General features: G+C 42.3%; 9 protein-coding genes and 1 long non-coding RNA gene across 27 annotated transcripts; 5 read left to right on the plus strand and 5 right to left on the minus strand.

The window, feature by feature from the left end:
- Positions 1–1,845: 1,845 nt before the first annotated feature.
- On the minus strand, positions 1,846–54,735 carry RHOBTB3 (Rho related BTB domain containing 3). Its single transcript, XM_006261639.4, has 12 exons — positions 54,408–54,735; positions 54,032–54,257; positions 44,496–44,688; positions 41,682–41,833; positions 36,734–36,845; positions 33,251–33,616; positions 23,180–23,292; positions 20,074–20,194; positions 16,426–16,599; positions 12,057–12,223; positions 8,160–8,256; positions 1,846–6,347 (listed from the first exon to the last, which is right to left on the minus strand). Coding segments are annotated over exons 1-12 (1,839 nt in total). The 5' UTR covers positions 54,410–54,735; the 3' UTR covers positions 1,846–6,231.
- Positions 54,736–67,089: 12,354 nt separating this feature from the next.
- Positions 67,090–83,652, plus strand: LOC109282261 (carnitine O-palmitoyltransferase 2, mitochondrial). Its single transcript, XM_059725011.1, has 5 exons — positions 67,090–67,449; positions 72,458–72,538; positions 77,995–78,101; positions 79,068–80,360; positions 82,266–83,652. The coding sequence occupies exons 1-5, from the start codon at positions 67,148–67,150 to the stop codon at positions 82,592–82,594; spliced, it is 2,112 nt and encodes a 703-aa protein (XP_059580994.1). The 5' UTR covers positions 67,090–67,147; the 3' UTR covers positions 82,595–83,652.
- Positions 83,653–87,310: 3,658 nt separating this feature from the next.
- Positions 87,311–105,608, plus strand: SPATA9 (spermatogenesis associated 9). The gene is made up of 5 exons (XM_019483621.2): positions 87,311–87,780; positions 87,895–87,983; positions 96,206–96,424; positions 97,196–97,291; positions 105,351–105,608. The coding sequence occupies exons 1-5, from the start codon at positions 87,720–87,722 to the stop codon at positions 105,606–105,608; spliced, it is 723 nt and encodes a 240-aa protein (XP_019339166.1). The 5' UTR covers positions 87,311–87,719.
- Positions 105,313–116,068, minus strand: RFESD (Rieske Fe-S domain containing). Of its 8 annotated transcripts, none has more exons than XM_059725018.1 (5): positions 115,685–116,068; positions 114,992–115,083; positions 110,568–110,677; positions 110,435–110,469; positions 109,071–109,590 (listed from the first exon to the last, which is right to left on the minus strand). In XM_059725018.1, exons 1-5 carry the CDS (start codon positions 116,066–116,068, stop codon positions 109,321–109,323), a joined length of 891 nt encoding a protein of 296 aa, XP_059581001.1. In that variant the 3' UTR covers positions 109,071–109,320. The 8 variants fall into 8 exon arrangements, with proteins under 8 accessions (XP_019339147.2, XP_059581001.1, XP_019339133.2 ...); XM_019483588.2 differs by having other exon boundaries at positions 110,568–110,748; positions 115,685–115,774; XM_019483609.2 differs by having other exon boundaries at positions 114,992–115,086; positions 115,685–115,765.
- SKIC3 (SKI3 subunit of superkiller complex) lies at positions 116,059–261,501 on the plus strand. 4 transcript variants are annotated; one of them, XM_059725010.1, is made up of 43 exons: positions 116,059–116,148; positions 170,642–170,806; positions 176,890–176,966; positions 178,972–179,069; positions 180,811–180,954; positions 185,002–185,093; positions 185,634–185,706; positions 186,950–187,090; positions 190,836–190,934; positions 191,045–191,153; positions 195,916–196,056; positions 198,386–198,487; positions 199,095–199,234; positions 206,214–206,300; positions 206,390–206,493; positions 206,589–206,715; positions 208,915–209,094; positions 211,316–211,440; positions 211,995–212,248; positions 214,221–214,323; positions 215,683–215,859; positions 217,317–217,461; positions 217,628–217,706; positions 217,802–217,863; positions 217,984–218,040; positions 219,530–219,598; positions 221,065–221,139; positions 225,283–225,424; positions 233,218–233,311; positions 235,178–235,255; positions 237,720–237,844; positions 238,289–238,412; positions 240,689–240,910; positions 242,053–242,125; positions 242,771–242,824; positions 242,948–243,059; positions 245,783–245,911; positions 249,347–249,468; positions 250,983–251,141; positions 254,064–254,216; positions 256,599–256,729; positions 257,456–257,579; positions 260,728–261,501. In XM_059725010.1, exons 4-43 carry the CDS (start codon positions 178,980–178,982, stop codon positions 260,803–260,805), a joined length of 4,695 nt encoding a protein of 1,564 aa, XP_059580993.1. In that variant the 5' UTR covers positions 116,059–116,148; positions 170,642–170,806; positions 176,890–176,966; positions 178,972–178,979; the 3' UTR covers positions 260,806–261,501. The 4 variants fall into 4 exon arrangements, with proteins under 4 accessions (XP_059580993.1, XP_059580992.1, XP_014452741.1 ...); XM_059725009.1 differs by lacking the exon at positions 116,059–116,148 and adding an exon at positions 118,491–118,580; XM_014597255.3 differs by lacking the exons at positions 116,059–116,148; positions 170,642–170,806 and adding an exon at positions 176,442–176,512.
- Positions 118,662–120,209, plus strand: GPR150 (G protein-coupled receptor 150). The gene has a single exon (XM_059725015.1). The coding sequence runs from the start codon at positions 118,662–118,664 to the stop codon at positions 119,970–119,972; it is 1,311 nt and encodes a 436-aa protein (XP_059580998.1). The 3' UTR covers positions 119,973–120,209.
- Positions 128,685–176,268, minus strand: ARSK (arylsulfatase family member K). 3 transcript variants are annotated; one of them, XM_059725014.1, is made up of 8 exons: positions 176,018–176,268; positions 168,737–168,866; positions 164,977–165,136; positions 145,251–145,533; positions 139,704–139,875; positions 138,720–138,944; positions 131,528–131,641; positions 128,685–131,317 (listed from the first exon to the last, which is right to left on the minus strand). In XM_059725014.1, exons 1-8 carry the CDS (start codon positions 176,183–176,185, stop codon positions 131,052–131,054), a joined length of 1,518 nt encoding a protein of 505 aa, XP_059580997.1. In that variant the 5' UTR covers positions 176,186–176,268; the 3' UTR covers positions 128,685–131,051. The 3 variants fall into 3 exon arrangements, with proteins under 3 accessions (XP_059580997.1, XP_059580995.1, XP_014452744.2); XM_059725012.1 differs by having other exon boundaries at positions 131,420–131,641; positions 176,018–176,265; XM_014597258.3 differs by having other exon boundaries at positions 131,420–131,641; positions 138,720–138,878; positions 176,018–176,259.
- A 3,782-nt stretch (positions 261,502–265,283) lies between the features above and the next one.
- FAM81B (family with sequence similarity 81 member B) lies at positions 265,284–330,507 on the minus strand. 4 transcript variants are annotated; one of them, XM_019483542.1, is made up of 9 exons: positions 330,351–330,507; positions 322,312–322,375; positions 308,567–308,819; positions 294,400–294,518; positions 286,573–286,702; positions 281,882–281,988; positions 273,079–273,214; positions 269,640–269,832; positions 265,284–265,663 (listed from the first exon to the last, which is right to left on the minus strand). In XM_019483542.1, the coding sequence occupies exons 2-9, from the start codon at positions 322,350–322,352 to the stop codon at positions 265,530–265,532; spliced, it is 1,113 nt and encodes a 370-aa protein (XP_019339087.1). In that variant the 5' UTR covers positions 322,353–322,375; positions 330,351–330,507; the 3' UTR covers positions 265,284–265,529. The 4 variants fall into 4 exon arrangements, with proteins under 4 accessions (XP_019339087.1, XP_059580999.1, XP_059581000.1 ...); XM_059725016.1 differs by lacking the exon at positions 330,351–330,507 and adding an exon at positions 326,854–326,923; XM_019483547.1 differs by lacking the exon at positions 269,640–269,832 and adding an exon at positions 268,527–268,644 and having other exon boundaries at positions 265,581–265,663.
- A 52,762-nt stretch (positions 330,508–383,269) lies between these two features.
- On the minus strand, positions 383,270–385,432 carry LOC109282255 (uncharacterized). Its single transcript, XR_002089192.2, has 2 exons — positions 385,359–385,432; positions 383,270–384,285 (listed from the first exon to the last, which is right to left on the minus strand). It is a non-coding gene; the product is annotated as an uncharacterized LOC109282255 (long non-coding RNA).
- MCTP1 (multiple C2 and transmembrane domain containing 1) lies at positions 384,842–943,940 on the plus strand. Of its 3 annotated transcripts, XM_059725021.1 has the most exons (21): positions 384,842–385,478; positions 620,376–620,490; positions 680,104–680,246; positions 686,395–686,474; positions 687,048–687,156; positions 696,205–696,243; positions 725,565–725,735; positions 732,373–732,503; positions 760,749–760,935; positions 765,898–765,991; positions 785,135–785,237; positions 787,414–787,516; positions 787,843–787,944; positions 788,310–788,384; positions 791,603–791,722; positions 850,664–850,783; positions 882,134–882,187; positions 931,901–932,010; positions 935,668–935,777; positions 940,623–940,720; positions 941,867–943,940. In XM_059725021.1, the coding sequence occupies exons 1-21, from the start codon at positions 384,867–384,869 to the stop codon at positions 941,936–941,938; spliced, it is 2,748 nt and encodes a 915-aa protein (XP_059581004.1). In that variant the 5' UTR covers positions 384,842–384,866; the 3' UTR covers positions 941,939–943,940. The 3 variants fall into 3 exon arrangements, with proteins under 3 accessions (XP_059581004.1, XP_059581006.1, XP_059581005.1); XM_059725023.1 differs by lacking the exon at positions 850,664–850,783; XM_059725022.1 differs by lacking the exon at positions 696,205–696,243.
- Positions 943,941–954,763: the final 10,823 nt, after the last annotated feature.

Raw genomic sequence — 954,763 nt, forward strand, 5'->3', positions numbered from 1 at the left:
AACTAAGAAATCACAAAAAAATATATCTTTTTCTGCAAGCTTTTGGGCGCGCACACCCTTCTTCAGGCTCAGGAAAAATTAAAGATGGTAAAAAGTCCGTATAGGTAAAAAATAAATTTAATTTTTGTACAGAGTGTCTTTGCGAGTTACTCTTTGATGTGCAGATAAGAAGGGGGGAGGGTTTGTGTGCCTGAAAGCTTGCAGAAAAAGATAATATTTTTGCAATTTCATAGTTGGTCTAATAAAAGATATCATCTCTGAACCAAGAGTTCTAGTTTTTCATTTAGTTTTTTTCTTAGAACAACATGGCTACCAAATACATCCCCATTAAAAAGGCAGAGTATTTCTACATCCTTCTAGGGCCATTATCCTTTGTCCTAACAGAGACTAATGAGATATCCCAGCCAAATGGAAACATGCCAAATGACAAGTAGCAAAAAACCCTTTTATTTATTCAGCTACAAGATATACTGATCCATGAGCTTGCAATTTACAGTCACTAATTAGCAGGCCCTATCAGAGAGCCTAGTACACCTGGGATTCTGCTGATGACAAAAAAGTGCAGCACAGATGGTGTGCTTTGCCCTTCATGCTCTCAGAGCCAAGCAGGGAGAATTATACACACACATACTCCACAGGTCAAAAGTCTCTAAATGCACAGCAGCTATGTGCATATAAACACCACATTCGAACGAACTGCAGCTACTGTCTTATTCTGGTAGCTGAGATACATGGAACAAGCTACGTCTTGCCCATATACCAGGTGTTCGTTTTGCCTTACTAGTAAGAGAAAGGAATTTGTGCAAGAGCATAGGGTATCACTGGAGAAAAGCAGTCAAGAAATTTTACCAAGTATTAAGTAATGAAGCTAAGTGAGTTTAACTTGGAACACTTGTTTATAATTGGGGAGGAACTGTGGTAATTTTGCTAAGGAACAGCTGATTGAGGCTGCATTCTTGGTTCTTAAGGGTGGCTTTCAACATGACTTGGGGAAGACTATGTTGTGCTGCTGTTACTTGTCCCTGGGGAACACCCCTGCATGTGCATTCTAGTGCACAAGTTGCCCTGGGTGGGGTAGGGGAGGCTGCCTTACCTGGGGCCCTGGGGGGGCCACCTGGGACTCCAGAGGCGGTGATCTGGGTGGGTGGAGCCTGGCCAGCAACCAGAACATGGGTCTGGCTGGCCAGGCTCTGGTTTCAGGTGCCACATGCTGCCACCATGTGTGCCACCCTGCTTTTGTCTGCTGTGGGGTTTTTTGACACTGGGATCTCCCAGTGTCAAAAAAATCCGCCACCCTGCAAATCAGCAGTGGGGCAAACGCCTGCGTGTGCAACGCGTGCAGTTTGTGGCTCTGCAGACGGATCTGGACCCGCCCATAGGACATAGGGCACATCTTGCTCCTATAGTCATCCCAGAGTAGCCTGCATAATTCTCCTTTACTGCTACTGAGCATCAGATCATTTTATGAGACATCATCTCTGAATAACAACTATTGGCAATAACTGCTAAGACAGAGCCAGCTGCACTCTGCTGCAAGAATAAAAACTAGGCTTCACACTCTTTTTCTATATCTACTCACATCTGGACTCAAAAGGTCTTTACTGAGAGTGTAAGAGAGGTAAAAATTCAGATGATGGCAACATGGTTACAGCCTTAGATATGAAAAGGCTGCATTCTAATGCAGTGATGTCCTAACTAGCAACTTGGGGCACTACTGAAATATAAATACATAATTTTATTTGCATGTTTTCAGTTGCTCTGTAAATTACATAAGAAACAGAAAAATTATTTCCATCACAATGTCCATATTTTTCAAACACAAATGGATAAAGTAATCACATGAGATAGAATTGGTATAAATGTTTATTTTGTTACAAAGAGTAAATACTAATCTAAAAACATGTAAATATTAATCAGGCTATATTAAAACACAGATATACCATTCTAAAAACTGTAAAATTATCAAACCTTTGAAACCTGTGAATATTCAAAATATACCATAGATTGTGAGCGTACAAACAAATTACTCTGACAGCAGTTATGGGACATCATATATCCCATGGGGAGAACCCATATGCCTACTCTTACCTCTTAATGGAAGTGGGATTAACTTATCTCACATTTATCACAGAGAGCAATCAAGCAGCTACTGTTGAATAGCTGACATGCTATCAATCTGACATCCCTAGCTGTCATGGTAGCTTGTTTGTGTACCTATAACCCTAGTAATATAATTTTTCCTTTCCCTAATATTTTTCTTTTTCAGGTATAATGCATCAAGACCTAAAGACTATAATTGGGGATTGTTTGGCTTGTGGAATCTAGTATTACTCAGTGCAGAAGACTTTCTACAGCAGCCTCTCTATACAAAGCCTCAGTGCTGGCTTGGCATGTGTGCATATATATATACAGACAATAAATAAACTGGAAAAAAATTGTATTCAACACTATCTAATAAGCTAAGGATCAATGTATTAAAACACTTATGTGCCTACAGCAGGACTTAGTTGGAAACAACATGCCAGGGGTGGCTGGCCAGGGGTTTTTTAGATCGTGGTTGCCTAGACCTGGAGATGCCTAAACCTGCTCATCCAGCTCTAAGGTATGACTTGAAAATTCCCTAAGTGCCCAGAGTTCGGTATCGGGCCATGCACAGAACGACCCCAGTCCAAACACCTAGGTGCTTAGCTTCATCCTAAACCCAGTCAGGATCCAGAAGTTGGGTTTCCTCTGCCTAAGCCTCTGAGAGGCCTGATCTAAAAGTCATGATCTGGTAGGATTAGGCCCCTCACAAAATGCACTTGTGCCTACTTTTTAAAAAAAAAATCAGGATAAAGAAATGTCTCTTACATATAATAGCTTTGTGGCTATATTGCTCACTCAGAAACCAAGAGGTACCAGTTCAATGCCCTCCTCAGCCTGAGCCAGTTAAAATTTTATTCCCACTCCTTTGGATAATGTCTACTCACCAGACTCTGGGATAGGCTGTGTGGGGATACCATCCTACTCTCCAGCTGAGGCTGTGCCCCAGCGCAAAACAAAAAGGCAAAGTTTATGGTGTCAGAGAGAGACAGATGGAGCTTGACCCTGCTGCAGAGCAACGAGGGCACTTCCTAGGAGAGGCAAGTCCTGGAGAGGCAAGTCCTGCATCGTCCCTTCTTACAGGACTGTTTCTGTGTTTTACATTCAAGGAACACCAAAAAAACTGTATAAGCTGTGCAAAGAGCAGAGATGGAAACGTAAGACTTCTCCCATCAGACTAAAAACATCCTCCTTCCTGAATGCCTGTTTGCTCTCATGCTGCATACCAATCTCTCTCCATGACTCCTGCATGCTTTGCCATGCAGCAGCACAGCTTCCACAGCAGAGGGGGAGGATGCTCCCATCAGCCTAGCCTACAATCAAATGATTACCATCGTTCTCAGACTAAGGAGGGCACTGAACCTGGGTCTCCCACTTCCTGGACAAGTGTTGTAACTACTCAGCTATTATATCAAAAGGTAGGTGCCACTAATATTACTATCCTTTTCAACCAGACTCATTATGATTTGAACCCTTTCCAATCCTTTGAAAGAATGGCAGTAAGTGCCTACCAGCAAGAGAGGCTTCCAGACTCCAATTCCCAGGGGACAAGAGGCTCATCAAGCACCAGAGCAGGACAGGATGATTGGGTTCTATTAGCTAGCTCTTAGCAGGGCCTCACATGATGTGGGGATTTTTTTTGGATTATGATTCCAAAGCTCTTCACTTGCCCATGCTCTATATGGAGCGTAGGGGACTTGAATTTTGCTCTGGGGCCAGGCAACTGAAAGCTGGGTTTTACATTTCCTATATCTGTAGGCACCTAAATTCTTTATTGAATCTAATCTTATTACCCCTTGAACATGCACCCAATGTAATTATAAGAATACAACCCCTGGATACTACTGTGCTATATGTTAAGCTGCTTTTTAAAGATATGAGACAATCCTATATCCAGAGAAGTGCAAACACTATTAGCAGAACAGCTTTGTCAAATTAGAAGCCTGAAAATAACAACTTTCCAAAACTAATTTACAGGTTTTGATCTTAGGTTTTACTTTGTCCAAATCATGTATATTTTCAAGAGCTTCTTAATTTTTAAACTAATGCAAACATTTTAAAATGTTTAAAATGACATGTAAAGACTGTCTTCTATATCAAACTCAGTAGTGTTTTGATTACCTCCTCGGTATCTATCATCTGCGGATTTATAAATGATACCTAATAAGATATATGGATAGCAAAATGGTATCTACAGTAACAAAACAAATACCACAACCCACTTTCGGGGAGTTTTAAATGCTAAAATATCAATTTGAAAATAGAATTAAGATCAACACTTCCATTTCTAAAGAAAGGCATTTATCCAAATGGAATAAAGACTGGAGAAATCACTAATATTCTTAAATTATGAGTTGCATTTTGTGTTTGAACTGGTGTAATATCTATACCCATCATGAGTTGTAAAACAGAAAACTAAGAACAAAACACAATTTTTTTGTGTTTGAGCAATTTGCAATTTATAATAAATCTGTGAATAAATAATACATGTTCTCACATTGCTTGGCTTTACTATATAAAACTTGTGGTTAAACCAAACAGATAAAATATAGAATATCAAAATATTTCTGCTTGTCAGACAGAAATGGTCCATATTTGCAATAGGCCTAACTGCTTTTTTAAAAAGCTTTTAATAGGGAAATGTGTATAAAAACTTCTCCAGGAAAATAAAAAAATATCCCACTATACTTAGTTATTGGCAAAGGATTAATTTCTGGCGATAAATTCTAACAAATTGGGTCAGATTTGCAAAATACTAAAATACAGGACCACGTGCAACAATAGGCAAACATTTATGCATCTACATTGTATGTGTAATTATCAAGACTGAACACATCAAGAAAGTTGGTATCTGCACATACAAACTGTCATTTAAATGACTGCCAACTTGCAGGTGTAGATACTGACTGATCATGCTAATAGGTATATGTGCATGCAAATTAGACTTGTAATCATGTGCTCATTTTGACCATGGCCTGAAACTTCCTGTTTTGTCCATCCAATTAATAACCTAAATGCCTAGAATTTTTAACTTCTATTATAAACAAATATTACAAATTTAGGAAACAAATAAGAAGTTAAATCCTTTTTATATTTCTGATATGCATTGATATGAATTGATATGCATATTATATTTCTATTTTCATGTGTCACCATTTTTGCTCCATCTTTCTTTTTCTGAAGTGGAGGCAGACTGCCATGTTCTATATTCTCAGCAGGAGGCACTGTTCTATTCACAGCTCTGCATTGACTTGCCATGTGATCTCAAACAAATCATGTCATCTTTCTCTGCTTCTACTTTCCCACGCGTGAAAGAGTTATAACAAAGTTGCTCTTGCTCATCTTTTACAGCACTTTTGAATCATTGTTATTCTAATACAGAACTAAACATAAGAACTGTGTGCTAGCTGCATCAAGCAGTGAAGTCCCATTGTGAATTCTGTCCCAAAATAGTAAGGGAACTCCCATTTTTAACTCTGGAAATTACCCATACAAAATCTCCTACAATTCTAGTGTGAAATTCCCCTCCCAAAATGGCATTTGCCTGCAAGATTTTGCTGAAATACAGAGAAAAAGAAAAGCATTTCAGATTCCAAACCATGTATAGATGGCTATGTATAGAGGTAAAAACAAAAAAAAATTAAAGGGATGAAATGTGTAAATCATGGTGTAGTCCAATGCTTTTAAGAATACGTTTAATCTAGCAAATATATATAGTATATGCTACAAAAACTGGTAATCCTATGCTTTCTGAGGTGGAATATCAAAAAGCCTAAGGAGGTCAATACACAACTCCCTAACATTCCTTTGAAATCCCAACCAGGGGTTGAACACAAGATAAACAACCTAGAAGCAGAAAACACCACCACTACAGCAAAAAAATCCCTTGAAAGGAGAAACAAGTTAGAGCTGTACAACAGTCCCATACTGGGTTAAATCCTTTTGCTGTCCTCCAATGTATATTTCATCCCTTTAAAATGTTACAGCATTTAATTGCAAAGAGTACTAGCAAATGCACTAGTGTACCGTACAGTGCTTTCTGGCCCTTGAGCATTTTTCCTTTCTTATTAGAGTCTTAATACTTTCCAAATTATTTCTAATCTGAGATTTTTCAGTCCATCAATCCTTACTGAATACTCAATCTTTTGATTACATAACTGTGCAGTGACATTTCTGGGAGTGGATGTAATTCCTGTAATCTGCAAGTTGTTTCAGGTACATATTGGAAGGCCATCTGTGCATCTCAATAAAATTGCGCTCTTCCACTAAATAGAAAAGACAAACAATTTAATGGAAAGCATTACATATGTGGTTTTGTGTGGGTATGCACAGGCATGTGCGTGTGCATACAAACACACAAATAAAAACAAAACAACTGAAAGATATAATGAAAACTGGTTTAAAAGTTTGGGATACATAAGCACATAATAAAAAGTAAATTAAAATTTAAGGCTGAAACTGTCCATTGTGCCTAGGTTTTATTGCAACATACATTTAATATTAAAAAACCCCAAATGATTCAGTTTAACAATTCATCGTGCTACGTTTACCAAAGTTAATTTTTAAGAGTTTAAACAGGGGAAGAGCTATGTGCCAATATATGCTGCTTTATCTCAATCTTCTAGCCTTTTCTGATCAAATTGCTGCAGTGGTAACTCAGTCAGTTTTCTACAGATAGGAACAAAGGTACAAACAGCAATGTCCTGAGGGGTTCTGCACTCCTACAGTCCCCATTAATACTGAACACCAAGCAGCTGGCTTCTATGTTTCTCATAAGGCAAAATGGACAGATGCAGCTCAAGAGATCTGGCTTTAACAGATGATTTCTGCTAAAATCAGTCCCTTTTTTTAAAGGCACAACTATTTCTCTTTATCCCTTTCTACTTCCATTTTCCCAAATAACTTACAGGTTTCCTTTAATTTATGCAGGTTCTATATATGCAAATTGGCTCTTACGTGATGACCCTTTTTATACCCCAAATTCATTATATGCGAAGTATTTCACTCTTATGTGATCAGCTCCGGGGCTCCACTTGTCCCCACTCACCGAAGCCCCTGGGCTGTGGCACGTTGTGGTGCAGGCAGGTGATGTTGGCTGCTCCCAGGGCTGCTGCAGCAGGGGCTGGGGTGAGTGGGGAGAAGCAGAGGCATGGGGCACGGCGAGGTAAATCTGTAGAGGAAGGGAAGGGGGGAGGAGCATGGTGCAGCCCAGCGGCTGCAAGCAGGTGGTGTTGGCCACTGCAGAAGGGGCAGCACCAGGCTTGTCATGGTGCTCGGGGCATGCGGCAACCTGCTCTTGTCCTCTTGCAAGCTGGGGCCCGGTGGCTGCTGCAGGCTGAGGCCGGCAGTGGCACCAAGCTCTTCCAGGTGCTCGGGACTGGCGGCAGCCTACTCGTGCCCTGCTGCAGGCTGTGGCTGGCGGTGGCACCGGGCTCCTCCCAGTGCTTAGCAGCAGTGCTGGGAGGGCAGGTTGGGGGTGGGGAGGGAGGCTACAGTGAATTCAGGGGTGGCAGCAGCCCCCCTCCCATCACTGCGGCCTGCCCTAAGCACCGGGAAGAGTGTGGTGCCACCAGTGGCCCCAGCCTGCAGTGACCACTAGCCCCAGCCTGCTCTTGTCCCACTCCAGGCTGCTGCCCGCCCCAAGCACCAGGAAGAGCCCAGTGCTGCCCCTACCCGGGAGTGGTCAACACCACCTGCTTGCAGCCATTGGACTGTACCTTCCCCCTCTCCCCACCCCTTCCCTAGCCCCAGCCTCACTCCCTCTCTCACTGCTGTTAGAACATATTCCTATTTGTTGCATTATAAACTGGGGTCCCTTTATGCAACTTCAATTTATCCACAGTCTTGCAGGAACGCATCTACCACATAACTCAACGGAAACCTGTATTTGGCTACTATTGGCCCTTGGAAGTATCTTGTTATTTTGATTAGCAATGTATAAAATGAGACTCAACCATTTATCCCCAAAAGTCTTATTTACCCTCCTAGGCATTCAAGAGAAACACTAAGCATTTTATCTTCAGTCCTAAAATAACAGAAAAAATATATTTTTTTGAAGGTAGCAATTGATAAATTACCTGAAAGATCTTGGAATTCAGGCTTTTGACTGAAGATGAGGTAGTTAGTGGCAATGAAATGAAGCAGCCAAGTTGAAAGGCAGTCAGAGTTGTGAAACTACAAGCAAAAAAAGAAACAGAACACTGCAACACTCCTTGTGACTATAATATAAAAAAATATTAGTACCATCGCATACTCTGTGGGTACATCTACATGAGATGTTAACTGCACAGTAGCATAATTTACTGCAAAGTAAGCACGTGTGTCTACACGTGTACATGCTTACTATGCAGTAAACCTCGCTAATTGCAAGTAAATTTGCTACCTGCAAATGCAAGCAGCAAATTTACTTTCAATTAGTAATGGCGCAGTAGCACTCCTGTAGACGACTAACCAGGAACAGATCTGCTTCATGTCAGCCATCCACCATGGGGTGGGAGATTGTTCCCTGCCCCCAGGAGCTGCCTGCTGCTAGGGTGGGCTCTACCACCAGAGCCCAGGTGGAAACTATGTCCCTCTGCCCTGGCAGCAGGGAGCTCCAAGCCCCCTTCTCTGAGATCGTGATCATGAAGCAGGGGCTGGCAGATCCTTCTCTCTCAGCCTGAGCCCAGTCCTGGAAGCTTCCTCCTGGTGGCGGCTGAGGAGCCTGTTCCCTGCCCAACTCTGTGAGCACAGAGCTGGGTCAGGAACAGGCTGGGGAGCTTGTTCTCCGCTCATGGAGCTGAGCAAGGAAACAAGCTCCCCAGCCTGTTCCCCACCCAGCTCTGCCCTCGCAGAACTGAGTGGGGAACAGGTTTCCCAGCCTCTGTCCCGTATGCAGGGTGGGAGCCAACTATAGACCACCCAACTAGGGGGAAGAACTTGACCAGGAATTCTCAGGTCAGCTCGCAGAGGCAGTTAGGTCAAAGGATGTGGTCATGACGGGGGACCTAAACTATCCGGACATCTGCTGGGAAGAGCAGGTCTGACTGCTCACATAGGTTCCTAACCATGTTACAGGACCTCCATCTAACCCAGGAGGTGCCAGTCCCGCCAGGGGAAATGCCTTGTTAGACCCGGTCCTGGCCACGGGCGACAACCTGGTGAGGGGACTGTGAGTGCTTGATCACCTGGGTGATACTGATCATTGCCTGCTGGAATTCACCATCCAGCACAGGGCGGCAAAGGCCTGCAGCAAGACAGTAACCCTGGACTTCAGAAGGGCGGATTTCAATGAGGTAAGGAGATTAGTCGGGGAGAGACAGGTCCCGGAGGGGAGTTGGGAGTCCAAGAAGAGTGGTTGCTCCTTAAGGAGACGATCCTCCAAGCTCAAAGGGTGGCAATCCCAACAAGGGTCAAAGGGAGCAAGAGTGGCTTGCTAACAAAAAGCATCCAGGAACGAGAGTGGCCTTGGCTAACAAAAAGCATCCAGGAACATCTCAAAGCTAAAAAGGAGGCGTACACCCAATGGAAGGGAGGGGCCATCACCAGGGAGGACTATACAGCCTTTGCTTGGGTTTGTAGGGGGCTGTTAGGAAGGGTAAGGCGAAGATGGAACTGGGACTAGCAACCTGAATCAAGGACAACAAGAAGTCCTTTTTACCTCCTATATATTTAAAAAAGAAGGTTCCGGGTAATGTAGGGCCTCTGCAAGACACACCAGACGTCAAAGCTAACTTATTTAACAACTTCTTTGCCTCCATTTTTCTGAGCAGGGACCAGGTCATCCCCCCCATCATGATCCCTCATGGTCCCAGGGGAGGCGTAGCCAGGCCCAGGGTTGGAGTGGACCTAGTCAGGGACCTCCTGGTGGGACTGGACACGTCCAAATCAGCAGGTCCTGACGATCTCCACCCCAGAGTGCTAAGAGAATTAGCAGAGATCATTGCAGGTCCCCCGGCACAGCTTTACGAGCACTCGTGGTGCTCTGGCGAGGTGCCAGAGGACTGGAAGAGGGCCAGTGTGGTCCCCATTTTCAAAAAAGGGAGGAGGGAGGACCCAGGAAACTATAGGCCTGTTAGTCTTACCTCAGTCCTGGGGAAACTCTTCGAGAAAATTATCCAGGAGCACATCTGCGAGGGACCAGTAAGGGAGTGTATGCTTAGGGGCAATCAACATGGGTTCATCAGAGGCAGGTCCTGTCAGACCAACCTGGTGGCCTTCTAGATCAGGTCACTAAATCCTTGGACGCAGGCGTCACAGTGGACATAGTCTTTCTGGACTTTAGAAAAACCTTTGATACGGTCTCTCACCCTATTCTCATTAAAAAAATTAGGTGACTGTGGTGTCGATCCCTACACGGTCAGGTGGGTTGCCAATTGGCTGGAGGGCTGTACCCAGAGTGGTGGTGGATGGGTCTTTTTTGACCTGGAAGGATGTGAGTAGTGAGGTTCTGCAGGGCTTGGTCCTCGGGCCCGTGCTGTTCAACATCTTCATCAGTGACTTGGATGAGGGGGTGAATAGCACCTTGTTCAAACTCACAGATGACACTAAGATGTGGGGGGAGGTGGGCACGCTAGAGGGGAGGGACAAGCTGCAATCAGATCTGGACAGGTTACAGAGGTGGGCAGATAAGAATAGGATGGGTTTCAAAACTGACAAGTGCAAGGTGCTGCACCTAGGAAGGAAGAACTCCCCTCTCACCAGCAGAGGCAGAAAAGGATCTTGGACTCAAAGATGAACATGGACTGCCAATGTGGGGACGCGGTCAGGAAGGCTAACCGCACCTTGTCATGCACTCACAGATGCATCACAAGCAGGTCCAAGGAGGTGATCCTCCCCTTCTATGTGACCTTGGTCAGGCCCCAGTTGGAGTACTGTGTCCAGTTCCAGGCGCCGCACTTCAGGAGAGATGTGGACAACATCGAGAGGGTCCAGAGGAGGGCCACTCGCATGATCAGGGGGCAGCAGGGCAGGTCCTATGAGGATAGGCTACCAGATCTGAACCTGTTCAGCCTCCACAAGAGGAGGCTGAGAGGGGATCTGGTGCCCGTCTAATAAACTGGCCAAGGGAGACCAGCAGGCAATGGGAGAGTCCTTGTTCCCCCGAGCACTACCGGGAGTAACAAGGAACAACAGCCATAAGCTGACAGAGAGCAGATTCAGGCTGGATATCAAGAGGCACTACTTCACAGTTAGGGCAGCTAGGATCTGGAACCAACTTCCAAGGGAAGTGGTCCTCGCTCCTACCCTGGAGGTCTTTAAGAGGAGGCTAGATAGACACCTTGCTGGGGTCATCTGACCCCAGCATTCTTTCCTGCCTGTGGCAGGGGGTCGAACTTGATGATCTCCTCAGGTCCCTTCCGACCCTACTAACTATGAAACTATATATAAACAAATAAGCTGTCCAGGAAGCACATAACATGGATGGAAACCATGTTTCCCTGTGCCATGTAAGCACCTTCCTGTACGACTAGTAAGGTCATGGCAACTAGCGTATGCTCTTTTAGGCTCAATCAATCTTGATTTTTTTTGCATTGTCATACAGTATCAATTGGAAGGATAGAGAGTGTACTCTCACCTGGGTAGCCTAAGCTGGAAGGCAGGAAATATGGGTTTGAATCTACTCCTGCAGAGGAAGATACTAACCTGAGGGCACCTATAAACGTGCTGGATGTCTGCTCCAATGCATGCTAATTAGCATGCATCAGAACAGACTCAATGAATTGAGTCTGCTGGAACCTGCTAATCAGCACACTCCAGCAGACTCCAAGTTGCATGTATTCAGCATCCCCATGCTTCAAAATGGAGGTGGGGGCAGTCTAAGTTTGGCTGCACTTTGTCTATTCCTGTGCTATCAGGAATCTCTGATTAACAGACACTGTCCTACCCTATAAAAAAATCATCACAATATTTTTAAAATTACATTACTCCTTATACAATATAACAGCAGCACACTCTCATTAAATATTCTATATTCATATACAGACAATGTGTACCTTGGCTTTTCTGAGCAAGCCAACAACACTCAGACTTGTAGATGCCAATTCCCTAGTAGGCATACTCTGCAGTTGCGTGATGATATACAGCTCACAAATATGCTGGAGTCGTGATACCTGGTACATCTCAGCACAAATCAAGAGAGACATGGCTTGCAAAATGCTGGCTGAAAAAAAAAAAAAAGATAAGTTTTGTTTCATGAAGGCTGTATGGTAGGCTCAAAGCCATTTTTACCCTTGAATTTGCTTTGGAATTTATACAAAAATCAAAATGTTCCTCACAATTTTTTCACGTCTGTTTTGAATGACATCTGCACTCTAACATTAAAAATATTGAATTTCAAAAAGTAAACCTATCTAACTACATTTTAGAAGGTAAAAAGTAATTAATCATAATTCAAGATTCCTTATATTGTAAATCCTATGTCAAATATTGGAGATCCTAGGCCAATTACGCAAGTGAGCAATCTTCAGTAGTCAGATTCTAGTCTTCCATATAATCGTACTTTACTATGTAGATGTATTGTTTTTAAAAAAATTGTGAAAAGTATAGTACTTTTTGAAAAGGCCTAACAAAAGGTCTGTTTATTTTTTTCAAACAATGAAATATGGCAGAAGAATACCACTTAAGCAGGTGCAGAAGAAAATGAAAAAGCAAAGTTCTAAAAAAAAAAAAGTAGAGCAGTGGCATAGAGTAACTTAAAGAATAGACTTTCATTCGTTTCAACTCAAATAGAGCCACCAGTAATATTTAAATAGTAATATTAAATTTTCTAATTTAACTTTTATTAAATAACATGATAGTTAGTAAGGCTAAGATAACGTTAACCAAAACCTATTCTTGTTATCAAATATAAAAATATACTATATTGTTCTAAGTAAAAGTTAGCAATTTTTTCCCTTTGCAAACAATTTTTTCCTGTCAAACAAAAGCATAAAAATAGTAACAGGATATGCCCGCCTGGCGTCAAACATCCGGTCACATGCCGCTTGGGCCTGGATGTTCAGTGGTGTTCGTCCTTCCATCCCTGATGTTCCATCAAGTAGATATTATCCTCCAGTGCAGTCTTTCCCAATCTGGCCTGCCACGACTTTGAATCTTGATCTAGTGGAGGGTCCAACCAGTGGGGAGTGCCTCGATGGTGGGATGTCTGTCTGTAGTGGATGTCTGTCTGTAGTTCTTCTGCGAGGCTCCTCCTCCCCTCTATTTCGCCCTTACACCCAGCCTTGGAGGGTCACGTATGTCCTCTTGGCCAGATCCCCGACCGTTGGGCCACTGACTATGTTTGTTATGACAGGCCCCCCAACCTACGTGTTACCAGCCTGCAATATCGTATCTGTGCCCCGAGGCCGCTTTCTTTTCCCTGAGGCTGCTAGCCACCTAGAGGCTTAAACACCCATCTGGCTCCCCGAGCCTTATACTTCAACCCCTCCAACCATGGGAAATGAAAAATACAAACAACAACAACAAAAAAAATCACAGAAATACTCTAAAGAGGCCCCGCCGCCCCTCTTCCCTGGCTCCCTGGGCCTTATGACTAAGGCCTGCCTTTATAACCTAGTGGACCGAGTTTGGCCGTGTATGCGGCCGTAATAGCTTGCGGGCTTCCCCACTCTCCTTCTCCCTCGTCACCCAGGCTTTTGTTTTGCTGGACCCTCTGTGCTCCTCCGGCGGGCGTTTTCCCCAACTTGTTGCCCCAAAGGGCCATGCTTCACAGCCCTTCCTGCTGCTCTTTACTCCTGGCTCCCTCTTGGTGTGCCTCGTCGGTTCTCCCAGGGCCCTCAACGGTCTCACCTGGTTGGATGTCTGGGGCTGTGTTGGGCTCTCCTGATTCTCTGTTGGCTGTTGGCACTGGGATCTTCCTGATCACCTCTGACCTTCTGTCCAGGTGCCCAGCCTCGAGGAGCCACCTCTGACTCGCGGCTCCCTTCTCAGCGGCCAGCAGTGTCTGTCTTGCTGTGGGCTCCGCAGCTTCCTCTCCTGCTGGGAGAAGCACCTTCCAGCTCCTTTCTCCTCTGCAGGTGCTTGGGGAAAGCTTCTCCTGCCAGTGCTCTCGCCGGCGTTGATCTCCTCCTGGGGTTCCTGCCAGCAGCCTGCTTTATTTCTGATGGCCGGCAATTGCGGCTGGCATCAGCCGCGACTAATAAAGGCACGACTAATGAGCCGCGCGGGTCCCTCCTCTGTTTCTGGCTCCGCTGCGGGTCCTGCTGTAAGTATTTTTCTTTTTTTCCATTCCTCTCTGGGGTTTCCTGACCCCTGGGTTCCCCCCTGGCTTTCTGGGGACCTCCCTTCTGTTCCTCCCTGTGACACAGGACATTGCCAGTGCCCCTGTCTTCCAGCTTTGCCTGTGGCAACTTAGGTGTTTTTGATATTTTCAGGCATGGTACCTAGTAGTTATGGATGAGGCTTGCTCATACAGTTTTAAGAATAGGTCAGACAAATAATCCTATAGTATGGCTTAGATAGGGATGACCCTGCCTTGAGCAAGGGGTTTGACTAGATGACCTTCTAAACCTACTTATCTATGAGTCTGTGACTGCTCCTCAAGGTTGACCTTTAATAGGGTTCCTGACAATTAAGACTATAATCATATCATAACCTTTACAGAAACATCAAAATTATTATTACAGAATATCATCATAGTTGAAGAAAAAGCTGCTTTCCCAAAATGTAGAACTGAGGGGCAGAGGGGGAGGTATGGGGTGGGAGGGAAAGGTAGTGGCTCTTGCTTTTGTTCTACCTGTCCTAATAAATAGCAATGACTAAGAAACTGTTCAAAATTTAAAATGTTATCTACTGTTAAATTACATATGACAAACAATGTGAAAAAGAAACAAAACTTCAAAATAATAACCTAGACTAGTATTTTGATCTAGAAACTAGACTCAAGGAAATGAAATTTCCCAGAAATGACATTTCAAATTTAATTTTTAGTGTATTACTGCATAAGCAGAAGATAAAAATGAAAATTTAGTTAGGTACATATTTATATTTTATGTACATTTTTATTTTATCCTGGCTCTTTTAACAACAGGTTTCATGGGAATTATGCCAAAAAATGATGCATTAGCACATGTTAAGAAAAAAAATAAAGTTTTCTATCATAAGATTTTTTTTTTCATTGTGTTCCACAAAGTTACATCTAGGAGTGTTTCTAAGGCTAAGTACAGACAGTCAAAAAGCCTGACGCTGAATCGATTCAGTCTTTGCAGGTTACTCTAAACTGCAGAGCTTAAACAGAAACAAATGGACACACATTTACTTTTGATTAAAAAAATGCAGTCACATGCCTACAGTGGCTTAGGCCAGAAGCCACCGGGGGGGGGGGGGGGGGGCGGGAATTAGAGCACAGCTGTCTGGCATGTAGCCAGCATGGGCTGTGTGTTCACTTCCTCTTCCTGCTGTCCCCTGAGGTCTCTGGGATTTGTAGTCCAGACTCACAGTAGCAGGACTCTTCCTGCTTCCAGGCATAAGCAGGGGCTGCTCCCAGGTGCTTCTGGGACTTGTAGTCCAGAGTCACAGCCAACAATAAGTTTGAGTGGGGAAAGGGGTGTTTAACCCTCCCCTGGCCCTAGACCCCAACTGGGGTTTGCCGGGGGGCGGGGGGGCAGTTCCTGCCTCTCCCCCCCACACCCTATACTGCTTCTCTGCTGGAGCAGACAGCACAGCTCAACCCAGGGCTGGAAAGCATGTTGGGACTGTCTGTGATTTAACTTGAACCAAGAAGGTGTCTAGGACAGAATTTTCATAAACCAGTTTGATCCAAATCAGTTAAGTCTGATACGACATTTAATCAGATTTATCTTAAACCAGTTTCAGCCATTTTGAAACTGGTTTATGTGCACTGGACTTCTATTCTGTTATCGGTTTAAAACAGTTTCTGATCACTTAAACCGGCTTATGTATAACCTCTATCCCTAGCCTAAGAAATACATTCGGGCTATGCAAATCCTTAATCCAAAATCCTTCTACCAATAAGATTCTTTTTAATGAGTCTACAGTATCTCAGAGTACGTAACTCTTCCAAATTTACAACACTGCCATTTTGACACAAAGACGTAAGAGGATGACACCAACAAGAAAAAGAGCCAGTGGACGTGGTTCACTTAATTTTTTATCTTGAAAATATATCCCCTGAAAATTAATTTACAAGTATATGTTACACATGAATATTGTTTACCCTTAGTTGGAAAAAAACACCCAGATGTTAATCACTACGTAAGAAGTGAATCCTTCATTAAGGAGTTTATGGAATCAAAGAAATTTTTTAAATGATGTTTTATTTCCCTCTGCTCCCTGATTCAGGCGACAATCTGCTAGAAACCTGCAAGGGTTTGAGGATACTAGTATATTTTTATATTTACTTACCTGGACAACAGGAGTCGGTATACAGATACTCCAGAAAGGAGAGGAAAGTATCTTTGGAAACCCCATAAACTGGAACCAGAACACTATTTGCTTCTATATAATTACCATTAAACATAGCTGCCATCACCTCACAGCGAGCCACTAGGACTGCTCTGTGAGCTGGAACAGTAGCACCTATAGAATTTAAAACAAAAAATTAATTTAAAATTCTCTCTCATTTCGTGAACATAAATAGCATGCCCAGTCATATTTGTCTTAAAAATAAATATAGTTCCTGGCATCATAATCTTAAAATCTAAATACATTTAAGGATCAAAATCACCCAATGAATAATGACTCCTGCAACACTGATCGTTTTTCAAGCTGAAGAAGTGCTTACCACCTCAGATCAGATCCTCAGGAGGGATAAAATGACACCACTCCACTGACATCAATGGAGTAATTACGATTTACAACATCTGGATCATGGTGTTTCTGTATGTGAATACTGACTCAATCAACAAATCTTTATTGGTGTGAGTAAGTTTTATTCATAAGCAGACTCACGGACTTCAGGAGCAATACTGGTCTGACAAAGATTTGAAAAATCATGTTCAAAACCACAGTGAAACAGATCATCCAAGGTGAAACACTGCCGAGGTGGTGAAGTTACCACCAATATAAAAGTAGCCCACTTACAGTATTTAAAAGTATAAACTGTTTTTTTAATTCTATTTATGGGCACACACCCCAAAGTTTTAGGCATGCAATGCACGGCATTGCTATGATTAAGTGCCTTTCTGAATCTAGGCCTAGGACCCAAACCCTGCAAAAAAGAATGGAATTAGTAATGCACATACACTCATGTGTTAGGATCAAGACCAAAAGTCTTAACTTTTCTAATTATTCTGAATGATAAAGCAATCATAAGTATCATTGGTAATTTAAAAGGAAACTTACATTAAAGAAAATAAGAAGCTACCAGTATCTTTTATCCTTACAACCACCATTTTGGGAACGGGTAGCCATGGCTTTTAGTAAATGTCAATATATTCATAAGTGATATTTTATTTGAAATATGCAGTGGGTGTTATTGTTTCACCAACTTCCCACAAAGACAGCTCCAAGAGTGGAAATTAAATCTGAACTGTTTATATCACCCAGTTTTGCATTAATATTTTGTCCTCATTTTCAAAGGTCCTTTTGTTTTTACTACATATTAAAAGGAAATATCTAGAAAGACTCCACTTGTCCTCTGTACCCATTTTTGAGGGATTAATTCTTCACATTTGGCTCTGAGTACTTCAAGCTGAACACAAAATAATTAAAGCATTGTCTAGACTTGGAAGATACTTTTTTCGCATGTGGGATGGGAGCAGACAAGTCAGAAAACTGTTAGTATTCAGATAAGTATTTTATCTGATGCTGATTTACAGCACCATGGACTAACCTATTATTTTTTCCATGGAACTATTTTAAATATAGTTAGTTCTCAAAAAATGATCAAAGCACTCCACTACACTCTTGCACACACACATTCTTCAAAGGCACTGAGAAGATAAATCCAGTGTTTTGGTTCTTTCCTGGGTTGTTGCCAACAAGTACTTACAAATCACCATAAAGGGCTTTATATAATTGCACAATCAATCCTTGTCTGTTAACAATTAACATCCTTTTCAATTAACTACTTAAATATAAGCTTAAATAGCCTCTTGTATTACTGGTATATTAAATTGTATAGGGCTATTTCAGTTGCATGAAGGGACTGAAAAATTGGCTGAATCTCCTCAGTGTAGCATTTCCTCAGCAAGAACAGAACTTCATCAAGTGGAAAACTGGTAATTGGGGAGCTAGTTTGTACCTCAAGCAATCAATTCTGCAACCGTAATTTAAATTTAAAATATTTTAAAGTACTAGCTAGTAATAGGGCTAAGAATGTAGTATGGAGCCTCTCTTCATAGGTATTTTTATAAATTTACACCTTTTTATCTTCAAGACTTAGCTTAGCCCCTAAATAAATTCTTTGCTAGAAGCCAGTTAAACCTCTAAGTATATCAACATAAAAAACACAACACAGCCCTCTGTTCACCAATGAATTATGATCTATCATATAGTATTTTCTATGAAGTACAATGGATGGTGTTTTTTAGGAGGAATGAAGGTTTTGTGTTGTTGTGTAATTGTGAGGAATGCAATGTGTATACTGTATTTTGTGGAGGCATATGGGACTTAGAGGGAACAAAATCTACCTGTAAGAGTAGTAACTGTAATGTGTGGGAACTAAGGTATGTTAAAAAAAAAAGAATAGATAAGCAGACACTATTTTAATGTATGCATGTGCAATGTCATTCTCTCTATATCAGAGCTGTTTTCTTGCAGAATTGTGGGTGTATATCTCTATGTTTTTAAGCTCTACAGAGAAAACAAACAGAAAAGATACCCAGTCATGTCTGTACCACCTTCCATCCAAATCAGAAGCCTCTGAAAGCATAAGTTCATGGCAAAGGACGAACCCTCTCCCTGCAATTCAATTTAATTATGTACTTAATTGTCAAAATTCTTATTATTTTAACTACAGAATTATTGTTTCTTTTACAATTTGTTTTTTTCTAAAAATATATGCAACATTTTAATCATTTTAAGGTGGCGTAAGTTATAAAAAAAAATAAGTGAAGACCATAACAATGAGTGGCCAGCTCTGAAATGTTAGGTTAAATTGCTTGCGTGACATTACATAAGATAGGGGGGCGGAAATCAAGAAAAACTAGGATGTCACTGTAGAAAACCAACTCCAAGACCATCATGTAGAGCAAAGAATGTGATCATGTAATTCAATACAGTATCATTCATCTGCATTCACAGTAATTTACAACAAGGAAATCACAGGAATAACCTTGTTTTGCAGAAAAAGTAGACAAGAATGTGTCTGATCTGATATTTCTAGGAAGCAGAACAACTAAGTGGATGAGACTTAGTTCTGCCATAGTACAGACCAGGTTCTCCATTTACGATTTTCAGAAATAATCATGTGAAATCTCTTAAATCTTCTAGAAATAATGTCATTTACAAAATAAAGGCTGGAACTTAATAAGTGCAATGAAGCCCGTGGAATTTGAAAAGATAGGTGATTTTAAAGAAGAGAAATATGGTAAATATAATCTGTCTGCACTTCATCAAAACATTTGATATGGTGTGCTACATCAGAAATAATAAATTAAGGTGGAAAAGATAAGGAACAGTAAAAGAATTGTGATATAAATTAAGGGAGAACAACAGATTGTTCTGAAAGAGGCTCTATCAAGATGGAGGGAGACAACTAATGGCCTTTCTCCAAGGTCTGGGGTCTGATGCTGCTACGTAAAAATTTCATTAATGATCAGGACACAAATTGTAAGAAGTATGCTAATAATATCTGCAAAAGACATAAATTTTGGAGGCTTTATCAGATTGAAAGAAGATTAGGCAGGAAGAATTTGAGCACTGGAGTAAATGTTGACATTTAATAGCAGAAAGTTTGAGGTTATCTTCTTAGAAACTAATAAGGATTTCTGCTGTAAACTACAGTCATCAGTTGCAAGCACAGAAGAGAAGAAAGACATATATATGCCAATCATAGCTGCTTCACATTATATGAAAGATACAGACCAAAGGAAAAGGGGTAAACTCTACCTTGTATTTTGAAGAGGACATCCGCTAAAACAGGTGTATTAAAGAAAAGCCTGAGAGAAGTGTTACATATCTGCAATGGTCTTTTTGTCTGATAAATTCTACAATCTTTTGAATTATTTACCTGTAAAATGAAGAAAAGATATTGACATGTATAAATGTTGCACACAGATTATTTTTATCATGGCACTAAACAATAGATTCACATCTTTCCTACTAAAAGCCTTTTTTCACCTCCAATGACAACTCAATTTATTCTCCAGGTCTCTGAAGTTTATAACCCTGATGTTATCTTTGATATTTATTTTTTGGTTTCTTCTACTGTAATACTTCTAAAATCTTCCCTTTCCTCTAAACACACACTACTAAACTTGATTCATGACAGAGTTCTCTTCCACTGAACTCTTCCCATCCAACTGCCCTGCCTCTCGTCTCTACAACGTTAAAAATGATAATAATCCTTTTTGCCAATTTGATTACATCATCTTCCATAAAAATCTCTTCCTGTGTAAAGTTTGAACCCCTCGTGCTCACTTTTGAAGGTTCTCTCTCCTTTTCACCCTCCTGTAACTCATGTTATGCCCAACTATCAAGCTGCTATCAGACCACTCCTCACCATCTTGCATCTTCCTCCCAGTGAAAAGAAGCTAAATGTTATCTTTTTAAAAATCTTACGGTTCTTAAGTGAATCTCATTAATTTTTGGCTTGACTTGTGATCCTGGAAAATTTAGGAGTGATAGTAATGCAATTGGGAGAGCAGAAACTTTTAAAAGCTAAGAGCAAAATGTCTATTAATCCCTTAGACTCCTGGCAAACATTTACTGCAGGACTAGCACAAATGTAATGCATCAAATGGTAACATACCAGATGTCCAAGCAACTTGTCACATGATAAAAAGGGAGAACCTGCCTCAGAGAAGTTGCTCATTGAATGTGAAACTTCTTTGTGGCCTATATTGCAAATTAAATTCAAAATCTGGCATGTTACTTAGATCCTCTACTATTCCACAGTGCGCTGTTCTTTCTCTACCCACTGTAAAAGACAGGGAGGGAGAGCAGCTTGCTCCCTGACAAGGTAATTAGCAAGCTATCAGAGAGGCTTGCATGCAGGGAGTGTGGGGACACTGGACAGCAACAGGGACAGGGCAGCTGTGGTGGCAGCAGAGGCTGACTGGTGGGGCAGAAACCCCCCGCTCAGCCCTTGCTGCCACCAGCATCTTGCTGATCATGTGTTGCCCACACTCCAAATTACCTAGGGTCTGCCACTTGCCCCATCCCACTGATCAGCTCACTGCCAGAACCAGGCAGAGGGCAGTTCAGTCCTAGACTGGGGAGTGGGGGGAGGAGGTAAGGTGCTTTCTTCCCCAAATCCAGAGGCTGCCCCCTACACAATCCTGTCAATCTGTCCCAGTTGCAGGACAGAAGGGCACACAAGCACCCTGGAACTAGAAAGCTGCTCCCTGGTCCCAGAGCTTCCCACATGACCTTTAAAATGTCCAGCATACAAGAAACCCAGGACCCAGGAAGCAGATCCCCAATCTCAGATCACCAGCTGTGTGCCTGGGTCTTGGGTTGCACAGGCATGCTCTGTAAACTTCCCAGGGTGTGAGCATCCTGAGACAGGGAAACCACTTCCTAGGTCCCAGACTGCTCATGCATCAAGCACTTTAATGCATGCACAGGCAGCCCTGGGACCAGGATGCTTTTTGTCCCCAGGCCTGCCCATGTGCTCCTTTAAGTGCCCTCCACAGATGCAAATGTTCAAAATAGCCCTAGTAAGGAAGTAAGGGTGACAGAGCTCCCTACACTTGGGGCAGACCCCAATCAGTCCCTGTGGCTGTAGGGGGACTTTCAGGCAGCCCTCTCACCTGCCTAGCAGCAAAGGTAAGAGGCCTGACTACAACCTGGAAAATGTAAAGGGCTGCTGGTGAACAAAATCCAGTGAACTCTGTTGCAAAGGCAAAAAAATCTGACTGAGTCATAGAATCAAAGAAAATTAGGGTTGAAGGACCTCAGGAGATCATCTAGTTTACCCCCCACCTGCTCAAAGCAGTACCATCCCCAACTAGATCACCCCAGCCAAGGCTTTTTCTAGCCAGGTCTTAAAAACCTCCAGGGATGGAGATTCCACAACCTCTCTAGGTAACCTATTCCAGTGTTTTACTATCCTCCTAGTGAGAATGTTTTTCCTAGTATCTAGCTTCAACTTCCCTTGCTACAACTTAAGACCATCGCTGCTTCTTCAGTCATCAGCCAGCGCTGAGAACAGTCTAGCTCTATCCACTTTGGAACCCACCTTCAAGTAGTTGAAGGCTGCTATTAAATCCCCTCTCAGTCTTCTCTTCTCTAGACTAAATAAACCCAATTCCCTCAGCCTCTCCTCATAAGCCACATGCCCCAGCCCCCAACCAGTTTTGTTGCCCTCAACTGGTTTCTCTCTAATTTTTTCAACATCCTTTCTGTAGTGGGGGGCCCAAAACTGGACACAATACTACAGATGTGGCCTCACCAGTGCTGAATAGAGGGGAATAATCACTTCCCTTGATCTGCTGGCAACACTCCTACTAATGCAGCCAAATATGCCATCAGCCTTCTTTGCACCAAGGACACACTGTTGGCTCATATTCAGCTTATTGTCCACTGTCACCCCCAGGTCCTTTTCTGCAAAGCTGCTGCTTAACCAATCCGTCCCTAGCCTGTCCGGGTACATGGGATTGTTCTGTCCTAATTACAGGACTATGCACTTGTCCTTATTGAACTTAATGAGATTTCTTTTGGTCCAATCCTCCAATTTGTCAAGGTCTCTCTGAATTCTAACCCTCTCTTCCCATGAAATCAAAGTTTTCCCTATTGCTATTACATCCCTATGACTATTGCATGTGGAGCACATAACTGTTAGTACTGTTAAAAAGTTGAACTGCATCTATTATTTCACATCTATTTATAGCAAATAAAAACATACCCATTGATTAGAGAATACAAAAATAGGTAAACCAGAATCCTTCCGGAACAACAATTAATAAGACAAATCAACAATGACAAGTTATTTTCCTGAGCCCCACTATATCTAATACTATAATGATTACGAAGGAAAAAAAATGCAATTCACCCGTCCTGGAGTTTTCAGAATACATTTAACTTTCTCAAGAACCTGCTCAACTTCTCCAGAGTCCTTTAATTTCTTTTTTATCTCTTCTTCTAACAGTTCCCATTGGAAAGCACCTATGACAAAACCAAAAAATACTTTATAGCATGGAATAGTGCTCTGGCCCTTATTATCGTGTATACACAAACGTACAAAGGCTTTTGCAGACAGATAAAAGATAATGTCTGTACCCAACAGTAGGTTTTATAAAAATTATTGTTTCAGCATTTTTGTTCACTAGATTTTTTTCAGCAAGTTTCTGCCTGAAAACGTGCAAGGAACAATTCTCAATTGTCAAACTTGTATGCTGAGGTTTATTTTCAGTGGAAGTCTACAAGGTCAGAAGAGCGTATCTTGGTTCAGATTTTCAAAGCTACATGAGATTTAGACTTGTAAATTTCATGGGAAAATGTGACTAAATTCCCTAGACAGCTTTGAAAATTATCTGTACTTAAATATACTCAAGGCCATTTACATCTTTTATCAGAAACGGCTGTGTGAAAACAGGCTCTTAAGCTTAGGCACTTAAGTATATTCAGCTCTTGTAATATACCAGATCTTTAATATATCAGTTATTTATCCTTTTTGATTCTTCTATATTACTCAAGCATAAAGGATCAGCTATTCAAAGGAACTTATGCATTAAGGCAAAAGTTGGGGGAAAAACCCACTTCCCCCAAAAATGAGTTACTAAGATATTCCTTATCAGCATTTTTCCTGATGTTTTAGGTCATCCATACATTCTCTATTGTTTATAGGCTAGTGGTGGCTTGCAAAGAATTGGCTGATTGATTGCACAGTACTGCCTTCCCCTTTCTTCTTACTTCTAACAACTATATTACAATAGAAGGCACTAAAAACGTATTGAAGTTTTTAATACCATTTTAATACCAAACAATGTCAGTACTTGTAGTAGTGTTGCTTGTTGGTCGCTTGAAGGGAGGTAGTCTGCACAACAGTGAAAAGGAGACAACTTTTATATTAAAATCTGGTGAATGCTACAGAGAAGTATGAAAACTTCAGAACTAATCTAACTAAAGTTTCAGAATGCTAAACACTCAGATAAGCAAGTAACTAAAAATATAAAAAAGGAAGTTTTTTTTTGCTGTCCTATTTTCTCTCACCTAATAGCCAATACTAAAAAGAAAGTTAAATTTTCTTCAAAAGCTTTCTGAATTATTGCCATCTGCTGTGGAAGGTATTTGTGCTTCATAGACCTTCCTTCAAAAACAAGTTTATTCTTTTGATTCTGCATTGAAGTCAAACTTGTTTTTGATATTTCAATTTGCTACCAAGGAAATAACAGTGTATTCCAAATATTTATTAAAGTTTCCTGCAAGATCAAGTAGAAGAAGAAGGACGGAAAGAAAGAAAGACATTTCTGCAACACAAATATGTGGTAAGTATAAAAAAGGTCAGGTTAAAATAAAAATTACAGATGAAATGTTTCTTAGTGAAAATTTGATAAAGGTCAAGAAAATATGTTAAAGTATCTATTAATTCATTTATCTTTAATCAAAATTTAGAGAGTAACACTTGAAAAAAAATTAAATGCTCATCATTTTCCTATATAATCCCTGTTAATCTGAGAGAAAAAATCCTTTCCATTGACAGCAGAATGTAAAATTAGGCATTTTACAGATACCCTACTTTCAGAAAGTGAACTATGCGATTCCTCTTAGCCTACTGGTATTAACCTCCTAGGAATAATAGTGATCTAGTAAAAAAAAGGAGTCAAATTAGTATCTAATTATGTGAGCAGGTGTTTTGCTAGGTAGGTTTTCCCACTTGCCAGACAGAGAAAAAGCATAATGTGGTTAGAGTCCAAAAAAATGACTAAAATTAGCACCCTATTACACCTTCAAGGGATATGGCCTTCTGTATGTCTCCATGGTTATAATCATTTATGCTAATTTTTCTGAGGAAAATAAGCTTTTAGTACCTTTTACTCTTTTAAGCACTGTAGGGCCACTTTTGTGGGAAACTGAGCTAGATTTCCTCAGGTTTACATATCAGAAAAGAATATCTTAAATGCAGACCTGAATCCCAGCAAGCAGTTGCGTGGTGATGAAGTTTCCACACCGGCATTCACCTGGTTGTGGAACAAGCTTAAATTCCAATTGCCGAGTATTCATTATTGATGATGCTAAAGCCAACAAGAGCTCTGCTTGTGACACAGGTACAAAGCTGAGCGTGCAAGGCTGGCAGTTAGGAAACGCACCTTTGAACATTCTGAACAAAGCAGATTTGATCTGGATGTCACTGAGAAACAACATGAAACCTCATAATGCCACTCTTACTGACACCCATGTCTTAGAAGGACACAAAGCAAAGTTCAAATTTACATGGCTGGCAGCTCTGTTGTAGGAACTCAGTTGGGGAAAGTTGGGGAAGCAAAGTACAATGTAGTCCAAAGCCATGGAACTAGAGATTAGTATTACTCTCTTTGGGTGCGTCTACATATCGCCATATGGTGACATTGCTATGGTGCTATGCTTTAGTACTTCCTTTTGGAAGTACAGAATAACCTCATAAATCTGGCATGCTTGGGACTGAGCGCCTGCCGGATATTTGAAAATGCTGGATTTTTGAAACCCAAGTGGCGGCTGGTCATGGAACGGCAATGGTGGGGAGGGGGGAGGAGGGAAGTGGCAGCTGGTCTTGGAGCAGCGGTGGCCGGTCCCGGAACAGCAGCCACACGCAGAATGGCAGCGCAGGGTGCTAGATGGTGGCGGCAGCCACTACGTGCAAGGTTCTCCCTGCATGTCCAGGGAGGGAGCAGGGGAGAGCAGCGGCCGGTCCCAGAGCAGTGCCGGGTTTCTGAGATCCGGAATTATGAGGTTATACTGTACTAAAGCACGGAGCAATATGGATGGTTACTGCGCCATCTGCACGGCACATGGTTAGATTTTGCTGCTACGTTGCCATGGTGGCATGCTATAACTGGGGAGCGTGCTGCTATGGCTGGCAAATCGCCTGTAGAACCACGTCGCCATAAGGCAACATGTAGACGTGGCTTTGTTCTGCTGCATTAATGGGCCTGAAAGGAGCATGCCTATTTATAAATTGAAAAGGGAAACTTAAATGATATATAAATTGAAAAGGATAAAAATAAACTTAACGCTATCTGAAGTCTTCATTGTTACCAAGAAAGGTAGATCAAAATATAAAGCCTTATCTTCCAAAAGACAGATATCCCCAGTACTGTTTTCCCACACCGGAGGAAAGAAACCTTTTAGGATTCTAAAAGAACAAAGAAGCCTTTGTGTGTTGTTTGGTTTATGACAAAATTAACTGTCAGAAAATTTCCAAAGGGATGTGCCATCTTATAGTGGAGGTTCATGGGATATCAGGGGTCAGAGTTGCTAACCAAGCCCTTAGATATTTTCATTTACTAGTGGACTGAAACGCCTTCCATACTTTGGTAAAGTAACCAAAATTGACTTTGTTTAAAACCGAAATCTAAATACCCACAAGAGTATACTAGATAAAAGATATTGATTGAGCCATCATATTTAGTTTTTTAGCAACCAAATGAACAGAAAAGCATTGCCTTCCTTTCCTTTTTTTGTGTCCTTTGACAAGGTGTTTAGCAGAATTCGTGGGTTTGTTGGAATCTGACAAGCCACACCATGAGCACTTCTGCTATAGCCTTGAACTTGCAATCTCTAGGTTGTCAACCCTGGTAGTGCCTGTGCCACCCTAGCCCCCCAGTAAGCATCACCTGCCATTTTGATGTTTGTTTCTCTGCATGAATTATAAAAGCCACCAGTATTCATGACTACGAAAACTTTTTAACTGAAAAATTCTTAAGACTCTCACTTTCTTTTTTACCTATAATATTTATGACATCATGTTGAGTAGGACATCTTTGAAAATCATTAGCTTGCTCATTCTGAACTCACTCATCAAAATAAGTATTTTAATTATAATTGCATGATTTTAAAGACAATTATTAGATTGAAAAGTTATACAGATATTTAAAATGTCTTAGACTGAGAATGGTAAAAGAGTGAAAATTAATGTTTATAAAGTCGAGGATATAACTTCTTTCTTAAGATTAGTTTTTCATTACTGAATGGTTCCCAGTGTTAGTAAGGAGAAATTTTCTTTACAGGAAAAAGGAAAGAAAATAAGAATGGCAGTATATTCTGGCTTTATTAAAAAATCATCTCTTCTGGAGGCCTGCTCTAGTCCTAAATGACTTTAGTGGGTACAGACTCCAGCCCAAAGTGTCACCAAATATTTTTACTTGGTAATCATGTATACTTGTTTGTAAGAGAATAGCAACTGAAATGCTTTAGGGCTGTTGGTTGCAGCTGTATCGGTCTAAGGACATAGGTAGACAAGGCTTCTGTTCTACTCAGAACACACAATTCACCCGTAGAATCTCTCTAAGCCTGAAGGGTGTTTGTGCTCATAAGCTTACAAAAGAACAATTTTTCCAACTATTTAGTTGGTCTAATAAAAGATATCACATCTACCCAAAGAACCTTGCCTGCCTAGCAACTGAAATAACATTTTTGAAGAAACAAGAGGAAGAGCCTATGCTTGAATATTTTGTCTGAATAAGCTTCAACCACCAGTAATTTGTTTATGTGAACATTCACAGCTAAAGTTGAAGGGCATAATGTCTGAAGGAGTAAGGGAGATTCAAAGATAGCAGAAAGCTTCACATTGTTATAATCCTGAGGCCACTAGGAACAAAGCCAATCCCAGGGGTAAATCAGGATACTCTAATGCAGAGCCAAGCCCAAGAGGCAGAAACACAGGCCAGGAACTGATGCAGTACAGGATATCCTAAGTTTAACCTCTGTCTACCAGTTAAGCCTATACCAGAACTGGTGGGTGGGGGCCTATGCCAACATTATAAACAGAATCTACTAATGCTAAAGCTAAAAAGAAGCACATAGTACTTTATAATCTGGCCTTTTGTTCTTAATATACGCCTTAAAAATGTTCTAAATAAAAAGACACAGCTCTCATGTGAACTAAATTCACGTCACATTTAGGATTGAGAAAGGCCTTGATTAACTGGAGAAACAGCCTGAAATTAACTGAATGAAGTTCAGTAAGGACAAGTGCAAAGTCTTGCACTTGGGATGGAACAACTGCATGCGCAAATACAGAATGGGGAAGAGCTGCCTAGGCTGCATTATAACCACCCTTCAGGTATTTGAAGACTGAAGGTTTGGAGTACTGTTACAGTCAACATGGTCCAGGAAATGTGAGAGTTTTGGGGCCGGGGGGGAGGGGGGGATGATATTTTTATAGGACTAACTGGGTGCTGGTGCACATGTTCATTAATGTGCTTTTGCTACTGCATATTGTTTAATACTTCTAGAGTGAGGTACTAGATAAAGGTGCATTACACTACCCTAATGTGCAGTAGCAAAAGCAAACACTTTTTTAGTGACACAAAGCACAGTAACCTATTCTACTGTGCATTAGCATATTAGCACATATTTTACACGACGCTTTAATGCGAATTGGCTACTGCACAATAAAGCACACATGTAAATGTGCCCACTGTGCATCTTTTATTAGTCCAATAAAAGATACCATGAACAAGCTTGCTTCTCACATATTTCCTACAGCACATGGCTACAACACTCCAGCTCTACTATAGGATCTGATAACCGTCTTCAAATACCTGAAGACTGCTATAAAGAGGAATTATAACCCTGAAGGGCTTATAAAGAGGATAGAAATAGACTATTTTTTGTGGCTACAGAAATAGGACAAGGGGCAATGGTCCCAAATTGTAGCAACAGAAATTGAGGTTGAGTATTAGGAAGAATTTTTTCACTAGGAAGGTGGTTAAGCATGGGGAATTATAGAATCTTCATCCTCAGAAGATTTTAAGAGCCGTTTCAACAAACTCTTGGCTGACGGGGTTTAGATGGGAATGATTGTGCCTTGAGCGTAGGGTTTGACTAGATCAGCTCTTGAGGCCCCTTCCAGACCTCTCTTTCTAGGGTTCTAATTTATATACCAACTTGCATCTCTGCAATCCCATTAAGACTGCAAGCTATAATTTAGGGCAGAATTTGCTTCACATAATTATACACTACTTATCCAGCTTGGCAGATACACATTAAGGCAAAAGTAACACAGAACACCAGAATCATCCAGTAAACTGTATTTAGTATTAGCCGCAACTAAACTATTGTGAACAGTCTTGTTCGGTGCTTGTCCACATGGTATTCTCTTTGACTTAAGCCAACATGATTTGTTCTTTACTTTAATATGTACTGTTCATAGGCACAAATGGAAATCGTGCACTCAACTGTTTTTAATGCTTTTTAAAGTCTCTCCTTACAGTTTGTTATCCTTCAAATTAGCTAAACTCACAGCAATATCAGAGGCTTCAAAGTTAAGTATGAGATTTCTTGTTCCCCATGCAGAATGTTTTCCTTCTGCATCCACTGCATAAAAATAAGCAAGCAGTAACAAACAGTAAGGTGCATTTTCATTAGGCAATCAGTATGCACACACTTCAGTTTCTGTATACTAGAAATGTGTAACTTAGCCAATAAAATGATTTAAAAAACATTTTAAAACATAAGCAACACATTAATACAAATTAATAGATTGTAAAATAGATATTTAAATTAAGGGAAAGTTACTTACCGTTAATTCTGTGTACAGTGAATTTTTTTACAGGGAAAAAAGGTTCCAAAAGAAAAATTACCTGACACGAACAGAGTCTAAATGCATTTTTATTTTTGCATTTTTTTAAACTACCTACCAACACTCACCTTCTCCCTTTCCTCCCTATGCTACTCCTCTCTCCCTCTTTCCCACCTCACAATCTCCCTTTCCCTTCATCTTCAGTTCCTCAATCCTCCGCCTGCTTCACAGAATAAATTCCAGCACCAGCCCTGAGGTGCTGAACAACTGGGCATTTAAGAGGAGGTGCCATCATCAGCTGAATGGTTGAGAGACAGTGGCAGAGATTCATAGAGAAACAGCTTACTCAAGTGCTGCTTCTCCTATGAAGCCTTGCTCCAGCCACTTAGCTAAGATACACAGGACCAGAGTGGTTTCCCTCTCGAATGCCTGGTAATGGGGTAAGCTGCTCAGGGCATCAGGGCCAGTATTATCATCATCTTCTGAAATCCTGGAGCAGTGTTAGAGGAAAAGTCTAGAGTGAGGCAAAGAAGAGGCAAAAAGAAAGAAGAGGAGAAAAGGAATGAAGACTTTTCAAAAAATTATTAAAAAGATATTCATAGTTATAGGTTTCCTATAGGGATGTTACCTAATAAGTTTGCCTCTGGCATAATGATTTGTTTGAAGAAGATTTACACACATTATTTGTGTTTGGGGGGGACATAATGACATAGGGTTTTACCCCAAACCAGTAATGGCCACTCAAATCTTCATTTAAAATGATTAGAGAAGTAAAGAAGTAAGCTGGTGGGAACATACACAAAAATAGAGGGGCACACTAACTTGCCAGGTAGCAGCACCTTATCTGGACTCTGATCAAGAGAATCTGACCCCTATACCACCAAAATCAGAGATACTTCACAGTTCCTCAGGATTACAACACTGTTATTAGGAGCTCAACTCTCTCTCCCTCCTCCAATGTAAACGTACAAGACAGGCAAATTTTGGCATGAACTTTTACCAAAAAAAATTCAGTTTATGAGTAATATGGTATACAATCTGAAGGTGTTTATAGCCAGAGTATAGCTTACATTCCCATGACTTTACAGCACACTGTTTACCAATGCTTCACACTGATTTCTCAAGTGAGATTAGAATCAAATCTTGACAATGCTAAAATAGATTTTTTCTGTTCTTCTCCAAAGATTATGGACCACTCTTCCAGGAGAGCAGCCCTTTCAATATTTTAAACAACTATCACTCTGGAGATAAACTCAAATTCCTTCCACAGACATGTGTAACAATATATTTACGCTTTTCTAATTACAATTAAAATGATGATGTATTACTTAAAAGTTCTGCTAATTCTTACTACAAAAGTATGTTCATGGCATACATCTTAGTGGTAACTATATTAGTGGTAACATCAGATGTGCACAGGAACACAGGACTGGAAGGGATTTTCTAGGTCATCAAATCCAGTCCCGTGTTATAGCAGGGACTTCATCATCTGCAATCCCCTTCATAAATTTATCAAGCTCCATTTTAAGACATATATTTTATTTGTACCAGCATGACTAGAAGGTTTTGAAAGCCTCACTGCCCTAATGGTTAAAATCTTCTAATTTCCAGCTTAAATAGATTAATAGCCAGTTTTTAGCTCTATTTTTTGCAAAAACTGTCCCTTAGCTTTTCTTCCTCCCAGGTGGATACCTCTACTGTATATATATATAGCAATCATATCCCTCTAGGCCTTTGTTTTTCTTAACTAAACAAACAAGCTCTTCCAGTCTCCTCTCATGTGACAGGCTCTCCGCTACCCTGGTCATCTTAGTAACCCTCTTCTGCATCTACTCCAGGTCAGAATTAATCAAAAAAGGGAAAGCAGGCTGGTCACTTGACAGCAGGGACCTGCAGAAGACAGGCAATAATCCCACAACCAAGATAAAGGGTACACACTGGCTATTTCCTCCCCCGCACCTTTTTTTTTAAAAGAAATAAAAGTTCCATGTTCCAAGCCAAATCAAGTCCAAATCCGTGAGTCAGTCCAGAACCATAAGTGGCCCTACAACCGAAAAACATCATCCGCCCCCACCAGGGGCTTCAGATATTTCCAAAGTCTTTTTGCAGGCATCCTACGTGCAGGCCCAAGCCCAAAGGCTTGGGGTTCAGATGCCCCTAAAATTTGCCTGCCCTCAGCTACATGGCAGCAGGAACAAGCTAGGGTGGAGCCTCCAATTTCCATAAAGTGGGCTTTAAGCCCTAACACCTTGGTGGATACTAAACTACGCCAGAAGAACAGTTAACCTTGGGAATGCTTAAGGAAAACTGCTTTCTTGGACCCAGATACATGGCGTTTCCCTGCTATTTCCACTGCCTATACTGATATTGTACTGCAAGGGTATCCAACTCAAACAGGCCCCACAGGCCAGACTGGGCCCATAAATCATCCCCACACACTGGATCCAGCGTGCAGGGCTGGTATGATGCAGGCACTGCAGGCAGCATGCATGCCAGACAGGCTCTGAGTGCAGCATGTGCCCCAGACTGCATGAGACCAACTGTGCACACTACATGCAGCACATGAGGCTGGGGATGGCGTGTGCTGCATGCAGCATGCAGGGCCAATCTGAGTTCCCCAGGCAGCACTGCTGGCCAGATACTAGCAAGCCATGTCTTTGACCCCCTGGCTGTACTGGTATAACTTTTAAAACATGATCAGTAAGGTCTTTTGGTATTAAAACAAAACGATTATCCCATGACATAACATTTTTTAACATTATTCAGAGTCTTTCATCTGAGGATCACCAACTCCTTTAAAAAGGTATAGAAATACCATTAGCACCATTTTAAACAGACAGAAAATTAAGATCAGGGTATGGTTAAGTGACTTGCAAAGGTCACACAATGAGTCCATTGTTCTCATAAACCATGTAATTCTGCTCCTCTCTTCACTATCAGGAAATGAGAGCCCCTCGCATTCTTACTCAAAGAACATATATTCACATCACTATTTTTAGGATAGGTAACATTAGGTTTGACATTTCTGTTAGATCCAAAATTCTTTTACTGAAATACTGGCTTTTGCAGGGGTAAAACTGAATGGAATACCAGCCACAAGTTATTTATTCATAGAAACGTATCCTCTTATTGACTTTTGCAGGAAAAATACTTCACCTCACTTTAGAAGCCTTGTTTCAAGGAAGTCAGTAACTGTCATTATTTTGCTAAGAGCAATAATTGCAACAAAATTAAAAGGTCCATTTCCATGTACAAACTGTTACTAATAATAACAGATAGTCTGTTTTAACTAAATTGATTTAACCCCAACAGAAGTAGATTTTGATTGGATAATATACCCACTCTATACAACAGTGCGCTTTTTAAAAGACATAAGCAGCTGCAACCATTCTGACAGGATACCTGAATAAATGAAGTGCAGAATGTCTGACAAACAAGAACAGAAGAAGGAGTCTTTAACAATGACTCTTACTGGTGGGTTGCATGGTGAGCCTCTGCTAGAAACTGGAAAAACAGCTTCATTGTTTACTGCAAAGAGAGTCTGCGCAGTCCTTATGACAGAGGAATCCTGAATATCAGCCGGACTCTTCACATTGAAAAGCAACATGAAGACATGGCTTACAGAGCATAAAATAATCTTGTGCGCTTCTCCTACATTCCTTAAATCTTCTGAGCAAAATATTACATCCACACACTGGCAGCAGAACAGCAGGTTATGCAAGTCAGAGTCATAATGCGAGGCTTCACCTTTCAAGATTGGCATTTTTTCTAAAGAAAATATTAAAAATAATGATGAATGAGTTGTTTTATGACTCTACTTCCATATTAACTACAACACAAAACAAAAGCATCTTTATTCTCAGAAACTAGGTCAAATAAAGATAAGTATTCTCTTAATTAACTTCAATAAAATGTCTTAAAAATATACTCTATAATAAACTAATAGGAATGGACAGATCCAGTTTTATCTACCTTGAATGAGGTTAGTAGAATATGTTAACAATGAAATATATTAATAATAATTTAGTAAAATTAGTTCTTCCATTTTAAAAGTCTTAAAAAGGAATGCAAAGATTCATAGTGTATACAAGATTGATCTCTGTCTGGGTTTCTCATATGGATTTACATTAAAAAAGACACTTCCTGAAAACTGTATAAACAAGTATTTGCTTTACCCATATTATGGTTTAGTAGAATTATCTTCCTAAATTCAGAGCTTTACCAGTTCAAATTCTTTGGATGCCTATTAGTGAAAGAGAGTCTCAATGTCATACACTCAGCCAGATTTGAGAGGGAAAATAGATCTAAAAAGACTTGAGGCCCTAGAGAGAGGTGGTTAGCTGCATAGTCTGATGTTATGGCTCCTTATAAACTAACACATTCAGAAAGGCCTGAGCTTTTGTAAGCTACAGCTTGCTGCTTCAGAATCTATGAAGGAGGCTGTAGCCTATGAAAGCTCATGCCTTTAAATGAATTAGTCTGTAAGTCACACAGCCCTGCCTTCTGCCTACTGATAAAAAAAAAAAAAAATGTTTCAGTGCAAAATTACTGCATTTACTTACATAACATACACAGTCCTTTCCCAAAAAACAGCCCTCCAAAATTGGACTGCAGTCTTAAGAGGCTGATTTCTGGACTGGACTGGAAGCATGGAGACACTGGAATGGCTGCTAGGAGCTGTGCCTCTTTTCTGGCAAGGAGAACCTGCAGCAGAGGTGAAGTCTGAAGCCAAAAGCTGCTACCAATTCAGCAGCAGTGGTATAGGATTAAAACTCTAGCTTTTGCCTGAGCAGCAACTAGGGGAAGGAAAGTGGGCTGAAGAGCAGACACTGCCTCTGTTCCATAAACTCTCTATCTTCCCAAAATAAGGTGTGTGTCTTATTTGGGGGCATATGTTATGCAAGAAAATATAGGTATTGATGCTGCAACTTCCCTGAATTAACTGGACTAAATCCTCCCTCACTCCCACCCATGCAACCAGTCTGACTTTTAGACATAGCTAATTTCCAGTGTAAATACCCTGATTTTCATATCAGAACTAGTAGAATCATAGAAACCATAGAAATTAATGGCTTGAAGGGACCTCAAAAGATCATCAAGTCCAACCCTCCTGCTCTGGGCAGGAATACTGCTGAATAACAATTAGAACATTTCAGGAAACCTATTTGTAAGAATATGTATTGCAAGAAAGTGATCATTTCTTATTGTTATCATAATTTAAGGAGTGCTTCATATTTAGGAGATAACAATGGGTCTCAAGTTCATAGGAATTTTACCACTGTTTTTAATTGAAGGCAAGATTGGGCCCCGTATTCTTTGCTAATCTATTCGAAACTTCTCAGTTTAATAAAACAAATTATATGTAAATCAAAGAATTAAAACAATGCAACTTCAAATGAAAATTATTATAGTTAAAGGTATAATTATCAAATGTTGAACACAAGAATATGAAAGATCATATTAAACTAAACCATATTGAACTATATTAAAGCATAGACTAAAAATACCTTTTAGCCTTTTATTTTTTCCTTTTATGTTCCTTTACTCTCTCCATGAATTTCTTGTCCTCTGTCTCATTTTAATTGGGCCCTTGTCTTCAGAATATATACTGCACAGTAATTAGCTATTAAGTTTCAAAATTGAACTGAGAGAGAGAGAATGTAGGGATCTCACAAAATTTAATGACAAATTCTTGCTCTAAAGTATTTTGGTGCAAAATATTTCCAAAAAAATAGTTTTTTGGAGCCTATACTTAGGCTTTCATTTTTAAAAGCCTTTGCACATGCTTGCAGGAATAAATAATATGCAAGTCAATCTAAAACAAAGAACTGCATATTCACAGTTGGGTTATTGGGAACAACCAAATAAAATACCCATACCTAGAATGCAAGGATGTGTTTAAAAGTGGCGGGGGGAGGATGGGAGGGAAGTATGCTTATGTATGTAGTTGTTGTTGTATGGTTTCTGTACTCTACCTCAGGACTGTACATGCCCCAGGAGCTTCATCAGGGCAAGCCATGCCCCCCACCAGATTATGCACACCCTGGATGCCCCCCTCCATTGCTGCGCTGTGTGCCTGCAACCCCCACCCCTACCACTGCACTGCATGCCTGCAACCCAACCGCCCCCAGGCCACAGTACATCCTTGCAGACACTCCCCTGCTGCAAGGCACACCCCCACCACTATACTGAGCACTATACTGAGCCCCACTGCACCATTTGCCTTTGCCCCCCCCACCAGCCGTGCTCACTGCCAACTGCACAGCATTCCTCAGATTTACCCTCAGCTTCTTGTGCTACCCCATCCCACGGGTGGAAGACAGGAAGCGGCAGCTGGACAAGGAAGGGGGAGCCTGGAAATTCCAGCTGCTGTGGCAACTAGAGTGATGGGGGGACAATGGCTAAGCAGGAGCCTAGGAGGCACAATTTAATCCATCACAGACCACATGAGGCCAATGGGCTGCCAGCAGGACAGCCCCACTCTAACTGGCTGAGATAATCTAACCTCAGTTAATATTACATAATTACATGTTTTGGTTTTCTTTTGTAGAGACTGTAAAGACTCAAACTCTACTGATAATTTTTTTAACTGGATTCTCTACTCACTTCCATGTGTACAATCTTAAATCTTTTGCATAAAACATATTCAAATTGTAATTTATGATCCCTCATAACATTATCTACATTTTTACCAAACCATCCCGAAATTAATTTAAATCTTCCCAAAATTATTATACTATCTATTTTGCTTAAAATCTCAGACGACAGCAGGTGCTAATAGTGATAATGTACTAAAGGCTTATAATTAGTCAATCTGATCAGTATTGTTGGTGAAAACAATTAACACAATGAACAGTAATGTACAGCTTGGACACTGTTAAGCACCTGGCTGTTCAAGATGAGGTGGTTTAACTCCATGGCACTTGTGGGGTTTTTTTCTTCTCTTCATTTTTTCAGATGTCTTCTGATTCAAGCACTGGATCATAAAATACTCCAACTAAAACATGAAATGTATTTTTAAAATCTACAAATAAATGTATTTAAGAATAAGTTAAATGCTGTATTTACTCACTGCTCTCAGTCTGTATGCACAACTGCCACTGATGCCAATGTCAACAGTTGTGCATGTTGATTTCATTCTGAAATTTGAATAATCAGTATGTTATAATAAACAACAATAGACTGGATGATGGTTAATTTTCCTTTCATTCAGTCAAGTCAGAAATCATTGACTTGTTACCAATTAATGTACCAGTCAGAACAGCTATTGCAATAGATTTCAAGGAAGAGCAGAAACTGATGGATAATAATCAGGATGCAAGTCACCAAAATGCAAGCTAACACTATACATATTATGTTGCCAAGAACTAGCCAATAGCATTGAAAAATATGACTTGTATAAGTTGCTTTATTATATAAATAAAGTAAAAAAAAGTTATGTAAATGATGTATGAGCATGATTTGCTTTTTCAGAAATAAAAGACAAAACATACTATCACCCTAAAAAGAAATGGTCCATGGAGTGAAAGTATCAGTTTTGCAAGAGGCTGAAAATAGCGTAAGACGGATAAAGAAATACAAGTAAAGAACTGAAATACAGTTGGTAAAGGTGAAGCTTCAGTACTACCAAATGCATATAGCAATATCTGTAGCTATCACCTTAAATCTTATATGGATGTTACTCATGGTTATTAAGATTTCATTTCCTAAGGGAACAAGCCTTTGTCAAGTATTTAAGAATCCTTATTTCTTTGTCTGAGTTGGAATGATACAGATAAAGACAGACTAGAGGTTATGCAAACCAGGTTCAAGTTACTAGAAAATGAAAGCAGAGCCTCAAAAATTCTCAGAAACAGAAACTCTACCATGCTTAGGGCCAAGTTTAGAAAGCAGAATAATGTAGTTGGCAATCAAGTAATACTGCTGTGCCAAAACAATTCTGAGTCTAACGTTCCCACAATCACTGAAGGCATCACACTCATCCTTAAACGGTAAATGGAACAATCCATCACTTTTGAATAGCCCCCTCATGAAAATATACGGGATGGCCATAAAGGGTTCTGGAGACAAAAATAAACATGGAAACAGGTAGTGTCCTTCTTTAGATTGTACATTAGAAGGAAATGGAAACACACATCTGAAATGCTTTCAGCACTTGTAGGAGGTTCTCTAAACTAGAAATATACAAATGCAGATGGAAATATAATGTAGGGCAATTTTTCAGTCAATCCCAACTGTAGTGAAGTCATGGTGTCAAAAACATGAACAGCATTGCAATAAATACTAATGCAAAAATGGCTTTAGAGCAAATACTGAATTATTTCAAAGTAAATGAGGAGTACTGAAAAAGGAAGTGCAGGTATTGGCATCAATGTGGCTCAATCCCAGCTCAAAAAACTGGGAACAATGAACTAGTCTATGAGACATGCTGAGATTTGACATGTTCTCAAAATTATCTAATGATAATGCTGGGAACATGTCAAATCTTCAGCATGCCTCATAGACTCATTGGCAGAAAGCAGCTGGCCACTTCCTGGGAAGTGAGACCTCTTCTACTTCCAATCCAAATGACTGGAAATCTATCTAAACCCATAACCATACAGAAGTTTGGCGCGCATGGACCGGTAGAAAAAGTGGCAGAACCCAGTCAAAGAACCACCTGGTTCACTGTGCACTCAAGTCTAATTGATTTAGTTTAGACCAGTGTAATGAACTATTGATTCAAGTTAGATCGCTCTCCTCTGCAATCCCAGCCTCCTTTGCAACCCTCTGAAACTCCCTGCTCACACGGAGGCATGCTTGCCTGTGCTCAGTAGCCAATCAGGGGTGGCCCAGGTGCTTAGCTGTGCATGGAACTCTCCAGGAGCCCACAGGGCATGCTCAGAAGAGAGCAGGAATACCCGCAACTTGCAGGTCTTGGCCAACGTAGGCAGCCTGTGCGTGTCCCCCACCAAAGGATAAATACGTACATTATTCGCTACTAATCTATCCTAGGCTACTTAAAGAAAACCACATTACTTAGATACATTCTGCCTTGGACTCTTTGAACAGCTGTACTTAACCAAGAAGGAGTTTTACATCAGGGCACAGTTTACACAGCAAGCACAAAGTAAATACCTTCGGTTAGGACTCAAAGAGAAACCCTGAGGTAAAATGTTTATAAAGTTAATATATTCACAATGTTTCCTTATATGTTGTTTCAGAAGAAGTGAAAGGCACGTGCCAAAAAAGTTCCTTATTTTTTACACTAAGAATTCAAATCTTGTTGATTCTGGAGGGCTTTGTGATCTGTAGAATAGGGGTGCGCCGATAAAGATTTTTTGGACCAGTATTGGTGGCTGATTATTAATAAGCTATATTGGCCAATACCGATCCGATTACCGATATGCAGCCCAGCAGCTTGGAGAGTATCATCCAGCTTGTGAGTCTGATGGGGGGAAGGGGCATATCGAGCCCCCCCATAGTAAGGGAGGGAATGGGGCAGGGGCTGCCCAGCCAGTGTGGGGCACAGGGAGGAGGGGACAGCTCAAGCTTCTGCACATATCTCTGAGGGAGGCATGGGCAACACGTGCCCCCTGGACCTGGGCACGGGGTGAGGGCAGGCTGCCACTGCAGGCTGGGGGCAGTGCTGTGCTCTTCCCAGTGGGGGGTTGGGCCAGGGCTTTGCTTGGGGCAGGTGGCACTGAGAGGGGGGCTCTGGGGTGGACTACATCCACCCCAAAATTCACCATAATCCCCTGAACCCCTCTTTCAGCATCACCACCACCCACTCTGAGCATAGCCACGGCCCAGTCCCCACATTGGGAAGAGCCTGGTACTGCCCCTGGCTTCGGACGGGCTGCCACTGCAGCCTTCGCCCCATGCACAGATCCAGAGGGCATGTGCCCCCCATGCCTCGCTCCAGAGTGTGTGCAGCAGCGGGACCTGCCCCTACCTCCCCACACCCCTCAGACAAGCTGCTCAGGGTTCTGTCCTGTGCCCCGCCCGGCTGGGCAGCACCTGGCCCTTTCCCAGCCCCACTCCCTCCCTCACCATGGGGGCCTTGATATGCGCCCCCATGCCCCTTGGCCCCCCCCCCAAAAGACTTACCAGATGGACCCTGCTCTCCAAGCTGCTGGACTGGCTGCATGCATGCTGCAGGTGCACCCATGCACACAGCATTTATCAGCGACCTTATCGGCTACATCAGAAAAAAGAAGCCAATTGCTGGTAATGTCAATTTTCCTTTTATCGGTTCTCATATGATATTGACCAATATATTGGTGCACGTCTACTGTAGAACTGATATTCTACCAGAAAAGAATGATATCAAAACAGAAACAACTGATATATGAGCAACTGCGAGCATGAATTCTTCAAACAAAAACAGAGGTTTAAATAGCTTAAGTCCTACTTAACTACAGGGACTAATGAACATTCAGTCAAAAGGTTGTCTTTGTTAAATTAAAAAAAATATATAATTAAGATGTAAGAACTCAAAACAGACATCTTGAGGTACTTAAGAAGTCCTAGTTAAGAGGGAAGAACATGAGACATGTTTGATGTTCCTAAAATAAAAACAAAAAAACCCAAAAAAACCCAACCCAGAAGAAAAGAAATTACTTAGGGAAACAAACAAACTTTAGTCTCTTCCCCATATCATAAAAAAGAAGTGACATTAATTAAAAAAATCTCAAATTACCAATATGGGCTACTTTTAAGGAAAACAAATGCTTAAATGACGTGTTCAAAAACAGGTCAACTTCACAGCAATTCTCAAGTTTTTTATTTGTATTATACATGCAATTGCTCAGTTTGTATTTGCAAACATACATTTTTGTAACATTAGTTCTAAAAATCCAAACTTTAAGGGTTTGACCTTCTATTCACTGAAGTTAGTAGTAAATTTGTCCTTGTTTTTAATGGGAAAATAGGTCCTTTTTTAAGCATTTTATTCAATTAATTTCCTGCACGAAGGCAAAATTTCATTACCAGAAAAGAAGACTAGCCTGATAATCCACTTAAATAAGTTTTGAGAGATAATTTATGTCATTGTGATAATATTAACGTCTAAAGCATGATCCATATACATTTTTGTACCAGAATGTCAGTTCTGGCTGATCTTCTATCCAGCATTAGAATGCAACTAATTTTGTAGAAGCATTTAAAAAGTATGTCTAGACCAGAATACAAGAGGGGTTGTACTAATTTAACTGTACTGGTATAAGTCCTTGCTCTAAATAACGTATGTTTAACTTGTCATGCAAATGTTCATCGTTCCATAGTTTACTTTCTTCAACCCATTTCTGCATTTTCCAGCAATTTAATCCTGGAGATCAATGTATGGTAATTTCAACTGATTAGATAGAGCGCTTGAGATTCTAAACCGTCTAATGATTGAAAACAAGATAACTGTAGGAATGCATAAAACTTCAAATACCTTAGCATGTCCACTTTCAAGTGGAAAACAACTGATTGATTGAGCAAGTCATACTAAATCCTACTAAAAATCTTGAGCAATTTAAAGCATTTTATAAATAACCTGGTGTCTAGTCAATTTTAACTAGAAATATCTCTGTTCATTTAGTTGGCACAACATTTCCAAAAATAGTTTCTACAGGGTAAGCTCTAGTGCTACTAATATTGCTACCCCTAGTGAAGATGCACTACCAGTGGAAAATTTTAGAGAAAAATGTGCAGTGTAGAGGAATGGTCAAATCATTGTTTCATTTATCTATTTTCTCATGTATGTTCTTTGCAGTGTTATAAGTTAGAGCCAAGATTTGGACTTTAAAAGAAACATCAGGAATATCTGCCCTATGCTGTATTTACAAGAGCACAATTTTCTACTTACCACTCCTCCAAAATATTTTCCTATATAGAAGTCATTGAGAGTGTGCAGTTCAAGGTAAGTAGCTCCTAGATCTTTAGCAAGTTGAATCCCTTCAGAAGTAGTAACACAACTCCGCCTGTCTGAAGTGCACAGTGGGCAAGTGCAAGGCACTTCTGAGAAAACATTTACGCAAGATACTTTTAATTAAATACTCCAAGGTAAACTGGTTTCTAAGAACTACTAAAGATAAACATTATACAGTAAGCAACAGAACAGCAAGCTGAAACCTAACAAATTCACATGTGCAATGAAGGGCACCTATTAATGCAGCAGCATACACATTTATTTAAATCATTTCAGAATATTGCCTATTAGATAAATGCAGTTTGTTACACTAAAACAAAAATAAAAGTTAAAAGAATATTAAGACTGGAATGTAAAGCTCTGAAGAGTTTGGAACTACAAGAATAAAGCTGCATAGATAAAAACAACTTTAATTCTCTCCCCATACGCATGTGTATTATGGTAGTCCCCATGCAGATGTTTTTACCCACTTACACTTTGACCATGAGAAAGGAAGACCACACAGCAGAGAAAGAGGTGAATTACCACTGCAGCCCTAGTTCTCTTTATGTAAATGTAGCACAAGTCATAATTTGGCTCTGTGTGTCTACATTTAGAATCTTGCATTTAATCTTTACCCCAAATCTTGTATTTTCCTAGGTTTGTCAGTTAACTGAGAAAGGAGCAACAATTGTAATAAAGGACACGATGGCCTGGATTAGCATGACAATGGAAAGCATGTTTTATTTATCATGGCATTATTTAGAAATCCAGATACTCTGCGGTTTGGTTAATCCAAAACAGCACGATACAAAGTAGGCTGACATTTTATTGTTTTGCACCATTCCTTATTTAGGCCCTAATCTTTTATTGAGATTTGTATGAGCAGATTGTTTTGCTTCTATGCTTTGCAATGTTAGTTAAATATAAAAGAAAATTGGTGCAAGATTTAATAAAGTAACAGGCTTTCTGGTTCACTGAAGAAATAAAGACATCTAAGTAGCCCTTGGTAATCTTAGGGTAACATTTTTATATGAAGTACATTTTTATGTATACTAACATTTGTATTCAGTTTACAGAATAAAATTATTTGCCTGATTGTTCAAACAATATTGACATGGGATAGAAAGTGGCTAAGATGCACCCAGAGAAAGGTAGTATTTTTCATAAATTATGTCCCTTATTCTTGGTAATAAAAAGTACTTTCAGAAAGTTCAGAAACACTTATTTTAATCTGACCCTTTAACTTAAAAAATAACTTTTGACTCTGACATACAGGCTAAGTACAGACATTCAAAAAGCCCAAGGCAGAACTGATCTGTTACGCAATGGCCATGTCTACAAGAGACGTTAGCTGTGCAGTAGCTCGCTACTACTGCACAGTAATATCGCATGGCACGAAGTGTAACAATGCTACTGCACAGTAGTAGTGAGCTACTGTGCAGTCAGCATCACCTGAAAGCCGTTTGGCAACACTACGGCTTAGTAACTCTGGTTACTGCGCAGTCATTTAGTACTTGTGTGTGCAAGTACTAAATGACTGCACAGTAACAACTGCACAGTCAGTGTCTTGTGTAGACGCAGCCAGTTTTCTAGAAGCAGCGTAGTTTTGATCTGTAACAAACAGAACACACATTGGCCCTTTGGTGGTGGAGGGCAAATCTTAGACAGAGGGTTCCACCATTTTTAAGCCAGTCTATACTTTCCGAACTTCTGTTCTATTATGGGTATAGACTGGTTTTATGCACCAAGATTCTCTTCTGTTACTGATATAGACAGGTTTCCGATCACTTACACCTGTAAAGGTGTAATGTCTGTATCTGACCAGAGTCAAGAGCTGCTTATTCTATTTACTTCTGAAAGCATCCATAAGTAGAACAGGTGCAGATTTCTTTAAAAGTTAAACCCCTACCTTATTGGACTACACAAAAATTGGCAAAATCAGGCTGCACAATGCTTGGAAATATGGAATAAGGAATGAACACACTAAACTGTCTTTTTAGGTTAAGTAAACAAAAAGGCAAAAGGCTTTTTTGACAAATTTCTCTTGCGTAAAAAGTACCAAAAGAAACAATACGTCTTCCCTACAGCAGGGTGCATTTTTCCTGGAGATCTCCCAGCTGACTAGTAGCCACACTTAATTTTACTTAGCGTAAGAATTCTGATGACAGGACCCAGGACAGCAAGACTATAATTTTCATTTCTTAAAAAAAAAATCAAAAAAAAAAATCTGCTTTTTAGATACACAAACTGTTAATTTTTTTAATGAAATGTTCTGGTACTAGATCTGGTCTTTTTAATATTAGTTTTTATTTTGATTTGTATTATTACACAGGCAGTTTGAAACCCAGAAACTGCAACTGTTATTACATAGCTAATTCAAACTGATCTGCGGGAGCTACACATGACCTTGAGTACAGACTTCATCTCTTGCTACTTTGTCGTCAGAGGGATCAGCCCCTTTGTCCTTATGTCACCCAGTCTAAAACACTGCAACTCTCTGTCCCTAGGTGATATTTAAGAGCTAATGTACGGACCTGGCCTGTAATTTAAAAACATATTACAGATTCGTGCCTACAGATTCAAAGGTCAAAATCCCCACAGATGATGACCAATCCAGGAGCGCATTACACAAAAAAATCAAAGCAGATTATTAATTCCCATTGTTGCTGCTGACATCTACTGAATGGCAAACTGTTTCACTGTGTCCGACTTAACATCTACCTTCAAAGTAATACTTCAACTTCTGATGATATAAGAATGAGTACCTACCATTTTTTCTTGCACCAACAGCAGAAATTACGACTGGAATTGAACAGTGGTTTAATGCTTTCTTTATCATTGGGACATAAATGTCCTTTATTCCTTGAAATGAAGACTTGTCATTCACAGAGTATTTAATCACAATGATATCAGCTCCACTGATAAGATTCCGAGATGTGTACCAATCACTGTCAAATATATCCTAAAAAGAAAAAAAAAAATATGGGTCAAGAATCCACTCTCCTAGAGATAAAAATAAAGGTACACGATGCAAATATTATTTCATATTATAGTTATGTTTTAGCTGATAATATTACTTTTGATTGTAGAGATGCAGCTAAAAGAAGAGGGGATTGCTTTATCATTTCTCCATATAATTTTATTTGGATTTAGGCAACATAGTCAACAACCAAAAAAAGGTCAAAAAAATCAAACCAAGCCTAGTGAAATTACACTGTTAAGGCACACATTAAGGCACCATTAAGGCCTGTAGCCAACATCAGAATCTCTCTCTTAACTCTACAGCCCAAATGACCATGTGCCCACCTATACCTAGTTTCACTGGGAAGCAGCTTGTTTGATACAAATCCAGAGCCAGACTCAAACACATGCCTCTAGGGACAAAGCAAGATGCTTTAGCCTCTTTCACATGACATCCTTGTATTTACCTTATTTTCTCATATACAGCACCCCCCCCAAATACAATATATATCCTGTTAGTGATAGGCAGCTTGAAAAAAATCTTATGGGTAACTGATCCGGAACACCAAGTCTGGAGTTGCACACCAGGCCTGGGACCATGTGCTGGGTCCAAGCCTACATATTAGCCTGATTAATAGTGCTGGCTCTGAAGCCAAGTGTTGGGTACAGCTGCAGACTGACCTGCACGCCAGCCTGGTGCCAGGTCTAAGGCTACACACTGGGTCTGATCCCATGAACTTGCTTGATTTGGCATGCTGGGTCTGGAGCCATTATGCCTGGTCTGCCTGTGCAGCAAGCTCACATGCTTGCCTGATCTGGCAAACCAGATCTAAGGCTGTGCTGGATCAGACCCTGTGGACTAGCCACATCATCCAGCTAGGGGGCTCCCCAGGGGTCCAAAGATTTGACACCGTTAATTGCTGTAGCTCCCAGAGCAACTCTGGGAGCCATAGCAATTAATGTTGGCACCTGTCCCATTCCACCAAATCTCCAGACTCCTGAGGATGCACGTATTTTATGCAAAAAAGGGTATTTATTGATTAGATTTCTATTCCAATCTTCCCAACAAAGGTTCATGGCATCTGACAGAAGACAGCAAAAATAACTTGTAAAACAGATGAACAAGAGAACTGAAGAAGAGAAACAAAATAACTTATAAAAGCCAATAGAAGTTATTAAAATAAATTATAAAGCAATGCCCCTCCCTCCAAACAATACCCATGTTAGTGTTGCCTTCTATATACCTATAAGACATTCCAACCCAAAATAGGAAGGTCTTCCAGGGATTCTGGAAGATGTTCAGGCTCAGACTCTGGTAGGCATCATGGGGGAGAGAACTGAGAAAAACTACCAAGGATACCTTTGCATGTATTTTTCCCAAGCAAACTTGGCACACTGCTGGAACCTGCAGGAGGTTGCTCCTGGCTAATTTTAGGGATCACAGTGCAATGTAAGAGAGAAAGCAGTCCCTTAGGCCCAGGCCATTTAGTACCTCATAGCTCAAAACCACTACCTTCTTCACTGCTATTGCAGTGTGCAGTCAGCATTATGAATTTATAGAATCCTAAGAATGGAAAATGAAACTGTCACTCGTGTCTAAGAATAAGCTTTTCATGGAAAACTGCAATTTCCTCCTTAAACCATTTGATCTCAAAATGTTATTAAAATAAAATAGCTTCAATGGTGGAAGTTTCCAGTCTTTACTGTAACCCTGTTAAGTACTGTAGAACCTTTTGTATGGGTTTACAAAGCCATTTGTTGTGTATATATGGAATTTTCAAAGTCAATTTTAAAAATGATGAAAGTCAGATTTTTTCATTCATCTATATGAATCCCATTAAAATACTGCACAAAAGATTCAGTAACAAAATACATTACTGATTGAATTGTTATTCAGTTTATAGACTTTATATACTCTCTCTCTCTGATTTTGGCTACTGTCAGTAATTATGTATATTTATTTATTATCAACTAACAAAGATTTATCTCTAACACTCCTTTGAGATTCTGCTTCACTACATTTTTGTTCCGTTTACAAGAACAAAAAGCTTCCACTCAGTTCCTACATACATTATATAAATGGTTTTATAACCTCTGCTTTATTTAGCAGTTTGAGCAAAAGTGTCATGGAAAGCCAGGGCTTTGCTAACAGTATTACCTAAAAATATTAGTTTAACTTGATTACATTGCCAAAACACAACAAAGCAGGTTCTCTTACCCAAAGCCCTATTTTTGGAGACTACAAGCTACTAGCTACAAAAGTGGAACTGAGTACTAAAGCTCAACAAACCAAATGTAAATTCTGTAAAATCTGTTATGTTGAAGAAAGCCTCCTCTGTTAGGGTTTAAGTACATGAGAATGAGGGCACTCAGGAAAGCTCAGACAAATTAACTAAAGGTGTAAAGTTAATACACGTAAATTAAAATACATGAGATCCCTGTATTGGCTAGATAGCTATAGTAAACTAAAGCCATTTGAATATGAATCATAACATCCACACAGGGGTCTAAGCACTTTTACTTCACAAATTTAGTTAACTCATTTACGTTTTTAAAGCGCCCCATGCAGACAAGTCAGAGGCTACGTCTAAGCTAAGAATAGCTGTAAACAATTGTGGGTGCAAAGCTTTGCTTTGTATAGCCATTGTATGCACTTTGTAAAACCATTCTCTTTACATAAAACCAGCTATAGTGGTAAAAGCAGTTTTACTTGCATGGCATCTGTACCAGGGGACAACTATGTCAATCGGGAATCACATACTTCTTCACATCCCTGACCTCCATAACTATGCTAGCAGAAATCTATATCCCAGGGGAGCAGAGAGCAGTTGAGCCACTGCAATCTAAAACATCACTTGCAGCTTTTCTCTTAAAAGAACAGGCTGATCAAAAATTTTGTTCAGAAGCTGTTCAAGATTTCTGTCCCCTCTTGCCTTTAGTGTCCTACACAGCCAGGATCTGCTTTTGCAGTGCTACTTTTGAGTGACATTCTGTTCCCCATTACTACCTTGCACATTTCTTCCATACTCTATAAGAAGGCAAGAATTGTTTAGGGTGGGGTCTTTTATTGGACAAACTACGTATTTGGGATAGACTAAGACAAGCTTTTGAATGCAAGACATTCTTCATCAGAAAGAAGCAGCTTACATTTGAAAGCTTGTCTAAGGGTGCAGACAGAAGTGCAGCTCCCCACTGTAACTCATAACGCTTTGCAGGAAGCATTCTGTTATAACAATCCTGCGGACCAAACAGAAGTTCACTTCTGGTTCCAGGGGGAAGGGAATCTAGGTGCTGGCTCCCAGCCTGCAGGTGGTTTCCCCCAGCAACGGCCCCCCTTCCCTGACAGGCTGCAGTTTTAAGAATGGGAAGAGGGAAGGGAGTACAGGGAGCTTGTTCTAGGGGTTCCCTGGCCACCACTGGAGGGTTGCCCCACCCTCCAGTAGGGGCTGAAAAAAATCCCAAACCAAACTCCCTCTGCTGGTCCCTTTCCCCACGCCCATTCTGAAAACAGCTCAGAGGCTGGCAGGCAGACATAAATTACAAAAGACACTATGTTTTGAAATGTCTTAATCTGAACCCCCACGCAATGAGGGTTCAGATTCTCACCTGATCAGCCTTTTTTAAGCAGTCTGCAGCCATGCACTTGTGTTTGGTCATGGCTATAGACTGCTTTGGCCAGATTGGGTGAAAAGTGTCACTTCTGTCTGTGCCCATGTCTATTCCAACTACAGAACAGCTGCGTCTACATGAGACGCTGACTGCACAGTTGTTACTTACTGCGCAGTAACTGGAGTTACTGTGCATTAGCGTCCCCACATGGCATTTTGGTGACACTGACTGCACAGTAGCATTGTGTCACAGTTCATGCCGCATGACACTACTGAGCAGTAGTAACAAGCTACTGCGCAGTCAGTCAGCATCTCATGTAGACATGGCCATTTGGTCCATTAAAAGATATCACCCTAAGAAATCCTTGCCTCTGTGATAATTCCTGGACCATCACAACTACAACATCACTCTTACACTTTCATACACTACTGCAGGGCTGGCCAACCTGCAGCACAGGCAGCCTTTCCGTGTAACACGCTACAGATCAGGAAGTGGAGAGACAGCACAGCAACCAGAAAGCAGAGCAGTATATTTGGCAGGGAGCACAGGCATACGGCAGAAAGCTGCAGCAAGCACAAAACCCCCAACTACATTTCCACATGTCCAAACTCAACAACAACCAGATTAGCTAAAACCAAGTTTATCATTAAGTCTCACAAACTCACAAAGACCATACTGAATTAGGATAAGATCAGTCTTCTCTAATCAAATATTTGCTGTAGTCTGCCAGGCCTGGTTAAGAACTCTGTGATGACTAAGGTTAAAACTAAACTTGTAATCCTGTTTTCAGGTAAAAACAGATGTAACAGACATCACCCTATACGCGGCATGAGTAAGGCGTAATTGGGAATGTAAAGGTATAGTTTTGAGCCAGCGGATACAGGGGAATAATCATTAAGTATCCTTAGACATTAGATTAAGTGAATGAAACTAAAGGTAAGGGTATATAAAAGTAGTTGGACACACTTTCAAGACTCCTGAGATGATATGCTATCCCACAGGCCGAGCTGCCTGATCAACACTCTTAGAACAGAACAACCACTTAGCAAAGTAAGTACCTTATTTACTCAAATCCAAGATAACATTTTTTCTGCACTCCACATGCAGAAAAAAAGCCTCAGTTTGGATTCAAGTACTGGTCTGGGACAGGCAGTGGGTTTGGGTCTGGCCATGACCAAGGCTTGAGTTCAGATTTGCAGCCACTCTCTGCCCCAGGGCTGGAGCTGTTACTGCCACTGCTGCTGCTGCCTGGCCAGGACCTTGGTGGCTTGTGTGGCAGGCAAAGGGGAGGGGGCATGTTCTAGGGAAAGCTTGGAGGAGACTGCATGATGCAGGGAGAGGGGGAAGAGTGGGGGACAGCGTGCCGTCTGCAGCCTGAAAGAACTGCAGGGAAGACTATGCAGCAGCAGAGAATCTGCTATGGCTGCAGCTGCAGCCCTCACCCAGACCAGAGGCTGGAACTAGAGCTGTTTCTGCCTGCCCCATGCTAGGGTCAGAGCCAGAGCCCCCACATAATTATGTTAAGCAGCAGCATGCCAAGTGGCAGAGGAGCAGGCAGGAAGGGCAAGTGGCAGAGCTCAGTGGGCACTAGGGAGGGGAGGTAATGGAGGAGATCAAGGCACCCGCTTCCCTACCAATGCTTTCCCTGCTACTTGCTCCCCCTATTACTGCCTACCCTGCTACAGTGGTGGGGGGAAGGGTTTAAAACAACCCTCCAATAATTAGATTCTATACATAGATAATTATAAGAAACTTATAATTATTTATGTATAGAATCTAATTTTGGGGGGGTTATCTTAAACTTGAAATTGTGTTGGATGTGGGTGAATAGGGTAACTCATTGCATGCTTATACACTGTGTCTTTTTTTAATAAGTGTTCTACTTCATACAAGGGAACCCTGTATGCCTCAACCCTAACCATACCTTAAGCATAATTGTTCAGGAAACAGGGTAGGGAGCAGAAAGCAGAGCAGCAAATAGGGCAAGGGAAGGGGATAGGAGTGGCAGCTGGGGAGGGTGCAGTGCTTATTTTCCTGCCAAACAAGTTGGCTCCCACTGCTCTACTGGATGACATTTTATAGATCCCTGTTTAGTGCTTAATTCCCCCATATTCCTTATGGGCTCCATCCTGCCTACTCACTTCTGCATTGCCAAGCCAAAGATGTGCTCCTGATATGCAGCTAAGTAGTCAGATAAGCCTATTCGTATCTTGATGAATATCTGGAAGAAATACACCATTACAACACTGTTTTAAGCCAAGTCCCTCAGGGAGACCTTCACTAGGCTGCAGCAGAATCAAGCTGCTATTCCAAACGCCAAAGGACAAGGCACTTGCCAGTGCTCCATGCACTAAACTTATTGTTTCCTACCACCCCATTCCTCTAGAGAGGCGTCTTTTGCAGGAGAACCACAAATGCAACTATTATTACAGTGCCATCTACAACAAACCCAAAGCAGCCACTGTTCTAATGGACATCCTGGAGAAATTCTCCAAGCACCTGTTCAACAATGAAACCACATGGGCCTTCTCAGAGATGAGAGGAGCAACCAGAGCCATGGCCCAGTAAGTGTTGCTTGAAGTGTTTGTTCTTGTTTTGAGAGGAACTTTGGTGTAGAGAGAAACAGGTTCCTGGTTTGATGGTCAATGAATGTAAACTTAGGGAGGACTGGGGGTTCTTCAGGGTATATTTGGCTTCAGCTGAGGACAGTTTGTAAAGGGGTTTACAAAGTGATGCTCTCTCCCTTCTTCTCGCACCACACATTTTCTCAGATGTTTGCTGAGTAGGGAAAATACTGTAAATGTACAAAACAAACACTAAATACCACGTAGTATTGCTTTACTGATTTTAACTACATTTCCTTTGCCACACCCTTCTCAGAACATTGCACAGTATCAGAGATTTTCTTCCTAATCTATTGTCAACATTTGTAAAATCATTTGCTTGTGGATTAAAGTTTAAAGAAACTAAAATAAAAATAAAGGTGGACTTTGCTTGGGAACTATATGGCTCCTCTAATGGGTAATGTTTATCAGTGTTAAGTCACCAGAAATGTATTCTGTACACACAACTCTTCTTCCACAGAAGCTGTCCTGGTGGGAAACAGGAACAATTTTGTTTTTGAGGTTTATTTGTTTTGCAAAAGCCCTACTGATTGTTCTTGCAGAAATTAATCACTGAAGGTCCTTGATGATAAAGTCAAGAAGTAACTGTTCAGAATCACAGTGAAGTTCAAGAAGTCACAAGTCCTGCTGAAGGCCCACAACTCTATGCAGGTTTCTGACCTATACCCCAAAATGGTCTTTTTCAGCCTTGTTCCAGTCATAAAAGGAATATGAGCTAATTCTTCTGAAATGTTCACTCACTAATGCTCTTAAGAGCCAAATTAAAAAAAAATTGATAGGCGTCTAAACCAAACTTAGGTGAAATTTAGGCGATGATCTAGATTTAGGTTCAGATCAACCCCATTCTACTGTCTACAATTCAATCAACTGCCTAGAGATTCAATCTGCATCTTCATTCTGGTCTGAAAAGATACCTCTACACCTAGACAGAAGTATCCATGCACTTTCAGAAAAAATTCACATCAGCAATCCTGCCCAAAGAGACAGCTTCAACAGGAAGAGCACTCACTCTGATTAGAGAATTGTATTGCGGCTTGCCTAGTGGTTACAGCACTCTCCTGGGAAGTGGAAACTGTGGGTTCCAGCCCCCTCAAAATGAGGAAGCTCTGCACCCTCCCATTTCCAACTAACAATCTATTATGCAGAAAGCAGCCACCAGCACTACCACTGACACTGGCTGTGTTTGAGAGCAACCCTAATGTCCTGCATCTTGTACTGAACAGTCAGTATGCATTAGGTGTTTGTTCAGGAAGGCACCTTACTTCTGGACCCTGAGTTTATGGAAGTGCCTAAGACTTTTTGTGCAGCCCTGAGTCATGCATCTGAGCCCGAGACAAGCAGGAGTTTTCACATTCCTATTTCCAGCATTTCCTATTAACTAATTCTTGATATCTCCCTGCTTAGCATACTGGCTACCTGGTTTAACTCCTGCATCTAATTTCCTAGGGGGTATCTAGATGCCTAAGCCTGTTAGTTTGGCTCACCTTACTGGGGCAAGGTATGTAATTCTCAGGTGTTGCAGTACCTAAATTGAGGTGCTTATAAGAACAATTTGGATCTGTCCCAAATCACCTGTGACAAGCAGGAGCACCTCTATAATTTCCATAGGCCTATTCCCACAGAAGAGGCATAGTCATCAAATATAAGTCTAAGTAACAGTCCAAAGAGCAAGCTAAAGAAGCCAAAACAGTCTCTTCCACAGCAAGCACCAGCCTTTTGTAGAGAGAACCCAATTATACAACTACCCACTCCAAGTAAGCAAAAAAATACCCACTATATTAAAAACTCTTTATCTGCTCCAGCTGGGAAAGCTTGGAGATAGAAGAGTATAGCACTTCAGGAAACATGGAGGAGGTGTCAAAACAATATAAGCTGCTGCTACTGATATTTAGTTTCTGCAAACCTACAGCCTCCAGAATTGAAAATTTTGCTCTCTCTTCAGCAGCTCAGAAGTTCAAATACTGATAAAGGTCAATCAAACATTTGAAATTTGTGAACACTCTCCAGGACCACACAACCTTGCCCTACCTTTACCAATCCTCCTTCCAGTTTCTTCTATTGATATCCTCCAGTCTCATTATACATCCATTCTCCAACCTTTATTCATATTGAATGGCATTTACGGTGAGGTGTGGTTCCACAGACCAACACATGCAAATACTATGCAAGGTGAAACTTTCAAAACTGGGCCCTCAATTCTAGTTGACCGGGTCATCACACACACAGAGCACAATGGCTACCACTGGAGAACAAGGCATCTGATCGCTGAGTTCTTCCACTCAGAATTTCTACAGAGAAATTTTGTGTGTGCAAGGATTTCAAGACGAGGCTCTAAGTAATATTATGAAACTGAATTTAAGTATATCTGACTAAACAACAATCCTAAAGAACAGTGCTCTGAAATAATCACAAACATTAAATCTGGTGAGAACCCATCAGTTCTCCATTAAACTCACAAGGTCAGTAACAAGTCAATTTTTGCTCAGGATTCAATAAATTTACTTCCAAACAGAAGTGCTGAATTAATGGAACAGTATCAAAAACTGTTTCTCTCTCTTTTTCTGGCTCAGGAATTGCTTTTCAGCATTTGATAATTCAACACATTTAAACAGGAACCAACAAAAAAAAAAAAAAAAAGAATTCATACACCATAACTCCAAATTGCCCCATTACAAAATGTCTCAGTAATTTTCAAAGCTGGACTATTTCTGGGAAACAGATTCCCTCTCCAAGTGTTTCCCTACAGCAGTAAAGCAAAGCATATATGAAAACATTTTGATAACTCAGAGAGAGAGTTTGGTTTTCAAGCCACACAAAAGGTTTCTTGTTTTCTTTTGGATTCTTTTCAATGCAGTTTTTACCAAACAAGCGAGTTGAAAATATTGCCTCCTCATATAGGTCAGTAGGCAGTGGCTTTGCTAAGGGGCTTTTCATCTTGTTGGTTATGGGAGAATATCCTTGGGTGATTATGTGTTTAAAATTGTAAATCCACTTCTAATGGTTTATTGTTTCCAATTGTGAAATTGGCAGACTCAATAAAAACCGCATTGAATTAGGAGCAGCTCCATTTTTTTTTAAATTAAGCTTATAAGTTTCACCCTAGATTCTTACCCAAAGGGGACAGTCATGTACCACCAGCCTGACATTTCCAAACACGCGGGCTTGATACTCAGTGAAAACAGGATTTCCAACGTGACTGGCAGAGTTCAGCAACAAACTGCTTTCAGTCTCTGAAATGAGAGCGCTTCTCCCCAGATAGGTCCAAATCAGACTGGGCTGCTGATTTTCCTCTGAAAAGGCCTCCCTTTCATTGCCAAAGGCTACAATGTGAACGGACCTAAAACAATAAGGAGAAAGTGAGAAACATCTACTGTTAGCAAAGGAGGGAAGAAAAAAAAAGATCCTTTCAAATCAGAACAAGGCTACTAAACGCTTCTCCAGCCTCTTCTTTCAGCCGTTCCTAAAAACCCAGCCATCAACCACATACATGATGTCAAATCCGAGAGCAAGAGGAGAGGAAGGGGGGAAAGAGTCCTGCCGGCATCATAGAGCCCCAACTCCTCTGGCTTTTTATTCCTCCATTTCCACAGGCAGCTTCACGGATGTCACCTCAAGCAGTCGTGCCGCGGGGTGCAGTGCCTCCCGGGGGCCTTCAGTGCTCCGGCCCCTGCAAGTCAGTGTGTGTAACCGCACGTGACAGCGACAGCAGCAGCGCGAGCCCCTGCTCCCGGATCATCTGCTACTGCTGGAGGGGACTGCAGCACCAAGCGCGGCAGCCGCGGGCTCAGCCATTGCCTCCTCCTGACGTCAATAAACCCTACCTAAGAGCGTAATACACGCAATGAGGAGCCTGCACATTTCTGCAGCGCCGACACCGCGCAGCCGGGGCAGCAGAAAGACAAAGGCGCTCCGGCCAAGGCAGCAGCTGACTGCGCTGAGGGAGGCTGCCCAGTGCACTGCTGCTGCTGTGCAGAACGGGGAAAAAAAGCTACATAAATACATGAGCTCACTGCCAGCCAATCTGCGGCCAGGCAGCCCTGCTGAACTGGCTAGAGAGGACCTCAGCAACGGAGGGGGCACAAAGGCGGCGTTGCCGGGTGGGCGGTAATTATCCCCTCTGAATGGTTGTTCCAGCCCTTGTACAATGCACGATCAGTAATAGTATACATGCTCCAAGTGGACGATCGGGGTTTTTTTGAGGCAGGACTCGTGGTAGAGGTGATAATCTTCTATTAGACCAGCTAGATTTTTGGGGGGAAAAAAAACTGCAAAAAACATTTGCAAAAATCTAGTTGGTCTAATAAAACATACCACCTCTACTATGAGGCCGGGTTCCTTGTTGCCTCTAGACCAATACAGCTACAACCTGGCTACCCAATAATTTTCGGAGCAGGTAACTGATATGGCCTATGTACAACACAAGGCACTCTGGGAGTCTTTCAGGTTTGCTGGGGTTTTTCATTATTTATTTAAATTTTCCATATTCCAAGCCAAATTAGCCAAAACAAATTCCAAATCTGAGGGCCAGTCCAGAACCGTAAGTGGCCCTACTACTGGCAAACATCCTCCACCCCCATCTGGGGCTTCTGATGTTCCCAAAACCTTAGGCGGGCATCCTATGTGCAGGCCCAAGCCCAGCAGCTTGGGGTTCGGATGCCCCCAAGTTCTGCTTCCCCCAGCCATTCGGCCCCAAGGAGCAAGCTAGGGAGGGTTTGCTGTCTGTACTTTTTATGACTGCTTCCCTTGAAATACAGAAATGCTTCAACTTGGATGACCCAGTTCTCACTCACTCACTGGAGATACAGTGAGCAATAGAAAGTAAATAAGACTTATTTGCAGACTTGTTTCCTTTTTTTTCAGTGTACAACAGTTTTTCAGCAAAGATAGTAATTTAGAGTTTCCAATATGATAATTTCATATTTAAGACCTGGCACTGCTGGAGAAAGGCAGTCCAGATGAGAAGAGCCTTCACAGGAGACCAGTTGCAGCCTTTTGCTTGTGTAACAGCTTGTTTTTCGACTCCAGGCTGATTGCACTTAGATATCCTCTAGAGCAGTGTTTCTCAACCTTTTTGTACCAGGACCCATTTGTAATCATCCTGACCCAGTGCCCCTCACTCCTGACACGCTGCACCCAGGCCCCCAGTGTGTGGGACAGGGGGGGCCCCCATGTAGCCTGGAACTCAGCCAGCCTGCAGGGGAAAAGCCAGTTTCCCAAGTTTTTCTCCTTTTTAAAGGAGAATCCATTTTTTAAAGTTTGTTGATCCATTTTTTAGGTTTGTTTGTGACCCCTCCGTGTATTCTTGCGACCCACGGTTTGAGAAATGGTACTCTAAAGCAGAGTATTTTTTCTGTAATCTGAAATCAAGTAAAAGAAAAGAGATGACTTTTTCTGAGAAGTACCTTAAATCTGTCACAACCCAAGGGTGTGATTTTGTGTGCATGCGCTTCGGCACTGCTAAATTATTTCCCGCCACAAGGAGCTTTTTTTGCAGGGTGCATTTCTCAGTTGCAAAGAGAAATGCACGGTGCAAAGGAGTTCCCGCCACCCGCATGCAAATTTGTGTCCCACTATTGGCCAGTTCTAAATTATTCCCACGTGGCGGCTAGCAATTGGCTTGCTAGCTGTATAAGAGGCTTGAGCGGTTTCCGCCCAAGTTGGAGGACTCCACAACTATCAGGAGGAGAACTTCACATCTAGTGAAGATCTCTAAGCACTGCGGAGCCTATCGGACCCAGCACGTACCTTGAGAAGGCTATAGGGGTCTGATCAACCTCTGGCCTCTCCCTGTCGCCGAACGATCCCTTGACGAACCCCTTCCCTGCGCGCAAGTTCCACGGAGCCTAGCAAACTTCGTGTGAGTGTATCCAGAGCTCTTTCTCCGAGTTGTTTTCTTCGGTTGACACTGATGGGCTCGCGTGTTTAGAGCCTTCAACCGGATTGGGCTAGAGGTTCGCGTGGAAGGAACTCTTGTCCTCTTCTCTTCTTTTCTGTCTGTAACTGCAACTCAAGCAAGTTTTCCTGCCTGCACCGCGACCATCTACGGTGTAAGTAAAATAATCTTTAATCAACCGCTACATGTCCGTGCCTAATTCTAGCCCGCCGGCCTGCATTCCCCGACCCGCGTGCCAGGGCTGCTGGCCACAGCCCGCTGCGCGCCCCCGAGAGCCTCGGACTGCTCCTGGCCTGCACAGAATCTAAAAAGGTTGAGACCCACTGGTATGAATTAATTAACAAGGAACTCTAGGGATGAGTAACTCTGAAACTACCTCAGTTGTATGAAAAGACCAGAACACAGAAGGGTTACTGGGCCTGAGACTGATATATCTTGTAAATTAAACAGACCCCCAAGACGGGTGTGTAGTGACAGAAGTTATAATTTAGACAGGCTCCAAAACAGGAGACTGAGGGAGTTGGAAAATGGGAGATGGTCTCTCAGGGTGCAGACAGACATTAAACAGGCCCCAATCTATCTCATGGCACTTTATATAAAGCACCATGAGTCAGAGCACCCCCCAGCCCAACGACGTTTGCCTGTTGGATCAGGAGAGGGGTGCTGGAGCCAGCCTGGCACTGGCCCAGGCTCAAGCAGCCTTCCAGGAGGCTGCCAAACCACCCTTCTCCCCAGCCTTGGCCCCTCCCCCAGGGCTGTCAACAAGAGAGCTTCCAGCTGCTGAATGGCAGGGAACTGGTCCCCCTTGCTTCTGCTTCTTGGCCCCCACAGCTATCCTAACTGGGGTACTGGGGGGAGCCGGGTCAGGCCCACAAAGCAAGGGGGCCCTATTGCTCCACACTCCTCCCGTGGCTCTGGCCATTTGGCAGCTGGTTGCTCTGTGCTGGCTGCTGGATGGCTAGAGCTGAGGGAGGAGATGGAGCCCCCTTCCCTGGAGGGCCTGGCCCCAGCCATGAGGCAGGGTTGCCCTGTTCCCCATTCCCTCCCCCCAGCTCTGGCCATTCAACAGCCAGCAGCTCCCTCTTCTCCCCCCTGATAGCCCAGGTGAGGGACTGAGCACCAGCCCAGCTCTGCCCCCCACATGAAAAATTAACCCTGGAGGGAACACAAATTCCCTCAGGCACTCTGTTTTTGAGCTCCTTAATGTAATACATGATTTAACCAGGGTTAATTTTTTGTGCAATCGACCATTTAAAAAGTGCTCTGCAGCCATGCATGTGTGTTAGTCACGGCTGTGGAGCACTTTCAAGGACCAGATCTTGAAATGACTTGAAAAATGTCATTTCTGTCTGCACTTTTCAGGTAGCAGCTAGTGAGCCAGTTGTTAGAGCCAGACAGGGGATCTGTAGAACTTGCTTAATAAAACTTGCTTTTTAGCTTTTCTCATTCATGTATGTCTGCATTTATTGAAGCTGGTGGTCACTACAAGGTAACAGAAGTGGCAAATGAGAAAGAACTTTAAAGAGTTGAGATTCAAACTGAAAAAAAGTTGAATACTGAAAATAAGTGAAGCAACGGAGCCACGTGAAAGGACAAGGGCCACCATAAGTGATCTACCCACAGGTTAAGTAAAAGGACAGCTAGTTATGGAAGTTTTGCAACATCCACCTGCTCTTCTGATATTGGGCAATATTAGCAGAGAACTAACTGGAGGACGTTCAGTACTACCTAGCAGCCACAGGGCCTGAAGAGAAAAGACACAGTGAATTCATCTATCTTGCATACTGTGGAGAAGGAAGACCTGGTAACACTTTTGCCTTCAAAAAAGATATGAAATTAAGTAAAATCCTGTCCAAAATTGTGGAATATTGCATGCCAAAAAAGAATGAGATGCTGGAAACACAGATGTTTAATGTGCAAATAAACCACAGGAGAAAGGATAGACCAGCATGTTACTGATCTAAAAAGCCTGAGTAAGAACTGTGCTTTTGGGAACTTGACAGAATCTCTTATTAGAGACAGGATTATTTGTAGCATCACAAACACTACATTATAAAAAAGGCTATTGTATTAGGGAGATTTGTCACTAGAAAAGACTATCCAAATGTGCAAGAGAGCAGAAACTGTGAGGGCCCAGGCTGCAGAGCTGTGTGCACCAAAAAGGGTCGTTCAGGCAGTAGGCCTCAAAAAATATAGCCAAAAAATGCCACCTCACAGGGAAAGGATTTTTCATTGGCAAGGATTATGCTAAGGGAGAGAGAGCATATAAGCAGACATATACTAAAAGTAGAAGGCAACGTTCCTGCAAACATTGTGCTGAATTTAGAAAGCTGTTTTAACTGTAACAAGAGGAACCACTTTGCCTGATGCAATCCCCAAACACACAGCCTCAAGTACGCAGTGGAGAATACACCGGAAGAATTTTATATAGACATGATGAATCAAGCAAAATCAATGAGAGGCTGTGGCCAGTGGAAGTAACGATGGTTTAATTTAAATTGGACACTGAGATCAGGTTAAGATTTCACCAGAGAATGGATACAGAAAGCAAGTCCAAAAATTAATCCAGCAAAGATTAAAATAACTGGTTATTCAGGAACAAATATACCAGTGAAAAGGAGATGGATTGCTAGCATCTGATATAAAAATAGAGTATACAAATGCCCGTTTGTTGTGGTATTTAGGGAGGTTACACTAATTTTGGGACTGGCAGTTTGTAAGAAGCTGAATCTAGTTAACTGTGTGCTTGCAGTGCAAGAAGACACAACATTCATGCCTCCTGATGATCCAACTGTTGGTTGTCATGGCCCAGATCTAGATCATTTTCTTTGGAAGAAACCAATTGTTCTACAACTCTATCCTTACAGGAAGAAATGTATTTACAGACACAAATACAAATCCTGTCATGCAGAAAGAGGAAATCTGCTTCAGCAATCTGTAGTTGATGAACTTTGTGTTATGCACTGAGGGGGATCCAGCAGAGGTGCAATGGCACAACCACACTCCCATTTCCAAGCACACATCAGGAGCAGCACGCAAGGGCTTAAATCCCAAAATAAGGGAAGAATCCCCATCCCTTCTCCTCCACACTCAGAGCCACATCCCTTCCACTCTCCATCCCCTTCCCTTCCAATCCTCATCTGTTGCCTGCTGCTGTCCTTGGGATTTGTAGGGCCTGGGTTCAGCCCATGATAGCAGTGGCAAGTAAACAGGCTCCCCATTCCCATACCTGCTCCCAGGCTGGAAGGGAACACCACCCAGAGGAAGCAGGCAGGGAGGGAGTGTCCTGCACTTGCCTGCTGCTGCTGCTGCTGTTCCAGGCTGAGCCCAGCCCCCCACACAGCCCAGTTGGCTCTCCTCACCCCCAGGACAACGGGGACACCAGGAACAGAAGGCAGGGAGGGGAAGGGACATGCTTCTGAGCACAAAGGAGAAGAGGAGGGAATTCTTACTTTCTTCAGGACTTAAAAAAGTTCCTGGCTGCTGCTCCCCTGGTGGGGTTTTATTGAAGTGGGGGATGGGGGAAGGAGGCTGGGAGCAGGGAGCGAAGCCACTCCTGGACTCCTTTTGTAAAATCCTGGATCCCTTTCTGCTATGTGCAAAAACACAGTGCCAAAAGTGCAAGTTGATTTGAGTCCTTATACTGGGATCTGATAAAGACTTGGAAAAAAAGCTTCCTGCTAAAAACAAATCAGAAACTGGATCTGATACTTCATCGAGAAGAAAGTAAAACCTCTTAAAGACTCAGAGACCAGTTAAAAGCAGCAGAAAACGGAAAATAGGAAAGTGACTGGTAAAAACTTACTTCATAGCAAAGTACTAGTTACCTCCCCTCCCTGTAGATGCATGCTAATGATTTTAGTGTTAATTAATTTTGTAGTGTAACCCTATTTCATATTTTTCTATGTATATGGATATATAAAGTGTGCGTGCGTTTAATCATGTGCTGTGCTCTGTTCCACTGTGACTTTGCATACCTTTGCTAGGTCTGGCACAGTCAAAAAGTTCCCTGACAGTTGTGGGGGTGAAACAGAAGGGATGGCGATGGGAGTGGTAGGGCCCCTGCAGGACCAAGGAAGAAAAGCTTCAGGGCTGTGACTGGAGAACCCAGGGAGACTCCCAGCCAGCATCACCCTTTATGGTTGTCCTCGCTGCAGCTGGTTAATCCTCACTAGTAAATAACAGCTGAAGCCATCTCACCAGTGATTCTCAGAGCTGAAATCCCAGAGGGAGCACACACACCACTGACCCTCTGCAGCATACTCCCCACGGTACCCCTGGAAGCAGCAAGCTGCAAGTGACAGCAGTGATTTTGTGACCCCAATCAGCAATCCCTATAGGTGGCAGAGCAGCTCTCCCCAGGCAGCAGCAGCAGCCACTCTGTATGGCAGTGATTTCAAACATAGGTGACTGGTAGGTGGGGCACATGCCTTCCCTGACAGGGCCGTCCCCGCTGGCTGTGGCTTCTGTAGGTGCTAGCCAGCTCCATCCCCGCCGGCAGCTTCTGTGGTTGCTCACCAGCCCCATCCCTGGTGCTGCCGACTTCTGTGGGTGCCCCCCCAGACTCAAGAGGCACCAGTCGCCCATGGTCTCAAACAGCATGACATGATGACCCCAAGAGGCAGAAGAGACCAGGCAACACACCTCAGCAGCAATTCTGAGCAGCAATCATAGCACAGTAATGGCAATCCTGAGCAGTGCGCTCTAAGCAGCAGTGGCATCTCCAAGCAGCAACCCCAAGAGGCAAGAGGCAGCGAGCTTGAGAGATTGTTTCGGCTGCAATGATCTAGTTGGAGATGGTCCTGCTTTAAGCAAGGGGTTGCACTAGGTGACCTTCTGAGGTCCCTTGCAACCCTAATTTTCTATGATTCTATGAGATGCTACAAGTGGTGACAAAATCATCCCTGATGACCTGGAAAGGAACCTCTCTTGGGCCCAGCAAGACTGAGCAAGGTTGCGACTCCCGGGACGGGGTGGGGAAGTTAACACTCAAAACTGTGGCCCAACAGGCCAGAGAGTTGATATTTTAAGGTACATATTTATTTGTTGAATACTTTAAAGTGCTTAGTATATGCAATCTTTTGGGGTGTTCGGCATTTCAGGCATTTGCTGTTTTGGGGTTATAATAGTTGGATATTTTAATAGTTGAAAGCAGGATCAAATAAGGATTTTTTTCACATTTAATAAACAATTCTATTTGTCCAAATTGCTTGTGACGGGAAATTGTTCTTTTAGGATTCACAGTAGGGTAGGTTTTCCCAGGTGGCTGGGTGGGGACTCAAGCTGAAACCCCCCAAATTTGAACTAGGCCCTTAAGACTGCCACCAGAGCCTGACAAAAAGGGTTACCATAGTTATTTGTAAAAGAGAGTCGGGAAATGGAAGATAGGTAGCTGCTCCCTAAGGAACTATGTCAGTTAGAGCCAGACCAGAGGTTTGCAAAGCTTGCTTGCTGTTCCACATATAAAACTTGCTTTTTAATTCTTCTTTAAACACAGGCATATGTGAATCTTAACCTGGTGATCACTATAGGGCAACTTACCGGAAGTCTAACTTGGAATGGGCTACATAGATATCTTCCTCCTCATACAAAAGGTGAGGCTCAGAGAATAGGAAAGAGCTGGAATGGGAGAGCCAGAGGAAACTTTTGTCTAAGCAACCCCATGTGCAGCGGTAATAACCAGGGATCCTGGTTTTCTCTGATTTAAGAAAATCCCCAATTTTCAGTTAAAAAAAGTCATTCCAAATCTACATTTTTCCATGATTTAAATTAAACACTGCAAATATATAGATTTATATATAGTGGTGTTTCATTTTAGTCATGGAAAAAATATAGATTTGGGGTGACTTTTTTTTTTTAAACTGAAAATTAGGGATTTTTTTTAATTGGAGAAAATCAGGATCCCTGGTAATAACAAGCGAAAGTTAATATGTACATTATGTTTTCCATGACAGCTATTACTCAGTGGAGCACCCTTTTCATGACTTCTGTAGTACCAGCACAGCTGGGGAACTCCCTTATGGCACCACTCCAATGAAACAACGCTGCCAAGATCTGGGGCAAGCTGCCAAGAAGATATGCTTCTGTGAAGACCTAATCCATCTACACAGATGGCCCTGAAAGTCTTTGGGAATACATTGACTGGAAACAGCGCAGTAGCTTCTTTTGGGAATAGTAAACCCAATACTCACTGAAACAGCATCACTTGAAATCTGTAATGGCATTTGCTGTATTTCTCTCTCCAATCCTCTCCATCAGCTTTCTACAAGGAGGGGATATCCAGCTAATTTTCATGAAGCTCACTGGAATTTTTGTTTTGTAAACAGCACTGCTGTCTCTTAGCTGTTTAGGTTTTTACAAACATTTGCTTATGATCCCTTAATTTTCTTAGCTGTTGAAATAAATTAAATAGTTATACTTTATTAATATAACAGACTTATCTGCATACATTTTAAATCAGGGATATCAAACATCCCGCCTGTGGGTTGCTGGACTGACCCTACACACTGGCCCCAGCCCCAGCATGCAGGCTGGACCCAGCACTACATGCAGCATTGAGGCTGCATGGCACATGCTGCATGTGGCACCCTGGACCAAACCCGTGCTGCCTGCAGAGCCAGATCCAGCCCACACACCCAATGCTGGCTCCATGGGCTTCATGCACAGTGAGTCCCCAGGCAATATGTGGCACACAGGCTGGACCCAGCACCCTGAGCACTGCACAGGGGGGCTGATCTTGGTCCACCCCTCAGACTAGATAAGCAACTTTTATCTGGCCCATGGGGCTGGGTGACTTTGACACCCCATTTTAAAGAAACTCTCGTTTAAGGTGACATTCACCTTCTTCAGACAAAATCTGAGTTACTGAGCTTTGTTTGCTGAATTTGACCGTAGTTGAATGCAGGGGACACAGCACAGTATCCATGCTGCCTGTCTATGAGCTAAGGGTACTAACTTTTGTTCCTAAGCAGAAGTTTCAGCCTGTATATCTGCACCAGGAAAGCCAAAGCAGTCTCTTTCACTCCCACCTATTCAGGAATCGTAAGAAGCTTGACTCCATGATGCACTCAGCAAACCACTAGCGGTTTACTTCTAAATTTCTGCCAGGCTATCTAAATACTTCTCATGCACTGAGCCTTCAGCATAGTAAGAGAGTTAGCTGTTCCCTAGTCAGAAGTCTGAACCTGCTTTGTCATCAGATTCTGTCAAAGACTGACCTTTGCTCATTTTACAGATACCATCCAGCTGCCTGTAGGATGATAAATTATCTTCTCGTCCTAGAATGCATATGACCTTTTCTTATTAACATGGAAATGCAGGACAGCCCACAACACTGCTCAAGGCTTCCAATTTAAAAAAAAAAAAAAAATCACCCACACACACACACAACAATACCATGCCATACACATAAACAATAATCTGAACTTTGTAAAACACAAAAGCTGAATTTAATCTTTGCTGGCCATTTATTATATCTGAATTTTCCTTATTTCTCCAAAGGTTATCCCAGATACTTTTTAACAGCCTTTCTCCTTTTGCTGTTTGGTGCCTCTCCTCTCCCCACATATTGTGGGGCCTAAATGCGTTGTACTCTGCTGTGTGTAGGCTAGGCAGATGCTATAGTACCCCTTGGGGTTAAAAATGTCCTGTAGTGGGCTGGTGGTCCTAAGGAATAACTCCACATAGAGAAAGACCCAGCCATAGAATTGCACAAGCACTGTTAAGAACTTTTTAAAGGGAAAACAAGCTTGTTGGTACTGACTGATTGAATAGTCAAACAAGTCCAGAATGATTTGTAAAGATTCTGAATTATGAATAAAGATATTTTCATTATTGGAAGCTCAGAGTAGAAATAACAGAAATGTGCTATATTCCTTCAAGTAATCTGATAGCCACTCATTTCAGTCCCTGAAACTTGATTATAAGCACCATACACAGAAGACTTAATTTTACATAACTAAATGTACTCTCCTATTGATGGCAAATTAGTAACTATTATAGGAAGCGAGACATGTTACATAACTATAAACTAGAGATGAAAAATGACTAGCTGTAGTACATACCTCAGTTAACGTAGGATTATTCTCTACAGAGTTGTTCGTATTATATTGTAGAGAATAATCCTCTTGTCTGTACAAAACTATTGTTTTCTATATTATCATGGAGAGGATGTGATGCATTACATATTACTAAAATAACATTTTCAAAGTTATTGCATCTACCAATATATACATTACACTGATTTTAGGAAAATATGCATTATATACTAACTTTTAAATGGAAAACTCCAACCTACCATCACCAACCTGTAAGTACAGAAAGCACAGTAAGTCCTTTATTCCTTAAAGTATTAAAATGTTAATGCTAAAAACACAGAACCTTTATATAAAATTTAAAGCTTTAACCCATTATATTCTAATAGCATTCAGAGCAGCTTCCTGGTAGGTTTCATACTATTTAAATAGAAGTCCAGTAGCACAAATAAAAATAAATTTTAATTTTCAAAAGTTTTATTATGTGATTAGAAAGGAAACTGTCATTTTATCTTCATAGATACATTCTGGACTTTACTTATTCTGCATTGCTGAGACTGTGTGCTAAGTAGTACATCTCAAATCAAGAAATTACAATAGATTACCTGCTCCATGTTAACCATCTTAAGCTGAAAAAACAAGTTTTTTGGCATCTTTACAGCTGATGCAACCATGTCATGCTATTCAGTCTAGCACTGGAAGTGAAAACAATAAACCAGCTTATTTAACTGAAAGAAAAGAATTATAAAATGGATCACTCTGCTACTATTTTGCAGCTATATAAATTGAGTTTCCCAAAAAGAGTGAATAGTGCAACCAGCAGGCATTTATCATTACCTCTGCCAGAACTGTAAATCTGAGCCAGATTTTAGCAAGAAGAAAACAATAGCATATTTGCTATCACGGACATTTTAGATATAGAACACCACCAAATTGTCTTCATGTTTCTAATGATTCTTACCGAAATCTGACAGACAAATGAGACTTTCTTAATAGTGACAAAGAAGAAAAACAGTTTTCCATGAAAATGAAGGAAGACTAGCTGAGTCAAGATTGTGGACTTCAGTTTCATGGAGGCACTTACTGGTCCTACCAGTGACCTCCCATATCTGACTTTAAGAACACTTCATTTTAAAAGCAAAGAGGGAACCTACTGCACTTTGGTTAGCATGCGATTGTGAACTCAAAACAGCTGACAGTTCAACTGGTTAATAAGCGATTAAGTGCTTGAATTTAAACTGCTGACAGTTGTATTGGTTAGGCTTTCCAGCATTCTTTAGCAATGAGATCCCCCAGCAACAGCCCTAAATTTGGGTGGACAATTGATTTATATTGTTTCAAGACAGGTAAAGGCTTTCCCACATGCTTTAGAAAAAAGGCAGGAATGAGGAAAACATTGCAGATGACAGCAGTATTTATTATCATCAGTGAAAATATTTTTGTTCCTTAAAGGAATTGCAGAAGGCTTACTTGTATTTTCTCACCAAGAATGCTCTTCTGCTACAGGATGCATCGTTATACAAGGGATGAGCAGTGACAAACTTTGTGCCAATATTTTAAATGCTGCAGCACTAAAAACACTACAATGTATTCAAACAAAGGGCTGAAACAACCACATATACTTCAAGCTGTGCAAATCAGGAACCACTCTCTTCATCTTGGAGAAGCTGTGTCAGTGTAAAACTAATCAAAACCGAGTCAGATCTGGTGTTTCTCTCACTTATGATTAATAAAGAACAGAGTGTGTTAGTATGCAAGGCCACAAAGCATAATTCTCTTAAAGTGAGGGGTTTTTAGAGAACAACCACAGCAAGAGAGAGAGGCGATTTTGTTATCCAGAGATGGGTAAAGTGGCATTGGGTACTACCACCTAAAGGCTAAATTATAAGATAATCAGCTCTTGTGCTTTCATGTAAAGTACCTTCATCCTGAAAAGCTGTAATGATTGCCCGCAGAGCACAGTTCAAACACAGCCACCACTAAGGTGAAAGACATCAGCCATCCAACAACCCCTGGGATTCTATGTGCCACAAGCAGGACAGGGAAATACGAAAGGAGAAACAGCCTCCAAATTTCTCAAGGGCAGCCCCTACAAAGCCGGCTACACTCGTCAGCCTCCCTACCAGCAACTCAGCCTATGGCCCCTACAGCACGCCCCTCTCCAAAGGCTCCAAAAGCAACAAACAACATACACACGCCGCGCGGGAAAACCGCCCTCCTAATAACCTCCCAGCCCCTTGTACGCCGGCGCACACGCGCCCACCACCTGCCTTTTCCCTCGCTTATTGGCGGAAGGCACGCATGTGGCTACACTGCGCAGGCGCAGGAACCGCTGGCCTTACTCGGTCGCCGGTTCCTCGTCTCAACGGCCACCGTGGGCTTCGTGTCGCTTGTCCCGGGTCCCGCCCGCGCGCGCTAAGACCAGCAGGGACGATGCTCCGGACGCGGCTGCTGTGCGGCGGGCGGGCGGGCCCCGCGGGGCGGCGCCGGTACTGGCGGACCGTGGGGCTGACCGAGGGCATCGTCTCCGAGCTGGACACGGACCACCGCTTCGTGCACCGCAGCACCATCCCCACCATGCATTTCCAGCCCAGCCTGCCCAGGTGCGGCCATCGCTGCCCGGGGCAGGGGCGGCTATGCTGCAGTGTTGCCAGCTGTGCCATAATGATCCTATCTGTACAATAATTTAACCCTTGTACGATCAATAACAGTACAGGTGTTCAAAATGGACGATAATTTTCAGGCAGGTCATTAATGCAGCACATGCAAGTCACTCCCAGGGAGTCTTAACAGACCTGTGGGTTTGCTGCCAGCACTTCCTGATGGCTGCTTGCCTCCAAGTAAAGAAGTGCTTCAACTTTGACCTGGGTCTCACTCACTGGTAGTTTACGGTGAGCAATATAAAGTAAATAAGACTTATTTGCATAGTTTTTCAAGCAAATAGGATAGTTCTGAACTTCCAATACAATAATTTCATATCTAAGATCTGGCAATGCAGCTGTGCTGGGGGACTTGGCAGTAGTGGGGGAGGGTGGTCACTGCTCCCCCACCACCAAATTTCCCAGCCCATGGGGAGTGCTGGAGGTGGGCCAGATGCAATGGCTCTGCACAACACGTTTGGCCCAAGCACAGCCTGGAAATTGAGCACCCCTGGTGTGGTTGGTGCCACAGGGCCCAAGACCTGTTAACAAACAAACTAGGCTCACCTGGTTTTGGATCTGTGTGCATTGGAAGGGCTGTTTTGCATGCTCCTTTGTGGTCTCCGCTGCAGCTCCGTCCAGTGGGTGCAAATCGGGCCAGGTGTGAGCTGGTGTTTCCCTGCTGCTGAAACTGCTGTTGAAAAATCAAATTTGCAACAAAAAAACCCAAACCATCCCCCCCCAAAAAACAGTGGAAGTTGTCAGGATTTGTTATGAAACCCCGAAATGACAGCATCAGCATTGTCCTTGCCCCAAGCAATGCCCTAGTCCAGCGATTCTCAACCAGGGTGCCACCCTTCTCCTGACTAGTAATGTACCCTGCAAAGGATGGGCACAGCGAGCCCATAGCCAGCACCCTGGTTCTTGGAGGCATGGTGGTAGTCACAGGGGGCCCTGCCACACATTCACATTCAAGCTGGATAGAAACCACTTGTAGTTGTTTGTAGCTGGTTGGCCCTTTTTGTAGCTGGATAGATGTTTTGATGGTGAAGTGGTTTACTTTGCATGTGTGGCCCTGGTCTAATTTATTGTGGGATTCACTAGTTAACTGTGTAGTAATTACTTTGTATGCGAGTCTGGTCTTACTTTGCACATCTGGCCATTCTAAATTTATTGCACAATTCAGCAGTTAATTGCATGGTGATTACTTTGTACATGAGGCTGGTCTTTCAACCTGTGGCTATTCTGAATTTCTTGCATGCTTAACCAGCTAATTGCATAAGAATTACTTTGCGCATTTAGCCAGTCTTACTCTGCATATGTGGCTAGTCTAAATTCATTGCATGATTTACCAGTTAATTGCGTAATATATATAATGTGTGGCAGGGGCAAAAGGCTCAACTTAAACAACTTTTCCCCCCTTAGCCTTCATAATTAAGAATGTTTTTGCAAACAGGAACTGTGTGTAACCACTTACAGGTATTCTACCTTACTTTGAAGAGACCAAGTTCTGAGTTATAGGTACTGACTCATTTATCTTAGTAGGGAATTGTCAAGGTTGCTGTAGGGTGCCATGCAATATTAGCACAGTTAGATGTGCAAATATGAGCCACGTGATAAACACAGGGATTTCCAATAGGAGTCCATAGTGTTAAAAACATTCTTCCTTTTTGTGGGCTTTTGAAAACAAAAAAGAATTGCTCTTGTATTTTCCTGTAGTTAAAAAAGCAAGTGAAAACCTAGCGCTTTTTTCTCCAGAGGCACCTGTTGTCTAAAAAGTTTGAGGACCACTGCCTAGCCCGATAAGCAGGAGAAAGTGTAGGTCTCCCTGGCCTCATAGAGATGCCGTCCACAAGTCAGAGCTTTATTAGAAACTGCTAAAATCTTAGGTCCCTGATGAATTTGCCTGTGAGCAATGTTTCAGTTACTCTTTATGTCAACCCATAATCAGTAACTTAAGGGCTCCTCATACCCAGTTTAGTTCTTTGTGCTCAGGGTGGATAAAATAAAAATCAACAATTTAAAAATAAAAAAAAAAGATTTTTTTAAAATTTAATCGTTTATTTTTTGTTAAGATGTTTTAAAAAACTTATATAAAGATAGTCTTAATTTAAGATGTGTTAAACCTCAAAGATATCATCATGGAATAGGGATTATAACTTCTAATTATATACTGTTTGAGAAAATATATTCATGTAACCTTTCTAGAAGTTTTCTAAATAGGTCACAGCAGGCCATGGACCCTATAAGGGCCCAGCCTTATAGGGTTCCCAGAGACACCTCTATAGAGTAGTAAAGATTTAAAAAAAACACTCTGCCCAATGGGACTCAGTGCTCATTCTAGAACAGGAGTGACCAACCAAAGCTTGTCACCATGTGCTTGTGCGAAGAGCTACATGTGGCTCCAGAGCCAGAGGTTGGCCACCCCTGGTCTAGAAGATCCCATTAAGCATCTCTGTGATGCCTAGTTTCAGTTCTCGAACTGTGGATTTGTAGCTCCAGAGATCATAAGCAGACATGAATTCCGCGTACTCCTGGAGGCTGGGGGGGCATGGCGGCCACTTGAAGGGCACTGCCAAATTCCGGGGGTGCACATGCACCCACGTGCATCTCCTACACATCGCCAATGTAGGCAGACAAGGTTGTTTGGGTAAATGTGATATCTTTTTTTAGACCAACAAAATAGTTGTAAAAATTGTTCTTTGCAAGCTTTTAAGCACAAACACCCTTCTTCAGGCATAAGGGAGAGTTTGTTGTCTCCAGAGATAAAATCCTTGTTAACAGCAGTATGTGGAGATGAAAGATAAGAGACCTGAGCGATTACTTATCTATCAGCCCTCTTGTCTCTGCAAGTTTGTGTACGCACAGTCAAGCCCTTGCCTTTCTCTAGAAGTACAAAATGTAAAGAAGATAAATGAATCAAGGATATCAAACAACAAGAATCCACTTTTGTAGAAAATAATGACTTAATAGAGGCTTCCTGACCAGTGATTTAAATCAAATTGATTTAAGTCACATCCAACCTGTTTGTGCTAGTTGCTTAATTATTTCCCCAATTAAAAAAACCCAGCTATTGACCAGTAATGTACCTTGCAAGGAATAGGCACAGTAGGATCATAGCCAGTGCCCTGGTTGGAGATGTGATGGTAGCAGGCTCAGCTTAAAACACATTTCCCCTTTGCCCTTCATAATTAGAAATAACATTTTTGAAAAACAGGAACTGTGTGTAACCACTTGAGAGATGCCTGCATGAATAGCAGGTATTCTACCTTCCTTTGAAGAGACTGAATTATGAATTATAGAAACTGCCTCATTTAGTGGGGATGTGAACTGTGAAATGTTCAGCTTTGAGGGGCACTTGCTAACAACTACCTTACAAAGAAATTTGTGTGTAGATTAGAGGCTGTCCCTTAGTAGTAGCACATAATGGTTGCTGAGCTGCTGTTGGATTTGACATTTGTATATGGACATATGAGTGTAAGCATAGGCTTAGTACTCCAGGATAGATCCTAACCTGTGTGAAACATGAAATGAAAGTATAGAGTGATTGGGACTGAGCCTGCTGTAATAGGAGAGATTGGTGACCAGTCCAGATGTGTCTTGTATAGGTGACTCCCTCACTTAATACAAGGTGAAGGGGTGATGTTGTTGCATGATGGTGTGGCCAAACTGTTGGAGTGGCTGCATGAATAGTATGCTTGAAGACCTTGACTATTTTAATCTGGTGCTGGAAATACTAGTAGCATTCTTGACCTTTTATGATCACTTTGGATCCACTGACCCAGTGCAAACATCTGTGGCAAAACCCCCCAGAGATGCATTGCACATTTTCTTTGCAGAAACACTCTATGAATTGCCCACAAGCCCCAGCAGGATATGCCCAATAATATTTAAAGTTTCAAGGTCTCAAACAGGTGCCAATCATGAAATCACATCAATATAATGGCTAAGTTACTCCATTCCTTGGAGGCAGATTAATGCGTGTTTCAGAAAATTATTCCTAGAAATCAGGGATTGTACCTAGGTACTTAAAAAAAAAAAATCAACTAGGTAGTTCATACTTAACAAAATGAAATTGGTGTAATCAAATACCAATGTCATGGCTTGGGTAACAGTTTTTAAATTGTAATGCCTTCATCAAGAATAGAGGGTTCCTGTTTAAAATATTTTAGTTTTGGCTTTTTATGTAAGTACTTTTTCAGGACCACAAGGAGAAACATAGTAAAATAATTCTCTCTGCATAAATCTATAGTCACAGAATGAAATTATAGTTTTAGCAATTAAAAATATTTTTTGTATTTGCATATAAATGGTTAGAAAAATCCAACTCCTGAATTTATACCTTAAATAGACTGCTGCTTCCTCTTTCTTACCCTGCAGTTAAGCATCTTTGCCTTCATCATTCCTCTGTCCTTGCTATTCCCTTGCTCCTGAAGGCCACCACCTCTCATAGCAGAAGCTTTTATTAGTCAGATAGCATAATCCAAGGGTGTTCAACCTTTGGTCCACTGGCCAGATGTGGCACACGGGTTGGAAACTGGCATTGGGAAAGCAATGGTCACCCTCCCCCTGCCAGATTCCCAAGCCCTGCACCACTAATCACAGCTGGGCCATGCTCCTCCACACACCCCACCTCCACCTTGCTTACATCTAGATTGGGGCCAAGCCATGCCATAACCCTGTCCCTGCACAGGGCTGTGTTGGGGCCAGATTACAGTCCTTCTCTACCCTCCCATCCCCATGCCCCCACTTCCCACAGGGCTGAGTCATAGCCCCTCTCCTAACCACCCCCGCTGCCCTCAGGGCCAGCCGTATCCCCTTCCCCTCCAGAGCCAGGTTGCAGCTGGGCAGCCCGCTGCACCCCTCCCTAAACCTGGATGGTGTCCTCTGTTGTTTCCTCTGTTACTGATATATTTACTTTATTTTGATTTTACTGTTAAATTGCTTTTTATTTATAATTCTGTTCTTCTAGATTGCCTGTTCCAAGATTGGAGGATTCTGTCAGGAGATACCTGGCTGCTCAGAAGCCCCTACTGGATGACGAACAGTACAGGTATGAGAAATGATGTAATAAAAATGTTTAAAAAGAGGGCATTGTGCACTTTCACACTTACAGGTACCGGATCAGATTTGTTCAGTTGTCAAGTCAGAAGCTGTTTCTTAATGTCAGTTCTGTAAAATTAATCCAAGGCCTTAAAACTTAAGCTACACTTTTAGAAATGTAGGATAGGAAAGGGCATCTGGGGCTAAGTCTGGTGCCTGTGTTTACAGATAACTATCTGGAGAAAAATTCCTTGCTGACACCAAATCTGACTGTCAGTTTGACCCTGACTAAAGTATGGTCAAGACCAGCCTGCAAGTGACCAGCACACCTCAGCCAAACTTCCACTTCTGTGACCAAAGACCAGTGCTTCAGAGGAATTTGGGAAAGCCTCTTAGGAGCCACATGTTTTTCTCATAGGGGGGGAAAAAAGTTCCTTCTGGCTCTTGCAGGTAACTAGCAGAAGCCCTGAAGCATGGGATTATTGGATATTTCTAAAACAGAGATGTAGTATTTGTCTTGGAAATACCAAATGCTCAAATCCACATATCACATGCGCTGATGTAGCCCTTACATTAACATATCAGGCTCCATCTTGAACAAGTAGGCATTTCCTGGTTCCACAAATTGGAATAATTCTTTAGATTATTCCACAACTTTATGGTTAGAAAATACCTTCTAATTTCGAGTCTAAATTTGTTATAGCCAGTTTGTACCTATATGATATTGTACCAATATTGTTCTTTTTCTCTCTCCCTGATACTCATTTCATAAATGTATTTATAAGGAGTAGTCATATCCTTTCTTAACCTATGAATTGCTAAACTACATAAACCAAGTTATTTTAATTTGCCCTCCATTCCTCTGACCATCCTAAGTAGCCTTTCCTTGTACCCATTTCATTTGAAATTCATCTTTTTAAATATAGATAATCAGAACTGCATATTGCAGCCCAGGAAGGCAGGCTCCATCGAAAGAAAAAAAAAAGTGGCCAGCATGATATTCTTTTTTCCTCATCTGGATTCTGGCTGTCTGCATGAGCTGCATGGGGACCTGGTCCTTCCCTCTGCAGCTGTAGTGCCCTCTGGGACTGCCTGAGCTGGGTGCCTGCGCTGGGGCCACCGCTGTCGCGGAGGGAAGTACCAGTCCCCCCCTACAAACCCCCTGCAGCCCAGGGGCTGCTCCACCCACCAGCAGCTCACCCTCCCCTCCCCTGGAGAGGCAGGTAAGACACGGGTATACACAACACAGGGGTTTACTTCGCCCTAAATTGAAGCAGTGTTTTTAAAAATCCACTGCTTCAATTTAGGGCCCCCATTTCATCTACACATGCCCTATGACAGATCCCAGATGAATAACAGTAACTTCTCTCTGATAGCTCCCCTCCTGATAAAATCTGTTTTATTCTCCCTTTTTGGGGTGGGTTATCAGAATGAGTAAGATGTATCATTATGACTCCATCGGCATGAGTTCAAGTCTGCAAGCATCTCAGGACTTTTATAGAAAAGGCCTTTCACACTACCTAGCTGTAAATGGGTACATTGTTTGGTTAAGGGAAATCCAAGGTAACTTCCTAGTCACATCACTGTCTTGTGTGCCATTGGCTACAAAAACTGTCATCCTTACCTGTACTATCCCTAAGCACCATTTAACTCAGGGGTGGGCAAAATACGATCCGGCCTGCGGGGCCCCTAAAAAAATTTGGAAAATTATTATTTCTCTGCCCTTGGTTCCTGTCAAAAAGGGCAGTAGGACCCAGGGGAAGCCTGGTGGGCTCCCACAACAGGGGGCCCACCCGGCCCCGCCCCCCCAGCTGGAAACCCCAGCCGTGGCTGCTCCAGCATGGGAAGCTCAGGCACAGGAGACCCCAAGCAAGGAAGAAGCCTGGAGCAGGGGGGAAGCGGCCCCTTCCCACCCACACCCGGTGCCCTGTGCTGCAGCTGCTTGTAGCCTGTGTGGGGCTGCCTGTGCCCACTCCGGACAGCCCCACCTGGGCTGCGAGTGCCTGCAATGTAGGGCACTGGCCATGGGCCAGTCGAAGGGCCAATTTTCCCCATGCTCAGCACCAGCTTCTTCCCTGCTGGCAAGCAGGGGGTTGGGGCTGTGCACTGCCCCCTGCCTGTACCATGGGGCTGGGGGGCATTGGGTGTGAGCGGGCGGAGAGCCAGTGGGAGCACAGGGCCTGCACCGGTGTCCCGGGACCAGTGCCAGTGGGGCCCCAGAGCAGGGCAGCAGGAGCGTGGGGTACCAGCTGGCAGGGGCTGTATGGTGCCGGGCCAGCTCCCCCCTCCCTGCTGATGCAGCCCAGCCCAGCTCCACGGACCCCTGCCAGCCTGTGCCCTACTTTGGGCCCCACCACTGCTGGCCCTGGGACATTGGTCCCAAGATGGTGACCAGGGGGTGGGGCACCTGTCAAGGGGCGGGGCTACCCATGCAGCCTTCAACAGCCTGCCAAAATTGGGTAAGCGGCCCTCCACTCAAAATAATTGCCCACCCCTGATTTAACTCAAGAGGACCTTTGACCTTGAGGCTCCCTTTCAGCCAGTTTCTTATCCTTACAATTATAGTATTAATCCCCATTCGTTCCATTTTAACCGGTAATTTCCCACAGGGCACAGAATCAGATGATATGCTTAATCTAGATGGATTTGTCCACTGGATTGCATTTATCTAAGAGGTCAGTTACCCTGTCAAAAAAGGATATTAGACTTGCACGGCATGCTTTGCCATGGATAGAACTATGTTGCATTTTGCCTGTTTTTTTCCCCCTTTAATATTCTTGATTATTCCTAACTTCAGTATCTGCACTGAGATCTTGCATAATTCAGAAATCAAACTAACTGGCGTGTAATTGCATCTGTCACTTTCTTCTGTTACTGAATACTGGCAGTGTGTTTACTGTTTTCCAAGCATAGGGTACTATCTCCAAATTAATAGATTCACTGAAGACTCATGCAACAGGAGTTGCTATTTCATGTATCGGTTCTTGAGATGTAGATTTTTTGCCCCCTGAGTCCTCCAGTTTAATCGCAGAGAGATCTAAGTTTTAGTTCCATTAATTTCCATTATCATATCCTCATTTCCCCTTGGTACCTACCATTATCTTCATTTATAGTGCCATCTTAGAGAATAAAGCAAAGTACAGCAAAAGCTTTGTTATCCGGCACCCATATGGAATGGGGGGTTCTGGATAACCAAATATGCTGGTTACCTTTGCCTGTTTGGGCTGCCACCTCTCCTGCTGTGTCCAGTGTGCTGCCACCCCTCCTGCTGCATCTGTGTGCCAGAGGGAATAGGAAGGGGGGCCCCACACAGGCTGCTATGCCCTGGGCTGTTGGGGCTTGGCAGCGCAGGCTGCTTTGCCCCAGGCTGTGGGGGCTCAGTGAAACTGGAAGTACCATGGTGGGCACTTCTGATTTTGCTTTTACCTTGCAAGCCAGCATGCCGGTTAATAGAGCATGCTGGTTTGTAAGGTGCTGGATAACATGGCTTTTACTGTATTTATTCTGTACCTGAGTGACACCTAGTTTACCCTTAGTCTTCATTTTCCCTGAAATTTATTGTGGCCCCACTTCCTCCATCTTCCCTCTCATTCTTTCTTATTTATCTAACTGAAGAACATTTTGATGTTCATCTTAACTTTGTTGGCAAAATCCAGCTCAAACCTTTGGCTATGTACATTTTATTTCTGTATTTTCTGACCTCTGAAAGATAGTTCTCATTGTTGATCAATCTCTTCTTTCATTTCTTATAGATTCTCAGCTTATTCTTAATATCCATTTTAAGTTGCATGTTCAAGCTTTTCTTGGTCATGACAAGTAACAAATTGTCTATCTGCTTAATCTGCCAAGAGTCTGTTGAGGTTTCACCAATACAGTTGAAGGTAAAATTGGCTCCCAATTGAAACTTGTATTTTTAGATTTTAAAAGGACTAGAGCCTTAGCTTGGAACCTCATAAATCTTGGAGTAAGACTTCTTAATCTGTTCTTAATATGATTTCCGCTAGCTTCACCGGAGCTTTTCTTGAACTTTTGCTTTGGTCTGTATGAGTGTTACCATAATTGTTACCTAATTTTATTAGCAAATTAAATGTAAAGTTCATGGTCCAGGAGAATTGAGTAGTCTAAGCTGACTTCAAGAAGGTGAAATTACCTGTTACCTGTATAATTTGTGTATCGTTGTTGAACTTGTGATTGCTATTAGTAGTAGTAATTACTATTCATTTATTTTACAAAGTAGTCAATTGCTATTTATTATTAGAGGTATGCTGATGCATGGTCTAATATCGGATCAGCACCAATATAAAGAAAGTTGACTATATCAGAAATCGGCCTGTTGTGGCAGAAAATTTGGCTGATAAATGCCTGTGTGCGCGCAGCTGTAGCGCAGCATGCTGCAGCGAGGAGCACAGCCCACCATTTTAGAGAGCTGCAGCCAGCTGGTAAGTCTGTTGTGGTGGATGGGGAGAGGGAAGGGAAAGGGTCTGGGGGGGACAGATCAGTGCCCCCCACAGTGAGGGAGTGAGTAGGGCTGGGGGCTAGGGTAGGCACTGCCCAGCTAGGGTGGAATGGGGTGCGGAATGGAGCCACAGCTCATCCATGGGGTGTGGTAAAGGGGAGCAGCTCTCACCACTGCATGCAACCCAGGAGGGCACGGCGGGGGGCGGCGCATGTGCCCCAGATCAGCACGGGGCAGGGCAGGCTGCAGCTGTGGGGGATAGGGCTGGGCCGCTCTGCACTTGGGGCAGGCAGCAGCAGTGCTGGGAGGGAGTTACGGGGGGGGGGGGGGGGGGCTGCAGCGCAGCCCAGCCCCAACCCCACTGGCAACAGTCCGGCGCAGCCCCCAGCTCTGTTTGCAGCTGCAGCTTGCCCTGCCCTTCCCTGCCGAGATCCGGGGACACTTGCCCCCCTTCCCCCCCCCCCCCCCCCCCCCGAGTCCATGCCCTCCCAGGGTGCATGTCACAGGGGGAGCTGCTCCCCCTCCTTGGATGAGCCGCGGCTCCATCCTGCACCCCACCTTGCCCTGGCTGGGCAGCGCCTACCCTGGCCCCTGCCCTACTCCCTCCCTCACTGCGGGGGGCATTGATTTGGGCCCCCCCCCACACACACTCCTTGCCTCCCCCTTCTCCAGCCACCACAACAGACTTACCAACCGGATGCAGCTGTATCGGAAGTTGGATCAGTAATGGCCAATATGCCTGCTTAAAAATTGGCTATCAATATCAGCCCCCCAAATTTCCATTGGTGCACCCCTATTTATTATGTTTTATTTGTATTGTTGTAAAGGCTCCAACCGTAAGTCAGGGCCACGTACCTAGGAATATACAAACAAAAAAAACAATTCTCGTGAGAGTTCTCATTACAGATTGAACTATATGATAAAAGGCATAACACTTGAATGAAATATACAATTGCCAAAGTTATTTTTAATTACTATATATTATAATAAAAGACTTTTCAATGTTGTAGAAATACAGAAAGAATTGCCAAGGAGTTTCAAAAAGGAATAGGCAAGCAGTTACACCAAGATCTTGTTGACCTAGATAAAAAGAATAAGTATACGAGTTATATATCAGGTTTGTTTTTCCATTTTCTTACCATCCTCATAGTTCAGATATTTTGTTTTTAACAGAATCATGACTCCCTGTTGAAACTTGCTATTGAAATGCTTGGATTGCTTTTTCTGCTTCTGTTTAGCAGTTACTCTACTTTTCTATTAAGATGGTTAAATTTTTATTTGACTTTAATAGCAACATTTCAACTAATTTGTCTTGTTAATTTAAAATATTTTATTTGAGTTGGTACTTTTCTTTACAACTTAATGTTGGACTTTCTCTCTTTCAGAGATAAGGTCCTATAACACTCTAACAGCCCCCTCTACTTAGATAACTAGTCCCTCACCCTGTTCCCTAATCTACTTTCTGAAAGTCTGGATCCTCCGTCTTCCCAGGCTGTGTGTAAGAAAAGATACTGTATAACATGGGGTGTCTTTTGCTATGGCAGAGACCCTCTTTCTTACTTTCCTCAGAAAATATTGGTCTTCATTCCTAGTCCTCTACTGCCAAAGCTAGAATTTGATATAGATTGTGTGGGAAATAGAATGCACAGCTTGTGTTTATCTAGCATAGGTATTTCTATGGCAACTGTTACCTTGGTATCTCAGAACCAGAGGATTGGGAGCTTTATAACTTGGGATGAATTGAATTCCTGGTGTCATTTCACAGATTTCAGGAGAGTTACCCAATGTGTATTTACTTATTCCGTGTTTAGTACAATGACATGTCCTTCTAAAAGTTTAGATTTACAATGGAAATTGAAATTAAAAAGAAATGGGTTGCCTTTTAAAAAAAACTCCTTATGCTTGTATATTTTTAAGAGTACTCATTATTTTTTGCTTTCATGTTTTTTTACTAATTTGAAACTGAAATAATTCAGTAAAGTGACTAGATGCTATATGTAAATATGTGCTTTCATAAAATATATATATCAACATGCTAAAATTATATTGTTATGCATTGAGTTTTTACTTTTATGTTTTGTAGGTCCTTGGTTTGATATGTATCTATCTGCCAGAGAACCTGTTGTTTTAAACTTCAACCCTTTTATTTGTTTAACTCCTGATCCAAAAGAAGCATACAACAAACAGCTACTGAGAGCTACAAATTTGGTAGTATCATCCATAAAATTTCTCAACTCTCTAAGGAGTAACTGTTTACGGCCGGATATATATTATGTCAACCCCAAATGGAGCAAGAGTAGGCCCTTCAAACACTTCATTCGCTTTCTTCCATCTTCTGTGGCTTGGTATGGAGCACTTCTGGTAAATGCATATCCACTAGATATGTCACAGTACAAGTGTCTCTTCAACAGTTCCAGAATTCCTAAATTAAACAAAGATGAACTGTTTACAAATGAATGTGCAAGACATTTGTTGGTAATGAGAAATGGTCACTTTTATATTTTTGATGTTTTGGATCATCTTGGTAACATTCTGCATCCATCTGAAATTAAGGCTCATTTGCTTTATATTTTGCAAGATGCAGATCACTTGCCTGAATCTTCCCTTTGTTATTTAACCACCGAAGACAGAAATACTTGGGCAAAAGTAAGACAACAGCTTATCGAAGCGGGTAATGAGGAAAACTTAATGAAAATTGATAGTGCAGTCTTTTGCCTATGTTTAGATAATAGTTCCCCAAAGGATGATGATGAGCTTTCACATTGCATGCTTCATGGAAATGGTTTCAATCGCTGGTTTGACAAATCTTTTAGTTTGATTGTCACTTCTGATGGCACTGCAGGGATAAACTTTGAACATTCTTGGGGAGATGGAGTTGCAGTCCTTCGTTTTGCTAATGAAGTACATAGAAACAGTACAAGGCATCCAGCTCTTGTACCACAGTCTGCACTAAGTGCTGTAAAGTGTGAGAGACTGGAGTTTAAATTGAATGATTCAGTAAAATCTGCTGTAAATACAGCACGTATGAAATTTGATAAAACAAAGCAGAAAATGTTTGTGAGACAGTTCAGATTCCAGAAGTTTGGAAAAGAATTTATAGTGAAGCAAAAGCTGAGTCCAGATGCTGTTTTTCAGCTTGCATGTCAGATAACTGCTTATCGACAGTATGGAAAAATGGTTTCTTGTTATGAAGCATGTAGCACGGCTGCTTTTAAACATGGCCGTACAGAAACAATTCGACCTACATCTGTACTGTCACAACAGTGTTCTCGTGCGTTTGTTGAAGAACGGAGCAAACGCGCTGTGGCAGAACTGAGAGACTTGATTGACAAATGTTCAAAGTACCACAGACGGCTACAGCTGGAAGCTGCATTAGGTTAGTTCCATACCCATATGATATATTACTTCTATCTAAGGTTTTGATATCCAAGGAACTTTCAGAATTGGTCCTTTTTTGTAGGTATAAGTCACGATCCTGATCCCTGCTGTTACAAATGCAGCTACAAATGAATTTTTTAATGTGTGGTTCTGCTGTTTTCATTTCCTCATGACCTGTAGAGAGTGTCAGGAACCGTGGCATTTTTAAAGGTGAATTTTGCTTATTTTTAGCTTTAAAATATCAAGAATATCAATTCTGATTTGCTGTATGACTTACCAAGTATCATGGAAGACATGCAGTTTTAGAAGCTAAATGTGAACTGAAGGAACTAGATTTTTTGATTCATTAATGAAGTTTCATTCAACTTAGTTTTACACTTAAGTTAAATAAATGTTAACAAAAACAGATTCTTTGAAATCTAACTGAAAGTACCCTCTATTCTCAGTTGTCCATCTTTCAGTCCCTTGTTCCACTTGCCATGTAATTTTTGGTGATAAATACAATCTAAATTTTGAATGTACAAAGGGGCAAAAATCAAAGCCAACATTTTCCCCCAGCAACACAACATAACATTTTTGAACCGGAGAGAGAGAAAACGTTAAATTACTAAGAAGCAAGAAAGGTTCCAGCTCATTTTTCCCATGTCCCTCCTGCAGGACACTTTTAAGAGATCCTGTTCTCTATGCTGTCCATTCACTGTTTAAGAACTATAGTTCTGTTTTCTTCACTTGCTGTATAAAAAACTAGCGAAGAATGGCAAAAAATAAGGGATGGGGGAAGAGGAAACATAGAATATATAGGAAGGAGATGACATTTACCAATAGATAAAAGGAAAAATCATAAAAATATGTAGAAGCAGAAGCAAAATACTGAGAGTTAAGCACTGTGGGTGCCTGTACACAAGTGCAGAGATTATTCCAATGCGCTGTAATTACCATGCTCCAACAGCCTCCTGCATCTCGCGTATCAGCATACCCGGGTTTAAAAATGACTTGTCAAACAAGCCCTTGATGCCATTTTTAAGTGTGGGGACACTGATACACAAGATGCAGTGGCACTTCAAAGAGCCACTCTAATTAAAGCACTGCTCCCCTTCCCCCACCCCTGGAGCACATAAAGAAGTGCCCTGAGGTATTTGGATATGAAATTCATGTAGGGAGAGCTGTTCCTTGTTTATTCTTCAAGTTAGAAATTCCTCAGGACATGTCCCCATCACATTTCTTTGTCAAGCATCATAGTTCTGTGTAGTGACTAATATACCTGGATTTCCACTGCAAGTCATTTTGTTTTCCTTTTGAACTAAATGTTTCTGAGCAATATCCCAGCAACCAAGAGAAGACAGAAATATATGGGGAAGTGCTTCATGTTCAGTTAGGGTTCTTATAAACAGAATATAATTTGGACTTTATATGTGATGTTTTTAACATTCCTTTTATTTTTAGAACTTTAAAAAATAATTACACGTTAGTAATGCTATGACAAAATAAGCCTGTGGAGTTTCTGGGGAAAATAAAAACATGAGTATTCAAAGGTAAGCTCCTAACTCCTTAAACAGCCTAGTTAGATGTTGTTACTGTATTTGGATTGCTGGGTACACAGTACCTTCTTTTGATGTCTGCAGAACTATCTGAACAGGGATGATGCTCGTTAGGTCATTATGAGTAAGAAACATATGACAGTGTCAATTTTGAATGTAACATTGTATGTCTCTCCTATTTTAACTAAGACAAAACAATAAATAGCTCATCAATTAAAATGAAATAAAATATTAGAGCATACTGATACTGTTTTAAACTATTTGAATCTAAAAGTTTAGAGGAAGGTTCTGTATGTTGTACTTTATTAATAATGTTATATGTTCTCTGTATTCATAATGCATTATGAACTTTTTTGGTTTTATAGGCAAAGGATTTGATCGCCACTTATTTGCACTGAAACATCTTGCAGCATCCAAAGGTGAACATATGCCTGAATTTTTTCTTGACTCAGCCTATCAGAGAATAAATCATAATATCCTTTCAACTAGTACATTACACAGTCCTGCAGTACATCTTGGTGGATTTGGGCCAGTGGTGCCAGATGGCTTTGGAATTGGGTATCATGTATTTGATACGTGGTTAGGATGTAACGTAACTAGCTATTTAGATAAAGAACAACAAGAATTTCTGAGCTCCCTTGAGCATAGTTTAAATGATATTTTAGATGTGTTGGAGGGAAATCCTCTTGCGTAACATCATAAGTGATAAGCAGTATCAATACTTTTGAACTAAATTCTGATCAATAAAAATAATGGTGCAGAATTTTAAAGAATCTAATAATGAGCACAAACACTTGGAAATGTGGCAGATGAAGATGGTAATTATAAACAAAAATTGAGCCATTTATATTTCAGTGGACTGACAAGATGTTCTCCATTCTTGGCATGTCTCTTATTTTGTTGTTTCTGGGTTTTTGTTTTTCAACTTTATTAAGGCCTTTAAGAAGCATTTTTGCAGATTTTTTTCTGATTTCCTGTTCTAGTGAAATCTATTAATTTATGGTTGTGTGGGTTTTTTTCATTCTCCTGTTTATATTTTACAGTTGTATTATTTTGGAATAGTGCTGTACTATGTCTTCATTGTTGTGCATGTTCAGATATGTTTGTTAAAATAAAAGTTTAACTCCTTCACTACAGGAAACATTTTGCTAACTATGCCTCAGTTATTATAGAGGCCAAACATTTTATGGATTTGAATGCTGACATGATGCTTCTGTTACAAATTGTAGTTTTTATGGGCTAGTTGAATATTTCCTTTTAAAAGTAAATATATGTTTTGGTTAAATTACTAGGAAACATTAGTTACACCTGTTATCAGCCCCAAGAGGATTAATTCTGCTTGGTTTACTTATGCAAGTACTTGTGCACCCTGGCCTTTAAGACCTAGAATTGAACACAAGGTTCTTGAGTGTTACCATTCCTTTGTGGTCAGCAAATAACTGAAAGCCAGTGTTATAGTAGATATTTCATCTCCTCCTAGTGCTGTTCTACATAGAGGATTACCACCTACTACTACCTGTTTATTTAATTTGTTCAACTAGCACAGGTCTGTGCTGTGGATCTAAAAGTTTCAAAACTGCTCATGTACCATGTAGGTGTTGGTAGTATTTTATGTAATGTATTTCTTTCGGTTGTTTGGTTTTTTTCACCTATGAAATTATACAAAAAAAGTCTGTTAATGTTAAGGTTTCAAAATTAAGTACTCAAAGAAATTTAAAAATGTTGAAATTAAAGTTGTGTGCGCAAAGTTAATTCATTCCTCTGAAGTCATGATATGTAAACACTATCTTCATTTACTTGAGTACATTGTTATATTTTCCAGGGGACTTGTGCTTTTTCAGGGACTAAGATGAGCAGTGCTCTGAGGATGACCCATGGCTATGTGCCAGAGTAAACTGTTGTCTGTGGAAGTTGTCATTTTTGATGCAGAAGCATATGCTACTGAAATACGGGTATGATGGGCAGCTGCTAAAATGACCACTTTGGGACATGATCAACTGGGTGTAGTTGTGAAATTGACTTCCCAGAATGATATTGCTCATTCTTTGTTCCCATCTTTTCCTTCCAGGCCAACTTGAGTACTGCTCAGCCAGAACAAAGAGTATTGGTGCTTGTGCACATGACACTATTACCATGTACATGTGATGAAAATGTCACTTTGCGTGGCTTAATGGCATCACACGACACTTGCAAGAGTTTTGGGGTTTTTAAATGAGTTTGCATTGTTGCAAACTAAACTACCTGCCAATGTAGTTCAGCTTGCAGCGATGCATTGCAGTTATTAGTCAGCTCACCCCCCCAGCTGCAGAAGAGGTGGGTAGGCTCTGCGGAGGGAAAGGATCGGGCCCTCACCACTTCTACCTTCAGCAGGCACGTACTGAAGGCAGAAGTGAGAAGGGGCCTGATCCTTTTCTTTTTTTGGCGGACCCTGCCCGCTTCTCCTGCAGCTGGAAGGGTGAGCTGCCAGCGAGCTGAACAGCCCTTAAGCTGGGGGGGGGGGGGGGGGGGCGCCCTGGTTCCTTCCCTCCACTGTGGCGGCGCCACCTGGGCAGACTGTTAGCGGGCCAGGTGCTGCCCCAGCTTGGGGTCAGGGAAGAGTTGGAGCGGGGGGGGGCAATGACACCAGGGGCCCCAGTAGCTCAGGGGCCGCTCAGCCTGCTGTCAGCTCACCCTCTGGCCAGGTGCATTCTCTGCCAGGAAAAACAATGATCGGGCCCCTTCGCTGTAACAGTGACAGAAAAATAAAACCCCACCGTTTCAATTTAAAAAACTCAACATTAGACTCCTTTGCACAGCACTCGGGGCAAGTGACTTGATTGATTAATTGCATCTTCCTGCTATAAATAGCAATGTAATAAGTCTGAATGAGGTGCAAACAATTGAACCAAGCTGTTCTAGCATAAAGTAACCACTTAATTTGACTTAAACTATGCCTTTAAGATAGTACAGTTGGAGTATTGTAGCCATGATAGTCCAGGAAATGTCAAAGCCTAGGATGTTTTGTGATATCTTTTACTGGACAAACTATGGGTAGGAGAACTGGACAAGCTTTCAGGGACCAAATGCCCTGTATTCATGTATGTCACTTTTATCACTGCATCAATTATGTTTTGCTGTCTGCATGCGTTTGTACATTTTGGGGACATAGTTTAGGTAAAGGTTATGTCCAGATCTCTGATTAAGAGCTGTTATATCAAAGGAACTGAGGAATGTCTGTCTAAGGAAAAGAGAGAAGGTGAAGCTTTCAAGCATCTCTTGCTTAGTTTGTTACTAGAGCAAGAACAATTGCCACTCCTAAACACAGGCAGAAAAGGCTATTATTGGAATGGCATCCAAGATGCTGTCTGCCTGTAATGGTAAAAATCAGCCCGTAGCCAAGGCATCTCAAGGAAATGGGCCATTAGGTAGGAGAGTTACAGGTGTCCCAGGAAGGAAGAATTTTCTGCAGAATGCTGAAACTTTTCAACAAAGTGAACAAAGCTGGTTGAGGGGTGCTGCTTTGGAGGTATTTAAGATCTATTTGTGAGGTAGTGGTGGTCTTTAGATTATCCAAAGGCTTGAGATGAGAGTCCCTGATCCTAGTGGTCAGGACTCGGCAGGGTTAGCAGGAAAGCTAATCTCTGGAAAGACATAGGATTCTCTGATAGGTTGTAGCAGATGAGAGGATAAGAAACGTTTTTTTGTTCTGTCTTCAAATTATGTGGTTGTTTTTTCCTGTATGATTCTTTTCTTTGGTATAATAAATCCTTTTGTTGTTTGGTTGCCTGTGGTAAAGTGTGATCTCAGGGCAGGTGGTACTCTGCAGAGAGGGGGACTGAAGGAAGGCTCTGTCATGACCCAAGGAGAAAACACTTAGAGTCAGCAAAGATTCCCCTTATTGCATCTGTGGAGTCCAGTACAGGGCAGCAGAGCAGAGGCTTACACAGGGATAAGGCGTTATCCCAGGGAAAACCTTGGTCTTTTCCTTTAGACAAGCACTGGGATAGTGAGGAGAAGCTTGGGGCTCCACAGGGTATTGGATGAGTCTGTGACAGTGTTATGTTGGCTATCTTCTAATATAAATTAAAACAAAAAGAAGACTACATGTGACAAGTCAGTTTTCCTTAGTTGCCAACAAGAGTTTTGGTACAGCATATTAAATCCTTTCTTAGGAAGTCTTCAACAAGTAAGCAATAAGCCATGAATATAGTGGGATGTTTCTATACTTGTTTTTAGGAAAGATGCCTGAAACTGAAACCCTAATGGTATAAGAAAAGGTCCACTGAAAACAGTGGGAGACTGGTAGTAATGCTGTTAGTTGCTATATATTTGTTGCTACCCAGGCATTGTTCTAATGGGGTTTTTAATTCATCTAGTTTGAGAGTTTGTCAAATGTTATCAGAGGTTAGGCCAGGCAGTTACTGATAAAACGGGTAGAGATTTGAATTAATAAATGGACAAAATTCTTAACCCACACAGTTGTCTTCATGAGTCCGGTGGCAGGTAACGAGACAGTCCTGCAACAGTTCTTCAGACTGTACTTTTCCTATGGCTTTGTTGTACCTTACCTGACAGTTCCCAAATGCAAGTTTGCAAAGTACCTTCATTTAAAGTCCTTAAAAAACATCCATAGTAGAGAAATATAGCAATCCTCAGTTTCTGGTATTTCCTAATATTGGCAGTCTGTTAAACCAGTGCAGGTATAATGAGAACTATTTGAATCTTATTGCTGCCTTTAACGGCTCCAGTCATATTTTCGAGCATTGGTCTGTGATGCAACATGCTGTTCACTTGGAGAGCTGATCTGAGAGCTCCAGGATTCCTTGTCTGGGAGACAGATACACCAGAAACCATAAGCAGCTGAAGCCCACTTATTTTCCAGAACAAGTATGGTACAAAAGAAGCTAAAGACTTGAACTGAATATTTTTATCTCAAACAGGGTTTGGCAACCTGGGGCCCATGGGCTGGATCCAGGCTGGAGAGCTGTAGCATTTGGTAGTGAGGGGCTTTTTGATACACAGCACCACAGCTGGGCACAGAGGGCTTCAGTAGAGGGTAGCTCTGCCTGCGCCATCTCACTTCAGTCTGGTGGCTGGGTCTTAATGCTGGCCTACTTCATACCTAAACTGGGTTATACCTGCCTACTGCCAAAAAGCATTGCCAATCCCTGATCTTGAACATGAAGACAAGAAGCCAGCTGTTTTACTTAGTTTCCAAGGGAATTTTGGGCTCCCTTTTGCCTTTATTTTGAAGTGAGATTTTAGGACTTGGTTTGGGTACATGGCAAACATTAATTTTTATTTTCAGACTTGAGTTCCGTTTTTTTCCTCTTAACTCAGACCCCAAATTAACTAACATAATTTCTACCTTGGTTTCCATACTGTAAAATGGAAACTGTGACATGGGGATTATGCCACTCACCCACAGATTTAATCAAACATTCTTCTGAACATGCTGGACTGTTAGTAGAACAAAGCCACCTAGTCATATGTAATAGCCTTGCTTGTCCAGATCTGGCTTTGTACCTTTACCTTGCTAACAAAATAGTAAAAGAGCAGGATGTAAAACACTTTCTTCATAAAGGATCTACAGGAAATGTGACTATTTACCTTACAGCTTCTGAGAAGTTGCATGATTTCTTAGGAAATAATATATTGTAGATGCTACATGTATGCATCAGAAGCTAAGCGGGTATCTAAGCGATCTACTGTGCTGTCATAAAGGCTCCCTGTGTGGTTACAGTCATGTGGATGTGTTGAGTCATTTGTGATCTAAGAAACCAGTTAGGTTAGTCATTGGAGGTATCCGAGAACTGGAGGGAACTCATCCCAGATCCAACATGCCTATTAAGCCAATTGGGTGGCTATGTGGACAGGTGATAAATAGATTTGCTGGACAAGGTATGTGATCTTATTTATGAGACTCTTATTATTCCTTTCCTGCCCCACCCTTGCCATTCTTTTGTTTTATTCAGAGATTTTGATTTCAGTCTTAAATTGCTGCTTTCATCCCAGCTTATGTTCTCCAGAGAATAGCTGTGGAAATTATAGATGACATTAAGGATGAACTTCCAAACATAGTAAAATGGAAACCATCAAACCAGGTAAGGGGTCTGTTTTACTGTCTTTAACACTCTGACAACAGATTTTCTCCTTCTGGTGTTTCAAAACCAAACAAAATGTGCTTTATCTGCCATAAGTTATTTTTCCTTGAGGTAAATAACTTACACTGTCTTGGCTAACTCAGATCAGTTGTTGGCCAATATTCCAAGATAAAATACCTCATCATCAAGTCAGAAAAGGACTTTAAGGCACAGATCCTCAAAGATGTTTAAGCACCTAGTACTGGATTTACACAGGAATTTGCTGTTTGAAGCCTGGTGGCATTCTCAAATTAGGTCATATACCTCCAGGCCCAGGCATTTTCAGAACAGACCTATCAAGTAAGAATATACACAAAACACAAGTTGTAGGAAATGGTCCCTTCACTTTTTATAACCCAATGTTAGAGCACTCTCCTAGGCTATCACAGACAAGTTAAAATCCCTCTTCTAAGGCCATAGGTTATTCTATTGGGGGGTTTGTTACTCTTCTTTTAAGATGTTCAATTTTGTGTAAAATGAGCCCTGTTTGACCCAGTTAATATTTGCATGAGTGACCTCATACCCTGGAGCTTAGAAAACACGTGGGAAGCTGGTTTCAAATCCCTGCTCTAATGTATAGCCCAGTGATTCTCAACCAGGGTGCCATGTGATGTTTTCAAGGGTGCTGTGGGGTGCCACACAATGCTAGCACTGTTAGGTATGCAAACAAGATTCACAAGATAAACCCAGAGATTTCTAATAGGAATCCATAGTGTTAAAAAAGCATTCTTACCTGTTGCGGCCCTTCTGAGTTTTCTGCAATAGAAGCATTGCTCTATTGTTTTTCTTTTGTTAAAAAACAAGTGAAAATTTGAAACTGGCATTTTCCAAGGGGTGACATGAGTTAATCAAGGGGTGTCTTGAGTCTAAAAAGGTTGTGAGTCTTTGGTATAGGCAAAGGAATGCCTACTTTTTGAATCCTAGTCAGGGTTAGACTCAGAATTGCTTGATGCCATCAAGATTCAGTTGGTTTTGCACATGTCCATCAGCAGAAACTTAAGAGGCTGACAGCATTAGGTGGCATGGTGAGCTAGGGTTTTGAGATCTCAGTGGCACCTAAAATAGACACATCCCTTTAAGCTAAGATAACCATGGGGACTGCTCAACATCTGGCCCATTTAGTAGTGATACATCAGGACTGAGGCCTAGTGCAAGGTCTTGTTAGCAGCCAAAAAGGCAGGAATGGCTCTGGATAGCCACACTCGAGGGGAGGCATAGTTGGAGGAATTCTTTTCCCTTTCTGGTCATGAGTTGTTTGGACCATGACCCACATTGTGCAGGGAGTGACAGAGGCTTGGAAGGGACACCATGTTGGCCCAGAAGGGACCTGGTAAACTCTCAAGAACTGTTGGGGTACACAGTGATTTTGATTGCTCAGGAAAGAATAGGGGTCTCTAGCACCAGACCACAGAATGACATAGACCAAGGTCTGCAACCTTTTGGAGCAATGGGCCAGGTGCTTGCAAGCCAACTGCACTACAGGCCACCAATGCCCTCCGGTAGGGGAGAAGGGGGAACTAGGTGGCTACTGATGTCAGAAGACAGGGCAGGGGAGGGAGGGAGGAAGAAAGCTTACCTCTAGTGCTTGCCGTAGGTGGGGGGACAGGTGGGCAAAGAGAGAGCTCACTTCTAGGAAGCATCACCTGCCTAGGGGAGGAAGAGAGCAGGAAGGGCTGTGTAGGGGTTTGGTAGCATGGTACAGAGTGGAGAAGGGATGTGCTGGGGTGAGTCGCATGCTGCTGATTGGGCTGTATCACAGGCCCAGATCCAGTTACCTCCCAGGCTAAGCCCAACCTGCAGGCCATAGGTTGCTAACCCCTGACAATAACTGTATAGAGTCATGCAGAGACAAAGGGCCCTACTACAGCCACCTGGTTTAAGTGGGTCCTAATCTGGATTCAGATTAGGGAGTGGAATAGCCTTATTCAAGCCAGTTTAGATTATTTGTTTCTTCATTGATTTCTGTAAGTTAATCACAGTGTCAGAGTTTGATACCTATGCAATGCTCTAGGCCAGAGGTTCTCAAACTGTGGTCCATGGACCACCACTGGTCCATGAGGTCCATTCAGGTGGTCCGCGGAAAGGTTGCAGAACAATAAAGAGTATCTGTACTTGTAAGGTAAGACTGCTGATATTAAAATATGAATTGTGTGCTTTGATTTGTAGAACAAAAAAAAGTTTATTAAGTGGTCCACTGAGACCCTCAGCAATTTTCAAGTGGTCCGCAAAAAAAAAGTTTGAGAACCTCTGCTCTAGGCTGATAGAGCGTTAACAAAGCTGGGGGAGGCCAATACTTTTCAAGTCTTACACCAGTAAACCCTAATGATCCTATCCACCCTATTATACATAGGATGTAGTGAGGAGTTCCTCACGCTCAAGTAGGCTTCTGAAGCCTCCTGCTACCCTCCTGGGACACTCATAGTTTCATAGTTGTTAGGGTTGGAAGGGACCTGAGCAGATCATCAAGTCCGACCCCCTGCCATGGGCAGGAAAGAGTACTGGGGTCAAACGACCCCAGCGAGGTGTTCATCCAGCCTCCTCTTAAAGACCCCCAGGGTAGGAGCCAGCACCACTTCTCTTGGAAGTTGGTTCCAGATCCTAGCTGCCCTGACAGTGAAGTAGCGCCTCCTGATATCTAGCCTAAATCTACCCTCTGCCAGCTTGTGACTGTTATTTCTTGTCACTCCTGGTAGTGCTTGGGTGAACAGGGACTCCCCAAATGCCTGCTGGTCCCCCCTGACCAGTTTGTAAATGTCCACTAGATCCCCTCTTGTGGAGGCTGAACAGGTTCAGGTCCAGGTCCCTTAACCTCTCCTCGTAGGGCCTGCCCTGCTGACTCCTGATCATGCGGGTGGCCCTCCCCTTGACCCTCTCCATGTTGTTCACATCCCTTCTGAAGTGCGGCACCCAGAACTGGATGCAGTACTCCAACTGCGGCCTGACCAGTGTTGCATAGAGGGGGAGGATCACCTCCTTGGACCTGCTTGAGATGCATCTGTGGATGCATGACAAGGTACGGTTGGCCTTCCTGACCGCGTCCCCACACTGTCGGCCCATGTTCATTTTGGCATCAATAACGACTCCCAGATCCTTTTCTGCCTCTGCACTGACGAGAAGGGAGTTCCCCAGCCTGTAGGTATGCTGCTGGTTCTTCCTCCCCAGGTGCAGTACCTTGCACTTATCAGTGTTGAAACCCATCCTGTTCTCATCTGCCCACCCCTGTAACCTGTCTGGGTCCGATTGCAGCCTATTCCTCCCTTCTAGCTTGCTCACTTCTCCCCACATCTTCGTGTCATCTGCAAATTTGAACAGGGTGCTTTTTACGCCCTTGTCCAAGTCGCTGATGAAGATGTTGAACAGTGCGGGCCCGAGGACCGAGCCCTGGGGAACCCCACTGCCCACATCCCTCCAGGTTGAATAGGACCTGTCCACCACCACTCCCTGGGTGCAGCCCTCCAGCCAACTAGTGACCCATTTGACTGTGTAGGTGTCGATGCCACAGTCTCCTAATTTTTTAAGGGGAATGGGGTGAGAGACAGTGTCGAAGGCCTTCCTAAAGTCCAGAAAGACTACGTCCACTGCTACCCCTGCATCTAAGGATTTTGTGACCTGGTCATAGAAGGCCACTAGGTTGGTCTGACAGGACCTGCCTCTAATGATCCCATGTTGGTTGCCCCTAAGCATAACCTCCCCTGCTGGCCCCTCGTGGACATGCGCCGGGATAATTCTCTCAAAAAGCTTCCCCAGGACCGAGGTAAGACTAACTGGCCTATAGTTTCCTGAGTCCTCCTTCCTCCCTTTTTGGAAAATAGGAACCACATTGGCTCTTTTCTAGTCCTCTGGCACCATGCCAGAGCACCATGAATGCTCGTAAAGCTGTGCCGGGGTCCTGCAATGACCTCTGCTAATTCCCTCAGCACTTGGGTGGAGATCATCAGGACCTGCTGATTTAAATACATCCAGTCCCTCCAGAAGTTCCCTGACTAGGTCCTCACTGACCCTAGGCCTGGGTGCGCTGCCCCTGGGACCTACGAGGGGGTCCCAGTGGGTGGAGGGGGTGACCTGGTCCCTGCTCAGAAAAATGGAGGCAAAGAAATTGTTAGCTAGGTTAGCTTTGCTGTCTGGTGCGACAACCAGATTTCCTAGTGTGTCCTGCAGGGGCCCCACATTACCCAGTACCTTTTTTTTACTTCCTATGTATTTAAAAAAGGACTTGTTGTCCTTGGTCTGGGTAGCTAGTCCTAGTTCCATCTCCACCGTGGCCTTCCTGACCACCCCCCTACAGCCCCGAGCAACCGAGGTATAGTCCTCCCTGGTGATGGCCCCTCCCTTCCATTGGGTGTACGCCTCCTTTTTAGCTAGGAGATGTTCCCGTATGCTTTTGGTGAGCCATGGGGGCTTTTGCACCCTCTTGCCTCCTTTGATCCGCATTGGGATTACCTCCTTTTGGGCTTGGAGGATCGTCTTCTTAAGGAATGACCACTCTTCCTGGACACCCAACTCCCCTCCCCTCTGGGAACTCAGTGTCTCCCAGACTATTCTCACCTCATTGAAATCTGCCCTCCTGAAGTCCAGGGCTGCTGCCTTGCTGCAGGCCTTTGCCACCTTGCACTGGATGGTGAATTCCAGCAGGCAATGATCACTGTCGCTCAGCTGGTCAAGCACCCGCACACCCCTCACCAGGTCGTCGCCTGTGGCCAGGACCAGATCCAACAAGGTGTCTCCCCTGGTGGGGCTGTGCACCTCCTGGATTAGATGGCGGTCCTGTATCTTGGCTAGGAACCTACGTGAGCGATCAGACCTGGCTGACTGCTCTTCCCAGACCATATCCTTTGACCTAACTACCTCTGTGAGCTGACTTAAGAATTCCTGGTCTAGCTCTTCCCCTTGGTTGGGTGGTCTGTAGTAGACCCCCACCGTTAAGTCCCTTTCCCCTCGACTTCCCCTCGACTCTAAGGTCCTTCACCCTTGTTTAAAACCAGTCATGCTCCACTGACATGGTTGTAGGCAGTGTGGGAGGCTAAATCCAGCTTGAGCCATAGGTACCCATCCTTGCAGCTTTACACCTTCACTATCTGCCACTTCCCATGCTAATAGAAACTCTTTGGTTGGAAGGTTGAGGAGGTGAGGGAAGCTAGATGGAGTGTTTCCAATTCCACTCCCAGGGAAGTATGTAACAGGTATGTCTACTGTGGAATAGTTCTGCCCTAGATGGTATCTGGGGGAACACCAGGCTACAGTGCCCCATTGCCCTTGTGTTGGGGTTAGAAAGGAGGAAGGACTTTGTATTTTTGGTTTACCTTTGAAAATAAGTCTGACTAGATAAGGCTGAATGTCATTGCCTACACTGTGGACTAGAGATTTACTTACATACTCTTTGACTGTAAAGCGTGTGTGTGTGTGTTATTTCCCCTCATATATATGCTTTTATTACAGAAGAGGAAGTGGGGGGAACCTTGGACAGGAACTGGAATCTTGGACTCTTTTTCCCTACTCATTACGGAGAGCCATAGTTCCTGTTGAACTCTCAATTTTTTTGGCAATATGGAGCAGCTTTAACAAAAAGGTTGAAAACCCCTATAAGCTGCTATAGGATCACTCTCCCAGTTGTGGGAGATGTGGGTTTGAATCAGCCCAGATAGAAAATGGAACTGAACCCATGCTTTTCCGCAGTCTAAACAAATGCTCTAATTTCTTAGCTAGCTTATGCTATAGAACAACTTCTTCCAGCTGTGTTCAAAAGAAAGCAGGCTACTGCTATGTTTTCTATAAAGTAGGGTTGTCCAACTGGTAATGGTAACCTTGGAGCTTCATGTGGTCCATCAGGGATTATCAGGCAGCCCTGAGACTTCCACCCAGCTGTGGCTACACTTATTACTCTGGTGGTAGCAGTAGCCAGGGGCTAAGGGCTCCCTCCTCCTCCAGCTTCAACTACATGGCCCAGCCCCAGGGAATGGGATAAGCCAGGACACAGCAGTGTGGCACAGTGCATGGTGCCAAGGGATCTGATGACCAGGCAGCTAAAGGCGAGGTGGGGCACTGCACACAGTACAGCAAAGGGGAACCTGCCCATTTACAGTGGGGGAGGACTGCATTCAAGCACATAGTATGCAGCCTGGGCTGGGATGGGGGGACAGGCTGTGTCCCCTGCAGCATGCAGTCTCCGTTAGTATGGCTCATAGGACATGCACCATCCAACTGCTTAGAAGCTGGACAGCCCTACTATAAAGCATGATCCACTATTCACGTGGAAGGTGCACTCAGATAACACCTTCCTAATCACCCCCTCCCATACCGTAAGGGAAATCGGTGAAGAAACAGCGATCTTCTGTATCTCAGTTGGGTTTAGGTATGAGCTAGGCCAGGGGCCAGCAACATTTTTGGACAGAGTGCCAAAAACACCTGCAACTTCAACTTGTAAGATGTTGGTGTGCCAGGGGCAGGTGGTGGGGGAGCCATGAAGGGCCTTATCCTTGTTGTGGCCGAGTAGCCCCGGTCCCTTCCCCACCATTCACCCAGAAGCATGCATGCCAAGCAAAATGTCTTTGAGTGCCACACTCTGGCACCCATGGCAGGGGTTACCTACCCCTGAGCTGTTTCACTGTCAGACAGATACTTCTTGACATGCACAGGAACAACTTGGGCAGCTGGAGAACCTCAGTATCAAAAAGTGAGACCCCAGAGAATGTCTCTCACACACAGATGCATTAGAGTTTGCATTTTGGTTTTTCTTCAGTCTTTGTTTGAATTCCCTAGAGCTGCAGAATGGAAGGTCAGGTTTCTAAATAATAACTGCCTGAAAACCATGGATTAAAAGTTTGTGCAAGGCTTCCAGTCTAATGCCATTTTTATAGTGGTAATGCCCAATAGTGCGAATCAGAACTAAATCTTATCTTCCCCTGCACCTCCCCCTCACCCCCCACTGCCCTCAGCCTGTCTACTGGACCAATATACATGTCTGAATTGCCATGCTACTGCTGTTTCTTCTTTGGCTTGAAGAGTGTTCAGCCAAGAATACCGATAAAGGGATATGGGAGCAAGATACAAGCCACCATGGTCAAGGTGATGATGGACAAGCCTCCTTATTTTTTGATATGCATCAGATGTGTCTGTTGATTAACCCTCAGTTGCAATATCTATTATTTACTCCTCAGTCATGAAACAGTGGGTCTTGAGGAAGGGGAATTCAAAAGGGAGAGAACTGGCTTTATTTTTCAGCTCAGAAGCACCTTATTTTAGAAAACATAAGAAAGCATAAAGAAATGGACAGGCAGACAAGTGGCCAGCATTATCAGAGCAGAGGGGCAAAGGGCAATGTGAAAAGAGTTAAGTAGAAAAGTAGACCATATTTTTAAGTGTTAAAGTAGAACATGTCTTTCTGTCTCTCTCTCTCTTGCACATTTCTCATATGTTCATCACAATATTAATCAGGTGTCAATGTTACAAATAAAATCAAGAGGAAAACTCATCAAGAACCAAATATTAAATTTCTTTGGCTTTGATCATAGGTTGTTTCAGTTTAATCTGATCCATCTTCTATCAGTGTTCTGAGTTGATAGTCTCATTTTCTCAGCTTGAACACCTGTGTTTCCAAATTTATATTAAGTTTCAGCTTTGCTTTTGATGCTGAGTCAGGTGGAAAAATTACAGTGAGCACTGCAAGGTGACAAAGCCTCATGGGAGGTGTTGAGCATCCTCAGCATCCATAGGACTTCTTAAATTCAGATGATGACAGCAGTTTTCTGCTTGCTGAGCCAGCATAGGGCTGGGAATAGTGCAAAGGAGAAGGTAGCCTTGGGCCCCTCTGTAGTGATAACCAGTGGCCACACAATAGCTCTAAAACCTTTGTTTTCATTTCCCAGAGCTAACCGTGCGAAATATATGTACATCATTTTGCAAGACAGTAAGGGTAAAATAGGATGGTGCTTTGCAGAAGAATATACAGTAGGATTATCTCTTCCTGCTATAGCTTATATTGTGTCAAGTTAATTCAGATCATTTCACTTGGTGTCTGTTATTTATAGTGTTCAATTAAGAGTAACTGAAATGTTAATAGAATATCATCCTTATATAGGCTTAAATATTAAACGTTCAGTTCTGGGATGGCCTTTCCCCATTAGTCAGGGTATCTAAGTAAAATGCTTTTAAAATGCCACATTATTTCTTAAATCCTTCTCTTCCAGCAGAATGATTCCATTGTGCAGGGCTCAATGTCAGTTGTGGCAAGTGTACTGTCCTCATCTCATACAGTAAGAGTTATCAGTGTGCTAAGCAGAGTCTCTGCTGCTTCAAAATCCGTAGCCAAATTCTTGCAGCCACAACTGGTAAGAAAATTCGCAGAGCTGGACTTGCTGTCAGGGCACCTTCTGCAAAATCCTCACACACCACTCTATACAATTCAGGTAAGGAATATTAGTGGAAATGCTAATGATTTTGGACCTACTCTAATAGGCTTTACATATCTCCGATTTTTTAATCAGGATTTGTGTTCCATGGCTTACTGATGTTACTGTGTGCAAAACTGACATTTTTACCAGCTCTGGTGCTTTTTAATTGCCATAAACTATTTTCAGTAACAATTCATAACAGGATGAAACTTGAAAGCAGAGCTTAGTACTTGTACAGGAAAATGTCTCACTGGGCAAAAACAGATTTACAGATGAGAAAACAGTGTCTAAAAGCAGATGCTGTGGCTGCCCCTGTAATCTGCAAGCAGAGGAGACCCACCACACACACACACACACACACACACACACACACACACACACACACACACACACACACACACACACACACACACACACACACACACACACACACACACACACAGAGTGATCTCCCCCTTCTGTGTGGGGAGAGAACTCAGCCATCTCTACAGCAGTAACCCCCTCTTGTAACCTTCTGGAGGGGCCGAGACAAAAGAGCAGGCAGGCTAAAGAAAAGGCTAAAGAAAAGGCATGCATTTCCTGTATGTTCTTGTGATCAGCAGAGAAGACAATATATATATTATTGTTTCTATTTGATAATGATATCAAAAAGACTTAATCAATGAATGTGTATGAATGCAGCCTTTCCAGACGTGAACATGGATATAGGGAACTCCATTCTTCTATTAAGTACTGTTAGTACTCTGACAGCAAAAAAACTGTTCTTAACAACTATTTTTCCTTCAGACTACAAGATGCTCACTATGTGATGTGATCTGCTATCCAGCAAAGACTGTTATCACCAGTTTAATGTTTGCTTTCTATGCAACTCTCATTTATATGGTAAGTTAATTAGCTTAAATCTAGACCTGATGTTTTTGCCTCAACACTTGTTCATGGTAAGCCTTGTATCATCCCCAGTAAAAACAATGGGATAATATGTAATGTAAGATACTACTCAAAATTAGGCCCTTCTTGATTACAGTGTCCTTTAATATTTATGTGATAACCTACCCATCAGAATAAGGTTTAAATCCTGGCATCAATGCAAATTGCAGTTTTCAGCCTGTTTTTTTCATGAAGAGACTACCTACTAAATACCTGATTGCTTACTTGGTTCAGGCTTCATTTCAATATAACATGTACACAGATCTGCAAAATTACAAGCCAAGGCACAAAACATAATCCTTTTCTTTTGCCATATTAATTTAATAATGGAAAAACCAAGGGCATTTATTCCACCAACCAAATAAAACTTCCCCGGAGTGAATGGGAGAGTAGAATTTTGGGAGGCAGCTTTAAATTGTTCATTACAGAAGCACTAAACACAAGGCAGAGATGGTCTGCTCGTTTCTTGTTCTGGATTATTCATATATTTGCACTCTCTCAGCCCTATCTCTTCTCCATCCCTAACTGCTTATCTCAATCCCATTCTCCTCCCAGTCTGTCATGACCTCTTTGTCCAACCTGCCCTCATCTCTCTCCTATTTTCAGTATCTTTCTGCTGCTTGCACTCTGTCCCCGTTTCCCCCATAACTCCTGTCTCCAGTCTCCTTGCTCACTCCTGGCTCTTCATATGATCTCTATCTGCACCTGTGACATGTAGTCATTGGAGGCCTTATCTAGCCATCTGTCTCTACCAAATGGCTCCCCATCCAGTATTTTACCTATGTCAAGTCTATTTTAGTTCACTTGCTGCTCCTTCTAGAACCTGTTTTTTCTCACTCCTTTCTTCATCTGATCACAGGGTTCCTCAGTAGTTTCCCTCACCATATACCTCCTCTGCTCGTGCTTGCAGGGAGGCAGTTAGACGGGCCAAAGCTACCATGGAGCTGAGGATGGCATCCCAAGTAAAGGACAACAAGAAATTGTTTTTTAGATATATAGGGAGTAAAAGGAAGGCCCAGGGAGGAATAGGACCCCTGCTAAATGGGCAAAAACAATTGGTGACGGACAGGGGGGACAAGGCTGAACTCCTCAACGAGTTCTTTGCCTCAGTGTTCCTAAGCGAGGGGCAAGACAAGTCTCTCACTGGGGTTGTGGAGAGACAGCAGCAAGGCACCAGACTTCCATACGTAGACCCTGAGATGGTGCAGAGTCACTTGGAAGAACTGGATGCCTTTAAGTCATCAGGCCCGGATGAGCTCCATCCAAGGGTGCTGAAGGCACTGGCCGACATCATTGCAGAGCCACTGGCGGGAATATTTGAACGCTCGTGGCGCATGGGCCAAGTCCCGGAGGACTGGAAAAGGGCCAATGTGGTCCCCATTTTCAAGAAGGGGAGGAAGGAGGACCTAGGCAACTATAGGCCAGTCAGTCTCACCTCCATCCTTGGCAAAGTCTTTGAAAAAATTATCAAGGCTCACATTTGCGAGAGCCCGGCAGGACAAATTATGCTGAGGGGAAACCAGCACGGGTTCGTGGCAGGCAGATCGTGCCTGACCAATCTAGTCTCTTTTTATGACCAGGTTACGAAACGCCTGGACACAGGAGGAGGGGTGGATGTCGTATACTTAGACTTCAGGAAGGCCTTCGATACGGTATCCCACCCAATACTGGTGAACAAGTTAAGAGGCTGTGACTTGGATGACTACACAGTCCGGTGGGTGGCGAATTGGCTGGAGGGTCACACCCAGAGAGTCGTGGTGGATGGGTCGGTCTCGACCTGGAAGAGTGTGGGCAGTGGGGTCCCACAGGGCTCGGTCCTGGGACCGATACTCTTTAATGTCTTCATCAGCGACTTGGACGAGGGAGTGAAATGTACTCTGTCCAAGTTTGCAGATGACACAAAGCTATGGGGAGAAGTGGACACGCCGGAGGGCAGGGAACAACTGCAAGCAGACCTGGACAGGTTAGACAAGTGGGCAGAAAACAACAGAATGCAGTTCAACAAGGAGAAATCCAAAGTGCTGCACCTAGGGAGGAAAAATGTCCAGCACACCTACAGCCTAGGGAATGACCTGCTGGGTGGCACGGAAGTGGAAAGGGATCTTGGAGTCCTAGTGGACTCCAAGATGAACATGAGTCAGCAGTGTGACGAAGCCATCAGAAAAGCCAATGGCACTTTATCGTGCATCAGCAGATGCATGACGAATAGGTCCAAGGAGGTGATACTTCCCCTCTATCGGGCGCTGGTCAGACTGCAGTTGGAGTACTGTGTGCAATTCTGGGCGTCGCAGTTCAAGAGGGATGCAGATAACCTGGAGAGGGTCCAGAGAAGGGCCACTCGTATGGTTAAGGGCCTGCAGACCAAGCCCTACGAGGAGAGACTAGAGAAACTGGACCTTTTCAGTCTCCGCAAGAGAAGGTTGAGAGGTGACCTTGTGGCTGCCTATAAATTCATCACGGGGGCACAGAAGGGAATTGGTGAGTATTTATTCACCAAGGTGCCCCCGGGGGTTACAAGAAATAATGGCCACAAGCTAGCAGAGAGCAGATTTAGATTGGACATTAGGAAGAACTTCTTCACAGTTCGAGTGGCCAAGGTCTGGAACGGGCTCCCAAGGGAGGTGGTGCTCTCCCCTACCCTGGGGGTCTTCAAGAGGAGGTTAGGTAAGCATCTAGCTGGGGTCATCTAGACCCTGCACTCTTTTCTGCCTATGCAGGGGGTCGGACTTGATGATCTATTGAGGTCCCTTCCGACCCTAACATCTATGAATCTTCTATCCATAATCTCACTCACTGTCCCCAAGCACCTATCCTATTGTCCAGTTAGTCCAAGCTCTTTATCCAGTGAGTCACAGTCTTTCCTCTACAGCTTTATCATTTGCAGGCCCAGTCTTCTTGCCCAAATAATCCCAGCCTAGTTTTGTCAGCCTAGATCCCATTTCCTTATCCAGCAAGTCCCAGTCCCAACCTTCTTGTCTCACAAGTCCCAACAATGTCTCTCTTTCCCTCCACCCTTCCATCCATCTCTTTCCCCCAATCTGTGCCTTTCCTTCCTCTCCTTAAATTCAAGGCAGGTGGCTAGCTTCTCTATACTTCTGGAAGCACAGTGGAGGCATAAGACAGTCAGTCTCCCTCCCTGCTTTCAATTTAATTGTTTTTTCCTACCAAAGTCAGTAGTAATGAGGAGCTGTAATGACAAGGAAAGTCCTGGGTTAGAACATCTCTCTGTGGAGATAGCACACATGCAGTGTAATCACTTGTAGGAGCTGTAATGGGCAGAAGTACGCTCAGCAGTGGGAGAACAGTTAGACTTGGCGGACACATTCTAGCAGACCTGAAGTCTGTGCAAAGTGCAGTTTGTTAGAAGCTGACTTCTTTGTCAAATTAATCTTGAAAAGGAACAAAAGGCATGGCCAGGACATGCAGGGTCACCCCCTGCACCTGATTTCAAGGTCCTGTTCTAAAGCACAGTGGCACCACCACTGAAAGAAAAGCTTATCAGAATTTCTAAAAATGGCAAAAAAGTTTCCCCATCACCTTGTCAGAGAACAGACAAACTAATTTGGCTGAAACCTTCCAAAAATTTAGATTCTGAGTTTCCTATCATGGAAGGTGTTAGCCTTAACTGCAAAATTTTAGGAAATCTACAAAAATTAAAACCAGAGTCTTATCAGTAGCTCTGGGCAATGGTACCAGCCACCTCTTCACCCCTTCCCCCCCCCCCCCCCCCCCAATACATCTGTGACCTGTTTGTGTCTTTAAATAGTTACAAACAGATGGAAGATTTTCAAAGGCACTGCTTTCTTCCTGCATATCTCTAGGGCCTTACGCAATGAGACCTCAATCCCAATGTGGTCTGACAAAGTTCACGGATGACGCTAAACTACGGGCAATCTTCATCAGCGACTTGGACAAGGGGGTGAAAAGCACCTTGTTCAGATTCGCAGATGACACTAATATGTGGGGAGAGGTGGGCACACTAGAAGGGAGGGACAGGCTACAACTAGATCTTGACAGGTTACAGGGGTGGGTGGTTCAGAATAGGATAGGATTCAATACTGACAAATGCAAGGTAGTGCACCTGGGGAGGAAGAACCAGCAGCATACCTACAGGCTGGGGAATTCCCTTCTCGTCAGCACAGAGGCAGAAAAGGATCTTGGAGTCATTATTGATTCCAACATGATCATGGGCTGCCAATGTGAGGAAGCGGTCAGTAAGGCTAATCGCACCTTGTCATGCATCCACAGATGCATCACGAGCAGTTCCAAGGAGGTGATCCTCCCCCTCTATGCGACATTGGTCAGGCTGCAGTTGGAGTACTGCGTCCAGTTCTGGGTGCTGCACTTCAGGAGGGATGTGGACAGCATTGAGAGGATCCAAAGGAGGGCCACCCGCCTGATCAGGGGGCAGTGTCCTGACTCTGGGGCCACAGAGTTGCAAGCTTAAGCCTGGGTGTGTGCTTGGGACCCTGCATCCAGGATTTTTTCTCCTGCCCAGGGCAGGGGTTCGGACTAGAAGATCTACAAGGTCCCTTCTGACCCTAAATCTGTGAACATCTATGAGTCCATCCCCACTGCCGGAGGCAGGAAGTCTGCAGGGATCAAATGATCCCAGCAAGATAGACATCCAAATGCCTTTTTGAATGAGTCCAGAGTAGGTGCTTGCACCACCTTTGGGGGGAGTCTGTTCCAGACCTTGGACACTCGGACTGTAAAGACGTTTTTCCTTATATTGAGTCTGAATCGACCTTCTAGAAGTTTGTGGCTGTTAGACCTAGTTATCCCTTGGGGAACTCTGGCGAACAAGTGTTCTCCCAGATCCTGACGCACACCCCTTATATACTTATAGGCAGCCGCCAAGTCCCCCCTGAGCCTTCTCTTTGCCAGGCTGAAGAGTTCCATGTCCCTCAGCCTCTCTTCATAAGGCTTGCTCCCTTGGCCTTTGATCATATGGGTGGCTGTCCTCTGGACTCTCTCGAGCTTACCCACATCCCTCCTGAAGTGGGGGGATCCAAAACTGGACACAGTATTCCAGCTGTGGCCTCACTGAGGCCAAGTAAAGCAGGAGGATGATATCCCTGGTTTTTCTTGAGATGCATTGGTGGATGCATGCCAGAGTTTGGTTTGCTTTGCCGGCCACAGCATCGCATTAGGGGCTCACGTTTATCTTGTGGTCAATCAAGACCCCCAAGTCTCTTTCAGTAGTGGTGCCAGCAAGCGTAGCACGGCCGAGCCTGTAAGTATGATGCTGGTTTTTTTCTCCCAAGGTGAAGTACCCTGCATTTCTCTATGTTAAATGCCATCAGGTTTTGGTACACCTGCCCTGCAAGTGTGTCCAGGTCAGCCTGTATCCCCAGCCTGTCCTCCAGCGTGACTGCTTTCCCCCATAGTTTAGTGTCATCCGTGAACTTTGCCAGTCTGCGTCTGACGCCTGAATCCAGATCATTAATGAAGATACTGAAGAGCACTGTACACAGTTATTTGACAGGAATATACTGTATCTACCTAGATCCAAGATGGTTTTGAATTTAAGATGAGCCTCCAATCATTAGATTCAGTACATGGAAAATGATAAATTAGTTATCATTTTCCATGTATAAAATCTGATTATTGGAGAGCCATCTTAAATTTGTCTTCCCACAACAGTTGGGGTGTGGGGGGTGGGGAGCAAGGGGCCAGACCACCACCTCTTGCCTTCCCTACCTTCCTCCCCAACCTATTGCCCCCCACAAGCCCATGCCTTCCCTTCTGTGCCTGTCCAGGGCTGGATCTGGAAGCAGAGCTAAATGTAAGCGGGAGGTGGGGTAGGGGGGAATGGGACAAATGGCGAGAGAAAGGTAGCCTGTGAGATCTCCCCGATGCACTCCCCCTAACATCCCCATTATGTGGTCTGTCTCATGCACTCCTCCTGCCACGCACCCCTTCCCACGCTGCACAAGCCACCCCGGCCAAGGGCAGGTGGGGACTCAGCTCCAGCTTTGACTCTGAACCCAGGGGCTGAAGCCAGACCTGAACCACTGCCTCGCCTGGGGCTGGTAACTCAAATCTAAGATAGGACTTCCCCCTCCCCTGCCCCCATTATGCTTATTGGGGGAATATAAACAAAACAAACAAACTCGTCTTTGGATTCAAGTAAATATGGTAACTGTGTTTCAAAAAATATATTACGTAGAAAAAGAAAAATACTACTTGTTGAGAACTGTAATAGGTTGGCATATTATTAAATTACAAAAATCTTCATGGAAAAAATGGGAGGCAAAGAAAAGTCAGAGTGAGGGATATAAATTATTCATGCAAGAATCTAAAAATTTGTATAGCTATGGTATTCCTGACTTTGCTGTAAAGTCTCGGTCGGTAGTCTCAGTTAATGATTCTCTCTTTCCAATGCAAATGTCAAAAATACATTAAACACCAAAATTCAAATGAACGCTATCCTTCAGTGAGGTATATTAAAGAGGGGGTTAAATGTAAAACCTAAAGCACCATAGAAGTTTGATTTCTTAAGAAGCAAGTTTTGCTGCTTTTTAAGACAATGGAAAAACTCTAAAATAACTGAATAGAGTGTAAGCATTTACATCCTATAGGGAAAACTGTTTTACAGGAATAACTGTATCAATATGTTTGTAAGACATAATGGCACTTACCCTAGGAGCAAGTCATTTTAAACTACAAGCAGAGATAGCTTAAGTATTGTGGTGATGGGAACCTCTATCAAATGCTTGATCCAACAAAGTAAGCTTGCTGGCCCTGATCCATCAAAGCACTTAAGTCTGTACATAATGGAATAGGGTTGTAGCCGTGATGATCTAAGGACATAGGCAGACAAGGTTCTTTGGGTGAATGTGGTATCTTTTATTAGACCAACTAATTCATTGGAAAATTTGTTCTTTGCAAGCTTTCAAGCACAAACACCCTTCTTCAGGCATAGGGAGAGCCTGCTGGTGTTTTGTATGCGCTCCTGGGTGGAATGGAAGCCAACATGCAAAATGCAGGTTTGTGAAAATGTAAATGCATGGCTGTGAAGATCAGAGGGAATGGGAGACAATACTTGAGACAGGTGTGAGGGGAGGATGTTGACCTGGTAATTGAATATAGCTGGTAAAATGCAGACAGGTTACTTGGGGTTATCAGATGGCAGGCAGGTTATAATGTGCCATAAATCCAATGTCTATATTTAGTCCATGATTTTTTTTGTATCCAGTAGACTTATGAAGTGAAGTTCATAGGTTTATCTACAAAAGGTGTTTTATAGATTCCCTTTGAGGATTAGAACTAAGAGATTGGAGAGAGAGTGGTTGTCTTGTGAGAAGTGTGCGCCCACAGGTAATTGGGTATTTTTGTCTTTGATAGATTTTCGGCATGCATTTATTCTGGTACACAGTTGTTGTTTGGTTTCTCCTACATATATTCCATCAGAGCATTTAGTGCACTGGATGAGATATTTCTGGAGGTACAGATGTAAGATCCAGGAATGGTGATGATTCAGTTGTGGGATGTAGTTATTGTGGGAGTGGTGGAGAAATGTTTGCAGGTTTTACATTTCTTGTCCCTGCCACCTACGTTTTGCACATTGGCTCCATTCCACCCAGGAGAGCGCACAAAACACCATCAGACTCTCCATATGCCTGAAGAAGGGTGGTTGTGCCTGAAAGCTTGCAAAGAACAATTTTTCCAACTATTTAGTTAGTCTAATAGATATCACATTTACCCAAAGAACCCTGTTTGTCTATGTATATAATGGTAAGCATCTATGCAGTACCACTGATTTCATTTGGAATACTTGCATGCTTAACACTAAGCACATGCTTAAGTTCTTGGCTATATTGTGACTGGAGTGCTCAGTATCTTCCAGGATCAAGCCCTTTGTTGTTGATGTATCAGTATGTGTTATAAAGCCTCAAATTAAAGTGTACTTAATATGGCTGATGGTCATTTTAAGTGTATACACATAATAATATATAATCCAAATTCCTGGGTTTCTCAAACTAAAATATATCTTTATTCTTTTAAATAGGCACTCTTTATTAACACAGTACTAAGTAAAATAAAAGAGATTATTCAAGGAAAGTCCTCCAGAGAAAACACAAAGGACAGTGTTGATAAAAAAGATTTATCCCTGAAATATGAAGATGCAGCAAGATGTACAGTACCCTCTCCAGTGAAACACGTCGTTTCTGAATTTCCTGTTGAAAATTCAATAAGCAGCAGTATTCACATCCTACATTCTGCACTGGACCAGGAAAAATCCACTGTAGTTCTACATGAAAATTAAGCCGTATGGTGAGCTATTTGCTGGTATGCTAAATATACCTTAAGACTCAAAGGAAATAACATACTCACACTTAACATTAACTGTTAATAAAAGTATCAGTTGATACAAGTGGATTAGTATCTTCACTATTCCCATCTAGTGAAAAAAATGAACATCTTTCTTTGGAATCATGTCATTCAGCATAGTTATATTATGAGAGGCCTATTATGGATGTTTTTAGTACTGTAGTCTACAGCAAGTTTTTCACTGGCACAGAAAGCTAGTATGTTAATATCCCTGATCTTGCGTGAAAGGCATGGCTTTTTATTCTGGTGTTTAATATATCAAAGTAAATACTACTGGTCAGTGTCTAATAACTTAAGTCTACTAGTAGATTATGAGTAAACTGATTAATGTGTACTTTGTTACATTTACTGTGACTGAACCATTCTTCTCATCCAGATTGTCCTGTCTTCATTGTACCACAATATTTAAATTTTCCAAAATGCTATGTAATTTAAAAATTATCATATTCAGTTATGTCAGAAACATGAACAGAAAAACCTGCATGGCTTCAGAGCTGACAAAATATGCTCTTCTACATTCTATTCTGCAAAATTCTAGAGTAGCAGCAATACCATTATGTATGCTATATTTTTTAATATTTCCATACAACTTTAAAGGCCAGTTTTGAATAAAGTGAGGTCCAAACTTCACAAGCATGTGTGTGCCTACCTTCATAATGCATATGTATCTTCTGTATATACACGTAAGTGTATATGTCTGATACCCAAAGCAGTGCTTGCAAGAGTATCAAGAAAGTCTGGTGCTCAAATGAGAAAAACTTATGGTTGAAGAGCGGTAGGTTGAAACGGAACCCAAGTAAGACGGTACTTTCTTTTGTTTGTCTCCCTAACTTCTATGAAAAAGTTGGAGCCCAGGCATGGTCTCCTTTGATCAAAGACTCACAACCACAATTAGTCAATTCAGTAATTTAAAAGTGTTCCTTGATTTCTCACTAGCACTAAGCTTTCACATTGCAGCAATCCTGAGTAATGCTTTTAATAATCTCCAATTTGTCAGAAGACTCCATCCCATCCTGAATGACAGTTCTGCTTCTTAGGGACAATGAAGCTTTTTAATATGAAAGCAAAGCTTCTGTCAAGGACACCAAGCTTTCTGTGTGGGCAGATCTGAGACTATAATGAATTCCCATAGGAACAAAAGACCATTAGAAACTTCTGCTCCAAGTACAAGGCACACTTCTTCAAAATAAACACAGCAGTGTGTATACTTGGCAAAAAAAAAAATGCCAACCTGAAAAACAAAGTACTATGTTGCATGACAAATTTTCCATTTTGGGGACAGCATAAGCAAAAACAACACACGCAATAGCTGCTAGTCACGCTGGTTAATGCACTACCGGAAGGAGTTCAGACACTATAAGAGAGATGAGTACTTGTACCAAGAAAAACGGGTAATCACACATGCAGAAATAGGCATGAAAATGCACGTTAAAATGTAGAAGTGCTTTGTGTGATGAAGGAAGCTAGGTGAGCTGGCTTCTAGCCTGTCCCACTGAGAGCACTTTGTGGGGCTCAGTGGGGGCAGGCTTTACTGTAAATAACGCTTGCAAACTGTTCCCTAAGTAGGTCCTTGTAACAAGTGCTGTTCCAGGGGAAGCCATGGTGCCCCCTGGTGGCCACTCAGCCCTTGTCTAGTCTGTTTTTCTTTGAACACCCTCCTCTTCACTCGCCCTCCCCACCTTGATATTATCTTTTAGAAAAAAAAAGGAGGCTGCCCTGGGGCTTCCTAAGCCTGATCTCTCTCATGACCACAGGTGTCTGTGGTCATTGCCTTAAGGGCCAATTGCATGGCTCCTCCTGCCCCTTAACCATGCCCATGCCTCGCAGGTGGGGACCAAGGTGGCTCCTCGCCGCACTGGACTGGGCTAGAGGGCTGCACACCCCTGGTTGAGAACTGCTGCTCTATATGCTCTTTTCACCCCAGGGGCAGATCATAATCTAAGACAGAAGGGCACAGAGACTGCCCCTAATTGGTTCCCCATGACTTAATGTTTCATTGTATTGGATGACTGTTGTCCCCAGGGTATGACTATAGTTTTGTAACTGTTTTGTTGCATGTGTGGCTAACTGAGCCAGAGGATAAAGAGGGAAGCTCTGAGAGCTGGAGAAAAGGTCCCAGAGTGGACAGAGAAAAGTCCAAGTGAAGACAGGGAACTGGAATGGCACAATGAAGACTGTTTTGAAGCAGCCAGGACATCAGCCTCCTGATAACCTTCTACTTTTAAATTAGAAAATACCCTCCCGGCTTCCCAGGAGCTGCCTGAAAAGGAGCTCCCAGAGGTGGAGGATCACTGGGGAAGCCAGGGACTGAGAACAGCCAGAGTCCCAAAGTCAGAGGCTTGCCCCTTGTGAAGCCACACTAGTGCTGAGTGCAGGGGGTCTTCACAGGGGACGGAGACTGAATAAAGCTGCTTCTTGGGGAAGTCCCAAAGAAGAGCTTTCCTCTTCCCCTTTAAAAAGGGGAAGGTTGATTTTTTCCTTTGTTTTCTGTGACACCTTGGACTTTAGGAAAATCTGACCCCATGTTAAGATTGTTTTTTTAAAGTATGCAGATTTTCCTCTGACCTGGAAAAGTCAATCAAATTTAAAACTCAGGATTATATGGAAGGTCTGAACCAGGGGTGGCCAAAATACAGCCTGCAGGCTAGAAGTAGACTGCGGAGGGACTTTGTCCAGCCCACAGCAGACCCCTTAGTTCCACCTGGCCAAGGTGCCATCTGGACCATGGTGTGTCCTGCTGCCACCCTTGGGTGCACAGCAAGGCTAGGTTGGCTGCTACAAATAAAGTCCAGCTGCAGAGCCCGGTGGTGGCAGTTGCCACCGTGGCCAGCCCCACCCCTGTGGTACTGGCAGGGGCCTGTGCACGCAGCCCCAACTTCGACCTGCACCAGACCACCTACCCATGTTGAGCAGCAGCAGCTAGGCAGAAGCTGCTGTTAGGCCTGGGGCAAAAGCAGCTGCCTCCCTCTCGCCACTGCTGGGCCTTTCTTGCTGCAGCTGCCTGGAACCTGTGCCTGGTCTGCCTTACAGCTCCTCTCCACTGCCACCACTGCCAGGGTGAGTCTGGAGTGGGCCAGGGTTGGGGCTGTGTATTCAGGTGCTGCTGGGCACAGGTGCAGAGGAGCCGCAGGGTGCGTTGGCTGCGGGCTGTTAGGGTTTTGACAGTGGGAGCGGCGTGGGCTGCTGACTAGCTTGTGAGTTCCCTAGAACTGCCTATGGGCCCAAATAACTGCCTGCTCCTAGTCTAAATTATTTGATATATAAGAACAAGTTTTATTCTTAAATATCTATTTAACTTAAATCTTTTAATCCTTTAGTAGGAAAAATATTTTAGGACAAAGTTAACTCCAGAAACTTAGTTTCTAACACTTCCCACATTACAGACAGATCTAATATACACACACACACACTAAATTTATATTTTGTGCAAGACAAAAACAAAAATAAACTGTCATAATGGTGACTTACATATTAGAAACTCACAGATATGAATGTTTTCAAAGCAATAAAATTAACAGTGACATTTCATTTTATATCAACATCTAAAAATAGTTTACAATTTTTCTTCATCTTGTAATTGTGATGCCTTCACTGAGTATTCATTAGTGTTTGCGTTTTAGCCATAAATTTTGATGTTGGGTGTTCTATTATTTTTTCTCAATGGACCCTCCAGTCTTTTTGTATTTGTCTGCATAGAAATCAGAGTCAAAACTGACAGATAAGTCAGGAGGAGTCACATAAACATTTCCATTGTCTACAATAACCCTATGAATTCTTTGCTTTACTCCTTTGGATTTCCATTTTGGTGTGGCTGATGGCTCCGTAGGGTCAACTTCTTGATACAATCCTTCTCCTGTTGCCAAGGTAATTTTATATTTATGCCAGGGACAAATAATGCATGGCTGTCCATTGATATCCTAAAAAAACAGAACGCGATAACTCACTGGAATCTGACTCTTCTCTGTGAAATGTCTCTAAGCCAGAAAATGGTCTTGTGGCCTAGTTGTAACATCCTGTGCTGTCAAGGCAGAAGCATCAAGTTTTATTTTCAATAGCATAGTTACTGCTATCCCTGACTGGACCACTGGATCAGATAATGTGGGAGGTTCTTTCTACCACTGCCCAATGTTAGGCCTTCTTCTGAATCTTTTCTAATGCATTTACCTGGCAGTTCTCTACCATTGTTGGGTAGAGCAAGAGAGGGGAAAAAAAAGCAGGATTCTGACCCCAGCTAATGGTCGTTTTTATCTCAAAAAGGGAATATACTTAAGAAGGTTTTTTGGTTTTTTTTAATCCTAAATGGAGCTATTCCAAAGTGTCTTTTAACAGAGAACATGTTTCTCTGGTGTTCACAGAGCAAAGGATTTCATAACTGTTCAAGAGTGTCAAATAAGAATTAGGCACACATGATTAGGCACTTAGTATAGTGTTAGTCTAAAGACTACCTGGCCTGGGTTGTCTCTCAAACCACAAGGAATTGAGAACACTCTGGACTTTGAGAAGTTAAGGACTAGAAAAGAATGATCCTTTGAAGAGAGAAGATGACAAATTTTGCTCTACTTACACAAGTATAAATCCTAAGTAAACCCACTGTTTTCAGTGGAATTACTCTAGTGTTACTGAGAACATAATTTAGTGCGAAGTGAGAGAGTAGTTTAAAAATAGGGATTAAAAAGTGCAAAGAGACTTTAAAATGATTGTGTGTGTGTGTGTGTGTGTGTGTGTGTGTGTGTGTGTGTTACTTTTAGAATGTTTATATACCTCTATATCGGCGAGTTGTAAAGGACCTCCTGCATCTAAAATGTAGTAGAACATGGAGTTAGAATCATGACCTACTTTAGATTAATTTAAAATTGTTACTTATAATAAAACAAAAAAACCAAAACAAACTTACGATAACAGCGAGAGTCCAGGGCATAAAATTTCTTTTCATAGTAGAAAACAACAACTTCTCTACCATTCACGCTGGCAATTACCCTTTGGGATCTTTTTATATCTTCTTCTCTACCAACATAGACAAGAGGATCAGTCTCCACTTTATCAGCCTCTTTGGTTGAATTGTGTGAATCCATGCTCTTTAAATAAAAATATTAAAAAAAAACCCAAACATTTTATAAAACAATATTTAGGGTTGTTACACAAGAATACTGCAGATACTTTTCATTCCATCCAGGAAGAGCACGCACCAACTGCTGCAGCTTCCTTAGCCTGATGAAGGGTTTTTGAACCCAAAAGCTTGCTTAATAACTATTCTCCAACCATTTGGGTTGGTCTAATAAAAGATATCAAATTCACCCAAGGAACCTTGTCTGCAGATACTCTAGCCATTCATAAAACTATTTACTCAAAGTGTTCATAACCACATTTTTTATCTGGATAGGCACTAACAAAACATACAACCTGCCTATTAGATAAAAGAAGTAGTTTCCTGGTAGCCATTTCAGTAAAATCCATGACTAGACTTAAGTTTGTTTTATAGCAGCAGTGAATCCTACATGTGTGACTGACATTAAACAATTCTAAACGACTTCTCATTCCTCTTGTGCCATTCTTAACCAAATTAAATAACCCTTTATTCTCCATATAAATAAGAGCAAGGGGAGCTAAATCCACAAACTACAAATCAGTGATTTTCAACTAGGGTACCACAAAATCCTTTTAAAGGTGCCAAGAGGTGCCACAACATATTAGCACTTAGGTCTGCAAAGACCTACATACAATTCAAGAAATAAACCCAGAGATTTCAAATAGGAATCCACAGTATCAAAAGCATTCTGACCTGTTGCAGTCTGAGGTTTTTTGCAACAAAAGAATTGCTTTGTTATTTTTCCATGCTCAATAGTAGTTAAATTATTTTTTGAACTGGGGTACCACTACATTTAAAAAAAAACAAACAAAAAACAAAACTTACAGAGGGGGTGCCTTGAGACTAGAAAGGCTGAGGGATAAAAAAGGATGCAAAGCCCAAATATTTCTACATAGTAAAGAAAATAGATAAAGGGGGAGAGGCGCCACTTTAAAGGAAATGAATCTAGTTCTGAAAGAGTCAAGAACATCTAACTCCTCAGCAACACAGCAAGCCATAGCAATACCTTAGATCCACACTAGTGTACAGCAGAGATGGGAAAATGGATGAAGGAGTGAAGTTTCAAAGTAATGAGTCGTAGCCTCAGTTTGTTTCTATGTCCCCAACACATCCAAGGCTGCTATTTTTCATATATAACTGCTTTCTGAAGAAGGGTTTTGTGTGAAACAGGCCTGCATAGCACAGAAAAGCAGGCCTTACTTGAGGCATGGGACAGCTGAAGAAAGCTTGCCAGAGCTGATAAGAGGATAACTGGAAAGCTGGGCTGGGCTGATAACAGAATATCAGAGACTTTTGAGAGTTCTGCTTGCTACTTTTCTTTTTTTGTACATCAATTAACACTTTCTCCAGAATGCATCTCTCCATCATGTTCATTTAAAATATTAGGGGTTATTTATGACATTCCTGTGGCTTTGTGCTTAGCAATTGCATCATTTCTAATAAAAGCTCTCATGGATTGTTATAAATAACAGTATTTAACAGGCTAGTTATTAGCAGATTATGTATTAGCCAAACAGCAGCATAGCTTCTTTGAATAATCCAATCCTCTTCAATTACAGGCAATACTACAAAAATCTTAACTAGCAAGAGAAACATGGTGACTATCACTCACAGTTGTGAGAATACATTTCCCTCCAAGGGGTCGTGTTTCTTTCATGACATGACTTGTTTTGTGAATACGCATAAAGCAAATGTAACCTGGGCGGTACTTCAAGATGTACACCCTCTCCAATCAAAGGGATCAGAGCAGGTGCACAAGTGCTGTGGGAGGTGTAGGGACCCTCCTTCCCCTGTAGAGCAGAACCAGATCACCAATGGGGACTTAACCATATACCTTTTAATGAGAAAAAACAGTAGTGGGAACATAACATGTATAAACCAGGGGGTATAGGGGACACTACGACACTCCAAGGGGCAGGATTCAATAAAGGGTAGGCACTTACACTCGTAGACATATTCATCCAGTTGACAAAAGACAGGTTTGACAAGATATAAAACACAAAGAGCAGAACAAACAATACTGGTTGGTGAAATATAAAATGTACAAAATGTCAAATAACAAGAAGTATAGGGCCTAGATACCTGGAGGTGGGGGAAAAGAGGGAAATGCAATGAACTCCTTCCACTGCAACAAGAATCGCTCAGTCACTTTGTTCACCCCTACCTGACCCAGCTATGACTTAAACTCAGATCACCCACATGGTAGACAGAAACTCTACCACACAGCCACCAGTGGTGGTACTGCTCCAAGCTGCTAGGGGTTTTGACCTTCCAGGAGCCCTTGCTTCATGTCAAGCTTCCTGGCCTCTTGCTGGAGGAGCTAAAAGCAGGACACTGCTCAGTTTCTTGCTGGAGCTGGGGAACCTCTCCTGCTAGCTGTAGCCTCTCATAAGGGGATCCTGGAGCCCAGTGGGGAGCCTCTCCTGCCAGCTGTACACCACGATGCTGAGGGTCCAACTGCTGCCTGCAGGTCCCACTCCTTAAGGTTTGTCTGGGGCAACTGCTTCTGCCCCACTAGGCCAGCTCTTTGAAAATCCTTTCTCATAGTCCCTCACTGGTCTCTCCCCAGTCAGCTGAGCTGCCCCTTTTATCCCCCTCCAGGTGACCCAAGGGGCCAATCAGGGGACATTGATGGTGAGTCTCTGGGGCCTAATTAATGAGGAAAGGGAATCCCAAGCCCTCCAATCATCTTTTACCCTTTCAAAACCCCTGGGCCAAATCATTACCAGATAGCCCATCACATAAAGCATTTGGACTATAAGACTGGAAATCAGAAACTACCTAATACCAGCTCTTCATTGACAGAGAGCGTAACCTCCAGCAGATCACAGACCAAACTTCAAAAATGAGGTGCCTGCAATTAGGGACCCATCCTCAGTGAAACATTCAAATATAAATACCCTAGTCAGGAGTGGTGCTTAGCACCCAAAATACCTACCACAATCAAGGGAAGTGGTTATCAACTTTGCAACCAGGCCTCACTTATTTGACTGCCTAACTAGGTGCTCAAGCGTGAAAATGTGGTTCAGACTCAGGGTTTAGATCAACAGCTCATTTTGCACCCACATTTAATCACACAGGCATAGTCACTGTGCTAACTTGAATTCACAGCTTTTTCCTTCTGACACTGGATTAGGCAGCAAGTGAACACCTACAATTAGCTGAAGACTCAAAACCACCCAAGGAAAAGCCAGTGTCCACCAGAAATGTCCTCAAGTTTGAAAAGGCAAAATACAAAAGTTACAGAGGGGACTGGCTCTCAGCAGTGGCAGAAGAGCAAGGCAGAAGAGGGCCAAGCAAGGGATTTCTGACAGTGACAGCAGTAACCAAGCCACCTGGCCCAGCGTCCTGATGTTTTAACAGCACATCAACACACTTTAGTTAATGCACATTAAATCTAGTACCTCCGTTGTAAAGTACCAGGAAAATGCTAGGGGTACACTGATAGAGATTTTGGGGGCCAATACTGATGCTGATTTTTAAGGAGGCATATCGGCTTATACTGATCCAATTTCCGATGCCAGGCTGGGACCAAGGCTGTGCAGACCTCTTCCTGGCCCATCCCGTGCAGATCCTGGACGAGCGGTGCAGTGGCAGGATCCACCCCAACCATGCACTCCCCGGACGAGCCGTGGCTCTGTCCCACCCAGGCTGGGCAGCACTTGCCCCAGCTCCACTCCTCCCTTTCCACAGGGACCTTAATCTGCTACCCCATGTCCCTTCCCTCCCCCTTCTCTTTCCACCACACCAGACTTACCAGCTGCACACAGCTCTCCAAGCTGCCAGGCTGTGCTCCTCGCTACCTACATGCTGTACTGCGGCTGTGCACATGCACGGGCATTTATCAGCCAAATTATCCGCCAAACCAGACCAGCTTCCAATACGATCAATTTTCTTTATATTGGTGCCGATCCAGTATCAGACTAATGGATGCGTGCACCTCTAGAAAATACACAATAGTGAAAGTGCGTGGTTTTTAGTGACCAGAACTCATGGTAGAGGTGGTATCTTTTATTAGACTAACTAGATTTTTGCAAAATTTTCTTTAATTGCAAGCTTTCAGGCACAAGCACCCTTCTCCAGGCACAGGAGAAAAGACTGTAAACATTCTCCTGGGTAGAAATTAAAGTTCATATTTCATAGGAAAGTCAAAGGTGTGGTAAAATCTCCTGTTTGGAACAGCTCATTTTTTGCAGGTTAGGCTCAGAGAAAGGCTGGGCTAGTCTGTTTACCTCCAACTTGTTTGGTGCAAGCAGGATGTAGTCATATTTCCTTTAGGTTTTGGTGCTTCATGTGTCACAGATGAGTAGAAGGATGGAAGGCTCTACTGGGCAGGAATTTCTTATGTGAGAAGGTTTTTAGTGATGCTTTAAGGCACATTACTTTAATGCACATCAGCAGGAGTCCATGGTTTTTAGGGACACTAACGCCCATTAAAGTGCACGTGTACACATACCCTTAGAGCCAGCCACGCCCCCGGCGCACCGAGAGCAATGAGCTCATCCTCGGGCTGCGTATGCAGACGCGCCGCGAGCGGATCATCCCCTTCCGCAACGGCCGCTCCAGCCCCCACCCCACCAGCTGCTCCGCTTGCCCTTCGGTGCCCGCCCCTGCACTAGCAGGACCCGGAGGGATTTTGGGCTCCGTTCCTGCCCACCCCGCAGGCCCCAGCGTCCCGCGGACACCCGAGAAAAGCAGACAAGCAGCCCCGCCCCCAGCCGCGAGCGAACGCGCGCACAGGACACGACAGGCCCCGCCCCCTTTGTGAGCCTCGCCCGCCCGCCTCGGGGCCGCCCGAGACCACAATTCCCGGCAAGCCCCGCGGCCGGCACGGCCCAAAATTCCCGCTCGCAACCGGAAGCGCTGGAGTAGCGAAGCCGACACCTTCCCCGGCGCTGTAACCTCGGCGTCTACCCTCCACTTACCACCCCCGGGGTGGGTGGGGGGCACCTCGAAGCAGCAGCACCACCTGACAGAAGCCAGGCTCTTCCGTGGGTGGGGGAAACACCGGGCCACGTGACACGTACCGTTGTGGTCACGTGACTCGCTTGGACGCAGGTGCCTCCGGCGCCGTGAGGCGGGGTTGGCCCCTCCCCCAGGGCGGAGGCGGGTCCCGGCGGCCACGTGGCCCGGGCTCTCTGAGAGCCGCAGTGTCCGGAGCCCGCGCGCGGCGAGCGCCTTCCCGGGGCTGCCTTCAGCGCTGCCGGGGGCTGCGGTGGCACCTCCTGAGCACGGGAAGCGCGAGACGCGAATGTGAAAGGAAAGTCGTCGGCTCTGACCAGCCAAGGGGCGTCTTTCTCTCGGGGCATCTCACTGGGGCTGATACGCGTCTGGTCCTGAGCACATCAGCTACTTGTCCGCGTTTTTCAGAGAAAAATAATTCCCAGCAGTAAGTAGCGGGGGGGAACAAAGAACCTTAGGATGCGGCGTTAAATCCTTGGGATTTGTTTCTTAGCCGGCTTTCTATAGATATAAGACCATCCATTTCTTCCAAGTTTCGTAGGCTGTTCGCGACTGTAGGGTCGTAATGAATTGATGACATCGTAGTGAACGGGATTCAAAAAAATGTCTGTGGTACTTGTTGGTTTCCCCACTTACCCTATTGCTCTTTAATAGGGCTGCCCCAGCTCCCTGTAGCAAGTCCTGAACAAGTGTGTGCCACTTTTCCTTCCAAATTTTCCACCTAAAAAAGCTGGCTGGGCACCTCCAGTGCACTCTGCATCCAGCCCTTCCTGCTTGGGACGCATCCTGGGGGAGGGAAAGGGCTGCGTGCCCTTAACGCCACTTAAGTCCAGAGTGTGCACACAGGTGAGCACCTACCGCTCGTGCAGCCGGTACTGCACTCCTGGGACTTGGTCTGTAAATAAAAGCGAATAAAAGGGCTTGGGATGGTGACCTGTCTGGGTCAGACACAACGAAGTGGCATTCCTTTTTATGCAAGGTAGTTTTTCTTTCCTGTGACTGGGAATGAGAGGTGATATTTGACAACTGCAAGCATGCTGCCACTGCCTCTGGCTGAACTGCTGCTGTATGCGGTTGGGTGTGTACACGTCTGAAGACATACTGCCCAGGCTGAACAATAGGGGCAACACCATATGTGGGCATGAAGGAAACCTCAAGAATAATGATAAAAAGCAGGTGATTTCATAGAGCTGTGTTGAGTAGATCAGTGCTTTTCAACTAGTGTGCTGCAGCACAAAGAGCTCCCTGGTGTGCCCTGAGCATTTCAGCATGATGAATAGGAAGTTCTCCAGGCACTGCCTGGAAAAAGTGGGAAAAAGTGTTAGTGAGATACTCACAGAAGACTTGCACATGTGTTGGCTGTGGGGAGGGAGAGAGGGGAAAAAACTAGCCAAGCAGGAGGTACAGGTTGTAGCCAAGTTGGTCCAAGAACATAGACAAGGTTCTTTGGGTAAATCCAATCTCTTACTAGATCAATTCAAATAGCTGGAAAAAATTATTTGTGAGCTTTCTGTTTGAAATGGAAAAAGAGCACACACACTGCAGACACTTCCTCAGCCTGAGGAAGGGTATTAATACTAGAAAGCTTGCAAAGAAAAATTTTGCCAACTACTTGAGTTGGTCTAGTAGGAGATCAGATTTACCCACAGAACTTGTCAGCTAAGAAGCAGGTAATTAATCTACTGCCGTGGTTCCCAACCATTTTAGACTGTGCAGTAGCAAACCGTGGACTGAAAGTGACTATGCACTGCAAACTGCAGTCCAGAAGCAGCAACCAACCCTTTTTTTATACTGGGTATAAAAAAAGGTTGGCTGCCAGTCTGCAGTATGTGAGTCACTTCCGGTCCTGCAGCCAACCCTCCTGCGCACCAGCAGCCCGCCCTTCGTGGCCTGGTACTGGGCTACTGCTTGGGGGCTGGGAGCCTCTGATCTACTGCATGTGCTGGCTGTGGGGCCTGTGCAGTTAGGAGCTTCTCAACAGCTGGGGGAAGAAGGGGATTTTGCCACAGCAATGAGCTCATAAGTCGGGATCGGGCAAGCCTTAACAGGTGTGCCATGGAAAATGTAAGTGCCTTCGGATGGAAAAGGTTGGGAAACACTAGAGCAAATGACCACATGCAGACCACCACCACAAAAGTGGGGCTTCTTCATTCTTGTAGCTTCCCATTAGGCAAACCTTTGAGAATCAACATTTCTAACTCCCAGTGGGAGTCCAGAGGAGGAAGATAATTTTCATCTTCCTTGAAACTTTTTTAAGGGGAAAAAGTAACAGGAAATGTGGTTTCCTCCTTTAACCTCTTCTGAGTCACTTTCTTCGGGGTGGATGGAAGTGAGCCTGCCTCAAAGTGCCATCTGGTGGAAATGAGCCTGAAAGAGATGGGGGAGAACCGATTCATCCGTTTTGGATCAAAGCACAAATCGTCCCGGGAGTAGCAAGCGCGGTTTGCATCAAATCTTTCCTTTCCCTATCGCACCGTTTGAAAGGTGTAAGAAAGCCCCGTGGCGAGGATCAGGGTCTTCCGCAGGAGCCCGGCTGCTGCCTATTAAGACCCGCGAACAGCTTTCGCCTTGATGTGCTTTGATTAAAACAGGACGCAACAGTGCTCCTGCTAGCCTCCCCCTTGCGTTTCCCGAGGGGTGGGTAACTTAACAAAGGCGGCGCGCTACGTTCTCTCTCCTGCTTTGGCTTGTATTCAAGTGACCCCCTCCTCCCCCAGGGTTGACAGCCGGGGGCACCTCCTTCCGCACCCCGGCCACGAGCCGCGATCGCGGAGGCAGCGGGTGATGCCCGGGAGGGAGATGGCGCGCAGGGACACTCCTTGCAACAGGTGCCCCGTCTCGCTTGCAGCTCCCGGGCAGGTAAGCTAAGAAATGCGGCGGCGGGGAGCGAGGAGGTGACCGCGTGGTGCAGGCGAAGGAGAGAGGCGTGCGGGGCTGGCGATGCTCGCACCTCGGGCGCCTGAGGGTAGAGAAGCGGGATTGTGGAGGTGGGGGGGAAGCCGTCGCTGGGTGGAGAAATTCCAGGCACGCTCGCTGCGGTGTGTGTGTGTGCGCACAGCCCACCCTCCCGCGGGGCCAGGCGGCGGCAGAGCCCCTCCATATGCGGCGGGGAAGCGCCGGCCGTCCTCGCGCTTCCCAACAAAGTTGGCGGGCCCGGGGGCAGCCATGGAGGAGCCCTTCAGCCCAGAGCCGCCGCCGGCCGCCAGCAACCTCTCGAGCGGGATCGTGTCGGCGCCCGGCGGCCGCTGGGCCCCTCCCAGCGAGCAGGCGCGGGTGGCGGCGGCGGCCGCCGTGCTGCTGCTCGCCGTGGCGGGCAACGGGCTGGTGCTGCACCGGCTCCGCGGCTGCTGCGGGAGCGGGCGGCGGCGGCGCCGCAAGATGGACTTCCTCATCGCGCACCTGGCGCTGGCCGACCTGTACGGCTGCGGCCTGAGCCTGCTGGCGCCCGAGCTGCTGGCCGCGGCCCCCTGGCCGGCGGGGGACGCCGCCTGCCGCCTGCTCCGCCTGCTGCAGGGCTCGGGCCCGGCCGCCTCGGCACACGTGCTGGTGCTGCTGGCCCTGGAGCGGCAGCACGTGGTGAGCCGGCCCGCGCGCCCGCCGCTGCCCTCCCGCGCCCTGGCCGCGCTGGGCTGGGGGCTGGCGCTGCTGCTCGCCCTGCCGCACGCCTTCGCCTTTGGGCTGGCGGCGGCGCCTGGCGGCGCGCGCTGCCTCTGCACCCTGGAGCGGCCGCCGCGCTGGCCCGCCCGGCTCTTCGCCGCCTACGGGGCCGTCAGCGGCTTCCTGGCGCCTGCCGCGCTCCTGGCCTGGGCGTACGGCCGCATCGTCCTCGCCGCCGGGCAGCAGCAGCGCCCGGGGCCGGAGCTGGGGCCGCCTGCGCCCATGCCCCGCGCGCGGGTGAAGACGCTGCAGCTGACGCTGGTGCTGATGGCGCTGTTTGCGCTGTGCCGCCTGCCCCGCTGCCTGCTGCAGCTCGGCCGCGCCCTCGGGGCGGCACGGGGCGGGCCGCCGGCCACGCTCCGCATCGTGGCGGCAGCCAACAGCGCGCTCAACCCCTTCGCCTACCTGCTCTTCCAGAGCCAGCGGCCCTGGGCGCGCCGCCTGCAGCGCAGCCTCTGCCCTGCCGCGCCCGCCCCACCCTGCTGCCGCCGCTGCTGCCTGCGCCTCGACGGCCCGGCCCGCCGCCGCGCCCCGCACCGGCCCCGGCCCCGCCCGCCGCCCCAGCCCCAGCCCGCCGGCGACAGCGGCCTCTGAGGGGACGGGAGACGAGACGGGCTGTGACCCGGACACCAGTCGCAGCTCGGCCTTCGTGCGCCCCCCTCGCGTGGTGCCTGTGCCCCAGCTCCTCTTGAGAAGAAAGCTGCTGTGCGGGGCTGCCCCATTTTCCTTGCTTGTGTGCCACCTGCAGGCAGCCCCCGCCCCACCCTGGTTGTGCTCTGTGCCTTCTTGTGGTAACTTCTTTGTAAATGAAATAAAGCAAGGAATGCGTGACCCAACTGGCTGTTGCGTAAAGAATCCGCTTCAAGGAAAGGGAGCTGATGTAGCAGGAGATGGCCCCCTTCCTTCCTCCCTATGTGGGCCCCTGGATGTGTTCGTGCACTGGGGAAGGAGAGGGGGAGTCGGTGGGCTGGGCGGACAGGGCTGGTACAAACCACGGGTGTTGTGGAACCTGCCAGTTGAGCTCTATTAAAAGGGATTGGACAAATTCTTGCAGGAAAGAGGCATCAGGAGCTATTGAGCGTGAGAATGAGGGGCATGGCCTCTGCATCAGCTTCCTAGACCTCAAATGCTGGATGCTGCAAGGGGGGGGGAACCCTGGCCGTACCTGGTTGACTCCCTTTCTGCATCCACTCTGCACCTTAGTGACAGGAGACTGGCTAGGATGGACCTAAAGGCCTGACCCAGCAAACATTGAAAAAGCCAGAGGTCTGCTAAAATGGCGTTATAAATCGCTTCTTGCCTCTTGAGGGTTCAGATCAAGCATAGTGGCTTCTTAACCCGGCAGGGGAAATACCATGTATCTGTGTCCAAGAAGGCAGTTTTCCCGAAGCGCCTTGCAGGAGAACTGCTCTTCTGGCGTGGTTCAGTACCCACCAAGGTGCAGCAGCTTTAAGCCCAGGTTATGGAAATGGGAGTCTCTTCCCTTGCTTGCTCCGAGGGCCTTACGGCTGAGTGCAAGCAAAACTTGGGGGCTTCCGAACCCCAAGCCTCCAGGCTTGGGTCTGCAAGTAGGATGCCTGTCAAACGTTTTGGAAACATCTGAAGCCCCAGGTGCAGGTGGAGGATGTTCATCAGTAGTAGTGCCACTTATAGTTCTGGACTCTTGGATTTGGAATTAGTTTTGGCTAATTTGGCCTAAAATACATAAAAGTATATATATACCTGCTTCCTTGGTTGTAAGGAGCAGGAGGAAGGCTCCTCTACAAGCCATTATGTGTTTCCTAAACTGAGTTCTTTCTTCTTGCTGAGGATTTGGATTATATCATCCTTGGCCCGTTACATCTTTGGTATAGCCCCTACAATTAAAGTGAAAAACAGAGGGCTAAATTCTGCCTTCAGATATCTAGGAACAACTACTGAGCTCAATGTGAATTGCAGTTTGTGATTAGAAGGCAGTTGTGTATGGTGCATGTGGTATCTAACAGCAATGGTAATAGGTAACAACTGCATCTTTATGGTCCAGAATTAGGAGACTGTGATGCAGGGTCTGTCCCTTTTAACCATCATGGTTCCTGTAGACAGAATCCTAACTGTTCCATGACCAGGCTCAAGTTTTGGAAGCTGTTGATGGAAGCTGAGCAGTTACTGTTCTGTGGACTTAATTGTAATTGTAGTTTGGAAAGTGCCTGGCAAATCCCACCAGGGTCATGTCAGTTTGAGGGATCTTGAATGCAAGCTTTTTTTAAAGGCTGTGTCAAGCCTAGACTCTTCTCTACCTGAAGCTTCTCACTGTAGCTACTGCAAGAGTATTCCTAATGGTGGGAACAACAGCTGTAACACTAGTACAGTAAGATGTCAGCTGCTGACAGTGGCATTTTTTATGCTGAAATGTCTGCCTTCTTGCTCCATTAAAATTGAAATAAGTTGTTTGTTTTTTTTTAAGTCGGTAGGGATTTTTCTGCAGTCCTGTTCTTCATTTATGTTAGCAACAGTAGGATGTTATGTGGGGGAGAAGGCCAGAAACTCCTACAGGACTGTTGGTTGTTCTAAGCCAGGGATTGACAAGTTTAAAGCAGCAGGGTGCCCTTTTGTTAATGCCCCCCTCTGGAGTTCCCAAGCTGCTTGTTGCTACCCCATCAAGCCTATTAAGCACTGCTGACTCCCATCCCCAACTGCAGTGATAAGGAACAAATTTGATGGCAAAAGTAAGGCAGGGAGGAGGGGAAGCTATGGAGAAGTGAGTAGCGGAAGGGATCAGCAGCGTGGTATGGTGGGGGCACGTGCTGTGTCAAGCTATGCGCTACTGATCTCCTATGCTGCTGTACGCCAGTTCCAAATGCTTTGTGGGCTGGATTTGGTCTACGGTCCACAGCTTTGCCAGCCCGTTCTTTGCAATTGCATAAAGCACAGTAGAGCAGTGTGGCTTGATTTTGAACTCGGGCTTGGGAGCCCTGAGCTGTATTCCTAGTGCTGCCACCAAAGTCAGTGCTTTGCGTGACCTTCACGTCTGCCTACTTTCCCCTTCGTCTAGTCTCTTCACTCGGGAATCTTAGCTGTTCAAAATACATGCTTGTTTTTTCTATAAAATGACATTTAAGCACACTTCTCACTAGAAGTACTTAGAAAACAGTGTAGGTTGAGTCTGTTACAGAGGTGTCCATAGAAACGTTGTAGCAAGCTTTGCCTGCACTTGGTTGGTATTGACAAGAGGTGTTAGAGAAAGAAGTTGAACCAATGCAGTTTAACTAGGTGCAAACAGGATTGAATTACATTCATTGTCTTGTTAAAATAATGGCTGATTTATTTTTTAATTCTGCCCTCTAGTGGATACAAAATATCAGAAATGTAGAGTTAGAAGATACATATGAGATATTCTAGCTAGCCCATCCCTTTTCTAGTGGGGAGGATTAAGTATATTTAGACCACTCCTGACATATTTCTTGAACCTGTTTTTTAGAATTTCAAATGAGTGGGGATTGTATAACCTCCCTAAGTAACCTGTTCAGCACTTAAGTAGGGTGCTTTTCCTAATACCTATGAGACTCCGGGTGACTGTGCCTGAAAGCTTGCTAAAAACTTTTTTCCAACTACTCAGTTGGTTTAATAAAAGATATCGCATCTACTCAAAGAAACTTGCTTTCCTAATACCTAACCTAAATCTCCCTTGCTGCAAACTAAGCAGATTCCTTTTTCCTGCTTTCAGGAGACATGGAGAACAATTGATCACTATCCTCTTGATAATAGCTGGTTATCACATGCACCTCTTCAGTCTTCTCTTTTCTAGAATAAACAAATTAATTCTGCCCACATTTCCTCATATGTCATGTTTTATAAAGCCCTTGTTTTTTCTTGCTCTTCACTGGACTCTCTCTGTTTAGTCTCTCTCTTTCTTAAAGTCTGGTGCCTAAAACTTAAGGAAGCTTCCCTTGATGCCTCACTAATGCCATGTAAAACGGAATAAGTACTTCATGTCTTAAATGCCACACTGCTGTTAATAGACCCCAGAATGACATTTTCATTTTTACAACAGCATCACATTGTTGACTCATACAATACTCAGTTTGTGATTCATTCTAATGCCCTGATTGGTTCTCAGTTCTGCTGTCTAGCAAGTTGTTTCTTGTTTTACATTTGTGCACTTTTTTTCTTCGTAAGTGTAGCATTTGTTTTTATTTAATTTAATTTCATATTTGAGTGAGTCCTGACTATTTCTCCAGTATTCAAGATCATTTAAAATTCAAATCAAGTCCTTCAAAGTGCTTGTAATCCTTGACAAGCCTGGCTTATCTGTATATTTTAGGAGTATGCTCTGTATCTATCATCCAAGTCATTAATGAAAATATTGAATAGTACTGGACCAAGCTCAGACTTCTGCAGGACCCTATTTGATCTGTCATCATAGTTGATGACTGTAGATGGTTTGAGGTCTTTCAACCAATTGTGTACCCACCTTATGGTAATTTCATTTAGATCAAATTTTCCTAGTTTCCTAGAAGAATATGAGGTGAGACACCATTAGTCCATACAAAAAAAATAATAATCAAGGTGCCTCTGATATACTGCCTCTCCATGAGACCAAGTTACCCTGTAAAAAATGTTTAGTTTGGTTTGACAGTATTTGTTCTGCACAGTTATCTGTTTTTTATTACCTATTGTTTTGTAGGTGTTTACTAAATGATTGTCTAATAACTAATTCCATGACTTCTGGATACTGAAGTTTATTGGGTCATAATTCTTTGGGTTTTACTTTTTAAAGATGGGCAAACATAGAACAATGTTCTAGTTCCCTGGAACTTTTCCTATTCTCCATGAATTCTTGAGGATAATTGCAGCGGTTCAGAGACTGCCTAGCTTACATCCTTCAGGTAAAATTGATAAGATACAGCTCACGCAAATAGAATTATTCTAATATAATAAAAGCCTTAGTCTGTCTTTCTGTCTGTCTGTCCATAATGCTTTAGTTACATTCTGACTGATTGTCTCGGCAGCCAGTCACAAAGCTGACTGAAACAACCAGAGTGCTCCAAGAGCATTCCAGACAGGAGGCAGCGGTGCGGCGCAGCACCACCATGACAGTGGGGATGAAAGGAATGGAATGGGGGGCCTTGCTCCTTGGAGGCAGTGGCGGCACAGGGTGTTGACTGAGGGGGACGGAAGGGATGGTGCGGCAAGTTTCCTCTCCACGGCTCCCGTGCTCCTGGGAGTTGGCAGCAGCACAGGGTTGTGGGTGGTGTTGCTCTTTCCCTGCCCGCTCTTCCCTCTCACCCTCACCCCCTCCCCCGGTCATTCCTGATGGGCATTTCGCTAGTAGAATCGTAAAAATTAGGGCTGGAAGAGGACTCAGGAGGTCATCTAGTCTAACCCCCCTGCTCAAAGCAGGACCATCCCCCACTAGATCATCCTAGCCAAGGCTTTGTGTAACCAAAGATGGAGATGCCTCAGCCTCTCTGGGTAACCTGTTCCAGTGTTTCCCTACCCTTCTAGTAAGCAAGTTTTTCCTAATATCTAAACTCAACTTCCCTTACTGCAACTTGAGACCACTGCTCCTTGTTCTGTCATCTGCCACCACCGAGAACAGTCTAGCTCCATCTGCCCTAGAACCACCCTTCAAGAAGTAGGAGGCAGCTATTAAATCCCTTCTGAATCTTCTCTTCAGATTAAATACGCCTAGTTCCCTCAGCCTTTCTTCATAAGTCATGTGCCCTTAACCATTTTTGTTGTTCTCTGCTGGACTCTAATTTGTCCACATCCCTTCTGTAGTGGGGGGCCCAAAACTAGACACAGTACTACAGATGTGGCCTCACCAGTGCTGAATAGAGGGGAATAATCACCAGGGATCCGGGTTTTCCATTTCCCATGGAAAAACAGAGAAAACTCAGATTCCCTGTTTTTATCGGAGAAAACACAGATTTCTCTCTTTAGCAGAGAAATCCACGGATTCTCCACTTTTGCAAAGAGCTCTTGCAGGCTGGCACAGCTCCAGCCTTCAGGAGCCAATTGCAAAAAGGGCAGGAAACCCTTGGAGGCAGAGGCAGTCACAGCTGTTATGGGCAGCTCTTGCCACTTGCCTGTGGGACTGCCTGTGCTAGTGGTGATGACCACTGCGTACAAAACCTCCTGGTGCCACGGAGCCGTGCTCGGTGCTGTGCGGCTGGAGGCAGTGGCACAGTGCAGGGCGGTGGTGGGGTTGGCTGCATGCTGCCCAGCCACCACCACACTGCCGCTGCCGCCCACCAGCTGGCCGCACAGCTCCACGGCGGCAGTGGAAGGTTTTGGAGGCAGCAGCCCTCACTGCCATAGCGGGCTTCTAGGTAAGCGGCAGCACTGTGTGCAAGCCCAAGCCCCCCCCCCAAGCCATGCCCCCATCCCTCGCCGTGGCTGCAGAGCCAGCCATGGAGCTATGCTCCAGCTGCATGCCAGCCTCCATCTCCCCCTCCCCTGGGCAGGAGGCCAGGTGGCATGTGTGCAGCCTACACGTGGCGGGTACCACCACACTGTGCCCTGCATCACTTGCCTGCGAAGCCCCCCACAGAGGGGCACCCTGCCCTCACCCCCTGGCCCTGCTCCCAGCTTCTATGTGCTGCCTGGGGCTGGCAGTACCCCATGCTCCCTCAGCCCCCAACCATCTTCCCCAGCCCTGCCCCACAGCCCCTGAACCCTACTTACCTCTAGGATCTAGGGGCGAAGGGCATGGCTCTGCAGTGGTAGTGCTTGCCCGCAAAGCCCCTCCACCCTGTGTGCAGATGCCACCATGGAGCTGTGCAGCTGGTTGCAGAGCATGCTGCTGAATACAACCCCCACGTTTCACCCCCCAGCCAGGCGGCACTTATGTGGCCTGCACACAGTGGTTGCCACCGCACTGCTGCTGCTGTGCCCTGCGCCACTTGCCCACAAAGCCATTCAGGTGGCCGTGGGATGGTAGCGCAGGGCGCAGTGGCAGAGTTGCGGTGGTGGCCTCCATGTGCGAACCTCCTGTCAGGCCAGCCGGCATGTGTGTGACCCACAGAGTGGCACCCCTGCCCTCACCCCCTGGCCCTGCTCCTGGGAATGGGCACAGGGGCACCCCCCCCCGCCTTCTTGATCTACTCCCCCAGCACCTTCCCTTTCCCCCACCCTGCCCCGCCTCTTCCCTCAACACACACTTACCTGCTGGGGCGGGTGTCTGTGTTTGTCTGCATGTCTGTGGGTCTGGGGGGCTGTTGCGAGGGGCATCAGGAGGGCTGATGAGACTGGAGAGGAGTGTGGGGCATCAGCAGCACTGGGTGGGGCTGTGAGAGGCCTTTAATTCTTATCACAGATTTTGGGTTTTTAATCGGAGAACTTGCAGTTTTTAATTGGAGAAAACCAGGATCCCTGATAATCACTTTCCTTGATCTTCTGGCAGCAGTCCTACCAATGCAGCCCAGTATACTGCTAGCCTTCTTGGCAACAAGGGCACACAGTTGGCTCATATTCAATTTGTCGTCTACTGCAACCCCTGGGCCCTTCTCTGCAGAGCTGCTACCCAGGCAGTCATCCCCAGGCTGTAACAGAGTATGGGATTCTTCTAAGTGCAGGACTTTGCACTTGTCCTTATTGAACCTCATGAGATTTCTTTTGGTTTAATCCTCCAATTTGTTGAGGTCTGCTTGAATCCTAGCCCTACTCTCCAGCATATCTATTACTCCCCCTGGCTTGGTGTCATCTGCAAACTTGCTGAGGGTACACTCTATGCCATCTTCCAGGTCATTGGTAAAGATATTGAACAAAACTGGCCCCAAGACCAACCCCTGGGGCACTCCACTTACTATTAGCTGCCAACTAGACATCAAGCCATTGATTTACTACCCTTTGTGCCCGATGATCCAGCCAGTTTTCTGTTTATCTTACAGTCTGTTCATCTAACCCATACTTCCTTAGCTTGCTCGCGAGAATGTTGTGGGAGACGGTATCAAAAACCTTGCTAAAGTCAAGGTATACCACATCCACCGGTCTCCCCTCATCCACAGAGCCAGTCATCTCATCATAGAAGGCAATCAGGTTGGTCAGGCATGACTTGCCCTTGGTGAATCCATGCTGACTGTTCCTAATCACCATCTTCTCCCTCCAAGTGCTTAGAAATGGATTCCTTGAGGTTCTCCATTTTTCCAGAAACTGAGGTGAGGCTGACAGGCCTGTAGTTCCCTGGCTCCTCCTTTTTCCCTTTCTTAAATATGGGCACTATGTTTGCCCTTTGCCAATTGTCCAGGATCTCCCCCAATTGCCATGAGTTTTCAAAGATGATGGCCAGTGGCCCTGCAGTCTCATTGGCCAACTTGCTCAGCACCCTTGGGTGCATCCTATCCAGCCCCATGTCCTTGTATATGTCCAGCTTTTCTAAATAGTTCCTAATCTGTTCTTTTGCCAGTTGACTGGTCACTTCCTCTCTAAACTATGCTGCCAGGTGCAGTAGTCTGGGAGCTGACCTTGTCTGTGAAGGCAGGTGAAAAAGCCATTGAGCACTTCAGCTTTTTCTATGTCCTTTGTCACTAGGTTGCCTCTCCCATTCAGTAAGGGGCCCACTTTCCCTGATTTTGCTCTCGTTACTGACATACTTGTAGAAACCCTTCTTGTTACCCTTCACATCCCTTGCTAGCAACTCCAATTGTACTTTGGCCTTCCTAACTTCATCCCTGCATGCTTGAGCAATGCTCTTATATTTCTCTCTAGCTTTTTGTCCTTAAGTGTCCACTTCTTATAAGCTGCCTTTTTGTGATTTAGCTTACTGAAGAGTTCCCTGCTAAGCCAAGCTGGTCTTCTGCCATACTTACTAGTCTGCCTGCACGTTGGAATGGTTTGTTCCTGGACTCTCAGTAAGGCTTCTTTCAAGTACAGCCAGCTCTCTTGGACTCCTCATCTTCCCCTCAGACTGCCTTCCTAGGGGATCTTGCCCATAAGTTCCCTGAGCGAGTCAAAATCTGCTTTTCTGAAGTCCAGGGTCCTTACTCTGCTGCTTTCCTTCCTTTCCTCAGGATCCTGAACTCAATCATCTTGTGGTCACTGCTGTCCAAGTTGCCATCCACTACTACATTCCCCACTAAATTCTTCCCTGTTTGTGAGCAGCAGGTCAAGAACAGCAGGGCCAAGCTCCAGCACTTGCACCAGGAAGTTGTCTTCAATGCTAGCACATGTTAACGCTTTGTGAGTAAAACACCTACTGAGAACTGCCTTTTAAAGCAGGCTCGCTAGTTTCAGAGAAAATTACTATTCTGCCTGATCTTCCAATGAGACATCATCATCCCTTCTAGATAATTCTGTAAATACTCTGTAACAAAATACCACTGGAACAAAAACTTACGATAATTTTATTTTATTATTGTACATTCTGTACAATGTGTTACCACCTTCCAGATCTTTGAATGTTGATGATTTGCAATTCCCTTCCATACAGACTGGTCCTAGGCCTTCCAAGAAGTACATTTCTTTTGTCAATTTATATAGCCAGTTTACAATTCATTGCTGATATTTGATCTTTTTCCTAATTTTCACTTTTGCTAATAGTGATTCCATCTGTATTTGAAGTGTGTACCCATTTTAATAAGAACTGTGTGTACTGTTTTGCTCAGGGAATAGCTTTGGCCTATTCATTTATAATCCTCAGACTTGGAACAAGAATTGAGGGAGAAATATTGTAACAGCAGTAAGTGAAATATAAGGTTTTATTAGTGCAAATGTATAATATAGTATAGCTATAAAACATAGTTTATCAAAACAGTTTATTGGATACATATACCATGTTTAAGTCAATAAATAAGTGGTATTTTCATGTCTATTTTTGCCAGCCTAATTTTATCACTGAGGCTGCCTGCAGACGTTAAAAAACAAAACAAAACCCCCCAAAATAAAAACCAGCATTTTACTTTAAGCTCAGTGCATTCCTGTGCTGAGCCCTGCACATGCCCAAAAGAGGCAGTGCTTTAGTTGGACCCAGCTTGCCCGACATCTGTATAGATTGGGCACTTTAGTGAGGCTTTTTTGGCACTTTTATCTAATAGCTGATTAACTCTGCTTTAGCTAAAAATGCCAAAAAGCCCTGCTGCAGCACCCAGTCTATTCAGATGCCGCAGTCAGGTCGAAATAATGTGCTACTTCTTCTAGTAAAGTGTGGCTGTTTTTTCTTAAATCTCTGCAAACAGCCCGATTTATTATAGGATGCTATATAAGTCAGTTTAAGTATGAAAGATTATATGACCTTGAATAGCTACTACTGTAGACAGCTATATACAACAATAAACTGTACATTTATGTGCTGATTTAATGATGGATTTAACTAAAAACAGTGTTAATCACAAACTAATTTAATTTCCTGCTTTTTTTTTTTTTTTTTTAGCACTGCTTATTTTCTGTGATATATCTCTGTGATGTGATGCAGAATAGTAACAACTAAGTTCATCATTCTTTTAGGCATCCCCTGCATCCTATCTTTTTTTGTATATTTTAGACCCTAATTCTGCATGCAGATTCATGAAGAAATAAATGTCAACCTGCAGGAGCTAAGAGCAGGACTGTGGCTTTACAGAGTCTGTCTTTATTTTCTGCTGCGCAGAAGCAATTATTGATGCTTAAATTTCTACACATGCGTTTTGGTTAGTTTCCACTAGTGTACAAAACCTTGTTTTTTGTTTGTATATTTGTTATTCTGTGATTTGTTTGTCATCTGCATATACTTCAGAGGTTCCCAAGAGCAGGCACCAAGTCTTAATGGTTAGAAGCTGTCCACTAAGACACTTCTGGAGAGGAAGAGTCCCACTGAGTCTGCATAGAGAAGGTTGCCATGATAGATACCAGAATGGACCTCAGAATTTTTTTTCAGACCAGTACTAATTATTATACTTTCTGGTGCTGTTTTCACAGCTGTATGCTCACTGACCTGGGAAAATATATCCAGACCCAGACCTGATGTTATGATCTATTACCATAATCTGTCCCCCACTATGCCAAATTCTGAGGTCTTAATGTCTCGTATACATGCAAATTCTCATTGGGTTTTAGTGTTTAATTGCTTAAAGCATCATACATTTTCTCAATAATCAGGACTATTTTATGGAAATGAATTTATATTTATGCACTTTCCTTCCCAACTATCAAAATTGATTAACCTTGAACTAAAAGTTTCATCTGATGGAATGTAGACTTGGTAACATGATTGATTATATAATATACATGTCTTGCTAACAGAAAAATCCAAGTCTGTGGGCACATCTACACGTGCTGCTATGGCGCAGTTACAGCCAGTACTGTGCCTGATTATTTTTAGGCACTACATTGCCATAACGATGCAACTGGGGGAGCGCGTTCGCTACAGCGATTGCAGCTGCGGTGTCACAGGTTTTGCACGCGGACACTGTTGCCGTAGTACGTTGCTACAGCAATGTAGCATCATGCGTAGATGTGCCTTGTGCGATTATTGCTTTAAAGGATCTCAGATTAAGGTTGTGATGATAATCTTTGAATTACTGCATTGCTACTATCTTTTATTAGAACAGCTATATAATTAGGAAGGAAGTTTGACAAGCTTTTGGGCACAAAGTACCCAACTCTAATAATTTTATTTCTTGAGCGCATTCACTATACTAATTTATTTCCCAGAAATGATATATAACAGAGTCAACACTTCCTTTCTGCATTTTTTTTTTTTTCCTATACAGAAATGTTCTATTTAAGCCACTTATCAATTGCACGTTCATACTTTTTTGGGTCCTTTAACCAGTCTTGATGCCACCTAAGGTTCGCAATAATATTTGAGTAGTTTTGTCCTACACTCTGTTTCCAATTGATAAACTGCTTCTTGTTGTACTCATGGACAGAAGCAGAGACCTTTGGAAAGTCAATTATGGAACGAAGTTTTTTCTCCAAGGAGTGTGCTACTTCCCTGTATGTTGTAGCTACATTTGTTAGTTCATCCGGATCGGCAAAAAGGTCTGCAACAAACGAGAACTGTTAATAGTTTGCCACGGTATTTTTAAAATTAAACAAAACTGAGAAATTAAAAAAAATTAGTAAAGTAAAAGTTGTTAATATACCAAAGAGCTGAGGAGGAATGGAGTGATCATTTGAATACACAATATATTTCCATTTGTCAGTTCGAAGCATATAGGTGGAAGAATTCACATTGCATCCATGGAACTCACTTAGTATCCATGTTGGATGTGGGCTTCTGGATAAGGTTTCATCTGCCTTTTCAGATAACAGAGGCATCAGGGAATACCCACTGAGGTTGTGAGGGAGAGGGATTCCAGCTATATCTAAACAAAGACAAACATTACTAAACCTTCTCTTAAATAATGCTAGTAACAATAATGAAGTCTTGGTACTGTATTTACTCAAATCTAAGTTGTCTCTGAATTTTAAGATGACCCCCCCCAATAATTAAATTTTATATATGGACAATTTATGAATTGGTTAAAATTATTGGAGCAGGGAAAATAGAAGGTGGGGCACGAGGGTCAGGCAGCCTTCTTGCCCCTGTACTCCCAGCTCCCCATAGCCTTTTCCCCTCCCACTCCACTCCACAATCTCTGCCCCTTCCTCATCCCTGCTTTCTGCAGTCTCTCCTTCCCCACTTCCCCTATCTCCCACCTGGCTGTCAGATACTGCTGGAGTTCTGTTCCCTCCCAGAGCACAGCATATAGAAGCTCAGCCCTTGCTGGGGCATGCAGTAATGTCAGCGCTGCTGACTGGCTGGGCTGGGGACAGGATTTTCATGTATTTCATGCCTGGAAGGAAACCCAGCCTGGGCTGGGGCTGAGCTATAAATGACAATGAGTGGGGCAGGGAGTGGGCAGAAGCTGCAGAGGACAAGTGGAGGGGGCAGGGAGGAGGCTGCTGTGGGTCTGACTGGCTCCAACCTGGGCTCAGGGCCTGAGTCAGAGCTGCAGCAGCTGCCTGCCCCCTCCCACCCTGCTTGGTACACACATCTAAGATGAGGTGCTTTTCTTTCTAGGTTGACTGGTAGGGAGTGTGGGGGCGGAACTTCATCTTGGATTTGAGTTAATACGGTACATAGTGAACATGCTAGTGAATCAAAACATGTCCTCTAAACTTGGTTCCTGGTAAGACCATCATCTAAGAGCCAGATAAGTATTAAGGATTAACTGAAAGAGGATTCCTCTGCCACAGGCATTGCATTAGCAACTACTGTACCCCATATATATTGCTTTTCATCAGTGGATCACAAAATATTTTCCAAAAGGAGCTCAATATCAATATCCCCACTTTACAAATGGAAAAGCTGAAATACAGGGAGGTAAAGTAATTCAGCCCTGATTACTCACCTTCTTACAAATGCTAGTGAGAAGACAGAGTGAGTAGAAGTCCTGGCAGAAAGGGTTATTCTGTTGGCATACTGCATAACACAAATTCCATGCAATTTTATATTACATAGTGCAGCTGTGGGGGCCTGTCTCAGCTCAGTCACAGTATGGGTGTTTTTTCATTTCAACAGAGATCATTAGGAAGCTGCAATGTCTTTAAGATGTGCTACGGGAAGGTTTATACCTGTCTTTGCTGCTGAGAATCAAGCTCTGTCCACTTTTGCTTGGCATATGACCAATATTGGCATTTAGACATAGTAGCCAGTGAGAGGGGTCTTGAGCATGTGCCCTGGTGTTGCTCTCTATTTAAGAAGATTAGCATGAGTAAGGTTCTCTGCTATCCAAATGCCAAAGTACCTACTAACATCAAAGTACTACATACATGAAATATTGTTATTATTCTTCCAAATACAATCATAGATTTCATAGACATTAGGGCTGGAAGGGACCTCGGAAGATCATCGAGTCCAGCCCCCCGCCCAAAGGGCAGGACGTCAGCTGGGGTCATAGGATCCCAGCAAGATAAGCATCCAGTTTCATCTTGAAGGTGTTCAATGAAGGCGCTTGAACAACCTCCGGCGGCAGGCTGTTCCAGACCTTGGGGGCTCGGACAGTAAAGAAATTCTTCCTTATGTCCAGCCTGAAACTATCTTGAAGTAGTTTGTGACCATTCGTCCTCGTCATCCCTTGGGGCGCTCTGGTGAACAAACGTTCCCCCAGATACTGGTGATCACCCCTGATAAACTTGTAGGTGGCCATCAGATCACCCCTGAGCCTGCGCTTTTCCAGGCTAAAGAGCCCCAGGGCTCTCAGCCTGTCATCGTAGGGTCTGCTTCCCTGACCCCTGATCATGCGCGTGGCTCTTCTCTGGACTCTCTCAAGCTTCTCCACATCCTTTTTGAATTGTGGAGCCCAAAACTGGACGCAGTACTCCAGCTGCGGCCTCACTAAGGCCGAGTACAGGGGGAGAATGACGTCCCGGGATTTGCTTGAGAAGCATCTATGGATGCAAGCCAGCGTTTTGGTCGCTTTACTAGCCGCAGCATCGCATTGCAGGCTCATGTTCATCTTGTGGTCAATGATGACCCCCCAAGTCTCTTTCTTCCATAGTGCTAATCAACATAGCACTGCCGAGCCTATAAGGATGCTGCGGGTTTTTCTTCCCAAGGTGGAGAACCTTGCATTTATCGGCATTGAACACCATCAGATTTTCATCCGCCCACTTGCTGAGCCTGTCCAGGTCAGCCTGGATCACCTGCCTGTCTTCTGGCGTGGATGCTTTGCCCCAAAGTTTGGTGTCATCGGCGAACTTGGCCAGTCCGCTTCTGACTCCAGTGTCCACATCGTTAATGAAGATGTTGAACAGTATGGGTCCAAGGACAGAGCCCTGGGGGACCCCACTGGTCACAGGACACCACGATGAGTGACTTCCATCAATTACTACCCTCTGGGTCCGACCCCGGAGCCAATTTTCCAGCCAGTGGATCGTGGGGGACCCAAGGCGACAATTGGCCAGTTTCTCCAAGAGACGATCATGGGACACCAGATCGAAGGCTTTTTTGAAGTCAAGATATATGACATCAATCTCATCTCCCTTGTCCAGGTGATAGGTCACCTGGTCGTAGAAGGAAATGAGATTGGTCAAGCAAGACCTACCCGCAACAAACCCGTGCTGGCTATCCCTTAAGATGTTGGCGTCGGCCAGTCCATTAAGGATGGCCTCCTTAATAAACTTTTCTAAGATCTTCCCCGGGATAGAAGTCAGGCTGATGGGCCTATAGTTAGCCGGATCCACTTTCCTCCCTTTCTTGAAGATAGGCACCACGTTGGCCTTCTTCCAGTCTTCGGGCACTACACCAGAGTGCCAAGAGTTTTCAAAGATCCGCGCTAGAGGCTGGGCTATGATGCTCGCCAGCTCCTTGAGTACCCTGGGGTGAAGATTGTCAGGGCCGGCTGACTTGAAGGTATCCAGCTTCTCAAGATGTTCCTTCACAAAGTCAGCATTAATGGAGGGCAGGGGATCACCCTCACCCGGACTTCCCGGCCCTGTAGCAGGCACGGGCGTCCCATGGGGCTGATGAAAGACCGACGCAAAGTACCTATTTAATAGGTTGGCTTTTTCCTGGGCGTCAGTTGTCAGTTGCCCCATCTGGTTCAGCAGGGGTCAATCTACGCTGATTAAGAACTCAACATTGCCTATTTCATGATAGATTTGTGTAGTGTATAGTTTATCTAAAAGTTATTGCAGGTACATGGAGTGGTCACTTCATTTTTAAGGGTACCCTCTATATGGATAGTCCTAGCTGGTGAATTCTCTTCCCACAGCCCTTCAGTAGTATGTAGCGCTTTTTTTCCCTATTCCCTCTCTTTTGTTGAGTTGCTTTTGCAACCTATACATTTGCCATCAAACTCTCTTTCTGCTTCCTGCTATAGTGAATAGAAAACTTTTCCTTAGCAATAAAAAGAAAAATAGTAATCTCCAGTCTGCGGGCCAGATATGCCCGGCCCTAAACAGAACTTAAACTTCTTTCTCATACCCCTGTGTAGCACGTGGGAAGACCTGCAGTACCTGCGTTCCCTTAAGTGCAAACACTGTTCAAAGCCAAGGGATCTTCAATGGCACAAGCCAAAATGATTTTGGGCTCTGCAATTCAAAAAGGATGTGGAGAAGCTTGAGAGAGTGCAGTGCAGAGGAGAGCATGATCAGAGGTCAGGAAAACAGACCTTATGATGAGAGGCTGAGAGCCATGGGACCTTCAGCCTAGAAAAGCACAGGCTCAGGGGTGATCTATACATTTATCAGGGGTGCTCATCAGGATCTGGGAGAACGTCTGTTCACCAGAGAGCCCCAAAGGATGACTAAATCGAACGGTCGCAAACACTGCCACGACCGATTCAGGCTGGACATAAGGAAGAACTTCTTTACTGTCCAAGCCCCCAAGGTTTGAAATAGACTGCCGCCGGAATAGGCTTTCCCCTCTGGGGAGGGCTGGGAATTCTGGGGCCCCTCTGATAGAGGTGTGTGTGTGTGGTGGGGGTGCCATTCTCTGCCACAAAAAATGGTGACCGGTGCTGCAATCAAACAACAAAATCAGGGCAGCTGCCCCAAATTCTCAGTAGGTCCCTACATATAAGTACCAGATCTGGGACATATAATTTTTTACATCACAGGAGATTGGTAAAATGAAACAGAACTTTAATTTCTTGATTGCCAATTAAATTAGGGTCTAGATAGTGTAGCAGAAAGCCCCCTTTTCCTCCTGCCTGCATTTGCTCTCCCCTCTTTAAATATGTTTTTCCTCTTCTACCTTTTCTTCCTTCCTCTTTCTTTCACTTTAAGATAAGGAATTGTGTTTTAAAATGTGTGTGTGTGCATTTTGTATCTCCCCGTGTATGTTGGTATTTTTATCTATTTGTGCACCATGGCATTACTCTTGTAGCTTATATTTTATACTCCTCACCTTTCAGCTTTCAACTATAAATGTGTTTAGTAACAATGTTAACAAGGGCAGGAGTCAAACTGCCGCTTCCCTGTATCAGGCTGGCCCCTGAAAGAGCGAGTGAATCAGTGATTGAATGTATAACACTGTAGCAACAGACAGAAATTAACACCTAAGGAAACTGCAGATCAACCAACGGAAGAAATCAATAGAAGACAATGTAACAACCGGGAAATCTCTAAACGTCACTGATCAAGGGCTAGAAGCCCTGGCCTGAGTTAATCAACGCCGGGGACCAACTTTTGGGATGAATACCTCCAGATCGACCGCTCCCAGAGCCCTATTCAAAATTCATCAACGGACTCCCAAACCTGCATGTACATGTGGACGACCCCTGGGGCTGACAAATGCCATCCAATAGCCACCGAGGGGGGGGAAGTCCCACAAGGGTCAATGACCCCTGGATTGGGCAAACCTGAAAACTGGGGAGTCACCAAAGTCTGCTAAGGACAGATAAAAAGCAGTGAAAAGTGACCCTCAGTGTCGCCTTCTTGATCTCCAACTCGACCAGACCTGTCCAGCCAGAAGGACCAGCCGGCGACCTCCTTCTGGAGGATAACACCACAGTGAAAGAAGCCTTGACTGGCCATCGACGGCAGACTCCAGCGCTTGTAGGATAGGTATACCTGACTCTTGTAGCTTGCTACTGTGTGTGTGTGTGTGTGTGTGTGTGTGTGTGTGTGTGGGGACCAGCCCCAAGGTTTATGATTTAACTTCATTACAGTGCTTCAATCTGCCTAATAAACCAGAATTTTATGGATCCCGAGTTGGACATTTGTAGCCAACAACAGGATTGGCAGATATTATCATCTGATGACTCAACTCATGTGGAATGATTTGGTGGTCCCAGCCCTTGTCTTTAGTAGAACAGTTAATATAAAAATCACCACTGCCATAAAGTAGGTATTGACATCCTTGACTGCACTCTTAAGAGAGGCCCATGATATATTCTGCATGCAGACTGAACTATCTTCTGTCCTGTAAGGGTTCTCGTCAGAGGCATGTTATAAAAGTAAAGTTTGGGTGTGTTTGCACCATGCTTCTGCTGTACTTTGTTCTTTGGACAAAAATTAATTTGCCTGTGTTGTCAACTGAATGACTTTAGCACATGTGCAGTTTCTTTAAGGAGAACACAATGGTGGGCAGAAGAGAAAGAGCAGTATAAATAGACATCAGAAGGAAGAATCATGGGGAAAGAGAAGTAAGGAAATCTGAGCAATGGAGGTGGAATAATGGAAGGTGGGGCAGGGAGGGGGGCAGAGAAGAAAGTATGTAGGTCCTCTCATCCTTTCTGTATTACCTTACTTTTACTGCTGCCTAACCAACTTCTGTCACCTTTAATCTTTCTTTTCTATGCCTTTTAACACTTTCTTCCTTGTATTTGATACCTCTGTTCCTCTCCATATTTTTGTCATCAAGGGCTTCCTTCATTCTCTTTGATTTTTAAATGCTACTCTATTTCATAATCACCCTTTTTCTCCTATTTTCAACTTTTACATTTGACCATGAATGCTAGATCATCTCTGCTGATCACCAATGCAGTGGCTCATTCAGTGAGTTCTCTCATCAATTTTCCTCCTTTAATCCTTCCAATAGTTCCAGTTAACCCAATCTTTCCTAACTCATGGCCTCCTTCACCCCTACTCCTATGCTTCCATTACCCTACTCTTTGGTTTTCTGTTGAAAGGCTGTTCCCTTCAAAATACAATACTTACTTACATGTGTAGCGTCAAAAAATACACCTTTCATATACTAGCTTCTGCACCCATTACATGTTCCTATTCTTTCTTTCTCCTCTAAAGTCACTTAGTGTACTTTCTATAACCATGGTATTAAATTCATTTCCCCCAGTTTCATCCAAGACCCTCCATTATCCGGTTCCTGTTGCCTGTTCTACTAAAATTGCTCTAACTAAAGCTTTCAGGTATTTTTGTTTTATGGCCAAATTACTCCAGCTTCATCCTTCTTGGCCAGCCTTTCTTTTTCTTAATCACACCTTGACCTTGAAATCCCACCCTAGAGCCTTATATGATGATACCTACCTAGCAATTTATTGTAGGTAACTAGTATATAGTTTACTATTTCAAAGTTTCTTATCTTATATGGGGAGGGGGGAGGCTTTGAATCATTTGACACATGCTCTTTCATGGACTGTTAGGCTTTGTAACATTGGGTTCTGTGACTAATTCTCATCCTATTCTCAATGCCTCTATTTAGTTCTAACGCCCAGTTGTCGTAATAATCTTGTAATACAGGTGCGTTTAAACCCCAACCCCATTTATGGACTCAAGGCACTCCTCCATAACTTTTAGAAACTGAATGGCACCTAATTTTTAAGCTACTTTATATATTACAGTGCTTACCTTCTTGCACAGAGGCTGGCACCCTGGCTGAGAATCACTGACTTAGGACAATGGAGCTCTGATTTTGATTGTAACTGCTTTTAATTTGTATTTGACTTAACTGAAACACTGAGATTTTGGTATTCCAAACAGAACTGAGTTACTTACCGAGCATGGTAGGATAAATATCCACAAGTGAGACCACATTTGATACACGATGTTGTGCTTTAATATTTGGCCCCATTACTAGAAGAGGAACATGGGAACTTCCTTCATACATGCTCATTTTATAAAACTGCTGATGTTCCATAGCTAGTTCTCCATGATCTGCAGTGAATATAATAATGGTTCTTTTAAGAAGTCCTGTATCTTTCAGAGCCAAAATGATTTCACCTGCAACAAGATAAACTTTAAAAGCAATTTGTTCAAATATACCTTTAACATTTTTGGATTTGCAGAGCACCAGGCAAATCTTGAGAGCCTCTTGCCTACAGCAGTGGAGACGCAAAGGCCCATGTGCCCCTGTCTTCCTTTGAAGGCAGAACCCAGGACACCACCTTCGCTGTGCTTCTCAGCCTAAGTCAGCCTCCTCAGTGATTACTCTCCTTCCTCAGTGTTTTCTCTGCTGTCTCCTTGCTTATTCGCTGCTTTTCTAGTTTCTTTCACACTTGCATATGAAAATACCATCTAATCAAGGCCCCAACCCCAATGCTTCGCAGTCAGCCTCCAGGTAAACTTGAGCCATAGGGCTTAGCTTTAACTAGGGCTTTGCGTGCTGGTCTGTATTAGAGCAGTAGCTTTTTTTGTTTCAGCTATTACTAAACAAAGCAGCAGTAAGTTTTTTTTCCATCATTTAGCTGTGAGGAATGGTGCCTGGTGCATTACCACCTCCCCTACCATGGCTGCCATTAAGATTTGCCAATATAACACTATACTATCCTGGTTTGAATTCCCACTAGTAATTGATAATTGACAGTATTCCCAAAACTTGTACCCTAGTCTACTTTGTTCTTTTTCATATTCATCCTTTATATGATATCTAAGAAATCATTTAATACATAAACTCAAATGATTCTCTACAAAAAAAATAAGTCTGATCAGAATTGTCAATAGCTTTAATAGTCTTTTTCTGTATTATGGAATGTCACCTACCAAGCATAGCATCTGTCTCTGCACACATAGCATAATAAAAAGCTCTGATATCTCTGATTTCTTTCTTTGTAAAATGTCCAGTGCAGTTCTTGGTATAAGAAGAATAATAGTCTATTGGGTGCATATCTGAAAGGGGAATCCATTTTGGAATTTTAATGGCTTCATACATTACCTAAAAACAAGAGGAAATTAACTTATTTTGGCAAGCATATTTTTTACATATAAATTTAATAAAAACTGTGAAAACTGTTCAAATTTCAAATGATCATCCACAGAACACCCGTTGATTATCTATTACATGGTACTCCTTCCTGCTCCTTATTTGTTTTTTTTACTGTATTAACAAACCCATCTGATCAAATAACATGTAACATTTAAAGATGCATCCAATCCCCCAAAATATACATAAAGACAGCTATTTATCTATTTATTTAAGAGAGCAACAGTGCTCTCTTAAGCCAAATCAGTGTCCAGAGGAGTTTTGTGTTCTTCTCTTCCTTTCAGTCTCTAACAGTTCCTTTATTTCAGTTAACATTAAGTTTTTGTGTTTCTTAATTTCTGTATAATAAACTCACACCCTCTTTTCCCTCAGAACTCTGCATAACACAATCTTCTAATCTCACTATCTTGTAATCATCTGCTTGTAATTTTAAATTTATTCCAAATTTGTTCTTAAATGCTAGCTCATAGAACTTGCACCTTTCTTCAGTATTCAAAAAGTTTCTCAGACTTTCTGCTTTGAAGGCAGATGAAGATTCTTTTTGTTTTGCACATTCCAAGAATTTCCAACAAACTTCTAAGTAAGCGTCGTTTTTCCTTCTCCCTTGTAGAACACTTACTGGATAGAAGACTTTTTCCCTTATTAAAAATTTCCAAACTTTTTGAAACCAGAAGGTGTCACTTCTCTTCCAGGCTTTAGCAACTGTAATTCATACAGCCACTAAAAGATGAATGATCAGTTCTTTAGGACTCACAGACCATGTCCAGATGAGCATGGCCATGTGATATGCGGTGCTGCAGACATCTGTAGTGCCGCATACCGCACATTCAGCTGTTTTGTGCTGCAAGATAGTAGCATGGGAAGTTTTTTTGACACCTGGATATCCACCAAAAAAAAAAAAGTGCTGGCCCCAGCCTCCCCTACAGCACCCAGGGTAACCTGCTGCGTGCCAGAGGGCGCATGGCACAGGCATTCCCTGGGGAGAACTAGCAGCGTTACAAGGTGTGCCCACTGTTTCTTGTCCCTAGGAAAACAAAACAGCCACGCTTATGTGGATGTGGCCATATATTGCAGAGTTCTCAGGAAGGTTTAATAAGAATACTAATGGGTTATCTGATAGCTGGCACCCTGTTACTTCCTTTGTCACGTCTCCAAGCTTCTTCCAAAATGGTTTGATTCTGGGACACACCCATCATATAATCTAGGATCTTCCCACCTGACCACATTCCCTCCAACAGTTGCGTGTTCCTGTACCAGAAATACATTTAAGTGGTATGAGGTACCGTAGGTATAGGATTTTAAAATAATTTTCTTTTGTCATCGTGCAGATGGATGTGTGAGGACCGTTGTTGTAGCTCGTCTCCCATTCTTTAGCACTAATTTCTGATTCAATGTCAGTAGCCCATTTTATCATAAATAATGGTTTTTCATCTATATGGCCATTTAAAATGGATGTATATAACACAGACAGTAGACCTGTGTGTTTTCATAGGTGTGACCAATATTTTCTCAAATTCTGTCCAATTTCTAATAAAGTTTGCCTTTTTTGGGGAATGTGTTGAAAGCTGCCTCAATTGCAGGCACTAGAAAAAGGGGATTTTCATGTTGCCTGCAGTACGCTGTATTTCTTCAAAAGACCTAAATGCACATTCTTTGAATAACCCCTTCTTGCTTTCTAACTGCTTCTATGGTATCTAGTGATTCAGTCACAAAGAGCTATATAATGAATTGGTAAGCAAGACTAGGAGGCAGCTGCATGTGACCTTCCAGTTTATGGCTTATCAAAAAGGGAAGATAATAAAAGAGACAATCTTCTAAAGCTATGTGCAGTAGACTAATCTTGGAAATGCAGGCATAGTGCCACTGAAGAGAAAAATGATGTACTATATGCATCAAAAAGATTAGATGTCATCTGAGAATATAGATCAACATGGCAATTTACTCTTTCTGGGAAAGTCTCCAGAACAGTGGGTGCAAAATTTCTATCTTGGTAAAAGAATTCACTTGGGTAGTCCAATTTTCAAATGTACACTGAATATATAATTTTCTGGTATTTGGATGTTCTCACTAGCATTCAGAACTATGTTAAAGAATTTAAGTGCTGATTTTTAAATGCCTTGCAGCATTAATGTAGATGTTTTTAAGCACCTACATTCATAAAAGGGACCTTAAATATTAAAACAAAAACTTCCTATTGACACAAATTTTATAATATTTCCTTTTGTTATTGCTCAAGAATTAACTACTACTAAATTATATATTTAAAGTATGAATTACCATTAAACAGGCAAAACAAAGCCTTTGCAGCTTTACTAATTGAAGAAAAAGTAATGGAATAATAGAAATTATCACATGTATATTCTTTTCATCTTCAGAGAGCTTATCTACTTAATCACAGCTGCAGTCTAATTAACACAAATGTAAAGCAAATCCTGACAGGCCTGGAAGCAGTAAGACTGACACCTTAAAATGTTAACAAAAGTGACATTGCAAAGCATATATATACACAGACATTAAAGCACTGTGTAAAGATCATACTGAGAACAAACTCCTCCCAAGCAAAGGATTTCTGAAGAAATACTGCAGTAGAGAAAAAAATCCAAAGGCTCTAATGACTTTAACATTTAGTTGCTGAACATACACATACATGTACTACTAGAAGCATATTGAAGATCTGATGGAGAACACGAAAGGAAAATGCGGAATCCCTGCTGCCCACCCACTTAGCATTTTTGGGAAGCTGGGACTTCAGAAACAGAAATGTTCAGTAGCAGAGTGCTTACGAGACTGACAAAGGCTCCCCATACCAGGCACTAGCATCCAAATATCCTCCCTCTCCACCTTTACCATGTCTTGATTACATACAACACTATCCAGCCAACTGAGAACTAAGCAAAAATCAGACTACAGGTGCATCTGTCAGCTACCAGCATTTTATACTCATCTCAGACTTCAAGCCAGACCTGATATTGAGGCAACTGTTGCTCAGGTGAATGACTACTGCCTATTCACAGAGAAATACATCCATATGCAGCCTGGAAGATCCTCCAGTATTTGATACTTTTTAGCAACCAAATGTTGTTGTCCCACCACCAACAGGTAACAGGTATATCCTGAAACACTCTAAAAAGCCCCAAGTCCTCTTCTCTGCCCAACCCCAGAGGGTTATTACAGCCATAAGTTTCAACCTCCAAAAGCCCTACTTCCCACAAGAGTGAATATTCTCTCCCATATTATCATGTCACTTATCTGAAGTCAGAAAAAGCTGCTGAAACAGCAAGCACAGACATGCCAGCAGCAAGCAGTGACAAACTCCAGCTCTTTATCCATTTTACATCAAGAATAAGGAACACCATCCCTGATAGGCACTGAGAAATATCAGGAACAGGTTAAGTCTGGAGCCAGGCAAGGCTTGTGCAATGTCACTGGGAAGAGGGAAATACCAAAGAACTGTTTCTAAAATGTCCCTTATTATTGAAGGCATGTGGCCTCACTCTGAGTCAAGTTTTTTGTTTCTTTTAGAACCTACAATTTGATTAGTTACTCAAATAGCTATAGAAGCAAAATAATGCCCACTGCCATCTGTGACTGGTCTGAAGACTGAACCTTTCCTTCCCTGTAAGACTCGGACCTAGTCATAGTGAACCACGTGTTCATGATCTCTGCTTTACTGTTGCAACTCTTATCTAGGAACAAAGCCACATGCCCTGAAAAAATGCCAACTGTTACAAAATGCAGAGGACCATCTGCTTAGCAACATACTATCATAAACACCTAGTCCTGACGCTGCACTCTGCAGTTATTCCAGACTGAACACAGAACTGATGTCAGGTCTTTGAGACCTTTCACAGGTCTCAAAATTGAATCTGAAACCCATCTCTGTGATACCGCATTCCATGGCATAGTGCCCTAAACACATCAAAATAACAATAGGTTTTGAAAAACTGAATGGCTACTCCAACTGTGTTCCCTGGTTAGGGATGAAGAAAGAGGAGTCTGATCATATCTCTATTTTAAAGGGTGGGAAAGATTCTCAGATATTATTATAAAGGGCACAATCATACTTATAGGAATACTGGGCTGGAAGGTACCTTAAGAGATCATCTTGTTTGACCCTTGCACTAAGGCAGGATCAGACATAGTTATACCAGTCCAAACAGATATTTATTTAACCACTTCTTATCATCTTTCGACAGTGGTGATTCCGTAGCCTGTTCCTGGCTATCATCTTTATAGTTAAAAAGATTTTTCTGTATATCTAAACTAAATCTTCTTTGCTGCAAGTTAAGCTGATTATTTCTTGTCCTTCCCCCAGTAACTATGGGAAACAACTGATCACTATCCTTTTTACGGCAACCTTTTATGTACTGAAAGACTATTAAGTCCCCTCCCCCATCTTCTCTTTTCTACACTGAATAAAACCAATTCCTTCAACCTTTCCTAATTACTCATGTTTTTTACACCTCTCATAATTCTTTTTGTGCCTAGACAAATAGAGATAGCAATACCCTAGTAGTAAAGACAAGGCAGATTATATAAATTGCAGATGATCTGGGAAATAGAGTCTCCTCAACACCTATCGCTTAGTTATTGGGCTCTGGGAAATCTTGCTGCCATTTATGCAGTAGAAGTCATGGTAACTAATTTATACAGTTTTGCAACAATAGTAAAACTGCATCTGGGGACCATACAAGAGGCAAACAAAAATTGTTTACTGCTATTCCAAGAGAAAGAGGCATCTGCTGAGTTCCCAAATATGAAAGTAGCTGGATTTTTCTTTGCATTACAGTGACATAGATTAGAAAGCAGAGAGCACCAGGTAACAGAAAGGACAAAAAGCTGCATTGAATGTCACTGCCACAGAACCTCCACAAATCATGGGCAAGGTCAAGCCACAGAACAGAAATGCAAACTGATTTGCATAGCATCTTTTATATTTAACTTGTTAAAAAGCACTTTACAAACAATAAGCTAGAGACCAGTAGCATATGTACTGTGCAGCCAAGCAGGGAACTATTAGTTGTTTAGGTTAATATATATCCCTACCCTTTTGCTTCAAAAATTCTTTGCTAAATCATATAAAACTGGGCAACTGACTGAAGCAGCCATGTGTTCTCTCCCTGCAGTGACAGAGGATTCTTCATTTCTACATGTGTAATGTTAAAACATTAACTTACAATCTCATCCAGAGATCTCTTCATAGTTTACTGCAATATCATCAATACTGTGGTTGACTTCCATATGATGTGAATTATACAACATGAAGAACACACATGATTTCAGTTGCAAAGTCATTTAGATTTAAATTTCTGTAAATTTCTACATACCTTTTCAAGCCAATAGGGAGATGTTTTAAATGTAGAGGACCCAAAATTTTCCCCTGCAGAAGGCGATGGATATGGGTGTGGTAAATTTAAACCCAAGTACAGAACAAATGGCCGAGTAAAATTAGTGGCCTCTTTCCTTATCCAATATACTGCTTTATCAGTATTCTGCCAATCTTCTTCCATCACTCTCACATGCATCTTATTACCAGTAAGATTCACCATGGGTCTGCCTTCTTGTCGAAGCAGGAAATCAACATCTCTAGTCCAAGCTTCCACACGATTACTAAAATTAAAATAATTTAAGTCAGTGGACAGCATCTCTTGTTCTGCAACTAAACATCTAGTTATTCCACATCAGTTTAAAATTTCCAAGGAACATTCTCTCACATTTGCAACTGTATTTTTTTTGCAGATTCCACAAATAGAATCAGTATTATTCCATTCAAATAACCAAAATTGACATTATTCATAGTTTTAGAACCAGACCACAAAGATTCCTCCACTGAGGCCTTGCAGTGCTTAAAATGTAGCTACAACCTATTGCTGGGACTCTATTTTACATTACGTGATCATTAGTTAAAAAAGAAAAAAAGCACAGAAATAGATCCATGGTTCTTCCTCCCCAGAGGAGGATCATATCACCAAGGTAGGCTCCTTCTCACTTGTCCTCCTTTTGGTCCCATAAACTTGCATTGTTGAGAGTGCAGTAGCCCAGTTGCAAGAAGGATGGGGGTTGCTCTGCTCCAGACTGTTCTATAGGTTTGTGTTTAGGACACTCCTAGGAGGTGAGACATGCAATTTTGAAACCCCTCAAGCTAAGAAGGGCTTAAACATGTCTCCCACTACCTGGGTGAGTCCTCTAATCACTCAGCTACTGGAGAAATGGTAGGCACCTTCTGCTCCTGCTATTTTTTGTAATGAACTACCGATATATGCACTCTGTCAATGTGAAGACTTAAGTGGACTTTAGGTGCTTCTCAGAACTGATCTAATTCACATTGGAACTTGGGTTTTTAAATGACCAATACTAATTGCTTTTTAAGATGTACAGTAGCCAAAGTCTAGGTGATTAAAAGATATTTTTGGGCCCAGAGCCCATCAGACTACCTAATCAGTTTTGGTGTTGCTGAAGCCTAGTCCATCAGAATTGCTTTTTGTGATCCAAGTACCTAAATCTTGTTCAAGTGCCTACAAAGCCGATTTGGATCTGGCACTTAAGTTATTCATTTTCACTTCTAAATTTTATATCACCCTACTTATGGTCATTTTCCTATACGTTATCCTTTTTTCTGTTTCTGAGCCTTCCACCAGTTCCATCTCTGCTGATGAACTTTTGGGGGCAGCACATCCAATCTTGTTACTTCATTTTTCACTTTCTGGTACAGATTCATTTCATTCAGTGTGACGAATCTGGTCTTTAATTTTTATAGTCAAACATACAATACACACCTTTTCCTCCAATATCAGCACCCCCAAGGAGCACTCTTGGAAACCCTGTGCATTCCATGCAGCTGCAAAGAGGGCTGCCACTTATGTCTGCTAAACAAACTATAAGGGAGAAGTCTTGTGTTACCCTCTCACAGCTGTAGCTATTGGCTGAGCACTATAGCTTGGGCCCAAAGCAGGAAGTGGGCTGTTGCTAGCATCTTGATGATGCTTCTGGTATGGGAACAGTACAGTATTTGTGGGAATTTATAGAAAGAACTACTCACCTCTGCTGCTGCTCTTCACAAGGGTTTAGGGCAGAGATGGGGAAAATGGCAGGGCTTGGCTAGACTCCATTTCCAGGAAGCCCTGGCTTCCAGTTGATCTCCATGGAGACCCTAGGAGTGTGGGGGTGTGACAGCACAGGACCATACCAGTGCAGGGCTGCGGATCCAGGGCTCTGCCTCAGCCCGGCCCTGCATTGTCACACCCCCACGCTCCTGGGGTCTGTATGGAGACTAGCCAGGAGCGCATGGGTAGCGCACTTTGTCAGGCAAGGACGTGCTCCAGGGCTGGGATCTTGCAGCAGTGACAGCATGGGGTGGGGCTGGGGCAGAGATGTGATCCACTGCTCGTGCGCCTCCGCCCATGGAACCCGTGCTCGTCGCAGGGGTATGCAGACAACAGATTGTGGTTCTGCCCCAGCCCTGCCCCATGTTGTCACCACAAAATCCCAGCCCCAGAGCAGCTCCCCACCTGGCCATGTGCCCTATCCACAGGGCTCCTGGCCAGTCTCCACTGAGACCCCAGGAGCGTGGGACTGTGACAGCATGGGGCCAGGCTGGGCTGAGGCAGAGCCCCGGATCCGTGGCCCTGTGCTGTTATGGCCAGTGCTGTCTTGTTCCCGTGCTCCTGGGGGTCCCATGGAGACTAGATGAGAGCCAGGGCTACTGGGAAATAGAGTTTGCCATGGGCTCGATGTGGCCTGTAGGTCGGATGTGGCCCACTCCTAGGCTGACAGATTAAGTCCTCCTGGAAACATACTATCCAGGAAATGTGGCATCACAGGAGACACACTAGGAAGTTTCTGATGCAGCAAACTGTTGCCCGCAATGCCACACTTCCTGAACACTGTCTGTTTCCAGGAGGGTCTTGTTCTATGTCACAGTCAGCCATGACTCTGGAAAAAAACGTTTTTTCTGCATTCTGCCTTCCAAAAGCAAGGTGTGTGTTTTATTTTGGGATGTACAACATGCAAGAAAATACTTGCCCCTTTCAATACCCTAGAGCAGTGGTTCCCAAACTGTGGGTCACAACCCCAAATGGAGCTGCAACATCAGTGGATGGGGTCATGACAAACAAGGATCTGGGTGTTCCAGACTGAAAAACATGGGGAAAATGCAGTTTGTCTCTTGGAGGCTGGCAGAGTTCCAGCCTCCTCCACTCCTCCCATGGGCTCTACTCCAACTGTGCTGCCCGTGGCGGGGGCTTTGGGAGGGGGAGTCGGGCTCTGCACCCTGCTCCAACTACAGCAATCGCTGCGTTCCACAGGCAGCAGCCGGGGCTTGGGCATGAAGGGCCATGCTGACAAAATGGGGTCATAAGTGGGGTCATGCTGATGAAAAGTTTGGGAAGCACTGCCCTAGATTATACCTCAAGGGGCAGTCATTTGTCTGAGGAATCAACACTACTCTTTCAATTTGATGATGATGATGATGACGATTCCTTTTTAAAACACTCACTTGAAACAAAATCTCTAGTTATGACTCCACTGACTCCAGTTCATAATACTACTAAAGGAAGAGGAGAAGATGAACTGGGGATCCAAGAGGCATGGGGTCAGGATATCATTTTATATCATTTTAAATAAAATATAATTTTATTTCTAAAACACATTTTGGACCAGATTCTAAAATACAGGTTGGACCAGAGCTGCAGATGTCCATGTTTCTCTGCCAGAGTGAATGGCATCAGAAGTATCATAAACAAAGCCTGGAGTGGAAGAGTTGATTTAAAAAACACTTCTTCCACCCCCTTTTGTTTATGGTACTTTCAATATCACCAACAGAATCATGAAATAATATATGTAGTTCAATTTCCTGAGGGCTTTAGGGATGTCATTCTGTTTAAATGCAGTACTACTTACACAGTATACAGTACTATGTACACTGCATATATATATCCTCAATATATATCTCCTCAATAGAGTTTACAAACAAATTTAGCTTTTAGCAAAACCAATGACAATCACCTAATATTAATATAATTATAGATCTTTTCATTTAATCTTGCTTTAGATCTAACCACACTTTCCATATTAGTATTTGTACTGTATGATTAACAGACATAACCAGAATGATTATATTAGTTAAAAGACCGTCAATATTTATTGAATATGATTTTTTTACTGTCAGACATGGAATAGACTGCATAAACATGCACATAGTATAAACTTGTGTGCACATTTGAGACTACATTTCATGTAAATTTACTAATGCTGATGTATCAATGAAAAATGTAACACAGAACTCAATCTGGTTGTGACAAGATCAGTCCCTCCCAGGTGTGGAGATGATGCCCTCTAGTGGTCTTGTGGCTCCTGACCTACTCCAGCTCCTGGGGTATGCTCCCTTTTTCCCTCCAGGACCCTGCTGGCTCCCAGTCTTACCCTTCTCATGTCAGATGGGCCCTCCTGCCCATCTGTGTCCCCAGGGTACCTGTTACCTTAAGGGCTATTCATGACCTCCTTCCACCCCTACAGCCATTTCCATGTCTCTCAGATGCTGGTTAATCACTCCAATGAGACCCCTTACCCCAGTACAATGTCTGGCCTCCTCAGGCCTCCAAGCCTTTGTCAGGGCCTCAGCCTTCCTGGCTTCCACCCTTTTTCTCTAGTTGGGCTCCTTTAGTATAGGCCCTGGGTATTACGTTAAACTGCATCCAGCAGTAGGACAATTTTAACTGTTAGGGTAATAGTGAGACAAGTACTCTCTAGCTACCGAAGTCTCTGTGTCACCCTTAGGTAAGGTGTTGCACCCATCAGCCTCCCTTACCAGGGTTGAAGCCATTGAGGGCGCAGAACAGTGGATCATCTCATCTGGTGGATGCCTGATGCAACTGGGACAACAGAGGGACTTGCTCAAGTTAGCTGAGCACTGCACCCTGTAGCAAAAAGTGGCAACCTACTGCAGTGGACTTCCAACAATCACACAATGGCATGAAGAGGGTCCCTGACAGAGAAGGTCAGGACACCTTGCCCAGTAAGGATAGTCACGTGCGACAGGTGACTCATGACCGTCAGCATGCTACTGTCCAAACTCAGAAGAGAGCAGTCAAAAGTTGCAATGTGGAATGTGAGGACTGTACATCAAATTGGGAAATTGGATAATGTCAAGCATGATATGAAGAGATTAAAGATCAATATTCTACGTCTGTGTGAAACACATTGAAAAAGAGGCTGGAATTATTGTTTCAGAAGATGTGAAGAACATGGATTGTTTGAAAATTCTTAAGTCAGAAGTACAAATAGTTATCAATCGAATGAAAACCAATAAAGCTACAGGTCCAGATTAGATTGCAGTAGAACAAATTAAATGTTTGGAAGGGTTTGGTATAGAAAAGTTAACAACTGTTCTCATTGAGATTACAACTGCTATGAAAGTGGAGAAATACCTGAGGACCTCTGTAAATTGATCTTTATCGAGCTCCCCAAAAGACCTGTAGCCATTGAATGGGAACTCCATAAAACCATCAGTTTAATGAGCCATGTGACAAAGATCCTATTAAAGGTGCTGATGTTGAGAGCTAGAAGTAGAATAAGACTGGAGAGTGCAAAAGTTCAATGTGGTTTTGTGGAAGATCGAGGTACAAGAAATGCTGTCCTCATGGTACGAATGCTTTTGAATAGAAATGAGGGAACACCTTTTCTTGTTTTATTGATTGTACAAAAGCTTTTGATAGAGTCAAGCATGAGGAGTTAATGAAAATGCTGGAAGAATTAGATATTGATGGTAAAGACTTGAGAATTTTAAGAAACCTCTATTGGGACCAAACTGCAGCAGTGAAGATAGAAAATAAATGAAGTGATTTCATCCAAATTAAGAGAAACATGAGGCAAGGCTGTGTTTTTCACCTGATTTGTTCAGCTTATATAGTGAGAAAATACTGAGGGAGATTGAGGATTGACTAGGGCTGATCATTGGCGGACAGAATTCGAAAAACTTGTGTTATGTTGATGACAGTCTTAATAGGTGATTCAGAAGAGAAGCTGCAAGGAATTTTAGATAAAACTGTTAGTGAAAGCAAGAAGAAGGGTTTAAGTATCAACTGTAGAAAAACATAATGCATGGTAATTACAAAGAAGATCATTCCTGTATGCAACATCAGAGTGGAAAAGGAATAGATAAGGCAGGTTAATAAATTTAACTACTTGGGAAGCTAGATAACATCAGATGGTAAATGTGATCATGAAATAAAACAGAGAAAGGACACATTTCTGAAAATGAAAACAATATTGACAAATAATAACATTTCTAAGGGGGCAAAGTTAAGAGTTTTGGATTGCTATGTTATGCCAGTCCTCATGTATGCATCAGAATGCTGGACAATATTACCAAGTATGGAAAAGAGAGTTGAAGCAAGTGAGATGTGGTTTTTAAGGTGCATCTTGAATGTAGGGTGGACAAGTCACACTTCAGATAAAGATATTTTGTTAAGAACAGGCTGCAGGAAGCTGCTGTTTAACAGCAGAAAGAGACAGTTGGACTTGCTCAGACATATTATGAGGAAAGAGGAAATTGAAAGTCTGGTCATAGCTGGAAAGATTGAAGGAAGGAGAGATCGTGGAAGACAGAGGTTAACTTGTGTCAAGAATCTATCTAAATGGATGAATGTATCGACAGTGGAAATTCTGTATGCCTGAAAGAGAAGAGATCTGTGGAAGACCATGGTCACCAACGTCCTGCTTAGATATCATGCGGTACCTAAAGAGAGAGAGTGTAAGCCCACTGTATCAGGTCTAGGCTTATGAGCTCATCTTGTTCCTCTCAGGCTTTGGGTCCCCAGCTCTGCTTTTGCCCCTCTCAGGCTCTGGCCCGAGCCCTCCAAGCTTCAGGCCACCACTTTTGCAAGCTTTAACCTTCCTGGCTTTGCCTTGCTTGAGCCCAGTCCTGATAGGGCCCAAAACAGACCTTGACTTCAAAAAAGCCTTCGATCTGGTATCCCATGATCACCTCTTGGCGAAACTGGCCAATTGTGGCCTTGGGTCCACCACGATCCGCTGGCTGGGAAATTGGCTCCATGGTCGGACCCAGCAGGTGGTAATTGACTGAAGTCAATCGTCATGGTGCCCTGTGACCAGTGGGGTCCTCCAAGGCTCTGTCCTTGGACCCATATTGTTCAACATCTTCATTAATGATGTGGACATTGGAGTCAGAAGCAGACTGGCCAAGTTTGCCGATGACACTAAACTTTGGGGCAAAGCATTCACATCTGAAGGCAGGAGGGCGATCCAGGCTGACCTGGACAGGCTCAGCAAATGGGCAGACAAGAACCTGATGGTCTTTAACACTGAAAAATGCAAGGTTCTCCACCTTGGGAGGAAAAACCTGCAGCATCCTTTTAGGCTTGGCAGTGCTACACTGGCTAGCACTATGGGAGAAAGAGACTTGGGGGTCATGATTGACCACAAGATGAACACGAGCCTTCAATGCGATGCTGCGGCTAGTAAAGTGACCAAAACACTGGCTCGCATCCATAGATGCTTCTCAAACAAATCCCAGGACGTCATTCTCCCCTTGTACTCGGCCTTGGTGAGGCTGCAGCTGGAGTACTGCGTCCAGTTTTGGCCCCACAATTCAAAAAGGATGTGGAGAAGCTCGAGAGAGTCCAGAGAAGAGCCATGCGCATGATCAGAGGTCAGGAAAACAGACCTTATGACGACAGGCTGAGAGCTATGGGGCTCTTTAGCTTGGAAAAGCACAGGCTCAGGGGTGATCTGATGGCCACCTATAAGTTTATCAGGGGTGACCACCAGTATCTGGGGGAATGCGTGTTCACCAGAGCGCCCCAAGGGATGATGAGGTCAAATGGTTATAAACTACCACAAGACCGTTTTAGGCTGGACATAAGGAAGAATTTCTTTACTGTCCAAGCCCCCAAGGTCTGGAACAGCCTGCCATTGGAGGTGGTTCAAGCACCTAAATTGAACACCTTCAAGAGAAAATGTGATGCTTATCTTGCTGGGATCCTATGACCCCAGCTGACTTCCTGCCCTTCGGGCGGGGGGCTGGACTCGATGATCTTCTGAGGTCCCTTCCAGCCCTAATGTCTATGAAATCTATGAAAACACCCACATGCCCCTCGGGCACCCCTATGGCCTCCTCATCACCCATTGTAGCTACTTCCAGTCCACTGGTCTGATCCAAATGTAAACACAAGCTCACTGGCTGTATAACCAAGGACCTACTCAAATCATGATTGCACAGATTCTGTAGAAATTGCAAAATCGGACAATCTCTATGAAATCTGAAGGGAAAAACCCCCCAAAACCTTACTAAAAATAAAATTTTGGGTCTCTAGTGGGAATCAACAGTCCTCCCAGCTGTGTAGCCCAGCACGAAAGGGGCTGCCAACACAAAGGCAAGTAGGCAAGATGGTTGCTGCCTCCACCCCTCGCTGCTAATTGGCTGAGAGGGCTGCCTGTTGTACAGTCCTGTTTCTCTCCACCAATCAGCAGCAAGGGGCAGGGCCACATGATGGACAGTCGTCTCAGCCAATCAGCACTGAAGGGTGGGGCTATAAGATGGACAGCCCTCTCCACCAATCAGCAGTGGGGCTCAGGGCCACCAGGGCCCCTTGGCCAATCAGAGGCATGGGGAGGGCCACCTTGATAAGCCTATAAAAATGGTGGCAGGCCCCATGATCCACCTGCAAAATCATCTGGCTGCCTCGATTTGGGTAGAACTTTATGTATAACAAAACTCTCCCCATACTGCAGGGGTGGGCAAAATGCGGCCCTGGGGCCAGGTGTGGCCCACCAGGCCATTCTATCTGGCCCATGGAGCCCCTGAAAATTTTAGAAAATTAATATTCATCTGCCCTGGGCTGCCTGTCATGCGGCCCTTGATGGCTTGCCAAAACTTGGTAAGCGGCCCTTTGCCCAAAATAATTGCTCACCCCTGCCATACTGGGTCATACTTCCCTGCACTGTAAGCTCCTTACTTGCAGTTTCCAGGGCTGCTCAGGTATCAGTCAGTTGCTTTTCTGCAGCCATCCTGCTCAGGAGCTCCTCTCTCTGCTGCCTGCAGGGCCAAACAGACTACCTGGTCTCAGGCACTTATCTTATATGCTTCAAAAGCCCCACATCTTCCCATCAAGTGGCTCTGCAGTCACGCACAGGGTTTTTTCCCTTTTGGGCCCAATGACTAAGTGTCTCCTTAAATCATGGTTAGACTTACCAATGTTTGCAGGTTGGTCACAGTATAAAGAACAAATTCCACAGACATTTTGCAGATCTGCTCCAGTAGCTCCACTCTTTGGCACTGATTAGTGGAAAGGCGACAGGGGAGAGGAGGGACAAAGGGGTGATGGCTATCTTTTCTGCTGTCCTTCATGCTGCTCTGCCAGCTAGTGTCTTCCCCTCGCAGGCAGCAAAGCTGGGCTGCAGCAGCAGGGACCAGCATTCCGTTTATTTTTTTTTTTGTTGATTTCATGGACAATTTCAGATTTTGCGGTTTCCACAAAACCCGTGATTTAAGTAGACTCCTACTAATGACCAGTCTGCCTTTCCTTGCTATGACAGCTCAGCTGCTTGTGGCTCTGTGCATCTGATCTACCTAGATGCCCGCCCTGGCACAGCTTACTGCTCTGCAACTAACAGTTACTCCCCCCTGGTAGCCTCTTTGTATGGCTACAAGTCTGCCTGTTTGCTGGCAGCTAGTTCACTAGAAGTGAGCCTACTTCCTAGCTGCCAGCCTTTCCAGAACAGCTAAGCCTGTTGCAGCATCCTCTTAAAGTAATAGGAGCCCTGTGGCTCCCTGTTACACTGGTTATCTAGATAAACAGAGTTTGGGACTGGAAAAAAAAGAACAGAATACATGCCTTTCACTTATTAGAGCAGTGTGGGGCATGTTTTGACAGGTCCAAGGAAAAAACAAATCTTTAAGCAGAAAGAGAGGGTTATTGCAATGTAAAGGACCATAAAAGAGTGAGTTGGGCAGAAAACTGGCCAACCTCTAAAATGGACCATTTTAGTTATCTTTTTACACAAGAATGGAAAGTTAATAAATACTAATGGAGTAACATACTAATCAAGGGAAGAAGTCAAAGGTATTCTTGCAACTATACATCATGGAATCTTTAACCTACAGTAAAAGATCAGACTATTATTTAAAGTAACGCTCTTTCTGCGATGATGATAGTGAAAGTTTCCCAAAGCTGAAAAAATAAAAGAATAAATCACCAGGCCTCAGAATTTGGATGAAGAGGAGTTCTTACCAGATAATTATTTTAAACTTTTGCCAATGAATCCTAATGGTTTAATAACTCCTAATGAGAATCAAGTGGGATTAAATCTCCTTTGCTGGCAGATGGCATTCCAAAGATAGTAAGCTTGAAAGAATAGAGAGATAAAGGACAGGAATATAGCATCACTTAATAAATGAATAAGACTAGCAGCCTTCAGCTGGGCTGGTACAAATCTGGTGAAAACCTACATTGTATCTGCTTCTCATTTCCCAGACTTTGATACAAGCTCAATTATTTCAAACACTTCTTCTGAGCAGTTGAGCATTTATTTAAATGCTAACACTTCATACTAATACTAATGAGGAATTGGTTCCAAAATAGTCAACTGCTCTGACACAAAATGCTCAAGATGCGGGGCTGCATTCTCCAGTCATGTCAGTTCATTGTGTGCCCGCAGAGGAGTAACAGGAAAGGAGTAACAGCAGAAGAGTAACCATGTGTCTTGGAGTAGCCATGAGACATGGTGGAATGCAAGCTGCCACCATGCTGATTGCAGGAAGGCAATCAGCTGCCTCTGTGTTGGTGGCTATTTTTGCACTCTCCATTACCCCCTCAAAGGTGGCACCCAGGGCTGCTGCCCCAATCTTGCCCCCTCCCCACTTAGTTACACTGCTGTTTCCCGGATAAATGGTATAAATTGCATTTAAACTGGCCCCTTGTGAAGGGAAGTCTCTACCTGGGCAGGGCTAATGGAGGCAACCTAAACACCTAAGCCAGTTTCATAGTTGTGATGTAAACTCTGTCCTTAGTTCTGATGTAAGCAGGAGGAAGGGCCTTTCAGGGACAGTTTAAGTGCATGACAAAAGTCTATTTCTGATGGAGAGATGCGACTAAGATGAGCTCCACAACTTCTGACTCTTCTTTGGCTTTTCAGAACTTTCATCAGACCTGGGAAATAAAGAGACTTTCTCTTGCTCTAATTTCTGCTGGGGTCTGGCAGGTGTCATCAGCTTCCTGTAGGTGCCAATGTTCACAACATCTGACCTGCACTTAAATACAACGAAAAATCAAGGTCTTGCCTTTTGCAGAAGATGCAGAAGTGAAGTCTTGAAAACCTGTAGTTATTTAAATCAAAGTCATTTTTGGAACAGCAAAATATTGGTCTCATCATCCTGGCCAGATTCCAGGGGTATATTTTTCTGTCTAAAGTTCCTATATAGTTTGACCTTGATACAGTTTTTTTCTTTACTTGTCTCACATTGTTATATAACCTAATTATGTACCATTAAATAGCAATCATTTCAGTGATTGGTGAAGGGTATTATGTCAGAATGTCCAACTCTGCTATGTGACATAGTGATCAGGTATTATTTTTTCTATCTTGAAAAAAATGTAGTTTACTTTCATATATGATATAATGGTGTGATTTACAAAACAGTAAGGGGAAGGTGGTAAAGGTTCATGTCAATAAGAGTATATGGTTACTATGCAATGCTAATGTGCAGGTCCTTGTTTTATTTCTTGTAGACAAGGTAGAATAATTCCTTAAGGATGGACTTAATGAAGAATGAATAGTAGCCTGGTACATTAGTTCTGGAAGGGTGCAGAAAGGCAGTGATGAATGCCCCCACCCCCCAAAATAAATATAAATGGGTTATCAAGGTGGATAATATTGTCAGGGAGAAGGGATATAGGCAATGTGATAAATGTAATTAATGTTTCTAAAGCACTTCAAGATCTTTGGTTGAAAGGTTTTGTTTAGACATAAAATATAAACGTCCACAAGGATGAATGTTTCTTTGAAGATACCCAATTAGCTGAAAGTGTTAAATCTTAAAGTTGGAAAGATATGGAAATGCTAACAGAATGAAAACACACAATACATAATTAATGTTTATTCTAACAGTATGTATAAAACCATTACATGTGTTAAAATCGTGTGAAACATCCATGCATGTCAATATACTGCTTCTCCAGAATATTTGCTGACATGGTCCTGTTAATTTCCACTCATTTATACCAGTTGAAGGTCTGGCCCTCTATCTGTATATACCTCACCATCCCCTCCTCAAACCTGATTAATCATGCAGAAGGGACAGATGCCCAAATACTGTAAGGATCATGTCATGATTCAGTTGTTATAAGTGAGTATGTTGTGTATTCTACTCCAAAGTTCCTGCACTTAAGAAATGGAAACTTTTCATATTCACAAACATTAATTTTATCAGTGCTGTAACTGTGATAGCTTATTAAGACAAATGAAAACCTATTTGTCTTGTTACTATGCAGTTGAAAAAACTGAAAGTACACATTTTTGGACTGGTGTCAGCTGAGAAATGTAGACATTTAGGATAAAATGTTATTCTGCAATTCAAAAAGAGATACTATTGCATAGTGCAGATGTCAAATTAATATTTTTGGAATATTCATATCTCTACAAAATCTAATATTCAGACATCTCATCCTGGGAAAGCACTGTGTAAGTTTTCATTTACTACGACATAAAAACAAAAGGACTGTACTAAGTATCGCAATACCCATTTGTAGCTTTCCTTATATTTAGTCAAATTTATTCCATAGTAAATATACCCTGGACTAAGTCAATTAATTAATTGATTTAAGCCTTTTAAATGTCTACATATGTGCAGTTATTAGAATGAGATGCACATTTTTACACTGAAAAACATATATGAGTTTTATGATTTTCCAGTTACACAAATATTTGTACTAAATTCTGAAATTATTCTTATATAGGCATTGGAAACAGCTGACTAACCATATGTTTATTTTAGCTTATTTTCAACCTCCACCCACTTTTATTCAAGCTACATTTAGGCTGTGACCCTGTTGAGTACTGATATCACTTCAACTCCCACAGAATAGGAAGTCAAAGACGCTCAATAATTTGCATTAGTTCTTTAGCAGAATACAAAGAGGCTTTAAAACATGGAGATAAACACTAAAAAAAAAATCACAGAGCCAGATTCACTCCTGTATTACTCAAGCCTCTGCAAATATAGCATATGTTACTATTACACTACTACTGAAAGCCCCTTAAGATTCTGAAAAATCAGACCTTAGGAAGGGGAACCTGGTGGGGCCAAAATGGCTTTTGTTATTCTCTTTGAATATTCAGGAAGCTGAGACTGATGAGGCCCGAGCACAAAGAAGCCAACAGCCTTGCACGTTTTTGTTGTGTCTCTGGTGCTGGTCATGATGCTAGAAGGGAAAAGGAGGATTTTTGCATCTGCCTATGGCCTCTTCTTACAGGACACAGGGCCTGTCAAGCGTGTGAATTTTCTTTTTTTTTTTTTCTGGTTGTATGGGGTGGTGGTGGGGCTAATGTATGTATGTAAGCGTGGTTATGCTGGAGGGGGGGACATGGGAAAGGCCCCGTGTTGCCTTTCCCCTTTGGCTTAGGGCACAGGGCTGTCTGTCAAGGGTGTGAATTTCTTTTTTTTTTTTTAGATCTTTGGGGTGATGGCCCAAGCATGAAGAAGCCATCAGCCTTGTATGTTTTTGTTGCATCTCTGGGGCTCTGCATGATGCTGTTAGGGAGAAGGGGGATATTTGTGGGTGCCTATGGCCTCCTCTTGCAGGGCACAGGGCTGTCGGCCAAGGGTGTGAATTTTTTTTTTTTTTAAGTTTAGTACATAGTAGTAGTAGTTGTATGGGGTGGTGGGGGACAAATGTATGTATTTGAGCATTGTCATAGCGGAGGCAGGGACGTGGGAAAGGCCCTGGTCTTGCCCTTCCCCTCTCGCTTAGGGGTTTGCATACAGACTCCAGAGCCAGCAGGCTGTGCATTCAAGACCAAGCACATACCTTGAAAGCCCCCTGGCAAGGAGTGTGCAAGGAAACTTTTTTTTTCTCACCACGACGCATGGAAGCTACCATGGGCCCCACAAGCAATCAGAGTAGTGGCAAGGATCCAGGGTGGAAAGGTGCAGGCCTCGGTGTGGCATGCCAAACACTTTGGGTTTTGGCATGCCATGCCAAGGCCCAGATTTAGGCCCATGCTTCAATCAGAGCATTCAGAGAGTCTCTGAAGAAGGGGAAGTTGGTGAGGCCAAAATGGCTTTTGTTGTTGTTTTTGAATTTTGGGGCAGCCAAGACCATTGAGGCCCAAGCAATGCAGGGGGTCGGACTCGATGATCTATTGAGGTCCCTTCTGACCCTAACATCTATGAATCTAAGCATGAAGTAGCCATCAGCTTTGTATGTTTTTGTTGCATCTTTGGGGCTCTGCATGATGCTGTCAGGGTGAAGGGGGATGTTTGTGGGTGCCTATGGCCTCCTCTTGCAGGGCACAGGGCCATTGGTCAAGGGTGTGAATTTTTATTTTATTTTTTTTCTTTTGCCTCACAAAGCCTATGCCACTTGTGACACATGGGCTGCAGGTTAGCCACCCCTAAAACAAAAGGGAAAGGAATGTGTGCCTTTATATCTGACCTTTCATTGAAGCCTCCTGCAGAGAAGTTTTGTTAGTTAATTTTAGGAAATTATCTTAAATAGGTTCCATTTTATCATAGAATCATAGAAAATTAGGGTTGGGAGGGACCTCAAGAAGTCATCTAGTCCACCCCCCTGCTCAAAGCAGGATCATCCCCAACTAGATCATCCCAGCCAAGGCTTTGTCTAGCCTGGACTTAAAAACCTCCAACGATGGAGATTCCACAACCTCTCTGGGTAACCTGTTCCAGTGCTTTACTACCCTCCTAGTGAGACAGTTTTTCCTAATATCTAACCTCAACTTCACTTGCTGCAGCTTGAGACCATTCCTACTTCTTCTGTCATCTGCCACCACTGAGAACAGTCGAGCTCCATTCTCTTTGGAACCACCTTTCAGGTAGTTGAAGGCTACTATTAAATACTCTCTGTCTTCTCTTCTTCAGACTAAATGGGTGCCTATACACGACAGTTTTTGCCATTTAAAGCATACTAAAGCCGTCACTTAATACATGTGGGTGACTTTAGAACGTTTTTAAATTGGCGGAAGTTGCCATTGTAAAACACGTACAGCAAGATTTAATTAAGGCAATTTCTACCATGTATAGAGTCTGATTCTTGGAGGGTCAACTTTAAAGTTGCCAATTTAGAATGGTAGAAGTTGCCTTAATTAAATCTTGTTATGTGTGTTTTAAATCACACAGTGCATAATCTGAGTAAGATGGGGGTACACAGTTGTAACTGGGAGTCTATCTTGAAGTGCAGAATCTTTATCTTTTCAACAACCAAACATAAATGGGAGAAAAAAACCCAAAAAACATCAGAAAATTAGGTTTTATAGATTGAAGGCTGAATTTGCAAGGTTGGCAGATAAAATCTTTTTAAACAGTGCACTGCTAATATATAAACATTGGAATGCTACAACAACATTTTTATTCAGTTTTTCAGAATAGAAATCCATTTTAACCACATGTAGACCAGGACTGAATTTCTTGCATCTCCTTCTCTCAAGAGTGAACATTTTAATGGATCTCTTTTAAGTCTGTTCATTTGAAAGAACCCTCCAAATTCTCCAAGTCTCCACTATAGCCCTACACTGTGAAACCAGAACTGCATACTGCGGTTAGACTTAGACTTTATTTGGAAGTCTAGGAGAGTTCTGTAATGGAGGTATCATGCATCTCCTGGGATTTACAATAACTATAGTCTTGTTTACATGCAGAGCCCTGTGTTCTCTGTAGAAAGCTTGACCTAATACTATGGCAAGGAGAAACAAAGTTTATGTGATACAAGGTTTTAAATATGAAAATGAATAATACAATCAGTATTGTGATCTGATTTATTTTTATGTAATTAGTTTATTTTACTTTGTATTAAATTACATTTTTTTTGATTGACAGTGCAGAACTGTACTGTCGAAATCTGTTGTTACGGAAAAGATGGAGTTTTTTTCGTAGTGGCATAGGGTTCAGCATGCCATGTCAAGGCTTGCACCTTTCCACCCTGGAGCCTTGCCACTACTCCAGTTGCTTCTGGGGCCCACAGCAGCTTCCATGTGTTGTGGCGAGAAAAAAAGAAACCTTCATTGCACTCCCCTAACCATGGGAGTTTCATGGTGCAAAAAAAAAATCCTGCAGGCTGGGTCCCAAGCATACAGCGAGGATTAAACTAGTAACTGCAGCTCCGCAGTAAGGACCCTGCCCCCTAAGCCAGACAAGTAGGCCAGTGACACGTTCACTCCCACACTGCCTTCCCCAGCACCACAGTCACTGCCCACCTCCAGCCCACACTTAATAATAATAATAATAATAATAATAATAATAATAACCCCCCCCCCAAAACCCCTTCTCAGATGGGCCTGTACCCTGCAAAAAGAAGCCATAGGCACCCACCAACATCCCCCTTTTGCCAGCCAGCATCATGCACAGCCTAGGAGATGCAACAAAAGCCTCCATGGCTGCTACCTTCTTGCTGCTCGGGCCTCAATCGTCTCAGCTGCCCCAAAATTCAAAAACTACAAAAAAAACAAAAAACAAAAAACAAAACATTTTGGCCCCCACAACTTTCCCTTCCTCACACACTCCGAGTGCTCCGATTGAAGCAAGGACCTAAATCTGGGCCTTGGCGTGGCACGACGTGAATGCCGGTTTTCTGCCTCGGAAAAAAATCAAACCCTTGACAGTCAGACCTGTGTCCTTCAAGTAGAGGCCATGTGCTTGGTTTTGAACTGACAGCCTGTTGGTTCTGGAGTCTGTATAAACCCCTAAGCCAGAGTAGAAGGGCAATTTCAGGGCCTGTCCCAATGTCCCTGCGTGCACCATGACCATGCTTACATACATATGTTACCCCATCACCACCCTATGCAATTTTTAGTACTAGTACTACTACTACTACAACTACTAAGAAAAAAAAAATTTCACACCCTTGACTGACGGTCCTGTGCCCTGCAAGAGGAGGCCATAGGCACCCATAAAAATCTTTCTGCATCCTAACATCATCATGCAGATCCTCAGCGACACAACAAAAACATACAAGGCTGATGGCTTCTTCATGCTTGGGTCTTAACTGTCTCGCCTGCCCCAAAATTCAAAAACAGCAAGAAAAACCATTTTGGCGCCACAAACTTCCCCTTCCTCAGAGGCGTGTTGAGTGCTCTGATTGAAGCACGGGCCTAAATTTGGGCCTCATCGTGGCATGCCAAAACCCAAATGGTTTGGCACGGCATGCCGAGGCCTGCACCTTTCCACCCTGGAGCCTTGCCACTACTCTGATTGCTTGTGGGGTCCATGGCAGCTACCATGTGTCATGGTGAGAAAAAGTTTCCTTGCACGCCCCTACCCATGGGGCTTTCAAGGCATGTGCTTGGTCTTGAACGCACATCCTGCTGGCTCTAGAGTCTGTATGCAAACTCCTAAGGTAGAGGGGAAGGGCAACATAAGGGGCTTTCCCATGTCCCTGCCTGCACCATGACCATGCTGACATACATACATTAGTCCCCCACCACCCTATACAACTACTAAAAAACTAAATAAATAAATGTACTCTGTAAATGTACTAGAATGAAGGCAGGGAGCAGAGCAGGGGCAGGACACTGGTGAGAGAAGAGGCATCAGGTGTCACTGCAAAGAGCCAGGGTAACCCTTCTCTGGCACTTCAACTATTGCCAAATTCAGGGCTCACTCACCATAAAAAACTGCAGCAGCTGTGGGGGTAAAAAAAGATAAGCTTGGATCTTCGTGGTGCCACCTCCTTTTGCAGCAGTGTCCTGCTCCTTTTCTGCTCTGTAGCCACAACCAGAGGTTTGAACTCCCTGCCTCCATTCCGGTACTCTATCAGGTACACCTTTAGGTGGGCATGGAGGCAAAACAATCAGCAAGACACTGGGCAGGGGGAGGGAAGAGGGAAGCAGCTTATCTTGTGGGTTGCCTGCCAGAAAAGGTTGGTTAGCACTAGTCTATTTCATCCACTCCTTTCCCCTTCTTTGCCATCTTACCTTTTTTTTAAATAACTACTATAAAATATCCATGCACGGGGAATGGTAAAATGAGAGAACCCTAGCACCACTACTTTTCTGGGTGTACAGTACTTTTGTATTGTTTTATACATTGGCACCTAGAACTCATTTGGCTTGGATCATCCTGATACTTAGTCCTCAATGGCTCAATGTCTATTTGGGAGGAGGTATCAAGTGGGGTTCCCTAGCAGTCTGCCCTGGGTCTGGAATTGTTCAGCATCTTCATTAATGATCTGATGGGATTGAGCGCCCGCTTAGCAAATCTGCAAACTACACCAAGTTGCATAGAATTGTGGACATTCCAGAAGGCAGGACTAGGATTCAGAATGATCTGGATGGACTGGAGAAATGGTATGCAGTCAATCAGATAAGATTCAATAAGGATAAGTGCAAAGTCCTCCACTTGGGACAGAATAACTGCATGGTCAAATACAGACTGGGGAATGACTGGCTAAGTGGCTAAGCTACAGTATTGCAGAATAAGACCTGGGGGCTGCAGTGGACCATAAGATGAATATGAGCCAACAGCATGCTTTTGTTGCAAAAAAAAGCCAACAGCATACCAAGTTGTATTAACAGGATTGCCACTTGAAAATCGAGGGAAGTGATTCTTCCTCTCCATTCAGCACTAGTGAGGCCTCACCTGAGTACTGTGTCGTTTTGGGCTCCAAACTGCAAGAAGGATGTGGACAGTCTAGAAAAGAGTCCAGTGCAGGGCAACAAAAATAATTAGGCGCCTTGGAGGCAAGACCTGTGAGGAAAGGCTGAATGAGTTGGGGTTTAGCCTGGAGGAGAGAAGACTGAGGTGGGGATTTGAAAATAGTCTTGAAGTATCTGAAGGATGATTATAGAGAGGATGGAGATGGGCTTTTCTCTGAGGCTCCAGGGGACAGGACTAGGAGCAATAGCCTCAAGCTTCAGCAGGGGAAATTCAGGTTGGAGACTAGGAGGAACTTTCTGACTCTGAGAGTCATCAGGCATTGGAACCTGCTATCTAGAGAAACTATGGCATCTCCATGCTTGGAAACTTTCAAAAGCAGATTAGACAGACACTTGGCTGGGATGGTTTACTCAGGGATGATACTGCCTTGAGCAGGAGGCTGGACTAGATGACCTTGTGGGGTCCCTTCCAGTCCTACTTTCCTATGATCCTCAGACAAAGCATAATAGTCCAAAAACACAAAAATGAAAGAAAGCTTAGCAGATTGAGACAAATGGTTAAGAAGATTTTCAATAGTTCACTCTTCCTGCAGTGATTTGAAACTGAATTTAATTAAGGTAGAATATAACTATGATCATAAAATACCAGTCTAGTTTACTGAAGGACTAATTAGCTCTAAATAGATAAATCACAGATTTTAATTTAACATAACAAAAAGAAAAAGTGACATACAAAAAGAGCTGGAAAGATAGATGACTTGCCAAATAAGATGAATAAATACCCAGGAACAACATTCTGCAAAATATGTTCAGGATTTAGGATTTTTATTATGATTCATCCTCATCTAATCGTATAATGAGACTGTTTTTTTTAAATGTGATTATTCAATTGAGTTTTATCCAGATTGTATCCAAAGAGCAAACTTAATGATAAATTAAGATTTCTTACGCATAACTATTTTCAACCCTGACAACTATAAAGGTTAGTTAGTGCCCTTTCCCCTCAACTTGCATTAGGAGTGACTGCATGGATATGACTGCTAAGTATCATGTTTAGGCATTACATGATTGGAGCCTTATTAATTTTTAACAACATTTCTTCTACAAAAAGTTACTTGTTTTAACGAAAACTGAAAACTAAGTACCATTATCTATCTGTTCTTAACCATGTTTACAGATATCATACCACAGAAGAGTTAATCTTCTGCCTACCTCAGTGAGTGATGTCCTGAAATATAGTCCACTTTCCCATATTTTTGGGTATGGTAGCCATGTTTCTGCATGAGGTCCATCCACGTTGTGTAGTTTGACTCCAGGCCTTTGAAGTTATTCCAAGATTCCGTTAAATGAGTGAAGAGACCGCTCCACATAGCTTTAAAAAAAAAAGCACATTTCACAAATAAGTATCTAACAATGTCTTTATAAAACAACATGTATAAAAAGGTTTTTATATAGGACTTTGCACTTCTCTTGCACCTTTCTTCCATAGAGCTTAATACACGATAAGTACGCTGGAAAGTATATAAATGTTATCTTCATTTGACGGAGCAGAAAATTCAAGTACAGAGAGTTAAAAAGTTAACACTAAGTCAGTAGAGCAGGGAATAAAATCTAGATCTCCTGAATCCATGACATGATCATGATTTTTTACTTTAATTGTAGTAATTCTTAACCCTAGTCATGGACCACAACCCTGTCATTCTACCCAATGCACGATCACTAACACAAATTTCTCCTGCTAGAAAATTAATATTTTTATTCACTGTAGAAATAATATAATATTCTAATATAGGCCTCTTGCAGCAAAGCACTAAGCAGCACATGGTTAAGTGAGCAAGCAGCTCCCTTATTTTCAATGGACTTCTTGAAGTTAAACATATATGTGGAAAATGAGGGACTTAAGGGGTACTTTTTTTTTGTAATGCCATGTGATCCAGTTGATAGTAATTTACTCAACTTCCAGGTTAGGTAAATTAAAGGAGGCTGTTAAATCATAGGAAAAGAAATTACTTTTAAGACAGAAACCAAAAGGATATGAAGCTTCAGGCAGAAGACCTGAAGGAAACAATGGAAAAGCTGTCAATTGGGGAATACCACTGCCTTGCTTTGCTCAGCCTAAAATAGGTCCGTCCCAACCCTGCACCGATCAAGCCTAGGACAAAAGGGAAACCTACTCCCTTTCCCCCCACCCCCACCAAAAATGTTGGCAGTAGGACTGAGGAAGGGAAGTGGGCTGTTAGTAGATGGAAACTTAAACCTTGTTTGACTGAGAGATGCAAAGAACCTTATGCAATCAGGATAGGTTGGCTGTCCCAACATAGAGGTAAGCATAGGCTGGCTCTCCCTGAGCTATGCATCACAACATAAAGTAAATTTTTAATCAATTTCTCTGAATACAGTATCTCTCTGAAGTATGAATAAATAATGCTTTGTTTGGAAGACACTGCCTCTGTGTCACTATAAACACGTAATACCATAAGCTCCCAAAAGGAAATTCTTACAGATGCCTAAACCTGATTGAGCTTATGTTGTTAATGAATAGAAAGGAGGAGATGCTGTAGTCCAGAGATCCGCACAGAATCTGACCACATGGTTTCACCCAGAATGGAAACCAGGCTTGTCATATCAGAGGTGCATTCAAGAGACTAAAGAGGTCTCAGAAGTACTTCATCCTGTAGCCTTGACAATGTGCATGAATGCTTCACTAGAAGCAGTTCTTACTGCATTCATTTTCAGAATTAAAACATTACTGATATGAATGCAGCAGGTACCTTTAGGGTTACTGTTTCTATCTGTAACAGGTCCAGTGCCCCAGAGGTGGCCGTCATGCCCCATGGTGGCAACTTGGCTCCTGCACCGATCTCTCTCTAAGGTACCCTTCCTTTGCTCTCGTCTTCCACGACTTTGTTTTATTAATAAACCTGGACATGGAGGCTGCTTTTGGCAAGCTGTTAGCCTATCCTCTTGCCCATGAATCCCCCTCAGACCCCACTGTTCTCAATCAGTCCTTCTCCGGTGGGGCCTCTTGGCCTGCATGTGTTCCTGAAGGGCACCCATTGCCTTATGTGCTAATCACTGCCTCCAATTTACCCTGTAGCCATGCGCATGCCTTGCAGTTGTAACAGTCAAACAGTTCAGTGGGCCCTAGGCCCCACTCTCTGGCCCTCTCTGGGCACCGGGGTCTCTCTCTGGCCCCATCCCTGCTGCTGTGGGACCCTGGCCCTGGCTCTGCCCTCCACAGACACTGTACTACAGCTTGCCCTGGCCCTCTGGCAGACTCAAGCCTCCTGTGCCTTGCTGGCACTACTAAGATCTCCTGACCTCCCATACAGTCCCAAACCCAGTCTACTGGTTAAAATTCAAACCAAAACATAAGTGCACTAGCTATAACTTAATTCTCTAAGCACACTGGCTATCTTCTGAAATCCCCATCCATATTGAATCTAATCCCCTGCCAACCCTCAGATTCTCACTGATATCTCTCAGGGATAGCAGAATCTCAATCAGTCTCTCATCAGCAGACATCTTGCTGCAGAGCTCCCTCTTCAGCCTCGAGGGACAGACTGACTGCTCAGGCTCTGGCCCCGGCTTATATCCCACCAGAGCCCTGCTTCTTTCTGGTCATGTGACTTCCCAGGTTGTCTACAGGCATCTTCTAACTAGCTTTGCTTACTGGCTTTCAGGGTAGCCTATAGTAGCAGACCTAGCAATTGTAGCCTTGCTGTGTCTCATACACAAGACTAGTACCAGGAATCCGCTAGCACTGCAGTAGGCTTCTTGCTGCTAACACCGATTACTCTACTATTGCTGTACAACTGGCACAATAGGTGCTCTCCATTCCTGGGCTCTGGCTGCCTATCTCTTTACAGCTAGTCCCCTCTTTGTCTGCCAGGGCACTGTTTGCCCTTGTTGTTCCCTCTATGAGTATCAGGAGTCATAGGCTCCATTACACCACTCTGAAGATTTAGCAAGAGATCACTGAACTAGTTACACTTAATTCATAGCTGGAAAGTTTTATTTACAACCATAATGGCTAGAAATGTATTGGAATCAGGGTTTTGATTTAGAAGCATTATTTTCTATCAAATGCTGTATACTACAGGGTATGTTCTTAGAGCAGTAGAACCAACCTTTTAGGCCCACACCCTGCCCAAGTACCACTCTAATCCTCTTCCCCCTCCAGTCAGCTCCTCTGCTTTCTGCTTCCTACCCTATATGCCACTGTGCTGCCTATTCCATCCCCATCTGCCATGTGCCACACACAGAGGCTGCCCATGCACATATGCCATAGGTTTGCCACCCCTATTTTAGAGAACACATGAAGCATTGATTGCATTTGTCTGAAACGATAGAAAAAGCTGAAAATCAATCTAACGTGTTTAAATAATAATGCCTACTTCAAATACAGGCTATTTTTTCAGAACAGATGTTTCAGAAAGTTGATAACTCAAGGCAAAGCAAAACAATTCAGCCCAAAAGGCTGTGTCACAACAGCAAATTGCCAGGGCCACTGTATTCTTAACTATCCTCAGATGTACTTAACTCTGAACGAGATTTGCAAGCTCAGGAATAGTAATAGTAGTAGCAACTGTTGATCCTTCTGAATCATGGTGTATGCAAGGTCACCAGGAATGCATTTGCCTAGGTAGAAGTATGGAGGAGTGCAGGTTGGAAGAAATAGCATGAGACAGAGATTTCTTTGGTTGATATCTTTTATTGGACCGACTACATAGTTGGTATTGAGTTAGACAAGTTTTCAAAAGCAAGACATTCTTCATCAGGTCTGAGAGGCAGAAAAGTGAGAAAGAGAAATGGATAAATCTTCAAAAGACCAGGCAAAATTTAGATATGAACTAAAAATGTGGGGCTTAACCTAATCAAACCTTCTGAGGTTTGCCCAAACAAAATGCATATTTAAATTTATTCCACAAAGGTACTTATTATTTTTAATAGGATTTTAATATGGTCTTACCTGCCCGGGAGGGACAACAAATTGGAGAATTGGTATAAGCATTGAGAAAGAGTGTGCCATGTTTTTTCATGAGATTTACAAAAGGCAAAGTCACAGTGAGATTGCCTGGATAAAATGTCAGCCTTCCATCCTGCAGTCAAAGAGATGAGTTCAAATATTAAAATAAATAACAACAACATTTTCTTTAGTTATTAGAAATACACATCTTAAGATGATGAGACAAAGCTACAGAATAAGGCAAATTTACTATTCTGGATGTAATGAAACAAACATCAAACATATTTTGGATGTCCAAGAAATATATATAATTCTGATCTTGTAGATTAGATGAATAATGAAATCCTCATTGCAACCACAGTAGGATAAAAATCTGCACTTATACAGTCATCAAACTGATTAATAGAAGCATTAGGTGAAAGATACTGGAAGTGATAGTGCTTCTCTACTTGGTACTGGTTAGGCCTCATCTGAAATGTTTGTATAGTTCTGGGCTTCACATTTTAAAAAAGATTTGGAGAAGTTAGAATCCAGAGATATGCAACAAAGACAAAGGGCTTAAAACACAAGTAATACAAAGAGAGGCTGAAGGAGCTAGGTATATTCAGCTCACGGAAGAGGCACTTAAGAGCAGACATGATAGCAGTCTTCAAATACTTGAAGAGCTACCATAAAAGAAAGGGAAAGCATCTTTTCTCTATTGCTGCAGAGAGAAAAACATGGACCAGTGACCTCAAGCTGCAAACAAAGTAAGTTTAGATTGGATATCAGGAAAAGAAACTGAGGCAATGGAACAGATTATCTAAGGAAGTTGTGGACTCTCCATCACTGGAGGTGTTTAAAAAGAGTTTGAACAGCCACTGGTCAGAAATGAATTAGGCATAGTTATACCTATGATCTGCCATGGGTATTTCCCATGCCTTTGGGCTTTGCTGGTTGCCCCTACCCCCGCTTTCTGCTACATGTGTCAGGGTGTTTTTAAGCCTCCCCAGAGCCATTGGGTGCTGGCTACAGCCAAGGCTAGGAATTTGAATAGGGTGTGCCAGTATTCCTGCTGGAACCAAAGCTGGAGGTTCTTGGCTTGTCAGTGGGTATTGTCCCTCTGCCCAGAATCAAGCCAATCTCATATTTGGGGTCAGGAAGGAATTCTACCCCACGGTCAGATTGGTACAGACTGTGTAGATTTTTACCCTCCTCTGTAGCAGGGGATGTGGCCCTCCACTTGGGATCTCTTGAGCATGTATTGACAAACTTTTATAGAAGCAGGACGATGGTTGTCAAGATTCCCCTGCTTTACCTGTGGCAGGCCCACGGTATTATGTCTGTGTTGTGTCAGGGCTGACTGGAGTCTTATGTAAAGTTTAGATTATGGATTGTTTAGGATGGTTTGAATAGGGATTATCCTGCCTCAGGTGGGGGAGTGGGGGTAGATGGTCCTTTCCAGTCCTACTTCTCCTATGATTCTATGAAACCTTGCACTTAAAAGCCCCTTTCACAATTTATTCTGAAAACCTCTGATACATGATTTCACCAACTACCTGTGTCTAGTCTTTCACTTGGACAGGCTGACTGAGGAGCCATCTCCAACAGCCTCTGAAGTATTTCTCCCAAATTTGCAATCATCTTCATCTCAAGAAAGGTTTCAAATTAGGAAGTGGTACGGGACGTTGCTACATTGGCAAAGGATCTCTCCTACTCATGAACATATAAACTGTCAGGATCATGTGAATGGTAACAAGGCATGGCTGAGTTGCATGGTACCGGTGGTTGGGGTGAACTGGCCTCAGTTCTTCCCAGGCTGATCCCAGAGAATTATGACAAGGGACCACACCTAAGGCTCTTGCCTTGGAAGAACTGCATAGTTAATATTTTTCCTCATCTTATACATGGTATATTTTTATCCCTTAGCACAGAATGTGTAATTAATTGGACTTCATGACTTGGCAGCCTGAAACCAAGACTCAGCTCTCCAAGTGTTTCAACTGAATGCAAGATAGCATTATCATCTACCTTGCCCTTTACCTGAATGACACAAGTACTTGGAAGAAGAACATTGACAGCAACTAAACCTGGGTAAGTAACATGCTTAGTTGTTTAGGAATTCAAATTGCCTTTAATAATTGACAGTCTTCCCTCCAGGAGTCAAGATGATGATTAGTCTGGGGCATTCACCATTCTTGAGTGGTCTGAATTATGTAATATAGACCTGACTGCTGGGATCTGAAGATTCCTCTCCTCCAAGCTTGACTACTGGGATGCTGCTTTCCATAACCCAGGATGAAAGTAAAAGCCGTAAGGAAACTCCAGTTGCTCCAACATGAACTAAACCAAGGGTGTCAAATATACAGCCCAGAGGTCAGATATTGCCTGCTGCAGCAGTAGGTCATCCAGCCCCCAGTTCTTCTTGAGGTTCTACTTCCACAGGCCAAATTCATCCTGCAGGACTTTTGTTGCTGCAACTGCTGGAGCCCCTGTTGCAGTAGTGTTAAAATTTCAGCTGTTTTGGTGCAGCTCAGGAACTGAAGCTACTAGGCTCCCCAACACCACACTGTTACCCAGGCCAAAATTGGGGATTTTACTTGCCTCTGGCAACTGAAATCAAGGAGAGAGGAAAAGACGGCAAGTGGCAGGAGCATTAACTTCCTGGGATCCAAAGCTGTGCTAAAACACCAGCCCCAGCAGTTGCCACTGCTTACAGATAATCTGACCTATAGTCTGGATCTGGCCTGTGGTGCCCAGTGCATTTGACACTCCTGGGCTAGAGCACCCATCAAATAAAAGAAAATGAGAAAAAAATGAAGCTCTGCATGCTAAAATAGCTCTCTTTCCACTCTCAGATTCAGTTAAGATCTTGATATCAACAGTCTAAGCTAGTGATTCTAAACCAGGGTGCTGTGGCACCCTGGGGTGTCTTGGGATCCTGTCAATGGTACCATGGGGTGCCATGCAATGTTAGGTGTGCAAATCTGATTCACATGAAAAATCCAGAGATTTCAAATAGGAATCGACAGTTTTAAAAACAGTTTGACCTATTGTGGTCTGAGTTCTTTGCAACATAAACATTTCTCTATTATTTTTCTGTAGTCAAAAAATGAGTGGAAACTAGAGCCAGTATTTTCTGAGGGATGCCGTAAATCTTATCAACAGGTACCTTGAGCCTTAAAAGGTTGAGAACCACTGCTCTAGGCTCCGATTATCACAGAGATTGCTTCTCCTCCTATGACCTACCATGACATGGTTTGCCTATGCTATTTTAGATATTTACAGTGGCTTGCAAGCTTACTAGAATAAGGTCTTGATAGCACTCTGTTGTTAACCAAACTCCTAGGATCCTTTGCTAGTTATGTCAAAGGCCAAGTTAAACTTTTAATCTAGTTAACTAGCCTTAAAAATTCCTTAGTAAGAGGTTTTTCCTCGGGACTGAATTAGCTATTTATGTTTCCTCCATTATGGATAAGCCAGCTACCAGTAAGAAAGATTTGTGTATCAAATTTAGTGGTATTTTGAACATGCTTTTCCTTTCAGGTGATGTAACTGAGCATATTCAATAGCACTGTGTGCCATAACCTAAGAGTAACCTAGGCATAAAGATATTTTGTAAAGTCATAGGCTGAGCTTGTTCCATCACTATTGCTGCAGCATAAAAGGGGGGAAAAAAACCCCACAAAAACACACAAGAATGAGAGGTTAGCTTTTTTTGGCCTATTACTGGCATGTGCTTAATCTTGCTTGTGTGCATCTTCCTCTCATCCACTCCTCATTCCCTACTCCCAGTCAAAGTAAACTGCTTTCCAACTTGCAGTCTAAGATGCAGTGGCCTCCAATACACTTTTGAAAGTTTTCAAAAGCCCTTCGTTTTGCCAGTTTCTCCAACTGATGCTTTTATCATAAATACTTGTTATATTTTTAAAACAACCTTTCCTTCAACTATAAGCAACTTAAAACCAGCTAATTGTTCACATATGTAGTCTAGGTAATCACACTCTCCTTTTACTACTGCTCTTCTCTTTCCCTTTAGTTGTTAGGCTCTCTTGATTCATCATGCCTTAAATTAGACCTCAAACTCTTAGATGAAAGGACTGCACTTTACCTCCACAGTTGTAAACCTACACTTTCACAACCACATGAAAGTAACCTGAGGAATACAAAGAGTTCCACTTAACTCACAAGAGTAAAGTTACTCAAGTATACTTGAAGCCTGTGTTTGTAGAACATGAGATTAAATCATGGTGCACTGGCTCTCATTAGAAAGTTTTTCACCTAACTTCATAGAATCATAGAAGTTAGGGTTGGAAGGGACCTCAGGAGGTCATATCTAGTCCAGCCCCCTGCCCAAAGAAGGACCAGCCCCAACTATATCATCCCAGCCAAAGCCTTGTCTATCCAGGTCTTTAAAACCTCCAAGGATGAAGCTTCCACCACCTCTCTGGGTAACCTGTTCCAGTGTTTGACTATACTCTTAGTGAGAAAATTCTTCCTAATATCTAACCTAAACTTCCTGTACTGCAACTTGAGACTGTTGCTCTTGTTCTGTCAAATGTTTTCTTCATGCTTACCGGGGGACCCGCTTCCCAGCTGAGCCTCTGGGTCCACACCCAACCTTGGGCGCTCAACCTTTTGGCCAGGAGCTCAACATGCAAACCCCTAAGCCACACAAGACCCACACAAAACAATCTATTTAAAATGAGAATGTTTCAATGAGTGGTTTGACTTTTTTGCCTACCCCATCATAAACTTAATACATTCAAAACTAACAAGGCCATTATTTAAATCGTGCACACAGCAAAAACCATTTCCTATTGAAGTCAAGGTTAAAAAATTGCTTAAGCTGTATTACCTATGCTGGCAAATTCATGAAAAAGCAGCCTATGCTCAGCTGTTCACACCTCACTGCAGAGCAGACTCAGTTAATCAGTTGTTAGTCAATTCCTGGCTGCTACTATAAACCTGCAAATGGGGTCCTGCTTGTTAGCAGTCAGAAAGTTGACTAGTTGCTGTTAATTTCATCAGTGCTTCTCTCTTTCCAGCTATCTCTATTGCTGCAACCATAAAGCTGACCCTGCCACAAAGCACTAATAGCAGCGGAGAAGCACAAAGTTGAACAACCTACTAAATATGCTAGGTATATAGATATAGCTATTTGCCAAATACACCTACAGTCTAAAATGCCCACAGTGAGTGTATGTCACGTGACAAAGATAAAGAATGCAAGAATCAGTTGCTTTCTTTTTAATACTGCATGAGAATCTTTATTAGAATAAGACAAACATTATTATCCCTAAAACTCACTCGCACACTGTTTCACTGCAGAGCTTCCACCTTGAATCCACTTCAGAATATGCCTGACTTTCTGCAATAGATTTCAAGTAGCACATGTACAAAAATTTTAGGGTTTCTTTTTGCTAGGATCTGACCTTGTTTGTGTTTGACTAGTCAGTCTCAACACGTGCAAAACTAAAGTATTTTTAGCCTCTACAAGGTATCTTCTTTAAAATAACATGTTTAAAATAGACACAAAAAATCCCTAGCATGTGAGTCACAGTGAAGAGCTCTTAAAGACACAAGAAAACGTCCAAGGCTCTAGGGGAAGAAAAAAAAAATCAAACAGATATAAAGAAGAATATCAAAAGAACATAAGTGTTAATATGTAAGATAATTGAATGATAAAAATCCGACTCGATACTTTTGAAACAACCTTTGTTTCACAAAAAAAAGGAACTTAACACAATGTTAAACATAGATGTTAATGTTATATTTTACAATGTGCAGTACACGCACAGAAACAGTCATATTTTTTCTGCCTTTGGCTTTTCAATAGAGTTTCAAGAAAGAAAATCTTCCTTTGCCTCATGTGCATTCAGTATTTGTGACACGCTATGAAGCCTTTCAAATACATGGGGCCAAATACTGATCTGAACTATAGTGGAGTAACTCTGCAGCAGATTACTACAGCCCCCTAGGAGGAAATTAGAGAACAAATAGAACCAAAGCCTAAGAATTTATTACCGGTATTTGTTTTATCATAGTACTGTACCTAGGAGCACTAGTCCTGGAGCAAGACTCCATTCTGCTAGACACTATACAGATACAAAGTGGTTATTGGTTCCAAAGAGTGTACAATCTCAATACAAGACAGAAAATAACAGATGGATATGGTAAACAAAAGGGATGCAAAGAAACAATGAGACGATGCTGATCAGCTTGAAAGTGTTAACTTCTGTAGCCACAAGCGCAGCAGTAGAGAATTTTAAGACAGCATTTAACAGAGAACATGTTAGCTCTGCTGTGGTGGCGGAGGTGTGTGTCATATCCCCCCCCCCCCCCCCGCTCCCCACAAGGGTGAGAAGCAGCCTTGGGAGAAAGCAGGTAAGTGACTGTTTGAAAAGTTCGAAAACTCTGTCAATGAGTTGGTAAAGCTGGCATCAGGGACAGCTCAGAAGCAGGAGGTCAAGCTCAAGAGCTGACAGCTGCCACGTGACAGGCTGGGAAGGACGGACTGCACACAAGCAGCTGGCGTTTGATGCAGCAGAGAAAGGGGAGTCAGGGGCAGAATCCAAAGCGAGGTCCTGATGCGATCAAAAGGACGGGTTACAAACGTTATCCCCGCAGCAATGCTGTATAGGGCGAGCAGGTCCAGGTAAGGGCCTGAGCTAAAAAGGTGTCACCAAGACCTTTCACACTTTACAGGAAAGAATCTAAGGAGAAGAGCTATAAAGTACCAACACCGGCACTGAAACAAGTACAAAGAGACAGAGAGCAACACGCCTCAGGCAGGTGGAGGGATGGACTGGCAGCAGCACCTCGGGTGCCTTTCTGAGGGACCCTGCCTCAGCCGGGGGTGACTAGATCACCTCGGGAGGTCCCTTCCAGCCCAGCTTCTCGCTGACTAGTACAGCTGAAGCAACCGCCTGGCAGCACAAGCCAGGCAGGCGTCAGGCGCCCACCATTAATGCCAGCCGCTACACGGAAAAAAGAAAGACACGAGAGGCAGCAGCAAGCCGCTGTGTCCGAGGCCAACCCAGTCCAGCCCCGTGTGCGCGTGCGGCGCGCACAGCACGGCTGCAGGCGCTCAACCCCCGCGCCCGGCTCGGCCATGCGCGAAGCGAAGCCCCCGCCAGTGCCAGCCACTGCAGCCAGGGGAGGAGGGGAGGCAGCTCGAGCTGCCCGGGGCGCCCCCCGACGCCCGGACCCTCGGTGTGTGCGGGGGGAAAGGGAGGAGGAGGAGGCCGGGACGTGCGGGGAGCCGCAGCCCCGACAGCTGGGCCCGGTGCTCCCCGCACTTACGAAGGAGTCGCTCGTCACCATGACGACGCTGTGCGGCCCCCGGACGGCCCCGGCGCGGGGGTCCCTGCGGCCCACGGGCCGCGCCCGCACCCCCGGCCCAGCCCCAGCCCAGGCGGCCGCGGCGGCGAGAAGGAGCAGCGCCCGCACCGGCCCGCGCATCGCGCCCATACTCAGGTCAGAGCGGGGGGGATGGGGCTACGTCACGCCAGACCGTCCCGCCCCCCTGCAGACTACAGCTCCCAGCGGGCCGCAGCGGCAGGGCGCGGCAAACAACTGCAGCTCCCGTAGCGCTCTGCGGCCGGGAGAACTACGGCTCCCGCCATGCTTCGGGGCGGGGGATGGGGCGAATCATGCGTCGCTACAAGCCGCAGGCTCGGGTGATATCAAGATGGTGGCCCCCGGAGCGCTTTGGTTGTTGTCACGTGGCAGGAGCGGGATGCGCCAGTGCGCCTGCGCACTGCTGCCAGGCCGGGAGCGGGGCGGCGGCGGAGGGAGGTAAAGTGCCGGGAGAGGTGCGGGCGCTGGTAGCGGGGGCTGCCTGTGGGGAGATGCTGCCCGCCCGGGTAGGCCCTGGTCTCCGGGCTGCTGTGGGGAGGATGCCTGGGGGGGAGCGGGCCTGACGGGCCGACCGAGTCTCTGCCCCGGGTCACAGGCAGCACCAAGATGTACCCTATCGCCCTCCGAAGCACCTGGTACCTTTGTGCTCGCGAGGAGCAGCAGGGGAAGCCTCGGCTCTGAGCCTGAGGGGAAAGGAGTATTTAAGCCAAAACCCTGTTTGCTAAAACCCATGACTGTAGGGGAAGCAGGCGGGAAGGGAAACCCAGGTCCATGTTCCAGATGGATCTTTTCTGTAATGGTTTTTGTTCCCCCAGCAGTGCCACGCACGGCGACTGGGGTTGTCCTGGGACCTCAGCACTGTCGCCGCTGTCCTGGCGCGAGATGTTGTGAGGTAAGTGACACCCGCCAGTGGCTGGACTGGTACAAGCAGAGCAAAACCCTCCTAACTTCAGACCTGCGTTAAGGTACACCAGTGCAGCTCACTGTGCCCAGTGCAGAGGTCAAGTAGCTGTACAACAGGACAAAGTAACTGCTGTTCCTGAACAATAGGTTGATCTCCCTTTTTTATTTAAACCAGTTTAATGTTATGCCTGTCATAGCCTGATAGTATGGAGAGACAGTCCCCCCCTGTGTCCCCCCTTTGAGGTTACAAAAAGGCAGTGGCTCTTATGTTCCAGTTGTTCAGTGCAGACAAACTGCGACTGACACAAGTGTACAAAAAACAGCGTCAGCTTTAAGCTTGGATGAAGTCGGAGTGGTTTTTGCTACGCTTGTGTCATTCCCAACTTGTGCACCTGGAACGCAGTAGCTGCCACTAGTTTGAAGTGTTCCCCTTGTGACACTCCGGATGTCCCAGTTTTCATGTCCTGAGTGACCGCAGGAGTGCAAATGCACAGGGAGCTTTGTATGCAAGGGGGGAAATTGTTTTTATTAATACAATTTGAACTCAGAAATGCCAGGCTCTCAGTGTTTATGGTGTTTGACATCAGTATTTTCTGAAAAAAGCAGCTGAACTGTCCAAGCTGAAGAGAAGTATCTCTCTTCAAGAATTGCTTCCTGGCCTAGGGCCTTGTAGCTCCGTCATGGACCTGCCTAACTTGCAGGGGCTGCTCCCCTGATTTCAGGGGCAGAACGTGGGCCCGGGAAGCCATTTTGTGGGTAGAGTACAGTGGGCCCCTGCTGCGTTTTTGGTTGAGGGGTCCCAGGGGCCCTGCCCCTCACCACTGATTGGCCACAAGGACTGCTTGTCATGCAGACCCACCCCTCTACCAATTGGTGGAGGGGCAGGGCCATATGACAAGCAGCCCTACCTGCCAGTCAGCAGTGAGGGGCAAGAGCAGCTGCTGTTTTGCCCACAGCCCTTCAAGCAGGCAGCCCCTGCTCTATGTCCCACCGGGCTGCCGCAGTACACTGAGGACCGCTGGCTCCCTGTGAGGAGCCAGCATTTTCTTTTCATAGTTTCATATTTGTTAGGGGCTAGAAAGGATTTTACAGATCGTTGAGTCCAGCCCCACCTGTACTTGGACAGGAAAGACTGCTGGGATCAGATGACCCCAGCAAGATGGGCATCAAGAAGTTTTTTGAAGATTGCCAGGTTGGATGACTGTACCATTTCTGTGGGGAGCCTGTCTCAAACCTTTGGCACTCAACTTGTAAAGAAGTTTTTCCTTATATCTAGCCTGAAGCAATCTTCATTCAGTTTGTGCCCATTATTTCTTGTTCTCCCTTTGCGGGCCTTGGTGAATAGATGCTTCCCAAAGCCCTGCCATAAATTTCCCCACCACCCCGCAGATTTCACACGCAATGCTGGATTTTGCAGAATCCATGACATCATGAATTTGGTAGGTCCCTGTACATAAAGATCTTGCAAATCATACATGCTGCATTGCTGGCTGTTGTTGAGGAGGGGCCCCACTTTTGGCCCCTCAGCCCCCACTGTCATGGCTGTGCTCTGCCGTGTGGGGGGGGGGATGAGGCCAGCACTGTGCTGCCAGCACCCCGCACCGCCACCACCTCCAAGGAGCAGGGCTGGGGGGACAAGACCAGCAGTGGCAGCGCTCTGGTCTCTGCCTTCCCTCTCTGTCTCCAAGGAGCAGGGCTGGGGGTGAGGCCAGCACTACTATCCCCAGCCCCTCAGTCCCTGCTGTCATGGCAAGGCTCCACCGTCTGTCTCTGTCTGTGCAGAACACTCCGATTGGCTACCGAGACAACCAGTCAGAGTGCAAATAAAGTGTTATGGACAGACAGACTAAGGTTTTTATAATATTACAATGTTTACTATGCACATTTAACACTTGAAAAATAATTTATTTTATGAAGGAATATTTTATTAAGAGCATGTGCTAGAAGGATCTTTTCATAAACAAAAACCTTAAGTTTTCTGCTTTTGACTTCAGCCATCAGAATGTCCAGTAAGGAGGTAAAGACAGCACTGAAGAGTGCCAGAGAAGCAATTAGGAATAAAGAATACAAAGAAGCTTTAAAGCACTGCAAGGTAATTAATTTTCACTTGTAAAAAAAAAAAAAAAAAAAAGTTATGCAAATATAAAAACTGCAACTTATGTCCTTCTGTCAGGTTTGCATGCTGCTGCAGAAAGTGTAGAGTGTGCATTAAGGGCTAGCCTATACAGTAATGTTTAGGAAAATTAAGCTGAATCCATGATGGGCATAAAGTCATTTCAAGTAAGTTAAACCCCAAGTTAGCTTCTGTCCTTCAGAAATAAAGTGACAGTAGAATGTCTTAATTTTCTTAAGCATCCTCATGTAGATGGGCATCAAACATATAGTCTGTGGGCTGAAACTGGCTTGCACAGGCGTGCCATCTAGCACAGTAGTGCTGCTGAATCTGATCAGACCCACACAGGGCATGGCGTGTCACACATCAGGCCTACAGATCTTCTCCCTTAACTCCCCCCACCCCAGCACACCTGATCCAGCGGCTGCTCCAGTCAGTCTCGGACCTGTGGTGCCTGCAGTACAGATCCTGGAGCAGCTGGAACGGGCACTGTGTGGGGTACAGTCTGGCTGTGCTGTACGTGGTGGCCACCCCAGCTGGACTGCACCTGTTCCGATACATGCACTACACACAGCACCTGCTTCGTCTGGTCCAGGACACATGCTGCATGCCGTGTAGGTTCTGGACTAGCTGGAGCAGGCACTGTATGCAGTGCAGTCCCAGATCTGCCAGGGCAGGCATGTGCAGCACGTGTCCCAGAATGGGTGCCATGCGCAGCACAGCTGCCACCTGTTCCAGACTCTGGGATCTGTGCTGAATGCAGTGCAGGTCCCAAACCAGCTGGCGCAGCTGCCAGATCAGGTCTGCTAGGGGAGGGGAAGGAGAATATGGGCTGAATCCAGTCCACTGACTGGCTCTGTCAGCCCAGATGAGTTTGACACCCCTGGTGTAACCCATGGTCCAACCCTTGGCACATGTACCACAGATAGCATCAGGCAGCCTGTGTGTGACACACAGAACAGGGAGGGAACAAGGAGCACAGCAGCAGTTAGAGAAGAAAGCAGAGCAACAGATGGGGCAGGAAGCAGAACAGTAGATCAGGCTGGGGAACAAGATCAGAATGGCAGCTGGGGAGGATAGAGGGCTGATTTGTGGTCTAACCTACATCCTAACACCAGTCACAGTAAGTTATTTGTTGTAGGATTTCAGATGAAGTCGTTGTGGGTTGAACCTCCTTCCTTTCCTTCATGAAGAGGAAATAGGACAATAGGAATAGTGATTCTCTGTTACGATGATAAGTCAAACACTAGCTCTTATTGCTATTTTGTAAAATGGGTTCGTCAAGTCTGGCATTGACTCCATTAGTTGGAAGTTTTAGTTTGTTTAGACCAAGTGAGCAGTTTTCTTTTTGCAGATACTTAATCCTGGAACAAATTAAATTTATACTAAAAAAAGTCGGTGACAAAAGTCTATCTGTAGACTGGAGTGACTAGTTATGGTATCAGATCACTTCAGGTACATAGCATTCTTGAGCAGAAAAGCTAACAGTTATACATTTTGATAAGTGTCCTCACTTGTATTACCACTGTTCAGGGAGTAGCAGTTCTGTTAGACAGATCTCATTTTTATCTGTATATAAAATATAAATGAAGAACCCTATCCCTTCTGCACTGGACTGGAATGATCAGGAGCTCTTCTCTACAAAAAAAGTGGATAACTCAAATTTGTTGTGGAAAACATTTTAGTATGCTTAGTTTCACACAATGTTTTATATTTGTAGGCAGTGCTGAAACAAGAAAAAAACAACTACAATGCCTGGGTGTTTATTGGCCTGGCAGCTGCAGAGTTAGAACAGCCTGATCAGGCCCAAGGGGCATACAGGAAAGCTACTGAACTTGAACCAGGCCAGTTACTGGCATGGCAGGTTTGTATCTCACTAGTTTTATTTAATTTTTACCCATCAAATAGCTACCTTTGTACATCATATTGGAACAAGACAGGGTTACAATGAGAGTGTCTTGTGTGAGAAGTCTTTGGGTGTTAAGAATTGTCATAAAGTTGTTGAAGACAATGAAACTGTAACACAGTATACCAGCTAAGAATCTGATTTGGGTTGTCCTAGATCATCTGGGATGGTTAGCCAGCTTTAAATTTCAGGCCTTCCTTTTCAAGGATTTCCTGCAACTGGATTTTTGTCCCAAATTTAAAAATTGATTCTGGAAATACCAAATTGCATATAGTCACACAGTCCCAAAACCCTATTAGCCACTTTCAGGACTGCTGATATCTATGTGTAGAGTATCTGGGATTGTATCCCAGATTTTGCTCCTTAAGTTTGATTGCTGTACTCTGACTAAATGTCTACAAATAAATCCAAAAACAGATTTGGCTGCAGTATATTTAAGTATGTTCAAGTGTCTCCTGATAAATGAACAAATATGTTTCACACCTTTACAAAAGTAAAACAGTTAAACAGAAAAAAAATTCTTATTCACTCATGAGCTTTCTGAGGTTTTTTCCTTGCAACACAAAAACTTTTCCTTAGGAGACAAAGCATCAAATAAAACACAGTTGTCAAATAACATTACCTTCCAATCTCATCCGGTCCAGTTTCATAGTAGTTAGGGGCAGAAGGGACCTGAATAGATCATCTAGTCCAACCCCCTGCCACTGGTTGGAGCACACGCTGGGATCACATGACCCCAGACAGGTGTTCATCCAACCTCTTTTTTAATTTACCCAAGGTAGGAGTGAGGACCACTTCCCTAGGAAGTTGGTTCCAGATCCCAGCTACCCTGACAGTGAAATAGTGCCTCCTAATCTCTAACCTGAACCTATTCTCTAGCAGCTTCTGGCCATTGTTCCTCGTCACCCCAGGTGCTGCTGGGGAGAATAGGGCTCTTCCTATTTGCTGCTGATCTCCCCTAACGAGTTTATAGGCAGCCACCAAATCCCCCCTCAGCCTCCGCTTGCTGAGGCTGAACAGGTTCAGGTCCCTCAGCCTTTCCTCATAGGGCCTGCCCTTTTGTCCTCCAACCTAGCGGGTGGCCCTCCTCTGAACCCTCTCAAGGCAGGCCACATCCTTCTTAAAGTGCGGTACTCCAGTTGAGGCCTGACCAGCGTCGTGTAGAGGGGGAGTATCACCTCTCAGGACCGGCTTGAGATGCATCTTTGAATGCACGACAAGGTGTGGTTGGCTTTGCTGGCTGCAGTCTAGCACTGGTGGCTCATGTTCATCTTGGAGTCAATAATGACTCCAAGATCCCTTTCCGCCTCTGTGCTCACAAGGGGGGAGCTCCCCAGCTTGTATGTATGCTGTGGATTTCTTTTCCCCAGGTGCAGCACCCTGCATTTATCTACATTGAAGCCCATCCTATTACCATCTGCCCACTTCTGTAGTCTGTGTCTAAGTCTAATTGCAGCCTCTCTCTCCCTTCGAACATGCCTACCTCTCCCCACATCTTGGTGTCATTGGCAAACTTGGACAACGTGTTTTCCACCCCCTTGTCCAAGTCGCTCATGAAGATGTTGAACAGTGTAGGCCCCAGGACCAAGCCCTGGGGGACCCCGCTGTTCATATCCCGCCAGGTCGGGTATGACCCGTCCACCACCACTCTTTGGGTGTGCTCCATCAACCAATTTTTGACCCATCAAACTGTGTAGGCATCAATGCCACAGTCGCTCAGTTTATTAATGAGAATGGGGTGAGAGACAGTGTCAAAGGCCTTTTTAAAGTCCAGAAAGACTACGTCCACAGTGATACCATCATCCAGGGATTTAGTTACCTGGTCATAAAAGGTCATCCGGTTGGTCTGGCAGGACCTGCCTTTGATGAACCCATGTTGATTTCCCCTGGGCATGATCTCCCCTGCTGGCCCCTCACAGATGTGCTCCTTAATGATTTTTTCAAGGATTTTCCCCAAGACCAATGTGAGGCTTATGGGCCTATAGTTTCCCGGGTCTTCCTTCCTCCCTTTCTTATAGATGGGGATCACATTAGCTAGTTTCCAGTCTCCGGGCACTTGGCCCGTGGACCACGATTGCTTGTAGAGCCGAGCCAGGGGCACAGCAATGACCCCTGCCAGCTCCCTCAACACCCGTGGGTGGAGGGCATCAAGGTCTGCAGATTTGAAAACATCTAGCCCTTCCAGAAGATCCCTAACTACTTCTGCGCAGACCCAAGGCCTGGCAGTGCTATTCTCAAGATTGCTCCTTCCTGTGGTGGGAGAGCTGTCCTGTTCCCTGTACAAGAAAACAGAGGCAAAGAACTTGTTAAAGATTTCGGCTTTCTCGTCTGGCGTAGCCACAAGATTACCATTTGAGTCTAACAGGGGCCCTACATTACCCGGTGCCTGCTTCTTACTCCCAGTGTATTTGAAGAAGGACTTTTTGTTGTCCTTAATCCTGGTCGCTAGCCCCCGCCTGAGCTCCACCCCTGCTAGCCCCTGCCTGAGCTCCACCCCTGCCTTGGCTTTCCTAATGGCCATCCTACACTGGCGGGCCAAGGAGAAGTATTCCTCCTTGGTGATAGCCCCTCTCTTCCACCGGATGTACGCCTCCCTTTTGGCCCTCAGGCATTCTCGAATGCCTTTGCTGAGCCATGGGGGTTTCAGAGCACTCTTACCCGCTTCTTTCTCTCAGGGACTGTCATACTCTAAGCCTGGAGGATTGTCCCCTTAAGGTATGACCATCCCTCATGGATTCCCATCTCCTCTACCTTTTGGGCCCTCAGTGCCTCCCCCACTAATCTCCTAAGTTCGTTGAAGGTTGGGCCTTCTGAAGTCAGGGGCTTTAGTCTTGATATAAGCCCTCAACACCCTGCGCTGGATGGTGAATTCCAGCAGGTGATGATCACTGTCACCCAGGTGGTCAAGGACCTGCAGTCCCCTCACCAGGTTATTCCCAGTGGCCAAGACCAGGTCCAGCGATGCATCTTCCCTAATGGGGCTGTGCACCTCCTGGATAAGGTGGAGGTCTTGTATTTCAGCTAGGAACCTACACGAACAGTCATACCTGGCTGACTGCTCCTCCCAGCAGATATCTGGGTAGTTTAGGTCCCATATGACAACGACATCCTTAGACCCAACTGCCTCCATAAGCTGTACTGAGAAATCCTGGTCCATCTCAACCCCTTGGCAGGGTGGTCTATAGTAGACACCCACCGTAAGATCCCTTTCGCCTTTCCCCCCTTGAAGTTTGACCCATAGTGTCTCTGCTTGACTTTCCTCTGCCCCAAGGCTATTTCTTGACTATGTGAGTTGCTCTTTGACAGTCCTTTCTAGTTTGTACATTTCTATCTTGTTCTCCCATGACAATAGATAATATGCACTCTTGAGAGATATGTACATTCAGTTATATATGCTACATCCTATAATAAAGCTGTTATAACAGGCACTTGCACTCTCTGAGCGCAAGGTGAAACTTCAGGCTGGTGGCCAGTTCTTTCTGTAGAAGAAAAGGGAATAGTTAGTATATTTTAAACTTAATATTTGTATTTCTTTAAACTATAAAGAGAGAGAGAAAGAATAGTAACCAACTAATAAGGCCTGACATTTTTCTCTGAGTTATCACTGGGTAGTTAAATTTGACCTTTCATTGAACTAGTGCAAAATAGTAGTATATTGGGACATTGAACGTTTTTCCTGCCATTTCTCAAAATTCACGTGGTTTTATTATTGGTCTATAAGCTAATGTAAAACAATAACAAACATGTCTCAGTCCATATTCTACTCTACTCGTAATTTCAGAAATGGAATTAGGAAAAAGCTTGCTGCATTTTTATTTTGTAACTACCATTTTCATGTCATTCTGAATCTGCAGTGCTACGTGGACAGGCATATCCTTTTACCTATGTTGAACCCCACTGAAAGTATTGGGATTTATTTACACATGCAGCCTGCCATCATGCATTCAATTGATCTTTCGGGCATCAGATGTAGAAGCTAAAAAGGTCCATTTTACTTTTACTTAGGGTTTAGCAAATTTGTATGAAAAATCTAACCAAACTGATGCAAAAGGAGACTTGGCCAGTGTCTATCAAAAGCTCTTGGAACTTTATGAAAGGTAAGGAATATTTAAATTTCAAGTTCAATATTCTATGCTGTTACCATACAATTCTAATTATATAGGGAAAAGCCCAGCTTTAACAGCATCATAAAAAAAGATATATTAAATGTTAACTCCTGTGATATAGTGCAATGCCTTACCCCACCTATGGTTTGTGTAGAATGTGAAATAGAACTAGATGCAAGTTACCACTCTTTTCAAAATAGAATAAATACTAACTTAGTAATATCATGCATTGTTGTCATGTCGTGCTTATATCTATTGGCCTAATGTGTTAAATAAGTATCTAACTCAGTTAGTAGCATAAATATCATTAGTAGGTCTGTTCAGTTTCTTGCGGCAAACAAAAAAAAGTTGCGGTGGTGCACTCCTATAACAGATTGGAATATTCCTATTGCCAGCAGTAATACCCCCAAAACAAGTTAATTTTCACATTTAAAAAGTGAGAATGTGACTGGTTTTCAAGTTGGTAGTGGAAACATTGCTTTAAGTCTTTTAGAAAATGGACTGAAGTGTGTATGTCTCATGTCTTCATAGTGACAAGCAGAAATGGTGTGAAGTATGCAAAAAGCTTGTGGAACTGTATCACCAAGAAAAGAAACATTTGGAGGTTGGTCACCAATTTCTTTCTCCTTTCTAGAGATTTTTTTTTAGTAAAGAACACTACTTTGTAAACCTCTTACTTCTGTCTCAGGATTTGGTGGTGGAAAGAGGAATCTATTGAACTGACAAACCTTAACAAAGAAAGCATTTTTAGAAATGATATCAGTTTCACCTGAAACTTCTTTATTAGCATGGTAGGATAACCTGAGTTTTTTTTGGAATAGTGTTGTGCAAAGAGTCCATCCCTTACAAGATGCATTATTAGGATATAATCTTGTACTTCCTTTTTCTAGAGAATTTTTTCACCTACTTCTGTTTCTTTGGAGAATTTTAATTTGTTTGAAGCGCTGAGAACTTAACACTAGTCTCTGTCTCTCAAAAAAGTAGTTTTTGGCTAAGGAATTCTTTGGTTATGATTATAGGATGGCCTCAATATGACACAGGAGATTTTGGAATGTATACTTGTTTTCAAACCTTTAAAAACAGTGAAAGGTAGATGGAATATAACACCCCTGCTTCATTCATCAGCATCGGGGATCAAACCTGAAATTTCTTGATCTATAAAAACACAAGTCTCTATTTACTGAGCAACAAGACTTGACTTCAGTAGTTTAATGCCAGTAGCAAACTCATAAGCCTTTATGTGGTCCACCTTCTAGTGTTCAAATTCACACTTTATAAATGGGGTTTCTTTGGGATTGGATAACACTTGCATTGTTCCACTTCTGTTAACAGTACTCTCAGATATTCATTCTCAATCAAAAGTAGATGCTGAGCCATTTTACTGTTAGAAAAAATAATATTGTTTGGGATGCAATTTTTTTCCTCACTGGCGTTAACAAATATGGTCTATGATCATGTTGTTGTGTGCTTCCAGCAAGAACTTTGCTTACTGTACGTGGTTAGTATGCTGCTTTCACTGTATGTAAAAGTAGAAATTATTTTTTTACAAGAAACACTTGAAGGGTTTCTTTTGTAGTAGTATTTTATTATACAAGGTTAAATAGTCAATTTTAGAAACTGTAAACTGTGTCACTAAGACAGAAGTTCAAATGCTCCTTGTCCTATTCACTATACTAAACAGCATTGTAAAGTAACTTGTATAGTACTAACTCACTAGCCCTGATTTTTCTGGCTCTCCTGGCCACTTAAATTAGGAAACAGTAACTACTCACATTGTTAAGGTGTTAATATAATTTGGAAAGGTCACATAAAGCCTCTGATTTTCAAAGTGCATTTCTTATTGACAGGCAGCTCGGACATGGCACAAATTGGTTAAGATAAAGCAGGAGGAAGGTGTAGATAATGCAGAGCTTCACCAGCTATGGAAGAGGATGATCCAGTTACTGGCAGACAGTACACAGAATCAAGATAATGAGACACAGCAATTGGTAAAGTTTCTCACTTATGCTCTACACAACTAGGTTTGAATGGAAATTTCTTAAGTGCTTTTTAACTTTCAGTAATGTTCCTAGGGCTCAAAAGTGAATTTTGAAAATATTCCCCTTTGGCACATAATCACTTGGGGCCAGATCCAAAAAAGAACACCAATATCTGCAGTAGAATTTAGGTACCTCAGTCCAAATTTTGATTCCGAAAACTCTTGCTTAATTGCTACCTAAACTGTGTTGCCACCTCAGTTTCCCACATTAAAAGTCTCCCAGTATCTAACATTCTGCTTCTGTGTATGATTAGAAAGATCTGTCTTAACAGGGCTGAGAAGGTGGTCAGAGTGCATCTCATACCTAAAACTCTTTTGACTCCAGGAAAAGCATTGCCCTGCCATCACTCCTGAAGGGATCACTTCAGTAGGCACTGCATGCATGCCTGCCAGGTTGGGATCCACACAAAATGCTGTGGTGGTACCTGCTTTCTTTCAAAATTTAAAAGGTAGTGGTACCATTCCACCTCACCCCATCTAAACAATAACTTAGTTACAGGCCTTGTCCAGGATGGAGAGGCCTAGGTAAACTGCTTTTTTCTCCCTGGAAGATTCAAACCCACATCTCTTGCAGAGAGAGTACCCTAATGAGTAGGACTAGTTGCTTGGGGAGGGGGTGGGGAAAGAAAAAGGGTTACTCCCATCACCTCCTGATATTCTTTTAATTAGCCAAAAAGAACTCATTGCATCAGCAAGATGGAGCATGATTCTCTAGGTTAGGATACTGATCTTGTGTTGGAGAAAAGCAGCAAGTTTCAGTCCCCACTCTATAGGCTATTTATAGATTTTGTATCAAACATTCATTGGCTAAAATACATAAATAGTTCCTTTACCACCAGGTAAAAGCCCTAAACACTAGGTTAAGGAGTCATGTTCTCTCTTACTCCCTCTCTGGCTAAATAAATCTGGAATACTTTACTTTTGCAAAATGGAGCAGTTCCAGCAAGAAAGGTGGGGAGTGTTCCTAGCCTCATACTAGACCAGGGGTGCTCACCTCCAGCCCATGGAGCCACAGCATACAGCCCACAGGCCTCCCCACAGGTTGGGAAATTGGGCAGTGGGGGAGCAGTGGCAGTGAATACCACCATCTTCCTTTGCTGCCACACTCCCAAGCCCTATGGAGCCAGGCCTTATCCTGTTCCCGCCACACAGCCAAACTGAAGCTGGGCCATGCCTCCTTTCCCCCACAGACTGGAGCTTTGCCATGCTGACTGGAGGGGCGACATGTAGGGTGTACATGCACTCCCTGAGTGTGGTAGTGCACCCCGTACCAAAAGATGTCACTGACACTGTGGGCAGTCACCGCTTGCTACCCCATCACTGACGTCTGCGTATGGGCCGCGATTGCTGTGGGTCACTGCTGACTGCCAGCAGCGTCTGTGGGTGTTCACCAACCCCTGGTTGGCGCTTGCCACTTCTCCCCGGGAGCTCCAGCTTACTGCTGCCGTGCTCCCACGGCCACCGTGCCCCACCCAACTGCCAGGGGCACGTGTCGTTCATGCCGTGCCCCCTGTGTGTGGCTGGAGTGGGGCCAGGCCACACCTCTTTCTCTCTGCAGAGCTGGGCCATGCCCCATTCCCACACATGGCAGGATCAGGGCCAAGCAACATGCCCTTCTCCCCACAGGGCTGTATCAGGTGTGAGCCATGTCCTGTTCTCCATGTGCAGCTGGGTTGAGGTTGGGCCACCTATTTCTCCCCATGGAGCTGGGCCACAGCACCTTCCCCATGCATAGCAGGATCAGGATCACCAGCTGGATCCAGCCCACAGACAGACAGGGCACTGTCCATCCTGCATGCCAGCCAGAAAGGTTGAGCATCACTGTACTAGATAGTGCATGTTCCAGGGAGGTAAAAGTAATAGGTGTAAATGGTGTGCATTAAGGTAGATGAGGGCCTTATTCTGGATTTCTCACTTCCTCGCTGAGTGTTTTGCCTTTTGAGTAATTTTATGAAAAGGCATCTACCTCCAGGACAGGATTCTGAGCTGTGAATCTCAAATGGAGTAAGATATCTCAGTACAGGCTTTAATAAGGTACCCAAACCTTGGAGAGAGGTAAGATTAAAGATACAAATCTTTCCTCAGCATTTCTTTATGAGTATAAGTAGGCAACTCCCTATTCCATGTGCTGATTCTTTTGCATTATATTTTAAGATGCCCAAGTCTCCCCAGGTACTGTATGATGTATGTAACATGATTTTTGATTCTGCATCAGGGAGCAGGCCACTTAAAATTAGGATTGGTACAGGTAGGTGTAGTAGCATCCATGCTTTTTGGATTTTGGGCTATTTCCAAGACAGAAGTTAAGGACTTACAAGGAGGTCTCTTGTGGCCATATGTTGTTATACTTTAAACATACATCTATACATAGTGTGTGTGTGTGTGTGTGGGGGGGGGGGGTATGTGTATGTAGGTATGTAAAAGAAAAAAAACAGTTGTACCTATGATCAGGGCTGAGGTCCCATCTTAAAGGCACAAAAGCTAGGAGAGTCAAAATGACAACTAGCATAAAAATATTTAATGCTTTTTTTAAATCTGAAAGCTTCCATGATAAATAGTGTTTCACATTTGTTTAGTTTGCATATGTATTATGCTAGTGCCTATATTACATTATTTTAGTACTTTAGGTAGCATCTGTTGAAGTAGGTTGTTGTCTGAGAAAGCTCATGTCTCTGAATCAGTTAGTTTCCAAGCAGGATGTCTGCCCTACATCCTACCTGACTTCAAACTAACATGGCTTAACACCTCTGTACTTCAATGACTAGCAGTAGATTTACTACCGTTTGAACACTATGGCTCAAATCCAGTTCTCTTTTAAGTTGGTAAATAGCACTTCAATCATTAAAATTAGTCATGTAAGTGGTATTCTGGTCTTTCTGGCCTACAGATCTCCTCTTGGCTAAACACTCGCTCAGCTTCAACAGGAGAGTGGAAGAGATTTTTAGCATCAACATGGCCTGATGTTTCAAGCACTTTTCTAGGAGGTGAGAGCTATAGGTTTAGATCAAAGCAGGCCATAGGACAGTAGTTCTCAACATTTTTAGACTCAAGGCACACCTCGGAAAATGCCAGCTCTTAGCCTTGAGTCAGTTTTTTGACTACAGAAAAATACTAGAGCAGTTCTTCTGTTGCATAGTTCAGAGAAATCGCAGCAGATCAGAACATGTTTAACACTAAAGATTCCTATTTGAAATCTCTGGGTTTATCTTGTGAATTGTGTAGGTGCTAATATGTGCAGCAGACCTATAAGAATGTTACAGCACCCTGGTTGAGAATCACTGGCTTAGAACCCGGTTTTCCTATTCCCTAGTTAAGTGCCCTATCCACTAGGCTTTTGGGGTAAAACATAGGAGGATTTTAGCCGCCTTTATTTTTTGCAGTTTATATGGAGTTATGCTTCTTCTTGGGGGCAAGAGGATCTAAAATCCATTCAAGTGGTCCAAAATGTCACTTACATGGCTCACTTCAGTCACCTAAGTGCTACTTACCCACCTAAAGGCATAGCTGGACTTGAGCGTATCTGAATACTGTTTAAAGAACCCCTCTATTATGTATTTTTTTCTCTTTTCATAGTATAACTGTTTTAGTATACATTATATCTTTCTGAAAAATGATTAAATAATTTCATATGTTCAATATTTATTACATTTCATGCCTATTCATACTGCAGTACACTTACTGACTTCTTATTACAGCTTTTGACTGCATTTGAACATGCAGTGAACTCTGCAGACATGATTCCCAGTGAAGACCATCAAATTCTGTACAGAGATTTCATTCAGTGTTTGTCAAAAGTAAGGCCACTATTATTTGTATTCTTTTTTAGTAACACAAAAAAGAATCTTTTCCTGTTTAGTAACACATGGATAGCTAAATAAGCTGTTCCTATCTTTATCCTTTCAAGTTTCCTCATGAAACAGCTAGGTTGAAGAAGGCCTGTGATGACATGATGGTTTTGTATCCTACCTTGAGTTATCCTTTAGAAATACTCTGCTTGCACTTTATTCAGTCAGGTGAGTAGGATGGTTTTTGTTTATTTCTGTTACTACAAATTTTGCCTCTCGGTTCTGTAGCCATTCTCCCTTTTATCCCATCATGTCTCACAACAGAACTAACCCTTCATGGTCTATTCCTTCAGTTGGCTGATGGAATATGCTGTTTGAGACAGCTTTCACCATTTTCCATTTGAGGATATCATTTCAATTAGATGTTATGTTTCCACCAGCCTAGAGAAGAAGGTAGTTCTGACCTAAAGTACAGTGTCTCAGGGCTGTGAAACTTGGTGCTGTTGTACTATGAAGTGACTTTTTAAAAAAAAGTAATATTTTATTATATCTGGTTTTGGTATCATGATTCTTTAGTTTGCAGCATACAAAATCTTATTGGGGCAGTGCTTCACAAAGCTCAAAAACAGCCTCTCCAAAAATGTGAAAACTAGTTTCATGAGCGTGAAGATAATCCTGTTAGCTTATCTTTGGTAGAAAGGTTAGTGACAGTTAAAGCTCTGGATAAAGGCAAAGTCAGGTGATTTGTGACCCAGAAAATATCTTTCCTTTGGTAGGAGGGTTATGAATCTTTCTCTGAAAGATTTGCAGGTGCAGGGGAAGTAAGTGGGTATTTAAATGAAACAGGGAAATGGCCAGATTTTTGGTTAAACTTTTTGAAGGCAGCATGCTGTCTTTGATAGTGCTAGGATTTAAAAATGTACATAATCATTTTTCAGTAGTCACTATAGCATTAATATTGTACTTGTACTGGAGGTCAGGATTTACATTTTCAAAGTGACTAGTGATTTTTGCCACTATTTTTAGGTGCCACAGTTGATAATTTAAAAGGACCAGAAGTGACTTTAAAGTTAACCAGTCAAAATTATTTTTAAACATGATCTGTATAACAGAGAGCCACATAAAACTCAGAAACATGTACTCTAGAGCTACACAGAAGTTCCTGTGCTTTTCAAATAATAAAGCTACATAATCCCCTGATTTGTGTCCAGTGAGGTAGGCTGCGTGAAAGAAATAATACAGAAGTCTTAATTTCAGTGTTTATCCTAATTGAAGGAAACCAGAAAGACAAATCAAATCTGAATAATTCCTTTGTCAGAAGTAATAGTACACAGTTTTAGGACATATCACAACAAAACAGCATAAAAGCACTACATTGATTTCTCTTTGTGAGAGTCCTTTATTATTTCTAGCTTCCTTTATATTCTGACCAATCTTACTAAAATGAACCTTAATTATCCCATTACTGATCCCCCATCAATTCTTGCAGCTCTCAGTGTTGCTTTTCTTGTGGGGTCAGGGCCCAGAATTCCATACTGAACTAACATATCAGAGCTATTGAAGTTATTTCTTAATAGTGGAGCTGCAGATTTTATGGCATGTGTTCACATCCGCTGCTTTTTTATATAAAGAGTTATAGCCCACACTGCAAAGATCAGAAAATATAATGCGTATGTTGACACAGAAGATAAACGTATTTTCCAAGTATTATTGGTTTGTTTTTACTTACCTTTTTTAAATGTTAAACAACATGGAGTTCTAATTAAACAATTATAAAAAACTTATCCCAGAGTTTTGAAGATGTAAACTTTAAAGATAAAGCTCCTTAATTTCTAGTTAAGCCTCTAAATACATGGCCCTAAGGTAACCTATACTGTCATTCCACCTCAGAATAGAGGGAGCATAAAATATGACTTAAAGCTATTTTTTCCTTGTCTTCTGAGCTCTGCCAAACAGCCCAGGAATAGGGCTGGAGTAGTGAACCCAAAGAAGTAGGAAAATAATAATACCTATTTACAGTTATGGAAGTTTAAAATTTGTGACCTAGGAGTAGAATCTTTCCAGTTTATCTTCTCTTTTCTGATAGCAGGATGCTATAACTTTTTGTATATATTTATACATGTGTGTGCATGTACATAAAATACACACACATGTGCACACTTGGAGATTTAACATCAGTCAAATGCACTTACTGTCTTCACTGACAATGTAACATTTTGGCATTTGAAACTGAATGAACTGTATAAAACTTCTGGAAGAGAACATTTTTGTGATCTATGTTGTTGCTTCAGGAAATAAAAATGGTTCCCTTATGAATTAATAATTTCATTATTCCATGAGCATGTGCAGAAATGCCTAGTATCCTGAAAACTTTCAGCCTAGAAAGTTGAATTGAAATTCATTTGAGAAAATTAAAGCAGCATGACCTTATTAGTAAAATATAATCCTTCAGGTAATTGGTAGATTGCCCACAGATTTGGAGCATAGTTTTCCAGTTTTAATTGGAAGGCTATTGTTTTACATTAAGCAGCTTTGTTAATGTTAATAAGTTCAATTATATTTGTAAGGAATGTTTGCAGCCATGTTTACAAAGCTGCAGCTTTGTTTAGAATAGGGATGTCAAACAGATGGCCTGCGGGCCAAGTTCAGCCCACAGAGCCTCTTTATCTAGTGCACCAGACTGTCGATTGGAGGACATTAGAAGCTGGCCTTTGGGCCCTATTGGGCATGGCTGTTGGCAGTAGTTTGCTAACGTGGAATAGGAGCAAGGGACAGATCAGTCTGGATAGACCCTGGATTATATATATACAGGAGAGCTGATCAGCATCCACTGGGCCACTGTGAAATACAGGTTATTGGGCTAGATGGACCTGTGGTCTGACACAGTACAGCACTTCTACCTATAAGTATTAGTTTAAGTATTAAAGACTGATTCTTGTGTATAAAGGACTGCATTTGTAAAATATGAGCGTTTTCACACAAACTTATCTGACGTAACTGTACCTGTCCAGTCTGTACACAGCATGAGGATTGCTCCAGCAGCTGATATATCGCACAGCATGTAATGTTTCACATTACATTAATGTATACATGTTGTGTTCATTTAACCTAAGTCTTCTTGATTACCTAGGAAGATGTCTTGCCTGCAGCTTATGAAGGGTTGACAATAACCTTCTCCACCCCTACAAAAATGGGGAAGAATGGAATGGGCAGGTTGGCACTAGATCAAATGATCAGCTCTCCTGTACCCGTTAACTTTGTAAGGGAGAAAAAGGCACCTTTTCCTCTTTCCATGTATAGATAGAGTGAAACGTTCATCTTTGTAAAGATTCCTGAGTGGACTTCTTGAAACAATGGCCTCTGTTGTTTCTTCTTTGCCTCTGATTCAGTAAAGACCTGTGTTTCACCAATCTGTATATTACCTCATGTGTTTTACAAGTGTTTGAATTGAAATGTGTCTGCTATGAGAGCATCTAAGTTACTCTCTTCTACTTTAATTTCTAATTAGCAAGTGTTTATGTAGCTCAGTCCTTTTCCTCTGGCATTTCCCTGTTTATAGAGTCTTCTAAGACCATCAGGCATGAACTTTCAGTTAGGCATTTTGAAAGGGGAAGGGAGCAAGTTCAAGAGGCTGAATCCTAGCTGACATAAAAAAAAAAAAACAACACAAAACATTGAAAGCTGCAGCCAAGGCAAGAAATCATCATTTTGATTTTTCTCTATGCCATGACTACTTATCCCTAGTTTAAAGTCTGCTGAAAGACAGTTTTCTTGGTGCATAAGTGGTCTTATTCAAAGGTAACAGCTTCGTGATGCAAAGGACCATGTTTGAAGTCTGGTCTAAGTCCAGCAGTGAGAAAGAACCTATCTGTATCTAGTAGCTAAAAATAAACACTTTTGTTTGAAATATTAGTCCTGTTCTTACTAATCATAACTGCTAGAGTACCAAATCACAAGCCTTTATTATATGAAATTATGCAGGTGTCTGATAAGTAAAGACCAGAATTAAGCTTGAAATTAAGATGAGTGAGGATCATGTGTTAAGGGAAAAGCTCTAACCAGTCATCATTACAAATGGCTTTTTCCCTAAAGAGTAGGAGTTAATACATCATTGTTCTGTATGTACTTTGTGAGTCCTACCCCTTTTCACAGTCCATATCAATAAGAAAGCCTGGATTTTGAAAATGTTATGTATTAATACACTGAGTTGCTATAGCTAGACCACAGTGCTTTAAATGATCTGTTTCTTTATTATATCATTCCGTCAACCCACCTGTAATGTTTTTCACCTTTGGCCATAAGCAATTAAAGTTAACTGTTGTACCAAAGAAAGATATCCCTAATTCTCCAAAGATAAAGGTTAAAGATAATTTTAAGTCTAGTGGTGTGAGCATTGTCAACTTTTCTAAACAAGAAGTATTCAATCTACAGGCAGAACTAAATGTAAGTGTAATGGGTATGATGTTTGGTCAGCAGTTAGAGGAGAATGCCTGTACCACAAGTTCACTGTAATGAATCTTGCAATCAGCTGCAGGAGATTGAGAAAATTGGATCACACCATGTTCTTTCAGGGAAGAGTTAATTTTGACTAATTCAGGGCAGGTCTTTGTGAGATCTTCAGCTGGGCTAAGATGACAATCAGCCAGGAGGCATTTCCCTTGACGAGGGTGTGTACCTTTTAGTAGTTTAATATGAGTGGATAAATCCAGTATCTACATGCTTAACATTTTTGGCATATGGCTTGATGGTGCTGAGCCGCAGTTTCTTCAGTTGGTGTATAACACTTCTGGAAAAAAAATAGCTGCTGTATGTTAGGAAGCTGCTACTAAAAACTCAGCTACTTTTAAGTTTGAGAACTAGATCTCAAACTAGATCTGAAGTAAATTGATTTCTTTATGCATCTCTTGAGTTAAATATATTAAAGCTTTTTGTTGTCTATAGCTTTTATCAAACTGCAGTTATGATAAATTGTTTCTCTTTATTATACTAGGTACTGTCACTGAAGAAGCCCTGCATTTTTGTTGCAGGCTTATGGAAATGGACTCAAGCAGTGGCCCTGGCTTTATTGGTTTGGGCATCAAATCCCTCCAAGAAAAAAAATATGAAGAGGCTGCTAAGCTTCTGTCTGAAGGTAAACGTGTAATACAACGAAGATAACTATTTCTATTGTGTGCAACGGTTGTATGGGTCACCTTTAAAATATTGAACGGAAAGTAAAATTAGTTCATTATCTTCTAAATCAGCCAGGCAAGATGCATTTTTAAAAGACGTTGACAACCTAAAATCTAACCAATAACAAAAAAAAAAAGTTGAGTAACTGTGTACTACGTTCCACGTAAGTTTCCTTTTTGGTTCTATGATTAATCTCTAACAATATTTTCTTAATTTTTCCAACTTGCTGGGGTGTGTTTTTTTTTTTTTGTTTGTTTGTTTGTTTTTTTTCTTCTGAACTGTTGTTTAAAGTTCTACACAAATAAAAAGCAGAGGGAACATGATTCTTTTTCCCCTCATCAAGGGTAGGTGTAAGCTGTAATGAACATCTTCCTAATCTTTCAGTTGTACTCTGGCAGCTTGGAATACAACTGATTAAGAGGAAACTGAACAGGGATAGTTTTTTCTTTCCAAGTTAATGACATCCCTTTTTAAAAGAGAACTTTCTTTTACAGTTTTACACTAAATATTCTTTATTGTGGGCATCGAAAAACCAGCTTAGAGTTCTTTTACAACAGCTATAACTACTACAGTATTCTATACTAACCATTGAGGATTTGACTTGAGTTTGCTTATAATGAGATATGACAGGGTTCTTTTTAAAATAGTCTGCATGTAGAACTGGTTGGCAAACAAGAGTGGGTTCTTGGTTTCGTTTTTTGTCTCATTTATTAATTTTTTTTAGAAGCTGAATTCTGACATTTTAATTCACTAGTATTGAAGGGTTGTCTCCTGGGCATTGTAGGTCAACCCACCTTTGTGGGCTGGGCTCTCCAATCAGACTGTATCCTAGGACACGTGTCTACTCCTTATCAAGAAGAAGTCATAGTGTATGATGATGAAGTCTGGCTGGGGAGATGAGGCACCACAATAGAATGTATAGATTGAAATATTTCATATTTTTGGCCACTATACCTTTTAAGTGTTTAGACATTCAGCTGTTAATGAAAGATCAATTTGGAAAAGCAGACACTCTTGTTTAAAAACCTTATTTAAAAACACTTGTATGTTAGACATGTCTTGACAGCATTCATTCATTCCTGTTCATAAACACAGATTTCAGATTTATTTAGAATAGATTGTTCATAAACCTTTTTCTCTCCATATACCTTGTTATTTGCTTCTGCTAAACCTGAACCTACCTATATGATGTGAAAGAAGCAAATACTGTGTATTCTGTTAATTTTATGTACCTCAGATCACTGAGGCCAAAATGGAAGTTAAGGCTGTGGCCTAGTAAGGACCGCTGAATCTGCTAGTGGTGGATATAACTTGCATTCTTTTTTGCAAAACATGCAAGATGCTCCATTTTTAAGTAACGGATAGGCTAAAATTTCCATTTACAAATAAGTTATTAGTTATCCTCAGAGCCCAAAGTTCTCCTTTTTTGCCTCAGTGTACAACAAGGTACTTAGCAGAATTTGCAGATTTGTTGGAATCTGCCAGGGCCATACTGCAAGCACTTCTGCTGAGGCCTCAAACTTGCAACCTCTGGGCTGTCAACTATGCACCTTAGTGTCTGTACCACCCCAGGCCAAAGCTGACTTCTCTTTAGATGGGTAGACATATATGACTGGCATTAGCCAAGATAACTGGTATTTAGGGCCAATTTTATAAAATATTTACATCCTACTTGCCCTTCTTAGCGTGACATCCACTCCAGCCACTTAGGCTCTATGGTGATCTTGTCCCATCCAGGAAGGCATGTGATTCTTTTTAAGACCTTGAAAAGAGAAAAAAAAACATTAGTTCCTGTTGGAAGGAAGAGGAACTTTTTGGTTTTGTTTTTAAAATTTGGGTATTGGCTGTACTGTATTAGTTTCTGCAGATTTTCAGATGACAAAGACCCAAGGAGAAGTTTTCAAACAGTCTAGGGGATGTTGATGTCCCTCTGCTGTTAAATGGAAACTCTTTTGTTTTGCTTCTTGAGCATTCAAGATGTATGCATCTCTAAACTCATTTTTCTTCCTCTCTGTTCATTTACTGAAGGAGGATAGACACTGTGAGCTTGGCATAATAGTGAAACTTACGCTTTTACCTCCATATTAACTTAACCCTTCCTGTAAACATCAAGACAATATCATAAACTTGGCCTCAAATGAAGAACTGTCTTTTGAGTTTCGTATTGTTTTGCATGATATTTTATGATGGTGTACATGGGATAGAATTCTGCCAGCCTTCCAACAGCCACCAAATCTATTTTGCATCCTCAGGTTTTATTTTAAACCAACTTTAATTTTGAAAACTAGGTTTGCAGAAGACCAGCCATTGTCCAGCAGCATGGTATTATCTGGCAGAGGCACAAATGAAAATGCAAAAATACAAAGAAGCTGTGTTTTCCTGCAATCATGGTAATTATTTTTTTTCTTTCCCAAAAGAACCTATACAGAGAAGGATAAAGTAATATCTAATTGACTATATTTACATGGATTACCTCTTAAAGGTGTTTGATTTCTACAGGTGGTATGTTGTCTTGATCTTTTTAGATGAGAGGCTGTTGTTTATTGGCACAAATACTGGTAACAAGTTAAACATTGCTTTCAATTGTAAAATATATGTTTTCTCTAAACAACTAAAGGGAAAGCTAATTTCTCATATTAGAAGGTTCAAATACTATGAAATAAAACTTAATTTTACAAGTGTATCAATACTCAAACTATTGTTTCCAGTGTCTTCAGTATACTTGAGAGCTGCTAGCATAAAGTCTGTTTCTCTTTCATCCAGTTAGTTTTATCATCTTCTGAAAAAGTCTTTAGTTAAAAAAAAAAATTTTTTTTTTCGTTTTCTTATGGAAGAAGAGACCCTTAATTAAAACTTAAAATAAAAAATGCGGTTCTAGAAATGTTCAAATTCTGTCAGAAACTAATAGGCTTAAAAAATGTCAAGTTAATTGTATCATTTTAAAGCTAGTTTAGGACTAGAATAAAAGCTGCTTTTTTTTTTTTTTTTTTTAAACAGCTCTTAAGATGTTAGAACAGCTCGGCGATCCTGATGGCCTTCTTGAGCAGAAAAATCTTGCGCTTCATTTGAAAGCAGAGGCTTTGATTAAAACATTAGATGCTGACGTGGCAGAAGACGCCATTAGTACTCTTGAGCAGGTATTGGTTTTAACTGATACATTTAAAAAAAATTTGGGTTCCCTTCCTGTTGCAGTTGGGACCCAAAAGTTGTGAGTCTCTTTCCCTCCTACTTTTATTCCACATTCAGAAACTCTTCTATAAAGAAAATATTTGCTAAAGTGTTTTTTCTTTGTCTCTTCCTCACCTTCCACCTCCCTGTTTCTTGTTCCTTGTCACATCTGTTTTAATCACTTGATGGTCACTTCTATGCAACTCCTCAGCTTGATCCTTTAATGTATCCATTCTTGCTGCTTAGTCTTCTGGCTTCTCTTGAAGCTGATCTCTTTCCTGTAGCTCACTTCAGGGACAAACATTTACACACAAACTGGTATAAGTGATCTGAAACTGGTTTAAATCAGTAACATAACAAAAGTTCAGTGCACATAAACCACTTTCAAAAGGGATGAAAACTTTTTAAGATAATAAACCTGGATGGATGTAGTATTAGATAAGCTGATTTAAGTTAAATCGGTTTATTGTCCCCGATCCCCTCCAGATTCAAGTTAAGTTCCCGAGCATCCTAGGATGCTTTGCACCCTCCCTGCAAACACCTACTTACAGGGTGGGTGGGCTAGCCCTGGCCCAAGCTGTCTGCTCCAGCCAAGCAAGCAGGTGTGCTCTAGAACTCCCCAGCTTCTGGTGTGGGCTGCTGCAGGCATGTGGCTACATTTCTGGAATTAAAAGTGAATGTTTGTTCACTTGCTTATCAGTTCAGTCTATGCAGCTTAGACTAACCTGCAAAGCTTGAATCATTTCCTCGGGCTTTTTGACTGTCTGTACTTAGCCTTCAAGTCTGAAACATCCTGAAGGATTCGTGTTTTTTCTCCCTTGTCTGTTTACAGTAACAAATATAGAAAGGACCAAATAATAGACAGGTGCTGCCTTTTCCACTTTTCTCTCTCTCTCTTCTTTTTGTCTTGAATTTTAATGTATGCTGTTTTTACTTGGGTCCTAAATTTCCCTTCCAGCTCTGTCCTGGGTCTCTTCCAGGCTCTCTTCACCCTGCAGAAACCATTGTTCTAAACCAGGGAAACCGTTTTTTTTCCCCTTATTTTTTGGTCTGGTTCTGACACTGAAATTTGCTCATTTTGTGTTTTGGTGACTCTGCCCTCCTCTTCTCCCATAAATCTTCTCCTCATCCTGCCCTCTTCCTTTTATCTAACAATTTTTTATTCTTCCCATCCCCCAGGTCTGCAGCCTCAGTATAATCTTTGATTTTTTTTTTTTCCTTCCCCACTCCCATATCAAGTGTTTTGTTAAATATTTCTGTGTTCTTCAGGTTTTAAGTGTTCTTTTTGGGTTGTAAACGTGCTTTTTTTACAATATAGTAACACTATATGTGTATAATAGAGCAAAAGCCATGTTTTAATATAAATGCATTTAAAGATCTTCGTACCAGCATTTTGTCTGTAAATGGTCATCTGCCTCTCTTGTATTTGCAAACCAGTCACCTTCATTATTTCTTATGGTGAACAAAGAAGTCTGGTAGATGGATAATATTATGTAATAGAAATCTCACGGGCCTTGCTTCACAAGGCAAACTATTTAGAAGGGAGAGGGGGGAAAGTGCTCTGGGAACTTTTTTGCTCTTGGGAATTTTTGCAAGGGGAACTCAAGAGCTGTTGATGGGCTGTCATTCAACCTCCTGTCTCCTCTTAACTTCCCCCACTAGACTACCAGTAAGAAATTTATCTCTGAACTCACCATCTTGTCAGCTGGGGTTCCCCTGAGTAAAGGAGATGCTCTCTTCACTCTTTTGTGCAGGCCTACGTCTATACAAAGCGTGGGGAGCATTCACACAGGACTCAATCCTTCCCAGGACATAGGGAGCCCTGCCACTTCTGCCTAGCCAGCCTTTACACAAAGGTGACTCTGTGAAGGGAGGGGGAGGTGGAAGCAGAAGCAGCAGGACTCCAACCTTTCCAGGATGCTTGGGACACAGCTGTGCCATTCTCCAACCATTCTAGGACATCCAGAACATTGGGAGCTGTCGGGACTCAGGGCAGCTGGCCAGCAGCTCTCTCTGACTCCCACCCGGGCAGATAAGGGTCCGGGGCCTTAGAAGGCCGTCAGGTGGATACTTGTGACGCTTGGAGTGGAATTAATTAGGCGGACGCTTATTGGTTGCAAAGCAAGATTATTTACTCACGCCGTCAAGGTGGTGAATAGCGGAGGTCAGAGATGCTTGGTTAGTTACAGCTTGAGGTTTGTAGGTCATATGTCGGTCTGCATAAGAGTTCGTCGGTCGGGCAGATAAATGGAGAAAAAAGTCGGGTCGGCAGGTCGTTGATTTACGTCTGATTAGGTCGAGACAGGGGAGACTGACAAGTGATCAATTTGGCAGTTATTTTTACGCATATGTTCAGAGGTTTTTTAGGTGTGTGCGCGGAGGTCTCCCACTTCACGGAAGTGAAGACGGGTTTTATTTGTGTACTAGCCAATTGTTTTTCGCCACGTCATAAATTTAATTAGAATCGCCAATTATCTAGCGGTCTTTGCTAGGGTGTTATCATAGGGACACTCCCGGACACTCCCCTGTCATTCCGACCAATTACAATGATTTATGTACAGCACAGAAGGCTAAGTTCTATTTCATGTTGGTGTCGCAGTTATAAATTACTTTTTGACATGCGCAGCAAAAAAAAGCAGTTACTATCATTATTGTTAACCCTTAGTTAACCTAGTGTAGAAAAAAACTGTTTTAAATGGTTTTACTTGTTTGTGACATGGGCACTATTTAATTTGGTTGTGACAGGAGCCCATTTACTCCTGCCTCCAACTCCCTCCCCCTTTGTGCAGAGCTGGAAGGAAAGAAGAAAGGAGAGTAGCAGAGTAAAGACACTGGGCTTGAGAAAAGAAGGTGTGAACAAACTTGGAACTGGTAGGCAGGATCCCCTGGGAGGCAAGTCTCAGGCGAAAAGTTGTCTAGGAGAGCTAGCTATATTTTATGGATGTTTTATTAAGGATGCAAGAGGAAGCTATCCCAGTGTGATAGAAGAATGGGAAATGTAATGAGAGACCAGCGTGCCTAGACAGCAATCTCTTCAGTGAGATGAAATTCAAAAAAAGAATCCTACCAAAAATAGGAATTTGGTCAAATTAGTAGGAAGGAGCATAAAAGTATCTCGCCGGTGAGCAGGGAGAAAATTTGGAAGCCCAGGACATGATTTAAGGTGCAACTGGCAAGCGGCATAAGGCAATAAAAACGATTCTACAGTAATGTCAAATGTAAGAAGACCAAAGAAACCATAGGCCCTTTACAAAATGCAGATGGAAATCTAGTTACAGATGATGCAGAGAAGATGGAAGTATTTAATGCATTTTTTGACTTCAGCTTTCATAAATAGGGTTAGCTACCAGAAGACAAGTACAGTTGGCAGCAAAGATGGGGAAGAAGAAAAATAGCCTAAAGTGGTAGAAGAACAGGTTAGGGATTACTTGTACAAACCAGAAGCTTTCATGCTATCAGGGTCAGATGAGAGACTCCCTGTGGTACTGAAGGAGTTGGCTAAGGTAATTTTGGAGCCATTGGCTATCCTCTTTAAGAACTTAGGGAGGTCAAGTGAGGTCCTGGATGACTGAAAAATGCCAAATCTCTCTTCTTTTTTTTCCCTCATCTTTGATTGGGGGTGGAGGAGGATTCACAGAATTACAGATGAATCAGTCTAACCTTGATACCTGGAAAGATCAAGGAGCAAGCCCTCAAGGAATCTATTGAAAAGAACAGGTCAGCATTTAGAAAATACCAGGAACAGCCTCCATGGATTCAGCAAGAGCAAGTCATGCCTGACCAACCTAATTTCCTTCTATGATAAGGTGACAGGCTCAGTGGAAATAGGACTTGATTTTTAGCAAGGCTTTTGACAGTCTCCTGCAACACTTCATTAACAAATCAAGAAATACAGACTGGATGAAAGGACTATAAGGGGAATACATAACTGGTTGGATTATCACATTCAACAATGATGACTCAGTGTAGAGGTAGGAGGTGTCCAGGGGGGTTCCCAGTATTGTTAGCCAGCTTCATTAATGATTTAGACAGAGGGGTTAAGTGCATGTTTTGCAGATTTGTGAATAACACCAAATTGCACAGAGATGCAGACGCTCTAGAGGGTAAGGCTGGGGTTCACAATGACCTGGGTAGATTGGAGAAATGGTCCTCAGCCTGTCAGATGAAAATCAACAAGAACAAATACACAGTAATGTACTTAGGACAGATTCATTCCATGCACAAATACAAAATGGGGAATGACTGGCTGGGCTGCAGTACTGCAGAGAAGGATGTGGTGGGAGGCGGAAAGTAGACTACAGTAGATCATAAGCTGAATATAACCCAACAGTGTGCTTTTGCTGCCAAAAAAGACAACTTCTTACTGGGTTATATTAACAGGAGTGTAACTTGCAAATCAAGGGAAGGGATTCTTCCACTAGATTCAGCACTGGTGAGGCCTCACCTGGTGTACTGTGTCCAGTTTTGGGCCTTGCACTTCAAGAAATATGTGGACAGAATGGAAGGAGGCCAGAAGAGAGTGACAACCATGATTAGAGGTCGGGAAAGCAAGACTTATGAGGAAAAGTTGGTAGACAGTTATCTTGTTTGGAGAAGAGAAGAGACTGGAGCATTTTATAGTCCTTCAGATCTCTGAAGGGCAGCTACGGAGCGGATGCAGATAGACTATTCTTTGTGGCTGTATGGGGCAGGACTAGAAGCAATAGCCTCAAGCTGCAGCAGAGTAGGTTGGAGATTAGAAAGAACTTTGACTATGAGGCTGGTTAAGGAGTGGAACAGGCTACCTGGACCAGTCATGGACTCTCCATTGCTGGAAATTTTCAAGAGCAGATTGGATAGACTCTTGGCTGAAATGGTTTAGTCAGGGATGATCCTGCCTTGAACAGGGGGCTGGATTAGATGACGTTGTGAGGTCTCTTCCAACCTTACTTTGCTGTGATGGTAAAAGGAAGGTGGGAGGGGGCAGAAGTGCTCAGACTCCAACCTCCTCCCTCTTTGTGGTACCCCGAATATTGAGAGCCCCACTGCTTCTGTCCGTCACACATAACTGGATCAGCTTCATGCAAGAACAGGGGAAGAAGTGATAGGGCTGCAACCCTCCCAAGATTCCCCAGACACAACTCCATGTGACGAGTTTGTGGGCGGAGAGGGAGCAGGAGCAGCAGAGGGCATAGTACCAATGTTCCAGGGCAGGGGAACATGACCTTCCTCCCCCATGCTACTTGTGCAGTGTTGGAATGTCCTGCTGCTATAGCAGTGGCTGGGGAAAAGCCACTTCAGATTCGTCCTCCCCAGGTGGACCAGGGCACAGAGAATGCGTCCCCCCCTTGCTGCTTCCAGGCCTATATTGGTCTAATGATGAAGCAGGGATGAGGTACATTGACTTCACAGAGAACTGAAGAGAATAGTAAAGGATTGGGCACTGTCTTGGGGCGGTAGCCAGGCCAGTGAGCACAGCTCCTATTCATCTGCTGGGATGAGGGGGTGAAGAGCATTTTCCCCCTCACCCGCACAGGCAGCTGGGAGCTTTGATAAACCCAGGTTTTACTTTGGGTTTCAGTGTAGGGGAGGAGGAAGGGGGGTAGGCAGTACTTTTCAGGATGCTGGAGGACATGGCAGAGTCCTGTTTCTTGATGTGTAATATGCCACATCCATATTAAAGTGCATTACAAGCCAGCCACAAGGATGTTCTCCATTTAACAAGTTACATATTTGTGACTGGTTCACCATTTTTGTCTGGTTGGCCATTTTTTATCATGTAGTAAATGACTTGCATGGTAAGACTGCTGTGGTCTCTTCAACCCTCTTATTTATATGGCTTTATTTTAACCAAAGCTCTCCATTAGTACCATCCTTCATGTTCAATTAGTCATCCTTATTTCACATGTATTGTAACTGCCTTTTCTTCTCTCTTGCCCAAATTAAATTATATTTACAGTTTGATAAGTCATTACCATCAAGATGCATGCAGAGCTGTTCTATGTAACTGTCATACTTATCTACTGAATCTGTTTCCATTTTCCTACACTCAACATGGCTGAATACTTTCCAGCTAAACTATATAAAATCTTTGCTTAGTATTATGTTTCTTGTAGTTCTTCACAGCCGTATCTAACTTTTGTTCTAAGCTGTTTTAGTAATGCGTTGAGTCATCAATATCACTTAAATGCTTAACTGTTTTTTCCTGATTTTAATTTGATACAGGTTCCTTTTTAAGACCATTTAATGGGAAATTGCTTGTTCAGTATTCTTAACTTTTGCCCTCAAAAGTGCATCATAAATCACAATATACTACAGAAAATTGAAGCAGTTCTGCACATGTGAACTCAGCATCTTATCTTAAGCTATTTAGGACTTTCTTTGAAGTGGTCTATTAGGTTTAATAGTGGCTAATCTGCAACATTTACCTGAAGGTGTTCTGTTTTGTTTTTGTTGGGGTTTGACCAAAATAAAATCTGCTCAGTTGCGAAACCCAATGGCATACAATAAATTTGAATTAATAGTACAAAACATTTTCCTTAGAATATGTACAACTCTTCAATTATCATTTGCAACAACTTTTTTATTTTCTATACCTGAAGGTATTTGAAATCTTAAATGCCTTTTTTTTTGTTTTATGTGCTGTAGCACACTTTTCTGGATACTGTGATGTATCCATAGAGCAAAGGAAACTTTTTTTCTCCAGTGATGTCCAGGAACCCAAAATAAGCCCCTGCATATTTATTCAATCCTTCTGTCCACCCAAATATGAATGGTACTGATTGGCATTCATCAGTAGTTGGCATCTTAAAAGATCCGCAGGAGAGCCTTGACATTTTCTAAGTGCTTTTGTTACCTGGGGAGGGATTGAGAAGGGTAAATATTTACTACTTTGTATTGTGTTGGCTGTTGGTCAGTACATGTCAATATGTAGGATCAGAAAATTCAGATAATGCTTATTCTTTCTAGGTGCCTGGTGTAAATAGTGACCCAATACTTCTGGCTCTTAAAGGTCGGGCTTACGTAAACAAAAGCTTGATCAACCAAGCTTCAAAGGTTAGTATGTTGTTGTTTGTGTGAGGTTTTATTTTTTTAATTGAACTCTTTCAGCATGAAACTACAGACCACACTATATCCCTTTGCAGGTTGCACAACAGATTATGTCATCTCATCCTCACCTGGCAGAAGCCCATGCTCTTGAGGGGTTGATTCATTACACTCAAAAGAACTATCAGCAGGCAGAGAGAAGGTAAGATCTGTGTGTGTCTCTCTTTTTTCTCATTTTGTTTTGTTTTCCTATAAAGCATTTTCCTAACTTTTTTTTCTTTCCCCTCCTTTACTTAGTTTTCAAAGTGCTATTGAAAGAAAAGCTGAAGTGGCAGAGTATCATCACTACTTAGGACTGACTTATTGGTCCATGGGTGAAGAGACAAGAAAAGATAAAACAAAAGCTCTTAGTCAATTTTTGAAGGTAACAAAAGCATCCATAAATGTTTGTGGAATCGTCTATTGTTATACCTGAAGTGGAAAATACAGTGGGTGGAATGAGTATTTACTTCACAGTTGCTGAATTGTGCATGGGACAAAGAAAAGAAACCAGGAAAGCTGGATATCCCTGCAAACTCTTGGAGAGGTCATTCACTGAAAGCCACCTGCCCTCCTGGAAGCTCCTAATGCTAGCCATGTTAAAGTTTTAAACAGCTGCAGCAGCAACATTCTCCTCTAGGATAATCGATATCCAGCCTGAAGCATATCCTGAAATAAAGAGAAGAAAAGGAAAGATACAAGCTGATTAAGGAAGAGTTGGGAAAATACTGGTTTAAATGTTTGGATGTCTTATGTAGGAATTCATGTTTACACTATAGAGATTCCATTTTCTTTTCCAACCCAGAACTTTTAGCAGTGGTACAGTACTCCAAGGATGAAGGCTGGATTTAAATTATTAACCCTAATATTGGTTGAAAAGCAGCATTTAAAAAAATCAAGAGTTTTTACATTGCATGCTGACCTGATATGGTATCTGCCAGAGCATAACTTCTAAAGCTCACTCATTCCACAGTTCGATTGATAATCCTCATATCTATGGGTGGGAAGAAGCACTGGCAGAAGTGTTGATATGCTTCTGTCTTTGTTGACCAATTTGACCAGTGAGGGGTGAGAATATGATATTTCTACTTGCGGTCCCCAGGTTAATAACCCTGGATTACACTACATGTGCCCGCAAGAAGTAACGCCTTAACATTTATAGTATTGGTCTTCATTCATCGTCACAAAACTATAGTTCAGTTGCTAGCAAGTTGTGGCCTTTCAGAGTTAAATCAACAGGGTATACTTTTAAGGATTTAACAGTGTAGATTTAAATTTCAACATGACTTGGCCTGACGTTCTGCAGAATGTAATACAATAAAACTGTATGCATTATATATGAAAATGACAGGTTTATATACTTTTTAAGATTGTTGCTATAGAAAAAATCATTTTGTGTAACTAGCAATTCAGGATTAATTTGTCCTTCAGAATTGGCTTGTTGACATTGCACATGAAACAGAACAATTAAGATATCTTAGTGCTGTTACTAAATAGCTCTGATCTGAAGTACAGGTTTCCCTCTTTTTTTTTTTTTTTTTTTTTTTTATGTGGTACATGAGTTCCCAGCAAACGGCGCATAAATTGAATTCTCATAAAGCAAACCCATTTTACAGTGTAACAAAGAGAGATAGGTTCCCATGGTGGTGAGGGGAGGGAGTGAGGCTGGGACTAAGGAATGGGTGGAGGGAGTGGTGCTGCTCCCGGGGCTGCACAAGGCAGCAAAGCAGAAGGAACAGAGCAGCACTCATCCCAGCCCTGGGAGCAGCTGGCAACAGCTGTCTACGTGCTCTGCCTGGACTGCGCCTGTCCCCACTCACCTCTGCTCCTGGGCTGCGCTGTGCCCTGGTGCAGGCACCTGGTGTCTGCTACTCCCTGAGCCGCTCCAGCATAGGCTGAGACAATCGGAGACCCAGGTGGCACGGGATGTGGCACTAGCCCCAGCCCTGGCTCCAGCGGCCCTGGGAGCGGCCAGTGCCAGCTACCAGCAGCCACTGGGCTGCACCGTGCTCTGCCTGTCCTCTAGTGTGCCTGGGCTCCGCTTGTCCCCACTCACCTCTGCTACCAGGATACAGTGCAGCCCAGGAACAGAGCCCCAGTGCGGGGTAACAGGTGGAGCACGGTGAAACCCAGTGGCTGCTGACACTGGCCGCTCCTGGGGCCGCTGCAGCTGGGGCCAGGGTGAGTGGGGCCATGGCCCTTTCCCCTCCCCCCACAGACCAGCTTGGGTGGGGGGGGCGTCTATGCTGATCGCATAAGAGCAAATTTACCTCGCATATAACGAATTATGGGTCTATATATGCTCATCGCATAAGAGCGAATTTGCATATAAAGAACCTGCATAAATTGAGGGAAACCTGTCTGACACCTTGCTGCCTACTGAATTTTTTTTCTTGTAATGTCGGGAATTCACAAGTGACTTGCTTGGTAGCACTCTGCTATATAAGTATATGAATTGTATATGTTGAACATGCCAAATAGGGATAAGTTCCCATGGTGGTCCCTATTTGGCGTTATATTGTTGAACATGTTCTATATTAGAATCCTGCTTCAAAATGTGCTGTTTGTGTATAATTGTTTATAGGCTGCAAAATTGGACAGCTACATGGGAAGTGTTTTCTGCTATTTAGGCCATTACTACAGAGATGTAGCTGGAGACAAAAACAGAGCTCGTGGCTGCTATAAAAAGGCTTTTGAATTGAATCGAAGTGATGGAGAAGCTGGATCAACAGCTGTAGACTTAAGTATGGAACTTGGAGACACGGTATTGTATATCCAACTTCTTTTTGGAACATTTTTTTTTCTAATGTGAAGTGACTCTGAGAAGAACAGCTCCCTATTGTCAAAAATATAAAGATTTTTGGCATTGTTTTTATACACACCTGCACCCCCACTGCTTACTAATGCTATAGTTCCAAGCGTGCTTGAAACCTCCACTTAAATTCAAATTTATATTAAGTCTGAAAGCAATCAGAACAATAATGGTGTAGTGCAAGTGATTTTTTTTTTTTTTGGAGTGCCTGCTTTTATTAGGAAACTTAACTTTCAGGAACATAAGGACCCCTCTACACATTACAGATATTGCACAAGTAACTGGTTAATTGTGCAATTAGCTTGAGATCAGCTACACATGCAAGATGGCTATTGCACCATAAAAAAACTCAAACCAGCTATAAAGTGAGACCTCAAACATGTGTGCTAACTTTATAGCTGGTTGCTATCAAGCTTTGATTTTTCACATGTAGCAGGGTCTCCCCTGCAGCTGTGAGCCCTGTCAGCTGACAGGGCTCCCAGCCACAGGGGTACAACCCTCCAAGCCCTGAGGGTCACAGCTGCCATGATCCTCAAGTCTCAGGGGTGCATTAAACCTCTGGGCACATACAGGGCTCTGGGTCTGGTCTGCACCTTGCATGCAGGCAGGACCCAGAGTCTCCACAGTTAATGGGGTTCTGGATCCCAGCTACATGTTGCTGCCATGGTTGTGTCAAAGGGGGCTTCCAGCCAAGGGTGCTTGCTTGCTTGACAATGCAGGGGGAGCCCAGAATTGGACTCCACTTGCATAGGCAATAAGGCACAATTGGATCTAATGTGCGATCCCACAGTCATGCCTCCTGCTACATATATATGATATGGCAGGAGGCATGATTGTGTGGATCATGTGTTAAATCCAACCATGCCTTGACCTGCATGTATAGAGGAGGCTTAAGTGGGTCTTCTGTCTTTGCCAGGCCAAAAAAAAAAACGCTTGGATAAACAGATTCTTCAGTGTTGGATAATAAAAGAACAGTCCAAAGTAATCCACATCTGACCACATTTTAGGGGAGTTCTTGAAATTTGGCTAATAGGAAGACTTAGTATTATAATGATTTATAAAAATTTAATTTGAAAAAAAACAACCTCTTAAAATATTGCCAGAGACATTAGAGGAGTTTTGAAATCCCAGTGATATGGTTGCTGCCTCCATCTAACACCATTCTGTTTTAAAAGCTTTGCATATTTTTGCTAATAGAGAAATCCAGATTTTTATAATGGCCATACTTTTCTAGTTGGAAGATGCAGTGTTGTAGCTATGCAAATGGATTAAAGTTTTATTTAAGAGTACCTTACTCATTTTGGAATGTTTATTAGAGAATGTCACGTGGAATTTAAGTTAATTACATCCTCTTACCAAAATTCCAGTACTCTTTCTAACACAGTTTCACAAAGCTTTCTGAAAGTCGGTTTTCTAATACTCAGAAGAATGTTACCTTTTAACCTGCCACAGATAAGGGTAGTCATTGATACCAGCGTGCAACTTACTCTTCTTTCTTAGATGTCTAGTTCTTTTTTCTCGCGGATGTTTGTTTATACTCTAACACACTTGCAATTTGGGCAAATGACACTTAGCTCTGAAAGGTTGCTATAATTGTTTCTTATTAAATTTTATGAAGTTTGATTAGATCTTGGGTGTAATTGGAATTCCCTCAAAAACTAGTGGCAACTAACCAGGGAGAAGGCAGGCAGACTGCTCCTTCTGTCCATTTAGTAAGGTTAACTGATACAAATTCTTTTCTGTTACCTTCTTTCCATCAACTGTCTGCCTTGATCTTTAGCAACTTAATCCAGAAATAAAAAACAAAAGCCATCTTTATAGCAAAAAATTAAATCCTACATGAAGAGCATGCTGTAGATGGGATATATCTTTTTAGAGATGGGAATCTTTGCTTTATAAGGCCAGTCTAAGCAAACCAGTCTTGATTATATTCCTCTTGTAAAAGTAGTGCATGATAACCACAGTATATTATGGACCAGGCATTAATGTTGCCTTATGCTTGAAAGGGGAAAAACCCTGTACTTCTTTCTTGTTAAAGTACCTGATCTCCTATCTTACCACAAGTTAATTGGGTATTGTATGAAGAATATACCTAATACTAAGCAGGAATGATAACTTTGTTCTGTGTTGTACATGCATATGTATCTAATCTGACTTTTTGGGTCTTCATCAGGAGACTGCTATAGCAATCTTGACTTCAGTCACTGAAAAAGCAAGTGCTGGTGCAGCAAAATGGGCATGGATTCGTCGTGGTCTTTACTACCTGAGAGCCAATCAGCATTCACAAGCAGTAGCTGAGTAAGAACTAATGTTTAGCTTAAGTTGCCTGTGCAAAGTCAATTGAACATTTTGTCTTCAATCAAGCTATTTTTTTGAGAATAATGTATATATAGTAGGACCTCACTTTATCTGTATACTGAGTAAGAGCGTAACTCAGTCAACATTGGGATGTGTCATATCACAGCTTTTGTTTATTATTTACATTATAACGGAGAGGTTATGTGAATAAACCACAACTCGCTTTTCTATCCATAAATTTGACTTGTTGCTGATGCTGCAGCAGCTACTACCAAATCATCTTGTCTTATGTTCAGACCAGTGGCCAAAATCCACTCCTGAACAAATGCAGTTTTGTAAGTTTGGTGAATTATGTACTGGTAATGTCTGAGGTGAAGCTAAAAATTGTCAGGATTAAAAACAAAACAGAAAAACCTAAGAAATATTTTGATCATATATGGTTTCTTACCCACACATTTCTGGGGACAAGGATAAATGTATTGAGAAAGCAGGGATTTTTTGTATCTTGCACTAATATGGTTAATTTAATCTGATGTCTTGCTTGACATGTTTAGCTTGCAGGCAGCTCTGAGGGCAGATCCAAAGGACTCCAACTGCTGGGAGTCTCTAGGGGAGGCCTACTTAAGCAGAGGTGGCTATACGACGGCACTGAAGTCCTTCACAAAGGCTAGTGAACTGAACCCAGAGTCTGTTTACAGTATTTACCAGGCTGCAGTAATTGATCAGCTTCTAGGAAGATACAAGGAAGCAATTGCTGAATATCAGAAAATCCTGAAGAAGTCAAAGGAATATGTATCTGCCCTAAAAGGTAGCAAAGCTGGATTGTTTCATTTAATGAAATGTTGAAACGGAAGTACTAACCTCTGCATTAAGAAAGCTTTACACAGTTCAAATAGGAAAAAATATTTCATAACTAGCAAAACAGCACTTGCTAAATACCAATAAATGATTTTCAATAGAGCGTTGAGCTGTTGAAGGAGTGGACAGCCTAAAAAATGTATCATAGGACTTGTACCCCTTCTGCCTCCCACCCACACAATTCATGCACTCGTAGACACCTGCTTTGCAATGAGGTGCTGTGTAACAAACGGATTGTTAACTTTCTTCACTAAGAGTCATTGTTACTGCATGGTGGTAATTTATCTGAATTATTCTTTCAGTACTGTGGGTAGGTATTAGGGCTGTGTGAAACGGCTGTGTTTCAATTCGGTTTTGGATTTGGCCGTTCCGGAGGACAGTGATTTGTTTCCGGTCATTGTCCTGTTTCGTTTCGGCCAAATCTCCTCTGAATCTGTTTCAAATGGGCTGCAAGCTTCACACAGCCCTACTGCCCAGCCGGGCCTTGGGGCTGGGGGGAGCAGGACAGAGCCATGGGTGGCTCATCGGGGGTAGGAGGATGGCCCCTGCTCTCCATGAGAGCAAAGTGACCCCTGGACAGATCTCTGATCCCTCTCATGCTGGGTCACGGGGCAGGGAAGCAGCACAGAGCAGTGAGCAAGCCTGCTGATCCCTGCTGCATGACTTGGCTCCGCAGGGAGCAGAGATCTGCGCTAGGGTTCTTGCTGCTGCTGCCCACCCTGCACTGCCCTGGATCTCTGCTCCCTGCGGGGCCGAGTCGCACGGCTGGGCAGCGGCATGCAGCTGTTTCCCTGAAAGCCCAGCTCTGAAATGCTGAAATTTTCCAAAATGTTTTGGATGCCCCATTTCATTTCGGAGTCTTCAGTTTTGATTTGCATTCGTTGTTTCGGGCACTGAAATGGCCCGAAACACCTCTGAAATGAAATGGCTGCCAAAATTTTTGCGCAGCCCTAGTGGGTATCCCTTGCTTCTTAGTACTTCTGCATTGCTCCTGTGATACATTTGGGGCTATCTACCCAGAAGTCAATGTAACTTTTCATCAGTTGTCAGACTAAAAGTTTTCATGGTTTCTCTCCTGTTCTCTTCTGTCACTTTGGATAGTTGTTCACAGTATTTATATGATACCAGCTCATTGTAGACAAAAATGCTCCGTATAGCAGTGAGTAGCAGTAGCAGCAGCTGTTTTCTTTAGATGCTTGTGAAGGGTTTAAGTCAGAGCCAGGGTCACATGTAGGTATATCAGGCACGTCTCGTATCTTGGGTGTTTCTTATTGGGTGAGGCATTGAGCTCTTGAGCAGTAGAAAACGCTGGAAAGACCATGGTACCAGCTGCTGCAATATTGGATTAAGACATCAGGAGTTCTTCAAAGAAATAAATGCAGCAGTCCAGTCCTGAATTTCTTCCTGAAAACCAGATTTGATGTCTAGTCAGTTACAGGTGTCATGGCCTTTCTATTCATTGAGCTAGCCAGATTTTGTTGTACACCTCTGTGCAGTGAGGGATGAGATGTCCCGGGACCTTAAAACATACTGAAAGCAATGATATTTGCAAATAGCTTCCTGCTTGATGTAGTTCTTTCCCTGACTTTGACAAGGCAGTTATGCTGTCAGCAAGGGAAAAGTGTCAAGAATGGAAAACTCGGGATAGAACAGAAGTCAAACACATACATCAAGCTGCTGATAATGGGAGTTACTGCTGGATGTCTGGGTCAGTCTTGGCTTCTATAATTACACCAAACATAAACCTAAATAATCTTCAGTTAATTTTTTTTCCAGGGTAGGAAAAGCTGAATTATTAATATGAGCAGCAGGGTCTTGTTTTCTTGTTTATTTGTTTCTGTCCTACTTTACCTGTGGCGTTTTACAAGTTCTTATTTCAAAGAAGTCTCCCATAACAAAGGTAACAATTCTTTTGCTTTCAGGTCTGGGTGAGTGCTACCTGATGGTAGCAAGGGCTGCGCTTGCAGATTACCTTGATGACAAAGCGCTGGACTTCATTGAGCAATCACTTGAATATTTTACACGGTTAGTATTTTATATTAAAGAATTAACATGCACTGAAAGTTTTAAAATCTGTAGTGTCAGTTAAAATGCGGGATGATTGGAGGTTCAGTTATTTTGGCCTAGGATGAAATTTTATTTTGTGCCTTTTTATGATACAAGTATGAAAAGTACCTTTTGTACTCTGAACACTTCCTTCTTGGTTCACTTGTGTGAATTGTGAGGGGGTTTTTGTTTGTTTGGGGGGTTTTTTTGGGGGGGTGGGGGGGGTTATCTTTAAAGATCTGGTGAGGAGAAATTTTACCTGACTAATTCAGAAGTAGTGACTCCATAGGGTCAAAATTAGGTTGTCAAATTAGATTAATTAACAAGAAGGCTTTTCTATTTACTTTTTTGTCTTTTATTTTTCATCTTAAACTTCTAGATCTCATGCTTAATTCTTTATTTCTGAAGTTTCAGAATCTTCTTTTTAATAGGGTCCTAATAGAGTGAAGGCTGCAGGAAAAAGAAGTGGGCAAGGCAGAGGGCAAGGGAGCTACCTGACTCTGCCCCCGCCTCCAGTCATTTCTTTTCCTACTACAGCCAGGGAGGGGGAACAGTGATTCAAGACAACCCTCCAATACTTGTATTCTTTATGTGGAAAATTATAACAAATGTATACATTTTCCATATACAGAATCTAATTATTAGGGGGTTATCTTATATTCAGGGTCATCTTATATTTGAGTAAATACAGTAATTTTACCATGAGCAAATTACAGTTAGAAGAAGAAGGGGATTTGCTGCATACCAGTGATCCATAGTAATTGTTTCATGAGTCCACTTATGGGGTAGAGTTGACACAGTATACTTAGTTATCTGTCCACATGGATTGTTCCCCTGTCAGCATCATTCAGTAATTGGCTGGCTTCTAGACACTTAAATGTATACACTTCATTGGTAATACCAGTAAACATAATTTCTTTAGCTAAAGCAAGAAACTAATTCCACCTGATAAACAAGAATGTATAAGCCTTATCTGACTTTAGATTTTAAAAACTATGTCTTTTTACCCCAAAGATCTTGCAGTTAAAGAAAGATGTTGTGAATGCCTGTTAATGAGCTGTGGAAATGCAAAAATGGTAGTCTGCTTTCTAACCTCAGTTTGTGCATAGTAATGAACACTATCCGTATTTCCTTTAAGTTGTGACAGTGATATATGATGGATGTTGTTCTTTATCTTGTATTTGAGTAGGCAGTATATTTTCTATTTCGGAGGTGACCTGTGTTAAATTGAACTTGTTCTAGTGTTTTGTAAAGTAAACTTCTGAAAGACTGAGACTTGAGTGGCTAAGGATTTCCATGAATGAACTACTTTGTTTGTTTTCTTCCTTAATTTTATAGAGCAGCAAAGTGTCATCCTGATGTATCTTGTATCTGGAAACTACTTGGAGATGCGTGTACTAGTGTGCATGTGATTTCAACATCCAAAGTGAATGTTAAAGTTCTAGGATACCTTATTGGTCAGAACACAGACAAGCAAACCCTGAAGAAAAGTGAGCTCCTCATCCTGGGAGGGAGGTAATAACAATCATTGGGTACTTCACAGTATATGACACACAGTCTACTGAAATATTTTAAGTACTTTAAAAAAGTAAAGTATTAAAAGCATAAGTTGATTTGTGCATAATCCTGCATCAGTTGAATTCAACCTGTGCTGAAGTGAGATAGATGTGATAACTGCAGGATTGTGACAAATTAATTATGTATCTTGCCCACGAATCAGTTTTCACAGTATCCCACCCTTTCTGCCCTAAAATTCAAAGCTTTATCTTTCTACAGTGGGTAAGTGAAGCCCAGTCTAGAAATGTACTTTTGTTCTCTCATATATAGGTCTGACTCCATAGTCTCCCATGATGTAGAGAATTCAGCTCCATGACAGTAATTGCTTTTGTAAATTTCAAATTGACAAACTTAGTAAGTTTCACAGTTGTCCAAAACCAGATGCAGGAACTTTATCTTTCTGGAATAGGGGATTATTTGCTTCCAGTCATGAAGCTCATAAGAGACTACTTTAAAATTTATGATACCTTCTATTCATGCATAGAAATATATTTCAGGAAAAGCATCTGGATTTTAGCCAGTCTTTTTTGTTTTCCTCTGAGGTGTATGCAGCTAGCTACATACACGTTAAGGCTTTCAGAGTGGTGTTAGCTACATCTGCCAAAAAAATTAATGCAACTGCTTTTAAAATCCGAGCCATGGTATTTACTGTACTTGATGTCATAAGGGTAAGGATACAAAGTAGCCACAATAAGATATTCTAAAGTAGAATTTTTAAACTTTTTAAATAGATTTTTTGAGCCACATACATGGCGCGCACACAATACATGATGCAGTGACATCAGCACTTGTTTGACACTATCTACACAGCTGTTCCATGGCCTAGCAACTGAATAGCGTACATGGCTTTTATGATATATCCCTACACTAGTGGTTCTCAATGTTGTTTGACTCAAGGCATCCCTCAGAAAATGCCAGCTCTTAATTTGTTACTTTTTGGACTACAAAAAAAAATAATAGGCCACTTCCGTTGCAAAGAACTCAGACCACAACAGGTCAGAATGGTTTTTTGTTTTTTGGGTTTTTTTAACACTATGGCTTCCTATTGGAAATCTCTGGGTTTATTTTGTGAATCGTGTGTAGGTGTTTGGACACCTAAACAGTGCTAGTATTTTGTATGGCACCCCACAGCATCCTCAACAGGATTTCGCAGTACTCCAGGGTGGTGCAACACACTGGTTGAGAGTCGCAGCAATACACACATCATATCTGAACTACTATGCCCAAAGCCAAGAAATGCTCTGATTTTTTCTTCCCACATAAGTGGCTAGTTACCCATCACCTGTTAGGTTTTTTTTGTTTGTTTTTTGGGGGGTTTTTGCTGTTTCAAAGCTCCTCATCAGGCAGGCTTCAGTTAAATGTTCTGTTCATCTTTGGGTAGAAATAAAATGATTTTGTTATTCATATTTCTGTAGGTGTTATGGCAGAGCTTTAAAATTGATGTCCTTACCTAACATATGGTGTGATCTTGGAATAAATTACTATCGTCAGGCACAACACCTAACAGCAGTGGGTAGTGACACAAATGAGATCAGTGAACTGTTAGAGAAATCTGTACAGGTATTGCCTATATTTCTGTTATCTTCAGTAATACTTGAAAAAGACCTTGTTTTCTTTTCAAAATTGCTTTGATGTTGTCTGGTGTAATTGAAACTGTGACTAAAACATGAGAAACTTCATGCCACACCTGAGTGTTTAATTCACATTTTAATCTTTCTTTTCTCAGTGTCTCAAAAAAGCTGTGAGGCTTGACAGTAAAAACTACCTCTACTGGAATGCTCTTGGTGTGGTTGCTTCCTGTAGCGGTAAGTCACTCAAGTAAAACTGCAGCTAATTTAGGGGACAGCTTAGCTGGTTCTGTTAACAAAATTCAGTTACATTTAGCTCTCCTGTCTTTCAGCTATTGGGAATTACGCTCTTGCTCAACATTGTTTCATCAAATCTGTTCAAGCTGAACAAATTGTAAGTGATAAAAAAAGGCAGGGGGAGGGGAGGAGAGAACCTTATATGCCCAGTTATAGGTAGATACCATCTGTTCTAAGTTTTTTGTAGATTTTAACTTCATTTAATTTGTTTTGCTAGAATGTAGTTGCCTGGACCAACTTGGGGGTTTTGTATCTAGTAAATGGACACATTGAGGTAAAGCTTTTCTCCTTTAAATCTTAAATTTTGGCATGTTATGTTAATACATTTTACTTCTAATGGGTGAATCTACACATTAAATAATCCGCTTTTGGTAGTGTGCTTTAAATCTAGTACCTCCAGGCGTTTATAGACAAGCTGTCTGAGGGCAGGAGGGAAGGGGGGGTGCTTTAATTAGTGAGCCGTGCTAATTAAAAGCTCCTGAGCATCATGTGTATCAGCATCCCCATGCTGAAAATGGTGGCAGGGTACTTTTAACTAAAGGCCATCGAATGAGTTTTAGTTTAAAGTGCCTTGCCTCCATTTTTCAGCATGGGGACGCTGATACACGTGACTCCAGAGGCTTCTAGAGCATGTTAATTTCCACACTCCAGCAATCTTGATTAATCGAGTCTGCTTCAGTGTGCTGGATTTACAGTGTGATGGAGCAGCCTTGTTGCTTGTCTGTAGGAGCCCTCCATTGTGAGGTATTAAAAAATGCTTATTAGCTTATTTTAATGCGCATTAGCTAAAAAGCACGGTTTTTTTTGTCATGCGTAAATGCACATTACAGCATACATGTAGATGTGTGCAATGCAGGGATGAAAACAATTCAGGTATTTTCTTAGATAGTTTAGTTAAATAAAAATAATACTGTGTGCGCAGTTTTTGGGCGGAGAGTGTATATTTAACCTAGCACTTACAAATTCTGGTAACCAAAACTGAATTAAATCTGGGTCACAAGCATGTTGGAACTGGGAAATTCCTAGCTCATAAATGTCAGCCCATATTTTAGACTGCTTAGGTATTTGGCATGTTTTGGTACATTTTTCAGCCTTAGGAGAAAAATAAAATGAGGTGGCTTTAAATGAAACTAATTTACCTAGATTTTGTGAGAATCTGATTTGTATCTCCAAAATTTCAAGAACAGAACTAAATCAACCCCTACTCTGTAAAATCAAATGTATTATATTAAAAAAAGCTAAATGCAAGATTTAGAAAATGGGTTATCACTAAGTATCTAATCTTGTTACAAGGCCTTTTTTAAGGTTAAGTATATGACCTCCTTAATACATAATTGCTTAAAAAAAAAAAAGCTTGCACACAATTCAGAGCAAACTGTGTATGCAATGATTGTGAATGAACAGTTTGAAAACACTTTATGAAGGAAGTAAACTTGCAGTACTGGAGTCTACCAGAGGCTTGAATTTTTTTCCAAAGGCAAATAAATTTTCATTAATCACTGCTAATGGGAAGGGTGTTGATCTTGGTCTTGATTTTGAAGACAAAGTAATGAAGTGGTACTTAAGTACTCTGTGTGAGTATTGATTGCATGTGCATGTTCTTTACATCTCATTGGATATTTAATTGTACTTCATTTTATCCCACGGAAATAGTTAATCCATTCGTTCTTTGTCAGTAACCCATACAATAGATTTTTGTCTATGTTTGTTTAACAGTCTTCTTAAATATTTTGCTCTGCATCTGATCATATGTATTTTTACAGCAAGCTCACGAAGCCTTCAAAGTAGCTCAGTCTCTTGAGCCCTCATATTTACTGTGCTGGATTGGGCAGGTAAAACTTCACTTAACGTCTTTCACAATATGTGATTCAATAAGTGTTTTATCAAAGTTTGAAGGACTTAAACAAATTCTTAATTAAGCCTCAGTTTATAAATGCTTGGGTACTTAGACAAAACCCTACTATTCCATGTCTTTCAAGTTTTTGCAGAGTTTTTTTTGTCTCTTATAAACAGCTATGTTCATTGTATTTAATCTTGTTTTTGTAGCATTGTCAAGTGCTGGTATTCTCCGTGCTTAGTGCATCTAAAGCAAAACCATTGTTCGTGGGACCCAATTTTGCTCCTCTTGATCACACAAAAAAACAGAAATAGTGTTTCTGGGAGCAATAATGTAGGGAGAAGTTGATGGGTAGGAGAAATCATGTTAAAGCATTATGGTCAGAAATTTAAAACTAGAAATTTTTTTATATTGTTGGTTCTCCTATATCAGACATCTAAAATGGTTTTTAATAGACTATGCAGTCATAGCAATTTAAAGGCTTTGACATTTGCCATTTTGCAGGAAATAGAATGTCAAAGTCTGTCTTATTGTCACCTTCATGTATCGACATTGAGGGGAAAGGGAGATAGGAAGCCTTTGGATGACTAGACAGACAGAATAAGGTGGGGAAATATTCAATACTGTCCTCCTTTCACAGGTGCCTTCTGTAATATATACTGTCCATCTTACTGCTATTATATAAGTGAAACCAAAATATGAGAAGTAGTAGTAATATCACTGGCTGCTTAGAGACTTTAAAACAAAAAAACCCAAAAAGACATGCTTCACTGGCAGAAGCAATGCATTGGTTTGCCCTGGCTCCACAATGTCTATATAGATTGGATGCTTCAGCAGGGCTTTTTGGTGCTTTCATCTAATAGTTGATTCAATCGATTATTAGATAAATGTCAAAAAAGCACCACTAAAGCATCCAGGCTATAGAGATGTTGGACAAGCTGGGTCCAACTAATGCAGTGCCTCTTCTGGGCATGTGCTTGGCTTGGTGTGGGAGTGGGCCGAGTTTAAAGTAAAGCACCGTTTAAGTGTTTGGGGGGGGGTGTTTTTTTGTTTTGTTTTTGTTTTGTTTTGCTTTAATGTCTGTAAGCCGTTGTGCCTTTTTAAAAGCCCTTGTTAGGAATGAGGCTCCATTGTAGTGAGTGCTCTATAAACTCAAGATTGAGTTCTTGCTTTGAAAGTAACCTTCTACTGCATAGGCAATTTAAATGCAGCAATCTGTGCCCTCCCTTCCTCTGTCTATATGCCAGTTTTCTAAACTAAGATTCATTATATGTTCAGGAATCTTTTTAAAGGTGATTAAAATGTACCACATTAGATATGTGTAAACATTTTGTGATTATAGTTTTGTATATGACTGGATGTACTTGGTAGTTTTCAGTTTCTTGAGAAAACGTCCAAGTGGGAATAATGGAGTACTATATGGTACCAAATCCAAACTTTTTTTTTCTAATTTGTCTCTAGGCTCTCATTGCAGAGCGTGTAGGCAGCTATGATACTATGGATCTGTTTAGGCACACCACTGAACTCAGTATGCATGTAAGTATTTGAACAGCTTTCTCACTGGGTGTTTTTGAATAATTTTGCCTGTGGTACTATAGAAAGGCCTATGGCAAAAGTTGATGACAGTTGGAAAGCTAGCGACCCACTGCAAATTCCCTTTAAGGCGCCCATGTTTTGTATTCTGTATTCCTATGCCATCTTCACAGCATGATAGCCTTCCAATAGCACATTAAATCTACTGGCAATACAGAAATGTATATCCTCAAAGAAAAATTGAAATGTGGTTTGTAGTAAACCTAAACAATAGTGAAGCAGAAGAAAATGTTGACTGACTCATCTAACGAGAGTGCTTTGAGGACTTCTACTATAAGTAGAAGTAATTAAATTTTTTTACATCTTATTGTCGGGACTCAGGGCAGCCGGCCAGTACCTGTCCCTGACTCCCACCCGGGCAGTTAAGGGTCCGTCGCCTTAGAAGGCCGTCAGGTGGGTATTTGTGACGCTTGGAGTGGAATTAATTAGGCGGACACTTATCGGTTGTAAAGCAAGATTATTTATTTATGCCGTCAAGTTGGTGAATAGCGGAGGTCAGAGATATTTGGTTAGTTATAGCTTAAGGTTTGTAGGTCATATGTCGGTCTGTATAAGAGTTCGTCGCTCGGGCAGATAAATGGAGAAAAAAGTCGGGTCGGCAGGTCGTTGATTTACGTCTGATTAGGTCGAGACGGGGGAGACTGACAAGTGATTAATTTGTCAGTTATTTTCACGCATACGTTTAGAGGTTTTTTAGGTGTGTGCGCGGAGGTCTCCCGTTCTTTACGGAAGTGAAGACGGGTTTTATTTGTATAATAGTAAATTGTTTTTTGTCACGTCATAAATTTAATTAGAATCGCCAGTTATTTAGCGGTCTTTGTTAGGGTGTTATTATAGGGTTATTTTTTGTTTTTTTGATCAGTTATAATGATTTATGTATAGCACAGAAGGCTAAGTTTTATTTTATGTTAGTGTTGCAGTTATAAATTTTTTTTTGACATGCGCAGCAAAAAAGCGGTTATTATCATTATTGTTAACCCTTAGTTAACCTAGTGTAGAAAAAAACTGTTTTGAATGGTTTTATTTGTTTGTGACATGGGCACTACTTAATTTGGTTGTGACATGCCCCCTTGCCCATGGCACAGCAAGTCACATCATGTTTATATATAGACCATTTTCGTTATTATTTTTGTTAGTGTTTAGTAAGCGGGTGTATATAAAAGCAAAAAGCGTGGTTAATTTGGTTTTGAGATATTGTAAAATTTAATAACTAAAACACACAAATATAATAATGGCTATTATGATTAATGGTAAACACAAGATAATCAAAGACGCCGACATTTGAATTAACTTAAACGCAGTAAACTGTTATTTTTGATTTTATGTAATCTTTTTTAATTTGATTTTTTTTTTAAGGTAATTGAGAGTGAGGTATCAGATTAATGCCCCCTATACGGAGGGTTTTTAAAATTGTGGCTTATTATACTTGAGTTAAATCGTAGCTTTGAAAACACTAATTTTTTGTATCGTCATTAGCAGCCTTTTTTTTTTTATTGTCACCTCTCTTAAACCGTTTTTTTGAATGTATAGGTTCCTTTAGAACCTTGACTATTTGCCCCCTTCCATCATCATCTCTTTCATTTCTTTTTTTAACGTTTTTTTTAATCAATGTTTTTGTCTATATCCGACCTTTTTGTGACATCCCCTAAACCTTTAGACTATTAATGTTGGGTTTTTTTAATAATTTAGAGCTTTTTATTTAAAACATTATGACTTGGCTTTATTGTGTAAAGTCTCGAATAGGCTTTAAAACAAAATAAAACAAGTATGTATAAGATCATTAATAGAAAAAGAAAAACCATAAAATGAGTCGTTAGTTATGTCTTTGGCCTAAAATGACAAAAGGTTTAGGACCGAGTTGGAGGTTTTGAAGTCAGCTCCGTTCGTCGAGGAATCTGTTAGTAACAGCAGGAACAGAGCGACGACCTTGTTTGCGACATATAAGCAGGCGGCCATTGTGGCGTCGATCCGGGTGTGCTGTAGGTTGGTGCTTGGTGATTTTTGCAATCGGGCAGTCACAGATTGCCTCTTCGTTACCGCTGGGCCTATAAGGGAACAAAACAAACAAATGGACAAACAAACAAAGAAAACTAAAAAATAATAAAAGTGTCTTTTGTATATTTATGAGCATAATGTCGTAGTGGTTGGAATAGTTTATAGATGCCCTCTTCGAGTAGTTGTTTGTTGGGGCAGGCTGCGGTGTTATCCGGAGTGTGCTGTTAGGCGTGGGTGCCTCCAGGGCCCGGACCGGTTGGCGGCATCGGTCGAGGCTGGTAGCCTAGTATATGTGCCAGTTGTCGTTGTTCCGCATCTTTTAGGACGTGCAGCCATTGTTTGGTAAGCGTGAAGTAGTTTAGGAGGAACCCAAACATGGCTCTTTTTTCCGGTGTCCTCTGGGGTGGCAGTCTTGATTTTTTTCATGAGTTGAATTGGGAATGTCTTGGCTTTTGATGTTTGACTGGATATGTAGTAAGATAGCTTAGGGTGACGGCTGAGTTTGTAGTTGTTGATTTTATAAGAGCTTGTAATCGTGGAAGTTGACTTAAAAGATTTTTTGTTGGCTGAGTAACGAGCAGGTTGAGGAGAAGGCGAAGGGTGATGGTGTCTTCTTTTCTATAAATCTTCATGTATGTTTTGATGACGTCAAGGGTGGTGGTGGTAGTTGCACCCTCTGGGTTGGTTATTTGTTTGGTTATTGTTATAGGATGAGCGGCAGCTGTAGTTGTTATTTTGTCTGATGAGAGGATCGGATTCTCACTCGTTGTCCCCTCCTGGTAGGACGGAGGTGGGGCCGTTGGGAGCGACGTCATCTCGGGGGCGGGCTTGTTGGGTGGAGTCCTACCTGTTTTTTTGTGGCTCCGCCCTTCTTTTTCAGGTCCTCCAGGCAGCTCATATTTTTCTCGGTGCCATTTTTTGATGGCAACGGAGAGTTTTGGCACGCTGCCATCTCCGCAGCAGCTTTGCTGACTGTAGCTAGCTGGATTTTTAAGTTTGTATTTTTACGCAGTAGGAGTGACACTACGTTAATCATCTTTTTTTTGTCCCACTCGGAGCTTGCCCACTCCTTTTCGACTCCCTCCTCTCCTTTTAGCAAGAAGTAGCCGCTGACGCACCCTGTCTCCGCTCCGCTCGCTTGGTGATAAGCGATGTGAGCGCATAATTTATCTGCGTTGTTTACGCGGCGCCCCCCCACTATATCAGGGGTAGTTCTTAATTAATTCCCACTCCATCACATTTTTTTTTTTTTAATCCTGTTCGTGACGCCATGTTGGGACCCAGGGCAGCCGGCCAGCAGCTCTCTCTGACTCCCACCCGGGCAGATAAGGGTCCGGGGCCTTAGAAGGCCATCAGGCGGGTACGTGACGCTTGGAGTGGAATTAATTGGGCGGACGCTTATCGGTTGCAAAGCAAGATTATTTATTCACGCCGTCAAGGTGGTGAATAGCGGAGCTCAGAGATACTTGGTTAGTTATAGCTTAAGGTTCGTAGGTCGTATGTCGGTCTGTATAAGAGTTCGTCGCTCGGGCAGATAAATGGATAAAAAAGTCGGGCCGGCAGGTCGTTGATTTACGTCTGATTAGGTCAAGACAGGGGAGACTGACAAGTGATCAGTTTGTCAGTTATTTTCACGCATACGTTTAGAGGTTTTTTAGGTGTGTGTGCGGAGGTCTCCCGTTCTTTACGGAAGTGAAGACAGGTTTTATTTGTGTAATAGCCAATTGTTTTTTGTCACGTCATAAATTTAATTAGAATCGCCAGTTACCTAGCGGTCTTTGTTAGGGTGTTATCATAGGGTTACTCCCTGTTGTTTTTGATCAGTTATAATGATTTATGTATAGCACAGAAGGCTAAGTTTTATTTTATGTTAGTGTTGCAGTTATAAATTTTTTTTGACATGCGCAGCAAAAAAGCGGTTATTATCATTATTGTTAACCCTTAGTTAACTTAGTGTAGAAAAAAACTGTTTTGAATGGTTTTATTTGTTTGTGACATGGGCACTACTTAATTTGGTTGTGACACTTATCACTGTCATCTGTCACTTTTTAGCAGCTAATAACACCCTGTTTTGTTTTCTTCCTTCTTGAGACTGAAGGAGCAAAAGGCTATGCCCATTGGGTATGCTCAACGTTGCAGGATAAAAGCAACCGAAACTCTGAGCTGTATCAATACAACATCATTCAGATGCATGCCATTCCAGCAGCACAGGTGGTTTTGAGCAAATATACACGTGAGTAACTTTTTTAAAGACACAAATTCTGTAATTTGGTATCAGAACTTGACTAAAAGATGTAGTTGTCATGAGTATCTATGTCTGAACTATTGCTGCGCCAAGTGATCTGATCATATAATAATGACAAGGGGACGACTTAATTGTGAAGCAGATAACCAAAATGGATAGGTAGGTATCTTGCCTAATCTAGGTCTTTGGTGCACATTAATTTAATGATGCGGTGGGATCTGATCCACAGTCCCAGCAATCACACCTCCTCCCCTACCACACGTGTGGCCAGCATCATTTTAAGATCAGAGATCAGATCCTAGTGGCACTATTTAATGCTTGCCAGTGAAAAGGGAGGCTGGGATCCCAGGCTCCATTGTCAAGTTGAAAGCTGGATGTCTTCAGCCTGCCTGAACCCAAGCAGTCTTGGGGCCAGAACCAATAATTTTCTGTTGTTAGTCCCAGCCCCTGGACTGCACTGAGGCCATTTGAGACTCATCATTGATCCCAGGACCACACCAAAACCTGTTTCAGACTCCTTTGCAGTCTCAGGACGATATTGTAGTCTTGAAGTGGCTCTGGTGACCATACACTTAGTTAAAGGCATAATGGAAACCCGCCCCAAAAATGTTATGCACCTTTTGTGGGATCTTTTTGGGAGTGGTTTCCTGTTGTTTGTTTGGTTTTTCGGTTTTGTTTTTTTGTTTTGTCACACCATTACTAGTGCCCATTAACAGGTTTATCGTGTCTTAATTATAAGGTCTTCCAGGGACTTCATTGGCATCAGCTGTTCACAATGGGGTATAATTGTGCTATTAACTGAGGAAAGAATCCTGAAGAAACTAGTAAGGGCTTTGACTCTCAATGTTGTTCAATGACAAATTAGGCACTTTGGCTACTAAAATATTATGGTTTAAGCCACAAAATCAGATGTACTTTTACAGGGTTAAGATTTAATTAAATACAGTGTAGAGGTTACAAGGGCCCAACTATAGAATTCCAACCTGTTCTAGTGGGATTAATTAATTAAGGGAGAATGTAAGTATGACTACTTACCATGAGAGAAAGCTAGAGTGAGAGAACTTTTAATTTGCTAACTACTTCACAGTAATACGTAGATTCAAGGGACCTCGGAAGATCATTGGGTCTAGCCCCCTGCCCCAGGGGCAGGAAGTCAGCTGGGGTCACAGGATCCCAGCAAGATAAATGTCCAATTGACTCTTAAAGGAGTCCAGAGTAGGTGCTTGCACCACCTCTGGCAGCAGTCTGTTCCAGGCCTTGGGGGCTCGGACTGTAAAGAGGTTCTTCCTTATGTCCAGCCTGAAACGGTCTTGGAGAAGTTTGTGACTGTTTGACCTTGTCATCCCATGGGGCGCTCTGGTGAACAGGTGTTCCCCCAGATCCTGATGTACACTCCTTTATATGCTTACAGGCAGCCGCCAGGTCTCCCTGAGCCTGCACTTTTTTCCAGGCTGAAGAGTCCCATAGCTCAGCCTCTCATCATAAGGCCTGTTTTCCTGCCTTCTGATTATGAGCATGACTCTCCTCTGGACTCTCTCTCAAGCTTCTCCACATCCTCTTTGAATTGTGGAGCCCAGAATTGGATACAGTACTCCAGCTGTGGCCTCACCAAGGCCGAGTACAGCAGAAGGATGACATCCTGGGATTTGCTAGAGAAGCATCTATGGATGCAAGCCAGAGTTTTGCTCGCTTTGCCAGCTGCAACATCACATTGGTGGCTCATACTCATCTTGTGGTCAATCATGAACCCCGAGTCCCTTTTGGCTGTGGTGCTAGCAAGCGTAGCACTGCCAAGCCTATAAGCATGCCATGGGTTTTTCTTCCGAAGGTGGAGTACCTTGCATTTTTCAGTGTTTAAACACCATCAGGTTTTCATCCACCCGTTTTCCGAGCCTACCAAGGCCAGCCTGGATCACCGTCCTATCCTCGGGTATGGACGCTTTACCCCAAAGTTTGGTGTCATCAGCTAACTTGGCCAGTCTGCTTTTGACACCAATGTCCACATTGTTGATGTAGAAAAGAATAGGCCCAAGGACAGAGCCTTGGGGGACCCCACTGGTCATGGCGCACCACAATGATTGACTTCTGTCAATTACCACCCTCTGGGTCCAACCTCGAAGCCAATTCTCCAGCCGGCAGACTGTGATGCAGCCGATATGTCACCTGGTCGTAGAAGGAGATGAGATTGGTCAGGCAAAACCTACCCGCAACAAACCCATGCTGGCTATCCCTCAGAAAGTTGCCTTCAGACAGTTTGTCAAAAATTATCTCTTTGATTTTTATTTTTTTTTCCCCAAGATCTTCCCCGGAGTAAAAGTCAGGCTGATGGGCCTGTAGTTCCCCAGATCTGCTTTCCTCTCTTTCTTGAACATAGGCACCACATTGGCCTTCTTCCAATCTTTGGGCACTTTACCAGAGCGCCATGAGTTCTCGAAGATCCGTGCCAGGGGCTGAGCTATGATGCTTGCCAGCTCCTTAAGTACCCTGGGGTATAAGCTGTCTGGGCCAGCTGACTTGAAGGTGTCCAGCCTCTCAAGGTGTTCCTTCACATGGTCAACATTGAAGGGTAACAGTTCTCCCTTGCTCTGGCCATCCCGTACCATATTGAGCAGGGCCGTCCCTTGGGGCTGGTGAAAAACCAATGCAAAATACCCATTAGGCAGGTTGGCTTTTTTCTGGGCATCAGTTATCAGTTGACCTATATGGTTTAGCAGGGGTGCAATGTTACCCTTGCTTTTCTTCCAGCTTCCCACATATCTAAAAAAGGACTTCTTATTGTTCTTGATATGTGTAGCCAGTTTGTCCGTGTGCACAGTGAATGTGAGGCAGCTTGAGTCTCAACCAAGCTACTGTGCATTTGCTGCAGGATAGGCATGAACATACATGGCTTCTATGGAGTAGCTAAAGCTGTATATATACTCCCGCACTTAAGTTTTGGTAATTTGTTCAAATAGCTGTACCCTGTCTGTGTATCTTCCTGTGTTCTAAAAAGAACCTTTACTTCCCCACTCAGAATATCAAATTGATAATTCTTAGCCTCATTTTTAATTACATAGAACCAAAAGCAGTACTACTAAAGCTAAAATCTTAGGGCATGGACACACACAACACTTAAATTAGTTTAAATACTGTTTAACCTGAAGCAGACAGATTTAAAACAGGCTTAAATGTCTTCCTGAAATAGTTCAATGGGGTACCTGGAAAATCAAGTGCTATTTTGAACCTGTTCACTGTTGTGTAGACACCGTGTTCTGTGCCACAGGTCTGGTCAGTCCTCCAAGCCGACACTGCATTGTTCTTCACCCCTCTACACACAACTGACTGGTCTGGTATATAGCCAGAACTGTTGCCCGCTTTTCCCCCCCCTTTTTGTTTGTACAATTTTTTTTTTTTATCCATGAGCTCTCCTGCACTGTTTGTTCAATAAAAGGCATCTTTCTTAACATAGCCAGCTATATTATCATGCCTTATTTGACTTCAGCCCGTTGCTATGCTGTGCCCCCCCAACCCCTAATAAGCTCTCGGAACCAAAAAGCATGGGTCTAGGCACTGACCCCCACCCCCTGGTCAGGCAAGCATACCTAAGACTTCAGCCATTATCTGGCTTTTGAAGTCTTATTCACCTGAGCTTAGGAAAGAGGAAAAGCAGAAGTGAAAATGCCCCCAGCCACAGGTCCCTCACCCCCTGACACTCCCACCCAAAGCATGGCTGCAAGCCACTCCCCACTCTCCCACTGAGAGAATGCTGGGGTCGATGCTTACTCCCACCCCCAGGTGTCAGGGCCACAGCACTCTGCACAATGGTGAACTGGTTCCCAATCAGTGACATTTTTGGAACAATTCAGGTGTTGTGTCCACACCCTTAAGGTTCAATATATATTTTGCTGAAGACTGAAACAAAACAATTGAACCTCTTTCCATTTTTCATTTTCCAAGGAAAATGAATGTCCAATCTGAAACTTAGAATTGTTGTACTGATGAGTAGATTCATAGATTCATAGATGTTAGGGTCGGAAGGGACCTCAATAGATCATCGAGTCCGACCCCCTGCATAAGCAGGAAAGAGTGCTGGGTCTAGATGACCCCAGCTAGATACTCATCTAACCTCCTCTTGAAGACCCCCAGGGTAGGGGAGAGCACCACCTCCCTTGGGAGCCCGTTCCAGACCTTGGCCACTCAAACTGTGAAGAAGTTCTTCCTAATGTCCAGTCTAAATCTGCTCTCTGCTAGCTTGTGGCCATTATTTCTTGTAACCCCCGGGGATGCCTTGGTGAATAAATACTCACCAATTCCCTTCTGTGCCCCCATGATGAACTTACAGGCAGCCACAAGGTCGCCTCTCAACCTTCTCTTGCGGAGGCTGAAAAGGTCCAGTTTCTCTAGTCTCTCCTCGTAGGGCTTGGTCTGCAGGCCCTTGACCATACAAGTGGCCCTTCTCTGGACCCTCTCCAGGTTATCCGCATCCTTCTTGAAGTGTGGCGCCCAGAATTGCACGCAGTACTCCAACTGCGGTCTGACCAACGCCCTATAGAGGGGAAGTATCACCTCCCTGGACCTATTCGTCATGCATCTCCTGATGCATGATAAAGTGCCATTGGCTTTTCTGATGGCTTCGTCACACTGCCGGCTCATGTTCATCTTGGAGTCCACTAGGACTCCAAGATCCCTTTCCACCTCTGTGCCACCCAGCAGGTCATTCCCTAGGCTGTAGGTGTGCTGGACATTTTTCCTCCCTAGGTGCAGCACTTTGCATTTCTCTTTGTTGAACTGCATCCTGTTGTTTTTGCCCACTTGTCCAACCTATCCAGGTCTGCCTGCAGCTGTTCCCTGCCCTCCGGCATGTCCACTTCTCCCCATAGCTTTGTGTCATCTGCAAACTTGGACAGAGTACATTTGACTCCCTCGTCCAAGTCGCTGATGAAGACATTAAAGAGTATCGGTCCAAGGACCGAGCCCTGCGGGACCCCACTGTCCACACTTTTCCAGGTCGAGACCGACCCATCTACCACGACTCTTTGGGTGCGACCCTCTAGCCAATTCGCCACCCACCGGACTGTGTAGTCATCCACATCACAGCCTCTTAACTTGTTCACCAGTATGGGGTGGGATACCGTATCGAAGGCCTTCCTGAAGTCTAAGTATACGACATCCACCCCTCCTCCTGTGTCCAGGCATTTCGTAACCTGGTCATAGAAAGAGACTAGGTTGGTCAGGCACGATCTGCCCGCCACAAACCCATGCTGGTTTCCCCTCAGCATAATTTGCCCTGCCGGGCTCTCACAAATGTGAGCCTTGATAATTTTTTCAAAGACTTTACCAAGGATGGAGGTGAGACTGACTGGCCTATAGTTGCCTGGGTCCTCCTTCCTCCCCTTTTTGAAAATGGGGACCACGTTAGCCCTTTTCCAGTCCTCCGGGACTTGGCCCGTGCGCCGCGAGCGTTCGAATATTCCTGCCAGTGGCTCTGCAATGATGTCGGCCAGTGCCTTCAGCACCCTCAGATGGAGCTCATCCGGGCCTGCCGACTTAAAGGCATCCAGTTCTTCCAAATGACTCTGCACCACCTCAGGATCTACGTACGGAAGTCTGGCGCCTTCCTGCTGCCTCTCTACAACCCCAGTGAGAGACTTGTTGTGCCCCTCACTTAGGAACACTGAGGCAAAGAACTCGTTGAGGAGTTCAGCCTTGTCCCCCCTATCTGTCACCAATTGTTTCTGCCCATTTAGCAGTGGTCCTATTCCTCCCTGGGCCTGCCTTTTACTCCCAATATATCTAAAAAACAATTTCTTGTTGTCTTTTACTTGCGTTGTCATCCTCAGCTCCATGGTAGCTTTGGCCCGCCTAACTGCCTCCCTACAAGCACGAGCAGAGGAGGTATATTCATCTTTAGTGATCTCACTCTGTTTCCACTTTTTATGTGCTCCCCTTTTGGCCCTTAGGCTGCCCTGGATTTCTCTGGTCAGCCATGGAAGCCTCCTGGCCCCTTTCCCTCTTTTGCCTCGCTCGGGGATTGTCTTGCTTTGTGCCCAAAGGATCATTTCCTTTAGGCACAGCCACCCTTCTTGGGCTCCCATCCCTTCAAAACTCCTACTCTGCAGTGCGTCCTTGACTAATCGCCTGAGTGCATTGAGATCAGCTTTCCTAAAGTCTAGCACTTTCACCCTACTAGTTAACTTACCCACTCGCTGTCTTACGTTGAATTCTATTATAAGGTGATCACTGTCTCCCAAATGGCTACCGATCTGGAGGTCCCCTATCATGTCATCTCCTGTTGCCAGTACCAGATCCAGTATGGCATTCCCCCTAGTGGGACCATGCACCTCCTGTGTCAGGTGGAGGTCCTGTATACAGGTTAGAAACCTGTGTGAGCGATGGGACCTTGCTGTCTGCGTCTCCCAGCAGATGTCCTGGTAGTTTAGGTCCCCCATGACTACCGCCTCTTTAGCTTTTATGGTCTCCGAGAGTTGCCTCAGGAGCCCCGCATCTATTTCTTCCCCTTGGTGTGGGGGTCTGTAGCAGACCCCTACCACCAAATCCCTTTCTCCTTGCCCCCCATGTAGCCTAACCCACAATCCTTCTACTTCCTCAACCTCGGATTCTGTCTTGATGAGGGTTGATGTATATTGCTCACTGACATAAAGTGCAACCCCCCCCCTTTCTTCCCCGACCTGTCCTTTCTATACCATCTATAGCCCTCCATATGTACTGCCCAGTCATGGGATGAATCCCACCAGGTCTCTGTTAGCCCCACTAAGTCATAGGTGTTTAGTGCAAGCAGGAGCGCTAATTCATCCTGCTTGTTCCCCATGCTCCTAGCTTTAGTATATAGGCACTTGACCCCTGCGACTGGTGCCTTTGCTGCCCCCCCCCGCTCCGAGTCCCAAGGGGCCCATTGTTTCTTACCTTCTTGTTTCTTACCTGTTCTGTAGTGCTGGTCTCCCCATGGCTTTCAGGTTTCCAACGTTCTCCTTCTTCAGGCTGGGCTGTCCCTGTGGGTGCCACATGGTTTGGTGGTCCACAGCTTCCCCTGCCCTCGTACTCCCCTCCCCCCGACGAGCCTAGTTTAAAGCCCGCCGGAGGAGATCCGCCAACGTAGTAGAAAACACACGCTTACCTTTGGGGGACAGGTGAAGCCCATCCCAGCTGAGCATGTCCCTCGTCGTGATGTGCGGGTCATTGTCCAGGAATCCGAAGCCTGCCTCGAGACACCACTGCCGAAGCCGCCAGTTGGTCTCTCTGCAGTTCTCCTGCCGTCTTCCTCGTCCGGTCACTGGTAGGATGGAAGAGAAAACCACCTGTGCCCCGAACTCCTTCAGCATGCCACCCAGAGCACTGTAGTCCGCCATCAGGTGATCGGGGGTTCTCCTGGCCGCATCATTAGTACCCACATGGACTAGGACCATGGGGTAATAATCGGTGGGCTTGATCCTGGCCTGGATTACCTCCGTCACATCCCGAATCTTTGCTCCAGGGAGGCAGCATACCTCTCGTGCCGAGGGGTCCTGGCGACAGATGGGTAAAACAACTTGTGTGCAGGAACTCTTAATGTGCTAAGAATTAAAGCCATCTCTTGGATTAGTCTGAAGATGGTATGGGATTTTGGTATCTTCTTGTACATTCCTTCAGGTGTCTGACTTCCATTGACCTCAGTGAGCTTCTTACAGCTAGGACTTGGCAAGATGTTTCAAAACAATGTGCTGTAGTCTCTTTTTATTACCTTTCATTTTTTTCAATATTCATTCCTGGAGTGTTCCTCAGTGTGGTCATTTCTGATCTTCCAGAAAGAATTCAAAATGATGCATCTGCTTTCACAATGTTGGGTTATTTGAATGAGTATCTACAATTGAAAAAACAGGCAACAGGTGCATATGAAAGGTAAGGTGTACACCCTCCTCCCTCTCTCTCTCTCTCTCTCTCTCCTCTCTCTCTCTCCCCCTCCCTCCCCCTCTCTCTCGCGCTCTCTCTCTCTCTCTGTAAGCTCTAACTTTTTTGTTTTAAAATACTCTCAAACTAAAAAGTCTGATAGTTATGTTCCTTCTGTTGGGTTAACTTGCTCTACTTCCTTGCTGCATTTTAACTAGTGCACTTAAAGGGAATATAGGGATGTCTTGTTGCAAAGTGGTGCCATTGTGTTAAGGTTAATCAAGCATACAAAACTTGGCTAATATATTTAAACCCTTAAGGGTTTGGCTGCTATTTCTGTGGCTGTCCTCAGGATGCTACTGGAAAGCGCACCCACTGTTACTCTGCATGAGCCAGACTTAGAAATGAGGGAGGGAAGTCATCCTGCAGCCACTCCCCACTGCCATCTATTGTACAGGAGTAGATGAGTGGAGCATCTTCTCAGAGAGGCTCTCAGAAGTATTCTCAAAATGGTATTACATGTGCTCTGACTGTGTGCGAGTCACAAGTAGTTAACACAGTTGTCTTGCATCTCTTCTGGAGAATGAATTAATCAATGTCTTTCATGCAAGGTTTTACAGTAATTTCTGGCATGTTGAATTTTTTGGTAGGGATTAGGGAACTAAAATGTCATGGCTCTGCCTGTGCTGCATGCAAGTTGTTAATTAAAAGAATACATAAAAACAATTGTTCCCGGAAAGATGAGGCATTTCTCTGAATACTGATGTTTTAATGGTTGCTTTAAAATTTATTACAACACTTCTTATAGCTAAAGCACAGGACATAATATGAAGTCACTTCTCATTATCAGGAACAAATCTTTTGTTTGCTTCTTTTTAAAGAAGCAAGTCCTAGAAGTTGAAATTAGAGGTGCACCAATACTTTGGTCCCATGTTAGATCAGTACCGATATAAGGCAAATTGACTGTATCAGCAGTCAGCTTTTTTTTGGTTGATATGGCTGATAATGCCACCCATTAAATGCCCCATGCATGTGCGCGGCTGCAGCACAGCATGCAGGTGGCCAGGAGCGCAGCCTAGCAGCATGGAGAGCAGCTGGGTCTGGCCAGTAAGTCTGTTGCAAGGGAAGGGAAATGTGGGGGGCAGGTCAAAGCCCCAGTGGTAAGGGAGGGAATGGGGCAGGGGCAGGCACTCCACAGGTGGGGTGGAGCATGGAACAGAGCAGCAAGCAGCTCGTCTCGGGGGGGTTCGGGGAGGGGATGGCGGCTCCTGCTGCTACATGCACCCCAGAAGGGCATGAGGGATGTGCCCCCAATCTGTGTGTGGGGTGAGGGTGGGCTGCTGCTGTGGTCTGGGGCTGGGGCCGTGCCAAGCTCTTCCTGGTGGGGGAGGGGGCTGGGCTGGGTTGCACTTGGGGCAGGTGGCAGTGGCACTGGTAGGGGGCTACGGTCAGCTCTGGGGTGGCTACAGCCTTGCCCCATAGCCCTCTCCCAGTGCCACAGGAGCTGCCACCCCTGCACCCCCTGGTTGAGCTGCTTGCGGCTCTGTCCCACGTTCCACCCTTGCTGTGCAGTGCCTGCCCCAGCCCCACTCCTTTCCTCACCACGGAGGTTTTGATCTGCTCCCCCATACCTTTTCCCTCCCACCTCGCCCCTTCCGCCACAGTAGACTTACCAGCCAGACGCCACTGTCCATGCTGCCAGGCCGCATATCAGAATCAGATCAGTATTTGCTGATATGGCTCATTAAAAACAGCCATTGGTATCAGCCCAGAAATTCTCATAACACTGCACCGGTAGTTGAAATATACGTGTATACAATGTAGCAATCATTTTGTATGTACCCTTGAAAATATTTGTACTTCACGTTTGCTTTCTAGAGCAGTATCATTACTGAAGAACTCCGAAGATAAAGAGAAGTGGAGCATAGCAATGCGAAATTATGGTAGATCACTGTGGTAAGTAGTTGCCATTTTTAAAATTTAATTTATTATTATAATGCCTAGGAGTCAGTGTGGACTAGAACCCCATTCCGCTAGGCACTGTAAAAATTGGGAAGGAAATTTGGTGGGGTGTTTCAGAAAGCTTGATATAGTAGCTATTAGAAATTTTGATAATCCAAGAGTAAGGCCTTGCATTCATGCTAAATATATTAGATCTACAAAACAAGATTTACAACACTGGTTTACTACATCCTTTGTTTAGTGGTACAGTAGTCATCTTTTATCTAGTGTGAGCATAAAATGTACAGTTTTAGTAAGTTGTTTATTTTTATATGCGTCTTCATTTAAATCCCTTCTATTGTTCTGAGCTAGAGCTGTACCCAAAATAATGAAAAGTAGTTAGCTGTAGCACAATATTGTCTGTTCTTCTGTAGCTGTTTAAAGGAAGTATAAACTGTCCTTTATCTCATTTTGTTTTTTTCTACCTGCTGTCTGACTTGAAATATTCCCTTTTTCCCCATGCAATCCAGTTTGAGTGCAAGTAGCTATTTGTTGCAGACTGTCACTACCTTAAAAAAATTTTCAGTGTGAGGGGGTCGAAATTGTTATGAACTTCTAAAGGTTCCCCATACTGGACTGAACTGTAGCAATCTGAAATGAAATTCTCCTAAGAAACCTCAGCAGACAGCTTATCCTGTATTCAGAGTTTCTCTGATTGGGTTGGTTGACTCAAACTTTTCTGGGGAAACAATCTGGCAAGACTTTTATGGTGTCTGCCTCATTCTTGATAACCATTCATGTTTTTCAGAATTTAATCTGAGGGAATGTAGAAAAAATCCTAATTACTAGAGGACAGTTGCAAAGCATGCCCTCCTTCTTAGTGTAACTTCAGCTGTGTTAGGCACTTCTTCCCAAGAAGAAGCCTTGCACATCTCCAGGTTCAATCTGAGGATTAGAACCACTGGGATGATTTCATGGGCTTGCCTTTCTATAATTCTTAATGACTCTTTAATTTTCAGAGGTGGTCTTAAAAATTGAGATAGCAGGTATCACAACAGCAGAGTGGTTGCATATATTGAGACAAATGACTCTGATGCTTGTATCTATACAGCAGTTAACTGTTAGTTAGTTAGTTAGTTGTTGGGTTATTTTATTATTCAGTCTAGCATCACTTCTGTAGTTACGGTCTTGCATGGAAAATTTGCCAGAGATGTGGGTTTTCCGGAAAAATTTCCAATGCCCTAAATAGAGCGCGATCTGACTTAGCAGATCGGATTTCTGTTTATTTTACTTACATTTGGTAAACAAAGCTAAAAAAGTACCCCCATGTTAATTTTATGTCCCAATAGCCACAAGTATTTGAAGTGGAATATTTGATTAGGAAAAAATGAAATACAGCACTTAATGTGGTTTAAATGTTATATTCAAACAAATTCAAAGCTTTAGGTGGAAAGCAGTTATTTTTATTGAAATACTTATAAAAATGTAAAAACAGTACACATTAGCATGTACTTCCCTTACATTGTTTAAATTAAAAAAAAAAAAGACACTGAAAACTGTTGACACGCTAAGTTTAGCACACCCAAAGAACTGTGCATGATATGCCGTGCTTTGGTTTTGATTTGACCTGCACTGCTAATTAGGTGAATTCATAACTTGATTTTTTTGGTTTGCATTTTTTCGTTTATTATGTGAGTATATTTGCCCTCGTGTTTACAAACCAATAAAACATATATGTACTCTCTTACACTCTTCCTAGGGATAATAACCAGAAAAACATTAATTACAACTTTGAACCTGCGAAGCTTGCCTAATATTCTATTGGCATCCATTCAATGTTACTAATGAATTTTATGAAACAATGATTTTTTTTTAGAAATGGAAAATTTCCCCCAGAAGAAATAAAGCACTGGAAAATTTTCTGTTTGGGAAAATTTTCTGCCCCACATCTCTGAATCTTGCTGTGACTTTTTTTTCTTCCTCCTACATCTATAATTAGGCAATATTTTTGTATGTGTTTTGCTAATCTATGGATACTACCTGTTCTTAATATAAGCATGCTTATGTTTTTCAAATATTGCATTTTATCTTGTGAGCACTTACCTCGAACATTTGACTTGCATGTTAATATTTCTGAGCTGGTAGCAGCAACTTAAAGCTTTCATGCAAGTGAAAAGGGGTTGTGAATATCTGTATTACCAAGCCAGTACTGCATCCATGGAAAGATCTTTACAGAATAAAGACGTATCAGTATTTCTTTTAAACAAAAAACTGATTGCTGCAAACTTGGTCACTTTCCTTTAGTATTGTTGAGCTCCTAAAAGATGGTAGTTAACAAATATAAGGTTATGACTTGTACATTTGTCATATGGTACTTATTATGTTATTTTATAAATTTCATCTGCCTAAAGTTGTTATTGAAAACTTTTTTTTTTTTTTGGGTGGGTCACATCTAAGTGTGTATGTGTTTGTTTTCTAGTGGCATAGGCCAATACGATAAGGCCATCCAGGCTTATATGTCAACTTCTCTCAGAGAACTTGATGACCTTGTAGGAATAGCATTAGCTTACTTCAAAAAGGGGCTTCTACAGGAAAGTATTAAAGGTAGGTGTCTATTTATTTAAATCAGGAATATTTTAAAGAGTTTCAGTATCAACTGAATTCATAAACTTTAAATAATCCTAAATTATCAGAGAGGATTCCTTAAATACACAGTGGACATTTTTTTTACATAGATATTCCATTATCAGTTTGTGTGAGGGTTTTTTGTTCTTTTATTACATTTTTAACACGTTTCAGTAGTTGCAAAGTTTTTAAACTTACAAGATGGGGGGTGGGGGGGGGGCAGGTTTATAGTTGTTTGTGCAGTTTCAACAGTGTCCCTTTGTCCAACCAATGCTCTAAGGCAGAATGTTACTGTGGAGAAATGTTACTGTGGAACCAGAGACTATATATGCATAGTATTATCCTTGTCATTTCAGAGAACTCTTACATTTTATTGCTGCCTTTCTAATGCTGAAACTTAATTCTGAATTTTAATGTTACCAGCCTATGAAAAAGCCTTGTCCATTGCTGAATCTGAACACGACAAAGCTCACATCTTAACAGCACTTGCAATAATAGAATACAAACAGAGTAACGTGGATGCTGCAAAGACACTGCTGTTTAAGTGGTATGTGGTGGTATAAACATATGTGCGCTTGACAGAACTTAAATTCTTTCTAAAAGCTTTAAATCTTCCAAGCTTGTATCTGTAAGGAGGTATAGGGGCAGAAGGTCTGCTAAAGGATTAATCTAAAAACAATTGGTTAGTCAAGCTGATGGCATGTACCTATGTACTCTGCAATTATGAAGACTGAGATTGTATGCATTTGTCTCTAAATGTGTATTTGCTTGAACTACAAATATGTTATTCACATTTGATTTTTATTTCATATTGTTGTTACATTCCTTTCAAAAAGCTTCTCTTCTAAATTTCTTCAGAAATGCAGAACAAGTCTATGTAGGGTTCTTAACCTTTACGAAATGCTGGAATATTATCCAGCTACAAGAAACAGCTAGCCAATTAAACTTAATTTCGTTTCTCTGTAATCAAAAATCCCTTGAAAAAGTGTTTAACGTTTTGGTGCAGTGTTGTGGTAATGTAGATTTCATGTGAAGGTTTAACAGTTCTGTTTTACTTCCACACTTTAAGTAGCCAGGTGTTTTGTTGGGGGGGAGGGGTGGGGGGGTGTTAGTATTTCAGACAAGATTTATTGCCTTATCTGTTACTGGTCCTTTGACAGCTAGTAGGCAGAAATAAAAGTCCAATATTGTTGTTCTGTCAGAGTTGTCTGACAGAAATTTGGCCATATTGGCACTTTGTCTTGCCAGCAAACCCATCGAATTACTGAAATAATTGAGGTCACAGATTAATATACTTTTAATCTTGAGTAGTCCTGAAGAATGATTAACAGGATGTGGGAAAATGTTGCTGGTTAGTCATGGCAGTACTCTTTCTATTTTTATCGTAAACGTTAACAAAAAGAACTTCCTACATAATATTTGTCACTTGTATTAAAGAAAACTGGTAAACTTCAACTGTAATATTGCCTTAAATTCAACACTGAATATAAAACAGTCTCTAAATTTTAAAACAATGGATTGACAGCGATGCAAAGTAATTCAACATAGTCTTTTACTAGAGCTAATATTACAGGGAGTAACTGTGATTTTAGAAAAGAGAGCTACTTGATTCTAAGAAAAGGGACCAAAGGTAAAAGAAAATAACCAACCTTTTATTTGTTTGTTTTCCTCCCTGAAAAGCTTGGTAGACCAGAATGTTGAATCTTTTCTTTTTTTTTTCCTTAATCCAGTGCACTTAAAGCAAAAATAATACATAGGAAATTGAAACATTTGATTTAGGGTTTTTTGGTTTGTTTGGTTGGTTTTGTTTTTTTTAAATAGAGGCCCAAACAATAAGTAGGGCCAGTTTGTGTAGGAACCTAGTTCTTTTCCGCCGATAAATGTCTATAGGTAATGCCATATTAGAACATGATCATCAAATAGTGTGTGTACTCTGTCTCAGACCTTATGTAAATAATATTTGGTTTTATATATTAAATATATCTCTGAATAACCAGGGTATTTTTATTCTATATATTTTTTTTCTATAAGCTTTTATGTACTAAAAGAAAATCTTTTTTGAGTTAAAAAGGGACTCAATCTTTTGATTTTGGAGAGAGAGAGTATGTCTGTGTTGGTACCAATGCACACTTACTACATTTTTAACTTCCATCTAGATAGAAGGTTGATGTAAAGACTTACCACCTCAGAACTGCTTTTGGGGAAAGTGAAGTATGTCGTCCATTGTGCACAATTCCATATTAATAGATGTCCTTGAATTTATAGTCACAAGATTATGTATATAAGTGGAACAAAGGTTTCTCTGGGGTAAGAGGCTATGGCAGGCAGTGGGTAGGTGTAAAGGGCTGAGAACATGTCCCCATTTTAGAGTGACCATACATTCGAAGACCTGTCCAGGGCATCCCAGTGTCTTGAACAAAATGGGACATAAGTGTTCATTTTGGAGAGATGTCTGGGACGGGTGTTAGGACAGTTTCTCATATCCTCATCAGCTATGTTCTGTATCTGCATGCACACACAAACACACACCATCCTGCTGTGTGATGCAGTCAGCTGAAACTGGAGTGTGTAGGCAGCTGAAGAACACCAATCTAGTTTAATCCAGTCTTTCATAGTGGGGTTGTTATTGTTATATTAGTTGTAGGAGCCAAAGTGAATTTTTTTTATAGTACTTTCAAGAGCTAGTCACAACTTTCAGTGAATACGTGTATATAAATTTCTCTTGGGACACTTTGATCAGTAATAATTGACGATCAGTCCTACAGTACTATTGATAAGTACAGCTTTTATTCCACAATAACTCATCTTTCATTGCATTTACAGCTCTATATTAAAAGAACCCAGTACCGAAAGTCTGCAAGCACTTTGTGCTCTTGGGCTGGCAAAACAAGATGCTACGCTAGCAACAGCAGCTCTTAAAGAACTACTAAAGCATGTAAAAGGGAAAGATCACTTATATGAGAGATGCCTTATTACATCTGCTGTATATGCACTGCAAGGCAGAAATGTGGGAGCACAGAGGCAAGCTTCCAAAGCTATCCATACGTATGTGTTCTGAAATTTTTTTTATTAGTAGAATCCAAAATCCCCTCTACCAAAAATTAGTAGAATCCAAAATTACCCAGCAGGAAGCTGCTGCTGAGGGGGAAGGGGAGCAGGGGCTGTGGGTCGGAAGTGAGGGGCTCTGGCAGGACTGGGGCTTCAGAGTGAGAGGCAACAGCATGGGCAGAGGGAGGGCTACTCAGCACCACAGAGTAGTTGGGGAGACCACCACAGCTGGACCTGCATCCTGGTGAGTAAAAGGGGCAGGTGGAAGCTCTGATTTTCCATGGTTAAACTCCCCAAATTAAATGCCAAAATATATAGTTGTTTAGAATTTAATTTATTAGAATGATTGAGGCACTGATAGGCTTCCAGTTTTATTGATATATTTACAATATTAAAGCAAACTGTGTTCAATTGATATGTTATGTATATCAAAAAAAAATCCAAGATACCCTGATTTAAAAAAAAAAACAATCCATGTTTTTCTTTTAAAGAGTAAAGAACAGGATCCTTGCTGATGCTGTAGGAAAAGCCCTCTGCATTGCAGCAGGGTTTCCCCTCCCTCCTTGCAGAGTTCCCTCAGTCTTTTTCTAACCTAATCTTTAATGGCCTAGTGAGCAGTTCATTCTATTAGCTGAATGTCCTTACAGCTAAGCACTTTGGGAGGTTTTTTGATTGACTCAAATGTGGTAATAGTGGTAACATTTACATAGCCTAGAGCATCAGCTCAAAATGCCCTTTACAACTATTGTCTCTGAAAGATTTTCAGACATTTTATCCTATTTCCTCTCTTTCCTCCCTCCCCCTCTTTAAATTATACTGAAGTTCTTTTTCCCTTAATGCTCATCAGAAGGCTTCTTATCTATAACTTCTCCTTATTGTAACAGCTTTTAAAAAGAAAACAAAAAAGCCTAAACTTGTAGTATAAATTCCATTGAAAAGTGTTTTAATTTGTGCAGATAATTCTTCATTTTAATTCACTAACCAAGGAAACTTAATGACTGCTGGGTGAGGGAGGGGAATGCGGATTACATAGTTTGAAAATAATTGCTTACAGAATGGTAACAAGCAGGGTTTATAAACATCTTGTACTGTGTTTTTAGAGGCAGAATCATTCTAAATATTCTTGTTGTCTCCTGTAGCAATCCAAATAATTCTGCCCTCTGGTCTCTCTTGTCTCAACTAGTTCCTCTCCATACACCACAAAATGCAAAGGTGAGCACATTAGAGTGGACAGTACAAGTTGTTCAACGTGAATTAACTTTTTGAGAGAAGTTCAAAACCAAAATTTGCCTAGGCTGTGTTAAATTTCTGCTGTATACATATTTTGTAGACATTACACAGTTGCAATAATACTTTATCAACTTTTACGCACAATTGTTTTTGCTTACCCTTTTTAGTTGTTTTATTCCCCCACACACACCCTAGGAATCTGATTTGTTTACAGACAGATTTGTTGTGCACATGTATCTCTTTCTAATAAGCAAAAGTGTTTTTTCATTTATTTGTTTGCTACCTCAGCTTCTAAGATAACATTCACTTTGCTTTCAATTTGTAACAATTAGCTGGAAAACAAAATGCAAGGAAAAGCACCTGTATACTAAGACTTTTCTTTATGGGGCAACAGTTAGAGCACATCAATAGCTTTAGTCTTGTTAATCTTCATAATATAATAATTGTTTTAGATCAGTTATGGGAATATGAATGAGAGAATAGATTTTGCTGCTGTGGAAGGAAAAATACCTGAATGCATATTGTTTAGTTTACATTTGTTCAAAATTAGTAACGTGATCTAATTTTAATATCTCCTGTAAAAGTGCTGCATTCATTATGTAATCAGTTCAATATCTTACCTTACAGGGAGGAGCTGTGGCAGGATGTATTGCTCAGATACTTGATTTAAACCAGGGAAAGGTGTGTGGCATGTTTTTTCGTCTCTTTTTAAATAGACTTTCTAATCCCATAAATAACCATAAGGTGAATCATATTCAATTGCCACATACTTTTTTTTAAAGTATCCTGTGTTCTCATTTGTAGAAAGCCTTACTGAATACTGCAGTTAATCAGCTGGCAGCAGGCTGTCATTTAATTGAAGATGAGAAGAACAACCCACTAAAGAATATCCAAAAGGCAATTCATCTCTATCCAGGTGACTGAATTCTTCACTAAAATTCTCAGTATTAATGCTTTTGTGGAAAAAGTTCTACCTATGTTTCCTCCAGTACTTTTTTTTTCTTAGGAGAACTCTTTTGATCAGGTATTTTGCAGTGGCCTAATTAAGGTGGGATGAGTGAGGCCCTAGGCACTGATTTAGAGGGGGCAGCTAATAGCATCCCACAGGGCTGGAAATGGAATAAGAAATATGCCAAGTGTGAACTAGAATTGGGTAGGTAAAAAGAATAGGATTGGGACAACTTTGGGGTGGAGAAGACGGTTCTGGCACAGTGAAAGTCATGGGGCAGGGCAAAAGTGTCTGTCTGCAAGAGTTGAACTTCTGGTCAGAGTCTGGAATGGAATCCAAGATTCCTGCTTCTCATCAGTTTCTCTCTGCTGTTAGCAAACATCTCTGAAGCTCTTTGGCAAAGTGTAGCTCATTCCCCTTAATTTTTTGTCAGTTGCTCAGCAGTACAGCAGATCTGACTGTTCCACTGCACAATTCCTGCTCATGAATTGTGAAATACAAGCACACTAAAGCTGGAAAATGCCTAAAATAAGGCTTTCTTTTACAGCATCAGTGTGGTCCTTTGTGCATCTACCTAATCATGTACCAGCACTTTCATTTCATTCCATACAGAGGATGGTCCCATGGCAGGGATGAGTCAGGCTGTGTAGTAAAAGACTGCAGTCTGTAGGATCCCTGCTTGTTGCAATATATTGGAGGTGTACAAACTCCCTGATGAGGAAGCAAATAAAATCATATTCCTTTGAGATTTTGTTTTGTTTTTGTTTTAAACTTTGCCTTATTTTATGGTGATGCTCAATGTGTGGCTTAATCTAAAACAGGTCTCTGCTAGAATGTACAATGTCAAACTTCTGTAATAGCAGACAGTGAGATGGATTTTCTCCACCTAAGGCTTGGTAGAAGGAAAAACCTCTTCTAAGAATATAAGGGAGTCAATATAAATGTATGAAAAGTTTAGGGGGGGTTCTTTTGTTTTTGTTTTTGCACCCTCACCATGACAAATAAAAAATCCTTATTGTAAAATACTCATTACTAATAGTGGTGCTTGATCCAAAAATAGCAGCTCAGATTTCTAACTTCAACTGGAGCTTACAAAGCTTGCTGGTAAAAACCAAAAAAACAAAAAAAAACATGGGTTCAGTTGCTTGGGTGTTTACTCTACACATAAACTGAAAAATGTATTTAGCCATTGCTCTGACAAAAAAAGAACCGTATAAGCTCTCCTTTTAAACCTTTTTTTCAGGGCAGAATTGCACTTGAAACCTTTACAGCTTCCCTGTAACAAATTACAATGAGTGTTGTTCAGATACTGATGCAATTTTATTAAAAACATGCAGGAAGTAAGAAAAATCACTTTTTGTGTGGCTTTTTCTCCCTGCTCCAAGATTTTTTTTATATTGTGACTTAAGCATTGCAGCCTCTGTATCTTAATGAATAACTGATGTAAAACTGTACTTGAAGGGTACAGGGTTAGAAATAATGCATATTCAGTACTTTTCCATAACTGGATGGCTCTATAATAGAATACAGACTTAGCCTAATGTAATTGGTTCAAAACCAGCAGACCTTGTCAGGGACTGCATTTCATTTTTCTAGGTGAATGTTGTCCAGTGGTCTGTGGCAGTGGTCCTCAAGCTTTTGGCTCTGAGCCAGAGTGGTACAGGGCTGGTCCTAGTCCATAGGCCAGATCAAGCCCTGCATGCTGGGATTGGGGCCCCAAGCTCCTGGCACTGGCCCTGTGCACTGGGATTGGGCACCTGAACTGGTGTGGCAAGGTTCAGAACTCCTGTCAGGTTCATGTGGAGACCTGTTGGCCAGATCTGACCTGCAGGTGAGGAACTGAGTGCCCCTGTTATATGGCCATGTGCAAATTATCAGTTCTAGCAATGGAAAACTTCCACCACTGGAAATGTATTCCAAGAAAGAGAGCAGTACATCTGTTTAGTCTGCAACTGTCCTCTCCTCCCCTAATTCTTGTGCTTTCCAAAGACTAGCATGATCCTGTGTGAGGAAAGCATGGGCTGTTCCAGTTCACCTGTTCTCAAGGACACTGCTAGTACAGGGCTGTTTCTTTATAGTTAGTGTCCAGCTGAATTTAAATATCTGAACCACTAAGATTCACAAACATTTTGTTGCTCTTCAAGGTAAATGTATTTGTCATAATAAATGGCATTTGGCAAAAAGTGTTGGAAATAGAAGTGGGAATGCTGTTGCAGGCAGAAAATGCTAAAAAGCAGCATCCCAAAGCAGACACCAGATTGGCTTTTGCTATTTATTTCTCAGTTTCTGAGACTATAATAGACTTTTGCAAATCTACAAACTGCTTAATTTCTCTGCCAGCTTTTTTCCTTTGTATTATGGCTGTAATACTTACATGCAAGGATATTGAGCCTAAAAGCTTGCAAAACTGTTTCAAATAGAAGGTGCTACTACTTCAAAGCATTGATATAATTCTGCAAACCTTCCTTTGATAGAATATACTTATCCATGTTCAGAATTGGTCTGGGCCTTGATTTACAAAGATTTTCTTTTCCACCCCTCTCATTAGTTGTTGAATATCCTCAAGGATCCATTGGCTTATTTTAGTATAAAATTTATACTAGACTGTTTTTTCTCTTCACTTTATATGGTAAGGACTACTCCAAATGGCATGCCAGTGTTTTTACAAAATGTGTCACTTTATTTTTCAGATGACCCTGCAGCCTGGGCAGTGCTAATGGCTTCCTGCCATGCTGAAAACACTGTTGTCTGCTTGAGCAACACACAGCTTAAGAGAACAGATTTGGAAATGACACTTGTAGCCACAGTTTCAGCCAAAAGTAAGTTACAGTAGACATTTCTGAACTCTCTCATAATTTGACAAAGCAAACTTCTCTTATGTTTTTTGAGTTGGCAAATCTGTTTTTAGTTGACAGTTTAAAGGGAATCACTTAACTTTTCCTAATTACTCAAAAATACAGGCTGATAAAGTAACTAGTAGGGCTGTGCAAAGCTTTGGTCCCTGATTCAATTCAGCCCGATTTGGTACCCGAATCTCTGAATCCAAATTGAATCTGAGGACCCTTTAATCTCTCCAAATCAAATTGGAACCCTCCAAATTGATTTTGGAGATTCAGACATAGAGACGGCTTTAAATGTTTTTTCTACATTCCTGTAGGTAGCAGGGGCTTGTGAGTGCTGGGGTGCATGGAATGTCTCACATGAGCGCGGGGGTCTTCCCAGTGCGCTTGGCAGCAGACCCGGAAGTGGACCAGAAGTACTTCCAGTCCACTTTTGGGTCTGCCAGCAAGCGCGCAGGCCCCCCCCTCATCCCCCCTGGCTTGGTGACTGGTGCTTCCTGGGTCTGGGGAGGCACCCAGGGTCCCCCTGTGGTGAATCACTGAGCTGAGGAGGCGCAGGGGGGGCCCCAGCACACTCCCCGGAAGTGGACCGGAAGTACTTCCAGGTTTGCCATTGAGCACGTGGAGGGCCCCCCTGCATTCCTGTGGGATGCCCGAGCATCACAGCGATCACAAGCCGCGCTGGTACCTCGAAGTATGTAGAAAAAACTTTTAAAGCTGTGTCTGTCTCTGACTCGCTGATTCTCCAAATCAGCATCGACTCTTCAGATTCGGATTTGGCTGAATCGAATCACTGTCCCTGGTTCAGTCAGAATCTGAATCAAATAGGGCCCACTTCGCACACACACCTAGTAACTAGTGCTTTTAAGTGAGCATCTTGTCTACTTCCAGTTTTCTATATAGTTTTTCCTCATTTTGTTCCAGAGATGTGAAAATGAATGCATATGGCCAAATACATTTGTTTTGACTTGTATCAAATAGCGAATAGATGTTTCCAACCTCAATGTGGGTCAAAGCAGGTGTTTCCCTCCCTCAATGATAGCTAGTAAGCACTCACCTCTGTACATCTATAGAATGCATTGGTTGGTTACTGCAGGGTGGGCTGTCCCTTTTTAAAGGTTTTGGGCTCAGTAACCAAGGCAGCTGAATTAGGTTTTGCCCACTTTACCAGGTAAAACAAAGAATACAAGAGTCAGGTGTATGTGTGGGGATGGGGTGTTGCTTGTGTTTTAAGATCTAAGATAGTTGGGTGATATGCTGTCACTGGCTGCAATCCCCTAAAGAGTAGACTTGGGATCAAGCAAAGTCATTGCACCATATGCAGCAAGTGGGAAGAACATCCAGGCTCAAGCAAGAAATCCCAAGAGAGCCTGGGAAAGTTTACTACCTAAAGAGGTCTAAAGGGAGTCAGTATAAATATATGAAAAGTTTGGAGGGGGGGTTGTTTTTGTTTGTGCACCCTCCTTTCTTTGGAAGAAAAGTCCTTTTCTGTGGCAAGGACTAAGGCCTCTTCTACATGTTACATACATTTTGCACTTAACTGGGTAACTGTGAAGTTAATTTAGACCAGCTACACATGCAAATTAACTATCACACCATAAAGTCCATCCAGCTATAAAGTTAGAGCCGGAAAATGTGTAATAACTTTATATCTGGTTTCTATCCAGCTTTAAGTTGCACATGTAGCAGGGTTTATGCCCCTGCAGTTGGGAGCCCCATCAGCTGACACCAGCCACAGGGGTGCACTGTGTGCTGCCAGGGCTGAGAGTAGGGCCATGATCAGCTGCAGGACTCAGCTGTTTGGCATTACAGAGGTGGACAGTCTGGCAGCTGCTGGAGTTTGCTACTTGCCAGTGCAGGAGGAGCCTGAGATGGTCATCCCAGGCTCCCACTGCACCAGCAATAAAGCGTGGTAGGATCTGATGCTAGATCTCACCATCGCATGTTTTGCCACCCACATTTTCCTTTTACCTGAATATCTAGAGGGGCCCTAAGAAACTGCATTAGCGGTGGTGAGCCAGCTAGGAAGGCCAGGTGACAGAGTTGTCTATTTGCAGACTTCTACACACAGGACTCCCCAAAAGAGAGAAGCTAATCATAGTTCATGGGATACAGTTCTCCTGCTTGGAGAAAGAGAAAGAAATAGGAACTTGAGCCAGTAGCAGGGTATGAAGTGAGATCAGGTAAACCTGCCACATGGACATTAACCTTCCTAACTACTACCATTCAGCTAGGAGCCAGAGAACTTATTCCTTGTGTCTCTACATAGCGAGGTTTCTAATATTTATCTACCACTCTCCCCTCTTCCTCCTGCCTCCCAATATGGATCTTTTCATTCTGTTCTCTAGAAGTAAACCCAATAAATCTTTCTGGCATCCATGTCCATTTTATGAAGAGTGCCACAATCATGATGCATATGTAATGTTTTCTACAGTCTCTCTCATTTTTAGCCAGGGATGGGAACAGTTGTAATTTCTGTATGTGTGAAATTTCATATGAACTTCCTCTCCAAATAAAAACAGAACTGTTTGGGGTTTTTTTTCTTTTGGAGGGAGGTGGAGAATAATGTTTCTTCCTTTCTGCTTTTTTATAAATACTCTAACAAGCTATATTCTTATATTTGTTTAAAATTTGAGATCTGTTTTAAAATGCACTTTCCACAAATAGCTTAGAGTTACTATTCTAAGCTTAGAACATAAAGAATACTTTGTAAACACTGCCCAAGAACTAGCCAGCACTCAGTGAACTGACACTTACCAATAGTTCACCAAGAACTAGGATTTTATTAAATGAACTATTACATAAATTCTGCAAATGAGAGATCATAATTTTGTGTGCAGTTCAAATAAGGGTCAGGAAGATTGAGGAGAGGCTGAGAATTACTTTAATTTCATTAAATTTTAGCTATGCTAATTATGAAATACTTTGGATGATAGGATACAAGGTCAGAGCTATGGCTGTTTTACATAATCCTTAGCTCAGGATTTCTTAACTTTCAAAATCATGCATTTAAAATGCTACTAAGAACTACTATCTTGTAACATTTGCTGAATAAACTCCTATGTTGTTAAACCTGTCCAATATCCTGCTATATTGTTGGTAATGTTTACTTAAAGGGCAACTTTAATTTGTGGGCCTCACATTTAGCTGACTTTTAGAAATTTGCAAAACTTTTATTCAAAAGGACTTTATTACCTCCTAAAAGTTAAAGCATGATACTTAAAATGGTGCTGTTTTTTAGTTTACCTTTTGCCATTTTACTATGCTTGTGAAAACTAGGAAATGCTTACTGAGCCTGTGTGACCTAACCTCATAATGAGGTCGACTTTTAGTTACTAAGACTCAGGTTGGCCATGTATTAAGGTTATAGAGCAGGTGCAGCAATCCATTTTTGATGCATGTTTATACTTACAGTTGCAGGAAATAACTTTCCAGCTAATTACATCCAAGCTCTTGAAGTCTGGTCTCTTTGTCAAGCTATTACTGGTTTAAAAGAGATGGGTAGACTCACAGAAGCTGAAGCTCTCTGTACAAAGGTAAAGTTACTTCTGCTGTTGGTGCTTGGCACAATCATGAAACAGCAATAATTCCTGGGTCCTGTATGTAATGATAAACTGCATATGACCAGCAGAGTACAGTCAAATATGTAACAACTGCTGATTTCTTTGAGAGAGACACTTTTTAAAACTGACTGACTAAATACTGTATTTACTCACATGCGCCATGCACACATCTTTGTTTGTTTTTTAAATCCACTTCTGCAAGTGGGGGGTGCATGTCTGTTGTTTGGAAATGGAGAGAAATGAGGGCCTGATTCTGTGGGAGCCAGAGTACCTTTCAAGTTGGATGGGCTGTCAGTGGTGTCTGTCAAGTCAGCTGGGGGCCCACCCAACTTGAGAAGAGGGACCAGGCAGTTCAGCTCCATCAGGATTGTCCTTCAGCTGACTTAATAGGTGCTGCTGGCCAAGCTTAACTGTCACCCCTCTTCTTGAGCCAAATGGGCAGCCAGCAGTGCTTGCCATGTCCTGCAGCTAGAAGTTAACAGAGCAGTCACAGGTTTTTGCTCTCCTCCTACTGCAGCTGCCTGTTCTCTCTATGAATACTGTACTTGCCAGTATTTTCAAAGAAAGATCTGTTTTTCTTCATTTAATCTTTTAGAAACTACGTGCATGTCTTATTCTGGGACACGTAGTATGTGAGAACATGGTAATTGCTCACTACTCATGTTCAGTACACTAAAGCAGAAGGGCTTGCACCTGATCTCATCCCCACATCATATCATAAGGTTATTATTTTGCTTGTGTCCAAATAGAAGTGCAGCTGGCGGTTATGGAATATAACTGCCCTTCTTAGTGTTGTTCATGTTGGTCCTCCCCTCTTAGCCCAACCTCACCTTTCAAGTTCTTGCTGAACAAGTCAGATATCACTAGGCCAGATCAGAGGCATTCACCTGAATCCTACCAAGTATTAACACTGCTAAAGAAAATTTTAAGGAACTTCTCCTATTTTAGGAAACCCCTTATTAAAGCTTCTGTTTAAATAACCAGCCTAATTGGGAGATGCTAGCCTGAAAACTCACAAATTGCTCAGAATATTCTCAAGGCCAGGTCCATCTACATGACAGCTGTATGGCATCAGGGCAGCTCTGAAGCTCTTTATTGTTCCACTTGCTTCCAGGCACTGTGGATTCCTTAGCCGCCACCTTTGCATTCTCCAATTTCATAAGAAAGCTAATTTTTCCAAACCTCCTCCAATGTAAGAGGCAGGTTCTTTGGAAGAATTCCCTGTGGGGCCTGACAGTAGTGTGTGTCCCTTGCCAACTTTAGTGTGTGATTCCCTAGACTTCCTTTTAGGAATATCCCTTGTGTGTAGAAAGGTGCAGGTTAAACCATGACAAAGACCTTGCTGCAGGTTGAGTATGAGATGAGGGTGGGTTTTTCCTTCCCTCTTTCCCCATTTTGGATTGTACAGAGAAACATAAAGAATATTCATATAGTTCTTGAAAATGTTGTTCACTTAAACTCATTAAAAACTTTGTTTTTGATTTCAGGGTTTAAAAAGTTGTCCTGAGCAGTCAGCCCTGTTCTTACTTTTGAGGCAAATTCAGTGTAGGCAGTTGTTGCAGTCACATAAAGATCTTCCAGATGCCATCCTGGAGGAACTCCGTAAAACAGTCATGACCAACGGCTCTTCAGTTGCAGCTTGGCATGTAAGTCCATGCAGTTTACTTTGACAGGAGTACTTATTGAAGTATCTGAGCAAAATGGTCATTTTGGAGTTAACATGCTTCTTCTGTTCTTGCCGACACCTAGTGAGGGAGATGAGTAATTGCTAACCATCTTGGGTGAACCTGATCATTTGTGCTCCCTCCTCCTGTGAACAAGTAAAGGTCTCTTTGCAGCAGCTTTCTGTCGAGATGACAAAGGCAGGAAAAGTATACATTTAGAGGTTGACTTAATGAATGGAACTTGTCCATTCATTAGCCCTAGCTTCTGAATCATAGGTCTCCAATTTAAACATTTTTAGCTTAAGGTACCTTAACGTACATTCCTAGGAACAAATAAGTTATTTCTCCAGACAGTAATGGATGCGTTCTTATAGACCAGCACTGTTCCTCTGCTTTCTTTCTGCTTGTTCTTTTGGCACAGAGTTTCTCTCCCCTGTTCAAAATGATCCAGGCTCCCTGTCCCCTGAAGCTTCCTCCATCATTCAGGTTGGGCTCCTATCAAAAGGCTTGTTCCCTCCTTTCTTCGATATCCGGAGAAGTTTTGCATCTAGCAAACACTGCTGCTGCGAAAACACTATAACGCCGTGGTGATTGGCTCATATTTTAACATTGGGTTCTAAGCAGGGAGCAGGCCTTTTGACAGTCTGTCACTGTCAAGGGAGAAAGTTGCATTGTAATTTAAACATCAGTCTTCCTGCAATACAGGATGGGTAGATTTTTCTCCACTTACTCTGCTGCTCTACAAGATGCCTGGTGCATTTCTGTGGTTTTTATCTTTTAAATGAGTAATGTTGTAATTTAGAAACTTGTCCAGAAAGTGTGGCACTCTTACCATCACTACAAATTAATGAAGTCAAGTTAAGCTCTACAGCTTGAAAACAAAGCAAGGCTATTAGACCTATTGTATCCGTGACAAGGAGGATAATGCTGAGGTGTCATAAATCTTTAGGCCATTGCTGCCTTCTTTTCTGGGATGTGCAGGCATCATTTATGAAAAGGTTTGTGGCTTGTTGGATTTTTTTGAGGGTTTGTGCTTGTGGGACTTAATGCCCCCTGTATCAGGTGGCTGAGCTGTCTCAGACCTGTAGCTATAGAGCAGTGGTATATGAACAGCTTCATGCAAGGGTGACATCATTGCCCTTTTGAATATAAAGACAAGATCTTATGAGAACAATATTGGAGAAATGCTGGTTGTGTCCAAGGTTTTTTTTAAAAAAATCCTGTAGGCCCTAGAGATTCTCATGCTTGCAGATAGGAAGGGTGAGTTAAGGAAACCCCTTCACACTTCAAGGAATTTTATCCCTGGTCACATCTGGCCCCTACTTTGCAATACAAATCATGTGCAACTTCTTCTAGTCTTTAGGACTTAATAAGATGAAATCCTCACTGCAGCCTGTATAAAGGATTATCTTAATAGAAGTCCTGCACTTATGTCGGGCCAGAACCTTTGTACTAGAGATTGTTTCAAATGTCAAGAATCTCTGACAACTCAGACCAGCCTGCAAAGATCACCAGCTCTGATATGGACTCCTTTGATTCCTGCTATAGCCTTTTGTAGGCTTGAACACCATTTTGCAACATAGATGACTGAGGACCATTTTTATTCTGGGATGGTCACTAACCCTGTTATAGTCCAGACTCTATTCTGAAATGCTGTGAGTGAAAGTGGTTTTGCTTTACATGGCTGCCATACCTGCTCATAATAAATTTGTCCTTCCCACTTCTTTACAGCCTATAGGGTTCTCTAGGAGCCAGGGTAGATGTCTTTCCCTCTATAGGAAGCCTCCATCACCATGGGTATCTGAGTCTTGTCTTAATAAAGCTAATGGTCCCTCTGTGAGTCTTTCAGTAGTACTTACCTATCTAAATGGCTTTCTTGCAAAATAATTGCGTCTGTTAGGAGAGTTGGACAACTAATATTTTGATAACCACTTCTCCACTCTGGTATAGAAGAACAAAGTTACCATGAAAGCCCATTCAAACTTCAGACAGAAGGTGGGAATCTGAGGCTACCATATCTGTATCTTCCTCTTTGCGTTTTCTCTACTTAAACACAGTGAACTAGCAGCGCCTCACAATTGTCCAATAGAATCATGATACACTAATCTCCTACAATCTGGTATATAGAGGCTGTTCCAGAGGAAAAGCTGTCAATAACTATTGTTGAGGTGGTGTTTCTCACCCACCCTCTCACTCCAAGTGGGAAGATGCAATCTTTTCTGACTGAATTTACTTTTTGAGAAACTCATGTAGATTGGTACCAGGGACAGAAAAATCTACAAGTGTGAACAGAGGCAACTTTCTATGAAACACAGTGTAATCTTCCTCCCCATCCTAATTCCAGTGCAAGTTCTGTTCCCTGTCCCATCCGCCCATGTGAAAGCATGTGATGGAGATTTTGTTTAAGGGGAAGGAAGTGATAGGAAATTATTGTTCCCTTTGAATGAAGCAGTTTAACTTGTTTGAACAGTAGTTCAGACATACTAATTGAACTGTTGTTGCCAAATGAGCTGCAAGGTATTGTGTTCTGAGAGCCATAGCATGGGTTATATTGGAAGGAAAATAAGTTTGTCTCTTTTTAGTTTTGTGTTTTTGAGAGAGGTCAAGACAAACTAGTAAATGGCTGGCAATATTATTAAGAGACCTTTGTGAAATAAATAGTTGCAATACTAGAGAGAATGCATTGGCAGAGTTGTTCATAGAAACTTACTCTGTTTCCCTCAAAGTCCATGTTCAGCTCTTCATACTTGTGCACTCTAAAGTAACCAAACTTAAAATGACTGTGGGTTAATAAGTGAAATGAAACAAGGAAAAATTCTTTTTTTTTTCTGTAACTTAAATGTTTTTAAAATATTTGACGTTTGATGGGTCATTAAAACAGAATGTCCTGCTTTTTGTTTTCAGTGGCTGGCAAAAGTATATGAATCTCAGAGAATGATGGTTGCAGCAGAGATGTGTTACAGAAAGAGTCTACAGTTGGCATCACAGCAGGGTAACTGGCATGGGAAGTTATCAAGTCTGCTCAGGCTAGCAATGCTTGCCCTGGAAATCTGCATGGTAGGCACATCACAAGTATAATGAAACTATTTTAAAATGAAAGCCATGTAATGTAAGGCTCTTGTACTGTCATTTTCCTTGGTAATTTCTGAAGTCCTTGCATAAACCATGTGGACCCTACCCATTCTTTGAACTACTCCTTTGAAGCTTTTGCCAAAAATTCAGTTCTCATTTTGTGATGAGGAATAAAATAACACTGACTTTTGAAGCTTGCCCACTGCTTCTTGGACTTCTTTCCACAAGTGCTTTCTGTCTTTAAAAAAATATGGGTTGAGTAACCAAAGGAGGATTAATTCTGCCTCTGTGCCTTTTTTTCTAAAAATATCAATGTCCATTATTCATACTTACTCACCCTTTCAAGACTTTTGAGTTGCTGAACATGTGGCCCTGTCTAGGCAATTGGTTTTATTATTGTTTAACTTCTTTGCTAATATTTGTGTTTTGCCAGTGAATTTTGAAGTACCCTGGTGTAGGTGTGGGGCAGTTGCCTTTAAAAGACCTTTTTTTTTTTCTCCTGTGGAACTTAAAGCCTAAAGAAAATAAGTCTATCCCTTGCCCTTCCTAAGGACCATAATAATTACATTTACAGCAGAATGCACCTTAAACAAGATATAGGCTGCTATTATTGAAGCTTTTTCTGGAGGTGAAGTACAGTGCCACCTATAAGCAGTATGGGACTTTTTCCAAGAACAGTATTAACTATGCAGTAAGAGAAAACAGTGCCTTGCTTGGTTACTGCTGTTTAGCATCAAGGAGAATGTCAGAGCATTCATCTCAGCATGTGAGAAAACATTAGCTAAAAGACTTACCCTAAAGAAAAAGCAAAAAGTGTTTTTTGTCTTATGACCTGAATGCTAAATAGGAAAGACAATTTAATGTTTAATTGACACTAAGTAGACTACCTGATTTGATCTTGGATAGGGGAAGGGTTTCTTAAAATATAAAACTAAGCTCTCTTTCTTCCTGATCAGTGGGAGAAAACTGTTTAGTAAAAAGTACTATCTGCCTCCAAAGAGGAAAGCTGTCCAATAAAAGTACCTCTCCACATGATTCTGCTCTCATTTCTAATGACTTGTTCCCCATTTCAAACTGCCTGCAGCAAAAATTGCAGCCATAAAATAACCAGGTGTAAAAACTCTCGTGGTACAAGGTACCTAAGCTCTTGGGTTGCTTTCAAATCACTGCAATATTTGAAACTGGTATAGAATATTTCATCCTAATCCATCTTCATAATTGCTTTAATTACTTGAAGCAGATAACAACTCTTAAAAAAAAACCAAAACAAAAAAACCAAAACCTTCTATCCATGTTTTAGAATGCAAGAAGTGCTATAGTGGGTCATCCAGTGCTCCCTCTAACCTACAATAGTGTTTCCAATAGTAGATGCTTTTTGTATGCCCCATCCATATACTGTCCCTCTAGAGTAATTCATTCCCTTGGCCATCATGGATTTAGAGCTAACAGAGGAGACATACCTTACTGTTTTACTTAATGGCTCCTAATGGATTTGTCCTTTGTTAACTAGGTCAAAAAATGAATTGGACAAATTCATGATCCGCCTCTGCAAATTCTTGTGGCAGTGAGTTCCTCAAGTTTAACTGTGTACTGCATGTTAAAAAAAAACCTAAAAATAGCTGTGCAGGAAGTTATCTGCTCTGTCTGCTGTCAACCTGAGTCTACTTAAACTACATCCAGTTTACAAACAGACCCCTTGCACATTTTCCTTGGACCCCTCCAATGTAATGGCTGTTTCTTGATTAGAAAAATTAACCCCTGGTTTGGGGGTATGCTTTGTTTGGGGTGGGGGTGCTGCCCCTTCCCTCCCCCCCCCCCAACTAGCCATCTTGGTGAGAACCTAAGCATTTAGTATATAAAAATATTGATACTGTACCGTGTTTGGCTTGTTTGCATATTTCACTGAATTTAATAAGATTTTACTGAATGGTGCCTCCACTTTGAAATGCAATTCCAGTTTGATATTTTAACTTATTACTGCACATAGATATTTGTCAGCAAGGTTGATATATGTGTCTCTCCAAAGTAATCTTGCAAATATTTGTCAGCTGTACCAAATTGTTATACATCCTAGCTATCCTTTAAAAGAACATCATTTTTACAGGGGAAAAAGTGACTCCCCAAGTGAATGGTAATGGAGCTTAAGAGGTTTTTGAAAGGTAGTTCTGGTTTTCTAACTTTCTTGTAGTATAAGATTTAGGAAGATTTTTGGTGCCATTAAACTAGCATTTTAGCTTTTCTGACTCCCAGAATCAAATGTCAATATGAGAAAAGGTTTGCAAGCAAATATTACTTATACACCACAGCAAACCATTTTGATTACATAATGGCTATTAATGCTTTTCTTGCTATGTTTTTGGCTTATAGGCTAATGTTTCAAATGATCACTGGCCATCCTTAGTACAAGAGGCAACAACCGAAGCCTTGAAACTTTCCTTCTGCCCTCTGGCAGTTCTTCTGCGAGCACTGCTACAGTACAGTCGCAAGATGGGAGCAAGGTATGTATTCTCTACAGTACAATGTACCTCACTCAAATGAAAGCAAAATGGTATGTTCGTTTAACTTCTTAAAAGCTGAAAAATCCATTGAAATCTTGCAGTAGTGTGACAGTCTGCTGACAAACATTCTTTTTAAAGGTGCAATTCAAATTGATCCCTTGTCCCAACAATCGTGCTTCCTACGATGCTACATGTGCATGGTTGGAGGCACAGTTATGGGATTGGGGATCAGATCCCAATCATGTCCTATTGCCACTGCACAGGGATCCCAGGGTCATGATCTCGGGCTCCCCCTATACTAGCAAGTAGCAAGCTGGGTGCTCAGTACTCCCAGCCACGGGAGCCCATTGGAACCCTTTGTTCTGGTGCAGTCCTGAGGAAGCTAGGGTGCTGATCAGCTGGCGGGCAGTCCCACCCACAGGAGCACACTGGCCATATGTTCGCTTTTAAGATGTGTTAGGAAGCAGCCACTGGATGATTATTACACAGTTGATCCACTGGATCATGCTGTAGAAGAATGGCAAAAGCTGTGTAATTTAAGGGATAGGAGTTTTAAGTTGAAGCTTTAAATTTGCAGAAGCTGATGGAGCTTCCAGTGAATGGCTGGTGTGTATTTCAATGCAGCAAGACATTTATTTAGAGTGATTAGTTTGAGATAAGTCATGCATGTTACTAACTGTAACCAAACTTCTTGATTTGATCATTAAATTCCGTATTTATTCCTAGGGAGACTCGTCGAATGTTGGAAAAAGTTGTGTATCAGCCGGGGTATCCAGAAACTATAGTGTCAGTTGCACGCTGGTACCTCCTAAAACACCTATACTCCAAAGATGATTATGAATTAATAGATGTAAGATGCATTCTTTTTATTATAAAGCCTGTGAGAAGCAATATACTTGTAAACAGTGAATTTTGATTCATCTCCTGTGCAAAATTGTCTAGATCCAAGGATCACAACTGAATTTCAGGGATCAGACTTTTTTTTTCTTTCCATGCATCTGTACTATAGAGAGTGGACTTCCATGGTGTGTAAATCAATGCAGAACTTGACTTGAGGAACTAAGTGAAAGACTGGTAGGCCTCCTTGGTAAACATGTACATATTAGCCAGAGATTAATTTCTAGTCTTTCAGTATCCTGAACACTTTTCTAAACTGACATTGCCAAAATAAGTTACATGCTCAATAGGGTTTGGGGTTTTTTATGTCCAAGGAAAAAAACTGTTAGAAAATGAACACAGTAAATCAGATTACAGTAGGTTTGTCTAATGTGTAGCTCTACTTTCAAGTGGAATTCAGTTTCCAATAATACCATTATTTTAATGTCTACCAGGGGCCTTAGAAAGAAGTTACATTAGTGTGTCTCTTCCTTACTTCCTAATAGGTTGACTAGGAATAGTCTAGTAACTTTTTAAATGAAAGGTTTGTGCAGTAACTCAAAAGATATAAAGTACACTAAATTTCCTTGTACCTCCCAGTTTTTTAACACATGCGCACTTTACTTTTGTATAAAACATATTTTCCAGGGCAACATTTCCTTTGCAGCCCTCATGAAGAATCAGGACTGCTTGGTGTTTTAAATTTAAAGTGATACCCTGTCATACTAGGCATTGCCCAAGAAACAGCAGAGTTAATTTAAATTGCTCCTTTTGGAAAACTGAATTGAGATGATGCTCTTAAATGTTCCAGCTAATTTTCTCAATGTAACAATTTTAAGATGGGGCTAAAAGAAAGCAGGTGCTAAATTAAGGAAAACCTGGTTTTTGAACATCCCCCAGCTTGTGGGCCTGATGGTTTTTGCTTTTTTAGAAACTTTCTGCCCCTCCCCCCTCCCCTGGTTCACCCCTACTCTTCTTCTAAATCCATATTGGACTTCCATAGCCTTTTCATTAACCCATTGGATTTGATTTGGCAGACCAAAGTGCACTTCCTAGCTCTGCCTCTGGTTTCTTTCATGGCCTTAGGTAAGCTGTTTAGTTGTCAGAACCAGATTAATAAATACTTCTGTATTTCATGTGAGGCTAAACATTGATTTGGAAGCAGCTGGACTTACTGTTACAGTGTTAAAGACTCTCATCATGGGAGAATGCCTTTTAATCCAGGCATAAAACTTTTAAGCTCTATTTTAACAGCAGTAAATGAGGTGCATGTATGAATTAGTTTAGTTTGTTTCTTGGTTGCTATATCCTTCCTTTTAGCTGTCTGTCATGGTGCATCCATCTTAATGCACATCCTTTGGCTTGAAATTCTTAGCACGATTTCTAGTAGGGGTGTGTGAAATGGGCCATATTGGATTGGGATTTGGCCCGAACTGGGGACTGTGATTTGATTAATTGATTCAGATCACTGTCCCAATTCAATTAGACTGAATCCGGATCTGAAGATTCGATGCCGATTCAGAGGATCAGCGATTCGGCCATAGACACAGGTTTAAATGTTTTCTTCTACATACCTCGAGGTATCAGGCGCAGCTCGTGAAAGCTGTGATGCTGGGGTGGATGGAGTGTCCCACAGGAGCACGGGGGGGGCCCCCACATGCTTGGTGGGAAACCTGAAGTGGACCGGAAGTACTTCCAGTCCACTTCTGGGTCCAGTGCAGAGCACGCTGGGGGGGGCTCCCATGCCTCCCTGGCTCTGTGATTGGCCGCAGGGGGACCCTGGGTGCTCCTCCAGACCCAGGAGGCACCAGTTGCTGAGCCAGGAGGCACGGGGAGGGGGGGCGCCCCAGCATGCTTCCCAGCGGACCCAGAAGCGGACTGGAAGTGCTTCTGGTCCACTTCTGGGTCTGCTGCCAAGTGCGCTGGGGACACCACCCCCCAACATTCCTATGGGACACTCCATCCACCCCACCATCTCGGCATTCACGAGCTGCCTGGTACCTTGAGTTATGTAGAAAAAACATTTAAAGCTGTGTCTATGTTTGAATCTCTCCAAATTGATTTGGAGAGATGAAAGGTTCTCCTGATTTGATTCAGATATTCAACCACCGAATCAGGCCGAATCAAATCGGCAACCAAAACTTCGCACAGCCCTAATTTCTAGTCCTGGGACCACTGCAGAGGCAAGAATTCCTAGCACTTTTGCTGTGGTCTCTAGGGCTGGTGCACAAACATTTGTTCATATTTAACTCTTCAGTCAAAGAAGGACTGAGATGAAATTTCTTCCAGCTACCAGGTTATTGATGGAATATAGCAGCATGCATTAGAACAATAACATTTTGCTTTAAGTGACTTGGACTTTTGGAGAAAAAGTAGTCTCAATATAGAAAGAAACATTTGTACTGAGATGTCAGTACTTCCCATGTTAGACTTGCATTTTGAAGCTTGTGACAAAAGAGTTGGCAATACCAGTAGTTTTGTTGTACTTTCTTCTGGGTAGTAGAGAGCAACTAAGATTGCTGAGAAAAGCAATAAAAATAGCTAGGAGTTGGAGGGATTTCCTTAAAAGGGAAAATTTAAGTCGCACACATAGCTTGACTAAGTGATTACAGGAAGCATAGAAGTGCCAGACAAACCTATGAATATCTGAACACCAAGTGGATAGAACTCTTTGAATAGAAGAAAGGCTTCTAGTGGGAGTTAGTCTTAAAATTAAATCAAGAAAGGATAAATCCTAAATGAAAAGTCAGAGAGAACTTTTGACAGTGCTGTATAAGAACAGCCCCGTCATGGCATATAAAGTGTAGGCCTGCCAAACACCAGTAAAATGGACTGCAGAGAACAGTTTTGCATTGACAGAGAGGAGGATCTCTTCCATCGAATGCCTGGTTCATTGCTAGTATGAAACTTAATTCTCTTCTCCTGGTGACAAATGGTGATGTCTTGTATTGCAAAGGTCTGCAGTGTTGAGCTGTATGCTGTAAGCAAGCTGATGCATAATCCTGAAGCATTCCATTTGAACTCTGGCCATTTTGGCTGTTTAGGATAGCTGGGTAGAAGAGATTTAAAATATATTACCACAGTAGCTTGCTAATGCTGACACTTCTCTTTTATTCCCTCAGGTGCTTATAGCAAATGCCAAAGCTAATGGAGATACAAGAGCTCTGGAACTAGATAAGAAGTTGTCGGCACGTTCCTAGCCTGGACTTCCTTTAAGTGGGACAGCTGCCTTTTTTATAATTTATTTCTTTTATTTGAGGGAAATGAAAGAATTTTGAGATGGGCCATGGGCCTTTCTATCAATCTGTCTTTTGATTTTAAATGAACATGACTCTTCCATTCTTCCCTGTCCCTCTACCCACTTAAATTTATTTAGTGATGCTGTAATGAAGAGTGTATTTATCCCTGCTCTTCATGTATAAATGCCAACAGAAGTGATTTTTATTTTGCATCTGCTGCAGTGATGCAAAATAACAAGGTACCTTTTTAAAAAAAAAACAAAAACAAGGCCTTAATAGTTGTCTAGGTAGTATGCAAATTAACTGTTTCTGCTTTTTCCAACTTGTAACATGTAGGAATCTAGCAATATGCTTTTCACTAGAATTTTGAGACCTAAATGTATCTGCTAATTTACTGATAGCCCAAAATAGTTATCATTACAACTGACTCCATTGGACCCTCTTGTCTTCAGACTTTTGCAATAAATAGTTCAGGCAGGGAAAAATTTGTGGAATCATCAGGTTTGTAGTCATAAATTAGTATGACCTGTTTTTGTATTTATGTTTTTGGTTACCCAGCTGTTGACCACTTACTTGAATTAATCATGACAGTGGTTCTTGATACATGATGTTACTTTGCCCATTACTTGCATGTGATTAAAAAAAATAATGCAATTATTCTAGAATGTCCTTTTCGTTTCTTTCCAAAATAAACAGGTAACTTAATGTGCAATATGTACACTTCAAATGTTCTCAACTTTTGTGTCTGAAAAGGTTACCCAACCTGTTTCCCTTATTGGAAGGAAGGGCTCTTCTGACCAGGAAGGTTTCCTTCCCTGCTTATCTTCTGCTCTTACACTCTTCTGCCATGTAAGATGACCTTTTTCTTAAGGTGGTTCATAATATAGACTGAACATGTAATGTTGCACTACCACTAGCCAAAACTCTCTCATGCTGTCTAGTCACCTAACATTTAAAAACAATTGCTGGATATTTTATGATCCATTTACAAGTCCAGAATTCACATGTGTGCCAGCAGTAAAGCAACAATCACTTAAGGATTCTCCTGCTTTGTGCCATTAACGCTAGGATTTTAATAATTATTATTATGATCTAGGGAGTTGCACACTTTCTAATTATGGTATAGTAAGCCAAGCTCCCTCCACATAGCTACCTCTTTTTGCTGCTTCTGTCCCTTTGACAGTCTTCCTGAATGCCGTCTTCCAATTCTTCATTATTGCAGGGACTCCTGAAACTCCCAGTTGGAGCTGTGGCACATCTGAGGTAGGCTCAGGAGCCTGCCTGGGGGGCAGGGAAGGGGAGGTAAATTCTCAGCAGCCCCAGTGACAAGGATGCCGAAGACCAGAACAAGCACCTCTACGTAACAAGATAACACAGATAGTCTTGAATTTGGGCTGGGAAGGGACATAGCGCAAAAGCCCAACCTGCAAGCTAGCTACTGAGCACCAAGATTCCTCCTCAGACTCCTTATGGGTTATGATCCAAAGGGTCATGGCCAGCCCAAAAATTTTAATAAATAAATAAACAAAGGCATGAAGCTGAGAACTCTCATCTCTTCACCTCCCAGTGACAAAGCCCAACTCAGTGTCCCAGACCTTTTAAAAAGAGGGCATGCACCTGGGAGCCTCAGCTCAATGGCTACTCACTTTTTAAAAGTTCCGTGGGCTGACACGGGGGCAAAGATATCCAGTATTGGGGTCATGATGGTCCCCATACAAGAGCTTTCCCCATCCCCATCTATACCATACCCTGCTGCATGTCCTGGATTAAAGAGATGTCTGGTATGAGCAGAAGGAATGGGGGAGCTCCATCATCCCCAGCTGTTCATGCTGGGTGCCTCTTTTAAATGGACCTGTTTAAAGAGGTGCCTATGTCCTGGACCCAAGACCAGGTAGTTCTTCTGGAGATAGAGTAGAGGGTAGCCACGTTCAGGAGTTGGCAGCGCCCCCAGCCCAGTTCCATTGATCGAGCAGGGAGTTGCTTTGTTCCAAGCCTTGGGGGTTGCCTGGGTCCTGATTCAGATCCAAGGCTGTCCCCAGCCTGATTCTAAAGCTCAGGAAAAGAAAGGCTGTGTCCTGGATCCTGAAGCTACCCCAAGTTGAATCCCAGTGCACAGCTGTGTTTTGGAACCAGACATGGGAAAGAAGGTTGTACCACGTTCTACTTAAGGCATAATGCAAACCAGTCATAAAGATGCTCTGTATTATACATGGAATATCTTTGTGGCTGTGTTCTCATTTTATTGCAGCTTAGATTAGATGAGCATATGTCATGTTATTTAAGACCTTAAAGCATTGATCACAGGGCCAGGGCCACATACAGCCTTGAGGACGTACAAATGACTGCTATCAACCACTAGGCTGCTGTAGGTCACTATAGTGATGGTTGGAGCTATCTCTATCTGGATGCTAGCATGTTCTCCAGCTTGTCTTTCTTTTGTCTTGTATCGCAGACAGAAATGTCATACCATCAAGTGTTTTAAGCCTTGCTTTGCCCAGATACTAGATAACAGATCTGTAGGCTTACTGCTAAAGTAAATGAGAAAGTATACTAAGTTGGAGACAGTAATTAGCCTTAGGTATGAACTGTTAATTTTATATGTTCATGTATTAAAATGACAGTGATGTGGTGTTTAGCACTCTTTCCATCAGACAAGTTACTTTAAAACCACCAATGGTAATTCCTTACAATTGGAAACTCATGAGAGCTTTCTTTGAGATAACAAGTTATGAACTAATATAATTATACGCACCAAATAAAGAAATTGCTGTGTTGTTGGTATGAATAAACAAAGTATTCAGGGATCATAAAGGCTTTAAGCTGTACTTCCTTAAGATTCATTCCTGAAGGTGAAACCCTGCATTCCATGACAAGGGCAAGACCAAGCCAAGTGAGCATGCACAGAAGAGAAGCACAGGGCAAGTATTGGTATACAAGATCCCAAGCTGCGCAAGTGCCAAAAACTGCAGTTAAGTGATCATATGAGTGTCACTTGGGTGTGTGAAGGTGAAATAGGATTTAGCCTCCAGCCTGACAGCTGGCTAATATGATGTGCCTCCTGCTGAGCCAACCAAACAGGAAGAGCTGTGCATAGTAACGAAGCTTTAGCTAGCATTTCCTGGAGGTGATAGTGAGCTTATATTTGAACATAAGAGGCACATCTACACAGGCAATGAATGCTAATGAATAAACAGCACAGTTTGTGCCAGAGCTTAGTGCTCCTGGGCGCTGTGTTTACACACGCACCCAGGACTGCCACACATTGAACCGGGTCAGAGCAGCCCTACCTGGCAGAGGGTCTGGGGGGGTCACCTTGTCAGCCCAGGGATGCTCCAACCCAGCTCAACGTGCCGCAGAGGGGCTGGCTGGGGCACAAGGGTGCTCCAGTGTGAAGCTAGCCAGCAGATAGGTCCCGTACTAAAGCACCTTTGTGCCCCAGCTGGTCCCATCAGCATCTGCACGTGCATTGTGGTGTGCTAAATAATGCCACTGCAGGAGAGTACTTATCAACACAAGTACTAACCTATAGTGGCATTTATTTGTTTACTGCAGCCTAATAGGGCTATGCAGGTAGACACAGACATTTAGTGTGGAGCTAATTAGTCTACTCCGCAGTAAACATCTTGTGTAGATGCACCCAAGGAGTTGCAAACACCTTGATTGTACCTACCCATGCAATAGCAGTTCTTAATACCACAGCTCACTGATCAGACTGATTTCACTTGAGACTTTGAATTCAAGATTGTTCCCTAGACTTTAGTGCTTCAAATCAATCTGGGACAACACTTTGACAGTGTATGAAAGATGAGGTTTGTTGTCTTTTTGATTGGTTTTTTTTAGTTTTTGTGTTTTGTTTTTTGTGATATATTTTATTGGATCTTATAGTTAGGAAAGAAGTTTGACAAGCTTTTAGGCACACACTGCTTAAGGGCAAGCTTTGGAAGGATCTATACAGTTAGTTCAATAAAAGCCATCACAAAAACCCCTTATCTCTCAAACATTCACTGGACCGTCACAACTACAGCAACACTCTAGCACTACTACTTTTTGATAATGTAAGCATTATCTTTTATTTTGTCTACATTGTTCACACTGCTTTTAGTAACTCCATTGTTTAACTGCTTTTAGGACTCCATGTCCTCTCTCCTTCAGCTTGGATAGCATAGGAGGAGTACATTTTCTGCTACATTCTAGAAACTGAAGGGAGGATTAGTATTTTTCTTTCCAATCAATCTCCATTTCTTAAGAATGGGATTAGTGCATGAGCATAGGACAGAAACAGAAGAAGTTACAAGGTCCAATTTTGATTGCAGTTGCACTGGTCTAAAAGCAGCTCATCTTAGTCTGGCATTAGGCTCATTTTGCTTAAGAAACTCAGTGTTCAATGAGCAAATGGTTCCTAAGAATCCCCAAATAAAAGCCAATAGTTTTTATAAAAATATGTCACTCCTTAAATTTTATTTTCCCTTCGCACCCAGCTACTTTCAATGCATTAAAAGCAACATGAAAATCACCAATTCTTAGTATTGCAATAGATTATGAAGATTTCAGCATATAACATGATGTAAACATAGAAAAAAATGTCCTAGGGACAACATGGAGAAACAATGGCAATTTCTTAAAGATAAAAGACTGAAACAAAGGAAGTCCATGCTGTGTGGAGAGAGATTAATCTTCATAAGGCTTCAGTCTTCGAGTTCAGTCATCATCTTTCGTCGGATCTTTTTAATATCTTTCTGGATTTTCTGTTTTTCTAGTTTCAGCTTTGTGGTCTGTATGTGTTGCAGTGAATTGAGAGATTCATGAATAGATTGAAATCCTGGGGTGAGATAAAGTATATTTAGTTAAATAATGATCACGGAGTGCATCAAGAGACTACTTTTTTCTTTAGAAAGATTTCTATGAAACTCTACCGTAATTGACTACCGTTTAATTCAAATCACATTAAATTCCATTAAAGCCATTCTGACAATCTAATCATTTTTACTGAATGTCATAGGGCTGCATCAGCAATTTAAATTGTTAGCTCCTTGGTATAGGAATTCTCTTTCTGTATAGTAAGCAGTGCCAAGCACAAAGAATAACACTGCAACTTCTATCAGATTTACTGGGTATGAAAATTTAATTTAGTATACTTAAACAAAACACAAAAGGTATTACTGTATTGGAAAGTTATGCTGGGGTAATCTTTCTCTAGTCATGAAAGTTCACTTTTAAAAGTTTAACTAACATAATTCTCCTTGCTGAGCAACTGCTTTTAAATCCAGGATCATTACTTTTAGACCCATTCTGTAATCGTATTCTAGTACCCTGTAAGGTATTAGATGGTAACTGATGGCATGTGGGTGGATTACTCCATTTTCAAAGAGCCCCAATGAACTCAATGATGCTGAGCTGAGTTCTGGTAAAATATTCTTCCCATACTAATGACTGTAGGTTTGGAGCTATTGGATGATACATTTTTAGCCAGCAACATTATTGCTGTAGACCTGGTGTTCTATACAACTTGTCCCTAAATAAGCAACAGTCAAAGAAGAATCAAAGTTTTATAAATCCCGATTGGAATTACAAAGCTATCCTGTCTATTTAAAAAAAAAAAAAAAAAAAATGTTAAATCTTTAGTCATGGCAGGTTTGCTACAGGCAGTGGAATTTATGCCAAGAAAATCCAACCATTAGAACTATTTTTATTCCAAGTAGACATGACTTTGTAGCATATCTTGGGTATCATGAGGGGAAAAAAGGCGTTTTGGTTGAAATCACATATGCATTTATGCAAGTCAGATGGATGGAATTTTGAATACAGGGTTATTGTTGGGAATCACATATCTACATATACGAAGAAAGACACTGGAATTTACGAAGGTTCCCTTTCTTAAATAGAACTTCAAAGCATCCCAGCTTTGACAGCTACCAATAGTGCTTAATTATATTGTGTCTAAATCAGGGGTGGGCAATTATTTTGGGCAGAGGGCCACTTACTGAGTTTTGGCAAGCCATCGAGGGCCGCATGATAGGCAGTCAGGGGCAGATAAATATTATTTTTCTAATTTTTTTAGGGACCCCACGGGCCAGATAGAATGGCCTGGCGGGCCACATCCAGCCCCTGGGCTGCATTTTGCCCACCCTGGTGGAATTGAAGACGTAGGTTGAACCAGCTAGCAGATGTTGTCCAGTTGTTTGCAAATTGCAGGAACTTTCAAATTATAAACCAGTCCTTTCTGATGTTTGCTCAATTTGTCAGAGTAGATATTAGTTAGCAAATAAAATCAAATATCTGTGGCTTCCAGCTAATCTTCCACTTGGGGTCTACATGATAAAATGACACTGTCACTTGTTTTTGCTTTTGAAACAACTCTGCTGCTTATTTGATCTGTGCCGTTCTTTAGATATTATTCAAGTGAATACTTGCTGGATCTTTAGAGGTATGATAAAACCACACAGACCTCTCTTATTTCCAAGATGCCTGACACAAGTTTAAGCAGCTTAAAATTTGCCAAGAAAGTGCTCCCTTCTCTTTGCCTTCCTACAATCATGAATTTTTACGTTTTCCCTCTTGCACTTATTTCTGTCATCATCCCATCAGATAATTGCCATGGGAAAGAAACTACTATTCCTCCAGTACCTGAATCTATTATTCTAGATTTTAACTGCATGATCTTCCCAACGGTCCATCTTCCTAGCTTGTGTGTGGTAAGGTGATCTTTGAGACGGTCAAATTTGAATCTTGAGAAGTAGTATAACTGGGGGGAAGGGGAGCAACTGGGGCAGCTGCCCCCAGGTACCCCCTTTCGGGGGAAGAGGGCACAAAGGTAGCCACCCCCACAGCTGCAGCTGATCACACCACAGCAATCAGCACGGGTGGCAGCTGGCATTGCCCCAGGTGCAGAGCTGCCCTGCTGAACCTCTGATCTTGATGTCTCTGTAGAACACAACTCAGTTAAAATTCAAATTGCAAGTGGGCTAGTGGAAAGCAGGGGTATAGTCTGTAGCTGTGTTGGTCTAAGGATGTAGGCAGATGAAGTTCTTTGGGTAAATTTGATCTCTTTTATTAGACCGACAACATTTCTTTGCAAACTTTCAGGTATAAATACCCTTTGTCAGGCTGAAGCATCTGCAGTCGGTGTGAGCTCTTCCTGGAAGGAATAAATAGTAAAGAAGCTGGAGGCTGGTATGCATGCAAGCAAGGCAGTCAGGGAAGATGTAAATTGAGGAGTCAGTGGGTGAGAGACAGGCCTGCAAAGAAGAATGTTTTCATCTATTTGACTTGGTCTAATAAAAGATACCAGATTTACCCAAAGAACCTTGTCTTCCTAGTAGAAAGCAGTAGCACTGACAGAACAATTAACTATCTGTTTGGTGCAGAGATGTCTATTGTGCCAAATGCTGTAATGTCTTAGCTGTTCAGGCAGTTTGAAGCTTCAGTATAGTGCTTCTGGGACCATATTCTCTTGTAGAAGTATATAGTCAAAGGCTGTTGTCTTCTCTGGAGGAAATAATTAGTGGGAGAGGCAATGCTAGTTTTTTAGCATCGTGACCTTTAGTAAAGAACAGCAGGACTTCCTGCCCTTTAGGCAGGGGGCTGGACCAGATGATCTTGCGAGGTCCCTTCCAGCCCTAATGTCTGTGAAATCTATTAAATGAAATCTATGACAAGCTAGTATAAACATCCAAGTCCCATACCCTGCATGAATGAAGGAGACAGCATTGGTCCAACCTATTCTTCTGACGTGAGTAAGAATTCTGCAAAAAGTTCAGCAATGTCACTGTACCTCCTGAAGACCTTTTTCTGTGGGTGATGCTGGAAAAGAGGGAGGGAAGGGGTAATCTACTCCTTCAAGTATCAAGGTCCTAGACCAGTGATGGCTTTGAAGATGAGGAACTGAACCTTTATTTAAATATGATGCTGTACATGGACACTGGGTAGTGTAAGGAACACCAGTGTGATCATCCTATTTAACCATCCTGTTTGGGACATGGGTCACTGGTCTTGGATCAGCTGGTATGTCAACTGCTTCCATTGCAAGTAGAGGACATTATAGAAGACCAGCCTCTAACACAGGTGCAGCTCACTGTGCCAAATTTTTCATCTGAAGGAAAGAGGAAGAGCGGAAAAGGCTTTTCTAGCCATTGCTGAAGTGGAACATCCAGGACCAGCCCAGAGTTGAATATGGTTCAAAGACAAAACCTCCCTCTAAGATGATTGTCCTCGAGAGGAACAGTCCTATATACTCTTAATATAATTCCTTTTACCCACCATATCCTTTCCATCTTATAAGGGTGAATCCTGAGCTTGCTGTTATTCATACAGGTGACTGTTTTTGTTCGTCTGGCCCTGTCCTTTAACAGCTTATATTCTGAAAGCCTGAAGCTCCTTTCCAAACTAAGGTCTGCAAGCAGCAGTGAGAACACTTTCTTCCATCTTTGCCTAATCAGACACTTGCAGCCTTCATTTTGACACGAGTCTGTGGGAAAAATCCTGGCTACATATTTAGCTGTACTCATTGTCATCTGAAGTAGAATATGTAACATCCCCCCCCCCACCCCACACACGCACACACCCAGCAACAAAAGCTTCCAGAGAAACAATCTGGAGTATTACATTGTGTGGGGATATTATAATGCAAATGGCTGTTTGCAATGACAGGCACAGGGAAGAGAAATATTTGACAAAAGGTAACTTTGATTGAGACTCGGAGATGGAAATGGACATTTTTGTACTGCCCTGTTTAGCTGATAGACACTTTCTGAGGGAGCACATTGCACTCCTGTACAAATTTAAAGACTCCTCCTCACCTGATCTATATTCATTCTGGATTTCCACCAGCTCATTCCACATCCGTCTTTCAAATCTAGACATTCTTGCATGCAGTTCATTTGCATAATTTTTCATCGGGCTCTGCTCCTTTTCATAGTGCTGCAACTTATCTGTCCTTTCTATCTTTGGGGAAAGATGAACATCTGCTTCCAGTTGCTCTTCTACTGCTTCCTTTTAAATATCAAGAGACCTTCATATAAATACCACTTGTTAACAAGAGGGCCCGTATTGCTCACCCTTAAGCTGCCTCTTGATTTGCAAGTATGAGTTAAGACAGTTTTTCTCTGAAAATCCTCACAGAAAATGGTACTGAATAAATGCTGCTAAGACTTGGTCCCCTGGAAAGGAGGCCCTGCAATCCCTTCACCCTCAGGGGTTTCATCAATGGAGTGGGGACCTTATCCCAATTTTACCTTGGAATACATACAAACTGGACTCCTACTTGGGTACAGTGCAAGGGTAAGGAATTTACTGTGCTTATCTCATACAAAGCTTTTCAACCAAAATTGTTAAATATTGAGCAAATTTGGAGCACAGTGCCTAGCATAAAAAGTTAGGCTGGGCTGATCTGCAAACTGCTTTGCCATTAAATGTGTAGAGAGGTTCTCTTCCTTTCCGCACTCCCAATATATGTGCCTTAAGTAGTCTCTAAAGGCCTTTATATAGTCATTAGCAGGGCATGCTAAAAGGATTAATGCAGTTGTCCATCTCCACTTTGTCCTACACATGGCAGGGAGTTTTCATGGACCAGAGAGAGCTCTGTCACAGTGGTCAGCACCTTCTGTTCTTACAGAAAACAGTTCTGCAGTCAGAAGAGCTCGTATCAGTAGAGAGGCAATGGCAGGATTTGCCTCTAAATTAAACCATTTATAAATGTTTAAACTGAGTTTGGTGTAGCAATGAAAACAAATGGTTTTGACTACAAATATTGAAATGCTGTACAGGTGGTTGATGAAGTGAGTCATCTGGCATAACCTGCTGCTGTTCTCACTCATGAAATTATTCCATCCTGTAGCATATAAACTTCCAGACCAATCAGCGTTCCCATTCACACATCCCATGTGACACACTGGAGTGAAGAATAAACAGTTGTGTCATCATCCTTTTTTTTTTCAAAAGGTACTAAGCCTAGACTATTTTTAAAAATGTAACAGCTGGCCCAAGCAGTTAGGGCCAAATTGTGATTGATGGCAAATACCCTTGCAAAAATACAAGGATATATAATCTGAATCTTAGTGAGCTGAGTGTAACGCACCTGAAACTACCACTTCGCTAATACTCTGTCTCATAGACTTCTCTAACTCCCAGTCAAATAACTATATCTGGCCTGAGTTTTCATGAAGCAGCAATGTTTTCCAGTGGATGGTTTGCTGAAAAGTAAGTGTGTGTGTGTTCATGTGAGACATTTATATCCTGTCCTGCTTTGTGTAAAATCGGCACTGAAAACTCAATTGGCATGATATGTTTAAAACTGGCATTGAATGTTAACTATGTATTGTTTTGCACAACTTTCACACTTTCTCTCTCCAGGGAGATTGTAATACTGTGCAATGTATATCTAATCTGCAAAGCACTCCATGAAAAATGATAGTATCAGAGGAAGCAAATACATATGTGTAGAGTTAGAAATATTTTCAATATCTTCTCTGCTGCACTGTGGTAGCCAATACATTCACTACAGAAGTAACTGGCCAGATTTACGTGTAATTCAAGATTCAAATTAAAGGAAATGTTCATGTAAAATTTTGTTTTGGATTAAGAATTTTGTCCTAAGATACACCCAAGATCATAGTTGCTGATGTCTGTATTGTAGCAATTTATTTCGTTTTCAACTCTTAAGCAGGATGAATAGCATATGTCAATAGGCCAAGAAGCTTTTAAGGCTTTGGAAAAACTCATTAAAATGTTTTACTCAAGTGCCAGCTCCCAGCTCTTCCTTTGAAATTTAAAATCTGCTAAATTGTCAGGTGCTAACCTAGAATCCATTTGTGAAATTCTTATATTGCAAATCTGGAAAATTTTGCATAACCTGCATATATTGTTTAAACGTTTTGATGTGCATTTTAATAACTAAAATATACTTTGGCTTACTACACTGCACTCTCTCCAGAGTTAGTCTATTAGAAGTTTATTCTAGAAGTTTGAATCAGCTGTCTAACAAACTAAACCTTTGTTCCTGATTTCCTGAAGTCAAGCACTAGCATTACAGAACAATTCAGTGTTTCACACGGTCAAAATGGTGCTCAGGGCTCTGGTGCCTGAGCTCAAAATGAGAAGTAGAAGATTCGGGATGTGAGTTCTGGCACTTGAAACAGTGGCCGGCTTACCATCAACTAAGAGCTCAATTCACAGATAGACATTTTCCATAGTATCTTTTAGCAGTAACCTTGAACACGCAAAGCGTACACATTGGACAGGAAATTATATATTGATTTCTGTCAGGTAACAGAATTATTAGGGCTTCTACTTTAGACTTTTCTGGTCTTGTCTCACCAGTTCTGCCCCTTTGCAAACAAAAAATGAGCAATCTCTACTCTTTTTTCTCCCTTTTAATTTTTCCACAGCATTTGTCCTTCCTCCATTCTCCAATTGTTTTCTTTATCTTGATTCTTCCCTCATCACCACTGCTTGCATTAGAGGGGGATTTCAGGGGAAAAAATATTTTGCCAAAGTTCAAGTTGGGTATTTTTTGGTTTAGCTAAACAGTTTGAAGACTTCAAAATGAGATCCTCACCTGTGCCTCAGAGAGGAGGAAAACAAATGTTGGGGGAGCAAATGGGTGTGATCCACCTTGAATTTGAGTGTTTTAGTTTGTCTGAACATAACTCAAGGAAGAAGGAAGTTTGAGACAACTGAATCCTCTGTGTATTTACAGACCAGGTTCAGCCCGAACAGGAACAGTATGAGCTCCTCCATGCTGTCTTACCAAGTGTTCAGCGCGGACTGCGAGGTACCATCTGCACACAAGGCTTTTGCCTGTTCAGTTTTCTGTTGTGTTTATTGCCGAGACTGTCTCCGAGGGTGCCATATGTGCAGAGTTTGTTTTTTGTTTTTTTACATGGCTACACATCCAATAACGGGAAACAGACTTAAAATCATTAAACCACCACCAGATGGTAACTATGGGTCAGCTGCACATTGTGCTGGATTTGAATGAGTAACATAAATATGAACGAGCTTTTATCAGTTTTCTAATCTAACTCTATCCTCTCAAATCATTTTACTGACAGAGTTATGGTCATGGGGCTTTTGAAATGTTTGCTATTGTTTGGGATTTTCTTTTTTTTTTTTTTTTTGTATCTTTGCCAATTTTTACAGAGACCAAATCATTGGTGATCCTCTTGTAACTGCAACTTCAAAACTCTACAATTCTGCACTGATTTTATTGGTAAGCTGTGAGGGAAAAACAATTCTTACCAGTCTCTCCTTCATTGCATTAAGTAGCTGATTTGTTTGGTTGACTTGTTCTTGTTCAGATCTCCTCAATAGGGTTTCTATCCACTTTCGCTGATTCTGAGCTTGATCCTTTAATTCATTTAGAAGACTATTCATCCTAAAATTAAGATATTTTGGAATAAAGCTGAGCTTTGACATTGTGCAAAAATCACTCATTCACTTGGGTAAATTGTTTCAAATCTCCCAAATCTCCCAGTGGTTTCCAACAACCCCTATCCTCAATTATTTTACTAACCCCTAACTTGAATATTGTACTTTTTGTGCCACGATGGTATACTTTTTCATGCATGTTGTTCTTTAGAGTAGATACTCCGAGAAGTGGATAAACAGATATGTTATTTTCCTTTGTAATCAAATGTACTTTAAAAACTGGCTGGTTTCTTTCCATTTTTGGTGGTACCAGCAATCCAACTGAATATATTTGCTGTGGCATCATGCTGAACATGAGCTGCCAAGTCAGGGGTAGTCAGGAATTGGAAATGCAGAAAGATGAGAGAGATTAATAGATTCATAGACACTAGGGCTGGAAGGGACCTCGGAATATCATAGAGTCCAGCCCCCCGCCCCAGGGGCAGGAAGTCAGCAGGGATCATAGGATCCCAGCAAGATAAATATCCAAATGTCTCTCGAAGGCATTCAAGGTAGGCGCTTGAACCACCTCCGGCAGCAGTCTATTCCAAACCCTGGGGGCTCGGATAGTAAAGAACTTCTTCCTTATGTCCAGCCTGAAATGGTCATGGAGGAGTTTGTGACCATTCAACCTTGTCATCCCCTGGGGTGCTGTGGTGAATAGATGTTCCCCCAGATTCTGGTGAGCACCCCTGATAAACTTATAGGTGGCCACCAGATCACTCCTGAGCCTACGCATTTCCAGGCTGAAGAGTCCCACAGCTCTCAGCCTCTCATCATAAGGTCTGTATTCCTGACCTCTGATCATGCATGTGGCTCTCCTCTGCACCCTCTCAAGCTTCTCCACATCCTTTTTGAATTGCGGAGCCCAAAACTGGACACAGTACTCCAGCTGCGGCCTCACCAAGGCCGAGTACAACGGGAGAATGACATCCTGAGATTTACTTGAGAACCATCTATGGATGCAAGCCAGCATTTTGCTCGCTTTACTAGCCGCAGCATCACATTGAAGGCTCATGTTCATCTTGTGGTCAATCATGACCGCCAAGGCCCTTTCGTCTGTAGTGCTAACCAGCGTAGCAGTGCCGAGCCTATAAGCATGCTGCAGGTTTTTCCTCCCAATGTGAAGAGCCTTGCATTTTTCGGTGGTAAACACCATCAGGTTCTCATCCACCCATTTCATGAGCCTGTCAATGTCAGCCTGGATCACCCTCCTGTCCTCAGGTGTGGATGCTTTGAAAATAGGCACCATATTGGCCTTCTTCCAATGTTTGGGCACTTCACCAGAGCGCCAGGAGTTCTCGAAGATCCATGCCAGGGGCTAAGCTATGATGCTAGTCAGCTCCTTGAGTACCCTGGGGTGTAAACTGTCAGGGCCAGCTGACTTGAAGGTGTCCAGCCTCTCAAGGTGTTCCTTCACGAGGTCAGAATTGATGGAGGGTAAGGGATCTCCCTGTCCTGTAGTGGGCAAGGGGCTCCCATGGGACTGGTGAAAAACTGATGCAAAGTATCCATTTAGTAAGTTTGCTTTGTCCTGGGCATCTGTTTTCCCATCCGGTTTAGCAAGGGGCCCTTAGAGGTTTGAGCATAAAGAGAATATAGGATCTGCCTTCAGAGAAGATTTCAAGTGGGAGTCTGGAAGTCCACTACAAGCATACAAAGGCTTATGTCCAGAGATTGGGCCTAGCAGAGAGGCATCTTACATGCCTAATGTTCAAAACATAGCTCTGGAACAAATGGGAGGCAAACGAGCATTACTCGGATCAGACTGGAAATTATGCACAGGTAGATGCTGGACCTATGTGACACAGACTTTATTTTTGTGCTGCAACATGTAACATAATGTGCAACTGTAATATAACTGACAAGTTATAATACACAGTACAAGTCATGAAAAAAACATTAGCTTAGTTCTGAGTCTCAGGCAGAAATTTAAATTTGCAAGCTTTTGTAAATGACCTGACCTTAAACAATATTTGAAACTGCTGTGCACCATTTTTTTATGCTAACTTTTGACACATTTGTTTTCCAGCAAAAACTGACCTTCTGTATTTAATTGGGTTGATTTACTATATAACCTTGGGCAACCCAGTTTGGCTTCTGTGTGCATCAGTTAAAATATAAAACAATGGGTGAAGAACAGGATTTTGCAACAAGGCTACCTGAAGGGCATGTTTACTTCTAATTCTGAAATGATAAATATCACCTTGGGAAAAAAAAAAAAAAAATCAGAGAAAGTACCACTAATTATTTTTACTGTGCTTACAGATGCAGCATTATTAGTCCTTTGATAGAGATGACAGTTATTAACAGTAACTGAAATGCTGGAACTAGGAAGGAGGCAATAAGAGATTTACTGTACATAGAATTTTATTGCAGTTTCTTGCCAGTAGCCCACATCTTATCAAAACCTATACAGAAATAATGTATTTGGTCCATTTTCTTTTTAGTACTAATCAAAGAAAAAGCAATTTCAGGAGTTTCTTAAAGTTTAGGAATGACTTCGTCTTCTCTAGTCAGTATGGATTTTTATCTAATATCATGACAAGTGACTCACTATCTATGGACTAAGGGGTACTCTGTTTATCAGGAAAAACAAGACAGTTGTGTAGTACTAATGACAAGAAGCTCAAGCATTTTTTCCCTTAGTCACTGGTAATGGGAACGAGTACTTGCAGAGAGCAGTTCTGAGGGCCTGAAGACTCAGTTTATCTGTTTCCCCTGCCCACTTCCAGGAATACTTTTTCTCTTGAAGTCTTGCCTTACTTCACAGCCATCCTGCAAAGATCATATTCCTGACTCATCACTTTAGCTGTGCCAGTTCTTTTCTTGTATCCCACTACTAGCTCCCCCTTCTCAGCTACATCAAGAACAAACTACCCTTTGTGGCCTATCCTTGCCCTATGTGTTTTCATTTATTGAGATGTCAGCTCTAGCCTCCACTATGTCAGTGGTGCCAGCTTTCATCAACTACTTGAGGTTTCTAACAAGAACCTTTGTGTGTCTTCTCCATGCCACCTTTCAGGCATAGACTATATTCCCCACATACATCTGAGGCAAGGACTTTTCTGGTGATATCTTTAATTGTACCAACTGAAGAACACTACTCTCCATAAACATCTGGAAAGCTGGCTTGACATGGTCTTTCAAATCCTGTCTTAAAAATCTTTTCTGCACAATGCCTACAATGAACTCAACAGTGGCTAGGCAGTTAATGTGCTCAGAACAAGGCTTTACAGGTTAGCCAGTCCATCCTTCCCCCCCCCCCCCCAATCTCTTGCATCCACCTGCTATTTCTGTGGGGTAGACACCATCTTTTAGTTGTTTTTACATAGTACCTGGCATATGATAGGGGGCCCTTAATGCCCCTGCAGTACAAAGAGTAAATAAATATGACCAGGGGGGTGAGTGCAAGTTGGAAGACAAATGTATATGATAGTGTATAAAGCCCAGTTACGAGCTTGATACAGAAATTACCTGGGTGATGTTCTGAGGCCTGCTTTGTGACCCAACACTCAATCTGGTGCATTCCAAAGGCCAGAAAGAAAATGTTTTGAGTCCCAGGAAGAGGTCATTTCTAGGGTGATGATATGGAACAGGTAGCCAACCTGTGGCATAGGCGGCATGGGGCTGATTTGGGGAAGGGACAGGCAGCACAGTGGCAGACAGGGCAGAAAGCAGAGCATCAGATCAGGCAGGGAGCTGAAAGCAGAGCAGCAGCTTGGTCAGGGACCAGGGCAAAGGAACAGAGAGCACCAGATTGGGTAGGGAAAAGGAATAGGAGCAGCACTCAAGGAAGGTGTGGGGTAATTTGTGGCACACTTGGCGAGAAGGTTGGCCACTAGTGATGTGGAGAATAAGAAACTTCTACATATTATTTTGGTTACACTATCAGATAGCCATTATTGTGTGATGTTATCTGCCTGAATCCACAGAGTTCAATGAAAGGAAGATGTAAGGGCAAAACACATGAAACCACAGCAAAGCTAAGACACTTGGGATAAAAGGCCTTCAAAGGAGTTAATATAGCCTAGGTTGGGCTGTCAATTAGAAAAAAAACGAACTCCCTGGCTGCACCAGGGTTAAGCCTAGGATCACAGGAGGTTGCTAAACTGTTACCAGTCTGTAGGCCTAGAAAAGGAAAGGCTTTGAGTGAATGGCTGAGCTGCGCAGTAAGAACCGAGTGACATGGAAACATAGGTATGTCTACATGGCACAAAGAAGTGCTATACTGGGACATGCCACACCTGCTTTGCATGTGCTAGCTCACAGGGTTTGTTGGCACATGCACATAACACCTCACTGACACAGCTAAATGCTTCTGGTTTGGGAGCTAGTGCCCAGAGCAGGCAAGGCATGACTCAGTAAGGGGCTGTCATGCATCATCTAGACACAGGCATAGGGAAACTTCAGCAGGGCAGTCAGCTTTCTCAAATCACAGGTAGAGGTAACTGAACTAGATGGAGCATACCAAATCATGCAAAGGACAAATCAGGGGCCAATAAGGGGGAAGTACATGCATAAACATGGTAAAGGTCTGTATTGCCCTGCCTGCTCTGTACTTCTGAACGAATGAATAAATAGCTCTGTTCTAAGAAGGTGGTTTTGAGTTGCTTTGACCTGCTTACAAATGAAATGGCTTACAGATGTCAAATCCAGGTCTAGATGGTGACCTATTGTGTTATTGTGGTGGAAAATGTGGAGGCTGCTACCCAGAGGCCTGGTCCCAGATAGGGTGAATGTGGTAGGGGTCAGCTCAAAAGGGTTGTATCTAAGAGGAACTGAAATGGGTTTAAAATGCAATTAACCCCGTAACAGTGATTAGGCAATTTAGCAGCATATATTTTAATACTAGTTATTTGAATTTGAGAGTAAGAAAGGAGTTGTCCCTGTTCTAAAGAGTTTACTAGTAAGTAGAAAAACTGTCACAATCTTCCTATCAATGTGGTGGTTAAATATCACTAACTTCTCACGTATCACTCTAAGACTTTCCCACATGTAAAAAGATGTTTAGATAATTTGATTCACTTCAAATGGCTGTATATATTACTTCTGATTTCACTTGTACCAAGACCTTCACCCTCCTAATTATGAAGGGCCAGGTTAAGTCTTTCTGTAAGCAGACACAACAGCTACTGAAATCCATGAAAGTTGTTTGACTTGCTTACATGCTATATTTGGCCTAAGAGCTTAAATCATGATAACCAAAAGCAATTTGGATTTGAACATAGTCTGAAAAACTCAGTTCTAGAAGGCTTAGGCTGTACAGCAGATGTGTCAAGTGAAAAGTTGTTCCTCAGTTTTAAATTTTTTTCACATGTACTGACTTCCCCTACATGGAGGTGAGGAGGAAGGGAAAGGGCAAGGGATAGTATATGTGCATTTGGTGGAGGAGTGGGGGGGGTGTATTTTTTTTTTTTTTTTTACATGGGATCCTTCCAGAGAGTTGATTTCAGTACACTTGAGGAGGACTGAATATCCTATTCTCTCACACACTTCACGTACTTTAATGCCTCATTTAATTGCTTTCAGGATTATCACTTGCTGTGTGTGACCTGAATAATTTTCTTTGCGTCATACCCAAGTGTAGGCCTAGAAGGGTACAAGACAGGAACATCCAAAATAAGTGCATTCTGCTCTGAGACTCTGGCCTACAAAGTCCATTTCATCTCCATTATTGACTGGTATTTTTTGTTTTTAGCTTTTTTTTTAATTCAAGCACTGGTAGGAAGAGGTGTTCTTCAAGGGGCATGGGTAATTTAATTCAGTAAGATATTAAATACACACGCAAACCTTTTCCTTTAAATGAAAACAACCTTTTGGATCTTAAAACCGTACCAATACTTATATCATCTCAAGATCTTGTAAATCTTGCAGCATTTTTTCAGTCTCCTATACTGGTCACATTTTCAGTATGAAAAAAAGAAAAGCTATGTTTGCATCAGTCCAGCTTTCCATTCTCTAGCAACTTTTCCCATTCTCCTTTTCTAAGTTTTGTTCCTTGCTTCACATATTCTCTACCCTTACCATCCATTTTTTCCCATCTTCCTCATCTTCCTACTCTACACATTCTATGATCAGTTATTTCCCCATGATTGCATGTATTTTTTTCTATTCTATTGATCTGGAAATCCTTTTTCCTATTTAATTCTAATTTTGGTTAGACCTCAACCTCACAAACAGTGTCTTGTATTCAAAACCTTATCTAACTCTACTACACAGTTGGGCCAATAAAAGACATCACTCTAAGAATTCCTTGCCTCTCACACTAGTTAAAAATGTTATTTTTTACACTGGAGGAAATTTGGGGAAAAAAGGTGGCTCTGGGAAGCAGCTCCAAAAAGATGAAACACAAATCAAAGGGAATGTAAATCACAGTACAAAAGGGCTATGAAGAGGATAGCACAGCAATTTTTACTGTGCATAGCTTTGCATACTACATTCAAGGAGGAACATTATAGAATTGGTGTGAATACAGAGGAAAGAAACTTTGGTTAATAAAGGCTCTCAGGGGCTACAGCTATTTGTTGAGGACAGGAACATTAGGTTTGTGGCAAGTTATAAATAAAACCAATACTGCATTTAAACACAGTTAAGTAAAGAGGGCTTTTACCAATGGTGCTATTAACAAAATTACTCAGTAGAAAAGGGAGGAAAAAGAGGTATGTTAGGAAACATATTCATCATTCAAGGGCAAGCATCACAAGATTGGGGGAAAAAGGGGGTGGGGACATCATCTATTAATATGGGTTCATTACATGATGAATTATTTTATAGTGAACTACCATAGCATAAATACTGAACATCTGTACTGTCTTACTATGGGGCATGAGTTCTACTCATCTGAACTCAATGGGTATTTTGTCAGACTTTGGCGAGTTGGGATCAGAGCCTAGGAATATACAGATAATCTCAAATGTCTAATTTCCACTGCAGCCTGCAAGATTAGTTGTTTTTCAGGTGTGACTTCTCTGAGTCAAGGTCCCAGGAGGCATCATTTAGTTCTGCAATACACTAATGATACAGCGTGATGTTACAATAGGCACCGAGTACAGGGCAGCTCAATTCTGAACTGCCCCAGAAGCAGGCCAGACCTAGCTCAGAGTCGTGGTTTCCCTCCCAGTCCCAGGTGTGAAAACCTGGCCTCCTAAATGTCAAATAGGAAGCTGCCATTGAGCTTGCTGGGGCCAGAATTTCATTCCACATCTATAAACCACAGGCAGCACATATTTCCTGTTGCTCTGGCATACTTAGGCTACCAACCAAAGGTTCCAGCCCTTCCTTGTCTTTCTGCCACTAACCTGCATGAGTGGGTGAAGCAGTACCTCTGTGCTCTACTTCTCCCATTGTGTTTATATGTGATGTGGAAAGCCAGCATGGGTGTATAAGGCTAGGGACAGACATTAGAAAAGCCTGAGCCTGAACTGATTCCATCTTTGCAGGTTAGTCTAACCTGACTAGGATAAATCACTTTGTAACTGCAGAGACATCCCAGACACATCCCAGGCACATGCCTACAGTGGCTCAGGCTAGAAGCTGGGGGGTGCTAGAGGGTTGAGCTGAGGGGGGCATGGCAAGACCCTGGCAGGATTAGGAAGGAGTTATGCCCCCCTCCCCTCCCCTCCCCTCCCCCCCCCCCCCGCCCTTGATAACAGAGCATTTATCAGCTCTATTATCAGAATTTATCACCCCATCAGAAAACAAAAGAGCCTCTCTCAATAGTTCAAACTCTTCTTAAACAAAGAAGGAACAGAGGGATATTACCAGCTAAGCTGCTGATTAGCTTAAAAAAGCAGCAGGGACTATAGCCAGCATGGGGTCTGCTAGCTAATGCTGAGGTATCTGTGTAAGGCAAAGGGGACAGGGGATCCCTGTTTAGCAGGGAGTGGTGAGGGGAGGGGGAGAGCATGGGGAAGCCAGGCAGATGCTGCTGTGCCTGCAAGTCTCTGACCAAGCTACAGCCAGGAAGCAGAGGGGAGGGTCCAGCCCTGCTATGGAGCAGAGAGCCCAGCTCAGCCCAGCCCAGCCCAGCCAGAGATCATGCCAGGATGCTGGAGGAGTCTGGTTTAACTTAAACCAGCAAGGGATCTAGGACAGACATTGCATAAACCAGTTTGACCCAAATCAGTGAAGTCTGATATTACATTCAACCAGGTTTATCTCAAACCAGTCTCAGCCATTTTCAAACTGGTTTACGTGCGCTGAACATCTGTTCTGTTACAAGTTTAAACCAGTTTATGTGCAATATCTGTCCCTAGCCTAAAAGGCTGTAGTAGCCAGGCCCAATGCTGGTGTACTAGCCAGGCCACCAATTAGCCCTAAGTGTTAAGGCTGGGTCAGCAGAGGTATCTAGTGCTACTCCTTTTAAATATGGTAAGGAGTTAGTTGGCTATTCTTTATTTGTTAGGGAGAGGCATTTAGTGCCTTTTCATTTTAACAAGTAGTTTTTAAAACAATATTCCTTCATTATGCATTTTAATTATTGTGCAGTACAGTATAGATCTTCATTACCTTTTTCTTCAGCATTTGTGAATGCATGTAAATTAATGAGTTTATTTTGCTACTTCGTGCCAACTCTATCAGACTAAAGTATTCAGAGTGTATTAACATAATGAAAAAAATCTATATCACCTACCTGAAATCCAGAAGTTGCAATTCATGGTGATGATTTCCCTGGACTGTCTTTAGATTTGAGCTTTGCTCAGAGCTGTAAGTCTCTATCTTGCCTAATAGCTGCATTACCTAATGAAAATTCAATAGGGAACATTTTTGTGAGCCAAGTTATCAGCACTTACATTTAACTACACATTTCTGTTAAAGAAGATGGGAAACTAGCCTGAATTTAAGGCAGGCCTGTAATGGAAAAAGCTTTTTATTATTACACTAAACGCTAAAGGTTCGAGACCAAACCAACAAAATAACTATACACTCCTTATTTTTTAGTGGGATTTAAATGACTCTTGAAGTTTGGGGCCAGGAGCTAGAGAGAACTGAGACACCCTGCCACCTAGCAGGATCCTCAAGGGACTCCAAGTCAGAGGACATCACTCCAGAATTCCTAATAGCTAAGTGTTTAAAGCCCTTGCATGATATGTGGGACATGTAGTTCAAACCTCTGCTGTGCCTGATTCTGAGCAAAGACTAAAATGCACATTTCCTATACCCTAGGCGAGTGTCATTTCCAGCTTATTGATTATTTTATGATGGGTCTCTCTTGTTGGAGCTCTTCTACTTTGTATAAATAAGTATTCGCTGGACCAAAAAGAAGGCCCACTTTTAGATTTGAATCCAAGTCTACCACATCCCAAAGAAGTGCCTCAAATTCCCAGATGGACACATGCACTCTCTCTCCCTCCTCACAGTTGTTTGTGTAGGTAGCAGCTACCTTAGGTGGACTCTCAGCATGGCTATTGGATCAGACACTATTCATGAGAAAAGAGAGTGAACCCTTAATCCTTCTTTGGCTTGAACTAGGGCTCCAAAGAGCCTGTAAGCTGTGAAGCATAATCAGTGCTTAACATACAATTTGTTAAGAAGCATGCACACTGGCAGAAAAGTAAATACCTAAGGACTTGAGTACCTTAGTACTTGGAAGTAGCTCAGTGGTGGTTTGACAGTGTCAGTGACATCAAGGCACTTAAAATTACTATTTACATGGCAGATGGACATTTATGTATGTATTTATCAGAACCCTGAAGAACCAAGACCTTTATAAGATACATTTCTTGTATATTACTGACGTGTAGATCTCAACATGGTTTACTACCCATCATGATACACTTGCACCATGCTTTGTAGAAGCTTGATTTTATGACATTACAGGGTTACATGGAGCACTCAGATGACCAAATCTACAATGATTTGGAATCCCAGGAGTGTTCTTGGCAGAGACTAAATCTCACAGAAGATGTAGATAACTTGGTGGGAGGAACATGGTCACTTATATTCCTTACTCTTGAAAGTTGAACTACAGAAAACCCCCCTCCATTGGAGGTTCAAGATGTCCACATAAGACCCTAATTATGAGCTAAAATTAATCTCCTAGGAAACTATAATACCTTTGGTAAGTAGGAAAACAGTACAGGGAAAATAAAGAAAACTTCAATATGCTGTGTCGCAGGGCACGTCAGTGCCTGGCTCCTAAGGAGTGAAAACTGCCTGGGAGAGAGCCCTGGCTGAACGTAAGGGGGACAGTTGCGGGTTGCTGGGGCAACTAATGGGAGTCAGCTGGCCAAGAAGGGGGCAGGGCCTGGCCCTTATAAAAGCCCAGGGCTGAGGCCAGGCTGGCAGTTCTCTGCCAGCAGCCGGAGAGGCAGGAGCTCCCTCAGCTGAGATATGGAAAGGAGCATGACTTGCAAGTACAGCTCATGATAGCCCTGAGAGGATGGGCACTATGGTTTAGCCAGGGGGCTTTAGGTTTGTGTTACAGCCGGGAGTCTTGAGTTTGTTTGACTTTGTTATTACCCCGGAGGCTTGGGTGAGGCTGTAGGAGGCCTCAATCACAGGGACCCCAGAGAGTGTGGGGTGCCCTAGCGCCAAGAGGGCGCATTATTTGAATAGCGCCAGGAAAAGCGCAGCTCGCACGCCAGTGTGTGAGCGACTGGTGGCGAGGAGCGCAGCCAGTGGGTCGCGGGCGCAACCGGTGGGTTGCAGACGTGGGACCGAGACCCCAGATTGCGTGCGGGGTACATAGACCCCAGCCCCAGAGAGGGGCGATTGAGCCCAAGTGGGGGCATAGGACTTATAGGGACCTGCAGCAGTGTGCGGGGACCCCGACGCCCAGGAGGGCGCAGCATACGGGGTGTATAGACCCAGCCCTAGGGAGGGGCATTTCTGAAGCCCCAGCGTGGGTGGGGTGAGCTCCCAGGACGGGGGCTATTTTGTGAGCCCAAGCGGGGCACAGCCAGACGCCAGTGAGGGTGCAGTTTAGAGGGGCATAGACCCCAGCCCCAGAGAGGGGCGATTGAGCCCAGGTGTGGGCATAGGGAGCCCCAAAAAGGGGGCAGCATAGTGAGTCTCCAAAAGGGGGCAGAAGAGAGATGACAGCACTTACATCTGCGAGGCTTGGGCTGCGGTATTAGGGGAGGTTGGAGCCGCAGAGCGCCCCCCCGGCATCGGGGCATTATAATGGGCAGCCTCCCGCTAATTAATTAACTAACATCAAGACGTGGCAGGTGAGAAGGCGGGCGGATGCCGCAGGAACAGGTGAGCGGGCCACAACTTGGCTCGGAAGCGATGCCTGTTACAGCTGCTTACAGTGAGTAAGGGTGGACAGAATCAGGCCCAGGGTGACTATACTTTACTTTATTTGTCATCAGAAAGACAGCTTATCTTTGGAACTCTGTCCTCCGACTATTCTGTAAGATTTCTATCTTCAGTTGAGAAGGTTTCTGCTTAATATCTACACTGACTTGTTTTTACAAACTTTGCTACACTCCTTCATGTGAACATGTACCTGTTCTGTTTTCCATTTTGCAGTGAAACAGAACAATGTTACATGTGTTAAGAGGCAGATGTCCTAAAAGTGTCATAGGATAGTATTCCCAGGTAAAAGACCTTCCTTCAAGCTTTGTCTTGAGTAACTCTACTTTGGAGGAAATTTAAGTTGCTTACGGAGCAGCACACACAGTCAAAGTATACTGAAGTAAGACTAATGCACAACAAGTTTAATCTGAATAGCAACCTCAGTCAATGTGATAGATGCTCACATGAAGGCAGGAAGAGAGAACCATCATTTTACTTGCCAAGAGAGGCAAATTTGCTGCATAATTATATTTTTACGCAAAGATACTATTTTTGTGCACAATCCTTCAAGATGGTAAACTCCCTAAATCAGCCAAAAGACTGATAAATGTTAGCAGTTGTCTACAGCATAATTTTAAAAGTTCTAATTTCCTGGATGTCCTGGAAACAGCAGTACCTCCACACTATGTACAAATATACATTACAGAACTATAGTGTACTATATACTATACTATAAAAATAGGTCAACATAAAAAGTATAATTTAAAAAGAAATTACAGGTTCACTTAATAGGGAAGCTATTAAGCAGCTAGATCTGTCCCCCTTCTGAAGCTAGAAACTAAAGACTTGGAAAATAATGGATTCCTGAAGTATTTATTCTCGGTCTCTAAGGTCTTTGAATCTGGAATTCCAATATGTACTTTAAAACAAGAAAGGGGCAATGCCATGTCCTATTTGCAAATACTGGGGTGATTATTCTTTAGGATTTCAGGTTCCTCAGATTCTCAGGATTGTGTTTTCAATTTTGTATTACTGTGAATCTTTCCCTAGCCCTATAGTTATACATATAAGCTGCATATAAACATAAACGACGTGTGCCCCTGGAGGTGACTGCCCACAGGTGATGGCGGTGAGGGTGTGGCAACGGCAAGTGGAGAGCTCCTGCAGGTGGCTGTGGCAGTGTCAATGGCGAGGAGTAAGGGGTAGCAAGCACCAACCAGTAGTCAGTGACCACCTGCAGATTCCACCGGCAGCGGCGGCCAGAGACAATCGGCGACTGCCCACAGACACCACTGGTGGTGTTGGCAGCAATTGCCTGCAGGCACTGCCAGCAGTGTCTGCTGCGCTTCTTTCAGGGCGCGCACAGCCAATCTCACGGGGAGCATGTGCACCCCCTATGCATCGCCGATGCATATAAAACAGTTTAAGTGATTGGAAACTAGTTCAAATCTATAATACAATAGAAGTTCAGTGCACATAAACCACTTTCAAAATGGCTGAAACTGGTTCAAGATAAATCTGGATGGATGTAGTATCAGATTTAACTGATTCAGGTTAAATCAGTTTATTGAATTTCTGTTCCATATTCAAATTAACTCACAGTCCCCCAGCATCCGAGGATGCTTTGCACTCTCCCCAAAACCCACCTTACAGGGCAGGTTAGTCTTGGCCCAAGCTGTCTGCTCCAGCCAAGCAGGAGGCATACTATAGTGGACTGGGCCACTGCAGGTATGTGGCTGCATTTCTAGAATCAAAAGTGAGTATCTGTTCACTTGCTCCAAAATTCAATCGTTGCATCTTAGACTAACCTACAAAGATTGAATCAATTCAGCCTCAGGCTTTTTGACTGTCTATACTAGCCTTAGTGAGTAACTGTCAGTACTGTTTTACAGAAGTCCCCGAAACAAATGAGCTTTTTTTATTTATAAGGAGAAAAAAAAAAAAGCCATACTTATCCTCACTATATTCTCATTTACACTGGTCAACAGTTTAAAAAACAAGCAAGCAAGAAAAACAAAAATACAATTTACTTGCATATCTCACACCCAAAATATCTGTGTCATTGTATATTCTTCTACTCACCTTCTTGTCAAAACCACTAACACAGCTTTCCATAGCAGAACGGAGGCTATAGATATCGTTCTCTATCTTCTGGATCTCATGCCTGATGATATTTAGATCCCCTGATAGTTTCGCAATACTTGCATCACACCTAGAATCAAAATGGAGGCTTCTTCAAAACAGAGTAGCAATATATAGTAGTTTCTGCAATTGATGGCACCAGCTAATCTCATTTTGCCACTATTCAATCAGCCACAGTCTTTCGGTGGCATCTTGACTGGTGGCAGAGTTGCAGTTAATGTGGTACAAGAGTCCTGATCCCAATCCACCTTCCAGCACTGATTGCCTACTGAAAAAAACTTGCCTAATTCTGCACTTACTAAAGTCTAGGGCATTTGAAAGTATTCAGTACATAATATGATATGGTCTTTATATAACAATAGCAAATTAGGTCTGATATAAAGAACATATCATGTAAACAGCAGTTTTCTCACCTTCCTCAGCTTCAAAGGTAGGTAAGTCAGCATGGTGTGGGTTGGAGTGCCTCATGCTTTGCACAAGGTAACAATTTGCAATCTAACAATTAGAGTTACATGACTTCTAAAATGCATGCACATGGGCTAATTTGGACTCCAGGTGCTGCTGTGTTTTACCAGAAGTAGTTGCCTAGAAAACACACAGAGAAGATACAGTTCTGTAACCGATATCTTAGCTTGTAACATCTGGTTTCAGGTGGATATTAAGAAAGATCTGTTATAGAGCAGGTGCTGGCAGAAGATTTCTGGTTTACAAACAGTGTTTGTCATCTTCTATTTAAACTCTCCCAGTTGCATCTGCCAACATCTCTTTTCAACCTCAAAATGGCCACATTAATTATTTGACGTTTGCTGAATAATGGAAAATCTGAAAACTGTTCATCTAAGATTTCTTTCTTTAGAATCTATTTTATATTTTGTAATATAAAATGAGTCTGGGGAGTCTTATCTTCCATCTCTGCTCTCCTCCTGTTTAAAAAGAGGAGGTCAATGAGCACGCACAACATTACAGAGATTACCCCAACAGACACTGCTCCACAGCACACACTGGAAAGTAAAGTGTATGTAAACAGGCTCTCCTCAGCTGCTACACTCTTGTGTGTCTAGTAGCTAAGTTGCTTGCATTGCCTTTGAGTTCTCCTGTGATCCCTGCAACTTCTGACCCTAACAGTAATCATCTATTCCTGTATTAGGAATACTTATAGTAAGATTACTGAAATAAGATGTTCTTAGAGACACTAATACTGTACAATTAAATATTAATAAAATAAAAATGGAATAAGGAAAACTGGACTGTACATGTCTAAATAAATTATTTTCCAAAGACTAAACCAAGTACAGCACAAAAGTCAGTATTGTTGACAGATAAGGAATCAGGAAGAAGATTTTGGATTATGCAATCAAAATAGCTGAAGTAGAAGATAACAACAAAAAAGCTGGTCTGATGGTTCTTCAGAACATTTAGATAAAGTAAATCAGGAAATGTTTTATAGATAATAGAGACCTTGTCAGAAAGCCAAAACTTTGATCAAAGGGAACTATTGATTCAGAGAACAATTATATAATAACCAAGAAAGTGAACATATGTTTAGATAGAGAAGGGAATGTAGTTTGTTAGCTTTGTCAGAAACTTTTATGGACACAAACCCTAGAAAATGAGCCAAGAAAATAGAGCACATAAAATAAACGTTCCTATAATGCCTAGATTCTAAGTTGCTCAGGAGAGTGTATGTTAGGACAGGGCTAGCCAACTTCAGAGTATCTGGGGACCATCTGCTGCACTGGTCACAGGTTCCAGGCTGTAGGCTCGGGAGCTCCCCAGTGTCAGGGGGTGATGGCGTCATGTCTGAGTGGAGCATGCTATATTGAGGAGTTACCAGACTGTAGCCAATGTTAAGCCAGGTATTGATCTGAGTACAGGATATCTGGCTGAAGGTTGAGAGATGTGTGTGATTAGGACAAGCAGTTGATCCAGGCTGGGAGATCCAAGATGAGAAAAGGAACAATAAGCAAGGTGTTACAAGCCAAAGGCTTTCAAAGCACAAGTTTAGAAGTTCCAAGCAAGCCAGAGGCATAAGTCTTCTACTGTCTGCTCTGAAATTATATACCCAGTGTGGGTGAGGCCTCCCTGAAGGATGACTCTGCCTGATTACCTCCAGTTGGGGTCTGGGATGGGATCAGCCCCAGCTGGTCCATGGCTCACTACACAGGGGTCAGGCCTCTACTGCTGTCACATGGGCAGCATGAGTCCTTTTCCCACTGCACAGGCAGTAGTTCACCAGACCCTCTCCCACTGCTCTGCTCTGCCTCATCCCAGAGACCCTGGTTGCAGGAGGAAGATGCAGCCTTCAGGCCAAGAGCTAGACAGCCCTACACTAGGAGAAGAAACTTGAGGCGTGATGGGTCTAATTCACTATGAGTGCAGGTAGGTACAACTCTGATCGGGTTGGCAGAATTGTTTCAGCCCTTATATAGGGTTGAATTTCACCATATAACTCTGATGATCATGATCTGCTGGAATACAGAAGGCCAACAAAATTTTAATTATGTTGCAAAAGCGTGGGGTAGATTTCTAAAAGAGAGCAGTAAGGAGATGTACATCTGAAATGAAAGTAACATAATTTTGTATTAAATAAGTAGGTAGCAAGGGATTTTCAAAGCCATGTAATGGAATTAGGTATCTAGCTCCCACTGAGTTCGTAATTCCCTTAGGATCCTTTGAAAATCCCAGCTCTAAGTTTTCTGAAAAAGATTAATAACATTTGAAAGAAGAGGATTAAGAGTTTCATGTCAATAAGAAATATTTTAAGTTATAAGAAAACAATAATCCAAAAAAAATTAGACATACAGGCTATTTATTAAATGGATTTTAAAGAGACAGTAACAACAGGCTGAGGGCCAGTCTCTTATAACTGAGTGAAACCCACCAGTTCTGCAGAAACAGTGGTATACTAGCTACAGTACTGCTTAATGAAACCTTGGGGTCCATTACTGGCTCTGCCCTTCTGAATGACCCTCAATAGGTCATTTTTCCTGCCTGTTCCTCAGTTTCTTTGCCTGTGAAACAGCGTAGGAGAGGGATGGGACATTGAGCAGGCAACGCATGGCTATCCAAAATGGAAAGAGGAAGGGCCTAGCTAGCCCATGACTTTTAAAAGGCCAGCACCCAGGGCAAGCACCCTTTGGTAGTTTGGCATTTCTCTTTGATGGAAACAGAGATACTGAATGTGGGCAGAATGGGAGTGTGTAAAGTTGGGAAGAAATATGGGGTGAATGTTGTTTTCTTTTATGGAGGTAGTGAATGTAGATTAGGAAGTGAGGTTGGTAGGTATGCTCTCTTTGGTTAAGAGATAGGGGAGTGGATTGCTTTTAAATTTGGATTTTTTTTGGTTGGAGGCATTTGTTTTGTTATAGTTTCCAATTTTATATTTTATCCTCTTTTTATGAGTTTTCTTTTCTTTTATTGTAAACCACTCTGAGTCTTTTTGGAAGGGGCAAATATGTATAATAAAAATTAATTTTATGTACAAATAAGGTATATACATTTGGGCATGCATGTTTTGGAAATTTGCCCTACAAGTGTACCTTTGAAAAGAAAGTTGGATAGTTGGATTTGTGAAGTTTTACTGGAGTGAGAGGACAGCTGATTTAACTGCTTATTTAGTTCAGGGTTTATAAAGAGGAAAATAACATCTGTCTAATGTGAAGTTTCTGTTTCTGAGAGTAACAGAGGAAAAACTAAACATTGTACATATAGTAGTGAAAAAAGCTTTGAAAGATATATAAATTTAAAAAAACTCTCAAGATTTAAGTACACATATATATTTTTTGAGGTTCTTCTTATTTATATAGTTAAGCATTTAAATATAGGAATAACATAGATAAAGAGTCTCAAAGATTCCTACTACATGTTTAAGTCAAAGTGGGCAGTACAATGATGTAATAGTCTCTAGTATAGGTTGCAAAAACTCCTGAAAGACCTAGTTACTGGCTCTCAATTTATAAACCAGTTTTTGATTGGTTATATTGGATGATGCTTCTGATAAAGTTCTGCACTTTTTGATTTACTTTGATGGACAGAATTGCATGAGAAAAAAGAACAGCAAGAATTTAACCTTCAGCATTATGTGTAAAGTCCATCTGCTTGTTCCGTCTTTTGCTGATGGGAGTGAGGATTATGTAATTATATTCATGGAGGCATCTGTTTTGTTAATGTGTATTGTCTTGTTTTGCTATGTTGTAACATATGGCCTTGTGCCCCAAGTCACTTGTGCATGGGTTTATTTGAAAAATTAGAAAATAATCGGAATATACAACTTTCTAAAAGCAAACATCAGTTTGAGAGAGATGCAATGATAACTGAGGCACTGGAAGTATTTTTTAAAGACATCATTGTCATGCTATTCAGAAATACTTGTATAGTTTAGAAAGGCTTAGATTATTTGATGACCTAGATACTGGTTGATATTTAGACAGTACTATACCATGCAAAGAACAAGAATGACAAGTTATGGAAAAATGTATTTGAATTACAAGATCCAATGCAAGCTATATGTCCAAATGCAGAAGGAGGAATTATCTGTCATAACAGAAGGTCATGGTCCATTCCATCCTAGTTAGTTTTAGGTTAAAGGGTGCTAAATTTTAAGTTTAATGACAAACTACACTTATGGGTAAGCCACTGTTTGTTTGCTTTTTTATTTTTTAAGCTCTATGTTTAAATTCTGTATGTATAAAATAGAACATGTAAAAGTATGGCTATGTACATTTTGTCCCCACCTACACTAGGTTATAGAAATTCCAGTTTGAATTCTAATCATATTGCATTCTTCTTACAGTGGAGATCAAAAAATATGACAGATGAAGCTAGTATTTATGATTATAGCTATGCTTTGTTTTTCAATATTGGGTTACTTCTCATTTTGATGGTCCCACACACTATTAATTAAAACTCAGCATATCTAGAGAGGAAATTTAAGTAGCAAGCAAAATGCAGCTTTTGCTTATAAGGTATAAATCACTGGTATCTGTACCATACTTTAACCAACAGCAATCATTCATGTAAAACTCCATTACAAATTGACTGTTTGAGTGCAGCTAGTATAGCCAGTCCTTGTGCTGCAACATCAGTCAGTTTTGCTGAGGTTTAGAAGACTTGTTGTTTGCTCTTTTTTTAAATAAATGGAATCCTTGGACTCCATTCCTAGAACAGGATGTCAAACCCACTCTTTGTGAGATGACAGTCAGTTACATGGTACTGATTATTGCTGCCTTTCATAATAGATATGACATCATGGAATGGATAAAGCAGGAGAAGGAAGAAGGAGCTAACTGAAAGGAAGAAAATGCTTTTTTATAGATTAAAATACCTTTGGATTAAATTGTATTCTCCTACATATAAAGCCATGGAAGGGCAGGATTTAGATGGTAATTCCTTAATACCCACAGAGTTTTTGAGGCATTCTTCTGTTCAGCAGTCTCTGTATTTCATTGCCTTGTGATAACAACTCTAGGGATCATTAAACACTGTCTTGAGCATAAGTGTGGACACTCTGCTAAGAGATTCCATACATCATACCAAAGAAGCAATGTGATGAGTCTATCCAGAAAGAGGGAGGTCCTGGAGAAACTCATAATGGTGAAGCCAACCAAAGCAGTTCTGCTGGTGAGTCAATCCGGAAAAATAAACTGTCTCATAATCAACAATGGTCTGAGTATTATGGTTCTTGTACAGATTAAAGTAGGCCACAGAGAAAGTTCACTGAGAGGCCACAAAATAATGAGGGACACAGTATTTCAGTATTGGTCTTGACCATGTTGTATACAGAGGAAAAATCACCTCCCAGTTCACACTCCCTGCTACCTGGTATATACAAATGAACAGATACATTGTATATACAAGCATTAGTCTTGTTTGCCACAGAATTGCACTGGGAGTTCATGTTGAATTACTTTGCTAGTATTATCACACAATTCTTTTCAGAATAACTGTTTTTCAGGAAACTTCAACAGGTGTGGTCTTTATTCCTTGTTCCTAGATATATAACCATGCATTTGGCTGTATAAATTTGTTTTGTTTTTTGTGTTTGAATAGGCCCAGGTTGCCAAGCAATCCACATTGCTCTGTAGCATTCCCACACTGTCAACCACTGTGCGGTCCACACGTTTGGTCAGCTGTGATCCTAGTTAATTCATATCTTTCATTAAAATGTTGACTAGTGTCAGGCCTAGTATTGATTCCTGTAGAACCTCACTAGCAATTCCCTCATTCACTGATGATAACCTTGCTTTTTGAGATTTCTCTTAGCCAGTTCTTTATTTACTTGATGTGTGATTTATTTTGTTTCATATTATATAATTTTTATTATTACTTTTTAATTGGGATGTTGTACAGTACTAATTCAAATATGTTACAAAAGTCCACATGAATTACACATACATTTTCATCAACCAAACTTGTAACCTGAGCCTTTTAGATTTATATGTTGCCTTGAGCCTTCCAGGGAAGGCTTATGTCTTCCCTTGCACCCTGTAGATTTCTACAGTATGCCCATCACGTACTCACTTAAAAATACTGGAATAAACTTCACAACTGGAAGGAATCTACCTCTTTTGCCTCTAAGATGCATTCTGTCTCTGGGGGTAAATGCAGATACCTTAAACAGAGGACATGGACACACATACATTTGAAGCACTCTAATTTGGAGTGCTTCAGATTTGAAGGGCTTCAGTGACCCACAGACATACAGTCTCTAATTATGCCCCCTTGTCAGAGTGCTTCAAAATTGCAGTGGTGGAACTCTGCAGCCAGGAGGAATGATACCTAGTCCTCCAGCATCCTACAGTGCTCTGCTCCCCTTCTTCCCTCACAGTAGGTGTGCACAGCTAGTGAGTGCTCTCCTGTGTACTTGGCAAGTCTGGTGGCCTCTGGCCTCCCAAAAAGACTGGGGCCTTGGAAGACCAGACTCAGGGACCATGAAGTGCTCCGGAAGTTGCTCCTCTCAGGCTACAGAGTTTGCCAAGGACAGCAGAGCACACTGAGGACTATTCATTGTCTGTCTGCCCTGCTTTCTCAGATTTCTTTTCTCAGAAGAGCACTGTAAGGTGTCAGAGCAACTCCCTGTTGCACTTCATAAAATGTGTAGATGTTGCAGAAAGCACTTGGAGAAAGTGCCAAAAAGCCACATTAAAGCATCTGATCTATACAGACGTTGGGCAATCTGGGTCCAACTAACACGATGCCACTTCTGGGCATGTACTGGGTTCAGCGTTGGGGCGCGCAGATTTTAAAACATTTTTTTTAACACCTCCAAGCATTAGACACTTTTAAAATGCTTCTTTGACTGTGAATGTCTGTATGCTTACTGTTTGAAGTGTTTCAGAGGCATTTGGAACATTTCAAATGTTACATCTATATAGGGCTGGAGACTAGCACCACTACTGTGCCATAATTTAGGAACAGAAATGAAGAACTGTGTTGTATGTTACTGAAAATGCAGAGGAGTTTAGGTGGGAACAAGTGATTACAAAAGTTGCAATATAGCTATCACATAGAAGATAACATGTCTAAAAGATTAAGTTTTAGGGAAAGAACTGAAGCAGAAAGATGTAGGCATTTTTAATGTGTACCATATGATTTGCTCACATATGAACTCTTCTGCTCCTTTACACTAAGCATGTTTTATATTACTTTGCTGGGATACAAGGAGCCTTAAAATAAGAATAAAATATATTTATACCCACTTTAAAGCTCTAATGGCACTCAATAATGAAGAAGTGCAAAGGGGAATTGGATCCATCATGTTTTACTTACCTAGCCACCCTTCCACGCAAGTCCCCAAATCCTTGTAGATACTTACAGTCCAGACTTTGAACAGCAAAATTAGTTCCTGTAGTGGTATGATCTCTGGTTCTTATTTGTTTTTCCAAAATCTGTAAATCCATAGGCACACAATGTTAACGTGTTCAATTTACCATTTCATTATTTATCATTTATTTTATTATTTTTTAACAAATATTAACAATACTTTCCATTACTAGGGGCAAGTAGAGTAACAATTGCTATCTAAATCATACACCAAAACCACATTTTAAAACAGCATGGTTAAAGTTCAGGTCCAAGAACTAAAAAATTAGGAACAGAATCTTAGACAAGTAGGACTGGAAGGGACCTCAGGAGGTCATCTAGTCCAGCCTTCTGCTCCAGATAGGATTACCTTGACTAAACCATCCCAGTCAAGTATTGCATGGAAATTCCACAGCCTCTGTGGGTAACCTGATCCAATGTTTAACTACCCTTAGAGTGAGAAATTTCTTCCTACTATCCAATATAAATTTCCCTTGGTGCAATCTAAGACTTAAGTCCTTCTCCAGTCTATAAATAGTCTATAACTGTCCTCTCTATAATTGCCCTCCAGGTACTTGAACAATATTATCAAACCCCCTCCTTCTCCCTCTCCCAAACTTTTCTTCTCCAGGTTATAATCCTAGACCTTTCAGCCTTTCCTCATAAATCATGTTTCCCAGGCCCCTAATCATTTGGTTGCTCTCTGATGAACTCTTTCCAATCTCTCCACAATTTTCTTGAAGTGTGGTGCCCAAACAAGACACAGTACTCCAAGTGAGGCCTTGATAGTTTCAAAGGGGAAGAATCACTTCCCTTGGTTTGCTAGAGACAGTCCTATTAAAACAGACCAGTGGGATACTGACTTTTTTGCAACCAGGGTACACTGTTGGCTTATATTCAGCTTGCCATCCACTGTCCTCTTTTGCTGTACTGTAGCCTAGCTAGTCATTCCCCAGTGCATAAGTCTGTTATGTTCTAAGTGCAAGACCTTGTATTTGTCCTTACTGAATTTAATTTGATTCACTTTAGACCATTCCTCCAATTTATCAAGGGCATTCTGAATCTTAACTCTAACCCCCAGAATGTATGCAGAAATTCTCTGTGCAACCCTAATGTAGCCCAATTGTGCCTTCCTATGTTTCTATATGTAAGATATCTAGTAACATATTCTGTAATTATGGGATCACACACTTTTTTTCTTTCTTTCCATAGGACTTCAGCCTCATTGGGCATGTCCAGATGAGTGCGCACATGCCTCTTGCCCCATCTCAAACCCCTTTGAGGTGGGGCAAGAGGCACATGCGGGAATGAAAAAATGTTCCCCGTGCTGCGAGTTTGCAGCGTGGGGAGAAAATTAGACCACTGGATATCCAGGGGTCTAAAAAACCACTCCGCAGAAAAGCAGAGCAAGGCACAGCCCCAGACCATGCCAGGGAGTCAGTCCTCCAAAAGAAATGCTCTGGTGTCAGCCAGAGCATCTCTTTTGTTCTCCTGCTGCCTCAGCCCCCGGTGCCATCCAAGGTAAGTGGGGGGGGGGTTGCAGGGGGATGTGGGGGTTTTGGGGAGTGGTAGGGGGGATGTCCCCAGGGCTTTGGGGGGTATGGACCTAGCCAAGCCCCCTGAGGCTCACTAGTCCAGCTTTGCACTGGAGCAAGTCACAGGGCTCCAGGAGGCATGCACAGGACCTGTGCCTCCTGTAGCCCTGTGACCTGCTCGTGTAGAAAGCCAGACTAATGAGCCACACGGGGCTGGCCCAGGTCCTGATGCACACCCCCCCCCCCCCCACAAGCACAGCAGGACAGAGGCAGGACCCAGTGCAGTGCACGGGGACTGTGTACCATGCCCAGCTGAGTCCTGCTGGCCCTGGGGCTCCTCTGCTGCCCGGCTGGGCCAGGCCCTTGGTGGCAGGACCCGGCGTGGCATGTGGGGACCGCATGCCAGGCCCAGCTGGGTCCTGCCACCCTTGGGGCCCCTCTGGCGCCTGGCTGGGCCATTCCCATGCTGGCAGGACCCAGCTTGGCACACGGAAACTGCGTGTCATGCCAGGTTCTGCTGCCATGGACCCAGCTGGGCCAGGCCGGGCAGCAGGAGCAGCCCCAGGGCTGGCAGGACCCATCTGGTTGCAGTGCACGGTCCCCGCCTGACGTGCTGGGTCCTGCCGCCCTGGGAATGGCCTGGCCAGGTGGCAGAGGGGCCCCAGGACCCAACTGGGCCTGGCACGTGGTCCCTGCATCCTGCTCTGGGTCCTGTCACCATCGCCTGGCCCTGCCAGGTGGCAGAGAGGCCCCAGGGCTGGCAGGACCCAGCTGGGCCTGGCGTGCTGTCTCTGCATGCCACACCGGGTCCTGCTGCCATGGCTCAGAGTGCCCCACTCCTGCTGCTGCTGCTGCTGCTGCAGGTAAGTTATGGGCCCTGGGCAGGGGGGCTGTGGCCCTCCAGGGGAAAGCTGGGAGCCTGGGCAGGGGGGCTGGGGCCTGTGGGGGATAGGGGCTATGGCCTTCCAGGGGGGAGCTGGGGCCCTGTGGGGGGGGGTCATTCCATGTGCTATGTGGGGGGGCTGTACCCTGTGGGGGCCAAGGGACCCACCCCTCCTGGGCAGCTCCCCCGACACCCACAGTCCCCCCAGCAATAGCCCCACACCTACCCACACACCAATCCACATCCTTCCACACACACCTACCCGCCTTCCCCCACACCCCTTCCCAAACCCTTCCCACAAACACCACACCCACCATGTGCGAAGAAAACCAAAAGCACACATCAACACATATACATTTTTAGAATTTATTTTATCATAATGATAGAGACACTGGTAGGCTTCCACATTGCTTTAACATTGTAAAACATATACCAATAAAGCATTGCCCAACTGATCGCTCTCGGTCTCTCTCTCTCTATAGATAAATATTTATGTTTGTGTACGTGTGTGTATAGAGTGGTCTTTTGTTTTAATTGTGGAAAAACATGGATTTGGGGGTATTTTAAAAAATGGATTTGGGATGCTGCTGCAGCAGTTCAGCTGGCACAAAGGGTAGTGTCCCTAGGTACCAGTTGGCTGGGCCCCAGAAGCTCCTGAGAGCGAGTAGCCCTGAGCTGCTTGCCATGGCAGCTTTTTGTACTGCTGGGGCCAAGACAGGTGCTGACCCCGGGCTTTAGCTCCCGCTGGCTGCAGATCTGGGAGGAGGCAGGCAGGGTTGTTTTGCCCCAAGTAGCACAATTTGCTCCACAACAAAGTGCCTGTTCGAGCATGTGCGTTCAATGGGCACGTCCACGCATGCAAGCACTTGTGCTTGCAGCAGCCCAAATAGGGGCGGTGCAAATTTGAGCCGGGGCTTTTTGCCTTAGTGCACGTGCTCGGACATGCACTTTGTTGTGGAGCAAATTTTGCCACTTGGGGCAAAACAACCCTGACTGCCTCCTCCCAGATCTGTAGCCAGGAGGAGCTAGATCCCGGGGCCAGCACCTGTCCTGGCCCCAGCAGTACAAAAAGCTGCCCTGGCCAGCAGCTCAGGGCTACTCACTCTCAGGAGCTTCTGGGGCCTGGCCACTTGGTACTTGGGGATACTACCCCTTGTGCTAGCTGGACTGCTGCAGCAGCATCCCAAATCCATTTTTAAAAATACCCCAAAATCCACATTCTTCCACAATTAGAACAAAAGAGAGAGACAAAGGGGGATTGATCAGATGGGCAATGTTTAATTGTTATATTTACAATGTTAAAGAAATTTGGAAGCCTATTAGTGTCTCTAGCATCATAAAAAAATAAATTCTAACTATCTATATGATTTAATGTTTGCCTTGGGTTTCCTTATCACATGATGGGTGTATGATGGGGATGTGGGGTTTGCAGGAGGGGGGTGGGAAGGGGGTGGGAGGATGTGGGTGGGTGTGGAGGGATGTGAGTCACTGTGTGGGTAGGTGTGGGGGGACTGGGTGTGGGGGCTGCTTGGGAAGGGTGGGTCCCCTGCATGAACACCACAAGCCCCTGGCAGCTGGCGGGGCACCATGGTGCTGGTGGCAGTGGGAGCATGGTGGCAGTGGTAACTGGGAGCTCCCGCAGACACCGTTGGCACTGTCAGCAGCAGGGGGAGGGGTGGTGAGCGATGCGCACCCACAGATACCACCGGCAGTGACAGCGGTGGCCAGTGGCGATCACTGACTGCCCGCAGACACCACTGGCAGTGGGGGATGGCAAGCGGCAAACGCCTACAGGCACCACCGACAGTGTTGGCAGCACCTTTTCTGAGGGGGCGCACTGCCATGCTCAGGGAGTGCCTATGCATCGCCAATGGTCCCCTGCCCCACAAGGGCAGAGCCCCCGCCCAGCACATGGACTACCCTGCCTGCAGGGTCCCAGCCCTGCCCAGGGGCCACAGGTTCCTGCCCCCACACTGGTCTCCAGCCTCCTGCCCTGACCCAGTTTTTTCCCTAGGGTTTTTGTTTGACCGGGTCTAATTTTCTCCCTGCGCTGCAAGTTTTCAGCGCAGGGAACATTTTTTCATTCCTGCATGTGCCTCTTGCCCGGCCTCAAAGGGGTTTGAGACAGGGCAAGAGGCACGTGCGTGCTTGTCTGGACGCATCCATTGAGTGCACAGCAAGAATGTTGCTCACTTAGTAAGTGGATATTGAATACTTTATTTTATCCTCATTCTTCATTGTAGGGGCCTTTTTCCTTATTTATTGCAAAATATTCAAATCCTACTCTGAGGACAGAATTGTTAACGTCTGTTTTGGGCTTTTCTCTAACATTCATCACACACACTTTTACATAGCCCCATTTTTTAAGGGAGCATTGTTTTTTACCATTTTACAGGTGGGGGAAATGGGGCTCAGAGAGAATAAGCTAAAAATATCTCCTAATTTCAGTGCCCAGTTTGAGAGATCTAGTAGTACCTGATGTTTTTCAGAGCACTTAGGATAATACGTCATTTAATACCATCAGAGCATGGCTTTGTGGGTTTTAAGATAAACAAAATAATATACTTAATTAGTCTTATTCTTAGAAATGGATTAATTGCTTTGGTTGATTCTGAAACAAAACAAATGAAACACCATCAACCCCCAAATTATTCTGAGGTAGGCAAGAGATATGTTATTACATGGTTAGTCTGGCAAAGTTTATAACTGAAAACAGGAACTAACAATGGGAAGTGTCAAGTAACCTTAGCAGGCAGCTTTGGCTTATATTACTGTCTCTCTAATATGACTAATTGTGTTATACTGAATGTTTTAAGATAATTTCTAATCTGAAAAGGAACAATGACCCATGTATTGTCATATCAGCAGATTTTTTTCAAGATATCTGTTGATTGGAACCATGTAAAACATTCAGTGTGAAATTAATAACACTTGAGAATTGCCCATTTTCAAATTCCTGGAGCTTCCTCAAATGTGCAAATGCTTAATACATTTTCAAAACAGTAAAATGATCATCAGATCTTGTAACAGCTTTCTATTTGTTACACTATCCGAACAAATAAAGGCAACTTTTATGGCACATTTCAGATTTTGAACTGACTGTGGAAATAATAGAGATGAAAGCCTGAATCCCTGATGGCTGGAGCCTGCTCCGTGTATTCCTGGGGGCAAGCAGAAGTGATTCTTACTTGTATTTGCACAATGGGAAGACAGGAAAACAGAGATGTGATGCATCTTTTTCCCTGCTTTTCTATTATACCAGCTAGGTTATAGGGTAGGCATGAGGGCCCCACCATCAGGGAATACCTCCAGCACACAGGACCCTTACATCAGTTTTGTACCATCTTCTCAGTACAAAGAGACATTTGAGCACTAGTCTGAGGAGAGAGGTACATGAACTGAGAAGGATATATATATATATATATATATATATATATATATATATATATATATATATATATATCTGGGGAAAAAATCATGAAAATCTTTTTAGCTTCAGTGACTATATATATGGTGACATCAGAGATATTGAGCCCTGCCCCCACATGTATTTTTGGTCTGTTACAAAAATTTTATTTTTAAAAGGTCAGATGTATTAGTGCAACTCCAGTGACTCATCTAAAGTATGTTTGACAATGCAAATGTGATGTGATAAATCCATAAAGATAGAAACTTGAATGAAAAACACATGCTCTTTAGCATAAGTAGCATGAGTATCTCATTCATTACAATGGACAGCACCAACCTCCTGTTTATTGAGACGAATCAATATTTCAGTTCTTCAGCTAATTCCCTGGGCTCCTAACAGTATTAAATTCCCAGAACTAGTTGGCAATGGGGGAGTGAAATACACACAAACCCTGTACCTGTCAATTATTAGCCTGTATTCACTCCTTTTTAAGTGAATCATTATTATTTTATAATCATAGAAGAATGGACAATGTCAAATGCATTTAATTTTTTTTTAATTTGATATTTCTCCCTGCGGATTGAAATTCTCTCTTAGGAGCTTGAATTATGTTTCTGTTCTGTGCTTGACAAAAAATAATTGCTTTGTCCTGCTGTTTCTTATGCAACATCAACCAATGCAGCTTTAGGCTCTACTAAGTTAAGGTCTTCATGCTGAGCATCATTATTCATGTCATCAGTATATCAGAATAGTTCTAGGAATAGGAACATGAGACTGGAAGGAATCCTGGGCCATCGAAGTCTGCAATTTGCTGACTCATGTTCTTCCTGCTTTTTGAAAAGACTTGAAATAAGTAAGAGTGACTTGTATTTTATGACAAGTGATTTATTTCTACTGTTGTATCTGTAGAAGTCAAGTTATAAACTAGGATCCCATTGCCCTAGGCTAGTGGTTCTCAACCTTTTACGTTCAAGGCACCCCTCATTATAGTTAAGGTATGCAATGGAAAAGGCCAACTCTCAGTTCTCACTTGTTTCTTGACTATGGGGAAAAAAAAACCAGAGCAATTCCTCTGTTGAACTGAGAGACCACAAGAGATCCAAATGAATTCCTATTTGAAATCTCTGGGTTTATCTTGTGAATCATGTAGCTGTTTCCATGCCTAACAGCGATAATATTGCATAGCACCCCATGGCACCTTTGAGAGGATCTCATGGCACCACATTGCAGCTCGGAGGGTTAGAATCATTGCTCTAGGCACTGCATAAACACAGAGTGAATAGACTGTTCCTGCCCCAAGGAGCTTACCCTTTAAATATAGTCTGTTCTGTGCACCAGGGGAAAACATGAGTTAATCAGAATTTGTGAGATTTATGGGAAAGAAAATGAGAGACTTTGTTGTAGGGGAGCTATCCATATGGCCTGGACTATGAGAAGCAATACAGAAAGGCACTGGATCTTTAAGGGCTTTCTTGGGGCTACTTTTTTTTAAAGAGAGATGAAGCAGCAAGGGTTGGAGGAAACCTTTAAGTCAGGGGTGGGCAAAATATGGCCTGCAGACTGGATCCAGCCTGCGAGGCCATTCTATCTGGCCTGTGGGGCCCCTAAAAAATTTAGAAAATTAATATTTATCTGTCTTTGGTTCCTGTCAAAAATGACAGGAACCAGGGGCAGTAGGACCCAGGGGAAGCCTGGCGGGCTCCCACAACAGCAGGGACCAGCAGGGGCTTCTGGCCTGGGACCATGTGGCTGCATCAGCGCAGGAACCGGTAAGGGTGGGGGAAGGGCAGGGGAGGAGCCTGGGGAAAAGCGGCCCCTTCCCTGCCCCATGGCCGGTGCTCCCTGCTGCGGGGCTGTCCTGAGCAGGCACAGGCATCCCTACATGGGCTGCAAGTGGCTGCAGTGTGGGGTGCCGGCCACACAGCGGGGGCGGGGCCGCTTTTCCCCCTCACTCAGCACCAGCTTGTAACCTGCCCCTGCTGCCAGCTTGGGCCTTGTGTCAGCTCTGGGCTCACCCGTTGGGGCCAGTGGCAGCATCTGAGGGCCCCCCTGCTTGCCACGCCAGGCAGTGTTTGCTGATGCTGCCCACCTGGAGCTTGTGCATCGGGCAGCCCAGAGGTGGCGGTGGCAAACACTGCCTGGTATGGCAAGTCAGGGGGGAGCTGCAGCACAGCCCCAAGGGGTGAGGCCGGAGCCAGTGCGGGGCCCAGGCTGGCAGTGTGGGCAGGTTACAAGCTGGTGCTGAGCGTGGGGAAAACTGGTCCCTCACCCACGCCATGGCCAGCGCCCCACACTGCAGCTGCTCACAGCTCATGTGGGGCTGCCTGTGCCTGCTCAGGACAGCTCCACGCATGTGCAGCAGGGTGCACTGACCACAGGGTGGGGGAGAAGCCGCTTTTCGCCCACACTCAGCACCAGCTCATTCCCTGCTGGGGAGCAGGGGGTCAGGGCTGCACGCTGCCCCGGACTTGTACTGTGGGGTTGGGGGGCACTGGGAGTGAGCAGGTGCATGGGGCCCACACTGGTGTCCCAGGGCCAGTGCCAGTGGGGCCCAGAGCACAGTGGCAGGAGTGTGGGGTCCCAGCTGGCAGAGGCTCTATGGAACTGGGCCAGCTCCCCCCTCTCCCTGCTGGTGCAGCCCAGCCTGGCTCCACAGACCCCTGCCAGCCTGCGCCCTGTTCTGGGCCCCACCACTGCTGGCCCTGAGACATTTGTCCCAAGACATTGGTCCCAAGATGGTGGCCAGGGGGTGGGGTACCTGTCAAGGGGTGGGACTACCCATGTGGGCCTTGACAGCTTGCCAAAACTAGGTAAACAGCCCTCCACCTGAAATAATTGCCTGCCCCTGCTTTAAGGGCTGATGTCTGGGTGCAGATATGGTGTTCTCTAAAAAAGTTGCCTATGCAGCAGGCCTGAGGCAGTGATTCCCAGGAGTCAAGGCATGAGTATCTGCAGGGCTCCCAAGACACTGCTGTCTTTGCATGCTGGGGAGGTAAAGCAGCAACAAATCTGGAGGCTGAATTTGATCACTAAAGTGTGGAAACAGGAATTTTTACTTGGCATTTCAGTACAACCCTAATTTTCAATTGTTATCAATGCCTTTGTATTTCTGCATTGGGCAAGTTAACAATGTTAATAAGAACTTTATCTTAGCATTTTTGATGGCTTTAATGCTTTAAATAATCAGTGCTTGCTTTCGATTACCAGAATTGTATTATTAAAATATAAGTATAGCTCGTATGAAAATTACAAAAGGATGACAAAAAGGCTTTTAAAAAAGCATTCAAGCAACGGATGTTACTAAAATACTTAATGTTTTCAGTGTGTTAATTCTGCATTTCATCCTCTCAAATAATTTATTAGTAATATTTAACTATTACGATTCACCTATTCCATTTCCTAACAAGTTGATACTTACAGCTTATGAAATGCTCACCTTTAGCTGTACCTCATGTTAGAGCCCAGTGGAATTAATTTGCAACCAGTCAAAAGAATATAATAAGGTGCTAATAATTGTTTTTACTTTAACTTTCATCAGTTTCTTGCATTTCCTAGTTTCATATGGAATTACAAATATCCTGAAACTGTGAGAGAATCTGTTTCCCAGATATCTATGGCTCATTTGAAACTACTGAATATTAGAAGGGTCAATATGGCAAGCCTGGCTTGGAGAAGGACACTTTGGATTGGTGGAACATTTGCTTTGCAGGTCCGGCAGACTTCAGGGGTGGGACATCCGGTGTAAATAAAAGCCCAGCATGTTCAGCAAGCTGGGCAGATGTGGCGAGGGACTCAAGAAGAGCAGAGCCAAGAAAAGCTGGGGAGCTCTCCCCCAGTGGATAATAGGCCCAAGGCTCCTGAAGCCTCCACTAGAGGAGCAGCCTTAGGAGCAGTGTGAGACCACTTAGGCCCATCACGGTGCATGGTTCGGTGCACGGAGCCGAGGCTTTGGGAGCCGCAAGCAGCAGCTCGAGCCTGCAACCCCAGCGGGGCCAGCGGGCCGCACGGTGCATGGGGCAGTGCATGGAGCAAGGGCCTTGGGTGCTGCAGAGAGGCAGCTCAGGCCCCATCTCCCGGCAAGCGGCCAGTTCCCACGGTGTGCAGGGCGGTGCCTTGGGAGCCAGGGAGCAGCAGAGGCTGCTTGGGTTAGCCACCTGGCGTGAGGACAGACAGCAGGAGCCTGAAGGGCCCAGCCTGTGTGAAAAGAGACCTTGGTGCCGAAGCCAAGGCACGGGGAAATAGTAGTGCTCCAGCATGAGGCTTAGCACCCAGAAACCAGCAGCAGTGGTGCAGCAGCTGAGAGGAGCTGAGCCCTCGGTGCCCAGAGCGGGGCACAGGGTGGAGAGGAGCCCAGCAGCACAAGAGAGGCCTGGAGAGGCGCTCCAGCAGAGAAGACCCCATCAAGCTGCACCCTGACCACTGCCACCTGAGGGAGCGTGAGACATTGGGCCCTTGGGTCCCACAGAGGAAAGACATTTGGGGAGGGCAAACCCAGAGAAGGGGCTGGGTGAGCAGCCGCCCTGCCTAGTCAAGGTCCTAAGGCGTAGGGGCCATTTGATATCCATCTTTCTGCATTAAAGAAAGAGGGAACTGTTCCTCTGGTAAAATCACATTTCCACTCCTATACTTTGCATGACCCTTTAATTGAGTACAGGTTCCCCACTGTGGGGTGGGGAAGCTGTGGGTGTTTTTGTGGATATAGTGTTTTCTTTAGGGGCTGTGGTTAGGAGTGATTTTTCCCACAGTGTTATTTGGGTTTGACCTTGGTTATTGGTTAATGTTCACTGTGTAAATATATGTATATGATAGTTAGTTTTATGTTTATGTATATTATAACTCAATACATTGTATATAGTTAAGAATTTTGGGCTTGGGCTAACTCTATAGAGGAAAGAGGGATCTGCTAGAAATTCTGGCATCCCTCTCACAGCACCCCCCCTGCATACCCATCCCGCCCAATTGAGAATAGGGCACACCCTTCAGTGTACCCAGGTTACATCAAGAAAAACTTGATCCTGACAGGTGTCCAACCCCCCCAACTCCATTTCACCAGGCTTGGTAACATTGCATCTCTCCTTGTATTTAACTATTCCAACACATTCAAACTTTTGAAAATCTGAATCTTTGGATCAAATTATCTCTTTCTAGTACAGGAGTGCTCAACCCCTAACCTGAGAGCCAGATTTGGCCTGTGGAGCCATGCCATCTGTCTACAGGGGTCATGAGTGGCAGCAATTGCTACTCCCCAGGTACCACATTTCTGAACAAATGGGGAGCCTTGTGGGCCAGGCAGCACAATGGATCCACACATGATGGTGGCCCAGGACCAATCTTGGGACACGGGCTGGCTGGAGGTGGTGTGGGCTCCAATCTAACCCTGCATGTCAGGTCTCTAGTAGGTGGCACAGGGTTGAGGGAGGTAGCATGGGGCAGTGGGAGGCCCAATCCAGCCTGCGGACTGGCCCCAAGTCTCTCATCTGGCCTGTGCTAGCAAAAGGTTGAGCAGACATTCTGGTGGGCAGAGTTAAGATTCAGAATGGCCTTGATAAACTGGAGGAATGATCTAAAGTGAATCAAAATTCAATAAGGAGAAATGCATGGTCTTGCACTTAGGATAGAACAAACTCGTACACTGGGGAATGACTAGCTAGGCTCTAATCCATAGTAATAGGAGTCTTTCTAGCAAACCAAGGGAAATGATTCTTCTCTGACACTGGTAAGGCCTCATCTGTAACACAGTTTCCAGTTTTGGGTCCCACACTTCAAGAAAGTTGTGAAGAGATTGGTAAGATTCCAGCAGAGAGCAACCAAAATAATTAGAGGCCTGGGAAATATGACTTATGAGGAAAAGCTATTTGCATTGCTACAAAAGCAGGGCTAATCCAGCCCAGCTGTGAATGTCCCCTGCATGCAGGTGGAGTAGGGGGGAATCTCAGCACAGAGTAGATGTAGCTGCTGTCACCCTCCATCCCGTTGTCTAGTGGGGCTGCAGCTAGTCTTTTGTGCTTTGCCTAGTCTGATCAGGAATGCTGCCTGCTGATGTAGTTTAGAGTCCTCATGGTACTCTAAACTGTGCTGAGATCAGAACTGAAGTAGAAGGGATCCAAGAACTGTTATTACTTGCTTGGCACACATGTTAAGGTGAATTTTGCCAGGTGCTACATATAGGGAAGAGAAATAAAAAGTAGAATACAAAACTGGTGACACCTGGCTGGATGGCTGGCCACAGTATGGAGAAAGATCTAAGTATCTTGGTAAATCACAGGCTCAATATGAGTCTTCAGTGTGATGCAGCTTCACAAAAGGCAAATGCAGTTTGGGATGCATCAATAGAAACATTAGGTGCAAGACATGACAGGTGATAGTGCCTCTTTACTCAGCACTGTTTAGGGCTCATCTAGACTACTGTGTACAGTTTCAGGCTCCATGTGTTGAAAAGGATCTGGAGAAGTTAAAGGGTCCAGGGGTAGGTGACAAAAATGATAAAGGGCTTAGAAGGCAAGTCATACAAAAAGATGTTGAAGGATATAGGCATGTTCAGCTTGTGGAAAAGGCGCTTAAGAGGGGACATGATAGCAGTCTTCAAATACCTGAAGGACTCCCAGTAAGAAGAGAGAAAGCACCTTTTCTCTCCCACTGCAGAGACTAGGACATGGACCGATGTCTTGAAGTTGCAGCAAAGTAAGTTCAGATTGGATATCGGGAAAAACCTCCTCACTGTTAGAGCGGGGAAGCAGTGGAATGAACTGCCTAGGGAAGTCGTGGACTTTCCATTACTAGAGGTGTTCAAGAAGAAGTTGGACAGGGATTGATTAGGAAGGATCTGGGCAAAACTAGGCCTATGTTCTACTTTGTGTATTTTCCCAATCTTCTAGGTTTTGCTAGTTGCCAAATGGGGCCAGGAGGCAGGGTTTTTTCCCTTCCTGCTGTTAAATGTATAAAGGTATTTTTAAGTCTTTCTCAGACACCGGCTGATGGCTGCAGCCAAGGCTGGGGATTTTGACTAGGGTGTGCCAGTGCTCCTGCTGGAACCTAAATCCAGAGCTTCCTGGCTAGCAGGTTTTGTTCTTCTGTTAAGATTCAGACCAATATTTCAGGTCAGGAAGGAATTTTACCCATGGTCAATCATCATTGACTCCAAGATGAACATGGGCCGACAATGCGAGGTCACGGTCGGCAGGGCTAACCGGATCCTGTCGTGCATCCACAGGTGCATCTCAAGTAGGGCCAAGGAGGTGATCCTCCCCCTCTACACAACACTGGTCAGGCCACAGCTGGAGTGCTGTGTCCAGTTCTGGGCACCCCACTTCAAGAGGGATGTGGACAACATTGAGAGGGTCCAGAGGAGGGCCACCCACATGATCCGGGGGCAGCAGGGCAGACCCTACAATGAGAGGCTACGGGACCTGAACCTGTTCAGCCTTCACAAGAGAAGGCTGAGGAGGGACCTTGTGACCATCTATAAACTCACTAGGGGGGACCAGAAGGTTTTGGGGGAGACCTTGTTTCCCCTAGCGCCCCCCAGGATAACAAGGAATAACGGCCACAAGTTGTTGGAGAGTAGGTTTAGATTAGACATCCGTAAGAACTACTTCACAGTTAGGGTGGCTAGGATCTGGAACCAACTTCCAAGGGAAGTGGTGCTGGCTCCTACCCTGGGGGTCTTTAAGAAGCGGCTCGATGCCTACCTGGCTGGGGTCATTTGAGCCCAGTTTTCCTCCTGCCCAGGCAGGGGGTCGGACTTGAAGATCTACAAGGTCCCTTCCGACCCTACTTCTATGATTAGTATAGACTGTGGGGGGTCTGAGGGAGGGTGCCCCCCTTCTGTGGTCTCTTAAACATGTTTTAACAACCTTTGCAGCAGGACACTGGCTACTGTGGTCCCCCTGCTTTAACTGTTGCAGGTTAGGGTATTATGTCTTGTGGTTGTACCAGGGTTGACTGTAATTTTGCTAATAGGTTAGACAATAGATTTGTATGAGATGATTTGGATAGGGATGATCCTACTTCAGGCAGGGGGTTAGACTCAATGACCTCTAAAGGTACCTTCCAGCCCTACTTCTCTATGATTCTATATGAACTTGAGCACAGGACAAATCTAGTTCTATGAGGCTGAATCAAACCTAGTGGTCAAAAGGACTCTGAATTCCAGAAACATAGCTGATATGGACATCTGGACTTATAGGTAAAACAGATATATGTAAATATTGTACAGGGAGCTCATTAAATACATTATTAGTTAATAGACTGGTAGTGACATAGGAGGGAGCTAGAAATGTAACAAGTCTCAGCAACACCTAGACCCACCTCAATATCATGACTGAGCTTCTTAACTATGCTTGTAATGGTCTGTATGTGATTTTCCAGTAGTTGCCGTGCAGTTGCCTCCCCTTGTTGATAGTTCTTACTTCCATGAAGGTACGAAACAATGTCATCTTTGATTCGAAAGGCCTGATCTAGGAGAAGAGCTGTGGCTCTCTCCTGACTTGATAATCGATCTTCTAGAAAAGTCGCTCTGTTACCAGGCATCACTGGAACTGGAGGAAGGAAAGACTGTTCCCTGTTCAAAAAAAAAAGTATAAATTTATTTTATGAATGGTGCTGAAAACTGGCAAGTATTGGAATACAGTATGAAATGCACTAAGTGGATAAGGTCACATAGCAAGTAAATGTACCTGGGAGACTGGTAATGACAGAGAGGTGTCCTTACCCTTTAGAAACTTCAGGGATAAAAACATTCCCTGGCACACTTCAGGGATGATAATCTAGACTACACGGTATAAATAAGGTTTGTTTTCATAAAAACATATTTGAGCTCTCTGGAACCCAGACTATTTTATTTTCTCTCTGATTCTGATTCTTGAGTAGGTTCACTGCTTGTGACTGTAAGGCAAAGAATTAATAAAGAGTGCATCCCATCCATCCCTTCAGTGAAAACAATAAGAGAGCCTTCATAAGGCACCGCCCAACGTATGTCTGAGTATTTGAAACTGAGCAGTTAATTCTGTTAATGCCCCTGGACAAACACATCACAGTCCCTCTTCTCAGAGGCTCAGTCCTACTTCCACTGAAGGCAATGGCAACATTTCTTCATTAAAGAATGAAGCTTGCCGTGTAAAACAAAGAAACTGTGACACAGGGTTCAGCCTGCATGGTTCTCAAAGGATGTGGAACACAGTAGACTGCTGATTCATGACTGGGGCTCCTGGCTGCTAGTGCAATACAAGTAATATCCATCCTCTTCCTCATTGTTTAATCTCTATATATCTTGCCAAGTAAAGATAGGGTATAGGACAGTGTATCTCAGCCTTTTTAGAGTTGAGACACCCTTCAAAAATGCCAGCTCTTAGTTTTCACTCTTTGTTGTTGTTGTTGTTGTTGTTGCAAAGAACTCAGACCACAACAGGTCAGAATGTTTTTAATACTATGGATTCCCATGTGAAAATTCTGGGTTTCTCTTTTGAACCATGTTTGCACACCTAATGGCTGTGTCCACACAAGCATGGATGGTTGGTTCCCCGGGGACAACTTGCAGTGGTGCAACTTGTGCTACCACTAGTTGTCCCTGGGGAATGCCCGTGCCATGGGTAAAAAAAATCTGCACGCTGCTCCCTTGCAGTGTGGAGAACAGCTGAATGTGTGGTATATGGTGCTGCAAATGTATCTGTGGCACCACATACTACATGGCTGCGCTCACCTGGATCCGGCCAACAGCGCTAACATTGTGTGGCACCCTGCCTGCACAACACCCTGGTTGAGGATCACTGGTAGAGAAATAAAATGCTAGACTCATTTCATACTTTCCCTAAGAATTTTTAGTGCTTCTAAAAAGTGCCAAATGGACAGCCTGGAAGACTGGAGTCTTCTAGTAATCTGCAGAGGATGTACAACAGAAGTAGCAGTGGTGTAAGCTTCCTCCCTCTGCCCTGTCAATATGTCTCAGTTCTCACCTGGACAGAGCACCTCCTAGTTTGAGAGAGCAGCACACTTCTTGCTACTTCTAGAAGATGCTAAATGATGCCAAGTGTGGTGGTGGGTTGCTAACTTTTAATGCTGACACTTTTCCACTAACAACTAGAAGAGCAATGGGTGCATTCACACGTACTAACTTTCAGACAGCTAAGCCAACTAAAGTGTCAAAGCACGCACATGTGTGGAGCAGAGTTGACTTCTATGTGGTGCAAGATAATATACCTCTGAGTTGTCTTATCTTGAGTTGCATTAGTTGAATTTCCTTATTTTAAGTTGACTTAGGTCGTGTGTACGTACCCATAACGTGCGGAGTTTGTGCCTTGGGCAAACCTGCTGAGCATTGATAGCAGGGGACAGGCACAGGAATCCTACATATGCAGGGAACTCAAAAACAGTCTCCAGCTGCTGCTGCCACAGCTATAGAACAGTCTGCCTGCTCTGGCTTTTGGTCTCTCAACAGCAGTGCAGTATCCATGCACCTATTGTTGGGGCTCAAACTCTGTGGGGGTGAAGCCCATGGTTTGTGCCCGTTTGCCCATCCCAAGTTATGGTCCTGGCAGCTAGACTCACACCAAAACTGTAATATCTCTACTGTCTTGTCAAGAAACAGAAGTAGGAATGCAGGAATGATGTCAGACCCCACCAAATCCCCCACTGAAATGGGGTCGAACAAACAAACCAGATGATTAAGAGTTAAACTACATGGAAATCTAGTGCCAGAAAGGAAGATGAATAAAATATACATTTGAAATTGACAGCTTAATTTAGTAAGATATGCAATATCTTATTAGATCTACTAAATAGTTGGAAAAAATTGTTCTTTGCAAGCTTCAGGCACAAAAGGAGGGTGCTAATTTCTGGCACAACTGCCAAAAAACTTGAGTTCCCAACTGATTTAGAGCACAAACAGACCAACTAATCATAGCAGGTTAACAGAGATGGGAATTTACCATGTCTTAGCTATTTTATGGTGGATCTTTGTGTGCCTATCCTTACCCCATGGTAAGCCAAAGCTAAATCAAGGTAGCTTAAGCCTGTTTCACTGAGGAGGTGAATGGACAGACTGATACAATATGGAATCTGGTCAAGACCTCCAGGACTCACGCTGTTTCTCATACAAAAGTCTGGGAGTCTTTTCTTAACTGCCCGACCCTTGAATTTATATCTTACCCAAGTGGCCAGCTTTATTTTGTGTTCCTTAAATTAAGCCCAATACCATGTTTGTCTTTATCGCCTATATCCCAGACACACACTCTTTTATAACATAGTTTAGCCACAATCCATAACTTCATGGTAGAGGAAAATTCCCAGGCAGTCATCTGGGGAAGAAATCAGATGTGTTTTACCTTATAACGATCTCTGCTTTTAGACTGCTATAAATAAAGGCTCTTGTATAAAAATAACTTTAAAACAAGAAAGAAGAGAAGAAAAGAGTTCAACTGCCTTATGCAATCAATATACAAAATGCAAAGATGACAGTTCAATGACTGAAGTGTGCCTAAGGATAATCCACAACAAAATTTACAAGCATATTGACTATAAGGATGCTCTGCAGCTGGCTCATGGTGGCGTGTACAAAAAGCTACTTTACATTTATTTATGCAATTAAGATTTAAAAATAAATGCAATCATTGCCAGCCATAAAACGGCACCAAGACTTACATTTTTATTGTCAATCACTGCTCAGAAAAAAATTTAAATATCAAAATGCCCTCTTGACATAGCATACTGGGCTTCATCAATGGCTACAGAACACAAGTCACAGGAGCCTGACAACAAATCCTGGTGTATAATTGAGATTTAATTTTTTGTTATTTTTATATCTGTATCTCTGTATATCACACACGATCTTCAGCAAAGAAAAGGACCTAAGAATCACCATTAATTACGTGAAATACGACCTCTAATAAACTCTATATTGATGTGTCAGCTGTCTGATCTCCATTCACTGATCTCAGATTTTTGCTAGAGAGACCATAATACTTGAGATTTAGGGTTTTGCTCTCTTTGGTTAGCGTTTTGATTAGCTTTCTAGGCATGCTTAAATGGGGCTGCCTCTGCTATAATTCTCACAGCGTTTCCATGATAAGCTAAACTGAAAACCCAGGGCTCTTTGTTTGTCTCACATTTTATACACCTAAATTTTGATTCTGTCCTAATGGTATTGGGAGTCACATGACTGACTGAAAACAATACCCACTGTTGATAGCCTCTGATCAAGACCTGTTTCTGCTCTGTCATTCACTGGTTGGGGGCCCTTGGGCAAGTCACTGCACCTCCCTGTGGCTCAATTTTTCTAGCTATAAAGTAGTAAAAGGGTAATTTACCTCCCTCATTAAAGCCTGCTGCAATTTATCTCCCATTTACAACAGTGAAAGAATGTGCACACAGGTAGTTAGCACACAGCACTTGAGACTTGGTAAAGCCTCACCCCTTTTTTACCCCACAGTAAACTTAATGTGTTCATAGCCCCAGAGTTAAATTAGTCTTTGCTTGGTTCTCCTGGAACCAAAAACTGATGGCTGCAAGCATCCCAAACTAGCAGTTCCAAGACAATGCAAGCACTAAGTTTTTCTCTACTGATGTGAAATTGTCCCTGGAGCAGAGAGGACCACAGCTTGAAACCTCTGGCATCTTCTGGTGGAAACTCTCAAACAATGATCAATTAAAAGCTAAGCCTCTGAAGTGATATTGAAGCTTCAGTAGTCTAGGAAGTATGTAAGAGGCAAAGATTATTTCTGTGAGTGATAACTTCTATTTTATTCTTCAGGTCCTTGAAGAAGAATGTATTGCATTGGCTAAGTCTATCCCAACCATGCAGTTGGTTTGACAACCTTCTGAATCATGGAGTATGCCTGAGAGGTCACCCAGACCTTTGACATATATGCTTAGTCCGGAGCATGGAGGAGTGGAGGCTGCCCATACCTTTCATCCCCACTTTAGGTCATTGAGACAAAATCCAAAGGCTAGACTGAGTCTAGGCATTTGGTGCCTCCATGGCTGTAGCTGTATAAGCACTGAGGAATTGAAGATCTACCACACAGATGTCCTGTGTGATAAATAAGGATTCTACCACTGAGCCACAGAGACATCATGCAGTTGGCCCATAAAAATATCACCCACAGAAATCCTGGCCTCTCAGCATGTTTCCGTTGTTTTAACCCTTTTCTCTCTGCTTGCTCTTTTTCTGTGGACTAACAATATTCTGTGTGGAACAAGCTATTCTTTGCCACTGCATTTTCAAACTTGTTACAGCTCTTAGAGCAAAGCTTCTCAATTTTTTAAAACTCAAGGCATCCCTTGGAAAATGCCAGGTTTTAGTTTTCACTTGTTTTTTTGAGTACAGAAAAATAATAGAGCAATTTCTCTGTTGCAAAGAACTCAGAAAGACAACTATGGGTCAAAATATTTTTAATACTATGGATTCCTAGCTGAAATCTTTGGGTTTCTCTTGTGAATCATGTTTGCATATCTAACACTGCTAACCTTGTGCAGCGCCCTTGGAAGGAACTCAAGGCACGCCAGGGTGCTGCAGCATTCTGGCTGAATATTGCTGTCCTAGAGACAAGCCTATCAAGGGGCCAACTGAGGTAATCCAGTTGGTAAACTGGGGTGTTACTGGGAGTTGATTCAGCCTTGAAATGGGTTTAATTGTAGGATTCCTTTCTGGAATAGTGGCATGTGGAGGCCTATTACCTGAGAGATGTGCTCATGAAGATGAAGAGAGTTTAAACTATAACAAACAGGAACTATATCAGTATCTACTGTCACATGGTATTGCACTGTGCTATCGTGTTCAGCAGGCTGAACATCGGGAAAGAGCAAGCAGTGACTCAGCAGTATAGCACACGCAGAAAATCCACTTTCTTCAGTTTATCAGGGTTGCTTGTTTAAGCCTCTCATTAAAAGCCTGATCCTGCAAGATGCCTATCAGCTTTGCTTCCTTTTCACTTGGAGTGCTTACATGAGAGACACTTTTTATGATTGGGCCCCTGGAAATGCTCTACAGCCGTAATGTAAGACGTGCATGGCAACAAGCGCTTTTAAAATAGCTGATCATGTGAAAAATTAACCCTGGTCAAGTGAGGTATTACATTAAGGTGCTCTAAAGTAGAGCACCTTAGGGAACTTGGGTTCCCTCCAGGGTAAATTTTTCATGTGGGGGCAGGGCAGAGCTAGTGCTCCTAGCCCAGCCCTGCCCTGCCCCTGGGGCTGTCAGCAGGGGAGGGAGGAGGAAGGGGATGGAGCTGCCAGTTGCTTTGAATGGCCAGAGCTGAGGGGTGGGGGCAGGGTGAAACAGAGCCCCCTCACCTGAATCTACCTTGGCTGGGATAATGGGGGGATCTGGGTCAGACCTGTGAGGTGAGGGACTCTGTTACACCCTGCCCCCACACCCAGCTCTGGCCATTCAAAGCAGCCAGGAGCAGCTAGCATGGAGCTGCTGGCTGCTTTCAATGGCCAGAGCTGAGGTGGATGTGAGGGGAATGGAGCCCCCTCACCTTTGCGTGCCCCCTAGCTCCCCTGGCTGGGGTACTGGGGGAGCTGAGCTGGGCCTGCGAGGTGAGGGGGCTCTGTTCCCCACCCCCCTCAACTCTGGTCATTCAAAGCAGCCAGCAGCTCCCTCTGCTCCCCCTTCCCTCCCCTGCTGACAGCCTTGGAGCTGGGGGCAAGGGCTGGCACAGAGCTGGGGAGAGGGGCAGTTCAGCAGCCTCCTCAGAGGTTACCAGAGTGCCCCCACCTGCTGGCCCAGGCTGGTGCAGGCTAGCTCCAGCCCCCCTGGGGGTGAATGTCTGTTGGGTTGGAGGGGGGAGGAGGGGACGCTCCAACTTTATGTAAAGCGCCATGAGTTAGTTCAGGCCCTAACATCTGTAGGCACCATCATCAGGAACCCTATATCCCTTCAACTGGTGCTGTTTGAACAGGGTAAAACTATTAGCAGTTTTGAGTGGTTGTCTGTACATACACAACAGGTATGGGGACACTTAATTCTGATATTCTGTATCACTTTCCACAAACTTCTTCAGAATTCTTATAACAGCTTGATTTATCTCTTTCTGCAGCTGAGCAATTTATAGAACTCGTAATGCTAATGGGTGTAAAAAGGGCAGTAGAATATCTGTTAGGTACTAGAAAGTGGTTTACTAGTTATTGGTGCTATAATGGAATTTAAAATAGTCAAAGATGTTGACAATATCATTTACCATCAATTCATATATTTAATACAAATCTTGCTGGCACCAAATTTCTGAAATGGAAATTAAAACCTTTATTTTGTGAGTCTTCGGTAAAACAAACAAAGTAGAAGAACTCCATATGCTATCTGTTTCCAAATGATTTTGACTCAGTAAAGAACTTTCTCAAAAAGTCCGAAAATGCGTCAACTCCCTTTCCCCTCTCTTAGTGTCAGCATTTCAGCTTTTGGTCATATCATAAAGACCTGAGTTTTTAATTTAATTTCCCTATCAAAAATGTTGCCTTCCTTAAAAGTGTTTTTTTTTTAAATATATATATTTTTCAAAGAAACCTAGGAAATATAGACACATACCTTTCATTAAAACTGTCTACATTTAGGCCCCCAAGTACAGATTAGACTGTTTTAAAAAGCCTACCTGTGTCAACTTTTAATGAGAGTAGGATTTGTCAGAGGAATGGATCCTTATGCATATAGAACAAAAATAGAATGCAATTTTAATTTCCTTTGTTTTTTATTCTGACCCAAACATATTTATTATAAAGTAGCATTATAATTATTTATAATAATAATAACAACGATTAGTTCTAACTGTGGAGAAACCAAGCATGTTTTTAGAACCTAGGAATCATATTCTTAAGGCCATTTTACTCTGAACATTTACACCCCTTTAAGGCCCCTTTGTAAATGTTCAGGGCCAGGAATTTGGGGTGGGGTAAGTGAGGGTAGGGCTGCCCACTTAAATCTGGGGCACAGAGCCCATTTCTGACATATCAGTGATGGGGGCTGAGTGACAGCTGCATTGCTACTTGCCCTGCCACCTGCCCCACTGCCTCACTGCTGCTGTCATCGTATCTGCATGTCAGCCATAAAGATCCCTGTGGTCCAGACCTGGCCTAAGGGGCTAGAGCAGGGGCAGTTTGACCTCTCATATAAGAGATATGTATCCTGTCAGCCTTGGACTTCTGGAAAGGTAGAATGAAGAGACAGAGAATGGAGGTTAGAGTATCTTCATACTGCTCTCCTTATACAGGTTTCCCTCGCTTTATGCAGGTTCTGTATATACAAATTCGCTCTTATGCAATGACCCTTTTTACACCCCCAATTCATTATATGCAAGGTGAGTCTGTAGGGGAAGGGGTGGGGGGTGGGGCACGGTGTGGCGCAGCCCAGCAGCTGCAGGTAGGTGGCGTCAGGCGCTCCCGGGTCGGCAGCAGGGAGCAAAGCAGAGGGAACTGTAAGTGGGTGCGGGACATGGGGGCACAGTTCTTGCTTCTACATGCATCCCAGGAGGGCTGCAGGCTGGGGGTCTGCACTGGGTTCTTCCTGGTGGGCGTGTGCCCCCAGATCTGCACGCAGGATGAACACAGGCTGCTGCTGTGGGCTGGGACCGATGGCAGCACTGGGCTGTTCCCAGCGGGGAGTTTGGGCTGTGCTGTGCTCAGGGTGGGTGGTGGTGGCACTGGGAGGTGGGGGCTGGGGGGCTATGGCAAATTTTGGGGTGGCTACAGCCCCCCTCCCAGTGCCACTGCCGCCTGCCCTGAGTGCACCACCGCCCAAGCCCCTGTCACGAAGAGGCTGGTGCCATCATCGGCCCCAACCCGCAGCGGTAGCCTGCCTTCATCCTATGCGCAGATCTGGGGGCACACCCCGGGAAGAGCCTGGCATAGCCCAAAGCCCTCCCAAGGTGTGCATAGCAGTAAGAGCTGCACTCCCCTGTCCTGTGCCCTGCACCCACTGACAATTTCCTCTGCTTTGCTCTCTGCTGCAGCCCTGGGAGTGGCTGATGCCACCTGCCTGCAGCTGCTGGACTGCGTCATGCCCCTCTCCTTCCCTCCCCCCACCCTTTCCCTAGCCCCAGCCCCACTCCCTCCCTTGCCGCCATGGGAACGTATCCCTGTTTGTTACCTTATAAACTGGATTCCCTTTATGCAAATTCAAGTTATATGCAGTTTTCCGGGAACGCACGTACCTCATAAAGCAGGAGAAACCTGTACCAGCTACAAGAGGAACTGGGGAGATATATAGAAAGGTCCTAGTTATACCTCATGCTGCCAGATCCCCAAGTGATCTGTCCTGCTGTACCGTCCTCTATCTCATCTGCCACTGAAGGAGTATGTGGGGGCTGAGGGGGATCCAGGAAAAGGTCGGCTGGGTTGTGGCCACAAACCCGGCACGTACAGATGGGCACTTTCGACTGCTGGAGTAGAATTAGGCACAAACGCATACTGGTTCAAACAAAGATGGCTTTACTTACACTGTCAAGATGTACAGCATAGGAAGAAAGTTAACTTCAAACTTCAGACTTCAGTTACAGTTTAACCGGGGAGCTCTTATTCGATGAGATATCTTTCTAAACACGAGCATGCAGAACACATCTGGGTCGGTCGGCGACGGGGAGTCGTCAGCGGTTGATCAGTCTGCCACGTTAACTCCGAGATGGATGCGGAGTTCTCCAACTTGGGCGGAAACTGCTCCAACCTTTTATACGGCTAGCGAGCCAATTGCTAGTCACCACGTAGGAATAATTTAGAACCGGCCAATAGTAATGTGTGAATTTGCATATGAGTGGCGGGAACGCCGGGGTTCTCCACTGTGCCGAGAAATTCCCTCGTACAAAATCTCACCGTGCCTTGTGCTAGAAAGTTCCACTGTGCCGAGGCACTCAACCACTAAGCTCTGCCCTGACAGAGTACAGATGCCAAAACATACATGACTGCAAATCTCAAACTCAGCTGATTGTTAAGATCAAACAGCCGCTTCCCAAAATAGGGAGGGGAGGGCTTGCAGGTCAGAGTTCATCCCAGGCCTTAAGTGATCATCGCCCTAACCTACCATGCTAAACAGACTCCCGTTAAAAAAAAAACCGTGAAAAGACCCTTGGAGAGGTACCATTGCTCCATGGAGAAACCGAGAAATATTCTATGAAAAACATTCTGCTAGGACGTCATGCCTTCTGAATTGCCTTCCTTTAGTTTTATTATTAATATTACTTTCCTGAGAACAGGGTTTAACTCCAGCTAATTATTTCCATTTTAACATAATCTTTTGTCAGTGATATCATAATCATTGCCACAGTGGGCATTTATGATGTTACAGCCTTGAAATGACTACTCTCACTGTAAGCAACTAAGTTTGAAAATTTTAGCTTGTAGTTTTATGATAAATCAGCACAAGAAAACATTACATAAATTTGTAGGTGGAACACTTATAAATGTAATATCAAGGGCAGTTAATCAATTTTCCATTACTTAAAGTCATTCCCTCAGTTCTGCAAAAAAAGGATAATTTAGCATGATGGCACTTCACGGTCATGAGCAATCAGCATGCCCCTCAGATTCAACTTATATGAACCTTGACTCCTTACTAAAGGAAATCCATCCTCATTTCTCTAGTTATTGAGCAGAAAGCAATGAAGGATATACTTTAAAGAGGACTTGTTAACTTTTACTTAGGGAAGGAAAGAATGCATTTAGTATCCAAACAAAATGTTTTTTATATTCATTAACTGTCCATTGGCTTTACCCACAGACTGTTGATATATTAACAGTAAGATGCAACATCTGACTTTCCAAGGATTCCGTCCTGCTTTTTTGTTTAGTTTACTTCCTGTTAAGACCTACCAGTCACAGTGGGCATTTATACACATACCTTTTCATTTAGCAATGAGCTGGAGATCTGCCGCTTCTGAGTAGACCTGATGCATGCAGTTGTACAAGTGGCGAAATGCACATCAGTGGGCAGAAAATGGCAGCAGTGCACTTTTGAACTAAAGCACCTCCAAGGTGTTTTATTCAAAAACACTCCGCCGCCATTTTCTCAGCACTGACATGCATTTTGCCACTTATAAAACTGCAAATGTCACAGCGCCAGGTGCTTGTACATGTCAAAATGATTTTTCTACTAGCTGCAGACTTTTGCATTTTCTCCACAAGGGGCTGGAACATGTTACTACCACTGCAGTGCTCTCTAAACCCTGCAAGCCTCAGTGACAGAAAGCCTTGAGCAATTGAGATATGGCATTGGTTGCAACCAACAGCATTTAAAATTCCACTTGAAAATGGGGGAAAATTCAATATACAAGTCTTCTATAAACCCACTCCCTTATATGTTCCCTAGCTGGCCCAAATATAAATAAGGCTGAATTAAGAGGGAATGGGGCTAGTTAGAAGGTACTAATTTGCCATCACTGGCAGGAAGACTTGTATGAAGCCTGGGACAGAACTTAAAATTGCCTTTACTGGAACCTCAAGGAGGAGGAGGGGCACTCCAGGGTCACTGCCGCACTTCCATATGGAGGAATTCCTTTTCCAGCCCAATTGTCATTAGGCTCCCTGCGAAGGTGATATTGTCCCCATGAGCCTAAAAACTGAAACAGTCTCTCACATCAGACTGCAGCTCACTAACCGCAAAGCCAGCCTATCCACCCAACACATCAATAGTCATGGTATAGTGCAAAATATCAGCCCTTTACTTCTTGACTCCTGCTAGTTTTGAAGGAGCCCCAGTACAATGCTAAAAAAAGCCAAGATGTTCCCCACAAACCTGAAAAATAGTATCTGTCAAATAGAGGTGTTGCATGACTGGGTTCACTCATATAGATAAATCATAAATCATTTATCCCATGTGGCTTCTTGCAATGTGTATCTGAGCTGAACTGAAATGACAACATATTGCCAGATTGCCAGTGACCTGCATATGTTCTCCAGTGAGGAATTCTGTAGTATGTGTTTCACATAATATTGCAGTGATTCCTTCGTTTCCATAAACCTTTTACTGCTTCTCAAGATCTGAACTTTGGGTCAAGGACTATCTCCTGTAGCATGGAAGGCCTCTTAAGAAAATTACAAGGCTCTTCTACAGAGATGTTTGAAAAATGTAATTCTGGCAAAAGTGCTTATCAGTGCATTTTTACCAGGTGTCTGATTTGAAAAAGTCTTTAAGCTTTGCAGAAGTATACTACATAATGATATAAAGAAAGTGTAGATGTTTTAATGGGATATTACCCAGTTCAGACTGGTTCTGCTGGCAACCTGCAGGCTGCATGCAACCCATGAGGGGTTAGGTTGCAGTTCTTGGGCTCCCTGCCTGGCCACTGCTTCCCATGTTCCCCACATGGAAGGCTAGGGCTGCAAAGTCAGCCAGAGTTTCCAGGCTCCCCCTCCTTCTTCTGGCTTTTGCTGCCTGCCTTTACCTGTGAACTGGGCAGTGCAGCACAGCATGATTAAGGAGGAGCTGAGGGCGAGCCTGGGGCTGTGCAGGCTGCAGTGCAGTGGTGGGGGGACCAGATGGCAACACAGGGTGCAGTGGTGGGTGAGGAGTGCCTGCTCAGGAACACAGTGCTGGGGGGCAAGTGATGCAGCAACAGGGGAGAACGGATGCACAGTGCAGCAGTGGGGACTGTCTATGTGGTGTGTAGCCCATGGGGCCTGTGGCTCATTGGTATGGCCTGCAGGGTTTTCAGTCCCCAGCTGCCTAGAAATTATATAGCCCTTACCTAGTTAGTTCCTGGTGCTCCTAAAGTAAGCACCCCATGCAGTTAAACATGCAGTAATGCCAACAGCACCAGTAGCTAGTTTTTTTTTCTTAATAGTGACAGTCAGATGTAATGTCACTTACAGATAGCTGCCCTGTAAAGAACTCCAAATGGAATCCAGAGAAAAGCTTTTCCCCTGGTGAGAGAAACTGGAGACCATGATGATTCATTCAAGCTAACAGTTCTGAATATCACACTTCTGCCTGTAGTCAACAGACCTAATTAAAACCTTGTTTCCAGATTTTAAGAAGTGTCGATGGTAGTTTGCTCTTCCGGTAAATGAAGTGGCCAGGATGAGCACAATTTGAGAGACAAACCTGTTCCTATGCCTTTCACAAGCAGGAAGAGGCATGGGAACAGGTGAAACTAGCTGTTCGTATGCCTGTTCTCTGGGACTAGGTATTGCTTCAATATTGAGGTTCAATAGGTAGCAACAGGTGCCAGAATTGGGACATGGGATAGGGACAACCCTCCATGCATACAACAGCCTTAACAGCTCCTCTTTTAATTTAGTAGCATGCATTCCTTCTTATTCCAACTTGTTATTTTACAAGTGGGAATAGAATTGTTACCCCATCTCTCCCTGGCCTTTAAGGTGTTCCTAGCATCCTTGGTAGTGTGAGAGTCCTCTAGTTCTTGTGAATGGGAAACGGTGGGGAGGGAGTCCTCAGCTCTGCTGCAAGGTGATGGGCTAGATATCTGTCTCCTTTTTGCTTATGTATTTCTGGGTATCTAAAGCAAAATTTTTTTTAAAAAATCAATGAATCTAGACACTCCAGTATAACAGTCATAATTGTTTTTTAAGGATCAGAATGTTGAATTAAGACCCCAAGGACCAAATGTACAATTTGTGAGCTAGAAAGGCTGGCACTGATAGTTGGTGGTGGTGCACATTTGATTCATCTCAGGTGGTCACATAGCCCAATCTCCTGCTCCCATACCTTTTGGGAGAAAGGGCTACTTTAAGATGCTGTGGTGCCAAATATCCCTTCCTTTCAAAAGGAAGAGGTATGATTCTTAAACACATCAGTTAGGATGATCTTACTCCATTCCATACTGAAGAAGATGGTTTGATCCTGTACAGTACACTTCGGAGCCTTATAGCAATGTTTCTTTTCCCTTCTTCAGTTCAAAGTATAGCTGGGTGGCCCCAACATAAAATACTCTTGATATAGTCAACCCAATCAGAACTAGCAAGGTGTCCTAATACTTCAACACTGTTCCTTGCTTTCCTTATCAGTGGAAGTTATTCCATTAGAGTCAACTCTGCAATCAAATGATAAGCACTTGAATGCAATAAGTGTCTATTCAAGCTGTGGTGACAGTCATGATAATAAGTAATTATGGACTTACTTGTTAGTGTTAACCAGGTCTGCAGGGTTTTCTGTTGACATTGTTGCCTGAAGAAAAATCTTATCTAAAGCAAAGATCAAAAAAGTGTTTATTTGTAGTTTCCATGTATACAACTCAAATCACTTTACAGTATTGCCTGGAGTGTGCCAATGATCCTGCTGGGGCCAAAGCCAGAGATCTGTGGCTAGAGGACTTGCCCCTCTGCTCAGGGTCAAAGCGATCACCATATTTGGGGGCAGGAAGGAATTTTACTCCAGACTGGTAGGTTTAATGAATCCCAGCATGCCGCTTTCACTATACTTTGATCAGATTGGTGTGGACTGTGGGGATTTTTGCCTTCTTCTGTAGAGAGGGACGTGGTCCTGTACCTTGATATCTTGAGTATGTTTAATAGATTTCATTGATATTTGGGCTGGAAGGGACCCCAGAGGATCATCGAGTCCAGCCCCCTGCCCCAGGGGCAGGAAGTCAGCAGTGATCATAGGATCCCAGCAAGATAAGCATCCAAATGTGTCTTGAAGGTGTTCAAAGTGGGTGCTTGAACCACCTCTGGTGGCAGTCTATTCCAAACCTTGGGGGCTCGGAAAGTGAATAAGTTCTTTCTTATGTCCAGCCTGAATCGGTCATGGCAGAGTTTGTGACCATTTGATCTTGTCATCCCTTGGGGCACTCTGGTGAACAGATGTTCCCCCAGATCCTGATGAGCACCCATGATAAACTTATAGGTGGCCACCAGATCACCCCTGAGCCTGCGCTTTTCCAGGCTGAAGAGCCCCATGGCTCTCAGCTTGTCATCATAAGGTCTGTTTTCCTGACCTCTGATCATGCATGTGGCTCTTCTCTGCACCCTCTCAAGCTTCTCCACATCCTTTTTGAATTGTGGAGCCCAAAACTGGATGCAGTACTCCAGCTGCGGCCTCACCAAGGCTGAGTACAACAGGAGAATAACATCCTGGGATTTGCTAGAGAAGCATCTATGGATGCAAGCCGGTGTTTTGCTCGCTTTACTAGCCACAGCATCGCACTGAAGGCTCATGTTCATCTTGTGGTCAACCATGACCCCCAAGTCACTTTCATCTGTAGTGCTAACCAGCGTAGCACTACCGAGCCTATAAGCATGCTGCAGGTTTTTCCTCCCCAGGTGGAGAACCTTGCATTTTTCAGTGTTGAACACTATCAGGTTCTCATCCGCCCATTTCATGAGCCTGTCAGGATCCACCTGGATCACCCTCCTGTTCTCAGGTGTGGATGCTTTACCCCAGAGTTTGGTGTCATTGGCAAACTTGGCCAGCCCACTGCTGACACCAATGTCCACATCATTGATGAAGATGTTAAATAGTATAGGCCCTAGGACAGAGCCTCGAGGGACCCCACTGGTCACAGTGCACCAAGATGATTGGCTCCTGTTGACCACCACCCTCTGGGTCCTGCCACGGAGCCAATTGCCCAGCCAGTGGATTGTGGTGAGGTCGAGGCCACAGTTAGCCAGTTTAGCCAAGAGGTGATCGTGGGATACCAGATTGAAGGCTTTTTTAAAGTCAAGATATACAACATTGATCTCTTTCTCCCCTGTCCAGGTGATAAGTCACCTGGTCATAAAAGGAAATGAGATTGGTCAAGCAAGACCTACCCGCAACAAACCCATGCCGGGTATCCCTCAGGATATTGCCTTCAGCTAGTCTGTTAAGGATGGCCTCCTTGATAATCTTTTCCAAGACCTTCCCCAGGATAGGGGCCAGGCTGATGGGCCTGTAGTTTGCCAGATCTACTTTCCTTCTTTTCTTGAAGATAGGCACGACACTGGCCCTCTTCCAATCTTCAGGCACTTCACCAGAGTGCCAAGAACTCTCAAAGATCTGTGTCAGGGGCTGAGCTATGATGCTAGCCAGCTCCTTGAGTATCCTTGGGTGTAACCCATCAGGGCCAGCTGACTTGAAGATGTCCAGCCTGTCAAGGTGTTCCTTCACGAGGTCAGCTTCGATGGAGGGCAAGCAATCTCCCTCACCCAGGCCTCCCTGACCCACAGTGGGCAGGGCCATCCCAGGGGACTGGTGAAAGACTGACGCAAAGTACCCATTTAGCAAGTTTGCTTTTTCCTGGGCATCAGTTGTCAGTTGCCCTATCTGGTTTAGCAGGGGTCCAATGTTGCCCTTGCTTTTCCTCTGGCTCCCCACATATCTAAAAAAGGACTTTTTATTTTCCTTGATATTTGTAGCTAGCTGGAGTTCTATCACAGCCTTGGCTTTCCTGGTTTGCTCTCTGCAGGTCTGGACCAGAGCAGAGTATTCCTCCTTGCTGGTGGTTCCAATTCTCCATCCTTTGTAGGTCTTCCTTTTAAGATGCAGGAGGTCCGCCAGTTCCCTGGAGAGCCAAGGGGGCTGCTGTGCCCTTTTGCTGCCTTTCCTCTGAGACAGGATGGGCTTTGCTTGCGCTTCCAGGATTGCTCCCTTGAGGAGCAACCACTCATTCTGAACTCCCCCAACCTATATATTAACAACTCTCCTATATATTAGCAACCTTTTTACAGAAGCAGGACATTGACTGCTGTGGTTTCTGTGCTTTACCTGTGCCAGGTTAGGGCATTATATCTTGTGTTGTGTCAGGGTTGTTGGCAGTTTTACAAAGAGTTTAGCTTATGGATTGTATAGGATGGTTTGGATAGGGATGATCTAAATATGTCTGGAGGTCCCTTCCAGCCGTACTTCTCTATGATTTCTATAATTTCTATTTATAGTCCATATTTGCAGGAAACAGTTTTGTACATGGATATATACTCCACGAATGCAGCAAATATTCCACAAGTTATATGAAAGAATTGCAGGGACTGATTTATGATCCATTCCCTTAGTGCTGTTTAGGGAGAGCAAAGGCACTAGATTCTGGCCATATCTGACAAGCACAGCAGGGCTCGTTCCTGGACCAAGATCATCCCCCTGTCCCAGGAAAGAGACTTACTAGGGCAAGGAGGATGAAATGGTGGTATAATTGGAGCTCAGGCCAACTTCCCTGATCTTTCTGATTTCCTCATGATCTCTCAGTGGACCATAGTGCAAATTAAAGTGAATGCCAGCCTCGCACTGAGACCAGGCAGGGCATAGATGACATAGGTCATAAAACAAGGGAGTCATAACTATGTGAAACACCTGTTGATGTGGATCCTAGGGGGAAAACAGGTTACTGGACAATAGGCATAGTGAGTACACTGCAGGTTGTTACAAATTGCAAGCACTTGACTACAGTTACGTAATTTTTAAATACAAATAATGTAGTGGCTAATAAAAGTTCACCTTGTTTTTATCATTAAGAGCACCACAGTAATCAGCTCATTGACAAAAGACCTCCTATGGGCACATACCCACTTATGATGAGTAAAGCTTAGATACAGAGATTTAGGGCCTCTCTTCTATAACTACAGCATGGTGAGAGCAGCATAATGAGATCCGTTAGACCCAAAATGAATGTGACACGGGAATGTATTAATCTTTTTAGAGCAGGGATAGAAAACCTTTCACTGAAAGGGGTCCAAATTAACACATCTTGGTCTTAAAGGTGGGCCACAGGTGGCAGCTGTTACATATTCACCACTTGATGGCGCATTCTTGCACAAAACTTACTAATGGTGAGATCATTTTTTGGCACGCTTTGTTAGCTGGATAAAATCTCTTCGCTGGCCAGATCCAGTCAACAAGTTGCAAACCCCTAGTCTAAAAGGTTCAACTGAATTTGTTTATACAGGTTTCCCTCACCAACCATGGTTTTGCCAGCCACAGTTTTGAGTGTCCACGCTTAATATTCTATATACCATTTTGACTACCATGGTATACAGTTTTGAGTAACCACGGTTTTCCGTTCCTGCGCATCAGCCTGCCACCTGCCATTTTTCCATAAACCTTTTGTATTGCCAACTGCGGTTTTGCCAACCACAGGAACTTTCAGGAACCTAACCACAGCAGTTGGTGAGGAAAACCTGTACTGATAATTTGCCAACCTCTGTCCTAATTTAATAATGTGGTCAGTGTTCAGTGTTGTCTCCTGATATCTGTATACAAATATAATAGTACCATTCCTGCATGTGTATTCAATTTAACACTTATTCTCTCCCAAAGTTATTGCCCCTTATAACTACAAACACTTAACATGAGGGAAAATGTGTTAAGTAGTTTGTTCTTACTTCATGTGTATATTTATACATATAAATACATATATGCTATGAGCTGTCTCTACTTTTATGTATTACACAACACTGAGCTCATCGTTGGTGCTGAACAAATAAATCACCATAAAGGGCTCTAGATGAAGAAAAATGGGATTATAAAACAGGCATATCTATCTATCTATCTATCTATCTAGCTATCTAGCTATCTAGCTATCGTCATTGTATGCACATAGTAAAAAAGGATAGTGCTCCTTTTTATTATAAAGCACATAGCTAAGTTATAACTCCACATACACAACCTCCAGTGAGGATTTATAATAAAGGAATAGCAAATATTGAATCTCTTAAAAGTCATAAAATGACTACATTAAGTCTGTACATTATACCTTTGGAACTCTGGAGAGACGTATCTTTGTTTAGTAAAGAGTGTGTGCAGCTCTAAAAGCTGGGCAGTTGTACTGAGTCTAAAAAATGGAGAGAATCAGCATCTTGGTTTCCCTGGAGACATTATGAGGTCATCTTTCCAGTTTGATGGCACAGAGAGCTCTAATTCTGAGCTTCACTGCATAAAACATAGGACCACTTTTCTGCAAGTTATAACCTGCAGGGCTATATTACATAAAAAAGAAAGGAACCTATTGTACACATGATGGCTGAGTAGGCAGCACGTTGCATCGCCTACAGTGAGATGTACCATTTGATCACAGGTATTTATGAAGGGAGAGTAAAGAGAAATTTGGGGGGTTTCAGGTCCCTTGGCTTTTCATCTGTCTTTCTGACAAAAACAGAATAAAATATTAGACATGAAGAGAATCTTCGTAGGGAGGGAAGGAGAGAAGGAGGGAGAAAAAGTGCCAAAGTGCAGTTGAGCAGAAGCACTTTGTGTATGTAATTTAACAAAAAGAAAAAAAATCTTGCTAAAAATCAATAACTACCATTTGAAAATATTTATAATGACATGTGAATGGGCCTGTATTGTATACAGGTCACAGTTACCCCTGTTATCTGTCACTGGGTGCGTCTACATGTGTCACTATGGTGATGTTGTTACTACACTGTGATTTAGTACTTCCTTTTGGAAGTACTAAATCATGGCACAGTAACAGTCTGTACTTCGTCGTACGCACGGCACATGGTTATTTTCAGCAGCTACTTCGCCATAGCGGCACACTACAGTGGGGGAGTGTGTTGCTAAAGTGAAATAGCTGCTGGTGACATGTAGACGCCCACGGACACTGTGTCGCCATAGTGTGTTGCTACGGCAATGTAGTGTCATGTGTAGACACACCCACTGTATTGTAAAACGTAATACATGTCTGTCTGTGATTTCCTTAGTAATTGTTTAATGTATATTAATTGAGATTTCCAAGCTGTGATAATGGTCTAAGCAGCTACCAAAGCACTTTCTCACTTGCAGCTCTCACATGTAGTATTTTGCCAGTTCTATCTCCTGGATATTAAATTAAGTGCAAGGTGCAATAGTGCAGTCATTGCAATAATCTTTTGTCTTCTCCTCTAGAGAAGGAAATAAAAACATTGTGAGAGATACATAGTTCAGTATAGCCCATTCATGTATGTCAAACTAATTCCTGAGTTACCACATTAACTTGCTGTAGCAAGCAATTCCTGCACTGGGAAAACAAATGCAAAGCTCCACATTACTTACGTCCCTGGTTGGCACCTTTTTGGGGGGGACTATGGTGGATAGATTCTCAGGTATGTCTGTACATTCTGTGTATGCCGCAAAAATAATTTCTCTAATGGCTTCTTTGCAAAGGGATATTCAGACCATGACAGAAAAAAGCTAAAGGATAAATGCCAGGGGAGAAGCCCTGGAGTCTGTGCTTATGGCCCCAATGTCACATTCAGCTGGCAGCAGATAGAGGTTGAAACCAGTACTTAAACACCAGTGCCAGGTTGGGGGAAGTGGGTTTACCTTCCAATCAGCACCATCTGGCCACTTCTTCCCTATAGAGCCTGATCACTTTGGTCTCCACTGGGTGTATCTACATGAAATGCTTACAGCGGAGTTGCCTAATTAGCTCTGCAGTAGTCATAACATCTACATGTGCAGCCCTATTAGGTAACTAATAAACACTGCTGTAGGCTAGTATTTGTAAACATAAGTGCTATTCTACAGTGTCCTTATTTAGTGCGCCACAACACACGTATAGATGCTGACAGGGGTGGCTGGGGCTTGAGGGTGCTTCAGTGCAGGGGCTGCCTTGCTGGCTAGCCCCACATGGGAGAACCTTTGTGCCCCAGCCAGCCCCCTCCAAAATACATTGAGCTGGGTTGGAGCAGCCCCAGGCTGGCAGGTTGATCCCCCAAACCTCCTGCCAGTTGGGGGTACTCCTGCCTGACTCAATATGCTGTGGTCCTGGACACACATGTAAATGCAGCGCCAGAAAGCAATAACCTCTGGTGCAAACTGCAACAGAGTTTATTGCAGATTTTAAAGTCAGAGAGTTACTATAATCATCTAGTTTGAATTCCTGCAGAATAGGACAGTGTTTCACCCAGTAATTCCAGCAGTGGAAGGAATTTTTCTTTTCTACTTGTTTTCTTTTATTTGTGCTCTACATTTGAGGTCAATAACTTGTGGATAAACTAGAAAATATTGTTGTAAAAGACATCTGGTCTCAAATCTCAAACCCAGAAGAAGTTCATTTTACCTTTATACAACCAATTCCGCTCTAAACATAAACATGCCTAATATACATATAACAAGCAATGTTAACAAAAGCTTTACAGAACTCCTGCTTGCAGAAGCAGAAAGAGCCAATCCTTTTATAATCAGATTTCAGACTTGTGTGTGGAGTTCTGCTTAGAAAATTAGACCCCTTGCTCTCTAATCAGTACCCATTGCAAGCAACCAGAGAACCTCAGTTCCTATTCTGGCAGTCCTATCCTGTGAAGAGTAAAAATCAGGAAGCTTTATTAAATCATGTAAAAGCAAAAGCAAAAAAAACCCAACCAAAAAACCAAAACATTGTGTGATATCAATCAACACAGGCTAAAGAGAGAAATATCCTGGTAAAGATGCTTGTTAATCATAATTAAAAATCACTTATGCACGTATGTGCACATACACACAACACATTTGGCTCTCGGTAATAAAGGTGAAATATTATCAAAACTGGTAAGGTTGCAGCTGTGTCCTGAAGAACAGAATTTGGCCCAAAGCATACAGTTCGTTATCTAACATTACTAAATATGAAATCATATTGTAGCAGATACCTTTAAAACATCCCTCATGGTGCACAGTTAATTGTTTGCATTCTATTACCTAATTTACTCTGCATCCACCTCAATAAAAATGTTATGGTTGCTTGATAAGAAAAATCATGTTTATGAAGAAATAACTTATAAGACATGAAAAATTGTTAAGTAATTACTGAAGAGGTGCTGCATACCTGTATGATAGTTTAAACAGAAATAACTGAGCATAGACAAAAGAAAAACTCATAACCAGGAGAAGCCACGTGAAAAAAATATTAGCAGAATCATATAATTTCATACTGTGATTTTGTTACAAATATTATACCAAGATACAACTTTTACTATATGGGACTTCTGATATTTTAATTCGATGTCCATGTGAGATTAGCTTCTGACAGGATCTGAAGGCCAGTGAATCATCTTTGAAATCATATTTTCTACGTAAGTACTGTACTTTACCTTGAATGTGATACTTTCTCAATATTTTTATGTATTCACATTAATCTGCTCAACCCCATAACTCCTGGGCCCCAAAGGCTGCTGTCAAGGCAATATAGCAAATATATCTTAGCCCTACCAAACACAAATTCCCCCTGCAGCCATCAGTAACTCTGCCAGTTTGTTGGGCAGCTAAGAAAAATGGCAAGCAACCCAAGAATACCTGCTGCTATGCTCTCAGGAATCCTGCCTGTTCCTTGAAGCAGTCACAATGGTGTTAAACGAAAATAAAAAAAGAAAGGCCTGTGGGACTTGCTTCCTTAGCATGTCAGCACGGGAAGCGGACAGACGGGGGTGACAAGTTCCTTGGGCCTCTTGGAGGGCTGCGACTGAAAGCTTTTGTTTACTCTGGTCTCTAGGTAACCGTAATGCCTGCCCAGGCAAAAAAGTGTACAGGGGAATTAGCTGGCATGCTTTCCTTACGCTGATTGTAATGTATAGGCAGTCCTCGACTTACAATGTTTCGAGTTAAAATGTTTCGCAGTTACAACATTTATAAATTGACACCCTGTTTCAACTTAATGACATCAGTTTTGACTTTACAATGCTTGATCTGATGCAATGCCATGCCAGTGAACAAGTTTGCTGGGTTGCTCATCTCCCTGGAGAACATTTGTCCAAACTTACTTGGACACGTTCTTTAAGAAAACAGACAAAACTCCAGAAAAACCTGCAGTCAAGACTCCTGAGAATACTCCAGCCAAGAGCCCTTCAAAAAGTCCAGCAAAGTCACCTCAAAGAGTCTTTCCAAATCAACATGATTGCTATTTACAATATAAATATATTAATGTAGCTATATTACTCCTCTATAATTGATCGAGTACAAAATTCTGGGGTATTTTTGGTGAAAATAGGTTATTGGGCTTTGGTTCAGGAACCAATCCCTCATTTATAACATTGTTTCTTATGAGAAAATTGGTTCCAAGTTACAATGTTTTGACTTAAGACGTGGTTTTCAGGAACCAATTGTGTTGCAAGTCCGAGGACTTGCCTGTATAAGGATTTGATAATGATAGAGTGAGGAACTCTCATTCTTGTTTTAGATGGGGCAGTGGATGTAAGGAGTGAACACTGAGATCCTTCCCTCTCACATCACTGATGAAATCTGGAAGTAGTTCCCAGGGTGTCACAGTTGTGGTGGTGGTGTCACAGACCCGAGGTGAAACCGGAAATCACAGAATCGTAGAAATTAAGGGCTGGAAGGGACCTTGAAAGATCATTGAGTCTAACCCTCCTGCTCTGAGCAGGAATACTGCTGAGATCAAATGATCCCAGCAAGGTGTCTGTCCAGTCTCCTCTTGAAGACTTCCAAGGTTGGGGACTGCACTGCTTCCTTGGGAAGTCTACTTCAGATTCTGGCCACCCTTACCATAAAAAAGTTCTTCCTTACATCCAACCCCAAACCATCCTCTAAAAGTTTATGGCCATTGTCCCTTGTTGTCTCCTGGGGCACCCTAGTGATCAGTTTTTCTCCTAGCTCCCAATATTCACTTCTTACATATTTATAGATGGCCACTAAGTCCCCCCCTCAGTCTTCTCTTCCCCAGGCTGAACAGTCACAGATCCCTTAGTCTTTCCTCATAATGTTTGTCCTCCAGGCCTTTAAGTATTCTTGTGGCCCTTTTCTGGACCCTTTCAAGATCCTCCACATCTTTTTTGAAGTGTAGTGCCCAGAACTGGACACAGTACTCCAGCTGGGGTCTCACCAGCACTGAGTAGAGAGGAAATATCATTTCCTTAGCCCTGCTTGTAATGCATTGACTAATACATCCTGGTATGCTATTAGCTCTGTTGACTACAGTGTCACACTGGCAGCTCATATTCATCCTGGGATCAACCATAACCCGGAGGTCCCCTTCAGCCATTGTGCTTACCAGGACATCTCCTAACTTATATTCATGTCACTGGTTACTTCTCCTCAGATGAAGCACTCTGCACTTACCTTTATTGACCTGCATACAGAGTGAGACAGAGAGAGTATTCATGAGAGATGCAGCTGGCACAAAAACTGCCTTCTCTGGATGCAGACTCACTGCAAGGTTCTTAGTTACTTCAAATGGCACCATTTTGCAAACAGTTTCCCATCATATTCTCTCCACAGAGCTTTGTACATGGTGAGTTCAGAAATGCAACCCAAAAGAGTATTCACCCTACCAGAAAGGGTAGGGATTTTCCCACCCAGAAGGTCCTACCCTGCTTTCTAGGCCTCCTTCTCCCATACATCCTTTCCCCCTGCTGTGAAGGCGATGCCCACAGACCTTCTGAGTGACCAGCTGCCCAGTGTGTAACTGGCCTCTCCTTCACACTCATGCTTTCCAGTGGGACTGCAGGACTTTCCTGCCATTGCAACCCCTGACTGTCAGAGGTCCTTGTGGTGCCTGGCAGCATCTGCCTCACTTCTTTTCCTGCTGGATCTGAGCTGAGGGAGGAGCCAGAAGGCTGCAAAACAGGAAAGAATCTTGTCCTTGTTCCAAACCAGTTCTCCTTGCAACCAGCCCACCTCCCCTTCCAGCCCATCTTCCACACAGGTAATCCAAGCATCATTTGTCTTCTGCCCTGCCAAACCTGCCAAGTTTACCTTTGTTCCCCCAGTCTATTTCCCCTAGGGCTTAGGCAACATGAATTGACTTTAAACTGAAGTTTATGGCTGTGTGTGAATTCTTGCACAAGGAAATTCTTGCACAAGGAAATTTGCATAGTTATAAATAATTTCCATAAAACTTAGCAACTCTACAATCTCCTATGCTTCCAGGCTTAACTTAAATGTGATGATTCCCCAGCTGGCATTGAAATCCTCAACTGCCTCTGAGCATTGCCTGGGAATTATCCAGCCCGGGCTAGATCATGAAACAGACACTATAGCCTCTTCTGGAGGAGGTCAAAAGGCCTACCGATCTGTTTGCAATAGACATGGCTAAAAGATAAATTTGGTCTCCTCTTTCTCAAAGGAACATATCCAGGCTAGAGATATGACCACCCTTTGACTTGTCTTCTATTGTAATTGTTGTGCCCTGGTATATGCTCAAGGGGCAGCAGACATTGCTTTTTTTTCTGGAGGCCCAGCTGTAATGAGCTCTACTCAATGAGTTGCCCCAACTCCACTGAACTATTCTCCCTCCTCTGCATTTCAGATGGTAGGATGGCTCGTTCCTGACTTTCCCCCCTAATGTCTCTCTGGCAACACAAGCCAGTGCTTTGATCCTTGTCTGCAGTCTCCATGGATGTTAATCGCAAACATCTAAATGTGATACCTGTGCTAACTCCCCTAGCATACATCACTTCATTGAATTTGTTTACAACTAGAAGAGACCAAAGACAGTCAATAATTTAACAGTGCTGCTGTTAAACTGACAGTATACAGGGAGCAAAGCTAAGTAAGCACTGAAGCGAGATGATAATGTGATCATTCAGCCATTATATATATAATGAGATGACCATATATCATCTCTACATCAGTAAATTCATCCGGAGGATGTCAGTGGTTGGTGTTATGTAAAATTCATGTGCAATTGTACACTGCAGAACTGACATTGTCTGTTAGTTAAAGAAGAAAAATGCAAAATGTCAATTTTATCTTTTTGTTGGGACTGCTATAGATGGATAATGACTTTACAGTTGTACACCAGAAAGGAGCAGTTGAATATATCTTTCATGTTGTCCTCAGAATATAGCAGAGTGACAGAATTTCAGTGAATTTCATAATCACTATTCTACCTTAATAAAATGGAATAGATTTAAGAAAAGCAATAATTCTAAATTGTTCTGTGACCTCATGGATATAATATAACATACCAATAGTAACTAGACAAACTCAGCAATGCAGCAGAAACAGCACCAGGACTTTCAGGGATGTGCTGTCCAATATTTTTCTAGTGGTACTTCTGGAAACTCCTAGAGAATTCTAGAGGAGTTGGAGCCATTACTGTGTGACCTCTTTTGCAACTCCCAGGACAGAGGCAGTGGCCTGGCAAAGGACATTGTGGCTGAGATACATCTCTGCTCTGCCTGCCTTTGTTCTGGCTGCCAGAAATACCACTTTGTGCTGGAGAGATGGTAAGGAATAATGTTTTAGGGCTACATTTTATTCCTATCAAAAATTACCATTTTGCTATTATTTTAATTGGAGCAGAATAAGGACAATAATTCTGATAAAAGTTGGCTTTTGTGGGATGAGAGAGAAACGTCAACTGGTTGGTTGAAGAGTTAGTCAGGGGTCAGAGAGTGAGGTCACACTGTGGCAGTTTCCCATGTGTAGCAATGTGCAATCTTTCTACTTCCTGTTGACATCAAAGGAGGTGGAAGAAAATAGCCGATAACAGTGGCGATGCGTAGGGCGTGCACGGGGGTGCACATGCATCCCCTGAGAGTGCTGGTGCACCCCCTGACTGGCCGCAATTCCCACTCAAGCAATGGGCAGGGGGCAGGCAGGAGCGCCGGTGGCTCCCCTGCAACCACCAGCTGAGGAGTGGGAAGCTACCATGTACCACCCCCCTGGTCAGTGAGATTGGCCATGGAGGGACACCCCCCTGGTTGCTGACTGGTTGCTGGGGGGGGGGGGGCATGTGTCCCCCCCGACTAAGGTGGCACCAGTTGCCCATAGCTGATAATGCTCATACAACTCACTGTCACCAACCCAACTCTTTTTGCAGTCTTTCCCAAAAGCTATAGGAACCTTGTATATTCTTTGGCTGTAGAGCAGTGCTTCAGTAACACCTGAAGTTTAGTCCTTCTGTACACCTTCCTATCCTAAGAGTTCTGCACAAGAACCCTAAGCATTTCAAGTCTTTGTATTAACAGCTATTTATGTCAAATGGCCCTTACAGAGCCATGTATAAAAATAAGTACCTAATAATGAAAAAGTTACAGTTATAGTTACAGTGGGTGTTCATTCATTTCCTTGAAATACCATCATCCCCTTAATTTAGGACCTCCTTTTATTTCTACGCTTAGCAATTTTTTGCTTTGCTTGTTATACAATGCTTCTAATTTTATCTTTTCTTCTGCTGTTGGGAAGACATTCTACTTGCTGCTGATTAATACAAATGACATCAATAGGATAGTCAGTCTTTGATTATAAAAGATTTGTATAGACTAGAAACAATGGGTCCAATAACCCACTTCTGGAGACTACTAGTACAGTTCTGCAACAGAAATCTCTATTTGAAGCAGGTATGGGTGTTTGTCTAGGTCATCTGAGACCCACATACTGTTACATTAGATATCCTACCATTTCTAGAATGGATTGGTGGGGTTTCATTGGTAGCCACTGATAGTCTATTACAGGCCTCATTTTTACCAATAGTGAATTACTGAACTAGAGGAGACGGTATGAAAAGTCCTCCATGTCCTACATTGATGGATAGCTTGCTTTTTCACCAGGTCTGTTCTCATTTCTGCAGTTTGAAATATAACTCTTAAGGCTCTCCTCTAGAGAAACACCAAACCTCTTTCTCCAGTACTCGGTATCAATTGCCAGTAGCAAAGGGACATTTTAGAAGCAAAGGCATTATTTGGGTCATCCTGTTTTTTTATGTAATTTAATGCATTTTTGAGTCTACAAACTAAATAACGGGTAGTATTCATGAGACAGACCCATTCTGTTTTGTATGGAAAGTTTATGAAGTTTGGCTTGTAAGAGAAGGCAATATTCATCATTCAGCAAGGCAAAATAAAAGGCATATCTTTTTTAATCTAAATAAAGGTTTTTTTTATCAGTTCTTTTTTATCAGTTCTTTTTTTTAAGTTCTTTTTTTAGTCAGTTCATTATAAATCTAAATAAAGTAGTTAAAAACATTTTTAGTTTGTCTCCCTTATTTTCTAAGACTTGAATTCAAGACTTCTTTTGTCCACTGAGAGAAATCTATATGGAGAACTGACTAATTAAAAATCTTTATTGAAGATGATCAATGGGTATTGTATTCTGGACCTTTAGCTAGGAATACTCCAAATTACTTCCTGAAGTACTCTGAAATGTAAGGGTACAGGTCTTCTGTGGAGAGGCTGTGGGACTGCAAAGGTCTTAATAGATACCACTAGTTTGGAGAAAAATTGTAAACCTAAAGAAAGTCATTAGGAAATCCAGGTTGGTATGTACACAAGAAAAGAGCAAATGAACCATGATAATAATAAAAATGCTCTTATTTATAGAACTGGGCTTCCTTCAAGATCAAAAATCCTTACCATTCAAAGGATTTCCTTTTCAGACCACGAATATTAAGAAAAAGGGATTTAAACGACTAATATATTAGACGAAAAATGCTGCAGATAGTATTTTGAAGTGTTATTTATAAATTGTTACTTATTGTAACTAGATGTATTAAGTATTTAAAGAGTACTTAATACATCTAATTCACCACTCCTGTTACTGATGAAATCTTTATTGTATTGCACATATTAAACATAGTCCCAAAGTACTGTTCTAGATCAGTCTAAAACAATCAACAATTCACATTAATGTCACCTGCTTTAAAAGACAAAAAGAATCCCTCCAACAAATTGTTACCCTAAGCAGAACTTTTTTACAGCGTAAAAGGAAAAAAAAGCCATATAATCCATAAAGTTCATTAAGTAAATATCAGCAATCTATTTTACCTGGAAGATATTTAGATACTGCAATGATAGGTGGTAGTATTCTGGCTACTTGGATAGATAGATATTTTGATCTCTGTTCTATTTAGATCCATCATTATTTGATAAGGATTTTCAGCTCCAAATGAAACCTTTTTACTGAAGTCCAATCTCCAGTGTTTTTAGAGAGATAACGAGCAAAAGGTACACAAGGTGCTTAATCTTGAGAACATATTTTTAGCATTTTTTGCTAAAGCAAGAGTTGGACAAAGGGCCTTTGAAAGGGTATCTCAAAGAAGCACCACCTTGTCCTACTAATATTATATAAAAGCAAGGGGAAAGGTCAAATGATATATTTTGGGCTATCAATGTACATTTAGAGTATTTCCATTGAATTCAATAGTGGTACATCAGTATAAAACCAATTAAGTTACTTTGGATTTATATCTGTTTAAGTCAGAACAGAATTTGGCTCAATATTTTGGAAAGTGGAAGTACATTATACTGAAGCCATTTCCCAAAAGCTTTCAGCCAGCGTTTCAAGGATTCAGAACTCCTACAGAATGAGGTTCATTATAGATGCTTAAGCTTTACCTAGAGTTTGAAAAACACATGCTGCAGACAACTGATCATATTCTTGGAGACAATCCCAGCAAACACACTGGAAACTCACATACTTCCTATAGTTTTCTTGGCCACTGCCAGTGGATCATCCACTTTCTCTTTGACTGAATGGACAGTTTGCTTGATTCAATTTTTTTCCCATAAGGAGAATGTCATTAGGTGACTGTGTGACTTACAGGAGTGGAGGTAGGTTAGCGGTTCAAATCTGGCCCAGAATTAATACCTGTGTGAAATAACAGTGGTGGAATCTGTTCATTTTCAAGAGTCTAGTCCTTTTCTTCGTGTCCTTTATTTCATAAATACCATTGCTAAAATTCCAAGTTTTAAAATTGGGAGTTTTATCAGAGAAGTCTGCTTAAATGGATATAGCTACTAAGCTTATGAAATAGATTTTTTAGGTTAGGATGAATGGATATCAGTAGGGTAGAGTGGGGTAGTTTAGATTGTCACTGATTGTCACCATGCTGTTCTGTGAAACGGTGGATTGTCATTTCTGATACTGCCAACCAAGACCTTTTGCAGCACTGCAGTCACTTTTCAATAACAATACAATAGAGTGTGATATTTATGGTGCATTTGTCAAGAGATATTTCTAGACAGATGGACACTGTATCTCTTGTACTGCAGACATCTCTCTAGGGATTGCTACAGCTTTGAAATAACCTTGTGCTCCTCAAGCAAGTCCCTTTTGAGCTCTGTACTGTAGAATCTTATGTGATATATTTAGTCAGGGGATGAACAGATGGACTGTTCAGATTGGGCTTTTGTACACTAGACTCCCACAATATTAAAATGGTGTTATATTTGTCTCAATGTGTTTTAAATGGTGATTGGATTCCAGTGAAAAAAGTAGCTTGTCTTTTTATTAATCTGGGTTTTCATTGATGAGGGAGAGAGAAAGAGAGGGAGAGATCTGAAGTAGACAACAGGAGGGGGAAAAGGAAGGAGCATATTGTTATTACACCAGAAAATATATTATGGCTTGTTAGAAAAAGTTTAAAATGGAATGGGAAGAGGTGAGAAAAAGAAAAATGCTTTGCACGCAAAGGAAGGGTCATCTGGAAGAAGAAATGAAGTTTTGGTATCATAGTGAGCTAATACTAATAGATGTGTAGAAGGAGCAAGTTACTGGGAGAAAGAGGGGGCAAGCATAGAAATCAAGACCATTTTTTATTAAATAAGGAAAATACTGTAAAACAGATTAATAGATTTGCTTGGTTATTTTTAGCTCAGCTGTAAACAGAGAGAGAGAGTGAGAGCCCTGTATGCATAGAGCCAGAGAAATAGAGTGTCAAAAAGAAAAAATGATGGAACCCACAGAGACCACAGGCTTTAGGGAGCTGTAGAAGTCAGAGGCTAAAGCCCGCTGAAATCAATGGAAAGACTCCCACTAACTTTAGAATGCTTTGGATTGGGCTCCAAGAGAGAGTTTTGTAAAGAAAGAAAAGATCAAAGAGAATCTATAAAGCATAAATCACAAAAGTCATTTGTAATTACCTAAGAGATTTTCCCAGACAAGAATGCTGGTGACACTTACTTTTTCATGACACAAACTATTAACTATGTCTGACTTAATGTTGGATCTGCTGCTGTTCCAGCTCAAGTAAATTGGAAGACAACTCGGGTGTACCCACATAAGTGCACATGTGCATTTTCCTGGGGACAAATAGCAACGGCATATAGTTGTACCAGTGCTACTTGTCCCCGGGGAACGCCCCTGCATGTGCACTCTGGCACGTGGCAAGTTGCCCCAGGTGGGGTAGGGGAGGGAGGGGCCAGCACCTGGGCTGGCTCCAGCAGCCTTACCTGGGGTCCTGGGGGCCTCCCGGAGCTCCAGCAGCAGTGATATGGGCGGGCAGAGGTTGGCTGGCATCTAGACCATGGTTCTGGCCAGCCAGGCTCTGGTTTTGGGCAGTACACACTGTTGCCACGTGTGCCACCTTGCTTTTTTCTGCTGAGGTTTTTTTCAACACCAGCGTCTCCCAGTGTAAAAAAACCATGCCGTGCTGTTAATTAGCAGTGCAGCGATGGCATGCATATGAGCTGTGTGCAGTTTACAACACCACAGACAGGTCTTGTCCTGTCATACTGGGTCCCCACTCTGCCCTGTCATACTGGGTCCCTGCAAATCACAGGTGTATGCTTGTCTGGACACACCCCTATGTTTTAGCTTGGGGCAGGATCAGGCCCAAGATCTGGTTTTCAAGTTATAAGACCCAATGTTTCTGATCATTTGTACTTAAAAAAAAGGTCTGTACCTGTGGGTGATTATAAGATGAATAGGTCCTCTTGCACGCAAGTAAACAAAAATCAAAACAGGCTGGTATTAATGATCACACAAACTAAGAAATATGTATATGGTAAGTAAAGAAGTAGGGATTTGTGTGGCAGTAACCAAGGAACCTGGAAGATAGGTAGTGCTGTAGTTAATATATAAGGATGATGATGTACCAATAAAAACCCTTTGGAGCAGGCAGAGAACCCCTAGCTAAGTGTCTTTTGCCCCAGTAAATGACTTAATTATAGCAAATACTTTGCTGCTTGGAATCTTAGCTTGCACTGAGTCTCCCCCAACAAGAGGTAAAATCCCTCTCTTAGTAGTGGACCTGGATTCTGGACCTCCTTGACTCAGTGCCATGGAGAAACAAGGAACATGAAAGATCAATAGGCCAGGGTCTCAGGGTGGGGAGGAACTTGAGCTCTGAATTTGCTCTAGAAGTCACTCTAAGCTGGATTCCTGGGATTCTCTCAGAGACCAGACACAAGACCTCAGTGGTCCTGAGCAAACACCCACTGGAGGGCACTCTGTGACACTTCAGTTTATATGTAATGATCAGGGATTCCGGTTTTTCGTTCACCATGGAGAAACATGGTAAAACCCAGATTTTCTCATTTTAAAGAGCAAATCCTGGATTTTCTCCTATAAAGGAGAAAAATGCAGGAAACAGCAGAGTTCCAGCCTGCAAGGGGCTGGCAGGAGTGAGAATATGGCAATCAACAAGGGGGTGCCATGGGCATGTACACACGTACATATCCACATGACTGCCAGGCAGCCTGGAGAGCACCTCCTGCAGGTAAGTCTCATGGCAGGGGGTGGGGAGAATTGAGGTCCCCATAGTGAGGGAGGGAGGAAGTTGGGCAGGTCTGGGGCTGGGGCTGCTGCTCTGCTGGGCCAGTGCATGGGGCTTGGGATCTGGAGCTGGAATGAGTGGCTGCAGGGCCTGGGTGAGAAGTGGGATGGGGCTACAGGCAGCTTGTCTAATGAGGCGGCTGGATCCCCACCACTGTGCATACTCCCAGGGAGGCCATGGAAGAGCATGTGCCCCCCAAGATTTGTGCCCAGGGTGGGGGCAGGCTGCCCACTGTGGGCTCAGGCTCCCCACCCTGCTGCTTTCTGCCCAGGGCCTCCACAGCCCAGTGGACAAGACCAGCACAGCAGGGCAGGGTGGGGAAGCTCAGTGCTTCTGCCACAAGCCCTGTGCCACCATGGTAAAGTGCCCCTTGCCCACCTGGCAGCAGCCGGGGTGACAGCATGGAGATGTGCCCTGCCAGGTAGGCAGGGGGTGCCTCACCATGGCGGTGTGGAGCTTCCAGCAGCACCAATGAGTTTCCCCCCCAAGCTCCGCTCTGTCCTGTCATACTGGGTCCCACCTGCTGGGCTGCAGAGGTCCTGGGGGGAGGGCAGCAGGGCAGGGAATCTTGAGCCCATAGAGGATAGCCTGCATCCACTCCCCATGATGGGTTTCACTTCTGCCGTGCTGCCCATTGGGGAAGGGGAGCTGGGCTCTGCTGCAGCAGCTGCTGCTTCCTGCAGGTGGCAGCTAGGGTTTGGGTGCTGCTGCAAGGGGCAGGGGGCTGCAGACCTGGGTCCCTGGCCCTGTAGCCCTGGCAGCTGAGGGCCCTCTCTGGCAGGGCTGGGGGGTGGGAGGGCTATGGGTGGGGAGTGAGGGGCACTGGCAGGGCCCAAAGGACTGTGGGTCAGGAGCAAAGGGCACCAGCAGGGCTGGGGGGCTGGGGGTCAGGAGTGAGGGGCAATAGCATGGGCAAGGCACTGGCAGATCAGGGCTACTTAGTGCCACAAAGCAGCTGCAGCTAGACCCATGTCCTGGTGAGTGGAGTGGGCAGGGGGAGCTCTGATTTTCCATGGTAAACCCAAATCAGACACTAAAATGTGTAGGTATTTAGGATTTATTATAGTGATTGAGGCACTGGTAGGCTTCCAAATTGCTTTAAAATTGTAAATATATCAAGAAAATATTGTGTGACAAATGATAACTATATATATAGTGGCGTGTCCTTCTAATAACAGAAAAACACAGATTTTGGAATTTTTAATCAGGGCATTTGCAATTTTTAAATAGAGAAAACCAGTATCCCTGGTCATGGTGGTGGTGATGATGTACTGATGAAAAATGTTGAACACTCAAGGCATTTCATTAAAATCCAAGTCACCTTTTATTAACTCCTCCATGTGACTGAGACAGCATCATAAGTCTGATACTGACAACACAGGAGTAGTAGTTCACACAGAAGGGTGCTATGTTGCTTTTCACCCCCATGTAATTTGTTACATGAGAGAGTTCATTTTTAAGATGTCCACTCTGCAGGGAATTCACTCCATGCAAGTGGGAAATGCTACTTCCTTAACCATGGGTAGGCACACAGTAGCAGTGTTTGACTCTGGGTTTCAACACACAGGTATTTATTAAATTAAGTACTTTGGCACACATAGTGCAATAAATTAATCATTTGAACTCAGCCAATGAATAAAGCTGTGTGAAATGTTGTTTAATATATTCTGTGATCCACTTATTAGTGAAAGATATATAGTGTATATGAAAAGTATAGTATCATTCCCATTTAGCTGTAAGTCACATCTGTAAGTCACAGCTATAATAATAATTCTGTCTGTCCGGAGCGCTCTGATTGGTTGTCTCCGCAATCAAGCACAATGCTTACTGAAACAACCAATCAGAGTCCTCTGAACAGACAGAATAAGTGTGTTATTATTATAGATCTTGAGGCATTTAGACAGATATGCAGGCAAATCAGAGCTAGAATGAAGCACCGGGCCTCTGCTGCAGAGCGGGCAGGCTCCACCAAAGGAAAAAAAGAAAAAAAGTGGTGAGGGGACCAGTCCCTGTTTCTCCCACAGCTGGCAGGGAGAAGGGGGAGCTGCAGAGAGCCCTGGTGCTTCCCTCTGCAGTGGGGTGCCCCCTGGAACTGCCCAGATGGGGTGCCAGCAGGTGGGTGCTGCTCGGGGAGTGCCACCACCATGGAGGAAAGCCTGGGGCCCCCCCTGCAGCTCAGGGGCTGTGTGCCCTGCTAGCATCTTGCTCCCCGGCTGTTGGAGACTCAGGTAGGCTCCAGGAGAGAAAAAAAAAAGATCAGGGTACTGGAAGCCCACCAAGCCCAAGCTTCCCTGAGCACGCCCAGGCTTCCAGCACCCCGTGCACCATCCCCACTGCCTTCTCCAGATAGGGCCCTTGTACATGTGACAAATATTGCTGTAATTTGTTACATAGCATAAAAAGTCATTTAAATTGAAATATGCTGCCAAACGTGTACACTGTTACACAATTAAATCGTTAAAAAGGGCCATTAAACCACTAAAAGGGGCAGTTTCCTCTAAACCACTAGAAGGGCCCTCTTATTCTATGACTATAAACAAGTCACAAGGTCAGATTTTTAACAAAATATGTATTTATATTCCTAAGCCTGTGTTCACACATGGACAGCTTTATGTAGCCTTTTTGAGGGTGAGAAGTTTTCCATGAAGACAGTTAGGAAGGACATTGTGTTCCCCACTGTATGTCCAAAGTATACTTTGCATTTAGATAAACTAGATCTCCTAATTCTAATGGCTTTGATTTCACAGTTAAGACTGCCTGACAGAGGGAATGAAATCCTAGCCCTATTGAAGTCAATGACAAAACTTTCATTAACTTCTCTGGTGTCAGGATTTCATTCAGAGATCCTAATCCTCCACTGTGCTCAGATGTAGTGGAGAGTTGTAGCCACAGGCTGCAGCTTCCTGATCCCTGCACCCGGAAGAAGCTAGTGCACCTGGCTGTCTATTTTAACTTCTACCACTGGCATAAGATCCAAGGGTCAGACCCAGTGAAACTCCATGCCACTATGCTCTTTCTCAATGTCCTCAATGCTCTTGCCTTTCTGTATGCTGGGAAAGGGAAGCAGTAGATACAGGGAGCTGTAAGAACTGTCCGCTACTGAAAAGCTAACAAAGGCATCCATCTGCATTAAGGATATTCTCCACCATTTATCTCTGAATATATTAAAATCTCTTTGTATTGTCTAAGTAAACAAAAGAGTCTGACCCCTGAAATTTTTGCTGAAATTTTTATTTTGTGCATACTTGTAGCTTTCCTGAAGAGCATGACGTAGATGCAAGGGTATAGGTTGTAGCTGTGTTGGTCTAAGGACACAGGCAGACAAGGTTCTGCAGGTAAATCTGATATCTTTTATTAGACCAGCTCAAATAGTTGGAAAAAATTATTTGCAAGCTTTTGGACACAAACACACTTTGTCAGGCTGAGGAAGCAGCTGCAGTTGGTCTGTGCTCTTTAGGAATCTTCCCAGAACCACCCGTCCTAGCCTTTAAACAAGCACTGAACCTCGCTGACCTCATCACCAGGAGCAAACTTCCTACAGTCCAAAACACACCGAATGGATCCAGACCACGCCATGACAAGAAATGTAAAACCTGCCAACATATCTCCACCCCCCCAATTACTACACCTCACAACAGAACCATCAGCATTCCTGGATCTTACACCTGCACCTCCAGAAATGTGATATATCTCATCCAATGCACCAAATGCCCTGATGGAAAATACATAGGAGAGACCAAACAACAACTGCGCACCAGAGTGAATGCACACCGGAAATCTATCAAAGACAAGAATACCCAACTACCAGTGGGGGCACATTTCTCACAAGAAAACCAATCTCTCCAAACTCTCAGTTCTAATCTTCAAAGGGAATTTTCAAAACACTTTTCACAGATGAGCCTACAAACTTCACTTCATCAACCTACTGGATACAAAAAAATCATGGACTAAATATAGACATTGGATTTATGACACATTATAACCTGCCTAACATCTGACTCTCCAGGTACCTCTCCACTTTTTACCAGCTACATTCATTCTCCCCCCTCTTCCAGCACCTGTCTCTCACCCATTGACTCCTATTTATATTGTTACTGACTGCCTTTCTTGCATGTATACCAGCCTCTGGCTTCTTTATTATTCATTCCATCCAGTAAGAGCTCACACCAACTGCAGATATTTCCTCAGCCTGATGAAGTGTGTTTGTGCCCAAAAGCTTGCAACAAAGAATTTTTTTGAGTTGGTTTAATAAAAGATAGCAGATTTACCCAAAGAAGCTTGTCTGCCTACATGGCTGCAAGTGAATTTGTGTGATCTGCTTTAAATCCCTGCTGTAAGGCTCAAGGAAGCCTCGCAGAACACAGAAAAAAAAACGCTTGCATTAATGTTGAGCATAATATTAAACAATCTACATTTAAGAACTTGGTTCACTTTTGGTTTTTTAACTGTTCAGTATAATACTAGAACATTCTGTGAATATCATAATGTTGAATCCTGGAGAATAAACTAAAAATGATAAAATGACTTTAGCAGTACATGCCTGGTGGTTGATGAAATACATAAATCAAATACATAACCTTTTATTGCCTTCTCTGATTTATATAATTGAGTCTAAACTAGATGGGCTGAAAAATAGATTCTGTGCCGTGCACTCTCAGAAATAAATCCCAAGAGTCTTCTGGGGAAAGAAAGAGGTTAGGAAAAGATTCTGTTTTGTAGGAAACTGTAAGCTTGATAATACTTGTATCTCTAACACCTTGTCAACTCATTTTATGTTATAGGAACTATGTATGTTGGTGCTTTTGGCAGTTTATTCCACTTTCTCTAAACTCACATAAATCAAGGCATACTTTTTTCAGCTTTATATAAAATCATTCTGAGCACCAGATTCTGAAAGGCTTATTGCTATCAGCAGTAATACTGATGAAGCAGCAAGAGGCATATCTTCCAAGCTAGGTTAATACTAAAAAGAAGAGAACAACTATTTTCTGCAATTACTGAGATTGTGTACATGCTTTAGGGGAGCATATGTATACTAAAACATTCTCAGTAGTCCTCAAAATAGAATAATCTTAATCCTGTCAATGAAAGTACTCTGTGTACTTGTGAACAAGTTATGAAAATAAGAGATCTTTCCAATGGATAAAGCTGCAATCTTATGTTAATGACCGCTCTGACATATTAATGGACCCAAACTGATTGTTTTGAATACAAAAATAAGCATTTGTTTAGACAGCTTTATATTTCCTGTAGTATTTGTATTATAAATGCCATTGCCCATAAGAATTATATATATGTCAGTGGGTGCATCTACACGTTCAATTAATGCGATGCAATAAACTTCAGAGCTTTTTGCACTGGAGTCAGCTTGTCTTTGGCACAGCACCTGCACATGCATCCAAGACAGCAGCAGTTTGAGCTGGAGCGGAACAGCCCCAGGCTGGTAGCCGGCTCAGGGGATCAGCCCCTGGTGAAGGGGCTGGCCAGGGCACAAGAGTGTTAAAGTGTAGAGCCATGTAGCAGGCCGCTGCAGCAGTTTAGCACCTTTGTGCCCAGCCAGCTCCTGTTGCTGTCTACACGTGTGTTTTGTTACAGTAAATTACTTATGGCGGAATTAATTAATTTACTATGCCGTAATATCAGCACGTGTAGCCAGTGACACTTTCCAGTGGAGCTAATTAGTCACCTCTGCAGTAAAATGGATGTTTAGATGTACCCAGTTTGTATGAATTACTGAAAGGATTAAAGTTTGGTGAAGTTATAGCCTCTTATACTGGGAAAGCTGGACAAGCTTAATAAAAGGTGGCATAACCACCTCTACCTTTTTACATCTCTTCTACAACACTTGCTTGTTTTTCCTGTTATTGTTACCCTTTGAAAAGTGTTTATGTATTTTTACCTGACTTCAATGCAGTATTTTAATATATTTTTTGATCTGTATTAAGCTATATACACTAGTCTAACTGAAATATTCTGTTGTTTACTTTCGTTATCTGCCCATTCATTACAGTTTTAACTTATTTTGTAAGAAAGTCACAAATATATTACAATATATGCAGTATTTTATATGAAATTGTCTAAACTGATTCTTGCAGAGGAGAATATGGGGAGGTTCTCAGTGTCATCTTGTGTTGCCTTGTTTGTTTGTATTTGTATCCTCCATGAATTGTTTTGAGACACTTGGAAAGCATGCTTAATTTTACAAATATACTGGAATAGCTTTGAACAAACAGCCTGATGAATACTTTGATTCTAGATTGCAACCTGTGGAGGGACTCTCTTAATACCCTGAGGGCGTGTCTACATGAGACACTTACTGCACATTAGCCTAGTTACACTGTGCAGCAGTGTGTCAGGGCAAAAATTGTGCTAATAGCCTACTGTGCACTGTTATTAGACTAATACGCAGTAAGTGTCACTAAATAACCATGCACTGGTGCTGCTGTGCAGTAACTTTAGGTACTATGCATTTAGTTAGCACTTTATTAAAGAAGTACTAAACTAAATGCGCAGTATCTAAGGCACATTAATGAACACATAGACATGCCCTCGTAGAAAGAAAATTACAGTAATTTAAAGTTTGAAAAAAATTATGCATGAAATAGTCTCCATGTCAGATTGAAAGAGAGAAAGAAAGTACTCTACAAATGTTCCTAATGTATTCATAAGGAACATTTGGAGACAGAATTAGTATGTGCCTACACACAGACCTCAGTCAAGGACTGTTGACTGATGAAACTGAAGGAACTCTGCCGTTGTTAACTGTTGCTAACTAAACGAAAAGAAGATCAGGAACTTGTGAAATGACTAAGGCCACATAACAGTATTTCAGTTTCTGACTTTCTAAATTTAATTTGTCAAAAATCAGTTATTTAAGCATAAGCGTCTGAGACAGTAACTTGTGATTAGATATAAAAAGAGCATTATGGTTACTATAACAGATCAAATTGAAGCCAGCATGAGAGGCAATACCTATAAGTATTAGTTTGAAACTTTAATCTGTACATATTGATATTTTTCCTCTCACCACCCACAAAAAATTATGTCACTAGATACTATTTTGTTCAGAAGTTTATTTCTAAAATGTAAGAAAGTTCTCCTTATAAGCAATTATGTTTGTATTTATTCCAGAAGCAAAATATATCAAATTAACTGGTATTGCACTTTTTTTACACACCGAACTTGGTTTAAATTATGAGGTGGATTCAGTTTGATCTTTGTTATCCTCAGATTCAATTTTTTAAATAACATTCCTTGTAATATTCTATACATTTCTGCAGAGAAAACTTCAAAATATTCATAAAACCTCGCATGCAGTGCATTTTCTTGATATTATGAGGGAACTGGGCTAGATTCAGTAGTGAGTCATTAGCTTGGGAATCTGTAACTTACATCTCTTATTGGTCCCTCGCCTTGCTCATTATATTGCTTTGACTTTCTCATGCTTGCTTACACTATGATGCTTAGACTCAAACCTTTTCTTGTTATGTAACTTGTACTTCACTTTATGCACCATGTCTGATTTTGGCCATCTAAGGTATCTATTGCTTTACCCTATGTGCCAATGGCCCGAGTTGAACTGTAAACATACAAAAGAAAAAATGAAATTAGTCAATTAAAATACACCACTTTTAATCTCATTAATTCCAATTCCTTGGTTCCTCCATATGTAAAGGACAGTCTCTTTAAATTTTCTATTTGTAGAGTACAGTGTAGCAGAGTACATGTTTACAACCACTGAACACAGAGACTTCTGTTCTTTTCCTTACTCAATCTACCCTGTCATGCACTCTTCCAACTCATATTTGCTTTTAATTCAAGTCTTACCCATACTTTACTCTCTTCTTTTCTCCACCACTCCTTCTCTTCCCTTTACTTTTTCACCCAGTTGTTCTCTTCCCGCATTTCACTTTGTGTGTGTGTGTATAAAAAGGAGGAAGCTACAGAGAGAATTAAATGAATTAGGACAAAGGCAAGGAAAGAGGTAGACAAAGACAAGGAGGAAGAGAGGAAGAAAAGGCAATCTTGGGAGCTCTCCCTTAACAGTACCCAAAGATCAATAGAAGCATCCAAAGGAAAAAAGCCACGTAGCCTCAGTTTCTTTCTTGTCAAATATAAGCTAACACAATTGTAGTAATTGTAGAGTAGGTGGAGAAAAATCCATTATTCAGATATTATATGCAAACTTTCCATAAGTTTCTTATAATTTATTTGTCATAATAGAAATCTCAAATATGTGGGATTTAATGCAATGTAGCTTTTCTGGAGAAGAATGTAAGAAGATTAAACATGAGTCTTGCAGTAATAACCCCCAAGTTTTTATATTGATTTCTGGGTGATCTTGTCTAACTGTGTCATCTCTTTGAGCCTCCATTTTGGTCACTGATTTTGTAGGTATAACAGAAGAATTTGGTGATTCAATTCTGGTTCACAAGATGTAAATTATTAGCTTAAAATTAATTTAGTTAGCTCAGTAACCTTTGGGATAATTCTTAGTAATCCTCCCTGATTTTTGTCTAGGTTAATGGGAATATATGACTATCTTACTAATATTTTTGCCCTAACATCTATTTAGCAGAAAAACATGGAACTATTATAATTTTTTCACTGAAACTATAGCACTGAAAAAGATTAATGCTTGATCTTTATAGACCTGTTGACCTACTATTGTGGAGGTCTCCTCAAATTTGATTTGATTCTGAATATAATGAAATGAAGAACAAGTTTTCTTATTGGAATAAATGTTTCTTCTTCTGCATTATGCTCTGCATATCAATCCCTTTTCTTCCTTTCACAAAACCTTTGGAAAATGGCTACAGGGATCAATGATAACTACATGAGGTCGCACAGGCCAGAGCTGTTCCTCTGCAGCAAACAGAGCCAAATTAAAAATCATTAATGGAATCAGAGATACTAGGCAAAGTGGAGGTACACGTAGGTGGCAGATACACTACTTGGCATAAGCCAGCCTTTCTTACACTTCTAGTCACAAGAGCCGGGGATTCAAAAGTTTTAAATTAAGCATGGCCCAGGGTCAGTAATCTGCAAACAGAGCCCATCTCACATAATGATGTGTTGCTAAATGACTTGTTAGAATAAACAATAAACAAGAACTAAGAAAATGGAATATAGAAAATAAAAATGAACAAGCAGAGAGTGTTTTTAACTACACTTCCTTCAGGACCCAGTTTTAAACTACCTGGAACCGCATGCAGCAAGTGGAAGGCTTCACATGTAACTACTTTATAAATAATTGTTAGTGCAGTGGCTGTTGATTAACTGCATTTCTAGCGTCTGTTCCCATTGTCTGACAATGACAGGCACATATGTGATGACTTCCTCTTGGCCAACATATTAGTGACTGAATGGGGAACATTTGTGGCTGAGAGCATGAGCTATGGCAGCTTGAGCTAAAGATTCAAGCCTCAGAAGCCCATGGCTCTATCAACTCATTCACTCAAAGAGGAAGTCATCATAACAAACACACACTTACTAGTGGCTTACATACCAAATTATCCTGATGGGTGAGAGACTAATGTTTTGTATGTCGATCTCAGACCAAATAAAAATATCACTGATAAGGACATTTATCAGTGAAGATGGTATCCATCAGCCTTACAGCTATTTTACTTTTATTACCAGTATAGTGTCAGGTAGCAGTCCAGAGAGTTATACAGAAATTGGACAATTATTCCTTGCATATACAAACAAGGAAGCAAGCCCTGGTGCAGAGATACACGTTGAAAGAGATGGGACACTGAAGGATATTTCCATACTGCTGATTCAGACAAATGCTTGAAAATATCTTGGCAGGTTTCATTAGTTGTTCCTAAAGAACAATTACAGCAAAACTACCTGGAACATACTCAAGAACCCTGTTAACTCGCTATTCTCCAGCAGTCCGGGTTGGAGGATCATATTTCTACAATGGATGATGACCTGAATTCAACAGAGAGAGATGTCACTTTGACTTAGTCCAAGTAGATATCAGCATCCAAACAGGCAAAGCAGTTTGGCCTTTTCCATGGAATGACAGATTATTTAGATCCTTGTTAAAAAACAAAACCAAACCCCTCTAAAATTCTTGAGTCTTTTTGTGAATTTTACTTAAATAACATGGGAAAATTGTAGTAGTGAGAGATATGGACAGTAGGCCTTCTCAGTATGTGACATCTGCCTTTTTAAATAAGCACAAACCTGTGGTCTTCTCCACATGTATTACTTTCAATCTTTCAAGAAACTTTGGTGGTGAAAGTTGGAGTGGGAGTGGGGACGGGGGAGGCTTAGCTGTTTTCCTCAGGCTGCTAATGACTTCCAGAGTTCTAGGTGCAAAGAACCCAGTGCACTGTTACAGTAACAGTGCGCTCACATCATGTACAGGTTTCATGTAAAACATAATTTATTGCAAGGATAGACAAAACCTCCAATTGTCCATGAAATCTGTTGTTAATGTTTCATAGATTCATAGATGCTAGGGTTGGAAGGGACCTCAATAGATCATCGAGTCCGACCCCCTGCATAGGCAGGAAAGAGTGCTGGGTTTAGACGACCCCAGCTAGATGCCTATCTAACCTCCTCTTGAAGACCCCCAGGGTAGGGGAGAGCACCACCTCCCTTGGGAGCCCATTCCAGATTTTGGCCACTCGAACTGTGAAGAAGTTCTTCCTAATGTCCAGTCTAAATCTGCTCTCTGCTAGCTTGTGGCCATTATTTCTTGTAACCCCCAGGGGCGCCTTGGTGAGTAAAGCCTCACCAATTCCCTTCTGTGCCCCTGTGATGAACTTATAGGCAGCCACAAGGTCGCCTCTCAACCTTCTTATGCGGAGGCTGAAGAGGTCCAGGTGCCCTAGTCTCTTCTCATAGGGCTTGGCCTGCAAGCCCTTAACCATACGAGTGGCCCTTCTCTGGACCCTCTGCAGGTTATCCACATCCCTCTTGAAGTGCGGCGCCCAAAATTGCATGCAGTACTCCAACTGCAGTCTGACCAGCGCCCGATACAGGGGAAGTATCACCTCCTTGGTTCTGTTCATCGTGCATCTGCTGATGCACGATAAAGTGCCATTAGCTTTTCTGATGACTTCATCACGTTGACGACTCATGTTCATCTTGGAGTCCACTAGGACTCCAAGATCCCTTTCCGATTCCATGCCACCCAGCAGGTCATTTCCTAGGCAGAAGGTATGCTGGACATTTTTCCTCCCTAGGTGCAGCACTTTGCATTTCTCCTTGTTGAACTGCATTCTGTTGTTTTCTGCCCATATGTCCAACCTGTCCAGGTCTGCTTGTAGTTGTTCCCTGCCCTCCAGTGTGTCCACCTCTCCCCACAGTTTTGTGTCATCCGTAAACTTGGACAGAGTACACTTCACTCCCTCGTCCAAGTCACTGATGAAGACATTGAAGAGTATCGGTCCAAGGACCGAGCCCTGTGGTCAGAGAGCTTATATTTTGCTCAACTAAACCATAAACCATCATTCTAAATGATAATGAGGATAGCGAGGAAGCCGAAGTTGGAATGGATCTGAATATTCGCCTATTAAAATATTATGGGATTAGTAAAATACAAGTTAAAAGGGAAAGAAACACATTTTATTGGCTGCAGCTCATATAGTTGCTTTGCATTGGAAATCCATACCACTAGCAAGCCATTAAGTGAAGCAAGTGTATGAAATTGAGAAGCCGGAAGATCCACTGTGAACCTTGAAATAAATGTGCAGAATATGGACTTTTTATAATCCATTTTGAGCTCCCTTGAAGGTAATTGATCAATATATATTTTTCTTTTTTTATGCAGACCCAAATTGATCCATGTTGTGGTTGTCATGAATTTTACAGGACATTGCTTTATCCTTTGTGTTTAAAATGTAGGTTTTCCTACAATGGAGTGAACTCTGGAAGTGTGACAGCATCCCGGAGACAGGTGAGATAGGTGGGCTAATTACATTTGGAGAATGCCAGGCTGGAGGTCATCTTTAGAAAAGCTGCATTTACAAGGGCTTGAGTTCTTCAGTCTCTGTGACAAGGGGTCAGGGAGGGACAAAGTAAGATCTTGCTATTTTTTTCATATGTATAGCTGTTGAACTGAAAAGAGCTATACAGATGCTTTTAATGAGTCCCTCCCAAAGAGCTCCCAGTTCAATTTAACAATGTGGCAAGCGAATTAGTCAGATAATAGGAAAGGCGAGCAATGATGGGATGACTGCAGTGGGAAACAAGACAGACTTAATATGGATAGCAGGGTCTGCCTGAGGGATGTTTTTTTCCAGTAACAGCACTGTAAGACAGATGAGTTAGTTCATGTATCTCACTGTTTCTGGAAATGAAGTAAATTCTCAATATATGGGATGTATTCAGGGCCTATATACAAGGGCTTCTTTATTAAAAAACAGGGCTGAAAGTGTAATTGTTTTTAAATGAAAGCTAAGATTCAGAAGTTGCTACAGGACTCCAGGAGCTAGGAACCTCAGCCTCTGCTTTTAGTAGCTTTATCTTAAAATAGCCCTGAGAAAGTCCCCTGCCCCCAGTACAGGTGTTGCAACTAGATATGTTTGGGATTTTTCCTCTGGAAAAGGTTTGTCACAGATCATTGAAATGGAAATGGTTCAGGGAAGTGTTTTGGTTTTAATAAACTTCTGCCAAATCATAGGTAGGATTCCCTTGGAAACAATCCTGGCTTTCTGTTAGCTCTCTAGGCAGCTTGCTGGGAGACTGGGATAATAGAGAATTATAGCCATAAGCTTAAAAGCCCAAGAAGAAACAGCTGAACCCGGGTCCCTGAAGCTTAAGCTTCCATCGCACTTCCGTTTTAGAAGCTTTCTAAATGAAATAATTTGATTATTTCAAAACAAATTATTTTTTATTTTCCTTTTTGCAGAAAATTCTAAGAGGTGTCCAGATGAAATTCATTGTATTATTTGTTACGACCTCCTCACCTAGGGTATACTGTTATAGTTGAAATCAGTGGAGGTGCTAAAGCTGAAGTCTGTTTTAACTGGCAAGTGCCTACTACACCAGGCTATTTCCTGAATGGTCCAGTATTTTGAAATTCCAATTTCTCTTCCACTTCTTCCTGGTCCATCAGATTATAAATTTCCTGTTTTTTTCAGTCTGGCTTTAAAGTACAGTGATGGGTTAAAGCTGAAGAAGGGAAATATTATATGCTATTTTTGGTATTCCCATTTGCTGGTGAATATTTATGTGGATTTCAAGATAAGTCCTTATATTACAGGACTTTATATTACAATTTACTGAATTGTATGATTTCTTTAATTGTGCATTTTAATGTATGTAATGAGTTCACAGTTTAGGACAAGCATCTAGCAAGATTCTTAAGTCTGAAATACTGCAATTGATAAAATAAATACTTGTCAGATGATTTACTTGAGTATTCAGCCATCTGCTAATCTGGTGCAGTTTGGTGATTTATTTGGTGAATACATTCAACATTATTTTGAATATAGTTCATTACAAACAGAAAATGTAAACACAATGATTCCTCACCTCCCACTAATGCAAGCTTCTCTCATGGGTACTTCATAAGGGTAGACAATAAATAACTAAACTGCTGCTAGGAAAAAAAAATATCCAACCACAAGAAACAAACAACTGAAATGAGCTTTTCAAAAAAGATCTTTAAACACACGTGCTATAAGCAACAATGCATCATTTAACTTTGTTGCTTAGCTTTCATCATGTGATTGCCTGTAGCATTGTAATATTTTTTCAAGTTGTCTAATGGATGAAGTTACATGTTTCACATAGACCATATTAAATCTGTGGAATGTTAAGTGGTATTAAAGTTAGAATGTGCTGTGAGCAGTCACACATTAGTGGTTAATACCGTTTCATGCTTGCACAGCTCTGACTTGCTACTAAAGGGTTGGTAAGCAGGGGCATGGCCAGGAGCCAGGACACCTGGGCTCTGTCCCTGCTCTGGGGAGGGAAAGGGCTGGGAGCAGTGCATCCTGAGTTGCTGGAGGACTGCAGATTGCTCATTTTATCTCCATGGAGCAATCTAAAGTTACCCTAACATGAGCTAGGTAGCCCAGCCCGGAGTTAACTCCTGCCTGAAGTAGCCTAAGTTTAAGATGCTCCAAGGGCAATTAGCATGAGTTAATGGGCTTTAATATCCAGACACTCACATTTAAGTGCCCCTAGTGTGGTCTAAGAATAACATGGAAGTTCACCTTACTATCTTGAGTTAGGCTAAGTTAAAGTTCAGTATGGTAAACTCTGATGTAGTCTGTGTTATTTTGCCTACACTGCCTTACTAGATTTTAATTTAGCTTGAAATGGAAAGACAAAGGAAACTCTGAGTGAAAAAAGAGGGTAAGCAAGTAAAAAAGTAGAGCAAATGAAAAATACCGAATAATGTAGAGAGACTGCAAGCAGAAAAGATAGGTATATTTCAATTATTCTGGTGATAAAGACCACTAAAAGAGAAGAGGAGAGGAATACTAACTGTAAGATAAAGAAAAATGAACTTCCAATTAAAAAACTTTAGTGTATCTCCTATTAGGGGGTGATAGAAAGAGACACACAGAGGAAGTAATTTGCAGTGCACAAGTTTTATCAGTCCTACAGAATCCAAGATCCATGCTATATATTTTAGAACAACAGTTGTTATTAATTAGAAACATAGAATCATAGAAAATTAGGGTTGGAAGGGACCTCAGGAGGTCATCTAGTCTAACTTGCTGCTCAAAGCAGGACCATCCCCAAAAATGTATAGATCCATGGGTTCTTCAGTTGGTCTGTTGGGGTTTTTTTTAATTCTAACTGTAGCACTGGGCAGGATGGGCCCTTCAAATTCAGCCATCAGATTCATGGTTCCAGTTGGGTTCCCTGCAATACCTACATACATTTGGAAGAACACAACACACGGAGGAGAAAAACCTCTAAAACTTCCCCAGCCCTGGGCTTCCCTCCATGTACATGTAACAAGCTTCAGGAATGCTGCCTTACAGCATCTATTTTTCTTAAATGGCAATTATTTATTGCAAAATACAGGTGATTTTTTTCATCTATGGTACATTTATAAGATAGAAAATATAGAAAAGTATTTTAAGCAGCAGCAGTGTCCAATATGGGTGCACAAGATTGCACAAAAGTTACCATTCTAACTCAGGGATGCTCAATCCTTGGCCTACAAGCCAGATCCAACCTGTGGAGCCATGGCATCCAGCCCGCAGTGCTCCCCATGGGTTGGGAAATTTGGTGGTGAGAGAATAGTGGCAATTAATACTGCTACTCTTCCTCTGCTGCCAAATTCCCAAGCCTTGTGGCTGGGATGGGGCTGAATCACACCCACTCTCCCTACATAGCTAGGTTGGGGCCAGGTTACACTCCCTCTCCTTTGTGCAACTGGGTTGGAGCCAAGCCATGCCCTTCCCCTCCCCTTCTCCCCACACGGTTGGATCTGGGCCAGGCTATCCCCTGCCATTCTCCTCCTCATGGCTGGATTGGGCCCTACTGCACCCACCCCATATGGTGCATCAGGCATACTGGCCAGATCTGGCCTGCAAACAATTTGGGCACAGAGCCACTGGCCTGCAGGGCAAAAACATTAGGCACAACTGTTCTAAGGCATCATTTCAAGTTACTTAGACCAGAGCTGTCCAACTTCCAAGCAGCCAGGGGATGTATGCTCCATAGACTGCACCAGCAGGGGCTGCATGCTGTATGGGCTGCACCAGGACAAGCCACGAGCTCTGTGAGCCACATACTCCATGAATGCCCTCTCCACTGCTGTACGATGCACCCACAACCCTCTCACTGCTGTCTTGTGTGCCTGTGACCTCCTCCACTGCTACAGTGTGCACCTACAGAGATACTCCAGCACTGCACTACACTCTTGCAAACCTTCCCTGATGCCCTCTTGCTTCCCACTGCACCATATGCCAATGGTTTCAGCATCACCTCCCCACACTGCTTCACTGCTTTTACCCCTGAGAGGGATAGGAAGCAGAAGCCAGAGGAGAGAAGAGGAGCCCAGAGACTCTGGCTGCTGTTGAAGCCTGAGTGATGGGGAGAAATGGTGATAAGGCAGGAGCTGGGGGGAGGCACATATTAACCCCTTACAGGCTGTATGCAGCCAGCAGGCCACAATTTGGACAGCCCTGAGTTATACCTCCCAAATTTCCTTTTCAGAAAATGAAATTTTTCAGTCTTGGACAAAGATAACTTTGTAATGCAGTTGGATGCAAAAAACATTCTGCTGTTTTGGAGCACAAGGTATTTGGGGTGGGAGTGCTTTCCATGTGCAAAAAACTGTTTTGAACTAATCTGAATATCCTGTTAGGCAAAAAGGCTATAGACTATTCTGGAGGAAACTCTTTTGGACTGGATTGAAGTATGAGTTTAATTTAGTTGAGTTGTTAAATGTAATGAAATATAAGAAAATGTGATGCTGAAGGAAAATGTCCCTACCTGACACGATATAAAAGTACAGAGGAAAATTTCTCACTTTGGAATTTGCTTGGAGCCTGATGCAGGAGTTTTCAAGATATGAAAATTTGCTTGAGCTCCTGTGTATATTCAAGGGAAAGAAAAATCTGACATAAAAGAAGTGGGAAAGAATATTTGACCATGGGGACTACCCAAATTCTATCCCAGCCCCAGCTATCAGATATTCTAGATTATATTCCACAAGCCTGCCTGATTGCTATTATTCCCATTATTATTCTCTCTCTATATTTAGACACCTGACAACCAGAATTTTTTATTTTTAAGTGTGCCTGAGAGCATCTTAATCAACGACTGAAGTCTAACAAAATGAGGAAAAACAACGAAAGAAGTACTTTTTCAAGATTCGTCTTTGAGTATTTGCTATTTTTAGTTAAAAAACAAAACCAAATAAAATCAAAACAAGCTAGAGAGGTTTTACATATGTTAAGAAATCTTTCAGTGTTTTCAGTTTGGACAGTGCTGTATTGTTCCCAGCGTAGCTGAAGACTGCTGTTGAGAGGATATACTTAAATCTTCAACACCCGCAATGATTCTGTGCAGTTTGTGGAACAGAACAGAGAAGGCAACAATATGGTAGGTACATCAGATAGCTGCTGTGTAGTGAACTAATTATATGAATTGTGAAGTAGAAGGGACTGTTTAGCTGAAGTCTATTAGTCATGGAATCCTGGTGTTCTACTGTCTTCATTATATATGAAGATAACTCCTTGAATGTAAACATTTTCCCCATTTTTAAGCCTGAGATTTTGCACATCATTGCAATTTGACTCACTGGAATTGCCTTCCTGTTTTCATCTGCTGCTTTATGCTGCCCTTGATAAGTGGTCATAATAAGTAGGATGGGTTCCTACTCAGGACAACTCCTAACTTACTTACCCCTTTGGGATGAACTGGTTTAACCATCCCAGAAAATGATATCACTCTTGGGAGCAACATGAATAATGAAGCAGGCCAGATCCTCAGCTGATATATATCAGCATAGTTCCATTCATGGCAGCTGAGTTAGACGAAGAGGATCCAATCTTTAATAAAAATAATAGCTTGCACTTTTCTTTGATAAGTCCTAATTTGTAACTGACAGAGGGCAGGGTCATGATGCACATTACTATTAGAAAGAATATTGAGTGAAGCATTACAAAGTAAAAATATTTAATGGAGTAATGATACCACATTCTACTTTCCCCAAGTAAACCAAGGATTGATTTTTTACCAAGATATGTCAAACATTTTATTTATGCTGACTTGCGAGAGAGATACTAATTCCAGAAAGCAAAAAATTAAAAATCATCCGTTCTAAGCAGGGATCTGGGTTTTCTGTTCACCATGGAAAACAAGGTAAAACCTGGATTTTCTCATTTAAGGAGAAAACTCCAGATTTTCTCATTTTAAGGAGCAAACTGTAGAAAATGGTGAGCTTGTCCTTGCAGGCTGGCAGAGTTCCAGCCTGCAAAATACTGGGGGAAGCGGAAGGAGGGCTATCAGGCAGGGGGTGCCATATGCATATGCGCATGGACACGTGCTCATGGCTGCCAGGCAGCCTGGAGAGCAGCTCCCCGCAGGTAAGTCTGGGGGGGCATGTGGGATTGAGGCTCCCATAGTGAGGGAGGGAGGGTGTTGAACAGGATTTGGATTGGGGCTGCAGGGCAGTGTGTGGGGCTTGGGGCCCGGGGCCAGAATGCATGGCCACACGGCCCGGATGGGGAGTGGGATGAAGCTGCAGTTGACTTGTCTGGGTGGCAGTGGCAGGGGGGGCTGGTTCCCCAATGCTGTGCAGACTCCCAGGGGAGCATGGGGGGTACATGCCCCCTACGTTTGTGCACAGGGAAGGTGCAGACTGGCAACTTCAGGCTCCCAACCCTGCTGCCCTGCCCCCAGGGCTTCTGCAGCTCAGTGGGCAGGACCCAGCACAGCTGGGTAGAGTGGAGCAGGAAAGCTCTGTGCTGCCACTGCTGTGAACCCTGCATGACCATGGTGAAGCACCCCCTGCCCACCCAGCAGCAGCAGGGGGCACAACCCTGCACTACCACCCCTGCTGCTGCCAGGTGGGCAGGGAGCATCTCTCTATGGTGGTGCAGGGGTTCCAGTGGCAGCACTGAGCTTCTCCAACCAGCTCTGCTCTGACCTGCCATGTCAGGTCCCACCTGCTGGGCTGTTGAGGCCCTAGGGGGAGGGCAGCAGAGTGGGGAGCCCTGAGCCCACAGTGGGCAGCCTGCCCCCACCCCTCTCACAAGCTCTGCTACAACGGTGCCACCGATGGGAGAGGGGGAGCAAGGCTTTGCAGTCCAATCCACTCTGCCACAGCAGCTGCTGCCTCCCATGGATGTCAGCTGGGGTTCGGGTGCTGGGGGGGCAGGGGGCTGTGGACCTGGGCTCTGTAGGCCTGGTGGCTGGGGCCCCCTTCAGCAGGGGTGGGGGGGTGGGAGGCTATGGGTGATAAGTGAAGGGTACTAGCAGGACCCAGGGGCCTGTGAATGGGGTATGAGGGTCAATGGCATGGGCAGGGAACCAGCATATCAGGACTGCTCAGTGACACAAAGCAGTGGTGGGGGGACAGCTGGAGCTAGAGCTGCATCTTGGTGAGTGAAGGGGGCAGGGGGAGCTCTGGTTTTCCATTATAAGAAACTCAAAATCAAATGCCAAAATTTATCGTTATTTAGAGTTTATTTCATTATAGTGATTGAGGCACCAGTAGGTTTCCAAATTACTTTAAAATTGTAAATATCAATAAAACATTGTGTTCAACTGATACCTATATATATAGTGGCATTTCATTTTAATCACAGAAAAATGCAGATGGGGGGGTTAAATCAGAGAATTTGCTGTTTTTTATTAGAGAAAACCAGGATCTTGACATAATAATATAATAAGATTATAACATGGCATGTACTATTTTATGTTTATGGGTATGCCATTGTTCAAATACTTAAAAATCAATACAGAAAATATCAAATAGAGTTGTCTCTGATTTTCTTTATTGAAAAATCAAATAACTTCTGATAAAGTGACCACAAATAGGTGATTAATTACTGCAAGTGATATTACATGATAGGATACCTACATGATGCATAAATCTAGCTAGTGCTCTTTAGTGGGGAGTTTTAAACAGAAGTGAATTGGCCAGAAAACTCATTAGCTTCCAGATACTTTATTTTGAGGAGTTCTTTTTAGGTTTGATGCGTACAAGATGATTTTAACACAAAAGTTCTCAAACTTTTTTTCAGTGTAGATCATTATAAGGTTTTGTGTGTGATGGTACTCAATCTGCCACCACTCCCCTCACTCTAGGTAGCCGCTCATGATGCTCCCTTGCCACACCCTGATGTTCAAAAGAAGGAAAATAAGGAGAGGCAAGATGTTCACTACTGTGAATGAGTAGGGTGGTTCATAATCTTCCTCCACAGGGCTTTGCCTTCCCTAAATCTTGTCATAGAATCATAGAAGTAGGGTCGGAAGGAACCTTGCAGATCTTCAGGTCTGACCCTCTGCCTGGGCAGGAAGAAAACTGGGCTCAAATGACCCCAGCCAGGTAGGCATCGAGCCGCTTCTTAAAGACCCCCAGGGTAGGAGCCAGCACCACTTCCCTTGGAAGTTGGTTCCAGATCCTAGCCGCCCTAACTGTGAAGTTGTTCTTAAGGATGTCTAATCTAAACCTACTCTCCAACAACTTGTGGCTGTTATTCCTTGTTATCTGGGGGGCACTGGGGGAAACAAGGTCTCCCCCAAACCCTTCTGGTCCCCCCTAGTGAGTTTATAGATGGTCACCAGGTCCCCCGTCAGCCTTCTCTTGTGAAGGCTGAACAGGTTCAGGTCCCGTAACCTCTCATTGTAGGGTCTGCCCTGCTGTCCCCGGATCATGCGGGTGGCCTTCCTCTGGACCCTCTCAATGTTGTCCACATCCCTCTTGAAGTGGGGTGCCCAGAACTGGACACACCTGTTGTCCTTACCACCCCTGTCTAGGCACAGGCCTATGACCTCCTCCCAGGAGTCTTCCATTAGCAATCCTTTGCCAGCAGGTCCAGGGCAGTCTTTAATACCGTGCTATCTGCTGAATTTTCTACAATATAGCTAGTCATCACTTTTCTCTTATCAATTAAGTAGTCACATCCTTATTTTAATAATTAAGTAATTTATATCTCTTATAAGCACCTAAGGTCTCTGTGATCACTTTCTCACTGATGTCACATGAATTAACTCGTGTCTCATTTGTTTCATTAACTCTACCCCACTTCATCAATTCTCTTTTGATGAACAGAGATCAAGTCTCTCAAGGTCCAATTAATCAATTTCTTAACTATTTGATCAATTGACAGTCTTAGCCTTATTAAATTAATTAACTCTTTTCAATCCCCTTCCATTCTTTAAGTCCCATGGGGCTGATATCTTGTTTAAGTCCACTGCAGGAAAAGCTCCTTTTCTTGTCGGCATCCATCCAGTTACCCAGGCACAGTATCCCTGTAAGGGAACCCTGTATGATTATGACTTACTGGTCTCCAATGGTTCTTCCCTTCTGCCTTTGCTTTATGGTCATCTCTCTTACAGAGAACATCCAGCCTTTGATGACCAGGTTAGACTGGCACGATCCACCAATCCAGCTCCTAACATTAGTCCTGCACCTCTGTGTGGCTTGACAAGCTGTCTCCCACTTGTGTTCCCCTCTCTGGGGAATCTTCCCTAGAGCCAGCACGGCCTTATCTTCCAGTCGTGTTCCCTTCAGCCAATAGGAGCCAGGGCTCTGTGACCCAGTTCTTCCATGCAGCAGGCGTGGAGGCTATTCTGTCTGCCCCAGACGTCACCATCTCCACTCACCCTGCCCCACCACTGATCCTTCACATCCCGGCAGGTCCCCCAGTGGGTCTGGGTCTAGTGAGGTTCTTGGAACCATAACAGAGTCCAGGATTGGTGCCCTGTTACAACCACATTTTAATTAAAAGACCATCTGTTCTTCCACTCACAAGTGCACAGACACCTTGCACACACAAAACCATATTTACAAAAAAACTACAGCAGTTGTTTATGTATCAAGGAAATTATTTAAATATTTTATCTTTATCTGTCCGAGCATATACAATATTTGGATAGAAGATTCAGAGTCTCTGCTGAAGTTTTTATTATTTGTTTATTTCAAGGGAAGTAGGTGCTAAAGATAATTATAAATTTAGTTGTAAACTAAAATATGGCTAGCTAACCAACGTAGAGTTGGGAACGAGAATGGCAGGTAACCACCTTAAAAGTGTGACATACTTCAGAGAAGTAAAAAATATCATGTGAAAATATACAGTTTTCAATCACGGTCATATTCTTTGGGTGCCTATCAGAGACATAAACACACAAAAGGTTTGGGCTTGTAAATTGTGCACCTTTAACTATTTAGATTCAGAATTCTTGCACTTTTTGCAAATTCTTTATAAGATACTGTATCACACATCAGTTTCCTGAAGTAGGCTGCCTGTTGAATAAGTCCAAGAACCAAAATCTTGATCTCAGTTACAGGATAATGGGAGTTTAAGGAATTATCTAATTGCACTACAACTTTTCATGATTAGCAGGGTGAAACTTATACAAGTTCCATTGTGTCCCTTTGGTTTATCCTTCATATAATCCTTATTCACTGCACATACTGTCTTTTGAGGTGAGATAAACCTTGGATTGTGCATAGAAATAATAAGAAAGGGTGTGGTTGAAAAAAATACTTCTGCTGTCCTAAGGAGAGGAAATAAGAGGAGATATAGAAAGGAGACAAGAGGAGATTTAGAGAGGATGAAAACTATAGAAAGTATATTTAGCATGCAAAGTTATTAAACACCAGAAAAAGCATATTTATAATAAGAATTTAAAAAATTAAACTCCCCTTAGGGGTGGATGGCTAATGTGACTATCAGCGGGCTATGAAGACTTTTACTTTTAAGTCACTAATTCATATCCAGTTCTAGTGAAATCCATTGTTCAAAAAGGCAAGGTTCTTTGGGTAAATCTGATATCTTCTTTAGACCAACTAAACAAACACCCTTCAGCTGAGGCTGAGGAAGTGTCTGTCTATGTCCTTAGACCAACATGGCTACAACCTATAGCATTGTTCAAAAAAGACCTTCTTAGTTACAAAGTGAAATTAATTGGTGGTTTGGGAACATTAGATATTCAAAGGCAGGGTAGTTTTGCACCTTATAAACTAATTAAAATAGATTTTATATATAGCACAAGCTTTCGTGCTAGATGGCAGGGCTAGAGGAAACAGAGACCTAAGGAGGGGTTAATATTTGAGCAGGGACCATTTAGGTTCGTGTTTTACATTCAAGTTTGACCAGAGTGGCTGTGTCCAATGTGGGGGACTTGGACTGTCAGCCAAAGGAGCCAAGGCCAGGATGGCTGGAGCTCCAAGTGCTTTGAGGCATGAGGAGGGCTGCCCTAAAAGGGAATTACCCATGAGGGAAGCATAGAGACCCCTGCGATTGGGTTAGTGCAGAGAAACTCAAGGACAGAACCAAAAGGGAGGAAGACCACAGAAACTATTCTTGGCCTCCAAGGAGTACCTCCTTAGTATAACAGCAATAATATCAAAGATATGGCAAGTGAGAGACTGGGGCTGGTGAGTGCAGTAGGTGGGTCAGACCTAAGGGGCCACCAGGTGCTGGGGTGGACTCAGTAGACTTGCTACACCCGGCTTATGACTAAATGAATAACTCCAGTATTGAAATTCTGTTGATCTTGCACCTTTAGAATTCAATTCTCAGTGTGACTTCTGTTTTGGGGGTGAAATATGATTCTCACTAATAATTACATTCACAGTGAATGGTATGTGTGAACTGTAGATAAAAATCCTACCTGAGATTTTCAATGCTGCAAAAGAAATTAGGTGCATGTTTTCTGTTACAAGTAGTAGAAGGTGTGTATCTAAAATCTATACATTGCTTTGAAGATCTAAATCCTAATGACTTGACTTGTATATGTAAAACAGGGTCCAAAATGCCTATGTGAAGTTGCACCCACAAATCAGAAGATGAAAATTTGTCTGGTAGTGACCAATGAATTCACCATCTGGCTTCTGTACTGTGGAAGCCTATGTAAACCCTCAAAACTCAGCTTTATCTGAGCTTCTGTAGGATTCTGTGAACCAGGTGGTACTTTTATTGAACTTGGCTCTGAAATAGCCTGACACAAATTACTCTACATTTTATGTGTTGTAAAAATGTTTGTGGTTTAAAATAATTTTAGTTTACATTTGGACTCATTAATCCATTTTCATAGAACCACAGAAAATTAGGGTTGGAAGGGACCTCAGAAAGTCATCTAGTCCAACCTCCTGCTCAAATCAGAACCATCCCCAACTAGATCATTCCAGTCAGGGCTTTGTTGAGCTGGGCCTTAAAAACCCCCAAGGATGGATACCTTCCTAGGTAACCCATTCCAGTGCTTCAGTGCCTTCATCGTGAGAGAGTTTTTCCTAATATCCAACTGAAACAGCTGCTGGCAAGAAATGCTGACCCTTGTCATAGACAAGACCTGTATTTTAGTGAAAGCTTTAGGGTAAGAATCCTACTCTAGTTCTTATGATTATTTTTTCATATTTCTGTCTCTTTCAATATACAGTTACTGTTTATATGATTTTTTCCTCATATCTTTTTCTTTAATTCTTTTTTGTTATTTCTTATACCTTACTCATTATCTACAGTAAGTGTAATTTCAGAGCAGCTGACATCTATGGGGTGAGGACCTATAATTGTACACAAACCAGAAACCTGTAAGCCGGCAAAATTTCTTTTGCTGGAGCTACAAAAGCCTAGACTGAGATGGTGAAATGCAGGTGTACTGGGGTAAGAAATTACCATAGGGGCAAATATTAGTTTGCTCTCAATAGATAAGCAGCAGAATGGTGCCGAGAGGTTTGGTGCTGAAGGACACTCTAAGAGTAAACACCACTTCCAGTTTGTGACAGTAACGCTTTGGGAATAAGAGACATTTGTGTAGATTGACTGTTGTTTTAAATACCCTTTCCTCTAAATATTCAGTTCAGTTCATAATGCTAAAATAATCAATAATTTGGATTTAGGAAGGATGTCTGAGCAGTGTATAGTAAAGATCAAAGACTTCTGAAGGTAAAACATAAAGGACAAGGGACATAAAAGGCAATTAGGCATTTTACAAGTATGTCAAAAGAGGAGGATTAAAGAAACCATAGGTGCCTTAAGCAATGCAAAAAGCAACCTAGTTGTGGATAGTGCAGAGAAGGTTCAAGTATTTAATGCCTTTTTTACTTCAGTCTTCATAAATAGGGACAGCTACCAGATGACAAGTGCAGTTGGCAGCAAAAGTAGGGCAGGAGTCGAACAGCTTAAAGTAGTGGCAGAACAGATTAGGGATTATTTAGGGAAACTAGATGTTTTCAAATTGGCAGGGACAGCTGGGAAACACCCTAGGGCTGCATCCAGATGAGTGCAGATGCGCGAGCCTGTCTGCGGCACCACACAATGCATATGCAGGCATTTCCTGCACAGCTGCTTTACTGTGCAGAGAGTTTTCTTGACTCTAGGAGATCCAACATGGATTCAGATGAAAAATTAATCCAACATGGATTCAGCAAAAGCAAGTCATGCCTGACCAACCTGATTTCCTTCTATGATGAGACAACAGTTTCTATGGATGGGGGGAGAACAATGGATATGATATACACTGAATTTAGCATGGTTTTGACATTGTCTTCTACAGCATTACCATTAACAGACCAAGGAAACAGACTAGACAGGAGTACTGTCAAGTGGATACAAAACTGATTGGATCATCATGCTCAATGAGTAGTTTCTAATGGCTCAATGTGTAGTTGGGAGGATGTATCAAGTAGGGTTCCCAGGAGTCTGTCTGTCCTGGGTTTGATATTGTTCAACATTTTCATTAATTATTTGGATGATAGGAATGTGTGTACACTTAGCAAATTTGCAGATTGCACCAAACTGGGTGGAGTTGCAGACCCTCTGGAGGGCAGGTTTAGGATCCAGAATGACCTGGATGGACCTGGATAAATGGTCTGTAATCAATTGGGTGAAATTCAAAAAGGACAAATGTAAAGTCCTCCATTTGGGATGCAATAATTGCATGCATAAATACAGACTTGGAAATGATTGGCTAGGACTACAGAGAAGGACCAGGGGGATACAGTGGATCATAAACTGAATATGAGCCATGTGGCGGGGCACCTTTGGGTGCCTGCCACTTCAAGGGCAGAGGCAGGCATCTACCAGGTGCCCGATGAGGGCAGCCATTTTGAACACAAGGCATATAAAGACTGCAGTTTGCTGCTGCCAGGGGAGGCAGAAACATCGCCTAGCTGAGCTGTAGCAGGAACAACCTTAGAGGTAAGGGCATGAGTTTATGGGCATGGTTTGGAGGCTTCTGGTCCTAGGCATGACCTAAAACCACCCTGCTGGGGACGGGTGCTCCTGGTGGTGCGGGAGTCCCCAAGAAATGCTAGGCCAGTTATCAGTCCAGTGAAAGGTGAGGAGGGGTGCCTTAACCCCAGCCTCCATCTTTGGGTGGGTTTTGGAGGCAGCTGGGGGAATAGTGGGGCTAAGTATGGTCATGTGCAGGCACCTGAGCCCAGCAGGGATGAGAGATCCTGGAGACCCCCAAGGGGGTAGTGTGGAGAGCATTGGGAGGCCCTTCATAGGGTAGGGTTGATGTGCAAGTAGGCCTGAAGGGCTGTGCGTGTCAGGGGGCTGAGTAGGGCTGAAGTTGAAGTAGGCCTGAAGGACAGCCCAAGGGGCGCACTGAGTCGGGTTGAAGGGGAGTAAACTTGAAGGACAGTGCAAGGGCCAGCCCTGTGAGACATTGTGCCTGGTGAGAGGCTTGGGGCAGAATTAGTCCAGGGTTTGGCACAAGGCTAACCCATGTAGAGTAGGGGAACTCGCGAGAACCAAAGGTTCTGCATGACAAGGCCAGTATGAGTGTAGTGAAGCCTGATGGCCCAAGAGAGGCCGCTCAAGGAGGAGCAGGGAAATAGAGTGTGGCCCAGTAACGGGCAGTATGCCAGAGGCCCTGGTGAGAGAGGGGGGGAGTGGAAGAGGCCTCCTGTGAGAGGGGAGGTGGTGTGAATATGCGTGTAGGTGGAGCCCAACTTTGGACTCAGTTTGCTCTGGTCTCAGACCGGGAGTAATGTTAACCTGGATGCCATCTGCGAGGCATGGGCTGTGGTGTAGGGGAGAAATGGAGCCGCAGATAGCACCCCCTGGCATCAGGGCATGTAATGGGTAGTCTCCTGTATATACCATCCATTTGTAGGAACAGCAAAGTCATAGCAGGTGAGACTGGGCGGATTGACATAAGATCTGGCCCTGAGAGGTCACAAGCCAACAGTGTGCTGCTGCAAAAACAGCCAACAGCATACTAGATTGCATTCACAGGAGTGTCACTTGCAAATAGAGTTGAAGAATCATTTCCTTTATTTGGCACTGGTGAGACCTCATCTGGAGTGCTGTGTCCTGTTTTGGGCCCCATACTTCAAGAAATACATGGAAAGATTGGAAAGAGGTTAGCTGAGATCAGCAAAATTAGAGTCCTGGGAAGGTTGACTTCTGAGGAAGGGCTGAAAGAGCTGTGGCTATTTAGTCTGGAGAAGAGAAACAATCTTCAAATACCTGAAGAACAATTATAGAGAGTATATAGACTTTACTTTGTGGACATAAGGGACAGAACTAGGAATAATGGCTTCAAGCTACAACAGAGGAAATTTAGGCTGGAGATTAGGAGGAACTTTCTGACTATGAGAGTGGTCAGGCACTGGAACAGGCTACCTAGAGAAGTTGTGGAGTCTCTATGCTTGGAAACTTTCAGAAACATATTAGACAGACTCTTGGGTAGGATGGTTTAGTCAGGGATGATCCTGCCTTGTGTAGGGGGCCGGGCTAGATGACCTTCTGAGGTCCCTTCCAGCCCCAATGACTCTATAACCCCAAGAACCAGAGGTGCCCAAACATAGTTGGACTCGAGTGAATACATAGGGAAATGTGATCATGTACCTCTCTAAGAGTGGGACAAGTGTGAAATTTCACCTTTAATAAGTATAGGCCAGATACTGTGAGATTTGTTCTCTTTCCAGTTTCCATTAAATATACAGAGATGCAGCTAGCCCAGTAACTATGACAGGTAGTGAAGAAATGAATAAAAGCTGTTTGATAGGTAAGTGGAGAAAAGGTGGAGCCATCTCAAGAGTTAGCTTTATGTAAGCAAGTTCTTTCCATCTGTCTACTAGATTAATATTAGAGATTTTTTAATAATAGAAAATCAGTTTGGTATATTATAAGGGAAGTTGCTGAAGTGTAAAGAATCCTGAAGAGCAGAAACAAATGCGTGGAAGCAGGTGGAAGCAACAAAAGCTCATGGTACAAATTCAACCTGTGTAAATTCCAGGAAGTGAATATTAATAATTAATACTTTATTCACATATGGCCCAAATGCAAAAACTATGTAAAAACTCTTGTTCACATGCAATTGCAGAACTGAAGGAAAGAGATTCATATGAAAGGCAACAGGAGTCTTTCTATTTACTAAAGTGGGAACCCACCTAAAGGCTGCTGCTGGTTGTTATAATGTGAATAGGGAGAAGCAAATGCTTCTGTTCTCCTACTGGGCTATGTTGTTGTGCAACGTTTGAACATCTGAAATAATTTGTCACTCATTTCCGTGACTATCTTGAATCTTAGATTGTGAAACACAATATATGTGGATTATGACATTTTCTTTTCATTCATTCTTATTCCCCCCTCCTCAACTTCAAACCTAGAGGAATCTTGTTTGTACTACACTAGGCCTTTCTGCACAAGTAAGAGTTTTAATTATTAAAGGAACTAATAATTAAAGGCATCAATGGCATTACATTCACAGGCATCAATGTAAATAAGTATAAGAAGTAACCAAGAAACATATAGCTGATTAATTTAAACAAAAGGCTAGTACTTTCTGGAAAATATTGCAGGTATTCAAAGGAGGGGAAAGAATCATTAGTAAGTTCTCATTACATGACACCATAAAATGTTCTGTTACTTCGTTAACATTAAAAAGGAGTTATTTTGCTTCAAGAATACATTTAGAAGCCTGCAGTATCACAAGGTAATGGCTGTGTATTCATGTACATTTTACTGACTATCTTAAAACTCAATATGTTAAAAATAATTTATAGATATAGTAACAAAACTCATGACTTTTATAGGGCTTATAAGAATTCTACAGCTTTGCTGAAGGGTTATTTACTTGTAGTAAGCCGTTTTTAGATATCTGTGTAAATTTCAGACTTCAGGATTTTTGCTGAACTAATTGTAATGTGCTTTGTGAGACACTATGATTTGTCCAAATTAGAAAAAAACATGCTTCATTCAAGTGTTATGTAGGAGAATAATTATTCCATTGAAATCTGAGCAGAAAGAAACTAAGTATTACTACACATGGTAGTGCATTTTTGTATTTGTATTAAGTAAGTGTTATACTGTTATCTGGAGTTGTGGTTCTCTGATATTTCAAATGATGTGACCCTGTTTTTAGTCACTCATAACTTCGAAGATTTTAGACCTTCTCCCATAAGCTGCATTTTGTTTGTAAGGTTTCAGAAAAATATTTCAGTTGCTTTAAAAAACCCATAATATTTTGCACATGTCAAAAAATCATTATGATTATTATGCTGAGAAGCATTAGCACTATTGTGCCTTGGAGCAAAGGCTTGAAAATGGCAGCAGGTTGCCTTTGCCAGGATTCCTGTGGTATTTGATCAAGCAATTAAAGCGTGCATGATAAGGCAAGAATTAAATCATTTTGAAGAGGAGTATCCCAACAGAAGAAAAATAATAAATTCAGGGTAGTCCAGAAGAAAGCAATACAGAAATCAGAAATATTTAGAATAGGTGATTTCAAGTTTTGCTGCTGGCCCCTATCAGTGTAGTAACAAGAAGAAAATCCAGATCCCAACACCTCTTAACTTGGGGAAGGTCAAACTTTTATCCAAATGTTGTAGCTTGAGTCCCTCTCCAATTAGAAGATAAGAAAATGTTGCTAGACCTAATCTGCATCTATTTCAGTACCCCTACCTACTGTTTGTCTGGATGAGTGTCAGAAGAGGCATGTCCAGATGAGCACACATGTGGCTGTTGCAGCATCTCAAAGCAGTTTGAGATGCCACAAGAGGCATGATGGGAACAACAAAATATTCCTTGCGCTATATATTTGCAGTGCAAGCTCTAAATTCGATATCTGGAAATCCAGGTATCAAAAAAAAAAACAAAACCCGCAGAAAAGAACTGGGGCAAGGCACACTCCTGTAGTGTACCCTTAAGCAACTAGATGTGAGGTCCTCCAAAGGAGCACTCTGGCAGGCGGCCAGAGCATCTCTATGACTGCCCCTTGCCCCGGTGCTCTGGCACACTGCCTCAAAGTGCGGGGCAAACAGGAGCGGGGCAAGGCTGCAGCGTGAACCGGACCCGGGCTCTGTCCCAGGTAAGTAGGGAGAGGGGGTGGGGGGCTGTGAGGGTGCGGTGCACTGTATGTGGGTAGTGGGCTGCTTAGGAGGGGTGGGTCTCTCCCGCCCACCCCCTACATGGCCCACAGCCCCCTGCAGTAGGAGCAGGCATCGGGTTGCTCAGGGCCCTCCTGGCAGAGCCCCCCCATGGTGTGCTACCCCAGCTTGAGGTCATGTACCTTCAGTCAGCACCAGGCCACTGGCTGTCACCTGGGGTCTGACACGGGCACAGGCCATGAGTTGGGCCAGGCCAGGTCCTGCCTCCATGGAATGGGCCCGGCCTGATGGTGCTCAGGGCACTTGGAGGCAGGACCCTGCCCAGCCTGGCACATGGGCCCCTACGAGCGGTGCCAGGACCCCGAGTGACAGCCAGAGCGGCCCAGTGCTGCCCGAAGGCCCATGGCACCAGGCCTGGCTGGGCCCACGCGATGTGGCACAGGAGGCACTGGGTGCCAGGTGGCTGGGGCTGCACCATGCTGCACTGCACCATGGGGGGGCTCTGCCAGGAGGGCCCTGAGTACCCCAACCGCTGCTGTTGCTGCAGGGGGATGGAGGGCCGTATGGGGGCTGGGTAGGGGACAACACCCCTCCTGAGCAGCACATTACCCACACAGTCTCCCGCACCCCCAAACCACTTCCACAAAGGCCCCGCCCGCATACCCAGCAACAAACCTCACACCCTCGAAACCCCCTCACAAGCCCCATACCCCCACCACAAACCTCACCCTTACAAACCCTACACCCACCTATAAACCCCGCCTCCCCAAGTTCCACATCCCCACCCACAAATCACAACCTGCATGCCCTGCCACCAAAAAGGATGGGAGGGGACTTGCTGGCAGGAGCCGAGGCTGCAGGGGCAACTGCCACATTGCAGCCCTGCCCCATGCTCACACTAGGCCTGGGGGAGCTCCTGGTTCCAGAAACCACTTTGGGGGTGTGAAGGGCTGTGGAGAAGGGTGGAGGTGGCAGCTGGGGTATGAGAGAGAGAGCTGGGGACTGGGAGTGGGGGAGCGCTCCAGATAGGAGAGACCTCCAGAGCCAGGCTTAGAGCCCTCCTGCCCCACTAGAGCAGCCTGTGCAGGGGGAGGCTGGCCTGGGAGGAAGGGGCCCAGTTCAATCCCTGAGCCCCAGTCAAGGGCTTTCTGGGAACAGCATGGGGCAGGGAGCAGAACAGCAAGGGCTGGCACTGCTCAGTCACAAAGCAGCGGGTGGGACAGCTGCAGCTGGACTCATGTCCTGGTGCTGAAACAGAGCTGCAGCTGGGAGACAGCTAGTGGGGGCCGGCAGGGGATGAAGGTCAGGAGTGAGGAGACTGGGGGGGGGGTGGCTGTGGGTTGAGAGTGTGGATCAAGGGTAGGGGCAGGGCACCGGCATATCAGTGCTGCTCAGTGCCACACATCCTGGTGGCATTTCATTTTAATTGCGGAAGAACACAGATTTTGAATATTTTAATTAGGGAATCTGGGTTTTGTATCAGATAATTTGCAATTTTTAAACAGGGAACACCAGGATTTCTGCTGGCGAGACCCAGGCAGAGAAGCCTGTCCAGGGCCAGCACCCCTGGGGACCCAGCTGGAGGGCAGATGAGGTGGCTGACCTCTTGACCATTTGGGGCCAAGAGGACATAGTTTGACATTTCAAAGCAGGCCACCACAAGGAGCGCATCTTCTGGTCAATAGCTGCCCAGATGGCAGGGCAGGGGCATCAGAAGACATGACAGCAGTGCTTCCCGACAGCCAACTGTTCAGTCATGGCCCGCTGGCAGCTGGCCCAGAGATGCAGGAGGCTCTGCTTCAGTGCCCATACCACAGCCTAGGCTGCTATGCAGTCCCTGTCCAGATCTGGCAGATGCACAGTCATGGGGCCACAGGTCCAAGAGTGGGGGCAGCAGCCCTCATTACCAGACTGCTGCAGTGGGTAGAGGGTGCAGGGGCCACTCCAGGTAATGGCTGCTTCAACAGTCCAGCTGGCACAATGGGTAGTGTCCCCAGATACCAAGTGGCTGGGCCCCAGAAGCTCCTGAAGGCAAGAAGCCCTGAGCTGCTTGCCATGGCAGATTTTTATACTGCTGGGGCCAGTGCAGGTGAGCTCTAGATCCCCCTGGCTGCAGATCTGGGAGGAGCTGGGCAGGATCAGTTTGCCCCAAGTGGCACAATTTGCCCCACACCAAAGTGCATGTTCAGGCACATGTGCTGAGCCAAACATCTCCAACACAAATTTGTGCTACTGCTATTTGATATGCTGCAAGCGCATGTGCCTGCATGTATGGATGTGCCCAAGGGGGCAACTCACAGGTATAAGAATGTAAGGATATAACAATATATATATAAATACCCATTCTATACACATACTATTGTATGTGTGGAAAAAAAATTGTATTTATTAAATCTTGATGAAGTCAATGAAAAGATTCATTGATTTATTTGGGGTTTGGATCAGAAAGCACAGTGCATAGCACTGAAATGTCACGTTCATTTTTCAATGTAGAGTCAAATTAGCCTGATGATTTACAACCAGAACTAAAAAACACCTCAAAGAATACTAAAAATTGCTTTTACCTCACTAGATTTTCTTCATTTTCAATATGTATAATTCATATTTTAAAATGAAAAATAGTCTTATACTCTGGGGTTTTTCTCTGCCTTAAATTAGTGATACCAAATCACTCTGTGTTTGTCTCAGTTTTAACGTGCTGAAACTTAAAGCAATGAATAACAAAACATAGAACAGTATTTTTTCCCCAAATATAAATGATTTATTTCCAATGGAAAATAGCTTATCTGTATATTGTGAGAGGTATGTTTTTATTGGTGGTGTTAAGTCCCAAAGGCTTGACATTCTTATTCTTGTTAAATATTGAAATTTCCATTTGAAGTAAAAATTTTAAATGAATATGGTTTTGAGTATCAAGATGCCACAAGTCTTGTTGTGATTCTCATGCCAGGTTTGGATTAAATTTTCATAAACCAATTTAGTCAGAGAAGTCAGTGTTCAGAAAGGTTTCCTTTATTATGGGCCTATGTATGGTGAGTTGATTCTGACTAATGCTAGATTATGCCACCACAAATTGTTGCAACTTTGCCATAGATCATTAAAGTGCCTTCCAGTCTGGGATTGATTTCACCCTGAGATGATGTGAGTTGCTGTTATCAAACAGCCTAACATAATACAATCTTTTTTTTTTCTTTCCAAAAGCAGTTCTGTTTTCCATTTTGAATTGTTTCAGGTAAAAAAACTGAGCATGAATTATGCAACTTCAGCAATCCATCCATGTTTTATGAACATTGACACAATTGTGATTCAGGGAGAGATCAGTGTAATTTTTTTTTGGAAAGTGTGCGTGTATGAGGTGGGGGCGGGGAGAGGGGGCTTGACTACATTTCACATTGAGCATCACAGTGTAGAAGTGGTTGAAGTGTGAAACAAGAATATATTGATCTGCACTATAGCCTTTGCCCTTTCACCTTAGATGAGTCAGCACACACTGCTTCATTCAAGGCCTGGTACCTACTATAATGGTTATATATTAATCTCAAATTTCTTGACATTTTTAATATATGATTAGTTGTGTGACTAACTCAAGATAAACAAGTCATTTAAAGAAATATCTTATTAAATTGTATTTTGGTGTTTGGTGAATAAATGGTACTTTGTAAAGATTATATTATATTGTTTTACATCTAGTGATCTCATGAACAGAGTCATATGCATTCCTTTCCATGGATTAGGAGTGTACTTGGTAGACGTGTTGGCCTGAGACAAGAAGACATACAAAAAAACTAGAAAGCTTGATTCCCAAATGATACCTTTTATTAGACCAACTGGGAAATTGCAAGGAAATCTTCAGCTCCCTCTGTGCAAAAATGAAGTTTCTTTCCTACCTTTGGGGACTGTGTACCATCTTGTACCATCTATACTTTCCCCAGAACCTGATGAAAGGACTTTGATCCCGAAAGCTTGCAGAAAAGGACAATTTTCTTGCCATTTCCCAGTTGGTCTAATAGAAGGTATCATTTTGGAACCAAGAGTTCTAGCTTTTTGTATGTTTCCATGGATTAGATCTTTCAATTCTTTTCCCTTATAAATAAGTGATTTTGTGTTGCATTTTGATGGAAATCTTATTTTATCTGAAGACCTGGAAATTCCTTTCACAGTTATACCTCCCATATCACTCAGTTTAACAGTAAAAGAGTAAAATCCAAGATAGCTATGCATATTTCCATAATTTCCAGAGAACTAACCAGTCCCTGGATAGATCCATGCTGTACTCAGTATAGACATGAGCGCCACCTTCATCTCCTTTCCTTCTGCTCCTTGATTCCCAGTCATTAAATAGATCCATTATTCACAACAAATGGCAAACTATTAAATGACTTCTATATCAGCATTGAGGTTATTCATGTCAGTTCAGAAACTGACACCAGATAAACTGACTGAGGCTTGAAGGAAGCTTAAGTGTTGCTCTTGACAACTGATAAAGGCTGTCAGTTGGATGGTGGACTAAGCTACTGATAGGGCATGTCAGATGAGAACTTTAATGATATACTATCAGGGAGTGATTAATGGTGTCACTGCTGGGATCAGTTGTTAAGGAAGACAGGTTTCAGGCTGTTATACAGTGACCTCTGACACCCATCATGTTGTTAAATGTGTTGCACAAATGTTAAGCCTATAACCACATTGTAACTATTCTGTGTGGGTTCTAAATATGGAAAAAGAAAGTAGCCAACATTTCTTCAGTAGAGATGAAAAACCCCAGAATACTAGATGTTACAAGGAGACACCTTAAAAATTAAACATACTTGGAATACAGTCTGATCTTTTTCAAGCTGCTTAGAACAAAACTTCTGAAATGTCATGCTTCCCTGGATACACGATCTCCATGGAACCATCATAGTTGGTGTTTCCATAAAAGCTTTGCTGTTGTCATTCGTATAGATAAAAGAATCTTTGTGATATTTTTTTCTCAGCAAAGGAAAACTATTAAAGATCAGGCAACATAGTATACTTCCTAGGCAAATATACTTGCAAATATATTTGCAAATATACTTTGCAAATATACTTGCAAATATATTTAAGACAATACCTTGGTCAAACACATTTAACTAACCTGAAGTAAAATGTCAAAAGAGAAAAATGAATCATTCCAACATTAAAAATACAATCCTTATTTTGATGATAAGAAGAAATAGTATGAAATAATTCATATCTGTACATAAAATCAGAGCATTTTGCTTAAGGGTTACTCAGCTACCAAATCCTTTTTACTCTGTTGGTTTAATAAAAAAAAGTATCCTTTTGTTTTCTACAAAAGTTTGAAATACTTCATTCATCTTTTCATCAGACACTTATGTTATAAGAACATAACTAAGGTTTAAAAACAAAAATTCAAAGGTTAAGAAATGCCAGAATGAACACTGCTTGTGCACTCTGGTTGGACTCTCTTCTGCATAGTATTTGTGTGTGGCTTCATGCCTTATTTACTTCATGCTCTTCAAATCCTGCTCAGAAGACAGAACTATTACTTTACTTGTAAGCTATTTGGTGCGTATCCATTACAGCATCTGAGCACTGCATATTTATCAACATCTTTCCTGAACTGCATATACTACAACTAGAGAGAGAATTCCAGAAGCAGCTATACCCTTGAGAAATACTGAGGAAATATAACCTCTTCTGTCTCTAGTTGAGATTCCCCTGTTTATACAATCGTGGACTACATTCAGAGCTAATTATCCACTTTGGTCCCCAAAACCTTTTCAGAGTCATGGCTTCCCACAATCGATTTTCCCAACAGACTTTACATTTGTTTTTCTCATAATAAATTTGTCTTTCTCACAATAGATTTTTCTCATAAGCCTGGCCTATGTTTTGTTCCCATATTCATAATGACTTTTGGTCCTATATGAGGCTGTGACATAGAGGTTTACATGGTCTGGTGGGTGGCAAATTGGTTTAGCGGTCACACTCAGAGAGTGGTAGTAGATGGGTTGGTATCGACCTGGAAGGATGTGAATAGTGGGGTCCCACAGGGTTCAGGCCTTAGGCCTGTACTCTTCCTGTCCTCAGATGTGGGTGTGAAGTGAACTCTGTCCAAGTTTGTGGATGATACTAAATTGTAGGGTGAGCTGCACACTCCGGAGGGTAGGGAATGATGCAGGCAGACCTGGACTGGTTAGAAAAGTGGGCAGTACACAATAGGATGCGGTACAACAAGGACAAGTGCAGAGTGCTGCACCTAGAGCGCAAAAATATCCAGCACACCTACCGGCTTGGAAGTGACCCTTTCAACAGCACAGAAGTGGAAAGGGTTCTCAGAGTCATAATGGCCTCCAAGATGAGCATGAGTTGTCAGTGTGACGAAATCATCAGCAAAGCTAACCGCGCTTTATCATGCATCAGCAGATGCATGACAAATAGAGCCAAGGAGGTGATACTTCCCTTCTATGCGGCACTGGTCAGACTGCAGTTTTAGTACTGCATCCAGTTTTGGGCGCCATACTTCAAGAAGAATGTTGATAGACTCAAAAGGGTCCAGAGAGAGCCACTTGCATGGTTAAGGGCTTACAGGACAAGCCCTACAAGGAGAGACTGAGGGACCTGGACCTCTTCAGCCTCCGCAAGAGGAGGTTGAGAGGTGATCTTGTGGCCGCCTACGAATTCATTAGGAGGATGCAGCAAGGGATTGGAGATGCTTTGTTCACCAGGGTGCCTCTTGGGGTAACAAGGAGCAATGGTCTGTGATAGTCAGAACCAGAGGGATTAATAAGCAATAATATGTGCTTCTTGGAGGCATTTGGTATTTTGCCTAAATAGGTAATATTAGTTAATATAAGCTTGTAAGTTTGTAAACTGCAAATGTAACTTGTCTGTCATAAGTTTAACCAAACTGATAAATTAACTGTTCATGGAACTGACTGGGTCCCAAAGGCAAAGCTGTAGCTGTGAGATTAGCTGGCCTAATGGTTTTTTGCTCAGGGTTCAGCCTTACCGATAAAAACTGGATCTAACTGCTAGGCACACCCAAACACATTCCACGAAAGCGTATCCCAAGAAAGCATATTCAACTGAAGCCTAAAGGGGTTGGGGTTTAGGTGGAGCAATGTCAATTTCAAACCTAAAGGCGCTGCATCATAATTTGCTTATTGGATAAACCTGAGTCTGGGTAGTAACCTTTTATGATAATTTTAACACCTTTCAATCCCATAGGGTAACAGCTATAGGGCAATATTGTGAGTGGCCCTGAGGTCAACAGATTAACATAAGACTAGGTATAAAAAACACATGCATCAGATGGAAGGAGGGAACAGAATGGTCATTTCTGTCCCACGCCCGGACCCCAGACTCCCGGTGTGAGTGAGGATCGGATCCTGAGCAAGGGACCTTCCCCGGTAATCCCTCTGACAGCGTCAATCATCAGGGACGCCTGACTTCGCTGGAATCACTTGGCGCGCACCTGGCATTGAGGGACTCCTGTGGTCCCTTCCGACCCTAGCCTCTATGAAGCTATGAAGCTATTGCAATACTTACTCTTTGCTTGTGCCCACCTGACAGTAATCCAGATTATTCTTTCAAGAACCTGGCCTCTTCATTGTTTACCTTTCCTGCAATACTTGATTCATCTACAAACTTTATTGGTGATTATTTTAAGTTTTATCAGAACTTTATCATAGATAAAAATGTTAGAAAGTGGGAAGCCAAGCTCTGCAGGACTCCACTAGAAGGCCACAAGTGATGATTTCTTAAAGCTACATTTTGAGACCTGTCAGATTAGCTGGTGTTTAACGTGTGTCATGTAATTATCTATTATTTTAGCTTCTTGATTAAATGTCAGGCAGGAACAAGTCAAATGTCTTACAGAAGTCTATTCCATCAACACTGTTATGTCAAATTACGTCAACCAAAGTTAAGTCAAATTATTTTATTTATTCTCCATAAACTCATATTAATTGGGATTAAATTCATTTCCCCTCCCTGCCTTTTATTTCTTTATTTAATTTAGTCTTGCATCAGCTATTCAATTATTTTGCCTAGTATCAGTGACAAGCTTATGGAACCCAAGTAATTTTGTTTTCCCTGCCCCTTCTCCTACCCCTGCCCACCTTTTTTGGCATAATGTTAACTTTCTTTTAGTTCTTCTGGGACTTCAGTGGTGTTCCAAATCTTACTTAAAATCAACGTTAATGGTAAAAAGAACTCCTTGGCCAGTGCTTTTAAAACTCTTGGATGCTTTCTAAACCTGCTGATTTAAAGACACCTGATTTTAGTAGCTGCTGTTTATTACCTTTCTGAGTCCCTGGGATGGAACATATTATTTAGCTCCATATAATGATATAACATCAACTGTCTTTTTTCCGCCAAATGCAGAACAGAGATATTTATTAAAAGCTTCTGCCTTTTTGACATTCATGTCAACAATTTCATCATTTAAATACAGTAACACACAAATATCACTCTTAAGATTTATTGTGAGTTTGTGCACTACTGCCCTGTCAGCTCCCTGTAACATCCTTTTCTTTGCACCTGTTCCTTATCCAAGTCCCATTTTCCTTACCTAACTAGTCCCAGTTTGCACACCTCAGACTTTCACTTCCTATCCTAGAAGCCTTGTCCAATAAGTCCCAGTCTCACTTTCCAGGCTCTGGCCTCTCCCATCCCCTCTGCCAGTGTCCTCGCTTACCAGCACATGCATCCTTATTAGCTCCCAGTCTCAGCATTTTCTAAATATATATTTCCCAATTGGAATTTTCACCCAACTCCTTGTCCCAGTCTGTGCCCAGTTAGTTTTCCCATACACCCTGTGCCCTCATAGAACCTGTCTCTACTGCTGTTGCTCTTCTGGAAGCACAAGTTCTTTGGCTAGTTTGTCGTAGTCTTCCCCAGCTACTCACCCAATCTGTTTCTCCCATACCCACCAACCTCCATTGTCCATTCCCTTCCTTGAGCCCCCAGTCCTAATCTCTGTGTTGGGCTGACATCAGTCTTTGCTCCTTCTCCCCTATAAACATTTTTCTTCTCCGCCCCCACTGCATACTTTTCAAACTCCTTGTCTCAGTCTACTTCACATAAACCCACCCCAATGTTTTGTTTTTGTCCCCTCTCTGTTTCAGTTAGTTTCTCCTTTGCCCTTCCTTAGCTCAGTGGTATAGGTTGGGGAAAACCACTGATAACAAAAAAAACCTGATTCCAGTGTCTAGACCCAGCCCAATCCACAGTGATCCAGAACCTGCTCATCCACAGAGCAGTTCATGCCCAGCAAGGGTGTAATCTTCAGGGCATTAGGCTGAGGAGCTTGAGTAAGTCTCTTCTAAATATTTTTGATTCCTGATTTTTTTCAAAGGCATGTAAATTTATCACATTTGAATGGGGGTATAGGTTGTAGCCCTGTTAGTCTAAGGACATAGGCAGAGAAGCTTCTTTGGGTAAATCTATACTAAAGAAGCCACAGGCTGCTATGCATGCAAGAAAGCCAGTCAGTGAAGCTGTAAATTGAGGAGTCAGTAGGTGAGAGACAAGCTGGGTGGGGGGAGGGAGAAGGGAGTGGGGAATTAATGTAGCTGGTAAATAGTGGAGAGGTACCTGGGGAGTCAGATGTTAGGCAGGTTACAATGTGTCATGAATCCAGTGTCTACATTTAGTTCATGGTTTTTTGTAGCCAGGAGGTTGATGAAGTGAAGTTTGTAGGCTCATCTGTGAAAGGTGTCTTGTAAATTCCCTTTGAGGATTAGAACTAAGAAATTGGAGAGATTGGTTTTCTTGTGAGAAATGTGTCCCCACAGGTAATTGGGTATTCTTGTCTTCGATAGATTTCCGGTGTGCATTCATTCTAGTGCGCAGTTGTTGTTTGGTCTCTCCTACATATTTTCCATCAAGGCATTTGGTGCATTGATGAGATATATAATAGGTGTGTGCAAAATGGGCCATATTTGATTTGAATTTGGCCTGAACTGGGGACAGCAATTTGATTACTTGATTCGGATCACTGTCCCTGATTTGATTTGGCCGAATCTGAAGATTTGATGCTGATTTGGAGAATCAGTGATTTGGCCATAGACACAGCTTTAAATGTTTTTTCTACATACCCCGAGGTACCAGTCATGGCTCTTGAACGCTGCAATGCTGGGGTGGATGGAGTGTCACAGGAGTGCAGGGGGGTCTCCCCATTTGCTCAGCAGTGAACCCAGAAGTGGACCAGAAGTACTTCCAGTCCACTTCCAGGTCCACCACCAAGCACATCCCCCAGTGGCTCCCTAGTAGACCCAGAAGTGGACCAGAAGTGCTTCCAGTCCACTTCTAGGTCTGCTGCTGAGTGTGCTGGGGAGCCCATCTGCCCCACCATCACAGCATTCACGAGCCGCCTGGTACCTTGAGGTATGTAGAAAAAACATAATTTAAAGCTGTGTCTACGTCCGAATTGCTGAATCTTTCCTAATCTCTCTGAATCGATTCAGAGGGTTCCAGTTTGATTCAGAGAGATTAAAGTGTCTCAATTCAAATTCAGAGATTAGGCCACCGAATTGGGCTGAATTTCCGCCGAATTGAACCAGGGACTGAAGCTTTGCACAGCCCTAATATATAACATTTATGGAGGTGCAGTTGTAAGATCCAGAAATGCTGATGGTTCTGTTGTGGGGCGTAGTAATTGTGGGGGTGGTGGACATATGTTGGCAGGTTTTACATTTCTTGTCATGGCATGGTCTGGATCCATTCAGTGAGTTTTGGGCTGTAGGAAGTTTGCTTCTGGCAATGAGGTTAGCAAGGTTCAGTGCTTGTTTGAAAGCTTGGTTGGGTGGTTCTGGGAAGACCTCTTTAAGAACTGGGTCTTCTTCTAGTATCAGTTGCAACTGAATGGATTTTCAGAGAAATGGCAAAAACATAGCTCTGATACAAGGCAATTCTCTAACCAAATTTTAAGTCACTGTTCCAAAGAAATAGGGGCATTAGCACTTCTCAGTAATGGTCCCCACATGCAAAAAATCGTGAGCAAATACATTTTCCCCTATTTTGTTCTCAGAGGAAAAGGCTATAATTTTCCAAAAACATTTAGCCCAAAGCTGACACGCCACCTGGAGAACTTCAGCACAAACTGTTAAAGTTTGGCTAAGTTATAGGCATCTGAAAACATATTCTTCTAATGGGAAGGGCTTAATATCAGTTACCCATATAATAGACAGTATTGCAGTGTTGTCCTTCTTAGCAAAGTTCATAAAGACATGTTTCAGCCTCAACATGTCATAAAAGAAGTTTGTTTTGGGAACATTTTCTCTTTCTTTAGTAGTGAAGGCAGGGGATCAGAAATATGCCATTCTTTGTCCTGCATTATGAGGTTATCAGTCATTCCTACAGCACTCAGGATGATATCTTGCATAGTTTCACAAGTGGTCAAGAGGTTTCAGTAATTCCAAAGTAGCGTGTTTACCAACAGACAGCTTCCCACACAATTGTAGTTTTAGTGGTCTTAATGAAACTATTTACAATCAGGTTACCACTAATCCAATTAATAAATGGTTAGAATTCATTCCCCCCTCCTCCTCCCTGTACTCCCACTAAACAGTGGTTCTTTATTTTCCTTATTCACCAAGTCTTCCATCCTGTGGTGCAATCTTCCCTGTCATTCAGAACTTAAGCACACACATTGCTTTATTAAACAAATAGAATTGTTCATTAAATGGTCTTTTATTGCCATATTCAGAAAATTAACCACTCAACTGCTTTATTTCGTTCTGGAGACTGTCCTGAAGGTTGTTGAACTACTGAGGGACAAAATCCAGGCTTTTCATCAAATTGTTTAATTCAGTGCTCCATCAAAATATTATTTAATACATTTAATCCAAACTTACTGTCCGAACAACAGAGATTGTAAGTATTTGACTTTGTACTCTGCACCACCTGACTAGTTTAATTGAGACTGTGTTTTGATGCACCATGGAACCAGTTTGCAGGACTGACTCCCTGATGATGACTCCAAATCCCCTGCTGGTTACTCTAAAATCGCCCCAACTGAAATATGAGAATGTTGGCAAAAGTGGTATTTGTTTTTTTCTACATGAGTTGCTTCCTTGGGTTAAATTAATAATCTTACCCTGTATTCTGACTGTTGTAGTTAATAGTTTGTTTTAGTTGCTGGCACTTTTTAGCATTAACTCTGCCTTTATTGCAATTTTTTCCTTTCTTGAAAATTTGACATATCTCAGAGAAAATGTAATTGATCAGTTTCATAAGTGATGACAATTATCTGTAAAATGTGTCTGTATGCCGATTGGATACCTTGTGCGCAAGATCTACCTTTTTCACCTGTGGCATTTTCACCCTTTACCCGCCACTCTGTATTTTACAGCTCCCTGTTGGCATGGATGGATAGATATTTTAGAAGGCAAAGTACCTATATCTGAAAATCTGGCCCTTTATACTTGTTTCTATGTGTAGAATCATTGTCCTTTTCTGATGGACGTCTTCTCTTTCCTTATCTTTGGAGATGCTCCCATGGAGGAACTTGTGATCTTCTTCTGATTTGGCCCCATACTAAAAGCTGCTATTATCCTACATTAGATGTTCATCCACAAAGATTTCTTATGCACTGTGCTGTTGGTGCACTCATCAGAATTTTATCTGAATGAGCAAGATGGAAAGGATTTCAGTAAATATCTTTAAATAAGCAGGGTTGGTGTATGGCAGTTTCTTGAACAGGGTGATAATAACCTACAACTGCTCACAACCTTTTGAGATGTATTTCTCTACCATGTCCTTGCCCATGGATATAGAATGTATTTTATAACCCACCATTTCAAATCATTCTACAGAAACTCTTTTAATAACGACTCTTGTATTCAGAATACAAAAAATATATCTTGTCGTTAAGAAACTTTACAATGGCTGTCTTGGAACAGCCCAAAGTTATATGGCCTCGGTCCAGGGATATCAGCAGATTTTTTTGTTTCCTATGGATACTTCTGATACTAGGTCAAGACTTTCTATGATTGGCTCTATATCAGTCATCATCATTGCTCCAACAACATTCCCATAGGGTTGCTTTCAATGAGGACATAACTGGAAGTGGCCACAGTGCCCACTGTTGGGAAAATCAGATGTGCAGACAAATCATGTGGAGAGGTATAGGTGGATTAATGCATGGGGCAGTTGGGGCCAGGCTCAGGGGCCCCTGCCCTGGCGTGGATGAAATCAGTGGCTGGGCCAGGCATGCGTGATGCAGCAGGCTATGGCTGCTGGACCCCATTTGCCAGTTGCTGCTGCAGCTGGACTGAGCTGCAGCAGGGTGAGGGGCTGCCCCTGGAGCTTGGTCTGCACTGCGTACGCCTGGTGGGCAGTGGCTCCATACCCCTGATGCTAGCTGCAGGGCAGACCTGTGGGCAGGGGCAGCCACAACTCCTGCCCCAGGCCTGGGGGCAATGCATCCAGCTCCAGCTGCTGTTCCTGCTGCGCCAATGGGGGATGAGCCTGCGGCTGTGAGGCAGGACATGGGTTGGGGGGTCCCAGGCCTAGGGCCCCAATGAATCTCAACAGAGGCGACTGGTAGGGGGGGCATGTGCCCTCCCCTGAGACTGGCCACTGCTGACACTGCCGGCGGCTTCTGTGTGCGGCCGCTGCCGCCGCTGCAGCCCACAAACTGTGCTCCCCCCCAGTCTCAGGAGGCACCAGTCACCCAGTCTTCCCAAGGCAGGTCAAACAGAGTGAGGTAGCAGCTCTCAACAGTTTCAGATGCAAGGCACCCTTGGATAGCCTCGAGGCACCCTCAACAGATTCCAAGGGCCCTCAATAGCCTCCAGGCACCTCTGGGAAAATGTAAGCTGGTAGCTTTCAGTCTGTGAAAAAGAATAGATGAGTTCATCTCTTGCAAAGAAAGGCCGCACCAGGTCAGCAATGTTTTTAACCTTACTGGAAAGCTCCACGGTTACCTGGTCAGCCCCGTTCAGGCACCTAGCAGCGCTAAGGCTGTGCGCCCCCTCCCCCCCAGACTCTCCAGAGCAGGGGCTGTTTCCATTCCCAAGCTGTCTCCTCTTCCTCCCCCAGGCGCGCTCCCTTCCCTGGTACGGCGGGGGATGGGGCGAGCAGCCGGGCTCCTCTGAGGCCGCCGGGCTTCGCCTCCAGGCTGCGGCTGCCCGTGCTGCAGTCAGAGCGAGCGGGTGCACCGCCCGCTCCCGGCAGCCTCCCTATGAAGGGGTGACAGTGACCGTGGCCGTGACCCGGCGGAGCGCGCTGCGGCTTCCCGCCCCGCGCCTGCCGGGAGGAGGGCGCGGAAACTTTGGTGGGCTGAGCGGCGCCCAGGGGCAGGCAGGGCGGCAGCGCGCCGGGGCTGCCGCAGCTCCCCCCGCGGCGCCGCGCGGGAGTGAGGCGGCCGGGCGGCTGCGGGCTCTGCCGCTGGGGCAGGCGGCGGCGGCGGAGGATGGAGTCGGGCAGGGAGCTCCGCGCGGGGGACGAGCCCGAGCCGGCGGCGTCCTTCCAGGCCCGGCTCTGGAGGAACCTGCAGCTGGGGGGCAAGGGCCGCGGCGGCAAGGCGGGCGCGGAGCGGCGCAGCGCGGAGCCTGCCCCGGCCCCGGCCGCCTGCCCCCGGCCGCCGCCCGCGGGGGAGCCGCTGCCCGGCGCCAAGTGGGGCGGCTTCCGGCGCAAGAAGCAGGCGCTGGACCGCGTCTTCTCGTCCTCCCAGCCCAACCTGTGCTGCTCCGCGGCAGAGCCCCTGGAGCCCGGCGCCGAGGCCGGCTCCGCGCTGCGCCGCCTGCGGGAGCACCTGCTGCACCCGGGCAAGGCGCCGCCCGGCCGCGCGCCCGCGCCCCTGCCCCCGGCCCAGCCCCAGCCCCCAGCCCGCGCGGAGCAGGGCGGCGGCGATGGGACGCCCCAAGCCGGCCCGCAGCAGCCGCGGCGGCGGCCCGGAGCGCACCTGTCCCACCAGAAGAGCTCGTCGCTGCCCAGCACCACCTGCCTGGAGCAGCTGCTGCACGACTCACCCGCCGCCGCCAGGAGGACGGACAAGGGCGCCGAGGCGGGCGGCAGCAGCGCGGTGAGTGCCGGGCCGAGGCCCCGCGGGCAGGGGGGAGCGCCCCTCGGCAGCCTGGGGGCCCCGGACACAGCCCGGCTCCCCGCCGGGCCCACGGGGAGGTGGAGCGCGGTCGGGGACCTTGGGAGGAGGAGTCTGACCGGCCACGTGCGCCCGCGACAGGGCGTTTAGGCTGAAAACATGTGGCCCGTTTCCTTGTTTTGGGATCCTGGCCCACCCCGAGCACCGGGGAGGGACCAAGGTAGCACCTGGGTAAGGACCAAGCCCCGCTGGAGCTAATTCTGCCATTCCAGCTGCCAGTGTAAACCACTGTCTTCCAACTCTGAATCAAAGATGCTGCGGTGTGTCTGTTGGTACCTTATTCCTACCCTATAAAACTTGCCAGCCTCTTACTGTATTCACCTGCAGGGCTGGGGCCTTGGTGGAAGCCTGGCTGGGGAAGGCTGACAGACATGGGCTCTGGCCCTGCAGGGCTGTACCTGCACTGCTCAGTTTGTGTGCACCAGTGGGTTTGCTGAATGAAAAGTGACGTTTGCACATAACTGGAAGTTAGCGTTCACCAGCCGTTGTGGGATCTGGGCCATCCCATGAGTTGGGGAACCAGGCAAAGCGATGATGTTGCTTTACACGTGACAACATTAACTCAGTATAATCCTGTATGTTTTATGGTAGGCTAGTCTGCACAAGACGCTTTTCCAGTTATATTGGTGCAATTAAACTGGTGTTGCTCCACTCCATGCAGATGCTCTTCCAGCAGAGCAAGGCCTGTCTACACTATGGAACTGCTGCTGCTGTAGCGATGGCGGAGCTGTGCTGGCAGAGCCCCCTACTGTAGATGCAACATAGGTTGAGAGAAGGAAATTTGGTCAGTTTAGCTATGCCAGCTCCCCAAATGGTAAGCTAAACTGACAGAAGCACTCATCTGTTAGTGTAAGGTGCACTCTCACTGAGGATTTTGCAAGACTTGGTTAGTCATTTGTGAATGCGTGATCTTTTTCCCTCCTGTGATAGTTGGGCTGGCAAAACATTATACAGTAGTATAGACAAATACTGAGTGGCTTCTGTAGGCTTACCTATACTGGAAGAAGGCACTTGTACTGTGATGGGTGCTCACACTGGGAGTTATGCTAGTACTACCTTATGCTGGAAGTTGTTCTCTGCCTCGTTAAAACTTGTTGCACCAGAGGGCTTTAGACTACTGGCACCGCTTTTTTTCAGGTAACTTATTGTTTCCTTGCATGGTATACAGAGGATGAGTTTGACATGTTTGTATAGATCCCATCAGCACAAATAGCACTGGTGATTGATAGTTCATGTTATAAAGAACATATAATAATTTGAGGAATATGTTAGACTTCATTAGCAAGTGTTTCACGTACACTGCCATAATTTCAGGCTGAAATAGTCATTTTTCAAGTTATTGGAGGAGGGTGTTACACAAAGCAATCACTCTTAATGCTGTCAATTTGAAGTTAAGTGATGATGCTAGTTGTTGATAGGTCTGTCAACCCTTACAATAGATTCCCTACCAGAAAAGTTCAGGATATGTGAGTCATTCTGGAGATAGTGTCGTTCTAAGCAATCAAATACTTTTTGCACAAATAATTGATTAATGTGGCATAAGATTATATCATTTTTCTTTGGCCATAGCAATGGAAGAAATGAGTGTGTGAGTTGAAACTGTGCCCTTCATTTTTTAAGTATCAGGAAGAAATTATACACGTGCACTTGACTTTTTCCAGCATTAAGCAAACTGGTCCTGATCCTACAGAGGCTTTTGTGTATTCTAAACTTTTTATGTGCATGTGTACCCACTGAAGTGATTACATGCATGCAGGTCAGCACACGCAGGAATTTTTTGCAGGATTGGGGTCTAAACTTCAAGGGTTTGTGTAATTTCCATTGACTTCACTGGGTCATAACTGCTTTGCTGAATTGGAGCCCTTGTATATTTTCCAGTTACATCAAACACATCAGTAAAAGTTACTTTTGCCTCTTGATACCAGAATTGTAACAACTTCTAAACAAGTGTTCCTTGGTGCTTTTTTCATCCTTAAAAGGCTTCCATAAAAATGTTAAGTATTTATTTAGATACCTTTATGTAGATTATCTTTTGTTTCCTGATCAAAAATGTGAGGGGAAAAGACATAAGTAAAAAAAAATGAAGGCATGACAAAACCAAGGCAAAATATACATGTAACGAATGAACAAATCTTATGGAAGAATCAGAATTCTATGAGAAACTTTTGTAACATGCAATATAATTTAATGTTGCGCTCTTTAAAAATGAAGCTCTAAGTATATTTCTTATGCCCTGGATCACATGAGTTATACCCCATATAAGATGCTCTCATCACCTTTTCACTGTCTATTGTATCAGAAAAACTTTTCAGTTTTTATTTCCTTAATTTTTTAACAATGTTCTGCTTTTATTTGGCATGGCAGCTATATGCTTCTGATAGGCTTTGCAATGTTAAACTTTGTCAAGAGAGGAAGGTCTCGTTTTAAATCAGGTTGAGACAAAACTTGCGGGGAAAAGTGCCATTTAAGTTTTGTTTGCTGCGCAGAACTGATTTAGGGGATTCTTTCTGGCTTCAGTCTCATTAATGAATAGGAGTTTTTAATAAGTCTGGTTATCCTCACCAACTTCTAGGATACACTTAGGTTATATTTTCTCTGCAGTGATGTAATATATTATTGCTTGCTTGTTTACTTCTAATGTTTATGTGGTTATAAAAATCAATATAGTACTGTGCCTGTGCTCATAAATTTCAAAGCAATTTAAGTTGATTTTCAAACAGAGGTTTGATGTTTCTAAAAATAGCAAAGCCAAAAAAGAAAAAAATAAGGGGTGGGGGGGACTGAGAAGGGGAAAAAAAGAAAAGGAAAACTTTAATGGTCTAGTCCAACCCTTATGTACACCAGCATAATTACATTGGGTTCAGTGGAGCTAACACAGGATAAAGAATGTCAAAACTGAGGTGCCCAACTGTCAGAACCTATCCATTTCAGATAGTTTCTGATTAATGGGTCTGTTATAGGGTGCACAGTGCCCAAAGAAACTGGTAACTCTTGAGTGTAGCTGATTTCAGGATTTATCTCCAAGAAGTAAATATAGTATATGTACCCTGAAGTGCCAATTCAGCAAGGCATTTAAAAACATACCTAACTTTAATCATGGTGTTAGTCATGCATGTGCTGAAGTACCTTGTTGAATCAGGACCCATGCAATTCAGTGAAATAAGATTTTGGGTTTTATAATGAGTTTTTTTGTTGAACATGGACATTTGATATTTTTGCCTGACACACAAGTAGCATTTATTTACTGTTTATTTATCTTGGATAAGAGGATATTTTTTAAAATGAGTTTTAGCTTTAGTGCTCAGTGGCATAACTAAAGCAGGGTGATTGGGGCCACCTTTGGTGGGGGGGAATGGAGCATGGTAAAAAAAATGGCTGCTGCTGGCAGCCATGCAGTTGTGATTTTGATTGCACTGGTGGCAGAGCAGCAACTGGAAGTTGCCACTGCTCCTGTCACCTGGGCACCTGGCTACATCACTGTGCTGCTGTTAGTGCTAATTCATTTCAGGTAATGGTTTACAAGTGTGCAAGGCTCTTTAGTTTCTGCAAAGTCACTTGGCCTTCCAACATAAGATTTACTATGCAAGAAGGATTTTTAAAAAAATCTGTGCTACTACAAGCAGAAAGTGAATGAGGAAAGCAGTCTAAGGCCATTTTGTATACATGTGAACTAGATCAGACCAAAGACACCTAAATATCTTTGGGCACCTGGTTCTTAGTTCCTAAAATACTGTTTAATTAGATACTGACCATAACTCAGACCAAACCTGTTCAGCTTTGTTGAAAGAACTGAGGAACTGGTAAGTACCTTTTCCTGGACTCATGGACTTAATAGCCAGAAGATGTACATTTCCTGAAAAGCACCAATTCTCAGCTACTATTTTGATATATTTTTGGCATATTCAACATAATGTAGACAACTCTAGGAGGTAAAAGGAAGGCTTCTTGTAGCTGTAGTGGTGTTAAAGACTTAATAAGAGAGTGACAGATATGTATTGTCATTTTTAAATATAAATTCCCAGTGATGGCACAATTTGTCCCAAAGTAATGGAAGGGTAGATAGAGACTGAGAGGGAGAGAGACAATGACTGATAATGATGGCAAAGTATTACATTAGACATACTAATCTGTTTGATATATCTGTGAGTCAGAAACTCCAGCAAGATGGTAACCTGCTTATTTGTGTCTCGATGCTATGTAACATACAATATCAGGATGACTTCCAGGTGTAAGGGACAAATGGGACATATTATGGGGGAACTTGTGTGAGAAGGAAACCAAGTAGTGAAGTGAAGCTGGCAGAAGGCACCTCTCAATCAGGAGATATGAACAAAAGCAGAGCCATGCAGAAGCCAAACAAAGAAGGGGAAGGATTTAGAGTTTGGAGTAGAAGGAGATGCAGAGCCAGTGAACAGGTTTGAAGATAGGGTAAATTTATTGGTTCTTTTTCTTTAATTTTATTTAAATGAATTGAGCCCTGACATTAGCTCCATTAAAGACAGTACAGTTATACCTGGAAAAAGATTAATTTATATGTCATAGGTCATTTTTCAGTAATTGATCCTGGCAGTGAATGCAAGTGAACAAAAAAAAAAGGTGGGGGAAGAGGGGAAATAAGTGCTAGTGAGGGGTGGGGAAGAGACTGGAATTTTATGGATTGTGTCACTCCTGGGAGACTTGGTTGCTATTTATGTTTCTAAGAGAGTGTTTTGGGGAAATGAGAAATTCTGACATTTAAGGATTACCTTCTTCTATAGTAAAGCCAGTACAAAATAGGAGCGGGCCAGAGGCAGTTAACCTACACCAAGGGTAGGCAACATTTTTTGGCTGGAGTGCCAAAAACCCCCACAATGCCTACCTTGGAAGGTGCCGGAGTACCGGTATGCCAGAAAAACAAAATGGGGGCAGGGGGTACGTGGCAGGATGCCCTACTTGTGCCCCTTGCCCTCTGACCCTGCTCATGACCCTTGCCTCCCACCCAAAGCCCCTGCTCCCTGCCCCACAGCCCAGGCTCTGTGGCTGTCAGCAACTACCCAGAATGTGGCTAGCTACAAACATCTGCTGCCTCTCCATCCCGACCCTGGCCCCAGCTGCCTCCCAGCCCCAGACCCGGCCCTAGGCTCCAGGGAGGCAGCACATAACAGCAGTGCTCCCTATTGTGCTGCCCTCACCGCTTCTGCAGTGTAGGGTTGGAACCCGGTGTGGCAGGGCACAGTGGGGAGCGCAGAAATCTGCCTGCTCTGAGCTTCCCACTGCTCTGCCACACTTCCCCTGTGTGCATGGGAGCAGCGTGGGCAGCAGCACAGGGTTGTGCCCTTCGCTGCTGCTCCCACCTGCAGGTGAAATGTGGCAGGGCAGTGGGGAGCTTGGACCAGGCAGCTTTCTGCACCCCCCGCTGTGCCCTGCTGCACCGGGTTCCAGTGCTGCTTTGCAGAAGTGGTGAGGGCAGCACAGTGGGGAGCATTGCCAGTATGTGCTGTCTCCCCAGAGCCCGGGGCCAGGTCTGGGGCTGGGAGGCAACTGGGGCCAGGGTGGAGAGGCAGTAGATGTTTGCAGCTGGTCCAGGTTCTGGGTAGCTGCTGATAGCCACGGAGCCCAGGCTGCTTGCAGTAGGGGTTCCATGGGAGCAGCCTGGGCTCCGTGGCTATCAGCAGCTACCCAGTCAGGGCCAGCTGCAGGGTGGGGGCTGCAAACAGCTGCTGCCTCCCCAGCCCCAGTGCATGTTGAGGAAAATGGTCTCGTGTGCCCTGCTCAGCATGCATGCTGGGGGTTGCCAAGCCCTGACCTACACTGATGTTTGGAGTATGATTTGAAGGCAATAATGCAGTGAGAATTAAATGGGCAAAATTAGAGGCAATACAGGAAAGATTTCTATTTGGGATGATGCCAGGGTGAAATGGAGGGTAGGCAAGTGATTGAGTGCCAAAGGGCCAAAAGACCCTTTTTCAGCAAATAGAAGTGTAATATTAAGGAGGTGGTTGGAAAAAAGAACTGCTGTAAGTTTTCCTCTTTCTAGAAAGCTGTTACAGTTTCTGAAGCCTGTTTTTCCCCCTCAGTCTGTAATGACATTCTTCTAAGGAAACTCTAATGTTATTGATGGATGAATCTAGCTTATGGCCTGTCTTGCATTTCCTCAGGTTATTCACTTCTGTTTAAAGACTTACCTTTTAGCAATGTGAGAGATTTTTGTCTGCTTCTCTTCCTCTTTTAGCCTGTACTTTGATCTGTTTCTAAGGCACAGTATTTTAACTATGTTCACTTGCGGTTGACTTGAAAAATCAAAGGTACTATCGTGCAACTGTGTTTAATTAAATCCCAGTTAACAGCACTTGGGAAACTTGGGCCTGGAGATTTCCAGGTGGGTTAGATCATTTGTAAATTGGCAGAGTAGCATCAGTAAGTAAGGATGGGTGGGCAAGCAGGGCATGTGCTCCAGGTGCTGCCTAAGGGGAAAAGGGTGACAGAATGAACTGGGGGGAACCTCACCTTCCCCTGCCCCTCCTTTTCTCCTGCTCTACTTATACTTTCCTGCACCAGTAAGAAGCAGCAGTGCAGCACCATGTCACAAGGTACAGGTCACTCCAGAAACTAGTTATGGAGCAGTAGGGGAATTTGCTGAGAAAAGTTCACCCACCTTTTTTGCTACCAAAAACGGTTGTTTTTTTTGTTCACGTGATATGGAAATCTATAGCAAAAAAGAAGTGATACCCCCTCAGTAGCACTGAACTTCAGCTGCTTTTCCTGCATACTTCCCACTGCCTCTGGAGCCAGAAGGTAAAGGTGAAGGGGGAAGGAGGACTGGCCTGGGCTGGTTGCTTGTCTGTTTAGTTTCTGGTAGCGTTTAAGCATCTTCATCTTGCTCTGGGGGCAAGAAACCTGGGAAAAGAATATTTCAATCCTATGTAGCAGCAAACCCTTGACCTTGTTTACTTTATTTCATTTTCTTTTCCCTTGAGATTTTTTGTAGGTTTGGGGTTATAATTTACATTTTAAGGAATAGATGGCTCAGTGGGGCTAGGGACAGAAGTTACACATAAACCGGTTTAAGTGATCAGGAACCAGTTTAAACCTGTAGCAGAGCAGAAGTTCAGTGCACATAAACCAGTTTCAAAATGGCTGAAACTGGTTTAAGATAAATTCAGTTGAATGTAGTATCAGACTTAACTGATTTAGGTCAAACCAGTTTATGGGACTTCTGTTCCAGACCCCTTCCTGATTCAACTTAACTCACAGTCTTCCAGCATCCCGGGATGCTGTGCAGCCCTGGGCTGTAATTTCTGCTCCAATGGAGCAGGGCTGCCTCGCCCCTAGCTGCCAGCAGGAACTTTTCCATCCCCAGTAGCAGGGCAAATTCCCTCGCTTCACCCCCTCCTTGGGTAGGGGCATAAAGCCCCCACTGTGGGCTTTCCCTGTCTTCTGGGCATGGGGGGGATTATTTCCCCACCCCGCCCAACTCCCTCCTCAGCCGAGGTCAGGGAGGGGGTGTGTCTGGGGAATTGCCTTAGCTCCCACTGTGGGCTCCACCCCTTCCTCCAGGCCTGGCCTGGAGCCTGCGGGAGGGCTGGCACTCAGGCAGTAGAAGCCCCCTGCTGGGCCAGCTGCCCCCAGAGAACATTGTGGTCAGGGCAGCAGAGTGCTCTCCCCTGGCTGGCTGTGCCAGGATCTGCTGGGCTGTCGGCCACATTCACTGGGGAGCCTTGCGCTACAGGATGCTCTGGGATAGTGGAGCTGCAGCCAGCAATGCGAGTCCCTCCCTCCTCCTGCGTCAGCAGCACTGCCATCCTGCGCTGCAGCCTGTGCTGGGCAGGACCGATGGACAATGGGCGCTGGCTCTGGCCATGCAGGGGTTGCAGTGGGTGGGGCAAGTGTGGAAGATTTGGGGAGGACCTGCTTGATGCCCATAAGGAGCTCAGGTTAGGGGTGGCAGGGTCTAGCTCCTGGGTACAGATGAAGCCCTGGGCTGCAGCTCAGCTCAGGAGTCACTGAGCAGCCATGATGTTCTGACTCCCCAGGATGGCCTCAGTGAAGTGGCAGCACTGGGTGCTGTGCTCACTCTGCCGCTTCCAGGATGGCAGCAGAGTGTGGTATGGCCCTAGCCACGGCCCCAGCTGGCTCTTCTTGCAGTTCCCTTGTGGCACCACCCCAGCTCATCAATGCGTGACCCCCAAGATGGAGCAGGAGATTTTTTCCAAGGGGGCCCCTGATTGGCAGGGGCCCCTGGGCCAAGGTCCCACAGGCCTGTACATTAATCCAGGTATGCCTTCCCTCCTCCCCCCCCCCCCCCCCCCCCCCCCAATGCCAGGCACTGTCAGCTGGGGGTCTGGAATGGGGGTGAGAGAGGGAGGGGGAGGAGGTTGCTGTTTTCCTCCCCACTTCCTTCTCAGCTGACCAGGGAGAGAAAGTCATCAGGCGGTTGGTCTGGCTCTCGGCTGCAGGGAATCCTGCACTGGGGCCTTACTTCCCCACCTGAGTCAGGAGCTGGGATGATCATGTGGCCACACCCCCTCCCCGGCCAATGGGCCAGCTGAGGAGGGAGTGGGGGAGAAAACAGCCCCCACTGTGGGCTTCTCACCCATTGTGCCAGGCACACCCTGACTGGGGGTCCAGTGCCGGGCCAGGGAGGGCCTTTTTCCCCCTTCCCCCCCCACTCCCTCCTCAACTGGCCTGCTGGTAGAGTAGGAGACATGGCCAGGTCATTGGCTTGGTTCCCAGCTTGGTGGGGGAGTAAAGTATCATTTCTGAACCAAGAGTTCTAGATTTTTGCATTACTACTCTTTGTAGAATTTTAGAATGGTTTCCCAGAGATCTTTCTTGCCATTAGGCTGAAATATTGCATACATGAAACAAAGTATTTTTTAATTATGTAGAATAAACGTTATGTAGAACTATAAAGAGGGCTCATCACAAGCTACCATTTAAAAAATGCTTTTTAGCTTTTTAAAACATGAGTACACAGTTGACAAGTTGACAGTGTGGTTTAGTATGCAACTTCAATATGCAATCTTAAATTAACTTTTTTTTCTTAAAAGAAGAAAATATTTAGCTTGTGGCAGGCTTAATTACCTGAATTATGATAGTGTTTCCATTTATGCCTTTTCTGTACAGTGTTTTATTTTGTATTGTTTAGAGTTTTTGTTCTTCCATGGGAAAGAACATTGTGAAGGTGGATAAACCTGAGCTTTCTGGTAGAGGGATCTATTTGAGTAGAGAGTCTGAATTCAACCAGCCACCTGGGGCTTTCTGTCTGAGAGACTGGGAGTTCTGATATAAGGAACAGGGATTTTGTCATTTCATCTTGCTTTGCATGGATATCCTGATGAGACAGAGAGATTCTGAATTCTCTGTGAAGTGGGACCAGGTTGTAAAGTTTTTTGGGAACTGAAATTTTCAGGGTGAGAGAATAATCTGGTACTGACTTGATCACCACTGAAGAGTTCTGAACTTCAACAAAGTCTATGAACTTTTTGTGCACTAAGTCATCTTAATGTGACTTTTTGTATGGTGACTTTTCCCCCCAAATGGTTGCTTATGATTTCATGTTCCTAGGGATTCCTGAATGCTTGTGTGTAGGGAAGAAACCACTAGAAAGCAACTACAGGGTTAAAATTTAAAATTTCTAAAACATGAAGGTGGTTAGTGTTTTAGATGGTGGCTTGATCCAGTAGTTTATTTTAAACATTGTTTAGATAGCTGGAACCAGGCCTTTACTACCTCTAATGATACCTGTCAAAGGGAATTATGTACTATTTGTGAACGCTTTGCTGTGTATCGTGGTACACAAGAGCAGTAACATTGCTGCTAGGGAAATTTATTACAAAGATTTCTTGAAAAATCAACCTGGAACATACAAAACAATGTATGATGGAAGGGTTAAAATATGTATTTTCTATTCCTCTAGCACCATTAATCTAGGATCTTAGGGTACTTTATAAATGTTAATGAATTATATCACGCAGTACCCTTTTGAAATAAATACGGGATACATAGGCATTATCCACTCAGCACTGAAATGCATGCAGCTGTGGGGTGGATTCTCTTCTTTACATTTGTGTACAACAGTAGTAACTCTACTGCAGTCATTAGAGTTGCATTCATTTCACATTAGTGTGAGAAGAGACTCAATCCTGAGTACTTTGCAAGTATCTGATACCTCAATGAAAATGTAGGAGGAATTCTAGACCGACCAAATGTAATTCCTTGTTTTGGAATATAGCCAGGACACTGGGGTAATGTCCTATCTCTTAAAGAAAGAGTCATGGGATCTTTAAACCACTAAAACTACAAATGGTTAAGTTTAGTTTTACGTCTTAATCAGAAACTGAAACAGTCAGCAGCACAGTCCCTTGTAATGCCACACTGAGCCATTTTTAGTATTAAGTCAAAAGCAAAGAATATCATCTTCTAAGTTTAATCAGATCTTGCAGCAACTAGGCCTCTGCCCAAGTACCTTAATCATCATATTGCTTATAAGTCATCAAGCTGTGCATGCTGGTATCAAAGTGATACCATGGAAGACTTCTTTATTAGATTTATATCTCTAGTGTATAAACGGAAGGTGCTCAAAAGTTATTTAAAGGGACAAGTAACTTGAACTATTTGTTTCTTTGCTATGACAGGATATACCGAAGTTAATAAAGAAATATTTGTTTTTTGCATAAAATAAACCAAGGTTTGTTTTCAAATATTGCTTGAATATGATATTTTTGTACTTTCCTGCTTTTCTTTACAATAGTAACAATGTTTAGCTGAGAGAAAGTAAGCAAATAGTAAAAGTTTGCAGGGTCTTTCTTGTTCACTTTGGATTTTACGCATGGGTGATGTTATAGCAGTGAAAAAATGTTTTCTTTCTCTTTTATTTAAATTGTTTATGTTGGAGGGTTAAATGGCTCTTCTAAATGAGTTTAGAATGAATTTTAACATACATGAAAGGTTCTAATTAGAAGTTACTAAATCTAGATATTAATAGCAATACAGAGTTGAAGTAATGGTGAGCTTTTCTTATCTTGCCTGATTCAAAGGATAAGATCTAGAACCAATTCCTTTTTTTTCCTACTTATTTGAGCTAGTTTTAATTGGTGCACAAGAGAGGAAAGGCCATATGTTCATTGCTAACTGCTTGACCCATGTACATGCTTGCCAATAGCTTCATCTCCAATAACTTGACATTAACCGCTGCTATAATTTGGAAAGCTCCTACCCTTTTCTGATTAGCTGCCTTCTTCATTCACTCATGCCTTATGGATCAGCTAATTACTGCAGAAAGCAGGTGGTGCTCCCACTGTCAAGAGCTGAGAGGAGTTTTTCCATAAGAGTGTGGGGAGAAGGATTAACTGACATGATTTTCACAGGAGAGGAGAGGTAGCAGAAAGTGTCAAACAGCTCAGGGTAGCTTTTTTTTTTTTAAACTAAAGAGGAGAGGGAAGAAACAAAATAGTTGGTTTGTTCTCTTTTCCTTTCCAGTCCCTTTTCTATCCTTATAATACCAGGCCTGCAAAGAGAGGAAGATGGGGGGATTCCTCCTGGGAAAGATGAAAATAAAGAAGACGCCTTTGCTGTTGCCCTTCAGGTGGGGAAAAGTGGGAGGTGCTGACAGGAAAAAGTTCTAGGACAACTTCTATGGCAATGGGTTTCTCAATCCAATTAAGTGTTGTGTGAAAAATATTTACTTTTAGCATGCTTGACTCTCCAACTTTTTATATTTAATTACATTCCCTTTGTGTTATGTGAACTGAAGTTCCTAATCTATCTTTTCCAGATCACTAATTTTATATATTTTTATCATGTCACCTTTGTAACATGTGCTGACTTGATCTTAATATTTCCTACAAGGTGAAATTGTATTTTGCAGGTCCCTAATTATTCTTTTTGACTCTTGTCTGGATTTTTTCTAGTTCTGCTATATCCTTTTTGGGATATGGTGGCCAGTAATGCACTGTGTTCCAGATGAGACTTTAACCTTGAATGGATCTGTTAATTCAGTCAAAGAAAGTTTTAAAATATTAAAGCATGCCACAAATCTTTATTTTTTAAAAGAGTAAAAATAAATGCCTCTGCTGACTTGCTAGTGCTCTTTTTCAGTAAGAGCATGTAGTTATATTAGTAAGATGAATCTTGCTATTCAGGGCAGCATGCTTAAGTATAAATGATTATGTTTACTACAGACAGCAGTATGTACATAGACATTCACAAATTGTTCAGAAAGCATCAACTTGCTATCCTGCCTGGTTTCTCCCTCTTTCCCCTTCCCCCGGTTCCCTTTTAGGTCCTTTGTCACCATGGGCATAGGATTTTAAAAAGTGGGGTGCAGGTGGTGTGGCATATGAATCTCAAATAAAACAATACATATGTTTTCCAGTTAATGAAAACCTAGATGCTTCACTGATATACTAGAGGGCTAGCAATAATATTATTCAGTATAAGATCAAAGTGAAAACAAGTATTACTATTACATTATACATTAATTTGTTAGATTATACATAAAGCTTAAAAATTACAACATATTAGGCAAAAATAGTCAAAAGATACTGTGTCTTTAGCCCTGTAGTCATTACAGGTAAATGTACATCTCTTAGTCAGCTTCATATAACAAAATCTAGTCTTAAGTGTCTTGTCAGTGCCTCCAATAAGTCACTATCAGTCATTTCTACACCTGAGTTTGTTGCCCTGTGGGGTCAGGTCAGTCCTCAGGATCTCAAAATTGTGCTGCTAGGCAGGAGGGCGCAGTGTACAATTGCACATACACAAACACAGAAATCAATTAGGCGCGTGCGCACACACGCACACACACAGAGTCAATTACCAGCCTAAGCCTGTGCACACCTGTCACCAGTTCAAACACCTACACACACTATACAGACCAAAAATTAGACCAGAATCAATTATCAATACCTGCACACCCAATACACACACACGGATCGCTAATTCGTATATCATGCATACAGTGACGTATATGTATATCAGTTCACATACATACCACTCACCTACATGTACACATAGGTGAGTTCCTAACTTGGGTGTTGTGATATGTATGTGCTTGGTGTACTTGGGATACCTGAGGAAAGGTTAAGGCAAGAAAGTGGAAGTGTAGGGAGTGAAAGTTGCTGGGAGTTGTGCAGGCCGGGAGCGGTCCGAGGCTTTCGGGGGTGCGCGGCGGGCTGTGGCCAGCAGCCCTGGCATGTGGGTCGGGGAATTCGGCACGGCAGACTAGAATTAGGCATGGACGCGTAGCGGTTGATTAAAGATTATTTTACTTACACCGTAGATGGTTGCGGTGCAGGCAGGGAAAACTTTGCTTAAGTTGCAGTTACGAAACTCGCTCGAACAAGACCCGTAGAAAACTCGAGCCTCTTAAACCCGGAAAGAGCTCTGGATACACACACACATGAAGTTTGTTAGGCTCCGTGGACCGAGCGCGCAGGGAAGGGTACATAGAGGGATCAGGCGGTGACGGGAAGAGGCTAGAGGTTGATCAGGCCCCTGTATCCTCTTTAAGGCACACGCTGGGTTTGTTGGGCTCCACAGCGCTTAGAGTTGTTCACAAGATGTGAAGTTCTCCTTCTCCTCCTCCACGAGATGGTTGTGGAGTCCTCCAACTTGGGCGGAAACCGCTCAAGCCTCTTATACGGCTAGCAAGCCAATTGCTAGCTGCCACGTGGGAATAATTTAGAAACAGCCAATAGTGGGAAACAAATTTGCATGCGAATGGCGGGAACTCCTTTGCCACCGGGGTTTTCTCTTTGCAACTGAGAATTGCACCATGCAAAGACAGCTGCTCGTGGTGGGAAATAATTCTGCAGTGCCGAAGCACACACAAAATCATACCCTTTGGGTCATGACAGGACTGAAGGACTAGAGAGAGCTGGGCTGAAGAACTGAAGCTTGGGGGTTACTTTAGGTTAATTGACTGTAACTGATTAAAGGACAATGCCCAAGGCATGCAGAACAGAGGAGTGATGCTGGAGAGAAGCCGGCACAGAGGCTGGGACTGAATCCAGAGCTACAGGGGAGCCAAAAGGTAGGCGGGGAGAGGTAAACTGGGACAGAAAGTGCAGGAGAGCTAGAAAGGGTGTGGAGGAAACTGGGGGCTGGCTCTGGGAACCAGGGGTGCTAGAGAGGGACTGCCGGGGAGCTCAGAAAGCTACAGGGAGAGGGGCTGCTGGTGCTGGGAGCTGGAGAAGGGCTCTGGCTGCTGGGAAACCTGCGTGGCAGCCTGAAGGAGTTGTGGGGAAGTTGGTGGCAGGCCAGAGTATTGTGTGGCGGAGAAGGGGTGGCTAGAGAGGGTGTGGGGGAAAGCTGGAGAACACGGGGGTGGGGGGGTGGGCAGGAAAGGTTGGGAACAGAAGGCGGAGAGAGAGGGAGTGGGGAGAGGCAGCAGGAGGCAGAAATGAGTGGGGCTGAGAGGCTAAAAGTGGCAGAAAGAGCTGTGGAAAGATACGGGAAGGAGGCGCTGGACAGCAGAAACGGGGCCAGGAGGCTAGAAGCGGCAGAAATGGTGGGAAGGACTGTGAACAGATGCGGGAAGAAGGTGGTGGACAGCAGGAACGGGACTGAGATACAGCAGAAAGCAACGGGGCCAAGTGGCTGCAGCAGGGGAACAGAGAAGGGACAGAGGAGGCAAAAAGCAGCAGGAGCGGGGCTGAGAGATGGCAGACAGCAACGGGGCCAAGAGGCTGCAGCAGGGAAGCGGAGAAGGGACAGAGAGGCACTGAGAGGTGGCAGGGAAAAGGTGGGGAAAGCTGAGAGAGAGAGACAGAGACCAGAATTTAAGATGGGGAAGGGACTGGGGCTCAGTAAAATACGACCCAACTCAGGGTTACAAATGACAGTGGTTTTATTGAACAGGGGAGATGGTGATACAATATCTTACGGTTCCTTTGCCCATGCACGCACGCACAAACACACACACACAAAATGGCAGCAGGAGTTAAAGAGGCTTGGTGCAGGGGCTGAAGTCTGGGAGGAGAGAGAGAGAGAGTCCAAATTGGAGGAGGAAATGTGCAGGTGATATCTACCTATCCCAGGCTGAAAGTTGGTCCTCGATGGCCAGTTGGGGTTTCCTTCAGCTCGGTGTTGTCCAGAGGGGGTCACCAGCAGGGCCTCTGGGGTAGATAGGTAGTGCGATGTGGAGCTGGTCTGGTTCAGATAGAAATGGCGTTCCCACTGGGTCTGTATTCACTGCTCCTTTTTATAAGGGCAGACCTTGTGTGACCCTAGTGACAGGAGGCATGCCTAGGGAAGGGTTAGCCCCTGGTGTACTGAGCATGTGTGCTCCAGGTAGGGGTGTGCAGTTTCGGGTGTCTGTAATGATGGGGTACAATGGTAGAGTTGCTGGTTCTGCAGGGTCTTTTGTCTTTCAAATGCTGGGTTCTTGTCTCTGTTCCTGGGTGAGGTCTGTGGTTCCTGGATGAATCAATGCGAGGTGATGGCCCAGTCGTTACAGGCCATTCAATAGAGGCCTGCTACCATTGTATTTCAATCATTCCCAATCACTTCCATTCATCCGGGAACCAGTTTACGTGGGAGGGGTACATGAGTCACACAGTTACAACACAGGGGATGCTCGGGCAGAGGAGATAAGATGGATGCTTGACATACAAAACGGAAACTTGACATTACTTTGGTTTGCTTAGAAAAACAGGCCTAAACCGTACAATATCCATATGAAACGATACAAATCAATACAAAAATTATAATACAATATAGAACAGTAAAAATTAATACACATCTAACAAAACATTATTTACAATATAAAAAAAAAGGGCTTGTCATATAAGAACTTACCTAATACTACTAATAACTACTTATAAGGGATACAGAGGTCAGGCAGAAAGTTAGAAATGGTTAGGAAAGGGCAGCTTTTCTGTACTACTCAATAATACGAGTCCCTGCAATACATATTTAGAGTTCTAGACTGCTGTTTGTGTCAGAAGCTGGGAAATTTTCTTCAGGCTGTGATTTAAGTTTTAGCTGAACAGTTTTCTTTGATTGTACCATGGGAATAGCTTTAAATTCTCCAGGACCAAACAGGCTACTTTATAATGGAAAAAATAAACATGTAGGGATGGTTTCCTGTTTTCTCTTTGGTACAGTCAGAAAAATAGAACAATTTTGTGATTTACAACGTAAGAGGAAGAATAAAAGAAGAGTTGGCCAATGCTAAAGATGTAAAATAGCAATAATCCTATAGGGGGAAGGGAGCCTAATCAGGAGAGCCTATGAAAACTAAATGGGATCATCTCTCAGTGGGAGGAGGAAATGGAGCTGTCACTGTCTGTTTTCGGGATCTTTGTGCTTTTGTAGGGGACTAGATGTTTGTTCTCCCTCTTCCTTGGCACAGACATTGTTTGAATGTATGCTTACAACTGAGGCGATTTAATCCTAAAGAACTATGAAGATTTGATCCTTGTTTTGATTCTCTTGTTTGTTATAATCTTTGCATATTTTTAAAGTGAAAGCTGTTTGTTTCAGGATGTCATAGGAGTTAGTTTACTTTCCTGGGTTTTAAATTGTATGCTTACAAAAATAGCATTGCTACACCATGGAAATTGGCAGTATTCAGGGTAATGTGGAAGGCGAAATGCATATGCATGATGTTGCCTCTTTCTAGAGCATAAAAAGCTCATTATAAGAACTGAGGAAACACTAATCACAGAAATGTAGTCTTGATGAAGCCTCAGCTCTAAGATTTTTTTGAGAAATTTAGTAACAAAGCAAGTTCAATTGGCATGGTAACTGATAATCTGTTGAAGTTGTTAGTCTGGTACACTATAGCATCTTATTAATGCAGTAGACCGGTATGAATACTCTTATAATTTACAAGTGTAGAAACAAAAAAGGGGGTCCAAAAACTATAGGATTTTCCCTGGGAAATCAGTACAATTACATAGAATCATGATCTCTTTCAGTGTTCAGATGCTTGACTTGCCTGGCATGCAGATTGGAAACATATGGTGGCTGGCTACACAGTTCTATGGTGCAGATGACACATTGACTGTGAAGATGCTATCAACGTATCAGCCCTATGTACAGAACTGCAGATGACACATAGGGTGCAAATGGCTTTGACAGGAAGGTCTGCTATCTTTTCAAAACTTTGAAAAATGGGCCCTAAGCTTGAGGAAGTTTTTGACTGTGCTTTTATGGATCATCTAAACTAGAATTACTGTTTACTACAGCTGTTCAAAGTATCATTTATGCAAAACCCTGCTTTATAGTGTTGTGTGTCCATCAGTCACTTAAGACTAAAGAAGAGCTTAGTAACTGCCTAGCTTTGAAATAGTTCTTAATATTAGTATTTGATTGAGACTGGGGAAAATGAACAAAATAAAAACTCATGGCTTAAATAGAATATATAGCATTTTGCTGTGGCATAAAAAAGTAAAAGGAAACATTTATTCTCTTTGTCCTTTGACTGCAGTGTCCAATACCTAGAGTAGGCTCCTCAAGCTGGGGTATGAAACAGTTGCTCTCTCTGCGTCTTAAATCTTAGTCATTCCAAAATGCCCATAAATTCTTCCCCTTGCCATTACAAAATCTGCCTGTGATGTGCTATGAACAATTGCTTACTAAAATATTTAAAATTATATAATGGTACTATAAAAGTCCTTGAGGAATCCAGGTAAAGGGAAGAAAAATGTGTACTGAGGAAAGTGGTTTTATGTTTTCAAATGATTAGAGTCTAGGTTCCTTCCTTTAGTGCATAGACCTTGTTTTGCAAAAGTAGCTGAGATAACAGTTGTGATTTCTAATGGTAATTGTCCTGGTTTCGGTGATTTCAGATGTTTCTGCCAGGATTCTGCCATGACATTTCCCAAGGTTTGCAATGACCAGACTACCGACCTGTTTGTAGCAATTTCCTGCATAATACAGTCTGTAATTGTATGTTGCCAGAATCAACTGTCAGCTGTAGAAAAAAGTAGCACTGAATTTATTTAAGCGTTCCAGCTAGTATGTTTGTATGTACATCATTTGTCTTGGGAAATGGACCTGCCATACACTCTGGGAAAGGATTTATATGATAAAACATTGAGAGAAACATCATAAATTGTTCTTTGCTATTGCACCTGCTTGCACTTTTAGTTTTACATAAAGATCAGTACAAAGCAGTGCCATCACATTCACACAAAACTGAGCCAGCAACTCTTATTCACGCCTGCTTAGACAAGTGTCTTACATCAGTGCCACAGTTTTTGGCACCTGGCCAGTAAAGTGCCATTCTATCATCACTTAATCTGATGCTGAAAGGCAGTTCTATAATCCTAAAAATTCTGATGTCATGTGTTGGACATACAAGAGAGAGAGGCCTGCAAAAATTTTTTTAAATGCATAGAATGGAAACAACAGAAATTTAAAGGCTAACATAAAATACTCCCTGCTCTCCTCTCCCCCCACCCTTTCACTTACCAAGTTTCAAGTTTTTCTGTTTAATTTTATAAGGAAAAGGGAACTTGCTAACCATTTCTGCGTTCAGTGCTGCACTTCCTTGCAGATAGCAGTGAAATGCTTATTGAAGCTAAGGATTCAGCTATACCCATAGGCAGATCCAGGATTTTAAATAGGAGGATGTGACTTGACCATGGGAAGGATGGAAGCCCAGGTATACCCAGAGCCTCCAGACCTGTTGTGGGGAGGAGGTGGGCAGGGAGCAGGTGCAGGAGAGGGGGACCTATTGTCTGCTGCTACTGTCCCTTGGCTGAGCAGCTGCTTCCTGCAGCCCATGGTTGGAGTGGGGCAGGGGCCCTCTGGCTCCTTCTACATCCAGGTTAGCTGGGGATGGTGGTGGTTAGGTTCCCACCCTTTTTGCACTTGTTCCTAGGGGCTTCAGCTGGAGAGAGTGGCTATACAGGTTGCTGGGCTGGTCTGGGAATGGTGGAGGAGGGCAAGCCCCTGTTCCTTGTCCATCTCCTTGGGTTTTTTCTGCCAGCCTGCTCCAGCTGCAGGGAATGGCTATGCAGGGTGCCTGATTAGCCATTCCTGGCACTGGCAGTGACAAAAGGTGGGTCCCTTCTTCTAGTACCTGCTCCCTATCTGACCTCCTCAGGTGTCCCTTGCTGGCCTCGTGGGTGGAGAGCTCAGTGTGTTGCACAGTGGAAGGGCAGGTGCTACCATGCCCGCACCCCTCCACATACCTCTCCAGAGACTGAACTGAACTGGGACAGGAAGGCAGAACATGTTTTGGCAGCATTGTTTGTATTGATTTAAATGGAATAAATGGGTCTTTGAAGTCAAAGGTGCTAGTGTGACCCTGCCACTGTATAACATGAACCAACTAAGCATAGTTTGGGGTTCATAGTACAGATATCTCAGCATACTTATTCCCAGGGAACTGCATTAGAAAATTAACTTCAAAGCCTGGAAAATAATTGATTAGGATACAGAAGGATCAAGAACAAAGCATACAAAGCAATTTGAAACTGAGCAGTTATGGAAGATAAACTTAATTAAGATCTATCAGAATCCCTTTTTCAGAAGGATATTATCTGTTAAAGTCTCTAATTCTGTTATACAATGGAGAGGAAAAGAATTAACTGAATTCTGTATCAATGGATGTGAGCTGTCATTTCTTTTCTTGTTTTGATAAAGCAGGTACACACAAAGGTGGAGAATAGATGGGATTGTAAAAGGTGGGAGAATTGCAGGTTTTGCTACATTCTCAGGATAGAAAGCAGCTGGTCAGTCATGGATGGATATTTTGGTTTTTGATTGTCTATTTCAGCTGCTGTTCTGAAAGTTGGGCTGTCTTTCTGGTCTGGGATGTTATATTTTCCTTTACAAATCCTTCTCAGGCTGGACAGAGCTGGATGGTGGTACCTAGTCTTGGATCAAGTGAAGAACAGTGTTACCTGAACAGTTGTGTCTAAGGCATGGTCAGGGTTGAGACCATACAAGCCAGAACAAAAGTTTTACTTATAAAGCACACTTACTAAGAAAGAACCCAATACATTAATAAGAAATAAGTTAGTTACCATGTTAAGTAGATGCCCTCTCCCAAGAGTGTTGATCAGGCAGCCCATAGGCTCCACGGGAAAATACGTCATTTTGTTAAGCCCCAGCTCAAGTCTGGGTTCGTGCCCAGTATGCAAAGGCCAATAAAGATACCAGGGGTGAAAGTATAAAAAAGATTTATTGCTAGCAATAAAAGGTGCAAGCGGAATAATTTCACAAAACAAGCACAGCAGATATGCAATACTAAGCCCCTTATATACAAGAGTTTGAATCTTCATAAGCATCCTTGTTTGCTAATTGGTTATAAAGGAGTGACGCAAGGAGTTCTTTACTGAGCATGTTTCTATATCTGTGTTTTAGCTATGTATCTCATTAACATACATATATGTTTCATTAGCATATATCTTCCCCGCCTAGGGGTGTGATTTTTAGTATTTTAATGAGCTCTTTGTTCCAGTACCTCTGATTCTGTTTTTGTTTTCAAGCTTCCTCTATCTAAGACTGTCTGCTCCTTATCATTGCAGATGGGCATTCGTCACATAACATTCACTTTTGCTTAGGCTTTGCATAGTAGTTTCTAGGTCGAACCTTACATTTCCCTCCTCTGGAGCATTCATAATTATTATTAATTATGATTGCTCCATTCAATTTGACTTAACACAAATCTAGTATTCTCAGCTTTCTTTGTTTGCAAAATCATTTGATTTACCTTAGGCCTGAAGATAGATGTGATACAAACAGGTATACATTGGATACAGAAACAAACCATAATCCCTATAAAACAAAACAGAACAACCATACAAAATAACTGTTTCAACCATCCAAAATTGGGAAGCCAGGAAGTTAACCAGGAAAAGTCTAAGCCAGATGATTCTTTCAACGTCTGTGTCAATCGTTGTAAGGCACCAATTTTGTCTTCAATTAGCACAGAATTATCAGTGAGGTTGAAGCAGCACATTCCTTTTAAGGTTTCACACCCCAGATTGTGTCGCAACAAGAGATAATCAATAGCGGCTCTATTCTCTAAGACAGCGTCCCTTAGTTGTTTTTGTTCAGCATTCAAGGCTGAGAGCGCTCGAGATGTAGCATTTAGTCCTTTTGCTAAAACACAGGCCACTGCATTAAGATTTCTGCTATTACTTACAGCAAGACCCGGAACCCCCACCATAGATGCAGCTAATGCTATGTATTCTGCCTTAGATAGTAGTCCAGGGGAATCATTCTCGTCACAATCAGCAGTGAGAGTAGTGTATGCTCGTTTAAACCTCCCACCAAGAGGGGTTTGTTCAGTGTGCATTAGGTCAGATTTCCTTGGAAGAGCTGCAGTTACCCAGGCAATGGTGCATGGTCCCCCAGTAGCATTTGCTGGAAGGTATGAATATATCATTCTCCCGCAGGCCAGAAACCATCCTCGAGGAAGGATGGTATGTGTGTATACATAGGATATTTGACTGGTCTTATTACAGAAGATTTTTCTACCTTGGTTCAATTCAAAGCAATTATTGGTACAATTCACTATTAAGAAACATTCAGAACCATTAGCTGTTGCCTGAACCCGTACAGAAAACATGTCTCTGCTTTTCTCTTTTACAATAGTCCCCCACTTATATATATCCTGATATGTATTTTCCTTCTCTACATCTTTCAGCATAGTATAATTCTGTAAAATTTTCAAAGGGGTAGGTACTGCAGTTAAGCATGAGGTAAAAACCAGATGAGCATTGATCCCTCCCGCTAAGCAGAAGTCTGTTCTATTTAATATTTCCCAGGCCAGATAAATCCAGACATTTTCCTGAGGGTCAAATTCTTGTGGTAAAAGATTTTCCCCTCCTATAAGTAGGAGTGGACAGATCAGGGTGCCCCACACTAAAACCTTGAACAATTTCATAATAAGGCTTGTAAAACTTGATCAAAGATTGACAAATTATTCAAAGTTCCTTTCTTTTGAATAGGAATTTTAAGTCCCTTATTGGCTCCACCTTCCACTGTTCTCTGCCTCCGGTCCCGGAGTTTGCAGGAGTTTCTTCTTGTTCTGGTTCAGCCACTGGCTTTAGGCGACTGGAATGTATCCAAGTCTTGATTCCTTCGAGCTTTGCTGCCGTCGGGGTCGTTAAAAATACTCTATATGGGCCCTTCCATCTGGCTCGAAGTGGTTCCTCGTTCCAATCTTTTACAAGAGCGTAACTCCCAGGTAATAATCGATTTTCCGGGGCAGGAGACTGGTTCTGTGTCTGCAGCACGTCCCGTACCTGCTGATGGATGGAAGACAAAACAGAAACCAAAGACCATACATATTCTCTAATCATTCCCTCTCCTAAAACATGTAACTGTTGTTCAGTACCCATGGGCAGACTCAGAGGGTAAGGCTTACCATACATTATCTCAAATGGGCTTAATCCCAATTTAGAATGTGGTGCGACCCTTACTCGTAACAGGGCCAAGGGTAGGGCCTCTGGCCATTTGAGTCGAGCTTCTTGGCAAATCTTTGCAAGGTGTCTTTTTAAGGTCTGATTCATACGTTCCACCTTTCCACTGGACTGGGGTCTCCAAGGGGTGTGTAAATGCCAGCTGATTCCCAGGAACTCAGAAACCTTCTGAGTAATTTGTGCAATGAAATGTGGGCCATTGTCTGACCCTATTCCTTTTGGAAGTCCGAAGCGAGGTATGATTTCTCGTAGGAGTGCCTTGACCACCTCTCGGGCTTGGGCAGTCCGACATGGGAAGCACTCAACCCAATTAGAGAAAGTGTCCACAAAGACAAGGAGATATCTCATCCCCTGTTGCCGGGGTAACTCAGTAAAATCCACCTGCCATTCTTCTCCTGGCCCATTGCCTATTCTCTGATGTCCTGAAGTTTCTTTTCTCCCTCCTTTTGGGTTATTTCTCTGGCAGACCTCACATGTCTCTGATACCTTCTTGGCAGCCTCTCTTAATCCCACTCCAGTTACATAGTGACTGATCCACCTTATCAGGGCCCTGGGTCCATAGTGGGTGCTATGATGAGCTCTCTTCACTACCATATGAACCCAGGCAGCTGGGATGATAATGCGGCCATCCTTTGCTACTAGCCACCCGTGCTCCCCCTTCTTTGCTTGAAACTCTCTTGTCAATTGTTTGTCTCTTTCCCCGTACTGTGGTGTCACAGGCTGGTATAAGTCTGGGAGGAGAGGTAACAGATTACTTACTTCGGGCAGCAAGTCTGTCTGAGGTTTTTTAGCTGCTTTCTTTGCTGTAGCGTCAGCAAATTGATTACCTTTTGTGGAGGGATCATAATTTTTTTTTTTGATGTGCTTTGCAATGCATTACCGCTACCTCTTTTGGTTCCCAGACTGCCTTGAGGAGGGCTTTTATCTGCTTGCTATGCTTAATGCCTGTTCCTTTTGAATCAAGTAGACCTCGCTCTCTCCATAGCGCTCCGTGAGCATGTAAAACAAGGAAAACATATTTAGAGTCAGTATAAATATTGACAGTTTTGTTGGCCGCCAATTGCAAAGCCCGAGTCATAGCAATGAGTTCAGCCTTTTGAGCTGAAACAGATGGGTTTAAAGGTCCTGCTTCTATCACATTCTGTGTAGTCACGATAGCGTATCCGGATTTTCGAATTCCATTCTCTATACTCGAGCTGCCATCAGTGTAGAACTCCAGGTCAGCTTTTTCAAGAGGTCTGTCTCTCAAATTTGGTCTTGAAGAATAAACAGTTTCCAATGTTTGCAAACAATCATGCACAAGATCTGGTGTGTCACCCATAGATGGCAACAGTGTTGCTGGATTTACATTGCGAGAAATGGCCAATTTTATTTCAGGCTTATCTAGGAGGATGGCCTGATATCGAGCCATTCGTCCCGGAGTTAACCAGTTCCCGCCTTTCTGTTCCAGGACTATAAGTACTGCGTGAGGAACATATACAATCATTTCATGGCCTAGGGTTAATTTTTCAGCTTCTTGTATTAGCAGACAGGTAGCAGCAACAGCCCGGAGACAAGCAGGCCATCCACATGACACAAAGTCTAATTTTTTTGAAAAATATGCCACTGGTCGTTGCCAGCTACCCAATTTCTGTGTTAAGACTCCCACGGCTACCCTACCTCAGTCATGCACAAAAAGGGAAAAAGGCTTACTCATGTCCGGTAGTCCTAAGGCGGGTGCTTCAATGAGAGCCTGCTTTAACTGGCAGAATGCTTGCTCACACTCTTCAGTCCATTCGAGTACCTTTTCATCTCCGTGTGTTGCCTCATATAGAGGTTTTGCAATAACCCCAAAATTTGGGATCCAAATCCTGCAAAAACCTACTGTACCTAAAAATCCTCGTAGTTGTTTCTTTGTTATTGGGGGTGCCAGCCGGCATATAGCTTCTTTTCTTTCAGGCAACAGGGCTCTCTGACCAGGCTGTAATTCAAATCCTAAGTATGTTACTTTCTGGGATATGGGCTGCATTTTATTTCTGGAAACGCGATATCCTTGTTGACCCAGAAAATTAAGGAGGCAAATTGTTCCTTCCAGGCAGCTTGCTTCAGTGGTGGCTGTTAAAAGCAAGTCATCCACATATTGCAAAAGAGCACAGGACAGTGGCAATTCTAGCCTGCGTAAATCCTTGCTTAATGCATTGCCGAATAGGGTTGGGCTGTTTTTAAATCCTTGGGGTAAAACAGTCCAGCACAACTGAGTCTTAATGCTAGTATCTGGGTCTTCCCATTCAAATGCAAATATTTCCTGAGGTCCCCTCTCTACCGGTATACAGAAGAAAGCATCTTTTAAATCAATAACTGTAAACCAGTTATGATCTGGGTTCAAAGCAGATAGCAAGGTGTACGGATTAGGCACGGCCGGGTATATACTCACAACCACTTTATTTACAGCTCTCAAGTCTTGGACGAAACGATATTCATTACTCTTAGGCTTCTTCACAGGCAAGATGGGTGTGTTAAAAGCTGATGTACATTCACGGAGAAGGCCATACTCCAGGAACCGTTCAACTAATGGCTTCAGTCCTTTCCTGGCTTCCATCCACATTGGATATTGTTTCACACATGGAGGCTGGGCCCCTGGCAAGAGTTGAATCTTCACAGGGTCAACATTTTTAGCCTTCCCGGGTCGGTGACCTGCCCATACCCATGGAACAACAGCATCGAGCAGGGGTTGAGGAATATCCGGTGTACTCTCCTCTTGGAGAAGGCCGAGAAGGCAAGCCTGCAAATGCCACCCCTTTTCAGGAGGCACTGTTAAAAACATTTGCCCATCCTGGAACGACAATGTAGCTTGCAGTTTACAGAGGAGGGGAACGGGGCAGTCTGGCATGTACAAGAATTGATGGGTAACTTCGGCCTGCCCAAGATTACAGGTCATTGGCTGTAGGAAGGGTCGTGTTACTGCCTTCCCTGTAACCCCTACCACCGGCACAGTCTTTTTACTTAAAGGTTTCAGTTTTTGAGTTAAGACAGAATGGGCAGCACCTGTATCAACGAGAAAATCTACCAATTCATCTCTGTCCCCTAGTTGCATTTTAACCAGAGGCTCGTCAGGGGACACTGGGATCTGGGTTATCTTTCCCTCCCGGGCCTCCGGTCCCCTTCAATCTGAATCCCTTCCAAAAGCGAACAATCCACTGCTCTCCTCTTTTTTCTTTTCACCTTCCCCAACTTTTCAATAAGGGCATTCCCGCTTCCAATGTCCTTTTCGTTTGCAAAAGGCACATTGATCTTTCTCTAATGGACCCCGTCTCTGCGGCTGTCTCCAGGATCCCTCATCTCTAGGTTTTCCCGTGATTGCAGCTGCCACTAGGGCTGCCTGCATTTTCATCTTTCTCTCCTCTTTCTTGTCCTGTTTCTTTTCCTGAACACTTTCTTGGTTAGTAAATACTTGGTAGGCAATGTCTACTAGTTGGGAAATAGGCATACCTGTTGCTCCGTCTGTCTTCTGCAATTTCTTTCTAATGTCTGGTGCACTCTGACCTATAAAGATCATAGTTACCATGCGAGCGTTCGATGCATCCTCCGGATCCTCACGAGTGTATTGCCTGAAAGTATTGTAAATTCTTTCCAAAAAAGCACTCGGGGTCTCATTAGTCTCCTGTCGAATCTCATACACCTTACTGAGATTTTGAGGTTTTTTCACAGCATCTCTCAATCCTCGGAGGATATATTCTCGATAGGCACGGATGGAGGTCATATCTTGGTCTGGTTTCCAATCTGGCTCCTGGATGGGGACATGATCGTCTCTATTTCCTTGCAGGTTCCCTGCAGGAATTTCCTTTTCCACGTACTCACGAGCTTTGTTCACTACCATTCTCCTTTCCTCTGGTGTCAACAGGATATCTAAAAGAGACTGAACATCTGCCCAAGTTGGGTTATGGGTTTTGAAAATCATTTTAAACTGGTTTTGTACCTTTTCAGGATTCTCTCTCAATCTGGGGTTATTGTTCTTCCAATTATACAAATCTGAGGTATTGAAAGGAACATGCACAAAGGTTCGACGGTAGGTTGGCTCACCGTCATCTTCGAGAGGCCCGGGTACCACTTGTTCTCTTAGGGGAAATACCCCATTTCCCTTTCCACAGCCAGGATCAGATTTCCTGTGATGTTTTCTCTTAACCCTGGAGTCTGCTTCTAACTGTACTCTCCACCCTCCTCCCGGGCTTATATCAGGAGAAGTCGGGCAGTCTGGAGATTGCCAAGCACCTGACGGCCATGGTTGGCGCTGTTCCAGATCCCTGGGTCGGGGAGTATTCACAACTTCTGCCTCAGGGGGGGAAGAAGCAGGAAGAGCAGATGTCAACGAGGAATCAGATGAATCAGGAGGAGGAGGGGGAAGAGGAAGAGAATAAGGTAAAGGCAACAGAGGGGGGGGAGCCTCCGGCTCCGGACAGTCCAGGACAGGATTTGCAGTTGGTCGAGCCACAGCCATCTCACAGATCCCAACTCCCTCCCCCAATCCACATTCCTCCAAAACTTTTTTATCTCTACAAAGAGACATAAACGCTTGCGCATACATCAATTCCTCCCATTTACCATTCTGCCGGCAGAACAAAATCAATTGTAAGATGGTATTATAATTAACACTTCCCTCCCGAGGCCAATATTCTTTATCATCTAGCTGATAGCGTGGCCACGCAGTTTCACAGAAGAATTTAGCTTTCTTCTTAGTCATAGGATCCTCACCAAACTCTGCCCAATGTCCCAATACACAAGAGAGGGGGGTACATTTCCTAACCTTATTGTTAATAGTACCCATCTCAGGGCTGCCTTCCGGGTTCTGACCGTCCGACTTACCTGGGATCCAGGGATCTGTTCTTAGTCCTTGTCCTCACAAGGGAAAAAATCACTGGTCTTGGACTCGGGCCAGACAGAATACTTACAGAGATAATCCCAGGCAGACGTACTGACGGTAGGCCTTATGCCCTTTCTACCCTCTCACCCAGGTGCCTGTTACTGATACTTTCACTCTATGGCGTTGCACCCTTAGGCTACTGCCGCCTCAGCGATCCAGCTCCTCCTGAAACAAAAGTCTCACCGGGAAAAGAAATCCCGGGGCGCGCCCGACATTTGATAAGGAAAAGCAGATCAGCTGGTCGTCAGTTAGTCCGGGCAAAGCTTATCTAAGGCAGTCCCATCTGGGTCGCCAAAAACTGTTAAGCCCCAGCTCAAGTCTGGGTTCGTGCCCGGTATGCAAAGGCCAATAAAGATACCAGGGGTGAAAGTATAAAAAAGATTTATTGCTAGCAGTAAAAGGTGCAAGCGGAATAATTTCACAAAACAAGCACAGCAGATATGCAATACTAAGCCCCTTATATACAAGAGTTTGAATCTTCATAAGCATCCTTGTTTGCTAATTGGTTATAAAGGAGTGATGCAAGGAGTTCTTTACTGAGCATGTCTCTATACCTGTGTTTTAGCTATGTATCTCATTAACATACATATATGTTTCATTAGCATATATCTTCCCCGCCTAGGGGTGTGATTTTTTAGTATTTTAATGAGCTCTTTGTTCCAGTACCTCTGATTCTGTTTTTGTTTTCAAGCTTCCTCTATCTAAGACTGTCTGCTCCTTATTATTGCAGATGGGCATTCGTCACATAACATTCACTTTTGCTTAGGCTTAGCATAGTAGTTTCTAGGTCGAACCTTACAATTTCAGTAGTCTTGAAGGCATGTCCAACTACACTTTTTACGCCCCTGCCTTTTATTAGCTTTCCTTACTTTATTTAATGCATAATCATGCTTTATGATAATTCCTCTGTGTCTATTGGCTTAAACCCTCCCTTTACTCACTCCTACTTGCATTTCACTTAAGTCCATACAAGGTGATATTCTGTTATATCTTTTCTGCTTGACAACAGGCTTAAAAACTTCAGCTTAGCCTTAGCTATTACACAGTTTGATAATTTTGCACTATGGCTGCTTGTGTAACTTGTTGTTAAGCTCAGCTCCTGCCCTTGTGGTTAAGGAATAAGGAAGTATGGCTGAAGGTTTAACAGTTCTGATAATGAAAGGCCTTTTGACCTACAATGGGATGTTCTAGGTACCAGGCTGGCATGTTGGATATCCTCAACAATATGCTGGTCTGGGCATCCTGAAGGTCGAGACAACTAGTGAAGAGCTAAATCTCTGGAATGAAGAAATGTTGTCAGCCTTTTTCTTTCTTACTGCAGGGAAAACCCAGAAAATTCTAGCCTTGTTTTCTGCCATTTTTGGTCCCCAGTGTCTCTTGTGAAAGCTCTCTGAAAGGAGGTAGAAGTGGCTATAACGGACTATCCCCATATTTTTCTTCACCTTTTAGGCTGAATTTTTTAACCACTAATTTTTGTCCATTGATTTATTTTATTTTATTTTTTTAGATTCTTTTCCTGCTTGTTTTATCAGTCATGGCCAGAGATTCTGGTTTTCTCTTTTTTAAAACCCCCCAATATCCACATTTTTCTGCAAACAAAATGAAATGTCGCTATGTATCTGTTTCTATATCTTTATCTAGGTATCAGTTGAATACAATGTTTTATTAATGTATTTATAATTTTAACGCAAATGGGAAGCCTACCAGTGCCTCAATCTTTATAATAAAACAAATTCTAAATACCTATATATTTTGGTGTTTAATTTTGTGGGGTTTTTTTTATCATGAAAAATCAGAGCTCCCCCTGACCCTTTCACTCACCAGGACATGGGTCCAGATGTGGCTGTCATTTTCCCCCCACCTCCCCACCCACTACTTTGTGGCACTGAGCAGCCCTGATATGCTGGTGTCCTGCCCCTGCCATTGTCCCTCACTCCCAAGCCACAGTCCCCCCAGCTCTAACAGTTCCCCTCACTCCTGATCCACAGCCTCCTGGCCCTGTCAGTGCCCTTCACTTCCAACTCACAGTCTCCCCTAGCCCCTAGTGTTTGGGAAATGGGGTGAGTATGTGGGAAAGGGGGAATATGGGCACAGATCATGGGGGGGGACATGACCCCCCCCACATTTTTGGGCAGGAGCTGTCTCCATGGCTAGAGGGCAGGACTTGATGTGGGAGGGAGCACTGCACTGCCATGGATGCCAAGGTGGGGCCACCCCTGCCTGCCTAGCAGCAGTGGGGGCACAACTCAATGCCACTGTACCTCACTTTGGCATCAATGGCAGTGTGGTGCTCCCTCCCATGCTAGTTCCCACCCGCTGGGCTGCAGAGGTGGCTCCTGCCCAGGGCTAGTCCAGCCAGGCTGCAGCCCCATGCCCCACTGTGAGTACAGAAATTTGGGGCAGGCACATGCGCCACCCCTGCCCCCACCCCACTGTGTTGCTTGTGCCCCTGCTCCCCCCCCCCGGCCTTCTGCTCCCTGCCCCCATAGACTTACCTGGAGGATCAGCTCTTCACCACCCTGCCTGGCTCCACATGAATGTGTGCATGCCACCATACCCCTTCTGTTGTGTATGTGTGTCTTTTCCCTCCCCACCCCCCCACACCAGTTGTCCCTCTTTAAAAGTAGTGTCACTCAAGGTTAGTGCATGAATCGGCTACTAACAGGCTACATTATTCTTTTACAAGCCCCAGGATCATTTTAATTTTATTAGTTCACAGCGTTTGTAGCAGTTGATGTGTTGGTTATTGGTTTTATCAGTGGATGTAAACTACCAGATAGCACTGTTGTTTGTTGAATGATCCATTTAAGTAGAATTAATGGTTTTGTCTTCATGCCCAGTGGACACATGAGAACTTGCACTTATGTCTACTGATTTACCATAACCAAGCATTTCATCTGGAAGAACCAAGTGAACAGAATAGAGAGAAGAAAAAAAATATTGCAATGACAATTCTGAGCAAGGAACTACCCCTGCCCAAATTGTTGAAAATGCACACCGAGCATCTGGGCCTTTCAGATATTTATTTCGTTGGTTCACATATAACACGGACATTTTAATGGAGACTTTGTTTTACTGCATGTGGTCTCAGAATTGGATCTAACTTAATCTGTATGTCACTTTCACTACAATAAATCTTATGTGCACACCCAACGTAAAAATGTGTCATTTCCATCCGTACTGTAATACTAAATGTGATATCTAACCAGATGTACGGGAAATGGCTTTTTTTTTTCATCAGAAAGGACAAACCTGTTCCAAGTTGCATTCGATTTGTTTGTGCTGATTCATTGACCGTAATGGAAGAAAAGCTTAAGGGCATACAACACAGTAAAATGTTGCTTCTGTTCCTGTTGTTGCTGTGGTATCAAAAGGAAATAATTTAATAAAATTACATGCTTCCTCTCATTCTTTTTAAATTATATATCACTTTAGTGGTAGTTTGTGGAATATATGATTATGAAATCATTTTGTGAAAGGCAAGGTTATTTGACTGGCTATGATGACAGTACATGTAAAGATGCATCTTTTGTGTTTCATTATAAGGAGCATAGTGGTGACTTTCTGCAACTTTCTTTTAATTACGTTAAGCAGTCTTTTTAGTAACTTTACAGAACTGAACACTGTATCCAATTACATGCAGGGTTTTATAGTCATGTGTTTCGTATCTATCAAACTGTAAACATTTAGGAAAAACTGCTTTATCTATGTTGATAAAAATAGTATATATGTTTTCAATTTTTTAAATTGTATTAAGCTGCATGTATTACTAATGGACATTGGGGCTACTCCATTATTCCAGTTATTTTCTATAACTGCAAAATGCATTTTTAAAGGATGGCTGTACTGCTAGAATCATTATAATTGGTTTCAGTGTGCTGACCTCGCTTCTAAAATCTGCAGTTGATCTGCCCATGTTTTCCCTTAAATATCTGCAGGTATTTTTTAATGGATCCCTTCCTAAGTCCTCCCTCTCCTGACAGTTCTGAGGCCAAAACAAATATTCAAGTGATTGTCCTGGGGTACCAATAAGCCCTGATCACTGAAAAACCTTCCAATACAGTACTTTTCAAAACTGAAATACACTTACCTGAATGATATATTAACAACAGTATAAGAGTTTGTCTTGTTAACACAATACTGTGATGCAGAATCAGGAAATGTATGAATGCTTTCAAGTATAGATGGCTGTGGCCAATACTTTTGCAATATTTGGCAGGGTTAGCTAGACTTAAAGATTTTTTTCTAGAGGTGGGGGAGGAGAGAAATTCCACGTAAGCAAATTGTTGTTGTTTCTTTTTCACTCTTGAATATTTACACATCCATAAATTCTGCAAGGGGGTTTTTAGAAGTGTACCAAGTAGACAAGAATTTCAACTGGAGTAATAGATTACATGGTGTTTACAGTTTATATTATGGTAGTATCTTGAAGCCAGGAATCTGTTGTATTGAGATACTGTGCAAACATATGATATAAAGGTGATCATTGCTAAAGGAATTTATAATCCAAGTTTTAGGTGAGATAATCAGGTGGACATGAGCAATGGCAGTACAAGAGGAAAGTGAGACCATTATGAGCTGTGACGTATGCAATATGCAACAGCTGTACCGAATTGCCAAAGATGGTCAGTTTAAAAAATGCCCTACATAACCACTTCAGTTAAACATTACATTGGGGCCAGGTTTGCCTGTTGACATTTTTATTGTTTTGCAAAGACATGCAAGAATAATCACTTTGCTTTCTTGCCAGGAAGGTGGTGAGCTGTTTATTGTAATAATGTGAAAAATTGGTTTGCTTTATGAATGAAAATTGACTTTGATGCCAATATCAATTTTTCAAATTGTGAATTGCAGAAATTATTTCCTATTGATAGAGTGCTAAATCCACACAAGGTATTAGACTCTATGATGGTTCTATGGTTTTTTTTTAAAAAAAGGCTTAACTATTCATTGGAGCAGGCTATGCAATTATTCTTACTCTATCCTTAGCCCAAAGCTTTTTTTTTTCTTTAAAGAAAGCTTCAGTATGAGAGACTGCACTATAGCCCAGTAGTAAGGACACTCATCAGGGTGCACTTTGCAGATTTGTATTAAAATTTCTGCTCCAAATTAGGCGGAACAGGAGGGTTTGAATCTGGCTGTACTGTGTTTTAGCTAAATCCAGTAATTGCTGGATATGAGAGGACACCACCACCTTTTGGTTTACTTTGCAAAAAAGGATAAGCATACTTTGGGAATCTTTACCAAGTTGGGCCCCACAAGCAAATTAGGTGAGTGAATGCCTATTTTGAAACTCCCATTTGTGTTTAAGGTGTGAACTATAATCCCAAACTGCTCAGGAATGTCAGAACTTGGGTGACTTGTCTGCAGCAAATATTTAGGTGTCTATGTGATTCTACTGGTGGAAACTTAAGATATGTCTGCACTGACAGTTAGGGTTCACTTGAAGCTGGTATCTGTCAAGTTTGACCCTGAACAGGTTGAACCTGTCTTTTCTCCTGCTTCTGTCTGCACTAGGTTCATAACTCACTTGTGTGCGGGCCGGGTCAGGGCCCGGGCCCTTTTCGTCACTCTGCACGCGGGCTGTGGCCGGCAGGCCGGGTCGGAGAGGGAGGTCGCCGAGCTAGAATTAGGCACAGACACTTAACGGTTGATTTTAAGATTGTTTACTTACACCGAGATGGTCGCAGTGCAGGCTGAAAAACTTGCTTGAGTTACAGTTGCGGATAGAAAAGAAGAGAGGCGGACTAGAGTTCCTCCGGGAACGCTCTTCTAGCCCATCCGGTTGGAGGCTCTAAACCGCGAGCCTGTCGGACCAACCGGAGAAAGTCCGTCCGGTAAAGAGCTCTGAATACGCTCACTCACACGAAGTTTGCTAGGCTCCGTGGATCCGTCTCTTTGGCGCGCAGGGAAGGATACGTCTAGGATTGTTCGGCGACGGGGAGAGGCTAGAGGTTGATCAGACCTCTGTTGCCTGCTTGAAATGCATTGGGTCCGTGAGGATCCGCAGCGCTTAGAGATCTTCACACAGCGCGAAGTCTCCTTCTCCTGGTGTTCGTGGAGTCCTCCAGCTAGGGCGGAAACCACACAAGCCTTTTATACAGCTAGCAGGCCAATCGCTAGCTGCCACGTGTGAATAATTTAACGTAAACCAATAATGGGGCTCGGATTAGAATACAAATGGCGGGAACTCTTTGCAACGTGCATCACCGTGCTGCAACTTAGAAATGCACACTGCAAAGAAAGCTACGAATTGGCGGGAACTTCTTTTGCACCTGGGGTTCTCTGTTGCAGTAGAAAACTCCACCGTGCAAAGAAGCTGCAATTTGGCGGGAACAATTTAGCGGGGAGCAATTTAGCTGTGCCGAAGCACACAAAACAAAAACTCACAACTTGGGTTGTGACATCCCCCCTTGCTGAAGGCACAGCAAAATTAAACAGCGCGCTCATGACTCGAGTTATTAAGAGCTCTTGCCACGGGTCTCTGAACTAAACGAGTATACACAAAATTTACCAACATAAGAATTTCGTCCTCAAGGGATCGAATCAAATAATAACCAGTACAAATACATATACACATGATTAGATTCATAACAACAAATTGTACGATCAGGGCTTCAGTGGGCGTCATGGCGAAGTCGCACGTCAGGCCCTCACTTCTTTCGATGATGTTATCCTTCTTGGGGTTTCTTCACCACGCACTTTGAATCTTGGATCTGTAAACAAAAACTCTCAGAAAATGAGTTAACATATTTTAACATATTTACGAAGTTTCCATGGAACTATACTATTATTTTTAAAACCTATAATACAGATATTTGCTATTCTAAACTACCCTCTCTTGCACACTCAACTAGATGAAACCGTTGAGGAGCCATCGTCTAGTTCTTCTAGGTAATGAAATATTTACAAAGTTTTTATACACCATAGGGCGGTGGGTCAAGCTCAAGCTCCATGGACATGAGTTCCAGCCATGAGACTATGGCTTCATCAGACTCCATTTCTGATTCCTTGTACAGCTGCTGTAACTCCATCCAAGCACGGATGCGATTGGTGACGACATCTCGCTCATCAGTTGCCTGGTTGACCGTGGCTGTAGGAAAAGCTGCTCTACATAAATCCTGCAACTCAGCTCTGGTGTGAGCGTAGTAGGCAATAGCAGTTCGATCAGTCGTTGTTGTTGTAGGAAAAGCTGTTCTTTCGGGAGTTGATGTTGTCAGAGGCTGAACTGCTGCCGCGGGAGTCACCGCTGCTGTTACTGCTTCAGGCAGGAGGGGCGGATGCACTCCTCCGCTTGACTCTCTCCTTCGTCGGCAGGAAGGCGTGGTCGGTAGAGGCGTTGCTGCGTCGCTAGGCGGGGTTGCCGGCGACGACACTGCGTTGATGGGCGGAGTCGCTGACCGAACTCTCGCGGGCTCTTCCGAAGCTCCACCCTTCTTTTCCGGTTCTTCCACACGGTCTCCCTCTTGCTCGGCGCCATCTTGGGCTGGCGTTTCAGGCTCCCTTCTCTCAGCCGCTTCTTTGACCGCTTGAACGGCCATACGCAGCTGGGCTGTTAAACTTAAATTCTTTACCATTAAATCAGTAATTGTACGGAAAGTTGCTCTGAATTTTCCCCCCTTGTCGTACCGCAAGGCCGTTCTTTCATCCGCGGGGCGCTTCTCCGTCTCCAGATCTTCACGGAGCTCGGATGGAAGATCGCGACCCCGTAATCTAGCCACCATGAGAGGAGGGAACCGGACGATCGACTCCGGTTCCTCATTCCCCCGAGCACATCGCAGGCATTGGGGACATTCCCGGGTGAGGGTCGGGCCCACCGCGCTCGCCGGGTCGACTTTGGCAAGGGACACAGCACCGAGGGGCCTGTACAGGACCCGCTCGTCGCTCATGATACAACCAAACGCCGCAGGGTGAAGACACACCTCTTTCTCTTCTAGGGCTCTGTCTTCGGAAGCTCCCTCTTCTCCCTTTAGCGAAAGGCGTCCGCTGATAAACCTCTCACCCGTTCCGCCTGCCTGGTGGTACGCGATGTGCGCTTCCAATTCTGTGACACTTGCTACATCGCGTCTCCCACTTTTCCAAGGGCAGTTTTCAACTAATTCTAACTCTAGCGAGCCCTCTCCTGATCCCATCCTCGTCGCCATGTGCGGGCCGGGTCAGGGCCCGGGCCCTTTTCGTCTCTCTGCACGCGGGCTGTGGCCAGCAGCCCGGGCAGGCCGGGTCGGAGAGGGAGGTCGCCGAGCTAGAATTAGGCACAGACACTTAACGGTTGATTTTAAGATTGTTTACTTACACCGAGATGGTCCCAGTGCAGGCTGAAAAACTTGCTTGAGTTACAGTTGCAGATAGAAAAGAAGAGAGGCGGACTAGAGTTCTTCCGGGAACACTCTTCTAGCCCATCCGGTTGGAGGCTCTAAACCGCGAGCCTGTCGGACCAACCGGAGAAAGTCCGTCCGGTAAAGAGCTCTGAATACACTCACTCACATGTTTGCTAGGCTCCGTGGAATAATTTAACGTAAACCAATAATGGGGCTCGAATTAGAATACAAATGGCGGGAACTCTTTGCAACGTGCATCACCGTGCTGCAACTTAGAAATGCACACTGCAAAGAAAGCTACGAATTGGCGGGAACTTCTTTTGCACCTGGGGTTCTCTGTTGCAGCAGAAAACTCCACTGTGCAAAGAAGCTGCAATTTGGCGGGAACAATTTAGCGGGGAGCAATTTAGCTGTGCCGAAGCACACAAAACAAAAACTCACAACTTGGGTTGTGACAACTTGAATGCAGTCGGGTATAAGCACTGGAAGGACCTTGTTACATGGTAATTTTAGGGCAGCTCCTGGATCTCTTAACCTCTGGATTGTCTGCACATGAACAGCTTAAAGTGTTTTAAGCTTTCATTATGTGGCTTAACATTATGCTACTCCGGGGCAGGATTACTTCTGCTCCACACTACTCACCTCCTCTTCCGTGAAGATGAGGCCACTCTTCATATATATGCCATCAGTTGAGGTCCTCCAGTATCCCAGGATCTCGCAACCCTGCCCATAGATCAGGCATAGAAACCTGCCCTGGCTCACGAGCCCTCTAGTGGTAACTCAAAGCTACAGCTACTAGCTCTGCCCCTACTCACCAGGTCTCTAGTGGCAAGTCATGACTTGGCAGGTCGGGGACAGTCAGAAAAGGTTTCTAGACTAAGGGTCTGACTGCTCCAAACTCCAAGCTAGGGCTAACATTGATCAACATTTGTGCAGCTTGCAGTGTAACAAGGCCTAGAATGTACCAGCAATAATCACCCAGCATCTTGTTTGTGACTAAATGTATCTGCATCCCATTCCCTACCTCTGCTTCCCACAATTAGACTTAAGCACAGCAGCAGAGATGAATAATTTCTATGTTTTAAGGAACAAGCAGCACAATATGGACAGTTTTAGTGCAGGCCAGGAAGTAAGATATAGCCAGGGGGTGCATCTACATGTGGGCTTTACTCTGGAGTTGACTAATTAGCTCCACAGTGAAGTGTCACCATCTATATGTGCACTGGTATCAGAGATGTGGAGTGGAAAGTTTTCTGTGGAAACATTTCCAGTGCTTTATTTTTCTGTGGGAAATTATCCATTTCTAAAAATTGTTTAATAAAATTCATTAGTAATAATGAATAGATGCCAATACAATTGTAACCCTGGGTGCCAGACTACCTGCACCTTCACCTGAATAGTGGGATCCTGGGGTACCAGGTAGTCAGTGGCCCTGCCCAGCTCCCTGGGTAGCTGCTGCAGGGTCCCTGAGTGGAGAGCCTCCCCTTACAATCAAACAACCTTGCAGACTCTTGGGAAACTATTTACAGGATTTATTTATTTACAAGGTAACATATAACCAATGCAATAGAATAAATGGTTTATAGTTTCATAGTTGGTAGGGTTGGAAGGGACCTGAGCAGAACATCAAGTCTGACCCCCTGCCATGGCAGGAAAGAGTACTGGGGTCAAATGACCCAGCAAGGTGTTCATCCAGCCTCCTTTTAAAGACCCCCAGGGTAGGAGCCAGCACCACTTCTCTTGAAAGTTAGTTCCAGATCCTAGCTGCCCTGACAGTGAAGTAGCACCTCCTGATGTCTACCCTCTGCCAGCTTGTGACCATTATTTCTAGTCACTCCTGGTAGTGCTTGGGAAAACAGGGACTCCCCCATAGCCTGCTGGTCCACCCTGACTAGTTTGTAAATGGCCACTAGATCCCCCCACCTCAGCCTTCTCTTGTGGAGGCTGAATAGGTTCTAGGTCTCGTAGCCTCTTCTCATAGGGCCTGCCGTGCTGACCCCTGATCATGCGGGTGGCCCTCCTCTGGACCCTCTCGATGCTGTCCACATCTCTCCTGAAGTGCAGTGCCAAGAAATGGACGCAGTACTCCAACTGCGGCCTGACCAGTGTTGCATAGAGGGAGAGGATCACCTCCTTGGACCTCCTTGAGATGCATCTGTGGATGCATGACAAGGTACGGTTGGCCTTCCTGACCGCGTCCCCACACTGCCGGCCCATGTTCATTTTGGCATCAATAATGACTCCCAGATCCTTTTCTGCCTCTGCACTGACAGGCTGGGGAACTCCCTTCTTGTAGGTATGCTGCTGGTTCTTCCTCCCCAGGTGCAGTACCTTGCATTTGTCAGTGTTGAAACCCATCCTGTTCTCATCTGCCCACCCCTGTAACCTGTCCAGGTCCAATTGAAGCCTATTCCTCCCTTCTAGCATGTCCACTTCTCCCCACATCTTAGTGTCATCTGTGAATTTGAACAGGGTGCTTTTTACCCCCTCGTCCAAGTCGCTGATGAAGATGTTGAACAGTGCGGGTAAAGGACTGAGCCCTGGGGGATCCCACTGCCCGCATCACTCCAGGTTGAACAAGGCCTGTCCACCACCACTCTCTGGGTGCAGCCCTCCAGTCAATTAGTGACCCATCCGACTGTAGGTATTGACACCACAGTCTCCTAGTTTTTTAATGAGAATGGGGTGAGAGATGGTGTCGAAGGCCTTCCTAAAGTCCAGAAAGACTATGTCCACCGTGACACCTGAGTCCAAGGATTTTGTGACCTGGTCATAGAAGGCCACATGACCTGGTGATGATGGCTTAAGGGTTAATGCTTCTTGGATACATATTACACTAGGGCAGGGGTGGGCAGTTATTTCGGTGGAGGGCTGCTTACTGAGTTTTGGCAAGCCATCAAGGGTTGCATGACAGGCAGCCAGGGGCAGATAAATATTAATTAAAAAAAATTTTTTAGGGGCCCCGCAGGCCGGACAGAATGAGTAGCCTCTGATCTCTTCATGTATGAATGTAAATCAGGCAGCTGCACCATGGAAGAGTCATCTACCAGGAGAGGACTGGCTGTACTTGGGTGGTCTGCCTTTGCCAAAGGTTTTGTCTGAGACAGGTCCTCTTTTGTCCTCACCTGTGAGGCTTTCAGGGTGCTTGGATTGACCACAATATCTCTCCAGCCAACCCCTACCTGTTTTGGCTAGATGCAGGCTCTTGTTAGAGCAGGAAAGCTTCTGCTAACTCAGTTTATTCTTGCTATGTGGTTGTGGGGAATCCTTTTCCCGGAATTGCACTGTCTGGAACATCATAATCTGGGACTGAACTGAGTCCAATGTGTTTACATTTTTAAACCTGGCTATGTTTTCATGGGTACAGTATGGCTTCATAGCTGTAGCTTTTTAAAAACTCATAGCTGCACTCAGTGACTCCATTTGTTGCCTCTTGGCTTCTCTCTTTGTTTGCAAACGTTGATTGTAAAATTACTTTACCCTTTTGCAATGAGGTACGTACTTCTGAGGTGCTGTATGAATTATTTGTTCTGAAGCATTTAAATTATATCTAATCTATGCTATTTTGCCATTAGTTATAGTACTTTCTGAATTTTGAGAAAAATTATTTGAAATGCAATGAAAGCCTAAAAAATAAATGTATCTAAAATTACCAATCTCTCCATTTCCATTATGTTTCTATGTGGCACCACCCTGCTGCTAGGGATTATTTACTACAAGGTGATTTACTTCTGGTCTTATCACTTCTATGAAGACAGACTTTAATGATAGTGTGTTGAGTTCTGTTTTTGATTTTCCCTCAGTGAATCAGTCAAATGGCCAGCCCAGTCAGAAAAGAAATGCAGATAAGACATCTCAGTATCATTTTATAATGCAGTTGAAGAAAAGCTAATTATCTTTTTAATTGTTTTGCAATTGTAAGGGACTTTGTCCTATTCACACTGGGTAAAGAGCTCCCTGTTGCACCTGACCTGATTATATTAATTACTGCTTTTGACATAAACTGTTGCTGTTGCTTAGAATTAATTTTTCTTGGAGGTCATGTCTCTAGTTAGCATAAACTGAAGTCAGGGAAACCACATTAGTTTATATCTGCAGATTATCTGGCCAACTTTTCTTCCAGACATGTAAAGCAAGATTTAGGTGAAACTGAGTCATCTGATCCCGCAATCTGCCGCTCCAACCCCTTAGTCCGGGAAGTCTGCTGCTTCCCGGGGGCCCGCATCCGGGACATTGCGGAGAGGATCCCAGAGCTCCTCAAACCCACAGACCACTATCCCATGCTCCTAATTCATGTGGGCACCAATGACATGGCTCGGAGCGCTCCCAGCCAGGTCATGAGGCGCTACAGGGATTTGGGAGCGGGGCTAAAGGGTCTGGGGGTACAGGTGGTGTTCTCGTCGATCCTCCCAGTCTCAGGCTATGGGCTGAGGAGGGAGAGGAGGATCCACGTGGTCAACCAAAGACAGCGGCGCTGGTGTCGTCAGGAAGGCTTTGGCTTTCATGACCACAGCCCGCTCTTTGGCGAGAGAGGCAGTGAGCTGCTGGGAAGAGATGGCCTCCACCTCTCTCCCCTAGGGAGAGGCTCTTCTCAGCCAGACTGGCTGACCTGCTCCACCGGGTTTTAAACTAAGCCCACTGGGGGACGGGGGCACTACTGCCACTGCTGGCCCGCTGAGCAATCCTTGCAAAGCCAGCAGGTCAAGGCACTTAAGGGAGCCCACCCCTGCCCCAGCCCTGGCAAAATCTGTGGGCAAGGAAGGAGCCCCCCAGGGGGCACTTGCTTGCCTGTACACAAATGCCAGGAGCTTGGGGAATAAGCAGGAGGAACTCATCCTCCTGCTCAGTGCAAATAATTATGATGTCATAGGGATAATGGAGACCTGGTGGGACTCCACCCATATCTGGACCACGGTTATAGATGGCTATACCCTGTACAGGAGGGATCATGTAGAGAAAAGGGGCGGGGGTGTAGCTCTCTATGTTAAGGAAAGCTACACGTCCCTGCAAGCCGATATTGGTGACCAGGGTGGACGGCTGGAGACCCTCTGGGTTAAAATCCGTGGGGAACATGGCACAGGGGACACAATGGTGGGAGTCTACTACAGACTTCCCACCCAAAGTCCTGAGCTTGACCAGGAGTTTGCCTGGGAACTGGCTGAGGCCGAATGCTCCAGGACCATGGTTGTCATGGGTGACTTCAATTACCTGGACATCTCGTGGGAGGATCGCTCAGCAAAATCTGAGCGGTCGCAAAGCTTCCTCTCGTGCATGGATGACCTCTACCTGACTCAAGAAGTCTATGGGCCAACGAGAGGCAAAACGCTGCTCGACCTGGTGCTGGCTACTGGGGATGACTTAGTCGGTGACCTAGTGATCGATGGGAAGCTGGGTGACAGTGACTACGAGCTGATCACCTTCACCATCCGCCGAAAAGCTGGCAAGTCAGTCAGCAACACGGAAGTCCTTGACTTCAGGAAAGCCGACTTTGACAAGCTCAGGAGGCTTGTCAGTGAGGCCCTAAGGGACCGTGACCACGGGGAGAGGGGAGTTCAAGAAGAGTGGTTGCTCCTCAAGGGAGCGATCCTCAATGCACAAACTAAGTCTATTCCATCGCAGAGGAAAGGCAGCAAGAGGGCACAGCAGGCCCCCTGGCTCTCCACGGACCTAGCAGACCTCCTGAGGCTAAAAAGAAAGGCCTACAAAGGATGGAGGATGGGAGTCACCTCCAAGCAGGATTATTCTGCACTGGTCCGGTCCTGTAGGGAGCAGACCAGGAAAGCCAAGGCTGCAACTGAACTCCAACTAGCTTTGAGCATCAAGGACAATAAAAAGTCCTTTTTCAGATATGTGGGGAGCCGGAGGAAAAGCAGGGGCAATGTTGGACCCCTGCTGAACCAGATGGGGCAACTGACAACTGACGCCCAGGAAAATGCCAACCTATTAAATAGGTACTTTGCGTCGGTCTTTCATCAGCCCCATGGGACACCCATGCCTGCTACAGGGCTGGGAAGTCCAGGTGAGGGTGATCCCCTGCCCTCCATTGATGCTGACTTTGTGAAGGAACATCTTGAGAAGCTGGATACCTTCAAGTCAGCCGGCCCTGACAATCTTCACCCCAGGGTACTCAAGGAGCTGGCGAGCATCATAGCCCAGCCTCTAGTGCGGATCTTTGAAAACTCTTGGCGCTCTGGTGTAGTGCCCGAAGACTGGAAGAAGGCCAATGTGGTGCCTATCTTCAAGAAAGGGAGGAAAGTGGATCCGGCTAACTATAGGCCCATTAGCCTGACTTCTATCCCAGGGAAGATCTTAGAAAAGTTTATCAAAGAGGCCATCCTTAATGGACTGGCCGACGCCAACATCTTAAGGGATAGCCAGCACGGGTTTGTTGTGGGTAGGTCTTGCTTGACCAATCTCATTTCCTTCTACAACCAGGTGACCTATCACCTGGACAAGGGAGAAGAGATTGATGTCATATATCTTGACTTCAAAAAAGCCTTTGACCTGGTTTCCCATAATCACCTCTTAGAGAAACTGGCCAATTGTCGCCTTGGGTCCTCCACGATCCACGGGCTGGAAAACTGGCTCCAGGGTCGGACCCAGAGGGTAGTAATTGATGGAAGTCACTCATCGTGGTGTCCTGTGACCAGTGGTGTCCCCCAAGGCTCTGTCCTTTGACCCATACTGTTCAACATCTTCATTAATGATGTGGACACTGGAGTCAGAAGTGGACTGGCCAAGTTCGCTGATGACACCAAACTTTGGGGAAAAGCATCCATACCAGAAGACAGGCGGGTGATCCAGGCTGACCTGGACAGGCTCAGCAAGTGGGGGGACGAGAATCTGATGGTGTTCAATGCCGATAAATGCAAGGTTCTCCATCTTGGGAAGAAAAACCCGCAGCATCCTTATAGGCTCGGCAGTGCTCTGTTGGCCAACACTATGCAAGAAAGAGACTTGGGGGTCATCATTGACCACAAGATGAACATGAGCCTGCAGTGCGTTGCTGCGCTTAGTAAAGCGACCAAAACGCTGGCTTGCATCCATAGATGCTTCTCAAGCAAATCCCGGGACATCATTCTCCCCTTGTACTTGGCCTTAGTGAGGCCACAGCTGGAGTACTGCGTCCAGTTTTGGGCTCCACAATTCAAAAAGGATGTGGAGAAGCTTGAGAGGGTCCAGAGAAGAGCCACGTGCATGATCAGAGGTCAGGGAAGCAGACCCTACGATGACAGGCTGAGAGCCCTGGGGCTCTTTAGCCTGGAAAAGCGCAGGCTCAGGGGTGATCTGATGGCCACCTACAAGTTTATCTGGGGTGACCACCAGTATCTGGGGGAACGTTTGGGATGACGACTAGGTCGAATGGTCACAAACTACTACAAGACCGTTTCAGGCTGGACATAAGGAAGAATTTCTTTACTGTCCGAGCCCCCAAGGTCTGGAACAGCCTGCCACTGGAGGTGGTTCAAGCGCCCACATTGAACAACTTCAAGAGCAAACTGGATGCTCATCTTGCTGGGATCCTATGAACCCGGCTGACTTCCTGCCCTTTGGGCAGGGGGCTGGACTCGATGATCTTCCGAGGTCCCTTCCAGCCCTAATGTCTATGAAATCTATATACTTTCTATCGACTAAAGTGTTCTAGATGCATTGAGTGTGCTTGTGTGAATGCTCATAACTCCTGGGCTAGGCACAGAAATTGCACATAAACCAGTGTAAGTGATCGGAAACCGGTTCAAATCTGTGACGCAACAGAAGTTCAGTGCACATAAACCGCTTTCAAAATGGCCAAAACTGGTTTGAGATAAACCTGGATGCATTTAGTAGCAGACTTAACTGATTTAGGTTAAATCAGTTTATTGAACTTCTGTCCCAGATCCCCTCCAGATTCAAGTTAACTCACAGTCCCCCAGCATTGCAGGATGCTTTGCACTTCCCCTGCAAATCTCCACCTCCTCCCCCCAGGGTGGGCAGGCTAACCTTGGTCCAAACTGCCTGCTCCAGCTGAGCAGGGAGGCATGCTCTAGTGGCCCCTGGCTTCTGGCCTGGGCCACTGAAGGCATGTGGCTACATTTCCAGAATCAAAAGTGAATGTCTATTCACGTGTTTGGTCAGTCTATGCAGCTTAGATTAATCTGTGAAGATTGAATTGATTCAGCCTTGAACTTTTTGACTGTCTGTACTTAGCCCTACAGCAGTGATTCCCAACCTTGGAGTTGTGATCCCATTTGGGGTCACAACAATAAAAAATGGGGTCATAAAGGCGCTTGACAGTGTCAACTTATTGTGATGAATATGCTTCCTGTTTATAAACATGCAACTCCCGTGCCTGGCAGTTATTTGTCCATGCATGACAGTTGCATCTCCAATGCAACGTGCTTGTATGTTACAGGAAGCTGATGTAAAGTCAGCATGTTGGCACTGACTAGCTGAAATATGTTTTACATGACAGAGAAATCTAACATAGATGCTTTTCTCCGAAAAGTTTTTTTGCTTTGAGCTCTAGCGGTAAAACTAAGGACAACGATGAGAACAAGAAATGAAAGGAGTGCAAAACACGAAAGCAGAAATTTGATGAATCCTTCATTGAACTTGGATTTACAAGTAATGAGGTGAGCGGGGAAAAAAGGTTGCAGTGTGTTTTATGCCAGGCTGTTTTGTCTACAGAAACCCAATAAACTTAAATGTCACCTGAGTTCACAGCATAAGGAACATGTGGTTTAAGACTGTAGTCTTTTTGTGGTTTAAGACTATTGTTAGAATGAGTTATAATTTGCATTGATAAACTATGTACATATATATTTTTCTCTGGCACATCATTTTTGAATATAGTATGACACTTTGAGTATGATGCATTCGTTTTATTTTCTTTTGGTTTGTGTTGCTTTATTTTTAGTGGGAGTTTAGAGAGATGCTTGTATTGAGTAAGCATAGCAACATTAACAGTGAACAGTAATGGCAGTCTAGTTTCCTGTATAATTTCTGTGTATTATATACTTTAAAATCTCAATTTAGTAACCGTGACATCTAGGGTTGTTTAACAGTATGGAAGCACAATAAATATAATCCACAGATAAAACAATTGAAATAAACATCAAATAAATGCATTTAATAGCCTTCTTAGACTTTGTCTTCAATGTTGTTTTTTAAATCTAAAAATAAGTTTAAATGATTTTAAATATGTTAAGTGAAAAATATAAAGACTGTAAACATTATAATACCATATTTATGCCTCGCTGATCATGTCTGCATCATTTTGGGGTTGCAAAAAATTGCCAATGTTTAAATGGGGTCATGCTGAGGAAAAGGTTGGGAACCCATGTCTTACAGTCTCAGCAGCCTGGGGCTTATGTACCACTTCAGCAATTGGATTTCAGAAATTAGCTGATGCTCAGTTTAAGTTTGCTGAGGGGCCTGATTCAGTAGGCAGGCACTGAACTTGGCTACCCCACACCGAGAGTATTTGGCTCACTATAAACTGCAGTTGTGTTATCTAGATGTGATTGTGATGTATAATAGGCTAATTGTTAGAGCACTTGCTCAGGAAGTAGAAGACTTGGGAACAATTCTTTCCTTTGCCTGAAGGGTTCAAGCCTATGTTTCCAGTATCGAAGGGAGTGTGTCCTAAGCAATTGGCTCTACGTTTTTCTGGCTGGGGTACATTCTACCTGTCTTGATGAAGCTATGCCATTTTGAAGCAAAGAAATCAAGAATCATTGGGCTGAAGAGGGAATGTGGATAAACATAACCTTTGCCTTATGGGGAATACACTCAGCGGTGAAGGGGAAGTCCTAGATTCCACTTCCTGCTCCATAAATAGTATAGGGTGATCATATTAGTTTTAAGAAAATCCAGGACACTGTCTTCCCCACCACCCAAGTTAGTAACATTGCAGCAGGCAGAAGCAGGCGGCCAGGGATACAGGGCGTAGTCTAGCAGGAGGTAGAGTGGCATGGTGCACCAGTGGGCAGGCACTACTGCTGCAGGTGGGAGCAAGCTGGATGGACTGGAGCAGGCGCCATCCCACCTGTGTGTGCCATGCCTGGCTTGGCTCCTCCAGAGCAGCTGAATGTGTGGGCTAGGGTGTGCATTGCTTCAGTCTGCCTGCCTTGTTCCTGCCTGCACCTGTAGTGCCCACCTGCTTGGCACACCATGCTGCTCCACCTTCCCATCATACTGTGCCCCATGCTCTTGCCTGCCTGCCTGCCTCGGCCTGCAGCAGCTGATTCCAGGACTCTTCTCTCCATTTTCACCAACTGGCTGGGATGGCAGGACCACCTACAAAATCTAGGAATGTCCTGGCCAAACTGCAATGTATGGTCACCTTTTGAATGAGGGTAGACTTTATATTTTATCCAATGCTTGTTTAATATAAAATTAGTAAGTGGGGTACTCTGCTAAGCTGAAATGAGAGCTGGTTAAGGCTCTCAACTCATCCTTTTACGTAAGGTAACATTCCTCCAGTTTCCAGCTGTTTTTCTGTAGGAAAGCAGTAGTGTTTGTGGAAGGGAAAATGTTGTTTCAGGTTATGGCTGTATTTTTTCTTCTCTAAAGCCTGTTAAGCTGTTTCAGTATCAGATAAAAAGCAAAGGAAAGATATCTTTATAGTTTTCATTCTTACACAAATTATTTCTTCAACCCCTGCCCCAAACAAAATTGGCACAGCAATTTTTGTTTTGTAAAGCACAGCTGTATGCCAGTAGGAATTGCTCCACAGATATGATAGCATTAAAATTGTAGTCAGCCAGTCAGTATCCAAAGCTGTTTTCCCATGTGTATTTAATCCAGTTTAAACACTTCACTATATTACTTTGTCAAATTGAAAATGTTTTAACTCGTAAAGAAAAAAATGTATATATCGGCCAGTGTCTGAAGCACATTCATTTACATTGAAAAGTGAGAGCCAACTTACCCTTTGGCAAAGAATTTGCATGCACGCTCATTAATAAGATGTGATGACTATGCCAAAAACATTCATTCAGTTTGTGCTCATAGTATCTCAAAAGAAACCTTGAAGTAGAAAAATATAGGTTATTGAACAATTTTCAGAGTAGAGTGAAGCTAGTCTTGACATTGCTAAGTAATTCCCTTCTCTAAAGTTTCACTTTAACAACCTTGTTAGTAACTTATGTTATGCTGAAGCATAAAATGTCTGTCTAGGGTAGACTTTCACGATAAGGCACTTATTTTTTCTCTTTTTATTCCCTTATCATTGGTCCTATCTAAGACTATATAATCTATAACTGTTTATTTGGATAAATTGGCTGTCTTCTGACCCATCTCAATCCTCTTTTGGTCACAACATTATAGCATTTTTAATTGCTTACATCAAACAGCACTATTTATATCTGTACTTTCAGCTATCTTTTTTTAATGTGATTTAGCAAAAAGGGAGCCAGCACCATGTGAGAGGCCAGCTGTTGCCTGACAAACAAATGCGCCAGTAGTGTGCCAATTAATGTTTGAGAACTGTTGCCACCTACAACAGCAATAGTCCATCTACATTGCTTCTGACTGAGCTTGAAGGGGTCACTTGAATGTCACGTGTGACACTTCTTTACTCCTATGACTTTGTGTGTTGTTTTCATAATACATCTAGTCTTTTTTTAGATGTATGCAGTTCAGGGTTTCTGATGATGTACAGATCAATGCAGCATAGTCTTTTTAGATTAGGGATGTCCAACTGGTGGCTCATGTGCTGCATGCAGCCCCCGAGGGGTTTAACATGCAGTCTCTTGGCTCCCCCCTGGCTGCAACTGCCCCTAGCGCTCCGGTGTCTGGAGTGATCAGATTTCCCTTCCCTCCTCTGAGCTGTCTATAACCCAAGAGAGGAGCTGTGCATGTGAGTGATTGGGTCTACATTGTGCATGCTATGCACATGGCAGAGCTGTCCAGGCTACGTACATGGTGGGGCTGTGCTGTATGTATGGTGGGGAAGAGTTGGTCTCCCTGGTCTGTGTGCTCACAGTGGGGAGAGTCAGTCTGCGTTTGTGTAGTGGGGAGAATGCTGGACGTTTGTGGCTGCAGGGTTTTGAGGCCTGCGTTGTGTGTGGCCCACCACCTTCCAGAAGTTGGACACCCCTGCTTTAGATGACTGAGGCAGCCCAGAAATTACTACTGCATTGTTCTGATATTTATAAATTGGCCCTGCACATAAGTCAAACCCATGTTTTCAGGTTCAGCTTTTTTACTGAATATGAGATGGTATAAAGATCTTGAATTGATATTGTCCTTAAAAAATTTCACAGAAGAATCAAATAACCAAAGAGAAGAGTTAAATACACTAAAAAAAGAAAAACTGCACTGACTTGGCATTTTTATTGCACACACACAAATTGTGCAAGCGTAGGACTCAAGGCTCTAGGTGGCCCAATTATAGGCTGATTCTACCCATAAGTTGTATGATTTTTATGGTTCTTTTGGAGGAAAGGCAGACTCCTCAGCTACCCTCAATTCACATTCTCGGGGCACCAAGTACTTTCATTCTTTTCCTTATCATCAGTGACAAAAGTTCTGTAGCAGTGCATAGTACTTACTGTTCTACTCAGAAAGAAAAAATGAAGATGATCAGCTACCCAAAGACAATCTCTCTACAATTTGCAAAAAAACAGTTAGATTTGTGGTCTAACTGTTTACACGTACTACTATGCTATGGTCAGTGCTCACATGCCACATGCACCTTCTTATCATCAAAACCAGCACTCCAAAATAGGAGTGTGCATCTTAAGTGGGGGAGCTCACTTTTATCTTCACTGAAACAGAAGCATGGTAGAATAAAGCAAGCAGGCAATGTAGCCTATGGTCATCAAGATGGCAGTAGCTTTTCCCTGGGACTACAAAAAGTGGAGGGGAACGGTGGGGGAGGTACAGTGTTAATGCTCACACAGTTGCTGATGAGATGGTATCTTTTGCCAGACAAGCAGGGATCGTGGTTTTCTCTCTTTTAAAAAAATAAAAAATTATCTGATTTAAAAGCCCCCAAATCCATGTTTTTCTGTGATTAAAATTAAATGAAATATGTGTGTATGTGTATACATGTATATGTAGCAGTTGAACACAATGCTTTATTGATATATTTACAATTTTAAAGCAATTTGGAAGTCTACCAGTGCCCCAATCATTATAACAAAATAAATTATAAATACCTATACATTTTGGCATTTGATTTTGTTTTTTTTTTATCATGGAAAATCAGAGCTCTTCTTGCCCCCTTTGCTCACCAGGATACAGGTCCAGCTGCAACTGTCCCTTCTCCCCCTGCTGCTTTGTGGTGCTGAACAGCCCTGGTGTGCTGGTACCCTGCCCCTGCCAGTGCCCCTCACTCCTGACCCACAGCCCCCCCCAACCCCCAAAGGTGCCCCTCACTCCTGATCCACAACCCTCTTCACCCCTAGCTGCCAGGGCTAAGTGGTGCCAATGGGTGTGGCCAGACAGTCCCTAAGCCCTGACCCTCCAACCCTCCCATCCCATAGCTTTGGCAGGTGGATAAAGGTAAGTCTGCTTCCACCATGCTGCCTGGTTGTATTGCTCTGTGTGTGTGTGGTTCCCCCTGCCCAGGATTGCCTTCCCCCTGTTTCCCCAGCTCCAAACAGCTCCTTGCAGGTTGGAAGTCTGCCAGTCTGCAAGGAGAAACCTGTGTTGCTGTTTTTTCCTTTAAAGGGGGAAACCCACATTTTTCCATGGGAAGTAGAAAACCTGGATCCCTGCTGACAAGCCACTGAGTTGCTGTATGCAGTCTCTAGCATCTTGATGAGGCTTGTGGGATAGAAGCAGTACTTTATTTACAGGAACTTATATAAAGAACTAGTTACAGTAAAGAAATAGTCTTGTTACTATACTTGCAAGGGTGTAGAAACAAGCTCCTGATGCCCCTCTCCTCCAAGAATTTTCCAGTCCCTTTTTGAATCTGGCTAAACTGTTGGCTTCCATAACATCTGGTGGCAAGGGATTCCACACTTTAATTGCACGCTAAGTGCAAAAGAACTTTCTTCTGTTAGTTTTAAACTTTGTACCTCCTATTTTCATTTTATGATCCTTAGTTTCCTATGAGTTTGTCCAGAATCCGGTGTAGTTTCACATCATTCATTAATTATTTGGACAGTGAGATTGAGTGCAGCTTGGCAAACTTGCTGAAGTGACACCAAGTTGGGTAGAATTCGGGGTACAATGGAAGATAGAGCTAGGATCCCGAATAACTGGATAAATGGAGAAATGTTTGAAGATCAATCAGTTGAAATTCAACAAGGTGGAAGGCAAAGTCCTGCACTTGGGATGGACAAATTGTACCCACAAATGCAAACTGGGAAATGGATTGACTAGGCTGCAGTACTTCAGGGAAGGGTCAAGGGGTTACAGTGGACCACAAGCTGAATATGAGCCAACAGTTTATTTGTTTCCTTTTTACAACCAAAAGGCCAACACCATATTGGGTTTTATTAACAGGACACTTGAAAATCAAGCAAAGTGATTCTTCTACTTTTCAGCACTGGTCAGGTCTTACCTGAAGTACTGCATCCAGCTTCGGGTCTCATACTTCAAAAAGGATTTGGACAGAATGGAGGGAGTGCACTGGAGAGTAGCTAAAATAAGATTCCTGGGAAATGCAATTTATGAGGAAAGGCTGATAAATCTAGGATTTTATACTTTGGAGAAGAGAAGGGGGAGATTTGATAACAGTCTTCAAATACCTGAAGAGTGATTATAAAGAGGATAGAGATGGACTTTTCCTTATAGCTATAGGGGACAGGAGTTAGGAGCAAAGATTTCAAACTGCTGCAGAGGTAATTTAGGTTGGAGACTAGGAAGAACTTTGAATGAGGATGGTCAAGCACTGGAACAGGCTACCTAGAGAAGCTGTGGACTTCCCATCCTTGGAAATTTTCAAGAGCAGATTAGACATACTTGACTAGGATGGTTTAGTCAGGCATAATCCTGCCTTGAGTAGAGGGGGTGTACTAGATGACCTCTTAAGGTCCTTTCCAGACCTACTTTTCCTTCATTTTACAATTCAGTACATTTTTTTTTCTTTTTTTTCTGCCTGTAATTCTAGGTGGATTTTACATGTTGTGAAAGATTGACATTCCCCAAGGAATCTTGCATGTAATTGTACTTATTTCTGTATGGTTGGTAGGGTCAGGGCCTTTAAATAATCCAATTTACTGCTCATTTAGGCAAACTTTGATATTAGTTTGATTCTCTTGCCATGTAAATCAATGTCAAAGCTTTAGTGACTTCAGAGCTGTCATTACGTGTAGAAATAAAGAAGTTAATTTTACTAGTTTTGATTGCTATGCTCCTGAAAAGATAACATTTGGCCTATTTCAAATAGCTTTCTTATATTAAATGGTATAATTTTGTTAGCCCTGGTAACTGTAAAGAGCAATACTGTGTCCTGTATATTGTAAGTTTCTTAAGTGAACTGCTTGTTTCTGCTAAAAGACCCCCCAAAATTATAACACATAGTAAGCTGTTGATCACTTTTCACTTCTTCATGTTAATCATCTTCAAAATAGGTGTGCAAATAATCAGTGAATATACATTTGAAATAACACTTAAAAAATAGAACAAACAAAAACACATTGCTATATAGATGCTTTACAGTCATACCCTGTTATAAGATAGACACAGATTTTTCACATATGTGTGTCACAACCCAAGGGTGTGATTTTTTGTATTGTGTGTGCTTTGGCACTGCTAAATTATTTTCCCGCCAAATTTGTAGCTTTCTTTGCAGTGTGCATTTCTTTTTGCATCTGAGAAATGCTCGTTGCAAAGAGTTCCCGACATTTGTATTAGAATTCGAGCCACATTATTGGCTAGTTCTAAATTATGCACATGTGGCGGCTAGTGATTGGCTTGCTAGCCGTATAAAAAGCTTGAGTGGTTTCCGCCCAAGTTGGAGGACTCCACGAACACCAGGAGGAGGGATCTTCACGCTGTGTGAAGATCTCCAAGCGCTGCGGAGCCTACCGGACCCAGCGCATTTCAAGCAGGCAACAGAGGTCTGATCAGCCTTTAGCCTCTCCCCGTCGCCGTTCGCAATCCTTGGCGTATCCCTCTCCCTGCGCGCAAAAGGATCCACGGAGCTTCAACAACTCCGTGGGAGAGACCCGAGCTTGTCGTAGTCCTCAAACGAGGATTTAATCAGAGCTGTGCCTGGAAAACTGTCCAGCCTACACCACGACCATCTTCGGTGTAAGTAAACAATCTTGAATCAACCACTACGCGTCCGTGACTAATTCTAGCTCGCCGCCTGTTTTCTCCGATCCAGCGTGCCCGGGCTGCTGGCCACAGCCTGCGCTCACAAAAGGGCCCTGGATTGCTCCCGGCCCGCACAATGTGTACCTCAAGTTAGGCCTGTCTTTTCAAAAGTGCTGTGTACCCAACAACCCCTAGTGATATTAGTAGAAACTGCTAAGTACTCACTGTTTTTGAAATTTAGGTTGCTTATTTGAGTTTCTAAATATAGGCAAAAAAATTAATTCCTGGGCATAATGTATATATCATGTTATATAGTCTCCCTGAGTCCCTGCAGATATGTGGAGTGCTGCTCCAATGTGCTGTCTACTAATCAAGTCTGCTGGAGCGTGTTAATTAGTGTGCTCCAGCAGCTTCCACATCTCAGTTATTCAGCATCCTTGTACTTCAAAATGGGAGTGGGCGTGTTTTAACTAAAGTTTGTTAAAGGAGCTTTAGTAAATCACCCCCACCGTGATTTTGAAGTGTGGGATGCTGAATACACAAGATGCTGCAGGTGCTTTAATTAGAGCGGCGTTTGGAGCCACTCTAATTAAAGTGCCTCCCCCCTGTTCCCAGAGCACACGTAAAGATGCCCTTTATTTTTAAAATAAATAATATTTTCTATGGAAAACTTTGTACCCTCAGAAAATATCTTAATAGTTTGTGTTGGAGGTTTACCCAGTCCTTGAATCTGGCAGTGACCATAAAGCGATGAATTTTTATATGTGAACTGAACTATTCAGACAAGAGAATAGGTACATGTGTCATGATTTTGTTAGTCTGTGATTGATAGGCTTCTCAAGGTTTATTATTATTTAAGTTATTAAACAAGAAATTCTTCACATTTGGAAGAACAACACTATGTGCATGATATAGCTCTTAACAAAAAGCTTCTTTTTTACCTTGCAGGTTAGTTTGACTCTCAAAATTTAACTCTATTTGCAGCATTTCCATATATTTGCCACAGGGGGGCCTAATAAGTTCCTTCCTGCTTACTTGCCAAATTTAGTTTATATTTGTGTGCTATTGAGTAACCTTGCAGTTCTGCAACCTCGCTGTGTGCCCAATGTGAAAAATTCAAGAAAAATCCCTTAATTTTAAAAATCAGTGGAAATATTTTAATTGTCACGAACATATTTTATAGTAAGTATAATAAAATATAAAAATATGCAATATTGCATGATATTGTTTGGATTGGTAGACTGTGCGTGTCACATAGTGGTCTTTCTCCTCCAATCTGACACAGGGTATTTAAAGGTGTCTAAACCAGAAAGCATGTGTAATACAGCAAAGCAGTTAATTTTTTTTTGAGGAAATAGAAAGGTACAGGTATGCCAGTAGGTTAGAATTAATTGTAAATGTTTAAATGGTGTATTCTGAGGGTGCGGAATGTAAGAAAAGATACCACAATATGTATTGTTATGCTTTATAAATCTGTTTAACTTACGCTGCTCTCATACAAGTTATTGTTATCTTATCTTTTGAAGTATTATGGCTAAAATATGTTAATTTGGAAGTCAGACTGTATGAATCAGTTACCAGAAAGCCTGGAAATTAAATGTTTGATTTTAGAGGTGGCTGCAGCTGCTCCTGTGGTGTGTACCAGCCTTAGTAATGGTTTAATTAGTTCTCTTAGAATTCTCTAAGGGATCTCTAAATGGCATAGATGCTATGTGTGTGTGTGTGTAGCATCTATATCTATATATAGGAGTTCATACCACCACTCTTCCTATCCTTTAATGGGCATTTTTAGGAGATGCAGCAAATGTAGTTCAGGTGAGCCAATGCCCCGATAATTTCTGATGGCCAGTATAGTCCTTTCTGTTCTGAAAATTCAGGTGTAACTCAGCATTCCTAAGGTTGCTTTAAATTAGCTCAACTACACCTTGGCTAGGTCAGAAGTGTGAGGTTTAAAGCCACCTGTGTGTGTTGTCTTCCAGGTATAAATAAAATTCATAGTGCCAAGTATGGTCCTAATGAGCAGTTCACACAATCGTACCTTAGGCCATGGCCACACATACATGGCAGGAGAAACGATCACGCATTAGATCCCATTACACCTTATAGCTAGTACAGGGGGAGCCTAGGAGCATCAGGTGGGAGCCATAGCTGAGGGGGTGTATAGTGAGGATCGCTGCTGTGTTGTTGGCTTTTTTCTGCAGCCAGAGCACACTGGCCCATATTCACTCTGCTGTAACCCCCAGGTCCTCTTCTGCAGTACTGCAGCCTATCCAATCCATTAGCTGGTCTCTATCTTGCATACAATTTTTCCAACTCAAGTGCAGGACTTTGTACTTGCCTTTGTTGAGTTTCATCTGTCTGGATATCAGACCATTTCTCCTGTTTATCCAGGTCATTTGGGATCTTAGTCCTACCCTCCAGTCTCTGCAACTCCATCCAACTTGGTGTCTGCAAATTTTGTAAGTGTGGACTTAGTCCAACCCAGAGAGGCTCTTCTTCATTTCTTCTAAAGAGCCCTGTCCCTAGCTCCAAACTCTTCAACCTGGAGTTAACAAATGCTTTGAAATTAGACTTTGCCACAGGCAATATATAAGGCAACACAATAGCAAAATGATGCATTACATAGGAGAAGTACATTTATACAAGAAGAAGTAGCTATAGTATTTGATGACAGAATATAGAACAAAATTGGAAATTAGCATGCTCCAGCAGCCTCAGCGTCTCTCGTAGTCAGCATCTCCATGTTTCAAAATGGTGGTGGGAGTGCTTTAACTAAAGCTCATTGAATGAGCTTTAGTTAAAGCTCCCCTACTGCCATTCTGAAGCACAGGATGCTGAATACATGACACACTGTGGGCTCTTTAATTAGACAGGCTTCCAAAGGTGCTCTAATTAAAACGCCTCCCCACTCCCACCTCCAAAGCATGTGTAAAGATGCCTAAAAGGACCAAAATTATAGGAGACAATCTCCTTGTTCACAGTTCCAAGCCTTCCTATCCATGCAAAAAGTTCCCCATTCTCTTCTTGCCTTTACTTTTTTCCCTGCATGCTTTCTGACTGCTCTGCCATACAGATGCACAGCTGCACCCAGATTAGTTCCTAGTCCCCCATATTTGCAGTCAGTCTAGTCTTGTGGCATTTTCTAACAGTCCCCAGAGTGCTGTTTTTCATTGTTTCAGCTAACAAACATTAACTACTCCCACATACAGCTGAAATTAAGTACACTAATAGCCTTGTACCTTTCAAAGAGGTTTGTGACTACCCAGGAATCAGACAGCCTTCCTGGGGGCTTGTCTTCCTGCATATCAATACTGTGGGTGCATGCTGGAAATGCAGAACACACAATACATAGCAGATAGGTGAAAACAGCCAACCTCCCATACATGGAAGAATCACAACAGTTTTACAAAGAGCTATAATAGGACTGTACACATGTGGGGAGGTTGATTAGATGTGCTGTAATTACAGTTTGCTATTTAGCGTGCTCCAGCCAGCTTCAATGCTTCATGTATCAGCATCCCTGTGCTTCAAAATGGCGGTGGTGGTGTTTTAATTAAAGCTCGTTTGAGCTTTATCTAAAGTGCCCCTGTCGCCATTTTGAAGTGCGGAGACACTGATACATGAGATGCTGCAAGCACTTCAATTAGAACAGATCTCGGAGCCGCTTTAATTAAAGGCCCCCCCCAAGCACATGTAAAAATGCCAATAGTCCATACCTTTGTAACTGTGCGCAGCGTACACGTGCACCCCCTGCAAAAAGGCACCATTGGCAGCATCTGCAGGTGGTCCATGATCACCCCTGGCTGCTGCTGACACTGCCGGTGGTGCCTGTGGGTGGTTGCTGACCTGTGGTCGGCGCTCACCACCCCCCTCCCCATGCCATCGACAGTGCTGGCAGCATCTGCGAGAGCTCCCCGCTCCCTGCCTCTGGGCTCCCACTGCCACCGGCGCAGCCATGTCCCTCCAGCCACTGGGGGCACGTGCCATTCGTGACTGTGTGTATGGGAGGAAATATTACTGATCAGAAGAGGTTTTCACTTCTATGCTCCTCCAGTGTAACAAGTGATCATCAGTTAGAAAGGAAGCATGGAACCTGTGTATGCATGCAACTTCTCTCTCTTCCTGCCACTTTCCATTTTCCCATTAAGCTTATAGAATCTCTTTTACCATACCTCATGGTGGTGAAGCTTTGTGGGAATGTAGCAAGGGTTGGGTTTGTGAGCAACCACTGTCTGAAACGTAACTCTTAGACTGAGTGTAGATTCAAGCGGAATGCTGTTTTTACTAACAGTAACATGCATATTGTATGCACATTTTGGTCAAGTAAACAATTGCTGTGAGGGCAGAGAAGCAAGTAATAGCAGTGCCCTTTTCATAGAACCTGAAGGTTCTGGTTCAACATCTTGAAAAGGGGCCGGATTTGCTGTTCCTAAACTGTCCTAAACAAACCTGCCTATTGAAACTCTCCAGCGAAGAGATTCCACAGTTTTTCTGGCTGCTTATTCCAGCTGGGTCCTTTTCTTCTTAGATTTATGATCGTAGGAAAGTAGGGCTGCAAGGGACTTCACAAAGCCCTCTAATTCAGCTCCTCCTCAAGTCAGGATCATCCCCAACTAAGCCACCCAGCCAGCTGTCTGTCCATCAAGCTCCTGAAAATTTCTCTAGATAGCCTGTTCCAATGCTTGACCACCTTTGAAGTCTGAAAGTTCTTCTTACTTTCTGATCTGTCCTCTGCTGCAGTTTGAGGCCATTGCGCATAGTTCGGTCCCCTTTGGCCACAGTGAAAAGCCTATCTCCATCCTCTTTGATTGTCCCCAGGTTTTTAAAGACTGTTGTCAAATTCCCCTTCAGTTGTCTCTTCTCCAGGCTATATAATCCTAGATCTTTCAACCTTTCCTTAGAAGTCATGTTTCCCAGGCCTCTTATTTTTTTGGCTGTTCTCCACTGGATTCTCACCAATCAGTCCACATCCTTCTTGAAGTATGGGGTACAAAGCTGGACATAGTATTCCAGGTGAGGCTACACCAGTGTTGAATAGAGTGGAAGAATAATTTCCCTTGATTTGCAAGTGACACTCTTGTTTATACAATGCAATATACTGTTGGCCTGTTTTGCAACAAGAGTATGCTGTTGGTGCTTATTTAGCTGCAGGGGTGTCAAACTCTTCCAGTCTTGTGGACTAGATGAAGGTTGCTGGAGCAGTCTGTGGGCCAGACTGGGACTTGACCTCCTATGCAGAGCCCATGGTGCTGGGTCTAGCCCATGTGCCACACACCAGCCTCAGGATTTGCTGTGCATGCAGTAGCAGTGCGGAGTGTGTGCTACTTGCAGTGTGTGGGCTGGACCTGGTACTGCAGAAGCACAGGGTGTCAGTCTGGGGTGTGGGCTGCATGCCTTGGACTCCAGTGCCCTGCTGAACTAGTTCTGCTTGGAGGCTCCAGGGCCGGTTTGGATCAAGCTGTGCTGGAGCCTGTGCTCATGGCTAGTCTGGCAGGTTGCCACGTATAGCTTGCACCACAGACTTCCTGTGCCCCATCTAGTGTCAGATCCCATGTGTGCACTGTAGGCAGTGTACATCTTATGTCAGCCCTGCTGTGATGTGCACAGTAAGCCTTGGGTGCGGTGCACACTGCATGTAGGGCTGGTCTGTCTGTGTGTGCTGCACACAGTAGAGGAGGCCAGCACAGGACTCACGTTGCATGCAGTGCCTTGCCAGACCAGCTCTGTGCACCTGCTCTGGCACAGTTCGATCCAGAGACCCATGGGCTGAATTGTAGTCTCCACAGGCTGGATCTGTCCCTCAGGCCATATGTTTGATACCTGTGGTCTGCTGCAACTCCCAGGTCTTTTTCTGCAGTACTGCAGCTTAGGAAACTTTCCTGAGATTTGATATAAATCCTTTTTGCTGCATGAGAGTCATGAGGTTAACAATGAGGAAAGGCCAGGCATTCTTGAAGAAAGGCAGGCTCTCCTTAGGATTGGTGCACGAGCAGTTTGGAGGCTGTGCTTTCTTTACAACTTCCCAAACCTTTTGGGAATCTTCCTTGCGTGCCCAACCAGCAAGCGACCATTGAGAAACTCCAAGGGGTGAATTAATAAAACATTTTTAGATCCAGATGACTTTTCATGTTTTACCATAGGGTATTATGAGCTGGAAATCTAGACTGAAGATGTGGGGAATACCAATAGTGTGTCTTAACTTCTCCTTACTATGGCAGATACAGGGAAGAGTTACTGTAGAGCAGCTGATGTGCATTTACGTTTCCTCCTCTGCTCCTGTCTTTTAATTGAGTGTAACTTATTCATCTGTCCATACTTAGAGACCTTGAGTGGTACAGCTGGGATTGAATTTTTTAACATCTCTCTACACCTCCAGAAAGTTGCGCTTCAACTGTTTTCTGTCTTCCTGAGTAGATTGACTCAGGAACATGTGGTATGGAGAGAGGGAATTGCTACAGGCAGTAGATAAACGACAGTGGCTGTGAAAGGGCTGGAGTGAGGGTGGTATGTGGAAGTTGGAATGAAGTGGCTGAACAGAGTCATTGCATATTTTATTTCTCTCCGGGGCCCTGACAAAATTCAACACGGTTTCTGTTTTTAAATTCATTTAACCTGCAGATAAGAACGACTAATTCTTTTGAATCTATATCTTAAAATCATTTTCTGACATCTTTGTTCTTAATGTCATATCCCTGTGTGTATATATATATAGATCTGTAATAGGGTTTTAGAATATAATTTACTTAATGAAAACATCATTTACCCTAGAGCTGTCAGCTAGATTTTATTTTAATTCTTGTCAGCTTCTTTTCCTGTGCTGCCTGTAATATATAGAGGAGGTACATCTAAAGTGCAAACTTGGTTGGGGGCTGCACACAACTGACTTACAGAAAGCCCATGCCAGGTAGGGAAGTGTAGAACAAATGTTCCAGCCCAGTAGTAGATTTCCCTGACCTTAAAATGAAGACACGTGTTTGCAGGCTATCCCAGATAGAAGTTCTTGGACAATATGGTGTGGTTAGCTGTCAATGGAACCACTGGATTGCAGCTCTGGAAAGAAAGAAGTTTTCATTGGTGATAGCCAGAATATAGATGTCCTTTTATGCTTCTTTTACATCTATTTTAATGTGGATTTTCCCTTTTGGGACATTACAAGGATTTGGATCTTAGAATCTGTATTTAAAAATTACATGCATATATATTTAGGTATGACTCCAAGTGTTCTTTCTTTTTGAGTTTTTAGGTTATTTCATTTGTCTCTTTCTTAGCTGTAAAATTGGGCAAAACTGCGCATGTCTAAAAGTTAGATTCACCCTTTCTCTTCTCCTAGTTATATGTAGGCAAAAGGTAGGGTAGGGTAGAACTTCATGAACTAAGTGCTACATAGAGCAATGAGCTTTTGTATGCAACAACCTACTTTGTCATATGTATGAATGGAGTTTCAGAAATAAATTGTTTTTTATAGAAAGGAAAGAGACAGAGGAAGGAACACTGCTGGGAAAGGTAAAATGTGGGTTAATTGGATCAGTTGAGGGGAACAAGTCAGTTAACACCTTGAGGGACACTCAAGTTAACAACAGCTAGTCCAGGAATTAGGATAAGAAAACATGTCTTATTGAGGCACCTTGTTGAGTCTATGCTTAAAACAGCCTAGTCTGTGGATGATTTCTTGTTCTGCAATTCCCCAACCATGTGACAAGTGTAGTGGGTGTGCTGGCTGCAGCATGGCTTGCGTGCAGCTTGCCAGCTCAAGCAGGACCCCGAACCATTGGTGGAATTTCTTCCACCAATCAGGAGAGGGTGCTTCCCCCTTTCTTGATTGGTGTGTTTACAATCCAGGGGCAGAGCACCTGAGATGAGGGGTCCCAGCGAGGTTTTCACGGCCCCTCACTCTGATTGGACCTTTTGCAGTCCAGGGAGGAGCCTACTGCATCCCCGCTCAGGGCAACTGTGAGTTCAGGGAATAGGGGCTTCTCAGGGGAGGGGCCAGAGAAAAGGGACCCACCCACCCTACTCCTTTCAGAGAACTGTGTGTGTGTGTGTGTTCTACAAAATGGGGAGCCATGCCTAATATTTCGTAAACTGGTTGTACTGTGTGAGTTGTGTTATATTTTAGCTGGTAAATAATTTTAAGGTTGTTATTTTTTTCTGTTGGAGTCTATTTTTGTTGTTGTTTAATTTGTTGAGTATTATATTGGGAATCTGGTACCTACCTGTTGGAGGCCCGCATGGGATCGCCCTGTGGGCCTAGTGGCTTACCTTAAGGATCTTGGGGTCCTTGGTAAGGGGGCTGCTCTTAAAGCATACCCCATGCAACCCCATTCCCGAATATAGTTATAAGTATGTGTATGTATAAGAGTGTATAGTGGTTAATTTTCTCTAATATTATCTATTGCTTTGGGGGAGATATATATACGGAGATGTGTGTGTAGTTGTATATAATTTTTTATATGTTAAATAAATTCTGTATATTGTTAACAATCCTTTGTGTGGTGTGGCTCTAAAGAGAAAAGAGGGATCTGTGCCCGAGTCACAGCATCCCTCTCACAGCACTGTTGCCTGCCTACCTATCCCATCCAACTGGGGACAGGTTGGTTACACAAGGACAGCAGAATCCCTCTGATTGTCACTTGTAGGCTATAGCCCCTAGCTTGAACATCATGGAAACATTGTTAACAACCCAAAAGCTCTTCTAGAAAATGATGACTATTTTAAGGCAGCCTTGAGGGACAAGGCTGTCCTGGCTTATAGGCAGCCACCTAACCTCAAACGATGTCCCCCCAGTAATAGATTACCTAACTGCAATGCTCACCAATCCACCAGGCCTTGCCACAGACTCAGATTCCAGCTGTACGCCCATCAGACCTCGTCATTCCCAGGCCAAACAATGCATATTATAGGGTTTGTTAATCTGTTCCACCACTAGTGTCTTATATACTATCATCTGCTTAAACAGTTCCCCTCTTATCTACATTGGCTAGATGGGGCAATCCTTACTTTAAAGAAAAAAAGGACAACAATTTGCCATCAGTTCTAAAAATACTCAAAAGCCCATGGTTTTAAAAACCAACTTGAATGTAAAATTGGAGAACAAAAAATCATATACAGACTGCATCATATTAATCATGTTCTCAACAGGGACTATGGTTTTTATCCCATTACCAGGACTATTCAGGCTCCTTTAATTTGGTGGACATGTTGGATTTAAAAGGTAAAAACTTTGCCTACTAGCAAATTTAATTTACCTGTGATATCCCTTGTTATACATTACAGAAGCATAACTAGGAAGGTGTGCACCCTGGGCAAAACCCTGTGGGGCAGAAAAGGCTTTGTCTGCTCTAGGGGCTCAAAATCCCTGGCTACTGTTGCTCTGCCACCATCTGCCTGCCCCGATTGCTGCTGGTGCTGCTCCAGCAGTCTCATGGTGTCTGTGCACCTGATTTCTGCTCCTCCAGTATAGACTCCCCAGGGTGCTGTCATTCTGGCATCTCCTCTGAGTTGGTGCCAGGGGCTGGTCCCCTGCTTGTCTACCCCTAGTTACACTGGTGCAAAGTTCTGTCCATTGCTGTTCTTTTATGTAACAGTAACTATAATATTCTCATTTAGTAGGTGTGGAAAGACCTGTATGACAAAATTGTCAGCCTAGAATTCTAGAGGTATTTAAAAATGTCACCAGTTTGTTTCTGTGCCTCACTGCCATAGTGATCCATAAAGTACCCCTAGTTTTTATGGATTCATTTATAAAAGAGAAAACTCTGGGCAAGACATTTTACACTATTAAAACATATTTTCCTTGTGAATTACTTATTGCTTTAGATCAATGTAAGTCTAAGAAGTTTGCTTCTGACTTAATACTGAAATTGCTATAATTATGGTTTTTATATATCCAAAAGCTTTGTAAACAGAAGATCATGCTAAAAGGTATTGAAAAGGCGATTATATATCAGAAAAAGAAAAGCCACAATATTAATATATTTTACTGGTATCAAGAGGCTAATAGGTGTTTTTGTATATTGCAATTGAAACTTGCAAAATAAAAATCATGCTAATGAATCACTTTTGTTCAGTTTTGGAATGGAAAACAAACCTTTTCCATGTTTTTTTTCACAGTGGAATTATGTTGAAGTATCCATTTTCAGATCAGAACTTTGTAAATATAAGCCAGAGATCTTTATCCCTGATGGCACCAAATTTGGCAGAGCCGGGCTTGATCTCCCCTATTATGGGCTCAGTATATAATGGTAGCTGTGCTGTTAGAGAAGAGAGTGAGTGTCATGCTTTCTCTCTCCTATTCTTTCTCCCAGGCCCAAATAGCTTCTCAAATAAAGTTTTGTCAAAACTGAAATGTTTGTGAAATGTTATGGCTATTCCAACCACATCAAGCAGGGACAGCCCATCTGACCTGTTGAGCTTCTCAGGTAGTACAGGGAAACTACTGACCTCAGGTGCTGTCTCATGAGGTACCATTCTCCTGTGCTGAAGAGGCTACTGGGAACGCCTGAGAAAAGAGGAGCAACACTGGGTTCTGCAAGGGGCAGGACACTGTGGCTACTGGTAAAGCCAGGGAAAATTTATGAGTGCTGAAAAGCAGCTTCCGTTAAATAAATTATGCCAGGTGGAAGGGGACATGAGTGGCCCAAGCTGACTCAGCTATCATTGACTTAGGTGGCTTAGCCTGGTTATAGGGATCAACACACAAGGATACCAAAATTAAAGTGAAATGAATGAAACGGTTTATTATGAGACAGTAACTATATACAATAATTACACAACACACCAATACAGTGAATATGAGGGGACTAAGTATGTACAGGGTGATACATTACTAACAAGCATCAAGAGGATTGGAGATCAGCAACCTTTCCCAGCCATAGCAAGCAGTAACCACACCATCAGCAGCAGCAACCGATCACTAGAGAGCAATCCAACCACTGAACACACGAACCAGTACCAGCCAGCAGAGACCAGTCCAGTCCAGCCCAGCCTGCAAACTTCTTCTCAACGACTCCTATATACTTGGGATGCATGCAGCCCTCTCAGCTCCTCACTCAGCACTAAATTGTACACATGGTACATAAATTCCCCCCAGAATATTATCTGTTACTCAAGATGTTGTGTACAAGGTACTAAAATTTGCACAAGATGCTACGATCCTTTACACGTCCCTCTATATGGGATTGAGAGGTGTAAAGGTCAGTCCTTCTGGAATGATCCCACTATAGTGCACAAGTATAAGACAAACTTCTTTGTGCCTTAAACCATTTTTAACTATAGGTACAAGGCTAATTATTTTAACAGTAAGAACAATCTTCAGGGCCAACACTGGGAAGGCCCACAGGAATTGTGTGAGTGGAATGACTGAGGCTCTAAACTTTGGTGAAGGAAGTTGTGGGTGTTTTGAGGGTAAGCCTAGTGGGAAGGCAAAGCTTACGGCACAAAGATAGAGTGGATGTCTACAACTAGAAACACTGCCCACTTGTTTATGGGCTAACGAGCGTGGATTCTGGGAGAGGCGCTGGGCCTAGAGATAGAGAAAATGATGAAGAATGAAATATAGATCTTGGTAGTGGCAAGTATTTCTAGACTGGTAACCTGGCTATCTGCCAGTGTCCCATATCTATCATTCAGAACATGAAAGCATGGCAGGAGAGGTAGGAGAGTGACCTAGGGTGCCAGAGAGGGAAGGATACCAGGTCAAGCTGCCAGGGGACACCTGACTGCCCAATAGATTCCAAGTCTCTTACAGAGTATGTAGAAATCCTTTCTCCAGTTTTGGTTTCCAGCCCATTGTCATAGAGATATGGTTAGAATAATGTTGCACTCTGCCATTATAATGAGATATTCATAGATTGTTAGGGGCTGGAAGGGACCTTGTAGATCATTGGGTCTAGTCACTCTGCACTGTCTCTAGTGGGTTGTGGAATAGAGAAGATCCCACACAGCTTACTGATTCGTTTGATGCACTGGCTGGGGAAATTTTCAGCTAATTGCATGATTTCACAATGATTTCACACTTAATTTATACAACACAATTTTATTTTAAGAAATACCATAAACATAAAAAACACGATAACTATATATATATATATATATATATATATATATATATATATATATATGGAACAATACTCTAAATGCACTTCTTTAAAACAATTATAATTACAACGAACTATATAATTTGAGCCAGAAAAGTTGTTATCTCCTACCTCATATTCTGCTTTTAATTCTTTCAATTCTTTTGTAACTTCACCGTATGGGGGTGGAGAAGATGGAGCGGGTGCAGTAGGTTGCACAGATATTTTACTTGGTTTCTCCCCCTGGTCTCCTATTTCATTCACTTTACTCTGGTTCATAACCAATTTTAGAGCATTATTCTCTGCCACTAAATTTTCTACCCTATGCAGTAACTGAATGATTCCCCGAGCTGCCTCTCCTAAGAGGGACGGGTAATTAGGTTTTTTCAAAGGACCTCCCGATGCTTGTTTCCAGCTTACTTCTAACTCTCTTAGTATCTCTCCTGCCTGTGAACGCGTTATCTCCCTTGTTGGTGGCAATTTTAACTGATCATAAACTCCTTTTCCTAACACCTTCCACATTATCTCTTGGAGTCCTCCCTCCTCCTTTTTACTTTCTTTCTTCCTACACACCTTTATTTCTGGCTTTACTTCCTTGTTTTCTAAGGTCCAATCTTGCAGACCATATGATTTCTGAATTTCTCCCAAACAGCATCTTAAACTTCCTTGTGTAAACACAAAACTATACGTGATTGTTTCATCCTCATTATTAAGATCCCTTACATTTACTTTCCAAGTACCCTCATTATCATTGTGGAACGTGCAGTGCTGTAACACATTCACCCCATTTTGAAATGGGCAACCAGCGCATCCTGTTCGTGACGCCATTCTCTAGTGGGTTATGGAATAGAGAAGATCCCACACAACTTACTGATTCATTTGATGCACTGGCTGGGGAAATTTTCAGCTAATTGCACGATTTCACAATGATTTCACACTTAATTTATACAACACAATTTTATTTTAAGAAATATCATAAACATAAAAAACATGATAACTATATATATGGAACAATACTCTAAATGCACTTCTTTAAAACAATTACAATTACAACTAACTATATAATTTGAACCAGAAAAGTTATTACTATATTATACTTACAATCCTAGAATTCTGAGAAGCCAAACACCTAAATATGGTTTCATTCCTCAGTAGTACAATTTAATGGGCTGGCTTCAGTAGTATGGTTCGACGGGCTGGCCTCAATACTGATAGGACTAAGTTCCCTTCCTTTGGTCCCACTCGGGCGCTCCGTGGCTTCAGTGTGAACTAAGAGTTTCGTGTTCACGGAGAGGGTGGTTCAGGTGATCAGTCTGATCCGGCCTACACTTGTGATTCTTCCTTCGTTGTTCTGCAAGTGAGGTTACCTCCAAATTGGGACTGTAGGTTACAGTTTTTATTGGGTGAGTTGCTGTCTTGGGCCCCTCCTACCCAAACCTATCACTACTCCCACATATGGGCTCGGATCTTACTCAGCAGGTTTTTTGCTAGGTAATCCGTTTGTCTTCTGCAACAGAATTTGTCTGCTGACTATTCAGTTTATCTTAAATTTTGCTTTGGAAGATTTTCCATACCACTGCGGTGACCTTTCTTTACAACACCCTTTCAAAAGGCTTCTAGGGTTTTGATCTCTCGGGATATTTGTTTAAGTGTAATTTTTCTGGTCCTTAGGATAACTTGTTAAAGGCCTCTAGAGATAAGATCGAGGAGCCAAGACTTTAAGCACGTTCGTTGTAAGGCCAGGTAAAACAATGAACCTAGATAAGAAGATGAACCTCGCCCTTTTGTCTAAACTGGCTAATGGGAAACTACTACAAGCATTGAAACTATTACATTCAATATGACATGCACTAGGCAGGAAAAGACAACTGGGGTCAAGTGACCCCAGCGAGGTGACTGTCCAGTCTCCTTTTCAAGATTTCCAGGGTACATGACTGCACCACCACAGTTTATTCCACAGTCTGGATACCCTGCTTGTGAAGGAGTTTTCCTGGAATTGAGCCTGAAGCGGCCTTCCAGGAGTTTGTATCCATTGCTCCTTGTCTTTCCCAGGGATGACCTGGTGAACAGTTGTTCACCGAGTTCTTGACATACTCCCCTGATTTAGCGGTAAGCTGCTACCAAGTCCCCTCTCAGCTTTCTCTTCTGTAGGCTGAAGAGGCCCAAGTCCCTCAACCCCTCCTCGTATGGCTTGTCTTGCAAGTCCTTGATCATATGGGTAGCTCTTCTCTGGACCCTCTCAAGTTTTTCCATGTCCTTGTTGAAGTGTGCACCCAGAACTGGATGCAATACTCCAGCTGGGGTCTCATCCTATCTACTTTATCTAGGTAGATATCTAGCTATATCTTTTTGGCTTTGTCTGCATGGTGTAATGTACTGTACCTCAGAATATACTGGAGGTGGAAAGCTCTGAACAAACCAGAAGCAGTCTAGCTTATGTCAGCCTGGTTCCTTGCCCCTGGTTGTCACTTCTGTATGAGGTAGTTCAGTTATTACTGCACACCAGTGCACTGTTTCATGTTGACCTAGTGCCTCAGCCTCCAGCCAGAGACAGGTGGATTCTAGCAGGCAAGAAAAACCTGACCTTCCTGTTTAAGTAGTAGCTATTGCCACCAAACCAGTAAAATGCTGAAAAGCATCACTCAGAATGTCTCATCTGACAGCAAGGCGACCCTGGAATAGGACAACAACTGGAGCCACTCAGACAGGAGCCAGAAGTGTCAGCCAACCACCAAGTAAAATGCCAGGAAGTGTCCACCAGAATTTGGGCCTCTGAAGCCATGGGCAGAGAACAGCTATAACTTGGCATCCAGTAAGTTAGCACAGCCAGAATTTTGCTCAGATGATGTGATGTGAGAGAGCAGCCAAGTCACCTTCCCAGCTTGAGGCCAGAAGCAATTAGCCACCCAACCACTGTATTGTAGGAGGCACATGGAAGGATTCAAGGAGCAGCCCAAGTTACCTGGACAGTGGACCCTAGACCAAGGAGGTGCCTAAACCACTTGCTGGAGACCATTAATAACAAGTTGGCAACAGGCTCTGCATGCACGCTCCAGAAAGCAGCTGCCCTGAAGATAACTGAACCAGGAAGTCTGTTGTATGTTGTATGAAACGGGCAGTGACAGGATGGTCTAGGAATGACCCTGTAAAATCCTGGTCATAGGATGATGACCCAGTAGCAAGACTTTCACCTCTGTGATGCACTATGTCATTTACTGTAATATCTCTGTGTTAACTATGTTCATATTGTAAGGATGTTGTATGCTTCAGTTTCTTTCTAGGTAACTTAAGCAGGGAAGAAATAATGGGTTATAGGGATAGTGAAGCCAGAGTTTCTGGTCTGTGAGACAGAAGACACACCCATTTACAGAGACTTGAATAGCTTTGTGGATACGTTAGCAGAGGTAGGGGTTTCTGGTGACACCCAGAAGGCTTCCAGGGAAGCCAAAGGTGATGTGTGTACCTACCAATGGACAGAGTAGCGTGAAGAAGCCTGGGAGAGGAGTCTGGATAGAGAGAGACCAGTGCAAGCAGCTTTAGGGCTTGAAAACTGGGCAGACTGGAAAGAGAACAGTACAGCCCTCTTTGGGGGTGCTCTGGGCATGCTGGACTGGGGACAGAGGAGCTGCTTAACCCTTTGGACTAGGGGCAGAGAACCTCTGGCAGGATAGTCTCAGTCAATGCCTTCATTTAAGTGGAGCTGTCTCTTTGCTGTTTGGCAATTCAGTGAGCACTTGCTTTCCCAAACAAGTTGCATAATCCCCCTTCTCAGGAGCAGACAGTCTACCTGGCTCTAGAGCTAGGGACAGACATTCAGAAAGCCTGAGCCTGAATTGATTCAATCTTTGTAGGTTAGTCTAACCTGGCTAGGGTAAACCAGTTTGTAACAGTACAGACATCTCATCTAGACTGAAAAAAATCAGGCACATGCACGCAGTGGCTCAGGCTAGAAGCCTTCCACAGTGCTGAGCTGAGTGGGGTGTGGCCAGGCCTTGCCAGGATGCTTTTATTATTTCCCCCCTGCCTCCTGAGCAGCCCAGCAGGGAATGTTTATTACACCTAACTCAGTGTTTATCAACCCATTAAGAAAACAAAGTCTCTCTCCATTAGTTCAAGCTCTTCTTAAACAGCTTTTTCAAGGGAGGACATTACCAGCTACCTGTTGATTAGCTCCAAAAAGCCTGTCCACCTTTGTCCTCTCCCACAGCACAGACTGTAGCCAGCATGTAATTTACTTGCTAATGCTGAGGTATCTGCATAAGGCAGAGGAGCAGGGAGAAGCTAAGCAGATGCTCTGCGCCTGCAAGTCTCTCCCGGAGCTGCAGCCAGGGAGCAGAGGGGAGGGGACAGCCCTGCTGTGGAGCAGAGAGCCCCGCCCAGCCCAGAGAGCATGCTGGGATTCTGGCGGAGTCTGGTGTATCTTAAACCAGCAAGGGGTCTGGGACAGACATTGTGTAAACCAGTTTGACCCAAATCAGTTAAGTCTGATACTACATTTAACCAGGTTTACCTCAAACTGGTTTCAGTAGTTTTCAAACTGGTTTATGCGCACTATACATCTCTTCTGTTACAGGTTTAAACCAGTTTCTGATCACTTAAACCTGTTTATGTGTAATGTCTGTCCCTAGCCTAGAATTCATGGTTGAGTTGGCCTCAGGGTGTACTCTCAAAGACCAGAAAAGGCTGTGGTGTTTCCAAGCAAGCATCTCCCCTTGGGGGGACTCTGAGATTATCTTTCTGTATCCCACTGTACAGACTTCTGTACTGACACTGCATAGTTTCTTTCATAAGTAGTTTTGAACAGTTTAACTCCTGCTTTGTACCTTACAGTCTTGTATGTTAGGGGAGAGCAGAGGCATTGTCCACCAGAGCCTTGGGCAAGGCCTAAAGAAGGATTTTTTTTCTTTTAATATGGTATTCTTACTCTCCTGTTGCAGAGCATATGCCAACTAGTAACTGGGGATGTGACAGGGTTTCTTGCATCTTCATTTGAAACACTGGCTATCGGTCATTTCTTTCAAGGATAGAATGCTGGATTTATTTCTACTACAGTTTCCAAGTTCCTACACTTTGTTTATACTGTAGTTTTTTCAAACTTAGCATCTGGGTATCAAAACATTAGCTGTCATTTTTGTAAGGGAGGCAATGTATATCCATTAAATCGGCAAATTAGCTTAATATGTCATTTGCATATATTTTCATATTTTTCAATCATAACTAACAGTAATTAGGGGCAATTTTTGTGTAAGGCCTTAAAGGTGCTTAACTTTAAAGCTTGAAGTTTTCAGTTGCTTGAATTTAATGTTGTGGAAGAATCAATGGAAGGATTGAGGGCTTGAGAGCAATGTGCATTAATTCACCTTTGTAATATTTGCATTTTTGAAGCCTTAACAGGAAATAAGTAAGGAACTTAGAGTGCTAATTACTGGCATGGCTTAATTTCAGATTCTGAAACTAATTATACTTTATGTAGGAAGACAAAGCCTTTTAGAAGGTAGCTGGAATTTCAGTAGGTGCACTTATTTATCTCCGAAGATCCTTTCCTTTAAAGTGCATATTGAGACCAGACTTTGCTGGTTTGGTTTAAAATCTGATGAACAGTTATCAGGAAGACCATTTTGTTCCTTATTTGCATGCAGTCTTCAAAGTGTTTTTGTAGCATTTCAGCACCACTTCTGTTGATAGTCCTAGGGTCTTGGAGTTTATGCTTTCTCTTCTTTCTCCTATATATAATAAAGGCTCTTTCAAGGGGAAAGGTGCATAGGAAAACATAAAAGATGAATCAAGAGGTAAGACAATTTGTTAGAGTGAATCACTGCAAAAGAATAGAGGGGAGCAGTGGGAAGTGTTTTTCCCATTACTTTTGCCAAGTAAAGCAGTCTTTCCAGGTGGTTGTCAAGAGTTTGAGTAAGTGTGCGGTGCTCACAGCCTTTATATAGTCCCTTTGCAGTGTATCCCTTTAGTGCTAGGTCCCAGCCTTGTACCCACCTCACACTTTTTTTCAAGGGCAAGCCCTGTGGTTTCACAATATTAAGATTGGTTTTTTGCTTCAGCAGATCTATTTCTTTGCCTGCTCCTAACACTGTGTTCTCATATCTCGGCTTTTCATTGCAAATTACAGTCATATTTTTTCATACGTTCTGCTTCAGGTGACTGACAGTTCTTAACAATTAATGCTTGATGAGTGGTCATTTTCTTTTATCACTAAGTCAACTTATTTATATGTTGACAGTCCAGTTCATACCAAACCTGATTTACTTACATGACCTGTTACTTATTCTTCTATCCTTGTGAAGCAATTAATCCTTCCACATCAACACTGAGCAGATAAACTAAGACATATTATATAGAAGCATTTAAGAAATTTCAAGGTAGTATATCAATAGTTATCCAAATTTCTTTGCCAAACCTGAATGAATAGGTAATCACCTACAGCTGTGAAGGTTATGACTGTGTGGGTGAGTTAAACATTACACTGTATTTTCTTGCATATAACACCACTTTTTTGCCAAAACCAGTCCTGGATATTGGAGTGTTCATTATAGGCCAAGGAGTATGGTAATAGCAGTTTTTTTAATCATAAGCCTGTGCTAGGGGAAAGTGAAAGTAACACTGCATGTGTAGCATAGGGAGCATACTGCTACTCTGTTACTTATTGCTACTTACAAGTATTTTCAAGGAAACATGTTTTTTTCATTCTGTGTTATAAAAATAAGGTGTGTATCCTAGGTGTGTTGTCTTAAAAAATATGGCATTTTGCCAGGTCAGCACATTGGATACTAAATGTAAAACCACCAACTGGTATTATAGATTTGGTGATATCTGTTTAATTCAGGTCTTATAGATGGCAGTGCTATATTTTGGGTGGCTTTGGCTCATGATAAGAATGTACTCAGATATTTCAAAACATGGCAAATTTTGCTTCTGTACCTTGTTTCTTTAAGGGACTGAATTGTGATGCTATGGTGCTTTATTTGTCTTGTGATTACATTTATTTCTTGTTTGAGGTTTAAGTTTTTGTCATTAAGTTGGCAAAAAAATCAATGGTCTTACTGGATGGTTTATCTTGTTCAAGTTACTATTCAAATAGTAAAGCCAGGACACTTGGTTTCTCTCCCCAGTTGGAGACAGACAAGTGGTTAAGCAGAGGGAGAATGGGTATGAGGATACGTGGTTGCAACCTCCAGCTCTGGGGATTCAGGGATTAAGAAAAAGAAAAAAAAAATTTTATTAGACCCGATGATCTTGTGAGGTCCCTTCCAGCCCCTTATAGTCTATGAAATAGGGAGGTTCAGAGGTTGTATCCAGTCACCACTGGATAACATTAGTTCATGAACCAAATATCATGCTTAACAGGATCGACTTTGCAAAAGTTTCTATTGTTCCTGATACCCCTCCCCGCGTTTGTTACCCATTGGTCAGGTTCTACTCGATCATTGAAACCCTGCACTTGCAAAGAGTGAAATTTAATTTGTTTATGTATGGCAATGTACATTTTGCATGATTGAGCTGAAAGTTTTAGTTGATGGTCCTCTTAAGAGCAACTCAAGATCAAAGTTGTCTGGAGTTTCAAGAGGAGGTTAGATGAGTATCTAGCTGGGGTCATCTAGACCCAGCACTCTTTCCTGCTTATGCAGAGGGTCGGACTCGATGATCTATTGAGGACCCTTCCGACCCTAACATCTATGAATCTATGAATCTAAGGGGTTCATGCTGGCTTGCCTACATCCATATGAAGACTCTGTTCATGTAAAGTATGACCCCCCAACCCCTCCCGCCTCCCCTGTTTTATCCTCTACCCTATGGAAGCCCCTTTGTGGACCTCAAGAGGCTGAACAGGGAAAGTGGCTGTGCTGTCTGGATTCTCTGTTCACATATCTGCAGGGACCCATAAAACTCTCTGACAATCAGCAATTTTTGTTCATATCAATTTTTCTTACCTTGGGTTATATTTGTGGTTTGCACATCCTCTCCAAGGTCCACAAAATATATTATACAGACAGTCACGAGATGAAATTTAATAGTAGAAAGTTAAAGGTTTGGGTACTGATAATATGAATTTCTCCCATAAATTGAGAGCTTATTGGTTAAAAATGTCAGAGGTAGAGAGATCTTTGTGGATTAACTAATTGCAGGATGATTATGAACCACAAGTGTGATGTGACTACGGGAAAGGTACATGCAACCTTATGAAGAGAGGTATTTACAGTAGAGAGAGGCAAGAATTGGTGCAGTTGTACAAGATGCTGTTGAGACCCCATCAGGAATATTTTGTACAATTGTAGATACTCATGTTCAAGAAAGATGAATTCAAGCTGGAACAAGTGTAGAGAAGAGCTACTAAGATGCCAAATAGAATGCAGAGCCTGTCCTTTGGAAAGAAAGTAAAAGAACATGGCCTGTTTCGTCTAGCAAAACAAAGGTTGAGAGAAGATATGTCTATAAATACAACTGCAGGGTTTGCGCCAGCGAGGAGGAGCTGAGCTACTTAAGATGCAGGACAATGTTGGCGCAGGAACAAATGGCCATGAATAAATTTATGCTGGAAATTAGAGAGAGGTTTCTGATCAACAGAAGAATATGCTTCTGTAACTGTCTTCCAGAGGTATAACGGGAGCAAAAAAAAAAAAAAAGTATGGCACTTGATCTGTCTATGGAGGGTTTTATATGATGTAGTTGCTCAAGTTAGGGGTGAGAAACACTGTTATTAATTCTCCGCTGGGCTAATCAGAGCATCCTGCCAGGGCCTGGCCATGCTCCCCCTCAGCTCAGTACCATGGAAGGGAAGAGAGGGCTGCCTTAGCACCCCACAGCTTCTAGCCTGAGCCATTGTAGGCATGTGTCTGTATTTCTGGAATGAAAAGGGAATATCTATCCACCTCCAAATCAGTTCAAGCTTTGCAGGTTAGACCAACCTGCAAAGATTGAACCAATTAAGGCTCAGGCTTTTTGAATATCTGCCCCTAGCCCTGGAAACTGACCTGTTCCTAGGTTCTAGTACCAGGGAACCAGCGAGCTTCCTAACGATAAGTAAAAGTTATATAGTAACTACTATGTGCATAAACTGATTCTAGTTACAGCCATGACTCAAATCATTGTGTAGGCAATGCAGTCACTTTTCTGAAGCTCCGTCAGACATGCAAACTGTTCCTCAAAAATGCTTTGGTAATTTTCCCCTATTGTATTAGCACCAATGTAGCTCCAACAGTAGTAGCTAGTAGTGTAGTGCTAGTTTAAATGGACAAACCAGCATTGTTATCACTGCTTTATCCAACCTTGTTCAAAGAAATTTTAGAAAATAATGTGATGATAATTCATGGTGTTCTCACCATTTTTGATAGGGTAATAGAATTGTAGGAGATTTTAAAGAAAATGTTAATGTGACTTCAGTAAGAAATAATGATGAGCTAAAAGGGGTTCTTGGTAGTTATTGATGGCATGTGTGGTCTTTAGGATGGGATATGTAAAGAAGGAAGTTGGGCCTAAATGGATGGCTAACTCTGTGCATGAAGATGGACAGATGCAGCTTAAATTACTTGGGTCAAGCTTCTGCTTAAAAGACCCCAAGCAACTGTCACCAATGAATAATTCCAACTAAAAGCACAATAAGCTTTTTGAAAGAAAAACTAAAGGGAAGAACCAATTATATTTGGCTCTTTATTGTCAAGGTGGTGGCACATGAAGTGAAGAGCAGAAATCAAGGAAACAAGATGGAGTGACAAAATCTGGCAAAGTAGTAGCTTCTTGAACACAAGTAGATGGGATACTAGCGTGCATGAAAACTCAATCTATTGACAGAATAGACACAAACTAAAATTAAACAATTTATAGAATAAATAAAAGAGCTTTAAATATTGCATAACCAAGACAATAGGAACAGACTTTCAGGTAATAGAAAAGAACATGTGTAATGTTTGAAAAATGGATTAAACTGAAGACTTGGAAAAATTTTGGATCAACTGGCATTGTGCATTACTAGGTTTCTGGAAGAAGAGAATAAAGAAAGGACCTAATTGATAATAAACCCATAAAAATAACATCAAGTAACATCTTTATTTTACATACTAGCTAAATATGGAAGATAGACTCATAAACCCTAAAGAAAAGATTCTAAGTAAATCAAGCAATTACAGTTCTAAACTAAAAAGATATACTGCGATACACAAAAATAGCAGACTGTTTTAGTTAGTTATTCAAGATTCCATGTGCATTTTGTAAGGCTTTTATAACTGGCTTTAAAATTTAAAGGGATGTTTTAAATATATTTATAAAAGTAAAAAATTACAAATTAGAATTTTTATTTTCCACTAAACTTTGTTGTAGATATTTTTTTGAGACTAATACAATTAAAACTGCATTACAGCATGATTTTCAGCCTTGCTTGTTAAAGATTGGTATACAAAATATAGCCCTTTTTCTTTACTTACAAAAGTAATATATTTCTTAATCAGAAAGGAAATTTGAATATTTCTGTATGTTGCTTAAGATCAGAAAGCTTAAGAAAAAACAAGACAACCACTGAAAAAAAGAAAATAAGATTTTTTTTTTCCTGGGTTCTTCTGTTAATCATAACAGGAAAAAAATCATTATTATATGTGGTCTGCTTCCTGTTAGCTCCTATGTGTGCTTGTGTTTTCCCTTCATGCTGGGGATGGTCTTCCCCCCACTCCGGCAGGTTACAAGGCTGGGCCATAGTGGCCCTGAGGACCACTGGCTCCCACTGGGGAGTCAGCATTTTCTTTTTAGTAATTTTTTCTTTTCCTGGCACTTTCGTACCAGAATCACAGGAATTGCCATTCTCATGGGGTTCAAGTAAACTTGTTTTTTTTTCCTTTGTTTTTTTTTTCAGTTTCTGTGAAATCCCGAATAGGATAGATCCCTACCTATAAACCCCTGTTGTTCCCCAATCCTTCTTTGATTACTAATGTTTAAAATCATAAAAGCATTTTTGTGGTCATATTGTTTCCGTTACAGATAATGGGACAATTAAATTACCTTGTTAAGGTCTCATGAAACCTTGGCAATGGACAACATAAAATACCATGACCACCAAGGTGGTTTTCATGCTGGCTGGGGAAAACCATGAATGTGGCAGGGGGTAGTTCCCTGACCGAGGTAATGCATAGTAGCCTCCCATTTTCACTTCCAGTAGGAAGATCTTGGCTATATGCTGACTTTATGGAATTGGGAGGCTCCTCTCTAACTTGCTCCTGTGGCCATACGGCTGTGGGCAAGTGAAACTCGGGTGTATCCAAACCACAAGCCTCTGGGTTTGGGCCTGGATGTAGGATGCCTGCCAAAGGATTTGGAAGAATCTGAAACCCCAGGCCGGGGTGGAGGATGCTTGCCAGTAGCAGGGTCACATATGGTTCTTGAATGTCTCGCACGGATTTGGAATTGATTTGACTTGGGGCACAGAGTTTTCCTACCCTGCCCCTCCCAAAAGACAACCCCCCCCCAACAACAAATAAACAAAACAAAAATTGTGAATGAGAAAACTTGTTCCCCATGGGTGGGGGGGTCCCCCCCCCATTTCATTGGAAGGGCAAGCAAACACTGTTTGAAAGTAAAGCCTCAGGTAGAGGGAGAGAAAGTCTGTTTTGGAGTTTGAGACACCTATATACTCCCTTTTTCTTTTCTTTTTTTTTTTCTAAAGTTGGTGATTAATGGGGGTGTTAATCACTGAGCAAACTGCCCATGAATGGGTCCTGGCAGTTACTGGCTACACCAGCCTTTAGTGGGACTGACACCAGGGATAGACAGTACACATTAACTGATGTAAGTGATCAGAAACTGGTTTAAACCTGTAACAATAGATGTTTAGTGCATATAAACCAGTTTGAAAATGGCTAAAACTGGTCTGAGATAAACCTGGTTGAATGTAATATCAGACTTAATTGATTTGGGATAAACTGGTTTATGCTGTGTGTCCCAGACCCCTTCCTGATTTAACTTAAACCAGAGTCCCCCAGCATCCCAAATGTTTTGCAGACCTGGGCTGGGTGCTGTGCTCCAGAGAGCTGAGCTGGCCCCTCCCTTCTGCTTCCTAGCTGGAGCTCCAGCAGAGACAGCAGGCACAGCAGTGTCTGCTGTCTTCCCCATCCCCCCCCAACCCCTTACTCCCTGCTCAAGCAGGGATTCCCTTCCTTCTCCCACAGCATGGACTGTAGCCAGCATGTGGTGTGCAAACTAATGCTGAGAAGTCTGTGTAAGGCAGACAGGACAGTGTCCTCTTAGGTCTTTTTGGAACTATTGAACAAGTTAGCTGGTCCCTCCATTACTTCCTTGGAAAAAAGTTGTCTAAATGCTCTGTTATTAACTCCCTGATGGGTTGGTCAGCAGCAGCAAGGCGGGGCGGGATCTCCCCCTAATCGGAGCATCCTGCTGGGGCCTGGCTACACCTCCCTCAGCTCAGCACTGTAGAAAGGAAAGGAAGGGAAGGGAAGGGAAGGGAAGGGAGGGCTGCTCTAGCACTCCCCAGTTTACGGCCTAAGCCACTGCAGGCATGTGCCTGCATTTCTTCAGTTGAGAGGGAATGTCTGTCTGGTTACAAACCAGTTCAGCCTTGCTAGGTTAGACTAACCTGCAAAGATTGAATCAATTCAGGCTCAGGCTTTTTGATTGTCTGTCCCTAGCCAATGGGGGTGTTAATGACTGAAGCAAACTGTGCAGGAATGGGTCCTGGCAGTTGCTGGCTACAGGGGCCTGGCCCCCTCTGTTTTGTACATGTGGTGTCTCAGCATGACACTAGATGTTCAGGGCACAGTTGTAGGCCTGGGCCTTTTTTTCTGCTATTTCTACAGCTGTGGTGTTTCAGTTTATCTGAATGGCTGAACCCCAGGTATATGTTCAGGCCTCAGTGCAGTATAGACAGGCCTGACTAGCTTTTGCTGCCCATTTCGGGCCCAGTGAGGTAGACCTGACCTCTCCTTCGAAGTCCTCTTCTTGCAGTTTCTGCCCAACAGAGCTGGGATTGGGACTAGGAATTTAGGGGTGTGGTATGCTGTCTGGAACCACAGTTAACCCCTCAAGGTCACCACATGGAAGTAGGAATCACCATACCACATTAGAAGGACCCACGCTTTCTAGCAGCTGCCCACAGCCCAGTGAACCCAAGAAGCAGCTCAAACGACTCGCCAGTGAAGCCCCCCTTTTCCAGCCCATTGCTGAATAGCAGATATAAGGTTGCAAGCCCCTGGAACTGTCTTTTGAGTGAGCCCCAAATCCCAGATTATCTGGGCATGGGTGAAGCCTCCCCAAGAGGGTGCAGTCTATGAACTATGCCTTGTAGTTGGTAGTGTTTAAAATTGCATTTAGTGCTTTTCTTTATTTCTCTTTGTCTTTGTTTTGTGTAATAAATGTATCCTCTGTGTTTACACTGCTTGCAAGGAGGGGGGTTTGTTTATGTGGTCTGAGTGGGGGTTTGAGCCAAGGTAAAATATATTTAGACCCCAAAAATTGAACCCGGCCCTTGTTGTTGCTGACCTTGTTGTTGCTAACTGGTGCCTGGCAGAAGGGTTACATATACAATTTTAACTTGGAACAGAAATTGGTTAGATAACTATTGAGATGTACAGAAAATGTCAAATATATTCAAGGAAGCCTTCATTTAAAATAATGTTAACAAAGACAAAATGTAGTCACAAATTTCACTTGGCATTAATTTAACTTAATATGAGTATAACAAACAAATATATTGTCTTCATATTATATATCTTGCATGTTATCTGTGTTAAATATAATAGATGGTTACAGAATGAGCAGGAAGCTATAATTGGTGCTATGCTAATGTTATAAATCTGAGAGTATTGCTGGATCATATTCACAAGAGAGAATTTTAATATTTATTCAGTCCTGGGATGGCTATTATTCTTAAAATGCATACCACAAAAGGAAAAGTTTAGTTCTGTGCTCAGTACAGAGTGAATCAGAGCATCTCTTGTCTGGGCAGCGCTTGCCCCAGCCCCTGTCCTAGCCCCTGCCCCTCCGTCCCTCACCATGGAGGCATTGATCTGCTCCCCCCATGCCCCTTCCCTCCCATCTCACATGAATGCACAGTCGATGCTATTATTTAGCATTCCTACAATATACAGGGGGCTGGAGACAGGCAGGAAGCTGGAGACAAACACCTGGAGATAAGCTGGGGACTTCCCTTCCTCTCTTCAGCCTCCTGCTCGTTCTCTGCTACTGCTGGTGAGCGTGGGGTGGGGGCTGGGGGAGCGAATGTGGAGCTGGGGGAACCAACAGGGAATGGAGGGAATGAATGGGGAGCTGGGGGAATGAATGTGGGATGGGGCAAATGAACGGGGGACGGGCTGAACAAGCAGGGGGAATGAATGGGGAGCTGGGGGAATGAATGGGGACTGAGGGAAAGAATGGGGAGCTGGGGGAACCAATGGGGGATGGAGGGAACCAACAGGAAGTTGGGGGAATGAATGGGGGCTGGGGCTGGGCAGGGCCTCCCCCAAGGTTCCCTCCCCCCCCGACCCCCAACCCCCTACTTACCTGGCACAAAGCCGGTCCAGGTTTTTGAAGGTTGCACCGCTTCCTGCCCCACATGGACAGGCAGCGTGCTTTAATACTTGGAAAGGGCCAACCATAGAGATGCTCTGGCAGGCTACCAGGGTGTCTCTGTGGAGGGCTGATGCTCTGGTTGCCTCAGGGCATGGTCCGGGATTATCCTCTGACCCATTTTTTTCCCCTCGGGGTATTGTTTGACCCCTGAATATCCAGAGGTCAAATTTTGCCCCTGCTCTGCAAATATGCAGCGCAGGGAACATTTCTTTGTTCCTGCACATGCCTCTTGCAGCGTCTCAAAGGTGCTCATCTGTACATGCCCTAAGTGGACAAGCCACTCAACTTAAGTATCAAATGTGATGTTAGGGCAGTTAGGGCTAATGTTATCCAGGCTTATATGAACAGGGGAGTAGTAAAGTATCATCACTGAATTGATTTTTTCCTTAGATTTTTTTTTTTTGTCTGCATTTTAAAAAGGAGGTTGAAAAATTAGAGGTGTGCAGAAGATACCTTTAGCTCAACACAAATAATTGAGATTAACACTGGATGAAATATAAAGGTCTATAATATCCAAGAGCTACAACTAGAATATATACTTGTGCCTTTTGAACATAAGCCCTAAATATGTGCGGTCATCAGAAATGCATGCAGCTTTTTTCTTTTAAATCTTTAACTGAATATTCAGCCCATCACTGGAATTTACAATGCATTATGGTGCGTGACAGGATTGTATGACTTTTGTGTAAAGCAGGTTTCTGGTTATTCTATGTTTTTAACTTGTTTAAATTTGATGTTAATTTAGTTAACTCAATATAGAATTGAACTTGTAGATCCTGGAGAACATTTCTAACTAGACTTGGCTCCAAATAGATATTAGTCCCCCTTTAAGGCTAAATTGTTTACATGTTATCTTTTCGTTGATGTCATTTCTCACACACAGCAATGATAGTTTGAAGATCTGCAATGCCCTTTTCATTGACATCCAGAGATGGCATTTGACTGATTTATTCTCTGCTTAGATGAATAGATCAGTAAGTGTATAACATTTAATTTATATACACAAGGTCAGAATTATTCTCTAGAGCAAAACAAATCTCTTATGCACTTTGCAAAATAAGAATGTTGATAACAATTATAATTCACTGTGCATTTGCCAGTGCAGGAGCTTGTAAAACCTTGGTGTGTATTTATTGTCTCACCTTTTCCAGCCATACTGCAAGCTATAAAGTAGCTGACTGAGAGATGCTGAGCACCTACTGCTATTAAGATTGCGGTGTGTATTTTAAGGGTTTAAAAGACTTCTCTATGTACTCGGCACATTTCAGGTACAGGGATGGGCATTATATGTATAATATATATGCTGTAACTGAATTCATGTACAGTTTTATGTTCAAGAAGCTATATTAAGACAAGGAGGATAAGTAAGGAAATGAATTCCATCACTCGGGCTAATTAAAATGAAGCTGAGGTTAAAAGCTTTCATATTATGCAAAACAATAGAGAAAGGGGAGAGACATTAGTTTGAGACTGAGTATGTAATACCCTAAGTGGCTGTTAAGAGAGTAAGCGAGAAGCTATTAAATTTTGTAGAACACATAACCAACCCACACACAGTCCATCTGAGATTGCTAGAGGAAATAGGGCAGAACTGTTGGAACATGCGACTAGCAGGGATCTCCTGGGTCATTGAAGCCAATCTCCTGTTATTGTGGGCAACCATCAGTGTAATACAGTCACATACAGAAACATACCAACCTCCATTTCATGAGCAGTTAAGCTTCCTCCACTCCTACTAGAAGACTGTTAAAAAATCTAACTACTGTTAGGTTGTTAGAAGGCTTCTAATTTCCAGGAACAGTTTATAACCACTTGTTCTTGTGCCAGTATTGTCCTTTAGCTTAGGTAGTTCTCCCCCTGTGAGGTTTACTATGCCTTTTCTCCATCTCTGTATTTGTAGACATATCCTTGCACGATATCCTTGCTCAGCCTTTCCTTTGCTTGGTGAAACATGTTTAATGGTTTTTTTTTTTTTAAAATAGGCTCTCCACAAGCTTTGCCATAGGATTTTACTGCTTTCTAAATTTGGAAACTATCTGCAAGTCAGATGACATTGCAACTGACCTTTTTATGCAACTGTTGCACTGTGGTGGGGACAGTGGATCAGTTTGGGCTCAGACAGTGAACAAGATACCTTTTTTATATTTTTTTATCCATTTGTATTGGGGAAGTGCTCAGATGTATCTTGTGTCAAGAGCTTTACAATCTAAGCAATTAAATGACATGTTAACAGATACAATAATTCTGACAGCATTAATAGATACTGATATAAGCAGTTACAATGCCACTGTTACAGCTGCATGGTACTGTAACAGGAGAAGCAGAGCAAAATCACTCCAGCTTTAACCCTGATTCATTCAGGGTCAGAGTTAAAAGATGATTTAACTAACTTATATTGCTAAAGGATCATGCAAGTGTAACAGCTGATGTGCGCTCTCAAGGGGCAGCTTCCCTTCCACTTCTAAAGCAATTAAGACATGGGTTTCTCAGTAACTTAAGATAATACCTTCATAAAGAAACAATTATATATTTATTTTTATTCAGAAATTTAGCACTCCAGCTGATGTGTTTCCAATGGGTGTCTTTATTGTTGTGATTTTAATTTTATTTACATCGCTTGCTCATATCAGTTCAAATCCCAAATTATAATGCACATGGTTTACAGTATGACTTATTATAGGCTCAGGGGGCCATATATGTGGACCGTGGCTGTAGGATTGTGGGCCCAGATATGTGCATTATGTTTGTAGGATCATGTATGGGTTCTTTTCTTGTAGGGTCCCTCACAGACATGTTTGATGTATAAAGTTCATTCAGAAGTTGAAAGTTGAGCTGGCTGGAATGCTATAGAATTCAGCCATTCTGGATATTTCAGTTATCCATAAACGAACTCCATTCTCTTTCACTCTCTACACATTCTTTGCTGCAATAACTTCCTCCAGGATTGAGTTCCATAGTCTAGCTGTGTCTTGTATAAAAATGCACATGCATGTGCGTATGTGTATATTTCCTATCAGTTTTCAGTTGTTCTGACTTTCTTCATTGAATGTCTTCTCATTTTTGTGCTGTCAGACAGAACAGAGGTTCTTGATCTAACTTCTTTAGATCATGCGTTATTCCATATCCTTGTTTATAATATCCCTTTTTACTTTCATATTATAAAATCATTTTAATCTTTTAACTCTTTTTTTTTTTTTTTTAAATACAAATTTTCCTGTGTCCTCAGTCCTTCTGGTCACCCTTCTCTGAAATACCCCTAATTCTGCGTTGCCATTTTCCATCTGGGCAGGTGACCAATATCGTACAGTATTCCAGATAAGACTACACTCATTGCTGTTACAACATGGCATTATCACATTTCCCTTATTTTCCCCATCCTGTTCCTTTTGCATCCTAATGTATTTTTGCCTTTCTTGAACATGTAGTTCTTGAACCTGGGTCTTTTTTGTACAGTGAAACCTGGGTCCCTTTCCTGAGTTGATATAATTAATTTAGAACTGTTTGGTCCAAATCCAATATGAAAATGGTAACAGGAGCCAGTTTGCTGTAGAAGTGGCATTTTAGTCAATTTTAACAGATTTTAGATCTTACTATCCCCTGTTCAACTTTCCTTAGCCTTCTGTGCATGTTTCAAAAAGCTCTGTATTGGTCATTTACTCTCGGTAGTGACCTTGTTCTGCCTGGGAGGATGCATAACTCTGAAGTCTCCAAAATGTTAGTTGCAAAAGATGCATGACTAATGACTGTTTGGAAGAGGAAGAATTGGAGGGAGAGCACTTGCCCAAGGTGAAGAAGAGCCTAGAACCTGGATCTCCTGAGTCTGAGGGAGTTTGAACCTGTATCTCCAACTTCCCACTGAAATGCTCTAATCACTGGGCCTTTATTTTGGTGTGGCATTTACGTCTTCTACCCCTCCTCTTGAAGTTGAGCCACTTGGCAGCCAGGAGGGGGAAGATGTGTGGGGCCGGAAGCAGGTCATACCAGAGGGAGCCTGACTTTGTAGCTTCAAGAGATGAGCAGTGCTCTGGAACGGAGAGAGGGCCCTAGGTTTTAGGTCTTGCTCTCTGTTGCCCATTTTATCCAATGACCATTCAAATATGGGGAGACCAGTGAATGTGGTATACCTTGATTTTAGCAAGGCTTTTGATATGGTCTCCCACAACATTCTCACAGGCAAGCTAAGGAAATATGAGCTGAATGAATAGATTGTAAGGTGGATTGAAAATCGTTTGGAGGATCAGGCTCAGGGAGTAGCGATCAATAGCTTGCTGTCTCAATATTAAGTAGAGTGTCCCAGGGGTTGATCCTGGGGCCGGTTTTGTTCAATGTCTTCATTAATCACCTGGAAGATGGCCTAGTGTACACCCTCAGCAAGTTTATAGATGATACCAGGCTGAGAGTAGTAGATATGTTGGAGGGTAGGACTAGGAGTCAGACTGACTTAGAGACAAATTGGAGGATTGGGCCAAAAGGCATCTCATGAGGTTCGACAAGGACAAGTGCAAAGTCCTGCACTTAAGACAGAAGAATCCTATGCACCAGTACAGGCTGGAGGCTAACTGGATGGGCAGCAGCTTTGCAGAAAAGGATGTGGGGGTTATAGTGGACAATAAGCTGAATATGATCCAGCAGTGTGTCCTTGTTGCCAAGAAGGCTAATGGCATCCTGGACTGCATTGGTAGGTGTGTTGCTAGCAGGGCAAGGGAAATGATTATTCCCCTCTATTCAGCACTGGTGAGGCCACATCTGCAATACTGTGTTCAATGTTGTGCCCCTGACTGCAGAAAGGATATGGACAAATTGGAGAGAGTCCAGCAGAGGGCAACAAAAATGGTGAGAGGACTGGGGCATGTGACTTACGAGGAGAAGCGGAGGGAATTAGGCTTATTTAGTCTAGAGAAGAGAAGACTGAGGGGGATTTGAGCTGCCTGAAGGGGGGTTCAAACGAGGATGGAGCTAGACTGTTCTCAGTGGTGACAGGTGACAGAACAAGAAACAGTGGTCTCAAGTTACAGCAAGGGAAGTTGAGGTTAGATATTAGGAAGAATTTTCTCACTAGGAGGCTAGTAAAACACTGGGACTTGTTATCCAGAGAGGTGGTGGAATCTCTATCCTTGGAGGTTTTCAAGACCCAGGTAGACAAAGCTTTGGCTGGGATGATCTAATTGGGGATGGTCCTGCTTTGAGCAGGGGGTTGGACTAGATGACTTCCTGAGGTCCCTTCCAACCTTAATTTTCTATAATTCTGAATTAAATTACAGAAGGACTCTGGGGGCCCAAAACCCAAGGTCCCCTTTGCTTCAGCATAGTGCACATATCACCGTGTCACAGACGAAGGGTTCCTTTGGCTTGTTCTCCTTCTGTGCCCACACATCTTCTCATCTTGACTTCCCAGTAGGACAGTTTAATTGTATGAAATTTGTATGTGGGTCTAGGGCTAATGTACCAATATCATCCTTAGGTTCTCTCTAAACATAACCTGCATTACACATTTAACTGGTTAACTGTGCAATTAATTTAGACCAGCTACATGTGCAAAGTGATCATCAAGCCATGAAAAGGTCCATCCAGCTATAAAGTTAGAAAATGCTGGAGAATGCCTAATAACTTTATAGCTGGTTTCTATCCAGGTTTAATATGCACATGGAGCAAAGAACATAGCTAGGCCCCCATGGCTGGGAGCCCCATGCCCAGTTGATGGGGCTCCCAGCCCTTGCAGGGGGCTGGGGGTACCATGCAATACCATGACTGGGAGTCTTGCAGCTGACAGGGCTCACAGCTGCAGCAGGCCCCACGCATTGCCATGATTGGGCTTCCTGCAGCTGATGGGACTGTCGGATGCAGAGACACATGGGATGATGCTGTGTTTACTGGCAATTTGCGGAGCGCTGCTATGGCTGTGAGTCTGATCAGCTGTGGGACTCCCAGCTGTGGCAATGTGTGGGGCATTGCTGTGACTACAAGCCTAGCCAGCTGATGGAACTTGCAGCTGTGGCAACATGTTGAGTATTCTGTGGGTGGGAGTCCTACAGCAGATGGGACTGCCATTGCTAGTGCAAGGTGATCCTGGGCTCCTGCTGCACCAGCAATAAGGTGTGATTGGATCTGATGCTGGATCCCACAACCATGTCTCCTGCCATGCATGTGTGGCATGGAAGGAGGCACAATTGTGTGGATTCCGCATCACATTCTATTATACCTTTATCTGAAAGCTCTGACTAGGGCCCCTCTAGATTAATTGCAAAAGTGCAGCCAAAAGCAATTGGATGCTGCTTTTTACTCTGTACACTTCTTTCAGAAACTCTGGAAGTAATGTGAACTTTGAAAATTGGCTATGATAATAGTTATTCTACTTTTGGCACTGCACATCATATTCACAATGATGGAATAACATGCTTTAGATTTTCAAATACATAATTTGTCATTGGATGATTGTATACATATATACAAACAATAATACATGTATCACTTTTAGACCAATGGAGAACTGTCTAAGCCATAACTTTTGTAGATTAATGCCATAATGGAAGCTGTCACAGGCGGGGTCCTACAGGAGGGCCGTGATCTCCTTAAGGTCCCCTTCCTCCGTGCTAAGTCGGCCCAAGGGCACCCTCTGATTCTCACCCACCACGTCTTTGCTGTTTAGATAAGTTTGGGAGGCTGCCTTACGTCTTCTTGGACATGGTTCGTTGTGACTTCTATCCCCGTGGACTCCCGGGCCCCTTGTGGGTCTTGTCCTGCAAATGGGTGCTTTGGGCTATGCATGGCTCCAACCACCCCTTATACCACACTCTAAGCCTCACAGCTGGAATAGACATTGGTCTGTCAAATATACACTCGCCCTCTCTGGGGTCCTCTCTGTAGCGCTGCCCTCTCTCAGGGATCCTCTGCAACGCCGCCCTCTCTCTGGGGCCTTCACAATAATGCTGCCCTTCTCTCCAGGGCCTTCTCCACAATGCTGCCCCTTTCGATAATACTGCCCCCTTCTCTGGGGCTCCTCAGTACTGCTGCCCTCTTCTCAGGCCTTCTTAAGTGTTGCCCCTTCTCTGGGGCCTTCTCGGTAAAGCCGCCCTGTCTCGGGCTCACCGCACTGCTACCCCCTTCCTCCGGGGCTCACCGCACTGCTACCCACTTCCTCTGGGGCTCACCGCACCCGCACTGGGGCTTCTCAGTAGTGCCCCCTCTCTGGGGCTGGGGTCTATGCACCCCATACGCCACACCCTTACTGGTGCTGGGGTCCCCACGCTACTGTGGGTCCCCTATGAGGCCTCCTCCAACTCCTAATAGCCTCACCCATGTCTCGGACGGCCGGAGCCGACTTGAGGTGATATACAAATTGCTCAGTCGTTTGGGCGGGCTGGTGAATGGAGAGGCAGACAAAACGTATTGGTTGTGAAAAGCTTTACTTACGCCGCTAGTAGCCGCGACGCAGGTGGTCCGGTCGCTTAAACAACTCCACGAGTTGCTCCAGCTGGCAAGGCTCAGGCCAGCTAATCCATCCACAAATTAAGCCGGCAGGGAAAGGGTACGTCAAAGGATTGCGCTCGGCGACGGGGAGAAGAATCGATAGGTGATCAGGCTATCGATCAGCTCAGCCGCAAGTCAGATATCTTTAGAGGCACTCTACAGCGTGCTCAAAGTTCTCCGACTTGGGCGGAAGTCGCACAAAATTTTATACGGCCAGCAAGCCAATTACTAGCCACCACGTAGGAATAATTTAGAACTGGCCAACAGCAGGACACAAATTTGCATGCGAATGGCAGGAACTCTCTTGCACCGGGGTTTTCTGTTGCAGCAGAAAACTTTTGCTGTGCAAGAGACTCTCACGTGGCGGGAAAATTCCATCGTGCCGAGGCACTAAAATCATTGGGTTGTGACAACCCAAACCACCAGTAAGCAAAACACAAGCCCCTAGGCTGTAACATAACTTAAAGCCGCCTGGCTAAAACCATGTTGCTCAGACATCTTTGAGCTGCCATTCTTTACTCAGCTTAAGCTGTACCTGCGGTCAGGCTTCTTCTCACATCCTGGCCTAAGCACTCCTATCTCCCTGGCTGCTGGCAGAGGCCCACCCTGGCCTCAGCTCCTGGGCTTTATAAGAGCCAGGCCCTGCCCCTTACAGCCAGCTGACCGCTGGCAGGTGTGGGTTGTTTGCTGACTCCAGTTGCCCTGGCAACCAACAGCTGGGCTCCTTATTCACTGCTAGGGCTTTTCTCTAGCAGTTTCTCCTCTTTAGGAGCAGGGCACCTCAGTGCTCTGCAACAGAAGCCAATAAAGATTATATTGTATATCTTAAGGGTATTGGAAATACCTTGTATGTGGCTCAGAATGAATTTTCTTTCTTGTTCTTAATATTTTCAGTTGCTAATTGGAAAACTTTGAAAGCGAGGATGTCAAGTGCAGTGGTGATTTTAATTATTTTGGGCAAGGTATGATTCCTTTGTATTAAACTCTCTCTGAACTAATTCATAAGCAAAAATCAGAAAGTCCAGCTCAAAAGAATTAGTTCTTCTTTTAAAAAGAATTAGTTGTTCGTTTAAAAAGAATTAGTTCTTTTTTTTATGAAGACAATCAGGTAGTAAGGGAAATACATTTTAACAAAGAAATCCTATAAATAATGACCTCTAAATTTGAGGGAGTGTGTTTTATTACTTTCCCATATCTCTACTTCTGTCCCACATTTCAGTCTAGACCTACATCTTCATAGTGTCAGAAATTGTCTGTTCAGCTCAATTCAATTCAATTCATTAAGGATTCTGGGTGAAAGCCATACTCCCAAAAACAACATAACAGCTCAGGTAACACACACAAGCTTATTGATTAGTGTTGATTCATAGTTTTTCATCAACATGTTTTTGATAGACAGTGTAGTTTTTGCAAAATCTTTCTTTTTTCTACATTTTCATAGGTCTCTTGGCCTCATCACTCCAGTTATTTCTCATATGTTCAGAATTCCCCTAACAGTTCAGCCCTTTGTGCTTTTGAATGTTTGTGTCTGATTTGAAAGCTTTGGATGTCCATCTGAATTTTTGTGTGAATTACTGTTTGTTTTAGGAGAGATGGTAGAAAAAGCACAAGGCATAGTGTGCTCCTGAAACAGAATAGTGGTGTTTTTGTTCAGTACTGCATAAGATGATGAAGAGTTAAGCACTGGCCACTGCAGGTTAAGAACAATGGCTGTTGTGTCCATGATTTCATAAATCTTGCTACCTAATTCTAGCCTAACATGAAGTTCATTACTAGATCCCTGCTATATTCATTTCCCCACAAGTCATTTGATTTTGGCTTTGTATGATCAGCAGGGTAGAGTATGCTGTAGGCTGGGATTTCTTCTCTTTTCCTTCCTCTGCTTCAAGGGAAAGATTCTTTACCTCAAAATGGGCTGCCACTTGGTAGAGGTTGCAGTGCCATTGGAGTCGGCTAGCAGCCAGCTTCTCCCAGCTCTTGCCGTTGGCATCCGTTTTCTTGAGGTAAGCCTTCAATGTGTCCTTGTAGCGTTCCCTGCTGTGAGATCTCAGGCCACAACTAAGCTAGGAACAGAGCATTTGATTTGGGAGTCCAGAGTTAGGTATCCTCACACAATCTCTAGTCTGACGAAGTTTGTGCTGGAGGATGACTGACTCAGTGCAGTGCTCTTCCCATTTGATAAAGAGGATTTTCCAGAGGCATCACTGGTGTTGCCTCCCCAGGTTCTTGAGATAATGATGATGGTAGGTCACCCATATTTCACATCTGTAGAGGAGAGTGGATATGATGAACCCACTGCATTATAGACATGGATCTTGGTTTCCTTCCAGAGATTGAGATCAATAAAACATGCTGAAGCAATTTTCTAAAGGAGGTAATTGTGTACCAAATCCTGTGCTGGATCTCCTCATCAATGCTCACTCTCTGAGGAAGTGGCTATTGAAGTAAGGCAGGTGCTTGACTACCGCCAGGGTATTTCCCTTGATAGTAATTTGAGGAAGGGGGTTACATTCATGGCTTAGAGCAAGCTGTGATAGGGTACTTCAGTCTCTTCAATGTTGAGAGGGAGGCCCAAAGTTCGGTAAGCTTCTGTGAACAGATCCAGCATGATCTAGAGGTTTTCCTCTGTGTGCACAAATATGATGCAGTCCTCAGTGTATTGAAGGCCAAGGAAGATTTTTTTTGTGTACTTTGGTCTTTGGTGAAAAAGTCTCAGATTGAGGAGCCCTCCAATCCATTTGGCTTTCAGTATCCATTCCAGAAGGAAGGCAGTCCTTAGTGAGAACCAGGATGATGGTTGAAAAATGGAGATCAGAATTAGAGTGATGGTGCATCCCTGTCTGATAACCCAGTTTGGATGACAAATGGATCTGCCTTCGATATGCTATATAGAACAGTCATAGTCATCTGGCCATGGAGAAACCTCAAGACGGTGATGTACTTTACAGGGCATCCAAAACTGGCCAATACTTTCTTTAAGGCTTTGTAATTGATGGAGTCAAAGGCCTTAGTAAGGTCAATGAAGGCTGCATATAGGTCTTTAGATACCTTAATATAATATTAATAATTTTATTATATGTTACATTTAGAGGATCTAAATAACTTTACAGTAGGCACATCTATACAAGATGTTTACTGTGGAGTAGAGTAATTAGCTCCACAGTAAACATGTTGGTGCTTACATGTGCAGGGTTATTAGGCTGGAGTAAACTAATAACTAGGTGGTAGGGTAGTGCTTGTAAATACAAGTACTGTCCTATTGCCTAGTTGTTTTACTCAGCAGCAGCTCACATGTAACTGCTGACCTGTGGTTGGGGCATGAGGGTGCTCCAGTGTGGGGGCTGCCTGCCAGCTAGCCCCACACTGGAGCACACTCATGTTACTCACATTGCTAATTGCAAATCATGAGCGAGACTTTATAAAGGGGGATAAGGCAAGGTGCCATGTTTATTGAGTACATGAGTTAGACATAGAGGTTCAGGCACACCGTTCATACAAACACACACAAATCATCATATACATCATTACACACAGGCATACACATACACAAAACAACCATTTCATCCACACATGCATCAGATATAGTTACCAGCAGTAGTTGCTCAATATTAGCCCAGGGTGGCCAACCCGGGCTTATTGAGTAGATGATGATGATTTGATGTTAGCAGATTTAAAGATAACAGCTAGAGTGGAGTGAACAGATGCATCTGTGCTCTGATAAAACAACAGTAGAGAAAGAGACTCACCCAACTTGGCATTTTCAAAGTGTTCTTTTATAGGGATTGGCATCCTTTGTTTCAGTGCTTTGGGGTTTTTCCATATCCAGCTTCTGTTTTTGCGGTTGTTCTTCTTCTGTCTTCAGCTTATCTTAGCCTTGGAGTGTTCTTGTTGCCCGTCTGGCAGAATTTCTTTTTCTGTTATCTCCTTTGTGCCCTCGAGCTTCAAAGGGATTCTTCAGCCATTTGTTAATTACTGGCTCGTAACTTACATTTGGTGCCTTTTTGCTTACATAAACAGTTAAATCTTCTTCTCCCGTCTCTATGCCATTCTCTCACCATTCACCCTTTTATACACGCTCATAGATAAAGGCCATGCAGAGTTTATTCACTTACGTCAAGCAGAAGGATACAAAATGGAGTTTTCAAGTTGCTTACAGGACAAGACTAACATGGTTATATTTTACTATTATTACACTCTATGTTAACATCAGCTACATTAGTTTAATTCATGCTAGCAGCCAGCTAGCATTAGTTTAATTCATGCTACCTATGCCCCAGCCAGCCCTTCTGCAGTATGTTGAGCTGGGTTGGAGCAGTCCTGGGCTGGAAGGCTGACCTCCTGGGCTCCCTACCAGCCAGGGCCGCTCCGACCTGGCTCAACATGCTGCAGTCCCAGGCGCATGTGTAAACGTGGCACATAGGAGCAATAAATTCCAGTGTGATAAGCACTGAAATTTGTTGTGTTGCATTAATATGCACATGTAGACGCTCCCTGTATCTAGCACTTTGTAAATACATGGGTCCTGGATTATTTAAATGCTTAAATGCTTTTGACTATTCACTCAGTCGGTTCCTACTCTTAAGTGTTTAGATTTTCATAGATTCATAGATTGTTAGGGGTGGAAGGGACCTTCCAGATCATTGGGTCTACCTCCCTGCTCTAGGCAGGAAGAAAACTGGGGTTAGGTGACCCCAGTGAAGTGATTGTCCAGTCTGCTTTTCAAAAGAAAAAATCTATGCTTTTTCTTTTGAAAAAGAAAAAGCATAGATTAAATGTTAAAGAAATGTACAGCAGAGAAACAAAAAAGCCTGAGAATGCCACAGCCTTCCTATATTGTAAGAGCAAGTCCCTTAATCTCTGCTAGCAATGACTGAATCCAGAAGTTTCCAGTCCTACTCCAGGATTTTAATTGTGTTGGCCACAATGCTGTTCTTACCCTATGGTTCAGATTGTTGTAGCTTTTTCTCTCTCTTTTCCTTTCCTTTCCTTTCCTTTCCTTTCCTTTCCTTTCCTTTCCTTTCCTTTCCTGTCCTTTCCTTTTTTTTACATTCATTTGTTCTTGTTTTCATTCTTTTTAGCAAGGAATGTCCATTGAAATGAGTAATAAACAAGGAAAGAAAAGAAAAATGGTATTGGTAAAAAAACAAACCAACCCCCAAACCCATAAAGAGCTAAAGTAAGTCCAGTTAAAAGGCTAGTAAAAGAAACAGTGACAGAGAGAAACTAATCTGTCTGCTACATGATCAAATTGTCATGCAACTCATTTTCAACTAATTTACATGAGATCTGTATGTTTATACCGCATTTAGATGCCGGCTATCTATGGACTTTCAGCAAGCCTTATTTTATTAAGACATGACATTCTCATGAGTAAACTGGAGAAATATTGGCTAGAAAGAACTACTGATTGGTGGGTACATAACCAACTGGTTGAATAGCTGGAACAAAAAGTAGGAGTTGCTTAGGAATAGTGCATTCTGCATCTGTGGAAGAGATCAGAGAAAATGAACTGTGAGATTGAACCCCGTGATTCCAACCCTACGATTCTTATGCAGTAATAACTAGTACTAAACTTAGAAAATGTTATGATATATTGTAGAATGTCAACCGACAAGTTTGTAATCAAAATTTAGTTTTGAAATATTTTAAAATCATATTGCCTTAATGAAACTAACATTCTGTGAATATAGAATAGTTATTTAAGTAACAGCGTAACTGGAAAGTAAGAAGATATTTGTCAGTGAGAAATTGCTTGATTCTAGTAATATTATGTTATTCTTTAACCATGTGAGATAGGAAAGAAGGAAATAATTTTGATATATTTAGCTGTGACTTGTATAATTTTAAGTTGAAAACGTTAATTTTATGTGCTTAGCTTTACCACTTTTAAAGGCTTAACATTTTTTTAAAATATAGAAAAACTGCTTGCTTAAATATTTTAAGGTGTTATGACTTACAACCTGAAAACCCGTCTTGTCATATTTCACAAACTAAAGCAATAAAAGCCTGATTGCTACTGGGATATTGAGGGTCAAATTCTTTGCTGGCCTGTATCCATTGATGCAAATTAATTTATGCCAGTGGAGAGTTTGGCACTAAATCTTTAACTGTAGGTAATTCAGAAAGAATTGGTAGGTTGCTTCAGTAAGTCAGACCTCTTTCCAGTGAGTCCATATATGAGCCTCTGCCTCTGTGTGATGCCTCAGATTTTGATTTGGGAAGTGAGTGGTACAAATTCTGCTTATCTGTAAATTACTACAAAGGTGGTGGTACCTTTTTTTTGGTTACTAAAGATTTTGGTGTTGATTTTTTTCTTTCTTATTTTCTTTCTTAAAAGGGATAGTTTCAGTTGGTTGAGCTTTTTTGAACTCTCTCTAACTATTGTTTGATTTTGTTTTTTTATAGAGGCAGCTGTTTGTAGTAACAACTCCTATATACTGATTATCGTTTGAGTGGTTTGTGATATTTCCTGATGAGAAATATTTAAGCCATTTGTCTCTAATTTCTTAGCTGGTACACAAGTCTGCATCAAAATGAAGTCCCTTGGCTGCATTTTTTGTCTTTCAAAGAAATGGGTCTTGAAATACCGACCTGACTGTGCATCTGGGGAGGGGGGCCCTGTGCATACATCTCAGAATACTCTGCAGGCATAGCCTGCCTGGTGACAGATACAAAGGTATAAAACATAAAATACAGAATGCCAGGGCAAAGATGAGATGTGAAATATAAAATTGCACTGTGAACAAAATATGAAAATGCAGTGTGAGGTAGTGAAGATCAAAGGCCACTAGGGACAGTAAGTGAGTTAGGTTAGATGCAGTCATGGAGACTGATTTAGCATAAAACTTTAGACAGGTATGGGAAGTTTGCTTTGGGAAATAGGTCTTAATCAAAGGGGGAATGTGTTCACCAGGATATATTTAGAGTCCTGCTTTCAGTGCATCTTGGCTTTTCCTGTCTCTTACAGGCTTTGCTTTGAAGTGGAACTTTTAGTTCTTTTGTTTTCTTCAGTGACACTTAGCTCAATTAATATGTAGATGTAGTTTGTAAGTTTCTGCTACAGGAAGCCAAATGGGGATGGGGGGGCAGCACCAACCCAGCCCTGCAGGGGAAGAGGAATGGTTTGGCTGTGCAGGGGCAAGGGGCATAGCTTGGCTCCGACCCAGTGTGGGCCTTGGGAATATGGAAGCAGGGAATATAACATGCATATAAGCATGGGAAGCAGGGGAGGGCAACACTATTGCCACTGCTTCCAAGCTGTCAAAATTCCCAATGCGTGAGGAGTCCTGCAGGCTGGACATCATGGCTCCATGGGCTGGAGGTCCTTCGACTGGAGGTTGAGCACTCCGGCCTTAATATATTTGTTTCATGTTTTCACGAGACCATTTGAATCTATGACTACCTGCTCCCTGTTTAATTTGTTACCAAGAAGGAGGTTCCCTTATACAGTTACATTAACTACAAGAGTTGAAGGAAGGCAAACCCCTACAGTTTCCATTTAGATTAAGTGTCACTTAAGCCTCATCTCAAATTCTTGCATAAAATAGCTATTTGATTTGATTTGTTTTTTATTACAGTTGGATGATCCACCTTCCCTCAATCTAACAAAGGACAAACTTGATTAAATACTCTGTGTTCATAGGACCTAACCTTCTATTTCCAAGAAAATAGGATGTCCAGTGCCACTTCAACTCAATATCTTATTCCCTCACAAACATTAACAGTGTAGGTGTCTAAAAGTATTTTTTTTAAATAATATTTTTCTAAAACTTCCATAATGTCTGTCTTCTTTCATTTTCTCATTACTTAACCCTAATCAAATTTTATAAAGTTACTTTGTTCCTTGTTCTTTTGCATATTGATTAAACTAATATTACAAGCTCTGAATATTAGAAAAATGTCTGATGTTTAAAATGCCCTCAAACAGCTATCAGTTGTGCCTCATGGCAAGTCTTTCTGCATCAACTGTTAGTACCTATTTTGTTTTTAATTTTGTATTTTGCTCAGCTCATGATCCAGGATTGGTGTTTCAATACTGGGTTCCCATTGTTAATGTTACTTTGTTAGGGTAACTTTATTATAGTCACCAGTTATTTTTACTGCATGTCAAGTTCATAAAGAATCATATATAAAATGTATTTCTCTAATGCATTTAGAATTTGTTTATAAAATATACCACTCTACTATACTCAGAGTGGTAACACCATAAAAATGTAGATGGGTGGTGCACTCCAGTATAGGTAAAGCTGTATTAAAATTTCATATTTTCAGCTTTTAGGAGTTAGGTTAACTACATATTTGATAAAGATTTGGAACAACTGATATGGTAGATTCTTGTCCTTCAATTCCTATTTAAAGGTAAAGCTTCCTGGGAATCTAACTTCTGAAAGCATATTTTTAATGTGTGTTAGTTTTATGTATTTGGCATGCATGGAAATGGGGGAATTGGAAGGGATTAGGATGAGAAACTCTGAAATATACAGTAATTCAGTGCTTGAAGAGGACCTCCTGTAGAAGGCTGGATTTTAACATTTAAATTGATTTATATGGATATATAAAAATACACACGAAGCTGGAGTGATTTCAAAGTTTGATCTAATAAATACTCTGTTTTGCCTATCCTCTCTGTTTCAGCTAAACAAACATAAAACACTAATCACTACAATATCTGGGCATATAGTAAAAATGAGGTACTATTTCAGTCCTTCCTTTTTTAATAGGAAAAGCTCCCAGACCTCTTTTATGTCATAAGTAAACCTATGTTTTTTAAATGTCTACTATCACATCTATTATATAATTACTTGCTATAACCTCTGAATTTTATTGAAAATGAGTTATCTAGTTTTTAGGGAACTGTAATTATCTCTAAAAACTGTTTTTAGGGATAATGACAAAACATACTATCATAAATTTGGAAATAATACAAAATAATAGTCTGATTTTGATCTGTAATGATTTTATGACCCAGTAAATGAGGAGAAGATAGTAGAAGTTACTATTTCTTACATGACTTACAATTTAACTTATATTATGAAAAAGTGGATTGTTTAATATACACCTAAAATGTTCAGTGTCAAACAAGTCTATACATAAAACCAACACAATGGCTAAGGAAAGCCCCTGTGTTGTGGGTTTTTCAGACCCTGGCAGCCCGCTCTCCTCTTCCTTCCCAGCTGCTGGTTGCTTCAGCAGCTCCCACAGAAGGGAGGGAAAAGAAGTCCTCCCAGCTGGGTGCCTGCCTGTGCAGCCCAGCATGGGGGTACTGGAGATCCTCTGCTTTGGGGGGCCTCCCACCACCCCAGCCCAGGGTCCCCATGCCTGGGGCAGCCCCAGGGAGCTAAGGGAAATTTTTACCCTCCCAAACCCCTGCGAGTCTTAGGCAGCTTCAGGGAATGGAGGGAAATTCTCCTGCTCCTCCGCAGCTGGTTTTGCCTAGGCTGCTGCAAGTCTGAGGCAAAACTAATGTAGCGGAGCAGAGGAATTACCCTCCACTCCATGTGCTATCCCTGAGACTTTTAAGAAACTAAGGCAGGGGCAGACAAAATGTGGCCATTCTATCCAGCCCACGGGGTACCTAAAAAAAATGACTAAATTAACAGTTATTTGCTCCTGGCTGCCTGTCAAAGCTGACAGGAGCTGGGGCAGTAGGACCCAGGAGGAGCCCTCAGCAGAACTGAGCAGCCCAGCCCTACCCCACGCCAGGCCATTATATTCTCTTCCTGACCCTGCCTAGCTCTGGCATCATGTGGCTGTATTGATGGATTGTGTATCCCAGCTGTATCAGCAGATTGTGTGTGTATATGTATGCATGTGTGCATGTGAGCACAGGCAGGAGCAGTACATGTGTGTGTGTGTGTGTGTGTTCATAGGGTGGGTCCCACACACACACCCCACCATACACATGCACCTACACCCCCCCTCACACTACCACACATGCAGACACCCACACCCTGTCACACTCCCCCCCAAAACCCCATACCCACCAACACCCCACATACCCACCCACATGCACCCACAAACCTATATGCACCCCCCATGATATACAGGAGTAAGACTTCATTTTAAGCTATTGTGCATTCACCTCCGTGTACATTACACAAACACATGTAAATCAGGACAAAAATATTTTTTTGAAATCAAATTAATGAATGTTGTAGATGTTTGCTTTTTAGAATATAATTTGGTATTTTTCTGGTTCCAAGATGGCAAAACCCCTTGCTGGAAGGAGTACTTCCGGGGACAAGGGGAGTGACTTTTTGTGGCAAAGGGCAGGGGTTAGCCGGGAGACTTTCAGTCCCAAGATGGCAGCCAGGTGACAGGGCTACCCATGCTGCCCTTAACAGCTTGCCAAAACTCAGTAAGTGGCCTTCCGCCCGAAGTAATTGCCCACTCCTGAACTAAGGAACTCCCTGGTGCCCCCATGCTGGGCTGCATGTGCAGGTACCTGGCTCAGAGGTCTCCTTTTCCCTCCCTTCTGTGGCAGCTGCTGAAGCAGTCAGCAGCTGGGAAGGGGGAGGGGGAAATTCCCCTCAGCTCCCCAGGGCTTCCTGGGCTGGGCAAAACCTGCTGAAGGGGAGGTTCCTGTAAGATGGGCCAGAACCTGGACAGGGAGCTTCTTAACTCCTGTGGCAGGGCAGTAAAGGTTTGGGGACACTTGACTGGGCTGGCAATGGCAAGTAGACTGGGAGATGTGCTCTGGCATCCCCAGCCTACTGGCCTGGGCCACTGCAGCCCTCCCCCCAAGTTTCCCATTTGAAAACAATGTCAGTTCAGTTGGTTATCAGTTCAACCTATGCAGCTTAGAGGAAGATACCTAGATTAAATCGATACAGACACACACAAAGCCTGAGGCTGAACTTAGTCAGTGGGTTCCCATGTGCACACACTCACTGCTGAATAGATAATGGGGTATAGGTTTCCCTCGCTTTATGCTGTACATGCATTCCTGGAAAATGGCACATAACTTGAATTCTCATAAAGGAAACCCACTTTACAATGTAACAAATAGGGATACGTTCCAGGATCTTGACTGTACTGACCCTCAGACCCATTTCTATCACTTTTACAAGATACTTTTGGTACTTGTCAACAGCAGACAGTGCACAGAAGCACATGGTGGTGGTGAATTTTTAGCTGGTGTGAAGAGAGGCTGGTGTAAGGCTGGTGAAGAGGGGTAGGAGATAAGCTAGTGGGATGCTTAGAAGCCATAATGGGAATGGCAGCTACAGAAAAATGTGTTGCAGACAACGAGCGAGGAGCACAGATCCACACAGGAGACTATATTTTGGTGTGCGTCACTCCCACAATGCACTGCACAAAGCAGGCTTCCACTACACTGATCGCATAAGAGTGAATTTACCTCGCATATAATGAATTTTTGTTATAAAAAGGGTCATTGCATAAGAGTGAATTCACACATATAGAACCCGCATAAAGCAAGGATTTATGTATTCATTGTCAAAGACCCTGTATCCAGCAAGTTGCTGCCAGATCAAATAAGCTGCTGCCAGATCAAATAGCCATCAGCAACGATGTGACTTGAGTCCTGTGAAAGGAAAGACAAAAGAACTGGGCTATGGATAAGGAGTGAGTTGTGAAAGACAGACTAAGTAGACTCAGAGAGAGGCACTGAGTTCGTAGTCTACATAGATGACTAGATAACTAGTAAGCTAGACTTGTATGTCATCAGTTTTATTTTTGTTTCTCTGAAATGCTTTGTTTTGAGTAATAATAATATCTAGCGAGTTTTCTGCTCGCTAGATACCACTGTCCTCAAGGGAGGAAAAGCTGGGCAAGAGCAGACTGAAATGATGAGGGTATGTAGCCAGAAGATCTGAAGAGTATTTGAGAGAGAACATTCAGGCCACTGAAGGTGAGAACTGAAAGTGGGAGAAAGAAAGGAATACTCAAGATGTGGCATGAGTATATGAAACAAGGAAGACCTGGGAACACTCTGTTTCAGAAGAAGCATTTAGGAGGAAAACAATGGCAAGGACTGATATACCCACTGCGCTCTGGAGCCCTGAAGACATAATGACCCCAATAGCTGGCCACTGCAGCTATCTGAATCAACATAAAATGACCATTGTGAGAGGTATGCACATTTATTCTGTACACAGTGTTTTCATTCACAGATGAGAGGCCTATCAAAATATATACCTGAATGTTTTTCAGTGCCCAAACAACTTGCATTTTCAATCTACACACACTTATGATAGTGGGATTCAAAAGATGACAGTCATTAGATGAGATTTAATACGATTTAAATGTACATATAAATGTGCATTTCCAGGTGTGTACTAGGAGTGGTACATTCTAATGTACAGTACAGTATCTAATGGGAATTCCAAATAGTACTCAGCCACAGAGATCCATGGCATTTTTATATATTCTTTTCTATATAGATTCTTATACTGTGTTCTTCATCATAGTATCTGAGCACTTTCCAGAAGTGAATTGAGCAACATGAATAATACCTGTCACATTTGTTTTCTCAGTCTCTCTCAATAGAGAAGGGAAATGTGCAGTTGAAGAGTCTTGCTTTAGTACAAAGTCTTTTTTTGCTTCTGTTTTGTTTTGGGGTGGAAGTTTGGTCAATACATACACTGCTGTTTACCCAATTAGAAAGGTCTTAACATTATTAAGTAATAAATAATCTATCTATTCAGGCCTGTGATACAAGTCAGCAATAGTCATATGCCATTCTAAATTTTCACTGCAATGAGTTAAAAGGATAGTTTATGTTAGAGAAAGAAGTTTCAGACTTAAAATTGAATTGACTTGGCAAAGAAACCCAATTCCTTCTGTAGTATGTTATTTTAATGAAATTTGTTGTTTATTTCATTTATAAGATAACTTGTTTTATAAAATGCAGAGGTTATAGCAAGTAATTATATAATAGATGTGACAGTAGACATTTAAAAAATGTAGGTTTACTTATAACACAAAAGAAGTCTGGGAGCTTTTTCTATTAAAAAAGGAAGGACTGAAATAGTACCTCATTTTTACTATATGCCTATACATTTTTATGGTGTTACCACTCTGAGTATAGATAAGTGGCATATTTTTTATGGGAAATGTTATGGGAAACATCTACTCTGACCACTTATTTTATATTTTAGTGGACACTTGAAAGTTGTTGGCTTTCAGCAAATCATAACGTGCAGAATAAAAGCCATCCCTAAAGCTTCAAAGTCTTATTTAGGCCTTGTGGGTGTACAACCCCATGAAAATCAAAGATGATGTCATTAGTAGCGGGGGGAAAACTCTAAGACTCTCACACAAGTTTGAAAATTCAGAGTTAAGGTATACCAAGAACTTAATAAAAGGAAAAAATTCTAAAATATAGAAGGCAATCAAATGTATATTGCAGATACATGACACATTTACACTGGTGTAATGTGCTGGTATAGTGGCATAAATGTGGAGGGAGTAAACAGTGGATAACTCTACACCAGCATACACCATTCTACTCTGGGATAAGGTTACCCTTCAAAGGTAGGAGTAACATTGGTTTAAGTTATGGTGGTCTACGGATCATGTGTCTTTGGCATTAGTCAGTTTCATTAGGGTAAGTGTTTCTTTCATGCAAAAGGGATGTCACTGTCTTGTGTGTTCACATCCTGGTAAGATGCTGAAATAGTGTCTACTGTGGGCTGCTACCTCAGGACTGCTAGTCATTTATCTATTCCAGACACTGTTATAACATACTTTGGTATATAAATCCAGTCACAAGTTATCCTTTTAAAAGTTATGTTATTGTGTTGTCCACATCGTAAGACCTTGGTTTCATCTGTCAGTGCCCATGAAACTGCTTTTCAAATGTGCACTCATTCAGTAATATAACTTGCATTGCATGAAATTATAGCTGAATTTGGGCGTAGTTTGTAAATAGTCAAAGGGCATGTGGGCAAAAATATCTATCTGGAGCCATAATCAAAATCAGTGGGGGAAAATGACAGCTTATGATGAGAGTTTAATAGTGAGTTTGAATATATATATATAAATGTGTTTGGGAACTGTTGAAATAAGGTATAAACCTTCACCAATATTTTTGCATTATTATAAGTTACTAGGACTTATAGCTCACTGGCTGCATCAAGTATGCATCTCCATTACTGAGGGAAAAAGCAAGAAATTAATGTTTCTGAACCAGTGATCTATTTTTTTTTAAGGACAAGACCTTACATGCATATAAGATTATTTCTTCAAAGTCAGCTGTTATTGTAAATGCTTCCATGACATTGTCTTATGGGAACACACTATGTTAGAGCAGAACCATGGATTGTTTTAAAAACTAAATCCAAAATGAAGCAGCTTTTAAAAAAAATTCTTAAATCACCCTATTCCAAAAATTGTTTTATATAAAGTAGACAACCTTTTGGTCTCACTGAAAATATATGAATTAAGTATGTCCTAATCTATTATCCCTTCTGAATTAGCAACCTGGTTCTAACAGATTGAATTATTCAAATAAATAGAAATAGATACAGACAGCTAAACAGCATGAAGAACTTCAGCTCTATTTTCTGTTTCTTTTAAAACAAAGTAAAAAACCCTTTAAATTATAGATTTTTTTCACAATCTGATATTCAGTTTAGTCAGGAATTCTAAATGCAAATTCAACATTGTCAGCTTCAACTACTTGGTTACCAGTTTTTCATTAGAATTTTTTTCCCCTAAAGACATTTAAATTGGAAAGAGAAAAAATGCAAGATTGAAGTAAGAATGACACACACAAATCAGGCAACTGTACTGATTTATGTGTGATAGATGTTTTGTAGTATACTTGTGCTGAATTTTGACCTATAATGTAGAGCTTAAATAAAAGAGGAAGCATTTTCAGATACCTTACTTTATAACCTGGTGTGATTAGAGCATTTACCTGTCTGGTAGGAGAGAGAAGGTTAAAATTTCCTCAAATAGAGAATGGTCTTGTACTTGGATCTCTATACTTCCAAAGTGAATGCTCTCAGGACTTAGGGTGTAGGATGAAGTGAAGAGCATCACCTCCTACAGCCATACTTTGGTATAAAAAATCCCCCAATCCCCACTTGTTAGGTTAAAAATGAATTAGATGTCTAATTCAAAAGATGTTTCATAGCTGTGAATCTCAAGTGAAGACTAACACCACCCTGTGGCCCAGATTTAGAAGCTTAACTCCCTGAGATGGTTGGGTTTTAAGGCACAGCCTGTTTCTGTGTTGTGTCCTATTGTAACACGCCCTTCTTGCCTGCACCCCTCATTGTGCTCATTTCTTTTTCCTTCTGAGTATTGGCAGAGACCTAGTACGCTCATTGCATGGGTGTGGTAAGGCTCAGAGCAAGCCAGAAAGCTGAAGTGGCTTTCTGTAGGAGAAACCTAGAAACTACATCTACATATCAATTAAGCTCAGTGCCACTAAAGAAAACAAAAGAACTAAAATATCCACTTCAAAGACTGTAAATATATCCTGGTGCTAACCTAACTCACTGTCCCCAGTAGCCTTTCATCTCACTACCTCACATTGCATTTTTATATATTTCTCACAGTGCATTTTTATATTTCATCTGTCTCATCCTTACCCTGGCATTCAGTATTTTATATTTTATACCTTTTAACTTTTAACATATGTCTTCTTCTTTAAAGTAAAGTCATACTTTGTATTACTAGAACTATTATTGTAAGAACACATTGGAATTGTAATCACTGGAATTGTATTGCTATATTGGGCTGGTCCACTTGAATGAATGCGAGTATGTATGAATCAGATAACTCAAGACAAAGCGAAAGCCTCTGGCTGTTAATTAACAATAGCCTAGCCAAAGAAACTTACTATTACAAAACTTTACAAACCATTTTAGGCTAACCAAGCCAAGGCCTAGAACTGAGCACCCACCCTATTGACTATTCCTGCAACTCTTAACAATGCCATTATTAATTAATCAAAATCACAAACTGACTCCCGAAACTACATTACTGGCAGGCGAGACCCCTGTAACTAACAGCTGTCAGGCACTACTCAAGACCCACGTGGGACAGCAACCTCTGGATTGGGCAGCCAAAATGATGCTGGGGGATTATACAAGTCTGCTGGAATGGGATAAAAGGCAGTGAAGCGTGACCCTCAGTGGTGCCCTCACATCCAGCACCTGACCTACTGAGACAGAAGGACAAGCAGGCAACCTGCTTCTGGAGAAGACATTGCCTTCAAGGAAGCTGACCATTGACAGCAGACTCCAGGGCCTTAGATAGGTAGATATACTGACACCAGTGCTCTCACAGTCACTACAAAAGCTACTATACACTATACTACATGGGTTTACATGACATGGGTTTGAATGAATGAGTGAGTGAGTGAGTGTGTGTGTGTGTGTGTGTGTGTGTGTGTGTGCACGCACTCTAAGGTGACCAGTACCCCTCATAACTCAAAGTTTGAATTTATGATTTTATTGGTAACTTCACATTCCGTACAATAAATTAGAATTCATTATGATACTGTGAGTTGGTCCACTATAACCAGCACTATTAGTGTTCTGGGAAATGCCGTGTTTAGCATGGTGTCTTCTACAGATCCCATTTTCTAGGCTTTTAATTATGCCAATGCATTGTATAATGGGGCCTACCTGCCAAACGAGGCTGTGTACACACATTCAAATAATCTGGGAGAATTCTCCCAGATTTATTTTCTTGGTAAAAAAGTTTATCTGGAGACTGCCAAACAAACATCTGAATGCTGCACCCCAAGGAGCACAGAGCATGCAGCCAGGTGGCCCCTGCACACACATCTTGGCATGCTATCCAGGCTCCCTCAGACTGGATGTAGATAGATGGCAGTGATTCATAAAGCAGCCCTGGCTAGCTGACCCAGACTGTTCAGGGTCAGGCTGTGTCTCCCTGCAGCACAAAGTGAGATTGCAAAGGGGGTGTGTTCTACTGTCTGCTTGGCTAGTGCTGTAGAGTCCAGTCTGGGGTGCACAGTCGTCCAGGGAGAGGCGGAAGCAAAACACTTGGGATACTGGAGGGCTGCAGCATGACTTCTCCCAATGAAAAGCATTCGGACATTTGCTTTCCCAAGAGATCAGTCTAATCCTGGTTGCTCCCAGTAGCAGGCATTTTTGCTCTGGGAAAAAAAACAACCCTGAATACCTGTAGACTTGTGGTTTCTGCTAGGACAGCAGTAACACTCTCAGTAGACTAAATGCTTATATGTGGCCTTGGATTCCTCTAGACAGCAGGGCTCCCAACGGTGAAGTACTGAGCAAAGGAAATCTGTTATTTTCTATCCCTCGCTGTTTTAAGTTTGTGAGCTTTATTATGTTGGACATATAAACTTGGAAAGATCCATTTTACGGAAAAGAAGAGTTTGTTATAGGATATAGTTGGAGAATCTGATGATAAAAATAGGATAGGCTGCTCAAAATTAAATTGCCCTAAGTTGTGCTTGGGGGAATAATTAGAGTGAAAAAAAATCTGTAAGCCTCCTTGGAGCAAAGCCCAGCTGTAGTGTGAATTATAAATTGCAGGTAACTCTCCAGCTGTTGTTCCTGTGCATACTAGTCTCTAATTCAATCATCTTGCTGTATCCCAGTGTGTTTAAAGCTGGCTCTAATCAACTTAACTGCAGTGATTCTGCCTGTTACTTGCCTCCCTGCTATGAAAATAATCTGTATTGTTGTATGGGGGGTGCTTTTTGCATGCGTCTTACCTGAAGTACAGCAATTTGATTTGCATCTGATGCACATTTTATCTGTTGGATATTGCTTTTCATCTCTGGGGCTGTGAAATTTTGCATCATTAAGGGGTATAATATAGTTTCATAATTAGGATATCTTTTGCTTTATTTAAAATATAAAAAACAAAACATTAGTCAGTTATTAAGTATCAAGTATGCCAAAGGAATCCCTTATTCTATACTGTTTGCATATAGAATACAAAACCATCTTTTACTAAACTGAAAAATAAGCTTAATGGGGTGATTTAGGTACTGTTAGGGTTTAATATTAAAAACTGACAAGTTATTAACACATTTGGAAATAAATCATTATTGTGCATGGATATTTAACTTTTTTCCTCATATTTTAAATAGAATCATTATCACCTAATAGTTCTAGAAACTGATAGGACCTGTAATCCTGTGGGTATATACGAACATTTGGGGAGGTTTGGGGCAGGTTAGATAGAGTTAAAAATGACTACCTGATCTAAGGTAAGTTGGGATGGTGGGGATAGTGGGAGGGGGGTTGGGGGAGTCAGGGTCTGTAGGGGGAACTGGGGAGCTAGGAGGGTCCACAGGGGTGTTGGCAGGGTTCAGGAAGGTTTGGCAAAATCAGAGGGACTAGTGGGGTCTACAGGGTCTTAGGAGAATGGGGGACTATCTTGCCCACCCCCCAGGACCAAGGCCTATTTTTAGCTCCTTGATCTCCCTCACAGTGAACCTGCACCCCCCTATCTCACCTGCCTCTCTCCATACCCCGACTTACTTCCTTGACTCCTGAGACTGGTGAATCCTGGTTAAACTGGCACTGGAAGTGGCTGACAGGATGGGGTGGCTTTACAGGCTAAGCGGGGGTGTTGGCTGGTTTGCAGGGATGGGAAGGTTATTCATCTGGGGACAGGGGACCAGGGGCTAAAAATAGCTTGTGCAAGGTCGCGTAGCAAAAGCGCGGTCCTGGGATTCAGTCTGTTGGCTGAGCTTTCCTAACCCCTGGGCTACACTGGAACTGTACAAAAATTCAGTCAGATTGGTATCACCAGACTTGATCTAAGTTAGACTTCCTTGGAGGTATAGTCAACTTAGATAGTGTCAGCCATTTTTTTTAGATCGATTTAACCTTCCTGAACTTCTCTACAGTTCAAACTTAGATCTAGCCAACTAGGGATCTAAGTGCAAGGTCTGTACATGGGCAAACTAAGTTAGTTTGGGTGGCCATTGTTAACATGATCTAACTTCCCTGAACATCTGCATTTACCATATGAGTCACTTGGAAGCATTTTATTCTCTTGGCCAGAAGATTGTGAGTAGAGCTGTAGGAAAGTACCAGTTTTTGCTTTGTGAACATTTATACGACAGTGTTTGTTATCTTTTGATTCTATTAAAAATATAAGGTGAGAAAGGTGTTAATTTATTTTAGCTTTCAAACCATGTCAGATTTTTTTAAAGAAATGAGAACTATATTATTCATATTTCTAATCATGCTTCAGGAGGACTTCACTTTTTATTTTACTCAGTGCAGTGGAATGCATGCAAGAAAAAATTCTAGATTAAGGGTGAACTGTTAAGAAAAACAGTTTAACAATAAAGATATTGGAACAGCTTATGCTTAGTGGTCAGCACAAGCATAAATGCTTTACTGGGTCTGAGTCTAACTTGGTATTTGTGACTGAGAGGCAGCATGTCCTGGGGAATAAGGCACTAGAAAACTGTGTTCTTTCTCTCATACTACTTGTGAGTGTCTGTGTAAACTTGGACAACTCACTTCTCTTTCTCTACATAGCTTGTCTGTCTAGTCTACTCAGAATATGAAGTCTTTTGGGCCAACACTGTCACTTCCTATGTATTTCTAAAACGCTCAGCACAGTAGAGCCATGGTCCTTTTTGTGGCATCTTGGTACTTGTTTAACACAGACTCTTGCCTCTTGCATATGGATTTTAATCCTGTCCTCAAGGGGGCTTGCAACCTCTCCCAGGTTCATATCACCTGCAAATTTAGTAAGGATATGCTCTTTTCCATCACCCAAATCATTTACAAAAATATTGAATGCTCCTGGACCCAGGACAAACTCCTGTGAAAGTCCACTTGATTCTTTCAGTTTGAGAGTGACTCTTTGCAAAATACACTTTGGATATGGTATTTCAATCAGGAGTTTCTTCTAGAAAATATTTTTGCAGTTGTCTTAAGTGGATGTCATGTGGGACAGTAAGTCATATCTACTATTTGTCCTGTATCCACAAAGCCTGTTACCATGTTGTAGAGGATATTTAGTTTTGACATGATTTGTTCTTGACAAATCCTGTTAACTGTTATTTTTCATCTTGTTTCTTTTCTGTTCTTACAAATATATTGACTGATTGTTTGTTCTCATATCTTTCTGTGACTTGAAGTCTAGGCTGTCATTCTCTGGTTTCTCCTTGTTATCTTTTTTAAATAACACTTTTCAAATGCTATTTGCTGATGCTGCCCTTACAGCCCACAATGAAGACCTGCTTACAAGAACTCATGCATTGCCTTTCAAGAGCTTGTCAGGCATTTGCTGTCACTATCACCATGAAGGAAACAGTTGTATTAGGACAGGGAGTTCCACAATATCCATCAGTCACCCTTAATGAGAACCAGCTAGAAGCATAGGCGGCAGAAGGCTGGGGCTAATGGGGCTTAGCCCCCCAAAACTAATTTTGCGGCAGCTTGTGACAGCAGCAGCACCATGGTCAGCACCATGGCTGATCCCCCCCCCCCCCCATCCCACCCTCCCACAGGGCTGTTGCAGGGCCAGTGCTCACTGTGCCCTGCAACGGCCCTGTGGGAGGGTGGGATGGGGGGGGTCAGCCCCCCAAATAATATTTTCTCCTGCTGCAGGTGACTAGAAGTAGTTCAAAAGTTCAGCTGCCTAGGTTCTACAGTGACCACCAATCTCTCATTGGATAAATAACTTAATGTTTGCATTGGAAAGGCTGCCACTACCTTTAGGAGACTAACTAAAAGAGTATGAAACAACTCAAAGCTTACCATCAAGACCAAAACCTTAGTATACAAAGCTTGCATACTCAGCACTGTCATGTATGGTGGGGAAACATGGACAACTTACGCACATCAAGAGAAAAGGTTAAACACAGCTTCCATCTGCGCTGTTTGCACTGCATACTCAATATCAAATGGCAAAATAAAGTTACCAGCGCAGAAGTTCTCTTCAAAGGACAAATCTACCAAGTGTGACCGACCTACTCAGAGATGACTGCATTGGCTAGGCCATCTGAGCATATTGGAAGATGGACATATACCCAAGGACACGCTATATGGGGAGTTATTGGAGGGAACAAGAACAACAGGATGCCCCAAGCTCCACTATAAAGACTCATGCAAGCAAGATATGAAGGCATTTGGAATTGATCCTAGCCCATGGGAAACCTTGGCAAATGATTGGAACAAGTGGCTTCGTTGTCTCCACTAGGGCATTAAAGTCCATGACAGGAATTGGCTCCAACAGTTTGAAGAGAAAAAAGTCCATAGGAAGCAAGCAGCTCTTGAACCCAACCACGATGCGCAGATCATGCAACTCTGATTGGACTAGTCAGTCAAATGAGACACTGCAAACCATCTATGTCATAGGCAGCAATATCCACCGTCTCTCACACATGAAAGGATGCCAATAGCAAAAAAAAAAAAAGTAATAGATCTTTTTAAAATAAGGCTTTTCAAGTGGGTAATTATATTTTGTGTTTGGGAAAATTAGTCGCTGATTAAACGTAGTTAATTTGTTAACAAAATTAATGGAGGGCATTTAGTCATAAACAATTGAGTAATCTATACATTGAAATAATAATAAACAATATTGAGCAGACTGATAGATTGTTACTATATAGTCCAGTGGCAGTATTGACAAAATTGGTTATTATGTTTCAATAAAAATGCTGTTAGAATTGTCAAGCTGGTTTCCCAAAACTGCTTTTAAATAAAACAGGACAAGTGAATGCTGTACATATTCTGATCTTAAAACTATGTGTGTATGTAAGCTTGCAAATGGTTTACTTGCATTTTTTTTGTTTTCTTTAGCTCTGTCAGCATAGTTGCTTACAAGCCCTAAATTTTACTAAATTCATTTTGAACTCCTGTCCAGACACAGGCACAGGAAAAAAAAAGAATTAGGATAAATCTTTTTCCAGGTAGCAACTGGCATTTTTACTTACCATGTTAGATTCTGAATTGTCAGGCCCATGAAAAGCAGCTCTTCAAAGTTAATGAGAAATTATAATGAACTGAGATTTACTAAATGAAAACGAGTAGTTCAGATTATTACTATAATGAGTTGGGCTTTTGAGTGTCTGGTTCAAATTAAAACTTTGACAAATTTTAATTAATATTTACATAATAAAACACCTCTTTATTCGTCTTCACATTATTTCTTCATTCAGTTCTGCCAACACTTATGATTTGCCTTTGCATTACTTGTTTGGGCTTTTTTCCTTAATTTAGTTACTAGAATCAAGTGACTGTAGAAACCTCAGCTCTTTGTGTAAACCACAAAAGCAAGTTTCCAGCTTCATGATTAATTAAGTTAGACTTCAGTGCCTCAAAATGCGGATGGCAAACAGAAAGGTAATTTATTATTTTGTGAGGTTTAAACCCAATTCTGTATTTCATGTTCCGTGGTTGTTTGGGCCTGACTCACTCATGTTGTTGATATGGGTTGACAAAACAGATTTTATTATCTATGTTTATGTTTTATCAGAGATTTATCAAGAAAATTGGAAACAGGATGCAGATAGGCACACTTTCCTCCTAAAAATGTGCAAAAAATTAGAAACAGGGTTAAGCACAATCAGTTTCCTAAGAAGAGGTTGACAAGCCAAGAAAATTCCTAAACATAATTAATTAGGAAACAGAACAAATTGAAGTTTTGATTTAAAAAAAGTTTTCAGAAATGTTTTTTTTCCCAAATGCACTAAATACCTTTATTTTTATTTAATTCTTATTTGGGGAACAAAGCTCTGAGATATTTTATTTAAGAAAAACTGATGTTTTCCTTGAGTAAGGTTTTGGTATCCTTCAGACTGTCTGTTGCACAACCTAGGAATCTGAGTGACCCAGCAGCCCATCAGTTCAGACCAGCCTGTGTGCCTCCCTTGTTTCAGTGGGAAGTTTCTTCAGAAGTGACATGTTTTCAGATCACTTTTCCGTTCTTACTTGCCAACAATTTCAATTGATGATATAATGTCAGAAGAACTCATCTAGCTCCAGTCATAAATATCCATAGATAGGGATGATTTACAATTCAAATTTAGCCATTCCATTTTTGGTGCATGATGTAGTTTCTTTGGGGTTTGTTTGTGTTTTTTGTTTGTTTGTTTGTATGCTTTGGTTATTTGAGTCACTGATTTCCCATTGTTGTTTTATACATTGCAGGATGTTGGAAGATGGTTGCAAATTATTTCATGACTTTCTGGGCAGTTGTTGCAGCCAGAATAGGCACTTCTTTTCACTAAAGCTCTCTTAGAGGCAAACATTTTTTTAGGTGACTATTTCTGAAATGTTGGAAGTGGATAGGGCAGTTACTGCTGTAACTGGAATGCCAGGCTTCAGATGTTTAAATTTATCAGGGGTAGCAGATGTGACTCTTTGAGTGATTTAGAACATGATTGTGCACATTTTATTCTTCCAGAATAAATACAGTAACTTCTGTAAGTGAGTCCATACATGTAGAACAAATATTGTAACTACCTTAGGTGAATGTGTTTGCTCCAAAAGCTGTTGCAAACATTGCAGATTTTCCTGGCTTAACACTTTCAGTCAACTGTCTCTTGTGTAATTTTATATTAATTTATGCTCTTGATAATGAAGTTTTATACTATTGGTTATGCTAAACTGCTAGCTTTTATTTGGCTACAGACAATTACATCTGATTTTATATAGCAATTAGGAAGTGGGTGCCAGTTTTTAGCATAACTAAAGGCATAGATTTAAAATAGTACTTTGAAAATAACCACAACTCAATTTTTTTTTTTTTTTTTTACATTGGTGACTCTATTAGCATATTCTGCTGTGGCCACAAACACAAGAAAATCTTTACATTGTAGTTATAAGATTTGTGTGTGTTGTAATACCTCATGCTCCAAAAGGAGGCTGTTAGTGAGCGAAGCCAGTAAAAGCAACTTTTTCATCAGCAAAAATCTCAATTGTAAACAAAGGGCCTCTGAAAATCCATCTGCTGGATGTGGAAACATATTTGTCTGGGAGTTTACATTCCAGTATTAACATAGTTGTACACTTGCAACAGTCATTCATTGTATAATGTCACTGGTAGGTGTTGTAAGGCTTCAGCCTCTTCTTGATGGGCGCCTTGCCCCCAAGCGACATCAGGGTGAGACTTAGGCTTGGGTGCCACCTAGGTGGTATGGGTGCTGCTCCTACTTTCCTGCCACGTCTTTGATGTTCTTTGTTGGGGAGGCAGTTCCCTTCAGGTGGCCCCCAAGGACGAAGAAGTCTCGATCCCTGTTCTTTCTTTGTGGGGCTCCAAACATCCCCTTTACCCTACCCTTACCACTTCCAAGGCCCGGATGAACACTACACTCTGCAGGTCTTCCCCTGGACGATTTTTCCTTTTTGCTCGGCTCGCCCACTTCGAAATAGGTTGGGCCTTCCTGGCCAGCTCAACCTTTCCCGCAGCTGGTTTCTTGACTTCAGGCCAGCTGGGGCATGTAAGCTTGCCCTGTTTTTGGGCTAGCTAGGGCTTCCAATGAACTCAACTGAAACCAACACCTGGGCCTCTGCCAAAGGACCCCTGGGATCCCGTCTCCCAGTGCCCCTTTATAGCTCAAGAAAATAAAGAAAACTGAAGAAAAAGGACAAGGGACTCGCTCGTCCCTGTGCTCCAGGTGACTATGGGGGTGGGCCGCCATCCCATCCCCCACCCTGGTCTGCTTCCTCAGTTTGGCCACCTCGGGCCCTCAGCTGAACTGGAGTCGCTCCCCATCTTCCCCAGACTGGTGGGGTGCGTGGTTCCCATGCCAGGTTGCTCATGCCTCCCCACCATGCCCATCATGGAGGGTAGCCACTCGCTGCTGGTGCCTCCCACCACTGTACCTCGATTCCCGGGAGAGGCTGCGGTGCCATTCCCGGGAGATGCTTGTCTCCCCTGGCTAGGGCTTCCTCTCTGCTGTCCTGGAGTCCTCTGCTCCCCCTCTCTTGCCTTCAGCTGGCCAGTCTTCCTCCCAGCAGCTGGCGTCTCCTGGTCGGCATCCTCTTCTCCCTCCACCAGCCCCACAGCTGTTTTTCTAGCTGATATTTGAGTAGCCTGTGGTTCTTGGAGGCTCCGCCCATGTCCCTCGCCAGTCCGCAGCTGCTGGCAGCTCTGGAATCGTGGAGCTGATGCCTGCAATTCCTCCTGGCTGCTGCTCATCGGGATCCCTGTAGTAGGTATCGGGGTGCGTGGGGTGGGGGTCTGGGACCCCTTAGAGGGGCTTTCACTGCCCCTCTCACATATCCCTCCCCTCAAGATGCTGCTAGGCACTCTTCCATTATTACCTGGCACCAACTGTGTATGTGTCAGGTCTTCCTCTTGGCGATCTAGAGGGTCCGCTGGTGTCTTCCTTGAATGGCAGCAGGACAAGAAGTCAGTTACTACATTATTCTTCCCAGGTCTGTATTCTACCGAGAACTGGAATGGCTGTAGTGCCAATGCCCACCATATTATCCTAGCGTTGTCCATCTTAGCTGTTTTTAGCCACTTCAAGGGAGTGTGGTCTGTTATGACCATGAATTCTCTACCCAGCAGGAAATATCGAAAATACCCTATTCCCCACTTTAGGGCTAAACGCTCCCTTTCAATAGTGGCATACCTTGTTTCGTGCTCGTTGAGTTTCCTGCTCGCATAAGCTACCTGTCTCTCAGCTCCCTCCACTTTTTGTGACAAGACTGGACCCAGCGCTTGGCCTGATGTGTTGACCTGCAGTGCAAATGGCATTGAGAAATCTGGCGCGTGTAAAACCACGTCCCTGCAGAGGGCCCGTTTGACTTTTTCAAAGGCTTTTCTTTGCTCTTCCCCTAGTTTTATGGCCCCATTCCCTTGCTGGGTTGCTTGGGTCTCCCTGCCATGCCCCTTGTGGAGGGTAGCTGCTCACTGCCAGCGCCTCCTGCCACCATACCTCGATTCCCAGGAGAGGCTGTGGTGCCATTCCCAGGAGATGCTTGTCTCCCCTGGCTAGGGCTTCCTCCCTGCTCTGTCGGAGCCCTCTGCTCCCCATCTCTTGCCTTCAGCTGGGTGATCTTGCTCCCGGCAGCTGGCGTCTCCTGGTCAGCGTCCTCTTTTCCCTCTGCCGGCCCTGCAGCTGTTTTTCTGGCTGCTATTTGAGCAGCCCATGGTTCTCAGAGTCTCCGCCCACATCCGTCGCCGATCCGCAGCTGCAGGCATCTTCGGAATCGCGGAGCTAATGCCTGCGATTCCTCCCAGCTGCTGCTCATCAGGTTCCCTGTGGTAGGTATCAGGGCACGTGGGGTGGGGGTCCGGGACCCCTTAGAGGGGCTTTCACTGCCCTTCTCACATATACCCTCATGAGGTGTAGTATTTTAAAAAGCCATCAAATCAGGCTGACCCTTCCTGTATGTTTCCTAGAACACTCCTTGCACCACTCAAGTCTTATGTAACTGTGACATAATCTTGAAAAACTAGCCCAGGTGTGCTGTATCATGTCCTGTACCATTCAACACTTGTTTGGCTTCTCATGTTCAGACTAAACTCCTTCCATTCTGTGGATTCTTCATTCCTCTGTGTGTACATTATAATTACAAGATTGTTTAAAGCACAGGTTCATAGGAAATTAGGGTTGAAAGACTGATCTCCATGGGTGGAGCTATACTTTCGAAAAGAGCTATGAACAGTTTGTAGGCTGCGAGATAGAGACCAGGATTAGCCAGTAGGTATCAAAACTATGTGGTAAAAGGTTAGCTTGATTAGTAGAGTATTAAGGCCATTAAAAAGGACCGGCTTAGGGAATTCAGCTGCCTGAATAGAAATGTCATTGCTGTTGCTTCATAGAGCCTAAATCCAAGTGGGATGCTTTTATTTAGGGCAGAAAATCAGCTTCCTTTCTTAAGACGTTCACTCCAATTTTGGGGTGCTGATTTTTTGGGAAAAGGTGCATGTGGTAAAGAAGTAAATAGACTAACCCTTTGGCCTTTCCTTATAAATCTTGCTTCACAGACTTCGAAAAATTTTTGTTGCTCTCTGCTGTATTCTTTCTAAGCTGTCTATATCTTTCTTGAAGTGTGTGGCCTAAAACTGGGCACAGCACTCCAGGTAAAGCCTCACCAGTGCTGAATAGAACGGATCACTTCCCTTGATTCTCAAGTAACGCTACTGTTTAAACAACTGAGCCATGATGTTGGCTTCCTGCATGTGGCCTGTAAACCCTGACAGACATATCTGCCTTAGATTGCCTCCCCTGTTTCTTTCTTTTCTGAATAATTTAATGGAAATAATTCTTTCATGGTGGGTGCCTGTGGTTTCTTCTTGTCAGGTATAGAATCACACAGACCTCAGCTCTGTCATTTTTTGTGTTCTGCGTGTATAAGAAATAGATTGAGGAGATTGTGACAAATCATTAGGACAGAGGCAGGATTTGAGTGGGACCAGGTGGAACTTGACTCCGCCTGTGAAGATTTAATTGTAAGGCCCACTTTTATGATGTCTGTTTTCAGTATAGGCAGTTTTTGAGTTGCAACCTTTTGCACTTGCAATGTTTATAAATTGACACCCTGCTTCAACTTTATGACGTCAGTTTTGACTTTACAACTCTTGATCTGATGTAACACCACGCCAGTGAACAAGTTCACTGTGTCGCTCATCTCCTTGGAGAACATCTGTCTGAACTTCCTTGGATACTTTTTTTAAGAAAGCAGGCAAGTCTCCTGAGAACACTCCAGCCAAGAACCCTTCAAAAAGTTCAGCAAAGTTATCTCAAAGAAGTCCTTCCAAATCAATATGATTGCTATTTACATATAAATACATTAATGTAGCTATATTATTATACTCATCTATAATTGATCAAGTACAAAATTCTGGGGTATTTTTGGTGAAAATAGGGTATCGGGCCTTGGTTTAGGAACTAATCCCCCATTTATAACATTGTTTCTTATGAGAAAATTGTTCTGAGTTAACACATTTTGACTTAAGATGCGGTTTTCAGGAACCAATTGTGTCGTAAATCCAAGGACTGCCTGTACAACATCTTACCAGGGCTGATCAATCAGCTGGAGAGAGTCAAAAACAAACAAACAAACAAAAAAAAACAAGAAGGAAGTAGTAAAATAAAACATAAGAAGCTAAACAGGTTGAAACAGCCTTGCCAGGTAGGGCTTATGTAATATCTTGAAAAAAATCAAGGTAGACTACATCACCAACTAGTCCTTTTTCCAGAGCAAAACATTTATCCTATAGGATACCTGTAGGTTTCAGTGTTTCAGGAATGACCCAACTTTTCACATGTTGACAGCAGAATGGTTGACAGCAGAATGACTAGACCTGTCACATGGGCTGCTCCTTTCGTTTTCCTGAGAAATTGTGTTACCTGAGGCCAATGACCCTTTCTTTTTCTGGGAGTTGCAGCTCTTCCATCATTTTTCACATTCCTTTAGAGGATAGAATAATGTTAATACTGCTTATTTCCTACCTATACATTTTGAAGAGACAATAGTAACTATATACACAAACAGTAATTGCTTGTACCGACCTCGTTCTGGGAAAAGTGCTATCCAAAAGGCAATGTATACAGTATGACTAGTGATTCTGTGACACAATTTGGATAGTCCACTCCCACCATATAATTACCCATTGTTTTTTTTAACCTATCAAGAAGGTTAGAAGTCTTACTGGTTCCACACTTGTCTTCTTCCCAAAGCTGTGTGTTTAAAGAAACCACACTGGCCTAGTTAAATTGTCATATGTTGTGCAGCAATCCCCAAATACTGTTTCTTGAGCCAAATTGCCCATCAGGGATGGACTTTCTACCAGCATTTCTGTCAGAGTGCATTCTATCTAACTTTCCTAACCCTTCACTATAACACAGGAACACCATGGAATACAAACACCCCTGTGAGGCAGGAGACCTGACCACTTTATAGATGGATACCTGAGGCACAGGGTATAAAGGTTACTTTCCCAGAGATCAGATAGGATACCTTTGTCTGCGCTATGAATAAAATTCTGGTCTTCTGAATCCAACTCCAGATTATCCAGCCTTTCTATAGGAAATTGATGAGAAAACTATTGGATTGACATAAGATTGGCCTTTAAGTAAATTATCCATCTTCATGTTAACTAAGTGTATTTTTATGTGCATGCCTGGTACTGCACTGTTCAAAGTTAACTTTCCTGTGATAAAGCTAACCTGACACTAATGAACCCTGCCAGGGAGAACATTCACACTAAAAGCCAGTGGCTTTACAAAGCTGTTTCAGTCAGCACAACTGAATGAAATGCATGAAACAAGATAGAGGGGTTCTTTCTTTCTTTTTTTTTAAATTATAATTACTGTAGGATGATTAATGTGGTTTATTGCCTTTGGTGAACTAGAATTGATTACTGCTCCTTAGAAGATTTTAAGTAAAATAGGGATCAGCAAGTACTTAAGGAATTTGCAGAAATACAAGAGAAAGGAAAGCAGTGAACATGGGATCAGTTTTTCCTAAGGTTAGTGAATGAACAATTAGCTTTTACTTCTCCTTTTCTGACTGTTCTCAGAAGATGGTTGTTTCTTTAATATACATTTTCTTGTTGACTGAAGGAGGCAAGACATGGGATAGCCAGAAGGAGCTGGTGTGAGGGGGTGAGCAAAAGTGTGGTGGTAAAGGGTGGTGGAGCTGCAAAGACAGCCTGCACTGAGAAAGGTGCAGCCTTCTTTCTGACCTGGAAAGAGTTAGATTGGAAGCACAGCTTGCACTTGACAGTGGGGGGGTGTGGCGGGGAATGCCCATTAAGTGGTTAAGTGTCTTTACAGAGTTAGGGTTGAATGCAGTGTGGTTTGGGCAAGTCAGAGAAATAAACTGAGGAGGCCTCAAGGCTGCCTCTGAGATGAAGTAATCAGGAGAAAGGGCTGTGGATGATGGCTACAGAAAGGGAGTGTACCTGGAGGTAGGATTGCCAACTCTGTTTGAATCTATTCCGGGAAGTTATATCACATGATGTAAGGACATTAATGACTGATCTACTGTACTGTACCCAGGAAGGCAAATGTACATTACTGTTACTTTAAAAAACCCACTTGACTACTGTATAAATTGGATTCAACATTTAATATTTATTTTAATGAATGCCCTATCATTTATCTCCTGGATGACTCTCAGCAGTCTCCTGGAGGTTTATATTTAATTCCTGGAGACTCCAAGGCTATCCTGGAGGGTTGGCAACTGTACCTGGAAGCCAGACTGCAGAAACTGAGAAGAAAACCAGAATGAATATCTGCCATAAATGGGTTGCAGTATAAACATTGTACTCGAATTCCTTTGATCTGACTCCCTGACAGGTACACTGTAGAGGGAAAGGCTTGTTGAGACTGCTTGTCCTTTGAGTAGTTACTGAAATAAAACTGAAGTGGAGCTTTAAAATTAAAAGGTTAATGGTCTCTCTCTTGTGTATTTAAGAGCTGATACAACACTCTGTTAATGAGTTTTTGTGGTTTTGGTTCTGCTAAATCTGTTCTCTGAACAAAGCTTTAGCTGAAGTTTCCTTTAGGAAACAAATTTTAGGATCATTTGTCAGCATAATGTCCTATTTCAAATAGTGTTTTTTTTCATATTTATACATCAGAGGTCAAGGATGAGAGTTCTGATCATTCATCATGGTAAAATTTAGTTGTAAACTTTTTTTGTTTACAGTGAAGAAACAAATAGATCAGTACCTACCATGGGCATGAATTAGACCCAATTAAAAGGACTAGAAACAAGTATAGTCAACAGGTACTCTTTCATTGTTCATTTAAATGAAGTCACAAGGTAGGTCAAAAAAAGAAGTTATGGTAGGTTAAACTTAAACCAGAGGTGTCAAAGATATGGGCAGGCCACAGAGCCACATCATCCAACCCAGAGTGCTGCCCCTGGATCTGAGTCAGCCCACATGGTGCACATGGTACATGTCAGACCAGCCCCATGTGGAGGTCATGGAATGTGTGCCACATGTAGCACCCACTCCAGCTGGCCCCAGGCCCACGCTGCACGCAGCACCTGTCCTGGACCAGTCTGGGACCTGTGCTGCACATGGCACCTGCCAGGGACAGTCAAAGCCCAGCATTGCACATGCCCAGGATGTGCCAGAGTGGGTGCTGTATGTTCTGATTCTGGCATGAGAGGTGGGGAGGAAGGGAGTCTGTGGGCCCAATCTGGCCTGTGGACCAGCCTTGCACCACTCCTTCAGCTTGCAGGGCCAGATGAGTTTGGCAACCCTGAATTCAATAAACACTTTCTCTTTAAACACTTTTGGACAACCCAAAGAAATTTTTTTTTTCATTCATGTAAGTACATGGGGAAAATGACTGATTTACACACTTTATAAAGTAGCAATTAAGAGTGAGGTTCTGGACCTAACATACATCCCGAATCATTGGGATGAGCTGTAGAGGGATCCCAGGTGATGAGATGGAAACTGTTCTTCATGCAGATTTTAGAGCAATTGGGGACCATTCAACAGATGCCGTTACAGCCAAAGGATGCCACCAGCCTCTCTAGGTGGTTTTGGCTGGTGCTTCATGTAGCCTTAACATCCTCAAAATTTCTCTCTATACTGGAATTTTGTTCCAGGAAGCTACACATTGTCAACTATCGGTATCAGTTTTGAATACTGTGGATTAGAGAAGCCTTTTACAATTTCTCTAGCGCAGATAGTTGAGGGGAAGGGCATATGTTTATAAATATAGAGGCAGATCTCTTCATATATTTTCTATTGAAAAAATGGTTTATGTCATCTCTTTAAGTACCTACCACTTGGTGCCAGTGGCAAAAAGAGCTGCATCCACAAGCAAGACTTTTGGTTCACTATCTTTGCAGCATTACAACTATCTGAATTGGTATCAAGTATATTATTTGTGCTAGGTAAGAAACTACTCATGTCCACTTTGGCCACTTCCCGCATTTTTGGTTAACCCCATCATTCACCACTGGAACAGCCTTGATGTCAACACAGCCTTAATGGAGTATGCTGTATGGATGTGGAGAAGCCTATGTTCCCATGTTCTCAAATGAGTTTTGTATGCCATTGGAATGTGATACCAATATTTCATCAATACTGACTTTCTTTATGGTCCAAGGAGTACAGTATGTCTCTTCTGCTTTTGCAACTCCTGTTAATTCAAAGTTAGCATATTTAAAATATGCCATATTACTTGTATGCTGATGTTTTGCTTTTCTAAGTATTTTCCACTCTTGTATTTGAGATTTCTTCTTATTGTCTTGGTGAGATTACCTCCTAAGATTTGTTATCAAATTAGGGTAAGCTGACCTGCCCTCCTTTACAAGAACACAAACATTTGAGTTCAGTTTTGTAGATAGGTATGATCAAAATGTGAGAGACGTGGATATAGTGTCTGATTTATGAGATTTTTCATTTTTTACAGACTTCCAAAAAGCACCTGGTATGAATACTTTACATTGGAGCAGCAATCCACATTTTAACAATGTATGTCCAAGCAAACAACACTTTTGATCTTCTCTTTCAAAATCTGGGCAAAGTATGTACTGAATTAAAAATGGATTGAGACCTAAAGGATGAAAACAAAACATAATGAGCAGCAAATAAATTTTTAAAAAGTAATGAATTAGGGCTTATTACACATGACATTTCTTTTAGGAGGCAATTTACACATTGTGACAAACTTCTGAAAGAACTGCATTTTAAAGAACAAATGCTGAGGAAGTTAAAACAGCCATTATAAGTATATGTGATCAAAGTTAGCCATAAAAAGACTAATATAATTATCAGCACAAAGAGAGCTTTTAAACTGGATGACAAAAAATGAACGTTGAAATGACTATGCATCCCAGAAGTAGTTTCAAAGTTTTGAAAACAAAGATAAAACTTTAAAACTTTCAGTAGTTCACTACAACACAGAAAAGCATTCATTTTGTCACAGAAAATAGCCCGAGGATTGGAGTGTACATATGTTCCAGCCCCCTACCTGGAGAGCTACACAGGTGAGCTCTCCAGCCAGGGGGCCCTAGAGGGCTGCTCCTTGGGTCACTTCTACTCATAGAGGAGTCCCTTGATTGACAGCCTGCCCTCTAACCTGCCTGGGAAGGGGGCAAGCTGTCAATAGGCATTTGGCAGCTGCTGAAAAGTGGCAGCTGCCAGACAGCCCTGGGAGGGTTCCAGTCCCGGGAGAGTGCCCCTCTATCCTGCCATTCAGCTAATCAATCTGGAGGCATCTAGGAGGCAAGGAGGCCTTTGCCTGCAGCAGCAACTCTCCTAGAACCCTGCAGGGTTGCTGCTGTGGGTGTAGCTGCCTTCTGTTCCTCTGTACTCTTCCAGGATGATCCTGGACACATTATTCTGTGCAAAGGTTCCTGCCTCAGGAGGATATCTTCTCATCGTGCTATTCATCTGATTGGCAGGGAGGCATTGGGAATTTTCGAAGGCAGGGTCCCTACATGGCTCTCTGACAGCTTGACCCTGGAAGGGGGTGGGTGTCAAGGAGTTCCTGCTCTCCTTTTCTCCCTCTCTTTTGGAGGGAGGGGGGGAGAGTTGAGGGCTGTGGGATATTGGGTGTCTTCAATGCCAACGCCAGTTCTTTTCCACAGGAAACTGCTTGAATGCTTGTATTCTCTCTTTTTGTGCTAGGAGAAAGGTCCCCCCTCCCTGCATAAATGAAACACATGGCCAAAGTAGACAATTTTTTTTGGAGAACCAGTTCAAGTTGCATTACATTTTTAACCTTGAAGTATATGAATTCTCAAGGAAGTGCTAGCCCAGTGATTAGCACATTATGGAATTTCATGAGTTTAATAATAGTAGAATAAAGTTTAATCTAATATTAGTGTAATAAAATTTCAGCTTCTCAAATTGTGTATCAAGGCATTCGCAATAGTATTATTTCCTTTGAAGAGGCAAGTAAGTGCTTGTTTTTTTTTAATTAAAAAAACCCTGCCCCCCCCCCCAAAAATAAAACCTACCCACTTCTCCATCCTGTTCCAGAAGACTAGCCTTTCTACCCCATCTATCTATTTCTTAGAGCCTTTCTTGGATGATGTAGTAGTGTAGTACAAGTTACTAATGTGGCAGTTCCCCAGTAGACCTTTAGGATTTTCAAGGTTTCAAAAATCAGAATATTAACCAGAATATGTTTTTTATATTTGTTCCTGCCCAGAACAGTATCCATTTACATTTTGTGTCCTGCAACAGGAAGGAAACTAACTGGAAAATATGCTTGAGGTGAATACAACCTTTTTTTTTGTTCAAACTGTAATTCTACTTATTTTTTTCATGCTGACCTCAGTGGAAGTTCTACCCAAACAAGGGTTTCAGGTTTGGGGTATCTGTAATACCAGTATGCCAATTTATCCCCACATTGATTGACTGAATCCCTTTGGTGCTCTCATTCTTGCAGTCATTTACATAGGGAGCTGCTAAAGCAGGCTTTTGAACTCAGGGGGACTTTGGGTAAGTACAGAAAACTACACGAATCAGAATATGCAGGACCCCTCCACCCCTCTCTTCCCCCGCACGCAGCCAGCTCCTGGGACGTAGCTCACAGGCAGCTTTCTGCCACACACATGCATACTCCCCCTGCTCCCCCCACAATATACAAGAGAAAGACTTTATTTTGAACTACTTTGCAATTGCCTCTATAAACACTATTCAAAAAAACATAAATCAGGGCAAAATATTTTTTTAAATAAAATTAAAATATGTTGCAGTAGATGTTTGATTTTTAATGTGATTTGTTTTTTATCTATAATTTCTTAAAACGTTATCTTCTGAAATATTCTGTGTGCAGCCCTTGACAGCTCCCCAAAACTAGTTAAGTGGCCCTCCAGCCAAAATAATTGCCCACCCCTGGGCTAGATAATAATAATAGCTCACTGTCCTTACATTGTCTCACTATCTGTGCTCTTCTCTCCTTGTTTGGACTTGTTTATAGGTATGATTAATTTTTAATCTAACTTCATCCTATATTGCTCAGCAGAGAATATAAACTGCCAACTCATGCTGTCAAGTTTTATAAATGGTTCCCCAGTAAATGTAAAACTGTATGTATTATCCTGTATGAATTTGATGGGTTAACAGCATAAATGACAAATCAGTTCTGTGCTAAGGAAATGATGTAGGTTTAAGTATAGGATAAATGAAATTAGGAAGACCAAAGTTTTTATTGCCACTGCCAATGTGAATTTCTTTTATTTTTGTGATTTCAGTTTATGCTTTTGAGACTGCTGGAACAGAAAATTAGAGATAATCAGTCAGCATTACATTAAATAGCATATTGAGCTATTTTTTAAAATAAAATCAACATTTTGTTTTTACCAGCTAGTACATATACTTAATTTTAAAAACTAAACAACTGTTTAAAAATGCTCGCAAACATTAACTGACTGAGTCTCACAACATAATATGTCAATGTGACCTTTATATGTCTAAATGTTGATTCCTTACTTGTTGACTTTAGTTGGAAAGGTGTGGGCAGTAGGGACCTGTTTGTTTCTTTTCTTTGGTCAGATTTACTCATTGCAGTCATCCATCAGTGCCTCTAATTAGAAGTCAAGGCTAGTTCAGTTTTTGAAGGTCTTCTATCTAACTATATCTCTACCGAGAGGCAAAGTTTCCACGTGCTATAACAGTGATTTAGTGAAAGATTGTAGCAGAGGGAAAACAATTAAATTAAGAACTCTGCTGTTCAGGAAGACTCCTTCAAATACCTGTGATGGGATCACAGTTCTGTCTGAGCCACAGCCAGTGCTGATAATAATGATTGATAACATTCCACTTTCAAAGGAAAACAAAATATTATTATCTGTTGATTTAAAAATAAGTTGGAGCCTTAATTTAACTAATTTTCATGCTAAATACAATAAAACCTGTGTTAACTGGCATTTTAGTAAAGAGCATTTCTATTAACCAGAATTTCTGTCGGGCCGGCCAGATGTCAGGGGGAGAGGGGGGAAGCTTGCATGCAGCAGCTACCACTGCCACCGGCGACCTACCACCCTGTGCTGCTGCTGCTCCGCATCCTGCTACTGCCATCCTTTTCCCCTTGCCCCCCTGCTCCCCATCCGGCTGAAAACTCCTGCCTTAGGTAACTGGGATTTTTATATAACCGGCATGCCACGTTCCCCAGTTAACACAGGTTTTACTGTACTATTATGTCAGAAATAATGAAATAGAGAATCACTGCTAATTAACCTATAGCTGCTGAAATTATATGTAGAGAGATTTGTATTTTTCTCATGACTTTCCATAGGGTTCTCTTCTCCGATTTGAATAAAGCCCCCCCACAATATTTTAATAACAAGTTGGTGGTTATTAAAACTCTTCATTATGTGTGAAAAGTTATATTTTTATCAGTGGCTGCTTAGGAAAAGTAACAAGTTTAGCTTCCGTATTTATCAAAATAGTTGACAGTGACTCCTACTGTATTACATATTTGTTAGATTTGTTATCCATATACTTAAATTATAAAAAGCCTGTATGAAAGTATCATAGCTACAACATTTGATGATTGTGACTGCTCATGTGTTAAGGTTGAGTTGCCACAAACAGACATTAAGTTTCCCTTGGGAGAGTTGCTGGTCTTCCAGGAAAAACCACAAAGTACAGATGTTCAGATTTTTTCTCCCAGAGCAAAAATGGCCACTCCAGGAGAAAAAACTTTGGACCAACCAAGGTCAAATCACTCCCAGGAGAGTTTCTCCTGGAACAGGAAATACCTATACTATTTACCCTTCTGAGAGAAGCCACAGCACAGTCCTCCAGCATCCTAGGGATCTTTGCTCCCTCCTCCCCTGAGAAATAGTGTTGCTGAGGCTGGACTGTTCTGCTTCAGCCAAGCAGGAAGCAGAATATACCCCCTTAACAGTTCCCACATTATTCTGAGGCAGTCTCTGTCAACCAATCAGGGCTTCCCTGTGCATTTCTGTTAACAGGCGGACTGAAAGAGTCTGCTAAGCATGCTTAGATGTGTTCATAAGGGCCCCCTAGCTGTGCAGCATCAGCACTGTAAACTCTCTCAAGGTCTAAGTACTCAAATGTCTGTTTAGGCATCTCCAGATAAGTTTTTCTATGAGGAGAACAACCCTGGGAGAATTTTCCCAGGGCATTTGAGTGTGTGTAGGTAGTAGATATATACTTTACATACTGGTGTTGCAGATATTGTAGAAATTAAGGGAATTTTATGTTTATTGTATGGCTCTGTTTGTGGAAGCAATTGTCTATTTTAGTGGGCTGAGCATTTACATCTGACCAAACAACATTCAGTACCCACAGGAGATGATGCACCCCTCTGTGAGCTGCACAGGCATCACCTGGCCAGCTGGACACAGGGTGCGGGGGTGGGAGGAAGCTTGCACCCTGCCGCTGCCACCTACTACCCCATGCTGCTGCCACTCTGCATCTGGCTGCACCTCCCTCACCCCCCTCACTCCAACCCCTGATTTACAATATTGGCTTTGTGTATCAGCCCAAAAAGTAAATTCCTTGGGGCTAGGGACAGAAGTTGCACATAAACCACTTTAAGTGTTTGGAAACTGGCTTAAACCTGTACCAGAACAGAAGTTCAGTGAACATAAACTGCTTTCAAAATGCCTGAACCCAGTTTAAAATTAACTTGGTTGGATGTAGTATCAGACTAACAGCTTTAGATTAAACCGGTTTATGGAACTTCTGTCCCAGACCCCATCCTGACTCAAGTTAACTCAGTCCTGCAGCATCCCAGAATGCTTTGCAACCCTGGGCTATGCTGTCTGCTGTAGCAGAAAAGGGCTTGCCCTGCCGCCAGCTGTCACAGAGCTGAGGTACTAAAGCCTCTGTTCCCTAGCCTGCTTCCTGTCTGTGCCTGTCAGCCCAGTGGGATAGCAAGCACGGGAATGGACCCTGAAGCCCCGCTAGCCCTGGTCTATACAGTGCAAGGGGAGGGAAGCCCCACTGCTGGGGGCTTTGTGTTTCCCTTCCCACCCCAGCCCAAAGCCAGGCTGGAATCAGCCCAGCCCTGCCCCTTCCCCAGCTGTCTGCCATGGAGAGATAGGAGGGCAGGGGGTGGGAATGCATCCCACTGGCCTGGCACCACCCCCACCTGGGGTCTACTCAGCACAGGGGAGGGAAGCTCCAATCAGGGAGCTTTTTGCCTCCCCTGCAGCTCAAAGCTGGGCTGAGATCAGCTCAGTCCTGCCCCCTCCTCAGTTGTCCACCTCTGTGGAAGCAGGGTTGGGGGTGAGAACGCCCCCCTTCCCCCAGCCTGGCACCAGTGCCCCCCAGCCATGGTCTAGCTGGTGCGGGGCAGGGAGAAGCCCCCACTGGGGTGATTTACCCTGCCCCCCCACTAAAGAAAACAAGTCTGTTTAAAGAAATTATAATGTAAGATCAATATCTGAGGTATTTTCAACCTTTCTCTTTCAATATAATTGATTTCTTCTTATCTCATGTTCGGTATCCAGTGGGTATTTTGAAAAAGACAACATCCTTTTGAATCGTGTTCTATAAGCACTCTTAAATGTCAAGGAAACATTTCTATTAACAAGAACAGAGCAGGAAAGAGCAGATGAATGTATTAGAACTAGTGAAATTTAGTAATATCAACACCTCTATTATACATCTTCATTGCTACGCTGCAGCTAGAAAAATAGAGGATTAACTATAAAAAATTAGACATATGCAGGTGAGAGCATTACTTTGAGATGTGAAGTGTGGAAATCAGTGTATTGTGAAATATTTTATTCTAATAATGGCATTTTCGTATTATAACACCTAGTTACAACTTTCTTGTATAAAATGGTTGCTGAAATGGAGAAGAGACCTGTTTCCCAATGCCCCTCACCTCTTTTTTTTTTTGACATGAGTTTTAAGATGTTCAGATTAGAGAGGGATCTTTGCTGTAATGTTCTAAAGAATAAAGTTCATTATTTCATGATCTCCCATATTTTAACTCAGACTCTCAACAAGCTCTGCTGTTCCATCCTGATGAAAGATTACTGTTTTATATTCAACACCATTCTTGAGGGATTAGAAAATAAATAACACAAAACAAGAGCTACATGTGAAAAATGCAATGTATTTTTATCCAAACTATATCTCTTATAGCACAAGACTATAGGAACTGAATTCCTTTAGGCTTATAACTAGCTATTATCAGCCTTCTACTCACCAAGGTTTCAGTAGGTCAATGTAATGTTGATACTGCAAACTGAGCACTCAAGCCTTGATGCAATGAAATACTTACAAATATGCTTATATTAAAATAGGAGCAGTCCCAATGGCTTTGAACCTTTTTTAATTTATGCATGTGCTTAAGTGCTTTGCTGCACTGGGTCCACAGGACTCATCACTTGACAGGACGAAGCCACTACAGGTCTGGAGTGTGACTCCAATCTTATTTTAAAATTTGGGCAGATGGACCCTTTATTCATCAAGTGGAATCTAGGCCTCTATTTGAGATGACTTCTTCGAGGAGACAGTAAATAGGTACAGTATGCAAAGATGGATTGCATACATCTGACCTCCGAGTCTGACTACCAAAATGGTACTGAAGAGTCTCCTTTCATATGTTAGTTCAGCTTTATCTCAGATAAAGGAATGAGAATTGCCTGCTTCATTTTTTGATGTACATGTCAGGCTGCGCAAACTAGTAAACTTCCAGGATGATAAACTGGGGTGCTTTGTCTTGTAACTGATCTTTCTCGTCGATAGATTTATAACAATTCTCTATTGCTCTCTGACAGATAAAAAAAACAAACAAAACACTGCTGTGGAAGGGATGCTATTAATGTTTAGGCCCAAAGCTTGTTCTGTCTTTTTTTTATATGCGAGTTGATGAGAGAATTCTTCTAGGTTTAGATATTTAAACAAAAATGAGAATACATCATTGATTCGCAGATTATAAAAACAAAAATCTCTAAAGCAGTTCTGCCTTTGATCATACAGGGAGTAATATTTTGTGCTGGTTTTCATGGTTCTGGGCCATTGTTAAATTATATTTTAAAACAGCACAAACTTAAATGAGTTGCACTAGTGAACAAAAATATTTAGGCCTGACCTATGAACTGAAATAGTAATATTATTATTATGACACTGTTTATTATTTTCAGGCCTATTCTTGGGGAAAATATTTTCTTTTTCTCAAAAGAAAGAGGAAATATGTTCAGAGCTTTGAAGTATACAGTGGAAAACAAATGGCTACATTACTGTTTTCTAAAGAAAATAAAAAAATGTTTGAAAGGCAAAAGCATATCAGAAAGAATTCCTGCTAAATTGAATATGAATATACAGACTGTATGTAACTTTGCATGCAGTAATTGATTGGACTCTTTCATTATGATTTAAAATTTCAGACTAATATCTTGGTGTTTATATTTGATTTGGAGATCCAAATTTCTTCTTCAGTTGATGAAGTAAATGCCCATGAAACAATTTTTTCCTTAAAACTGGCTGTCAGTTAAAAACTACTATTGACAGTGGTACAGGATTGAATATAATTAAATACAAATAAAATAATTCTTTATCAAGTATAGGAAATGTTATGCCAAGGAACCAAAGAGCAGGCAGTTAAAAAAAACCAAAACAAAACATATATTTGGATGGCCAAACCTGAAGCCAAATCATCAATCTCTTTTTAGGCATTTAAAATACCTGTGAGTAAATAGAGTAAGATTATTTAACATATATATTAAAGAGTGTTTTGATTAGTGGATGGATTTAAACTATGAAAGGACTTGCATCTTGAAGTATACTTCCATAGTTCAGTATCTTTCCCCTTTTCTGCTGCGTGGAAAGGCAGTGCAAAGCACTACAACCACAAAGCGCTACAATCACTACAACACTTGCTGTTGGATCCAAGGAGCATCTTCATAATATTTAAAATGGTCAAGGAATTGCAAAAATATTATTTACAGTATTCAGAAAGTAAACAGGTCCTACCATGTACCTATCATGTTATACAAATCCAAAGACTCTTACGCCATTTTGGATATTGTCAGAGTAAATATACAAGGTAGTAGTATTGGTTCCAGTGCCTCTGAACACTGCTTACATGTTGGCAGTCTTTGTGAATATATAAATATACGTGTATTGAATTTGGTTTCACAGTTCATCTTCCCCTTGTGTGTGAACTGTGCCTGAGAACCAGGATTACAAGTAAGAAGGATATGTTGTTTATTTGCCTTTGTTGATTTTATTAAAAGAATTAAAAATTTTAGTAGGTACTTTTAGAAGGTAGGGATTCTTTTTGGTTTAATGTTTTGGCAGTTGGGTTTGGTAGCTTCTAATTCTCTCCTTTTAAATTTTCCTTAAAAATACAGTGGTAGCCCATTAAATCCTTGTGTCCTCAGTGTGTGTGTTGTTTTCATGGCATCTACAGGGCTTGGTTGGAGAGGGCGAGCACAATTCAGGTGTGCAGGGGCAGCCCTGATCCAGGCTGGCAGAGACAGTGCAGGTTCAATCTGGGAGCACAGGGAGCTACTAGGCAGCTGTGGGATTGGCAGGGGCAAAGGGGAGCTGATATAAGTTGGCAGAGGGCCAATCCTGGAGTCTACTGCTGCTAGAGTCATCCAGCTAAGCAGGCATGGATCAGACCTGGCAATTCCTAGCTCCATCCCTGCTAACTAGCTCTCTAGGGACAGATGTTCAAAAAGCCTGAGCTTGAATTGATTCAGTCTTTGCAGAATCAAAATTCATTAGGGATCTGACTTGATTAAATGCTACCACTTTGGATTGGAAAGTCCCTTGAACATCTAAACTGGGTTTCTATGGATGATTATAACTGAACCAGTTGGAGCCTTTAGGTGCCCCACTGCTACTGAAACTTTGTTGCAAGTCATATTGTTTACTAGGAAGTGCTAAAACTTTGTCCAACTCCTTAGATCAATAATCTTTGAGTTCTTTGCTACAGAAAAAAGATGCATTATTCCTTTATATAGTAAAAAAAATAATAACAATTTAAAAAATTGAAAATTAAGAGCTGGCATTTTCCAAGGGACACCTTGAGTGTAATGAGAGATGCCTTGAGTCTAAAAAGGTTGAGAGCCACTGCTCTAGAGAGACTGGGCATGTCAGACAATTAGGGACGGACCCTCAAGGGAAACCTGGTTTCTGGTCCCTCTTCTTAGGGTTCTTTATACATTCTACCTTAGACAGTCATTGCTTAAAACAGAAATTACCCTGGCAGCAGGAACCAAGACTCAGATCTCAGTGTTCCTAGTTGAGTGCCAAAGCAGTTAATCTACATAGATACACCTCTTGATTACTTTCCAGGGTAAATTTCTGTTTTTCTTTACCTATGACTGTCTAATGGAAAATGGGAGCAGAGCTCTGAACCCTGGCCACTGCTTGCCAGGGAAGTGCTGTAACCACTGATTCACATAGGCATTGCTTGAAATCTATCTGGGCCCACAGCTTTTGCTCTCTTGGCTGCCCCAGTGGCCCAACTTTAACAGGAGAAAGGAGTGTTCTTCCATCCAGTCTTGTTTATCGGGAGTAGATAGGTCACTCTCATGGGAGGGTGGTTTAGCTCAGGGTGAGGAGGGCTTAGAAACTTCGTCTCTAATTTCCAGGGTTAAGTACTTCAACCTACAAGCTACTGGCAACAAGATGGGCACCCCCTACTACTGCCACCCCTTTTTCATTATGTATCATTCCAAATCATAAGTAACTGTAGATGCCTAATATGCAGCACCTGAACTCCAGAGTGGAGTGGGAGGTCAAATATGCCTTGTCCTTTAGTGTTTCCTCATGACCCGCCCAGGGCATCTCTAGGCTCTTTTGAATCATCTTTTGACCATGCCTACCTCTTCCACTGTTTTTCCAGTTTTCTGAATTGCTCTTCAGACATGCATGGCTCTCCCCATTTGTTGTTTAGAAATCCTGGATGCCAAAACCTGGTCAAACAGCAGGTCCATTATGTTTTAGCCTTCTAATGCTGAAGTGCAAGTGCCTACGGCACTTGTCCATAGTTCTTATGCTGTCAGCGTATTCACCTGTCATCATACCTGTTTTAATTAAATAATCAAAAGTATGTTGAAGGTTTGCACATTTTTATGTAGATTTTAAAAAGGAAAGTTACCTAAAATGAATATGATGAATGTTAACAACCTTCACATGATTTAGCTCAAAGTCATCGTGACTTGTCATACTGAACCTTTCTACTTCAAAAATGGAAAAACATATCATTAGTATAGTCTTTTGAAATCCACAGTATACGCTCGCTATACAGCATTGCTACTCTGAAAATGCACCTGTGATTTCTAGAGGATAGGAATTCTGTTTTTCAGCTCTAACGTGTTGTTTACTGGAGCTTGATCTTTCTCTCTCGGTCACCAGAGGTGTAATCTATGTTATCAGTAGTAGTAACAAGAGTCACTGAAAAGCTTTGAGTTGGGAGTCTCCTTAATTCAGTGAAGAGCAGTTTCAAGTGTCTTATATGTTGCTGCTATGCATACCCCTGATGTTTTTCAGAGACAGCTGAGTGTTCATCATTTTCAAGGTAGCTTTCATTTAATTACTACATGGTATAAATGTGTTGAACTTTCTTTGGATCTTAGATGAGCAGTCCTTTTTTGCACTTTAATGAATATATTTAGATGGACTTATTAGGTACTACTCTCATAAGGTCTTATAATGCACTGTTCCCTTTCAGCAATCATTTTGGTCTGGAAATGAGGCCTTGCCTAGCATTCTGCACTATAGTTTTGCCAGTTTTAGCCATTTTAAGCAAACATTAGACTATACTACAAAACTAGTGTGTGAATTTCATTAAATCTTTCATTAATTGCTTGTTGTGGGTTAACTTGCTTTCACTAGGGATAGTCATACTCATTTCTGGAATTTTAGAAGAGAAGTCCTGAAATGAAGGTAATTGAAGACAGTATTATATTTAACATTTATAGTAATAGTTGTTAATATATTAATCGTAATTTGAAACAGTCAATCAGGATTATGCTAGGCACTTCAGAAGGTTCAGAAACTCTCTCTCTCTCTCACTTTCCACTCCCCAAACTGTGTTAGGGGTAGCAGGTGCAGCAGCTATTAAAGGTTGGAATTTTGTGAAAGAAGATTGGCACAGTGAAATCAAGATCAGAGTCTATCAACAAGTATGACCAAAAAAAAAAAAAAAAAAGGAAAAAACCAGGTGGAAGGGATGGGGGGCTCACTGAAGTCAGTAGAATGTCTCCCATTGTTTTCAATGGGCTGTGTTTCAGGCACTGAATGTGGTAAAGAAGAGAAGGTATTTGATGGGTTGGAGCATCCCGAAGGATTAGATGAGGATGAGGGAGAGGGCAGGTGTGTGGTGGTAGAGGAAATGAGATAGGAGGTATTGATGCTGGAGTGGAGCTGGAATGTGCAAACTGAGAGATCAGAGAAGAAGTATTTAGTGAGTGTTTGGGGTGAGTGATAACTTTTGTAATTAGATAATTGGACCACGGTTAAAAATCAAATGATATTCTGAACATGAGAAGGCAGATGAAGAAAGCCATGTCATCATGTGGAAGTCCAAGTTGCAAAGATAATGGTTTGGGGGAGCTACAACTAGAGAGCTAGAGGAGAGCTCCAGTTGGAGGGTGGTTAGGAAGGAATTGAAAACAGCTTTCTACAGTATAAAGTAGAAGTATGTTGGGTATACTATTGCTCAAATAAAGGAATGAGAAGGGTGGGGTCTGGAAGTGGCAGGAATGAGAGCAGAGAAGGCTAGCATTCCTGCTACGTTACTTTGCTGATGAGGGTTGAAAGAGTAGGTAAGACCTTTATGATTTATACCAGGGACTCTTTTGGTAACACACAAGTTGCCATCTGTGATATGGATAAAGAATTAGGGTAGAGATAAAGAACAGGTGAGCTCTTTCTTATTGTGATGAACAGACTATATCCTGTAATATACTTGGGTTCATGAAAAAAGTTAGTGGGAAGTTGCACAGAACAATCTAATTGAAAGTGCCCCAAAAATATTTAAACATAGAACCTGACAGTCTAAACTGATAACATGTCTTTGATGTCTTTTCCTTGAAAAACTTAAAATGAATTGACCCTTGCCCTGTAACGTTATATATGTGGTTTCTGATGGATATGGGGTAATACAAAATTCTAGTATCACTTACCTTTTGTTTAAAGGTCCTGCCTTCTCTTTTCAAAGTCCAAAATTAACTTTGCAGTTTCAGCTGTATCCATCTGAATTGCATGATACAGCATAAACCCAGAGCAGCACAAAACACCCAGTTACTTGTGGGACTGTGCTAAAAACATGACACGAGTGCACTTTTTTCCTTAAAAAGTAAGTAGCTTAGTGAATGGAGTGTGGATGTTACGAATTCTAGTAAATGAGGACCTTTGAGTTTTCTTGCTTCTGTATTGTACAATGCATCTGGGATCCCAATTTGAATTAGAATAGCCACAACTGACTTATCATACAGTAGTTTAAGTGACTAAAACTGCAGTAGCTATTTGTTCTTTCATGGCGCACAGGGGAGCACATAACATTGTATTTGTCTTTTTCCTATCTGGATATTTAATCCTGTTTCCAGTGTATTCATTCAGTCAGGCCAAAATATTGTTCAGCACATTTGGTTGTTCAATTCATTCATCAGTGCAGATGAAACATAGCCACGACATATTTCTGTTAATATTCTTTCCTGCTCTGTTTTCCTGCTCTTTTTGGCACCTATATTTACCAGCTCTAGTCAGGTTATTGTGTTTTTGCTGTACTTTCTGTAATTAACCAAATCTCATTATATTTATAAGTCTAAATGGATGTGTAGGCCTGATCTCCTTTTTTTAGTCATTCTCCTCAGATAAACAGCCAACAGGCCAGCTCATGCTGTTACAGATAATGAGTGACTGAAAGATGCTTCTAGGAAGTATCTTTTCCTGGTCCTTGTATAATTTCAGTTGCTGGGGGCATCGAGTTGCTGTTCCTACTGCTGCCTGACTGGAACTGTCTAATTTATGAATTACAAGAGAACCACAAAGAAATATATATGGGTCACATTTCATAGAGAAGTGATGCCACTTTTCTTGTCTTTTCCTTTGTGTGAAATCTCTGAAATCTGCCATGATGGCTACGTACGTGTAAGTGTGAAGTTTAAGGCTGGTACGTAGGGACTTGTTTAGGCAAATGTCTTTATTGTCTTCACCAAGAAGATATGTTCTGGATCCTTCTTGTTATGCTTGCTTATGTAATACATCCAGAGCAGCTGTGCCAAGTATGTGCCAGAGTTTTGATCTTGGAAACAAATTATTTGCTTTAGCATTGCTGCAAATAGATGATCAGCCATGAAAAATTGCCCTTACGTTGGTTAAATACTACTCCTGTGTTCTCTAAGCTGGATTGCTGTGTGGGCATTTCCCCCTCTGGTTTCCTATACCAGTTTGCTTAAGGGTTTTGCATTTTCTCCCCCTATCCCCACACCTTATTTCAAAGTCCAAAAGGTTATAAATTATCTTCTCAAACTTTTCACAGGCCATAATACATTTTATAATCAATTAGAGTGAAATTCCCTTTTCCCTGTAATGATGCTGTATGCGTCATTACAGGGAACAGCACTCTTTCTGTCATCCAAAATGGGGACCTAAATCACAATACATAAAAAGCCATGAGTTGTAAAGTGTTCATTTTGGATAAAATCCTGAAATTGTAATAACATGTTACCTTCCATTTAATGATGGTCTATATCAACCTGCCTCATTTTGTATAGATAAGTCTGACTGTCATACTGTATGAATTTAAAGTCCTGGGCCAGATCCCCCAATATTACAAATTGATATACTCTAATGAAATGAATAGAACTATTCTGATTTATATCAGTTGAGACTATGATTTTCTATCTATATACTTCATATTTTATGTTGCTATTCCTGTCTCTACCTCATCATTTTTACACAATGATAGATCCTCAGATAATTGTGGACTGTCAATATTGTCTTCTATTTTGAACTTTTCATCAATACTTGGGGATGAACTGCTATGTCTTCTCTGGCAAATGTTCATTTGTGTTTGGAATACAGGCAAGATACCTTCCCTTTAATTGTGCTTTTTCATTTTTCACAGGCAAGTTCCAAGGTATATAGGTAAATGTTCTTTACTTGAGAAACACCTTTTTACTATTATTTTGAAATGGCTGGTTTTGCTGTTAACATCAAGTATTTACTGGTTATTGATCCATTATCCATAGCAGTAAACTAAGTAACACCAAGCTGTAGACTATTTTGGGTGTTTGAGTTGGAGAATTTGTAGTTAATTGTGTCTGATTTTTTTTAATAAGGTAAAGCCCACAAATAAAATAGATTTAATTAAAAGGTGCTGAAAGGTGTGGATTTGCAGTTTGCTTGGTATAGGGAAAACACAATATGTAAATCCCGTAGTAGTTATTTACTTTTGTACATTAAGACTATTAAAATTTGTTCCAAAGGTATTTGCATTTCTGCTACAAAAATATGCAAAACCTTGTATGTCTTGGAACTCTGCTTTATGTTTATTTAGATGCAGAACACCTCTGTAAAATGCCTCTTCAGATTTAAAACATCACAATCACCGTAGTTGTAATTTCATCAAATTATGATTAACAACAATTTATGGCCTCTATAATATTGTCTTTCTATATCTTTTATCAGTATTACAGAGGCAGATGACTTCTGAGTGCCAAATAAACTTTTAGTTAGAATATCTAATTTAGTCAGATCCCTGGGTAATCTACCCCTGTTCACCTTGCATCATTCTCTTCTGGCATATCTCCTGTTTTTCTGGACTGTGTGGAATTAAGATTTTTTTATTGATTGTACACAGTTTGGGGAAGTGCACAAATCCTAACATTCACAGTTGTAGAAGTAAGCAGAGGCATCTGATTTTGAAACCACATTTTAAAGTAAACTCCAAAATCTGTAAAAACAAATAAAATAAAATACAATAAAATTAGGCTATATCAGCAATGCATACTAATAGTTTTTATTAGTAGGTTAAAAGCAACTCGAGATTTTAACAAGCCAGTTAAACCCATTCTGGACTAACCAATTTTAGAAAGCATGAAGTAAGTTTGAGCCTCATCTTTTGTTTTCAAACAAGAAGAAAGTAAAAGTAGGCATTGCAGGACTGGTCTAATTGATAATGTTAGTAACATTGGTACTGGTTTTGATGCTTCTGTTTGAATGATTCAACAGCATTTCTACAATATAATAATCTAAATAAATATATATATTTTTAGGAAACAGTAGCTTGTACTGGAGTCTTATACTGGAACAGTCATGTCTGCTGTCCTAAAGAACCTCCAGCTGATACCTTATTATTATTTAAATCCACACATACAGAGAGAGAGACAGATGGACAAACTTTGTGCAGGATTCTAATGCAATTTTTGCTTTTAGCATCAGAAATTAACTGATCTAAACAAAACTACTAGGTCATGTACATATGGATTTCTGCTTCATTTTTCTCACTGCTCTGAAGTATCTTTGCTGGTGTCAGATTCAGTGGTGAGATCCAGGTTCTTCATGCTTTGTTTCTGAACCATGCATTTTTTTCAGCTCAGTTTGCCCTCTCTATGGTTGGTCTCACAGCTAAATGGGGTCCCCCTGCTATGAAAGCCTGCTGAGATGCACCCTGCTTCTTTTGCGTGTGCTAGTTCCCCAACCACAGGAGTATAGCTACATTGCTATGGTACTGCTGTTGGCTACAAATGTCCAACTCGGGATCCTTAAAATTCTAGTTTATTAGGCGGATTGAAACACTGTAATCATAAACCTTGGGGCTGGTCCACACACACACACATGCACACATGCACACACATACACACACACACAGTAGCAGGCTACAGAGTCAGGTATACCTATCCTACAAGCGCTGGAGTCTGTCGTTGAGGCTTCTTTCAGTGTGGTGTTATCTTCCAGAAGGGGGTCGCCGGCTGGTCCTTCTGGCTGGACAGGTCTGGTCGAGTTGGAGATCAAGAGGGCGCCACTGAGGGTCACTTTTTCACTGCCTTTTATCTGTCTTTGGCAGACTTTGGTGACTCCCCAGTTTTCTGGTTTGCCCAATCCAGGGGTCATTGACCCTTGTGGGACTTCCCCCCCCTCGGTGGCTACTGGACAGCATCTGTCAGCCCCAGGGGTCGTCCGCATGTACGTGCAGGTTTGGGAGTCCGTTGATGAATTTAGAATAGGGCTCTGGGAGTGGTCTATCTGGAGATATTCAGCCCAAAAGTTGGTCTCTGGTGTTGATTAGGTCAGGCCAGGGCTTCTAGCCCTTGATCAGTGAGGTATAGAGATTTCCCGGTTGTTACACTGAGTTCAGCTTCCAGGTGATAATTGCTGCCTGCTTCCATGTTACACATTCAATCACTGATTCACTCATTCTTTCAGAGGCCAGTCTGATACAGGGAAGAGCAGTTTGATTCCTGCCTTTGTTAACAATGTTACAGTGTATAACTTACTACAACACATTTAGTTCAAAGTTGAAAGGTGAGGAGTATAAAATATAAGCTACAAATGCCATGGCCCACAAATAGATAAAAATACCAAACTACAAGGGGAGATACAAAATGCACACATACAAATTTTAAAATACAATTCCTTATCTTAAAGTGAAAGAGAGAGGAAGGAAGGAAAGGTAGAAAAAGAGAAACATATCCAAAGAGGGGAGAGCAAATGCAGGCAAGAGGAAAAGGGGGCTTTCTGCTACATTAGAGAAAAAGGGGGCTTTCTGCTACACTGCATGTGAGCCAATAAGCTCTGTGCAGTCTCTATCTTAGCATAATGTTGCCTTGTGCCACATAGGTATAGTCCTTAGGCTACATGTGCTCTTAATGCGACTGAATATACTCTGGCTCAATTTTAGCTGGAGTAAACTAATCCTGATGTCACTGTCTACATGTGCATTTAAGCGCAGTAATTTACCATCTGTATCTGACAGGACTATCCGACAGTATAATAAATTAGTCTTCTGCACCCTACTTGCTGCACATGTGTAGACGGTGATGCTTTACTGCACAGCAGATTAGTCTGCTGCACAGTAAATTGCGTCATGTAGATGTGCCCCTTGATCCTTGCACCGGGCTTCCTGTGTGGTCTCTGAGTCTGGTTATATACCATCCTGTCAATGCCTGCATTTCTTTTGTTCTGTTTTTGGCAACTTTACCACTGCTGCAAACCTCTCCTTTCATTCAGGTAAGGGAAATAGCTTCAGTTAACCTGCTTTGTATATCAGTTATCAGTCACAGCACAGTCTTTAAACTGTAATCTCTGTTGTCCTAGGTCAGGTGGGTACATGGTAGAAACCTGCCAGCAACAGTGAATGCACATTTACAACAACACATTCATAATGCAGCAAGTTTCAAAGAAACAAATTTTGTAATTTTGACTGCATTTTATAAGTCATAAATACGTTCCCCCAGTGATCCCAAGTGCTACCCAAGACGAGAAGTAATAGTATCACTCCCTTTATTGTATAGTTTATGTGACTGCCTGGCCTCGAACAGCTGGTCGCACGCGGCCTTGGCCCAGACAGCTGACAACGGACGTTCCGGAACTTCTTGACAACCGGGAAATAGATGTGTGTTACCTAGGTGGTCATCCCCAGACTCGCCTGCCACGACTTTGCATGTTATCTCAGTGGGGGGGTAAACCACCCAGGGTTCCTCCGCAGTGGGTAGTCCACTACGTGGCCATCCATGGGGCTCCATCTCCCCTACACCCCAGCCTCACGCCAACCTTCAGCGGGTCACTAGATCTTGTCAGCCACTCCCCTGACGTTGTTGTGCTTTTGACCCCGACGTTCTACTTGTGCCTTATTGCACCCCGAGCATTTCCTCTTTGGATGACTTAATTTGTTCGTTATCTCATCTAAGGTGGGCCCCCTCCTGCCCTAGGCTTAGACCTGAGACCTGAGCTCAACCAACAAGCAAAGAGAAAAAAAAGGAAGGACAGAAAAATGAGCCGTCCTACCGGCGCCCCTATCTGGCGCCCTAATCCTCTGCCCGAGACCTACTTCCCAGCTAGGGGACTCAATCCCTAAGTGTCATCTCGTCCCACCACACAACCCCTCCAAAAGAGGGAAAAATAAAAGGAAAAAAAAATGACACGGAACAGAATTGCCTGTTGGAGGAAGGGTCAGTCTAGTTTCTTTTTTCAGCCCTACCGCTAGGACAAGGAGATAACTTCTCATCACCTTCACTATGAATTCTTTGCAAACCCAAACTTGCTACTTAGCGTTCCGCTCCTGGGACATCCATGGGAGGTGACCCATTGTCTGGCCAGTGGAGGCCAGTGGTGGCCTCTTCTTGGGCCATCACTTCCCTCACGCTGTTGAATGCGGCTTGTGGAATCGCTCTCCCCTGACATCCTCAGAGGCATCCTGATTTTAGTGCCCCTGATCTCTTCAGGTTTGATCATTTGTTGCTTATGTTATCACTTGCTGCTGCATCTGCTGCTGCCCAGCTAGGCTGCTTCTGTGGGCAATTACACCCCTCTTCACTGGTGTAGGGAGCTTTCTTTTGCTGTCTCGTTTCCTGGGCACACCAGCCTTTGCCGGTGGAGACAGCCCCCATCGGCTTTCCCTCCTCCCAAATGTGCTGGTCATTGCAGGTACAGAGAGCCCTTGCCAGCTCTCCCTCCTTCTGCATATGCCGGTTGTCGCGAGCGTTGAGAGTCCTTGCCGACTCTCTCTCTCTCTCCTTCTCCAGCCTTCACTGGCACTCCTTTTAAGTTCCGCTGGCCGGTGATTGCTGATGACATCACCGGCCGGTCACAGCTGAATTAAAGGTGCGGTTTGCAACCTGCGTAGGTTCCTTCCCTTGTTCTGGCTGTGCCGCGGGGTCCTGCTGCCGTAAGTATGCTATTATATTATTTTTCTTGTCTTTTGTGTATATTCCCCACCCTAGGGGCTCCCTGTATATGGTTTGGGGCTCTTTCGGTTGATTGCCCCCATGACAATTTAATTTATTGAAATGCTGCACAAGAACACTTCTGGGAGAATTAGATACAGGACTCAGGTCTGTAGCACAGACCCAGTGTCTCATTCACTTGGTCATTCTACCTTTGTAAACAGAATGAAGTCCAAAACAAGTAATGTTTGGTACTTAAGGGGGTTAGTTTCACAAAACTGAAAGTAGTGTGATCCAGCTAACAGAGAGAAATTAGATTAAAAATATGAATGACAATAAAAAATTACTTTGGAACATTTTCCTAGTTGCCCAAAAACCTAGAGTCCTCCCCAGTTGAGAAGGTGTACCACAGTGCTTAAACCCAGCCTGGCTTAGAGGGGGAAGCAAAAATAGCTATAAAAATCAGAAAACTATATATAACGTATGCATAAAAAGGGAAGTTCATAATGATAAATGTAAACCTGTAAACTGGTGGATGAGCGTTTAGAGCTGGTGACGGTGAGCCAAGAAAAAGTGGATCTCCAGTCTGCTGAGATGATGCAGAAGGGAGTGCCACAGGGCCCGCCAAGGTGCAGGCTCTTCCAATGTTAGGTGGCAGTTGGAGGTTTGAGGTGGCATCCAATGTTGGGTGGCAGATCTTTGGGTTATAGTTTTGCACTTAACCTTAATTCTGCCCCAGTTCTGCTTTGGGTTCTTTATTGGATTTAGACCCAAGTGCAAATGTCAGTTAGAGTCCCTCTCTTTCCATTTCTGTCATGGTAAATGTATTTTTGACTTACTTCTCAGTGCAAAATCTTAACATGTTTGAAATGTAAACATAAGCTTGCCATTTGACTGAAAAGCAGAGTGCTTAATATTTAAAACATCCCTTTCATATGTTGTAAGGATTTGTTTTCTAAATTAATTGGATCATTATAAAATAAGGGAGATAAAAGCTGGGTGTGAAAGAGTTAATTTCAATAAGGAAACTAGATTTGGCCTCTTGCTCCAAAATGAAGCAGTGTAATGCATTTTCAAACAGAAATTTTAAAATTGACTAGTCTCTATTTCAAAATGAGATATGAAATTATAAATGGTAATTACTTGTATAGCTTTTTTTAAACAAATCTTGGAATTTTAGCCTTGAAATAAACACTTAATTTCTTATTTGTTCTAATGACCTGTGTCTCCAGGTCTGAAGAGAACAAATTATAATGCTGTGCGATACTGCAGTTTGTTGAAATGATACTTTTCCAAGACATTTACATTCAGCTGCAGAAATGTAGGGTATTCACATTCAATATTCTCTCCCAGACAAGGAGAACATGTCTCTGGTTTTCCAGTGAATGAAGTGTGCAGTACACTGTGTGAGGTTTTCCCAGATAAGATTGTGTACACCCATTTGATTCAAGCTATGCGGAATACATACATGTGTAGCGTTTATGTAAACACAGTAATGTTTGGTATTTTACTTGCCAAAAGTTAAATTAGAGGAAGTATCATAAAATAAATAAGCTCATTATATATGAATGGAAATCACATCCTATCTCAAGTTTCCGACATTAATATCCTAGCAAATTACAACTTTGCTCAGTCTTCAATTATTGAAGTTTTTATTAATTCCTATGTGTCTTCCCTTGAACTCATGGTAATTCTACTGCCTGACTACTGAAAAAACATGAAATAAAGAGAAGGCCACATGAGCCAAAAGTGATTCTGCTTGAAATTTACAAGACTTTAATGAATCATGGAAAAGTAAACACAGTGTTTCATTTTCCTGGCTCAAGAAGAAGGTACTGAAATGTTCTTTGATGGTACATTTGACCTAGACAAATTGGAGGATTGGGCCAAAAGGAATCTCATGAGGTTCAAGAAGGACAACTGCAAAGTCCTGCACTTAGGATGGAACATTCGTATGCACCAGTACAGCCTGGGGGCTGACCGGCTGGATAGCAGCTCTGCAGAAAAGGACCTGGGGGTTACAGTGGATAATAAGCTGAATATGAGCCAACAGCCCTTGTTGCCAAGAAGGCTCAAAGCATACTGGGTGGCATTGGTAGGTGTGTTGCCAGTAGGTAAGGGAAGTGATTATTCCCCTCTATTTAGTGCTGGTGAGGCCACATATGGAGTACTGTGTTTACTTTTGGCCCCCCCACCAGAAAGGATGTGGACAAATTGGAGCAGAGAGCAACAAAAATGGTTTGGGGGTGGGGCATGTGACTTATGAGGAGAGGCTGAGGGTTATTTAGTCTGCAGAAGAGAAGACTGAGGGGGGATGTGATGGCAACCTTTAACTACCTGAAGGGTGTTTCCAAAGCAGATGGAGCTAGTCTGTTCTCAGTGGTGGCAGGTGACTACAAGGAGCTATGGTCTCAAGTTGCAGCAAGGGAAGTTGAGGTTAGATATTAGGAAGAATTTTCTCACTAGGAGGGTAGTAAAATACTGAAACAGGTTTCCCAGAGAGGTGGTGGAAGCTCCATCCTTGGAGGTTTTCAAGACCCAGCTAGACAAAGCTTTGGCTGGGATGATCTAATTGGGTATGGTCCTGCTTTGAGCAGGAGGTTGGACCCTAACCTTCAATGTTTCTAGGATTTAGGGTATGTACAGGCATTACTCTTAGATTGACCTAACCAGGTCTGAATGTGTGATTATGAAAGCACACAGAGGACTTAAATCATCTGATCTAAGCTAGTTCACCTGAGAGGTGTACTTACTTAGATTGAGACTAGGTTAACCCAATCTAAGAAAGGGTTAATTTGCTCTCACAAATGCCTGTATGTATTCATGGCGTAAACCCAGAGCTAGGAAACCTCAGCTGCTTGCCCCAGATCCAGGGCTGTGCTATTCCTATGCTTCCCCCCTAACCCTGATTGGGTTATTTTTAGCCTCTCTACCCCTGACCGGGCAACATCCACCAATTTACCCCCACAGACCTGTTGGTACCCCTGATCCTGCTTAAACCCCTGAGATCTGCCAACCCCCTCCTTCACCCACCCGACCTGTTAGCTCCTCCAATACTGCCTGACTGCTTTCTCCTCCCCTCCTTTCCCATCCGCCCCCTCCCCCACCACCCAATTACTTGCATTGGGTTGCCTGCACAGCTCCCAGGAGCAGCAGATGGATGCACACACTATTCCAGATAGTGGCCAAGTCTTGCATGTGCCTATTTCTAGTCTAGGTGTAGATAGTTTAAAGCAAGCCACCTACATGTAGACCGGGTGTGGCAAAAGCTTGTTCCTACCCTTAGCTTTTTTAATTGCTTCTGCTAGCCACACTTTCCTTAAGTAAACTGACTTACAATATGGTGGAAAAGATGGCAGAAGGAATAGATACTGGACTTTTAAAATAATCCTAATCAAATGCAAGGAGTCAAGTGTTCAAAAGATTTAGACATCTCAAAATACAGATAAGTGCCTATTGGGATTTTAAAAAATGTTTAGAGATCCAAGTCAGTGCCTAATGTAAGTGCCCAGGTTTTGGGCATTTGGTTCTTGTAACAAAATCCAAGTCTCCGATACATGGGAAAAGGGATCCACAAAAACCAGCATGCTGAGCTGAGTTTAGCGTGCTCCTTAAGCATCTGGGATACCACAGGAGGTGGGGAAGGGATTATGGAGGTAGTGAGGAAGAGGTATGGAGAGCAGAATCTTACCTGTCCTGGTTCTCTGCACACAGACAGCTGTTGCAGCTGCTGCTGTAGTAGCCTCGTGGTGTGGGTTCCCTGGGAGTTGCGTCTCTGGGTATGTTGTTGGATGCAAGTCTGTGCCTGCAGTGGCAAAGCCTCCATGAGCTGGCACCGTTTTGCTCCCCCCCCCCAACTCTCTCCTCTGCCCCCCAGATACACGGCTGGGTGTGGGGCTTCCTTCTGTCAATTCCTGTGATTGGGCAGTGTGGGGCTGCACTTCCTGTGACACAGACTCTCAGGGGACATTTTGGCACCCCGTCATAGTCAGGGCTGCAGGCTGGTGCCCTGTTCACTCCTTCACTCCCCCTAGCTGCAGTTATGCTACTGATGCTGAGCAGGGAATACCTAAGCTAGCCAGTAGCAGAAGGGTGTATCTTAAATCATGACCCTTCCTGGGGCTTTGGTGCCTTAAATTGTAAGTGCTTTCTACCACCTGGGATTCCTGGGCTTTCATGGGCCCTGAACTTTCTGAAGGCAGAGAACTTCCAGACATTGAATAGGGGTCATTTCTTTGTTTTAAAACAGTCAGGGGTGGAGGGTATGGTGCCACCAGGCCTTTTTCACACAGGATCTCAATGTATCCTTCATATAAATTAAGTGCTCCAAACTAGTGCATTTTTAGGTACAAAGCTAATTGTGGAACAACTTCACAATGTGCAAAGCATGATACAGCGCGTGCCTTTTGAAAAGCCCTGCTGGAATGGGCCCTTCAAGATGGATATGTGTAGGAAAGCCTCATTTGTACATATTGATGGGAATTAGGTGCTTAGGAGTATAGTCAAGATTTGGGTGGTTGTGTGCATGCCAGCAACAGACTTTTATGTGCCCAAGGATGCTTTCTAGAGGTAACTCAAGTGCCAAAGTAATTTAGGTATGTATTAGGTGACACCTAAGTAGTAGTTCTGGTAACATTTACAATGGCATAAGTACCCTAAATATTTTTGTGGTTTCACACTACAAGCTAACAAACAACAAAACCCCTTGAGGAGTGAAAACTGCAGAAAGACTCCTGATAAAAGGCCCAGATTGGGACAAGAACCTAGAAGATTTGAGAAATACGAGGGAAAATCATGTGGGGGACCCCTAGTCCCTACTGGGCAGAGGAAATCTTTTACTAGTCACTTAAGTTGTCTTGTTTAATAAGTAAGCACCTGTGCCATAAGAAAATGGCCTAAAATGCATTCTGGCATGGTATTGTTTTCTTTTAAGAGCCTTGTAAACAGCTTGGCTTTTTCAGCATTCATATCTATACATCAGTTTAGATAACAGAAGTTTAAATCGATAGCTATTGAAAATTTTAGATTTACAGTTACTCAATATCTTTAGTTAAAGGAAAGGTGTAAGCCTGTAGAGTGCACTAAAATGAAGGAATACAGCAATTCCATGGGCTGCATTTTTGTTCATAATGAGCTAAAACCCAAGTGAGGAATCTTGCCCCAATTTTATTCTTTTATGGAGAAAAAAGTCCTGATGCAGCAGAATAATTTTGGTTCTACTTTGTGAGGTGGTTACAAAAGTGGTGGTGAATCACTAATATGGTTAAGGGGTCTGCAGGCCAAGCCCTATGAGGAGAGACTAGAGCACCTGGACCTCTTCAGCCTCTGCAAGAGAAGGTTGAGAGGCGACCTTGTGGCTGCCTGTAAGTTCATCATGGGGGCACAGAAGGGAATTGGTGAGGTTTTACTCACCAAGGTGCCCCTGGGGGTTACAAGAAATAATGGCCATAAGCTAGCAGAGAGCAGATTTAGACTAGACATTAGGAAGAACTTCACAGTTAGAGTGGCCAAAATCTGGAATGGGTTCCCAAGGGAGGTGGTGCTCTCCCCTACCCTGGGGGTCTTCAAGAGGAGGTTAGATAGGCATCTAGCTGGGGTCGTCTAAACCCAGCACTCTTTCCTGCCTATGCAGGGGGTCGGACTCGATGATCTATTGAGGTCCCTTCTGACCCCAGCATCTATGAATCTATGAATCCACATGGGATCCACTTCTCTCTCCTGTGGGTCAAGTAGGTGCCCCACAGATTTTGTCTGCTCTTGTGTAGAAGGGTACTTTGAAAACAGGTCAAGCGTTGCAAAGGCTTCCTCATACTGCCATATAGGGAGCAAAGGTGCATGTTCTATAGGTGTTTGCTTTGTGATATTAATCTGAAATCCCTTGATCCCATATCTGGGTGCAGTTAAAAGATGAAAGTACCTTGGCACTATTTTAAAATATTGCTAAAAAATCTCAGCCTCCTAGCTAACGTTTCTTTATTTGGAAAAAAAAAAAAAGGGGGGGGGTTAACTTACAGGAGAGCGGTTGTGGAGCAGTTAATAACTAGCATATTTCCTGCTATAATTTCCAACTATTAAAATGCAACATTTATTTTATTTTAGATGACTCATATATTAAATAAACAGCTGCCTTTCTGGTAGGAACCAAATGTCAAATATTTTCCCTGTTTCTAGGTTTCTAGGCCTAAAGATATAGCTTGTGCTAGTGCAAACAATGTTCATAAAAGAGCATTAAAACCTGATGAGGACGGCAGTAGAATAATCACGTCAAGCAATGAATTGTGTAGTTTGAGTTCTGACTGGTTATTTGGACTGTGAGATGCTTCGGTAGCCAATTCAATTCAGAGGAGATTCGGCAGCTGAATCTCCGAATCGGAATCAAATCAGGAGACCCATTAAAAGCTCTGAATTGAATCGGAGATTCGGCCCTAGACTAAACAGGCAGCGGTCCTCGAGGATGCTGGACACAGCCTTCTCCAGCTGGTAAGTCTGTTGTGGTGGGCAGAGGGGGGAAGGAAGGGGCGTGGCGGAGCAGATCAAGCCCCCACACTGAGGGAGGGATTGGGACTGGGGCTGGGACTGGGACAAGCTGCCCAGTTGGGGCAAGAGGGCGTAGGACTCAGGGAGGGGGGTTCCTGCCACTGCATGCTGCTGGTCCAGGAGGTCATGGAAGCGGGTGTATGCCCTTGGATCTGTGCAGGGCAGGCTGGGCTGGGCTGCACTCTAGGAGGCTAGCCCCAGCCACAGCCAGGAGTAAAGCCCTGGCTCTGCCTGCCCTGCAGAGCGCAGTAGAGCAGGGGCTATCGGGGAGCTTCAGCCACTCTAAAATTCCCCATAGCCCCTGCCGCCGGCCCCGCTCTGATCTGGGTGCATGCGCCTCCCCCCATGCCCTGCCACTGCTCGCCCAGCTGGGGCAAAGCTGTGGCTTGTCTGGGAGGTGCAGGAAGGCTGGACAAGTGGCGGGACAGCATAGCCCCTGCTCCCAGCACCTTCCACTGCCCGTCTGGAGCGCAGCCTGGCCCAGCCCACCCCGCAGAGCACAGCCCAGCAATGGGGGCTTGCTACCTGGAGCACAGCCCTGGCTGCACCCGCTCCATGGAGTGCAGTCTGGTGGTGGGTGGCTGGGGTTAGCCTCCCGAATCACAGCCAGACCCAGCCAGCCTGCAGAGCCGCTGGAGGAGTGACCGGAAGAGCAGCTCCCAGACTGGTGGAGCACAGTAGCAGGAGCCCCCCTCCCCGAGTCCCGTGCCCTCTCATCCTGGCTGGGTAGCTTGCCCCAGCCCCAATCTCTCTCTCACCGGGGGCGTTGATCTGTCCCCCCTCTGCCCACCACAACAGACTTACCAGCTGGAGACAGCTGTCTCCAGTGTCCTTGAGGACTGCTGCCTGTTTAGTCTATGGCCAAATTTGTAAATTGGCACTGAATCTTTGGATCCAAATTGGTGGAATCAAATCAGGACAGTGATTCCAATCACCAAATCCAAATCACTGTCCCTCCGAATCGGCCAAATCCAAATCAAATACTTGCCACTTTGCACAGACCTGCTACATTTTGGTGTATTTAAATAAAAAGTCTTCTCAAATGAAGATGCCTCTATTATTACTTAATTTATGAAGGGGAAGACTGAAGCAGGAGCATACTCAAACTTACCCTAAGCTAGTCAGTTCCAGAGCCAGGATTAGAATTTAGCAGCTTCTGTTTTCTTCAGTTCACGATAACCAACGCATATAGCTTCATCCCAACTCTCATTAGCTGTAGCAAGCAAATCACTGGTGGCTTGATGAACCCAGTATATCTAAGGCTCTTGACATGAGAGGTAAGGGATGTATACTTGATCTAATGTTGATGGTGAGACATAGGACTATGTCTACAGGGGTGGATTCATCCAAGTCAAGGGCCAGGCAACTATTTTGGATGGAGGGCTGTTTACCCAGTTTTGGCAAGCTGTCGAGGGTCGCATGGGTAGCCCTATCCATTGACAGGTGCCCTGCCCCCTGGTTACCATTGTGGGACCAGTGTCTTGGGACCAATGTCCCAGGGCCAGCGCAGGTGGGGCCTAGAGCAGGGCGCAGGCTGGCAGGGGTCTGTGGAGCTGGGCTGGGCTTCACCAGCAGGGAAATGGGGGAGCTGGCTTGGCTCCATAGAACCCCTGCCAGCTGGGACCCTGTACTCATGCTGCCCTGCTCTGGGCCCTGCTGGTGCTGGCCCTGTGCTCTTGCTGGCTCCTGCGCCTGCTCACTCCCAGTGCCCCCCCCAGCCCTACAGTACAGGCAGGGGGCTGTGCACAGCCCTGATCCCCCTGCTTGCTGGCAGGGAATGAGCTGATGCTGAGTGTGGGGGAAAAGTGGCCCCTCCACTTTTCCCCCACTACCTGCTGCAGCCCCTCGCAGCCCGCGTGGGGCTGTCCTGAGCAGGCACAGGCAGCCCCATGTGGGCTGCAACTGGCTGCAGCATGGGGCACTGGCGGGGCCACTTTTCCCTGGGCTCAGCACCAGCTTGTAACCCGCCATTGCTGCCAGCCTGGGCCTTGCGCTGGCTCTGGGCTCGCCCATTGGGGCTGCACCGTGGTGGCAGCAGCTGCTTGGTGCAGAGGAAAGCAGCCCCCCACTTGCTGCACCAGGCAGTATTTGCTGCTGCTGCCCGCCCAGAGCTCATGCCATGGTAGGCTGTGGTACTGCTGCCTCTGTGCTGCCTAGCGTGCAGGACAGCCCTGTGCGGGCTATGAGCAGCTGCAGCAGGGAGCACCAGCCACAGGACGGGGGCTGCTTTTCCTCTGCGCTCAGCACCAATTCATTCCTGCTGGCCTGTACTGTGGGGCTGGGCAGAGGGAGTGAGCGGGTGCGGGAGCCAGTGGGAACACGGGGCCTGCACCAGTGTCCTGGGGCTAGTACCGGCAGGGCCCAGAGCAGGGCAGCAGGAGCATGATGTCCTGGCAAGCAGGGGCTCCATGGAGCTGGGCCAGCTCCCCCCTCTCCCTGCTGATGCAGTGCTGAGGGAGAGGAGCTGAGCTGGCCTTGCTCAGAGGACTGGAGAGATACCTGCAGTCCTCCCCTGAGCACCCTCCTCTCCCTGCTTTCTTACCTGAGTTTCCCACACTGGTGCAGCTGTGAGGAGCCACATGGTCCCAGGACAGAAGCCCCTGCTAGGCAGGGGCTTTTCGCTGGGGGTGGTGGGGCTGGATGGGCCCTGCTGTTGCAGGAGCCTGCCAGGTCTTCCCCTGGGTCCTATTGCTTCTGGCTTCTGTCATCTTTGACAGGAACCAGGGACAGATAAATATTAATTTTCTAATTTTTTTTAGGGGCCCCTTGGCCCATATAGAATGGCTTAGTGGGCCGTATTGTGCCCATCCGTGATCCAAGTATACAATGTTTCTAAAGAGTGCGAGTTGACGACATCCAGTCAACACTTCAGTGTCCTCAATCCCTGTAATGTTGTTGATATCTGTATTACATACAAAATGAGTTCTTTTCCTCAGTTTTCCTAAGCGAGGGGCAAGACAAGTCTCTCACTGGGATTGTAGAGAGGCAGCAGCAGGGTGCCAGACTACCAAGCGTAGACCCTGAGATGGTGCAGAGACACTTGGAGGAACTGGATGCGTTTAAGTCGGCAGGCCCAGATGAGCTCCATCCGAGGGTACTGAAGGCACTGGCTGACATCATTGCACAGCCATTGGCAGGAATATTTGAACACTCATGGTGCACGGGCCAGGTCCCGGAGGACTGGAAAAGGGCCGATGTGGTCCCCATTTTCAAGAAGGGGAGGAAGGAGGACCCAGGCAACTATAGGCCAGTCAGTCTCACCTCCATCCTTGGCAAAGTCTTTGAAAAAATTATCAAGGCTCACATTTGCGAGAGCCCGGCAGGACAAATTATGCTGAGGGGAAACCAGCATGGGTTCGTAGCAGGTAGATCATGCCTGACTAATCTAGGCTCTTTTTATGACCAGTTTACAAAACACATGGACGCAGGAGTAGGGGTTGACATCGTTTACTTAGACTTCAGGAAGGCCTTCGGTACAGTATCCCACACAATACTGGTGAACAAGTTAAGAGGCTGTGACTTGGATGACTGCACGGTCCGGTGGGTGGCAAATGGGCTAGAGGGTCGTACCCAGAGAGTCGTAGTGAGTGGGTTGGTATTGACCTGGAAGGGTATGGGCAGTGGGGTCCCGCAGGGCTTGGTCCTTGGACCGATACTCTTCAATGTCTTCATCAGCAACTTGGACGAGGGAGTGAAGTGTACTCTGTCCAAGTTTGCGGATGACACAAAACTGTAGGGAGAAGTGGACACACCGGAGGGCAGGGAACAACTACAAGCAGACCTGGACAGGTTGGACATATGGGCAGAAAACAACAGAATGCAGTTCAACAAGGAGAAATGCAAAGTGCTGCACCTAGGGAGGAAAAATGTCCAGCATACCTACTGCCTAGGAAATGACCTGCTTGGTGGCACAGAAGCGGCAAGGGATCTTGGAGTCCTTGTGGACTCCAAGATGAACACAAGTCATCAGTGTGACGAAGTCATCAGCAAAGCTAATGACACTTTATTGTGCATCAGCAGATGCATGACGAACAGATCCAAGGAGGTGATAATTCCCCTCTCGGGCGCTTGTCAGACCACAGTTGGAATACTGCGTGCAATTTTGGGCGCCACACTTCAAGAGGGATGTGGATAACCTGGAGAGAGTCCAGAGAAGGACCACTCATATGGTTAAGGGGTCTACAGGCCAAGCCCTATGAGGAGAGACTAGAGCACCTGGACCTCTTCAGCCTCTGCAAGAGAAGGTTGAGAGGCGACCTTGTGGCTGCCTGTAAGTTCATCATGGGGGCACAGAAGGGAATTGGTGAGGTTTTACTCACCAAGGTGCCCCTGGGGGTTACAAGAAATAATGGCCATAAGCTAGCAGAGAGCAGATTTAGACTGGACATTAGGAAGAACTTCTTCACAGTTAGAGTGGCCAAAATCTGGAATGGGCTCCCAAGGGAGGTGGTGCTCTCCCCTACCCTGGGGGTCTTCAAGAGGAGGTTAGATAGGCATCTAGCTGGGGTCGTCTATACCCAGCACTCTTTCCTGCCTATGCAGGGGGTCGGACTCGATGATCTATTGAGGTCCCTTCTGACCCTAGCATCTATGAATCTATGAAAATCATCTCAGCATTAGGAACCTATGTGAAATGCATCCAGTGTCTGTAAGCTAGTGTCCACATGCATATGGACATGCATTAATGTCCACATGCATATCATAGGTGTCCACTGTGTCCACAGGTAGGACACAGTTCTGGTAGATCCTGATTTTCTTGCTAAGTAGCAGCTTTGGCTGTCTGTATACCCTGAAGAGCAAATCCATTGCAGATAAAGCTAGAGCAATCCTCCACAGATCATCAGGAAGGCACCCCATTCTCTTTAAAAAACTTGGTGGCTGCGGCATTGATGCTTACAGAGTCAAATGGGTGGCAAATTGGCTAGATGGTTGCACCCAGAGAGTGGTGGTGGACGGGTCATTTTCGACCTGGAGAAATGTGGGCAGTAGAGTCCCCCAGGGCTCAGGCCTGGGGCCTGTACTATTCAGCATCTTTATCAGCGATCTGGATGTGGGTGTGGAATGCATGCTGTCCAAATTCACTAACAACACCAAGTTGTGGGGCGAGGTGGGCAAGCTGGAGGGAAGGGACAGAATTCAGCTAGATCTAGACAGGTTACAGAGGTGGGGGATGAGAATAGGGTGGAATTCAATGCAGACAAGTGCAAGGTGCTGCATCTAGGGAGAAGGAACCAGCAACACACCTATAGGTTGGGGAACACCCTTCTTGTCAACACGGTGGCAGAAAGGAATCTTGGAATTATAGCTGACTCCAGGATGAACATGAGCTGCCGATGCAAGGAAGCAGTCAGGAAGGCTAACCGCACTTTGTTGTACATCTACAGATGCATCAGAAGCAGGTCCTGGGAGGTGATCCTTCCTCCCCTTTATGCAGCATTGGTCAGGCCACAGTTGGAGTACTGCGTCCAGTTCTGGGTGCCGCACTTCAAGAGGGATGTGGCTAGCATTGAGAGGGTCCAGAGGAGGGCCACTCGCATGGTCCAGGGGCAGCGGGGCAGGCCCTACAAAGAGAGGCTAAAGGGCTTGAACCTATTCAGCCTCCACAAGAGAAGGCTGAGAGGGGAGCTGGCGGCCATTTACAAACTCACCAGGGGGGACCAGCAAGAATTGGGGGAGGCACCCAGGATAACTAGGAATAATGTCCACAAATTGTTAGAGAGAAGGTTCAGGCTGGACATCAGGAGACATTACAGTTAGGGCTGCCAGGCTCTGGAATGGACTCCCAAGTGAGGTGGTACTCTCTCCTACCTTGGGGGTCTTCAAGAGGAGGCTCGACATTTAGCTTGATATTTAGCTGGGGTGATATGACCCCGGCACCCATTCCTGCCTGGGGCAGGGGTTCAGACCTGATGATCTGTTTAGGTCCCTTCGGACCCTAAGCACTATGATACTATGATACCTGCCTGTATATGATACTATGATACCTGCCTGAAGAACTGTACCTGCTGCTTAGAACTGAAATAAATGTCTTCAACTCCCTTAACAAAATGACCATTAACATGTATATTCTACATGAATTTTTAAGCTGCCAGATTCTGAACCTTGGACAGAGTCTAGGAGAAAGAGAATCCAGGTGAAGCATCTTTTGTCTCAAAGTATTCAAGTGCAAATTCCAGGTGTTTTACCAACTCATCGAAGAGAGCTACATCATTTGCTGAGTCCCAAGGTCTGTGCAAGTTGTGTTGCTGATGATGCTTCTTGAGCAATGTGCCGCCTGTTCTAAGATCTAGCCTATGGCATGACAATAAACACTGAGCCAACAATACAGCCTTGCTGGATGCCAGTTGTGATACTAAACCCTTATCAATCCCCTGCTCACGCTAGCCCCTGGCTCCTGTATCCATGTAAAATTTGTATATTAATTTCAAGAGAGAATTCAGAACACTGATGCTGTGGTATAATCATTAGGCAAAAAGCATCTTTGGCTACAGAATGAAAGGTGGAGTTCAGGTTGACAAGGGCGATATATAAGGAGTGATTTGGGTACGGGCAGTAATGGGCATGGTAACATCCTCTACTGCAATTGATTCCTTGACATCCCTCAAGGGGCATGATGAACTTGCTAGATAGTTGAGTGCCAAAGTATTCATATTCAGTCTTTCTCTTCAGGGCATCTTTATTATTGGAGTAGAGAGCTACAGTATGGATCCTAGACTTTTGTTTAGTCTACTAGAATTTTAAATGAAAGCGCATTAAACACAATGGCCAGCTAGACTGTTGTTTGTAAGGACCCACCCCCTTCAAGATCAGTTCTGGGGACATTTACTGGAGGCAGTCCTGTTACAGCCCAGCCTCCTGATCTTGTCCTTATTTCATGTTGATCTAAAATTCAACTCTGTGCAATGATTCAGTACCAGATGAATGAACAACCCTCTGAGTGGAGGTTAATTTCAGCTGAGTGTACTTACCAATGTATTATTTGTTTGTGTTCAAATAACATTTATGTTGCTGTATATTCTTGCTGTTCCTATGGTGTTTCATATCCTGAGTCCTAAGGATTTCTTTTTGGGGTACCTAAAATGGTTAAGAGTTGTTTTTCCCAAAAGTTTTCTTCTTCTTTAATATGTAGTTGTAAAATGCCTATTTGAGATGGATTGTTTTGTTTTCCTAGGAACCAGCAGTTCCATAATAATGATGATACAGTCTATTGAATTGTGTTTGAAAGGAAGAAAAAATTGACAGTTTAGATACTCAGTTGTTCTTTTGGATAAAGTGAACATTATTGATACTTTCAAGGTACTGCAAACTAATTCAGAATATGGAGGTTACTATTTCTCCAGTCTGAGTGAAATGTTTATCACTGAGTCAGAAGTCAGCAGTAACTTTAAAATAATGTAGTTTTGTCTGTTACATGACTGTTTCATACCCTTAAAATGTCACCACTAGAGACCCACTTCTTATTTTTGAAAATATGGCCATCTGCCTGGATTCCTATGGGAACTACTGAAACTGCTTACATATGGAAATAGTTTTAGACAAAAATTTAATATATTGTGAATTCTTTTTACTGAAATCTAGAATTTAGAATTGAGATACAGCACCATGTGAGACCCTGTTATTAATGACTATTGCTTAATCAGAGTAAACGGCCCAAATCAGTATCTGATGCTAACAACTTTTGCAATTTCATTGCAAGTCTCAGTAGATTGCTAGGTTATTTGCTAGATTATACACTAAATTTAAAAAATACAACACACTCAGAAAAAATATTCAAAATAGTCAAAAGATTGTCATTAGTCCTGTAGCTATTATACTTAAATGTACCTTTCTTATTCCGAATTATAAAACAAAATATAGCTTTCTTGAGTGTCTGGACAGTCCCTCCAGTACTTCACTGTCAGACATTTCTACACCCAAATTAATATTGCCACACCTGAATTAAGGTTTTTACCTAGAACTAAAAACAGTCTGAACAGAGATAGGAGAGAGACATTGCCTGGAATGGCTAACAGAGAGCAAAATTGCAGAAGAAAACATAGTTTGAATAGTTGAACATCAAGACCATTAAAAAGGATTGTTAAAGATCATTGACGTCTGTGGAGTAGTGATTAGCACTACCTGAATAGAAAAGCTATTCTTCTTTTCAAGAATGAAAGAGGGATGTAACTGCACCCCCACCCCCTAGATTCACCCCGGTAGTTACCATAAGATGTAGAAAATGAAATTTTCAGTGAAAACTACTCTAGTTTGAAAAAAAATAAATCAAGAAAATATGTTTTTTTTTCCATTTCCACCCCAAGATTTCAACCAATTACCATCTTCTACCTGTTTAACAGGGTGCCTTACAGGGTTTTTCTTTGTTGAAAGACACACTTTTAGTTGTGTGGGCTGGTTGTGGAGCTCCTCAGGGAACAAAATCTGACTGAAATAATCTGCAGGCCAGGCAGTCCTCTGGCACTTTTGTATGGTCTTTGCAGAAACAGCCATGTTTCTCAGACCTAGACAAGATCTTTTTATTGACTTGATATAATTTAACATTAATCCAGCAGCTTATTTCCAAACTTTAAAAAGGTTAAATTAGATATAATTATGGATGTCTACTTTTGTATTGTTTAGTCTTCAGGAAAAAGCTTTTAATGTGTTATCTTTTTTGTTATCCCTAGTTTAGAATTAGTGAACTTGTGTGTGATGAGCAGGGGTCTACCCAAGTTGAGGAGGCAGCCAGCTGATTTCACAGGCAGATCGCAAGGCTGGCTGGCATTTTTGAGGGTTTATCATGGCTGGGCCCCACCATGCCTCTGGTCGATGGACCCCAGGGTCCCCGCCCCTCACCACTGATTGGGTGCAAGGGCTGTCCGTCATACAGTCCTGCCCCTCACCGCTGATTGGTTGAGGGCTGTCTGTCTTGTTGCCCCAACCCTTGCTACTGATTGGTGGACAGGGGCACATGACATGCAGCCCTCTCAGCCAATCAGTGGCAAAGGGTGGAGGCGGCAGCCATCTTGAGCTCCTGTGTGTGCCAGCAGCTTCCCTCCCTCATCTTCCATGGTGGGCTGCATAGCCAGGCCACAGCACCATGAGGACTGCTGGCTCAGTACCTGTTATCACTACATTTTGGATATCAAGGGAGAATGTGGAGTGCTGTTTGCTCAATATAATTTTCATAATTGGGCATTTTAAGGAAGTACTTTCTTGTTTTAGTATTTTTCTATTGCATAGTATAGCCTATTAAATGTATTGCTAGTTGGCACTATGAAAGTAAGAAGCATCATATTACCACTATTCATTTTGTTAAGTTTGAACAAGTCCAAAAAAAGATATATTTAACATGTATGCTAAATTATGTAGCTTTCATAGACTTTCATAGAAATTCAAGCTGGAAGGGACCCTGGAGGATCATTGAGTCCAGCCCCTTGCCCTGGGGGCAGGAAGTCAGCAGGGATCATAGGATCCCAGCAAGATAAGCATCCAAATGTGTCTTGAAGGCACTCAAAATGGGTGCTTGAACTGCCTCTGGCGGCAAACCTGCCTCTGGCCCCCAAACCTTGGGGGCTTGGACAGTAAAGAAGTTCTTATGTCCAGCCTGAATCGGTCTCGGAGGAGTTTGTGACCATTCGATCTTGTTATCCCTTGGGGCACTCTGGTGAACAGACATTCCCCCAGATCCTGATGAGCACCCCTGATAAACTTATAGGTGGCCACCAGATCACCCCTGAGCCTGCACTTTATTAGGCTGAAGAGTCCCATGGCTCTCGGCCTCTCATCATAAGGTCTGTTTTCCTGACCTCTGATCATGTGCGTGGCTCTCCCCTGCACTCTCTCGAGCTTCTCCACATCCTTTTTGAATTGTGGAGCCCAAAACTGGATGCAGTACTCGAGCTGCGGCCTCACCAAGGCCAAGTACAACAGGAGAATGATGTCCTGGGATTTGCTTGAGAAGGATCTATGAATGCAAGCCAGTTTTTTGCTCACTTTACTAGCTGCAGCATCTCATTGAAGGCTCATGTTCATCTTGTGGTCAATCATGACCCCCAAGTCCCTTTCATACATAGTGCTAACCAGGGTAGCACTGCCGAGCCTATAAGCATGCTGCAGGTTTTTCCTCCCCAGGTGGAGAACCTTGCATTTTTCGGTGTTGAACACCATCAGGTTCTCATCCGCCCATTTCATGAGCCTGTCAAGATCTGCCTGGATCACCCTTCTATTCTCAGGTGTGGATGCTTTATCCCAGAGTTTGGTGTCGCCACAAACTTGGCCAGCCTGCTTCTGACACTGATGTCCACATCATTGATGAAGATGTTAAACAGTATAGGCCCTAGGACAGAGCATTGAGGGACCCCACTGATGACTGTGCACAAAGATGATTGGCTTCCGTCAACCACCATCCTCTGGGTCCTGCCGTGGAGCCAATTCCCCAGCCAGCGGATCGTGGTGAGGTCAAGGCCGCAGTTAGCCAGTTTTGCCAAGAGGTGATCGTGGGATACCAGATTGAAGGCTTTTTTTAAGTCAAGATATATGACATCAGTCTCTTCCCCCTTGTCCAGGTGATAGGTCACTTGGTCATAAAAGGAAATGAGATTGGTCAAGCAAGACCTACCCACAACAAACCCATGCTTTGTATCCCTCAGGATACAGTTTGTTTGTTAAGGATGGCCTCCTTGATAATCTTTTCCAAGACCTTCCCCAGGATAGAGGTCAGGCTGATGGGCCTGTAGTTTGCTGGATCTACTTTCTTCCCTTTCTTGAAGATAGGCATGACATTGGCCTTCTTCCAGTCTTCAGGCACTTCACAAGAGCACCAGGAGTTCTCAAAGATCTGTGCCAGGGGCTGAGCTACGATGCTTGCCAGCTCCTTGAGTACCCTTGGGTGTAAACGGTCAGGGCCAGCTGACTTGAAGGTGTCCAGCCTGTCAAGGTGTTCCTTCACGAGGTCAGCTTCAATGGAGGGCAAGGAATCTCCCTCACCCAGGCCTCCATGACCCACAGTGGGCAGGGGCGTCCCATGGGACTGGTGAAAAGCTGATGCAAAGTACCCATTAAGCAAGTTTGCTTTTTCATGGGCATTGGTTGTCAGTTTGTTAGGCCCCAGCTCAAGTCTGGGTTCGTGCCCGGTGTGCAAAGGCCAATAAAGATACCAGGGGTGAAAGTATAAAAAAGATTTATTGCTAGCAATAAAAGGTGCAAGCGGAATAATTTCACAAGACAAGCACACACATATTCAATACTGAGCCCCTTATATACAAGAGGTAGAATCTTCATAAGCATCCTTGTTTGCTAATTGGTTATAAAGGAGTGACGCAAGGAGTTCTTTACTGAGCATGTCTCTATACCTGTGTTTTAGCTATGTATCTCATTAACATACATATATGTTTCATTAGCCTATATCTTCCCCGCCTAGGGGTGTGATTTTTAGTATTATAATGAGCTCTTTGTTCCAGTAACTCTGATTCTGTTTTTTGTTTTCAAGCTTCCTCTATCTAAGACTGTCTGCTCCTTATCATTGCAGATGGGCATTTGACACAACATTCTCTTTTGCTTAGGCTTTGCATAGTAGTTTCTAGGTCGAACCTTACAAGTTGTCCCATCTGGTTTAGCAGGGGTCCAATGTTGCCCTTGCTTTTCCTCCTGCTCCCCACATATCTGATAAAGGACTTTTTATTGTCCTTGATATTTGTAGCTAGCTGGAGTTCCATCGCAGCCTTGGCTTTCCTGGTTTGCTTTCTGTAGGTCTGGACCAGAGCAGAGTATTCCTCCTTGGTGGAGGTTCCAATTCTTCATCCTTTATATGTCTTCCTTTTAAGATGCAGGAAGTCCGCTAGTTCCACGTAGAGCCAAGGGGGCTGCTGTGCCCTTTTGCTGCCTTTCCTCTGAGACGGGATGGACTTCGCTTGTGCATCCAGGATTGCTCCCTTGGGGAGCAAGCACTCATCCTGAAATCCCCTTCCCTTTGGGATGTGGCCCTTTAGGGCCTCACTGACAAGCCTCCTTAGCTTGTTAAAGTAAGCTTTCCTGAAGTCAAGGACTTCTGTATTACTGACTGACTTGCCAGCTTTACGGCAGATGGTGAAGGTGATCAGCTCGTGGTCACTGTCACTCAGTTTCCCTTCGATTGTTAGGTCGCTGATTAGGTCGTCCCTGGTTGCCAATGCGAGGTTGAGCAGTGTCTCACCTCTCGTCGGCCTGTAGACTTCCTGCATCAGATAGAGGTCATCCACGCACGAGAGAAAGTTTTGCGACCACTCAGATTTGGCTGACTGCTCCTCCCACGAGATGTCTGTGTAGTTAAAGTCTCCCATGACAATCATGCATCAGGAGCACACGGCCTCAGCTGATTCCCTGACAAACTCCTGGTCAAGGTTTTGACCCTGGGTAGGGGGTCTATAGTAGACTCCCACCATAGTATCCCCTGTGCTGTGTTCCCCACAGATTTCAACCCAGAGGATCTCAAGTCGCCCACTGTGGGTGCCAGTGTCAGCTTGCAGGGACGCATAGCTTTCCTTGACATAGAGAGCTACACCTCCTCCCCTTTTGTCTACTCAATCCATCCTGTACAGGGTATAGCCGTCTATACCCGTGGTCCAGTCATGGGTGGAGTCCCACCAGGTCTCCGTTATCCCTATGACATGGTAGTTATTTACATTTAGCAGGAGGACAATTTCCTCTTCTTTATTCCCCAAGCTCCTGGCATTTGTGTATAGGCATGCAAGTGTCCTCTTGGGGGCCCCTGCCTTGCCTACAGATTGTTCCAGGGCAGGGGTGGGAGCCCTTAAGTGCCTAGGCCCACTGGCTTTGCAAGGGTTGCTCAGTGGGCTGGCAGTGGCAGTAGTCCCCCCATCCCCTGGCAGGCTTAGTTTAAAGCCTGGTGGAGCATGTCAGCCAGTCTGGCTGAGAAGAGCCTCTTCCCCAGCGGAGAAAGGTGGAGCCAATCCCTTCCCAGCAGCTCGCTGCCTCTCTCACCAAAGAACGGACTGTGGTCATGGAAGCCAAAGCCTTCCCAATGACACCAGTGCCGCAGTCTTTGGTTGATTACCTGGATTCTCCTCTCCCTTCTCAGCCCATAGCCTGAGACAGGGAGGATCGACGAAAACATCACCTGCACCCCCAGATCCTTAAGCCCCGCTCCCAAATCCCCATAGCGCCTCATGACCCGGCTGGGAGGGTTCCAAACCATATCATTGGTGCCCACATGGATAAGGAGCATGGGATAGTGGTCGAATAGTGGAGGAGCTTAGGGAACTTCTCCGCAATGTCTCGAATGCGGGCTCCCGGGAAGCAGTAGACTAGTGTTTAGATTAGACTGGTGAGTTCTCATCTACTAATAGACTTTATGTCTCCTCTTGCTACTGCGGAGTTTTCTCCACTAGATTCACAAATATACACCTGAAGGGGAATTAATTTACTTCTGAAATGCAGATGATTTTACTATATGGCCTGTATATTCACAAGGTAGGCCTACTGCGACCCTTCTGGAAGGGCTTTATTTTCCCTTCTCTGCAAATTGCTCAGTATTTTGTGAGCATTTTAGGTAATCTTGACATGGCTGCTGACAAGTACTAGTTCAGACTTGACAGTAATAGAAGACAAATATAAGCAAACCAAGAACATGCAAAAGGAGTTTTCAGAAGCAGAATCTATTTCACTTAAAATGATTTTATTCTCCCTCAGGAGATCATTTGCAAACCCTGTTTCAAATTGCTGTGAAGAACTGAATCAGACTATGCGTCACAACAGTTAGGCTTTAAATTAATCCTTTGTCCTTTCCTGTTATCCTGGATTGTGTTGAAACCTGTGTGGTGATAAAAGCTGTCAATACCCATTGACTTGAGTGGGATTTGAGGGCCTCAGCATCTTGCAGAATTCAATCCTCTTTTCCCTCAGTCAGTGAGAGAGTTTTGTACAATTAGAGGTGCTTCTGCGAATGCTAGCTCCTGCCCTGCTGTATTTTTGTGGTAGTGCTGGTAGCTAGCAGAAGCCAGCTCTGGCCTTCCTAAACGCTCTAAACCCTCTCCTTGATTAAAAGGTCGATTCTGAATGTGTCCTTTGGAGATGACTGCTCAGCATCTGTAAAGAAAAGGCAGGACCATTAATGCATGTATTTTTATTCTGAACTTTGGAAAGTTCAATCCGTCTGTCTAAAACTTTAGAACATTATCTGAACCACCCTAATTCCTTTAAAAACTCTAAAAAAAACTTGGCAAAAGCCAGAGTATTACAGAGGTGTGTGTTACCAGTTCTTAAAGTACTGATTAGGGCTGTGTGAAGTAGGCAATTTGATTTGAAGGAGATTCGGCGGCCAAATCTCTGAATCCAGAGACCCATTAATCTCTCCAAATTGAATCGGAAGCCTCTGAAAGGATTTGGAGAGAGTTGGAGATTCAGCTATAGACTGTACAGGCAGGCACGAGCAGTGGCAACTGGAGCAGCTGGGAGAGCAGGTGGGCAAGCTCGGGATTGAACTGGCAGCCCTGGGAGAAGCTGTGGCTCATCTGGCTGCCCCCCGCCACCCCGGGGCGAGGCAGGCAGTGCTGGCAGCCCTGGAAGAAGCCCTGGAGGCTAGGGGGGAATGACTGGGAGCTGGGGGGAATGATTGGGGGCTGGGAGAACGAACAGGGGCTTCCCCCCAGCTCCTGTTTTGATTCCCCAGGTCCTGGTTCAATCCCCCAATTCCCAATCATTTCCCCAGCTCCCCAATCCTTTCCCCCAGCCCCCACGGCTTCTCCCGGGGCTGCCGGCTCAAGCCGTAGCTCGTCTGGCTGCTCCGAATCGAATCATTGTCCCTCCAAACTGCTGAATCTGAAGCGAATACTTTCTGCTTCGCGCTGGCCTAATACTGATCCATCTCATTAGAGTACCAATTGATGGAAGTCAGTCCTAGAGAAAAACCCAGTTCCTTCCCCTGAATAGCAGCCATATTGTTCTCTCAAATTCAGTTTAACAAATATACCTAACCACATGTGAGGTTGTTGCCCCTTGGTTTTACAGCTTCTTTTCAAAGATTTCATAGAGTTCATAGACATTAGGGCTGGAAGGGACCTCATAAGATCATTGCATCCAGCCCCCTGCCCAAGGGGCAGGAAGTCAGCTGTGGTCAAAGGACCCCAGCAAGTTAAGCATCCAAATGTTTCTTAAAAGTGTCCAGAGTAGGTGCTTGCAGATATGATACTTACATATATATATAAGATACATATGATACAGTACTGTTCATGGTGGTGTAACTTGGGCAAAGGTGAACTTATGGGAGAAGTTTCTTTAAAGAAGAAATTAAAATTGGATGCAAAATTGATCTGGAACATATGTCTCCGTGAATTTTAAATTAGTTACTGTTAAGTGTAAAGCTTCTAGGTGTCCTACCCATGTAATGATTGCGTCCTGGCTTTCATCCTCTGGCCTTTGGCTAAAATCAACTGTAGATACAATGAAAGGAAAGTCTTGAAGGTTAACTGTGACATTCTCACTGAAGTGGTGCCTTTGATGTATTGAGGAAGACTCCTTATCTGCTAACAAAAAACAAAATAAAACCTTAATAAAAAGCAAGGCATGCAGGGGGCTCCTATATTTCTGATAAATTAGAACTCTTTGACATGTATATTTAATACCTTCTGTAAAGGTTATTTAAAAATAGCATTGTACAAAACAGAGTGATGTACAAAACAGAGTGGATGTGCATTTTTTAAAGTTATCCAAATCATTTGTAATCTAAGTATCCTGGGTTAGATTGTGATTTTAGTGTTAGGTGTGAGCACAGACAGGCAAGAGCTATGCTCCCCACAAAAAATTCTGTGGATGAATTGTGAATTTCATAATGGGTCATAATATTTTCATGTTCCTCTACTGCTGTTACTTATATTGTCCCCTTTTTTTGCTCATCTTGCTTTCTTGTCCAGCCAGCCCTGCTGGTTGTCACATGACAAAGGCAGCTACTCACTATTGGTTTATCTTCCACAGGCTCTTAAACTAGTGGTATAAGTTGCGTATGTGATATTACAACTTCATACACATCTCATGTGGTTGCACAAGAGAGTGGAAAAGCTGTAATTTCCTTCATTCCCCTATGTGATTTCAGTAAAGCTAATCAAAATTTAGCCCTCTCTTTTTGTTCTAGAAGGGGAAACACTTTCTATGATAATTTCACTATATTTAAATTGATTTGTCTTATTAAGTTGGTATTTTCAAACTTCCTAACTGTGCTTTCATTACCTTTCTTAACTGTAAAAAGAATAGCACTTGTCTTGATTAAATGTTTTTGAACCATATCAGGCATGCTAGGAGTAGACAATTTAGGTTTGGAAGACAGCAAGGTGTGGGCCATTAATTCTTACATTAATAGTATGGGCCATTCATTCTTACATTTTGTATCTCTTATGATCAGGGATCCTGGTTTTCTCTCTCTAAAAACTGCAAATTCTTTTATGAAAACCCCCAAAATCTGCAGTTGAGAACAATGTTTTATTGATATATTTACAGTGTTAAAGCCTACCAGTGTCTCAATCACTATAATAAAATAAATTCTAATTAACTATACATTTTGGCATTTGATTTTGAGTTTTTTATCATGAAAAATGAAAGCTCTCCCTGCCCCCTTTGCTCACCAAGATGCAGGTCCAGCTGCACCTGCCCTCCCCTTCCCCCCCAAATGCTTTGTGGTGCTGAGCAACCCTGATATGCTGGTGCTCTGCCCATGCCATTGCCCCTCCCTCCCAACCCACAGCCCCCTGGGCCTTCTGGTGCTCCTCACCCCCCACCTGCAACCTCCATCTCCCTTAGCCTTGCCAGAGGGGGCTCCCAGCTCCCAGAGCTATGGGGCCAGGGACCTGGGTTTGTAGCCCCTCCCCCCCCACCCCCTGCCTAGCAGCAGTGTCTGAGCCCTGGCTGCCACCCATGGGAGGTGGCAGCTGCTGCAGCCCAAGCGGTATGCAGAGCCCGGCATCCCCTCCCCATGGGTGGCATGGCTGAAGCAGAGCCTGTGGGTGGGTGCGGGGCAGATGTGGGCTACCCACTCTGGACTTGGGGCTCCTTGCTCTGCTGCCCTCGTCCCGGGGCTTCTGAGGCCTTGCAGGTGGGACCCAGCGCAGCAGGGCAGGAAGGCTTGGTGCTGCTGCTGGGAGTCCCATGCTGCTATGGCAAGGTGCCCCCTGCCTGACTGGCAGCAGTGGGGGGCATAACTCTGTATTGCCATCCCTGCTGTTGCTATGCAGGCAGGGGGCATCTAGCAGTGGCACTGAGCCACCCCGGTCTGCTCTGCCACACCAGGTTCTACCTGCTGGGCTGCGGAGGCCCTCAGGAGGAGGGCAGCAGGGCAGACAGCCCTGAGCCTGCAGTGGCCAGTCCGCACCTGCCCCAGCCCTGTGCAGAAATCTGGGGGGCCTGTGCCCCCCATGCCCTCCCAAGAGTCAACCCCCCTATCACAGTGGCAGGGAGCCAGGCCTCCTGTCACTGCCAAATAAGCTGCCTGTGGCTCTGTCCTGCTCCCTACCCAGGCCCTGTGGCTACCCATTCTGGTTTTGGGCCCCAAGCCCCACGTGCCATTCTGGCTGGGCAGCAGCCCCAGCCCTACCCAAATCCCCCCATCCCTCCCTTACTGTAGGGGCCTCAATCCCCCCCACCATAGACTTACCTGTGGAGAACTGTGTGAGCTGCTCTTCAAGCTGCCTGGCTGCCGCGTGCATGGGTGCAAGTGCACATACACGTGGTGCCCTCTGTCTGATTGCCCTTCTCCCGAAAACAGAAAACCTGGACCCCTGCGTATGATGAAGGACTATGGAAACAAGAGGACAAAGGGGAGAAAATTTAATATCTTACAAATTAGCAGGTCTGTTGGATTACTGTAGCGGATGAAAACCATCTTCTATGGTAGAGCTAAATAATTCTCTGCTGCTCCCGTGTTCATGACAATATCAGTTCTTACCAGAAGAGTGTCAGGAGTTTGGGCTTCTCTCCATTCATGTAGCTGGCTCTAGACCTTTTGAAAATATTTTTGAACATCTGCTTGTATTTATAACTGCAAGTAGAATAGAGCGTATTAAAGGTAGCTATGCAATGGCTATTAATGTTGTATCATCATTTAAGCTACAAATTGAAGAGAAATCTATGGCCACCGTCTTTAAATGCTGAAATTGTTTAAAATCGTTATTGGCACACTCTAGCTAATTCAGTTAAAATTCACTTCATTATTTTAACACCTTTTATGATTTTAAACATTTTAAAAATGTTTTTTGTCATTTTGTTTCAGTTAAATTCTTCATATTCTGTGCATGTTGAACATGTATGTTCGGGTATATGGAAATGCTAAAAGTTTTTATCCTAGCAGCTGGGAGTAACTTGATTAGGCTTATGAAAGCTTTCTCCTACAGGTCTATCAGGTCACCTCATTCCCTATCTATACAGTATTCATATTCATTTTTTAATAAAGAATCTCTGTTTCACCTTATCTTTGTTTTAAAATAATATTAAATAATATTCATAATAATTTTTAAATCCCCATTCATTTTATGTAGTACTTTAATAGTAGATACCAAGACCTCTCCTGTGCTACTACTTCTGATCTGGATGCTCATGGACCTTCTTCTTCTAGGTTTGGGGTCCTATTATATCTGAGTTGTTCAGTCTGTACCTATACAGCATCCCTAACAAGTCTAATCTAAATTATAGTGGCACTTAAACTACTATTCTTTTGAGAACTCTAAAATAACTCATAAAAACAAATAAAATTATCTTTATTTCAATTTAGTTGTAAGCTATTGGAAACTTTGCTAATACAGACAAGACGGTTACAATGATTAAAAATTAGGAGTAGTAATCTTTTGTTTTAGTGTTGTTTTCTTTACCTCTCACACCTAGAGGCCATATATTCAGTTGAGGGAGCTTCTGGTGTCCATTTTATTTTTTTCTGAGTACAGGGAAAAGTTTATGCAAATGATTCCTTTGTGCTTAGTAGACTGAAGTGTCAGCTAACACTAGAAAGATGGGAAATGATGTCTCCCTTAATATGGAAATGTATGTATATATGTATGCAGCTGAAAAATCTTTCATTTTTGAATTCATATTTATTTCAGAACCCTTTCTTCTGATTCCAAAAGTGCCCTTGAATCAGTGTACAATATGTGGCATTTGAAAGGATTTGTCTCTCTCTTCTCATATCGTTAAGAGGTATACTTAGCAGAGATACCAAATAGGGGTGGGGCTTTCTAACAGAGAATGGCCATTAATTAAATCCTTCAAGAGCCGTTCACTAGATGATCAATAAACGGTCTTCATTGTGACTACATTGTGATTATCTACCAACCACTTCAGTCATGCTTTTACAGACAATTGGGACAGCCCCAGGGATTTGATATGGAGTAAGAATTCTATAGTATAAATTGAATAGAAGCAAATCTGGGTTTTTAATATAGTAGGTTTGGTTACCTATGAAAAACAGCTTTTCCACTTATGATTGTGCAACATCCTGGGGGAGTGATGCTCCTTCTACCACTCTGTAGATTAATGCAGGCCCCGGTACTCTCTACAGATGAATACTGTGCTCCCATCTGGTGAGAAAGCCTTCACACCTGCCATGTCAACACACAGGTGGATGCTGTCATGCAACAAGATAAGTGGTACTCTAAAATCCATACCGCTTCCATGTTATTGAATATTGTTCCCTCCACATTGAGAAGGGATTTGGCCATATTTTGAGAGTACAAAAAGATCATGGCTAACCCTGATCTCCCATTGTATGAAGATATCGCCCACCCACCAAGATGTAGGCTTTGGTCAAGGAAGCCTGGTTACTCACGCTCTGACTTTCATTGAACAGTCTGGGCAGTGAGAGCCACTGGTGTGATTTCTGGTCTGTCTCAACAGTGTGCAACAGCAATTTGGTCATAGATCCAACCATCGAGATTCCAGGTTTCTGCCTGCAATGTAAATATTGGACCGCACTGAAATACATTCATGTAGATCATAGAAGGTGTGCCTATTTATTGAACGAATGGGGCATCAAGGACTTGCTGAACTGCACATGTGGTGAGATGTAGTCAGTGAGCTACATTGCAAACTCCTGCCCTCAACTTGCATATCATGGAGGGATTGAAGCAATCCACTTAGCCAGCCAGATGTCATTTACTGGCCTTCAAACCTCAGTATACAGCTTTAATTAATGTGCATGTACTTTGCTGTTGCTTGCCCTAGCCATATGAAAGATGGCAGCGACTTACGATTGTGATACAGGCAAGTACTAGTGGCTTAATATCCAGATGGGATGAAATATCAAGCAGGGCTTCTGAGGGATTGTGTGTGCATGATTATGCAAAGTTGGATGGAGTTGCAAACACTCTGGAGGTTAGGGTTAAAATCCAAAATGATCTGGATAAACTGGGGAAATGGTCCAAAATCAATTGGATATATTTAAAAGGGTATATGCAAAGTCATACACTTGGGGCAGAAAAATTGCATGCACAAATACAGACTGGGGAATGATTGAATAGGCTGCAGTATTGCAGAAAATGACTTTTGGTTTACTGTGCTGGATATGAGCGAACAGTGTGCTCTTGTTGAGGAAAAAAAAGCCAGTGGTGTACTAGGTTATATTAACAGGAGTGTCACTTTCAAATCAAGGGAAGTGATTCTTCCACTCTGTCTGGCACTGGTGAGGCCTCATCTTGAGAACCATGTTCAGTTTTGGGTTCCAGTCTCAAGGAAAAACATGGACAGGTTAGAGTCCAGTGGAGAGCAACAGAAATAGAGGTCTGCAAAACAACCCTTATTAAGAACGTCTGAAAGAACTAGGGTTGTTTGGAGAAGAGCAGACTGAGGAGGGATTTGATAACCATTTTCAAATTCCTGTAGGATGATTATGCAGAGAATGGTGATAGACTATTCTCCGTAGCTACAGGGGACAGGGCAAGGAGATATGGTTTCATATTGTAGCAGATGAAATTTAGCTTGGATATTAAAAAAATACTTTCTCATTCTGAAGGTGATAAACCAGGACAAAAGGATGCCCAGAGAGGTTTTGGAATCCCCATGCTTGGAAATATTTAAGACAAACATTTCACTGGCATGGTTTAATCAGGGGTGATCCTGATTATGTGGGATGACCCTAATCATTGAATCATTGGACCAGATGACTTATCTCCTGAGGTCCCTTTCAACCCTAGTTTTCTGATTCACATTTGACTACTTCCCATAGAATAACAGCATCTCCTGTATTTTTTCTGAAATGGACAGTCTAAATTTTACTACCCATGCTGTCAAAGTGAGGAAAGGGTCAGTTTGCCTGGCAAATCCAGCCTCAGTAGGTTTGTAACCTGGGAACTTTTATCTGAACTCCTTAAAATTGTAGCTTTCTCTTGTTTGATTTCCACACTTCCCACTCCCTTCACCCCCCAGCCCAAGGTCTCTGAATTAAAAGAATGAGAAGGGAGGAGGTAGAGGAAAGGAATACATAAATGAAACCTATCCTTTAATATAAAATAAATGTATCATATACAAACACCCTCTAAATGTATAACGTCAAACTCCCTGTAAATGCATGAAAACACAGGGAAGGAACCATGCTGTCAGAAACCAATACCAGCTGTTTCATCAGTCCATCCCAAATATACAAACTCAGGGATCATTCATAGAAGACCTACTGCTAATTTACTTGTGGGGAACTGGTGCAAAAGAAGAATGCATGGCTTTCCCCAAATTTACAGAGAGAGAACCAAGGATCATACCCATATCTCACTGCCACTTTACTATCTTTTTCTGATAGATATAAATTTGCAGGTACAAACTAGAATGTGATTTATTGTATGATACCAGGAACAGTTTGGTAAAATTTGATTCCCGAAATCTATATAAATACTATGGATTGTGTCATTTATTATGCTGTAACAACATACGGTATTTCTGAATACCTCCTCAGAGAGCACAAGATCTAATTATTATTTAATTGCATATAACAGTTATTCAATAATACTTCTGTTGACTTAGGATAGGACCTTTTAATGCAAAATAATTTTGATATGAGAAAACATTTGGCCATCTCGGATGTAACATTGAGCAGCAAAATATAAGATCTCACTGGATCCCTATATCAGTCCCTTTGCCTAGGAATGATACAATTTCAGAGTACATTTATCTCTGTTATGTATGCTCATGTGTGAAGGTGTTAATGAGTGTCTCCTCTATGTTAAAACATCTACACGGGGACCTTAATGTAGTACCTACTCAGTGTATGGCACTTCCCTGAGCACCCATGGGAGAATATTTCCTGTTTCATCTCTCAATTAGGGCCTTGTTACACCTTATGCTATGAGCCACAGAAATGTTGATTAGTATTAGTGCTAGCCTGGAGTTTGGTGCATTTACACCCTTAGTTTAGAACTAACCTCCTCTGACTGTCCCCCACCTGCACTTCTGTAACTTGACACTAGAGGCTTGGTGATCTGAGGCAGGACCAGTAGCTGTAGCTGTGAGTTGTTAATAGAGGGCTGGTGAGCCAGGATGGGCTTCTTTCCTAGCTCTGTGGATGGGGGTGTGAGAGATCCTGGGATACTGAAGGACTTTGACTTGGGTGGCACATCTCTGGAGAGTGGTCATACCTTAATAGAATAGGAGCTGGGTAGTGCAGATGAGAGAGAATCCTGCTGTGGAGTGCCGTAATTTTGAGCCAAATAAGGAGTGCTTAAAATCACTTCAAGGTGTTAACGTGCAGCTAGTCTGGGGAGCTCCATGAGCTGCCAAAACTACTGTGCATCTAGGAGGATGGATTTTTGTCATAGTTATTACATCTTTTAGAAGAGTAACTACACTGCAGATTCCCATCTCACCAAGTCCATAAATGTACTAATGCTTTTCCCTGGGCCTCACTTTCCCTCAGGGGAACCCCAACTGTGCACTTTGGTTGCTAAAAGACCATTAGCTTTCTGTTTGGATAGGTTTGAGGAATACAGAAATTCATCTATACTGTTCCTGTTACTGGGGAAAAGAGTAAAGAGCAGGCAGCCAACTCTCAATTCCTTTACAAGTGGATCATGCTAAAGTGCATATGATTGAGGCACCATATGCCATCTTTCAGAAAGACTTGAAGTGCACATGACTACATAGTGGCTTTTATAAGTGGCTTTTATAAGGCATTTAAAAATCTTTACATTCAAAATTTGCCACTTGGAGCTCCGTTCATACCGTCTCAAAACATTTTTCCTTCGAGTTGGCATCTAGGTCAGAGGCACCATGATTCTGTGATTTGGTAAAGCAGCCTAGACCAGGGGTGTCAAATTTGAACTTCACATAGCTGGTCTTCAGGCTAGACTGAACCAATGCCCCGAGCAGTGCCTGCAGCACTGGATCCAGCCTACATGCCACATGCAGCATGCACTGCCCTGCCAGGGCCAGCATGGGATGGGGGCTGGATCTGGTGCTGTAGGCAGCACAGTGGGGCAGTCCAGGGTGCCACATGCAGCCTGTGCCCCAGTCCTGCTGTCATGTGCAGTGCCAGGTCCATCCTGTGAACTGCGGGCAGTACATTCTACATGCTGGCCCTGGGTACTGAATATCAAGGCTGGTGCATGCTGCGCGTGGCATGCTGTCTGCACTGGGCACACAACACAGGCTATCCAGGTCACAGGCTGCATTCAGTACCCTGTGCTCCTAGGTTCAGCTCGCACACTGCATGCAGCGTGCTGGGTAGGTGCCAGTGCATGGGGTTGGTTGTGACCAATGGGCTCACTAAATCTTAAAACCTGTGGGCCAGATACAGCTTACAGAGCCACATGTTTGACACCCCTGAACTAGATAGACTTTGTCCTAAGGAAGGAGTACTATACGCTAAACTCAAGAGTTCTTTGAGGCAGCCTCTGCATGTTGAATTGTCCCATCCAACATTCCTTTTTTCATAGAATCTTAATAATAACTTTGGACCTGAGAAGGTGATAGAGGGGCCAGTGTGGTGGCTGTGTTACCATCCCTTTGTAATCCTGTCATCAATACATTCAAAGCCGCTGTCTTTCTGCTGCTGTCTATTTAGATTGTGAGCTCTAAGGCAAGAACTTTTGTAATGTTTGTTTTATATAGCCTATCTCAGAGAAACATGATCTCAGCTGAAGCCTGTAGATGCTACTATAATGTAACCCTCCCCCCCCCCCAAAAAAAACCAAACAAACAAAAAAACCCCAAAACAAAAAACTGGTAACTTGATGACTGTTTTTAGTATAACATTTCAATTTTACAGTTTTACTGAGAGCCTTTGGCATTCATGGAATCTTAATTAACTTCTATGAATTGATCAAGTTGTCAAGGAAGATTTTCAAACTCTAGTGAACTTGTTCAGTGAAAATTTGCACAGTGTAGAAATGTATTTTTCTGTGTTTCTTAAATGATATTGAGATCCTTATTGATGATAAGAACTGCTTATAGAATGCTACTTCCCTCCCAGCTTGATGCCCCACTTTCCTTGACCACTGACACTAAATGCCTAATTAGGGATTTTGGGAAAAAAATTCTTTGAGCTATCACTCAAAACTCCCTTCCCTTTTCTTTTTGAAGATCTTCTTTTTGTCTTAAACTGTGTAAAATTTGTCTTGTTTCAATCTGTCATGGAGAGGGGAGAATGTGTCTGGAGGGAGCATTACAAATACATATCTGTCTCTATGCATGTTCTACTCTCTAGCTCCTTTTTTAGCTTAGGTTATTTTGGCTCCCCGTTATCTGAGTAAGACAAATATGTTATTCAAGGCTGTAAAGGTTAGCTGCCTTTGTTGACACATAGCAACCCCACAAGATAATGTAGTAATAGGAAATCAGCTAAAATATTTACATGAAATAATTATTGTAGATTTAAAGAAGAGAACAGCATTCCTTGTTTCAACAAATATATTTGAATATATTTTAATATTGATGAAGTATTATCAAAGGTTCAATGAGCTTTTTTAGGTGGGGGAGGGGGGGTTGCATTTATGCAAGTTTCCAATATATGTGGTTCTGCTTTAACTGCTAATTTACCACAAAAGCATAAAGCACAATATGAGACAGATAATGGCTTTAGTGCATCAACCCACTGCTTGACCATTTAATCTAATCATGCAGCACTGACATGCTGTGAACAATCTCAGTTTAAGGAATAGAATTAAAAAAACCTCAAAAAACCAACCCCTCGATCTGATGCTTCCACTGCAAATACAAGGAAGACCTGTAACCTACCTTGTCTGCACTGTATGTTTTAGCAATGTCTTTGCAGCTCTAAATATTGAAGTTGATGCTAAATAAAAGAAAAAGGCATATACTAACAATGTCTGCCAGATTGTTTTTGTGTACTACCAGCTGCTTATTGGGAGGGGAGATTTTAGTATCAGCTACATAACAAGGAAGCAAATTTCTCATTTAAAAAAAATGGAATTTTTAAAAACTGAACATTCATAGAAGGAAATAAAGATGTGAAAGGGAAGTTTAAAAAACAGACATGCTGTGAGTTTATAATTTCCTAATAAATAGAGAATGGCAGTTAATGTTTCTTTTCTTACTTTGTTTTCTATTATTCTGATACAGTTTCCAGTATTACATTTCTGAAAAAATAACTTGATCAAGATGGTCCTGATGTTAGTGAAGCAATGTTTTGGAAATGTAGATGAGAATATTTTAGAAAAAACAGTGTCCTGCAATTCCTAAAAAATATACAACTCCAAGACTAGGATCACAGAATAGTCATGTTCTGTGCTGTTGGATTTTTTAAAAATTAATTTAAATTAATTTAAAAAAGTAATTAAAAAATATAAGGCCTTATTGGTGTGAGCTAAATGTGGATAATGTGGGAAAATTGTAGTAACTTCAAAATATTTTAATTTGAAGTGTTTTGAAGAAGAAAAGTAAAAACAATTTTAATTGGTTGTTTCAGTGATGCAAATGTATTAATCTTTTGAAATACTCCCTTTCTTCAGGAACTACAGGTGCTATTTTAATTCAGTTATATTTTAAGTAGCTGTATATTTTGAAAGCCCCTAAGCAGAGGTTCTACTAAAGAATCCCTTTTTCCTTTTTTCAAGATGCTTACAGTTTGTGAATTGATGTTGTGGTGGTAAGAAAATACCTCATTAATGTTATTCATTAATAAAAATATTAGCAAAATTAAGTATTTAAGGCAGAAAAATGTGTGTTTTATTAAACTTTGTGGGCATTTGTTAAACAGGTGTCACTCTTTGTATATACTCAGAACTTACCAAAATTTGTACAAGGAACAGTCAGCTTCCCTCTCCCACCCCTCCCCCAAACATGGCAGACCCAGCCAGGGAGGAGATTTAAACCCTCCCTCCAGTGTGCTAGCCCAGGGTGGGGCCTGGCCACACCCCGTCTGCTCGAGCAGGGAAGGGGGAAAAGCCTTACAGCTTCAGTCCCTTCCCTTTGGCAGTGGTTGGCAGGCTAGGAGACTTGCTCGGTGTCCCCTGGCTTCTGGCCTGAGTCACTGCAGGCATGTGGCTGCATTTCCAGAATCAAAAGTGAATGTCTGTTCACTTGCTTCTCAGTTTAATCTCTGCAGCTTATACTAACCTGCAAAGACAGAATCGATTCAGCCTTGGGCTTTTTGGCTGTCTGTACTTACTTAGTTTCATTGTCTTCCTCTGTTCCTGCCAGGACATTCTCCCTCCCCCTCTGCCAATTAAGTCTCTTTAATTCTGTTCTGGTCAGGGCAGGGGTGATAATTCTTATATGACATATTTTAGAAGGGCTTTTATTTCTAGTATTTAACAGACTTGTGTGAAATATATTTAAGGGACTGAACAACTACAGGGACTGGAAGTTGGATACAAAGCCCTTCACCAAATAACCACTTTCAATTTTCTCCATATTGATAGTGGTTGAAGTGGTAGTTCTTCAGTGATTTACCTGAAGAGTGTCGGCTTCAATTTTGTTGTGAAAAAGTATCCACATTACTAAAAATATTGTTGCAATTCGTCTTAGGAATATATAATGTATAATGCTGTCGCAGGGCACCTCGGTACCCCTGCTCCTAGAAAGGAGGAACTGCCAGGGAGTGAGTGAGTGCGCCCTGGCCTGACATAACGAGCCCAGCTGAGGCTTGCTCAGGTAATGAGCGCGGCTGCGGGTTGCCGGAGCAACCAAGCGGAGCCAGCTGCCTGTAGGGGGCAGGGCCTGGCCCTTATAAGGCTCAGGGCTGAGGCCAGGCTGGGAGTTCTCTGCCAGCAGCCGGAGAGGCAGGAGCTCCCTCGGCCGAGATAGGGGAAGGAGCCTAAGTTGCAAGTACAGCTCATGATAGCCCTGGAGGCTTGAGCTATGATGAGGAGTTATGGCCAGGTGGCTTGCATTTGTGTTACAGCCTAGGGGCTTGTGGTTTGCTTTGTGTTTGTGTTATTACACCCGGAGGCTTGGGTGAGGCTGTAGGGGTTGGAGGAGGCCTCAATCACACTCGCACGCCACTGCACGAGCAGCTGGCGGCGAGGAGCGCGGCCAGTGGGTCGCGGGCGCAACCCGTAGGTTGCAGATGGGGACTTAGACCCCGGATTGCGTGTGGGGGAACATAGATCCCGAAGGCACAGCTCGCACGCCACTGCGCGAGCAGCAGGCGGCGAGGAGCGCGGCCAGTGGGTCGCGGGCGCAACCCGTAGGTTACGGACGGGGACCGAGACCCCGGATTGCGTGTGGGGGGACATAGCCCCCCGGCCCCAGGAAAGGGGCGGTATTACTAAGTAGCCCAGTGTGGGCACGGCGAGCCCCAGAGAAGGGGGGAGCGCCATACTGAGCAGCCCTAGAGAGCGGGGCCATACTGAGTAGCCCAGTGTGGGCGCGGCGAGCCCCCAGAGAGGGGGAACGCCCTTGTACGTTATTGAGTAGCCCAGTGTGGGCGCGGTGAGCCCCCAGAGAGGGGGAACGCCATTGTGTTTTATTGAGTAGCCCAGCGTGGGCGCGGCGAGCCCCCAGAGAGGGGGAACGCCCTTGTATGTTATTGAGTAGCCCAGTGTGGGCGCGGCGAGCCCCAGAAAGGGGGAACGCCATCGTGCTTTGTTGAGTAGCCCAGTGTGGGCGCACGGGCATAGCGAGCCTGGCCGCAGGCCAGTGCGGCAATCCCCCCCTCAGACCAAGGCAGGGCGCTGCGGTTGCCCCTGAGAAGACAGGGAGTAGCAGCGCAGGGAGCCAGAGTCAGGGAGGGTGTCCGTGCGGTTGGCCCATAGGACCGGTGGCCCGCTGGAGAGTCCCGGAGCGGAACCACACCGGCAGGGGAGGCCCAGAGTGGGCTAGACGGGAGTCCCAGCAAGAGGCTGGGCACGAGAGAGGGAGCCCAGAGTGGGCCACATGAGAGAGGAGGCCCGGGAAGCGGGCGTATAGACCAAACAACGTCCATTACATCTGCGAGGCTTGGGGCGTGGTATCAGGGGAGGTAGGAGCCACGCATAGCCCATAAGGCTAGGGCGCTTGGGCAGCGCCCATTGTACGGGGAGACCCACGAGGGGTCCAGGAGCTGACAGGCCCGAGGAAACACAAGGCAGCCTCCCTACTACATATTCGATCAAGACGTGGCGGGCGAGAATGGAGGGTGCCCTCGGGCCGGAGTAGCGCGGTGAGAGGGCCTCAAGGAGATCACGGCCTTCCGCGAGGACCCCGCCGTGACAAATGCATATGAAGGATGCATATTGTTTTGTATATATAAGCGATTCCTACAGATCAAGAATAAACATATACAGTATGGACAAACTGTGGTGGGCCACTAGGGGGTGTTCCTGCGCTGAGCCACTCACCTCACTGCACCCGACCACCTTCCATGCTCCGAGTGCCTCCCTGGCACACATCTGGCTGACCCCCTTCCTGAAGCACACCCGCTAGCCTGGGGGTAACACTGCCACCACCCAGGGTCTGGACTGATCCTGGCTTTGTACCCCCTGGAAAATACAGGCCTAGTAGCTTTTGAGGGTACTCTACCCACTTCAAGAACTTGGGGTGCTTCCCTCAGTCTGAAGCACAAATAGTGGTCTCCCTTAGTCAGCTGAACCAAGGGGACCCTGAGGCATAATCTAACCCCTCTTCCAGTAAGTCTCCCATGCTAGGTACAAAGGAGAACTTTATGGGTTACAAGGACTAGGTTTGTGTGCGGGCCGGGAGCGATTTGGGGCCCTTTTGTGCACACGGGCTGTGGCCAGCAGTCCGGGCACGCGGGGTCGGAGAAAACCGGCGGTGAGCTAGAATTAGTCACGGACGCGTAGTGGTTGATTTAAAGATTGTTTACTTACACCGAAGATGGTCGCGGTGTAGGCTGGACAGTTTTCCAGGCACAGCTCCGATTAAATCCTCATTTGAGGACTACGACAAACTCGGTTCTCTCCCCCGGAGTTGTTGAAGCTCCGTGGGTCCGTCTCTTTTGCGTGCAGGGGAAGGGATACATCTAGGAATCAATCGGTGACGGGGAGAGGCTAAAGGCTGATCAGACCTCTGTTGCCTGCTCGAAATGCGCTGGGTCCGATAGGCTCCGCAGCGCTTAGAGATCTTCACACAGCGTGAAGATCCCTCCTCCTGGTGCTCGTGGAGTCCTCCAACTTGGGCGGAAACCACTCAGGCTTTTTATACAGCTAGCAAGCCAATCACTAGCCGCCACGTGTGCATAATTTAGAACTAGCCAATAATGTGGCTCGAATTCTAATACAAATGGCGGGAACTCTTTGCAACGAGGATTTCTCAGATGCAAAAAGAAATGCACACTGCAAAGAAAGCTACAAATTTGGCGGGAAAATAATTTAGCAGTGCCAAAGCACACACAATACAAAAAATCACACCCTTGGGTTGTGACAGTTTGGAATAGGGTACAGGGTAGAGCAATATCAGAGAAAACCCATAGAGCAAACAGGGTGGCTGGGTAGCCTTTGATCACGCATCTGAGTTACTGCAAGCTATATATCTAGTTAGATCTCAGGTAGTTTACTCACGAGTATCATCCAGAGGCAGATGGAGATTCCCTCTGGAGGCAAGCATTTAATTGATTGTGAGTTTCAAGAGAGAGAACAAGTTTCAGATGGTCCAGCTCTTCTCTCTCTGGGTTTTCATCATGGCTACCTCCCTCCTCCTGGGCAGCCCTTAACCTATATAGATCTCCTGACCTCATTTACCTACTCAAATGGAGGCCAGCACCTGCTGGCTGCCAGCCAACCAATTTGAAATGCATCACTGGTTGCTGGGTAGACTGGCATTGCTCAGAACAATAGGGAGCCCAAGCCCCTCATCTAGGTATGTGATGCCAGTCATGTAGGCAGAGGGAGCAGGTTACTACCCCCCTCAGGAATGTATCCAGCTCAGGTTACAACTCAGGGTTACCTAAAGAGCCCATGGGATGTCTGCCCTCTGCAGGTACCATGTTAACCAAATTGTCACAAAGCAGAGTTTTGGGGGAGAGACAGAGGTGGCATTCTACCACACAAACTATGTACTGTCATCGTTCTAGGTAAAAGAAAATACTCAGAAGTATTATCATTGGCAATGTGTAGGGGGTGCACGTGCACCCCTGAGATTGGTGGTACACCCCGTGACAGAATCGCCACCAACACTTTCGGTAGTGCCTGCGGGCAGTCGCTGCTCCCCACCTCCCCACCTCGCTGCCGACACTGCTGGTAGCATCTTCAGGCAGTCCCCGATCACTGCTGGCCAGTGCCAATGCTGCTGGTGGCATCTGCAGCTGGTCACCAACCAGTGGTTGGTGTTCGCTACCCCCTTGCCCCCCAGCTGCCAACACTGCTGTGGCTGCCTGCAGAAGCTCCCTGCTCGCTGCCGCCATTCCCCTGCCACCACCACCTGCAGGCAGTCACTGTGCCCTCGCAGCCTCTTGGGGCATGTGTTGTTCATGGGTATTATGAATGGCTTGGGGATGTTTATAATAGCAATCTGAGTTAGGTTATTATGTTTTATTCTTGTTTTTAATAACTTAGGTGTATGTCCTTAGTGTATATAACTAAGTCATAAAACAGGGTAATGCCATATTAACTCAAATACCATATGCACGTTCTTTTGAAAATAAACTAATGGAAATTTGGGTGGAATCTCACATGCAAGAATGTGGCTGAGGCAGACTCAGGGTATTTACTCAAATATAAATGACTTAAATATCGATTTTAAAATAATCTAATTAAAATACACAAAAAGATACTTTACCAAATGGCCTATTTTTGCTCAACTATGAAGGTATAGTGAATATTGTACATTCTAAAAACTATATCATGTGTCCTAACCCTCATTTGCTGCTTAAGTTCTAACACTACAATACATTACTTACAGGGGCCTGATCTGTCTTTCAGGAAAAAAAGATTTTAAATCACATGTTCCATAAATGGTTTTTTAAATAAATGCTCTACAAAAGTTTTATCTTATTAAACAAACAGACAAGCCAACCCACACCACCTGAAGAAGCTGCCTCTGCCTTTAGAAAATAATTAAGCATTCTGAAAGTGAGCAAAATGTAATATATAGTATGACTTTCATTATTTTTTTTATTAGCCTACTACCATATTAAAAATGGAAGAAAGTTAAAAATGTGATTATAGTTATTGAATTAAAGTAACCATTTTCATTTGTGGTTCTGAATTTTTAAATTTAAAGTGCTTTTATGTGCCAATATAGTAAAACTTTCAAAAATATTATTTTAAGTAAGCCTGTGTTTTATCAAATTAGTAGAAATGATAGCTTTAATTTTACATGAAACTTCAGTCCAGTGAAGTGGATAGCATCATCAAATTCATTGTTAGAGTCTTTATAATTCTCATTTTAAAATAACATTTTGACTGCCTCTAAGATGATGCAGTTGTTATTTATTGAATTAAATTTCAATACTACAGGCAACCCCTGCTTAGTGCTTTTAATTGGTTCTGGAAAAACCAAGCGCTAAGCGAAACAGCATTAAGTGAAACCCATTCCTCCATAGGATTTAATGTAAATAAATATAATTGGTTCCTCACAACCTGATGACTCAGACCCCATGCTTCTGCAGCCCCGCCCCGGGCCCCACCGGCCAGGGATTTACAGCAAGAAGGCAGCGGGGCTTGGGTTGGCACAGGGGAAGCAGTGGGGCCACCCACTCACCAGTGCCTGCGCCCCGCTCTGCCCAGTGGGGGCTCCCTCCAGGGCACCCGGCACTGGAACTATCTGCCACCGACAGATTGCTGCAGGCTCAGGATGGTGTCCATGCCCCACAGGTGAGTGTGTGACTGGAACAGGGCATGGGCTGCAGCCCGGGGGCAGAGAGACTGCAGCCTGGGGTTGGGGACAGCTTCACAGGCTCGGCCCTGCTGCAGCCAGGGGTGGGGGATAATGTGCACATGTCCTGCCACTCCACGCCCCATACTCCCACCACCCCTCCAGCCTGGGCCCCACACTTATGCCCCTTGCCCACCTGCCCCTTCTTGCTGCCACTGCCATCCTTCCTCACCTGCCAACTGGCCGCAGGCTTCTGCCAAGCTCCTGCCACCCTGTCCTGGGCCCTACCAGCTCAGGCTCTGCAGTCATGCAGTCCCCCTCTCCATCCTTCTCACTGCCGCTGCTTCTCCCTGCCGATTCCAGCACCACGTGCAGTAGCAAGCCCCGCTGTCCTGCTGCCCCGCTGGCTGTCACTTACCTCTTCACTCGCTGCCGCCGCTGTTGCTACTTCTCCCAAGCCCTGCACTGAGCATTATAATGAAATGCTTTGAGCGCTAAGTGAAAACAGGTACGTATTTTAAATGAGCGCTATAGTGAAACTGTGGTAAGTGAAACCGTGTTAAGAGCTCATTTAAAATATGTATCTGTTTTCACTTTATTTATTTTTACTGGATTAAAAAAATTATTGAAACTTTTATAACTAATTTTCTGAGCTATGCAGGTAAGATTCCTTGCAGTTTAATGGAGCCATTTTCACTACAATTTCAGCATAAATAGACCCTAAAACTAATGTGGCTGACCCAAAGATGATCCAGCCATAGCAGAGGAAATTCTCTGGTGCCATAGGATTTTTTTACAGTGAGCCTTGCTACTCTGATTACAGGTAACCTAGTGGGCAGGCTTCTGATAAAAGAAACAGAAGCAGGTCTACAGGCCAACCTTTTATTTGCTTGCACTTCAAAAAACCAAACATTTATCCCAAAGTCTGTCTGGCTACCTGTGATAGTACAACATAGCTTCTCACTTATACCAGCTGGGGAGACTTGAGGGATAGGAGGAGGGGGGCAACAGATTGGCAGCAGGTCTTTGTGAATGTGTTGAGTTCTCCAAATTTCCCTCCAGCCTATACCACATATGTATAGAAGGCTGGCTCTAGTATTCTAATAAATGATCTCTGATGGTTTTTATTTAAATTTCTTTGTTTCACTGAAACTTTTGGAATTGGGCTGAACTAGATTTCTTGTGGACGTGGAAGGTGTCAATTAGTTGGAGTTTATATGCCTGGGGAAAATAAAAGGGAGGATTTCTGTTTCCTTTCCTTCCCTACTAAGGAATGCTGTTCAACACTGTCTTGTTTCTTCTCTGCCTTACTTAATGGTCCTCTCTGACTCTTCTGTTTTTTGTTTTTTGTTTACAAATTATCTAATCATCTTAACAAAAATATGTTATAGTGCGATAACATCCAATACCTTTTGGTTACATCAATTACTACATATTTTAAGATAATTATAGTGTATTTGGGTTATTTAATGTAATGATTGTTTCATGTATGGCCTTCCCTTATAATGTCTCTTTTCAGGCCTTGTGCTTTGTTGATTTGTATCTCATTACTGGCTTAGATATGTTGATCGCTTCCTTTATTTTGTAACCTTCATAGTTGTATCCTGAAATAGAGTACATCTGAGTGACCTCCATCCATGGCTGCTGAAAGAATTGGCCAGTGTCATAGCTGAGCCGCTGGCACAGCTGTTCGAGCACTCGTGGTGCTCCAGCCAGGTCCCTGAGGACTGGAGAAGGGCCAATGTGGTGCCCATTTTCAAGAAAGGGAGAAGGGATGAGCCGGGTAACTTTAGACCAGTCAGTCTTACCTCTATTCCTGGGAAAATGCTAGAGAAAATAATCAAAGAACACTTTTGTGCAGGCCCAGCAGGGGAAACGATGCTGAGGGGAGATGAGCACGGGTTTGTCACAGGTAGATCCTGCCTGACAAACCTTATAGCCTTCTATAACCAGGTCACACACTGCCTGGATGTGGGAGCCAAGGCTGATGTAATCTTCCTGGCCTTTAGGAAGGCCTTTGACACAGTTTCACACCCTATCCTCATTGGGAAGCTAGCAGACTGTGGAGTGGATGCCTACACGGTCAGGTGGGTGGCCAACTGACTTAGGGACAGCACCCAGAGAGTGCTGGTGGATGGTTCCTTGTCGGCCTGGAGGGAGGTGGGCAGTGGGGTCCTGCAGGGTTCTGTCCTTGGACCAATATTATTTAATATCTTCATCAGCGATTTGGACAAGGGTGTGGAGAGCACCCTCCCCAAGTTCACTGATGATACCAAGTTATGGGGCAAAGTTAGTACACCGGAGGGCAGGGAGCAGATTCAGGCTGGCCTGGATAGCTTGGATCAATGGGCAGAGAGAAATAGGATGCAATTTAATAAAGATAAATGTAAAGTACTTCACCTGGGAAGGAGGAATCCCCAGCACAACTATAGGTTGGGGAGTGTCCTTCTCAGCAGCTCGGAGGCAGAGAGGGATCTTGGAGTCATAATTGACTCCAAGATGAACATGAGCTGGCAGTGTAATGAGGCCATCAATGAGGCCAATCACACCTTGTCATGCATTAGCAGGAGCATGACTAATAGAACAAAGGAGGTGATGCTCCCCCTCTATGCAGCACTGGTCTGGCCACAGTTGGAGTACTGTGTCCAGTTTTGGGAGCCACACTTCAAGAGGGATGCAGGGAATCTTGAGAGGGTCCAGAGGAGGGCCACTCACATGATTAGTGGCCTTCGTGATAGACCTTATGGGGGGAGGTTGAGACAGCTGAATCTCTTCAGCCTTCACAAGAGACGGCTGAGGGGAGATCTTGTGGCCACCTATACATTTATTAGGGGAGGTCAACGGGGAATAGGGGAAGCGCTGTTTACTAAGGCACCCCAGGGAGTGACTAGGAATAATGGGTGTAAACTAGTTGAGAGTGGATTTAGGTTAGATATTAGGAAGAAATTTTTCATAGTAAGGGTGGCCAGGATCTGGAATGGGCTTCCAAGAGAGGTGGTGCTATCACCTAGCTTGGAGGTCTTCAAGAGGAGGCTAGATAGTCACCTGGCTGGGGTCATCTGACCTTGGTCCTCTTTGCTGCCAGGGACAGGGGGTCAGACACGATGATCCATTGTGGTCCCTTCTGACTCTACAATCTATGAATCTATGATAGTAACAGTGAAACCACCCACAGTGCCATGTGGGCATAGCTATACCACTTGGAGTTTTGGTGTCAGCTAGTGCTGAGCAGTGTGGTGTGCTTGCTTGTGGGTCTTGCTGTCAGTCTAGTGAATTTTCTGTGCAGAAATGGTGCTGGTGTTTTGTAGTTTAGTGCAAATGAGTGTTGTTTTGAGCAGTAGGTAGAAGTGATAATGGTATGACCATAAGCCGTGGTGGGCACTTCAGCTGGAGAGCCACTTAACGAATTTTGGTGAGCTGTTGAGGGCCACAAGCTATGGTGGTGGTGGGGTGTGGGAGGGTATGGCTGTGTGTGTGGAGGGGAGGTAGTCTTTAGAGTCCCTGGAATGTGCCAATCCTTGGATCTGCATTTGGCGGCAATGAGTGGGGCCAGCCCCACCTGGGCCTGTAGCGCACAGCTCCCCATGCCCCCACCCCAGTCCCGGCTGCAGGTGGCGGCAGCATGTGGGGCCTGCCCCACCCAGCCCAGTAACACGTAGCTCCCACCCAAGTCTGTGGCAGTGTGTGGGGCCAGCACCTCCTGGCCCCATAGCACTCCTGCCTGAGTCCCTGGCCACACGTGGTGGCAGGGTATACGGCCATCCCCATCCAGCCCCATTACATGCAGCTCCCATGCTCCTATCCAAGTCCCTGGCCACATATGGCAGCAGTTTGTGGGGCCAGCCCTGCCCAGCCCAGCCCAGCCCAGCCCCATGGCACTTCCACCTGAGTCCCCAGCCACATGTGGTGGCAGGGTGTGGGGCCCACCCCACTCAGCCCCATAGCCACAGCTCCTGCACTCCCTGAATCCCAGGCTGTACATGGTAGCAGCGTGCAGGGGCAGTCCAGCCCGGCCCCATAGTGCACAGCTCCCTGCACTCCTGCCCTCTTTCCCCCAGAGGGGGTCCCTGGCCCTGTGGGGCTCATACGTGCATTTCCAGGCTTACAGGCAGAGAGGCTGGAAACAACCATGGGCCAGACAGATTCTTCTTGTCTTCAGTGCTCCCTAGCTTGGGGTTGGGGTGAAGGGGGTGGTTGCATAACAACCAGAGCCGTACCTCCTATAGCAGGGGTGGGCAAAATGTGGCCCAGGGGCCAGATGCGGCCTGCCAGGCCATTCTATCCAGTCCGCAGGGCCCCTAAAAATGTAGTAAATTAATATTTATCTGCCCTGGGCTGCCTGTCACGTGGCCCTCGATGGCTTGCCAAAACTCAGTAAGCAGTCCTCTGCCCAGAATAATTGCCCGCCCCTGTCCTATAGGAATGCACTGGCTTTCAGAGGGGCAGCCCAAGGCCAAAGCCTACAGAGGGCTTACAGAAGGGCCCTGCAGGCCAGATGGAATTACCTGGTGGGCCAGATCCAGCCTCCAGGCTGTATTATGTCCGCCCCTGCCATAAGCTGTGTTCAACTGGAGGGCCTGGTGGTAATATGGTGGGGCTACTTTTGGTAGAGTAGCTTCTATAAAATACCACAATGTTGTACCATCCAGAGTACGGCAAGTATAGCCTGCTTCAAAACTCTGCTCCTTGGTTGGAGAAAGGCTAAGGGATCACCCTGACAAACATGCCCTTTCTGAGGCTTTAGGCAGTTAGCAGCAGTTGTTTTCTGTTGCTGTCTGGCAGAAGCTATAGCCATCAAGACACTGAACATCTGGACTCAGTCTGGCCTTTAGATTCTGTCTCAGTAGTCTAAAGGAGGGATGGCAGCCTCGTACTCTTGCCCTGGCATATGCATTGAATGTCTTGGTGTAATGTTTGCAGGACTGTACAAGCATATTCATCAGGCACCTGACTAGACCTCTTATGCATACACTATGATCCAGAGGATCAATGTCTGCCTACACAGTAGTGATAAACAGAGGCCTTGTTTATCACCAGGAAACGTAACATGTTTTATCTGAAATCCAAGTAAACGCTATGGCGTCATATTGAAAATTAGAATGTGTTCTGAGCAGTTGCACAGTAATGCTTACTGTAATCTTAGCCCTCTGGACAGAGCTGGACCTGACTGCTTGGGCCCTCTCCCCCTGCCTCCAAAAACTAACCCTAGCACTGTGTATCATAGCTCATGTTTCTGCCCATGAGGGTGTGCAACCCGCATGTCCAGGGCCCATGCCCTTCCTGTTGTGTCCAGTACTGCTCAGCCCAGGATTACCTGCCTCTGGCATGCTGGATCTATGACCCTGGTGAATACATGCTACTTATTATGATTTGGAGATACTCCTCCCATAACTTGGTTATGATAAGAGTGCACTTAGCATATTTTACCACTTGAACATGTGGTCAATTGTGCTTCAAGTGTAATGTGTGACATGGCCTGATATTACTTTAAACTTTTGTCAACTTGAGGTTTCTTTTCTTGTTATATAAGATTTTTCATCTAGTATTTCTTCTCTGAAATAGCTGGGAAAGAATTTTTTGTTTTTAGTACATTCCATTCAGGTAGCTGGCAGCACGTGGTGGCCACGATGGGGCCTATATAGCACTATATGGCAAAGTACAGGGTGGTTGCCCAGATTTGTAAACAAATGTGTAACAGATCAAAATACACTGTGAAATCAAGGAATAGCATGGACTGTGGTATAGAAAAAAATTACGAATCTACCAAGAAATCCTGGTTATAAGTAGAAGATTAGAAAGCTAGCTGCAAGTACAGCATCTCTATACAATAGTTTTTATGGAATCCGTGTACCATAAAACATTCTGGTAGTAACAGTAATCAGTCTACTTAGAACCAGAAGCATGTGATTTATAAGTTAACAAAGTTGTATCTAGAAACAGAAAAAAAGTCATCATTAAGAGACATATGCTACTTAAGAATACTGGATGTTTTGATAAGAAACTTTTTATATATGTAGTAGTGGAGCATGAATTGAGTTAGTAGATAGGGCTGCTGGGGCCTGGAGGTACTGGGGGGAGGGAGGGGAAGATAAAGATGAGAAAAAGGAAGTAATACTTACTATTTTGTTATGGGCAGGTGGGGAGGATGAGAAATTAATATAACATTGCTGCCAGGAATATTGCCAGAAATACTGGAACAGTTGATAAAAAAGGTTGGGGGTAGAGAAATATTTGTATGGGTGGGGAGGGGAGTGAAGGAGGTAGGGATTTATTTTCATTTTTAATTTGAAACTGAGAAGCAGAAGAAGAATTAAGTATTTATATTATGGAATTAATCACATAATCATAGAGAAATAGGGCTGGAAGGGACCTCAAACTTGACTTCCAGGCCAGTTTCAATTTGATATCTGGCCAGGGCTCCCTATGGGTCCATGGCCTTGCAAACTAGATCAAGAATGCAGGACAGTGCTGGGCCTGATTTTGGCATACAGAACTGGGGAGAGGTAGTTCGGGTCCCCGGAGCCCAATCCTGGTTCACAGGGTCCAATCCAGCCTATGAACCAGCCCTTCACATTAAATTATCTCATTAAAGATAGGATTATTTGCTTAATTTACGGTTCCAGTGTGTGGGAGAGAGAGTTAACAGAAACTGATCTAATTAAAGTGATAGTCCTTCAAGTGCTAAGAGCAGCTCAGTTTTCCAGGGGAAGTATTAAGGTAATGAAAACTAGGAGTGCAGAGAAGTATTTAGGCTCTAACTGAAGAAGCCAAGGAAGATGGGTAGAGTGGTTAAATGTTTAACCATTTGCACATCTATACCTGGTAATGCCTTACTGGTTATCATTAGCATGGGGCAGGGAGCAGTCTGGTGGGGAAGGGAAGTGGCGTGGTGCCCCTGAAACAGCAGGGCAGGCAGAAGAGAAGGAGAAGGGGAGGGAGGACTAATACTGTACTTAGTACAGTGCGCGAGCCATGAGGGGCCTGATCCTTTTTGTGGTAGCACAGCCTTGGCCCCTTCCCTGCTGTCTGCCCCAAAGCATGTGTGCATCTGCCGCCTGCAATGAGCCAGACTGGGGGCTTCACAGACCCCAGTGCAGCCACTTGCAGCCTTCTGGCCCCCTGCTATGGCCAGCCCATGCTCTAGGAAGGTCTCTGTCCCCCCCCGCCAGGGAGCCTGGGCTGCTGGTGCCACCTGAAGAATGAGTGAGTACTGGTGGGGGCCTATCCCTGATAAATGCGTGTTACCAGTTAACTGTTTAACCAATAACATTAGGGGAGTTTAAACAGGTACTTAAGTAATTGTTATACTTTTTGCCTTTTTTATTCCTTTGCATCGCTTTTTGGTGATTGGCCCCAGATCTGTTCACCTGTGTGGAATACCACAGATGCTTGACCTCCTTGTTGTGGTGGGTTTCCCAGTATATTTTAGTGTTTACCTAACTGCTTTGTGCCCTGCTGGACTACATAAGGCTAACCCTCATGGAAAGCAGAAAATTGTTTTTCCAGATGCTCAGTCCCTACATCAACTTTGTTGGTTTGTCATCAATTTCTACTCCCTGGAAAGACATCTGGTAGTAATCCCCTTGTCATCAAGTACAGAACTCTTCCCATTTGTTTTACCTTTGCCACCAGTCTCTTGATTGCCTTTTCTTCAGGCACCACCTTTCACTCCTTTTGAGTGCCCAGGAATAGATTTCTTTTGCTCTAACTCCTTCGCAGGCTGTTGAAGTGGAGCTAAATCAGTACTATAAAGTTAGGTTGCCTTTAACAGAAGGGAACTGCACTCAAAGACCCAGGAGGTTCCTCTCAGTCCTATGTCCAGTGTTCCATTCAGTAGCCAATTCCATTCTGGCCGGTTTGAGAATTTAGGCCCAACGTAATACTGGGCCTAATAATATTAAACTCGAAGAATGTAGTCAAGTATCAGTGATATGAAATAAAATCATTCTGAAGCTAGTTCATCTATGTAGGCTCTTGATAAGAAGCTAATGAAACAGGAGACAGTTTATAGCACTGTAACTATAGCACTGTATAGGAAAGGACCACCAGCTGCTGGACATGGGTTTGATTTCAGAGCAAGGCAAAACATTCCAAAGCACTACAGTTCTGTGAATTTGGGCCTTGTGATCTGAGGGTAAGGGTACTACATGGAAAAATCTACTACTGGTGGCACATACACTGTGCAGGCTGTACCTTCTAGACCTCTACACACACAGCTCTGTTGAACAGGAGAGAGTTTGTGAACATGCAACAATAGCTGCACATCTCTGATGGGAGGCTGTAGGCAATCTGACTATTCATGGATCAGGATGGAATGCTACAGACAAAACAATTCATACTCCAGGGATGACCACAAAGGGTGGCAAGGGTCACCTTTGTGCTGCCATCATACATTTAATGGTAGCTCAAAGTGAAAGCAAACAGATGTCCAGACCTTCTGGTGCACCACAATACTGGAATCTGTGGCCACGGCAGAAGGCAGTAATAAATTCAGCTGCTTTATTGTGGCCCATGTTTGTTTGCTTATGGCAGAAGATCTCAGGCAGTGTAAAGCTGACCCGGTTTTCCAGCCTCCCTGGAGCAGGGGTTCCTCAGGCTTGAGGGGGCTGGTCCTGCACCCCCGTTTAGCCTTGGAAGTGTCTGCCTCACTTTCCCTGCTTACCAAAATACATCTCTTCAAGGATACATTTGGGTAAGTGGGAAAAGTTTGGGCTTTGGTGTGTTTGGATGCACCCCATGTAGCAGGTGGGGGCAAGCAGAGGGATTTCCCCCTGCGTACCTGCAAGCGTGAAGGGGGGGACTTCCTCTCTCCCTACCTTATGTTTACAGGAACATGTAGTGAAATCATCTGTAGAGGGATTCATCTGCATGCATAACTGCAAATAGGTTCCCCCCCCCCCCCAACCACTTGCAGATACACGCATGATGAAATCCCCTGCAGGGTTTCTCTTGCTCCCCAACACAGATGGTGCTTTTGCAGGCAGCAGTTTCCCCCCCCTTGCAGATGTGCCTCAAGCTGGGGTGGGGGGAAGGGGTGGAGACTTGGAGAGGAGCATAGACATACCTGGAGTATAATCAGCTGTGCTGCCACTTATTCACTGAAGACATCTGTGCAACTCCACTAAACATGTCTGTTTCTAACCAAAGTGTAAGTCACCTGCTAGTATGAAGTGGGGGATGAGCTCTGTGTTTGGTATACAGGGTTTTCTGTAAAAAGAATCCAATACAGCTTCCAGCAGATTTAAGAGACGCTGCTGTAAACTAACTGGTACACACTTTACACTGAGGTGCACCATTAGTCTTAGATGCATCTCAGGCATAGTGATCTAATAAAGAGCATACACGGAGCAGTGTGAGGGGTGGGGGGTAAAGACTATAGTGATTGACAGCAGAATGAGACTGTAGCCTCAATAAACCCATGGAAAAGATTGAAACAAATGTATTCACTTTTAATGACAGGAGCTAGGTGGTCCAAATAGATCAGTGGTTTTCAACCTTTTTTCATTTGCTGACCCTTTGGAAATTTTGAATGGAGGTGCGGACCTCTTTGAATTGTAAATACAGGTATTTACATGCTTTTGAATGATCATAGTCATCTTTTGTAGAACCCTTAGACATAGTTTGCGGACCCCCCAGGGATCTGTGGACCACAGGTTGAAAGCCACTGCAGTAGATGATTAGCTCAGCATCTGGAACTCAACTATCTTATGGTGAGATAGTTAGGGACTCTCTGGAGGACACTCTGGCGTGAGCTGCGATCAGGAAACTGAAGGCATATCTTTGCAAGTACAGCACATTTGACATGTTATGTGCAGAGTGTAGAAATCAGTACACTGCAGCAGAAGAAATCTATTCCTGGGCACTCAAAAAGAAGTGAAAGGTGGTGTCTGAAGAAAAGACAATCAAGAGACTAGCAGCAAAGGTAAAACAAATGGGAAGAGATCTGTACTTGATGACAAGGGGACTACTACCAGATGTCTTTCCAGGGAGTAGAAGTAGATGACAAACCACTGTAGGGACTGAGCTTCTGGAAAACCAATATTCTGCTTTCCATGAGTGTTAGCCTTATGCAACCCAGCAGGGCACAAAGCAGTTAGGTAAACACTAAAATATATTGGGAAACCCACCACAACAAGAAGGTCAAGTATCTGTGTTATTCCACACAGGTGAAGAGCTCTGGGGCCAATCACCTTTTTGCTTTGCATAGTAAAGAGCTATGCAAAGCAAAAATGCAACCATCCAAGCTATGATGAGTGTACATGTAGGCAACTGTACTTTAAAAAGTTAGAAAATAGAATTGTGTTAAGGAGCGGAAGCAAACATTACAAAATACTGAGAAATGGCTGCACGTTTTGGTTTCTGCTTAATATTGGATGTGGTCATTTCCCTGCTCAGCTAACTTTGGCATAGAGTTTCATTGATTTCAGTGGAAATTACTCCAGTGAGCAGGGAAAACAGGAGATGACCCATAATTTGTAGAAAATTTAATGGTATGTTTACCCCAGAAGCTCTGAGAACAGGAAATATTAACATAGTGGAGTTAATTTTATGCTTATTATAACTAAAGACTGAGTTTAATGTTTGATGGGCTTTACATTTATAAGTAGAAACATTATTAGTATCAATGAATACATTTTTACTACTTGACAGTGCATTTATTGAGGCTGATTTTCCATTGACTTCATTGGCTTAACTGGAGGTATTCCTCATTTATGCCAGTATAATTCAGTGGAGAATCAGGCCATTTTATTAGTAAGAGGCAATGCAAATGATGGAAAGACTATAAAATAAGACATATCCATTTTATATACTTTTGCTTAGATGGCCACATATGGAATAGAAATTTGAAATATGAACTAGATGGCATTCCTTTTGGTGAGCATTATTTATTTTGTGCTATGGTTTCCCAAAAATACACCTGTGCTTTATCTTGCTTTCCTTCAGAATTCTTCTGCAGATTCCCTCTTTTGACTTCCTATACCTCATCTTTATAATGACCAACATGAAGTTCCTCTTTAATATCAGTCTTGGAGATTAATATCTAAGTGTTTTTTCAATCTTAGAAGTCATTTGAAGTTCTTGTGTAGTAAATTGTTGAATTCACCAAAAGCCATATAATTAATTGTGTTCTTTAGAAATATTGACAAAGTTGAAAAAATGTGTTTCTAAGTAAAAGGTGGAGACACTCTTTTACTCTGACAATGTGGTACAGAATATATTAAGAAGAAATGTATTTCAAGTGCAGATTCTGTGAAGGAGTTGGATTTTTCAAAGACTCTTTAATATATATATGTAATATGTTGTCAGCCTGCCAGCGTGAACAGATCCACTCTGATGTCAACACACACACATGTGTGTATTTATTGACATCAGAGTGGATCTGTTCACACTGGCAGGCTGACAACATGTGTAGTTCATAATCGTTATAATACTGTTTTGCAGATTCTTTGCTCTGATTATATAGGAACGTGTGTATGTATATTATGGATATAGCTATATGTATATATAATGAATGTAGATTAATATAAATAATGAATATAATTACTACATACATACTAATTCATATTACTACTAATGCATATTAATTCATAATGCATATGAATTATGTATAGGCAGCAGTGATCAAACTGAACACTTGTTTTAATATACACATTTTTAATACTTGTTTCACTTTCTTTTTATTTTTAAACAACCACCAAAAAAACGTACCCATGCTCTGTTTTCACTATGTAGAGTGGGGGAATGATGCAGTTCTGGTGTTTGGAGGTGGTGACATGGTTGAGTCATTTCCTTTGAATCTATGAAGCAACAGTACCACAGATCACGGTTTTGCCTTTCATTCTGAGTAGCTGCAGTTCACAGCAGCAAGCAAGCAAAGAGGCTGTTCTTGCTACCTAGAGGTATACAGCATTGCTGAGCAGTTGCCAGTTCTCAAGGCTAGTTTTAGATATGCATGTGCCTTTGTGAAGCAAAAGATGCTTTATTCCTACCTATTCCACTATGCTAGATAGCTGTAAGCTGAAAACTGGAGGAACTTTGCCATTTGGATACAATAAGGTAAGAATGTTTTGGTTTATCTTAAGAGAATGTAACATGTTCTACTGACTTATTAGATCACATCCTGCCTTATTACAATTCTGTACAATACAGCAATGCTGTGCACTTCCTTAAACAAAGTAGCAAAGATTTTCTGATATGATTTTGAAATCCAAGTACTTCAAATATTAATTTTTGAAAATGTTTAAATAGATATTTTTCCTTAAAATGTAGGTGTAGAATGAGAAAAAAATGAATATACTGCTTAGGTTCAGAATATTAAAACTTTAGAGGAATACTGAAAAATAGCACCAGTCACCTAAAATGACAAGCATCTCTGTGTTAACAGGTTACAAAATAAGAATTGAGATGTTTTATCCCCTTGCACCTATCCATCTTCTCGGGGGGGGGGAACAGCAGCAAAACCTCATCCTTGGCATCCTTAGGTTAAGCTCTTCACATTTTACTGATATACGGATTTATTTACATATTATTGATTTTGTTTTGATTTAAAATATTGCCATCTTAGTTTCTGAAGTTATTTTTTTCTGGACACTTCTGTGTAGTTTTCAATAGGTATATATATATGTTTTTTGTAAGGAAACAAGTTAAAAATCATACTTGTTCTTTAGATTGTTCAGTAACCAGTAAACATTTAACAAATATACATTCAGGTGTTGTGGTGTATACTATAATAGACTACTTCAATTAAATGGAGGTGTTAAATATCTTAATGTCTTTTCTGTTTTTAGGCAGAGCTCTCCTAACCTCATATATTAGAAACTGAATGAGGATTGCAAAACTATTCAAGAACGTATTTTCTCTTAGTGTCAGATATTACTGTTTTGAATGTTTTTAAATCCAGAGCAATTCCTGGTTGAATTATTGCGATATAAAATATGATTCTCTGTATAATATTAGAATCCATATATCAAAATAGTAAATATTTAGGGTAACCTCTGGTATTTAAAATTAGACTTTCTTTCAACCACACATTATGGACACCCCCTTCCCCACAACTATGACTGTTGAGGTGAACTTGGAAGGAAAACTGCATGTATATTATGTTGGCTTCAGTAAATGTATGCCACTTTTTAGAAATGAAGACTGTTCAGTGTTCTTGGACTCTACTGATTATAAACATGACAACTGTCTCTACCTATTGATTGACTTATACTTTGCATTCAGTGCTTATAGTACAGAATTCAAGATAATCCTGTGCTTTTCAAGCAAATGACAAGCCCTTTGTGTTTAATGTGGTGGTATAAGTTTATTCTAATTTATTTAGATTTCCAGTTAATACAGAAACTGCTTAGGGCTGAATCAGTTTGGGATCTACCTTCCATAAAGCTTAGCCTAACGAAATGCGCACATGATTTTAATACTTCACAGGCATATGGAGCCAGTTCTATAGTATTGAGCTTCATTTTGGAAAAAAGACTTTGAGGCGGGAGGGGGCGTCCCCTATTTTGACACAATACATTTTCATGTCTTTAGAGATTTGTTTTACATATTAGATCTGAAGCAACCTAGAAATCTAGGTTGAAAATCTGTGAAGTTTGTTAGTGTATTCCTTATGGTTCCCTGTCCCTCTCAGTGTGTATTCACATATACAACTTACAGTAATCTTCTTAAAGTCAAAATGACAAGGAAGTCACAGGCTCTTTGGTTAGGATGAGAATCAAATACTTTTACACAAATTAAAGGTTTAGTTAATGTATTGCATAAGGCCTTTGATTCATTCTGCTTAAAGAAGATTTTTCCATTAGTGAAAATAATGGTGCTCTTGGGATTTTTCTAAGTACAAGTGAATTTGGAGCATTTTTAGGTGCTTTAGAATAATTTAAATATCAAATGTATTCCTGGTGTAATTATATTTTGACAGGACTTTCACCAGTGGTGAATATGGACTAGTAATCACAGAGCATCCGTATCACTTGATTATTCCACTGAAACAAAACTTCTGTTATTCTGTTGTCAGATTCCACTTTGAGCCTTCTTTTGAAGACATTATCTCTTGGATTTGTAGACTGTGTATAGTGCTATATATCAAACTCAGTGCTCAAGCTTTCACAGTATATATGTTAAAAACATTCAATTTTTCTGAGGAAGTGAAGCAACAAACCTAGACAGTGCTTTACGCTCAGGTATATTTTCTCTCTATTTTGAATTTATTGGCAATACTGTGGCTCAGATGGTTCCTTATTTGTTTGTTGAAAGGGCTTAGTGGAAACAAATATTCCCACGGTGCTCATTTTATTGACTAAATCAGCAGTGTTGAAACAGATCCTGACTATTCTGTTGGTTTTGCTAAAAACTCCTGGCTATTCAGCAACTCCAAAATGCCTTAGGATATAGGGCACATTACACATCAGTCAAAGAAGAAATTGTATTTGGCTGTCTAAGTATGTGGAATATATCTAGTGGTACCACTGAAGGTAATGAGCTTGCCTTCAGAAAGAATGGCTCTGAGAATCTGTGAATGCTGGCACCAGTAAAGAGGTAGAGAGGTTCAATTACAGCATACATGGGCACATAATATTTGTGCTCTCTGGATTGTTGAAAAGTGGTCAGCGTTTATGTATGTCTTACATATGCTACAATTAGTTAAAGCAAATTGAAATGCAGACAAACTGGTTTTGAGCCGTCATTTCCAATAGAGTTCTCCTAGGTTCAGTAAGACCTGGTATACAGAAGACAACCCAAGAATGCAACAGCAAGTCATTTAACTATGTGCACATTTGTTTATTCAGATTTTTTAATGCAACAACAGTATAACTAATAGAGCTAAACATAAGAGGAATGAGAAGGAAATGTAAAAAAGTAGGGGTTTTTTTAGATGTTTTTTGTTTTTAATATATCTTAAAGTGTTAACCTCTGTTTTTATTATAATCTGTTATAGCATGTAAAGTTTGTTTTATAGGGAACTGTCCTGCTTTTATTGCAGGTAAAAAGGCTATATAATTTGTTGATAGCCAATGGATATTTAGATGAATGTAAGAGGTTATAATGCCAGTCATCTCCAAGACATTCATGTTGTATGAGTAAGAGAGTGAGTAATCCTCACAACAAGCTAAATAACTTGGTGACAAAAATTTTCTTAACTATCTTCCAGAAAATATTATTGTACTAATTAGTGAAAGCAAGGCCATTCCTTCTAATTTTATCTTCAGATGGCTAAAGTTAGCAGAAATTGATTATAGTTGTTCAAAATGAGGGAATTTGGCAAGTTTAATGAAGGAGATTGGCGTGATCTTTTCTTGCTTTTGACGCCCACTGAAGTGTTTGTGCATAACGTTTGCTCAGTTTTCCCCAAGTAAAAGGATGTGATAGGGGAGAGGGCAAAGATTAAAAAAAGAAGTATAGGTTCCAGGAAAAGCAACGTTTCAGCACCAGTGGTAGGGCTGCAAAGAAATATTTGTAGGATTTAATACTGATCTGATTCCCATTAAATTCGTCAGGATTCCCATTTTGCATTAAAAGTTCCTTTTTATCTCCTTTAACTTAGGTGGGGAAGCTGCTGTTCAAGGTATGAAGTGAAATGATATAACTCAAGGCATAGTGCAGAGTTAATCTTTCATAGGAGTGCACTGAACTCTGTTGGACTTCTCTAAGTATTAGCTGGGAACATTTGTGAGTTTTGGGTCTATGAAGTAGAAATACTTTTTTTCCTTGTACAAATGCCATTGGTGGAGGTTACATGTCTCAGAGAACTTGCTGGTCAACAGAAACTGTTGGGGCAAAACATGCTTTTTTGGCCTCATATACCAAGCTGGGAAAATAAAGAGGGAAACCACCCTGACAGTCCCTTCTTACCTCTGTTTCATTACCATGGATGCCTGGAGTTAGAGTATGTGGGCAGACAAGATGAAGTCAGACATAGTATCTAATTTCTTTAAACTACTTATGTTTATTGTCTGTAAATAGCCTGTAGTTTGCTAATTAACTAACTGCTGCTAAGTGTGACATTCTGCTAATGCCTTCCCAATTTGCATATATTTGTTTTACTTTAGTTTAGAACACGGGTCAGAATACAGCTACAAACCATAGGGCCTTAGACACTGCATATCTTGTGATGCCATTGTGCTGCTGGGAGTCACCCAAGATGCTTGTTCTGCCTGATGGGGGGAGGGGGAAAGAGGAGGCTGCATCTCTGAGCCCTATGACACTTGTATTTTCTTTGCAAAAAGAATTCAACACTCTTGGGCGCATTTATCTTGGAATAAACCCTTTTATCCTGATGCAATTGTTCAGACATGAACAGTGTCAATTGTTTGTCTTCTGACACTGTGAATTGCACCTGAAAGGTTGTCCCAGGACTGTATCATTGAGCCAGTGGCAAAAAAGCAGCAGTGCATTCAGCCAGTCACTAAACCCCAATTGGAAGGGCAGTGTGCACACTTGCTAACCCTGGTACTTTTCTGTTGAAGGACAAACACAGGCATAACTTGTCCTGGGATAAATGCAACATCTGTTTTTAGTGTAGGGATCTCACCTTTGGGTTTTCCTATTGGAGCAGTACATGCCTCCTAAAACAGATTTAGGATTCTGCATATCATCAAAATCAGTCCCACTGGCTTCATCTGCTGAACTAATTGCAGATCTTTTTGACTGTGAATCCTAAGGAGAGATCTCAGAGCATAAATCTTCTAAAGACAAGTAGTGCAGATTCCCTCTCCTGGTCCAGCTGGGAGGCCTCAGAAAACTGCTAAGTCCTAAGTGTCATTAAGACTTTGAAAGCATTTGTTGATCATCATTGCTGGTAACAGTTGAGTTGAGTCAGGCATTGAAGAGGTCTCTCTTGGTACTTTGTGAACCAATTGACTTTGGTAGTATGAGGTTTTTGGATCAGCTTCTAGGAGCATAGGCATCTTCTATACTGGCATTGGCATTTGGCTCTGCCTTGGGACTTACAAACTTTCAGTTTTTGGTGATATCTTCTTTTTTAGCACATCTACCACTACTCATACCCCAGTCCTACTTATCTTCCATTCAGCTTCTCTGATATCAGTGAGTTTGCTAGTTTCTCACCAAGATCTTCCAGAGACCTCTTTATTTCATTACCACTGTCACCCTATATCCACTCAAGGAAGATGGGACCAATTCAGTCTTCAGTATGTATGCTAGCACCTTCTGTAATAGTGGTTCAGTCTAGACTGTCATCCTTGATATTGAAAAGATGAGCATCACCTTACCCATGGAACTTTTCTTTGTCATCCTTGATAAAGAAGACAGTGATCAACTATCCCCTGCCAGGTTATATGGCTCCATTTTTTTGTTCCAAAGTGGAACAGGTTCCACATTTTGGGATCAGTGGGCACATGATATATATGCAGTAGACTAATTGTACTGCGCATTAGTGCATCATGGCAAAAGTCGGGCTAGTGCATTAATGCACAGTAAAATTAGTCTATGGTGCATTAGCATCACTTAGAAGGCATGCACAGTGCATTTAGTTAGTACCTGTTATTACAGGTACTAAACTTAATGTGCAAGAACTACGGTGCATTAATGCACATGTAGATGTGCCAAGTTTGGAGATGACAGGGGTTCATCCACTTTGGCCACCTGTACTGTATAGTTTCCAACACCCATAGTAGTTTTCATCTCAACAGTTTATATTCATAGCCCTGTTTTGTATCCCTTAGTGTGTGCTGAAAAAAAGGAATACTTTCTTGAAGACAGGGGTCAAGTAATGAGGTTTCACTGCTTACTAAGGAAGTGCAAGAGAATAAATAGACAGTCCCAGGTTCACTTTGTCTCCAGACAAAGCGTTGATACCAGACCATGTATTCACTATTCTTCAACATTAAAGAATCTTCCATGACCTAAAGAGGAGAGTGACTGCATTATCTTGGCATCCCAACTGAGGAGAAGTCAGGTTCTATATACCTCTTTACTGGGCAGTAACAAATCCTGATAAATAAAGTTTTGCTGTACCTACCTTATTGATCAATTGCTGGAAGAAACAGAAATAAATTAAAATCAATATGAGAGAAGTGTCAGCTGGTCATAAATTCCACTAAATGCTGCTTTAGTTGTATTTAATAAGCCTTGTACAGTGATGGTATTGACTGCCACTATGTGCCTCTTTCTGACTGTCTTTGTTAGGTGTTCCTAAGGAGCTGCAAATGACCAAAATAGATTTAGCATGTGAAAGTTGCACATTCTTTCCTGGTGAAATACATAATGTCTGAGAACTTTCAAAGATTCAAGTTCTTTTATCTTTAGGCGCCCCATACTAGACACAGAAAATTTAGGCAACATATGTATAAATGTCAAAAGCCCTCTAAAGAAAGCATTATGCAGCAATTACCAATCATTTGATCAGCTTCTTCTTGCCTCCTGAACTGCGGGTTTGACTTCCTTATTTTAGATCATATTTCATGCTTGTGGTAGTTTAATTTATTACCATCACACCTGGTCATCTCAACTTCAGATGAATGGATATGGGAGATCACGCAAATGACATATGCAGTGCAGTTCCTTTTTTTAACATCACCTTATTCGCTTTTCTTAATCTGTTCACAGATACCTCTTGTAAGAACCTACTTAAACAAGAGGATTCTAACCATAGAAGAGAACTTAATCACTGGAAAAAAGGTTTCTGTTGAATGCAAACTCCAAAGGAAAAAAATAGAGTTGACCTTATTCTAGATCTCAGAAAGCTGAATGTGGACAGAAAAATGTTATCTGTTAACAGTCAGTATTGATCTGATCAATTGGCATGGTGCTATCAATATCCAAGATATATATTTCCTTATTATATTTATATTCCTTTCTCCAGGTTAAAAAAGGGACTGGAAAAAATTATGGATGATAGGTCTTTTAACGGCTGTTGAACAGAATGGTGGTTTCTTTTGACTCTCTAACAAAATAAATGGTGGCTGCCAGAGCAAGTACTGAATAGGAGATGGATCAGTATTCAGTTTGATGCTCTCTCTGTATAGCATCCACCCCTGCCGCTGTCAGATACAGGATACTGGGCTAGATGGACCATATGATTCTTCTTATATTCTTCTTATTATTAACCCCTGGGTACAAACACTTTCCTGAGATTTGTTTTAAACAACTGTCAATACAAGCATCACATTTATCCCTTTGGACTCTCATAAGCACTAAGGGCATAGTCTGTCTCTACTTTGTGCCTCAGAATGGCAGCTGTCTAGGCACATAAATATTGTATTTGGCACCTACCCACAGGTATCAATTTTGTTACCCCTGCAGGGCAGATGGGTAGACCTCACATGCACAGTATTCTACACACTGGCTAGGTAGATATATGGCTACATATGTGTGTCCATTCTGGATGCACACATGCTACTAACTCATGAAAATGTAGCTAGACAAACCCATGACAACCTATGGTTAAATGAAATCCTTCTAAGAATCACACCCAGTACTCTTTTTATGTTTTGTATTTGGATCCAGAGGTAAAGAATATATTGCAGAAGGTCTGGTTTTGGACTTATTTGCTAAGTCCTGAGTATTAAACACACTACAAGGAAAGGGGAAGGCTAGGGAGCTGCTAGACACTGGGCTTTGAAGCCAGGGGGCAGGCTAAACAGTTTTTAAAGTAAACTGTCAGCAATTGTAGATTAAGGGCAGGCCTGGTGGCAGAATTAAGTAGAAATACAGACTAACCTTAGTATCTCACCCAAGGTTTTCATATTGCAATGGAGGGATCTATAAATATATGTGAACTGTTCCTTAGACCAGTGGCATCAAACTCATCTGGCGCTGTAGCATGGGTCCTGGACCAGCTGGAAAAAGTGCTCTGTGAATGTGAAGCTTGCATCCCAGAGTGGGCATTACATGTGGTGTAGTCCAACCAGGGCAGCCGCCAAATACAGCACAGCTCTCATTCTAACTGGACTGTGACATGCGGCACCTATTTTGGGTGCTTTGGGATCTGTGCCACATGCAGAGCTGGTCCCATGCTAGTTGGAGCTTCCACCAGACCCAGTATGTTCGGGGAAAGGATGGGAGAGGGGGAGGAGGAAGGAAAGGGGGTCTTGTGAGTGGATTTGGCCTGTAGACTGGCCCCATGTCACAGGCATGCACTGTGACCCATGTGGGTTGAATCAGGCACAGAGGCAGCACCAGGGGCCCAATAGTGGGGCACTGTGAGCTGGATCCAGCCTGCAGGCCATATGTTTGACACTCCTGCCTTAGATTGTCACTCAGGAAGTAAATATTTTGGTGACTGGAGTTATCAGATTTAACTAAGGAGCTTACATAGATGCTCTAATAGTTGAGGGACTGTGGTCTGCTCAGGGAAAAGAAAACATACATATAAATATATTAGAAGACAGAAACATCTAGAATGGCTAAATGACCTCCCTACCAAAAATGAAATGTTGCCCAGTCCAGGAGATATTTGACAGTATAGCCACTCACCATGTTCTGAATAAGCAGGATGCAACAAGACCAACTCAACTGTGCTTGGAATTTGACTGTGAAGCTTTTCCTTTCAGCAATGAAACTTCCTAGCCCAGACAATGTGAGAGCAGATGATTTTTTGTTCAGCTGTGAATAATGTAGTAATGGTGAGCAATTTGGAACATCTTCATTAGTTGGGATTTCATGTTTGTGGCCATGAAGAACAAAAAGTGTTATTAGTTTTGTTTTAGGGGGTTGGAGTCATTAGTCATTGTCAGAAGCTTTTCTTCTTCCTTGAACTTTCAGTTTCTCATGTTCATTTTCTCCCATTACACAATTTCCAAGGGGAATTTATAAGTTCAAACATAAAAAAACCTAGCTTATTCTAATAGCTTTTGATTTGGCTGAGGCAAGTATAGTACATAGACTGTCACAGCCTCTCAATAAAAAGGCCAGTAATCTTATCTCTGATTCCAGATGTCCTTTCTCTGTACATTGCAAGACCCCTATATCTGAACCTGCCATCAGTAGGCACTGATATTTAATAGCAAAATTCTGCATATAGAACATATTTCACAATGAACAAGGAAGTCTCAAGGATAGCAAAAATGGTATTACCAGATCCATGTTTGTGACTACAAAGAACAAGATGTGTGTTAGTTTTGTTCTGGGGGTATCAGAGGGAGTTACATTTCAAAATGGAAGGGTTTTTCCAGCATCATATTCTTCCATTATAATCTCAAATACAAGATATTTTGAAGCTTTGGATCTCAGTCAACTGTGAAAGGATTTTTGCAAGAAATACCCAGGGTTTACTCTCTGATTAGCTAACGTCTGAACAAGATTTAAATCTGGTATGTGAATTTATAGACATCCCACTCAAATGTATAGCTACATGCCTCCTTACATCTGTCTCCATGATAATGATTTTTCTCTTAATCATTTCAGCTAGAAGAGTGGGAGTACTGCAACCTTTGATAGAAAAGCCTTGTTGTACAATAATTCCTAAAAATCTTTATGGGGACCCATCCAAAATTTCATGCTCAGATCATATAATAATTTCATCTGTAATGTTACTTACTTACTGGGTTCTTTCTGAAGCATAGTGCAGGTAAAACAGGACCTAAGCCACTCACTGTGGGGATTTGTACAGCTGTATTGCTCTACCTTCATAGATTCATAGATGCCAGGGTTGGAAGGGACCTCAACAGATATTTGAATCTGACGCCCTGCCCTGGGCAGGAAAGAGTGCTGGGGTTAGATGACCCCAGCCAGATGCCTATCCAGGTTTCTCTTGAAGACCCACAAGGTAGGGGAGAGCACCACCTCCCTTGGAAGCCCATTCCAAGTTTTGGCCACCCTTACCATGAAGAAGTTTCTCCTGATGGCTAACTTAAATCTGCTCTCTCTCAGTTTGTGACCACTGCTCCTTGTTACCCCAAGAGATGCCCTGGTGAACAGAGCATCTCTGGTTCCTTGCTGTGCTCCCCTAATGAATTTGTAGGCAGCAACAAGATCAGCTCTCAGCCTTCTCTTGTGGAGGCTGAAGAGGTCCAGGTCCCTTAGTCTCTCCTCATAGGGCTTGGCCTGTAAACCCTTAACCATACAAATGGCCCTCCTCTTGAGGTTATTCACATCCTTCTTAAAGTATGGCCCCCAAAACTGGATGCAGTACTCCAACTGCGGTCTGACCAATGCCGCATAGAGGAGAAGTATCACCTTGCTGGTTCTATTTGTCATGCATCTGCTGATGCATGATAAAGTGTGGTTAGCTTTGCTGATGATTTCATCACACTGATGACTCATGTTCATCTTGGAGTCCACTAGGACTCCAAGATCCCTTTCCACTTCTGTGCTGCTGAGAGGCTTGTTCCCCAGCCAGTAGGTATGCTGGATATTTTTATACCCTAGGTGTGGTACTCTTCATTTGTCCTTGTACTGCATCCTATTGTGTACTGTCTGTGCGGGCTGGGAGCGGTCCGAGGCTTTCGGGGGCGTGTGGCGGGCTGTGGCCAGCAGCCCTTGCATGTGGGTCAGGGAATGCAGGCCGGCGGACTAGAATTAGGCACGGACGCGTAGAGGTTGATTAAAGATTATTTTACTTACACCGTAGATGGTTGCGGTGCAGGCAGGAAAACTTGCTTGTGTTGCAGTTACAGATAGAAAAGAAGAAGAGCGGACAGGAGTTCTAACTGCGAAATCTGGTCCAAGGCCGTCTGAGAGCTCTAGAACCGCGAGCCCGTCGAATCAACCGGACGAAATAACCTGAGAAGAGCTCTGGATACCATGACGAGAGTCTGAAAGGTGACTCTCCATGAAAACGCGCAGGGAAGGGTACATCGAGGGATCAGGCGGCGACAGGGAGAGGCTAGAGGTTGATCAGGCCCCTATATCCTTCTTAAGGCACACGCTGGGTTCGTTAAGCTCCACAGCATGCTTAGAGTTCTTCACGAGATGTGAAGTCCTCCTTCTTCTCCAACTTGGGCGGAAACCGCTCAAGCCTCTTATACGGCTAGCAAGCCAATCACTAGCCGCCACGTGGGAATAATTTTAGAAACAGCCAATAGTGGGAAACAAATTTACATACGGGTGGCGGAAACTCCTTTGCACCGGGGTTGTCTCTATGCAACTGAGAATTGCACTGTGCAAAGAAAGCTCCTCGTGGCGGGAAATAATTCTGCAGTGCCGAAGCACACACAAAATCATACCCTTTGGGTCATGACACTGTCCACTTATCCAACCTGTTCAGGTCGGCCTGCAGTCGTTCCTTACCCTTTGGAGTATTCACTTCCCCCCACAATTTAGTATCATCTGCAAACTTGAACAGAGTACACTTCAAGCCCACAACCAAGTCACTGTTGAAGACATTGAAGGGTACAGGTCCAAGGACCGAGCCCTGCTGGACCCTACTGCCCACATCATTCTAGGCTGATAATGACCCATCTACTACCACTCTCTGAGTGCAACCCAATTTGCCACCCATCAGACCATGTAAGCATCTAAGTCACAGCCTCTTAATTTATTTATAAGAATGGGATGAGATATAGTATCAAAGGCCTTCCTAAAATGTAAGAAAATGACATCCACCCCTACTTGTGCATCTAATCATTTTGTGACCTGGTCATCAAATGAAACCAGATTAGTCAGGCATCTGCCTGCTACGAATCCATGCTGGTTTCCCTACTGCATTATTTTTCCCACTGGACTCGCACAAATATAATCCTTAATAATCTTTTCAAAGACTTTTCCAAGGCTGGAGGAGTTCTACCTTGGTAGAACTGAGATATAGCCAGGGTTGCTCCATCCTCTACACCATCAGTTGTCTGAAGGATGGGCATTCTCCAACACAAGTGCTCTCAGTGGACTATAAAATTCTGTCTTGAGCACATTGGGCACACTACTACCAACAGTGGAATATGTATGTTGACTCTGCATCTTGAACAAAATGTACTATTATTCTGGTAAGTAAGCTCTTTTTTGTTTCTTTTCAAAAGCTGGTACTTATGAGAAATAGCCAGTGGGCTCTTAAATTTCTTGGCAAATTCTTTGGCAAAGCAGCTAACAAGACTTTGGAGAACAAAATTCACTCTTTTCTAAGGATTTTAATTCCTATAACCAGCATAGACATCTCTTATAGTTTTTCATCCATCAAGATACCAGAGGCTTCTGCTGCCATTCTTCAAAGGAAGATGAAATAGCCAATTAAAGGAGAGAGATGCCTGATGACTCCTGAAAACAAGTCAGATAAAATGGTTGTTTCCTTATGTAAATACACTGCACCCAGACAGATGGTTTCTGGAAATCATTTGCACAGATCTTTGATGGAGCTGAAGTTTCTTTTTAAAGATAGATTCCTTCATTAGTCTTCCTCCTAAAAACAATGATGAAGCAAAGGATTAGGACTAATCGTGATAGTCCTTTTGACTCCATCTACTTCAAAGTTGAACATGTGGCTTAAGTATTTTTCAAGATTGGGTAAAGTTTAGAAGCACCACAGCAGGTTAGACCTAACTCTCTTCCTCCTTTGTTATTCTTGAAGATTTCAGTAGATGCCTTTCCATATATTTAGGCATCAGAATGGCTTTGAAAACCTGGCCCGAAATCTCTAGGCAGGCACAGTGAGTCACTAATATTAGGGACAAATAATGAACCTTCAACTGCAGTTAAATGGCAGACAAGAGCTGAAAACAATGTACAGTTTCTCAGATATTACAGGATAATCCGGGTGCTTCACAGAGACAGATTCCTCAACCTCTTGCAAAGATGAGGTTGGCAAAGCAGACAGGTTGTAAATAACCAGGTTACGAATTACATTCGGACTCGGCGGGGGGGGGCGGGGGGGGTTGTCTGTGGAGGTGGCAGCTGGAACCCCGAAGGAGCTGCCATCACTGTCTGAGCTACTTAGAAAGGTACAGGGTGGGCTGGGGGCTCTCGTCTCTTATGGGGGGGCTCTTATAGGGGGGGGCTGCTCACCCCCCCCTGTATTTTGAACCTTGTATATAGCCACAGCAGGATTGTCGAGGTTTCCTCTGGTTGTTTGCAGTGACTTTTATTTCAAGGGGCGGCATTTATCCAGTCAGCTGTGTGGGATGGCTGTGCTCCAATGAATTGGAGAAATTGTGTCCTGTGAAGTAAAAGCTGCAGTAAAGTGCTAAGCATCTGTAATTCTTAATTTGACAACCTGCTGTGAACAAAGTAGGTTGTGAACTGCCTGGATACTAATGATCTAGGTTCAACTATGTACCAGTTGATTACAACTGAAACTATAAAATTGCAAGTCCTTATCCTCAATATGTCAACATGGCTATGTATGTAGGATAAACCCCACAGATGCTCACCCTCAATGTGCCTATCGATTTTTTCTCTCTACTGTGAATTTCCATAGTTCACCTACTAGGAAAAGAATGCTCTTGGGAAAGGTGGAACTCCATAAAGAAGAGACTTGTATTGGCAGTGCTTCAGAATCTTTTTTCTTATTGAACTCTCAAGGGGAAAGGAAATTCACATTATTCTTTTTTGACAACTTATTGATCAGGAACCTTTTGGGAGGTGGGGTGGATGGGATGGACGTTTCAGGGTAAAGAGAATAATTTTTTTTTTCAGGACCCCCACAACTTTGTTATAAATTTTCCCAGTGATCCAGCTCCTTGATCTGGTGATATATTTTTTTTAAAGCTATATTTGTCTTGGGAAAGAGCAGGCTGAAATTTAATCAAATAATTTACATATTTCTTCTGAAGGTATTCCACTATGCCCACCCTTATGTAGTGGGCATAGTGGAATAGATATGCTAACTAGGGTACAATTTTTCATTGAATTTTTCATTTTCTCTTCAGAGAATTAATTCCTTCCCTCCCCTCCACTTACCACCATCTTCAAACAGCCAACTAAGGTAGTAATTTCATGCAAGGGATCCAAGTCATTTCTTGATGGACATCTTAGTTTGTCTGACAAGTTAACCTGTATTGAGCCCACATTTAACAGTCCTGACAGTTAGCAATTAGCTGGTAGCTTCACTGATCCTCTCAAGTAAGTGAAGACACCTTGTCTTGAGTTCAAGTTCAAACTAGATTGCTTGTTTGAGCCATTCTGAAATCGTGAAGAACCATAGTAGGTTCCTAACATAAATGTTTCAGATCCTTTAGGGTAATTTTTGTCCACTACTTTGTGTAGAAGAACTTGGTAGAAAATAACTGAAATAATACTTTAAAGTGTTACTGTAAAGAATTCTGTAAAGAAGCCTGATCTCCATTTGCAGATAGGATTTGAACCTTGGTTACACGAAGAAGGCCTGGTATGCTTTCTGTCAGCATTGTAGGAAAAAGGATAAGCCTTACATACCCTTTTCATATTTAATTTTAAATTATGGGGATTTTCTTCTGGTAGGAAAACTGCCAGTCTCATCAATGAGATGCACAAATATTACTGTAAATATTACTGCACAGTCTCCCAATGCCTGAAGAAGAGTGTTTGTGCCCGAAAGCTTACAAATAATTTTTTCCCAACTATTTAGTTGGTCTGATAAAATATATCACATCTACCCAAAGAACCTTGACTGTAAAGTCCTGTATTCTGCCCAATAAAAAATTATGGTGGTGCCTTGGAAAATGACTACAGATATAATTTGGTTTTGGTTGCTAAATAGGATCATGTTAATTATATTTCTACTCCCAAATGTCAATAATGTAGTTTTCCTACTTGTTTTACACTTTTAACCATTTAAAAGATTGATTATAATGGACAACTTACTCTGTGGTATATAGAATTGTTTGACTCGTACTTCTTTTGATTCATCTTATTTCTAGAAAGCAGAAGAAAGGTGTCTCAAACTACATATAAAGTCTCTCCCAGGGAGGCCCTGCTGACTACATAATTTCAGTTATGACAGCAGCAGTTTTGAAACTACCATGAGTTTTGAGCAATATTTTACACACGACTGAATTCAAGTCCCCTTCCTTTTTCCCACACCTGCAGAATCAGGAATGATGCACTATGAAAATTCCTTGGACCTAATTTGCAATTCTCTTGTTCCAGTTTTATACTAATTTTAATATGAGCAAAGTGCACTAGCATCCCTACTGTCCTGTACAGTATTAAAAATAAGTAAGAGTTTTATCTAGAACAGTGGTGATGAAGTGAGCTTCATAGTTGGGGAATTTGTAGCTGATGAATGAATATGAATATACTAGGATAGGTTATCACTTTTTTTCTTGGAATAGTATTTGCACAGGGATTTTTCATTTCAATAGGATATTAAAAAAATGTTAAAATGTTGTTGCTCCTTGGCTGTCTTTAGAATACAGCACAGCAATGCACTGTTGTTTTGTGTCTGCCTTTGCCCAGTCTATGGATTAAATGGCAGTGCTACTGCTCCATTCAGGCCTTTCAAAATCTTTAGCTTTAGCTGTAGTGGCTTGCACTTTGAGCCTGGAATTCACTTTGACCAAGATTATAACTATTTATGCTTGCACTCATTTGTTGTATATATGTAAATCCCTTTAAACTGTGGTAGCTGAAAAAAACTGGCTTGTTAAGAGTCATAAACATAAAGGATGCACCTGTGCAAACCAAAGGGGGAATGTTTGCTATGTTTTGAAAAATTGGTTGCTGATGCTGATATAGATTTGAAATGTTACATACAAATAGAAACACTACAATATAAAAAGCAAAAGCAATGAACACAATAATAAAATATGTAAAACACCTGCCTGGATGATGGATGAAGAGCAGACACTTCCAATGCAGGCACTTCCAATACATCAGTCATGGCTGTCAAATAAAAAGGTGCAAGTTGATGTGGCACTGCCCATTGGGAGTAAATAAGAAAATTTGATGTTGAAAGAGAAGCAATTTAAGTTTGAAACAAAATGGGTAGGGACAGAAATTACACATAAACTGGTTTAAACCTCTAACACAGTGGTTCCCAACCTTTTATTCCATGCACTGCTGCTGGGAGTTTAGTGTGGCGGTGGTGGCAGGCCCGGGGCAGGGGTGGGGGAGCTCCCAGCATGTGATGCAGCTCGTGTTTTCTGTGCAGCGCCATCGACATTGCCCCCGCAACCCTCATTTGGGTTGTGACCCAGGGATGGGAACCACTGCTCTGACTGAACAGAAGTTCAGTGCACATAAACCAGTTTCAAAATGGCTGAAACTGGTTTAAGATAAACCTGGTTGAATGTAGTATCAGACTTAACTGACTTAGATCAACCAGTTTATGGAATTTCTGTCCCAGATCCCTTCCCGGTTCAAGTTAAATCATAATCCTCCAGCATCCCAGGAGTGGCGAGTGGTGGTGGGGAAGCCTGGCAGGGGCACAGCAGCCTGGCTGAGATCCTGGCTGAGGTCTCATGCTAGTGGGAGGGGGAAAAATCCCACTCCCTCCTGCTTCACCTCATTGTACTAGCTGGGAGCCAGGGTCTGGCCACTCTCCCTGCCACTTGACCAGCAAGTAGGGAAAAGCCTGGCAGGGACTGCTTCCCCGCACCCCCTCCAAGCACACCCTGGCTGGGGACTGTGCAGACCAGGATGGGGGTTTAAACCCCTCCTCAATCATACTCAGCACCCTGCTGGGGCCTGGCCACACCTGCACCCCTCAGCTCAGCTTCCCTCCCACTGGCCACTGCCAAATGGAAGGGAGGGCTCGCTCCAGCTTCTAGCCTGAGCCACTGCAGGCATAGGGCTGCATTTCCAGAATCAAAAGTGAATGTCTGTTAGGCCTGTGTGAGTTGGCAGCGATCCGATCTGCTTCGGATCCAGCCACTTCGGATGGCCATGATCTGATCCAGAGCTCTGGATTGGTTTGGCGCTTTGATCCGGCCAAAGCATCTCCAAAACTTTGGAGCCACCTCGGAGATCTGGCTATAGGTTATAATGGGGGGGATGAATGAAATATCTATAACTTTGTTATTTTACCTCTGATTTGGGTGGAACTTGCAGGGGTGGTAGCCTCTGCTGAGAGCATGAAGCCTGCCAAGTCTCAAGAAGATCAGTGCAGGGGTTTGGGGGGAACTGCACCCCAAATTCTTGAAAGCAAAACTCCTGTCACATCTATGTGTTACACCACAGGGGGCTGAAAACTGCAGGGGTGCCAGCCCCTGGTGAGGCCACAAAGCCTGCCAAGTTTCAAGATCGGTGCAGGGGTTTGGGGAAAACTGCACCCCAAGGTGCTGACAGGCAAAACTCATCATGTGGGTGGGTGCTTGGGTGACTGCTGCATCTGTCGTGGGGCACAGAGGGGTTAAATCTAGTGCAGGCCTGAGTGCTGGGCCCTGCCAGGCCACAAAGCCTGCCAGCTGTGTGTGTCTTGCTGGGGGAGTCTGTTGTCTGGGGCCCTGCACCCCAAGCTGCTGCCAGGCAAAACTCGTGATGTGGGTGGGTGACATTGTGTGCGTGTGTTAAGGTGTGCCCTTCCTGGTGCTGGGGCCTCTGCACAACATGGCAGTGTGCCCCAGTGAGGCCTCCTCCTCCCCTACAGCCTCATGCCCCATCCTTCGCTTTACATGACAACAGGTAAAATAACTTAGCTGGCTCAACACCAGTAGCATCAGCAGCAGCATCAAAGGTACCCAAATGGAACTGTCACAGAGCCTTTCTTTTTGTAAAGAAATTGACAGCAAGAAGTAAAGATGTTGTGTTGTGTTGGACATATGATGTTATTCATGATGTGTGATGTGTTTTTATGTCTATATGTGTATTATGAAAAAAAAAGGAGTACTTAAAAAAAATGTATCTTTGGAAGCTTTAGGGTTGAAAACCCCTTTGTCAGGCTGAGGAAGTACCTGCAGTTGGTCCTGGATGGAAGGAATAGTAAAGCAGCCAGAGGCTGGCCTGGCCCGCAGTGCAGGCAAGAAAGCCAGTCAGTGAAAATAGAAATGGAGGCATCAGGGGGTAGGGGACAGGCTGGGGTGGGGGGTAGGGGGGAAAAGGGGATGTAGCAGCTCAGGCAAAAGTGCAGAGGTGCCTGGTGTGTCAGATGTCCGGCAGGCTGCAGAGTGCCAGAATTCCACTATCACTGTCTATATTGAGTCCATGGGTTTCTGTACCTACTACCTAGGAGGCTGCTGAAGTGCAGTTCATAGGCCCAGCTCTGAAAAGTGGTTTGTACATTCAAACAAGCAACTAACCTCATCACCAGAACTGAAGCCAACTTCCTACAGCTCAAAACACAAAACCTGCCAACTATCTCCAGTACCCCCACAAACTGCACACCAGAATCTATCAAAAGCAACAAAACCCAACTACCTGTGGGGGCACATTCCTCACCAAAAAAAATACTGTGTGTCCAGTCTTTCAGGCCTGATCCTGGAAGGGAACAATTTACAATGCAAACTACTTTTCAGAGTTGGGCCTATGGACTGCACTTCATCAGCCTCCTAGGTAGTAGGTACAGAAACTCATAGACTCAATATACACAGTGGAGTTCTGGCACACTGCGACCTGCCAGACATCTGACACCCCAGGCGCCTCTGCACTTTTACCTGCGTTGCTACCTCCCCCTTTCCCCCCTACTCCCCACCTAACCTGTCCCTTCCCGCCTGATGCCTCCATTTCCATTTTCACTGACTGGCTTTTTTGCCTGCATTGCAGGCCAGGCCAGCCTCTGGCTTCTTTCCTGTTCCTTCCATCCAGGACCACCTACAGGTACTTTTTCAGCCTGACAAAGGGTTTTCAACCCTAAAGCTTCCAAAGATACATTTTTTTTGAGCTACCTACAGACATCAGTCTTCCCTCCCTCCCCCACTTCCCACCCTCCGTCCCTCCCCTGCTCCCCCTCCCTCTTCTAATTGTGACTCAAGATGGCTAAAGCCGGTCTGAAGTGTCCAAAGTGGATCCAAAGCACTTTGGATGCTCCGACCTGCTTTGAATATCGTTGCTGAGACCCTGCTTCAATCCGGGCATGCTGCTTGGGACCCAAAGCGGGATCGGAAGACTTGCACAGCCCTAATGTCTATTCACTTGCTTCTTAGTTCAGTCTGTGCAGTTTGGATTAACCTGCAAAGATTGAATTGATTCAGACTCGAGCTTTTTCAATGTCTGAACTTAGTAAATGGGTGTGACAGTGCTCATATTTTAACAATTACAGTTTCAGCTAAGATTGATAAGCAGATGGAATACTTAATATATGAATATCTTTGTAGGATCCAACTAAACAGATATAGTTTACGTTTTAGTTGCTAGAAGTGGGAGATTTCTCTTCTATGTAAAATTGAAAAACTTATTGTCAGATGACACAGAGGGAGCAGAATCAGTGTTATAAAGTGCCTTTGCTCCCAAAGAATTGTGACGATCTTCAGTATCTCAAGACAAATATCAAAATGATGGAAGAAAAATTGCTCAGACTGGAAAATACCTTGATACTGTTTCAGTTAATCTTCTGTTTTCTTAATAAAATTAATTGACATGGTGGTTGCTGGTCTCTGAAACTGTTTCCTAGTTGCTGTTTCCTAGTATGGAACAGTTTACAGATAGATTTACTGGACAGTATTTAGCTAGTAAAGTGGACAGTATTTAGCTAGTAAAGAAGTAAAATTGTCTGTACTTGAATTTACCTGCAGTCTTAGCTGCAGCCTATCTATACTTGTCCCAAGGTTTTAAAATCCAAAAATGACAGAGATTGGGGCCTGTTCATATTCCAGTTGCTTCTATATAATTCATGTCAGTCTTTTTGTATAGGTGCTAATAAGAAAGGAAACCTTTCCTTGTCTGTAATGCAAAGATGAACTGAATGACTGCAGACTTGAAAAATGAGAGGTTCTCTGAAATTTGCTGTCATGTTTCAAAAATATGAATTACTTATTTGTAGATTTTGAAGAACAGAGGACTTAAATATCTCACTTAGAGGTAGTTTGGCAGTAATCTTTTGTCTGTCTCATTTAATTTGAAAGTTACAATTATGTTTCAAGAGTAAATTTCCTTGTGTCCCCCTCTTAGGGTATGGCCAGACATGTTTTTATCTGCTTTCAAAGGGAAAGAGGACTTGATGCTTGGGAGTGTGCATTAGTGTTGCAATCTAACTGTTAAGTTTTCATAGTTCTGCAATGATACAGGTTAGCTAAATCACCCCAATATTGATTCTGAATGAAGCAGGTTTAAAGTTGAAACAGTTTTGCTATGTATGTAGCCCTGCAGAGTCATTCAGCTATAACAGTTGCGTTGTAACAGTTTATCAGTGTCCCCTGATATTGATATAATTGTTAATGTCTATCTATACTCATAGGAGGAATTCTAAAAGAATGGTTAGAATAGTTCATGCACACTGGTAAAATCAAGACCCTGATTTTGAATTATAGCTCATTTTTGTTTAACAGTTCATGAGATCTGTTGCTGTCCAGCCAATGTACAGTTTGGCAGGGCTGGTAGTCTGTTAGGTGCACCTCTACCCTGCCTTCTGCCTGACTTCAGATTGACATGGCTAACTATCTCTCAATGTACTGTATAGAAATAAAAATTGTTAGTTGCTTTCTTTTAAACTTGGCAAGACATTTCTCTCCCCTGTCCCACTAACACTGTCACAGGAAATGAGTTGGAAAAAGAATAATTAACAGTAAAACTTTGGCTCAAGTGCTCATTTTACATTTTAAGTAGAAATGCCAAATTGATTTTTTGGTGTATATTGATTTATCATAAAACTTAGCTACTTAATTTATTGTTTGTCTTTTCTGGAATGGGTGTAATTAATAGAATTGTAGGCCCAGGATTAAGAATTGATTTTAGCAATACATGTATTAAGAACCAAGTTCAATTCACTGAAATTGGTGCCTTGATGTGAAGTTAAATTTCTGAATGTATGCGAAGTAACTTCTAAGGAAGTTCTTTCAGAAATAAAGGAAATCACTTGATTTAGATGTATATGTTCAAGTTTTCTGAAGGAATTTAAGAATAAATTGGCTGAAGTGGCAGATTTTAGAGAGAACATTTTTGTTACCCTATACCAGAAGGATGGAAAGTAGCAAACACCTGGTAAATCATGGTAAATTGTGTGTGGAATCTGGCAAATGGTGGTAAACCATGGTAAATAGTGTGTGGAACTGGAGTGCATACTACTGAACCTGATAGCTTTTTTTTTTTTTAAACTAAAATTAAATATAGCAGGGATGTCAAAGATCCTGCTCTCAGAGTCCTATGATTCAGCCCCTCAGTGCTGCCTGTGGGTTCAGACTGGTCTGGCCCTACATATTAGATGTGGGGTGGTCCAGACTGCTCACACAGACAAGACAAGCACACTGAATCCAGTACGCAGGCCCATCTGGCACAAGTGCCACATGCAGCATGTTTTCTGGACTGGCTCTGTATGCTACATGTTGCATACAGGGCTGAGGCTGGTGCATGTTCAATGTGGCATGTGGGGCTGCAGCCAGGGTGTACCCTGCATGTACCGTGTTGGGTGGGTCTGGTGTGTGTGCTGCATACGGCACCCATGTTGAACCAGACATACACATAGGCATTTATGTGCAGAGTTCATCTGTGGGCCTGATCCAGCTCGCCATTGTGCCCATGAGTCTCAGACCAACATGTGCTGCATGCAGCATGCACTTATCCCAGTATGATGTGTTGCATGTGGCATGTAGAGCTGGACTGGTATGCACTGTACATGGCTCATGGGGCAAGATCTGGCATGCATGCAGGGCTGGTCCGGGTTGCACACTGCATATAGCACTTGCACTGGGCCTTCCCTGAGCTCTGGCTCCAGCAGTTAGGGTCAATCTGTGGGCTTGATCTGGCCCACACACAGGCCCCCAGCCCATCCTCCAGCATGTGGGGGTGGATGAGTTTGATACCTCTGCATTACAGAATACATAGAAGATCATGGGATAATACAGTCTAAGCACATCTTTTATTTATTTATTTTAAGTAAGTATCACTAATCTGTCAGAATTCTTCATATTTATCAGCCAAATAACTGAAAAAGTAGACTGGGTTAATTTAATTTATTTGGACTTTCAAAAGGACCCTCATAAGAGGGTTAAATCTAGCCTTGCAAGTTATAATAGATCAAACTCTATGGCTAAGAGACAGAAAATAAAAAAAGAGTAACGAATGGTATTTGTATTTCGTTTCATGGGGGAAAGGCAGGCACGTCAAACTTCTGCATTGGGATTGAAGCTTTTTTAGTATTTATTAAAAGTCTGAGCAGTGAGATGGCAAAACCTGCAATTGACCCACTATTATTCATGTTAGTCAAACCTAAATACATGTATTCTAATATAATAAAAGCCTGAGTCTGTCTGTCTGTCTGTCCATAATGCTCTGGGCCAACTATCCATGTGCCGCTGAGAGGACACACGCCGACTGGCTGTGAGGTCCTGGAGCGTTATGGACAGAGGAACAAGGGAGCCCACCATGGTGCCCCCCAACAACAGCTGGCAGGGAGGGGGAAGCAGTGGGAAAGAGGGGAGGAAGGGAGCAGAGCAGGAAGGGGAAGGGGGGTTTCCAGTGGCAGTGCCCCCCCAGCTGGCACTGCTGCGCTTCCCCGCCCCCGTGCTACCACCGCCGACTGACCCTAATGACATATGGCAGAGATGGGGAGGTGGTGGAGAAAAAGGGAGGAGAAGGGGAGGGGAAGCGGGAACGTGGGGCATGTTGCGTACCGCTGGGCATCAGCGGCTGTGCAAGCTCCTCTCTGCCCCATTCCTGGGAGCTGGTAGTGGCGCGCAGTGGAGTGGCAGGGGATGGGGGGGCACGCAGGGCTGCACCAGGAGCAGTGGATGCTGGGGGGGCCTCATTGGGCTGGACATGGGGGTGGGGGGCCACAGTGCTGGATGCAGGCAGTGGGGGGAACGTGGGGGGGCACACGCAGCCAGAGGCAGGGGGTGGGGGGGGCACATGGGGCTGGACATGGGGGATACAGGGAGGTTCACAGGGTGGAATATGGGGGATGGGGAGGGATGCAGGGCTGGATGCGGGGGGCCAGGGGGGTACATGAGGCCGGAGGTGGAGTGGCAGCACCACAGGGCACTGGGTGATGCCCCCTCCCGTCATTCATGACAGGCAATTTTCTAGTAAGATAAAGAACTTTACATACCTGCTTAAGCCAGATGAATGAGCAACATGATGCAAATGAAATTCAGTGACACATGCAACAGGGTGTGCATTAGAGGAACACAGGACTGCAAACATAGTGCATTTGTAGGCTACCATCTAGAGTCCTAAAATCTTCTCTTACAAACTACAACCATAAGAGACATTGTGGGGTGTTTCTGCTTTTGGTAATGTACCATGAGGAAAAAATGAACGTCCAACCAAATTCTCTGATGTCTGTTGAAACAAATTAATACTAGAATTAAAATAATGTTATGTTTGAACAGTCAGACATCAATCACGAACTACATATTAGAATATTTACCTTATTAATTGGAGCCTGTCATCAACCCAGTATTCAGGGCTTCTGAGAGTGGGCATGATTACAAAGGAAATGATTTTGAAGAGGTGGAAAAGTTAATCATTGCACAGAACAGAGCTTCTATTCTCTTCCTTCTCTATGTTGTCCCTCTAATAGTTGTAAAATATTAATTTATTGGATGTTATAGTTTCGGATTAATTTTTTTAATGATGGATTGTGTGTGCATGTAATAAAACCAGCAGATAAAGGAGGAGCCATAGTCATCCTAAACTGTGAGGATTACATAAAGGAAGCCAAGAGACAGCTCTCTGACACCACCTACTACAAAGAACTGCAAGAAGATCCTACTCCCCTTTTCACCAAAAAACTCAACAATACCATCAAATCATTTCCATCAAGATTACAAGAAAAACTACAGACCTTGATCCCCCCCGCTACCTAATCCGGGGACTTTTTACATGCTCCCTAAAATCCACAAACAAGGGAACCCTGGCAGACCTATCATATCCAACCATGGGACCCTAACTGAGGAAATATCAGGTTTTGTTGAATCCATCCTAAAACCGCTTGTCACCCACAGAGCAAGTTTTGTCCAAGACACTACAGACTTGCTATGGAAACTTAAAAACATAGACCACCTTCCCAGCAACACACTCCTAGCCACCATGGACGTTACCAGCCTATATACCAACATCCCACACCAGGATGGCATCCATGCCTGCCTTACATATCTACAGGAACAAGATTACAACCCAGAATATAGACCCAAAGATATTACTGAGCTTATACACTTCATCCTCACACACAACAATTTCACTTTTAATAATCAACACTTCCTCCAGATGATGGGAACAGCTATGGGCACTAAAATGGCCCCACAGTATGCCAACCTTTTTATGAGCCACCTGGAAGAAGACTTCCTCAAGAACTGCACCATCAAACCCTTGCTATACTTAAGATACATCGATGACATCATCATTTGGACTGAAAACCTACAGTCTCCGATTGAGTTCCATCAGAAATTCAACAATCACCATCTCTCCATCCAACTTTCTTTAGAATACTCCAGCACCAACATCCCCTTTTTAGACACAATGATCAGTATCCAGAAGGGTAAAATACAGACTGCAGTATACAAGAAACCCACAGACCAACATACATATCTGCACAGAACCAGCAATCACCCTAAACACACCAAAAAAGCTGTGATATACAGCCAAGCCCTCAGATACCACCGCATTTGTGCTGAAGAGAACACCCGGGATTGCCACCTCACCAATCTTAAAAAGGCTTTCACCCAGCAAGGACACTCCTCCAGAGAGGTAGATCGCACGTTTGAAAGAGCCACCTGGATACCACTTGAAGAACTGCTGCAGTACAGAAGAAAATCCCCCACAAATCGCACACCGCTGGTTATGATGTATCACCCATCCCTTGAACCTGTACGGAAAATCCTCAAAAAATTGCAACCTATATTAGAAAGAGACCCTATTCTTAAAAAGATCTTCCCAGAGCCACCCATCCTAGCCTTCAGACGAGCACCGAACCTCGCCAACCTCATCACCAGAAGCAAACTTCCTCAAGCCCAGAACACACCAAAAGGATCCAGACCTTGCCAGGACAAGAAATGCAAAACCTGCCAACACATCTCCACCACCCCCACTATTACTACACCTCACAACAGAGCCATCAGCATCCCAGGATCTTACAGCTGCACCTCCAAAAATGTGATATACCTCATCCAATGCACCAAATGCCCTGATGGAAGATATGTAGGAGAGACCAGACAACAACTGCGCACCAGAATGAACGCACACCGGAAATCTATCAAAGACAGAAACACTCAGTTACCAGTGGGGGCACATTTCTCACAGGAGGGCCACTCTCTCTCCAATCTCTCAGTCCTGATCCTCAAGGGAAACTTACACAACACTTCCCAGAGACGAGCCTATGAGCTCCATTTCATCAAACCTGCTGGATACCAGAGATCAGGGACTAAACATAGACATTGGATTTTTGATACATTACAATCTGCCTGGCAACTGACTCCCCCGCCCAGCCCAGCCCCTGGCTTGTTTACTTTTCATTCCATGCAGGAAGAGCACACACCAACTGCTGAAACTTCCTTAGCCTGACGAAGGGTTTTTGAACCCGAAAGCTTGCTTAATAACTATTCTCCAACCATTTGGGTTGGTCTAATAAAAGATATCAAATTCACCCAAGGAACCTTGTCTGCCTATGTCCTTAGACCAACACGGCTACAACCTAAACCCCTGTAAAATGTTAAACACTATGTGCTGCTTGTTACAGAGACTTAATTTTTAAGTTTATAATAATTTTTGTATTCTCTTTCATTTGATGTTTGAATTAAAAAAATATAATTAAAACCTTTATTGAGGTTCACTGGTAGAGTTGTACCAGTAAATGTCTACATGTAGCTGTACCATCTACATGCCTGTAGGCTTAGCTTGTATATAAGCTGTATATTTGTGCAGCTTTTGTAAGTATACAGAAACAGGCATTTATTAAAGGAAATAGGATTGGTTGCAACACTTAGTCATTTAGGTTTTTTATTTTTTCACTGATTTCGTATTGAGGATACCAGATCCTGAGTGAATGGCATATAAGAGGACTGAAGTGGACATGGATGATGTGAAGTAAGAGGAAAAAGGAAAAATAGGTTACAACAGCACAAGTGGAAGTAAAGTAGACAATAAAAAGAAGTAGTTTGCAAAATGCTGTCAAGAAACAGTAGTTCAGTCAGGAATCAAAATATTTTTAGTGCACATCTGCAACACAGACTTGATATGAAAGGCAGTGGTACTCTCTTAGGCTAGGGACAGACATAAGCTGGTTTCATTGATCAGAAACTGGTTTAAACCTGTAACAGAACAGATGTTCAGGGCACATAAACAAGTTTGAAAATGGCTGAAACTGGTTTGAGATAAACCTGGTTGAATTTAGTATTAGACTTAACTGATTTTGGTCAAACCGGTTTATGCAATGTCTGTCACAGACCCCTTGCTGGTTTTAGTTAAAACAGACTCCTCCAGCATCCTAGCATGCTTTGTGGTCTGGGCAGGGCTCTCTGCTCCACAGCAGGGCTGGCCCCTCCCCTCTGCTCCCTGGCTACAGCTCCAGCAGAGACTGCAGGTATTTGCCTGGGCTCCCCATGCTCCCCTCTTCCTCTCCCCATCCCCTCTGCGTTACACAGATATCTCTCAGCATTAACTAACAGACCACATGCTGGCTATGGTCCATCTTGTGACAGACAGGACAAAGGCAGAATCAACAGGTAGCTGGTAATGTCTGTCTGCTGTTTTCTTAATGGGCCAATAAACACTGTATTATCAATTCCATGCTGGGCTGGTCAGGAGGGGGGGAACCCCTCTCTAATCAGAGCATCCTGCCTGGGCCTAGCCATGCCCCTTCCCCCCAGCTCATCACTGTAGAAAGGAAGGGAGGGCTGCTCTAGTGCCCCCCAGCTTCTAGCCTGAGCCACTGCAGGCATGTACCTGCTTTTTTTCAATCCAGAGTGGATGTCTGTGTGGTTACAAACTGATTAAGCCTAACCAGGTTAGATTAACCTGCAAAGATTGAATCAATTCAGGGTCAGGCTTTTTGAATGTCTGTCCCTAGCCCTGGTTGTCCCTAGCCCTGGTTCTCAGCAGTGCTAATTAGCCTGCTTTTACTCTGTGGCATCCCACCTTCCACTTTGGGAAGTAGCTTGCTCAGAGCTGTGAAACTGTACACAGAACACAGCATGTTGTGGCTAAATACAGACAGTCAAAGAGCCCAAGGCTGAATCGGCTAAGTCTTTGCAAGTTAGTCTAAGCTGCAGAGATTAAACTGAGAAACAACTGAACATACATTTACTTTTGATTCAGGAAATACAGCCACCTGCCTGCAGTGGCTCAAGCCAGAAGCCGGGGGGCACTGAAGCACGCCTCTCGGACATGTAGCTAGCATGGGCTGTGTGTGCACTTCCTCTTCCTGCTGCCCTTGAGGTCTCTGGGATTTGCAGTCCAGAACCACAGCAGCCAAACTCTCCAGGGTTGCTCATCAATTCCTCTTCCTGCTTCCAGGCACCTCTGAGATTTGTAGTCCACAGGCAAAGCCAGCTGCAAGTTTAGCAGCAGGGCAGCTCTGTACTAAAGGGAAGGTGAGTTTAAACCCCCTCCCTGGCCCCAGACCTTAGCTGGGGTTTGCTTGGGAGGGGGGACAGTCCCTGCCTCCCCCCAACTCTTCTCTGCTGGAACAATCAGCACAGCCCATCCCAGGGCTGGAAAGTATGCTGGGGCATTGTGATTTAACTTGAACCAGGAAGGGGTCTGGGACAGAAGTTTCATAAACTGGTTTGACCCAAATTAGTTAAGTCTGATACAACATTCAACCAAGTTTATTTTAAACCAGTTTCAACCATTTTGAAACTGGTTTATGTGCACTGAACTTCTGTTCTGTTATGGGTTTAAACCATTTTCTGATCACTTCAACCAGTTTATGTGCAACTTCTGTCCTTAGCCTATGGGTGACGGCACGAGTCCCTGGTGCAGTAAGTTTGTGGTAGAGATGAATCCTTGGTATTTGTAATGCATATTAAAGAGCTATAGGGGATTAGAATTTTTTAATGATTATTTAGGTTTTTCTTCTCTATAAGATGCTTGTTTGGAAGTTGTATGTGTCTGCCTAAGGCAGCTACTGAGCCTACTGCCAGAAGTAGGGAAATGCTGTTGGATAGCTGACATTAAGACATGTTTAAAAGTTTTCAAGTGACAGAAATTAATGATCCCAATGTTGTGCCATCAGCAAATTCATTAACACATTTCTCTTTCCACCTGATAGTTTTTTAAACACAACCCATTCTTGTATCCTTTTTCTCCAGTTCCTTTTCCACCCTAGTTAAACTAAACCCCATATTCTTGAACTTCCTGTGGCATGGGGTCAAAGCTTTGTTGACATCTGGATAGTTTAGACATACTGCCATACCCTTGTCTAGAATATGAATTGTCTTTATCAAAGAAATGTATCAAACTTGTGTGTCGTCATCATCTACCTTTGGTAAACACTTGCTACAGTTTATCCTATATTCCATTTATCTTTATGCTTTACTTGCACTTTCCTTCAAAATGTATTCTAAAGCTTTGCACACTGTTGAGAGTATGTCTTGCTATACTTTGGAATCACTTCCTCCTGTTATGATAATCATGGCCTATTGTGAAACATTCATAACATGCATTCTGAATATCTGAAAATTAGAATAGTTTTTATTGAGAACTATATGTCATATTTATTTTTGAATACTGAAAGTATGGAAAGAAAGATGTGGCTCCTTTCCCATTTACAGTCAAAGTTCATAATCCCACAGTTTGGCTTCTGTGTCAACAAGTTTTGCTGATTTCACTAGAGTTTGCATTGCTGTTTGCATACATGTGCCAGGCTTGGGACTTAAATTTTGGCATGACTCAGCTAGTGAAGATATAAAACAAAAAAATGTGGCAGGAGAAAGGAAGAACAAGAGTTACAGTTAGACTTCGTGGTTGCTTTGCCAATCTACACATTTTGATTTGCTCTTGTATATTCTACTTTATTTTTGTACATTGCATAGGGTGCATGGGTGACATGGTTTTGTATATAGGTATGAAGGATGAAATGAAGGTGGGTCGGCAGGTGTTTCCATCTGAAGAGTATGGTGGAGAATCTGGTTGAATTGTGCCTACTTGCTGGAGTAGTCTGCCGTTGACTTGATTTCCGTTGCTGGATAGCTGATCTAGTTCTTCAGGTGAAATGAAGATTTTAAGATGGAGTACTGCATACTGAATTTCCCAGTGTGACATTTACAATGGTTAATATTATCTGTGCTTTGTGGTATTTGGTTTGCAAGAGGAAGTTTCGGCAGGCTCTCAATAGTGATCCGCATGTTATTGAAAGTAAGCAGAGTAACTGAGTCTTCTGCTTTCAAACAAAAAACTAACGTTTGCTATAGCTGCTGTAATTACAATATGGCAGGTGTTCTCAGGATGTAAACTGTCAATTATATTTGAATATTGAGGGTTTGTTTTAAGAGGTTTTTATAAGAACCTTCACACCTTTTAATAGTACTTTTCAAAATCTCAGAAAATAAGAAGCTTAGTAGTGTTTACAGAATTATTTTTATTCTTATCAACCACAACATACTTCCTGAATGTTTAAACTAAATAAGCCTCTGTTCAAAACTACTGTTATACAGGGACTGTGCAGCGCTAAATTTTATACTACAGGTTGAAATGTGACCCCCTTCCATTTTGAGTACAGGCACTCCTCACTTAACGACCGAGTTCCGTTCCTGCGACTAGGTCATTAAGAGAATTGGTCGATAAGCGAGGAGCTGCCCCTTGATACTGTGTGCCTTGGCTTGAGACACTGCGCAGCCGTTTCCACAATACGTTTTGTACAATACCGACTGCTCGGAGAGCTGGTCATAAGTCCGCACGGTCGTTAAACAGGTAGGTCATTAAGTGAGGAGTACCTGTAGTCTTATTCTTATTATATAATTAATTTTATCTGTTTCTTCATTTGTTCTGTAGATACTTCTGATAACTTATTTGCCCCATAGTTTTACTGTACTTTTCTTCTGTTTTAACTAGCCATTTCATTTACAAAACAGAATTAAGCAAAAGTAATTGTGATTATTTGTAATTGTAAAAGTAATTATTTTACTTAGTATTTAGTTTAGGTTTCCTTCCTTGACTTAAGGAAGGGCATTTAATATCTCTCCCAACTAATAGTTGGTTCAGTTATTAACTAAATCTTTGTACATATTAAGTTTATGACATAACCTTCTAGCAAAAAGGCAGATATGGTTAAATGCATGCTATTTTGTTTTGGCTTGAAAAGAAGTTTAACTCTCAACCTGAAAATCTGGTCCATCTATGATAAGACCACTGGTTCCTAACCTTTTGAGACTCAAGGCACTTACTTGTCCATAATTTTTCTGAATTTAGTAAAAACTGAATTGTTTATTACAGTGCATAAAATATGACTGGAAACACATTTTTTTAAAATAAAATGGAAAAAAATCCTGAATAACCATAATGTTATCAATAAAACATTTGAGCCTGGTGGTTTTTGCAAATATCTTTAATTGGTTAATCACAACAAACAGCATAGCACACGAGTGGATGTTTAGTACTGACTAATATAAAATGGTGGCATGATGTCATATCTCCAAGAAGAGCTGAGCTTAGTCGACCAGTTTTGAATGGGTTGTCTGGAGCTTTATAAACAATGTGTTAGTGCTACTGCCTTCACTCATAGAAATAGGAAATATTCCCTCTTAGGTTTCACTCTTTTTTTTTTTTGGACTATAGAAAAATAAGATAGCAACTCTTCTGTTGCAAAGAGCTCAGAAAGACCATATCAGGTCAGAATTTTTTAATGTTATAGATTCCCATTTGAAATCTGTCTGGGTTTATCTTGTGAAACCTGTGTAGATGTTTGCACACCTAACAGTGCTAATATTGCATGGCACCCTGTAGTACCCTTCAAAAGATCTCACAAGACCCCAGATAGGGATCACCAATTTAGAAGATAATGCTATTTTCAAATAAGAAGTAAATAGCTACTTACTCAAACTAAAGCATCATAGCAATTTCTGTAGTTGGAAACTACTCATGGTCAATATAACCCTCTTGTTCTAGTCTCTTCAGTTGAGCAGTGACTATGCAGTCAACTAGCCTGTAACTGATAATGCCCCATTCTTGAAGCAGAGGTCCATGCAATTTTGTAAAAATATGAGAAAATGTGTAAGAAATCATAAGTTGTAATTGTTTTGTGGTTTTTTTTCTCTGGAGTTTCATGGCATTATGTACAGGTCAGCCATGGTTGTAAATCTGGAAGGATTTGATACTCTGTTTCATTGACATAATCTTTTAGGCTTTTATTGTAGCAGTGGATTGCAATTTAAACTGTTTACAGACGGAAGTTACTTCTGTGCTTATTTAATGAAAGAGGCGCAGCATCAGTGTGTCTGGGATTCAGAACTAGACTTTTCAGTGAAAATGTCATAGCATCTGACGTCATATTAACAATAATACTGGTAAGGAACTTAGTGATTGCTGTTTGTAACAACAAAAGGAACAAATTAAGAAAACAGTTCCAAATTTTCCTTCAGCAACTGCACTTTTAGGCTGAAGAGCTTTGTTACCAAACCTCTCCTCTAGTCCTTTTATAAGTCATACGCTGTGAAGGTTCAGTTTATTGATGCAAACAATTGTTGTCAGATGTGTCTGTAAACATTGAGAAAGGAGGTCTGGTTCGTTAAATCTTTCATGTGTGGGTGTTAACACACAAAAAATAAAAGACAATGAATGCAGTCTTTTCATTCCACTAGTGGTGCTCTAGTTTTTGGCCCTATGGACCAGATTAGTAGCGCAGGGCCAGTCTGTGGGCTGGAATTGTTGTCTCCAAAGGACAGTGTGAGTTCGTGCCCGGTGCGCTTTTGCCAATAAACACACAGGGGTGGAGGATCCAACTTAATCTTTATTGTTTCAAGTCTGTGCAGAGAGGGGTGCTTGGCAATCGTTCGCAAAACAAGCACACTGGTTTCTACCTTTGGGTACCTTTTATACGTATGTTTGCAAGTGTATCGCTCAGTGATTGGTTACAAACCACTGACATAAGACGTTCTCTACTGAGCATGTCTCTATACCTATGTTTTAGCCATGTATTTCATTTACATACATATATGTTTCATTAACATACTTTTGCTCTGCCCAGGGGTGTGATTTTTAGCATTATAATGAGACCTTTTTCTGAACTTCTTGCTATCTTACAGGTGTCAGGGAGACATTATCCTGCTGGTGTTAGGGAGGCATTCCAGGAATCCTCCGCATCCCACACGCTGTGCTCTGCAAGCATCTCTTAACACACACATACCACACCCCTCCCAGCACCAGTAAGTTGCCTTAAGTATTCAGTTAGATATAGTTTGCAAAAGCTAGATATACCATAAAAAAGATTACATCAGAATGAGCCACACCCCCAGCACAACCCCTTCTTTGCCCGGTGTACCAGGATTGGGCCCTGTGGCCTAGCACTGTCCCCTCCTGTCACTACATGCTGGGACCTAGGACCTAGCTCTTCCCTTTCCCACCCCTGTGCACCAGGATTGGGCCCTGGGGCCACCCTCTCCTGCTTCCCCTGTACTGGGATTGGGACCTGGAGTCACCCCCCACCAGCCCTGGGCACTGAGGTTGTGTGCCTCTAGTAGACCCCAGGAAAGACTTGCAGACCAAATTTGGCCTGCAGGCTAGGGATTGTGTACCTCTGCAGTAGACTGTAGGCTTTTCTGTTTGATAATGGTCTTTTGTTTAGATTTCATTGAAAAATGACTGAGCATATGGTACTTTGTAGCTTTTTCACATGACATAAGCCTTTTAAAGTGAATTTACTGCCCATATGGTAATTAAAACGTGGTCAGTCTCTTTTGCTCTGGTATTTGTCAGTTTTGAGGAGATAAGCTATATTCAGTACAGTCAGTTTTAAATAGTCTTTGAATAACTGCAAGCAAAATGTCAGACTGGCAGGTGGTCTTAAGTGAGACTGTTCTGGGCTCAGCATTGCTTAAACTTTTTTATCAATGCCTTGAATGCAGGAATAGAGGGTTCACTGATTTAGTTTGCAAATGGCATAAAACTGAGAAGGGTGGAAAACAATTTTGGGGAATTAAAATTCAAAGGTTTCTTTATAAACTGGAGAAGTAGTGTATACAGGCAACAGAGAAATACAAAATGTTATACACATGGAAGAAAAAACTAAATGCCTAAATAAAGAATGGCAATGGCAGTTATTATGGCCATGAAGGAGCTGGTCATGGCAGATTGTATGCTTAAGACAAGTCAGCAATGTGATACTTTCATACACATGCAAATAAAAATGTGAGTTCCATGAACAGCAACATTGTATGCAAGACAACAGGAAGGAATAGTACTTCTGTATTGGTTAGGCCTCAGTTGGGTACTGTATCCTATTTCTGTCACTGCAGAAAGGTGTAGAGACACTGGAGAGGATCCAGGTGTGAACAGTGAAGATGATAAAGGGACTAGGACCCACAGGAGGAAAAGTTAAAAGTGTTAAGCATGGAGTTTAAGTGGGCATGTGATAGTAGTTTTCAAATATGTGAAAGGCTATCATAAGAAGGGAGGGGTACAAGGCAAATGGTTTTAAAAGACGGCAAAGCAGATTTACACCAAATCTCAAGGAAAACTTTCTAACTGTAAGAACAGTAATGGAGCAAGGTGCATAAGGAAGTAGTGGCACCTCCTTCAGTGGAAGTTCCCCCACCTCCCCTCCAAAAAGGGGGCTGGAGAGAGGCCTCTGTCTTGGATTGCTTAGGATTGTTGAAACGAGCTCTCTGTACTAATTATCTATAATTAAAGCCAATGTAATTGTGTTTTAGTTCATGTTCATTTATTTATAATAAAGCCTTTTTAGTATTTTGTTATAGTAAATCCATTAAATTATTAAATGGAGGCTATTCAAGTGCTCATTGGATTGCAGGGGATGTGGTAATGAGCATCTCTCTCAGCAGGAAAGCATGTACTGTTATATAACTGCAGCTTGTATATTGATGTTTCTCTAGGAAATCTTTAAATAAAATGAAATTGGATTCACTGCATACACGAGCAAAATGAGAGAAGTTGTCTACTAGAAAAAGTTCAAAGCGTTCAACCTGTAAGCTGAAACTTAGTCTCCTTCCTTAAGGCCAGGTACAGACATTACACACAAACCAGTTTCAGTGATCAGAAACTAGTCTAAACCTGTAACAGAACAGAAGTTCATTGCACATAGACTGGTTTAAAAATTGTACGACCCAGTCTAAGATAGACCTGGATGGATGTAGTATCATTGGTTTAGGTTAGACTATTCTATCCAACTTCTATACCATATCCCCTTACCTACTCAACTTAACTGTCCTCTAGCATCCCAGGCTACTTTGTGGCCTCCCTGCTAGACCTCCCCCCAGCAAGGTGCGCTTGGGCTCAGCTGCTTCAGCCAAGCACCCAGTGGCCAAGCGCCCACTCTCCCCTGCCTCTGTCCTGCCTGTAAGTGACAGGTAGAAACCGCAGGAGTGGAGCTTGCAAGCTGCTGGGGGAAGGAGTGCCATCAGCGCACCCTGCATTCTCAGCCTGGGTCTCAGTGTGCTGGAGTCACTCCTGCCGGTTTCCAAGGATTTCTGCACCGCCCCCCACCCCAGCTGCAAGGGAAGGGGCTTCAGCCAGGAACTTGGCACTGGCTCAGGAGGGTGGGGGGAATTGGTGGAGCTCTTCCCGGACCCACTCCAGTGCATGGTCCCAGGGCTCAGATGGAGCTGGGACAGAGGAGGGACATTGTGGCCCACCAACCTGGGCCAGGACTGTGGGGTGCACCACTGGCACCACCTTCCCCCAGCAGCTTGAAAACCCCACTCCCCCCTACCTCTGTTCTGCCTGAGGCAGACCCCCATGCCTGCACCCCAGCAAAGGCCAGGGACCGCCATGCCGCAACAGCAGAAGTGAGCATGCCTTCCTCCTCTGGCTGCCTACAGCTGACAGCTGCCTGACAGATGACAGGGCAGCAGCAGGAGGTGTGTGCTTGGCAACCAGTTGGGGTGGCCTGCTGCATTCAGCAGCCCTCAGCAGTCTCCAGCCTGCTTAGAGGCATGCAGAAGTGCCCTCAAGCTGCTGGCCTCAGCCAGTGCAGAGGCAGCCTTTGTACCCCCACCCACTTCCCCAAGAGCAGATTTGCATTCTGTTTGCTCCTGAAGTGACATAGTTGGTGTAGAGAAACTCGTGTGAGTTGGCTTGAATCTACCTCGAGCTTTTTGAATGACTGTACCTAGCCCAAATGTGAAATAAGTCAGGCAGTTGTCTCTGCTGGACAAGGAAGAACTCATGCCACTTCTCCTAGCCCCAGATAGGAAAGGAAACAGGGAAAAGAAATCATTCCAGGGCTAGCAGTTACTCCCCTCCCCCCATCTTTGAGGGGAATGAAGCCAGAAAGGCAGCATGCCAGATTAAGCCTGAATCTTCATACTTCTCAATAGCAACCACACCTCTGAGTATAGAATTAACTCTCAGTTTGAATGATATTACCGCTCTGCCCTGAGATTATCAGTGATTGACTGACAGAGGATCATTTCTTAAAATCTACTTGAGAAATAGTTTTTGTTTAGTTTTATTTACAGCAAATGAAAACAGTTATAATATTCTTGATTCCAGATACCATTTAAAAGTAAGAAATTTGTATTGAACATTTTGCTGTTACAAATTTCTTTTAAAACGTTTTCTATTTTTAAATAGGATTTGCCTTTTAGGTTTCAAAATGTGACCTCATGATGTTTGAAATGGATGAGGACATAGAACATATCACGTTTTGGGTTTGGATCTCAAGGAATTTCCATTTAGCAGCAGAAGTTTTATGTGTGTGAGTGTAGTTGATAAACTTAAGTATATAAGCAGCAGGGATCTGAGTTTTCCATTTCCCATGGAAAAACAGGAAAAATGCGTATTTTCCCTTTTAACTGAGAAAAACGCTGATTTGTCATTTTAATGAAGAGACGTGGCTTTTCCACTTCTGCAAAGAGCCCTGCAGGCTGGCAGAGTTTCATCTTGCAAGGGGCTGCGGGGAGGGGGAGGAGGGCCGTCAGACATGAGGCTTTTCATTTTTGCAAATAGCTCAGGCAGCCTGGAGAGCAGCTCCTGCAGGTAAGTCTGGCTATGGGGAGGGGATTGAACCTGCAGTAGGGAGTAAGGGAGTTGGGCAGGGCTGGGGCTGCTGGCTAGCTGGGTGGTGCACGGGGCTTGAGGCCATGTGTGGCCGTAGGGCCCCAGTGAGGAGTGGGATGAGGCTGCAGGTGGCTCATCAGGGGGCTGGCTTCCCACCTCTGCATGTACTCCTGGGGGGAGCCTCCCTTCCCAGTCTCTCTCTGCCCTGCCACGCTGGGTCCTGCCTGCTGGGCCACAGAGGCCCTGGGGGAGAGCAGCAGTGGGCAGCCTTCACCTGCTCCACCTGCCATGGGTAGCAGCTGGAGACTGAGTGCTCTTGTGGGGGGCAGGAGGTTGTGGAACCAGGTCCCTGGCCCCATAGCTCTGGCAGCTAGGGGCCCCCTCTGGCAGGGTGGGAGGGGGCAGGGGGCTGTGTGTTGAGGGTGAAGGGCACCAGCAGGACCAGGAGGTTGCAGGTAGGGAGTGAGGAGCACTAAGTAGGGCTTGCGGGGCTGTGGCTTGGGAGTGAGTGGCCTGGACCTGCATCCTGACGAGTGAAGGGGGCAGGGGGAGCTCTGATTTTCCATGATAAATAATCCCAAATTAAATGTCAAAATGTATAGGTATTTATCATTTATTTTATTATAGTGATTGAGGCACTGGTAGGCTTCCAAGTTGCTTTAAAATTTTATATATCAATCAAATGTTGAGTTCAACTGATACCTATATACATACTGGTGTTTCATTTTAATTGCAGATTTTTTTTTTTTTAATCAGAATTTGTGAGGATTTTTAATATCAGAGAATTTGTGATTTTATCAGAGAAAACCAGGATCCGTGGTAAGCAGTATGCAAAGCTTATTGAGAGTTTACATGCTTTAAATAAAAATTCAGCATTAAATACAAATACATAAACAACTAACAATGTTTTAAATTCAGATACACCACAGATATGACAGTTTTATCAATATATTTTTTATAACAAACTTGGTAAGAAAAGCTTATCTCCACATTGTTATAATAAGAGTTTTATTATACACGATCTGTAATGGTTAATGTTAGTGCTACACAAACTGTCCACCAGAATCAGAAGGAGGAAATGAAAGACTGAAGCAATGTGGAAGATGGACCATGTTCAGGGGTTGTTCGTTGCTAACCTGCATGATATTTTGTCATTGTCACAGAGTTCCCCCAGAGTGGTGCTTGCTCAGGATTGCAGCCTTTGCTGGTCTGTGACAGTTCCCCCTTGAGGCCAGCCCAAGCATGGTGTCTAGCAGGGGGTAGGGGACACTGGCTTCTTCCTACTCTGAGACCCTGGCGTTTTGGTTCCTATCCTCCCCTGGTTGTTCCAAGGCCTTGAATCAAGGAGTTAGCTTTCAGTTCAGCCCCTGAGAGAGGCTCTTGTTAAGGAGAACAAGTGCAATCCAAAGTTCTTTAATAATTGTTTGGTAATTATATGAGATTTAATCCTGGAACTTTTGTTTAAATTTTACTTACAGCAAAGAAAAGGAATTTGCAGTTACACAGATACTGTAGCATAAATGCCTAATGGAACTCTTAGGTCCTTATTTGTGTACGTCCTTTGCTCCTATTTATAAAAAGAAAAGAAAAGTAGCAAGATTCATAGCAGTAGAAAAGTTCTATTGTTGCCATATGGAAGAGGAATGTAGGAGTATAAACTCACTTGTGAAAGCATATTCATAGAGAAAAAGGAGACTAATGGTTTTTCTATTACCATTTCTAATATAAAATATGGGAATTTTAATATGCATAAAACCTTAATTATACCTATTAAAGTTTGAATATTAAGTAAAGTTTGACAATTTAGGCATTAAAATGTCTACAACATGAAAGAACAGCAAATAGTACTTAAATAGGTGTATTAAAATTGCTACAATAAGCTGTAAGGTAGAGGTCAATACCCTTGAATAGACTGATTTGGATCTCTCCAGAGTTTCCTGGCTCTGGATTTTAAAGCACTGGGGTCTTTTAGACAATGGGTTGTTCTTAAATAAGTGGGTATTGTGCTCATTCTTTTAAACCTAGCATGAGTTGGTATAATGAGAAGTTAATTTTTGGGAACAGACACTTTAGTAAATCTCTGTTCATCAGGAGTGCCATGGAATTGAACTTGCAAAGCATGGACAGTTTGAGGCCACTGCTTAGGTTAACTCCCTGAAATTACACCTATTCAAGACATGTTAAAGTATTCACTTGAATAGTTTTAAGTTAGTGACAAGTTATAGCTGAAGATATATTCACTGTAATTTTAGAATATTTATTTATTTATTGTAGCCTAGTCTAAGTGAAAATGAAAACACTTATTATTTAGTATCCAAGAGATTTTATTTAAAGTATATTAATCATGCACACATTGTCCTAAAATTATACAATTAAAATGTTATTTTTGTTGAGATATCTATTTATTCAGACAATCTCTTCATGATATTGGCAATAGTGTAAGGTCAGTTTCAAAATTCTGTGCCAATGGGGGTTGTACAAACTAGATAAGGTGGGTTTCTTGTGTTTTGTTTTGTGGATTTTTTTGTTTTTGAAACAAGGTCTCCTGGGTATTGACTGAGAACTGTTGACTCCAAGTACTTTGACATCATTTTGATAACAAAAAGATTTGTATATAAAATAATGATAAACCACCGCTTAATGTCATGCAAGATATGGCAAAAGACCAGCATGGCTTAGCAGGAAACTCTTCAGTAAACTAAATCACAGAAAGGAAGCTTATGAGAAGTGGAAACTTGGACAAAAACTAGGGTAGAACATTGTTTGGGGATGAAGGGATAAGTCAGAAAGGCCAAAACACAATTGGAGTTGCAGCTAGCAAGGGATGGGAAGGGTAACAAGTACGGTTTCTACAAGTATGTCAGTAGGAAGAGGAGGAAAGTGTGGGTCCCTTACTAAGTGGGGGAGACAACGTTGTGACAGAGGATGCCGAAAAGACTGAAGTGCTCAATGCCTTTTTTGCCTCCATCTTCACAGACAAGGTCAGCTTCCAGACTACTGCACCAGGCAGCAGTTTGAAGAGGAGGTGATCAGCCCTCTGTGCTGAAAGAACAGGACATGTACAAGTCCATGGGGCCAGATGGGATGCACCTGAGGGTGTTCAGGGAGTTGGCTGATGTGGTTGTTGAGCCAATGGCCATCATTGGTCAGTCGCCACTGTGACAAGGTAATAAGTAAGGCGAACCACACTCTGTCTTGCGTTAGTAGATGCATCATGAGCAGGTCTAGGGAGGTGATACTTCCCCTCTGCAGCATTGGAGAGGTGGCAACTGAAGTAGTGTGTCCAGTTTTGGGTGTTACACTTCAAGAGGGATGTGGATAACCTTGAGAGAGTTCAGAGGAGGGCTACTAGTATGGTTGAGGGCCTGCGGGTAAGATCCTATGAAGACAGATTGAGGGACCTGAATCTCTTCAGCCTCTGCAGGAGAAGGCTAAGAGGTGATCTGGTGGCTGTCTACAAACTCATTGGGGTGGTGGGGGGAGGGGGTCAGCAGGGAACAGGGGACGCTCTGTTTACCAGCACACCCCTTGGGGTTACTGGAAACAATGGCCATAAACACAAGGAGAGTAGATTTAGATTGGACATCAGGAAAAAATTCTTTACGGTGCAGGTTGCCAAAATATAAAATGGGCTTCCAAGGGAGGTGATGCTTTCGCCTACTTTGGAGGTGTGCAAAAGGAGATTAGACAAGCACCTGGCTAGGGTTACTTGACCCCAGTGCTCTTTCCTGCCCAGAGTAGGGGGTCGGACTTGATGATCTAATAGGTCTCTTCTACCCCTAGAAATCTATGAAATCTTTGACAACTCAGTGGTCAGGAGAGGTCCCAGATGATTGGAAAAGGGAAAACAGTGCCCCTATATAAGAAAGGGAAGAAGAAGTATCCAGGGAACTACAGACCAGTCAGCCTCACCTCAGTCCCTGGGAAAATCATGGAGCAGATCCTCAACAAATCCATTTCTAAACACTTGGAGGAGAAAAAGCTGATTAGGAACTGTCAGCATGGACTCACCTGGGGCAGGTTATGCCTGACCAACCTGATTGCCTTCTATGAGGAGGTGACTGGCTCTATGGATGCAGGGAGACTGGTGGATATAGTGTACCTTGATTTTAGCAAGGATTTGATATGGTCTCCCACAGCATTCTCTCAGGCAAGCTAAGGAAGTATGGGCTGGATGAATGTACTTTAAGGTGGATAGAAAACTGGCTGGAGCATCAGGCTCAGAGAGTAGTAATCAATGGTTTGATGTCTAGTTGGCAGCTGCTATCAAGTGGAGTGCCCCAGGGGTCAGTCCTAGGGCTGGTTTTGTTCAATGTCTTAATCAACGACTTGGCAGATGGCATAGAGTGCACCCTCAGCAAGTTTGCAGATGACACCAAGCTGGGGGGAGTAGTAGATACCCTGCAGGGTAGGGCTAGGATTCAGAGTGACTTAGAGACAAATTGGAGGATTGGACCAAAAGGCATCTCATGAGGTTCAACAAGGACGAGTGTAAAGTCCTGCACTTAGGCTGAAATAATCCCATGCACCAGTACAGGCTGGGGGCTGACTGGCTAGCAGCAGCTCTAAAGAGAGGGATCTGGAGGTTACAGTGGATAATAAGCTGAATATGAGCCAGCAGTGTGCCCTTGTTGTCAAGATGGTTCATGGCAGCCTGGGCTGCATTGTGTGTGTTGCCAGTAGGTCTAGGAAAGTGATTTTTCCCCTCGACTCAGTAATGGTGAGGCCACATCTGAAGTACTGTGTTCAGTTTTGGATCCCCCACTACGGAAAGGATGTGGACAGATTGGAGAGAGTACGGTGGAGAGCAACAAAAATGGTTCAGGATCTGGGGGACATGCCTTATGAAGAAAGACTAAGGGAACTGGTCTCATTTAGTCTAGATAAGAGAAGACTGACGGGGGGTTAATAGCAGTCTTCACCTACCTAAAGTGGGGTTTGAAAGAGGATGGAGCTAGACTGTGCTCAGTGGTGGCAGAAGAAAATAAGGAGCAATGGTCTCAAGTTTCAGCTTGGGAAGTTTAGGTTAGATATGAGGAAGAATTTTCTCACTAGGAGGGTAGTAAAGCACTGAAAGAAGTTACCCAGAGAGGTGGTGGAAGCTCCATCCTTGGAGCTAGCTAGACAAAGACCCAGCTAGACAAAGCTTTGGCTGGGATGATTCAGTTGGGGATGGTCCTACTTTGAGCGGGGGGTTGGACTAGATGACCTCCTGAGGTCCCTTCCAACCCTAACTGTATAAACTTGTAAGTTATATATATATAACTTGCATTGCAAAAGTAAATTATGTAGCTGAAAGGTGAGCGTTCCTGCTGTTTGTCCTCAGAGGATGTTTGTTGTCTTAACGATTAACATCTTGATTAATGTCAAAAGACCACAGCACTTTTTGTCCATCATCCCAACATTTTATTAATGGTTTCATAGTGAAGATAAAATGATATTAAAAATGTTCAATACATTTTACAGGATTATAGAAGATGGTGTTTTTTTCACAATCCCCTTCTTGAGAGGACTTGGCAGCATCTCGTGGTGCCAGCTTTAAGGAATTGCAGACATATGTCACAACAAATCCTGTTGTGATGTCTTTATTCTAGATTCATAGAAGACAAGAAGCTATTTTGCATTTCAAGTGGTTATGTGGAATGCGCAAGTTTTGAAAAATTATTTGTGAAGTCATTAAACTGTAGAAACAGAGATGATGTTATGCTGTGATGGACATTGAGGTTTCTTGTAGCTAATAAACTTTTCCTGATTTGCATTTTATTTATGTGACAGGTGAGATGTAGTCTGAAAGCTCTCTTTCCACAGCTGAATGCTGATATTCATTTTTAATCTATTGTGATGGCAATAGGCTATAATAGTCCTGAGTGCATAGGAAGCAACTGACTTTGACACAAAATGTCAGTAAGACTCGATATGCAACATAATAGACAAAGACCTAAATGTGAGTTTAAAATCTTTTAAAATATTTCAGCCATAGCAAATTTTGATCTCTAAGTTTTCAGCATTTATACCATAACATGGTTGGTAATTCGGATCATAAACATCAGTCTTCACATTTATTTCAGAAAAGAGAGTAGCATTTATTCCTAATTGCCATTTTCTATGGACTTCTGTGTTAATGGTTACATTTATAAACACTTTTTTGCTTAAATGGTTCATTTCATAGTCGTATCTATAATTTCAATCTCTATTTTTAATCATTTCCTTGTAGAAGCCCCAATTTCAATCTCCATTTTTAATCGTTTCCTTGTACAAGCCCCACTCTATGTAAGATACTGACTTGACCTTATTCAGTTTAACAAACTGTTAATATCACTCTGTTAATGTTTCTTAACATTATTTGCCGGTATAACTTCATGCACATTCTATATATCTGCTTTGCCTGTTCTCTCATTTACCTGTTCTCTTTGTCTGTCAAGAACTCTCCATTTGGATTACAATTTAATGGCTGTAAACAAAATTCTAACAAGAATTTAAAATGCCTTGCTCACTTTGCAGTGTTCTTTCCATCCCACTTATCTTGCACTTTTCTCCCCTCCCTCCCCCCAAAGAAAACGAATAGAAACAAACAGGAAATAATTCTCTGGAGATGCATAAAAGAAACCACTCTAAAAACATCTAAGTGATGGGGCACAGGCAGGAAAGAAGTCAAGGAAGAGTTAAGTGCTAGAGCAGGTGGTATATCCTCTGTTTCATATACTCCCTGAAAGTGAAAAATAAGATAGTGGGCAGGAAATGGTTTGTTGTATTTTTAAATTACTCTTGTTGTTTTGGAACATTTTATGTCAGGATCATTTAAGTATCATGTCATATGGTCATCATGGGTAGATAAGGACAGAGCCAGTGTGCAAGCACTGAGCTGCTCCTCTTGCATGGAACAGCTACTCAGCATTGAATACTTTTATTTTAAAAATATAGCTCTTCTCTCTTCTCCCTATAATGGCAAATATCAGCTTATACAGATGAGTGAAAACTGATCACAAAAGTAAAGAGTGAACAGTTGCATTCTGCCTCTGAAGTGGTAGGACTCAGGAATCACAAAATCAGTCGTATATCTAAAGGGAAGATGCGTAGCAGAACAGCTGTGTTAACCAAAGGAAAAAAATATAATAGTCTATCTGAATCATGTGATTGGAATATACTAAACATGAACACATTGTTGTCAAGATAAGAGAATGTCACTGTGTGCTTTGGTCAGCTTTGTGCCTATAGCAAATATAAGATAAAAGCTAGTATTAAGGTCTCTGGATTATGGCTACAAGACTGTCTTGCTTATGATACATTTCTTAGTCAACATTTATTTTAGTATTTTTCTTTTATTATTACCTTAAGAAAAACTAAAGGAGGGAATATTATAATTCAGAAGGTTTTTGAAGGAATGGAGAAGTGAGTTCTATTTGTGTTCCTTTCTGTCATGCTCGTAACTTGCAGGTACATTTGTTTCCAGGGCCCAAAAATCATGTGATAAAATATTCATTGCATAAGCTGATTACATTTACTCATGTTAGTTTAATTACTGTGAAATAAAATATAAATACACTCGTTCATGGGCGACTGGTGACGCCTTAGTCGGGGGGGCACGTGCCCCTCCAGTGAGGGGTAGGGACTGATGCTCCTGCTTGCCCCCCCTGCCCGTCATCTAAGCAGCAAGCATGGCTAGTCTAGGGGTGTACCAGCACTCTCAGGGGTGCACGTGCACCCCTGTGCATGCCCTATGCATCACCACTATATTCATTAATTAAATTAGTATATTAAGCTTGTATCCACATGAAGTAGGATTCTGTGTCACTTTATATGACCCAATGACTGTTTTCTGTTAAGTGGCATGTTTGATGCTCATGCACAGTTTGTGATTCTATTACCCATGCAGCATACACATCCATATAGCTGTGCAATATGCACAGTAGGCTACTCAACAAGATAAAGAAATGTTAGTGAGAATGAAGCCTAGAAAAGTTTGAGGTCAAGTTATGGGAAATAAGCTCTAAAGCTGAAGTACTCTCAGTGATATAAGAGATCTCATCCACTGGATAGTGGAGATAATGGTGGGTCCTTAAAGGATTCTCAGGTCAAAAGCTACACCTTACATTTTGCTAAAAGCACTAATATTATGTGCGCCTGGAAAGCTGCTCCTTTTCTTCTCATTTCACACCAGTGCATCTTCATTTGCTTCAGTAAAGGGACTCCCTAGACTAAGTGAAGTTCAATTTCTGTCCCATATGCTTTACTTTTATCTGATATGACAATATCAGCATTAAATAGTTATAAATTAAAGGGATTTGCGAAAGCTATAAAAAATAGGGACTCTACCTCAAAAATGACTGTGTTCTTTCTGTGAAGTTGTACTCTACATCAGTGTTGGGCAAAATGGCTGCTCCAGCCGCCAGTCAGACTCCAGTTCCCAGCAGCCCCTGCCTACATGGCTGAGGCGGTCTCCATGGAGACCCCAGCACAGCAGCGTTGTGAAAGCTCAAGGCTGGGGTTGCCATGGAGACCAGCCCCAGCCATGCTGGCAGAGTGCAGGCAGAGCAGAGCAGGGATTGTTGGCTACAAAGGACCAACTCGCAGGATCATTATAAATTCTAGTTTATTAGGATGTGAAGTTTTAATAACATTATAAATGTGAATTCTGGGGGGGTATGATGGGTAGTGGTCACCTTAGCATACACACGCGCACACATGCATTCACTTATTCAAACCCATGTAGTATAGTAGTTGCTGTAGTGATTGTGAGAGCATTGGTGTTAGTGTATGTACCTTTCTGAGGCCCTGCAGATCTGCTGTTGATGGTCAGCTTCCTTTAGGGAAATGTCTTCTCCAGGAGGGGGTCGCCTGCTTGTCCTTCTGTCTTGGTAGTTCGGGTGCTGAATGAGAGGGCACCACTGAGGGTCACAGTTCACTGCCTTTTATCCCTTCTCTGGCAGACTTGTGTGATCCCCCAGCATTATCTTGGCAGTGCAATCCAGAGGTCGCTATCCCACGTGGGTCTTGAGTAGTGCATAACAGCTGTTAGTCACAGTCACTGGGGGTTCCGCCCAATGGTGCAGTTTTGGGAGCCCACCCTTGATTTGATTGACTCAGTGGCTGTGTCCTTGCAGGTTTCAGGTGGCTTGATTAGCTTAAAATGGCTTGTAGAGTAGAGTTTTGTAATGGTAAATTCCTGTGGCTAGGCTATTGTCAATTAACAGCCAGATGCTCTTGCTTTGTCATTCAGTTATCTACTGATTCATACATACTCGCATTCACTCAGGGGGACCAGCCCAATACAGCAATACAATTCCAGTGATTACAATTCCAATGTATTCTTATAATAATAGTTCTTGTAATACAAGGTATGACTTTAAAGAAAAATACATTTGTTAAAAGGTATAAAACATAAAATACAGAATGCCAGGACAAAGATGAGACGTGAAATATAAAAATACACTGTGAACAAAATATGAAAATTCATTGTGAGGTAGTGAGGATCAAAGGCCACTGGGGACAGTAAGTGAGTTAGGTTAGAGGCTGTCATCTAGACTGATTTAGCATAAAACTTTAGACAGGTATGGGAAGTTTGCTCTGGGAAACAGGTCTTAATCAAAGGGGGAATGTGTTCACCAGGATATATTTAGAGTCATGGTTTCAATGCACCTTGGCTTTTCTTGTCTCTTATAGGATTTGCTTTGAAGTCAATATTTTAGTTCTTTTGTTTTCTTTAGTGATACTTGGCTCAATTGATATGTAAATGTAGTTTGTAGGTTTCTCCTACAGAAAGCCATTTCAGCTTTCTGGATTGCTCTGAGCCTTGCCACACCCATTCAATGAGTGTGCTAGATCTCTGCCAGTACTTAAAAACAAAAAGAAATGCACAAAAGGAGGTGGGGTGTAGGCAAGAAGGGGCTTTTGTTATATCAGTGCCCAGAAGGGGAGTGTACAAAGGGGGCTCCCTGTTTTAGGGACTGCTCTAAAGCTTCTGGGATCTTGCAATGGAGGCAGCTTGCTCCAGAGTCAGGGCAGAGCTGCGATCTGTAGCCTGCACACCCAGGCAGGGGCATGCAGGCAGGGGGCTGCAGCTCTGCCCCTGCTCTGGATCAGGCTGTCACCGCTGCAAGGAGCTGGGGCAGAGCTGCGATCCTCTGTTTGCACACCTCTGCCTGGAGCATTCAGGCTACAGATCACGGCTCTGCCCTGTCCAGAGCAAGCTGCCCCCATTGCAAGATCCTAGTGGCTCTGGAGCAGCCCCCTGCCCTGGTCTACTGCACAGTTTGCCAGCACTGTGGCAAACTCCACAGTTTGCCATTGAGACCAGCTGGGGCTGGTGTCCATGGCAATCCCAGCCTTGAGCTTTCACAATACTGCTGTGGCTGGGGTCTCCATGAGGTCACGTGTACATGGTAATGGCATCACCTATACAAGTGCCCCAATGAGTACAACCATTTCCCTTCTGACATCTAGTCTCTTAGATCCCCTTGCCAACTTGCAATTTGTGCTGTATGACTTGGGTTATAATTAGTACTTTTCTATGAATTTGCTAATAGTGTTTTGTGAACCATGCAGTTATAAGTTTTATTTTGGGTTTTTTTTCAGAGAACAAATGCAGTTGGGTCCAGTAATGCAGATCTCCTGTCAGCTAATCCAGGAATGTACCAGTTGGACATCACATTGAAGAAGGGACAAAATTTAGCAGCACGGGATCGTGGAGGTAAGAATATTCTGATGAAATGTTGTCTTGCCATATGCATATTCTGTAAGTGATGTATTTGGTCATTAAATGAACTAAAGTAGCAATACTGCTAATCAGTCAAATTAATTTATAAAATGTCTCTATAGGCTTGCTTACCCAGGGACACTAAGAAAGGAAAAACTGAATTAACAAAAGGTCTAAAATTTAAGTGCTTTAGTTAAACTATTAGGCTAAGTACAGATCTTCAAAAAACCCAAGGCAGAATCAATCTAAGTTGCACGGTTTTCTGTAAATGGCACAGTTTAGATTGGTAACAAACAGAAAAAACATTCGCCCTAGGGAGGAGAGGGCAAATCTTAGATTGGGTTCCTCCATTTTTTAAACCAGTCTGTGTGCTGAACTTCTGTTCTGTTATGGGTGTAGACCAGTTTCCTATCACTTATACCAGTAAAAGTGTAATGTCTGTACCTGGCCTTAATGACCTATGCATCAGCTGCCATTAAGTAAGCAAGGATACTCCTTGTCAGAGTTGAAGCAGCCACACAGGGTTTTAATGTAGTTTAACTAAATGTTCTTTTGATTCATGGTTTTTTTTAATTGGGCTTAACTTTCCTAAGAGACACCATGTAGAAAAGCTATAAGACTTGGATCAATTTAGTTGAGAATAGATTTGCTTAAATGTGGCCCTGCAGGCTGCACTGGTAAATAATGCACCTGCAATAAATCTTCCTCTGACTACTTTTGTCATTAACTTTTTCAATATAAGAGTATGCAACTTTTGGTCAAATCCTAATATTTCATAAGTTGCATTTGGGATACACATTGGGCAGCTTAGTTTAGAAAAAAAAAGTTGACCCACAGCAATACCTAGTTTAGTTGTATTTATTTCTTCTCTACCTGCACAGGCAGCTCCCATTCAAAATCAGATCACCAGCATATTCTGTCTTTAGTCCATTTTGACTTTTCTGAACAGCAAATTATATATGAAAAAGTTATTTTTGCTTCCATTCACTTATTAAGGTCCCCTGGCACAAGAATTCCAAAACAAACCAAATAGGTAGAAATCTCGCCAGAGCTTATACCTTTTCTCCTTCTTCTAAAATCAAAACTGTATGACTCCAAACTGAATAATTGTTTTTTGGGAGATATGATAGTTTGGGGGACTTTTATGTTCACAATTTTTGGATTTTACTTTATATTATCCATTCTCTGTATCAATGTCAAAATACAAACTCCATTTTTTTTGAGCATCACTTCAATCATAAGACTATACTAAACAATGTAGATCTGTTGCAAAGTATTTTCCATTCGACATCAAGGGGCTGTAGTGGAACCTTCAAGGCAAAAATAAATGTTTAGACTTTCAGAGAAACAGAATTTGTCAAAGAAATGGGATCACTGATCAGATGATCAGTTACTTAACCTGATGGAGATCTCAGCTGCATGTCATAGGTAAATGGAGTTATTCCAGATATACACTGCTTCAGCTGAGTTATAAGTATTGGGGTTTTTTGCAAGAACAACCTGTTATTGGATTCTTCCTTTTGATATATAGATGTACTAACAAACTGTACTTCAAGTGTTAATAAAACAAGATATTAAAATGATTCATTCCATGAACTGGAGACAAATCCATATAGTTTGCTTGGTTTCAAAAGGTAAAAAGTGTCAGAATACAAGTATTATTTGTTTTGTTTACAAGTGAAATGAAACTGGGATTGTAAATGTCATGCTTTATATATGAGGAAAACTGCTGTAACTAACAATTACAATTACCTTTTATTATCATTATTTTTGTATAATTAAGGTACTTAGAATAATACATAATTAAAGTACCAGGGCACCTAAAAATTAGGCACTACAGTGTGTTATTCTTGTGTATCTGGTACCTGAACCTTGAGTAGGTGCTTAAGCTGCCAATATATATAGTGCATGAGGAAAGTTAGGTGCCTCCAAATGGCAGTTTAGATTAGTTGCATGCTGGCTAAAGCTAGCAAATGGAAACACTGCACAGGGAATTATTTCTTAAAGCCTGCCCCTCTCTAAGCAGGTTCCTGACAATCTCCTGATAATAAGAATCTACTGACAATAAGAATCTACAATCATACTTTCAAAAAACTGAGCAGGGATCAAACAGACAGAAAAGGAGATAGTGGGTGGGCCCTGCACACTTTTAATGTAATATCCTAGTGGTTAGAGTTCAGTTTACCAGGAAAGAAGAGGCTTGGGGTCCGTTCTTTGTACAGTCTGAGCAAGTGCATCAAACCCGTATTTTTCATCACCCAAGAGACTGGTCTAACCACTGGGTTACAGATTAGTCTGAGCAGAGGCACTTTCTACCCCTCCCGTTAAAGGTGTGCACCTTGTAGACAAGAGTGCCAGAGTCCTTGAGCCAGAAAAAGGAAACACAAGAACAGATGTCACACTATCATCAAGGGGTGTCAAACTCACTCTGTGCAAGAGTCTTTCTGGGGTCAGCACTTTGCTGAGGGAAGGGATGGCTAGGGAACTTTTACAGTCAAACAGAGAGGCACTTTGTCTATATAGGCATTTGCAATGGTGTATCAATGTTTAAATACATCAGTTTTGCCTGCTTGCCTATAGCCATGTCTAAACAATAAATTTGGTGTGCCTATGAGCAGTGCCCTTGGCCATGCCAGGCTGCTCTGTGTAAACCTGGCTGGTCATCACTGTTATGGCCAGTTAACCTGGCCCTGTGCTACTTACCGTGCTTGTGGCATTGTGCAGACATGGCTGTGCTTCTTTTGGGTCAGGCTGACAGTCTGCAGAGTTTGGAGGCACATGGAAAGTTTACTGTGTAAAGTTGTCCTAAATTATTTTTTTGGATCTAGCACTTCATCCCACTGATGTGAATTCAGGGATATGGGGACACTAATTAATAAGCAGGGAAGGGAGACTCTGAACTCCTGGCATATTGCAGAGATGCTTGTGTAGGCCAGGGAACAAGGTGGTGATTGGCAATCAAAAGGAGGGGTCATGAGATACATACCTTAATACCCTGAGCTAGCAGCATGGTGGTTCTACTTTGGTATTCTAACTGAGAAACTGAAACACTTGCCACAGGAATGCTTCCAAATAGACCTAGTGAAGTGGGTAGTGAATTTCTTCCCTGCCCATCTCCTTCAACTCTTGTGCAGGTCACCTGCATAAAAGTCTGATTACTTGGGTTATCTGCTGGTGCACTGAATTTCTTTCTTAAGGAATAGGTAAACTACAGGATAAAGATTGAATTTTCTTTTCTTTTACCTTCTCTGATGTTAATTTATTAACCAAAGTTTCCTGTCTGTTTACAGGAATCTATTCAGAATATGTTGTAACATAATGAAAGTCATATTCTTACTCATATCTTCACTGTCAGGCTGTTGAACTCTTTCAAGTACATGTAGTAGATTTCATATGAATCCTGCACACTTCCTGTTTCCCAAACTGAAATACAGAGGTCTAAATCAGTTTTAGCAAGAAAAGGAAAAGTGTGCAGCTGTATTTATATAACTAACTACAATAAGAAGCACTGTCAACAGTAATCATGGTTATTAGCTGAAAAATAGTACTGTTGATAATCACAACAAGGGAAGTGAAGAATATCATTCTTTTTCTCATGACAGAACCAACAATTTGCAGCTGCACATAAAGTAGTGCTGATTTTGCAATTTGAAAATAAATCCTTATACCGGAAACGAAATATTTGAGTTGCTTTATGCTAAGCATGGTGGAAGTAAATGCAGTTCAGTTCTTCATCATGTCCTCTTTTTAGATGAGACATCCTACACTTGTGCCTATCCCGCCTCCCAGTTTCAATAATAAAGTATGTACAAATGCCTGTTTAAACATGTAACATTGTTTGGTTTTAATGCTAGCCTTTTGTAGCTACTTGATATTAATTACATTCCTTTTATACATATTTAGTAATGTCTAGGGTTGAGTATAGAAGTTTTGTTTCATAGGGAGGACCTTTACTAAAATATAAACTGCAATTTTAATAGTAGGGAGAAAAGAAAATAAAGTTCTTCTGGTCTCTATATTGGTATTTTTGCCATATTGGTGTTGGAGTGATGTTAATGATATTAACTATGATGGTCCAGAAATTATTTGAGGCAAAGATTTTTTGGGGGTGATGTCTTTTATTAGGCCAGTTGCATAGTTGGGATAATGTTAGACACACTTTCAAATGCAAGGCTTTCTTCTTCAGGTCTGAAGAGAAAAGCAAGCTCCTCCTCAGACCTGAAGAAGAATGCCTCGAGCAGGACCATCCCCAACGATATCATCCCAGCCAAAGCTTTGTCTAGCTGGGTCTTAAAAACCTCCAAGGATAAAGATTCCATAACCTCTCTGGGTAACCTGTTGCAATGCTTTACTACCCTCCTTGTGAGAGAGTTTTCTTAATATCTAACTTAAACTTTCCTTGCTGCAACCTCAGATGATTGCTTCTTTTTTTTTGTCATTTGCCACCACTGAGAACAGTCTAGCTCCATCCTCTTTGGAATCACCCTTCACGTAGTTGAAGGATGCTAGTAAATCCCCCCTCAGTCTTCTCTTATCCAGACTAAATAAGTGCAGTTCCCTCAGCCTCTTGTCAGAAGTCATGTGGCCCAGCCCACTAACCATTTTCATTGCTCTCTGCTGGACTCTCTCTGATTTGTCTATATCTTTTCCATAGTGAGGGGCCCAAAACTGGACACACTACTCCAGATGTGGCCTTGCCAGTGGCAAGTAGAGGGGAAGAATCGCTTTCCTTGAACTGCTGGCATCACTCCTACTAATGCAGCCCAGTATGCCATTAGCCTTCTTGACAACAGGGGAACACTGTTGGCACATATTCAACATATTGTCCATTGAAACCCCTGGGTTCTTTTCTGCAGAGCTTCTGCTTAGCCAGCCGGTCTCCAGCCTGCACCTGAATATGGGAAAGTTCCTTCCTAAGTGCAGGACTTTGCACTTGTCTTTATTGAACCTCAGCAGATTTCTTTTGGTCCAGTCCTCCAGTTTTGTTGAGGTCTCTCTGAATCCTAGCCCTACCCTCCAGTGTATCTATTACTCCCTGAAACTTGGGGTCATCTGCATACTTGCTGAGGGTGCACTTCTTCCCATCTTCCAGGTTGTTAATGAACATATTGAACAAAACCAGACCCAGAACTAATCCCTGGGCCACTCCACTTAGATAATGGCTGCCAACTAGACATCAAGCCATTGATTAAACCTTCTTAGCCTGATGATCCAACCAGTTTTCTATCCATCCTGCAGTCTGTTCATCCAACCCATACTTCCGTAGCTTTCTTGTGAGAATGTTGTGGGAAACCATATCAAAAACCGTATGAAGTCAAGGTATATCATGTCCACAGTTTTCCTCCCACATCCAGAGAGCCAGTCCTTTGGTCATAAGAAGGCAATCAGATTGGCTGGGCATGATTTACCTTTGGTGAATCTGAGTTGACTTTTTGTAATCACCACTACTTCCTCCAAGTGTTTAGAAATGGATGCTGAGGACCTGCTCCATGATCTTTCCAGGGACTGAGGTGAGGCTTACCTGTCTATAGTTTCCTAGATACTCCTTCTTCCCTGTTTTAAAGATGGGCACTATATTTGCCCTTTCCCAGTCATCTGGGACCTCTCCCAATTGCCATGAGTTTTCAAAGATAATGGCCAGCAGCTCTGACGTCACATCAGCCAACTCCCTCAGCACCCTCGGATGCATCATATCTGGCCCCTTGGCCAGATACTATTTACTATTAACTAAATAGTCCCTAACCTGTTCTTTCACCACTGTTTATTGCTCACCTCCACCCCAAACTGTGCTGCCAGGTGCAGTAGTCTAGGAACTGACCTTGTCTGTGAAGACTGAGGTAAAAAAGGCATTGAGCACTTCATCGTTTTCTACATCATCTGTCACTAGGTTGCCTCCCCATTTAGTAATGGACTCCCACTTTCCCTGGCCTTCCTCTTGTTGCTGACATACTCGTAGAAATCCTTCTTGTTACCCTTCATGTCCCTTGTTAGCTGCAACTCCAGTTATGCTGTGGCATTCCTGATTTCATCCATGCATGCCTGAGCAATACTCTTATACTCCTCCCTAGTCATTTGTCCAAGTTTCCACTTCTTGTAAGCTTTCTTTTTGTGTTTTAACTCACTGAAGAGCCAAACTGGTTTTCTGCCATACTTGTTGGTCTTCCTGCACATCGGGATAGTTTGTTCTTGTGTTCTCAGTAAGTTTTTTTTAATATACAATCAACTTTCCTGGACTCCCTTCACCCTCAGATTGCCCTACTTAGGGGATCCTGCCCATCAGTTCTCTGAGTCAGTTGAAATCTGCTTTTCTGAAGTCCAGGGTATTTACTCTACTGCTGTGCTTCCTTCCTTCCTTCCTTTCCTCAGGATCCTGAACTCAATCATCTCATGGTTGCTGCTGCCCAAGTTGCCATCCACTTCTATGTTCCCCACCAATTCTTCCTTGTTTCTGAGCAGCAGGTCAAGAAGGGCATGGCCCCTAATTGTACCAGGAAGTTGTCCCTAATGCTCTTCAAAAACTTCCTGGATTGCCTGTGCACTGTTGTATTACCCTAACTGCAGAAGTCAGGGTGATCAAAATTCCCCATGAAGACCAGGGCATGTGATCTGGAAACTTCCACTAGCTGTTTGAAGAAAGCTTTGTCCACCTCATTCTCCTGGTCTTGTGGTCTATAGCAGACCCCCACCATGACATCACCACTGTTGTTCTCCCCTCTGACCCGAACCCAGAGTCTTTCAACAGGCCTGTCTTCAGTTTTGTACTGGAGATCTTAGCAATCATACCACGTTTTTATATAAAGCACAACTCCTTCTTCTTACTACCAGGATTCTGGATGGGCCCAAGAGAGGCACAGCCAGGCCCAGGGTCTGTCAGGACCTAGTCAGGAAACTTCTAGAGGGGCTGGATGTGTTCAAATCAGCAGGTCCAGATGATCTCTACCCCAGGGTGCTGAGGGAATTGGCAGGGGTTATTGAGGGGCCCCTTTACAAGGACTTGAGGTGCTCAAAGTGTATTGAGGTGCATGAGGATGCCTCTTCAGAGGACTTGTTCCCTACCCAGGCCCAGGATGCCCCAAATGGAGACAGCCTTGATGAGGTCCTCATCAAACAAGTGGACATTGACAACCCAACACTTATTTCTGGTAAGATCCAGCAACTCCAGGGAAGAAAGGGTAACCGGTGGGGTGATCAGTGTTTGGGGGTGGCACATGACCCAGGGAAGTACCTAGGTGCAGAGATGGCAATCAGTACAGATTGCCCCCAGCCTTTGGAATTTACTAGAAAGGAGGGGACATTGTATTCTGTCCAATGCAGAATACACCTGTAAGAGTATACATGGGAGTCCAGCACTGCTGCACTATACGTGCTAACTATAGAAACACACGCAAGGTTCCTTCTACTTTTTCACTCCTCAGAGTTTTCTCTGGTGCGTGAGAGCTCAGGAAGTTTTAGTGCTGATGACATCCAAAGAACACAAAAGGACATTCCCACTCAGAGGATGTCCATAAATAAAAATATCCAGGGGACCAGTGAGATTAGATGTTGGAGTTGCTCGGGGACCCCTCTGCACACCAAGCTGACACTACTGGCAGGATTGGCCAGAGGAGCTGTTAAAAATTGTTTAGCAGACTTCTCTGGCTTAGAACCACCAGTTCCTGGAACCGATGAGGAGCTCAGAAAAGGGCCAGGGATTAACCCTCCAGGCCCATGTATCCTTCCAGTCTGTTGCAAGAGTTGTGAAAGTTCTTTTTGGCCAGGGTGGTTATTGCTGTGGAAGAGAATCTGTGCCAGGGAAGTTTAAGTTAGAATTGCAAGACTGTAGTCACCTACCCTCCTCCAGTTGACCAGAAGCAATGCCACCAGCCTCATGTCAGTGTGGGTTACCTTGAAGGCTGGCTGCTTCTCGCCCATCCTCCCCCACCCTTCCTTGGTCAGCAGCTGCCACCACATGGTTAGAGGAAGCAAGAAGAAGCGAGCCAGGCATGCCACATACATGCCAAATATGCCAGCTGCCTCAGCCAGCGGGAGCCTTGCATTTGCCTGGTGTGGCTGGATGCTAAGTAGGGAGTAGAGATATGAGCAAGAGGTCTGCTGAACACCATGGGAGGGGTGGCCCTTCTCTTCTGTGGCAAGAGTTATCCAATTACTTCGATTGGGACCCAGCCAGCTAATTTATGACTTCACGAGCCAGGGAAGCAAGGGATAGGTTGGGTCCCCAATATCAAAGGGGGAATGATCAGTCCACCGAAATGCATGGTGGGAGTACCAGGGGCAATCTCACCCTGTGCCATCATTTCTGGGAAACTGAAGTTCTTCTATATGTGGGCATTGTGTACCTGGCCTGACCACCCAACCCTGTTAGTGAAGTGCCCTCGGTGATTCATGACTCACTAGGGTATAATTGAAAGGAACCCCTTCTGATTTATGTAATCTGAGCCACAGTGAGGGAGGCACAGAATGGGTATATGGATCCCATTGATGGCCCTGTGCTGTATGGGAAGCCCATTTGTTTGAATGGAGGGAAGACCATCTATAGGACTTTGAGCCAGGTGAAATGAGGCCCCAGCTCCGCAAGTATGGCATTGCACGCTTCTTGCATAGCCACTTTTGTTGTCTGCCCCACACTGAACTGGTTGATGATAAAACAGAGGCTGTCGGTGTTTGGCAACTTCCAAATCACCAAGGCCATGTGTCTCTTGATGGACAGACCTTGGAAGCCCAATGTCATGGTGCTGCAGTAGGGGAGACAGCTTGGCACAAAGGTCCATAAATGTGCCATGGAACATCCTAAAGTTTCACTACTACTGCTTTTTGTCCCAGGTTCTGAGCATGAGCTGCTCCTGCCAGTCCAAACAAAACCGGTAGTGCCCAGCAGTGACAAGGCAACATCTGACAGCAGGCCTGCAGCACCACATCTTATGCAGCATCATGTGTGCCTCCTGCAAGTGGGCCAGCATGACACCATGGCAGCAACATGGTCCTCAAAGTAGTGCCTTACCAGGGCAGGATCTCTCGCTGCTGAAGCACAGAGTGCCTATAGATTAGAGCAGCCAGGGCAAGGATTTACTCAGTTCCTCCACCTGTCATCTCCAGGAAGCCCCAGGATATCTAATTACAGGTCGGACAGTCGGTCCAGGTGGGGTTAGAGATCCCATGCCAGGTCTAGGAGGGATTGGAATTCTCATACTCAGGAAGACAATTGGTCACTTAGCGCTTTCCTCTGGGCTGCTTTTGGCCACTTTTAGAAATTTGGGGAAAAGTTGCTCCAGTGCAGCATGCCAAAATAGCTGTTTAGTAACCCTTTAGTGATGGATTGCGATCTGTGCATGCTAGAGTTCATAGAAAATATTACTGTGCATCTTTTCAGAACATGTTCTAATTTTAACATTGCATAGCATTTCACAGATTTAACACATACTAAGTGCCCTGTATGACATGGTCCCCAGTCTGAGGACATGATTGGATAACTCGATTCATCTGAGCAGATGCGTGAGACCATGCAGAGCCCAATACGTTTACTTTAGCTCTGTAGGGATACAGGAATCTGCTTGTGTGAAGCTAGTTGCAGGAGTGGGCCTACATGTAAAACTCTTGGGTGCCTATACACTTACAGTGAGGCTGCTCTGATGTGCTGTGATCACAGTGTGTCGGAGAAGACTTGACTAATCAAGTCTGCTGGAGTGTGGTAATTACTGCGCTCCAGCAGACTCCAGCGTCACATGCATCAATGTCCCCATGCTGAAAAATGGTGGTGGGGGTTGCTGTTTTTCAGTGTGGGGATGCTAATATATGTGATGTTTCATGCGCTTTAATTAGAACAGATCTTGGAGCTGCTCTAATTAAAGCACTCCCCACCCTTTCCCAGAGCACATGTATAAACACCCCTTGATTCTCAACACAAAAAGCTAGAATGAAGAGTATGTGCACATGCATAGGCATATACATAAGTATAAATAGTAAAGAAATAAGATTATAAGAAATGTATTCCTTTATAAAAAATAAAGACTGATGAATTCAATTTAACTTGCCTTTTCTGATAGAAATTATTAACACAAATAAATATTATACTAGCAGTCTACACTGAGGACAGTTAGGAGGCATAACTAAACAGATATAGAGAAACAAATCGGAAAACTCCAGTTAAAAATAATGAAGGATCCTCTCATTTAGTTCCTTATAATGCCAAGATTTGCATAGAAGCTTAGCATTGTACACTGTGAGTAGTCCCATATACATAGTGAACTGTTCATCATGCAGAAGGTTCAACACAAATGATAAAGCTTTACACAATCTGGACCTGTGTTTAGAAAAGGAAGAGTAAATGGAAATCGGACAGAAGTGTGTAAAAATGATGAGTGCTTGGGAAAATACCTATTAGGCTTTGTTATTTTATACTGCTTCAAATGATAAAAGCCAGGGGACAGTCAAATTAAGTGCAGAATTTTTTTAAATGACGTAAAGGAAAATTCAGTATTACCCAGCATACATCTGACCTATGGATTTCATGGTTGTAAACTATATTGTAAATTAAATTCTTAGTTTGATTAAAAACTATCGTAGGCCCCATCTGCTGTTACACTAAAATAATTTCAGAGATTATTCATCCTTACTTTTCAGAGCATAAAATGTTCATTTAGCTGAGCTTGAGTGAAAATTTTCCCAATTGTATAATATTACACAGTTGGTCAGGTAGAATATGGTGATTTCTTCTGAAATATTTGCTGGAGGCAGAATTCAAATGGATTGTAAGTACAGATCATTAGTATAGCAATTCAAACATCTTTCTAATGTAGCAAACAGTCAACAGTACAAAATTAGAAAAGCATTATAGACAGCATAATGGATAGTTGAATGCCAAATTATTGAAAGAGCCTTTTGGATATGTATCTTATGCTAGCCAAGAAAAAGACATGCCAAAATGCACTTTCATGTAATTTAAATACTACTTTAAAAAAAAATCTTAATTGAATCTTAAAGCAGCATGCTTTTCAACACAAAGGAAATCATATTGGAATAGAAAGGCTATACAAAAGACCATATTGCAACAGGAGAGAGACATATAAATCAAACCTGGTAAAAAATTTAGTTTATATTAAGATTTTCTAAAGGCTATTATATTGAATTCTGGCTGTGTCAAAAATATGCTTCATAAATATGTATTTGCAGAGAATTTTCTAGGAATATGGCCAACTTCTCTGGAAAGAAAATTATAGTTTCATTTAAAAAAACCTATTTATTAACTAAGATTCTACTTAAAAAATGAGATACTAAGGCACTAACTACATAAAAATTGAAAACTTGCTTGGCTTCTAACTAAAGTTTACCAGACTGTGTAGATATACAAATGGGCATTGTGTGAAAAACATCTGTAGATTTATTTAAACAACTTCTAGGAAAAAGCACTAATTACATTGTTTGGTGTTGAACAGATGATCAGTATGTTCTAGTTTATTTCATTTGAGTGAGATACCTTGGAAATGTAGTGACAAAATCATTTAATGTTATGTGGCAAGGGTGTCTAACTCATCATGCCCAACAAGCTAGGTAACTGGTGCAGGGTTGGTCCATAGATCAGATGAGTGGCCCAGTGATCCACGTGCTGGCCCCAACTCTGGATCCAGTATGCAGGGCAGATCTGCTGTGAGCACCATGGCACTGGGCAACGTATGTGCTGCATGTTATGCACATGCCTGATCCAGTCCCCATGCCTTGTAGTGCATGCACTGGAACTAGCCCCGTGCACTGTGTAGAGTGTGCACTGGAACTGGCCCCACATGCCACATGGAGTGCATGGAGTCAGTTCAAGATCCATGGGTGGCACAGCGGGATCTGGCTCAGAGGCCAAATTTTTGACACCTCTGTTATATGGTGTACCCAGCAAGCTATGGCTAAATCAGTAAATCAGCTTCTGTATGCAGCAGGTTTGAAACAGGTCTGACTTCAAATAATCTTACAACTCACACTATATTAGCACTTATTCTTGCATTTCATCTTTTGGGTTGCCCCTAGATATGTAGACATGGAAACCCAAAATCAAAAAGTTGTTTTGCTGTGGATACCTCTGTAGAGCAATGGGTGGAACTGCACAAGAAGGAATAAGAAAGCCTAATAGATCACCAGGGTTGCAGGCAGGAAAGAATGTTTTTCTTGGGTCAGATTTTAAGGAATACCATGCTTTTGCTTACATCCATATCTTCCTTCTAGGATCAGGTGATCAGATATTAACTCAATAAATTCTGTGTCATTGCAGTGGAAGGACATTGGTAATGCCCTTGTCTCTCCTGCTTTCCAACTGTGGCAAGTTATAGGGTGGTATTGTTTTCATAAGATGATTTATTGCTGTGGTGAGCATCTGCAGTAGACACCTTTTAAGACTGTTTGGAGTAATGGTGGTCTGCAAATACAGGGTACAGGGCTTGAGAAGCACCTTACAGTCTGATATTCCTAAAACAGTTCAGGGAGTAGATGACTGTCTGGTGTTTCAATGAGCTGATGAAGTTAAGTTAGCTAAGTTAGCTAATTTAAATTCCAATAATAATAAATATATAGTTTTGTTCTTTTATGCCTTTTCCATCCCTGAAAAAGGAGGATCCTTGCCTTTAGAAAGACTTGCACAATGGGAGCTTCTTTGTCCATACCACTTAGCACCAGCTCCAACTGATGGTCCAGAGGTTTAAGTTAGAGCCTTCTAGACCCCATTAGTCTTTGAGGGACTTCACAGCCTGGGAACCTTTCTGACTCATTATTAATTCAGTATCAGATCTTTTTCTTACTTGCTCAATTACCACTTGGCTGCTAATCCACTTTTATCACCCCTCTTTTAGCCCTGCCAGTGAACCAATCACTATGTATGTCTGTTAGGCTCTTGCCTTTCTTCATTCCCATTTCTTCATTTTGCCATCTTCCATTTCCTTTTCCCATGACTAACGTTTACAATTACTAAGTGCCTACATAATGGGGTAAAAAACCTTTAACAATATAAATTAAACCTTTCCAAGGAGCATATTAAATTATCTTATCTACTTTATATTCTGTCCACACCTCAATCTTCAGTGTAACCCAGTCTAGCTCAGGGCATTTACCTAGCTGAGAGTAAATTAACCCATTCCATACTGCTATAGCTAGACTGCTTATGGTATTTAAAACTGCTGTGTCTTTAGACTATGCTGCAGCCTTTGCACCTATCATAACTTAAAATCACATAAATATTTTGGCACTACTCTCCACGTTCTCAGTTCCCTAATCGTAAACATGAAGTGTGGGTTGTCAGATCAGGACTTAAGGATATGTCTATACCTGAAAGTTGTCACTGCTTTGGGTGTCTATGCTGAATGATCTAGAACAACTGCTGTGTGAACAGTGCGTCCATGCTGCTGTGCCATTCTGGTTAACCTATTCTGTTTGGCATCATTACATCTACACAGCACTGCCTTATTTCAAAATAAATGCTTAGCATTGTGGATGGATATTCCATGATGAAGAGCTCCCGCATAGCCTCTGTGCATCCTGGGTTGTTTTTCATGTTTCTTGTGGAATACATTCTGGAAAGCACTGGAGTTCCAGGATTGGGAATCGAGCCAAATTAATCTTCCATGTATTTCACCCCATCATCCATTTTGTTATTATGAGTTAGTGCCAGTAGAATGCATGAAAGTGCTTGAGTGATATGATACTCAAGAGGATTAAATACACAGCCTGCTCCAAATATATCTTGAGTTTGTAATAACTTTAAAGCCACCAATACAGGATACATGATTAGGATTCCCAAATGATTTGAAGCCATTCATGGTACCTACCTACTCATCACTGCCCTCCACATGAGAGCTCAGAATTCATTTAGAGGGAGAGAGATTTCTCCATGCTGGAAAACCTGGCTGATCCCCAAGGACAGTTGTTCAGTCTTTGTATGGTCAGTTTTGGAAACATCCATAAGTTAGAATCTAATGAAATTTTAGCCTGACTTCTGAAATGGGAAACAGAAGTTTTGTTCTAAGCTCCATTCTTTTTTCATTCTGGGAGATCCAGCTTACTCTGTTTGTGTGGCTATAGTTAAACGAGATCTGCTTGACACTAGCTTGTGCAGTTGCAGAATGACTGTGGAAGCACATTTAGAAGATTCCAAAAGTAGACGGTGTTACTTGATTTCAGGGTTGGGGACTGAGTAGTATCTGCCTCGTGATAGTTGCTTTGCTATGTTTTGCTTACCTTTTGTGAAAGCAAAGTAGAATCTTGATAGAGAGTGGGAGTAAGAGGTGGACAGACTTGCTGAACATTTTGAACCAGGGAGGTGGCTTCTAGAAAAAGCTAAAAGGAAAAGAGCACAGAGTCAGTGTTATGTTCCTATTTTAAGGTAAGGGCAAACTTGTGAATAATGCATACACCTGATTAATGCATATATCTTGACAACTATGTAACATGGTGAGAGGCTTTTAGGTTTATGAATGTGGAGAGTTATGATGTGTAGGGATTTTATTAATTGTTCAATCTCTTATGGAAACAATATGAAATTTTAATTTTTTTTATTACTAGCAGTATGATATCACACTGAACACTATGAGTAGAATCTTTATTAAACAAACATGACATTATGCAAAATTAAAATTAAAGTGCAAAAGTAAAAAAGCTCTGAAAGCAGTCAACCAGGTGCTTTCAGGGTAATATATTTTATGTATGTGGGGAAACAAAAAATATTTTCCCCATTTGGAAGTATGTAGAGTTATGCACTGTCTTGTGGTGAGTGTTGGAGGTGGGGGAACTGGTTATTGGATGTGATAAGATGAAGGGAATGTTCCGGTAAGTAGATAACAGAAGACGACAGTTGTAGAACATGCCTACATTGCGTTGCTGGCCTTGAATGTTGTGCTAGTGTTTTCCAATAGGTTTATTTTCCTTTGCATAATTCCATTGTCCCTCTGTGGCAGGATGTCCTTCAGGGGTGGCCGTGAAGCCCCTGGAGTCCCTGCAGCCCTCACATTTGTGGGCAATCACCCCTTCAGTTGTCTGCCATACCTTGATGTCTTTTATTTCTTAAATGAGGGAGGCTGCCCCAGGACTTCCCAAATTGCTCTCTCAAATGACCACCAGGTACCTGTGGTTGCTGCTTTATGGGCTAATTGCATGCTTCTGTTCCTCCCCTACACCATGCCCCATGCCTCACAAATGGCTTCCTCATTGATGTTGTCTTTCACTTAGCCCCTCCTCTGGGGTTCCTGGACCCTTTCTGGTCCTACATTCTCAGCCCCATTTTCTGGGCTCCAGACACCCCTGCCCCCCCCCAAGTCCCTAGGAACCTCCTCATCCCCTTATTTCCTCTCCAGACTGCTTTAGGTGTTACTCTCCAAGCTGACCTGGACCTGCAGCCATGCTTCTGGGGTGGTGTACTGTCAGCAGGCTCCAAGATGTTACTGCTGGGCTTCTTGCAGGACCTGGGCTTATACCTGCTCTAAGGCCAGCCCAGCTCTGAGTCATGTGACTCCCTCCATCGTGACTAGCTTCTTCTGCCTGCTCTCTGGGTCAGCTGACTCCCAATTAGCCCTGGTCCATACCTGCTGGTGGCTTCTCAGGCCACCTGACCTCTTAAAGTGGCAGGCACCTCAAGTGCCCTTCCCACACCTTTCATAGATAGATATTAGGGCTGGAAGGGACCTCGGAAGATCATCGAGTCCAGCCCCCCGCCCAAAGGGCAGGAAGTCAGCTGGGGTCATAGGATCCCAGCAAGATAAGCATCCAGTTTCATCTTGAAGGTGTTCAATGAAGGTGCTTGAACGACCTCCGGTGGCAGGCTGTTCCAGACCTTGGGGGCTCGGACAGTAAAGAAATTCTTCCTTATGTCCAGCCTGAAACTATCTTGAAGTAGTTTGTGACTATTCGACCTCGTCATCCCTTGGGGCGCTCTGGTGAACAAACGTTCCCCCAGATACTGGTGGTCACCCGTGATAAACTTGTAGGTGGCCATCAGATCACCCCTGAGCCTGCGCTTTTCCAGGCTAAAGAGCCCCAGGGCTCTCAGCCTGTCATCGTAGGGTCTGCTTCCCTGACCTCTGATCATGAGGGTGGCTCTTCTCTGGACCCTCTCAAGCTTCTCCACATCCTTTTTGAATTGTGGAACCCAAAACTGGACGCAGTACTCCAGCTGCGGCCTCACTAAGGCCGAGTACAGGGGGAGAATGACATCCCGGGATTTGCTTGAGAAGCATCTATGGATGCAAGCAGCGTTTTGGTCGCTTTACTAGCCGCAGCATCGCATTGCAGGCTCATGTTCATCTTGTGGTCAATGATGACCCCCAAGTCTCTTTCTTCCATAGTGCTAGCCAACATAGTAGTGCCGAGCCTATAAGGATGCTGCAGGTTTTTTTTCCCAAGGTGGAGAACCTTGCATTTATCGGCGTTGAACACCATCAGATTCTCGTCCGCCCACTTGCTGAGCCTGTCCAGGTCAGCCTGGATCATCCGCCTGTCTTCTGGTTTGGATGCTTTGCCCCAAAGTTTGGTGTCATCTGTGAACTTGGCCAGTCTGCTTCTGACTCCAGTGTCCACATCATTAATGAAGATGTTGAACAGTATGGGTCCAAGGACAGAGCCCTGGGGGACCCCACTGGTCACCGGACACCACGATGAGTGACTTCCATCAATTACTACCCTCTGGGTCCGACCCCGGAGCCAATTTTCCAGCCAGTGGATCGTGGAGGACCCAAGGCGACAATTGGCCAGTTTCTCCAAGAGACGATCATGGGACACCAGATCGAAGGCTTTTTTGAAGTCAAGATATATGACATCAATCTCCTCTCCCTTGTCCAGGTGATAGGTCACCTGGTTGTAGAAGGAAGTGAGATTGGTCAAGCAAGACCTACCCACAACAAACCCGTGCTGGCTATCCCTTAAGATGTTGGCGTCGGCCAGTCCATTAAGGATGGCCTCTTTGATAAACTTTTCTAAGATCTTCCCCGGGATAGAAGTCAGGCTGATGGGCCTATAGTTAGCCGGATCCACTTTCCTCCCTTTCTTGAAAATAGGCACCACATTGGCCTTCTTCCAGTCTTCGGGCACTACACCAGAGCGCCAAGAGTTTTCAAAGATCTGCGCTAGAGGCTGGGCTATGATGCTCGCCAGCTCCTTGAGTACCCTGGGATGAAGATTGTCAGGGCCGGCTGACTTGAAGGTATCCAGCTTCTCAAGATGTTCCTTCACAAAGTCAGCATTAATGGAGGGCAGGGGATCACCCTCACCCGGACTTCCCGGCCCTGTAGCGGGCATGGGCGTCCCATGGGGCTGATGAAAGACCGACGCAAAGTACCTATTTAATAGGTTGACTTTTTCTTGGGCGTCAGCTGTCAGTTGCCCCATCTGGTTCAGCAGGGGTCCAGCGTTGCCCCTGCTTTTCCTCCGGCTCCCCACGTATCTGAAAAAGGACTTTTTATTGTCCTTGATGCTCAAAGCTAGCTGGAGTTCAGTTGCAGCCTTGGCTTTCCTGGTCAGCTCCCTACAGGACCGGACCAGTGCAGAATAATCCTGCTTGGAGGTGACTCCCATCCTCCATCCTTTGTAGGCCTTTCTTTTTAGCCTCAGGAGGTCTGCTAGGTCCGTGGAGAGCCAGGGGGGCTGCTGTGCCCTCTTGCTGCCTTTCCTCCGAGATGGAATAGACTTAGTTTGTGCATTGAGGATCGCTCCCTTGAGGAGCAACCACTCTTCTTGAACTCCCCTCTCCCTGTGATCACAGTCCCTTAGGGCCTCACTGACAAGCCTCCTGAGCTTGTCAAAGTCGGCTTTCCTGAAGTCAAGGACTTGCGTGTTGCTGACTGACTTGCCAGCTTTTCGGCAGATGGTGAAGGTGATCAGCTCATGGTCACTGTCACCCAGCTTCCCATCGATCGCTAGGTCGCCCACTAGGTCATCCCCAGTAGCCAGTACCTGCATGCTTAATGAATCTTTCCCTCTCCTCCTCCTTTGTTCCTTCAGTCTGGGTTTTGGATATGAAGTCAGTAAACATTTATGGCCTTCTTTTCTTCCTGGGTAGGCTGCACAAGCATTAGCTTAATTTTAACACACCATTCCTTGGTATGCACAACATATACACAGATGATAGGAGAAGAAAGAGAAATTGAAGAAGTCATACTTGGCCAGTTTGAAGTCTCCAATCCAAAAACAATAATGTATAGCTTTTTCTTCAGTTTTGGAGTACCCACCCCATAGATGCTTTGCAGTCTTGAATGTACTCAGAGATAAAATATATTTTTTTAATTTCTTCTTTGTTTGTATAGAATACCCAAGCCTGGGGCAGGCAGCAAATAATCATGGAGGCACCAGGATGGTTAATGATTGCATGAACACCCATTTACAGGGCAGGAGGACAAGGTGTGCGTACGAGATGAATGATGGTGTATTGGTTTGCTAGAATGAATAGGAATGAAGTGTCAAAGGAGACAGCATGATCCTGCCATAATTAAACATTAAACAGTTAAAAGAGATTGAAGTTTCAAGGGCAGAGATCTCTCAGCCTGTGTATTTCCATGGCAAAAATACAGTCAACAATCTTTTAAAGCTTTAATTAAAGGAACAGAATAAAGCAAGGAAAAACTGTGAAAGCAGTTAATGAGGCTTTTATCTTAATGGTATTCCTTATTCCCTTTTACTGACTGTGATTTGTAAGGATGCCCCCTCTCTTCACTCCTAGTTTGACTGTCTTTTCCCAGCCACAAAGTTGCAAGTCAGATTTGTAAATTTTTACTAACACCATCATGTTTGGGGCACTACATTTTAGCTGTCTTTTTTTATAACAAACCCAAAGTTTGTCAAAAGAAACCATTTTAACCAGCTAATCCAGACAAATAAAAGACAAAAAGAGAGGCCTAGGAAACAAATGAAATAAGGTGGGGAAAAATAGCATGCATGAAGGAAGGAATGCAGGTCTTGCATCCTAGGTGGTTTTTCAGGATTTAGCCAAAAGTGGTTATGTCACATTAGTCCCTCTTTCTTATCCTACCTGGCTAGGTCACCTATCAGAATCAGTACAATGGAGACCATATACTGTCATGCGGAAACCTGAAGTAGGAGACAGGTGAAGAGAGTGGTAGCAATGAGCATAATGCTTGTTCTACTCAGTCTACTTGTTCTTCTGGCATTAGTGTCAAACTATGCTTCCTCCTGCATAGCTTGACAAATTAAGATTTTAAAGAAGGAAAGCTGAATGGAATGGAATAGGGCAAGGGTGCCAACTTATTTAGCTTCATGGGCTGGATGAGGATCTTTGGGCTGGTCTGTGGGCTGGATTGGGCTTTGTTGGAGACAGAGTGCAGGGCTGGTCCAGTGGGGTACTGTGTGCAGCACACTCCCCATGCCATCCACCTTTCTCATGGGCAGCAAGTGCCGATCCCATTCTGAGGCTTGTGTGGGCTGGACCAGGCACCGTGGGCACTGCATGCCTCACTGGAGCAGCCCTGTACACTGGCTGTGCAGCTGGTCAGGATTGATAGAGGTAGTGCTCAGGACCAGTCAGCAGGACACATCATGCAGCATGCATTCCATGCTGGCTCCCTGTGTTATGGGCAGTGCCATAGGACTGGGTCTAGCCCGCTCACTGCAGGTAGTGCAAGCCCTGGAGCAGGGCTAGGAGGCACTGCACGTGGTACACAGGATGGACTTAGCACAACAGGCATTGCATGCACCACAGGGGTCTGGTACAGGGCGCATGCTGCACAAAGTGCCGTGCTGGACCAGCCCTGTGTGATGGCTCCAACATGGTGTGATATGGATCAACCTTAGAGCTGGCATTCAGAGTCGATCCTGCCAGGGCCTCTGATCCAGCACGCCTGACTGGGCCAATCATCTGAGATACCACACTTTCCTCTGATCCCTGCCTAATGCAACTGCCCCAGTTCTCTGCAGCCACATTGGCTGCTGAAAATGTCACTCATTTCTTATAAGCACACCTGCAGTCTCAGGCACACCTTGTCACAGACTCTGTCTGTTCAAACAAGTCTCATGTTCACAGCTGTCCCTGGTTCTCTTGATTTCTGACCTCAGCTTTGGTTTTCCTGACCCTGATCTTGGAACTCCCCTGAAACTTGGTGCTGGCTCTGCTCCCTCTGGTTTCCTTGGCATCCTGACTTGGCTTAACTTCCTTGACCCAGATCTCAGAGTCTAGCATTGGCTCTCTGACTCCTGGCTCCTGACCTCTGCTTTCGTCTCAGACTCTCTCTCTTGGATCTCCCTCCTTGGCTTATCTGGATCTGGGTCCCATGCTCCCTGCTTTGCCAATCCAGGCCCTGACCTCCTGATGATCAAGTAACCTGTGCCCCCATCTTGCTGATCCTGTAGTTGTCCCTCAGAGCCTGTCCACAGGCCTGGCTGCCTCCACCCCTCACTTGTCTCCTAGTCTCACAGGTCCAGCAGGGTGCCACATACAGTCTGTGTCCTGGACCAACCCTCTGCACAGCACAGAGCCTGTGATATTGTGTTCAGCCCATGCATTAGACCAGCTCAGCATGCTGCATGCCAGGTGTGGGGTTGGTTCAAGATCCATGGTCTGTATCATTCAGATCTGGGCTGTATGTTTTAACACCCCTCGAATAGCCCCTCTTCTCATTGCTTTATTTACCATTTAGGTCAGTGCTGTCATGACCCAAAGGTCTGATTTTTTTTGTGTGTGTGCTTCGGCACTAAGAATTATCCCCGTGGGTATACCGCTTCGTTGTACGGAGGAGTTCTGCTGCGCAGAGAACCCGCGTGCAGGGAAGTGTTCCCGCCACTTTGCAGCGATCTTTGCAGGGTGCATTTCCTTTGCAGCACAGAAATGCACGGTGCAAAGGTTTCCCGCTCGTCGTATGCAAATTTGTGCCCCGCAATTGGCTAGTTCTAAATTATTCACACGTGGCAGCTAGTGATTGGCCTGCTAGCCGTATAAGAGGCTTGAGCAGTTTCCGTCCAAGCCGAAGAGGACTCCGCATCCATCTCGTGGGGACTCTGGGTGTGCGCGGCAGGGTAATAGAAACCCTGTGTGTCGCTCAGAGGAGTTTGGCGGCCTGATCCACCGCCCACCTCTTCCCGTCCTCGAACGGAGCCTACTATAGGACGTAACAACGAGTTTAATGCGCGCTTGTCCTGGACATCTGGAGTTTGTCGTGTTCTGTCTGCGTGGAGCCTTGCAACCTCCACGTGTGTTCGTGTTTTTTGTTTTAACCGCAACTCAAGCAAGTTCTCAGCCTACACCACGACCATCTCGGTGTAAGTAAAATAATCTTAAAATCAACCGTTACGTGTCTGTGCCTAATTCTAGCTCGGCGCCCGCCCTCTCCTACCCGGCCTGCCCGGGCTGCTGGCCACAGCCCGCGTGCAGAGCGACGAAAGCGACCCGGGGTCAGACCCGGCACGCACATGGCGATGAGGATGGGATTGGGATCTCCGCAACCCATGATGGGATCGGGATCTCCGCGACCCATGATGGGATCCGGCGAAATCCTCGCCGCGCACATGGCGACGAGGATGAGCTCAGGAGAGGACTCGCTAGAGTTAGAATTAGTTGAGAACTGCCCTTGGAGAAGTGGGAGACGCAGCGTAGCAAGCGTCGGAGAACTGGAGGCACACCTCGCGTACCACCAGGCGGGTGGAACGGGCCGGAGATGTGTCCGTGGACACCTTTCGTTAAGGGGAGAAGAGGGAACTCCAGAAGTCGGAGCCCTGGAAGGGAAAGAGATAAATCTTCACCCTGTGGCGTTCGGGTGTATCATGGGCGATGAGCGGGTCCTGTATAGGTCCCTTGAAGCTGTGACCCTTGCCGAAGTCGATCCGGCGAGCGCAGTAAGCCTGACCCCCACCTGGGAGTGTGTCTGTTGCTCACGGTGTGCCCGAGAGATGGGAGAGACGATGCCAATCGGCTGTTTTTCCCCGTGTATGGTGGTGCCTAGACTGAGGGGTCGTGAGCGTCCGTCTGAGCTCCGCGAAGACCCGGAGACGGAGGATCGCGCCGTAGATGAGAGAGTGGTCCTACTGTATGACGAGGGAAAAATGAACACAGCTTTTCAAACTATGGCTGATTTAATGACTGAAACTTTAAGTCTAAAGACCCAGCTGCATATGGCCGTTCGAGCGGTCGGAGAAGCGGCTGAGAAAAGGGATCTTGAAAAGCCCCAACAAGATGGCGCCGAGCAGAGGGAAGACCGCGTGGAGGAGCCGGAAGTGAGGGATGGAGCTTCGGGAGAACCCGCGAGGGTTTGGCCGGTGACTCCGCCCAGCGACGCAGCATTGGTTCCGTCGACCACGCCCCTTTGCCGAAGGGAGGGGGAGTCAAGCGGAGGAGTGCATCCGCCCCTCCCGCCTGAGACAGCGACGACTCCCACTGTAACAATGACTGCAGCTCCGACAGAAACAGCAACAGCAACGACAACTCATGAGGAAATTGATCAGCCTGCAGTATCAAGCAGCCCAGTCATCGGTCCGCAGAGTGCAGTTCAAGCTACCACCTATTACGCTCGTTCCAGAGCCGAACAGCAAAATTTGTGTAGGGAATCCAGGATACGATCAGACGAAACTCTGGCTGTGTGGTTAGGACGTCTGGTCGTGGAACTTGGGTCTGACCTCCAGGACCAGGAAGAAGCAAGCTTCTTGGTGAGACAAGCTTCATGGAGTAGGGGACATGTCACCGACATCGACATGGTGGCGTTTACCGTCCACTGGCCTATTCCGATTCCAGCGCTTGTGGCAGGAGTGATTGAACAGAAGGCCCACGCATGGCACGATAACCGACCAGAGCACACCGGTGCAGAACAGCTTGTACTGGCGATCATCGGAGTTTCGTATTGCGCCTGGAACCCAAGAGAATGTGCGTTGGGACTAACACCGCTCCAACGAATGCGACCGTGGCCTCATCGTCACCTGCGAGACCCTGGAACCGTTCCAGTGACCCTCGACAGCATAGATAGTTGCCTTAAAGTTTATGGGCAGAGAAACATCGTGGTTCTGCGAATTGTGCTGAATCCACTGGTCAATCATCCTGTGAGTAGTCTCCTTCATCAGTTGTCAAGACTGCACGTCCTAATGGAGCCAAGACTATCCAGTGACCGGGAGTGTCAACGCCCGACTGAGGCTCAGAATACGAAGCACCGTGAATCCGAGCGTCCAGTGTTACGCCAGAGAACACAGGAGGAGAGATACATATTTGGATACCTCCTGCAGTGTTCTGGACTTAATAAGAGACAGCTTTGGATTTTAGGAGACGCGGGACAATGGCAGCTAGCCTACGAGTTAGGTTTTCATTATCTAGAAGAAGGCGACTATGACTCATCGACGATTTCGTCAAGTTGCTGAGTCGAAAAAGAAAGGGAGCTGTCCAGTATAAAATCGTGTTTATATATTTGTATTTAATAGTACTGATAAGTTTAATTGACTGCATTATCGTGCGGTCCTGTGTGATTTTATAGATAGTACTGAATAACCATTTTAAGAGAGTTCTTTTACAGATCTGGGATTCGGAGTGCGTGGTGGAGAGAGGCCCCGAGAGGGACAACATCACCGAGAGGAACAAAGGCCTGACGCGCGATTCCACCGTGACGCCCACCGAAGTCATGATCGTTCAGTTTTTTGTTATGAATGTGATTTTATGTATATGTGTGTGTGCCGGCTATTATTTGATTCGATCCCTTGAGGACGAACTTTTATTGTTGACTGATTTTGTTTATGTTCGTTTAGTTTCACGAACCATTGACAGAGCAATGAATAACCTGGATGATAGGTTTGAAGTATAATTCTATTGTGCCTTCAGCAAGGGGGGATGTCATGACCCAAAGGTCTGATTTTTTTTGTGTGTGCGCTTCGGCACTAAGAATTATCCCCGTGGGTATACCGCTTCGTTGTACGGAGGAGTTCTGCTGCGCAGAGAACCCGCGTGCAGGGAAGTGTTCCCGCCACTTTGCAGCGATCTTTGCAGGGTGCATTTCCTTTGCAGCACAGAAATGCACGGTGCAAAGGTTTCCCGCTCGTCATATGCAAATTTGTGCCCCGCAATTGGCTAGTTCTAAATTATTCACACGTGGCGGCTAGTGATTGGCCTGCTAGCCGTATAAGAGGCTTGAGCAGTTTCCGTCCAAGCTGAAGAGGACTCCGCATCCATCTCGTGGGGACTCTGGGTGTGCGCGGCAGGGTAATAGAAACCCTGTGTGTCGCTCAGAGGAGTTTGGCGGCCTGATCCACCGCCCACCTCTTCCCGTCTTCGAACGGAGCCTACTATAAGACGTAACAACGAGTTTAATGCGCGCTTGTCCTGGACATCTGGAGTTTGTCGTGTTCTGTCTGCGTGGAGCCTTGCAACCTCCACGTGTGTTCATGTTTTTTGTTGTAACCGCAACTCAAGCAAGTTCTCAGCCTACACCACGACCATCTCGGTGTAAGTAAAATAATCTTAAAATCAACCATTACGTGTCTGTGCCTAATTCTAGCTCGGCGCCCGCCCTCTCTGACCCGGCCTGCCTGGGCTGCTGGCCACAGCCCGCGTGCAGAGCGACAAAAGTGACCCGGGGTCAGACCCGGCGCGCACAAGTGCATCAATTTTGTTCCATTTACTTCTAATTTCATCCACTCCTTGTTTGTTTGTCAGACTCTAATGCTGTCTTTGGGTAGTATCGTTAAGCCTTTGGGTTTATTCATTTTTTCTGTCTATAACTTTTGCTCTCTTTTGTAAACAGTTGTATGTAATAGGGTGAGTTGGACCTTAGTTACCTTGGATAGATTAGAGTATGGCTGTCTGCACAACAGTGGTCAGCAGGAACAAACTGTTAGTTGCATGTGAACTTCTGTAGGTTGGTGGTAGAATGGAAGATTATGGGTTAGCAGCAGAGGCTGGCTAATAATTGGAAAGCACAGGCTGACGACTTCAGAGGTTGTTAACTAAAAGGCAGAGTGAATTTGCACCTTATAGACTAATAGAAGTGTGTATACATATATAGCAGAAGCTTTTGTGGGCTGAAGCTCACTTTATTAGATGCTGGGCAAGGATATGTACAAAGCTGTGTTATAAGGACTGAAACATTTAAATACAAAAGCAGAAGGAAAGGGCAAGAAAGGGGAAAGCAGGGAGAGGAGCAGTGCTGAGAGAGGCAAATATGCAGGCAATAAACCCATGGGAATGAAAGTATCAGAAAACCTAGTCCAAGTAATGGGATAGGAATCCATAGTCGCCATTGAAACCATACTTGCACACAGCCCAGTGTGTGGATGATTTCTTGTTCCACAATTTCCCATTCAAATTGGTTTTTAAAAGTTTGCTGCCTGAGAACAACCACCCTGAGGTCAGCAATGGAACATCCAGGGTGTTTAAAGTATTCTCTCATAGGCCTGTCTATTTTTCTGTAGATGATGTCAGATTGGTGTTCAGTCATTCTGTCACATAGGGGTTGCTTCCTCTGTGCAATATAGGCAGCAGATGGGCACTGTGAGCAGGTGACAGCCTGTATGACATTGGTAGAATTGCAAGTGAATGAACCTTGGATGTTATAATCCATGTTATTTGGCCCAGCAATGTTGAACTCTGTATTGATGTTGGGGCACAGAAAGCATCTGGGTCCACTGTAAGGCCAGATACCTCAGTGAGACTTGGAGTCATGTAGCCTGTTGCTTGAGAGATGCCATTTGAGGTTGGGAAGCTACCTGTAAGCCAGGAAAAGTTTGTCCCATATGATTGCTTTAAGAAGGTCATATTTTTCTAGGAGGCATTGGTAATCGATTATGTGTCTCAGGTGTTCAAGATGGGGGCTGTAGGTGACAACCAGAGGGATTCTGTTTTGCTTGTTATAGGGTATGAATGTTGTTATGCAGTAATGCTGATTTTAAATGAGGAATAAAATTCTGACCGCAGAGCAATAGGGGATACAGAAGCTGACCTAAGAAGCCAGCAAAGCAATGTGAGGTACCAGTGGGAGGCCTGTGAGATGCGGAAATGTTTGAAGTTGGGGTTGCAACACCTACTTTGTTGTAGGTTAATTCAGCCTGCATCTCAGTAAAGACGCTTACAAAGTGGGCTTATTAATGCTAGTTTAAAGTGTTACGTGGCTTACAGCAAAAACAAAATTGTGTGTAAACACAGGGCACTTAGTCTGCAAGTAAGCCACAGGACAGTTCGAGTGAAGACATGCCCTATGTCTTGTTGTAAACCATGTTTTCCTTTCATTCTTTAGATCACTTTATTTTTCTTGTCAGCTGTTGTTATGCAACTTGTTTGTCTATTTTAAAAGTTGTTGGGTCAATGACTGCATTTTTTTGTGCAGTGGTCCCAAACATTTCTATAAAACAGACGAACAAAAAGAGTGTTAATTTTGAGTGTTTTTTATTTATTTTTTAAATAGTTTGTGTTCTTCGATGAGGTTTCAAATTATTTTGGTTATTATGTGAAAGAAGCTTGTGCTGATTAACACATGATAGCTGGATGGATTAATGAGTGTTATTGTATTAAATGTATTAGATAATTATATTAAAGGCACTTATACACTTGTACCAAAGGGGGACTGTTCAACCTACTATGATTAAACAAGGCCTCTGATCACCTTTGTAGTGATTGATACTATAGCTATCACATAAGAGGCTTATGGTTGTCACCATTTAATAAATTCTGCTTTGCATGACTTAATCCTGAGAATGATCAGTGATTTTAATGTTATACTGTGCCTCTGAATGTATTCATGTTCTTCAGCGGAGCATGTACAGTGTCAATGTGTCACAGTTGTGGTAACAATGTACATTTTTTGTGTTTATCTCTGAGAATTTCTTGTTATCTGTCAGTTTGACTGTAACATCACTGGTTTGAAAAACACCATGAATAATGCTGATTAAATATGCTATTTTTCCTTTTTTGCAGAACAGTAATGTTTTGTTTAATAGATAATTGATATTGTGCAGTGCATATTAATGTAAAATGCAAACTAGGAAGATACTTGTACATATGCTGAAAAAGTAAGCCCATCTGCTGCTTCTTAACCCTGTTGTTGTCTGCCTTTTTCCTGTGGCAACACTATAGCAGCTGCTTTGTCCTGTTGGTGGTTGCCCACCTCTAAGTAACAGTGGGGAGCATAAATGGTTTTTGCTCTAGACCACAGAGCCAGATTTTATGTGAAATGCAGTGGCGAACCAAAAGTATCTCACACTGCCATATAAAATACTGTCTCTCTCTCTCTCTCTTTCGCTGTCTCTCTCTCTCTCTCTCTCTCTCTCTTTCTATATATATATATAAAATACTCAACTTCCTGACATTGCAAATATTGCTGACAGTCAGGTTTTAAATTAAAGAAAGCGTTATTTTGGTTCACATAAGTTAACTCTTGAATCTGGAGGGGATCAGGGATAGAAGTGCAATGAACCGATTTAACCTAAATCAGTTAATTCTGATACTACATCTATCCAGGTTTGTTAAATTGGGTTGGGCCTTTTTAAAAACAGTTTATGTGCACTCAGGGGTGACTGGTGCCTCCTGAGTCTGAGGCTGCACAATTTGTGGGCCGGCTCGGGACCAAACCAAGAGCCCCATGTCTACTCCTATACTTTTGTGCCACGGCTTAGTGCCCTCCCCCGCAACACACTGCTGGCCCGTGCGGCAAAAAAACTGCCCTGTCCTGAGTGGTGCCGAGTTGAGGGCCAATCTCAGGGTGGGTACATGCCCCCTTGTGCCCCCTCTACCAGTTGCTTGTGTGTGCACTGAACTTCTGTTGCATTACAGATTTGAACTGGTTTCTAATCACTTATACCAGTTTATGTGTAATTTCAGTTCCTGAACCATAATCCAAATCCTCTAACCACACAACTTTAGACCCTAGTCATCTTTCCAGAAATGGCTGCTTTAGCAGCTGTTTTCAAAATGTTTTACTTAATATGGGTAAAAGCAAAACAAAGTGGTTCTCTAGAACAGCTCTGTTCAGAAAAGCTTGCCAAAACCTAGACTTTTCTATAGTTTATCTTCTATATAACAGGATGGTAGTAAATAGATTTTACAAGAGGTTTCAATCCATTACACTGGATTTGATTAACTTCTTTAAAAAATGACGGTTTTAATTCAAATCTTCCCTTACCCACAATCCTCTTTTCATAAAGCTTTTAAATTTTGGTTTTCATCTCCTGAATGCTTTTAAAAATATGCAATTTATTTTTTATAAACTGTATTTATTATTGAATCCAACTTACGAAAAAACAAAGTTAATGTTTAAAGATGCATCCACACCCCTGAGGTATATATAAAGACAGATAATGATCTTTCAACAACAGCACTTCCTTAACCCATGTCAGTGTCCAAAGGAGAGTATGTTGTTCTTTTTTTCTCTTCCTCTCAGTCTGACAGTTTCTTTCCATTTCATAGTCTATGTCAATGTTTTGTGTTTCTTTATCTCTATATGTAATCTGCTTAATGATTCATTCCCCTTTTTCCTCATAATTCTGCAACGCAAGGGGTCCTATCTTTTACCCATCTCTGCTTTTAGATTTCAAATTTATTTGTAACTGCTCTCTCCTTCAATATTCATAGATGTTTCCTAGACTTTCTGGTTTGGAGACAGAAGATTCTTTTTCAGCAAATTCAAAGAACTTCCACTGGATTTCTAAGTAAAGTATATTTGATATTGTAGGAAACATCCTATAAGATGAATTAATGTTCATCTTGTATGAAAATCAAATTATAGGAATAAAATGAGAATGAGGCTTGTATGGCTATCAGCCTAATTGTATCCTAGATTCCCTGATTGAATTGATCAGATTGATGCTGATCTTGATATCAGTCAGGGTAGAATTCTGGTTCCCTTTTAACATCTCTCTGACTTCCCCTCACAGTGTTGTAATCACCGGACTGTAAGTCATGCATTCTCCAGAGCTGTCCCCCTGCACAGCCAAGAGAGGGAGAAATGTGTTGGGCCAGAAGGAAGAGAATAAGCTAAAGGGTTTGTAGCTCAGTGTCCTAGATGCTGCCCAAGCAGGGAGCAGGCCCTGGGCCATGAATGGACCCTTGCTTTCACTGGACAGAAATTTCCCGATAGTACTGTTCTTTATCCAGTGACTGCTAATGCAAGTAGCAGTGGCTCATCCTTAAAAGGAGTGCCAGAGAGGGTTCTAGACCTGGAGTGTGGTGATTAAAACACTGTGCTATGAAGTCAGGGAGATGGAAGTTCAAATCTTCTCTAGACAGGGGTGGGAGGGGGTGTCTCTAGCTTCTTGAGCAAGTCCCCTTTTCACTCAACTATTGGGGCTAAAACATGGAGGGGTCCTCCTTTTTCCACCTCATTTTTCCAGGACTTGTACTCAGATACATGTTCATGTAGCTGCATAGCTACCTAGCGAGTGTGTAGCTTTGCTGTGCGTGCTTACACAGCCATAGCGTAAAGCCAGGGCCAAAAGTAGCCAGGTGGATGGCTAGAAAACTTCCATTTAGATGCACAAAGGGAAATAGAGATTTTTCTTTTGCAAACTATACGAGTGTTGCTCAGTGCATGAAGTATTCCTCCTCCTTGGTCCACATGGACTCCTTAATGCTCAGCTCAACTTAGGTTGTATGTTTCCATCAGATTTTCGTTTTTTGGCCAAAACTTGCTCTGTAGGTCTTGGCACCAGGCTAAGCTTTTTTTTTTGAAAGACTTGGCCAGAATAGTTCAACATTTTCTGAGACCCTGGTTAGTGTAAAAATAAATAAATTAATAAAATGATAATACTCCCCCTCTTCACCCTTTCCCCACATTTAAATATTCCTAAAATCACTTTGCTGTGGATCTCTAGATCATCTATTCTTTGGGGGCAAAGGCTTAAGATTTGACAGAGGGTCATGCTGGTGCCAGGAACATACATGTCTGTTGCTTTTCCTGGGATACTCATCCAAATTTAACCAAGTAGAAGGATGTTAGATGTTAGCAGCTATTTTTTTGAGAATGTAGTTTACCCTAAACAAGTTGCATCTCAGAGATATGTAGGTTTAGCAGGGCTTTATCTGTTTCTATTCTCCTTTGTGGTTGCTTTTGTGCCAAACACTGGAACTGAGAATAGAGAAATTCTTCCTTGTGGTCTCAGTGTGTCCATTGCTAGCACCTAGGTAGAGGGAAGGACAGAAGGAAGAAGAGGAGATAATAGGAATGAGAGTGTGGTGAAGAGGCAGGGAGTAGGGAGGAGCTGGTGGCATGGTAGGAGAGAGAAACAGAAGAACTTGTGGTCAATAGGTAGAGAGGGTGAGGGAGAGCAACCCTGGTGGGCGTGGGAGGGCTTGGAGCCAGGTACAGAGACAAGTGAAAGAACCGTAGCCAGAAGGGCTTACAATGACTACAGTAGTTCCCTGTTTATCCTCTGTGAGGAAAATTGTATAAGACCACAGCGCATTAACAACTCTATCATAGAAGTTGAAGGTGCTGAATTAGGGTTGCACCAACAACTTGAATTTCCTATTCCTATTTCCTAATTTTTGCGAATTTGACTTGACAACTTTCCTGCTTTCTTGGTTCTTTTTTTGTTTGTTTGAGGGGTTTTTTTTGTTTTGTTTTGCTGAAATAGGGGCAAATCTTATATCAATCTGTGTAGCAGTGATGTGTGCCAGTAAATCCCTTGAGAAGTTGAAAAAAGCAAATACTCTGTCCAAGGTTCTGTTATCTGAGCCTTAAAACATAGTGGAAACAATGTGGTTGGTTTGCTCAGGTTCAGAAATAGGCAGTGAAGGTGAGGCAGGGATGTGCTGAAACAAAGATTTACTGATTCAGTGTCTCTCTGCTCCTTCTGCTGCCTTTGTTGCCAGGATTGCACTGGAAGAATGCAATGGACATGAAAATTGCCTTTCCTTGGTTGACTTGCTTGGTCAGAGGTATAGCAGCCCAGCTCTTGCCATGCCAATTGCGGGGGTGCAGTCAATTGCCATTGCAGCAATAGCTGTTTTTGCTGCTGCCCTGGTCACTCCCACCCTCAGTTATGCTACTGTCCTTTAGAAGTGAATTCCAATTCCCCTATGCAACAGATCTTCTTATTTCAAAGTTGTACAGATTGCATGTTCCTGGACTAGTGAGGGAAAGTGGCTCAAGATATTTATTGAACTGTAATTTCACCTAGTCAGAATTGATGGATGCAGTTGTTATTTCCACCGTAGTCAGGATATGACAAAACAGTGGTTTTCCCAGTTTTCCCTAATTTATGTCTTGTTTGCTTGGTGTCTGGAACTTCAGTCTTGCTCAGTTGTACTTATGTAGTTGTATTCTGAAGCTCTATCACGTTGCATAAACATCATAACAATAATAAATGCAGGAAGAGTTGAAAATATATTCATTTGTGTGCTTTCCTTTAAGCTCACATCCTCAGTAGGGATTTTTTTTACATCAGCTGTACGCAACCATCTATTTGCATCCAAGGAAGTGAAGCTGGAACTTCAAAATTTTGAATGGGTCTCTGTCAACACCTGTTTTAAAGAGAGAGACAGCCAACAGCCCTGTGCTATGGTTATGCAGCATGCTGGAGCAATAAGAATTAATTAGCAGAACAAGAGTGAGTCAGAAAATGCGAGGGAGGCTCCTGAAAAATTCTGCTTTTTGTCAAAAAGTGAAAATAAAACTGAAGTGCTTTCAGGAAGTGAAAACTTAAAAAAAGTCAAATGAAAGCTGGCAAAATAGTTCTATTTTCAGTTTTCCAATGAAGTGAATGATTTCAAAGAAATTTGTTTTTTAATTTTAAGTTCCTTGCAAGTACAGTTTACAGCTTTTAGCCTATATGCCTGTAAACATTGTGGTTACATTGTGTGTAGTAAAAGTGGTGTAAATCTAAAAGAAAGAAACATTTGGTAATGCTGTAGTATTTGTTAGATGTAAAGCATGACTACTAGACTATTGTCTGATCCACACACTCTCTAGAATGTATTTTTCTAATTGCCAAACAGATGCTTTCTAAATGTTAAATAACCCAAATGGTTGTTTAGCTGTTTTAATAATATAAGGTAGAAAAAGGATGCAATTTTCCCCCAATAAACAGAAACATGGACTAGATAGGATCTCCTAGTCATCAAATACAGCCCCTTACTTTCTCAGGCTTGTAAGTCATATAATCTCTTTCATGAATTACTAAATTCCATTTTAAACCCAGTTACATTTTTTTTGCCTCCACTGCTTTGTTGCAAGGCTGTTCAAGATCATCTCTGCTCTTGATTATTTGAAATTTTTTTCTAATTTCCAGCTGAAATTTACTTGTGCCTAGTGCATACCCATTTTTCTTGGGCCAATATTGTCTTAGTTTAAATAGATCTTCCCTCTCATTTGTACTTGCCTCACTGATGTAACAGTGAAGGGCAATCATATCCTCTCTCAGCCTTTATTTTTCAAGATCTTTAAAATCTACTTCACTCTCCTTTTCTTTCCTTGTTCTCTTTTTATTTGTATGGCTGAAGGACTTTGTACTGTGTGTTCTATTTTCCTCGGTGAGTTGAGCTTGACTTTTGGCATTTCTCACTTTATCTGTTCACTTTCTGTCCTACAAGATATAGCCTATTTTACATATGTTTTTCATTCCTTGCCCGTCCTCTGCTTGCTTAAAGCATATTTTAGGTGATTGGTCATCCAGTAAAATTCGGAGCTTTTCCCTATACATTTTTATCTTTTGCTTAGGATACAAATGCTACATTATTTTTTTCACCTTCAACTTAGAGATATTTACTAATATCCTCTGAACTCTATAGTCCAGTTGATTTGACCAACTATTTTCCTTAAGCTGTGGGCAGATGCACACTTGAAGCATTCCAGATTCCACTTCAATTTGGAAATTAGAGATATATTAAATACCCAAGGATTACAGTGATGATTGAATTAACATAATACCTTGGACAGGGGTAGAGACAAGAAAGGGAAGAAAGCTTTTGGGGCCAAGCTGCATAATTTTAAGTGCTGTGCTGGATAATTTGGTACTAATATGCCTTATAGGACACAAAGCTTTGATTATAGTTTTCAAGTTAGTCACTCAGCTTTATATGCAGTAATATTTTTTTAAATAAAAGAACTGATTTTTGACTGAAATTTTCCATACTGTATATTTACTACAAAGAGAGTTTTAAATTAAGCCAATTTTATTTTGCTGTTTCTGACTGGGGGTGGTTCACATCTCATTCCTATAAATCCTTTTAAGACAGAGGAGTTATAACAGTGTATGTGAGAGATGAATCATCCCTGAAAACTAAATTTCACACACAAATACAGATTATAAGATTTTGCAAAAATACATAATTAATTAATCCTAATCCCTTTAGTTCTGAGGTTAAATATTATTCTTAACATTTTAACTTGGGCCATATTAGTATCCTCAGAAATGGAAAACCAGTTTGATATTGAACTAGAAGCAGTGTTCATTGAACGTGTTGTGGTTTGACAAAGGACAATTTACTTGCAGTGGGCAAGTCATTATGTACCAAAAATGATTGCTTCATCTTAAAACTGGACAATCAACATTTATCTTTGGAAGAGTAGCCTAAAATGGTTTCTTTTTTTCAAATCAGTTTAAGAGCAGTTGTCTTACCTGGAAAATGCTGAAAGATGAGTTTTGTAATTGTTTTATATTATGTATTAGGAATTTCTAAATAATGATGTTTAATACGGGATCATGTTGGCTTTATATTCTTAAAAATCCAGTATTGTCCTTGCTATAAAATATATTTTCTGCATAAACATGTATGACATGAAAATTGTGTCTAAAGAGGAATATAGTCTTTTTGTAACAATGATAGTCCAGGAAATGTATGAGAGGCAAGTGATTTATTGTGATTTCCTTTACTGGACCAGTTTTATAGTTGGTAGAGAAGTCTGACAAGCTTTTAGGCACAAACTGGCTTTCCTCTGAGAAACTGTCTGGTAAGTCCTTGTGGATTCAAATGTTGTTAATTATCAATTATACTTTTATGGAAGGAGGGATGGTTTTCTGAATTCAGCGATGCTCTGTGGTTCTAGGAGTCTAAGCTCAGTTTTTGACTCTCACCAAACCATGTAGTCTCCATATTGGCCTCAGTTCCTCACCAGGCTGTCTCTTTGTGTGTTTGGTGGACAACGGGGTCTCAATGGTGGATGATGTCTCTGTGTGCTTCTCTAATAGAAATCATAAAAAATAGGCTGAAGTCATTGCTCTCAGTTGCTAAAAAGAAACATGCCGATTGTCATATGCCCTCTGTCAAAGATTTCTTGATACAGTATCAACTCACCATGCACTCGTGATGAGGCTACATGTCCTAAGATAAGGGTATGAAACTCACCCATGCCCCTGGGCCAGATCTGGACTTTTGGGTCCTTGTGGCCTGGATTTGGTCCCAGCGGCATGGGCTTAATGCAGCCGTTACTTTGTTGAGTTACTTTGCATTTCTTCAGGTTTTACTGTAATGCAAGCCACAAGTCCTTTCTGGAGAATGAATGAGACTCAAAGGATAAAACCTCTGACACCTTATCCACCTACCTCAAAGACTTTTGGGTACTTGCAGCAGAGTTCTATAAGCTAATTGGATGTTACTTGTTCCTTAATTGTTATAATATTCTTACAACTTTTAAGAGTAGTTTTTAATCTTGAGTCCTTGTTAACCAAAACTAACCCCTGGATCAAGGATTGCACTTAATACAAAAAGACATCCTGCAAAAACAAACTTATGTTCTGTTGATATGAAACTGCCTGGTCTATTAATGGTATAACTCAGGGGGTTCCAAACTGTCGTATGCATATTCTTGGAGGAACACAAGACATATCCGGGGGGTACATGGGAGAAATTGTGTAATGGTGGGTTTAATTTTCATTGTATTGGCCTTTAAGGGGTTAAATTATGTATGCTGGTAGGGGTATGCAGGCAGTTGGTAAATCTGGAAGGTTGTGCGCAATAAGAAAAAGTTTGGCAACCTCTGGTGTAACAGATTACTTCTGGTGGGTCTTATGCACATTCAGTATTAATGCACCTTGACAAGTAATAAGCAAGAATGAGTTTCATAGTCTAGGCTGATTGCTTGGCATAACATTTTATTAATTGATTTGCTTTCATGGTGGCCAATCTTACTGCAGGGCTGTATTTCATGATCCAAATGAACAAATAGAGGAACCAATGCCAAAAGCTTTCATGTTACTATTTAGTACTTTTCACAGGTGGCAGTCGAATTTCAGGCCAGTTCTCTGTAGTTGTTCAGAGAAGCAAGGAACCAGAGCATACAAAATATTTTGTATCTTTTGTATGTTTGCTTCATCAGAGCTAGGTACAAACATTTAAAAAGCCTGAGCCTGAATTGATTCAGTCTTTGCAGGTTAGTCTTACCTGCATAGATTGAACTGATTTGCAAGTGACTAGGCATTCATTTTTGATGCCAGAAATGCAGGCACATGCTTGCAGTGGCTCAGGCTGGAAGCTAAGGGGTGCAAGAGTGAGTCCTTGGCTGGAGGGAAACTGAGTTGAGAGCAGGAATGGCCAGGCCGTGGAAGACCTGAGTATAATCGGGGAGGGGTTTAAACCCCCACCCTGGCCTGCAGGGACCCCAGTCAGGGTGTGCCTGGAGGGGGTAGGGGGAAGCAGCCTCTGCCGGGGTCCCCAGTGCCCCCCACCCCTGCTCACTGCTCCAGTGGCAGGAGCGGGGGAATGGCAGGACCCCAGTAGCCCGAGGGGATTGGGGGTGTTTAATCCCTCCACTGCAGGCAGCAGTGGCGTGGGCACTGACACGGCTCTGCCTCTGTCCTACGCTGAAGATCCCTTCAGGCAAGGCCCGTGCTGCAGTGCCTGGGCCGAGTCCCTTGGAGGAGCAGTAACCGGCACCGCAGGGAGGGGTAGGGCAGGGAGATTGTGATCTGGCTGCAGGCACAGATGGGAAGTGGGGGGAGCCAGGGCTAATCACGGAGCCCAACTCACCGCTGTCTCCCAATTCAGCAGTGCAGCCTGGGCTGAGGCGGCCCAAGGGGGAGGGATATCAGCGAGCTGCCTCTTGTCTCAGCCCTAGGGGTCTGGGGTCTTTCTACTGTCTCTAGCCCTGTGGGGGGACCATGGTTTGTGGACAGACTGCAGCTGGAATGTGGCTCCCCAACCCACTCCTTTGTGGCAGCAGAGTGAACCATCGAATTGGGCAGAGGTGAGACATGTCACCTGCTGCCTGCTCGTGGGAGTGCCAGGCACTCGGGGCAGGCTGTTGTGGGCCAGGACCATGGGCAGCAGTGGGAGAAGGCAGTGGACCACAGCAGTCTGGTCTGGCCCAGTCCCACGTCCCAGGGGTGTGGGCAGTGACTAGCCCATGGCAGCCCTCCCTGAGTGCATCTGGCCACACTTCTGCTCTGACTGCTGGTGCAGCAAGAGGGGGTGGGGGTCTGGGGACACCTGGCAGGGGCTACTGCTTCCCTGCCAGGCAGACCCAGCTGCACTCGAGAGCAGGGTTTCGCACCCCCACCCCTTCTCAGCCAGCTGAAGAAGTGATAGTGCTCTGGCTAGGGAGGAGAGGGGTGGAGCCAACCCTGCTTGGCTGGAACAGACAGCCCAGCCCAGCCCAGGGCTGCAGAACATGCTAGGATGCTGGGGGACTCTGATTTAACTTAAACCAGGAAGGGATTTGAGACAAATTACATAAACCAGTTTGACCTCAATCAGTTAATTTTGATAATACATTCAACCAGGTTTATCTTAAACCCTTGTTGTTATTTTGAAACCAGTTTAAACCAGTTTCTGGTCACTTAAACTGTTTTGTGTGTAACTTCTGTCCCTAACCCAGAAGATTCACTATTTTAAAAAGTGAGAGTATATTACATAAAGAAAACCCTAGGTATATCCAACTTGTCCAATTTTTAATCTTGTCAGAATTTTTCATTTGGATTGTTTCAGTACTGAACATTTTTCATTTGGATTGTTTTCTAAACAAAATGGACTGTGTTTTTTGTTTCACCTGTGGGGTCCCAGGAAATTGTAATTGGTGTGCGGGCCGAGATGGTCGCGGTGTAGGCTGGACAGTTTCCCAGGCACAGCTCCGCTTAAATCCTCGTTTGAGGACTCAGACAATATTCGGATCTCTCCCACGGAGTTGTCAAGGCTGCGTGGATTCTTTTGCGCACAGGGAGAGGGATACATCGAGGATTGCGAATGGCGACGGGGAGAGGCTAGAGGCTGATTAGACCTCTGTTGCCTGCTTGAAATGCGCTGGGTCCGATAGGCTCTGCAGCGCTTAGAGATCTTCACACAACATGAAGTCTCCTCCTCCTGGTGTTCATGGAGTCCTCCAACTTGGGCGGAAACCACTCAAGCTACTTATACGGCTAGCAAGCCAATCACTAGCTGCCACGTGTGAATAATTGCACGCAAGCCAATCATGGGGCTCGAATTATAATACAAATGGCGGGAACTCTTTGCACCGTGCATTTCTGTGCTGCAAAGAAGAAATGCACACTGCAAAGAAAGCTACAATTTGGCAGGAAAATAATTCAGCGGTGCCAAAGCACACACAAAAACAAAAATCACACCCTTGGGTTGTGACAATTGGTATTTTTATCTTTGAGGTAGTTGCTAATCAAGCCAATTTTGTACCATTTAGCTTAATTAGTCTTGTGCTGTAGGTGTACTCTCTGAAAGATCCTTTGTTAGGGAGGATAGAAAATAGGACTGACTGTACGTGGACAGTAGTATACCTGCTGTAATTGTGTAAGGATATAGAAGTTGCTGAAGACATGGGAAGTTGCGCTTGGCAGCTGCTATGCAAAACAAAGATCTGCAGACTGCTGCTAATTGTTAATGGTGGGTGACTGGCAATTGGTATAGGCATGTGCCATAGAAATTAGGTTTACTGTACAAAAGCACTGGCAACCAATATGCTAAATAGATATCGGACCTTCCATGCTGATTATGAATTAATCTTTCACTGATTGTGTTTGCTCTCATAATTACAAGGTAAATGAAACAGTTCCAAGGTGCAAAGAAAAAGAGAAAGATATTGGAAATCTGGGAGAAGATTTGGACTTAGTTGCAACCCTCAGCATGAAGTGAGTGACTTACGCACATGCTTCCTTGTGACCTTACTTCTTGCTTCCTTGCAGGAGTAATTGGCAATCACTTTCATTAATGCAAGATGAGGTTCCCCTGCCTCCTTGCTCTGATCACATTTACCTTGCATATGTTCACACAACATTGCTTGTGTGCTGTGCAAGACTAAGTCTCATCTAGTTAATTTGACTTCCAGTAAATACTTTGCAAACCCTTAACTGCTTGAAATCACTACATAGAAGTGTATCTGAGTACTTGGTATTGGGATCTGGACGGTCTGAAACCTCAACAAGCTTGTACCACTGTTCTCTTAAAGGCAGTAGAAGATGAAAGCAAGGATATGCAGGCATGAAGAAGACCATTCAGTGAAGTGCCCAAAATGGCAAAGCTGTCAACTTTAAAACACTCTTAATAATTCCAGGGTGAGGTGGGGAGGATGAAGAAGCAATGACTTCTTGCCAGTACAGAAGACTGGAATACAGAGTAGAGTATATGGATTCTAACCACAGTTGGCTGAATTCTCTTTGTGGTTTAAGAGAACTTTTTTTCCTACTGTTAGGGCAGACGTAGAGGATGCTTAACTGTAGGAAGAATAGGAAATCCTGATGTGTTCAGGGTGCTGCAATGAGTCATAAAGCCGTAGGTGTGTGGGGCAAATCACAGGTAGGTTCGGTTGCTCCTTCAGAGAAGAAGAAGAAAGGCTTTCATTCTAGAACAAGCTCAGATTCTTCCCTTGATTGCTTATTTGGGTAGCATTGTCATATTTCAATTCCTGCTGGCAGCAAAAAGCAAGCTCATCATTTAACACCCGAAATACATGCAGGAAAGTGGGTAATAGATGGATTGTGTCACTGCCTCTAGCAGCATATGAAGACTTAAGCTATGGGAAGAGACGAAGAAGAAATTAGACTTCATCAGAATGTGCAGTTTTTATTACTGCTTACTCTGTGGTTTTGAAAAGTGGCTAGAGCCAGAAACCTAGATTGCCAGTGGTTTCTCCTCCCTTCCTCCCCCCAATCTCGTATGGATTGCCTGGTTGCAATTAAAATGGGAAGTTTAATTTAGTGCTTATGAGGATTGACACGACACTTCCATTGATAATTCGTAGAAAGGCTTTATTAATTAGATAACGAGCTATAGGAAAATACAGGTAGGCTATTGCAATTTACAAATAAATGAGCTATAATCAAATCTAGTATACTTTTAGCTGTAATAGTGTTTTCTCACCAGCATGGGCCAGGAAGTGGTCTTGATCTTTACAGCTTTTCACTGGGTGTGGATCTGTCCCTGAGGGTGGTCTTCCGGGCATAGGTTACACTGGATCAACATGGTTCTTTCCTGGAACAAACACGCCTTGCTGGCAGCTTCTCTCTTACATCCTTTCTTCAAAGCACATTTTCCTGATGGACTGATGATTGGAGCCTGGACAAAGCCAGCAGGGTGGAGGGTCATTGTCCTTTGATTGTGCTGTGATTGTTAATGGTTTGGATCCAGGCCTGGTTGTTGGCAGTGAAACTGACATGCAAAAAACCCTTGATAGCTCCAGAGGTTTACCATTCAATTAACTGCAATAGGGCTTGATCAGACACTTTAGATCAGAGGTTTACCATTTGATTAACTGCCATGGGTCTTGATTACTTGAATCGGACACCTTTGGTCATAGATTGTGAGGTTATTGTTACAACAGGACAGATCTCAAAATATTTTCCAACCATCATAGATGGGGAAAGAATGTGGTAACAAGGAAGAGGTAATCATTTCGAAAGGGGATGCTATTCATAATTGATCACAGGTAGTTAGACATAGGGTATACTCAATACTAAAAGTCAGAGATGGGATTAATGGTTTTGTTGTATTTTGAGTGATCCCAATCACAAATTTGCATTCTTGTGCAAGAGGCACTGTTATTATAGTTTAGTCATTTACATTTTACCCATAGTGTGGACAAGCTCTGCATCCAACAGCCTCCTTCCCCTAACCTATACACATGAGGTTTTCTTTTTAGTCTTAGGTTGTTTATATGAGGAGATTTACACAGAAGTGAGATTGTTTGATGTAGCTACATCCTTTCTACTGCCATGCACTAGCCACTTCCAACCAAACAGCTGGCTTTTCCTTCACTATGAGCCATTTTGTTTCCACACAAAATGATGGTGGATGATGAAGTTTCCTCTAAAGTAGGTGCTTAACATTGTGACTGAATCTCCTCTGTGGTTGTGTTGTTGCTGTGTCTAGTGTATTGAGATGGGCTTTGGAACCAATGGCAAGTCATTTAGTAGAAGCTAGCTAGAAATTGCTCTGAGTATGTCTACAGAGGAGTGGAGAGCTTAGTCTCTCAGCCAAAGCAATCAGTCCCTCGGGTCAGTTGCTAACGGTCGGTTGCTAACAGTCAGTTTTTCTGTCAGTTTGCCTGGGCAGACTTTTGGGGTTCTTGCAGTGTTATAAGGCTTGCCAGTCCTTGGGAGGTATTTAAAGCTCTGTATGCATGGGTTTTCCCAGCTACAGTGAGATCTGTTGGAGTCCACATTCCTCTTATATGCCCCCATGCTGGAAACAGAAGAAGTTACAACATAGTTCATAAAATTTCACAAAATAGTTCCTTGCACCCCAAGGTCTGGTTGACCATGGTAATAAATTCACCAACATGTATGCAATATGATTTGGAAAAGTTCACAATGCCAGAATTTTCAGGAACTTTCACTTGTTTTTTTCTAACAAAGAAAGGTGGCTTGCTAGCACAATTAACACAATAGAAACTAACAGCATCAGCAGTCCTGGAAGTTCCTGCTTGCTTTTACTCCCCTAGCCGATGAAGCCTTCTTTTGGACATAGGATCATAGAGAATGACGGTAGACAGCCAGGTTGACAGCTTTTGTGAAATTAAAGGGTAGTTGGTAACTGGAAAGTTTAAAGTAGCTGAGCAATACCTGCCTTGAATTATAACTGTGAGCTGTACAATGCAAGGAGAAGAATCTAGCAGAGTTGGGAGGCAGTCGTTCAGAGGGTTTTTTTCAGGTTGTCTGGTGCAGGTCACGAGACAGGACTACTTCAGTGACAGTCACCAGGGCAATCAATCAGGGCTGCTTTTTGAACCTCCTTTAAAGGAAAGACATAATTTGGATATGTGCCTGGCTTAACACTTTTATTTGCTTGTTATAGTTTGTGTTGCATGGCAGTACTAGCACAGTCATAGCCTGATGGGGTGCGTGGGATATTTTTTGCTGTGAGGTGCTAGATTGGCATTTTTTCTTCACCTCTATTCATTTTAAATAAAATCAGTCAGCTGGGGGCTAGGGGTTGTATATTGTAACTCTGCAGGATTTATTGTGCATGCCTTCATGAATTCATAATGTTGTGTAACTTCTGCTTGTCAGCATGGCCACTAAGTGTGCTCAGGCATATTGTTAGAAGGGTACTCATTAGACGGGCCTTATCGACTTTTTTTTAGTTCTTTGTGAATTTTACAAATGGATTTTCCTGACATTACAAAAATTGCTGACAGGTTTTAAATTAAAGAAAGGAGCATTTTGGTTCACATCCTTGGAGCTTTGGCTGTCACTGCCATGATGACCTGTTCGTTTGGGAATCAGGGGCTGCCTCAGAATGGCTTCCCCATCTCATGTTTGGGTTGAAGACATTAAAGGAGCTCAGCTCCCAGGGTTACTGTTTGCACTGCCAGACTGGAAGGAGCTGTAGCATGTCACTTTCCTAATACAACTTCTCCAGGTTCTGTAGAAATGGGGCTAATGAAGCTCGAGACTGGTGTGAAAGTATTTGTCACAACCCAAAGTTGTGATTTTTGTTTTGTGTGTGCTTTGGCACTGCTAAATTATTTTCCCACTAAATTGCAGCTTCTTTGCACGGTGGAGTTTTCTGCTGCAGAAGAGAACCCCAGTGCAACGGAGAAGTTCCCGCCAATTTGAAGCTTTCTTTGCATGGTGCATTTCTTTTTGCATCTAAGAAATGCTCGGTGCAAGGAGTTCCCACCATTTGTATGAGAATTCGAGCCACATTATTGGCCAGTTCTAAAATATGCACACGTGGTGGCTAGCAATTGGCTTGCTAGCCATATAAAGAGCTTGGGTGGTTTCCGCCCAAGTCGGAGTGAGAGAGAGAAAGAAAACCTTCGCCTTGCGTGAAGATCTCTAAACGCTGCAGATCCTTACGGACCCAATGCATTTCATAAAAGGCAATAGAGGCCTGAACAGCCTCTAGTCTCTCCCTGTCGCCGATAGATTCCTAGACGTATCCCTTCCTGCATGAGAAACTACCGAACCCATGGAGCTTCAACAACTCCGCGGGAAAGAACGAATTTGTCATAGTCCTCTAACGAGGATTTAAGCGGAGCTGTACCTGGAAAACTGTCCAGCCTACACTATGACCACCTTTGGTGTAAGTAAACAATCTTTAAATCAACCACTATGCGTCCGTGACTAATTCTAGTTCGCCTCCGGTCTTCTCCGACCCCGCGTGCCCAGGCTGCTGGCCATGGCCCGCGTGCAGAAAAGGGCCTGGATCGCCCCCGGCCCGCACATGGCAACAAGGATGGGATCAGGAGAGGACACGTTAGAGCTAGAATTGGTTAAGAACTGCCCTTGGCGCGATAACCAACGTGAAGTGAAAAGCTTTGAAGAATTGGAAGCGCATATCGCTTACCACCAGGCGGGCGGAACGGGTGAGAGATTTGTAAGCGGACGCCTGTCGCTAAAGGGAGAAGAGGGAGTCTCCGAGGACAGAGCCCCGAGAGAGAGGGAAGTATATTTGCTCCCCGCGGTGTTCGGGTGTATAATGAGAGACAAACGGGTCCTGTTCAGGCCCCTCGATACTGTGTCCCTCGCCAGAGTTGACCTGGCGGGCGAAGCGAACCCAACCTTCACCCGGGATTGTGCCCGATGCCTACGATATGCTCGGGAGAGTGAAGAACCGGTGCCAATCGGCCGGTTCCCTCCCCTCATGGCGGCTAGATTAAGGGTTCGCGAGCTTCCATCCAAGCTCCGCGAAGATCTGGAGACGGAGGAACGCGCCGCAGATGAGAGGGTGGCCCTGCGGTACGACAAGGGGGGAGAGTTAAGTGCAACTTTTCGTACGATTACTAATTTAATGCACAAGAATTTAAGTTTAAAAGCCCAGCTGCAGATGGCTATTCAAGCGGTCAAAGAAGCAGCTGAGAGAAGGGATCCTGAAACGCCAGCCCAAGATGGCGCCGAGCAAGAGGGAGACCGCATGGAAGAACCGGAAAAGAAGGGTGGAGCTTCGGAGGAACCTGCGAGAGTTCGCCCATCAACGCAGCGTCGTCTCCAGCAACCCTGCCTAGCGACGCAGTGACGCCCCTACCAACCATGCCTTCCTGCCGACGAAGGAGAGAGTCAAGCGGAGGAGTGCATCCGCCCCACCTGCCTGAAGCAGCAACAGCAGCAGTGACTCCCGTGGCAGCAGTTCAGCCTATAACAACATCAACTCCCGAAAGAGCAGCTTGTCCTACAGCCACGGTCAACCAAGCAACTGATGAGCGAGATGTCGTCACCTGTCGCATTCGTGCTTGGACGGAATTACAACAGCTATTCAAAGAATCTGAAATGGGGTCTGACGAGGCTATAGTCTCATGGCTGGACCTCATGGCCATGGAGTTTAAACATAACTAACTGTAAGCAATCTTCTTTGTCAGTTGTCACGACTGCGTATCCTGATGGAGCCAAGATTATCTCTTGATCGGGACTGTCGACACCCGACCAGACTTCAAGGCACCAGACGTCGTGAATCCGATCTTCCACCACTGCCACTGAGAACCCTAGAGGAGCGATACATGTTTGGATTTCTCCTACAGAGTTCTGGACTCAACAAGTGGCAGCTTCGGATTTTAGGGGACGCAGGCCAGTGGCAATTGGCCTATGAGTTAGTTTCCGTTATTTAGAGGAACCAGATGATGGATCCTCAAAGATTTCATCCAATTGAGCCATGAAAATTTTTATCTGTTGAATAAGATCATTAATCTATTTTTTCAGAGTTTTCTGTTTACAGATCCGAGATTCAGAGTGCGTGGCAAAAAGGAGCCCTAAGAGGGATGACATCACCGAAAGAAGTGAGGGCCTGATGTACGACTTTGCCATGACGCCCACTGAAGCCCTGATCGTGCAGTTTTGTTATGAATCAGATTATGTGTTTGTGTTGATTATTGTTTCTTGATTATCATGTAACTCAATCCCAGGACAGCGAATTTTATGTTTGTTTATTTGTTTGTTTGCTTATCTGTTCATTTGACGACTTATGACAAAGCTCTGGATAAGTATATAGCATAATTTAGCTATGCCTTCAGCAAGGGGGGATGTCACAACCCAAAGTTGTGATTTTTGTTTTGTGTGTGCTTTGGCACTGCTAAATTATTTTCCCGCTAAATTGCAGCTTCTTTGCACGGTGGAGTTTTCTGCTGCAGAAGAGAACCCTGGTGCAACGGAGAATTCCCCGCCAATTTGAAGCTTTCTTTGCATGGTGCATTTCTTTTTGCATCTAAGAAATGCTCGGTGCAAGGAGTTCCCGCCATTTGTATGAGAATTCGAGCCACATTATGGCCAGTTCTAAAATATGCACACGTGGTGGCTAGCAATTGGCTTGCTAGCCATATAAAGAGCTTGGGTGGTTTCCGCCCAAGTCGGAGTGAGAGAGAGAAAGAAAACCTTCGCCTTGCGTGAAGATCTCTAAACGCTGCAGATCCTTACGGACCCAACGCATTTCATAAAAGGCAATAGAGGCCTGAACAGCCTCTAGCCTCTCCCCGTCGCCGATTGATTCCTAGACGTATCCCTTCCTGCACGAGAAACTACCGAACCCACGGAGCTTCAACAACTCCACGGGAAAGAACGAATTTGTTGTAGTCCTCTAACGAGGATTTAAGCGGAATTGTACCTGGAAAACTGTCCAGCCTACACCATGACCACCTTTGGTGTAAGTAAACAATCTTTAAATCAACCACTACGCGTCCGTGACTAATTCTAGCTCACCTCCGGTCTTCTCCGACCCCGCGTGCCCGGGCTGCTGGCCACAGCCCACGTGCACAAAAGGGCCCGGATCGCCCCCGGCCCGCACAGTATTGAGGTGCCAAGGAGGGAGGTGAGTGGTAGCTTTGACAGAGGGTGCTTTCCCAGTAATCACTCTATCTCCATTAGACACAAGCAAGCACCTCCATGTCCATTTCTCTAATCTCCTTGCTTGCAACATCCACCATCATGACCCTTTTTCCATGAGGATGTTGATGAGATTGAGCCTTTTCACTTTCTTGAAAACTGAGGGCTTGTGTACATGACAGTGACCGTGAATGGCAGCTCTAAGAGGCCCAAGAATACCCTGCTCACCCATAACCACTTGCATGCTCCACACCCAGCTATTTGCCAATGAGTTCACACTGGGCTATTTCCCTGCACCTGCTCTGAGGCATGCCAGAGATGGAGGTCTCAAAAAGGTGTAGAGAAATGGCCCCAGAACAGCTCCACTGATGTAAATCTAGGTGTGGAGTGTGCCTGCTGCTACCACTGGGTGGGGCATGGCTGGGTGCGCTTGCTTTTGTCCGTGCCAGAATCTACTGCTGTTGTGTTTTAAGACAAGCACTGAGAGGCTTCTGTATGTGTTTGCCTCTCATCACTGATGAATACCGTCTGCTTCTTATCTGCCCTCCCACATTCCCTAGAGACTTACAGAAGTTCACCAAACATCTCCTCCTTTGTCCCCCCACCCTCCCTTTACTGTCATTTAACATTGGTGTCTTTAAAAGAAATGAAAAACTCTGATGCAGACTTTGTAAGGCAAGGAAAATCATAAGCAGTTATTGTTCTTTGTTCAGTTTCTGTGGTACCAGATTTTTTTTTCCATACTATGAACTTAAGAGACATCCCCAGAACCTCTTCTTAGTCTTGGATGCCTCTGGATATTTTAAATCATTTTCATCATTCCTCCCATTTGATTTAGAACTGTAACACAGGGAACCTCCCTAACTGCCACAGATGGTTAGTGGTGGCTGGCTGGCTGCTTGCTGCAGAACGCATACTGTTGTGTTATATTACCTTTCACACTGGGGAGCCAGTATGGGGCTAGAGAGAGAGCATGGAGGTGTAGGGTCCTAATTAAGAGCATATATACAGCATTATATAATGGAGAGAGGACATCTTGAGGAGGCCAAGGTAGCGATTACATTTGCAATTCTGCAGTAGTACGGAATAATTCAGAACACAGATGTGACCACATGACCATTACTGTGATGCCATTTGCCACAAATTACACTGCTATTTCCCAATGATATCATCATAAGGAATGATGTCAAGATGGATCTTTTTATATCAACACAGCCCAATTTTCACTGATGTAAACTGCTTGTGTAGACATGCCCTTAGCATGTTTACTCCACCTTGCTCCACGGCGGGGAGTGGGGGGAGGGAGAAGCAGAAGGCTTCCCAGCAAATCTGCTCTGCATTTCAGCCTGATGTGCTCTGTTTTATGCTGTCTGACATCAGAACACTGACCAAACCTTGCCTCAAAGACCTGACAACTAAAGTATTATAAAAAGACTGCTTTAAAAAATAAACAAATAAATAAATAACTATGAAAATCCAAAAAACCTCCAAGTGCAATTTCAACGTAAAGGATTTAAGCCAAACTGAGAATGTGGATGGTCAAACCCTGTAAATACATGGTTGGTAACCTTTTCCGCTGTGAGCTCGAATGACTCCACTCAGGTCAGAGGTGAGAGGGTGGATGTTAGGATCCATCCACCACTGTCCCTTCTTCCAGCCACCTCACAGGTAAAGTGACTGCCTTCAAAGCCCCACAGCTGCAGACCAGATCCAGTGGCCATGTGGGCTGCATCTGGCCCAGGGACTCTGTGCTGCTGACTTCTGCTTTAAATCGCAAGTAAACAGGACCCCAGGACCTCAATTTGTTTGTGCTTGAAAGATCAAATTATGAATTGGGAATGTGCTGAGTACCTTCAAATTCCATTGAAGCTGTTGTGAGTGTGGGCATTTGATATTTTGGAGGATTGAACCCAAAGATGATTTACAGTTACTGTTTCAGATATCAGCTTGTGTTGTCAAATACAGTTCATAGCATTGCTATAAAAATATGAAATATTTTCTTAACAGTGAGGGCTGGCTGACAAGGGAGTGAGGGAGGGCAAGCCCATCTGGGGACGTAGCCCAGTCTGCAGGGGGTGACTGCCGCCCCCCCCCCGGCAAACTCTGGCTGAGGTCTGGGGCCAGGGAGGGGAGTTAAACACCCCTTCCCCTGCTCAGACTTACTGCTGGCTGCTACAGTGAACTACAAATCCCAGAGGCACCTGAAAGAAGGAAAAGGAAGTGATGAGCAACCCTGCAGAGTTATGCTATTGTAATTTTGGACTGCAAATCCCGGAGACCTCGGGGGCAGCAGGAAGAGGAAGCAAACACATAGCCCATGCTGGCTATGTGCCAGAGAGTTGTGCTGTAGCACCCCCTGGCTTCTGGCCTGAGCCACAGCAGGCATGAGGCTGCATTTCCAGAATCAAAAGTAAATGTCTGTTCATTTCTGTTTCAACTTTGTCTCTGCAGTTTAGATTAAACTGCAAAGACTGAATCAATTCAGCCTTAGGCTTTATGACTGTCTATACATAGCCTGGTTGTCCACTGTACTCCCCAGCTGGGCTTGCCTTCCCCCCACCCCCTTGTCATCCAGCCCTCACTGCTCCAGCTAGGGAGCAGAGGGGCGGGGCCAGCCCTCTTCTCTGGAGCAGACAGCACAGCCTAGCCAAGGGCTGCAAAGCATGCTGGGATGTTAGGGGACTGTGATTTAACTTGCATCAGGAAGGGGTCTGGGCCAGAAGTTTCATAAACCGGTTTGACCCAAATCAGTTAAGTCTGATACTACATTCTGTGTGGGCCGCGCCCCGATCCCACCTTTGTTGCCATATGCGGCGGTGATTCCGATCTCATTCCTGTCGCCATGTGCGAGCCAGGGGCGAGCTGGGCCCGTCTTCGTTGCACACGGGCTGTGGCCGGCAGCCTGGGCACACGGGGCTGGAGAGAACCACGGGGTGGTTTAGCGCACGCGAGTTAGAATTAGTTACGGAGGCGTAATGGTTGATTGAAAAGATTGTTTACTTACACCAAAAGATGGTTGCAGTGCAGGCAGAAAACTTGCTTGAGTTACAGTTGCAGATAGAAAAGAAGAGAGACGGACTAGAGTTCCTCCCCATGAACACTCTTCTAGCCCATCCGGTTGGAGGCTCTAAACCGCGAGCCCGTCGGACCAACCGGAGAAAGTACGTACAGTAAAGAGCTCTGAATACACTCACTCACACGAAGTTTGCTAGGCTCCGTGGATCCGGCTTTAGTATACAGGACGGGATACATCTAGTAATTTATCGGCGACGGGGAGAGGCTAGAGGCTGATCAGACCTCTGTTGCCTGCTTGAAATGCGTTGGGTCCGTGAGGATCCGCAGCGCTTAGAGATCTTCACACAGCGTGAAGTCTCCTCCTCCTGGTGTTCGTGGAGTCCTCCAACTTGGGCGGAAACCACACAAGCTTTTTATACGGCTAGCAAGCCAATCACTAGCCGCCACGTGTGCATAATTTAGAACTAGCCAATGGTGGGGCACAAATTTGAATACAAATGGCGGGAACTCCTTGCAACGTGCATTTCTGTGCTGCAACAAAGAAATGCACCCTGCAAAGAAAGCTACAAAACGGCGGGAACTTCTTTTGCACCCGGGGTTCTCCTTTGCAGCGGAAAACTCCACTGTGCAAAAAAGCTGCAATTTGGCGGGAAATAATTCAGTGGTGCCAAAGCACACACAAAACAAAAATCACAACTTTGGGTTGTGACACATTCAACCAGGTTTATCTTAAACGTGTTTCAGCCATTTTGAAACTGGTTTTTGTGCACTGAGCTTCTGCTCTGTTTACAGGTTTAAACCAATTTCTGATCATGTGCATGTGTAACTTCTGTCCCTACTTTTAGGAGCTATTTTTAGCCCCTTGACTCCTCCCTCTATTCCTGGACTAACAGAGCCCTCTGGCAAACCATTCCCTCACATCCTGCCTGCTCCTCCCCTCACCCCGACTTCCTTGGCTCCTGGCACTGGCGAACACTAGTAAAACCAGCACCAGGAGTAGCTTGTGGGATGGGGCATTTGGCGGGCTCAGCATGGCTGGCTGATCTGTTGGGGGCTCTCCATCTGGGGGTGGGGTGAGGGGCAAAAATACCCTGGTGCCAGAGGGGACAGTAGGAAAGACACAGCCCTGGCAGCTGGGGCTGGGGTTGAGGCCAGGGCCAGGGCCGAGACCAGCAACTGGGCTTTCACAACCCCAGGGTTGAGCTATGAACTGTACAGAAAATCAGTTAGATCAGTCTCACCAGACCCAGTCTAAGTTAGACTACCTCAGAGGTACACGTAACTTAGATCGGGTTAGCCATTTATAGATGAATCTAAACTTCCTGTATTTCTGTATAGTTGGGCCTTAGATTGACCTAACTAGGGATCTAAGTATAAGGTCTGCACCTGTGTAAACTAAGTTTGGTTTGCCATTTTTAATGCAGTTTAACTTGTCTGTATGTACTCTTAAAGTCTGGTCAGTGATCAGTCAGAGAAGCCTCATTAGTGTGAAACAATGTGGAAGAACCAGTTTCTGTTAATAAATGCCAGTGCATTTAATATTTTGCATAATATTACACTGTTGATAGATATTCAGTTTGTGATCCACTATAACCCTTGGAACTCTTGTTCCTTCCTAAGTATAGTGGTTTGCACTTGTCCTTGTTGAATTTCATCTGTTTCATTTCAGACCATTTTTCCAATGTATTGAGGCCCTAGGAATACCTCGCCCTTTTCTCTGAAGTGTCTGCTACCCTAGTGGGGTGTCATACACAGATTTACATTCAGTTCCATCAGACCAAGCTATTTATGAGGATATTGAACACTACTGGGGAACCCTGCTTGGTACCTCCTCCCACTTTAACACTAAGCCATTGCTGACTACTCTTTGAACATGACTGCCAAACCAGTTATGCACCATCCTCACAGGAGTTTAAACTAGACTGCATTTCTTTATCTTATTTATTGAGAAGGTTGTGAGACTGTATCAAAAGCCGTACTAAAGCTAAGATGTATTGCATTCAGTGTTCCCCAACCGCTGAATCTACAAGCCCATCAACTTGTCATAGAAAGAAATTAAATTGGTTAGCATGACTTGCTGTTGACACATCCATGTTGTTTATTACCTATTGTTTGCTATCCTCTTGATTAGGGATGACCAAGATTCAGCTTATGGAACCATGTCATCTGGCCCATGCGATTCCACACAGGTCTTGAATTTTGGGAGAAGGAGAATGGTGGTAGCGTGAATTGCTGTAGCTCATAGAATCACCACATGTCCTACCACCAAATTTCTAGACCCATAGGAAATATTTGCTGATATTCTCAGTCTCTTTCCTAGGTATCAAAGTCAGACCAGTGTATAATTCCTTCTATCCTCCTTTCTTAATGTTAGTTTAAAAAATTGTTTTTTTTCCCCCACTGATAAAATATAATTAATATTTGTTACTGGTGTAGCTGGAGAGGCTAGTTTCTTTTTTATTTTTGTTCTGTACTTATGTAACACATTTAACTAGCAGAAGTGGGAAATACATACCTGTAGTCAGAGAAAAATTAGACCCCAGTAGTTCTTTTGGATTCTCCATGTATGCTAGTGGCTAACAGATGACAGTTTAGATCAATAATTTATTTTGAAGAATTAGTCAAAAACTCTGTTTTTTGTTCCTCTTAATATATACTGTGTTTTACATTTTCTTCAACTAAAATTATGTTTTTTTGGAAAAGAGAGGCTGCCACCTTGTGCAAAGAATCGTTACTGCCTTTAGAAATGCAGTTGCATTGCTCAGCAGAATATCAGCAAGATGATTTGAAAAAAAAACAAGTACTGTATGCTCAAACCCACAAGTGAAAGTTGGAATGAATGTTCTCAGAAGTGACACAGTTAAACAGCTGTGGAAAAATGGAGGAAATTCATAATAATTTACCCTTTATCCTACAGTTAGGGTTAAAAAAACAGGCAACAAATGAAAAATCTCATATTTTCTTCAATAGCAAAAAAAGCATGATAGCATATCATATCATTTAAAGTTATTCTGTAGAACTCTTGAATTTTTCTGTTTGGGTAATTACTTATAAAGTTGGGAACATCTGGAGTTAATTTTTATTTCTCTTAAAAAAAACAACAAACCCTTAATACTGAATAATGATCTCACATACACTTAACCAAATGGAATTAGTCAAATCTATAAATAGTTGTACATGTGCACAAGCGTTTGCAACATCAGGTCCTATGGTATCAAATCATTGGGAACTGCGGGTGTAGGATTGGCTAGTAATGTTAATGCTTAACAGTATAATGTTGGAATAACGATCCATGAGGTTCTTTTGAACACACATCAGACATTAGCAGTCCAACAAAGGATTTTGTGCTTGGTCAGTCTGTTTTCAACATTAGTTTCTTCGTTATAACTACATGTTGATCTTTCTGTTTGTGGAATTCACAAATGGAGAAAGATCTGTTACTGAAAGGAGCTCATTAATACTGATACTTGAAAAACACAACTTCATTACTTTTAACTAACAACACTCTAAATCAAATTTTGAAATAGCTTTTAAACACTTATGCTTGTAGTTTATTGGACCAAATTCTGGTTGAAGTTTGCTTCTATTGGAAGCATTGCTCTGAAAGAGATTAATTTTTGGCCCCATAGTAATGCTAAATTTCAGCTTTGTATTGGGAGGAAATTATGCATCCAGGAAATGACCCCTGCATTTCCACACATTGAAAAATGTATTTATATAACAGAATACTTCTTTCTTGATCAAGCTGCTTCTTTCCAAAAGTTTCTTGATAACTTTATGCATGGAGTATTACTGAAATTCAGGTTTTTCTATGGTGAAAGACAACAGTTAGATATACAACTTGTACAGAGTACACTAAAGAGTAAGGAAATCAGGATGTATTTAGGACGCAAAATTAAACTCTTTTTAGCTAATATTACTATTTTATTATTACTAGTTACACCCAGATTGCTCTGTGACCATATTGAACAAATTAAAAAATGATGCCTGCCCTGATAACTTTCACTGTGTAGAAAGAATGAAGAAATGAGGTGACCAGATATTTTTTATTGCAAACTTTGTGTTGCTAATACAACTATGATCCTATCATAAAAAATGAATTTAGACCTGAAACCTGACTAAAATTTGAGGTTGAATGTATCATACAGGTTTACAAAGGAATGTATGTTTAGGTAAATAATAGTGCCATCTTGTGGCTAAACAGAAGACTGTAAAAAGCTTAGGTGATACAGTCTTCACATCTTATTGATACAGAAATCATAGGAAAGTAGGGCTGGATGGGACCCCAAAGTCACCTAGTCTAACCCCCTGTTCAAAGCAGGAGCATCCCCAAATAAGCCATGCTGGCCAAGTGTCTTCAAGAAATCATAGGAAAAAAGGGCTGGGAGGGACCTCACAAGGGACTTCATATATTGTTTTACAAAATAATTTAATAACTAACTTTGCAGGATAAAAATCATGACTACAATAGAAATCAAATCAGAAATGTTCTGCATACCAATTTAGCTGTTATTTCTGACAGATAGAAACATTTATTTTACAATGAGTTTAGATCAAAAAGAGATGAACACAAGTTCACTGTTGCGTACAGTTGACTGATAGAAAAATGAGAAAGCTACTTGCAGTTCTTGCAGTCAGTCATTAAAATTAATTTAACTTTTAAAGAGCAAGTGAAAACAAAACGCTATTTAGTACTTTTTGGCATTTAACACACACTTTCTAGTCTTCACGTTTCAAAATAGTTGTAATACTTTTTTAATTAGCATATATATAGGAAAAACAATGTTTGCTTTGTGAACTCTACATTTAAACGCTACTTCATAGTACCATCAAAACAGGAATTTAGCACAGTGCAATTGCCACTATTCAGAATGTATATATTAATGAGATATCACCTTTGACAACTGGCGTCCACAATAGTTTCCTAAAATAGCCTTTGAAGTCTCTCAGTGATACTGTGTAAAAGATACCAGAAAAGAGCTAGCACCCAGAATGATTTAGTCTGTGTCTATATAACAGATTTATGTTTGCATCCCTATGTTAATCTGGATTTTGAAGAGGTGCGACTGGCATGGCTGTGCCAGCAGTAAGTTCTAAGTGTAAATGCAGCTATGCTAGCAAAACTACACTTTGACCAATGTAGTTGTTTTGTTCATGGGGAGTATTTTTATTATATACTGATACAAAGTACAACTTGGCTAGTTTAGCTGTGTCCACACTGGCAGTACTTTGTTAGAATAAAGTATTGGTAGTGCTCATGCTATTTTGAGTCCTTCCTTTGAAAGGGAGGGGACTTAGTCAACATCAGTTTGAGAAGCAGACAGTACAACATGTGCGGGCTGGGGGCGAGCCGGGCCCGTCTTTGCGCACGCGGGCTGTGGCCAGCAGCCCGGGCATGCGGGGTCGGAGAAGATCGGGGGTGAGCTAGAATTATTCACGGACGCATAGTGGTTGATTTAAAGATTATTTACTTACACCCAAGATGGTCGCGGTGTAGGCTGGACAGTTTCCAGGTGCAGCTCCGCTTAAATCCTCATTGGAGGACTACGACAAATTCGGTTCTTTGGCCTCACAGTTTTTAAGGCTCCGCAGGTTTGGTAATTTCTTTCCCATGGAGTTGTCAAAGCTCCGTGGGTTCGGTTCTTTGGCCCTGGAGTTGTTAAAGCTCCGTGGGTTCGAATCTTTAATATGCAGGAAAGGGATACGTCTAGGATTGCGCTCGGCAACGGGGAGAGGCCAGAGGCTGTTTAGACCTCTGTTGCCTTCTTCAGAAATGCGTTGGGTCTGTAAGGATCCACAGCGCTTAAAGATCTTCACACAGCACGAAGTCTCCTCCTCCTGATGTTCGTGGAGTCCTCCAACTTGGGCGGAAATCACCCAAGCTCTTTATACGGCTAGCAAGCCAATCGCTAGCCGCCACGTGTGCATGTATTAGAATCGGCCAATAACGTGGCACGAATCTTCATACAAATGGCGGGAACTCCTTTGCACCGTGCATTTCTGAGATGCAAAAGAAATGCACCCTGCAAAGAAAGCTACAAATTGGCGGGAAATTCTCCGTTGCACCAGGGTTCTCTTCTGCAGCAGAGAACTCCACCGTGCAAGGAAGCTGCAATTTAACGGGAACATAATTTAGCAGTGCCGAAGCACACAGAAAAAAATCACAACTTTGGGTTGTGACATCCCCCCTTGCTGAGAGCATAGCTAAATTATGCTATACACTCATCACTCTAGAACCTTGTCGTGAGTCGTCAAATGAACAGATAAGCAAACAAACAAATAAACAAACATAAAATTCGCTGTCCTGGGATTGAGTTACATGATAATCAAGAAACAATAATCAACACAAACACATAATCTGATTCATAACAAAACTGCATGATCAGGGCTTCAGTGGGCGTCATGGTGAAGTCATACGTCAGGCCCTCACTTCTTTCGGTGATGTCATCCCTCTTAGGGCTCCTCTTTGCCACGCACTCTGAATCTCGGATCCGTAAACAGAAAACTCTGAAAAAATAGATTAATGATCTTATTCAACAGATTTACACAATTTTTATGGCTCATATTCTCAATTGGATGAAATCGTTGAGGATCCATCATCTGGCTCTTCTAAATAACGAAAACCTAACTCATAGGCCAATTGCCATTGACCTGCGTCCCCTAAAATCCGAAGCTGCCGCTTGTTGAGTCCGGAACGCTGAAGGAGAAATCCAAACTTGTATCGCTTCTCTAGGGTTCTCGGTGGCAGTGGTGGAAGATTGGATTCACGACGTCTGGTGCCTTGAAGTCCGGTCGGGTGTCGACAGTCCCGATCAAGAGACAGTCTTGGCTCCATCAGGATGCAACTGACAAAGAAGATTACTTACAGGTTGGTTCACCATTGGACTGAGCAGAATTCGAAGGACGACGATGTTTTTTCGCCCATAAATCTCGAGGCAACAGTCTAGGCTGTGAACGGTTACTGGAACGGTTCCAGGATCTCGTAGATGACGGTGAGGCCATGGTCTTATTCGCTGGAGTGATGGTAGTCCCAGCGCACATGCTCTCGGGTTCCAGGCACAGTACGAGACGCTGATGATTGCTAGCATAAGATGCTCTGCGCCGGTATATTCTGGCCGTCCTGCATGCCATATGTGGGCTTTTTGACTAATCAGTCCTGCAACAAGTGCTGGCAGTGGAATAGGCCAGTGAACGTTGACCGTTATCATGTTGATATCAGTGACATGCCCTCTACTCCACGAAGCTTGTCTAACTAGGAAGTCTTGCTTCTTCCTGGTTCAGCAGGTTGGATCCAAGTTCCATGACCAAACGTCCCAACCATACAGCTGGGGTCTCTTCAGGCTGGATTCTTGGTGCTCTACATAAATCCTGCAACTCAGCTCTGGTGCGAGCATAGTAGGCAGTAGCAATTCGATTAGTCGTTGTTGTAGGGCAAGCTGCTCTTTCGGGAGTTGATGTTGTTATAGGCTGAACTGCTGCCGTGGGAGTCACTGTCGCTGTTGCTGCTTCAGGCAGGAAGGGCGGATGCACTCCTCCGCTTGACTCTCTCCTTCATCGGCAGGAAGGCGTGGTCGGTAGGGGCGTCGCTGCGTCGCTAGGCGGGGTTGCTGGCGACGACGCTGCGTCGATGGGCGGAGTCGCTGACCGAACTCTCGCGGGTTCGTTAGAAGCTCCACCCTTCTTTTCCGGTTCTTCCACGCGGTCTCCCTCTTGCTCGGCGCCATCTTGGACTGGCGTTTCAGGCTCCTTTCTCTCAGCCACTTCTTTGACCGCTTGGATAGCCATCTGCAGCTGGGCTTTCAGACTTAAATTCTTATGCATTAGATTCATTACAGTACGAAAAGTTGCACTACATTCTCCCCCCTTGTCGTACCACAGGGCCACCCTCTCATCTGCGGCTCGTTCCTCCGCTTCCAGGTCTTCGCGGAGCTCAGATGGTAACTTGCAACCCCTTAATCTAGCCGCCATGAGAGGAGGGAACCGGCCGATTGGCACCGGTTCTTCACTCTCCCGAGCATATCGTAGGCATTGGGCACACTCCCGGGTGAAGGTCGGGTTCGTTTCACCCGCCGGGTTGGGTCCGGCGAGGGACACGATATCAAGGGGCCTGAACAGGACCCGCTCGTCTCTCATTATACACCTGAATGCCGCGGGGAGCAAATACACTTCCCTCTCTTTCAGGGCTCCGTCTTCAGAGACTCTCTCTTCTCCCTTTAGCGACAGGTGTCCGCTGACAAATCTTTCACCCGTTCCGCCCGCCTGGTGGTAAGCGATATGCGCTTCCAATTCTTCAAAGCTTTTCACTTGGCGTTGGTTATCATGCCAAGGGCAGTTCTTAACCAATTCTAGCTCTAATGTGTCTTCTCCTGATGCCATCCTCGTTGCTATGTGCGGGCTGGGGGTGAGCCGGGCCCGTCTTTGCGCACGCGGGTCGTGGCCAGCAGCCCGGGCACGCGGGGTCGGAGAAGACTGGGGGCGAGCTAGAATTAGTCACGGACACGTAGTGGTTGATTTAAAGATTATTTACTCACACCCAAGATGGTCGCAGTGTAGGCTGGACAGTTTCCAGGTGCAGCTCCGCTTAAATCCTCATTGGAGGACTACGACAAATTCGGTTCTTTGGCCTCGGAGTTGTTAAATCTCCGCGGGTTTGGTAATTTCTTTCCCACGGAGTTGTCAAAGCTCCGTGGGTTTGGTTCTTTGGCCCCGGAGTTGTTAAAGCTCCATGGGTTCGAATCTTTAATATGCAGGAAAGGGATACATCTAGGATTGCGCCTGGCGACGGGGAGAGGCCAGAGTCTGTTTAGACCTCTGTTGCCTTTTTAAGAAATGCGTTGGGTCTGTAAGGATCCGCAGCACTTAGAGATCTTCACACAGTGCGAAGTCTCCTCCTCCTGATGTTCATGGAGTCTTCCAACTTGGGCGGAAATCACCCAAGCTCTTTATACGGCTAGCAACCCAATCGCTAGCCGCCACGTGTGCATGTATTAGAATCAGCCAATAACGTGGCACGAATCTTCATACAAATGGCGGGAACTCCTTTGCACCGTGCATTTCTGAGATGCAAAAGAAATGCACCATGCAAAGAAAGCTACAAATTGGTGGGAAATTCTCCGTTGCACCAGGGTTCTCTTCTGCAGCAGAGAACTCCACCGTGCAAGGAAGCTGCAATTTAACGGGAACATAATTTAGCAGTGCCGAAGCACACACAAACAAAAAATCACAACTTTGGGTTGTGACACAACATTTCTTATATGACAGTTAATTGGTCAGTGTAGTCAATGCTATCAACAAATAATCCTGACAACTAATCCAGTAAAAAAACCTAATTGCTCGTACAGGGAGGTCTGACCAAACTATATTTCATAGATTTCATAGACATTAGGGCTGGAAGAGACCTCGGAAGATCATCGAGTCCATCCCTCTGCCCCAGGGGCAGGAAGTCAGCTGGGGTCATAGGATCCCAGCAAGATAAGCATCCAAATTTCTCTTGAAGGCGTTCAATGTAAGTGCTTGAACCACCTCCGGTGGCAGGCTATTCCAGCGCTTGGGGGCTCGGACAGTGAAGAAATTCTTCCTTATGTCCAGCCTTAAAAAGTCTTGCAGGAGTTTATAACTATTTGACCATGTTGATATTGGTCAAGACTGTTCTGTTTAGTTAGCTCAGGCACCTCAGCCTCATCCTGACACTGTTATATAGACAAAACTAGATTGACTTTGTCCATGCATGCGTGCACATGTCTCTTGTTACCTTCATGTGGATTTTCTCCCCAGCAAAAGTAACCTTAGCAACATTTTAAAAATATAAAACTACACATAACATAAGCATGCCATCCCAAACTGCTGGTAATTTTCTAATTAGGTCCCTTTCTAAGAATGCCTGAGCCCAGTGCTATAGGAGCATGTATATATCTTGTGAGAATGATGTGCATGTAGCATAAATTATACTTGTAGGAATTTGGATATTTCCAGGGAAAGGGAGAGATGCGCTGATATACTGATCCTAACCCAGCAAGTATGGGTATGTGTCTGTGTAGGAATATGGGTAGAAGTGGATCCAAGACTTTAAATATAGGCATATGGGCATTGCTGAGGTGGTGGCATGACCCCGCTCCCAACCTCCCCACCCACTGGGGGGCAGACCATTTCACAGGAGCAGCAACTGGGGACTTTTTTTTTTTTAAGTCCCCAAATCAGGTAAGAATCATCCCGTTCCCCTGCACTTGACACCCCTTCCCTTCTCCTGCATACTCAGCAGCACCTTCTCTCTCCTTCCTTTCCATTCCCCTCCCCACCCCACTCCCCTCCCCTCCCAATCCTTTGTACTTACGCCTCTGGGCACATGGAGACCTGCCCACCTCCACTGCTGTTCTGGCCTCCTACCGCACTCCAGTCCCCCTCCCTGCATCTGTTCTGAGGCTGGTAAGTGGGGAGAAAGGGGGAACCTGCCCACTGTGGCTACTGCTACTGTTCCCATCTGAGCCTGGCTCCCTGTGCAACCTTGCTGGAGTAGCTTCGGACCCCCTGTCTCCAGGTCAGCTGGGGGATGCAGCAGTGGCAGGTGGGGCAGGGGAGGAATTGGGAGGGATGAAAAGGTACTATTAGGCACAGAGGTGAAGGAAAAGGATGCTGAGAAGTAGGGATTCCTACCTACTTTGGAGACATAAAGTCCCCAGGTGCTCAGCATGGTTTAAAAGGTGGGGACCACAACCCTCTGAATCAACCCCTGAGTATGGGTTGTTATTATTTTGTGAGAGTAGTTGGAGGCAGGAAGTGGGGCTGTAAGTGCCAGATCTACTTATTCATAGTACTGAAAGAAAAATACTCCACAGTAAAAATTAAAATATGGGCATAATGAAGTCAATAGGAGCTCTGCCCTCTTATTTTACTGGGCCAGTATTTCACCCTTAATTGTCCCAATCAAATTGCTTTCAATTATTGCATAAAGGCTATCATAATGTTTACTGGTTTAGAAGTTTATGAATATTTTCTTCCAAGCAGGAAGTTGAACTGGATATTTTTTAATGTAAAAAATACTGGTATAAACTTTCATGGTGGAATGCACTTTGATTCAGGCGGTAAGATTAAGATAGGAAGGTTAAAAGAACAATAACATACACATAAAGCATAACGCTATTTAAATACATAGTTAATTGAAAATGAACGAATACTAGATGAATGAATCAAGGGCAAGTGGCAAAGCTCCCAATAAACTCAGGATTCAGGATTTTGCTTCTGGACCTTAACTTTGGATTTCAAACACCAGGGAGGCCACATAGGCATGCACTTAAGGATATTGGTGCTATGGATTTGTTAAAGAAAGGCAGTATTCCTGTTTTAAGTAATTGCACTGTGTAAAATAAAAGTTTAAAGTGACTAAACAAAGATGATAATTTTATAATTTTATTTTTTTCTCTATCAATTCTGTTTACTTTTAGCTAAAAATTCATATCATCAGTGATATTGTATTCTTTTTAGGGTAATCGAATTTCCTGTGCACACAAAAGGGACACATTTAATTTGGATCAATGTGTCTCTCTTTAACAGGGACCAGCGATCCATATGTCAAGTTTAAAATTGGAGGAAAAGAAGTGTTTAGAAGTAAAACAATACACAAGAACCTCAATCCTGTGTGGGAGGAAAAAACTTGCATTCTTGTTGATCATCTTAGGGAGCCTTTATATATAAAGGTGAGCCATTTATTTTTTTTTTCTCTCTGTAGAATCACAAGTTAGAAGTCTTATTTATTGGTTCTACCTACTATAGTATTGTACCTTTGAAAAATTATAATGCAATTCTGCATTTCTAAGGGGGCACTGTCAACTAACTTTTAGTCTTAAATGAACTTTTTAACAAAACAGTGGTAAAGGGAGTAATAAAATCTGAGATGAATATATGTATGCTTATATTGGTGAGATCAAGCTTTAAAATTTAAATACATCTTTTCAGGGTGGTTAATTCAGACAATGTTTTGCTAGTGCAGGAGGGCCAGAAAGTAAAATTGACTAGGAACAAAAGAGAGTCTATTTTTCTTACCCAGGCTGTGTGTGATATATAAAATAAGGAAATAAATACCAGTAGCACAAAGTATAGGCAAAAGTAAATTAGTATAAAATTGTTTAAAATAAAATAATTGGTGTTATTTGTAAAATAAGATGAGCTAAATATGAGAGGGGTTTTTTTGTTGGCAGTGTCTCTCTTGTTTGCTGTTTACAGCAACATAGCTGGAGAGAACATGGCTTTTATATTAAGCACTATCCTGTCATATTGCCAAACAATTCTTTTCTGAAGGGTATTTTGATCCTAATCCCACAAGATGCTTCAAGTTTTCACATTGTTCTTTATCTTCATTACTGAATAAGGTGTATTTGTTACATATGTTTTGCAGTGTTTTCTTCTGTCTATCTCTGATGGGAGCATGTTTGGTATCTTGTGAGTTAGGATAATCCAATTACTAAAAAGAGATCCATTTTCTAAACTGAACATTTGAATGCTCATCCCTTGAAGAGCAGAGAGGTTGCAGTGTTGATGCTGTGCAGCCAGGGCCCCCTGTGCACACACCTCAGGCTCTCTCACTCTGCCTGGCAACAGATGGCAGTGGTGCACAGGAAGCCTTTATTGGCTGAATCAGACTGCTCAGAGTCAGCCTGTCTTCCTGAAACATAATATAGAATTGTGAAGAGGGGGTGTTCTGCTCCCTGCCGGGCTGGAATAGTAGAGTCAATACACTATCGCCCGGCGGGGCAGGGAGAGGAAAGCAAAGTACCCTGGGATGCTGGAGGATTGTGTTGTAGTTTCTCTCAGAGAGGTAATTTGTACGGACTTTTGCTCTCCCAGCAGAAACTCTCCCAGGAGTGATTTAATCCTGGTTGTTCCCAGTTTATTTTTCTCCTGCAGTGGTCATTTTTTGCTCTGGCAGAAAAATCCTGAACATTGGTAGTTTCTCCTGAGACAGCAGCAACTCTCCCAGGAGAAACTGAATGTCTGCATGTGGCCAGTGAAAATAACTGAAATACTTCAGGATCAAGGTCCAGAATCAAGATCCACCTAAACCTTTTTTAGAACCGTCTCTGCAGTAACAGACGCTGTCAGTTAAATGATGTGATTCTGCACAGACAAAGGAGTGCGATTAGTGTCAGAAGCTGTTCAAATTAAATGTAATTCTCCACTGGTACTTCACTGTCACTGTTAGAGACTCAGAATTAATTATTGCAGTTATTTTGATGCAAGGAAGAGAAGTAGCATCAAGGGAACACATTTAAATAAACTGATTCTTGTTTTGGACAGTTTTGCATAAAGAATTACTGATCCTCTTCCAAGGTATCAGGTTATAAATAAGGTCTCAGAAATAAGTATTTTGATTAGTCAAGAGAAACTGTACTGATTAGCATAGTGTGGCCACCATTTGGACTTTGAACAAAACTTCTCAGTTTTTTAGTACTGTGTATAACTCACGTACTACAGTTCAGGACATGATTAAATAGCGTAGCTGCAAAAGTTTATTTAAAAAGGATTCCATCTTGTTATTTTATGCTAAAACTCTTATTTTATCTCTAAGTTATTCAACTGCAAGATCTAAGTTTTATGAGAGAGCTTATAAAAGTTGCAGGGGAAGAATGGTGTTAGATATAGTTAAACACAGGAAATAAACATTTATTTGAAAACTTTTAACTAAACCTTTGCCAATGTGTTTTTTCAGCCGAGTAAATTAAACTTTTGTCAAGTAATATTTTATCCAATATACACAAAGGGAGAGGAATAAGTTTTATGGTGTTCAGATAGGCATGTCTGAAAGCTTTCCCATAATTATTTAACTGTGACCTATAATTTGAACTTGAATATGTCTAAGAATAATATGTTTCCGATATGAAAAATAATTTGTTAGCACATCAGACTCTGATTATACATGTTATTTACACTCTTCTATAGTATATCACGTAATTAAGTTTTTTTTACTCTGTGGTCTAATTCTGCCACCTTTACATAGAGAACTAGATATCTACCGGTGTTGATATGAGTAAGGGTGCCAGCACTGATAAAGATAGTCAGGAAAAAAGAATTTTATTTCGTGAAAAATGTCAAGGTTTTGAAATTAGTTTTCAGTCTGAGGTAGAATGGAAACAAGACATTAATCATGAGAAACTCACCCAGAATAGCTAAGAAACCAGTGGTTATGAATATTTGAGATGTAGTTTCAAATCCCTGTTTCATCTGATTTCAATGTAGAATAAATGTATCCTGATTTCCCATGAGGATGCCCCTAACCACTGGGATATAGAATCAATGTGCATTGGCCTGCAGCCCAATTAATATCTAATTATTTATACAAACTGGAATAGTTTGAGCAAGAGAGGTTGAGGGCATCGGTACATAAATCAGTTCTTGTAAGGTAAACTGCACTAACTAATCTACTCTTCAGTAGCAGTCTACACAGGCAGATTCAGAGGGGACTCAGTGGCATGCATGCACCCCCACACCTTTTCAGTCAACACCACAGGAACAGAAGTTGGAGACTTTTTTTCAAGTCCCTGAAGGAAGTAAGAATCCCCAATCCTTCCCATTTTCCTCTCCATGGCATGTCCTGTTCCCTCACATCTCCTTCTCCCATGGCTGCTGCTGTTGCTGTCTATGCTGATCTGGTGTCAACAGAGAAGGTATATAGCTGATCCTGCCCCTCTCCAGCCAGGGATAGCAGCACATGGTGGGTTCTTTCTCCCTGCTCAGTCCCCCCTGGTGTTCCCTGCCAACATGGGACCAGGCGCTTACGAAAGGGAATCCATGTTGCTGTCCTTAGCTGATTCCAGTTCTCTCCTCAGCTCAGGGCAGAAGCCTCCCTCCTATCCTGCCACAGGTGTAGCCAGGAGCAGTGGCAGTGGCAGGCGGGAGAGGGGGGCTGGAGAGGAGAGGATGTGTTGCTGAAAACAGAGGGGAAGGGAGGGGAAAGATAAGGGGTGCACCGATAGAGATTTTAGGGGCCAATACCAATAGCCGATATTTAAGGAGGCATATCAGCCAATACCGATTCGATATCCAGTACAGCTGCCATCACATGGTAAGCCCAGTGTGGTGGAAGGGGAGTGGGGAGGGAAGGGCCATGGGGGGGACAGATCAGTGCCCCCTACAGTGAGGGAGGGGGCAGGGACAGGTGCTGCCTAGGCAGGGGGCATGGGAGGGAGGCATGGTTCATGGGGTGGGGGCAGCTCCCACTGCTGCTTGCACCCCGGGAGGGTGGGGGGCATGTGCCCCCCGATCTGCCTGGAATGGGGCAGGCTGCAGCTACAGGGTGGAGTCAAAGCCAGCACTGCGTGCACTTTTCTTACCAGGGGCTGGGCTAAGAGTGGGGTCTGGTGGTGCTAGGAGGAGGCTGAAGCCACCCCAAAATTTGCCACAGCTCCACTCCCAGCCCTGCGCTGCCCGGTGCCTCACCTCCACCCAAGCACTGGGAAAAGCCGCGGCTGTGCTAGGCGGTGGCGCGGGGCTGGGAGCAGAGGTCTAGTGAAATTTGGGGTAGCTGCATCCTCTTCCCAGTGCTGCCAGAGCCCACTCCGAGCACAGCCCCCAGTGAGAAGAGGCATGCAGTCCCAGCTCTGGCTCCACCCTGCAGCTGCAGCCCACCCCATGCTGTGCAGATCCAGGGGCACATGCCCCCCCTGCCCCCGCCCTCCCGGGGTGCAAGCAGCAGCAGGAGCCACCCCCACCCCACAAGCCGTGGCTCTGTCTTGCGACCCCCCCTGCACCCCGGCTAGGCAGCGCCTGCCCCTGCCTCCTCCCTCACTGCGGGGGGAGTTGATCTGCCCCCCGCACATCCCCTCCTTTCCCCCTCCCCTTCTGACTTACTTAGTCCCTACTGCTGCTTCTGCTTCTGGGTATGCCCACCCCGTGTGGGGAACCTGGGAGCAGGAGATGCATCCACCCTTGCAGTACCACTGGATGCTCCCATACACCCCTTTATAAAATCCTAGATCTGCCCATGACTATTTGTGTGCTCTTATCCCCCTTGGTACATGGAAGCTCCTGGGCTTTAAGTTTCTTCCCTCACTTACCCCATGCTAGTTGTGTGCCCATGCCCAGAGAGAAAGAGACTCTAGTCTAACGGTCCAAATAAGGCAGAGCAGTGTCTTGAAATTAGGTTTCCTGTATCAAAGCTAAATGCATTACTAGGGTATTGGTCATCTTGGAACATCTCGCTCTCTTAAAAAAGTCCTCCTGCCAACATTTTTGTTGAAACTTATATTGACAAGAAAAGGTTTGGACTTGGCTTTTTCCTACATTTTGGTTTGTGTAACCTACCAGAATTGTGTTCTGCTGTGTTTCATTTTCCTTTGTTATTTTTTCACCAAAAACCTTCCTTCTTTCTGCCTTTAATACAGGAAGGGGTTATAATCTATCCCCAGTCTTTCATATAAGTCTGGTACAAAGGCCAAAGATTCCATTCCAGTTTTCTACAAGTTTGTCTTGATGCTTTTTGAGATGTCATGATCTTACTAGATATAAAAGACAGTCACCAGCTACCATGTACTCAAGTATCAGTTTTTATAATGATAGAATCCCCTTCCATAAATCACTTAAATGATTGTTTCAGTTTATAAATTTTAAAATAGTTTAAACAATCTTGAAAAACTGTAGTGTTATAGGTTTATTTTTATCATTTAATATTTATACTGGCATCACAGCTCATTTCCTTCTTACAGCTGTATCCCACCCTCCTGCTTGTATTTTGTAGAGTTAATCAATATACAATTTAAGGATAATTCATAAACTAGAAGATAAATCCAGGATTTATTTTCTGTCTCTTAGGGCCCCTCTACATGCGCAATGGGATCTAACATGCGATCCCCTCAGCTGAGGGGCTCCCAGCCATGGGGGTACCCCATGCACTCCTGTAGCCTGGAGATGCAGCTGCTGTGATCTCTCAGCCTTGGGGCTGTGCAAAACCCCCTGGGACTGACAGATCACAGCTGCTATGATCTTTACAGCCTCAGGGCTGTGTGAAACCCTTGGGGCTGGGAGATTGTAGCTGCTATAATCTCCCAGCCTCAAGGCTGTGTGAAACCCCCGGGACTGGGAGACTGCAGCTGCCATAGTCTCCCAGCTTTGGGGCTGCATGAAACCTCTGGGGCTAAAAGATCAAAGTAACTGTGGTCTCCCAGCCATAGGTGGAACTGAAACTCCCAGACCTGGGAGACCACAGTTGCTGCAATTTTTCAGCCCCCAGTGTTTCATGCACCGCCAGGGCTAGGAGATCACGTCCACACCCTGCAGCTGCCGGGATCCAGCTGGGTCCTGGCACTGGGAGGCATGCTGCTGGGATCCAGCATCTGGAGTTGTAGGACTCTGGGTCCTGGCAGCTGCAGGGTGCTGCCAGGACTCAGAGCTGGCAGCTGCTGGGGCTAAGAGACCCCTCCATGTCCTTGCTGGCATGGTGCATCCTTGCTGCTGGGAGCCTGGTCAGCTGATGGGGCTCCCAGCTTCAGGGGAGACCCTGCTATACAATTAAAACTTGATAGCAACCAGCTATAAAGTTAAAAAACATTTTTGAGATCTAACTATATAGCTGGTTGGAACTTTTTATGGTGTGACAGGTACTTTGCACATGTAGCTGGTTTCAAGGTAATTATACAATTAGCTAGTTAATTGCACGATACTTGTAATGTGTAAAGGAGGCCTCACACCTATTACTCCTGTTCAGTCTCCATGTTGTTATTTTTTTTAATTGCTTGGTCTGTTAATAAAATGTTAGTATTGTTCATGTGAAAAGAGGCTATCAAGAAACATTTATTAGGAAAGTTTCAATAGAGTTTTATAATAATAAATATTTTAATCTCTTGTACATTTTAGGTCTTTGATTATGACTTTGGGCTTCAAGATGACTTCATTGGCTCCGCCTTTTTGGATCTTGCTGCATTAGAATTAAACAGGTATGGCAGACATGCAAAGATCCTTGGGGTCAGAAATGTACAGTACTCTAGATTGTTTGATAACAATCATACTTGTGGAGTCCAAAATAGAATTTGCAACATTATGCTTAGAAATAACTAGTCGGTGCCCCTTGAGCTAGAAGGCAGTTTTACTTATATTATAAATAATGCTTGACTGAGTGACAGCACATTTGTCTAAATACCTACAGATGGATGTAGTTGTTTATACCCGTTGGCTAGCCAAGACTTTAGCCATTATTGTGCTTAGATTTGTACCAATTTTTTGGCCAAGAGCAGAACTTTATATTGTTATTTTTCTGCTTTAATTGAAATAATTTTTACAATTAATATTTAATTACTTTACTATGTACAGCTATTTTGAAAGCATGATGTGTCAAATGCATTTAGACTGCTGTGGTTAAGAACAGACACCACGTTCATGACGTAATTTACTTTTAGTTTTATTTTCAAGTTACTTGATGCAAAATGGAGAACGTGTTGTCAAAGTCTTCAGAAACTTGATTAAATCAGTGCCTGAAATGCAAAATAAATACTTATCTTTTGGTTTCTTAGACCAACAGATGTTACCCTGAGTCTAAAGGATACTCATTATCCTGACCATGATATGGGAACTATATTACTATCAGTACTAATGGCTCCAAGAGAAGAACAAAGGGAAGTGGTAAGTTTTAGTATTTCAACAAGTAAGTGTTACCTTGTTCTCACTGTAAATGTTCCATGATCAGATAGATGGTTGTGATATTGTGAATGTTCCATAGCCAGATAGATAATTGGATAGCAAGGGAAAAGCACGTACCCTGACAAAATTTTGTTTTTCTTTTATACATGTAATGTGGACAGAGTTGAATTGTCTTTATGGCTCATTTAAGCATGCACGGCCTGCCTCAAAGCAGACTGTTTTTGTGAAAATAGTGAAGAATATAAATATATATAGAATATATATAGAATATAAATATTCAGCAGCATTAAACAAAATCCAGGTGAATTTTCTTATCAAATGAACCAGCTTATTGCCAGGAAAGAATTTTGGACCTAGTGCTGTGTTGTCTAGATGACCACTTTTGAACCGTATTCTAGTGCTAAAATTAAGAAAGAAACTTTGTACTGAGTGTAGTTTCTGATTATTGGCATTTAATAAAAGAAGCACTGGATGATATTAGTCAACCTCTTGAAAAGGTGCCATACATGTTATTAGCCTTCTGCAGCACTTATTTTAAGCTGCTTATCAATTTGGGGCATGAAAGATAATTTGGTGGTTTAGAAAATGTTACTTTTCAATTTTTCCATGTGTCTTACTAAAAATGGTAAATTTAGTCTTTAGCTGAATTTCCTTTGTTCTCTCATTTCTTCTGTTAACTTCTGAGTTGTAAGTAGGGCAGGCTGATTTAACTTACTGCATTTTGTACAGTACTTATAACATAATACGGATTATTTTCCTTCTTATGTACACTTCTTGTCCACAGAGGCAGGGAATTTGTGATAATTTTATTAAGGACCATTCTATTCAAATTTAAGAGAAGCTTTTGACTAAACTCCATGCAATCTCACATTGAAACCGGAGAGAATTCCTTCTGAGAAGCACCCTTAGCACCCTGAATGGGTATACACTGAAATAAGTTTTGAGGCACTTTGTACGGTAGCTTGTTCCATAGAAAATCATCCCCTCTGCCTTTTCTATTCCTCTTCTCAGTATTAGAACATATCCAGTAGTGAAAAGCATTTTAATCAAAATGTTTATCTTGTATTCCACAATTTCATGTAGTTTAAGGCCAGAAAAAAGTCTGACCCCCACAACCCAGTATGTCTTCTGATTATCCCTAAAGTGAGCCCAGCTGTAAGCTCACGTTGATGTAAAGCACTTTGTCATCAGGAGTGAATTAGAAGACTGTCAAAACTTATCCAAGAAACAGTATTGGCTATCAAAATCAAGCATTGAAGGTTAAATACTATTACATTTATATATAAAACAATATCAGAAGAGGAAAAAATGTGTATCTGAATGTAGTTCACCAACTTCTATTTTCCCTTTTATGTATAGAACTATAGTGTCATACAGGTCTATATTTTTATCTCTGTCACAAATAAATGACTTAACATACAAGTAGTGGAACTGATGACTGGTACTTTGAATTCCAGAGCTTTAGAGTTTGAAAATAATTCTGATGCCTGTCACTTCCTTCATGATATTCTTTTTGGAGTTGAAAAAATTACAGAAAAAAATACTGTAATACTCATTCACAAATTTGAACTACAGTGTTTCTTTAAAAATGATTTAATCCATTTTGTTAGGACTCTGTCTTACAGATTTTCATTTCTTGCAACAAACTCTAAAATGTAGTTGAGATTGATTTCTTCTTCCTTTTTAATTAAAACTTTTTTTGAGCTTGCCAGCAACAGCCGTTTTGATCAAAGTGACCTAATTTGTAAAATTGGCATTATCCTGCTTTAATACTGGTTATTATTTAGAAAAATATTTTTCTCTTAAGAGGAAAACTTCAAATGTAGAGCCAATACTCAACATACTCAAACAAGACATATTCATTATAGGAAGAATATGCACTTACTATACAGAGGCATTTTAAAATCTGAAGATAACCTCAATGCAACAGCTTGGCCTTTTCATTTCTACACCTCAAATGGATCTGTGCCAAAAAGAAAAGGAAACAATTGTGTAAAGGTTTAGCATTGCATTGTCTGGTTGGAGAACAAATTCAACAAACTGTGATGATTGCAGCAGAGACCTTCAACTCTACTTTCTAGTTACTAAACTAATCATTTTCTTCTTTTTAAATGGTTGTTGCTGGGGATTTACCATAATCAGACCTGTCTGCATTGTAAATTGAGGAAAGAACTTGTTATTAAAAATCAGTGTCCAAGTTTTGTATATGTAAGTAAAGTTCTAGTCAAGTTAGAGATTTTCTGCCACAGTAAGGCAGCAACATACAAAATTAATGCTGAATTGGCAAACAATAATACATCAGTACTTTAATGATACAAGATGCAGTATATCTTTTGTTTTGCTTCCACATCTTTCTTTATTTAAACTCCAGAGAAGAGATTATTAAAATAGATGTCACTCCAATTAAACTGTCATCCAGGGATTGGTTGGTTTGTTTGTTTGTTTTTGTAAGGCCTTGCTGTATGACTGGATTTAATATCATTCTGATTCAAGAGGCAATTAACTACTTGATTAGAGATACAAGGCAAGTTCTTGCCCTTCATTATTCCCATATAATATTATTGGAAAAATTTGGTCCTAAAAAAATACTTATTCAAATACCACATATCTTCTCTCTGTATGTAGTATAGGGGAATGGTTTTTGGCATTCAAATAATATTTTTCTTCTCTATTTAGTTGTATGGAGTGGGCCATTACATTATTTTTTAATGTGTATTTTGGCATAAGCCTGAAATCTCTGAAGTACTTCAAAACATGGTTAGATAGTGGGAGAGACAAATAATACTAAGACATACTGTGTTTTCAGATGTTAAGGAATCAGAAACCTCCTCTGCTTTGAGTTTTCTTTTATAACCTAAATGTTATTCACTTACTTTCTTTTGAAATAGTTATACAGTTTGATGAAGCTAAATGGTTTTTACACCTACTTTTATGTAAACAGTTTAAAATGTTTGTCACATTGCCAAACTGAATAAGTTGGGAGATGATTTTCAGTACTTAAGCCTAGTCTAGTCAAATTTGAAATAGCTTCTCATGATATTTAAAAAAAATAAAGGTACAAATTCAGTTCTCTCTTAAAAATGCCATTGCTGCTACTTTTTGGCAATGTAAGCCTTTCCAATTTAGTTACAGCTCTTGGAATATGTGAAAGAGAGAGATAAGGATACAACACCTAATCATTTGAAACTTACTCTTTAGATTGTTATTATTGCTTATTGCTAGTATTCATGCCCCCAGGCTTTTCCACATTTTAGCCCCTACTGAAGTATAGTGAGCTATAATATTGTTGAGTGAGTTTGTGATGCAGATCATGATGCTTAATAGTATCTATTGCTACCCAAACTGGAAGGGTCAAGAGAATTATGGAAGTTCCATGTTCAGCAACAGCGCACAGAAAGAGGGCAAGTTTGGCAGTGGTACGTTTTGCCAGCCTGCTTAAAAATAATGTGGTTGATAGTTGGAAGAAGCCACATCCTGTCATGCTGCTTGTGAAAAGTTGAGGTATTTTGGTTTAATGGTGAAGGAAAATACATCCTTGCTGGAGGTTCAGAGTTTGTATTTCTGGTGGTGACAATATTATTTTTTGGCAATTTTGAATATTCTTCTCTGTGGATGAGAGGTGAGTGGAACTCTGAAAAGAAAAGCATTGAACAAGGTAAAAAGGTGTCAAGGATAACAAGTGTTTTACTTGTAGCTTAGAGATACTCAGTAGCTGTGAGACCTACCCATATAGTGAACTGTAAGACCTACCCAGTAGGGCTGTGCAAAACAGCACCGTTCCAATTCGACTTCTGTTTTGATGATTTGACAGAACAGCGTTTTGTTTTGATTTTCGTTTTGTTTCAAAAGCACTGTTCCGTTTTGTTTCGTCAAAACTTCTGCTGTTTCGATGCTGTTTCACTGTTTTACCCATAGGTTATTATGGGGAAACATAAAATGCAGCAGGCAGGGAGATGGGGGGTTGCCCACACCCCTGGGAGGGCTGCGGTGGCTGTGCTGGAGTCCTCCTAAGGATGCGAGCCCCCGATCTGCCTGCCAGATGAGAGAGGCTGGGTGCCACCGCCTGGGACCAGCACCAGGAAAATCGTTGCCCTGCATGAGCCAGCTCTAGTACCGGGTCCCTGCATGAGCTGATCTGCCCCCACCCCATACCGGAGCTGGCTTGAGGAGGGCACGGGGCCCAAGGCAGATCTGCTCATGCGGGGACCCTCCCCTGCCTTGGGATCGGGGTGGTGGGTCCCCGCCCAAGCTGATCTGCCCCGGCCCCATACTGGAGCCGGCTCAAGGAGGGTGCGGGGCCCGGAGCAGATCGGGAGCTCACCTGCACCCCCAGGAGGGCTGCGGGTGCTGTGCTAGAGTCCTCCCAGGGGTGCGTGCCCCCGATCTGCCTGCCAGGTGCTGCCTCCTGGGGCCAGTGGAAGCACTGATCTTCCTGGCGCTGGGTGCAGGCTGTGCCCAGCATCAGTCTGTCATCTGGTAGGCATATTGGGGGCCTGCACCCCCAGGAGGACTCTAGCACAGCCCCTGCAGCCCTTCTGGGGGTATGGGGAGCCCCTGATCTGCCTGCCAGATGACAGGAGGTGGGTGCTGCTGGCTGGGACCAGTACTGAAGCCCGAAAGCTTGGCTTTGAAACTCAAAACGTTTTAAAAGTTCTGGAACATTTCCTTTGTTTCATTTCAAAGCTGTTTTGAAGGCTTTTGTTTCACTTCAATTTCACTGTTCCGACCTCAAAACATATTGAAACAGCTTTGAAACAAAGCACCAGGAGAAATTTTGTACAGCCCTACTACCCAGCATGCATATAGGGTTCTGCATACTCAATCTTCTCTATAGCGATACTTGTACTTCTCTTGTACCTTCATGAAGGAAATTATATTAAGATGCAGTGTCCAAAGTACCCATCAGGGCAATATAATTTGCACATAAAATATCCAGTTTTCCTACATAAAAAACATATTACATTCTAAAAGCCAGAAACTTCATAAAAGTATATGTTTGTACTGGGGAAAGTGAAAATGTATCATTGAATTGAGACGAACAAATGTATTGTGTCCAAATAGTCTTAACTTTTTGTGACATACTACTGAAGTCTAAAGAAATAAGAAATGTCTGTTTTAATACTGGAAGTCTTGTAACCTAATTACATATTAAAACCATAACCCCTTAATAGAATTTCTATCCCATTACATAGGAATTCCAGTGAAACAAAGAGGTATGGTCAGATTCATGTGAATTTTGAATATGGGTTTAATAAAATTTGATCCTTGGAATTAAATGAATTTGTTATGGCCTATGCAAACATAAACTAGTCCAGCCTATTGATGGTGAAATTTCTAAAATAAAATAGTTCCATAGTTTTTAGGAAAGTCTATATTTTCTTGAATTGATTCCCCCAGATCCAGTATGAGTACCTATTCATTGCAGTAGCACTAGTTCCAAGAATTCTAAATCATAAAATCATGTGTATTTGCTGTGTGGTGCTAACACTAATGATCTTTTATATTAATAATGTAATTTTAATAATTTCTTAGCATGAGGACTGGCAGTTTGGATAATTAACATAAGAAAAAGAATAATAGAAAAATATGAGAACTGCTAAAGAAAAAATGCTAATTCTAATTCCAGAACTTTAAAACATTTTGTGTGCATGATGGCAGATATTTTACTCTTTTTTTTATATAGAAAATGTGTATTAACATTTGGTTTTAAAATGATCTAAGGCATGTACCAGTAAAGCTTGTTTGGTCTCGTGAACCCTAGCTGCATCTTGTTTATGATAAATATTTGATTTGGAACATGTAATGTAAAGCCTGGCATATACATCATTTGCAGCTGTGTGCAGATTAATGAAGTGTTTTTGTTTGCTTTTTGTCCTGTATTGTGTTTGTTTGTGCTATTGTGCATGCATGAGTTTGTGTTTTTTTTCTGGCTCTTTCTCAAGCAGAGTTCAGTGCACAGATTTCATCACTGGAGAACTTACAAAGTAACTGTGAGTTCATTTGAGCTGCATGTTCCCTTATATCCTCTAGAAGTGTAATAAATTGCTGGATTAGTGCTAGACAAAACAAATGAAACATATGAATGTTACCTGGATCTATTTAATGCAAATAAAATCGGTGATGTTGATTCCCTCCTCCCATCTGAAGTGATTTATCTCAAACAATGCATAATTCCAGTTAGTTTCATTTTTAAAAAAAATATACCCAGTATTAATATGCTGGTATTTTGTTTGTTCTTTTGAAGTCTGTAGTGTTTTGTATGTGCCTAAAGGATAATATCACAGAAAAAATGAAAGAGAGGAATGGATTCAGTTAATGGAATGCTTTCAACTGAAATCATTTCCTGCAGCTCATTCATCATAGTCTCTTTATTTCTGTATTGACTTCTAAGGAAAGTTGACTGGATTGTTGCTGCTTCAACTTGAAATTTATTCTGGTACAGGCAGCGATGATAATACTATGTTGAACAGTACAGTCATATGTTTCTGTAGCTAAAGATACAAAGTAAAGTTCTCAGAGCTGAAATACTGTTAGATTTCTGGCTGATTTAAGGTTTGAGCCTAACTCTTCTCCTCTCTTAGGGATAGATCCAAAGGGATTGATGGATGTTTTCTGTTGATCCTGAGGTGTTGGATCAATCTTCTTGAACTATGGTGGCCAACCTTTTTGGCAAGTGTGCCACACGTTAAGTCCAAATTATGAGATAGCGCCACTCTCATAATCAGCTCCCAGTATCACCCAGTGCTGCCAAATGCCATCGCCACTGGGTCATGGCAGCACTAAATGCTGTGGCACCTGCCCCCACAGGTCTTACGTGGCCAAACCTTCAAGATAGCACTGACTCCTGCCTTTTCTCTGACTGTCGCTCTAATCCCTATCCTCTCCCTGACTGCCGCTATGGTTCCTTTCCTCTCCCTGAGCACTGCAGCAACTCCTGTTGCTGGCTCCCCCTTTAACTTGGAACCTGGAGTCTCACATGCTAAGCACACTGGTTGCTCGTGCCAATTGTGGCACGTGTGCTGTGGGTTAGCCACCACTGCTCTAGGACAGCAGTGTAACTTGAGTGGAGTAACAGGGGTAATCACCCTAGGCACTGAGTTGTGAGGGTGTGTGAAAAAAGTGGGTGCTGTTTTAGGAAAATATATTGGTAACAAGGGCAGCAGTGTGGTACACTTGCTAGGACCCAAGAAATCCAAGTCTTAGTCTTGGCTTGGTGATTGACTCACAGGGTGACCTTAACTCTTCTATGACTCAGTTTTACTATTTGTACAAAATGAGGTTAATGATACTTACCCAGCTTTCTAAAGCACTTTGACTTATATGGATAGAAAGTGCTTACTAAGCTCTGACCTATTGTTTACTGAGGAAAAAAATTGGCCCTTTAGACCTCAAACTCTCCTTAGCAGCTTAAAAAAAATCACAAAAATAACCATTTTGTCCTTTCAGTTTTCCATTCTAAAACAGAACCCTGCTATGTATTTTAAGATTATCACCAAGATATAGTCCCTACCTCCACATGCACACATATTGCTTTTCTTCTTGATTTTTTTTAATTAATTTTTTTTTGCTGGGTGGACACCACCATATTTTAAAACTCTTTCCAGACTACGTGGAAAAGAAAGTGATAGTTCACTGGGGTCCTCCAGTCGAGCAGATTACACAAATTCCTTGGTTTGCAATCAACCAAGAAACTTCAGCAGGACTTGATGCCATTTAATTTGTTTACATTAAGTGAAAGCTTATTCTCGCAAAAATTAATGTTAACATTTTTTTCTGAATGCAGATTCTGTAGCTTAATTCTGCCTTATCTCAAGTAAGTTGCTTGCAGTGGTATTTGAAGCTATCTAAATGTTCCACCTTCTTGACTAGAAGACTCAATCTTGTTTAATCATGAAGAACTTGAGGACAGTCCATGCTAGTTCTCCCCTCAGAAAGGACAGCGGATAGTCTCTAGCAGGGCCAAATTTTGTCAAATTGTTGAGTTAATGTGAATAGGTGGCTTCTGTTTCTTTCAAAAATGAGCCAGGAAAACTGTCATAATTTTGTAAGTTGAATGGCAGAAGGTGTAGTGTACCAATAATAAAAGGTTATTAGAGACATACTTTTATTCTTCAGTAGGTTTTGGATATTACAAACTAAATAGACACTTGGCAATTTAAAAATGCACAACTTGTTAGTGATCTATATTAAATTCCCCTATACAATAGAAAGTAATCAGCATTTCATACTATTGTATCTGAAACGTAAGAGTATCATAATATCTTATTAAAGAAAATTAAATCCGGAAAATTTTCATCGGCAAAAATGCATTGTAGCCCTCAATGAGTATTTGGTGCAAGTGTGAAGTGCACATAGAAAGGAATGTAAGTTTTTAAGCTACTGTGGGGTCACCTGATCCTAGAATTGTCATGTACCTTGTCAGATCCTAGTCCACAGAAATGTATCTAAAGACAATAAGCAGGAACCAGTCAGACCCAGGGGCACCTAAGGCTTTGCCTTTTTCCCTGCTGACATCCCAGCACTTGTAGGCATTACAAAAGTGGTGTTAAAAATCCTGCAATAACTACATGGTAACCAAGGATTTCCCTTTTCAGGAAATATCCTCAGAAGACCTCATCTGCTGCACAGTGCAGCTAGAGTGCTCTAAAGTATGAGGGCATATGTTCCTCAAATGACAAACTAATTGGTCAAAAATTCCACTAATTTAAATCCAGTAATTATCATTAATTACTCATTGATTTTTTTTCCTCTGCTATTCAGTTAGCCTACGTTTTTTCATCCCCTTCATATGCTTTACCTTGTTTTCTCCAGAAACTTTCAGTAAATCAAATCGTGAAGTTTGCCCATGTGTGAATGTTGCTTCAAGTCGTTTGTTTGAGTTCACTTCCTGTGTAGTTGTCGGTGGAATGTATGTTGTCACTTCAGTTGTAGTTGTGGCTAAATGTGGATTGTCCCTTTGGAAGACAGTTGGCCTCCTTTTTTGTGCGTGTCAGAGTAAAAGGTAATTAAAATGCTCTATTTCATTTACAGACAATGCTAATGAGGAAGAGTTGGAAAAGATCAAGTAAGGTAATCTTTAGCATGGGGTCTTTTAACATCTTTTAGAAGAACTGTGAATTTTATTCTCTTCTAGTATTGCAAAATATGGCACAGAATTTCTTTCCTATGAAACTGTATTTTGATATAATATTGAGACAAGTGAGCTGAGCTTTTTAAAAGTAGCAATTAAACCTCTCAAATGTTTGTTAAAGCATTTTAACTCATCTCGGGTTCATCTGACCACTTCTAGTTTTTGATGTAAATGGAAAAAGTGACTCTATTTTCACTAACATTTGCAACCTGTCATAAATGAGTTAATTTCTCTTTTGTATGCAATGTAAAGGAAATGTACTAAACTGAAAAAATGTGTCATGGCCTCCATGCAACAATATAACTTAAATTCTTGTTTTGTTGTTTCCCTTTTGGTTGACTGAATGTTGTAGTGTTCAAATATTTCTAGATTCAGAGTTCTAGGGAATTAAAGAATGTAATTATACTTTAAGTCTCAGACAAACACAGCATAGGTAATACTGGTCAAGTGTTGTACACCTGTCCAAGAGCATGGCTTAATATTTATTTGGAGGGATCATGCCTGGTTAGCTAAATATGCATATTTCCAAAGCCATTTCTGATGTTGGTACTGAAGAACTGCCACCATAGCAGCAGTTGTGGTAATCGTTCAAGTAAAGAGAAGAATATGGGATTTTTACTGAGATCACCAACACTATATAAATTTACATTTTATATTATCCATGTATATTTCTGAAAAAGTTAATTAAATTGTTCAGAACTTCTTATGGACTACAATACTATGACACTGGTATACTGCCTTCCAGTGAAGCATGCCTCAGGGATGGCTTTTGAATTTCATTCTTTTTTAACATAATATATAAAAGATGTATGAAAATATCTTCAAGATTTGAACTTGACTACAAAACATCACTACCAGGCAATATTACGCACTCAGTAAAAAATGTTTAAATTAATATATTTGTAATTCATTTATATTTAAGCTCAGAACAGGGACAGAGTGTTCTTGGTTTCTATTCCTGGCTTTCACATAAGCTTTCTACATAATATTAAGAGATTGATTGATTAAGTTCACTGTGTTTCCTTTTCTCAATCCATAAAAATGGTAGATGATCACTGATGAGGCACTGTTGTGTAACCAACTGATATTTGTAAGGAACTTTAAAATCCTTACATGGAGGAGACTCTAGAACAGGGGTGGGCAATTATTTCAGCTGGAGGGCCACTTAATGAGTTTAGGTGAACTTTCAAGGGCCATAAGGGTAACCCCTCCCCTTGACAGGTGCCCCACTCCCTGGTTGCCATCTTGGGACTGGATGTCCTGCTCCTACCCTGACTTCTGCCACCAGAAGTCCCTCCCCATGCTCCTGGAATTAATTCTTTTGGGAGGGGAGGGTTCCCATCTTGGAACCAGAAAAAAAAAATCATATACTAACAGTCAAACACCTACTATAATGTATTATAATTTAATTACAAAAAAATCTTTGTTATGATTAGTGTTTGTGTGCTGTATATAGAGATGATTGCATAATAACTCAGTCTTACTCTTGTATATTGTATGTGGGGTGTGGTTGGCGGTGTGTGTGTGTGGGGAGTGATTTGTGAGAAGGTGTGGCTGTTTGTGGGGGGCATAGGGTATGTTGGGGGGCGTATATGTGGAGAGTTGTAGGTGCAGAGTGTGGGTATGTGCGGTTTGTGGGGTGTGAGAGGGGGTGGGGACCCTCCCATATGCCCCCCTCCCAATGGCGCACAGCCCTTGCCATGAGCAGCAGCAGCAGGTGATGGGCGCTCAGGGCACTCATGGCCCATGCAGGCACTGCTGCCCAGCGGCATGCGGCTTCAGCTGGTGTTGCATCTGGTGGCAAGGAGTGCAGCCAGGCCAGCCTTCCTCTATCACATGGGGCTCCCTGCAGTGCACGTGCAGCTCCTGGCACTTGTGCACCATAACGGGGAAGCCCTGTGTGATAGAACGGGCTGCCTTCCCCACTGCCTTGCAGATCCTGGAACTCCACTGGGAAGCAGGGGGCAGGGCTTGACTCCACTTCCTGCGGAATCCAGGGATCTGCACCACAGGGGGTGGGGAAGGCACACCCTGCCCATCCGAGCTCGGTGCTCCCACCCCCGGACAGGCAAAGGACAGGAAGAAGATAGAAAAGTTCTCTCTTCCTTGTCCATTGTGTTTCCTGTTAAACAGAAATGCCAATTTTAATATAAATTCTGTATTTGGGGCTGAAACTCTTAAGGATGATAGTTTCCTTTAACCCCCACACCATACAAGCTGACTAATAGGTTTTATATATAAATGTGACCCTGTATCTGTGCTGAGGAACTTTAATAAAAGGTGATGTGTATTGTATGCTGAATATCAAATATATCCCTCAAATTTTAAATGCAGTCCCTGTAGCTCAATCATGTTGCATTAAGTGTGATACACTTTTTTAAGTTTTCAATATGTACACAGTTCAGAAAACTAAAAGATAATGTTTAAAATATTGTATTTTTAAAGTCAATTGCTGTTATTTTATATAATTCAACTTTGACTAAAATACACACTACATTCCAAATAACCATACCATTATCCTTTCTTCATTCAATTTTTCTCAATTCTTTTCCCCTCTAGCTGCTGCTTTCTCATGGCCCACAGGAACGTCCTGTCCCACCCCCCCTTATTTTTTACTTGACTTTGTTTTCACTTTTTCTGACTTGAATTCTTTACCCTCTAGAACAGGGTTCACTTCAACAGGTTTATTCATCTTCAAGAACTTCAGCAGAAGGACCATAACACACATCCTTTTCTGTATCATCAGCTTTTTAAATGATAAATTTAGACATCTAATTGCAGTCTTGAAATTAGATGGAGGAGTTTGGGACTATGGAAATAAAGATCAGTCTTTGTGTCTTCAGTAATAGGATGCTGTCCAGAGGCTGTTCTTTTTTAAACTCTGTGCGAGACCTGTATTTTGGAGGGACGTTCTAGTTTGCGTTTAGGCAATCAGCTACCATTGCTTTAATCTACCACAAATTCTGTATCATGTTTTCACACATGTTAAAGCTGATGCTAAGTCAACTGATGATCTGGTGATCAGTTTTCTATAAACTGTTCCTCACTGGGATGTGAGAGATGGGAAGGAGTGTCATTCGCAGCATAAGCACAATTAAATATTATCAGCTCTGTAACAGTATCTACTGTGTGTGCAGCCTTATGTTTCTTTTGACGTCTGCTTAAATTTCCCATCAAAATTAAGGATTAAACAATTTCTTCACTACTCTGTAAAATACCTTCTAATCTGGAATTTTTCCTGATGTTATCAGTCTGTCATCTGCCTAGCAAATCTTGTGTTTTCTGCAACAAGATTAATTTGATATTCATTGGTTATGCTGACAAGTGCTGCTGCAACATAAAACTGCTCAGAATATATATTTTAGCCAAGTTCTTATGTGGAGTCTCATCAAGACTCTTTGAAGCAGCTCCTAGAATGGCTTGCCTTCCTTTACAGACTCTTCAAACTGTTCTTCTTTAGTTCCCCATGAACATCACCCCCTCATATCCTTAGGCAACTTTTTCCTTCACATCATCAGTGCTCCTATGAAGATGTCGCACTTCCTTTATGCTTTCACAGGCCTTCTTACTGTGCCAGCTATGTTTTTGGCCTGCAGCCCATCTTTTTCTGCTGAGATGCCTTTTAAATGTTCTCTCCCTGCCTGTTACCTATTTGCCTCCTCTTCAGGAGGGGGCTTGTCCTACCCTCTCTGTCCTTCTTAGATAGCATAGCTTTCTTTATCTCTCCTACATTTCAGCCTTGGCAGCAGAACCTGTCCAGAAGCTGCGCTAATTATTTTTGGGACGAGGAAAATAAACTATCCCTTCACCACACTTCTCTTTATTCCTTCCTTTTCTCTTTTTTCCTATTCTCTTTGGATGTAGGATCCATTCTATTCTGACACCAAATAGTGTTGAGGTAAAGCAGGGTGCGCAGAAAGGCCTGTGTTTACTAGAGGTAAGTCATTTATTAATAATCCATACATGGATTATTACTATACTATTACTGGACGATCTGGGTGTGACTGTAAACTACGTGCGACTGGAGGGGCCTGATGGCAATGTGGTGGGGCTACTCATGGCAGGGTCACTCCTATAAAATACTGTGAAGTGCCAACCCCCAGAGTAAGGTGAGTATAGGGCAGTCCTATATTCCCAGTCCTGTTCCCCTTTTCCTTATAGCACAAACTTTATCACTAGTCAAGTACAAGGTGCAGTGAGAGCCCCTTATTAAAATTTTGACAGGCTATCACAGAATAAGAGTTACAAATAAGACAATTTTACATTGTAGTGTTTCCACCTCTGATCCAATGCAGTGTTATCCGGAAAAAGCTAAAAATATCTTGTTAATGTTACTGATCATGATGCTAGTGATAATTGTAAAGGAAAGGTGCAATATTGTATTTCTAATATATTATTTATTTTTTGAACAAGATGATAGCATTTCTGATACCTACGTGCTTGCTCACCATTTTCCTGTCTTGATTTCCACTTGATGACATTACTTTCCTTATCTTTATTTTGCCTATACTACCAATAATAGGTTTTTCAACTGAAATCCTATTATTTTGGCAGACACTTAATGTGATTAGGTGTTTACTGTTGTGACCAATAGACTTGTGGACAGTGAAACAGTAATTACAGTTCAGTACTGATATATAAGCCATTCCAAGAAAATGGGTTATCCAAATGAAACCAACCTTCATTCAACCATAATAAGTCATGGAAAGGGAAAAAAAGACCCTAAACTATTTGGGGGGGGAAATGGTTTTGTTTTGTAAAATAGTGCATTATTTGTTTAATTCCCACTATTCACATCAGAAGAAACAACTTAAAGACTTTACCATGCACACATCTGTTATTAAAAAGATGGACTTGACAAGTACATTTTTCTGCATTCAGTAATTTTTCTTTAAAAAGGTGTAATTTTGTAAAAATGAAGCCTTTGCTTACAACTCTAACAGAAAATTATTATATTTGTATATATTTTGTTTTAAAAATGCAAACGTTCTTGTGAGTGAATGAAGGGATGTATATTATATTTTATGGCTATTGTGTTCTGTATGGCTATGTGCTTGATTGTGGTTACATTGTTACTGTATGATAACAGGGGAGCTAATTCAAGCCTGGGTAACTTCTGTAATTGGAGAAAAGGGGAAAATAGCTTCAGTTATCCCTGTTTATTGATACTTAAAGGATAATGCATTTATAATATGCATTTGAATTTTTATCTCTGCCCACACTGAGTTCAATAGTCTGGCTATAGTTGGAAGAATCCAGGAAGGAAAGAATGAAAGGGAGAAGTTAAGGAGATAAAAAGATGGAGTAGAGTTGGCAGAGACTGCTGAAAAACAGATTAAATCCAGTTCACAAAAAGTTGAGGTGTCTGGGATAAATAAAGCATGCCTGAATCTATAGATTCAAAAGTTTAATGTGGAGAGCTTTTGTTCTGGGGTGGGGGAAACAAAAAAAGAAAAATAACCACATTTTTTTCTTATTATTGCTTGTTTCTGTTGCTAAGATTTTGAAAAGACTGTTTTGGGTCACTATATTAACATTGGTCACAGCTCCTGAAAGGAAATATCGGCCTAACTGGGACTAAGCATGAAACATTTGACAGTAACAAAACACCCATATCACCAGAAATTGAAACTTCCACCCCACCAACATCTTTCATGGAGTCACACATTTAGGACTAGCTAGCTATCTGTCACCTTGCAGAGTTCCCTCTCAGTGGCCCAATGTGACACAAAGTGGTTCACAGTTTGTTGCAAAGTGAGGTGTCCAAATTCAAATGAGATACATTCTTGGACCATATTTGTAGGATGGTGTCAGACCCAGCACTTGCAAACAGGTTTCTGTGGCTCTTTAGAGTTGCCATCTTGGCTTGGTACAGTAGGAAACTGGCCAGGCAGATCATGTTCCCCTTGGCTGCTTGATATAGGATAGAGAAAACATACACGGTATCAAAGACTTTCAAATTTAACATGCCAAAGGGGGTGCTGAGTGTAAAAAATAGTTACTAGCCTCAGGCAGAAAATGTGGGAAGGCATCTCCTCTACCTACTCTTCGCATGAAGTGCAGGCCAGGTCACTTACACATCACCAGGTAAATGTGGCAGACAAAGGTGCTATTGGCCAGGATCCCATGCAGCAATAACCACTGGAGGCTTCCAGGTTGCTTGCCCTGACATGATTTGGAGGTGGTGCCTGGCGGCAACAACACCAAAACAAGCCTACCTAGCTTAGTGCACCCTGTACAAACTACTCATCACCAAGAGAACTGGTGACCCTCAAGGGTGGCTGCTGAATGGGGGTCCTGCTCACCTTCCCAATTCTTGACTAAATAGGCTGTTGGACCTAGGAAAATTCCAAGGGCTTTGAAGCCACTTCAGCACCAGGACAAGTTTCCAGGCAGGTCTGAAGGCTGAGTGTTGGCCCAGGTACCCGATGCTCTGGGCTGACAGAAACATGTCACTGGAGGCCCAGTTGATACGAGCTGTGGATGTGTATTCATCGGCCCATTTACACTTGACCAGACACTAGACATCATCCTCACTGCTCATAAAAACAGTCAAGTCATCGACATAAGATAAAGAATTGCAGTCTAGATGAAATTACTGTAAGGTGGCTCTATAACTGATTGGATAATTGTTCTCATTGGCAATGGCTCAGTGTCAAACTAGGAGGTGGTATCAAAGAAGTTCCCTAGGAGTTTGTCCTAGGTTGTCCTTTTTTTCAGTATTTTTATTAATGACTTGGAAGATGGAATTGAGCATACCCTTTTTTTACCACTTGCAACGCCTGGTAATTTAAAGTCACTAGACATCAGCAAACAATGGGAAGTTGAATGTTTTAACTCATAACTTTCTTTTCTCTAAAAAACTATGTCCAGTGATTTGTTCTTCCCTTTACTTTTATACACTGATGTGTTTTAGATTTAAATTTATAATAATGTAAACTAAATGAAACATACAGGTACTTATTTTCTTAATTAAGAACATATTAGGTATAAAACTGTTCTTTTATTAATGTTTACCAACTACTTGATGTAGAATGCTAATATTTTAAAACCATCTTTGGAGGAACAGGGGAGCTTGCGCCCATATATGACTGTTTGGGTACATTATAACTCTCCATGACCATGGAACATTAGAGGGAACTAACCCTACACATGGGGTGTTATTGGTAATTCTCATAGAAAATACATTTGATAAGTATAAACATACTTTTCCTTTCTCTGCAGAAAACATTCTGTGCATTTTAGGAGGTCAAAATCATTTGTCGCATAGTGGGAATAAAGAATGTAAAGCAGTGAAAAACCCTCCCATGATCATATTCACAATTATTATCTGATTGTTCATGGACTTCAATTCATTGACTGTGGTCAGGGTAATGTGATTATATAGAAAAAAGCAAAAAAAAGCCTCCTGAGATGTATAAAAAGTGGATTTTGTTGCAAGGTGGAAGGGTGGCTTCAGTCTTCTTAAGTTGGGATGTAGGATAGATTGTAGGCAGAAAATGGGGTTTGTTTATGCAACTGCAGTATGGCCAGCCATTTCACTTGTGGAAAAGTGATACAGATATGGTCTACCTCAGTGCTGTTTGAAAGAGCCTTTATTTGATTCTGGCATATGCTAGTGTTGTTGTCCAAGCAGTATATGTCTGCATCAGTTCAGTTATCCAGACTGAAAGTGATTAAACTAGAATAGTGGTTTATCTGTAGTCATAACAAAAGCTCAGTAATGAACTCTGAATCTTTCAGCAGTGACCACGTGGTGTTTTGAAATTACTGTAGTTTTCTTTTTAATTAGGAGACCTGTATTGTAACTGTACACAGTTGTGGAATGTTGCCTTGTAATGGCCTTTCCTTACAGTATTAAAATTATTCTCAAAGGCTCTAACTCAGCTAGCAAGTGCTTAACTTGTATAGTACCATTGAATGCTACATAATTAAGTACCTTACTACATGTGGGCCAACACGAGTAGACAGTCTTCTTCATGACTCCACTGGGTTCGCAACAGCTATTTAGCTTTATAGTTTCGTAGTAGGTAGGGTCGGAAGGGACCTGAGCAGATCATCAAATCTGACCCCCTGCCATGGGCAGGAAAGAATGCTGGGGTCAAACGACCCCAGCTAGGTGATTATCTAGCCTCCTTTTGAAGACCCCCAGGTCTTCAAAAGTGTGATCAGGAGAGCTAGCTAGAAAATAGAATTTAGCTGTTATGAAACATTTCACAACTTTGGAAATTTCGGAGAACCAGCCTTACATTTTTTGTCTTGCTGTCTGGCTATCTGACTCCTTGGGAGCCAGCAGTAGAGTTGTACAGACCAGGCAATAGTGGGAGCTTTGGCTCCCTAGTGGAGATCAGAAGTTGAGAACCAGAAAGTGCTACCTTCCTACCACACCCTAGGAGCTGGGAGTCATGGCCCTCAATCTTAAGCACTGTATAGTCTCTTGCAGTCAAAAGCAGAATTTGATCCTAGTGCAGTCAAGGACTGACATAACACCTCATTCGATTAATAACAGAAAGGCTTTAATAACCATACCACAAACGAGCTATAAAATGAAATGACAGTGAAAGACTTCCCAATATTCAGTAAATGAGCTATCACAAAAGTTCTAGTATATGTTAGCTGCAATAGTGTCTCTTGCCAGTGCAGACAGGAAGCCGTTTCAGTCTTTGCAGCCTTCATCAGGCGTATATCTATTGCCCAGAGTGATCAGCCGAGCGCAGGTTACAACATTGCAGTCTTTCTCTCTCCTAGAGTGCCTTTTTTGCCAGCAACTCTGTTTCGTTCTTATACTCTTCAATTGTATAGCTTCAAGGCATTCATCCTTGATAGCTGGTTGATTAAATTCTGAATAAAACAGGTAGGGAGGGACCATCATATTACAATTGCTAACTGCTTGAATCCTGTTTTGAGTCGTCCAGTTGTGAAACTTGTTTTTTGCAAGATTTTGGTCTGGAGCTTACACTTCAATCAAGTGGGATGTGTCTTGATTCACTGAATGGTATACCTTGGGGCATTGATATTGTTTTGGGTAGTTTAACAATGGGGCAAAATGCAGAATATTCTGAACCAGTGATGGTTTATGAAGACATTTGGAAAACCCATACAGATGCTGAATGACTATTCTGAGAAATATGCCTCGATCAAGGAAGGAGGTGTCAACAAGGAGGGTACAGTTACATAGGGAGATGCAATTATTTATGAATGGTTTAGTAGCATAATAAAACATTGGGTACATTTGCAGCTAGCACAGGGGATGAAATCACTTGGGATTGCTACATTTGGCGTGGTACCAGTCATGATCTTGCATTCTTATAAAAGATGCACTGTTATTTTAATGTGGTCATTTAAATTTAATGTGTAGGTTTGGCCAAGCTTTCACAGTTATCATAGTCTGATGAAGAGCAGGTGGGTCAGGGAAGGTGGAGAAAAGGGAAGCTGATAAGGAACTAAGCAAGCTGGTCAGCCAGCTCATCTACCTTCCTGATGTCTGTGTTGAAAGTTTTAATGAAATCAGCATGTTGCCAACCAATATTTGATTTGTCTGAAATAGCATTTTCTGACAGAAAACAGTTCCATCAGCACATTTTAGACTCTCTCTCCTGGCAACTGTTGACATCAGAGCACTTGCATCAATAAATACTACTTAGACTTTGCACCCATCTGGGAGTATATTTACTGTGCTAAGTGCATTTGAGTACAGTATGCATACCAAAAAATGAATTTAATTCAAGATTTTTTTAATGTAATCCTATTAGAATCAGTTGGTCAGAGCAATTTTTGTTGAAAGACAATACCTTACAGTCAAAGCTTGTTGAACTGAGCTTGCTGGCAGGAATATTTTTCATTCAATTAGAGATCACTTTCAGTTTGGTAAGGGCCTACTCTTCCTTCTTCTGTAGACAGTAGCAGGGCTTCTGTTAACTTTAAATGGAACAGGATTGGGCCTTAAAATTTAGAGGGCATAGTTAAAATTTGATCCATTAATGGCACATTAAAAATGCATCAGTAAAACCCTTTAAGTGTCTTAATTTAAGGAAAAGTACAATGACAGATTTTGCATCTGTAGTTATACGTAATAGAGAAAAGTAGTAATTTAACAATTATCATCTCTTCTCTGTCAAGTCACAGTATTCTGGTGAAATTTATGAGAAAATGCAAAGATTAAATGTTTCAAATACATTCATTGCTTTTACTTCGATGTAACTACTGAAGTCTACATTTTGACTCCAATAAATTGTTTGAAGTCACAAGCTTCACGGGTACTGTACTGGAAAAAGATCTCTACCCTCAACCCTCCCAAACCTGACTTATCAAGAATAGGTTCAAACCTCTAAAAGTGTTCTTTCAATGTAGTTTAAAATGCTGAATTAAGAATATTATCTACCATTTTTAGTATACTATGTTATACAAGGCTATTTTAATTTAAAAGAGCCTGAGGTCCACCATATTAATAAGAGTAGCATACAGCAAGTTTTATTGTAATTAATAGAATCCCAGTGAAACCATTTTAGCATCCTAAAAAGTGAATTGAAAGTGACATTTGATTTAGCAGTCTTACAAATATTGTAAAATTGTGATGACATTTACTGTCATAAGCAGAGTGACCATTTAAGGACAGTGTTCCTAAATATTTATTTTTCTTCCACTTTGCAACATTCAATTGTACACTTAGTTGTAACTTTCTTTAAAGCCACTGTTTTTATTACAAGTCGTCATTTGATGAAAGTGTATATGTCTGCATGAAGAGAATATGATTTTTCATGTATTTTAACTTATAACAAAGGATTTGTTGTAGCAATGCAACATTTACTCCACTTATCACATGAAGATTTTTTAAATGTTTTGTGCTTTTATGGGAGTAAGCCTGCCTGAGTTCACAAAGTGAAAAGATGAAAGTGGTAGCTGGATTACATGGTGCTTTTGTGACTAATGCAAGATGTTTAATTGTGTAGTCACTGATTTCTCTTTTTTCCAATGTCAGAATCATTATCAAGTGTGTATGAATGATTAGAATAGAGGCACATGCGTCTCCAGTGGAGCAGGACGCTTCTTGAGCTGAAAATAAAATTGGGAAGCAGCACATCATGTTGTAAGGATTATGGCTGCAAACAAAAACACTGATTTGTATGGCATTGCTAATTTTGAAAGTAATTAACATGTCACAATTTCAAATGAGTCTAATTTGTGAGTAAAAGAGACCTGATGGTTTAAAAAAACCATTAAGCAATGAATGCTGAGAAAATTTTTGCTTTCTTAAACTTCATGAACTTTCCACATCTAGATGTCAGTTTGTCCACAGTAAATAATGTTTAAAGGAAATTTTCTGAATGATAGAAGGCAAGGCAAGAAATGATTAGGTTTGGTCCCAGAAACACTTGAAAATAATGGCTATAACAATTTCAGTTACATTTTAAAAAGGCATTCAGAGTTTCAGTGGTCTTATGTGCATTTAAGTGTGTAGGGGCAAGAGCCAATTTGATTAACTAACAAAACAGATGAATAATATTTCAGTGTAAATGTCACCATGTCTAACATACACTCTCAGTGACATGACTGTAGATAGCCTATCATAGGTTTGCTGCAACCTATATGATGCCTTGAGCCAAGTCACTTCAGAGTTTATGATAGTTTAGACAGCAAGAGTGATCCCTAGCAATGGAGATAACATGAGGTGAAAAGACTGCTCTGATACAAATCACACATAGCCTCCAAGGCTAGGGACAGACATTAAAAAAGCTGGAGCCTGAATTCATTACATCTTTGCAGGTTAATCTAACCCGCCTAGGTTGAACTGGTTTGTAACAGCACAGTTATTCCCTCTGGACTGAGAAACTGCATATACATGCCTGCAGTTGCTCAGGCCAGGCGCTGGGGGGTGCTAGAGAGTGCCCTCGGGTGCAGGGAAGCTGTGCTGAGTGTGCGTGGCCAGCCCAGGCTGAACTGGCTGGGGAGGGGTTTAATTCCCCCCTCCATGTCCCACCGGCAGGGACCTGAGCCCAGTCTGTTGGGCGCTCCCCCCTCACTGCTGAGCAGTGGGCTACCATGGCCCCTGAAGCAGAGGGGGCAGGGAGTGGGGTTATTCCCCACTACCCCCAGGGTACTGGAGCCAGGTCTGCCTGCCCTGACTGCCGCCACTTGCTCTGTGCCCGGGGCAAGCGGTGGAATAAGCCCCCTCCACCGCACGCCGGAGAGAGGGGGGCAGTAGGGGGCTTATTCTACCACTTGCCCCAGACACAGCGAGCAGCAGTGGCAGTGGTCGGGGCAGGCAGATTCTGCTGCGGTGCCCCAGGGACAGAGGGGTGAATAACCCCGCTCCCTGCCCCCTGCCTAAGGGGCCCTGCTGGGGGGCAATAACCCCGCCCCCACCCTGCCACTGGAGTGGCGAGAGGGAAACGAACATGATTTTGTCGCTTCCTCTTCCTGGTGGTGGGCCATGCTGCAGGGCACGGAGAGCTGCTGTGAAGCATGGTGGCACTGCAGGGAGCTTGGAGGGCTCTGGCTCCCTCCGGGCCCCAATGCTGCTGTGTACAGTCTGCTGCAGCCCCGCAGAAGGGCCCCTTGCTGGGAAGGGGCTCGTGCTCCCTGACACTATGACAGGGACTCCTGCCCCATCCTGCTGCAGCAGAAGGGTGGGGGCATGGCCAGACACCAGCTGGCAGGGCCCTTTGGGGGTGGGGCAGGGACGAGGGTTATTCTTCCTCCCTCCTGTGTCAGGCAGAGGGGACAGGAGGGGGCTTATTCCACGTCCCAAGCAGGGAGCAAGCGGTGGTGGTCAGGGCGGGCAGAACTTGGGGGTAGAGGGAGGAATGACCCCCACTCCCTGTCCCCTCTGCCTCAGGGGCCATGGCAGCCTGCCGCTGCAGCATCAAGTGAGGAGTGCCCAGCAGACTGGGCTTGGGTCTGGGAGGGGGGAATTGAACACTTCTCTGGCCAGATACCTGCCCCTGCCTATCCTGTCTGTCCCTGCTCGGCTGTGGAGTAGAGGGGTGGGGCCAGCCCTGCTCGGCTGGAGCGGAGAGCCCAGCCCAGAAAGCATGCCAGGATGCTGTGGGACTCTGGTTTAAGTTAAACCAGGAAGCAGTCTGGGACAGACATTGCATAAACCAGTTTGAGCCAAATCAGTTAAGTCTGATACTACATTTAACCATGTTTATATCAAACGAGTTTCAACCATTTTGAAACTGGTTTATGTGCACTGAATGTCAGTTCTGTTACAGGTTTAAACCAGTTGCTGATCACTTAAACCGGTTTATATGTAATGCCTGTCCCTAGCCCAAGAGAAATGCAGGAGGCGACAAGGAAATGGACAAGGTTGGGGCATATGCTGATGCATTACTACTTCTGCTCTGAATAAGATCATTGCTGCCAGTGCTCCTCTGGTCTGAATAAAAACTACCTCTTTTCAACAGAAATCATGAGGAGTGGTGACAGCATTAGCACTTCTTTCTTTTCACTTTATTGAACACCCTCTTTTGCACAGCAGAGTTTAACTGACACCTGTAGGTGTAATTTATCTCTCCTTGTACTTACTTTTCTGATCTTGGTACATTATCTGAGTCTTTATTACTGCTGAAATGTGTAGACTTAAGCTAATGAAAGTGCTTTTATGAATACTGAAAATTACAAATGATAGAAACGCATCAAATACTAGAGAAAGTACAAGTGTACTGTGGCAAGATACTACTACAAGACTAATGCTAGAAAAATCTTTGATAGAAATGTTATAACTGATACCAAATATCATAAACAGACTAATAGAATCCTAGGGTTATCATCACTGATGCATTAAAAATATGTACACATCAAAAAGTGTTGTGAATTCTAGGTCTGAGAGAGAACAAAGTTCAACTTAATGAGGCCCTACTTTAAAATAAATATTTTTCTCAAAATATTGTATACTTCTCTTTTAAAAAAGAATGTCTAAATTATTACATGAAGGTAATGAGGATAGCAAAGCATCACTTTACATTTTTGGAATTGTCCACACTAATCCATGTGGTAATGATGGGCCAGGTATAGGTATGTTTACTGTTCTCACTATAGGGCATTTAGTAGTTTTAAAAGCTTCAAATCAATGCAAATGACTCTGAGGTGTGACTCTCGCTGTAGTTCCCTATGGATAGAATAGACTCTGAATAGGTCAGGAGCATGGCCAGTGAAAGTACTTTGCAGAACCACTGACCCACTTACCTGTGTAATCATGGCGGGAGAGTACATGGCAAAGAGGGCAGGTCCTACTAACAGCAGAGTTTTGCTCTGTGAATGGGGGAAGACCAGTGTGACATGTAAGAAGGTATGAGTGAGAAGGCAAGAGAAGCTGCTCAATCCGGTAGAAAAGTAGGTCAGGAGCTAGACTAGAGAATACGTATGTTCCACCTTCCCTCCACCCCCCAAGGTTAGTAAAACTGACATGTTCCTGATCCCAGGGAATCTCCCTAGCTGCAAGGTTGCCTGCAGGAGAATTGTTTCTGACCCCTGCATTCTTGTGGTTCCGCCAGGAGGTATATGGGGTGTGGAAGACAGCTGTGCCATGGCTGAGGCTGGGCAGCCTTGCATTCATAAGAGAATTGTTTCTTACCCCCTGCCCGAGATCTGGTGAAATGGGAGGAGTACAGTGTGGGGGGGGGGGGGGGGCTCTTCTCCCACTGTGGGAACCCTCCCAGGGCTCCAAGAGGATTCCCACTGCAAGAGGATGGTGGGGACCAATCAGCTGATTGGTAGGACAGGCAAAGCCAGGGTGGGGTGCATTTTCCTGGGGCTGGAACTGCAGGAAGGCTCCAGCTACACCTGCTGCCTCCTACTTACTGCTCCAGGTTGAATCAGAGTGCATCAGGTGAGGGCTCTTATCTGGCTGGAACCCTCTTGGGGCTCTGGGAGGATTCCCATGTCAGGAGAATACCTCCTCCCACTAGTAATCTGAGTGGTAGGACCTGTGGCATGATACCTACAGTGCTCCCTGACAGCTTGCCCCTGAGGAAGGAGGGAGAGCAGAGGACAATGGGATACTAGGTGCATCTTTCTCCCAAGAGAAGTGTATAGGTATTCAAATTAGATTGGGAGGAAGAAGATATCCTTCTAGGTAACTGATATATCTTCTTAGGGAAAAGCCATTTTTCTTCCACAAGAAAGCACTTTTTATGCACAAATTTTGGAATTCTGTTACCTTTTATTACCTGGACAGTATGGATGTATAGGTATACACATGTTTACTGAGCATGGACAGAAGGCTATGCACTTTGTGGATAGCCTTCTGTCTATGCAGGTTTGTGGCAAGGTATGTATATAAATTATAAAATTGTAGTGGACACAAACCCATGATTAGTACAGGGAGAGAGAGGACACAAATCTTTGCATGCTTTATTCCCAATAGCTGAGTGTTTACAGTACTCCCTAGGATGCAGGAGAGCCAAGGTTTGTACCATCCTCAAACAGAGAAGGTTTGAACTTGTCTTCCCAGCATTTTAGTCTAGACAGCAAGCTGCAAGTTAGGTATTATTCAGTTCCCTCACCAGTGCTCCTTTTGAAGATATAAAAGATGAAAATTTGATTTAAGATACTGTAGAAAAATTCCAGTCATTATGGTGATAGAGATTTCTCACATATTTATCTATACTCTATAAAAGCAAACATAAAAAATAAAGCTAAATAGGTTCATTGCTAACACTAACACCAACATCTAAACAATTCAAACCTCAGTTTCATGAGAGAAAAAAGAAAAGAGAGGTCATAGGTCCTAATTTCATTTAGAAAATAGCCAGGGAAATTACAAATATCCACTACCAAACTTTTCCCATTTAAAGGAATTTTAAACTGTAGTGCTGTGTGTGTGTTTTTTTAGGAGGTATCAGAAAAGGAGGTGCTAGAACTCATTTGCCTGTGAAATTTTGCTAGTGAGAAGTAATGTTTGAAGCCTTTAAATTGCTAAACTTGAATGACTTTGTGGGCTAGGAAGGTTCATGTCTTATCGTACTATCTCTTGCTTGAATTATTTGCTTTAAGACTTTTTGACACTAACCAATGCATTCACCCAACTTTCTGGATAATCTGAATTCCAGCACATCTGGTATTTGAAAGCAGAGCACCTCCTTCACATTTCAATCTTAAACTACTTTCAATCTTTAATTCATCTCTTTTTCAATAGTTGTATCCCACTAACATCAGATACAAAACAGCTGGGCAGGATAGATTACCATGCGTAGGTAAGAAATGTATATGATTGAGAAGGGAATTTTTATAAAGGAATTAACGCCTCACCCCGTGTATTCTGAGAAGACCTCTTACTACCATGCTCCAGGAATCAGCAGAATGACATTGCTGGTGACATTGTTTTTACTGAGTTCAGCAATGTAGCCAGCAGTCTAATAAAACTGTACTTGCTATTTATTGGGGTATATTTTCCCAACTTTCCCCAGATGATAGAAGATTTTTCCTGCTCTTTATTTATGTAGAGGGATGCAGCACTCTAGTAGAAAAAATGTAAAGTCTGGTTTGTCGTCTTTGGATAAATCTATCATTTCAGTTGAAAGGAGAATCAGAAATTAATCATTGTAAACAAAAAACAGAAAAAATATAATGTTTACTTTTTCTATACCCTAATATACATATATTCCTTTCTCTAGTATTTTCTGCCTGGAACACTATATTATGCCCTAATTTTCAGTTACAGTATCACTAAAGTATTGTATTTTAAAATACTAACTGGGTTAATTAGTCCCAAGGTTGCATTTTTCTTTTCCCATGGAATCATGATAAAATATTTTTTTGGAATTTCTTGAAAAAAAGTATTGGGAACCATGGAACATTTTTTTCATTTAACTTTATAAAGTACTGCATTAGATTTAATAGATCCTGTAGCTTTGTTACCAGTTAACACCTAGCTGACTATTTTGCACACTGCTGAGTTTAATATGTCAGTGATATGATACAGTTTTGGTAGTGTTGGAGAGATGTGGCCGTGATGATCCAGGAATTGTGAGAGGCAAGGAGTTTTGGGAAGATATCATTTATTAGACAAACTGCATGGTTGGGATAGAGTTAGACAAGCTTTTGAATGAAAGTTGTTCTTCATCAGGTCCTGCGTGATACAGTTTTGTCAACTAACACCTGAGTTTTTAGGAGCTTGGCTTGATTTTTGAAAACTCATATTTGTCAGTTTTCTCCAAGAGTTTGATCATTTGGAGCTTGCTTCACCACTTCATATATAAAGTATTTCAGCTCCAGAACCTCCATACTGGCCATAAAATAAATTGATATGATTTATGAAGTAGCACTTGCTCAGTATGGCAGCAGTTTATTTTAAGATCTGTTATAAAGACAGGCTGCTGATAGATGTTCAGTTAAAGGCTCAATGGGATCTGATCCCCAATCCCAACAATTGTGCCTTCTGCCATGCCATGCGTTTAGTCCCATGCCAATGCCACCCTATTGCCAATCATGATCCTGGGCTGCCCCTGCATCAGTAAGTGCTTTGCGAGCTCCTGTGGCTGGTAACTCCAATTAGCTGATTGCTTTTCCCTGCTTCTGGAGTGCACTGGAGCTGTTTAGGCTCTGGTGTGCTCCCAAGGCTGAGAGCCCTGATCAGTAGGGATCCTGGTTTTCTCTGATTAAAAAAAAATCCCCAATTTTCAGGTTAAAAAAAGTAACCCAAAACCCACATTTTTCCATGATCAAAATGAAGCACCCCTATATATAGCTATGTATTAGTGGTGTTTCATTATAATCATGGGAAAATGTGGATTTTGGGTTACTTTTTTAACCTGAAAATTGGGGGGGTTTTATCAGAAAAAACTAGGATCACTGCTGATCAGTGGACTGGGACTCCCAGCAATAGGAGTGCACTGGAGCCTTTCCAGGCTTTTGGTGTGTTCCTGAGCGCTGATCTGCAGTCCCAGCCCTAGGAGTACACCAGCCACATACAGTATTCAGTTTAAGTCATGATGGGAACCAGCCACAAAATTGTTACACAATTTGTGTAATAATATCGTAGCTTATTCTCTGTGTGTTATCATGCTGTTAATTGCATAACATGTGACCAGATTACTATTTAATTGGTTAATCGTGTCTTAAGTGCAATGTCCGCCAGCAGCCTTAGATCATGCACCTTGAAACTTAAATCATGTTCACTACCCTGTTGGTCACAGAGGGCTTTCAAAAATGCAAGTTATATTTCTCAGTAAAAATTTCCTTTTAAAAGGCATCCATACCGAGGAACAAACACTAAGTTTATTGATTGTGGCAATAACTTGAAGTGCACTATAAACTGATGGAGTTCCTACCTATCTCCAGACGAAAGCTACATACCAATTCTGTGCATGAAGAGTGAGTCTGCAGTGGCATAATGTTAGTTGGCCTTGCTGAAAAGCAGGGTAAAAACACATAATTTAGAGCTAGTTCAAGGATCTCTGAAGAGCTCTGCATTGTACCACGTACACCTATTTATAAAGAGTCTGAACTTTAAAAAGGTAATCTAAAAAGTACCATGTGAAAACCATCATAAATCTTCTCTCTGATCCTGGCTGGTCCTTTGGCTTAATTCCACCACCTGATTCCCTCTTCCAGAGGGCTCTTTTCATTTTTTTTATGTTCAGGGTGGAGTATGAGCTGCTTTTGACATAGTGAGTCAGTGTTAATTACTCTTCAGCTCCTTTTGTCATGCCTAACCAACTGTTTACACAGAGACGCAAAGGAAAATTAATCCAAATGAACTAAAATTGTGATTTTAAAGTGAGTTAGTTACATTGCATTAAACTGCGTTATAAGTTATCTTATTCTGGATTCAGTTGTCTTTAATTTGATTTATCTTAGTACTTTTTGGATGTGAAATAGGGTGAAATGAATTAAATCTGCCTTAAATCTGAACAGAAGTGTCCACATATTAGTCTATGGGTATAATGTAGTTTAGTTAATCCATTTTAAAAGTTCATTTGGATTATTTTTCTCGAGCATCCCCACATAAAAAAAATCTTAAACTTGCTAAAAGCCTGGAGCAATGAAAAAAAACAAACCCTCTACTAGCCTGTTTTATTTACAGGTAAGAATCTGGCCATTTTGACTGGAGACTGGCTACTAAGAAGCATCTATAGTGAAGTGAAGTTTCCACAAACTTCATAAAATTATCCAGCTCCAAATGATGTCTGCTGTTTGTGCCATCTGAGTAGATTTCTTACTTCACTGTTTTGTTTGCCCTAATCATTATGGGCACCTATACACATGCCCGATACTTGCTTCAACATGTGCTAGTTAGCATGTGTTGGAACAAACTCGATTAATCAAGTCTTCTGGAGTGTGCTAATTAGCATGCTCCAGTAGCCTCAGTGTCATGTGTTTTCAGTGTCCCTGTGCTTCAAAATAGCAGTGGGGGTGCTTTAACTAAAGCTCATTGAATGAGCTTTAGTTAAAGCACGCCACCACCATTATGAAGTGCTGAATACACAAGACACTGCAGGCACTTTAATTAGAGCGGCTCCTGAGAGCTGCTCTATTTAAAGCACCTCACCTTACCCCCACCCCCAAGTATGTGTAAAGATGCCCTGTGGGGCTACTAGAATGTCCCCACAATGCTATTTTTATGTTTATTCTCAAATGTCTTTCATGAATCATTTCTGGCACACTGGTATGTAGAATAGGAATATTACTATGGTCCTGAGATCTCTTATTTTTGCCATTACCATTTTAATAAAACAGACATCTTTGAATCTAAAGAATGAAACAGCATCTTATCTGAGACCTCTTTGAGTGACTTGTGTAAGGGCTATACAATACCAAATGCACAACCTCTCTGGGTTCAATATGCAGCTAAACAAACCAGCAGCAGTTAGTGTGGGATACTTGACATTAAATTTTCCTCAGTGAATAATAAAGAATTTTTAAAAATCCACATTTATCTTTTTACTGTAATAACAAATACAATAATAAATGAACAATAAATACATGCAAACGTTACAAAGAACTATTTTAAAAATCATAATATATACATTATACTTCTCCTTGGTAGCAAATAAGCTACCAGCTTCAGTGTCCCTTAAACTTCTTGTATTTTGAGTCTGGTTAGCAGCATATTGAATCTACCTTCTCTGGAGCCTCTGGATAGATGCAATGCACTTGTTTTATTTCTTCCCAGTATGTGTTCAGAGCAGGATGCACATTTCTCTCAATGGCTAGAGACAGAAATTACATATAAACCAATATAAGTGATTGGAAACTAGTTTAAAACTGTAACAGAACAGAAGTTCAGTAAACATAAACCACTTTCAAAATGACCAAAACCAGTTTAAGATAAACCTGGTTGGATGTAGCATCAGACTTAACTGATTTAGGTCAAACTTGTTTATGGAACTTCTGTCCCAGAGCCCTCCCTGGTTCAAGTTCACTCACAGTCCCTCAGCATCCCAGGATGTTTTGCAGCTCTGAGCGATGCTGCCTGCTCCACTGCAGCAGGGACTGCCTCTCGCCTCTGCTCCTTAGTCTGCTTCCTGCCTGTGTCCATCAGCCCATAGGGAAAGGGGGGCAAGGTCTACAAAGCACATGAGGGGAGGGAAGGCCCCTGTGCTGTGGGCTTTTCAGACCCTGGCAGCCCTCCCCTCCTGCTTCCCAGCTGCTGATTGCTTCAGCGGCTGCCACAGAAGGGAGGGAAAAGAAGTCCTCCCAGCCAGGTACCTGCCCGTGCAGCCCAGCATGGGGGCACTAGGGAGCTCCTGCCTTGGGGGGCTTCCCCCACCCCAGCCCAGGGTCCTCCAGCCTGGGGCAGCCCCAGGGAGCTGAGGGAATTAGGACCTTGGCGCAGCCCCTGCCAGTCTTGGCAGCTTGAGGGAGCAGAGGAAAATTCTCCTGCTCTTCCACAGCCAGTTTTGCCTTAGTTGCTGTGAGTCAGAGGTAAAACTAATATGGGGCAGCAGAGGAATTTCCCTCTGGTCCCTGGGCTATCCCTGAGACTCCAGCAGCTAAGGCAAATGGGTGGAGTTGGGAAGAATTCCCCTCAGCTCCTGGGGCTGGAGTGGGGGGAAGTCCCCCAAGGCGCGGGCTCCCTGGTGCCCCCATGCTGGGCTGCAGGGACAGGCACCTGGCCAGGAGGACTTCTTCTCCCCCACTCCTGCAGCAGCAGCTGAAGCAATCGGCAGTTGGGAAGGGTGGGCTCTGCTAGGGTTGGGATGGGGAAACCCCCAAGCTGGCAGAAACCCCCTGAGGGGGAGGCTCCCCAAGGTGGGCCAGCACCTGGACAGGGGCCTCCATAACCCACTGTGGGGGGACAGCAGGAGGCTGGGGCCACTTAACTGGGCCTGCAATGGCCAGTAGGCTGGGAGATGTGCCTACTGGCCTGGGTCAGTGCAGACCTCCCCCTGCCTTTCTCAATTAAAAACTGAATGTCAGTTCAGTTGGTTATCGGTTCAACCTACACAACTTAGAGGAAGCTGCCTAGTTCATCAAGCCCTGATTAGTTGGTATTTCCAGTAGGATAGGCTGTTTCACTCTACCAGACCCTGCCCCTATTCCCAGAGAGTTCTCTCAGAACCCCCTCCTTGGGGCCAAGCTGTCGCACACACTACAGCCTGTTTCTTATGATGGAAGATATTTCTCCCCCCTTGAACTCAGCGGTACACCCACCACAGTTTGCTGGGTACCACCATACCACCACTAAGCATGCTTAAGACTCTCAAAGACCTTCTCATGATGGCTACATTTTGAAAAGTTCCCTTCTACCGAGGGTTACACTGGGAAAGAATAGATGCATCAAAAGAAGCTACCATTCAGTTTTTATTCAACATAACCTTTGTAATCATCCTATCCATTGTTCATTGTAGCAAGACTGGAGCGTGATTTTTCTCTCATACCAGATTGGACTCGGTGTCAAGGTCTACAGCATTCCAGTTTGAACATTAGCTAAAAACACTTTCCTTCCCCCCCAAAATGTTAGCATTTTGTTTAATGTTTTAAGGTCAGTGATAAGGTTTCTCAATAGAGGAAGATGCAGTAAGTACCAAGTAGTTGGTAAGAGACATACAGGTCAATTCATGTATGTGTGTTGTACATCCTGTTTCTTGCTGGCATTCCACAGTGTCTTGGTGAGAACACTGCTTGGTGAGCAGATTCTGTCTATTTTGGTAATAAAAGAAGATAATGGTAGGAATAGCCATTTAGAATACATAAATAAGTGGTCACTATGATTTTCTAAAGTTGCTCTGAAAATACAGAATTATTCAGATTTACTCTGACTTCAATTAACCCTACTTTCATGTATAACACATTTTCGGAAGTCTAGTGAGGTCAGATTGTAGCCCAGGGGTTTTCTCTCTAACTTCCTTCAAGCATCTTGGACTAAGGACTGTGAAGGTATATTTACACCTCAGTTTTGAGACGAGTCAAAGGCTTACCCTCAACTGCTAATCGCCACAAGAGCTGCCCTTCCTTGCTGTGGTAACATGCAACAGTCACAGGAGGAGAGACAAGTAGCAGATAAACTGATTCCCAGAAGGAAATTCAAATGGAAACTTTCTTGGAATCACCCTGACTACTTTTCTCCTTCTTGACTCTCATTATGGAGTCAGAGACAGGTAATAGTTGGTTATGGACTTCCTATACTGTACTGTGCAGCGTTGCAGTGAGTTGGGAAGAGAAAGCTGAAGGGAAAAATCAGCCTCTATCTGTGATGATTAGGAGAGTTTCCAGGAATGAGCTGGACTATTGCCAGGGGATATGCTAAGGTAATATGGGCAATAATATGATGGCTGATAAGTTTCAGGTAAAGAGTGGACCTAGGATCAACCTTCACTAGCAATGTAGACGTACGGTAAAACAGCTTCCCCAAATACATGTACAGTATAAATACAACTATTATAGATCCAGTTATACATACTATGTGGAAAAATCTAACTCAACTGTTAGGTTTATATATGCAATTTGTGAGTATCACGCTCATTAACCTTACAGAGTGGTAGAAATAGTGTCTACATGTTTGTTGTGGGCCTTCACTCCAGAAGAATTAGTGTGGTTCCACAGTTATGGTTAGGACATTGCGGTCTTGTACAAATGCTATGTTGTAGAATTGCATTTGATTATGGATTGAGTAAAATTTGAGTAAATATGTATAGATTTAACTTTACATGAGCCCTATACTATTTTAGGAAAAAGGGAAATTATGTGGTCATTGCTTGTTACATTATATGATCCAAATGGCCAGAGAATCAGAGCTATTGATGATCTATGATCCACACATCAGTAAGAAGTGTACTTAAGGAAGGTAACATCACTAGCAGTGGAAGACACGAGCAATTTAAGTGGAAGATAGATGTGGCATTGTTAGATAAGCCATTGGCAAATTTTTGCTAGTTTGAGCATTCTCCTAAGAGATTTGCAAATCGTTCAGTACTGGAACTAGTTGCTATTGTAGAATGGAGGCCTTATGGAAGTATCTAGTTAAATGATAGGTGGCAGCTGTTTGGACTTATCAGCAGTCATTTAGAGTCATAGAGAAGTTGGGTTGGAAGGAATCTCCAGAGATTATCTAGTCCAAACCCATGAATGAGGCAGGATCATTCCTATCCAAACCATCCCATACAACCATAATCTAAATTATACACAAGACTACCCTCAACCCTTGCACAACATAGGCCTAACACCGTAGCCTGCCACAGGTAAAGCAGGGGAGCCACACAGCCAATGTACTGCTTCTATAAAACATTGTCAGTATATGTTCAGCACATCCTGCATAGAGAGCCATGCCCCCCACTACAGAGGAAGGCAAAAACCTCCACAGTCCATACCAATCTGACCATGGGGCAAAATTCCTTCCTGACCCTGAGCAGAGGGGGAAGACTCTCTAACCAGGAATTTCCAGCTTTGCTCTTAGCAAGAATTGGCACACCACAGTTGAAGTCTCCAGGCTTAGCTGTAGCCAGCACCCAATGCCTCTGGGGAGGTTTCAAAACATCCTGACACATATAGCAGGGGAAAAAAGTGTGTGTGGTGGGAGGGGGGGGGGGAGAGAGCAGGAGCAATCAGCAAAACCCAGAAGCATAGGAAATACCCATGGTAGAATATAGGCATAGCTATGCCTAGATCATTCCTGAGTGGCTGTCCAACCTCTTCTTGAACATCTCCAGTGCTGAAGAGTCCACAACTTCCCTAAATAATCTATTCCACTGCCTCACTAATCTCACAGTGATTTTTTTTCAGATATCCAATATAAATGTACTTTGCTGCAATTGCAAGCCATTTGTCTGTGTCCTTCTCTCTGCAACAAGAGAGAAAAGATGCTTTCTCTCTTCTTTATGCCACCTCTTCAAGTATTTGAAGGCTGCTATCATGTCCACTCTTAAGCACTTTTTCCGCAAGTGCCCAGCTTTCCAATCTGTTGAGATCCTATTGAATTGTGTTTGCATCCTCCAACATGTTCACTATCCTTCCCAGTTTTGTATCGTCCACAGACTTGCTTTCTATGCCAGCATCCAAATTGTTAATAAATGATGAACAGCACCAGGTCTAGGACAGACCCCTCTGGGACTCCACATAAACCCTCCCTGCTGCTATTCTGGCATGGACCTGTTTAATAATTACTAGGGCTGTGTAAAACGGCATTTCAACTTGCGTTTTGACGTTTCGATGGAACGGCGTTTCATTTTGAATTTCATTTCAATTAAAAACCACTGTTGCATTTTGTTTCATCAAAACAGTTTCGCTGTCTTGATGCTGTTTCAACGTTTTGCCCATAGGCCATAACGGGGCTGTTTGAAACAGCCTATAACTTTGTCATTTCTGGCCTGATTTGGATGAAACATGCAGGAATGGTAGCTCCTTCTGAGGGCATGAAGCCTGCCAAGTTTCAAGGAGATAGGTGCAGGGGATTTGGGAAAACTGCACCTCAGTCTTGAAAGCAAAACTCATGTCATGTGTATATGTTAAGCCACAGTGGGGTCAAAACTACAGGCATGCTAGCCCCTGCTGAGGCCATGAAGCCTGCCAGCTTTCAAGGAGACAGGTGCATGGGTTTGAAGGAAACTGTACCTCAAGCTGCTGACAAGCAAAACTCTTGACATGGGTGACACTGTGTGTGTTAAGGCGCAGCAGGGTGAAATCTGCAGGCATGCTAGCCCCTGCTGAGGCCACGAAGCCTGCCAGTGCTCAAGGAGATAGGTACAGGGGCATCTGGGTTCTGGGGCCCTGCACCTCGGGCTGCTGACAGGCAAAACTCGTGACATGGGATTGTGGGACTGTGTCTGTCTTGAGCCACAGGGCGGTGAAAACTGCAGGCCTGCTAGGCCCTGCTCCTTACACAAAGCCTGCCAGCTGTCAAGGAGATAGGTGCAGGGGGAGTCTGGCTTCTGGGGCCCTGCACCTCTAGCTGCTGACAGGCAAAACTTGTGACATGGGTAGGTGACATTGTGTGTGTTAAGGTGCACCCTCACTCAACTGACACCAAGGCAGAAAGCAGGGCAGTTCAAACAGTGCTGCCTTTTATGCAGATTTTCCATCCCTCCCCCAGAGCACTGGGATTGGAAGGGAGCGCAGGTAAGGATGGCAGTCACTAGCCAGCTACACAGTCAATAATGAAAGCACTCCTTCCCACCCCCCCCTTCCCCCTCCCTCTCCTTACTTTAGTTCCTGTTTCCCTGCAGGCAAGCCCAGTTTGAGCTTCGAAACTTGAAATGTTTAAAACATTTTGAAACGCTTCAACTTGCCTCATTTCGTTTCGGGGCTGTTTCAAAGCTCTCTGTTTCATTTCAATTTCACTGTTTCCAGCTTGAAACCAGTCAAAACAGCATCAAAACGAAACTCCTGGCTAAATTTTGCATAGCCCTATTAATTACCCTTTGCTTATGACTATTGAGCTAATTATCTATCCACCTTTTAATAGTTTTAACTAGCCCCCATTTCTCCAATTTGTTTGAGTCTAGGCATCATCAGGAATCCTGGTTTCCTCTGTTTAAAAATCACAAATTCTCTGATAAAAATCGTGAATTCTCTGATTAAACCCCCCCAAATCCATGTTCTTTCATGATAAAAAATGAAACATTGCTATATACATAGGTATCAGTTGAATACAGCGTTTTATTGATATATTTAGTTTTTAAACAATTTGGAAATCGACCAGTGCCTCAATCCCTGTAATAAAATAAATATTAAAGACCCATAAATCTCAGCGTTTGATTTTGGATTTTTTATCCTGGAAAATCAGAGTTTCCGCTGCCTACTTCTCTCATCAGGACATGGGTCCAGCTGTGTCTGTCCCACCACATTACTTTGTGGTGCTGAGCAGCCCTGATATGCTGGTGCCCTGCCCATGCCATTGCCCCTCCCTCCCAACCCACAGCCCCCAAGGTCTGCTGGTGCCTTTCATTCCCCACCCACAACCCCCTGCCCCCGCAGCCCTGCCAAAGGGGGCCCCCAGCTGTCAGGGCTACGAAGCTGGGACTCAGTTCTGCAACTGAGAACTGAGGGTGGGGGAGGGGAGGGGATGTGGGCTTCAGGCTCAGGTGCGGGGTGGGCAGTTCCCCACCATTGCACGCACTCCCAGTGAGGGACATGGCGGGCATATGCCCCAAATTTGTGCATGGGGTTGGTGTGGGCTTAGGGCACCCTGTCCGGCTGCTCTCCACCTGGGACCTCCACAGCCTCGTGGGCGGGACCTAGCACAGCAAGGCAGAGTGAGGCTGAGTGCTGCTGCCATGAACCCTGCACCAGCATGGCAAGGTGCCCTCTGGCCGCCACCCCTGCTGCTGCTAGGCAGAACTCTGCCATTCTGCATGGGGAAACCCATAATTTGCCATATTTTTCTTTTTTAAAGGAGAAAATCCAGGTTTTTCTCCTTAAAATGAGAAAATCATGTTTTACTACATTTTACCTTGGCAAATGGAAAACCTGGATCATTTCATTATCATTTACCTGGTTTATTGAGCTTAGATAAATGATCTTAGAACTAGTAAAATTTTAACTTTTATAATGGCTTTAGTTAAAGGACTGAACCCTCATATGCACTACAGCTGTGGTCAGTATAGCTGACGGGAGCAAGGTGTGTTATTTCAATTTGTCCTAACTCTACCATCTGGGATGACTTCAGACCCTAATATGACTCAGTTCCATAGAATCATAGGAAAATAGGGCTGGAAAGAACTTCATGAGGTCATCTAGTTCAGTCCCCTGCTCAAGGTTGGATTATTCTTGACTTAAACCATCCTAGTCAAGTGTTTAGAGAAGAAAACATTTGTTTTGAGAAGCTATGTCTTTAAAAGTCAACAATGTTTCATTGTGTTAACTTTTATGCTTTTATGGCCAATAGAGAGAGATTTTTCATTCTGAAAATATTGTCCTAGTTTAGTTACTTTACATTTAATCAGTTCAAATTTTATTTTCAATTCTAAAATAATTAAATGTATATGCTGTTAAGTAAGGCTCTAAGATGACTTACACAATATAAAATATTAGTAAAGAGTTGTGGAAGAGAAATCCAGCAACATTTTAATTGGTCTATATGCAATAATCAAATAGTATATTTCTATTTTTTATTCTACTTTCACCTTTTTATCATAAAGTAGAAGTTGTTAATTTTCTAGTAATTATTGGAAAGCATAATGGAAAATGTCAATTTCCAACATGTGTACATTAGTTTATTCAAATGTGTGTGTGCATTTATAATATATGCATTTATGTATAATTATTTACATAATACACACACACAGAGGAATAACTGGGGGCGATAGGGGCAACTGCCTTGAGCACTGACTTGGGCGGTTGGAGGTGAAATCAGCAATGTGACAGGAACCAGAAATCACCACTTCTGCTCTTCCCTGGGTACCCAGGCATGTCAGTGTACTGCTGTACACCCCCTCCTCCCCCGTACATAGTAAAGACATTATATATACGGTACTACACACACACACACACACACACGCACACATTTTATATATATAAAATTAATTAATTTCCAACATTATGCATTTATGTATGTTTATGTGTGCATGTGCATATATAGGTATATGTATAATATGTATACATTATACATGCATATAAAGTATATGCATATGTACACATATGTGTATATGTGTGTGTGCATATGTGCATGCATGTGTATATTCTGAAAGCTCATGTAATAACAAAAGAGGTTGTCTCAAGTTGGTCTGAAAGATCCAGCTAATGAGATATTTATCCATCACCAGCTATCACATGCATTACAAATGGAATGGGAATCTGCCTTCAATTTATGGTCATTTTGGTGGAATGTATAAATTGAAAAAGAAGGAAACTCCTACCATTAATCATTTAGATATGAGGGGAAATTATTTAATACAATTAAACAAAATAAACATACTATTTTTAAAATTGCTTTTGCTTTATGAAATAAACCAGTGTCTTGTTAGTATACATACACTGCAAGTAAAACATTGATTTTTTTGTGTTGAATTTATAAGAGACTCTCTTTAAAAACATGGTTTGTGGAAGGCTAGGAGAAGGATGACTTACAGAATTTCGTCAACATGAATGTAATTTGTAACAGGCATTATAATTTAGAGTAATTTTGATTATGAAATTGTTTAAATTGTGCCATCCTGTTAAAGACTTGTGAATAATGTTCTTGTCTCTGAAGTACTTTGATGTAGTGAGAGTAAGATTAGAAAACTGTAAGCAGTTATTGACTATTGGGTGTCCTTTTGTAAATATTGTAAAATAAAACCAATTTAAAATACTATTCAGAAAGTTGCTTCCTGCTGTGCTTCCCCCTCCCATGTCCCCCTTACTCTTGTTCTATGCCATCCCCATTCTAGCCCGGGGCACAGAGCAAGGGCCCAGCCCAGCCCAGCCCCTGGAGCAGCCACATTGCTGCTATGTGGCTGGGCTGGGGTTGGGCACAGTGCCCCAGAGACTGCAGTGTGGATGGAGTCTGCCAGCACAGAACAAGGGTAAAGGGGGAAGGTAGAGGGGCAGGTGGGGATCGGAGGCTGGTGGGTGTGGGGGGTGGCAGGGTGCAGAGGCAGTGGGGGTAGCTGCATTCCTGGTCAGACCCCAGGTAGGGGCTGGAGCCAAAGCCACAGCAACTGCCTGCTTCCCCACCCCCTGATATGTGATTCTAAGATGAGGGGCATTTTTCCCCATGTTAAATGGGGAAGAAAATCTTGTATTAGAATAGAGTTAACACAGTCCATATTTTTAAAGAAACCTTTTGTCGTAAGTTGAAAAGTTTTTTCCCCTTTATATTTATATAAAACATTGAATAACAGATCAAATAGTAAATATCTGTGCTTGTTATAACTAAATCTAGTTTATCCTTTACTTGAAGTTTCAGACCCAGAGTTTACGTCTGTCAGACCTTCACAGAAAATCTCAACTATGGAGAGGGATAGTCAGTGTCACTTTGATAGAGGGTCGTGGTCTCAAGGCCATGGATGCAAATGGGTTGAGTGATCCTTATGTGAAGTGCCGTTTGGGGCATCAGAAATACAAGAGCAAGGTAATGTCTTTTAATTATGATCTGAAATATACATTCTGCTTCTTTAATTAACATCTGTGATTTTCTGCTTGGATGATTATTTGGATTCTGCTTGGATTTTATTGTAATACTAATTAGCTGTTACAGCATGTAGAGCTTTTGTCTTTTTATTATTTTAATTGAAGTGTAAATAAATATGTGGAAAAGGATGAGGCATTGAAAAAAATGATAATTTACCTTGATTTCTCAGTTTGCCATTGTTATACTGTTATATTTCTCACTGCAATATTATTACATCATAATGTCAAGGAAACAATACTTAATCTTGCCTCCCAACCCTCTCAAAAAGCAATTCACGCTATGCTATGATTCTCTTATTGGTTCATGTGCAGGATGATAGCACGTATGAGAATGATTCTAACTGCACAAAACTTAAGATCTACCTTGTACCAAACCAGTCTGGCTTAGTGCTAGTAGCTTTTTGGATACTTTGCTTGTGTCTACACCAAAAGCATGTTGTCCACTTACACCGTTTGTACTAGGTGGATACTGTCTGCAAGTCACAATATTTTATAGGGGATTTTGTTTAGTTTTTTCTTTTCCTTTCCACTGTTCTAATTAACTGGCCATATTTCCAAGGTACTATAGGGAGGGTGTAAAACCCAATCTGATTGATTAATCCTGACAAATGGAAAATTCCCTTTACATCTCTTTAAAAAATTATGTGGCTAGGGCTACAGCATACCTAGTTATCTAGCCAGGTTGGATGAGAATGGTTGAGTGCAGCTGTATGGAGGCTAAATGTCCACCTGGGCTAGTGAGCTGGTTGATACTCTGCTCAGAGTACACAATGTGCTGTTACAGCTCCATGAAATGCAAGTGGAACATTAAATTAATAGCTTTAAGGATCCATCAACATTAACACAATTTAGGACAGCCCACAAAAAAATCTGTCCCAAAGTTACAGATTTAGTATAGTACATAGTGGACCAGAACAGTGGATATGATTATTAAAGTTCACTGTTTATATGCTTCATTCCTACATGAGTCACAGTGCCCTGAGTCACCAAATATAAGCAAAATCCATCCCTAATGTAATTCTGCAAATATTACTTTGACTCTTGATATCTTAGATTAGCCCTGATAAAATGACAGGAAGAGGAAACTTTTTCTACTTGGATTTTACTTGGTTTCCAGGGTGGTCAATCTAAATATTTAATTTTAATATTTTGAAAGTGTTTTTCATCTTTTCTAAAATTTATTTTTTCTGACAAAAATCAGGTACGGTGTTTTTGCCAGTTTATAATACCCAGTCAGTAAATAGTTGAGCATATCTTCTGTCATTCTATGGGCTTATTTTTTAAATAGATGGTCAGTCTCCTCTCCTCACTGCAAGACCTTTTCTGGCAAACACTGTTACAAAGAAACTAATGAAATGCGTCTTTTTGCAGGCATTCAGATATACTCGTAGATTCATAGATTGTAAAGTCAGAAGGGACCACAAAGGATCATTGTGTCCAACCCCTGCCCCTGGCAGGAAAGAGGACCAAGGTCAGATGACCCTGGCCAGATGACTATCTAGCCTCTTCTTGAAGACCTCCAAGTTAGGTGATAGCACCACCTCCCTTGGAAGCCCATTCCAGATTCTGGCCACCCTTACTGTAAAAATTTTTTTCCTAATGTCTAACCTGAATCTAGTCTCCACTTGTTTGCACCCATTATTCCTAGTTACTCCTAGGGGTGCTCTGGTAAATAGCGTATCTCCAATTCCCTGTTGTCCTCCCTTGATAAACTTATAGGCGGCTACAAGGTCTCCCCTCAGACATCCCTTGTGAAGGCTGAAGGGATTCAGGTCCCTCAACCTCCCCTCGTAGGGTCTTTCACAGAAGCCACTAATCATGCAAGTGGCCCTCCTCTGAACCCTTTCCAGATTCTCCGTGTCCCTCTTGAAGTGCGGTGCCCAACACTGGATACAGTACTCCAACTGTGGCCTGACCAATGTTGCATAGAGGGGGAGCATTACCTCTCTCGATCTGTTGGTCATGCATCTGCTAATGCATGACAAGGTGCGATTGGCCTTCTTGATGGCTTCGTTACACCGCTGACTCATGTTCAATATTACTTTTTCAGCCTAAAAAGTACTATTTTCTGTAGCCTTGGCTTTTTGCTCAGAAAAAACAAACACTATTCTAGGTATTAGGTGAACAAGTAGAGCTGTTCTTTGGAAATATCTGTATAACTATGCTTAATAATTGGACTTGAAATGCAATCCCTTATAGTAAGATAGGACTGGAAGGGTACCCCTGCGCTATCAAGTCCAGTTCTCTAAATATACAGATAACCCCTGTCCACAGACTATGTCTAAGGGGTCTGTGAAAGATGACTATGATCAATCAAAAGTATGTGAATACCCACACTTACAATTCAAAGGACTCCGCACCTTTGTTCAAAATGTCCAAAGGGGTCCATATCTTTATTCAAAATTTTTAAGGGGTCTGCAAAAGAAAAAAAGTTGAAAACCACTGGTATAAAGAAAGTAAGGATAGCAGGGTCTAATCATACTAAGGTACTAATGGCAGAGGGGAATCTTGGGGCATAATATTGCCCAAGTCAGGGGAGACAGGCAAGGTACTAGAGGACTGCAAGAGGGCCAAAATGAGAAAAGGTAGACGTAGGGTATTACAGACCAGTTTACCTAATCTTAATACCTGGTAATTTACTGGACAACATAAAACTGGGAAGGATTGTGAACATACTGGAACAGGAGTGAAATTCCAAAGGATCTTGATAGATTGAAAAGCCGAGTTAGAGCCAGCAGGTTGAAGTTCAGTACTGACAAATCCAAGGTGCTATACTTCAGGAAGAATAGTAAAAAAGGCATATACAAAATGAGTGACATGTGGCTACATGGCAGCACTACAGAAAAAGATTTAAAAGTCTTGGTGGATCACAGACCCATATGAGTTTGTACTATGATGCAGCTGTAAAATGGTGAATATGGTTTTGGGGTGCATCAGTAGGAACTTAGGGTGCTTATACATGTGCTCTGAGAGTGGGGGGAGCACTTTAATTAGAGCAGCTCTGAAAGCCACTGTAATTAAAGTGCCTGGAGCATCACATGGGCCATTTAAGAGGGGTCGAATGAGCTTTAGTTAAAGTGCCCCCGCTGCCTTTTTTCAGCACAGGGACACTGATGCATATGAAGCTGGAGTCTGTTGGAGCATGATAATTACCACACTCCAGCAGACTGGATTAATCGAGTCTGCTTCAATGTGCTGTAATTACAGTGTGTTGGAGCAGCCTCACTGCACATCTATAGGCGCCCATTAGGTGCAAGATATGGGAGCTGATAGTGCCTTTTACTTGGTGTGGGTTAGGTCAAATCTAGAGTATTATGTGCAGTTTGGGGCTTCACACTTTTAAAAGGGTGTGGAAAAGTTAGAGGGTCCAGAAATTGGTGAAAAAAATGATAAAAGGTTTGGAAGGCAAGCCAGATGAGGAGAGTTTGAAATAAATAGGTATGTTCAGCTTGTCAGTTAAGAGGGGAAGTAAGAGCAGTCTTCAAACATCTGAAGGGCTGCATGGAAGGACTCACTTTTAGAGGGTTGACACCCCCTAGTGACCACATTTGTTCAATTTTCTCCCACTCTGGCCTTCCAGGGTACCGCTCTGCTACCTTGCCTGCCACAACTTGATGGAAAAAATGGATATAAATTTGAGAAGCTACCCTCAGAAACCAGAGTGAGCCTTGAGGTGCTTTACTCTGCCCTGCTCATCATCAGGCTCTTGGTCCATGTCCTGAGCAGGCCACCTCTTCTTAGTCTCAGTCTTAAGCAAATTGCTCACTTATCTCCATGATCTAGCTCCCCAACTCAGTCCTCTGGACTGCCTGGTCAGCCCTGCCTCGATCCACCAGGCCCTTAGCCCACAACTCAGAACACTGAGCACCCACTACCTCCCTCCGTGGTTTTCTACCTCCCTTTGAATCACTTCCAATCTTCACGTAGTCCTATCCACTGGGCCCTAGGTCCACAACTAAAATGCTTAGTGCCTGATGGGCATCCACTGTAGTCTATTCCTACTGGTCCTGCTCTCCCACACTAGCCTTCGCCCTGACCAGTGGTCCTACCTAGGCTCTAAGCCTGCTGCTTCAAGCAGAGAGTAGAGCACAGGTAGCATTCCACCTTGGTATCCTGCCTCCCCTTCAGCCCTACCTATGATTTACAGCTTTAACAGCTATCAAAGAAATTGTTCCTTAGCAAAATGCTTACACCCTTCTGAGTCACCACAAACTCCTACCCTCTATCATTTGGCACCCTGCAGCTCTTCTGGATGCCTTTGTTTGCTGGTGTTCCCCTCTCCAGCAGCTTGGGTTTATAAGAGCTTTCATCTGCAGAACTCAGGACCAGACTGACTCTGTGGCCTAGAAATCAGGCTTCTAGTACCCTGGGCTTCACCACTTCCAGTCACATGATCTCCAAAACTGGGCAGAGAGGTTTCCTCTTAGCCCACTAATCAGCCTGCTCTTGCCTACTGCTGTCTTCTCAGTTGCTCTTCACAACTTGGGGGTCAGACTAGATGATCTGTTCAGGTCCCTTCCGACCCCTAGAAACTATTTAACTACTGTCCTTGTAGCTTGTTGTAAAGCAGCTTTCCACCCCAGCCACTGCTTATAGCTCTGCTATTCCTGTCTTTATCTCCCTTGCTTGCTCAATTTCTTGCAGGTGGTCCTCCCTCAGCTGCTGGCAACATATTGCAGCCCTGGCCTGCTGCTCTTTAAAAGGGAAAGTTACAGGGGTCCTTGACCCCCTTCCCACTCCATTATAGGCTGCCATAAAGAAGAGGAAGAACGCATTTCTCCTGTTTGTAGACAGCAGGATGTATACCAGTGGCTTGAAGTTGCGGCAAAGTAGGCTTAGATTAGCTATCAGGAAAATCTTCATTGTTAGAACGGTGAGGCAGTGGAATAGACTGCCTAGGAACATTGTGGAATCTCCATCACTGGAGGTTTTCAAGAAGAGGTTATATAAGCATTGGTCAGGGATGATCTAGGAGAAGTAATGCCTTCAGTGCTCTTTAAACAGAAGTCCAAGATCCCCCCACACCCACATAGATCACTGGGAGATCATGAAAAGAGTTCTGCAGTCCAGATTGGGTGGATATTGGAGAAGACCATATACAGCAGCAGGATAATGAAGCAGAGCTCCACAACCAGCTTAGTTATGAAAGATTAAAGCATGTGGGATAAACTTATGGAGGGGGTACTGAGAGAGGGGTTCTGGCTACCTAGATAGGGAATATGTGTGGAGTTGTGCTTGCTGGCCCCAGCTCATAGAGTATTTGTTTTTTCCCATGCTTGTGGGCTTTGCTGGTGGCCACATGAAGTGGGGAAGGGATTTTTCCCCACCTGTTGCTACTGGTGTGGAGGCAGGGAGGGAGGAAAAGGGATTGCTTTTATAAGCTTTTGTTTTGACTGCAGCCAAGGTTGAGGATTTGGGTGGGTATGCCAGTGGTTTTACTGGGACTAAAACCCAGAGGTTCTGATTAGAGGGTTTTGCCTTTCTGTTTAGGGTCAGACTGACCACCATATTTTGGATCAAGAAGGAACTTTACTCCATTGTCAAATTAGTATGTGCTGTGGGGGTTTTTGCCTTTCTCTGTAGTAATGGGGGAGGATGGATCTCTCAAGGGTATTTTAGCAACCCTTACAAGAGCTGTACACTGATAGCCCTCATCCCCTTGCTTTCCTGTGGCAGGTTAGGGTGTTGTTGGTGTTTTGGGGCAATATGCCTAATAGTTGTGTGACGGGGCTGATTGGACCTGATGATTTGGATAGGGGTGATCCTTTCTCAAGCAGGGGTTTGGAATAGATGACCTTTGGAGGTCCTTCTCAGCCCTGCTTTTATATAAATCATTAAAATTATGTATTGACTTATAAAGAATGTGTTGGGCCAGCTTCCATTCTGGCTCAATTTTGGAGTTACTACTGTTATTGAACTCTAATGGAGGAGACTAGATAACCTTTTGTTCTAGAAAGGCCTCTACTCAGGATTGCTATGACATTTTAGAGGTAACTGGTATGAATATTACCACTCCAGCTATATCATTTTATCTGCATTGCACAAGGAAAGGAGGTTACACTTTTTAAAATACCTCTCTCAGTCTGCTCCTATAATTAAATAAACAAACAACAAATTATCTTGGTAAATTAATTTTCCCCGAGCATAATAATGACTGGGAAAAGAAGAAGAGATGGTGCAGATCTGGTGAACTTCAGGTCCCGGTTAAGTGTTTTCAGTATCCATCTATTTGTCTTCTTAAGGTGTTTTGTTCTGCCTTTGTTTTAGAAAGACAACTTTGTCACTTACCTGTCACTCAGGACAAGGAATCATTAGTCTAGAGAAAAATGGTTCAGTTCCCAGGACAAATCCATTGTTCCTAGAGATTTCCAGTGGTGAAGAGCTGTGAGATCCTGGAGGCAGATGATTTGCCCAGACAAGATCAAGACATTGATCAGTGGCCTCATTAAAAAAAAAATGTTTAAAAAGTCTCCCTATTAAAGCTATTAATTGCATGAAAAAGACTTTCTGGGCAGAACCTGTTCAAGAAAGAACATGGCTGTACAATGCAATAATGACTTTCTTTACTCTCCTTTTAGATTGTGCCAAAAACTTTGAATCCTCAGTGGAGAGAGCAGTTTGACTTTCATCTTTATGAAGAGAGAGGTGGAATTATTGATATTACTGTGTGGGACAAAGATGCTGGCAAGAGGGATGATTTTATTGGCAGGTTTGTGCAATTACAGCCTACTAGTACTCTGGGGATGGGAACAGATGATTAAAACGGATTTTGTTGAAACTGTTTTTTTATAACCATTTGTTCTTGTTATAAAGAAAATACTGGGTTTTTACAAAGTATAAGCACATTTTGCAGCTTTTATGTTACAGTCTTCAATGTGGTGCTCTAAAAATAATATTTTGCTTGACCAGTAGGTGGCAGATTTTACCAATTCATTGACTTAGATTTTTCAAAAGTGGAAATACTGCATTTTGAAATACCATCAAGATGCAGGGGGTTCCATACGGCAACATTTTCTGGGTTGGGGCCAGTACTGAAATAATTATAAAACAGTGGTGAAATTAAAATGCATCCTCATTTTTAATCTGATTTATGAATGAAATAATCTTCTTAAAACACTGCACACAACCTCTCAGGCAATGAAATCTGATCATTCGCCCAATTAAATTCTCAAGGACTGATTCTTTAAGATCTCTCTCAGGGTTCAGGAAAGTATATAAGTCTTAGCTGGTAAGTTCAGTATACTGTGGTAAATCTTGGTAAATCCAGCCCAAATGTAGTAGCCAACAGTTGGGGGGGGGAATCCACAGTGTCTAACATAGATGTACACTGCTACTAAATAACTTACTTTTATTTAGAAAGTCCAAATATAGTTACTTTTTGTGTGTTTAATGTGAATTTTGACCACCAACGCACTCAGTAATAATTAATACTATTTCTTTCAGTTAGTTGTCTGTGAGACTACAATATTGAAAACTTGGAGATGCTATGACTAGTACATTGATGTATTGTAACTAGCAGAATTAGTCATTGTTGAATGTATAATGGAATTCCTATGAACTGAGCCCTATTTTTTCCATGTCAATGTGATTATCTTTTTGTTACTCTCCACCCCCCACATGCTTGTGTGCCTCTTTGTTTACCACATTAGGTAATGGGGCAGATTGGTCATACAATATTAAATGTTGCCTTTGCCTGGAGCCAGTCTGTTATGCAACGTGAAGAGTCAAAATAGATTTAAAGACTATATTTTACAATGGTCTTAATATTAAATCAAGTCATTTAAAAAAAATATATTAAGATTTTACTTTCTACAATGGGACCTTATATTAATGAGATAATACATTTATTTTAAAGTTCTCTAACATCTTGTTTTGGTAGTGTAGCTGGTATGATTCTTTTTTTCTATTCATCCACAACTGTTCTTTCCCAGACGTTGATGAGATTAGACTGCACATATTTGACTGCAGAATTCTACCAACATAGCAGCTCTTTATTTATTAATAGTGATTATTAATAATTTTCAAATGTTATTATCCCTAAGGTGCTTTAGGACTTTACAAATAAAAAAGGTCCTTGCTGCTATGAGTTTGCAGTCTAATATGCCCCTGCGGCATAATAGGATGAGAATGCTTTTCTTCAAAGGACTGCTTTGAAGTCTAATTTTTAAATGTATATGGTTGTTATGATCAATTATTAGAAAAATAAGTAATATGTCTTATATAAATACTAAAATGGCTAAACAAATCTTTTCTTGGACAAAGCTTAGAACCTTTACTCCTTGATATTTCTTCTGCTTCAGTACAGTAAACCATGCTTTTCTTGAGATATTCCTTGGCTTTTATGAGCCTGGCCTCCCTGAGCTCTTTTCCTTCCTTCAGCCTGGCCTTTGAAGAGTCTGCTTTATACTCCTGCATCTTCGTGTGGCGGTTCCACAAGTTTGGTCCCCTTCTCCTATTCCTCTATATCTTAGTTCTTGGTAAGCTGCTCTAAATGTAAATGGTAACTACCATATTTAAGAAATCTGTCTCTCTACTCTTGACCTGTCTCCTTCTACACAAACTAAAATTTTGACACATCTTTCTGAAATCTCCTTATGGTTGTCTAGCTGCCATCCAGGTTGACCTTGAACTAAAACAGAGATTTATATGCCTCCTTTATACCCACACACCCAAACATTTCCTGCTAATTTCTTTCTTAATCACTGCTGATAACACTATTATCCTGCCAATTACTTGGACCTCATCTTCAGCTTGGACCTATCTAATAAGTCTTTGCATCCTGATTTACATTTGTCTTGCAGATTGTTTCTGCATAAAACTTGTACAGGGTGTATAGACAAAAGAGTTGCACCATTTCAAAAGGAAGAGAGACTTACTGAAGTACAGCTGAATCAAGTGCTATTGTTTTATTTGTCTATCCTAGCTGTTTTTTATTCGGGGTAAATTACTGCAGTTATATATTCACAGATGAAACATTTAAACTAGATCAGCTGACTTGTGTTGACTAGTGGGTATACCCAATGGTATAAGTATGTTTGTCCTTGCTCAGTTAAACAACCTTTCCTATCCATCCACACAGCTAAAACTCTTGTGTACAATCTCATTGGCACATATCAAACCTATTAGAACATATTTTTCTCCGGCCCTGACAATTAGGATTGCCCTAAATACAGCCATTCAGAATGCTGCTTCAAAGATCATTTTCTACTCTATTGCTTTGGTTCCGTTGCTCTTCTTTCTGCATTTCTCCATTGGCTCCTTCTTCTCCATCTCATCAAATATAAAGGACTTGTCTTCACTGTATCTGTCATGTTTCATTTGATGTTGAGAGGTCAACTTCCCTCTCTATTTAGTGCCTGATGCCAGCCTACACAGTTTTTCTTAATTTTCAAACATGTATCTTCCTGCTTTTTCCTGTGCAACCCAGTATGCTTAGGAAGAGTCCCCTGTGAACATCCACAGAGCAACCTCTTTATCCATCTTAGAATCGTAGAATCATAGACAATTTGGGTTAGAAGGAACCTCAGGAGAGCATCTAATTCAACTCCCTGCTCAAAGCAGGACCATCCCAAATTATACAATCCCAGCCGAGGCTTTGTCTACCTAGGTCTTAAAAACCTCCAGGCATGGAGATTCCACAGCCTCTCTGGGTAACTTGTTCCAGTGCTTTACTACCCTCCTAGAGAGGAAGTTTTTCTTAATATCTAACCTCAACTTCCCTTGTTGCAACTTGAGACCATTGCTCCTTGTTGTCACCTGTCACCACTGAGAACAGTCTAGCTCCATCCTCTTTCGAACCACCTTTCAGGGTAGTTGAAGGTTGCTATTAAATCCCCCCTCAGTCTTCTCTTCTACAGACTAAATAAGCCCAGTTCCCTCAGCCTCTCCTCATAAGACATGTTCCTCAGCCCCCCTCAGCATTTTTGTTGCCTTCTGCTGGACTCTCCAGTTTGTCCACATTTGTCCACATCCCTTCTGTAGCAGGGGGTCTAAAACAGGACACTGTACTCCAGATGTGGCCTCACCAGTACCAAACAGAGAGGAAGAATCACTTCCCTTGATCTGCTGGCAACACTCCTACTAATGCAGCCCAGTATACTGTTAGCCTTCTTCGCAACAAGAGCACACTGCTGGCTCATATCCAGCTTATTTCCCACTATAACCCCCAGGTCCTTTTCTTCAGAGCTTCTCCTTAGCTAGGCAGGCCTCAGCCTGTACCAGTGCTTGGGATTGCTTCGTCCTAAGTGTAGGACTGTGCAGATCCTTCCTTTAGATGCTTTGTTCAGATACTTCCTTTAGATCCTGCCTTAAAATTCTCCTTTGCTGCGATGCCTACAAAAATCTGGTAATATACTACTACAACTGCCTAACCCCCATTAACTTTATCTGTCTGTTGTCTCTGGTTTTATATTTGGCTTGTAAGCTCTTGGGGTCAGGGACTCTCTTCTTATTGTGTTTCTATAGTGCCTGGAACAATGGGTTCCTTACCATGATTTGGGTTCCTATGCTGTAAGGCAAGGGTTGGCAATGTTTTGCTGCTGCAGGGGCTGGAGTTTCTGACCCAACCCACTGCCATGGACTACTGGGTGACAAATCTGTCTCTCCAAGCACCCACCTTACCTGCAATTAACTTCATTACAGATACCGAGGCTGTCTAGAGTGAAGGTAAACATAGGCATAAAGTTGTGGGGAGGGGAGGGAGGGTGGGATGCTGCAGAGAGTATGAGTGGCTTGGTGCAGCTCTATTCTGCTTGATTCTCATTGCTGCCCCAGTCCAGACTGGGCCTTCATGGGCTAGATCCAACCTCTTTGTGGGATTTAGCACAGGGGCTATAGCTTACTGAACCCTGCTTTAAGTAATAGGAATGAAGTGACATACCAGGGGAGGTGATATACTTAGGAAGAAAAACTGAAGACTGTTCCTCTTGTCTCACTGGGTGGTGGAACATCTCCCTTTTGATCTTTTTGTGTTCTTACCATTTTGAAAAATATTCAAGAACTAACTGTTACCTACTCAGCACAGATTTATCAAGAGGAAATTCATGACTCTGTTATGATTGACTGTCATATCTGGTGAAAGTATGGTAAGAGAGAAGCAATGCTAAGGAGGGAGTTTCCACTGAAAGAAAATAGCATACCTGAGTGTCAGCAGAAACTGTAGTGGGCAACAATATGAGGCAACAAGCTGCTTTGTGGGTCTTGGAAAAGTTGTTAGCATTTAGACATTTGCTGTCATGTTTCTAGTGCATGTCAGCACTAGCTCTAGTTTGGATTTTTCCAACTATTCTGCTTTAATGTGAAAAACGTCAATTCCTCGAACAGAATATTTTTTCAGAAACATGGTTTTCAATGAAATTTCAGTGACACACAGTCAAGTTTCAACTAGAACCCTGTTTTACTCATGCCAGCTTGGCTGACAGGCTGCTGGTGAACCTGGACTTCCAAATAGTCACTTTTGCAGAGCTATTAGCTTAGAAGCCCTTGTAGTTGTTACTGTAGCATCATGCCATGGTTCTCAACCAGGGTGCCAAGGCCCCCCAGAATGCCATGAGATCTTTTGAAGGGTGAGATCTTTTGAGGTATAAGATAAACAGATGTGAGGAGATAAGCGCAGACTCAGGCTCAAGCTCATACCTTCCTACCTACTACCCACCTCCTCTGCAAAGAGAAAAACACTGTAATAAGTGCATTTATTTTTTGAAATGGGGTCCTGATCAATTCATTAAAATTATGGAGGGGTACCTCCAATCTAAGAAGGCTGAGAATGACTGACGTAAGTTCTTGGATCTAGATTTCTGGCTGTGGTTGACAATTCCAGGAGCTAACTCCAAGTACTCTGGAGCCAGGAATAGTATGAGGAATGTCCTGGAATTTGGAGTTTTCTCTTTTCAGGACATTTTGAAAATTATCATTTTCATTCTGATTTGGAACACTTTTTTTAATGTAAGCATTTCCCATTGTGAGATAGCCTGCAACAGCAATCCTGCTATGAAATGAAAGTATTGTAAACTGATGTGAACCAGATTCCTTTCATATGTTACAGGGAGAATAACAACCAAATGTCCCTTTTTATATCATTAGAGTAGTGAAGCCATAATATTAAGTAAGAGTCCTCAAATAAAGTGAAATAAATAGAAAAAACAACCTTTTGCTTTCCCACTTTTAATTTCTTGCATATATTTACCCCCAAAGTTACTTTTAGTTTGAACTACATAACATTTGAACTGTCTATACTACTGTTTATGAACAGGTGAAATATTTTAGGTAAGGAAGAATAAGGATAAATTGTCATTAATCTGAGATGTAACTGTGTCTTGAAATTTGCTAAAACTTGCATTTCAGCATATGTTGTGACCATGTGCAATCCCCAAACTAAACTGTTTAAATTGCTAATTTGGGTTGTCAGGTAATTTTGAATGAGAGATTTGTGAAGGAACTAGGATGCAAATATATTTTCAGACCTGGAGAATCAGGTGAGGGGAATGTTAGGGTAATGATATTTGGATTTTGGCGGGGTGCTAGGTGTGCAGCTGAATAAAAGTTTTTTCCTGTGTCTCAGCAAAAGCTGTTAGTCACAAGGCTGGATATATATTAAAAGTAACTAACTTTGCTAATGCTTAAGTAAGCGGATTCCTAACAAAATATTAGGGTGCAAAGGGCATGATGCGTTTTATAAAAATAGGATACAGACCAAGCTATCGTTAGGGGACAAAGCAGAAGTACGGCCTTGGAGATGGTGCTAAAGTCAGCAAAAAAACCCAGCAAGAAACCACAATTGACTGGGAGATGACTGGGGGTCAACATCTTAGGCATGCACTCTTAGCAAAGAGGCATATAAACGAATGAAATGCATAGGCAATACCATGCTAAGGAAGCAAACAGTAAACAGAGGCGGAGCTTGAGATGGAAGGAGAAATGGGTGGAACCAAAGGAGGGTCATAAGCGGAGTAAATGTTAATAAGTATGAACCGAAGTGTATAAATGTGAAAACAACTATTGTTCGGAGTAGATCCCCGGTTTGTTGGTTTTTTTGGGAGCTAGTACAAAGCTGTCTCCATTCTGAATAAAGCTACTGAGGGCAATGCGTGCTGGTGTTTGCTCCCTGCTTGCTGTGGCTAATGAGTAACAGGATCCATGGGCAATTGGATCATCGTCTCCCTAGTCGTTGGGCACCTCATGGAGTCGGGGTCTAACAGGGAACATTGATCCCTATCAGCTGACAGAGTTATTTAGCTTCTTAAATACAGAGACTAGGACTTAGTTTTAGGCAATGGAAAGAAAAGGCAGACAACCACCCTCTGAAACTCATAGGAAAACTCAAGGGAACCAAAATATATGGGAACAGGAGGCTAAGTAAATGTTTATTCTGCTGAGCAACAGAGCTTGGAGGCTTACAGGAAGATGGCTTAGGGTCAGAAAAGTACAAAAATAGTGGGATGATTTTCTGAGCTACCAAAATATTTGGGGAAAATCAGTCACTTATACTAATGAGTTGAAGAAACATTCACCAAATCCTTATGATATACTTTTTACATGAACAGTAAATAGTATGTGTGTTCAGATCATGCAGTTTGGTGAACAAGTTTAATAATCTCCACTCAAGTTTAACGCTCACAGTAGCAGGGGTATAGGTTGTAGTCGTGTTGGTCTAAGGACATAGGCAGACAAGGTTCCTTGGGTGAATTTGATATCTTTTATTAGACCAACCCAAATAGTTGGAGAATAGTTATTAAGCAAGCTTTTGAGTTCAAAAACCCTTCATCAGGCTAAGGAAGTTTCAGCAGTTGGTGTGTGCTCTTCCTGCATGGAATGAAAAGTAAAGAAGCCAGGGGCACAGTAGTGCACCCTTCAGGGAATGCTGCCTCCTGCTGCCCTTCACTCGCCATGTGGCAGCAGGCAGTATTGCACCCTGCAGGAAACAGCCCCTTCGAGCTCCTGGAAACTGTAATAGTCTTGCTTTCAAAACTACAAGCAAGTGGTTTCTGGTCCTTCACTGAGTCAAAAATTAACTAATATTCTAAAACCATATACTGTAGTGTGTTTAGGCAGCTTATGTTAGCAGCTAATATTAAGATAAAAATGAAGGTGAAATGATTTTAATCTCCATGTAATTATTTAACTTTCTTATCACCTGCATTTTTAAGGCGATCCTGACTCTGTCACCTTTATGATAATCAGCTAATAAATCCTCATGATTGTTACACCTTTATGCATAGTAGTAATCTGAACAAATTGGCTGCTGACAGCTGCAATAAATTGCCAAGAATGAGTGCTGTCAGAGAACAAGTTGTTTCTGTGAACATACAGGATAAGTAAATCCCATGTCATGCAATTTTATTCAGCTGACATCATTTGCAATCCAATACAGCAGGATTTATAGCATTATTTATTAGTATAAAAATGCATGATTATCTTCAAAATGACATTGATTTTTACTCATATTTTATGTTAGGAGATTACTGTTGACTTCATCTATATCTGCTTTCATCAACATCTGAGTATCACCACCACTATCCCAAACTGGTACAATCTATGAGCAGAAGAACACATGTTGTATTTTTGTTAAAAATATATATTGATTATATTTATTGAAAGTGGAAACTTGCCCTATTTTGTTGTCTGAATGGAGTGTCATCATTAAAATGCATAAAAATGCATCTTATCGTGTGTGTATCGTGTGTGTGTGTGTAATATGTGAAATATTTGTTTGATTTTTATCTCTTCTAAAATTAATGTTATGAAAACTAAGGTGAAAACATTGAAAGTGCATTATTTAATATATATTTTCTGACACCCAGTCCATTACAGTTTGTCTTTTTCATAGCAACTATAGACGTTTTTTTGCACACAAGCAAATAGAAGCAGAATGATTGGTATACTACTACATTATTAATCTGAGAGCAAAATGATATGCTAGTCAGAACATTCTAAACTAAAGAAGTAGCTTTTTTCTATAAAACATTTATATCTCATGGGGGTTCTTGGACTTTTGTTTTGTTTGACTTTGGGCTTTGTTGTGTGTTTTTTTCCCTTTTCACTAGAAGTTGAATTATTTCATTATAGGACATTGAACATTGCCAGTTAGGACCTAGATGGGGGTGCAAAATACATCCTGCGGGCTAAATTCGGCCTGCCAGGCAATTTTGTCTGGCCTGTGGGTCTTCTCCATAAGTCCTCTGTAAGCCTTGGCCCTGGGCTGCCCCTCTACAAGCCATCATGTCCCTTCAGGAGGTGTGCCTCTGGTTGCTAAGCAACCACCCCCTCCACCCCAGCCCGGCCTGACCTACCCCAGCCCTGAGCTAGGGGGCACTGGAGACAAGAAGCATCTGCCTGGCAGAGGCTTTTGTGGCTGCTTCCAGCCTCCTGGCCTGGGAGAGTGGGACTTCAGGGAAGTGCCCCACGGGGCCAGGGCCAGGGGCTCCCACTGGGGGAAAGGATGGGAGTGCAGGGAGCCATGAGCTATGGGGCTGGGTCAGGCTGGCCCTGCATGCTGCCTCTATGTGTGGCCAGGGACTTGGGCAGGAGCTGCGCACTTTGGGGCTGGGCTGGGCTGGCCCTGCATGTTGCCTCCACTTGCAGCCAGGGATTCAGGTGGGAGCTGCATGGTATGGGGTTGGGTGGGGCTGGCCCCACCCTGCCACCACCGGCAGATCCAGGGACTCGCATGATCCAGGAACTGTGAAGACCCCCTGTATGTGCACATGCGCGCACTCACACACACACACACACACACACACACACACACCATTCCCCACCATACCCCCCAAACCACCCACAGCCATCACACACACTCCCACCCCTATCATAACCCCAGACACACCCACAGCCCCCACACACATTCCTACCCCCATTCCAGCCCCCACCCGCACCCCTCCACACCCAGCCCCCCCACACTGTACCCACCATAGCCACACCGTGCACACACATCTCCACACCGCACCACACACTCACTCCCCAAGCACAACCCCCCAACATACATTCCCTTACCGCCCCTGCACAAACAGTATGCAATAGTAAGACTGTATTTTGATCTATTATGCAATTGTCTCAAGATACACTACACAAACACACACAGAACAGGACTAAAGTATTTTTTAAAATAAAATTAAAATAAGTTATAGTAGGTGTTTGAGTTTTTTTCCAATTTCAAGATGAGAGCACCTTTCCACCCAAAAGAAGTACTTCTGGAGCAAGGGGAGGGACTTTGGGTGGCAAAGGTCAGGGGTTAGGGGGTGGGAGTTCCAGTCCTAAGATGGCGACTAGAGGGTGGAGCTACTGTTGTGGTCCTTGACAGCTCACCAAAACTCATTAAGTGGCCCTCCAGCCAAAATAATTGCCCACCCCAACCTAAGTAGTGTTCCTAAGCTTTACATCAGTGCACCAACATGCAATTGTAGTTGAGTGATGGACATTAAGACACCATAGATTCATAGATTGTAGAGTTGGAAGGGACCACAATAGATCATTGTGTCCGACCCCCTGCCCCTGGCAGGTAAGAGGACCGAGGTGAGATGACCCCAGCCAGGTGACTATCTAGCCTCCTCTTGAAGACCTCCAAGCTAGGTGATAGCACCACCTCTCTTGGAAGCCCATTCCAGATCCTGGCCACTCTTACTGTGAAAAATTTCTTCCTAATATCTAACCTAAATCCACTCTCAACTAGTTTACACCCGTTATTCCTAGTCACTCCGTGGGGCACCTTATTAAACAGCGCTTCCCCTATTCCCTGTTGATCTCCCCTAATAAATTTATAGGCGGCCACAAGATCTCCCCTCAGCTGTCTCTTGTGACTGAAGAGATTCATCTCTCTCAACCTCCCCCCATAGGGTCTATCACGAAGGCCACTAATCATACACCAGCTTTCTTTTTTTTTTCTGTTGTTTTGTTGTAAGTCTGTTTTTTAAAGATACATGCATATTGCAGTTTATATTGAAATATTGGTGACAATGTTTTAAAATACTGTTGTCTGCAAAAGAGTTCCTGGACACACAGTGTGAGATTTACTTTGTGTGTATCATTTTGTATTTGAAGCAATTTTATACAATTATGCTGCTACAAAAGTAACAATCACAGGAGTTAAAAATAATGAAGACATCTGATGACAATGGAAAACTAACAGCATTTAGCATTTTGTTCACATGCTGGTTTTATCATGCAACTTTGAAAAAAATATTTTGGAGGACTAACCTTATCCAAAACACTTTGTTTAATATTGTAGAGAGACTGCAGCTTTCATAAGTAGTGACCTACCAAATTCATGGGCTGCAAGGCTGATTACATGGCTGTAACACAGCTGGGGCTCCCAATTTCACAGCCGTATCACAACCAAGGCCACCATTTTTAAGGTGGAGCAACCCCCCCCCCACCCCAAACACACCTCTGATTGGCTGAGGAGTGCCACAAGTCCCACTCCTCCCAGGCATTGATTGAAAGCCCTAGCTGGAGCTGCCTAGCTTGTTAATTCAGTAATTCTTATCCTCTTCAGGGGGTGAAGGGTGATAATTACTGAGTAAACAAACAGGTTAAGTGTGGCACTTAAACAGTTCCCCTACCCAATAGAAGTGTAAAACCTAGGTCCTGGCTAAAATAAAGCAATGGAGACAATGGAATTTAAAAAATACCAACTGTAAATTTTATTAAAGAGGAAAATCATGACTATATTAATACCAATTATATACATTTGATTAAATTGGCACTTTAATTAAACTACATACAGAAAGACCTTAGGAAAATGCCTGCTCCTTGCCTCCCCTTTTGGAGACAGAGAGATGGGAACTCTCTGTCAAAAGGCAATCTGCCTTTTTTTTTCCTCTTTGCTCCCTTCCCTCCCCTCCCCACACCCTTTAGGAAACAGCTTTTTGCCTGCTCTTTGCTGGCTTTTTTAACATGGCCAGTTTTCACAGGGAACTGGCTATTTCATGGGATACTGCCAATTACACAATATCCATGAAATCATGTATTTGGTAGGTTCCTATTAGTAAGTTACTGAGTCAGTGAGATTCTGTTTTGCCTCAAATATTCACCAATGACAGTTAACTGAGTTGTAGGTCTTTCTTGTGGTCCTGTCTCTCAAATTACTCCACTGCATGGAACTAAGAGTAGTATATAGTGGATAAAGGCAGAAAGAAAAGCATTGAATGTTGGATGGGTAACACAGTGAGTGGGGAAAATGGACCTGGAGGAAGGTGTACACAAAGATTTTTCTGGTGAATCAAGTGGAGAGATTTCATGGGAGAATTGTATGACTAGAGCAGTTGGACAGAAAATTAGTTTTGGCAGCAGTATTTTGGATAGATTGGGGATGGCCCAGGTTAGACAACAATGTTTATCAAACAGGGAATCCCTCTCTTTGCATGTCTCTCTCTGTCTCTCTGCATTTGTATGGGTGTAAGTCAATGTGTATGAGGGAAAGTGTTTTAGCAGAGGAAAACATGAATTTTAATATAGGCCAATTTCACGAGTGACACCTCTCACAACGTAAATGGCTATGATGTATATGTAGTACTATAAGGACAATATAGAGAAAATAAACATTTATAGATAAGTCTTTTCCCCTAATTTCTATAACTCCATAGAGTAGATTCCTAATTCCACTGCAAGAATTTACCCCTACAAAGACGTTAGTCTGTAATTTCCAAATCCAGTTATGTCAGAAGGACTATGAGATCTTATACACTTTCTATAACCTTCCTTTCTTCTAACAAGCAATTTATATTCGGTGCTATTCAATTTTCACAATAAACATCAAAAGACTCTGCACTCCTATAAATGGTATATGGAAACACAAGAATGAGATGCAATGTAAATATTAACTAAAGCAACTTTAGCTCTTCCTTCTACTCTATTGCATGTCATTTATGGCTAGTACATCTTACAACCTAACATTACACTGTATCTCACTAGACATAAATCCCAGTGTCAAATATCTCATTGCTGCAATCATAGTTTTTGTTTTTATTTTAAAAGCAGTAATATAGAACCAAAGGCAAATATGTTCTGGTTTCAAACAATATTTTGATCTTTAGTTATAAACACAAGCGGATAATATAAGGGAATCATTAAAGGTGTAAGTTATTTTCTTTATTTCTTTGCATTTCATGTTTGAGTACTGTTTAAATAATACACTCATAATTGGAGATCTTAGTTGTGGGAAAATGTGTATATGTATCTTGGGCCCAATCCTGCACCCTTATTTGTATAACAAGCCCCTATTCGTATACTTAGTTGGTGTGTTATTATGGCCAAAAGTTGCAGGATCAAACCCAAAAATCTATATTGCATGTAAAACAAATTATGTTCAATGATCATTAAGCTTGCAAAGGAAAGTACTCACAAATTAGAAAATGACAGAATTAAAGTAGTCCACACAAACCTAATTTATTTCTCTTGGGCATATTTATGATACACTGCCTCATCAAGAGGAATCCTGATTTTTCTGGGATTGCAAATTGATAAAAAAAAAAAAAATAAAGTCACAAATTCTCTGATTAAAAACCCCCAAATCCACATTCTCCGTGATTAAAATAAAACAACTCTCTCTCTCTCTCTCTCTCTCTCTCTCTCTCTCTATATATATATATAGGTATAATTTAAACACAATATTTTATTGATATATTTACAATTGTAAAGCAATTTGGAAGCCTACTAGTGACTCAATTACTATAATAAAATAAATTCTAAATAGCTATAAATTTTGACATTTGATTTTGGTTTTTTTTATCCTAGAAATCAGAGCTTTCCCTGTCCCCTTCACTCACCAGAACACTGTGAGTGAAGGGGGCAGCTGCGGCTACGGTGGTCGTGTCTTAGCTCCTTTCTGGCACTGAGTAGCCTCGATATGCCAATGCTCTGCCCATTCCATTGCTCCTTATTCCTGACCCACAACTCCCAAGCCCTGCTGGTGCCCCTCACTGGTGCCCCTGCCCCCCACAGCAGTGCCCAAACCCCAGATCCTGTCTTCAGGAGGTGGCAGCTGCTGCAGCAGAGTGGAGCATGGAGCTCTGCTCCCCCTCTCACACAGGTGGCACAACAGGAGTGGAGCCCATGGTGGGGGAGGGCAGATGCAAGCTGCAGGCTCGGGCTTCCTGCCCTGCTGCCCTCCCTCTGGGGCATCTGCAGCCCAGTGGGCAGGACCTGGCAGGGCAGGACAGAGTGGGGCCGGGCAGGGAAGCTAGTTGTTGAGGCTTGGAGCCCCTGCCACCGTGGCGAGGCTCTCCCTGCCTGCCCAGCAGCAGCAAGGGGCATAATTCTATGCTGCCATCCCCACTGGTGCCAGGCAGGTAGAGGACGCTTTGCCATAGCAGCCCAGGGCTTGTGGCAACAGCACTGAGCTTCCCTACCCCACTCTGCTCTGTCACACCAAGTCCCACCTTCTGGACTGTGGAGCCTCCACAGAGAAGGTAGCAGGGCAGGGAGCTCACATCCATCCCAACCCCCCACCCCCCAAATTTGGGGGCATGTGCCCCCTGTGCTCCCTATATGCCCCCAGGAGTGTGCCCAGCAGTGGGGATCCAGCTCATCCCCCTACCCCCCAGACAAGCTGCTCATGGCCCTGTCCCTCTACCCATCCAGGCCCTGCAGTTGTGCATTTGGGCTCCAGGCCCCAAGCCCCATGCACTGCCCCAGATATGCAGCAGCTGCAGCCCTAGTCCCAGCACTACCCAACTCTCTCCCTCCCTCCCTATGGGGGCCTCAATCCCTCTTCCCCCCATTACCAGACTTACCTGAAGGGAGCGTCTCTCCAGGCTGCCTGGTGGCCATGCACATGTACACATCTACATGATACCCCTTGCTGATAATCCTTCTCTTGTTTCCTCCAGCCCCTTGCAGGCTGGAACTCTGCTAGCCTGCAAGGAGAAACCCACCATTTCCAGTGTTTTTCTCCTTTAAAGGAAAAAATCCAGGTTTTTCTCCCTAAAATGAGAAAATCTGAGTTTTACCATGTTTTCCTATGGTGAATGGAAAACTTGGATCCCTGCTAATCAAATGATCCCATACTAATTTTTTCAGAGAGGAATTCAGTTCACAAAATTGGCTTGGTTGGGGGATAAATCAGGTAGTTGAATGTTTATCTGAGGAACTCAGTTCTAACCTTCCTTCTTCAACTTTAACATATTCTAATATTTGAGTGCTAGACTTTGCAATGCTAAAATGTACATTTAAAGAGTCTTATTCTGTGTAATTTCTGAGTTTGCTTCTTTCAAAACTCAAACTAATACTTCAGCATACCTGGATTCCTGCTGCAGCATTCTGTCACGTTGTCCAATAACTTCCTGCATAGTACCTCTTGGTCTGGTGACCTCTGTTGGGATAAAGAGCGTGGTCCTTTGCAGAAGATCATTATTTACCACCCAGATGTATCCAGACAGGTGGAGATTCCTTCTCATTGTCACATCCACAGTTCTTCCAGACTAATCCTTTCATCCTGATGATCTCATTTCTGACATGGTCTTGCCAACTGACTACATGCAGCCATTTGTAACATTATTTCAAAATCCATCAGTTTTTGTTTATCAGCCCTCTTAAAAGGCCATGTCTATACAGCAAAGAGCAGGGTTCAGAACACCCGTGCCTAGGGAGATTCCCTTGTTTCCCCTATCAGCTTCATGTTGCCCAGGACCACTTGTACCTGCAATATCCTCCTTACATTCTTGTTAGAATAGTATTGTCCTACTTGATGATGTTTCCCAGGGAGCAGAAGCTATCTACATTATCCATCTTTGTCACCTGTTTTAATGCCTGCTTGGTTCTTTGTCTTTTTTTAATTATCTTTGTCTACTTCACATTAATATGTAGCCTGTGAAGGACAAGCCCTTTTCTTTATATTCAGCAAATTGACATTGTCAACAAACTCAAGGTTTTTCTTTCATTCCTGTGCATTTTTACCCTGAGGGCTTTGGTCATTACAGCTGCATCAAGGTGGATCAAAAAGGTTGTGAGAGATATTGTGTCTCCCTGTCTAATGCTGATCAGCATTCTGAACCAGTCACCTAGCTCCAGGTTGTCCAACTGGCAGCCCAGGACTGTTAAATTGTGGCCTGTAGGGTTTGCCATCACAGTTGCCAGAGCTGCTTAGTGGATGCAGTTCCAAAACTCAGGGGTTAAACACTGCTTGCCCTGCATCCTCTTGCTCACTGCCAAAAATTGGGTTTTGGTCACCACTGGTGACTCAGATTGGTAGAAGAGGAAAAGGAGTAAGAGTTTATAGGTGTAAGAGTTTATATATGGAAAGCTAAAGACACAGTGGCAGTGTTTCCAAAAACATTTGGATGCAAATATTGTAAACCCCTTATACACAATTGTTGCCTACCACTCCTTGCAGAGTGCCAGGGAAGTTAAAGTGTGAGTTTTCATATGGAATGGATCCAGGACGCGGATGAACATATTCATGCAACTCAAAAGTGCCTCCATAAAGAAGACTTCTGTTAAGGGAAATTAGGGATGCTGTATATGTTCACATCCATGCCTCTTGGCAATTTTAATGAGCAATCAACTGCTGAGGCTATGTGCTGTTTTGTGGATGGTGAAATACCATGGGGCATGTTGTACTGATATGGTAGGAGTTTTAAAGTGCCTGTTCTACTGAGGCTGCTAATTTGCATGGGATATTTTATGTCTGATTAGCTTTATGGATTGCATTGAGTTAGGGTTGATTTAGTTGCTGAATAAAAGGTCAATTTAAATGTAACACTCTGCTTGCTAGTTTTAAGCATAGGATGCCATTTTGTTGGCTTGAGTAGATCGCTTGCTGCTTTTCTTTTACTCAAATTGAATCTTTGACATAGCTGCAGATTCCCATTTCCTTACAGTTAACTGAAAAATAAGTAGTACACAACTTATTAAATTTACAAATATATGTAAGGAAGAACTTAAGGAAAAATGCAGATAGATATGTTGACTTCTAACAACAAATAGAAGTGTATTTTTAGCAAGGCTGTCAAATGATTTAAAAATTTTATTGTGTTTAGTTGCACATTAATCGCAATTTTAATCACACAGCTAAAAACTCAAAATGCAGGTACTTTGTACAGTGGAGGTGTGTGAAGTGTGTGTGTGAAGGGGGGGAATTTGTGAACATGTGGGGCTCTGTGGGTGGGCGTGGGGGGGGGTTAGAGCCTGGTGGGAAGGTTGGGTCTCCACACATCCTGGCAGGATCCAGGGGTACTGTAGGTTAGGAGTGAAGGGCAGCAGCAGAGCTGGGGGGGCTGTGGCTTGGGAGTGAGGATACATGCACGTGTGCATCCCGCCTCCCCCCCCTGATAAGTCTGTGGAGGAGCAGTGGGAGAGGGAAGGGACTGGCGAGGATCAAGGCCTCCATGCTGATGGAGGGAGTGGGGTAGGACAGGGGCAGGCACTAGGGTGAATGGGACCCAGTGCCAGGGAGGGTCATGGGATGAAGCTGTGTTGTGGTTCATTCAGAGGTGCAGGAGGGCGGCTCTACTGTCTGCTTTGCTGGGGGACACATGGGGGGTACATGCCTTCAGATTTGTGTGTGGGGCGGAGGCAGGCGGGCTGCCTGCTGTAGGCTGCGGCTCTGCACCTTGCTACCTTTGCCTCGGGAGCTGTGCAACACCATATTGTGCCTCCTGCCACTGGGCGGGCAGGGGACATGTGGGTCCTGGGGTAAAGATAGCAGGCCACTGTGAGCCCCAGCTCACAGTGGGCAGCCCGCCTCTGCCCCATGCACAAATCCAGGGGGCATATGCCCCCCATGCCTCCCCCAGGGGTACGCGCAGCACCAGGGAGCCACCCCCCCGCCCCGTGCCTCTGGATGAGTCTCCTGCAACTCCATCCCATGACCCATCTTGGGCCCAGAGCCCCATTCACCCCAGTGCTACCCCTGCCCCACTCCCTCCCTCACTGTGGAGGCCTTGATCTGTCCCCCCCACCCCCTCCCACTCCCCTCACCCCTCCCCTTCCACAGACTTACCAGCATGGCACTGTTCTACACACAGCATGCAGGCTGCAGCTTGTGTATGTGTCTGTCTGTGCACTGCCCACCCCCACCTCGGCCCCGGCTACAGCCACCCAGAGGCCATGCCTAGGCTGCCCTGTGGTCCTCTATGCTGCCACGGATGCCTGGAAGCAGTGGAGTGGAGCCCAGGTGTGGGGTCCAAAACCACATCAAAGGTAGTGATGTCTGCATCCTGCAGTTTCCTTCTTTTAAGCCATCTATTTCAGAATGTGTAATGCAGCATTGTGTTCCTTGTGCCTGATTTAGCATTTGGAAAGGGATTTATGTTGCAATTGTGTCTGTTCTGCACCGTGTCTGTATGAAGACCATTGCTCATATCAGGGGGGTGTAATTAAATTGTGAAAGCAGTACTATGAGGCATAGTAACTTGGACGCTTAGATTTTGTGTTTTCAGTTTTTCTTCCTACTCCATAGATATCTAGGAATGGATGCTTCCTGGGAGAGAGAGGAGAACATATATAAACCTTTTATGTGCCTGCTCCCCTTGCTGAAGCAGATCACCTACAATGATAACCAAAATCTTCCCTAACTGTAAATTCCTTGGCCATGTACCAGGAAATCCCACCTCTTTATTCCAAAGCTTCCCCAGAACAATTTCAAGCATCTTCTGGGCCATGGCTCTGGTTGCTCCTCTCCCACTCTTTTGGGGGGCATCTGTGATTTCACTGTTAAAAAGGTCCTCAGAGAATCCTCCGAAGGTATATAGTTAGGTTGTTCTGTGTTTGTACAGGGTCGAGACCCCAAAATAGCATTCATACCATGGGAGCCTGTTGTAAGAGGCTCCTCTCCCTCTTCTTCCTTTTGAAGAATGGGATCATGTAAAGTGATGGGCTTGGTACACAGAGTAGTGGCAAGTGCCACAAAGAGCTCAACATAGCAGGAGCGTGAAACAAGACCCTGTGGTTAGTGGACCTTCACATTTTGGTGTCCTTGCTTGATGTACTTTATTCTGTCTCATGCTGCAACCCATTCTAGTTATTGTGCCCAGTCCCCCACCTCCAAGTGAGCTGTTTTAAAATTACATTGCAGTGGTGACTATTCCTGCTCCTACAGCCAAGATTATTTTAGTGCATCCCTTCACAAAGATCTGAGCATGATGCTCTGGCCTTTTAGTTGCATTTCTGCAGCTTGGCAGAACATAGGTTAACTGGTTTTAGGGAGTGTACCTGGGGTTTTGCTTAAATTGTACAGTTTTTAAGGAAAAAGAGGGGTTAAAGACAAAGCAGCAACTATAAAGCATCCCCCAGCTTCCAAAGAGTCTAGTGTAAAGTAAGGGGTAGCTGAAGGACTAGAAGACACAAAAACAGAGAACTGTCAGCTCTCTAATCACATTGCAGATTGGCCATGCAAACATGGGAATAATGGCTGAGGATGGTACACACATGGAAGCTGAGAAGAACTTATGGACTTGGGCTGTAGTTGCCCAGAGACATTACTACAGGGATTTTTAATTGTAAAAAATGAATTATTGGGATGGATACAAGAAGAACTGAATTCAGTTCTATGTGATGATCTCTTCAAATTTTCCTCACAAAATTACTCTTTGATTTCCATAGATTTTCATTTAATAGATTTCATAGATTTCATAGACATTAGGGCTGGAAGGGACCTCGGAAGATCATCGAGTCCAGCCCCCCCTGCCCAAAGGGCAGGAAGTCAGCTGGGGTCATAGGATCCCAGCAAGATAAGCATCCAGTTTGCTCTTGAAGGTGTTCAATGTAGGCGCTTGAACCACCTCCGGTGGCAGGCTGTTCCAGACCTTGGGGGCTCGGACAGTAAAGAAATTCTTCCTTATGTCCAGCCTGAAACGGTCTTGTAGTTTATGACCATTCGACCTTGTCATCCCTTGGGGCGCTCTGGTGAACAAACGTTCCCCCAGATACTGGTGGTCACCCTTGATAAACTTATAGGTGGCCATCAGATCACCCCTGAGCCTGCGCTTTTCCAGGCTAAAGAGCCCCAGGGCTCTCAGCCTGTCATCGTAGGGTCTGCTTCCCTGACCTCTGATCATGCGCGTGGCTCTTCTCTGGACTCTCTCAAGCTTCTCCACATCCTTTTTGAATTGTGGAGCCCAAAACCGGACACAGTACTCGAGCTGTGGCCTCACTAACGCCGAGTAGAAGGGGAGAATGACGTCCTGGGATTTGCTTGAGAAGCATCTATGGATGCAAGCCAGCGTTTTGGTCACTTTACTAGCCGCAGCATCGCATTGCAGGCTCATGTTCATCTTGTGGTCAATGATGACCCCCAAGTCTCTTTCTTGCATAGTGCTAGCCAACATAGCACTGCTGAGCCTATAAGGATGCTGCGGGTTTTTCTTCCCAAGGTGGAGAACCTTGCATTTATCGGCGTTGAACACCATCAGATTCTCATCCGCCCACTTGCTGAGCCTGTCCAGGTCAGCCTGGATCATCCGCCTGTCTTCTGGTGTGGATGCTTTGCCCCAAAGTTTGGTGTCATGGGCAAACTTGGCCAGTCCGCTTCTGACTCCAGTGTCCACATCATTAATGAAGATGTTGAACAGTATGGGTCCAAGGACAGAGCCTTGGGGGACCCCACTAGTCACAGGACACCACGATGAGTGACTTCCATCAATTACTACCCTCTGGGTCTGACCACGGAGCCAATTTTCCAGCCATTGGATCGTGGAGGACCCAAGGCGACAATTGGCCAGTTTCTCCAAGAGGCGATCGTGGGAAACCAGATCGAAGGCTTTTTTGAAATCAAGATATATGACATCAATCTCTTCTCTCTTGTCCAAGTGATAGGTCACCTGGTCGTAGAAGGAAATGAGTTTGGTCAAGCAAGACCTACCCACAACAAACCCGTGCTGGCTATCCCTTAAGCTGTTGGCGTCGGCCAGTCCATTAAGGATGGCCTCTTTAATAAACTTTTCTAAGATCTTCCCCGGGATAGAAGTCAGGCTAATGGGCCTATAGTTAGCCAGATCCACTTTCCTCCCTTTCTTGAAGATAGGCACCACATTGGCCTTCTTCCAGTCTTCGGGCACTACACCAGAGCACCAAGAGTTTTCAAAGATCTGCGCTAGAGGCTGGGCTATGATGCTCACCAGCTCCTTGAGTACCCTGGGGTGAAGATTGTCAGGGCCGGCTGACTTGAAGGTATCCAGCTTTTCGAGATGTTCCTTCACAAAGTCAGCATCAATGGAGGGCAGGGGATCACCCTCACCCAGACTTCCCTGTCCCGTAGCGGGCATGGGCGTCCCATGGGGCTGATGAAAGACCGACGCAAAGTACCTATTTAATAGGTTGGCTTTTTCCTGGTCGTCAGTTGTCAGTTGCCCCATCTGGTTCAGCAGGGGTCCAACGTTGCCCCTGCTTTTCCTCCAGCTCCCCACATATCTGAAAAAAGACTTTTTATTGTCCTTGATGCTCAAAGCTAGTTGGAGTTCAGTTGCAGCCTTGGCTTTCCTGGTCTGCTCCCTACAAGACCAGACCAGTGCAGAATAATCCTGCTTGGAGGTGACTCCCATCCTCCATCCTTTGTAGGCCTTTCTTTTTAGCCTCAGGAGGTCTGCTAGGTCCGTGGAGAGCCAGGGGGGCTGCTGTGCCCTCTTGCTGCCTTTCCTCTGAGATGGAATAGACTTAGTTTGTGCATTGAGGATCGCTCCCTTGAGGAGCAACCACTCTTCTTGAACTCCCCTCTCCCCGTGGTCATGGTCCCTTAGGGCCTCACTGACAAGCCTCCTGAGCTTATCAAAGTCAGCTTTTTTGAAGTCAAGGACTTCTGTGTTGCTGACTGACTTGCCAGCTTTTCAGCGGATGGTGAAGGTGATCAGCTCGTGGTCGCTGTCACCCAGCTTCCCATCGATCACTAGGTCGCCGACTAGGTCATCCCCAGTAGTCAGTACCAGGTCGAGCAGCGCTTTGCCTCTCATTGGCCCATAGACTTCTTGAGTCAGGTAGAGGTCATCTACGCATGAGAGGAAGCTTTGCAACCGCTCAGATTTTGCTGAGCGATCCTCCCGCGAGACGTCCGGGTAGTTGAAGTCACCCATGACAACCATGGTCCTGGAGCATGCAGCCTCAGCCAGTTTTGGGCGCAGAATTAATTATCTGAAAATGTAAAAGTATTTAATCAATTAATTCATATATGAATTAAAATGAGATGTGATGGCAGGCATTTGAAAATAGGAGTTTCTATGAAGGAAGCCTACGCTAACAAATCTGGCATCAAAAAATAATTTATTTAAAATTTTCTGTTGTATCATTTAACTTGCAAAAGAGTGAGAATGAAACAGGAGACCCAACTCTGTCCTCAAATAAATAGAAACAGTCTCCTTGCTTTTCTTGTTTAATGTTCATAAGAGACTTTTTATTTAAAAGACAACATAAAAATTCCCAATTTAAAATTTAAATTAAGATGGGGATAAGGCTGTAACCATGTCTCAATAATTTATAGGGCTTGTAGCCTGTTGTAATTACCTCATGCCCAAGCAATTTATAATGCAATAAATGGGAAATGCAGTGTTATTTTTAAAGTTTAAAGAAATCTAAATATGTTAACATATGGAAATGTGCAGAGCCCCCAGACAACATTAAATGTGTCAGATGATGGCAACATGAGGGGGGAAAAAAGTCAAATGAATTTTAAGAATCGATTTAATCATAACTGAAAAGCTGTGGCATTCCATCCCTATGGGGGCTATATTGTCAATGTTAACTCCATTTGAACTAAGAATTTAAGAAAATTACAGCAAAATTGGTAATAGATAATGAAAAAAATATTTTCCTTTATCTTTTAATTAGGAATTATGTTCAGCCATTCTTGGGCCAAGAACATAATATCTTCACAGCTGGTTTATTGCATAGGTTTGAGACTGAACAAAATCAGGCTAAACTTGTGCAAAAATCAGTTCACTAGTTGTACATTTGTAAGAGTTAAAATGAACTGTTTCATAATTGGTACATTATTTTTCAAGAAGTAGTGTTTCCAAAAGACATAGATTAGATTCCCAATTCTCATTAAGATTCAGTAAAGGCTTGGGTGCTTACCAGTCATTTATATATTTGAATATGTCCAATCAATCAACTGCCAGTCTGTAATATTTATTCTTTTTTGCTGTTTATATATCAATGCATAGGCTGAGGAGAGATGTATATCCTTTGGGTTGCTGTAGGTCATTAGAAAGCAGTAATACAGATGGAGACCTACCTTTGATAGTGAACAGCCAATTAGACACGAGCATGCCATATAACATGGATGTAAAAAGGTACAGCACACACAAAGGTTTTGAGTCAAAAAAGAGTTAAAGAATTCCTCATTATCTGATTTAATTGTGACTGATTAAGAGTAAGTAGTGATGTTGCAGCCATGGGGGTCCAGAAAATATGCAAGAGACAAGAATTTCTTAGGGTGATAGCTTTTATTGGACCAACTATGGAGTTTGGGATAAAGTTAGACAAGAGTTGAATATAAGAATGTCCAATAAAAGCTCTCACTCTAAGACATTTTTGCCTCTTACATAAATATTTTATTTAGTTTATTACTAGGCATTATCATTTCTGAAAGATACTTTGACAGAATGAAAGTAAAAGAAGAGAAATTAAAATATTTACTTACAAGAAAACTTTAAAATATGTATAAATATGTAAAGCAGGAATAAAAGGGAACTAAAGGACATGGAAGGACGTGGCCAGTGGGGTCCTGCAGGACTCGGTCCTTGGACCGATACTCTTCAATGCCTTCATCAGTGACTTGGATGAGGGAGTGAAGTGTACTCTGTCCAAGTTTGCAGATGATACAAAACCTTGGGGAGAAGTGGACACACCGGAGGGCAGGGAACAACTACAGGCAGACCTGGACAGGTTGGACAAGTGGGCAGAAAACAATAGAATGCGATTTACCAAGGAAAAATGAAATGTGCTGCACCCAGGGAGGAAAAATGTCCAGCACACCTACTGCCTAGGAAATGACCTGCTGGGCAGCATGGAAGTGGAAAGGGATCTTGGAGTCCTAGTGGACTCCAAGATGAACATGAGTCATCAGTGTGACGAAGTCATCATTAAAGCTAACAGCACTTTATTGTGCATCAGCAGATGCACGACAAACAGAACCAAGGAGGTGATACTTCCCCTCTGTCGGGCGCTGGTCAGACCACAGTTGGAATACTGTGTGCAGTTTTGGGCTCCGCACTTCAAGAGGGATGCGGATAACCTGGAGAGGGTCCAGAGAAGGGCCACTCATATGGTTAAGGGCTTGCAGACCAAGCCCTACAAGGAGAGACTACGGCACATGGACCTCTTCAGCCTCTGCAAGAGAAGGTTGAGAGGTGACCTTGTGGCTGCCTATAAATTCATCATGGGGGTGTAGAAGGGAATTGGTGAGGCTCTACTCACCAAGGCGCCCCTGGTGGTTACAAGAAATAATGGCCATAAGGTAGCAGAGAACAGATTTAGACTAGACATTAGGAAGAACTTCTTCACAGTTAGAGTGGCCAAAATCTGGAATGGGCTCCCAAGGGAGGTGGTACTCTCCCCTACCCTGGGGGTCTTCAAGAGGAGGTTAGATAGGCATCTATCTGGGGTCATCTGAACCCAGCACTCTTTCCTGCCTATGCAGGGGGTCAGACACGATAATCTATTGAGGTCCCTTCCGACCCTAACATCTATGAATCTATAAAAAAGGTATATCATAGAAAATTAGGGTAAGAAGGGACCACAGGAGGTCATCTAGTCCAGTCCCCTGCTCAAAGCAGGACCATCCCCAACTATATCATCCCATCCATGGTTTGGCTCCCTGGGTTTAAAAACCTCTAAGGATGGAGATTCCACAACCTATCTGGGTAGCCTGTTCCAGTGCTTTACTACCCTCCTCATGAGAGAGTTTTTCCTATTATACAACCTAAACTTCCTCTGCTGTATTCACAGTATTCCAGATGTGGCCTGTCAAGTGCCAAATAGAGGAGAATAATCACTTTCCTCAATCTGCTGGAAACACTCCTACTAATGCAGCCCAGTATGCTGTTAACCTCTGCAAGAAAGGCAAACCGTTGGCTCATATCATATTACAAATGTTTGAAGGAATCCCAATATAAAGGGTTCTTAATGTCAATTAATGATTGTTCAATTAAGGAAAAAGCCAGAAGCTCAAGAAGTCTTTAAAGGACATTGTGAGGATACAGGCCTGCAGATTAGGCCTGTGCGATTAGGGAAGTATTCAATTTGGATTCGTCCGATTTGGAGGACAGTGATTTGATTCGGCCAATTCAGCTTCGGAAGATTCAGTACTGATTCAGAGAGATTCGATGATTCAGATCAGCCGGGCAAAGGCAGGCAGAGCTGGGCAGCTGCAGGTTCTCCCGTGGCTCCTCTGGCTGTGCTTGTCTCTCCCTGGGCAGGGGGAGCTGAGGGAGAAGCTTCCATGGCTGCACTCCCTGGCCCCAGCCCAGTCCCGGCACTTAAAAAAAAAAAAAAAAAAAAGCCCCGCACTCACTGGTTGCAGCAGAAGCAAATGGGGCCTCTGAGCACTGGTGGCAGAACCCCCTGGGCAGCATGGGTCAGTGGGGGGCAGCAGGGATTGTGCCCTCCACCTGGCACCCTTGCGGCAGCTGCCCCATGGTGCACATGCGGTGCAGCTCGGCAGGGCTCTGTACGCTGTCTGGGACCTGGGGTTGAGCACTGCCAGGCTAAGGCTATGGCTGACACATGGAGCCACCCCAGCTCCCATTCAAATCAAATTGGGGCCTGGGGAATTGAACCAGGTTGCATTGTTGCATGAGCAACAGTTTGTTTTCCTCATGTTCCCATTCTCTTCCTTGGGATGGATTCCACAACCTGACTACATTTCCTATGATTCAGTATCTTCCCTCTTCTAAAGGGAGAACATGTTGCATTAAAAGAAATGTAGTTTGTCTAGGAAGCCCCCTTAGGTGCAGGAGAGGTCCAATTAAAGATCTCACAAAGCATTTAAGTGATTCAATCAGGAGTGTTTTGGTCCTAATATTTTTACAATTATTTATATAAAATATTTCCATCAAAAAAGTTTCCAATTTCTGAGCAGCTCTAGAGGAAAGGAAGCATCCTGAATTTTCTGTGTTGTTTTGCTTCCAAGTTGCAGTCAATCCCCAGCCACTTGCCTGATTCCAGAGAGTGAAGAAGGTTCTTGATTCTCTATGCAGCAAGAGAGGCAGAAGGAAATATGCTCCTTGATCCAGAACTGAGAAACAGCAGTAGCTTTGCTGCCTTGTTAGTGATGATGAGCATCCCTGTACAAGGCTTTGGAAAGAGTGTTTATATGAGTTCTGTCCAGATGTCATTATGCTAGTGCATAAGCCTAAATGGAACTGTTGCCAAATTATTGACTCTGATTGCTTAAGAAGTGTATTTGTATTACAAAATAAAACAGCTGAAGACATGGAAGCTGTTTTGCCACTCTCTTCTCTAAATTCAGTAATAGCAGTAGGGGCTTGCAAAAGAAGTGCTGCATAGAACTGTTTTGCAAGGAACTGATTATATATCACAAAGAGGAATGGCATGGGCTATTAATATTGGGACAGAAGACTAACTTTTGGAATGCCCTGTGTTTTGGGAGCCCACTATTTCCACTTTAACTTTGCATTAACATTATTTGTTTATATTCACTACATAGACAAACACTAGGATAATGAATTTGTATGTGCATGTAGAAAGTCGCATCAATTTCCCTTTTTATTTTTCCTTTTTGGCTAAGACTCTAAAATGACTGGAGATGATTTGGGATTACTGTTGGATTACTGATATCATTAAGCCCTACTGATTCTCATACTGACCTTATTGACAGTACTTAAACTATTCAAATTAAAGACTAAGGTTGTAATAATATTGTCCAATGATAAATACAACAGCGTTCTCACAAAGACATATTTTAAGCATACTTTCAAGAGTATTTGGTAGTTAAAGTAGACAAGAACATTTAATACTAGAAGCAATCTAAACCAGTCACTGCAAGTATGTGATCAGCAGAATTCATTATCTTTATTACAGCCTAAATAATGATTTTTTGGCACATGTAGACATACTGAACATACATTGACCATGAGATTTTTAATCTTTTCCTATAACAATTCCTTTCACTTCATGACAGTCCAAAATCCAAAGATCCAAAATAAAAGGTAAATGCCAAACTCAATAAACCCCATTATTCTGTTTAAAATTGTTCATTGTAAAATAATTTATTGAACCTAGCTACTGTGTGAACTTTGCAGAAGTTTAATTTTAACAGCTACACAACAGATAGTAAGTGTTTGAAAAAAAAACCTTGTAACAAATTTAATCTGTCCATAATAGCAGAAAGCCCATTTTATGAGGCCACATTTATTTTTATAATTGGCTATTTCCTGTCTTTAAATGCATATTTATTCATGTCTGCCACCTTTTTCTCACTTTATTGGCCCTGTGGTCACCACATTATCTTTCTCTTCAAAATCAATTGACATTTTTATGAAAAGAGTTTGCAAGATGTTTAGCTCAGTGAGAGTGGCATATAGAACATGTGCCTGTCACATCAAATAATCCCTGTTAAAACTACAGCATGCAGTGGTTAAACTATCAGTAAAATATACCAATTTTTTTCTCTGGATTTTATTTGAATTTTTTTTTATAGATGAATTCATTATCTCAAAACATTAACAGAAAAAAGCTAGTGGATATAAATAGTACAAGTAATTTTTTTTTTCGTAAGAACTACTGTCCAGTGTAATCTTGCATCTCCTATAATTGAAGCCAAGGTAGAGATGCACCTTGTAGACTAACTGAATCAGAGAAGCATAAGTTTTTGTGCACCTAAGCTCACTTCATCAGATGCATCAAAGTTTATACATTTTTTCCATGCCTTCTGCTTGACTTCAGTATAACTCAATTCTCCTTACCTATCTCCTTCAATATACATTCTGAAAACATACAGAAATTTCCAGCTATAATGTAAGAATAATTTAACTTCTGAATATACATTAAAATATTAAAAATACTGAACAGTTTTCTCAACCAGTCTCATAGAATACAATGTAGAATATTTGTTAACTATATGATATTCCCTTTTGGCTCTTGATTAAGCTCAACCCGTGGCAGCAGTAGTGCACAATTCTTTCACTATGCCCCATTAGCTTCTCGGGCTGAAACATACTTCTTCACTGTCCCTACGTGTACAGACATTATTGCTGCCCTGCACACATAGGGACAACTCATTCCATTTGCTCATGGCAGGAAATACCGGCTCTGTGGCCTCTCTGCCCCTTCTACCTAGATCCACTTTAAGAGCTGTAGTGTAGTTACATAAGTCAGGGGTAGCCACCCTTTTCTGGCTGTGGACTAGAATGTCCCATCCCACATCAGAAGCAGGCAGATGGGTAGGTGCTACTGCCACTTGTTCCCAAAGGGAGAGTGCCACCCATACCTTCCCACCATTGAAGCCCCACATTTGCAGGTCAGAACCAGTGGTTCTGTGAGTCAGATTTGGTCCTCAGGCTGTAGTTTGCTGATCTCTAATGCAAGTAATGCTCTATTTCCTTTACTCTCATGGCCAGTGATGTTAGCTCCCACCACAATCAGTTCCTTAAAGAGTGCATAAATAATGGAGAGGAATGAGTACTAGTCTTAGTGTGTTGAGATTCACAGTTTTGGGAAAGATTCACGTTATACTTGTATCTTATGTTTATTTAAGAGAGAGACTTAAATCACACAGGATAGATACAAGTCTAGATTTCTGATTGCCTACTTTGGTGGTGGTTAGATCAAGGGTCTGGTTCATATGCATCTCCATTGTATGTATTTAAAAAAAACGTGTAGTTCTTGTGCATTATAATGATTTGAAGCTAAAAGCAGGCAAGAGATATGGATAAAACTGAAGATAAATCCTCCTACAGACAAGGGAGGAATTTCAACTGATTTATTTTTTCGCATAGTTGAGTGCAGGTCAGCTCCTGCTGCTCTTGTTTGATCTTACAAAGAAAGCCAAATGCTGATTCAAAACGTTTGTTTCTAGGTGCCAGGTTGACCTGTCGGCCCTGAGTAAAGAACAAACTCACAAGCTGGAGTTGCAGCTGGAGGAAGGAGAAGGATGCCTGGTATTGCTGGTCACCCTGACGGCCTCAGCTGCAGTCAGTATCTCTGACCTCTCTGTCAACTCCTTGGAGGACCAGAAAGAGCGAGAAGAAATACTGAAGAGATATGTATGTAGTATCCATAACTTGCCATTTTTAATGTAATATTATAAAGAAATAATAAATGTTAAAAATTTGGAATTTATCTATTACCCACTAGTAACAAAGATTTAACTAAGCTCTTAATATTGTAGTAATTGACTTAAAGAGTTTGATTATATTCACAGAGCCCCAAATCCTATTTTTACATAAAATGTTGTATCAGTAGTTATTCAGCTATTTTACTTGACTGTGGCATTATATGATTTTGATTATTTCAATGTTTTCCAAGTATAGCATAATCTAAGATATTATTAGCAACTTTAGAGTGTTCTAGTAAATATTTCTTTCAGCTCCTTGGGGTGTGGAGAGTTTTGCAGTTGTTAGCATATTAGAATGAAAGAAGCCTTTCTATTTTTTGACTGAGTACTAGAGTCTGGAGCATTGGTTTGGGTCATTAAAATAACTATATTAAACTATATTTCCATTTCAGAATATTCTGAAACAAATTATTTTATTTCCCAGCATCCTCACATTACACAGAATCTGTGTAGTTTTATCAAAGCAACAGAGAGGGGAGCTCTTACTCCAGCATTTATTAATACTCAAATCACTAAAAGTAACTGTCTCACTACACATAAAGAAAAAGGGGAGAAAAAAACCAAAAAACCCCCCTATTTCCACTTAAAATTACAAAGCTTTTATTGTACAATGCTGCCAGGTGTTTAGAAGGCTTCTCTAGACACTGAGCCATTAAACCAAGCTCTGACTAACAAAGAGCCGCTTAATTTTTTTTAGATTTTAAAATATTCCTATTCCCTGACTGACATCCTTTCAATAACTGAATTTAATAAAGATGTACCTTATCAGGCTGTGCAGATAACATGAAGTGCTAGTACTAATGCTGTACAATATTCTTCAAACAGATTAGCAGGATGTGCGCTTCAGCAAATTTATTCTGGCTATCTCCACCGAATCAGCTGTCTGCTAATGCTTGTACAACTCATACACCAGTAGTGTTATCATAAACTCAGTTTAATAGAGGTGACTTAGTGAGGCTAAACATTATATTTTCTAACCAACTGAGAGCTAAGGCATTGTGTACCACGTTTGAAAAATAATTACAATTATGAGAATTATTTCAGATTTTGATATCCAGCAAGGCAGAGTCTGTTGTTGTCAGAATAGATCTTTATAAATATAATACATTTCTGATGGATTTATTTTCTATAACGACATACATTTTGATATTGAGTGTAACAATACCATATTTTTGTGGATAATTGTGATAACATGTGGCTGTTAAGTGATATTGATAGTTTTGATAGTTTAGCGACAACACAGGGAAATATGATTGCTCCATGTATATATTTAGCTTTCTTCAATTCTCTACTTTTGCTTTAAAAGTTGAATGTATAACATAATTTACGTGGTTTGAGAATGATCAAATGATTTCTTATTCTCATATAGCCATATACAAACATCATTTTTCAAAATTTAAATATATCATCAATATACACATACTGCTGCATTCGAAACTTAAGAAAACACATAACCATTGTTTGAGGGATGTTTCTAATTTGCTACTTGACAGAAACATAAGTTTACGTTCACATATATTCCAGAATTTAATATTGAATACCTTGGGAGAAATTGCAATATTTTGTTTGCTAAAGTGACCCATAGATAGCAACAGAACAAATATGTACAGAATCCAGATTATTTCTTCTCATTGCTAAATGATTTATCTTTATACTGTCAGGCATATACAAATAACTAATATAAAGTTAGCAAGATGCACTTATAGCATTTGGAGGATATATTTTATTTTTATTTTTTTTACTTCTTAAAGACAAACAACATTTGAGAAATACATTTTGCTCCCGTTCCTGTGGCCACAAACAGTTAATGAGCTGACCCTGCCATCAGATCAAATAGCCTTTGAAAATGACTCTATTACTGTCATTTAACCATTTGTAGCTGAACATCAGAGCCCTACAAATTAAACAGACATTACTGTTTGAACCATTATTTTACCACAATTTTTTGAAAAGATTCATTCCTTTTGGGGTGGGGAAGAGGAGGGCAGTAATGGGTACAGACCAAGAGAGATTGTATGACCTTTTCAGAACGGGTGTGCTGAACCCATGGTCCCCCTTGTCACAGTTTAAAAACCGGAGGAGCTAGTTTAGAGAAGAAGTTGTTAGCATTCCATTTTTATTATGACATTTCACAGTCATCCGATTTAATGTCCCTTGACCGGATTGTCCACCGTGAGACGATGGGCTTGAAATGTTATTTAGAGCATTGATAAAAGGTGAGCGGTTCTAGGATGACAGCGAGTCATAAGGCTGGTGGTGTGACATTAATTTTCTCCATAACAGAGATGGAATAAGACGTCACGGTGACAAGCTGTCAATCAGTACTGGCCCCTCAGTGTATCTCAATGCCATAGGATGGGGTATTGCTTCTCCCATAATAGAGCTGAACTGAGATGCTCTCCCTGACAGCTGCTGCAGCCATACAGAAAATATATTATACAGCCTTTCATTAAAAAAATAAAGAGGACTCATCTCCAGAGCATTTCAATCTTTTCCCATCTATTGAGGGCTGAAAGGATTCACAGCAAATCATAGATTCCTCTGCTATGGAAATTTCAGACTTTAGAAGCTATCTAGGTTTTGAGGCCTTCAACAATAATCATAAATAAGAAGACAGAATATCATCTGATAAATCATTACATAATGTTACATATTTAAAGTAATGTAATAAAGTCATTTTCTTTTCATAGAATCCCTACAATAATATCGCACAGTATGTCACTAGCCCAGGCTGTCAGAATGTACAATAAATGAGTCTAAATCAGCTGACTTGCCGAAACTAAAAGTTCAAATGATAATTATCCCAGAGAGTCTGAGAAAGGGTTTCAAGAGTGAAATACAGCAATGCTGCCTTTTAGCAGAATGAATTTACCAGTGTGATTTTTTTTTTTTTTTTTTTTTTAAACTTTGGCTTGGTCTCCCCCCTCCCTCCCCACCCCCCACTCCCAGTTTGCTATTTGTTTCAGCCACTTGGAAACTTTTGTTAAATAGCTACAAAAATTGTGGTGCAGAAGCCTGGTAAATCTCTTCACCTTTTGCACTACATTAGAACAGGAAAATTATCTGTATTTTGGTGCCAGCTCTGATAAGAAGCTTCCAAAATTAAATTTGATCATTATTGTAATAAATGACAGACTGTTCCAACAAACATTTGAATTATAACATTGCTATCGGTAACACCATTTCCACCACCCTTGGTTTGCAAGCACATAAATAGAGTGAAGTATGTTTTGATTCAGCTTTATCTGTTTATTTTAAACAGATTTCTGATGATAAGCAAATGTGAATACTGATTAAAAAATCTCTGTGATAAACACTATATATGTGTGTGTGTGTGTGTGTGTGTGTGTGTGTGTGTGTGTGTGTGTATATATATATATATATATATATATATATAAAGCATATGAGATTACACATAACTGCATTTCCTCAGCTCAGTATACCAAGGTCAAACATCCGCTGTAAACAATAATCAGTCAGAGGGGACTTATAAAACTAATATCATAGTGTGATTTGACTGTTAGAATTCTCTTGTTAATAAAAAGGCAGGGATGTGCTTTAATGTTTGTTAGGCATAAATATATTACATTTTTCAAACAAGCTAACATTTAGGATTGCGCTGAAGTGGCACCTTCAGGATTACTTCAGAACAGTAATCTTAGTTTACTGACTTAAAGCTCCCTAACAGTTTTACCTTATGACATATTTCAGAATCACCCACCTAGTGTCTTTCTTGCTGCTTGCATGATTTAAAATCTCAGACTTTGTTATGAACAGTACAAGGCTATTTCACTTGCTCCATATTAAAGCAGTAAAATAAGGCCCTATCTTTAAAACTTATTGGCCTTGATTTAAAAAAATGGCTTCAGTGGATTTGTTTGTAGGAAACTGTTGATGAAAGTAATAATGTGCACAAGTGCTAGGTTTTAGGAACAAGACCTATAAAAATTTTTTAAAAATCAAGCCGCATACATTTCTAAATACGGACTTTAGAATTTTATTTTAATTGACCATCTTTTGAGTTCCTGACTCAGATTATCTAATGGCTAAAATATGGCTTTGGTATGTACAGTTAATATATTGTGGGCTTAAAATTAATCTGCAGAATTGGCAGTATGATTCAGGCCTTATAGAAACATTTCAGCGTCTTGAGCTCAATTACTATAATACCAATATCTTGCTTCTGGTCATTTGAAAACATAGCTATCAGTGTTTCAAAATAGTTTTCTAAAAGGTTTTCAAAAATGTTGCATATCATGAATAAATGTGAACTACTCTTTTCCAGTGTTGATAAATCTAAATGATATATAAGCCTTGCTGGCAAGGAAGGAAAGATCTGTTATGAGAGTTCCAGCAATACATAACCATCTTTTTGGTCTTTGATTTGTGTGTCACTCCTGTTAAAGTCAGATGACTAAATATATTTCTGAAAAGAAGAATATTGGCCCTTAATCACAAACAAAACTCTTTCAGGAAGGTATAACAAGGGAAAATAAATATGGTTTTTAAGTGCAAAAGTATTCAGCAAGAAGAAATAGTATAAACATTTTTATTCAGTTGTATATGTTGTTATGCTAAGTAATGTACCAACATTAAAATCTTTTTGTCAGTAGTTCACTTTTAATATTAGAAGTATAATAAAGTTGAATTAAATTTTTAAATTTTTTTTACCTTTATATATTCTTTCATTTAATCTCCAGTTTATAAATTGGAGATAGATATGCTTTGAAACTGATAGGCACCGTTAACATTACATTCCTAACAAACCCCCCTAATTAAAAAGGTGATCATGTGTACTAAATGATATTTGGAATGGAGGGTAAGGAGAAGAATTATACAAGCTATTATTATTATTATTATTATTATTATTATTATTATTATTATTATTTAGAGCCCAATGAGGATGTTTCATAATCTGAAGGATGTGGGATTTCTACAAGTGAAGGTCATCAGAGCAGAAGCATTGATGGCAGCTGATGTTACAGGCAAGGACTCATTATGTTTCTGTGATAGTCTAATAAAAAAGTGGATCATTTGAAAAATGGGACAGTTTCAGCAAAATATGAAGTTTAAGAATGATAAAGTGTCAGAACTCTGTTGCCCATTTGCAGACAACATATCTCCTAGCAAAAAACAAAAATTCTGAAACAAAACTTTTATGTGCTGGACCATGAGTTGTAATGCCAGCAAACAGAATCCTACAGTTTCTATGGGAAAGGAGAAATACACCTTTTTCACCATCAGAGGTCCTGAAAAGACATTTTATGTGGTAGATGTGCAGGACTTTATTCTGTAATGGGTACAAATATATGAAAATCTCATAATCAAAATGAATTGAAGGTAAATATTGTTTACAAGACAAAGCAGATAGTTAATTCAAAATATGATAGGCTCAGATAATACATTAAATCTGTCAGGAACTAACCTTCTGGAATTTACCGAAGAGCTTGACAGACTGGTTCTAGTTTAATATTAAAATACTAGTAATAATAATCAGATCTTCCCAAGGAACACAAAGTTTCCTGCAACCAATGCTACTTCAGTGGCTAATTGTAAAGACTGATAAGTAAATAATTTTAAGTAATTATGTAGTAATGCTTTGTTCTGTGTCCGTATAATTAGCTGAATTGATACAGTTGTATTTTGCTTATTGAAAAATATTTAAGAAAAAAATGTTGAAACTAACCAATATTTTTTCTTCAAAAATATCTAAGTTCTCTCTTAAAAGTGCAATGAGCGTCATGCTCCACAAGCTAAGGGGAATAAGAAGAGATTGTTCACTTTCATAAAGTACCTATCATTACTATAAAATTCATGAATATTTGGTTTAGCTGCCACCATAGAAGTTAAAGTACAAGTTCTATTACAGGAATAAATTTAGGCATGATCGGATATGTCTCCTGTAATGCTTCTGTATAAACTAATATGATATAAATATTTTTTTTCTTTAGAGATCTAACAGGGCAAAAAAATGCTGAAACTGATCATCCAGTTTGTGAAACACAAAATAACGGATTCTTTTTTTGGAGGAGGTTGGAGAAACACTTCTTAAGATTCTTCACTGTGCTTTGACCTTATAATCCAATGTGGTCTGAACAGAGAGAGAGAGATTAAGTTATTCAGGGGCAATGGGATGATTCAGTCTCTGACCTGATTCAGTCTTTGACTTTTCTTGATCCTCATGTCATTTCTGCACAAGATTTTGGAAATGCATTTGATTCAATTAAAGATGTACAGAACTACTGAAACTATTTTAAGACACTGTACATTTTGAATGACTGTCAGTTATCAACGGAAATAAACACCTGCTATATTGCCATCCTAGGTGCCCTAAATATTTTGTCTGTCCACCAGGATTAGCTAGAACAATTATTTGTATTAAATAAGTATTTTTAAAGAAGGCTGTATATTTCAGAGATCATACAAATCATTGGACCACTAAGAAGAAAATATTTGCTATAAGGTTGAAAAAAAGGGAAATGATTTATTAAGTGCTCTGACATATATCTATTTTTGTAGGGACCTTTAGAACCATTTGAGTGGCCTGCCTTCTGATTACAATTTGAATTTGAATAGATGTTTAGAAATAACTGTTAATGAAAGGATTTATTTGGTGATGGATGGTTTTTTGATTCTTCATATTATGATTAAGCCTCTTCTGTCATAATAAAGTGTTTGTAGATGCCATGTTGGACCTGCTCCTCCCACCCTTACTCAAGTGAGTAATCCTTATTTATGGGAGTAGACCAGCTGACATCAGCAATATAATATGTGATTAAGATTTGCTTATATGAATCAAAATTGGGGGGGAATGCTTTGCATTTTGTTTATTTATCTATTTATTATTTGGCATAATTTTTTCTGAGTTCTTACAGTATTTTATCCCAAGTCTAAGCAACAACATAAACACCTAAACAGTATCTGTGTGATTTGCTCCCCAGCCTCTAGGTTGAGAATTTCATTTTTAATATAATTTTTAATATAAAGTAATAAGTCAAAATGTATTAGCTTAGGCTGAATAGTTTAAAAACTCCATAATATTTCATCATTAAGCATAAGCACAGAGAGGAAAAGACTGCTGTAATCTTTTAAGTAGCCATCAATCTTGCTACAGTTACAAAGAATTTTTTCCTTTCAAAATGTAAAATTTTTTCTTTTGTTACCATACATTCATTGAGAAGCATTGTAATACTGTATTAACTCTGTGTGAATAAAGAGCAATTGAGACTCCCTTTGAATGAGTGAGTAAAAAGCACAAATTACTTTTTAATGAAACCCTCAATTCTTTTCCTTTCCACAAAAAGCCTATAGCCTTGTTCAGCTGAATACTACTACAGTAGGTCACTTCAGTTAAGCCCCTAATAAACTGTTGATAGTTGAGGGTAGTTTTTTCTTCCATCTCAATAGGCCAGTGTTGGACAGTGCACTTCAAATCATTAAGGTTAATACAGATTAAAAAAAGAGATTAACCGTGGTGGTTAAGGCCTCAGTTTACAACTCCCACACATACACATGCATTGAATAAGAGACAAGGGGTGGATTGAAATTTCAGTTAAATTGTGGGCAGGCTTTTACAGCCTGAGAAAGTGGGCGCAACAGTTTTGAAAATTGGTCACTGTTAAAGTCTCCTATAACTGGGTTTGAGAAGTATTAAGAAATACTACTCAATCCAGCCACTTACAAGAACACCCATTAAGGGCATAATCTTTGGAGGGATTGAGTATTTCCCTAGCAGCCAAACTTGACTTCAGTAAGAATAGAAAGTACTGACCACCTTGTAGGGTCAGTCAGCAAAAGACCTGACATACTGTAATGCCCCTGCAACCAGGGGAGAAGCACAAAAGAACATGTCTCAAACAAGGTCATGGAATTCTTTCTGTAGGTCAAAAATATTAGGCTTCTACCAGTATGAACTTTTATTTTGTTAGGAGGTGTGATGGGGCAAAGAACCATGCTTGAAAGATTTTCATGGAAACACTGTATTTTTGAAATTCAGGTATGAAGAACTGCAGCAGATCAAGAGAGGCTGCTCATTTCTTATTTTCTTCCTGAGCTGCTTCAGTTTACATCCTTATTAAGCATTAACTGTTCAATGCTAGGTTGTTTTATTTTTTTCTCCACAAGTCCTCAGCAAAACAGGAAAAGTTATCTTTTCCCTTCCTTCTGCATTCCCCCTGGCTTGCTTGGGGTTCCTTATGAAGGGATTGTAGCCTTCAAAGAGACTAGCTGTTTGTGAAGCACTGGTACACACTGGTACAATAAAGCTCTGGCCAGTGAGAAATATACATACTAGCAAATTGTTTAAAGGTAGTGTATAATAATATTCATCATCTGAGTTAACCTCTCAAATTAACACGTTTTCCATGCATTTGAACCAGACGAATTTTAGGAAGAAACACAGACCCTTTAAAAATGAAATATAGCATCAGTTATAGCAATAGTCAGATAAATTGTATTTTGCTTCCTGCAACAGTTATGTATATAGAAGGATTATAAAGCTCTAGTTCGCTGGTGAAATCATCTAATTTAATGGATGGTGTTTGCTAATCCTTTATTAAGGTAGACATGTTCATACTTTTCTTGAGAAAATCTGCCTTCTTGATAGCAGATTATTTAAGGAAGAAAACAGGGTGAAAAAAAAGATATGCCACAGTTTTTATCAACTTCATTGAGAGTCTTATTATCTTAAGAAGTAACAGTTAGCAACTCAGATTCATTAGTAGGACTAAATCTAAGCTGTATTTGACAGCCTGCCTAGAAAACAGTTTGTTTTGCTGTCTGTGGGCTTTAATTAAGATGTGCTCAATTTTAGTCCCCTTGCTCTCCACCCCTCATGCCCCCACCCCACTTGCTGTGTCACAGACCGGCGATCAGACGCTTTCAGATGGTCCAGCCCATGACTTTGACCTTCTGCGCAGTCCAGCGTTCCCTGGGGAACCGTTCAGCTCATGAGGTCTGATTTCACACTTCCAGGATGCCTCGGCTCTCTTAACAATGACAGGGAGACAAAGCCCTTTAGAGCAGGCCGCATGGGGACTTGTTTAAATTGGAAACTAGAGAGGAGTCAAGGAACAAGGTTACGGGCTACAGAATAGTGCTTTTAATAAAGAGCTCACAGCTCTGGTTCAGCTCAAAGAGGGCTACCTCTGTACAATTAATTGAGACATTTATCTGGAGCATCTTAGGCCTCTACTTTCTCACAGAATTATGTGATAAATATCAGCGAAGAGGCAAATGAGATATGCATGAAATGAATTTTTAACACTTTGATGACTGTGTCTCCAGTCTTTATTAGAAGTAAATTTACTTGTATTTATGGCCTTATTATCAGTTGATTGTTTGTACTTTTTAGGGTTCTGAGTTTTCTGCATAGGACTTTGTATAAAAGGCATATTTGATTAAAGACTTCATGACATTTGGATTTACTATCCTACATATGTTAGATTTCATGCTGTCACCTCTTGGGGAACAGAAAGCAAATGCAGCTCGAGAGAGAGGGAACTTTTTTTTTCTTTGAAAGTTTATATGAGAGACAGTCCCCGTTCCTGGTAAATTCTTGTTAAAGTATTGATAAGTTTAATTGGAAGTAGGATAAGATGGGTAATATTTTCAGATGCAGATGAAGATGGTTTACATCTGTTAATTTCTAGGACCTGAGTTTTAAAGACCACCTTTGGCTTTGTTCCGGAGATGCTAGCAATATTTTTTTTGCATATACACAACCATACATTTCCATATAGAAACAGAAGGCTCTTAATACAGAAATTCATAGCATGTATTTGAGTCTCCTTTAGAAATATGGTTCCAGATGTAATTTGTACCATCCAGGAGCAGGATATCTAGTCCCAATATAAATATGAATTAATTTCATGAAATGAAAAAGAATACAAAATACTATTGGGGGAGAAGCGGTAAAACTTCAGCAGGCCATATTTTTATTCACGCAGAGGATTAGTCCAGATTATGAACTAAATGTCCACAAAATTTCATTTTTAAAAAGAAGGGTCTTGTTTTTAATTATTAAATAAAAAGCAGGGAAACATTTTCTTTCATTAATGAATGAGTGCAATGGTTAGAATTAGGTTTGGTAAATATATTTGTAGTTGTCAGCTTGAAATTTCTGTAAGTGGCTTGTAGCATTAGGTTAAATGTAGTTGTTGCATTGAACATCCTTGCCAGTGAGCTTGAATATGCATGAAAACTTTATGCATAATAAGTCATCACAACACTACTGTAAGACAGGTATTACAATATCCATTTCACAGATGGAAAACTTAGAAAGGTTAACTGACTCAGTTAAGGCCACAGAACAAGTCATTGTCAAAGCCAGCATTAGAGCATAGGAGTCTTTTGGTCTTGGTCTTGTGCTTAATCCATTAGATAAGGCGGTGTCCCATTCTATTGAACCATTCCTCAGTGTGGCCAGAGGTCATACTGCTTGCTCAGCTCCAGGCAGCTGGCTCTTAGGGAGCCTGCAACAATGTTAGTGACATTTAAAGACTGCCTGAGTAGCACTGCCCCCCACAGTCATGGACTGGCTGTCAGTCTTTCCCAAATAGAAGGGATTTTTGGCTCTAGTTTTCATAGATCCACAATGGCTGGCCATGGATAGCAGTAGGGGTGGACCATAAAAGCACAGGATATTTTCAAACAACAAAAGACAAACTTAGTACATTCACAACTGAATTAAAATTATGAAAAGATATCTGTGGAGTCGAGGGTTGTGGTTTGTATTTTTAAGGTAGAATTGAAATTATATTTCACATTCATTATTCCTCAAAATAGTGTTGTCACTACCTCAGGCTTCCAAGAATCAGGTCTGTTAAGGTCAGGAGAAGGCTGAAAAGGAATGACTGTCTGTGTAATTTGAACAGTACAAAAATGTGATCAGCTTATGTTTAGTTTTGGAGAGAAGCTGATGCTCAAGTTCTAGCTTAATTATAATGTACAGAACTCTAGGGAAAAAATGTTGGAGTATAATATGATATTATCAGTTCATACAGCTTTATGGTCTATTAGATCCCATGCAAGTGTAGACTGTATGCTAGATTCATACCTAGTTTACTGTGATATATTGTTTTTCTTGGTGAACACCTGCCAGGACCCTTTTTTGTTTGTTTGTTTTACTACTTTTTTAATGAGATTGGGAGCTTGTATAGAAATTAGGGAGATATTCCAGGAGCATAAGGTAGTATAGCAAAAGGCACTGCGGTATAGACCGAGCAAAGGCAAAGAGGGAAGATCATTTCAAATTATTTTAAATTAGTATTATTTAAATTAGCATTTATTTCTCTCCTTTTAGGATTCTTTAGGATCAAATAAGAGTCTAAATACAGCATGAAGTACAACAGAAGCACATGTTAATTTGGTGTATCCTCATTAAAACCACCATTCATGTAGCTTTGTTGGGCTGGTTCATAGTACCAGTCCTTTCTTGCCACAAAATCTCCACCACTGCTAACCTGGAAGTATCTGTATGGACTCTTGTATCTATGGCTTGGAGCAGTTGGCATAATGGGGTTCAGATATTTCAGCATTACTAGGCTCTGCAGCAGCAAATTGAGAAGATCTGAGTACCAATGTTAAGCCCAGTTCCCAACTTCTGGGCTCCTTGTTATGTAGCCAGGAATTGAGACGGTTAGAGAAGGGGCCTTCAGGACTTTTGGGCATGATGGTACTGCCCTGTAGATATGGACCATAAAAATCATGGATCCCAGAAGCCCACCAGGAAACTAGGAAGGATTTAAAAGTTTGTTAAATCTAAGATGTTTCAGATCTGAAATATTTGGGTTTAATGAACCAGTGTTCTCTAACAAAACTCTATCATGTTGGAATAACTCTTACCAGCTCTCACTTGGATGTCTGAATGAGACGCATCCTAGTGTGGTTGTGTCTATTCAGAACTCTCTCATCTGTGTCTGCTTCTCTCTCAGAAACCTAAGGAAGACCTATGATACTTGAAAGCTTGTCTGTGTCTATCTCAACCATATAGTTGGTCCAATAAAAGATAATCCTCTGTGAGAATTCTTGCCTCTCACATATTTCCTGGACCATAGCAGCAACAACATCATTTCACTTCCTAAAGGAGCTTGAGGAAAATATACTGTCGGTATTCCTATAAACAAATAGGATGTGGAGAGTCTTGTTTTATTTTGTTTTTCTTTGAAAATGCTTATTGTTGAGCAGTTTTCTTTCTTTTCTGTTGAGCAGTGGCCAGCCTGTGTACCACAAGTGGCAAAGGCATCCTATGTATGTAGCACATGACAGACTGGGGAGGAAACAGGCAGCACAATAGCAGATAGGTCAGGGAATGGAAAACAGGAGCAGATGGGGGTGAGCACAGGGCAGGAAACAAAAAGCCAACCTGCAGATCAGGCAAGGAGGACAGGGCAGGGAGCAGAAATGGAGCAGCTGATCAAGTGTGAGTGGGAAAGGGGTAGTGATTGGAGTGGCACTTGGGAAGGGTGTGGGGCTAATTCATGGCATGCATGCCAAAAAGGTTTGGCCTCAACTCTTTTAGTGCATCCTGAGAAAGAAAAAAACCTTCCCTTTCTGCACGCCATGGAGATGAATTGTGAATTTGAACTCAGAACATGTTTCATTTCTTTTGCCAAAGCCTTACTAGTCTGTGTTTAATATTTCTGAATACAGAGTTGGGTAATAAATTAGGCAAAATCTCTCTGGTTGCTGTAACTGGTTAGCTCTTTCATGATCAAAACAATGCTATAAAATTAGACTAGACAAAAGGAATAGATTTGAACCAATAGTAACATATTTATTCTCATTTGGTGTGTCTACATGTCATCCTATGGCAATGTAGCGATACGCTATGGCAAACTATGGTGTGCTATGGCAATGTAGCGATTTTGCAGGTCTACAGGTGATCGCCAGCTATGTCACTATAGCGGTGCACTCCCCAGATATAGCGTGCCGCTATGGCAATGTAGTGGGGAAATCTGAGTATATGTCGCCAGCGCAGAGCAGTAATCGCCCGTATTGTGCCGTGCTTTAGTACTTCCAAAAGGTAGTACTAAAGAATGGCACCATAGCAACATTGCCATATGGCAGCGTGTAGACGCACCTAGAGTGTATTTAATAGTTCTGGGTGATGTATGTTGGATAGGAGGCAACCACATTCTTGTATTTATTTATACATTTATATGGTGCCATAAGAATTCACAGTGTTTGGAAAGAAGGCCAAGCATTTTAAAGTCTTGCTCTAAGATCTTACAGTCTAAAAACTAGAGCACTACTATTAATAACAATAGAATGTAATTTAAAGAACATAAGAGGGTACAAAAGGAAGACACAATGTTTAAAAATTGAATTCTTTATAAATAAGTATTTTTTTATAATATTTTTGAATGAGAGAGTAGGAACTTACATAGAATTTACGAAGGCACTCTTGGACCATAAGGCAACATAAAAAAAGGCACTGGACTGTTGACTGAGGAAAGGAGAAAATGGAATATCATTTCAGATGATTTTAAATACGTACACTTTAAATTAGCATTTTATTTCTGTCCTGCTAGGATTTCTTAGGGTCAAATAAGTAAGAGTCCAAAATACCATGAGATTCAACATCAACAGAAAAATCTATTACGATCTGCTTTGCCTCATGCTGAGGTTTTCCTCCAGGTGCCACTGCTGTCTAATTGATTTCAGTTACTGGGAAGTGAACTTTTTTGGTTTTATTGCCTACTTGTCTTATAAATGCCTTCAAATGCTACCAGGTGTGACACTTAATACTCTGTTTAGTCCCATTTAGATGAATAGGATTACTTATAGCAGGAAGTATTACTTTCAGTAATATTTGGAGCAGCCTACTAGAGTGAAAGCTTCTTAAGCAGCTTGCTTTTTGTTTCTTGTATATCGCTAACCACACATTTAGTATTTAACAGCTTATACATTATAATAATAATACATCATAATAATTACTTGATCTGTGTGCCTTTGATGGCATCTTAATTTTAGCTGATGAAAACAGTTATATCACAGGCAGGACTGGAGCCTGAAAAATTTGGAACATACTTTTAGGGCTTGGAAAGGGAGTCATCTATAAATTTGTGGGAAAGCAAATTTATTCTGTGTAGAAAATTTGGCTTAGTTTTCAAAAAGAGCTGTTTTCTTGCTGGAAAATGCCAAGGTCCATTGGTTAAACAGAAGTTATTTGAGGTTGTTCAAAATATAATTTATGCTATGTTTGGATACCATAGTAATGAGCACAGTTTACAAGCCTAGACAAACAGATTTCTAAATGTTTCCTGCTCTCAGTATAGTGAAATTCATTTGTTCTTCTGATGCTGCTTCACTGAATTAGGCCATATTATGCTTATATACAGAAATGGTGAATAATTCTTTCCCCAAAGTGGTAATAATATGAAGTTACTGTTTCTTAGGTTTCTAAAACCAAAGAGGTGGTGAATGAACATATGATCCACCAAGTAATTGTGATACTGGTCTTGATTGGCCATTCTGCTTACTGTCCATTTATTTAGGATTGACAATGTTGATTTCCATCTTCGATTAAGCCTACCTTACCTTTGGGCTAGGGGCAGACATTCAAAAAGCCTGAGTCTGAATTGATTTGATCTTTGCATCTTAGTTTAACATGGCTAGGTTGAACCAGTTTGTAACCACAAAGACATTCCCTCTGGACTGAAAAAATCCAGGCACATGCCTGCAGTGGCTTGGGCTAGAAGCTGGAGGGTGCTAAAGCAGCCCTCCCTTCCCTTCCACAGTGCTTAACTGAGAGGAGGCAGGGCCAGGCCCTGGCAGAATGCTCTGATTAGGGAGGGGTTCCCCCTCCCCCCCCCTTGGTAACAGAACATTATCAGCTCTGTTATTAGCATTTAGCACCCCATCAGAAAACAAAGCCTCAATCAGTTCATGCTTTTCTTAAACAGTTTTTTCCAAAGGAAGGAACAGGGACATTATCAGCTGACCTGTTGATTAACTCTGAAAAGCCCTAAGCAGACACTGTCCTGTCTGCCTTACACAGATACCTCTCAGCATTAACTAGCATACCACATGCTGGCTATGATCTATGCTGTGGGAGAGAGAAGGATCCCTGCTTAAGCAGCGAGTGTGGGGGAGGAGGGGAGCATGGGGAAGCCAGGCAGACCCTGCTGTGCCTGCAAGTCTCAGCTGGAGCTCCAGCCAGGGAGCAGAGGGGAGAGGCCTGCCCAGTCCAGAGTGTGTGCCAGGAAGCCAGGGGACTCTTATTTAACTTTAACCAGGAAGAGATCTGGGACAGACATTGCATAAACCGGTTTGACCAAAATCAGTTAAATCTGATACTACAGTCAACCAGGTTTATCTTAAACCAGTTTCAGCCATTTTCAAAAGGGTTTATGTGCGCTGAATGTCTGTTCTGTTACAAGTTTAAACCAGTTTCTGATCACTTAAACTGGTTTATGTGTAATGTCTGTCCCTAGCCTTGGAGATTGCACAATGGAAGAGAATGAATGAGGTACTACTTCCAGGGTAAATCATAATATGGAGGAGGTATAACAAAGACCTTCTAAATTTGCTGTCAGATCTTGCTTCTGCCTCAGTTTCTCTTCAGATTTAGGCAGCCACTGGTTTCCAGAACTCCCAGCTTCTGACAGTTTGCAATAGTGACCTGCTGGCTAAATAAAAAAAGCTCCAGACTATAAATCAAAGTCTGCAAACAAACACAAACCTTCCAGCACTGTCCTTCTGCTGGATACAGCACTATCAAGTCTTGCCCATAGCAGGTAGCAGTGTCAGTCTGTCAGTTCTCACTTAATAGCAATCTCTGTACCTGTCCCAGAGGTGACAGCCTAGGAAAAGACAACAACATGCTGCAATATGAGTTCTCAACTCTGATTATTCTAATTGACTGGACCATTTGTAGTTCATAAGTGCTCCACCTCTTCCTAAGGTCTCTTCTTAAACTTCCAGTCCTCCTGACTGTTCTTTACATGTTTCCAAGGCTTTGCATGGGTTCTGTATATGTGAATTCACTCTTATGCAATGACCCTTTTATACCCAAAATACATCATATGCAAAGTAAATTCATTCTTATCAGCAGCACGTAAATCTGTGCGGGGAGGGGAAATAGCTGTGGGCAGATCGATGCCCCAGCAGTGACGGAGGGAGGGAGCAGGGCACAGGCAGGAGCAGGGGCTGGGGCGAGTGGGGCCTTGATCTGCTCCCCTGTCAGTGTTTAGGAAGGGATTGGGGCTGGGGCTGGGGCAGAGGCAGGTGCTGCACAGCCAAGGTGGGGCACAAGACAGGGGGGTGCAGCTCCTGCTGCTATGGGCTGTTGCTATGGGCTGGGTCTGGGCCCCAGCCCCACTCCCTCCATCACCACTGGCGGGGGGGTGCAGCCCTGGGGCTGGGCTCTTTCTGGCGGGGGGAGGGGTTGGCAGTAATGGGAGGGGGGTCAAGGCGGCTATGGCAAATTTTGGGGTGCCTGCAGCCCTCCACCATAGCCCCCTCCTAGCACTGCTGCTGCCTATCCCAGCTGTTGGGCACAGGCCAGGGGGATCAGTTCCTGCTGCTGTGGGCTGGGACTAGGGGCCGCGCCAGGCTCTTCCCAGTGGGGACTGGGCTGCACTCAGGGTGGGTGGCAGCACTGGGAGGGGAGTTATAGGGGGACTGTAGCCACCCCAGAATTCACCATAGCACCCCCAACCCCCCTCCCAGGGCCACCACTGCCCACTCTGAGCACTCCCAGCCTCCCCTGGGAAAAGCCCAGCACAGCGCCCCAGCCAACAGCAGCAGCCTGTAGCAGCAGGAGCTGCCCCCCCCGTTCCCGTGCCATGCCCCAGCTGTGCAGCATCTGCCTTTGCCCTTGCCCCAGCCCTATTCCCTCCCTCACCACCATTTTTTCATGCAGGTCAGCTCTTATTCATGTAATCATTACTTACCTATTTTCTCCACCTTGGCTTCCAAGCTAAGGCAGTTACATAGGTAGCTGAGCACCAGTCCCATTAAATGACCTGCTCACTCTCTTATGAGATTAATTCTACAGATTATCAGATCAGGTATAAGGGCACTAGCATAACAAAAATATATACTTATTTAAATATACTTATGGAGGAAGGTGATAGGCTGATAATTTCTCTTCTGTGTGGAATCTTTCTTTTAGAACAGGGCTGTCCAAACTGGTAGTCTGTGAACTGCATGCAGCTTGCAAAGAGTGAAGTTGTATCCCCTAGGCTCCTGTTCACCTGCTGCTGCTCCCCTTCACCTCCAGCTGTAGCAGCAGATGAGGGCTCTGAGGGTAAGCACATTGTAGACACACAGTGCAGCAGTACGTGGGGCAGGGGTGCCTGTACAAGCATATGGTTTAGCAGCCAAGGGACCCACTGTAGGCCATATAGAATCAGTTAACTGGCCAGATTTGGCCAACATCTGGACCAAGGACCCAGGGCTCAACTTAGTGCAGCCAGTGTGGCATGCAGATTCTGTGGTGCAGGCCATGGGGCATGTGGGCCCCGACTACTTGGAAATTAAACAGCGGTGCTTTTGGAATAAATCATTTTTCCTTAGTGGACATATAACAGGTAGCTTATGGCTTTTGTTACTTATAGAGGAAAAATAGGGGCAAACAGAACCCAGGGAGACAAAAACGGGGCTAACTTAAAGAGAGAGGAATCCAGAGCCCATGAATGGGAAGTGTCTACTGCTGAGAAGAGTAACCTGGGTGAGCAGCAAGAAGCCTAATGCACTGCTGACAGATTCCTGGTGGTAGTACAAGACAGTGTCTTATGTGGGAGACAAGGTCTGCTTCTACAGCAGTGATGGGCAATTATGCAGGAGGTCACTGAAGAGATGCCAATTGATCCTATCTGGCCTGAGGTCCAGGTGGGCAGGTGGGTGGGGTCCCCATGGAAACCAGCCCAGGACTTCTGTGAGCAGGGTGTGCTCAGCCAGAAAGTTGGGATGGGGTTGTGGGTGGGCAGGGAGCAGCATCTGGGAGCAGGTCAGGTGGGCAGGGTCGGGATTGCAGGGTGGTGATAGTGCAGGGCCGTCACAGGAACCAGTGCCCACTGCAGGGACATGTACAGAGTGGATCACAGCTCTGCTCCAGGCCCCAGCCCTGCATTGTAACCACTCCATGATCTCAGCACTGTCCCACTCCTGGATGCCTCTCCCCACCTGCCTACAGCCCCATCCCATCTGCCTGGCCAAGCACGCAAAGTGCGTGATGGTGACCCCATCCACCTACCTGCTTTGTCTCTCACCCCTGGCAATGGGTGTGGGGTGGGTAGGTTAGGGTTCCCAGGCAGTAGGTCCAGGTCTGGTGGCAGTGGCAGAGATGCTGGCAGTAGCAGCCAGAAGTGAGACAGCAGAGCGAACCACCACCACAGGGGCTGCTGGGAAGTCAAGTCCAGGTGCCACACTGCCCCTACCCTGCAACTGTGCTGCCTGACCCCGTGGACTACAGCTCCTGCTGTGCCTGATAGCCATGCATGGGGATAGGGCAGGCTGTAATCTGTGCCAGGCAGCACCTCCATGCCTGAGGATGGTGGGATCAGCTGCATGTGGCGTGGCCTAGGCTGCCCCCCCACACTTGGGCTGGGCAGGGCCAAGGGACCCACTGCAGGCCAGACAGAATCACTTGGCTGGCCAGATTTGGCCAACAGGCCATATTTAGCCCATCCTTGTGCGATAGGCTACCTTGAAGGCCAGTAAGCAAAGCTTGTTAAAGGACACCTGCAGACAGGGGGTCACCCATCTGGAAGGGTGGCAGGGCTCTTCTGGCATATAAGGTAGAACTATAGCCTAAGCAGTCAATCTGGCCCTAAAGGCTGAAGAGGAAGGAGCTCTGTAGTAAGATGCCTGCTGATGAGTACCTGATTGTCATCCTGCTGTCCCTGAGAGATATCAGTAAGGAAATGAGGACAGGCAGGTGATTAGACTCAGTTTGGATGGGGATTTCAGAGAATAGCAGTATGGTTATAGAGTGAAGTTATAGCCAGTGCACTTATGTTTTGGGTTTGAGTTTTAATTGGTGGGCTGGGTTTGGGACTGTAGGAGTGATCAGAAAGTCCTAGTAATGCCAGCAAGGCACAGGAGGTTTGAGTCTGACAGGCACTCAGGCTGGTTGATTGTTACACCTGCAAGGCATGGACATAGCTATAGAGGTGGTTGGAGGCCATGATTAACTCATAAGGCAATGCATGCCCTTAGGGGACCAAGAGGGCCCACCTAGCAGAAGGGATTGATTGAGAGTAGTGGGGTCCAAGAGGTATCCATGGGTAAGAGGATAGGCTAAAGGCCCTTGGGCAGCCTCCCTTTCCAGCCTCCCTTGTTTTGTTAATAAGACCAAGGTATGGCAGGTGAGAGCAAAGGGAAGGACCTTAGAGCAGAGCAGGAGCCAAGTCACCAGCAGGGGGTGTGAGGGCCATGCCTGGGACACCAATCCTGTTACAGGATATAATAGTGATAGCAAGTGTCATACCATATTTGCAGCCCTGTTGTAAAGTGCCATTGCTTTCTCTTAATGCAAAGTCAAACGTATTCTTAAATTTGTTTATTTTATGGTTTATTTTAGAGGACGTTAAAAAAGTTGAATTTAAGTGACAGAGAAAGATAAGTTGAAGTTATTTTAATATAGAAGAGCACATAATATGAACGTTATAGACAAATATTCACCATGATGGATATTGCTTATTCCTTGGTGGTCTTGACCAGTTTTAGTCTTCATATACTTCTCCAAGGATCTATATTTAAATAGTGAATATCGAAATATTCAGAAAATAAAATTCTGTCGTCATAATTTCAGGTGGTCAGCTAATTAACTTATTATTTCCAAAACTTTTTCTTTATTCATTGTAAAAGGCATTAGGGCAGTTCTGCAAGAACATTTCTCTGTATATAATCGATTCACAGAAATCATTTACAATTGTAAGTGAATATCACTGAGTATCCTATAACAAAGCAGATAAAACAATATCACCCTGGTTACCTTGTACATTTGTAGTGTTTGTAATTGTGATCATCTCTTTGTTTGAAATGTGAGTCATCAGTGTCTAACTTCTGTTTAGGTGTGGTATGTGGCAGGTAAGCACTCTAAAACTCTGAAGGTAGCATCTGATGGTTAATTAATGCATCCTTTTTTCAAGATTAATAGAGAAGATTCGATGATATTCAGCTTTCAGGGGAACATAAACATCCACTGTGACTGTAATTCACAATGTGTTTAAAACAATTGTTCTTTATCATTAAAGTTAATAATATGCACATTAACCTCTGATGTAGTCTGAATCAATATTACAGTTTGGAAGATGTGACCCTTGGACAGCTTTGTCTAAATATTGATTTCATTGTCATTTGTATAAGGTATGAAACAAATTACATGCTTACTAATATCATTAATGTAGCCCCATTGAGCTACTGAATTTATGGGTTCATATAATACATGACAGTGCATTAGAGAAATATTGAAGACATTGTGAAATACAATTGCTTAGTTTGCTAGATTTGATTGTGGGGAGCCAATACTGACATTCAATAACTTCCAAATACTTTGCTGTCTGTAGGTAGACTAGAAACAAGGTTAAGCCACTCTGGAATATGCTGTTTATTTGTTGTTAACTTTAACAAGGCATACTTTCCTCAGATTATGGCAGTAACAAATTATTTTAAAGCTTAGTACTCATGTATTTATATCCTTAAATTTAGATGCAGATTCTATGCATGCTTTCACACCATGATAAACACACAAGATTTGTTGGGTAAATCTGATATCTTTTATCAGACCAACTAAAATAGCTGGAAAAATTATTCTCTGAAAGCTTTCAGGTCCAAACACCCTTCTTCAGGCAGAAGGAGCATCCACAGTTGTTTTGTGCTCTTCCCAGAAGATCCAGAAAGAATCTCTCAGCAAGCAAGAATAAGGGGAGAAAGAGACACAAGTGTCCATAACTATATCAATTTTTTTCCATACTTTTGAAGAGGATAACCTCCTTGGTCTACTGCATCATTTTAACTTCCCATGATTAATTAGTGAAACAAAGCAGTGTCTGCTAACAAAGTAAATTGCAGGTAAATTCCAACACAGCACAGTGATGATAATTTTAAGACTAATTCTGGTTGACTTACATACGTATACCTTCTCTTTAAGTGACTGTGTTTATCATATATGTTTCAGCGGTGTTGGTTGTAGCTGTGTTGGTCTAACAATGTAGGGAGACAAGGTTCTCTGGGTAAATTTGATGTCTTTTATTAGACCAACTAAAATAGTTGGAAAAAGTCTCCTTTGCAAGCTTTTGGATACAGACAGCCTTCTTCAAGCAGAGGGAGCATCTGCTGTTGTTTTGTGCTCTTCCTGGATCTTCCAAGAAGATTAGTAAATTTCAGATTTATCCAAAGAACCTTGTCTGCCTACATCCTTAGACTAACATGGCTACAACCAACACCCCTCAAAAATGTATGATAAACACAGTCCCTTAAATAGGAAGTATATGTATGTAAGTCAAGCAGAATTAGTCTTAAAATCATCATCACTGTGCTGTGTTGGAATTTACTTGTAATTTACTTTGTTCGCTGACACTGCTTTGTTTCATTAATTAATCATGAGAAGTCAAAGTGATGCATCCTCTTCAAAAATATGGGAACAATAGTTATAGTTATGGACACTAGTGTCTCTTTCTCCCCAGTAATTTAAGCCTTTATTCTTACTTGCTAGGAGATTCTTTCTAATAAAATATCAGATAAATAATTTGATTCTTACTATGCCTACCTCTCCTCCTCCCTCCATCTTCTTCCTCCTCCTCCAATATCTTCTTCATCCAGTAATCTTTCTGCAGTTTCCAGGAATCCAGGGTTCGACAGTATTCTATTTTCCACACCTTGTCTCTGGGCAATTTCATTTGCAAACACAAACTCAACTACGAGCGCCATGTGGATGACTCACAAACCTAACTCTTTACTCCAGACACGTCTACACTAAAATCTTGGCATCTCTTTCTAACATTTCCTTTAACAGCTCAACAAAGGTCTTGATTCCTTTCTTTCTCCCCCCCACCTCCCCCTCTTCCTCCCTCCCCCACCATCTGCATTGTCAAGCACTATGGACAACACCATCATTTTGTCTGTCACTTTGGCCTGTAATTGAGGCCATCTTCAAGTCTCTCTAGGTCCTCAATATCTAAGCTACGTCCTATTCCTGAAAATTCTTTCTGCACTTCATCTGGAAGGACATAAATAGGGCTTCCCTATTTATTTGTACAGCTAAAACTGTGTAGGTTTTTCCCTGCTTTCTTTAGCCTTGGCAACTGTAGTCTTTCCCTACCCATATGCAATCGGAATAATGCTACAAAGATCATTTTCCTATGCTCTTCTGTTACATTTTTGCCTTGGCTGGTTCTTTTTTTTTAATCTCATAAACATAATCGGTGTGTCCTCACTTTCAGGTCCCTTTATGGCTTATGTATTAACTCTCATTTAGTGAACCCCACCTCAGATCAACTCAGGATGCTAAACTTCACGTAACATGAATTATGTTCCATACATTAAAGCCGGGCTTTCCAACTAGTGACCTGGGGTGGGGGAGAGGAAGAGGTTAAGTTGAAGTTCAGCTCCTGCTCCTCTTATTGCTCCAACTGCAACAGTAGCCCCAGGGTTCCTTTTTCCTCCTCTGGCTATGACTTCCTGCCTGTACCCTAGGTGATGGAGGCAGGAGGAGAAGGGAGTCTGGAGCTGTGCAGATGCTCAGTGTAAATGCAGGCAGGGTGCCCACATGGGCACACAGTGCAGTAGTGGGGGCATCCACATAGACTCACATGGACTGGGGGGCCCATGGCTCACCCTGTTAGAGCCTTCATGGCATGCAGTCCTCACTGATGCTGCCTGAGGGGCATGCAGCCCTTGGCCAGTTGAAAAGTGGTCATCCCTGTGTTAAAGTTTCAAACAAGAATCTTCATGCTTTTTTCCCATCCCACCTCTCACATTTGGTAGGAGCTCCTTGTACACATCTTCTTTACTATGCCTCCAATCGAATCCTTGTATATGGTCTGTTCCCAGTATTCTGCCCAGGCCACTGCTTCTGGTGTTGGTGTTGCCAGATCTTGTGGGGTGCATTGTGGTGCTACAGGGCATCTCAGGAAATGATCCATGGTTTGCTTCTCTTGACAAACACATTGGTCAGTAGTGGAGGGGCTCCATAATTTCATGAGAAAATTGCATCTGTTGAGACCCACTCTCAACCTGTTCAGGCTCTGTCATGTATGCCATTTGTAGTGGGAGCCAGATGCTAACTCCTCACTGTGGTAATTTCTCACTGGCTCCATTCAGCAGCTTTGTTGCCTGGTTTCTTCCATTCTTTTTGCCAGAAGGTAGTTCTGGCTGATTCTGGTGATTTGGTCAATGGTATGGTAGAGGACAAAAAGCTATTTCGTGATGAGAGACGACAGTGCACTGGTTGACGTAAACATCTGAAAAGCCATTTTCTTGTTCATCTCCAAGTCACTTCTTAACCCCTCCTTTACCAGGCTACTTGAAAAAAACTACAACAGTTAGGCTGCTGATGCACTGACACTACTGCCTACCATATAACCTTTATTGTCTCATTGATTCTCTGTGTACTCCCATCTGTCCATGTCCAACCATGATCTGTTATCTTATATTTGGATTGTAGGTTCTTTGAAGTAGGGACCATTGTTTTGTTTTTTGTTTTGTGCAGTTTAACACGTTGGCAGCCCTATCCCTGAAAGGGCTTCTAAGTACTGTGATAATACAAATAATAAAGAGTAATATGTTTACTATGCATCAAAATGTTATAAGGATCTAATCATTACTGGCAAACTATTGACTGCACAGCATACCAAGTCCTCTCAGTTCATCCTGGAAATGTTGACAAGCTTGCAGGATTTTTGCAGTTTGCAATTAGAAAAGTAGTAGATTTTGTCCTTGCATTCCCAGTCGGGATGGAAGTTTTATGAATTTTCAGTACAGAACAATTATAGATTGTAAAACCAGAAGAGACCATTGTGATCATTTAGTCTGACATGTATATAAGACAGGCCAGAGGACTTCCCTGATTGAAATCTTGTTTGAACCAGACACACAGGTGGATCTTTTGGAAATAAATCCAATCTTGATTTACTTTTGCCAGCTCATGGGTTTTGTTCCAAATTCTCTCTTCATAGGTAAAAGTGACCCATTTTGTGTAGTTGAGTTGAACAATGACAGACTGCTGACACATACAGTCTACAAGAATCTCAACCCTGAATGGAACAAAGTCTTCACATTGTAAGTTTTTTTTTTTTTTTACTTTTAAAAATCAAAATTACCTACTGCTATTCCAGAGAAATAGTTGTGAAATACTCTTATTTTTAAGCTAAATAGTTGAATTCCTTTTCAGTGGAATTAAGAAAAATTGAAAATGCTTTCAGATAAGTGAAAACTAGATCACTTTGTTAAAAAGAGGAGGTCCGTTCCTGTGAGAGAGTAGTTGTGGAGTACAGAGTATTCCTAACTCCCAGTAGCTTTGGTGAAAGTTGAAAGAGCTCATCTCAGAGGATTTGGTCCTAGATTTTTGGAAATGAGGAAACATGTTGATGCTAATGATCATTATGAAACATAATTATTATCTTAATGAATACCACAAGTTCAGTATATGTGAGAAGGAAATAAATCAGAAGCATCCTTTTTCAGGAAGAGCTTCTTGCTGATTTTCATTTTTTTTCAATTTGTTTATCTGATTTGACAAATGACCTTGTTACAGTACTATTTGATATTATAATTATGCAATGCTGCTATTGGATAAATGGCACTCTGCAACATTCAGTTTAGAAGTGGCACAGCTGTTGTACTTTTCTGTAGTTTTGAAAATAATAAAAGGTTCCAACAAATGCAAAGAAGAATACTTTGAATTGTTACCTTATTTCATTGTTTTAGTTTCTTTCTTTCATATATGTGTGTGTGTGTGTGTGTGTACACAGACACACAATTTTTATATATATATATATATATATATATATATATATATAAATTGAGTCTCCCTGATTGCAGTGTGATACTGATGAGGAGAAAATTGATCAACTTCAGATTTCTTTGCTGCTGATATCGACAATCAACTCACAAACAGTAGAAGCTTAAGCTTTCTGTGAGTTTCACTTTGGCAACAATGAGAATATTAAGTATTGCGTTTGGTCTCAGAATGACCTTTGAGTCAATTTTTTCTATCTTTCTAAAAAATTGTCTGTCCTATATTTTGCCACCTATACTATAGAATCTATGCAGCATAACTCTCGTTCTTCTGAGATGGGGCCTCAGTAATTAATTCAGAACAAAAGAAAAATCCTACAGCAATTGTAATTCTCATTAGCTTTCTCACATAGTTCTCATTTATGTATCTGCAAAACCATGCTAAATTCTTCATTAATTTATTGTTAATTATCTGCTAAGAGAATCAGTGACTAATCAGCCTCTGTTACTTGACCAGGGTCTCTGAATAAAGACTCACATATTTTTGTAAGGAACAAAAGACTTATCAGGAAGAAAATAGAAAAATTAGTAAGAACTTCAAGGGAAGGTTTTACCCCTTGCAGTATGTATATGCACGTGTTAATTGCTTTGGTTATTCTTAAATTGGTTAATGGATTTTGTCCTAAAATTCAACTTCACGTGTATCTACGTTTTAGTCAAGTGCTATTGTTTTTCTTTAATTCATATTTTCTCAGCAAGGAATTTGATAAAATAATAAGTGCGGTCAAACGATTTTTGTTTCTTTTCCCTTAACCAAAAAAAAAAAAATTAAATAAATAAATATCACACAGGATTTTACAATATATAACGTCACTTGCTATGCACAGTGATGAACTGTTTAATGTTTAAGAGTAGGTGAAAAATGTAATAAGGTTTGTACATCTTTTTCTAAATTCATTTTTAGTGTGGCTATTGAATATTTTGGATTAAGCTACGATTTTGGAAGTGGGGAGCTCATTCTGACCCTAAGGACATAGTCAGCTAGTTTATTTCTATTTCTATTTAGAGGGCTACAGATACCAAAGCATGTGGCATTTGAAATGACCACAAGGACAGTGGAATTTTCAGGTGTAGTCATTTATGACTATCAAACCTGATGTCTCTTTCTGTAAATCCCTTAGTACTACTTACCACTGGCTTTCATTGTAACTTGTGTAGCACCTACACCAGGTACAAGATTTAAAGGAACACTTTTAACAAATTTACAGTCGTGTAAGGTGCTGCAGATACTACAGCTGCAGTGTTGCCTCTGAAGTAACCAATCTCTGCTTTTGGTTGTATTTAACGACATCTTATTTACCTTAGTTTGTTTCCTGTTAGGCTTTCTAAAATACACAAATATCTGCTTTTTGCTAACTTTTTATGCTTTTGTCCTTGTAACCATTGATGTAGGTGACTTTTCTTTCTTCCTCTATGTGTATTTTTTTTTCCTCTATAGCAATATTAAAGATATCCACTCAGTTCTAGAAGTGACAGTTTATGATGAAGATCGAGATCGAAGTGCTGACTTTCTGGGGAAAGTTGCTATACCATTGCTGTCTGTAAGTTTCATTCACCTGACATACTGCTCTGTATTTCTCTTGCTCAAGGAAAAAAAAAATCTCAGCTCTGTGTCTGTCATTTTTCAACCAAGGTCTGTAATAAGAACACTAAAATTTTAACATACTCAATTCACGGCCATGTTGAATCCCATGATAGTTAATTTTTCCTGACAGACTTGGTCCTGGTAATGAACAGGTACTTGTCAGAATTGCCACAGTTGTTTTGGGTTCTCTGTCAGTTTCAGCAGCTGGGGGTCAAAGGTCACTGAGGGAGTGTATTCAGTGGAGACCGTGAGACAGACGGCTGTCATGTCCTTTTCCCGCAGATTCAAAATGGTGAACAGAAAGCCTACGTCTTGAAAAACAAGCAGCTGACAGGGCCAACAAAGGGGGTCATCTATCTTGAAATAGATGTGATTTTTAATGCTGTAAGTCTTAACTTTAGCTTTTTTGTACTGCTAAAGAGTTCAGTTTCATGAAAGCTTTTGTTCCTGATTTGTAGAGAATTTCTGTCATTCCTCATTTTCTCTAAACCTTGATGTATACTACAGAATGCTCTTCTGCCACTGCCTGGCACACCCACTCTTTTTGTTACTGTGCTGCTGCTGCTGCTGCTGCTGCTGCTTGTAGTGCTGCTAATGTAAGAAATAGAAGCTTGTGCCTGTATATACATTTATATTTTGTGGGCTTGGGAGCCATGACTTTGGAACTTTATAATTATTGCAAATTGAAGTATGTGTCATTACTAAGTATGACATAAGCCCATAATATTGACACATATTTTGGTGTATAGGTGAAAGCCAGCATACGAACATTAATGCCCAAAGAACAGAAGTACATTGAAGAGGAAAACAGACTGTCTAAACAGGTAAAAAGTAAGAAAAGACTAATCTGTTTGGAAAGGCTTAAGGATCAGGTGTAAGCTGCTAAATATCTCCTATCAAACTGCTATGTCTGGAAAGAATTACATGTCAATTTTCTGTTAGCAAAAATGAATTCTGAGATTTAAGAATGGTCATGAACAATATGCAATTTTTTATTGTATCTATTCATTCTATACTGCAGTTTGATTTTTCATGAAATGTCTGAATGAGAACACAGTTGAAACAATTGGTGTGTCCACACATATCAGGTTATATACCACAGGTGGATGTAAACTAAGTCTAGCATAAATTTTTGCTCTTGACCTTGACTTGAAAGAACTCCATTTTGTTGAGGTTAGGAGCGTATCAACAGTCAGTTAGATTTTAAGTGTGTTATATGGTATTTAGAGACAAGTAAGTGAGACAAAATAGTTTATGACTTTTCAGTGCTATTTAGTTGTTATAGAAACAGACTGTTATAATTGCTTTAAAAATGCATTTTGTGATATTTCCAGTTAGTTTATATTTGGTAGAATTCTTTGCGATCCGTAGTTCTGTATTTTAGTTCTTGGGAGTTGAGTTGAGTTGAGTTGTGGGAAGTTGCCTTTTTTGTTATGCATGGTAGGAAAGGGAAAGTTTTTAAAGTTTTTTTTTTTGTAGGAGCATATTCAGTTCAACTATTAATGAACCTTCATAAACCTTAATGTGATTTACATTATCTACCACATGAATTAAGTATCCATTGTCCATTGTATTTCACAGAAGAGATTGCAAAAGGGCAAAATACTATCTTTCTTCACTATTGTAGGGAAAGCAGTTTTTGGAGCTGCATTTTTTCACCATTATTACAGCAAACAAACAAGAAGGCCTTTTATTCAAGAATTGCTGTTCTCCCTACTTTCATAACAGAAAATGTTTGTTATTATACTTGCTTGCAGATGGCAAAGGCAATAACTTTAAATACCCTCTTTTGGTTTTAGAATATTTGCTTACAGCACAGCCTATAAAAGAAAAAAAAACTATTTAAAAATTAAAAAGAGAGTACTTCATTAGTAATTGCTATAGTAACATTTTAAAATATCCATGTTACCTGATGATTGGTGGGTTCTTCTTTAAAAGTAAAGTGTTAATCCAAAACCCAAATTAATTATGATGGCTACCTTAAGATAATAATGATGCCTAATATATCAGTAATTTAAAGAGTTTTCTCCCTGGACTGAAATCTTTTCCTCCTTGTAATTCAGTTTGTACAAATAAATATGAAGAATTCTTCTTGTTAAGATTATTGTGTTAAACCTTTAGTACTAATGGTAACTGAAAAGACCACTATCACAGTCTATAGCCAACAGGGAAAAAATGGATATATGAAGTATCTTGGTTTGTTTATAGCAATAATTTGGTATTGTTTGCAGATAATATCTCACAACACACATTTACAAGCAAAGGCCAAGATTTTCAAACTGTTGAAGTCAGAGAGATAGTGAATGTTAGTCATCCCTGACAAATCACACCACTTAGTTAAATATTGATGGCTGAGCCTAAATGTAGGTACACACTACTGAAAGCTTTTAGTAAAATTCCAAAAGCTCGATAACTAAATGATACTTAAATCCTTGCACATGATTTTTTCATATTTTTAATACACACCTTGAATTGGGATAAATGCAACAGTTTGTATGTATTTCAGACTTATAAACATTAGAATTAAATTCAGCATGTGATAAACTGACTTCTGTAACTGCTGAGATTCCTTTGCCCCTCCTATTTTCCAATACATAGTAGTATTCTAAATCTACATTTAAACAATTTGGCGGATTTAACATGTCTATGCTGCATTGAATCATCCTGAGGAACATCACCATGAAAAGCCCACACTGCCCACCCACTTTTCTCCACATCCTGAGCGTTAACAGGATGTAATTTAGCTACTGTTAGAGCAGTGGTGGGCATGCCCAGTGCTGCTGTTATAGCATGACTGACACTAAGAGTCTGGGTATGCTGTGGGCAGGGCATATGCCAGACAGCAGCTATGTGACATTCTTTTGGCACTTAAGCTAGGCACAGACATTCAAAAAGCCTGAGCCTGAATTGATTCAATCTTTGCAGTTTGTCTAACCTTGCTAGGCTGAACCAGTTGCAAGTGTACAGACATTCCCTCTGGACTGAGAAAATGCAGGCACATGGCTCAGGCTAGAAGCTGGGGGGTGCTAGAGCAACCCTCCCTTCCCTTCTATAAAGCTGATCGGGGGGGGGGGGGGGGAGGGCATGGCCAGGCCCTGGCAAGATACTCTGATTAGGGAGGGGTCCCCCCACCCTCGCTGCTTCTGAATGGAGAGGGAGCCAGAGGCAGTTGATAACACAGCATTTAGCACCCCATCAAGAACAAAAAGCCTCTTTCATTAATTCAAACTCTTCTTAAACAACTTTTTCCAAGGAAGGAATGGAGGGACTTTACCAACTAACCTGTTGATTAGCTCCAAAAATCCTTTAGCAGACAGTATCCTGTCTGCCTTTGTCCTGTCTGCCTTACACAGACACTTCTCAGCATTAGCTAGCATACCACATGCTCAGTACGGTCCCTGCTGTAGGAAAGGGGAGGGGGAAATCCCTACTTGAGCAGGGAGTTCTCAAGTAGGGATTCCCTACTTGAGAATAGGGGGAAGCTAGGCAGACACTGCTGTGCCTACCATCTCTGCCTGAGCTCCACCTAGGGAGCAGAGTGGAGGGGCCAGCCCTGCTCTGGAGCAGAAAGCCCCACCCAGGGCTGCAAAGCATTTGGGGTGCTGGGGGACTCTGGTTTAAGTTAAACCAGGAATGGGTCTGGTACAGACATTGCATAAACCAGTTTACCAAAATCAGTTGAGTCTGCTACTACATTCAACCAAGTTTATCTCGAACCAGTTTCAGCCATTTTAAAGCTGGTTTATGTGCACTGAACATCTGTTCTGCTACAGGTTTAAATCAATTTATGATCACTTAAACTGGTTTATGTGTATATCTATCCTTAGCCTTAGTGTTTTTAAAGCTGGAGCAAGTTCACAAGGCATATTTTCATGGCCTCATTCATAATCACAGTCCAGCCTGGTATAGAGATGGCCACTCTTTCAATTTTACTAACTTGCTTACATACCCAAGTGAGTATGAATATATTCTAAGCTGTCTTGATAGTGTGAAGTTGTGTGAGGTCTTGTTTTTTCTGACAATATTTTCATCTTTCCCACAGCTGCTACTAAGAAACTTCATCCGCATGAAGCGTTGTGTCATGGTTCTTATAAATGCCGCCTACTATGTAAACAGTTGCTTTGACTGGGATTCACCCCCAAGGAGTCTTGCTGCTTTTGTGGTATGATCATCTTGTAATATTTCTCATCATTTTTGGTCAAGGTGGTTTGTTTGGTTGGGTATAATGTTCCTGTTATCATCCAGTCTTCAAAATGGCTGTATGGCCTTGGCTTTCCTCCAGGCTGAAACTCAACCTGTTTTTTATATGTACTTTTTATTTAAATTCTAAAAACAGAATTAAGTTTAAAAGTTCATGGGTTCAAGAAAGAAAATGTTTGCCTGGTGGATATGTGTATAAATACAATGGAGCAAAACCAGAATTTGCTAACAATTCATTTTTTCCTTGCATAAGTAGTTCTTTTGACACCAGTATTATCAATTTGCAGGGCTTGGCACAATATCTGTCTCTTTTTTTTCAATATTTTTGGTACTTTAAAATTAAAGTTGTTTAAAATACAGACCTCTGAGGGAAAACCCTTTGTACAGATGTTTGGTACACATTATTAACATGGCATTTATGTTATGAGGGGAATCAGATCTTTCACTTGCTAAATAAATATTATATTTGAAAGTTTGTTTATAAAAATGTGGGTAGCCCTAGACCAAAACAGTTACTTCTCAGAGAAAATGCAATTGTCTGCTGTAAATATTCTTTTTTTAGTCCCTAAATTCTGGCTCCAGGTTGCATCTTGTGGTCCCATGAAACTCTAATTGCACCCCAAACATTATTTTTGTTAAGGTTTACACACTTGATATAAAATATAGAAAATTTAGAGTTAAAACTCTGTGTCCTTTTAGTAAATTCTGTGCACTTTATGTTGTTGCTTTATAATGACATGAGCTTCAAACCCACAGCCAAATTCGTCACTTGGATTTTGCCAGTTGGACATCCAGATTGTCAGGGTGGGAGCGGATGTACGCACACAACTTTGGGCAGACTCGGAAACTGACTGTTGTATCTCACAAGTGGGAAGAGCTGTCTGGGTTGTCTTGGAGCTGCACTGAATCACTACGCCTAGGCAGGGATCCTTTTGTACTGTGTCTGGCATTTAAAGCAGTTGTCTTCTAAGAGGGGGTACTGTACCTAGCCACCATTGGGAGGCAAATACTTGCCCTGTTGCAGCTTCTGTGAATGTGAAAGGGTTGTATATGACACCCTCTGTGCACACAGATATGAACATTACACAAAGAATGAGTTTGAACTGTGAACATCTCAGTTTTTGACTAATGCTGTTGTCTACGATAATATAAATATATCTTCTAGGCCTTAATTTAAAAGGGCGATAAACTTCTCTCCCTGTTTCTCAGTTTAGATGATAAAAACTCTGTTATGATAGTGCTTGTTTCTCTGTAAGGTCACATTTTCACGTTAGCACTGCTATTCAGATCAGTAAATGTTCAGCTGTCCAATTCTCCTTTCACTGCAGACATGGAAATCCTTTTTAATGTCAATAGGATATGGGGAAATGTATGGCAAGCATGGTAGTTTCTATCTTGTGGTCCACTGCTGTCACCATGAAGAAAGTTGTGTCACCATTTATCTTAATAGAACATGACCAGAAGCCATCTTAACAAGCAGTTCCAAATAGATAAATGCAGTCCTTTTATTTTGGTGCCATAGCAAATATCCTTTTTACACTAGTTATAGTACATTGTAGTAGAAACATTTCTGGTTATAGAAAAATATACTTGTTTTTCTTCCCCCACATAACAGACCATGTTTTTTTATAACAGTTACTTTAAGAACTGGCATTGATCTACTGCATCTATTTCAGTACTGTATGTTTAAAACTATTTCTGTCCTGCCCTACATCATAGGGTTCTACTTATGGTTACTATTTTCAAGTCTCTCTTTCCAAGGAGCATGTCTCAACAGATATTTTAAAGACTTTTTTTTCTGCTTCCTGTGTTGTAAAAGATGTATATAACTCTACCTCTAGTTAAATAGACATTTGTTACTTAAACAATATCTCTGAGAATTTAGCAAGGAATTTAACAAGGATTAGTGGAGACTGTGATTCAAAGTTGTAGCTGGAATTTCATAGCTTCCCCACATCCCTGTAAAATTCAACACTGTCTTGTGGAAGTGTGGTTATGGGACGATGTAAGACTAAATCATTTTAAAAGGTGGGGGAGGATGGTGAATCTACTGATTGGCAGCAAGTGTCAACTGGTCCTCCACAGCAGTTTTGTCTGCCCATTCCTATACCAGTGTACTGAAGTTAATTTGCTGTACCTTTAAAGTGAAATGAAGCAGACTGAGGAGCCCAATGCTGAGCTGGGCAGAATGAAGTGCCTGAAGGGTCACCCTGGTGGTCTCAGGGCACCCCCCAAATTTATAACAACACTGAAGGCATGGCAAGTGAGAGTGATGGAGGTGACTGATGAAGTGTCCAGAACGCCTAATAATCTCAGTGAGATGCTAGAGCGCACAAAGCACCTAAGGGAAACAGAAGCCTGTTACACAAACCAATAAACAACATTTTATAAATTAACTTTAAAATTAACCATTCAGTCTTCTAGAAAGACTAGAAGACATAGGCTTCTACATTAAGCCATGTCTGATATACAGTAGTAAAATAAGGGTTTCAGGCAGTTTTACAAAATGAAAAACTGATTTTTTTTCCAAATCATCAAAATCCTTGAATAGTTTGTTTGACTGATCAAAATTTATGATAAATCCCAAATTCCCCTTCTTCCTGTCTCACTCCAATCCCTCCTTCTAGATATGCTCACATGCACATGATGATAGAATACTGTAGAAAAAATATTCTAAAATCAGTGAAGAAAGGAATACAAGGGAGTCACAGCTTCAGGTGTGATGAGAAAATCTTTCCATATCAGATGATCTACACACTACTGAAAAGGGGGCTTTATAATGAAAACACAAACAGACCTTTTAAATGTATATGGTAATGCTATTTTACGTTAGTTATTTACTCAAGGTTTCTTATACGTTCAAATGTTCACTGATGCTCTTTTCAAAGTTAGTAGGTTTAGTGGTACAGTTTTTGACTTCAGGAATCATAGCAGTCATCTTAGGCTATGCCTCTACAGTAAACTTACCATCCTCATCACACTGTGCTGTTCCAGGTGAGTTTCCTCCTTCTGTGTAGCACTTGGGACAGCTAATTAGTCCATTTGGGCTAATTAGCTCACCCTGGTACATATGTAGTTGTAGCTATACAGCTTGTTTTTTAAGAAGTTCACCCAGAGCAACACAGCATTCTTCAGAACTTCCTCAATGTGATGTTGAATTTACCAGATAAACCTACCCCAAGCTATGTCTACACAGGGCCCATTTACATGTGCATGAATGTGCCATTGCTACTGTGCTTTAAGTTTAGTACCTCTAATATAACTAACTAATTGCACAGTAGCCGGCACTACTGCACAGTAGCAAAGGCACACGGTCTTTTCATGATGCTTAATGCTCAGTAGACTAATTCTATGGCACATTAACCTACTGCGCATTAAACATCTCATGGAGATGTGCCTATAGAGACTAGAAACTTTAAAGTATTTCAGAATGCTTTTGTCCCAAAACTGGGTTGCCTGTTGAACTTCAAAGTCCAGTGAAATGCTAAAAAATTGTCGACCTGGGGTTCCGAGTTAATTTTTTCTCACGGATTTCCAGACCTTCTGGAAGACAAGTGTGGGGACTTTCTAGCTTATACATCGCCTGTACAAAAAAACTCTACAAGTCTGTTGCACTTTCAAAATACCATGATCTTCAATGGGAATTTTCCATGAATAACGCCTTCAGTATCTACTCAATTTTTACTTTATTTTTTTTTACTGTGGCTCAATAAATCACAATAAATATAAAAGTTTGAGAAGCATCATATTATTACTACATAAATACATTTTTTGAATGAAAGCTTTTATATTATTGTGTCATTTACTTTAGTAGGATATTCTCAAGAAAATCCTGCTTCTGTGTTAGCAGTTCATGGAATATAAATTGTATGATGAGAATGACCTGACTTTGAATCTAAAATATAGTAGAATTGCTATGCTGACAATATCTTTTTGTCAGAATATCTTCCTCGTATGTTTTCTTTGCCAACTGTTAATTAAAAGAAATAAATAGCAACAATATTCAATTAATATCAAAATTGTAAAACAGTCCTATTAAATCTTCAGTGGCTCTATTTTGCCAAGATATTGGTCATAGATAGAAAATGTGATCTTTTTTAATAGTTATCATACTCTTAATACCTAGGCAAAAAAGAAATGAGTATAATACAAAGGGGGAGCCTTCACTTTAAATTTGATTGCTTTCCTTTAGGTAAGAAAAATACTTAACATCATCTCAACATATTTTTCTTCTTAATAATTAATTAATCAATAATTAATATCATATTTAAGTGCATAAATTTGTACTGTTATATAATATGCACAAGTGGCAAGATTTCTCTTTGGACTCATCTTCTGTTGGCACTGAAATGTCTACTAAATTGAGCCTAATTTCCATCAGACTCTTGACCAGACATTTGTGTTTTTGTGGATGTCAGTGGGTGCAGCATGGGGGGAAAAAGTGTATACTCTCTCTTTCCAGTACTGTCATTTCTCACTGTAATGAGTGCAAAAATAATTGGACAACTGAGCTATCAGTAAAAGGACACACTTCAACGTGAGTCAATGAATTATTTTACAGGACAAACTTTAATCTTTAAATGTGATTGTAGATAATTTGTGCTACCATCTGTCCATTTGGAATTCTTTTAGCCTTTTCAGTTGTTATACAGTAAGTGTTGCCGTGTTTAACATTAACATTTGATATTTTACACATTTAATTTCTGTACTGCTGTATGGTCCTTGGGGAGCTGCGCTCTAGTGCTACATGAGAGAGACAAAGTATTGATCAGTTAACATTTCAGCTACATTTATGTATGTCGCAAAATTAATGAAAATGCCAGACAAAAATGTCAGAGTGCACAAAAAGGTAGAATTTAAATTTGGTAGTTTAATGAAAAGTTTAAGATGTGCATTATCAAAAATGTCCCTTTGCCTTTAAAGTACAATTCATAACAGAATAACTAAAGGAACCACATATTTTACTTAGAGGAACATTGAACATGAAATATGGAAGAATGTCTAATCTTCAAAGTATTTGGTGTCCCAAAATGGCCTCAATAAAGCACTTTAATTGCCAGTTTGAATGTATAACCGTTAGTCATAAAATAAACTTGTTTCCTTTCTCATTTGGAAGAAAGGCAGTGCCACTGCACAACCACCCCCCATACTTCTCAGTACAAAGTCAAAAGAAAGCTTTCTATGCGCATATCCTTGTTATTCTTTCTCTTCACACAGTTTGTTTATATGTGAGAAAGGAAATTGTTCTTTTATAGACTTCTAAATTGCAAATAAATGAGTCAGTTCCACCAGGTCATTATTCAGATATAACTCAGCTTTGCTTAATTTTCCAGTGGAAATGGCACAGTGACATCTTTAGAGAAGGCCTTTAATACTCTTGGACACCAGCAATTTTTGGAAGTGATAGGATACTAAAGAAAAGATATTAAAAGAAAGAGAGGAAAAGTAGAGCTGGGATTTAGATATCACAGGCAATGAAAAATTAGAAGAAAATGTGCCATTTCAGTTGACACCGTTAGTTGGTTGAGCCCCTCTCTCCCCCACCCCTCCAAAAGAGAAAAATGCCCTGTACAGTATTTTCAGCAGATGGTTTTGTAAAAGGAAAGAGAGTGGTATATCTTGAAAGAGAGTGGTTTGCCTTGGTATCAGAAGAGACATGACATGTTGGTCTGTGGAATTTGCCTATATTCGTCTCTGTCACTTCCACTTTATAAGTGTAGCCTAGTCAGAAGGCTGTGGCTGTATTTAGGCTCTGTTGATATTTCTAGTATTATCCTATTTTTGCAAGGCTAATACAGAAATATCTTCAACTCATTTTTTCTAAATCTGAGTACATAAATCTTCAAGGTCAGTTATACATTATTTGTGGAAAAAATATTCTTGGTTTGACACACAGTTCTGAAGATCAGCTTTTCCCTTACCAATCTGCTGTCCAAAAACAGACTGAAGGGAAACAGGGTCAAGATTGTGAATAATACAACCTTCACTAACCTAAGTAACTGCACATTTTTTCCTGTTGCTGACTGAGCTTTCAGCCTTGGTCTGCAAAAGCTAAAGGACGTGGCAGTGACAGAGCCAAATGCTGGATTTATTTATTGTGGCGCATACACGCATGTCCAGCAGCCTCAGCTCTGTCAGTTTCATTCTTGCCACCAGCAAAGAAAATATCATATACTAGGCTGTTGCTCCTGCCTCTTCACTAAAGCAAGGCAGCTAAATCCTGTCCCTGATTTTAGAGGTTAAGAGAATCCAACAGAAGTGCTATGTTACTGAAATTGAGGCAGCATGTTAGAGTTGTGTGTAGTGCTTACCTTTACATTGGCCTAGGTGCTGAGGAGTGGAACGGGTGAGGAACAGAGACCAGACTACGGCTATCCATCAGTCATTCTCATCACTAGAGTACCAGCATCCCAGCTGAAGTAGAAATTGCAACCTTGAGGGATGGTTCTGCTGCCATTCCTTGACTAGAAGGAATTCTTTCACTGCAGGCTATGGTGGATATTCCCAGCTCATAGCCTGTCCAGTACAGCCTACCCTAACTTCTACCACATTACACATTTGCATGCTTCTAGTCCAAGCAGAGTTGGTACGGCATTTCTGACCTTAAATCTACTGAGTAATATTTTATTTTCTATTTCTTAATATTGTACCTATTTCATTCCCTACAGAAAAAGGAATTGTCGGTGGGGAATGCACTAATTTTGTATCTAAATTCTGCCCCATTGGAAACACATCAAAATGCTTAACCTCACAATGCTTTCGTGATGGAGGAAAATAATATTCTCATTTTACAAATTGGGAGGTACTGAGAGACTTGTGTAGCATCATGTAGGAAGTCTCTGGTAGAACAGCAACTGGAACATAAATCTCCTAATTCTAAGTTATTGCCCTTTTTCTCTGTGCTATTCTTCCTGCTAATTGGAAACTTAGCAACTCACCATGAACCTTGCTTCTGGCCTGGACTTGCTGTATAGACTTTGGCAAGTCACATAAATTGCCTTTTTCAGTTTATATGTGGGGGGTAATAATATTTTACAGCTCTGTGAGGCAGAGAGTTGTGTAGAGCTTAGCTATATCCACAAGATTCTTACATAACAATTTAAGATATTGTACAATCCATACATCCGCTTCAATTTAAGGGAGCTTCCAACAAATAATACAAGACAAAACTGGTAGTGGTAATGACAGAATTTCAGTGGTGGGATACAGAAGCTACAGGACGTGAACACTATGGGAAGCATTTAGGATTTTGAGTATGCCGAGTTTCCTTGGTTTTAAAACCTTTAGTGCTATTTTAACATTATTTTTGCACATAATATCTTAAAGTATAGTATCATAGGTTTATAAAGTGAGTCTACTTCTCAGACAGAATACCTTGGAAACAAACAGGGCTAGATCTTTAACTGAATCAAAGCTATGTTCAGTGTATAGCATGAGAATGGGCTTCAGCTCATCATTTATACCACCATTCCTCTTTCCTGATTTTGAAAGTGTCTGAGGGCTGTTCCTTTCTCCATGTTACTTAGAACTTTTTTAAAACAATACCCAGTTGAAACAGCCCAAGGGGACCAGTCTTCTATAGTAGAGATTGCAGCAGTACATCAGGGCTTTAGCTATGCCCCTACTTCTTCCTGGCATGCCTTGAAGCTGAAGCTAGTATAGGATATGTCATTATGGCCAGCTCTGTATCTCCTGAAAATTCCCCTAACCAATAACTTGTCATGTGGCTGCTTTAGCTGACTAAGTACCTCTACCTCATTCTGAATGATAGCTGCTGATGCATCACAGGATGTCTAAAACCTACCAGCTTAAACAATGTTTACCTGATGCTTGGCATCACTTCGCCTGACATAGAAGAGCAATGGCCAGCAGGTTAGAACAATCAAGACAAACTGAAGATGTGAGACACCTGCTATATGACTACCCCACAGCACACAAATGTCTAAAGTCATGCAGGAGATTCCTTACCAGCACCCAGCCTCTCAATGCCACAGCCAAAGAGACACAACTACAGATATGGAATGAGAGGCTGAAGCAAAAAAAGTGGACATTCCAGCAGCCAATTCCTTGTCACCAGGGGGTGACAAACTATGGTAAAGTTGGTGATGCCTCAACCACCTATGTACCAGAGTTGGATACTCCAAGAAACTAATGAGGAAGTGGGGCTATACCACAACACCTGCTACAATGCCTGCTGCTTGCAGATACATGTACAATGAAAGATCTCACAAAGTACAATAAATTAACACAAACATGTGTGACAAAATGGTCAAATATGGTGTAGAGACACAAGAAGAAGAAGCTGACTTCTAACCTGCTCTGCACTATAGCAAGAATGAGGTACTAGAAATTAGGATCCAGCCCTGTGTATCTCTAGGTCTAAAGGAGCACAGGCAGGAGTACTTGATCCTTTCTCACACTGACCTACCAAATAATTTAAATATCAGTTGAAGAGAGAATTCTAGATCTGAGAGAACAGTTCTGATAGCAGTGACATTGAATTTTAATAATTATTGACTAATGTCATTCTATCGGGAAAGTGTCTTTATAAACAACCATCAATATTTTGCCATCAGGTCCTACCAGTTTCCATTTTACATTCTTTCTGGAAGTGATGGTCATTTCAACAGTCATTATTTCAGATTGCATATATGGGTGGAATGAAAAATATCTTAAATTGTTCATTTTATTCCAGTTATGAAATTTAAAACAAAATACATTAAACCAGTGGCAGTCAGCCTTTCTGGACCCTCCCTGAGTGCCACTCTTATCCTCTTCCTCTGCCCAATCTGCTTCTCTGATTTCTTCTCCTCTGCTTTCCTATGTGCCCTGTCTGATTTTTTGCTTTGCTTTCTTCTTCCTATCCTATTTGCTGCTGTGTGGCTTGTCCCCTCCCTCATCTGCCACGTGTCACACACGGAGGTTGTCCAAGACAGTTGTGGCACTTGCACCACAGTTTGGTCACATCTGCATTAAATGATGTTACACAGAGTATTTCACTTTTTTTTTAGTACAGCAACAGTAAGTATTAGAGCAATTTGCATGAGTAGAAGGAGTATTTGTAGTGTTGATTTATTGGAACTTTCTGTATTTACACAGTAATGTTTTGCTGAAAGGATAGAATTGTATCTTAGGTAGTAAAAATGTACAGTAGTTACAAAACCAGATGTATATTAATCAGAAAAGGCAAACTAAAGGAAATTAAATACAGAAATTGCCTTTCAAAGCATTGTAAAGGTTTGAAGTTCCAGCACGTCATAAAAGCAAGATGGTCAAAATCAAGGTTACCAACTTTAGCAACTAATCCCCCTCAAGGAATTCTAAATATGCTTATGTCTACATGGTGTCCCTATATGAGATGGGAGATGATATTTTAGCCACAAAACTTGGCCATGAGGAAAAGAATGAATTCTGTAGAATTCACTCTGAATTTGCAGAGTTTTATTGGATCCAATATTTCTATTATTGTGTTAATATACTTTTCATATAAATAATATAAATGTTTTCTCCTGCTCATCCTGTGGTTTATTATTTGTTTTGACATATACAACATAAATTGGAATCCAGTACACACAATAATAATCAAAGAACTTGAATGCTAATCAGAGGAAAGCCCTTTCATCTTTTCTAATCTATGAAATCATGATTGCAGCACATATTATGTGACTAACAGACATCCTGTTTAATTGCTTTTATTTATGTTAATACATAAAGCCTCAAGAATACATTAGGTCACCATTGTCCAATTGGTGGCCTGTGGACCATATGCAACTCTTAAGGGGTTAACTTGTGACTCCCCCCTCCCCCCCCGGCTCCTGCTCAGCCAGTCTTACCCCCATTGCTTGGGCTGCAAGAGCAACCAGAGGCTCTGGCTTCTCCTTCCCTCCTCTGGGTTCTGCCTCCTGACCTCACCTCAGGGGGTGGTGCAGTGCAGCAGTGGGGAGCTGATGGTGAATGTGGAGCACATGGTGCAGTCTAGTTTGGGGTCAAGGGATATAGACACAGTGCAGCAGTGAGGAGAGGGATAAATGCACATGGTGCATTGGTGGTAGGGACATTTGTCAGGTGTGTGGCCTGAGGGGGCTGTGGTTTATTCTGATATGGCTTCAGGGTGTGCAACCTCCTGCTGGTGCAGCTCATGGGGCATGCAGCCCCTGGCTGCTTGGAAGTTGCACAGCCCCACCTTAGATAACTTGTAGCATTGCTCCTTGAAAATGTGTAATACAGCAAATGTTGCCATTAGGGCTGCACTGATAAAGATTTTCTTGGTCGAAACTGATGATTAACCAACCATATCGGCCAATACCGATCTGATAACTGATATTTAGTAGGGGTGTGCAAAGCAGGCAGTATTCAATTCAGCCCAATTTGGGGGACAGTGATTTGATTCATTAATTCAGAACACTGTCCCGATTCAATTTGGCTGAATCTGAATATTCAATTCTGATTTGCAGAATCAACAATTAGGCCATAGACACTGCTTTATATGTTTTTTCTACATACCTCGAGGTACCAGGTGTGGCTCATGAATGCTGAGATGGTGGGACAGATGGAGCGTCCCATGGGAATACAGGGGTGTCCCCTGCATGCTTGGCAATCGACCGTGGACGAATCCCAAGTGCCCCCCTCAGACCCAGAAAGTGAAATACTTCTGGTCCACTTCTGGGTCTGCCACTGAGTGCACAGGGGACCCTCCCCCACAGTGTTCCTGTGGGATGCTCCATCCACCCCACCATCTCAGTGTTCACAAGCCATGCCTGGTACCTTGAGGTATGTAGGAAAAACTTACAAAGCTGTGTCTATGGCCGAATTGTCAAATCTCTCCAAATCAATTCAGAGAGTTCTGAATCATTTCGGAGAGATTAATGGGTCTCCTGATTCAATTTGGATTTGGTGATTTGGCTGCTGAATCAGGCTGAATCTCCTTCAAATCGAATCGGTGACCAAAGCTTTGCACAGCCCTAATATTTAGTAACAGCCCAAGACATTTTAAACTAGTAACATAAACCATTTTTTGTTTGTTTTGCATTTATAACACACACCCCTCCTGCCTGCTCTGGCCCTTGATGAAGAAGGCAAGTGACTGCTTTATTTTCATGCACATTGCCCCCTCATCCACAGCTCCTCCCTGCAGCCCCACTCCCTATGCAGCCTGTGCTGCTGTCCTGGGTGGGCAGGATGGATCCTTATGCGGACAGCAGTGCTGAGCATGTTTGAACCCCAGAGCACGCCACTGCCTCAGTGCTGGTGGGCCCCACACAGCTGAGTGGCTCCCTACAGCCACTGGGGAGAAACGGCTTTTGCAAAGGCATCCAGTGCCCAGTGGAGCAGAATGTCCCATGTGCACAGCCTTACCCCAACCACGCACAGCCCATTTCTGTGGCAGCCCCAGCACTCAGGCCCCTGATAAGTGTGTGGCATTGCAATGTCAGCAGCAACAGCTGGTAACAGTCCCTTTGCTGCTGAGCATGGTGCCCTGTGACCGCTCCCCAGTGCCCCTTCTCCATTCCTCTCCTGCTACTTACCAGGACCTGTAGTCTTGCAGGCTTGGGCCAGTGGTGGGGCACAGATACCAGACTATGCTTGCCAGGGTGCTCCGGGCATGCGGCCATAATTATCAGCTGCAACAACTAAAAAATGCCAATAGCTGATAATGTCATTTCTCCTCTTATTGGTGCCAGTCCAATAGCCAAATGATATATTGGTCCACCCCTATCTACCACATTTAGTTGAAACAGATATCATTGGGTAAGAGTAGTGCCCCCAGTTCCGGTGGCGGCAGGATTAGAAAAACTTACTTTAGCTTTGGAGATGATCAGAGGCTAAGCCTCGATGAAGGCATTACTGGTCAGAAGTTAAGAGAACTGACAAGGAGTAGGTTTATTAGTACATTCTCAGTACTTCTAAATATAGTGGAGACTAGAGTGGAGAAGGTGTTATCCAGGCTTCACTACCTCTCTTTCCTCTACTTTGGCACCAGGTAGACTCTCATGTGTGCAGACAGATGATAGGGAGATGGATGGTTTTTCCATTTTTGAAATGGCTTGTTCCTTCTTGCTACAAAATTTTCCCCATAACTTTTGACTCTTTTGATTTCCTCTCCTGCATAAATCAAACTTCTCCTGACAATGTTTTGTTTTATTTGAATTGGAGCAAGCTTAAAATAAAATTATTTCATGCAATTTAAGAAAGTCTCATGTAGCCAGTTTTGATTAAAGATAGGAAAAGGGTGCTATTTTCATTTTTAATTGGATAGACATTTTGAAAAATGATGAAAAACACTAGCATAGAAAGAACTCCCTTGGTTAGCACAATATATGTGTTGCTGTGTTGAGTCTCTTGGTGTCATATGGATGAGTCAATAAAGTGACCTGGTAATTTATGAACATCAAAGGTTTAATTAATTTTTTCTAAATTTGACAGGATTTTAATAGCACATTACTAGCATAATCCTCATTGCACATTTTAGTCATGTTAAAAGGTATTTTTACTATTCCCAAGTGTAGGTTATTTTCCATAACTAAAGGACTAGGATTAAATCTTTTCCATAAGGATAATGGTTATCTTGATGCTTCTCTGAACTATCCATCCACGTTGTTTTCCCCTTTATCTTCAGATTCTCAAGGGCTCCCTTGTGTTGACCCCAGACAGCAGCTGCAGTTCTTGGTGACAAGGCTTCATTAAACAGATTGCAGTCCAAGCAGAATGTTTGCTTAAATTCCTTAATTAAGGGCCAAACTGGTGGTCCAGCAAAGCTATCCAGGAAAATCCTAGTATTACCTTGTGTTCTCTGTGGCTAGTGGTTGGTGAAGGCTGGGTGTATACTGTCCCCAGTTTTATAGGTTAACATTGTATACTAGCCACAGCTATGTATGGAGAAATAAAGATCCTTTTTATTAGGTAACATTGCAGGGAACAATATCACCTATGCGATTTTTCAGTATATGAAAACTAGGCTTTTTTTCCTGCTTAGAGGAATGTTAGATATTTACAGAGTACTAGGCTTAAGTGATTCACCTCTTCGAAGAAAACGAGCAATTTACAATTGACCTTGAAGTAGAATGGCTGTATTGAGCAAATGGCTATGAGGTCTGAAAGGAATCATTTAATTAGTTTCCTTAATTATTTTACATTTCAAAGCTAAAATTAATACTTTTACATCCTGAAGAAGTTAAAGTCTGTCTCTGCTCTCATGGTAAATAAGCCTTTCTTCAAAACTAGCAAAACACAGTTTATTTCTATTTCTATTTTATATTTTACTTTTTTTCAGATTAACGTTTGAGTTGAAATAATTGAACTGTCATCAGTTATGCAGTGGAGTAACTAAGTTTTTAATCAGTAAAATGACTTTAGGTTTGAAAAAATAAAAGGAGGGTGGGATTAATAACAGTAAGCCAAACTAATACATGTGGTACTGTATAGGTTTGCTAGTGGACTGCAAATCCTTAAAGCTTTTATATTTCCACAAATAACATCAGTGGTATTACAGCAATTCCAAAGTTACCAGATATCATCTGTTTTCCCAGAGATGGCCATACTATACAGTGTATTCAGTAGTCTGCAAAAGCAAAAAATGGCCTAATTTAGCTTTGCTTATGTGAGATTGGCCCCCCTTTCTCTATCTGTTGTTGAGCTGTTATTAACTGGTATTATGCAAGTGGAACTTCTTGGGCAATTAGTACAGAGCACTGACTGTGCACTAGACATAATTTTTCCTTCCACAACTGCATAGGAGTCGTGATTAGGCATGCCTGTATTCTGATTCTAATTGTCTAGCCTTCCTAAGTAGACACTGCTTGTTAATGGACTGACATACACTCTTCCTTTACCACATTTAAAACAAAACAAAACAAAACAAAACAAATAAAGACAATTATTTGTGGTTACACTGCATATATTTTTGTATCCATCACTACAAGGAGTGATCGATTGGAAATATGGTTAGGAAAACCATTTTGAAATGCATTTGAGTCACAATTAACACATACCACTGTGATACTCCACAGTCAGTAAATCTTTTGAATGGCTTATATCTTTCGAAGCAAAAGCATAAAGTTGAAGGCAAGTCTGTAGTGTAACAACATCCCCCATCAGTAGCATTTACTGAACCTTGGCTTCTTTCTCATATTTCTTGTTTTGCTTTTCAAGAATATGAATATAGGATATATCTCTGCTTTACTCTGCTTTGACAGTCTCCATTCAGTATTTTCCCACTTTTAATTAAATTGTTTGGTTTGAACATTTCTCTCTTTCTGCTGAGGGTCCCTTTCTTTCTTTGGCTCCCACCTTTACAAAGGAGATAGACATTCCTCTGCCTCTCTTTCCTGTAAAGTTTGTTCTCAGCAACTCTTTCCATCTTACTTGTATCAAGAAGGCTCAGGGGGCAGAATTTTGTAAGCCTCCCTCTCTGACCTGTGAAGCTCAGCAGTTCCCATTCCATCATTCTCATTGCCAAGTCCACCAAGTACTTATTCTACTGTAGTGCATATGGCTAAGTAGAGTGAACACCAATTGCAGTGCTTCTCCAACACTACAGGAAAGCATGAACATCATTTTCTAAGCAGTGGACAGGGACTTATTTGGGAGGTGGGGGGAGGGCTGTTCTCAAACCCGTTTCTAACAAAAACGCAGATTCTTAAATTTCCAGAAAGACATATTTATCATAATTTGAAATAACCTAATTCCATAAACCAATTGAATCAATAATATCATGAATACTAGTAATTATTACTGAAGACTTCTTGGGAAAGCATCACTTAATAGTTTCTGAGATACACTATTATATGTCACTGTTTGTCCTTAAAGAACCTGTAGTGCTTGGAGATACTGTATTCATTAAGGATGAATGAAGAATTTAAAAGTAGGCATTTTTAATATTTGCTGCCCTCTTAATTATTACTTGCTTAATGCATGACTGTTAGCACAGGGATTATGAGTTAATAAAAATGTCATAGTATTAGTATATGAAACACAATATAATTTTCCCAAGATAATGATTAACAGCATACAGCCATATTAACAACACTCTTAGCACTCAGTCCCTAAATGCATTTGGTTTTCATCTTTCAGAAAGTAATTTTATACCAGAAATTTAAACTCTAATATATTTTAGAGAGACTTTGTTTCAAAAAGGAGAGCTAGTTAATGTAACATCTTTTAGCTGTCTGAATTTTATATTTTAAATGTTTTGGATTATGTTATATCTATAATAGCATTATAATTTTAAATCAATTTGAATAGTGTTTTGAATGATGGGTATTAACAATCCCCAAAGCAATTTCAGTGAAACATATAAAATACCTTATTTATGTCATTAGAGTCTATTAGTTAGAACAGCTGAAAAAATGAAATTAATAAGCTATCAGAGCATTATTACATAATTGTTGTGCTCAGAGAGAGAGAGTTGCTTTTTTTCCTATCTTAAAGCTTCTTTTGCTTTGTTCCAAATCTGCAGCAGGCTGTTAGTGTGTATCTTTATAACATCACAATGAGTGAAATACATCTATATAAATTATTGATTCACTTGAGCATACCTCAGTAATTCAGGGCTGAAAACTGGCTATCTAATAAAATGATATAACTGAGCAGACTGAGGTTACCTACCACCGCAACAATTGCCCACTAGGGGTCAAATGCCCTCTTACCTTTCTACCTGAACACCTGCAAATTGAGCCGAATCCCATTCAGAATTTTAAGAACAGGTTCATTGTCACAAGAAGCAGAGTTTGTTTCTGAGAGAAAATTATGCCAGTTCTACTTCTGAATGAAAGACAAGGCTGTTATTACTCAAGGGATATTAGGCCTCACTGCTTTTTTGAGAAAACAAATTTGCTGTAACTTTATCTGTAATTTAGTACTGAATGGGTGCAAATAGACTCTACATTGTATGGAACAGAAGACAGAAAATAGGGGTTTGTTAAAGCCATAAAAGGGATATGTAACCATTATATTTCCGAGGGAGGCCTTATCAAAGTCATAGGTTATAAGAAGAAATATTTTGGTTACAGTCTTAGCATTAAACACCTGTTTTGAATTTTACTTAAAAGTAGTATTGAAGAAGGAAGGTTTTTGTCTATAGTGTGCACACGGTGAAATTACACATTTCCTGAAAGTAAATATGCAGGTTCTCTTTGACTTAGACCCTAGCCAGTCAAGGATTACAATAATGACTTTGCTGAAGTCATTCCTTATGCGGTTGAGGTTAGATTTGGTCATACTTTCTTTTTCTTAGTAACTGGAACAAAGTTCATAGGTTTTGTTCATATTATACTTGTCTCTAGAATAAAATGTTAAAATGTTTAAATGAAGCTTACCCTTTATTGGTTGATTCTTGTCTGGTAATCAGTTGTGAAATAGTAACATTAATCATTCATAAGCTATGTCGTGTTATTCTTGAGAAAATTCAGCCTTTGCAAAGGGTGCCTATGATGGCCAATATAAAAGCCAATCTACTTCAGCCAATGTAATATTTACCAGAGCAATACTCATTTTTACAATAGTGTAGTTTTTCTGTTGAAATAGTAAAAAATCTACAGGGATGTTTTGATTTTTTTAAGGCAATTGGGAAAATTTGTGCTTAATAATTAGCAAATTTAAAGTTAAGAGCTTTAGTGGTTCCTGATCAGCTGGCAGCTGTCATTATTGAGTAACAATGTGGTTAATCCCTTTGACCTCCACTGTCACTCTCAAATACAGGGCATGCCACCTTCAGACATATTCCTCCAATCCACCCTGAGAATAGGGAGAGTCAGACCCCAGGATTGAACCTCAGTCACTTGCTTGGTCAATGTGAATCACTGTCTCTGGATTACTGAGTTCATTCTTTTAGTGTTTTATCCAAAATATCCAGCATATTTTATTCTATCCCTCAATTGTACATGAAACAAATAGAAATCTTTTTTGAATCCATGGAACTGTGAGGAATAGTTAAGAGATATAACTGTAAATGGTAATTTAAAGTTAGATATCTACACTTGATTTGACCAAGGTTTAAAGTTACACAGGCCAAAGCTAGTAGCAGGCAGGCAAAACAGACAGTGATAGAGTTATTCTGAAATAGAAATCGCAAATTAGATTAACAGCTAGTGCAGGGTCAGCTATTCATACATTCTTTATAGGACATTGCACTACAAGCAAAAGTATCGTAATTCCCATAAAGCGTTAAAGGGCATACAGACCAAGTAAGAGAATATGAGCTTTTCAGGGTGGAAATCAATCCTATTTTGGTTTATCTTTTTATTATTATTACTTTTAACTTCAGCAGCACCATTCTCTCCACACAAGCCTGTAGGTAGGGAATGTCATGTCAATCTCTGCTGCCCCACCAATCCTTTCCTAGATATGCTCCTGGTGACATGATACAGCAGTGCTCCTAGTTACTATTCATAGCAGTTTATCTTTTTATCTAGACATCCACTTCTGCTTCTAGTTTCAAGTATTAAAAAAAAACAAACCTCCCCTCCCCGAATAAATAAATCCCTATCCAGATCAAAAGAAGTGTGAATGCTTCAAAGAAGCCATTTGAGTTCTAAAATGCACTTAAAGACTACTGAAATTGTTGTCTGGCAATGAAAGATATGGCAGGTTTTTGAGACCACTTTGTGCTTGATGATTACACTAATACCCTTGTTCACATCTAAAATATAGTGATGTATGGTTGTTCTGGGATGAATCTAGCTGTTGCTGACTTGATTTTTGGATGTGATAGTTGAATTCAAAATACAAATTGCTTCAAGAATGATAGCTTATGTCTAGGAGGGTTTCAGTGTCCACCTTCATGATAGCTGGATTTTTTAAGGTAATGTAGTTTAAAAATTATTTTTAGTTACCCAACAGAAAGGGTAGAAATATTAGATTCACAAACAAAAGCTTTATGGGTTCATGACAAGTAATCCATCTTTTTGCATTAGCAGAGCATTCTGTGCCAGATTATTTTTCATAATTGATAATTTATGAGTCATATATTTGTTATCTATTCTGTTATGGGTTTTTAAGTAGTGAGTAATGTCAAAGGTCTCTTTTTTTACTTTTGATTGGTGTTCTGAAGAATTCTTTGAACATTTCAGGGAAGCATATCAAAGAAAAAAGTGATACTAGTTTTTCTGCTGCAGAGAAACTTTATATGAGAGATAATGTTCTACTAGTACAAAAGAGACAGGAATTGTTAAACAGAATGCACACTGAGTATCAGAATAGTGGCAGAGCATAAATAGAATCCCAATAGAAAAAGGCAACGAGTAGATTTATACAAGAATACTGTGGTATACTTTAAAACTTTAAGATGTTTTACATCTGTTCAGCTGATCAGAGAAATGGATACTTGTGTTTAAATCAGTTTTATTGATTTAATTTTTCCTCACTGAAAGCATTATTGTATCAAAATGTTCCTCTGTATAACTAGGATTTGGGGGACATTGGTTTCTTAGAACTATAACAAAGAGTTTTAGGATTCAACTATTATAAGAAAGTTCAGTTTTGAAAACATTGTATTAAAATCTAATAAGAAAAACATTTTGGCATCTTAATATTACTCTGCATGCTGAAATAACGTGCGTGTTTGTTTCTCTCGGGCAAGTAATTGATAATAAGAGTCAGGTATGCATTTTAAAGTTTGGTTTGTCAAATCAGATAACATATAGGAACTTTTCACTTTATTAGTATTTCTCTAGGAGCCTGTGAATGCTAGCTCTGGTTATGTTCACAAAACCCTGTGATGCAATTAAAAATTGGGAGGAATGAATAAAATATGAATAAGTTCAATCAGTGGGAAAGGTAACTTAAAATAATTTACGAACTGCTATATAGAAGGCATAAAGTATTTTAAAAAGAAATTAAATATTAATTTCAGGGCAAATTTGTTATGAACATACTATTACAGCTTATATGGTTTGCTCTTCTACATTCATTAAAATGTTCTCTGAACAGTTTAATTATAATCAGACATTTCTAATAAAAATGATTCAGAGCTATCTCCTTAATTAAAGTAGAACTGAGCTCATTTAATTGTGATGTAATTATATTATTGCATAAAATGAAATGTCATAAAAATAAAATCAACAATTGCTTTTTTCAGTTTCTAAAAGTAAAAGTGAATAATTATCTGATAATTTTTATAGTAAACAGATAATTGTCCAAATTTGCTCTGGAAATTAGGGCTAGTTTAGAATTTAATTTTTTCAACCTGTAATTGTTTCAGTATTGTTTGATTTTTAAATCAGTGAGAATATACAGTAGTATCAGTTGAATTGATCTTTTTTAGTCATCTAAAAATAAAGCAATACTGTTAGGTATTATTGCTGAAGAGCTGAAGTGTTTATTTTCATTTTATAGTTTAGCTTCATCAGGGCTGTCTTTCTTCCACAGATGAATTAAGATTTTTTTACAATATGGATTTAAAAAAAAACTAATAATATATGTAAAGTCAAGTCAGTATAATTAATAATGTGTCCTGATGTATTTCAGAAATTAATTTAAATCAATATGCCAATAATGGAAATGTAAAATACAGTGTTTGGTTGACTAGTGAAAAAGTTAGAAAGTAGTAAATGTAAACACAGGTAAGTCTTAATAATTTTCTGTAACAATTTGGATAAATTGACATAAAATGTCTTGTTTTCAAAAGTCCCTTTTATGGCACTAGTACGGATATTAAAATATGTTTAATTGTACTTGTGACAGGTTGATATGCGCTAGTCACTGTGGATATAGAAATATAGAGTTTAAATACAAGAGTAGTGAAATCTATATTTAGATGGGAAAATAAATTCACAGTTATTACTGTGCAACATAAAATTTATTTAATTAATTTTATCTTTTGTTCGTTTTATGTTTCTTGAGAAAATGTAATTGATAGTATTAAAAAATTGGGATTGCAGCACTATGGTTTTCTAAAAATCTTAGCATCCTTGTACTGAGCTCCTTGGCTTGCTGAATCTTAATTAATTCTGCAGTGAAAAATATAATAACAATAATAATAGTTTTAGGCACTTAGACGTGAAAAGATACTGTCCTTATCTTGAAGAGTTCATTATCTAAGAGCCTGATGCTGAAAACACTGCAATGGATAGTCCTTTTGAAGTCAATGCGACTGTTCCCATGAGTTAAGTTTACAGCCATGCATCAGTGTTTGCAGGATCAGGCCTCTAAAAGAGAAAAAAAGCAATATGCAAAGAGTTCTGGAGATGCAGACAACTTAAAAATATGTATATTCTTAAAGACAAATGACAATTCTCAAATTTTTCTTGATCTTAAAGCTGTTAATTGATTAATTGGAAAATATGAATGTTCCACATAATTTCTTCTACGAGGACATTTGGATGGATTAGAAGATATTATTATAGTTTATATGATACTAGCAGTTTCATATCAAAGGTATTTATTAAGATGCAAATAATTCTTGTCAAGCTTTTTATTGTTTTGAAAGATCAAGCCCAATGGTTAAATCATAAAATAATATAAACTCTGAAATATAGGATTTGGAAAGCTTTAGATGGAATTGTCTGTTTTTAGCAAAAAATTACTATATTTTCACAAAGAAGGGAAGAGTTAATTTAGATAGAAAGATGGTGCTGCTCTGAGAATAGGGAATTCTTAAAAGAGGGTGTGTGAAAACCTCCAGTAATTAGACTACATTTCCTTGTATGATGTTTGCCTTAGAATGAGCAAAGCTTTAATTTTCTCTGTCTTTACAACTAATGCTGTATTGGTTTGTGGTAAAAATGTGCAACCTGCATTTATTTTTTGCTACATGCCATTCTCCACACAAGCCTGTAGGTAGCACCCTTGCACCACAGAAACACTCAGTCTTTCTTGAGACACATTTATTTAGGTTGGGAAGGAACTCTACCGGTGCAGACCCCCTAAATGTAGCTTAGTATTATTTGCATAATTTCCAGACTTTGATGACATTCTGTGTTCTTGAAATAGTGTCCTAAAGAGTATGTATTAAATTGTTTGCCTCTGTGATCCACTGTTTCTCTCAAAGATGCATTGTTTTTTTTTCCTCTGTGCCCTGATAGAGGTAGGGCATACCAGAATAGTCAGTCCAGTGGGTAGCTTGGAATCTTGAAGATACTATGATCACTTGCAATTAGTGGTTTATTATGTTACCCACTAGAGATATCAGTAAATTGTCTTCCCCATTCCACAAGCTATGTGAGACTTGTTCTATTTTAAACTTACTAATGAGGTAAACAAGCCCTCTAGTCAACATAAAAATCTTTTACTCTTTTTGTTTTCATACTTATGCTTTTTAGTGTGGGCTTGATCCATTCCCTTTTCATGTCGATAGGTTTCCTCTGAGTTGCTACCAATTGCCCATGTAGTGCTTGAGACCCTCAGCTCCCGGTGAAATCAGTACCCTGCAGGATCAAATTATTTTTGAGTGACCACTATTGATAATGAGGACAGTGGCAATTAAAAGTTCCATTTACAGAATTCAGTTAAACTTTAAATCAGTTGTTATCTACAGCTCTTTACAGGATATAAAAATATAATATGCATTCCAATTTAAAAATGTTCTGTTGTTGGACTCACAGTTCGTGTGAGCCAGTGGAAAAGCTAGTCAGAGACGATCACTGCAGCTACCTCTGTCTTTATGTTCCACAATCAACTAAGTGTCAGACTGTTTTCCGGAATGATAGCTTCATGTTTCTTTTTGAGATGCTGTTACATCACTTCATGCAGAATGTCTTTTGGGTCCATTTCCCCCTTATTAATTAGTACAGCCAGAGAATGCGCAATTATCATCCTAACCAGCAATCGTGGTTTGCTGAATAAAGATTTTGACCTTTATTTCATTTTGTGTATTTACTGTAACTTGCACCAAAAAGATAAGGCTTTAATGATTACATTAGTTTTCTATTATTTATTTATTGGCCAAATTTATAACAGCTGGGAATAGAAAATTAATTGAAATTCACTAAGATTAAAAAAAAAAATTAAGCCCTCACTAACATGCATCTTTTCTTATCATTCCTTTGTCAGTATGCTGCACCTTTGGGCATTTGAAAATAGGGAACACTGCACATTTGAGGGACTCTTCTATGAACAAGTTTAATTTCTAATTGTTATCATCTGCACATTTGTGTATATACTAGACCATGCAAAGTCAAACGCAGATGGGAAGTAGCTAACCTTTGACTTACTATTGCCGCAAAAACATATAAAAGTATCAGCATGGGAGTTTTCAGCCTTTCATTGTTTCACTGTATCTTTATAATGAAGAAAAGAGGCACAGATAGAGCCTCGCTCCACATGCACACTGCACCATTCTTTGCCTGGATTTTTATAAAATGTGAACCTTCTAATTTTCCAACTTGTGAAGGGAATCCAGCCATGAAAGAAGCTGACAAGAAGGTATTTTTGACGAAATCTTGTGTCTGTGCAAATGCAGTAAGGTTAACAAGTAAAGCTTACTTGTTCTTGAAGGCCCTGCTTCCATTTGCTGTGTCAGTAGCCAAGTTAGAACTGCAGCTGGTGTTCACAGCAAAGGTTCATATCTTAACTAGTTAGAGGAGTCATGTTCCAATATGGTAGTCCCCAAGGAGAAAAGACACCCAGAAGGAGGGTTGCTTAATGACTGAGCTCTTCTGAACAGAAATACAAACTGGTAAAGAATAGAGGAAACAAATCGTGTGTGTGTGTGGGGGTGGGGGGGGGGGGGTGGAGGGGGTTATGTCCATAGGTCATGAAATCTGTTTTTAGCAGCATTTGCTTTTTTCTTTTTTTGAAAGCTTTATTCATGCCATCATCATCATGCATATTTCGTGTGTGTGTGTGTGTGTGTGTGTGTATGTTTCTGCTATTTTACATGTAAGTCATACATTTTGATTTGCATAACTAGAAAAGGCTAAACATGCTATGACATATATTTTTTGATATATCATGTTCACCTCAAATACATTTTTATTTCTTGGAACCACTAGCAAAATCAAGGCAATACTGATCATAACAGGCAGTATCTGTTTTCTAGAACTATTTTAGGTGGGGATGTTTTGAAGTAGGGTGGTTGTGGGTAAACAGGTGTTTTAAATATGTATTGAATGTGCTCTTTTGCTAGTTCTCGTAACTATAGAATAATAGGTGAAAAAAGACTGATCTTTGTGGCAAATAGCTTGCAGTGAAATGCCATCAGATGCCACTACTGGGTGTTGTAGCGGCCCGTACATTTAGAAAAACATGGAAGAAGGAGAGTAAGAACCATGTCTGATGGTCAGTTTAGACAACTAGAATAATACCATTTTATTTTTAAACTTTTCTTCTGTCTCAACAAAACACATTTTGAAATGAACCACTTATTTTCAAGTATGTGTGCGTAATAGTTCATGGGCCTCACCATGAGGGAGCAATTACAGTATATTCAACTTTATATCACGTGTATCCTGAACAATACATGGCAAAAACAAAGGTGTTGCTTTTCCAGTGCTTTCAGCCATTTAAACTTTACCTGGTAATCCATATTTAAGAGGTTCTTTCTATTGATGTCATTCGGGCAATTAAATCAAACACTTTCAGTAAAGGGCAGGCTCAATCCATGTGAATGTATTTACCTGAAATATACTCTCTGTTGGGGAGGAATATCTTCTATTATCAGGAAGGTCCACTGAGCAAAGAACCAGTGATTTGTCACTGTCAAGCTGCAAGATCAAATTTTCAAAGGAAAAATTGGAATGCAATCATAAGCTTTCAAGAGTAAAAACAGACACTGTGAATTGTGGTCCTCCTTTTATAATGTATTTTGCTTTGTGAAATCTGACATGAATAAATATGATTAAACTAAAAGAGTCTCACTGGCTTGGAGGTTTAGTGGCTTTGCAGTACAATGTAGAAAACTTGGAGCCTGATTCTGATCTCACTTAAGACAAATTTCACTCTGAAGCTACTTCTCATTTTGAGATCAGCAAGGTCCCTTGCCCCAAGGCTAGTGGGCTGGGTTGCACTGTGGCAACAAATGCATTCTGCCTTTGGAAGAGAAAAGGTTAGCCTCCTCCACAATAACCCCTCCAGGCTGTTTAGAACTCATGCAAATAGGACTTAGAATGAAGTTTCATCCAGGCTTTCTCTACAAAAAGGAGCCTCTATCTGTATCTTTGTCTCTGTTTCTAGGTCTTGTATGCCTCTCTCTTGGTTAACTCTTTCATTTCCCGTATTTGCAGTTGTTGCATGGAGTCATAGCGCTCTAAGGAAAAGACACTCATCACATAGTTAGAAGCAATCCTTTGTGCAGTTTTAAAAATCCTTGACCTAAACACTGTCCTGAAATAGATCTCCATTACAGAGAATGGTGTGATGGACTGGTAGGAACTTGTGTTGCTGAGTAAGTGAGCTGGAGCATTTTGAGTGGACTGGAGTTTTTTGAGGGTCTTTGTGTCTGACCTTAGAAAAACTAGATGGACTGCATTTTTCTAACTGCCTGTGAATTAAAAAAAATCTGCTGAGGCTCCTTATATAAAACTGTCAGATACTTTAAAAAGTAGTATTCCATATCACCCCCATGGCTCCCTGCAAATAATTTCAAGCTACCTCGTCAAAATTCTTACTGTTGTCAAACAAATACACTGTTGTCACTTTTTATTTAAAAAAGGTCTCCTCACTCCAACATTTGTATTAATGCTCTAAAATTCTATTTAATTCCAATGGTCCCCAAATCAGTAGTGCTTTTCAGTTCAAAAGCAGTACTATGTTATAAAGATCCTGCCCCAGTGCAACCAGATCATTTCTGCTATCATTCCTATACTGTTTGTCTTAACTGTTAACTACATCCAGCTCTGCTGAAACAGCCAGATTTCTCTCTCTGACCTTCCATGCTTTAAGATTATCCATAGTTCATGAAGTGTAATCAATAAAGCATCCCTATTAATGTTCATTTACCTAGTACACAGGAGATACCTTACTTGAGAATATTTTTATATTCCTCAACCAGACTTCTGTAGCAAGTCTGAGATCTCTTTTTCCATATTACATGAAGCCCCCTTCTTTATCTCTTTTTTTATTTGAGTCTTCTCTTACACTTTTGCTTCATTTTCCTCTCATTAGAAAAACAGGCTCTCTCTCCTTCTCCTCCTCTCTTTTTCCCCTTTTCTTAGCCAGACAAGACCCCCTCCCTTCCTACCTTGAGTCATTCTCCTTCCTCTTGTATTTCACTTCCTCTCCTTATCCCATCTTTTAAGACTACCTTCTTAAAGCCAGAGAGTGAATGAGAGTGACAAACAGAGTAAGGGGCTGGCTGGCTTTGGGGTTTAAACACATCATGGGGGATCCATCAGTCTGAGTTTGGTCTCTAGGCTTGCTACAAACTCTGTTTGATATTGTGCGGATCATTTAATCTCGTTGGATCAATTCCTCATCTGTAAAGCCAAAACAATAGGATGTTATGAGAAAAAAATCCTATTGTTCACTTATTATGATGACTGATAGATAATGTAACAGGAGATATGCACACTGCACACCTAATCCAACCACAAACTGTCTTATCAGCTGGTTGGCCTGGCTCTCTACAAGCCAGAAATTCTCCTCCCCCATATCTTTTCTGAATCTTCCAGAATTGAGCTACACTAGGTTGTAGCCTATAAAAACTCATGCCCTCAGAATAAGTTGGTCTGAAAGGTGCAACCCTACCCTGCTTCCTGCCTAACTTCAGACTACCTCTCCCTTTTCCAAAAATTGTTAATTAATGTTATGCATACTGGCACTATTTCTTGGGGATGTAAAAGACTTCTTTCTTTTGCTCCATTGATATTTCCTTCTATTCATCTTTCACTTTCTTTCTACACCACTATTTTATTAATTATAGCCTATATAGCAAAACCAATTTTTGTATGACCGTGAAGAAATCACCCCATCTTCCTTCTCACCACCTTTTCCTACATCTTTCTTCCTCTTCGTCCATTTTCTCTTTTGCCATTCTCTTTTTCTAATATAGCTCCATAATCTACCCATTAGTTCTCTCATTACTTTGTTCAACATGCTTAGGCACCTAAATCCTAAAGCCTTTCAATGGGACTTAAGTGCTTAATTTACTGAGGCAAATTTTACCCCTAGTGACCATATGGTCCACAACATGGGCATTTTTCTAAGAAAGAATATAGCAATACTTCATGGTCAAACTTCCACAATGGTAATGGTTCATTATTTCACAATGGACATCAAAATGCTTGGTAGTTTGCATTTATGATGTCCTCGGACTGTTCTTTTTCAGTTTGAAAGAAAATTGAGTAAATGAGTTCGCCCTGCAGACTATTAGAAAATAATGGCTTTTCTACTGCTCATGATATATGAAAAGCTGTTTTATTTTTCATTGTAGCTGAAGTACTTTATTTCCTTTCCAACTATTAATTGATAAAGGTAACATCATTCTAATTTTAAATAAAAATGTGAGTTGTTGCACACATCTTCTCACTGACACTAGTTAGCCACAACATTTTTCTATTGACTAGTTGCATCCACACTCTTATAATTTCTCTAGAATGTTTTCCAAAGTTATGGGCCCAGTAGAATTTTTTTAATAGTCCACATACTGAACTTTGAAATCTGATTATTTCTTATCGGCCACTGACTTGCAGTTTTGGTGTTTACAGCTATCAAAACTTTTCTTTTATTTCACCCACTAATAAGTATGGTCCCTAGAGATCTTTTTTTTAATGTATTCATAGTATAGCATTGTTTCCCTGTAATTATCGATACACTTAATTTTCTTTAGATGTAAATCTTCATCACACAGAGTAAACTTACTAAATTAAGACAAGCTTTCATTTACACACATACTTTGAGCTTTTTGTCTGTAAATGTTCACTATTCAGTGGAATTTGTCTTTACTCTCATTTATTATTTCCTCATCAGCAGTGTCCAAGACATGTGTATAATATAGTCATAGATAAATTATTCAGTTTGGGAAATAAAACACCGAAGATCTTGTAAATAATTTCAGTGGATGTTTAAAAATAGGATAGGTTATGTATGATAGGCACCTGTGAACGTTTGTAAACATGTTTTCATGTTCTTATTTTTGTGGTGCTCTGTTATGCCTCTCACTTAATATTTGTGATCTAATATGAAATAGCACCAAACATGTTCTCTCACTCCTAGCAAGACCATTTAAAAACACTAAAAGAAAATGGATTGTGAAAAAAGCATTTGCATTCTTTAAATCCTGGAACATTGTTATTTTTATTTTGATATAAGATCATGCACTGTCTAAATTGTTTCCTCCCTATATCCTGAAAAGAATCAATTACCATCTCAACAGACAAAACACTTGAGTTGTTTAAAGATGTTTATACTTTGTAGGGAATTTTTCTTGTGAAGTTAAAAAATAGTTTCTTGTAGCATGAAGGCATAGGTTTAAGGGGCAATGTATTTGTTTTGATTTTGCAGAAGGCAGAATTAAAATTGAGAAAGATACTTTTATTAAAATATTATTTTCAAATTTTAAAATAATAATAGGATTTGGACACTGTTCTGATGCCTTATGGGAAATGAAATAAGTTGTCAAATGAATCTGAAACTGATTATTTCACAGCTATTATGATGACATCTTTATTTTTTTACCTCTCCTTAACATTTGAAATCTTTTCTTTCCGAGTGTATTTTAGTAATTCAAGTCCTAAATCAGTCCTAAGTGGCAACCACTTCTAACAACACTGTGTATGGTGGTGGGTTAATTAGCTGAACTAAATTATCCCCTAGTGTGTGGCATAGTGTTTGTGGTAACTTTTAGTGTGCATAGTTTGCTGAAGATTTCATGTTTATTTTCATGTATCGAGGCAAATTCATAGTATGTCTTCAACTTATCTCCTTGGGGGTGTTTTTCCTGAGCTAATCCTGACAGAATCTTCCTGCCAGATATGCCCATCATCAAGAACAGTAGAACACTGCACATACAGGAACCTCTGTGCTTGGGGCTGTATGCAAATTTAATGCCCAGCTCATTTCTGTTTCTCTTACATGGATGACAGACATTTTAACAATAACTTCCACATTTTCCTATGGGAATCCCATTGGATTACTGTATATATATGACTGCATACATATATACTTTGCTTTGTATATATAGTTAAAGTTAATATCAGGAACATATACATTTGCAAATATGTTTGATAGTTATTTTCACTTATTTATGGATAAGTAAAATGTGTAAAAGAATGCATGTCTCAAGAATTCAACAACCAAGCCGCTCTTTATAAGAGATGTATCTAGATCCCAGGGAGACTTATCAGTAACTAAAAAATAGATAGGGTCGAAAAAGTGATAAACAAGAAATTGACACTGAAAATAATTCTACAACATTTGGGGGTTTCGGGTTTCTTGCCTTCATAAAGCAGCGAGAAGCAACAGCATAGAAAATAAGCTTTTGTTTTCTGATGTTTGAAGCAGCCACAGTCAGAGGAAATGATATTCCAACAGTTGCAAATAGAGCTTTCTCCAGATATGTCACAATCTTCTTGACTGAAATGAAGTCTCACTGGTGCTGCAGTTTTTTTGGAAAAGCAGGAAGTAGCTGAATATCTGCTAAATTTAATCTTCCTGCACCTTAAAAGAAAGCTGTCTAAAATTGAGCAGTTAAAGTTAGGTAACTAAACTTACATTTAAACACCTAAATAAGAAGTAGCCAACTTGTCAGAAGTACTGACAGAAGCACTCCCCTCAGTATCTCCCCTCTACTTCCTGCAGCTACACATACATGCAGACACACAGACACACACCAGTCTTTGTGCAACAAATTATATAGAGGTTAGAAAGAATAAATCCTTCCCCCAAGTTGCAAGCAGAGCACAAGATTGGCCCTGGCAAAACTGAGGAGCAAACTTCTACCTGTTAGTTATCTGAGTCTTAAAGATAAGCAGCACAGAAGTGTGTCTTAAGAGGAATTTAGAAGTGGTGATGGTCAGGGTCTTGCAGATGCTCCAAATACACGTGAGCACTGAGCGGTTCATAGAATATTGGTTATTTTTGGATTTTAATGTTCATCAGAAGAGTTTTCTTTGTAATTTCTGGTCCTTTTTATGTTCAATTTGTGTTTAATACCATCAAGTCTCTTACCACTTTTCTCAATTACCCTAATTTGTAATTAGCAGGTTGAAAAATTATCATTACTACCCTCACCTGTTTTTGTTTTGAACTAAATCTGGGGAACTTGTTTTACTTTATTTTGGTTGTTAATGGGGAATGAGATTAGAATATAATTGTGCTGCTGAAAAGAAGAAGAAAAAAAATCCTACTTGTTAAAGTACTCCAGGGCTGCCATCAGTGTTCCAGAGAGAAAGTTTATACAAAAATAACAGTAATGATTCATGAGTAAGAGGGTATTATGCAGTAATTTAACAGCTAATTATTTTTCTTCTCATTCTTAAACAAAATTATTATTCTTTATATTAAAAATCATGTTAAATATAAATTTGCTTCTACCTTCAACAACTGCCTGTAGTAATATTATACAAATAATTATGTTAAATAAAGTGTTGCATAATTGGGGCATATTAGGAATAATTGATTATACCTAGTCAATTTTAGAGTAAGTTATTTACACAAATAAAACTCAGGTAGTTTTGTGTAGAATAACACATACTAAAATGTCTAGGATGAAATAAGTGATGTGATTATTGGATGAGGTTTTGGCACGGCCCTTATTTTAACTGCACAACATAAAGAATATATTTACATATGATTAAAGTCTTTTTAAAAGAATTTGAAATTGCTTTTGCTTTGGTCCACTTTACACCAGTTGCTGTTTTACTCATTATTGTATTCTGTTTTCTTTACTGCATTTCTTTTATGGCTTTCTTAACCTTTTCTGATAGTACTTTATAACTTTCTATAGTGTTTAGTCCCGCTGAGGTAGCTGCATGTCTTGAATTTTTCAAATAAAAAGTGAATAAGTTAAGGTTTCATATCAGATTATAATACACCTTGCTTTATAGTTACCCATCTGAGGCAATAAATATGAGGATATTTTATATGCATTTCAGATGACTGCTTTAAAAATATGTCAGCTCTTTGTGACTGTATCCCAAATGGAGGGGTGTTTTTCCCCTTTAAAATTCTGACCATTGTTGCGACCATAATGTTCCACTAATTAGGAAGCATTAATATGGACTAGCCATCTATTTTAACTACCACATTTTAAGACATGCACTCCTGCAGGAATGTTCAACACCCATCCCAGGGGCTGAATTTGGCCTGTGGAGTTGGTATTTGGCCTACCAGTCTCCTCAAAGGTCTGGAAATTTAGCAGCAAGTGAGCTGTGGTTACATCATTTGCTACTCACGTGCCACCAAATTTCTAGACCTCTGTGGAGATTCATGGCCCTGTATACTTGTCTGGGCACACAGAGCTGCAGGGGTGAAGGGCCCAATCAGGGCGTTGCAGAGCTCTAATCTGTACACCAGCCCTGACTCCACAGGAGTCATCTAGCCTATATGGCTGAAAGGTTGAGCACCATTGCAGCAGTGATTTCCCCCTGTTATTACTAATGTTGAAGTTGCAGTGATGAGACTCTTCAAGGAGGATAGTCTAGTTTAGAACTTAAAGCATACATGAATATTTAAATCCCATGACTCTTTTATAGGCTTGGTGTCTTTAAGGAGGTGCTCAGTCTTCAGGAGCTTGAAACTCAACTGCAGGTTGTCAGCAGTTAGCAATCTGCCTAGATGGAAGGCTGGCATACAGAAACTGATAACCCAGTAACAAGACTGGAGCTACTAAGAGGGTCAAGAGCTTCAGGAGCAGGGTGCATAGAGGAGAAGAGTATGCTGCTGGAGAATCACACCGCCAGGGTTACCTTCTTAGGGGCTGAAGGAAGACAGCAAGGTTTGGGTTTTGTTTTTTTGCTGGCAGTCTTGGTTGCTTACTTGTTTCTTTCTTTTGCTGTGTCTATCATGGGGACAAGCTGGTCCTACTAAGTGTGAAACGGATTGGAAACTGTAAGTCCACTATATCAGGAAGAGGGGTGAATGGAGAATGAAGATGCTATAGATTTTTCCAGATCCATGGACTCTGAAACTCTGCGGAAATTCTTAGCTTTGTGTCATTGCCTGAAGACTTAAAGACTTCTACACCTGCACGTTAAAGCCTGTCACATTTGTCATCAAAGATAGTCAACACAGTAAATTTAAAACAGGCTTAAACTTAGTAAGGCCCCAGAAACAGGTCCACCAGCAGTGAGTGTCTACTCTGGATGAGGCCACCCATATGATTGAAAATTGTTTGGAGATAGATTTGGAGTATAAGTAATCCCTAAAGACCCAGTGGAACCCAAGCTTTGGGAGGCTGAAACAGCAGAAGAGGCCAGCTTCAACTATGAGGGCACCTTTGTCTGGGACCCTACTTTAACCTGCTCCTAGATCACAGTCCAATGGACTGACTTTGAAAGGGCCGCTTCGGGGGAAGAGGGAAGTTTGGAGCAGGTTAGCAGTTTGACAATGAAATGAGATGGTTATTGGGTTTGTTATACATGTGATGAGAAGGGCCACCAACAGTATCTCTAGATGGAGCCTGGGCATGCCTAAGCCTCTGTGTCAGGAGCACTAAGGGTGGCCTAGATCTGAAAGGCTACATGGTGCCTGTTAAAATAGAGGCTGTCATGGGGCTGGTGGACTCAGGGTCTGGACAGAATTGGTTTGTGAATCCTGACTTCCAGATAGTGAAACATGTCTGTGTAGTGTGTCAATGAGGATTTTCAGTCATATGCTACAGTCCGAATGAGCTAAACTATTTGAGACCAGATGTTAGGATTGTTGCCCCTGTAGCTAGTCACCTGACCTACTCAGAGATGATCGAGCAAGATTAGGGCTCAATGGCCCTGTTTTGGTTGGCCTGGAAGACTGAGATTAATTTGGTCAATCCCAATCCAGCCAAACTGCAGCTGGAGGAAATACTTCTGTTTTCAAAACCCTGAGTTGTTTGAACCCCATCCTGGATTTTGTCAGGAACAGCAGAGGGTCAGGTCAGAGGCACTTTTTGGCCATGGGGATCATAGGGAAGCAGCTGCCTGTTTACTCATGTTCAGATAGACTCTGCCACCCATTATCTGGAAACAGTGGCCATCCATTTGGCCTCAGCCTAATTGGTTGCCTTGGATTTATTAAAAATGCACTCTTGAGTAGGGTTTCCCCAGGAGATGTTGACCAACCAGGGCACAGTATTTACTTCATGGTCCATTCAGTAAAGACCTTCTTCAGTTTATCATCCCCAAATGGATGGATTGGTTGAAAGATTCAACCACATGTTGAAGGGGATATTTAAGAAAGTTTGTAATGGGGGTCCCAGAAATTGAAACAAACTGCTACCATATCCGCTGTTCATTATCTGGGAGGTCTGACAGTCATTTACAGGCTTTTCTACCTACTGAGTTATTGCATGGCAAGCAACCTGGAGGAGTATTGTTCCTATGGCAGGAATCTCTGGTGATACAGGGTACTAAGGTCCAGAATGTAGTGTAACACATCCTCAAATTGCTGGGGATGTTAGACTTAGTGGGAGCCCTCGTGAAGAAAAATCTTAAAACAGTACTGTGAGCCCAAGAGCAGCAATATAATAAAAAATGTCTGGCTAAGAGTTTACCAACATGATGACCAGGTATTGCTACTCCTCTCTTCCCTGGAGAGTAAGTTGTTAGCCAAATAGCAGGGTCTGTTCAAGGTCCTACATTGGCTTGGACCCATAAGGTTCATCTTGTGGGAAAGTGGCGAGGTTCCCAGATCTATTGTGTTAATCTGTTCAAGCCCTGGAGGCCTCAAGAATCATGTCTGTTTCTACGTGTCCATTTGGGGCTGGTGTGGGTCTTCCAGGGGGCCCCTCTAGACTCCAGTCTGGCCTTGGTCTTTACCTGGAGTTAAGTTTAACTCTAGCCCAACAAACTGAGGCAAAAGCTCTTCTGAGGAATTTAAGGATTTTTTTTATGAATGCTCCTGGGAGATCTACTATAATAAAGCACTGGATTATCTTTAAGGCAGGGTTGTCTGTGCAAATGGGATATTCATAAATATTGGTACAACCAAGCGACACGGTATGTTGGAAGATTCAAAATATGCTTGAATTGGGGGTGACCTGAAGAATCTACTAGTGAGTGGATTAGCCTAATTTTGCTGGTGCAAAAACCAAACCAAACTGTCCATTTTGGTACTGATTTCTGAAAAGTAAACATGATCTCAAGTTTTGATACCTACCCAATGCCCTGGATAGATGAGATACTCAACGGCAGGGGTAGGTAACACCCAACATGTGTGCCAGAGCATGGTGCATGAAGGCATTTTGCTTAGCACATGCACCTTGGGGTGGACAATGGGAAAAGGCCAGGGCTGTACTGCCACAACAAGGATCGGGCCCCTCATGGCTCCCCTGCTGTCCACCTCTGGCACGCTAACATCTTACAAGATGAGGTTGCAGTTGTTTCTGATGCTTTGCCCAAAAACATTGCTCTAAAGACTAGGAAAGAACAAGTATATTATCATTCTGGATTTAACCAAAAGGATATTGGTAAATCCCATTGGTTTCAAGAGGTTTTGGCATTTGCAACACCAGGGATTCTATCAGTTTCAAGGCCTGGCTGTTGGACTCCATAAGGCACCTGCTACCTTCAAACACTTTATGGATAGAATATTCTAATGCACCAGACTTATACAGCCACATACTTGGACAATATTGTAATATTCATCAGTACCTCAGATGAGCACATCCATCAAGTGGAAGCTGTGCTACATTCACTTGGAGCTTTCAGCCTGATGGCCAACCCACCTAAATGTTGGCTTGGGTGCCAAGAAACTAAATACCTAAACTATGCCTTAGGAAATAGGAGGAGTAAACCCTTAGTAGAAAATGTAAAGGCAGTGATGCAGTGTCAAATACCCATGACAAAATGATAGATAAAAGTCATTCCTAGGACTGGCAGAATATTATAGATGCTCCACTCCACAGTTTTCATATATTACAGCACCTTTGATGGTTTTATTTTGGGGAGAGGTACCTAGAAAGGTGCGGTGGTCAGCAGAGCATGCAGAGACTTTGGGATTAAAAAAGTGGCTCCTCTATGCTGCCCTGGTGCTGTGCAGCCTATATCTAAGTTGAAAACTTCTTCCCTAGGAGAAAAATATGCAGTCATTGAGAAGAAATGCCTTGCAATTAAGTGGGTGGTTGAAACTGTCAGGTAATAAGGGTCCCCTTCAACCTTGTAACCCACCATGGTGACCCTGCCCCACTAACATGGCTTCATGGCGTGAGGGACGCCAGCTCTAGGATGACTCATTGGTATATGGCCCTGCAACCATAAGTCTCTTCTGTTTGCGAAAGAGCTGGAGTGGCATATTTAAATGCAGAGTTCCTCTCTTGGAGGGACAGGGCTTAAACATAGAAGAGTGCACCCCAGACTCCAGTTTTGAGAGGGGAGGATGAGTAAAGAGGTGCTCAGTCTTCAGGGGCTTGAAACCATGTTAAAGCAGGTGCTGTGACCGAAGCCTGCGCTGATCAGCAGGTTTGCTCAGAGAGCTCACAGCAGGTGTCGAGCTCTGACAGAAACTGTGCTGACATGCCAGTAAGCTCAGAAAGCTCTCTGCACACATGGCACACAGCCAAAGTGGATGTGACCGTATCCCGCTGGCCCTAATCCTGGATCCACCCATGTTACCAGCTGTTTCTTTTGCTGGAGTTCCTGTGTGACGATTGAAAAGTACCTGCATCAAGCCTGTGATCAGAGGAAAAAGATAGTGAATTATATTTAATTAACACTGATATTCATCAACGCTAACACTGCTGCTCTATGCATTCAGTCCCCCAGAAATAATTGGAGGGGAAATGTAAATTAATTATCGAATAAATAAAAGTCTTTTAAGTCCTTGAAAGTTCCTGTTCAAGGAGCTTCTTCCAACCAAAAAAAAAATAAAGTTCAAGTTTCTGAAGCGAGAGTGATATCTTCCTCTTCTTGAACAAAGAATCCAGCATGGTAAAACTCATAAGATAGGTGGTCACATTTGTAGAATTATATAATTATTTTTCTGAGTTCTTTGTTTCAATCATAGATGCTAGAGAATGAAAAGGCCTCTTAGGTCATCCAATTATGCATATATATAATGCTTTTTTAAAATCTATCTTATGGCTAAAATATCTGCTACTTCCCCAGCTAACAGTGCATGAAACTTTCATACAAACAAACATTCTGCTCTTTTCAAAATGTTCATGGAAGTATAGCTACATTTGACAAACATTTCTTAATTTTGGAACGTGCTGAGATGCTGTGGTAATGGGCAAAGTGGAAAAACATGAATATAATGGGGCAATAGAATCCATGTTTGCAGTTGTTCGCTTGCTTCATTGGAAACCTAGGATATTGAATTTTGCCGTGACACATTGTCACGCTTTTCAGTATTATGGAAAAAATCAAATACCTTCACATTCATCAGATTATCATACTTTACCACTGGGAGGGCCGGTTAGAAGGAAGGTGGCTCACTAGCAAAGTACCACGTAGCTTAATTGTGAGAGGTTTTTTTCTCGCCTTTTTCTTCTTCCCTAGTTTTGTATTGCGTTTCACTTTGTTCTCCTCAAGATTATGAATCCGATAAATCTGGATACATTTTTGTCACAAGAGGATAGATCAAAGTACTTTGTTCCTAAAGCAATCTACTTGATTATTGCTGATATATATAAGCACCTGTTGCTTATTCCAGGTAAAATATATCATAAGACATGATTTATTTTTGCATGCTAACTTTAACATATAGGTGAATCTAAATCCTTTGCAAATAGTGTAAAAACTATTCTTTAAGTTGCAAATGTTTATATATATACATTTGCAGCTTTAAAAACAGTTTTCACACTACTTGCAAAAGATTTAGTTCCACCTATTTATATAATATTATATAATATAAAGATCAGCAATCTTTTAGACAGTCAAGTAACATATAGCTAATTCTGGAATACCTATCTGATCCCCTGTACATAAATAACTCAAAAGCATACAGCTTGGTTCATGTTACTTCATTGTAGAACATATGCTGCAGTAGGGCTAAAATAAGAGAATGCTTTGTGTAAAATCTTGAGAATATTCCCAAATATCCTGAAAACATTGTCAGCTATCTCACTGGAAAGCAATGAGATGGTGCTTTAAGACATTAGACTAGCACATGCATTGTTTTGCATATCCATTGCACTGTGGTAGAAGATTGTACAGCCAAATTTTCAATGAGATTGTTTGCTTGTAGCCTGATAACATTTTTACAGTACAGAGAAGAAGGTGAAACACTGATTGTGTTTTATCACTAAACCTGGAATTTCATCTGTGTTTACATATTTCTCTGTGGTGTTTTCTTGCAATGTTTATACTATGTTCCCAAAGTAACTACACATTGGTTAGCTGGGAATGAAGCCATCAAAACAAAAAAACATGGCTCTTTTTATAAGATGTTTATTCATTGAGAAACCATCCACCACTAGAAAAAACATGTAAATCTATTTAGAAGCATCTAAAAATGAAAGACTCCTTTAATAAAGCATTATGAATCTCAAAAAATATATATAAACCTTTCTTTAAAATTGAAGGAGGAGATTATAGAAAGATGTCTCATAAAGTCGCTCTAAAAATATTTTCAAATGAAAGCCCTAGGCTTTTTTAACTCTGATATTTTCCCACTGTTCCCAACTGATTTTTTGGGCAGGCTTTTAACTGCCTGCCAGTTCTTCGTTCTGTTCATTTATTCTTTAACAAAATCCCTCTGCATGCCAGTGAGGCAGTAAAGAAAAAACAGATTAATCTAACATTATAAAATATAGTTGGCTCTACTGAAGACATGGCTGTCTGGAGCCATGCAAGGATGTAACATGCATAATGGCATGAGTTAAGCAAAAAGAGTAAGCATAAGAATCAGACATTTATGGTCAAAATACAGACTCCAAAGAAAATTTGCAGGTAACACCAGGGAGTTAACTGTTCAGGTGTGTGATCTTGCCACATAACACATATGTTCTAGTCTATCCTCATGCTAAACTACACATGATGCTAAGGATCTGAGTCTCAGATTCTCCCAGATGGTGCTACCAGGTTATTCTGCATATTCAGCTTTAAGTGGTTCAAAAACAGCATGGGCAGCCAAGTGATGCTTATAGGGGATGCTGCAGACAATGTAATGTCTCAACCATAATTTTTCTCTCTGTGCTGATGTTATAAATATCATTATGAGGTAAAAGAGAGGGTATCCACAACCTGTGTAATGCTTTCTCCATTCCAAGATGCCACATTAGCTCCTGTGGGTTACTAAGAGCCTTCCTGGAGGATGGGTAAGCACAAAAGTCCTCTTTGCTCTCCAATCCAAAGGTATTCTGTGTGCCCTTCCTTATCCCTTGGGGATAGAGCTCAGCTCCTGATTTTCCAGTGCCTTGTGCAACCACTTTGTACACCTGTATAAAGCGGAGGTAAAACTGCTTCCTTATCAGAATGGTAACATTTTTAACTGTTTTTTGCATTTGACAAAATGGCTACAGAGCATTAGGGCTTGACTCTTTTTCTTTGCCTTACACTTGACTGAGGCTTCACAAAACAGCTGATGAAGTGAACTTAAGCTCATGGAAGCTCTTGCGCTCTCACTCTCATGCTCTTTGTCTCTCTGTCTGTCTCTATATATATAGTGAAGAGAACACACATTCGCCCTTGTGGATGGGGAGGAGGGAAATCTTAGACTGTGTTCCACCATTTTTAAAACAGTCTGTGTGTGCCAAACTTCTGTTCTGTTACAAGTATAGATCAGTTTCTCATCACTTATACTGGTAAAAGTGTAATGTGTAATATCTGTACCTGGCCTAAGACAACTTAATAAATACAGCAGAGTAGATTGAGGACCATATTCTCCTTCCAGTTACTCTATCATATGCAATGTGTGCACCTGCTCTGAGTTCACACCAATTGGGTTCTCCAGTGCCTTGCTTTGTTTGTAATTCTTTATACTTGTTTGGGGTGTAACCAAAATGGATGCAAGATATTTTCTGCTTTGGTGGCATTTTAAAGCTGCTTTTCAAACATGGAAATGACTATATGAGGTGGAAAGCAGGGGCAATTCAGTCCCACACAGAAGTAACCAAGTATAACGTTGAGATCAGAGTATGTGTGTAAAAGATGCATAGTAGAGAGAGGGAAATATATCTATTCTTGTATATTATTTGTATTCTAGATATTCAATAAAGACCATTCATTGCTTCATGTAATGAAGGGTCCTGAAGGGTGTCTTACAGCTTGGATGAGTTCCATCTTAGTGATACTTCTAAGAAGAAGATTCGTGAACTCAGCAGGGTAGGTTTTTTAGGGTGAAGTGATGTGTTATACTTAGACTGTATTAAATCTGTGGAATGTTAAGTGGTGTTAAGGTTAGAATATGCTATGAGCAGTGGCACATTTAGAGTTAATGCCATGTCTTGCCTGCACAGCTCTGACTCACCCCTAGAAGGCTGGTGAGCAGGGACAGGGCTGGGAGCCAGAGCACCTGGGCTCTGTTCCTGTGCTGGGAGGGGCAGGAGGGCTAGGAGTACTGCAGCCTGAGATGCTGGAGGACTGCAGATTGCTCACTTTGTCTTCATTGAGTAGACTGAAGTTACCCTAACACAAGCTAGGTAGCACAGCCAGGAATTAACCCTCACCTAAAGTGGTATAACTTTGAGTTGCTCAGAGGGCACTAAGCATGAGTTAATGAGCCTTAACATGCAGATGCTCATGTTTTAAGTAAGCTTAGTATGGTCAAAGTGTAACATGTAATTTCACCACTAGTTAGTTCTCATTGCAAGTAACAAAACCCAAGCTTGTAATGCCTCCTGGAACTGAAACCGTGAGGTGAAGCTGAGATTTGTTGGGCTTGAGAGTCTTAGAAAGGGCTCTCCCTTTGCTGACCAGAAGCTACCGAAGGAAAACTTGATGCTCCGGGGCTAATATTTTCTATGCTTTGTGTCCAACTGGGGCTGAATATTTTGAGGAAGTTTCATCTGAAACAGTTAAGTCACTTCTGAAAAGGAGCTTAAGAAAAGACAGATTGGTGTACCCTTGTTAATTCTTACAATGCTTTGATGAGAAATTCTGTAAGCTTTGGAGCAGGGACTTCAGCTTTGGAGAGCGAGTTCATTCTGGTGTCAAGGATGTGCCTTTTGCTCTCTGCATGAAAATTAGTACAAATTGATCAAGTTACTAGACTGTGGAAGAGACTAAAAAGAGTTTGGCAGCTAATTTTTAAAAGATCCTGTGGGCATTGATCAGCAGTTCTACCAAAGGAAGTCTGAACTCTTGGTGTTTCTAATGTTGGTGTTCAGGTAGCAGAGAAGGGAGGAAGCCCCTGATCTGAATGCAGGATTTGGAAGGGAAGAGTGAGTAAAGGGTGCTTGGGGACAGGGAGCAGGAGTTCTGACAATAAAATATGAGTCTGAAGTGGGGAAAGAGCAGCATGATTTGAGGGAAAGAAAAGAAGTGTTGAGGTGGGTCCTGGCAGGAATTGAGGACAAGAGATCTGGAGGAGGGCCAGCATTAAGGGGAAAGGACAAACAGGGTAACACCCATGGAGTGAGGGAAGGACTGGAACCAGGGAGAGGTGGGACAGGCAGAAGCTGAAGAAATAGCACCAGGAGAATTACAGTGCCAGGAGTTGGAAAGGGTGGCATGGAAGTTAAAGGGGACAGAGAGGGATTCATCCCACGACTGGGCAGTACATATTGGGGCTATAGATTGTACAGAAAGGACAGGGTGGGGAAGAAAGGGGGAGGGGTTGCGCTGTATGTCAGTGAGCAATATACATCAACCCTCATCAAGACAGAATCCAAAGATGAGGAAGTAGAAGGATTGTGGGTTAGGCTACATGGGGGGCAAGGAGAAAGGGATTTGGTGGTAGGGGTCTGCTGCAGACCCCCACATCAAGGGGAAGAAAGAGATTCGGGGCTCCTGAGGCAACTCTCGGAGACCATAAAAGCTAAAGAGGCGGTAGTCATGGGGAACCTAAACTACCCGGACATCTGCTGGGAGTCACAGACAGCAAAGTCCCACTGCTCACGCAGGTTTCTAACCTGTGTACAGGACCTCCACCTGACATAGGAGATACACGGTCCCACTAGGGGGAATGCCATACTGGATCTGGTATTGGCAACGGGGGATGACATGGTAGGGGACCTCCAGATCGGTAGCCATCTGGGGGACAGTGATCACCTAATAATACAATTCACCATAAGACGTCGAGTGGGTAAGGTAACTAGTAGGGTGAAAGTGCTAGACTTTAGGAAAGCTGATCTCAACGAACTCAGGTGATTAGTCAAGGACGCACTGCAGAGTAGGAGTTTTGAAGGGATGGGAGCCCAAGAAGTGTGGCTGTGCCTTAAGGAAACGATCCTTCGGGCACAAAGCAAGACGATCCCCGAGCGAGGCAAAAGAGGGAATGGGGCCAGGAGGCTTCCCTGGCTGACCACAGAAATCCAGGGCAGCCTAAGGGCCAAAAGGGGAGCACATAAAAAGTGGAAACAGGGAGAGAGCACCAAAGATGAATATACCTTCTCTGCTCGTGCTTGTAGGGAGGCAATTAGACAGGCCAAAGCTACCATGGAGCTGAGGATGGCAACCCAAGTAAAAGACAACAAGAAATTGTTTTTTAGATATATAGGGAGTAAAAGGAAGACCCAGGGAGGAATAGAACCCCTGCTAAATGGGCAGAAACAATTGGTGACGGACAGGGGGGACAAGGGTGAACTCCTCAACGAGTTCTTTTCCTCAGTGTTCCTAAGTGAGCGACACGACAAGTCTCTCACTGGGGTTGTAGAGAGGCAGCAGCAAGGCGCCAGACTTCCATGCGTAGACCCTGAGATGGTGCAGAGTCACTTGGAAGAACTGGATGCCTTTAAGTTGGCAGGCCCAGATGAGCTCCATCCGAGGGTGCTGAAGGCACTGGCCGACATCATTGCAGAGCCACTGGCGGGAATATTTGAACGCTCTTGGCACACGGGCCAAGTCCCGGAGGACTGGAAAAGGGCCACTGTGGTCCCCATTTTCAAAAAGGAGAGGAAGGAGGACCCGGGCAACTATAGGCCAGTCAGTCTCACCTCCATCCTTGGCAAAGTCTTTGAAAAAATTATCAAGGCTCACATTTGCGAGAGCCCGGCAGGACAAATTATGCTGAGGGGAAACCAGCATGGGTTTGTGGCAGGCAGAATGTGCCTGACCAATCTAGTCTCTTTTTATGACCAGGTTACGAAATGCCTGGACACAGGAGGAGGGGTGGATGTCGTATACTTAGACTTCAGGAAGGCCTTCGATACGGTATCCCACCCAATACTGGTGAACAAGTTAAGAGGCTGTGACTTGGATGACTTCACAGTCCGGTGGGTGGCGAATTGGCTGGAGGGTTGCACCCAGAGAGTCGTGGTGGATGGGTCGGTTTCGACCGGGAAGGGTATGGGCAGTGGGGTCCCACAGGGTTCGGTCCTTGGACCGATACTCTTTAATGTCTTCATCAGTGACTTGGATGAGGGAGTGAAATGTACTCTGTCCAAGTTTGCAGATGACACAAAGCTATGGGGAGATGTGGACATGGCGGAGGGCAGGGAACAGCTGCAGGCAGACCTGGATAGGTTGGACAAGTGGGCAGAAAACAACAGAATGCAGTTCAACAAGGAGAAATGCAAAGTGCTGCACCTAGGGAGGAAAAATGTCCAGCACACCTACAGCCTAGGAAATGACCTGCTGGGTGGCACAGAGGTGGAAAGGGATCTTGGATTCCTAGTGGACTCCAAGATGAACATGAGTCGGCAGTGTGATGAAGCCATCAAAAAAGCCAATAGCACATCATCGTGCATCAGCAGATGCATGATGAATACGTCCAAGGTGGTGATATTCCCCTCTAACGGGCGCTGGTCAGACCGCAGTTGGAGTACCGCATGCAATTCTGGGCGCCGCACTTCAAGAAGGATGCAGATAACCTGGAGAGGGTCCAGAGAAGGGCCACTCGTATGGTTAAGGGCCTGCAGACCAAGCCCTACGAGGAGAGACTAGAGAAACTGGACCTTTTCAGCCTCCGCAAGAGAAGGTTGAGAGGCGACCTTGTGGCTGCCTATAAGTTCATCACGGGGGCACAGAAGGGAATTGGTGAGGTTTTATTCACCAAGGCGCCCCCGGGGGTTACAAGAAACAATGGCCACAAGCTAGCAGAGAGCAGATTTAGATTGGACATAAGGAAGAACTTCTTCACAGTTCGAGTGGCCAAGGTCTGGAATGGGCTCCCAAGGGAGATGGTGCTCTCCCCTACCCTGGGGGTCTTCAAGAGGAGGTTAGATGAGTATCTAGCTGGGATCATCTAGACCCAGCACTCTTTCCTGCTTATGCAGGGGGTCGGAATCGATGATCTATTGAGGTCTCTTCCGACCCTAACATCTATGAATCTATGCATCTGAGAGGTTGGGGAAGCAGGAGCAGGAGGTTCTATAGTTATTAGAGCAGTGGGTCTTCTGGCACCCCTCTTGTTAGGCTCAAGGCACCCCTTGGAAAATGCAGAGAGCGAAAGGCACATCCTTGACACCAGAAACTCTTAGTTTTCATTTGTTTTTTGACTACAGAAAAATATAAGAGCAATTCTTCTGTTTCAGAGAGTTCAGAAAAACCCAAACAGGACAGAATGTTTTTTACATTGTGGATTCCTGTTCGAAAATATTGGATTTATATTGTGAATCATGTCTAGGTGTTGTGAAGCACCTCGCAGCACCCTTAAAAGGATCTCATAGCACCTCAGGTTACCATAGCACCCATACAGTTGAGAATCACTGTACTAAAGCATACTTTCCTATAGAACCTAGAAATTTGTAATCCCTGAATCTAGCAAATAGCTGAGAATCCCATTGGCAAGGCACAAACTATCTCTTCGTTTACTGACTGGGTTGTATTGAAAATAAATGCCTTCTGTAGCTGTTAGTAATTCTGTTTGCTCAAATGATAAAGCACTGTGTTGTGGCCTGAACCCTGATGATAAACCATTGGTTTATTTTTTGGAAGGTTGTCAGGCACTTAGAAGTTGGGAAATGCTAGAGTAAAGGCTGCCTGTACAGCTGCAGTTTGGCTCTTGTGAATAGGAATGATGATATCTTTAATTTTGTGATCATATAATATGTGTTGATGATTTTCCACAAGACAGCCCACCTCTCTGCTCAATTGTTCCCAGTTCATTGTTTCTGCTGCTGATACCTTGATGGTGGCACAAACGTGGTCATAGACTGCAACTGTCCTGGTCACTATTCTTTTGGCACACTGCAAATGAAAATGGGAGCAGGGAGATGAAAATTTGAAAAAAATGCTATAATTCAACTAAACCTGAGTGATATCAATTGGATAAAGAAAAGGTACTTCCCTGGTCCTAAGTCTTTCACCCTTGTGAATATCAAAGGTTTGTTTCACCTGGTCAAAATGTTATTGTTTTTCAAAGTGTTTACAGAAACCTTTTACAAGGGTTAGGCACCCTGAATGCAATTGTCTCTGTTTTCTCTCTCACAACATCTTAACCTAGTGGTCACCGACCAGTTGACAGCAATCGACTGGTCAATCGTGGAGCCTCTGACAGTTGATCTCAGTCTGGGGGTGCTGAGCGCACACACAGCCCCCCCAGACTGATACACAGAGCTGCAGCTGCTCCGGGAGCAGTGCGATGCTACATGCGTCCTGCCACTGGGCTGAGCTGCATCCCCTGCCACAGGGCCTGGGCTGGGCTGGGTAAGTGAGACAGTTTCCCTCCATGCCCTGCCTACCGCACCCCCTGCTGCTGGGGGAGTGGGGCCCCAGCTAGGCTGGGAGGTGGGAAGATCGGAGCCTGGGCAGCTTATCCAGGCACACGGGGGACTCCCGCTGCTGCACGCACCCTGATGGAGGCCTGGGAGGCAAGTGCCCCCCCCAATCTGTGCGTGGGGTGGAGGCGGCTGCCACTGTGCATTGGGCTCCCAGGGCAGCTGGAGTGGGGCTCAGGGCACAAAGCCCGTTGTGCATTGGTAGCCACCTCCGACCCACACATAGATCGGCCTCCGCTCGGGTGTGCGCAGCAGCGGGAACCTCCCTGCACTCCTGAATGAGCCAATAGGGGCTCCAATCTTCCTACTGCCTAGCCCAGCCAGGATTCCACTCGCCCCTGCCTCTGCCCCACTCCCTCCCTCACCATGGGGATGGTGAGATCACTTTTTTAATTAAAGTGCAACCCAAGATCTACCGCACGCCATCCCCCCTGCCCCAACCCTTTCCCCCCCCACAGACTGACCTCTGGGGTGGGGGGGGGGGGGGATCCTAAGTTGCATAATTAAAACAAGTGATCTGGTACTTAAAGAGGTTGGAGACCACTGCCTTAACCAGATGTCCTGATTTTGTTGGAAAAATCTTGCCGTTGAATTCACTATGAAAATGTAAATGACAACACAAAGCTCCAAGTTTAAGTTTTTCTTGCTCAACCTTCTGAAACGCCCAACTGCCTGAAGTCCCTGCCAGAGGTACAGGTGAAGGTGTGATGGGATCTCATGTGTGATCCACACAGTCATGCTTCCTGCTATGCCACACATGCACTGCAGGAGGTGTAACTGCGGGACTGAGCATTGCACCTTATTGCCGGTGCAGGAGGAGCCCAGGATCACGATACCAGGCTCCCCCTGCACTGGCAAATAACAAGCTGTCATAGCTGGGAGCCCAAACTGGGGGATGGGACTCCCACCCATGGAAGCACATGGTGCACCCCGGTGGTTGGGAGCCCCATCAGCCTCATGCTCCAAATTTTGGGGGTGCGTGGTTCAATTAATAGCATGATAAGAACCAGACACAAAGTCATTACACACATTTTGTGATAGAACTTTGTGGGTTATTACTTGTTTTGTAATGCCACTAATTGCTTTAACATGTGGCTGGGTTACAACTTAAAGATGTGATTAACTGTAAGATGTGACAGAGACCTGAGAGAACACTTTGAGCAATAAATGCCCTCAAAGAAAGACACTCCTCTCCTCATATGTAAATTGGGTTCTGTCCCTGCTTATTGTTGGAAAAGGTGGTGCTTTTATTGTTTTTCAATAAAATGCAGTACACAGTCAACTGTCAGCAGGAGACACAGTGTTGTAGGCAACAGTAAAATACTGTATATTCCCACTCTTGTACTACCCACTATTGTATAGACAGCAGTAAAATACTGTCTTCTAATGCCCACTTTTCTAAGTTTTGCTTTAATCTGAGCAGATACAAAATGGAGTGTTCTTTATCGAATTAGTAAATGTTGCTGATAGCATTGCCAGCTCAGTAAATGGCTTTATTAGAGTTAGAAAAGCCTTTCTATGACAAAGTATAGCTAAACATGTCAGGAAAGCAAAGCATGCAAATAAATTGAGTGTCATGTTGCTGAAACAGTGAACTATTGAGAGGTGAGCTAGGTGCTGTAAGTGTCTCATACTTGGATCACAAAACCACACCTGTCTCCTTGTGCTAGTATGGCACAGAGAAAGCTGAGTGTAAAGAAGGAGCCTGTTTAGATTGCAGTACTTGATGCCTGGAAAAATGACTAAAAACTGTGTGAAATCTGCCAGGGCACACCTGTCTCTTCTATGCTTGATTTGTTTTAGTTCATGTAAAAACACATATAATAAGTTTTATTATGGAGGAACAATTGAAAAGGCAAGATGTTGTTTTAATAGTATAGAGGCACAAGATTTTTCTGTGGTATCTTAGAAGAGCTTTAACAAAAACAGTGGGAAGTTGATTCCAGATTTATTTCACTCTTCCCACTGTGATCATCAGTTTTCATTTTTGTCGTCCTGTTGTAATATACCAAGGAAAACGAGTCCAACACAACGAGTCAGGCACACTAACCAGCATTTACTAGTAAACTACTGTAGATGTTTTTCAAAGAGTTTTTCTGCTGTCTCCGTGCATGAATGATGAAAGATTTTATTTCCCTGTCCTGTAGGTAGGACTACAGGTATGCTGGCAATAGTGAACATTTAAAAAACAGGAATGAAAAGACATTTGTTTCCATGCCAAAAATGACAGAGTTGGAGAGTATGGCTATAATACAAATATGTAATTTTCATGGCGTGCTGCTATTTCTTAGCAGAAATTTGTCCCCAGCACAATCCTACCCAGGTTCTCCAGTATTCGTAGCAATTTTAGTCTGTGTAATCCATTCCTGGATATTTTTCACCTTTGGACAAAATCAGCTCCTTCATTTTAATTTATGATAAGTAGCCCCTTGTATTTTTTATTATTATTCTGGTGAGTATTTTTGGCATCTAGAAGGACATTCTGTTCGAAAAGTTGAACTTTTCCTCATATGCTGCTTTCCCAGAAATACAAAGCAAACACCAAATAATATTTGCACCCATGTTGTAGCCACTGCATCAACTTTTTCACAGGAGATGAAGGGTGACAGCTGCCAAATAAATGTCACTGGAAAAGTTCCCATGTTCATCTTTCCTGTACCAGACCTCCGTCGCTTGCCCATCTTCATCAGTTTGAAATGTGATGAGGTCTCTATTCCCAAGCAGTGCCATTATAATCCTAAAATGCTAGGCTTGGGTTTAATTCAGCTGAGAGGAGAGCAAAGTGGGTAACATTTTGAAGCCTACAATCCTGGGCCCAGCTCAGGGATTCTTCTAATGCAGGGCTGTCCAACTGGTATTGCCCATGAGAGGCCAGCATGAAGCTTGTGCACTCCCACCCACCTGCCATTTCCCCCCATTTCTCCAGCTGCTGTAGTGGCCAGGATCTCTTGGGGCAGGGCAACTCACTGCCCACATAGCAGCAACAGTGAGGCAGCTCATGCTGCTTATATTGGAGGTGTGGGGGGAGTTGTGTTGGCCATGGGGCAGGAGTCCCACAGAGCCCAGAGAGCCTGCAGCCTGGGGCCTGTGACTGGTGCAGCATATGGCCCCCAGCTGCTCAGAAGATGGACAGCCCTGCTCCAATGTATAATAGTAAGAGTAGTTCCAGATCACTGGAACTCTTGAGACATTTTTTCTCTGTGCTTGACCCATTTTCTCCCTCTGTGGTAGGGTGAAAATAAAATAGGCTATCCTAGTTGAGGATTCTCTCAATGGATAAGGTAATTTTAACACCCCCCACCTTTTTTTTTGCTGCTGGATCTGTGCAAAAGGGAAGGTAGAGTCTAAGGCTGGCAGAAGGAAGTTTAGGGACCTGGAGGTAACTGGTACTGTCACTCTAACAACGTAATTGCTATTATAAATTATTGTTATTGCTCACAACAAGTCAGAGGAAAAAGAAATAAAAACAAACAGTTCTTTTCTCATCCCTTCATCCCTTATTTTTTTTGGCATTAAATGTGTCAAGGTAAAAAAAAAAAAAATTGAAAAAACCATCCAGGACACCTGAAATTCCCTGAACCCTAAATTAGCTCACCTAATCTTCAGCTATACTTGATTTTCATTTATTTCCTTAGAGAAAGCATGGGCTCCATGTTTTCACCATTTATGTCAATAGCAGAGGGCATTGCTTTGTTTATAGTGCTGGTTTTTCAACTTCTACCTGGGACTATCTGAACATGCTTAGCTTCTTTGGGATCTATGTATTTTTTTTTCCTAAAGAAATCCCAGCTTAGAGAGAAGGAATTTAGAGTTATGTCTTGTTGACTTTGTTTAAAGAAAGCATTGCAGAAGTCTATTATATAGCTATCTTACAAGTGAACTAAAAATACCGTCCTGTCTCACTGGCCTTGGCCCAGGGCCTTTCTTTTTACTACAGAATTTAGGCTGTTTGAATAGTTGGAGCCTGACTTGCTTTGCTGTCTAAACCAGTATTCTCTGTTGATTTCCTGTTCATGCATTTCATGGCCTTATTCTGTACAAGAGGATTTAGAGAGTTGATAAATAAAGAAGAGAAATATATATACCTAGTATACAAACATATAGAGCTCTCAAGTATCCAAATGGATTTAAACATATAAATCAAGAAAGGATACTTTTTCCTCGTAGGCATCATGTAACAAAAGTACAATAGTATAGAAAAGAGAAATCTTTCTTAAATCAACACAGGATTAAAATTAGAATTGCAAAAAGAAACATGCCAACATGGCATAGGGATTCTAAACATAACTCTCAAAGTTTTTCCAGAACTGGGGAAAAAAGACTTGAGATCAGTGAAGGAGAAAATTAGAAAATTACAAGAGAGACTGGGAGATGAAGTTACAAAGGGTAGCAAGGTAGCACATTTTTTAAATGTACTCTATTGTAAATACATTTTAAGGAATAATAATATATTTCAGCTATCTCACATCAGTTGAATGACTGACTTGTTATCTGTGCTTCAATCTGAAAGTCAGGACAATGGAAAACCAACAAATGTTTGACATAATTTTATTTATTTACATTTTACAGTTACACCTAACTACTGCTCCAGGCATCCCAGAACAACAAAAGAAAACAAAACAAGTTGTCAGTCAGTAGCTTGATGAAAATCATCACAGAAAGCTCACTAAGACAGATTGATGATCTTGAAAATTGAAAATAAGTCAACATCATACCAAATGACTGCATACCAAGTGAGAGTTAATGGCAATCAGCATGTTACAAGACTATACCTAGTATGGGAAGTAAAAAAAAGAGAAAAAAATGACTGGAGCAATTTAAACACATCCACATATAGTAATCTAGTAAAGAGAAACTATCAGACATTTTAAAAGGAACAATAACCTTGCCTACTTAATCTTTTTAGAGGAGAGGTGCTTAAGGAAGCAGAAACATTGATGATTCAAAGCTTGGGGCTTGGATGAAGTGCCAGGTGGGGAAAAACAACTCTTTGCAGGAACTATGAAAGTTTTATTCAACTATTAAAGGACATCAAAACAGTCAGTTTCTGGGTGGGGTGAGTGAGCTACTTAGCACTTATTTTGGTGTGTATGGCAAGCTGACCCATAGACTCTTCAAGAAGATGTTCGTTCAAGGCAGGTACAGATCTGATCCATGAAATCAGATATCAGGCCACCTTGAATAATTTTCTGTTAGAAGGGAACATTGCCAGTTTTTTCAAGGTGCACGGATGGTTTGGTCCAATGATTTGGTATCTTCCCGTACAAATAGACTAAAATAAACCACCAAGAAATGGTTAAACTACCCATATTCTCCCTAACCAAATCACTTTACTCCTAATTACCAATCCTTAAATGTCGATGTTAACCACTTCATTATTGATATGTACAGCCAACAAAGTGTATGTTTCCCTGGGCACAAAATATAGTCATGCAATTTACTTGTACACTGACTTGCCTTATGTATCTAGCTGCTCCATTCATTTGAGCAGGAAATTTTAATGCTAGAACTCTTCTAAGAGCAATAAAGCCAGTTAAATATTGGAACTTAAATATATATTCAGGTTAGCTACTTTACATGCAGATTATTTTCCCGAGAGAAAAAATTTCTGCCTCTATTCCCTTCATTTCTCAGTATTTGGATAGTCATTGTTTTTACAGTTCTTGAAATGCTGAGTAGCTTTACTTTTACACCAGTTCTGGTGAATGAACAACAGTGAATCTATAGTAGTGTGAAATGTGAAGCATAGAGCAAAAGTTGATAGGGATAAAAAGCCAAACTGCAGAGGGAATGTACTATCTACATTTATACAAGTGGGCCAGGCAGTGTGGGTAAGAAACTACAGTTCTGTTCTCCTTGTTTGTAGTACAATGGACCTGAAAAGATACTCATTCTCAATAGCTCCAGGAACTAGCTAATATTGCTCCATTATGAGAACTTCCATTCTGTATGGTTGGAATAATGGCTTATAGAAGGGCAGTTCTGCATTCCTACAGCCTGCTTGCTGGGAAGCGGCTGGATTCATGGGCATTCAGGCCCCCAAAATATTCAGGATTGTGGAGGAAATGAAAGGGTGAATTTCACCCAACTGCAATATGTTAGAAGTTGTAGCAATAAAATTGTCACAAACATATGACATATTTTACACACAGGTTTTATACCAATATAGCAATGCCAGGGAGGTGGTGTGATGTTTTTCCCTGTCCTATGTGGGAAAAGCTATATTAGTGTAAATTGTCTTTATGGTAGTATAATTTTGCATCAGTAGGAAAGCATACACATTTGACCATTTTCACTTTCAAAACTGGCCCATTTCAGTGTAGAGGAAGTACAGAGACAATCTGCTGTTATTATAAAGTAGTACATACCTATACATACAAAAGGAGAGGGATGGATAGTGTTGTGAAATAGAGGTAAGAGTTTGGAAAATGTCCAAAAGAATATAAAATGTGTTGAAATGGTAGCTTTTTAGTAAGGTACTTCCAAATGAAACAGCATGTTTAACTCTGTAATTGTGTTAAACAATTGGTAAGGAAGTTTGAGATAGGAAGAATTAGATTGCTCTCAAGCCTAAAAGGCATGAGCAATGAGGGAAGGCTTAAAAATCTGTATTTGTATAGCCTAGAGCAAAATCAGACACTTAATAGAGATATAATTGAATTATATAATGATTTAAATCATATAGACAGTGATTACCCCTCTCATCAGCACTGCACTAAAAACAAGAAGTCAGCTTAAGAGGCCTACATAAAAGTAAAGCAAAAACAAATTGAGAACAGGCATTAAAAGCACTTTTTCACTTAGAAGATAATTAATGTATAGAATGCTCTGCTAAGTAATGTTGCTGAGACAAAGACATGGGTCATTCAAGAAACAATTGGAGATTCTGTTGGGGAAATGGAGTACTAAAAAGGGACAAGCTTCAGTGAACCTAATAGCCTCATTCTCAGACATTTCTTTGATCTAGTTACTAATGTACCACTACAGGGAAGTTGTTACTTGATATTAGTATACTTCTTGTAGATGAAAAAATACCAGTTACTCTAAATTTTCTGTGTTTGTAAATTCTTTGTGTTTTGTTCTCTGAGAGCACAAAAATGCATTGAACTGCAGTTGAGAATGGCAGTAGGCTGCATATTGTGATCATTTCATCAGACCAAGTTCTGGCTTTTGTACTATGCAACTAGTACTAATACAGCTCAGAAATTCTTAAGTGAAAAAGAAAGGGATCCAAGAGTGTCTCAACATTTTGTAAATATTTACAGATTTCTTTGTAGATATGCCGTTTTTATTTCCACCTAACTTTTGCTATATGAAAGTCATTGGCATGAATTTTACATCAGTAATTCATGTGCTGTTAAAGGGATGCTTGTATTCACAGGCTCTGAGGTTCACTTTTTTGGAATTGTCAGTATACTCAAAGCAAAGTCACAGCACTTTCATCTTTGACTTCTATAAAATGATGTGGAATGTCAGTACAAGTTGTAAGTGGAGAAAGAAAAAAAATATACATTTAAATAAAAAAAACTTTCCAGTCCATAGCTAGAAGATTTTGTGGGTGCTGACAACCCTGTCAAGGCACAGTTAGCCTACATTATGGTATGATTAGATGATGGCATCATCTTTGAGGTTGTTCAGGTGAAATAAGTCCATTTAACTACAGAGATGTTTCAAGAGAGATTGAGGTGGGCTAAAACATATCAGATGAGTCATATCTTGTCATACTTGCTTCTTTAATAACTGGAATGAAACATGCGAAAACCAAGACTTGAACTACCCTACCTATTTAAGAAATGGGAACTTTTGATGTTGACTGTTTATCTGTATATACCATAGCCAAACTAGAAGTGCAACAGAATTTTAATGTCAAGTGGTTCACCAGAGCTGGGATTAAAATGACAACTAATTTTATTTTGTTATATCTAACTTCAGATTCAGCTTGACAAAACTAACTGTTGCTTGAACCTAAAGAAGATCTGACACATTTTTGTGGTTTATTTTTTCTTGGAAACATCTTGATTTCCTGGTTTTAGGTGGGAGGAAGGGGGGCAGGCTGAGGGGACCCTCCAAATTGCAGTGAGACGGACCATTCCAGTACACTGCCAGAATATCAGAGACTGGAAATGCAGGAAATCTTACAGCACAATTTATTCCTTTACATGTTAATACTAGTTAATAGTTGTGCTTATGGGTCATCAAAGTATGGGCCCCAAGAAGACATTTTGAAATGGCAGAGGAGGTTAAGTCACTCACCTATATTAACACTGTAACTCTGCAAGAGTGACACAATCAAGAATGGCACTTATTTCCCCTGACTCTACTACTGTAAATACCATGTCGTGTTCTCTGTTTGACTTTTGCATACTCTAGATCTGGATAGTTTAAGATTCAGATCTTTTGAAGTTCACCTATTCCTCATGCTCAGGTATCTGAAAAACTTTTAGGAAGACTGTATCATTCGCTTATGAGGCTCATTTTCTCCAGGCCTTTCTGAACAAATGCGCTGTATTCTGTGACCAAAAAATACAATGTTAATATTTACACTGGCAATTTGTTTTGGAATCCAGTGGAGCTGAAGGAAGTGATTTTAGAAAACAGAAACTTTTTTTGGGATGAGATGGGATTCAAACACCAAAGGTAGCAATTTCATTCCTTTTTTTAAAATAAAACTGAGTAGGTGACAGAATATGTTGAATAGGTAAGTAGGTGATTTCAAGTTCAATTGAAATAATTCTTGTAGTGCTTTATGGTGCAGGGAGCATGTTGCTTCATTTGAAGCCTTGAATTCTATAGCATGTGATAGAAGACCCTCACAGTACATTTACATAGACTTTCTTTCATTCTTTGGATTCTTCTGGAAAAATATCCAAAAGAAAAAACCTGAAAAAAACAGAGTCTTGTGATTAAAGCACAGTATTTGGAATCATGCATTTAGGTGCCTTTCTGATTGTATTACACATTCCATAAATGAGCCGGAGAAGTTACCCAGTGCTGCAACCTTTTACATGTGTGCAAAATACCATTTAAATGAATGAAATAATTAGTTTGAGCAAAAATTACATGTATTAGTGAAGGTTGCATGGCTGTGCTTCAAAGTTAGCCTTTAATGTAATTATGGTGGACAAACAGACTAACGAAGCTAACCCAGGACTGGAGAGAGCAAAGTGGACTTAGTCAGAGTTTACGTTTTGCAGGAAAGTCCAATTTAAAAACAAAAAAAATTATTTCTGGGATTGAACAGTAATTTTTAAAAAATCTTACAAAAGGAAAAGGTAGGTAGAAGTTTTCAAACAGATTTGATTAAACTGATCTGGGAGATGTGAGCTCCTGGTTCACTGGTTCAGTTATGGTTCTCAGGGTACAATGGTTCCTAGGGCTTCTAGATATCCAGAGCAAGTGAGTCACACACAGCTAGACTGGGATCTTTGGAGATTAGCATTTGGGGATCTCAGGCTATTAACTCCACAGTATGGAGGTTGAGAGCCCCTAGACTCTATGACAGGATATGAAGAAGCCTTAGGATCCCTGAAAAAGAACTCGAACTTTTAATCTAGAGCTTCCATACTTCTTCCCCCCTGGTGAAAAACCTGCAATCTCTAGAACACCTTTGGTCCTTGTCTCCAAGGCAGCCTGAATGGCAAGGCTGCTGTGTGAACCCTGGCTCCTCTATTTGGTGGGAGGTAACTTGGCAAGTTCCTGGCATTCATTTGAGGTTTGATCCAAGTCATTTCCAGGAACTATTTTCATTGTTGCCAATTCTCATCATTTTGGGGTGTTTTTCTTAAAGGCTATGCTTCAGGAATATGGAAAACTTAGCTCTTTCTTTTATCTATATTTATATGTATATATCTAGATAAAAGAAAGAGCTACACTTTCCACATTCCCAAAGCGTAGACTTTAAAAACAATGTCAAAAATCATGAGAGTTGGCAATACTGTATTTTGGTTTTGAAACATCAAGCCTTTCCTGATGAAATCTTAGTTTATCAGAAAATCTTTACTTCCAACTATTGTTGTACCTGCCCTCTTGAGTTGTGGTGTTATTATAAGCTGTGATTGAAAATTTGGATCATAGCATCTAGTATGTTCAATGATAGTGGGGTCCTATCTTTTTTTCTCACATTGTCTTTTCCTAGTGGAAAATGTCTAAAATATTTAAATATAATCCAAATAGGAACAACAGCAAAGAGGGGTTAGGCTTAGGTGACAAATGGGTTAAATGCTGTTAAAGCTTTGGGTACAAATGCGGGTTCTGTTAAAAATGAAATGAAATTGGGAATGGGGAAGATAAAAAGAAATCTGAAATAATTGTTCTGTAGAATATGGCCTTTCCACATAGACAGAAATCTTTCTCTTCTCTTCTGCCTGAAGAGAGAGTCAAATAGAGAATCTCATCTCTTAATTAGAAAGAAAAATACTCATCAAACACATCTCATCACTGGAAAGCTAATGATCCACAGCTGCTAGTTTGAAAGGGCAGGCTTTTTTTTCCTGAACAGTAGGAAGTGTTAATCATTTTGGATGAGATTTCTTTTTAAAATATACTGTAGTTTGCAAAAGAATAGGATATTCAATATTCCAACTTAAATTATTTTTTGAAGTGTCGTACACCAGGGATAGTGTCATGTGTCTCTCTGAATGATCATTTAATGTATGTGTCTCTCACTGAGAGTAGCAACTGATATGATGTTGTAAATGGCCAGTTCGTGCCTGTGACTTTTAAAATCCTTGTCTCAAGAGGGAAAAGAGAAAAAAAATCCTTCCTTGTAGCATTCAGTGTAGGAATGGCAGCTATATTAAACTGTAACCTTTGGGACTCACATTCTTTCCTTTAAAGAAGTTGGTTGTTTCAATAGTTGGGGGGGGGGGGCAGGGGAAATCCTTTCTTCTTTTTTTTTTATAGCCTAAGTACACCCACTGTTTTATTTTATAAATATTTATTTATTTAATCTATTTCTATGCTGCCCTTCCTATACCATCATTCCAGATACAGTTTGTGTTCTACTGGATATTTTATAGGCATCGACAGTTCCCTGATTTTGATTTTTCAGTCGTTCTTCCTTCCACTCCCTGGTGTTTTTTTTAATATATTAATGTTTATGAATTATTATATCATATTCCTTTCCTCTTTCTGGAATGCAGTGAAGCTAAAGCAAAAAAGCCCTCCAAACCCCTGCCCCAAGCAACCCCCTCCCCCTCCCCCCCCCCAAAAAAGCAGAGCTTTTTCTTGCTTAAATAGTTGTAAGATCCTTTGTGTCTGGCAGCTGACCAGTTTCCGTGCATTTTCTCCCCCTTCTGCACATAATTTTGGGGATTGCTGAGATATTCTGAAGGTACTGTCTACTACTGGAAATTTCTAGTTAGTGATATCTTTTATTTAACATGTATTTGTCTGCTGGGGAGAATAGAGAAGCAGTATGAGCTGCATTGCCAACACTATACAGATTTCACATAGATATACAGTTCATTTTCATTGCAAATATAGCATCCCTGCTTTCCTAGTGCCTGACTGAGACAGGTGCTTAAAAGAGAAATCAGTTGAAGTTCAGCCCAGGCTAGATGGAAATAATACTGGTTGGTCAGAGGAATTATCTAAAGGAGATGGCAGGTATAATATTGACTCTTTCTAGTCAAGGAGTATGTCTGTATTGTTAATGAGGTTTGCAGCCTGAGGCCACAGACACATGAATGGGATAACCTGTGGCAAGTCAAGCTTTCCCAATTTAAAAAAAAAAGCAGGAAACACATGACAGAATCCCTAAAAGTGATGTAGCCTTGCTTCAGCAGTGGCAAATTTTATACCTGGACAAATTGAGGCAATTTTCTTATGCTTTCAAATGCCTGCCCTTCAAAGCACAGCTTGCTTGTTTCTCACACTTTCAAATGCACCACCTACTTGTTTGGGTGTAGTTGCCATGGTGACATTTGCTCTAGCATTTTGTTTTGAACCTGTCTTCTTTATTCCTGGGTTCAAAACCTCAGAGCCATTTTTTCTCCTTAGAATCAGAGGATATGTACAATCATTATATTTAAATCCACTTAACCATAGTTAGTTTGATCCAAATTCCTACCTGTGTATGCATTTGGGTGTTGGGATTTAAATTTCCCCCAAAATGGCAGGCCTGATCTCAATTAGTTCACTTGATATGTTACCTAATTTAGATTGGGAACGGGTTAATTTAGACTGGGAACGGGTTAACCCAGTCAATTGCACTTGCCGCAAACATAACTGGGCTATTTTTACCCTCTAACCTCCCAACTCTGGATGGATAGCTCCCTGTAGCAGGACACTAAGGTGCCTGCTACTCTCAGAGCAGAGGCAGGAACCCAGGTGCCAGTTGCTGGGACAACTGGTTAAGGAGGGAATTGGCTGCACCTGTGCCTGGTCAGCTGACTGGAAGGGGCAGGGCCTGGCTCCCACATAAATCCCAGGCCTGAGGCCAGGAGGGCAGTTTTCCCTGCTGGCAGCCAAGGGGGAAGGGAGCTCTGCCAGACAAGTGAAGGGGAGGGGCCTGACTGCTCGACCAGCTCCTTATGCTGTTAAGGGGCAGAGTATCCCCCAGTAGGGATTGAAGGATGTTTAGCCAAATGATGTTTTAGCCAGGTGGCTTGGATTTTTGTTATAGCCCAGGGGCTTGTGTTTTGTGTTTGCTGTTGTACCGGTGGTTTGGGTGATGCTAATAGGGGATGGAGGAGGCCTCATAGGGGGCCTGCAGCAGCGTGGGAACCCCAGCCCCATAGAGGGAGCAGCGAGAAGCCCCAGAGAGGGGGGCAGTGAGACAGAGCGAGACAGCGCTGTGGAAAGCCCAGGGAGGACAAGGGGAGGGCCAAATTGTAACGAGACCCAGATCAAACCACATCAGTATCATCCGCGAGGCTTGGGCTGTGGTGTAGGGAAGGAAAAGGAGCCGCAGATAGCATCCCCTGGCACCGGGGCAATAAATGGTCAGCTTCCTGCTAGTAAACATCCATTAATCAATTAAGATCAAGGCATGGCAGGAGAGAAGGCAGGAGGTTGGCCCATCACAGGAGGGTGGGGTCACCGATAGGCGAACTCCAGAAGAGGCACTCCTGTCACACTCCCCCATAGATCTGCCAGCCTCCCCCCCATGGATGTGTTAGCTCTTCTTCCAGTATTTCCTGCCTGCCTCAGCTCTCACCCCAAGCGACTTATACCAATTTCTCTGTGTGTCTCCCAGTAGCAGCAAATGCCTACACACAGCTCCCAGTCTATGCTCATGCAAGATAAAAGTAAGCCATGTGAATGTTGACCAGCCATGGCGAACAGCTGTACATGCCCAGAGGTTCTAGGATAATCAGTAGTGTTTTCTTTTATTGGCGTTTATCATTCCCCTCAGGTGTGGACTTCACCATAGCTCGCCACATCATTCTAACCTCCAAAGTCAGTTATTACAATCTGTTTGGGACTGCCCTTGAAAATCATCTTTCATCTGCATATTTCAGCTGATTCAGAATGTAGGACTCCTGTGCATGCAGAATGGGCAGTTTAAATCCCCACACCCAAATGCCTGTACAGGTAGGAATTTGGATCAAACTAACTATGGTTAGGTGGATTTAAATATAATGATTGTACACTGGACACCAGTTTGTTTCCAGGTGGATTTCAGGATGTTGTTTTTATTCTGTGAAGCCTTATGTGTTTTTGATTCTGACTTGTATGATTACTTCTTCCAGAATTAAAATTGAGGTGGAAGTGGGCAGACTGCATTCAGAGGCAGTCTTCAATGGCCAGTCTATGAAGATGCTTTCCTTATCCGTTTGTTCATTTACTTTGAGACTGCCCTTCAAAGCCTGTCAATTCACTCGGGTCTTCTTGGGTGAAATAGAGCGTGGGGGTTTTTTTGAACTGTAGAGTCCTGTTTTAAGTGACTTATATCAATCTTGTCAAATTACATTCCTGTAAATATGCCTCTCAAAATATATGTTAGTAAATCTCTAGAAGTCTTCTCTTTTACCTGTCTATAAATTCTATTAATCCTTGTATTTATGTTCAACGTTAATTCCAACAAATCTCCTTTTAAACAAAGCAAACTGAACAACTAACATTTTGGTCAAATACAACATTAAATATCGGAAGTGCCAATAGCCTGTGTAAGCATCTTATCTCTCTCAACCCTGTTTGGTTTTAAAAAAATCACGTTGATACCTGTAGTCTAGGAAAACATACATACACAGAACATTCAGTGGTGAGAAGGGAGAAGGCAAATTAAGTCATATGATGCTGTGGATTATTTAATATGTAGATTTCTAGTTAGTATTTGCATTAGTCTAGTATGATAGGATGGTGTGTTTTGGTTCTGTTAAACACAAATCTTCAAGTCAGAAGATTATTAAAATCCTTTTTCAGTCCTTGTTCAAACCAATTTTTTGTCTTTAGATGATAAGGAGGGGTGAGATGAAACATTTATGTATTTTTTAATTTTCAGTCTTGTTTCGCATTGGAGTTATTATAGTTCTGGTATGTTGCACCTTTATGAAATTTACTAAGTACAGGAAAGATGGGGAAGCTTGAACCCATATTATATGTAAGCCATTAACAGTACTGCCATATTATCACAGTTTTATTAAATTTTCTACACTTTTTAATTATTTTTTCTCCTTTTCGTCATGACTTTAGTCCAATGCTTTAGTTCATGTTTCAGAAGTGTAACAGCTTTCAAATTTGCTGTTTTAATATTTGCATCATCTGTTTAAGTATATGATATTATTACACCAGTGAGAATAAAGTCCCTTGTTGTAAATAGCAGTTCACTCTTTCTCATTAAGAGAAATAACCCAAGCTTTTCCTGATTGTGTGGCAGTTTTATTTTTGTGCCATTTCTGCATTATTTTTCCCATCCTATCAATGACTTAACTGGAGAAGGACAATTAAAATTCCCTCTTGGGCAATTGAATATCAATTTTTCTTTCCCACAAATTAAGGTACAAAGCAGCTGTGTAATAGTTGCTTTACAGAGCTAAGTTTCACAGTCACTAAAGTGCTTAACCAAGTGATCTTGTTGCCTATTTAGAGAGAGATTTTTTTTGTTTAAAATCTTTAAATGTACTGTTCTTGACTGTGCATGAAAGCTTATTTAACATAATGCAGAATTGAATCATTTCTTTCTCTCTTGTCTTCTAGCTTTTTCTTTTTGTGGTTTGGAACTTTGAGATCTATGTGATACCACTGGCTTTGTTGTCACTATTGGCTTGGAACTACTTCTTGATCATATCAGGGAAAGATAACAGGCAACATGATACAGTAAGTCTGTCCCTCTTCAAGCACATGCTTGTACTTTTTTTTTTTTAATGCTAAGACAAGACTTTAAAACAGTTTGTTGCAGAAACTGAATTTCTTTATTAAAATACATCTTTTCAAAACCATTTCAGTTTATGATGCTTGATGGACAGTTCTTCCTATCCACATCAGAGCTTTTCTCCAACTGTTCAATAACCATTCCTATTTTTTGTTGAAACTATGACTTTAAAAATGCATTAGAGCATGCACTGTACTCTAAATCCTGCATGCTCACAATGATTTTACTGATCAGGAAAGAGCAAAAAAAAAAAAAAAGAAAAGAAAACTCTTCTTTATGTTGAGCCTTATTGCTTGACATAACTTTTTTTGGCTACTGAAAATATAAGAACTTTGACTCTTCCAAAATTCTAAACAGATTTTAAAAAGTCCTGTCTTTTTAGAGAGTAATCTGTATATGCCACTCAGTAGTACATGCAACTCATTGAGGTTACCTGCTGCCTCTCCCAGTAATTCAGGCCATCCAAGTATTTGGCATATAAAGCAACAAAGTAATGTCAAAACAATAGTTTGTGTAACAAACAGTAAGAGCTAGATTTTCAAAAGTATGCCACCAAAGCATATATAATATGCTGTTCTTGTTGGCTCTATAGGTGTGCAAGTCTTCTAATATACACACAATACAGGGTTTCTACATGAAATTTATTTTGACCTGGGTGTCCCAAAACAGAGTATAATCCCGCAACTACCTTATCTGGTGACAATTAAATTTGCTTTAAATAAAGATGTGCTGCCTAGAACAACCCATGGGCCAAATCTGGCCTGTGGAGCTGTTTTCTGAACTGCAGTGTTTCTAGAGGGGTCAGGAATTTGGGGGTGGAGTCTGTGCTGAATTCCCAGGCATGAGCCTGTTGGTGACGTGTATCCCCACTGCTACTCACTCTGCTGCCCCGCACCACACCAAGGCTACTGCCACATCCATATCCAGTCTGCAACTTACCCCCACAAGGAGGGGTAAGTTTGACACCCCTGGTCTAGGGTAATATATAATTTGTATTGTTTGGTGGCAAAGACAAAAGGAGCAAAATTGAGCCCAAGGGTGCTAAGTTTATAGAGAAAGCCCAAGAAATGAAAATAAAAGCAAAATATATTCTTTCTTTAATGCTCATCTCATTTTAATACATCCATCTGCTTAAAACTGGGGTTTAAACCATTTCATCATGAAGATCCCACATGTAACTAAAATCTGTCATAAAAAAGAAAGCTTAAACTAATGACTTGCTGCATTATTCAGTCTTTTCCTACCAAAAACAACACCCACAATGAAGATAGTCTCAGAGCCATGTAACAGCCCAAATAAAGTAATGATTTGATACCTCAGCTGGTAAGGATGCTAGATGCCGCTCTCCTGAGTTTAATTTTCAGATCAAACTGAGTATCAGTCATGTCAACTGTAATAACGTTCTTCCTTAATATTATTCATGTTGTTAACTACTTGAGTTTAGATGGGATTTAGATATGACCTCTTCCTTAGTGAATTAACTTTGAAGACCTAACATATCATTCTTTGGTTCTAAGGAAGCTGCAGAATTGTTAGATGCCTTTCAAATTGTCTTACATCTTTATAGATGGTGTTCTTAGTTGAGCAAACTAACATAGTATGTCAAAATTTGACTAAGATTCTTGATGAAATTTTGCCTTCTATATTATTGTTCAAAGTATTGCTTCTGCTTAGATCAAGTCTGTGAAATCTAGAGATCTGGGTTCCATTTCCATCTGTGCCAGAAGCTTATCATGCACGCTTAGTGAAGTCACTTCTTAGTACTTGTGTTGAACTAGAAATAGCACCCATCTTTTGTGAATTGTTTTGTTCCTTAGTGTTAGATACACAATGGGCATGTCTACACGTGTGCTTTAATGTGAAGTAGCCTATTTTACTGCTCATTAGAGTGTCATGTCAAAAACCATGCTGATATGCTAATGCACAGTAAAATTAGGCTACTGCACACTTAAGTATCACTAAAAAAGCATGCACTTTCACTATTGTGCATTAGGGCAGCCTAATGCATGTTTATTTAGTACCTGAGGGTTCCTGTGTATGAGCATGGAGGCTACTCCCATGCACTGTAATTACAGCATGTTAGAGCAGACTTGATTAATTCAGTCTGCTGGAACGTGGTAATTACTGCGCTCCAGCAGCTTCCTACGTCTTGTGCATCAGTGTCCTTGCACTTCAAAATAGCAGTGGGAGCACTTGAACTGAAACTTGTTCGACAAACTTTAGTTCAAGTGCCCCCGCCACCATTTGAAGCACAGAGACATTGATACATGAGATACTGTGGCACTTTAATTAGAGCGGCACTCAGAGCTGCTCTAATTAAAGCACCACCCGCTGCCCACCCCTGGAGCACATGTTAAAGGGCCCTCACATTACAGGTACTAAATTTAATGAGCAGTAGCAAAATTGCATTAATGAACATGCAGATGCACCCTATAATAGCAAAACATAAATATATTATTAAATAGAATACTATGACTCACAGCATATGGACTTGTATTAGATTCAAAATGGACTTTTTCATTAATATTAGGCAAGATTAAAGATGATAGACAAAATGGGAACCTTGAGAAGTAGCTTTTGAAGACTTCCTTTCCATTATAATGCCCCTAATAAATCTCATTGACTAATCCAGGGGTGCTAATACTTTGAGCCCACAAGCCAGATCCAGCCCACAGTGTTGTACCATTCAGACTCCTCACAGATCCAAAAATTTGGCAGCAAGGGAGCAGTGGCACTGCTCCTCTGCTGCTAAATTTTCAGACCCATGGGGAGTCCAGTCTGCTGGATAGCATGGCCCTGCATGTTAGATGGGGCAGTGTGGCACCTGATCCCAGTGCGTGGGGGCCAGCCAAGGTTACATGGGGACCCCGAGCCCAAAGCTGGTATGTGGAGCTGGGCAGGAATGGCGCAGGACCACTGGGCCTAGTCATGGTGCATGTGGCTTGTTTCTAGCTTGTGAGGGCTGGGCAGAGGCAGCGTGGTGCATAATCCTGGTGCATGGGGCCTGATGTGGCCCATGTACTGACTGCACACCATTTATCTGACCTGCAGGACCAAAAGGTTGAGCGCCACTGACTATCAATTGAAGCGTTATAGACTGTACTCTACTGCCAATCAATGAAATCATTAACAGAGCTGCTGTCTGGATATGACAGATGAACTATCCCTTATTCATCCTTGTTTGAATATCTTTACAGGTGCCAAACCCTCTCAGGTGCCAAAAAGCTTAGAAGTATTTTGGAATTTATTTTGTTGTGGCACAGGTCTTCCTCCTTCTGTCATCTAGTCTTAACAATTTTGTGTCAACATTAGTTGATCTCTAAGGCCACATCCAGATTAGTGTGACTCTGCAGTATGTGGTGCCACAGGCACATCTGTGGTACCACCTACTGCACATTCAGCTGTTCTCTGTGCTGCAAGGTAACAGCAGGGGTCAGGTTAAGTAGCAACCTGCTATTTAACATATACAAACCACAAACCCATTATAACTTAAGCTGTAAACACTAAGCTATGTAGGATGCTTATTTTTTATAATAGATATTCACCTACTTTCATGTCACGCGTGGCATCATCTTTCTGGGTTGTCTAATGGTATCACTTACATGCAGTAGACAAAAACAAACCTATCCAGCAGTGCTTCCCCAGCTCTACCCTTTGCTTACCCTAACACCTTGATTGATTAGTTTGTTATCCTATGACAGTTGTAAAAAATTTCAGAGTTCCTGAGCCCTAAAACTGAACAAGGAATTTTTTTCTTGATACTTCAATGGCAGGGCTGGAGCTAGATGTTCTTGGTGCTTTTGGTGAAATCCATGTGGTTATATTTCATCCACACCAACTACCAACTGATCATATTTCATCCACACCAACTACCACTTCATTACCAACTACCCTCAGCTTCATCTGTTTTACAAAGTTTTGTTTTTAAATAACATTCATCCACTAAGCCTATGGAAATACCTGTGTTGGAATCCTTGGTCAGTTAATGACACTTCTTTCTAATTACCTCTCACCTAAGATGAGAAAGGAGGCATGATTTTAGTGTATTCCTTTGTTCTTGTCAAGTATCAGATCAGTAACTAATTTTCTTTATGGATCTTTGGCATCTCTTCAAAATCAGGAGCCTAGAGAGGGGTAGCCATGTAAGCACTGAGGTTGCAAAGCAGAAGAACAGGGAAAATTAAGTAAAGTTGGCATCAGGAAGGTAGCTTTCTGGAAAACTGGAACAGGAGCCACTGGGGAGGAGGGCAGAGGGACCCAGTTTGCAAGGCACTATCCCTTTGGGAACTTGGGTGTTTAGTACTGTTATGACCATTCAGATATCAATGGCCAAGAGACTACTTCTTCACAGATTTCTTGACCAGAACTCCCACCCCACCCTCATTGCTGGCTACTACCCCACCATCATTTTTGGTATTCATGACCTACTGGAAACTGTTGTTACCCCGGGTTTCTTACAGTCACTTCTACAGGCATACCTCTTCCTGTTTGCCTCATTGGCTTCCTTCACTGACTGTCCCACTCACACCCATGCCAGCTTTGGCCAGGTTTGCTCTCCAGAGTGGCACTTAAGCAACTTCACTGATCCCTCAACTCATAAAAATCAAGGTCAGAGTATTAGGAGGAGAAGAACTGGGAGTTAGAAGAATTGTCCTCTTGCAGAGAAAGGGATCTCAGTAGTAGCCACACTTCCTGAATTACATTGTAGGAGAGTCAAGTTCACAGGGACATCCATAAGAGTGGGCCTAGACTGCTACAAAGCCTCCAAGGAATAATGGATTATCCTGATTAGCAGAACTTTTTGCAGAGTGAGATAAGTACAGACAGTCAAAAACCCCAAGGCTGAATCAATTCAATCTTTGCAGGTTAATCTAAACTGTATAGATTGAACCAATAAGCAAGTGAATAGGCATTCACTTTTAATTCTGGAAATGCAGCCACATGCCTGTAGTGGCTCAGGCCAGAAGTTGAGCTGGGGTTCTAGAGCAGACAGCTTAGGCCAAGTCTAGCCCACCAACTCTGCGAGGTGGAGGTTGCGGGGGAGGTGCAAAGCATCCTGGAATGCTGGGGGACTGTGAATTAACTTGAATCTGGAGGGGATCTGGGACAGAAGTTCAATAAGCTAATTTAAACTAAATAAGTGAAGTCTGATACTGCATCCATCCAGGTTTATCTTAAACCGGTGTTGGCCATTTTGAAAGTGGTTTATGTGCACTGAACTTCTGTTCTGTTACAGATTTGAACCAGTTTCTGATGACTTATGCTATCTTATGTGTAACTTTTCCCCTTATCCTCATTTGAACCCCTGACAGTGCTTTGGGTAGCTACCTTTATGACCCATGTTTAAAATTAGCCCTTTCACTAAATCAACCTAAAACATACCTGCTACATATTTAAAGGGACACAATAAACATCCTCCTGTCTTTCTAAACAATCTTTTGCTTTAAAAAAAATATTTTAACATTAAAAATACAACTGCTTCAGTGCTTGTTGTTAAATATTCCATAAATATTCTGTAAGAAATTATATGAAATATATTATAGATATAAACTAATTGTCATCACCATTTTTTCAGATCTGATTTTTTTTTTTTTTTGCATTGAGTATGATTTGTCCAACGGATGCACAAGTATTAGCAAATCCTAAAAGTGTAGGCTTCCATTCATTAGATTTAGAGATTCTAACAGAACCTTTATTACACAAAGAGCAGGTAAACAGGAGTAGCTAGCAGACTTTTCAAAAGGTGTAGCTGTGTGTCTTGTGCTTGGTAGGTGTATGCTTCAGCCTGTTTGCTAGTAGATTGTTAGTCTTTGTGTAGAACTCTTAGCTCTTTGATTGTACCCAGTGTGTTGAAGTCTATATATTATTCCTTGTCTGCATGAGGGGGGAACTAAGCAGCATGACATACCAATCAGTTTCCATATGACCTCTTGCATGGGCAAACCAGTGTAGGTAACGGGAGAATTTTGGACAATACTTGGGGGAGGGAGTGTCATTCTTTCCACTTATATAAAGCTGTACAACAGGGAACACATTCTGTAAAATTCTTTGGATGTGCTATGTTTTCCTTTTGCTGGAGGACAAAAATGATTTCTGATATATGAAATGCATGCTGATAAACTTATTGGAGGAGAAGATTTGTGGTCTGAAGGTACACATTTCAATGCTTCCAAGAACTTCTTGGGCAACTATATTTGGAAACTGTTGTTCATGTGGAAAACACATCAGTAGTAAAATACTGAATCACTATCCTACATTTACTGATTAAACTACTAAGGAACCTGTCTCTGGAGGAACAGAACAGAATAGAAAGCTATGGGGTATCTACCTGATGTGATTGTCCCCGAGTTATGAAATGAACAGCTACCAACAGAAGTTCTTCAGGTGTCCTAAGAAGCAACTGTAATAGGTGACTTGCTGTTAAGAAGAACTCTCAGACAAATCAACCAAGGACTTAGGACAATAGGAGTGGGGATTGTCTCCCTGAAGCAAAAATATGAGATCTAGTTGCAAAATAAGTCAAGGTTATTAAGTTGCTTGGCAAATGTCTAGTGGAAGTGATATGTGCTGGAGGCAATGACATAGCATTAGGTGGAATGACATAGGTTCTAAAGTGTTACCAGCATCTTGGAAGAGAGTTAAAGAAGAGAAAAATCCAAGCAGTTTTCTCTAAGATCTTTCCATTTTCAAGAGCAGTAAAAAGTACCAGTTGAACCACTGGCTGCAAAACCATTCTAAAGCTGAAATCTTTTCTTGGGGAAGGATATTGGGCCATGTGCATTCCACATATGGAAGGACTAATTGTCTCTGTTGGAGGCTTGTTGGAGCAGCCAGGAGAACATTATGCTATCAATGAAAGGGCTAAAGAGACAAATGTGGTATGAACTCAAGCTCAGCATGCTACAAACAAATTCAACTGATGTGCCAAGGAATACAAAAAAGATTTTTCTGTTGCACTACACCAGTGCTAGGAGTCTGGGTATTAGGCAAGATTCTCAGTGATGAGGGTAAAAAATTGATACAATTGGCATTACTGAAACCTGGAGGAATATTTGCGTGATTGGAATATTAAAGTCTCAGGTTATAGCCTGTTCAGGAAAGCTAGAGCGAATGAAAGTACTTGCTATATGCTGCCAGTCTATATTAAATGCACCATTCTTTGTTTTAGAATTAGCAGGTGCGTCTACATGTTCATTAATGCACTTTTGCTACTGCACATTAAATTTAGTTCCTCTGGGCACTTTTACACATACTCCAAGGTGAGGGGTGGTGTGCTTTGATTAGAGTGGCTCCAAGTGCCACTCTTATTAAATCACCGCAGTGTCACATGTATCAGTGTTCCCACGCTTAAACATGGTGGTGGGGCTACTTGAACTAAAGCTCATTCTACAAGCTTTATTTCAAGCACCTGTCACCATTTTTAAGAGTATGGATGCTGATACATGACACACAGGAGGCTGCTGGAGCATGGTAATTGCCACAGTCCAGCAGACTCAATTGAGCCTGCTCCAATACATTGGAATTCCAGTGTGTGAGAGCAGCCTCCACACTCGTGTATAGGTGCCCTCTAATGTGAGGTACTAATTAAATGTGCACTAGGCTGCCCTAATGCGTAGTAGAGAAAACACATGTTTTTTTTAGTGATGCTTAATGGGCAGTAGCCTAATTTTACTGCACATTAGTATATTAGCATGGTTTTTGATGTGATGTTCTAATGCACAGTAAAATAGGCTCCTGGGCATTAAAATGTATGTGTAGACATGCATATTGATATCTTCTGCAAGATCTTGAACATATATGTTTTAATGTTTTATGTAATATATCAGAGGAGAAGATACTGGTGGAAGTCTGGTATAGAAAGGTGGGCATCTCCCTACAATGTAAAGAAGGAAAAACTGATGTCATGGGATTTGTCAGTATGGAGACAGGCTGGATTTAGTAATAAATCATCACTGGAGTTTTCAAAAAGCATAGGTGATGATTTTTAATATGAAGAAATTTTGCACCCAACAAAAGATCAGTCTCTTTTGGACCTCATTAGGATGGAAAGTGTGAATTAATTACTGACTGGAGGCTGTTGGCTGCCTTGGGACAAATTGTTATGAATTCAATATGGGTAAACAGAGGACAGTCCCAGCCGTCCAGACTATGTATATACTTGATGCTTCAGAAAAGGTTTACTTCCTGAATTGAGTAAAATTAAGAATAACATTATTGGAGACAAAAATTTAGCCAAAACGTGCGACTGAAAATTGGGAGCTTTTTATGAAGAGTATGCTAGATGGCCAGTCAGCCATAATTCCCCTGCCAAGGGGATGTGTCTGATTCCCCAGTCAAGAGGAACACTTCTGGCTAAAAGCCCAGAGTGATTCAATGGCAAAGTGAAGACAACAGTTAAAAAAGTGTGTGTGTGAATTATTAAGTAGATGTGTACTTTGGATGTTTGGGATTGTCCTCCATTTGCCCATTTTGAATTCATAATTACTTGTCCCAAAGCAGCCAGCAACTTCCAGTCAGTGATGAGTTCATCTTTTCCATCCTAATGAGGTCCAAAAGAGGTTGATCTTCTGTTGGGTGGAATATTTTTCATATTAAAATTACACACATACACACACCACAGAAAAAAAAGAAAAATGAACCACACCGGATATAAATTAAGAGTTGCAAAATATAGAATATTGATATGAGATACTAAGGACCTCAGGAGAGCTAAAGACAATAAGAAAAAGTTCTTAAGTAATGGTAGGAACAAAAGAAATCTAAGCAATTATAAAGGCCCATTTCTAGATGGAGATGATACAACCATTATTGATCCAGAAAAGGTAGAATTGTGAATTACATATTTCTGTTCTGTATTTGGAAAGATTACTTCCATGTTCCATGTGACTACTTTCCAGTCTATTAGTGGATGTTAGTAAGCAAGGAGGATGTTACACATCTGTTCTGGATAAAACACTTTTAAATCAACAGTCCAAGTAATATGAACTCAGGAGTCTTAAAGAAGTCTCTGAAGACATATCTGGCCCGCTGATGTTCATTTTTAATAAATCTTGGAATAGTGGGGAAATTACAAAAGTCTAGAAAAGTACTGATGTTGTGCTGGTAGTGAAAAAGGGCAACCAGGGTGACCCCCGTAATTATAGGATGGTAGTGTAACTGAAGCCCTGGGCAAAATAATGGCAAAACTGGCATGGGATTCAAATGATAAAGAATGAAAGGCCAGAATAGAACTAATACCAGTTAACACCATTATATGGAAAATCAGTTCTGTCAAAGAGACCCGATTTTAGCCTTTTAATAAGATTAAACGTTATGTTGATAAAAAAAACCCCAAAACCCCTTCATGAATATTAAACATGTTAAATGTTTAGTACTACATTGAATTTTAATTAAAAAAAACCCTAGCTGCATACATTTCATATGGTTTAAGAATTGGTTAACTTGGAGATCTCAAAAAATAGTCATTGATGTGGGATAATTACGGAAGTGTTTCTGGGAGGGGGATTGTCTTGAACATAGCCTGATGACATTCAACTTCTTACTGATCTGGGAAGTAACTACAAATCATTTCACAGAAAATTTGTGGATAGTGCAAAAGATGGCAGAATGGTAGTTGACAAAGAGGGCAGCATAATTGCATAAAACAATATAGATCATTTGGTAAAATGGTCTATATTACCTGGCCAGTAGGGAAGAATTGGTTGATGATGTAAAGGTGATGCGACATTTGGGAGGAAGGGAGAATGATGCGATGGAATTCACAATTCTGAGACTGGGGAAGTATGAAATCAGCAGAAGGTAAGATAGTGGATTTTAAATAAGTCGGCTTCAACCAAATCAAGAAGATAGTAGACAGGGTACCATGGGAGGAGAGACAAAAGGATAAAAGGGTTTAGGAGGGCTGGAAGCTTCTAAAAAGCATAGTATTGGAAACCCAAGAAGTTATATTAGTATGTTGGAAGCACATGCAAAAAACTAATGTGACTGCTTTAGGATCTTCAAGGCCTCAAAAGCAAAAATCAGGTATACAAACAAAGGAAAACTACAGAGCACCAGGGAAGCATAACCGGAAATAGCAAGAACTTGTACAGGCAAAATCAGAGGCAAAGGTAAACAAAGAGCTTCACCTGCGGCAAAGACAGTTAAGAACAAGAAGAGTTTCTTTAAATATGTTAGACAAGAGAGGAAGGTGAAGAAAGCAGTGGGTCCACTGTTAAATAGCCAGGTAAAGCTCTTAACAGAAGATGAAAAGAAGGTAGAGCTGCTTAACAGCTGTTTTGCCTTGGGCTGTGTACACATATTCAAAAAGTCTGAGAGAATTCTCCCAGTTTTGTTCTATTGGTAGAAGAGATTAGCCAGAACCATGTGTATAGACATGCAGATGCTGAGGCCCTGAAAAGTGGAGGGCTTGCTGTGCTGACACTAAGCAACATCGGGGAACAGGGGGAAGGGTGTGTGTGCACACATTAGCCTGGAAACTAATGGAAACAGTGCATAGGGCAGCCCTGATTGGCTGACCCAGACCTGCCCATGGTCAGCCCATATTTCCCTGCAGCACAATGTGGAGATTGTGAAGGGGGTATTTTTTGATCCCTGTTAGAGCAGCAGAATCCAGCAAGGAACTCAGTGTTTCCCTGGGGGGAAATGGAGGAGAGGGGATGCTGGAGGACTACATTTTCTTCTGGAAGAAGCCATAGCTTGTACAGACATTTGCTCTCCAGACCTTGTACAGACGTTTAGTTTCTTCTGAGAGAGTTGCTACTCTCTGAGGAGAAGCCATGAGTGTACAGATGTTCAGGCTTAATATGGCTTCTTCAGGAGAAAAATAACCTGGGAACAGCCAGGGTTAAGTCACTCCCAGTAGAGTTTATTCTGGGATAACAGATGTTCATACATGCTATGATTTTTTTCAGATGAGAACATAGTCCCCCAGTATCCTCCCTCCTCCCAAAGAGACAACGTGTTGCTCATTGGACCATGCTGCTCAGCAGGCTGACTATAGGCAATCTGGGTCAGCCAGGCAGGGCTGTCCTTCGTACTGCTGCTGTCTGTTTCCAAGCAGACTAGGGAAGCCTGCAGAGCACGTTGAGATGTGTGTAACCTTGCCAGCACAGTGTGAGCACAGCAGGGTCTCCACTATTCAGGGCCTCAGCATTTCCTTGTCTTTACGCATGGCAGTCAGAATTTTTGATCAGTTTGACTGAATTCAGGTCAACGGTGCTACGTATCTCAGGGTTTTGAAGGACCTGGCAAAGGGAATCTAGGAGCCCTTGGCAACAATATTTACCAAATCTTGGGAGACAGTCAAGGTACTAGAGAACTTTTCTTTAAGAAAAGGTGAAAAGGAGGACCTGGGGAACTACAGACTAGTCAGCCTGATATCAATATTTAGGAAGCTATTGGAGCATATTATAAGGAAGTCCATTTGTTAGCATCTGGAGGAGGAAAGGCAGATCACAGGCAGTCAACATGGATTTTTCAAGAAAAAATCTTGCCAAATCAATTTGATTTCTTTCTTTTACAAAGTACCTAGCTGGGTAGATAAAGGGAATGCAGTAGATATAGGATATTTGGACTTTATTAATCTTTTGACAGAGTCCCCTGATGGCACATTTTGGGTATTTTATCATGGAAAATCAGAGCTCCCCCTGTCCCGTTCTCTCACCAGGACACAGGTCATGACCCCTCACTCCCAAGCCATAGCCTTCAGCCCTGCTGATGCCCCTCAGTCCCCCCGCCCCACAGCCCTCTGTCCCCCCCTCACCCTGCTGGAGTGGGCCCCCAGCTGCCACAGCTACAGGGGCAAGGACTGGGGTCCGCAGCCCCCTCCTCCTGCAGCAGCACCTGAGCCCTGGTTGCCACTTGTGAGAGGTGACAGCTGTTGCAGTGGAGTGGAGCCTGGCTTGCTCTCCCCTGCAAGCAGCATGCCCAGAGTGGAGCCCGTTGTGGTGGAGGGAGGTTGCGGGCTGCCTACTGCAGGCTTGGCCTCCCTGCCCTGCTGGCCTTCCCCTGGAGACTCCACAGCTCAGTGGGTGGGACCTGGCATGGCAGGGCAGAACAGGGCCTGCACGGGGTGGTAGGAGCCACAGCTGGAGGTGGGGAGAGCAGAATAGCCGGCTCTCAGCTGCTTTACACCTGTTATACCCACCCAAAGTGTTGAGCAGTCCCTGCAGGCAGAGGGAGAGTTGGAAGGCAGCAGGAGCTCATGTGCTAGGCAGAAGCCACTGGGCTGAAGTTCCCCCTACACCCCACCGTCCCGCCCAGAGGGGCGCAACAGGGCCAAGAGTAGGAGGGGGAGTAGTCACTGTAGTCAAGGGGTAGCTGGTTTACACAGGACAGTGGGCATGGCGGCAGTTGTTGCAGGCAGCTGCTGGGCTCAAGGCCTGCGGTGCCTCCAAAATGCCCCAGGCAGCCTGCTACCTGGCCAGCCCCCACCCATGCTGCTGGGCTTGACTCACAGAGCTGCAGCCACTGGGAAGGGCCCTTCCCAGGCGCCTGCAACTCCATGATAGCCCAGCCTGGCCTGGGTGTGGGGATGCAAGAGCAATCTGGCCATGAAGCCTCCATGTCCCCATCTGGAGCCAGAGCCCTCTGGGAAAGGCCTAGCCCCTGCGGCCCAGCCTGGGCTGGCCACTCCATGTCTGCTCAGCAGCACACACAGTCCCAGCCCCAGCTGGTGGCAAGGCAATTGGATGGTGGGGCCATGCCAGCCAGCTCCGGCCATGCTCCCTCACCTGCCACTAGAGTGGGGGAATGGCTGACAGGGGCTGCTACACCCCAGCCAGGCAGACCCTGGCTGCAGTGCCCTGGTAGGAGAGGGGAGGGATGGGGAAATAGACCCCCTCCCTGCTCCCTTTGCCTTATGGGGCCATGCAGGGCCTACGTTTGGCTACTCCCCACCCCTGCTTCAGCTGGAGAGCAGAGGGCAGGGTCAACCCTGCTGTCTGGAGCAGACAGTACAGCCTAGCCCAGGGCTGAAAAGCATGCTGGGATGCTGGGGGACTGTGATTTAATGGAAACCAGGAAGGGGTCTGGGACAGAAGTTGCATAAACTGGTTTGACCCAAATCAGTTAAGCCTGATACAACATTCAACTCGGTGTATATTAAACCAGTTTCAATCATTTTGAAACTGGTTTATGTGCACTGAGCTTCTGTTCTGTTACAGGTTTAAACCAGTTTCTGATCACTCAAATAGGTTTATGTGTAACTTCTTTCCCTAGCCATGGAGATCACAAGAGAACCACTGCACCCCGGAGCAGGAGGATATTGGTGATGATGATGATCAGCAATCTAGAATGAAGCAGAGCTCCACAGCCTGTTGGGTTACAAAAGAAGATAGAAAGGGTGGAAAAAGTTTATGGAGGGGAAAGGATGACAGAAAGGGGGTGTAACACTGGCACGTGTTTTCTGTGTCCAGAGCCGAATGAAGAATTTTTGGTTTATTCCATTCTTCTGGGCTTTGCTAGTTGCCACATGGGGCTGGGAAGGACCTCTTCCCCACCCCCACCCCCCCTTTTTTTTTTTTTTCCATTTCAGTTATCAGAATTTTTTTAACCTTCTTCAGGAACATTGGGTGTTGGCTGCAGCCAAGATTGAGGATTTTGACTGGGGTGTCCCAATGGTGCTGCTGGAACTAAATCGTGGAGATTCCTGCTTAGAGTGGTGGTGTTGCCCCACCCATCAGCATCAGACCAATCACCACATTTGGGGTCAGGAAGAAATTTTACCCCACACTCAGATGGGTGCTGACTTGGGGGTTTTGCCCCCTGTAGTTGGGGGACATGTATCCTCTTCCTTAGATCTCTTGAATGTATTTAAAAACCCTTTGCAGTGGAGTAATATTGACACTGTCCTCATCCCCCTACTTTACCTATGACAGGCTATGGTGTTCTTGGTGTTTTGGGGGTGAAATGCAAGGGTCTGTGATATAGATGATCTAAAGGACCCTTCTGGATTCAGGTCTGTAAATGAATCGATGAGACGATAGCAGTTTACCTGGTATGAAAGGAGTAAACATTTGATACAAGTCATGGGTATCTCAGAATCACAGAAAAATAATTTGTTCTTTTAATTACAAATGAGGAACTTTAGAAGAACATATAAATCCAATACTGTCGTCTTACCCTTAAGTCTCGTTTTCTCTCACTTGAAACCTACCTTAGGTGTCTCCTTAGTGTCTTGCTTTATTTAAAGAAACACTGACTGTATCCTCGTTTCTCGTAATGCTTTCCCCCGCATATCTGCCCTCAGTTCTATTCAACTTTGCTCTAATTTTTTTCTTAGAACAGCATTAAAAAACACATATATACAAGATTAAGTCACACTGTTTCCTGCTGTCCTGGGATTCAGTCTCCTCATCCTTTAACGCTGCCAGCTGGGCTCATTTTGCTTCTTTTCTAGGATCTTTGCAACTTAAAAATAACCTGGCAAAAGTATTTTTTCCCTGTCTTTTATCCATTTTTTTCTCTGCCTTTCTAACAAAATAGTATCTATTTCTGGTTCATTTTCTACCCTTGCTGCCCACCCCTCCTTGTCAGCTGTACGAAATCTATATTGTTGGAAGCAACACTTCCTGTCAGTCATTGACAGGAAGTGCTGCCTCTACACATGGCCCGCTCAACACATAGAACAGGTAGGGAGTAGCAGAGCATGGCAGAATGACAGACCATTTGGACTAATGAAGGAGAACAAAGACAGGAGGGAAGCAAAGGACTGATTTATTTTGCAGCGCCTTTCATACACCTGGAATCCCAAATCACTTTGCAATAATAGATGTATAGCCAGAAAATGTCTTCCTGCACAGCAATTATTGGAAGACATCTAGGGCTACTCAAAATAAAAAAAGTGTGCTGTGGGTTTTCAGCCCTTTCATTCCTTTTTTAATATCTTATACTTTAATATTTTTAAATGTACTGTACCCACATGGACAGGGCCTAATTAGGGACAGCAGCAAGTGACAAGCACATTTTTGTCTGGATTTCTTTTTTCTGAACTAAGGTTATCGGTAAACGTCACATTTAGAACTGAATAAAGCTAGTGAGGAAATCCCTTCCTTTTAAGTTTGTTTATTCTGGGCCAGATGTAAAGAGGTGGCTCAAGGTTTGGTGACACAAGACTTAACTTCTAAGTGTCTGATTCCAAAAGAAGCCAAAACCCACTTTTAAGCATCTCAGAAAGGCAATCCAAAACATCCGCACACCTGGCACAGGAAGCCTTTTTGAAGTAGTCAGTAGGAAACACTAAGGAAAGGGGTATGAGTCCATATCTGGAATCTTGGGATGCCTGAATTTTGGTTGCAAGAGATGCAGAGGCCAAAACAGTTTCCTGAAAATATTTGCCTACAGATATTCTTTTTTTCCTTGAAAGAGGTGAAGAGGGCTCACTGTTGTTAATATTTTTTAAGATGAAGGAGAGGATATGGTGGTAGTGCTAGCCTTTTATGTAATAGTTCAGTGAAAGCCCTAGGTTTAATTCCCTCTTCACCCTGAAGGGACTCAAGTTCACATCTCCCATCTCCCAGAAACATCCATTTACTACCATACTGCTGGCTAGATGCACACATGCTCACATACACTCTGAAGCTGTGTAAGCATACCCAGAACGGGAGGCACCTATCGAACTTTCAGTTAAAAAAGAGAGAGCCTAGTAAATGTAGGTGCTTCCAAGGTAAAGAAGCCACTTAGCAGGACCATTTTTAAAAGAACCTTGTCAGTGAACCAGAAGACCCCTTATGAAACTCTTCAAAATGGAATAAAATAAAATAGGACATAGTTTATCAGAAACTTGATTGTTATAAAATAACTCTATTTTTAGGAACTCAGGTTGGCAGTGACTGTTGAAAATGTATGCCATGTTACACACAAAGTTGTTATCCCAACCCCCTCATCTTTCTTACCCAGAAGTGAATGTTACCAAGAGAGCTGTTTTGGCATTGAAGAAGATGGTGATAGGAGAGATCATAACAAGCGATGCACAATCCTTTTCCATCATCAGCTCAGGGCCAGATTCTCTGAAGTTGGCATATGGAGGTGCATGTTAAATCTTCCTAGTATTACCTACCAGAGGTCTCTTGCACTGTGGTTCAGGTGTTTCACTTGAAGGCAGGAGGTGCTATGCCTACTACTCTTCTTCAAGATATTCTGCTTTGGGGTAACATCAAATCACACAAAAGTTATTTCCAGCTGCTGGATCATGCATTATTGCTTGCTAGTGCCTTTCAGTTTTTAGGTTTCATTCCCCTGTCAGATTCCCAAGGGAGAGAAGACTGTAGCCACTTTTCTGAATTGCAACTTTTGTCCTTGAGGGATTTACCAATGTATGTAACTTCTTCAGTCTCATTACATGGGATTATCTGCATTATCTGGGAATGAATCTCAGTATGTGGTCAAATCTGGCTGGTTTGAAATCTCCTTTCCTGATTAATTTCTCTTTTCCTGTATCAGCAAGTTACCTTAACTGAGTGTCCAGCTCTTTATAGGCAGGTAGAGGTGAAAATGCATCTGTCTGCCAGTCTGGGAGTTAGCTATTAATGGGCTACCTTTTGGGAAAGCTTCTAGTCATTCAGTTTGCATCCTTCATTTATTGCCACTGTTTGCCTTAAATATTTTAAAATGTATTAAATTTCTAGTTGTCCCTTGCCAGTCTAAAGTTACACCTGTCAGTGAGAAGGAAATGACTGTGAATGACTAGAAGTTCAAGTTAAATATCATATGCATATTGTTTTATAAACGTATATGTCATAATATATAAATACATCATTAATCTTACAAGTTTGATGTAAAATTATATGATATATGTTTATATTATATATATTTAGACAATGTATTTTGGGGGGGCTATTATTTACTGTAGATCCTTATTGGAAAACATACACTGAAGGAATATATATACTATACATAAAAATTTAGATGGCACCTTGATGACAAAGCAAAAATAGAGATACTCAAATCTTCTGTTTTGAGTTTATTATCAGTTTTCTTTTACAAGCTACACAGTTGCACAGAGTGTGACTGGTTTAAGCTTTCACAAGATCCGTTTGGGGGTCTATTTTACCTCCATTTGAAAAGAGGACTTTCAAATTTATATTCATTTATTTGTTTATGCAAACTAAAGATGCTCTTACAGTGGAAATTACAAGTGGACAAGTGCTGTCCATAAATACATCTACCTCGCTACATGTCTCCCTCCCTCAACAGCCCTTACAGATGAGGGGAAAATTGAGGTTTGCAGCCCCTCCATCCTGTTAAAAAATCTGGACGCTGGCCAACTTGAGGAAGGGCAGTAAATTTCAAAATCCCATCAGAGACAGCACCCTGCCAGGAGCCTCTGCCAATTTCTACATAATCATCTTCTTCATTGGACCAGGTTATATATTGTCCTTCTCAAGCTTTCTACAAAAGAAGATTACAATTTGTTACCCCACCTGTTTAGGAAAATAGAGCTAGTGTATGTTCTGTAGATAAACAAGTCCCCTGTAGTATGGTAGTTATTTAGCCATCACATGCTTCAGGGCTTTTACGTATAAGGGCCAGGAAGGAAGTTTCATAGATTAATAGATTCATAGATGCTAGAGTCGGAAGGGACCTCAATAGATCATTGAGTCTGACCCCCTGCATAGGCAGGAAAGAGTGCTGGGTTCAGATGACCCCAGATAGATGCTTATCTAACCTCCTCTTGAAGCCCCCCCGGGTAGGGGAGAGCACCACCTCCCTTGGGAGCCCATTCCAGACTTTGGCCACTCTAACTGTGAGGAAGTTCTTCCTAATGTCTAGTCTAAATCTGCTCTCTGCTAGCTTGTGGCCATTATTTCTTGTAACCCCCGGGGGCGCCTTGGTGAATAAAACCTCACCAATTCCCTTCTGTGCCCCCGTGATGAACTTATAGGCAGCCACAAGGTCGCCTCTCAACCTTCTCTTGCAGAGGCTGAAGAGGTCCAGGTGCCCCAGTCTCTCCTCATAGGGCTTGGCCTGCAAGCCCTTAACCATACGAGTGGCCCTTCTCTGGACCCTTTCCAGGTTATCCACATCCCTCTTGAAGTGCGGCGCCCAAAACTACACGCAGTATTCCAACTGTGGTCTGACCAGTGCCCGATAGAGGGGAAGTATCACCTCCTTGGATTTGTTCGTCATGCATCTGCTGATGCACGATAAAGTGCCATTAGCTTTTCTGATGGCTTCGTCACACTGTGGACTCACGTTCATCTTGGAGTCCACTAGGACTCCAAGATCCCTTTCCGCTTCCATTCCACCAAGCAGGTCATTTCCTAGGCAGTAGGTATGCTGGACATTTTTCCTCCCTAGGTGCAGCACTTTGCATTTCTCCTTGTTGAATTGCATTCTGTTGTTTTCTGCCCATATGTCCAACCTGTCCAGGTCTGCTTGTAATTGTTCCCTGCCCTCCGGTGTGTCCACTTCTCCCCCACAGTTTTGTGTCATCTGCAAACTTGGACCGAGTACACTTCACTCCCTCGTCCAAGTCGCTGATGAAGATATTGAAAAGTATCGGTCCAAGGACCAAGCCCTGTGGGTCCCCACTGCCCACACCCTTCCAGGTCGATACCGACCCATCCACTACGACTCTGGTTGCAACCCTCTAGCCAATTCGCCACCCACCGGACTGTGTAGTCATCCAAGTCACAGCCTCTTAACTTGTTTACCAGTATGGTGTGGGATACCGTATAGAAGGCCTTCCCGAAGTCTAAGTATACGACATGAACCCCTACTCCTGCGTCCAGGCATTTTGTAACCTGGTCATAAAAAGAGACTAGATTAGTCAGGCATGATCTACCTGCTACGAACCTGTGCTGGTTTCCCCTCAGCATAATTTGTCCTGCCGGGCTCTCGCAAATGTGAGCCTTGATAATTTTTTCAAAGACTTTGCCTAGGATGGAGGTGAGACTGACTGGCCTATAGTTGCCCGGGTCCTCTTTCCTCCTCTTCTTGAAAATGGGGACCACATTGGCCCTTTTCCAGTCCTCTGAGCCCATGCGCCACAACTGCTCAAATATTCCCACCAGTGGCTGTGCAATGACGTCAGCCAGTGCCTTCAGTACCCTCGGATGGAGCTTATCCGGGCCTGCCAACTTAAAGGCATCCAGTTCCTCCAAGTGACCCTGCACCATCTCAGGGTCTACGCTTGGTAGTCTGGCATCCTGCTGCTGCCTCTCTACAATCCCAGTGAGAGCCTTGTCCTGCCCCTCACTTAGGAACACTGAGGCAAAGAACTTGTTGAGGAGTTTAGCCTTGTCCCCCCTGTCCGTCACCAATTGCTTCTGCCCATTTAGTAGCGGTCCTATTCCTCCCTGGGCCTTCCTTTTGCTCCCTATATAGCTAAAAAAACAATTCCCCCCTTATGAATGCTGCTGGCTTCTGCAGGTGAATAGGTTCTTTCCTCTCTGAAGCATTGAGATGCCACACCTGAGGCTGGCAGTTTTTGTGTAGGGTGATGTGAGAGTCCTTCTTGTGCCTGGAAAATGCAGAGATTTTTGGCCGAAGTGTCATGCTGTTCTGCTCAAGGTCATGGTAATCATCACATTTTGGGGCAGGATGGATATTTTCCCCTAGATTACACTGGCAAGGAATGTGAGGGTTTTTACATCCCTTTGTACTGCAGGACGTGGTTCTTTTTCCTAGGCTTTTCTGAGCATATATGAACTTAAGTACTTGCCTCTCATTGTAGTGACAGGGCATTGGTGGTGCCCTCATGTCTCCTGCTTTTACCTAGGTCATGTTGTAGGGTATTTCTGGTTTTGAGCCTTGTGTTTCAAGTTACAATTTAGGAGATTCCTAAGGGTAAATGTTCACCTGAGAAAGCAGGGGAGTCTACTTTTGCTCTAGAAGGCCCCCGTATTTCTAAATCCCACTAAGAAAATACCTGATCACATCACCAGTTTTTTTCCTGCAAATATCAACATATCTGAATTCTGTTACTGTTCAGCACACATACAACATATCTACTGCTTTTCATCTCAGTAAGCTTTATAAGCATGAACTAACTAAATTCTCACAAGAAACCTCTGAAGAAGATAAGTGTCATTGTCTTTTTGGTACAAATAGAGAAATTGAAACACAGTGGAATTTAATTGCATGTCTGAGGCCACATGGAGAATTGAAGGTGCAAAGAGAATCCTACTTCCATGCTTAAAAACAATTTTATAGTACATTCATCAATGACAGCTATCTCACAACGAGACTGTAACTCTCTGAATACTGTTGCCATTGGGTTGTAACTCTAATCCAGACTTTGATTTTTCTTAGTCATATGGCATCCTCTCATTTTTTTCCTTGGCTTCTGACTTTGCTAAAACACAACACGGTTTCAGTGTATGCTCTCAGTAGCAAATAATACTCAATTGAAAAAAGCACTTATAGTTAGCTCATCACCTGCGTATTCAGTCTAGACTTTTCCAGAACAATAAAGCCTACTGAGAATCATTGTTGTTTTCATTATACTATTTACTCCTTATATGCTACCTACATGATAAAGGGGAAAAGTATACTGCCATGCCCCATCAGAATATGGGACAGGGGCTTATTTTAATAAATTAGAGCTGGAACATGAAAATGTCAACTTAATCAAGCATTTAAATTTTATTAATCAAGCCTAATTTTTATGAGTGCAAATAATCGCTGAAGCTGGACAAATTTGTTCTAGATTGCATCAGAAACATAATTTTAATATTTAATGGCCTGCTGAATTTAAATGGAGAATTATCTTTATGAAACATGCTCTTCATAATTTGCCATTAAATGAGAAATGAAAAAAAATCAACATAAATCTTACATAAAGGTTATTTAACTAAATGTTGGTACTATAAATATTTCAAATACATTATGCATTAATTTAGCAGTCACACAATACACTTTACAAAGAAAAAAAATTATAAGTTGGCTGTTCAGCATTTCTCTTCCAAATGTAAAGGAATGTATTATTATAGTTGGCTATTCATGCCACTATATTTAAGGAGGCAGTCTATGCTTCCATTATTATCCTCCACCTTCAGGGGTTTATACTGTGTCTCAGCCATAGAAATTCACTCCAGGCTAAAACTTTGCATAGAAGGTCTCATTCCAATAGCACTTTAAAAAAAATTATCCAATGGAAGATTATTTTCAGCTGCTTTTGGTCACAGGAGGAGTGGGGGAAACCCAGAAGTATTCATTTTAGAAAGTTTTTTTTTTACTTCTCTCTCAAAACCATTTTATTTATTTAATTTGAAATTTTCCCAAACTTTTTCCCCTGAAAAGTCTTACAGAATTTTAGAAAAAAGATATATTTTAAAAATGCAGTTCACTGCATAAGCAAAAATATTCTTCTCTACATGTCTTAATGATTTTTTTTCATTTGCATGCAGTCTTACATGACTGCTGGAGTGGCATGATACATTGTAGCAGCTCCAAAATTAGTCAATATTCAATAAACTCAAGAATAATGTAGTGTTGGAGGAGTGTTGGAGTTGCTTGTGGTTGCTTTTGTTCAGAGTATATTAAGGCATAGATGATACCTGAGTAACTTTAGAGTTGTTTTTCAAAATTAATATATATGCGAAAATTTCTAATTACATAAAAGCGTTGTTATAATGCATTGAAATAATATTACAGTAATAAATGCAGGTATACAGTACCATATAACATCTCTTAAGAGTATATATTTTTTTAGTAATGCCAAGGTAGTCAGCCCAAAATGTATGTCCTAGCAAATTTGGCCATTAATAAATTTAATTAGTTAAACAAACATGAATGTATATATGAGTGGTATTTTGTTATGGTAGTCTTTAAACTACCTGAAAGAAGTCCAGAATTAAAATAAGCCTTTGCCTTTCAATTCTGTTGACAAAAATATCATAAACTACTTCATTCTAAAACTTAGCTCTCACATTCTTGTAGTAGTATTTCTGTTTGAAGTTTGTTAAATAATAAATTAAAAATGTATATTTAGTCGAGCAGACTATCTTTTCTGTTCCATCACATTAAAAAAGCACCATTCTAAAAACATATAGATGTTGTATTTTTCTACAAAATAAATACACACTTACACAGTACATACTAAAGCCTTTAGATGGAGACATACTTCAAATAAACACCTAGTCCTCTATTCACAATGTCACTCTATTCACTATATATATAAGAACTCCTGAAAGCAATGAGAGCCAAATATTAAAAGAAAGGGAAAACCCTTCTCCTTATGCTGTTTTATGTTAAAAAATATTTAGTGTTTAGTCTTACCAGCTGAATATTGTGCACATATAAGGCTCACACCAGGCAAAAGGTTGCATGTTCTTATATAATATAATATATTTACTGCCCATGCATATTTCAGAGATATTTATTATATTGCAAATAAAACGTCTGTTGTTGATATTACAGAACTGTATGTAATCAGTGACATGCATCAAAAGATATCTGATAGCCACATTAAAGTCACATTTCCTATTAAGAATCAGACTAAATTACAACATGAGCATTTCCAAGAATGAGCTAAGGAAATGCATTCTGCAGGAAGAAATAATTGTATTTGAGTGTCTCTGAAAAATGAGAAGTCTTTTAGCACTAAAGTACTAATGCTTTTTTTTTGTCTTGTCTTTTGTACTACAATATATTCATTCTTACTGGCAAACTTATCACACTAATTATTATTACATCTAGTGGTTCAGTTATCTTGATGATTGCTGTAGATGAAATATTCCAAGGTCAAATCTTTAATAATGTGAATCAAATTCTGTTGTATTCTAGATGCATTATACCACTAATTCAAAATCTTTTAATATTAGTTTTATTTTTCTTGTAAATATGGTGTAAAATATAAAATAGATGGATGTTTTAATTAAGCGATTCCTTTTGCAAATAGGAACAATCAATAATCCTCTGAGAGAAGTAGATGTTTGAAAATGACCACATAAACACAGTTGTAAGAGACATATTAACTGTGCAATTGGTACTTCAAAGTGACCTGGAATAGCCTGAATAGTTTAATGCATCCTTCTCAACTGATGCACATCAATAATTTTGTATCACACTTACACAAAAGTGTTTTAAATGCACTGACATACAGAAACATTACAAAATCTATGTAGAACTAGAATGTCTAACTGAACTTTGGACTACACTGAAGAATACAGCTCCAGTCAAATTCCTTTGTCTTTCTTGAACAGAAATATTCATGTAAGCCTGAATCCTGTTTTCTTCGAATTCAGTAGGAGCAGAAGTGGGTTCCCAGTTTTAAATAGCTTATGTAAAAAGATTAGTGTCTGCAGACATTTGTACATTGTAACAAACTGAATTAGAACAGAACAGGGTTTTAATTTGAAACAATTTATTCTTTCATAGCCCAATCTAGTGAGGTGATGAACAAATCTGAAGCGCTAAATAAACTGCTGAAGTGAACTAACGGTTTGGAATGGCCACTTTAGGCTTTCCTGAGCACTTCACAGAATTGGGTGCTGGAATTATATTAAGATTTTAATGGTTAAAGATATCTGGAGAACTGAGGATCCCATCTCCCTCTCTTTCCCCCCCCCCCCCCGCCCCCCGGCACCCCTTTAAATGCTCTCTCCCTATAGTACATATTTTGGTAAATCAATAGTGTGGAATTGCTCATTCATAAACCTATCAAAACATCCTTTAGCTCCACTGTTATTTCTGTTGCAACAGCCAAAGAAGCTGATGATAAAGACACTTCATGACTGACTGTTTGCAGTGATTAAATTATTGCACTTTTTGCTCTAGTAACTGCCTGAATGAATTAAAGTGAGACAATTTTTTGTTGAGGCTTTTCATTAAAAACCCATTAAATAAGCAGTAAGTGTCCTTTCTCTCTAAGAAATGGCTTAAATTCAGGAGGTATTTTTAAAGTTGTGTGCATTTGTCAAGGCTTTTTGCTTCTTATTCTGACATGATGCTTGTAAATACCTAGAATCTGACCAAATTACTATTGTATTGATGTTGGTTTCCTTACAGGTTACATTAAATTGCCCTCCCCAAAATCATTTATTAATACATAACTAGACATTTGGGGATTTTATTAATTAGGAGGTCCAATTAATTGTCAACATAGTTGTAAGAGTTAATTCCAGTCCACAGATACTTTCTCTTCTTGTCTTACAAAGCATGAGAGTGTCTGCTTCTATCCATTTCTTAATATAACTGAGCTAACATGTCTACTGTGGCTGTGGTGACTAGTACTCCAACAAGACAGAGTGAGTTACACAGGATTTCTAGACAAAATTCTGCAAGAGGATGGTGGGGCAGGAGCAATCTGTCATCATCATATACAAATTATGTTGTTTGCTTTTTCTGATTAGTAAATATTTTATAGAACTGTTTTGTACAGGCAGGCTCTTATTTTGCTATATGTTAACATCATCTGCTTACTGTTTAGCCATAAAGTAGCTGACATACCATATTTGAGGCTGTCTTCGTGTGTTTTTTAAAATGTCATCTGTATTAGTATTACATTCAAGGAATAGAACCAAGAACCAGGTTCTTTCAAGACCTTCCACCAGTATGTGGCATATAAGTCTGTGACAAGTGACATTACAGAAGGTCATGTCACTTTTAACTGCTTGCATTAGATCTTTCTGATTTCCCCAGTGCCCTTCCTTTGTTTGAATAATACTACTTGATTTCAAGCAAGGTATCGGAAAGCATAATTTAGAGTGAGCATTATAGAGGTGATCTAAGATTTTTACCTTAAAACTTATTATAAAATAAATATAATATTTCATTTATCTTTCATGTACTTTCTCCTGTAACATTTTTTCTCCCTGAAAAGATATAATACTGTGTAACTGTCTAGATTACTAGACTGTGTTGCTGCAGACTGAAATGGTAATGTAAAGTTTATTTGAAGAGTGGCAAGCTAGAATCAAAGAGAAAAAACACTTTTGTTCTTGGTTTCATTCAAGTATAAAACTTAAAGCTGAAATCTGTTGTTTGAATTCACTGTAATGATTTTGTAAACGCTTGCTTTATGCTTCTGTGAGAACAGGTTATCCTTCAGTATATTTTTAAAACTGACTTCAGCTCACTAATAGTTACAAGGATTCTGCTTCTACTGTTTACATTTTGAATAGCAAAATCTTGGAAAACTTGCGGATCTAGATTCTAATACACTCAGTTATTTGAACAATATTCTTTAGTTTTGATTTTTTTTTCATGCTCTTCTTTCGGAGTTTCATGTTAAGTAAAAACACGGACCAAGACTTATGCTATAACAAATAACGTGTGCCACCCAGAGTTTGAAGTACTTGTATTTTGCTATAATAATTGAGTTCAATCATTTTTCATTTCCAGACAATTTGACACTCTAAAGCTTAGTTTAATTGATTATATGACTATACAATGGAAGAATAGGGTGGATTAAAATAGGTGGGTAAATGTTCTTCTGGATGAAAAAGCAGGAATTAGGAAATGGGGGGGCTGGGTTTGATTCTTGAATTTGTCATATGCTACTTGTGTCACTTTAAACAGATCAAAATTATTCTTAGGTATAAATATTTATGCAGATGTTCGACATTCTTGTATAAGAAGACATACTATAAGTGTGATTTGTTTATCCTGATTACTTAAAATGAGTATTGTCCTTAGTGATTTAAACTGGCTGTTGTCATTTGCAGTGAAAGAGCTGTCATTTGTAGAGGTATCCATTTCAGACACTGTCCACACTGACTTTGCACTGGTTTAATTAAACTGCATTTATATCATACCTTTAGTTACTTCATGTGGGCAGTTCCTGAAGGAGAAAGCAGGTGTGACAGGAAAGTAGTTCGCAAATAGGCTAATACAGAAGCTTCAGATCAGTTTCTTTGGCTCAGACATTCAGTCTTAGCTCCATTTGTTATAATTTGGGTATAACATACCCCCATCTCAAAATAGCATGTAGTTTGGTAGTCAAGACCCTATTCAGGGAGTTGAGAGAAGATGTGGAGGGATCTGGCTGAATGTTCTAACTCCATGCTATGGCATAAAAAAATGATAGCATGCCATTAGCACCACTGCTCATCGTCTTGCAAAGGAAAATGGTTGCTCCCCTTGTATTTTATGTGGAACCTGATCCAGTAGGTCTGTAGCATATATTACCAGAGCACATCTACTGGACTGAGCCATTCTGGAGAACAGGTGGAGGAGTGCCTAGTTCCTAGATCCTGATCTAGCTGTAGGTAAAACTGTCATGGAACTGCTCAGACCTGTTAAGACTGTGGCACTTCTGGGCATTGTTGAAAGCAGATTTTTGTTAATAATTTTTTATAAAAATAATAATTTAGATACAGAGAAAGGTTATATAGATCCTACCATAGAAAATCAATTTGAAGGCCAGGTCACAACTGTCTGGAGTGGAAAGGCACAAGGAGCCATTTATCCATTTGGCTTCCCAAGCAATGGCAAGTCAAAATTGTGATTTCCTCTTCACTGACTAGTAGGGCTGGCTGGCCCTGATGGGGAATGCCTTCTGCAGCCTCTTACAGGGAGTAGCAGTGCCTGAACTTCCCTTTTACATCAGGGATCTATGAAGGCATAGGTATATCACCCAGTCCCTCTGTGGCCGGACACCATGCTTCTTCCCCTGCATGGAAAACAGGATGGCTACAGTCATCTGGAGCAGCACCTGGGCTAAGCTGGTTCTGTCTCAGCAGAATTTTTAGTACCTCCAAAGCACCATGTTAAGGTAGATACTCAGTTTCACACTTTGTGGGCAGGGTAACATACAAAAAGATATATGACATATTTCATCACAACAGTGCCTGGCACAGTAAGTGAACAGTATAGATATCCCTTGAGTGTACCTTAAGAAGGCACAGGGTTCATCTCAGAGTCCAGTACAGCTATATATATTCAGCCTACTGTTAAGTCATACAATTCCTTAAAGATGCAATAGAACTCTACATTTGTTGCATTTGTGTCGTTTTCAGTCATATGAGTTTAGAATCTTTTTTGAAGACAAAACAGCAGGTAGGAATCTCAGTTTCAGGTCACAGAAGGGATGAAACTGTATGTATAGTCATTTATTTGATGTAAACAAATAAATTAATAGTGACAAACTCTTGCACAGAATTTTATAACTATAGGTCTCAAAAAAGGTAGGTTCGTATCATTATAATAAAAATCATGTCGTGATGGAATAAAATCATTTTTACAGATGGGGAAATGGAGGCACAGAACAGTAAAGCCCAAAATCATGGAGTAGGCCATTAGCAATTAGAAATAAAATCCAGGTAGAACTGAAACATAGGAGGTGTGGAAAACACAATAAACTAAGTTGAGAACATCATCTAATTTTCAAAAATATTCATTTAATCATTTTCTTTTGTTCCTCACTGTCAAAGGCATCAAAAGGCCCATATCATACATATCTAAGTTTCAAAGAAGTTGTTATACAACAGTTTTAACTATTAAATGATTTTTACAGATAATACAACAAAAATATTTTGTTAATTCCCTAAAGTAGGGCTGTCCAACTTCTAAGCATCTGGGGGCCACACTGTGTGTGGACAGTACCAGCAGTGGCTGCAGTAGTCCTTGCTGTGGACACTTTCCATCCCTCATTGCACCATATGCATGGGTGCTCCCCCCTCCCCTTCCCCCCCACTTTGTGGCTGCACCGTGCACATGGGTGGTCCTACCACAGCTGCAATGTTTGGAGGTGGGTGACCCCCCTACTCACCAGCCACAGGCTCCCCTAGCATTATAGGCTGCATTGCCTGCAGAGGCAGGTGCACGAAGCAGAAGCCTGAGAAAAAGCCCAGAGCCCCTGACTGCTAGCTCCTATGTGGCCTACTTTTACACTGAGCTTGGGGTCCACAGATTAACCCCTTTCAGCCACATGTGGTCCACAGGCTACCAGTTAGACAGCCCTACCTTAGATAATACCTGTGATTTAAAGTCCAGTATTTTGTGCCCTGTTTGCATTCCAAAACTTTATCAGACCAGTACAATTGTTTTCATGATCAGCAGATATATTTTAGCATTAGTCCTCGAACCAGTGAACAGAAAGAGTTAGTGTTTTCTGTTTCTGTCTCTGCATATCAAGTCTAACATCAACTTTTATATTGCCCTTTGGTCTGAGAGAATATGTAAAGCTATCTCATATATGACTTTGTGCGCGCGCGCGCGCATGTGTGTGTGTGTGTGTGTATGCAAAGTGATAATGATGTAAGTTACGGATATATATATCTATATATATAGATATATAAATAAATATGAAAATGACATTTAAATTCAAAAGTTCATGTTGAACTTTTCCGTAACTTACATCATTATGACAGAAAAGCCACAAAAAGCTGTAACCTGGGGAAAAAAGCCATTATAATAACAGTATGTCAGCATAAACTTTCACCTGTTAGGTACTTGCCCATTCTTCTGATCTTAACATAATATGATCCATGGAGGGATCTTTATGATTCATTGTCTTTTTTATTTTTAAAGCAATCAAACAAATCCATCAAAGGGAAACAAGCCCTTATAGATGAGTACTGCTTAAATATGTGGTCACAAGCATTTGTAATTCCATTATTATTCAGGTACTTGGAGGTTCAGAAGTGCTTCTTTAGAGATATTCCAGACTATCATGTAAGGATTTACTGAGAATGGCCATTAAGGGTGCAGTTTATCCCACCCTGAACAAAACCCACACACAAGCAGTCTTTTGTTTACAGAATTTTGCAGGAAGTGGAAATGAAATTCACTCTTTCAACTTGTGGCCAGGCCATAGTGGAAGGACACAATTCCTCCACAGTCTCAAATATGCTGGGCATTTCCCCCTGAAGCTTCAAGGTGAGGCTTTGTGCTGTGCCTTTATGCCCTCGTGATTTGGGTCAGTTACATACAGCCTGTTCCCCAAGTGACTTAGACAAGCCAGGAGAGCTTTTTGTAAATGATGACAGGACATCAGCAGTTGGGTCACATTCACTTTCCCCTTACCTTAGTTACTGGATAAAATACATAAACAGTTATTGAAGTATGGGCTGAAACCCAAGGTGCTCCGTTTTTAGTATGTCCCTTAATCACTAGGCTACAGAGTCATATCCTCCCACCCTGTGCTATGTCTTTGGCTCAGCTAATTTTTAATTCTTACTACAGAGTGGAACAGCCTTAACCAAAAGAGGGGAGTGGCCCACAGCCCTGCCTTACAGGCAGTTTGTAGCCTGATAGCGAGGGTTTTTTCCAGGGGATGGAAAGTTGTGGGTGTAAATCCCCTCAGGCAGAGAGAAGAGTTGAACTTGGGGTTTCCCCAATCTTACATAAGTATTTTAACAACTAATTGTTATATAAGCTGAGGCCAATGTCACAAGCAGCCTTTCCTCCTGCCAGGCTTTTTAAAAGGATGTATACCCTTTTGTTTTTAAAGATTATATATAGACATCCACCTCCAGAAGATTCAAAGCTGTGAATCCAATGTGGATGAGAGCACCTCCTGCTAATAGTGAGGACCCTGGCAAACATTAAAAAAAGTCATGATTGGGATTTGAGCAATTTTATGCCCCATCACAAACATTGCTCATCCTGCCATGCCAGACATTCTGTGCAGGATGTGCAATGTTTGAGATAGGGCATAATATTCCTTAGCTCTCAGTCACAGCACTTCAGAGCTGCCCCAAGCCCAGTCTTACATACCAGGCAAGGGGCAGCTCTGTCCCAGACCCAGGGAACTGCCACATTTCTAATGCTGACTCAGGTTGTGTTGGAAACTTATGGCAGTCCTGGGCCGGTGCTGACAAACAGTTAATGGTTGGCACCCATACTGGATGGCCCCAGGTCCAGATAGAAACCCAGGACTTTCACAGGCCACTGGTGACAATCAGGTGATTTTCAGCACCAGCCCTGGCCAACTCTGGGATCTGGTTCAAGACTAGAGGCTATCTAAGGGCAGGGCCAACAACATGCACTTTGAAGTGCTGGGTCCAAGCAAGCCTGCATCTTGATGCTGACAATCCATAGTTGTTGACATTAAGACTGGGGCAGCCCCTGGCTTGCCCAGGACCCAGTGCTGATGATTGGGTGATGGCACATGCCAGCTCAAAGATATTACACATTTTTGTGGGACATCTTTGTAGTTGGTTTGCCATTTTATGGCACCATAAATGCAACTAATGTATGGCATGTTGTTAGTTATGGCACAATTAACACATTAACTGTGCCGTAAATGTAACCTGCTAGGGGCCTGAAAAACTCACGCAATCCATGTTAAAGGGGCAGAATTTAAGACTTACATCCTCAACATTTCTGTCTCCAGGCATATCGCAGCTAATATCATTCCAAGGTACCTGACTTCCACGTGCACTGTACAGGATACTCAGTTACATTGTTAATTTACTTTACAACAACTCAGTGTAAAGTAGGCCACAATTTTGTATCTCCAGGTCTGTATCTCAGCTCTTTCGTGTGTACAAATAGAGACAAATTCTCTTGTGATATAAAAGTGACTCTACTTCACTTTATGTCAGCAAAGAATTTGACTCATATTGTAGTTTGATTGTGAGGCTTAATTGTAAGTTAAGCAGCAGTTTCCAAATGCTCTGCCACTGCCCTTCTTTGTCAATAAAATAGGTATAAAAATTATTTCACAATCCTGATGTGAAGGTTAAAGGTACAAAATTCTGTGCGCTATGGCTCCTCTCTCTTTTACTTTCTCCCTTCTTCTCTAATATCAATCTGTCTGTCCATCTATTGAAACAGTAAGATAAATTCATACATGTAGTACACTTACAATCAGAGAGGAAGAGATGGGCATGCATTATAGTAGGTACATCAGTAGCAGTGAGTCACTATTAGGAGATATAATGCTGCCGCTGATAAAATTTGCTCCACTTGTCACTGCTGGAGATGTTTCCATTAATGGTATAGGCTATGATGAATTTATTCTTGAGACTGAATTTTTCAACACTCTCTTAATGAACAGTGTAAATACAATTAAAATATTGTATTTTTCTCATATTAGTTGTATATTTAAAATAAGCATTTGTACTTTGCTCCACAAGTCACCAGAAGATCTGATGAAGGATTCCTTAGTTAAAAATATCCCAGAGTGAATTTCTAACTACCTTTTAAATACTTAAATTGTCAAGCTAGCATTTTGCACAGATAGAGATTTTCAGTGTATTATTCCCTAATGTAAGTCAATTAAAGCTGTAACACTTTCCTAAATTTGAATCTCTAGATCAAATGTTTTTCTAGTTGCACATTTGCCTTCTGTGCATTTATTTCAAATGTTAATAAAGTTTTCATCTACAAAAGGTTTACAATTGACAGAACAAAATTCTTCCTTTTTAAATCATGACAACTACTACTGTTTCTGTCTGCAGGTAGTGGAGGACATGCTAGAGGACGAGGAAGAAGAGGATGACAGAGATGACAAGGTAATTATCTTTCTTAGCACTTGGGTACCTGGGGATGGGAGAATTTAGACATGACACTGTTTTTACAGACAGTTAAAAAAGGAGTTGAAGTGTTTTAGTCCAGAAAATTGGACAGAGCTGTTTATCATCCTAACAATGCTACTGTGTGTTGCAGGAAGGGATAGAGGACTATAAATCCTCTTCTTTTTTTGTCCAGAGCTGGGTCAAATATTTTTTCTGCCAGGAACAAAAATAATTCAGCTTGTCTGGAACTTGATAGCTCTTGTGAAGATAACTGCAGTGACAACTGTTTTTGAAGGACAAAAATTTGTCCTGTCTTGAATGTTACAAATAGGGCTGTACTTTAGGGGGGGAAATGGTGTAAAAATAGCAACTCCACACTGGTTGAAGATGGGTTATTGCCATCTATAATTTTCAATGAATTACTTGGTAGAGAAAGCTTCATATGTTCTGTACTCTCTATGACATTTAAATAATCACAATTTTCATAGCCATCCACTTGATTTGGGACTGGCATTGGGGCCCAGCAAGCCAGAGAACTGTTGCAGATGTTTCGGCGTTTGAGAATATGTGGTTTGGTTCCTAGGCTACTGGTTGGGTTAAAGATTGCAACCACAGTAAATAACAGCTCGTTTCCCCATCTTACTGAGTCAAACTATGAACTGTTTGGATTGGTTGTCCCCTAGGGAGAGGGAATAACCAGAGGTAGGAAATTAGAATGACCTTGCACCACAGATGCAGGGGCTAGCACTGGCAGGACAGCTTTGCTGGAGAGTCAAGTGCAGTAAGGAGAGCCCTGCTGTTGTCTCTAGGATTTTCATACCAATAAGATGAGATATGTGAAAGAGGGGGGGAAAAAATATTATTTTAAAACAGTGCTGCATTAAACACAGGCAATTTTGACCTTCACAAATGTTCTCCTACTTCAGCTATAGTAAAGCAATGAATTTTTTTGAAGAGAGGAGAAAAACAGTGTATCTTAATTTATGCCCTTGACCTTTGTTTCTAGTAGAGATGTACAGTTACATACCACTGTAAAGATTCGTATGCTGGCAGCAGCATTTGAAATGTCAGAAAATTCACTGTGATTAGTTAATCCCCTGAATGATTATTTTTCTGTTAGCTAACACCCAAGATTTGAGAGAGAGGATAAAAAAAATGAGTATTTCCCTCATTCCATTGCCAGTTCAAACATTTTACAACTGACAGAAAGATATTATGTGAAATTCTTCTGTACATCATTTAAATTGTTAGCTACATCATTTCGGAGTCATCAAACATTGCAGTAACAAAGCCTCCTTTTTACAAAACACATATGTCCTAGTTCTTCACACTAAATGATATGAGCATACACTTCTGGCAATAAAATATATGATTTATTGCAAAGGTCAGCCATGTAGCTGTAGAGAGCTTGTATTTTAACTCAACATGCTAGCTCTGAATCATCATTTCTCTTCTGATAAACACTGATCTGCCATCCATTTGTAGCCATTTTCTCCTGCATCTGGCTGCTTTATTATTAGAGCCAGTATAAGAACATCAACCCAGTAGTATATGTGCTCCTGGAAATTTTAATAACTGTGATCAGTTCACAAAGTACAGTACTTTACTGCTTGCAGTTTAAATCAGCCTATTTAGTTACCACTTCGTTGTTTTTCTCAAGTTACTAAACAAAGTGCATCCATAAAAAGCCTGTTATGCTCTAGCTAAAGCAGCTGCCAAACAAAACATACTAGATTTCAAAAAATAACACCAAATCGCTGGAGCTGTATCAGTTGTAATCTAGTGCTTAGCTGTCTGAAATGGACACCAAAGTTGAACCACTTCTTAAGATATAGTTACCAAAGGTGTCTGAGAGTGCTTAAATTACTGTGTGAATCACATGATACTATTTACTGAATGACTAAGCAGTGTGTTTTGAGTACAAAAGGCATATGAGTTGCCTTTCATAAATTCAAATCCTTATTTCATTAGTACATAAATTTTATTTAAGCCTTCATAATTCAGTGTGCTATCTGAAGAATCACAGACTGAACAGAAAGAAAATGACACATGCAATATTTTTATAAAAAATAGATGTACAATATACCCAGTAATTTCTGCAATGAACATTTTATTGCTACAAACTAGACTATAAAACAGATCATGAATGTCTCTTTTTGCCACTTTCCTCCTTAAGGCTGTATCATATACAATTAACTGCAACTTTTCTTTTTCTATCAGTTTGTCAGTATGGAAGGGGCAGAATTCTATACTCCTTTAATTCATAGGTCCCTCAAGCTAAAGGTTTGTGCGTAATGAAATGTTGTGAGAAAATAAATGCACACTTTACAATACTGGCAGGGACTGACCTCCAGCTTTCATTACTTTTCTGTTTTTTCATATAGTACAATAGTAAAGTCAGGTCAATGGGTCCTCTTCTAGGATAAAAGTAAAAAGATTAATAAATGTGCCAAAGCCTCACTTTAATTGAACCTGAAGCATATGTTGCAAGTATGTAAAATATGTCCCAGATGTTTAACCATGGCCAGTCCTTCGCTTTCCCTGATTACCACAAGGCAGCTATTAGTCCTGTAACCTTTGGACTTGGGGGTAAATGGGGTATTACATGGCACAAAACTAGAGCACCTGTTTTCCATTCAGTCAAGACCCCTGGCAGGCTTTGCCTAAGCCTATCCATATGTTTTCACTTAGCAGATTGTTGGGCGATTATGAAAAGTGTCTTTCTTTAGAGGCAGCTTAAATATTAGTTACTTACTCACAATGAAAGGGCAACTCATTGGCTACTTGATGAGGTCCGTGTGGGCACACACTGAAGTAGGTTAGGGGGTGTGTGGTAGGGGGCTGTTTCTTGACATCCCTATATAAATTAGAATTACAGAAGTAATGAATTGAGGTTGCTGAATATCCAAATGTTTGTAATTAGTTAAAATAATAGTTTTATAATGTCTTTTTATTAACGATGACTTTTACTACTTGTGAGGAGTTCAGTTAAATTTGGTGAAGCAGAGCTGTAATTAGATTTTTGCTTAGTTTTTCAAATCTTATTTTTCCAGGTTTTTACCATTTTTATTTAATCTAGCACTGCAAATAATCAGACAGGCAAGATTATAGATTTAAGCTCATATGATGCCTAAACCTCTTTTAACTGGAGGACATTAACATTTGTTTTCAATTGAAAAATGATTAATATGCTAAAATGGCAGGTATACTTGATGTTATTTCAGTTATAATCTAATGTTTAACATGGGGACGCTGCTTTCTTGTTATTATTACTTACTAATATTGTGCTTTGAAGAAGTGAAGTGCTCTTGCTGTTTGCTGTTTAGTTGCGACATTTGTCATAAATTTTAATACTTGTGTTTCAGTAAGTTAACACGGGACTCTACATTCCATATGTTCTGTGCTAAACCTGTGCCAGCCACAAATTTACAGTTTGATCTGATTTTTTTTTAACCTCTTTCAAATTCTGATTCTGTGGTTATACAATATCTTAGCAAATAAGAGTTAGTTAAATCACATGGAATCAAGTTATCAACAAACTATAAAAAAACCTCTTATGCAGCATTATATAATAATATTTTAGTGATCAATATGTATAATCTATACATCTAATTAAGGAAGATAAGATTTCACTTTGCAGCCTGGAAAGTTTAGGCATGTTTTTCTCATAGCTTCTTCTGTTTGTAAGAAGGTCCAGCTGAGATTTGAGGCAAGCGCAAAGGGCCTGATAGGTGAGGAGCCAAGCATTAGCACACTATAGAATCAGGCTCCGAAGTAACAGTAATATTACAGGTTTAAGGGGAAATTTTAACTATTGTCATACCTAAATTATTTTTATTAATTTTATTGATTATTTTTAATAAGAGGCTTTATTAAAATACTCAGGTCATTTATCTTTTTAACATCTTTAGCCATTTGTTCTTAGTTTGGAAATATTTTTGTTATCTTGTTTCAAGATAATGGAACATAGTTAATTTGAATTAATATATATATGTAAGCTTTTAATCATAACTGTCAAGAGGTACCAAGTTTGTTTTCAAGCCCAAACACATTTGTAAACTGCCTAAGAATCATGTCTTTGCATCTTGAGTAAATCATGAAGGGGAAGAAAGATAACTACGATATGTGATATGAAAAGATTCTAATCTGTCAAAATGACTTGCTTTCTATAAAATAAAAGCTGTGTAGGAAAACAGTTTAAGAAATGGGGGGGCAGAGGGAAAGGAGGAAATCAGAAAATTAAAAATTGAATAGAAAAATCTGCAGACACACCTGCAGTTTGATTCCGGTGTTGGATTCTACACATACATAGCAGCCTCAACACAGAACAACAGATGCATCTGAGGAGTAACTAATTGCATTCTCCAACTAAAACTGCAGCTGTATATGATTCTGCTATCCCCTAAAATCCTAGTTAGGACACAGACATTTATCTAACAAACTTGTGATTCAACAATATGAAAAAAGTTATGTGGCTGGAATAAAGATGCAGTGTTTTAGCTCTGAGTGCCAGTTATTCACAGAGTGGGACATTCAGAAACCACCATAATTTGGCATATATGGTCATCCTAATGAGGGAAGGGATGAGGGAATCTACTACATATTTGTGCATGAGGGAGGCAGTTCATAAACTTAATATGTTCTTTGGGGACATACAATCCAGAAAAGCCTCCTCCAATGTTTAGGTAGTAGGGACTCAATAATACTGGTGTAATTCTGGAATAACTCTTTTGCAGTTATTGGAGTTCCTCTGGAATTAGACCAGTACAAGTCAGTGTCCCAGCCTCTAAATACATTCAGACAACTCAGATCCATAATCAAAGTTCAGCACCAAGGGATATTGTGTGCATGTGTGATAGCCTCTGGGGGACCTTTGATCCATTAACTATTGAATGGATTACACTCATTCACGTATGTAGTTTTTTTTCACCTGTGACTAATATAATATGAATAATATTCTTCATTTATTAAGTCATCCAAGTATAATTCAATAAGCTATTAAATCAAATGAATAATATTTCTAAATCATGTTAGCTTTTTCAGAATGTGACATAATATTACCTTGCATAATAAACACTTTTGAGTCTAGGAAAGGATTTTTTTAGCTAACTATTCAGAGAGTGATTTTACAAGATAGCTGTCCTATTTACAACTCTAGGGAAGGAAATGCTGAACATTGGAAGAAACAAGGATAAGTGCTAGGTTCCCTTTGGAACTTCCATATGAACATAGGCCTGTCAACTGTTTAACTCCCCAACCTCAAGGAAGGCATTAATTAATATATACTTTCAGAAATCAGTGGAAAAAGCCATTTCTAACTCTTAAAGGTGCTTTTCACACAGTTTAAGGATTGAGAGGAAGGAGATCTGGGTTCTGTTCCAGCCACTGCCATAGACCTGCTGTGACTAAAGACAAGTCACATGTAATCATTGAAGTGTGGCTACTAATTTTATACCTAAATATCTGTTTAGGCTCATTTGTGTCTGCCCACCTTAGTCTGGCACAGAACAGCCAAAACATCTAGCTTTGAGAGCCCAAATGTCCACTCAGTAGAGCACCTAAAAAAAAAACTGTCTCAAATTTAGGCCCAGAACATAGAACAGACCTATGTCCAATGCTGATGCAAGTCAGAAGTGTCTTACAACTAAGGCACAACTGTGGAGGCCCTTTTGGAGCCCTGGTCTAAGGGTGAAACATGTTTGCATAGGGATGAGCACTGAATGAACATACTGTGACAAACACAACATATGATATGACTGAAGAATTTCTAAACCAAAATGTAAGAAATGCAGCTTTTTTTCTGGCACTTCCTAGCAGTAGGACTCTGTGAAATGGAAGGCACGTCACACCGCTTTTTCAGCTGAGGCTTGCCACTGAGGTTTGCAGCACATCACAGCTGAAAACTAAGCCAGTGAATCTGTGATGTGCCTTTCATTTCATTGAGATGCACATAACAGAAAGTTGCAATCCGAACTACAAAATTTGTCATGACAGTTGATCAGGTATTGCTATGCTTTTGGGAATAGCATTAATAAGATATGTGAATGTGGACAAATGTTGTATATATTTCATATTGTGTATATGATCTGTATGTGTTTCATTATGTTGTTTGGATCCTGCAGAATCAGAACACGATTGGTTGTTTAGTATGTATATAGGGCTAATGTCTGTTACTGTGTGGCTCTCTTGCACTTGGTAAAGGGGTTGCTGGATAGATAATCCAAGTAATGGTGCATATAGATGTTCAGGAGGTTAGATCGGGTAGAAAATGGCTGCCCAATCTTAGTTCACCCATGTGTGGACCTTACACTTATATCACTAGTTAGATCAGTCTAAGTACTGAACTGCACAGACAGATTGGTCAAAAGAGGCTCTCCAATCCCCTCAAGCCCCCCTGCATACCCCACTAGCCTCCCAATTCCATTAACTACCCCCCCACGGTCCCACTAGCCCTCCCCCCAATCCCACCTGCCTCTCCACCTCCCCCAACTTACCTTACATTGGGCTCTCAGCACCTATCTGATCACTGAGTTAGGTCCAGTAGGTATTTTTACCTGATCTAACCACCTGAACTTCTAAGTGTAACATCTGTACACACCTTTAGACACAATTGGGCAAAATAAAATAAAAGGAACTCTGGGTAAAATTGCTGTTAATGTGGTCTGGAAGGATGAATTTAGGCCACATACAAGCATTACATTTCTACAGAGAAAATCACCACTCTCCCTGTGGAAATGACAAGCATATAAGTGTGAATTTGATTTCTCCCAAGGGAAACATGGTGTCAACCTGGAAGATCTCACTTGTGGAGCATTTCAAAGCTGGTGCCACAGCTCTGTATATGGGGCTGTGAGTTCATGGCTTCTGTTTTCACACAGGAGGAAACTCCTCCATGTAGCACCTTTTAAAGCCCATGCCCACAGCCCTGCATGGTCCCTTTGTTGCAGTGTGGGGGCTTTTTCCCTGTTACTCTAGTCCCCTGAGACCAGAAGGAGTGGAACAGCCTGTTCCCCATACCTTCCCTAAGTGATCAATGGTCTGGGAAAGGTGTGGAGAGCAGGAGAGAGGGGCAGCTGCAGGCTGAATGCCTATACTGCTCCCTCTTTTAGATTGATTTCTAGTGGGAGACTTTTTTCAACTACAGCTTCTGAGGCTCCAGTGGCCCAGTAACCAGAAAAGCAAATTCAGCATCAGTAGAGCTCTAGATAAATAATGAAGATAATCAGCTCCATCTACAGCCTTCATTTTGTAGATGGCTTTTGTAGGGCTTTGGGAGCCCTATCATCCTTCACAACAGGCAGTGACCAGAAACTCTAAGGAACTATGCTCTCTGGTGATGTGTACATTGGTTGTGTGCTGCTATCGAGGCAATTGCTGAAAAAACAAGTTAGACCCACCTACTCCCACTTCATATGGCAATGAAGGTGCTATGGGGACACTTCTTTTACTCTTAACACATCAGAGATAAAGATCAGCCTCTGCACTTAGTGCTGTATGTTTCATAGTTTCCAAGTAGCTAGGGTCAGGCGGGACCTGAACAGATCATGTAGCCTGACCCCCTGCCACAGGCAGGAATGAATGCTGGGTTCACAAGACCCCAGGCAGGTGATCATCCAACCTCCTCTTGAATTTGCCCAAGGTAGGGGCGAGGACTACTTCCCTGGGAAGTTGGTTCCAGATTTTGGCCACCCTAACTGTAAAATATTGCCTTCTGATCTCTAACCTAAACCTATTCTCCATCAGCTTAGTACCATTGTTCCTTGTCACCCCAGGTGGTGCTGGTGAGAAAAGGGCTCTACCTATTTGCTATTGATCTCCCCTGATGAGTTTGTAGGCAGCCATCAGGTCCCCCCTCAGCCTCCTCTTGCTGAGGCTGAACAGATTCAGGTCCCTCAGTCTCTCCTCATAGGGCCTGCCCTGCTGCCCTCTCACCAATCGGGTGGCCCTCCTCTGAACCCTCTCCAGGCTGGTGTGTGTGTCTGTGACAGTGATGTACTGTGGGTCTCTGGTGCCCAGGGGCCAATGCTTGCATTTGCACATCCCTCCACCCCCCAGCCTTCTTGTAGCAATACTTAGCCATGTTGCATGATAAGAACCGGCGCCCGACCCCAGGACAGTGCCTGCCCCCCCCCCCCCCCTTGGTCTGCCACTGGTCTATGAGCATCGAGGAGAGGAAAAGCCTGTTAAAATGTTGAAGAGGTGGAGAGGAACAATGTTGCCAACAGTGAATATATCACAACCTCCCTCCCCTGCTGCCTGTCCCCTGTTACAGAATTCAGCCTCCATTGGTATAGGGGGCTATATAGTGATTAGCTGCTATATCTTATGGAATTTCTGTTTGTAATTTTTTATGTCTTTTAACCTGTGATACACAATGTTTCAAATGTACTCATTTCCTAATATTCATAGTCAAAAACAATAAATCTTGCCAGTAAACTCTTTAAAGACTAGTGGACTTATAGCTGCACAGGAAAAGGATCCATTCTTCTGATCTACCTATATATCCTTATATCATAGGTGGGGCCAGTAACGCTATTATTAAGGCTATCTGGCATGTTCCATTATAAAATGTTGGTTTCAGTTGCTTATAACATAGCCAAACTTTACGAGCCGGGGTTGAAATTTTCTATGTTGACAGCCTGCCTCAAACTTAACTCATTTTCCAAATTAAAAAAAAAAAAAATCAGCCATTTCTGAGGAGGGTAAGAAAAAATAACTTGTTCTTCAGTCTTATTCTCTTTGCAAAAATTTGCCTACTCTTTTAAAAATCAAGGTTTGAAATAAAAAGATGTTGTCTTTGTACAATGGATTGGGGGGGGGAGGGGGAGGGCACCTCCATGAAAATGCACCTAAATTTGTCCAAGTTCCAATACTTGTAAATATTACAGTTTTTACTTCCTGCATAGGATCTGCATGGAATTCATCAGCTAAGAACGGTCAAGGTTCCCTCCTCATTGAGCCTCAGTGCCTATGTATGGCAGGACTGTGTATGGACCATGCCAGCATCCCTCCTAGAGCTCAAACCCATTACCAGATAAACCTGTTACCCCTGCCCCATCCCACCCTCCCGTCCTCTCTGACTTACTTTCTCAGTCCCAGAACTGGCAAATGCCAGTAAAACTGACCCTGGGAAAAGCTTGTAGTTTGGGGGGGCTTGCTGGTATGTGGGGGGTTGTCCATCTTGGGGGAGGGGCTAGAGGCCTAAAAATAACCCGGTAATAGGGGGAGGAAGGTAGAAAAAGTGCAGCCCTGGGGCTAGGGTCAGTGGCTGGGGTTTTCCAGCCCAGAAGTTCAGTTAGATCAGTCTCACTGAATCTGATCTAAGTTAGACTACCTCAGAGGTACAATTAACTTAAATTGGGTCAATCACAGATCTAAACTTCTTGAACTTCAAAACACTTCACACTTAGATCCACCTAACTAGGGATCTAAGTATAAGGTTCACACTTGGGTGAACTAAGTTAGATTGGGTATATTTAATGCAATCTAACCTCCCCCTAACCTCCCTGTATGTCTGTGTGCACCTAGGTATCTCAAACTGGGCACCCAAAATCAGTGAATATTTTTTACCTTAATCATTCTCTGTTTCAGTTCCTTGTCTCTGAAGTTAGGATAATAATACCTGCCTCTGCTCATACTAGTTCTCTGAAGATAAATTTATTAATGTTTGCATAGCACTTGGATTCTGTAGTGTGGAACAGCTTAGAAAACCCCTGTCTTCAAAGCAAGGTTTGAATGGAGTACAGTAAATAAGCCTGAGGGCCATACATTAAACAAGAAGGTGAAAATTTCATTAAGTAAGCACAAAACAAGGAAGGGATGATATGAAAAAATAGTTTATAATTAAAAACTAGTTGCACAAGGTGAGGGTGAAAAAATATTTATTTTGTAAAATAAAAGTTAATTTTGACATTTCCTAACTTTTTAGTGTTTGACTTTGCAAATTTAATAGCATGCTTTTAATGTATTTATAATACTATATATAATCATTAAAATACAAATTGATCTTGTTGTATGGAAAAAACTCAAATACTTATTAACTCTCTCTTAACACTCAATATTAAGTGCAACAGGGATTGGGGAAGTATCTATGTTATCTGAATGATCAGTAAATGCACGTTTGAACATTTTGGAACAGACTAGGTAATATGATAGGATAACATGCAGCTGTAGCAGTCTGATAATGTAATGTTTTTATTGATTGTCTAACTGAGTAACTACACTGGGTATTAGGTTTGCTTGTCACAGTGTTTAGTGCCTGGGGTAGTTGTACAAGTTACTTTTCCATTGAGTTGACCTCAAAGTCTTTGAATCAGACTCCTCAGATTTCATACATTGGCAATTTCTTTCCTTTTCTAATGGGTTATATTAAAGAAAATGTGTCACCTTTTGCACCATGTAATACCAAATCAGATCAGAATTCATGCACAATTATGTCAGTGGAAATCTAATAGTACAGACCTGCTTATCTCTAGATAGCACATGGAAAAATAAACTTGCACAACTGACAGATTAACTTGATATTACAGATAAGCTATTTGTAAGTAATCGAGCTAAAGAATGTAACTGGATTATTTTCATACTTTTCAGAACCCACGTAAGTAAAATTGCTGTTAAATGTTTAAGCTTTGTTTCTTTCTCTCCCCACATCCTCTCCCCCTTTTCAGTTTGTTCAAGTCCTTAGGTAATAAAGCCCAGGATAAGGAAGCATTATTTTACATTAGCAAACTGTTCTTGTTCTGAAAAATAATGAGTTTGGAAAAAACAAAATTTACATAATCCATTTATGTAAAAGTAACTCTAATAGATATTTAATGGTATCTAAGTAACATGAAAGTCTAAGGAAATATCTACTTGGAAGCTTATATTACTCTATCTGGGAAGTACTCGTTTTTACTTTTCTCTAATAATGTGCAAAATGTTTAAAATTGCATTGCTAATCTAAAGTCTTCCTGCAACCAGCTAAAATAATTTAGAATGAATTGTGCAGCAGATGTTATTTGCAGTGTTTAAAACTAAAGATGTCTCAGGAATGTTGCAAACTCTTTTAACTTTGCTAAATGTGACTGCCATAAGTATACTTTTACACCTTGTATGCACCATATTAGCCCTCACATGGAATTAAGTGCAGGCATGTTCTTTGGCCTTTGACTATGTCTTGATTAAAACTTTAAATAATGGTAGCAGTATGAAAAGGGCAGATAGCACTCCCAGGGGATGCCTTCTCTTTTGTTCATTGGCAGACTGGTTTCCGGTAGTGATATTTAAATTTTTTGCTGGCTTTAAAATATGTGATGACCTCAAAAAGTCTTTCTGTTGATTCAGCTGCTTTATTGGCCATTTTCAGCGAACAAATGCTACTTGTATACTTTCGATCAATACAGAATATATAGTGGAGATCAGGTAATACCTCAATCAAGCTGTTTTCTCAAGTTTAACATAGATCTATGCATTTTGATAGATGCATGGTTCACATAGTAAGAGCTGCATTGTCTGATCACTTCCACTAAACACCAGGGTTTTCAAAGTCTAATAATACAACTGTGAAAACTTTTCTTGAACTGAAATGTAGTACACATGATCTTAGCCCAAGAGTAAATTTCTCAATAAATGAAATTTTGAAAGAACACATTATACTGTTTATAAAAAAGTAAAAAAAAGAAATGTATCTGTTTCAGAACAGAATATATTCTCCCATCTTGAAAATTGTTCATTTGATTTTATGCTGAAGTTTTCAGGCTTAGTCCATAAATATGGAATTGTCATTTCCTGTAACAGAACTGAAATGAGGCTTTTTCCCCCAGTGACATTTCATAAGGATTTTTAGAACTGCATGAGTGGCAGCTGCATAGAGATGATGGACCTTATGGACTCTCAAATCAGTAATCTGTGAAGTAAGGGCAGCAATGGCTCAGCAAAATCTGTTATGCTCAAGCAGGTCTTAGGAGTGCTTTTAGAAGGAGCTTGCCCAGTAGAGTTTTAGAAGCCTGCACAGTTTATCAGGCAAATACCAATCAGTTCCAAAAATATCAAGTTCCCAATCAAAATGGATACATTAATTAAATGTATTAATTTAATTAAACCAGTCTTCAAAAAATACTACCTTCAGCATTCTAAGTCTCACCTCTTTAGTGAAAACTATTAGAAACCCCAGTCTATTCTTTGCCCTCTAAGGGCATGGTTAACAGGTTGGAGCAATTTGCTATCATTTTCTGTGTTTAATTACAGTCCTTGGAATTGTGCTCTCAGTCTGTCCTTGGCCAGTGAAGGAACCTCAAACAAAATCTGGGCCTCTTTACTTATCTCCCTGACTTGTCTCTTCCCCTGAGCTTTGACTGCTCCTGGGTCTATATTCTATACCTTCTCACTTCAAGGACTTGGCCAGAGGCTTTGACTTGCAAATTTGCTTTCCAATTCCTTTGCCTCAATCTGGAGGCTACTGACAAGTCTAGAAGTGAGGCCAGTGTTGGAATTTCAATCTTCTCCATATCCTGTGAGTCAGTCAGCACTCTACCTTGCCTTCAGCTCCTTCCTTTATTCCAATAGGAGCCACAAAGGAAGTTGGAGGAAGATCTAAAAGAATGAAATTCTGAATTGCCTGCAGGAGAATGGGAGAACAAAGGAAATGGTTATTCATGTACTAGAGCCTCAGCAGGTACTACTGATTTTTGCGGTGCTCAAGGGCTGACATAAAGATGATATAGCTCTGCCCCTGGTTATGTCCCTTTCAAAATGTGGACAGTTTGGTATAACTGTGACTTACACGGGGACCCAGACGTTTTTGTCCTAGGCCAGCTTTAGTTGAGTTTAATGTATCTTGGACGCAACCGAGGATCAAAGAGTACTTTATTAAAGTCTTCAAAGTGTCTAATTCCCATTCATTTCAATGAAAGCTAGGTGTCTAGATATCTTTAAAAATTTGGCCCTTATTCACTAGCATTAGTATTTTATGACACATCTGTTGCTAAATCAGGCCCCAATTAAAATGCACAGAAAGGTAAAACGATAATTGGATTGACCTGATTTTACAGAATTTTAGAACCTGGACAGGCTGTGCACATTACATTTGCCAGGTCATCAGCCCAGGACAGAGAAAATGCTGACTTCAAACATAGCCATGCCAGACTCATTAGCCAGGATGACAGTTGGCTTAGGAGAAGGTAAAATCTGACTCCAAGTGACCGTGATTATTTTGTGAGTGCTGTTGGAACATTCAACAAATAAGTGCTGAACATTACACCTTCAGGTTGTGTGGGCCGGGGGCGAGCCGGGCCCGTCTTTGCACACGCAGGCTGTGGCCAGCAGCCCGGGCATGCGGGGCCGGAGAATACCGCGCGGTGGCAAGGCACGCGCGGGCTAGAATTAGTCACAGAGGCGTAATGGTTGATTGAAAGATTTACTTACACCCAAGATGGTCGCGGTGTAGGCTGGACAGTTTCCAGGTGCAGCTCCGCTTAAATCCTCATTGGAGGACTACGACAAATTTGGTTCTTTGGCCCCAGAGTTGTAAGGCTCCGCAGGTTCGGCAATTCTTTCCCAGGGAGTTGTCGAAGCTCCGTGGGCTCTGTTTGGTTCTCAGGCCCCGGAGTTGTTAAGGCTCCGTGGGTTCGAAAATTGAGTATATAGGAAAGGGATACGTCTAGGATTGCGCTCGGCAACGGGGAGAGGCCAGAGGCTGATCAGACCTCTGTTACCTGCTTGAAACATGTTGGGTCCATAAGGATCCGCAGCGCTTAGAGATCTTCACACAGCGTGAAGTCTCCTCCTCCTGGTGTTCGTGGAGTCCTCCAACTTGGACGGAAACCACTCAAGCTTTTTATACGGCTAGCAAGCCAATCACTAGCCGCCACGTGTGCATATTTTAGAACTAGCCAATAATGGGGCTCGAATTATAATACGAATGGCGGAAACTCTTTGCAACGAGCATTTCTCCTCTGCAGCAGAGAAATGCATCCTGCAAAGAAAGCTACAAATTGGTGGGAAATTCTCCGTTGCACCGGGGTTCTCTTCTGTAGCAGAGAACTCCACTGTGCAAGGAAGCTGCAATTTAGCGGGAACATAATTTAGCGTTGCCAAAGCACACACAAACAAAAACTCACAACTTTGGGTTGTGACACAGGTCTGGTGAGATCTTTCCATTCTGTGGCCTGCCAGCCCTGTATCTGCAAAGTAAGGGAAAGATTATGAGCCTGCCACCTTTAGGGCAAAGAATATCTCTTGACTGACTTGGACCAGTCCACTAAGTCACAGCTCAATTTCATGACTGCTGAGGTTAGAGAACTGCAATGGTATCTTCCTCCAGGGGGGCATTCTGGGTTCTCCCTACCTTGGGATATGGCACGGAACATGGCAACCTGTTCATATGTGTGTGTGGGCTAGCTTCCAAACCACTTTTTTTACACTTGCTATAGACATGGCTATAGGAGATGTCTTCTGACTCTAAAGCTCAGAAGGGCAGTCACAATGACAGCCTCTCAAATACAATGTGCAGCAGGTAAAACCTCCAGAAGGCCATTGTCCTAAAATGCTTTGAAGGGATTAATGTTACTTCTCTGGTCTAAAAGTTGCAAGTTGGAATGCTTGGATAGTGGAAGATCAGCTATAAGACAAGCTCCTGAAGGGTGGTCAGAATTGGCAGCTAGCAAGCTTGGATATCTAGGCATTTATATAGCTGACCTCAGCAAGTGTCAAAACCCTGGTGGAGGTGACTTAGAAGGTGAAGGATGCAGCTTGCTATACAGTGGATGACCAGGGGGACAGTCAAAGCATTGACTGATGTGACACTATGTCAGTTTGCTATCAGTTGGTCAGGTGGTAGTGTTCCTGTTTTGCTGGTTGCATCTCACTCAGCTCTCTAAGCACCCCTCAACATATTTTACTAGCAGCTGTAAGAAGTGTTGATAGCAGGACCCAGTAGTAACTATGTATTCTTGTGGGCAACCTCAATGCAAATATTGGTAGGAATAAAAAAAAGGATGGGAAGGAGTGACATGAGTGACAGGGCTTGTAAGTATGAATAAGCAAGGAACTGTGTACTAGATTAGTGCACGTGACAGTTGCACATACCATTTTCTAGTACTTGGGCACTCACAAAAGTACTTGGCAACACCCAATTTCTAAAAGGCAGCGTGTTATAGAGTATGATAGAGTGAAGGCTTGCTATCATAGTAGTGTCTTTGATATCCATGTTTGTAAAAATCATTTACTTATGAATCAACAACAAGGTCATATGCATCCACAGTTGCAAAAGGCTATAGCGAATGCACCCTGACAATCTCATGCTTATGGGGTGACATCGTCACTTCTGACCTGTAACAGCACCTTGAGTTTCAGTGAAGGTGAGCTAAGCAGAGCAGCATCAAAGTGCTCAAGAGTCTTCAGGGTCTATGTAGTGAAGATCACCAGAAGGCTACTTGGGGTCAACAACCAAAGACATGAACAACAGAGTGTGTCGAGCTGTCTTTGGTAAATCATATCAGACAATAGAGCACAGTATAGAGGCTGCTGTAGATGCTCCCGGAGGCCATTAAGAAGAGTGCAGAATAAATGATGATTAGAATGTACAGAGGAGACTGAGATTAGGCCTGTGTGAAGTGGCTAGTATTCGCTTTGGATTCGGCTGATTCAGGGACAGTGATTTGATTCAGCAATTCGAATCACTGTCCCAAATCGATTTGGCGGAATCTGAATAGGAGATTTGTCCAAGCGTCCCAGCTCTTTAAAAAAAGCCCTGTACTCCCCAGCTCCTGCCAGGTGGGAGGGGGCGATCCCTGTTGCCCCCCACTGCCCCACGCTGCTTGGGGGGCTCTGCCATGAGCCCCAATTCCTAGCCTGCTATCCCAGCCCCAGCATCCTGGCGCTTTAAAAAAAAGAAAAGCCCTGCATTCACCACTGCTGCCAGGCAGGGGGAGGGGGTGTGATCCCCGGTGCTCCCCACTGCACCACACTGTGTGGGGGACTCTGCCGCAAGTCCCCATCCCCCTCCCATTCTCCCAGCCCCACCTCCCCCATGGCTGCCCTGCCTGGCCCCAGGTCCAGGTTCTTTAAAAAATATTTTTTTAAAAGCCCCGCACTGCGGCAGTGAATGGGGGCTGCCTGAATCTCCGAAGCTCTCTGAATCTTTTCTGAATTGATTTGGAGAGCTTCAGATCAATTCAGACCCTTTTATTGGTTTCTCAGTTTGATTCAGATTCAGAGGTTCGGCTACTGAATTGGGCCAAATCTCCTCCGAATTGAATCAGCACCCGAAGCTTCACACAGCCCTAACTGAGATGCATTTTGCCCAACAGGACTCCAGGCAACTCTTTGAAGCTGCTCAGCAGACAAAAGTCACCTGGTCTTCATTCTGTGTATTATACTGATAGCACACATCTTATAGAGTGGGAAGCCATATTGCTAAGATGGGAGGAGCATTTCAAGACTTTGCCGAATTAGATCAGAGATTTCAGTCATTTCATGCTGATTTGAGTTGCCTATCACCTAGACCCATCTCTCATCCATTAAGGGCCTACAAACCAAGCCCTACGAGAAGAGACTAGAGAAACTGGACCTTTTCAGCCTCCGCAAGAGAAGGTTGAGAGGCGACCTTGTGGCTGCCTATAAGTTCATCACGGGGGCACAGAAGGAAATTGGTGAGTATTTATTCACCAAGGCGCCCCCGGGGGTTACAAGAAACAATGGCCACAAGCTAGCAGAGAGCAGATTTAGATTGGACATTAGGAAGAACTTCTTCACAGTTCGAGTGGCCAAGGTCTGGAACAGGCTCCCAAGGGAGGTGGAGCTCTCCCCTACCCTGGGGGTCTTCAAGCGGAGGTTAGATGAGTATCTAGCTGGGGTCATCTAGACCCAGCACTCTTTCCTGCTTATGCAGGGGGTCGGACTCGATGATCTATTGAGGTCCCTTCCGATCCTAACATCTATGAAACTGTTGGGCCCCAGCTCAAGTCTGGGATCATGCCCGGTATGCAAAGGCCAATAAGGATACCAGGGGTGAAAGTATAAAGAAGGTTTATTGCTAGCAATAAAAGGTGCGAGCGGAATAATTTTACGTAACAAGCACACCAGATCACTACCACTAAGCATCTTTTATACAGGAGTTTTCAAGTTCTCACCAGCGTATTTGTTTGCTGATTGGTTGTAAGGAGTGACGCAAGAAGTTCTTTACTGAGCATGTCTCTATACCTGTGTTTTAGCTATGTATCTCATTTACATACATGTATGTTTCATTAGCATACTTTTTCCCACCTAGGGGCGTGATTTTTAGTAATTTAATGAGCTCTTTGACCCAGTACTCTGATTCTGCTTTTGTTTTCAAGCCCCCTTTATCTAAGACTGTCTCCTCCTTATTGTTTCAGATGGGCATCCGTCACATAACATTCTCCTCTGCTTTGTCTTGGGTAGTGTTTTCTAGGTCACTCCTTACATTCCCCCCTATGGAGCATTTTTAATTATTATTATGATTGCTCCATTCAATTTGGCTTAACACAAATCTTTCAGCATAATATAATTTTGTAAAATTTTCAAAGGGGTTGGTACTGCGATTAAGCATGAGGTAAAAACCAGGTGAGCATTGATCCCTCCCGCTAAGCAGAAGTCCATTCTATTTAAAATTTCCCGGGCCAGATAAATCCAGACATTTTCCTGAGGGTCAAATTTTTGTTGTAAAAGGTTTTCCCCTCTCATGAGAAGGAGTGGACAGATCAGGGCGCCCCACAATAAAACCTTGAACAATTTCATAATAAGGCCTGTAAAACTTGATCAAAAATTGACAAATTATTTAAAGTTCCTTTCTTTTGAATAGGAATTTTAAGTCTCTTATTGGCTCCACCTTCCACTGTTCTCTGTCTCCAGTCCCGGAGTCTGCAGGGCTTCCTTCTTGTTCTGGTCCAGCCACTGGCTTTGGGTGACTGGAATGTATCCAAGTCTTGATTCCTTCGAGCTTTGCTGCCGTCGGGGTCATCAAAAGCACCCTATATGGGCCCTTCCATATGACTCGAAGTGGTTTCTCATTCCAGTCTTTCACAAGGGCGTAACTCCCAGGTAATAGTCGATTTTCCGGGGCAGGAGACTGGTTCTGTGTCTGCAGCATGTCCCGTACCTGCTGATGGATAGAAGACAAAACAGAAACCAAGGACCATACATATTCTCTAATCATTCCCTCTCCTAAAACCCGTAACTGTTGTTCAGTACCCATGGGCAGACTCAGAGGGTAAGGCTTACCATACATTATCTCAAATGGGCTTAATCCCAATTTAGAATGTGGTGCGACCCTTACTCGTAACAGGGCCAAGGGTAGGGCCTCTGGCCATTTGAGTCGAACTTCTTGGCAAATCTTTGCAAGGTGTCTTTTTAAGGTCTGATTCATACATTCCACCTTTCCACTGGACTGGGGTCTCCAAGGGGTGTGTAAATGCTAGCTGATTCCCAGGAACTCAGAAACCTTCTGAGTAATTTGTGCAATGAAATGTGGGCCATTGTCTGACCCTATTCCTTTTGGAAGTCCGAAGCGAGGTATGATTTCTCGTAGGAGTGCCTTGACCACCTCTCAGGCTTGGGCAGTCCGACATGGGAAGCACTCAACCCAATTAGAGAAAGTGTCCACAAAGACAAGGAGATATCTCATCCCTTGTTGCTGGGGCAATTCGGTAAAATCCACCTGCCATTCTTCTCCTGGCCCATTGCCTATTCTCTAATGTCCTGAAGTTTCTTTTTTCCCTCCTTTCTGCTCCAGGACTGTAAGCACTGCGTGAGGCACATATACAGTCATTTCATGGCCTAGGGTTAACTTTTCAGCTTCTTGTATTAGCAGACAGGTGGCAGCAACAGCCCGGAGACAAGCAGGCCATCCGAATGACACAAAGTCTAATTGTTTCACACATGGAGGCTGGGCCCCTGGCAAAAGTTGAATCTTTACAGGGTCAGCATTTTTAGCCTTCCCGGGTCGGTGACCTGCCCATACCCATGGAACAACAGCATCGAGCAGGGTTTGAGGAATATCCGGTGTACTTTCCTCTTGGAGAAGGCCGAGAAGGCAGGCCTGCAGTTGCCACCCCTTTTCAGGAGGCAGTCAGGAACATTTGCCCATCCTGAAATGACAACGTAGCTTGCAGTTTACAGAAGAGGTCTCTCCCTAAAAGGGGAACGGGGCAGTCTGGCATGTACAAGAATTGATGGGTGACTTCAGCCTGCCCAAGATTACAGGTCATTGGCTGTAGGAAGGGTCGTGTTACTGCTTTCCCTGTGACCCCTACCACCGGCACAGTCTTTTTACTTAAAGGTTTCAGTTTTTGAGTTAAGACAGAATGGGCAGCACCTGTATTGATGAGAAATTCTACTAATTCATCTCTGTCCCCTAGTTGCATTTTAACCAGAGGCTTGTCAGGGGACACTGGGATCTGGGTTATCTTTCCCTCCCGGGCCTCCAGTCCCCTTCAATCTGAATCCCTTCCAAAAGCAAACAGTCCACTGCTCTCCTCTTTTTCTTTTCACCTTCACCAACTTTCCAATAGGGTCATTCCCGCTTCCAGTGTCCCTTTTGTTTGCAATAGGCACACTGATCTTTCTCTAATGGACCTTGCCTCTGAGGCTGTCTCCGGGATCCCTCATTTCTGGGTTTTCTCATGATTGCAGCTGCCACTAGGGCTGCCTGCATTTTCATCTTTCTCTCGTCTTTCTTGTCCTGTTGCTTTTTCTGAACACTTTCTTGGTTAGTAAATACTTGGTAGGCAATGTCTACTAGTTGGGAAATAGGCATACCTGTTGCTCCGTCTGTCTTCTGCAATTTCTTTCTAATGTCCGGTGCACTCTGACCTATAAAGATCATATTTACCATGTGAGCATTCGATGCATCCTCCGGGTCCTCGCGAGTGTATTGTCTGAAAGTAGTGTAAATTCTTTCCAAAAAAACACTCAGGGTCTCATTTGTCTCCTGTCGAACCTCATACACCTTACTGAGATTCTGAGGTTTTTTTTCACAGCATCTCTCAATCCTCGGAGGATATAGTCTCGACAGGCACGGATGGAGGTCATATCTTGGTCTGGTTTCCAATCTAGCTCCTGGGTGGGGACATGATCATCCCTATTTCCTTGCAGGTTCCCTGCGGTAATTTCCTTTTCCACGTACTCACGGGCTTTGTTTACTACCATCCTCCTTTCCTCTGGTGTCAACAGGATATCTAAAAGAGACTGAACATCTGCCCAGGTTGGGTTATGGGTTTTGAAAATCATTTCAAACAGGTTTCGTACCTTTTCAGGATTCTCTCTCAAGCTGGGGTTATTGTTCCTCCAGTTATACAAATCTGATGTAGTGAAAGGAATGTGCACAAAGGTTCGACGGTAGATTGGCTCACCGTCATCTTCGAGAGGCCCGGGTACCACTTGTTCTCCTAGGGGAAATACCCCATTTCCCTTCCCACGGCCAGAATCAGATTCCCTGCGATGTTTTCCCTTAACCCCGGAGTCTGCTCCTAACTGTACTCTCCACCCACCTCCCGGGGTTATATCAGGAGAAGTCGGGGATTCTGGAGATTGCCAAGCACCTGACGGCCATGGTTGGTGCTGTTCCAGATCCCTGGGTCAGGGAGTTATTTCAACCTCCGCCTCGGGGGGGCGGGGAAGAAGCAGGAAGAGCGGATGTCAACGAGGAATCAGATGAATCAGGAGGAGGAGGGGGAAGAGGAAGAGAATAAGGTAAAGGCAACAGAGGGGGGGGAGCCTCCGGCTCCGGACAGTCCAGGACAGGATTTGCAGTTGGTCAAGCCACGGCCATCTCACAGATCCCAACCCCCTCCCCCAATCCACATTCCTCCAAAACCTTTCTATCTCTACAAAGAGACATAAACGCTTGTGCATACATCAATTCCTCCCATTTACCATTCTGCCGGCAGAACAAAATCAATTGTAAGATGGTATTATAATTAACACTTCCCTCCGGAGGCCAATGTTCTTGATCATCTAGTTTATAGCGTGGCCACGCAGTTTCACAGAAGAATTTAGCTTTCTTCTTAGTCATAGGATCCCCACCGAACTCTGCCCAATGTCCCAATACACAAGAGAGGGGGGTACATTTAATAGTACCCATCTCAGGGCTGCCTTCCGGGTTCTGACCATCCGACTTACCTGGGATCCAGGGATCTGTTCTTAGTCCTCGTCCTCACAGGGGAAAAATCACTGGTCTTGGACTCGGGCCAAACAGAATACTTACAGAGATAATCCCAGGCAGGCGTACTGACGGTAGGCCTTATGCCCTTTCTACCCTCTCACCCAGGTGCCTGTTACTGGTACTTTCACTCTATGGTGTTGCACTGTTAGGCTACTGCTGCCTCAGTGATCCAGCTCCCCCTGAAGCAAAAGTCTCACCGGGAAAAGAGATCCCGGGGCGTGCCTGACATTTGATAAGGAGGAGCAATCAGCTGGTCGTCAGTTAGTCTGGGCAAAGCTTATCTAAGGCAGTCCCATCTGGGTCGCCAAAAACTGTTGGGCCCCAGCTCAAGTCTGGGATCGTGCCCGGTATGCAAAGGGCAATAAAGATACCAGGGGTGAAAGTATAAAGAAGGTTTATTGCTAGCAATAAAAGGTGCGAGCGGAATAATTTCACGTAACAAGCACACCAGATCACTACCACTAAGCATCTTTTATACAGGAGTTTTCAAGTTCTCACCAGCGTATTTGTTTGCTGATTGGTTGTAAGGAGTGACGCAAGAAGTTCTTTACTGAGCATGTCTTTATACCTGTGTTTTAGCTATGTATCTCATTTACATACGTGTATGTTTCATTAGCATACTTTTTCCCCACCTAGGGGCGTGATTTTTAGTATTTTAATGAGCTCTTTGACCCAGTACTCTGATTCTGCTTTTGTTTTCAAGCCCCCTTTATCTAAGACTGTCTCCTTCTTATCATTGCAGATGGGCGTCCGTTACATAACATTCTCCTCTGCTTTGTCTTGGGTAGTGTTTTCTAGGTCACTCCTTACAAAACTATGAAACTATGAAGTGGAAAAATCATCACCCAGTTAAAGCCCCAGGTGAAGATGGTATACATCTTGAAATCTACAAATGAGGTGGCCCTTCACTGCTGTCTCAGCTTCATCAGTTGCCAGTCAGCATATGTAGACTAAGGATAGCCACAGAACTTTAAAGATAGCCTTATTATTCCTTGCACAAGAAAACTAGAGACTCAATTTTAACAGCTACCAAGGGACTGTTCCCCTTAATGCTGCTGGCAAGATTCTGTTCACATCATCTTGAATCAACTCCACTCAATGCAAGCAAATGCAGAGAGCAATTTAGAGTGTGCCATGTGGTGTCCATGTACGCAGAGAGTCTGACTCAAACCCTGTTGTGGGACTTACTGTTAAAACTTGAACTGCCAGGAAAAATTTTCCACCTGATTGCTGGCTTTCATAGTGGGATGAAAGGGTGCATCACAGTAGGTGGTGCATGGAGTATGGCATGGATTAGACAGCAGACTTATCTCCCTCTGCAGATTATGTTCAAGGCTCAGATAGGGGTTACTGGTGAGTTTTAGTAGGAGAATGGTACTGACTTTGCTGTGATGCATCAGACTCAGCTGCAGCAAGTATCACCCTAATCAAAACCAGCTTAGCCTAGGGTTATTGTTACCTCTGTTACAGGTACACTAGTAGGTTGCTGCTGATCGGAGCAGATCCAGTGGGGCGCAGTTGCACTTCACCTTTACAACATCACCACCATCTGTGGATGACCCATACATCAGCACCACTCTCCCCTGCTGGGCCTGGCACCCCACACAACTACTCTCCATAGCCCCTGGCTGGAGTGGTGCAGAAATTGCTCTGGGGCCCTCCCATGCATGTCAGGCAGAGGACAACAGCAGCAGTGGGGAGTGGATTCTTCCTTCCAGTGCCTACTGCCTGTCCAGCTTTCCAGTGTTCCCTGCCCACGTGGGGGCTCCAGCCATGCCTCATCTTATCCTCCATGGTCTGAGGAGCAGTGTTTTGTACACCACCCCCACTTAAGGAAATGCTGGATCTGCCCCTGGCTACTGATAAAATAAGCAGGAAATAGGTGCACAGCCTGACTTCTTATAGTTTATACTTGCAAAGCACAAGAATACATATGTTCTGATGCCCACCTGTCTACCATGACAGTACAGTATAGAATCTCATCTATAGCAGCTTGGGAGAATCAGAAGAAATGGCACTTGGACTGGCAACAGGTTACCTCGGATCTGCTTAGTTCTCTAATTTTCCTTCCAGTCCATACCTCAGTTTTACATGGTTTATTCTAACAGACATTCTCTAATGGGTTTATTTAAATTTCTTGCTTTACTGAGATGTTGGGAAACAAAGTGAGCCAATTCTTCCTTGGCCCTGAAAGGTGTCATGTCTGGGATTTGTGTGTTTGTGCGACTTACAATTTTCTGGAAGGGAAGAATTCTTATCTTATTTCTTTATCTTGCTGGAATGCCATATACACCACTCCCTTTTATTTTCTCTGTATATTACGGCCTTCTTTGAGAAGGCTGTTTTTGTCTTACAACTTATTTAAGAAACTTAACAAAGATTTTTACAGAACAACTACATGTGGTATGTATGGTTACATATGTTAAGCTGAAACTACAATATGTTATGTTGGGTTATTTTATCTCAAGGCTTTTTGTATGATGCTTCCTTTTGTTCTGTCTAATTTGATCTTACTGCTTGTTTAGCTGGGCATATTAGTGCCTTTTAAAAAATTGCTGACTATGCAGATATGTGAATTAGCAGAGGTTCACTTTCTAAGTACTCAAAAACTGGCTTTGCTTTAGTAACACTTTTGCAACTTGGTCTAAGCTCCCTGGCAGTGGGCAAGGCTTCCAACACTGCAGTATGAAGTACCCAGACAGTAGCCATTGAGGGTGACATGCTGAAGGGAATCTCAGTTTTACCCTTTCTTGAAAGCATGGCATTTGAAGACAAATTACCTGATGTTGAGACATGGATGAAGATTGCACATGCTTCCTGCAGCTTTGCCACCTTGAGGCCTGTTATATGGGAAAGAAAAGGGTTCTTGGCACCAACAGTGTTGTCAGTCTGTAAAGTGACAACACTGTTGGTGCCAAGAACCCCTTTCTTTCCCATATAACAGGCCTCAAGGTGGCAAAGCTGCAGGAAGCATGTGCAATCTTCATTGTGATTGTGAAAGCGGGGCCATACTGCAAATTCATATCCTTGGAATATTTTGTCAGCAAGGTTTGAGGCTAATCTCAAGAATCTCTTGGTGGTACAGGGTGTCTAACCATGAGGTACTACATAGAGCCAGGTCATCATGCATGCAAACGGCAAATGTACAGCAAGCTTCTTTGACTAGGGCACATATATTGCATGCCCAGTGACAAGTACCCAAAGCAGTTGTTGTTTGGGGAGCTGAATGAAGGTGCACAGATTATTGGTAGACAACAGCAGGGGTAGAAATACTGCATCAAAGCTGACCAGTGCATTTGACAACTGCAGGTGCTAGCATCAAGTCATGGCAGCTGTCGTGCTATTGTGCATTGATCTAATATGTGCAGCAGTTGACTGGCATAGCTTCTAGAGGCAGCTGCTTAGACCTGCAGGTATTAACTTCTGTTTGCCATGTGGGAAAAGTCCACGTTAAACCTTCGTCCCTGTAAAAGGAAGCCAAAGACTCTTGTTACTAGAGAGGGGACTGCAGGCAGCAAAGCCATGCTGCAGCCGAAGAGCAGGGCAAACCACCCATTAGAACTGAAGAGAGACAGCTGTGGTAGAGCTAAAGAGTCACCTGAGTAGAAGAGGCCAGGCTCCAAAGCACTTAAAATCCCTGCACTTCAAGCAAGAAGAAAAGAGGGGCTGGGCTGGAACTCCAGAGGGAACAGAGCCCCTTGTCGGGGAGGAGCGTCCTGACAGTCCCCATCTGGCCTGGAACGCCCTTGAGACAGGGAGCGGTGAGAGCCCACAGGAGGAGGGCTGCTCTAATGTTCGTTTGCCTACCCCCAGTGGGGAGGTTTTTGTTAAAATGACAGCATGCCTTTTCTTTCCTAATGTTTCTTTTCCCAGAACAGGGAGGTTTTATTGAAGCGATAGCTTGCCTTTAAGTTATAGTTTAAACTGGCAGACTATGTGTTACAAGGGATGATGAGGAGGACATGGGTGCTCAAGGGGCATGCAAGTGTTTTAAGCCCTTCCAGGGCCAGGTGCAAAACACAGGCAGGCAGAGACTGAGTGGCCCTTCATTGCTGTCCTAAACATCAAGGCTGCTTATAGATGTAAAAAACAAAACAAAATGGTACTTTACTTTAAACTCCATGTGCGTCAGTGCCGAGCCCAGTGTATGCCCAGAAGAGGCATCGTGTTCGTTGGATCTGGCTCACCCAACATCTTTATAGATTGGGCACTTTAACGGGGCTTTTTGGCACTTTTATCTAATAGCTGATTGAATCAGCTATTAGATAAAAGCTCCATAAACCTCCACTGAAGCACCAAATCTATACATACACTGCAGAGCTGGGTTGAACTAGTGCACTGCTTCCAATAAAGTGTGCGGGGGGGGGGGAGATGAGTTTCACGTCTGTCAGCCGCCCAAGGCAGGACAGGAAAGTGAACAGGTTGAAACCCTGGGAGAATCAAGTAGGGACCAGACAGGACAGAGGTGACCACTAGGGGGCATCATGGCAGCCCTCAGACACCATTTTGTCACAGTCCCAGACATCTTACAAAGAAAAACAAGACAGGAATATGCTTAAACTAGGCCATAGGTTTAAGTAACACAACTATGTAGGAGCTACCTAGCAGTAACCATTTTTGTTGTAATCTTCTGCCCTTTACATGGAGCTCTTGTCATTGCTACACCCTGTTAACTTTGTCTCAGCAGCATTGCTAAGATCCAGGTGCCCTCTTTTATCTGCTGGTAAAAAGAGTAGAGTGTCTCCTTGCTGTATAAGACATTACAAGTGTCAGTTCCATTTTCTGTCTCCTCCCAATTCACTTCCAGTTCTGAACCCAAAGAAAGTGCATTGAGCATGAAGTTCCACATTGGGTGAACATTTAACATTTAACCATCATAGAATTTTAGTTACCCACTTGTTGACCCTTGTGAAGGCTTTGTGCTTCCGCTCTTCGATTCTCTGTTACAGTTTCAGGCTGTGTCACAGTTAACCTTAGACTATACAACCAGTTCCTTGTCTCTGTATCCTATTTGTTAAATTCCCACTTTGCTTGGTCTCCCATCTTTCCAAATGCACATTATCTCTCTGTGGTCAGCAAATATAAGAAGGGTATTGGCAGAATCCATAGCAAGTCCCTTCACCAGTGCAAACCCCAGTCTGCCCCATTCATGAAACCTAGAATTGGCCTGTGGGACAAATGCATAACACTAACACTGTGTTTACCAATCATCAGGTCCTGTAACCATTTAGTGTTAACCCAAAGTAAGAGATAACTAGAAAGAGTTCATTTATACCACTGTATATCATTTCCAAAATTCAGGTGCCACTGCTGGTAGGAAAAAATCATGGCAGAATTAGTGCAGGGAAAAGGTAAAAGAGGATATGAACACATGTACATTTGGAGCCATTTCAGAAAGGGAATGTTTCAAAAAGGCAACAGCTATTACATTTTAATTGTTATGTGTGGATAAACCAGGAGTGATACAAATGTAGCAAAACTGCTCCCATTTTAACAGGCAATGAAGCAGTGCTAACCTTGCAGCAGTTTTGCTATTCTCATATCGCTCCCAGTTTATCCGTATGTAATAATTAGAATGTAACAGCTTCTGTTCTTTTTACACAGCTCCAAACATACATATGTCCATGCCCAGAGTAGTCATATTTTATAGGACTTTAAACTTTGGAACAAAATCTGATACATCTTCTGTGTAACCATTTCAAGCCAGTGTAGTTTTTTTAAGCCTCAGATGGTAATGATTAAACTCTGTTTTCTGCACATTAAAAAAAAAAAATTAAAAAATTCCACACCTAATAGACTTTTAGTTTGTCTCAAGATTGAAACAGATTTCCTTTTGCTTTTCCAGTTCTCTCTCCCTTTTCTAAGGACTGAGTTCCAAACCCTATGAATCTTTGTTCTCATAAAACTCCTATTGAATTCAGTTTTTACTTTGTAAAGTATTCAGGATTTGATATTTACTACCCAGATGCTTTGCTTAGATAATACTCCTTAATTTTCGTGTAAAGTAAGTTGTTAATATTGTCCTTTTAAGCCAGCATGACAGGCTACTGGAGGTGCGTGAAGTAGATGATAGTGCTTTGTGGACTCTTTCTCTTTTTCTCGATACATTTTTTTTCCATTTCAACAGTGAACATTAACATATCACTATGTTCTTGGGTCCTATTTTAATGTTTACAAAGAAAAATCTGCTCAGGAATGCAGGAGGCTGGGAGGGGAGGACTTTTTCTTTCTTATCCTCCCCCTATGACACTTCTTCTCCACCACTCATGCAGGATATAGGCACAATCCCAGATTTGAAGACATGGAAGCAAGGAGTGGTGTTATTTGTCAAAAGTATTTATAGCTCTAAAAACTAAAATTTGATAGGGAACATTGTGGAGAAATTCTCTAGTCAAGTAAGGAAAAAAAGGGGCAAATGACTGTGTTGTTTGCTATAGTTTGCCTGGATAAGTGTAGAAAAAGAATGAATTTGGGGGTGGGGGGGGGGGATCAGTTATCAAGGTTTTTTCATCTGCAGTATTCTGTATCTGCAGTTACCAACTGGACATTAAATGCAGTATAAAATAGAAGTTTTGAGATTCTTAAGATTTGTACAAGACAATGAACCAGAAGGTAGAGACTCCAATCAGAGAATAAACTATCACAGGTCTGTCTAGAGAGTAACTGATTTTGAATGCGAGAATAATGGAAAAGATTAGAATTCATAATGATGAGCTACTTGAATTGAGCAAATTAAAGAATTTGTCCACAGAATGCATAGACCAAGGATGTTAGTTTCCAGGAAAGCAAAACAACGTGCAATAGTCTACATTTCCTTTAGAAAAAAAATGAATTCAAGAAATAAGAATGCCAGTGTAGCTTCAAGAGAGACTGCTCAAAGATGTGAGGTTAAAACAAAGCTGTACTGGAAATGGAAAGGAAGAATTCCACCAAACAAGATTACTCAGTCACTTAAGGCTTTTAGGGAAAAAGATAAAGACAGCTAAGAATCAGAAGGGTTTTTGTTAGCCAAAGGGATTAAGAGGAATAAGAGGGGCTTCTACAAATATAACAGTAAAAAAGGAAATGGCAAGGAAAAATTATATCCACTAATACATGTGGAGAGAGAGAAAATTAATCATTTAAAAACATACTAGTTTCCTTTAAAAATGTCTGCTGCGAACAGTCACTTCAGGAAAATACTAGATAGTGCAAAATTAGAAAGGATTGAAGATTTATTCTTACAGGTGTTAGGTAAAGGAATAGTTGGAAGAAATGTTTAAAAAAATAAAATTGAAAGGATATATTATTTAAAATCTCACTGTATTGCTGATATTTGTTTTTTTTTAAGTCATAGATAAGTTATTGAAAGACTGGAGAAAAAAATTAAACTTTTAGTTTTCAAAAGTGAAAAGAGTATTAATCCTCACCATTATTTCCTTTAAATGTTCTGTGCTTTGTAAACATTGGTACAAATACTTAGGAGCAAAATGATTAAATATCTACTGCTATATTACTGTAAACTGTTCTTCTGTCCCTGTGTTCAGATCCAGAATCCATCAGAACTCCATAGAGAGGTTTCCATGGGGCTGGGATTAGGAATGTAATTAAGCAAAACCTCCAAATCTGGATCAAAATGCACTTCAGAAATCAGCTTCACAAATTTGGAATTTGACAGGTTCATTTTTACTTTCTTCTTCTTTTTATTTTACCCATCAGCCCATGCCAGCCTGTTTTTTTTTTTCCATTCTTCTGAAATTCAAAGCAAGGTGAAGAGGTTTGAAGAGATGAATCTTCATGATTTCAAGCTTAAATCCACTCAAAAAATGTTATCCTCCTGCTTTCAAAAGAAAATCAAAAAATACAAATCCTACCATCTTTGGCACTATAGTCGAAGTCCTTATGTACTTATAACATCCCAGTCTTTTCCATCAGGTGTACCTAAATTATAGGTCCTGGCTCAAATGATGCTACTCATTGTACAGCTCATTATAGGTGTTCAGATACTATGGTGATGAGCATGGTATAAGTATTCTGTATAGAGCAGAATAGTTTTGGATAAATGTCAGGCTGATTTCAAGTGGCCATTTACAAGAAAGGTTTATAATGGATGCTGGTGAATCAGAACTAGTGTATTTCCTCAAGGATGAAACTAAACAGAGGAAATATTGTTACAATTATAGTCTTATAATATCCTGTTTGCCCTCTTCTTCATTTACTGTTGAGCTCATTCAAGGACAGATGCCACTGAAACACATCTCCTCTATCTTGACAATTCCACTATCATTTGTTCTTTTCAGAGATGACAATACCATCCATACTTAATATGTTTCTTCTGGGCACTATCAGTATCATTCTCCAAATATATATGCTAACAAAGGTGCAGAAGGACAGTTGCATTTCAGAGGGTTGCAGACCTCCCATATGTTTATAAAGTACAGCTAGCTAAGCAAGTAGTTTACTTTTTGTTACTACTTTCAAGGGCGGGTATGTTTAAAGGTCTTTTTCTAGCCTTTTCCCTCCACATCTAAAATATCCATTCTGCTTTTATGCTCTAAAGGGAACTGATTTGATACGCTAAATTACCTTTACTAAAAAACATAATTTGCAATATTGTTATCACTGCTTTTTTTTAATAGAATTACATTTCTTTCACTTTAAACCACTAAATAATGACCTAGTAGTATTTTTATCTGAATGTATAAATAAAATATGTTGTTTCCTAATAATGATTTTTTTTAGAAAGAATCATTCTGCTTTCATATTAAAATGCCATAATTCCTTCCAAGTTAACACACTTCTGTTTCTTTCTATAATCTTGGTAAGAGTGAAAAAGTTGGGCTTGGTAACACAATATCAGCAGAGTTGATCAAATTATTTTACAATACATGAGTAGAAAATAATGAAAGTAGACAGAAGTGTACACATTCAGAAAAAGTTTACTTAACAAGAGCTACCAGGGTTAAATTATATAGATTTTAAATTCTTTTGGAGGAGGGAACCACCCTTTGAACTTTATATATGTGTAGTAGTCATAATAGGGACCCAATATTTGATAATGACCATTTTCTTAAAGAGATGATAAATACAAAAAATAACAAAGGAAGAAGAATAAAGGTACATAAACACAACATTAATAAATAATGGCCATCAGTTGGGAATATGATCACATTGGCTTTCTGGGAACTTCTACCCAAGCATATCTAGTCCTTCCTCTAACCAGGGTCAATAATGAAAGGAGCCTAGATGTGAGCTAACTTAACTTGAGATCCTTTTACTTCCATCACCCACCTTCTTTGATTTCTGCCCCCTGCTTCATTATCCTGGGTGGACTCATCCTCTGGGGTTACCTCTGTCTACCCAGATCCCACTCCTGATAGTCCTCCCTTCTCTCTCTCAGAAAAGAAAAAAAAAGACCTCTTGATGATGATGATGATTATTAAATAAAAAGCTTGATCCTTCTCCCTGCAATGTGGAGCAATCTCAAACAAAACACTTGAGCTGCATCCAATCAGGACTTGCCATCTCTGGTTGCCAAGGGAACTTCCTTATATTCACTTCACATTAGCATAACACAATGGGGTATTTCCCACTTGCTTACAGGTACTTGGAAGAAATGCTTTGCAGACTACACACTTTTACAGTCTTCATTCCATTATTTTTGAATAAGCCTGTTAGTGAATTCTCCCCATAGCTGTATATTAATGTTTTCCACAGAATGGGAACCAAAAGGCACTAAAATCAATACAAAAAGAATACAATTTCTGGAGTAATACAGTAATTTGGCCCTGACAGTTCAATGTGATATAATGCAAAAGATACAACCTCAGGAATATGCTGGGGTTCCCCAAAGACTTGAATGCGTTGTGAAGGTGAAGCTCACTGTCTTTGAATGGGAAGGAGCAATTTTTGCTGCACTTTGAGCCAGTGATAGAGCACATATACTCATATTTATATGCTCTGCCATAATTAAAAATTTGGGAGCAAAAGCAGAGAAAACCAGGTAAATCTCTTTAGAGTTATTAAAATCTTCAAGTACATTTTACAACTGCTCTGACTGATCTGATATTCATATTCATCCATATAAAACCGATTCTTGTCAGGGGGAAATTTTCAGAGTGAAGATATCATGTTCATAATATAAGGGACATAAGTTTTAAAATGTTTTTATTTCCATGGTTAAATTTACATGACTATGTAGTAAAAAAAAAAAAATCTGTTTCAAAGCAGGAACTGGCAAATTTCAAAAGGGAGGCAATATGGACTACTAGTTATAATATATGGTGAACAGGAGACCAATCTGGGTTCTAGTCCTGGTTTTGTCAGTGACTGATGCTATGACTTTAGGCAAGTCATTTAATCTTTTAAACCCATTTCCCTATCTATACAAAGAAATTATGTTTAGATGAATTCAGTTAGCTGACTCATTTCGCTTAGCTGAAGTGTGGGACCGTGCAGGTTGCTGCCTTGTTCAAAGCAACAAGACCCTCCAGCTGCACTAGGCTCAAAATTTCTTCTCTTTAGGATTAGGTTGTTAGTAGTTGTGTACCTCTGTCTAGCTAGTGCTTCCCTGCTGCTTTCTCATTCTGGTTCTCTGGTCTTTCTGCCTCTCATTTACAAACACACAAATTTCACAAAAAAATTCCAGTAAAAACCAGTCTATCATGTGTCCCTTGTACATCCCTTTGTACTGGGTGGGGACATATTGCCTATATTTGGAATGGGGGCTGCTATTGTTCATGCTACTTAGTTTCATAAAAGAGCTTAACTGTTTTATATTTATTCCAGATTAAGGGTGGGTGTGATACCCACTAGTTTCTACATAGTGTAGCCCATGCTGTAATACTATGTTGCTTCAAAGAGGAATACAACAGGGAAAATTTTCATTATTCCTGAAAATGTCTAATATTTTTGAGTCATGTTATTTTGTCAATGAGTCCCACTCATTTTGTCAATGAGTCATACTAAAGATTGTATGAAAAATAATACTGTTTTACCAGTTTTACATATGTTGCTTTCAATTTCTTAAAGTGTTTTTATTAATATATGTGAAGAGTAATTATGAATGTTCATTTTACTTTCTATAAATGGTTCATTATATTTTATACTCTGTTCATGTCTGTTCATCTACTCTGTAATCTAAAATGCCCCAATCTTTTCCAGCTCTTTCCATCATAATTTTTTTTCAATTTCTCTATTATGTATTTAATCATTTCCATCAGTCTACCATCTTCCTATTTCTGCTCTTTTTTAGATGAACTTGAACTCACTGTTTTAGGTAAGGGAATATAATGAATGTATGTAATGGCATTATAAAAATACCTCATCATTAATTTTTTAACAATGACTTTACCCCACCATTGTGTTGTCCATTTTTCTGGGCCTGCTAGTCACTCAGAACCTCCAGTTTTCTTTGGTGTTGAATAACCAAAATGACTCTTTCATTCTTAAAATTTGCCATCTCACCATTCATCCTCTTTTCAGAGCATGAAAAAATATATTAAATGATATAATTTCTAACACTGAAACTTGTGGCACTCCACTGGTAACCTTTTGAAATGTTAAAAATTGATCACATCTTCCATTTTTTCTCTGTCTGGTAGCCAACCTCCAATTTTGGTCAGCATTTTACTTCTCAACTCTGACTTCATAGTCATTTTAATGTCCTTTTATTAGGGAGGAAATTAAAGGCTTTTTAAAAAGGCCATACAGGTTGTCAACGTCATATACTTTATTTGCTTTTTTAATGCTCTCAAAAAATTGCAGTAGCTTGCAAAGTCACACTTTTTCTCAACAAATCACAATTCTTTGTCCCTAACCTATTATTATGCTCATCTGCGCTTTCTTACAAGTCTTATTTCAATGTTTTTTTTCAAGCAGTTAACCAGTTGTTTAGTCTTATTTACATATAGCTCCAAGGAACACCTGATTGATTTTTTTTTTAAGACAGGTACTTTTGGTACTCTCCATCCTTTGGATACAGCATCTCATTTTAGTGAGAGGAAAATTTTCCTGTTGCCTCAGGTATTTAAACAGCTTATTATTATACTGCCTTTTCATCCATACACTATAACTGTCTAGCTAGTCAGTTCCTAAACTTAAGCCCTTTTCTTATAAATCCAAATTGTAAGAAATTCTGGTTCCACTGAAATCAATAGCAAAACTTCCATTGACTTAAGTCAGCCAAAATTTTGGGCACAAACTTCAGGATTTCGTACACTCTTAATGTCATTGGTACAATTATGTACACAGAAGTTTCTCCCCGGTACTTTCTAAAAGATTGTCAAAATGTTCGTGGAGGTTTCTGTATTTGATAGACAAGCCACCCCAGTGTTTTCAGTCAACATTTATTCAGCTATCTCTATTAAGATGATGAAATCTCCATCACTGTAACCTGTCTCACAGTCTTGCCCAGTCTAATGCAGTGCATGAAGAATAATTGTTATACCGCTTGAACAATCAACTGCAGCACTATTCTGTATATTACAGAAATCACGCAATCCAAATCTGGCCTTTTACAAAAATTGTTTAACCCTGCTCCAGTTGCTTTCAGCAGTCTGTTGCTAACCATTCTGCCACGAAGCATAAACATCTCAGAAATGTTTGTGTGTTTAATCTCAAACTGTCAGGCTAGAATAGTATAGATCATTTTCTGGAGGAATGGCACCTGCTCTCGTCCTGATTTTGTTTTCTTTGGGAAAAGATTGAATATAGTATATCCTCCCAAGCAGTTGTTTCAGCGATGATAAAAATTTCACAACCCTTCTCCATGTTTACTTAGTACTGCTGTGCCCTGGATATGACAATATGTGCAGATCCGATAGAAATAATGAAATCTATGGAAAGAAGTCACAGAGAGGAGGAAAAAAAGATATTAGATGATGGCAGTTTTTATTCCCTGCTGTTGTTGGACTGCAAATGGGTAGATATTTTGCAACCAAGGCTGAGAAGCATTTAAACTTTATTTACTAGACAATAAATAATACAATGACTGCCTGCCAAAAGTCAAAAATGAGAGCTGTCGTTGAATTTACATGCTGTGGTTTGAGATGTTTTCTTTTGTGAGCCCCACTAAAATAAGCCATGAGTTTTAGCTTGTGGAGCAAACAGAACTTTGTAAATAGTGGCCAAACATCTCTTCCTCTTTAAATACTCACAGGGATAAAATGGTATTTTAAATAGGCTGCATCTTGTCACAGTGCACCTACTGCATCATTCTCTGTTACACAGGGATGGCAGCCTTCCAGATAGAGAGAGAAGTGTAGTTGTCTCAGACAAGGATCGAAGAGAAACATGAGCAATCTGCTTTTGGAGCGCATATCCCAGTGTGGATTCCTGGGCCAAAATATAGATGTGTTAAGCATCCCTGAAAGTGACATTGCATTCAAAGGCTCTTCGCCCCTTGGGTATACAGTGTGATTTGAATGTGAGATCTTTCTGTGTTCCACCAACTGTGATACACTTTTAATTGACCTTTTCTTCCATTATCACATTCATGCCCCATCTCTTAGTTCACCTTAGGACCCCCTGATACTTCCCTTCTGTGATAAGCTTCTAAACATAAACTGTAGAAATTGTCTGGTTTCCCTTCCTGCTTGTTCTATCGAGCATATCAGTCCTCATAACTTTCAGCAACCCTTCACACACATACAACTGTATGGGGCTTGGTAGCCCTGTTTTGTTTATTTGTTTGCTTTCGTATTTAATTACAGTCTGGGATTCAGAGAATGGCATGGCGCATTTCTCAGAGGCCTCACAAGAATGGGCAACTGCCTGTGATGTGGTTACCACACTAGCATTTCTTGTTCCTTTTTATTTTCTTTAGAATGCCAAGCCATCGCATCTGAAAACACACTACTTTTTTCTGATATGTTGGATTTCAGCCTGTTGTTGTTGAATGTGGGCTTTAGCATACAATAGCATCATCACTGACCTCCCTGTGTCATAAGGATGCTCTGGCTGAGATAACATTTCCAAAGGAATCCTAAAATGTTGTTTGTCCTGGCATGTGTGTTTCTCAGGTTATTGTTTCTAACACTGTACTGTTCATATGGGTTTGTATTTACTTCTAACACGAAGTTCATTTTCTGGCTGCCATTCACATTCATCCTTATTTTGACTGAGAGAGTTTAATTCTTCCTATCAAAAGCAAATTCACCTAAGGTGACTGGAAACAAGTATGCAGCTTTTCTTTACATGGTCTTTTTTTGTAATGTAGTAAGTGTGTACATCTGGAACCTATTCAGAGCTCTGGGAAATCGTATCAGTTGTAAATATTTGTTTATCTGAGGAAGCAAATAGATGCTTGTGTAAACCACTGAAAACTTGCAAGAAAAACCATCCCTCCACTTTTTTTTTTTTTTTTTTTGCATTTTTATGTAACCTGTATTCCAAATACTGAAGGGCTTATTCATGCCTTACACCCAGAATATAATTCATTGTGGTCCAATCTAAGTAAGTTTTTTTTTCTGATGAGGCATCAGTAGGCTATTATATGGTTAAAATGAGGGACGTGAAAGGTTAAACGATTAATCGTTTAACAGACAAGTGCAGTGATAACTGGCTATTCTTTAGCTTAGGGCAGGTGCAGTCTGGCAGGGAGGGGAGCAAGGGAAGTGCGTGGTGCCCCAGCATGAATTGGAAGGCATCAGGCAAGCAGGATGGGAGGAGGGGGAAAGGAGGGGTGGAGAGGCAAGGGGGACTAGCACCTATTGCCTCAAAGGAAGACAGTAAGCAGCCTAATGACTCATCAGTTAAGCAATTAGCTGCTCGTTCACAGGTGCTCCCTCCTTTCCAGTGCATGGCTTCACCTGGGCTGTGTTGTCTGGCTGGGTTTGCATCCTCCCTCCCTTCCTCCAGTGAAAGGGCTCCAGGAACTGGGAGCAGCGCCCAGTAGCAGCTTTCTCCAGGCTGCTGTGCTATTGGTTAATTGTTTAACTGATATACTTAAAGGAGGTTAAACAAATATTTTTTAAAATGTTATTTACATCCTTAGTTAAAACACATTTAGAAAATACCCTGGAAGGAGTTACACATGAACGTTATGCTGCACCTGCACTACAGGGATGCAGATTTGCTAGCCCTGCTGACACTGAATAAATAAGACACAGTCCAAAAATTCCTGAGCTTAGGACAATTTTTTCTAGAAAATTACATTACAAAATTAATTTTATTTTTTCAGCCAGCTCCAGTTGGATTCATTTCCTAACAATGAATAGAACCGTATGTATCAGTCATTCAAGACAGAGTAGGAGAACTTGGATATATCTTCAAAAAATTGTGTTTTCCCCTCAATTGTGCCCCCTCACTGCTCCCATGGAACCCACTGCACCCTGCACAGACTCATCCACATGATACTCCAGGCCCTCTGACCCCTTACCACCCCACAAATGCTACTGAGGCCTCCCCTGCCCCCCCTGAGCTCTCAAATCTCATTGCTGGTCCTCATATCCCTTTGGCCCTCCTCACCCACAGTCTTTTTTGCTTCCAATACCCTGTACACCCTGTTTCAAGAGGTAGAACTTCCTTAACCTCTGAATACTGGCAGCTTCAGGGGGAACAATCTAAAGTGGAAGATTTTGGACATGTTCTATCATTCTCCCCTTAAGCATCCACACTCTACCATTGTGTGAAACAGAATACTAGGCTAGATGGACCTATGAGCTGACCCAATAAATGGAACTTCATAGAGCATCAAGCCTATTGGATTCTTCTTGAAATAGGCTGTAGAGGGAGTTTCAGCACTGAAGAAGCTTCAATCAGATCAGGCAGCTGCTCTTATATACCTCCAACCTAGCACAAACCAGATAGTGAGCAGAAGAAAAAATGCCAACAGCAGAAGGATACCTCTTAAGGATTTTTCATTTTAACAGCTTCAGCTGTCTTCTTAACCAGTCTCTAGTCAGCAGTAGGAAGGAAAATGGGCAGTCAATGTGTCTTTTAGAGCCCAGCCCTGAGGGTCTTCCTCCCAGTATATCATGCAATTTTTAACATAAAGACACTGGTCCAGACCTCCAACATCAAAGTGCCCTAAAGGCATTAAAATAGATTTTATTAACAGTGGGTGAAATTCTTTTCTCATCATTGCTATGTCACACATTTCCTCCCCATATTTTCCTGTAACTGGATGATTATTTTTTATCTTAGCCTGAACCCTTATGAGGAGAAATTTCAGAAGCAACGGTGCTTTTTTCTGAAATTGTTCATACGATTACATTCGTATTTATAGTACACTTGAATAATTTTAGCTATACTGTGAAATGAATATATTCAAAACTGTAAAAGGTTACTTAGTCATCTTTGCTCTACAAATGAGATCTCTTTGACGGGGCGGGGGGTGTAACTTAAGGGCTGTTCATAGTAGCTCATCTTTCATTTCATAGCTTCAGAGCTTTTTTTTTTTTTTGTCTTTACCATCACTTCTTGAACTTTTACAGGGAATATTGTAAGATCTGTCAACCTCAGTTGCTATCTTTGGATTCAATCCCAACACTTGTTCCAAAAAGTTTTTTGGAAACATTAGGGCTTTCAGCTTTGTCACAACCCAATTAAGTAGTGCCCATGTCACAAGCAAGTAAAAAAACCATTCAAAACAGTTTTTTACTGCACTAGGCTAACTAAGGGTTAACAATAATGATAGTAACCGCTTTTTTGGTGTGCATGTCAAAAAGAAATTTATTGCTGCGCCACTAACAGAGATAAAAACTTTTGCCTTCTTTGCTTTACATAAATCATTATAACTGGTCAGAGTAAAACAGGGAGTAGCCCTAAAATAACACCCTAGCGAAACCGCTAGATAATTGGCGATTCTAATTAAATTTATGACGTGGCGAAAACCAATTGGCTATTACACAAATAAAACCCGTCTTCACTTCCGTGAAGAAGGGGAGACCTCTGCACACACAACCTGGAGACCTCTGAACGTATGCGTCAGAGTAACTGACAATTTGATCACTTGTCAGTTCCCCGCGTCTCGACCCAATCTCAGACGTAAATCAATGACCTGCTGGCCCGACCTTTTCTCTGCCTGATCACCGAACTCTTATGCAGACCGACCTACAACCTATAAGCTGTAACTAACCAAGTATCTATGACCTCCGTCTTTCACCACCTTGACGGCTTGAGTAAATAATCTTGCTTTATAACCGATAAGCGTCTGCCTAATTAATTCCACTCCAAGCGTCACAAGTACCCGCCTGACGGACCCTTAACTGCCCGGGTGGGAGTCAGGGAGAGCTGCTGGCCGGCTGCCCTGGGTCCCAACAAGCTTGAGTCAGGAAGCTCAGGATTTGCAATTAGTATTTTAATACTGTTTTCTTTAGACAAATGTTTAGAATAAATTACTTAACCTAAACTATGGTCATTAATACCAATTGATAATCAGGGACTATGTTTTTCATCCCTCTATCAAATGGTATATCTAAAGAATCTGTCGTGGTCACTGAAAACTTGAGATTCACATTCCCAAATTTATGTTTTACGGTTAGATCCTGAGCAGCTTAGATCTGCTGACTTCTGTCGAGCTATACGAACAGATGAAGCCTGTCCCATAGTTTTCAAGTCTCTGGGCTGTTGATCAATACAAATAGGCTCCTCAGGAAAGCACTTTTTCCTCCACTTTTTTCCTCCACTTTTTATAACAAATCACACTTGAATTAAATCACTGAAGTGCAGAAGTGACCCAAAGTTTTTGACTCGGTCAGCCACATTTTGGGGCTTTTTTGCTGAGTAGATGTTGGAGACGTCTCTTGAGACCTCATGCCTAACGTGCTTTCTGTGATCAGATCTGCATGACTTACAGTTAAAATCTGGAGGCAAGGAAATATCCCCTTTCACTTAATATTTTTAGGACCTAAAAAGTCAAACCAAAATATATCAGCAGCTCAAGGTAAAAATGTTGAAAACATGGAACCCCACCCCAACCAATAAAAAAGTAATGGAAATGACAGGAACGAAATGGGCATAACAATAAGGAACAATAGGATGTCATTGGGGTCTACCCAACTCAACGAGGCAGCCGGCTGATTTCATTGGTAGATCGGGGGGCTGACTGCTATTTTTGAGGACTTATTGTGACTGGGGCCCCCCATGCCTCTGAGTGACTGAGGGGCTCTGGTAGCCCTACCCCTTGCTACCAATTGGTGGAGAGGGTGCAGCCACATAACAAACAGCCCTCTAAACCAATCAGTTGCAAATGGCAGGGGCAGCAGTCATCTTGAGCTCCTCTGTGTACCAGCTACCCCCCCCCCCCCAACAGGCTGCACGGCCAGGCTGCAGTGCCATAAGGACTGCTGGCTCCCTCTGGGGAGCCAGCATTTTATTTTCATTAAGGCTTTATTTCTGCGGATTTTGCGGACATCGTCCACTTTTGCAGGCAATGCTGGATTTCATGTTTTCCGCGCATTTGTGATTTCAGTAGGTCCCTATTTAGTCACTGATTCAGATTTCTAGGCTGCTTCCTCCAGAGTCATTGCTTAGGCTATTTAGTCTTTGTCATGGTGATAGCTATCGCAATGTGGTATCCATTTTAGGCCACCCTCTCTAGTACATCCTTGCTGGAGATGCAGCTCTTTCGGTGGCAGCTACAGCTGTTATCTATCCTTTAGCTTCCTTGGGGTCAGCCATAATTTAGCCTAAAATCTTTACCTGTATTTGATTAGTTGAATGACTTACATGAGAAGTGTAAAATCATACTATCTTATTGACACAAAGCTGAGAAACTTGTAAGAGACAATACAGTAAATCTTAAAGTATACTTTGGTGCCATGCTTAAACTGTGTTAAATCAGGAGGGAGAATCTGTAGAGCAGCTCTTGATTATTTTGTCTCTATTTAACCTCTGCCTAGGTGCATACTTATCATAATGTTTTCTCAGAAAAAAATAAAATCCTGTTCCATGAGCTAACCTAAATGAATCAAACTAACTGTTGCATCTTTTACCTTTGAGCCAATATACTGCATAACTGATTGAAATTTTAAATGAACATAAGCCCACAAAACTACATAAGCAGCTCTTCTTATACAGTAGAGCAATCTGTGGTTAGGCTTTGAAAATAATTTTTCAGATTAGATATGTTTTTGAAAACTATTTTACACTTTCAGTATCAAATGGTTCGTTCTTTTTTATTTTATGTATTTGTTGGTGATGGGTGAACTGCAGAAAGTGGAAGGTCTGATTGGGATAAACCTCTAGAAGTTCATATATTTATCTAATCCCAAACCTTTTTTACTCCCCTTTCTGGCCTCTCAACTCTCCTCTCATCCATCTAGCTGAATAAGGAGTTTTTCAGGGGAGCTTTTCTGAGTTTTTTTTTTCTCCCTACATCCCCTCCAGCCTCTCATGCAGCACAGGCAGTTCCCAGAGGAAGCATCTGTCTCTCCAGTACTGCTGCCAAGGTCTGCTGCCTATTTTAAATTGTGTGTCCTTTGCGATTTTAATGTTAGGGTTTGTCTTATGAAAAATTTACATGATATTAGATCAAAACCTTGAGGGGTGATGTTATCTTACACGGTGTCAACTGCAACTTTGCAATCAGGATAGACAGTACCTTGTCAGCTGCTCATGAATAAATACTACTGGGACCACTCTAGAAGAACTAAGAAGTTGTGGTCAATGTTGTGTTAGTTAATACACCTTCTCAAGGTTGTGTTCTAAATAGATTAACTACTGAAGACAATCTTTTTGTGATACCCCACAGCGCCAATATTTCAGGCTTTCTCAACATGCTCTGTAATTTGGGTATTGCAGAGAATGACTAGAGCTGACATTAGCAATGAGATGACCTGCAACTATAGGGAAGAAAGGATGGGAGCAAGTGATGTTGACTAGATTAAAGAGTGAGGTACTATCCAGAAAAAACACAAAGGAAATAATTGTTGCAATCAAACATCATTCTGTCTCCCTTACAGTAGGAGATACTATTTTTTGCATTTAAAAACAATACCCAGGATGTAAAGGAAATAAAGATCAGCCAAAAGGACAACATCACAATTTTGTTTTTCACCCTAGCCAAGTATACTTGGCAGATTCCCTTCAACCCTGTGATTTGCCCCACAATACATTGCATAAATACCAAATTCCTTACGTTTCTCACTAGAAATAATGCCAAGGATAGCCTTTGGCAATATTGACTTTCTGTCCTTAAAATTATAGTCATCAATAGATAATCATGTTGCCATTTTCAAGTACTGCATTGTTTTAGAGTATTTTGGAAAACAGTATTTCATTAATGTATGCTATTGATCAAAATCAGCCAGGGTTTTCATTGTGCAATGAAAATTTAGGGGATGTTTTTCCCCCACTAGATGGCTCTTCAATAAAATTGCTACTTTCATGTTTTTGTATTGTATCAGGACTATTATATTTATTGAGGTAACATGTTTAAGGAAAGCCAAATCAGGAAGGAAAAGAGTTAAATAGTATTTGAGAGTAAGAGGGGATAGAGGTGTGAGAGAGAAAAATATCATCAAGAAAATCATGTAAATTAATTTAATTGAAAACTGTCTTTACAAGTTTTCATTTTTGCACTGCCTAGATTTTAACATTGTCTGTGTTTCCTTGGATTATTCCTGTAGCTCATGATTTAATGTTAAAATTATGAAAATTATACTTATATTCTAGCTCAGCAGTAGTTCATCACAGACAAAAATTCTAATTTGTAGAATGGGTAGAAGTGAATAGAATCACAGAAGGTTCAAAATGATTTTATCAACTCTGAATAGATCATTTGAGGCAGAGCAGATTGTTGTAATGTTCATGCTTACAGCTATGGTGTCTTGATAAACAGTGAACCTACAATATTTTTGTATGTGTGTTGATATGGTTTAATCATGCATGGATCTTACAATATTGAACACTCATTAGATTGTAACTTTCTTGTACTTTAGCAACTACAACACAAGTATCTAAAATAAGTTCTGTTAATATGGCCTTCAGGTTTTTGTTCTGTTTTTCAATAAGGCCTTAACCTGCTGTTAACTTGTGTGCTTGTAGCTGTCCACACACACATTATCTACTATTTGTACCTGCGGACGGTAGAAAGTGCATATACAAGACCTGTCTTAGCAAATGGGCTTTGCAGGAGAAATGGTTAGCAGTTATGCATGCACAGCTGTCACTGCATGAAAAACAGATAATTGATATGATTATATAAACTTGTACATCTACAGGTGGCTGCCAGAACTTGAAAATCAAGATCAGTTTGTCCAAAATAATCTGATGGTTTTGGTAATATTATAGCAATGCAAGTATTGTTAATGAGTCTGCCTCAATAGTTTGTTTGCATTATCGTATGACTATAATATGATTCTGTTTGTTCATAACGCTGGGTCTTTGGGGCTTGAGTCAAACAACTTAACTTTGATTCATGGATACCTTATCCATGAAAGCAGTAGATTATGCCTCTTCATAGAAAAATGGCCTCCAAAGAGCTGCCTTTCCAAGACTTCTGTTTTATGATATGTTCCCCTAAAAATTAATGTAAAAAATCTAATGTTGCAGTTTATTTTATTTACTTGGTAAATAGACCCTTGCTGCCTGCATTCTCTCTACGTGATATTTGAATTCTACAATATTTGCTCCACATGAGGAGCATACACTGGTGCCACATATGTCTCTCTGCTGGATGCAATCAGTTACTTTAAAGAATGACCAGAAGCTAAGGAGTTATTAGCTAGGAGATAAAAAAGCTGGATTCTAAAATTTGTTAAATGCCCTCAACTCTCTCTGAAAGAATCTCCCCAAGTGTCTTCACATCCTTGTTAAACAAGAGAGGTGACCAAAGTGAACCTTTCTGGTACTCCACAAGTGGCAAGACTTGAGGGAGAAGAGTAGTTAAAACATCCTAACCCTCTCAAATCATTATCAATGTCATGAAGGAAGCCAGTTTCAAGTCTCTCTGTGTACCTCTGCCAGGTCCCATGGACAAATCAGCAGCATCTCATGATCACCAGTATCAAAGTGGGCTTAGATCTAATAGCATGTTTGACCTCTTCCAATTTCCCCTAGGAAATGATTAGATAATGAGTCATCTACGTGCCATATCCAGGTCTCAAGCTCCTCTGATGTGGGTGCATCAAATATTACTGAAGTTGGTTTGCTATCACCTTCACAGTGACCTTCCCCAGAAAGCAGAGGTTAGAATCTGGGAGGTAATTGGTGAGGTCATTAATCCCCAGTGACAGTTTTCTGAGTAAGGGCCAGATTATAGCATGGTGTTTAACAGTAGCTGGCTGCTTGCCCTTCCTAAGGGAGGCATTAGTGTTTCCTGCCAGTTAAGGACTAAGGCATTCCCTTCTGACACTCATGGGTTTAATACAACACAAGCGTCTGAATGGACATCTCCAAATGCATTCGAACTGGGCAATTGGTTGAAACTTAGGGGAATGCATTTGCTTCTTGCTGTTTGTGCACTGTGTGTGCTTGACTGCTAAACCTGCCTCAAATGTAGTCACTGTGATTTGATTTTGTATTATTTTTATTTACATTTGTGTTTTCATAATTATTTATTTATTTGATCAGAAACTCCTCATAGGGAGAAAGACTTGACTGTGAAACTTTGAAAAAGCAGTATGGATTAATGAGAAAACCTCTCACTTGGAAAAGTGAAGCTAGGTACAGCTTTGTGTACTCTGATAATATATTGGGTAAAACAGTCTATGTCTATCTCATAGCTAAAATAGTTCTTCCCCAGTGTGAATTATAAAGGTCTGTGTTTTTTGCACAGAAGGTCATAGGTTCATTCCCTGTCAGTGACTGTGGGGTCTGTGCAGGTGCTGTCACATAACTGGTGGATTAATTTCTATTCCTCTGCCATGTGCAGCTGTCTCTTCTTTATTCATCTGTTGGAGACCAATCAGCCTCCTATACTTTGTGTAGAGGTTCTCCACCTTTAGTCTGCTGTTCCTTCTGCTGAAGGAACAGGCAGGGAGAAAAGCTTAGACAATAGGGAATATGGCTGGGTAAAGCTAGGTAGTGCATGGAGTACATAATGAGCCTGATCCAGTATTCTCCTCATCACCTCCAGAACAGAATTTCCGAATTTCCTAAATGACCCATTTCCCAGGTAAAATTCACCAGTAGTTCTTCAGTTCCCACCCCCATTTCTTTCTCTGCTTGGTTTCAAGGTCTGTGCTCCTCCATCCAGTTTGCCAGTTTATTTGTAGGATACTGATTCTGGCAAGTGAGTCAGACCTTTAAGTAAAACATTATTTTTTTCATTTAAAACAAGTTGTTTAATTCAGTTAATTTCAAGAGCATTACCCTTGGTTTATAAGTGTGTGGATGAAGAAAAATCTGGCCTGTTGATCTTTCTACTCTTGTTCCTGTTTTTGGCTACATTCAGGCTCTTCTAAAAGAGCTCAGTGGTCTCAGAAAAGGCATTTACCGTGTTGTACCTCAGTTCCTCTTTATGTAAAACAGGCTATAGTTGAAAACCTTTATAAGAAAACTAAGCATTATTATTGGCCAAGAAGCATATCAAACCACAATCTACAATTTACTGTGAAAAGAAATAAGAAGTTGGTCTTAGCTGTTATTCCAAATTTCCTTCTTTTTGTGGATTCAAGTCAGATGGTCAACATTAGTCTGACATTCTTTTGTGATTTATTCAAATGCTCATCCCTCACCAAACATCTTCATTTTGAGATACCTTGAGCCTACTACAAACAAAAAATCACGAAAATTAAATGGTAATAAAACTGTTGTTGCCTTCATATAATACATTTTATCCAGTATTTAAATGGCAATTATTTCCAGAAACTTGGCAATTGTAGCCATACAAATGATGAAATTGATTCCAGTCACAGTCCATCTTCCTTAGAAAGGAAATACCAGTAGTGTTTGAAAAATGGTTTATTAAGAACCTTGGCTCGCCGAAGGTGGCTCTTATGTTGGATTTGCTAACACAGCATCTTGCTGGAAAAAAAGTGTAGCTTTTCCCTAGCCCAGATTATTTTCTCTACAAATCTTTGGAGCAGGAAGTAAAAAGCAACTAATGGTTCATGGGGCATGTGGAATTAGTTTAAGCAAAGCTGAATCCTGATCTTTCTGACTGCCTCCCTTTTCCTGTACTGCTTTGTCTATGCCTGCTTCAGAGTATGTCAACAAATTTCCTTTAAACTCCTAAGGTGGGGAGGAGAGGCAATGGTGATTCTTTTTCTCTGTCTGGACCTGCATCTCTCTCTCTCTCTCTTTCTCTCTATTTTTAAGGAGATAATTTAAAACAGATATCCTTTCAAGAAAAAAAAGGTATAGGTTTGTCTTGTAAAATACTTGTCAAGAAAAATAACCTTAGGATCTCCTAAAGTAATCCCTGTTGAGTTCTGCAGATGTCACAACAGACATTGTTTTTTGTTACACTGATATAATTCTTTTCTCACACATTTTGATTATACAAGAGGCAAGGATTTCTTAGGGCAATATCTTTTATTGGACCAACTATGTTGTTGGGATAAAGTTAGACAAGGTTTTGAATGCAAGACATTCTTCATTACAATTTAATTATAGCAAAGGCAGGATCTGGGAATACAAACTGAAGAGGTGAAACTATATATACCATAATTGGAGAAAGCAGTTGGTCTTGAGTGTCACTTATTGTCTGCTTTCTAGTTTATTGAAAAAAACCCAGATTATTTTCATGTTCATCTGTCAGTGCATGTGATAGTTGCATAAATAAAGCAGATCTTTTTCATAATGACATTGTAGTGATATGGACAGTTAATTATGAATCTACCTTTTCTGTACGAAATGAAAGGCACATCCAGAGGAGCTATAGTGTACCTGAGATGAATATCAGTATCATTAGCAAGGTAGGAAGAAATTACATAAATACTGAGGAGGTAACTTAAAAAGAGCCACTGATACTGTATAGCTTGGGGTATATTTTACTTTAGTGGCTGTGGTCATCAGAGAAAACATTTTTGCTTGATTAATACATTATTTGAACTAACAGCAACTTATTATTAATCTCACAAATGAACTGAGAGTACTATCTGACTCTTTCAAGTGGGTTCAAAATGACTTTGTATGTTTTGCCATCCCCAGGTGTTTATGGCTTTTAAATTATACTGAATCATTGGAAATAGTTTTGCCGTATATACACCTCACATGTTTGCTGATTTATAGCCAACCTGTCTTTTGTGGCTAAATTCTTTTAACATCTTCAAAAGAAATCTTGACAATGTAGTTTCTGGACTAGTGTCACCAGAGAATCTTTGGATGATTAAACACTGAATGATATTTCCCTCATCCACGCTGGTTTATAAAGGAAAGCAAAGATGACAATAAAAGAAATGTACCAATTTATTCTCTACTAATAAAGTATTGAACATTAGTGAAGAAGAAAGAAATATTGGAATGCAACACAGACCAATTCCATTAGCCACTGTGGTTTTGGGTCATATACAATATATAAAGAGTTATTACTTCATTCATAGGGGACCAATGTGTTATGCAGTTTGTGATGGAAGAAGTTTTAAAGTAAAAAAAAAAAAAAAGAATTCTAGATGAATATTTTGCTTTTTAAACCTTTACTAACCTTAAAAAGTATTGTTGTTGTTGCTGATAAAACACTTTAAGAAAATACAGAGAAACTCAATATGGCATTGGCACACAATTAGAAAAGTTCTGAGAAAGGCAAGGAGGAAATGTCACTTTTAGCCAATTTTAACCTATGAGTAGAGTCATTATGTTACAGCACTTCTCAGACCTACCTTTGGACTCCATGTAAATCTGATACCATCTAGTGATGAGATTAGGGTTCAGAAAGTAGCCTCATGATGGCTACAAAAGGGATATCAAAAACAGGACCACTCCTTCCAAGACATGTCCACCCAGGAGATATGTTCCTTTAGGAAGCAAGGCTTACAAAATACAGGATGTGTCTAGTAAAAGCGTACAACACATATGAAGAAGCCTTAGCAATGACAATTCCTCACTTTCAAATAAAAATGGTGATTATTTTATGGAAAACTCAATGAAAGTAATTGAATGAGGATCTATTAGTAATAGGCAATGAAACTGTAAATGTATTGACATCTCAATAAAGCTTTTGTATTAATATAAATTGATGGCTATATGAATAAATATCCAGTTTTGTATAGACACTGGTTAAATAAAGAGATAACCAAACTACTTCATATAATATCACTGTAGCAAGGCACTGGGGTGTTCCTGCTCCTTTAAGGGGCTAATGGGAGACTTACCTGACCGGAAGATAGGGCTCAGGCTTGAGCTATATGAGCCCAGAGCCTAAACTGATCAGGCCGTATTTCCCTGGCAGTCATGAAGTAAGGAGCTCCTGGGTGCAGAGCTGCAGGGTTCCTGAAGGGACTTGGACTTATGTAAAGAACTCTGCAGGCCTGGGAACAGAGGCAGGTCACCTGGGCAGAGAGAGGCTGGATTTTACAGGCAACCAGCCTTTGTTTTATGTTGAACCCAGAGAGGGATTGAGGTATTCACCAAAAGGCCGAGATGCTTATTTTTATTTAAGTGGCACTGGTGGTTTAGCCTTGAGCCCTGCTGTGAAAGACTCAAGACTTACTTAGAGACTCGGTAAGCTAGGAGCCCACAGACTGAGAGTTGGGCCCAGTAAGAGGTCCAGGAGCCTAGGAAAAGGCTGAGACTTGGACCAGAGGGTCCACATGCCCAGGGAAGAGCTGAGCCAGGCCAGAGGGTCCACGAGCCCAGAGCAGCCTAAGCCAGCGTAGAAGGTCCCTGAGCCTGGAGGAGGGGGTTTTGTATGGGACCAGGGGTCTGAGAGTCTGGAGGAGGGGCTGCATGTGGGACTGTTGCCAAAATGGCTAGTTTCGTTCCCCTGGAGGCTTGTTCAATTACCCTCAAGGAAAGAGTCACACATACATACAGGCTGGGTCCATCTAGGTTTATTGTTTGCAAACAGTTCGACCGAGGAGCAGAGAGCTCAAATCAGGGCCGACGATGAGTCCAGCCTGGAATCACATTTTTATAGCTTACATTCAACAGAGTCTTGACGTACTAGAAGTTTATTGGCTGCAGTACCAGTTCCTAATTGTGACGTCTTATCTTGTAGGCTGTACTAAACTAGTTATTGGTTAATGTGACTTATCAGGGTTAGTACGTGCGCACTCAAAGGTAGAATTGCAGCATGCTCAGAAGAAAAGAGCAATTTCAACAAAGTTAGTTAAACTTTAGTAACTTCTTATCTTAACGTAACCTTAAGGCACTGGACAGAGATGATTTCAAAATGCAAGGCAAGCAGTAAGAACCACAGCTTGGACATTAGACCTCCTGATCTTTACACAAAAGGGTCATAAGATGGTCATAAGACACTTCTATCATATGTTTGTTGCTCAAGCATTACTGCAAAATTATGGGGGCTAACGTCTTTTTACTACAGGACCAGGGATCTAGGAGTTCAGAGGGAGGTCATGTAAGGGACCAGGAGGTCTGAGGGCTTAAGGGGACAAATAGGCAACGTCAGAGAGAGAGAACACCCACGAGGCTTGGGGTGTGGTGTAGGGGAGGAACAGAGCCACACATTGAGCCCTTAAAGCTATGGGTGCCCTGGAGAGGCACAGATATGCATGTAGCTCTTGAAACTATGGAAGGGCCCATTGAGCTCAAGGGTCAAATGAAGGCTGTTGGGAGTCCAAGAGAGACCCAGTGGTACTGCAAATGGACTAAGACTCACTCTCAGGCCTGCGTGCATCCTCCTTTCTTTGACCTCTGTTAAGAACAAGGCATGGTGGGTGAGCAGTTAAGGGAGGGCTGCAATAGAGACTGAGCTGGACAGGAGTCATGCAGCCACCAAGGGGCGTCATGGCCACCCCTGAGTCATGAACCTGCCACAACCACCTTTCCTAGATATTCCCAGGATATTTCATTCCTGTCATGGCTGAGACATTACAAGTCTTCCACACAGTCAAGCATACAAAATATGCTGTTAAGAAAATGGAGTTGCACCTTATATAACATTATAGATATGAACAGTTACATGTGAACCCACATTTTCTGTATTAGGTGAAATGCACAGGATGTCCAGGGATAAGGAAAGGAGCACAACACCATTTATCAAGTTAATTCCTTTGGCATTTCCCAGTTCAGTCCCAACATTCTTGTCTAAGGTAATTTCTGCCAAAGGGGATGAGAGAAAAAAAAAATATCACATGGAAATTTGGCAAGTCATTTCTGAAGCCAACGGCCTGTCCACAAGAAGTAAGATGTATCTAGTTTTTTACACCCTGTACTTCAAAAAGAGCTTTTATCATCTTGAATGGGGATACCACATCAACTAAGAAGATGCAGTTTGGAACAAAGCTGCCTGACACACTGCTTAACCAAAATACAAAGTGAAAATGGCATCCCTAATACAATAATAATTGCAGAGACCTGAATTGTTGAAATATGCATTTAGGAAACTGGTATAGTGACACATAAAACTGAACCCCTATGTACCAAATTTATGTAGACTCTGTACATCCTATTGAAAGTTTAAGGAAATAACTAGTGCCTGTGATTGGACCCTACTTTAACAGTTTCTAAATACAGACTTTTACTGACAGTCTATTCTGTTCTTTTCTGTTTGTTTTTTTTAGGATAGCGAAAAGAAAGGATTTATCAATAAACTTTATGCCATCCAAGAGGTTTGTGTCAGTGTCCAAAATGTCCTTGATGAAGTGGCTTCACTTGGAGAAAGGATAAAGAAGTAAGTACTGACACATTGGTGCTGGATTGCTTTCTGTGGTATTCACATTTTTTTCACCAGCTGAGGTGCAAAGTATTACATTTTTTTTGGCAAAGGACTCCATTTTGGGATGATGTATTGCAAAATCTTATCATTAGTTACTTCGCTTTGTGCTGACCCTTGGTTTCATGAAAGTCCTGTCATTTTAATTCTGGAATTTAGAAGTATATGAATTGGAAAAGGATCAGAACTGTGGCTTTGAAGGAAGAAAGAGGACTGTCCTTCAGCTGAGAGATGGACCACTTTTTATCCTAGACATTGGAAAAAAAAATGAATACAAATTCTTGATCAAAGAAGTACATAGAGCTAAATAAAGATTTCAGAGATTTTAAACATACGCACATGCTCAATTGCTAGGAATGCTTGTTTTATGATGGGTTACTTTTAGAGCAGTTTTCATCTGTTGCAGGTGTATTATTTATGCATAAAATATATGCTTTACCTACAAGTGTAAACATTACAATTAAATAGTTAAATACTATGCAGAATATAAGGGGAAATTTTTTTAATGGTGTGTTTACATCTGAATGATGCTGGCCTATTACAGGAAGTGTGGTATAATTCTGGCATGTTCAGCCAATGAATACTATTATTTGAGACCAGAAAAATTCTACAAAGTATCTCTTGGCTAATAGACAGGGCTGAAGTCTGCTTGGACTTCTGCCAGAAAAAGGCCAGCCACAGGTCCTTCCAGAGTAGGAAGTTTGGTGCAATGTGTTCAGGACCTTCTTGGTGCTGTAAGCAGCACAGTACAAAAGATGAGGCAGAAGGTGACTAGGAGACCACTGTCATTCCAAACATCCTCACAACAGGTCTACCAGGGCTTTCATGGTACACTCAAAGTAATGCAAAGGTGGAGACAACAGCCCCAACACTGGTTTACTACTTATTTTGAATACTGTCCAGGGACTCCAGGTGTCCAAGGGGCTAGGCTCACATTGCTAAGTGGTAGTTATCATGAATTAGGCCTAACTGTTCATTTGTACTCTCTGTTTCTGGTAATGAAGTCTGCACACAGGTACATGGCACTAAAACACTAACTGGAAGTGAATTTTAAGAAAATGATATGTCATGGGGTCAGGAGACTATAAAGCATTGGGTACTCTCATCCTCTTTTACTTCACCTATAGCATGGGCCTGTAGTAAGCTTTTCCGTGTCAGGATGAACAGAATGTTGTTACAGAAGCTGTCATCTATGCATTTCAGAAAAACAGACCATAAAAGGGAAGTCTGGGAAGTCTTCCCATGGGGGTACTTGTGAAAAATGGTGCATTTTGCAACCTCAAAACCAGGCATACACACAAGAGTAGAAGCAGGTTTGGTACTTTATATTGGTCAGACTCTCAAAACTAGCCCCTTTTTAATTAAGGCTGTTCAAGGGAATCATCTTGATCATATTTTTCAGCTTGCATTTTCGAATTAGATTTGTGTTCCATTGTATAAGAAAAGAGAGCAACATCATTTGCTAAACAAAGTGAGATTAATAACACTTCCTATAAATCTTTGTAATTTGCTCCTAAAAATGTTATAGAAAATTTGTACTGAATACAGTGCTAACACAGCACATAAGGAGGTTTGCTAAGTGAGGAGCCAGTGTTCCCACACATGAGGTGTCTGTGATCCATAGCACCAAGCCGAGTCACAGGAACATGAGCAGACCCTCAACCTTCTGTTCACCCCAAATACATGCAGAAGAAGGGAAAAGAGCAGGTGTCCTCCGAGGAGAAAAGGACTGATCCTACACCAAGTGACACTAACATAATGTTCACTCTGGAGACATGTCAAAATTGCCAGGGGAGAAAGAAGACAAAACAAGAAGCCAGAGCTCATTATGAAAAATATGGCTAGCAACTCAGACAGCAGTAATTATTTAACCAGAGAAGCCAGAATAATTTAGCTACAGTGATCAGGGCACACAGTCAATATAATTTAAAGATACCATCAAGCTGTTTTGAGCCAAAAAAATACTTTCTTTATGGGAAGATAAATGCCATGTGAAATCTTTGGAGTGGTGGTGCTTTTATATAGCCATCCCACTTAACCAAAGATCCCCTGGGATTATTTAACCTGGCCCGTTGCCATTTCTCTCTTCTACAAGCTGAGGATTGGAATCCACACCACGACTGCTTCAAGACTTTTTGCATAATCCTCCTCTTCTCCCATATCACAGACTCTGCAAAGTGGCTCCCCAGTTGATCTTTATTCCACTTAGGAATTTGAAGCTCAAAGTGAGGCTCTTAATCTTAAAGCTTGATGTAAAACCAGTTTACCTGAAGCTTCTTTGAAACCTCAGTCCTTCTGTGCCTAGATAGTTGAAGCATTTACACTGATATAATCAGCCTGTACGGCCCTGAAAAAATGAGTAGGCAGATGGCATAAACCCCTCCACTGAGCTAACATTGCCCAGTCTGGTATAGAATTACCCTAAAAAGGAGAGGGAACAAAAATCTATTGGGGGAAATGATGCTAGTGTACTTGCCATCTGTTTGCAGCTTATCTCAGGGTAAGCCTTTAGTCCAGGAAATGAGGCGATGAAATGCTAAAGTAATGTGTACCTGGGTGTGCAGGTACTCTGGGAGAGCTGGTCAGCTAGCCACTCTGGACCCTGATGTGATTTGCATTGGTGTTCAAAATCAAGTTACATTTTTTCAGTAATACCGTATGTCTAGGCCTTCTACTTCCTCCTTTGTCTCCCAAGGAACACTTCCCATTTTGCTGCAGCTTTGCTTTTCCCTCCTATAATTATTTTTTTCTTGTGCTGTTCTTCCCTGTCCCTTTCTCACCTTTCTTTTTTAACGTTCTCCTTTTCTCTTTGCTGCCCCAATTCTCAATACTGTTTTTCTGTCCTTTTCTCCCCATATTATACCTCCTCTTCCTTCTGTCTCCTACCCTTTCATACCTATTACTTATCAAACCTGCCTTTCTGAAAGGTTGCTTTCCTGCATCGTAGAAGGGTTGCCCACTTTGCACAAGTATGCATAACACCTGCATAATTTTAGTCATTCCTGACCCCACTGTGATTGAAAGACCACTGACTTGGGAGTATTACCACATATGAAACAGAGACAGGGAAGCCACTCAGATCCACAGTTAACTCCTTGCCTGTGTTTCAGAGTGCCAGAGGAGAATTCTATTAGAAGACCTAACCAGCATTGTGCAATATTCCAGCCATTAATAATGGAGGTGGGGGGGGAAAGCACAAGCACTTGGGCCTTGTTTGAGCAAATGAACTAAAGACAGGGATATGAGCTGTCTTTGTGAGTAAACTTAGAAGAAAGGAAATTTACAATTTTTTCTGGGGGTAAAATAGGGGAAGGTATTGGAATTCCCCACCCCATGACAACAGTAGTCTCTCACTGGCATGCAGGGACCCAGTTAAGTGAGTCGGGAGAGATTTTTTCACATGGGATGAAGAAGCTAAGCCTCATTTTCATTTCCTTATGGTGTGAATACAGATCTGAGATCTTCCACCTATTCTGCACCCATTTATTCATACACAATTTCAATTCTCTCACTAATGAAGACTGACTCTTCTGTTTGCAGAGCTGTAGTCTGCCTGTTCTTTTGTAAGTTCGGTAAGGCGATTAGACTTCTGACTTATGTTAATTTTTTGTTTAGTACATTCAACTGGACTGTCCCATTCTTAAGCTGGCTGGCAATTGTTGCCCTCTGTGTGTTCACAGTCATCCTGTATTTCATTCCACTGAGATACATTGTCCTTGTCTGGGGTAAGTAAAGCCTTTTTTAACTGTCTGTGCCACTTAGAACAAACTGTTTTTTAAGGGCTGAGTTACACTGTCAGTAGTTTTCTGTATTTATGGTCATGAAGCTACTCCATGATGGAAACAGACAGGTTACTTAAAAATCACAACTGTGTAAAGATTTAGACCCACCTGCAAAAAGCATTTTTCTTGTCTGGCATTCTAGACTTCATCATGCTATAAACATGTAGCTGTGAGGATTCTTCATATATCAAAGTGTAGCTTTGCCTAGATATTATTCTGATTTATTTTCACCACTTATACACAAACAGAGGCATTTCAATCTATATAGTGCATTTAGGACACTATGCTTTTTTACTGCAGCACTTTATCTTGTGGAAATGTATGTAAACACAATGCCAAAAAGCTGTTTAAAAGGTCACCTTTAGGCTAACAGAAAAGCACATGTGGTATTTTACCCATGGATAATGAACAAAAAGTAGGTAGGTTTCTTTTGGGGACAGAGCTAACCCTCAATGGCTTTTCCATTTTTTATACAGTTTTAGTAAAGCTAATGTACTACATACCAGTTCTAAAAATTGCTTTATGTTTTTAACCATACATTTTTAACAAAAACCCTCCTCTGTATCAGCAACACCTCCATTCTGTAGGGACGCACCCAACATAAAGAAAATTGGCTCATTTACATGTGGAGCAGCTAGCTTTTGTTTCCAAAAATAAAAATATTAAATAAAAATAAATCATGCCTTGGAAAACTCAGTTTTCCCTCAAACTCTAGGAACAACATATTGTAAAATTAACCTGACTTCAGATATTTTACCTGAAGATTCCCAGTGCAGTTTTTGCAATAGACATTGGTTATTGAAGTTTAAACTAGTCACTTAAAATGCAACAGGCAAATCTTAAAAGAAACTTAGGAACCCAAGTCAAATCTTCTGGCACTTCTGCTATTCTCAAAACCACCATTCAGCTGTTGCCTAATGCCTTCAGATATGACTGGAATTCATATTCCTTGTAGATCATAGAACCAATCAGTGCCACTGGCTAAATCAGTAGAGCCCATTTACATAGTAGAACCCAGATTCTCTGCAGGTTAGTCTCCTAATCCCCTGGGAGGATAAGGGTTTGCAAACTAAGTGGAAGTTATAGCCATAGCAAACAGGGAGAAGGTAGACCACAGTGGTGCACTGGCTTTTTGCTGTGGCTTTTACTTCAGAAGGCACTGCTTCTGTGTTTTGCTGCGCAGGACTGCCGCTGTGCTTTAGCAATGGGAGAAATAGTGCCCTTTGAAGTAAAAACCACAGGAAACAGTTGAGCAGCTTTTCCTTAATTCATCAACTGACTGAGAATTGGACTGGTTGCGAACCACCCAGATACAAATGACCCAGGTTCTTGTGTATAGTGGAACAGCTCCAGTGTGAGAGGCAGAGAGAGAGAGACCCTGCCCAAATCAAGGATTAGAACTTCATTAGATCAAGGATCTAAATCAAGGATTAGAACATCCTAAATCCCAGAGGATTGCTCTCACCATTAAACTATTGGTCGAGTTGGATTGATATGTTTCCAGTTTTACACAGTTGGTAAAAGAAAATATACGCTACTGAATCAGCGAACCTCAGTGTGGTAGCAATGAAGTTTGGTGCCTGGGGCAAAACTCACAGTGGTAGCCCGCCCTTGTCCTGTGCACGGATCCAGGGGGCACATGCCCCCTCCCCACCCCACCCCCATGCTTGCCTGGGAGTGCCTGGAGTGGCAGGAGCCACTTTTCCCACATCCCTGTGCCCCGCCCCAAATGAGCCGCTCACAGTTTCATCCTGTGGCCCACCCCAGCTGGGCAGCTCCTGTTGGTGCCCCTTCACTTTGGCAACCAGGGTGGCCACTCCACTGATCCCCTCCCCCCGGGCTGTGGCACTGGCAAACCTGATTCTAGATCCAAATTGTAGGAGATGGGTCAGCCCTGCCCTTTCCTCTGCAATTTCACTGTTGGCTAGATTAAGGAGCTCCCTGTTCAGCTGGCTTCTGAAGACCATTTCTTTAAGTACCTAACTCTTTCTATGCATTAGCTCAGGGCTAAGGATTTTAGCTGGCACCAGATCTCTCTTAGGTTAGGTGTTGCTGTGCTAAGCAGAGCAACACCTAAATATCCTTGATGAGCTCATTAAAGTCAGAAGCCTGTTTCTGAAATGGATGCCTCCAAATACATTACTTTTCTATTTGTTGTTTCTAGCCTTGCTAGTGCAGATTCACTTGCTCATCTCATTCACTTCTCTTTCATTTAAAGACAAACACTCATTTCTGTTTGGCTTTTAGGGATATGATGGATGGCCACCTCTAAGAAAGCACTGTGTGGGCTGCTTTGGAATGCATTCTCCCAAGCTCCTCTGTTGGGAGGCAGCTTTTCTCCTTAGGAAAACTCCTCCATGCTGTGACAGATGACACTTGCATGGGTCTATCTTTCTTCTCCAAACCCACTGAGATTCTGTCTCTCAGACTCCCTATCCCAAGGGACACTTTGTTTTCTTTTCCAGCCTCTTTTTCTCTGCATAAACTTAAGGAGTTCCAAACTTGTTCAGTGTGGACCAGAGCAATTAGGCACTATCCCTGCAGCTAATACAGTTACTTCTATGGAATAGTAATGTTAAGAAAATATTGATTTATTTGACCTGGTTTATATGAAGCATCTTAAACTTTCTCGACAAGGATTAATTGGACCCTTTGCTTTTACTCTGCACTTCCTCTCCCCTTAGTCTGTTTTATTCTTACCACATCACTACTTCTGTTTGCCTGCTGCACAGTCCCCTTGTTTGGCACTTGTTTTTGTATAGTTCCTGGTTCCCTTCTTTCCACCATATGTCCCCCAGTTGCCTTATGTCCCATTGATGGTTCTTGCCGTATTCTGCCTCCAGTCATGGAGAGTGACCATCTCTTCCTTCTGTCACGGAATAAAGCCAACAGGAGGAATCTAGGGTTTTTTTCACCTTAATTTACAGCTACTTTTACAAGCATCCAAATTCTTCTCATGGCATCAAAGGCAAGCTGACACCATGCCAGTACCCGCCCATTGACCACAGTATGAGAAAGTATAAGAGAGGCATTCAGTTTGTCAGTAACATGGAATGGGTTGGGTCCCCTGAAATGGATACATCTGGGCTTCAGGTATTCTGCTTAATGACTGGAATTGTACTAAGAGCTAAAATTTAAAAGAATGCAGGAATCATCAACCTAAGCACAACTTCCTCCTCTCCTCGCATGCACACACAGGAGACTTCTGTAAGATGGCTGATTCACTGAATCAGTTGGCAAGTGGGGTTACCAATGCCTGCTATCTATGTATTTTGTCAAGCGGGTGAAGTGTCATGTTCTGTCTAGGGTTATATATAGGAGACCTACCAGCAAAATCTGCTTGGAAGACGCACTGAATCATCTCATCTCCCATATCATCTGGCCACAACCCACAGGGCATTCCCTGTATGTTTTGAGATTTGATCTCTGCTTACTTTGCGTAGTAGTAGATCTGGTTGTTGTGTGCCCCTTCGGGCCTTATGTCAGTTATATTGTTCCCATAGGCTACAAACTTACAGTATTTATTCAAATAGAAGATGACCCTGATTATAAGATGACCTCCCAATAAATAAATTCAATATATGGAAGATTTGTTCCAGATATAGAATCTAATGATTGGAGGTTTGCCTTGAATTTGTCCCCCTCCCACTAGTGTAGCAGGGAAAATAAATTTGGGGGTCAGGTTCCCCCTTGCTCTCTTTTCCCCTCAACCTTTTTTCCCTAGCAGTCCCTTCTCCCTCTCCTTACTGTTAGGCACTACTCTTCCTGATCACAAGAAAATGAGGAGAACATTTGAAAAAAATAACTTTGAAATTGTGCTAATTAGCCCCGACTTAAAATTGGGACCAGTATTTTTGGGATGCTTCAAAAATATGCAGATGAGGTGCAGGGCAACCTGGTCTGACTTCACCTTATGGAGGGTGGGGCCACACTAATAATATGTGACAGACTGACGGGAGGTGGGGGTGACGGAGGGATTCTGGGTGAACTGTTTGGAGCCCTGTTTGATGATGTTTACCAGGCATTTAAGGACATTTAAGGAAACAGGACTTATTGAAAATGGGATAGAAATGCACAGCTTAGCTGTGGAAGTAAAGAGGAATAAAAAATGTATGCAATGTAGTGGCTCACCATGACTTGAAAAAGAGTTGGCGGTGAGGAGTGCACTTAAAGGGCACTGTCATATGTATTATTCAGATGGGCTGCACTAATCTATCCTTGTAGGTTCCCATGTTTGCCCATACGAGGCTATTTTTTTTTATAGTCATGCTCAGCATTGTCTGCATTTAATCAGTTTCATAGTTGATTTCCATTCCCGAGCACAGGCTGCTTTTGGCATCAGTTTAATGATAGCCATTGAATTTAAAATGGTTTTCTTGTATGCAAATGTAAGACGGGGGAGAGGGGAGCATGCTGATTGGAGAGAAACACCTTATCTTGTATTAGAGTAAATATAGTATGTTCTACTAGGGAAATCTTATGGAGAGATTCTGAACCACAGTCTTATAATGCAATAGCAGGTGTAATTACATTTTCTTTTGTAACTTATTCCTGATATCATGTGCTTGGTACTTCTGATCTTTGATTACTGATTAGAATAAACCAAAACAGCTTTTCTTTTGTGGAATAATGATCAATTCGTTTCTCAAAAATGATCAACCCATTTCTCAAAAATTAAATAGGTCTTAAAATCTCTGTCAAAAGTTTGCCAGAAATGTGTTTTTTAATAACAATATCACACTGAATACACCAGAGACCTTAATAACATTTGAACTGTCACTTTTTCAGGCATCAATAAATTTACGAAGAAACTTCGAAGTCCATATGCAATTGATAACAATGAGCTACTTGACTTCCTTTCCAGAGTCCCTTCAGATGTACAAGTGGTGTGTATATATTTTTTTCATTCTCATCTAGGTGTCATTTTAATATAAAACACTATTAATCCTATATTATTATGTGTTGATTTTTAAATTGTGTTTGGACTTTGCATTCTCTGGGCCAAATACATTAAAACTCAAATAAGAGGGTAAAATCCAGTTAAACTTAAGCAAGTTTGCTGTACTTTTCTGGTTGAGGAGTTTGTTATTGCCATGGTTGTGCCTTTGAGGATCCTCAGGGGCAAGCAGTAAAAAAGAAGAATGTTTGGGAGATGGCAGTGGGTGACGGAGTGTGTATTAACCAACCTCCAGGGATTTAGGTGAATATCATTGGAGTACTGTACTGCTGGGTTTTTTTGTAGGAAGTGCTGCTGCCTGAGGCCATTAGCACCTGAAGGGAGGAAATAGGAATGTCAGATAATGAAAGGAAATGCAGTAATGCAGAGCCAGTGGCAGGCTATTTTGCCCAGCATCTTGTGGTAGCACTGTAAAATTTAAGATACTGCCACCTGTTTTTCTAAGGTGAGAATTTTTGTTTTGTTTGAGATTTGGGGTGAAGTCACTATTTTTTTAAAAAAATTAGTGTTAGGTGTGCTTATATTGTGGTACGGGATCTTTGATATGAGCTCTTAAGTATAAAGGCAAATTAGAGCATAAATCAGTACTTGTATTAAGAAGCTGATTATATTTTCAAGTGTTTTCAGATGCTGGTTTAATTTAGACCTGGTGTGAGTACGAGTTGTATACACTAGATCTGAATCTAGTCCCTTCCATGGTGAGCTAAGTTTAAGTCTGAGAATGCATTAAAAAAAAGCAAACAAACCCAAGAAGCAGATTTGAAGGAATTTTGTATCCATTTCTTTAAAGTGGATATTGTTTATTTTCAATGTAAGATCTTGGAGGGGGGAGAGTGTTCTTTGCTAACATTTACATCAGTTTGCTGTTTTATTTCCTGGCAGGATATTCCTTATGCTGTTTTTCCTCCTTACTCCAGATCTATCATTCCATTGTTTTTGTATCCCAGCTGCAGATCCCACAGTGTGTGCATGGAGACAGCACTTTTTCTCCCCAGGAAAAAAATAAAACTCTCTCATTCTTTTGCTAGTGAGTTGCCACCTGACCAGTTTCTCTCTGAACATTGTGTTTAAACAGGTGCAATACCAAGAACTGAAACATGATCCCAGTCACAGCCCAAGTAAGAGGAAGAAAAACAATCCTGGCTAGCCAGCTTCATGTTCTGAGAGGACTAGCGTCTGCTGGGGGAAGATAAAAGGAAAAGCCCAAAGCCTAAGCTGCACTTCCTTTCTTTAAGCTTTTTATTTTGCCTTTTTATCCAATGGAGAGAATTTGTAAATATTGTACAAAGGCATTTACCATTGAAACTATACTTACCATTGTAGAGACAAATTTGATGAAGGTTTAAAGTATGGCTTATGCTTGTGTGAAAAGCTTATAAAAAACATAACCCATTACAAGAATTAATGTAAAATAATAAGTGGCAGATATTTTGTAATGTAGAAGAAGGCACATATAAATAAATATTCAAGTCACGCTGATTAAATCTGCAAAAATGTAAATTTAAATCTGATTCAAAAAAGGCAAGTGAAGTTTTATTTGTGAGCATTAATATTTGTATTCTGTAAGTCTCCATTACGCTTTTTCTATGTTTATACATTTCAAGAGAAATACAGTGCAATGGAACCTACTGTACTTCAGTTTTATCAGAAATCCTGAACTTTAGATCCCAGTGTTAACATCTTGTACAATGTATTCATGCTGACTAGGACTGCTTGTAAGCTCATGAAGTGTATACAAAGAGTGAATCCCTTTCTGGGACTCCATTAACTGAAGAAGTTACCTGCCACTTTTATCATTCCATCGTAAGATTTTAAAATACATACATCTCTCTAAAAATACTGCCAGGTTTGTAATTGCATATGTAACTTTTTATATGTACCACTGATCTTAATTTGTACCAACTAGTTTGCACCTGACTTCAGTACTTTATTCGCTAAAAAAAAAATATTATCACTCTAAATCCATGTCGCTTCAGGTGTCAGATTATGAACACCATTTGTGCATATACAAATTTTAATACCAAACTTACAGAAAATGTTTTTGCTTTCTAATTGCAAGGTCATATTTTAAATGCTTTATGGTATATTTAATTATGTGTTACCCATGTGAAATATAGTGTAAAAATGCAGTGTGGTAAAAGTGATATTACAGTTTATTTCTTTAGTTAATTATATAATTGGTTCTTCTGATACAGCTGTGCCCTATTGCATTGCATGTAAATTCAATGAAACATACAGAAAAATGGTTTCTATTTAAAATATTTTAAATAGTTGTGGGATAATAAATTCTTTGGGACGTATTCTCACATCTCTGCATGGAGAGTTATACACCTGGCTCTCCATATAGCAAGTTGAGAATATATTACTAAGGGCCTCATTTTATGTCTGCTACTTAAACCTCCTTGTGATGTCAGAGGGAACTTGGTCCAAGTAAAAACTGCAGGACTGTGCCCTCAGTAACTAAGCCATTCATGACCTACCCTGTGAAACATCTGGGTTTTTGTTGCAATTGCTGAGAAAGTTTGTATTGCAATACTGTAACAATACATTTTGATAAAGGATACTTAGAAGGAGTATGCGGGGAGTTGAATGTATATATTAATGTCTAAAGAATTCTTCTTTAGCTGCATTGCTTTTTAGAACTATTTTGAAATTATTTTTATGTTAAAGATATGTTGCTAATTATTGTTTCTTATAGGAGAACTATTTTGATCTTTTCTGTTTGTACAAAGCTCTTGAAAGAATGCCAATCATATTACCTTTCTGTAGAAAGGCTCTGACCTAAATATGCTCTAGATAGATCATCATGTTATAGTGATCTATTTAAAAGGCATACATACCTATCCTGTCATCATTCATTGCTGAAGAACAATACACCATTAACGATGTCAACCTTACTAACGACCTTTATTGATGACTTTTGTTTGCAAGAATTTTCAATTTGATAATGTAAAAAATTGTTCTGCGCGACGATGTCTACAGACTTCCTCTGATATACTGCAAGCCTTGCACTCTTTTGCTATAGTCCATCATTCTATGTGAAACTTCATGTTTGTTTAGCTGTACTAAATTTTCATTTATTTCAATGATAGTGTCTAACATATGTCCATTTACTGCATTAAACACAGACACTTTTATGTATATCAGTATTTTAGGTATTTGGCAGCATTTTTCTTTGTTATCCTACACCCACATGTTCCTACGCATTACATGGTGAAAGACATATCAACTGAAGCTGAATGAAAACTTAATTTTTCAGTATTGAGTGTTATTTCTCAGGATCAAAATTAAGAGGAGAGATTCTAGTGGTGGTAGAATCTACCAGTTAATAAAATTATTTAAACTATTTGATGCCTTCGCTATTTACAGTCTCACTACATGCAGAATGCATCAAAGCAACACCACTGCCTTAAATGCACCTTCACGGGATTACCTGCACCAGTAAGAAAACAATTTCTTCACCAAAATGTCAGTGATTTGGTTATGAGTCCATTCTCTCTCTGCCATATGTTCAATTTAAGGCATGATGGAAGTCGGCCAAAATATATGGGGCACATTTTGTTGAATAATTTTGTGGCTGGTTTCCCATTTTGTCACACTATTAATTGTCTGAACATGTGGCCAGGTTACTATTTAAGTTGTTATTAAGTTAATCAGGTCTTAAGTGTAACATCTGCCAGGAGCCTTAGTCAGAAGGACTCTGGGTTGTTGTATTCATAACTCCACGACTAACTCAGAATATGAACATTACTTGGGCTGTTTCACTTTGCAAAGAAAAGAAATGGTTCTCACAGTGGTATTATGGTTTTAGTGAAAGGTGCTGCTATAGTGCAGGTAAGATTTTGAATAATTTTTTTTCACCTTATTCTGCAGAAAGTTTTGTTATCTTTGAGTTCAAATGTTAGTGAAATAAAAATGGTTTAATTTTAAAAGGCCCCATGTGCGCGTGGTAGCAGTTACTGTTAAATTTAACTCCTGTGGTAACTTCAGGTGGTTAATGAAAGAGTTCAGAGGACTACCAGCAACCAGGCAAAATGAGATACATAGTGACATCATGAATAGGAAAAAGTATACCCACTTCCCTAATAAAATAGTAGTATACCAAATGATAGTCAATGAAGCTTTTCATTCACTGCCATTTAACAAATCAGTGAACAATCTAAGATAACCCTGTTAATCCCTCAAGTAGCAGTAGCTTCACCGGCTGTCAATAAAAGCAGCTCCCTCCCATTTCTCCTTAAACTGCCCCCCTAAGAGAGGCTATGTTTGCAGATGCATGCTAGCTGTTTTTCATTTTGCGGCCGGCAAAACTTCTGAAGTAAGAGAGAAACTTACATTTTCTTTTCCCAGGGGAGGCAATTTCCAGATCACTTTGCAAGAATCACTTGCATCAAGTGAAGGTAACTAGAGACAACTCTTTTTTCGAAATGGCAACTTCTAGGCTTTAGGTAAAGGTTTCCTTTCCCTTGCCTCCACCAAGATGAATTCTTTGATCTTCTACCTTCTCCAAACTTTTGAGACCAGAACAGGAATTACAGGTACGGGGCAATGCAAACTGGTGGGAGTACTTACAATAACTTCAGTCTAACCAAAAAGAAAAACACAATATAAAGGACACTGATCTTCAAATCCCTGGCTCTCAGAAAGGGATGCGTTTTTTAGGCCGTAAATGGGAACTGTATAAACATGAACAAAAAGCCGCCATTATATTTCTGAAAGCACTTGCAGAACTGGGTGGAAGATAAATATGGCTAAGAGCATGAAACAGTCGTGTTTAGAGGGTTGGGGAAGGTGTTTGGACAGCTAGAGAAAGGAGCTAACAGGAACGGATCACCCAAGTCCTTAGAAGCTAAAAAAACGAACAGTGCCAAGGAGCAATATCACTAGTTTTGATAGCCTGCAGGGTATGTGAAGGAGCCAGACAGGTGAGAGCATCAGGAAAAGCAGGTGACTTGCAGCGAGATTCATACTAGGTGCCATACAGCCTTTCCATTACAATAATAAAACTGGAGAATTTAAAGTTCTTGTAAGTTATATTAGCTCAATAAAATAATTGTTGAAAATGCTTCTGAACTGAGGGGGTGGGTAAAAAAACAAAAAGTCCTGAGCCACTTTGCCCAGACAAATCTGGAAGTAAGGAAAAGCTACTTCCAGCCCCTAAAAGTTACTAGCACAATATCCAGAACAGGTTAGAAAAACAGTACTGTAATCCTAAAGGATGAGAAGCTCTTGTTCGCCAAGGCAAAAGGGTGCTTTGTGCAGGGGAAAGGCTTCTCTTGGGCCCATCTTCTTGGACACACAGGAAGCAGTGTATGAAGTGATCATGTGTAACCTTAACTTATTACAGTAATCCTCTTGCCTTTCCCTACTCCTTCTAATTGTGGCCTGTTCTACAATGATGAATGCTTTGGAGCAGGAGCTCTCTTTAATAAGTTATTGTTGCAGCTTATATAGTGCTATTGGGCCAGCTATTGGCTGGGGCCTCTTGGTGATACTCTTAATAGTTATAATACTCTAACGTAAGTAGTTATAATACTCTAATTAATACAAGTAATTCTGCTATATTTGCTTCATGGAGAATCTCTTATTTAATTCAACAAAAACATAAACATGATTCTGTCTGTGTTGTCGGAAGAATAAAGACCAATGGTGTCCCCTCTGGCAGATGTTTGTCCTTCCACATTATATAGTTATATGTTTATTTCTGTTGTTTAGGGTGGCTAGGAGCTGCCTGTGAAACTCTTCAAGATTATTTCAGGTAAAAATTAGTATAGAAATTGAAATGATTAGACTTAAAATGTATCTATACCATTTCAATATAAAAGGAAATATATCATGGGGAGGGGCGGCTTATGCATCTGCAGAACATAAGAATTAAACTACTTTTTTATTTGGACTAAAATATACTAATACACAGAGTCTGTACTGTAGTTAACAGGACAAATGAATTTGCTTGAACTGATTTCAATCAAATCACAATATTGCATTTTATTTTGGCAAAGTTTAACAAAGATTTCAAGAAAAACAGGAAAGCTGTTTTCTAAAGGGTGTTATGGTCTTTAGCAGGACCTTGTATTGGAGTCACAATACTTTAGGGGTGGATATAAGAGGGTTATTCTAATGTAGGGGTTGGCAACCTATGGCCTGTAGGCTGAATTCAGCCTGCAGAGCCATTTTATCTGGCCTGCAAAGTCAAGACTGGTAGCATTTCACTGGCCAGGCAGTGGCTGGGTGGTGGGGTAAGTGGCAGCAATGGCTGGATTGGAAGGGCTGGCATGCCTTGGACAGAATTTGATTTTACTCTGCCATTACTGAAGCATTGCTGCCCTCTGTACTAGTGAATTCTCCAGCTTGAAACACGTATTTTCCCCTTGCAGTAGTCTGGTCTTGTGCTAAGTCCTATTGCTCCTAATTACTTGCAGTGATTTGATTTTTTTTTTTTTTTTTTTAAACAGCTTGGCCCTTTTCTCTAGAGGGCAATGCTGAAGCTGTGCTTTGACCACACTCTTTCCAAAACAAACATAATGACATTTAAAAAGAAAATGACATTTTAAATGGTTTACATTTGTAGCTGATGTACAAACTGTCAAATGCCAGGAAGTTCAAAGTTGGGTCTGCTATTTAGATTTTTAATTTAAGCTGAAGGGAAGAGGGTGAGAGATCCTCAGTGATGTAGTGCAGTGGCAGGGAATTGCGTTCAGCCCGTTTGGGGGACAAGCTGTGGGGTTAAGTGTCCACCAGTCCTTCAGATCACAGGATCACTGTGCAGCCTGGCACAACTGATGGTAAGCAGGATGATAAGAACAGGATTATTGCATATGGGGCTTTAGGTGCACTGTCAAATCTCTACACGGAGGCTTATATGTCTGTCCTTGCTACTCTTGGCTAACATTGGTGTATTAGTCCCTCAGTTTTCATGAGCACTAAATTAAATGATCCATTGGAAAAAGGAAAATAATACCACACATTAAGGTTGAACTATTTTGAATTTCCTGGATACTGTCTGTGTCTCGGCTTGAAAATTAAACCCTTCTTTGTACTTGATACACAGTCAATGAAAGGTGAGGTGCAGTCGATGTTTGATAGTCTAGACTGTTCCTATACTGATACATTGTATTAGTTTGAGCATCTTCAGCTGACACTCTGCACATCATCAACCTTTTACCTTACACTTCATAGCTACCTAACACATGTGCACACACCAAGCAACACCCTGATCTACTGAAAATAACTCAATATTCAACGTTTGGAGAACTAGTACATGCACACACTTATTTTTACTCGCTTACCCTTTTCTCAGTGACAATCTACGAATGAACTTTGGTATTTTTCCAAATGCATGTTGTTTGTTCAAAACAGTTTCACAATCTTGGATTCTTTCACAAATTGGATCTATTTGTGCCATGTCCTTTACCAAAGGTAAACAGACCTACGGCAACATTTTTCAAAAGCACCGAAGTCCCCTTGACTTTCAGTAACTTGGGGATCTTTGTACACCTAATTAACACTGTCACTTCATAGAACCAGTTAACCTGTCCACTGTACTATGTCCATGTAGCAGCACTACTGGTTTGGAAGCCAGTCTGTACACAGCGATGTGGAGACACCAGTGCCTTGCTTAGGGCTATGCTGCAAACTAAGTCACTAAGTAACTTTTGAAAAACAACCTTAATTGTTTCTGAATGGCAACAATGCCAATCTTTCACACCGAAGTCTGGCCATTTAATTTCAGTTATGGAATAAATAATATAGCCTGCTACCAAATTCAAGCAATTATATAGTCTATGTAAAATGCTGAACTAGATAAAACATTTTTTGAAACACAAAATTAAGAGCCTTTGGCTCTGAATAACCCATAAGAGAATGGGATGCAATCAGCCTTGATAAATGAAAAGAAATGGAAAAGCCCAGTCTGCCCTTTGCTTGGAGTCTCCACAGAGGTTTAAGTAGGGTGACTGGTGGCACTTCCTTTCCCTTTCATTATTCCTATCCAGTTGTTCTGTATGTTTTTCAGGGCAAAGGTCATATTTCCATAAACCATCATGTGTGTCTCACACGTTGTAAAAAGGATTGTGTGAAATATTTAGGCATTAAAAAATCTGGGTAGGATAACAAGGTAGGAGGTAGCAGTTCAAGACTTTCCTCAGAGTGGGGGGACTCCAAGCTGCAACCTCTCTCCCTCCTTCCTAGGAGAACATCCTACCCAGTGGCATTTCTAGGATAGGGCACTTTCCATACTCAACCCCTATGTAAAACATATATTACTGTACATGCACATGTATGCTTAAGTGCCCACACACATACAAAATTCAAGGTTAAAATGGAAACAGGGTTCAAGAGGGAACATTGTTTTCTAGCCTGATGACTACTTTGGGAGTGTGGAAACCTGGTTCCTGCCTTTATGTATTTTACATTAACCACTGGATGAACCACAGGGCAGGTGTGAATCCCTTAAGGGCAGGGGCAGCAGACTTGGTGCACAGGCCAAACCTGCAGTTCTGAAAGAGGGGGACAGGTGGGGTGAGAAGGGAGGGGTGCAGCAGTCTTACCTATACTACAACTCCTAAACAGTTCCTGCTCAAGCTGCTGCTACTGTTGCCATGTTCTCTGCTGGTCCTGGCTGTTGTTCTTAAAGCAGCATCTGCTGCTACCAGGCACTGTTTTGAAGGTGCCGCTCTGGGTAAGCCATCAAGCTGCTCCTGCTGCAGGGCACAGATACCAGGGGGGCAAAGGGCACCCCTTCTAATTTGGCAGCTGAGACAGATGCCCCTCCCACCTACCCCTAATTACACTACTGCTTAAGAGAATAGAAAGATCTTAACCCAGATCTTCCACATCAGGGCCAAGTGCTTTAACAAACAGTCTCCTGGATAAAGTGGGGTGACCCATGTCTTAAAACACAAGAGTGAGCCTTGTTCTGTTTTTGAAAGGCACATTGTAAGCACCTACCATCAGGTTTTGGGCTACAGATCCCAAGCAGATGGAGGTGCCTCTTCATACCCCCGAGTAAAGGGCTATGTTTGAGAGAGACTGTTTTTTCCTCTGTTTCCTATTGGTTAGTGCTAGGCACCACTGTGTTCAGGGTGATGACTACAAGGCAGCTTCTGTGCATTTGTTTTGGCAGCGATGGATACCATTTGGAGACGTGTGCTATACATGGAAACCTAGATGCCTTACCACAAGTTTCCAGATTCCATTGTGGGAACAGCTGAGCCCCAAAAAGATTTGGCCCTGCACATTTACCCAACAGATCTGTATTTCTGATTCATTTTGTGATGGTGATTCGACAGTTTTCATTCTGATTACTATGCCTGTTTAGAAAAGGGAAAAATATTCTTAGAAATTATAAAAGGCAAACATTTACAAATAGTGACCATTCACCTACTTCCAGTTCTTTTGAAGCAGCTCTTTTTTTTCTTTCCAATCACCTCCAAAGGCATGAGATTAGCACTCTTTGACAGGACAGACAGTAAACTTGCAGTATTACTCATGGCTAGCACTCACTGTAGGCAAACTAGATAATACAATTTCAAAGCCTTTTCTCTTAAACCTGATACTGCTGTAGTACAATACACATTTGAAAGCATTTTTTTCTGGATTTGTCAAGAAAAAAGAACCTTAATTTAATAACAGTAGTGCACTCCCTACAAATACATCTATGGTAGAGCCTTTGATAAGTGTGCCCGCCGTTTAATCTTATCAGTTCCCTCCCTGCTTTTTTGTGTTGAGTTTGAAAAGACCCATCAGGGAACAAGTAATTCTTCATGTTCCATGAACACTCCTAAAATCAGAAGGGGCTGATAGAGAAGATATGTGATCATAAATCCACATGGTATCCATATGAAAAAGTTCAATCTTTAGCAGTTTAAGAGCCATTATAGATAGCATGTCCCCCACACAGAGAGGGTCTGCTTTGAACAGGCTTAAACTAATGATTGGTTGACCACCTCAAACTGCCAAATCATATTCCTTCTCAAAGAAAAAAATCAGTACCTTTAGAGGTATTCTTGTGACATGTAAGATAACACATAAAACCTCATTTGAAACTAACCAAAAAGCACCCTAAAAAGATCAGAATTTGTGTTAGTACCACACCATCAATGAGAAGCAGAAAATGCCAGTTTGAAGAATAAATGTGTAACTGGAACAGTGACAGGTTTAGCAAAAAAATCACTATTAAAGCTGAAAAGAATGTTTATACTGGTCTGGTTAGGTAACAGCTATATTTATACTAGAAAGAAATCACTGCATCACTCCCAAATCTATCTTCAATACATTTTCAATTCAACTGTTGTCTGAAAAAAGATACCTGAATATTGTTGTTTTAGCACAGATTAGGAGAATCTGATCAAAATGTATGCTATTTGTAAATATGTGAGCAAAGTCAGTTTTGTGCTGCTTATAGCAAAATAAGAGGCCCTCATCGAGAGATCCTTTTTAAGCTATGAAAAGCATAAAAGATCAATTATGAGAGCTGAGAAGTATTGTTCATTACTTTAGACTTTATTTAACTATATGAAAGTGCCCAGCAATGACAGACAACATTTTGGGTCATGCTCTCCAAGACTAACAAGCTTCATAAAGTGGCAGTTGTTTTTGTTTTCATTCATTTACATTCAAGATTAATAACAGCTTTCTGGTGCCAATAGAGTAGTACTCCACGGTGGGGTTTTTGATAGAGAAAACTCCAAGTTGCATCCTAGATTCTGTTATGTTGTTCATCTGAATTCAAGAAAACGTGTAATGCTTTTCTGTTTCTACCCTCATTTCCTATATCTATTTTTCTTCTTTTCCAAATTTATAATCTCTTTGAATGTAGCAGTTTATGATAGTAATTCCTACTAACTATCCTGGCAAAGAACGCATATTTTCTATTTTTCCCTATTCCTAGCAAGTTTAAATAGATAACAGTGCCCAGTCCTACTGAACCAAGCCCATATGCATTTTTAAAGTAATTGTATTAGTCATTTAAAGCATCCTTTTAAAATATACTCCAATATTCAGTGTAGTCTTCAAGCCTTAAAAATTTCACAAGGGATTTCCTGTCCTGCAGGGCAAATTCCATTGACTATTACTAAGTTCCTCTAAGAAGGAGAAATTTTTGGTAAAGGAAAAGTGGTATTTTAAGTTTCCAAACAGTACAGAAATATGCTACCAGTGGTACCTAATGAGAACATCTCTTACAACAACTTGTTAAACAAACCTGAGGTTTTTTTTTCCCACTGGAGACTAGAAGTTTGGTTGTTAAAGATATCTACAAAGATTTAATGTACTTTGCAAGATGTTTGACTTAGCTTAAATTAAAAATTTGCTGTATGTAGTATCATTAAAGCACATGTTAAATAGATTTAAGAACAAGTTAACTGACAGATCTTAAAAATAGTAGCTAATGGAGAATAACTGTTGAATGGGGTGCTCCTTGTGATATTCCCTTGGGACTGATGCTGTTCAAAAATGTCATTTAATATCTGGAAGTAAATGTAAAAATCACTGCTGATTAAATTTGTGGATGACAAATATTGGCAGAATGATAATGAAGATGGCAGTTATAGAGTGATCTGGATTGCTTGGTAAGCTGGGCCCATTCAAACGCATGTATTTCATTACAGCTAAATACTAAGTTATAGAAAAGCAAAGGAATGCAGGTCATATATAATGATAGCGGGGAGAAGGGGGTTCACTGTCCCTGATATATATTACTCAGAGGCTACAAACAGACATCATTTTGTCCTAGGACATCGTGAAGTGTAGCTGACTGGTTATCCCTGGACTGCATCGAATCATTTGTAGAAAAGGGACAGTGCATTCTGCAGCTCACTGAACTGTCGTTAGAATGATGTGTGTACATGCCAATCCCAGGACATTTCTGTTCTAGGACAAACATAAGCACAATTTGTCCCAAGACAAATGCAATGTCTGTTCCTATCCTGAAAAGGATCTAGGGCTTTGAATGGACTAGGTATTCTGTATAAGGTAGCCAAAAAGGGCTAATGTGATGCTTGGGTGTATAAAAGGAAGCAGTAAGTAGAAATGGGTGCCAGGGTGGGGGGGTGATATTATTTTGTGCAGAATTGGTGAGACTACAATATTGCATAAAATGTATACGCTAGAACTTTAAATGCGATATTGGAAACAGTGTTACTGAGTACCTACGTGATCTTTAAAATCTATGAAGGACAGGACTTCTTAAAGCCTCATCTGGAAAATAAATATACAGCAAAGTATGTAGAAATCTTACTATATTTATTTACCTTAGAGAGCTTAAGAACCACTAGTTTCAAGGAACATAGGATGCCTGTACACAAGCTGGGAGGCTGCTCTGACGTGCGTCAGTGCAGACTGGATTAATTGAGTCGGCTGGAGTGTGGTAATTACCATGCTTCAGCCAGCCTCTGCATATTGTGTATCAGCATCCCCAAGCTTCAAAATGGCAGTGGAGGCACTTATTTGAAAAGCTTCTGCCACCATTTTGAAATCCTGGGACGCTGATACACGAGACATTCAGGGTGCTTTAATTAGAGTGGCTCTCAAAGTCACTCTAATTAAAGCTCCCCTCCCAGCCCTGGAGCATGTATAAAAACATCCATAAGTATTGTACATTTGGTGGACTGAGCTGTAAATGTAGTCACAAAGCTACCTCTGTTAATCCAAATTAGCATTACTTCTGTCTAGCTCTTAGCACTCACAAACTTTCAATAATACTGGGATTGTTGGAAAGTTAATTGCCAACAAAATATATTATTTAAACAGCACAACAGGTTTGTGCAACACTGTACAAGACTGTACTCTTAATTAGCTGGAATTGTTCTAAATTAGCTGATTAGTAACTAAAGAATGAATGTTTGAAAACAAGATAGACCCAAAATGCATGCTGTAAAATATCTTAGAAGGACTTCAGTAGATGGAAAAAAAATTTGTATAAATGCAGTAGCATATATTATTTCTATTTATGTGGCAATGTGAAAGGCAAATAATGCATGTTAGGAAACCACTAAGTCAAAACTCTGTTCTGAAACAACTTTTACTGACAACACAGTGGTTCAAACAATATCTTTGCCTGACATTGCTGGCTCTTATCAGTGTACATTTGACAACACCAGGGAGTACTTCCACACTGAGCTGTTGAACTATTGAACAATAGTGAACCATCAGTGAGGGTCACACTGGGTATAAGTATGTGTATAAACTTAAGATTCTCACCCCTGTTGGCATGGAGTGAGAATACTGGAGACAGTGTGCTAAGTGCCTGGGAGAAATACCCTTCTCTCCACTGAGAAGAGGGGTATTAACATGTTTTGAAAGCACTGTGAACATGTTCTACTTAGCCAGAAAAACAGTGAGAACAGTTAGAGGCCTAAGGTTATAAGGAAGTACTTTTCAAATGGAGAAACCTGAGAAAAAGCTATTGTGTGGCAGGAAGAAACTGCTTTAAAATGAAAGCAAGTACCACAAGAATTTCCTGCATACCAGGAAGGAAAATAGATAACCTTTTGTCAACTTAGTTGGTCTCAATCTGTTGCAATTATTATTTCACATTAATACCTGCAAGTTTTACACATTTCACCTAAAAGTGTTGGTGCTTTGCCACAAAAACGTTACATTTTAGTAAGTTAATGAGAAATGTATGCTGTGCATTAGTTAAAAGTTAAATTTAGAATCTTGGGTATAGCTTTGTGATGTGCTCTCCTGAAAACACACAAGGTAGAGTTAAAATAAATTACATTAGGTGATAAAACAGACGCTTCCCCCCCTATTTTTAGACATCAAACATTATAAAGGAGACTGGAAAAGGAATCCCCTGTACAGGAACTGAGAAAAAGAACTCTTAAGGTCACCCATGCAGACCCTGACATGCTGTTATCTCAGCTCAGTGCACATCATCACAAACTCATGAGGAGTTATTCAGTGGAGGAGCAAGAGATCAGGAAATGCAGAAGTGGTTTAACACCACCATAGTCCCCCTACTTATAGG

The sequence above is a fragment of the Alligator mississippiensis genome, chromosome 3, assembly GCF_030867095.1.
Source record: "Alligator mississippiensis isolate rAllMis1 chromosome 3, rAllMis1, whole genome shotgun sequence".
NCBI lineage: Eukaryota > Metazoa > Chordata > Crocodylia > Alligatoridae > Alligator > Alligator mississippiensis.

Coding starts and splice junctions, on each gene's coding strand:
- SKIC3 (XM_059725010.1), top strand. CDS start 178,980: ATGTCCAGTAAGGAGGTAAAGACAGCACTGAAGAGTGCCAGAGAAGCA. Junction 180,955..185,001: donor GCCAGTTACTGGCATGGCAG/GTTTGTATCTCA, acceptor ACTTTTACTTAG/GGTTTAGCAAATTTGTATGA. Junction 235,256..237,719: donor AATTATGGTAGATCACTGTG/GTAAGTAGTTGC, acceptor TTTGTTTTCTAG/TGGCATAGGCCAATACGATA.
- SPATA9 (XM_019483621.2), top strand. CDS start 87,720: ATGCCTATTAAGCCAATTGGGTGGCTATGTGGACAGGTGATAAATAGA. Junction 87,984..96,205: donor AATGGAAACCATCAAACCAG/GTAAGGGGTCTG, acceptor CTTCTCTTCCAG/CAGAATGATTCCATTGTGCA. Junction 97,292..105,350: donor ATGCAACTCTCATTTATATG/GTAAGTTAATTA, acceptor TCTTTTAAATAG/GCACTCTTTATTAACACAGT.
- MCTP1 (XM_059725021.1), top strand. CDS start 384,867: ATGGAGTCGGGCAGGGAGCTCCGCGCGGGGGACGAGCCCGAGCCGGCG. Junction 687,157..696,204: donor GAGAAGAACAAAGGGAAGTG/GTAAGTTTTAGT, acceptor TTTCATTTACAG/ACAATGCTAATGAGGAAGAG. Junction 696,244..725,564: donor GTTGGAAAAGATCAAGTAAG/GTAATCTTTAGC, acceptor CTTTACTTGAAG/TTTCAGACCCAGAGTTTACG.
- GPR150 (XM_059725015.1), top strand. CDS start 118,662: ATGCTCGCACCTCGGGCGCCTGAGGGTAGAGAAGCGGGATTGTGGAGG.
- RHOBTB3 (XM_006261639.4), bottom strand. Junction 16,600..20,073: donor TGTCCTCTTCAAAATACAAG/GTAGAGTTTACC, acceptor TAAATTCTATAG/GTGCTACTGTTCCAGCTCAC. Junction 12,224..16,425: donor TACCGACTCCTGTTGTCCAG/GTAAGTAAATAT, acceptor TTTTTTTTTCAG/CCAGCATTTTGCAAGCCATG.
- RFESD (XM_059725018.1), bottom strand. CDS start 116,068: ATGCCCCGAGAGAAAGACGCCCCTTGGCTGGTCAGAGCCGACGACTTT. Junction 115,084..115,684: donor CCCCACCCACCCCGGGGGTG/GTAAGTGGAGGG, acceptor CCTGCCCAGTAG/AGCCTTCCATCCTTCTACTC. Junction 110,470..110,567: donor CCTGGACTCTCGCTGTTATC/GTAAGTTTGTTT, acceptor ACTACATTTTAG/ATGCAGGAGGTCCTTTACAA.
- FAM81B (XM_019483542.1), bottom strand. CDS start 322,352: ATGTCAACAGAAAACCCTGCAGACCTGGTTAACACTAACAA. Junction 281,989..286,572: donor TTAGTGGTTTTGACAAGAAG/GTGAGTAGAAGA, acceptor AATTTTCATTAG/GTAATGCAGCTATTAGGCAA. Junction 265,664..269,639: donor CCAGAATGAATATAGATCAG/GTGAGGAGGAGT, acceptor ATCTCACCCCAG/GATTTCAATCTATTCATGAA.
- ARSK (XM_059725012.1), bottom strand. CDS start 176,185: ATGGGCGCGATGCGCGGGCCGGTGCGGGCGCTGCTCCTTCTCGCCGCC. Junction 165,137..168,736: donor TTGTTGTCCCTCCCGGGCAG/GTAAGACCATAT, acceptor TTTTTTTTAAAG/CTATGTGGAGCGGTCTCTTC. Junction 139,876..145,250: donor CTCCCTATTGGCTTGAAAAG/GTATGTAGAAAT, acceptor TCTTGTTTTTAG/GTAATGTATGAAGCCATTAA.
- LOC109282261 (XM_059725011.1), top strand. CDS start 67,148: ATGTGGCTACACTGCGCAGGCGCAGGAACCGCTGGCCTTACTCGGTCG. Junction 78,102..79,067: donor GTATACGAGTTATATATCAG/GTTTGTTTTTCC, acceptor TATGTTTTGTAG/GTCCTTGGTTTGATATGTAT. Junction 80,361..82,265: donor ACAGCTGGAAGCTGCATTAG/GTTAGTTCCATA, acceptor TTGGTTTTATAG/GCAAAGGATTTGATCGCCAC.